Source organism: Triturus cristatus, chromosome 1_2, assembly GCF_964204655.1.
Source record: "Triturus cristatus chromosome 1_2, aTriCri1.1, whole genome shotgun sequence".
Lineage (NCBI taxonomy): Eukaryota > Metazoa > Chordata > Amphibia > Caudata > Salamandridae > Triturus > Triturus cristatus.
In genome coordinates, this window is record NC_140580.1 from 383,492,525 (window position 1) to 384,645,957 (window position 1,153,433).

The 1,153,433-nt window shown below is 44.0% G+C and overlaps 1 protein-coding gene across 13 annotated transcripts; it reads right to left on the minus strand.

Annotated features, from left to right (window-relative positions):
* Window positions 1-119,697: 119,697 nt before the first annotated feature.
* Window positions 119,698-937,733, minus strand: SLC16A12 (solute carrier family 16 member 12). 13 transcript variants are annotated; one of them, XM_085605203.1, is made up of 13 exons: window positions 937,547-937,733; window positions 654,460-654,526; window positions 480,264-480,411; window positions 464,827-464,892; window positions 376,580-376,653; window positions 344,881-344,945; window positions 338,147-338,211; window positions 304,615-304,832; window positions 289,771-289,874; window positions 287,599-287,742; window positions 199,017-199,608; window positions 171,890-172,149; window positions 119,698-120,482 (listed from the first exon to the last, which is right to left on the minus strand). In XM_085605203.1, exons 8-13 carry the CDS (start codon window positions 304,794-304,796, stop codon window positions 120,277-120,279), a joined length of 1,488 nt encoding a protein of 495 aa, XP_085461329.1. In that variant the 5' UTR covers window positions 304,797-304,832; window positions 338,147-338,211; window positions 344,881-344,945; window positions 376,580-376,653; window positions 464,827-464,892; window positions 480,264-480,411; window positions 654,460-654,526; window positions 937,547-937,733; the 3' UTR covers window positions 119,698-120,276. The 13 variants fall into 13 exon arrangements, with proteins under 13 accessions (XP_085461329.1, XP_085461378.1, XP_085461335.1 ...); XM_085605252.1 differs by lacking the exon at window positions 376,580-376,653 and adding an exon at window positions 457,383-457,454; XM_085605209.1 differs by lacking the exon at window positions 937,547-937,733 and adding an exon at window positions 933,909-934,222.
* Between the last annotated feature and the right edge of the window lie 215,700 nt (window positions 937,734-1,153,433).

Here is a 1,153,433-nt window from a genome sequence, read left to right on the forward strand (position 1 = left end):
CTATGCAGGGGAGCCAGCGAGGCTCTGGAAGGCCTTCCCCGATGGGCAGGACTTCCTCTCCTTGCTCCGCCGGCCTCCAAGGCCCCGCCCACAGTCAGGCAAGGCTGCCTGACTTCCTGGGCCGAACTGGGCTGCGGCGGTGACTTCTTTTTGGCGATGTAGTGCGGGGTGGGCACCCGACTTACAGTAAAGCATAAAGCGGGGTCAGCACCCGCTCGAGCATCACCAATGTGGGGTGGGCACACGCCTTAAAGGTACCGATGTGGGGTAGGCTCCCGCTCGGTTTTCACGCAGGTATGCGGGGTGGGCACCTGTGAAAGGCACCACAATGTGGGGTGGGCACCCGCCTCGTAAATATTCATAAAACAGGGTAGGCTCCTGCTGGGCAATAAATTCCAATGCAAATGCAGGGGAATCCCCACGTCGGGATTCCCTCTAAAAGGGCTACAGCTCCGCGCTGCGAAGCACAAGCTCTTCCTCCTGGGACAATTAACAGAAAAGTGCTCACGGGGCGCAAGAGTCCCTCAGGGTCCATGGGGCATAGCTGGGCCCAGGAAGGCCAGCACACAGGGCCCTCCAGCAGGGAGGCGAGCCCCTGTGGTGGCTCCTACTGGGCCTTCAGCAGCAGCAATTCCCCAACAAATAGAAGAAGAGCACACCATCATGGGGTCACAGCCCCTATATTTATATTGCAATTTCCTTTGTCTGCAGTCCAGGGCTTTGAGGAAACTAGATGCAACTGGTTCAGGGGGGAATTGGAGCACTTTGTTTACAAGGCTCCTCTTACCCTTTGTCAGGTGGGGGCTCGGTTATCAGACACACCACGGGTGACGGAGCCAGCATTGTACAGGCTAGGCACATACCTATTCAGGGTCAGGGGATTACTCCTCCCACTACTCCCAATGCAGATGTCCCATTCAGCCTAGTGCTGACTCACCCTGCGCCTCCTGGAGCCACACACACCTCCCAGCCCCTGTCACTCAAAAGCTAGACGTGCAATTCACATCAGGAAGGCAGACACATAGCACACAGAAATGCCAACTTCTAAAAGTGGCATTTCTAAAATAGTTATAATAAATATGCACACACCATTGCGCAGCATTTATTATTACAATTCCAAATATACTAAACTTGACCACGCTGCTCCTCTCATATCAGGAATTACCACTGAAACACTTAGTAGGAAATCCCCAATGCATTCCTATGGGAGGGCAGCCCCACAGTAGTGAGAAACCAAAATGACTGTTTGTCACTACGAGGACATGTCACACACTTAAGGTACATGTCCTATCTTTTACCTACAATGCACCCTGCCCATAGGGCTAGCTAGGGCCTACCTTAGGGGTGACTGACTTGTAGTAAAAGGGGGGTCACAGACATAGCACACACTTTAGGTGCAACATCACAGCTGCAGTGACACTGCACTCAGAGGCACTGCAATGGCAGAGGTCTGAGATAGGTTTAAAAGGCTACTTTGGTGGGTGGCACAATCAGCGCTGCAAGCCCACCAGTAGCATTTAATTTACCAGTGCTGGGTATATGAGATACCACTTTACAAGGAACTGACATGTAAATTAAATAGGCCAAACAGGTGTAGACCAATCTTACCATAAGTAACACAGAGAGCACACGCACTCGCACATTACACTGGACAGCATTGCTAAAGTGCCCAGAGGCCTAAATCGACCAACACCATGTCAGAGAAAAGGCTAGGAGAAAGGCAAAAGGTTTAGGGATGACCCTGCAAAAAGGGCCACGTCCAACAGTGTCTATAACTGTTCTGGTCAAGTACACTGCTGTAGATGTGTATGTACTAGTTTCAACATCATATTACTTTTCTCATGGGAGGGAGTCTTCATTGAACATTGCTTAAGTCCACACAATACCACTTTGTTAACCTTTGGCCAGTGTGGGCAAGCTGCTCATGACCTATGTGTCCCTTTATTTGTATATGTACATGTTGCATGTAAACTAAGGGCCTGTCACCATGTCATCTTTACAGGTCAACTCCCATGAAGTTTGAAGTTTATTGGTTTATATAGCGCTGAATAACCCCAAAGGAATATCTCTGCGCTTGGACGGTAATTCTGAACAGTCAAATCATAGGGCTAGAAGAGGTGAGTTTTAAGAAGTTTCCTGAACTGCGAGAAGGTCGGACAGTAGCGAAGTTGAAGAGGCAGTTCATTCCAAAAAGCAGGGGCAAGGTGAGTGAAAGCTTTGCCACCACTGCGCACCTTTTTAATTCTAGGGGTGTAGAGTAGGAGTTTAGAACCTGATCTAAGAGATCGTGAGGGGGTGTACTTAGTTAGCTTGCAAGAAAGATAGGTCATTTAAGGCCTTGAAGATAGTGCAGCCTATCTTGAATTTCAGAAGGCCAAGCTATAGAGGACCATCACCCGGAAGGTGCGCTCTGTGGGGGTCACCCGTCAGCACAGTGTCCACTGGAGGAAACAGTGGCAGGACCTGAGAGGCTTGACCAAGAAGATCGCGAGAGTCCAGCTGGGCCTGTCTCCTATAGGCAAGAAGGGCGCGCACCGCACCCTGACCCCCCTAATGCTCTGCAGTGGTCTTCCCTGCCCTGGAAGGGCAGTTGAGAGGCAAACAGCAACAAGGATTGGGTGAGTATGTGCCTTGTTGCACAACATATTGACCCATGCATGTGCAAGGATATTAGCCTGCTGGCCCGTTTTCAAGCTGTAAGACACACAAAACTACTGCTCAGTGTCTAAAGATGCATATGCACAAGGAAAAGTAGACGAATGGTTAGGCTCCTTTCAACTGGGACATGTGAGGATACAATGCTCAGAGTATTGAAAGCAGTGCCATGCTCATGTAATCTGAATGCATGAGAACAACATGTACATGGAGATAACCTTCAGAACTATTGTAAGTGTTCAACATGTGTCAGCACATTGACAAATTGACTGTTCTCTGTGTGGTAACACCGACTCTATGAAGTGTGTTGATACTGGAGCACTCAGCTGTGAAATCCCATGTTATACATCCAGGTAGAAGGTTAAGTCTATGTTGAGGGCTTGGTAAGTACTGATTTGTCAGTGTGCCAAAGTCAGGTCCCAGCACTGGTTTCCAGTGTACTCAATTGTATCCCATGGGCACATTACTGCTTTGGTAACTCATGTCACTTGTCACACTGGCTTTTCACATGATTGGATGTCTGAGCCCATCTCTATTCCAAAGAGTCCATCCATGTTTCAGGCTCTGTACTAGTGACAACACATGCCATTCAGTATCTAACAAAGTAGGTCACTGGTGAAAACAGGGTTTTGATTGTAAGGGATTATGTCAGATACACATTCACAACGGTTCTCATTTGTGTAAATGCCCTTGACTGGTCAAACTTGATGCTTTTTAAACCATGCTTTGGTTGCATTACTGTTAGATTCAGAGATGTCACATGAGTATCATTTGGAAGTCATTTACCAAAGTGAGATGGAAAGCAATAGCATTTAAGCTGTACAAAGTGTGCACAAGGCCAAAAAGAAGGGATATTCAGACCTGGCCTTTACAAATGTGGACTTCTCCCGTCCTGACAAAATGGTACAAAGTGTTGAATACGGATTTACAAGTAAGATGTTCAGGACTAATAGTCTGTACAGACGATGCATCCAGATGTCCCATTGGCATAGTGATCCACATGAAGCATGGGGAAGATGCAGTCATTGGTCTTAGCAGTGTGCTGACCTGTGTTTACATGGGAAACTGATGAACTGTTTCCAATGTGGATACGATCTGCTTCATCTTTCTAACACTGTGCATAAATGACACAAGACTGTGGGTCATATACCTTTCACCCTAGCTATGTCTACTACCTTGGTGTCTCCACGATAAAAGTTAGACATGTGACCTGACAAACAACTTCTTCAGCTACTGGACAGATGAGCAAAATCAATATGATCTGTGTGACATGGCCCATGCAATTACTACACCACCTTGATGTATGACAAAAAAGGTATGTGACCTGTAACACTAGACATAATGGTTCCCAAATGGATGAATAGGGTTTGCAGGATTGATACCATGACTCTAAACCCTTTGTATTAGATCAGAGAGGTATGTTATGGCACAAGGTTGTCAGTACCGAAAAACAATATATCAGCTGAGGTTCACAAACAAAACATCGACACCCAAAACATCCCTATCCCACAATAGCGAGTCATAAATATAGATATAAAAAATATTGACATCCTATATTTATAAAAGTAAGTACAAAAATATCTAAGAAAAAATCAGATGACATAAATATAGATGTAAAAAATATTGTTATATATATATAAAAATAAAATAATAAATATATTAAATTATAAACTTAATAAAAACAAATAGATTTAATATACATCTTAACAAAAATAACAGATAAACGTAACTTAAAAAAGTCAAAACACATATATGATAATTATTATATATGTTTACTTTAAAACTATTAATTTAAATGTATTTTATAATTTTAAAAATATATAACAATGTAACAAATAAATATATATATGCATATACCAATAACATAACTTTTATGTTAAAAATCATTATATTATTAATTAAAACATTAAACTATTTAAAAATGTTTAAATATCCAACTTCAGTCAATGCAACAGTAGGGAAAGTGTTGGAAAGCGGAGTGGTAAAAATGACAATTCCCACTCCAGTGAGTGCAACAGTAGCGAAAGTGTTGGATAGCGGAGGGGTAAAAATTACTATTCCCACTCCAATGCATGCAACAATAGGGAAAATGTTGAATAGCGGAGGGGTAAAAATTACTATTCCACACTCCAATGAATGCATCAGTAGTTAAAGTGTTGGACAGCATAGGGCCAAAAATTACTATTCCCACTCCAATGAGTGCAACAGTAGTGAAAGTGTTGGATAGCGGAGTGATAAAAATTACTATTCCACCTCCAATGAGGGGAACAGTAGGGAAACTGTTGGATAGCGGAGGGGTTACAATTACTATTCTAACTTCAATGCATGCAGCAATAGGGAAAATGCTGAATAGCAGATGGGTAAAAATTACTATTCCCACTCCAAAGAGTGCAATAGTAGGGAAAGTGCTGGATAGCGGAGGGGTACAAATTACTATTCCCAATCCAATGAGTGCAACAGTAGCGAAAGTGTTGGATGGAGGAGGGATAAAAATTACTATTCCTACTCCAATAAAGGCAACAATAGGGAAAGTGTTGGAGAGCGGAGGGGTGAAAATTACTATTCCCACTCCAGTCAGTGCAACAGTAGCGAAAGTGTTGGATAGAGGAGGGATAAAATTACTATTCCTACTCCAATAAAGGCAACAATAGGGAAAGTGTTGGAGAGCGGAGGGGTGAAAATTACTATTCCCACTCCAGTCAGTGCAACAATAGGGAAAGTGTCGGATAGCGGAGGGTTAAAAATTACTATTCCCACTCTAGTGAGTATAACAGTAGGGAAAGTGTTAGATTGTGGAGGGATAAAAAATTCTATTCCCACAACAGTCATTTCAAAAATGAAAACCAAACAAAATATCAACAACAACAAAAAACATTTGTAAAACAAAATAAATTAAAAAAAATATGAATATGTTAAAAATTGAAATACAAATATATTTAATATAAAAATTAAAATAAAAACATATTGTAATGTTAAATACATATCACAAGTACCTAAAAATATTATATTAAATAAAATATAAAAATGTTTTTCAAACAAATATTTTTAGTTTATTTATAAACAAAAACATTACATACAGTTATTTTATTCACATCCTACCCTATACCACAACATAATTTACAACCCACATCTAAATTAAAAATAAAATGTTCATCCATAGTTAACATAAGTATTTATCAATTAAATATTATTAATTAAAAAACAAATGAAAACAAATAAAAATTAATTAACTTCCCACCCTTTACCCCTATAAACACCACAACACACATCTAAAATTAATTACACAAATCCCATATTTAATTTCCAATTAAATAATTAACATTAATTAAAAACTAAGTATTAATTAATTAAAAGTAAATTACTTCCCAGCCTTTACCCCTATAAATCCCAAAACCCACACCTAAAATTAAATAAACAATTTCCATATTTAATTTTCAATCAATTAATTAATAATAATTAGCAATTTATTATTAATGAATTAAAAATAAATTACTTCCCACCCTTTACCCCTACGAACCCCACAACCGGCACCTAAAATTAATTACACAATTTCAATATTTAATTTTTAATTAATTAATTAATAATAATTAACAACTAATTATTAAATAATTAATTAAATTAGTTCTCACCATATTCACCTATAAACTCACAACCCGCTACAGAGCTAAAAAATGGAAACGTTTATGCACATAAAATTTATAACTACTAAAAATGTAACACATATATTAAAAAACATAAACAATACTTATACAAAAAATACATCACATACATTTAAAATATATGCTAAAATATATAACACTTATTAAAAATCAATATTTTAAACAACTATATTTTTGCAAATTATATTACTGTCTTCTATATTTAAAAAAAAAGATTTTTCTTACCTTCAAATCGATATTCTTTACCACAATATTTTTAATGTTGATATTTCTCACTGATGATATTTAGGACTCAATATTTTTGTATTTTGTACTCGACATTGTGTCTGCACACCATCAGCTGATACATATTGATGTAGCAGACATTGGGATCTGAAATTTGAATTTGCTACACACAATGTAGCTGACATCATCATGTGTGAGAGTGCATAGGTTTACTTGTGTACTAACATGTGGGATTTACAGAATAGTATCAAAAACTTACCCCACAATTCCAAATTATGTAGTTGTGTAATCTTGGAAGTGTTGTGTTGAAACCCATGTGTCAAGTACATTTGGATGACTCATGTCATTTTACTTCTTGTTCATAGCATCAGAACTGGGCAGCAGAGGAGACAGCGCCACAGAACTTGGGGAAGCAGCAAACCAGACAGGTTCCAGTGCTGAGACCAAGCAAGAGGGAACCAGTGACACAGAGGGTGAAGGAAGCCTCATTAAGGGCACATCTGACGTCACCTCTGTCGACTCCATGACAAGCTCAAGCTCGAGTGAGGACTCCCATGTGGAGGTGGATGACCCAGGAACTGGATCCACTACCTCAGAGTCCACCACCATCTGTACCATCTCCACCCTCCCAGCTGCTCCCCAGCCAACTTTTTGTGGCTGCTCCCCTAGAAAGGGAGGCGTCTCCTTTGTACTAGGAATCTCACCCCTTGCCTCTGTCTCCCCTGCTGCCCTGAGTGTGGAGGCCAACGACATCCTGAGGGAGATCTCTGTCGGGCAGACTGCAGGGCTGAGTGTCCTCCAGGTGCATACCATTCATCTTAAACAAATGGTATCATTCCTGGAGGGAATTCACTCAGACATGTCTGCCCTACAGAGATCCAATCAGGCTCTGGCCTCCACACTGTCCCACCCCCTCCTGCCTCTTCCCCATCCACAGTACAGACTACCCTTCCTGACCCAAGCACACGCAAACTTAAGCATGCATCCACCTCAACATCCACACGCAGCACACAAGCACACAGACATAAGGGCAAACACACACGCACGCACACTCACAAGACCGACATCTCACTGACCACCACAGACATGCCACCAGACACTACACCAGCATCCACAGACATGCTGCAGACCTCACAACACACAGCCTCCACAACCCCTATACTTGCCTCTCTTCATACTCACTCTGCCTAGAAACCACCCCTCATTGCCCTTGAATTCTTCCCTACCCAAACCTACAAATCCCCTCCCAAAAAGAAGAAAACCACCCTGGTGCCTCTACCCTTTAATTTAGACCCACCCGCCCACCGCTAAAAAAATCACCCCCACATCTCCCACCAAAAGGAAATCCCCCCGGTCAAAGAATTCCCAACCCCCTAAGGAAACCCAGACTTCTACATCCCAGCCCAGTACCTGCAACCCCAAGAAACCCTGCCCAAAGAAACCAACTGCCCTCCCTATTTCCTTGCAGACCCTTACCCATTACGGGATCCCCAAACTTGTCAAGCCCAGCCCACCCCCCATCTAGCCATCCCACTGCAGTTGTCCCACCCTCTTTCCATCTGACCCTACCACTGCAGTTGACCAACCCACTTCCTGATTCCATCCCTCTCAAATTCCAACCCAGTCCTCCCTAGTCTTTTCTCTTTGAAGCCTGGGCTTCCCCCTAGATGCCCCTCCCATGGGAGGTGACCCTTTGCAGGACTAGTTAGGCAAGATCTGATGGGCATGATGTTTGTGGCCCATGAAACCATGGAACCTCTTTGGACTGGCAATTGGCATTTTCCATCATTGTTTATAGTCCCCTTCATTGTGCAGAAAACCAAATGTCTCATCAATACGCCTGGATACATATGGACTTTGACTACATGGTAGTGACTTTGGACACACCAATGTACACAAAGTAATGATAAAATTGTTGTATGTGACTTGAAAGTGGTGGACCCATGTCTGTGCCTTCTAAAGATCTGGTAGACTAGTGGCAATGACAACCTTGCCACAGGTAGCAAGCCGCTCTAGGCCAGTTCCCTTCAAGGATGTGGACCCATATGATGCATTTCCTGTGCCCATGGTTAGTGTAAGGTAGGTATTGTTATGACAGTGTCCCAACCCTGTTGTCCTCCAGGACTGCACTTTCTGCAGATGTTCCTGTTAGGCAAGGTGTCTGTGGTCTGTATTGTCCATGTCTTTAAAATTAGATGTCAGTCAGATGTTGCTTATTCTACTTGTTTTGCATTATTTCAAGCTTTATGTTGTTCCTTCAATGAAACCTACTCTGTATTCTGGTTTGACAAGGGTTTGTTAATATTTAGTCATAGGGATGTGAACCATGAGCACGTGTCTACCTTTTCCACGAAACTAAGCAACTTGCTAATGCATTTCTCATATGGGCACTAGTTCTTTATTTTGTCGTTTAAGGCATATGATGATTCTGTATTGGGACATGACTAGGGGTGGGCAGAATTTGCTAAATTAACTTTCGCAAATTATCGCAAAAATGCAAAAAATCTCCGCAAACACGCCGGAAATATCGCGAAGACGCAGAAGTTTTTTTCCCGCCTGTTCGCGGTATTTTTTGCGTGATCGCGGGTCGCCAACTTACCCATGCGGTTGCTCACAGGCGCGGCCATCTTGTTTTCACTTGTCCCGCCCTCTAGCGATGCTTACTTCCTGTTCCGGGTCGCGCAATGCATGTTCGCGCCCGTTCGAGGTAGATATTTCCTGTTCGCGACCGCTTTTACTTGATCCCGTTGCTTTTTGCTTGCTCGGGGAGAAAATATCACGCGAACTTGCGCACGTGGTCGCAATGGGCGCGGCCATCTTGTTTTTCACTCTATTGCATGGTTCTGGGGCCTGATTTTCAATCCTCTCCAAATCTTTTCAATCCTTTGTTTCAACCCACTTTTTTTTCCATATTTCTTATTTATTATTTCTCTTACTATTTTCCAGCTTCTATATTTTTGTTTTTTGTCTCCTTTTTTTGTTTTTTAGCTACTTTTTCTGTTTCTAGTGCCTGCTATTATTTATTTCCTTTACTTCTTTAATTTTATTACCTTTTCTTACCCCAGAACCATGTCTAAGGGTAGGGCTGGTCGCCGCCGCAGCCAGAGCCGCGACCGCCCACAAGGGGTGCAGGCACGGGCCTTATTTGGGGAGGTGGAGTTGGCTGCACTAATTTTATTTTTGTAGCGCCACCTCCCCTCAACCCTGGCAGTAGGTGGCAGGCCTGGGTCTGGGTACGGCCTCCGGGAGCGTTGGCAGTGGTGGGGGAAGGTGCGCCAGGCAGTGTCGCGCTCCTCTGGTGTCCGGCGCACCCAGGCGCAGCTGACGCACCAGTGGTCCGACATCCTGGACCGTGAGCAGGACCTGCTGGACCTGCTAGGAGTGGAGGTCCCGGGGCTTGGTGAGTACCTATTTAATTATTACTACTTTGTGTCTGTTCTTCTGCTCTGTGTTATATATATTCCGAATATCTTTTTTTTCTTCCAACCAGCTAGAATGTTGCTGCTTACATTCCAGGTTAATTACGTTTAAAAGTCTTCTGTGATTTTTTATGACACAGGTGCTCTTCTGCGCTACTACTAATCTTACTCGTTTGCAACTTTGCGCTTGCGCTCTCTTAGTGTGATTCTGTATGAGTTTATTTTAGAGAAATTAAGTTACGTAATGCTAAAGTGACTCTAGTCCACTCCTTACTTTGTCCTGTCACTAATAGATAGGGGCGGATTGATACTTAGGTTTAGGTACTTTGTATGAGTTTCTAATTTGTTAGTGGTATGCGTTATGCCCCCTCAGTTACGTGACGTGCTGCTAGTACGACTATGGCAGTCTTTATTAGAACCTTTTCTAGTTTGTTCAATGAGTGGTGGTAATTGGATTAGCACTAGCAGAACATCAGTATCAATCAATCAACCCAAAATTTGGTGTATACAAAAAATGTAGTCATGTATCCTCCATTTGACCATATGCATTGTTGAGGAATAAAAGAAGTGGAAATGCATACTTAATGTACAATTGGCATGCCTGGAATAGGTGGGCTAGGTTGGGTGGTACGTCATACTTAGGTTTAGTTGTAACTTAGTATTCTGGAATCAGAATGGAAGACAGGATTACTGTTGATAAATAGTAACTTAAGTAGTCGATCCGCGAATCCCCCAATACTACTTGTTGACCAGATGAGATCGGTCAATTTAGTTATTGCAATTGTTGTTTACATAAGTGTTTTTTGACCGTTGTTGAAAAATATTGTATTTGTTTGACACCATCCATCAATGTTTGTCTCTTTCTTATATCTTTCCTGTTCATCAGCACCCAGGGGCAGACAGACAGGGAGTCGGGGTTCGGCGGGACAACAGTCCGAACAGCACCAGGAGGACACCAATAAGGGCTCCTCTGCTGGCCCCAGTAAGTCTTCTTGTTTTTAATAATATTTCTTATTCCATTACTTTTACTGCACCACATTTTTCACGAACTATTGTTTCAGTTTCCAAATGCTGTTTTTTTACCAACAATTATCCTTCGATCTGTACGGTTTCAAAAATCTTATCCCTGCCTCTGCTATGATGACTCTCAGACAGTACTACTACTACTACTACAGTCTGTCTGTACTGTAGTAGCTATTCTTGCCCAGTTGGCCAGTGCCATTCTTTATGTGAAAGGTTGTAATATAAAACTCATATTCACCAGTAGCTCTAGCCATTGAGTCCAATCCTTTGAGTCGTCGTCTTGTACTACTTCTAGTCTTATTGTTCTTGAGTCTTTGTTAATCTTGAGGCTTTGAAAATTCACAGCAACAAAAGCCCCACCAGATTTATTACTATTTTGATATGATAGCCTATAGGACATACTACTACTGTTGTAGGCATCTTGCACATACACAGACCTTTGCACAAGAAAATAGGATGTTGGTGATGGTAGGTTGGACCTTCCTCACACACCACAATCAGAAATTCAGCACCCACCACAATTCCACTGCTCAACTATAGTACTGTCTTGTCATAACTATTAGGTGTCCGAACCCTTTCCCCAAGATACCCAACAAGTAGACAACCCAGAACATAACACACCCAACCTCTCAGTCGTGGAAGCAATGCACATGCACACCCTTACTTTAATTTGCTCACTCGTGTAAGTTAGTTCACACCAAATACCACCACGTCTATGTAAGTTCAAAATGTTTATTTTGAATTGAGAAGCTCTGTACATTGTTTTATTATAAAATGCTGCACCAACTGGAAAATCAATAACATTAAAACAATAAACATTGTTACACTTATACAGTGTATAAATGAAGATGTGAGTGAAAGGACCCCTCACCTTAGGAGAACCTAGTACTGGTAGTTGTTGCATCATTCAGAAGCTCTGCAAAGCTCTGGTTCGTAGAAGGGAATCTTCCGTCTGTAATGCGAAAAATGAAATAGTGTGCGTTAGTATATTGCAACTTGCAAGCATTTCTCAGCCGTGCCAAAAAGTGTAGCATTTATGGATAAGCAATATGGACTAGTAACTAACAGTACACCAGTACTTCCTAAAAAAGTGGCTTGTTAATGTTTTTGTTGACCGCTTGTACGCAGCGCGTAGACTAGACAGTAGCAGTGTGAGGCAGGTCATGTGGGCTCAAAGGTGTCTTATACAAGAAGCTGCAAGGTAACGTCACATGTGCAAAAATAAAAGACACAAAGATAAAATGGTAGCATGGCTCGGGCTAATTAAGCAAAGGCTACAATAATGACCATATATAACTATTAGTGTCTACTCTACTACTACCTGATTTGTACTAGTGATGTATGTTAGTATTAACTCATTTTTCAACCTTGCTACTGATCAATAGGGGAGGTGTATATGACGCCTAATCAATGTGTAATGTTTTCTAGGCGCACTACCGAACACCATTGCCGGGGCCAGCGAAGGCGACACGGAGGGCGAGGATGCGGCAGTTGCTGCAGATAGCAACGGAGCGGTATGGGGAGTGGCAGCACCAGTGGCGGGCGGTGGTAAGTTAGATTCATAATCCTTAACTATTTTTGAACACTGACAGTACACTCACTGCAAGGGTGTACTGTATGTATATTTATACTTTACTGTTGAGAATTGCAGAGTATGCTTGGAGGCCCCCATGGAGGGTACCTACCTATGCTATGGTACCCCCCCTGCCTTTCAAAGCAAAACGTGACAGGCTCCGTGCGGGGCCCATCATGTTGTGCTTGGAAAAGCAGCACAACATGTATTTTTAGCATTGCTTTCGGCACCGCCAACCAGAATGTAAAAAAAAACAGGATGCGCCCGCCACTGTGCCGGGCGCATCATCCTAATTAATTGTCCCCACGGGACCCCCACCCTTTTTAGCATGGTGGGCAGACAAAGTCCGGCCGCCATCCGATGTCATAAGTAAGTATGAGCTGTTGGGGACGTTTGAAGAGTGAACTAGAAGACTACAATCCCTTTAATTTGCATAGGAGCGGGAGTATTGAGTAACCAATGGCCTCATCTATCTGATTTCAACTCCGCTTTGAAAGTTTTATGGAGAAGAGCACCTGGTGCACTGTTCAACTAAAAAGTGAAAGACGGGTGGAAGTAAGAAGGACGGGCGAGATTTAAAATGTTATGTACTACTGTGCTTTATAGTGATACTCTACCATGCCACTATGTGTATAAATAATTAACTTGTCTTACTGTTTTTCTAAGAGTATATTTTACAATTGTCTTGTTTTTTTCTTTTTGATACACAGCTACTCCTATACTAAACCGCAAGGAGTTGGCCGCCAAGGCACGGCACTGGAAGCTGGAGGCAATCCAGCGGGAATACCGGCGGCTGGTGGTCTTAGCCGAGGAGGAGACTGCGGCAGCAATTCAAGCCTCCTCCAGTGCCCCGGGCCCCAGCCACCGCCCTCCAGCGGTACGGCGCCACCGTCTGGCGGCTGCCCGCCGCCACCGTAGTGCCATCTCCGGTGCCCCCCCCACTGTGGCTGCAACTGCCGCGCCCTAAGACGCCGCGTCGCCCGTCTAGAGCACCAAATGCGTGTCCTCCTTGAGTCCCGCCCCACACCTTAGTCCCTGTCATTAAGTTCTGCCCCTTTTTTAATTCTTGTTTGGGTGGGTGGGAACTTGTTTGGGCGTTGGGTTTGGGATTTTTTCTTTATGGACTTTTTCTCCTATGGACAATTGGACATTGGTTGGGATTAGGGAGGGGGTGGGTCAGCTTTTGTGGGTTTAGTTTATTTTTGTTAGGGAAAATTAAATATATTTTTCTATTTTACATGCAATGTTAATGTTTTGTAGGTGGGGTAACTGTTTTACATCACACCGTTTCCTTGCTGGTGCATGGCCGCCCATAGCCTGTGGTTGATTTAAATAATTGGCTGACTGTGTAAGACTCAAACAGATAGATGGGACACACCTCACTGATTGACTTATCCTTCTAGTACTTTCAGTCTGTCCTCTAGTCTATGCATTCTTTATCTGGACTGGTGTGTGAAAATGAAATCATTGACAACATGTCCATTATTAATTCTGCCTCCCCCAAACTTCTCTCTTACCCGTGCTTGATGTTTATGTCCAACTGTGGCACAGCAATGGCTGCATGTTGAAGATGGTTTCCTTTTTCTAACATGCCATGATTGGGGTGGTGGTAGTATAGTAGTAGTAGACACTGGCAGGGCGACAGTATTTGCAAAAAAAGAAAATGAGACAGTCAATCGCCTTTGAGAGACTGTTAGAGGAGTAGTAGAAAGAAGTACAGTACAGAACTTACCGAGCAACAATAATATGCTCAAATATTAGACAACAAAACATAATGGTGGTTGGGATAGCCTACTAGACAGAGTTACAAACTATAGTTGTGTCAAATCACTTGACTAGGCCTACAGCCTAACAGTTAGTGCTGTATATGAGGAATGACAACAAACAAATCCAATAAATGCCGGCAATTCATGCTGAGGTATATGTTCCTTTGTTAAATAAAATAACCTAAAATATCCTACTCATGGGTGGGCAAGCAGAAGAAGATCATCGCTCTGCCTTGAAATTGAAGTACTGTTGCTTTCGCCACATGCGCCCCAGCAAGTGTGTGATTAAGTATTGGTGTACATTTAATTTAGTCACACCTCGACAATAAGTCACACAGCCCGGTTAGGGTTTGTTGAATGGATGGGAAGGGGGTTTTTGGGAAAGGTTTGACATAGAAAAACAGTATGCATGGACAAACAAATGACAATCATTGAAGCCTACCATATCCATATGTTAAGGGAGAAAAAGGAAATGCATACATGATGATGAGAGACCCGGATTATATACACTTCTAGTTCTTGTTCTGTTGTTCCGGCCTTAAGACTTTTACAGATAGTAAATAGAAATTTTAAATATTGGTAGGGAAGAATCGTAGACAGAGAGCAAACCTAATGATGATAATAACAACTTCAAGAACACATTTTTGTAAAGATTGTATACAAAATATCAATCAAATTATTTAAAAGAAGATAAAAGTGGATGCTGTTACTGTGTTATCCTGGTAAAAAATGTGGACTGGATTTGCATCTCAGCATTCCTCTTGGTCCTCCTCTCGTCCATCAATCTTTGGTGTGTCGCCTCGCCACTCGCCACTGCCCGGCTGGAAACAAAAATGTTGATTTATTGGTAAGGTAAGTGTGCATTGTAATGTTTTCCAAAGTATAGGGCAAGGCCCAGTCTGTAATTGTAGATGGAAAACCAAAGGGAATATTGAGAAACAAATTTGAAACAAATGCACAAGTTATGGTGTAGTGCAACAAGAACACTTTCGGAGGTGGCATGTATGCATCATCTCTACTCTAGTCTGTTTCCAGCATTGACCTTCAACAATAACAGAGAGAGCAGGCCCACAGTGCTTAGCAGTAGCACATCCTACGTTAAGACTTTAGAGTACTTCTTCTTTTTTTTTTTTTTAAAGAGTTGGACAAAGGCAAAGCACATTATCCATTCCAAACATAGCATTTTACAGTTTAAGTTAGTAAATCAATGCACCGCAGTCATCCCACCGCTACACTCTATTCCACTTCTACAGACATTTGGGTCTGCTGTGGTTGTTGTTGACGTGTTTACCTTTAGGCTTTTAAGTTTATGCCACTCATGAAACGTCCTCCTGACTTCATCATCATCTCCGATACTTTTACTGACTGACTGTGAAGATCGCCCTGCAGTAGAAGTAAAATTGTTATTACACAACAAGAGTAGAAATATTATTGACTTGAGTCAGTCTTTAGTGTGTACAGAAAGATAGATTACTAGTACACTTTGACTTCACTTTGTGCACAACAAACAAACAACGAAAACACAAAGACCAATCGCTCAGAGTCAGGTGTCCAATGCATGCCATTAATTGTCATTACCTGTTCCTTCTCATTTTAAGTTAACGGGCCGTCTATTTCGCCATCATCATGATGGGCGGTGCTGTTGTGTCATCATACTCATTGCGCAGATATAGTGAGTCCCCTTCCTGTATTGAATTAAAAGCAATTTCTTATTTGCAAGAAGGGGAAAATTGAATTCACCTTGAGTTAAGTTTAGTGTGTTCTGTAAAAAGTTGATTAGTGGCAGTGCACAATTACATAAATTCATGCACAACAAACACAACAAAATCATTCAGTCTGCGACTCTGCGTCCAATGCATGGCATCAATCATTACCTGTTCCATCTTATTTTCAGTTAATTGCCAGTCTCTCTCGGCTCTTAAAAGGAGGATAGCTATATTAGTCATCTGATTCATGCTCCACTTCTTTTGGCAGGACTAGGAAAGTTTGATTTTTTTCTTGTAGTACTATTTTACCATCATCCAATCATCATTCATGTGGGCAATGGATTTGGGTGGGAGATTCAGTATGATGGAGCGGAGGAGCTGGATTCGGAGGACTGTACTGTCAAATTGCAGACACCTGAAAATTGTATATTAAATAAGAAGAGTATAAGACGGTGGTAATGGATTTGTTGTGATTCACAAGTTTGTAACCAGAACGACAGACACACAAACAACGGTGGGAAAAAAGGGAGGAAGACAGTAAGTGCAAGCCTAATTGTCAGGGAAGTATAGCTCGTCCTCAAACTCTGGGGGGTCAGCCAGTAGTAGGTAATCATCATGTGACACACTACTTCCGTCACCTGAGCCGCTGTCCTCATCTGCCTCCATTGCTTCATGTATTGTGTAATTCGGTGATATGAAGTGCTGATTCATTTTGATCATTGTTAACCTCTCCACGTTTTTGGGCGAGAGACTGGTCCTTCTCAATGTTACAATGGAACCAGCAGCACTGAAAAGACGTTCGGAAGAGACACTTGCGACAGGGCAAGCCAGATAGCTTATCGCCAGCCTGCTGAGCTGTGGCCATTCAGACCTTTTCCTATACCAATACTGCAATGGGTTTTGATCAATGTACACCTCTGTTGGGTCATCCAGATAGGCCTGGACCATTCCGCTCAATGTTCAGGGTTGCTGCTGGTAAGCTTTTGTGCTGTTTTTCCTGTGCATCAGCACTGTGCTTATTAATGCCTAACTTTACATACCAATCGTGTAATGATTGTACTCGGCCTAATGATCCAGCTATTGTTTCTGTGGTCGATAGTGATGGTGAGTGTTTTGATCCAAACGCACTGCCCTCAGCCGACGAAGTTGCACTTGATCCTGCATGGCCTGCTTCAGTACTTCTTGTGGGTTGATCTTGCGGGCTTTTAATTAGCAGCCGTTCATTTTCCAACTTACTGGCTGCTTCAGCTATACAACTTTTGTAGTGGGCAACATCAATCTCGGAAAAAGCAAAAAATGTCTTCAGTCCAAGTTTGGCACGTGGATACAGAATTGTGGCACAAATGTAATGTTCTTGTGACAAAAAATTTATTTTGTATCCTTACATTTTCAGCTAAGCGCCAGGATAAGCTCTCCACCAAGTCATGGGCTTGCCTTTTGTCCTCTACACCTTTGTATGATTCAGACACATTATTCAGCTGATGCTCTAGCATTTGCAATAATGGGATAGCTTGGCCCATTGTACAGTCCTCCTTGCTGACTTCACGTGTGAAGACCTCAAAAGGACACAGCATCTCAGTCAGGCATTTAATTAGGCTTCATTGATCCATCTCAAGGTTCATGCCTTTAACAGTAGCATCCCCACTTCTGTTCCAGACATATTCATGGAGTGACCTGTACTGCTCATACAGACGATCAAGCATGTAATACGTTGAGTTCCAACGTGTTACCACCTCCTGGATGAGTGCCTTGACTGGCATCCTATGTTCACGTTGGATGATCCTCAGCTGCTTCCGAGCTTTAAAAGAATGGCTGAAATGAGTGCATATTCTTTGGCAGGTGGCCAGTAAATTGCTGACTATGGGTTCTTTTTTCAGAAAGTCTTGAACTATAATGTTTATGCAGTGCGCCAAACACGGAACCCTGAAATAGGAACCAAGTTCCATGGCCTTAAGTACATTACTGCCATTGTCTGTGGCAACAAAACCAATACCAAGCCCTCTTGGCCGCAGCCATTCCAAAACCTTGCTGCGAAACTCGTGTAAAATGTTTTCAGCCGTATGAGATTTCTCCATGGCGAACATGGCTACAGTTGCATGTTTCCGAGTACCATCAAAAATCGCAGCTGTGTCAACAGCACCTCATGCAGATAGCTTATCTCTAACCCCCACAAAAGAGATTCAGTGTGCAGTGATGCACATGTACTCTGTGGCTTGGCAACTGGTCCACATGTCTGTTGTCAGGTGGATATTGTGCACAGCACTCTGCTGCAAAGCTTGTCCAACCAATTCCAGCACATCATGATGTAGTGCTGGAACAGCAATTCTTGCGAAATAGGACCATCTGGGAACCTTCCATTTAGGGTAGATGGCAGACACAAATTCGAAGAAACCCACCCCTTCCACAAATGAAAAAGGAAGAAGGTCCAGCGCTAACATTTTGGCCAGCTTCGCATTGTACAATCGTGCCGTTGGGTGGTTGCGTTGGAACTGCCCCTCCAACCTAAACATGCTCTCAATGGTAGGCTGGATTACTTTCCTTTGTGGTGCTGTTTTCATTAACCCACTAAGGCTCAACGACACAGATTGTCTCATTGCGGTACTCGGTCGCCTTGGTGTCTCACTCTCAACCTGACTCAGAGTATGGCTCTTACTGCGGTGCCACTCTGATGTTACTGAGGAGGATGTGGGCGTTCCCACTACACTACTGGGGACAGGGCTAGAAATGCCTCCCTCTTCTTCACCTGCCACCGCAATAATATCGCTCCCTGATTCATCCTGACCAACTTCAATGGGTTGAGTTTTTCTACTTTCTTTTAACTTAAGTAGGTGATCCTCCCACACGATAGTGTGGTGTATTCTGAGATGACTTGCTTGTTCTCCGGTACCATAGTTTGTACCAAGCTTACCGCGCCGAACACCTTGCCGACAAATTGAGCATATAGCAACGTTCTCCTCCTTGGCGCTAACAGAAAAGAAGTCCCAAACTGGGGAGGAGAACTTTCTGGCACTGCTGGATGTGCCACTTTCAACACCGGATGAACTTGAGGGGGTGCTTGAAAATATGTGACCCTGTGCACCTAGACTGTGACTTTTACTACCACTACCTACTGAGATGGTTGAGCTGGATGTAGGTCCTTATCGGGCCTTGGAAAATATGGCAGCTGGAGGTAGTGGTGGTGTAACCTGTGTTGGTGATATCCATGCTACATCCCGCTCAGTAGCAGCCTTTCTGGATAGGGTAAGAATGTTGGTCTCCAATCCCTTTGGGGCGGGAGTAATGTGCGTGATGACTGGCTCGTCTTCATCAACATCATCATCACCCCCCTCTTCTACATCTACCTCCATAACTCTAAGTTTTTCTGGGAGCTTCCTTTTCAGAAGCATGGTCTTGTGGCGTATATCACTCTCAGACTGAGCTTGTGGGAGCCAAGTGGCATCACAATCATCAGAAGCGGGGCTTGAAGAAGAAGATGATGGACTAAGCCTCCTTTTCCTTGCTGGTGGTCTGGAAGACAATAGATATTCTGAAACAGTGGTTTGACTTTGCTCCACTTTGTCTGCAAGGAAGCTCGATTTCCTGAAATGCCCCTACGTCAGGAGCAACAACTACTATGGTGGGCTGATGCGGCCGCTGCTGTTCTTGTTGCGGCTGCTGCTGTTCTTGTTGCGGCTGCTGCTGTTCTTGTTGCAGCCGCTGCTGTTCTTGTTGCAGCTGCTGCTGTTCTTGTTGCGGCTGCTGCTGTTATTGTTGCGGCTGCTGCTGTTTTTGTTGCGGCTGCTGCTGTTCTTGTTGCGGCTGCACAATGATCTGCTGAGTTTGCACCTGCGTTGAACTTGATTATGTACTTTGCGGTAATGACATTTCTTCAACATCGCTGCTCGTTAGTAGACTGGCTACCTCTGCAACACTAAAGCCCTTGGGCCTAGGTTGGTGGAGTTGGACCGCTGTGCTGCTCACAGCTTGGTTCCCGGACAACACTGCTGCAGGCGTAACTTTTTTGGTGCCAAAAAAAACTTTGGCCGGCACACCACCAGTCTTGATTAATGGCACTTCCTTTTTCTGTTCCTTCTTCTCACCGGCAACTTTCTTGGTACTGGACCTGGTACCTTTCTTTGGGGCCATCTTCTTCAGATGTCAGGCAGGATGCAGATGCACAACAAGTTCTAGTCACACGTGGACGTGATGCGCAGCAGGACTTCTGTCTGGCTGGCAGTACAACGGGTAGCCGGGTGATGCTGATGACACCTCCTCCTCTGTCTTTTGTGCACCTGAAAGCAAATAAGCCGGGAGAAGAACATCAGTGAAATGTTGCATTTGTTGTTGTGGTTCAGTTACTTAGTACTGTAATAGTGCAAACAAAAGATAGTCTAGCCATTTATGACTTTTTTTTTTAAACTAGGGCTATGTTATACTACTGTGTACAGTCACACACTACACTCTCAGGAAGGATAGGAAAGTTAATAATAACCACCAAAATACAAATGTAATGGAAGTGGGGTGGACCCTATTTGCCATTAAATTATTTGAGCATCTCAGCATCCATGGAGCTGCTGATGGCAAAGGGGGTGGATGGATGGAAGCAGTTAGCCAAATAGCCAATAGGAAAACCATGCAGGCCTATGGCAAAAGCAGGACACTAATAACTCCCAGTCCAAACACAAAAAAAGGCCACCACCCACATGGACACTCACAAATCACAAACAAGCCGGGGGCCTGGGAAACACCAGGAGCTGACAAAAGGCCTATAAAAGCCAGGTAAAGGATGCATGCTAAAGCACACTGCTCTGCCTTTTTAATGAAACAAAATGGAAAAACGAACATTCACAGGCCCCAAAAAGGTCTGCAGGGTGAATGCATTGCACACCAACACACCAGACACATACAACAAAAGCATGTCTTTAAGATAACCAACATCAGAAAGGCCACCCCAAAAAAGCACACTTCCCCAACTCAATCCAATGCCATCCATGCCCTAAATGATGTCTAAATTCAACAGACCACACAGAAAACACTTGATTAATAAAGATGTGGCTACCTGCTCTGATCCTAGTGGATGAAAAAGCAGGCCTGTTGGCAGACAAGGCCAGGCAAGCTTGCAGGCCTAGGCTTCAAAATGGCCACCAGCCACATGGCCAGGCCCAACAACATCAGAAAGGCCACCCCAAAGAAACACACTTCCCCAACTCAATCCAATGCCATCCATGCCCTAAATGATGTCTAAATTCTACAGAAAACACTTGATTAATAAAGCCGTGGCTACCTGCTCTGATCCTAGTGGATGAAAGCAGGCCTGTTGGCAGACAAGGCCAGGCAAGCTTGCAGGCCTAGGCCACCAGCCACATGGCCAGGCCCAACAAGCTCAGAAAGCCCACCCCAAAAAAAACACACTTCCCCAACTCAATCTAATACCATCCATGCCCTAAATGATGTCTAAATTCAACAGACCACACAGAAAACACTTGATTAATAAAGCTGTGGCTACCTGCTCTGATCCTGGTGGATGAAAGCAGGCCTGTTGGCAGACAAGGCCAGGCAAGCTTGCAGGCCTAGGCTTCAAAATGGCCACCAGCCACATGCCAGGCCCAACAACATCAGAAAGGCCACCCCAAAAAAATACACTTCCCCAACTCAATCCAATGCCATCCATGCCCTAAATAATGCTTGAAAATGAAATACATTAAAAAAACACCAAAGGAACAGTTGCTTCATCATGCACACACCCATGAGGCCATGCCCATGACTAGCTCGGGCCTACTACTGACTACTACTACCCACAAAATTTTCAAAAAAAGGAATGATTATAGTTACCAAAAATAAATTGTAGTTATAACAACTGCAATGCCCACAATCAAACAGACACAACAACCACTTACTTGTAAAATATCCTATTAAAAAAATCTTCAAATCCAATTGCAATGATGCAGCAAAAGAGTGATCTTTCCAGCTCAAAATCCAAAGGCAGAATGAGCAGGAGATGGACAAAGCACTGGGAGGAGCCTGCTGGACAGGAACAGGAAGTTGGAGATTCTGTGTCACTTCCTCCCTCTCCCCACCTTTTTAAAAAAGGACTCCTTGCACAAAAAAGGACAGCCAAATGTCAATCTGAGGAGTTGTTTTCATCCAAAATCATCATTTGCAGAAGGTTTCATGCTGCTAGAGCTGATATTCTTCTCCAAATAAAAATTTTTACATGTTCGAGTTCTCGAGCTTCACATTCCTTCCGCCGGATGTCCATGGCGTGTCGAAAATGACATGATCGCGTTCTCTCGCTCCCTATCGCGTTGGATATGACGTGTTCGGGGTCTCTTTCTCCTTTTCGCGTTCGATTAGACGTGCCCGCGTCCTCAAGCTCTCGCTCGCGGTGTAGAATGACGTGTTCGAGATCTCAATCTTCTCATACTCGCGCGGTGCATGATCGCGAGAAGAATAACGTGATCGCGCGACAAATGACATGATCGCGCGACAAGGCGAGCACGAACTGTTGCGAGACAGCGCAAAATGGCTACCAACAATCCAATATCTCGTGGAGAACGCGACCGGGTCGGGAAAACTTGTCAGCGAACGCGGGGATTCAGGTAAGGCGATCGCACGCACGCGAGAATGTATTTTTTTACAGCGCGAGCAAGAAACAAATTATCGCTAAGCTGCGGAATGCGGACATTTTGACATTATCGCGCTTTCCGCGGATCGCGAAAATGCCAAATTATCGCAATTTCCGCGAACGGAACGGAATTTTGGCCCAGGCCTAGACATGACATGCATAACATTATAAGTAAGATGGAAGACAGTGTGTATTTGCCAAAGGCTGTGATAGTCATATCAGTTAGGTGACACACATGAGACCTAGCTCTATCGGGATTAGTAGTTGTCACAATACTGTGCTTGTTGTGTCCAATATATGTCATCTACTTGTTCAGGGACAATGCTGGGTGCTGCATGGTCTTTGTGTGTCATTTATGTTTCATACATTTAGCCAAAGCCTATTCATTTCCTTTTTTTAATTTTATTTTTTTATTAGCCGATAAAGTCAACATACATTTGTATTTCGGTCATTAGAACAAAAAAAACCAATATAATCTGAGATGGAGCAATGCACATTTTACGTCACCCTATATTTTTAGCATATTTCACAGAGTTATAATCATGTCAGGAATAAAGAAAAAGAAGTCGAAAAAACAGAGGAAGAATTTAGATATGAATCAGGGCATATTAACATATAGGTTAAAAGAGATCGAAATGATTGTAGAAACGCTACTAGTGCCCCCCAGATCTCAGTACCTAACTTACGTTTCTGAGATCCCTTGAGAGTATGTTCTAGGTTACATATAGAATAAAGTCTGCCCCTCCACAGTTCAAAGGATGGTGGCTCTTTCTCCCTCCATAATGATGCCATACATAATCTAGCCTCCGCAATGAATATAAAGTACCTAAATTCATACATTCCCTGTGTGGCTAATGATTCTTCCACCACTCCTAGCATCATCCTAGTGGATGTAATCCCTATCGCACCCCTGTCACCTCTGTCAAAAAGATCTCCATCTTATTTATTAACTGTCTCAGGTCTGGACATTCAAAAAACACGTGGAGACTATAAACTTGATCTATCGCACAACGGGTGCATTTACTTTCATTTTGACCCCCCCACCGAGCAATTTTGGCAGGCGTATGGTACAAATCATATACAGTTTTATAATGTTGCGACTTGAGACTGGCAGAAACCAAAAGCTTTTCTGACAATGCTATTGACTGTTGTAAAGCATTCCCTGACTGATTTAATCTATTATTCCATTTGAAATAGTGTTTTTCAAGATCGTCCCCTTGCAATTCCATGAGATTCTGATATAAGATACCGATCCTCCCATGCTTCCTAATTGTTTCCAACAAATTACTTTTTATAGCCAGGTTCGATACATCTACTCTCTTTTGTAAATAGTCACAAATTTGTAAATATTTTAAATAATCGGTTTTGGGGAGATCATATTCAGATATTAACAAGGCGTATGTCTTGATGCCACTACAATCAATTAAATCTCCCAACGTCCTTAGTTCTTTCAGTCTCCATCTGGCCATAACATTATCAGAAAAGATAAGAGGGGTAGTGCTAAGGATGAAGTGGGTGTATAAAAATTCAACTTACCAAGCGTCACATATTTCCTAATCTGTATCCACACTTTATAAAAAGCTTGGAGCACCTTAAAACAAGTTTTTTTTATAATAGCTAGTGTTAGATTTGGGGGTCTCTAGTTTGAAGAGGTAGGTACCTTTGACAAATAGGGACCCTTGCGTCTAGTCAGAGTAAGGGGGTACACTCCTAAAATAACCCCTGCTCACCCCCTTGGTAGCTTGGCACTAGCAGACAGGCTCATCTCAGAGGCAGTGTGTAAAGCATTTGTGAACACATACAGTAACTCAGTGACGACAATACAGATGCACACCACACAAGTTTTATATCAAAACTAAGTATTCTTTATATAGACTCATCACAAGTCCACAAATGACAAAAATTAACAATACTGTACTTAAAATGGTAGAATTAGCTTAGTTCTCTTTAGATGTTAAAATGCACTACTTTGAGTTCAATGTACCTTAAGATGCGTAACGCAATACAACAAAAGTGTTGCAGGGAAGGTGATGGGTCGGTTCCTTACACGCAAGAACGGTGATGCGTCAGGTCCCTACTACTTCGTAGGGGATGCGTCGGTTCTTCTCTGCGAGGGGAGGTGATGCGTCGGTTTCTTACTGCGCCTCTGGGGCCCTGCGACAAGCTTCATGATGATGCGGCGGCATCTGATGCAACGTCGATCCTCTTCCCTGGCGATGCGAGGTGCTTTTTCATTGTGAAGCGACAGCGGCAGTGCGGCCTCTCTGCCTTCAGAGAACAAAGAGACTGTGCTGACTCACCCTGCCTCCTGGAATCCCCCAGCCCCTGTTACTCAAACTCCAGACAAGGAATACACAGCCTAGCAGAGGCAGGTTTGGCTGGTTAGACAAGAAAATACCTACTTTCTAAAAGTGGTATTTTCAAACACAGAATGTGAAAACCACCTTCACTAAAAGATGTATTTTATCATTCTGAGTTCAGGCATACTAAATTCGAATTTCTACCATGTTCCCTGAGTCAGTTAGGATTATAAGATGTAATAATCAAACTGCCCATTCTGGCCTATGGGGAACAGGTAGCCTTGCAATAGTGAAAAACGAAAATGGTTGTAATTCACTATTAGGACATGCCACACACACCAGGGCATGTCCTACTTTATACTTACAATACACCCTGCCCTTGGGCCTACCATAGGGGTGTCTTATATGAAGAAAAGGGAAGGTTTAGGGACTGGCAAGTGGGTGCACTTGCCCAATCAGCATGGCAGTACTAGATTGCACACAGGCTCTGCAATGGCAAGCCTTAGACACACTTTAACAGGCTGCTTCTATGGGTGGCGCAACCAGTGCTGCAAGCCCACTAGCAGCATTTGGATAACCAGCCCTGGGCACTCCTGGTGCACTGTACTAGGGTCTGACAGGTAAACCAAAACAGCCAATCATGGAATCACTAATCCATACATCAATTTACCATAGGGAGTACTTGCACTGTGGCACATGATAGCAGTGGCACAGTGCCCAAAGCATCTAACACCAGCAAAAACACGAGGCAACAGCAAAAAATGGATGGGAGACCCACGCCAAGGTACCAGGTCTAACAGCTAGGCTCCAAATTTAAAAAGAAATCCTCTCCGTTCTCGATCCCAATACCACCTGAAAAATATTTGGAGATTCTTCCACCTTTCCCTCTTTTTCCCCAACCAAAAGAATGCCCATTTGCTGCAACATGTATACCCAATAATAGAACAAAAAATTTGGAAAAGCCCACCCCCCTCGAGATCGAGGCAGGGTCATATACCTCATTGCTCGCCGGGGTTTACCTTGCGCCCACAGGAAACTACCACAGATAGATTGTAATTTTTGAAGTTGCTTCACCGTGAGTTCCAGGGGAACACACCTAAAATAGTACATCACTTTGGGCAGAATACCCATTTTTAAAACATTGCATCTCCTGACTATTGATAAATGAAGGCAATTTGATAATATCATTTTATTCAAACACGCATTGATGCGGATCCCCAAGTATGTGGCTTCCTCTGTAACCCTGGAGTCGTTACTACAAACTTCCTCAGTGCAGATTATTTGCGTTTTTGTTGTATTTAATTTGAATCCAGATCCTTCCCCAAATTCAGCCACTGGTTGTTCAATCTCTTACATTGTTTGGATTGGATCCGGTGAAATAACTGCAATATCATCTGCGTATGCTAGTGTAGTTATCTCCAGCCCGGGTCTCGCTATCACATTATTTAACCTGTGTTCCAGTAGATTCAAAAACGGATTAATATATAGGGCAAATACTATAGGGGAGCAGGGACATCCTTGTCGGGTGCCTCTTGATATTGTAACAAGGTTAGACTCCAACCCCTGCGCGCATATTTTTGGATTAGGTGAATGGTACATAGTCTGTAGAGCTTGTAAAAAACCCGAACCAAAGCCTTGCAATTGCATCGTTCCCCATAAAAACTCCCATGAGACACGGTTAAACGCTTTCTCCGCATAGAGTAGCACCACACCGCTTGGAAATTTCAGTATATTTGCGACATCCAGTGTGTTGACTACCCGGCTAACGTGATCGACCGTGCCTCTTCCTGGAATAAAACCATGTTGCCGAACAGAAACTATGGGGGTTAACACTCGAGAAAGTCGCGTTGCCAATATTTTTGCGTATATCTTCCCATCGCAGCTTAGGAGCGATATGGGTCAGTACGATCCCGACAGCAAAGAGAAAGAGAAAAAAGAGAAATTCCTCCTGGCATTTTAATTGTTAATAATAGTGGGTTATGATACGAGGTGATTCTCGGAAAAACCTGTATTTGTGCTTCCAATAAAAGTGTTTTAGTAACCAAAAAATAATCAAGTCTTGCTAACTTCTGATGTGGACAAGAAAAGTGAGTATATCCGGGATCTAAGTAATTTAATCTGGGCCAAGCATCCTCCAACCCATGCTCATATAAGATTTGCTGTAATGCCTTATAAATCTTAGGTTTTGGACCTGTATATTTTTCCCATAGAGGCCCTTAGTAGCTTCTTCCAACTGAATATTAAGATCCCCACAAAGTATCAAAGGAGATGCCCAAGAAGCTAATTCAGTATTCAAATATTCTAATATTTGAGCTTCGTCATGATTCGATCTATATACCGAGCATATTGTAAAATTTTTACTAGCTACAGCAAATTTAACAATTGCCCAGCACCCATATTTATCCACAAGGTATTTCCCTACCATTAAGTTATTTTTTTGGGCCGAGATGGCCTCTGGTTGTAGTCCCTTGTGACGTACAAGCCAATAACTCATACCCTAGTTCTATGAGTACCTTATATTTAGCCCAAGAGATGTGGGTCTCCTGGAGACATATCACATCAGGAGACATATTTTTAATCTCCTGTGCAACCCGTTGACTTTTATTCCTCTCATTAAGACCCTGGTCATTAAACGAACATATCGATACCGCCCTCTCTCCCAGCATACCAAATAACTTCTTCTCATTTGCATAATTTCATTTATTGGCTTTTGTACCCCATTTTTGAAACCCTGCGCCCCTCCAGCGGCCACCCACCCCCTGCTACCCCACCCTTCCCCACCCCTTGGTCTCTTCTGCCAGTAGAGACTCTTGCCCACCCAACCATGGAGGCTACAAGACCCAAGTCTTGGGTGATGGAGAACCCTGTCCCAGCGCTGACCGCCCCCCCGCAATTCCCCCACCGATGTGCTGCTAAATCAACACTCAACAAGTATTTACAGAGAAAAAAGAAGGGTAAGATAAAAAGAGTCCAGAACCTGCACTTATGCTGACACTTATACTATACATACTTATAAAGTTTTATAAAGTTTTTCTTTATTTTTCCCCGTACAATAAGTGTATACCATGAATACATAATTAAGAATATCGTTCTATTGCAATTTCGGACTTCAAACTTCAAAACTAGGGTACAATATTCTGGAGATACTCTTTAGCCTTCATTGCAGATGTAAAACATCTAGTGCTATCCTTGTATATAACCTTATGTTTGGCAGGACTCAATAGAAATACTTGGGCACCCTTGACTTGAAAGGGGGAAATTAACTGCCGAAGTTGCCACCTCTTTCCCACTGTTTTACGACAGTAATCAGGGCGCACAAAAAACTCAAACCCGTTCCCCCTTCTCTTCCTATCTGGCCTAGCCAGATCATACAAAGCCTGTCTAGATAGAAAATTAGATAGAGCAATAAGAATTGCTCTAGGTTGAACAGGTTTGCTGGCCTCATGGTTAGTCTTTTGATGAAGAGGGAACCGATGGGCCCGTTGCACCTCGTTATCCCAAGTCCACTGTGTCAGTTCCGGAAAGGCTTCTGTGAGGAGCTCTACCACGAATTTCCGTGGGTCGGACCTCTCTCTTCCTTTAGGAATTCCTAGAATTCTTAAGTTGTTTCGCCATAGTCTGTTTTCCATATCTTCGAGTTTCCAGGCCATGTCCCTGCGCTGTACTGTTAAGTCCTTTGTTACTGCCTTCTGGGCAATCATCTGATCCTCAAGGGTAGAAATCCGGTTCTCAGATTCTACTATGCGTTCAGCAAATTCAGACCAAGACTTGACCACCCGTCTAAGTGAATTTTGCAGCTTTCAGCACATCCCCTGCGTTTTCTGACTCTCAGCCCGGGTTTCCTCTCTATGTGACATTATTGTCTCGTAGATGATGGCCAAAGAGATTTCTTCCGTGCCGTACAATGAATTATGCTGGTCTCGTCACAGCCCCTCTGATGACAGGGGTTGTATCTCATTAGTTAAGGGTGCAACCCCATCCTCCTCTCTGGGCATTGCTGCTGTTTTTTTTCCGTATTGTGTCTAAACCAGGTGTCCTAGTCCAAATCCCCGGAGTCACATCTTGATGAATACTACTAGTCTCACTCCATTGCCCACCGGGGTAGCTGGAAGGACATTCAGATAACTGTATAGATTCATCCCCTGATGAATTAGAATGATCAGAGAGTGAAAAAAAAAGGTTCACCCAAGTCCATTTAGTGTAGAACATGGGATTTGCTCTGATCTACCAATTTACTCACAGGTTGCACATCACAGGTTTTTGCGTCCATCTCTGGGTTGCCACGTCTATTCCTGCCACATTTGTACCATGTTCTAGCCCCTCCAAAATACGGTTAGCAGTACTCTCCACACCTGGCCAGTCATGAACCGTTGGGGTATAAATATCCCCATGATCTCCTTGCCCTTGTCCGTTTATGGCTGCTTGCCCATTACAATCATAGAGATCTGTGCCCCCCTTGCTCACCTCATCCTGGAGTACATCTACAACTGACTCCTTCATCACAGTCCCGATCCCTTCTGAGTTGTGGTTCTTGCCTTTCATGCCAGTAAGGAAGATAGCAGGCTTTCTTTGCTGGCCCTGTGGATCAAGTATTCCCAGGTTGCAGGTTACTTCCTGAGTCTATTGTAGCCTCTCCCTGTCTTTGTTTCTTTTGGGCACTTTCTGTCAGCTTCCACGATGCTGCAGCGGCGTCTCCACCGCGCTGCTTCACTCCTCAGGAACCTTTCGGGGGCATCTCCGCTTTCGCAGCCCCAAGCCAGCTCTTTGAAACTGTGCACTGAACTCCTTTCGACAGGGACCACAGCAGGCGCAAAAGTTGAATCCGGGGTCCAAGCAACGGCGAGCACCGGTAGGTAAATATGCTCCAGAGCATCGAAGATCTTCTTACGGGTCTCACTGTACACCGTTACTCTCCCCTAATCAGCATCCATATCAGTTCAGTCACATCTCAGACCACATCGGATTAAAGGAGGTTCGGAGGGGTGTTGCAGGAGACGGTCAGTTACGGGAGTTCACTCAGCCACAGTGGTGGCCGCCATCTTGCCTCGCTCCACAAGCCTATTCATTTCCAAGGATATTTTTTTCTGTACATCTAATTGACCTGTTGATAGATAGTGACCGCTCTGTAGGGAATTTCTTGGTATCCCATAATGTCACTTCGAGAGAAGAAATGCCAAATGTTAATATGTGCAGCTGGTGCAGTTCAGAACATAAAATCTCCCCCTGCTTCCACGGTCGGAATGATTTCTCAGTCACACGCACATACATACATCACACGCTGGTGGTGCCCATAACACCAACATTCATTCTCATCACACTATCCGTGCCTTACAGAGGAGATATCCCGAACTACAGCTATTCACTTTGGATAGAGGAAACACATCTATTGACTTACCCTAACAGTTCCTCCATCAGGAGGTCGACTAGATCATTTAGTTAATTTAGAATTTGATGAAAATCACTTTAACTCTTATATTAATCAATAACATATTACAAGAAATAATAACCCGACACAGTTCTTCAAATAATGATTTTTCTTTATCTAATTAAATTGCAGGTTAAATCCTAACAATTCCATATTATCTTTTGTCATATTTACCTATTCTGGCTATTTGTTGTTTTCTAAGTCAGCACCAGTCCTCAGTGAGTTCATCTGAATCCTAAAGTCCCGTCCTCTTCCGTCAGCATAAGATCTCCTAGCGAAGAGCAGCATAAAGTGTAGCATCGATCAGCTAGGGTCAAGAGCGCGTTCTCTCTAGGCTGTAGCGGCAATTTCCCTCTCTAGACTACTAATATTTATACCAAACTTTCATATAACAGTAACATTTTTCTTTATTTCCAGGCCCCTGATTGGCTGAATTCAGCCACGTCCCAATACTTTAAGAAACATTCTCCAAATTTCACATACGGATGATGAATAAACTAGGCGCATGGGAAAGGCTGTTCCCAGGTCAGGAAAGTGTCAGTCTATTGTGAATAGGTGGCTTTTGGTTCCCAAATGGCAACAATTGCTCCATGTTCAGGGACATTGGCATCTCGCCCAGGGTAGTCTACATGGACCTGGTTCGATAGTTCATGGAAAGGCCACCCTCTCCATTGCTCAATTTATGAAGTCATGTATTTTGGATAGGATTCAGTCGGCAGCCATCTTTTAGTAGGCCGAAATAGTCAACTTTAAGTAAAGAAACACAAAATTGTAATTAATACATAGAAATGATTAAAACAGTGTTATTCCCTTACTAATACCCTTATGTGTATGCATTTATCTAGCCATATGCAACATTTAAAGCCGTTAATGCTGGTTTATTTAAGCGCAAATCACATTAACACTACTTAAGTCAAACATATAAATTTAATATGCGTACAAATTTAGTTCACTTATTATTTTAGCCATGCAAATGCATTCCCACGTGTATTCTCTTGGTTAATAAGGTTGATTAAATAATATCACATCACTCAATTATTCATCAGAATTAAATATTATTAATTTTAATATAACATATATAAATGGATTGGGTATACCAAAAATTTTAATTTTACCGCTCCATCAATCCCCCCTTTGGTGATTTTATCACCACAAAAACCCACAAAAATTCAATTTATTTCCCCTTTTACAGAATGTTTTCTTGCTCAATTAGAATTCTGTTTCCCTTTCGTCTTCTCTTTTTGTTTTGTCATACATACCCTCCTTCCACTCTTCCAATTCTATTTCATTGAGATCTTTTTCTGGTTTCTTTTCCCTCTTTTTGTAAATTTCTCCTTTAACCTTCTTTTTATGTCTTCTATATCTACAACACATACATCCTAATCTAAGTATTAATAATGCGAAAATCACACAGGTTAATGGAAATAATATTTTCCCTATTATAGTACTACCTAATTTACCTAAGAAAGCTTTAATAGCAGCCATTTTATTGCTATTTCTAGTCCAGATACTTTCAACCTCCAGTGGTTTTATTTCATCATGCAATTCTGTAATATTCTTGATATAGATTTTTAGATCTCTGCTTTCGTCAGGAATGTAAGTGCAACAATGTTGAACTTTCAGCATTCCACAGACTCCACCCTCTTTTGCCAATAAGGTATCAAGGGCAAGTCGATTTTGCATAATCATAGCACGCATGGCAACCAGCTCAGTGTTTACCAAGAGAAATCCTCCAGCGGTGCTTGTTGACAAGCGATCCACTATGGTTGACAATTTCCGAATATTATTTGCATTCCAAGATATTCCCACTGCCGGTAACAAGGCTCCAAAAATATCACCTACAATTTCTAACCAGGTTTCTCTTCTGCTACGCATTAGTAGGTTATTTAGTCCACTATTTTCTACTCTATCCATGTGAAAGTTCTTTGGAAAGACCAGGCCAACATAACATGTGCCATACCAATGGTCGGGCAACCTGTAGTAAGCCTTGTTCCCACAAATATAGTACAGTCCAGGGAAAACTGGATCTTCTCCACTTCTAAATCCCCATCCGGATGCAATGAAATATGTATCATGACACTCACTTGTCCCTATATAAATATAATCATATTGGGATCTTTCCCTCATGATGCATAATTTGCCTTTCTGGGGTGAGTCTATAGCTATTGTTGGTCTAACTCCACCCGGTGTCTCCTTTTTCCCATCTATTTCCCAAATGTTTTCCCCTTCCTTATGTCCCTCTGCATTCTTGTGTATTTTCAATCTCCTCTCTTCAACCATATCCAAAAATGTTTTCTCTTCTGTTTTCAAACTGCAAGTTAAATTTTTATTACAAATATATTCTAGAGTTAGTCCTTTAGTTTCTATAAAAATTTCTCCTAATACATCAGCATCTTTAGCTGGATTTAATTCTTTATTCATGGGCAATCGTCCAAGAATATTATCTATATTAGACAAATTATACTCTAATTTTCCTACTTGATAAAATATACTAGTTAAAACGCTGCATGTTATTCCATAAGTTGCTGGGAGGTGACGATAAGTCACCCCTTCTGAAACAGATGCAGGTAATTGCATACAAACGTAGCAATCCCTTACGTCCATTGTTTTTACATATTCATACAATAATTTTGAAAAAACATCACTAGAAAAATCAGTTATTGACCTATCTTGATGCATATGCTCTGTGCTTGTTCTAACTGGTATTACTTTTTGCGAGCTTTTCACTATGTTAGTCATATTCTCAGTATGTCCTGCTAGTGTATCTAAAGTTACTTTGAAAGAGATCAAAAGAGAGAGTACGCTCCAAAGAAGCATTAAAAGTCCTGTACAACAACAACATGTCTTGCACCATCTTCTCATGAAGGTACATCTACTCTTGTTATCATCTATGTAAGCCATCTTGTTAGAATTAACCGTGTCTTTTGACTTAGCCTCTTCTACTCCTCCTCTTGTAGCTTTCCTACAAGATCTAAGACCTTATCAGGTGATCCAAATACTTCAATTTCTTATTCAATCCTGTGTATTCCTACAAGGATCGATTTAAATTACTCAGCTTGGCCTTTCGTCGTTTTTCACTTCTTTCTCGTCATCCACATACAGAGTTTCCTGATCTTCCGCTTCTTCTCCGATGTCAGATAAGATAACTCTCAGGATTTCCCCTGTTTCTTCTTCTTTTATCAATGTCAGCAAAGTCTCCTCTGGATTTTCTTGACTATCTGCCTCTTCCCTTTGTTCAGGCAGTGCCACGTACGTCCATTCAGGTGACTTATATTTCTGATTTGGTTTTCTGGATCGTTTGTTAGCTTCTGACACTTCTGTTTCTCCCTCTTTTTCTGTATGCTGACTGGTTACTTCATTCACTTGTTCAGCCTCTGAGGGTTTGACTCGTGTCAATCGATATCTCAGCTTCTTAATTTTGTTTGGCCAAAGATCTCCTTTAGCATTTCTTCTTGGTTTGCCGTCTTTACTGTTTCTTTCCTCAATCCAAGTTCTCTTTCTCAGAACTCGACCCTCTGGAATTTCAGTTTCACTGTCCTCAGATTCTGTCTCGTTTGACTTTTCTTTTTCAGTAATCTCCTTTTCCACCTCCTGAGTTGGCCCTACTTCTGTCCCTCCTCGGGTCTCTGGCACGCAATTTTCCTGCTGACTACTTGTCCCTTCACCTGGCTGGGTGTTGCAGTTCCCTACACCTCCTCGGGGTTTTTCCGCAATCTGTCCCTCTCTTTCTGTGACTGTCCCTTCTTCTCCTTCTAATATTTTCTCAGGTGGAACGTCTTCTACTCTCTCATTTGGTGTAAATGTTACTTCTGACTGGACATTCTTTTCTTTTCTTCTTTCTGTGTTCAACATTGGCGTTTTGCTCATCTCCAGAATCTGAACCATCTGAAATCTGCAATCTTTTCCTCAGAATTTCTTCTCTGGGAGTCTGAACTAGTCTTGGCTCATTTTCCCCATTTCAGGATTTTCTTTTGACTTTATATTCTCATTGCTTGACTCATCACTTGATTCTGATTCATCAAAGTATTCTTTTCCAATGCCGTCTGCTGGATTTGGAACTCTCTAAGTGTGACTTGCATGTATCCAGTTTTTCAGTCCTGCACACTTCATAGCAGTTGTTGTGGTCAAGATGACCTGTCTTGGCCTTCCCCACCTTGGAACCTGGCAATTTCTTCTTCTGTGGACTTTTATCCTCACCCAGTCCCCTGGGCTCAAATCATGGGCTGTTTTCTTTTCAAGTGTGGTGGCATCCGCTCCAACCTGGTGAAACACAGAATGAACTGCTTTACAGTAATCCAAAATCATGTCATCAGTTATAGTCATCAGCTTGTTGACTGTTACAAACACGTGTCTCATGGCGCGTCCCATGATGATCTTGTGTGGACTCAAACCTGTAGTTCTGTCTGGAGTAGACCTAATGGTCATCAAAACCAGAGGCAAGACATCAGGCCATTTAATACCTGTGGCTAAACACATTTTCCCTATTCTGTTTTTGATAGTACCATTCATTTGCCCGACCACACCAGAAGCCTCTGGTCGGTAGGCAAAATGCAGTTTTTGTTGTACACCCAATGCTTCACAAATCAATTTCATGATCTCATTGTAGAAATGTCCTCCTCTGTCTGATTCTATGGTTATTGGGAACCCGTACCTTGGGATGAATTCCCTCAACAATAGCTTGGTCACTGTGATTCCATCATTTCTTCTGGTCGGGTATGCTTCCACCCACCTAGAGAACAGACAAACTACCACCAAAACATACCTCAGTTTGTTAAAAAGGGGCATTTCAATGAAATCCACTTGCATTCTGGTGAAAGGTCCTCCCTCCCGGCCTATGGTGCCTAGACTCACCACAGTTTCCCTTCCAGGGTTGTACTGCTGACATGTCAGGCATCTCTGACAGAGACTTTCTGCTATCAACCTGAATTTTGGATTGTACCAGGTCTGCTTAAAAGCCCTGATCATGGCATCCCTTCCCAGATGTCCTTGACCATGATACATCCGTGCCATGGTTGACATCATGCTATCAGGCATTACTGGTCTTCCATCCCGATAGACCCACACATGATCCTTTTCCCTGGGTGCACAACCTGCTTTTACCCACTGCCTCATTTCCTCATCAACTGCCTCATCCTGCAACTGCCTCACTTCATCCCATGTTCCCACAACGTTAGTAAACATTATGGAGCAAGAAGACATTTCCCTTTCTTTTGACCGATTAATTGAGTATTTGTTTCGGGCACAATACTGAGCCATGTCGTTTGCAAAACGGTTTCCGGTAGTGATGTAATCACTACCTTGTCCATGAGCAGCACATTTTACCACAGCCAGTTCTTTGGGCATTTGTATTGCCTCAAGCAATTTTCCAACCACTTCTGCATTCCTTATGGGAGTTCCACTTGAGGTCAGGAAACCTCTTTGCAGCCATAATTGGCCGAAGTCGTGGACAACTCCGAAGCCATACTGGCTATCAGTCATCACAGTCACTCTCGCATTCCTCCCAATTTTGCATGCCTTGGTTAATGCCACTATTTCTGCTACTTGAGCGGATTTAACTCCTTTCAAGGGCGATGCTTCTATAACCGCTGAGACTGTGCATACTGCATAGGCTGCGCTCAACACTCCTTCATCCGTTCTCAAACAGGATCCATCCACAAAAAACACATAATCACTTTCTGGCAGTGGCAGATCTCTTATATCAGGTCGAGGTTTTGTGCAGTAGTCAAGCACATCCAGACAATCATGATCAACCTCTTCTCTTATCTCCATTCTCTCTGCATCAGGCAAAAGTGTAGCTGGATTCACATTCACACATCTTTCCAGACTCACATTGGTTGCACCTAGAATGACCTTTTCATATTTAGTCAGCCGACTATGTGACATGAACTGTGTTCGACTTCTTGTTAAAAGGATCGCCACACTATGGAGTACAAACACTCTTACTGAATACCCCATCACGATTCCCTCACTCTGCTCTAGGCTTCGACATGTAGCCGCTACTGCTTTCAGACATCCTGGCAGACCTATCACCACTGGATCTAACATTGACAAGAAATATGCCACTGGTCTCCTTTGCCTTCCATGTTTCTGTATTAACACTGAAAGTGCGCATCCGTTTCACTCACTACAGTATAGTTCAAACTCCTTTTCATAGTCTGGCATACCCAGCGCAGGGGCTTCACAAAGACTGTTCTTCAACTGTTTAAATGCTGCCAATTCTTCTTTGTGTTTGATAGGAAACAAGGGAACCCCAATATACGAACCTGGGGTGGTACAATGTGAAGAGAGACACAATGGTTCTAAATGGCCTAAAAGGTCCAGGATGGGAAAACCTTAAAAAGGTAAACGTTTAAATAAAGGTTTTTAAATTAATTTTGAAAAGAGAGAGCGATAGTTAATATAGAACAGGGACAAGAAGGTCAAGGTATAATAGATATTTATTATACAATGAAGTAAATTCAGATGCTCACATATTCAGTGACAGTAAGCGTGACAAAAAAAGTGAAAGTGAACTTTAAAAGAAGACATCGCATTGACAACAGGAGTTGAACCACTTTCTTTTAGACTTAATATGAGGGGTTCATGTTGTGAGCGGTCGACGACGTTTCGAACTCAGTTAGTTGAGTTCATCTTCAGGACAAAAATGAGCATCTATAATTGTCAGTGTAGATACAAGGTAGAATATTAGTTTTACTGATCACGAGAGAATCAAGTGCAAATTACTGCATCAAAGTAGAGCCCTTTGTCATAGCAGGAGGCTTGAGAAACGTTCTTAAATCATTTAAACCATTTAGCCGGGACCTCAGGGATTCAGGTGCCGGGCGGATTTAGTAATTAGTCCGATCGAAATGCAATGAATGCGAGCCTCCCGGTAAACAAGTCCTGTTCAAGTGCTGCTAGCTTCTTCTTTGTTCAGTTCAAGGGGGTCTTTTACCTCACTTTTCGTCAATTTGACCAATGGCTTGGCAATCAGGGAAAAGTTACTTATCCACTGACGACAGTAACCAACCATTCCTAGGAACATTCTCACCTCTCTTTGGGTCATTGGAGCTCTCATTCCTCTAATAATTCTGATTCTGTCTATGGTTACTTTTCTCAGCCCTTTTTCGATAGTATGACCCAAGTATGTCACTTCCTTCTTGCAGTATTGTAATTTTGTTGGAGATACCTTCAGTCCTCCATCTGCCAAATGATTTAACAAAGCTATGGTGTCTGTTTCACAGGCCTCACGTGTCTTTGACGCCACCAATAGGTCGTCAATGTACTGGACCAAAACTGAACTCTCAGGCATAGTAAGACTTTCCAGGGATTTCTTTAACAGCTGATTGAAAATGGAGGGGCTCTCTGTGTACCCCTGTGGGATTCGGCACCATGCCAAAATGCGGTCTCCAAACCGAAATGCAAAAAGCGACTAGCTGTCATGATGCAACAGTATGGAAAAGAAAGCATGACACAAATCGATTGCTGTGTACCATTCTGCATCATGTGGAATCTGATACAAAATTACTGAGGGATTTGGAACAATGGGACAACATGAGATGACAATCTTGTTAATCTTTCTCAAATCTTGCACAATCCTGAATTTCCCACTCGGCTTTTTCAGTCCCATGATAGGCGAATTACATGGACTGCTCATTATCTCCCTCAACACTCCTTGCTGGATCATTTTCTCAATCAAAGGGGTTACTCCTGCTAATATTTCAGGTGTTAGTCTGTATTGTGGAATGTTTGGGTAAACTGCTCATTCCTTTACAGCGATTCTCACTGGGTCTACGTTTCTCATCAGGCCTACATCTTCTCCAGTGAAATCCCAGACTGCTGCTTTCACTGTTTGTTTAAATTCTGGGGGCAATTCATCTGGATTGAATACTGCATAGGTTCCAGCAACCTCACACTCTCGGTTAGCTATGGTCATTTTATACAGAACATCTTCATCTGGTGTTTCAAAGGCTATTCCGTCTGGTGTACAGAATATGGTGCAATTCATCTTGCACAACAAATCCCTACCTAGTAAATTCACAGGACTGGTGTCACACACCACAAATCGATGCATGTCTGAAAATTTTCCTATTCTGATCTTTACAGGATCAGTAAGGTACGTTTTAATCTGGGTGTTAGACACACCAACTACTTGGATTGTTTCATCCAAAAGAGGAAGATTTTTCACATCTGCTGATCTGACAGTGGATCGTGCAGCTCCAGTGTCTACTAGAAAAGTAATGATTTCATCATTAACTTTCCCATCCACAAATGGTCCTGTCTGATCTATTTCTAGAGATGCGCCAAGTACGCACCCTGCTTCCTCTTTTCGGCACCGTCAATAAATCTCTTCTGGCTCACTTTCGTCATTTTGCAGCCAATACTGTGACACAGTGCTCGCACGTTGTGGTTTGTTTACCTGTTCTTCATTGTAGAATCCCGTCTCCTTACTATACTTCTGTGTGCTCCGGCTCTGTGATAAGGGCGGTTTAGGCACCTGATTCTGTGGATTAACAGCCTTCTGCTGTTGCGGCGGTGGGCCACTCCCCTCACACGGCACCTGTGGATTCAATGACGGATTTTCATTGTTAGTACCTGGTGGATATTTACACTCGGATTTCCAGTGCCCTAATCTTCCGCAATTGTGACAGGGGAACTTCTTCTTGGCTTCTTCTATATTACCCTTTCCTTTTCCTGGGCCAAATCTTGATTTAATGCCTGGATTATTAGCTTGTTCTACCAGCTGAGCTTCCTGTCTCTCTGCAACCTTCACTTGAGCCCACATTGCCTTTTCTTTTAGTTTTCGCTGCTTTGCCTCAATCTCATCACTAAAGTATTTAGCATGCCTCAGGATCTCATCTATTTTCTTGCTCTGCCAGTCCACGGTGTGATGCTTAATCATATACCCAATCTCGGGACACAGACCATACACAAAATGACTCAGGTCCTTTTCTCCCAGACTGTCATCCCCACTAAACTGTTTGAAAGCTAAAATTAGCCTCTCATAGTATGCGTGGACTGACTCTTTCACTTCCTGGTGTGTTCGATCTATTTTAACCCAGTCAGTTTCTTTTGGAGGAACTTTGTTTTTCAAGAATACCATGACCTGTTCATATTTCTTCATTACCTCTGGATCTGGGGCTCCTGTTTTGGGATCTCTCGGGTATTCTTTGGTTGGCCAATCTATGACTATCTTACATTCTGCCCACAAGTCTGCTGGCACTATTATATCAAACAGACTATTCAGATCAATCCACAGCACTTTTGACAATTTCACAAATCTGTCTACCTGTCTGTACCACTCGACCGGCTTTTCCCGTAATCGAGGGAAGTCATTTGTAAATGACAAAATGTCCTGTCTGGTCCATGGGACATGCACATATCCCCCTCCTGGAATCTCTCTCATAGGGAACTCCATCACCACCTTCTCCTTTTCTCTCACAGGAAACGCTGGAAATGTTCTGTCTGAGGTGTCATCCCGCTTCCTATACCACCTGCTCTTCCATTTGTCCACATCTCCCCATTTCCTCAATACCGTGATTATGTCACTAATCTGCCCTATTCGTCCTGCAGCGTTCAGATTCTCAATGTCTTTTTCTGTGAAATCCACTCAGTATGGCTTCTGTAAAGCTTTTACCTTATCCATATCAATTCCCATTTCACTCGCTATTTCTGCTAGTCTGTCATGTAAATTCTTCGCTCTCCAAGTGACACTTTTGCACAAGAACAGTAATTCCTCATCTTGGTAGTTTTTCAGCTTTTCTGTGGGGATGGTCCCTACAATCAACTCTTCTAACACCATCCGTAATTTCGCCACATCAACGGTATGAGATTCCTTTTCTTTATCCTGCAAGCCTTTCAGCCATTCATTCAATTCTTCAGTAGTTATGCTCACTGATTTCTCTACATTCCCTGGTTCTGTCAATCTCTGTGGTTCTAATATTGATCCTCCTACCATTCTGCTTCTCTTGGCAGTATCAGGACAATAAAATGGGTTCTTTGACACATGCAATTCCCCTTTACCCATAGTATGTCCCCAGGAATTCTCTTTTGCTCTCATCAGGGGCTGTTCTTCCTGTCTATTGTTCACATACGGGACTGTTAGTCCGTGCTCACTGTCTTTCTGCTTCTCAAAAATAGGCATAACAGGACCTTTGGTCACAGGGACTGTAACTGCTTCTAGATTTTTCGTCAATTCTCTTATTTTCTCTGTCAGTTCTAATGTGGTTTTTGCTAGTTCCTTAGAATTTTCACTCTCTGCCCTATTTTCCTTTCCCTTTTCCTTAAGAGAATTTCTTCTTTTTACTTCTGGAGTCACAACTTCTGTTTTAATGATTCTCAGAGTCTCCCTCACTGGTGTGTCTGTAGTTGGCGTTTCTGGTTCCTGCCTGTACGGAGGTGGGCTTTTGAAAAACATATCGTCTAGGACATCATCATCGGTCTCGTTGGCCCCATACCTCCGGGTTTCTACATGATTTTTCCTTTCTAGGCATTTCCTTCCTCCACTTTCTCCTTCTGTTCTAACGGGAAACAGTCCTTCAGTCATACTAGCATCTCGCCACCTTCTCATTCGATCACAATGAGTTTCGCGATCGTTTGGCCGTCCGAACATGTACCGGTACCTACTGCCATTTCTCTGTTTCTCTCGCTCATGCATCTCATCTTCCCACTCTGTCAGTGCCTCAAACTGCGTAGGCCTAGGTCGTGGATCTAAGCTCATCATCCTCTCCTGTAAGTTTCTCAATATTGCCAAATTAAAGGACCCATCCTCTGGAAACGCTAGAACTCCGTCTTCCTTTGTATATTTTGCCCAATTGTCTAACCAGATGCAAGTATGGTACCCATATTTCGCAACCATGAAGGATGCAGGGGTTTTCGCTGGGGGAAGTAACTGTCCTTCCCTTGTCACAATCTCTTTGTCTTTCACAAACCAATTCCTCATTTTACTAAATAAAGATTCTTTCTTCCTTTCAGGTGAATGATAATACATTTTCCTTTCTTTCGTGAACCCTTTAATCCTTCTTGCAACAGTTCGATCTTTAGTCCAATAGCAACGCGACTCTTGTTCCTGCACCAATCCCGGCGCGTCTACGTCACTGTGACAATTTCCAATCCTTGCACGACTCACACTAACGCACCAATCCTGGAGCGTCTACGTCACTGTCACAACCTCCAATCCTAACGCGGCTCACACTAACGCACCAATCCTGGAGCGTCTACGTCACTGACTAGCTGTCCAATGCCAGCGCGGTCCTCCTGACGTCAACAGTCGCTGCAGCAGCTCCTGCTCCTGCCTCCTGTCTACAGTCTACCCCTCCTTTACCAAACTACTCGGTAGACTTTGTTTCGATTTTACAATACTTGTTAGTTACAACATACAAACATCTCCATTGTCTGCTCCGCTAACCACAGGAGAGCAAAAGACCTTTCCCACGAGAATTCTGTCCTCCCGAGAGCAGCGCTTACCCCTGCCCTACTACAGAATCATTACGTCCGTTGGCAAAGTAGCACATCCCTCTACTTCACCCTTCTTTCAAGCATCAATTAACTGTTTTCTCCGGAATTAAAACACATAGCTGGAAACGCAATGCTCCTGAGAGATAAAACCAGAGCTTCGCAATCAATCCGAATGCTATTTTCATTCACGCTCTTTCACGCAAGAAAATATAGTTCATTCACACAGAATCCTGCTTTCCAGAGGACAGCGAACAGTCTGTCCTACTACAGAATTAACATACATTAACGAATGAGCGCTTACCTCTACTTCGTCCTTCTAACAAGCTCAGAGAACACCTGCTACCTTTTCAGTGATAAGCGTTATCGGCATACCAATTGGTTTCCTGGTACCTAAGACCAAAATTTCACAGGTACTCTTCACTATCATACGCACTTCTTTTACACAGAAAAATTACCAATGGTAACACTCGGCAATGCTACCGAATCGAACCCAGACAATGCGCCGTGCAACTTCAATTGTTACACATTTCTCCCGTGTACCTACGGGCAATCCCCAATTCCGCGTTTCCCCAGAGCAGCACTTACCTTTGCTCTGTTACAGAACTGTTACCAATTCCCGACTTCCTACCTCCCAGAAGCCGTACAGACGACATAAAACTTAAGACGACTTCAACATATAGTGTTAGTACATATATCAATACCAATCAATAATCGATAAGCTATATACAAGCCAAATCATCAAACCAAAACAATAAAAACCATCATCTTGCTACCAGAAATACTGGTGCAGTTCAGAACACAAAATCTCCCCCTGCTTCCACGGACAGAATGATTTCTCAGTCACACGCACATACATACATCACACGCTGGTGGGGCCCATAACACCAACATTCATTCTCATCACACTATCCGTGCCTTACAGAGGAGATATCCCGATCCCGAACTACAGCTATTCACTTTGGATAGAGGAAACACATCTATTGACTTACCCTAACAGTTCCTCCATCCGGAGGTCGACTAGATCATTTAGTTGATTTAAAATTTGATGAGAATCACTTTAACTCTTATATTAATCAATAACATATTACAAGAAATAATCACCCGACACAGTTCTTCAAATAATGATTTTTCTTTATCTAATTAAATTGCAGGTTAAATCCTAACAATGCCATATTATCTTTTGTCATATTTACCTACTCTGGCTATTTGTCGTTTTCTAAGTCAGCACCAGTCCTCAGTGAGTTCATCTGAATCCTAAAGTCCCGTCCTCTTCCGTCAGCATAACATCTCCTAGCGAAGAGCAGCATAAAGTGTAGCATCGATCAGCTAGGGTCAAGAGCGCGTTCTCTCTAGGCTGTAGCGGCAATTTCCCTCTCTAGACTACTAATATTTATACCAAACTTTCATATAACAGTAACATTTTTCTTTATTTCCAGGCCCCTGATTGGCTGAATTCAATACTTTAAGAAACATTCTCCAAATTTCACATACGGATGATGAATAAACTAGGCGCATGGGAAAGGCTGTTCCCAGGTCAGGAAAGTATCAGTCTATTGTGAATAGGTGGCTTTTGGTTCCCTTTAGTGGGCTGTTACTGTTATGAGCTACAGGCGGACAGACCCCTGCCCTGAGTTTTTCAGCCATGGTGCATGGGGTGATGCAAGATCAACACATAACACCCCTCACCTGGGACTCTTAGCAATGGGCTGAGATGTCAATGTGTTTGGCACAAACAACCCTTCAGTTTACAGACCCGAATGAGAATGTTTAATCTGAGTTTCTTTTCATGCCAAACTTGACTTGCTGTCACCCCTAACTCAGCCTACACAATGCATCATCATCATTATGGAATGTGGCCACATCACTTGATGGTGCTATGGATGTGACCCCAACCAGCCCCTGCCTGGAAGAAAATCGGGGAATCCTATGGTACACTCCCACAACTGAAGTCTAACAACCAAGATGGTATTGTAGCACATTGGCCACTTCTCATCAGGGATGAAGGCAGAGTGAGAAGAGTAGAGAATGGATGCAATTTAGAATTTTTGTACACTTTTCCACTGACAATTGTTTTGTCTGTTCAAGCTAGAACTATACAATTTAACCCACACATGATTTGTAGTCGAGCATATGATATATGTGTATGTTGTCATTTTTGTATAAATGACAATAGAGTACTTTTGAGATAGGCTTGATGCTGTCGCAGATCACACAGAGATGAACTTGGAGTGTTGTTATGTCTAGCAGATTGCCCTGTGCTACATGTGGTCACCCGAGTGGACTGTGAGTGCACAGAAGTGTTGGGTACCAATCAGCTGTGCAGGTGCTATAGGAGCCTGTGTTACACCAAAATACTAAATTGACAAAGAGGGGAGGAGGTGAATGTCTTGCTGTGAGGCCTAGCTGCATATGTGTTTCGAAAGGTTGATGTTGTATGAGCTGAGCTAGCTAAACAAGTGTAGAGTTGAGGGAGACTTGTGTTTCCATTTTGGAAATGGAGTGGAGACTCTGATGTAATAGGGGCAGTTCAAATAGCAAATGTTATGAGAGTGGAAGGGAAGAGTTAAGGTCAAAGGCTGTTCTTGGATAGGATACGTGAAGTATCCCCATTATTACAATGTGATTTTTTTTAAAGGCTGGTGCTGTGGAGATAAGAGTGTGGGACCTTGTAAAACTGGTTAAAGTTTGGACACGGTATGCTAGAAATAGGTAGATGTGATTGAGGTAGAACCAGCTAGACAAGGTTGGAGGCTGGCGGGAGATGGGAGATGCACTCTGTGCAGAAGTCAATGGAGGTATGAAGCATGGAACTGAGATGTGGATGTGACATAGCCACAATGAGAGGTTAAAGTTTTTATTTGTAACAAAGTGGATAGGTGTATGTCAAGGGTATACACCAGTAAGTGAGGGTGCTGGATGTAGGGATGCGAGGTGTTGGCCAGTAGATGTAGGTTGTGTTTGAATCTGGGGATTCACTAGTTTGTCAAATTACTATTAGTAGTCCTTAAGCAGAGTAGGGTGAGTGAATGGTGAGAGGCAAATGAATGAGGACAGAATTATTGAGCAATGTAAATGTTTGGGTGAGAGTTATGGTGAGGTATTAGGTGAGAATGTCAAAGTTAGATACAATGCTGCACCTTGTGAAAAAAGTGCAGTCCAAGCCATTATGAGGGGCAAACTGAGGATGAGAGGTGTATTTGACATGATACATGTAATGTCTGCTGAGGAGGTGATGAACAAAGTACATTGTGTACATAGCATGAATGGGAGAGGTGTTGTGTACATGGTGATGAAGAGTGGTGCTGTGAATGTATGTGTATGGATGTAAAAGGGGCCGCACCAGAATGAGAATGTGAGAGTCTGGGTGGAAGAGTCAGAGTACAAGGGTGAAGCTTGGAGGGCAGAAATGATTTTAAGGAGAGCAGCACCAGAGGGTGATTGTGAAGAGCTTGTGTATGATGGATAGGTTGAGAGATGATCATGTACTTTGAGGTGGATGTGAGAGGGGTCAGACCAGCACAAGTAGAGATTATGCAGGCCAAGAGGTAATGTGGAAATGTACACATGGAGATAATAGGTGAATGTAAGTATGCTAAAACATGTGTCAGATGAAGTTTAGGATGTAGTATGTGTTAGCTGCAGCTTGCTGTCTGCCACTGATTATTCATGACAGATTGTTGACATGGCCGCTAGGAGAACACTAGCATATGCAAAACATATTGACATCACAGGACACATTCCCTCCATCTAGCCTTGCCTTGTCTGAGTTTTGTGTGGGCATAACTGCCAAGTTATCCTTTGTAGGTAGATGATGTGCTCAGTATTCCCCTTGGACACTGCCCTGGGATGGATTTGTTTACTTTCATGAGGCAGAAACATTGAATGTCAGTCAATCGATTAGAGGGCCATAGCCCCCCCCCCAAGTAAAAACTATAGGATGTGTGTTGGCTGGCCCACCTGAGTGCAGACTTCTCCAGAAACGCCTACCTACACTTCCCAATACACTACACACACATGGGTACTCATGACATTCTGACTTTGAATGTCAGAGATATGGGGACACAAGGGAGAGACACGCATTTTGATGATATATCTGGATGTGCTGGGAAAAAAACATTGCACCATTACAAGAGACACATGTGACATCCAAACATTAAACCAAGTTCCAGAAGTGTTTGCAGAGGCAATATTTGTGCATATTTAATTTTGGTTTGGCAAGGGTAGCCCTTGTGTGGGTCCATACGGGGGTCACATTTAGCAAATTAGACACTGCCATGAAGCCTGAAGGTGATAAGTCTTTGTAGAGGGTCTCCTTGATGTTTTCCAAGATGATGGGGCAGTATTTCTGTGCCGAATGTGGACAAACCAGAATTCATCCAACACTGATCCCTCATCCTCACAAGGTGTACCCATATCCCATGGCTTGAGGCTGGCAATGTCAATTGTGTCCAAGAGCCACAGATTAACCGCCCCCACCCCCCAGTATTGCCTCTGGTGTTGGCAGTGTGCCTTACACAATGGACTGGTCACTGGTCCTTCGACACTGTTAGTGGATCCTACGTCCTGAGACCCATGAGTACTCCTACTACTCTGCAGTACCCAATTTGCACGTTCTGAATGGAATTATTTGTTAGCAGCTCACACTATAGCCTGAGGAGCTAGATGCTGAATACCTTTGGATAACATTTTCAGAACATAACCCAATACACATACACATTGGGTGTGGTGTGAAGCACCCTCAGTCCACAAATGCTGACTGCATCCTATGTTGTTGTTGGCCCATGGATTTTGCTCATTACTGAGGGATTCTGTGTCCAAATATTTCACTGACAACTGGGACACAACCACTTCTTGGTTGTTGGAGTGGGAAAGACTGAAAGCAGTACTGAGTGGTGGGGGCTAGGGCCAATTTCCACATGGCTTTGCTATAAACAGAGGCACCACTAGGTTAGCAGGAGACTGCAGTCAACGTGCAGACTGGGATGTTACCCACACTGACAGTTGCTCAAATACACCACACTCATCTAATTGAGCAACGGCATTGCTTTTACTTGGCAACATGACAAGCTAGAATGCACACAGAGGGAGATAAGTCAGGGCAACTCCGTCCTGTCTCATCTGTTGCTTAACAACAACCCAGCAGATGATGATGATTATGGATCACCTCCTACAGATGCACACTGATCAGGTAGCCATCCATGAATCCTTCACAGTGTATTATTGTGGCCCATACATTCCCCCCTATTCTGAACGCAAGATAGACGTTTCCTGATTCATGACTGGATTGAATATACCTGTACTTGATCTGGCAGCATGTGTAGTGATCAACAACCTGTTGGCTTGTACCAGAGATACCCAGAGTGATTATGCGCACTGCCACATTGACAGCCTCCTGTCCAGGCTCTACAGGCCTATTAGCTTGTACTTGCCCACAAGTGACTGTAGCTCTCTCCGGCCACCTTGAGTGAATGGAGACACCACAATGTATGCGGAGATCTTTTTTGTGTTCATTATTAAAACCCAACAGTGATCTGGCCGAATCGATGGCCTACAATCCATTGTCCCTGCTTGCAAGGGTTTTTTAATCCTTAGTATGGTGGTGGTGCCTCACCTGCTGTTACACACAAGGCATCTAGTGCATGGTGTCCAAAAGGTTTCTATCCCTGATGGATCCACGAAGCTTAATATTCATAGCCAAAATAGGGTGCTGTAGCTGGCCCAGGGGAGGTGTCCCTACATAGCCTGCTTAGTGCAGGAATTGGTGAAGGCATTCAATACCATTGATTGGATAGACATGTTTACCACTTTGTCAAAACTGGACATTGCATGGAAGCTGCAACAACACATAGGTGTTTTCTATACCAAGCCAACTGCCCAAGGCAAGTGTCACAATCTTTTATATTGGGCAGGGGGACTCGCCAAGGCTGTCCCCTTTCCATACTACTCTTTGCTCTGACTGTGTAGCTGGTACTTTTTCAGGTATGGTAAGCATGGGGATTTCCACTATGCAATGAAGTACATGTAGTATCCATTGATGCAGACGACTTGCTGCTCGATATTCAGTCTATCTGCTGGGACATTCCAGATATTTCTGTGAGACAATCAGATTTGCAGTGTATAGAGTTTAGATGTTAACTAGGCTAAGTGTTGTGTTTTTGCGTGGAGTATCCTCCACAAGATATGATGGCGGGTGATCAGAGGGTGATGTGTGAGCTTTGTGTGTTTTAGTACTTAGGGATCTGTAACTTTCATAATGCAAACTATCTCATTATGTAAATCTTAGCAGGGCCATATCCTCCTTACATACACAAATGGCTTTTTGTATCACTCTCCCAGTTACACGCCAAGGATGTATTTCACTTTCCAAAATGCTCCCCTTCATTTTGTATTTTTTGCCATCACCTAGTGGTGGCTGTGCTTCATGCCACCTCAATGGGAGTTGGACACCATGCTGCAAGGGTTGATCTGCAATAGTGACATGGTAAGTGTGGCTCTGTGTCGGCTGCATCTGCCCGTGTGAAGGCTGTCCAGTGTGTGCATTTTTTATGGAATGTTATGTGACAGGACAGCTGCAATGGCTGGTGTGATGATTGGCTGTGAGGTAGTTGTACAAAGTGTGCATGCTCACAACATGTAGGGCACAGGAGATGGCAGGATCAATGTTGCTCCCTAGTGTGCAGTTCCCCTGTGGAGCTGACCGCCTGGTGAAAGTGGGTTATTTGAGCTAAAAGGGCCTGGGTCTAATGAGGTACATGATCCCATACCCAACTTTTTCATAGAGGCATTGTTGGGAAGGACTGAGAACGTGGATAGACACAGGATTGAGCTCATGGGGACGTATTCAGGGTCCGGGAGCACATTACCTTTGGCCAGTTGCAGAAAGACCCTGACATTCCATGGGGCCATTTCTTGGCACATGGCACACTGATAGCTTAGATGGGACACATGTGTAGAGTCCCAAACACTGAATCAGCCCATCGCCCCCTGACCCACGCGCTGCACATCATGGGTGGAGTTCGTAGACTAGTGATGTTATTTGTTGATGTGTTTGAACACATGAAGAATGACCCACTGTCACCTGCTTGCTGGCTATGGGACACTGCTATTTTACAAGCCCTCCACAGATGAGGAGTGGGAATACACCAGGCACTACCGATGTACAGTATCTTGTGATGCCAAACTCTAGTCCATTCAATTTGACATCTGGCACAGGGCATGTCTTACCTCTGTTGTCTGACCCAGAACGTTTGTGTCCTGACCTTTGTGCACATAATGTAATACACCTATTTTGAATTTGATTTATATGTTCTGGACATGGCTGTTAGCTGAAAACCTGTGGATTGGAGTTACAGATGTACTTGGCCCAGTGAGGGGTTGGTTCAACCTCCTTCCATACAAGTGGATGCAGAGAGGGATATTCACTCAGATTATGCTTTTAAAGGTATTCAAAGAAAGGATGGATTTGTAAATGATCATCAAACACCAGGCCATTGACATGCACTGTTAGGCCACTGCAGTCCCAACACTGCACACTTTTGCGCAGCTACTCACTAATTGTGTAGGGCTGAGGCAACTGTGCTGTGCATGGAGTGAGCCAGGTGCCTCCGCAGAATTGCAATAGCTAAGCTGTGGGACAACTTGTCACAGGACTTACAGTACGCACAGGAAGAGGCACTGGATGGGTGAATGACTTTGAAAGGCCAGGCTCACGTACATGTAGTCATGGACCTAGCAGAGGTGGTCCTAACGTGGCTAGATGAGGCAGCTGCTCTGTCATGTGAGGCAGACTGGCGGCCTGGGCATTTCCTCCTTCATTCACGTGTTGGGGTGTCTCTCAGAATTCACATATGCTACAATGTCAACTGTTGACTATGGCTATTGGCTATGGCCTCATGGTTTTGATCTGTCTAGCACTGAGACACCTTCGGGTATTGCACGCTCTACAAAATTATTTCATTCATTCATTTTATACTAAAGGCCACTGTCTCACCCCCCAGGTGTGTACTGTGAGGTATGTGGAATGCTGACCTTCTAAATGCCCATGATCCCTCTGTATTCATCTATCTTGTTATGGTTATCATGTTCCATTTTTGCCATATGCTTCTGTTGTGGTATGCTTGACTTAATGATGAATGTTTGGTATGCCCATCTCAACAGATATGCATTGCCTGCTTAATGTAAGATGATTTACGTCCATCCCAATTTGCGTCCAGGACAAGACAATGAGCTGATAGTAAGGGTTTTGTTTGGATGTTGTAATTTCTAGTGACTCATTTGCAGGAACATGCATTAAGCCATATGACAGCAAACACAATTCCCTGTCTCTTTTTTGTGTATGTAAGAAATTGTCTTAGTTTTGAGATGAGTGTCTTCCTTCCCCAAGGTTTTGGCTGATGAGCCATCCTTTATGTACCTGCAGATTTGAAGCATGCTCTCTGTGGACTGTTATCACTTTGGACCATTTTTAGTATTGTAACTCCAAGTGGGATATTTTGATACCATGTCCTGTCTGTACAGGTAGGTATCCTAGCTCATGCCCCACAGGCTGGCCTCAGTGAACAGTGGTGGAGGAATGGTACGGGTCCAGCAGGGGCGTGTAAACCTTGGATGGCAAAGCCCACTTGGCGCAAAGATTGTAGTGTCCCAATGTATTTGAGTGAGGTGTGCATGCAAGCAGACCTGGGTGCATGCTAGGGATTGTATTTAAGGGATTCATATGTCTGAGTCCTGCTCTGGATCTGTACTGGATCATTAGCATGTTGTTATTCCTTACACATCCAACATCCCATGCTGGTTGCGACTCCCTATGATGACCTGGCTATGTGCCCTGAGGCGAGACTGAGAGAATGGAGAATGGAGGCATTGGTGTCTGCATGCTCGGACACTGCTGTACTCATCAGGACACAGGATGTGGGACTGCGCGATTGGGCTGATGGGGGCGTGGCAGGCCAGGTTGGACTATATTAGTCAATTTGGTGTTTTGAGTCATGTGTTGATCTGTCAACAATTGGTGCATCAGGTAATGTGATGTGTGAGATTGTAAACAAGCTAGGCCTAACTTTTCCATGTGATTGGGTGGATGTATTGTATTGCTACTTGGTAGATCTGCCATATATTTAGAAATCATTTGCATATGGGGTTTATACATGTTGTTGGTTAATTTCAAGTTATACAGACTAGACAAGGTGCTTCTTGCTATGGTGTTTAAAAAATGGCTAGGTGATTATAGCAAATGATGTCACTTTCTGCAATGTGACTTCCTATGACATGAGATCTTGTGGTATTTAAAAGCGTTTTAAATATTTGGGTTCTGCCCGGGGAAATGATGCATGGAGGTGCCGCCCTGGTGCCAGTGCATATGTTTCTGTGGACATACTTTGTGAGTGCATTGATGTTCTGTTGCCCTGTAATATTTTTTTGTGTGCTGTGGTGTACTCGTCCATTCATTTAGGTATCCATACATATATGTATCTATGGGCATTCCTGTTCCAGTGTAAAATGTGTGTTTCTCGCAATATTTGCCGATCAGACTGTAGATACCTGATGATGACATTCCCTCATTTGCCCTGTCAACATGCTACAGAACACTTTCTACTCTATTGACTTTCGCTGGGTAGTTACGTAAATTTGTAAGGGTAGGTGTCTTACTTACCGGCAGCGATGACTGCGTCGGTTGGGGTTGTAATATTCATCAACGATGTATAGTAGAGGGATGACATGTGCAATGGACTCTATAGGTGCACAGCAGTGGTTGCAGGAAGTGTGTTGTGCCAATATTCAGAGTTGAAATACTCCCCTTTCGCCTGCTCTGACGAGGTGGTTGGACTGTCAGAATCAGCATGTAGGAAATACGCATCATAATCGGGCGGGCTGTTCCGGCTCTGAAGTCGCTCTAAACTGCTCCATTCAGCATTTCCGAAGGCTTTGCAGAGTCCACCAACAGGCCTTGAGGTACTTCCGACTGCCATCGTAATCGGCCCCTCAGTTTTACATCAAACACACTACACATTTTAAAACTATAATGCCTGTGCTAAAAAAAATTAATACAGTAATAGTTAATATCAGATCTGAAAGTGTGGCAAAAAAATGGAACCTTCTGCATTTGGCTTGCAATCAATGTCTGACGACCTTGCCCATCTTTTGGGCCAACCTTTGCTAGGAACAGGGACAGGACCCATTAATCAAACGTTAGTAAAGGGGATGCTCGTAAAAGGTCGATTTGGGGTAAAGAATGTTCACCATTCAAATGACCAGCTTTTGGAGCACAATCTGCACATTGTACTTGCTGAGACATGGCTGACTGAGGACAGTTCTACACCATTACTTAAAACAAGCATTGGCAATTTCAATAGGTCTGGCTTTAAAGGAATGTTGTATAGTATTTAAAATGATTACAAGTAGAGAGCACGTAGATATATATATATATATTTGTGTGGAAGCAAAGATCTATAAAGTGATATTGGTGTAGTTTAAAATGTCAGGTGAAAGTTACTTTGCCAGACCAGAATAAAAATTGATGTAGGTGAATAACTGCACTCCTCCCAACTGTTCTGCTGCCAGCATAAATTATCAAGTTATCTTAGACACGTTAATAGTTTTCAAATGCCACATGCATACAACTAAACATTTAAGCTTAGACAGCTGGATTAATAAACAAAATGATCACAGATACGTGAGGGCAAGCACTTTTTTGTGGAAGCACACAACTTCTGCCCCTCCAAACAAGTACTCCTGGCTCCCAACATGTGTGCAGAGACAAGGACCCTCTCTAGTGATGCTCACATAATTGTCTGGTGACAGTTGCACTATAAATCCAGACCATACAAATTACCGCCAAGGGCCAAAATGACTAAATCTGTTTCCCGAACATCTCTTGAGCTCGTAGATTAATGTGTTGATTTTTCCCACCTGCTCCTGAATGGTATATTGTTGCCTCAAAGCTCCTAGCAGTGACTGTGACAGTGTAGCAGTACTAATCTCACTTTCAACTGTAGATACAAATAAGGTAAATTGCTGTACTGACTTTGGACTGTCTTCCGGAAATGTCTGCCCTATGCATAATAGATGTGAAGTAACTCATCCCTCCGCTATCTAAGGTATTTTCTTTGGACTACCATCTCAGTATTACCTTTACGTTTCTCTTGGCGTTTGACTAAATGATTAAGTAATCCAGATCTATATTGTTTGTCAAGTCACATAAATTTCCAAACATATGGTTGCATTGCCTAAAAGTATCCAGCAAATACTTTGAAAACTTCCCAGATCAGCCATTGTTAGAAATTGGATTTCTGGTTGACTAAGGCTTGCGCCAAAGCCAGGCAGAAACCACCACTCTAGTCAGGGCAAGGGAGTTACACACTGAAGATAACCCCTGCTCACCCCCTTGGTAGCTTGGCACGAGCAGTCAGGCTTATCTCAGAGGCAATGTGTAAAGCGTTTGCGCAACACACACACACAGCAGCAGCAACCTAGGCACACCACAAACGAAACTCCACACAAGGTTATATTAAAAATAGCCTTTGTATTATCATAAACACATTAGAAACATAATCACACATATACACAGTGCCAACTGGCACCAGGTAGAAATTTACAGGAGATTATATACACATGACAGGGCCAATTGGGCCACCATCAGAACCCTCTGAAAAGGTAAGTAAGTATAAAACACAACCAGTAATTTCTGGTACACTAATGAACTAAGCATTAACACATGGCATAAAATACATTAGGCCCAAACCTCACCAGCATAACACATTATGGCATAGGCCTCCCAAGCATAAATCATAGTATGCAATCACCTTAGGCCTAATCATATTACGCAATATCACATTAGGCCTAAATCAGCAGTGCACCACAGTACACTACTACCAGGTGCATACATCACCCAACTGTCCCCAGGCCAATCTGGCCTTCCACTGGGGCTCAAATTCCCCTTGTCCAAATAGTCAGGACTGGGCTGCCAATGCAGCAAAATCAAAGTGCGCATACTGCGCTGGTCTAAATTGCGGTGCAGCTGTGAAAATAAATCAGCCCTGGCACTACTGTGCCTCTCCAGCCCCACTGGGACTAACTAAGATCAAAAAGGCCCCTGCGTTGCAGCAGTCTGCTCTCCTGCGGGACCGCTGAGCAATTAGATCAGGCACCACAGTACCTTGAGTCCCCCACTGGGTCTCCTCAACAAAAACTGCCCCACGTTGCAGCTGCCAGTGCTTGCGGCGCAGCTGTGCAAGGAAACCGACACTGGCACTACTGTGCCCCCTGGACCCTCACCGGGGCCCTAAAAACACTGTGCCCCATGTTGGAGTGGCCCACTCTCCTGCGGGACTGCTCAGGAAGCCTGGGAACATCAACAGGGTACATAGTAAAACCCACTCACCGGGGCTGCTCAGGACTCCTCTTGCTGCTCTCCGGGCAGGTCTTCTGGTACCGTCACTCCAGTGAGCCCACAAAGCTCTGGCTGCCTCTAGACTGCACACGGGGCTCCCCTAACCACATGGGAGCACCTGCCTCGACTTCGGTGCAGTGCTGCCTGTCTCCCTTTGCCCGGTCCCCCTTCCTGGGACCAGGACTTAGGCGGAAACCCTGTGACACTCTGGATGGCTTCCCCAAGGCAGGGGAAAGTGGAAATGGAGCCCGCGAGGCTCCGATCAGCTGCCTCAGCAGGCCCCACCCACAGTCAGGCGTGGGTGCCTGTCTTCCGTTTTTGTTGCTCCTCTCGGTGGTTTGGGACGCGGCAGTGATTTCTCTGCCAAAATGCAGGGTGGGCACCTGCGAACAGCTGCAATATATGGGGTGGGCACCCGCTGGCAACAAATAAGCGTAAATGCAGGGTGAGCATCCGCTAGAGCACCCAAAAGCGGGGTGGGCACCCGCTGAGCTCAGAAAAATGCGGGGTAGGCTCCCGCTCAATTCCCACGTCGGGTCACAGCTCAGGGCTGCAAGTTAAAAGTAGAAGCACTCCTCTAGGAGCTAGGTCCTGGGTAAAGGTCAGGGGGCACAAGGCTGGGCTCAGGCAGGCCAGCACACAGGGCCCTTCAGTAGGGAGGCAGTCCCTCATGGCAGTCCCTCCTGGAGCCCAGCAGCAGCAGCCCCCAATGTCATAGGAACAACAACCTTCATAGTACATTTTCCTTTGCAGTACAGGGCTTCAGGAGAACCAGATGCAACTGATTCAGGGGGATTTGGAGCACTCTGTTGACAGGGCTCCTCTTCTCCATTGTTAGGTGGGGGCTCATCATCAGACACACCACAGGGGGGCGGAGCCAGCTTTCACTAGGGCAGGCACAATCCTGTTCAGGGACCAGGGACTTCTCCTCCCACCTTCCAAATGCATATGTCCCATTCAGCCTAGTGCTAACTCACCCTGCCCCTCCTGGAGCCACACACACCTCACCAGCCCCTGTCACCCAAAAGCCAGACATGCAATTCACATCAGGCAGGCAGACACGTAGCACACAGAAATGCCAACTTCTAAAAGTGGCATTTCTAAAATAGTTATAATAAATCTGCAAACACCATTGCGTAGCATTTATTATTACTATTTCAAACATACCAAACTTGACCACGCTGCTCCTCTCATATCAGGAATTACCACTGAAACACTTATCAGGGAATCCCCAATGCATTACTATGGGAGGGCAGCCCCACAGTAGTGAGAAATCAAAATGGCTGTTTGTCACTACCAGGACATGTCACACACTTAAGGTACATGTTCTATCTTTTACCTACAATGCACCCTGCCCATAGAGCTAGCTAGGGCCTACCTTAGGGGTAACTGACATGTAGTAAAAGGGGGGTCACAGACATGGCACACACTTTAGATGCCACATCACAGCGGCAGTAACACTGCGCCCACAGGCCCTGCAATGGCAGAGACCTGAGATAGGTTTGAAAGGCTACTTTGGTGGGTGGCGCTACCAGCGATGCAAACCCACCAGTAGCATTTAATTTACCAGCCCTAGGTATATGGGATACCGCTTTACAAGGGACTGACAGGTAAATTAAATGGGCCAAACAGGTGTAGACCAACCTTACCATATTTAACACAGAGAGCACACACACTTTACACTGGACAGCAGTGCTAAAATGCCCAGAGTCCTAAAACCCCAAAACCATGTCAGAAAAAAGGCTAGGAGAAATGCAAAAAGTTTCCGGATGACCCTGAAAAAAGGACCAAGTCCAACAGCCATCAATCATGAACTCCTTCACCAAATGCCCCTTTTAAGGCTCTGTATCGCATGCTAAAAGTTCAGCTAAAACATGTAGTTAGAATATCCAAGTACATTCTATGTTACCAAGTAACATTATCACAATACACCTCTCTAATTTAGGGGCTAATCACGATGCCGTAGGAAACGGTCAGGGCTGTTCCTACGGCATCGTAATCTCCTGTTTGGATTAATTTCCGACCGACCCATTTTGATGGAGTCGGTCGGAAATGAATCCAATCTGGATTTACGAATGAATTACGACAGGCTCGGCGAGCCCGTCTGCCATTCGGAAAGCCTCCTGTAATCCCATGGGTGGCTCTTTCTGCCCGAGGGATTACAATGTCAGATTCCAACAGCCTTTCTTTGCCGGCCTTTCCAGCATAGAAACGCTGTGGGAAGTCAGCTTTGGGTGCAACCTACAGGGCCCTCATGGGTGCAAGGCCTCCGGATAGTGGCCGAGGGGGCACCTATGATGCCCCCATGTTGATCCCTGCACCCGGTGACAAGCACCTTAAGGTGCCTGCCATGGGGTACAGGGATGAGCTACAACTCAGCTCTTTACAATGAGAGCATGCATTCCAGTCGGAATGCATGCTCCCATTGTACAGAATAGGAGTGAGACTGTTCAGTGTTCAATCATATCCTACTTCAGGTTTGGGATCGCCGACAGGATGTCAGTCGGTCCCAGTTGCAGATTGATGTCGGACAGACTCAGGTCCATCTGACATCGAAATAGGCCCCTTAATGTTACATTTTTTGCATCTACATCCGCTATCTACATCACCCACTGTTACTAGAGGATTTTCATTGGTTTGACAGAAACGAAAAGAAAACACTTCAATCTTCAAACCTCCTGGTTGTAATCAATCTCTTCTTCACTCTGCAATATTCATCGCCTCTCTGCTTTTTTTCAATTTACTTTGGTCTTTCGTCTCCCACCACATCACCAGTATACTTTTGACGCATACAGTACCATCATCCACTTCCATATAACTCCTACCACTCCTTTGTATCTTTATCAGTTCTGATTATTTTAACTCATTCCTAAGTCTAATTTATTCAGCCTCATTACAAATCACGCACATTTGCGTGCAGCCATCTTCATTAGAAGTAGTGCACCTTAGACGCAGCTGCATGGGAGTCTACACAGGCGGATATTTGACATAGTGCAGTCATCTCAAAAGGAGGCAATCCAGAAGCATAGGCTAACAGGTTAGCTGCCTGATCAAGACTTTGAGAGACAGTTTAACACCCTTTAAATAAACAGAGTACTTAAGACTGTCGACTTGACAGACATCAGTAGGCACACTTGTCGACAAACTGTTGGTCCACCCATCCCTAAATCAGGTGGGAGGACCGAGAGTTTGACCGAGAGGGTGCACTGTTACAATGGAGTACCCTCTCCCAAAAACTCTAAATTAGCCCCTAAATTATGCTAGTTAAATCTTAACTTCAAAGTAGACATCACTCTGCACCTCCTTAACCCAACTTCTGAGGGAACTGCACAAGCATGCAAACAGAAATACCCCTGGAGCATAACTGTAGAAGCCTGACTGCAGAGTAAGAGCTAAAAAAAACATGTACTCAATTCTACTGACGTCTCAAACAATTGAATAAACACATGTAGAAATAAACACACACACACACATGCACACACACAGCCCCACCTCTAAACACATCTTCAAGAAGGAAGGATGGAGCTATAGACTAAATAAACAGCCTGCCATTATATTTGGCCTAAGTGGTCCCTGGTAATGCTGGTGAGTGGCATGTTCAAACCTAAGAGCTGCTTCCACGAGAGAAACCACTGTGATTAAATGCAGGTCTGCTCGCCGGTCCTTTTAATCAGGGATATTGAATTTCCCATTATTGCCAAAGTGAGCCTGTGTCTGATTTAGTGATATTTTCAGAGAGGCAATAACTTGCCACAGTTTTCCGTGACAAAAACGAAAGATCAGTAACACATTCACCTGTCTATCTGTGGTTGGTTTACAATAGTTCAATTACAAGAATTTGAGGCCTTTCAGTAATAGCTGCATAGTCTGTTAAAGATGCCAAGCTAGTCTGTTTTAATAAAAAGCAGAAGGGACAAGTTGGGATGGGAATGTACATTACATGGTAAACAGGCATGCCCCCCCCCCCCCCGCCCGTATCAAATTGGTATCCTGACTTTTATTTTGGCCATGTCGTCATGCTAATCTAGTGTGTACGCAGACCCTAGCCTGCCCCTGGCAATGAATAGTCTAGAACCTGGTCTGTGACCCGGAAGAGTTCTCCAAGCATTCCCTCATAGAGGGTATTGAACTGCGAACAATGCCCTAGGTGTATCACATAGATCAGCGGTGGCAACGTACTGGGTTCTTTTAATCATTAGTATGACCAGTCCTTTTTCTCTGTGTCAAGGAGAACCAAGCATGTTGGCTCTTTTTTGGTGAAATTCCATTTTAATGTGAAACCTAGAACATTGAGCTGATATTCTAGGAACGCATATGTGCCAGGTGCCATTAAAGCGTAGCACATCTATGGAAGTAGGTATCTTTGTGTTGTGTTAGTCTGAGTACTGTGGCCAGTGGGATCCATTTTGAATGGCCCTGGTTTAGCATATGACAGCATGCAGTGTGAGGACAATGTCTCCCAGAAAACTACACTTGAAATCCTGTTCTGAAACTCCTGTCCAAAAGTATTGTATTTAAAAATTGGGATCCAAACAATCATTCTTTATTCCAGATCCAAGTTATGATGGAAGGGAGTGCCCTGCAGCGTACTCGAAAGACTGCTGTGTGACCATGGCTCGTGTCAGCGTTACAACTGATCTCCCAGATGTGAGTTTCTGCCTAGCATCTACTCTTTCATCCTTAAATCGTGAACTCCCTCAGACTTAGTGTTTCATTGCATTTGGGGCTGAAAGAAGACCGAGAGACATGCTGCCAGGGCGCTCAAGGCATCCTGCTCTTCTGCTTCAGACATGCTATCCTCCTGCACCCAAGTCCCTCTGTGCTTTGTTGTCTCTGACTGGCAATCAGGACATTTGGTGTCCCAGGGGGGAAAAGGCCCCTAAAGCAGAACAGCCCAGAAGAAAACAGGTTGGTTGGCCAATCCCTACTATTGTGCCTGACCTCTGCTTTAGAATGTCACCACAAAGGAATGCATAGCAAGCAGACTCTCCCAGATATTTTAAGCATGCCTATTTCAAAATGCAAAACCCTTATTACCTCGTTCCTATTAGTTTAAGGCAGTATATGAATGAGTATGCGTAAACTGCAGTGCAGCGATTATGTGCTGCAAAAACTAAATTATGTGCTGCAAAATTTCCATTTGTGTGGCAAATAAATGTGCTAATCTATGCAGCAATATCCTGGGAGGTCTGAAATACTATAAAAAAAAATGTATGGATTTTCCATCGACGTGACCCATAGTATACACTGTTACTTTGGTCCTGGTTTCATCTGAAATTCGACCCGCTGCATGGGCTGTACACTTATTTTGTAGGCATTGTCACTGTTGCTGGACATACAGCACATTTTGACCATTGTTTCTGTATCTTTGGCTACACCTGACAACCAGAATAAGTCTTTGATCCTTCTTTTAGTTCTGTTTTGACCAATGTGCCTCGAAGTGCAGCCTCAATGATTTTCTTTTTCACGCTCTTAGGACGAATCAACTTATTGCCTTTTCAAATGCCCCATTTATCTACTCTCAACTCTTGCTTGATTCAACTGCATCGTTTGTATCATTTGTCACATCCAGGTGACCAATCTCTGATCCAGCTACTGAAAGTTCTCATCATCTTCTACAACTTGCCTCCATAGCTCTCCAGAGAATGCTTCATCACCTACGTACACACTTGCTGCCCATCAATTATCCTCTTCCTGTTCTACACTTTCACTATCATTTGTTCCCACATTTGTCCTGATCTTTGACAGGGACTCAGCCACATCTTTGTTTTTCCAGCCACGTAATGTAATATAAATTTAAACTCCTCAAGATTTGATGTCCATTTTTCAATTCTCAGCAAACTAACCAAGACCCTTTAGTGTTCAAAAGATGTATTAAAGGTTTAGGGTCCAAGCAAACCCTGAAAGGCAAACCACACAAATATGTTCTTAAAAGTTTGTTAGCTTAATATAGAGCCAGCGCTTCTCAATTACTGCATCTCAGTTTCACTTAGGGTGTTCGATGCATGTGCTATTACAACTTATTGCCCATTTACTACTTGACTTAATGCTGCCCACAAACCGTAAGCACCGTGATGGCCGTGATCTTACACTTCAAATCAAGCAACCAAAGTGGGGCTGCTTTTGTAATATCTTTTTTCATATGGTCAAATATGTACTCTTTATTCACACTTCACATTTATTCTTAAAGTTATACGTACACATGTATAACCATGTATTTGATGTGCACATTATATGCTTACTTAAATTAGCCTAGCTACAGGCATCAGTTGAAATGCATTTTGCTTTGCCAGCATGCTTTCTTTTTTCCGAGCAGGTTTATTATCACGGTTTTGATAGCTAGAGAAAGGCTTATTGTCTGTAGTAGGCTGCAGATAGAGAGGCATGGAGGTAAAACTTGGCAGTGAAAGTAGCGAAACAATGGTTGAAAGAGGCCTTCTGTTCATCATGTACCAGGATGGCAAGATGTTCAAGGCTGAGAGCTGCAGTCTTAGTTTGACACCTTGAGAGAATGGAGCGATGTTGCAGATACACTAAATGCCCCAGTCGCCGGCTGCCTGCCGCACAATGGCACGCAGACCAATCACAGCGCTGCATCGCAGCGTTGTGATTGGTTTAGGGGAGCCAATCACAGCGCTGCATTGCAGTGTTGTGATTGGCTCAGGGAAACCTGGCTGCTTCCTGTTCAGCGGACGAGAGACAGTGTGGGACAGAGCGGCAAGGACGTAAGTGAATTTTTCTTTTTTTTACAATTATACCTACTTACCCCCCCTCAAACACCAACCCAGATCTGTGCTGGCCACTACTACACCTTGGGTCTTATATTTTATTTAAACCTCGAAGTAGACTGTGTCCACTCCTACATCTGAATAACTGTTCATCTCAACATTTCATTTTCAGGAATAGATCACTTGGAGTGTATAGTTACGCGTGAATAGCCCTGAGCAGTCATCTGTGTGACGAAATACGTGTCAGCTGTGGCTGTGTATTGTAACAACGCTTACTTTACATGCTGAATACTTCATGTCAATACAATAAACAGAATTGGACTATACTTACTGGAATCCTCCCTTTTATGGAATTGATACATGCTCAATTGGACTTCGTCATGAGTGCTTTGCTATCTACTTATGCTTGGTTTGATTGGCCCCTGGTTGTGTGAAATGAGATAAGGATGATTCTAAATCTCCTGTTACTTTTAAATTGGTGCTATCACAGTTAGAGTTACCAGAAATTCCATTTAGACTTTGAGAGGTACAGATCTCTCCGCTTTCCCAATTCTTGCAAGTGTGAAGCTCTATGGTAAACACCTTTTTTCCTTTTGCTAAGACTTCTATTGAAGTCTGATCATACTGACACATTCTATGCTCCCGAACAGAGACTTTTAATAGATAACCCTATAATCGACCTATGTTGAGAAGAGAGAAGACCTCGACGGGCCCTCGAGGCAAGATGGCGACCGCTACTCTAGCGGTGTGAACTGCCTACCGTCTCGCTCCCAGAGCTTTTGACCCGATGAGAGTTGATACCGACGGATGAGCAGCTGACCACCCGATTTTTTTCGTTGGTTATCGACGCGAGGCATGAAGCAGTGTGTAGTATCGCCGGCACGATCCTGCTGTCTCCGTTTGAATTTTTGATTCTGCTTAGTGCCATTGGCTCCACCTCTGTGTTCCGGAGTTTTCCTTTGTGGATTTTGGCTCGACTTTCCGCCTGCTGACCTAACTCTGCCTCGCAGCACTAGGATTGTCTGCATTTGTTCCTGCTGCTGTTTATGTGGCCTCTCATCATCCGTTTACCTCGGTTGCGTGATTTCACCCGGCATCTCTCGGTCTGTTGGGCAAGACAGTTAGCGCTCTGCTCCGCATACACCATGCCGCCGAAAGCCTCTAATCAGCCGGTGAAGTCTCTTAATACACGCAGCGGCAAGAACAAGAACAAGACTACTCAAAATGCCGGGACAGAGGAGTTGGAGGCTAGTAATCGAAGCTCTGCTACACCTGGTGAGTCCATATCTCTATCACCATTTTTGTTGGCAAAAAAAGGAAGTGTGGGAAAGGCTCCTAATCAAACTGTCCCTGCATTATTCAATAAACAAGCTGCTAAAAACGCTACAAACTCGAGCGTAATGGTACAGTCTCCTTCCATAGCACCTGTGGATATCTCCTCAAACTCTGTTTTTGATCCTATTCAAGTGCCATCAGGTTCTCCCGATTCCGTGTGTGCCGTTGGATCACTATCGCATAGCACTCTGGGAGTTGTAGTTCCAATCAAGCCTGTACCCTCACTGATTAATATTGTTGGAGATGAGGAGGCTCTGAATCTTAATATTACTACAAATGCTCAGACTATCTCTCGGACTACATCTGCTCAGCCTCTACCAGCGTCTATCGAAACTTTGTCTCATGAATCTATCCTGGAGTCTACTGAAATTTTTTTTTCTATGTCAGACCTCACATCTGATGAAAGTATGGATAAGGATTGGGCTGATTATCCAGAAAATAGCACCTCGGGCGAGGAGACAGGTGCTAGTGAGTCCTCACCCGTCTCTAGTGTCACAGTGAAGAAGCATAAGTCCAGGGCCAAGAGAACACCTCCAATTCGGAATAAGTCTAATGACACAGGAGACTCTTTATCTATTCAAGTTAAACCTCCAAGTGATTTTTTTATTCGTGAAGAGCCGGAGCCGGAGCCTGAGTCCGATCTTTGCCCGGAAATAACTCTTTCTGTGATATATCAAACTATGCTAGCTCATCGGTCAGATACTAAGATGGAGATTGCTCGTACACAAGGCACATGTCAAAAAGTTAAAAACGCCGTCCGTCGCATCTCCAAAATCTGTACTGACATGACGGCCAGAGTTCTTGAAGCTGAAACCAGGATATCTTCTCTTGAAGATGAAGTTGCTATACAAAAAAAAGAGCTCGCAGTCGTCAAAGCACAACGGGATGACGTCAGCTTCAAGCTTGCCGAGATCGAAAATCAATCTCGGAGAAATAACCTACGTGTGCTTGGGGTTCCTGAGAATTTAGGTGGTTCAGACATTCGAAAATTCATTTGTGATCTCTTTTCGGAGGCATTCCCCGAACTTACATCTTGGAATTGGCCTCTGATTATTGAACGTGCTCATCGTTTTCCGTTTCAAATCAAATCCAGACCAAAAGAAGGAGACTATCCGAGAGCTATTCTGGAGAGATTTAATAACTTCCTGGCAAGAGAGGCTATCTCTGATCTCGCCAGACCAGACAAAAAACGCTCCGCTAAGGGCTGTTGTTTTTTTGTTCGGCCGGATTTTTGTCAGTCCACTGTCACTAAGCGTTGGCAATTAAGACAATTAATGGCTGGTTTTCAAGAAAAAGGTGCTACGGTTTACTTACAAAATCCAGCCAAACTCAAAGTCATTTTCAAAAATCAAACCAGATTTTTTGTTTCTGAAATTATTGCAAAAGACTATCTTGACTCTCTTTGATTAATGTCTACTTTCAAAAGTATGACTTTCAAATATTAGAGTTTTGCTCTAGTAATTTTGGGCTGACTTCCCCGGCTGGTTTAAACTCATCTCTGAATTGTAATTCTCTCCCCTCCTTTTTTCTTTTTTTTTCTCTTTTCGGGTCATTTGGGAGCGGGGCAGGAGGGCACTCACTGACCCCAGGGATTGGCTATCCCTGTGCCTCATATGGTGGGTGGGGGTGGGGGTGGGGGGTGGTGTCGGGGTGAGGGGAAGGTTCTAGGGGTGGGTTTGGGGGGGGGTGGCGGTGGTGGTGGTGGTGGTGGGGGTGTAATTCAACTTCAGTCCAATTTGAGCAAATCACAATGAAAATGTTCTGCTGCTCGCAAGCTATTGTATGTTTCTCAGATTGTTTTTTTAATGCCTCAAAATTAGGGACAATAATTATCTTCTTTGTCAACCCGGCTCGAATTCAATTATACTCAGAGCTTTGCTCGATAAAGTCTAGCCTCCTAATCTTTTCCTTATGCTTTAAATTCTAATGGATAAGATAATTAATATCTGTACTTTTAATGTTAATGGTCTCAATGATGTGAAAAAGCGCGGCATCTTGTCCAAAATGATTCACCTGCTCCAAATAGATATACTCTGTCTCCAAGAGACGCATCTATCATGGGAGAAAAGAGACTTGCTAAAGAGCCTAGGGCTGGAACTTGTAGTGTCATCTAGGCAGACTGGTATCAAACGGGGTGTTGCCATACTCATGCGTAGGAATCTTGGTATATCAATTAAGACTGCTGCTGACAAATGGGGCCGTTGGGCCATGGCAGAACTCTTAATTTCTCAGAACAGGTTTTTGATCTATTCAGTTTATGGCCCTAACCTCGACGATTCTGAGCTTTTTAATTATCTCAATCACGAACTCGCCCTGTGCAGTTTGCCTATTATTTTCTGTGGGGATTTAAACATTCATATTGACGCTGCCCTCAACATTAGACAAAATTTAAAGTATAAAGGTTTAAAGCCACGGTCCTTCAAGGCTCTACGATCTTTGGTCTTAGACAATGCTTTATCTGATGCTTGGCACACTCTCCATCCAGATGAGTATGGCTATACCTTCTTTTCTGCTCCCCACAAGAAACATGTTCGGATTGATTATTTTTTTTTATCTCAGTTCTTTTTGGGGAAAATTGCGGTAGAAATTCTACCTAGGCTGTTGTCGGATCACAATCCCCTCTGTTTAAAATTTAGTATCCCATCAACCGAACAAGGGTACAGATCAATCTGGACCTTTCAACGGAATTTACTCTTACAACCAGATTATTTCCAATTTATGTCTAAAGTCATCCGGGATTTTTTTGAATTTAATAATCATTCAGCCTCAGTCCCAGTAGTTTGGGACACATTTAAATCTGTGGTACGGGGAGAGACACTAAAATATTCTAATTTTCAATCAAAGGAAAAGCGTAACAAATTCAAAAGGGATTGTGACATGGTTTTATCTGCAGAGACTCGGCTAGCTGAATGTATTAAACTTAATCGTGACATAGAGGAATCCCAATTGGATCTATCAATTAAACGTAGCTTTGTTTATACTCATATTGCTGATCAAGTAGCTCTACTCCATAATCAACATCGCATTGAAAGCTACGAACTGAGTGAACAAACGGGGAAAATCTTAGCAATCAGACTACGTCAAAAAGCTACTGTAAATGAGATTCTCAAAATTCAAGATCTTCATGGAGTTTTTAAAACCTCTAAAGAAGACATACTTGCCGCTTTCAATGAATTTTACCAATTGCTTTATCACCAATCGGATAGTGTTCCGGATCTCGATATAAAACAATATCTTGAAAAGATCCAAATTACAGGAATGTCACTAGAACATGCGGAGTGCCTCAGCACCCCAGTCACTTGGGACGAGATTGAACTCGCTATTGCTGGCCTGGCGACTGGGAAAGCTATGGGCCCTGACTCCATTCCTCTAGAATTTTACCGAGTATTTAGAGGTATCTTAAAACCAGAATTAATGAAGATTTTTTCTTCAGCCTTCGCTGGTAATCCACCTCCTTCATGGTCCATTGCAACCATTGTAATTTTCTTAAAAAAAGGTAAGAATAGCGAAGAATTAGGCTCATATCGTCCTATCTCCCTGATTCCCACCGATAGTAAAATTTATTCAAAGATATTAGCTAACAGATTGAATTCATTCATGCCTACTCTCGTCTCTATTAGACAACATGGTTTTATTTTGACGAGAGACACTACAGATCACGTTAAAAAAATAATTGCCTTATTAGACTGGGCTCAGACATCTGAATCTCCTGTTGCGGTGGCCCTGTTGGACGCAGAAAAAGCGTTCAACAGGGTCTCCTGGGAGTTTCTCTGGTCTACCATGCTCTGGATGGGCTTCCCTATTTCATATATTAATGCCGTCAAAGCCCTTTATGTCCAGCCTAAAGCTACCATCAGATTAACCAACTCTGTCTCGAAGGGCTTTCCGATAACAAGAGGGACTAGACAAGGTTGTCCTTGTTCTCCCTTGTTGTTCGCCCTTTATCTAGAACCATATCTCCGTAACTTATCCCTCGCGACAGATATTATACCTGTCAAAATTAATACCCATTCATTTAAAACCTTTGCCTATGCAGACGATGTCGCCATCACCACCGTCGATATTGGCCGTGCATTACCAAAAATTATATCTCTGGCAGAAGAATTCGGCTCGCTATCTGGCTACAAATTAAATGTCGCCAAAACCCAATTGATCCATTCTGGCTTCGGTCGACCTAAAGAAATGGTCTTCAATTTAGAAGCCCAATATCTGGGAATAACGATTTCATCCAAAGTGGATGATATTGTACACTTAAATATTGAGCCCGTCTTGAATTCATCTAATAAAACCTTAGAGAGACTCAGTAATCTCCATTTCTCTCTTTTTGGCCGCGTTAATATCATTAAAATGTTAATTTTACCAAAATGTTTGTATTTATTTCGCACCATACCGCTTTTGTTTCAGGCACACTATTTCACAAGAATTGATAGAATGATATCTAGATTCTTGTGGGGGTATCATCGCTCTCGCCGCGCGTTAAAATTGTGTTTTTTGCCAAGGCTGAAAGGGGGGTGGGGTGTACCTAATTTTCATCTGTACTATTGGGTCATTTGTTTAAGATCTATGAGGGTACTCCTCTTCACGGACACTATTACCGAGGAATCTATTTATCCTTCTGTTTATGAATTACTTTTAGGTAAGGCCGCCCCACAATGCTTAGTCAAAGTCATTGAACCCAGCTACTACAAAAAGACCAAATTTAAGATTATTTTAGCTTGTTTTACAATTTGGCGACAATTTAGGAATACAATTTTACGCTTAGCTGAAATCACTCATTATTTTCCAATTATTAATAACACAGCCCTGCCTCTGATATTTCATGATCAAATTATCAGAATTTGGTTTCTCTCTGGAATACAGACTCTAGGTGATCTATATGAAAAAGCTCAATTTCTCTCATTTTCGGTTCTTCGAGCTAAATATTGCTTACCACAGCATCACTTCTTCAAGTATCTCCAGATTCGTAGCTTTTTAGAATCAAAAGGACTTCTCATTAACTCATCTATGCATCGTCATAAGATCTTAGAAACTATTAAGAAAACAAAAAAAATAGGCACAATTTATCAAAAGATCATTAATCACTCCGAAGATGATTTACTCTCTGTAGAGAGTAAATGGCAAAGGAGGCTAGATATACTAAAGGTCGATATAGGTAGATCCATCGAAATATCCATGAAGGTACTTTTCAATGGATCCCTTCAAAGCCAGCATTATATGTCTGTCTTCGATCTTTATTATTCCCCGGCTAAGCTCGCCAAGTGGAAGGTCAGCGGCGATTCTAGATGCAATCGCTGTAAGGAGGTGGATGCGGACTCTATCCATATGTTTTTCAAATGCGAAAAATTACTTCGTTATATCACAGATATAGAATTTTTTATTAATAATAATCTACGGATTCTCGTAAAACTTTCTCCTGAGTTGGTAATTTTTGGTGTTCAAGTAGATCAACTTGGGAAAAGACCTTTCCCTGAAGATGCATTTTTGTTCATCTGCATGTCCGTTTTCCGTTTTTGTATCACTTCTCGATGGATTGACAAGGAACCTCCGACCTTTCATCATTGGCAATGCAAGCTAATCTCTATTTATCATTTAGAATTGGCTATGTATAAACTTAAGGGGATAAGGAAAAAAAAACAAGGTCTGAAAATCTGGGTCCCAGTCACTAAATGGATCTGAGGGATCTACTCCATTTCTTTTATGTGCCTTTTTTTTTTTTTTTTTTTTTCTTCTTCTAAATTCATTTATATCATGCTTGCTTGTTTGTTTCACTGCTCATTGCCCGACTGTTTGTTGTAAATAAAAACTGTAAATAAATAAAAAAAAAAAAAAAAAGAGAAGAGAGAAGACAAGTTTCTCTATGGAACAACCTGTTTGCTTTGATTTGTGTCTATACAATTTTGGCTATCGCAATTCGCTATGTTATTTTATTGCGCCTTAACCAACTGAGATATTTCAGTTTACCTATTGTATTGCTGCATTTATTGAACTTACTTTTGGTTTGCATTGATACTGGATTGATTGGAAATCCAAAATAAAACTGTCTAATCTTTATTCGATTTGAAAACAAATCATAAAAGCATATAGATAACAGTACATTCAATCAAATCTATCAGAAGATAAATGATTATTATTCTTACTCGGCATACAACAAATAACCATAATAGGTACATTACATAAAACAATTGCTCAAACCGCAAAAACAAACTATAAGAGGGTTGCCGCGTGCATGATTAAAACTATTTTTATGTGCAATTGATATTCCTCCTGGATCATTACCTATAAATACCAATCCTTCCCCCTATAATGAACGTTAGAAAAAGTTGAAGCTAGAGGCATGAATGATCTATTACGACCATTGGCCCTAGATTATACGAGGGCATGGCCAAAATGCTTCTGGACTTCAGTCCCCCTTCGTCGTTCTTAGCTTTAAAGCAGCTCTTAAAATGTTGGACACGCAAAAAAGTGTAAAAACATCTGACGACAATTTTAAAAATAATAAAGCTATTTGTGCCTGCCTAAATCTAGCTTTTCTTAACAGGCCCTTCAAGAACATTTTTCTAGGAAAGGCGTAATACGGGCACAGAAGAACTAGATGCAGGGTATCCTGTGGAGACCTATTGTCGCAGCCACAGGGCCCTCTCTCATCTGGGTTCATAATAAAACCTGCCGGCACCGCCAATAAATGATGAAAACAATTTAATCTGAAATACATGATTAAAAATCTGTCATGTGCGCTCGTCAGTAGTGTTAAATATGTTTCTATACCCTGGGTTGTTTTAACTAAGATGTGATCTCTCACAGTGTGTTTAGGGAGTTCAGTGGCTTCATGTTGCGCCGTGGTAAACTTCATATACAAATCTTTAATAACAGCCTTGTCCTGAGTTATTATTTTGTTCAGTTTAGTAAATAAGTCTGCATGCCCTAAATTAGAAAAAGAATCCCTGACATATTTCATCCAGGGAATTTTCAACCCGTGATCTAGTGAAAGAGAATCCTGGATTACCAGCCTTGTCAGACCCGCCTCTGCATTTGTCCAAACCTTCAGCCAGCATAGGAGGGGCTTAACAGCGACCTAGTCAGAAATGTAATTGATCCCCAATTCTTCATTCACACTAAATGCCGAGGTAATATGAGGGACCTTTAGTAGACTTCTCAGATATCTATTCTCTTCCCTTTGCAGGTTATTAACCTTTGCAAATCCCCACATCTCACTTCCATATAAAACCTTTAAGCGGCAGATTGAATTATATAACTTTAAAATCATGCCTGGAGTCCAACATCCCAACCTTCTTGCAAAGCTTGTAATGGAACCTGTGGATCTATTCATGGCCAATCACTTCTCCGCCAGTAAATGTTTATGGGCTCATTTATGAGCCCCTGCGTCACTTTTGCGTCACCGGTGTGTCACAAAAAGTGACGCACCGGTGGCGTAAAACATGTGCCATGTTGCGCCATATTTACGAAGGGACACATCTAGGTAGATGCGTCACTTCGTAAACCCCTGCGCTACATTATACCTGCACCAGGTATGATGTATGCAGGGTGGGCGTACCCCCGCAAGAAAGGGTCGTAGGAGTGGCGCAGCGAAATCTATGAGATTTCGTTGTGCCACTTCTAGGACGCCAATGCATCAAAACCTTACGCCTGCCTCATGACAGGCATAAGGGTGACGCAGGCCCTTTCACATGGGGCTTGCCCCATGGAAAAGGAACATTGCTGGAGTTGCGTGAGGGTTCGACACAACTCCAGCAATGCGCCACTTTTTGCGCCGACAGATATGTCAGTTAAACTGACGTATCTGTCCTTCCTTGCGACATGATGCGTCATATTATATATGATGCATCATTGGTGTCGCAAGGAGGGCGCACTGAGAAGTGACGCATCGCTGCTTTCATGCAGCGATGCATCACTTCTCATAAATGAGGCCCTTAAAATTTAGATGGCCATCAAAAAACATGCCCAAATAAGCAAAAGCTGGAACTTTGCCTAGGTTGTGAGAGACTATGGTGTAATTTTAGGATTTACTTGGCTTCTACCCCATTTCCATTACATACGATTTTGAAAGATTGGGAGACATGTCCAGGTTTTCCATAAACTTCACAAATCCATTAATTAAAAGCTGCAGGCCATTTGGGATGCGGGCGGAGAGCACCGCGTCGTCTGCGTAAAGCAGGACCGGAACTGCTCTTGCACCTATTCTCGGCGGATCTGCTTTAATGGCGCTCAAGGTGGAATCTAGGCCGTTAATATAGAAAGTAAACAGAAACGGTGCTAATATGCATCCTTGTCTGACCCCACTTATGCATTTAAAAAAAGTCTGTTACCTTCCCCTCCTGTGTGTTTCTGACAGCAGCTGTAGTGTTAGTGATTGAAGAATATTTATTATTACCGGGTCCACCTCAAGTTCATCCATGATTACCCACAGTTTGCGACGATTCACACAGTCAAAGGCAGCAGTGAGGTCCATAAAGGCTAAGTATAACGCCCCTGGCTTGGCTACTGTGGATTTTGCAGTGATCAGATACAAGTTAAGGCATTGGTCTATGGTGGACTTCCCTGGGCGGAACCCATATTGGGCATCTGTAATAATGTGATTGTCCTCTGCCCAGTCCATCAGCCTGTTCAGGATCACCAGCCCCAAGACCTTCGCTGAAACATCTATCAAGGATATGGGGCGATAACAGTGTGGACTATTACTGTCCCCTTTCTTTAAGATTGGCACAATGATGGCAGAGGACCAAGATGTTGGCATTACTGAAGTTATAGCGGCATTTAGTACCCTGGTTAAGAGTGGGGCCCAGACCTCCGTGTTACTGCGACAGAGGTCTGGTGGGATCCCATCTGGTCCCGATGCCTTATTCCTCATCAGGCCCTCAATTCCTAGACTCACTTTGTCCAAGGAGAGGGTCACAAGATTGGTATTTGATATTGATATTGGAGTCTGTAGCTCGTTCCGGCTATACGAGTGATTATACAATCCCTGGAAGTGTAGCTGCCATTGGTCAGGGCGAATGTTGTTACTTAGTCCCGGCTTGTTCGAGTCCGTGAAGCATGAGTTATTAATCACTCTCCAAAAGCGGGCAGAGTCTTTCAATTCCACCGCGTCGATGAGCTCCTCCCAGACTGTGCGCTGGAGTTGGCCCTTTCGTCCCTTAACTGCTTGCTTATAACTTAAAAGGCAAGCCGCCACCCGCTCCCTATCCCTTGGAGTCTGCTTAAGTGCTGCTTTTAACTTTCTTAAAGCCTCCGAGCATTGATTATCAAACCAACTGGGAGCGCCCCCACTGGGCACATGTGTTGTGGGCTGCAGCAAGCTATCCACCAGATTTGCAATATTCCTAAAGGCCTCTATTACCTCTGCCCCTTCCACGCCTAAATCTAAGCATTTCAGTATTTCCTGGGAGCCCCTGTCAAATAAGGAAATATTAAAAGCGACGGTGTCTATCTTTGCCCATCTCAGCCTTCTGCCTTGGTCCGTCACCACAATCGAGGAGAGCCCCCTGCTTGGGTATTTAATGCTGGTGGCTGGGACTGGCCAGCAAGCACTAAAGTGTGTGGGTTATGATACCTGAATGCGCTGTGTTGAATGTTAAAATTGGATACATCTCATTTCAGTGATGGGGAAACAAAAATATAATCAATAAACGAGCGACAACCTCTCCCTTTGAATGGAGGGTGAGCCGGCCTGCCCTTATTATTAGCAATCATATCCAACGTGTGGGTTAACCCATGGGTGTATAAGAGACCAGTCAGTTCCCACCCCGCCTCCGTGTGCTCCAGATGTGGTCCCATGCTTAGTGGGCAGCATGACCAGTCTCCCTGCGCCACCCTCAAGTATGGGCACAAATGGCAGTTAAAATCATCTACTAAAATAAGTTGTGATTGGGCCAACCCTTTCTCCCGTGTATGCACCAGCCATGTGTTTAGTTCTTGGAGACTGCTGAAACCTTGCGCGTTTGAAATTCCATTATAAAAATGTATTAACATTGCCCTAAAGATGTTATTCGAGAATTGTAATCCCTGGGCAACATTTGAGTCATATGCCAAATTCTTCCAACTGTCCTGTATTTTCAGATCTATGAACATATTCAGGCCCCCCTTCTGCTCTGCCTGAAACTGATCTGACTGCTGGGCAGAGGAAGATTTTGTAACCTTCAATGAATAAATGATTGCCTGTCTCCCAGGTTTCCTTTAGGCAAATTATGCAGAACTCCCTTATGCAGGTGAGCCACTGCTCGTCCCCAAGTTTACTCCACAATCCTGCTATGTTCCACGAGATAATTTTTATGTCTCCCCCACTGCTCATTGCAGCAGAATCAGAAAACCCGATACTACTCTGCAGAGTAGCAGGTCTAGCTATTTGAGATGTCCACGAAGTGCCTTACTCCCTGCGATCCAATTGGGGCTTGTGATGTTATCCTTGTATGGAGGTCCTCGCTCCTCTCCACTAAGTCCGTATTAGCCAAGAGAGTATCACTGAATCTCTCCCCTCCCTCCCTGTGGTTTAGTCAACCAATATCATTAAAGTCCATCAGAGGCGCAAATGTGTTGGTTACCCCACGGGCCTACCACCCCACCCAGGTACCTGCTCTTGTCCTACGTAACCTTGTGTGAAATTAAAACCTGGCGATGGTCTATAAAAGAAGCCCAGAGGGAGAGGTTTGATACCAGGGTTTACAGCAAATAGCCCAGCTGAGTGCAAGAGTATCGCTAATTCAGGGTATCTAAGCGTAACAATTACGCAATCTCCTGGGAAAGCTTTCCTCGAATTACCAATCCAGGAGGTCCTCCTGGCCATAAGAATGTGCCGATGCTCTTGAATATAAAAATGTGGGTACTTGCACATTCAGTGCGCCACTTTGTTAATTAACTGCACAGTGAACTCCTCTTGTGTGTCATTGTTCCCTGGCACTCCTGTCATAACCACTGTATAAGATCTATTACTGGCGGCTCGCTGCTGCTGGGGGCAACTAACCTATATTCCCTTCTTGATTGGCTTTGAGATGCGCTAACCTCCCTTGGTACCTTTTGACGATTCTCTGGTTGCACCTTCTCAGGCCCTGCCTCCGCTGCCCTTGTTTCCCTTGCTCCCTGGGCCCTGGACTGAGCATTGGGGCGTGTTACTACAGGATTGAGTTGCGGGGTATAATTTACCGTGTCAGCCCGGCTATCTGTTTGATGCTCAGAACCCATTAATAGTAATGAAGTTGTAATACCTGGGGCTGGGCCTCCCGCCTGCAGCGCCCTCTGTGCCACAAGTGTTACTGATGAAACCGGTAATGGAGGAACAGGACAATTACATCGACAAACCCCTGTGGTAGATGAATTTGGTGGGGCACAATTTAACTGGTCAAACAGTGAAAGTTTCTCCTCGATTGCCCGCAATTGACATGATAAGGGATCCAATAAGACAGACACCAATGTCTTGAGCCTTCTCCAATGATCATTATTACAGTCAGAAGTCTAGACTAGAGAGTGTACCCTGCAACATGGCATTCTGTGATGGCCCTTGTCTGCCTTCCGGGGCCATGTGTTCTTTAATGGGCAACTTAGGGGGAGGCAGCTTTGGTCTGGGCTTTTGGGGTGACTCGATTAGTCCGTTTTGTTGGCAGTTCTTTATTTAAAGTCCGTCCTGCCGCGCTGCCCCATGGGCTAGCCCTTAGGTGCTTTTTGAATCTGGTGGTAACCTCTCTGGAAGTGGGATTTAATACTGTGAGTGCTCCACTAGAGGCCGGAGGTGCAAGAGGCACAGCGGGCAGGACCTCTGGGGATCGGTGCGCCACCGGCACTATCGGCGCTCGACTCCCTGCCAGGACCAGCTCCGATAAGATAGAGTTAGTTAGATCAGTTGATTCGGCGTCAGCATCAATCAGTTCTAATGCTGTATCCGCTGACCTCCCCCAGGTCTGTCCTTAATTGTTTGGTCGTCATATGAACACCCAGCAGCTGATTGGGTGGCTGCGGGGGAACTAGCCCTACTTATGCCACCCAATGAAGATCTTTTATCTATCCCAAGAGTGTCCAAAGAGAGTCTTTTTTCCGTTAGCTCTATCTCATGTGTCAGCACCGATTCCGCCTGTGTTAGAAAGGCATCAAGGGTCCCCACAAGGCCCCCCCCGAGGACATGAGGGCATCCTTATGTTTAATCCGTTTGGTATTATAGTCTAATGGATAAAAACGGTCTATATAAAAGAAACGATAGCTCAGCTGTCAGAGTCCTACACCACAAGTCCGGTGTCGGAGGGTAGGCTCAGCCCAGCCTCTTCCAGGCTCTGACGGGCGCGGACGGGCCCACCCTTTGCCCGGGCACGCCCGCGCACGTCCCACGCTGCGGGAGCCCGCGGCTGACTTTCAAGTGCCTCCTGGCGCATTGTTTGGCTGTGCGGGATGGCGGCTCCTGCCTCGAGAAGAACCAGACAAACAGCGGCTGAGGGCGGGACCTGCGCCGCAGGAACCTGCGGCTGACTTTCAAGTGCCTCCTAGCGCTTTGATTGGCTGTGTGGGATGGCGGCTCCTGCCGTGAGAAGAACCAGGCAAACAGCGGCTGACGGCGGGACCCGCGCTGCAGGAGCCCACAGTTGACTTTCAAAAGCCTCCTGGTGCTTTGATTTGCTGTGCGGGATGGCGGCTCCTGCCATGAGAAGAACCAGGCAAACAGCGGCTGACAGTGGGACCCGCACTGCGGAAGCCTGTGGCTGACTTTCAAGCACCTCCTAGCGCTTTGATTGGCCGTGCGGGATGGCGGCTCCTGCCGCGAGAAGAACCAGGCAAACAGCGGCTGACGCCAGGAGCATATTTATCAATTTCTGGTCCTTACTGTGGAGTCACATTGGCTTCACCAGTTGGGAATGTACTTTTGATGCCTTCTCCCTTTTAATGCTACATGTCAGCTAGCAAAGGTCCATATGACCAATGGGGAGAAATCTTTGATGACTTGACTAAGAGATTATGTTGTAAGGCCTAGTGCTCCATCACCCTGCACTTTGGGCACCCATGTAGGTGGTTTGGATTCCGGACTGTGATTAATTTAATTCAAGGATTCCAAGCTGGGAATCTTAAAGTTGTTGCCTATTATGTTGTGTGTCGAACCCCATCAATCTCCAAACAAGAGGCAACACTGCATGAAAGCTTCGCAGAGAAGCCATCAGACAACAGCTCCTTCGGCAACTGCTCTACAAATTCAAAATCAAAATAGCCCATGGATGACATTCAGTGACAGCAGTTCTTTTCAAGGTCATCTCTAAAGTTGGTGGGTGGTAATTCATCAGGATGGTGCAAGTAATGCCCTCTGCCACCCTTACTGACTGAATAATGTCAGCAAACACCAAAACAGGCCCGTACTGCTCCCAGTAAGTATGGAATCAGTCATCATTTTGTTTTTATTTCAACTTTGCACCCATAAACCTAATGGTCTCTAGATGTATATAGCAAAGTAGCATATTTTTTGTAATCAAAGGTAAATACATTATATGAGAGCATGACAGTTCATCGTGTCACATTGAGTCCTTTTGTTGATATTCTACTTCAGTGGTACTTAACCTGTGGTCCAGAGACCCCTGGGGGTTCGCGAGGCCTCTTCAGGGGATCCATAAAGGTTTTGCAAAATTAAATATAATTCACATTAATAAGTGAAAATTCAAAAAGTATATAGAAATAAAGAAGCAAAATGTAAAATGTGAAAACGTTTCCAAATTTGATTGTGAAACAAACTAAATATTCCAATATTTGGACATATGTTTGGCATATACATGTTTCAATATATTTGTGAATTGTTTTGACGTTCAAACCATAGAAATTGATTAGGCCGGGGGTCCCCAGCTTCCAGTAATGGCTCAGTGGGTGTCCCCAGATTCCAGTAATGATTTCATAGAGGTCCACAGCAGTCAAAAGGTTAAGAACTGCTGTTCCACTTCAATCATTACCCACTCAAATTGGATAGTTGATGATGTCTTTCTCAGCTGGGCATTGAAAAGCAGGCCTTCCAAGTCTCCTATAGGTATTCTACTCATCAAACATTTTAAGAACCTAGGGACAGATGTAAAAAAAGAAAAAATACTGAACATTGAACTTTAAGAAAGAGCTTCTATGGAATCTTTAAGTATTAGATTAGGCAGTCCAGTATCCTGTAGTGGAATTGATCTTTCACAGCACAGCTCCATAGGGTAGCTGCTACTGTCCCTGTGCACTGCTGCTGACCCGGAGGTCAGGAGTTTGATGCCCCCCTCCGCCCGCAGGCTCCTGGTGGTCCAGTTGCAGAGTATCACTGGTCTGCTGCTTGACTGCCCTCCTGTCTCCCTTTCTGCTTTATCTGTCTCTCTGGCTATTTTTCTCTTTCGCTTTTATTCTGTCCTTTGGCTTGCATTTTTCCTTTTCACTCTTTAACCTGGTGTCCTCCCTCACAGCCCCTGCAATCCCCTGCAGCCCCACCCTCCTCTTTTGTCCCTATCCCGCTCCCCTCATTGTCCCACCACCCGATGTCCAGCCCCTTCCGCAGCACTACTTAGTGGTGGTCACTGCTCCTGGACCCCACCAAGCGCCAGAGGCCCTGGTTCTTAGACTTTCCACCGCTACGACGCCAGCACCCTCTTTGCCCTCAATCATCACCGCCTGGCATCTAGCGTCACCGAAGAAGACCCAGGGACCCTTCACCTGCCAGAACTGCAGCCACACCTATACCGCACCTTTACCCGCACCAGCACGTCAGCTCCTCTCGCCGTCCAGACTACCAACAATGCACCCAACCAACCCAACTGCATCCTCCTCAACATGCGGTCCCTCCACAAACATGCCCTAGAATTCTGGGACCTCGTCAATGCCACCTCCCCTGACATCGCTTTCCTCACGGAAACATGGACTAACCCCTGCTCCGGACCAGACATCGCCCTTGCCATCCCAATCCCCGATGCCTACAAAATCACCCACAAGGACGTGCCTGATCGCCCAATAGGAGGCAATAATTTAGCATACTCCTACGATGCAAACCCTAACTTAAATGTCTAGGGTATGAATTTATGGTTTGCCCAAAAAAAAAACTTCTGGATGATCTAACCCCTTTACCAGGTTAGTAAGAATGTAGGACCCAGTCTTGGTCATGAACTGGACACCTCTCACAGAGATGTCAGTCAGCTGCTAGGTTAAAGCTTCATCATGCAGGGACCGCTTTAGAAGTGTCTCCTTTGATGGTATTTGGTGATCAGGCTGCTATTGTTTACATTCCGCAGATAGCTGTGTCGCCATATGAATATAATAACAAACATATTTTTATTGCGCCCTTGAGGGCCTTGCACATAATGCCAAGGGACTGTGATAGTCTTCTGACAAAGATCTTTGTGTTAACAAGGTCGGTGTTCCTTTGAAGCTAACACAAGAGTCAAAAATGCAAATGTGTGTTAAAAGTCGATGTGACAATGGGTAGGCAACTGTAGGAAAGAACTATGTACAAGTAAATTGGCACTATTTCCTACCAGGCCTAACTCAGGCACATGACAGGTCAACATGTTTGGCAGAGATTAATACCACTGTGTTAGGGCCGGTATTTCACCATGAATTACCACCATTGCACCAGGACCAGCATGTTGGCAGGGATAACCACCATTGTAGCAGGGCGAGCATGTTGCCAGGGATTACTACCATTTTCCAGAGGCTCAAGAGGGTTCTTACAATTGAAAGCTCTCTACAAGACATGGGTATATCATCATGTGAGACTCCCTCCAGAGACAACCAGAGATGTTGATTAATGTCTAATGTTCCTCCACTATTTACTAAAACTATAATTGACCAGATGGGTGATCTCCCGGCTGAATTGCCTCAAAGGCCTATGATCTTGTGGAGAGGGGACTTTAACAGAATATTAAATAGTGGACTGACTAGCAGGGACTGTGTATGACAGGCACACACAGAAACAGACTATTTAGGGACTGGAATATCTCTTTGGGGTTAAAGGATGTCTAACAATGTTGGCAGAGAGTCCCACTAAACGTTTTCATGGCTAGATAATTTCTTTTTCCCAGCAGAGGACAAGCATCAGGTGTTAGAAATATGTATTCTTGCTAGAGACATCTCAGACTACTCCTGAGTGGAGATGCAGGTAGGTCACAAAACCAAGGGAACGAGAATAGGCAGGTGGTTGAATGTGTGGTAGCTGATAGACGAAGACTTTGCTGACTTATTCTGGGAGGAGGCAGAATAACATTTTCAGCTGAATGGGAGTTTGGTTCAGTGTAGGTGCACCCTGTGGTACGTCTTTAAGGCAGTGATCAGGGGCAAGAAAATCGGCTATTTAAGATATAGGAAGCATGACAGAAAGACTTTAACTTTGAAGTTAAATGCCCAACTATTAGAGCTTGAGTGAGAATACATCACTATTGGTGATGTGGAGTTGCTCCAATAAATTAATATGAAACAGTTATCAGTGAAATAGTTGCTGCAAGGTCAATTTGGATGGCAGCCCAACAGACAATATGAGTAAAAAGACAAGCCACACATTGTTCTATTGGCTTACTATGCCTGAGGTGGCAGATACCAAACACAGCAAAACAAATGAGACATAGGAAGGTTAAAAATGGGGAGTACTCAGATTCTGGGAGACCCTATAAACCTTGGTAAAATCTTTAAATGGTCAAAGTAGGACCCTACTCAAAATACTTGGCAATCACTTTAAAAATGTGACAGATATGGCCTCACACACCTCTCTGTATGACATGCTTAATCATTGGCCATTCTACCCCGCCATTGCGTTCTATACTTTCGGGTCGGGTCACCAAAGACGCCAGGCCCCCTGGGCTTTTTACACGATATATTTGCTCTAGAGGAGCTCTTCTGGAGCTGCGCAGTGACGGTAAGCCTATTGCCTGTCACACCCATGAGTGCAATAAAGACTTACGCAGTTACAAATCTCAATTGTGCAACTTTGCTTTAATAAGGACATTCCCTCTCATCAAGAACAACATCTATGTCAGATACTCCCTGCTGTGAAAACTAAGAGGCAAAACACAGGGAATGCAATTTCCTGTGTAGTGCTATACACTAGGTCCCGAATTAAAAGCAAACATGATTTTGCTGATTTTATACTACAACATAAACCTGATATTATATTTCTGACGGAGACCCAGACAGATAACTCCTCAGACCCGGATCTTAAAATTGCCATTCTGGAGGGCTTCAACATTGAAAGAGTTGACCAAGCAGATAAAAGGAGTGGGGGAATTGTGATAGATTATTGCAAATTCATGAAAGCAATCTTCCAGCTAGAATATGAATCACTTAGATTCAATTTAAAAATGAATAATAAATATTCCTTTAAGGGCATTCTTGTTTATTGACCACCAAGCCCCAGGGACAATTTTATTCAAAAGATACAGGATTACATGGAATCCTGTGTTGACTTCCCAAATTTTACAGTTATGGTGATTTTAATTTCCATTTAGAGCTTACAAACAACTCAGACTCTGATCATCTGGTGGATAACTTTAATAGTTTCAATCTTATGCAGATCATAAAAGAACCCACTCAGCAGGCCAATCATACTCTTGATGGAGTATATTAACAATCAGGATTGGAGTTTGGAATAGGTCTTGCCAATAGTATTGTCTGACCATAATGCCATTTTTCTTTCACTTAATGTCCCCCATAATATGGGCCCCTGCACAAATATATCCAGAACCTTTAAATACAGTCCCTGGAAGAACCTCAATGTTGAGGAGTTAAATGGTATTCTTTCCAATTTGAACCCAGTTTCAGATAACATCGTGGAAACTGCTGCAGTGAATTATACACATTGGTTAGAATCCACAGTTCTTCGATTAATACCAGAAAAACTAATAAAGAGCTATTGAAAACAATTTGCCCCTTGGTACTCATAAGAATTAAAAGCTTTTAAATTGAAATGTAGACTCCAAGAGTGCAGATGGATGAAAGATTGTTGCCCGGAATGAAAAACTAAATGCAAACTGCTTCCTGTGGAGTATAATGCTTTCAGAAACAAGGGAAACCCAAGGATTATAAGGAACCAAGGGTGCAAGTATTTTCAAAGGAACAAAGATCCCTTACTCATTGGATAATACAATATAAACACAGAAGTACAATGAAGTCTATGTAAAAATGTCCAAATGGACAATGACAAATGTTAAGTTACAAATCAATAGCACATTAGGAGAGGGGGGAAACAATCACAAAGGAAGTCAGAAAACTTCCAACCTCAAGCATTATTTTATGTGACGACAATTAGAACTTAATAGTTATGTTACAAATAATTCTTAAGTACTCATGCACATATAAAAAATATAAATCAACACTCTTGGTCATGGTACTGCCCATTGTCCTGAGTAAACCTTTGTTCCTGTGGATTATAAGGCACTATTCTTTGCACTTAAGTCCAAGGGCCTTATCTCCACAAAGTAACACAGCGTGGTGCCGCAAGCCATTTGGCTGCACTGAGTTACTTTGGAAGCAAAGAGTTGTGTCATATCTGCAACGATATGACGGATCCCTTTGCTCTCCCCTGCGATGGACCACAATGGGTTTCCATGTGCCGACGCAGGCACCCATGCACCACGGTGCAAGGATGCCTGCGTTGCCTGGATGATTGTTTTTGTGCAGGAAGAAATACGCATAGACAGAGGAAAGAACAAGGAGAAATTAAAGCATTTCTCCTCGTTGCACCTCTCTATGCCTCCCCAGGGGATTTGCAGCATTCTGTCACATTTCCAGGTTTACGATTTCTCATAAATCTGGAAATGTGGCAGAAGCCATGGGTGCTGTGTGAAAAATACCCACAGCAACACCCATGGCATGCCCCTTTCTTTCATGCAAAGTGCTGTATTTACCAGGACACAAAAAGCCACACAGGGTTACTTTACATGGCCTTGTAAATATGGGGCAGCAAGATGCGCCACTGCTGTGTCACAAAAAGCCAGGCACCGGTGATGCAAGAGGCTTGTAAATACGCCCCAAATACTTTACTGTAAGGAAACGTTCAGCTAAAGATACCACCAGAGAACTATTCAAAACTGTTAAATCCTTTTCTAATTTTAGTAACGGCAGCACTTTTAACCCTTACCAATTTTTTGGCAATAAGTTGGCAGAGTTCTTTCAGGCCAAAGTGCATCTTATCTTCCAGGATTTCATTCAAAATCAGAAGACCTTTTGTGCAGTAGGTGATTTGGCCCCCTTAGAGGAGGTGGACACTCAACAGTCTTACAATGACCCAGACCCAGAAAATAGTATATTTACAAAATAAAAAGTGATCAATCTCATTAACTCCACCAAGTCTGGGGCTCCTTCGGATCCCTGCCCCTCTCAGGTCTTACATGAGATCTCTAGATCAGTAACTGGTTCGCTTATGGATCTTCTAAATAATATATTGACCGCAGGAAAGTACCTGACTATCTGGAAAAAAGCCTCTATTCTTCCTTTGGTGGAAAACCGTAATTGGATCCGCAAGATGTGAGAAGTTACAGGCCTATATCTCGCCTTCCCCTTGCTGCCAAGATATTAGCGAGAGCTATGAATAAGGAAATTCTATCTTTTTTAGACGCTAACCAGCTTTGTGATTCCTCACAGTACGGTTTCAGAGCAAACCACTGTACTGAGTCGGCTCTGGAAGCAGCCTTTGAAGAACTGAGAAATGTGGCTGAAAAAGGCCAGAAAGGCGACATTGATTTTACTAGACCAATCTGCTGCTTTTGCTATGGTCCAGCATTCACCCCTCCTAAATCAGCTCCAGTCGCTGGTCTTTAGGTATCCAGCACTGGCCGTGCTGAGCTTGTTACAATGAGATAGGAAACAGAAGGTGCAGCTGGGAGATTTCATCCCGGACCCCTTCTCCCTTCCTTGTGGGGTGCCTTAGGGGTCTTCCTTTAGTCCCACACTTTTCAATATCTATGTTCCTCCTCTGGTCAATCTCATGTGTAATTTTGGTTTTGCTGTTTTTTCCTATGCCGATGACACATAAATTGTGGTGTTTCTTTCAGCTGATGTTGAAGAGGAGGCAAAAAAATTCCGTACCTGCATGTCTCACATTGCAAATTGGATGCAAAGAAACTGCTTGAAGCTAAACTCAGATAAAACCAAGGACTTGCTTTTTGGGAATCATTCCACCTTCTGGAACTCGTCGTGGTGGCCATTGGACCTTGGCTACAATCCTTCTCGTGCTCAAAAAGCTAGAAATTTGGGAGTAATCTTTGACACCAAACTGCGCTTCTCAGAGCAAATAAATCAAATCACCTCTTCATGCTTTTTCTTGCTCAGGACTTTAAAGAAGATCTTGCTGTCCATTCCTGGTGGCGTTCGTCATCTCAAAGATAAACTATTGCAATGCCTTGTACCTGGGCACTCATAGGCATCTGGTTAAAAAACTTCAATCTCTACAAAATGTAGCTTCTAGACTGCTTCTGAAAATTCACAAGTTTACTCCCATCTCTCAATTGTTGCAGGTTTTACACTGGCTCCCAGTTAGGAACAGGATCAAATTTAAGGCACTATGTCTAATTTATAAGGCTCTTCACTGGACTGGACCAAAATATTTTCAGAAAGTTTTCCCCTGGCACTCCCCTAGCTGGAACCTTAGATCTAGTTCAGCCAGAATGTTAACAGTCCCCAGAATAAACAAAGCTACATAGGGTGGCAGGACTTTCTCTTTCTGTGCTAGTAAACTTTGCAACTCTCTGCCTCTAACTTTGTGCTCCCAATCCAACCTGCTGCAGTTTAGGAAGCAGCTAAAAATCCGGCTTTTTGTTTAATCACTCAATTAATCTTAGTCACCTGCTCTGCCTGTTTTGACTTTCTGGTGATAAACCACTGGTGCAAAGACACCTTCGGGTAATTACACAATTTACAAAATAGATTCCATTATCATCACAATCGGATAATGGGAGCCTTTATGGATAAAAGTTGGGGTGGGATCTACACAAAAAGATAAAGATGAAAAATCACAGGAACCCTCACTAAGGGGACACTTTTACTTAATTGTGAGAGTGACCGGATGGTTAAAGGTTTGAGCGATGCCTTGGAGTTGTCAATACTCCTGCATGTAGTAGGTCCAAAGGTTTCAGCCAATTTGCCCCCACATGGGGTCTGCGGCTTTCTTCAGTACCAGACATCCCTATTCCTTAGATTCTTAGATCACACATCTTTACAACTGAAGCAGGCACACACACTTCATATCCATTGGTATAAGTTTTTTCTCGTGCTAAATAGAGACATGCTTACTCAAGGTATATTTGAAGGGGTCTCTGTACTAAAATAGAGACAACCTCATAGAGGAGGTAAGTGAGGGTGGCCTTGTAGTCACACATTCATCAACAGTTACACCCTGCAGATTCACCTATAGCAGAGTCTACTCTAGGAGGAGGAAATTTGGAAACCTAACATTTTTGACCTTCCTATGTCTCGTTCGCCTTGCTGCGTTGTATACTATGTTGGGAAGGATTCAGATGTAGTTAGCCCACTTTTCCCTCTCGGTCCTCTGATCCCCATGAAGATGGGAGGCCATTTGCTTAAATGAGGTGGCAGATAGGCAGGTGGTGGGGATCAGAAACTCACATAATGATCGGGTTTCTGTGTTGTTGCAAATTGCAGTAGTTTTTTCTTAATACTACCAGAACAAAAAGGAAGCCGGACAAAGTCTAGGACAATATGGGTTGTGTTGTATATGTAATGTGATCATAATTCCATTGGGATCACAACCGATTAGTCTTTGATTTAGCGACTTTCTTTCTTGAGTAGGAATTATTTCCCTCTTGGTTCTTTTTCCCAATTTCTTTGTTTTTATGAATTTTCCAATTATGTACTGATATTGAATATTATTGTTGTTTTTTTACATTATGTGTTATCTATTCATATGTAAAAAACTTTTATGATATTATTTGTTTATATGTTTGAAAAATTGTCTTCATTGTCTTTTAACCAATGTGCACAACTGCTCGCTTTATGTGACACTATTGTGATTTATTTTAATAAATTCCTCATTTTGTAGCATATTTGCTTCGTTGATGCCGATTCATACCCTGCTATGTGTTTAAAGTTATGTGTGATTGAATGAGTGTTGGTTCATATAGATCCAAGGGAGATCTTTCTCTTTTTGACTGACGGTCTTGCTTGGCACCCCTCTCCCTTGGCTCAGGGGTCCCTCTCGCTCTTTTTGAAATATTTGAAGGGGTCTCTGTACTAAAATAGAGACAACCTCATAGAGGAGGTAAGTGAGGGTGGCCTTGTAGTCACACATTCATCAACAGTTACACCCTGCAGATTCACCTATAGCAGAGTCTACTCTAGGAGGAGGAAATTTGGAAACCTAACATTTTTGACCTTCCTATGTCTCGTTCGCCTTGCTGCGTTGTATACTATGTTGGGAAGGATTCAGATGTAGTTAGCCCACTTTTCCCTCTCGGTCCTCTGATCCCCATGAAGATGGGAGGCCATTTGCTTAAATGAGGTGGCAGATAGGCAGGTGGTGGGGATCAGAAACTCACATAATGATCGGGTTTCTGTGTTGTTGCAAATTGCAGTCGTTTTTTCTTAATACTACCAGCAGCTATAGGCACCAGCTTCCTGGGAGTTAACATGGGCCCTGCACAATTTAATCTGTAACCTTCTGATTCTTCAGCTTAGTAATGCTGAGACAGAGGAGCTTGAATTGGAACTTGCACCAGATGCACAGTCACAGAGCATGGTAACCATACAGTGAGAGAAAACACCCAGCTGTAATTAGTTCTCACTTACATTTTTAAGAAAGTATCTAACATGATTGCCCCATCTCTGGTATATGTTCTGTGATCTGACAGAGTATTTGACTCTCCTGGATGATTTTTGTTCAGCATTGATCATCGTAATAACAAAGCGAGCACTGCCCACCTCGCAGGTGTGCTTCCCACTGCCTGATCACTCTCATTAGTAGAAGACACATATTCTTTTCAAAGCCATGGCCAGTATGCTAGTGAGGGTTGTCAGGTCACTATACCAAAATGGATTCATGCCATACTGGACTACCAGACACAATCTCTAGCATGTTAAAAATGGTTGATGCTAGAAGCCTCTTATGTCCTCTCACCCTCTTGCTAGTCAACATTGAGAAGGCCTTCAACATGGTGCAATGGGGGGGGGCGTGGCAAACTTGTGAAGATGGCAGACGCGTGAGCGCTGAGCTACATGTCAGCACAGCACTTATCCTGTGCAAATGGTGGATACAGTGTGACCAGATTCGCCGGTCATGGTGGCCCTGACGTGGGAGATTGGGGTGAAGCACGTGAGACGAAAGCGGGCGCCCAGACCCCACCGCTGGCGAGAGGCGGTTGGGTGCAGTGACGAGGCCAGGACCCCCAACCTTGAGTGCTGGGATGTGACGGAGCCTGCTCGGGTCTCCCATCTATGGGAGCGATGTGTCTGTGGAGCTCGGACTTGGAGTGCCCGGCCCACAGTGAAAAGGCATGCCTGGGCCTCGCCTTGAGGCAGAAAAGGACCGGAATGCCCAGACCGATGGCCGGATCGACGAAGTGGAGCGGTTAAGCCTGGGGCGCTGGCCCGAGCACTGAGGTGCAGCGGAGCCGAATAGAGCTGCCTGGCAGAGATTGTGGAGTGGAGCGGTCGAGTCCCCGGCAGACAGGAATGGAGGCGCCAAGATGGGGGAGCTCCTGGGAATGAGGAGGGGGAGAATGCTGGCCAGCCCTGGAGAGATGGCGGCGCTGAAGCCTTCCCTGGGGCAGTGATGCAGCAGCGTGGCGGCTGGAGCCGGCGCTGCCCCTGGGCTGAGGCGACCCGAGGGGACTAGAGTCAGATCGTGTGACTTGGGGGTTGCATAGGACTTTGTGATAACTGGGGGGCCCATCAGAGTGCTGCAGCGGCCTTTTGGCCCAGGCCTGGTGGACTCCGGGAGATTGGGGCGTTTCCCCCAGAGCGGAGCGATGTGAGTTAGACCTGCGGGGGAGGCCTGCACGCCGTCAGTTACGAGCCGTGGCATGGACTGCTGGCCACACTCGGGGCACAGAGAAGGGACAGAGGCACATTGAGGTGGGGCCGGATGGTGGGACTCACCTGTGGTGGCTCAGCAGATCTGGGGTGAGTGCCCGGCGATGACACAGCAGTGAGGCTCATGACCTGGAGAGGGGCCCAGGAACAACGCTTACTCTGGAGAGTGGAGCAATCTTTAGTGGACAGTAGCTTCGCTTTCGGACAATGTGGGTAACGGCCACCATGGATAGGTAGGTCCTACATCCCACGTGGACTGTGCCCTAAGGAACGACTGCCCACCACACAAGAGATACCTCAGGGCCTGGTGAGCAATCACTGTTGACGGCTGCTGGGTCAGGGACTGGGCCCCCACTCCGCCTCCATCTGGGAAGATGGGAAAGCCACAGGGGAAACATGCCGGGACCACCTCAGACCACGAAGGGGACCAGACCGATCAAGCTCAGGGTAGCCCTGAGCCTCAGGCGAGGCCAGACCCCATCCAATTGCAGCTCTCCCAGATACTGGAAGCCATCTCGGACACGAAAACCACTCTCCATCAAGACATAAGCACAGTATCAGTGGGGATTTGGCCTCCTTCGAGTCGAATAGCAGAAACTCAATGAGAGGGTGAAAGCAGTGAAATCCAGATGTGAGGAGCTAGCACCTGGCCACAAAGCCCTCTCCCAGCAGGTGGCAGAAGTGACGGACAGGGTCCGGACCCTGGAATGACGGGGTGAAGATGGGGAGGGTCGTAACCGTCACACCAATCTGCGTATTCTAGGCCTACTGGAAGGGATTGAAAAAGACGACATGGTGCCATACCTGGAGCCATGGCTTCGGGAGGTGGTGGCCCTAGGGAGAGCTGACACAGTTCTTCACGCTGGAAAGAGCACACTGTGTGCCTGCCCGTCCGGTGGCGCTGGACTGTCCCCCCGAGACCGGTGGTAGCCAGGCTGCTGCAGTACAGGGACAGGGGCATCTTCCTACAGAGGGCCTGCATGAGTGGCCCCTTACTGGTCAACAACGCCAAGATCTCCATGTTCCAGGACTACACGCTGGAGGTCGAGATGAAACGGGCCTCATACTATGAGGTCAAAAAGGCAATCCGTGAAGAGGGGATCTAGTACTCGCTCATGTTTTAGGCCAGACTCTGCATTGTGGTGGACAGAAAGACCCACTTCTGCAACACCCCCCAGGTGGCTTGTGTCTGGCTTAAGGCCTATCGCACCGGGCGGCCAGACCCGGCGCTGAAACCACAGCGGACGCCGAGAGACCGTAGATCAGAGAAAAGATCACAAAGACAGTCACAGCGTATCAGGACGAAGAAACCCACCTCCTCGCAGAAGGAGCTGGAACGAGCAGCGGCGCTGCAGGCAGTGGACTCCCCGTCAGACCAGGGTTCGAGGTCTACAAAGGCAACAGGGTTTCGAGTCAGACTCCTCAGGCAAAAGTAGCCTGGAGCTTCCAGTTGTGACCTCACACACGGCAGATGGCATTATCTAGTAAGGGAGGCCAGACTGAGCGACTTTGAGACTGGGCCGATGCAGGAGGTCTTGCACCACTGTTCATGGTGACTTGTTTGCTGCAGCTTACGATGGACTTGTTAAGTTGGCGGAGCCGCGACCCCCTGGAGGTCTTCACCACATTTGGTTTGGACCTTCATTGCTTGATTTTCGTAAAGGTGGAGTTTGGGCAGATGACCGTTGCCAGAATGCCCTGGGGCCGGGGAGTTGTTTTATGTTTGGGGATGTTACAGTCCATCAGTCATATTTCTCATGTGGGCGGGGGTACACTGATACTGGAGCTTGTTGTCTTGGGGTGGAAATGGGCTTGCGGAGAGGGGCTGGTGTCAGACCACACTGAACGGCAAAGGCACACCATGATGTGAAAATAGTTACCTGGAAAATTAGAGGTATGGGATCCATGGCTAAGCGCTATAACAATTATAATTACTTACAGTGCCAGGGAGTGCAGATTGTCCTGTTGCAGGAAACTCATTTGACACAAGAAGAGGAGGGTCGTTTGAGGAGACGGTGGAAGGGACAGGTTTACGCCACTGGCTACTCTGCATTTTGCCGGAGGGTGCGCCTGGGGGTTCCCTTTGAAATGGCCCATACCTTGACGGAAGCTGAAGGAAGGTATGTGTTAGTTGTGGGACGACTGCTAGGTCGGAAAATGACCATTTGCTGCTGCTACGCCCCCAATCACGGCCAATTGGCTTACTTGTCATCCCTCTTGGCACACATAGCGGACATAGTGATGGGGCAGATGGTGGTGGGGGAGATTTTGACTGTGTAGCGGATGTACACTTGGACCGCTCTCATCCCCCCTTGGCGGGAGCACAGACGCACAGGATGGCAGCAGGATTGCGGGAGCTGATGACACATTGGGACGTGCATGACATGTGGCACTTATAGCACAGTGGGAACAGGGAGTATTCTTACTACTTGGACTTACATCACCTCCATTCTAGGATTGATGCATTTTGGTGCTCAAAAACAATTGTCGCCCTCGCTCACTCTACCGAATACCTGGGCTGCACATACTCGGACCACAGCCCCTTGCTGTTGACTCTCTGCCCCCAGTGGCACAGGCCTCCGATACCTGTGTGGCGACTTAGTCCTGCAGCCCTGGACGATGAGCCATTTGCGGACTCACTGCATATGACAGTGGACGCATACTTTACTGAGAATGCGGATACTGCATCTATGGCCCTAGTTGAATGGGAGGCTTTCAAGGTGGTGGTGCAGAGAGACTGTATGGGGCAGACCATTGGGATACAGAGGGAACTTCATAAAGAGCTTGCGGAGATTGAGGGGGACTTGCGAACCCTCGATAATATGCAGGGGCCAGATCCCCGAACCCGCGAGCAATTGCTGGTCAAGAGCAAGAAGCATGATGAGGTTTTGGACAGGCTCTGAGCGCAGGATTTTAGAGCATATATGGACAGGGTCCAGAGTGAGGAGGGAAAGCGGGGCAGCTATTAGCGTGGTTTATTAGGCTTGAGTCTCGGGGATACCCTATTACCTAGATTAGCATGACAGAAGATAGGACTGAGTATGATCAAGATAAGATTAACGGGTCCTTTAAGACATATTACGAATCAGTGTACCTGGCGCCGCCTGACCTGTTGCTGTAGGAGATTTTCACCTTCCTGGCCCCTTTGGACCTGACGGAGGTTGAGGGCGATGCTGTGGACTAACTGGGGGGTCCGATCAACCTTCAGGAGGTCAGGGGAGCCATAACCCTGCTGGCTGGTGGCAAATCACCCAGCCCAAATGGCCTGCCTGCCGAGTTTTACATGAAGTATGGTACTGAGCTGGCCCCTCATCTGGTAACCATGTATAATGAAGCCCTTCATTGGGCCATTTGCCTCATCCACATGCTCCGCTACTGTGATACCACTCCCCAAGACTGATTGTTTGGAGGCCGGAGTGCGGAACTTTAGAACGTTATCTATGCTTAACACTAATTTTAAGCTACTTAGTAAAATATTAGTGCTTTGACTGCTTACCCACATGACTCATCTGATTCACCCGTACCAGAACGGGTTTGTCCCCTCCCGCATTGCGTAGTTTAATTTGCGTTGGCTGTATTTGGTCCTGTACTACTCTGAGGCGAAAGTCCTGCACCGGGCTGCGCTCTCTCAGTAGACCTGGAGAAAGTGTTAGATAAGGTCAACTGGGACTTTCTTTTGGAGGTAATGTGGAAGATAGGGCTGAGTATGGGCTGGCTGGAGTGGGCCCAGCTGTTGTACACATCCCAAAGGCGTGGATCAAGATGGGAGGTACCATTTCTTTGGAATATGCAACAACCTGCCAATTGTCCCCACTGCTGGTCGCACTGGCAGTGGAACCACTATTGGCACTTTTTCGCGCGGGAGGTGAGGGACTGAGGATACTAATGAATGGGAGAACATACACAATTTCCCAGTACACTGATGATCTGCTCATTTACCTAAATGATGTTGCCAGGGGGGGTACACTCTGCTTTTGCATTGCTGGAGGGGTTTGGCAGCCTGTCCGGCTTATGGGTGAACCACCGCAATATGCATTTGTTCCCGGCGACCGGTCCCTCCCCTAGACATGAGGATCTCCCTGACGAGCATAAGTGGACATAGGCTTCCTTTTGGTATTTGCGTATTCAGGTCTTCCACTCCCTGGAGGATATGAAGGAGGGTAACTTGGGAAAGGCAGTGCGCTCACTGTGTTCCAGTGTGGCCTTTTGGAGCTCGTTGAGGTTACCCTTGATGGCCATGATCTCCGTGACAAAGATGGTCATGCTGCCCCGCTTACTGTACTTCTTTGCTAATCTACCCGGGCTGGTTTAAGCCACTGGACGCGCTAGTACGCTACCTTATTTGAATGGACAGAAGATGCAGGGTCCCACTGCAGACACTGCTGCATCCTATGGGGGAATGGAGGATTGGGGGGCCAGATTCTGAATTCCACCAGCTGGCTGCACAATTGCAGTGGCTGGCGCAGGGGTTAGAAGGGGTAAACCAGGAAGGCTTCTCAGGGTAATATAACAAAGAACTTGGCAAAGAAGCTGAAATATGAAAAGACATCTTTATTAAACTCAAATGAGTGAGACTACGTCACACAGAAGCCTTAGCAACTGAATGAGGCAGTCTGAAGAAGGGTCTTAGCTCAGACCTTTTATACCATTTATTATGCCCTAGGCATGCAAGGGAGTTGTACCAGTCACATTCCTAAACAAATGAAAAAGCTAGAGAGGCAACAGGTGAGTAGCCTTTGGGGTTTTAGCAGGATATGGGCAAAGCATTATAATTACAGGGTTTCATAAAGGTTACAGTTGGCAAAGGTAAAAAGACCGGACAAAACCAACATTCTTCTTTAGACAAGCTGGACAAACCCATAATAAAAATGGTCACCTCCCCATCGTAAATAGACCATAAAAACAGGAACAGAAACAGATAGGAATAGGATAAGGCATGTTTGTGTGTAATAAATATTTTCAATGTCCTGTGCTCTGATCCTTAATCTTGATCAGCTAAAGGGCAGGTACTGGCTTGGCAAGGTCGGCCTCAGGCAATAGAGTCAGCTTTCGCCAGGTCATGCAGGAGTCAGCACAAACCCAAGCTAAGGTTAATGTGTACTAAATACTTGTTCAGCCACAGTCAGGGCCTATGTAAAGGGCAACCACAAAATGGCTGCCATGCACAAAATGGAACCCAAGGGTTCAGAACAAAACCTTCAACACAGTGAATCCATTGGTGTAACATGACGCAAACGCTCGTATTTGCTGAACTTCACTGTTTACGGTTTTCTGTTACCAAAATCATAACAGAATTATGACATTTAAAACACAGGTTCAGAATTCACGGAACCACAGACCCTCCTTTTGCCCTTACATAGGCAATCACTCAGTCTATAGTTGCAACTGTGCCCAAAGTCCGTTATAAGCCTCTTTGGAAGGATTCTATTGTCCATCAAATCTGCTTCCATTGTCTTCTTCCGCGCTGGGCCTCTCAATTTAGGCCTCTTCGTGAGAAAAGTACTGCTTAGTTGGAGTGCCCTCCTGGCAAACACCCACAGCTCACTCGAAAGTCTCAATGTCTTAAAGCAATGCACCAGTGTCTCTCCTCTGTGGCAGACACTACAAACAATGTGCTCTTCATTGATCAAGGGCACAAATCATCTTGTGCAGACCCAAGCACTATTAATTGGGAAATAGCTCAAGCTCAGCAGCACTTTCAGACTCCAACACTCATTATTTAGTGTCAGAGGACGCTCAAGCTGCTCTTTCATGGACACCACAATATAGTGCCATTTTCCAAACTTGAAATCTCCGGTGCACTGCCCTTCTTCCGTTGGAGCAAAGAAAAGGGGGTGTGTGGCCAAAACTCAGGCCAAGGGGCTCAAGGGATTGCACACTGCCAGAGGTTACCAGCACATGAAAGGTAGAGAAATGAAGCCTCAAACCAGCTCTGCCATCAACAACAGGAATCCTTCTCTTTAGCTCTTTTACACTGAAACTTTGGTTTTGTGATGTCCAACGCCGTCTGATGGAGCAAGTACGATACCATGCGCTGGCGATCGCTGTCCAGCTTTGCTACTTTCTGGGTGCTGAGACTGTAGGGCCAAGACGTCCGTCTTTCATCTGTAGCTGTCACTGATGGGAATTAGGCTTAAATCAATGTTCTGCAGGTTATTATGACTTGATACCCGCAGAATCTAGTGACGTAGGAAATGTGACACACTTGTTAGTTTCCTTCAATTTAGTACAAAAACAGTTCATGGTTTTTAACAAGGGGACTGCAAGCAGGTGGTCTGCAATCTTCAAAGGAGTAGCCATACACCATGGGCATAGAATACAAAGACAAAGGCAGAAGGGCAAAACAGGGTCTCTAGCATCTTCAATTGGGTTCTCTCCATTATTCTCTGCCATCTATAGCTACATGAGAATTCTATCTGAATGGATTTCCTCACACAGTGGCATTGTCTAATGGGGTAAACACATATTTTCCTCAATGATTAAGTCTAGGTGTTCCTCCTCATCTTAGAACATCTCAATATAGAAATCACATGATACAGATTATCAGGGACATGTATAAACCTTCCTTTAAAAACTGTGCATCAGGTGCACACAGGCTAATAGTCAAATGTGCAAACAAAAAGACAAGAACTAGAGGGTCCTGACATTTGCATGATTAGGACACATCTGATCCCACCAAAAATTAAAGCAGCAGGAACAGAAGGGAACTGAAAACCAAATTAAAATAGACATTGAAAATTCGTCATGTTCAAAAAAGGTAAACATAAGATATCTCCTATTGAGATGGAAAACTTGTCTTACTATAATATTGAGTCAGTTAACCAGTCTATCACTACCCTGACAGTCAGGCTGGAAAACATTGAAGTAGGCCTAAGGAAAATTCTTGCAAACCAGTCTGGTCATACAAAAGGAAGTTATACATAACATGGGGGTCCCTGGTACATCACTGCAGTCTGGAAGTGTGAACCTGAACAATACACCTACAATGATAAATGGGCTGACTGGTGAAAGGAATACGGAAAAGGGAAATGGAACTAGGACACAACTAAAATCCCCAATAACTAAGCATGATGCGGCATTGGTCAGGGGAGAAGTAACAAAAGAAAAAAATCTATAGGAAGAACAAAAAAATGATTTGGGTGATAGTCAGGCATGTGACACAACACCAAGAGTACGGGTGATACACAAAGGCCAAAGTTACACAAATTTTAACTCTACCGCTGGCGACTACACCATATACGGTAATCCTAGCTAATGTTCCAGTTCCTTCTTCAGGGAAAAATGAAAACCTGGTTTTCTTTTAAGGAACAAAAACCATATGCTACTTAGGAAACAGAACATCATTAACTAATGTAATATAGAAATTAGGCCACCTTGAGTCACAGATCTATAATTTCATCCTTAGGTCCAATCAAGGATACATAAATGTAAGGCTGCCTGTTCCTTTAAGGGAAGGGGCAGTAACGTGACTAACTGCAGGTGACACACTTTGATCCTGTAGATCTCTTTTAGTTTTCTGTAATACCATTATAGCCAATTTAGACATGCACTGGTAAAGTGCTGCCTGTCTTCCTCACAGTATGAAAACCATATCTGTGAAATTTATTATTATACCAAATCCACCCAACTGTTATGTAACGATACATATCGTCATACGCATCCCTTCACAACACAGGGGAACTTGTAATAGTATAAAAGCAACAACATAAAACAAAACACACAAAAATAAAAAAAATGCACAAATAAAAAAAATGCACATGTCAAGCCATCAGATATACTCGCTGTATATCAAGCACAAGAAGCATAGACAAAACAATAGCATATGTGAATAAGCGGTGACACACAACACCATGTCATGTACTTTATGCACTGTAAACCTGCAGCCCAAAACCCAATATTTGGGCCTATTTAATTTGTCAGGTTTAAAATCCTTACCCTCCTTTTGATAGTAGATCACCAGGCAATGGAAATCTGCTGTCAAATATAACTTTACTGTTTCTCTTCTAACATACAGGACCAGCAAGAACAATTCATGATAGGACCAAATACACAAAAATAAATTTCCATTACTTAACTGTTACCCTCTTGTCAGTCACCTTGCAACATCAAGCCACCTTAGTTTTACCTTTCTAAAAGTAAAAATTGTTACACTGACACTCCATATTATTTTGGCACCTTCAATTTCTACTGTGAAAAATAATTCTTAATTGGCAAATCGTTCTCACTTAGGCATGTAGCCTTCAAAATTTTAGAAAAGGGCTGCATCTTATTTTCTGTCTAAGACTTAATGCAACACTTCGTTTTCTGTCAAATAAAAGCAACTAGCAGGCATTATTATTATTTTTTTTTTAGAGCGGAGACACAAATGTATCAGTTCTGCAGAGCATTTAACATGATGTTGGGACTTTCAAAGAAACCCTTTTTTTTATATTTTCTCTTTGGAATTAAGTTCTTTAATTGTATTGATGTTCTTATGGAGAAACCAGAAACCCCACCTTTAGAGGCCCGTTTAGAAAGGTCATTCTGCATTCCACAGAGACAAGGCCCTAATTTAAAAGGTCACAAATGTCAACATGACAGCCTTCTCCATTGTTTACAGGGAAACAAAAGATAGCATCCCAGCACGGCTTGAGCCAGCCTCTGCAGCTCCCAGCTTCTGCCACTCTGAATCTGTCAAAGACAGTAGGCCTTCTTAATTCCTCCTAACCTGCAATAATTCACTGTATTTTGAAAAATAATTTCTCCTTTTTAGGCGCTAAAAATTATCTCTACTCCCAGTTTATTAAACTACATTTACTGTGAATATATCACAAAACCTAATAACACACATACCAGTTTTTAGATTAAATGCTTGTTGCAATGGTACTTATTTCATCAACCTTAAATGGATCTCACTGGGCCATTAAAAAAACAAAAAACAAACCCCAAATGGGAACAATCCTGCAAATTTGTATTATACCTAAATGTATGCATTTACTAAAACCTGAGACACTTTAAAAGCTACTCTGAATGAAAGAAAATGCAGTTTAAACAGTGCTTTTACCCAAAATCGACTTTGATATTTTAGGCATTAAAAAATGAATATCCTACAATTTTCTTGCATAATATGCATTACCAGAAGGTCTATTACACAACCCATGAGTCAGCCATTGAAAATATTAACTTATACTTTAAAGAAATGAGCTTGTTTGCTCCTGCGCCAAGGGAAAATTGCACATACAAATGTCATTTTAGCGGTGCAACATAACTTAAATTAAATTTTAACGCTAGGAGGTCATAGTATAGGTATTAAGCTTTATAAATATTAAAAAAAGATTTTTGAAAGGCACTTATTTTTTAAATAATTTTTCCACAATTAATAATTTTCTTTAAAAAAAAAAATGTTCTTCTAAAAAACCCAATTATTCGTTTTTGTGATAATTCCACATATAAAAGCAAGCTGCATCCCTTGCCTATCATTTTTGGACACATTAACTCACAAGACTAAGCGCATAAGCCTAACTTGAAACGCGTCACATTTTTGCGCCACTTTCATTTAAAAGGACGGTTATGCAAAATTCCACCCGTGTTTAACTGGGAAAGTGCTGGCTGAATGAACATTCCTATCAAATATACTGCAGCTGAAAAGTTTGCCTGTGAACATCTAATACAATGCATCTAAGGAAAATGCTGTAAATTTATTTATTTATTTTCAAAAATAGATAATTTCGTTTTTGGGGCCTTATGTATATCTATTGAATGTGTTTTCTAATTTTATCCTTTAAGCATTTAACGGCAGTTTTGTATATGTGCACAATTGCTCATTCTATAAATTAAAGAGCAACATATAGCTATTTTAGCACATCACATGGTTCATTTCTGGATTTTTTCTAAGTTTCTACTTAATATTAATTAACCAACATTTTACTTAACAGACTGAAAACATCAAGAAGACCCACAAACACACATTGAGCTCATTTCAGACATAAACAGAAAGGGGTCAAACACTCAGGACACACAATACAGCGCGCTTTAGCCATTTTTCCTAAATTGCGCCGTCGCAATTTACTCACAGAACCGTTTGCAGATACTAGTTGTAAGTCATATTTACAAGAGAAAAGAAAACTTTTCTCAATAGTGTTCCAAAAACTGCAAAAACAGCCTTACAGACCTTTATTTCCAAGAATAGCGGACCCATACTTTATTAAACGTGATGGGGCCCACGCCGTGTTTAGAATAGAGCTCATAAGTTGGAGTTCCCATCGGAGGTATCAGACATGAATCCTCCAATCGGGAATCCCTGTTGCAACAAAAACCAAACCAAGTACCAAATTTGCTACGATTAGGCATCTTCGCTCACTAACCGAGCTTCAAACTTCAAGGGGCTATCTCTATCGATACACTCGCAAATGTACGAGACCCTCGGCTTTTGAAAATTGCAATCTTCAAATAAAACTAAGGACCAATACTAAGAACCAAGAACCAAAAACTAAGAACCAAAGGACCAAAGAACTAAGGACTGGGAGCGACCCACTTATACTTCAACTAAAGCAGATGGAGAAAAAGTCTCTTCATTACCTGCCTACACAAATTGCAATTCGCGTATACAAACCTATACAAACCTATCAAAGCTATACCAAACAAATAGTTGTCCAAATTCTAACTGCCAAGTTCTAACTGCCAAGTTCTAAATGACCTAACAGTCCTTTTGTTTTAAAAATACTTACGCCAAAAAGGTTCTCAGTCAGGAGTGACATCTTTTGGAGAGTCAAAGTCAGAAAGATCAGAGATATACTGAGCCGCAGAGACAAAGAATCCCCCAGAACCTCTGAGCACAGAGTACCTGCTTAGTGGATTTCTGTCCTGTTCTCCCCAGTAGATTTCTGTCCCCTGACAAGATCGCTCCTCCAGATAGCCACTTCTGATGATGCCTCCGTTGTTGGGCGCATCTGTAGTACTTGAAATTTTCATTCTCAGGGTAATATAACAAAGAACTTGGCAAAGAAGCTGAAATATGAAAATACATCTTTATTAAACTCAAATGAGTGAGACTACGTCACACAGAAGCCTTAGCAACTGAATGAGGCAGTCTGAAGAATGGTCTTAGCTCAGACCTTTTATACCATTTATTATGCCCTAGGCATGCAAGGGAGTTGTACCATTCACATTCCTAAACAAATGAAAAAGATAGAGAGGCAACAGGTGAGTAGCCTTTGGGGTTTTAGCAGGATATGGGCAAAGCATTATAATTACAGGGTTTCATAAAGGTTACAGTTGGCAAAGGTAAAAAGACCGGACAAAACCAACATTCTTCTTTAGACAAGCTGGACAAACCCATAATAAAAATGGTCACCTCCCCATCGTAAATAGACCATAAAAACAGGAACAGAAACAGATAGGAATAGGATAAGGCATGTTTGTGTGTAATAAATATTTTCAATGTCCTGTGCTCTGATCCTTAATCTTGATCAGCTAAAGGGCAGGAACTGGCTTGGCAAGGTCGGCCTCAGGCAATAGAGTCAGCTTTCGCCAGGTCATGCAGGAGTCAGCACAAACCCAAGCTAAGGTTAATGTGTCCTAAATACTTGTTCAGCCACAGTCAGGGCCTATGTAAAGGGCAACCACAAAATGGCTGCCATGCACAAAATGGAACCCTAGGGTTCAGAACACAACCTTCAAATACACAGTGAATCCATTGGTGTAACATGACGCAAACACTCGTATTTGCTGAACTTCACTGTTTACGGTTTGCTGTTACCAAAATCATAACAGAATTATGACATTTAAAACACAGGTTCAGAATTCACGGAACCACAGGCACACACCTAACAGAACCAGGACAGCACCCTCGCTTATTGTTGGCCAAATTACTGAACAACAGCCACACAGATGCCCTATGCATCGACTTTGCAAGACACCGCCTACCTGTGCTGGAGGAGGTGCATGTTCCGACCTCCGGTAGGTCCAAGATATACGCCGGTGCTGCCACTGATAGGGCTCTCTCATGGAGAGGCCCAGGTGATTGGGGCAGAGCAACTGTCTGCTTGGACTGAGGCAGGGATCGACACGCCCGGGGACTGTTTCCAGGACAAGTGCCTGCTTCCATTTGCAGAGCTAGTGGAGGGCTTTGGATTGCCTTCTGGACAGTTCCTCTTGTACAAGCAGCTGGTGAGGACTTTCGAACGATTGTGGGGTGCGGGCCGGGAGGAGCCGGTGACCCATGAGGTTCTTCACTCCGTGATTACACTGGGCACAGCCAGGGATCAAATTAAGTGGTTTTATGCACACTTCTGGAGGCATCCTTGTCCCCATTGTTAGATCTATGGGGGAAATGGGGGAGGTGTCTTAACAGAACACTCACTGATGTTGAGTGGGGTCTTGTTTTAGGATCTCACAAGGTCTCCCGTAATTCCTGCCAGAAATATTTACAGTTTAACTATGTCCACATGACATATATGTCCCTGCACTATATACAGGCTGCATTTGGAGGTGAGCCCAGGGAGTGCCCAAAGTTTCGGTAATTGGATGCAGACTTTCTCCACATGACGTGGAGCTGCACGACTGTACAACTTTTTTGGGAGGCAGTGGTGACTAGACTTAACGACACACTGGGCCACGCATATCCAATCGATAGAGGTCTGTCTCTTGGGGCTATTTCCAAGACCGCCTAAGCATGTGTGACCATTAAGAGGCTTATTCTCAAAGATGTATATATACAAATATAGACACATGTATATTTACTCATGTGCCTCTACAACTTTTTGCTATCCACTGTTTCCAAGTATAGATTAAATTAGGTGTTCAGTACCATACTTCCGCCCCCTCAAATCATAGGGTGGAACCTCATTCAACTGGATATATGTGTGTATAGTTAAATATTTGAGACTTTGCATGCGTAGGTAGAGATCTCAACTACTGTGGTTGAAAATGTTAAAGTTTATTATTCTTTAAAAAAAAAAAAAAAAAAGCTAATATTTTAATGTAAAATATATATGAAAAATAACTTTAAAAATTTATTTTTAACCTAGAACTAATCAACTAATCACATTGGATGTAACATCCCATTAACTCATCAAATACAATGCACTGTAAATAACTAAAATATTAATTTAAATTTAATTTTTATTTTTATTTACTATGTAGTACATTTGGTTTTAATTATGTATTCATTAATTTAAATGGTTTTATATTTTTTTAATAAAAGTTTAAAATGATCATTTTTCGGCAGAGCGGGGTAGGTTCTACGACCACCTTGGGCATCAAAAACGAGGCTACCACGCCATCCCAAGAGGCTCGCCACGCACCGACTGGAGCGGTACTAGTTTAATTTTTAGGCCACTCCTTTGCGAAAGTGTTAGATTCTTCCACACTTTCATAGGGCAGATTTGACTAGGTACATACACATAAATATGAGACCCTGTCATACACCCTCACAATTGTAGATAGTTTGCACCACACTGGTCCTGATGAATTGCCGCTGGATCCTCCTGACCATTAGGCGAGAAACATGTTGACCATCTGAGTTGAGCGATGTGAGTCCTTGACCCAATGTGTCCAGACTACCGCCACTCACACTGTTTTTAATAGGGTGGTTTACTGACCCAATAAACTCGTTTTTCAGACTAATCAACCCTTTTTATATACACTCACCAACATCTACACCTACCTGGCCCTCACTTGCACTCATCTTTCGGCATGGAACAAAAGATCTCCGACAAAGAGCCCCTTCTAAGGGTGCCCGTTGGGGAATGCAGCGCCGACCCGACAAGGAGCAAAACCCAGATGATGAAGCATGACACCTAGCTTGCTGGGTGTGTGAGGGTTTTAGTTCCACCCTTGTGGTTCCCCCCCCTACCACATGTACTTCTCATGCTTTGTTAGATACCATTTTTCACTTTATCTCCTTCCTGGGGTAGAGTGTGTACCTCACAGAATCACCCCTGACCAGGAGGAACAGCATACTCTGTCTTTTTTAAGTCATTTCAGGGCTTGTATGCTGGACCTCGTTAAATATAGCCCACCCCTTCCTTTCCTTGTTTAGAGGTGGTCTTCTGTGCTGCCATGGCCCCTCCTACCTTCCCTGTGTGGTCAGCTAGCTGCCCCTGACCCCCTCCCTCCTTCCCTCCATGGTCTGTGTGTGTGCCATCATAGTCTCACTGTTGTTCTCTATGGTGTGTCTTGTTTCAAGTGCCCATCCTGCCTGACCTCCATGGTCATCTTGCTGCTACTGCCCTGCCCCTCTTGCCCCCAGCCCTCTGTTTCCATGTGCAGTAGTTCCCACACAACACACATTTTAAAAACAATAAAGTTCCTAATACCTACCTTCTCTGAACAGTTAGCTTGCTGCCCCATCCACCTCCTCCCTATCCTTTGTTGTCTGAATCCACGGACTAGCCTCCACCCTCCTGCCATGCATGGTCTGATGTGCTTCCACTGCCCTCCATTTAGCATGATGTAAAAGTCTACTCCTCCTGCCCTCCATTGCCCAATTCTATGGCCCATCATTGACCTCCTGCTTAGCCTCTGTGCTTAGCTTGCTACCCCTATTCTCCTTCCCCTTGCCCTCCGATGTCTTTGTGCATGCCCCTGCTCAATCCTTTTTGCCCACCATGTTCCTTGGACCTGCTACTCCTATCTACTCTGAGTTTTCTGTTGAGCTGCCACTCACCTCCCACCTGCATAGCATTGTCAGATGACTGTAACCTGTCCCTGCCACCTCCACCCTGCCTGTCCACATGCCATGCCCCTATCCCCTTCCTCCTGTCCTCCATGGTCCATTTTACTGCCAAACCCTTCTGCCCTCCCTGGTCTGTTGTGCTGCAACTGCTCCTCCTGCCTGCCCCGCACGGTCTGTTGTGAGGCCCCTTACCCTGAACTCTCTTGTCTGTGCCCAGGTCCTGACCCTCCCTTCTATCCTCCATGGTCCTTTGTGCATGCCCCTGCACCCTCCTTTTTGCCCATCATAGCCATTGTGCTGCCACTAACCCTCCCGCATGCCATGCATGGTCTTCTGTGCTGCCATGGCCCCTCCTACCTTCCCTGTGTGGTCAGCTAGCTGCCCCTGACCCCCTCCCTCCTTCCCTCCATGGTCTGTGTGTGTGCCATCATAGTCTCACTGTTGTTCTCTATGGTGTGTCTTGTTTCAAGTGCCCATCCTGCCTGACCTCCATGGTCATCTTGCTGCTACTGCCCTGCCCCTCTTGCCCCCAGCCCTCTGTTTCCATGTGCAGTAGTTCCCACACAACACACATTTTAAAAACAATAAAGTTCCTAATACCTACCTTCTCTGAACAGTTAGCTTGCTGCCCCATCCACCTCCTCCCTATCCTTTGTTGTCTGAATCCACGGACTAGCCTCCACCCTCCTGCCATGCATGGTCTGATGTGCTTCCACTGCCCTCCATTTAGCATGATGTAAAAGTCTACTCCTCCTGCCCTCCATTGCCCAATTCTATGGCCCATCATTGACCTCCTGCTTAGCCTCTGTGCTTAGCTTGCTACCCCTATTCTCCTTCCCCTTGCCCTCCGATGTCTTTGTGCATGCCCCTGCTCAATCCTTTTTGCCCACCATGTTCCTTGGACCTGCTACTCCTATCTACTCTGAGTTTTCTGTTGAGCTGCCACTCACCTCCCACCTGCATAGCATTGTCAGATGACTGTAACCTGTCCCTGCCACCTCCACCCTGCCTGTCCACATGCCATGCCCCTATCCCCTTCCTCCTGTCCTCCATGGTCCATTTTACTGCCAAACCCTTCTGCCCTCCCTGGTCTGTTGTGCTGCAACTGCTCCTCCTGCCTGCCCCGCACGGTCTGTTGTGAGGCCCCTTACCCTGAACTCTCTTGTCTGTGCCCAGGTCCTGACCCTCCCTTCTATCCTCCATGGTCCTTTGTGCATGCCCCTGCACCCTCCTTTTTGCCCATCATAGCCATTGTGCTGCCACTAACCCTCCCGCATGCCATGCATGGTCTTCTGTGCTGCCATGGCCCCTCCTACCTTCCCTGTGTGGTCAGCTAGCTGCCCCTGACCCCCTCCCTCCTTCCCTCCATGGTCTGTGTGTGTGCCATCATAGTCTCACTGTTGCTCTCCATGGTGTGTCTTGTTTCAAGTGCCCATCCTGCCTGACCTCCATGGTCATCTTGCTGCTCCTGCCCTGCCCCCTTACCCCCAGCCCTCTGTTTCCATGTGCAGACCCCTATTCCCTCCCTCCTGGCTTGTCTGTTCCCTTGTAATGCCCCTGATCCGTCCCTCCTGCCCTTTATGGTCTGTTATGCTGCAGCTTTCTCTCCTGTCTGTCCATTATGGTCAGCTAGCTACCATTGCATCTTTCCCCTCTGTTCTCTGTTGTCCATGTGCATGGTCCTGTCCCCTCCCTATTGCTTTCTATGGATTGTTGTGCTGCACTCCTGTCCCACATGCCCTGTGTGGTGTATTGTGCTGCTGCAAACCCTGATGCCTGCCCTGTAGGGTCAGTTTGGTGCACCTCTCCATGTCCCTCCTGTCCTCTGTTATCCGAGTCCATGTCCCTACCACAATTCCTCCTGCCTACCATGATCCAATGTACCATACGTGCAAACATTTTTAACTTGGTAAGAGGGAGATTTAAAAAAAAAACTGGGGTATTGATTTTACCCTTTGAGTTACATTGAAAAGAGGAGATTGTAAACAGGAGACAGATTAAATAAAGCCCATTTGAGCTTAAAAACATTGGACGTTTCCTGGCTGAAACGTGTCTGTTGGCATGTATGGTTGTACTACCACTGCCTCTTCCTTCTGCCCACAATTGTCTATTATATTGCCACAGCCTCTCTTGCCACTCCTGTATTGTTGTTTTGCTGCCCCTGTCCCCCTTTCCACTGCCCTCCAAAATCTGTTGTGCTGCCACTGCCCTTCTTGCCTGCCCAGTGTGGTCAAATTGTTGCCTCTGCACTCTCCTACCTGCCTTCAATTTTCAGAGTCTGTGCCCCTGGCCTCTGCCTCTCAACAGTATCCCAATGAACAACTAGATTGCTGACATTCTATATTTATTACAAAAGTGTGGAACGCCTGACGTCATCTTGATGTAATCAAAACTGTAATACCTAGAGCATTTCCTTTAGAAATTACATATATGAGAGGGTCTTATTTGCATCAACATTATGGTTAGTGCTCTAAAAAACTAAAATGAGGACATATTTTCTGAGTTTTCAAATAGCGACAAAGAACTTTTAAATTATTTGTAATCTTTATTTTTTTTATCCAGTTGACCACTTGATTAAATGTTGCACCTAGGCGAGAGGATGTGGTGTTACTTCCAGAGCTGCAGACTTTGCAACTGGGGAATCAGATTGGAGTTTCTGCTTCAGCTCAACATTCTGTGATTCTGGTCAAATCACTTAATTTCCCCATGTCTACAAGCAAAATGAATTTGATCTTGCGTGATGCAACCAATGCTCATGTAAAGCACTCCAATACCTGACAAGTCTGCACTATATAAAACTGCAAATACCCAAAAAATAAGTGTTTTGCACACTTCTGTCATTGGGCTACATGTGGGCTACATCTGGTTGATATTTGGGCTACATTTGGGCTCTTTTGTCTCCGGTGGCCATCTTGGGAGATTTATTTGTTATGAAGTTTCCTAATTTCCTCATTTACTGCAGTCTCCTCAGTAGGAAATACTTTCAGTTTTTTACTTTGGTTCCATCAAGAAGACATTCAGATGTGTCACACATTTGCCATAAATTCTGAATGTTAGCACTCTAGTTGGTCATTAAATCACTGTAGTAAAGCTACTGCTCACCAGGGAAGTCTGCTGCTGGTATTCAAAGTGCATGTTTCAGTCTGCATGTCAGAATTATTTTATGAAATAGAAGAGGATTTGAGAAGTCAAAATGTGGCCTATTTTTCTTTCTGCAGCACTAATCATAATTTCTATGGCAAAATGACCCCCATCATTTTGTTCCTTTGTAAATTAAATGTTTTAAGTTTTACCACTTTATTCCAATCAAGATGACTTCAGGTGTGCCATACTTTTGTCATAAGTAAGACTGTTAGCGCTCTAGTTGTTCTTTAGAATACTCTGGGAAGCTGCAGTAGAACACAAAGGAATCAACTGACAGTCTCTGCCCTTGTTGGATGTACATGTTTTACTGAGAATTTCAGACTTCATTCTCACATGACTGAGAAAGATAATGTGAATTCACAGAAAATATGCTCTCAGTTTAGCTTATGGATCACCTTCCAAACCTCTGTGGGAAAAGCATGAGAAAATAGTTTTCTCTCAAACATGATTCATGATATCACAGCAGAAGGCTTTTTCACATGGTAAAATCACCTTAGAACACACCACAATTCCTAAAATGAGTATGGTACCATCAACAAATGATTTATAACGTAACTGAAGTCTTAAAACCTTCTATTAACTGCAATGCTTTTTAATGAGGTGCTATCATGTATATTGGTCCCAAGAATAGCAATGGTCTTACTCTTCTGTTGGTCTGTGTTTGTTTTAGCACATCTCTCCCTACACCTTCTCCCATTCCAGCCTCTTCCACGGGCACTGGCACCTCTCACATTTACTACTAAAACATAAACCTAGACATGCAGAGATCTCTGCTATGATGGTGGAGAGCTCCGCACAGAAAAGGAGAAGTGGAGGTCTCAGCTCATAGGTTTGGTAATAGCATTTCGTAGTGTGAGTAGCCCTACTGTAATACAAATGTATGTACTAAAAACCTAGTTGTATTACAGACCTGATTGCTAATTGTTGTTTATCCGCCTCATGCTGGATTTGATCTGCAAAAATCCTGAGGCCCTTCACAGAGGCTAGAGGAGTATTGCAGGTACACAGGGCCCTTGTATTTAATGTTCTGGATCTCTACATTAGTTTGAGAGTGCTCAGAATGCAAGTTGGGGGAATTACAAGAGGAGGAATGGATGGAAGTCAAGAGAAACACAAGGGAGGGGGTAATTTAAGTAAGGCTTCATCTGACCCAATTTAAATACCTGCACAGGATATACATTATGCCAGAACACCTAAGAGAGATGTGCAGATGCTATCACCAGAAAGTATTGGACACCTTGCACATGCGGAGGACTTCCTCCATATAGTCCGGGGCTGTCAGATCATTCACAGTAGGGGTTGGCGCTGATTTACATTACTTTTAGGCAACTTTCTTGCTCAAAACAAGTTTTGCACTGGAAAGTTAATAACTAAAAAAACATTTTGTGTTGGTTTGCATTACTTTTGTGATGCAAACACAGTTCAAAATGTTTCTAAATCAGCCCAATGAATATAACATGAATTTTTGTAATGTAGTATATGTGCAAAATAATTAGATAGAAACATGCTTCCAGTCAGAAAACTTTATTTCGCCAACACAATGTAGGCATAAAAAGTATACTACATATAAAAACAATTCACAACATTACAACACACATAAAAAGGTCATTACTTTAAAAATACAGATATAAATTCATGTTCATTTCCACAATAGTAAAATCATTTCATTTTGTAGGAATATAATTTCAGATGGTTATTGATCTCTTTTTTAGTGCCAATAAAAAAAGGATGCTAAAGAGAAACAGATAAAAGGATCAGGTAGTAGCTGAAGATAATAAAGTGCTACACAACACTGTTTAAAATTCATTTTTCGCATAATAGGGATAATAAAACGCTTCCTTTCATTTTAATAACATTTACAGAAAAACAAAAAATGTATATCATCTTGCAGATTGATTATCACAGGTACAAAATGGGAGTTCAGAGACAACATAAACATTGCGAGGAGTACCCAGCATTAACGGAATATAATTTAATCGAAACCTCACCAAGACATACCTATGTTGCAGATTAGTAATGAAGGTTAGGTATGTTCTATATGGGTTCGTTAGATCTATGGTCGGGCACGCCAGGTAAGATTTAACTGTTGGGAGATTAATATTTTTATTCTCCCTTCTTATCTGGCGATTCAAAAGCAGTCGAGTTTTTAGGTCAATTTTGGAAATAGTACTGCAGTTAGAAGGTTCCAAAAAGAGGTACTGAACGTCAGCCGCCTTCAATGTTATTTCAACATAAGTTAGCCAAGCAATATTACCTACTCCATCTAGTTTCAAGACATCTTTGATGATCTCTCTTGTCAAGGCTAGGGACTTCTTTCGCCATATTGAGTGCCACATTAGGATAGGGGCCATTGCAATTGTATCAGTTAAATAAGGGGCACCTAATTCCATGTGACACTTGTAGTTAGCACATGACTGTGGTAACTAAAGGATCCTTTTTAGGAAATTGTCTTCAATAATCTGCAGTTTTGTGCAGTCTTTCATACCCCAGACAGCTGCCCCATAGGTAGCGGTAGATAAAGTCTTGGCTTGGTACACTGTTTTTATTAGGTCTATTGGTTTTAAACCAGTTTTTTTGATAAACTTAGTTAGAGCCCCAATGTTTTTTGCCATCTAAGTTCCTCTATTAGTGATCATCTTTTGCCATTTTGTTTGAGAGTCAAACATAATCCCTAAATAATTAAAAGAATCGACAACCCCCATTTTTCCCTCTTCAGTAATGATTTGCGGATAATTTCGATGTTTTGAGCCTGTTACTAAAATAAATGACTTTGAGTAATTCACTTTTATGCTTAAATTACACATAAATTGTGTATAATCCTGAACTAGACGACACAATTTATTACTAGTACGAGCTAAGAGTACAGCGTCGTCTGCATATAATAAAATTGGCACTTGTGCTGAGTTAATATAAGGGATATCTGGTGTAGAGCCCAACAATGCAGATTCCACACCATTAGTATAGAGTGAAATAAGAAGGGGCAAGAACGCACCCCTGCCTCATGCCTCTTGCAATTTTAAATGGCCTTGTGCTCTCAGCATTCCTCCCATAGCGAACACAGGCTGAACCATCTGTATACAGGTCACGAATTATAATAATAATCTTCAGGTCAATACCCATCTCCTCCATGATCTGCCACAGCCTAGGCTGTGCCACACAGTCAAAGGCTGCGGACAGATCCATGAAGGTTAAATGAGGATGACCTTTTTTTGCAGCCGTGTATTTTGCCATAATTAGACTCAGGTTCAGGTACTCATCTACCGTGCCCTTCCCTTTTCTAAAGCCAAATTGGCATGGGATAATATTGTTCTTTTCCAGTGCCCAGTCCTCTAATCTGTTTAAAATCAATTTACCCATTAGCTTTGCAGTAGAATCTATTAGGGAGATAGGTCCATAATTTTTCGGGATCGCCCTATCCCCTTTTTTATATATGGGAACGATTACAGTTGTTTTCCAAGATGGCGGTGCTTTTGATTGAGCAATTTTATTAAAAATATTTGTTAAAAGTGGAGCTCATAGATCTTGATTGTCTAGGAATAAATCTATAGGAACTTCATCCGGTCCTGGAGCCTTTGCTCATTTACATTGATTTAGAGCATGTTTTATTTCAATGAGTGTAAAGCTGACATGAGGCTCACCATCTCCAAAACATGGGGAAAAGATTGAAGGGTTGTCATATCATCCGTTCCAAAGAGGGCTTCAAAATGTGTCACCCATGCCTCTTGGTCAACATTATTATCTGTAGTCTTAGCCTGCTCATGCTTTAAAAATGGAGCATTAATCAAAAACCAGAAAGCTTGTGAACTTTTTTGTATAGCAGCCTTTTGCAAGTTTTCCCAGCACTCTTCTTTTAAGAACCTCAGCCTAGTGGTCCTTGCATTTTTGTAGGCTTGACGCAAGCCTTTTACCAGTAATGTATCTCGCGGCCTGGCCTTCAAAGCTACATGCAGACTCTTAAGGGTTTTATCACAATTGTTATCGAACCAACTACATTTTTTAAGTTGGCCATTCCGAATCACAAGGGTTAAATTATTTTTAACATCGGTTAAAATCAAATCAAAATCCAGGAGCATTTTGTCATGCAAATCCAAGTCTAGGCAGCGGGTTATTTCCCCATAGCGTTTAGAGACTAAATTTGCCCAAAAACTTCCTGTGTCCACTTTTTCCCACTTTAAAACGATACCGTTCTCTCTTGCTGTCACAGGATTTATAGGGAGTTTATAAGGACACTCAATTTCCTTAGTATTTTGGATACAGAAAGTTACTGCAGCATGGTCACTAAATGAGTATAACGAGATCTTAAAATGAGAGAAAAGGCCTATCATTGCATCAGAGACCAAAACATAATCCAGGGTAGAAGACGTAAAGTGATTTAAAAAAATACATTCAAACTGACCAGTTAAGGTATCAACAACATTTAAAAAGGCAAGATTATTTATCATTACTAATCTGTTTAAGGTATTACCATATTCAGTATGACAAAAATGGGGGACACAGTCTCCTTCCTCATCCTGTATTCCACAAGTTAATGTATTAAGCTTATCACAAGGGTGAGCATTAAAATACCCTAGCCACATTATATTACAGGGTTTACTGGATTTATCCTGTAACTTGTAACATCTCTTTCCAGCGTAGCCAACAACGCTGCTTGGTTACTTCCAAAATTATTATTATAGTAATTAATAAGAAGCCAGCAATAATCCAGAGAATATTCAATTAAAATAATATGATAATAAGTTGAATCATTCAGAAATGCCTTCACTTTAAACGGTAAAATATTAGAGAACAATGTCAGAATACCGCCCTTAGCCCGACCAGCAGGTGAGGGAGCAGCTGCAGTATAAAAGGAGCGATACCCATTCAAATATATACAGGTCTCTTGGAGGCACACTATATCACTGGAAGTCAACAAAGAAAGCCAATCATTATTAGTCCTTTTTTGGTTATAACCAGCGATGTTCCAAGACATAACCGATATGAAACCGGTAGAGTTCCCTCGAAATGTCGGGCACTGAGACAAGTTAAAAATGTTTTTGCGCCTGACTAAGGTGACTGGAGAAGTGACCAAAGTGGTAGTGGACAAAGGGGACCTTTTATGCAAATTTAAAGAAACATGCTGCAATGTGAGGAATTCTTCTGCTTAGATCAATGGATTTCAATAAATTTAAAGATGGTAAAGAGGTATCATTTGTTACTACAATACATTAATCTTGGTACATGTTGTGCTTTCACATCTAAAAGAAAAAGAGTATTTGAATCCCTATGAGAAAAAGAACAAATTGTGTCAGGAGTTGAGGTAAGGTAAGGATTTACAGCAAAACATTGATACCCACTTTCTATTTATCAAATGATCTTGAAGAAATACTACAGCTCAAGGCCACATTTGTTTACAGAACTGAACTTATCTTTGGGTGAACCCAGAATAAAATAGTAATTTGGTTAGTGTAATCATGAAGTATGATATAAAACCAGTGACTGCACAGTTCGATGGCTAAATAGTCTCAGATATTCTGTGACCAACTGTAGTGTGGCCTTTGTTGGGTTAATCTGACTAATAGATGCATATTTACTTTCAAGGAAGAATTACAAACCCCATCGCCCCTGTATGCTTCTATATGTAGTTATTAATTAGTACCTAGAATCTAAAGAATCCTCTTGTTAAGGAAGAATATGATCATTTAATTGCAGCCAAAACATTCACACATGATGATATTTTATTCTTAGGCATAAACAGAAACAATTATCAAATGTCAAAGCTGACTTGCAAACATCAGACACATTGTACTTTGTGGATTCATGAAACAGCAGTCACTAATATAAATGATTAGTGCACATTTCAGTGTCTTTAACGTGTTACTGTGCGTTTCTTGATTTCGCTGAAATTGAAATGATTGAGCTGAAATACTGTTGCTTTCAAGTAGCAATTATTGTCCCTACTTTCATTATCTTACAGTGCATGAATGTTTTCCGAGCTGATCTCATTAATTGCAATTGCCCAGGAGTATAACTCTTCACTGTCTTCTATATTTCAATAAGCTTTTGTATGGCTGCTTGTTTTACTAATATGGTAAAAAGGTTGTTTTGTTAATGTCCACAAGATTTAAAAACAATAAAATACATGGAAACATTTCATCTTAGAAAACCTTAACGGTGATGAAAAAAGAAAATGTGGCCATTTATTAAACAAACATTACTATGTATGAAGAATAAATATTTGTGTTACAATATAAAATGAAATAACAATATATAAAGTTGGACTGTATAAGAAAGGTGATAATATTGTTCAACTTCCAGAATTGTATGCGGTTTACTAAGTGGTTTTCAGGTTGTAGTATTTTTTAAAGGGCCCTACTCATAAATACATCTTACACTCGACACAATCCATCCAGTTCCTATTGCATCTTTCCTTTCATTGTCCTCTGATAGTTTGTGGTGTGGTGATGATCTTTGTGCATAATGCAAAATGCATCGTATGAAGTGAGGCTGCCACTGTTTTGTTGTTAAGGCTTTGTATTAATTTGTGATGATTTTATGAATATGGGATTGATTTTGATTTCGGTGGTCGGGTTACTCGTCACAGGGGTAATGGTTATCCCTTATACTGAAATAAATAATCACTTAGGATATTATGGGATTTATATTTCGGCGAATGGGATATGCATCACCGTTGTGACAGAGTAACCCGTCTGCCAAATTCTAAATCAGGCCCTATGTCTTGTATAGATGTTTAATTCTGGTACAGAATGGCTTTCAGAATGAACAATTTAAAGTCCGAAGGATGACATTTATAAGGACAAAAATGAAAACCTTTGCACATTTTCATTTGAAAATGCCTCAATTCCAGTCTTGTATCTTCACTTTACGACAGATACTGTCCTTGTGCTTTGCAGAGTGGTTTGCACAATATAGCATTTTGTGAAATTAAAGTTGATGTTACTGTAGTTAGAAGTCCACTTTTAAAGCAATTGCATCTAAAATGTACAACTATCGGGCAAAATCTGACAATTGCAGATTGAAATTAAGAAACTCTATAGCGATCCCAAGGCTGTACAGCATGTTGTTAATTACAACTGTATTAACAATGTGTTTTTTTAACAAATAGCACCAGAGACAGATTATATACTCAATGCATAGTTAAGTAGATAAGTCAAATTATGAAATCAAATTATTTTACATAAATCACAAACCATTTGATCTAACAATGCAAAATATATAGCTAGCCACTTTTGCTTTATTGTACAAATTCTTTAAATAATAGACATACTTAACAAAAAGTCACAGAACCTATTAAAGTTTGAAATAAATAAGCATTTCCTCAAAGTCCTATTTTACAGAGAACTATAATCCTAGCAGAATCCATGTGGAATATAGTGCACTGTAAAATGAAGCTCTAATTTGGTTTTCTGTGTTTGCTTTTCTGTGATGTAACATAAAATTGACATTTGGAAATGTTTTCGATCACAATCTGCTTAACTGTTTTTAGCTCAGCTCTGCTATCACAGAAGACAAGAATCATATACAAAAACAACAGAAAAGGATGACCCTAAATTCATTTTCATTTTAGAGACGACTTTTGTGTGTTGGAAAATATTTGAGTAAAAGTGCAGCTCACTATTTAAGATTGTTTATACTTGCATGTTGGTATGCTAAATGATGTTGAATCAGATTACTCATGGTCAAATCTATTTTGACTGTACAAGCTTCTTATAACATAACATGATAACATATTAAAAAATTACATTAAAAAAATACAAAGTAGAGGCTGAGCACAATCTTTAAAAATTATTGATTTAGAGACTGAATACATAGCTCAAAGAAGCTTTCCAAAAATGAATTTGGGTACAGTAGGACAGCCCTTTTGTAGCCATAACAAAGTTTAACCTTTTCCTCAAAGTTTTCCAAGAGTGTTTAAGGCAAAGACTTCTGCCCAATACAAAAAGCCTGCTGCCCTGCCACGCACCTCATATGCCCTGCTCTATTTCAAAAGAAAAAAATGTAGCTACATAGAATGAAATCTAATAGAACAGATACCTGTGAAAATGGAAGCACAGTATAAACATAGCACTAATATAAGTAAAACGTAATCAACTAAGAGAAAAGTAATCATTTATCTAATCATAAATTCAGTACATACTGAATGTGGAGCTCCAATCAGTCAAGAATCGTTTATTAGAAAGTAAGTTAACATTAGATTTGATTTGAAAATTCATCAGGACATAAAATAATGGAACCAAAGAAAGAAATAAAGATATGTTGAAAAGTACTCTGTGTAGTATTTTGTGACTTATGTTTGGGGCTGTTTTTTTAACTTGCTTAAATGAACTATATAATTCCACTTATTGCATTAAGATAAGTTTTGTTAGTAACCCTGTTGGAACAAAAATACTTGCAGATATTTATAATGCCATCCAAAAATATCAAGACAATGAAATAATGGAAATAATTTGCATCTGTTACTACATAAAATACCGACTGTAATCACTAAACCAAAAGCAATCACCCATAGGAAGCCAACAATATTTTAAGGTATATCAGGCATAATTAATCTGGATGCACAAAGTGATGGAGATGCAAAAGTCATAATATGTTGGGCAATAAGCAGACAATCAGTATCTTGGACTGGAACAAAGTCTCAAATGCCAAGCTGCCTCATTGAGAAGCATTTTCCCTGTCAAAAAGAAGAAAGCCTGTTTTTTTTAAACAAGAATCACTGTCCTTAGGCTTACTCTACGATCAAGTCACATGAAGGGAATGCTCAAATAAAGGGAGCATAGAATGTAAACATTGTGCAAACAGAGATGAGCGCTTTAATATTAGTTTAAAAGTATAGGACCAGCTTACAGATGGAACACAAACACAATTCAAAGGAAAACTCCCTGAACACAAGACACATAACTTTTGAAAAATTAGGGACCGAGAAAGCTGAAAGAAATGACTGCTTTTTGCCATATATCCATTAAAGACTATTTTAGCCTGGAAAATGCTATCATATACCAAAAATATTGAACTAACATACATATGGGAAATAATGATGATAATGTATTTATGGTCACAAACAAATGATTGAACAAACTAAAGGACAGATGTATCAACAGACTAGGTGCAAAAAGATGTGGCAAATTCCGCACCAACTTTATGTGACCAGTTTTTAATTTAGTGAGGCATTACCAAACAACCTGCCTAATGAAAATAAATTAGGCAGTCACTTTTTGTAACAATCTGTGATTGGCTACAAACATAGGCATAGTAGCCTTCAACAGTGGACCACTATCCGTGTGTAACATTCTCAGATGAGATTTATTTTGTAGCAGTATATGTTCCGTAAACTAACCAAACCAAAAAGGTTTTCTGGTTGAGAAAACATCTAGGGGAGCAGACAGTGGTCGCCCGGACCACAGCCTACTCCCCCTGAGGCTGACGTGTCAGTAACCAATGAATGGTTTGAGAGAGCAATAGTAGTTCTAAACTACTGATCTATACAATACTGGATCACATTTAGGAATACCCCTTCCTAACTGTGATTCTAAATAAATTAGTACACCCATTTTGCGAAAGTGGGAAATGGATTTCAAATTTTCAAAACAGGTTTCGTACATACAATTGGCAAAATAATTGGTTTAACTATGTGCATTCTGTCTGCACTAACACCAATACCAACCAAAACACAACCATGAGTGCAGAAGATACATTAAGGATAAACTTTGATTTAGATGCTATCATAAACTCTAGGATCCTATTTCACAGAATCAGTGTCTGCATTTACACCAGCAAAAATGCAACTTACTGCAGGCAGCCATTGACCTTACAATATTCAAGTATTGACAAACGTAATTTACACTGGTTTTTAATTTCCATCTATGATTTTCTTTTCCCATGCTTTTTTCAACTTTACGACGGTTGATTTGATGGAAATATAAATGTTACAAGGAGGCATAAAACAGTAAAGAGGGGTGCACATGGCCAGAGCAGCAACATTTAGAAGCTTTTTATAGTGTGGTGGAAAGGCCCTTTGATACAGTAGCACAATTGATGAGTGTCAATTGAGCAAGGTTGGTGGTGTGTAATTGGCAGAAGGGAAAGGAATGAGCAGGTATGTGTGTGAGAGAGAAAGAGTGTGTGTGTGTTTGTTGGTGTGTGTACGAATCATTCTTTAACCTCTTGTCGCTGTGAAAAAGCTTGTTCTGCTTTAAACTCACTTTAAATGTAAACAGTTTTAAAAGATGGTACCCATGTTTTGTGAGGGCTGACCATTTACCAATAGAAACCTACTAAACCCATTATTCAGTTTCTTCTCCACCATTACCTCATTTGTGAAAGGTACCACTGTACAGTAATTCTGAGTGGCATGCTGAACATATTGGAACATAGATCCATCCCAAAGTGCTTGTAGTGTACTGTTTAAACTTTCTTCTTTTGGCAAGTAAACAAATTCACTGTTTCCTGTGTCTAGAAACTGGCATTGGTAGAGGGGTTCACTTCTCAATGCATTATGTAAATTGTACTGAATATAAAATTTCTTTTGACCGTGTGTTAAAAATGATTTCAAAGTCACCCTAAGATAGGAAAAGGCTTCATCCCATTTAGTTTAAAACGTTTTGGGACATATTATCTAGGAAGTGGCGGTGAGAGGCGTTAGCCTCCTTGGCTTAACGCCTCTCATGGCCACTTCAGAAATGCCTGGCTGCTCCATATTATCAAGGATATTGTGCAGCCTGGCGTTTCGCCCTGCGATGGCGCTAAGTCTCACAACTTAACGCCAACGCAGGCACCCTTACACCAGAGTGCAATGGTGTCTGCGAGCAGGGTGGTTTGTTTATGTACAGGAAGGTGTCCCTTCCTGTACATAAATAAACCTAAAATGCCATTTTGTAACTTACATGTATGCTGCTTCATTCAGGACACATGTAAGTTACAAAATGGCATTTTAAAAAAAGGTTAATGTACAGGAAGGGACACCTTCCTGTACATAAACAAACCTTGGCATTTTGTTTTTTCCACGTGTGCTGCACAAGCAAAAACGAGGAGAAATTAATAATTTCTCCTCATTTCGCAACCTTAAGACCCGGATTTTCCTGATCTTAAGTTTTGCGCTGCCACCTATTATCGCCTCTCTTAATAATAGGTGGCAGCGTCAAAGTGAATGGGTGTTGCGGTGGAACGCCCACCGCAACACCCACTGCACGCCCCTTTCACGCTAAGTTTAGCGTGAAAGGCACTATTACCATGGCAGCGTTAAGCCACTTGCGGGGCTTTTAGCCACTTTATGTGGTTTAACACTGCCTTGGTAATCGGGCGCTGACCCTATCGCCATCACAACATCACAAAAAGTGATGTTGTGGTGGTGATAGGAGCTTGGTAATATGCCCCTTTATTTTTTTAAATACCAGCAGCTGTAAGTACCAGTCTATGCTTAATTTTCTTTTATACCCAAGATTTTTTTTTTCAATATGAGTTCTATATCATAACTAATCTACATTGATTAAAAACATTGGGGGTTTTCTGGTTAAAAACGTCTATAGAGCCTGGTACAGAAATCAATCCTTCATTTTAACCACTATTCCTATGAGAAAATCAGTATTTTAACATGAGATGCAATTTGCAGAAACAAAATGCGTCTTATGTTTAAAGACAGGCTATACCCTTAAAAATTCACTTGTATGAGAATTTTTCTGCATTAATATGTTTCTAAAAAATTATTTTAGAAAAAATGCATTTTTGTATAGCACGTCCTACGACACACTTCAACCATTTCTAAGAGGTGTAGGTAACAGTTAATATTATCCATTTTAATGCTTCACAATTTACTGGCCTCATGAAGATGGAAGCATGAGTCTGCCTTGCCAAGTTTCAGTCTTGTAATCTTCAGATCAATGCAGAAATCAGTTGTGTTTCTTGCCATCCGAAGAAGGAATTTAAAAAACGCAGGAGTAAGTCTGTATGAATGTGAAGAATAGAAGGGCCCACCCTCATATTTCATGTCTTATGGGTGGAAGATGGTAAAAGTGATTTATCCAGAGCCAAACATTTTACTTTAGGGAAAATATTTCATAAGCCACTGCCAGGTGTCATTTGGGATGAACTTCTAAAGAAAATTATATTGTTCTATTCAATCATGAAATCCACATTTATCTTTCAAGGCAATACATTTCTTTCTCCATAATGTTATTTGACTTCCCTGAAAAACATAGTTCAATAATCATGCAAGCGTATGATGTGCATCATCTGAAAGAAATTACTAGAAGTTTGATACCATCAAATGGTAACTTATTTGATTAAAGCTTCATCTGACATATGAACTTTATTCATGATAGAATATGTATATTTTAGTAATTTTATATTGAAAGTGTTTAAAAAAATAACTAACAAATCAAGTAAAGTACAGCGTAATTATTTGGATTTGTGATGCTGATTAGGTGGAGGTATGTCTTTCAACATGAACACAGTTATATATTTTAATGATACAATTTTTGGGGGAGTATCTAAATAATTTTATATCGAATGAGCTTTAATAAAACATGAAACTTGAAGGATAGTTCGTTTTAGGCCTGACCCTGTAAAAAGAAACAATTTGAAGTATGTTTCATTATTGTCTGGCCATCATATTCTTGACATTAATTTCGTTTTACAAGCCACTTTTCTACCACAAAGAACTGTAATATATGTTGTCATTATGGCACACGTCATAGACACATGTAATTACTTCTAAAATGTTGGGGCATATTATCAAGACCGGCGATAAAATTATCGCCGTTTCGGCGATAATGGGCTTGCTAATATGCGTTATAGAATTCCAATAGAAGCCCAAGTTAGATGTGCAGGAAATCTAACCTGGGCTTCTATTGGAATTCTTTAACGCATACTAGCAAGCCCATTATCGCCGTTTTAGTCGCCGGTCTTGCTAATATGCACCCTAATATCTTAGTAGCAATCACCAGAGAAATCTAGCAGGGGACGGTAGACAATGATGATGTACTGTTATAATAAATTTGTCACTACAGGTATATTTCATAGAAGCACAAATAATATCCATTGCATTTGAGGTCTGCCTAATATTGTTCCATATTTAGGGTATTGATTGCAGTATGATATTGAGGAAGCAGTAGTCACATTTTTAGATTTAAATCTTGTTTTCAAAAGTATCCTAAAATTTTACAAATGTATTACTTCATTTTGACATTTCTAAAGCCAACCACTTTCAAAACCAGTTGCTTTCGAAGCTAGTTAAGAAACAGAACATCTGACCTTCAAGGAAAGCTGATTATTGATCTTTTTGCCAGGAACTAGTTGTATTTGACAATGTAAACATGATTCAACTTCATAATGGGTTCAAAATTTTACATTTTTCAAACCAAATAATGTTTTACTCACTCTGCTAAGGAAGCAAGTAATGAGCAACAATGAGTGATTTCAGACAAAAATACAGGTCTACGTTATGCCGCAAGAAAAAACCCAATACATTTTGCCACTCTGAATTTAACTAGAATTACAACTAACATGAGCACCGGAAAGTTATCAATATCACACGTACATTGGTGTTTAGCATTATTAAACCTCTGATTTAGGGTTTGAGAGATGGAGATGTGTCCTTGGGGATGACAGAGGACATTACCTCCACCATCCTTATAGTGCCTTTCAATGAACTAAACATTTATTGGACAGCTGTTGTCGTCCACTAAACGTTTTATATTTTTTATTATTGTTTTTTTCCTGTCCCTCGCTGCCCTACTTGTTCTGCCAGTGACGGACGGGAAACAAAAGACATTACACATCCACTCTAAATATGATGGGTGGTGTAATGTCTTTCTTCCAACAGCCCATACTTCATCAGGCATTAGGAGGAAGTATTACATCGATGGAGCACAAAAAGTGGTTTTGTCAACAGAATTCTTAAGGTCTGCACATCTCTAACTGAGACAGGTGGACAAAGAATTTGGGGGCATATTAACAAGAAATTGCAATAATGCTCGCAAAGCGCGCTTAGCGCTGTTTCTCCTATCGCTGGATTTCATCACAGAGTCAGCGCGGTATTGCCAACGTGTTTCCCAAAGGCGATATGAAATCCAGCTATAGCGGCGATAAGCACCAATATTGCTGGAAATACAGCGATAATTTATGAGCGCAAGTGAAAAGCTTGTTAATATGGGAGTGTGGACTTAACATGTCAAACCACCTCCCATATTAAACATGCTTAAGTCAAGTTTTGAGCAGACGTTTGGATCCGGTGAATACCACCGTTAGCGGTAGTTTAGATATTGCTCATCAAGTCCAGGGCCGCCTTGTAAATACAGTGCTGTTGTGGTAGCGCCCTCTTCCATGTTATATTTTCATAGGAACGCCTACTTTGCCTCTGAGAACGCCTACTTTGCATCTCATTGGAGATGGAAGGCATTAGGAATCCGGCTGCTAACATGCGCTAATGCATGTTAGTGCCGCCCAGTAAATAGGGCGATGCAATTTTCGCCGCTTTTTTGGCTTTTAAAGCCAAAAAAGCGGCAAAAAGGCCCTTGATAATATGCCCCTTGGCTGGACAGAGTACTTTCATCCTGTTTGCAACAGAGTACATTGTCAGCAAAACTCTAAGCCAGGCCCTAAATTGTGTATTAAATCGAAAGCATAGGACCCAGCACGTAACCTAAAATTCCAAATTGAACTACATTTTCAATGAAAATCCTTGGATTGTGCTATTTTGAAGTAAATTACTTTTTTTTTTTAAAGTTATAGTTTTAAACGTCAGTGCCTTTCTAATAGAAAACATCTGGATTATTTCTTTCATATAGTAGAGTAGCACTTATTTGTTGATACTTCTCACAGGACAAAGGAGAAACATAACACTTATTTTCAACAAAACAAAACCATATATGTTCACTTACGTCAACAGGTGACAACCAGTGGCAAATCCATCTCTTATGCTTAGGTAATATGGTATTATTCCATAATTTAGAACAATAGCTCAACATTCTTTCTCATTCTTAATATATACATTTCTAAAGGTGCAGAGGCACATGTGGCTACATGTAGATTATTTGGTTTAGTAGCCATTGCCACTTTGTGATATGTTAAATTACAATAATCAGGTGACAAAGGAAACCTTTTTATGCAGCTTCATTGACATTTCAACATTTCAGCATGTAATAAAATGCTGATTTCTCACAATGGCATTTACTGAAATGCTACATAATGAGAAAAAAATCTGACTTGCCACCAGCACTTGCTTGCTTGCACAGTTGAGGCCAATATTGAAATTCAAAATTGGTCCTGATTATATTTTTATATATGGTAAATGTCAGTTTTGTAATCCAAGTCAGACTATCTGTATGTTCTTAATCATAGTATGGTATGTATTGGATTCTGAACTGGGAGCTACACTATTTATACTGTAAAAATTATTGGGAAATGTGATACAGTAGTATGCAAAGCATCTTGAATATTTGAATTTTGCATTAACATGCATTGCTCTGCTTCACAAGGTGTAAAATGAAGAAATGGTACAAAATCATATACATTATTTTTGCACTGGTCCAAAACTTCATAAAATGTCCCACAGTCACATGTCCCAAGTTTCACATTTGTAAGTTTCTAAATACTCATTCATAAAACACACAAATACAATGAGAGTCATAGGTTTTGTGTATTAGTTATATTAAAGTGTTGGCAATTTCATTTTGTAAAAAAGATATATCACTCAGACACTTCAGAGGTTTAATTCTTGTGATATATTTTGGAAGCAAGTTAGAAAAATAGCTTTTTTGCAATATCCCCATCAGTAGCATTGCATATTGGTTAGTATATTGCAAAATATAGCCAGAGACCATTATTTAAGGCATGTGGCACTTGTTTAAGTGACAAGTTATAAAAGTTTAAAATTAAGCAATTACAAAATATTTCACAAGTAATAATTCAAAATGCAAACATTTCAAAATACAGATTGGCAGTGCAGTATTGCATTACTTATTGAGTACAAATACCACAGGATAATGTTGTACTTCATGTGCAATGATCCTCAGGCTTGACTATGCCACTGAGTAAGGAGCTGGCTTCTGAACACACCATGGCTCTTGGCTGGTGAAGGTTTTACCACCTACATGTTACTGAAATTGAACAATCTGTAGGTAATATATGCTAGTTGATAAAGATATCCACTAAATGTTTCAATAAGGCAGAGCAAGCAGGCTCTCATCGTCAACCTCAAAAGGCCTGTTCATATGTTCAAAAGTATTGGGTAAAATATGAAGCTGTGGCGAGCCCACAAAAGTGGAATGCTCATTTGTGAATTTTAGGCTCCTGTTTCAGCATGCATCAGGTCTCCATTAGTCCAGGATTTTTGCTTTGGACCACTATCTGTATCAATTGAGTTAGGTTGTGCTTTCTTAAGTTTTTTCACCAATCTGGCACTACATAGCAGCATTGAACTAAGTATCATTGAAAATCCACTGAGAAGAAATACCCCAGTATAGCTTTGAGTTGTGTCCAGCAGCCATCCTGTTGGAAAAAAAATATTTCTGTTAGTAAAAAGTTTTCACAGTGAGTGTACACTTTACTGAAAAGAGGCAAACTATGTATGGGATTAAAGTACTCCCTGCCGTACATTATAAGGATATTGCAAGTCATCAAGGAGTTCCGTGACCACATAGAGGAGTGAGGCTGAAGGCCAAATTCTGTTATAAGTACATGGAACTGGGAGGGTTCTTTCAATATCGTTATAATGCACAGCAGAGGGTACTGTAGTTCTTGTAGTAAATGATCACAAAATCACCCTTCCAAAAAAATGCTTAATTCCTTGGTGTGTTTCTCTTATAAAGTGATACGATTACGCAGACCTAAAAAATAAAAGCAGCGTAGAATTAAACACACCAAAATTGAGTTAGATATTTGTTGCAAAAAGATATTAGAACCAGTTTAACATAAGTCAGATTTTTTTTAAATGCTGTAGGTCAGAATGTTTAGAAACATGCAGAGAGATTCTATCTTTCCTATACAGTGCAAAAGCATGTTGACAATTCGCTTTTCTGATCGCCACACATTTGAAAAAAAGAGCAGGAAGTAAAAGCCCTTCCCCATTTTCTTTGTTTAAACTTCAACTTTCATTATGCTCTGTGACCTGCCTTTCACCTTGGCTGCTGCCTTATGCCATCCCCTTTCCCACAAACCACTTAAAACCTTAGTGCATAGCTCTTTCAGAAAGAGAGAGCCTGTTTGTAAACATGAAGCATAAGCATAGAACCTCTAGTGCAAAATTAAACACATTAAAAACGTGTTAGATATTTGTTGCAAAAAGATATTAGAAACAGTTGAATGCGTATGAGTTAAAAAAAAAAAGGTAGGGTAACTCAGAATATTCAGAAAGATTCTAACTTTTCTATAATTAACTAAGTAATGCAAAAATAATCACGTTCTTTCCGCTATTCACTGTAAGCTAAACAAATAGAGCGAAGAAAGAAAGGCAAGGTATAATATTCACTGCTTTAAACAGCTGCTCGCTGACCTATCTGCCTTTCAACTTGACTGCCGGTTCTGTCAGGAGGCATTGTGACATCATAACTCGACTGCAATAACTTATTCCAGTTGAGTTCTGAAGTCTTATCTTTATAAAGGTTGGCTGAGTGCGTCACTCTTTGCCGATTAGAAAAAAAAATTAGAGACGTGCATTTATTCAGGGATTACAGAATCCTATGTATTATTGAGAAATTAGAGACTGACTTTTATACAGGGATGGCAGGTTCCCATTTATTATATTGGTAATAACAGTGAAATGGTCAATAGCACTCTCGGTTCATGACAGTAACAATGACAACTCGCTACATAAATGGCACAATGAAAGATCTATTTATTACTCAGGATAGGTACTATTTGGTTGATCTAATACTATCCCTACACATTTATGTTTTGATTTCTGCTAATTAGAGATATATGTCAATACAGAGTGGAAGACGGGGCAATTCAGTATCATCACTGAATTGCTGGAGTAAAAAGGGCCACCATGCATTCCTTACATAGAGTCATTCAGTACAAGAGCCCTATATCAAACTTTTATACAAACATAGTGCAGATCTCTTAATTCCACCGCTTTAGAACTAGAAAGTCAGAAGGACACGCGAAAAGCAGTTGAGAAAGAGAGAGAGAAAATGGGGGTGAGGGTACAACTTATTAATAGTGTGATTTCTATGCCAACCCTCATTCTCTTCATCACCAGGTCGTCACTCATGAAGTGGTGTCGAGGGGGGAGGGGGGTGAGTCTCACCTTGTGTTCGCAATGTGAGATAGGTCTGCAAAGGGCCCCATATATCTCTGGATCACGTGTGGATAGGCATTAGGTTCCAGTAGGCTGTCAGTTGACCCTGCAAAAATGCTGCATTCCGGAGCCAGTCCTCCCCGCAGGGGAACGTGCGGCGGCCCCAGAACATCGCTAAACATCTCTTACCTAGCAGCAGGAGTAGCATGATTAGTTTCCTGTTATCTAAGGGGACATTCCCCACATACCCCAGTAACGCAGTCAAGGGGGAACACTCTAATTGCAGATCTACAATTTCATCAATTGCATCAAAGACAGCACTCCAGTAGTGACTAAAGCTGGGGCATTCCCACAACATGTGCAGGAAATTCGCACAGGGAGCCATGCATATCAAGCAGCAAGCATTTTCAATCAAGCCTGCCCTGAGCAGCCATTCCGGCGTCCGATACAATCTATGCAGAAATTTTAAATGAATCAGGGGCAGCCTATAGTTATGGGATAGTTCTCTGGCCTGAGCGCAGCAAAAGGTCAACTTTTCATCTGATAGTGGTGTGCCCAGCTGGACCTTCCACTCATGTCTCGCCATAGGTACTCGTGCCAGTGCCGTATGTTGTATCTCTGCATAGAGCCACGCTATCAGTTTACAGGGAGAGGGATTCTTCAGAAAGTTTTCCAGTACCTGCAGCGTGGGAGGTGCAATTGAAAATGAGGCAAAGCTAGGACACAGGGCGGGATGAAGCTGATATTAGGTAAATCTGTCCAACTCATTGAGCTCTACTCAATTTAGTGCCTGCTGCAGCGTGATGAATACTCCCTCCGGAAATGCATCTCCCATCCTGGTAAGCTGAAGTCTCCTCAGTCTATCGCAGGGCACCCGTGACACGAGAAAAGGGCAATGTAGGGTGTTTACTTAATGGTATGGTCGAGCCAGCTTCCTATAGAGGACTGTGTGCAGCTGGTGCTGTGCCTTTTAGTCCTGCTCCGGACTGTGTGCCCAATAAACTGCGTAGGGTACACCCAATGGAATTGTGCCTGTGCACAGCTGTAATACAATTCCGTGCCCCATGCATATGGTCCAGACTGTTCGAAAGGGAGCCTCAAAGTTTGCCCAGAGGCCCTGGGCTGTTTCCCAGCCAATGCTAATGATATCAAGTTCGAATGCAGCCTACGTCTAAAGCTGCTGTTAAGAGGGAGGAGGAGATTGTTGAATAGGTAAAGAAATTTGGGTAAGACAATCATCTTAGTAATGGCCAGGCACCCCTGCTAAAGACAGCGGGAATCGTGTCCACCGTCAAATATGATTCTCCATTCAGTCCATCAGGCGCCCATAATTAACCTTCCAGAGAACGTCAGTGTCTCCGCTCAGCCATATGCTGAGGTAAGGCACCAGGCCATCTGTCCAGCAGAAGGGGAATTCCCATCGAAACTACTCTGTGAACCCAGTAAGTGGTAAAAACACTGATTTTGTCCAATTAATGCATATGTCCAACAATCTACCAAATTTTATAAATTCCCTAATTAATGGGTCTAGCCTCACTGCTTGGCATTTCAAATATAATGTAATGTCATCCGCATATAAGGAAAAAAGAATCACCTGGGGTGTGAAAGATAAGCCACGGTGGGCATGGTGTTGCCTTAGGCAGTTCGGGCTGGACTGTTCCCATGAGGCACAGGGTCAGACTGATTTGCATATGGCCATCTCTGAACTGGGGTGGCAGAGTGGGCTAAAGAACGGTGATGGATCAAACCCAGATCTTTTGACTGGGTGTGAGTGTTTGATTGGTTCTGATGCTCCGTCCATCACCACCCCCTTTTGTACCGCTTTGTTCGCCATAAGTTGGCAGGGTATGCTCAGACGTTGAGTCCCTTGCTCACTTTGCCACTGGATTCAAGCAAGCCTGGCTGAAGACGGCTGAAATGCCAGAAACCGGTCCTAGGAAGCTTGTTTCTGGTCCACGGAAGGCATGGCTTGGCAGTTCGGGGTGGACTGTTCCCATGAGGCACAGGGTCAGACTGATTTGTATATGGCCATGTCTGAACTGGGGTGGCAGAGTGGGCTAAAGAACAGTGATGGATCAAACCCAGATCTGTTGACTGGGTGTGAGTGTTTGATTGGTTCTGATGCCCCGTCCATCGCCACCCCCTTTTGTACTGCCAAGGGCTCCTTGGCCAAAGCAAAGAGAATAGGGTAAAGTGGGCATCTCTGCCTCGTCCCCCAGGAGACCTGAAACGGGGGGTGATCACCCCATTAATCCGGAGCCTCACAGAAAGCTTTGTGCAGAGGAGGCAGGTCAGTGGCATAAATTTAAGGCTTATCCCCAGACGTTTCAGCAGCATGAATAAGTACAGCCATTCAAGAGAATCCAATACCTTAGCGGGTCCAGGAAAATGGCATCCGCCTTCAACTCCGTGTCTATCTCCTGAAGCGTGGCAATAAAAGTGCTCAAGTTATGTGTTGTGGCTCTGCCTGGGATGAAACTGAACTGGTCTCTTCGCATTACAGCAGGGGGAGGAGTTGACTCCCCATACATGTTGAGATGTGGAGCCGGTATTGCTGCAAATTCCTTGTTGAACGCAGCCGACAGGCCATCTAACCTGGGAGCTTTATCACCTGGGATATCTATAATTGCCTGGATCACCTCCTCCTCCGTCAAAGGTTCATCTAAAAAACATCAGTGTCCATCCCCTGGCCAGAGCATCTAAATCGAATTAAAGATGGCCTCCAAATCCAGAGGGGCCTGCAGCTGTTTCAGGTCGTAAAGGGAAGAAAATAAATAGATCATTTCAGCCTGCACTGCCTCCTGACCCACAGCTGTCCCATTCTCGAATGTGCGGAGTTCCACGATAAAATCACTTGCCCAGGGTTTCCTAAGTAGACTATCAAGGGCCTTGCCCACCCAGTCCCCCTCACCGTACCTCCTATCACTCACCTCTTGGCCTAGGTAGTGGGATCCTCTTAGAGCTTCCTCTTCAAAGTTCCCGATCTTGCCTCTATTGCAACTTAACACTTCTGCATTGTTGGTGGCAAATTATTCACTCTCTAAGCCCTGTATCTCTGCTTCAATGCGTCATAAATCATTACTGAGTGAGCGCAGGACACCTGCCTGTTTCGCTATGTATTCCCCCCTTAAGACATTTGGAACGCCTCCCACAGTATCGAATAGGACTCAACCGTGCCGGAATTCATTCAAAGTATTCCACTATTACAGTCCGAATGGTCTCTTAGAACACCTGGTGTCGCAAAGCTCCAGGCGGTAGCCACCATCTAAACGCACGGCTTCGGCATTCCAGAAGGGAGAGCTCAGTCAGCACCCGCGAGTGGTCCTAGAGGGTTCAAGGGAAATGAATAGCAATGGAAACCCAAGTCTCCACATCTCTGCATCTCAGGAAGCGATCCATTTTGGGAGACGCGCGAGCGCGCGATTCAAGATGGCCGCCACCCGGTGAGCTCCTCCGCGTTTTCGCCCGTTTTTTCAATTAAAACGACGATTCTCTGTCAGAATTGTGCTTAAAAGGAGGTCGCTGCTAACACTATAGGCTTACCAGCATTGTGAAGCGTTTTCAGGCCGTTTTGATCGTGGGAAGTCGTGTTTCTGGCTCCCTGGTTCCTGCTCCGAGCTCTGCATTGAGGTACTGCCTGGTTAGTCTGTCAGGGGGGCGGAGCATACTTCAGGAAAGGGCCTGGCTTGGGCCTAGCCACTCCCCTAGCCCAGTTTAGCTGCTGCACCAGTATTTTTGAGGATTGCTTTGCATCTTTTCGCTCTTTTTACTCATAATTTCTTCATTTTTATTCAAATTTCATTATTTTTCTCAAAAATGGATAATAAAAATCCCCTCAACAATAAAAGAAAACAGCAGATTTCACCGCCCCCAATAAAATCAAAAGTGGTGGAGTCATCTGAACCTTCTTTAATTTTGGAGGAAATTCAGGCTCTTCGTGCGAATACAGAAACTATTGCGACTGAAATAAAAAATGTACGAAAGGAAATGGCGAGTATGTCGATGAAAATCTCAGACAACTCAATTAAAATACAGGACAATAAAGTTAAAGTCGACGCTTTTACTCCACTTGTGGCGAAAATATCTCCTCTGTGCTCACAACTTTTGGACATGGAAAATCGCAATAGACAATACAACCTTCGCATATTTAATTTACCAGAAGAGGTTGAGGGTTCTAACTGTCGACTATACTTAGAGAACTTAATTCCTGGTCTTTTAAACGTCAAATTTCCAGAAAAATTTGAAATTGATAAGGCTCACAGAATTCCTTCACGTCGCAATCCTCAACATACCAAGCCTAGACAAATGATATTTAAAGTTCTCCGTCATCATCATTTGGTTATGATCAGAAAAGCAGCTAGAGAAATTCCTTCATTGTTGGTCAATGGTCACAAAATCTTTATTCATCAAGATTTTGCCAAGGAAACTGTTGCAACGCGTAAGGGTTTTACTGACCTTCGCCCACGATTGAGAAGCCTTGGATACCAATATGGCCTTTTTGACCCTTCAACTATGCGCATTTGGAAAGATAATTTTTCAAAATCCTTTCAGCGTCCTGAAGATCTGCGACAATTTCTGGATCTACAAATACAGCAAACTATGGACACTCAGGGTCCTACCACTTGATTTTTTCCTGTATGATCTTCTTTGACAGAGTTATATAACTCATAATATTTTGGGCTCCAGCGGTTCTGGCCATGCTTGTAAAGCGTGTGTGCGTCCCAATGTTCATATTTATGTATTTTGTTTGTCTTTTTTGCTATATTTTATTTCTTCCATTCCCTTTTGTGTGTTCTGGAGCTACTTTCTTCTTCACATTTGTGTCTTTTTCTGACCTTCTTCTTTCTAATCCTTCTCTCCTTTTTATTTTGTCATGGCTAATATTAAAGTAGTGTCATTGAATGTTAAAGGTTTACGCCATCCTGTGAAACGTACAAAAATTTTGGATTATTTGGGTAGTTGCAAAGCTGATTTTTGTTTTATACAAGAAACTCATATAGATGATAAAATTTTAAACTATATGAAGAAAAAATGGGTTGACAATATTGTTTCTTCTCCTGCTAATGGCAAAAAAAATGGTGTAGCTATATTATGTGCGAAAAAAGCGCATTGCCAAGTTTTGAGCAAAATTACAGATACGGATGGCAGATATTTAATTGTTAAGGTTAAAGTTCATGATTCTATCTTATTTTTATTAAATGTTTATGGCCCTACTGCTGATGACCCTGTTTTCTGGTCTACTCTTTCAACGGAGGTTGTAAAAATTGGTAATGTACCTTTAATTGTTGCAGGTGATTTTAATGTCATATCTGATCCTTTATTAGATAGATTATCTAGTACTAAATTCCACCCCCCTAAGGTTTATTTTGCTTTTAGATTATTTCTTCAAACCACAAAGTTAGTTGATATTTGGCGTTTACACTTCCCTACAGAAAAATGTTTTACTTTTTTTTCTAGCCCACATAATTCTCATTCTAGGATCGATTACATATTAGTTTCGAAGCAGCTGATCAACTGTGTTAGTAACCCTAGGATTGGCAACATTGACGTCTCTGACCATGCTATGGTTTCTTGTATTTTAAATTTAAATTCCACCTTTACTAACCAGCCTAGATGGAGAATGAATTCTGGTATAGCTCTCAATGAACTTAATAAACCAAAGCTCCTCTCTGCCATTCATGATTTTTTTCAATTTAATCCTGAAGGTACTACCTCATTGGTTAATAGATGGGATGCTTTTAAAGCTTATATTAGAGGGGTTACTATTTCTATTATGGCTCACGAAAATAAGATTTTTAATGCCAGTATTAAAAAGCTAGAAAAGCAAATAGCGGAAAATGAACGACTTTTTATTTCGTCTAATGACCCTCAATATAGAAGTAAGTTGCAAAAACTTCGATATGAATTTAATACAATTCTTAGTAAAAGAGCTGGCGTTCAGATTTCTAAGGCCAAAGCTAAATTTAGTTTTAATGCAAACAGATCTGGTAGATTGTTAGCGAATTACTTGCGTATCAAAAAAGATAAAACTCAAATCACTTCTATTCACGGATCCAATGGTAAAAATGCTATATCTCATAAAGATATTGTGAATGAATTTTTGGATTTTTACTCCAAGTTATATGATAAACCTGATTTTCATAATGACTCTTTAGTTGATTCTTTTTTATCTTCATGTGGTCTACCTAAAATCTCTCCATCAGATAAAATGGAGCTTGACTCTCCAATTACTAAGGATGAAATTTTAGTCGCTATAAAATCTCTTAAAAAAAACAAATCTCCGGGTCCTGATGGTATCCCGGCGGAGTTTTATAAAGAGTTTCAATCCCATCTTTTACCCTTATTATTTCAACTTTTTACAACATTTGGCTTTCCGGGAATTACTTCAGGATCCTTTACTGAAGCTTTAATTATCGTTCTTCCCAAACCTGATAAAGACCCCACCCTTGTATCTAATTATCGCCCTATCTCTTTAATTAATCAGGATTGTAAATTATATGCCAAAATATTAGCCACACGATTATCCCCTGTACTAGATTCTATTATACATTCGGATCAATCTGGTTTTATGAAAAATAGACACTCTGCAAATAATACGAGAACTCTATTACATGTCATTGAACAGGGTCATACGTTAACTACTCCTGCAGGAATTATGGCTCTGGATGCTGAGAAAGCATTTGATAAATTGCATTGGCAATTTTTGTTTCATGCTTTATCATCATTTAACTTTGGTGATAATTTTATTCGTATGATTTCAGCTCTATATTGTGCTCCTACTGCTCGTCTTTTTATTAATGGCCAAGTTTCAAATCAATTTTCCCTATTTAGAGGTACTAGACAAGGATGTCCCCTTTCCCCGCTATTGTTTTTAATTGGCATTGAACCCTTCCTTACAGCTATAAGAAAATGTGATAACATTAAAGGAATTATTATTAATGAGATTATTATTAAAACTTTAGCGTATGCTGATGATGTACTTTTGTTTATTAATGACCCCTTATCCTCATTTCCTTCTTTATTAGAGATTATAACAAAATATTCTATGGTGTCTGGTTACAAATTAAACACTAATAAAACTGAATTTTTCCCTTTAAACATTTATTGTACTCCTGATATGACACCTATGAATGAAATTGTTTGGCAAAAGACTAAATTAAAATATCTTGGTATTTTATTTTCCTCATCCATAAAATCTACAATGACTTTAAACTGTAATTTTGTCTTAGATTATATTAAAGATAAAACGTCTAAATGGGCATCACTACATCTTTCCTGGTGGGGTAGACTGGAATCTATTAAAATGAATATTGCTCCAAAAAATGTTTATACTCTTTCCATGATTCCTACTCAGTTCCCATTAAAATTTTATAAAGATATTGATAAACTTCTCTCCAAATTTCTTTGGAATAACAAATCACCTTGCATTAGTTATAAAAAATTAAAAACATCTAAATGTAATGCTGGATTTGGTATCCCAGATTTTTTTCTTTATCACAAAGCTTTTATTTTAAAACAAAGTGCCATATGGTTTATTCATTCTCCTTTACATAATCCACCTTCTTGGCTCCAAATTGAAAAATCTATTGTAAAGCCGTTCCCATTACTAACTCTGGTAACTATGTCTAACAACTCCTCATTTTTTCATAAATCTATCATTCTCAAATCCACTAAAATGGTTTTTAATGATCTAGATTCCATTTTTCTATACCCCATGTATAACACTGTTGAATTATCATTATGGTATAGCAATATCATTAAATTCAATAGGAACATTAGATTTTGGTTTTCATGGATTAAAGCGGGTATTTTTTATCTTGGAGACATTTATTCCAATAATGCCTTTATACCGTTTGAGGATCTACAAACAAGGTTTGGTTTAACTCAATCTGATCTTATTAAATATGGATATTTAATTAATTCAATTTTAGATTCCTTTCCGCAAGCTATTCCGACTAGTGTTACAGCTGACCTATCCGTGTATATTCAAACTATATCGTTGAAAGCTAATGGTGTTTACATTTTATATAAAAAATTATCTAACTCTCTAGGAAGTAACATAACGATGATTGCAACCTTCTGGAATAATGAACTTTCACTTACATTGTCTAATGATTCATGGGAAATTATATGGATTAGAAATATTTCTGGTTGGTTACCTGTCTCACTTTATCAAACCAATTCCTATATTTTATTTAATTCTTTATGGACTCCATTACGTTTATTTCAGGCTAAACTCCTTCAGGATGACACTTGTTGGCATTGTAAATTACATCCTGGTTCGTTACGACATATGCTTTTTGATTGTCCTTTAATTGCAAAATTCTGGAAAGAAGTTTGGGATGTTATTAAGAAGTTGTTAAATATCCAGGAAGACTTATCTTATAAAATGTTAATTTGCAAATCAGTTACATTATCACAATCTCTAAGTAATCTTGAATGTAGGCTTTTTGATTTTTTGATTTCTGCTGCGTTAAAATCTATTACCTTTTGTTGGAAAGATGTTTCTAAGTTATCAGTTCATGCTTGGTGGTCTTGGGTTATCTTTACAAGAAGAGGTGCTCAATTATCTTTGTCTGGGGTTAATCATAATCCTATTTCCTATCATTCTTTTTGGATTCCTGTTGATATCTATTTTGCATCTTAGGGGTATATTTATGTATTGTAATGCTGTTTACGATTTTTATATTATTTACTATGTCATAGTAGCTCTATTTATTGCTTACACAATAATTTGGTATTAGATGTTTCCCTTCCCCCCCTCCTTTTAAGTTTATAAGAATATGACTATTTTCTTTTCTATTGAAATGAATTCGATAATGTTTTTATACGCATTGTATTAGATATTTTAGTTTATTATTACTCTTTTTTTGTATGTTTATGTTGTTGCTGTTCATTGTAAAATTTCAATAAAATATTTTGAACACAAGGAAGCGATCCATTTATCAATCAATGACAAAGATGGGCCAGCAGAATGTTTCCTCCTCCCTGTCTCCATTACTATTCCTTCAGACATCCACTAATTAATTGTCTGCTATTAAGGAGTGGAGTTGCACTGCCACTCTAGGGTGTGGGTGCCGGAGCCCACCCGACCTACCTTTTTGTGGGGTAAAGAACCCCAAAGTAGAGCACCGGGGCCCAGGGTATCGATAAATCGCAAAATCTCTTTAAAAAGGCCAGGGTCATCGACGTTAGGGCCATATGGTGCACAGTGTTTTTCCTCTTTCTATGTGAACTGCACAATGCAGCACATATAGAAAGAGGAAGAAACGTGGAGAAAAAAGAGATTTCTTCTTGTCATGCCTCACCTTGCATGGCGTTGCGTGGCTGGATAAATCTGACTTTGTTGTTGCATCACCCTTGGGCCCCCTTGCGTGGCGCAATGGCGACACACCAACAATAATAAATATGCTCCTTAATTACCAAGGTATTTAGAGCTAATTAGGCAAGAAGGAGACTATGGCATTGCTAAGGATAGTCTTTGAAGGAATGGGATGGGGAGAAACAGACAGAATGACAGCGCTGAGAGCTGTAAAGAAAGAGGAGGCTTATCAGCCGCGGCCCGTGGAGGGTGTTCTGTGGGGTGGAAAGGCGGGGCGGGGGAGGGGCAGGGTGGGGGGTACTAAAAACCGGAATATGGATAATTGGAGGTAAGTAAACAATTAAATAAATAAAACGAATTTCGTAGCGCGCGCTGCATCGCAATTTGCGGTGCAGGGCGCGCTACGAAATTCGTTTTATTTATTTAATTGTTTACTTACCTCCAATTATCCATATTCCGGTTTTTAGTACCCCCCACGCTGCCCCTCCCCCGCCCCGCCTTTCCGCCCCATGAAACTCCCTCCACAGGCCTCGGCTGAGGCTTATGCTATATGTAAGGTGTTGAGGAACAGAAGGGAAAGGTAGAGATGAAGATGAGAAGCAAACAGAACATTATATCTTCTGATTCACTTGTCAGGATCATACAGAGAGCGTGAATCGGCAAACCATGAGCCCTGTCATAAAAAGACCCAAAGGAAAATTATGTGACATGGAGCTGTTTCAGCACAGGATGTTCCTTCAGTATAGTTTGTGTTTAACAGGAGTCTCTCCTCCCAGTTGCGGCGCATGAGATGGAACACGGTGCTTCTTGAAACCTTTTTCAGAGATCTACTTAGGAACTGTCACAATGAGATTGACATGTTTAAATGTTACTGCTGCTGCTTCTTTTATTGTGAACCCCTTTAATGTTATTTGTTGTAGCATGTGTTCCATGTTAACAAGCAAGAGTAACAGCAAAATCAGGAAACCCTTCAAATTATTTGAGTCCAACTGTACTAGAGTGCATCGCACGCAGTCAAAGCTACTCCTTGAGTCTGTAAATTGGTTTCTATGTGCTGTGTCTATATGAGCGCTATAGAGGAGTGAAAGAGGTCACTGAGAGAAGAAGCATGGGAACAGCTGTTGACTGCAAGTCATCTTAAGGATAGTGCGAGGTTTTGGGAAATTGTTAATGACCCTCTTTTTAGGACAAGCTTTAGAACCTGCTCTGCAGTCTACCATTCCACCTAGGATATGGGTCGAACACATCAAATCTATCATATATAGATATGCCCACTCCGTCAACCGCTGTTGGTTCAAATGATAATGCACTAACCCCTGTTAGTTTTACCTTAGACGAGGTCCATAATGCTATCCATGTGTTTTTGTAAATAAGGCTGCTAGTTCTGATGGGGTTCCGCTTGAGGTATTTAAGTCAACAAATGATATTTGGGCCCCTCTCTTAACTCTATTTTTAAACTCAGCTGTGAAAGTGTACATTCCTGATGCCTGGTCCAATTCTGTGGCTCTCCCTGTCTTCAATAAAGGTAACCATGTAGATCCTAAGTGGTATAGGCCCATTCATTGATTAATTCTACAGCCAAGATTGTTGGTGGCATCTTATTGAATAGATTTGTGGACTGGGCCATGAAACAGAATGTCTATTCTAACATAGAGAACGGTTTCCGTCCGGGCCTAGGTACAACTGACCAGGGCCTTAATCTGTATTTGTTTATTGCACAATATACTTTTGCTATGAAAGGGGATTTACCTATTGCATTTATGGATCTTAGTACAGCTTATGACAGTGACAATATGGATAAACTTTGGGTTATCTTGTTGGAGATTGGGGCTGATCCCCAGTTTGTTTTCTTTTTGTGTGGCCTTCATTTCAATCTGTCAGCTTCAGTGAGATTTAGAGATGGGGTTAATGCACTGAGCCCTTTAAGCATAACAGTGGGGGTTCCCAAGGTTGTATGCTGGTCCCATTTCCGCTTACATTATATATTAATAGTCTTCAAAAGTCGCTGGTTGAAGTTGGTAGAGACATGCCTAAATTAGTCCTCATGTGACCCCTATAATACTGTATGCAGAGGACACCGTACTTATTTCACAAACCGCCTTTGGTCTAGATGTTTTGCTTAACCGATTTGTGAAATTTATTGATAGGTTTAAGTACCAATTGTACCAAGTCCCACATTATTGTGATTGGTCCACGGTCCCCCAAGTCTAGATCGTACTGTGTCAAAGGCAATTCCTTTAGTCCAGTCCCTGTATTCCCTTTTTAGGGAGTCCTGTTTAATTCCTCTCTATCCTGGTCTCTTTTGGTAATGGCCAGAGGACATTTGTTTTCTAGGAGCATTGCTGCTGTGTTTAATTTTGCCTCTAGGATGGGTCACAAGGCCATTAAGGCCATTACTGATATCCAAAGAGTCAAATGTATTGCTATAGCTCCTTATGGTAGTGATCTCTGAGGAAGTTTTTTCTGAAAGTTCTCGAAAATATGTTTTTAAGAACACTCCTCTCCCTACCTCCATTACTATTCAAGAGGAATTAGGGATTGATTGTCTAAAGGATATGTTGATGCCACGGCCCTTACTCCTCTGGATCTAGGCGTTGGTACACCCTTTTAGCATTTTAATCACTTAATAGTAAAAGACTGTTTGGCTCTTGACCGAGCGACCACTATAACATGGATTAGCAATATTAAGGTCTGTTTTACCAAATTGGGCAATATGCCTGATTACCACTTGATTCTGTTTACATTAAACTTAAAACACCATTTGTTAACAGTTTTGCAAGGTTATTCATTTGGTTCCACACCCATTCCAAGAAGTTGTAATAATATTTCAGCCCAGGACATGTTGCACTTTGTCATGTTTTGCATTTTTTCACAAAATGATTAAGAACGTCTTTATTCATTCCACTGCTTACTGATAAGCATTTTGCAAAAGTCCATCCTGTACTATTATACTTAATGTTATTATCGGATGTGTTTACTTGTTTTACTTTAGCTATTTTTTTATATGGTGCTGTTTGCCGGAGAAAGTGTTTATTTACTACATGATGTGATGTTAGAATTATTTGGGCCTGATTTTGGTTTGATGATGTCAAATAGATTTTTTGGATGGTTTGTGTTCTGGTCCAATTGCATTCAACAAATGAGGCTTTTGCTTTAAAGATTTTGTTTTTATATAGTCTCATTGATCGCCGAAGTGATAGGAGATTCAAATGTGACTATTTTTGTCTCTATCTGCATTCCTTTGGACAAAGATGTCTTCTGTCTCCTTTTAGTTCCAGGGAAAACCATTGATATGAACTCTTAATGATTTTCCTCTTGGGCTTTGGGTAAGCTAGCTCTCCCATTAGGTTTGCCATGGTGAAACTGTACCATTAGTTAAAACCATTGCTGAGTGACCTTGTGTTGAAATCAGTAGATGAGCAGCAATTTTCACTGTGAGGTCTTACGGGTTTATCTACCATCTGTCTCTGATCCATTGTTTAGGTCTAAGTGACTGGCCTTTTGATCACATTTTCATTGAGGGCAGGGAGAAATGGCTGACGTTGTGGCCAGAAAAGTCGGTCAAAATATACGGACTGTTTCCTCCGCCATCTGGTCACTAACATCAGATCCTACATTAAAGATACGAAATATCTGCTAAATCTCCTGAACGAAGTTGAATATGACACTTCCAGAGAAACCATGCTATGTCTCAATGTAGAGGCTCTATACATCAGCATACCACATGAGGAAAGCCTAGGAGTAAATCTGTTCAAAGGATAGAATACCTCTACATGAGCTGGTTCGAAGAAGAGAACATCTGGAATAATAACCCCTATCTAAACCTGATTGTCCTATAGCACCGCTACATAGATGATATCCTGGTAAAATGGCACAGCGATGAGAACAGCACAGAGATATTCAAAGGATGGTTGAACCAACAAAACCCTTACCTTATGATTCACTATGACCACCAACAGGAATAAGATCTCCTTCCTGATGTTAACATTTTGGCAAAGAACGGTAAACTTAAAAGTACCCTGTACACGAAACCCACAAATCGTAACAGTTAGCTCCATTTTCACAGTGCCCACCCTGAGCACTTACAGAGAATCTCTCTGTGGAGTAATTCCTCAGAATTAGAAGAAACTGTTCTGACCTACGCAGCTTCAAAGATGAATCTGAGAATCTCACAAGAAAACTAAAATAAATATAATACCCAAACAAGATCATTGAACAAGCACAAAAAAGAGCCTGCAACACCCCATGGGCGGCACTGCTGGAAACCAATACCAAACAGGAACCCAAATCCCTTACATGAGTAAGCACATATAATTCGTCCTCGAATGACATAAAAAGAATAATATATAATAATTGGCGCATCCTCACTTCTACCCAATTGTTTTTAAGAAGCCTAGGGGACATACTGGTACACTGAAACACATGGAAAGGTCCACCAGAAAAGCAAACTACCCTTTGGGGCCTACCACAAGTGACAGGGCATTTTCCCTGTGGCTCTTGTTTAGTGGGATCACTGACTACACAAACAAATCAAATCGACCCCGGCCTACCAACACCATGGGAACAGAGAAACCACACAAATTGCAACAGTACTAACATGATCTACATGATCACCTGACTATGTGGTTACCGCTACGTGGGAATGACCATTAGAAAAAATCAAAATAAGAATTAATGAACACAGAACTACTAAATGTTGTAAAAAAATCTACGAAACTAACAGCACATTTTGTAGAGAAAGCACACACTGATCAAGATGTAAGATGGACTTTCATATAGAAATCAAACTACAAAACAGGAGTGGCACGTAAGTTACTGGAAAAAGAACAACTCTGGGTGTACAGATTAAACACGCATGTATCAGGATTCAATTATGAGATTCCATGGAATCAACTAACCTCACTATAGTACCGGAAAAATATGAACACCAAATCGAACCATAACCACAAAAATTATCACCTCATGGTTACGTGAATGATCAATAGACTGACAAAATTGCAGATATATATGCTACATCAACCTCTCAAACACCACGCACCCCACCCCGGCCATATGGATCCAGTTGACAATTTTTTCAAAAAAAATGAAGCCCTGCAAGGGTGATAATAATAATATTAGGCTTTGCAGATGACCAGAAGTCTTTTTTGATATATAAAATAGATTATTTTTCCAATGTTTTGATTTGATCATCAAAACGAGTTGTCTATTAACACCATAAAACATGAGAATAGTAGAGGCCAAAACCTTTGTACTAGAAAAGGAATATATGCAGAAATATGCAGGGAATTGTGTTACAGAAAACATGATCAATACGAATCACCAAGAAACGCCGTGGATACGTTATTGGGACAAAAAGAACCACAAGTCCCATGACTCCCCTGGTTTAGGGTTGTTACACGTGTCGGCGGATTGCCCTGGCAACCACCGTAAACCAATGTCGCAGTAATTAGATATGACAGAATAATGCTCCCCCCGGGTGTCGTGTGCACGACTAACGTTGAACATCTGCAACCAAAACGGCTTATAAAATCACATGCTCTACCGTGTTTGAAATTCACAATCCGGGGCGAACGGAATCGATTAGGTGAAAAGGCAGGGTAGGACCCTTGGCAAAGTAAGTCTTGCTGTTGCTCTTTTAGGCCACACAAAATTTTAGCTGCGCTGACATTTCCCCAAAAGACGCCATATTTACGCTAATGCTTTAAAAAAATGCTGTAACACCAAAGAGTTTGACTACAGGGCACCCCTTTTCCTTTCTCTTCAGAGAACAAGAAACCCAGAAAAATTGTGTGAGTGTATGGATGTATGAGCTATTAACAATGATATTGTAGTCATGCTTGAAATGATGAAGTGAGGGTATGCCTAATAGTCTACTTGTTTTCTCTCATGGTTTTCAAAATATGACATAAGAAAAACAAATATATAGCTCTCGCATAAGACATGAGGTTGGTGGCACAAATGAATATGCCACCTTACCATGCATGCTTTTTTTCTGCATGCAATTACATTGCGATTGTTACAACAACCGCGTTGTAACAACACATGCCTTTACTCCGCAAGTCGGAATAACGACTTGCTCTAGCAGGTGCGCTGTATGTTGGAATAGTATAATTTACTATTCCAAATCCAGTCTGTGCAACAGAAGGGAAGGTGTTGGATTTTAAATCCAACTCCTTCTGACCCCGCCGCAAGTCATTGTTCCGACTTGCGGAGTAATGGCATGCGTTCTTACAACGCAGTTGTTGTAACAACTGCGTTGTAATTGCATGCGGTGTTCCGGATTTGCGGTAAACTATGTTTACTGGCACAAGATGGTCACAAATAACTTTTAAGGTTACTAAGAATAATATAACGCAAAAGATGCGTGTGCCACAAATTTCTCCTCCTAAACTGAGGGGAACGATGTCTTGAGTCATACAGAAGGGGACTTGAGGGTAATCGCCGCATAGAAGTACTCCCTGATTAAAAGACGTGAGGTGAACTTAAAAGTATCATTTTCACAACTAAGATAGCATGCACTGGGTATGCATGCCACGAACAAAAAATTACAGTGTAATTGGAAATGACACAGTAGATGTCATAAAATAAATTTTATGACGACCGTAACCAAAAATTAAATGGCTATCTTAAAATTACAGGTAGGATTCCAAAAGTTAAAATAGGCAAGTATATTCACTGACCAAGCATGCACTAGCTTGCATGCATCACGTACACAAAAAAGCGTAATGAGCTAAGAAACTGGGGAGGTGAGTTTGGTCACTCCGATGAAAGCCCCGGACATCCTTATGCCTTCAGAGTAAGGATGAAACATGTTGGACACTATAGGGTCATAGGACCATTTTATCCTAATCACCCCTTGCAAATTTTAGTTTTATCATTACCGACCACTCTGCCAATAAAGGGATACCTACCTTGAGGTATTCAAGTGAATTTTAATCTGTAGTTAAGCCCCCTGGTCTTTGTCTTTCAAGAGCTCCATGGAAGACAGTTGAGTCCATCCAGACCTTTAAGAGTCAGGAATGAACTCGATGATGAAGCATGGCACTACTAGAGGATCTGAGGGTTATTCAAAGAAAAGGAAGTCTTTCCTTTTCCTCATTTAGAAATGTGGTGTCTTAGGGAGGACTACCAAACCCCAGCACACTAAATCTGGAACTTTAGGTGGGATACTTGTGATTTGTGTGTACATGTAGCTAGTTTGGAAAAGTCAACATGTTGTATGGAGTTGATAGAGATGCTCTCTATCTTGCCGATCACAAGGTGGCTCCCTTTTTATGCATCGGTTCAATGCAGAATTGTGAAATGCTGTTTTTGTTAGGGAGGATGTTCAGCAGAATTCCCAAATGATCTGTTTTATTCTTCCAGTGTGAGCTAAAATCAACAACAAGCTAATGATTTGTGAAGCAAGGGTGTGAGAAGTTGGCCTCGTATATGCTGTCCACTAGTTAAAGTGGGCACCCTGTACCAGTCCAAACAACCCTTATGGTGATTAAGTCAAAGATAACCTTTATTGAAAGCTATCCTAGTGGTAGCTATGGAGAGCAGCCTTCAGGGTAAGTCTTGAAGGAATGTTAAGCACCTTGTTTTACCAGAATGCAATCTTATAGTATTGGTTAAATGAAAGGGAAACCCCACAGTAGTTATAAAAATATGTATTTATTATCTATAACACTCTCTAGTATCCTCTACATGAGGATAGAACACGAATCAAATAATACAGTTGCAAAGAATCAATCGCAAGTAGCACAACACAAAGTGGGTTCCAGGGGGAGGCCAAACCATATACTAAAATAAGTGGTATAAGAACCGCGACTCAGGACTAGACTTGGTCTGGAGGTGTAGAATTGCTGGGACCCCAAGGAACCACCAAAGGTGAGTGAATCGGGACCCCACGGAGGACGGGTGCAGAGTGAGAACACAACCCCGTGCTCCGTACAATTCAATGGGAAAGTCGTGATTGGAAAATTAGAGATTAACGACCCTGCCCAGCAGATTACGAAGGCAACCCTTGGAATTTAAGAGTTTGAAAAGCAACCCCACCCATGGATACCTTTGTACCAGAGTTACCTATCCCTGAGGAGCCGGGTGCATAGGTACGGAGTGGCGTCGGAAACCCTTGTCGTTTTCAATGGATGTCAACAAACTAATGCTGCTGCTGGAAGTACGACAAGTGTCTGGTGAAATACAAACGTGGATTCAAGATGAGAAGAACCTGAAAGCAGAGGGACAGAGTCCGGGTCACTTTGGAGTGACCAGGGACTCGGTAGATGAATGCCCACCAATGTCGGGTGTTTTAGGTGTGTTGACAGTGATCTTGACTCCTCAGCTGCGAGGACCCAGAGACGTCTAGGATGACCAGGTGCTGGAGGTGAGGTGCCCCACAAAGGATGTTGAATGCTGAGGGGTCAGTGTTGGCAGGAGCACCAACAAACCTTGGCAGTGGCAAACAATGTAGATGGTCAAAATCGATGTTGATCTGGCCCAGCAAGGACCAGGAGACTCACCACAGCAAGGGGAGTCAGGACAGATCTGGAGCAACCAGGGGAGCCCAAATAAAGCAAAGTTGACCCTCAAGTGGACCCACAGGCCAAAGGCACAGGAGTGGTGAGGGGATCTCAGGCGGTTTCACAGGATACCAGCTAGCAGGGCACAGAGTGTGAGGATGCCGGAGTCCTTCTCAGAAAAGATGCGCTGGGGTCAGGGCAACAAATGCCCCAGTGCACGGAATTGTTGCACGGCAACAAGCATGTGCAGTTGCAAATGAACGCGGTGCACAGGGGTATGGGTATACGGTCCACATGAGGGATATCCACCTTAAACTTATTGAGAGGGCAACTCAACCTCGGGGACCTTCAGAAACCCACCTCCTGTGTTGCTGGAGACTTCGGAGTCCGCAGGATCTCTGGAGCAGCAAACCGGTCAGATGCATTATGGTGCCTGTGTTTGTAGGGGAGTGACTCCTTCACCCCAAGGGAGATTCTTCTATTGTCTTGGAGGTCCACAGGGTCCAGCATGGAGCCTGTATGGAACACGGACAGAGACGAGACTGGAGACGGCAAGGGAAGACGAAGTCGATCCCAAGGGAGGTCCAGCGAAGTCCAGTGTGTCCAGACGGTCGAAGTGTAGTGGTATCTTCTTGCAGAATCTTGTCCACGTAAAATCTAATGTCCTGTAGCCAGGTAACCCATTTTATACTAGGGGAAAGGGTTGGACAGGTTCTAGGGACCCTCCTAGGGGAGGGACAGGCCAGAGGGGTGGCTACACCCATGTCCTTTGTTCAGTTTCATGCCAGAGCCGGAGCAAATGGCTCCCAGAACTGGTTTGAGCTGGACTATACATAGGGTCACCAAATGTGCCCCATGTGCAGACTTTCTGGCACGGAGACCGTGCACCCACCCAGCTCCAATACACTAATTCCTGTCTGGGAGGTGGTCACACCACTGTGTGACAGAATACCTATTGTCCGACCTTCCGCTGCGCGAGCTTGGCTCAGCAACAGGAGGGCAGACTCATGTCAGGCAGGCAGCATCCATTTTGTGCTGTAAGGTTCGAGAAAGTTGGTACTGGTAGACTTAGGTACTCCGAGACCCTTGGTTCTGAGGGGAGGAATCATACCTTTGACACCAAACATAACATACTTTGTTGCAGTCGTTTTTGAAATAGCATTTACCAGGAGGTTATAATGCACCTCTACCTATATGTCTGGCAGTATCATGTACAGCCCTGGAGAATGGTCTCCGAAGACTGCGGAGGGGCCCTGCTCATGCAGAAGCACCCTTTGCCGGATGCATACAAAAGGGGCGCTGGGACATCCGCGTAGCGGGAGCCCGCAGCGGGCACGCCGGCGGCGCGCCAAAGGCGCGCCAAGGGCAAGTCCGTCTGCGCCTGACCGCGTCCGGAGCGCGCCCAGCGCCAGGACCCCTGCCTCTCCACAGGCTTATCTCTTCTGTAGAGGAGATCTTATGGCTCTTCATAAGGCCCTATGCAGGCCCCACGATAGGGATTTATCCAATGAGGCTACAGACAATTGGGCCTGTACAAAATGTTCATACCAGAATAGGTGGCACCGAGAGGAGGTGGGTCCAAACAACTTGCTGGATACGAGGCGCATAGCCTGTGTAGAGAACAACGGTAGACATAACTTGCACACAGCGACCAGAACCAATCGGCCCCAAACTCTAAGCTGTATCCTTCTAAATGTCCAATCCCTACATAAAAACAGGTATCAAATTGCGGACCTGATTGAGAGCTGTTCACCAGATATAATTTTTTTAACTGAGACCTGGACGGACAGTACATCCGGTCCAGATTGGAACACTGCTTTACCAAGTGGCTATGTGTTCACCTCACAAGACAGAATAGGCAAGAGGGGCGGTGGGATAGCGGTTGCCCATTTATCACATCTAAAACTACGAGTGGAAACACACCTAGATCTCCCCGCGGAAGCACTTTACTTCACTATCTATTTAGGAAACTCTTTCAAGTTTCAAGGTCTACTAGTCTATCGACCACTCGGGCCTAAGTCCATTTTCCCTTCAAGGCTCATGAATCATCTTGAATCCCGGATGGATCCCCATCCTTTTATTCTCTTGGGTGACTTCAACTACCACTTGGAACTTACTAATCAGCCGGAGGTAGCCTTGTTGCTTGAAAATTTGGCAGCATTAGGCTTCAACCAAGTAGTCAAGGGTCCTACGCATAAATTGGGCCACACTCTAGATGGCATCTGTATGAATAATATGGACCTGGAGATTGTCAACATCACGGCTCTTCCTTGGTCTGACCATAGTGCAGTTCATTTTAATTTTAGGGCAGGATCACTAGTTTTCCCCCCCTGCCCTAAACCGGCGAAGGAAAAAATCAGACCATGGTCGCAGGTGAATGCGGACAATTTAACCGTTGCGCTGGGACGCTCACGGCCTATTCATAGTAGGGATAACTCTGAGGCGGCACTGCTCTTTAATAAATGGCTGGCGGCCGCGGTCGAGGAAGTAGCACCGGAGAAGTTGCTTGGCACGAGGAGAACCAAACCATCCGCTCCATGGTATAATAGGGAACTTAAGGCCCTGAAGTGCACATGTAGGAGGGCTGAGCGCCTTTGGAGAGTGGACTACAGTATCGATGGTAAAGTCAGCTACAATCGGGCCCTATTAGCATATAGAGATGCAATAATTGTAGCTAAAAGTGCTTTCTACGCGATTAAGATCAGGGAAGCCGGGAATTCGGCTAAGGAGCTTTTTTAGACAATAACCGCTCTTTCTAAGCCACCTCAGGACAACACTTATTGGCCAGACCAGGAAACATGTCAAAAGCTTGCCGTGTACTTTCAGGATAAGGTGCAGGTAATCTACAAGGACTTTATAAGTCTGGACCCTGGTTCGGAGAGTCGTGGGCAGTGGTTGACAACCAGTACTAAGAGCCATCCTGGCCTTAGGAATCTCTCCCCTATTACAAGAGAGGAAACGTGTAGACTGGTTATTTTAACTAAATCAGGTTCACCCAAGGATCCCTGCCCCCCCTTCAATTATGCATCTTGCTGCAGATTTGATTGCAGGAGAACTATCCTCTCTAATCAATCAAGTAATCGAGTCCGGTAGCTACCCTTTAAGATGGAAAACTGCAACAATCAGACCGCTTTTTAAAAAACCTACACTGGACCCCCACATACTAAAGAATTACCTCCCAATTGCCGCACTGCCTATTGCAGCCAAAATTTTGGAGAGGGAGCTAAATCGATCATTGACAGAATACCTAAGCTCCCACAATTTGCTTGACTCATCTTAGCACGGTTCCCGTGCACAAGTCTACGGAGTCAGCACTTCTTGTGGCAGCAGAGGAAATTCGCAGTATAGTGGATAGGGGAGGCAAGGCAATCCTCATGATGTTGGACCTGTCGGCTGCCTTCGACACCGTAAACCATGCGGTGCTGATCCAAAGGCTTCAGGAAATTGGCATTCAGGGGCCCGCACTGTCCCTTCTCTCTTCTTTTCTGGAAGGTAGGGAGCAAAGTCTGCTGTGGGACGGGTTACAGTCGGAGAGCTTCCATCTGCCATGTGGTGTTCAGCAGGGTTCAGCGCTGTCACCTACGCTGTTTAATATTTATGTGACTCCTCTGACCAAGCTCATTAGGAAGCATGGCTTCACAATAGTCTCCTATGCTGATGGTTCCCAGCTCATAATTTCCGCGGTTAAACAACCTAATGACATGGCTTTTAAATTCCATAGCTGCCTGTCTGAAATTATGAGCTGGATGCGGGAGAGCTTCTTGAAGATCAATACCGAGAAGACGGAGATTATTGAGTTTGGCCAGGGGAGTCCCCTGTGGAACGGATCATGGTGGCCGGTTGGGGCTGGGGAGTGTCTCTGCTCCGTGCCCAAAGTAAGAAATCTGGGCGTGCTGTTCGACAACCAGCTAAACTTTTCAGCGCATGTTAACAGCCTTGCATCATCTTGTTCCTTTTTAATAAGGACTCTGCGTAAGATTTTCCCTTTCATCAAACCAGATCTGCGTAAGTCCGTTGTAGTCGCCCTTGTGCTGTCCAGATTGGACTATTGCAACGCCTCATTGTTAGGGATAAATAAGACGCAGGTAAAGAGGTTGCAGACTCTCCAGAATGCGGCGGCGAGGCTACTACTGGACGTCCCAAGAGATCAATCTATCTCAGGGGGAATTAAGACATTACATTGGCTCCCTGTTCAACAACGTATAGACTTCAAGTCTATATGCCTAGTACATAAGGCTGTCTTCGGTGGGGGAGCCAAGGATGTTCAGAAATTACTTATCCCCTATACTTCTGGCCGTGTGCTAAGGTCTAGCACTCAGAGTCTTATCAAGATCAATCGAATGAGGAAAGTCAGATGGGGCGGTAGAGCTTTCTCAGTCCGTGCTGCTGGACTTTGGAATAAGCTTCCCTGTTCCTTAAAACTAACAGAAAATCATCAGGCTTTTAGAAAACTGTTAAAGACATGGCTCTTTCAAGAGGATCGTATTTGAGGATTATGTCTCCCTCTGTGCTTACCAGCGCCAAGACGCTTCGGCATTCGTGCGCTATATAAAACCCTATCCTATCCTATCCTATCCTAAAACCCAGCTCCCTGCCTTAAGGATGGTTAAGGCCTACTATAGATGTGACTGATAAGGTTTTAAGTGTAGTGATATATATAGATATAGTGAACCTATATCTTTCGCAAGTGGGGCAAGCACTAGCTTACACAGGCTGCAGTAGTAGACATGAGGTTCCATTTTGCATGGCCTCTCATGGGTGGAATAATACATGCTTCGTCCCAGGGGAGGCCTCTGGGGTACCTATGCCCTGGGTACATGTGTACCATATACTAGAGACTGATAAGGGTACCCCAGTATCCAATCTGGAGTTGTACCAAAGTACATACATGTCAATTTAAAGGAGAAAGCAGATAGGCTGGGGTCCTGAATAGCAGGATCCCAACCAGACTAGTCAAAACAGTAGGAGCAAAAAGCAAATAGTGGGGTGTTAGACCCGGCCTCGTGGCATGGCCATCCCTGTCCCCGCACCACATATCCTGACCCATGCACCTCATGAAGCCCCCGAGCACACGGCCTAGCCGATCCTTCCCACCAGAACACACACACACCCGACCCGGACTTCCCCGTCCGTGGCCTTCCTCCTTTCGGCCACACCGGGCCCGCGTGCCCACTTCATGCACCATGATGGCCGCCCGGCCCCAGCGCGACCCTGGCCTAGAGGCGCCACTCCGGCTAGAGGACATCGCGCTCCCATTGGGATGAGAGAGGGAGGAGCAGTTTCCATCGCACCTCTGAGCTCCCCTGGGAAGGTGGGTTTCGATCGGCCCTCCGGCCTCCCCGAGGGCTTGCTCCACGCCTGCTGGGTGTCTGGGGCTCCTCCCGATCCGGCCCTGAAAGGATCAAAAGACTATGGCAGAAAACCCCGACAAGCGACCCCCAGGTGACAAGACCCCTGCCTGCACAGACTCCGGACATCAAAGAGGGGTCAACCTATAACAAGGGGTGCTCTGGGACTATCCGGCAGATTCGCCTGTGGAAACACCTGAGCCCTGCTGAGTGACTCGCGGCTCCCTGAAGATCGTAAGACCTCCGAACTTGTGCTTGAGCCCTGCTGAGTGACTCGCGGCTCCCTGAAGATTGTAAGACCTCCGAACTTGTGCTTGAGCCCTGCTGAGTGACTCGCGGCTCCCTGAAGATCGTAAGACCTCCGAACTTGTGCTTGAGCCCTGCTGAGTGGCTCGCGGCTCCCCGAAAGATCGTAAGACCTCCGAACTTATGCTTGAGCCCTGCTGAGTGACTCGCGGCTCCCCCAGACTCTCCTGGTCCCGCCGGACCCCGACGACGACAAGCGTATCCCCCAGCTCGAGGATTGTGAGCTGTGCGCCGGGTACGCCCCTGCATTTGATCCATATCCCCAAAGACTGTCCCGCTACCTCCTACCCCCCTGAGACTCTGTGAGCCATGCTCTACTTGTATATATTGGCCTTGCTGATCATAAAGATCCTACGACTCCGATTTGATAAAGATTTGTTCTTAAGAACTCACGGTGTGGCGTCTCTTTGTCGTGTGGTGCCGAGTGTACGATCCTAGATACGAGATTCCTCCCCTGAGGAGTCTCCCGCCAGTGCCCGGCTACGATACCTCGAGGGTTGGTCTCAAGATAGTCAGGGCCCCCTCCGGGCTCCTCTGAGGTCGCCTTCTAACATGGGGTAACCATAAGAAGCAGATCCTACTTTCCTACAAAGGGCTTAGCTTGAGTTGCACTCCATTAATTAATCAAACAAAATCTGATTGTCTCTGGGGGTGGGAGATGACGTAAATCTTGTGGGGGGTCAAATTAATGCCCTTTAGTTCACCACCTAGTTATTCAAATGAGAAATAGTTCCTGATTTCAAGAAATCAGAGTTGGATAGATTTTCAGTTGATGGCAGCGACTCTGCCAACCTGTGGAACATCACAGTCCTGACGGAGGGTGCCATTGTCAAGAGGGACCATTCCGTCATAAAGAGGGGATAAATGTTCAATGTGCCATGTTTCTTTCAGGAAATTGATGTTGGAGTTGTAGATTAGTTATGAAGCATGCACTTCAGGTTTTTAAGTGCTAGACTGGGCTATAAATTGTTGGGTTGGGTCGAGATGATGTCTCGGGAGGGATTTATTTCTTAGAACTTTTGATTACCTGGCTGTTGGATGCTTGAGTGCGCTGCAGAGGAACACTCTGGTTTGTAGAATTTAAATTGGGAAGAAGATCATTGGCAGAACCTGAAGTGTGCAGCACGACTGAAAGACTCATCTTCGTTTTGGGATCTTATAAACATCAGCGCAAGGGGTGGGGCAGACCCAATTCCAAATCACATAACTGGGCGCCAGTGGTTTGATCATTTCTCCGGTCTATACTCTTCCGAAGATGAACTTTCTCCGGAAGAACTGGGACCAGCCCCCGAGCCTTTAGTTTCTTCAGGGGGGGGGGCCAGTTTAGTCTCAGTGAGATTCAATCAGCAATAAAAATGATAGCGCCGGGTAAGGCAGCCGGACCAGATGGTCTCCCTGGAGACCTTCTTCTTTATGACCGAGAACTCTGGGCTGAGTTTATTTTACAAACTTTGAATAATATAGTAATAGGACGCCCAGTACCAGATTCTTGGAAGGGGGCTGAGGTGGTGGCCATCTTCAAAAAGGCGATAGAGAGGACCCTGCCAACTACAGGCCAATTAGTTTAATTGACGTGATCCAAAAAGTGGTAGGCAGGGTCCTTCTAACCAGGATTAAGGCTTGGATCGATGAAGATGGCATTTTGTCACATTTCCAGGCTGGATTCAGGCAAGGGGTTGGAACTATTGACCAGGTTTTCAAATTTTGTACAATTTACTGGAAATCTGTCGTTATCGAAAAGGGTAGCCTCTATCTGGCTTTCATCGACCTCAAAACAGCTTTCGTCCTGGTACCTCGGTTAAAGTTATGGCAAGTCCTGGCCAATCTGGGCATTCCCCCCCTAATTTTGGACCTTCTTAAACGGCTTCACGAAGGTAATTTTGCAAAAGTCAGGTGGGGGCATCAGGGCCAGTTGACAGAGAGAATAGCAGTTAGGAGAGGGGTCCGACAGGGCTGTGTTCTAGCGCCGACCCTGTTCTCTCTCTTTATTAATGGGGTGGCAGACTATTTGAGAGATGACGGGTCGACGCCCCAGCCTTGAGCGGGAAAAATCGCCCTCTCTGCTTTTTGAAGACGACACGCTGCTGATCTCAAAGAGCCCTATGGGTCTCCAGAAACTTCTGTCCCGCTTTACCGAGTTTTGCAATATCAGGGGCCTGAAGATTAACACATCAAAGACAAAGCTAATGGCCATGTCCCCGTCCAAAAGATTCAGGACAGCCTTTGATTACCTTGGGGTGAGGGTCAATAACAAGCTGAAATGGGCACCTCACATATCCAAAATGCTCCTGAACCATAAACGAGCCGCAGGAGCTATAGCTAGACATCAGAGGCTATCATACAGCCGGCCAATAAATGCAGCAACCAAGGTTTATCAGGGGAAGGCCCTATCAGCAACTCTCTACGGGGCGGAACTATGGGGTTTTGAAAATCTAACAGAGTTGACTAAATCTGAAAATAAGTTCTTTAGAGACATAGTCTCGCTTCCTCTGTCTACTCCATTAGTTCCTCTTCTTAGTGACCTTGGTAGACACTCCATAGAAGATGTGGCTAGGCTGCGCCCCCTATTGTACTGGGTGAGGCTTAGAAGGTCCCCGGACCTAAGCCAGTACGCCGCCGCTTTGAATGATATATTACACCTTGGAGCTTGCCATAAGATACCGTGGGTATCTAATCTACAAAAATTGGTGCTAGAGCTAGGTTTGGGTGAGTACTGGGAGAATCAGCAACCACCTCCCAAACCCATTGTGAAAAAATGTTATTGGGACTGGGTCATTGCTGCTACTCTGAGGTCCCAAAGAGGCATCCTCACCGAAAAATTTCTAGATGCTAAACCTGCTCCCAGTTTGGAGGCGTTTCTGGACCTCATTGAATCTCCCAGCGATAGGTCACTCTACCTCAAACTAAGGTATGGCACATTACCATTATATGACTTTCAAACAGGGTGGAGAGGTGGGCAGGAGGATGATATAGGTTGCCCAGGCTGTGCTTCCCCCACAGAATCTATCGGCCACTTCCTGTTTGCCTGCCGGGCCTATAAACAAGTGCGATCCAGGTGGCTGAAACCCGTATGCGCCAACCTGGGCTGCAGGTCGCACTGGGTGGCCCTGCGTATCTTAACTCACGAGACGACAGTCCCCAGTGTTATTTGCGGGACTGCTAAGTTCTTGGGGGGGCCTGGAGGATAAGGCAGAGGCTCCTCAAGAAGCACCAATCATTGAGAAGAACATCATCTCTTTTACCCCTGCCCTAGTCCCTAGTCTGTTAGCAATACCATCTATAGGCCCACTCCTCCCCCTTCTTACGGCACCCCTTTTTTATAAAATATGTTTCTCTTTGGGGATAATGAACTACGATGTATTGGATATTGTCAAAAAATGTATGTGTATATATAGGGAACCTATTGTTGTAGTGGGTTCTTTTTTAAAAAAGACTTTTATAATGTTTTATACATTTATGATATTTTTACATATCGAATAAAGTTACTACAACAAGAATTTATATAAATTGTTAATGTTGATGTTGAGGTATAGATGGCTATTAAGGAGACATATATTTGCGGATTAGGAAGGAGGAAATGAGAGGGAGGAGCTGTTGGACTTTAGCAGTTATCAAGTCTGCAGGCATAGAGTTGACGATGGTTAGTGGTGAATCAAGATTGGTGCAGATGTTCTCAATGGTGCACTGGATGTGGAATGGGATAAGAGCCTCAGCCGAGTAAATTAAGCAGGTAGAGTAATAGTTGGGGTTTGATGGTTCTCTTATATCTGGCTAAGTATTGGCTTCTGTGGCGGGTGGTGAGGGCATTGTAGGAAAAGGGAGAGAGTAGGGGTCTGATTTGCAAGGGTGGTTCACACTGTGGCTAAGTGATATAATGGTGGCCCTTTGGATCAGTAGGGGGAAAATGGTCATTGGAGGAAGTAGTGGAAGAAGAGTGATTGGAACTGAAGATAATGGTTGGGATAGGCTTGCAGGGGACAAGAGAGGAAATAACAGAGAAAGCAGGGGGAGCAGTGTGAGAAGTGTTTAAGTTGTGTGTGGTAGTACTACTAGGAGGAGGGGTAGATTATATGATGAACAGGCAATTCTGGAGATGGGGAGCTAATTAGGTGGGTAACTGATGTAGTTGACTGTGGGTGGGTCACAGTACAAGGGGGTGTTCAGGCTGTGAGTGGTAGTGTTAGGAGATACAGTGCTGATAGTTGGGATGAGGGGGGATTGGGTAATGGGATGCCACTTCAGAGGGTATCTGGTATCAGTCAATGCAAGTGGGTCCTTTTGAAGGTGTATTGACCTGGACCTGTGTGTTACTTTGAAGTTTATGACTAGGAATAGTGCTTTTGATGTAGTGAAGGTTGACAAATTTTAGATCTATTTTTTGCAGGTTGAAGTCTGAGGCTTGGATCATTATATTGCCATTGTTGTAGAGGGAGATTAAGAGTTCTGTTTTGAGACTGACTGATGGGCTAATTTCATGTTTCCAGCCAAAGGGGTTCCAGAGGAGTGAGTTACATTTAGGTGGTTGAGGAAGAAGTTTGTCTGTCCAGCAAGTTTGTGGGAGTAGAAGGTAAGGTTGATCTTTAAGCATCCTTTTTTTAATACAGAAATGTTGGTCAAGGTTGAGGGTTTCTGGAAATTCCTTGAAATGTCTGTACTTGAAGTTCTTAGCAGCATTTTTTGAGCGATTAAAGGGGGGCCTGCTCTGGCGAGGGCGGGGTCTGTGTTGGAGATTAAGTAGGTAGACATCACAATGTGACCATTGAGGGCATCTAGGGGAAGAGGTATGTGGGGGAAAGAGGGAGTTGGGATTACCATAAAGGTAGTGTGGCAGAGTGCAGTTTTCAATTTGCATGAGAGCAGTTTTCAATTTGCATAAGAGATTAATAAAGTTGAGGATACAATGAATAGCATCTTCAAGTGGCCTTTGTGAAGAGTGATGGTAATAGGAGGTAGCAAGAGCAGTAGGTGGGGGCAGAGCTGGAGATCGGAGGACCTGGAGGGCAGAGGGGGGGGCAGATGTTAAAGAAGTATCAGTATTGAGGGAGAGGTGTAACAAAAGCAGTATATAATAAGTCCAAAGTAATTGAAGATAACAGGGGAGATGGTGTTATTATGCTGTCAGTGTTTGAGTTTTGATCTAATTCACTAGGATCAGCGGATCTGCGTGGGAGTGAGCTAGATCCTGGAGAATATAATGGGCAAATGTATGACTGGGCTATTAAAGTAAGTTGGGCTTATCTGTGGTCAGTGCATAAGAGGGTGGTTGATCTGATTGTTAGAGTCTGGGCTCAGTTTGTCATGTTTTTCATCCTCTTTTAGTGTTCCTTTAGAGCAGCTAGAGAAAAAATTTAATTATGGAGCCAGAAGGTTTTGTTATGGTAATCGGTGGGATTGGCCTGGTTTCTAGGGTTGGTTGGGTTATTTAAACAATGGTGGTGGGTGAATCTGAGGTCTAGGGAGCAAAGATTGCCACCACCTCACCTTTCCCAGTGCAAAAAAGAAGGGGTCTTTATAACAGCTAAGTGGGCAAGGGCTTCCAGAGGTAGGTCTTAATGGCAAATCGCAATGCAGTGCTGCACAAATTAAGGATGGTAGCTACTGGGTGAGGTGCCAACCTGGCTGCACACCCCCAGGTGGAATGAAGTGGCACAACTTAACAGCCTAATGCTGAGGGGAGGAACAGCCATGTGTTGCATCAGGTGAGAAGGGCTAAGAAGTAGCCCACTGCAGGGGATGTGGGGGATGATGTCAAGATAAATCCATGAAGGTCACATACCTAAGGGTCCTGCCAGCAGCAACTAGCACCTATGGGAAGGAGTAATAGAGCAGAGCTGTCCCTTTAAGGGAAGCAGAGGGTCACAGGTTATCGGCTAGATTTGGGCTCCAACTTCCTCCAGCAGTGTCTTTGAGCAGCTGGCCAGATCTTTGAGCGTTTATGGTGGCCTCTAGTACAGGTTCCCTATGTGGTAGATGGAGTTTCTGCACAGTGTTCGCGGTGGTGGGAAAATGTTGTTCCCAGCCCTCCGAGCTCACAGACAACACTCCATCCTGCCAGCCATCTTGTGTTCCATGCTGTGATGCGGGATGGCATTTGGAGGTGGTCAGACAAATCGATTTTAATGTGTGATGTGCTTTAAGGCTCATTTGGGCATGAATGATTAGGTAAAATATGGTTCCTTTATTGAGGGTGAATTTTTAGATGAATTACAGTCAGTTGTTCACAACTAACAATGAATAAAGGGTTTGGACCCCTTTGTCACAGTGGTCAGTCATACCAAAAAATGTTACAATCTCCTAAAGAAGACAATCATCAGCTATGAGTAGCCGGTTCACTAAGTTCATGACCAAATATTTCATAAAATCCGGTTGTTCCCAGGTGAATAATATATAAGGCTGTGACAGATGTTGTTTTTGAAGATGGAGATACTGACCTGCAAGCATTCAATTGAAGGGCATTTGATATATTGTATGCATTCACATTTAAGTATTTTTTGTGGATTCTCATCACACATACTTTGCCTTATTTTCACTATGATGTCTAAATCTGGCATATCCTTTGCAGTGGATAATATCAATAAATGGTTTTGGTCTTAAAGAGTATATCTGGTATTTGAACTAATAGATCACAGAGGTAGAGGGTGCATTGACCTCTGCAAAGTAACAATCAATTAATGTAGTATGAATTATAATTCATTTGTGTTGGTTTTATGCATTGTTTAGTGGTTTAGATATACTTGAACAGGGGTGAGATTGTAGAGGCAGAACCCCTATCTGGGTGTCATGGATGTATCTATTTTTGGGGTGTTGTGTCATTGAGGTAGTCATCTTTGTGTTCTGACGTCTGGGAGTAGAGGTCTACCATACATACTGGACTGCTCTTTCTTTTGGAGCTGTAGCTAGTATTGTGAGGCTGCAATGAATGTGAAGTTTGAGTGATAAATGGACTGAGGCTGCCATTCATGTTGAGGTGCTGATCCCGGATCGTATGCAAGCCCCTATTTCTGCTGGAACTGAAATTACAATCCAAGTAGAAAGTACTCATATCTGGGTGCTTTGCCTGCATGATTTGCGGAAGTACAACTGACTCAATTTGTTCTGACAATTAGCACACATTCACTGTTTCATCACCTTTGAACAGGTAATACCAAGTGCTATTCGCAGGTCATTCCCCTTTCTGAACTGGGTAAATTAGAATGGGGCACAAATTGTGCACCTGGTAAATAACAAAAAACCATCCTATCAGCATTTACTGGGTACATAGTTTGTAGTTCTCAGAGGCAGTTATTGATTCAAATCTTAATGACACAGGTTTGAGTGAGAGAAGAGAGACGGTGATAACACCCCAGAATAGGTGCTACTCTTTGATAATCTCTGTATCTGCTAGATTGATGGATCATTAGATTGTGAATGGGAGCTGACATTTCTGATGTATTGTATGGTAACGAAAGGGCAATTGGTTCAATATAATTTTGACGTTGGTGGTTGCGTAATTAGGGAGGAATGATTGGGAAAATACAACTTACAATTCCAGTCACATATGTTCTGGGTTCCCATGACGAAGTCATATTTAGATGAAAATGTTGATGTTGGAGGACAATTGGTTCAAGTTGATGCATAAAAGGGTAATCATATCATTGGTTGAAGGGGCAGTGTAACTGTTGATTTATTGGATGTGATTATGTTTTCAGGTTTACTTTAGTGACTGTCTTTTTCTTACTCATTGGAGGGCAGGCTATATGCCTTATGATTACAGGCTGAGGTTAAGGTTTGTGTGCTTCACTTGTGGGTTTGGAATTGATTCATCTATGATCATGAGAGAGGTTCAGAGGTAACTATAGATGAATGGTTGAATTTAGAGTTTCCCTAGGTAGTGCAAGGTTGTGTCTGCTTGAGTTGAGGTGGATGAGTGAGAATAGAGGTTTTTGTAGTAGGGACATGCAGATGAGTGATAAAAATGTTGCTAGGGGGTTTGATCTTGAAAGTGTGTTCATAAATGGGCCTTGAGTGATTAGTGGAAGGGTTGATATGTTTGGATATGAGCTTGAGTTCATTAAAGATAGTTGTGAATATATCTGGCGATATTATTAAGGGTGGGCGTAGTGGGCGTAGTGGGGCTACGTGAAGCAGCGCATAGTGTGCCCAAATCTACGCACACTACGTGCTTCGCGTAGCCCCCACTACGCGCAACCCGCCTCCCGCCTGCCCTCCCGCCTGCCCTCCCGCCTGCCCTCCTTTTAAATCAAACCTGCATTTTAAAATAAATACCAAGTAAAGAAACTTACCTGGAGCGTCGCGTCTCCAGGGCTCCCTCTTCATTATTTCCGACGTCTTCTAACAAATGCGCATGCGCGGGTGGCGGCGGCAGGCAGCTACGCTTCGCCCTGGGTGTGCGTAGCGCTAGCCTGCTTCGCCTACTTCGAAAACTGCGAAGCAGGCAGCGCTACGTACACTACGTGGGCGAAGCGTAGTGTCTCGCCCAGGGTTAGATATTATGTTATGGTGTCAGTAGATGTATAGATTTACTACTCCTAGCTCCACATTTACATATCTTGAAGATAAATAATTATATCACCAATGTGTGTGTGTATATATATATATATATATATATATCTTAAAGCTCCCAGCCGCGGGAGATGCACCACCCGAGAATTTGGGGCCACGGAGCTCAGTATCACTGAGTTTCAATGTGGAGGCATCCATGGAGGATTGACAAGCCAGATGTGCGAGTGGAGGCCCATTGGTGGGCTTGAAATGTTTCAGACAGCGGCACATAACTGAGGCACGCACCACAAGACCCACAAACCAATGCGGACTCATTTGAGTCGCCCATTGGAGGGCACATATTTCAAAGTGGGAGGTGTGGCCGCTATGCCAAAATGACTGTCGCAACTCTGAAGAGTGCGATGAGCACAAAACGCATCAGGCGTGAATCGACAGACATGCTGTAAACTGGATCCGCCCGCCAATCCGGCTTTTACCTCATGAAGGTGGCTGCAGTAGATGTCAGAGTGTGTCTCCACAGGTGGGAACCTTGGAGCTTTGATATTGATATATGTATATATATATTACCTACTGGCAGTAGTTATAGTTAGGACCTTGTTTCTATTCAAAAAGCATTTGTTCTTTGGCCAATATGTTTGGCACCATTTGACGAATCTTCGCAAACTTTTTTTAAAAAAAAGGTTTGCTCAGTTCAGCTCCTGTCTTGAAAGTTTTGGGGTGATTCGTCGAGCAGGGGCCAAGAAAAAAGAGGGTCCCAAAACGCATTTTCTCCATGTTAATTTCCATAGGAAACTTTAGACAAAGCTCCAGCCTGAGCTGCTGAATGGAATTACACCAAATTTGGCAAAAATGTAGGTCTTGGTTCAGAAAGCATTCTTTTTTTAAATGATGTAAATCTGTTTAGTAGTTCCTGAGGAATTCAAAAATAAAAAAATATTGATATCTGTTGGCCGAGGAGGGTTTGCTAACCCTCCCGAGCACGAGCTTCATTTTAAATGGCTGTCAATGCTCCAAACCAAGAAGTGTTGGCAGCCATCTTGTGACTCTGTAAAACCGAGTCACAAGAAAAAAGGTTAAAAAAAAGGTTAAAAATGAAGAAAAGGGGGCTGGTTAGAGAAACCCTGACCCCCTAGCCATGCTCCCAATGCCAAAAGAAGCTTTTATTTTTTTTTGGCGGGATTCACGGACCTCAGGACTAAAGTGGACTTCAACCCCCGAGCAGCAGTGCACCAGGAGGTGCGTTTGCAGAGTGTTGTAAAAAGGGGGCGTGGCCTCAGCCCACTCTTAGCAATCCACCTGTGTGTGGTTTAGTGGAGGTACCTGGTGGGCTAGTAGGCCTACAGGGACCCTCAGGAATCAAGTGGACTTAATACCCCAACTCAGAACACGCCAGGAGGCGCGTTTGCAGAGTGGTGGAGAAAGGGGGCATGGCCTGTGTCCACCTGTCAGCAATCCCACTATCTGGGGCATACTGGTGGTATCAGGTAGGCTAGTTGGCCCCTAACAACCCCCAGCAATGAATGGGACTTTAATACCCCTCCAAGAGTGTGCCAGGAAGTGCATTTGCAGAGTTGTGGAGAATGGGGGCGTGGCCTGCTATGAGAACTTAGCATTCCTGCTGTGTGGGACTTACTGGATGCAATAGGAGGGGTAGTTGGCCCCCAAGGCTGACCTTGGGGGCCAACTACCCCTCCTGTTACCTCCAGTAAGTCCCCAACAGTGAGATTGCTAAGAGGTCTTCAGAGGCCACACTCACCTTTTTACACCACTCTGCAAATGTGCATCCTGGCACAGTCTTGGTTGGGGGATGAAGTTTACTTTACTCCTGAGGGACTTTGGCGGCCAAGTAGGCCTCCTGTTACCTCCTATAGGTCCTATGCAGCGGAATTTCTGAGCGCTGGTCGGAGGCCTAGGCCCTTTCTGCACCACTCTGCAAATGCGACTGCTTCGTTATAGTTAGAAATTAGCATGTAAAAAACCTTAGAAATTCACTGAAAAACCATAGGGGCATATTCCAAGGAGTTATCGCCGAGTTATCGGCACTTTATCTCAGCCAAAGTCACGATAAACTTATCGCCCCATTCACAAGCTGGTGCAAACAGCTGACTTCACCAGTTTACCTGAGATAGCAGTTGCAAAAAACATCGCCACAGATGAGCCTGGCAACTAGCACTGATGAGATGCAGAGTAGGCGTTCCAGAGCAAAAAGCTGCGAGAAGACCACACCGCAACATTTTCAACGACCAGCCAGACTGGCGATAAGATCACAAAACATGCGATAAAGTGCCTTAGCAGCAGGATTTTAACACCTTCTCTTACCTGGTATAAAGTCGGACGACAACCGGCACCAGACAAGGGAGCACAGCCCACATGAAGAACAACAGATGCCCAGGAGCAACTGAACATGCAGCCCGGAGCCCGAATAGGGCAACAACACCCACCACCACCACCCCCAGGACCCCTCCCCTTACCCTACCTTGCCCTACCCTTGGGCACCCTCGACCCCCCCCTTTGGACAAAATAGTGCACATCAACTCCACAAAATCATGAACCAAACAATTTGCCTGACGTCGCACAATCACAACACCTAACATACATGTGTGGTCAGAAAATGGAGAACCATACATTCATCTTCGAATATCCAAATAATTTGTTTATTACAGAATAAACCCAAAACAACAATTCTGAAGAGTCATGACGGATCTTTTCAGGACATTCTGTAAGTCACAGCCTTAAAGACAAAAATCTAGAAAAGAAGGTGTGTCATGGGCTCATCAAAGTACAGAGAGAGAGAGCAAAAGAGAGATAGAGATGAAGAGGGAAAGAGGGAGAAAGAGAGGGAGAGAGAGAGAGAGAGGGAGAGGGAGAGAGAAAGAGTGACAGAGAGAGTGAGAGAGAGAGAAATAGAGCGAGAGAGAGAGGGAGAGAGAAAGAGTGACAGAGAGAGAGAGAAAGAGAGGGAGAGAGAGAGAGGGAGAGAAAGAGAGAGAGAGAGAGGGAGAGATGGAGATGGAGATGGAGAGAGGGAGAGGGAGAGGGAGAGGGAGAGGGAGAGGGAGAGGGAGAGGGAGAGGGAGAGGGAGAGGGAGAGAGGGAGAGGGAGAGGGAGATATATATATATATATGTGTATATATATATATATATTCACTTAAAAAACCATAGGTTTCACACATGTTATAGTTAGCTGGACATTTCACTCGTAAAAAAACAATGAAATTCCCCCGTTATAGTTAGTGCAGGCAACTATAACTCACGCGACCGCAATCCTCTGCTGATGACGTCTGATATTACATCACTGTATTTAGACACCTATTTACCCATGTCTTCTTCCATTAATCTTTAGCTATACATATATTACAAATATTTATTTTTCATAAAGACCCCAAGCAATTAAAGCACCAACACCCGCACAAGAGTTGGGTTTTTTACGTGTAGAACATTTAATGAGCCTACGTCCAAGGCCACAACAACGAGAGTTCACAACAAACAGAACTCTAAATCAAAGAGCAGACGGAGAAAAGACAGGAGATGGCGAAAACGCTCAACAACAGTTTGCAAAACCGACATACAGACAGAACAGACGAAGATAATCGATATTACAGAGTCTGATAACACAGTTATAAATCTTTCAACTATGGCGTTATCGACAATGGAGGAAAAAGTTCTAAGTCTTGGCCTATCCTTCTGTAAACCCACAAACTTTGACTACACACAGACCAGGATAGACCTTTACCATTTCACGAGAAATTTGAAATTACGGAAACATTTCTTCACTATGAAGAACAAAAAGAATGTACAAGCGGAAGATAACCTATTACCAATGGCATTAGATGTGGCTGATATGACGACTCTGAGAGATATGGTAGAGTTGGAATATAATGAAGGAATTGATCAAGTGAGCGTGAGCCAAGCTGCAGACAGAGCGGATTTGGACATTTCCGCAACTCTCCGAACGCCATTTAAACCTAAATCGGTTTTCAATCCAATGATGCCAAGAGACAACATTGACATTTTCTCTGATAAAGTGATTACTGATCTAAAGAAACTGGCAATCAGTAGCAGCAATGAATTTCAACACAACTTAAACAAACAGGCCATACAATACGCAACGGTTATGCAAAAAATTAAGGAACGGACTGACATTGTTATACGTTGGTCAGACAAGGGAGGTAATGTGGTGTTGTGGCCAATCGAAATGTATAATCGAGAAGCTTTGTCACAACTCTTGGATAAGAACTGTTACACCCGCATAACAGCCACGAATATAATCAGTATCAAGGAGAGATACCACGGCTGCTTATATGACTGGAGAGGAAAAGGTCTAATTGAAAAACGATTATCCCATTACTCCGCAACTTTACCTACTTCCTAAAGTCCACAAGAATGCAGAATGCCCACCGGGAAGGCCCATCATTTCTGCCATTGGAAGCCTTTTTGAAAACACCAGCAAATACATAGACTTTTTTCTTCAACCGTTTGTGCAAACATTACCTGCATACTTAAAGGACACTGGAGATTTTTTGAAGAAGATTTTCGATTGTAATTGGCAAAGAGATCTTGTTTTCATGACATTAGACGTTCAAAGCCTTTACACAAGTATTAGACACAGAGATGGCTTGAATGCAGTGAAACACTACCTTAGCACAAGAAACATTGGTCTCCATCAACACACTTTCATGTTGCTAAATATGATTGAATGGTGTCTAGAAAACAATATTTTCATATTTGACAGACTTCTGTACAAACAACTACAAGGTACAGCGATGGGTACTTGCTTCGCCCCCAGCTATGCTAATTTGCATATGGGCTGGTGGGAGGAGCAAGTACTCATGCAAGAATTCTCTACACAAATGTCACAAAATGTAGTGCTATACCAGCGCTACATAGATGACATTTTTATTTTATGGAGAGGTGCTGAACAGGAAGCCATTGATTTTGCCACCAAACTTAATGTAAATGATCTTAACTTGAAGTTTACCTGTACTACCAGTACTACATCTATAGTATTTCTTGATTTAGAGCTTTATATCAGTGAAAACAAAGTACAGTCTCGTACATTCAGGAAGGCTACATCGGGGAATGCGATTTTACACGCTCAGAGTTTCCATCCAACTAAACTAATAGAAAGCATTCCCTATGCTGAATGTCTACGTATGAAACGTAATTGTAGTACCACAGAGAGCTTACACGTCTCCACACAGAACTTATGTACAAGACTCAGCAAGAGAGGTTACAGAGCACAAACCTTGAATAAAGCCAAACAAAAGTGTACAAGCACAACTAGAGAAAATTTGATCTTCAAAAAGTCAGAAGCAAAGTTGGTCCAGGAAGTTCAAACCCCTAGATTAGTTACAGGGTACAACTTGTATCATAACAATCTAAGAAGAATCTTGTATAGACACTGGCCGTTAGTCCAATGTGACCCCGTCATAGGCCCCTCATGTACTAAGTTGCCTCAAATAACATTCAGACGGGCTAAGTCTATGAAAAGTGAATTGGTTGTCAATGCCCCTACAAGTGAGAAAGGTAGTAGTTGGCTAAAAGCACAAAAGGGATTCTTTAAATGTACAAAATGCAAAGCTTGTAGACATGGAGAAAACACTACATCAGTCTCCACCCCCCTAAGGAAAACTCTGTTTGAAATTCGTGACCACTACACATGCAAGACAGATTTTGCGGTGTATGTGCTACGATGTACATGCAACAAAATGTACGTGGGTAGCACAATTCACCCCGTAAGTGTAAGGATACTACAACACCTAAGGGCAATTAATAATGATGGCCCGACATATAAACACAATACACGAAGGGAGATCAGAAGATCTTAAATACTTTGTCATTGACAGTGTGAAAAAGAATGTCAGGGGAGGTAATAGGCAATCGTTGCTATGGAAATTAGAATCCAAGTATATAATTTCATTGGATTGCAAAATTCCTAATGGTATGAACGCAGACGAAGCATTGAGTACACATTTGTAATCCCCTAGTGCAGCATAAATACATACTTGTCCTATTAATCGCTTTATGTTGTAAAATCGCTGTTCGCTTTGAGATCCCTGTGATAATTCTCAGAATGTGTAACAATTTTCTTTTGCTCCAAAACCCCCCCCCTCTTTTCTTTATTTTTCTGACTATAGCCTCTTTAGCCTACTTTCAGTTTTCTGTATTTTGTGTATATTAGAATATTAGACTCACGTAATTAGGCCAACTGTTCCCATTACATTATTTGTAATAATTTTGTTTCATTTAATTCAATTGATCACTGCCCACTTGGGCTTAATGGTCTGAACGTACTGAAGGCAATATACCAAATTCAATTATTTTCCTAAAAATAATCTAACAATTGATTGCAGTTGACCTATTTTGACACATGACAACAATGTGTAATTTAAGTTTTCAATTTTTTCTTTGTTTTTTACGAGAGTCAACCATCAGTCTTTCACTTACCTTAAAGAACTCTTTTATGTCCTTTACTAACCTTGTGTCACCAAGGCAACCACTTGGGCTTGTTATGAGGGTTGAAAACTGAGATAGGACTGTAATTGGAAAAAATTGGGCAAGTGAGCAAGGCGGACCCGTCCGCCGAAACGCGTCTTGGTGTTGGAGCATTGTTGATGGAATAAACATCTTTGAAATCATCCCACGGTGTCAGTGCCTGTTCTTAACGGAGACAAGCAGGATTGGACTTAATATATATATATATATTCACTTAAAAAACCATAGGTTTCACACATGTTATAGTTAGCTGGACATTTCACTCGTAAAAAACCAATGAAATTCCCCCGTTATAGTTAGTGCAGGCAACTATAACTCACGCGACCGCAATCCTCAGCTGATGACGTCTGATATTACATCACTGTATTTAGACACCTATTTACCCATGTCTTCTTCCATTAATCTTTAGCTATACATATATTACAATTATGTATTTTTCATAAAGACACATATGTCATCAGTGATGTAATATCTGACGTCATCAGCAGAGGATTGCGGTCGCGTGAGTTATAGTTGCCTGCACTAACTATAACGGGGGAATTTCATTGGTTTTTTACGAGTGAAATGTCCAGCTAACTATAACATGTGTGAAACCTATGGTTTTTTAAGTGAATTTGCAAGGTTTTTTAAATGCTAATTCGTAACTATAACGTGTGTGAAACCTATGGTTTTTTCAGTGAATTTGTAAGTTTTTTTAAATGCTAAGTTATGTATTTATACATTTTTTTTCCAGGTTTTTCACCTCCCTGGGGGGTCCTTCTGTGACCCCCTGACCAAGGCTAGGGGGTCAGGAGCTGTCCACTCTGCCCCCTTTTCACGTTCTCCACCTTTTTTTTTCACCCCCTCAGACTGCGAGAGACAAAATGGCGGCCGACACTTCCTGGTTTCGAACGATTCGAATGTTTACCGACATCTAACAACCAATCAGAATTGCGCTCGCACACGGCAGGGTGTGCGCACAGTGCGCGCACGGTGAGTGTGTATAGATATTGAAATGCTTTTAAATGCTATTTTCTCAGGAAATACTGAACAGATTTACACCAGACCTGCAAAAGGCACTTCCTTGACCTTATGGCTACCTCTCTGCCAAATTTCACGTAATTCTGTTCAGCCGTTCGGGCTGTAGCTGCGACTAAAGGTCCTATGGAAAAATGCATGGGGAAAACGTGTTTTGGGACCCCCCCTTTTTCTCGGCCCCCGCTTGACGAATCACCCCAAGACTTTCAGGGTAGGAGCTGAACGGAGCGCCCCATTTGTTTTGAAAATTTTGCGAGGATTCGTCAACCGGCGCCAAAGTTATTAAAAATAGAATTTTGAGATTTCCTATGGAAACTAGGTTGTTACTATAACTATCTACTGGCGACCGCCAGTAGATAATATATATATATATATATATATATATATATATATATATATATATATATATATATATGACACTGTGGACCCAGGGCTCACCTGCTGCCACCGGTGTGTCTCCAACCACGCGCCGGTATACACTGCAGTCCCCCAGGTCCCTTATCTGAAACAGTTTCCAGAGACATGAATGGCAGAGTCCATACAGTTGCACACGCCATAATCGCTTGCCCACCCCTGCGCATACAGGCTGCTGCACCCCAGCCCGTCCCGCCGCCCAGCATGGATTGCCAGCCCCTGCGCATAAAGGCCTCACTGCTCACCTTCCGCCACTGGCGTGTCTCTGAGAGGGCCCACCACGTGCCGGTGGGAGGTCCAAGCCTGGGACCCGCGACCATGGCACCCTCCACATCATGCAGCCCCACACCGCGGGCCAACAGGTCACACACTTGATTCTGGGTCTTGATTTTGCAATGGCAGAGATCATATCAGTACACACGGCCTCATCGCAGGCTGCACAGCCGCTCAGCTCTTGAGGTGCCACTAACTCTGTGAACCGCGATACAACGCTACGTGGTGGTAGGCCCACACTGCCCGCTGGCTCAGGCCTACACTGAGTTTCAGCAGGGCTCACACTAATCATTACCAGTTCAGACCGGCAGAAAGGGGCATCATCGCAGGCTGCACACCCGCTCAACACTTTAGGTGCCCCTACCTCAGTGCACGGAAAGACACCATCCCGTGGCGGTGTGCTTGTGCCTGCCGTAGTGTATCCAGTGCCACCAAGTCTGTGCACCGCAAGCCATGGACCCTTTATGATTGAGTCTTGTGGTGCGGACACCATCATGTCACCCCCGGCACAGGGCAATGTGAGGTGGCAGGGCCCTAGGCCCTCATGCATAAATGATAACCACACGGAGACACCCAGTTAGAGAGTGAAAATGGCATCCAGCACGTGCGCCAGGCCCTTTTAATTGACAGGGTCACATGTCCTGTGACAGCTGTGCTGGATGGGTATCATGTGGGTGTAAACCAGCCGTGAGGAAGTGGCTGTGGCATGCTGACAACTAGAATTGTGAGCAGCAGATCCCTACAAGGAAGACCTGGGACATGTAGCGTTGTCGCCCCCCCCTGTGAGCGTTAGCGGAGTGGGCTGGCCTGGCGTATGCCTGTCCAGAGCAAGGGTGTGAACAATGACCTCGGGGCTCTGGGCGTGGTTCCGTCCTGGGCCGAACAATGAAGTAACTAATGCGTGTGTCTCCGTTGTAGTGTTGGCACCACCCAGACCGCAATCGGCAATATATCACCCTGTGACCTGAGTCCCACAACATGAGCAACATGGACGTAAGGGGGAATCACTGACCCTACATTCATCCATACTTCCACACTTGAAAGATCATAGACATGACACATCTGTGTGAATATGAATGTTTATTGCACATTCAATGGATTGTTGAAGCTGGAGCAGAACAGGGCCATGCAAACCCCACTTTACATTGTTGGCCCGTGGAGGGCCAGCCAGAGTCCCTCAGGGAATGACAAGTACATCAGAAGAGGAGGAGTTCAGTCCACAGTCTAATAGCTGTGTCATTGGTGACCAAACAGAATATGGCAGTCCATGTCGAGGTCCAAGGTGAGTGTCGCAGAGTGCATCGGGGACAGTGGAAGTTGATGATGCAGAAGGTAGAACCAAGCAGAAACAGGCCATATGGCGGAGATGAATGTTACTGCATCCTTCTGCCCACGGAGGCAGATTCATCAGCATCTTCGTCCTCTGCTGTTGCATGTGCCCCACATGTGGGTGGTGGTGTTCTGTCTACAGCACTGTGTGGCAGTGGCACCTCAGGGGCTGAAGGTGGAATGTCTGCCGCACTGTGTGGCACTGACACATCAGGGGCCGGAGATGTGGATGGAGTGGTAGCAGCAGCATGCATCAGCGGCAGGCCTTGTGGCAGCAATGCCATGAGGAGGGTCTTTAGGGCATTGAGGGACCCAGCTACCTCTTGCTGGTGTGCAGCCGTGGCAGCTGCTTTTTCAACCTGCATCCGCTCCATGTTCTCCATGATCCTCCGCATGTGTCCCAACTCCCGGCAGAGATCGCTGGAGCCACTCTGACTAGACAGTCGTTCTTGGCTCAGAGTCAGGACTCTGGCGATGTCAGCCATGGTTCGTTGGAGAGCATGGAGCAGACTGTGGGTGTTCGTTAGGGACTATGAGTTGTCCCTGATGGGACTTATACACCCACGTATGGCGTCTAGTTTGGCTGCCATGCGGTCGAACCCCACCTGCACCTGTACAGCCAGCTTCTCCTGGCACCCCAACACACGGCGTTGGAAGACCATGTGTTCGTCATGGGGGTCTTGGAAGGCCGCCGTGGTGGTGGGTGCTGCTTGCTATGTGTTCTGTGCAGGGGATGGGTTCTCCTCATAACAGCTGGGCTGCCCTGCTCCTGGAAGTGGGCTGCGTAGGGTCTCCACGAGCTGTTGGAGGGCATCAGAGTCAAAGGTGTGGTGGTCCTCTTCGCATTTGGTGTTTCAGCGCGCGCAATGAATTTTGTTTTATTTATTTATTTACTTACATTACTCCAGTCGGCTGTGAGCTGGAGTTTACTAACCCCACTATGCCCCTCCCCCACCCCACCGCCCGCGGCATTCCCTCCATGAGCTGCTACCGCAGAGTCCCCCCAGAAAAATGTTGGTAATAACCAAAGGGTCTCATCATCACAGGACCCCATCCTGGTTGGGAACACCCATCGGAACAACCAAAAGCTGGGTCAGGGGGTCACAAATCAATTAAAACCACTCACAACAGATAGGGGTAGATCATTACAAGGAAATGTGCATATAAATGGCAGAGTGCACAACTCACAGAATGAGCGGGGTGCAAAAGATGTACTAAATTTACCCCCGGAATGTACATGGTATTCTTTGATTTTGAAAGGGGCTCCCCGTTTGGTCCATGGGCAGCAAGAAACTTGTCAAATTCTTGTGTATAAATCAGCTCATTGGTGCTCTAAGACAATTTTGCTGAAGATAAATTGGTCTGAAAATAGAATTATGGCCAGTTGAGTGAGCTGGCTGGGTTATACGTCCAAACTTGGGGAAGGGGATTGTGTTGTACTCAATTTTAGTAATGCATGGTGTGCCCGTTTTGCCCTGACGCACTTTAGAGATTTACCTGGTGATCTGATAGAGGTTCTCCCGTTGTGTTTCTTCTATCCTCCACACCATGAATCCATTGCAAGAAACCCATCCGCATGGCTGGGTTCTAGTACCCATCCCCTTACACAGCTTCCTCTATTTAGTCATCTAAACCGCTTTGATGTCCTCTCTGGGCTGTCTGAAATAGACTGACTAACTGGCTGCTCTAGGCAACCAGTTGCTATGATGGGAACGGGCCTGTACCACAATGCTCAAGGAAGAAGATTCCTTATAGATGAACCCAGTAATACGGGTTCAGTGAAATTATTAGAATTCTCCACTCCCACAGTAAGTATTATTAGGGAGACCCGAGAAAAACCCCAAAATTATCCACTGCACCTTAACTTAATCACAAATGATACCATGGGTATGGAGGAGCCGGTCCTGCCAATCATCACAGAGGAATAAGCTATAAATAATTAAACTGGGGAACTGGCAATTAAGGGTCATGTCAAATCTCTACTTAAAATTATCTCATGGAACATAGCAGGAATTTGTCCCAAATTTACTGATGACGTATGGCTAAATTATGTCAGAGGTTTTGATATTATTTGCCTTCAAGAGAAGTGGTATAAGGAAGATATCCTGCTGAATGGTTATTGTTCTTACACGATCCACGCTACACCCTTGTTAGCAGGAAGGGCGAAAGGAGACTTGGTACTGCTAATTTCAGTTAAATATGAGGCCATAAAAATTACTGTTGTGGGTACATCTTCTTGGTTTCAATTAATCCTGATCTCCAATATGTTACAGGTCAAGCTACTAGTAGTAAACTGGTATTGTAATATTTTTAATTCAAATAACTGCCAGGCTACTGAGGGTCTGCAAGCGGAAATTAATAATACCTCTGAGAAATGACAACAGTTATGCATCCTTTGGGTGGGTGGTTTCAATTGTTCTTCCTGCCCCAAAAGCTCTAATGAAGCTTGTGGGCTGCTTAATATTGAAGGGCAGCCCCTTCTGCATTTTATTCACACCCCTCAGGGTGAAGCCCAAAACGCTATTTTTATGGAGAATGTTTTGGGCCTCGTTAATGATTTATCTAGTAATTCTGTAACACAGTGCCCTACTTATGTTGGAGGAGGTAGTTTTATTGATTTTATATTTATTTCATGGAAGTTCTTGCCTCTTATTAGAGACTTTGAGGTGGAGCCTAATAATGCTAGCAATCACAACCCCCTCATAACGTCCCTCAGCACAACAGCTCAGATGGGGAAAGTAGACAACTGCCCGATTCGTGGTAATCCCAATAAAGGGGTAAGACTTAATTGGAACAAAGTAAACTCCTTTGAATTTGAGGCAAAAACTGTCATAAATAATTAGGATTCGATCATGCAGTATTTAGATCATGACTTGCCCCCAGCTGAGATTATTCGTGAATTCAAACGGATTTGCTAAAAATCTGACCAAGTCGATTAAGGTCAGGGATCTCCCAGAGAAAAGGTGGTTTAAGGCGGAATGCTCACAAGCCCAAAATACTTTAAAATTCGCTCTCCATGTTAACCCTCATTATAGGGCTCAAACTAAAAATGCTAGGAAGACTTAGAAAAGTATAGTTGAGCAGAGGAAAGAGGAATTGAGGTGTATAGCGTGGGATGATTTGGTGGGAGCCAGTTCCCTTGAGGATTCTAAAAGCTTTTGGGATATCATAAATCGTCATTTATTTACCGAAGAGGCAAGGAAGACAGATTCACTGATCCTGGGGGATGTCTGAGAAACTCACTTTATGGCTATATTTAATCCTAAGTGCTGCCAGCCTGAGGTAATCAGCGGGGATTTGCTCCTAGATTGAACATTCGCTTCTCTCTTAAGTGCATCAATTTCAGTAGCTGAGGTGGAGGAAGCCATAGCAAAAGGAATTAACATGAAAGCTCCAGGTTCGGATGGAGTGCCATTAGATCTTTTGAAAAGTAATCCTTATCTATGGGCTCCATTATTAACCAATGTTTTAAAAGCAGTGGTCATTAACCCTATCCCAGCAACTTGGAGGGAGGCGATCATGGTCCCTGTGTTCAAAAAAGGTCATAGAAGTGACCCAGCCTGCTATAGGCCAATCTCCCTTTTTGATGCCACAGCAAAGCTGTTGGGGAGGATAGTCCTTGCCTGACTCGAATAATGGGCAACCGATACAGAGCTTATGGCAAGAACACAGTACGGTTTTAGAAGAGAGATGGGCACCATGGAACAATGCCTCAACTTGTCACTGATTATTGGCAACTACTTGAGGGCCAGGAAGGGTTCTATCCACCTGGTCTTCATGGATTGTCCAGCGCTTTTGACACTGTAAATTGTGAGATGTGGGCACTTATGGGGAAAATGGGAGCCGAGGAGGCTTTGATCTCTCTTTTACGTAGGCTCCATGCATCCACCTCTGTTATTATAAGATATGGTCCACAGGGGGAAAAAATCAGGCCTACAGCCTCCACAGAAGGTGTCCGGCAGGGATGTATTTTAGCCCCTTTTCTTTTTTTAATTTATACTAATGGGCTAGAGACCTTTTTAATAGATAAAGAAATTGACTGTCCACGAATTGGGGGTACAGGGGTCCTGCTACTTTCATCTTCGAGCGACGCCTTATTAATGGCCCTGACAGCTAACGGCCTTCAAAAATTACTTAATGCGTTCACAGATTTTATGCTGGCACTTGATTTAAAAGTTAATTTTATTAAATCATGTAATATGGTGTGTGGCCCTAAAATGACCAAAACTAGGAAATTTTCTGTTGCAGATAAGAGGATTGATAAACTGTATAATTTTAATTATCTAGGGAATATCTTCAACAACAAGATGGCTTTTGAATCGCTTGTTACTGCAAGGGTGAAGCAAATGGGTAGAGTTGGTGAAGGAATTATTCGCTTTGCTTGAAAGCTGGACCATAAACCAGTGACTGAGCTGGTCACACTTTATAAAGCTAAATGTGTGCCTGTTGCAACATATGGAGCAGGTGTGTGGGGATACCATAACAGCCGCCAGTTACAGATTATGGAAAATACATTTATAGAGAGGTTACTGATGGCCCCAAATAGTGCCCGCATAATCCTTTGTCATCATGAATTGGGGCTTGACTTTGTAGAGGATGGTATAGATATTGTCCCCCTACTATTATGGGCCAAAATGTGACTGACTGAGGAGTTAGTGTTTTCCAGAGAGGTCATCAAAGATTGTACTAATCTTGATGGAGCACTAACTATCCCTTGGCTCAGTTTTGTAAGGGATGGCCTCTATAAGTTAAGTCTGGGAGACTATTTGGATTGTGTTATAATCTAGTAAGTGATTAATGCATCCTCTCTGATGCTGCCCTTTGCCTTGCTGCTCAGTCTATGTGATGTCATCAGAATGTTGAAAGTGTTTGAGTACTCTGTGTGGTGTGACGGTATTGTACCTGCAGTTTAGGGTGTGAGTTATGGTGATAGTATCCACTGTTTTTAGGTTTTTAAGAATGTATTTCTTTAACTTGCATTCTTTGTTCTTTATGATCATTATAAGGGGGAGATGTGTATTGTAATTTTGTTGTTTTATGCATCCTCCTTACTGTCATTTGTGTGTTTTACAATCTTCATGCATTTGATCGTTTATGATCATTATAGCAGGGGGGTGATGTATAGTTATTTTGTTGTTAATGCATCCTCCTTTGCTGAGTTGTGTGTTTTATCACCTTCACACATTTTGAATGTTTTCGATCACTATAAGGGGGAGATGTGTTGTAATGTATTAATTACTCAATGCACTCTCCCTACAGTAGTTCTCTGCCTTGCTGCTCAGCCTATGATGAGGTCATATAGATTGTTGAGTGTGTTTGTACTGGAAGAGAGAATCAGTTGGTGTGGAATGGCTGAGCAGCGAGGAGGCTGCACCTTGTGGGGCACTTTAAACGATCTGTCTAACATCTAGTAACCTGTAGCCAAGAAGTGATCTTATGAATAAAGCTGTGATCTTGTTCTACATCATTTGGCCTACTTATCATTCATCTTTACAACAGATTTCCCAGCTGGTATCCATGAAAATGCGAAAAATATCATAAAAGGGGCACACTCTACAGGGGCGAACAAACGCCGCTCTCAGCCCGAGGCAATAGGCGTCCCTCCCTTAGCCCATTTTCAACAGCAATTTTACGTAACATTCTCCATAAATGTACAGACATGATTTTATCTAACAAGCTTTTGTCTACTTGCCCTGAATTTTTTAGTGGCTTTCCCAAAACAATTGTGGTGGGTAGCTAAACTGGAGTCCTGCCCCTGTGATAATTTCACAGCTCAAAGCACTTTGCACTTTATGCTATTTTGCCCCCCTTTATAAAGAGCCAAGAGGAACATTTTTAGTTCCGATTTTAAAAGAAATCAGGCCATGTTCCTATATTGAAGGTTTTAACCACTTACACTCTTTGGCTACTTATGATATGTGCACTATGGTTTCCAACTACGTTAAAGTCGCAATGGCTATTAGGCAACGTTATTAGTTATTGTTAATTGAATCTGAATTGTGTAAATTTTTTAATTTTTTTTATATAAAATACAAGGTCTGGTGTATTTTTATGGAGGGAGCTGTATATTGTCATGGCACTAAGCGCTTTGTAATATAGAACGCATTTATATCAAAGATTGATTTTAATGATTGCATTGCTTTTTCTTTTTCCTTTTAATTAATTTGAATTGTATGGTAATTGTACCCCTTGTGCTGCTATGTAAATTGACCATTGGAATCGCAAACAGTAATGTTGATATTGATTTTATAAACTTTTATGGTTTTCTCCTGAAACCGAATACATTTCTTTTTGAAATTGAAATTGAGAGATTTGTCATACAAGGACCTACGTCGGTAAAGCTTCACACGGGCAGTGGTTCCGAAGGGGGCTGCAAGGTCGATGAGGAAAACCCTGGCAGCAGAGGCAATGCATCAGTTCTTCTCAGGTTTGTGAGGCACAGCAGAGGAGATGCATTGATTCTGTTATGTCCATAGATGAACTGACGGAGCACTTTCAGGCCCACTTTCAAGGGTCCAGGACTTGTGGGATACCACTTGGCAGGGTAGGACTCGAAGATGGCAGAGTCCAGGCATCTGGTTCAAGGTTGTTGGAGCCTTCTGTCCCTGAGGCTCTAGTCAGGAAGTCAGCCAACTAGCCCTTGGAGTCACTTTAGGATCCAGCGTTCAACAGATACAAGTCCAGTCCTTCTTACTCAGGCAGAGGCAGCAGATCAGCACAGAGGGGCAGCAATTCCTTCAGAGCAGCAGAGTGGCAGTCCTTTCAGCAGCCAGAAGTCCTTCTTCCTGGCAGAGTATCCACAGGACCAGAAGTTTACTGAAGAATTGGTATCTGAGGTCCATTGTGTATACCCAGTTCTGCCTTTGAAGTGGGGGATAAGCTTCTATAGATTTCTCTTTGAAGTCCCCAGGCATCCTGCTTTCCTTGCCCTGGCTTCAGACTAATGACAGGGGGTATGCAGTCCTTTGTGTGAAGGCAGGACATAGCCTATTAAAGGTTAAGTAGGGATGTGCCCAGGCTCTGCCCTCCCTTCCTGCTAGTGATGGCCCATCCACATACACTGGCTGCAATGACAGGCCTGAGACATGTTTAAAGGGCTACTTAAGTGGGTGGCACAATAAGTGGTACAGGCCCACCTGCAGCATTTCATTTACAGGCCCTGGGTACATGGGTATCATTTTACTATGACCTTATAAGTAAATTAAATATACTAATTGGGGATAGGCCAATGTTACTATTTTTTAAAGAGTGCACACATGCATATTAGCACTGGTAAAGTGCACAGTGTCCAAGGGCCAGCAAAAACAAGATCAGCAAAAATGGAGGAGGAAGGCAAAAAACTTGGGGAAAGACCAACCTAAGGCTGACAGGTCTAACAAAATCCATCAGACAATCTTGCCTTTGTTCCTAGCACACAACAAAATGGCAACAGGGTTGCTCTGAGGAGTTATTTTTTCTCTCTAAAAGACTACTTGACCTGCAAAACCTATGTTTTGACACCAAAATGAAGCATATAGGTCTCATGGTTCCTGAAATATGACATCATCACAGCAACACATCGGCCATTTTTAAAAATGTCATCCCAAAAAATTCACATGCATTAGCAATGTCTCCGTAAGCTAAATTACTTCTCTAATGATACAAAAACGCAATAGAAAATGAAAATCTCTGGAAACAAATTTCGTTACGGAGGTATATGAAGGGGCCAGATTAACATCTAATCTTATGGACAGTAACCAACTGACTCTTATAGATGCTGAAAGGAAGGCCTACATACCCCCACAGCATCCACTGCACCACTAAAGAGAGGACGAGCCTCTGCAGACTATTTAGAAGAGCATGCACCAGGATGTATTAGATACATTTTCAGATTATTGAGGTTAATAATATCAATCTACAAACATGATGATACAATAATTATAAGAAGGGAAATATAGAGGTACTATTCTTAACTTCACATCTACTTACCTTGCTGATATAATGCTTGAAAATTCTATATAGTCAGTTGATATAAAACAATCCTCGTATTTTGATAGAACACCATTCTGACAGTTTATAAAACTTGCTTTGTTGGAAGCAATTAATCACGTTTTGAAGAATACAAATAAATAATGTGCAGACATGTTAAAATATGAAGCAAACTAACCTGCTATAGGCGGGCTCACCAAATAAGGTATGGCATGAAGAAAGAAGATCACACCAAGAGCTGATGACAAGTAAGTGGTTCCTACAACATCAGCAGCCACAACAGGAATTAGTGCCACATAGGCCCCATCAAAGTAGCCAAAAGTCACTGAGAAAGGGACAAGCAGTGCAAAGCTTCGTAGAATTGGAAGAAAGAGGCACGACAGTCCATCGAGTCCCACAGCAATAAGATAGCAAATAAGTCGATACTTCTTTAGAAACCTGTGGAAGAAAAAATTAGCTGGATAGGCATTGTGGCTAATACTGACATTTATATCTACTATGGAGAAATGTAACTAAGGCACCAATGTGATACAGGCAAAGTAGAAATTTAAAATGTGATGGCATTAGAATGTATTTTCCATTCTGAGACAGCTACATATAATTGCTTTTAAAACAAAATGTGAAACTAGGACACTTGCTTTTATACCCTTTGTGTGAGCAAGTAAGGAAGGGGTCTTTGTTTATTGGTTTTAGAGACCAACCAACCCGAAACTACTATGAAGTCTTGTTTTTGCAAAACAAAGGAAAATGCTGACTGGACATCATGACATGAAGGCCAGTTGGCATTACTGTTTTGACAAAAATGATCTGGCCATGCATCTTTGCTAAAATAACCCTTACCATCCCTATGAAGTTCTCTACTTATGGCAGGATGCCCAACAGCATTTAATTGGAATTGGTGCTCCCCTGACGAGATTTAAATCTAAACCAGATGTAGGGGTATAAGTCATATCCTTTACGGGCTACGGGTACACAGTTTTGACTGGGCTCCCTTTAAACAGACTCGCCCGACTGAATGCAACACTCCATGCAACAGTGCACTACCTAAAACAAAACAAAATGTCTGACCATATTGCTCTTGTCTCTGAATTGCTGCTTAATGAGGCCCAATGCATACTTAGAACTTCATTACTTATGACCAACTCTCTCCGCCTTAACTCTCCTAAATACCTCACATAAAAACTGAGATTGACCTGAAATTCTAGATTACTCAGAAGCACAAACTCCTGCTCGACACTCCTCACTTCAAGAACATTGTATGCAAGCCAGATCCTTTCAAGAACACCCAAACAAACCCTACACATCATGAGATCTCAACTGTAATGATTTCAAGAACTTATTTAAAAGCCTGCTCACAAAGAAGTAATATGGCACCAGAATATCTTTGACTTATTTTGTGGGATTTCTCGCCCTCTGTTCATACATGTACTTAGACTGTTGACCTAAATCTAGATTTTGCTTGATGGCAACCATTTTGTACACTCCTATGTGCAAGAGAAATGTAGAGTTTTGGCTCACCGCCCACCCTATGTACTGGCTGAACAAAGGCATTTCAGTTTCGTTTTAATCTCTGCTACTGTCAGTGGGTGATAGCGGTATGCCAACCCTCATTTCTGCTGTCCATATTAATTTGTGCCAAATTAGAGTACAATCTATGCCAGTGGTTTCTTGACCCTAATCATAAACCAAACTACAATGGGAAGACAAACAGTAAATTAATGAGGATAGAGACACATTTTCACAGCCATTTCTAAGAACGGGTGTCTGTGGGGAGACGAAAAGCACTTAGAAATGTTTTCCATATACTGTGCTCTGTAAGTGTTTTTAACTGATTTCAAAGGCCCTATGTACACCAGATCCACTGCTCCACACACTCCTCACGGCCGCTGGAGCCTGCCCCCTTCTTTGTGAAGGAACAGTCATACGTTTGATATAAGTAGAAGAGCTACTTATGTCTTGGGTACGGTTAGCCTTGCAAGACCACTATGCAGTTACTTTTTAAATTCTCACCCATATTTCATATCACCTTTACCTACGGTAGCACAGAGAGTGCTGAGACACAAGCATTCATGCTGTCCAGCTACCTCTACATAGCTATGTAAAGGTAGCTGGACAAGAGAAACAAGAGAAAAAGTCCTCTGGCTTTTTCTGATCTTGTTTAAAATGTAATTATTCAAGAAAACACACATTTGCTAAGTTTTTTCCGTAGATTTACCGGGAATCAGATTCTGCTTTGCCTTCTAAACAAATTATTTCTGCCACACCTTTAAGCCCATCTGTTTATATATGTTCTATTAACACTAGAATGATTTGTTCACATGGTTGTCAACTTGCCTACAGCATAATCCACTGTTACCACTAACCCTGGGCGGACAACTATGCTACGCTCGCGTAGTTTGCGTGGTTTGTGCTACTTCGCGCTACGCGAATTGCACGTAGCACAGTGCAAAAATGCGCAGCGTAGCGTAGGTGGCATTTTTTGCTCGCTCGCGGTCCTCAACGTCAAGTTGGCGACCGCGAGCGAGCAAAATGACATCCCGGCGAGACTTTTTCCTCGTTCACGATCAGAAACTACCAGTCCGTGTTGAGAAAGCTGCCACTCGAGTAAAAATCTACTCGAGCGGCAGAAAACGACAGCTCGCACTGTGCAAGATGCCGTTTTCAATGATTGCACAGTGCGGAAAAGCATCCGGCACTGTGCAATCATCGCGAACAGCGCACTACGCAGTTCGCGTAGCTACGCATAGTGCTACTATGCGAACTACACCCAGGGTTAGTTACCACTCTCCCACATAGAGTTACATTCCCTTTTGTAGCACTTTTCACACACAGACACACAGACACAAACAAACACAAAGAAACACAGACAAAAACACACATAGACATACACATACACACTGTTTTTTAATACCAGTTGCTCTGGGTTGCCATCAGTTTACCACACTACTGTGGGACATTATCTATAAGCTCAACTTACCAGCTATGGCTACTGGCCATGTGTATCCTTAGCATGTTAAGGCACCTCAAGAAAAAATCATATCAACTCTGAGTGTATTTTTTAAGGCAGGCTAGATGATGGTATCATACTGGAAAGCACGCTTAGATGGTTTACGTGCTTGCAACAGAGAGCTGTTTCAAAAAATATGGTCACAAGTTAGACTAAAATATATCTTAGAGAGTTAAGTTGTTTGCGGCAGAACACTGAAAGAAACCTAAAGGGCATGTGTTTGAAAGCAAAAACCAGTGGCAGCTCGCACAGGTAACACTGTGGGGTGGTGAGGCTGAGCAGGGGCGGGTCTAGGTGGGGGTAGGGGAGTGTGATATACGACAGGAAAGTGGAGAGTATGAAAATAAATGAATAAACGCACTTACTTTGCGCTCGCAGCATCGCTGACTCGGCGATGCTGCGAGCGCAAAGTAAGTGTTTTTATTTATTTATTTTCTTACTCTCCACTTTTCCGTCGTATGTCACACTCCACTACCCTCCACCCAGACCCGCCCCCGTCTCACCGCCCCACAACATTACCTGTGCGAGACACCACTGCTACAAACATAGCTCAGTGTGTCCCATAAGTTTTTTCTGAAGCCTTTTTGCAACCTGCAGGTCAAACCTTCCATTTCGGGTACATACATCAGTGCAAAATATATGCTGCTACAAACATTTACATGTTACCAGCAAAGCATATGATTAAAGGCTTGTATGTCTTCCCAAAATTTAAATCTTTGGAGCTCACAGAATGTGTGCCATTCCATTTGGTAGTAATTTACACAAATTATTGAGCATCCACAGTCATCTGCAGGCATATGGTGGATTACGTGAACTGAATAAATATGTTACATTGCGCTGAAAATGTACCTATGTTTCTTTGCTGTCACTGAATACAAGGTGCATGCAAAGAGATATCTGTCAACAATCGAGGCTTCTGTCATTCTTCTGAGGCTTCTGTCATTCTGTCATTCTTTTATTAGCACACAAATGAACTTGCAAAAACTTTCCTTTTCTTTTGCAAAGCTGGGCCACTTGCTTTTTTTTGTTTCCTCTGATGGTTTGCTTACTTCCAGAAGAAGTGGCAGCATGTCCATCAGTGCAGACGTCTGGAGACCAACTGGGGAGAAAATATCTCACCTGAAAAGGCAGTACTGATTACCTGTGAAACAATAGATGCTGACCCATTCATCCTATCATTTCATAAATCACTCTAGCCTGAATGGTTGAGTAATAGAGACCTAGAGACAGAGCAAGAATGATACGAAGTGGCTCCTGCCAAGAGCCCGTGTGGCAACACTATTTACTGTTTAGAAGCAGTTAGCCTAATTTTCTCTGTCTCTCTGAATGAGATAGGGTGCTCCATAGTTGAGTGGGGGGAGGGGGGTGGAGAGGGTTCTGTTATTTTATTGTTTGTTGTGATTTTTGCGAGTTCGTAGTGGAACGGACTGTTGAGATGTCAGTCACTCACCGCAGGGATGTAGAGCATGGCTCACCTGAGAACTCTGATTTGACCAACAAACACGGTCAACATTTTATGAAACGACCATACAGGGTGAGGCTCTGAAACTGGTGGTGTGCGACCATCAGATGTGGCTATCGATAATTGTTGTCAAAATACGATGTAAGCTCTAGAATCCCATTGTATTGCTCCTACGTGCTTGGATATTATTGAATAAAATGTGTTTACAAAAAAAATGAGATAGGGTGCCCCAGGACTGGAGCATGGCTCGCCACGCTCTCCAAAGGAGATATTCCAGCATCTTACCTGGTTTTATTTTTAACCTGCAGTGAAGTTTGAGTGCCAGGAGCGGCATGCACACCCCCTGATTGATCTTCGGCACAGGGGAAAAGGTAGGCTGCGCACGCACACTTGCGCATCTTAGAGGGAATGTAGCCCCAAGATATAAATCAGCCCCTAAGTCCGAACATAGAAATCTTGTCCGGTCAAAAGCACAAAGTGTCCATGAGACGAGAGAACTTACCTAGATGCGAAATTGGAACTTTTCCTGCCCAAAACCAATAGCTTTAGATGGACCTCATCCAATGGCGTCTGACTTCAAGGGGACTTCTCTGGATACAGCCTGCCACCGTGCCCTGTTGGAGGATTTTAACTTTCATTTAAAAAACTAAGTCCTAAAGTAAAGTCTCATCGCTGTCAAGGTTTCAGATTGCTATGAGTGGCATTTTCATATTTGCAGTGTAATTATGAGTGACATTTCAACTGCTATAAGTGCCACTTTCTTGCAAGCAAACTCAAGCAATGAAGACGAGGGAAACATATAAATATTTGAAATTACACCCATTTGAACATGGAGAAGCTCTAAGATCTTAAAACTGCTACAAAGAACCAGAAGTGGAAGGGCACTAACCGGAGACAGACTTCTCAGTAACATGTTCTTACACTGCAGCCAGTGACTATGGGGCTTTGGTTCACTCGTGGTGTCAGTCCCTTGGTTCTGACACCACAGCCAGCACCTGCATCAACCATGCCAACACACCTGGCTCAAGTAGGAGGCTCATGAGTTTTAATGTATGTAGAGTGGTGCTAGTTGCTGAAAAGCAACATGAACAACAGGCAAGGTGGCGCCATGTGAATTCTCGTACGGGCACTGCCGGTGATGATTCGATAGGCTATGACAGGCCGGACACTGGTACGGCCTCTGGGGCAGCGCTGCACCTCGGCAAATTTGGCACTCCTGAGGCTTCTGTGGCAGGTTGAAGGAATGCCAGTGGGGTTGGCGGTGGATGAAGGGTGTGGAGCTTCGCGGCCCCGGAACCACATCTGCCGCTGCAGAGTGAGCCCAGGTGTTACTGTTGTTGCCAGCCCCGGTGGGCCGAGTTGGGATGGCTCTGTCGCACCGTGGTATTCATTACCACAGCGCAGCGAGCTCATCAGGCAGAAGCCACTAGTCCTAATTCAACTGCCGCCCGCTTGCTCCACTGGAGGCAGCATAGGCTACGTAACGACCTACTCGCCCTATAAATGTGAGTCTGACAGAACTCACACTGCAACCTCAATGTCACCGTATTAGCCATAGGTAGGCACTACTTGTTGTCACATCAGTGAAATATATGCCACGGCACTGCGTGGTGATTAAAACCAGTGCTACATTGTAGCATTAAGCAGCTCAACCAGCCCCCAATAATGCTGTTAAGCGCTTGATAGGCACAGGCGCTAATATGGGTGACTTGAATGATTTCAGTGCGGTGATGCAGACCACCGTACTGAAATGCATTAGTCGAAACTCCTGATGGGTGGTACTTGGCAGGGCTGAAGTCTTGAAGTGGCATGAGCTTGCTTGGTGCATCCAACCCATGCTTCATTGTTAAAAATTCAAATATCCAGTTCCCTTTATTGTATTGTTTTTGTTAATGTGCCATTTTGTTTATTACATCTGTCTTTACTTTTCTGAATTTAAATTTTATTTTTATTATGCTGTATTTTTTACTAATAATTCACTTTCTTACAGTGTTTAAGTAACCCTATAATCAGTGGTATATATATATATATATATATATATTCACAGAAAAAACCATAGGTTTCAGGCACGTTATAGTTAGGAATTAGCATTTAAAAAACCTCAGAAATTCACTGAAAAAACCATAGGTTTCAGGGGTGTTATAGTTATCTGGACTTTTCACTTGTACAAAACCATTGAAATTCCCCCGTTATAGTTAGTTCAGCTAACTATAACTCGCGCGCCAGCAATGCACTGCTGATGACGTCACATATTACAACACTCATGACATGGTCAGTGACATCACTCATGACATCACTGATGACATCTCAAATGACATCACTGATGACATCATCCTTGTGATAGAGTGGCAGACCTCCTCTCACCCTAATATAAACTTTGATACACACATTCAAAAATAGAGACTAAAATTTTCAAAACAATGGACATACCAATACCAGTTACAACAACCTCTTCAGTAATTCTAAGATCCACATACACATCCACTCATTCACCAACAGTCCTATACAGTCACTCATACATGTACTCACTCATCATATGTACTCATACACCTATACATCCTGTTACACAATGCCACTCATCCATAGAGTTACTCACACACATAGTCACTCATGCTAATAAAGAATCAAACATACATTTACTTACATATACAGTTCGGGGTCCCCCCCATGCTTGCTCCACGCACCAGCCCACGCAGCCCGGCTCCCTCCGGCCTCGGCCCCAGCGAAGCCCCGACATCGAGGCACCAAGATCTGGCTAGGGGGCACCGCATGGCCACTTCACCACTCCCGGAGGAGGAGAGTTTCGATGGGACCCCCCACCGTCCCTCAACACCTAGGTGCGATTGTCCTCCGGCCTCCCCGGGCCTGGCGCCTCTCCCACTGGGCGTCTGGCCTCTCCCAGCCCGGCCTCTCCGCCCCCCCAGGCGCAAGGGTCCGGACATCAAAGGGCTCCAGACCTATATCTGGGGCAACCCCGCAATGGGACAGTAGTTGTATCACGGAGTCAAGAGCCCTGCTGATGGAATCGCGGCTGACCCTACGGAGAAGAACTCTTGCTGACACTACCACGAGCCCTGCTGACTGCGTCGCGGCTCCACCTTATTGAGACAAGGAACCTCACGGAACATCGGAGCCCTGCTGACGCTGTCCCGGCCCAACCTCGCTGAAACCTCCACCAGAGCCCTGCTGACGTCGTCGCGGTTCGAGCTGAACTGAACCACCTTAAGAGCCCTGCTGACCTAGTCGCGACTCAAGCTCCACGAACTGATCGCCAGAGCCCTGCTGACGCCGTCGCGGCTCGACCACTCCGAGACCCGGAGTCCCTCCAGCTTGAGGATCAAGAACTGGGCCTAAGGTACCCTCGTACCCAGCTGCTACTACCTGGTAATCCCCTCAGCACAATGCAAACATGCACATACATGACACTGTTCAGGGATCCATCGTCTACAGCTGACATTAAATGACCATTCATCATCGTCCCCCTATTAAAGCAGTGCACTTTGTAATCCTCATGGTACATGTTCTTTGCAGCAGGCACATTAACCCTCTGTGCTACCTTTCCAGGAGTCAACCCTTCCACTAGACAAAACTCGGATCTCTCTCTAGGAAGAACATTAATCACCAAAGTTATCATGACATTTTTATTGTTTCTGAAAATTGCTGGAGGCCAGGAAGGAGGCAGCATTTTTTTTTTAAACCATAATATACTTGCAAACACTACGCACCCACCCGAAATAGGTACCCAGTGCGGTCACATCGTTCGCACTGCCCTAACCTGCTCAAGGTTAATGTGACTTCAGTGACAGAGTCACAGTGACTGGATCACTATTGTTCTAGGGTGTGCTGCTTCGTAGGCCTGCCCACAAGACTGGAGATGAACTTCAGTATGGATTGTGGTGGACAGGCCTTCAAGGTTAACTCACAATTGACAAGACTAGGGTACACCTGCTTGTGCTAAGACATCAAGCCTTCTAAGGTCTAGTGGGGCCTTCTAAGGTCTAGCATGGGAATGTGCTCCCTCAGTGGAGTGGTCTGGTGGACTGGTCATGAAGGCTGAACCCAGTTCCCCAGTTCCAAATTTGCCAGCTCTGGCCATATTGCCACATCCTCTCCCCCACTGAACACCATACTGCCCCACTGAGAGAAACTCGCACTGCCTTCAGCTACAACCTAATTGTGCCCGCTATAAACACTAGGATGTGGTTCAATTCAAAGTATGCACTTGATAAGAGTAATATGCTGCCTAAAAAAAAAAAGTAAAAGCAAAAACTCATAGGTGATGCAAAATTAAGTAAAGCATGTGAAATGTAAGCAGAAACAACATGGTTACCTTAACGATCTCTCACTCACTATTCAGAAATCAGCCAGTGGTTTTACCTGAAAAGTTAAGGACATGACTACAGGGCCCTGAAGGGAACCGTTTCAATGTCCATTGCTTTATATCCTTACAAAGCGTAAGCAGTATGGTTTAAAAAGACCACATCCATAAACACAGAGCCATGGTACACATTTTGTTTTCCAATCCACCCATCAACCAGGTATTGCAGTCCCTCCAGGAATGGTACACTTTCCCACCTGGGGACAACAATGCTGTTCACAGAAAGACTAGAAAACAAAAGTAGCGCTTCACTGGCAAACTCTGTAAAGTGAGGCTGATGTATTTGGATGTGAATAAAACCAATCTGGCCACTTTGCAACCACTCTGTCTTGCTTTATTTAGTTATGTATTTATTTTTCATATTTAAAACCTTCTATTTCTCTCCATCCCGCTGCACTTTGGAATAGTAAAATGTCAGAAAAAGGGCATTTTCCGCAAGAGTGTTTTTCTTTTTTGGATCCATTTCACAGGGAAGCAACTAAATGAAAGAAGGAAAGAGAGATTGTGAAGTTTGTGAACCGTTTCTTCAAGTTACGGTTTTCAGTAAGTGAGGATCAAGACAGAAAGAGAGGGAATAATAGGAAGAGAGGGGGGGACAGCTGCCAGCACAAAAAAGAAGAGGACATTGCCTGAGTCCTATTCCTTCTCTGCCCTTCCCCGAACGTCCACGTAAGCAAGCCGAGCCTTAGCTGAAGGCCTTTGTCCGCCCCCAAAATAATGCGGCATAGGGCGGACCGCCCCCACGGCCCCCCCTAGCTACGCCACTGTTTACTTGTTAATGAGGCTTTGTTGTTTTTTCACACCTCCTTGAGCCCCTGCATCTCCACTCTGACTATCGTTGGAAGAATAAGCCCCCCCCCCCGAAATGTTTTGTAGCCACCCCCGAAATGTGACTCTAGTTGCGCTTCTGCCACCCTCTCGTATCAAACTAGTGGGAACACATCTGAGGCCTTTATAGGCGCTGTGAGGAGATGGCATTCTTTCTCACTTTCCTTCAACCATATAGGTCAGATATAGCATTTACATCTACAAAGACTTAAAGCGTCTAACCTGAGTGAGAAATGAAATTGGTACATGGCATGCCTTATAGTTAAGGCTCCCTGTTTTGCCGTTATTACTGATTTTTACAGCTAAATACAGACAGAAAAACATTTTTTTCCTGTCTGTATTTATTTTGCAAATGTGGATAAAAACGGAAATATGGGTTGTTTTTGAGTAATTCTAAATGCTGTTCATCATGACTACCAAGCCAATTGCTGTGTGGATTGGACAAGCAAGGGGATAAAAAAAATAGGGATTTTAGTAAAGAGCCTTAAACAGCAGTAGATTTGCACAACCATGATACTAACATTTACATATTTTCTTACAAGTGCATATTTTACCATCTGAGTGTGTATATATCAATGAAACATGTGAGGCGTTGAGGCACGAGTGCACATTATTTGGTTTAATAAATGTAGAAATATACACATTTCAGCCTAATTTTTTCACAAAACATAAAATAAATATTGATAAATACAGGTTAAAATTAGCAGAAAATAAATATGGATAAATACAGACAGAAATGACCAAAATATAAATGCCATAAAACCAGGAGCCCTACTTATAGTTTACATAGGAAGTGGAATATAGGGCTCTGCAGTGCGGCACACGAGGTGGCACTGTCTATACGACAATATTGGTTCCCTTCACTTATATTCTGTGCAGCTGTGGTGTTTTTTCATGTGTACTTGTTTTTAACAAAATATATTTAACCATAAACAGGATGGGAGGGGTTAAATTTGTGCAGTAAGGTAAAATCACATAAAAGAGACTTCATGGCTATTAAGACAGTTATTTCCATGTCTAAAGTAAATGTTGTATGCAATTGTTGAGGCAGTAAATTGTGATTTTCTCATGTCCATTTTTGCTGTCCTGTACTGTGTTTATTAGTAGAGTTGCTCCAGATAACGTATTATTGGGCTTCATTTATTTTCACTGCCATGCATACATGGCTGCATACATGGCGTGGGCGAACGCACGCACACACACACACTTAGAAAGAGAGGGAGGGGAGGCAAGAGAGTCAGCAAGAATGCAAAGGGAGGGGAGAGAGAATAATACGCAAAAGAGCCTTGATCACCCCACCTCCCGACACCTCCTCCCACCCCTGGTGTATGTAGCGCATGTGGAACGAGAAGACATTTGCAAAATGTGACTTTTAGGACATTATTTTTTGTTGATCGGGGCTCAATATTCAGACAAGATCGCATTTAAGCTAACAAAAGAAAACGCTTAATTAGAATTATTCGAATCCACTAGGGGCAGTTTTTGTACAGCACAGTTAAATCCACTTAGCACTACATACACCTGACACAGTAACTTAATGTTTGTTTAATCTTTACAAGTAAACCAATGAAGAATTCTTGTTCTTCCCTTCCTTTCCGTGATTCCACCCGCTCTCCTCTACATCCCAGAGCTGAAATTATAACCAGTCTGCAAGATGGTACCTTACCAGTTGGTTTGATTGTCATTTGTGCCTATTAAATCAGTAGCTGCAACTTACTAGTTGTTTTGATTGATAATTGTGCCTATTAAACCAGTTTTTGCAACTGATGAATGCATGAAGTAGTGATAGAATGTCACATACTAGGTTAATCCACTTATTTTGCATTCTGAATTACGCTTTGGACGCTAAAATAGTTTTAGCTTTGCTTTTTCCACTGGAAGCACAACAGTATCACTTACTGCAATGTATATATCATGGAGCCTGGGACCATACATTAATTTAATTACTGTTTTTTATAGATTTTTCTTGCTCACAAAACGTTCTGTCCTGATGATGATTTCTACTTATTGAAATCGAAACACCGTCGACCCCCCTACAACAGGACATTCCTTATATTGTTGTACATTTTCATTTGGGCTTCTCTACTTTTTTGTTGTCAATGCGATGTATGATTTTCTAAGTCACATTCACTCACCACACCACGCTTGCTGTCAATTTTTTTGTGAGCACCTGAACTGTAATTTTATATTGCATAAGAATATCCAATAAATCTTGTTATTACTTAACTTTCTTGTGTCCCAGCCAGACAACTCTCTTATTCACTTTGCTGGTGCCATCTCCTAGAGTAAGACCTAGCCCCTAACTGCAATCCCTGAGGACATGGGGGACTTTGAAGTGACCCAAAGTAACTTCCCTAGAAACACCGGGACTTAAAAAATATTTGCACTTGCAAGGCTTTTGAAGCAGTCTACTGGACCTTGCCCCCATAGTGTCTGATTTCAATGCAACTTTCTTTGTTACAACTTCAGGCTTGCCCCACTGGGGGATTTTAGGCTTTATAAAAAAGATTAAGCCAGAAGGTAAAAACTTTGACTGTGACGAACCCGCATGATGTATCCCACCTGTGCTCCTAGGTCTTGGTCTACCACATTCATTGACTATGATTGGCACTTAGGGGTTTTGGTGCTATTTTTAATAAAAAGATAAAAAAAATTCACATCTTCAGTTCCCCTTATTGGATTTCTGACTTGTTTATTGTTTTGGCACTGCATAATTAGTTTACAAAATGCCCTCAGCTAAGCCGGTCTCCTCTGTACCATAGCTAACAGGGGGTTGAGCACAAGTGAGTTTAATGACTTTAGGGTTCACCATGACAAGTTAGTGGTCCTTCAGGTGGGCAATCGCCAATCCCAAACTATAAACATAATAAGAAAAAAATATTTGAACTGTTTTTAACTTAAATATATATATTTTTTTACTTTCCCCTTAATTTATCACAGGAGGATCCATAGTTGGGGTGAAGCTCTCTGTATGGTATAAAACGTTATCATAAATTAGTAAAAATATCTTTATGTTAAATATTATTTTAAATACATTTTTAAACTGCATTTTATATGTAGAACAAAATAAAAAAGCACTACAGCACTAACTTAATTTTTAAATTAAATCTTTATCAGTGGATGACCATGTGTGATGCTAGACTTATGGCTGGTTTTTTTTGGTAGTAGAAACTTACACCCATAAATTTGGCTAGTCCATTTTCAGGAGATGGAGACGTGTAAGTCTACTTTTCTGAGTAACTTTATGCTTGGATTTTGTGGATAGCCAAAAGTACTAAAGTTACTCAACAGTGTAAGAGTAAACTTACTCATGTAAATTATACACGAGTGTAAGTTACCTTTGTGAATTATCTCCCGTAAGAGAACACTTTAGGAGTAAACACATTATAAGATGTGCCTTATTCCTCTGTTTCATTTTCAGTTTTCACCTACACTGTGTATCTATTTTTTCATCAGTTAAGTGTATGGTTATCGCTTATTTGTAAGCTGAGTGTTGGGTTTTGTACATTTTAAAGGCAAATTTACTTGCAGAAATCTGTAATAACATATCCTTAGTCCCATGATATCCCTTTATGGTGGTTCAATTAAAAGGATTGTATGATACGACTAATGTAATGCTGCAGAATTGAACCTGGTGTATGCACAGAGTGCACCTTTGCTCACAGTTGTAGCATGCTGAGATAGGAGGTGAGTTTTAAATTAAACCTTTTTTTTGATTTATCAGTGTTCTAGTGGGTGGATACCACTGTCTATTGAGAAACCCCCAGCCAATAGTTTTCTGCACTATATCATGCAATGTTGCTTGTGTTGTCTCCTTAGCTGCTGCCTTTGTCCTTTCTTTTCATTCTTTCCTGATTACTCCTAGTACTTAACCCTAAAAGTGGGACTAAAGTGGTTAATGGACTCGTCTAGCCTAATTTGGCAGGATATTTGATAAACCTTGTTAATGTTAAAAATATGTTTTAATGCATTTAGGCCCTGATCACAATGGGTCCTGGTATCGTGTTTTGTATACAAGCTCCTATTTGTGCCCAAAATGGTATTACTAAGTAGGCATACATCACAGGTCTTTGCTTTCGCAATCTGCAGCAGGAAAAGACATGCATATCACTGGAACAAATTATGCAAACATTTTATTTTGTGCACCAGGGGCCATATTATACATAGCTTCTTGGGAGCACAATAGGCATTTGAGCCGCCCATGTTTTCGACCCTGGAGGCACTTTGGCACACGCAACACAAATGTGCAAAAAACACACAGCAATCCCAATTTTTCATTCCGTCATTTGCATGGAGACTTGCTGGGTCTGAACTGGGGTGGCGAAGTGAGCTAAACAACGATGATGGATTCAACCCAGATCTAATAGTGACTGGGGCTGAGTGTCTGAAAAGTTTCAGCGCTCTGTCCATCATCTCCTTGTGTTAGGTTTCTTTGCTCTAAGTTGGCAAGTTATGCCCAGATGTGGGTCCCTTACCCATTTTGCCACTGGATTCAAGCTAGTCTGACTGATGAGGGGTGTTACCCCGAAATCGGTCCCAGCATGCTTGTTTCCGGTCCAGGGAAGACCTGACTTGGTAGTTCGGGCTGGACCAAGACTGATTTGTATATGGCTGGGTCTGAACTGGGGTGGCGAATTGAGCTAAAGAACGATTATGAATTCAACCCAGATCTAATAGTGACTGGGGGCAAGTGTCTGAAAAGTTTCAGCACTCCATCCATCATCTCCTTGTGTTTGCACTGTGCAAAGAACAGCACACATATACCTTTGCTCCAACACTGCATTACAGACTCAGGTGCCCTGAGAGTGCACCACATATGAGATGGCAAACAGTCAGTACTGCCTCCCGAGGACACACTTTAGAGGATGGTATAGAAGTCACAGCCACCCCCCCACCGGCCTTCCTCCATAGGTGGGTGCAGTAAAAATGCTGCACAGGCCTTTGGGGGTATCCCAGCCCGGCTTAAAAATGAGTCTGAGACCACTGGAAATGAAAAACAGAATCACCATTTTATATTGTAGCTGTCTTTCACTCTAACCAGCTATTCCCCCTTCAACGGGATTGGGTGCATGTCCCTGTTCCCACCAGGTGCACACAATATAGGGTGCACCATGGCGCAGACAGGGAAAGTGTATGCTAACCATTATTTGGCTCCTGGTAATTGGTGAGATCATTCAAGAATTTACATCTCAGTATACACAAACTGTATTTAGATGCACATTGCACACCCATTTAATTGCACACCCCATGCTGTTACAAGTAAGCAAATGATTAATTCCCTGCATGTTTCTGCAGGCCAACCATGATCATGCCCAAAGCTTAGAGAACCCCAGGTAGGTCTGTATAAATAGCATCTCTTTTTTTCACATATTCGACCAAGGACATATTTTATGGATCCACTGTCATGCATTTTTGAGATATCATTTATACTTAAGCTGAGGCACACATTTCTGAAGGCTGAACTTTCCCTGAATTGATCCAACCAGATGTAATAGACACAAGAAAAACAGATGAAGGTAAAAGACGGAAGTCTCTCTATTCATGTGCTAATCAGCTAACCACACAGTTTTCACGCCACAAAAACCAGCAATGTTTTCTTATTTCTTTTTCTAAATTTACAGATGTATTCACATGCTTATAAAGCAAAGATAAATCAAATGCGCAACTCCATCCCTTTCACCAAAACTAATACGTGCACTATGCATGGTGAAAATTATTAGGTGGTCTTAGCGCTGAATCATATTTTAAGGTATTTAACGTTGGGCACCACATCAGAATAATGCAGTCTCCATTTTGTGGAACTAGAGACCAATTGCCAATACTTGGAACAACTGTACACTTTACATCAGGATCCGCATGTTTGTTTTGTTAATGAGATATAGCTTCACATAATAGTTTGAAATGTATTACTGACACCTACTTTATTCTTGGGGATTAGCAAATTTCATTGTAGTTTTTTTTCAAGTGCTGAGATGAGATGGGTCAGAGGTTTATTCAAACAAAACTCCAGGGCTTATTCACAAAAGCGATTTCAAGTAAATAAAGTACACTGCTCTAGCAGCCTTTTACACACTCTTACATGCCTTTGAGAACTGGACTCAAAACATCTACAATGGGAATAAATTAGCAGTATTTAAGAAACATTCACACAGATTAGTACAAACAAAAATTGCACTGCCCTCCTTACACTTTTACTAATAGGGAGTTGGATTTTTGGGCCGATTCCCGAGAAGCAATTAAAAGTGCTTAAAAGAGAACTCCAGGGGCTGTATTACAGAAAGTGCTCCAGGAGCACAACAGACATGTGCACCCGCTTTGTGTGCCCCAGGGGCATTTTGATATGCCAAAAGGGGCCGCAGATTCTTGTGTGGACCCTTCTGACATACTGATAACGCTTGTGCACATGTAGCGCCAGCACTATTTCAAGAGGGTATTCTCTTATGGGGTGTGGCCACATGCAAATAAGGTAATCTCTTTGCCCCTTGGCCCACAGCGTATTAAGGACGTGTGCACATAGGCAAAGAAAATGTCAGAAGGTGCAGTGAATGTGTCTGGCAAAAAGCTGACGCAGTCAGTGCACCCCCTGATGGCAGCCCTCTGGAGGGCGGAAAGGGGCCACATGGACCCCCCAGATATACCCTTGCAGGTGCACGTTTGCGGTTTGCCACACTGCACCTAATCAAAGATGCACTATGGTGGAAACAGGAAAAATTCACTCTATGTGTAAAAGGGCCCTGAAGTACTACTTCCCACAGTCATAAATGATTGTGTGAATCTGTTCCAGTGTGTCCCTTCAGTGTGTGCATATCATAATGCAGCTGATATGATGATGTGTTATTGTAAATTGTGCTTCATGTAGTGTGTGCACCCCTTAAATTTAGGAAATACTGCAAGTTGCATCACACAATTATTTTCAGCTTCACATCCACATTTTTGGGAGGTGAGAATTAACTTTGTGTTCGGAAATTTCATTTATCAGCAGAATAGAGCTACAAAAATGGTGAGAAAATGAGCCGTCCCTAAATGGTTCAGCAGACAGTACATGTCCTGGAATGACCCCAGGCGGCCAGACGTTCAACACTGTCTGATATCTTGTTTACACGGAGTCTGTGAGAGATCATTTCTCCTGGACTGGTAACAGTAGCAGAGATTGTATCTTCTCCATCCCTCCATTGGGGTTCTCTCCACTCATTTCCCTCAGACAACAGATGCCAGTTTAGATTTGTATCTCTCCTCACATTCCAAATCCCTAATCCCGAGTGTAGAGTGATAGTTTCCCGATGTATTTTGTAGGTACCTTGTTTGCTTTTTGTCTGGCAGTTCATAGTTCTGTCCAGCAGGTGGGGCAAGACACAAGGCACTAAATTAGTTTACACACTGGCAAATGACTTTTAAAAGTTGTCCGCCATTGTTGCACAGTTTGTAAAGACAAACAAATCAAACGTTTGTTTGAAAAAAACGGATTTCTAAGATTTTTTTGCAGTTGTGCATGACGCAAACTTGACCCGAAGGTGTCCGAGCACTTTACAGAGGCACCCCTTACATTACACAAGGACACTTTCATTTTTGTTTTTTAGGCACTGAGGGGCAGATTTACAAGGACTGGCGCATCCCTGCATATCAGCAGGGATGCGCCAGGTAAGATGCATCACGCAAGTTTACCCTTGCGCCACCACAGATGCGCCGCAAGGATAAACAGATGCGTGACGCATCTGATAGAGTAAGGGTGGTGCATTGCTGGAGTTGTGTCGCAAGAGCGACGCAACTCCAGCAATGCTCAGGGGCTGCCCATATCTAACATACTGCGTCACGCCTTACGCCTGCTTAAAGCAGGCGCAGTATTTTGACGCAGCGGCGTCGGAAAAGTGACTCAGTGAAATCTTGTAGATTTCACTGCATCACTTTTCTGAGGCTTTTTCCGACAGAACGCCCACCCTCCATACATTAAACCTGACGCAGGTTTAATGTGGCGCAGGGCTTTGCGTCACGTTGTAAATAAGGCACAACATGGCGCATGGTTTACGCCGCCGCTGCATCACAGAAGTGACGCAACGGCGGCGTAAATGTGTCGCAAGGGGCTTGTAAATCTGCCCCTGAGAGGTTAAGTGATTTACCCAAAAACACAGGATGTTGAGCTGACGCCGAGAATAGAACCTGGTTACCCAGTGGCAATGCCAGCGTTACGCCACATCCCCTCCCTCGGTTGTCCTCTCAGAGATACGGAATGAATGAATGAATGAATGAATGAATGAATGACCAACTTATAGAGTGCGAACAATTGCCCAATGGCGCCAAGATAGGAAGGCCGGAACTCAAATCGGCATACCTCTACAATTTTGTTGATTGAACTTTGAATGGTGGAATGTTCACGTGTTATTTGATTGGGAGTTCCTGTTTGGTTCATATTGGGGGCAAATAGCTCCCGTAGGCCTTGTGTACATTCAAACTTAAGTTTGAACTTAATCAGAAGAAAATTGAGTACTTTAACGTTTGGTTTTGTATGCTCTTTATTTTTCATGATAAGATCAACCTTTCAATTTTACTATTGTGCCAGTGTACATTATAATTGTAGTGGTACGGGTTCCAGATTTATAGAAAAGTCATGGAATGCAGCGCAGCAGCCAAAAATACTGCGTTCCATGACAGGAAGGGAGCAGGAGAACGCCATATCCACAGACATATGGCTCTCTCCATCCCTCTCCCTAGTGCCATCGCATATTTTAGCTGTTATGCGCTAGGCACACACCTTAGCGCCATTGTGCTAGTGTGTGTGCATGAGTCTACCTATGTTTTGTACTGGAAGGTTAGCTTTCCGGTACGAAATATTATGCTTAGACACACTTAAAAACTTTTCCTACTTTGCACAGTGCAGCACGCATGCAAAGGCGGAAAAGAAAGGATAAATAAAACAAATTCATCTTTTAACACCTCTTTTCAATTGGTATTAACTTTTGGCACTAAACCCTGTCTACTATTGCATGTAGATAAGGGTTTGTGTCAAATGGCATGGGTGGTTGCATGGGAACACCCATGTACAACCCATATATAACGGCCCCCTTGGCGCTAAGTAACGCAAAGCAGTGCTTCGCGCTGCTTTGCATTCATTTTAGGATACCTCCCAGCTCAAAACAAGTTTTGTGATGTAAAGTAAAGTAGGAGAAAAACATTTTGTGCTGGTTAGTGTCACTACTATGACGGTAACCCAATGCAAAATGTTTGTAAATTTACCCCCAGATTTGCCCTTACCAAGGAGGTGATGATATATCTCAGAGGTTATTTTCTGTGAAAGACAGGATCTCTAGAATCATCAGTAGTTTATTCTTGACCCTTACACTAATAGATATGTTTCAGAACATTTGCAGAGTTGGCTATCTCGTAATTTGGTTTTCAAAGCTGAGATAGAATTACTTATCATTAGCATGCACCTCGAACAGCATACCGTGCTTTTCAATCTGAACAGCAGTGTTAATATGACACATATCAGGAGGCCTTTGAACGTTCATCTCTACAGCATAAAATCTTACCGGTGAATGTTTAGTAGGTTTGTTCTTTTTTCCCCCAGTTTTATATAGCACAAACTTCACCCGAAGGTATCCGGTATCAGATCGCTTTGCATGAGCACCAGTTGCGTTATACAAGGAGAAATTCATTTTTGTTAGGCACGGGGAGATTAAAGACCAGATGTATGAACACATTTTCCCATAGACACAGAATGGGTAAAACTGTTTGATACATCTGGCCCGAAGTGATTTGCCCAGAATCACAGGAAGTTGTGCGCCGTAGCCAAGACTCGAACCCGGTTGCCCAGTTTTGATGGTGACTGCCCTAGCCATTAGGCCACATCCTCTCCCTTATTTTTGATATATTACATACTCCTAAAGCTGTCCAGGTAATTCCTTTCAAGGTTTATGCTATGATATGGAAGGCCTGAAGGAGGTCTATAGTTGAGTAACACATTAGGACCTGTACTGGCTTTCCTCAGGTGAGTGGTCTTGAGTACATGCTTCTTGAACTAAGGAGCTCCTTTTTGAGAATGGATAAATTCATGAGTTACATGAAGTTTTAGAATAAGAGTTAGGAATAATTCTTTAATGCATTATATGTGACTTCTTAATTATGATTCGATATTGTATGTAGTTGCAAACCATTGATTAGTTACTGACACCTTAAAGGAGGTGGATACTCAGTCACAAAAGGAAAGGTGTCCCCTTTAGACATCTTATCCTTTGTGAATGATGGTGGCATCCTAAGGAGGAGTAGATTTTGGTCCTGGGCATCACTGCCTACTCTCCCCTTATGTCTTTTCAAATACAAAACTTTGTTTTAAAGCTAAGGAGTTCCTTTAAGGAACGCAGGTTGCCCTTCATTGGTTACCTGTAAAGAGCAATTTTTGAACTGCTCTGTCTGACCTTTAAAGCGAGGTCTGCAGGATAAACTAGTTCCCTATCTTCCTCAAAGAAACCTCAGATCAAGTAACCAGCTTCCTCAATCACGACATGGTCGTTCCTTTTCGTACCTTGCTCTCCACCATTGGAATCAGCACCCCCTTCACGTCAGGGCATGCACTGCGTTTTCAGGCTTCAAAAGACATCTGAAGACCTGGCTCTTTCTACCTGACTTGCTTCCAGGCGCCGAGAGGCCCCTTTGATGACGAGTCGCTGCGCTTTATTAAGGTATTATAACATAACATAACACACACGTGCACACACACACACACACACACACACACACCCACACACACACACACACACACCCACACACACACATTGCAATCCCTTCCTCTACATAATGGCCCAAATGCAGAGTCCAACCCTTTGTGATGACAACAGGAGAATAACAAGAAAGGAGACAGAAAATCTTGAACACTTCTGGGGGACAGGAATGCAGAAGTATGCCAGGAGCTTGCCAGAACACAAGTGGAAAAGTATATAAAAAAAGACAAGCATTGGCATAGCCAATAGGTCTCGCTTTTGGGATCTAATAAATGCTTAGCCAGTTTAATAAGTGTGAGACTATTGGCCTTGCCAATGTCTTTAAGCTATGTTGTAGAGCATCGTGGGTGATGTGCAGCATGTTTAAAAGTTATAATAAAAATTTGTTATAAGCATTTCTGTTACACATCTCATTAGTGGCAACTACATAACTTTGCTGCTGGAGTTCTGCATGCTGAGGTGGCTTTTTAATATTTTGTGGAAGATCCTTAGTACCAGTGACAATAAGTTGCCCTTTTTAAAGTAAGCAACCACTTCGGCAGTTCTATGTCTTGAGTGTCATACTGTGACGGTGCAGTTAAGGGTAGTAATTCTTTTGTTTCTGTAACACCCAGTGGGAAGATTAGATTTTACAGCTGATATTAATTAATTTGGGCACAACTTGAATGCAGTCCATTTTCTCAAAATGCAAACTGGTATTTCTCAAGGTACACGATAGCTAAAGACAAGTCTCTATCACACAATTCACAAATGAATTGATGGAATCTCCATTGATGATGACCTGAGCAGCCAAAATATTAGTGGGCTGCACCCTTACAGTTATGAAGACCAGCAGCGGTTCGTGGAGGGAGTTCCGTGGGGCGGAAAGGCGGGGCGGGGGAGGGGCAGGGTGGGGGGTACTAAACACCGGAACATGGATAATTGGAGGTAAGTAAACTATTAAATAAATAAAACTAATTTCGTAGCGCGCCCTGCATCACAAAATGCAGTGCACTGCGCGCTAGAAATTTGTTTTATTTATTTAATTGTTTACTTACCTCCAATTATCCATATTCTGGTGTTTAGTACCCCCCACCCTGCCCCTCCCCCGCCCCGCCTTTCCGCCCCACGGAACTCCCTCCACGGACACCTGCTGATGAAGACCTAGATGACGAAGGGGCGGTACTACGAACATTTAAAGATCACTGACAGAAGTTAGGCAGAACCATAAAAGATGATTTTTTTATGTCTTTGGAGACAGCCAGATGCTGATACCCATGAAGTTATTGACTGCTAGAGCTAGACAGACCAAGGCCATTGTTCCCTCTTTTCCAAATAAGATGGTATCACCTAGAGTTGAGAGAGAACCGATTATTAGTTTTAGGATATTTTAAAAGTCCTGAGAGAGAGAGATCTGTTCCCAGGACCACAGCATTTTATTTCGGCTGTATCGGCAACCGGATGCCACTGAGTTGCATTTACATCATTTCAAATTTTCGTTATTAGTTATCTTTGAACGTGTTTGCAGCATCTAATTTGAACCAGTACATAAAGGACAGTACCTGTCAAAGATGCTCAACAGTCACACACTGATACGTTTCAGTCATATGCTTACCACTTTCAGAGATTGGCAGATGATGTGTTAATGATGTGTTGATTAAAACGGTGACCAAAGAGGGGGACTAACGGGCAGCGGAAAGATGCCTATTAGCGTTTAGGACCTGTCGGGTTTCGTCGCAATCGCAAAGATTAGAAAGCGAGTGGGAATGACAGGCAGACAGGTGACAGGCAAATACAAACAGTTGTTTGCCTGTGAGAGGATAGTGAGGTGATGGCATAGGCAGTGAGAAGTAGATGATGAGCGACTTGAAAGAGATGGACATTGATTAAGTGACACAGAGGGTTCAAGGGCCTCCTTCCTTGCGCGTCAATTTCTTCCCTGAACCCCTCCTTTCTTCTCCCAGTCTCCCCGACAATGAGCAGCTGTACCTCTAAACATGCCCATCTTCTCTGCTGGTCTTACTGTACAGGGGTCCCCAGCTCCACTGCCAAAGGCCCGGGCCCTGCAGCACCAAACGCCACCCGAAAGACACAACCAGTGAGACACAAATGGGGAGACACATGGTCACCCCCCAAACGCCGGTGCGAAGCAAAACCGCACTCCCACGGTAGAACAGTAGAAGCTAAAACAACGTAAGGGACAAGCTAATGAGCCATTTCATAAATCATCAGACACTAAACGGCCATTTTAAAGTTAAATGTATTCTTAATGCAGAACAAGAGAAAATACAGCTATGTATTTAAAAAGCAAATTTTTCACAATGCCCTAAAAAACTAACTATGCAAAAAGTTGCGATATCATTCACTAAACATTTGAAAGGATTAAACTCATAAATTTTAAAATATAACTGAAATGTGTTGTTGTTGTATACAGTATTTATGGTAATTGGTAGATGTCCAAGTTTAAAACGTTGGCACAGCTAGGATGGTGATGATGTCAACATGGCAGTGGGGAAGCTCTTGGCATGATGGGCCATGCAGTGCCTGCAACTCATGCTATTTTTGCGCTTAGTGCATTTAAAAGGAAAAAAGAACTACATATCCCGGAATTCAGTGGACCAGTATTTGAACTCCATGAACCAGTAAAAAGACAAGGAGCCGCCATGAGACGAGGACAATGGGGTGAATACAAAATCATTTTATGAGTAAACAAACAGCAATGCGGGGGTAGGTGGGGTAGGCCTGCAGCCACATGGGGGAAGGCGGGAGTGACCAATGATGCATTAAAATGCAAGCAGTTGGGGCCCCAAATCTGAAAACAGTTAAACAGTAACACAAGGAGGAACGAAAGAAAACTTTGTCCAAAAAAACAACAGATAAACAGCCTTACACCATACTTGGTCACTGCTCCATGGGAGGAATCAGAAGGAAGAAGCATTGGCATAGCCAATAGGTCTCGCCTTTGGGACCTTATAAGTGGACTACTGGTAACAACATTTGCAAAAAAAGACACTAGAGCAGTAGAGACCTACCTTTCTAGGCAAAGGAAAGACAATTCAAGCATACGGGAATACAGACTGAAATGACACAACCTAATCCCTGAGTGCAAGGAAGGATATGGACCCCCTGTCCGCTGTTTGAAGGTTGAAACACAGCAATAAACAGGGTTCAGTGGTGGGCCCCTCAGGCCTTTCTGCCCCAGTGCAACAACTCCACCATTGAAAGCTACGTACCTGGCATCACCCCATACGTGCCACGGTTTCTGCCAAGTTGTAATGAAACTTATTTAACATGCTGTTATCTCAAGATTAATAATTACTCTTATACTCAAAAATCCAAAAGCATGTCCTCTGGTGATGCCTAAAGTAAATTTCTAACTACACTGCTGATTGCAGATGGCACCCTCAAACTAGTGCCACGGGGAATCACAGGGCATGCTATGAGGGCACAAGGTGTGACAAGCTATCTGCGTACTTTGAGGGAAGTCAGGGGGTATAGGTGGTCATCTGACAACATTCGTCTACACGTATGCACTGGTTTAGTGATGGGGCTGAGTGAGACTCCCCTTCACAGTGTGAGGCCAGTGACGTGGGAGTCAGTCAGAACCCAGAGCTCCGTGTGATGTAGGATGTAAGAGGGAGCAAGGAATGGCCAGAGAGAGGGAGGGAGAATGGTGACACGTGAGGCGGAGGGAGGGAAGTGGGCGAAAAGTGGGCGAAAAGTGAGGGAGGGAATTGAGGCGGACAAAAATCGCTGGAAAATAAAAGGGGACCAGGTAGGAAAGAAGGGGGGTCGTGTTTGAAAGGGGGCGAGGGATAAGGAGGCTTAAAAGCAAAGGGCGAAGCATAGAGGTGAGGAGGGAAGAAGGTGTGAGGGGCAGGGAGCAGAGAGAAGCATGGAAGTTAAGTGAAGCAAGGAAGATAAGGATCAAAGAGCAGTGGGAGAAGTAAGATGAAGGCGTAATAAGAAAGTGGAGGGGCAAAAGGGGCATGGAGAAACAGAGGAAGTAAGTTCAAGGAGTAGGGAGCATGGAAGCAAACGAAGGAAGAAAGGCAACAACGTCTTAAATGCAGTCATGGGAGAGAAAGAAGGAACTAAGAAAGAGGGAAGTGGAAAAGCAGAGTGGAGAAATGGTGGAAAATAAGGGGGGGAAAGGCAGAGTGTGGGACGGGAGAAGATAAGTGTAAGTGGGGCGGGAAGAGATACGTCACGAACTGGAGGCAAGATGAGTGATGAGAGAAACTGCACGAGAAAGAGAAGAGGGATGTGGAGACGATGAAAGGAGGGAGAGAATAAGCAATGGAGAAGAATGAAGTGCTGAGGTAGAGAAACAAGTAACAGGCGAAAAACCCGAGCGCAAAATGGCAAACTACGGGAGACAAAATGAATCGGAGAAAGAGAAAAAGAGAAACGGGCGACAAAAGAGAGAGTAGGATGTAATTAAGTGGGATAATTAAGTCCTGATTTTACAGCCATGTTTCTCCTAATTCAATTATTCCCATACATATTGTGTATACATATTTATGCAATTTCAGATGTCACTGGGGCTCTCTTTGCCATATATCTCTGTTGGAATAAAGCATGTCGAAGAGTGGAGTGGAAGACCAGTGGATCCCACAGCGACGCCTATAGGCCGACCACTGCCAGTTGGCGAGGAGCCTCCATCCCGCCTCATTCATGTGACTCCGAGGCAGTGAGCACAGCCTTCACTTTGGACGCAGGGGGAGATTACCACAACTGCAATGCCTAAACAAGAAGACTGCGAGTGGTGCGCGCATACTTTAAGGAATGTCAGGAATGCAGCTGCCACCATGCGCGCCGCTGCTTGCTCCCGGAAGCAAAAAGCTATGGGAGTGAACATTTGCTAAAGATGTGGGACATGCGCAAGCCTTTAGCCATTTGCAGGCTACGAAAAATAAATGACACAGGCAACAACCAACCTAATGCGTGGGGGAAGTCCTAGTTACACGGAGAAGTTTGGAGTGCTCACAAGAAGCCTCCCAATAGGGCAGCGCATGCGCGCTGCACTAGGCTTGACCTAAAAAGGAGGAACAAAGAGAAGAACAGACCACTAGCAAGCAAGGATTTTTAAAGTACACTAAAAAACCATATGAAAAAGCAGTGGATGGGCTGTAAGCCCAAAGAGAATTATACTAAGGTATACAAGAGGTCTTGAACACTCGACCTAAAGAATCCTGGAAGCAAGCATTCTACAGTGATTCTCCAAGAACATAAAACTAGAACCATCTGCAACACAGGGCTCGCTCACGCAATTCAGAAGCAAAAGCCACATCTATTTAATGAACAACTCATACATCACCAATAGGCGTTCCTAGGAGTCTCCCAATCCAATAGAGACCCAATAAGATGCTATCTGTGTTCCTTTTTGACACCCCACCTTTACAATGGCAGTGTTCTCAATGACAAGGGGCTGCCATGAAATGAAGTCACAAGACACTACTTAACTTGCTTAAGGAGCAGGTAAGTTTAAAAAAAAGATTTTACCCTCACCCCCATCTTCCTGCCCCGCGTTGCCCCACCACCCAAAAATTGTGTTGATTTACAACTTTGGACCTGATTTTGAGTTTAGCAGACAAAGTAATTCATCACAAGGGTTGCGAATGGCATGAACCCAAGGGTTTGGTGGGCAGACAGTCAGATTTCCAATAGCGGATTAGGTCATCAGAGTAAGAGCATTATACTGCATGCCCTAATTAGAGTGGATGACCTGATATCCTTTTTTTCCTGTCCACTGCTGCTAGTCACAAAAGGAAAACAAAAATGGCCCCCACACCCAGGGAGAAAGACCACAGAGTGTGGACCCATTCGTTTTTTATTTTCCAGAAACAAATTTTGCTTTGAGAAATCTTCATTTATGTCCCATTTCAATAAGAAAATTTGGAATAGGTAATGATTATTGCACACAAATTCCCTATTTATCCATTTTATTTTTTATTGTATTTAATGGGAAACAGTCAGAACAACGCGGGCAGAGCCACGTATGTTCCAACATAGCAAGCACTACCACGCTTGCCTTAACCACGCATATGCCTTAACCATGCATATGCGTGGTTAAGACAGTGCGCGGTCTAGATGCTGCATGGAATGGGCGGAAGCAGGAAGGATCAGGAGAGGAGGCAGGACACGGTGAGGTAAGTGGGGCTGCGGGCGGGTCTAGGGCTTGCTTTTGAAAGGGGGTGATCGGGGCAGGGGGAGGGGGTTGGGGTAGTTTTAAGTCCTTGGTTTAGTGAGAGTCTTTTTTAGGAATGGGGCGGTTTTAGGGCTCAGAGCGGGGGAATCGGGTAATTTGTTTAATTGGGGCAGGTTTTAGGCCTTAGGGCAATGGAAGGGGGTGGGATAATTTTAGGGACAGTGCAGGGACTTAGGTCACGGTAGTGTATTTTAAGGGGCAGGGGGAGAGAAAGGGGTAGTTTTCAGGGCAGATTTAGGGCCTCAGGGCAGAGGGGGGCAGGTAGGGGGTTCATAATTTAGTGCTTAGAGTAGGGGAAGGCGGGTCAGAGTAGTGGCGAAGGTAACCACGCATACCCCCTTACCATTCATGCATTTCCATTGAAATTGCATGGTAACGACATGCGTGGTAAAGGAATGCTTGCTTAAGACGCATTTGTGGTTCGGGTTGCATGGTAGAGATATACGTGGTTTAGCCATCCATGCCTCTATCATACATATCATTCAGTGTACTCCTTTCACAAAGTGCTACATAAAATATTAGTGGTATGTTGTTTCTGAAGAGGGTAAAACCTTTTAAGACTAACAGAAGAAAAAAACATGTTTCGGTGATATAGCTATACACATCAGCTTTTGGAGCAACTTTATATTGATCCACAGGCTGACTGTGTTGCACTTTTCTTCCTCAACAATCTTAACAAAAGAAATGTATGAAGATGGTCTTTACCAAAGGGATTAAAGTCACCTTACCTTCTGTCCGTCAGCCATCCGAAAGTGATGTTCCCAACAATGTCAACCCCCCCGAGAATTGACATGAGGAAAGCAGCTTCTTGATTGCTCACGCCAATGCTTAGTGAATAAGGCACCAGGTAGACAAAAGGGGGGCTGCAGCCATATGCTAGAAATAGAAAGGAAACTGCTAATATTATAAAGTCTGGCATCGACAAAAAGTGGTACTCTTTTAGTGAGCAGTAGCATAGACTCTTATGATTACAGTCTTCAGGTAGAGGGGAACATGCCGAAGTCTGTTTTTCCTCTTTAAGATCTGGATCAGAAGAATATTGTTCCTTGAGAAGCTCTTGAGAGTTCCTGTTTTTTTCCTTGATTGCTATGGGTCGCATCAATGCCCCACAAACACACAGGTTGGAAACAAAACCTCCCATAATAAGTAATGCTCCACGCCAGGAATACTGTTCAATGAGGAGTTGCACCACTGGTGCTAGAACAAATGTACCGATTCCGCTCCCCGACATGGCAATCCCGTTTGCCAAGGCTCTTCGTTCATTGAAATACTTGCCAACCATAGCTATTGCGGGACTGTAACAAAGTGCAAATCCGAGTCCTGGCAAAGAAAACCAAAATATTAGACAGACGTGCATATATAACATCTATTGTGTTATCTTAACAAACAACAGACACAGTAAAGGTAGTATATGACAGGTGGCTCACTGTCGGCAAATTCTGATTACATTTCGCTGGCCAATATCCAATTCAAATTTCTGGTTCTGAATTTCTAGTATATATTCACGGCTAGGGACTTATAATTTGGAATTTGAGACAGGTTGAAGGATGCATAATATCAGGAATCTTTAACAAGGATAACAAGTTTATTTAGATATGATATCACATTACAGATATTGCTATGTGTAGGTATTGATATAATACTGCTGGAGGCAAAGGACACTAGTCAAGGTTTTGTAATAATGTATATTTTCAGGACAGCTCTGCATGTAAATTGGTCTAGTATTAGATTTACAACTTTTAACTTGATAATTTCAATGTGTTATATTAAGGTTATAGCGACCAGTTAAACATCGTTTTTGCAGTAAATCACATTTTTGTTTCATTTCCAATTAATTCTATAAATGTAAAGAATTAGCTAGTTCGCAAACGTTATAAATACTATACTAGACTTTTTCCAACAAAAAATGAAAAGTGGAATTTGTTTGGTTTGTTTTCACATTTTTTTGCTTTTTATTGAGCTCTCATACAACCTCTGGGGAGAGGATGTGGCCTAACGGCTAGGGACGTTGGCCTCGAAGCTGGGGATCCGGCTTAGAGTCTTGGCAGGCACACTCAACATCAGGTGATTCTCTGCAAATCACTTCATCTCCACGTTCCTAACAAAAAACAATTAATGTGTCCGTCTGTAACGCAACTGGTGCTCATGTAAAGTGTTCTGATACCTTCCGGTCTAGTTTGTGCAATATATATAAAAAAATATATATATATATTATATATATATATATATGAGCATTCAAGCAGATAGCCACCCGCAGTGCTCGCCAGATATGATCCAAGGCCAGTAGTCCCACAGCCAAATCCGAGGTCCTAAGGTGATTTTACCCAAAGAGGTATAATCACAGGACCCTACCAGGGTACAACATTCCACCTATGGGGTCCCATATACCCTGATTGCGAGAGTATCCCCTCTCCACCACTTTCCTTTCTATTTCACACATAAAGAGCACTGATCGTCACCACTCTGCCCATTCAGAGAGTTCTGGACGGGACCACCTGTAACAAATCCCTCTCCTTGCCAATAGAACTAATTCTCATTACTTGAGCTCTTTAGAGGCAGATGTGGTATGTCTCCACGAAACCTGTTGTATGGGTGAATTGACATGTGATGATTTTATCATTATAGATTGTAAAGCAAAAACCTTTAAAGAGGGGACATGCAAAGGGGGCATGTCCACTGTCTAACAAGATCCAATGGAGATATGGATGTTATAAATAGCTGAGTAACTTATTTTTGGCAGTAACTTTATCTAATTTTGATGGAAATCTGAGAACGTGCCCGCTAATGTTGATAAATGCTTATATGTCGCCAGAGGCCTCTTATGATGTTCTTTTAAGTGAGGTCTTTTCCTATGTTAAAAAAGCGTGTGATAAGGAGTTTCCCCGACATATAATTTTGGTAGGGGATCTGATCTGTAACATATCTAATTTTACTTCAGATAGGTTACGGGAGAAGGAAAAAGAGGAAGCCATGAAGATAGCACAAGCTCTTTTTACCCCAAAAATAAGAACTAACAAAAGTGGGAAATGGTTAGTGGCGGGGCTGAGAAAGGTTTATGGTGTCATAGCGAATGGGAGGTTACCTTCTGACTCTCCCACAGCTTATAAACATAAAACTCTAGGGAAGCACCTATTTTGGACTATGTGGTGTTAGGAAGTGCTCCCTTCTTTTTACTGGGTAACTTAAAGGTCTCAGACTCCTTTCTTAGTGATCATAAGCTTCTAGCTCTTCTTGTAAATGTTTAATATGTCACTGATTAGTTCTGGGGGGTTGGATAGTCTGTCCACTAGGGTTTGATAAGAAAACAGGGAGAAGTTATTGGGATTATAGGGCATTTGTAGGCCTTAGAGGTACCCTAGAGCCTTCTTTAAACAAGTTGCTCAGTTGTTCACTAAAAGAAACAGAACGTTTTAATACTCTTATGCAGCAATTAGCTGAAACTGTAAAAGAAACAAACCCAAAGGAAAGTCTGAGAAGGGTTCCCCATCTCCTTCTTTGGTTAAATCGTGAAATAAATGCTCTGGTCAGGGAACAATATCTGGATATTATCCCTGAAAGACATTTCAGGGTGTTGTTATTAAAAAGGAGGAGAAGCCGGTTAAAGGTTAGATTAAGAAAGTAGGAGGAAGATAGATTCTGGATAAAACGTAAGGAAGTAGACAAGGACTTTTTGGACCCTTGTTGTGGAGGGTTGTGGAGCTAGACTTAGATCCGTCCCTGTCGCTATTGAAAGAACTCAAATGGGCCAGTTTTATCCAGGGACTCTACGCAGCAAATGAGGGTGCTATCAAATATTTATATTAAAGGAAGATTCTGCTCTGTATGGTCCGTCCCCTGAAACAACAATTGAACTTGTAATTAGGGGAATGTGTATTTCTGCGGCAGTCAGACCCGATGAAATACCAATAACTGTTATAACACAAAATGGTCCTCTTTGGAGTAAACCTCTGCGCCTGGTTTTCAAATGTTGTTATGAAAGAAAAATGGTTTCCCTCTCTTGGAAGGGGAGTATCATAATTCCACTCTTTAAGAAAGGAGACTACCAGAAATCTATTGTCAGATCGCACTTCTTGACACGGTGGGTAAAGTCTTCACCAAATGCCTACTGATGCAGATTAGTAAATGGGCAAAAGTTCATGAAAGTATACCTATGGAGCAAACTGGGGTCAGGTTAAAGCATGGAATGATTGATAATATGACCGCCTTTCAGGTAATAAATGAAAAATATGTTTAAGTTATTGGGGGAAAGTTATACACAGCTTTTATTGACTTCTCCACAGCATTAGATAAAGTAGATCATCCTTTACTGTGGAGTAAGTTTTTAAATATGTGTATGTCGTGTACCCTTTTAGAGCTAGTTTGCACCCTTCATACTGATACTTGGTGTAGAGTTTTATTGGGTGGGGACAAGGGTTTATCGCAAGCTATCCCTGCTGCAAATGGGTTAAAACAAGGTAGCTTGCTTGCCCCCCTGCTCTTCCCCTATATATTTCCGACCTCTCTGATCATTTAGCCTGAAGTAAGGACATTGCCTGGATATTTGGGGGAAAGACGATTGTGTGCCTACTTTAGGCAGACAACTTTAAAAAATTGGATCTAACCCCTGAGGGATTAAATAGCCATCTGCAGCCATTCAAAATTTCGCTGAGGCCCACTACTTAACGATCAATGTATCCAAAAGCAAAATTATGTGAATGCATGGAAGGAAGAAGCCTAAATATGGAAACTTTGCATGGTCTCTAAGTGATCAAAAAATGGAAACCGTATAATCGTATATTTTTTGGGGGAAGATAGTGTGCGGAAACTACAAAGCCCATTTAGAAAATAATGTCTAAAGCCACTTCTCAGGCTAAATGTCTGGGCTCCCTTTATAGGGCAATCGTGAGAAGACATTTTGCACTTTTATTTGAGGTCTTTCACGCTAGGATTCCAGCCTCCCTTTTGTATGGTACAGAACCGATTGATATATCGAAATGGGGCTTTTTGAACACAGTGGAAGGTCGAATTCTTAGAAGCCTAACCTCAGTTAATCCGGCATTTTCTGTGACTGTCCTGAGGTTAGAATTTGGATTGAGAAGCACCCCGCAGAGGTAGTGCATTGGGCAGTGGGGCGACCATGGTACACTCAGGTTCTGGTTGCGAAAAGAAATTTGTAATATCATTAATCTATAGAAATGTTATGATTGCAATAGATTTGTTGCAATGTGACAAGTCTTTGATTTTTATGTGGACGCCGCACCAATTTAAGGCTATTTTGAAATAGGCCATGTGGTCAAAATGTTTTCGTATGGACAGGGAGGCCTGTATTCTAAGGAAGTGTTATCATCCGGATATTGATTCCTGGTTGATAAATGAAGCACAGGCTTGTATTTTGTGGAATGTGCCATATGAAGTGTGCCATTTTAGATACTGTTGAGGCAGGGCATGCTTCCTTTAAATCCCCTTCCGGCTAAATGGTACAGCTCATCAGCGATGTGCAACTTGTGCAAAAATGGTTCTCAAGATATTAACCATCTATTATTCATCAGTACTGCTTCTATATTATGTCGGCAGAAATGGCTGAGGCCAATATGTTTACTGTTATCTATCCTCTTAGCCTCAGCAGTATTACATTAAAATCACCTCATGAACGTCCTAATGAAATATTTTATAATAGAATTTTTAATTTTTTAAGTGTTTGCTAAAGTTATAGTGAGGTATATCAGTTTGTAGGATGTAGAGTTTCCTATGTGGGGGATATCTATCTTCTATGTATTAGTCTTTTATATTGTTCGATTGCATTTTTGTGGTATATAAATTATTTTCCTCTATATATATTTCCTAAATGCCTGCACTGATGGCACAAAAGTCTCTTTATGTTCTACTCTGCATAACATGCTGCTACTTGTTGGAATCTTGTCAAATGAATATTGTTTATGATTGTCAGTTTTCATGATGGGGTGGTATATTTTATTATGTGCAATCAATTTAAATTAGAATCATCCTATTTATATGTATGTAATTTTGTGATTTTATGTGGACATCTTCGGAGTTCTGTTATAATAAATAAAAATAAAATTGAAACTTTAAACTTGAGTAGTTCTCACCAGTGGAACTGGAAGTTTATGTCCCTTAAAAATGTGTTTGAAGAATAAAAGTAACCACATTAGGAACAAGCCGAAAACATTTGATGCACAAGAAGTGGTATTTGGTACTGTAAACATTTGGCTTGTTCTTAATGTGATTACTTTTATTTTTCAAACATATGATTATGGCACGTAAACTCCTAATTGCACTGGTGAGAACAAAATAGTTACTTACCTGTACGTGTAGTTTTACAGTATAGAGATGTTTCTAGATTCCACGGCTGGGCATTATTTTGCCATCTACTAGTTGGGCCCAGAATATTCCCTTTTCCTGATCTTTTTAGGTTTTGTTTTCATCACAGGCATTGTCACCCATTATTTGATGGTTTTCCTGTTCCCTCATGATCTCAAACATATGCCCCAAAACCCCTTGTGTGTGGTCATCTTCAGAAACTTTTTTTCCCTCTTGACGATCTTGAGTCCATGTTTATTTTGCCTTACTGCATACTGTGAGTATTGAAAATTTCCCTCCTGAAACTGTTTGGAAGGCACCTCACTTTGAGGAAGTGATAGGGTGACATGAGAATCAAGAAAATTCTTTAAACCCAAAAACTACACCTATAGGTATGTTGCCATTTCATTCTGCAGCATGAATCTTTTCCAGGTTCACATGTGTTTGTCTTTCCTGAATTGCTTAGTTCCATCCAGGTAGCATGTGACTGTTTTACGGACATCAAGCGTAGGCAAAGCTCTTTCTGCTTGTGCCATTGGCTAGTCGTAGAAACCTGGTAATTGAATGGATTGGTTTGCATGTAAAAACAATGTAACGGTTGGCTGGAACTGTGAATTAGTTTGCATGGCCACTCTATCCTTATGGATCTGCAAGTAAGCTTCCTGTGTGTTTAGTGCTTGACGTTCGCTTACTCTGTGTAGGAACTTTATTGCTATTAAGAATGCTTTTTTTAGGGTTAATTTGGTCGAAGCCTACCAGACAGTACAGCTGTCTGGTTTTCTAAAGACATCTCGGGGACATTCGGAAAGCTTCCCTGGGAATGCATTCCTCTCATTGCTCACCATTGGCTTTGTAACCTACATTTGCTTGCTTTCTATTTCCTGTCTATATTTGTTGTAGGCTGTCCTGCTTGAGTTTGTCCCTTGCGTGGATCATAGCTTATCTACTATATCCTTTCTAGTGCTCCCTTTCTGGAAACAGGCCATTAAATCTTGTTCTTAACTTGTCTAATTTGCTGTGCATTCAAGACGGAGGTCAAATGTCAGGCTCTGTCTTCTGAGGGAGCTTGACGTTTACTTTTGTTTCTCTGACTTCAAAGTGAGAGGACTAATGTGACAATCTTGCTATGAAAATTTCTTTTTTTTTCTAGAACTCACACAACAAAGTTTAAATGTCTGGAAATGCACTGTGCAGATATTTCAGAATGTATAAAAATTAGAAAAGCACAAATAAAGCAAATGTCTTTTAATTCTGAAGTGTGCTGGAAACAAATATTTTAATGCAATCAAAACAAATCAATACACTAGATGATGACTTTTCCACACATTATCGTTTGTGTGCTGTATACTTTTATCAGGAAAACTGTATGCTTGTGCAAATCTAATGGTCATTTCAATTGAAAATGTGTTGTCTGTAGTGGCAGTGCGCTACTCCACTTTACGCCACTCCACTCCACTCTACTCTCCACCACTCCACACCACTGCACTCTAGTCTGCACCACTCCACTCCACTCTATGCCACTCCACTCTATGCCATTCCACTCTATGGCACTGTACTCTACTGTACACCACTCCACTGTATACCACTGCACTCTAAGCCACTTCAGTCTGTGCCTCTCTACTCTACTGTGCACCACTCTACTTTATGACAATGTAGTCTACGCCATGCTGCACCACTGCACTCTGTGCCACTCCACTCTACGCCACTCTACTCTACTTCAATTTAACCTATTAGACAGACACACCTTAAAACAACCATTTGCAAAAGGAAGGCCCAGGACTGTAATCTCTGGGCCGTGTTGACATAAAGCCAAGTAGGGCAACCACGCCACTCAGGGCCATTAAGGACACCAACAATGCAATAGGTCTTACATTTATGAGAGTTTAAGCTATTGGCATTGTAAATGACAATGCCTTTTGTTTATGTTTTAAAAAAGAAAAAAAAAACAACATTGTCATTTACAATGTCAATAGCTCAAACTAATGTAAATGCGAGACCTATTGCATTGTAAATGCTTGTTTTTTTTAGCACCAGTTCACTAAGTTCTTCAAGATCGAGAAGGTTTTTTCACAGAGATTCCGCTCGGTGGGCAAAATCCTGTTCAAACCATGTGGGTGTGCAGTGTGTACACCTCCGAGGATACAGTCGCCGGCATCTCTTCCAATGAGCTGACACACAGCAGAAGGCACTGCATTGTTATCTGACTGACTGACTGACTGAGGGTATTTGTAGAGCGCACTTATGCCAAGGCGTCTTGGCGCTGGGTAGCAAGATCTGGGGGTTGCACCGAGGTTAGCCTTGTGTGAAGAGCCTGGTTTTTATAGCCTTCCTGAAGATGGATCGTGATGGCAGAAGTCGGAGCGAGACAGGGAGGGAGTTTCATAGTTTAGATGCCAAGAATGAAAAGCGTTTGCCTCCCCAACTAAACCCTCTTAGTCTTGGGAGGAAGGACCAGCCCGGCGTCCAAAGACCATAGACAACGCAACGGGATGTAGCGGGGGAATAATGATTGAACATCTTCAGCCCCGCCTCCGTAGAGGGCTTTGTGTACAAGGCAAAGGGCCTTGAACTCCACCCCTCGTCTAACCGGAAGCCAGTGAAGTAGTTTAATGCTGGCTGAGGTGGAGTGATGTTTAGGTAGATCATACAAAACTCGGGCTGCAGCATTTTGAAGTGACTGGAGTTTGTTGAGCTGTTTCACCCCCGCGCCCAAATAGAGTGCGTTGCAATAGTCTATCCTTGACAGAATAAGGGTGACAACCACTGTTTTCCTGAGGGAAAGCGGAATGAATGGGAGAATTTTGCGCAATATCTTGAGTGTGAAATAGCAGACAGAGACCACTTGGTTGATTTGAAGGGCACAGGTGAGCCCCCTATCGATAAGAAAACCGAGATTTCTGGACTTGGTGACCGGCAATGGACAGGTATCGGCTTCAGGAGGCCACCAACATTGGTTCCAGATAGAAGGTTTCTTACCAAACTCGAGGATCTCAGTTTTTTCGGTGTTAAGCTTTAAGAAGTTGACCATCATCCATGACATTACGGAGGAAAGACAGTCACGGAACCGCTCGGCTGACATACTGTCATTTTGTGTAACCGACACCAACAATTGTGTATCATCGGCATAGGACACGAGCACTAGGCCATGACTCTTGATCAATCTGGCCAGAGGTGTTACGTAGATGTTAAAGAGGGTGGGCGAAAGTGCCGAACCCTGGGGACTCCACCCAGGAGAGAGAACCGTTCCGATTTCAGACCTTCCCGGTGAATTAATTGTTCCCTGGAGTCGAGGAAGGAAGTGAGAAGGGACAGGTCCTTACCGCTGAATCCCACGGACTGCAGCCTCTTTAGTAGCACTGCATGGTTTACAGTGTCAAACGCTGCCGTGAGGTCTAGCAATATAAGGGCAACCCTGCCACCATCATCCAACACCCTTCGAATCTCTTCTGTTGCCATGATATGGGCAGATTGGGTGGAATGTTGAGCTCTGAACCCATGCTGGGTGGAATCCAGCAGGTTATTTTTCTCGAGGTGGGTAGTCAGATCCTGATTAATGGCTTTCTCCAGGATCTTGGAGGTCAGAGGCATACATGAGATGGGGCGATAGTTTTTCGCCTCCAGAGGTTCAAGAGACATTTTTTTTAATATAGGCCTAATACATGCCAATTTCCATCCTGCCGGAAAGGTCCGACTTTCGATGACTCTATTAAGCAAAGGAGTCAGTGCTGCACCAACCTCTTTCGCAGCTAGATGTAGAATATATGGGGGACACGGGTCAAGTGGGGATCCTGACTTAGTTAGAGAAAGTAGATCAACGTCAGACGTTATCTCAAAGTCTGTTTTGAAGTTTTGTGGTTATACTGAGTAAGCAGCTACCTACTTCATTAACATATCAATTCTCTTTATTTATTTTTTTAATTATTCTTTTTATTGAGAGTTCATAAAGACAAAATCAATGATACAGAACACATTTATAATAGAATTAATACGGTACAGGGCACGTTGGTGCAAAAACATTTTCAAATTGCATCAATTCGGAACTTGATTATAAAGTGCAGAGTGTAAAAATAAAAAGCATAATAAAGTTTCAACTATTCAGAACTTAATTGTAAAGTGCAAGGTGCATAAGAAGAAACAATCTAGCAGACTGTTAGTTAAGATGATATAGTTAAGAATAAATGCTGTCAGAAAATATGATAGAAAAGACTAGGTTTCGAACACACTCCAAAACTTCTCATATTTCTTAAGTGCCCCTGATCTCAGTGCATATTTCCCTTCCCTGCCCTGGATTCGTAGTAGTTTTGCCTTCCAAGCCTGAAAGGTTGGTACTTTATCGGTTTTCCAGGACTGCAAAATAAGGGATTTGGCTATTAGGGAGGCTATGAAAAGGGACTCATCATATGGAGTGTGGCTCATAAAGCAGCCTAGTACAGGAACTAAATCGTCAAACATTATAGTGACTTTAAGCTCCAGGGAGAGGTATTTTTCAATTTCCTTCCAGAATGGCTGAATTTTAAGACATTCCCAGACAATATGTTTCCAGTTCCCTTTCTCCTCACACCGGAAACATTTATCAGCAACTAGGGGGAAGATACTGTGGAGATAGGAGGGAGTTCTATAGATCAACCATTTATTATAAAATTGCATGCGTCTAAAATTAGCGCCGCGAAAAATTGTTTTATTAAATGTATTTATTTTATCCCATACATACTGGTTGATTTCAATATTTTCCCTCTTCGTCCACCTCTCAAGGATCCTACTGGAGGATTCCAGCCCTTTGTCCTCTTTTAATAATTTGATCCAAATACTCATCTTTTTTTAAATTTTATTATTCAAAGCTGTCGAGATAATTTCTTTGTGGTATCGATTTCCTATATCCAACTCTTAAAGCCTTGGATTTAGCATACAGAAAGACCAATTCAAGGTGGAATTAGAGAGATGTATCTGTCTGGAGATTTCATCCCATGACTTCCACCTATTTCCGGTAAGGAAGTCTTCAATCTTTACAAAGCCATTTTCTTTCCAGAGATTTATTGTTTTACTGTCCATACCTCCCTCTTCTCCCAAATTAAAGTTGTTCAAATCCGTTGTATTACTTATTCTAGGAATAGAGTAAAATTTAAAAAACTGAATTTTCTGTTTGAAAATCCACTGGAGGGATTTGTAACGAACTTTCTTTGGATCTTTCGTGGTTCTAATCGGGTCGGTTATTTTTACTTCGGACAGCATCTTCTTCATAAAAAAATTGTCTGCCTCGTTAGTGTCGGAGAAAAAAAACCTAAAACTGTGATGTGCAAAGGATGCAAGGTAATATTCTCTAATATTTGGAAGGGACAACCCTCCTTGTACAGAAGGAAGGTATAAAATGTTACATGCAAGCCTAGGAGTTATTTTGGCCCAGAGAAAAGAGGAAATCAGGGCATCCACTTTTTAAAAAAAAGAGACCTGAATTACACAAGGTACAGCATCGAATAAAAAATTAAAAAGAGGTAGAACCGACATTCGTATTAGTGCTGCTCGCCCCATTAAAGACAGGGGTAATAAATTCCAACGCTCTAAAAGAGACCCAACCTTTTTTAACAGAGGTGAAAAGATCAATGAAAACAGATCTTCCAGATTGTCCGATATGAATATTCCCAAATACCTCTTTGGGGATGGTTTATATATTTGCCTAAATTCTGGTATTAAAGTGTCTAAAGTACATTACGGAGGAAAGACAGTCACGGAACCGCTCGGCTGACATACTGTCATTTTGTGTAACCGACACCAACAATTGTGTATCATCGGCATAGGACACGAGCACTAGGCCATGACTCTTGATCAATCTGGCCAGAGGTGTTACGTAGATGTTAAAGAGGGTGGGCGAAAGTGCCGAACCCTGGGGACTCCACCCAGGAGAGAGAACCGTTCCGATTTCAGACCTTCCCGGTGAATTAATTGTTCCCTGGAGTCGAGGAAGGAAGTGAGAAGGAACAGGTCCTTCCGGCTGACTCCCACGGACTGCAGCCTCTTTAGTAGCACTGCATGGTTTACAGTGTCAAACGCTGCCGTGAGGTCTAGCAATATAAGGGCAACCCTGCCACCATCATCCAACACCCTTCGAATCTCTTCTGTTGCCATGATATGGGCAGATTGGGTGGAATGTTGAGCTCTGAACCCATGCTGGGCATCAGTTTACTAGAATAATTTCCGTCTTGTTAACATTAATTTTATAACCCCCTAGTTTTTGGAAAACCGAGAATATTTTTAACATTTTCAATTGGCTAGAGGGTTTAGAGTTTAAAAAAAGGGCAATATCATCGGCATATAATTTTATATTAGTCATGCCTGCTACTGGGACTGTTTCGGTCTGTATATTCCTAATCGCAATCGCCAAAGGTTCGATAAATAACGCAAATAGAATTGGTGACAGGGGACATCCCTGTCGCGTGCCTCTAGTGACCAGACATGTCCTGATATTAGAAATATTGATGATAATCTGTGCCCTAGAATTCACATATAGATGTTTTAAAATAATGATAAAAACCTCTGGGAAATTAAAACTGTGCAAAATAGCAAAAAGGCAGTCCCATGACACTAGATCGAAGGCCTTCTCCGCGTCTGATAGCCAGATTTGAGCCTTCACTTTATTTGATTTAAAAAAATCTTGTGCCTCCAATACAAACTTTGTATTTGAATAAAGATGCCTACCTGCAATAAAACCACACTGATCATTAGTTACCAGACATCCCACTATTTTATTCAATCGGTTTGCTAAAAGTTTTGTAAACATTTTATAGTCTGTATTCAGGAGACTTATGGGTCTATATGAATTTATATTCTCCTTGTCCTTTCCTTTTTTTTAAATGCTAACCACCACAGCTAAATGGAAAGAGTCTGGCGGGGAGCCTCCTTGGAGTAGGTCATTCAGTAAAAGTAAAAATTCTGTATGTGAGGTTCCTCCAAATTTAAAAAAAAATTCAATAGGAAGACCATCATCACCGTTAGCCTTACCGTTGGGGAGAGAACTAATCACCTCAACTAATTCTAACACTGAGAATTCCTCTGTGAGGTATTGTTTGCCCCCATCATCTGATTTCGGTATTGGCAATTGCTCTAAGAACTCCCCAATAGAATCAGATGAGGCCCCTTCAGTCGCTTGATAGACTCCTTCATAGTGTTTTAAAAACAACTCGCCAATAGAGGCTGTGGTCTTAGCATGCAATTTAGTAATGGGGTTGATTAATTGATCTATTCTATTGCGAGCCTGCTTTTCTTTGGCTTGCCAGGCCAAGAGCTTCCCGGTGTACTCGCTCTCCTCATAGATCCTCTGGGCATAGAGATTACTATTAGTTTCACCTAGGTCATAGTAAAAGTCCCTCATCCTGCTCTTAGCCTCGTAAAATTTTTGCCCAGAGTGAGTTGATCTAACCCTATAGTGTTCTTGGGTTGCCTCCGTGAGATCAGTTTGAAGTTTTATTTTCTCCTCCTTTCTTGCCTTCTGCTTTGGAATTTCTTTAGATGTTATTAACCCACGAAGAGTAGCCTTAAATGCATCCCAAATCGTATTTAATGGGGCAGTGCCTCTATTCTGTGCAAAAAACTGCTCGATAAATTCTTCAATGTCTGCACACCATTGAGGATCAAGGAGGTTAAGATTATTAAAAAAAACACCTTCTAGCAGGGCTTATATCTTGTAATCCCAGCTTTACCTCCATGGAGACTGCCGCATGATCGGAGAAAGCATTAGACAGATGTATATAATTATATAGCTCTAGAACATCAGAGGTTAAAAAAAAGTCTAATCTAGATGCAGAGTTATACTTTGCTGAGTGGCATGAATATTCTCGTTTAAGAGGATTAGAGAATCACCAATGATCCATGATATCAAGGTCTGATTTACAAGTTTGGATAGCCAAAGCGGTTTGGGGTTTATTTTGTCGACGATCTTTTTTGGAGGAGTCCAATGAAGGATTCTGAAGAAAATTAAAGTCTCCCCCCAAAATATTAACCCAGGGAGCCCTGTTATGGCATTCTTTAACTGTAAAATTGGCAAAGAATCATCTAAAATTGGTGCATACATTGTAGCGAGAATTATGTCTATATTATTTAATTTACCGTGTGCAATTGCCCATCTACCTCTATGGTCTGTGGCTGTACCAGCCAATGTAAAACCTGTTTTCCTATCAATATGCATACTCCTCTCTGTGCCAGCCCAGCTGAGGAAGATATCTTATGGCCGGCCCAGTTCTTCAAAATTTTATCTGAGTCATCCTGATCTCTATAATGGGTCTCTTGTAAATAGATAATGTCTGGGTTTAAATTTTTTAACCAACATTCGATAGCATTTTTTTTTACGAACATTGTTAAGACCATTTGTATTAAAAGAAACAAACTTCAACATACTATTAATTCTTTGAGAGGAGCATGATAAAACATGGAAAAAGGCAGCCGAAACAAATAAATAAAGCTAAAGGAATTTTAAACCTCAGCCTGTGCAGATGAGCATTAAGCAACATATATAGATAAATAATCATTCAAAAACTACAGCAAATAAGCTCTTTGTGCAAATAGGCAGATAAGGAGTGCAATTGTACACTGACAGCAGATCCTCACTTTGTGCAAATACGCAAATAAAGAGCAAGAACATCTCTCTGAGCAAATAGTCAAATGAGCAGTACGATTGTATGATACCAGCAAAAACCTTTCTTTGTGCAAATAGGCAAATAAGCAGTGCAATTATATGAAAATAGCAAAACCTCTCTTTGTGCAAAAAGGCAAATAAATAATACGGTTGAGCAACAATTTGCAGATGAGGAGCAAGAACCCTTCCTCTGTGCAAATAAACAAATAAACAGTGCAGTTATATAATAGCAACAAAGACCTCTCTTTGTGCAAATAGACAAGTCAGGAATGCGATTATGAAATAACAGCAAACCCTCTCTTTGTGCAAATAGACAAACCATAACGAAACGTATCAATCTAAATGGTAAAGCAGATGACCTTGTCCGTACCATAACTGTGATGAACTTAATATTAGAACAGATGATTCTTCAATATATAAACTCTCTATTTCCCCCCCCTGTAACACCCCCCTTCACCTCCCCTCCCCCCCCACCCTCCCCCTAGAGCGGACGGTACCCGCCCGTGTCCCACTTCCGTCCTTCTCTGATATTTCTTCTTTTGGATGCCATGTCATTGCATCCTTGTGTGCTTCCTGTCCCCGCCATAGGCCCACCATTTATATAAAAAAAATAAAAAAAATAAAATAAAATTAACTGTAAGCTATGCACCAAAACCTTCAAGGAATACCTGAGCTTCATTTAAGTTCGTAAAAATAAAAAACTTCCCTTTAGCCAGTACTTTAAGTTTTGATTGCTGCACAATCATAGCTTGGGCTCCCTTGCTTTTAAAAGAGTTAATCAGTTTAACGAAGTCCCTGCGTCTGTGAGCAGATGCTGCCGACATATCTGAAAAAATCCGAAAATTATTCGCACCATCGGCGTTGAATGATTTCTTAGAATATGCAGTATTTAAAATGTTCTCCTTTACCCTAAAATCAGAGAAATTAAGCAAAATTGTACGTGGATATTTCAGATTATTTGGTTTATACGCCGGGACTCTGTGCGCTCTTGTGATTGTTAAATCTCCTTGAAGCTCAGGTATGGCTTTTTTCAGAAGAGACTCTGACCACTTAACTACATCCATATCTTCCAGTCCCTCTGGTATGCCTACCAAGCGTAAGTTAGACCTCCTATTGTAATTTTCAAGGTCCTGCATTTTTTCCGCTAGCTGGGTTCTCTCTCTATTGGCCGCCAGAAAATCTTTCTGTATTGCCAATAGAGAGTCCTCTAAGGATGAAATCCGCGTTTCGGCTTCGGTGACTCTGAAGGGAAAATTCCCAAAACTTTCTTCCATTCTTGTAAGCCTGCTGTGCAGCTGAGAGATTTCCTGAGCCTGGGAGTTTTTAAAATCTCTTAATTCCTGAAGGATAGTTCCGAGCAATATTTCGATAGAGTTCGCTTTTGTGGCTTTCGAGAGGGAAACAGCCGATCCTCTTGAGAGACCTGAGATGCCTGTAGGCTTAGCTCTTGACTTGGAGCTTCCGTAATGTGCATGTGGCTGGGACTTATGAACAGCTGAGCCGGAGGGTGAGAGAGGATCGGGGGCAGTGCAGTGTGGGAAGAATTCCTATTTTCTGAAGTTGGTACTGTAGGGATTGCTTCTTCAAAGTCTTCAAGGCCTTCTTGGCCTGGTGCCACTCCCTGTACTGCCCCTACTATCTCAGATGTTACGAGGCTGGTTACGAGGCTGGTTAGAACCCCTCCGGCATTAAAAACACCTCGTTCCGACTTGTCGCTCCCCCCCTCTTGATTCGCCCCCCCTCGTAGAGGAGTGCTCGAGAGTTGCCCCTGTTGGAGAAGGGGTTTGGAGAAAAGAGGATATTGCCTAGGGGTTGACTGACTCCCAATCTCCCTAGCTGGCGGTAAATTATTGAGCACATTATCCACCCGGCCTGTCTTTATTCCTTTGTTCTTCCCATCGACCTCGCCTCTCGCCTCGCCTCTCTTTATTGATGTCGTAAGTACAGTTTCACAGTTGCTTTATTAACCTTCTTCCTTTCTCTAATGTACTTAAAAGTGCACCATTTTCTCACTCTTATTACAGGCTAGCAGTCGACTTGATTTATCTCCCTCCCGATGGAGCAGCTGACGGTATTCGAGGTGGACCAAGCAATTCAATCTGTCCCATATTTCTCCCATCCGAAGATGGGCTTCTAGTAGATGTTCCGCCACCTGGGGTCCATCTGGTGCAGACTTCTGTAACCCTGCTATTGTGTCATCTGCATGCATGAACTCTTTTTCTAGTTGCCGCTGTAATGGCCCTACCCGTCTGCAGTATTCCACTCATGTCACTATTTTTAATATTTCCCACTCCGTCTCTCATCTATCAGTGGATCCCCAGTTAATCTCGAAAAAGGTGTTTATTGCATCCCTGAGCTCCCCTCTAAGGACTTTGTCCTTTAACATTTGCAGGTGTAGCCTCCATAACGGAACCTTGACTCTGCCGCACCATGACCCCCACTCTAGTAGTACTGGGGCGTGGTCCGATAAATAGTGTCCTAACATCTGTATCTGGGCTGCCAGTACTGCAGCCTCACCGGAGAGCAAAAAAGTATCCAGCCTACTAAGGACCATGCGAGCCAGAGTGTAACAGGTATAACCTCCATCATCCAGGTGCATCATGCGACAGGTGTCTGAGTACCCTAGTCTGCCCATAACACCTCTCAGGGTCTCTGTCATGTTTGTTTTCATTGTAGCCCTGGGAGGGTGTCTAACTAGTGCAGCCTCTAGCACGCAGTTAAAGTCCCCAGCCCATATTGTAGGGGTGCCCGCGAAGGGCAGCAGCATAGCCTCCGAGTGCAGAAAAAAATCACAGTTGTCTATGTTGGGGGCATAGGTGTTCAATATGTATATTTCCTTAACATCTAGTTCTGCATGCACTCTTATTTATCTTCCCTCAATATCTGCTTCACTACCAAGAAGCCTAAATGGTACCTGCGGAGTCACCCATGTAATCACCCCACAGGAGTACGCAGAGTATGTTGCAGGGTACATCTAACCTCTCCATTTCTTGTGGAGCTTGGTCACCTCAGTCTCGGTCAGGTGTGTCTCTTGGAGCAGTGCTATGTATATGCCATGGCGGCGGTGGTATGTGTGCACCCTATTTCATTTAGTGAAGGAATTAAGTTCCTGCACATTCCACGTCACAATTTTAAACGGTGTCATCTATCCATTGATATCGCAACGTCGGAACCTTTTGCTTATGCTGCCTTTGCATCCAATAACTGCTCTTGAAACCGGAACATCCCCCTACCCCCGTCCCCCAGGTAAACACTAGGTGAACAATTCGTGCCTCCCCAGTCGTATGACTAATCCTAAACATACTGATATAACAACCAAATATAACGAATGACACATTAAAAAAAATATTACCCCCGTTCCACTCCCAAATACACTAACTCCTATGTCCTGAATTCCATGGCCATACCCCACTCATTTAATCTCAAATAATTGCTGGACGAGACAAGGAACCCGTTGAGGTAGTATTTCACCTCATTCGCACACTTTATTCCCTCCGCCGCACAATCAGTCATACTCTCACACCAACCCGCTCACATTCAAAAGAGAGAGATAGAAAATAACTAGGCAAAAAGAGCCTGCACATGAATACAGTAAAGAAGAAGGAGATGTGAAGAACAAAAGATAGATTGGGGGGGTTAGGAAGCATCCCCAGCCCACCTCGTATCTATACGTTTTATCCCTCTCGCCGTCTATTGTAGAGACCCCAGTACCATCCAGGCTCAGCTTAGCTTTCATGTCCATATTTCAGACTCTCTTGCCCATTTTGGCTCATTCCCCCTACCCACCACTTATCTTAATAGTTCATTCCGGGCTCCAGTAGCTGAGTGCCTATGGGTTATGGATCAACGGTTTGCGGCGTGTCTTCTACCATGTTTCCAGAGCTGGTGTCTTAGCCAGACGCAGTGACCACTTCCACTAGCCTTGGCTTTCTCCCATTCAGTTTGCATTTGTGCGAGGTCTATGTTGGGTGAGTGTCCCTCCTCCGAGCCTCATATGGTTCTCTCCATGGCGAGCGATCCATCCTGCCAAACTACTATCCACTGAGATGAACGACTGGGTCGCTTATTGGTCCACTGGCGCTTGTTGGGCTTGTTGTATACTCCGGTTCAAAGAGCTTGTCCATCTCGATGGCATGGGTCGCCCCTCCCCCTCCACCTCCAGCCAGTCTCACACTCCCTCAGGAGAAGTAAAAAAAATGTGAACGTCCTGCATGTAACACCTTAAGCTTTGCGGGATACAGCAGCATATACTGCAGCTGCATGTCTCTCAGTTTTTGCTTCATGCTACTGAACAACATCCTCTGCTGTTGAACTAATTTTGTGTAGTCTAGAAATATGCATATGGTGTGGTTCTCAAATGGGGGTCTCCCAGCTTTTGACCTCTCAGAGGATGCAGTCCCGGTCTCTATAGTTTAATATCTTTGCTATGAGGGTACGAGGAGGTGCGCCCTCTCAATTATAAACAGATCTGACAGGGGTGCCTCCTGCATGACTTTCTTGATCTAGTTTTCCAAAAACTGCTCTGAGGCTCTCCCCTCGGCGCCCTTCGGAAAGCATACAAATCGTAGCTTGCATCTCCATGAGCATCCTTCTGCATCTTCGGCTCTTTGCTCCAAAATCTTGGTCTTTGTTGTGAGGTCTGAGAGCGGTATTTTAAAAGGTTGTTAGCTCCGTTTGGATTTCCAAGACTTTTTGTTCTGTGGCAATGGAGCGTTCCGCTACCCTCTGCAAGTCCAACCTCAGCAGACCAACATCCAGCAACACAGGCTCTATTTTTGCCTGGACTACTGCACTAGAGGCCGCAATTGCAGCAAGGATCTTTGCTTCCATGGGGTCTTGTTGTGGGGCTTCAGCCATTCTTTGAGGGTCTTTAGGTGCTTCACTTCATGCTGTGTTCCCCTGCGTGGTAAACGGTTGATTCTCGTTTGTTGAGATCCCTTTTGTGGTCTGTCTTTCCTCATCATTTGGTGAGCTGTGTCTGCTTCTTCCAACTTCGAGGAGCTCTATGGGAGCTTTCCCTGTGGGTCTGTAGCCCCTGGGTTCTCCGGTGCCCGTGTGTAGAGCCTTGGGGAATCTGGGACTCCCTCCAATTTGTCTCCTAGAGGTACAGGGAGTGGGTACACCAACTGCATCTCAGCCCCGGAGGCGTGTCCATCCACCTCATGCCATCATGAGAGCCCCCAATCAGCTGTTAACTGTGCTACTGGACTGGTGTCTCCAGTCGGTAAGTCCCCCACTGGGAGCAACTGTCAGGCAATCCTCCCTAGCACCAGGCATTGTGTGCGATCAATCACCCATGCTGGCGCATTCTCTGTGGCCCATAGTGGTTGTTCATTGGAGCGGTTCAATTGCCAGCACTGCGCTCCATCATTTTAGACTCTTGTGCACAATGGTTAAATACCTGGCCCGTGGATGTTCTCCGTTTGGCACCCCAGCAAAACCACTGCCTTTCTATGGCGCTCGGGCCAGCGGGCTGTGGCTCTGCCCTCCTAGGGAACAGCAGTGGGCATTTTACCACTTACCAGTATTCCGCCTCAAGCTTTTTGCCCGGTTAGGGTTGGTTGGTGCAGGCATAGGGCTTCGGTATATTTTCACTCAGATCAACCCAGGCAGATTGGCTTGCTGGACAAGAGTCGCAGGTTCCTCACCTCTCCTGTGCCTCATGCTGGTCTCCCTGGTCGCCGGTACCTGCCTGCATAGCGTGTGTTTGTTGGAGGCACGCAGGGTGCAAGGCCTCTTTCCTGGGTGGCCTGTGTATGGGCATGCTGCCTTCTGTCCTTTTAGGCCATAAGCACAATGTATGAGTCCCTACAACCTAACCACGTGCACTGCTTCTCACCCATCCTCCACGCCTCTGCCGTGATCACCTCCGGTATGGTGTCTCCCCTGATCCCGTTCGTTGTGTCTGGTCCTCGGGGGTCCACCGTCAGCGTTATGTTATGTGAGGCCGCGCTGTGTAGACTTAGCAGTCAGGCAGGCGTTCATCAGTTCCTCCCGTCAGGCCTCCGCAGCATGACCACCGGCCCCGCACCACTAATCAAGGGTGAGGATTCCTGCCTGTTACAGACCACAGTTGGTGTCGCAGGCCAGGCACAACTCATACCAGTTCCTCTTCCCTTGCACTTTGCCTGGGATGCAGTTGTAGCCTCCCTGGTACCTGTTAGTTCGGGCAAGAGGGCAGGAAAATTGAAGGTATTTGGTGGGTCGGTGTGGAGCTCCATGGCCGCCATCTTGGTCACGCCCCCAGGTAAAAAGGTTAAGCCTTAAAACTGTTAATATTTTGGGCCTTGATATTAGTTCTGTGAAGGGGCCATTTGAATTACGATTGATGAACATTTATAATCGTCCCTCTAGTCTGAATCATGACTGAGAAACCCTACTGGATTTGGTAGATTCCCTGGAGAATTTAAATACTGGAAACTATCTTGTTATAGCTGGGGATTTTAATGCGACGTTCAAACGAGTAGACTTTATTCACAATCTTAAGCAAGAAGATGAAGAAAGGGGTGTTCCAAGATTGAAGAATTCCCCTTTAAAGAGAAGCTAGAGGACAGCCCTGCAGATAGCATCTATCTCTGTTATCACATCCATTACGTGTGTACAATGGGTGCACGATCTCCGATTAAAGGGCAAACCTTAGAAATAGGATCAACTATATATTGCTTGATCTAAATTTATGCCCCAACTTACAGGACATGAAAGTCATCAACAGAACAGGCAGTGACCATGATGCCCTAGCCCTTGAGCTGAAGAGCATTCCTTATAATATTCAATCCGTCTGCAAGTTGGATCCACCTATTTTATCTTCCGATTATGGTATGCAGTTAAAATAGCCCTGCTTACAATTGTATAAGGAAGTCCATGCTTGTACATATACTGATGATACTTCGTCTCTATGTTTACTTGGTAACCAAGCACAAACTGAATCGTCTATCATGCATATATATTTTGCTTACTTCCCAAAATCAACATTTTTATCTAACCTTTAAGGCACAAATTCCTGGACAGAAAGAGGCAGAATGGTTTAATAAGGATTGTAAGATAAAAAAGCACACATTGATGTCCACTGTGAAAAGCGGCTTTCGACCTGCCATAGTAGAAGGGAGAAAATTATATAATAGAACGCAATCACTTGCCAAGAAGAACTGGGAGAAGTAAACTGACGAGAACGTGTTAGATTCACAACAGTGAAAGACAGAGGGTCACTCTGGCATTTGCTCACCAAAGGGGTACCTTTCATTGTAAATGAAGATGATTTTTATATCCAACCACACATTTGGGAACAGCTTTATAACAAGTTAAACTCTACCAATGAAACAGGTGAATTACATTATCCTAGTAGGGAGGGTCTGACTGAAGCACAGGAATGGGGTAGTGGGTCGCTAGTTTCCTTCTCCATGACAGAGACAATAACAGCTATTGAATGTATGAAAAAGGGTAAAGTGCCAGGTTTGGATAGAATACCTGGAGACCTTTAAAGCTCTGAGATGACTGTATGGAGCTATATATTAAATATGATCTCTAAAGCTATAGCAAAGGGGGAAGAGGTACTAGGAACATAGAAGGGGGCTGAAATAATCCCTTTTTACAAAAAAGGCGACAAAGGTGATCCAGCAAATTATAGCCCCATTGGCCTGATAGATAATGCTCAGAGGATTTTTACCAAGAAGGGATTGGCAAAGATTCAAACTTGGACAACCAAGTTTTATCCGATTTAGAAGCAGGCTCCAGGTCAGAGACAAGCACTAAAGATCAGGTATTTAATTTTTTACTGATTGAGTGGAACAGGGTCCTGATTAAAAAGGGGCACTTATATGTAGTGTTTGTTGATTTAAGATCAGCTTTTGATTTAATTCCTCAAGAGAAACTGTGGGTTGTATTAAAGGAGATGGGGATGTTATTAGATTTGTTACATTTATTAATCTGCTTAAATAATGGAAATTATGCACAAGTGAGGTATTATAAAGAAGTCGAAAACGTGAGTAAGGTAAGAGATCTTCTTTATTCGTCTTCACACCACCACAGGTTCCAGGCAGCTGGAGGGCACTGTGGAATGTTGGCAAACAATTGCCAGGGAAGAACCAACTGGGACAGGGTAAGAGGGGGAAACGGAATGTACCAAGAGAAGAAATTACAGCACACCTCCCTGCATAGGGAGGAGAAGGAACAGAGAGGTATAGCAAGAAAGGAGGATATCAGGCGGAAAACGGAAGAGAGCGAAGAAGAGCTGAGGGGGAATAAGGAGGAGAAAGAAGATTTAAAGAGGAACAATTCAAATGCAAGAAAAAAAAATCACTTTGCACAATAGTCTCTAACCCACACCAGATTTAAACTGTGATCAACGTCACCTTCTAGTTTGTGAGGAATGATTCTGTCCATGCTCCAAGTATGTCCATTTTCTAGTTGGGCAACATTTTTCCCCACTCTGGATATTCTGCAAGGCTCAGAAAACCTGGACGCTTCTCTCCAGCATGGTTTGGGCAGGTCCACGCCGACCCATTCACTCTCTTTGAACACTTGGAACTTGACGCGCTTGGTTTGGTCATATCTGTCCTTGTATTTGATTTGGTGTTCGTCCCCCCTTCTGGAAATTTCTTTGCGGTTGACAACACATGCATCATTCCTTACCAAACCGGGAGGAGAAAGTTTTGTTTTTGGAACCCTTCCTTTGAGAGAGGTGAACGGGGAGATTCCTGTCACCCTATTGGGAGTGGAGCGATAAGCTCAAATTGTCTCCATTAAGGCAGATGTGGTCAGTGTCCCCATAACTTCTACCCTCTGGAGGCATTCTTTGAACATGCGGTTGATCCTCTCCACCAACCCATTTGTACGGGGAAAACACAAAGCTGATTTGTGATGAGTGATGCCCCTGTAAGACAGAAACTCTTTCATATTTTCGGACGTGAACTGCCCACCATTGTTTGTAACCAGGGTGTCAGGTATGCCCTCATCACAAAAAACGCCTTCCAAGAACTGTGTGAGAACTCTTGTGTCAATTTGATGAACACATTTATAAACCACCCAACAAGTGTGATAGTCCACTAGTACTAAGATGAAGCATTCATTCAAACGTTTTAGGTTGAGGGGACCTATTATGTCAAGAGCCAACTTGGACCATGGCCGGTCAGGAACGTCTACTGGAGAAAGTGGAGACTTGCGGGTTTGGTAAATCTTGTCACTGCGGATACAATACATACAATTTTCACTACGTTTTCAGTCATAGCATCCATGCCTGGCCACCAGTAGTCCAAGCGGATTTTTTTCTTGGTGAGACTGTGCCCTAAGTGTCCCATGTGAGCCAGTTCAACGATTTTCTCTCTTAGATTCTCCGGTGGGATAATTTTCTCCCCCGGCAAACAATACCTTCTTGTATATTTAATTCTAATCTTACACCCCAGTACTTACACAGAGTTGCTGGACTGTCACCTTTAGTAGCAGGCCAACCATTTATGATAAATTCTTTGATCCACCTAGCGATCCTGGGGGTGGTTCTAGTTGCCCCTTTCGTGGTAAATGCAAACATGAGAGGTTTGTGGTCGGTCTTTACTGTAAATGGAATGCTCCACAGAAACAACCGAAAGTGTTTGATCGCCCAAAAGCAAGCAGGTGCCTCTTTCTCCACTACAGAGTAGTTAAATTCTGCACCCTTGAGGGCACAGGAGGCAAATGCGACGATCTGTTCTTCACCTTCCACAATTTGGGTAAGACTAGATCCCAGACCTTTGTTGCTGGCATCGGTGCAAAGGATAGTAGGTTTGGTGGGGTCGAACCTACCCAGGGATGGGGCAGCAATGATACTTTCTTTTACAGTTACAAAAGCATCCTGACAGTCATCAGACCACACAAAAGGAGTTCTGGATTTGAGCAAATTCCGTAGGGGTTCAACTATGGAGGCATAATTTCTGACGAACTTAGAATAATATTCGGATAGGCCCAAAAATTATTTGAGATCTTGAAAACAACTAGGAGCCACATGGCTGCGAATAGCCTCCACCAGGTTGAGTTTGGGTTTGATACCATCCTGAGAAATGGTGTGCCCATGGTACTCAACCGATTCCACGCCTATGCAACATTTTTCCTCTTTGAGAGTGAGACCATCTTTTCCCAAATTAATTTAACACCATTCTTAGGGTGGTATTATGTTTCTCCAGATCCTTCCCATAGATGAGTATTTCATCCTGAAAGCAAAGGGTTCTGGGAAGGTCTTGCAGAACGTGCTGCATGATCCTTTGGAAGGCGGCAGCTGCAGATTCCAAACCAAATGGCATTTGAAGGAATTGGAATGCCGCCAGATGAGTCACAAAGGACGTGAGGTGAAGTGAATCAGGGATGGAGCTCTACCTGGTGGTAGGCTGAAGACAGGTCAAGAACGCTGAAACAACTCGCAACTTTGATAAGGGGGAGAACCTCATGAATGCGTGGAAGGGGGTGCCTGTTCGCCCAGATGTTCTCATTGAAGTCCCTGAGGTCAACACACAGCCTGATGTCTTTACTAGATGCTTTGGTGGTGAGAACGATAGGGGCCAGCCACTGTCAGCATTCAATGGGTTCAATTACGCCTAGGGACAATAATCTGTCGAGTTCCGGGTGAAGGGGGGTTTGCATAATGTGCCGTATTGGCCTTGCCTTGTGTGCCACCTGCTTGGCATTGGATTTTAACTTAATGGAGTGTTGGTAATTCCTAAGTAATCCCAGCCCATCGAAAAAGACTTTGGGGAAATCGTTGCACACCTCCATCCCCCCAACTGAGGGATCCACCAATAGGAGCTGATCAGGACTGTTGGGATCTAACTTGATGCCAAGTTCCCTTTGGTGTTTCACCCTAACAAGTTTGATCCCTTCTGGGTGATGTAAATCTTGCCCACAGGATTCCAGCCCTTAAACCCTATCTCCATGGTGGTCATGCCCAATAAGGGTATGGGATCCCCATTGTAACCCCCCGGTTGGATGTCAGGGGGAAGTATGTCTTCTTGCCAGGAGGGAAAAAGTTGGGAGAATACCTTGGCATCTACTAAGGTGAATGGGGAACAGGAATCTGCGAACACCGTTACAGGTTTATTGTCCGAGGTGATATTGCAAGAAGGAAATTTAGCAGAGTCGTCAGTATCTTTACGTTGAAAGACTAACTTGGTGTCAGAAGAGGATTCTTGCTCAATTGACAACACTGATTTGGAATGCTGTTCCCTGCAAACCCTGGTCAAGTGTCCCCAATTTTCCGCAATTATAGCACGTGACAGAACGGGCTTGGCACACAGGATTGTTCGCTAGATGGCTCGGGCTCTCACACCTGTAACACTTGAGCTTGGTACCGGAATAGGACATATTACAAGTCTTACTCTTTGTATCTTTGCCCACCTCATGTTTGCTTATAGCATTGACCTCAGTCGATTTGTCCCCCTCCCCTTTCATGGCAACAATGCAGTCAGCTGTGTGCCCAATCCCCACAGCTATGTCAACGGCTTCTTTCAGATCAGGATTGGCTACCAAAAGTCTCTCCTTAATCTTAGGGTTGTTGGTGCATCTAACCAACTGATCTCTGATGAGGGCCTCTTGCAAAGACTCAAATTCGCACGTGTTTGCTAGACCCTTTAAAGCAGCAATGAATGTTTTGACTTATCACTTTTACCTTGTGTCCTTGTAAAGAATTTATGCATTTCTAATACCACATTTATTTTCTTCCCAAAATGTTTTTCAAGTTTGTTAACTGCTACTGGGTAAACATTATCATCATTATCGCTATCACTTCCCTCTTCTACGGAGGCAGAGTTATTATCATATTCCTTACGGCCCACAATACCTAAGTTCTGCAGTAAGGTATGACGTTTGCATAATGGTGAAAAATGTTCCCCACCAATAGCAATAAGGTAGGACTCGAATACCTCAAACCCATGGCAATAAAGGTTCCCCCACCTCGTTTATGAAAGGTGGAGGTTGTGACATATTAGCTGTTGCCATGTTGTACATAAAGGGACAATGAGGAATGTGAGAAGGTAAACAACTGCCAAGCAATGCTAGGGAGGTACTTAGAATGAGAACAGCGAAACCAACAATAATGTTTAAGAAAAATGGAAGTTTCTGTGTCATCGTGCCCACTTTATTTCTGTCCTGGCCCGTCCCCCCCCCCTATTCCTGTGGATCGGTAGGGTCCTCCCGAGGGGAGCACATAAAGCTGCTTAGACTTTTGCTGCCTTGTGGGTTTGTTTGTAGTTTTTCATTAAAAAATGGAACCGCCATTTGGGGGGTCTGGACGGTGTGGCCGCAAACGCTTCCTTCGACTTCTGGGACCTTTACCACTTACCGCTTGTGTTTCATAACTGTGTTTTATGATCCCACTGTTTACTAGCGGTAAGGCCCATATTTGTATATCTATTGCATTCTGTAATAAAGGTTTCAAAAAAAAAAAAAAAGAAAAATGGAAGTTTGGTGAAGGTTCTCTAGATGGAAGCTGTGCCTGTCAGCGTGAAAAGGCAGGCAGCAAAAACTCAGGACAGTGACAATTCAATGAGTCAGGTTCCTGCTGTGACCATATAAAATGAAAAGCTGTGCCCAATCAGCGAAAGTACTAAACAGCACTTAATTACGAAGGCACCTCACAATGGAGTGATACTCCCACGCTGTGACTAACGCTGACACTGTGCCCCTCGGCGTGAGGTAGTGGGCATCACCAGTGGAAAAAAAGGCTCTCACGCAGTAAAAGGAGAACAGCTGTCACCGTCAGCGTGAGGAGACAGGCTGTAAAACCACAGGATAAGGAATTAACAGCGGAGTCAGGCTCCCACGCTGTGAAAGAATGCAGGCATCAGCTGTGTCCGTCAGCGTGAGGATACAGGCAGAAAACCACAGGAAGAGGGATTACAGCGGAATCAGGCTCCCACGCTGTGAAGGAATGTAGCCAACAGCTGTGCTTGTCAGCATGTAGGGAACAGGCAGAACAGTTGCGAAAACCTCCATAAGCCTGTTCCTTGAAGAGGACACACCCCCAGAGGAGTGGCTGAAGAGCATGAGGGAACTTCAGTACGTGCGGTGAGGCAACTCCCCACAGGAAAGAAGGCTGAGGAGTGTCTACCAGAAATCAAACTGCCAAAACCTTCTGAGGCGGCACCCCTAAAAATATGCAGCGTTAAAAGATTTGCGCTGCGAGGCGAAGCCAAGTGTGCCTCAAGCCCACCAGCAGAGCGATAGGCACAGAAGCGCAAGCCAGTCAGGATGGAAACCGCCCCCAGGGTGAGGCGTAGCAGTGGTGCAAACAAGGTAATGCTTGCTGGCTCCATGGCAGCTAGACCGGCAGGTGCACAGGACGCCTCCTCAGGTTACGGCCACTGTCCCCAGTAGATGAACAAGGAGTGCAAGACAGCCAGCAAAGCAAGATCCCAGTGAAGCGAGGCAGGAATGTCACCCAGAATATGGTAGCCGGCTCCGTGGGAGCCCAGGGCAGAAGTGCAAGGAAGGCAACCAGAGCGACCACTGTAGGAGGAAAGCAGGCCAGCGATGCATCAAAGAGTACGAGGGAAAATAGATGAGAGGAACTTCTTCACAGCTCAGCAGGCGTTAAGGTAACTGCCAAATCCCACGCAGAGGTTAACAAAATTGTAGTAGAAGAGTAAGCAGCCACAGTAGAGGGTGATGACGCAGCAGCAATAAGCAGGAGCAGGAGACCTGAGGTGACACTCAAGTTTGTACTTACAAAAAAGTTGCAGAAATCAATTATTTGACACTGGAAAAACGTTGGGGGGTGGTGCTGAACCGTCCCTACACGGTGAATTGTCGCTAGTGTTATAAAGAAGACGAAAATATGAGTAAAGTATGAGATCTTCTTCATTCGTCTTCACACCACCACAGGTTCCAGGTAGCTGGAGGGCACTGTGGAATATTGGCAAACAATCGCCAGGAAAGAACCAACTGGGACAGGGTAAGAGGGGGAAACAAAATGTACCAAGAGAAGAGATTACAACATGAGGTGAGGCAGGGAGGGCAAACTGACGGAAGGCATAGATATTTTTAGAGGGGTCTGACAGGGATGTGTCATAGTTCCAACATTGTTGGCTAATAGACACTCTATATGACTGCAAAGCCGACCCCCCCAAACTAGTGGGCCAATGAATCCCTGCCTTCTTCTTTGCAGATGATACACTGCTGCTATTAAAGACACCCATGGGATTACAAAATATCCTGAACCATTTTTCAAATGCTTGTGATAAATATGGCCTAGAAATGAATGTCCTCAAAACCAAATGTATTACTTTTTGGCTGCACAACACATTTACAGAGAAAGTGAGACTTGGACGTAGGAACCTGAAAAAGGTTAAAGATTTTGATTATCGTTACCACTAAACCACTGTGAAACTCTAATAGGGCACCCTTGTGCCAATGCCCTTGATATGTACCCTAGCAAGGGTGTATCTGCCCTGATTACACAAACACCGGACTCAGAAGCACTGTGGATCACCTTCTCCTACAGCCTGGTGCTCGATCCCTGACCTCCAGAGAATACACACTCCCAGTTGCATACCCTTCTGCCTTACCAGAATCCTCCCCTCCATTCTCGCTACTTAAATCTATACCTACTAGCGCTTCTTCTTCTTTTTCTTCTCTTTTCTCCATTTAACTTTCTTTAAACCGTCAGAATTACCATATGTGAACCTCCTCTTATCTGCTATGTGATACCTGGTATTTGTTCTTTGTATTAGTTCAACCTGTCGCTATTACCCATCCAGGACTTTCCCCACCCAACCTTGGTTCCCTGAATGTATCACATGTATTACTTTTCTCTTTCTTTTGTCCTGTTAATTGGTTGTAAAAATGCTCAATACATTTTTCTGAACTCAAACAAAGTTTTTAATTATCTGGGTGTAAGGTTAGGCAGCAATCCATCATGGTCTGCCCAAATTCTGATACAGCAGTTGCCCTTGCAACATGTTGAGGCGGCAATTGTAAAGAAACTAAATAGATCTAACTTCTGCCCAATTTCTACTGCACTAGAACCTTTTCAGGCTAGGAGGCTTGGTACAGCTCTTTATGGGGTAGAACTCTGAGGATTTGACCATACCAAAAGGCTGGAAAAAACTCAAAATAAGTTTATTAGATTGTTACTGATTATGACCACAGAGTACCCCACTTACACCGCTACACCTAGACCTAGGACTGAAGAATGTAATAAATTATGCTGCACTTGAACCTCTAGTTTATTGGGACAAGCTCAGGATGGGCAAGTCCCAGATCTCCTTCAAACAGGCAGTTGCCGAGGTCAAACAACTGGACAAAACAGGATTAATACCTTGGTTTAAGCATGTTAAGATGGGGCTCTATAAATTAGACAAAACAATATGAAATCCTTGGGTCTAAACTGCAAAATAGTGATGAAAAAGAGTGTGGTGAGCCACTGTTAACACCTAGTTCCTTTGAGGGCTACAATCCCCTCTCTGAGAGGGAGGAGCACAGGGATGTTTTGAGTGTCTACTCCAATAGGATATTTTAAATCCACATATGAAGAGAAATAGTGTGAGTGAGGATGCAGCACAAAGAAAGAGTTAATGTGAGGAAAGTGAAAACTAAAACTAGCTAATTAGCATAAAAAATTTAATTTATTCTGATACGCCCACTGCCAGGATTAAAAACAGTGCACCAGCAGTATGGATTTAAACCGCATTAGTGTGGTGGAAAATAGTGGTCAACATGTTTCAGCCTCAAGAGCCCAATCGTGAAGAGGGCTTTCGTCAGGACCTATAATGATGCTGCTGCTTGTGTGTTGGTGATTAAACAAAAAAAGGATACAGAACATAGACGCAATTTTAAGTTTGTCTGTTCCATGAGGAACTGTTGCCCTCAACTGCTGGGTAAAAGACCTCACCTCAACCTGGCGATAACTCAGAGCGGTGCCCCCTTCCCGAGCTGTCGCCAGGTTGAGGTGAGGTCTTATGCTCATTAGCTAGTTTTAGTTCTCACTTTCCTCACATTAACTCTTTCTTTGTGCTGCGCCCTCACTCACACTATTTCTGTAAAGGAGGGTCCTAGGGAAACTTTAAAGACCTGCAAAGTATTATATCCCCAATAATTGTAGCCAAAACAGTATGAAATCCTTGGGTCTGAACTGCAAAATAGTGATGAAAAAGAGTGTGGCGAGCCACTGTTAAGAGGTAACTGATTGGATCAACACAGAACCATTGGCTATCACCCACAGAACTAACTGTGGGCAATTCCCTTTACAGGACAAAATTCTTCACTCACCAAAGGTGACATGCTTCATCATATGGGATTCTCCTCTCAAAGGAAACACCTAGTTCCTTTGAGGGCTACAACCCCCTCTCTGAGAGGGAGGAGCTCAGGTATGTTTTGAGTGTCTACTCCAATAGGATATTCTAAATCCACATATGAAGACACATTTCTTTGTTTGTTAGGCTCTATAAATTAGGCCTGTACAAAGTCTGGGACAACCCTGAGAATCTGACCAAAGGAATGGTAGCTAAACTGAAGATTAGGTGCTGTGATTACATTTTGGGACACTGGTTGCTGTTATCAGCACATGGCACTTTAACAGGATATTTTACTGATTTTAAAGGCATTTTGGCTTTTGAACAAGTCACAGACCAGACATAACCCCATTAGCCAGAACTGTTTTTTTAAATTTAGAATCCATGGCAGGAGCAGGCACTGCAATGGGAACGCCATTACAGGTTCCTGCAGGGCATGGACTGTCAAGTCCATGCCCTGCAGGAACTGGGGGGTGCTTGCAGACAGGAGGGCACACCATGTGCCCCCCTGCATGCATCCCCTGGTGCAGAGGCAACAGTGAGCCATATTTCCTCTCCGCGATACAGCGATATATATATTTTCTGAGGGGATGGAGTCCATTTGTCTCGCTACGGTATGGAATTGTATCTTATACAAATGAAGGTAGTATTGGACAGGGCATTAGATATTCCCTAAAGTGGGAGTCTGAAAAGTCTGTGGACTGTTCTGAATGGCGTTTGGTAGCTAGTTATGTACAGGTTGACAGTTTACTTTAGGGTTGGGAAGAAGTTACTACAGGAACAGGTAATAAGGTTAAGATAGGAGATACTTAGGGCCAGATGTACGACCCTAGTAAATTGCGACTCGCAAATTGCGCTCGATTGTGAGTCGCAAATTGCGAGTCACAATTTGCTATGTAAAACAGTGTCAGAGACACTGATTGCAATTCCCAATGGGGTCGCAAAATGCCAGGCTCATTAATATTCATGAGCCACTCGCATTTTGCGACCTCATTAGGAATGGCTGGCCCTACCAGGGATGGTGGCCTGCTGGGCTCAGAAGACCATCATGTCTGTGACTGATTTTAAAGAAAGCAGCTATCTTTTTTTGAATGGGATGCATTTAAAAAATAAAACTGAAACGTTTTTGTTTCATTTTTGTAGGGCAGGCAGTGGTCCCTGGGGACCCCTTCCCATTTGCGAATGCATTATCACAAAATTGTGTTAGTACATGGCCATACCAATTTTAGCATGCGCAAATCGGTCTCTAACCCATTTGCGCATGCTAAAATTGGTTGTACATCTGGTCCCTTAGTTAGATCTTCAGAGAAGCAGCTAAGAGGTTCCAGGGTTTAAAGGTTCAACAGTTAATGAATGAGTTGGGGTTGTTAAATAGTTCCAAATAAAGGAGAAGGCTGGGGAAACATTAGGGGTGGGGGGAGGAGGATGAGTAGATGAAGCAATATATAGTTAGGTTTAATTTTGAGTGGCAAGGCTGATGGTTTTGTTTTTGTAGGTGCACCTATCTTCAATAAAGCAGCCTTTTTCACACTCTTTAGTGCCTCATTGTGTCCGTCTGTTCCTTTGCGGCCCAATGGGGCTTTGGGGGGGCAGCCGGACGCAAGTGAAGCTCGCACCCCTGGGTTTTTTTGGGCAGTTGGATCAGCCAGGAGGCAATTGGGCTTTCTTTGGGCTCTTTTTGGGCTGACGGGCAGGGGAAAAAACGGATGCAGCCAATCAAATTAGAAGGAGGATGCACCACAAAGAGCCAGATTAGGAAATAATGGCATTTAGATTTTGGTGGACAGAGTAACCCACCACCGAAATCTAAATCAAGCCCTCAATCAATTCATTTAGTTGTCCCCACCAGGAATGGAGAAATATTATCACCTCTTCTATATACCAGCCTCACAGATAAAAATGTAACTTCCACACCAGGTCACATACCGTGCGTAAGGGAAATTGAGTAATGCATCTACCTAGAGCTGTGCTGCATGGTCTCCTGAGTGTCTTCCACCTAAAATATAACCGGATCATTAGTGACTGGCCATAGAGATGTAACTCCTCAATATACTGCTGAGTTACTTAATAGTGAGGGTGTACTGTGGGAACTATTCCCACACAAAAAAGTACAAAACTGGCATACCGATCAAATACAGGTACAAGAGGGCTGCATTACCTGTGTTGAGTCAGAATGAGGTTCTCTATGTACTGGCGATGCAGTGATACCAGGTTGGAGATGGAGTGAGTGGGTGGGTGTGATGAGTTAGTGAGAACATTAGTGAATGAGTGAATACCTTGATAAAGTGCACTTTTCAGAATAAATTGGTTCTCAAACGTTGTCACCACATTCACACAAGACTGATCTAGGGAATGCAGTGTAGACTGGTCAAGGGAGTAATGGACTCTCTAGGAGTTTATAATCTTGTTTACAATCTTGCACTGAAGAAGCTCGTTCAGTAAAGATCCATATTTTGTTCTGAGTATGATGCTTGTACAAGATTATACATCTAAATATTCTCTTGAAGATATGTTGGTTCAGAGAGATATCAACCTTGGGATAACGACACCCAGCTGATGGATCGTGCAGAGCTTAAGAGAGTAACCCTAGTGTAACACTTGCTGTAGAGTCCATGCACTTCTTTGTGGTCCACCCCCCTCCCTTCACACCTTATGATGCTGGACCTTGCTGTTACTAGTGTTGAATTTGGGAGCCGCATACTGGAGAACTTAAGAGTCTTTACTGCTTTCTACACCACAGTGCACCATCTCCTCATGTTTCAGTTTCGCGTCCTGTCTACCTGAGGGAGATGGCATACAATGTGACCTTATTGGCCTCCAGGGCTATCAGACAAACCAGAGTGATTGCTCCTGTGCCACACACACCAAGAGAAGGTCAGCCCGTGAGCATCAGGATGATCTCAAACCAGCATGGCAATATTTAGTCTGGACACAGTTCGTCAATGGCAGCCGCAGCAGCACTCCATGTTAGTCTCCCTGGTGGCCGTGAGACCACTGCACAGACAGCATTGAGGTTTGAAGAGGATCCTTGTGCTCTGCGAAAGGCTGAAACTGCAGAGCACCGTTTTGGGGGCGGGAAAATCTGGAAGAGGCATCAAGCACAGACATAACTCATTATACTCTTCTTAATAATGCTCCTGCTATTGCTAGAACTGATGACATTCCCATATGTGAGACTAACCTTAGAGGTGTAGTTAATATTATGTAACAATAGGTAGGGGAAGACAAGGATCGATTGTGATCCAGTAGGGCATTAATTACCATTCACAAGAGAAGGGAATGGAAGGTCCGACCACAGTCGTAGCCCCAGATATGAAGGCAACAAAAGGAGATGACTGGGCTGTTCCTTGAGGAAGGAAGGAGGAAAGGATCACTAGGGAAAAAGGGTTAGTGCTCAATGGAGGACAACCCCTGAGTATCCAATTTGTTGGATATAATGGCCTCACACACCCTTGCGAGTGTCATGCTTCATCATCGGCAATGCTCCTCATTGGGCAGGCGGTGCAATGCCCAACGGGCTCACCTCAAAGAGGGGCTCTTTATCGGACATCTTTTGTCCAACTGCCTATGGGTGAAGTGGGGGTGAGGGGCCAGGACAGACTAGATAGTGTGGGTGAGGATAAAATGTGGCCTAAGGTACCGGAAAGCAATTTTTATTCTGGTGGTCCTCTGCCACAAGTAAAATCAAGAATAGCCGGTGCTCATGGGGACTATGGTTTCCCGGAGTGAACCAGGGCTAGAGTGCAAATGGTGTGGTCAACATGTTTCTCGCTTTTAGTACATTGACTGCGATTCTTCAGGACCTAGTAAAAAACTATAATCTACAAAACATGACCTAATGGTTAGTATCAGTTTAAATACAGCACATACGTTGTACTACCTGTATGACACTGCTCTTACCTAAGGGTTAGAGTTATAGGGTGTCAACAGTACCCGGTGGATCTGACATCAAGGGAGAAGCCATAAAGTTACAGGTTTCTACTGCTCGTGTCAGGGCCAGTCAAGCCTACCCATCTCACTGGGTCCGTGAGACCACTGCACAGACAGCATTGAGGTTTGAAGAGGATCCTTGTGCTCTGCGAAAGGCTGAAACTGCAGAGCACCGTTTTGGGGGCGGGAAAAGCAGTATAAACATCTGGAAGAGGCATCAAGCACGGACATAACTCATTATACTCTTCTTAATAATGCTCCTGGTATTGCTAGAACTGATGACTTTCCCATATGTGAGACTAACTTTAGAGGTGTAGTTAATATTATGGCATATACTGAAATGTTGGATAAGCAATAGCATTGAGGCAGGGAGACTTGTCTGTCTCTAACCCAGAATCAATTACCGATAGAGGCAACATTGTCCAATAATGTCACACATTAATTCAGTGCCACTACTCGTTTACAATGACTATCGCCACTAATGTTGATTCAAGCTGTCTGTAGTAATTACATAAATCCAAAAGTGTAATTCAGATTTGTTTATACTGAATTGGTATCCTCAGCACAGCAGTCCAGCTCACAGCGCTGCCTAACAGTAATCAGTCATACATAGAACTGTATGAATAAAGAATCTAAATCCTGTCTGGACATTCCAGCTCACATGCTAGCCAATATGAAAGGCCCTATTTAACTTCACTTAACTCTACATATCTCCCCCCTTATAAAACATGAAAACAAACTGTTCAATGAAATAAGATAAACGAGAAAAAGATTTGAAGAATATAACATAGGAAATCTCCTGGTAATACATGACATAAAATGATGATTACTTCATTACATTAGGTACTTTGCAAACATTTCCAACACTCGATACAGTCCCATTTTCTAGTACTACCACATTGCGTCTTACTTCAACTACTCTTAAGGGAACAGAGAATTTACTATCCCCTTTATTGACCACGCCACCTTTCTTAGTTACAACCCAATCTCCAACCACAATACTTGGCATTTTCACCCCTTTTCTCATATTGTAGTATTCTTCAGCAAGTCTTTGTCTTTGTGTGACATTAGCTTTGACAGCATGGTGGCCTATCCATAAACGATCCTTGACAACCAACCAAGAGGGATTATCTTTCCTACCTGGTTCTCTCCCTTTAAGAGATACAAAGGGAGAAATACCCATAACAGCATGAGGAGTAGTCCTATGTGCCCAGACTAGTTTCTTTAACTCTTCCTTCCAAGATAAATTATTTACTAATGATAATTGGATATTGTCCATTATTAGAAGATTAATCCTCTCTACCATTCCATTGGCTTGTGGTCTATGTAAAGCTACTCTCTCATGAGTAATTCCCCATTTTTCCATAAACTCCTTCATTTCACTTGATATAAATTGTACACCATTATCAGATACAATGGTTTTTGGTAGACCTTCTTCCATGAAAACCTCCTCTAAAAACCCCATCACAGTTTTAGTGTTGATGACATTCGTTGTTTTGTACACAAACCATTTTGTGTGATAATCAGCGAGTACAAAAATAAACCTGTTTGCACTACCCAATTTGTTTACAGGACCCAAGAAATCCATTGCTAATTTTTCCCATGGCCTAGCAGGTAACTCAACACACTTAAGTGGCGGTTCTCTCAATGTCTTTACTTTGTCGCTGTTAGCACATGCATAACAATGCTTAATCATTTCCTCAACCATGCTATCTAACTTTGGCCACCAATAAGTTTGTCTAATTCTTCTCTTCGTCATGCTTCTTCCAGGGTATCCTTCATGAGCTAGTTCAATAATTTGACTCCAAAGACTTATAGGAGGTACAATATGATCCCTTCTCATTATCTTGTCATCAATTATACTCAACTCATCCTTAATATTTAAATATTCTCTTATGTGTTCATCACAACTTACACTAGTTTCCCAACCATTCCTGATGTACTCCTTTATTCTTACTAACACTGGATCATTGTCCATAGCAACATACCACACATCTTTTCTCAATGCCACACATTCATGAATCTTACTTTCCTCATTGACTTCAGTTCCAAGATCATTAACTTCTGTAACTTCATTCTTCGTAGGTAGTCGTGATAAGCAATCTGCTACTACATTCTTAAGACCTTTCAAATATTCCATTTCAAAATTATACTCCAAAATAGACAGCATCCATCTAGAAATCCTAGGAGTAACTCCACCTTCTAAACCTCTTCCCCCTTTAAATAAATGTATCAGTGGTTTGTTTTCTGTCCTAACCTTAAATGGTAAACCCCATAGAAAGTATTTCAAATGCTTGATACCCCAACAGCATGCGAGGGCTTCTCTTTCTATTGTAGAATAACATTTTTCAGCCCCTTGCAGCCTCCTTGAAGCAAATCCAATAATTATTTCGTTACCTTCAACAATTTGGGTTAGCACTGCTCCTAATCCAACACCACTGGCATCTGTGGTCAAGTACGCTTTCCCATCTATTGCAAAAAGATTTCCACGAGTCCTTAATGAGGGATTAGGTTTGTTAAAAGGATTTTGCCACAAAATTATTCTAAAAAAAAGTGCTGTCCCGGTTGTGCACAAGGTGCGCAATGTGCCCCTTATGATGAGAGAATCCTTGCAGAAGGAATTGGACAAGCTGTTGAGTCAAGGTATAATTGAGCCGATAGAATCATCCGAATGGTTGGCTCCAATCGTTGTAGCTCCTAAGGAAGGTGGAAAACTTAGGCTATGCAGTGACTTGAGAGATTTAAATCGGAACATTTGGGTTGACAGACAACCACTCCCCAATATTTCAGAAATGTTGTCGGCTATGTCAGGAGGAAAGGTTTTTTCAGTTGTTGATATGACATCAGCATATCATCAAATCAATCTTCACACTGTCCATGTCAGATCCATAAGTACGATCACTCAAGGGAAGGGGGCTATGTATAAAGATGTAACAACTGTTTCAAGATAATGCGCTACAAGCGCTCAGGCACTTGAGACCTTTTTCTCACTTTCTGATTATTTTGATATTAATTTGGGCCCTGAAAATAGCTCAGACCATGAGAATGTCTGCTTAACAGAAAGACCCAATAGGTGCAGATGAGGACAATTACAACAGTTAGAACGGGAACTTTCCACCAACAATGTAACTGAAACCACAGATCCCCAGCTTTTGCCATTTGATCCGGTGGCCACCAATAATCTGAACCCACAGGAACAGCAATCTCATCTCTCTCTAGCCTCTTTGTAAAAACTTCCCTACCTGCATAGGGAGAATTATAATAACAACTATGCAGCACCTAAAGCTTCTCATCTTAAGAACTAAGGTGCTATCTATAAAATCTCCAAACATTCCATTCACTGGGCTCTCGAATTTCAGAGGATGAACAGCACATTTGAATCTTGATGCTATAGCACATAATTTGGATTACCTAACTTCCGAACATGACAAAGTATCTGAAGATCTTTTGCAGAAAACGGAGGGTTCCCAAAACTGAATGAGATCGAACAATGTGCGCGTTCTTGACATTCCGTTAGGGACAAAAGGTGATGACCCTCAACGATTCACTGATTCAATATACAGTTGATCCGGCAGGCATTTCCTGGTCTTGATGATTGGGACATTGACTTTCATATTCAATGGGATTACCGTTCTCCTTTCCATAAATTAAAATTAGCAGAAGGTGATCACTGCCCCTCACTCCATACAACTTAAAATTAATAAGTTCATCTTTAGGCAACAGCTCTACTAAATCTCCCGCCAAAGTGACCCATTTAAAGTGGATGATTTGGCTTTTTGTGTCCACTACATTTTTTGTCAGGCTAGTGTGACGCGGCATTGGCAGCTTTTATTCTTGATTCCTTCTTTTGAAGTGGTTATCACGCAAGCATTTTTTTTAGCATCAGCTAAACTTAAAGTTGTATTTAATAACTGCATATATTTCTATACTGTAAAGATGGCACATGAGAAAAGGAGAAAACTGATACAGGGAGTTGGAAGCAAGAGCAATGTCACTGGAACCACATTGGTTTAATGAGTAATCAGTTTAGATCAGGGATTAGCATTCTGTCCTGTAATATTAATGGCTTCAGGGCCTCAACTAATGTGTGTCACATAAAATCTCAATTGCATTACACAGAGATTTTCTGCCTTTAGGAAACTCATTAGACGAAAACAGGAATTGCACTTTTAGGTATATTTGGATATTAGGTAATTGATTTTTCCAAACATGATAATTTTTCTAAAGGGGTGGCTATTTCAACACGTAGCAAATCATGAGAATGTTTAAAGTCCTGATCTGATAGAAAAGGGTGCTGGGAAATTGTTATAATATGGAGAAGTGGAGGGTTCTTTACATTATGTTCAGAATATGGCACAAATTTTGATGATTCATCAAAGTTTCAACAGCTGCTCTTGGAATTAGCCATCTGGGATCGTGGTTTTATTGTCTGTGGCAATTTTAGTTTGACCCGATCCACAGATTGATCCCACTAATGAGACTAGTGGTAGATACATGCATCGCTCTGTAAAACACCTTATGCAAGCATATGGCGTGATTTAAATCTGACAATGTGTTAGATACTGTTCCCCTTAATTCACATATTATTCTGCTCCTCACAAGCATTATTGTAGGATAATCTGATTAACCTAAGAGTTAGCACCGTATAACACTCTCTTTTTATCAGACCATAATTCAGTCGTAGTATCTATTTCTGAGGAGTACTAATGGGATAAAATGGGTGTTGCTTCACAGAATATTTAGTCTTTCTGAAACTAGTGAGAGTATGAGGGTGGATTTCAAGACTATGAAGGCCTTCTACTCATATTTTACAGACTTATATCATGATTGCATAACTATGTCTTTGATGAACCACAATCTCGATCCAGTAGTTACTAATATAGTTACTGAATCTCAAAGGAGTATTCTAGAATCTCCTTGTACACTATAGGAGATCAGAAAAGCAATCAACCCCTGTCATGTGGAAAAATGATCAGTCCTGATGCAATTCTATCTGAGTTCTATAACACTTTGAGTGATATTCTTTATAACTGTAATCACTATTTCAGTTATTTTAAGAAGGTTTTATAGTACCTATATTTTGACAGTAAACCTTTGTAACTGTTTTCCTTAACAAAGTGGAAAGATCCATGGTTTTGCTCATTATCGACCTATGTTACTTACTAACTATGATAATTATATTTAAAAATTCTAGCCATTAATATGGCTCCAATAATTGGCAACGGGGTCACTGATATATAGCATGACTTTATTCGTCAACACAATACCATCACTCATATAAACTTGCCAACCACTGTTTTAGGTATCTTTGAAACTCCAGGTGCCTCAACTGGGATGACCATGCGATGGAGCAGAGTTTTTGTGAAATAAAACCTGCTCGAATTGAACCCCTCAGTGTGTCAAATACTAATCAAGAATGTGTGAAACTAATAATAATAAGATTAAAAGGGGAAAAATTAAAACTGCGCAAGCGCGTGCTGGGATATCAGGGTAGGCAGCAAAGTAGATGCACATAACTAATGTAGAATATAAGACAAAAGTCGAGAGTTTATTTCTCACTAATAAATAAGAAAAATGTGCAGCGCGTAGAGAAAGAGAGAATAAATGAAAATATTCAAAGTGTTTTTGAAGCTAAAGTTTGTAAAGTGAAAATTAATGCATGTGTTTGTCTTTCCTAGAAGTATAGTCTGCAGCTCTGCAGAGAAGGCCCGAGAGACATTTTAGAGTTAACATGGGATGTTTTAAAAATGTTGAAAGGGAAAATTGAATGCTGCAAGCTGTTCCTTGCATGCCACTGATGATGGTCAAGGTTGTGTGGAGGAAACAATGAATAAAACCAAAGCAGAACTTCCTCCAAGAGTGGGCATGAGGACATTTTCTTCCACAGTTCAATACTTTTGCCTGAATGAGGATTATGTGCAAGTCATGAAAGATAGATATGGAAGTTCTACTACTGAAGGCTGAATCACGTGTATTGTTCATAACAAAGACGATTTGAAATTGAAGTCATGACAAAAGTGGTGTGATTCAGACATCCCTTGTTTTAGCCAGTAAGATGTTTTTCTCTATGTGGGGTGGATAGACTAGGGGTTGGACTTTTGTGAGTTTAGAGTATAACTAGTTGCAGAAAGGGGGTGGGTGTGGGCGCATTTTTTACTTTACTTGCGAGAGGAGAGAGCTGTGTTGCTGTTTCCTAAATCTATTGGCTGGCTGCTGTTCTGCTGAACCTGACTCTTTAACTTTGCTCCTTAACTCTTATAAGGGGTCTTGCTTACTCTCTTAGTGTCATTGATCTAGTTTTATGAAATGATAATTCATATGTTGAAATCCAGATATTATTTGCCAAACCCTGATTAACTAAAGATTCATCACCAAGAAAGGCCAATTAGGATGAGCAAAACAGTAAGATTGGTTGAAACTCACCCGCGTATTAGGGTTTATGAATTGGGTCCAGATGATTAAAGAATTGTCAGTTCCTGAACACTGGATCAGTTTTTGGTAGCAGACTGATGGTTTAATTAATTGATTTGGCAAATTAATAGGTTAGAATAATAAGTTTGTTTATTACCATATTGTGCTATCGTTATATGTAGTCAAGAAGAAACGGGCACGGATTTGCCTAAGATCCCAGGATGTTATTAGCCTAATGGGCAGAGGAATAGTGTGGCACACACACTGAGAAGTGCGTTGTCTGCTGGTGTGATATTAGCAAAGACAGAGAGTGTTAATATTGCATAGGGAATTCTGAAGTTAGTATAGTGGAGATTTATTTGGGTACCTTTAGAAAGCACAGCTGAAGAAGTCCCGAGAATTTTTACTTGATTAAGAATGAGTTAGCGTTGGTCGATATTCCGGTAATAGTGACAGAATTTACTTTGTTTGATTTAATCTATCTCTTTTATAGTGGGGCAGGCAATGTATGATTATTTTAAGTTGTTTCTACTCCTATTTTACTTTGAAAAGGGTTTGTAATCTATTGCCGAAATATTTTGTAAAGGGAGGGTCAGTAGTAAGAGCTATACTGACGTCACTGAGTGCTGCGCTGGCATTGGTCAGCTAGTGTGAATCATCACAAAAGAGTGGTATTGGGCAGTGTGAATGAATAGTGAGTGAAGAAATATGGAAGCGTTTTTCCTTAGTTCATTTGAGTTTTAGCGTAGCGAAAGAATTAGAATTAAGTTATTTAAAATGATGAAAACTTTATTTAGAAAGGATGCGCATATAGTTATTAGAGAGTGAGTTCGTGTTCCACATCATAATATGCCTGCTTCTTTTATGTCATTAGAACGAAGATATCATACATGTACATGGTTGGAGAATTGGGTGAAGTATACGGAAGGAGATGGGAATATGGCAGTCCCAGAACATGGTACTTTTAATGTGAGGATTTTAGAGAATCTGAGATATCAGATGAATCAATTGAGACCAAATCCTAGACCTACGCAGTATGAGGCAATTGAGCAATGGGAACACAAAACGTATAAAAGAGAAAGAGACAGATCTGCAAACAAGTATAGAAATACCGTGAGTAGGTATTCAAAGGCAAAATGGGATGCTCAGATGAAAAGATGGAGGAAAGATGTAATTGCAGAAGGTGAAGGTTTATATCCTGTGGTTGTTGTTGAGGATCAGGCTGGAGGAAAATGTAAAGAGAAAAAGAAAAATGTAGAATGTACAGAACCAGATCCAAATGAAATTGATGATGAATTGCTAGATAAGATGTTGTTAAACAGACCTCCACCATATCAGGATGACCAGGAAAGAATTACTCCAAATGCTCCTTTAATTCAGATTGAGGTTTCTCAGCCTTAGCAAACTAGAAGTATAAATGAAATAAGTAAAGCAAAAGATGATTTGACACAAAGGATTACTGGATTACTAAATTGAATTTAAATGCAGAGGCTTTATCAGTTCCAGTAACAATTGGTCCTATAGTTCCATTGTATAGAGAGGGACAAAAGGTTTCACAAGTACATGCTTTGACAGTACCTGTTAATAATAATAGGGTTAATAATGGTGTTGGAGTAAATGACAAAGGAATGTTGATTGATACTACAGACAGATCTGTGGAAACCCCAAAGCGAAATGTACAGATAGAACCTAGAAGATTAGTGCAGAACGTGAGGGAAAATACTCCTACTCCAGGGGGTTCAGTAGGACCATCACCTGAGGAGTTAGATGAATGGATTAGAGGGATTGTGTCTAATAAAGTGAATACGAACATGGACGTGAGTAGCTTAAAAACACATTTTGAAGAAATGATTATGGGTACAATCAGCCCAGAAAGACTGAGTAAATATCAGGAAGAAGAGTTGTTGCTTTTGAGTAAAAATATTACAATGAGAGCAAAGAGTCTTCATGAGAGGTTTGCTGAAGTTGCACAAGCATATGGAGTTGACATTGAGAAATCAAAGGCTTTTGCAAAAGACGTATAGATTGGATTTCAGTGATAAAGATTTCGAGAGTTTGAATGTTTCTGGTAAAAGGTTACAGATTAAATAATTGATTAATACTTTGAAACAATGGGGTGAATTGGAACAATGGACAGGCAGATGGGCTAAGATGAAATAAGAAATGCTTGCAAATAAAGAAGCATCACCTATGTATCCTGTGAGGGAGACAGGGACAGGAACAATGATGACTCAGATGATATATCCAATGAGAGAGGTACCAGGAGGTGGATATGTTCACATCCCATGGTGAAGACAAGATATACTGTCTTTCACAAATGAGTTTCCTAGATTGAAGGAAAAACCTGTTGAATGGTACAAACAAGTAGAGAGGTTTGTAAAGGTTTCAAAGGTTTTGTAGAAAGATTTGGATGGGTTGGTTGATATTGTGGTTCTAGCTGATTTGTGTACTGCATGTAAGATTGCAATAGATTGGCCAAAAGAAGAATATCCAAGAGATGCAAAGACTGGAACCGCGTCAGATGAGGTGATGAAAAAGTATAATCAAGTAATTACTTACTTGAAGAGTAAGATTTCACCAAAGGAGACAGATTGGGTAAAAATTTACAGAATGACTCAGAAGACTGAAGAATCAGCACATGCTTATTATGAAAGGCTTTTAAAGGGGTTCAAACTGTATAGTGGTTTCAAAAGCATAACTGACAAAGATATGGGACATTTTGTATACAGGTTTGTGTTTGGTTTGAAACCAGGGATTTGTAATATGATTCAACAACTTTTGATTTGTTGGCAAAATAAGTGTGGATGAGATACTACGGTATGCGAAATATTGTAGTGATGATATTGAATCAAGACATAAGACGTTGAAAGAGAAATTGATGTGGGCTCAAACGAAAGCAGCACAGAAAAATGGAAATGTAGATTATTCTCAAATAGGTTTCCAAGGAAAAGGTCAGAATCAGAATATTCAAAATTGCCAAATTTCTAACATGGGAGGTGTCATGACAAATGGAGGTGCTCCTACTCAAGGAAAGGGTAGAGGTAGAGGTACTAAGGATGAAATGAAACACAAATATTTTTGTCATGAGTGTGGAAAATCTGGACACTGGACAAACGAGTGTAAGGTTTTCCTACGAAATAATGGAATGAACCAGAATTTTAATCAGCTGATAGAGAAGGAAGTTAATAGGAATCAACAGCAGCAAAACAGGTAGTTACACAAGTGCAGATACCACAAGCCCCGATGCCAGGTTATGTGAATGCTCAAGTACAAAAATACAGTGCAAATGTGGGTTTTCATACAGGAGAGCAAGTTGGTAATAATCAAAGTGGCCTCACAATTCTGGTTGCAGTGGCAGGAGAGTGATTCAGATACATCTCAATGTTGGTGCCTGAGGAGGGAGGAGGAGTGCGTGCTTGATGCATCCCTAGAGGTAGATCAGTGTGGTCCTTTAGTGGATGGAGAAGTTGAAGGTAATGTTGTTACTGGTGCTACCCATTCCACTGTAAGAACTGTGGAAATCCCAAACCTACCCCTCTCGGGAGATACTATCCAAGTTGATGGTGTTTCAAATCAGCTAATTAAAACTCCAGTGACAAAACCAATGAAGGTACACACTGGAGAGTTTAGGGATTTACATCGATTTGTGGTGTGTGATACAAGCCCAGTAAACCTATTAGGTAGGGACTTGTTGTGTACGATGAACTGCACCATCTATTGTACACCAGATGGCATTGCATTTCAAATGCCAGATGAGGATGTTGCTTTCAACGTGATGTTGTCAAGACAAGGGACAGAAGTGAATGATTTGTATCCTTTATTTACTGCGAAGGATTTGCCTGTTGAATTGAGAGATACAGTGATGATCGATGTGTGGGATTTTGCAGGGAAAGACATTGGATTGATGTGAGGAATTGATCCTATTCAAATTTCAGTCAAACAAGGTGCAGAATTTCCAAAAACACCACAGTAAAAAATGAGTCCTGAGACTATTGCAGGAGTGATGCCTGTAATAGAACAAATGATTGAACAAGGCATTTTGAGAGAGATACTAGGGAGTCCTTGTAATTCACCTATTATGGGGATTAAGAAACCGAGTGGGAAGTAAAGGATAGTTCAAGACCTGTGGAAATTGAATAAGATTGTGATACCCTGTTGTCCTATAGAGCCAAACCCAGCAGTGATTCTTTACCAAATTCCTTGTGATGAGGAATGGTTCACAGTGATTGATTTGTGCTAAGCGTTTTTCGCGATACCCTTGCATCCGGATAACCAATATATTTTTGCATTCCTGTTCGGAAACAGTGTTTTGGCATGGTGCCGAGTTCCTCAAGGCTATACAGAGAGTCCCTCAATTTTCAATCAGAGTTTGAAAACATGTCTGCAGTCATTGGTGATGCCAGAAGATTCGCTGTTGGTTCAGTATATAGATGATTTACTTGTTGCATCAAAAACGCGAGAAGCATGTGCAACAGATACAATTGCTCTACTGAACCATTTGGCAGTAGGTGGGCATACAGTATCACCAGCTAAATTGCAATTTTGTCAAAAAATGGTTCAATATTTGGGACCCAAAATTGAAAAAGGAGTCAGAAAATTATCACAAGATGATATAGCTGTGATCTTGAAAATAGGACCTCCCAGAACACAGTAGGAAGTTTGAATGTACTTGGGTATGGTTGGATACTGCAGACAGTGGATCAGTGGTTTTCACTGACAGCCAAGCCATTACAGAGATTGACACATAAAGACTTGATCGAACCAATTGAACTGGATGAAAAATGTATGAGGGCATTTGTAGAGTTGCAAGACAGCTTTTGTGGAGCACCTGCATTAGGAATGCCAGACTACAGTAAAGACTTTGCATTATTCTGTTGTGAATAAAAGATGGATGTGCACTTTCAGTCCTAACGCAAACACATGGAATGGCACGACGTCCAGTGGCATATTTCTCTGCTACTTTGGACTCACTGACTGCAGCATTATCAGGATGTTTGAAAGCAGTGGCTGCTTCCTGTGTGAGTTTGGAGCAGAGTGAATCGATTGTGATGGGACATCAATTGAGAGTGTATGTGCCACATTCTGATGAGATTTTGTTGACATGAACCAGAACACAAAATTTTACAAGCAGTCAATTGACAAGATATGAAAGAGTGATACTGGGAGCACAGAATGTGACTGTGACAAGATGTACAAATTTGAATCCAGCTACATTGTTACCAAGTCCAAATTGTGAAGAAGTGGTGGACGAAGCAGATCATGATTGTCTGGATGTGACTGAACTGTGTACGAAGCCAAGGCCAGATATAAAAGACACACCATTGCCAGAATCAGGTTGTGTGATATTTGTGGATGTATCTTGCTTGAGAGATGAGAGGGGCACTCGTTGTGCTTCCTATGCGGTTTGTAGAGTGGCTATGGTTCTTGAAGCATCGTGCTTAAAGAGGATACATTTAGAACAAATTTCTGAGCTGGTCGCTTTGACCGGAGCATGTATAATTGCCAACAATCTGAGACTAACCATATTCACTGATAGTCAATATGGTTTTGGGGTGGTCCATGATTTTGGACAGTTGTGGATGCAACATGGGTTTTTGACATCATCAGGTTCACCAATCCGGAATGGTAATAATGTGAGGGATTTGTTAGTTGCATTACAATTGCCCACAGAGACTGCAGTGGTTAAATGTTCAGCACATAAATCTTATGGGATGATCGGTAACCGGTATGCAGATCTGTGGAAACATGGGAAGAAGTTAGACAGTTGCAGGAAGAAGCTAGTGAGGAAGAAAATGAAACATGGATTAAAGCAGGTTGTACACGAAGAGCAGAGGATGAAGTGTGGGTGTACTAATAATGCCAGATAGCCTGCTATCACAGATGGCAAGCATGTATCATTGCTTAACAAATGTTGAAGGTGTTGAAGGAGATGCAATGATAAGGCTTTTTAAGCAGTCCTGGTTCAACCTAAAATTCAGAGTGATTGCAGAGAGTCTTTGCCAGAGGTGTATAACTGGCCAGCAGCAAAATGCAGGGAGAAAGACAGTTGTCAGTTGGGGATGAATTAGAAAGCAGCAGGACCATTTACCAGACTGCAAGCAGACTTTATAGAGTTACCCTCATGTAATGGTCTGAAATATGTGTTAGTTGTGGTTTGTTTGTTTTCTCACTGGGTAGAAGCATATCCAACAAGACAAAATGATAGCCTAACAGTTACTAAATTGCTACTAAGAGAGTTAATACCTAGGTTTGGATTTCCAGTTTCTTTAGAAACAGATAGAGGTACACATTTTAATAATGAAAGAATTTTGATGATTTGTGCCGCATTGCAAACTCAGCAAAAACTACATTGTGCCTATCGGCCACAAGCTTCAGGCGTGGTCGAGCAAATTAATGGCACTATTAAGTCAAGGCTCTCAAAAGTATGCGCATCCACAGCACTGAAATGGCTAGATGCTTTACCTTTGGTTTTGATGAGAAGTATTCATGAGAAAACGACTGGACTGTAACCTCATTAAGTGATTATGTGGACAGTGAGGAGGCAGGCATTAGTCCCAGCAAATCAACTGATGAATGTAACCAATGATCTTGTGCTTGATTATTGCAAAGGATTGGCTGATGTGGTGCGTTCTGTGTCGCATCAGGTTGGAGAAGTTGCAACACCAACACAGCAAGAACAAGCACATGACTTAGGTCCAGGAGAGTGGGTTCTGGTGAAGAAACATGTGAGAAAATTGTGTTTGGAACCACATTTGCATGGGCCATCCCAAGTGATAATGGTAACAACGACAGCAGTGAAGTGTGGTGGCTTACCGAATTGGATTCATGCAAGTCACACAAGAAGAGTCCCAAGTCCACTTGAAAGACCAGAAGAAGAAGAGCAAGAACAGGCTGAGAGTGAAGGAGGGCATGAGCCTGAGGATGAACAAAGTCAGACAGTCTGCTCCTTCTTGTCAATAAATGATCAAGTAAGATTGACACAGATGATTGTTGTGTCTATAAAAAACTCTATTAACTCTATTAATATATCTGTAAATATTTCCCAACTTTAGACATATCATTGAAAAAATCATTCAAGTTGAATCTTATACACCTAAAAGGTTTTATAATTGAGGCTTTCAGGAAATCCTGTCTTGCTCCTTATCAAATTTGCCCTCTGCTGACAAAATTTACATTTTTGTGAAATGTAATGAGAAACACAATTATTGTGGGCTGGTGTTTTGTGAAATGTCTATTCTGATTGGTGTTACAGTAATACCCTTGAATCAATAATTTTGGGTTTGTCTGACAAAGTCCCCTCTGAATACGCTGAAATTATATTTCTTATTATTCTAACTGCCAGAATATTTAATTGCTAGATCGTGGTTGGATATTCATCCCCCAAGTATCTCCTCTTGTAAGTCACAGTGTTTTGATATATGTGAATTGGAAATGTCGAACATTATTAATATCCCAGTGAAAACTATTAAACCAAATATGGGTTATTAATATTAACAGGATAGAGCCTCTAATTGGAACAGCATATTAAAATGCAATCCCCACTTCCTCTTTTCCTTTTATAAGAATTAATTAACTATACAATTTTTTCATATGCTGATATATGATAAAATACTGCATTTATATATTTATATATTATGCCTTTTACACCACTCAGGACACTGGACTATTGCCATTTGCACCTGCATATACATAAAAGATGAATGCACATTTATCTTTGCTTTTGTGATCCCTTTTGTGCAGGTTTTTTCTTGTAAGATATGTTGGTACAGTGCGACTATGGCATTTTGTCTAACATCGAAAGAATAATTGGCTTTGAAAGGCTACTAAACTTGCCTATGCTGTAAGTGGTGGTTGAATGATAATTTGGGCAAGCATGCACATGTATTCTGCCAGTGAATTTTGAAGTGTTTTAGTCTTTCATGCAGGTTACAAATTTTCGCAGTTTACTTTAACATAGGCAAGGTTTTCCTACATTTTGAAAGATAATATTCATTGAGTGAGATAGTTTTACTATCATCAAACCCTGTCAAACTACTAGGGGCCATATGTATGAAGCCAATTTGCGATCGCAAACTAGGCAGTGTGCAATGTATCACACAAAAACCCCCTCGCAAAATAAGGAATCGCAAATTTTGCGATTCCCTATTTTGCGATTGCATTTAAGGAATTGCAAATTGCGATTCCTTACATGCCATGTAAGAAGCACAAAAGAAAGTGCGATTTGGCCTTAAGGAATCGCAAATTACCACCAACTTCAAGTTGGTGGTAAATTGAGATTTCACTTAAAAATGCACAATTTTGCTTTGTTTAAAGTGCCATGTGGCGCACATACATGTCCTTAGGGCATGTATGTGTGTCACATGTGCACACATGCACATTTCAGGGGTGCAATAGGGTGTCCTTTTGACACCCTGGCACCCTTAATATTGCATTCTCAATTTGCGATTCTCTAATTTGTAATCGCGAATTGAGAATACCTTCCTATTCATTCCTATGGCCCTCCTAGCCCATAGGAATGAATGGGAAGGTATACCCATCTCAATTTGCAATTCGCAAATAAGGAATATGTGGGATTCACAAAATTATTAACATATCCCACATACATTGCATTTTGCGATTCTCAAATTGTGATTCGCGGAAAATTGCAATTTGAGAATCGCAAAACTCTATTTTGCTAAATATGGCCCAAAATTTATTTAGATCTTTTTCTGTAAGACTACATCTTGCAGACTTATGGCGAGATTTAGAATTCGGCAGACAGGTTATTCTGTCACAACAACAACGGATATCCCGTCCGCTGAAATCTATATCCCATAGGATATAATGGGATTTAGATTTTGACAGACGGGATATCTGTCACCGTTGTGACTGAGTAACCCATCCACTGAGTTCTAAATCACGCCTTATTCTGTGCATGATTGTATTGAGGCAGGAGAAAAAACACTTTTCTCCATTTTTTTAGGGTAAAGCCTACCAGACAGTGCAGATAACGACATCTTGGGACATTCGGAAAGTTTTCCCAGGAACACATTCCACCCATTGCTTACCATTGGCTTTGTGTTTTGTAACTCACATTTGCTTGCCTTCTAATTGCTGGCTTTACTTCTTTTAGGTTGCCCAGCTTGAAGTTTGTGCCTCCCATGAAGCATAGCCTATTTACTGTATTCTTCAACAAGTGCTCACTTTCTGTAAACAGGCCTTTGAATCTTGTTCTTATCTTGTCACATTTGCTGTGCATTCAAAGGCAAAGGTCAAATGTTGTGTTCTGTCTTATGAGGGAATTTGGTGTTTACTTTCCTTACTCTTACATTAAAGTGAGAGGATATATGTGACAATCCTGCTGGGTACCCATATGAGAAGAAAGTTTGCAGGATAGTTATTTTTTCTGGCACACAACAAAATGTAAATGTCTGTAAATAAACTGTGCAAATCTGTTAGAATATATCAGAATTAGGAAAGCACAAATGAAGCATATTTTTGTAATTCTGAAGTGTGGTGGAAACAAATATTTTAATATGATCAAAACAAATCAACACACTTGGTGATGCCGTAACCACACATTATTACTAGTGTGCTGTATAGTTTTATTAGTAAAACTGTATATCTGTGCAGATTTAATGGTCACTTCGACTGAAAATTTGTTGTCTGTATCTGTGATGGCAGTGCCATTCATACTCCACTCTATGCAATTCCACTCTTCGACACTCTGCTCCATTCTGCACCACTCTACTCGACACCACTCCACGATACTCCACTACCCTCTAGTCCACAACACTACGCCCTACTCTACACCACGCCACTCTTCGACACTCTATAGCACTATATAACAATCTACTCCACTACACTCTATGCCAATCCAATCTATTCGACTCCACTCTACGCCACTCCACTCTATGCTACTTCACTCCAAGCCACTCTCCTCTATGCCCAAACGTTTAGCCATGCTGAACAGCAGCCGTGCTGGTGTACAACATTGTTAAATCACATTGGCAAAGCCAATAACTCTTGCATAGGCTACTGGATTTGCCAATGCTGGTTTTCTTAGGTGCAATCATTCTGTGAGTATTGAATCAAGGACTAATTAACATAAATTCTCACAAAAAAACAGGGTTTTCATGGAAAAGAGGCAAAGGAAAACATCATGAAGCTTACAAAAAAGAACATATACAACTTCACCCGCCTCTATCTACAATAAGTCTAACCTTGCCATAGGCTCCCATTTTAGGACATGGCTAAAGCAAGAAAGTGTTTTTTTCATCTACTGTGCAGGAAGAGGTTGGAAATTCCAAACATTTAAAAGGGAAGAGGTACTTAAATTATATAAAACTCACACATCATACCTAGTTTGACACTTGTTTGGATTGGATAATAATGGTGAAAGATACAACGCAATAAAAAATCGCATCACCCTCAATAAAGTCCTGTGGTAATTTTTGAAAACAAACATAATTTTGGGGTTTAAAAAAAATAAAATGGTGACACATCCTAAGACCAGTGTGTACAACCTTTCTCTATATCCCAATAACATTTGGCATAATGGAAACAAAGGTTCAGCAATAAGCTGGATAATGGACTCATCAAGTGTCTTGAATAGTCTTCCCATATTTGAGGTACTATGCATTACCACGCAGCATTTTTGTCCCACACTTAAATTTAATTGCAGTGTCCTTTTTTTTGTAAAACGTATGTTTATTGGCATTTTAAAAAAGAAACCAACAGGATAAGGTTCACAATAGTCCGCAGATCCAAATTCAATCGTACAGCGCACAATGGTACAAAGGGGGAAGAAACCGTGCTGCACCTGGTCACCCCAACAAAGGTGCTAGTGAACAGAGCAATTCCATAAATAGTCCCAGGCACAGAAAATACAAAGTCTCTAAGTGTTCGTACGAGTCCCCGTGCATCAGGATCAGTTTATATACGGGCCCTCCAGCTAGGAGGGTGCTTCCAAAAGACTAACATCAAATCAACCCAACGTAAATAGAAAACCCCTTCCTTCCCTAACCCTCCCCCTCCCTCACATAACTCGATGGGTGGTGGAGATGCTATGTACAGGCAGAGTAGAGACAGCTGGGCACTAGAACTGGAACAGATGCATGGCCCTAATTGATGGCGGGCATACTGCTGAGGGCAGGCCCTTTGTGAGAAAGGGAACCAGGGGACCCCATCTGCATTTTTTACAGTTTTTATAATCATCGCGGAAGATGTCCGCCATCCGCTCCAAGCAGAGCAGTTTCCATAATCGTGAGTGCCAGAGAGAAAGGGACAGGGAAGACCTCTTCTTCCATGCTGCGGCAATGGCAATCTTCGCCATTCCTTTGCAGGTCCACATGATAACTTTATCGTCTCTAGTCTGGTGCTCATGGGCAGGATCCCGGAGGCCTAAAATAATTCCTTCCATAGTAGTTGGGATGGGTAACCCAGCATGGATTTAATCTGAGCTAAGATTTCTTCCCAGAAGGGGCGGATGGAGGGGCAGTCCCACCAAATATGTTGGAAATCCCCGAGAAACCCACACCCCCCCCAGCAGCGGTCAATTGTGTTCGGGAATATATGGTTGAGTTTGGCGGGAACGAGGTACAAATCCATGAGTGTTTTTAAGTGTGCTTTTCTAAGTTCAAGGGAGTGGTTAAATTTAGATATATCAGACCATAGGGCCTTCCATTCCCTATCTTGGATGTCGCGCTGCAAAAGCCCCTCCCACATGGTCATATAGCGTGGTTGGGCAGAATGCGTGGTAGATAACAGGTAGTTGTAAAGGAATGAAATAACGCCTCTCATGGAGCTCACTGTTCTGACATATTTCTCGAAGCCCGTTTTCTCCCTGGTGATGATCTCATAGACAAGAGGTGTGAGTGCCCAGTGCCGGAGTTGAAGATAGTGCTAATGTTCCTCAGGCCCAAGGTGAAAGTCCCTTCTGCAATTAGCGAAAGTGAGGAAATTGTAGTTGTGGCACAGGTGGTCTAGCATGAGGCATCCACCCTCTCGCCAGGCATCGAACGGTCCTTCGTGAAGAGCTGGCGGGAAGGCTGGGTTAAAGTAGATCGGGGTGTACAGAGAGGGGAATGTAGTCCATTCCGCAGTCCTCGCCACAAAATCCCAAAACTCAATACGGTACGGGTGGGGGTACTAATGTACACGTTCGCAGGGCGATCCTTCTTGGCCTTCCAAATTAAATCCCAAATTGTTCTGCCCGCCACTCCCCTATCCATATGGAGCCAGTGTTTCCCTGATTCCTTTTTAAACCACTCCGTCACTATGCGCAATTGGGCGGCCTTGTAGTAAAGCCCAATATCGGGTAGACCCACTCCGCCCCTAGCACGAGGGCGCCTCAGGATGTGAAAGGATAAACGCGCCTTCCCACGTTGCCATATGAATTGGGTGAGAAACGTCTTAACTTTGGTTAGACAAGTAGCCTCGAGCTCAATGGGTAAGGCCTGAAATAGATATAAAAGCTTGGGCAGCAGGGTCATCCTAATGGCGTGATTGCGACCCAGCCAAGAGATGAAGAAGGGCTTCCATCGCCGGAGATCTTTCTCAATCTGGCGAATGGCCGCCGGGAAGTTAGCTTTATATAGCCCTTCCACCCTGAGGGTCAGCTGGATCCCCAGGTATTGGAGAGAACAGTCAGTCCACCGCAGGGGGGTCAAAGATTGGAGGACACGGACTTCATCATCCGGTAACGTGAGGTTAAGGACATACGATTTGTCCAGGTTAGCCTTAAAACCCGCCGCCACCTCAAACTTGGCTAGTTCAGTTCCACCGCCAGTAGGGAATGCGCCAGATCTGCTAGGGAGAGGAGGACGTCGTCCGTGAACAGTGAAATTTTGTGGTCCTCACCCCCAAAGGGAATTCCCTTTATTGCCAGATTGTTTCTAATGGACATGGCGAAGGGCTCTATACTTAAGGCAAATAACAGGGGCGATAGAGGGCACCCCTACCGTGTGCACCTCGAGAGCTGGAAGGGAGCTGACGCAACGCCATTAACCGAAACCCTCGAGTGAGGGTGAGCGTAATTGTCCTGAATCATGCGAATTAATTTGTCTGCGAAGCCAAAGGATTTAAGAATGCGGAATAGGAAGGCCCAATCCACCCGATCAAACGCCTTCTCGGTGTCAAACCCCACCAAGACCGCTGGGATTGCCTTTTTGGTAGCTTTTTCAATAATAAGGATAGCGCGCCGAGTATTGTCATGGGTTTGCCTCCCCGGAATAAATCCCGACTGATCGGGGTGAATTAAGTCGGGCATTAATTCCTGAATATGCTTCGCCAGGATGGAAGAGTAGAGATTTGCATACAAATTAAGAAGCGCTATGGGCCGGTACGAGGCACATAGCTGAGCATTCTTCCCGGGTTTCGGGATCACCGTGATGATCGCATCGGCCATCGAAGGAGTTACCTCACCCAGGTCTGCTAGATGATTAAAAAGATTGGTGACATGGGGAATAATGTCAGCCGCGAATGTTTTATAAAAGTGGGCCGTAAGGCCGCCTGGTCCCGGGGCTTTGTGTAATTTAAGGGCTGTGATGATCTCGCCCACCTCCCAGTGGCGGTTCTTGCGTTGGGGCGGTGGGGCGTTGCCCCACTTAATTATTTGTTGTACATTTCGAGCGCGCCGCTTTAAATTAATAATACAATTTCAACTTTCAAAGTTGAAATTGTATTAATAATTTAAAGCGGCGCCCTCGCATCACTCGCGGCGTCACGTGACAACGACTCGGACTCAGTGTCCGTCAGGCAGGAGGCAGCATTGATTTTCATGATGAGTGCGCGGCCGCGCGCAATGTGCGTGTGGTGGCGTGCGCGTGTTGGGTTTGGCCGGCACAAGGTGACGGGGGGGGTGGCAAAAACAGCAGATCCCAGTAGGAGCAAAATAAGCGGCGAGTTTGCCTGCTCACGCCATGACGCCAATCCTACGACAGCAGCATCTGCGTCCGGATTGGCTGCTGCTGCAGCCGAGGGGTATGACCAGTTTTGAGTTACGAAGTTGTTGGAGTTCAGTTGGCACCGCAATCCGCAGGGGTGGGGGGGCCCGCCCAGCGCCTAACGTAGCAATGGCCAATCAGTATAATGGTTTATTATTAAGCCATGCAACTGATTGGCCATTGACAGTCCTTGTGCCGTTGCTGGGCAAATCGGCCACCTTCCCTCTCTCAGTCTCTCAGTAGTCGAGAGTCGAGCCTAGCCTGGCCAGCAGCAGTGACAGTCACAGCCACCATCAAAGTTGATCACGACGTGGAGCAGTTTCGTGGAAAACGAGGAATTAATTAAGGTACTTAAATAGAAGACATAGTTAATTAAACATGGCCGCAGAGCACAGCTGGGGTGTTTTACACATCAACAACAAGTGAACGTTTCTATTCTGTTAAATAAAGGGCGAAAGAAAAGTCTGAAAATATTGACTTCACCGGTCAGCCACTTACACATCCATGCACATTTACTATAAAATCGAATGCTGGAAACGAAAAAAATAAGAGATTAAAGTAGCTCCACCACCGGCCTTTCTTCCTCGAAGCACTTACCAGTGCACCAACCATGTTCCACTGAGCTTACATCTCAGTGTGTGCAGCGCCTCTGCTGTGGAGTGTGGGAGTATGGGGTTTATGGTGTTTTACGGGCCGAATGCCTCGAGGAAGGGGGGAGTAGTCTGCTGCCTGTGACCCTAAGGAGCAGGAGCTGGTGACAAGAGAGAAAGTTATGGGTAAAGTGTGGCTGTGGGGCGCAGGCCCTGCCTGAAGTTCAGGGCACTTCAGCCTGTTGTTCTTGCTTCAGCCAGACTCGCCCGAGCAGAACACGCAGGCCGGCGTGACCACAGCTCTTCCAGTCATTCCACTTGTGAAAAAGAAGCTATGATCACCTTCCTAAGTAACATCCCAGGAGCAGATCTGTGTAAAGCTGCTACTTTCATTCACTCTTTCATTCAATCCCAGCAAGATGCACGTGCCGTCCAAATGTACTTAAAATACTGTTTCACAAATGTCTCGCTTTGGCTCCCAAACTACTGTTAAAGATTAAGAAACGGCTTTTTAAAGTTTGTGCACAGCATGCTGAAAGCGGGAAACATTACTGCCCCTGTTTTTGCTTGCATGTATACAATCCAACTACCGATCAGTCGCTGTTATTGTGGTAGTCTTGTTTTACATAATCTAATTCTCTTGCTGTCTGCACATTGGGAGTAAAGCTATACTGTTTGCTATTCGCTATACTGCGTCCTAAAACGACAGACTGTAGCCACCCTTCGGCTGTTTGATAGTAGTGTTGTTAGTTGATTTTGCATCACTACAAATGTGAATTTGTGGTTGCTAGTGATTTGTGTTGCTGTGCTGTGTATGACACTTCTATTACAAGAGGCAGCTTTACTTCCAAGTTTAAGTAATAGTCAAGCGTTTTTTTTTAATGTTTAGAGTCACAGTAAGATTATTTTAAGCAAAGCAGTACCTTAGTGTGAAATTAATATCAAAATGTGCTTTCCTATTTCATCCTGAAAAATAATGATTTGAGTATTGCCTCTTCGAAAGATATTTTGATCTTTCTGTTTTTTGGCAGTGTTCACATTTCCACTGCCAGAAAGAGTGTTAAATCTTAGAGGTGCCGTGGAGAAATTGAACCTAGCCCGTGCGGATTTTGTTTTTGGGCATTTATGGGCACATTTCCCTTCTTTTTCAATCAATCAATCAATCAATCAATCAAAGCCATTTATAAAGCGCACTACTCACCCGGAGGGTCTCAAGGCGCTTGGGGGGGTGGGGGGGGGGGGGTGCCGCTACTGCTCGAACAGCCAGGTCTTGAGCTTCTTCCTGAAGGAGAGGTGGTCTTGGGTCAGGCGCAGGTCGGTCGGGAGGGAGTTCCAGGACTTGGCGGCCAGGTAGGAGAAGGACCTTCCTCCTGTTGTCGCTCTTCGGATGCGGGGGACGGCGGCGAGGGCGTGGCTGGTTGATCGGAGATGGCATTTGGGAGCGTAGAAGTTGAGGCGGTTGTTGAGGTAGCTCGGGCCTTGGTCGTGTAGGGCTTTGTGTGCGTGGGTGAGGAGACGGAAGGTGATTCTCTTGTTGACGGAGAGCCAGTGCAGGTCTCTCAGATGTGCGGAGATGTGGCTGCTTCGGGGGATGTCGAGGATGAGTCTGGCTGAGGCGTTCTGTATCCGCTGGAGTCTCTTCTGGAGCTTGGCGGTGGTTCCGGCGTAGAGGGCGTTGCCGTAGTCCAGTCGGCTGGTGACAAGGGCCTGGGTGACCGTCTTCCTGGTCTCGGTGGGGATCCACCGGAAGATCTTCCGAAGCATGCGCAGGATGTTGAAACAGGACAAGGAGACGGCGTTGACTTGTCTGGTCATGGAGAGGGAGGAGTCCAGGATGAAGCCCAGGTTTCGTGCGTGGTCTGTCGGTTTGGGTGCGGTGCCCAGGGCGGGGGGCCACCAGGAGTCGTCCCAGGCGGAGGGCGAGGAGCCCAAGATGAGGACTTCCGTCTTGTCTGAGTTCAGTTTCAGGCGGCTGGTCATCATCCACTCGGCTACGTCTTTCATCCCTTCGTGGAGGTTGGCTCTGGCGGCGGCGGGGTCGTTGGTCAGGGAGAGGATCAGCTGGGTGTCGTCTGCGTAGGAGATGATGTTGAGGTTGTGTTGGCGTGCGATGGCCGCAAGGGGGCTCATGTAGACGTTGAAGAGGGTGGGGCTCAGTGATGATCCTTGGGGGACGCCGCAGATGACTTCGGTGGCCTCTGACTTGTACGGTGGTAGGCGGACTCTCTGTGTCCTTCCGTCGAGGAAGGAGATGATCCATTCCAGTGCCTTCTCCTGGATTCCGACGTTGCTGAGGCGCTGCACTAGGGTGCGGTGGCAGACAGTGTCGAATGCCGCGGAGAGGTCTAGGAGGATGAGGGCCGCTGTTTCTCCGTTGTCCAGCAGGGCTCGGATGTCATCGGTGGCAGCGATGAGGGCGGTCTCGGTGCTGTGGTCGGCTCGGAAGCCAGACTGTGAGGGGTCGAGGGATCCATTCATCTCGAGGAAGGCGGCCAGCTGCTTGTTGACGGTCTTCTCGATGACTTTGGCTGGAAACGGGAGGAGCGAGATGGGGCGGTATTTCTTGAGTTCGGTGGGGTCCGCTGTTGGTTTCTTTAGTAGAGCGCTGAGTTCGGCGTGCTTCCAGCTCTCAGGGAAGGTGGCGGCGTCGAAGGAGGTGTTGATGATGTCCCGCAGGTGGGGTGCGATGACAGCGTCGGCCTTGTTGAATACGTGGTGAGGGCAGGGGTCGGTCGGAGATCCGGAGTGGATAGAGTTCATCGTGCGGATGGTGTCTTCTGTGTTGATCGGGGTCCAGGCGCTGAGGGTGGTGGTGGGGGGCGTTGGTGCGGTCGTGGGGGGCGTTGTTTGTGGGATGAAGCTGTTGTGTATGTCAGCGATCTTGTTGTGGAAGTAGGAGGCGAGGGAGTTGCAGAGGTCTTGCGACGGGGTGATGTCGTTGTTTCCGGCGTTGGGGTTGGAGAGCTCTTTCACGATGTTGAAGAGTTCCTTGCAGTTGTGTGCGTTGTTGTCCAGCCGGTCCTTGAATGCAGTTTTCTTGGTGGCGTGGATTAGTTGATGGTGCTTCCGGGTGGCAAGCTTGAGGGTGGTCATGTTGTCCGGGGTTGGCTCCCTTCTCCAGGCTTTCTCGAGGGCTCGGCAGTTCTTCTTGGAGCTCTTGAGTTCGTCGGTGAACCATGGGGCCTTCTTGCTGCCGGGTCTGCTGGGCGGGGTCCTCAGTGGGGCGAGTTCGTCCGCGCAGGTGCTGATCCACTTCGTGAGGTTGTCGGCGGCCTGGCTAGGGTTCGCTGAGCTGGCTGGAGGGTGCTGGCTCAGGGAAGCGGCGAGCTGGTCGGCTGTGATCTTGTTCCAGCTTCTTCGAGCATCCTGTTGCTGGTGGTGGTGGATCGTGGTTCTTCTGAAGGTGAAGTGGACGCAGCTGTGGTCCGTCCAGTGGAGTCCAGTGGCGTGGCTGAAGGCGATGTCTTTGCTGGATGAGAAGACGGCGTCGAGTGTGTGTCCGGCGAGGTGGGTGGGGGTGGACACCAGCTGCTTGAGTCCGAGGTTGGAGAGGTTGTCAAGCAGGGTGGTGGTGTTGCGGTCGTTGTTGTTCTCCAGGTGGAAGTTGATGTCCCCCAGGAGGATGTAGTCAGCGGAGGGGAGGGCGTGTGGGCTGATGAAGTCGGCGATGTCCTCGCTGAATGGTGTGCGTGGTCCCGGGGGTCGGTAGATCAGGGTGCCTCTGAGGGTGGTCTTGGGGTCGGTGTGGATCTGGAAGTGTAGGTGTTCGGCGGTAGTCAGGGTGTCGTCGGTGTTGGTCGTGATGCGGATGGTGTTCTTGTGGACGATGGCGATGCCTCCTCCAGTCTGGTTGTCGCGATCTCTCCGGGTGATCTTGTATCCCTCTGAGATGGCGATGGCGATGTCGGGCGCTGAGGAGTCGTTCATCCAGGTTTCCGTGAGGAAGGCAACGTCTGGAGATGTGGTGTCGAGGAGGTTCCAGAGTTCGATGGTGTGTCTGTGGACGGAGCGGGTGTTGAGCAGGATGCACTTGAGGTGGTTGCTGCTGGTGTTCGGCTTGGCGGGTGCTGGTGTGGGGCAGGTCCGGATGCAGGTGAACTTGCAGGTGAGGCAGCTGAAGGGTCCGTGGGTGCGTCTCAGGGTGGCTTGGTGGCATCCCGGGGTTCGGCCGGTGTTGAGTGTGTTGAGGGTGGCGGCGTCGTACGTCTGGCGGGTGGGCTGGGGTCCTCGGAGGCCAGGGGTTCGGGCGCTGGGCGCGGGCCAGGCACGGACGGGCGCAGACGGGCTTACCTTTGGCGCACCTTCGGCGCACAATCGGCGCGCCCGCTGCGCGTCAACGCTGCGCGTATGCACGGTCGCCATTTATGGCGAAGTGGGAGGGAGGGCGGAGCAGCTGGGAGGTGGGAGCGGGGAGGGCACAGAAGGTAAGGGGGCGTGGCCGCACGCAGGCGGCGGGAAGCGGGGAGCGGGAAACGGGTGGGGGGGCACAGAGAGCGGCGCTGATACAATGCAGGCACAAAAAAGGAAAAATCAAGGGCACAGAACAGAAGGGCAAAATTATACAGGCAGCACAGAATGAAGAGAACACACGCCAAATGTGACGGCGGTGGGCGGGGTCGACGGGGCGGGCTCAGCGAGGCTGAGGACAGTAGCGAGGGGACGCACACGCTACAGCTGGTGGCCGTGCGGCGCGGGGGTGTCCTGAGGTCAGGTCACATTCACCTGCGCTGCACGGTCGCCATTTATGGCCAAGTGGGAGGGAGGGCGGAGCAGCTGGGAGGTGGGAGCGGGGAGGGCACAGAAGGTAAGGGGGCGTGGCCGCACGCAGGCGGCGGGAAGCAGGGAGCGGGAAGCGGGTGGGGGGGCACAGAGAGCGGCGCTAACCAATGCAGGCACAAAAAAGGAAAAATCAAGGGCACAGAACAGAAGGGCAAAACGATGCAGGCAGCACAGAATGAAGAGAACACACGCCAAATGTGACGGCGGGGGGCGGGGTCGACGGGGCGGGCTCAGCGAGGCTGAGGACAGTAGCGAGGGGACGCACATGCTACAGCTGGTGGCCGTGCGGCGCGGGGGTGTCCTGAGGTCAGGTCACACTCACCTGCGCTGCACGGTCGCCATTTATGGCCAAGTGGGAGGGAGGGCGGAGCAGCTGGGAGGTGGGAGCGGGGAGGGCACAGAAGGTAAGGGGGCGTGGCCGCACGCAGGCGGCGGGAAGCGGGGAGCGGGAAGCGGGTGGGGGGGCACAGAGAGCGGCGCTAATACAATGCAGGCACAAAAAAGGAAAAATCAAGGGCACAGAACAGAAGGGCAAAACGATACAGGCAGCACAGAATGAAGAGAACACACGCCAAATGTGACGGCGGGGGGCGGGGTCGACGGGGCGGGCTCAGCGAGGCTGAGGACAGTAGCGAGGGGACGCACACGCTACAGCTGGTGGCCGTGCGGCGCGGGGGTGTCCTGAGGTCAGGTCACACTCACCTGCGCTGCACGGTCGCCATTTATGGCCAAGTGGGAGGGAGGGCGGAGCAGCTGGGAGGTGGGAGCGGGGAGGGCACAGAAGGTAAGGGGGCGTGGCTGCACGCAGGCGGCGGGAAGCGGGGAGCGGGAAGCAGGTGGGGGGGCACAGAGAGCGGCGCTAATACAATGCAGGCACAAAAAAGGAAAAATCAAGGGCACAGAACAGAAGGGCAAAACGATACAGGCAGCACAGAATGAAGAGAACACACGCCAAATGTGACGGCGGGGGGCGGGGTCGACGGGGCGGGCTCAGCGAGGCTGAGGACAGTAGCGAGGGGACACACACGCTACAGCTTGTGGCCGTGCGGCGCGGGGGTGTCCTGAGGTCAGGTTTTTCTGTGGTATCCTTATTTATGACCATGTGCTGTTCTAATCAGAAGCATACAAACACTGTACTCCTTCTCATAATCACTCACATTGTCTGTACATCTATATCTCTAAGGCCACGAATAACTCTGAAAGAATTGCATATCCAGAAATTAGACCTCTTGCAAATATTGTTCTTGGCACTACTTGACTGTTTGTGGGAATCGCATGTATCATAAAGCCAGCTATTTGATAATGTACTAAATTTAGATTTTGGTCTCTTAATTTGCGGTGCGTTTGAAAAACGGGATGGATGTAAAAAGAGGGTGCCTTACTATGCAGTAGGTCAGGAGAAGAGCAGCACGCACTCAGCATGCCTTAGGGATGAAGCAGCGCGTGGCACCTCCGTGCAGAAACATCGCCCGGCGCATCTCACTTCTTCAGAGCAGGCACCTGCCGTGTCTCTTGGCAGCACAGGCCACTAGGCCAGGTCCTCGTGTAGCGCACCGAAGCCCCCCCTTCAGATAGCGTGCATCCCCGAGTCACCGGTGCTGAGGCAGCCCAGCTGTGCCATGTCGAATCAGAGGTGGGAAACAGCCCCTGCCTTGGCCTCTGTGGCCCCTCCATTTCCGGACATCAGGCTGCAGACCGCTCTTTTTGGAGCACCCAGATGTGTGGACCAGGGAAACACTGGCTCTGCACTACCACTCGATTCTCCTTTGCCAGATTGACAAAATACCTTTCTGTAGCTTAAGGTTGGTGAAATAACATTTTCCCTACGGTAGCCACGTGAGAGATAATGATGATGCTCTTTCACTGGCAGCAGCAAGCCGAGATTGCTGGTGCAGAATAAAAATAATAATATGGGTTTGTCATATAATGCTTAATAGCAGAGGGGGAGCCCTATCTAACCGCTGTGACAGGTGTTGCAGGCTGAGATGTGGGGAGTGGCTATAGGTTGGCGTAGTGCTGGTCCAAGCTGATTACGACCAGCACTAGGTCTGCTTGAAGGAGTTGAGCAGCTTACACAGCAGATCTCTTGCTTACCACTGCAGAGTGACATTGCAGGTGGCATCCATTGGCAACAGCAGGGTAGTAACCAGCAGGTCTGCCATGGTCAGGCTAAGGATCAGTATGCAGATTTGCAATTTACGGGGCTTCCTCTGGATACTACATAGCACTGCAGTATGACTGGAATCTGTGGCCAGGAAGAAGCAGCAAGTGATGGCCACGCAGGTTTTGGAAGCAGAAGTGAAGGTTGACAGACATGGTGCATGGTTTGTTGTAAGCGAGCGCAGGCTAACACTTGACATGATGGTCTCTTAAACAATTTGGGATAAAGTGCTGCATAGACTGCTGTTTTCTCAAAAAACACACACCTTGATATATTTCAAGAGAAGGGCCAGATACATCTTTTGCTGCACAGTAGTGCTTTGCTATTCGAATGTGATAATTTGTTTATCTACATGTGGCAAATGTTAGTACCTAACATGTTATATCTTTTTGTTTAGATTTCGTGGGGGATGAAAGCCACATGCGTTTAAACCGCATTACACATTGGTATTTAAAGTAATCTAAGGGAGCATTTTTCAGAGGGGATAACGTACTGAAAGGGCTGGTGTGTGGTGGTCACTGGCGAGATGTGAAATGTTGTGCCTTTCCATTGTCACTTTTGTACTCCCAAGTGTGGCCAGTGATTATCTTGCATAATATATGGTACTGATTACAAAAATGGCAAAGAGGACCCCTTAACCCTCCTTGTGGTGGTCGGGCACACTCTCTAGGCTCGCTCGCCACCAGGCAGTCACCCCAAACTTTTACACCCCACCACTTTCAAATGTCACCAGCCACCACTGCCACCTCCTTCCTGGTGATCGGGCCGTGAGTTGATCATTCACTGCCGGAGAGATAAAGGGGGATCATAGGGTCCGTAGGTAGGCGTCCTGTAGGGACGGATCCTTGGGTTCAGCTGTGTATAGTGATGCGTAAAAGGCGCAAAAGAGCTCCGCTTTCTCCCCATCCGAGGTGATTGGTTCCCCATCCTCACCACGAAGACTCCCAATGTATTCCCTCTCCCTTTTCTCTCAGAGTTGCGGAGCCAAGTGTCTGCCTATTTTGTTCCCCTGCGCAAAAGAGGTGTGGCGTAGTTTGAGGAGGGTGTACTCAGCACTATTGTTGTATAAAGCCTTTAACTTGCCCCGAAGCGCTGTAAGGGGACGCAACGTAGCCCTAGAGGGGTTGTTTTTGTGTGCTAGCTCCACCTGCCCCAGTTCCCTCTCCAGTTCCTCCCGTTCCCGCGCCCTCTGCTTATTGAGGGTAGAGTTAAGCTCAATACATTTCCCCCATAGTACTGCTTTAAATGCATCTCAATTAGTGCTCGGGGAAGTGTCTTCTGATCTATTATTAGTGAAAAACTCTGTGATAGCTTCGCAAAGCTCAGTGCGAAGGACCCTGTCCCATGTCAAAGAGACTGGGAAATACCATCTAGGGGACAGGGAGGCAGCAGCCCCCAATGTAGGCCTATGGCTACGGGGCAGTGATCGGAGAGGGACATGGGAAAAATCGTAGCATTTCGGAGGGCTCCCACAAGGCCATGGCTGATAAAGATATAATCCAGCCGGGAATATGTGTGGTGGAAATGAGAATAGTATGTGTAGTCCCTGGTCAGAGGATGTTGTGTTCGCTAAGCGTCCCTAAGGCCGAAGTCGAGTATCCTCTGTTGTAGGTCAACTGTGATGGAGCCCGTGTCTGCTCTGTGGGAGTGAGTGCTATCGAGGTCAGTGTGCCATGTGAGGTTGAAATCCCCCATCAGAATAATTGGCCCCTCTGCAAACTGGTCGATTTTGTCGAGTAGCAGATTGAGGAAGCCTGTCTTGCCTGCATTGGGTGCATATGTCGCTACAAAGGTACAAAGTATGCCCCTCAGGGACTCCTTTACCAAGAGCAGCTTCCCCTCCCTGTCCGAGGGGACGTCTAATGGTTGAAAATTTGTAGATGCATGAAAAAGAGAGCCACCCCTCTGTGTTTAGTAGATGCTGAAGCTTGGTAGATAAGGGGATATTGTTTGTTTAAGCCTCATTTCATCCTCCCTTCTAAGGTGGGTCTCATGCAGCGCCACAATGTCCAAATGGTGGTCTGTAAGATATTTTCAGACCTTCTGCATCTTCTGCGGTGAGTTAAGGCCCCGAACATTCCACAAAGCAATTGTGACTACCATCTTAGCAACGGGGGTTTACCTCATCCTCTCTAGTCCGCCCACGTGCTCCACCCGCCATATCGCGAAAAGCCAGCTGACCCACACCCACCCTCCTTCCCGCAGCCCGGTTCAGCCGATCCACCTGCTCCAATGATGTAGCATCCCAGTCAAGATCACCCTATCCGTCTCCAACCACCACCCCCCCCGAAAATAAAAAAACAAAACAGCAAAACCCTTAACACAAATCGTAACAACATGAACATGTGTCCAAATGACGAACAAACTCTGACCATTGTGGTAGCAAACGGTCAGACTCGTTGGCGGATGGCATGGTCAGTATCCCATCCGCGCCCATCCCGGGATCCCTAAAGAGTCGTAGATTGCCTCATGAAGTGGTTCAGTGAATTTGGTCGGTGCTAGTCTTGTCGCAGATCAGAGGGGAGCGGAAGATGTTTGAAGGAGCAACTTTCCTCCTGTGAGTCGGATCTGCTGATGCGTGTCTGGGCAATGTTCCGTAGAGCCAGCAGAAAGCCAGGGTGACTGCGACTCTCCTCCGCCTCATCTGTGTTTCCCCCTGGAGCTCCTGGACCAGGGCGCCCGTGTGGGTCTGGGTCCATGAGAGCATTGAGAAGACCCGGGAGAGGGATCTAGATCTCCAGCAGGGAGACCCAGGAGTTTCAGACCTACCCTCAAATTTGTGACGTGGTGTTGTTTATTATTATATTCAAAGCTGAGGCCAAACGGGAATGTCCATCTATATCGAACTTTCTTGTCGCGCAGGCTGGTGGTAAGAGGCAAAAAGTGTTGCCTCCTCATCAGAGTCTTGATAGATACTGCATCTGTGGTTCTGAAAGGAGACCGCAGTGCACTTCCGAGCCACTAAGAGAACAGCCTCCGTCACCTTATAGGAGTGGAATTTTACCAGTACGTCTCTCGTGCGTGCCTGTCATCCCCCTGGCAGACCTCCAACTCGGTGCGCCCTGTCCAGCTTTATATTGAGGGTTTGAGGCTCAGTAGCTCTGCAAAGAGGCCTAGTAGGAAGGCCTCAAGATCGGCACCCTTCGCCCCCTCCTACAGGTCTCGGATCCGTAGGTTGTCCCGTCGTGCCCTGTTCTCGAGGTCCTCCGCCTTTAGTTGAGACTGGAGTAGTTGGTCCTGTAAGCCGTGCAACTTGTCCTGTAATTCGGAGGTGCGTTTATCGACTTCCTGGGTCTGTGACTCTAGGTCCACCACCCTGACGCCCACAGAGTCCACATCGTGCTGGAGGGAGGTCAGTCTTTCGTTAAGGTCGGACTTCAGTTGGTCAATGGAGTCCTTAAGGTCCTGACCTAGTTCTTTGCGGAGTTCCTGTTTAAAGTCGCGCAACGAGGACATGAGGTCCTCCTTTGTGAGTGACATGGCGTCGGGAGGAACGTCACGCTCCAGAGGCAGTTGTTTATCCACTTGTGGAAAACATTGGGAGACTTTGGGTGTCGATTTAGAAGGTGCCCTCTTAGGTGGCATAGAGGCAGGCCCAGTGATTGCTCCGCAGCCACCACACAACAGGGCTCCCGTTCCCCTCACCAAGGGCTGTGTATGCTCAGAGACACTGATTAACAAGGGCTCTCCCCACTCGTCGCCTTTCTACTCACTGAGGACAGTACGACCCTAACCTGTACATGGCGGGCACCCAAGAGGCAGGCGGAGGTTAGAGCCCCAAAGTCACGGCATCTGCTCCCCGTCGTCACAGCAGCAGGGCGCCTGGAGTGCTGGGCTGTCTTTTGTCTCCTCGCCACCCCAAGAGCATCCCCCCGTTCGCACCTCTCCACCTCAGCAAAGCAGATTAGGGCCCAGTGGCTGGTCACATGCTCTCTCCAGACAGAGTGGGGAGCGGAGAGGGTGGCGTGTCTCTCATGCGCATCGTGGTTGCCTCAAGTTCTCACTCCCAGCACACAGCCATATTGCGCCCCCCCGCCGCCTCCTCAGGGTATCCAGAAACAAGGGGTCTCCAGTCCACAGCAGGAAAAAACCCACAGAGGCTGCCACTGATGCGAGGGGATGGAGGTCTTAGTCACTAGCTTAGTGCTATGCCGCCATCTTGAGGTCAGGCATCAGGCACGAGGCACTGAGAGTTGACCGGAGCTCCCGCGGTGCTTCCCCAGGGTGGACAGGCATTGGCAAATCATCCCCTTACCGTTCTCCTCCACCCCCCGGACATCAAGGTAGGAGCCGCAGAGAGTTCTTCCCAAATGGCAGAAAGTGCAGCCCTTGCATCACACCGATGCGGTAGCTGCCCTCGCGGCGTGCTGTGAAAATGGTGATTGTCGCCGCAGGTGCCCGTTCAGGTGGCTGCCAGGGCAGGGAGCAGATCCCACGAGTCAGCAAGGAGCTGCAGGGGACCCCGCGCCCGGCCCGATCCTCCACAGGCCGTTCCCACGGGCGGCACCATTTTGTAGATATGTCCTCGTCTCCTCTCTGCCGCTCCGCTAAGTGCCATTACAGGTTGTTCACTGCCGCAGTGCCGGTTCCCCTCATGCACCGACCTTAGAACAATCGATTGGTGCCCTCAGAATCTAATGCACTGACATTCTTATTCATTTATGGTTGATGGTGCACACACATATTTAACATACACATTAACTTGCCCTGACTAGATCCGCTCTCTGCATAAAACACAATTTCCCATTTTTTGCTTGCATGTCTTTTTTTGCAGGTACATTCGCATGTTTTTTTAGTTTGAGAATAGCTACAGCACTGTAGTACTGATGGATAGAGAGAGCCTGAGAAAAGGAACTTGGCATGGAATATGTAGAGTCAGAGCGTCAACTTAAAGTTTCAATTTATTAATGCTACACAGAGTCGCAGGTAATCAAGGGCAATACCGTTCCCATGTATGGCCTGGGAGAAGTCGTTAATGTTTCAGCTCACAGCGTGATAATGGAAAGGGCAATGGAGACCCTGATGTTGTAAACAGTGGGGTGATACATTGGAGACTCTTGAGGAAATAACTGATGTTCACACTGTCTGAGATTACAGCACTTTCCTTTGGACTATGAGAGGTGTAGACCTCTATGCTTAATTCTCTTTGACTCTATGGTGAGCTTGGCTTAGGTTAACACTTATGCCCTCATCCCTAGAAGACTCTTGCTGAGTTTCTGAAATGCTGAAACCTTTCCGCACCTTCCAGCATTTTCCTATTGTTCTGCAATTCCCTGATTATTGAGATTCTTCTAGGGTTTGAACCATCCTCCTTAGTTTGGACTTTAATTTAGATGATTTAGACTTCACAAATGTATAGAATAGAGAACCAGAAACTCTTCTCTGAGCATCAAGTCTGTTATTGATCTTTTGTATTGCTGTGACTGAACTCCTTGGCTGCCTTATACTGGTATGCCTGAACTTCTTTAGGAGGTTGGGTTATCCTGTTGTAATTCTGTATCTTTACAGCATGGTAGTAAGATTTGTTTGTCTTAACCTGACTGCTAACTTGTAATAAACCTTAATAACTATAGACACTGCTTTAGTCCTTTTTGTGTAGCCAAATGGGTTGCACTGTTAATTAAAGTGATTGATTAACTGCTAACTCCCCTTACCCGTCAGTCGGTGAAAAAGGTCCACCGGATAACAATGGTTAGAGGATTGACCCAGCTCTCGATCAGATGCATGCACTCGATTTACAGTAACTGTAGTCACTATGTCATCAGGTTAATCCTTTACCAGGCTCAACATTCATTAAAAAGTGTTAATTGATCAAAAAACGAATTTTGATTGAACATTGAAACTGTTGTTGAACTGTATTAATTCATACAAGTCTGTAATTTAATTTGCCAATATTTTCTACAACACTTCTAAAATATCATGTTCAAAGTAAATGGCGTCAACAGTGAATTGTATATATATAAACAAAGGTCGAACATGTAAATATAATTTGTAAAGTATTTGTTGTCGCAAGCACATTGAAATGATTTGTAGTAGTGTTTGATGCTAAGTGGCGGAGTTCAGAGATTATGTCACCGTGGTGACCGTCTAAGCTTCACCGAGTTAATAAGGGCTGGCATGCAAGCATAATCATTTCTGTGTCAATTTGTTTTGATGAAATGAATTCGTTGAAATAATTTGAAGACAGAGGTTATTTAAATGCATGCCACAGAACATACACACTACTCACTGCAAAATCCATATAAATTCAAAGAAAGAAATTGTTTACGTTGATTCAAATCTAAGTAATTTCATGAAAAAAATGACAGTCAGTCTCGGTTGTTGGTGTGATTTAGTATTCAACAGTGGCCACCAAAGTGTGAGAAATTGCTTAAATTCAACCACTAATGCAGAAAAAAATAATATTTTCAGAAAATGCTGTAACTCTTAGATTTCCCCTGAACTAGCAGCTTTACTGCAAATTGTGAGAGGATTTCAGCAACACAACCAGAAATTTACCACAGATTTATGTTGGACACACAACTATTGCCATAAACAAGTTAAAGGGAGTGAAGAGGTGCTGTAGAGCATGGGCTTACTTTTCTCACTTTCCTCTGACACTGAATTTCACACAAACAATATAGCTGAACTTGATTAGATCAATCTAAGAATTCTCATGTCGACCTAAAGAGAAGAGAATCCTTTTGCTTTGAAGACCTCTCTCCCACCAGGAGTACCCCTTGGTGGTATGCTTCATCATAGAGTGCCACCCCATTCCATTGTGGAATGAGGTGTGCTACAACATGTTAGATGCACAGGAGCACTTTGTTGGAAGTGAGTGGGGGTAGGGTTATTATTTCAAGATACTTGCTTGATAGCCCTAACATTTTAATCTGGACGCCAGCTGTTATGATTAAAAACTGAAAATATTAGGAAGTCCCGGGGCTCTAGTTACCCCTACTCTACTTTATTTTAGGATCAACATTTTTCTGCTACTTATGTTCCCAAACGTTCGGGCTTTTGTTAGGACTGATTATGCTACCACAATCCACATCTGTTCTATAATGCTAAAGTAACTTGTAAATTTATCATTCAACACATCAAGCACACCTAAACCACCTACTTGGTGTCTGCAAATTGGTATATATTAAGGCACTTAATAGTGATGCATAGGTACACGGATGAGGGGCATGTCTGTGGTCACATGCACTCCAAGGTCTCCATCTGGTCTGCTTCCCTAAAATACCTCCGTCCGTGCCTGCATCTTGAACAGGATAGGAAGGAAGTCTATGATGCAGCATGCCACTAAGGGTTACCCTTGGTGGGGGAACGGTTGGTTAAAGCAAACAGAATCTCTTCTCCTTAGGTTGACGGGAGGATTTTTAGATTGACCTAATCAAGTTGGGCTCTATAGTTTGTCTAAACATCTATTGCCAAACAAGCATTAGAAAAACCTGTAGGTCTGGCGTTGGCAGCCATTCTTTTGGCTTTTTCAATTTTTTGTTATGGTTCTTGCAGAACATTATTGGTTGAAAAGCTGCTGTGCCTTCATCAAGCTAAAAAAAACATGCCTGAAAGGAAAAATTAATTTTGGTCTCAAAAAGCACACGTTGCCATAGTAGTCCCTGGCACTGGATAACTCGAGATAACTACTTTGTTTGTGGATGTACCCCTTGTGAAAGGCCAGAATGCCATCACTCACAGTGAAGTTAGCCAATGTCTGAAGTTATTTATTTATTTATTTTATAGTTTCATAGAGCGTGAACCAGACCTGTGAGGGTATCAGAGCGCTTTACAGTATTCAGGGTGGTGTACAAAGCGTTGGGAAGGGAGGGATTAATTGGGTAAAAATATGGATACATAATGCAAGAAAACACGCAGTCTAAAGTCCCGGCTACATGTGGGAAAGAAATTAAAGCAGGTAGATACATTATACAAGAGGGCACATAGTCTCAACTCTTGGGGGATGCCCAGGAGTGCAGGAATAGGTATCGTCCATTGAATGATAATAATGTAACATGTTCATTAGATGAGGTATTTACCCATTAAGAAGGTTTTGGTCTCCTTCTTAAAGTGTGCCAAGGACGGAAGTCTTCTGATGGCGGGTGGGAGAGAGTTTCAAATCCTTGGTGCGGCCCCAGTGAAGGCCCGATTGTAGGTTTTTTTCTTCCGGAAGCGTGCTGGTTGCAGCAGTAGGTCTTTGGCAGATCGGGAGTTTCTGGCTCCTCCTGATATCACGAGTTTTTGTGCGAGAAATGAAGGGGAGTTGTTATAAATGGCTTTGTGAGTAATGCAGGCCAGTTTAAATTGGAATCTGGCCTCTAGGGGAAGCCAGTTCAGAGCTTTGAGGTGGGGAGAGATGTGGTCAAATTTCTGGCGGCGGTGTTGAGGCAGGCTTTCAATGGGGCCAGAGATTTCTTGGGTGGCCCTGCAAGAGTAGAGCATCCATATTCTAGTCTGGAAATGACTACGGCTTGTACTGCCATTTTAAGGTCGGACACATCGAGGAAGGGTTTTAGGTTTCTTAGGTAACTCAGGTGGAATCTAGCTGTTTTGGCCATCGAGTTTATATAGCCGCGCATGTTCAGGCTGCCGTGCAGGGTTATTCCAAGGGATTTCGCTGAGTCAACAATGGTAGGAGGGCAGTTTAGTGCTGTGATGGTCTTGATCCACTCCTGGATGTCTGGATTGGGTTTGGGTGGGGAGATCAGAAGAAATTCAGTTTTATTTGCGTTGAGTTTAAGCTGGTTGGCGGTGAGCCAGTGGACTGTCAGCTTCAGGGCCAGAGATTTTTATGTAGATTTGTGTATCGTTGCCGTACATAAGGTAGGAGTGGGCTTCCCTGCTGCCCTCTACTGTATGCCCTGTAGTGGGCAAAAGCAAATGTGAATTAACCAACAGATCAATGGATGAAGAGGGCTGGCTGAAAGTCCCTACAAGCAGGTATATTGTACATATAATTTGAGTAAATTAAAAAGGTCTTGGCTAACACTAGACCTAACAAGGTCATGAGAAAACTTGAATTGATGTGGCCCTCATCTCCATCCGGAACTGTTTAAGGGTTTAGCACCTGCATTATTCAAGCAGCAACTGTATATGTGTCTCAAGCTTCCAGTGACACTTCACTAGCGTTCTGTACCATGAAGTCATCAATTTAAGTGGTAGGATTGAGTTGGATACTTTAAATTATGGATAATTTGCTGTTCCTTCAGTCTCTGTTACTTCTGAATTTGAACATTTTAATTAGGTTCCTATACGGATATCATACATAACGAAGCTGCTTTGCACTTCCTGAAATCTAATTCTAATATTTTTATCACAAATGCTATTAAAAAGAACATTGTTTTTCTTTCTGAAGCTGTATCTCCGTTGGTCAGTGCATTCCTCAAGGAGGTGTACATTAAGATGCCCTGAAGCAGGTGCAATCATAGGCCTCAGTCTACGTCATCACAAAATAATGGCCCCTAGAAAATAGTGCAGGTTTGCATTCACAACTGAGCCAGTTGTTCATTGCATCACTGTATTCAATTCATCAAAATAATTTAGCACAAGATACCTATCAGTGAACAGACATTTGCATCCTGTCTATGTCAGCAGCTGTTTAAAGCCCTAGGTGTGTGTGAGTGTAGGGTGAAGCAGCCCCTCCTTTTTGTTGCCTACAATTGACTACCCCACCCTACTTGACCACCTGCATGTGGCTTCTGCCCTAGAAAGATCAGGAAATACGTCACTGCACAGAGGGAGACAATGTGATCATCAGGCGTGAAGGGCTCAGATACTACATGCCACCAAAACATATATATAAAAAATGTTCAAATTAGCCCATTATGGTAAAAAGGGATTACGGAACCCAATATACTTCTTCCTAGCAGAAGAGAGCAACAAGAATGAGTGAATGTCAAGATAAGAGAGATTGAACAATAAGGCATTTGGAAGAGAATGAGTGTCAATTGAGGATACAGAAGATGAGATAGATGAAAGAACTTGAGAAGCAGATGACAATGAACAAAGTGACATTTGACTAACAGAGTCAGTAGTTGTTACACTTGAGTTATTCTGGACGTTGATCTGGGCTTCTTCAAAGTTGTTATCTGGCTCCACAATTTTTCAGTACATAGGTGTTGACAAGGAACACCACACAGTGTCCAGAAATAGGAAGAGCTGCGAGTGACTTAAGGACCATCCTGACAAACCATGGTCATGGATTTATGTTTCTCAGCAGTTACAGATGTGGGTTATTGAGTCATGTTGGCGGTTACTTCAGTAACTGACAAGGGCTAGGCTTCCTTGAGACAGATGCACAGGTGAGCCCAACATTTTCTATCAGTATTCAAGTTGACTTTGAAAACATCACCTTAGGGTTGCACTTCCAATGTTATTCGAGAATAAGGTTCCTTAGCAAGATATTGAATCTTTATGTGAATTTGACATGAGCTTAGGAAACTACATGCCCGTTGTAGTGTGGGGTGTACCATTGTAAATATAAAGGGTCTGGCATAGAGTCTCTGAGATGGAACTGCTTCTGACTTTGGAAACCTGAAGTAAATTTGTAAGAGTTGCCTTCAACTAATCCATTAGCTTGAGTCCTAGGATGTGTTATTTTTTTATATGTGAAACATACTCTGGCAGCAACTTCCTTGAACATGCCTCCAGAATAGGAGCTTACTTGATTAGAATGGAAAAGTAGGGAAGATCTTGTTGAAGGCTGGTATGACCAAGTCAGAAGTGTTGCTGGGGACCGCCCTGACCTTTGAAAAGCATGAACATGCATTGATGGCCAGGTTTTGCCTAGTTGTAATAGACCCAACATCTATTGTAGCATTGTTCACATTTTAGGTGGATGCTACAACATTTATAAAGGTATAGTAGAGTTGTTCTTACAACAAACAAAAATGAGTAGTATACCCAATAGACAGAGCCCTGTCTTAATGGTATTTGGAATGTGGAGCACAAGAAAGGAAATTTCTTTCTTAAAAAGACCCCTCACTCACCAACCTAGTTGGTGACATGCTTCATCATCGGGGTCCCACCCGGATAGCCGAATGCCATCCAGGTGTGCTGCGACATCTGATTACAGTGGAGCTGGTTTTTTTGATTGTGAAGGTGAATAGAAAAAAGGTGTTGGTTAAAAATTGGCCAAATTTAACCCATTCAAAATTATTTATTCTAGGGTAATTGGACAATGTTAAAAAGATTATTGCGATACCATGTTAGGTTAGATTGACCTACAGTATCTTTTGGTGGATAAATAGTGCAAAAAGGCGGTCTACATGTTTCAACCATCAGTTGTTACTACCAGGTTTTCGTCAGGACCAGTGACCGTGACCTGGGGGGTGTACACTCGCTAAGGTGTACCCTCCCCTTGGTCACTCAAAAACTAACCATCTACTCACGGTTAGGAGTCCCTTCATTCCATTTGTCGAAAGGGAAAAATTTGTGGAGATAAACACAAAATCTCAGAACATACATCTAGTAGCTGTAATAATTCTTCATTAAGGGATAAGTGCTCCGGTAATTTCAAAAAGATTGGTGAAGCGTGAGATAATCGTGCAACTCACAGTGTGCCTCCTTGGCTAAGAGGCAGTGGACTCTCATAATCACGCGCACCTGACAGTGACGATAAAGAGCCACTCACACAGAAAACATATCCACTCATCATACTCAATCGAGTGGGTGTCAGCGTACTCCACGAAGAGTAAAGAGTACCAATGCACCGGTGCAAACACAGGACCTATCGAAAAATATCCCGAGGTCCATGGTTATATCAAACCCACATGCATCCATACTTAGTGGTGGGTAAATAAACACTCTAACTCAATTAGGTGAGCGTGCCGCTTGACAATTCAAAATCGAGATCGCTAGCGTTGTTTATGTAGTAAGATTCGCAAACGTGTAAAAAACACACAAGTCAAGTTCAAATAGGGAAGAGAAGAGGAGCTTACTAAAAATGCGATGTTCGCGTGCCTCATGGGAGTCGGGGTCATGTGATTCGTTCTCTACACGATCTAGATAGAAGTAAGTGAAAGAGAGTCAATATACCCCCAAGGGCGTAGTCATAAACGGAGCACAGAGAACGGGGGCTCCCGCAATTAGCCTGGGTACTCACTGTGTGGAACCGATCACCCTACATTGTACCTAACAACAGGACCAGCCGCATCTCCCTGTAGGATCTGTTTACCGGAGCCGCAGCGTCTTGGATATTCAGCTGCTTCCGGATCACGTGGGTAAGGGGCATTGCTTTGCAGTCATGTGACCCGCTTTAGCACGTAATGGGGAGCCTTTGCTAACTGTGTTTTTTCTACGAACAATAAAGTTAAATAAACACGCTCCTGACAGTGCACATAATAACAGGAGCTAAGCATGCATTATTGATGTTCAGGAAGTGAACAGACAACGGTTCAAGCTAAATTATGATAAAACCAGGGAAATAATAAGAAATGGAGGTGGCAAAATTCGTATGTAACAAAGTCATTTCTGATCACATAATTAACGCGCTAGATATCCTATTCAAGGTGGTAAAAAAAAAAAAAACAGGCAATACATTCGCCTAGACCGACATTCCATCATCACATGACTCAGAAGTGAACATTCGTCAAAGCTGTCATTTTAGCAAGGTGTGTGAATCAGTCGCGTCCCACTGGAGAAGGGGGTGGCGAAATTAGTGTGTAACAAAATTATTTCTGATCACATAATTAACGTATTCGATATCCTATTCAAGATGGTAAAAAACACTGGAAACAGGCAATATATTCCCCTAGACAGACATTCCATCATCATCACACGACTCAAAAGTAAACACTCGTCAAAGATGTTGTTTTGGCAAAGTGCGTGAACCAGTGGTGTCCCACTTGGGGTCATATAAAAAAGGGAAGGAGACGAAACCATACCTATGGAAGGTTAATCATATGACATTCCTAAACAGAGTATATTTGTACAACTGGATCAGAATACCTTACGGAGTGAGGTATTATTTGGGTAGTACAGAGTTCCACTGAATATTTTCATTCAGGTCCTCAATGTGGGTTGATAACCGAAAAAATCCACCTTTGTTCCTTTTCAAAGAGCCTCTGTTGAACATTGGAACCCAAATTAATTTGTTCAATTATGGTCCATCGCATGTCATTGGTGGTATGGTTCTTTTCAAGAAAATGTTCAGTGAGCTTTGTTGTGGTCATTTGCACCTGATGGTACTGCGGTGCTCGCATATTCTCTGTTTGATCTTCCTACTGTTCATCCCCACATATTGGAGATTACAGAGGCACTTGATCAAGTAAACAACGTTGGTGCTGTTGCAGTTTGTATGGGTTCTTTGAGTCCATGTTTTACCTTGTTCCAGTGATAGTGTCTTTGTGTTACAGGTCAAGTGGCAAACGCTACAGTTACCACATGGATAATGCCCTACAATATCCGGTAGTCCCCATGTATTTAGTATAGGAGGATTTTCCTGCCTTGTTTCCTTAGAGCGTGTATTGACCAGGGAGTCTTTAAGGCTTCTTGCTTTTTTAAAAGAGAATAAAGGTTTTTCCTAATGTAGGTTGCCTGAATTGATAATTAACCAATATTTATTGATGGATTTTGTCATAAGGTTGGATGCTGAGTTGTATGTTGTCACACAGGTGAGAGGGATTTTCCCTTCAGGATGGCTTTTGTCCTCAAGGAGGGCTTCCCTAGGTTGATTGCGTGCTCGCTTTTGACACTTGTAGAGGATTCTTTCAGGGTAGCCTCTGCCAGATAATTTTATCGTCAGATCTCTTGCTTGGCTGCGGTAGTCCGTGACCTTGCTACAATTTCTACGCAGTCTCAAATACTGGCCATAAGGTAAGTTCTCCCTCAGGGGTCTGGGATGAAAACTCTCAAATCTGAGTAGGTTGTTTTTTGCGCTAGGTTTGTGTGGGTTCTGGTTTCTAGCAGGCCATTCTCCTTGATGATTACTACATCCAGGAAAATCATCATTTGAGGGTCCATGGTGGGAGTGAATCTGAGGTTATTGTCACAAGTGTTGATCCATATGGTGAATTCCCTAAGGGTTTCGACTGGTCCTTGCCAAATGGAAAGGACGTCGTCGATATATCTCTTCAAGAAAATGATGTTAGAGCGAAAGGGATTCTGATTGTTCAGTATGAATTTCATTTCAAAATCAAAAACATAGAGCCCCGCTACACTCGGAGCAAAGGTGCTCCCCATAGAAGTACCCCCTGTTTGAAGAAACAGGGTTCCCTCAAACTCAAAATTGTTTTTCTTCAAGGCCAATCTGGCACATTCTAAAACTAATGCTTTCGGTGTCCTGTACGTCCACGGGATCGCATCCAGGGCATTTTTCAGAACTTCCAGTGTATCGTCTTGTGGGATGCTGGTATATAGACTTTCAATGTCTAAACTTACTAGGATCGTATTTTCATCCACTGTCAGATCTTGAAGTAATTTGAGAAGGCTCTTTGTATCCTGAAGGTAAATGGAGGTGTCCTGAACCAGTTTTTTGAAGAAGAAGTCACAAAATCGTGACAGGGGTTCGAGAAGAGACCCGATCCCTGACACAATGGGTCTGCCTGGTGGAGGGATCTTGTCCTTGTGCATTTATGGAAGAGTATAAAAGTATGGGCTTCTGCCCTCGCTTTTGTTCAGAAAATCAGCTTCCTGTTTTGAAATGTGGCCCATAATTTCTGCGTGTTCCACCAGGGTTCTGATTTCTTGTCTTAGGTTGTCAGTGGGACAACGGTTGTTGACGGTTGTTCTTACACCCAGACTCTGCACATTTGACATTCATCTACTTTTTTCCACAAATTAATCTAGGGAATGGAGCCATAATGTATGTTGCAACAATCTCTTAGTAGCTTAATTGCCTTGATGTACTTTGTGTGCCAGATCAACCACATAGTCCTGATGTGTGTGAAGAATGACGAAATGAACATCAATTGTTAAGTCAGGTGAGTTCACTCTGACCATGGTAAAATGTCTTGAGATTTTCTTAATTTCAAAATACTCTGTTCATGCCTTTGTGGGTGTGCTCTGGACCCCCCAATATCTGTCTCTCAAGAAGGTCAGCCACTGCACACTGGGTAGTGTCATCTACTGGGTCTTGTCAATGTTTAATTTCCTTAGTGCTCAGGGTCATGATTGATTGATGAAGTATTGAAGGTATACCTCAGCCATTGATGAGTTTGCATTGATGAAAGGGACTCTGGAGCCAAAAAAAGCAGGGCTAACATCTTTGCCAGGATAATGAAGTATCTTAAACTTGTAGTCTTGCAGGCAAAGTTCCCACCTTTAAGATTCCCAGATATGCCCGAGAATGACTTGCCATACGGAAAAATATGTAAGTGCCTGCAGGCACACATAACTACACTTTTGTGCTTGCGAGTAGTTCATTTCTAAATTTCTGATGCTACGACTGGGATATGCAACTACCTGTTGTGGAGCTTTAGGATCAGTGTCCCTTCTGCCAGAATGATTCATAGGGGTCACAGAATTGATATAATCGACTAATTTGGAGTGTGAATAAGGATCAAAATATGCAAGGTACTAAGTTTCTCTGATTTTCACACAAATGCTTTCAAACACTGTTTGGCTTGTCTGAGATCATTTAAAGCACACAGTTTTTCATGAGATCTTGCAGTGGCACGCTGATAGATGCAAAATCAGGTATATACCAGAACCTGGAGCTTGCTAGTTTCAGAAATGAAAGAAGTGCTGAAATTCAGTCTGGCAGAGGGGCACGCCAAGGTGGAGACTTTGCGTCGATCAGGACAAATGCCTTTTTGCAAAACAGTTTGACCTTTGAATTTTGGTGGAGGCTGTTCTAAAGTAAAATTTTGCTTTGCTAAGTATGAAATGAGTGTCATGAAGGGCTTCTCGAACTTCAATTTGTTTTCCATTGTGTTTTTACTTTTATTAGCCAAAGATTAGGATATTGTTGTCATAGTTTAGGCAGTTGGGTATGTCTAGGATGACACATCCGATTTCTTCTTGAAATACCTTGGCAGTTCATAAAATACTAAAGGTAAGGTGTTTGTGCCCAAACAGACTGCAGTGAATGGCAAAGGTTGTGTTGTAACATGAACCTCCTTCTAGCTTCATCTGGTGGTATCCTTCATTTAATTTTAAATTGGAAAATTTGCAAGCTCCATTCAGTTGGTGAATAAAGTTTTGAATTCTCTGCATCAAGTTATCTCTCACAGTAAATGGCTAGGTTTGTTTCATGAATGTCCACGTAGATGCACACTTTACCTTATGCTTATTGTTTTGGTACCACAACAATGGGTGAGATTCATGGAGTTAGCCCTTCTACGGCTTGAGAGGATAACCAGTCCTGAAGAAATGCCATGATCACATGGACACTAATAGGCATGAAACATGTTGACCCACGTCCTTATTTAGAACATGCCAGAGTGGACCATTACATCCACTTCTTGGAATAATTGAAGGTTTTTGATCATAACATAGGAACCCAGCGATTAAATTAGTTTTATTGGGCTCCTATAGTTATTTTTACAGCACATTCCCTCCACTCTACTCACCACTTACACACACCCTTCTTATCACACTCCAGACTCATCAACGGCAAAAAGAAAAGAACTCCGGCAAAGAGTCACCCTGTGGTGCCCGTTGGGCATTGTAGCACCGGCTCAATGAGAAGCTGCCCGATGATGAAGCATGACACTTCTTGGGGTGTGTGAGGGCCCTTGCTCCTATATGGAGCACTCCCCTCTAGATTTTTAGTTAGTAAAAACCTCCTGTTCTCTATGGGAACTGCATATCTCCTGTTGAATAAGCCAGTATTTTGACTCATTACCTGGGCAATAATAATTTCAATATTCATCACGCGTGACAGGGTATGTTTGACAACCTTCACTGCAGGTCACTAAGTTGACAAGATGACCTCGGATTAGAATAATTGATCTTTAAGATTTTTATATCAATATTGTATGTAAAAAATGTTATTTCGGCCGTTCAGGCCATAAAAGTGCAAAAAACAAAAAAAACAATTCCCAAGTTTATACAACAATTACATTTTCATAGTTTATGCACAATTAAAAACATATACTACCAAGTTCAGTTTTTTAAAAAAAAGGAGCCGGACAATCAATAAATACACTTTAAAAATAGACAAGGGGTGCCTCCAGTTGATCCTCCCCTATAGATGCTTTAGAAGTCCTCTCCTAATATGCCACATGGCATTTAAAAACCGAGATACCGAGAATACAATTGGAGGATCAGTATCATATTTTAAAACTCTAAAAGCCTCGGCACAACAAATAAATCCTAAGTTTTTACATAATTGGGTTACCCAGCGTTTGCGGGGTAGCACATATGCCGGGCAGAAAAACAGCACATGCAGATCAGTTTCAGCCGTTAGTTTACAACTAGGGCACTCACTCGAATTCTCCTGAGCCCATGAACTAGTGTACTCTGCCAAAGGTAAATTCCCCCATCTAAATATCAATATTTGTTTTCAACATGTGTGACAAGATTTACAGTGTCTTTTCATTTCTATTGTACATTTCTGTTGATTATGTGCATTTGTACACCGGCATACAGTTCAGAACCTTGAAGAAGAGCAGTGGCTTGTGAGCCACAGGAAAATGTGTCAGCTGTCTGAAGAACCTCATCAGTGATGTCACTGACCATGTCATGAGTCATGTAATATGTGAGGTCATAAGCAGTGCATTGTGGGGACACGAGTAATAGTTAGCTCAGCTAACTATAACTGCTGAATTTCTCTGGTTTTGTATGAGTGAAACCTTACTCCAACTATAAGTCCCTGTAGCCTTTGTTTTTTCAGTGAATTTCAAAGGTTTTTTACAATTCTGCTGCCTAACTGTAACATCCATGTAACCTTTGTTTTTTTCAGTGAATTTCTAAGGTTTTTAAATGCTAGTTCCTAACTATAATGTGCCTATAACCTTTGTTTTGTTCAGTGAATTTCTATGTTCTTTAAATGCTAAATCCTAACTATAACCTCCTGTTACCTTTGTTTTTTTCAGTGAATTTCTGTGTTTTTCAAGTAGTAATGGGTTTTGCAGAGTGGTGGAGAAAGGCAGTGGGGCCTCTGACCAACTCTCAGGAATCCTGCTGTGTTGGACTTACAGAAAGTACCAGGAGGGCTTATTGGCCCCCAAGGTCCCTCAGCATCCAAGAGGACTTCATTTCCCAACCAGTAGTGTGCTTGCAGAGTGGTTGAGAAAGGGGATGGACCCCAAAGACCTCTTAGCAATCCTGCAGTGTGGAACTTACTGAAGGTAACAGGATGGGTAGTTGGCCCAGATGGACACCCTTGGAGGCCAACAACTCCTCCTAGTACATCCAGTAAGATAAGCCCCACACAGTGTGATTGCTTAGAGATCTTTAGATGCCACACCCCCTTTCTCCACCACACTGCAAAAGTGCCTCCTGGCACACTGATGGTTGGGGGATGAAGTCCCTTTGGTTCCAGAGGATCATTAAGGGCCCCCCTCCTGGGTCATTTTTGGCTCGGGGGTTCCATCCCGCCGGGCCAGCATGTAGTGTTGGTGCCATTGTCCCATACAGGACACCCACTTTTTAGAGGTTGCGGACCATGGGGGTGCCTTAAGGCCCCTGCGGCCCTTGCCGTCTCCCACCTCCTGCGGGTGCCAGCATTGCTTTAAACATAGGGAGCTGTGTAAAAGTCATTCTGCTCCACTTCTAGTCGGCAAAAGCGTTTTCTGCTCTTGCTTACTACAAGCTGAGCAGCGTTTGCTATGGCTTGGCGAGAGCGGTGCTCCCACCAAGCCATAGCAAACAGCAATGTCCCAGGGGTGGGCACCCCAGGACAATACACAAGCCGGCCCTGAGGGGTGGTCCCCAGGGCCATCTAAGGCTTCAGGCTGGAGGTTGTATGGCCCCCTCATTTGTTCTAATTTCCTGGGGAGGTGGTGGTCCCCAGGGGTCCACAACAGACCCCCTGCATATATATATATTATTTGAGCCTCAGGGAGGTGGTGGTCCCCGGAGCTCCAGGGGATCTAGCGGGCCCCCCGCAGGTCTATTACTAATTTCCCGGGGAGGTGGTGGCTCCAGGGGCTGTGGTGGGGGTCCATCTGCCCCTCCCACTCATTTTCTACCTTAAGCCCCGGGGAGGTGGCGGTCTCCAGGGCTGAGGGGGGGCAGCATAATTTAAGTTTCAAGCCCCGGGGAGGTTGCCCCCACTTCCATTATTGAAAAGCTCTTTGGAGGTGCCGGGCCCGGGGCTCTAGGGGAGGCCATAAGGGCCTACCCCACATCAGTTTACTTGGTTGTCCTGGGAAGGTGGTGGTCCCACATGGGCACTCCCCATATTATTATAAAATATGCCCTCAGGATTTGGCCCACTCGGAGGCTTAATAAAAAATACTTTTTTTTAAAAATGTTGCTGAGGATTTGTGTGTCCACCCGCAAATTCATAGCAAAAAGTTTTTAAAAATCCTTTGGGACCCACCACCATATATGGGGGGGTCATTGTATTCCTACTCTGCCCTCTTTTCATAATTTTTTACTGGGCCACTTGACCTCATACAAGACATTCTGACAGTTCAGCAGGAAACCTCTCATTGTGCTACTTGAAGTTGTGAACGTATGATGCCCCATAGGGAGAAGGGATTACTACATACATGTCAACCCTCCTGATTCAAGAGGGAGACTACCGATTTCAAGGCTTGTCTCTTGCCTCCCGATTCCTGCATTCAAAAACCCGATTCCTTGGAGAGCATAAGCAGGGACTGGTCTAGTGAGACTCATAGTATTTACTGCCAGTAACCTATTCCTGCAGGTCAGTGCACAACATTTATGTCACGCAATATAGCGATTTCTCTGTGCTCCTGACAGGTAAAGGAAAAAAAACATGTATCTGCCTTCTATTTGCATATTAAGCTCCTTCACCATTTTCTTATTTGTGAAGCTTTTAATGTCATTTGAAGCTTTTAACAACCACGGCTTTTATGTTATGCTTCTTTTAAGGTTATTTTTATACCCAAATAAAGTATACACTACATGTATCTGCATTTCTGATATCCCATCCTGCAGCAGCACGCTTTCAAGTCCCATACATGAAAACATACCCTATTCAGGCCTCGATTGTCTTTCTATGATCTCCCACTTTCCTCTTCTAAAATGTTGGCATATATGCTACTATGATGCCAAGTACGCATGAAAGTGGCCCCCTCTGTATTGACAGGATGGGAAGAGAAGTGAGGGTCATGAGTGAATGGGGGAGTAGAGGAGAAGGGGTGGGGGAGTATGTGGGACTGTTGATGTAGGAGTGATAGGTTGACCCATGTTACGTGAACTACTGAATCTGGACAGGAAAGACAATTTTCTCTGTGATGCTAGTTTAGATGTAGTTTTCCTTACAGAAACTTGGCTTCATAATGGATCCTTACCTGATGTTATTTAAGCATTCCCTGTCATCTTCGCTCTGATTGGGCTAAATAGACCTCACAGAACTGGCGGAGGTATCGCCATTATTTTTAAAAAGAGATATAAATGTAAAACAGAGGACCTCCAGATTACTAACCGTGAAGCCTTTTCTCTCTCTCCTTTACCCTTAAATTTACTTTCTCCGGGGCTCTTATCTATCATCCCCCTGGGTATCCCAGCGTCTAGTGTTCAGCTCTTCCTGACTTACTGGCTCCCCATATTTTGCAGTTAGCCAATTTTACTGTGCTTGGCAATATTAACCTACATCTTAAAGATGCCAATGATAACTTAGCTTCAGCTTTTATCGATGACTTGGGCTCTCTCAATCTTGCCCACCATAACTCTGCACCTACTCACATCGCAGGGCACCTTCTGGACCCTATTTTTTCTAACTGAAAAGCCTTGTCCGTGGTATCTCCTCTTCCATTCGGTTGGCCAGTTCACTTTGCAGTGCCTTTTAGTATCAGGGTCGCTTCCATCCTTCCTTCTCAGCCTGTGCGAAAACCTAGCTCCAGGAACTGGTCTAATCTCAACATGTCAGGGTTACATAAGCTGCTTCATAATACATTGCCCACCCTTATCTCCCAACCTGATCCAGACCAAATTTCCATCTATCAATGGCTTATAAAGGCCACTGATTCCATCCTGCTTCCTTCATCTAAATTGATGTGCAGAATGCATCCTCCTGCTCCTTGGTTCACTGAGTCCATCAGGCATGAAAAGAAACATTGTAAAAACCTAGAAAGACAATGGAGGAAATGCTATGCAACTGAGGCTAAGTCTAAATATGTGGCAGTGCTGAAAACATATCATGCTGATTAACCCTAGGCTTAGTGGGCGTAGTGGGGCTACGTGGAGCAGCGCGTAGTGTGGCAAAATCTACGCACGCTTGCGCGCTACGCGTAGCCCCACTACACGCCGCCCGCCTCCCGCCCGCCCTCATTTTAAAATACTTTAAAGAAAGTAAAAAGTAAATAAATGACCTTACCTGCAGTGCAGCGTCCCGGGGCTCCCTCTTCCTGCTTGCCGGCAACTTCTTCACACAAATGCGCATGCGCGGGTGTCCGGGTGGAGGGCAGCGGCGTGTGCATAGCGCTGCCTGCTACACCTACTTCGTAATCGGCGAAGCAGGCAGCGCTATGTGCTCTCCGTGGGCGAAGCGGAGCACGACGCCCAGCCTTAATGCTGATTGTAAATCGCACGCACTGCATAATGTACTGAGAAGATTACTAGTTCCCAAAATTGTCAGAATACTCTTTTTAAAGTAGCTAATGAGCTCCCAGCGGCTGGCAACACTCTGCCTCCATTTACTCTTTCTTAACATCAGTGTGACGAGTTAGCCATGTTCTTTCAGAGCAAAGTTGATACAATTCACAGTCAACTAGCTGTTGATGCTGCAGATGCTGGAGATCCTTACGCATTCGGCTGCCCTGTCAGAAGGTTACCAGGAAGTGTACCTGTCACCTAATCAGCCTGTGGAGTCCTCTAAAATTAGGTCCTGGTCTTCTTTGGACATGGCGACATAAAAAACTGAACTACTATCTATAAATTCCGGCTCCCCGTTAGATCCCCTTCTTTCTGCCAAACTCAGACTTTTAGATGATGCTGCCCTAACTGTTATTCTTAAACTTCTCCTCAATACTTCCTTGAGCAAAGGATATGTCCCTCAGAACTGGAAGCATGACCTTGTTCTCCCTTTGCTAAAAAAAAAGGCAATTTGGACCCCTTCTGTTGGTCAAACTTCCGTCCGATTTCTCTTTGTTCAGTTTTTTCCAAGATGTTAGAAAAGCATGTTAACACCAAACTGTCCTCATTTGCTGAGTCTCATCAGATGCTCCAGTTGTCGTGCGGCGTTTGATACAGTGTTGCACTCTATTCTGGCAGATAGACTTGAGGCCTTGGGCGTAGAAGGCTCGGCCTTGAGGTGGGTAACCTCCTTCTTAAATGATCGCACCTACTAGGTCGCCTCGGCCAATGTAAGATCTAAGTCATCAGCTCTGTTCTCAGGTTTCCCTCAGGGATCCATCTTGAGCGCACTGCTCTTCAACATTTATGTTTGTCCTTTGGCTGATGTTGTTGAGAAGCATGGAATCACTCTCTTCTCATATGCTGATTACACCCAGATTATCTTTTCGCTATCAGCTGCTCAACATCAAGATCCCTCCTTGGAGTTCTGGGGAGCCAATCATTGGCCGGAGTCACTTGAGCCTTTACCATCTCCAGCGATCAAGGTCAAGAATCTCGGCTTTATTATTGACAACAAGCTCTCCCTGAAACCACAGGTGTCCAATGTCACTGCCACCTGCTTCGCTGTTCTTAAGTGGGTCAAAAAGATCCTTTGGCTAATCCCTTTGCCCACCCAAAGAACCGTGATCCAAGCTCTGGTGATATCTAAATTGGATTACGGCAATGTACTGTACTTGGGCGCAGATAAATCCTTGATTCGTCATTTACAAATCATTAAGAATGAAGCAGCTCACCTACTCTTCCGGCTGCGGAGACATGCCTCGGCCTCCCCTCTGCTTCATGAACTGCATTGGCTTAAGATCGACAAGCACATTAAATTCAAGGCTTTGTGCTACATGTTCAGGGCCCGACATGTTATGTTATTTGCTTTTATAACATGCGCAGCTACTCCAAGGAGTGTCCCGGCACGATAATGGTTTGGCCCCCTCTTATATTCAAGATCTGGTGGCACCCTATGTGCCTACCGAACAGTTGAGGTTATCCAACATCTAACTGTTCGCAATGCCAAGGTATTGCCTTGCTCTGATGAAGGGATGCTCGTTTGCCTATCTGGACCAGAAACTCTAGAACTCGCTTTCGGTCTCTCTTAGGAACTGCCACTCTCTACTTACCTTTCGTAAGAATCTGAAGACAATGCTTTTACAACTGTGCGCTGCAGCTCACTCCTGCTGTCTATTCTGGCGCCGGGAGACCCCTTGGGGTAGCTGTACGCACTACAGATCTCATTTAATAATAATAATAATAACTATGAAGGTACTTACAACAAATTTTGTTTAGTAATATTACTAATAATAAAAAGTATGATGGTACTAAGTTCAGAAGAAGTTCCCCAAACCCTATGAAATATCTCCAGTTTGTGGATATGTATTTAGGTGGTGCATTCATGAAGTGCCACTGCATGCAATTATATGGGTCACTCCTTCCCCTCATGCTTGTAACCTGGCACCAGTGATGGAGAATGCATATTTAGGCCATTAACAGTAAAGTAGCTAGCCACTGGTGAGTTCAGAGTCTAAATCAGGTAGGTGGGATGTGTCATGTAAAAGATCTAAGTGGGATGAAGGGGCAATCATGCCTGACCATATGACATCACTTTAGCCTTTTTCGGTGTTTTCCTAATCATGTTCAACCTTGAGCGTACACCCAACTTGCTTAAGCCACCTGTGGCGCATGGCCTTTAACTGTGAGTATCAGCATTTGGTCGCAAGGACTGGCTAATGTCCAGGCCTTGAGCCAAATTCTGCTGATGTCATCCAATCTTGCCTGTGGGAATCCATAGGGGGCAACCATCTGCAGCATCTGGACTTTGGCTAGACCCTGCACCCAACACCTCTGCTTGGCAAAGCCTATTGCCAGGCCACTTGCTGGACCCCCCCCACCTGTGTGCAGCCAACCACCCACAGGTGCCCAGTCCCCCACTGCGGGCAGCCTTCAGCAATGTGCTGCGGTTGGTAGGCCCTGCACCCAACCCACTGCAGGTGGTCAACCCCGCTGCGCTTCACCTGCAGGCTGTAAATGTCGGTTGGCCACATGATCTTGTCTATGACCCTACAGTGGGTGCCACGCTTGGTACCACGCTAGCAATAAGTTGATCCTGGTAGCAGAGTGGCAAAATATTTATTTCCTTTTATTTGACTTCAGGGGGGTCTCTCTGGAACACCCCACATGCCTATGGCGGTTAAGGTGTGTCCATTCTGTCCCATATGCTTTTTTCCATTTTCTTTTCAAGGTTTGGGAAAAGATTCCTCAAATCCTGTAACTGCAGCTGCAACATTTTGTTCAGAGTTGCCACCAGTAACTCCGATTAATGGCTGGTGGGAGAAAAAGCTTGCACAGGCAATCAGAAGGGCCTATTTATATTTGAAAATGTTGGTAGCATGGGACTCCCGTGAGATCAACCATCCAGACATACCTAACGTTTTCTGAGCGTTAACCTCATTTTAAATGCTAATTTCCCGAGAATGGCAGAATGAATTTACACCAAACCACAAAAATGACACTGAAGTAATTCCATTCAGTAGGTATTTTGTATATCGATGAACTAAATTCCCTATCTAAAATTGCACTTTTAGGACCCCATCTTTCTTGGCCTCTACCTGTGGGATCAGCGCAAATCTTTCAATAAAGTAGCAGAGGTGGATGAACGTTTGCTTTGGGAAGTTTTGTGTCGACACCTCAATCAACGTCAAAGTTATTAGCTCGTAATACATGAACAGAAAAACACACAGACATATTTTTAAGGTTAGGACTCTTAAACCTAACTAACTTGTCAAGTAAAGTCATGCAGTATAAAAGACCGGAAAACTTACCTTGATGCAATGACTCCCAATCTTACTGCTGTGTTGTAATGGTAGCACACATCCCCTTTTGCTCTGATAAGTGCAGAAATAGATAATTTACCTTCTAAATTGTTATTTCCACCCAGATCTCCTGGGGGTGCACACGGGAAAAGAACCCACTTGATGAAGAGGCATTGTGTGATGCCCTACCAATGTCCCCACTTGGGAGGGGGCTTCTTTGTGCTATTATGGTGTGCACAAGTAACGCCCACATCAAGACTTATCTCTGGGAGACTTGCTAGTACCCGTTGGAAATACATCCAGGTGAAGACTAACAAACTGCTGAACATATTCTTGATTAGTTTTAGTGAGGCGTAACAAGATCTGTACACCTATTCAGCATTTTGAGCTCCATACTTGAGAACTGGGAAAGAAAAGCATAGGCATGGGTCAGGCCCTATTGCAATAAGTCCCTGCACATGAGGCAAAGTTGAACTCTGTGCCTCCTTATGGATCAGAGCACATTGGGGCATATTAGCAATAACATGCGATATTTATCGCAAAACGCGCTTAGCGCGTTTATTTTTATCGCTGCCTATCGCCGGATATTTTAGCAGAGAAAACATGCTATTAGCAACGTTTATCTCCACTGTGCTAAAATATCCAGCGATAGCGGCGAAATGCCTGAATATCGCTGGCAAGCCAGCGATATTCACGAATTAAAGCGATGGTGGACTTAGCCTGAAGATCCACCTCCCATTGAGAAATACAGGTAAGTCAGGATTCCAGCAGGTGTTAAATACCAGCGATAATCACGCTTAGCGTGATTTTTTTTATCGCTTCGCCTACGTTGATAATAGGCGATAGCTGTGTTAACGACTGCTTTCAGTCGCTACCAGTTTGGGTACGCCCACTTTGCATGTCATTAGCGATAAATATCACTGACATGCAAAGCGGGCCCCAAACCGGTCGCTATCGCCTGAAGCTGTTAGCGACAGCTGGATGATAGGCCGATAAAAAATTGCCGCTTTGGCGGAAAAAAGTGCCGCTTAATCGGCGACCAAGCCCTTGCTAATATGCCCCATTGTTCTTCTGGGTTTTATATAAAGGAGAGAGATAACCTTCCTCAGTAACCTTTCAATTTAAGTAATGAGGGCCTAACTCTTAGGACAGTGATTTGTACAGCTTGATGAGCCTGATGTCCATTCATTGTCAAGTATTTCACAGAACAAATATTACATATGAGCATTCGGGAAAAAAATTGTACTGCACAGTAGAAAAACCATAATATGAACCTAAAAATGAATACATATTAATACTTTTTGTGATCTCTGGATGCAACAAACCTCGTCAAAGAGATACAAAGACAGCAGAAAATGAAATTTTGCAATTACAGTATTCTAGCGAAAAAGGCTTATGAAGCTCTTAAGTACCTGTCATAACTCCCAGAGAAAGGTACAGGTACTCCAGGCTTGTGGCAAAGGAACTCAGGATTAATCCAGTAGAAGCAAGCAGTCCTCCTAACATGATTCCCACTTGACAGGAGAAATGATTACTCACATAACTGCCAAATGGAGCTGGAATACAAAAGAATACATATCTGCAAACAACAATATCATAAAATCTTCCTCTCGGAAATACGGTCCAAGGCGTATCAGATAAATATTTTTTAAATGACAAGGGAGATTATTCCAACAAAATAGAGCACAACCTTGGCACACCACAAACCTGGTGTAATGAATTGTAGTAAATGATTTCACAACATTTTCTTCTGGGCAAGGTCATGAATTAACCGACTGGAGAGAGGTTACATTTTTTTCAGTATGGTATGCTACTGTTGGTCTGTGCTGTGCTGTGCAGTGCTGTGTTTCTACCACATGTCTGAAACTAAGGGCCTGATTCAGGTCTTTGTAGATCACGTCCCACAGTCGCTTTTTTATTAGTCTTCCTGCCTACCGGCTTGGCGGTTCACCCTCTGTATTTAGAAGTTTGCGGGTCCATGGTCAAAAGACCACCACGGTTCTGCAACCTCTGTCAGGAATCTTTTTCCGCGTCAACAGAGTCATCGGCAGAAGTGGATGATGCCCGCCGAGCTGAATACGATGTGCCTTTCTGTTGAGGCAACTGTGGTAGGAAACCCTCCTACTTTTGGTTGGCAGAATCAACGGAAATGAGGTAAAAATATGAAATTTTTACCTCCTTCCGTTTCCGTTGAGTACCTCATTGCCCAGGTCCCTCCTTTGCTGCTCCGACTCCACCATGATGCCAAGCGACCCCATTGTTGCTCAGATCTAAGGAAGCTACTTGTACAATTTTCCAATTGCAGTAGCCTTGTGTATTTCTGCATTGCTCTGGCATGCAATATTTTTCTTAGGTGTAATGCAGTAGTGTTTATTTTCTAACTTATTATGGTAAATTAAACACATCTCTATTCACACTTAAAAAAAATATTTGTTGTTGTGGTGCTTGGGGTACTGTGCTAGTGGTGCCTGTTGGTGGGCATTTAATTGTGTTGTGTGAGTGGCATGCAATATGTGACACAATGGACATAGCACATTCCCTACATATGTTTTACATGCAAACATGACACGTATGTGTATTGGCACATTAATAAGTCGTACTTACCAGTCTCCACTCCACTGGGTACTCACTCCATCAGCAAACCACTGCTAGGACACTGCCATCACAACGGGAACATCAACATCGGCTTGGCGCAAATCCGCCAGCCTGAGGGAGTACTGTTAGCAAGCAGAGAAAGTCGCTGCTGGGGTGGACTACTGTCTATTACTGCAACATCTAAATCCAGCGGGCAGACGCTGTCAGCATGATGAAGTACTTGAAACCGCCGCGGGACAACAGTAGTCCCGCCAAGATCTAAATCAGGCCCTATGTTGCTCAGGCTGCTACTAGACTGGACTTCGTAAAGAAAAGGATCTATCCCAGAGTGCAAGGTGAGTATTTTGAAAGAAAGCTTGCGAAAAACAATTTGTTGGCAGTTAATTGAATCACCGATAGCATTTTAGTGCATTTCTTACAAAAACAATTTATGGAATTTATATTATCCTAATACACTGTCTTTATTGTACATGTAATTATTACAAGTGGAAAAATTAAGCTTTTAATTCCTGCAAGAAGTAGCATTCAGTGGAAAAATCAGAGTTGTCTGGATTAGATCTTTCTTGTCTCAATCTCTTCCTGTATTTTTCAGTCAAGAGGCAGAAGGCACTGCTAAAAACTAGAGCAATCCAGGTGAGGAGAACCTCCAAACATTTATGTTCACCCCAACGAGATATTTGAAGAATGTTTGAGTTGAGAATGCCAATATTGGATGTGGTGCCTAACATTCACATTTTCGGCCACTCCCTAAATTTTGTGAAGAGCACTAAAAAACTAAAGCGAATGCAAAAATGAACGAATTATCATAGTTCATTCACCCCTATGTTCTATTTTTCCAGAATTCTACATAAATAGAACAATCAATATACCACTTCTATTATCTTCCATAAAGCTTTTGCTATCAATCACAATTGACTGTTGGATGGATACCTTTGCCGTACCTACACACATGTTGAAATAATGACCACTTTTGGTCTCTCAGTACTTACCACAAAGCATTGTGGTACAATCAACAATGGAATGAATCCAAGCAGTTCGAGCATAATCCTCTCCAAAGTATGTTTGGAATTCCACAAAAAATATAGAAATACACCTAAAAAGAGACAAATAGAAAAAAATAAAATATAAAACAGTTTAGCAAAGTATTCTAAAGTCAATGTGGCCAGGCAAGTTCTTATATATTACTATAATAAACTGGCAACCTTTAAGGATGAATGTATCCACAAAAGATTGAAATAGTGTTTAATTGAAATAACGAAATTCTGCTAGTAAGCACTGCCTGTGAAAGTCATTTTGAAGTGCATGTAGGAAAGAGATGAGATGGAAGGAAGAGCTCAATAATATGACATTTGCACCCATGAAACTAATTCTCTTCTCTGCCTATACTAATAATCCAAAGAAGCCTTAACGTAGGGCCTCATTAGGATGGCGGACGGACTGGAGTCCGTCCGCGGTCCTGCTGTAAACCGGGACCGGCCACCATGCATGCAGCAGTCCCGCACACCGGATCAGGATGTGACCGCCACCGTGGCAGTCGGATCCTGCATCTTAACATTGCGGCGGTTGCCGCTGACAGCAGCACCCGCCGGAATGTGAAAATGCCATGTTGTGCATTTCCCAGCACTACGTGGCAGGCACCACACGGTGCCTGCCATATAGTGCCGTGAAATGTAGGTGGGTACCATGGGTACCCCCAAGTGCACCCTGGCCTTCCCCAACACAAGGGGGGCCCTCAACGGGCCTCCAAACCAATCCCCCCCCAGCCATTCCATGGCGGTTCCACCGCTATGTAAAGGCTGTCTCCAGCCTTCATCGTAATTTTGCGGACGGTGCCTGCTAGGCACCACCGTCATTTTACCGGTGAAGACCGCTCTGCCAGGCAATCCAGAGGATTGCCTGTGGTGGTATCCATGGCGGACGGTCTTTGCGACTGCCACACTCACGGTGAGATTCCCCCCACCATCCTAATTTGGCAGAAAGAAACTCGCGGTCGGCGTACGGAAGGACCGCCACCGCATGGCTAGCGGTGGCGGTCCTTCCGCCATCGTAATCGACCCCTTAGTGAGATCGGTTTTAATATAATGAGGATTTATTAAGAAAGACAACTTTTAAAAAACAGCTCATTGAAATTCATAAATGCTGAGGTTGCAGCAGAGCAGCCTATCAATGCAGCTTGATGTTAGAAAGAAGAGAGATAAATTATGGATAGAAGTCTTACCGAACTCCTTAGACTAAGTGGGTTACAATGACTATGATGGCTATGTCGGTGGACTGATATGAGATTTTTAATTGGTGAAAGGGAGGGTGGACATAAGAATTGGTGGGTTGATGGATAGGCACACATGCATACTGATGATTAATGGATTAACAGATGGGTTGCCAGATATGTAGATGGACAGACAGATGGAATGGAAGTTCTGACTTATGAAACATTTTCTACAACTTTATCACCTCTTGAAGGGTGATATAAACCTGCTGGAAAAGACTAAGGGGAATGGGGGTGCTTTTTGTCTAAGAAGGTCTTATACGAATTTGAAAGCTAGAGGCAATGTTTGGGGAGCTAGGTAGTTATTTCTCTGACTCTTGCTGGCATGCTTCCTTTGGGTACTGATAAGAGATGAGGAAATCTGAGCTTCCGCATATTTTATGGCCATACCTGCTGATTTAGTTTTCTTATTCTCTTCTTAATAGGCACTTAATTACAGGATAAGTAGATTTAAGCTGATACTTATAAAGATGAGCTAACCATCATTGATAGCTTCACAAAGATCACACTTAAGTACTCTGACCCTAAATAGACTGCACAACCAGCCACTCCTAACTTGAGAAGTTAAGCAACAGAGTATAATGTTTTCCTTAATCTTAAAAACACACCTATCTGCAAAATTGCCCTGGCACCTTGGGTAATAGTTTTAACTTTAATAATCCCTTGGCTCCTATAAGCAGCACACTCAGTACAAGCTGCACCCATGACCGCCCTCAATGTAAGATGCACCCTACAATCCCTTTATTGTGAGCATCCTTTAGTAGTGTGTACCTTGAGTGGTTAAGTAATACAAAGCATGAGAAAGTGGATTAAGGGGGATTGGCCTAGTTGTACACATTGGAAAACTCCTACTATGGAGTTCAGGTTTTCAGTAGACCAAGCAATGCTAATTTTAATTCAATTATAATAGTGCTTTTTCAGTGAAATATGGGAGGCACAACTAAAAAATGGAAGTGAGTGGATACAACATTCTCCGGCTTTAATGTAAATGTATTTTAATAAATGTGCTTTGGCCTAACTTAAATAAGACTACCAATTTACAGTTTTTTTTATATTATACAAGAACTACCAACAAGAAACTGTTTAGAGACACAAAAACAGACCATCTTCCTTAATCTCTCCAAATACTGTTTTATGTCCAGTCTGTCCATGTACAGGACAGTCAGGCATTTTTATTCTATCTGAAGTTCATTTCATCAATTCCCTAAAACCAAGGCAATGCTATCATTTTGCTCTTTGTTTACACCATCTATTCTGTAGAGATTGTGTCACAATATAAACATCATTTCAAAGCTGCAGATGCTTGTTAAAGCAACTGGTTCCCCAGGAATCTATTCTCCAAGAAGAACTATGGATAAACATTATACGTGTTACCTGTCATTTTTTATATCCAGTGAGAGGCAGCATAGGCTGTCCTTCAGGCATTATACCAAGCACTGACACAGATAAAGGTGATAATAGATAAGCCTCATCAGATATCTGACCACTGTTCACATTTTTGATCAACCCACATTACAGCCAGTATCAGCTGTAACGTTCATTCATGATGTGGGGAGTCTTGAGTGTGTAGTTTCATACACTGGCCCAGGAGTTATATGAGTCAGAAAACAGCTGCTACACTCAAGTTGTTCATTAGCAAGCTTCACACATAACCAAGGACGGCACTGAGTTTGTGAAACAATTTCATCTGCAAGTCCATGACAGCGGTGACCTGGATCTTGGAAAGTGACTTGCACTGGATGAGGACTGGGAGCAGTGACCAATCACCTGTCAACCTGCTGCACCGCTGGTGCTGCTAATAGCATCTCTGGCCATAACTGATGGGCACCAGCAAAATAGAGGGACTTTGTAACTGCTGATGGCATGGGTCGCTGTCCCAAGAGCATTTCATACAACCCCATGGCACCTCCTTACTCCTGAAAGTTCACACATGGAATAGCAATGCTCACCTCCTCATGGGCCCTTAGCAGTGTGTGTGTACGTCATTTCTGCCGTTGGCCTGCTGAGGCTCACCTCAGCACTCTCGGTCTCCTTACTGGTTCAACAAGGTTTAGCAACCACTACCCAGTCTTCAATATACCTTCCTCAGAGATGTGCCCCAGGCCTCTTCTTCAGCCATGTACTTCGCTGCATCAAAGTCACATTCAGGTGCAGAATGAAGCTGTATGCCTATTTTGTTCGAAATAGTACTGTCTGCAGCACATATACTAATTTTGATACCCTCCAAGTTTGTGCATGAACTGTAGACAGCAGACATGTGAAACTAGCACCCACCCATGTTTCCAACGTGTTCTGTCAGCAGCTGCTGCACCATGTCAGAGTGCTTAGTGTTACTGTAAATACTTTAGATAAGGCAACATGAGAGCATATATGGTTCCAGGTGCCACAGTTCTACATCACATTTTGTTCTCCAATCTTGCTCAATACACCTGGGATCAGATGAAAATGGCAATGTATATCCACACCTACATTTCAAGGAACTAGGGAAAAAGAAGCTCTGGGCTTGATCACTAGTGATATTTCTGTGTATAGCATCAACTCATGCCCATGCCTGCCTTCTTCGTCTGTTAGTACATTTCAAGCATTCTGGACATAATGGTGGTAATTACTGGCATAATGTGGGCATCCATGTCAAGGTGGGCCTACCCCAAGCACATGGTTGTCTCTGGCATAGTGAGGATAATTCCTTTTGGCACACTCTGGATAGTAATGCTATGATGACATACTGACATACGGCCTAACTTGGTATAACACCGGTGATTCTTAACATATTGTGGGCGCCTCTGGCATGACAGTCCCTGTCTGGCATATTTGTGCTGTCCCAGACATAATTGCTGGGATTAATTGAATAATTACAGTAACACCCCTCTTAATAGTGATATATCACACTTGGAGAACTTGTAGACTTATACATTCATACAGAGGTATACCATGATATAGAATGGTCACAATAAATACAATTGACTCTTATCCTTATAAGAACCCAGATCACAATATGTTGTATAAGTTCTTCATCCAAAGTCCAATATTGAACATATCATGATGTTTGTCCAAAGACAAGACCTTACATGCTGTCATAAATGAAGATTTGTTAAGTTCATTTCAAGAATTTGATTTTAAAATTCACAAGATCTTCTTTCCTAATTTTAGACAAACGTCATGATATGATCACTTTTGAATATTCGATGATGTACTTATGCAATAAATAGTGACCTGGGACATTATAGCAATAAATTGTATATATTGTTACCATATGTCAGACCCGTTCAGGAGGCCACGGTGCAGGCAGAAGCTACTGTCCCACAACCGTTAAGGTAAGGATCAGAGACCAGTACTTTATTGCACTGAAAGTATAGAATTCCACTACACATTCAATAGTGCACGAATACCAGAATTAAGGATGCACGTCTTTGTGATTTTAGGGGCCTCTGCCAAATAATCCTATTACCCCATCACTTATCTCCTCATGGGTCCCTCCCTTCTTTGGGGCGTCCTTTCTCAGGTTCAGAGTTTGAGGTAAGGTCTATAAGTGCAGCTCGTGCTCCCCCGACCCCATCCCCCATTTGTTCCAAGCACTCAGTTTCTTAGTTCTAGGCCCTCTCAGTCTCTCACCCAACTCATAGGTGCCGTGCTGGGCCTCCACCCTCCTGTGGAAGTGAGATCCCACTGGTAGCATAAAGCTTCCAATTGGTACACAGCACTCTTCCTGGAAGCCACTGGCCATGCAGCCACTTGAGGGTCAGGGCAGGAGTGGGGACTGGCTGTGGATCACACTTACTTAGGCACACCAGTGAGTACAAGACTCAGGGCACAGCTAACTACGATACTGGGTATTTGGTGCTTCTTCTTGAATGTGTTTAGGAACATAGGAGTATCATTTTTAAGGGACCATCGTGGAGCAGATTTTCAAGAGAATTCATACTTCTATGAGTCGCATACTCTTCTCTCATCTTTAATGTACGTAGGCTTAATTAATTTGGGGATTGATAAAATTCCCAGATGTACAACTGCAAAACTGTGGAAATTGTCAATTTCGGGGGGATATTACAACTTTGCCTAGTCAGTGTCCTGTGTTTTATTCAGAGGCACAAATTTACGGTCTGCAGAGAATTAAATTAGCATATTTTGTTCACATTTATTTTCTCCACCAGGACAACATGTTGCCCCTTAAAAACATGTGGTGTTTGGTCATTTGTTTTCAGCCTAATTACACAGTCACTAGAACACCTTTTCTACTATTGTTAGGTATGTAATTCCAGTGTGAAAAGCCCTTCTCAATGGTGTGACACACTCAAAGCTAGAACCTATGGACGCAGCTCTTTGCAAACCTCATTTAACCACCCATTTCCTATGGCAAAAGCTCCCAAAAAGTCAGCTAACTCGAGATGTTTTCCCAGTCACAAGTTAAATCTTACAATAAATATTAGCGTACAGCAATTCAGCACCTCACATCCATCATTTGTGGCCACACATGATCATTTTGTGCACTTAGGTGTGCAGTTAGGTAGGCACTTAGGTATGCATAAAGCCAAGACTGCTTGTTTCCAGTTTCAAATAAAACAGTCCTTATTTTTCATCATACCACACTTAGGATCTCATTACACATCTCATTTCACAGTTGAAGTACTGCCGTCCCAAAGCCCTCCTCGTAAGTTAGGCACGCTCACATTCAGCCGTCGGCTTCATTGAACGTTGTCACGAGTTGTACAAATCTTTCAGACTGTAACTCCTGTCAATATGTAATTGGAATGGGCAATATGTCATGTAGTGGCGGATGTAGTGAGCCATCCGGCCCTTCCCATAATTTGTAGCGCATTCACTCTCCTGGGCCGGGCGCGGACCAGGGGGTATAAATAAAGGGTGACGTCAGCGCTCGTGGCTGATGGCACGAACCAAGCTCCAGTGTGGACGTCCCTTTATTATCTGTGCCCAAAGAATAGGCCTTCCCAACCCCATATATTGTGTACCCCTCCCCATAGCAGCTGAGTGGCGACCTGTTTTGAACAGGTGCAGCAACGAGGCAGAGATTGCACCGGGATTAATGAGCGTGCATTCAAAATCTTTTCCTAGAGGGCAAGGCTGGCACCTGTGCTCCGGTCTACCGCCTATAGCAGAGATACTCAAAGTCCATCCCAGGGGCCGCACGCAGCCCTCCTGACCTAAGTACGTAGACAGGTGTCCGTGTGGCTGGTGGTGATAGCGGCATTACAGAGACTTGCAGACATGTTGTTCAGGGCTGCTCTCAGCTCGATGAGTGGTGGGGATGGATACCTTAAGTCTTGTGAATGTTTAGCGTGAGGTGGCCTCACGATCAACCGAAGTAGTGTTCAAAGAAGTAATTCAAAGAGCCCTAATGGGGTCGAGATTTAAGGATAGCAATGAAAGTACAGTTTTGGGAGGTAGTTGTGAGGGTAACCCAGGGGGAAATGTTCAGAGCTCAAAATAGAGCCAGGTAAATGAGTCTGTAAAAATAGAAACATTTGGAGTTCCTTAACTTCAGGGTATCGCGAGAAGTACCGTTAGGCATTGGAGTATTGCAAGACTCTCATCGGCAGAGAAATCACACAGTGCCATAATGATTGAGGGTCAGAAAGTGATAAACCGGGCCAGAGGCAACTGAATATGGGGAAGATGGAAGGAAGGAGCTAATTCAGATGGTCAGAGGGTTGGAAATGGGGATGTGCAATGTAAAGCGTGAACCGATGAATGTAGGCGATGGATGCACTCGAGAAAATCACAACTCTGGTTTCTGTATGTTCGGGGGCGGTCAGGGTTGTGGCCGGTTTCTAGAACCTTGGTTTGATTATTGCAGTTTTGCAATAGTTACCGCTCAGCATGTGCATTAAATTTGTATTTACAGTTCTCATAAGACATGGACAAGATGATATCCTCCTCACCAAAATTGACATATATTTCTCTTGGGACACTGTGAGTGGATCGAATCGCCTAGTAGGTGGCTTACACTGAAGGAAGTATCTCTACCTAGCCCCTCCTACACCACCCCCTAGGGAGGCAAGGATTTTGTGGACATCTGTTGTATTCCAGAACAGGTACCTCTTGCAGCATTAAACTTTATCACACATGGTAATTTTGCCTGGGCTTTTCTTGCTTAAAACTTGTTGTGATGTCCTCTTTGTTATGATTTACCTTGTACTTGTATGCGGTCCCTCTTACTCGTTCCCTCCCCTCCTTTCCTCTTCTATGGACTCTACCCGTTCTCCCACTCAGCACCAGCTTTATGAGCTGACCAACATTCAGTTAACAGGACAGTTAGGCAGTTTTCTTAGCCACTGTGATGTGGAGGCTGTTGTGGGATAAAGTCCCGTCAACGCTTACCTAGTCCTGTGTTTTACTTCAACTTATGGCAACGGACTGCTTGTCAGGGACAGCGTATCCAGCCTCCTCCCCAAGATCCTGTCTACCACGTCTGTTATTTCTCCTCAGGTCTGCCTATCTTCGCAGTGTCCTGGTGATTTGGTGAGCTGTGTAAGCTCCATGCTGTTGTCTGGTGAGGAGCAGTGATTCCTACGTCTGTTGTCCTGCAGTCCTGTTCCTTCATGTTCGCAGTCATAAAGTTGAGGCGAGGAGCAGTGAGAGCAGTGGGAAGCTCTGTGTACATTTCCTACTTGCCGTGAAGTGCGTTCACGTTCCTCTTTGGGACGGTATTTCTGTTACGCTCCTTTGGCCACTGGACAGCACGCTTGCCATATTGTCTGGTCTTGGAAGCCCGTCACACTGATGGGCACCACCTCTATTAAAACAAATTAGGGGAACAGCTGTTGTCCTGTCTGAATAATAATCTGTCATGCTGAAGATTAAAAACGAACCCAGAAATGAAACAAACTAATGGTAGTGAAATTATGCATGTAGTGAAAAGAAACCATGAGCCTGATTCTGAAGAGAGGGAGGGTGGCATAAGTAAAAAAAAAATGTGGACTCTTCAGGTAGGAAATTTTCTGAGGATAAGAGAGGTGAGAGACTTAAATATTTTTGTTGTGGAAATTACAATCACTTGGCCAACAACCCAAATTGACCTGCTCGACCCATTGTGTGCAGGAAATGTAACAAAAGGGGGCATTACATCAGATAGTGTAGAAATATAAGTACAGAAAGGAAAACATTTCCAACAATAGATAATGTTACTGACGGTATTGACAATTTGTTTGTCTTTCAAAAAGGACACATCTAGAATGGGTAATGATTATCCTAAATGTAACATATTACTGGATGGAATTGTATTCAATGTGTTTGTCAACTCGTGCTCTCCTTATTTTCTCATTGATTATGACATTTTAAGGAAAAGTTCCAGGGGAGAAATTACACCCTGATTCCCCAGATATAGAACCTGCTGGTTACAATAAGGACCCTATTCCCCTGGAAGGCATGTTATCTATGTAAATTGCGTTCAAGGATCGTTTAACGTAGAGGAAAGTTTATTTGACAAAAAGGGGATCCTGCTTGTTGAGGTGGGCCCACCAGAGAGATTTAGATATTGGACCCCAACAAGGTTGTACCAGTGTTTGCAGTGGATGAGGGCAACAAGGGTCTAAAGGCCATAAAAGTGATGAGTTATCAGAGGTGTTCAACGAAGAACTCTGTCACTTAAAAAAATTTCAACATAAAATTAAGGTGAAGGATAATGCCGTTCTTGCAATTCACAAAGTCTGTCCCATTCCTAACCCCATGCAAGCACCGTTGAGGGAGGAGTTAAATAAATTGGTTTCTCAAGGCATTATAGAGCCTATTGAGAGTTCCCGTGGCTTGTCCCGATTGTGGTCACTCAGAAATTGGGTGGTAGGGGGCTGCGTCTCTATGTGGACCTGAGAGACTTGAATGCAAACATTGGGGTAGACAGATTTCCCCTCCCTCGTATCAATTAAATGATTAGCATGATTGGGAAGGCAGAAAGTTTTAGTGTAATCAACGTATTGTCTGCTTACCACCGAATTGAATTACACCCAGATTCAAGATCACTCCCATCCTTTAAAACAGCTTTTGGAGCATAAAGATTTTGCTGCATGCCATTTGGCTTGGCATCGTCGGCTGCCAAACCCAAAATGGATCTTATTGAAGCTGTGAGAGAAGCTCCCCCTCCAAGAAATAAAGATGAGTTAAAGTCTTTTTTGGGATTGATAGAGTACATCACAAAATTCAGGAGGAATTTCGCAGATGTAACAGCCCCTTTGGGGAATTTGTTAAAGCAAGGTGTCCCTTTTCTGTGGGTGGATGTTTGTCAAGAATCATTTGTGGCTATCAAAGAAGCTATTACGAATGCTCCTTTCTTTGGCTGTTTTGATGCCTGACGTAAAACGATTTTGACCACAGATGCAAGTGGGATTGGAATCGGTGCAGCATTGTTGCAAATAGTTGATGGGAAGGAAATAGTTGTGGCTATTGCGTCCAGGGCTTTGAGGGAAGCTGATTGGAACTACTCCACAGTGGAAAGGGAAGCTTTGACCTGTGCGTGGACTATTGGTCATTTAAAAATGTTCCTGTGGGGTCTGCCTTTCACAGTGCGCAAAGACCACAAGCCCTTGGTGTTTTGGTTTTCAACCAAAGAAAAAGTCACCACGACCCCCAGGATTGCTAAGTGGCTACTGAGCCTAGAAGAGTTTAATTTCACCATGGAATATGTACCTGGTAACAGGAATTGGGTGGCAGATTGTCTCTCAAGGCAACCTTGCAAAGAAAGTGATGGTGCTGCTAATCCTGGGGATGGCGAGATCGTTGCACTACTGGAAGTTTCAGGAATTTCCAAGGAGAAGTGGGAGTTGGGAATGCAAGAAGATGAGATCCTGAAACAAGTCAAGGAAAAAATTATTCAAGGTTGGCCCATCAAACCTGGTAATTTAAGTGACGGTCTCAAAGACTATTGGGTTGTGTGACATTAATTAAGCATTATTAACAACAGAGTCATGAGAGGAGACAGGTTGGTTCCTCCTGAGAGATTGTGGGAAAGAATTACAGAGATTGCTCATGAGGGACATTTGGGCAGAAGCATTACAAAGACCAAAGTCAGACCCACCGATTGGTTCCCCAGAATGGATTCTGTTGTGGAGGAGAAGGTGAAAGATTGCTTGACATGTGCTATTAGTGACAAAACCAAGTCCACTAGGAAAGCACCCCTGTCCCCTGCTGTTGTCCCTTCCAAACCATGGGATAAGCTGGGTCTAGACATGATCGGACCTCTCAAGGTATCCAAGTGGGAGGGGACGTTTATGCTGGTGTTGGTGGATAATCACTCCCATTGGATAATGACGAAGGTCGTGAGTTGTTTCAATACGAGGTCCCTCATTGGTTTTCTCAAAGAGGTGTTCATGATGGAAGGTATTCCTAGCACTCTGATCACCGACAATGGGGTGCAATTTACATCTAATGAGATGTGTGAGTTCCTGATGAATTGGTCAATATGTCATTTCAAGACAGCTTTATATTGCCCTAGGGCAAACGGGCTGGTTGAAAGAGTTAATCGAATGATTAAGGAATGTTTACAGTCGTCCCTGATGTCTGGAAATCCTGCAGACTGGGCTCTTCAATGCATGCTGTGGTCCTATCACACAACACCTAATTTGGTTACCAATATCTCTCCATTCTTGGCATTAAAAGAGAGATAGCCTGGTACAAAGTTGTCACCTAACTGGTTGGGTGGAGGGGAACCCAGATGGGTGAAAAGGCATAAGATGATTCGGTTTAGGGAACTTCACCAAGATGGCTACAAAAGGAGATATGATGCCAGACATGGTACCAAAGAAGGCAGGTGAAAGGTGGGAGATGCTGTTCTTATGAAGTTACCTGTTTCTCGTCAGGGTGGTGGGAGCAAGTTTTCTAAGACCATGAAAGTGATCGAAGTGGGTAAGAATGTGGTTACCCTGGATGATGGGCGAACATGGAGCATGGACAGGTTGTCTGTGTGCCATCCCTCCCTGGTTAAGAATAATCACGTGAAGTTTCCACAGGGTGACTCTAGGTCATGTTATGATCGAATAAGTACGAGACCACACAGAGCTCTGGTGTGGCACAGAGATTACATCCCACATTAATTTGCATGGTTCTGTTTTGTGGGGGATACACATTGATGGAATTCTCACAAGTTCTCATAGCTTGCACACTCATTGGTTCTATTAAGTCAGAGTACACCTATGGTTCACAGGGTTATGTTATGGTGATTTGAGACTGTCAATTGTATTGCATGTACCACAGTAATGACTTTGTTAATTTGGGCTAACCTGTATTCTCTGTATTATAATCTTGTTTTGAAGGAGGGAGATGTGTTGTAATGTACTCTTTGTTATGATTTACCTTGTACCTGTATGCGGTACCTCTTACTCTTTTCCCCCTGCTTCCCTCCTCTTGGAATCTACCCTTTCTACCACTCTGCACCAGCCACGCGAGCTGACCAACATTTGAGTGCCAATTAACAGGACAGTTAGGCAGTTTTCTTAGCGACTGTGGTGTGGAGGCTCCGTGGTGTGGAGGCTGTTGTGGAATAAAGTCCAGCCAACCCTTACCTAGTACTGTGTTTTACTTCAGCAAAACTCTTGCTGGATCAGTGTCTGAGAGGTGTCTGGAAAAAAGTAAATGGGGTTGCCTTCCAGCTTCATTTAGCTCCTGTAACAGACAGTCTACAGTACACAATATTTGGTGTCCTCCTCTTTCAAAACTGTATTCTACTCTTCACCAGCAGAGTTTTCTATCCAAGCCTAAAAACACCTCTTCACACATCCAGTTAAATTTTGCTCAGACTTCTACACCATCCAGGGTTTCATATATGCATACAAATAAACCCATTGTTTCCAGGACTCCCAAGATATACAGGTTCTTGTCCCTGGCTGCATTCGTTCCTAGAGTGCCAGTCAATGGTCCATGACACTGGAGTGTTTATGCACTATCCCTAGTCCACCCTGAAGATCATTGATGCAATTTTGAGTTTGTTGTCTGGGAGTGTTTTCCCGGTTGTGGTACCCTGCTCCCTAATGCCATTCCAAACCCCTCTAATGTATCAGACTTGGAGTTCAGGTCAGGTGTGTTCTTTTTTTTAGTTTATGGAGAATCTTCATCATGCCAGGGGCATTGGGCCAAACGTCTTGAATGTAGATAGACGCCTGTTCCCATAGTCCTCATTTTGTGTGCCATGCATTCTCCTGGGAGAAAAGAAAAGTGACTTTATCCCCTCTTTCTGCTATCTCTTAGTGGGATTAAGCATGGTGTTAACTGTATTAAAATTCAAGAACCTGTTCTGAAATGGATGCCACTTACACTTGCACTGCTTGAGAAAATGATGGCCGCCACTCGGTACTGATACTGTGCTTCTCACCCACGCCAGCAGCAAGTGCTGTCTATGGTGTTCCTCTGCTCTGCTATTGGGTCTCACCTGCTCATCTGCCTGAGTCTCAGGACTAACCATGCGCCAGGTGCAGCCTGCATCACTTGCACCTCTTCTGTGCCAACCTGGAGCACGTTATCTCACCGGTCACACCTTCACATGGCACAGGGTTTCTACAAGCCCAGATATAGTCAGTTGATATGTAGGTATTGTACTAATCTGACTCAAAGCAGCATCAGTCAGCTCACTGGGGCATCAAATAGGGCAGACCTATGTCCAATAATCCAGTGCCCTTTGATTGCAATTTTGGCAACCTACCATGTTCAGTAAAGTTTTAATCCTTTTTTTGCAACAATAGAAAGGTAATTTATCATGCTAATATAATATTTATGGAGTCTCCACTCTTCTTGGTGGTATTATAATTACATGAAAGCCATGTTCAATCAAAGGACGGTGTTGTCCCTCTCTTAATCTGCTAATCAGACTCGCACACAGAAAAGCATTCGTGGCCTGATGATCTGGAACCACCTTCTAAAAAATCTAAGAAAGTAAGAAACCTTGGAATTACCATGGACTCCAAGTTATCAACGAATGTCCAAGGGGACAAATTAGCAAGGTCAAGTTTCATTACTATGAAATCTCTGAAATGCATAATCCCTCACCTGGGATTTCCACGCAAGGTCCAAGGTCCAAGCCACTATCTCTCTTGTACTGTCTAAACTAAATTACACCAATGGCCGCTACCACAACTGTGATAAGACTACAATGGATTCAGAACTCTGCTGCCAAACTTCTCCTACATGTAAAGCCACACGCTCACATCCCACCCGATTCAAGTGCCCTATATTGGTTACCGGCTGCCAGAAGATCCACATTCAAGCTGCTTTTTATCACCCACAAGTCAATAAATGGAATAGGACTGCTTTTCATCAGGAATAAAATCACCAAATATATATTTAACAAAGGAGCCTCCGCTCCAGATTGGCACCTCGCCTCAAAATCCCACCATACAAGAAGAAAAACATAGATGGCACATCTTTCTCTGTTCAAGCTGCCAAACTATGGAATTCATTAGCCCTAAACACAAGATCCACAGATAGCTATCTTATCTACTATTCAGGAGTTGGCTCTTTCCTACATAATAACCATACTCAAACAAAGCATATCTCTGTGTATATAATCATTTTATTTGATTATATGTATGTAACTGGATATGCATATTTTTATATACATATGAATAATAATATGTACTTAGGTATCTATATATTTATTGCTTTACTTCTACTGTTAAAAATAAAAAATAAAAAATATTGACACTCTCTACTGCACTATCCTATATTTCATCCTATACCTCTCTCAATATATCCTCTACTTCCACTCTCTGACTCATCCCAAACCTCATTCTACTACTATAATCTACTAAATAACCCTTTCTAGACTCTTCCCTCCTCTATCCTTCCTTGGATCACCCCAAACCTCATTTTACTACTACGATCTACCATACAACCCTACAAAATTCTTCCCTCACTTATCCCTCATTTGACTCACCCCAACACTCATTTTACCTCTATGATCTCCATAATCCTTTTCTAGGGAGTCTTCCCACCTCCATCTCTCCTTATACTCATCCCAAACCTCATCTTACTACTATTATCTCCCAATAAACACTTTCTAGACTCTTCCCTCTTCTATCCCCCCATTCTCCTTTTCAATCCAACTAACAGACTCACATGTCCACCACTCAAATTAACTCATATTTCACTATACTAATCCACCAATAATCCTTTCTGGGTTCATGAACAGCATGCTACTTGAGGAAAAGAGCGTTGACGCATTGTCAGGAGTAGTAAGCGCTATATAAATACAATCACAATTACAATTACAGTGTTCAACTGGGCACTGCTCACTGCCTCTTACTTTTCTTAACCATTAATTGTGTTACTTTATTCTGAGAAGCCAACAATAATGCTAACCTCATTTTAATCTTCAATCTACATATGTGTGCAAATGCATTTAGAAGTCAATTTAGAAATATTCAGTTGAACACATTTAAGACATAAGTAAAATTCAATATAAAAAAGATTTTTTTTCCAAGTCATTTATTTACTTTTGCTCTTAATGGAATTATTCATTTCAGATGTGAAATGTAAACTTACTATTTTAAGCTATTTACTCACATTTTAATGCAAACACCTCATCATCTCAGTCTAATCAAATGTGAGATAAGTAAATCCTCAAGCGTACCTTGTAACAGCTCGGGTGCAGACAGTAACAAGGAAGCAGCCTGCCACAATCATCCACCCCCAGCCTCCGTCAGGGGGAGAATTGTGTTCATCTTTCTTTGGCTGAGCCATAGTTGAGATGTTCTGGCTTATGAGTTTAGTAGACTTACGGTAAATGCTACAGTCGACATAAGGCTCATTCATTGAATGTTACCTTACGTAAGAGTTTAGCTTTAGCATCTAAGGACAAAATAAGGAAGAATTAATTTAAAACAACGAGTATGAAATCATGGAAGGCGATTCTCTCTATCTTCATATACATTGCTTTGTAGTTAACAACATATACTTTGAAAGTCTTAAAAATAGCTTTACAACAATTTCATAACATATCCTCCTAAAGAGCATTGTGAAAGTAGTTAACTGTAAAAAAGTGATAATATATGTGCATATTTATTTTGCATAGTACAGTATCAATTAAAGCAACATATCTTTAAGAAATGATTTAGTGAATGAATTAATAGATAATACATTTTGCATTTATTTAATTGACTACACAGAGGGGTTAGGTTTCTCGTTTGAGGACAGGTTTATGTTGCAGCTATTGAAAACATGCTATAAGAAAAAGGGAATAGATGAATGCAAATGGAAACTTACCACAAAACATTCTGATTTGCTATCAAGCAAGGAAATTAACACATAATCTATCACAAATAATACAGACATAAACGCTCTCTCTTACAATTAAATACACACTTGGGTTGAAACCTTCACAACCACACAGTTATATGCATTGCAAGAAGGCAAAAATGAAATTGACATGTCAAATAGTGCAAATGATGTTAATGAAATGTAAGTGATGATAAGAGGGCTAATGAAGTGTATTTTCTTACACACTCTTTACCAAACTCCTGTTATGCACATGGGTCAATGCTCCATGATGGATCTTTCCTCTCACTTCCTCTAGAGTAAATACTTTATTTTCCAGCTGATGTTTTTTCTACAATCCTCAAATTCTGGTATTTTATACTGTAGTCGTAAAGGCAAAAAACTGGACTCTCTAAGTCATGGTGACAGATTGAATGCATCAGCATTTGAAAAACACAAAAACGCAGCTTTTCATGTGCTCAGCCACCATGTGCCCAATATTCAACATCCAAACCAAACAAAAATTTCCTTTGTGGTTCAAATTCCCCCAGGCAAATTCCACATTTAAATATTGGCATCTTGGTAACTGTGTATATTCCAATATTTTAGGAGGCTAACTCTTAGGAACTATGGGCCAGATGTACGGCCCTGTTTAATGGTCGCAAACAGGAAATCGACCCATAACCCTAAAAAGGGTTATGGTATTTACAAACCCTATTTTGTGAGTTGGTAACCTATTACCGACTCGCAAAATATGATTTGCAACTTGCTATTTGGAAGGGGCGTGCCAAGTGTGTCCCTTCCTAATAGCGAGTCACAAGTACTATTATGGTCGCAAAACAATCATAGTTTCCACGTACTTCAAGTAGGTGGTAAGCCAGTCGCAAATGGGAAGGGATCCTCAGGGGAAAAATCGGATTGTAAAAACAAGTAGATGGCGTAGAACTAAAAATCTGCAAGACAAAGAGTCTTATAAACTAGCTCTGTCTAGATATCATCTCAATATTAGAGCTGAGTATAAAATGTTATCTCTAAATAAATTCAAAAGGCAGGAAATGCACCAAAAGTGCCCTCTAAAATCATTTGCAATTTTACGAGCCTCCAGACGTGTTTGCAGCCCTGCTTAGCGTAGCAGGAACTGTGTGACACTCTCGACACTTTTTTCCAGGAGTAAATTTCACAGATGTATTTAAATGTTAACTCCCCGTCCATTATAAAACCTTATGTTACCAGCAGTGTGTCTGACATGGGAGCAGTTGGGACTCCCACATTAATCCAGTTCAAACCATTCTCTCTGGTGGGCGCCCAGAGGTCTCTAGGCTCAGCAAAATCAGGCTCCCCCTAGATATCTGATTCAATCTTATGATGGACCCTGGCACAATTCCCTCTGAATAGAAAGCCACACCTGTTTTGCCGACCCTAAAGAAAGCTAATCTGGACCCAAACATCCTATCTAACTACTGTCCCATATCTCTGCTACGCCTTCTGACTAAATTGCTAGAAAGCCTAATCAATAACCAATTAACAGCCTATCTAGAAAACAATCAAATGCTGGATTCAGACTGGGCCGTAGCACTGAAATGGCCTGTTAGACCTGACATCCTTGGCGTGGGTTTTTCCCCTATCTTTTGCATCTAGTACCTGGATTTTTGATGCTGTTATGGATTTCGTTTTTGCTGGCTTAGATGCTTTGGACACTCTGCCACTGCTAATCAGTGCCAGAGTGTAAGTGCTCCCTGTGTAAAATGTCATATTGATTGGCATATTTGTATCACCATGAAGTCCCTAGTAAAGTGCACTGTGTGTGCCAGGGCTGGTGATGACAGATGCTACTAGTGGGCCTGCAGCGCTGATTGCGCCACCCACACGAGTAGCCCTAAAATGATGTCTCAGGCCTGCCACCGCAGGCCTGCCTGCAGTCCCCGGACTGCCATGTCACCCTGGTCAGTGGCCCCACTGACTAGGCCTAACCCTTCCCTTTTTGTGCACATCAGTCATCCCTCTGGAAGGCCCAAGGTACCCCCCTGGGCAGGGTGCAGTGTATGTAAGAGGTAGAGCATGTACTAGTGCAGGTACCATGCTCTGGTAGTGAACTGCGGCCATTTTGTGTGTTCACTGCTGCAAGGTTATCTTGCTCCATAGGCTAACATGGGGGAGGCTGGTGCCAATGGCTATCCACCTATCTTCTCATAGGAACAAGATAAGACATGAGTGTTTGATATCCCTGAGCTCAGCATTTAATAACACATCTTTTAGGAGAGGTTGTTTTTAAATCCTGAGTTGGAGCATAGTACTTTTTAGAGAGTAGCTGTTCTCTTGTCTGACCCTTCTGTGTGCCTGGGCATGCTTGTGGATTGACTGTCTGGCTTGAGAGTGACAGGGGCTGGGGATCCCCCAGGAGGTTGGCTGAGTCAGCCCTCTGCTGAATGGCGACATTTGCAAGTAGAGTGGAGGGAGGAGATAGCACCTGGGAATGAATAGGGCTGTGCCTGCCTGCCACACTGCTGGCTCCACCTCCTGCTGGGCGGCTGACGACTCTGCCCCTCACTCTGAAAAGAAAGCAGAAGCCAGGAAAACAAAGTGCTCCAGCAACACCCAGAACTGGATCAGACCGGGCTCAGGACCCACTTGCACAAAGACTTCAAAGACTTTTAGGGGTATAAGTACAAGACCCCTGACAACAGATTTTTAGATTCTACAATCAAGAGGAACCTCTGCCAGAAGAAGGACCGCTGAGGAACTAAAGGAAGATTGCCTTGCTGTGTGCTCTAAGGGCTGACCTGTTCTGCTGTTCGACTGAAGGAGAGAAGAAGGGCTTGCTGTGTGCTGTGCCCCTGCCTGCTTGTACTACCTAGACTTTGCTGTGTGCTGTGTCTGAAACTGAATCTCCAAGGGCCTGAGAAGAGCTGGCCTCCTGTCCTGGAACCCAGGGTCAAAAGGTTCCCAAGAAACTGAACTAAGCTATCAAGATTGTGCTGCACCGGCCTGGAGTGGGAAGTTGCCTGCAGCTGCTAAAATCCCTGTTGCCGTGAGGGTTTTGCACTGCCAGAGAGCCGCACATCGCCCCGCAATCTCGCCGTACCTTGCCGAGGCTCCCGAAGCGAAGATCGAACCCGCTGCCCTCTCATTGGTTGAGAGGATCGAGCCCCCTCACTAACGCCGCGCTGGGATTGGTCAGTGACCTCAGGACGTCCCGAGAAGCCGGCAGAGTGGTGCCCGAGTCATCTGCGTGACCGATCTTCATTGAAGGAGCAGCAAGTCTATCCAGCGTGCCCCCAGCTTGTTAACCCAAGAAGAGAAGGGCCGCACTGCCTTCCCGCCGCTCGTTGGATTGTCGAGAGCGGGCGGAAGGGCGGACGTGACCGGCCGGGGCTGTCAAGGAAAGATCTGCCCACGCTGAGGCTGCTGCATAACGCGCTGACTGGATAAAACAGCCCTGCTGTAATACCCCCCTACGATAGCGAGTAGAGACTTGAGACTGTTCTTAACCTAGAAGAAACTTCCTAGTAACCTAGTGCAACCATTAAGTTCGTGTGCAACATATCCTGTAAGCGATCATATTTTCCCCTGCTACACTATATAAAGATATATTTTTGATATATACCTGTGTGGTCTACCTTTGTGGTGTACGAGGGGGGGGTCATTGTGGGATTGAGTGCAAATACGTAACACATTGCCTTGGGGATAAGCCTGACTGCTCGAGCCAAGCTACCTAGAGGGTGAGCAGGGGTTATCTACCGTGTGTGTCCCTGTACCCTGACTAAAAGCAAGGGTCCCTATTTGGTCTAGGGTACTTACCTCTGCCAACTAGAGACCCCCAGATCTAACATGGCCCTACTGACAGTTACCGATTCTTTCAGACTCTCTCTGGACACAGGCACTCTTTCCATGCTAGTGTTGCTGGATCTCTCCTCAGCTTTTGATATGGTCTCTCATTCAAGACTGTTGAAGAGGATGCATGAAATTGGTGTTCGAGGGACTGCATTTAAATGGTTACATAATATCTCGGACGATAGATCCCAAACTATCACTTTTAGCTCCTATACCTCTTGTAAGATGCTTCTGGATAAAGGTGTACCACAAAACCCATGCTTGAGCCCCACCTTGTTCAACATATATGGAACCCCTTGCTAAGATCGTTGAGTTTTTTGACTTCTGAATTATATCCTATGCTGATGACATACAGCTGACCTTCACTTTTGATTCTGATTTAGATTTAAATAAAGATTGCTTTGCGAAAGGAATGTTAGCCATCTCCTATTGAATGACTTACCATTATTTGCAATTGAACGCAGACAAGAGCAAGATCATGCTATACGGCAAAGCCATCACCCTGTGGTCTAATGAGTGGTGGCCCTCTCAACTAGGATCAGTCCCATCTCCCAAACAAAATGTGAAATCCTTGGCATATAAAAATTGATCAAGCCCTCTCTATGAAAGATCATATCTTGGATACTATGGCCAGGTGCCACCATAATATGCGTCTCCTACGCAGAATATTCCCCTTTTTCCCACTCTCTGCAAGAAGAACATTAGTTCTATTAGCCTTGGTAGTGAGTTGACTAGACTACTGGAACGCTCTACTGGCTGCAACTAATGAGACACTTGTGGCTAAACTACAGGTGTTGCAACATAAGGCAGCAAGACTTACTCTCAATCTTCCACCGGGTACACCGTTGGCCCCTTCATTGAAGTCTCTGCACTGACTACCGGTAAAACAAGCATTTGCAATGCAATAGGTCTCGCATTTGTGAGAGTTTGAGCTATTGGTATTGTAAATGATATTTTTTTTTACTTTTTACTTTTTTGTTTGGCGTGGAGTGGATGTATGTTGTTTGTAGTGGAATTATGTTGTTTGAATTGGAATTGTTAGTTGTGAAATTGTGTTGGGTGAAATTGTGTGGTGTATAGTGTATTTATGTAATGGAATTATGTGGGATGGTGAATAGATTGGGGTGGGAGCTGTATGACTGTCCACATACCCCACATAGCTCTAGAGTCCCTATCTGTAATGTGCTATCCTTCCTTATTTTTTATTTTTTGAAAGTTTTATTATGTGCGTATATGGCCCAAGGGAATCGGAGCGCTATACAGTCCACAGAAGGTGACAACTATTACAAATGGTGATTAAGAAGAACGTATAGTTTCAAGTTGCATAAGGTCATAGCAAAGGAAATACAAGGGGGAAAGGCAGCAGATTAATCACCAGCAGGGGCATCCCACTGCCCTCTATACAATAAACAAGCAATCGGTTTGCATTGTAATATTTTTAGTGCTGTTTTTGTGTTAACGTTCATTGATACTGGCTGTTGTTCGAAGTCATAAGAGTGTACAGTGGGTTCTCTGTAGGCAAATATGCCTTGAAGATGTATGCACGCTGTGAAGCTGTAGTTCGGGACGAGTCTGAGATGGAAGAGCGTTCCTTGAAGAAGCCTCACCCGGGCTAGGAAACCGCCTGCAGCCAGGACATGCCCTTCCATAAAGCTGGAAAGGTAAATAAAGCGCTATGTAGAGGGCGTGGGGACCGAGGAACTTCAGCACAGCAGGCAGACTATGAGGAAGTGACCGAGCTGGGAAGGTTTGGAGGGCGGGAGCAGGCGGCATGGAGAACTGAACCATGCGCAGCTTTCGGTCTGAGTGATCAATTAAAACAAGTTGAATACAGCGAGCCACCATTATTAAAGGGAGAGCGCCTCTCTCTTGCTCAGCTGTGTCCTGTGCTACCCTCCACACAGCAGCACCAAGCAGCGAAGCGAAGAGGACTCCCCTGCAGCACTAGTCCAAAACAGATCAGGGGAGCACAGACTATCAACTAAAAGTGCCGGGGCAACCAAAGCTCTGGCATCCCAGAGGTCTGGAAGCAGGCAAAGTAGTAACTGGTGCAAATAAAGGATTTTTGGTGCGCATGAAGGAGGCACTTCAACAGCCTGCCTTTTTCAGTCCTTCCAATTCACATCCACTTCACACACACACTTGAGGCCATAACCAAAGGACCCTTTTTCCTGTGCTGCGTCTTGCACAACTGCATCTCAGTCATGCCTTCTATCTACATCGCATTGCTAATACCAACCGGGAACATAGGCTGGCCACGCTTCAAAATGAGGATGGCACGCTGCAAATAAAATAAACAAGCATTGGCCGTGCAGCCGTAAAAGTAATGTGCCCGCGTGGCCGTGAAAGCAAAAGTGATCGCGATCGAGGGAACGCACTCGGTGGTGGGGAGGGGGCGGAGCGAGGCATGCTGTAAGGATGCCACGAAGAAAGCCAGATGGCGGCTGTGCACGTGCTCGCGCGCCTGCCCGCAAGCTTGAGGCCAGCAAAAGCTTGTGGTCGGACTTTTAAAAGCCCACTTACTAAATGTCTCGCCAGTGCAGCACATGCACTGGCTCAGACAAGACCTAAAAAGGAGCATTTTTACGATCTGCTGGCCTACATATAAGGTCGTAAGGGGCAGTGGCCCAGCTAGCTTCAACAGAAAGTTAAATTATATGTACCCACCAGAAGTCCAAGATCCAAGGACAAAGCCCTGTTGTATGTCCCCCGCATCCGCCTGACTAGATGTGGTGGGAGAACCTTTTCTTACCTGGCCCCTGTCTATGGGAACAGACTCCCTGTGCATGTTCGTACCTGTCCAAATTATTGCCATTTTAGGAAATTGTTGAAACCCTCCCTTTTCCAATGAGACCTCTTCTGGTAAATGCTTGCCTGCTACTGTTTGCAGTGCTGAGATGCCCACAGGTGATTTGAGTGCTGTATTAAAAATGAATCAATATAACATACATAATTAACATAACATGTGGCATTAATGATCATGGTCTGCTTTGCAAAAAAATGTTCTCCATTTTGGTAAGCAAATGCAGGGATGGCTGTCTGCTGTGCTTTGAAGACCTCAAGGACGCCACTGTCAGCCATTCACAGGGGATTGCAAGTTGTGACTTGCCTAAGGCAGGCCATTTTGAACCCCCTGGCAAGTGTGAAATTTGTGATGTGATCTTTTACTGCTTAGGTTGCATTGAAAACTGCATTCCCATTCACAAACTAGTCGATGTGCAAATTCGACATATCTAGTTAGCGAATGGGAATGTAAAATGGAATGGCACATCTGGCCATAGATTACATAGGAAGTGTGCAACTAACACTTCACAATTCAGGGGTACAAGCATGCTTTTGCAAGCCTTTTTACACAAGTATATATGAAAGTCAGCATCGATTAACAAAAGCATTATTTGTTAACATAACACAATTGTCTAGAAATGCCAGGGAGAGGGATGGTGGTTGCTGAGTGGACTGGCCAAAATTTGACGCAAACCTTCATAGTGTTAATTCTAATAGAAACAGAAATGATGATAAAGATTACAGCTATGGATCAGGGAGGATACTGAAAGTAAATTTTTCTCTTGAACATAGAGATGATCACAAATTCTGGGGTGCAACAGGAAGGTGAATGCATAGGCTGAAAATGCTAGGATTTAAAGTTTCTGTTAATCAGGGTTCTATAAGTTGAACAGCAGCCTCATTCAGCTAGTGAGATTTTGCTATCGCCTTGAGATTTTTAAAGAAGAGGTGAGATAGGACTGGTTTTCGAGATGAATTTACACTGAAGATGAGGCAGGCTTGTTTGGATCTGAGTCTATCAGAAGCCTGTGTTGACCTATCAACACAGGGATGATGTAGTCAAATGTTTGCTATACTGAAAGTAGTCTTGTGCCTGGATGCAAAACGGCTGTGAGTTGGGACAGTGACTTTTGGAAGAGCAATCAGGATGCCATTTCCACAATACTAGCGCATAATTACAAAATCTTTTGCTGCTGAGCATATGTCCCTATGGAAACGAAAGGAACACATTTAGCTAAAAATATTGCATGCTATCTAGTATGTTTGGCACTGTTGTTTTGAGAACATGTTTATCTTCAACGGAGGAGAGCTTTATGGGAAGTGAGGAGTCTCAAGGAAGAGTAACTGGGGAAAAGCAGTGAGAACAAGAATGTAAAGATAACAAAAAAAAGTCTAAAACTAGTAATGGTGATAATACAAAGTGAGTAAATGACATAGAAAGGAACAGAGAGATCACAAGTCTGACTTGGAACAACATTCATGGAAGGAGAGGTTTCATGAGAAGAGGCATGACTATGAGTGTAAGATGATTTAAAGTTAGACTTTGAACTAGATCAGTGAAGCGAAGTATACTTTTGAATTCCTACAGCAACATAGTTACCCAGTGCTGACATGGTAATGCACTTTCACTGCTAACCATGCAGACTTGGTTGAAGACTAACTACCCAAATCAATGCATGCTTCAATTATGTTCCCAAAGCTCTAGTAATATTTAACAAACCACAGGATTAATAGATGTGTGTCTATAATGTCCTTGAATAGTCCATGTCAGCAGTAAAGTATATTTAGATATGGGCAGACGCTTAAAAAACATCTCAAAAGAGAACACTGGAAATTATGCCCAAAATGGCTGTCTGAGGCTCTGATTGAATGTTAGGTGACACTGGAAAAATGACCAAATTACTCATAAAATCCTCAGTTGGACGATTCATCGCCTGAGGAAACCATGTGCCAGAGGCATGATTTGGTAGATATAGTTCCTCTGGAGGAGGTTTTACTGGTAAAGATACCATAAATACAATGCTTTCCAGTTCCTCCTCAAATCGAAGAATGTCCTGTGAAAACCAACTATAAATCAAGCCCATACTCTGACATTTTGTTAAAAGACATAACTCGGATGCAATAATAGAGTGAAATTTGGTGCACACTGATGAGAAGGCTATGTAATCATGTTCCTATCAGGACCATGGCTGTATCTTGATTGCATTCATTTATTAAACACATTTAACGGTAAATGAATTTCTAAAATTGGTAACCAAAGGTTCGTCCCAAAGCGGCCACTGAATACAGACTTAGGAGCAAGATAGGTACCAGTGGGGGGTATGATGGAGAGCAAGTGCATGTCTTTGATTTTATATTCTGACAGAAAGTCATGTGAATTTACTAACAATAGCATTTTGACATAAGAGGGTATATTTACATTGTGTAATTGATGGTGCCTTGCACAGTTCTGCACTTCACAATGAATGCACATCAGTTTCACATTATCAACCTGAGTATAAAGTACAATACATAAAATATGCTAATGCAGGGCTTTTTGTGCTCATAAATAATTGTTTACTTCTGGAAATGTTCATAGGTATCTACAGAACACGGACAGATGTCCTCATAGATCTGTCCGTGTCCTGATCGCACTATATTGCTAACTGCACTTTTATTTTGAAACAATCCTTACCTTTTTCCATCTTCTGAACTGTGATGAATTGTTAAAGTGGCAAGTTTAGAGTATTTTAGGATTACTGTGGTGGAACAAACATGGCATACGACAAATGCATACGGTAAAAAAATCATTTGGGGTTTAGATTCATTACATTTTAGCAGCATTTTCTTCAGATAAATCGTTGAAATGGTGGTGAAAAAATATTACGTCGCATCCTTTTGGAAAAAGTGACACTACTGAGTCTAATGTATTTTTCTTTACTATGGATTTCAAATGCTTCTGCTTTTCCTTTAAGTATTTCGTTGCTGGAGAGAAATGTAGAAATGGCATGCAACCAATGCCATCAGTCACATCCGTGCAAAATATACACTTGTACACATTATACAAGGGACTTTTGAGTCACTAGAGTGTACTTACATGTTCACGTTGCGGTGTTTGGTTCACATTAAGCGTGGGGGTCTTTGATGGCTCTTAAACTCTCGGCTTTGCCCTCTGCTCCTTGGCAGTTCCCAGCTACAGCTGCCGTAGAGAAACTGACATTGATCCGTTTTCTTTGACAAGTAACCTGATGTGGGTGAAGGAAGCCAAGGGCAGCTAATAGTTGCATAGGAGACTTTTTGCAATAGTGGAGAGCATTCTTAGGACCCATTACTGTATTGTGAATTTGTGAACAAGGTGACAGGGCAGCTATCAACTGGACTAGACCTCATTATTGTGAAGATGAAGGGGGCCTGGGGTTGGTGAATGTGTCATGGTGCCATATTCACAATTAGGAACTGATGTCATCTTAAATTTCCCAATCCTTAATGGGTTCTAGCCGGACGAGCAACTCTTTAATATTATTTGCTGGAAGATCACCAGCATCGCCTCAAAATGTGCTGATGTGGATCGGTTGGAACATGTAAAAGAATATCATGTGATCATGCTCCAAGAAACCTAGGACATCAAGGAGAATGGGTGGGATGGTTTTTATAGTTTCTGTAGTCCCGCAGTCTCTTCTATTATGGGCACACCTGGGGGAGTGCAATTTGTTGGCCATTTTTGTATATTCGTCCCTGATGTTCAGGGTGGCCCCCATTCAATTTCTACCTTGTTTACTGTAATTGGAATTTTGAGGTGAAGCTTGTTTTGTAGTTTTAAATATTTGAATCTAATCGTAGTGGGGATTTCAACTTGAAGATTGGTTTTGCTGTCATGTTTAATAATCCTTTTCTTCCCAGTGATACGTCCCTGCTTCAGCCTCGAATAGATGTTGGAGTGGTCCACTGAGCAAGACCACTGACCTCGTCAGTGTGACTGCTCTCCCCCTGCGCAGCTCCACCAGTAAGTGCTGCCTGTGCCCTCTGAGCCCCCTGCGCCTCATCCTTGGGGGTCTAGTGGGACAGCACTCTGCTGTTCTGCCTCACTTGGCTTTTTCTGTGCCCTTTTTAGGTCGAGCCTAGAGTCAGAGCGCAAGCGCTGCTCTAGGGAAGATCTGGGGTAGTTCAGTATATGAGGGAAGCCCCGCCCACTGCCCCGCCCATCTTTTCATTGGCTTGAGTCATTGTCCTTCTAAATGCTGTCTTATGATTCATTATGAGGCTTGTTAGTCCCTCCCTATGACAGCTATGTCGTCATTTGTCACCTCCCTTGGTTACTGGCCCCTTTACTGCGAGTGTTACACAGTACATCGACTGTGAGCACTACTTTGTTGCTCCCATCTCCCCCCGCCCCCGACGGCACTCCTGCCGTCTATGCCTTCTTCCCCCCACCCTCCCTCCCTTTGTCCGTGCCCTGTCCCCCACCCTCCCTCCCTTTGTCCGTGACGCATTAGGTCTTGCAGGGCCTGCTTTAGGGCGGTGCGACCGGTGCCACCACACCGGGTGCTGGCTTCCTGTGGGCGCAGTGTTTGAAAGTTTAATATGCTTTTGAAGCACCTGCTGCAGCGTTTCTTTCCCCCAGCAATTACCAGGCCTCAAATTATCTTCCTGGAGAGAGATCAACATTTTGTATAGTTGAGGTTTTGACTTTTAGGTGAAGTCAGTGCAGAGGGTTAATATGCCTGCTGCAAATAACGAGTACCAAGTAGATTACAGAGTGCGTATGATGTAAACAGATCAGCAGGTTACTGCTTTCAAAAGAGACATCCTTTTGTTACTTGCAATTTATAACTTAAAGTCCTAATATAGGATAGTGAGCTATTAACTTTCATCCTAGAACTGCATACACACTGCAAAGTATACATTAGAGCATTGATTGATGTTGCAAAAAGGGTTAATTTGGCTAGAAATCGATTTTTATTTTTAAAGAAAACTCCCAACTATGCTGTTTCTTTTCCGACTCTAAGTTTGTGCTTCTCCACACCAAGCACTCTTAAATTATACTGCCTACCAGTATGGGTGACATGTGACTCCTACACTTTTAGTCCTTTGGCTTATGTATCATTTCCTATACACGGATTTACACACGTATGATTGATTGTCTCTCTGTAACGTGTGTATGATGCAAAGTGCTCGGACACCCTACACTAGTATGAGTGGTGCTGTATAACTATTTCAATGCATCTGAGAGGGTGTGGTTATGGAGACTTGGTCACTGTTAAAGGGTGCTAGTGAGAGAATTTGTGGTGGAGGTGGTCATTGGGGGGGCGCCAACAAACATTGTCACACAGGGTGCCACCAGCACTAAAGCCGGCCCTGAGGTCTTGTGTAAATGCGAGTCCTACTGCATTGCAAATGCTTGTTTCCTATTGTTAATTCTTGGACTGCCTTCGCAGGTTTGCATCTTACCTACTGCCACACTTGTTTGATTTCCGGAAGACCGTAAACTCCCTTTTTAGGTGACTTGATTAAACACAGTCATGTAGTATTTAAATGAAGTCTGTTCATGAGCTGCGCTAGCGCCCGAGCACAAAGAAATGGATTCTAACAGGGCAGAAGTTGTTCCAACAACCGAGTGAACAAGATGGGAGTCAGCTGCTCAACTTTTCATCTTCTTTCTAACCACACCCGCAACCGCCGCTTCCCGGCGCAGAAACCTCCAGGACACAACACAACTAAATATATTAAGGGCATGAAAAACGAGGTCACGCTGCCTACTACAGGGGACGGGCTCAGGCCCCCCACCCCTGCTCCCTGCCTGATCCGAATATTGTTTACTACAGTACATCATATCCACGACAGCTGTGAGCGGGGAAGTATTTCAAAAGGATACTTTTTTTCTTTTAAATAAACATAAGCTCCTCGGTCAGTCAGTCCCTTGGTTGCTACTGCTTTTTAGAGAGGTTCTCCCGGTCTAATAAATCAGCAGCAGGATTCGAAAGGTGTGCATTCTGAATAGTACATTCTAATCCTCTCTCGGTATTTACTCAAGTGCACCAAGAGAACATGGCACTGACAGCTGAAACAGATGCTCCGTGAGGCAGCCTGAGCACACCCATTGATGCGCAATCCTTCTGCACGTGCCATTTTGTCTATGTAGGGGTTTGCACATGAGGCAGAGGCGAGTGAAGTCTTGGTAAGTAAGGCATTAGATTCCCTAGGCCCTTATCCTGATCGCCAAGGTAATACTGAATCAGGATTGAGCTCCCTTGCAATGCGCATTTACTGGGTGCACAGTGCGCCACACCACACAATTCCCAGGCCTCCTGTAATCAGGGCTTAGATGTAACCTACTCAGTGGTACAGGAACACTTTTTAGAACAAGCCTGGGCAGCGCATGCACTGCTCTGCGAGGCAGGCCGGCTCTAGGGCGGTGTGATCGGTGCCACCGCGCCGGGCACTGACTTGAGGTGGGGGCGTCATTTTTATAAGTATAGTGGAAGTTTTGACTAATCCAAAGGTGGCCCAGAGGGTTAAAATGCCTGCTGCTAAGAACGTGTACCATGCAGATAACAACGTGCATGTAATGTAACTAGGTCAGTGGGTTACTGCTTCTGTAAGAGAGCTCCTTTTGTTACTTGTTGTTTGTAAGTCAAAATCGTAATATAGAACATTGAGCTATTAACTGTCATCAAAGAGCTGTGTGTAAACTGCAAGGTATGTGTTACAGTTATATGTTTTTTTGCCACATCTTTCATTATCCTAATCTTGCCAAAAAGGTTCATTTGGGTGGAAAACAATTCTTGTTATTAAAGAGAACCCCTAACAATGGTGTTACATCTTAAATTCTGAATTTGTGCTTTTCCAGAATAAGGAATCAAACTATTTTGCCTAGCAGTATCGATTACATGTTACTCCTACACTACACCTTGTACTCCTGTCTGATTTACCATTTCCTATACACCGATTTACACACATATGATTGTCTCTGTGCAATGTGTGTTTAATGTAAAGTGTTTGACACCTTACACTAGTATGAGTGGTGCTATAAAACTTAATGAATCCGAGAGAGAGTGGTTCTGGAGACTTGAGGGGCACTGTTAAAGGGTGGTGGTGAGGGAATCCGTGGCAGAGGTGGTCATTGGGGGGGCACCAACAGACATTATCGCACAGGGTGCCACCAGCGCTAACGCCGGTCCTGCTGCAAGGCATGCTGTATTGGAGTATAAACTTGAAGTCCCCCCCACTTTCCGCCCATATTTTTAATTGGTTTGTGTCAGAGGCGCAACTAGAGCCAAATTTTTGGGGGGGCTGAGCAAAAATTTCGGGGGGGGCTGAACTTTAAGCAATCGGCAGAGTGGAGCTGCAGGGGCTCTTAGAAGGGGAGAAACAACAGCGAGGCCTCATTAACATGCAAATGGTCTTTTAAAGACCTGTGAAGTGCTCGGGTGCGGCTGCTTTTTTGCCCGGGAAGCTGTCTCATCCCGGGCTGCCACACACGACGGGGGGGGCTGAAGCCCTGTGAGTCCACTGGGTGTTGCGCGCCTGGTTTGTGTCAATATCCATCGTAAATACTGACTTCTGATTCGTTAATAGGCTTGTTAATCTCTCCTTAGTACTGCCTTGTCTTCATTTGTAACCTGTAATCAAATGAGGGAGTTTACCCCAGGAAATGTGGATAAAACGAGACGAGCAAAATGGAGAAATGAGAAAAAAAGGAAAAAAATTATTCCTTTTTAGGTCTCGTCTGGCGTAGACTGCGCTGACATGCGCAGTCTCGCTGGTGAGATTTAATGAGTTAGGGTAGATTTTTCTAGTGGGCATTAAGCCCCGCCCCTCTTTTCTAATGGCTGGCGTCACCGTTTATGCTAAACGGTGGCCAGCCATTGGAAAAGAGCGTCTAGTGACGTACATTTTTCTCTTTTAGAGCCGTCCCAGTTGGACTGGCTCGGTTCCTTTACGTTTCTGGTAAAAGCTTTTCTTATCTTAATGGGGCCATGTGTTTCAAACATATGGCCCCATAAAGACAAGAAAGCTTTCGTAAAGGACGAAAGTGAAAGCGGACTGGGGAGCAGTGGGGGGTGAACGACGAATGCAAAACAAGCAATGCAGAAGAACAGGAATGAATGCTTGACTCTGGTGTCTTTACAGATATTTCATTTATGTGCACATCTCTCTTGGGTTGTGCAGGGTCAGATTGGGCCGGGACATAACGGGGCAGTGAGGGCAGCTAACGTTCCCCAAGCCCCTTAACCCGGCCGAGCGCTGGGCGCATCACGGCCTCTGCAGGTGCCTGTGCGGGAGGGAGGGCGGGTCATCGGAGGGACAGATCACTTGTTTTCTTTAAATCTGTTTGTTTTCCTTTTTTTCTTGGCTCAGAGCCAGGAGCGGGCTTCTTGAGTTTCAAAGAATGTAGACTTACCGTTCCCTGTCTCACCCCCACTTAAGGCTGTGGGCTCTTATACTGTCTAATTTTCCCGGTCCCAGAGGTAACCCCATCCTGCTGGCTGGGACAGGTGACCTTCAGGTCTGATGCAGATCCCCGCGGTCGGTGCATTAATGCACCGAGCTGCTCGACTGGCTGGCTTTCCACTCCCCATTGTGATGCCTCCTGGACGGCTGCACCTTCTCACTGCGCCTGGCTTTCCCTGACTGCAGTATGCCTGCTCAGGGCGTGGGCGAACGCTGCTAGGAGCCAAGCGGCGCAGGTGAGTGTGTGATCCCAGTGCCGTCATTCCACGTCTGGAGCCGGCTGCGGCTCGGCGCTGAGGACGCGGGCAGCCAGGACCCTAGCGCGTCCTTCCTGCTGCGCCCCAGGAGCGGACTAGGTGCTGCCAGAGTACACAGGTGGGTCCTGCGTCCTCTTTTTATAAGACGTCCACAGAGGGTGGTGGCGGCGGACCTACAGTGTGAACTGAGTACCCAAGGAGCCCTGGGATTCGTAGTGACCGAGCCAGACCTGACTCCACAGAAAGACGCCCTTTGATTGTCGTTTTGTCCCTATTAGTTTCCAACGGAACCATAAAACACAAAAAGAACGTGCCCTGATCCGTGTGGGCACCGGTTGAGCTGAATCCAGGTCCCTCATCTTGACCAATCTGCCGTTTTACTAGGAGAACAGCGCTGAGTTTATTTATTCGTTTTTAAACATTGAGTTTATTTCTCAGCCCGTGTACTTATTTTTTTATTACAGTTTAAGGGCATTGGCTTAAGAAAACGTACCCCCCTCCCCCCCACGGCTATCCAGTTCTGCTTGTATACAAGCAGCTCTGTGTTCGTGTTCGAGGTATTTGTGTAGCACTTAAAGACGGCGTTTCCAAGCGCTTGGAGATCAGGACCTGGAAGCTGGTGATAGATGAGTGATGCAACTGGGTGGCAAAACTGTGTAATGTGTAGATTTTGTACATATATAGTGCAGGTGTACAGGAGACATCAGAAACACTGGATGTGAATGGGTGCTTGTCCTCAGCATCTAAGTGCTATGAAGACAAAGGTAGGTAGTAAGGGTTAGGAATAAAAGGGTGCCCAAAGCGCATCAGTAGGGGGTAACCAGGCAGGATCTGAAGTGGTGCATACTGTGACAACTTTTTGGGGCAGCCTTAATGGACTATTTTGACATTTGCATGTTATGTACATGAACGTTTGAAAAACACTAATAAAAGCAAAGCTAAAAAGCTACCTATTTACAAACCTAATTGCTTTAACTTAAACGAGGGCGAGACCGATTGCATTTTCAATGCTTGTTAAAATACCCCTCACTCGCCAACCTAGTTGGTGACATGCTTCATCATTGGGGTACCACCCGAGCAGCCGAATGCTTCAACGCCTGATTACAGCAGAGCAGGTTTTTTGGTGACAGTGGTTGTTAGAAATGGGATTTTTGGTAGGCTAGGGCGCGGGCCAAAGCCAGGCAAAAACCCACCACTCTAGTCAGGATAAGGGAGTTACACGTCTAAAATAACCCCTGCTCACCCCCTTGGTAGCTTGGCACGAGCAGCCAGGCTTATCTTAGAGGCCGTGTGTAAAGCATTTGCACATAACCCACAGTAATACAGTGTACGCACTACAAAAGGACACCACACCAGTTTAGAAAAATATCACATTTTTATATAATTAAGACAAGACCAAAAACGATAACACAAAAATCCACAATACTATACTTAAAAGATCACAGTTCAAAAATACGTTGATTAAAAAGAGTTCCTTGTGTGGATAGCTCCGTCCGGGCTACCACGGCGTCGTGAACACACAAATCCAAAAACAAGTCTGGCTGACCGCAGGGTCGCAGGCCAGCTACGGTGTCGGGAAGATCCGCAAACAGTACCTTGCAGAGATGCAGGGCGATGGGGCCCTTGAAGTCACTCGCGTTGCAGGTCGAGCTTCTTTCTGATGGGATCAGGAGCCCTGGCACCAACAGGTGTCGGGTGCTGCGGTGCGAAGGACAGTGGTGCGGCATGCGGTGCACCCAGGTCGCGGTGTGAGCAGCAGCTCGGTGGCGGCATCAGATGGCGTCGTCAGCGAGACGGGTCGCGGTGCAAGATGGAGGCGGTGCTCGTCACAGTGCTAGCAGGTCACGGTGCAAGTAGTGGCGTTGTCATTGCTGAAGCGCTGTTATCGGTTGCCGAACTGGAGTCGATGACACTGGCGTCGGTGGGCCAAGGCTGCGGTGTGGGGTGAGGGCGGTGCATTGTGTAACTTACGAGCGATGGCCCCGAACCACGGTGCAAACAGCGGCATTGATCTCGGCGGGGAGTGGCAGCGTCACGAAGGCCACAGCGTTGTCGTGTAGCGATGCGGTGCAGAGTGCGGGCACACAGGTCACGGTGCGAGCAGCAGCTCAGTGATGGCGTCAGCAGGCGTCGTCGGTGAGACCAGGGTCGCGTTGCGGCATTGCGGCGGTGCCCTCTGCGGTGCCAAAGCAAGGCGTGAAGCAAGGCTGTGCAGAGTGCGGTGCCCACAGGTTACGTGCAAGCAGCGGCTCGGTGGTGGCGCCAACAGGTGTCGTCGGTGAGACCAAGGTTGCGGTGCGGGGTTGCGGCGGTGCCCTCTGTGATGCCTTCAGGACACGTAGACGTCGTTGAGTGGTGTTCTTCGGGTTGCAGCACAAAACACACAGTCCCCAGTGTTGCGGGTCAAAGAACCTGAAGTCTTTGCTGTTCCTGAGACTTTGTGAACAGGGGGCAAGCTCTACCTCAAGCCCTTGGAGAGTCTCACCAATTTGGTTGCAGAAAGTCCAGTCCAGCCTTTCACTGCCCACGACAGAAGCAGCCACTGCAGGTTAGCCCAGCAAAGCACGCAGCAAAGCAGTCATTCCTTTTAGCAGCTTCTCCGGCTCTTCTTCGGTGCAGTCTTCTTGATCCAGATGAGTTCTAAAGTTCAGGGGTCTGGGCCCCAGTATTTGTACACAAAAATCCTTTGATCTTCCAGGCAGAGGGTGTCTGTGTCTGGCCAGAACTAGTCGGGCCTCCTCTGGTGTGAATTCCTGGCAGGAGGTGGAGACGGCTTTGTGAGAGGCAGACCAGGTCCTTTGAGGTGCAAGGGAATCTCCTCCCTCTTCCCCCCATCGCAACCCAGGTCTATTTAGCCCTTTCCTGACCTACCTAGACTATCGGGAGCCACCCTGCTTCCTAGCCATCTGTCGTCCAAAACCCAGACAGGCAATCCACATTCCAGCAGAGGCACACGGGATGACCGAGCACAATAATACCCACTTTCTAAAAGTGGCCTTTATGAACTCAGAATGAAAATGGCACCCTCGCTAAAGGCTGCGTCTTTAGACGCTGAGTTCAGGCATACCAAACTTCATTCACTTATCCCTTTTTCGGGCTACGTACGTGGGTGGCACAATCCGTGCTGCAGGACCACGAGTAGCAGTCGACTCACAAGCCCCGGCACCTGCAGTGCCTTTTACTGGGGACTTGTTACAACAAACAAATGATGGACGGAATGCTGACAATGCAGACATTCTCCCCCAGTCAAGAGATCTGGGTTAAATCCATCGTTCCTTTGCCCACTACGCCACCCCAGTTTAGACATGGCCATATGCAAATCAGTCTTGACCCTGTGCCTCATGGGAACAGTCCAGCCCGAACTGCCAAGCCATGTCTTCCCTGGACCGGAATCAAGCATCCTAGGACCGGTTTCTGGCTATCAGCCGTCATCAGCCAGGATAGCTTGACTCCAGTGGCGTAGTGAGCACGGGTCCCACGTCTGAGAATACCCATCCCACTTAGGGCGAAAAGCGTTACAACAAACAAATGATGGACGGAATGCTGACAATGCAGACATTCTCCCCCAGTCAAGAGATCTGGGTTAAATCCATCATTCTTTTGCCCACTACGCCACCCCAGTTTAGACATGGCCATATGCAAATCAGTCTTGACCCTGTGCCTCATGGGAACAGTCCAGCCCGAACTGCCAAGCCATGTCTTCCCTGAACCGGAATCAAGCATCCTAGGACCGGTTTCTGGCTATCAGCCGTCATCAGCCAGGATAGCTTGACTCCAGTGGCGTAGTGAGCACGGGTCCCACGTCTGGGAATACCCATCCCACTTAGGGCGAAAAGCGTTACAACAAACAGATGATGGTCGGAATGCTGACAATGCAGACATTCTCCCCCAGTCAAGAGATGTGGGTTAAATCCATCGTTCTTTTGCCCACTACGCCACCCCAGTTTAGACATGGCCATATGCAAATCAGTCTTGACCCTGTGCCTCATGGGAACAGTCCAGCCCGAACTGCCAAGCCATGTCTTCCCTGGACCGGAATCAAGCATCCTAGGACCGGTTTCTGGCTATCAGCCGTCATCAGCCAGGATAGCTTGACTCCAGTGGCGTAGTGAGCATGGGTCCCACGTCTGGGAATACCCATCCCACTTAGGGCGAAAAGCGTTACAACAAACAAATGATGGACGGAATGCTGACAATGCATACATTCTCCCCCAGTCAAGAGATCTGGGTTAAATCCATCGTTCTTTTGCCCACTACACCACCCCAGTTTAGACATGGCCATATGCAAATCAGTCTTGACCCTGTGCCTCATGGGAACAGTCCAGCTCGAACTGCCAAGCCATGTCTTCCCTGGACCGGAATCAAGCATCATAGGACCGGTTTCTGGCTATCAGCCGTCATCAGCCAGGATAGCTTGACTCCAGTGGCGTAGTGAGCACGGGTCCCACGTCTGGGAATACCCAACCCACTTAGGGCGAAAAGCGTTACAACAAACAAATGATGGACAGAATGCTGACAATGCAGACATTCTCCCCCAGTCAAGAGATCTGGGTTAAATCCATCGTTCTTTTGCCCACTACGCCACCCCAGTTTAGACATGGCCATATGCAAATCAGTCTTGACCCTGTGCCTCATGGGACCAGTCCAGCCCGAACTACCAAGCCATGTCTTCCCTGGACCGGAATCAAGCATCCTAGGACCGGTTTCGCCCTAAGTGGGCTGGGTATTCCCAGACGTTGGACCCGTGCTCACTACGCCACTGGAGTCAAGCTATATTGGCTGATGACGGCTGATAGCCAGAAACCGGTCCTAGGATGCTTGATTCCGGTCCAGGGAAGACATGGCTTGGCAGTTCGGGCTGGACTGTTCCCATGAGGCACAGGGTCAAGGCTGATTTGCATATGGCCATGTCTAAACTGGGGTGGTGTAGTGGGCAAAAGAACGATGGATTTAACCCAGATCTCTTGACTGGGGGAGAATGTATGCATTGTCAGCATTCCGTCCATCATTTGTTTGTTGTAACACTTTTCGCCCTAAGTGGGATGGGTATTCCCAGACGTGGGACCCGTGCTCACTACGCCACTGGAGTCAAGCTATCCTGGCTGATGACGGCTGATAGCCAGAAACCGGTCCTAGGATGCTTGATTCCGGTCCAGGGAAGACATGGCTTGGCAGTTCGGGCTGGACTGTTCCCATGAGGCACAGGGTCAAGGCTGATTTGCATATGGCCATGTCTAAACTGGGGTGGTGTAGTGGGCAAAAGAACGATGGATTTAACCCAGATCTCTTGACTGGGGGAGAATGTATGCATTGTCAGCATTCCGTCCATCATTTGTTTGTTGTAACGCTTTTCGCCCTAAGTGGGATGGGTATTCCCAGACGTGGGACCCGTGCTCATTACGCCACTGGAGTCAAGCTATCCTGGCTGATGACGGCTGATAGCCAGAAACCGGTCCTAGGATGCTTGATTCCGGTCCAGGGAAGACATGGCTTGGCAGTTCGGGCTGGACTGTTCCCATGAGGCACAGGGTCAAGGCTGATTTGCATATGGCCATGTCTAAACTGGGGTGGTGTAGTGGGCAAAAGAACGATGGATTTAACCCAGATCTCTTGACTGGGGGAGAATGTATGCATTGTCAGCATTCCGTCCATCATTTGTTTGTTGTAACGCTTTTCGCCCTAAGTGGGATGGGTATTCCCAGACGTGGGTCCCGTGCTCACTACGCCACTGGAGTCAAGCTATCCTGGCTGATGATGGCTGATAGCCAGAAACCGGTCCTAGGATGCTTGATTCCGGTCCAGGGAAGACATGGCTTGGCAGTTCGGGCTGGACTGTTCCCATGAGGCACAGGGTCAAGGCTGATTTGCATATGGCCATGTCTACACTGGGGTGGTGTAGTGGGCAAAAGAACGATGGATTTAACCCAGATATCTTGACTGGGGGGGTATGTATGCATTGTCAGCATTCCGTCCATCATTTGTTTGTTGTAACGCTTTTCGCCCTAAGTGGGATGGGTATTCCCAGACGTGGGACCCGTGCTCACTACGCCACTGGAGTCAAGCTATCCTGGCTGATGACGGCTGATAGCCAGAAACCGGTCCTAGGATGCTTGATTCCGGTCCAGGGAAGACATGGCTTGGCAGTTCGGGCTGGACTGTTCCCATGAGGCACAGGGTCAAGGCTGATTTGCATATGGCCATGTCTAAACCGGGGTGGTGTAGTGGGCAAAAGAACAATGGATTTAACCCAGATCTCTTGACTGGGGGAGAATGTATGCATTGTCAGCATTCCGTCCATCATTTGTTTGTTGTAACGCTTTTTGCCCTAAGTGGGATGGGTATTCCCAGACGTGGGACCCGTGCTCACTACGCCACTGGAGTCAAGCTATCCTGGCTGATGACGGCTGATAGCCAGAAACCGGTCCTAGGATGCTTGATTCCGGTCCAGGGAAGATATGGCTTGGCAGTTCGGGCTGGACTGTTCCCATGAGGCACAGGGTCAAGGCTGATTTGCATATGGCCATGTCTAAACTGGGGTGGTGTAGTGGGCAAAAGAACGATGGATTTAACCCAGATCTCTTGACTGGGGGAGAATGTATGCATTGTCAGCATTCCGTCCATCATTTGTTTGTTGTAATGCTTTTCGCCCTAAGTGGGATGGTTATTCCCAGACGTGGGACCCGTGCTCACTACGCCACTGGAGTCAAGCTATCCTGGCTGATGACGGCTGATAGCCAGAAACCGGTCCTAGGATGCTTGATTCCGGTCCAGGGAAGACATGGCTTGGCAGTTCGGGCTGGACTGTTCCCATGAGGCACAGGGTCAAGGCTGATTTGCATATGGCCATGTCTAAACTGGGGTGGTGTAGTGGGCAAAAGAACGATGGATTTAACCCAGATCTCTTGACTGGGGGAGAATGTATGCATTGTCAGCATTCCGTCCATCATTTGTTTGTTGTAACGCTTTTACTGGGGACTGACAAGTACTTTGAACATCCAATCATAACACAAATTACCACAGGAGCACCAGCACTTTACCACTGATCAGCAGTGCAAAAAGCACGCAGAAACGTTATACCAGCCAAAACAGAGTCAAAACCGGGAGGGCAGAAAGCAAAAACTCGGGGGAAACACGCCAAAAGATGCCAAGTCTAACAGTGGTGCAAGCGAGTGAAACGTAAATAGTGGGTTAAAATTGTCTTTATTGTTCCTTAAATTTTGTCTTGCCCCATGGACCAACACCAACTCCATGCCTGACATCGCCACCACCATCCCCGACGGACACAAGATCACACGGAAAGACTGCCCCACCCACCCAGGAAAAGGCATCACCATTATCCACAAAAGCACCCTTTGCATGACAACCACCGGCCCGGACGATACTACAACCCCCATGGAGCATCTCCACTTCCAGATCCAGACCAAAATCCTAAAACGACACTGTGCGGAATCCTCATCTAGAGACCGCCTCGCCGCAGCGCTCCTTTTACCGACACAATCACTGACCTCATCGCATCCCATGCTCTCACCTCCACAGACTACATCCTACTCGGAGATGTAAACTTCCACCTGAACAACCATGACAACTCAAACACCACCACCATGCTAGAGAACCTCTCCAACATAGGACTGAAGGAACTTGTCACCGCCCCCATGCACACAGCGGGACACACACTTGACCCCTTCTTCACAGCAGGAAACAGCATCTCCTACAGCCACACCACGGAACTCCTCTGGACAGACCACCACAGCATCCACGGTACACAAGCACGCCCACCGCCTCCCAGTAGAAACTGGAACAAAGTCACTGAAGACCAGCTCACCTCGGCCCTCACCAGCACCCCACCACAGACAATGCAAGACGTCAATACCACAGCTCGCAACCTCCACCGCTGGATCAAGAACTGCAACACACTCACCCCCCTCAAGAAAGCCACAGGTCGACACATCAAGAAAGCAAGCTGGTTCACCCCTGCACTCCAAGAATCCAAGCGCTCCTGCCGATGACTCAAAAAGACATGGAGGAACAACAAAACTCCAGAAAAACCACCTACAGAGCAGCCACCGCAACACCCCACCAACTCATCAAATCCATAAAGAAGAATTTCCTCCAAGACAGAATTCTCACCAATGCCCACAACTCCAAGGAACTCTTCTCCATCATCAAGGAATTTACCAAGCCCAGCAGCGAAACAACGGACGTCCCACTCTCCAAAGACCTCTGCAACAGACTCAGCACCTTCTTTCAACTCAAGATTAGGATGATCTATGACAACTTTGATAACCAAGACCTCCGCACCACCCCAGCTCCCACCCACAGTGACGCCACCCAACAGGCCCTGCTCACGTGGACCTCACTCATGACTGAAGACACCATAAAGAGCATGAAGAGTATCCACTCTGTAGCACCCTCTGACCCCTGCACACCCCACATCTTCCACAGAGCCACCACGGCCATCGGACCCGAACTACACCAGAGGATCAACTGCTCCCTCGAAACAGCCACATTCCCTGATGACTGGAAACACACCGATGTCAACCCCCTCCTGAGGAAACCTGCTGCAGACCTGACGGACCTCAAGATCTTCAGGCCCATCTCCCTGCTTCCTTTCGCTGCCAAGGTCATCAAACAGGCTGTCAACACCCAGCTAGCAAACTTCATTGAAGACAACAATGTCCTGGACATCTTCCAATCCGGATCCTGCAGCAACCACAGCACTGAGACTGCCCACCTTGCTGACACCGACAACATCCACTCCCTCCTCGACCAGGGCCAATCAACATCATCCTGGACCTCTCGACCACCTTCAACACCGTCTCCCACCGCACACTAGCCACCAGATTCCATGACGCCGGCATCCACGGAAAGGCACCTGGCTGGATATGTTAATTTTTTACAGGCAGAACTCAGCGAGTCAGACTCCCGCCCTACCTCTCTGAACCAACAGAGAACATCTGCGGAGTGCCCCAGGAATCCTCCCTCAGCTCCTCCCTCTTCAACATCTACATGGCCCCCCTCGCAACCATCGTCAGAAACCACAGGCTCAACATCGTCTCCTATGCCGATGACATCCAGCTCATCCTCTCCCTCACCAAAGAACCCACCATCACCAGGTACAACTTCCAAGAAGGGATGAAAGGCGTTCCCACATGTATGAAGAAGAGCTGCCTGAAAATCAACTCAGAGAAAACAGAAGTCCTCATCCTTGGCTCCACCTCCTTTGAATGGGATGACACAGGGTGACCCCTGCCCTCAGAAACCCCCCCACCCCCACGGACCATGCACAAAACCTCTGCATCATACTAGACTCATCGCTCATGATAAACCGCCAGGTCAATGCCGTGCCTCCGCCTGCTTCAGCCCCCTCTGCATACTCTGAAAGACTTTGAGATGGATCCCACCTGAATCCAGAAAAACGGCACACACGCTCTCATCAGTAGCAGACTGGACTACGGCAATGCTCTCTATGCTGAAATCAACAAGAAACTACGTTGCAAACCCCACACCGTCCAAAATGCCGCGGCCAGACTGATCCTGGACAACCCCCATGATAATCACATCACCCAACACCTCCGCGATCTCCACTGGCTCCTCATCATAAGAAGAGTAATCTTCAAGCACCCAATAGACACCTCCGATCCACTGACCTCTCTCTGGCCTCCATCCCACGCATCCACAAAACCAGAACGGGAGGAAAGATCTTCTCCTACCTCGCAGCCAAGTTCTGGAATGACCTCCCACTCCACCTCCGGCAAGTCCCCACACTGCTCCAGTTCAGGAACGACCACAAGACCTGGCTCTTCGGATGACCCCAGCACTCAACAGGGCCACCCCCTTCCGTCCCCCCCAGAGACTCTCGCAGGTGAGTAACTTTGCCTGGGAACTAGTATCGACAATATATTTATTTCACTGCCCTTGCACCCTTTTGTAAATACTGGTAGAACACTGGAAAATGGCTACAGTGATCATAACCCTAACAATCTGGTCCTCTGTGCCCCAGTGCAAAGTAGCAAGGCCCCAATAGCGGGACAAATTGACCTCGCCACAGTAGATAAAGGTTTACGGTTCAAGTGGTGAGTCATTGACTTACAGCCTTTATTTAGTAACATGCTGAAGCAGAACTTGGTTTAAAAATGGAATGATTACTAACTGATTCCCAGCACAGACCAGATACAGTAGATGCTTTTGTAACTCTACGCCGCAATATTCATTACCTACTCATGATACCAAGTAGACAAGGAAAGATAATAAACCTGGGTGGTTTAACAGGCCATGCAGGGATGCCTATAGACACCTGAGGGCAGCCGTTAATAAAAACCCTAGGGTCACGGTAATTGTAACCATCCTTAGGGTTGAATACAAACAGGCCATTAAGGAAAGAAATCAGGCAAAAAGAAATAAAATATGGACCAGTTTAGTCAATGCTTGCAATGCCAATGATACAGGTGGATTTTGATGAATAGTCAACTCAGGTGATCCCTTAGGCAAGCTTTCAGATTACCTGGGGACTAATATCCAAGTAGATTTATGGTTTGCACACTTTAAATCTATATATGGCCTAGGCTCCCATGGCAAGAAGCAGCTCAGGATCCTCATCCTCTCTTAAAATTTGAATATGTAGAGGTCACAACCGCAATAGCCTATAGTCCCTCTGACAAAGCTCTTGGCCCTGATGAGTTCCCAATATACCTGTGCAAGTCTAGGCCCGAGTTCTCTGCGTCTCTCATCACAAACACTTTAAATTTGGCTATAAGTTCTAAGTTCAGACTATAGGGCGGGCCACAGTTGTCCTGGTTACAAGAAAATGAGCAGGCAGGACCATCAATGTTTTCAGCCCATCTCCCATTTGGAATTTGTGATCAAAACTGTTGGCTGCATAATCCTGCAGAGGATTCTGGCCTGCAGTGTGGCCTGTAGCATAATGTCACATGTCAAATATGGCTACAGGTAGATTTTCAGCAGTTCCTTAACCAAAAACTGCTTATTAACAAATACACAGTAGCCAAAAAGGGGGTGTTATAGCTCTCCTTCATGTATCTGAGTTCTACTTTTGCCCAGGTAAACTGGTCTAAGCTACGGGACATCATTGCAGGGATGCACTTGGAGCCAGACGTGATAGACGTGCGGTACGGATCTGAGGTGGAGTACACCGTGATGTTTGAGCTAGTTCACCAGGGATGTGTGTGGGCACCGTTTTTTTTCCTATTATACATTAGTGGCGTTAATTAATGTCTGTCTTCCTTAGGCAAAGACATGCCAACAGTTAAACAGCTCCCTGTACTGGTTTACTTTATGCTGATGATGCTGTGCTCTTGTTTCGATCACTTCTCGGCCGTAAGTGCGTGATTGATACCTACGCAGCCCATTTATGGACAGTCTTGATTTGGAAACAAACTTGACCAAAACGCACTACATGACCATAGGGGGCAGCCCATCCAAAATAAGACTGATCCATATTAAGGGCAAGTCTATGCCTATATTTTATTGATGATGAGGATAGATTTTATTATGTGTACTTTTATGGCTACATTTCTTAGCCAAACAAAGTTGTTTGGTGGAGTCTCAGACTTTACCATATGTGCTCAACGAAAATGAGAATGAGGACCATAGAGCCAGATAGGCAGTACATCATAATGGCATCCACTTCATCACCTCTAGTTTCAGAAGTTCCTTCCAATTGCTTCAGAATATATTTATGGAGACTAAAATAGATAAAACTTGGGTTCTGTCCAAGTGAAGCAATTTCTCATTGATGAATGAACAATTGAGATTGGGGTTTAAAATATGGCATGGATATTTTGTGAAAGTCAAATAGCTAGCCTTTTATTAATTGATCCACAGATCACAGCTCTTTATTTACACTGCTTTAACGGAAATGATCACTAGAGTGAAGAGGTGAGCAATTGCATCATCATTTAATATATTGTGGTTACTTAGGCTAGGAACAGATGCTCTTCATGAAGAAACATTATGGGCTGGCGTCATTGGGCCTGGGAGAAATGTAATTATAAACAGTGCATCTTGCCATATGGTCCTATGACCTCCTGTTAGAAATGGGGGGTCCTGTTGGCTGAGGTATGCACCTAGGCCAGGCAGGGACCACCGCTCTAGTCAGAGTAAGTGATATACACACTAAAAGATAACCTGTGATCACCTTCTGATACATTTTGCCACAGAGCAGTCAGGCTTATCTAAGGAGGCAATTTGTAAAGTATTTGTGCAACACACACACACAGTAACACAATGAATACACCACGAAAAGACACCCCAATTGTTATAAAAATAGATTATTATATTATAAACAAAATAAGACCAAAATGAAAAAATTGGATTAGTAGAGGTCAAGAGATTGAATTTTAAAGGAATAAATGCAGTAAAGTGTTTAGAAGCAAGTAGCACTAAAAGGATTATTTTAGGTCGCGCCGGAACTGGGCAAGTCAAAATTCGGGTGCGATGGAGGAGAAGGAAGGCAAAAGGTTTGGGGGTTACCATGCAAATAGGGCCATTTCAATCACCTACTAGCAGTGCTGTGAATGCTACTAGGAAGGCAAGAGGATCTCGGGAAGTAGTACTGTGAGGCACAAATGCAAATTATTAGTAGTCAACGCCAAAAGTAATGGGCAGTTCTGGGCTCTCCGTAGTCTTCACTTATTGAAAAGAAATCACAAGTGCATAACATGGATTATGAAGAGGAAAAAGCTGTAAAACTTGGAACACAAGTGGAAGAGGACCATGCACAATGGCGCTCACATTAGTTGTGTTCATCTGGCTGCTTGACATATACACTTTTTCTGAGTTTCTGCACCACTCATGATGTCAGGATTATCAGTGGGATGGCATCGGACAAGACTATCTAGGGAAGTGTAGGGGTGTAAGTTCTCTTGCAAATCAGTAACTGTCTAAAGGCTCTCCGAAAAAAAGATTGTGTTATACATCTCACATGGGAGCATAACAACGTGAATTGCCTGTTTAACGATAAATCTGGATTGGTGATAGCGTTGCTGTAGTAGCAGTCGTATTAGTAGTAGTAATAGTAGTAGTAGTAGTAGTTCATTGTTTTAATTAATAAAAACCACAACCATATAAATATATCCATGCAATAAAATACAAGATAAAACTTACATAGCAGCATACAAGCTAAAAAATTGCATAAAATAAAACTATAAATATCCTAAAGGAATTCATTGTCTCGAAGGAATAAATGTCTCATGATCTTCCATACATTGGAATCCTAAAGTGCCTGGGGCTCTTAATTTTACGTCTGCTCAGGTTCCTTACGTTGATAGAATACCTACTGCTCTTGTCTCCCCACTTGCCGTGCAAAAGGCCCTCTCTCCTGTGGTGCAGCATAATTTAAAAGTTAAGGGCGGTAGAAAGCATCATCTAAGGCACTTTGTGCAAAAAAAGATTTAACCCAACATCTCTGTGCTTAAGAAAGTCTAGCGTACTACGTTGCTGAGTTAAGTGGTGTTAGCGTTACATAACCAGCTGCAGAACGAGTTTGTTCGGTTTATTGAAGCTCTGGAGAAGCTGTCAAGCAAGCATTGCAGGAATGAAGGCTGAATTACTGCCTGCTATAGTCTGCTGCGGGCGACACATAATGAAAACTAAGAGTCAACACCACTTGAACTTCCTGTGCGTTCAGGAGCTGATTCTCGTTCTAAGCGCCTAGGGCAGGAGAGGGAAGGTGCAAGAGCCCAGTTTGGTTTCGGTAAATGTGAGCTGGCTGACATTTGTAGAACAAGCTTTATATGAAAATGGGAGACATTGAAATTCGTATTCTTTCCTCTTGAAGTAAGCCCTCAAGAACATAAAAAAAAGGAAGGTTTCCCAAATAATTAAAATGTTAAAACATATGTAAAGCATAGGCGGCCCGCGCAGATGATGTGTGCGAAATATGCTTAAAAACGATCCAGGTACAGTACTTGATGGTACCCTAATTTTGACACTTTCCAAGCAGCGATTAAGTAAAACTCTTTCCTTTAAATTGCGGTTCTCAGGATAAGCTATGAGGATAATGATCTCATGATCCCTGTGGATGTGTACTCAATGAATTCGCTCTTCATCACCAAACCTACAACACAAATCGTTAACTACTTTCTAAAGAAACCAAACACCTTTAATTTTTATTTTTTGAGGAAGCTGCAGTTAGCATGCCATGCTTTGAATGAAGAACTGAGCTGACTCCAAGGTACCCATCAGAAATGTCCCCGAGTTACCCCTACAAACTGAACCTTTAATAGTTGAAATGCGGAACTCCAAAACAGAGCCATGCTTCTTGCAGCTGGCAAACTCCACTAATTTTGAAATCCAGAAAGTTCCACCAGCCCCATCTGAGTGGGAGGAAGATTGATTACATATTGCTACAAAATGTCCAACGGCCCCTCCTCCTTTCACTAGGGCTTAGACAAGAAAAGCATCACCAGAGCAGTGTCTCTTCTTTACTCATGTGCATTTGGCTCTCCATTCTTCTGCACATCCTCCTATACGAATTCAAACAAGGCTGTTTTTTGTTGGACAATTCTTGCCATTATTTGGTGCCATCATATCCTTCTTTTAAAGGATGCCACATATTATACCCCATGGGATATTGTGCCTGTCCTTATGCCTTAACAATCGCTGCTATTCACACAAATCCCAAATCTGCTCAGCAGGGGCATTTTCCCGGTGGGCTGGAAGGGCGAGGCCTCATTTTTGACCTGTGGGGGCCGGCTTGGTGACTGGGGGCTGGTTTTGCAACAGTGCTGCAATATCGCCCCTCTGTAACAAAAGTGGCAGCGGTGACATTAGCACCCTGTCCCCTCCCCGGACCGGAGCTTCTCACTTGGTCGAGCGGAATTTTCAGGGCTAGTTTCTGCACGCAGTCCGGCCGTGCTGCTTGGGTACAACCTTATAGAAGCAGCCTCCAAAATTACTCCAGATCAAGCATGTAGGCCCCTCTAGGTGCACACATAGGGTTTCTCTAGAGGACAGATGCACGACTTAAGGGTCAAACAGTGCAGCAGCACCACCAATGCTTACTGGGCCTGTCTGAGGTTACGTCTGACCTACCTTTGGTCAGCTTCATGTATGAACGAGAACTCGTTAACCCTTCTGAAAGGCTTTCAATAATGTAGGCTGCATCCGAAAGAATCTCAACCACTCAAGGGCCTGCATTGTTGCAATGCATGCTCAGTAATAAACCATTTGCACTGCAATTGCATTCTAACAAATCAGTTATTTTGAAAAAATGGTTTTAAAATTATTTAAGATCCAAAAAAGAAGGGAGGTACCCCTTTTGTGTTTATAGGGACGAGGTATTTTAATGAACACAAAAGACAAAAGTTCCCAAGTTAAAGCGTATAAGCTGGGACAAAAGGCTTCTTACTGGGCCTATTGAGTCCTAAGAATAGTAGATCTTATTAGATAAATCTCTTTTGTCAGGGAGACCCACTATCTATAAAGAACTATTAAATGACTCTTATTTGCGATGACACAGTACAATCTACGGTTTCAAGAACATACTATAAAAACAATCACGGTTAAAACATCAATTTATTATATGACATATTCAGTAAAAACTATACGTGATCTTCCTCCCGCTATAGGGTACAATCTAATAAATTATTAAAAACATTTTTTAACAAAATTGATGTTTTAACCGTGATTGTTTTTATAGTATGTTCTTGAAACCGTAGATTGTACTGTGTCATCGCAAATAAGAGTCATTTAATAATTCTTTATAGATAGTGGGTCTCCCTGGCAAAAGAGATTTATCTAATAAGATCTACTATTCTTAGGACTCAATAGGCCCAATAAGAAGCCTTTTGTCCCAGCTTATACGCTTTAACTTGGGAACTTTTGTCTTTTAAAATTATTTAAAACATGGGAGCTGTTGCTTAGAATATGACCGCATCCTCTGAATTCAGAGACATCTTTAGTCTTGTCTTGCCATCATGGGCAATGTTGTCACACAAGGGAAGGAATCCAAACTGTACACAAAGTGGAGATAAATGCACACATGCAAACATGAAATGTGGAGTTATCTCAAATTCACCTCCACGGAAATAACTTCTGTCATTTCTAGAAATGGAAGGTCATGCTCCCTTACCTCGAGTATTGGTAACTAAACTTAGAATCATACGTTCTCTTCTTATTTTATGGCCTCTTGCCTCATCATAATGTACAACAGCATGCGATTCACAGAAGGCACTACAGTATTGGACACAAAAGTATAAAATCTGCTCGACAAGCAAGTTAAATAAGTCACTGCTGTAGTTAATGAATACTAGAAAATCGCCTTAAAATGTTAACCCAAAATGAATGTTTTTCAGAACGTTCATGCCTTTAGATAATTATCCATTAATTATTTATGCTTTAAAATGGAGAGGTCTTCATGACAGGGTAAAAAAGTGACTAAATAACTAAATCGAGAAAACAACATAAATAACTTTTTGCATTGCCCTTCGAACCCTACTTCTGCTTGCCTCTAAGGACTCTAATTAGCAGGCATTACTAATATAAAAACGAATAATAGTCAGTCTTGCCGATGTTCGAATCCGTGACCCAATGATCACCAGTTCCTTCATTGGCAAGTTGAATTCCCAGAAATAAGCTAGAGGTGAAGCAGTCTGGATTATTATAACAAAATTGCTCCTCTTAGTTTCAACAGATGGTTCCAAATCGGGTCTTCAATAATCTCAAGTAAATTACTATGGAAACCAGAAGAAAGCTCCATAAGCCAAGACTGGGAGGGTGGCCATCTCATGTGGTCGTGTCAGAGTTTTGAAGGAATTTTCCAATACTGACTTTTTAAATCAAGTAACTGCTTCCTCAGTAGGAGCGCTGCTTTAGTTTTAATCAATCAATCAATCAAACGTGCAAACTACAAGGTAGATTAGTGTTCTGTCCTAAATTTGGGTGGGAACATATTAGATGAACAAATACACAATGCTGCCGCTAAGTATGACGGGAACGACAAGGAGCCCGCAGGCATCAAGGAGCACATCGAATTTACAAGACCAAAACAGAAGACAAGTACCAGACTACATTACACAAAATAAGAAAAATCTCGACCTTTCTCATATTAGTCTTCTCTTCACATGCTATGTGTCACCAAAATAGAGGCAGTCGCGTCTGGACTGACTACTCTGCCACTATGTTTTTTTCCCAGTGGGATGAACACTAGGGCACTGCTTTCAGATCAAGACTGGTTGCTATGACCCAACCATGCCCACAGCTCTCCATTCTAGCTGCAGCCTGCTGCACGTTGGGGATGGCATGAACATGTTTTTCAAGGCTGGTCTTGGTTTCCAGTCCGGCTCTGGATACAGCACGAGCAGGATGTGCAAGAGGGCACAGGTGGAATTTTGGGAAAGAAAATATCAAAATCTGAACGATATTTTCAGGTTAAGTAAAAAATTATAGGGATAGAATGTTTCCAACTTAAAACAAATGAAAAACGCGATTGGGAGTCTGAGGATCAGTCTGGTGTCAATAGGTCAGTACTGTGACGAGGATGTCAGATGAGGAGGAAATGGGTAGCTTTTCCAGTTTCAAATGTTTGTAAATTATAGAAATATATGCAGTGGATTGCGTTATTTATAAGCTTAACTAGTTACTACTCACTATTCTTTGCTTCAGAGCAGCAGTATATCCTTCCATGGATGTCCTTTGATTTGTCAAATTACTGCCTATAAAGAAAAATATATTTTTGTAAATAATGGAACCAATATATTGCATATGAGTCGTAATTATTACAGAGAGTGATCAATCCATCACTGCATCATACGTTCAACTTTATATAAACTCTTTTTGACTTTCTTTAGTTTTATTGAGTTCGAAAAAATAAATTACAAAATTCATAGCAATAAGCATGTACATGTAAAGATCAAAACAAAAATGAAAGAAACAATTTAAGAAGTAGAAAAGACTATCAATTGTGTTCATAAAATGTATGCAGTTGCTTCAAAAGTGTTTTGGGTATGGATCAATTAAAGGACAAATAATAAACACCAACACGTCGAAACACCTGAAAGCATAATCAAGATACGACACATGATATGGGACCTTAGTCTGAAAAAAATACTGCCAGTGATAATTTCCCAGTCATTCAAGAGTACCAGCCAGCTACCTGAAAATTTCTTTAATAACAGAATTCTATATTGAAATTGGTCATATTACACTTTGCTAGTGAGCAATATCACCTGTGCTAATTACCACTGTAAATGTAAACTAATGCCAGGTAGTTCTTTCTTGGACTGTGAAAATAACACCAGCTAGAAATAAATACATGAATTGAAAGTTTTAAAAAACTGGTTAAAACCGCCCTCCACTTGTTAGCTGAGAATATAGTGAACATAACTAGTTTACACACCAATCTCTAATGACAGGCTAAATTGTTGGCACTTTTTCAGACCAGCTCTGAGCTGATCTTTTTTTCGGTGATAAATGCTACAATTATTAAGCTATTTGTTCTTGTAAAGAAAAGAAAATTGGGAAGGGATTTACTATTGGTTGTAAAGTAATCACTATTGGTATTTCCCACAGTATTCCGGCAGCAATAACAGTGTTTTTTGTACGCAATTGTTCATTTACACTTTCGGCAAGTGTGGCATCCCATGTCCATTAGTACTTTCATTTTACCACCAATGGATGCAAGCATTGGCAAAGTCAAAAGGTCTTGCCTTTCAGACATACTGGCTTTGTCAATCCCTTGTGATAGTTCAGTACATGCACAGTGCAGAAGAGCCAATACTGGGTGCTGTGGCAGAGAGAAGTAAAATGTGAGTGAGCAGGTCAATAGATCGAGAGGGCTGACCCAAAACCCAACTATGTATATATATATATATATATATATTCACTGAAAAAACCATAGGTTTCACACACGTTATAGTTAGGAATTAGCATTTAAAAAACCTTGCAAATTCACTTAAAAAACCATAGGTTTCACACATGTTATAGTTAGCTGGACATTTCACTCGTAAAAAACCAATGAAATTCCCCCGTTATAGTTACTGCAGGCAACTATAACTCACGCGACCGCAATCCTCTGCTGATGACGTCAGATATTACATCACTGTATTTTGACACTTATTTACCCATGCCTTCTTCCATTAATCTTTAGCTATACATATATTACAAATATTTATTTTTCATAAAGACACATATGTCATCAGTGATGTAATATCTGACGTCATCAGCAGAGGATTGCGGTGGCGTGAGTTATAGTTGCCTGCAGTAACTATAACGGGGGAATTTCATTGGTTTTTTACGAGTGAAATGTCCAGCTAACTATAACATGTGTGAAACCTATGGTTTTTTAAGTGAATTTGCAAGGTTTTTTAAATGCTAATTCGTAACTATAACGTGTGTGAAACCTATGTTTTTTTCAGTGAATTTGTACGGTTTTTTAAATGCTACGTTATGTATTTATTCAGTTTTTTTTTTTTCAGGTTTTTCACCGTGAGCGCACCGTGAAATGTTTCTTTTTTTTTTAAATCGCGAGGTGCGCGCACCCTGCGCGCACGGTGCGCTTCGCACACCGGGCGCGCTCTGTGTGCGCTCGGTGCGCTTCGCGCACCGAGCACCCACGGTTCGCAGTTCGTGCCATGCACGCAGGGTGCGCGCACCTCGCGATTTTTTAAAATAAATAATGTTGTTTTTTCCTCCCTTGGGGGTCCTTCTGTGACCCCCTGACCAAGGCTAGGGGGTCAGGAACTGTCCACTCTGCCCCCTTTTCACGTTCTCCACCTTTGTTTTTCACCCCCTCAGACTGCGAGAGACAAAATGGCGGCCGACACTTCCTGGTTTCGACCGATTCGAATGTTTACCGACATCTAACAACCAATTAGAATTGCGCTCGCGCTCGGCAGAGTGCGCGCACAGTGCGCGCACGGTGCTCAGTTATTGATATTGATATGCTTTTAAATGCTCTTTTCTCAGGAAATACTGAACAGATTTACACCAGACCTGCAAAAGGCACTTCCTTGACCTTATGGCTACCTCTCTGCCAAATTTCACGTAATTCTGTTCAGCCATTCGGGCTGTAGCTGTGTCTAAAGGTCCTATGGAAAATACCATGGGGAAAACGCGTTTTGGGACCCCCCTTTTTTCTCGGCCCCCGCTTGACGAATCACCCCGAGACTTTCAGGGTAGGAGCTGAGCGGAGCGCCCCATTAGTTTTGAAAATTTCGCGAGGATTCGTCAACCGGCGCCAAAGTTATTCAAAATAGAATTTTGAGATTTCCTATGGAAACTAGGTTGTAACTATAACTATCTACTGGCGACCGCCAGTAGATAATATATATATATATATATATATATATATATATCAAACCTCCAAAGTTTGCCTATGAAGAGAGGCCCCCAAAAGGTGAGTGTTCATAAAGCTTTTAATTTGATGGCCGAAGACAGGCAAATCAGCAAAGTGACAAACACAGATTCGAAAGTCCATCCGACGCGTTTCGTGCCCTGCAGCACTTCTTCCTGGGATCCGGGCTTTCAATTGGCGATATGCTGCAGCGTTGTGTTGGCTTCACAATTAAACAATTCATACCCCGCCCAGGTGGGCGTGGCCACCCGCTTGGCCTGTTGGTCTTTGTGGTGCCTTGTGTTGCTACCGTGAGTTGCGCAGCTTTTCACCTTTCTCAGTAAAATCCCCAGTGGGTTGTGATGGCAGACTGTCGTTTGCAAGCCGTTCACATCCTCCATCAGCTTAACCTTTTCCTAAAGCCGTAACGACGATTGGCGTCTCGGCAGGGCTGCACCCAAGGCACAGCGGGGCTCTTCTCGCGGCTCAAGCGGTGCCGCTAACATCAAACCTCCAAAGTTTGCCTGTGAAGAGAGGCCCCCAAAAGGTGAGTGTTCATAAAGCTTTTAATTTGATGGCCGAAGACAGGCAAATCAGCAAAGTGACAAACACAGATTCGAAAGTCCATCCGACGCGTTTCGTGCCCTGCAGCACTTCTTCCTGGGATCCGGGCTTTCAATTGGCGATATGCTGCAGCGTTGTGTTGGCTCCACAATTAAACAATTCATACCCCGCCCAGGTGGGCGTGGCCACCCGCGTGGCGGCCTGTTGGTCTTTGTGGTGCCTTGTGTTACTACCGTGAGTTGCGCAGCTTTTCACCTTTCTCAGTAAAATCCCCAGTGGGTTGTGATGGCAGACTGTCGTTTGCAAGCCGTTCACATCCTCCATCAGCTTAACCTTTTCCTTAAGCCGGAACGACGATTGGCGTCTCGGCAGGGCTGCACCCAAGGCACAGCGGGGCACTTCTCGCGGCTCAGGCTGTGCCGCTAACATCAAACCTCAAAAGTTTGCCTGTGAAGAGAGGCCCCCAAAAGGTGAGTGTTCATAAAGCTTTTAATTTGATGGCCGAAGACAGGCAAATCAGCAAAGTGACAAACACAGATTTGAAAGTCCATCCGACGCGTTTCCTGCCCTGCAGCACTTCTTCCTGGGATCCGGGCTTTCAATTGGCGATATGCTGCAGCGTTGTGTTGGATCCACAATTAAACAATTCATACCCCGCCCAGGTGGGTGTGGCCACCCGCGTGGCCTGTTCGTCTTTGTGGTGCCATGTGTTGCTACCGTGAGATGCGCAGCTTTTCACCTTTCTCAGTAAAATCCCCAGTGGGTTGTGATGGCAGACTGTTGTTTGCAAGCCGTTCACATCCTCCATCAGCTTAACCTTTTCCTTAAGCCGGAACGACGATTGGCGTCTCGGCAGGTCTGCACCCAAGGCACAGCGGGGCTCTTCTCGCGGCTCAGGCGGTGCCGCTAACATCAAACCTCCAAAGTTTGCCTGTGAAGAGAGGCCCCCAAAAGGTGAGTGTTCATAAAGCTTTTAATTTGATGGCCGAAGACAGGCAAATCAGCAAAGTGACAAACACAGATTCGAAAGTCCATCCGACGCGTTTCGTGCCCTGCAGCACTTCTTCCTGGGATCCGGGCTTTCAATTGGCGATATGCTGCAGCGTTGTGTTGGCTCCACAATTAAACAATTCATACCCCGCCCAGGTGGGCGTGGCCACCCGCGTGGCCTGTTGGTCTTTGTGGTGCCTTGTGTTGCTACCGTGAGTTGCGCAGCTTTTCACCTTTCTCAGTAAAATCCCCAGTGGGTTGTGATGGCAGACTGTCGTTTGCAAGGCGTTCACATCCTCCATCAGCTTAACCTTTTCCTTAAGCCGGAACGACAATTGGCGTCTCGGCAGGGCTGCACCCAAGGCACAGCGGGGCTCTTCTCGCGGCTCAGGCGGTGCCGCTAACATCAAACCTCCAAAGTTTGCCTGTGAAGAGAGGCCCCCAAAAGGTGAGTGTTCATAAAGCTTTTAATTTGATGGCCGAAGACAGGCAAATCAGCAAAGTGACAAACACAGATCCGAAAGTCCATCCGACGCGTTTCGTGCCCTGCAGCACTTCTTCCTGGGATCCGGGCTTTCAATTGGCGATATGCTGCAGCGTTGTGTTGGCTCCACAATTAAACAATTCATACCCCGCCCAGGTGGGCGTGGCCACCCGCTTGGCCTGTTGGTCTTTGTGGTGCCTTGTTTTGCTACCGTGAGTTGCGCAGCTTTTCACCTTTCTCAGTAAAATCCCCAGTGGGTTGTGATGGCAGACTGTCGTTTGCAAGCCGTTCACATCCTCCATCAGCTTAACCTTTTCCTTAAGCCGGAACGACGATTGGCGTCTCGGCAGGGCTGCACCCAAGGCACAGCGGGGCTCTTCTCGCGGCTCAGGCGGTGCCGCTAACATCAAACCTCCAAAGTTTGCCTGTGAAGAGAGGCCCCCAAAAGGTGAGTGTTCATAAAGCTTTTAATTTGATGGCCGAAGACAGGCAAATCAGCAAAGTGACAAACACAGATTCGAAAGTCCATCCGACGCGTTTCGTGCCCTGCAGCACTTCTTCCTGGGATCCGGGCTTTCAATTGGCGATATGCTGCAGCGTTGTGTTGGCTCCACAATTAAACAATTCATACCCCGCCCAGGTGGGCGTGGCCACCCGCGTGGCCTGTTGGTCTTTGTGGTGCCTTGTGTTGCTACCGTGAGCTGCGCAGCTTTTCACCTTTCTCAGTAAAATCCCCAGTGGGTTGTGATGGCAGACTGTCGTTTGCAAGCCGTTCACATCCTCCATCAGCTTAACCTTTTCCTTAAGCCGGAACGACGATTGGCGTCTCGGCAGGGCTGCACCCAAGGCACAGCGGGGCTCTTCTCGCGGCTCAGGCGGTGCCGCTAACATCAAACCTCTAAAGTTTGCCTGTGAAGAGAGGCCCCCAAAAGGTGAGTGTTCATAAAGCTTTTAATTTGATGGCCGAAGACAGGCAAATCAGCAAAGTGACAAACACAGATTCGAAAGTCCATCCGACGCGTTTCGTGCCCTGCAGCACTTCTTCCTGGGATCCGGGCTTTCAATTGGCGATATGCTGCAGCGTTGTGTTGGCTCCACAATTAAATAATTCATACCCCGCCCAGGTGGGCGTGGCCACCCGCGTGGCCTGTTGGTCTTTGTGGTGCCTTGTGTTGCTACCGTGAGTTGCGCAGCTTTTCACCTTTCTCAGTAAAATCCCCAGTGGGTTGTGATGGCAGACTGTCGTTTGCAAGCCGTTCACATCCTCCATCAGCTTAACCTTTTCCTTAAGCCGGAACGACGATTGGCGTCTCAGCAGGGCTGCACCCAAGGCACAGCGGGGTTCTTCTCGCGGCTCAGGCGGTGCCGCTAACATCAAACCATCGAAGCACATCGAATTTACAAGACCAAAACAGAAGACAAGTACCAGACTACCTTACACAAAATAAGAAAAATCTCGACCTTTCTCATATTAGTCTTCTCTTCACATGCTATGTGTCACCAAAATAGAGGCAGTCGCGTCGGGACTGACTACTCTGCCACTATGTTTTTTTCCCAGTGGGATGAACACTAGGGCACTGCTTTCAGATCAAGACTGGTTGCTATGACCCAACCATGCCCACATCTCTCCATTCTAGCTGCAGCCTGCTGCACGTTGGGGATGGTATGAACATGTTTTTCAAGGCTGGTCTTGGTTTCCAGTCCGGCTCTGGATACAGCACGAGCAGGATGTGCAAGAGGGCACAGGTGGAATTTTGGGAGAGAAAATATCAAAATCTGAACGATATTTTCAGGTTAAGTAAAAAAATATGGGGATAGAATTTTTCCAACTTAAAACAAATGAAAAACGCGATTGGGAGTCTGAGAATCAGTCTGGTGTCAATATGTCAGTACTGTGACGAGGATGTCAGATGAGGAGGAAATGGGTAGCTTTTCCAGTTTCAAATGTTTGTAAATTATAGAAATATATGCAGTGGATTGCATTATTTATAAGCTTAACTAGTTACTACTCACTATTCTTTGCTTCAGAGCAGCAGTATATCCTTCCATGGATGTTCTTTGATTTGTCAAATTACTGCCTATAAAGAAAAATATATTTTTGTAAATAATGGAACCAATATATTGCATATCAGTCGTAAGTATTACCGAGAGTGATCAATCCATCACTGCATCATACGTTCAACTTTATATAAACTCTTTTTGACTTTCTTTATTTTTATCGAGTTCGAAAAAATAAATTACATAATTCATAGCAATAAGCATGTACATGTAAAGATCAAAACAAAAATGAAAGAAACAATTTAAGAAGTAGAAAAGACTATCAATTGTGTTCATAAAATATCTGCAGTTGCTTCAAAAGAGTTTTGGGTATGGATCAATTAAAGGACAAATAATAAACACCAAAACGTCGAAACACCTGAAAGCATAATCAAGATACGACACATGATATGGGACCTTAGTCTGAAAAAAATACTGCCAGTGATAATTTCCCAGTCATTCAAGAGTACCAGCCAGCTACCTGAAAATTTCTTTAATAACAGAATTCTATATTGAAATTGGTCATATTACACTTTGCTAGTGAGCAATATCACCTGTGCTAATTATCACTGAAAATGTAAACTAATGCCAGGTAGTTCTTTCTTGGACTGTGAAAATAACACCAGCTAGAAATAAATACATGAATTGAAATTTTTAAAAATCTGGTTAAAACCGTCCTCCACTTGTTAGCTAAGAATATAGTGAACATAACTAGTTTACACACCAATCTCTAATGACAGGCTAAATTGTTGGCACTTTTTCAGACCAGCTCTGAGCTGATCTTTTTTTCGGTGATAAATGCTACAATTATTAAGCTATTTGTTCTTGTAAAGAAAAAAAAATTGGGAAGGGATTTACTATTGGTTGTAAAGTATTCACTATTGGTATTTCCCACAGTATTCCGGCAGCAATAACAGTGTTTTTTGTACGCAATTGTTCATTTTCACTTTCGGCAAGTGTGGCATCCCATGTCCATTAGTACTTTCATTTTACCACCAATGGATGCAAGCATTGGCAAAGTCAAAAGGTCTTGCCTTTCAGACAAACTGGCTTTGTCAATCCCTTGTGATAGTTCAGTACATGCACAGTGCAGAAGAGCCAATACTGGGTGCTGTGGCAGAGAGAAGTAAAATGTGAGTGAGCAGGTCAATAGATCAAGAGGGCTGACCCAAAACCCAACTATGTATATATATGTAGATATATATATATATATATATATATATATATATATATATATATATATATATATATATATATATATATATATATGTATATATATATTCACTGAAAAAACCATAGGTTTCACACATGTTATAGTTAGCTGGACATTTTACTGATAAAAAACCAATGAAATTCCACCGTTATAGTTACTGTAGGCAACTATAACTCACGCGACCGCAATCCTCTGCTGATGCTAATACTGTATTTAGACACTTATTTGCCCATGTCTTCTTCCATTAAATTTTAGCTATACATATATTACAAATATTTTTTTTTCATAAAGACACATATGTCATCAGCAGAGGATTACGGTTGCGTGAGTTATAGTTGCCTACAGTAACTATAACGGTGGAATTTCATTGGTTTTTTATCAGTAAAATGTCCAGCTAACTATAACATGTGTGAAACCTATGGTTTTTTCAGTGAATTTGCAAGGTTTTTTAAATGCTAATTCCTAACTATAACGTGTGTGAAACCTATGGTTTTTTCAGTGAATTTGTACGGTTTTTTAAATGCTAAGTTACTTTACGCCATTTGTGGCGTGCGCGCCCACTTAACGCAGTTCGTTCCGTGCGCGCAGGGTGCGCTTCGCGCACCGTGCGCGCACAGTGAGCACGCGGTGCGCTTCGCGCACCGCGTGCCCACGTTACGCTAGATGGGCCATGAACGCACGATGCGCTTCGCGCACCGTGCGCACATGGAGGACATATGATGAGCATCGTTGTGACAGGTAAAATATATGTTTTGTTTAGCTCTAATAATCCATGCACAAAAGGTGCCCTTCGGGCACCTTTTGCACACGGGGTGGGGAGAATGTGGATATTTTTTTTCTTTTTTATTATTTCTTACCGTACGCGTACGGTAAGCGTAATCGGCGAAATTTTCGAAAAAATTTAAATTGCCTTTTTTCACTTGGGGGATCGTTGGGGACTCCCTCGACATGTCTAGGTGCTTGGGAGCTGTGTAAACAGCCCCTTTACATGTTTTTGCACTTGGTTTTTCAACCCCCTGTCAGAGTGCGAGAGAGAAAATGGCGGCCGCCGCTTCCTGGTTTCGACCGATTCGAATGTTTACTAAGATCTAAGGGCCAATCAGAATCGCGCTCGCGCACGCCACCGTACGCGTACGGTAAGCGCACCGTAAGCGCACCGTACGCTGGCTCAGATATATATATTGATTTAAAGGCTATTTTCTCAGAATCTACTGAACAGATTTACACCAAACCTACAAAAGGCACTTCCTTGACCTGAGGACTACCTCTCTGCCAAATTTCTAGTAATTCTGTTCAGCCGTTCGGGCTGTAGCTGTGTCTAAATGTCCTATGGAAAAATGCATGGGAAAAACGCGTTTTGGGACCCCCCTTTTATCTCAGCCCCCGCTTGACGAATCCCCCCGAGACTTTCAGGGTAGGAGCGGAGCGTAGCGCCCCACCTATTTTGAAAAATTCGCGATGATTCGTCGACCGGCGCCAAAGTTATTCAAAATAGAATGTTGCGGTTTTCCTATGGAAACAGGGTCCTAACTATAACTACCTACTGGCGACCGCCAGTAGGTAATATATATATATATATATATATTACCTGAAAAAAAACATAGGTTTCAGGGGTGTTATAGTTAGCTGGACTTTTCACTTGTACAAAACCATTGAAATTCCCTCGTTATAGTTAGTTCAGCTAACTATAACTCGCGCGCCCGCAATGCACTGCTGATGACGTCACATATTACATCACTCATGACATGGTCAGTGACATCACTCATGACATCACTGATGACATCTCAAATGACATCACTGATGACATCATCCAGTGAATGTCTGTTTTTCTGAAAATTAAATATGTTTTATATATGTCTATCTCAAGGTAGTTGGAAGAATAAATGGGTATATAAGTGTCTAAATGGATGATTTGTTTTTGAAAAATTGATTGTGTAACTGACTGATTAAGTGTATCATAGTGAATACATGGCTTAGTGAGTAATGTTTAAATACCCAACGGGGCAGCAACGCCCACCTGGGTGTACTTTGGATAACCTGGGGTCCTTACAAGCATATTGACTGCATCTACAACAATGCAATGCCTGACGACGCCCATTGGGGCGGGACCTTAATTCAAATAAAATGGTTTCCTTACAACAGAAGCTGCCTCCGTGTTTGTCTGCACCAGTGATCAAGGGCTCACCGCCCGAAACGCGATTGGTGAATCGAGTGATATGAGCGAGAGCAGCGACTTTGTCACCGCCGGGGATGTGAGTGCGGTAACTCTTCTCTGTGTGACATCTCCTATATGGGCAACCTTGGTTTAATGTTATGCGGCCAGTCCGGTCGCGGAGATGTCCCGCCGCTAATTTTAGCGGATCCTGGCGTTTTAACACAGCGCCGTGTGGAATTGAGGAGGCCTCATCTTCGGGGGATATTGGTGCCAAAGGAACTGCATTGAGCACATCTCCATACCCGCAACGGGGCAGCAACGCCCACCTGGGTGTACTTTGGATAACCTGGGGTCCTTACAAGCATATTGACTGCATCTACCACAATGCAATGCCTGACGACGCCCATTGGGGCGGGACCTTAATTCAAATAAAATGGTTTCCTTACAACAGAAGCTGCCTCCGTGTTTGTCTGCACCAGTGATCAAGGGCTCACCGCCCGAAACGCGTTTGGTGAATCGAGGGATATGAGCGAGAGCAGCGACTTTGTCACCGCCGGGGATGTGAGTGCGGTAACTCTTCTCTGTGTGACATCTCCTATATGGGCAACCTTGGTTTAATATATATATATATATATATATTACCTACTGGCGGTCGCCAGTAGGTAGTTATAGTTAGGACCCCTTTTCCATAGGAAAACCTCAACATTCTATTTTGAATAACTTTGGCGCCGGTCGACGAATCCTCGCGAATTTCTCAAAATAGGTGGGGCGCTACGCTCCGCTCCTACCCTGAAAGTCTCGGGGGGATTCGTCAAGCGGGGGCTGAGATAAAAGGGGGGTCCCAAAACGCGTTTTTCCCATGCATTTTTCCATAGGACCTTTAGAACGAGCTACAGCCCGAACGGCTGAACAGAATTACTAGAAATTTGGCAGAGAGGTAGTCCCTAGGTCAAGGAAGTGCCTTTTGTAGGTTTGGTGTAAATCTGTTCAGTAGATTCTGAGAAAATAGCCTTTAAATCAATATATATATCTGAGCCCGCTTACGGTACGCTTACCGTACGCTTACCGTAAGCGTACGGTGGCGTGCGCGAGCGCGATTCTGATTGGCTCTTAGATCTTAGTAAACATTCGAATCGGCCAAAACCAGGAAGCGGCGTCCGCCATTTTGTCTCTCGCATTGAGAGTTATTTCTCAAACTTGATGCCCAAAAACATGTTACGGGGCATTTTTGACAACTCCCTCCCACACAGTCATGTTGAGGGAGTCCCCAAACATCCCCCAAGAGCAAAAACGGTTTTATTTTTTTTTCGGCAATTTCGCCGAGTACGCTTACCGTACGCTTACCGTAAGCGTACGGTAAAAAAAATAAAATAAAAAAAACACTATCCACACTTACCCCACCCCCTGTGCTTTTGGTGGCCGGAGGCCACCAAATGTACAGGGCTTATTAATAGGTAAAAAAAACTAAATTTTGGCAACATGAAATTATAAAATCGAAATAAAAAAAACACTATCCACATTGACCCCACCCCCTGTGCTTTTGGTGGCCGAAGGCCACCAAATGTACAGGGCTTATTAAAGTTGATAAAAACCGTGCACGGAACGAACTGCGTTAAGTGGGCGCGCACGCCTCGAATGGCGTAAAGTAACTTAGCATTAAAAAAACCGTACAAATTCACTGAAAAAACCATAGGTTTCACACACGTTATAGTTAGGAATTAGCATTTAAAAAACCTTGCAAATTCACTGAAAAAACCATAGGTTTCACACATGTTATAGTTAGCGGAAATTTTACTGATAAAAAAACCAGTGAAATTGCCCCGTTATAGTTAGTGCTGGCAACTATAACTCACGCGACCGCAATCTTCTGCTGATGACATATGTGTCTTTATGAAAAAAAAATATTTGTAATATATGTATAGCTAAAAATGTATGGAAGAAGACATGGGCAAATAAGTGTCTAAATACAGTATTAGCATCAGCAGAGGATTGCGGTCGCGTGAGTTATAGTTGCCAGCACTAACTATAACGGGGCAATTTCACTGGTTTTTTTATCCGTAAAATTTCCGCTAACTATAACATGTGTGAAACCTATGGTTTTTTCAGTGAATATATATATATATATTACCTGAAAAAAACATAGGTTTCAGGGGTGTTATAGTTAGCTGGACTTTTCACTTGTACAAAACCATTGAAATTCCCCCGTTATAGTTAGTTCAGCTAACTATAACTCGCGCGCCCGCAATGCACTGCTGATGACGTCACATATTACATCACTCATGACATGGTCAGTGACATCACTCATGACATCACTGATGACATCTCAAATGACATCACTGATGACATCATCCAGTGAATGTCTGTTTTTCTGAAAATTAAATATGTTTTATATATGTATATCTCAAGGTCGATGGAAGAATAAATGGGTATATAAGTGTCTAAATGGATGATTTGTTTTTGAAAAATTGATTGTGTAACTGACTGATTAAGTGTATCATAGTGAATACATGGCTTAGTGAGTAATGTTTAAATATGTAAATATCTGTATCAGTCTCTCACTTTGTGTATAAGTGGCTGCATGGGTTGGTGAGTAGCTACATGGGTGTCTATATAGGTTATTAGTTGGTTTTTTGAGTATCAGTCTGAGTGTCTGCATGGTTCAGTGGGGGGTATTACGTAGTGCATAGGTGCATGCTTGAGTGACTCACTGTTTGTATGTGTTGAAGACAGCATGTGTGCAGGACTGTATGGGTGGATGAGTGTGTGTATGGGTGTGTTAGTGAGTGAGTGAATGACTGTCTCAATAGTGTCTTTATGAGTAACTACATATGTTTTAAACTAGTATATGTGACTATTGGTGTATATAAGTGAGTATATGTGAGAGTGAGAGATTAAAAGAGTTCCTGTATGAATAAGTATGTGTTTCTATAAGTGATTGTTTAAAAGACTAAGTATGTGTAAGTTTCCATAGAAGTAAGTGTGGTGGTGTGTGTATAACTGTATATGCAAGTAAATGTATGTTTGATTCTTTATTAGCATGAGTGACTATGTGTGTGAGTAACTCTATGGATGAGTGGCATTGTGTAACAGGATGTATAGGTGTATGAGTACATATGATGAGTGAGTACATGTATGAGTGACTGTATAGGACTGTTGGTGAATGAGTGGATGTGTATGTGGATCTTAGAATTACTGAAGAGGTTGTTGTAACTGGTATTGGTATGTCCATTGTTTTGAAAATTTTAGTCTCTATTTTTGAATGTGTGTATCAAAGGTTATATTAGGGTGAGAGGAGGTCTGCCACTCTATCACAAGGATGATGTCATCAGTGATGTCATCAGTGATGTCATTTGAGATGTCATCAGTGATGTCATGAGTGATGTCACTGACCATGTCATGAGTGATGTAATATGTGACGTCATCAGCAGTGCATTGCGGGCGCGCGAGTTATAGTTAGCTGAACTAACTATAACGGGGGAATTTCAATGGTTTTGTACAAGTGAAAAGTCCAGCTAACTATAACACCCCTGAAACCTATGTTTTTTTCAGTGAATTTCTGAGGTTTTTTAAATGCTAATTCCTAATTATAACGTGCCTGAAACCTATGGTTTTTTCTGTGAATTTCAAAGGTTTTTTAAATGCTAATTTCTAACTATGCCTACAGAGATAGGACATGTGAAGAAAGAAGAAAAAATGCACAGAAAGAAAAAAAAGAAGTGCAGAAAGAAGCAACAGAAGTCCTCAAAGACGAAGAAAAGTGCAGGAAGAAGGATAACGTGCAGAAAGAACAAAAAGAAGAGCAGAAAGAATCCTTGTTGCAAAATCATCCTGTACCCTCAACTTTTTCAGACGGATACTGGTGGTAACTGAGTCTGACTAACCAGTCCTAGAGCCAGTGCTATGTTAAAAGACACTTAGAATACAGTGAAAACACCTACATACACTAGGGAACATTATGCGTTGGGGTCCCCCTGTGATTAGCATGACCTCCTCTGTAAGCCCCTAGTATATAATAGGGCAGGGGGATTAAAACTACCTCTTAAAACAGGCCACAGGGCGTTTTTGCACACGTTAACTCAGGCCCCGTCCCCTCCCTTCACCACTGTGTAAACACGCCCTGTGTCCGTTTTTAGTTGGGAGATTAAGTTCATTTGAATCCTGAGGGTCCCTAGGGTCCAACTAGCCCACTTGGTACCTCCAGTAAGTGCCACAGAGCTGCGTTGCAGAGAGGTGTAAAAAGTGGGACAGCCTGGACCACCTCTCTGCAATGCAGCTCAGTGGCGCTTACTGGAAGCACTTGGTGGGCTAGTTAGCCCCCAGGGGCCCTCAGTATTGAAGGGAAATTATATCCCCAATTTAAAATGTGCCATAGTGCGTGTTTGCACACGTCACCTCAGGCCCCGTCCCCTCCCTTCACCACTGTGTAAACGCGCCCTGTGGCTGTTCTAAGTTGAGAGACTAAGTCCCCTTGAATCCTAAGGGTCCCTAGGGTCAAACTAGACCACTAGGTACCTCCAGTAAGCGCCACAGAGCTGTGTTTCAGAGAGGTGTAAAAAGGGGCTTGGCCTCAGAACACCTGTCTGCAGCGCAGCTCCCTGGTGCATACTGGAGATGCCTGTTGGGCTAGTTGGCCCTCAGGGACCCTCAGTATTGAAGAGGAATTAATTCCCCAACTTACAACTCGCCAGGGGGCACGTTTGCAGAGTGCTGCAAGGAGGGGGCGTGGCCTCCGGCACGATGCCAGTCTTTTATTTATTTTAATTTTTTAAGAAGGGGGGCTGTGTGGTTCCCCTTCTTATTCTAATTTATTGGCCCTGATGACCCCATCCCCCAGGGCCTGTCTCCTAATTATAATTTTTTGACCCCAATCCCCAGGGCCGGCCACTGTTTTTTATTATTTTTAAAAAATATATATTTATAGACACACCTAGGACATGCTGGACAAACTGTACGTACCTATCACCATGATGATTTGAGTGATATTCATTAAAAGGCGACTATGCATACAATGAATACACGTGGAATGTATTTACACCACTAGTGAAGCTCTGACATGTCTGATGCCCTACCGTGCCTAATCCCGGTAGACACCCTTGTCGTTTATTTATACAAACATGGGTAGCTATTGACGGGCACATTTAATACACATGCACACCAAGCCATTCAAAGAGGATTCGATAAAAATTTGACCAAAACTATGTAAGAAACCCCCCTCACGGTTAATAAAACACACATCCACTGCCGGATGTGTAATACTTTTTTTATTACTCTCTGGAAAGGGGACGAACATCACTTGAGAGTCACAGCGTGCTCCTGGCAGAGCCCAATGCTGTGTTACACCCACCATTGCCTGGCGAGTGCCACACACCTCTGTGTTGTATTCCACCAGCTAGTGCATATGCTATGACACTCTCTAGCCCATGTGCACTATAACACCACCCCGTGAATATGTCATGCCACACTTGTCTTCGCACGGGTTATATTGCCCCATCTAACGTGCCTTCCTCGATGCCTATGTTATAACGCACAGCGCTATGCCATACATATTACAATCTGGGATCCATATCTTTGTCACAGTGCATATGCAACGTTACACTCCCCAGCACATATTTTATATTACAACTTTAGAGACTAGTTAGGTTACACAACACTGCCCTGTGCATATTACACTCCAAGGCGCACATCGCATAGCACGCGCTAGTGCCTGTGCTATCTCGCGCTCTCCAATGAATCTGTCATTGCGCACAATGTATTGCATATTATATTTCACGCCCGGTTCATCTTATATCACACTTTTTGGTGCATAGTTTATACCATACACTATATCCAGTTTTCATTTTCAATCGTGCTCTCAGGACTATGTTCTATATAACACTGTGTTCACCTACCCTTTTCACGGGCATTACATTTTGCGATAGGGGGTGGAGGGTCAGGGGGTGTTTCTGCCAAGTGAGCCCGGAGTCACAGTCACAAACGTCCTCTTCTTCCTGAATAAAAGTGAGATTATGCTGCATACTTGTTCATATTTTAAGTAGTTCGCACAGACACACGTTTTAAAAACAATAAAGTTCCTAATACCCGCCTTCTCTGAACAGTTAGCTTGCTGCCCCATCCCCCTCCTCCCTATCCTCTGTTGTGTGAATCCATGGACTAGCCTCCTCCCGCCTGCCATGCATGGTCTGATGTGCTGCAACTGCCCTCAATTTAGTATGATGTACCAGTCCCCTCCTCCTGCCCTCCATTGCCCAATTCTATGCCCCATCATTGACCTCCTGCTTAAACTCTGTGCTTAGCTTGCTGCCCCTATTCTCCTTCCCCCTGCCCTCCGATGTCTTTGTGCATGCCCCTGCTCCATTCTTTTTGCCCACCATGTTCCATGGACCTGCCACTCCTATCTACTCTGAGTGTTCTGTTGAGCTGCCACTCCCCTCCCACCTGCCTAGCATTGTCAGATGACTGTAACCTGTCCCTGCCACCTCCACATTCCATGCCCATATCCCCTTCCTCCTGTCCTCCATGGTCCATTTTACTGCCACACCCTTCTGCCCTTCCTGGTCTGTTGTGCTGCAACTGCTCCTCCTGTCTGCCCCGTGTGGTCTGTTGTGAGGCCCCTTCCTCTGAACTCTCTTGTCTGTGCCCAGGTCCTGACCCTCCCTTCTATCCTCCATAGTCCTTTGTGCATGCCCCTGCACCCTCCTTCTTGCTCATCATAGCCATCGTGCTGCCACTAACCCTCCCGCTTGCCATGCATGGTCTTCTGTGCTGCCACGGCCCCTCGCAACTTCCCTGTGTGGTCAGCTAGCTGCCCCTGACCCCCTCCCACCTTCCCTTCATCGTCTGTGTGTTTGCCATCATAGTCTCACTGTTGCTGTCCATGGTGTGTCTCCCTTCCAGTGCCCATCCTGCCTGACCTCCATGGTCATCTTGCTGCTGCAGCCCTGCCCCCTTGCCCCCAGCCCTCTATTTCCATGTGCAGACCCCTATTCCCTCCCTCCTGGCTTGTCTGCTCCATTGTAATGCCCCTGATCCATCCCTCCTGCCCTTTATGGTCTGTTATGCTGCAGTTTTCTCTTCTGTCTGTCCATTATGGTCAGCTAGCTACCATTGCCTCTTTCCCCTCTGTTCTCTGTTGTCCATGTGCATGGTCCTGTCCCCTCCCTATTGCTTTCTATGGATTGTTGTGCTGCACTTCCGTCCCGCATGCCCTGTGTGGTGTATTGTGCTGCTGCAAACCCTGATGCCTGTCCTGTAGGGTCAGTTTGGTGCACCTCTCCATGTCCCTCCTGTCCTCTGTTATTCGAGTCCATGTCTCTACCCCAATTCCTCCTGCCTCCCATGATCCAATGTACCATACTTGCGAACATTTTGAACTTGGTAAGAGGGAGATTTTGAAAAAAAACTGGCGTATTGATTTTCCCCTTTGAGTTACATTGAAAAAGAGGAGATTGTAGACAGGAGACAGATCAAATAAAGCCCATTTGTTTTTAAAAAAAAAAAAAATTTATTGTCAGCTTGAAAACACAGACAGTTTATATAATCTTGTTGAGTAACATAGAATCAATTACATATATTACAGTCATGATTTCCCTTATGTTTAACAGCACTTAGAAAGCAAAAAGACGAGCCGATATTACATTAGCAATATTACTTAAAATAGAGCAAAGTCAGATTAAATTTATATGAACCAGTTGTATACCACTTAGTCTTCCAACCATTGTGTAAATGGGGCCCATATTTGGGTGCCCCTTTCCCGTCTTCTACTGCCCCCCCTTGAAAGAACGGCTGACTCCAACCTGTGGAGGGCTAAGATCCTTGCTCTCCAGATCATAAAAGTTGGGGCGGCAGGATTTATCCATTCTGATGTAATACATAATCTGATTTGCGACATTGCAATATATATTAGAGCAGTGACATGACTCGTTCTATTCATTGATATATCGGTTTCACAACCCATTATAACTAATTCAGCTGATAAAACCAAGGGGATTTTGAGGCTGTCAGTAATAAATGTTTGAACTTCTTGGAGAAATTGGGCCAATTTGGGACAGGAAAAAAACATATGGACATCATCAGCCGCTATTATGCCACATCTAGGACAGCTGCGGCCACCCCTACCGCCCCATTTATAAATTTTGGCTGGGGTATAGTAAAGGTCATATAGGGCCATATAACTTTGGGAGCGCAAACTCCCAGAAATTAGAACCTTAGCAGAAAGTTCTAAGGCCTGAGCTATGTCAATATCCGTCTTACAAAATTTGGCTTCCAATTTAGCTTTAGATTTCAGTATGTCATCAGGAAGAACTGAAAGTAGATTTCTGTAAATTAGTCCAATTCGTGAGTTTTTAAAAATTAGATCCATAAGTGTATTCCTGCAGAATAATGTTGGGGTATTAGATAGAAGTTTAGAGAGGCAACTGCGGACCTGCAGGTATTTAAAAAAATGATGGGTGTCTAGTGCAAACTTTTCTTTAAAAAAAAGAAAAGTGGCCATATTCCCTTCATATGCCAGATCCCCTACTATCTTAATACCTAAACCCTGCCAAACCATTGTGACGTTATCTTGGAAGATTGAAGGGAGCAATCTGGCTGCTGACAAGGGGGTATAGAAGTTAATGTTAGTGATTGGCCATCTACCTCGGACCTTCCTCCATATTGAGTACATGGAGATAATAACTTTAAACTTGGTCTTTTTATAGTAGCTGGGTTCGAGTATTGACGTTAGTATCCCCTTGGCAGCATGTCCTAGCCCGATCTCAAAGATAGATGGTGACCTACATGGTGGAAGATTTGCTCTATCCCCAAACAATGGAACAGCAAGATATTGAATAAACGCTAACCAGCTGTATAGAAGCAGATTAGGAACAGACCACCCCCCTCTTTCCAATGGAAGCTGCATCCATTTTGCGGCCCTGCATGACTGGCGATAACCCCATAAAAACCTATTGCAGCATCTTTCTGCACGAATAATGCTGAACTGAGCAAATTCTAGGGGAATAGTCCTGAATAAATACAGAAATTTCGGGAGTATCAGCATCTTTAAGACATTGCGCCTGCCAAACAGGGACAGATGCAGCTTATCTAATCTACACAGTGTAAGATTAACTTGATCAATAATGGGTGAAATATTCTTATCAGGCAGACTATCAATTGCGGCTGTTATTTCTATCCCTAGATAACGAGCGCTGTGAACCACCGGTGCAGTAGAGGGGCCCATTGCCGCCGTTTGAACTACCTGGGTTTTCTGGGCATTAAGTTTATAGCCCGAGTACTGGCCGTAGTATTTAGCTGCCGCTTTTATTGCTGGGAATGCGGTGAACACATCCGAAGTAACCACTATAATGTCATCTGCATACGCTAAAGCTTTAAAATCAACTGTATGGTTTTTAACCAAAGCTATATTTGGCAGAGTTCAAGTTTACTCAGAAATGGATCAATATATAGAGCAAACAAGAGGGGCGAACACGGACAACCTTGTCGAGTACCCCTACTGATTGCAAAAGAACTTGAACCCTTTCCAGATATAGATATAGTTGCACGAGGTGTTATATATAAAGACTGCAGAGCATGAATAAAATTGGCACAGACCCCCTTCCAATGTAAGACCTGCCAGAGAAACCCCCAGGCAACCCTGTTGAACGCCTTTTTGGCGTCCAACAGGATTGCCCCAAGGGGGGAACCCGAGGCCTGGGCCCAGTCTAACAGTGCTATAACACGGCGGACGTGATCCGTCGTGTCCCTGCCAGGGATAAATCCATGTTGCCGAATGGAAACTAGTGGAGTTATCACCCGTGCCAGTCTCGTTGCCAAAATTTTTGCAAATATTTTGTTGTCGGTGTTGATTAATGATATCGGACGAAATGAAGCAGGATCCAACTCTGGTTTGTCCTTCTTCTTAAAAAGAATTATAGTTGTGTTGCACCAAGAATCTGGTATATGACCTAGTTGTGCCTCTCTTAATATTTTCAAAAAATCCTCGCGAATCTCCAGCCAGAATATTTTGTAAAATTCCAGCGGAATCCCGTCCGGTCCTGCAGCTTTGCCATTTGCCAATGCATTCAGTGCAGTTTCCACCTCGACCCATTCTATAGGTGCCGCCAGGACAACGTTTTCTTGATCTGAAACTCTAAGAGTATTGAGATCTGATAGAAAGGTAATGATGTCATGATCTATATCCCGGTCCCTGATTTCTTCCATATATAATGATTTGTAGAACTCAAGAAAAACAGACAAGACAGATTCTGGACTATCCTGAATATTTCCGTGACTATCCTGTATCTTAGCAATACGGTTAGCCGTAGCTCGTTATTGTAGTCGTTTGGCAAGGACCTTACCTGACTGTTCACCAAACTCAAACATCGTTGAGCGATACTGAAGGTATTTGGCTGCAAGGTCCTGTCCAAAGAACTCAAGTAAAGAAGCTCTAATAATGGCTACCTGAGTTTGACTATAAGATATATCACGACCTTCCCTAATCGCATTGACAAGCTGAATTTCTGCAGGGCATAGAGCCTGTATCCTAAACTTAGTCTGGTCTTGAGCTTTTTTTTGATGGAAAAATGAGAAACTCTTGGTTTCGCCACGAATTGCAGCTTTCAATGTGTCCCAGACAATTCTGCAGGAGGCTGAATCCCTATTGATGTTTAAGAATTCGTGCAGCCAGGGCCTCATATGATCTAAATATGCCTGATCTGTCAAAAGCTTTCTCTCGAAAGTCCATGCTTTAATGGGTTTGACAATTCCATTCAGAGTAAGGGTGATGACCACCGAATTGTGGTCTGAGATAATACGGGGTAGGATTGAAATCGAGGTGTGATCTTGATACTGATCAGAAAGAAAAAAATAATCGAGTCGCACCATTTTCCTATGTGGAGCAGAAAAAAAGGTGTAACCGTCTAAGTTTTTAAAGTGATGGTGCCATAGATCAGTCAAGGAATGTTCCTGGACTAATGCTTGTAATGACCTAAACACTCTCGGTTTCTTACCTAAATACCTTCCCTGGCTGTCACAGATATTAAAATCAGCTGCAAGATTTATGTTGAAGTCACCGCAAAGGCATAGAGGTTGAGGCCACAATGCTAACTCAACATTTAAATAGTCTAGGACTTCCGGCTCATCAAAATTAGAGCTATAAACTGAACAGATAGTAAATGAGGTGCCACTAATTAGAAGCTCGGCAATAACCCAGCGCCCCGCATTATCTTGTGATGTTCTAACACAGGATCCCACCCCACGCTTCAATAGAATTGCCACGCCTCTTATCATCGAGGACTGTCGAGAGCACCCAATCAAGTCAAAACCAGGAATTTTTAAACAGTCACGACTGTTCCAGGGCACATGAGTTTCCTGTAAACATATAACTTCTAGGTGCAATTGATGAACAATGCTTGAGAATAAAGCTCTTTTCTTGCCGTTATTGAGGCCACAGATATTCCAGGATGCTATTCGTATTCTAGCCAACACCATTTTGACACGCTGCTATATAGCCCAAAGTCATGACTGTAATAGAATAAAGTTTAACATAGTGAGAACCCAAGGTATTTTGTTTTCCAAGCTTCTTTTTTTTTTCCCCCCCGTGCCTCCCACCCCCCCTCGCCCACCCCCAGTGCCCCCCCACCCCTCACCCCTACCTCCCCAGCCCCCCTGCGGAGCACCCTCCCAACACCCATAGAAACCCCCCATGCAAGGCAATAGGACCGTGGTCCAGTAGATGGAGAAGCCGGTATAGGCCGTGAGGCCCCCCCCTCCAGATGTTGCCGCTAACTACTACATGATTAAGAAGGCAGTGCAGAAGAAAGAAAAAAATAGACAAACTTAAGTACTGTATCACTACACCCAATATAGTGCATTGCCTTCAATCATAAACATCAAACACCAACACAAACAAGTATGTCACATCTGGTAACTTAACAACCTAAATATTCTTACTGACTAGATTGAATCTAAAAAAATTTTGGCCTGCACTTCTGATTCAAAATATTTTGTCTGAGCTTGATAAGTGACCTTGAGTTTGGCGGGGAAAAGCAAAAAGACCTGTGCTCCTTTCACTTGAAAAGGAGCAATAAGCTGACGGAGCTGCCACCTCCGTTCTACTGTAGCTGGACAAAAATCAGGACGTACAAAAAACTGACACCCCTTAGCTGATCTTTGTCTGTCGGGCCTTGCTAAGTCAAAAATCTGCTCTCTAGCTAGAAAATTGTGCAAGCATATCAGAATAGCACGAGGTCTATCTGATGTTTGGCCCGAGCTTTTCTTCGGCTTAAAGGGAAAGCGATGAGCGCGTTGGATCTCTACGCGCCAGTCCCACTCTTTAACCTCCGGGAATGCCTCGGTGAATAGTTCAATGACAAATTGGCGGATGTCCGTGCCTTCTTTACCCTCGGGGACCCCCAAAACTCTTAAGTTGTTTCTTCGGGCACGATTTTCAATATCAGACAACTTCCATTGGATGTCATCCCGTTGGGATTGAATTGCAGCTAGGCTAGATTTTTGGTTTACTAAGTCATCCTCAATTGATGAAATCTGAGTCTCTGCCTCGGTAACCCTAGCAGCAATATCTGCGCATGATTTGATCACTCTTCGTAGCGAGTTTTGGACCCTGCGACATGCCCCTTGTGCCCTTGCGCTCTCTTGTCTGGTTTCCTCACGATGTGCCATAATCGTTTGGTAAATTATTGACAAAGTCATCTCACCAGGGGGAGGGTGTAGATTATTATCAGAATTAGGGCCCGGGCCCTGTATAACGAAGTCTTGGACGTTAAATTGATCCTTCGACTGTCCTGAAAATGAATAGTCCCATGCCAGAGAGCCTGTGTTACTGCCGAGCTCTTGTGGCACCTTGCGTACTGTGGAAAGGTCCCTTATTCCATCCGCAGGATTCAGGACTTCATTGAGGCGCCAGTCTCCTGATACACTATCCTCGTCATCGGTCCAATCTTTGTCCAGTGCATCATCAGCAACTGAGGATCCTGTGCGGTCAGATAGTGAGTAAAAGTTATCGCCATCCGTGTCAGCCTCTTTGTTTGAAAGTTTAGAAGATATAGTAGATATAGTATCACTCTGTTGGATTATAGGAAGCGGATGCATAGCCGTCAAAGGTGCGATTGCAGACGAATCCATAGAGACTACATCTCCCAGCATGCTGCTGGGCTGCAAGTTTACTCCAGACACAGTTTGAACATTTGTGAGGCCACCGCCCGCATTCTCAGAGTTATTCCCTATGTTGATCCGAGGCAACACGTCTGTGGAACTCACATTATTGCTCCCCCCCTTAGGAGACAGGGATTCACCCATTGAGGGAGAGGCGGTCTGATCCTTACCGGATTGTCTCGTTACGGCAGTGACCAGCGATAGAATCTCGGCATCAGCAGCATCAGCAGGGCTCCGCGGCGTTTCATGAGAGAGGGCTTGACGCGGTTTGAACATCGCGGGAACCGGAGGTAAGCCTGCGTTCAGAGGCCTGACAGCTGCACCGTCTGAGCGCTTACTCTTAGAAAGCGGCGAAGCTTGCGAAGTTTGCTTTGATGTGTGAGGCACAGATGATGGTGGCGCTGCGGCTCTTCCAGCTTTTTGGGGATTTCTATTTTTCGGTGGCATCGTGGCGTTACAGCCCCCCAAACTGGTAACCAATTTGTAATGATAGAAACACAGAAGCCGTTGAGGGGATTTGGTGGTACGATCTAGCCCCGTTAAGCTGTGACCCAGAAAGCCGTGAGCCGAAAATATACGTTGTATAACAGTCTTGCAAAGCAGCCACTGAATCATCGCAGACATCCGCTTCTGTTCGTCCAGGAAGATGTAAGTCACACTACATCGCTAGCGGTTCATCCAGAGAGGGAGTTGGTACCGGCTTACTCGGCCAGAATGACGGCCGCCATCTTGCCCCCAAATAACAGTATCCTAATGAAAAACTAGATTGCTAACATTCTATATTTATTACAAAAGTGTGGAACGCCTGACGTCATCTTGATGTAATCAAAACTGTAATACCTAGAGCATTTCCTTTAGAAATTACATATATGAGAGGGTCTTATTTGCATCAAAATTATGGTTAGTGCTCTAAAAAACTAAAATGAGGACATATTTTCTGAGTTTTCAAATAGCGACAAAGCACTTTTAAATTATTTGTTATCTTTATGTTTTTTATCCAGTTGACCACTTGATTAAATGTTGCACTTAGGGGAGAGGATGTGGTGTTACTTCCTGAGATGCAGACTTTGCAACTGGGGAAACAGGTTGGAGTTTCTGCTTCAGCTCGACATTCTGTGATTCTGGTCAAATCACTTAATCTCCCCATGTCTACAACCAAAATGAATTTGTTCTTGTGTGATGTAACCAATGCTCATGTAAAGCACTCCAATACCTGACAAGTCTGCACTATAAAAAACTGCAAAAACACAAAAAATAAAAAGTGTTTTGCACACTTATTTCATTGGGCTACATCTGGGCTACTTCTGGGTGATATTTGTGCTGCATTTGGGCTCTTTTTTCTCTGGTGGCCATCTTGGGAGATTTATTTGTTATGAAGTTTCCTAATTTACTCATTTACTGCAGTCTGCTCAGTAGGAAATGCTTTCAGTTTTTTACTTTGATTCCATCAAGAAGGTATTCAGATATGTCACACATTTTCCATAAATTCTGAATGTTAGCACTCTAGTCGCTCATTAGATCACTGTAGTAAAGCTACTGCTCACCAGGGAAGTCTGCTGCTGGTATTAAAAGTGCATGTTTCAGTCTGCATGTCAGAATTGTTTTATGAAATAGAAGAGGATTTGAGAAGTCACTCAAAATGTGCCCTAATTTTCCTTTCTGCAGCACTAATCATACTTTCTATGGCAAAATTAACCCCCTCATTTTGTTCCTTTTTAAATTAAATGTTTTAAGCGTTACCACATTATTCCAATCAAGATGGCTTCAGGTGTGCAATACGTTTGTCATAAGTAGGACTGTTAGTGCTCTAGTTGTTCTTTAGAACATTCTGAGAAGCTGCAGTAGAACACAAAGGAATCAACTGACAGTGTCTGCCCTTGTTGGATGTACATGTTTTACTGAGAATGTCAGACTTCATTCTCACATGACTGAGAAAGATAATGTGAATTTACAGAAAATATGCTCTCAGTTTAGCTTATAGATCACCTTCCAAACCTCTGTGGGAAAATCATGAGAAAATAGTTTTCTCTCAAACATGATTCATGATATCACAGCAGAAGGCTTTTTCACTTGGTAAAATCACCATAGAACACACCACAATTCCCTAAAATGAGTATGGTACCATCAACCAATGATTTATAATGTAACTAAAGTCTTAAAACCTTAACTGCAATGCTTTTTAATGAGGTGCTATCATGTATATTATTCCCAAGATGGCTGCCAACACTTCTTGGATGAAGTGCTGACAGACAATCAGATCTCACGGTGAGATGTGTGGTTAGGCTCCGCCCAGATATATATGTGATTTTACTTTTGATTTTCTCAGGAACTACTGAACAGATTGACACCATATATGCAAAAGGCACATGCCTGACCTGAGGACTACCTCTTTGCCAAATTTCAAGTAATTCTGTTCAGCCGTTCGGGCTGTACCTTGGACTAAAGGTCCCTATGGAAAATGCATGGGGAAAACGCGTTTTGGGACCCCCCTTTTTTTCTCGGCCCCCGCTTGACGACACCCCCCGAGACTTTCAAAATAGGAGCGGTGTTGTCTCAGGATGTCGTTTCCTAAATCATGATGTTCCTTGTTACAACTTCTGTTCCTTTTGTGGCCATGATCATGCATCCTTTGTGGTTTGCTAAAATTAAATGGGTCTGGTACTTCCATCCCAGGTGTCTGTCTTTTAGGAACAGTAAGTCACCCTTCTTAATCCCAATGTCCTTGGCCCATTGGGCCATTGTGGTATGGTGGCTGGTTTGGGCTCTTCTCTTCTGGCTGTCAGCCATCTTGAGTTTCTTCAGTGTCCATTTTTGCTGTTGTAATCTCCTCCCGAACATAAGAGATGTTGAGATGCATTGAGTGACCCTCTGATCTACGATTATCCTGAGCGTCTTCGTCATGGTACACATAAACCTCTTGATGTCTCTGTGCACCTAAGGCCATCAAAGTATTAGGCACCAAGGAGGGGCCTACTGTCGAAACACACAGTCATCGGTGGGCCAAAGACTCCAATCGTTTTATCCATCTTTGGCCTCATGTGTCAAAACCATGTGGACTGGTCTAATTCAACTACTGGAAACTTTGAGTAGGTATCCATGAATACTAAGGTAAGTCGGCCAACAGGAAAACTCCCAAAGTCAATGCTGATTAGCATCCAAGGTATTGTGCTAGGGCATTCTGTGATAACTGGGTCTGGCCTATCAGCCTCCCTGTTCAGTTGATATGGCCTCCAGGATGTCTATCTGGGCGTTCATGCTGGGAAACCAAAGCTTTTTCCCCTGAGACTTGCTATTGTCTTTGCCATGCCATGGTGTCCTTGGTGGGCCAGGGTCACCACCAGCTTCTGCATTGATCCGGGAACTACCGTCCTCCATTCACAAAAGATGAAGCTGTCACTGGTCATTTTCAGTTCTCATCGTACTCTCCAGAGTTGCTCAAGGGTGTTGTGAGCTCCCTGGTTGAGTGAAGAAAGTTTGCTCGTAAAGTGACCCATTTGTTCTGTTGTATGACCTCCCTTGTTTCCCCTAGGCTGCTTTTCTGCAGCAAGGTGGGGGGGAAGTCTTCTAAAGACAGTGCACAGCAGCATAGGGTCAAAGAGATCAGGAAAACAATCTGTTCTGTCGCATGTTTGCAGGGAGCAGCAATACTGGCTTGGCTTCTGGGGTGTTTGAAGAGGAAGTCAGCAAGATTCTTCGCTCTCAGCCGGTAACTGATGCTAAATTTGTACTGCTGTAGAGTAACAACCCATTTACCGATGCAGGAAGGAGGGTGGCTGGGTTATTTACTAGACATGTGTGTTTGTGATCTGTAACTACTTTGAACTGGCAGCCTACGGGGCAGAGGTGGAAATGGGCGCAACCCCCTTTGATGGCCGGGGCCTCGCTTTCAATTTAGGCATATCTGGTTTCCACATCTGATAATGCTTGACTTGCAAAAGCCAAAGGCATCTAGCTGTCTTTCTTCTGTTGTACTAGGACTTTTCCTAGACCCATCGGGTTGGCATCGATAATCAACTGTGTTTCCAAGGCAGGTTCAAAATACACCATAGTCACATCATAGAGGAGCATGCATTTGGTATTTTGAAATGCGGTCTGCTGAGTATCTTCCCACTCCCACTGGGGGTGAGTCTTTGTGAGAGCACTCAAAGGACCTTTGAGGGTGGCCAGGTTCAGAATGAATCACCTGAAGTAATTCACCATTGCAAAAAAACTTCTCACTTCAGTGACCGATGTTGGAGCAGGGCAATTCTGGATGACTTTAGATTAGTCCACACTAATTGCATCTGCCAAGAATATGAAGCAAAATAATTTGGCTAACACTGGTCAAACATGAAGCATTTGGTTTTGCTGAAGATGAAGCTGCACTAGCTCCATTGTCAGGAAAACAGTTTGGTGGACCGGACGCCTGATACCTGGAAGGGAAGACATCTCTGTCCGCACAGTAGTAATGTACCAGTATTGCTAGAGGGATCAAGATTGCAGTGCTAATGTGATTGCTGTAGGTATAACCCCTCTGCTCTGATGCCAGCAGCTATCACTCTCTCACTGTGGAAGACATCTGCCAGTTGTCAATCATCATTCTTGGCAATCAGTGATCATCCAATGTTTTGTCACAAACGCATGGATACATTTGCTAGCTAGAGGCTTGGAGAGGACCACCCCTTTAACAAGCACATGTGAAAATGACAATGCTCCTTTTGATTATGATGTTTTAGTATTTGTGCTCCTACAGCTTGCTACTTTGAGCAGCGTAGGCCTTTTTAACCCACATAGCCTTATTAAGGGTATAGTAACTGGTATGTTGGTCCACAAGGTCAGCAGATGCACTCTGGTGGAAGTTCTACCCCCATACTCAAAGATCTCTGCCAGGCAGGTGAAGATCTCTGTACGCTCAGTTGAGACGTTGTCACTACGACACTTTGTGGACACTGAAGCTTTATTGAGTGGGCCCATGTTATGGGCGGATGCTCAGCAAATTTTGGGGGGTTTCAGAAACAATCCTCCAAATCAGGGTATGTTATTAAAAACTAAAAAAGGTCCTTCCCAATACTAGGAGTTTTCACCCAGTACATAAAAGTAATTTTTTGGGTTTCTTGCTTTGGAACACCAGGTTTCCCTTTGCAGTCCCATACAGGGAAAATGTATGTTAGAACGTCTTCCCTAAATAGTCTATCCCATCTGAGATATATTTACCAAAGGTCGGATATCAAACATGTGGGGAATCAAACGTTTCCACCAGTTGAGCTAGTGTAGGTTTCACTTAAAGAAACATGGCACTTCACCCTCTTAACAGTGCCGGGAACTACAAGTTTGGAGTATAAAACATCCTCCACAGTTTTTTTTAAACACAGTGTATTGGCATTTTCTATATAAACATTACATGTCAATCAGCTCTACTAGCCGACATTTGTTACAACACCCCATCAGAACTTAAACATCTCCTGTTGAATAATAACATGGTAGCTTACACATCTCCAACAATAATATATAACAATATTTTCTGTTGCACTTCATGGAATCTGAGCAATCTTTGTAATTATGTCTCAGTCCCTTCCTTCTCTTTATTGGAGTCAGTTGTTCTTTATTCTTTCATGTTTTTGGTGGTATTCAGGTACTTTGGTGTAGCAGTTTTTCCATCCGTTTTGATACACTGGGGAAACGGAATGTCTCCAATACTGCACAATATCTTTTCTCAACTGCGTGGCATAACAAAAGTATACATTTTCAGTTTTATACCTAAGCCGAGTTCTCTGCATATGCCAGAGGCACTGCGGGTTCAGATAGATTTGATGGACCTCATTTACGAGGCCCCTAGTGATCCTTTTATACCGCCAGATTATCACTTTTTTGATGCCCCAGCAGCGCAATGTTCCGCAGCATATTTGCACGGCCCCGCAAAGCCACTTTGCTTGGCTTTTTATCGCCTTGTAAATATGAGCCCTTTCACGCAGAACACTGATTGAAGTGGGTGTTCCCACGCAACACCAATGGAATCTGAAGCATTCCCAGATTTATGAGGAATCATTAACCTTGGAATGTGTCAGCTTGTAACACTACCCCAGGGGTGGCATTAGGGAGGTGCAACGAGGAGAAATATCCTTATTTATTTTCATTTTTTCCTCTTTCTATCTGTGCTGCCTTCTGTAGGACACATAGAAAGATGAAAACACGTCTCGCGATTGTTTTTGTGTTGGAAGTGAAAAGGACAGGAATGTGCCGTATCTTATAGATATCTGCACATTCCTGTCCTTTTCTTTTGACACAAGGCAGCAGATTAAGATTCCTTGCAGTGTTGCCCTTTGCCAAAACCCCATAAATGAGGCCCGTTGTAGGTACTTAAGCTGTATTAGACTGTATAACGTAGAGACTGCTGATTGTCATCCATCTGAATGTCCACACTACCTCATCTAATCGGCATTTTTCCGATTCCTCATAATCTTTGGAAATGTATCTGGTGTAATTATAAGAAGTGGTCTATATTGAATTGAAATTCAACCATGAAAGTGTAATTGAGATACAGTGAGTTTAGCCAAGATTTAAATTTCAGGTGTTTCCGCATTGGCTTCTAGGTAGGATCTGATCACATGCTGCAACAGTAGGTAGCACGTTAACTGAGAAATTTAGAGCACAATTCATCCTGCAACACTTCAAAGGATTTAGTGATGTTGGAGGTGTTTAAATAACTCAAAGGTGAGATTCCTACGTAACCATATTCCCTGAATCCGTTTGGTGTGGCTAACTGCAGAAAGTGGCTCCCAAGCCATAGCAGAGTCTTTCTGGTGGTGTTCCTTTTCCAGTTTATTTGTTTCAAAGATTCATTGCAGGCATGAACCACTGTCATGGCTGCTGATAGCCATCCTCCACTTTTTTTGGGTGGATTGCCTGCATAAACTGAGCACCAAATAATGCCCCAAGTCCCTTTATCACATTTTGACGATTCCATGTCTGTGGCTGCACATAAGGGAGAAGTGTGATATTAAACAACTACAAAGTATGTTTAATCAAGAAAAAACAACTTTACAGATCTTCCAACGAAGAAAAGTAAATAAAGTCATATAATTCTCAATATGGACATCTATATGGGAGAATTAAAACAAACAGTGTGAGCTGGGATAGTTTTCCAAACCATTTGAAAATATCTTTCTGCGTCATGTGCACACTGGTGCAGTAGCATTACAAAACTTGTGGGCCCCTCTGCAAAGTGCATAAAGGGGGCCCCTACGCTCCAGACCCATTTAGGAACTCTTAGGCCAGGGGCACAGTGCTGGAGGGGGCCCCATGGAGCTTGGTGGGCCCTCACAACGTGGGGGCTAATGTTTTGCCACAGCACTGGTGGCCACTTCAGGGTCCCTCCCATTCTATATGAGGACAAGTATGCCTTGGATCAAAGTGACCAGGGTCACACGATTTTGAAAGGTTACCATTGAGGCTGATGAATGGACATTCTGGTTCGCATTGCATATGAAATTATCCAAAGCAAGCTTCAATCTCAATGATTTCTCTTTTAGATCTATAATGAGTGAAAACTGACATGGGGTGGATCCCCCATTGGTTCTGTTTCAAAGGCAGCTGTATAATTGACCGACAGCTTAGGTTCGATATGGAACCAAGGGAGAATGCACTGTACCGTTTAAGGTGGAAAGGGGGGTCAGACAGGGCTGCGTCCTGGCACCGTTCCTGTTGACATTATATACTAATGCTTTGGAACAAGTAATGGTGGAAAAGGTGTAGGACACGCCATATGTTAATAAACGCCCTATAGCTACCCTTCTGTATGCAGACGATGCGGTGCTGATGGCACGCACACAGATAGGCCTACAAAAGGCACTTTCCACCTATACTGCATATATGGATAACCTTGGCTTGAAATTAAACGCCACAAAAACGTACATAATGACGTGGTGTGGGAAAGGAAGCCTGAAATGTAGAAGTTTGTCCATAGGGGGTAGCAGAGTAGAATCTACCAAGTTATTTTCATACTTTGGTATTTTTTTATTTACTCTAATGGGTCCTGGCATCAGGCTGTTAAAAGTAGGAGTTTACTTTTTATGAAATCAACGGCAGCTGTGGATAACTTTGCAAAAACATTGGGTAGAAGGCCACCAGCCCTGCTCCTGCAGATTTATTAAGCTAAATGTGTGAGTATAGCTACCTATGGGGTGGGTGTGTGGGGGTTCCCGGATTCCCAACCTATTCAGAGAGTCGAAAACGGCTATCTAAAGTTCCTCCTGGCGGTTCCAACAAGTACATCTGTCTACAATTGTCATAGTGAATTAGGCGTCCTATACATCGCAGACATTATCAAAGCTCAGCCTTCTTTATTATGGCACAGGATCTGGACATCTAACCGAACTGGTCTTAACCAAGATATTATTAAAGACAACATGAAGCTGGACCAGTCTACTAAGATCGCCTGGCTAAAATACATAAAAAACGTCATGTATGACCTTGGGCACCCTGATTACTATAATTCTCCTGAATCCATAAACTCTGTTTCCAGGAAGGAGTTCAAAAGAATTTGCATGACTGACCTGGAGGCAAACAGATTTATTTTAGAAGCAAATAAACCGACAGTACAACAGCATCAATTGATTTTAACTACCCACACTATCTAGCCGTATATACAGTATAATTTAAGTGGGTATGATAGATATGTTTTGACCCGATTTAGATTTGGGAATTTTTACCGTTTGGTACGTTTTACCTAAACAAATTATTGGTCAAAAGAGCTATGCTGTTGTCCTTGTGATAATCAGTCTTTGCAATCATCAATGCACGTGGTTATATTTTGCAAATTTTACATGAAGGAAAGAAGGAGGTGGATTCAGTCAATTTCAAGACTAGGGGGTGGACCCAATGCCGACCGGCATTTTTATTTTCGCAATTTTTAGACAATGAATGTTTTATTAATGCAATTGCCTGCTTTTTAAAAAGTACGTTGTAAATCAGAAAGACAATTTTGCTTTAAATGTCACATGGACATGTGCCTTTGATATTCTGTGATGGACTTGCTTCCGTGGGGCACTGTTTTAATCGTAATTTCTCCTCCTTTTATTTGTCTGAATTGTATGTCTACTATTACGTTTTTTTGTAAGATGATTTGCTTTTAATTATTCTGTCTGCTTTAGTGATTTTACACGCATATAATTGAATAAAGCTTGTTCTGATTGTGTCCGACGACTCCTTTGTTTGCATTTTCTGCTCTGTCCCTAGATCTTAAGGGTTTATCCAACCTATACATGTTTTATTTAGCAGCCAAGAGAGGGAGTCATTTTTAAAACATTGTTTGATGTTTTTGGGTTTGACTAATACACATTGATAGTGACTTTTATTTGCGCTTCAGCCTGCAAATCAACGATTAGATACATTTGACTTTGTATATAACTATGCCCTTGTTAGCCAGACGTTTGGCATATTTCCATTAGTGGCTGCCTTGATGCTACCTGGCCTTTGGCAGGAGTCTCAGGCAAGTCATTTTGGGTAAATTTAAGATCCTCCAAGGAAATGGATGATTTTATCCACTGCCCTGGACACGTTACTCTTTGACCTCCTAGGTTTTAACATTGCTTTACCATTATTAAAATCCTTTCAAGGGTTGCTTCTTTCTGGGTTACAAATTCACCAGGGGGCCTGTCTTTTAAATGGATCTTTGGACAATCCTGTGTAAATATACCTATTCACAAATATACACAGTAGGATATGTACTTCATCTCCAAGGTGATAGGAAGAAAGCAAAAGGAAAACAAGAAGGAATACAATAAGTTGAGAAAGATGGGGTGGCGAAAGAACTAAAGAAGGAAAAAGTGAGGAAAAGGAAGATGAGGCACATAAATAAACCTGATAGGAGAAGAAAGAGTAAAAAGAGAGAAGGAATACAGGAAAGAAAGAAGGAACACATGAAAGAAAGGGGAAGGGAGGAAGGAGAAACAGGGTCGGATTGGGATCACATTTAGCCCCAGGCACTCCCCAAAAAAGTGGCTCACATTCCAAGATTGTACCTTTCATGGATCGCCTTTTGCTTAGTCTCATTGGACATATTTGCAGAGAAATATTTGGTAATTTAAGCATTTTAAAACTTATAGAGCCAGTAACATAGGGAAAAACTAGAAGCACAGTAGGTTGGCCGGGCTGGTGAGGTGAAATAAAATGGACCAAGGGCCACAACCACTGATCTGGCAAGGGTTGCCACCTGGCCATTGTTTTTACCAGCATGACCGATATTTTAATGTCCTAGCTTGTATCAAAATGAAGAAAGTTACCCAAAGCTGGAATTTCTTTTCTCTGCTCAGTATGTACTTTGTAAGGAAATGCCTCTTATTGTATTTTCACCCCCACTTTTGTGGACTGATGCTGCTGGTTTATCAACTCTGAAAGTGTACTGAGGGCTGCTAATCAGACCTCAGTGACAGTGTTCTAATCCATTGCAAAGTGCATGTCGAATTGGTTATTCCGAATTGGCAAGGACAGTCTTACTTAAAAGTCTCTAGTATATGGTACCAGAGTACCTAGGACATGTAAGACAGAGTGTCCATTCAGGGCTGCGAAACAGTTTGTGCCACCCTGTGGGAGACAATGTACAAAATGACTCTCAGCCTGCCACTGCAGACTGGAAGGACAGTGGAAAAACTTCTAATTCCACCTTGCCATTTAAACTAATGCCAAAGTCCCCACTTCCCTTAACAATATATATATATATCCAATTAGGAAGGCCTATAGATCCCTAAGGCAGGGAGCTATATATTATTAAGTAGCCCATGTATTTTATATGTCTTAACAGCAACACTTCAAAATTGTCATTTTGCAGTGGAAAGGCTAGTAGCCCCATTGGGTAACACAGGGTTAACGGCTGACCCATCAACCTGGCTAACTTATGAATGAGACTACCTAGCTGTGTACTGTAAGGTATCAAATTAATTGTGGAATTACACCTAATCTGATAGCTTGGTCGAATTTATTGTCACTATTAAAGAAATGCAACTCTCAGAAAGCTGTCACTCTGTGACCCAGTTGTCCAGTAGCTTCACAATGGCCCCCACCAACAGAAAGCATTCTGCCTGCCTGAGGAGTAGTGTGAAAGACTCCCCAGCTTAGGAACCATAGTAGCCTACTAAAGGGCAAGGTGTTACCTCCCTTTGCAGAAAGCCACTCAGGGTGTTAGCTCAAAAGGCGAGCTTCAAATGCAAAGCCGTCTTTGGTGGACAGATGGTGTTCTCACTCCTGAGCAGCTGCCCTTTGTTCAGGTGTGCAGACTGGAGACAGGGACAGAGAGGGAAACCCAGTGCCCAAACCGGTTTTCCCATGGGCGTATGGCCCTCAGGTAGACACACCTCTAGTGTGGGCTGCCAAGCTCCTGATATCCATGGGAGTGTTCCGACATCTTGTAAGAGGACAGACTAGCTGGGATTGCTAGATGCTACACATAGCTAGAAAGACATTACCAAGAGGGAAGTGCCCTGGTAGCTTATTGGCTATTGACCCCATCATCCTCCAGAGCACTTTCTGGGAATAAATATGGGACCCCTGACACACGTTAGAACAATGACCGAATAAGTACTGCCCAGCTGCCTCCCTGGACTTCACAAAGAGGCGGCACCGTCTGCTGGACTGCACCTGCTGCACCATGGGCTAGCGAAGAGAGGGCTTTGCCTGTGGGTCCTGGCTCAGAGAAAAGTTGTGCCCCAGACCCAGGGAGTGACTCAAAGTAACAGCGGGCTGACCCCCTGGAACCTACACCAAAGTCAGCACAACTGAAGAAGCCCACACTGGCAAGTTGCTAGCAACCACAGAAGAGTGGCTGCTATCTGCAGTTGGGCGCCCCTAGCGACCAATCCTTAATAGCCAAAAGTTGCACCCGAGTCAGCTTGACCCAGGAGCGTTATCTGAGTCCAGAGTGGTCACCCAAGAGAAACATCAGCCACCAGCAAAGGATTTCTCAGGGACCCCTGTACCTAGAGACCAGTAGTCCAGCTGCAGCTGGACTTCTATGGTCCAAGGAGGACTTTGAGTGACCCAGAGTAGTCAAACTAACTTTTACAAAATTTTCAAAATTTGTAAAACTTTACGGTTGCCATTGCTTGTTTGCGGTTGGATTAAAAATAAAGATTTCTTTAAAGATACGTATCTCCCAAAAACCCTCGCGGAAATTTTTCTCATTGACAAAGTTATTAAAAAACGATCTATTTTTATAAATTTGAGTTTTGTTTCTTTCGTGTTGCGTGGCTTTCTTATTTCACTGTTTGGAGCTGTAAAATGCTATACCCTATTTCCTTTGTTAAAGGCTTGCTGCTCGAACGCATAGCTACTCCTGGCTGAGCTTAAGGTTGTGCAAATGAGTCTGACTTGCTCTAAGACAGGTTTTGCAGGTGTATTCCATGGTAAGGCTACACAGCCATACCATATAATACACCCCAATCCTTACATACTTACAAGAAAACGTGATGCAAAAGCACATTAAAATGTGTTCCAAAGTTGACCCGATAGTTAAACCTAGACATAGGGAGAAAAGTCATGATAAAAAGGAATATGACTGCTTTAATATACAGCCCTCTTTATTTGTCATGACTCAGGCCATTGCAAAATCTGGCCAGTTATTTTTTGTTTGTGTACTTTCATATAGCATGAACTCAGCCCAAAGGCATTTGAGCAATTTACATGAGCACTAATTACATTATGCAAGATCAAATTCATTTTTATTTCAGCACTTGGGAGATTAAGTGATTTGCCCAGAATCAAAGGATCCAGAGCCGATAGTGGAACTCAACCGTACTTTACAGCCTCTTTCTTTTTCTCTCTGGGAAAGGTGGTCTCACAGCAAAGCCTTGGCAAATGCACACTCCCTCCAGCAGGACCTAAATCACACTGGGGCAGATGTGACAACACCTGGCCCCCAGCGAGGCCTCTGCATATTCCCTCCTCCCCCACCCACCATGGACATAATGTGGTAGCCTGGCAGGGATGGGTAAGAGGAAAAACACTGCTGTTGGTCTGGGTCAGACACATGGAAGGACGAGGAGAAAATGATCCAAAGGCCAGAGCAAAGCCTGGCCCCCACCTAGGCTTGGTTGGGAGAGGGGTGATGACTGAGGCCCTAAAAAACCAGCCCACAGGTGACCCAGAGGCACCAGCCAATCGCCCAATGCCCGACTGTCCGCCTTACCAATCCAACCCTGTTTCAAAAGCAGCATAGCAATGACCTACATAAATTTCCAGGACCCTAATGGGATTCTTTATAAATCCCCAAGAAGATTTGAAGTTTATTAAAAAATGCAATAGGAAATCTAAATAAAAAGAAGATTTTTGACTCTTCAAGAGGCCTTTGTGAATTTGTCCCAAACTAATTGTAAGGAACTGGGTTATTGCTTGAAGGAATTGGAAGCTCTACTCAGGCAACAGCCACAATTCTTGTCAGCGTGAACCATAAAGCCACTATATTAACCTGTGCTCATCCCTCTGGTAGCTGGAACAAAGCAGTCTGGCTTAACTTAGAAGCAATGTATAAAGTACTTATGTGGCAACCGTACAGTAATAAAGTGAAAATATAACACAGGGCAAATCCCCAACCAATTTAGAAAAATAGAGTAACCTTTAATAAATAAAATGTTATTAGAACAACAAAAATCCAATCAAAGATGTTACATTTGAATGCTTTTAGAGAAAATAAAGTCAATAAGCAGAAAGCACCAAACACGGTTATCTGGACACAATGGACATGGGGAAAGTCACAAGTTCAGGCTGACAGTGATGAGGGTACAAGGGCTTTGATAGTCCCACAGGTTAACTTCTTAAGTCCTGGGGCGAAGAGTTCCACTTGCATTGGAGGAGGCTGCTAGGAGGAGGCTTTCGATTCGAAGAACAGGTTAACATTTGCAGGCAGGCATTGCTGTACCATGAACAGCTGGTACACTTCACTTCACATTGGCAGTCAAGCAGGTAATCGTCACTGTAGTGCAGAGAGCAGATTTGGCACTGCCGATCATTGTGGATAACCGCTATCTGTGTGAAAAGCAGACCTTGCTGGGCAGTCTTTCTGGCAGCATAGCATTTCTTCTTCTGAGTCTTCCATTGATCCAGGAGCCTCTGAGAGTGCCACTTTTATCCTCAGTACCAACCAGTGGGGGGAGACCCTTTTGTCAAATATTCCCCCTTTCCTAGGTTTGGCTCCAAATTGTCTAGGTTCAACAAAAGATAGGCAGGCCTAGTTGTGAGCTGCATTGTCAGCGGTAGGGCAACCAGCCCTTAGAAGCCAGGAAGGGAGCAGGCAAGCCCCAAGGCTGTCCCTTTGAAGCTCAGTAACATTGAGTGCCAACCTCCCCAGGACATCCTGTTGAGGGAAGAAACATCAGGACCCACACCCAAGGACATTTTGTGACTATGTCTGAGAGGAATACACAAAACAACACAGTAGAGCCATTGACAGTTGTGTGACTCTGGGCACTGGCAGAAAGGCACATTTGGTTTAGGCAGAAAAATGCCAGCTTTCTAATAGAGACATCTTAACAATAGTAACATAAAATCAGACTTTACCACTAAGGAGGATTTTAAATTCCTCTCTCTGAAACTGCATTTTGCGCTTATTAAATGTAATAAGGCAACCCAGTTTTAATCCATGGCAGAGATATGCCTTGCAAAGTTGAAAAACGACTTTGGGGGTTTTTCACCGCCAGAAGATGTAAAACATAAACCCAGATTTTAAGTGCTGAGCACCCTGACCAAGGCGCTTTTAGGACTGACTTGTACGTTTTAAAAAGAAATGTTTATGCCTGCCAAAAGATTTATTTTACCAGGCTGAAATGCCAGTTTAAAACTACACTACAGGATGCAGTTGCAGGCTTGAGATGTTTTAAAGGGCTAATTTACTAGGTGGCACAATGAGTGCTGCAGTCCACTCGTAGCATTTAAATTTCAGGACTTAGGTACATGTAGTATTATATACCAGGGACTTATAAGTAAATTAAATGCACCAATTAGGTGTAGGCCCATTGTACAATGTTTAAAATGGAGATCCCAAGCAATTTACCACCGCTTAGCAGGGCAGAAGTACTTAGAGTCCTAACAGCCAACAAAATCAAGTTCAGTAAAGTAAGGCACAGGAAGGCAAAACTCTGGGGTGACCATGCAGAAGGGGCCAGATCCAAAAGTAACCAATTAGGATATGTACTCACAAGTTGACGAATCTGCTCCGTAGAGTCAAACCGATGAAGGAGGAAATCCCATCCAGGTCTTCATCCTATGTGCACTGCAATAATAATGGAGCATTTATCACTCACTGCTGCCTTCTTTCCTACGGTCTTCTTAGCAGCCGTGAACTATGAAAGATCCTTTTTGTGTCTGTCCCCTTTGAGCATTCACAGGAGGGACGTGAAATTTGTTTAACAACATGTTTCGCCAAGTGGCTGTTCTGAAAAAGTGTCTAGTTCAAAAGCAAAGATGCAAGCCAAGAGAGCCCACTAAATAGTACTCAGTTATTGCTTAAGGTGCAAGTGCCAGAGTGCATGTGGCTGTTAGTTAATGGTATGATTTATTCATAATTACACCAGCCTCATATAGAGCAATCAGACCTGGGGCTTCTTTACAGTAACTGGTACAAGTACTAGAGCTAAATCATTTTGAGCTATTATGCTGCTTCTGTAATACAAAAGTGTACATTGTGCACCGACTCAAAAATTAGAAAATAGATTGTGGAACTAATGCTGAGAATATATATCACAGTTTTTTTGTTTATAAATCAATTTGAGACTTTAACAAACAGACCATAATCCACTAACAACCCTCTCTTATGAAAAGAGCAAAAGAATTTTGCATAATTTTAGCTACGTGCGTGAATAAGTAAATGGAGCTAATTGCCCATAAATCACGTTTGAAACTTCGAAAACAATGTTCTTGATATCTTATTTGAAAACAAAAAAGTAAACGTATTCTGTGCCTTGTGCAAATACCATTTGCTACATTCCTGTGTATCCAAGCAGTAAAAAATGGTGTCAATGAATCTGTCATGTGTTTTTTTGTAGTGGTACAAAGTTTCTAAAACCCAGCTCCCGATTTCAGATTACATTTTGTAGTCACAGGACATCATGTAGCCCCTGATGGGGAACCAACAATATCATTTTGACAAATGGAAAAAGTGATACTATACTAGTTGGTTGAAAGAAAAAACAAAGTCAAACTACAGTCTACATAGATCCAAAATCACATATCCTTTTTAAATTAGTTTTCAGTTTACCTATGCAATGGATTCTGTTAAATTGTAGTGCTTCAATTAATCAAGTTGAATTTGCAGAGCGTGGCTAATTACCCTGGGGGGTATCTAGGTGCTGTGTTGCAGGTATCAGTTGAAGAGCCAGGTCTTGAGACCCTTCCTGAAGTGGTTCAGAAAGGGTGAAGTGTGGAGGTGGATGGCATTCCAGGCTTTAGTGACGAGGTGGGAGGTGGAGCGTCCTACGGAGCGGCTGCAGCGAACGCGTAGTGTCTGAGTGAGGGGGAGGTGTGGGGAGTTGAGGTTTCTAGTAGGTTGGTCGTAGATCAGGTGGTGGTTCATGTAGTCTCCTCCTTGGCCATGGAGGGCCTTGTAGGAGTGGGTCAGGAGCTGGGAACTGGCATCTTTTCAGGCCAGTGGAGGTCTTTCAGGTGCTGGGTGATGTGTGTGCTCTTGGGCATGTTGAGGATCAGTCTGGCTGCTGCGTTCTGGATTGCTTCTGAACCCATTTTCCTATAAAATCCCTCCTCTCTGAAAATGTCCAAAAGTTATCATAAATAGACTTTATCTCCCTTAATAATTAATTGTGAAGTGCATGCCTTTCAGTAGGTAAAAAGCGGTCAGTAAGAACAATTACCATTACTTGCCATAATGGGTAAAATAAATAATAACAGAACATTATTAGGAAAAAAATATTTAATGTGAGTACCTAAAATACAAAAAACTGAAATACAATTCAATTAATGCAAACATGTCACAATACTCAAACATTCCTCATCTAACTAGATGAGAGAATTAGGATCAATTACAAAATGGACATTCCCTACTGAGCTAGAAAACATGTTTGAATATGTGTTAACGTTGCTGCAGCAAGACCTCACAATATTTGAGTCGAATTTGCAGATACAAAAGACCAACTATTCACCAAAACAGGAATATTTGCATTGTGGTTCTAATTTTTCATAAGGTGAAAGCAACAGTGTAGTAACATTAGTTTTGTGTGCTTCCTGGCAATCATCACTGAAGCCTGCCTGTTTGATGCACCTGTCACACGCCCCATAGGGATATTGTCGACATTGCTAAGCTAGCATGAGTCCAGCAACCATTATGCTGCTTTTGCGCACGTTCCTACATGGCTTTATTTTTGCAAGACTGTGTATGCCTTTCACATGAGAACCGTCTGCTTGGCTCGTTCTCTGCCTGTTCCTGGAGTTTAGTCTGAACACTGTGATTCAGGTCAATAAACAATGCCCCTTGTTATTCTGTTCTGGTCAGTCCCTAGCACCTAGACAAAACATGATTACACAGCTGCTGCTGGAAACTTGTGCTTTGATATTATGGGGATGCATTTTTAGGGAACACAGAGAGGGAGCTTTCCAGGTAGAAGAGTCATGCGGTTCCTATGATGTAGATATACCATCTAGGCACTAAGATATGAGGTCTGCTGACAAAGCAGAGAGATATTCTATTATATAATACTTCTATAATTCTTTTTCTCACCAAGGGGAGGGTGGTTAGGCCTTAGAGTCCTTTATCCACTGTCTTTATATGATGACATCTCTCTTTATGATATATGGCCTTGCTGCAATGCTAACAGTATTTATAGTATGCATTTTTCTGCTGGTTGTGGCTCGTATAATGTGTTTTAGAACACAATAGTTGTAATTAACATTTTAAACTATATTCGTGTTTCGATTAATTCTTATTGTGGACATGTACAAATGATTGAGTGAAAAGGTGTGTCTTTTTGCCGCGATTCCTGAGAGATCCGGGAGTGTTGTGTTCTGGGGTGTCTAATCATTTGCTTCTTCATTAGTGTGTAGGAGAGCAAGTGAGACACTATGGCTAGTCGGTCCTGGGTTCCTGGGCACTAAGGTGGTGGGAAGGCTTAGCCCATATACACCGAGGTCCCATATTCCTGCGCATAATTCTGTGTATGTGCAAAATCCCTGCAACATTGTTCCACCAACGTTTGGTCTGGTACTTATTCGTGAGACCCCTGAGTAGTGCTTGTGCGTGTCCACCATACCCTCTCACCAATTTCTGGAGACGTCCATGGTGTGAGGGCTTAGCCTCCTATATTTGAAGTTTATAGGTTTTTCAAGCTTGAATTTTAAAAGTTCACGGTATCTTTGCCTGCTTTTGCGCTACCGTTCTTTCGAATCTTTTCTTTTTAAGGCGGTCGCTATTAAGGTGCCGAACCGCGCGGCTGTCACGGCTAATTTGTCGCAGCATGGAGTCCCTAATGGGGGAACTGACTTTTTTTGTGGTTGAGGCGTATGCAACATACCGTTCGAAGTTTTCTATCCTTGGGTTACCTTTCCAGCAGTGGATGGGAATGATAATTTATTTCAAGAATATACTGCCTCCGCGGTTCTGTGGGAATATCACCCTTATTGATCGCTTGAGGTTCAGTTGACAGCATGGCAGCACACTATATGGTTTATTGGTGCCCTATCTCACCCTGTTTCTGTGGTCCGTTTAGGCCCCTTATCAGCCGATGGGGCCACGTGGCCCGTTTTGGCTGGGTTTACACCACATCCAAATTACCTTCATGTTCCTATAGTAGAGCTGAGACAATTACATACATCATTGATACATATACATAGAGCCATAATACAGTTTATGACTCGTAATCCTAAGGTGGCTCCAGCTGGAGCCGCTGCTCAATCACCTGGAAATGGTGGTGGTCTTGTTATAAGTCCCATCATGATTAATTCAGTGATGGGTAAATGACCCCAGAATTGGGATGATTTCCCTTACTTGCTAACAGAGAAGTTTGAGCAACTCGGAACTCATACTTCACCTGTGAAAAAAGACAGGATCCTTACCATGAGTTTACCTAAAGAACTTATTCCCAATCTGGCTGATTGTACCACCTGGGGGAAAGTGTTTGCGGCAGTATATTCGCTGTGCTTTGGCACCCCCTCCTTGACTGTTCTTCCGTCCGTAATTAAAAAGGTGCAGGATGAACACAGGGCTGAAGCTGCCCTGGAGTTGGGGATGAGATTGGTAGGGTGTTCCCTATTGTTTTTGATATGATCCATGCGACTAGAGGCTGTAGCTGACGTGGATAAACAATATGAATTGCCAAAGATTATTCCTAACTTTATAAGTCCTTAGGGCGTAATAATTTGGGAATTAAGCCTTTGATGCAAACGCAACAAAAAGCCCAACCTGACAAGGACGGGCGTCCAGTTTTTCCTAAAAATAACTGGAATAAAAATCGGCGGCAGCAACAACAGAAGCAAGGTTTGCATGCTGGTTCACCAACACCTAAGGCTTCTGAGCGTAGATATAATTTGCGTGACCACTCAAAAATTAAGACATCGGAGAGGTTTCAAGTTCCTGATCCGTGCTTTCCTTGTTCCTTACAGGAAACGTGTGATTCGCAGTTCAGTGGTGGAGAGCGACAGGATCGCAGACAAGGCGAGACCACTTAGCAGAGACGTGATCCGCCATGCCAGTTTGATGTGAAGGCCAAACCAGAGGGACTTCCTCTTTTTCGGCCCCGTATCAAAATAAGAAAGTTGCAGCTTTAACTGCGACATATGCCCCAGACGATGAGAACCCTACTCCTCGATTGGAGATGGGCGGTGACACTCTTCAACAGCGCGGCGGAAGTTACCATAGTGCAGGAGGGATTCCATCCTTGTCTGGAGGCAAGAGCAACGGATACTTTCATCACAGTAGAAACAGCTGATACGCTAGTAGCACCCCCTGATAGGCTTTATGATATAGTCCTCCAAATTGAGGGTGATGTTATATGTACAATTAAGGATATATTTTGGGGCAACCTTACCTCCTCATATGATATTTTGCTGGTGGAGACAGATTGGCCTCCTCCATTTGTTTTGCCTTTTTCCAGCGGGGAAGACATGATTCTCCCTAGTTTTTCACGTTATGTCCCTGAAGAGCATAAACATGCTTATGCTGCGGAATGGGCTTTAGCCCTGGCGCCGGCCGTGTATCGTAACCTGGTGGGCTGGGATAAAGATTCGCCAGCACATGAAAAACTTTACGTTCTATGCCCCAGCCACAGGCGCAATAGTCGATCAGATGTGAAGCAAAAGCATCCGTTAGCGAAATTTTGACCCAGTTGGAATATCAGGGCGTTATTGAACCCTTTGTTTCATTCATGAATAGTACTCTTTTTCCGATATCGAAACCGGACGGTTCTTATTGTATAGTTTTGGATTATAGACATTTGAACAGTCACATTTGTACATTTGCAGCACAAAATACACACAGCTAAGCATTAAAGAATAATATTGCTTGCAAAAAATACAAAACAACACTGGATATTTCCAATGGTTTTTGTTAGTCACAATTTGGCTCCTGGTAGCTGTGCCTTGACAGCATTTACCGCAGTCGGCAATCAGAAGCGCTTTTACGCGTTTGCCAGGGCTTTTGTTGCACGTGTTGTGTCTCTTTTACATGACGTGGACCCTTGTGCATTCTCATACGTTGATGACATTTATTTGACGGATGACAAACTGATCCCGCATCTTGTCCAAGTGGATCGCATCATACTCTCTTTTGCTGACTTGGTTTACGTATTCAATTTTGCCAAGTCGCAGTTCTCTTTTTGGACTAGGAGCTCAATAATGAAGGTCGGACTGGCCCCCCACTTTCTGGAGAAGTGGGCACAATTGCAGCCTCCATCTACATTGAAAACATTACAATCTTTGCTGGGAATTTTGAATTTCGGGAGGACTTATATTCCTGATTGTGCCCAGCGTATCAAGCCACTTTATGCGTTGATACAACCCTCTTTTTTTTCTGCCAACTGGCTTCCGGAACATACCACGATTCTTCAGACTTTGCAGTCTGATCTGCTTGCAACCAACTTCTTGTTAACACATGATAATTCTATGAACTTGGTCATTAGAATTGTGCACGGGACAGTAGGTTTCACTTATTTGACATTTAATTAAGGTGACACAGTACCAATTGTATACAAATCGCATCTGTACACAGCAGCGGAAATGCGATTTTCTAAAGTTGAGAAAAATGTTACTGCAGTCCAGATGGTAATTTTGAAGGAACACTCTCTAGCGCAGGGAAAATGCATTCTTATGGTTTCCCCTGTACCTACTTTGGAGGCAGTGACTAAGGCAAGTGTATTGAATTCTAAAGCTTTGCATCCTCGTTGTATCCAGTAGGCGAGTTCTTTGACATCAGCTGATGTCACGTTTATTTTTGATCCTTCATTGCCGACAGAGGAGTTTTTACAATACAAACATTTTCATCCTCCTACTTTGTCGTTGCTTCCTTTGGATCAGTACAAATGCATCATCTATACCGACGGATCTGCTCAACCTGCCATCGGGTCAAAGCATGCTTATTCAGCGGCTTGCGCTATTTTAGCAGGCTCAATAGTAAATGGTGAGTTTAAGTCTTCTATAGTCCATACGCAAGCACTGGGAGACTGTATGGCTCAATTGGCAGAGCTGCATGCTTTGTTTTTGGCTCTCGAATTCGCGGATCCTGATGTGAACACTCTTGTTGTGTGCGATTCTTATTACTGTGTACACGCTTTCAATGACTCTAAGGGTAGCACAATAAAGCATGAAATGCCTTGGGTTCGAGTGGCAGAACTTAAAGAACGTTTGCCACTCACACATGTTATTCATACTCTTGGCCATCAGTGTGTGGGAGCACATGCTGTTGGTAATTCTTTGGCTGATGAGGCAGCCGAATCTGCAGTGGCCACATGTTCAGTAGCAGCAGTAACTAGGTCCATGACTAAGATTGATAATGATATTCTTGCAGCGATAGCTGCTACAGAGGGTGGGACAGACTTCCCACAAGGTTTCCCTTCTAAGTATCCTTATAATTTGTCACCTGATCAAGTCCCTTTTGCTACGATACCGTCCGTTGGGGATCCGCTGATTCCCAATGAGGAATGCAGACTTCCTTTGATTATAGCCGCACATGAAGGCATGGCATCTGCACATGCCGGAGTTTCTGCGACTGTTTCAATTTTACTGCAACGATATTGGTAGCATGGTTTATACAAACAAACGCATAATTATGTGCTTTTTGGTGACAGATTAAACCATCTACGATTGCATGCCCACCACATACACAGTTATACATTTCAAATCAACCGTTTGGTTGCATTTATCTTAATCACTGCGATCCTTTGGGTTCTGATACTGCATATAAACATATTTCGGTTGCAGTTGATTCATGCACTAGATTCCTTTTGGTTGCATTTATCTTGATCACTGCGATCCTTTGGGTTCTGACACTGCATTTAAACATATTTTGGCTGCAGTTGATTCATGCACTAGATTCCTTTGGGTTTGGCCACAACGCATTGCGGATGCTTGAAATGTTATTAGAGATTTGCGTGCCTTTGTCGGGAATTTTGCCTGTGGCACCTCGCATTCTGACCAGGGTCCAGCATTTGCCTCTAAGGCGTACAAGGACACAATTAGGTTTTGGGGGTGCTGGTGCTGTTTTCATCTCCATACAGGCCTGAGGGCAATTCTATAGTGGAGAGAAAGTACCGCGACTTAAAGCAATCTTTGACAGATAGAGTCTTAGGTACTGGCAGGGGTTGGCTGACTCATTTGCATGAGGTACAACGTGCACTAAATAATCTCCGGAGAAGATCTCTGGGTGGACGGATCCCACATCAAATGCTTTTGGCATTAAAATGTTTGTGCCAGACCCTGATGGTCTAGACGTTGTGGCGGCTGCCACATTTGACATAGATAATTATTCTATGTTGCAGGAACTACAAAAATACCCATGACACAATGGCTAAAGAATATTCACCCTCATCCACTGAAGCGGCAATGCTGATTCCTGTCACAGGCTGGCTTCCTAAAGTTGGTGATCTGGTACGAGAAAAGCTGGAGAACAAAAAAGAATTTGGTCCCTCTTATCTTGTACCCGGCCCAGTTCTTGGATTGAAGGGTACCCGTGCAGTGATTTTGCCTCCTTTGTCTGGTCGCAAGGAAATAAGATTTATTTCAATTGACAATGTCAAGCTACACCATATGGCAGACACTGAATAGTGTAACTCCCAGTATTCCAAACTAAGCTATTTCGCTGAATCCAACGGCTTCAGCTTCTTAATTTAGTACTCGCGTTGTGGAGGGGGAGTTGGAAAATTCTCGCCTGTTGTCCCTTCAACTTCTTCCAGTGTAAACGTCAAGTATGATTCTCCCCCTATTGAAATTCTTGTTGACGTTCCTGAAAGCACTATACTTCCTCTATCTGATACTGCACAGCCTCCGATGTTGTGCTTGGGAGCGAACGGTTAGTACATGGATCGTACAAGTTTCTCATATGATTCATCCTCTTCATCCTTATCTGTAATAACTCAACTGACACGAACCAGACTTTTGATCACCTGGTTCAAAAAGACTTATCTGGGCCCTCCCTGGACATACGTCTGAATAGTGCTTACACTTATCTTCCTTTTCATGTGGATTGGATTTGCAACTGTATTTTTCTTGCTCATCAATGGTCATCATTTGCCAGAACGCTCTGCTGTGAAGTTGGTTGATGGTATTCTGGCTCCTCACATCTCGTCTCATATAATGAAACGTGATCAAGCTTTTGTGAACATTTCAGCCTTCCCTGTTGGCATCATTTGGGATAAAGTTGCACTTGATATCCATGGTCCGACGGAGGTCCTGAACATTCCATATGTGTTCAGTGTCTCACTAGGAGATGTGGTATCACAGGACATACACTCAGACAACTGGGGTGTTTATTTTTATTTATTTTATTTTAAAGGTTTTATATAGCGCTGGCTAGACGCGGAGGTATCAGAGCGCTTTACATGAGTATCAGATCATAGTTGCAGGTTACATCGTTACAAAGGTTACACAGTTATAAGAGCATGGCAACATAATTACATGTAAGTTCGAGGTAAACAATAAGCACATATACGTAAGGGAAAAAGCAGGCAAGGGGAGAGAATCAGGGGAGGGGGGTAGGAGCAGGGGAAGTAGAAAGAGAATGAAGGAGGGAGAGAGGAGGGGAGGGTGAGAGACACAGCATGGAAAGCGCAGGGAGAGTGCGACGGGGACACAAACCGGTAGACGAGTCAAAGCTGCATCCAATGTCCAGTAAGCTGTGATCATAGGAGAAGGGGTATCATTTCCCCATCTCTGTTGCGAGAGGCATCCTTTATGCAGTGGACTCTCTCAGAAGGGTCTCTGAGACTCCAAGGCCTACATACTGGATCCTTCCCCAAAAAGGGGAGAGGGAGTGCTTTGGCAAGGGGTGCCATACCATACCTCAGCTGTGAGTGGCTCCCTTGGCACCGTGGACTCTCTCAGCTGGTTCGCTGAGACTCCAGGGTATAAATATTGGATCTTTCCCCAACAAGGGGAGAAGGAGTGCTTAGTCAAAGTTCATTCATTGTTTTCTGATTTAAAGTATTGTGCTGCCTTGGATGCTGGAGATTTGTACTTGAATTCGGCCAATTATGCAGATTTATTCTGTTACCAACACTATGACCATCATTTCTTGCATAAGACAAACATGTTAAGACCTATTTTTAATTACACCCAGTGGGAGCATTGTCCGACTCCTTTACAGGGAAGTTCTAATACTCTCCGAAGTAAGTTCACATACTTTTCTGATTACAATGCATCCAATCTGAAGTCATACTTCTATAAGTTAAAATTGCCATCTCAATCTAAAATCATGTTGACTCACACAAAATCGATGCATTCTAATTCAATTAGGACTGATTTGGCCTTAGAAGGTTACAAACACCGGAAAGACACAATTGATTTGAAATCCATTTGGGGCACTAAAGATTGGTAGGTCCAAGGTACCGAAGCTCTGCATCGTGCATGTCTGATTCCAACTCAAATTTTGTTTTTATATGACACGGTGCAGCAGACTACTTGTTTTGGTTTGGCTACAGCCAAAAAGGTGAATGTTCCTTTCATTCCTCCATTAGCTGAGTACGATACATGGCGTAGGCACACCAATCATAATGTTGATGTACTGCTTGCCCTGTTAAAAAATGGCAGTATAAATATTTCAGACGTCGTCCCTTTAGGATGGTTGTTGTGGCTAACAAGTTCCAATGCATGTCAACTGTGTTTTCTTAATGCAAAGAAATGTTCCACACAAACCTTTTTTTCCGCATTCTCATTCAGTAACCACGTACTTTGTGGGCACATTGTGTCAGCAATGGTTGGAACACTCCACTCTGTCATCAATGAAACAACACCTATCACTTTTTTCCAGTGACATCAATTTGGCGGACTTTATCTTGGGTCCTTAGTCACCTAGATCAAAGCGATTCATTTATGAGGCATGTAATGAGCTATGGAAATTATCATCGATGGAAGCTGCAGTGTGTTTGCACCAAATTGACCACTCTAATTTGGAAAAAGTTCTTGCAGTAGTAGATAATAGCATTAATATATTGTCTTCCCGTATTTACACCTTGGATAACTTGTTTCATCTGTTATTGATATAGTTCAGAATGATGTATCTGTGTTGTACCACGGTCAGAATCAATTACGCTCTCTAATGCAATTTGCATGACCATTACAAACGCTTAAAATGGGAAAGCATCCATTGGATTATCTGAATGGTTCTGCACTGTTTTTACCATTTAATTTGACTGATAGACAGAGGTTTATGTCTATGAAAGACGCAACTTACATGCCGCTACATATAGAACAAGTAGAACAGCTACCTTTATCTGTAGCTGAGACTGATTCGGCTGTGTGGTTAATACATGGAGTTATTACACTGCCCTACTCACTATTTCAGTTCACATCTTGTATGAAACACTTCCCGTTTGGCCGCTTTGAGCCCTTGCAAAGTGCTTTTATTCATGAATTGTGGTCCTTGCCTTTCACATATAGATGTCAGCGCGCATATAAGGATGTCTTCCTAACAGGGGAGGATTGCCATTCCACAGTAGGACATTCCCTAGTTTGCAAACAAGTTAAATTGCATGACGCTTGTAACGTGTCGGCACCTAATCTGGCTTGTTTTTTAAATGGTATGCCAGCCCGAGCAATGGTTCCCATGCGGATGTTGCTTTCAAATGGCAGTTATCTTATTTTGAATAACCACGATTGCTGTGGCATATGGGCTGGCATCCCATATATGGTAATGGTTTCACAACGGGTTACTTGTTGCAGCAATGTCCTTTTTCCACCCCCGCATGGGATTGTAGATCAATCAATCAATCAATCAGGGGTTTATAAAGCACGCTACTCACCCGTGAGGGTCTCAAGGCGCTGGTGGGGGAGGTGCAGCTCCGGATCAGTCGAAGAGCCAGGTCTTGAGGTTCTTCCTGAAGGTGTGCAGAGTGGGGCAGCATCTGATGTTGACTGGAAGCTTGTTCCAGGTCTTTCCTGTGACGTAGGAGAAGGCTCTTCCGCCTGCTCTGGTTCTGTGGATGCCTGGGGTCTCTGCCAGGGGGAGGTCGGCAGAGCAGAGGTCCCTTTTGGAAACATGGAAGGAGACTCTTTCGTTTAGGTATTTGGGCCCGATGTTGTGGAGGGATTTGTAGGCGTGGGTGAGTAGCTTGAAGGTTACTCTCTTCTCGATGGGGTGCCAGTGGGGATCTCGTAGGTGCGGGGTCATGTGCTTGTGTCGTGGGATTCCGAGGACGAGTCTGGCTACAGTGTTCTGGATGGTTTGGAGCTTGTGTAGCAGCGTTTTGTTGATTCCGGCGTAGAGAGCGTTACCGTAGTCCAGTCTGCTTGTTACGAGAGCGTGGGTGACAGTCTTTGTGCATTCGTGGGGGATCCACTTGAAGGACTTGTGGAGGATGTGGAGGAAGTTGAAACAGGTCGAGGCGATGGCGTTGATCTGGTGGGTCATGGTGAGGGAGGAGTCCAAGATGATGCCGAGGTTCTGGGCGTGGTCTGTCGGGTCTACCAGGGTTTCTTGGGTAGTGGCTTGACTTCTGCCCGCTTCCAGTCATCGGGGAAGATGCCGGATTCGAGGGAGGTGTTGATGGTCTGGCCTAGTTTGGGAGCTATGGCAGTGGCAGCTCTGTGCTAGATGTGGGGTGGGCAGGGGCCCGTGGGGGCTCCTGAGTGGGTGTTCTTCATGGTCTTGGTGGCGTCTTCAGTGGTAGAAGGTTTCCAGGTGTAGATAGTAACACGAATACAGTTTGAAATGTTTATTTCAACTATTGTGTTCTAAAACACAGTATACGAGCCACAACCAGCAGCAAAATGCATAATATCAATACTGTTAGCATTGCAGCAAGGCCATATGTGATAAAGGGAGGTGTCATCATATAAAGACAGTGGATAAAGGACTCTAAGGCCTAACCACCCTCCCCTTGGTGAGAAGAAGTATTATATAAAAGAAGATCTCTGGGCTTTGTCAGCATGGTATATCTACATCATAGGAACCGCATGGTCTTCTCCCTGGAAAGCTCCCTCTCCAAAGTATGAGTTACCTAAACATGCATCCCCATAATATCAAAACACGAGTTTCCAGCAGCAGCTGTGTTAGCATGTTTTGTCTAGGTGCTAGGGACAGACCAGAACAGAATAACAAGGGGCATTGTTTATTGACTTTGCTCACAGTGTTCAGACTAAACTCCAGGAACAGGCAGAGAACGAACCAAGCAGACGGTTCTCATGTGAAAGGCATAAACATTGATTTGATAAAATAAAGCCATGTAGTAATGTCGCAAAAGCAGCATCATGATTGCTGGACTTATGCTAACTTAGCAATGTCAACAATGTCCCTATCGGCCATGTGACACACCTATGGGTAAGCAATTTTTAAATTGCTTGCTTACAGGTAATCATCTCTATAATCATATTTTAAACCACAATAATTCAATAGATGCTTCAACTATTTACCACTCCTTCCAATTGTGTAATACGTTATCTCCCTTTAAATGAAAACTCCACTTGAGGGCACTATCACTGAAAAAGCACAACAAATCATAAAAAACAGTTTTCACACTCCTGTACTTATTTGCCATTGTCTTTCGACTCAATTTGATACAGACTTTCACTTGTGGCATACAACTCCTCACTTTGAATGTTTTTTATAAATTCATTGATTTCCATCACATCTAACTTTGTATTACTTGTTTCTCTGAACACATCAAAGCAATGGCTTCAAACTAAGGTAATTGACCACCCTATCTTGCCCCATTGACAAACCAGGAGAATTGATTTTGTTTCTATTAGTAAATAGATAGCTGGATTCATTGCATATAAGGAGAGAAGACATAAGTCACTACATTTCAACTAGGGTATTAGTTAATAATACATTGTCATCAATGTAGGCCCCAGAAATACATGTGCACCCCTTGATTTTGGAGGCAAATGATTCACTTTTTTGCTGAACGTCAAGTAGGTTCATTATATAAAGAATAAAATGATTTGTGGTGAGAATAATGATCTCATGATTAACTTAGCACAACTTGCTGATCTTATCAGAGAAGTTATCTAGGTTTTGTTATGAAAACTTCTTAATAGCTAAAGGAAACGTGTCACAGTTTTTTCTAATGTGCCATTTTGGGGGACAAATAATCTGTGTGTATTAATGATTTTTATGATGAATGTAGTCTTAACCAATGAATTAATGATGCTACACTTAAAGCGATTAGAGTATCATGTATGGATGTATGATTAAATAAAGTAGTTTTCTTTATATGACAAAAGTGTATTAAAACGGATGCAGATTACGATGCTTTGCCCATCTTGCTCCTACTCATGCCACTCTCCCAATCAATATCCCCCTGTGAGTCTTCTCTCCCCACAGTTTCTGAAGAGCACTGCACCAGGTGACATAAATTAGTTATTTTCTATACAGAGCATTTATGGTGAATGACACTTTCCATTGTGTTCCTCGTCTATCTTTCTAAAGGACACTTCTGTTAGATGTTCAGATGAAGGCTTGCTAGCACACTGATGTATGAGTCTTTGTTTAATATACTATTTTAAATCTCTGGATTATTGCTGCTGTGGAAGCTAACAGAAGGAGTCTTCCTCCTTAAAAAATGGCTTAGTGGTATAAAATGTTAACTTACGATTTAGTTTCTAATTTGTCCAATATGAGCTAACAATAGTCATGCTATGCTAAATGTGCAGTTTTGCTAATTGTTATGTGTAAAATGTATATAAACCCCCGAGTTTTAGGTGTCTGTGTAGTTGACTTCTCAATTTCTGCCCGAGACTCTGTCTGACTTATCTGAGATTTTTCTTCTCCCTTATGATGCTGTCAGTATTCTTTAAGAGTCTGACATTTAAATTTTTGAGAGACTATACTGATTATTAGGTATTAAAAGATGTCTGATTTTCTACTCTGTATCTGAGCCTTCATTGCATTTACTGTATTTGTCTGTATTGTTCATTTTGAGATTTTTTCATAACATAACTCTTTAACTTTTTATCGATTTAGAACTCATTTATTGAGCAGTCCTAGTCACTATTTGACTTTACTCTGCTAAACTGACTCTTATCACAAGACTAAGGGTGCTGGAGCTGAGCTGTCAGAAGAAAATGTTGGGGTGATGAAAATATGGGGGTTCAGTGAATAATTAGAGTTGGGCTACTACAACTGTAATCTAGAATATTGATAAAAGAATCATGAGGCACACTCATATTACCAACATCGTAGTGAGGGACAAATTAATACAAAGTAAGTGCATATAGAGAAGTATCCATGAAGGTTGAGTTTTGTGGAGAAAATCTATACATACTTTTTGATATTTTGTCCCTTGATATTCTGTCTATGGTATTAGTGTACCGCTATATTCTGTGGTCGATATTCAGGATCCACACCCAGCTAAAGAAGGTTGGGATCTATGTCTAAGGCTGAAAGCTTTTTTCCAAGTCAATCTAGCCAGCCTTAGAAAAGGCAGTGGTAAAACCAACATAACATTGAACACTGGCAACACCAATAGGCGTGGTATTGACAAACCTGTAATTGGTTTTATTTCTTTTTTTAAAACATATTTGTTAGACCTGCCCCTTTTTGCAGGTCTTTCCTCAAACTTTTTGCCTTTTGACTCTTATGTTTCTGACCCTGTTTTCGTTGGCTATAGGATTCTGGGCACTTTACCACTGCTGATCAGTGCTAAAGTGCATATGCTCTCTGTGTAAATTGTGAATATAATTTGTTATCCAAAATTGGCATATTTGATTTACTAGTAATTCCCTATTAAAGTGCATTGAGTGTGCCAGGGTCTGTAAATCAAATGCTACTAGTGGACTTGCAGCATTGGTTGTGCCATCCACATGAGTAGCCCTGTAAATGTGTCTCAGACTTACCACTGTAGTGTCTGTGTGTACAGCTGTAAACTGCCATGTTGTTCTGGCAATTGCACCCACTTGCCAGGCCTGAACCTTCCCTTTCCTTACTTGTAAGCCACCCCTAATAAAGGCCAAAGGTGGCCCCATGGGCAGGGTGTAGCGTATGCGATAGGTAGGACATCTACTGGTGAGTGAGACATGTTTCGCTTGCACCTGAATAGGCTGTGTCTTCTTTTTCGGTCGAGCCTAGTGCAGTGCACATGCGCTGCTCTGCGAGGCATGCTGTATATGGTATGTGTGGGAGAAGAAACTCCCATCTTTCCTATTGGCTTCTGCTACTATACTTCCTGTAATGCCTGTTTTTCTTCAGTGGATATGGTAGATTAGTCCTGGCTTTTGCCGTTTTGGACCCTCCCAGGTGACTGCCCCTGTTACTGAGGCAGTACTCTGTTTTTCATATATGTTTGTTCCTGCACACTCTCTTTTCCTTTCTCTTCACCCGGCTTCTTGAACGCATTGATAACCCCTTCTGGCTGCCTGTTTTTGGCCTTCCCCCTCCCTTCTCTCGCTTGGAGCCCTCCCCCCCCACCCTCCAATCACACACACAGATGTGGGTTTCTCACGGCAGAGAGACCTCGCACTGCGAATCCCCATCCAGCAGCAGCACTTCCCTCTGCTTGCCTCTGTTTTATCGGTGGTTCCTGTTCAAGGGCGTTGGGGCTTCACCCCCTTTACATTAAGGGTAAAAACATTGCAACTATAGTGATGTTAAAATATGTTTAATACACATTTTAGTTGGGGCACTATCCACGTTGTTTCATGGATCATTGGGGTGAAAGTAAAACACATGACTCTGACTCATGTGCTTTCAGACAGGTTTCTCCCCCGGGTGTGCCCAAAGTCTAAGTATTTGCCGGGCTGACAATCTCTCAGCCCTGAGGCCTGTGAGGTCATCAGCTCGGCAAAGATTGAGCATCCAGGCCTAGTCTCCACCCCCTAATGACATGGGGGTAAAGTTCGCCCTGGGCGTTTCAGATGGTAGCCCTGTAGAGCGAATCCTCCACGTCAATCAGGGAGTGGAGAGAGAGCATTGTCACCCCTCCCTTTCCCAACTCGTCACAGGGTGGGATGGGACCCACCCTGTGACGAGTTGGGCAAGGGTGTGGCAGACTGTCTCCAGGCAGGATGGCTAGAAATGGAGTTGTGGCGTGTGACTGAGACACACTGCTTACCGCGTATGATGCTGTTTCAGCTCTTTGTGCTGAGTGGTGTTCAGAGACATAAATCAGATCAGTTTCGATGAGCATTGATGACAGTAGCACCAGCAGTGTCCTAACGCACAGCACTGCAGGTTAGTTTGGTGACTCCACTCGGACCGACTCCTCGACGTTGCCTGTGACGGAGTGTGAAGGAGTTAGCAGACCGGACACTGTGGTTGGCAGTAGCAGACCAAGGTAAAAACAAGTGTCAGCTGAAAGGCCTAATTCAATCAATTGGTTTGTTAATTGGGCCCGTTTCAAAGTGTGAGATAGTCTAGAGCAGAGCTCTGCACAGAGACAGGCAAAGCAGGCCTAATAATATGCCAGGGTGTGAAGAGCGATGCCATGCCCAGCAGGGGATGATGCGGATAGAGTTGAGTGAGAGCGCTGCTCTCAGACAAACATACCAGTAATAATGAATGTGCCCTGCTTCCGTCACTTGTGTGCGTTTATGAGGAACAACCTTGGGCTCTCATCATTCCGGATACGAGTCACAGAACGCAAAGCAAAAGGCGTGCACTGGGTGACTTACTCACACTTGTCTCTCAGCTTACCTACTCTGGGGCCTTGCTCCCACCCGTATCCTCTCCTCATCTGCCTTGCTGATGAGTGCCACTGACTCCAATACTTGTCCTTTACATAGCATTTCACAGGAATTAAAACAGATGTATTGCGACTTTAGGGAGGGTTTGGAGTGCTTTACAAAAGTTCATCTCATTTAGCCACTCCTGAAGCCTGCAGTTTTACAGCTGGGAGAAGGGGGCAGCAGACAGCCGCGAATAAGACTAACAGTGCTCTTTTCCATTTGACAAAGTCAGAGATTAATTTGAGCCTGTGGCTGCAGGTGGGGCCTGCTACCACTTATTTACGGGGACCGGCTGTTCTGCTTGGGTTTTCGGATCAGATAGAACCCGCTCATCAGAGCCTCACTAACCCAGCCAGAACGTTACCCCCTCCCTAGGGCCTATTTACAATAGTGCAACCACATATATCTACCACCTAAGGACAGGGAATTCCTACTATACATACCAGGACCTCTTATAATCGGCGGCCTCGCGATCCCATACGGATCCAGACCTCTCTGCCCATACGACAGTATCACAAGTGGCGGCCTCGCGATCCCATACGAATCCAGACCTCTCTGCCCATACGACAGTATCACAAGTAGCGGCCTCGCGATCCCATACGAATCCAGACCTCTCTGCCCATACGACAGTATCAGCACAATCGGCGGCCTCGCGATCCCATACGAATCCAGACCTCTCTGCCCATACGACAGTATCACAAGTGGCGGCCTCGCGATCCCATACGAATCCAGACCTCTCTACCCAGACGGCAGTCTCAGCACAATCGGCGGCCTCGCGATCCCATACGAATCCAGACCTCTCTGCCCATACGACAGTATCACAAGTGGCGGCCTCGCGATCCCATACGAATCCAGACCTCTCTGCCCATACGACAGTATCAGCACAATCGGCGGCCTCGCGATCCCATACGAATCCAGACCTCTCTGCCCATACGACAGTATCACAAGTGGCGGCCTCGCGATCCCATACGAATCCAGACCTCTCTACCCAGACGGCAGTCTCAGACAGTTCATCCTATGATCACCATAACATACATAAGGGAATCAGTCTCACTATTCATCAGATCACACAAGGACTGCCAGTTCGAGCATAGCCTGTTCTCCGGTTCGAGGGGCTCCTCTTTCCCTTATTCAGTTACCACTTACCTGATCAGGGTTAACATCTGTTCATGTAGCCGCAGCTGACTAGAAGAATAGGCTACCCTCTCATACAAGAACACGCAGCACATGTTGGTTCACTACAAACTGGGTACTTTATTACTCATTACATACGTAGTCACATAACATTACAATATAACACATAACCTGCAAAGAAAAGTGAAAGATTAAGTTGTACACTCTAATAAGAAAGGGTCGACATCACCATAGTAGTGTGTAGCCTGCACTCAGTGGTCATCTAGGTTCCCTTCTCGTCTGTGCCTCGGCTCGCCTGGAAGTCACACCTCCGCAGTCACGGATACATGTCTGCACCACTATGCGCTGTTCTCTTCACCCTTCTCCGAGTCACTGGGACCTCTTCCTTATCGGCTCCTCTCTCCTCTCTGGCTATTCTGCTAGGAGAGTATCTGTCTCTCGGTTCTTCTCCGCCTTCAAGATGGCGTCTGTCTTCCCTGGAATAAGTAGTAGCTTTACTGCTAACGGCTAGATGCCGCCTACGGACTGAACATGTAACTGCCTCAGACTTTCACTAATATAGAGGTGCGTTTCCTCATGGAAAATTCCGGCCCGTAACCTGCCGCCCACCAAATTCTTGTACCTCCCCGTACCAAGGACACTTTCCCAGCCGGCCGGCCTGATGTAGTGTCTTCGGCATGAAGAAAAATACAATCCTTCGATAAGGGCCGGCCTGAACCGGTTCTCTCCAAGCGAATAACACCTCATAACTAAAACATTACATTTGACCTAGAAGCATCCCAAGCTGCCGGAGCAGAAAGAAAGATGGAGTCTCTCCCGTTTGAGGCCTACCAGGCCTGAATTCAGCACGGCTCCATGAAATACCCTCACTACAGGACAGGTTATCCCTGATACTAATGAATCTATCCCCTAGGCTATGTGTGCAAGCCCTGATCTATGGGGAAGAGCACAGGATCATGTCGAAGTGCCTAGTAAATAGGCTCCATTCACTACTCTAACCCTTAGACTTGAATGGTAAGAGACTGAAGTCACATTCAATCACTTTTTCACACAAGAAGGCCGGGAAAATCGAGCAGAACACCGGCACATAGTTTTCCTCATCCGACTTTGACCCCAAGGAGGAGAGAAGCAAACACAAGGAAGAGAAAACGCAAAAAAGGTGGCAAAGGGGAAATCGGGAGCCTGCAAGAGTGAGCTAGTGGTGGGTCAAAGTGTCACGAGGTGGAATCGTCACTAAACCGCCTTCGTGTTTGATTGACACCCTGACATTCAGTAGCACCGCCCATGGGCTGCAGAGCTATGGCCCGCACATGTGCGTTTCCAAATTAAACACCGGACAGGCCTTGTAATCCGGGAATAGCCACTAAGGTTCTAAATATGAGGGTGAAAAGAGAGTGCAACAGGTAAAAGAGGGCCATACTTTATTAAAAAATAGTCTGGGGAGATACTCTCTAGCATTACCAAGCTGCTACAAAAGGTTGAGTTATGTGGTTGTTCGTAATTTGAGAGTTCTGCAATTATGGAGGAGTAAATAATGTCACTTCTGGCACCAGACAACCTTAGTAGATATCAAGGAGCAGTAAATCTAGCCATTTAGTGCGCGAAAAGGTTTGCACATCGGTCCCTTTGTGCTTGTGCAATTCCAGAGAATTATTTATTTGTTCTAGAAAGGGATCTGGCATCCTGCTGAAGATGCTATGAGGAAAGAATGATGATAAATTAAAGAAGAAACCTCTATCAATGAAACACAGCAAATGCAAGTAACAAGGAGCATGGATAAAAATAAAGGGAAATGCCTTAAATGCATATGAGACCGAGCATTTGTATACAACTAACCCAAAAGCATTTGTATACAACTAACCCAAAAATCATTTGAAATGTAATTCTGAATCGTAATATGGCTTAAAATGTATAAAATGATTTTACCTTATGTAAATATTAGTGAAAGTGAACATTCCATGTATATGTATCTTAATAGCATAGCATATATTTTGGACAGTACTTTCTCACAATTATTGACAGATGTGAGGCAGTGTGAAAACCAGGGTCCTTGTTCTCCCAAGCTAAAGGCACATCTCATTGGCCTGCTTCAGTAGGATGAATGGCTGAGTGAATCTGCTGGGATTTAACCTGTAACCTGCAAGGAAGGTGCATGCAGATTTCAGCAGTGCCCAGTAATTTCCCGAACCATCTCAGCAGCAATTACAGCCGTTTACATGTATATTCTCATGTTATTATGAGAAACATGTATGAGATACATTCATTTCCTGGGAAAGCTATTCCTTTTTGTGCACCTTTTTATCTAATTTTTGTTAAAAAAGATTTGCAGTGGAAATGGCGACTAACCTCCTGAAAAAATACCAGGCCCCTGCGAAGCCCACCCCTCCGCCCCCCCAGACCAAGCTCAGCCTCACCTCTTACAAACCTCACCAGCCACCACTGCTCTGTTTACTTCCACAGTGGCTGAGGCAGGCTGCGGCATGTACAGGCGGTTAACCCTTTCTTTCCCCGTTTCCCTTGTACTTGTGTTCAGCTCTATGAAGCCTTGGTGCATGCCCTGGATAATGTTTGCAATAGATGTCTCTTTACTCACTCTCTCTCCTCTTGCCTCTTTAGCCCTCCCAGTCCAGCCAGAAGGTTCTCACACTCCACCCTATGCAACGTCACTCCAAGCAGTGGCCCACAAGGCAATGTCATTCTAAGCAGCACTACTCTGCTACGTGCAATGTTGTGCCACTGCGCGCCACGCAGAACATCACCACTCCACTCCACTCCCTGCAACTCCACTCCATGCAGTACCACTCTGCTTTACACAAACACAATGCTACTCCAAGCAATGACACTCAAGTCAACGCCACTCTACACTGCGCCACTCCATACAATGCCACTCATGTAGCACCACTCCGCTCCACTCCATGCAGTACCACTACGCTCTTCGCAATGCCAGTCAAGGTTATGCCACTCAAGGCCACGCCACTCTACACAGGGCCACTCAATCCAATGACACACCACACACCACGCAATGCCACTTGATGCAATGCCGCTCTACGCAACGCCACTCTACACAATGCCACTCTACACAACACCACTTCACGTAACACCACTCCATGCCGCTGTACTTCAAAAAACTGCATGCTGCACCCCACTCCACACAACACCACTCTCTGAAGTTCCACTCCACTCCACGCAATGCAAGTCCATGGAACGCTGTTCCATTCATTAATACTCAAGGCAACGCCACTGAGTATAATGTCACTCTATACACCACCACGCCACCCCACTCTGCGCAATGCCATTCCATTTCACGCAACTCCACGCAATGTAAATTCACTCTATGCAACTGTACTCCATACAAGTGCAATTCCCCCTACCCAACCCACTCCACTCTATGCAATGCCACTCCAAGCAGTGACACTCAGGGCAACACCACTCTAGGGAGCGCAACTCCATGCAATGCCACTTCATGCAACCCCACTCCACACAACACCACTCCCCTCCAAGCAGCACCACCCTACCCAGCACCACTGTGCTGCACTGCACACAACTCTAAGCCACTCCACGCAGTGCCACTCAACACAGCGCCACTCTATGTAGCACCACTCTATGCAGGCCCACTCTACACAGCACCACTCTATGCAGCCACACTCTACGCAGCCACACTCTATGTAGCAAGACTCTACGGCAGTGACACTCGACGCAGAAACAACTGATGCAGCGACACTCCAAGCACTCGCCACTCACTACAATATCACCACAGACAATGCCACACCACCCTGCTCTATGCAATGGGACCCTGCTCTCGGCAACACCACTCCATTTTACACAGTGCCACTCCACGCAAGCCTAATTCACTCTACGCAACTGTACTCCATACAAGTGCACCTCACTCTACCCAACCCACTCCATTTTATGCAGCTCCACACCAAGCAGTCACACTCAAGCAACACCACTCTACGCAGCACCACTCTGCTCCACACAACGCCACTCTATGCAACGCCACTCCATGCTGCTGCACTCCACGCAACTGCACACCGCACCCAACTACACGCAATGCCACTTTACACGCAATGGCACTCTCCACAGTGCCATTCATCGCAACCCCACTCAACACAGCCCCAATCAACGCAACCCCACTCAACACAACCCCACTCCAAGCAGTGCCACTGCATGCAATGTGAAACCATGGAAACGCAACACCACAGAACGCCACGCCACTCCAAGCAGTGGCTCTCACAGCAACACCACTCTGCACAGCGCCACTCCACGCAATGACATTCCTTGCAGTGCAACACCACTCCACGCAAAGCCACTCTACACAGCAGCACTCCACTCACACAATGCCGCTCCATGCAATGCTACTCGACGCCACTGCACATCTGCACACCGCACACCACTCATGCAACACCACTCTACACAGCGCCACTCCGAGAACTGACACTCTACGAAATGCCACTCAAGCAATGGCACTTCATGCAGCGGCACTCCACGAGACAACACTCCACTCCATCAAAGCCACCCTACGTAGCACCACTCTGCTCTACACAATACCGCTCCACGCAACGCAGCTGCACTACACGCCACTGTACGCCACTCCACGCAATGTCATTCTTCCACAAACTTGATGTATCTAGCTACACATTCCTTAACATCACTCTCACTTTACTTTACCCACTCATACTTTCTTTTACTACCTCTATCTCTTAATGCCATAATCCTTAACCAATAAACAACCTACAACATAATTACATTACACAAATACAGTCCACACGACTCACAAATACACTACCAGCAAATACAAAAATATATATTTCCACTACACAACACATACAGACACTACATTTAAAATTAAAACACATACGTATAAAACATTATGGTTTACAATGTCAACAGTTCTAACTCTGGTCATGCTACACCAGGGAGGACAGGACTGGTTTGGATTGGGTTCAGAGATCCCTGCCAAAAAGAGAACAATGACAAAATGGGGTATAAGTATTGGACCTAAAACCCCAAGAATTTAGATTACTTTAAGGAACAAGAGGACCCTACCGAGAAGAAGAGTGGGAGGACTGCATGAGGAGCACTGCCTGTTCTGTGTGAAGGGTGGGTTGGTCTACAGTTGCTGCTTCTGTCTGTGGTGGAGGAAAAAGACTGAGGGCCATATTAGTAAGGGCAGTATCGCCGCTTTAGCGGCACTTTTTGCCGATAAAGCGTTGATGTTTTATCCTATTAGCAAGCTGTCGCTAACAACTGTTAGCGACAGCTTAATGGCGATAGCGGCCTCTTTTTACCGCTTTGCATGTCAGCGATATTTATCACTAATGACATGCAAAGTGGGCGTTCCTCACTAAAAATAATAGGAAGAAGTCGCTAACACAACTTCTCCCTATTAGCAATGCCCGCATAGCGATAAAAAAACTCACGCTAACCGCGATTATCGCTGGATTTCAACACCTGCTAAAATTCTGACTTAGCCATGGTTTTCTATGGGAGGTGGATTCTACGGCTGAATCCTCACCTGCCTATTATCGACCTTTTCCTTAGCAATTGGAATTCATCGCTGGTATTCCCGCGTTATTGATGGAGAATCACCGCTATCGCTGGTTTATTATCGCCTTGGAGATAAACGTTGATAATAACACGTTATCTCTGTTATCTAAACCAGCGATAGCCGGCGATAAAAAATACAGCGATAAGCGCGCTTTGCGATGATTATCGCAAGTCCTTGCTAATATGGCTGTGACTCTTTTCGCCCTGCTGTGGTATCCTTCTTGAGAAGATATCTTCAAGGGTCTGTATGTGCTGGCCTCCTTTTCTGGGAAACTCAGGGACATCACAGTCTCCAAGGGCCCCGAGACAGTGCAGACAGCTGCAGTTTTGCTTGCATTTCTAGCTGCTATTTTGCTTATTTTGCACAGAACCGAATCAGTACCAGTTATTTTTTAAGAAATATGTCCTGCTTTTACTCTTTGTTTTAATCATTCTCACTGTTTGAATTTGTTATGTGGAGGGAGGGAGGGAATCGAACCCTGAGTGGTAGGCATCCGAGGTGAAAACTAGAAACCATCATTTTTAGTGACTGAGCGATCTAGTTGTTGAACCTGGGCAATATAAAACTGGACCCTGTGCGAACGCGCAGCAGACGCTCGCAGCGGGCGCGCCGCTGGCATGCCGAAGTCATGCCTAAGGCGATCCCGTCTGCACCCGTCAGCATCCCGGACGTGGCCGGCGCAGGAAATGCTGCCGGTTTTCCACTAAACCACATAAATCGCATAAGCTACTGCAGAGCAAGGCTATTAGACATCGGCAAGTGTGTGAGCTGCCACTCCCACTTTGCTCTTCATCCAGATGTCAACTACCTCACCTGCAAACACTGTAATTGGGCGGCTTTTCCCCCCTACAGTGAGACGCGTGTGGGGAGTGAAGTGCAGTATAACCCTGGCACCCATTTAGATCAGAAGCTCGGTGAAGGAAGCCAACTGAGGGCTTTCCGACTAAACACCCGGTCAGTAAAAAAACACGAGCTACAGCTCTATGAACTTCTAACCGACTTAACGCCCAATATTATGTTTCTAACTGAAACGTGGTTAAACGAAGGCTCTAATCCCACCATTGCTGGTGCGGTCCCCCCTGGCTACCAGATCCTAAGAAAGGATCGGCCAGGGGGCAGGGGTGGGGTTGTTGCTATAATTTTTAAAACACTTTTACTTATTCCACACTACCTATTACAGAGGTAGAGGGGGCCGAGGGACTGGGCTTTCTTCTTGTCGTATCTGCCCACCAATCTATTGCGAGCGTAGTTATTTACCGGTCCTGACGGAAAGTTCACTGATTCCATTAGCCACGCTAGCTCCCCTATTATCGCTAAATACAAACACTGCCTGGTACTTGGGGATTTTAATATTCACATGGACAAATCAGTGGAACATGAGCTTACTAGGCTGTGTGAATCCTTAGGCATACTCAAATTGGTCCCCTATGTCCTCCTTCCTATGCACAAAAGGGGTCACACTTTGGATCAGATCTTCTCTACTGCCAAGATAGAGATAGACACGCCCCTCCCTATAGTGTGGTCTGACCATTTTCTGCTCGGTTTTAGAGTCTGTAAAGTTTCAGGTGGCCCTCAATCATATTGCAAGCCCCACCCCAGCAGTTTTAGATCTTTTTGTCAGTTCACCCTGGAGGCGTTGTATGGTGCACTCAGGCTACACCCTATCCCTCACAGTGGGAAACTCGAGAGTGATGTGCTCTCTTTGAAGAACTGGCTATAGCTCCGCTCTTTGGAACTTGCACCCCTACAATCGTGCAGCAAAAGCCAGCAGAGCCTCAGCTCCTTGGTTTACAGAGGCATTCAGAAAGAGCAAAAGTGCTTGTAAACGCCTTGAGAGAGCGTGGCGGAATAATTTCAATCCCGTGGACAAAACCACTTACAAACAGGCCCTGAAAGCCCACTACAGTAAAGTCCGCGAAGAAAAGAAACTTTTCTTCTCTTCTAAAATCGAACAGGCCGGGGATAAAAGTAAAGAACTCTTTAAAATCGTAAAAGACTTCTCATCCCCTAATGCAATGGACAGCCCATTTGCCCCTACCAGTGATTGGACTAACCATCTGGCACACTATTTCTATGATAATATTAAAATTATCAAGATTCTTTCGAGGCGCCGCCCCAAGTGATGGAAGTAATCGCCGGACCTCTTCCCCCCGCCAACCCTAAAACAGGTTTTTCCCTCACACAGTTCCCTTCTATCCCTTTGGATAAGTCCCTCGAGATAATGAAAGCGCTTATGTCCAGTTCACCCTCAGACCCATGTCCAGCAAAAGTACTGGCATCTGTTGCTGAGGTGATTAACCCAGCAGTCAACCAGATTCTGAATACCTCTTTGCAAGAGGGGCAAATGACAGTGAGCTGGAAAAACGCAAAAATTCTCCCAGTATTAAAGAAACCCTCAGCAGACCTCTTGGTGACCTGTAATTACAGGCCAATATCATAGCTGCCCTTCTTTTCCAAGGCTTTGGAAAATATGTAAATTCAGTTATCACAGAGTATGTGGAAGCCAACCATTTACTTCACCACAGTCAGTCGGATTTCAGAGCTAACTTCAGTATAGAAACAGCCTTATTAGAAGTCTCTGAAGCTATTAAAGTGACACTAGATAAAGGGGGTAACACAGTACTAGTATTGCTGGACCTTTCCGCGGCCTTTGATGCCGTGTCACATGAATGTTTCTTGCGAAGACTCCAGGACTGCGGCATTGGTGGCACGGTACTCAGGGGGTTCACCTCCTTTTTAAGAGACCGTCAGCAAACAATCTGGTTCCCTCCCTTTGCGGCTCTCATCCCCCTATCGAGGTAGGGGTACCACAAGGCTTGATCCTGACACTTTTTAATGTTTATATGGCCCCCCTTGCGCTCCTAGCTGAGGAACACGGCGTTAAAATAGTATCATACGCCGATTACACGCAATTGCTGTTCACCTGCGACAAGGGCACCGATTTTGGAGGCAGTGAGGTAAACGTCTGCTTGACAGAGGTGTTTTTCTGGCTAAAACTAAACCAATTAAAGTGCAATCCGGAGAAATCAGAGATTATTTGCTTCGGTCCTAATCCTTGTGAAGTATGGCGTCAATGGTGGCCACAGGATATGTCCCCCCCTGTAACCTCAGTAAGCACTGTGAAGAACCTAGGGGTCAATCTAGACGTGACCTGTTCATCAAGGCTCAGATTCAAACAGTTGCCGGTACCTGCTTTGGGCTGCTGAAAATGTTAAAGAATTGTATCCCCCTGCTTCCGGTCTCACACAGGAAGACTGTAGGCCAGGCCCTGATTGTATCTAGGCTTCACTACGTTAATGTCCTGTACCCTGGGCCTACCTGACTATTTACTGGGCCGCCTGCAGGTGGTTCAGAATGCGGCGGCCAGAGCTACTCTCATGGTGGGTCCCAGAGCGCGAATGTCTCCCCATTTGAAATCCTTGCACTGGCTACCGGTCCGGAAGAGGATCCATTTTAAAGCTCTGGTCCTGGCCTTTAAGGCCCTACATAATACAGGTGCCTTTTACATTAGGAAAAGGATTCAGCACTATGTCCCGCAACGGGCACTGAGGTCCTCAGCACAGCTTCTGCCAAACATCCCTAAGTTTTCCCGTTCCCGCATGGGCGGTCGCTCCTTCCACGTGTTGGCCTCTTGGCTATGGAATGGCCTGCCACTGTCTCTTAGACAGGTGCAGGATCTCCTCGCCTTCAGGAGGCAACTAAAAATTTGGCTATTCCAACATTAGTTCTAGGCCTACCCGTTTTAGTGCAAACTGTCTGTCTCTTGGTCCTTTCAGCACCCGGACATTCTGTGGAGTAGCTGCGCGCTTTACAAGTACCTATTAATTTAATTTAATTAATTTGCTCTGCAAGCACTCTGTGGGCTTTGCTTTCACAGAGCTCCGTGTGCTTCTCTTTTGCAAGTGCACTGTGTGTTCTGTTCTCCAACAGCAATGTGTGTTTTCTTGTCTGAGAGCCCTCCCTTGCATTTGTTTGGGGGAAGAGTCTGCCTGGGGCACCACCCTGTCCGGGGCCGAGACCATCCCGCTGTGCAGGAAACCCGAGATCGCCGTGCAGCCACTCCACCAATGCCGCTGGAGCACTAGGCGTTATCTAGCAACCTTCAGAAGCCACAGAGATCCTGCAGCCCCAGACTCACCAGCTCGTCGTGCCTCTGTCACCCTCAGCGAAGGATAGGGGACTTGTGAGGCCGTGCTGGGTTCATCAACCATGAGAAAAGGGCAGAGGGACCTCTTCCCACGTCAGCTGGTGGAGGGCCCTGCCCCGTGAAGAGAAACTGTACTGCCCAAGGAGGAAGCGGAAGAGCTCCATGTCTCACTGTGGGCTGGGTCGGAGGCCCACTGGGAGTCCTGCAAGGACTCATTACAAGGGATCGGCCCCCCTGCACCATGGGCAGGGTGGCCTGAGATTGTTGGCAGGCGCAGCCGCCTGAGGGCAGCTGCAGGGTATCAGTTAATGGTGGATGCCGGTTGAGGTTTCCCGCCTGGAGAGCCTGAACCGGCCCTTCTCCCTCCTTTTGTGAATTGGGAAGATACCTGGGGCACGTCGATTTGGTGGTTGGTATGGGTGGAATGTCGACAGAGGCACAATCCCCATTAACAGTGGTAACATTATTGTATACCCTGTAAGAAACAGTGCAGGAGCCTCATGTTTAGGGGGGTACACTGGTAATTCATGTGATGTATGGTAGTTTAGACACTTCTATTCCCTAAGGTTATGTCCTAACTTAATGAAATATCTGGATGATATGATGTGCACAGTGATGGTGTTTTGAGTGATAATGTATTCATGACGTGTGCAAACTTCAATGATTTACTTAATTGCACTACATGTGATGTTATGACCACTGCCTTATGGCAAAGTGCTTTATGATCTATGTGATGTCATGATAATTGCCTAGTAGGCAAAGGGATTTATGTGATTGTGGCCTAATGTGTTTTATGTAGGGGTGGGCGGAATTTGCGTAATTGCGTTACGCAAATCTCCGCGAAACGGTAAAAAATCTCCGCGAACACGCAGAAATTTCGCGAACACGCGGAATTGCTTGCTCGCGATGCTTTTTTCCTGTTCACAATTGCTGTTTGCGTGCTCGGGGAGAAATATCTCGCGAACACGCATTTTGAGAACGCGAACAAGCAAAAATTTCGCGAAATCGCGGAAAGCAGACTTTTGAGCAATTTTGCGTTCTCCGCGGAACGCGAAATTACACAAATTCCGCAAATTCCGCGAGCGGAACGGAATTTACCGCCCAGGCCTAGTTTTATGTATATTACAAAGGATATTTTTATATAAACTGGTGTGGAGAATCTTTTGTGGTGTGCCTAGTGTGTCACTGGTGTGTGTGTTTGCAAATGCTTTACACATTGCTTCTGGGATAAGCCTGTGGTGTACCTAGTGGGTCACTTGTGTGTGTGTGTTTTGCAAACGCTTTACACATTGCCTCTGCGATAAGCCTGACTGCTCTGCCAAGCTACCAAGGGGGTGAGCAGGGGTTATCTTGTGTGTGTAACTCCCTTACCCTGACTGGAGTGGTGGGTTGTGCCTGGCTTAGGTATATACCCTAGTTAACCGGAAATTGAATTTCTAACAATATGCAATAAACACTAAAAATATAAAAGTAATAAAAAATAATACGGCTGTCATCTGCAGATATGTATGCATTTTTGCAAACAAAACGTAAACAATGACACATCACAAAAATAAATACATAAAAATATGAAATGATAGTGGAACTGACAGCAGAAAATAGCTAAGGTGCCCTGGCACTGAAATGTACTACTTTCTAGGCAGAAGTGCACATGTGCAAGTTCAAAAAGGGGTCCTTCACAGTAAACAGAGCCAGTGCATGAAGTGGTCTGACACATTGGGCCATGTTGTAGGCTGTGGTGGGTGGAGGTAAAATCTCAATAATACCCCACAAAAAATGGATGCTTGAAAAACACTAGCAAAATAGCTGAATCTGTGTCTAGGCCAGAACTAAAGTACGTTTAGAAATATTTTGTCCTCAGCCCTAAAGTCATGTATTGACAAAGCCATTACATTAGCCTTGGTTTCAAGTCTCGGTCTAGACCCAGTATGTACCCATGAAACAATACCATTCTAGATATTTTCCCTCCTGCAGTAAATGTAATAAATGTATCAAAAGTAATGCATTTAATATGTTCTTAGTTAATGTTTTCTCTTCCACATCAAAGTACACAACTAAGGGACTATTTCTATCAATGTTGCAATATTCTTTGTCATTCAGTTAGATCTAATTGCTACTGGACTCAATGAATCAAAAAAGAGATATTTAGATTGACTTTAGCATTGAGATAAACCAGCCATCCTGTCGGAATGGGCATTCGCCCTGCAGCAGATTCTTCCAGCAGTTCCAGGCACCTGGACAAAACATTCAAGCAATCAGCATTCCTTAAACTACACAACCTTGGCCTCACCTAGTTTTGTAAGTAAGTACTAGCCCAAAGTGTGCAGTTTGTAGCTATCAACAAATAGTTGAAAATAGTCTGCATGCATCTCAAGCAATATGTTTCATCGCAATGCATTCTAGAGCTGAACCAGATAGGATTTTTCCCCAGATAAAGGAGGCAACTATCTGTGTCTATCATTCATCACCTGAATTGTCACCTAATTTTAATATAGTTACTATTAATCCCTATTTTAAATATCATCTGATACCTTGGGAAGCACCATTCAATAGTTTAGGTCTTTAACACTTCTTCCTAGTCACATTCCTGAGACTTGATGGTGACCAACCACTGGTCACAGGTGCATTGGTCATATATCTTTTTTAAACTTCTTCCCCTAGGAGGGAGTAATATAGGTCACCACCCCATCACCCTCCCGTGTTTCCTGTCCCTGATAGGGGTCTGGCACATAGCCCTGCCTGGTCCAGTCAGAAGGGGTTTTTTTCTGATGCCAGTTTCTTTTTCAGTTTCTTGGATCTAATACTTTGGTTTTCTGGTTAGATTCCTTGGTATGAGGTTGTAAATTGGCTATGAACTGCCAGTCTTTTAGACTGCCTGTGTTTCTTAGTGGCAGGTTTCCCACTGATACACCAGTGAATGACCGTGTTTGTCATGCCACAAGGATGTCCTGAAGCTGAGCATCACTATAGGAACCAAAGTCACAGAAATTGGACCACCCTCAAGGAAGACAATAAAAGAGTTGTGCCAGGATTGTACCCCCTCCCCAATCCCATAGGATACAATCTAACAGTACATCTCGCAAAGAGACCTAATTTCACAACACTACTTTTACTCAGCAACCTCAAACATCCTGATTACTGGGCTCCATGGTCAGATGCTGCATGGAACAGCTCTCCAAAACATCAAACCTCTCAGCCGTAGTGCAGCCACTCTCATCCGTTTAAGAAAGGATGTAAAAACCTTTCTTTTCAAATAACCCCTCCACTACTGCATCTTTGACAAGAGAAAAACCAGTTTGCCATCTGTAGGCTACAAATGTATTCCACAAGAGATAACGTTTGCCTAGCTTAACATGTCAATTAGACAAGAGGACCTAAAACCATCAATTTTGAGTCTCACGTGTGAACTACAAGCAGATGCTTCAATTGAGAATGATGATCCAGGACATTGACAATATACCTGTGAGCAGCATGCTCACAGCAGCAACAGTATTGCAGATTGGTATTACTGACATAATATCAATCCCACAAATATCAATTTACACATATGTTGGAAGTTTAATATTGATTACAAAAATATTGCCTCCCTATACTTAACTATGAAAATCCCTAATATAGAACACAAATACTGTTTACAGCAAAATCAATTTTTACATATATCTATACCAAACATATAACAAATACTAATATCATTGCCTATACATAAACATATAGCATATCAATAATATCGATTACCACAATATCAATCACAATATTGTCACCAACAAAAATATTAAATCCTTATAAAAACAGCCAAAAAGACATATTTAACTTAAAACAATTACTTCAAATAAACCCAAAACTAGCAATAACAACTATAATAAAACAATATATTATATTAACCAAAAATGTAATCTAAAACACATATATTTAAAAATAGCAAAACAATTATTATTAACTATAAACATGTACAAAATGTATTAATACAAATTAATACATATATTATCTACTGGCGGTCGCCAGTAGATAGTTATAGTTAGAACCGAGTTCCCATAGGAAATCTGAAAATTCTATTTTGAATAACTTTGGCGCCGGTTGACTTATCTTCGTGAAATTTTCAAAACTAATGGGGCGCTCCGCTCAGCTCCTACCCTGAAAGTCTCGGGGTGATTCGTCAAGCGGGGGCTGAGAAAAAAGGGGGGTCCCAAAACGCGTTTTCCCCATGCATTTTCCCATTGGACCTTTAGTCGAAGGTACAGCCCGAACGGCTGAACAGAATTACTTGAAATTTGGCAAAGAGGTAGTCCTCAGGTCAGGCATGTGCCTTTTGCATATATGGTGTCAATCTGTTCAGTAGTTCCTGAGAAAATCAAAAGTAAAATCACATATATATCTGGGCGGAGCCTAACCACACATCTCACCGTGAGATCTGATTGGCTGTCAGCACTTCATCCAAGAAGTGTTGGCAGCCATCTTGGGACCAATATACATGATAGCACCTCATTAAAAAGCATTGCAGTTAATAGAAGGTTTTAAGACTTTAGTTACATTATAAATCATTTGTTGATGGTACCATACTCATTTTAGGAATTGTGGTGTGTTCTATGGTGATTTTACCATGTGAAAAAGCCTTCTGCTGTGATATGATGAATCATGTTTGAGAGAAAACTATTTTCTCAAGCTTTTCCCACAGAGGTTTGGAAGGTGATCTATAAGTTAAACTGAGAGCATATTTTCTGTAAATTCACATTATCTTTCTCAGTCATGTGAGAATGAAGTCTGACATTCTCAGTAAAACATGTACATCCAACAAGGGCAGAGACTGTCAGTTGATTCCTTTGTGTTCTACTGCAGCTTCCCAGAGTGTTCTAAAGAACAACTAGAGCGCTAACAGTCCTACTTATAACAAACGTATGGCACACCTGAAGCCATCTTGGTTGGAATAAAGTGGTAACTCCTAAAACATTTAATTTAAAAAGGAACAAAACGAGGGGGTTCATTTTGCCATAGAAAGTATGATTAGTGCTGCAGAAAGAAAAATTAGGGCGCATTTTGAGTGACTTCTCAAATCCTCTTCTATTTCATTAAAAAATTCTGACATGCAGACTGAAACATGCACTTTCAATACCAGCAGCAGACTTCCCTGGTGAGCAGTAGCTTTACTACAGTGATCTAATAAGCAACTAGAGTGCTAACATTCTGAATTATGGCAAATGTGTGACACATCTGAATGCCTTCTTGATGGAATCAAAGTAAAAAACTGAAAGTATTTCCTACTGAGGAGACTGTAGTAAATGAGGAAATTAGAAAAACATCATAACAAATAAGTCTCCCAAAATGACCACCAGAGACAAAAGAGCCCAAATGTAGCCCAAATATCACCCAGATGTAGCCCAAGTATAGCCCAATGACAGAATGTCCCAGAGTGTTCTAACGAACAACTAGAGCGCTAACAGTCTTACTTATGACAAAAGTATGGCACACCTGAAGCCATCTTGATTGGAATAAAGTGGTAACACTTAAAACATTTAATTTACAAAGGAACAAAATGAGGGGCTTCATTTTGCCATAGAAATTATGATTGGTGCTGCAGAAAGAAAAATTAGGGCACATTTTGACTTCTCAAACCCTCTTCTATTTCATAAACAAAATCCGGCATGCAGACTGAAACATGCACTTTGAATACCAGCAGCAGACTTCCCTGGTGAGCAGTAGCTTTACTACAGTAATCTAATGAGCAACTAGAGTGCTAACATTCAGAATTTATGGCAAATGTGTGACACATCTGAATGCCTTCTTGATGAAACCAAAGTAAAAAACTGAAAGTATTTCCTACTGAGGAGACTGCAGGAAATTAGGAAACTACATAACAAATAAATCTCCCAAGATGGCCACCAGAGACAAAAGAGCCCAAATGTAGCCCAAATATCACCCAGATGTAGCCCAAGTATAACCCAATGACAGAATGTCCCAGAGTGTTCTAGCGAACAACTAGAGCGCTAACAGTCTTACTTATGACAAAAGAATGGCACACCTGAAGCCATCTTGATTGGAATAAAGTGGTAACACTTAAAACATTTAATTTACAAAGGAACAAAATGAGGGGGTTCATTTTGCCATAGAAATTATGATCAGTTCTGCAGAAAGAAAAATTAGGGCACATTTTGACTTCTCAAATCCTCTTCTATTTCATAAAAAAATTCTGACATGCAGACTGAAACATGCACTTTGAATACCAGCAGCAGACTTCCCTGGTGAGCAGTAGTTTTACTACAGTGATCTAATGAGCAACTAGAGTGCTAACATTCAGAATTTATGGCAAATGTGTGACACATCTGAATGCCTTCTTGTTGAAACCAAAATAAAAAACTGAAAGTATTCCCACTGAGGAGACTGCAGTAAATAAGGAGATTAGGAAACTTCATAACAAATAAATCTCCAAGATGGCCACCAGAGACAAAAGAGCCCAAATGTAGCCCAAATATCACCCAGATGTAGCCCAAGGATAGCCCAATGACAGAATGTCCCAGAGTGTTCTTAAGAACAACTAGAGCGCTTACTGTCTTATTTATGACAAAGTATGGCACACCTGAAGCCATCTTGATTGGAATTAATTGGTAACACTTAAAACATTTAATTTAAAAAGGAACACAATGAGTGGGTTTATTTTGCCATAGAAATTATGATTTGTGCTGAAGAAAGAAAAATTAGGGCACATTTTGAGTGACTTCTCAAATCCTCTTCTATTTCATTAAATACATTCTGATATGCAGACTGAAACATGCACTTTTAATACCAGCAGCAGACTTTCGTGGTGAGCAGTAGCTTTACTACAGTGATCTAATGAGCAACTAGAGTGCTAACATTCAGAATTTATGGCAAATGTGTGACATATCTGAATACCTTCTTTATGGAATCAAAGTAAAAAACTGAAAGCATTTCCTACTGAGGAGACTGCAGTAAATGAGGAAATTAGGAAACTTCATAACAAATAAATCTCCCAAGATGGCCACCAGAGACAAAAGAACCCAAATGCAGCACAAATATCACCCAGATGTAGCCCACATGTAGCCCAATGACAGAATGTCCCAGAGTGTTCTAACGAACAACTAGAGCGCTAACAGTCTTACTTATGACAAAAGTATGGCACACCTGAAGCCATCTTGATTGGAATAAAGTGGTAACACTTAAAACATTTAATTTACAAAGGAACAAAATGAGGGGCTTCATTTTGCCATAGAAATTATGATTGGTGCTGCAGAAAGAAAAATTAGGGCACATTTTGACTTCTCAAACCCTCTTCTATTTCATAAACAAAATCCGGCATGCAGACTGAAACATGCACTTTGAATACCAGCAGCAGACTTCCCTGGTGAGCAGTAGCTTTACTACAGTAATCTAATGAGCAACTAGAGTGCTAACATTCAGAATTTATGGCAAATGTGTGACACATCCGAATGCCTTCTTGATGAAACCAAAGTAAAAAACTGAAAGTATTTCCTACTGAGGAGACTGCAGGAAATTAGGAAACTACATAACAAATAAATCTCCCAAGATGGCCACCAGAGACAAAAGAGCCCAAATGTAGCCCAAATATCACCCAGATGTAGCCCAAGTATAACCCAATGACAGAATGTCCCAGAGTGTTCTAGCGAACAACTAGAGCGCTAACAGTCTTACTTATGACAAAAGAATGGCACACCTGAAGCCATCTTGATTGGAATAAAGTGGTAACACTTAAAACATTTAATTTACAAAGGAACAAAATGAGGGGGTTCATTTTGCCATAGAAATTATGATCAGTTCTGCAGAAAGAAAAATTAGGGCACATTTTGACTTCTCAAATCCTCTTCTATTTCATAAAAAAATTCTGACATGCAGACTGAAACATGCACTTTGAATACCAGCAGCAGACTTCCCTGGTGAGCAGTAGTTTTACTACAGTGATCTAATGAGCAACTAGAGTGCTAACATTCAGAATTTATGGCAAATGTGTGACACATCTGAATGCCTTCTTGTTGAAACCAAAATAAAAAACTGAAAGTATTCCCACTGAGGAGACTGCAGTAAATAAGGAGATTAGGAAACTTCATAACAAATAAATCTCCAAGATGGCCACCAGAGACAAAAGAGCCCAAATGTAGCCCAAATATCACCCAGATGTAGCCCAAGGATAGCCCAATGACAGAATGTCCCAGAGTGTTCTTAAGAACAACTAGAGCGCTTACTGTCTTATTTATGACAAAGTATGGCACACCTGAAGCCATCTTGATTGGAATTAATTGGTAACACTTAAAACATTTAATTTAAAAAGGAACACAATGAGGGGGTTTATTTTGCCATAGAAATTATGATTTGTGCTGAAGAAAGAAAAATTAGGGCACATTTTGAGTGACTTCTCAAATCCTCTTCTATTTCATTAAATACATTCTGATATGCAGACTGAAACATGCACTTTTAATACCAGCAGCAGACTTTCGTGGTGAGCAGTAGCTTTACTACAGTGATCTAATGAGCAACTAGAGTGCTAACATTCAGAATTTATGGCAAATGTGTGACATATCTGAATACCTTCTTTATGGAATCAAAGTAAAAAACTGAAAGCATTTCCTACTGAGGAGACTGCAGTAAATGAGGAAATTAGGAAACTTCATAACAAATAAATCTCCCAAGATGGCCACCAGAGACAAAAGAACCCAAATGCAGCACAAATATCACCCAGATGTAGCCCACATGTAGCCCAATGACAGAATGTCCCAGAGTGTTCTAACGAACAACTAGAGCGCTAACAGTCTTACTTATGACAAAAGTATGGCACACCTGAAGCCATCTTGATTGGAATAAAGTGGTAACACTTAAAACATTTAATTTACAAAGGAACAAAATGAGGGGCTTCATTTTGCCATAGAAATTATGATTGGTGCTGCAGAAAGAAAAATTAGGGCACATTTTGACTTCTCAAACCCTCTTCTATTTCATAAACAAAATCCGGCATGCAGACTGAAACATGCACTTTGAATACCAGCAGCAGACTTCCCTGGTGAGCAGTAGCTTTACTACAGTAATCTAATGAGCAACTAGAGTGCTAACATTCAGAATTTATGGCAAATGTGTGACACATCCGAATGCCTTCTTGATGAAACCAAAGTAAAAAACTGAAAGTATTTCCTACTGAGGAGACTGCAGGAAATTAGGAAACTACATAACAAATAAATCTCCCAAGATGGCCACCAGAGACAAAAGAGCCCAAATGTAGCCCAAATATCACCCAGATGTAGCCCAAGTATAACCCAATGACAGAATGTCCCAGAGTGTTCTAGCGAACAACTAGAGCGCTAACAGTCTTACTTATGACAAAAGAATGGCACACCTGAAGCCATCTTGATTGGAATAAAGTGGTAACACTTAAAACATTTAATTTACAAAGGAACAAAATGAGGGGCTTCATTTTGCCATAGAAATTATGATTGGTGCTGCAGAAAGAAAAATTAGGGCACATTTTGACTTCTCAAATCCTCTTCTATTTCATAAAAAAATTCTGACATGCAGACTGAAACATGCACTTTGAATACCAGCAGCAGACTTCCCTGGTGAGCAGTAGTTTTACTACAGTGATCTAATGAGCAACTAGAGTGCTAACATTCAGAATTTATGGCAAATGTGTGACACATCTGAATGCCTTCTTGTTGAAACCAAAATAAAAAACTGAAAGTATTCCCACTGAGGAGACTGCAGTAAATAAGGAGATTAGGAAACTTCATAACAAATAAATCTCCAAGATGGCCACCAGAGACAAAAGAGCCCAAATGTAGCCCAAATATCACCCAGATGTAGCCCAAGTATAGCCCAATGGCAGAATGTCCCAGAGTGTTCTTAAGAACAACTAGAGCGCTTACTGTCTTATTTATGACAAAGTATGGCACACCTGAAGCCATCTTGTTATGTTATGTTATGTTAAGCCGCACTTTTTGAGCGCACGGCTACCCCAGAAGGGTGTCCCGGCGCTTTGGCAAAGAGGCCCAAAGAAACAAGAAACCAAAGGCAAAAACCTACTACCGTCACAGCGGGTTACTTAGTAAAACACAGAGTTTTCAACTCCTTCCTGAAAGCCAGGAGGTTGTTCGCTTTCCGAAGGGAGAGTGGGAGCTCGTTCCACAAGCAGGCTGTCACGTATTGGAAGGAACGACCTCCCATCCGAACACGTTTGACCACTGGGACCTCCATTTTGGCTCGGTTCGCCGACCTCAGCAGCCTCCGCGGCACATAGAAAATAGTACGCTTCCTCAAATAGTTAGGGCCAATTGCATGAAGGGCTTTAAATGCCAGAGTGAGGAGCTTAAATCTAATTCTCCCCGAAATTGGGAGCCAGTGCAGCCTAGCCAAAAGCGCAGAGACACTAGCTCTCCTGGGCAGCCCATAGATAGCTCTGGCCGCCGAATTCTGAACAATCTGCAGTCTAGATAACAGATACTTAGGTAGGCCTGCAAAAAGAGCATTCGCATAGTCCAGGCGGGAGCCCACAAGCGCCTGGACTACCTTCCTACGGTACTGCAGTGCAAGTAGAGGAAGAAATTTCCTGAGCATCTTGAGGATGCTGAAACATTTCCCTGCTAATCCCAGAATGTGTGGACGGAAAGATAGATCATCGTCAAACACCACTCCGAGATTTTTTACCTGAGAAGATGGCTTCTCTGGGGGGGACATGTCCTGGGGCCACCATGTCTTCCAGCCCGGATCAGGGGCACAGCCGAAAAAGAGCAGCTCAGATTTGTCTGAGTTGCATTTCAGGCTGTGCCGCTGAAACCACGCAAAGACTGCACTCAGGCAGTCCTTGATTCTGCCGCCGCTGAAGGCCTCTCCCTTCCTGCAGGTGAACAAGAGCTGGGTGTCATCAGCGTATGAGATGACCCGGGCCCCGAACGCCTCTGCTACCTCCGCAAGAGGGGCCATATATATGTTGAAAATGGTGGGGCTCAGGATAGAGCCCTGAGGCACCCCCACCTCCAGCGAAAGCATTTCGGCCGAGAACGGCGGAGCCCAGATCACCTGTCGGCGGTCGGCAAGAAAAGATTGAAACCAATCCAGCACCGTCCCTCGCAGACCAATCTCCCTAAGTCTTGAGAGAAGACCTGCGTGCGGGACGGTGTCGAATGCCGCCGATAGGTCCAACATAACTAGCATAGCCTTTCCCCCATGATCGAGCGTCTCCCTGATGGCGTCGGTAACCTCTACCAGAGCCGTCTCCGTGCAGTAGTTCGCACGGAAGCCGGACTGGGAATCATGCAGCAGTTTGTTGTCCTCAATAAAGGTGGTCAGAGTATGCTGAACATGTTTCTCCAACACCTTCGCCAGAGCAGGGAGGAGGGAGATTGGTCTATAGTTAGCGCATTGCAGGGGGTCGAGCAGAGGCTTCTTAATCAGCGGCAGAATGAGTGCGTGTTTCCATTGGCGTGGAACCACCCCTGAGCTCAATGAAAGATTAAGCAGGGGGTTCAGCAAACTGTTCAACGCCGAGGCCACCTTGCCCAAGCATTTCGCCGGACAAACATCCAAAGGCGAACCAGATTGCAGCCTGGATAACAGCTCAAGCGAAGTCTCACAGGACAACTGGGGAAAAACAGATAGTGAGGGCTCAGATTCAGCCTGAGAGGGAGCTAAATAGGTCAGCTTATCCCCTAACACAACGTCAGCCGTTTGGGAATCCACCGTTGGAAAAGTGGCCTGAATCTTTAAGATTTTAGTCACAAAAAAGTCGGCGAGCTGTTTGATCCATTCTTCCGAATGAGAATGGACCGGGGTCCCTACTACCGGGTTGACAAACTCCTTCACAATCCTAAAGAGTTCCCGGCTCGTATTATCGGCTTTATCAATTCTCTGCTCTAGATAAATCTTTTTGGCTGCGGCAATCTGCTTATAATAGGATTTTATCGCGTCTCGGTAGTTCATTCGCTCCACAAGATCGTACTTGCGCCGCCACCGCCTTTCCAACTTTTTGCAGTCTTGTCGCATTGTGCGTAAAGTGGAAGAGAACCAAGGAGCAGAATTGAGATGAGGTGCTGTTCTAGCAGGCTTCAAAGGGGCCAGCTCCTCAAATCTTGCCTGCATCCAATTCTGGACCAGGGTAAGGTCGGTTTCCAGAACCCCTGTCAGTAGACACGGATATCTTGATTGGAATTAATTGGTAACACTTAAAACATTTAATTTAAAAAGGAACACAATGAGGGGGTTTATTTTGCCATAGAAATTATGATTTGTGCTGAAGAAAGAAAAATTAGGGCACATTTTGAGTGACTTCTCAAATCCTCTTCTATTTCATTAAATAAATTCTGATATGCAGACTGAAACATGCACTTTTAATACCAGCAGCAGACTTCCGTGGTGAGCAGTAGCTTTACTACAGTGATCTAATGAGCAACTAGAGTGCTAACATTCAGAATTTATGGCAAATGTGTGACATATCTGAATACCTTCTTTATGGAATCAAAGTAAAAAACTGAAAGCATTTCCTACTGAGGAGACTGCAGTAAATGAGGAAATTAGGAAACTTCATAACAAATAAATCTCCCAAGATGGCCACCAGAGACAAAAGAGCCCAAATGCAGCACAAATATCACCCAGATGTAGCCCACATGTAGCCCAATGACAGAAGTGTGCAAAACACTTATTTTTTGTGTATTTGCAGATTTATATAGTGCAGACTTGTCAGGTATTGGAGTGCTTTACATGAGCATTGGTTACATCACACAAGATCAAATTCATTTTGGTTGTAGACATGGGGAGATTAAATGATTTGACCAGAATCACAGAATGTTGAGCTGAAGCAGAAACTCCAACCTGGTTCCCCAGTTGCAAAGTCTGCAGCTCTGGAAGTAACACCACATCCTCTCCCCTAGGTGCAACATTTAATCAAGTCGTCAACTGGATAAAAAAACATAAAGATTACAAATAATTTAAAAGTTCTTTGTCGCTATTTGAAAACTCAGAAAATATGTCCTCATTTTAGTTTTTTAGAGCACTAACCATAATTTTGATGCAAATAAGACCCTCTCATATATGTAATTTCTAAAGGAAATACTCTAGGTATTACAGTTTTGATTACATCAAGATGACGTCAGGCGTTCCACACTTTTGTAATAAATATAGAATGTTAGCAATCTAGTTGTTCATTGGGATACTGTTGAGAGGCAGAGACCAGGGGCACGGACTCTGAAAATTGAAGGCAGGTAGGAGAGTGCAGATGCAACAATTTGACCACACTGGGCAGGCAGGAAGGGCAGTGGCAGCACAACAGACTATGGAGGGCAGTGGAAAGGGGGGCAGGGGCAACAAACCAACAATACAGGACTGGCAAGAGAGGCTGTGGCAATATAATAGACTATTGTGGGCAGAAGGAAGAGGCAGTGGTAGTACAACCATACATGCCAACACACCCGTTTCAGCCAGGAAACATCCAATGTTTTTAAGCTCAAATGGTCTTTATTTGATCTGTCTCCTGTCTACAATCTCCTCTTTTTAAATGTAACTCAAAGGGGAAAATCAATACCCCAGTTTTTTTTCAAAATCTCCCTCTTACCAAGTTCAAAATGTTCGCAAGTATGGTACATTGGATCATGGTAGGCAGGAGGAATTGGGATAGGGACATGGACTCGGATAACAGAGGACAGGAGGGACATGGAGAGGTGCACCAAACTGACCCTACAGGGCAGGCATCAGGGTTTGCAGCAGCACAATACACCACACAGCGCATGCGGGACGGGAGTGCAGCACAACAATCCATAGAAAGAAATAGGGAGGGGACAGGACCATGCACATGGACAACAAAGAACAGAGGGGCAAGAGGCAATGGTAGCTAGCTGACCATAATGGACAGACAGGAGAGAAAGCAGCAGCATAACAGACCATAAAGGGTGAGGAGGTACGGATCAGGGGCATTACAATGGAACAGACAAGCCAGGAGGGAGGGAATAGGAGTCTGCACATGGAAACAGAGGGCTGGGGGCAAGGGGGCAGGGCAGGAACAGCAAGATGACCATGGAGGTCAGGCAGGTTGGGCACTAGAAACAAGACACACCATGGAGAGCAACAATGAGACTATGATGGCATACACACAGACCATGGAGGGAAGGTGGGAGAGGGTCAGGGGCAGCTAGCTGACCACACAGGGAAGGAGGGAGGGGCCATGGCAGCACAGAAGACCATTCATGGCAAGCGGGAGGGTTAGTGGCAGCACAATGGCTATGATGGGCAAGAAGGAGGGTGCAGGGGCATGCATAAAGGACCATGGAGGATAGAAGGGAGGGTCAGGACCTGGGCACAGACAAGAGAGTTCAGGGGAAGGGGCTTCACAACAGACCGCACGGGGCAGGCAGGAGGAGCAGTTGCAGCACAACAGACCAGGGAGGGCAGAAGGGTGTGGCAGTAAAATGAACCATGGAGGACAGGAGGAAGGGGATAGGGGCATGGCATGTGGACAGGTAGGGTGGAGGTGGCAGGGACAGGTTACAGTCATCTGACAATGCTAGGCAGGTGGGAGGGGAGTGCAGCTCAACAGAACACTCAGAGTAGATAGGAGTGGCAGGTCCATGGAACATGGTGGGCAAAAAGGATGGAGCAGGGGCATGCACAAAGAGGGCAGGGGGAAGGAGAATAGGGGCAGCAAGCTAAGCACAGAGGTTAAGCAGGAGGTCAATAATGGGCCATAGAATTGGGCAATGGAGGGCAGGAGGAGTGGACTGGTACATCATGCTAAATGGAGGGCAGTGGCAGCACATCAGACCATGCATGGCAGGAGGGAGGAGGCTAGTCCGTGGATTCAGACAACAGAGGATAGGGAGGAGGTGGATGGACAGCAAGCTAACTGTTCAGAGAAGGTGGGTATTAGGAACTTTATTGTTTTTAAAATGTGTGTCTGTGCGAACTACTTAAAATATGAACAAGTATGCAGCATAATCTCACTTTTATTCAGGAAGAAGAGGACGTTTGTGACTGTGACTCTGGGCTCACTTGGCAGAAACACCCCCTGACCCTCCACCCCCATCGCAAAATGTAATGCCCGTGAAAAGGGTAGGTGGACGCAGTGTTATATAGAACATAGTCCTGGGATCACGATTGAAAATGAAAACTAGATATAGTATATGGTATAAACTATGCACCAAAAAGTGTGATATAAGATGAACCGGGGCATGAAATATAATATGCAATACATTGTGCGCAATGACAGATTCATTGGAGAGCGCGAGATAGCACAGGCACTAGCGTGTGCTATGTGCTATGCACCTTGGAGTGTAATATGCACAGGGCAGTGTTGTGTAACCTAACTAGTCTCTAAAGTTGTAATATAAAATATGTGCTGGGGAGTGTAACGTTGCATATGCACTGTGACAAAGATATGGATCCCAGATTGTAATATGTATGGCATAGCACTGTGCGTTATAACATAGGCATCGTGGAAGGCACGTTAGATGGGGCAATATAACCCGTGTGAAGGCAAGTGTGGCATGACATATTCACGGGGTGGTGTTACAGTGCACATGGGCTAGAGAGTGTCATAGCATACGCACTAGCTGGTCAAATACAACACAGAGGTGTGAGGCACTCGGCGGGCACTAGTGGGTGTAACACAGCATTGGGCTCAGCCAGGAGCACGCTGTGACTCTCAAGTGAGGTTCGTCTCCTTTCCAGAGAGTAAAATAAAAAGTATTACACATCCGGCGGTGGATGTGTATTTTATTAACCGTGAGGGGGGTTTCTTGCATAGTTTGGTCGAATTTTTGTAGAATCCCCTTTGAATGGCTTGGTGTGCGTGTATATTAAATGTGCCCATCAATAGCTACCCATGTTTTGATAAATAAACGCCAAGGGTGTCTACTTGGAGAGTACCCACCGGCGGAGGTGCTGGAGCAGAGTTTTCTATTGAAAATGTATTGAGATTTAAACTCCAGTTTATGTTTATATGTCATAATTAAAATTACTGATAATTAATTATTAATTACTAATTTTGTTAAAGTTCTCGATTAATCAACATTACTAATGAAAGAATTATACGTGGGAATGCTTTTATGTTGCCTAATTAATACGTGAACTAAGTTGGTGTGCAATTTAATTAAATAAGTGTTACTAAAGTGCTATTTGTTTCGTGTTTGCGCTTTTAAAATACCGTGCTTTAATGCTTCTTTGTGTCGCAGATGGCTAGGTAACTACATACACATAAGGGTATTAGTGGGGATTAACACTGTATAATCATTATGATGTGGTAACGTTGTTTTGTGTTTCTTCTAATTAAGATGGTCCGTTTTGGCCTAAACCAAGATGGCCACTATTTACAGCCTGCACTCGAGTGATTGAAATGTGACGAGAGGCCTTGCTGAACATGGTTGAAAGTCACCTGACCATGGCTTCTGGCTGAATTAAAACTTTCCGTGAGGACAGCAGCTCCAGGCTTGCTGCCAATTGCCCTTGGAGAAGAATAAAGCCACAATGAACTCTGATAAACTTGCGGTGGCTTCGCTATGGTTCCGAGGAAAAGCATTCATGAATGTATCGTTTCCTAACTTGAGTTTCTTTCTTCCGTGTTTTTATTTTTGTGATTTTTGTGAGCGGAGGTTCTCCAAATGTTGCGAGTATACATCCTTTCCTGCTCGCTCTGCTCAGCGGCTCAACGGACGTTTAGAGTTTGTTTGTTACTTTTATTTCGTTAGTTTTGCTATAAATAATGTTAGACTAGAGAGGGTCTAAGGCCACTTCTTCCTGAACCTATGCTCGTGAGGATCGATGCTGATCGAGAGGACGGCGACTCGGGAGACTTTACTGAGAGACCTGTCCTGACCCATTTAGCTAGAATAGGTAACTATGAGAATAATGATCTTACTAATGATAGACTTTCATTTGAACTAATTTAGATAAAAGATAACCTTTGTTTGAATAATAGTGTCGGGTGGTTATTTCTTTGTCATTTATTGAGTTCCGGATGTATTACTTGTGTTTTAAATCATGACTCAAGACATAACTTTATGGTCACATTGACCTCGCACTGGATGCAGATTGGTATAGGTTTCACTCATATATACAGTGTGGATAGAGTAATAGTAATGAATGTTAGTGTGATGGGCCCTAGCGTATGATGAGTGTATGTGCGTACGACTGTGGATTTACTCTGTCTGTGGAAGTAGGGAGAATTTATATGTGCCGATCTGCAGCAGTTTCCTGGTAGCAGTATGATGGTTAGAGATTATTGTCTTGATCTGATAGATTGCTTGTACATAGGCTTTTTGATTCATTGATTTATTGATTGATGTTGGTATATGTACTAATACTATATGTTGAGGTCATCGTATTGAGTTATATGTAGTGTGTACGGCTTCTGGAACGTGGGGAGCTGGTGACGGTTCCGTAGTAGGGCAGAGGGAAGTAGGTGCTGCTCTCGGGAAAAACGGGATTGGTGGCCCTGTACGTATGCGGGGAAAAACGTGTGACAATTGAAGTTGCGCGTCACATTGTCTGGGTTCGGAATCAGTGACATCGTCGTGTGTTACTATTAGGGAAATATTTTCAGTATAAAAGGAGTATGTATGGTAGCGAAGGTTATCTGTGAAACTCTGGTCTTAAGTCCCAGGGATCCGTAAGGTTCGCCGTTAAAGCTTACTGCTGGAGAAGTAATAGGTATTCTCTGAGCTTGTCTTAAGGACTGGGCAGAGGTAACCGCTGCTTGGTTAACGTGTGTTATAATTCTGTAGTGGGACAGACTGTTCGCTGTTCTCGGGAAAGGCAGGATTCTGTGTGGATGTGCTACATTTTCTGGTGTGAAAGTGTGTGAATGTATGAGCATTTAGTTGATTGTAAGACTCTTTGGAGCATTCCAGGAGGAAACAGTTAATGGATGCATGTTAGAAGGGCAGAGTAGAGGGATGTGCTACTGTGTCAACGAAAGTAATAATTCCGTGGTAGAGCAGAGGTAAGCGCTGTTCTAGAAAGAAGAGGGATTCTTGTGAGAAAGAATTTTCTTTACTATTCTGTGGTTAGCGAAGCAGACAATGGAGATGTTTATATGTTGTAACTAATAGGTTTTGTAGAATCTGAAACGAAGTCTACTGAGAAGGCTTTGTAAAGGAGGGGTAGACGAGTGACAGGAGACAGAGCAGAAACGACTGCAGCGACTACTGACGTCAGAGACAGACCGCGCTGTGATTGGGTAGTGGATCAGAACAGTGCTCGCGCTGGGATTGGTGCGTTGGTGTGAGCCGCGCAGGGATTGGAAGGAGTACAGGGTGACGTAGACGCTCCAGGATTGGTGCGTTGGTGTGAGTCGCGCTGTTATTGGGTAAAAGATCGTACAGTTGTGGAAGGGATTGGAAAATAGTGGTAAACGTTAAAATGTATTACCAAACTGAGGAAAAGAAGAAGAAATCCTTGTTCAGTAAAATTAAAAGGTGGTTCGACAAGGATAAAAACATAATAACTAGAGAAGGTGAATTGCTACCTCCGACGAGAACTCCTGCATCCTTCATGGTTGCGAAATATGGGTATCATACCTGTATATGGTTAGATAACTGGGCTAAGTACACTAAAGAGGACGGTGTTTTAGCGTTCCCGGAACATGGTTCATTTAATCTGGCCGTGTTGAGAAATTTACGGGAAAAAATGATGTGTCTAGAGCCTAGACCAAGGCCGACACAATTTGAGGCGTTGGTGGAATGGGAAGATGAGGTGCATGAGCGAGAAAAGCAGAGGAGTGGAGGCAATTATAGGTATATGTTCGGGAGAAAATATGATCGTGAAACTCATCATGATCGAATGAGGAGATGGCGAGATGCTAGTATGTCAGAGGGATTATATCCTATGAGGACAGTTGACGAGAAGGAAGAGAGGAAGGGTACAGAAAGGGTGCCTGATGCAGAAGTAAGAAGGTATGGGGCTAATGATTATGAGGATGAGGTCTTAGATGACATGATTTACAAGAGACCACCTCCATATAGACCAGAACCAGAAGAGAGCACGCCAGTTGCTACTCCAATAAGAGATACTTTGCGGATTGTTAAAACTGAGGTTGTGACACCTGATCTGAAAAGTGGTAGCTCTTTCATCGAAAGGGAAAGAGAGAGAGAGCGGGAGAGAGAGAATCGAATTGGTGACGAGAAAACAAGAGAATTAGCCACAACGACATCTGAGCTGACTGAGAAAATTAGAGAGCTGACGAAAAATCTAGAAGCTGTTACAGTGCCTGTAACCATAGGTCCGGTTGTGCCTATTTTTGATAAGCAAAGAATGGGTGAAAATGGTTTGACAGTTCCCTATGTTGGAAATGGTTTGGTTGGTACTTGTTCTTTGGAGGAATCAGGAATGAGAACGGGAGGAAATAATTTGAGACAGTCGAGACATGACACATGTAGTGGAGGATCAGATGTGCAGCCTAATTCAGGATTGAATACTGGTTGTTTGGGAGGAACGATTTTGGAACCACAGAGGATGGCAGAACAAGTGGGTGTAGTGAAAAAGTCTAAAGAAATAACAGCTGAGGATTTGAATGATTGGTTGAAAGTTCTTCAAAAGAAGGATAAAGATTCACAGGCAATTGATGTAGCCAGGTTGCGTATAGAATTGGAGGAGCTTATTTCAGGAACAATTCCTACAGAAATACTGAAAAATCATCATGATGGAGAGTTGTTATTCATGTGCAAGAGTATCACCTGGAGAGCTAAGAGTACACATGACAGGTTAAGAGCAATAGCGAGTGAACAAGGAGTTGACATGGATAAGGTGAAAGCTTTGCAGAAGCCTTACAGGGTGGATTTCACCGATAAGGATATTGAGAATCTAAATGGTGCTGGCAGAACAGGACAGATTAAGGAAATGATTGCCTTATTGCGAAAATGGGGTGATGTGGAAAGGTGGAAGGATAGGTGGTACAAGAAAAGGGAAGATTCAGTGGACAGGACTTACTCAGCTTTTCCCATGAGAGAAAAAGAAAAAACAGTGGATGCTTATCCTATGAGAGAGATTCCTGGAGGAGGATATGTACATGTCCCATGGACTAGACAGGATATTTTGTCATTTACGAATGATTTCCCTCGGCTGAGAGAAAAGCCCGTCGAGTGGTATAGGCAGGTAGACAGGTTTGTGAAATTGTCAAAAGTGCTATGGATTGACCTGAATAGTCTGTTTGATATAATTGTTCCAGCAGACTTGTGGGCAGAGTGTAAAATAGTAGTAGATTGGCCTGCTAAGGAGTATCAAAGAGATCCGAAAACAGGATCACCAGATCCAGAGGTGATGAAGAAATATGATCAGGTTATTGTGTTTCTGAAAAATAAAGTATCCCCGAAAGAGACAGACTGGGTTAATATAGATCGAACACATCAGGAAGCGAAAGAATCAGTTCATGCTTTTTATGAAAGGCTGATACTGGCTTTCAAACAGTTTAGTGGAGATGAACACCTGGGTGATAAGGATTTGAGTCATTTTGTATACAGATTTGTATATGGCTTGAGACCTGAAATCAGTGAAAGGATTCGTGAGCACACAGTTGATTGGCAGAGTAAAAAGATTGATGAAATCTTGAGACATGCAAAATACTTCAGTGATGAGATTGAGGCAAAACAGAGAAAGCTGAAAGAGAAAGCAATGTGGGCACAGGTGAAAGTTGCAGAAAGACAAGAAGCACAGTTGGTGGAACAGGCAAACAATCCAGGAAATAGGCCCAGAAATGCGGGAAAAGGAAAGGGGAATCTAGAGGAGGCAAAGAAAAAGTTCCCTTGTCACAACTGTGGACAATTGGGGCATTGGAGATCCGAGTGTACCAATCCACCATTAGTGAGTAATGAGAATAAATCCTTGAATCAACAGGTGCAGAACGAGGGGTGTAATCATCAGCAGCAACAGCAGAAGGTTGTCAGACAGCAGAGTCAAGAGCCAAAACCGCCCTTGCCGCAGAATAGAGGGTCCCAAAAGTATAACCAGGACTCGGGATTCTACAATGATGACCAGGTAAACAAACCGAGACGTTCAAACCTGGTACAGCAGTACTGGTTAAAAAATGAGGGGAGTGAGTCTGAAGGGGACTATTGACGGTGCCGAAGAGAGGAGGAAGAGTGCATACTTGGTGTAACTCTAGAAATAGACCAGGCAGGACCATTTGTAGATGGGAAAATAAATGGGGAGAGTGTTACTTTTTTGGTAGACACAGGAGCGACGAGATCAACTGTCAGGTCAGCAGATATAAGAAATCTTCCTCTTTCAGACGAAGCAATCCAAGTGGTTGGTGTAGCAAATACACAGATTAAGACTCGTCTTACCGAACCAGTAAGGGTAAGAATAGGGAAATTTTCAGACATGCACAGATTTGTAGTCTGTGACACTAGTCCAGTGAACTTGTTAGGTAGGGACTTATTGTGTAAAATGAATTGCACATTTTTTTGTACTCCGGATGGAATAGCTTTTGAAACACCAGATGAGGATGTTTTGTACAGGATGACTCTAGATAATAGAGAGAGTGAGATTGTTGGTACATATGCTGTGTTTAATCCAGATGATTTGCCTCAAGAGTTGAGACACACAGTAAAAACAGCGGTTTGGGATTTTACTGGAGAAGATGTGGGATTGATGAATAATGTAGATCCAGTGAAGATTTCAGGGAAAGAGGGGATTGTTTATCCTAATATTCCACAGTACAGATTGACACCAGAGATAATTGAGGGAATAACCCCTATAATTGACAAGATGATTCAACAGGGTGTTTTGAGAGAGTTACTGAGTAGCCCGTGTAATTCACCGATAATGGGGTTAAAGAAACCTAATGGAAAGTTCAGGATTGTGCAAGATTTGAGAAAGGTTAACAAAATTGTGGTGGCATGTTGTCCCATTGTGCCAAATCCGTCAGTGATTTTGTATCAGATTCCTCATGATGCTGAGTGGAACACGGTAATTGATTTGTGTCATGCTTTCTTTTCAATTCCATTGCATCATGATAGCCAGCCGATTTTTGCATTTCGGTTTGGACAGCGTATTTTGGCATGGTGTCGTATCCCACAGGGGTATACAGAGAGTCCTTCAATATTCATTCAGTTACTGAAGAAATCATTGGAGAGTTTGATCATGCCTGAAAGCTCAGTACTAGTGCAGTACATCGATGACCTACTTGTGGCATCGAAGACACGTGAAGCTTGTGAAGTAGATACCATAGCTTTACTGAATCATCTGGCAGATGGAGGGTTAAAGGTATCTCCAGCCAAATTGCAATTTTGCAAGAAAGAGGTGCATTATCTTGGACACAATATTGAAAAGGGTCTGAGAAAGGTGACCGATGACAGGATCAAAATTATCAGAGGAATGAGAGCCCCGATGACCCAGAGAGAAGTGAGGATGTTTCTGGGGATGGTGGGTTATTGTCGTCAGTGGATAAGTAATTTCTCCCTGATAGCAAACCCACTGATTAAATTGACTAAAAGTGAGGTGAGAGACCCATTGGAATTGGATGGAGAACAAATGGCAGCATTTGAAGAGTTGAAGAGCAGAATGTGTGAAGCCCCTGCTTTGGGAATGCCAGACTATGAGAAAGAGTTTGAGTTGTATTGCAGTGAAAGAAACGGATGTGCACTTTCAGTGTTAATTCAGAAGCATGGACAACTGAGAAGGCCAATTGCGTACTTCTCATCAACACTTGATCCCGTAGCTGTGGGTTTGCCAGGTTGCCTGAAAGCAGTAGCTACTACATGCAGAAGCTTGGAACAGAGTGAGGGTATAATAATGGGATATCCTGTAAGGGTATTCGTACCTCATGATGTGGCGATTCTTTTGACAAGAAGCAGAACTCAGTACATGTTACATAGTCGGCTGACTAAATATGAGAAAATCATTCTGGGAGCATCAAATGTGACTCTTGAGAGATGTGTGAATGTGAATCCAGCAACTCTGTTACCAGATGCTGAAAATGTGAATGTGGGAGATGATGTTGATCATGATTGTTTGGATGTGCTTGATTACTGTACAAAGCCAAGACCAGATATAAGAGATTTGCCATTACCTGAGAGTGATCATGTGCTGTTTGTGGATGGATCATGTCTAAGGACTGATGATGGTGTGCTGAGTGCAGCATATGCGGTGTGCAAGTTTTCAGAAGTTATGGAAGCTTCGCCTTTGAAAGGAGTAAGATCTGCTCAAGTGGCTGAATTGGTGGCATTGACGAAAGCTTGCAAGATTGGGAAGAATCTGAGAGTGACTGTGATGACTGATAGTCAGTATGGATTTGGAGTCGTTCATGATTTTGGCCAACTTTGGCTACAGAGAGGTTTCTTGACGTCGAGTGGGACTCCAATAAAGAATGCTGAAGTGATTGGGAAGTTGCTTGAGGCGATACAGCTGCCTAAAGAACTAGCAGTTGTAAAGTGTGCTGCTCATGGACAAGGAGATGATTTTGTTACTCTTGGTAATCGTTTTGCTAATGACATAGCACAGTATTGTGCAAAGAACAATCATTCGATTAACAGGGGACGAGAAAGGGAGATGTCTTTTTGTTCTGTGATGTTTACTAATGTCCTAGAAACGTGGGATGAAGTGAAACAGTTGCAGGATGAGGCAGGAGATGAGGAAATGAGAGATTGGATTAAGGCAGGTTGTGCCCCAAGAGGGACAGATCATGTTTGGATCTATAGAGACGGTAGACCAGTCATGCCTAATTCCATGCTATCGACAATGGCAAGAATGTATCATGGCCAGGGACATCTGGGGAGGGACGCGATGATTAGGTCCTTCAAACAAACCTGGCACAATGCAAAGTTCAGGCTAATTGCAGAAAGCATCTGTCAAAGATGTCTGATTTGTCAGCAGTTCAATACTGGAAAGAAAACAGTGGTGAGCCTAGGAATAATAGGCAGAGAAGGAGGTCCTTTTACCAGAATGCAAATAGATTTCATTGAAATGCCCCAAGTGAACAGATTGAGGTATGTTCTAGTGGTAGTCTGTTTGTTCTCAAGATGGGTGGAGGCCTATCCGACTAGCAGAAATGATGGAATAACAGTGGCAGAGTTACTGTTAAGAGAGTTGATTCCTAGGTACGGGTTCCCAGTGACAATTGAGTCAGACAGAGGTGGACACTTCTACAATGAGCTCATGGGTTTAATTTGTGAAGCATTGAGCATACAGCAGAAGCTACATTGTGCATACAGACCAGAGGCTTCTGGTGTTGTAGAACAGATGAATGGCACAATTAAAAACCGAATTGGTAAGATGTGTTTAACCACTGGAATGAAATGGCCTGATGTCTTGCCTCTAGTGCTAATGACTATTAGGTCTACTCCAGATAGAACAACAGGGTTGAGTCCACATGAAATATTGATGGGACGTGCGATGAGACATGCATTTGTGCCTGTCAACAAGTTGATGACAATAACTGATGACATGATTTTGGATTACTGTAAAGGCCTGGCTGACGCAGTTCATTCTGTGTTTCACCAGGTTGGAGAAGACGCTACTACACTTGAAAAGAAGCAAGCCCATGATCTGAGTCCAGGGGACTGGCTGAGGATTAAAGTACACAGAAGAAGAAATTGCTTGGTTCCAGGGTGGGGAAGGCCAAGACAGGTTATTCTGACTACGACAACTGCAGTGAAGTGTGCTGGTGTAAAGAACTGGGTTCATGCAAGTCATACTCTGAGAGTTCCAAATCCAAAGGATGGGACTGGTAAAGAGTATTTTGAAGAGTCAGATTCCAGTGATGATGCAGAAACTGAACCAGTGAGGAGAAAAAAGAATCCTGAAAGGGGGGAAGGAGAAAGAGAGTCAGGTGATTCTTTTTTCTTTCCGAGAGAGGCTTCAAGAGAAACATTGAGAGTCTCAGAGGAGAGATCGGATTCTGTGAGAGTGCCTGAAGTTCCAACAAGCAGTGGAGAGAAAAGAGGAGGAAAGAGCAATTCCACAGAGACTACACCTGAATCAGATGAGGAGGTTGAAGATCCACCTGAGATTACTCCTGAAGAAGCAGGGTCAGAAGAAGATAGAGAGGGACAGATTGCGGAAGACCCCCGAGGAGGTGTAGGGAACATTTCTGATAAGCTAGGTGAAGGGACAAGTAGACAGTAAGAAGATTGCGTGTCAGAGACCCGAGGAGGGACAGAAATAGGTAAATCTCAAACGGAGGTGGGAAAGTCTGTGGAGCAAAAGAAAATTGTTCATGAACCAGAGGCAAATGAAACAGAATCAGATGAGAGTGAGAATGAGAAATCAGAGGGTCGAGTTCTGAGAAAGAGAACTTGGATCGGAGAAAGAAATAATAAAGAAGTGAGACCAAAGAGGGTTGTAAGAGGAGATCTTTGGCCTAACAGAATAAAGAGGCTAAGGTACAGACTGACACGAGCAAATTCATCGAAAGCTGAACAGGTGAATGAGGTGACTAGTCAGAATCAAGCAAAGAGTGATAAACAAAAGGTCACAAAAGAACCGGAAGAGATCAAGAGAATCAGAAAACCTAACCAGAAGTATAGGTCACCGGAATGGACGTACGTGGCACTGTCTGAAGGTGAAGAGGCAGAAAGTCAAGGAAATCCAGAGGGGACCGTACGAGAAGTGGTTGAGGAGAAAACTGTTGGAATCCTGAAAGTTATCTTGACTGACATTGGAGAAGAGTCGGATGCTCAGGATGTTGTTGAAGATCTGATACATTTTGATGTTGCTGAGGAAGAAGTGAAAAGTGATGAAAATCCAAATTGAGTGAACTAAAGGAGTCACTTGGAGAAAAGTGAAAAGAAGAAAGTCTAAATTAGCTGTTTGAAATAATCTAGAGATCTAAAAATCAGTAGTGGAGTAGAAGAGGCTAAGTCAAAAGACACTGCCAAAGTAGTAAAATGGCTAACCCAGAGAATAATCAAAGTAGATGTGCCTTCTTGAAAAGATGGTGTAGAATGTGCTGCTGCTGTACTGGATTATTAATGCTATTATGGGGTGTACTAGCTTTACTAGTTACTTTTAGAGTTACAATAGACACTTTTGGAATACATACTGAAAATGTGACTAATATAGAGAAGAGTTCACAGAAAGTAGTTCCAACAATAAGTAGTAACATTTACATACATAAGGATAGGTCAATTAATGATTTTTCTAGCAATGTTTTTTCAAAGTTGTTGTACGAATACGTGAAGACAATGGAAGTTAGGGATTGCTACGTTTGTATGCAATTACCTGCATCCGTTTCAGAAGGTGTTACTTATCATCATTTACCAGCTACGTATGGGATTTCATGTAGTGTGTTAAGTAGTGTTTTTTATTTGTTAGGGAAAATAGATTATGAAATGTCTAACAAAGATAACATTTTTGGGCAATTGCCTATGAATAAAAAGCTGAATCCAGCTAAAGAAGCTAACATTTTTGGTGAGATTTTTATTGAGACAGAAGAATTAACATTAGATTACATTTTTAGAAACAATTTAACTTGCAGTTTGAAAGAAGAAGAAAAGGCTTTCCTAAATATGGTAGAGGAAAGGAGAGTGAGCATGCATGAAAAGGCAGGGAAATATAAAGTGGGTGAGACAATATGGGATATTGAGATGGGAAAGGAATTGAGGAATGGGGCCAGTCCAACTTTGGCTTTAGATGCACCATAGAAGGGTAAACTATGCATTACCATAAAGAAATCCCAATATGATAGGTATTTTGTTGGGACTAGTGAGTGTCATGATACATACTTCATTGCAACAGGATGGGGTTTCAAGGGAGGAGAAGATCCAGTTTTCCCGGGAGTGTATTATATTTGTGGGAACAAGGCTTATTACAGGTTGCCTGACCATTGGTATGGCACGTGTTATGTTGGCCTGGTCTTCCCAAAGATTTTTCATATAGATAGGATAGAAGATGTAGAACATATTAATCTACTAACACGTTTTAAGAGAGAAACTTGGTCAGAAATTGTAGGTGATATTTTTGGAGCTTTAATTCCAGCAGTGGGAATTTCTTTAAATGCATATGGAATTCGGAAACTGTCAACAGTGGTGGATCGCTTATCGACAAGTACCGCTGGAGGGTTTCTTTTGGTAAATACGGAGATGATTGCCGTACGTGCCATGTCTATGCAAAATCAACTTGCCCTTGATATTCTATTGGCCAAGGAGGGTGGAGTCTGTGGAATGCTGAAAGTTCAACATTGTTGCACTTACATTCCTGATGAAAGCAAAGATCTAAAGGTCTATATCAAAAATATTACTGATTTGCATGAAGAATTAGTACCACTGGAAGCTGAAAGTATCTGGACTAAAATAGCTAATAAGATAGTTGCTGTTAAGAGTTTTATTGCTAAGATAGGTAGTACCATTATTGGTAAAATATTATTTCCATTGACATGTGTAATTGTTGCTTTATTGATACTAAGATTGGGGTGTTTGTGTTGTAAAAACAGGGGAGGGAAAAAGAGAATAATTAGAGGAAATACTGAAAAGAAACAAAAGAGGTCAAAAAGAGACCCACAAGAAATAGAATTAGAAGAATTGAGGGAGAGTGTTTACTTAGAGTCGAAAAGGGATGATGAGAGAGAGTCTGGTGTGTAGTGTTGTGAAAAAGACATTTCAAATTCTCCTAAAAATTGGGACTAAAGTTTTTTTTTTGGGTTGGTTTTTGTGGTGATAATATATCACCAAAGGGGGGATTGCTGGAGCAGAGTTTTCTATTGAAAATGTATTGAGATTTAAACTCCAGTTTATGTTTATATGTCATAATTAAAATTACTGATAATTAATTACTAATTTTGTTAAAGTTCTCGATTAATCAACATTACTAATGAAAGAATTATACGTGGGAATGCTTTTATGTTGCCTAATTAATACGTGAACTAAGTTGGTGTGCAATTTAATTAAATAAGTGTTACTAAAGTGCTATTTGTTTCGTGTTTGCGCTTTTAAAATACCGTGCTTTAATGCTTCTTTGTGTCGCAGATGGCTAGGTAATTACATACACATAAGGGTATTAGTGGGGATTAACACTGTATAATCATTATGATGTGGTAACGTTGTTTTGTGTTTCTTTTAATTAAGATGGTCCGTTTTGGCCTAAACCAAGATGGCCACTATTTACAGCCTGCACTCGAGTGATTGAAATGTGACGAGAGGCCTTGCTGAACATGGTTGAAAGTCACCTGACCATGGCTTCTGGCTGAATTAAAACTTTCCGTGAGGACAGCAGCTCCAGGCTTGCTGCCAATTGCCCTTGGAGAAGAATAAAGCCACAATGAACTCTGATAAACTTGCGGTGGCTTCGCTATGGTTCCGAGGAAAAGCATTCATGAATGTATCGTTTCCTAACTTGAGTTTCTTTCTTCCGTGTTTTTATTTTTGTGATTTTTGTGAGCGGAGGTTCTCCAAATGTTGCGAGTATACATCCTTTCCTGCTCGCTCTGCTCAGCGGCTCAACGGACGTTTAGAGTTTGTTTGTTACTTTTATTTCGTTAGTTTTGCTATAAATAATGTTAGACTAGAGAGGGTCTAAGGCCACTTCTTCCTGAACCTATGCTCGTGAGGATCGATGCTGATCGAGAGGACGGCGACTCGGGAAACTTTACTGAGAGACCTGTCCTGACCCATTTAGCTAGAATAGGTAACTATGAGAATAATGATCTTACTAATGATAGACTTTCATTTGAACTAATTTAGATAAAAGATAACCTTTGTTTGAATAATAGTGTCGGGTGGTTACTTCTTTGTCATTTATTGAGTTCCGGATGTATTACTTGTGTTTTAAATCATGACTCAAGACATAACTTTATGGTCACATTGACCTCGCACTGGATGCAGATTGGTATAGGTTTCACTCATATATACAGTGTGGATAGAGTAATAGTAATGAATGTTAGTGTGATGGGCCCTAGCGTATGATGAGTGTATGTGCGTACGACTGTGGATTTACTCTGTCCGTGGAAGTAGGGAGAATTTATATGTGCCGATCTGCAGCAGAGGCACCGGGATTGGGCACGGTAGGGCGTCACACACGTCAGAGCTTCACTATCGGTGTAAATACATTCCATGTGGATTCATTCTATGCATAGTCGCCTTTTAATGAATATCACGCAAATCGTCATGGTGATAGGTACATACGGTTTGTCCAGCATGTCATAGGTTTTTCTATAAATATATATTTTTTTAAAATAATAAAAAACAAAGGCCGGCCCCGGGGGATGGGGTCTCAGGGGCCATAAGTGGCCTGAGGAGGGGGGCAACGCAGCCCCCTCCTAAAGAATAAAAAAAACAAAAAAGGCCATGACCCGGGGGTTGGGGTCCCCGGGGCCGATTAAGGCCTTGGGAGGGCCAAATTAATTTTTTTCAACAAAAAAAGTTAGGGTGCAGGCCCTGGGGGATGGGGTCTCCAGGGCCAGTAAATTAGAAAAAGAAGGGGGGCCACACAGCCCTCCTTCTTAAAAAAAATAAAATAAATAAAAGACTGGCATCGCACCGGAGGCCACGCCCCCTCCTTGCAGCACTCTACAAACGCACCCCCTGGCCAGTTGTAAGTTGGGGAATTAATTCCCCTTCAATACTGAGGGTCCCTGAGGGCCAACTAGCCCAACAGGTATCTCCAGTATGCGCCAGGGAGCTGCGTTGCAGACAGGTGTTCTGAGGCCACGCCCCTTTTTTCACCTCTATGCAACGCAGCTCTGTGGCGCTTACTGGAGGTACCTAGTGGGCTAGTTTGACCCTAGGGACCCTTAGGATTCAAGGGGACTTAATCTTTCAACTTAGAACGGCCACAGGGCGCGTTTACACAGTGGTGAAGGGAGGGGACGGGGCCTGAGGTGACGTGTGCAAACACGCCCTGTGGTTCATTTTAAGTTGGGGAAATAATTCCCTTTCAATCCTGAGGGACCCTGGGGGCCAACTAGCCCACCGGGTGCTTCCAGTAAGCGCCACTGCTCTGCGTTGCAGAGAGATGGTGCAGGCTGTGCCCCTTTTTACACCTCTCTGCAATGGCGCTTACTGGACGTACCTAGTGGGCTATTTTGCCCCTAGGGATCCTCAGGATTCAAGGGGACTTAATCTCCCAACTTAAAAAACGGCCACAGGGCGTGTTTACACAGTGGGGAAGGGAGGGGACGGGGCCTGAGGTGACGTGTGCAAACACGCCCTATGGCGCGTTTTAAGTTGGGGAAATAATTCCCCTTCAATCCTGAGGGCCCCTGGGGGCTAACTAGCCCACCAGGTGCTTCCAGTAAGCGCCACTGAGCTGCGTTGCAGTCCAGGCCGTGCCACTTTTTACACCTCTCTGCAACGCAGCTCTGTGGCGCTTACTGGTGGTACCTAGTGGGCTAGTTGGACCCTAGGGACCCTCAGGATTCAAATAAACTTAATCTCCCAACAAAAAACGGCCACAGGGCGTGTTTACACAGTGGTGAAGGGAGGGGACGGGGCCTGAGTTAACGTGTGCAAACAAGCCCTCTGGTGCGTTTTAAGTTGGGGAAATAATTCCCCTTCAATCCTGAGGGACCTTGGGGGCCAACTAGCCCACCAGGTGCTTCCAATAAGCGCCACTGCGCTGCGTTGCAGAGAGGTGGTCTAGGCCATGCCCCTTTTTACATCTCTCTGGCGCTTACTGGCGGTACCTAGTGGTCTAGTTGGACCCTAGGGACCCTCAGGATTCAAGGGGATTTAATCTCCCAACTTAAAACGGCCACAGAGCGTGTTTACACAGTGGGGATGTGAGGGTATGGGGCCTGAGGAGACGTGTGCAAACACGCCCTGTGGCGTGATTTAAGAGGTAGTTTTAATCCCCTGCCCTATTATACACTAGGGGCTTACAGAGGAGGTCATGCTGATCACAGGGGGACCCCAATGCATAGTGTTCCCTAGTGTATGTAGGTGTTTTCACTGTATTCTGAGTGTCTTTTAACATAGCACTGGCTCTAGGACTGGTTAGTCAGATTCTGTTACCACCAGTATCCGTCTGAAAAAGTTGAGGGTACAGGATGATTTTGCAACAAGGCTTCTTTCTGCTCTTCTGTTTGTGCTTTCTGCACGTTATCCTTCTTCCTGCACTTTTCTTCGTCTTTGAGGACTTCTGTTGCTTCTTTCTGCATTTCTGTTTTTTTCTTTCTGTGCGTTTTTTCTTCTTGCTTCACATGTCCTATCTCTGTAGGCATAGTTAGAAATTAGCATTTAAAAAACCTTTGAAATTCACTGAAAAAACCATAGGTTTCAGGCACGTTATAGTTAGGAATTAGCATTTAAAAAACCTTAGAAATTCACTGAAAAAACCATAGGTTTCAGGGGCGTTCTAGTTAGCTGGACTTTTCACTCGTACAAAACCATTGAAATTCCCCCGTTATAGTTAGTTCAGCTAACTATAACTCGCGCGCCCACAATGCACTGCTGATGACGTCACATATTACATCACTCATGACATGGTCAGTGACATCACTCATGACATCACTGATGACATCTCAAATGACATCACTGATGACATCATCCTTGCTGATAGAGTGGCAGACCTCCTCTCCCCCTAATATAACCTTTGATACACACATTCAAAAATAGAAGCTAAAATTGTCAAAACAATGGACATACCAATATCAGTTACAACAACCTATTCAGTAATTCTAAGATCCACATACACATCCACTCATTCACCAACAGTCCTATACAGTCACTCATACATGTACTCACTCATCATATGTACTCATACACCTATACATCCTGAAACACAATGCCACTCATCCATAGAGTTACTCACACACATAGTCACTCATGCTAATAAAGAATCAAACATCCATTTACTTGCATATACAGTTATACACACACCACCACACTTACTTCTACAGAAACTTACACATACTTAGGTGCCAATTACGATCCGGTAAAAAAATTCCCCGTGCGACTCGTATCCGGTCTTTTTACCGTACGAATCGTACAAGTGCCGTACGAACTGGCATAGTCGCCTTTTAATGAATATCACGCAAATCGTCATGGTGATAGGTACATACGGTTTGTCCAGCATGTCATAGGTTTTTCTATAAATATATATTTTTTAAAAATAATAAAAAACAAAGGCCGGCCCCGGGGGATGGGGTCTCAGGGGCCATAAGTGGCCTGAGGAGGGGGGCAACGCAGCCCCCTCCTAAAGAATAAAAAAAACAAAAAAGGCCATGACCCGGGGGTTGGGGTCCCCGGGGCCGATTAAGGCCTTGGGAGGGCCAAATTAATTTTTTTCAACAAAAAAAGTTAGGGTGCAGGCCCTGGGGGATGGGGTCTCCAGGGCCAGTAAATTAGAAAAAGAAGGGGGGCCACACAGCCCTCCTTCTTAAAAAAAATAAAATAAATAAAAGACTGGCATCGCACCGGAGGCCACGCCCCCTCCTTGCAGCACTCTACAAACGCACCCCCTGGCCAGTTGTAAGTTGGGGAATTAATTCCCCTTCAATACTGAGGGTCCCTGAGGGCCAACTAGCCCAACAGGTATCTCCAGTATGCGCCAGGGAGCTGCGTTGCAGACAGGTGTTCTGAGGCCACGCCCCTTTTTTCACCTCTATGCAACGCAGCTCTGTGGCGCTTACTGGAGGTACCTAGTGGGCTAGTTTGACCCTAGGGACCCTTAGGATTCAAGGGGACTTAATCTTTCAACTTAGAACGGCCACAGGGCGCGTTTACACAGTGGTGAAGGGAGGGGACGGGGCCTGAGGTGACGTGTGCAAACACGCCCTGTGGTTCATTTTAAGTTGGGGAAATAATTCCCTTTCAATCCTGAGGGACCCTGGGGGCCAACTAGCCCACCGGGTGCTTCCAGTAAGCGCCACTGCTCTGCGTTGCAGAGAGATGGTGCAGGCTGTGCCCCTTTTTACACCTCTCTGCAATGGCGCTTACTGGACGTACCTAGTGGGCTATTTTGCCCCTAGGGATCCTCACGATTCAAGGGGACTTAATCTCCCAACTTAAAAAACGGCCACAGGGCGTGTTTACACAGTGGGGAAGGGAGGGGACAGGGCCTGAGGTGACGTGTGCAAACACGCCCTATGGCGCGTTTTAAGTTGGGGAAATAATTCCCCTTCAATCCTGAGGGCCCCTGGGGGCTAACTAGCCCACCAGGTGCTTCCAGTAAGCGCCACTGAGCTGCGTTGCAGTCCAGGCCGTGCCACTTTTTACACCTCTCTGCAACGCAGCTCTGTGGCGCTTACTGGTGGTACCTAGTGGGCTAGTTGGACCCTAGGGACCCTCAGGATTCAAATAAACTTAATCTCCCAACAAAAAACGGCCACAGGGCGTGTTTACACAGTGGTGAAGGGAGGGGACGGGGCCTGAGTTAACGTGTGCAAACAAGCCCTCTGGTGCGTTTTAAGTTGGGGAAATAATTCCCCTTCAATCCTGAGGGACCTTGGGGGCCAACTAGCCCACCAGGTGCTTCCAGTAAGCGCCACTGCGCTGCGTTGCAGAGAGGTGGTCTAGGCCATGCCCCTTTTTACATCTCTCTGGCGCTTACTGGCGGTACCTAGTGGTCTAGTTGGACCCTAGGGACCCTCAGGATTCAAGGGGATTTAATCTCCCAACTTAAAACGGCCACAGAGCGTGTTTACACAGTGGGGATGTGAGGGTATGGGGCCTGAGGAGACGTGTGCAAACACGCCCTGTGGCGTGATTTAAGAGGTAGTTTTAATCCCCTGCCCTATTATACACTAGGGGCTTACAGAGGAGGTCATGCTGATCACAGGGGGACCCCAATGCATAGTGTTCCCTAGTGTATGTAGGTGTTTTCACTGTATTCTGAGTGTCTTTTAACATAGCACTGGCTCTAGGACTGGTTAGTCAGATTCTGTTACCACCAGTATCCGTCTGAAAAAGTTGAGGGTACAGGATGATTTTGCAACAAGGCTTCTTTCTGCTCTTCTGTTTGTGCTTTCTGCACGTTATCCTTCTTCCTGCACTTTTCTTCGTCTTTGAGGACTTCTGTTGCTTCTTTCTGCATTTCTGTTTTTTTCTTTCTGTGCGTTTTTTCTTCTTGCTTCACATGTCCTATCTCTGTAGGCATAGTTAGAAATTAGCATTTAAAAAACCTTTGAAATTCACTGAAAAAACCATAGGTTTCAGGCACGTTATAGTTAGGAATTAGCATTTAAAAAACCTTAGAAATTCACTGAAAAAACCATAGGTTTCAGGGGCGTTCTAGTTAGCTGGACTTTTCACTCGTACAAAACCATTGAAATTCCCCCGTTATAGTTAGTTCAGCTAACTATAACTCGCGCGCCCACAATGCACTGCTGATGACGTCACATATTACATCACTCATGACATGGTCAGTGACATCACTCATGACATCACTGATGACATCTCAAATGACATCACTGATGACATCATCCTTGCTGATAGAGTGGCAGACCTCCTCTCCCCCTAATATAACCTTTGATACACACATTCAAAAATAGAAACTAAAATTGTCAAAACAATGGACATACCAATATCAGTTACAACAACCTATTCAGTAATTCTAAGATCCACATACACATCCACTCATTCACCAACAGTCCTATACAGTCACTCATACATGTACTCACTCATCATATGTACTCATACACCTATACATCCTGAAACACAATGCCACTCATCCATAGAGTTACTCACACACATAGTCACTCATGCTAATAAAGAATCAAACATCCATTTACTTGCATATACAGTTATACACACACCACCACACTTACTTCTACAGAAACTTACACATACTTAGGTGCCAATTACGATCCGGTAAAAAAATTCCCCGTGCGACTCGTATCCGGTCTTTTTACCGTACGAATCGTACAAGTGCCGTACGAACTGGCAATCACGATTCGCATGGTAAAAAGTCCATACGAACCGCATCGGGAATGATTTCCCACACGTCCTCGGGTCGGAAAATGTGTCCGACACGTCCTCGGACGATGTACCGTACAAATGTGAAAGGTGAAGTCCGACCGAGGAATCATGATCCATCCCGTGCGTCCGATGTTACAACCGTATGGAAAAAACACCGTCCGCACCGAACTCCCATAGCAACCATGTAGACATGTGCCCGCATACGCGCCCAACACTCCCCCCCCGCCCCCGTACGTCCGAGACATACCACCCGTGTATGTACACCCCCACCCGTGTATGTACACCCCTGTACGTCCGAGTCGTACCCCCACCCCTGTACATGTCGTACCACCGTCTATGTACACCCCAGTACGTTCGAGTCCTACCCCCACCCCTGTACGTGTCCGACCCCCATGTATGTACACCCCAGTACGTTCCAGTCGTACCCCCACCCCTGGACGTGTCGTACCACCGTCAATGTCCACCCCAGTACGTTCCAGTCCTACCCCCACCCCTGGACGTGTCGTACCACCGTCAATGTACACCCCAGTACGTTCCAGTCGTACCCCCACCCCTGTACGTGTCCGACCCCCATGTATGTACACCCCAGTACGTTCGAGTCGTACCCCCACCCCTGTACGTGTTGTACCACCGTCAATGTACACCCCAGTACGTTCCAGTCCTACCCCCACCCCTGTACGTGTCGTACCACCGTCTATGTACACCCCAGTACGTTCGAGTCGTACCCCCACCCCTGTACGTGTCGTACCACCGTCAATGTACACCCCAGTACATTCGAGTCGTACCCCCACCCCTGTACGTGTCGTACCACCGTCTATGTACACCCCAGTACGTTCGAGTCGTACCCCCACCCCTGTACAGGTCGTACCACCGTCAATGTACACCCCACTACGTTCGAGTCGTACCCCCACCCCTGTACGTGTCCGACCCCCATGTATGTACACCCCAGTACGTTCGAGTCGTACCCCCACCCCTGTACGTGTCGTACCACCGTCAATGTACACCCCAGTACGTTCGAGTCGTACCCCCACCCCTGTATGTGTCGTACCACCGTCTATGTACACCCCAGTACGTTCGAGTCGTACCCCCACCCCTGTACGTGTCGTACCACCGTCAATGTACACCCCAGTACGTTCGAGTCGTACCCCCACCCCTGTACGTGTCGTACCACCGTCTATGTACACCCCAGTACGTTCGAGTCGTACCCCCACCCCTGTACGTGTCGTACCACCGTCAATGTACACCCCAGTACGTTCGAGTCGTACCCCCACCCCTGTACGTGTCGTACCACCGTCTATGTACACCCCAGTACGTTCCAGTCCTACCCCCACCCCTGGACGTGTCGTACCACCGTCTATGTACACCCCAGTACGTTCCAGTCCTACCCCCACCCCTGTACGTGTCGTACACCCCAGTACGTTCCAGTCGCACCCCCAACACAACCTCCTAAGTACGGAGCGCACCCCAGGCCCCAACATCACAACCGCATGTACGAGTCGTACCAAGCCACACACAAGGACAGCACCGTACAACCAAATGGCCCATGTACACACCGTACACATGCTCAAAACGCACGTACACAACCAGGACAAAACAAAACAACACAAGAATACACTATTCGAATGGCACAAAGCCACTAAACATGGCCAACAAACACTAAATAAACACATTCACTGACCTGCAACTGCCAAAAACAAACAGAGGCCCAAAACACCACCACTCCTTATAACACACCCACCCAAACTTCAAACACAGCCACACCCACCAATGGACCAATAAAAAGGGCCCACACACACAAACCATGAGCCTTTGCAACAGACTCATTGCTGCCAGACACCACAGAACCATACTACAAGCTTCACCACACCTTACACTTGCACACCTTCACACAACCACCTTCACAAACACCCCCTCATCGCATTCACACACACACACCTGTACAACCACACCCACACACCCACAACCATCCACACACCCCCCCACCATCCACACCCACACCCCTCACCATGCCCACTAACAAGAATCCAAAGTTCAGTAACCGAGAGTTGGAGGTCCTTGTTGATGAAATCCTCAGAGTCGAGCCACAGCTCTTTGGAACATTGGTCAGACAGACCAGCATGGCAGCAAAAACAGCCATGTGGCAGACCATCGTCGATGCTGTGAATGCTGTTGCGGACACCAGAAGGACCAGGCAGGAATGCCAAGCCAGGTGGTACGATCTGCGGAGGAGGGTCTGAGCCAAGATGCTGGAGGAACACAACCAGGCCAACGCCACTGGAGGAGGGCCCTCCCGCAGACCCGTACACTACCAGCCCTGGGAGGAGAGGGTGATGGCCATACAGCCGGTGGAGGCAGTCGAAGGATTAGGAGGACTCCGAGACCCGGGTGAGTACACGAACAACGCACCTCACATGGGGGGACCTCATCCACAACCAAAATCACTAACAGGCACGCAACCACCCCAACCTATCGCATGACTCAACCACACTCCATGAACACGCACATGCCACTGCCGCCACCATGCCCCATGCACCCAGCTGGACAATGTCAAGTCACAGGCCACAGAAGACACCAACACATGACACGGTAACCCGGATGGCGGGAGGGTGGGCCCCAAAAATCACATAGTGCAACTCAGAAGCAGACAACAATGCCCTCTGCCCATATGGCCCAGGTCACAGCCAGACAAACAGTGTGTCCCCACACAGGAAAGACTCGCCAGCAAATGGCGGACGCCTTGCATCAACACATGGGGGTGAAGGCACTGTTTTGCACATGACAGCAGCTAATGAACAGCCAACACTGTGAAAGAGTGGCAGCACACACAACCACAGCAGCAGCGCACACACAGACACTACACCCAATGGGTGCCTGGAGATCAGAAACAAACTCACATCAACAAGCCAAGGGCCATTCAAAGGACTGGAAAAAGTGTGTGTCTAGGAAGCTGGGCTGAGGTGACAGAGGGTGACACACAGAGGGAGGGAGAGGGGGACAGAGAGGGAGGGAGAGGGGGACAGAGAGGGAGGGAGACACAGGGACACGGACAGAGGGAGGAGGCTGACACATGGAGGGAGGGAGAGGGGGACAGAGAGGGAGGAAGACACAGGAAGACGGACAGAGGGAGGAGGCTGACACACAGAGGGAGGGAGAGGGGGACAGAGAGGGAGGGAGAGGGGGACAGAGAGGGAGGGAGACACAGGGACACGGACAGAGGGAGGAGGCTGACACATGGAGGGAGGGAGAGGGGGACAGAGAGGGAGGGAGACACAGGGACACGGACAGAGGGAGGAGGCTGACACACAGAGGGAGGGAGAGGGGGACAGAGAGGGAGGGAGACACAGGAAGACGGACAGAGGGAGGAGGCTGACACACAGAGGGAGGGAGAGGGGGACAGAGAGGGAGGGAGAGGGGGACAGAGAGGGAGGGAGAGGGGGACAGAGAGGGAGGGAGACACAGGGACACGGACAGAGGGAGGAGGCTGACACACGGAGGGAGGGAGAGGGGGACAGAGAGGGAGGGAGACACAGGGAGACGGACAGAGGGAGGAGGCTGACACACAGAGGGAGGGAGAGGGGGACAGAGAGGGAGGGAGACACAGGAAGACGGACAGAGGGAGGAGGCTGACACACAGAGGGAGGGAGAGGGGGACAGAGAGGGAGGGAGAGGGGTACAGAGAGGGAGGGAGAGGGGGACAGAGAGGGAGGGAGACACAGGGACACGGACAGAGGGAGGATGCTGACACACAGAGGGAGGGAGAGGGGGACAGAGAGGGAGGGAGACACAGGGAGAGCAAATCAGCCGTGTGGTGTGTGGGAATGTCTGCTCGTCAGCAGGTAGACTGCGTGCATGTAGCCAAGGGTGGCCAGTGCCAGAACCCCCCCTCTTCACCATGGCAAAACACAGGGCCATGTCACAACCTGTTCACGAGCACAACGACAGCTACCTGCATTATATAAGTGTGTGGGTCCACTCCATGTGCACATGTACAGTGCTACACGGAAGGCGCCAATGCATGGCTCACCACACCTGCCCACTCCACTGCTGACTGCAGTCACACTTGACGCAGCAAGTAAGACTGTGCCACACATAGTTAAAGGGGCCAAAGTGGTGCCCAAGGGACACACCCATGCACAAGTGCACTGTGAGTGGAATGCAAGACAGATCCTAATTCCAAGAGGAAAAGTGCCAACTTTGAAACTGATGAAACATGGATGTTGCATGGACCAAAATTAACATTGTCTCTCTCACACACAGGTCAACGTCGTGGTTCACCCCCCAACACTGGGGGGGAAGACTCACAGGACCCGGATCTGCGGGAGCCCGATCCCACCGGCATCGACGACTCTCACCACTCTGTGGACGACCCCGACCGACCTGGCCCCTCTGGTGTCCAACCACCTGCAGCACCTGCGTCAGGTACAACTGTGCCAACCACCACCCCCACTCCTGCCACATCCCAGGAGACACCCAGGATCCCTGCCCCACCACCACAATGCAGCCAGGCTGGCCAGGAGGGACACGGTGTCCCGGGCACCCAGGAGGAGGCAGGCGACAACGCCAATGCCACTCCTCAGGGGTCCCGGAGACCCGATGTACCCACAAGGGCAGGCCAGGTGCAAGTGGGCAGGGGTGGTGGGAGTGGAGGACGGCGGAGGCGCGAGCTTGACCAGTTGGCTGGGGAACCGGTATTTTCCCACGTCCGTAACATCCTGGACACATACCGGCAGGAAACCACGGGCATGGCCCAGGTTGTGTCCACCCTCAATGAGATCAAGGGGACCCTCGATGAGATAAAGACCCAGCAGGCCCAGCAACATGCGGAGCAACATGCCTGTCTACTGCAACACCAACGGAGGATGGAGGACAGACAGACTGAGCAAGTGACGGTGTTCCAGGGGATTCACGATACACTCCGTCGGATGGCCGACAACATGGGCAACCCTCCCTGTGCCAGACGGCGTAGAACATCACCACCCACAGGGAGGGATCAGGAGGAGGAGGAGACATCCGACGGAGCATCCCAAAAATCATCTCGGCCTGCTTCTGAGGGTCCCCGCAGGAGGCCGGGTCGTCCACGGAAAGGACCGTGAGGGTCGGCGCTACATCACCATCTCCCAGGACACCTGGCCTGGCACCTGGCCCACTGGAGCAACAGCATCACAGCATCAAGAGACATTCTCTGCCACATGGCCCTGCTGGTCACTGTCTGACCAATGTTGACAAAGACTGTGGCATGGACTATGAGGATTTCCAATGGCAAGGACACCAACTCCCCTACTGAACTTTGGATTCCAAACTCCCGGAAAGCCCCTCACTTTATCCCCCCCCCCCAAAAAATAAAAAATCACACCATGAAGAGAAGATGCCTGCTGGTTGCATTATTACCTTACATGTGTGTTGTAAAGTCTAAACATGCCTGAGTTCTCTTTTGACTTCAACCATCCACACCCTGGGGCCTGAGTCTGGCACAGGACACACGGGTCACAGTGTATTAGGCAAGACAGACATGGAGCACCATACACACCCGTGATGGGCCCAACCAGCCGAGGGGGTGGCCGTACAACCGTGCTGACAGACACATTGAGTACAGCAACAGTCATGCGCAGAGGTCAGGGATCATGTGGAGTGTCCTGGGGGGCACCCAGGTATGTGTAGACAGGTGGCAGAACCATGTCCTGCAAGCCTGAGTCCGGTGGATGCAGAGAATGGGGGCCTGGCCAACGTTGGATGCATGGGGATGGCACATGTCACAATACCCACACAGTCATGGACATCATGCCCAATACACAGTCTCAGCCCACACACACAGCTTGCATCTTGCTACTCGACACATCGACACATAGCCACTATCCGGGAAAACCATGCCAGACATGCTGGATGCACCGTGGCAACACACCAGCATTGACTGAGAAGAGGCACCTTGGAGGCATAGGGACACCTCTATTAGTCATGTTTTCGGGATTGCAGAGGCAACTTGAAGTACACATGAACACTTCTTGTGGAGTAACATGTGGGTCCAACACTGGCACCCCCCTTCTGCAGCACAAATGCGTGTTAGCCATGGAACTGGCACACAATTGTCGGCTAACAGCTAAACACCCACAGCTGCTCACGGAGAGACTGCCATACACCATTGATCCGCTGATGTGGAAGTCCCACACCATGTCAAGCCAATGCTAACCGTATGTGTCCGAGGGCAGTGTCACACACATTGATGCCATCATCACAATCCACTATCCCATCACTGATGACTGTCAACCAGTCAGACCATCTATTCAGGTGTACACAGCTGCATGTCGTGTCCCATGGTGATGCTACATGGCTGCAGAGGAACCAAACATCGACAGGGGCAGTGTGCATACATCGTGAACAACTGCCACACCCAATACACCCATGATGCATCCCTTACCCTATGGAGACTTCCAAACGTGTCCGTGTCTGTAACGCTGAGTCAGCCCACGATGACGTGTCCATGAGGAATAGCAGTGCCACAACAATGCAACCAGCAGACGGCATGCGCAAGTACCTGGGGAAGAGAGACACACAAGAAGTCAGCCACAAAAAGCACAGCCACTTGCATGTGCATTTACTCGACACATGTATGGATGACAACATGCTAGGTCACAATTATGACTGGGGAAATACAACCATCACTGCCACCATCACTCCAGTGACACACCCACACACACCTCTGACTCACGTGCCATACATGCAGGTGGAGACACACATCACAACACATGCCACACGGGGACCAATGCGTGCACACTCAGACACTGGTACTCACCACTAAGCAAAGAAGTCGCGTATGAGCCGAGTCCGGATGTCCTCTTGCGGCTCCACATCCTCCACATCACTAGCCCCATTGCCAAGCCCTTCGTCCTCCACGGGTGGATGGTCCTCGTCATGTTGATCCAGGATGAGTGGCACAGCTTTCTCAACTGCCATGTTGTGCAGCATGCAGCAGACCATGAAGATTTTGCAGACCTTCGCAGGGGCATATGGGAGCGCGCCGCCGGTCTTGTGGAGGCACCGAAATCGGCTCTTCAGCAGGCCAAACGTCCTCTCTATCACTCGCCTTGTCCGGCCATGGGCGGTGTTGTAGCGGAGCTGGGCCGACGTGATGGGGTTGCGGAGAGGTGTGAGCAGCCATGGCATGTTGGGATAGCCAGCGTCCCCTACATGGGAAGCACATGGACATCGTTAGAAGTGGCGGAGCGGTCGTGCTGGTAGGCTATGCAAAATACAGGACAGACAGACTGTACCCACCAACAACACATGCTCTTTCGTTGTGCAGCTGCATCATCATTTCAGGCATCCTGCTACGCCTCATGATGTAGGCATCGTGTGCTGATCCTGGAAAACGAGCACAGACATGTGAAATCACCATGTTGGACTGACACACCACAAGGGCATTGATCGAGTGGTAGTGCTTCCGATTGCGGTACGCTACCTCCCGTGCGTGTGGTGGTACCAAAGCTACATGTGTCCCATCTATGGACCCAATGACATGGGGCATCCCTCCCAGGGCATAGAATCCATGCTTGACCGCAGTCAACTGTTCAGGGGTTGGGAACTTGATGAAGTCATCCAGGTGAATCAACATGGCCTCTAAGAAATCATGCAGCACACGGCAGAACATGCTCTGGGACATGCCACCAACATGAGCTATGGTATATTGAAAGGTACCCGTGGCAAGAAAATGTAGGGCAGCCATTACCTTCAGCTGGGGTGTCAGTGCCGTAGGATACCTGTGCTGCGGTTGCAGGTGTGGTGCCAGTCTCGCCGTCAACTCCAGAATCAACGGTTGGGGGAAGCGGTAGCACCGGATACTGTCATTCTCCCGCATGGCAGCCAAGTCTGGAATTGGTCGGGCAAGAGGCAGCGCTCTGCAGTAATTTGGAAGTGACAAGGAAGAGTGAGTGCACTACGACAACAATTCATATGTACTGAGCACATGTTAATCTGTCAATACACATATGCTACATAGGGAGTCAGGTATGTGCTACATGCCCTGGACACGTATGGCTGCCAGGTGACACTCCTACCAAGACCCAGCTACACACGGAGATTGAGAACCTCCCCATGCCATGCCATGGGAATAGCTGTGTCCCAGTGCAAGTGAACAGCCAATCGCAAGACAGGAGTGACATACGCCCACACATCAGCAGAAGTAGGATGCCGATTGCAGAGACTGGTAGCGGAACACTAGAGCCACAGGTCACATGACATTACACTAGGACAGCCCACACACCTTGCCATAAAGGTGCACATGTCATGACTCACCACACATTCATTGTGAGGATGCAGACATGTCCTTGTCACGCTACTCCGTGTCCCATGCATACATGTGCACCTCACATCCAATACCACATGTGGCATGGTGTGCGGAACAGTGTGCAATGTCAATCTACACACAGACACATGTTGGTTGCTGCAACAGCTGCAGCTTTTGAGGGTGCTCCAACATCAACCTGATGGGAAGCCCCCACACATACATGACATAGTCACATTGTGCACCGTGGGTAGTGACAAGTCAGGTGTGGTAACCCCTGTACCGGGCATCAGGGGACACTTCCGTGTGTTGGTGTCCGTGCCATGCCAGTGACGCTCATCCCAAGTGTGCAGTACGACATGCACACATGTCAAAGGAGTCAAGGGCATGCCTGGAACACATTGCACCGTCACACAGTACATCTGTACACATCTCATCATACATCTGGTGCCTTCTCGACTCAGGAGTAATGTTCCACATCACAGCCTGTCACACCTGTGCCCCACACATGTAGTAATGCACAGATGATGCCTTGATGTCCATTCATGGACAAGTATGTCCATCCATGGACAAGTATGTCCGCCCTATTCCTACCTGTGTGCCGCCTGTCACCACTGTGATGTGTGAAAACCGCCGTACTGCTGTTAAGAGGGCCTGTGTACGTTCCCATATCACTATGGGAGTGCTGCCGTATGTGTACCCATCGTGATGGCGAGCGTACAGGCATGTGTACGGCCCGTACCACTACGAGTACGCATACGCAAGAACACCCATAGTGGTAGGGCCGTACGCACGCCTGTACGCTCCCTATCACTATGGGTGTCCTCGCGTATGCGTACTCGTAGTGGTACGGGCCGTACACACACCTGTACGCTCCCTATCACTATGGGTGTCCTCGCGTATGCGTACTCGTAGTGGTACGGGCCGTACACACGCCTGTACGCTCCCTATCACTATGGGTGTCCTCGCGTATGCGTACTCGTAGTGGTACGGGCCGTACACACGCCTGTACGCTACATATCACTATGGGTGTCCTCGCGTATGCGTACTCGTAGTGGTACGGGCCGTACACATGCCTGTACGCTCCCTATCACTATGGGTGTCCTCGCGTATGTGTACTCGTAGTGGTACGGGCCGTACACACGCCTGTACGCTCACTATCACTACGTGTACGCATACGTGAGAACACCCATAGTGATAGGGAGCGTACAGGCGTGTGTACGGCCCGTACCACTACGAGTACGCATACGCGAGGACACCCATAGTGATAGGGAGCGTACAGGCATGTGTACGGCCCGTACCACTACGAGTACGCATACGCGAGGACACCCATAGTGATAGTGAACGTAGGCACGCGTGTACGGGCCGTTGCAATGCATTTGGGGTGCCCTAGGGCCCCGGAACGCACCGTACCTGTGTGTGAAGCTCCAAATTACATAGGGGACACATGAGGGACAAGTATTAAGGCCTACATGCATGCTGGTTGTCATGGAGACCAAGTTCAAATTTTGAATTTGTTCTGGAAGGTGCACAGCAGAAGTCAGTTGGAATGAATCTACTTTGTTGCAATGTGTTTGTGGGGCTGACATCATGCAGGAGAAAAAAAACGATAGAGAACCCACAGACTGCTAGGTTTGAAGGGATTGGAGGAAACATAGGATGCAAATGTGAGTGACCAATCACTCTGTACTCCTGTGCATGAGATGGGCCAGCAAGGCAGATATAAGGCAGCCAGGTCCCATGAGGGAGCACTTGCCTGCACATCTCTGTATTCCACGACCCAGCTGCTGCTACTGATTCCCTGGAACCATGTCAAGGGCTGTGGAGAGGTCACAGCCATTCACCCTGGAGGAGAACATGGCTTTGGTGGAAGTGATCCTCCCACGGTACCCCATGCTGTATGGGCGACCAGGTTATCAGGTGAGTGCAGTGTCCACTGCCACAGACTGTGTCCCTTTTTTGTGACTGTGACTTCTGCCATTGTGTCCAGGTGTGACACACATGCTATGTACTGTAGGGGGGGTCCCAGGGGGGGGAATGCCTGATGTCTCCCAGCAGTGGCCTGAGACAGGAGGGGTGGGTGCAGAGTCCTCCCAGCAGTGCCCTGAGACAGGAGGGGTGGGTGCAGAGTCCTCCCAGCAGTGCCCTGAGACAGGAGGGGTGTGTGCAGAGTCCTCCCAGCAGTGCCCTGAGACAGGAGGGGTGGGTGCAGAGTCCTCCCAGCAGTGCCCTGAGACAGGAGGGGTGGGTGCCTATCACTCCCAGCAGTGCCCTGAGACAGGAGGGGTGGGTGCAGAGTCCTCCCAGCAGTGCCCTGAGACAGGAGGGGTGGGTGCAGAGTCCTCCCAGCAGTGCCCAGAGACAGGAGGGGTGTGTGCAGAGTCCTCCCAGCAGTGCCCTGAGACAGGAGGGGTGGGTGCCCATCACTCCCAGCAGTGCCCTGAGACAGGAGGGGTGGGTGCAGAGTCCTCCCAGCAGTGCCCTGAGACAGGAGGGGTGGGTGCAGAGTCCTCCCAGCAGTGCCCTGAGACAGGAGGGGTGGGTGCCTATCACTCCCAGCAGTGCCCTGAGACAGGAGGGGTGGGTGCCTATCACTCCCAGCAGTGCCCTGAGACAGGAGGGGTGGGTGCAGAGTCCTCCCAGCAGTGCCCTGAGACAGGAGGGGTGGGTGCAGAGTCCTCCCAGCAGTGCCCAGAGACAGGAGGGGTGTGTGCAGAGTCCTCCCAGCAGTGCCCTGAGACAGGAGGGGTGGGTGCCCATCACTCCCAGCAGTGCCCTGAGACAGGAGGGGTGGGTGCAGAGTCCTCCCAGCAGTGCCCTGAGACAGGAGGGGTGGGTGCAGAGTCCTCCCAGCAGTGCCCTGAGACAGGAGGGGTGGGTGCAGAGTCCTCCCAGCAGTGCCCTGAGACAGGAGGGGTGGGTGCCTATCACTCCCAGCAGTGCCCTGAGACAGGAGGGGTGGGTGCCTAACACTCCCAGCAGTGCCCTGAGACAGGAGGGGTGGGTGCAGAGTCCTCCCAGCAGTGCCCTGAGACAGGAGGGGTGGGTGCAGAGTCCTCCCAGCAGTGCCCAGAGACAGGAGGGGTGTGTGCAGAGTCCTCCCAGCAGTGCCCTGAGACAGGAGGGGTGGGTGCCCATCACTCCCAGCAGTGCCCTGAGACAGGAGGGGTGGGTGCAGAGTCCCAGCAGTGCCCTGAGACAGGAGGGGTGGGTGCAGAGTCCTCCCAGCAGTGCCCTGAGACAGGAGGGGTGGGTGCCTATCACTCCCAGCAGTGCCCTGAGACAGGAGGGGTGGGTGCAGAGTCCTCCCAGCAGTGCCCTGAGACAGGAGGGGTGGGTGTGATGCACAGTGTGAGCCTGGCTCATTGATTGTGTAGTTGCCCTCATTCCACCTGTGTCCTTTCAATGGCACGTACTGCTTTTGGCCTTCCCCCAGTGGATCATGTCCCTATGACAAAGTTGCAATGCGTTGGATGCACACTATGCCTTGTTGTAAACAGCAAATGTGTTCTAATCTGTGTCCCTGTGACATGTGCAAGGTGTATTGATGTAGTGTCACTTGTTCATCCTCACAGGTAGACGCCTCTGCCAAGGAGCAGATATGGCTGGACGCCGTCAGTGCCGTGAGGAGTGCGGATGGTCGGAGGCGGCACCTGTCCCAGGTGAGGAAACGCTGGCAGGATATCCGGTGCTGGACGCGGAGGATCGCACGGGTCCTGCTGGGGGACTCACCTGAGAGCCACAAGAACCGCGGGCGCCGCCGTCTCTCCCGCATCCAGAAACGTGTGCTGGCGGTGGTCTTTCCTGACTTGGACAGGCGTCTACAGGACATGCAGCAGCCGGAAGGGGGTAGGTACATGTGTGTGTTTGTTGTGTTTCACCAGCATTTGTAAGTGCACTGTTCCATGGATACACTTCCAGGGTTTATGGTGCTGTGCAGATCCTGTTCCCCACAGTATTGCAGTGCTCTCCTGCCTCCCTTCCCCTCCTTGCAATGTGTTCCCTGGTCTGTGTGTAGTCACTCCATCACAAGGTTATGTAGCCTGACACCTTCTCCAAGTGTACAATGCCTGCAGCATCATGTGTGGGGGTGGTGTGTAACAGGTTTTGTGACCTTGCCTGTGCCCTGTCCAGTTCTGGACTTGTGGGTTCCATGTCAGTTGGCACTAATGCTGAGTCCAGACATGGGAGTTAATCTCTCGAGTGCCAGGCCTTCCAGGCCTGGCACTCGAGAGGCGCACCTTGGGTATTTGGTGTGCAATCTTGAATTGTTGCATCCCATGTGTATTTCACCCAGACTAAGAGATGTAAGTGCTTCCTGTGTCTCCACAGATTTGTCTCATGTAGGGGGTGGGTGGGGCGGCCATGGCCTACATGTCAAGACCTGTCATCTCCTTGCTCGGACTGGCCAGTGTGTGATGTTTGTCTGGACATACACTCAAGGTGCAGCGTGCCAGTCAGGGTGGGCATGTTCTCAGTATTACCTATGCTGCATGTGCCTCTAGTTCCTGGATTTGGTCCCTGCTCATCCCAATTTCCTGCCACGCTGTGTGGTGCAGATGCAGTGCTGTATTGTCCCCAGGGCCTTGCTCCTCAGTCAGAATACCATGTCATCTCATTTGCTATTGTGTCATGCTCTCCATAGTTTTTCCATGGCATGGTGGGTCACACAACTGTGTCTTGCAGGGCCTACGTATGTACCTTGTTTTGTAGTTGTAACTCATCCTTTGTTTCAGGCTATGCACTGTAACCTACGTAGATTTGACTCATGTGACATATGTATACAGGTGTATGATTAATTTCTGTCTCTTCACCCTGCCCACAGCATCGTCGGGGGACATGGAGGGAGACATGGACACAGACGGCGCAGAGGGACCGAGCACCAGTGCCAGCGGTGACATCGGGGCTGGAACTTCGAGTGGGACTGAGGCGGAGGAGAGTGAACCCGGGGACCTGTCGACTGGCACAACAGAGTATGAAGCTGACGGGTCCGAGGATGATCTCTCCGAGTGGGCGGTGGCTGCACCACCATCTGACAGCAGCCCTACATCTGGCACCGCCCCCTCCATTGGCATCAGCCGCCTCCCACGTGCTCGTGTCCCTTCCCAACGTGCCCGGTCACCACATGTCTCCTTCCTGCCAGGCACCGCACCCCCTGCCCCTGTCTCCACTGCTGCCGCCAATGCTGAGTCTGTGGACATCCAGCGGCAGTTGCAGATTGGTCAGACTGCGATCCTTAATGTCCTCCATGGCCACAGCCAGGTCCTCAACAACATGGAGGCATACTTGGAGGGCATTCATTCATCGCAGGCTGACCAACGCAACTTGCTGAGGTCCATAGACTCCACACTGACTGCAGCAGTGGGTCTCCTGCAGCGCTACGTCCCACCCCCTACCCCTGCTCCTTCCACAATTCCCACTCCCATGCCTGTCCCACATACACCCAGACGTAAGCATGCACCCACCACAACAGACACCGGCACCACACCAGCAGGGAAGGTCCGCCGCACACCTTCTGACACGCTCACACAGGGTGCAGTAGGCACACCCACTGGGTCGGGGGGCAAACGTGTGACACGCAGCCAGAGTGGGAGTCCGCATTCCACCCAATCCACTCCCTCCAAATCCCCTCCCCTCAGCTCTCCTGGCCACATCTCCCCCAAAGACTCCTTCATGGCCGCTCTGTCCCTGAGCCCCACAGTGACACCACCCCGCAAGCGGTCAAGGAGGTCCCCGGTCAGGGTGCTTGAGTCCCCCCCCCTGTCCACACCCTCCCCCAGTGGCGCTGCGACCCATCCCTCTGACCCCCCCCCTCCTTGGGGCCTGTGGTTCCTTCGGGTGCAGGGGAGTCCCTGGAGGACCTTGCTAAGGTGTGCAGCGAGATCCTGGCCTCCGCCTTTGGCCCTGCCCCACCCCCTGTGGTGGAGTCCTCCATCCCTGCACCCACGACGCCTACCCTTCACCCTCCTGTCCCTGCGGTGCCTGTTTCTTCCCCCCCACATGATGCCCTCACCCCTGTGGAAGACAACGGATTGTAACTGTGCAGGCAAGCTAGGGGACACGCATCCCACTGTGTCCCCCATCCAGGTGGGACTCCTGGACTGCCCTATGGCCTTTGTTAATATTGGACTTACATCATACTAGTTTTTTGCTCATGCTGAATAAAGCTATTTATTTTTTGCCCTTGGAACACTCCTGCATTGCTGGCATTGCTGTTGGTGGGGCTGCTACATGGTTGTGGGTGTTGGTCATGTGTTGGGTGTGTGGGAAATGTAGTAGTGTGCTGCTCATAGGGGGGACCCTGGGATCTGTGTGCCATCACACGGTGTTAGCTACCTTTCTCCATTCATGTAAGCAGTTGCTGCATGTTGCAATTGTCCCAAGGTGTATTCCTTCCTCTGTGTACCCTGACTTCTTCCCTGCAGGGTGTCCCCTGACTTTAGCACAGAGCTGTGTGTCCATTAGCTGGGTGTGTGACGTAGTCCTTCACCTTTGCACATGCATGCTGAGCGATGTCTCCACCTGCATAATTCGTGGCATCCTTGGTAGTCATTGTACTTGTGTATGTGGCCTATTGACATGACTTCATGTGTACATGTTTTCTTTTCTGCGCTATGCATGCGTATACTCCCAGCCTCGCACACATGTGGTACATGTACTGCAGGGTCTTTGTGCACCTGACTGACATTTGTGGGCATGGTATCTGTGACTACTCCACCCTTTGCGTTCCATGGGCACTGCTGGGAGTGATGGGCACCCACCCCTCCTGTCTCTGGGCACTGCTGGGAGGACTCTGCACACACCCCTCCTGCCTCTGGGCACTGCTGGGAGGACTCTGCACACACCCCTCCTGTCTCTGGGCACTGCTGGGAGGACTCTGCACACACCACTCTTGTGACTGGGCACTGCTGGGAGGACTCTGCACCCTCCCCTCCTGTGTCTGGGCACTGCTGGGAGTGATAGGCCCCCACCCCTCCTGTCTCTGGGCACTGCTGGGAGTGATAGGCACCCACCCCTCCTGTCTCAGGGCACTGCTGGGAGTGATAGGCACCCACCCCTCCTGTCTCAGGGCACTGCTGGGAGGACTCTGCACCCACCCCTCCTGTCTCAGGGCACTGCTGGGAGGACTCTGCACCCACCCCTCCTGTCTCAGGGCACTGCTGGGAGTGATGGGCACCCACCCCTCCTGTCTCAGGGCACTGCTGGGAGTGATAGGCCCCCACCCCTCCTGTCTCAGGGCACTGCTGGGAGGACTCTGCAAACACCCCTCCTGTCTCTGGGCACTGCTGGGAGTGATAGGCACCCACCCCTCCTGTGTCTGGGCACTGCTGGGAGGACTCTGCACACACCCCTCCTATTTCACAATATGTACGCTCATGGCATACACGGATGTGGGTACGCTCCATGCATTCGAGGTGGGGGTACGTGTCGTACTTACACTGTTGGGGTGGGGGTATGCTCCATGCATTCGAGGTGGGGGTACGTGTCGTACTTATACTGTTGGGGTGGGGGTACGCTCCATGCATTCGAGGTGGGGGTACGTGTCGTACTTACACTGTTGGGGTGGGAGTACGCTCCATGCATTCGAGGTGAGGGTACGTGTCGTACTTACACTGTTGGGGTGGGGGTACGCTCCATGCATTCGAGGTGAGGGTACGGGTCGTACTTACACTGTTGGGGTGGGGGTACGCTCCATGCATTCGAGGTGAGGGTACGGGTCGTACTTACACTGTTGGGGTGGGGGTACGCTCCATACGTACGCAGTGGGGGTACGTGTCGTACTTACACTGTTGGGGTGGGGGTACGCTCCATACGTACGCGGGTGGGAGTACGTGTCGTACTTACACTGTTGGGGGGGGGTACGCTCCATACATACGCGGGTGGGGGTACGGGTCGTACTTACACTGTTGGGGTGGGGGTACGCTCCATACATACGCGGGTGGGGGTACGGGCCGTACTTACACTGTTGGGGTGGGGGTACGCTCCATACGTACGCGGGTGGGGGTACGGGCCGTACTTACACTGTTGGGGTGGGGGTACGCTCCATACGTACGCGGGTGGGGGTACGGGTCGTACTTACACTGTTGGGGTGGGGGTACGCTCCATACGTACGCGGGTGGGGGTACGTGTCATACTTACACTGTTGGGGTGGGGGTACGCTCCATACGTACGCGGGTGGGGGTATGGGTCGTACTTACACTGTTGGGGTGGGGGTACACTCCATACGTACGCGGGTGGGGGTATGGGTCGTACTTACACTGTTGGGGTGGGGGTACGCTCCATACGTACGCGAGTGGGGGTACGGGTCGTACTTACACTGTTGGGGTGGGGGTACGCTCCATACGTACGCGGGTGGGGGTACGTGTCGTACTTACACTGTTGGGGTGGGGGTACGCTCCATACGTACGCGGGTGGGGGTATGGGTCGTACTTACACTGTAGGGGTGGGGGTACGCTCCATACGTACGCGGGTGGGGGTACGGGTCGTACTTACACTGTTGGGGTGGGGGTACGCTCCATGCATACGGGGTGGGGGTAGGGTCCGTACATATCCGTCCCCACGCTATGTGATGCTTGTGCGGCCCGTACCCAGGCCTTTGCCACGTGGGTATGAGCCGTCCCGCCATTGTTGGGGTGACGTGGGTGTGGGCGTGGTACGACTCGTACCCACGCTCTTCAGGCGTGGGTACGGGACGTACCTGTCTGGTTGTGTTGCCGGTTCACGTCGTGACGGACTTCCGTTGTGGCGGTCGCTGGCTTAGCTGGACACGCCCCCACCCCCTCGTAGTGACCAGGGCATGGGAGTCAGGTATGTCCAGGGCATGTGTGCTGTGTGACTTTGGTGGGGGGTTTGTGGCCTGCCCTGGTCCTGCCACCCCCACCCCACCCCACTTTCCCCCCTCCCTTAGTTGTTCTGACCTTCTGCGGCGTCTGCGTCCGAACCTGTAGAGGAGGTCGACTGCTATGAGGGCCGGGATGACACATAGGTTCGGGTCCATGTCTGTCCGTCGCGTACGGGTCCTCCTTGTTCGCGTCGTCCTGTCTGTCCGTCGCGTACTGGTCCTCCTTGTTCGCGTCGTCCTGTCTGTCCGTCGCGTACTGGTACTCCTTGTTCGCGTCGTCCTGTCTGTCCGTCGCGTACTGGTCCTCCTTGTTCGCGTCGTCCTGTCTGTCCGTCGCGTACTGGTAGTCCTTGTTCGCGTCGTCCTGATTTCCCGGCAGTTTTTGGCAGCCGGAAAATATTCACCGTGCGGGATGACGTCGGTGCGAATCGTAATTCCTGGTTCGTGAATGGCAGGCTGCGAGCGTCCCGACGTCAGGTCGGCGCTTTCCCGGATCGCATTTGTAGGTTTATTTTGTTCGGTCGGGGTTTTTTACGATTCGTACGGAAATGGTGTTCCCGTGCGAATCGTAATTCCATGTTTGTATATTTTGACGACCGGGTACTCCAGGAAACCCCAAAAAAGAAAATCTACATAAAAACCATCAGTTTAGAACAAACCGAAAGAGATTTCCTTAACAAAAAAACGCAAACTCCAAACTCTTCTAGAAATCATTTGGGAACAAAAACCTGCAAAAACAAACATTAAAACCCACCTGCATAATAAATCACAGTCCCAAATATACAAATACACAACACTGAAAAGGCGTGGGACGGGTCAGCAATTTAAAAATATTTTTTCATGTGTGTCGATGTAGGTGTGTACATTTTGACTAAATACACATGCATGATACGTGAAAACAAGACCTTGATGAGTTCCTTTGCTGGTGTTGCCCCGTCCACTCAATGGGAGAAAAGTGCAAAATGGACTTACCTGGATTTCTGCACCTGTGGGGTTGTTTTCTTTAGGGTTAAGTTGCTGCTGTGAAGGGGGCCACGATGGTGACTGAAGGGAAAAGAAGGAAATGGGTGAGTTTGCATCCTGTTTCATTCAATTCCGCTGACTTAAAGCCACAGTCGGCTCAACGGAAAGGCCCTTCGTAATCCGGATGTCAGAAACCTTGTCTGTCCCGCCTCCGGCAGCTGCTTTTCCCCATGCCGCCATTGAAGCGGACACCAAATGGCTGGAAGAGTCAGCGGGACTCCGGTGATCGTTCGTTCAGCAACCCTCCAGCATCGTAATACAGCAGGCGGACTGCCACCTAGGCAGACGGGGAATCTGTTGCCACCACACAAGGGGGGCCACCACCGCCCCGATTAAAATCAGGCTCTTAATCATCAAAATATACATAACATCATATATTGTAACATAAAACATTAATACATTTACATTACATTTTCTAAAAACAAACCAAACTGTGCAAAACACTATGACCAACACATCTAAATATATAAAACACACCAAAATAACACTCTACCCAACTTTTCAACATGTAGCCTAAATACCCATCCTTAAAACCCTTAAAACAATAGATTTTACCTGTTCTAATGAACATCAGCACCTAACCGAGACTTGGTCCCTGAAAATATGACTCAAAATAACACAAATAGACACCAAAATATAAGTTAGGGGTAAAGAAATGGCAGCCAAATGAAACTAAAAAAAGACAATCTGCACATTGAAATCAATAGGAAATATAGTAAAAATGTTTAATAATGGTTGCAAAAAGTGAAATACATTTTTTTAAAAATCTTATACTTGTCAAACAAGTTTTAAGATTTGTTAAATATAACTGAAATACTAGCATAAAATGTATACAATTACATGGGGCCTCATTAAGATGTCAGTCAGAAAGGCGCCCCTTCATCCAGATGCCTCCGGTTTGGGCCCATGGGGATACCCATGGGAACCCTCTTTACAACCATGCACAGTGTGGCAGGCTCCATGGAGTGCCTGTGACAGGGTGCAAGGTTTTCCAGTACCACCCCGTCTTAAAAATAATTGCAAGTGTACATTATACAAATGTATTAAAAATGATGTACTAATTTTTTCACAGTAAAAAATTAACACGTATTTTTGTCATGTAACAATGAAAATGACTTAATTTTTATTTTACAAATATATTTGTTAAAATGTAAAATAGTACAATGAGTTGAAATTATAAAAAAATGCAAAAGACGTGTGACATCTTTTTTATTATAATAAATTAAAAAATAACCTTGGGGAAAGTGTTGGACACAAAGGGCCTCATTACAATGTCGGTGGGACCGACACGTGCACCGACATCTGAAGCGGCAGTTAGACCGCCGCATGGGTTGAGGGGCGGACCGCTGCTGTTCCAACAGACTCAAGGAGCCCGTCGGCCCAGTGGTAAGAATGTAAGGGTGGTGCATGCTCAGGCACTGCCGTAGGGTTACAATGGCCCTTTCCCTCTGTCTTTATATGGCAGTCTGACCGCCATAGAAAGGCAGAGGGAAAGGGATTTTTGAGGGGGCCTCCGCTATGAGGCCTCGGGGGCACCTGTGGTGCCCCTACAAACATTCATGCCCACGGTGCCTGCCACATGGTGCAGGGATGTTTAAAGTCATGCCTTGTGGCTTTGGGGCTTGTGCTGCAGCCCTTTTCTGGGCCACAACACAAGCCTCAATGCAAAGATGCATGTTTCTGGGCCACCTCCACAACGGTGGGAACCTAATTTGGCGGTTGGGTCCACCGACTTCCTGACGGCCGGTCGCATTACTGCAATGATGCTGGTCGGATGCTCATCCAACCGGTATGGTAATCGGGCCCTTAAAGGGTGAAATTTACTATTCCCACTACAATATAAATCAACTTAAAGAAGGTGTTTGGCACTAAAGGGGTGACATGTGCTGTTCCCACTCCAATCTAAACCAATTTGGGGAAAGTTTTGGACACTAAAGGGGTGACATATACTATTCCCACTCCAATCTAAACCAACTTGAAGAAGGTGTTGGACACTAAGGGGGAGAGATTTACTATTGCCACTCCAATCTAAATCAACTTGGGGTAAGTGTTGGACACTAAAGGCGTGATATTTACTATTATCACTTCAATCTAAACCAATTTGGGGAAGGTATTGGGTACTAAATGGATTAAATTTACTTTTCCCACTTAATTCTAAACCAACGTGGGAAAGTGTTGGACACAAAATGGGTGACATTTACTATTCCCACTCCAATCTAAACCAACTTGGAGAAAGTGTTGAACACTAAAGGGGTCACATTTACTACTCACAGTTCAATTTATTCTAATTTGAGAGAAGATGTTGGACACTAAAATCTTCAAAAATTATAAATCCCATTCACATGAATACTTATGTACCTAAAATATTATAGATTAAACATTAAAAATACAGTTTACTACTAAACATTCTAGCATAACGGTAAAAGAAAAAAAACATTTTAGTCAAACACTAGTTTAGACTTCTGACAATTCAAAAAATGTACATAAAATTTAAATCTGTATAATATACAACTGATGTAAAATTTCAAATTTTCTTTAATATTTCCTTCCATTCATACACTTTTCCAAAATCTAATTACATGATTTTCAATTAACAAAATTATCAATACAAATGTTATTAAAAATGCAAAATCTTTGAATTAATAAATCTTAAATTTTACATTATCACAATGTTTTGTAAATATTATTTTTGTCAAATATTAAAAAGTAATTATTTGTTTATTTTTTTATGTAATTTTCCAAATAAGGCAAATATACCACTTAATACAAATGTATTTAAAAATATTTTATTCCAAAAATTTAAATTAAAAATATTTTAATAAATTGCATTAAAATACTTATTATTCAATGCAATGTATTATAAAATATTATTACGATAAAATATAAAAAATAGCTTCAATTTTTTAATTTAAGCATATATATTTTTTTAAACTCCCCACTTTTATCCCCTACTAACCTGACATCCCATAACTAAAAAAAATTCAAAAAGTATTTAAAAACATTAATACATTGTAAAATTCCTTTTAAAAATAAAAAAAAATTAACTACAATAAAAACAAATGAACAAAAACATTACCAAATATAATATAAAAATACAACTCATTACATACTAATTGACACTAAAAAAAGATATTATATACAATTATATTTGATACATCGATATTTTTCACCACAATAGTACACATAACACTAAAAATGATATTTATACCTTTGATATTCCTGTCCACGATATATATGAAGTTCTAATATTCTTGGCATGATAATTTATATTTTCAATCTGATTTTTTGTCCAAACACCGCATATTGAGGGTGCGCTGCGATTGAATATTATGGCAAAACATCAGCATACAAAACCAGTTGCTCTATTAAGCATAGGATCATGGCCTCCTACCCACATCCAACATTTGAAACAAAAGAAAGACGCAAGGAATATGAACATTTCAAAGCACAAGACGAAATATGAGTTTATGTGACTTTCAAAAACTGGGAACTCCTAGGCTTTAGTTGTGTCATTGAGCTATTAGTTTACATCTCAATCAACTTCTGAATTCATGAAATGTAAGAACGAGAGTTGTATCATGGCCCATTTTTATTTTATTTTTTTACTTTTTTTATTTAAACCCTACTCAATATACAATGTTTACAGTTAATATATGGCAAATATCACGGTACATGGATGGCAGTTAAGAAGTGGCAATATCCTAAAATGAAAGAACATTAATCACAATCAGTAGGAACGCATTTCTACACCCCTTATAATAAGACATCACTACATTGATGGCCTGCACTCTGAAAAGCCGATTATCCATGTGCAATAGATTTCTGATAGATTAATGGTGGTTCCTAGGCATGAAGCCCTAGGGAATAAAGCCCCCGGTGCAGCACCTCTTCTTAAAGTATGCATCCAAACCTGAAGACATGTATATGCATGGCAAAAATTGGTTTTTCAGCAAGGCTGATTCTGTTTTTATGGAATAATAAAATATTTGCCGGGAAAAATGTGTGCTCTCATCTTGAATTTCCCAGAAGTTCAAACTTCAGTTTCCTCTGAAATCAATAGAATTGTAAGGTAAGCACTTATTTTGGAATGGATCCTGATGACATTTCAAACAAGGGCATGTACTACTCTTTCACAGCGGTAAACACTTGGGTCAGTTGGTAAATCTACTCATGCCTGTCATGACAGCACAAGTACGCCAGAGATTACATAAAAAAGCATGTACATTGTTGCATACGATTTCCACACAAAGCCCCTCTGAAAACCAGTACAAACTGACAGCTAGCACTAGCCTGAGATAATGCTGCATCAATGGACAGCCAACCTGACTCATACTTACATAATTTGCGGTCCATAAAAAGAGGACCAATTAGTTGGGTAAAAACAGGAAATTGCAATAGCAATTTACACACCGCTCAGTCTTTTTCACATTTCACCGCTATGCCCCCCATCTTTCGCATACTTTCAGTGTACCTGCAACACACTGAACTTACGAATACGACATCCATTCATCCATCATCAAGTAGTTCCATTCCTTGGCCATTGATACATCTATGTGTATAATTAATGCCAACACAAGGAGATAAAGGGCGAGGCGCTGAAACTTTTCAGAGACACCGCCAGTCACAGATCTGAGTTCAATCCATCATCGTTCTTTAGCTCACTTCGCCACCCCAGTTCAGACACAGCTATATGCCAATCAGTCTTGACCCTGTGCCTCATAGGAACAGTCCAGCCCGAACTGCCAAACCACGTCTTCCCTGGACCGGAAACAAGCATCCTGGGACCGGTTTCAGGCTCACAGCCCTCATCAGCGAGGCTTGCTTGAATCCAGTGGCAAAGTGAGCAAGGGACAAACATCTGGGCATACCCTGCCAACTGAGGGCAAACAAAGCAAACACAAGGAGATGATGGACGGAGCACTGAAACTTTTCAGACACTCACTCCCAGTCACAGATCTGGCTTGAATCCATCATTGTTCTTTAGCTCACTTCGCCACCCCAGTTCAGACACAGATATATGCAAATCAGTCTTGTCCCTGTACCTCATGGGAACAATCCAGCCCGAACTGCCAAAATGCCAGCCACGTCATGCTACGTTAGTCTAGTACGTCACCGCCTTACAGAAAGGTTTACAGTGTGTAAATACTACAGCTGACCCCCCTTGTTTTCATCTGCATTATGTTGCCTTCAGGTCTCTTCAAACACCCAGCTCACACAGGCATGCTCCCAGAACCTGTTCCGTCTTCCACAGTCCCTGGAGAGGCTGGAGTTCTGTCCCTATTTTCTGCAAATTCTCTTGCCTCCCCTGAGCCTGTAGAAAGCCAGGCAGGTGGACAGTGTTACCTGTTATCTGAAAGCGGGTCATTATAACAGACTTTGTAGAGATTTCACCAACTGTTGGAATGAATAAATAACTGGTCAGCTAACATTAAGATAAGATATATGTCCTTCTCGCTGGAAAAATGTATTGCATGCCATGGCATCTATATCTCTAATCCTACCATCTTCATAAATTAAATATGTAAATAAAGATCTACCCCTCGCAATTTATATTCTGCCTTATCTGTAAACATGTTTACCATTCCATCTCCCTACTGCTCTTCATTATCTGTTAGTTGTGAAGTGCTGCAGTGCCTTTATAGTAAAGTCTGTGCTATTCAAGCACCTTTGCTAAATTAATAAAAAATAAATACGTAAGGATCTACAATATTAAACTATTAAATATTATTAACCGCCATTATTAGAGTTGTTTTCAACTAACGGGCTCCAAGTCAAATCAAATAGACAATGTAAAGCTTAAGTTGTGAAAAATGTCTGCTAAAACTCAGAGATGGGACCTCCACAGCATTGAGAGCTGCCCATCTCCAAGTTTATGTTCTATATGACACGTCTAATCCCGTCCCTCTGTGCAGGTAATCCTTGGGATCAGCTGTGTAAGGGAGTCCTAAGGAGGTACGCATAGCATGACCTCACCTTCTTCACCCCATCCTCCGATGTGCACCCTAAGAAAAATATACATACTTGATGCCCTGTAACTCACCCCACCACCATCTGCCCATACGTCTAAACTTGAAAAAAAACCAAAAAAACAACTGCCACCTTACCATGCTACATTCCCACCCTTGCTACCTCACTAGCTTCACCCAAATATCCCAAAAAGAATCTGGTGTCCTACCGTCCTCCCAACCCACTCTTTATAGCACCCTGCAATGCCCATATTGCAATGCCCATATATTCTGAAAACAAAGTCTGATGCCCTGATGTCCTGTCACTCCCTCCCACCAATCCACATCTACACCTTCCCCTTCCCTGCCAAAATTAAAAAATAAAATGCCGGTAGAGTTCCACCTCCCATCACGTGACCCATGTACCATGCATCAATGCCTGTGCCATGCTGGCAGCGTCTCTGTCTCAGCCACTGTCAGCATGTAGAACAATTCCCTGTCAGTTACAGGTCTACACAGACTATTGGCTGACAGGAACCACGAAATAACATAAAATACAGATCAAAACACAGCACCCCCCCCACTGAGGTAAGCAACCCCTCCCCTGGTCAGCGCCCAGTGCTGCCACACCGGTCGCACTGCCCTTAAGCTGGCCCTGCATCCCAAGTTTGAGCATGGGAATAGTTCATCTGGGCCTAGTTTCACCCTTTTTTTACATTCACGCCTCTTTACATTCTGAAGCTTTTCTTTCCTCATGCTTAATTTGGTACACTTCCTGATAGATGTAAATTCTATGTCGCGCATGTGGCTAGATTGCCCTTTACAACTTTTATTAATAAGGCAGTGTGCATCAAGTGAGAATTCACATATTGTACAAAATACCAATCCATTTAACAATAATTGCATGCTTTGGGTCATAATCAAGAGCCTCCATTATACGAGGGGGTGGGTGCTGATTTTTCACACCAGCGCAAAAAAACATAGCCTTGCTCAATTGTCCTCATGCCAGTAAGAATACATTGCTTGTAAGTGCCGCATTAGGCATTCTGGCACTGATGATGGAATCAGAAAAATATCTTTGCCTGTACATGTCTAGCCAATCCTTAACTGGTCTTGGCGAAGGATGGTTGAGCTTGTGGCAGACGGTGCAGTCTGTTTCATCCGCACCTTTCATGATGTGGCTAGTCCGCCATGCCTTTTATCACAATAATTGATGGTGCCAATGAAGACAAAGAGGATAGTTTTTATCGGTACCCATCTTTAAAATGGACAAGCACCATCTCCATTACCTATGAGAAATCTGGGGATGCTCTTCTCTACCTTTAGTAAATTACATTGAAGATGTACTTAGTATGACACAAGGTAATGTATTGTTTTTTCAGTTTGTCACAGTTTCTGTATGTACATGCCTCAAACCATGCTGTGTATGTGTCTAACAGGTTACTCACCGTTTGTTGTTGCAAAGTTGGATCATATGCTGTAATGGACCTTCATCAGTGTTTTCAGAATGCTATCTACAAAGACAAAATATATGTCTCAATGAATAAATAAATGAAATAAATTATGACATAAGGATAATAAATACAAACTACCCAATCAAAGATTAAGACCATAATTCTATTCTCAAATTGAGTGGTTACGTATGCTTCTAATTAACAAAATTACATGGATGTTTCAGAGGTATTTTGAGTCTTTGGTAGATTATGGGGGGATGGTATAATAGGAAGGCTTGTAACATCAGAATATATTATCGAGAGAAGAAATAATGCATTATTTGGGAAATTTCCTCTAGTCAAGGGCCAGGGTATATGCTTACTCAGGGTGTTAAAGTGAATCATCTCCATATACAGCATCTTCGACCCACACCCTGATCGCATCACCATCGCAACTCAGCTTCCCATCACAGCCAAAGAATGAACGCTACATTGTGGCCCTCAATCACCACAGTCGAAATTGTTGCTACCATGAAGACCATCCACTGGGGGGGCTACATCAGACCCTTGCCCCAACCACGCCTTCACCAAAGGTCTCCTACAGATCAGAGAAGTACTAACACACATCCTCAATGCCTCCATAGACTCAGCCACATTTCTGAATGCATGGAAACTTGCCACTGTCATGCCCTTGCTCAAGAAACCATCCACTGATCCAGCCACTCTATCCTAATACAGACCTATCTCTCTCCAACCATACCCACCAAAGGTGTTAGAAAAACTAATCAAGCGCCACTAGGGTGACCACCTCAGCAACCATCAGCTCCTTGATGCCATGCAGTCTGGATTCAGGCAAAAACACAGTACTGGAACAGCACTCATTGCATACACAAATGACATCCGCATGATCATCAACAGAGGAGACACCTGAGTCGTCATTCTCCTGGACCTCTCTGCAGCATTTGACACAGTTTCACATTCTATCCTCATCAGGTGCCTGCAAGAGATTGGCATGCAAAGACCAGCCCTTCTGCTGGCTCTGCTCCTTCTTAATGGATAGAAAACAAGCTGTCAGTCTGGCATCTTACTCCACAGAAGCCCACAAACTCATACGTGGAGTGCATCAAGGTTCATCGCTCAAACCCCACCCTCCTCAGCACATACATGATCCCTCTGGCCAATGTCATCCACGTGCACAACACTAACGCCCTACGCCAAAGACATGCAACTTACACTCTCCCTGTCTGATAAGACCCCCAACACAAGAAACAAGTTCATTTTCTGCATGACCAAAGTCGCTAACTGCTTAATAGCCAGTTGTTTCAAGCTCAACACCAGCAAGACAGAAGTAGTGATTTTGCCAAAAACAACTACCCATGGGACTTCAACTGGTGGCTGGCTGAACTCAGACCCACACCCAGCACCCACGCTAGGAACCTCGGAATAATCATAGGCAGCAAAGCTGACATGACCGCACAAGTCAATGCTGTCACTGTATCCTGCTTCAACACCCCGAAGATGCTGAGGAAGATCTTCGAATGGCTCCCATTAGGGTGAGCAGATTGGGGCATTTTTCCTACCATCCATGGGCATTTCTGAATCTAGCAGCCGAGTGGGATAGAGGCTGGTGCATATTGTATGGATTCATGCATATTTTCCTACCCAGAATGCCCATGAACATCAACGTACAGTTCAAAAACAACATTTTTCTTTATTTAAGTCACAAAAACCCAGGAAATTCCAGCCAAATAGAAACATTCTTAACCTTCTACTATCCTGCATTCTCACTTTTGTCCCGCAATGTGCCCCCCCCCCCTCCTTTGTGGGTTTACCTATTGCACGACAAGTGAATAGACCAAAGCTGTAAACATGTGAAGACTTCCTTGAACCACCATTTCCTGTTGTGAGCGAAAGTCTTGCACACACACTAGTGCAGCACAGTTTTTATTGGCAGAAATCTGGGAATGCTGGGACGCAAGAAAGTTGTTTATCTCAGTAGATTTTAGAACTTTCCGTCAGGAAAATGTGGAAAAAATCTGTGATTTAGATAAAGTTTGACATTTTAAGGCAGTCTGGGTAAGAGAAAGTGTTGACCTTAGGCACAAATACCATGGCCCTGCCTCTTCTGAAAGTTGTGACAAGCGCTATCACAGAAATACATTTGTTGAAACAATTTTTTAGAAAAAACATCATATACTTTTTTGAACTGCATATTTTCCATTTATAAAAAAACAAAATGTTACTACATTTTGACTATGTACTTGGTTCCCTCCATAGAAATCCACAAAACCTTGGTACCTTTTGAATCCCAAAATGTGGGGAAAGCTGGTCTCGATACCCTTTGTGGAAAGAAACTATGGGGACTAAAACGCGGGCTTCCTCAAAAAGGACTTGGCACTGGAAGTAAAAGTTTTAGGACTTAAGGAGTTAAATCATGACCTAAACAAGTATGCATATTACAGGCAGTTACAGAGTTACAATATTCTAAGAAACATTGGCAAAGCCAGTAGGTCGCAACTTCTTAATGTGAGTGCCAAGCAACTGGCTTTACCAATGCTTGTTTGTAAAACATTGCTGTAAAAAGTTATTTTTTAAATCAGAAGATTGAGGGGAAAGAAAACACGTATCTTATAGTGTGTCAAAACTGTACATTAAATTCAATATTTTCAATCTTAATAAATAACCTGCCCAGTGGTCGAAGTGGGGAAAAAAAAGTAGGGGAACTGTGGGCGGAGACTCAGGGGGCGGGACTAACCCAAGGTTTGGATTAGTGGGCGGAGTCGGAGGTGTGGCTAGAAATAGCAAAACATACCAATTTTTGAACGTTTGGCATTTCACTGACCAGTTACAGCTTATAACGTTATTTAATTCAAAGAATCAATAAACATGTTTATTTGAGGTTTAATATATAAGTTGTTTATATTTAATTCATTTACAATGTGGGACATGTTTCCAATCACAGAATATTCCAAATACGCTTATAAGTGGAATCATAAGCCATTTGTCTCCGAGCCATGCAGTTTCATTCATCTGTACTTCTCCTCCCTTTTTCTAACCATTTCTGAACATAAAATTCAGGTTTAAATTCTATGACAGGTGGCCCCACGATATTTATGAACATTGTAGAAGACAGACGATTGATTGATATTCAGTTCCGCAGTGGTGTGAGCACATCATTCATTACACTAAAGCCCCGTTCACATTCAGCAGTTGAGGTACAAAAGGTGTTTATAATGTGCATTAATGGTTTCAGGCTTTCAGAGATGCAATTTTTATTTTGTTTGTACTCTCTGAAACCAAGGATGTACTGCCTGGTCTCAAATACATGCAACCTGCTACAAAGGTTTTGTAATTCTCCCTCACCGTATAAGATGTCTACTGGATCTGGCCAATAAACTGGTTGTAGGAGTTTCATTCTATGTACTAACTCTTTGTATTCGATTTCATCATTGTTTGTGGTTGTGCATCTAGAAACATTTGATGCATTAGACATTGTCATCCTTTTTCGCAGGTTATTTGCTAAGCTCCTAAAGAACTGTGCCCTATTGATGCTAACACAGCCTTTGTTCTGTTGCAGTCCTACACCAGCAAACTGCATCCGTTCAGCAGCATCTAATGCAGTTGTAGCAAACAAAGGGCCCAGGTGCATCAGCCATTGATTCAAACACTAAAATCTGCATCTGTATTGAACGATCGGCCTCATATATGGTCATATCACGCCGCTGAAGCCTTCTGGATAGGTCACCCAATTCTGTGAGAGCATCATATAAAATGCCCATATTTTCAACAAACACCAGGGAGGTTAATAAACGGTTTAAACCAGCATATTTCCTCTGCTCAATGTCACTCCTCGTTGAGTCTTCGGAAGATTCCATGAAATGTTTAATAAGTCCTTTGTAGTTATTCCAAACAGCTCTCACAGATCTTTCACTTGAGGACACCCAACGTACATCTAGCACCTTTCCAATTGCCAGAAGTCTTACTTCTACCTCCAGAGCACATTCCCCAAGCTCTCTCTGATTTTTCGGAGAGGCATGGTAGATGGTATATAGTTTATAAAAAAAAAATTTGAGCTGATTAATGCCTGCGACTTCTTTACAAACATCACCCACAGCAAGCTCCAGCTTGTGGTTAGCACAGTGCCATACACTCAACTGTGGATATTTCAGTTTCAGAAGAGTTGCCACACCAGATTTCCTACCTATCATATTGGAAGCACCATCTGTTACAAGCTGAACCAAATGACTTTTTAAATACTCATCAGTAAAACCGTGTCTCTCGAAGCATGCAAGTAAGGCATCTAAGATTAGATCTGCTGCTGTGCTTGGCAACTCAACAAGATGCAAGAAAAAGGTCAGTGGCTCATTGTGTTTATCAATACATGCTCTTACACAGATAATTAGTGTGGTCAATTTACTATTTGTGAGCTTAGGGACATGTTTATGGGAATGGTGGCGCAGGGCAGCACAGCAAGTTACTTTGCTGCGCTGCCCTGCGTCACAGGGAAAGGGCGGGAATGTGCCGTATTTATCCAATATGGTGCATTCCGGTCTTTTCCCCCTGCACTGGCGCCATTTCGACAGCCTAGCTTCAACGCAGGCACACTTGCCCCATGGTGCAAGGGTGCCTCCTTTGCATGCAGGATTGTTTTTGTGCAGGAAGGGGCACCTTCCTGTACAAAAACAATCCTGAGAGGCTTTTTCATCTTTCTATGTGGGCTGCAGAATAAAGCACAGTTTGAAAGAGGAAAAAGCAAGGAGAAATAAAGATATTTCTCCTAGTTATGCCTCCTCTGGGGTAGCGCAAGATTTTGCCACATTCCCAGGATTACAAGTCTTTGTCAATCTATGAATGCGTCAAAAACCGTGGGGGTTGTGTGGGAGACTTTTATTATTGCAGGAAAACTACTGTGTGACAAAGCCACTGCTGCTCTAGGGTGTGCTGCTTTGTAGACCTGCCCGCAAGACTGGTGGTGAACTTCGGTATGAATTGTGGTGGACAGGGCTTCAAGTTTACCCAACTGGCCATCGGTAGGGTTCACCTGCTGGTGCTAAGAGACCAGGGCTTCTAAGGTCTAGTGGGGCCTTCTAAAGTCTATCATGGGTGCTCCCTCAGGAGTAGTCTGATGGACAAGGCATGAAGGCTGAACCAGGTTCCCCAGTTCCAAATTTGGTAGCTCTGGCCATAATGCCACATCCTATCCCCACCGAACACCCTTCTGCCCCACTGAGTGAAACTCGCACTGTCTTCACCTACAACCCAATTCTGCCCCATTATAAGCACCTGGATGTGACTCATTTCAAATTATGCAGTGCCTGAAAAAAAAGTAACAACATTCTGGGAAAAGCAGATACTCATAGGGAATGCAGGATTATGTAAAGCATGCAAAATATAAGCAGGAACGACATGTTACCTTAACGCTTTTACTCTCGTTCAGAAATCAATGAGTATTTTTTGTCTCAAACATTGAGGACATGAATATAGGGCTCCTCCTGTACACATGTGTTAAGCAGGGCTCAGAGACAAAGGAACTCTTAAAGAGAATCTGATCTGACTCACGGAAACCCACAAGGGCTCCTTCTTGTCCACAAATTGTGCACTCTTGATTGTCAGCGCCAGGATGCCTGTTAGGTGAGAGTGCGCTTTACAAGTGAGATAAATAAATAAATAATTCTTATTCAGGTCAGCCAGCTAGCTGCTCAAACATAGTATAGCACATATGTATTAAAGTGTCCTGCAAAGAAGAATGAGTGTGAGTAAGTAAATGTGGGTGTGAATGATTGAGTGCCTGAATGTAACTGAGCATGAGTGAAAGAGTGTATGTCGATGAAAGTGAGAGAAAGTGAGTGAGAAGGAGTTACGTAGAGTAAGTGAAACTGTAAGTTAGAATGAGGTAATCAGAGTAGGAAAAAGTGGTGAGACTGAGTGAGTGAGAATGTGATACCGAATGTTGAAGAGTGAGTGCAAGTGAGCAATTTTGAGTAAAAGGGAAAGTGAATGAGAATGAATAATGGGGGTAGTGAGCCTGAGTGAGATAACATGTGAGCAAGCAGGACAAAACACAGGCCTTGGCAAAATGGAGGTAAATATTTACTTATGGGAGGAACATATTGTGCATCTTGAAAAAAAATGTGGTCAACTCCTGGGGATGTTGTCTTGGCACAGTAATGGCTTTGGAGAGAATTTGTGTAAAAATGGGGTGTTGAAAATAAAATGCAGTATTTGACCCTATAGTTTTTTTTCCAAAATTATCTTGGGAGTAGCAACACCCAGACTGCAAATCCTCCGGGCCCTCCTTTATCTCTTCTTAGTCTTACAAGGCCCAGTAAATCGCACTCTTTTCCAAATCTCTTTCTAAATATTATCACTCTCAACAACTGTTTTTTCTATGTAATTTTCCTTTGATGGGAAGAGGAGGTTTCTGAGGTGGTAGTATCAGGCAAGTGACACTACTTGTGTTCCCTCTGTTCGAGCCTTCATGGAGGATCCCTCTTCATTGCTACCTCCACCTGACCCCAGACTCCGCAACGCACTCCCTTACAGGCTTGATTATCCACTACTCCTCTCCAGTGCACCTTATCTCACAGCTGACCTTAGGCCCCAGCCCCATATCAGGCACCATCGGGCTCCACTTTCATTTTTCCCGGTAAAAACATTAGTAAAATCACCTTCAAACTTAAAACATTGAATATAGCAGTAAATATAATTAGCACACACTTTAAAGTTTGTTCCACAGTAGCCTTTATGACCCGACTGCTAATTAAATAAACAAAAACAGAAAGGCCATGACAAGGCCGGCTTTAGCGCTGATGCGAAAGTCTTTTTTGGCGCCACACCAATAATCACTGCCATACGCCACAAGTGCTCTTCATCCCCCCATAGCCCCTTCCCCTCATGACCTCCTCCTCGGATTCCCTCACTGCCACCCTCCACCAGTGCCCCTCATTTCGCTGTAGCCCCTCCCCCTCATGACCTTCTCCTCAGAATCCCTCACTACCATCCTCCAGCAGTGCCCCTCATCTCTCCCTAGCTCCCCCCTCCCCCCATGACCTCTTCCTCGGATTCCCTCACTGCCACCCTCCAACAGTGCCCCTCATCGCTCCATAGCCACTCCCACTACCTCCTCCTCGGATTCCCTCACTGCCACCCTCCAACAGTGCCCCTCATCTTTATGTAGCCCCTCTCTCATATGCATTTCATTTGTTGTGTAGCGCTACTCATATCAGTGTAGTGTGTGTCAGTACTTCACACCACGCACACATTATACAGAGACAACGAATCATACAAGTATGTAAATCAGCCTACAGGGAATGTCACAGAAGCCAATGAGGATTACAAGGTGTATGAATCACATGTCATCCATACTGGTGGGCAGTATATTTAAGAGGGTTTGGTTGAAGAGTGAGTGCAAGTGAGCAATTCTGAGTAAAAGGGAAAGTGAATGAGAATGAATAATGGGGGTAGTGAGCCTGAGTGAGATAACATGTGAGCAAGCAGGACAAAACACAGGCCTTGGCAAAGTGGAGGTAAATATTTACTTATGGGAGGAACATATTGTGCATCTTGAAAAAAAAATGTGGTCAACTCCTGGGGATGTTGTCTTGGCACAGTAATGGCTTTGGAGAGAATTTGTGTAAAAATGGGGTGTTGAAAATAAAATGCAGTATTTGACCCTATAGTTTTTTTTTCAAAATTATCTTGGGAGTAGCAACACCCTCCGGGCCCTCCTTTATCTCTTCTTAGTCTTACAAGGCCCAGTAAATCGCACTCTTTTCCAAATCTCTTTCTAAATATTATCACTCTCAAAAACTGTTTTTTCTATGTAATTTTCCTTTGATGGGAAGAGGAGGTTTCTGAGGTGGTAGTATCAGGCAAGTGACACTACTTGGGCTCCCTCTGTTCGAGCCTTCATGGAGGATCCCTCTTCATTGCTACCTCCACCTGACCCCAGACTCCGCAACGCACTCCCTTACAGGCTTGATTATCCACTACTCCTCTCCAGTGCACCTTATCTCACAGCTGACCTTGGGCCCCAGCCCCATATCAGGCACCATCGGGCTCCACTTTCAATTTTTCCCGGTAAAAACATTAGTAAAATCACCTTCAAACTTAAAACATTGAATATAGCAGTAAATATAATTAGCACACACTTTAAAGTATGTTCCACAGTAGCCCTTATGACCCGACTGCTAATTAAATAAACAAAAACAGAAAGGCCATGACAAGGCCGGCTTTAGCGCTGATGCGAAAGTCTTTTTTGGCGCCACACCAATAATCACTGCCATACGCCACAAGTGCTCCTCATCTCCCCATAGCCCCTCCCCCTCATGACCTCCTCCTCGGATTCCCTCACTGCCACCCTCCACGAGTGCCCCTCATTTCGCTGTAGCCCCTCCCCCTCATGACCTTCTCCTCAGAATCCCTCACTACCATCCTCCAGCAGTGCCCCTCATCTCTCCCTAGCTCCACCCTCCCCCCCATGACCTCTTCCTCGGATTCCCTCACTGCCACCCTCCAACAGTGCCCCTCATCGCTCCATAGCCACTCCCACTACCTCCTCCTCGGATTCCCTCACTGCCACCCTCCAACAGTGCACCTTATCTTTATGTAGCCCCTCTCTTATATGCATTTCATTTGTTGTGTAGCGCTACTCATATCAGTGTAGTGTGTGTCAGTACTTTACACCACGCACACATTATACAGAGACAACGAATCATACAAGTATGTAAATCAGCCTACCAGGAATATCACATAAGCCAACGAGGATTACAAGGTGTATGAATCACATGTCATCCATACTGGTGGGCAGTTATTTTAAGAGGGTTTGGTCTGGAGAAGCACAAACTCAGGATTTAAAGAGTACTCCAGTGGTTAGGGGTTGGCTTTACTGATAAAAATGTATATCTGCCCAAAGATACTCATTTTAGCAACATTAGAATAATGAAAGACTGGGGAAGTTCCAACTATATCACAAAACAAAAAACGCGAAGTTCTAACTAAATCATTCAGGTTTACATGCAGCTATTTGATGACCGTTCATTGGTCACTGTCCTATGTTAGGATTGTAACTTCTGAACTGCAAGTAACACAAGGATCTCTGTGACAAAGGCAGTAACCCACTGAGCTCTCCACATAAAATACAGTTCATCTGCACTTAGCTACTAACAGAGAAATGATTGCTCTCCAGCAGGATCATTAATACCCAGCGTTATCTGGGCATTTTTTTATTGTCCTATTGTTGTCCTGCATCAGCCATGATAATGATAAAAACTGATTAAATGAAGCACACACAAAGTACATGTCCTGCTGCGCCTGTGCAGAATTTAAAAAGAAAAACAGATAGTGACACATTCTCCTACCTACTCCATTAGTCAATCTTAGTGTCGCAGCCTGAAGGGATAAGCAGCTGGAGGGGTTGGGAAAGGTGAATCAAAATAAACAAACTTCTTTTCTCCTGCGCTGCATAGAAAAAGAATGTCCACGCAGCAGGACAGTAGGCAAAGGTAACCGCGGCCAAAGAAAGGATTTGTCGCCTTTTGCCATGCCCCTGTTGGAGATGAAGGTGTGAAAAAATAAACAAAGCCTCGTTAACATGTAAATTGTCTTTTAAAGACCTGTGAAGTACTCAGGTACGGCTGCGATAATCTCTGAAACTGTCTGTGTGTGAAGCACTTTGAGCCCCTTGGCGCCTGCCTTCAAGCCCTTAGTAGAACCGGGCCTGAATTAGGGCAGTCCCGGGACGCTTTTTTTAAATCAAGAAGTAGGGGAACGGACTAGCATAATTTTTAAAAGTAGGGGCACGCCGTGCCCTTCCGTTCCCCCCCACTTCTAACACTGAACCTGCCAGATTTGTAGGTCTCGCTAGCGAACGTAGCGCAGCTGCTTTGCTTGGCGAGACTCTATTATTGTCGCTTTCCTTTGCGAAGGGAGACAAACCATGTGCACGCCCGGACAGGCGATGTGCACGTTCATGGTGTCTCCTCTCTGGCGTCTCCTTTGTAGTGTTAGGAGCTTTCAAGTGTGCTTGATTTATTAGCGCTTGCAAGCATTCACCGCCTGAGCAGGATTTAAGTGGTGCTTTGATTTGTAGGGCAAAAACCCCTTCCATCTTCTGCCTGGCAGTAACGCATGTTTTCTTAAGACTCGGCTCAGCTAAAACAGTACATGTTCTAGTATCCTCACTGGCAAAAACGTAAACTATTAAATCACTGGTGTCATAGACTATTCTATTTGCTTCGGTTTTCAGTCTAATGTCCGAGTATTACTTCCTTGACTATGCAGTTGTAGGATTCATTTTCGTTAACTCTCTAAAACAGTGTTTCCCAAACTGTGGTCCGGGGACCCCCAGGGGTCCCTGACACTTTCCCAGGGGGTCCGCAGGCAGCAGTTTAGAAAGCACTGCACTTGTATAATTAGCAGTTTTCCAGCAACAATAAAAGTGTCAAAATAACACAGTGATTAATGTACCTGCTGGAGAAAGATTAGAATTTTGTCCTGTGGCAGCTTTGAGTTATCTAATGTAGCACAGAGGGTTAATATGCCTACTGCAAAGAACGTGTACCATGCATTTTAAATAACAGTATTTTATGTGCATAGGCGAGTGGGTTACTGCTTTTGTCACAAAGATTATTTTGTTACTGTGCAGTACATAAGTGACAACCGTAATCTAGCAAAGTGACCTATAAACTGTCATCAAAGAGCTGCTTGCAAACTGCATGGTACAAGTTAGTAACTTATGTTTTTTCCCATTCTTTCATTATCCCGATGCTGATAAAAAGGTGTATCAGGGTGGAAATACATTTTTATTGTTAAAGTCAATGCTAACCACTGTCTTATGTTCTGAATCCAGAGTTTTGTGTGCTTCTCCAGACCAAGCACTCTTTAAAAATGCCTACCAGTATAAATGACATGTGAATCCTACACCTTGTAGTCCCCTTTGCCTTATGTAACATTTTCTATACACTGATTTACACTTATGATTAATTGTCTCTATATGTGTGTGATGTAAAGTGATAAACGTGTTGTAGACTGCACCATTGTTTCCTAAATTTATTTGGGGGTAGAGCCTCCCAAAGCCCCCTCTGTAGTGGTCAGGCACACTCAATGCACTTGGTGTGCACTGTATGGGGACTGGTCTGAAAACATTTGCCAGGGCTGCTTTGGGTTTCCAGTCTGGCCCTGGCAGGATTAGGAGCCTCGTACTGCGAAATAAAACCAACCATTTAAAAGTTAGTCACAGCGATGCAGCACCAACCTTCCCATTAAAATTTTAGTGTTTTGCAAATTCTTTTAATATAAAATACTAATGGGGATATTTACAAAAGAAGTGGTGGAGCGTGTTGTTAGCCTCTGTGGCTTAACAACACGCGCCGCCACTTCAGACACGCTGGGCTGCACCATATTTACAAGAATATAGTGCAGCCCTACATTTCGCCCTGTGCTGGAGCTACGCTTAGCAGTGTAGCGCCAATGCTGGCACCCTTGCAACACAGTGCAAGGGTGTCTGCGTGCTGGGGAAGATTGTTTATGTAAAGGAAGGTCCCCCCTTCCAGCACATAAACAATCTTGAAATGGGGTTTTGTCACTTGTATGTGTGCTGCTTAATGCAGTACACATGGAAGTTACAAAATGCCATTTTTTTTTTAATGATTATTTATGTGCCGGAAGGGTCACCTTCCTGAACATAAACAACGCAAGGCGTTTTGCTTTTTCCATGTGTGCTGCATAAGGCAGCACACATGGAAAAAGCAAAAATGAGGAGAAATATAGCATTTATCCTCGTTTCGCCAAGTTAAGCATCAAAATCAATGGGTTTTGCGGTGGAACGCCCACTGCAAAACCCACTACCCACCCCTTTCACGTTAAGCATTGCGCGAAAGGATGGCATTATTTACAAGGCAGCATGTTAAGTGGCTTACCGCTGCCTTGTAAATAAGGCGTGGCCCCTATCGACACGCGAACGTTGCAAAAAATGATGTTTCCAAGGTGGTAGGGGTTTGTAAATATGCCCCTAAAATCCTTAGTAATTCGAGTATTTGTTTTGTGTGCACACATGTGTTTATTTTTTTCGAATTACAGTTTTAACGTTTGAAATTTAAATCATACAAATTGCTTGGGGGTCCCCGACTCCCAGTGGTGACTCAGTGGGGTCCTCAGGAGTCAAAAGTTTGGGAACCACTGCTCTAAAACGTATATTAATCTGCCTCACATTCTGTTGTCACCAGCATTAATACGATGCATTTCAAGGCTACATGTCGCGTGAATATACTTGCCAACAACAGCAGTGGTCTGAGGTACCTCATCGTAAAAGATATCAGATCCTGACATGGAAACCTGTGAATCAATGTCTCAGTTTTCTACGAACACAAGATGCACCTCGCCAACTCCTTAATTGAAGTCTGCAGCAATATACGGTGCATACATTGCTGTCAAATAGAAGGCCAAAAATTGGACATTCTTCACACAGCTAACAAATGTAAATCAACCCTAGCTTAGAGAGTAGTGTAACATTTTTGGTGTCTGCTGAACCGGCAAAGAACATTTTTTTTTTCTTTATTTTTCATGAGCCAACTTGTGCCCAGTCACCTGTGGGTGTTTTTAACATCAACTAGTTATTCGTTTGTCAACTTATTTATAAGAAATCGATGTACTGAAATCTATACAATTTAAAACGTTGAAAGAGGCTTTTGATCTTCCAGGCTTTGTTTATCACCAATTGCAGCTTAAGGGTTCAGCACAAATATTGTCTCCATTGCTCCATAACACAGGAATCTGCAGTCAGAAACTGGGCATCACTTGTGAATTCAAAATATATTTATTCCTACATAGACCACCTGTAGAAATAAATGTACATAGCTTGCACGCATTAAAAAAGTAGACTTCTTTATTAATCATTTAAAGCCAGTTTGCATACTGCAACATATGCCTATAGTGGCAGTTACTGGTAAGTAGACTTTTATTCACCATCTTCAAACTTAAATTGGTTTGCACCATCTATGAGAAAGCAAAAGAAAAGTACAAATATATTCGAGTGAGGAGGCATCAAGAACTACAGAAGAGTGGAATAAAACATGTAATTACCTTACTTACAATTGTACCCAATAACGCAACACCTCAAAATAAAGCAAATGTTGATACCCTACTAAATATCTATTTTAGTATGTTATTCAATAGGCAGCTTTGAATTCATTTCTAAAACATACAGTGGAATGATTGAAAAATGTGTACAAAGACATCTTTATTAAGGTTGATTGTACAAACAGCTGTGATTATGCACTGCCATATAGTTCATGAATTCTGATAGCTAGCAGGTATAGGTTTGTCATTGCTAGGCCTAAAGCTAGTGTAAGAGATGTCCACATATTTTCACCGCCACATGCGACTGAGGTAGAAACCTTCAGGACTACATGGCTTTAGTAATTCGGAGGCAGAGTGTAAATAAGTATGGTAGAGTCAAAGGAGATGTCTTTTTTCCGGTTGTGGGGGAGTTATTCCTGGGAATTAGTCTCTGGACTATATTTGGAGGTTATTTAAAAAGATTTATGGGTCCAATTTATAACGGAACCTGAGTTACCTGTGTAGGTTTGGCTAGATAAGGCGACCCTGATTATTCCTAATTTTAGTAAATTATTAGAGACGTATTTTGCCATCTATTTCTAACTCCGACATGGTTCCTAAAAAAGTGCTATCGGCATTCCATGTACTAACACTACAAGCAGTGTTATATTACAGAATCATTGCTTTAATGGGATACGAAATAAGAGTTGATTTCTTATTTTAAAACATTTCTAGAAATGTACATTTTACAGGTATTTTAAAAATATGTTTTCAAAATGTTGGTGTCAGTCAAGTTGTGATAACTGCATTAATTTAACTTTGAAGTGTCATTCGTCCAGTGCAGCACTAATGTAAATATCGTTCAGCTGTGCGAAAAATATAAGCACTCAGAACATTGTATTCTTTCAAAAGTGTTGCAAACTAATAAATCTGAACGTCGTCGTTTGTGTTTAGTATTGATAGTTGCAAATATACCTAATGGCCCATTTGGGTTGAGGCCAGCTTGGTGACTCAGGGCCATATGTAGGTAAAACGTGTTTTGCGATTCTCTAATTGCAATTTTTAGGGAATCGCAATTAAAGAATTGCAAAACAGAATGTAGATAGGATTAGCAAAACATTTTGCGATTCCCACCTATTCCTTATTTGCGAATCCCAAATTGAAATTCGCAAATAAGGAATACCTTGCCATTCATTCCTATGGGCTAGAAGGCCCATAGGAATGAATAGGAAGACATTCTCAATTTGCGATTCTCAATTAGAGAATCGCAAATTGAGAATGCAATTTCAAGGTTGCAAGGGTGTCAATAGGACACCCTTTTGCACCCCTGAAATAAACATGCGTGTACATGTGGCGCACATACATGCGCTAAGGGCATGTATGTGCGCCACATGGCACTTTGAAAAATGCAAAAAAGTGAATTTTTCAAAGAAATCGCAAATTACCACCAACCTGAGGTTGGTGGTAATATGCGATTCCTTAAGCCAAAATCCCACAACTTGGGTGCTTCCTACATTGCATTTAAGGAATCGCAATTTGGGATTCCTTAAATGCATTAGCAAAATAAGGAATTGCAAATTTTGCAATTCCTTATTTTGCGTGTGGGTTTTTGTGTGCTACATAGCACACTGCCCAAATTGCGATCGCAAACGCCGAAATTCGGCGAATTTCAGCATTTGCGATCGCAATTTGGCTTCCTACATATGGCCCTCAGTGCACTAACACTTGCAGAGAAGTATTCAAAAGCCTGCCGACTTCAAGAAATCAGCATCCGATTCCTGGCTCCCCTAGCCCAGTTGAACATTCCTGCTGACTTTTTAGTTTATTACGCAAAACCTTGTAGCAAAAGGTAACAAGCATTGGCAATGAAATAGGTCTCGTATTTACGCGAATTTGAGCTATTGACATTGCAAATGACAATGCCTTTTATTTTTGTTTTCGTTTTTAAAACATAACTAAAAGGCATTGTCATTTACAATGCCAATAGCTTAAACTCGTGTAAATGCGAGACCTATTGCATTGCAAATGCTTGTTTAAATACTTTTCACTCAGGCAGGACAATTCGCCAAGTCATCCTATTAGCTGCCTGTTATGATACATATTTACATCACCCCCAGATCTGTCCCTTGGACTCAATGCTCTCAGGACGCTCCCACGATGATGAGCTCTCAGAGCAAATGTTTCTGTTTCCATCACTGTCAGTAAGGTATTCAAACCCGATAACTTTTACTCCAGTCCTCCCATTCTAAGGCTCTCATCTTTTCATTTATGTAGCAGTCGTATGCGCTTTAATTTTTGTAGGAATGTGTGGGTAGCTGGTGGCTCTACAAATGCACCAAGTGTGTCAGCGTTGGGGGAGAGGAAGGGGGGTTAAAAGTCAGACTCCTCGAGGTCACCTGAGGGTGAAGTTGCCCATTGGTGGCTGTGACCTCCATTCCGGCTGCTGACCTCCGAGTACCAGCTCCTCTTGTTGCTCTCTGGCGCTGTTGGAACTTCAGACGTTTAGATCACAGCAGCCACCATCACTCTGACAGGAACCATTGACTGCAACCATCAAGATTTATTTTAATAAACTACAAACCTAAATCACATTAACAGAGTCTCGGATTGCACTTGACTGAGAGCTTAAAAATAGATGCTTGTGAATGTTGCTAGGCACGGGATACGGGCGAGCTGGCTCCCATTTTCACAGGCTGCTATGTGATACTGTCAGGTGTGACACTCTTGCAAGAAATGCCTCGTGTTTTGTGTCCTGCGTGCTATGTCCCGATGAAGCATTCAGACAGCTCTGTGCACTGAAACGTATCCAGTCCCTCGCAACATCAGCACGAAAGCGAATAAAACATCCAAAAACATTAATTGAATCGGTGCAATGTCATAGACAATTCGAACAGAATGATTTTTCCAGTTCTCCTTCCCCCACAGTACTAAGGGCGTTTCTATTCTTCAATTCTCGGGGATATATTGCTGTCAAAATGGTGAACCAATAAAAAAGATGACTTACTTTATAACTTGATTCTTCAGCGAGGTAAGCAGAGAAGGACGGAGTGTCTAAAACATGACATTTAAACGCCTACTGAGCACAAAAGACCAGTGCTTTGTACATCATTATGCCGGTTTACACAAGTTTGGAAATTATCATAGGAGTATTTCGCAACCCATCTATTCAGCTGCCAAACCAACATAAACAACCATTTGTATTTATGCACTGGTACACAGGGTACCCACTGCTTGTACATTCTTGCTTTTGAGTGCCAGTTTCCCAACCTACCTGCGGCTTCCTCATAAAGGTTCGCGCCGCCTTGGGGCAGAGCTGTTGAGGCTCCTGCAGTGTGCCAAGGGAATTCATTTAACCCACTAGTTCTCAGTGCTGAATACTGATTTTCCTACAGTACACCTCGGAAACAGTGAGACAGGTTTGCCTCTATCAGTTTCTGAGCAGTGTGTCTAAAATAATGTGGTAACTCTTGACAGATTGTAGGTGCATAAAACAGGTGCTTGTCATGCCCATCAAGATATTGCCCAAGGTGGTATTTTAAGTTGGAACGAGATCTTGGTGTACTTGACCAGAATCAGTAAGGAAAGGTCCCATTTCCACCAATGCAGGTGGAATCTGTAACTCTGGGATCTAGTTATACACGTGTGTAGGCCCCACCTCTGCTGAGGTCTACTGTCCACCACTACCACACCATGCTCCCGCTGCCTTCACTTGTGATAGTAATATACCCCAGTTGCAGGGACAAAGTTCAGTGGCAGGAGAATGGCTGGTCGGCGGTGGGCATCAGCTTGGCAATGAAAGTGCCTCTGTTCTGCACTTCCAGTTCTGCCCAGCGGTCTAGCAGGACCAACTGGCTGCACCAACCAGAGCCCTCTGCATCCCGCTACCAGTCTTCCTACCTAGTAGACTATTGTGGTAAATATTTCATTACCGGTACTATTTTTTATGCGGTAAAGTCTAGTAAGAATAACTCAGTAAATATAAGAGGCAGAATCCGTGGTATTAGAGTTTCTGAAAGGCTTTATTCCTCTACAAAGGAAATACAATTCGAATTGCAGGCTTCACATTCCATCACCATGAGGGTTCAGGAAGGAAGGCAATACATTATTGACAAGTAATGGTATTTATATGGAAAGCATTACATTAAGACAGATGCAAGAGGCGTAACAGCTGATAATACAGATATAATACACATACGTAACGAAAAAAGGCGTAAACATGGGTGTAACTAAAATACGTCATTAAACATGATGTCACAAATGGGTGGATCCATAAGAGAATCCTGCAATGTCAGCAGAAATACTTGGCAGAGATGCGCGCGCAGCCGCATGACGTGTGATTGACGTGCAACTAGAGGGTGAAGGGGACTTTGACATTTAGCTCTATATGTGGAGACAGAAGTCTGGGGGGTCATGTCAACCTAATCCCAAATCATATCTAATATCTTATGTTTAAAGAACTGTATTATCCAAAAGGAAAGGTCTCTCGGACGGAATCTATTCTATACTGACTGTTAGTGCGTGTAAAAGCGTCTAAGTGTCTACATGAGATGCGAGGGGGCAGGAATCTTCCATGGTAACAGGGGCTATGAATTACTTGCATGAGGACAGTGAGGGCTGGCCCTTTGCACGGTAGCTGGAAGAATGTTTACCTAAACTACTAGACAGGAATGCATCGGATGAGGAGCGGAGCAGATAATCTTGAAGGTGAAATACAGTTTTTGGCAGGCAACAGGCTGGATCAGGCACCGTTAGCCGCGCAGGGAGTAGGACAAAGTTCATGGATACAGATGCATGCTCGGACTGGAGCTTTCAGAGGCAGAAGGCAGGAAAAGGCTTGATGACAGAATTCAGGGCCTACTCGCCTGAATCTGTAGAATGTGGAAAGTGAACCACATAAAGTCGGTGGCCTTTCATACTTAGGAATGGAATATCTGACCCATTCATGGCGGATCTGAAAGAGGACATGTTGACGGTGGACGCACATGTATTTGCGTCTTCATAACTGGAACTGGAGGGAACATACATGTACTTATAGCATGCTCATGGAGCCGTTGGGGTCTACGATAGGGGACATAACTGATCACAAAATTCATATTTCCTCATTCCCTCCTTGTCCCCTACGGACCCTCAGGAGATATCGATCTTCATCAATCCATCGATCTGTTCATATAGCATCATTTGTTCTTCTTTCTTCTTCCGGGATCTTGAACGAAAGCTTGGATGCGGGATACACGATGTGGCACACAGACCACAAATCGCTGGCCCACATTGTAGACATAAGCAGCAACTGAATAGTATGAGAAAGCCAATACCTAGGAAGGATAGGATCCTCCATCCCCAGGCTGACAACACGCTCCAGAACCAACCGGACCAAGTCCAGGTGCCTGGACTCTGGTGTATCTGGCTTATAATCTTATGAAGGCGAGTTATGGCTTTATATACTGACGGCGAATTTTCTGGTATGAAAACACAGCAACTTGATCCGATGACCCTACAAGCTCCGCCCCTATCAGCCAGGATGACGTCAAGGACAAGACGATTTTGAAGCACAACAATCCGCATAGCAGACTGCTCTTCTGTTAAATTGCCTAAGGCGGACGTAGTCTCGTTTACTACTGCTTCAAGAGTTCTAGTTAATCTACGTATCAGTTTACTATTAGTGACTGTTCCTATATAAGGAAAGAAACCTTTATTGAAATCTGTGTATTGCTCCCATGCCGTTTCAGTGTAATCGACGATCAGGAGATCTCTCTGCTGTCTATTATGTATTAAATGGGTATTTCTGTGGTAATCAGGAGGAGCTAGGAAAACAGGTGGCAGAAGGAATGCTATGTAACAGGTACCATCCCAATCTAGAGGTAGACGTATATATGCGGTCTGGCCACATATGAAGTAGGAATGACGGGAAGCTCTAAATGTAGATTTGCCTTGATCACTGAATTTTATTACAGTGGTGCATTTACTATGGCCCACGTGTATGGAACCATTCTTTCTTACACATAATTCCCCTTTAACTGGGAAGACTGACATAGCGGGCAAGATTGGTGTGGCTTCGGATTCAACATTCAGGATCATGAGGTTAAGTGTAAAATTACCTAATCCATATACTTCATTTTCTAGATCAGTTCCTGTTCTTTTGGGAAGTCCCTCCTTGTTAGGGTAGCAGACTTTAAGCAAAACTAGGTTCAGGTTTCCCCATACCCAGTTGTCTTGATAAACTACGGCATTTGAATCTAGGGAATTAATCAAACTAAACCATGCTCCACAGGAGCCATTGTGTGTGAACGGATACGGAAAGAGGGGCAAAACTCCCTTATAGTTCTGATAGGGAGGGAGTCGGCCACATATCCAACAATTGGTAGCATTGCTGGTTTGATGAGAATGATGTAACATACTAATGAATGTGTTGTTGCGCAGCGCAAATCTATAAGGCAACTCATGCGGAGGTAATTCGCTAAAAGAATGTTCAGCAGTAACATTGTAAGCACGTTTAGAAATAGGGTAATACATATGCAACAATATACTAGTTACAATGATCAAAAAACTTAGAAAAAACAAAATTAATAATGTTACTGTGCAATGACTACGAAGTGATTTACAATACGCATGCTTTTTAAGCTGCATCTGTTGATTTCTTTCTCTATTCCGGTCTAGAGGATACATGTCAGTGACAAATTCAACCGATTCACCTTGGAGAGGACTTAAACAATCAAATTGTCTGACTTGCTAGACCTTAATTTTAGTTTATAAAGTTCAGTTTTCGTTGGTTCAACCAAGGGGAGCTTTGAATCAGTCTGTGAGGGAATACAAGGCTGAGTGTTCACATCGGTCGGTAGTCCATAAAATTTCTTGATATGACTCGAGTGCAACCACCCTTTACGTCCCTCGATCTTCACGGCTGTCCTTGTTACTAGTAGAACAAGTTTTGGTGATTTCCACCTAGGCTCCAGTTGGGTCTTCCGGTCGAAATTCCGTACTAGGACCAGATCACCTGGAACCACGTCATGGGGCTTCACCTCAGTGTTATCGGGAAAAGCTGCAGCTACCTGTGAACGACAAGATTGTAGTGCAGACATCAAGGAAGCCAGGTAATCTGTCAGCATATTACAGTCAACATCAGTGATTTTGTGAGGTATAGGCGTCCCCCACATATTTGGTGGTCTACCAAAGATCACCTCGTACGGGGATAGCCCTGTTCGAGAATGTGCTACCATTCTCATGTAAAAGAGTGCAACTGGTAAGGCTACTATCCAATCGACACCTTTTTCTCTACATATTTTGGACAATCTGATTTTCAGGGTTTGATTATGGCGTTCCACGAGACCTGCTGCCTCAGGATGTCGGACACAGTGGAATTTCCATTGGTAGCCTAACAAAAGTGAAACGTGTTTCATTAGTTCGGATGAGAATGGCTGGCCGTTATCTGAGTAGACAACACGTGGCAAACCATACCGTGGGAAGAATTCTCGAACTAACTGTTTGGCAGTGGTCGGGGCAGTGTAATCTGAAACCGGGTAGGCTTCTGTCCAACGGGAAAGAGCACAGACAACTACGAGAACATATTTGAATCCTCGACATCGTTCCATCTGGATATAATCCATCTGGAGGACTTCAAAAGCATGATCGGGAGGTTGAAATCCACCCTGCTCTACGGGGATGCTTTTACCTGGATTAAACTGACAACATATCATACAGGTACGTACTTTCTGTTTGGCTGCTGCTCGCAAGTGTTTGTTGAACCAAATGTGTTGAATACTGTCTAGCATAGCTTTTTCTCCTAGGTGCGCTGGACTATGTATTGTGTTAATGATGACTTGAACCATGGAGTCGGGAAGAAACCATATAGATTTTTCCTTCGTCATCCATCCTTGATCCGTTTGGATCCCTCCTAATTCAGTCCATTTCTTTATTTCTTCTGGAGTAGCATGTGTCTGTATGTCAATTACATCAAGGGCGGGATCCTTAACTGTCATGCAAAGTGTTGGTGTCGAAACTATTGTTTTTATCGTGTCAGTTGTATGAGTCTGGTTCTGAGCAGTCTGTTTAGCTGTTCTGTCAGCTAGGTCATTACCCTGAGAAATGATATCGGTAACTTTTGTATGAGCTTTGCATTTCATAATCGATATTGCAGTAGGTAGATGAATCGCGTCTAATAGGGCTTGAATGAGAGGTCCGTGTTGGATGTGGGCACCGTGAGAAGTTAAATAACCTCTCTCTCGCCACAGTACGCCGAAGTCATGGACGACTCCAAATGCATAACGTGAATCTGTGTATATGTTAACTTTCATATTTTTAGCTTGAATACAGGCTTGTGTCAGAGCGATGAGCTCTGCTGCTTGAGCTGACAAAGTGTTAATACAATTTGTTTCAATGACTTCAGTGTCTGTTGTGACTGCGTAAGCGGCCACTAACTCTCCTGTACTTGTTCTCATACATAAACCATCTACATACAATGTCAAGTCTGGAACTGATAAAGGGATGTCTGTCAAGTCTTGTCTGGGTTTCATCGTGATGGTGATGACTTCAATACAATCATGTGCTAATGGATCTGTTCCATTTACTGGCAAAAGTGTGGCAGGATTTAACGTATTACAACGTCTGATTTCTATGTGTGGCTGAAACAATGTCAATTCGTAACCGGTGAGTCTCGCTATAGTCAAGTGTTGTGTTTGTGTGCGGTTCAAGAGAACCTCTACTGCGTGTGGTACTTGTACTGTCAATTGATGTCCTAACACTATGGCATCGCTTTGTCTGATTGCTAAAGCTGTTGCTGCCACTGATTTCAGGCACGCAGGAAGAGCCTGAGCTACTGGATCTAATGTACTAGAGAAATAAGCACATGGTTTGTGTGATCCTGCTTGTTCCTGAGTGAGTACTGACAAGGCAGTACCTTCGCGTTCTGTAACAAAGAGTGTAAACTGTTTACTGTAACATGGTGTTGCTAAAACAGGTGCTTGACATAAAGCTTTCTTTAAGCTTTCAAAGGCGTGTGTATGTTCTTGAGTCCAAGGGAGGACAGTCGATGTGGCTGTCTCCTGAGTTGTCAACTGGATGAGTGGTTTTGCTAGAAATGCATATTGAGGGATCCACTGCCTACAGTATGAAGTGAGACCTATAAAAGCCCGCACCTCCTTTTGTGTCTTGGGTGGTGACATGTTAGCAATTAACTGGATGCGGTCGGGTGTAAGCTTCGGGCGGTGATCAACAGATCATCGACATATTGAAGCAAGGCAGTGTTAACTGGCATGTGGATACTGTCAAGTTCTCGTTTTAGTGCTTGGCTATAGATGCTGGGGCTTTCTGTAAATCCTTGAGGTGCGCGTGTGAATTTAAAACTTCGTCCATTTAAACTGAATCCGAACAGATATTGACTTTCCGGATCTATTGGGACGCTAAAGAAAGCATTCTTGAGATCAATTACAGTGAAGAACTTTGCTTCTGAATCAATAGCTGTTAGTAATGAAGAGATATCTGGGACCACAGGGTATTGTGGTACAATACATTTATTTAATTCGCGCAGATCAATAACTAATCGATATACTGGTGATGCTTTTGGATCCGTTCTTTTAAGAATCGGAATTATCGGGGAATTGCATACATTGGAGTCCGTTTCGACAACCACTCCTTGTGCAATGAGCTCGTCAATGATTTGCAGTAAAGCCACAACAGCATCTGGCGGTAACTTATATTGTCGCATTCGTGGTAGTACTACTCCTGTTTTTAGTGTGACACGATATGGTGTAATGTTCATGCAACCAACATCAGTGGGGCCTTGTGCCCATAAATGCGTAGGTAAACTCTGCAGCCGGTGATCCATGTCTCTGGACACGTAGTGACCTTTAAAATCACGTAAAAATAATCGTACTCCTTCCGGGGAACAACATATTATAGCTCCTAGAGCTTTCAATGTTTTTATACCTAACAAGTTTTCTGGACATGATTTAGTAAGCAATAAATCTGTAGTACGTGTCAATGGACCAACCGTAAGTGGAAGAGGTTGTGTTACATCATTAATGATAGGCTTTCCTGAGAATCCAAGGGAAATATTCTGTGAGCCTGAGAGGGGTGCCCCTGGAACTTCACTGCGTCGTATGGTTGTTCTGCTTGCCCCTGTATCAAGTAAAAACTTTCTGTCTTCCCCTAATAGTTCACTATGTACATAAGGTCCCTCTTGATCTACAGGAACCTCAATAAGGGGTAAGCCAACTTCCCTCTCTAGGCTATTTCATGTGTATCGCTGATAATCGGGATAATCTGCTTGTGCATACTGATACATCTGTTGCGTTGTTGCTTGTGTTGCAGCAATAGGCTGCGCTTGTGGTGGTGCTACGGTCTGTTGTGGAGCTGCCTGTTGCGGAGCTAGTTGTTGCGGAGTTGACCTAGATTGTGCATGCTGAGGGATTTGTTGTTGATTCTGATCCTGTCTAGGTGGACGTGGTCTTTCCTGTGTTCTACCTGTGGCAATATTATGTTTCAGTACTGGACAATCGTGTATATAATGACCTTGTTGTTTACAATAGTTGCATGTCCCTTTCACCGGACCTGTGGCATCACCCTTGTGATGACCATCAGCTGGAACTGACTGAGCAACAAGCATTTTCATTTTTGTATCTTTCATACGTCTTTGTTCATGTTCTTGTTCTTCTCTAATTCTATTGTGGTGATATTGCAACATCTGTAACATCTGTGACGGGGTATTACCTTGCCAGGTACTCTCGAATTTCAATACTCTATTCTTGACTTGCGGCAGAGAATTTTCAACTAATTTTGTCACAAACAGATGTGGATATGACTCACTACTTGCTTTTATGCCGCTATTAATACCAAAACATTTTTCAAATCGGGAATAGAAATCACTAGTGTCTTCATCTTGCTTTTGTTAACAGGCTGAGATTGCACCCCAGTCCTCCTTTTTCGTAGTTAATAAACGTGGCAGTACCTGCACTAGTAATCCTGGTAGTGCTGTAGTCTTTTCCCCAAGCCCTGCTCCTGCAGCTCGGGCCTTTTCTTCGTTTTCTAATGCTGTCCAATCTATCTTTTGGTCTCCCACCTCCCATTCCTTTTCTTTGAGTTTCTCGTAAACACCGGCAGGCATTAATACTTTCAATATTTTCATAACGTCGGGGTAGGTATACTCTCCCATGAGTAACATGTCTTTTATCTCACGGTGGAAACCTGCTGGATCCTTGTCATGGCTGGGTACTACTTTCTTCATTTCTAGTAATTCAATTTTAGTTATAGGCGTGTACACAAACACGCGTGTAAAGTTATTACCTTCACCTCTGATTGGGTGTACTTCGCGTAAGGGATTCTGTCTATCTATGTGATACATTTTTCTTCCCATAGCGGGAATTGGAACGTGTTCTGGGCATACGAAAATTATATACTGGTTTCGAAATTCTAGAATTTCTTTAATCAAATCAGTACCTGACCCTCTCCATTTATTCGTGAGTAATTCGGTCAATATGTCAGGTAAGGGTCCGGGATCGGAGTGTTGGCTTTTATATAATATAAGGAGGTGTTGAATCATGTATATACTAGCTAAACGCTGTTCGTCGGGGGCAAGATTCAGAAACGTGTGTGCTAGTGCATCATCACTGTATTTGCTGGGACTGTCAGCCCATTGTACTGCTGACCTAGCTAATTCTTGCTCGTCCATGGAATCGAGCATATGGTACCCCCTTTGATCTCGGAGTAATTTATCAGCGGCTTGGAATAGGTGTTCAGGGGACCTTGTATTTAACATAGGGGTTTGAAAATGTCTATTACATTCTGGACGTATCGGACGTATCGGATCATTAAAGCCTCTAGCATTATTATGGGGTCTTCCTCTACCTACGTAAGCTATCGTTTCTAATTGTTCTGATTCTTGCTCCTCCTCTCCCTCTGATTCAATTCTGTCTGCTTCTCGTCTTTCTTTATGTATTCGTTCTACTTCTTTGCGGATCTTTCGGCACATAACTACTATGCATGACTGTTTATCATGTTTCTCGTCTGATATGTTCTGACCCCATTTGGCAAGTTTTTGCATGGTATCATGATCTGCCCCAGGCCTGTCTTGGTTCCTGATCACGCAGTTTATGAAAAAACGTAGTAGTTGTCTTTGTACATCCACTTTCTGGTATTCCATAGCTTCGTTAATACTTTCTGGACCTCGCCCTGTTTGGACAAAGTGATATATATTGTCTAGGTGTTCAACCATTCCTGGTATCGTCATTAAATACAATGTAGCTCGTCGTATACGTAGTGATGATAGTAGCAATCTGTCCTGTTTACCTGGCACTGGATCGTATCTACAATCCACAAGATGTTCTTTAAACATGTCGGATGTCGCTAGTTGGGGTGTACGTTGGAGTGCTAAATCTCTAAGGGTCTGTTTATTTCGCGGCGGCGTGGCAAACATGTCTGTCGTACCTCCTGTAGCACCGTCTGAGGTGCTAGGCACGAAAGGATTCGTTGGACGTAAGATAGAAATTGTGGATGCGGGAAAAACAGTAGAAACGGACGGACCTGTGGGAATGGGCGTAGGAGTTTGTTGTTGCGGGGGTACAGACGGATGCTCTTGGTGTTGTACACCATCGGCAAGCGGTGTGTGTGGTATGGGATTAGCATACTCGGGAGCTACGTCATCTAAATAAGAGGAAAGGAAAACGTCCTTTGCCGTTTTGGGATGTGTTTTGGGATGTGCTTTTATCGGGAGCAATGGAGGAGTCAAGTCTTTTGGTATTTCCGGGGTAGCCTTAGGTAATCCTTCGGCCAGAAGAGGATACATACCATTCATAAGAGTGTTTCTTTGTCTATCTACTTGTTCTAATTTTACTCGGGTACCTTCCTCAATTAATAGATTTTCTTGGGCTTTATTTGAGTTCTCTCTACCTTTCTCTTCCTGCCTGAGCGCTTTTTCTGTACGTCTATATGATTCTTTACGCCATAATTCAATGGCATCTTTCTGTGACTGTCTGGCTTTCTTTTTCCATAATTCTTCTTCTACTCTCATGATGCAATCTGCATCCCAGGTCCCCGCTGCGGGCCACCTCTGACTCTCTGGTAAATCCTTGGTGTAGTCCACCCATAAATCAAGAAATAATACGGCATCTAGGCCATGTTTATGATACATAAAATATCCTGGGGTATCCCTAGGTGGAATAGGAACAGCTTCTTCGAGTACCCCTTTTCTAGTTTTGATCTGTCTTAATCTCGAAAAGAGCGGCATTTTTAGATCTGGTTACTTAATCTTATACACACTTAATACAATAAACACAATAATGAACAATCATTCACACCACAATGTATAGAACGTATTAAAACATTTAACATTTAACGAATAATGATGACTAATAGGAAACTAGTTACTGACATAATACTGACACTAGGTAATACTTATTTATATGCAAGACATACTAGATATACTGCTAAACAGCACAGATACACTGCTGAAACAGTGCAGACCGGATTTGTGTACTCAAACCCGTCTTGACCGGCACAGACTATGTGCACGTTAAATGCCTCCCCGGCAATGGTACTCACCGGGTAGCTCGGAACGGAAGGCCTCGGAACTGAACTGAAACTGGACCGGACTGGACTCGACTCGACTGGACTCGGAACTTCGGAACCTGGTGGGCCTCTGTATACCTCGGATCTTGCTCTCTCAGCTAGGCTCTGGTCGGGATACTTCGCACTTCTCACCGCCTCGTCTGGGTGTTGATCGCAGCCTCAGTCGCCCCCACTTGGCCGGAGGGAGATACAGGAAATCCTGCGGGTACGCGTTTTTGTCCGTTCAGCTGTGGCAGGAGACCGGGCCTGCAACGCACCTCCGGCGCGTGAGATGAGAAAGTGTCCCTGTTCGGGCGCCAATTTATGTGGTAAATATTTCATTACCGGTACTATTTTTTATGCGGTAAAGTCTAGTAAGAATAACTCAGTAAATATAAGAGGCAGAATCCGTGGTATTAGAGTTTCTGAAAGGCTTTATTCCTCTACAAAGGAAATACAATTCGAATTGCAGGCTTCACATTCCATCACCATGAGGGTTCAGGAAGGAAGGCAATACATTATTGACAAGTAATGGTATTTATATGGAAAGCATTACATTAAGACAGATGCAAGAGGCGTAACAGCTGATAATACAGATATAATACACATACGTAACGAAAAAAGGCGTAAACATGGGTGTAACTAAAATACGTCATTAAACATGATGTCACAAATGGGTGGATCCATAAGAGAATCCTGCAATGTCAGCAGAAATACTTGGCAGAGATGCGCGCGCAGCCGCATGACGTGTGATTGACGTGCAACTAGAGGGTGAAGGGGACTTTGACATTTAGCTCTATATGTGGAGACAGAAGTCTGGGGGGTCATGTCAACCTAATCCCAAATCATATCTAATATCTTATGTTTAAAGAACTGTATTATCCAAAAGGAAAGGTCTCTCGGACGGAATCTATTCTATACTGACTGTTAGTGCGTGTAAAAGCGTCTAAGTGTCTACATGAGATGCGAGGGGGCAGGAATCTTCCATGGTAACAGGGGCTATGAATTACTTGCATGAGGACAGTGAGGCCTGGCCCTTTGCACGGTAGCTGGAAGAATGTTTACCTAAACTACTAGACAGGAATGCATCGGATGAGGAGCGGAGCAGATAATCTTGAAGGTGAAATACAGTTTTTGGCAGGCAACAGGCTGGATCAGGCACCGTTAGCCGCGCAGGGAGTAGGACAAAGTTCATGGATACAGATGCATGCTCGGACTGGAGCTTTCAGAGGCAGAAGGCAGGAAAAGGCTTGATGACAGAATTCAGGGCCTACTCGCCTGAATCTGTAGAATGTGGAAAGTGAACCACATAAAGTCGGTGGCCTTTCATACTTAGGAATGGAATATCTGACCCATTCATGGCGGATCTGAAAGAGGACATGTTGACGGTGGACGCACATGTATTTGCGTCTTCATAACTGGAACTGGAGGGAACATACATGTACTTATAGCATGCTCATGGAGCCGTTGGGGTCTACGATAGGGGACATAACTGATCACAAAATTCATATTTCCTCACTATAATAATACTTGGCATTGAGTGACACTACTCTTTTATAACAAGATGAGTGGTTGGCCGATTGGTGGTGGACAGTATATATTACGGTGGTCCCAGCATTACAACATCAAAACAGTGTCAAAAAGGGAAAGGATACAATAATCTTTAAATTAAAGAATCAAAGCAAGGGTATATTGATGTTACAGTGTTATTTAATCACACTGAAACTAGCTAACACTTTGTCAGAAAAACATTGAAGGACATACATTTTTGTAAAAACATCATCATTGCAGTGCAAAAAGGGAAACGTGGAAAGGGGAAGGAAGGAGATTCAAGTGGGGTAGTGAAGTAAATAGAGTATAGGTGGTGATAAAATATCACAATCAAATATACAGGAATGTACTATTCACATGCCAGAGAACCAAAAACAATTAGATATTTGTCACAGTACATAACATCTGTACATATTTTGCCATGTAACACACAATTCCACAGTAAAGTAAGTACTGTTGAAGGGACTGGCATTAGCGAAGTGTCGACGTTTCGACCCTTGTGTGTGTAGGTTCTTCCAACCCTTACTGTCGGAGTCTTCCTCAGGACAAAAGAGAGGGGTGCAGGGGGACGGGGCACCGTGAGTGGCTACGAAGGTAACTCTCACAAGTCAATGGTGGAGGGTCATATGGGCTCCGTGGCTCCCAAACATATGGGGGAGGGAGTGAGAAAACACTCGAAAAGTAATTCCTGTAGGTTTGGTACAGACAATTCACAGATCCAAAAACTTGAGGGTATAGATCCCGTATCATAGGAGTGACAGAAATCCCGAATCAATCAAGGGAGCCATGGATACCTCTGTTGTTCTCTAAATGTAGAGATCCAAAAGGGTCTATTTACTTCACTACCTCACTTGAATCACCTTTCTTCCCCTTTCCACGTTTCCCTTTGGGCACTGCAATGATGATGTTTTTACAAAAATGTATGTCCTTCAATGTTTTTCTGACAATGTGTTAGCTAGTTTCAGTTTGATTAAATAACACTGTAACATCAATATACCCTTGCTTTGATTCTTTAATTTAAAGATTATTGTATCCTTTCCCTTTGTGACACTATTTTGATGTTCTAATACTGGGACCACCATAATATATACTGCCTTGTACCCAGGTCCCAGGGATTTTGGGTTTACCCTTTATTTGTAACTGATTGGTGGTGGAGGCAGGTATCCTGTCATCTCATTGGTGCTATCTTTTCCTCCACACACTTTGCCATTGGTAAGAAAGAGGGGACCATTGGAGTAAGGAGGCTACCACTTTTATCCATCAAGTTAAAACTGGGGCCTATCTAACTGTTAATGACTTCTATGCGTGGGAAGTCCTGCATTTCTCGGCTTCTAGCCGATATGGCAAAGAGTTGCTTTAAATGTCAACATGAACTATAACATCTCTAAAAAAAAGCACACTAATGTTTTCTATGCCATAAATGGCTCAAAAATGTTGCCAGCTGTTTTCCTTGTACACATTACATCAATGTGTCTAGCAGTCTATGTCCAGACTTACAGTTATCCATTGTGTGGCTGTGCACATTGTATACCCTGTGTTTATGCAGTTTTAGCTTATCCTTCATATGCACCCACCCCACATACTTCTTACAGCCCTTTCTGAGAAAGCATAACCAAGTATCACTGCATCTCACTAACTCTGTAACAACAGCACTACCTGAGCCTACGCTTTCCGTCGTAGGTCTAGGATGGCCAAATCCATTCCAAATCATCACAGTCAATTTAAGATACACTTACATACAATAGATCTAAATGGAAATTATTTTACATTAGTATCCTGAAAATCTGACAAAGATCAAGTCTTCTTGGCCCTACAATAGTTACTCCTGATGTATGATTGCCTACGCAAGCATGGAAGGGGCATAGCTATCACGGTGCAGCCAGTGCAATGCGCAAGGGCCCAGAAGGAAAGGGATCCCATTCCGCTTTGGAGGGTGTAAACGTTATTTGGAAATAACTGCCCCCTCTTAATTCTTTGGGTCGAAGCCTACCAGAAGAGTGCAGCTGACTGGTTTGCTAACAATATCTGGGGGACATTCGGAAAACTTCCCTGGAAACGCATTCCTCCCATACTTACCATTGGCTTTGTAGCTCACATATGCTTGTTTTCTATCTGCTGCCTTTATTTGTTTTTGAGTTCGTCCCTCCCCAATATTTACCATATCTTTCCAAGCGTTCCCTTTTTGTAAACAGGCCTTTAAATCTTGTTCTTATCTTGCCACATTTGTTGTGCATTCAAAGACAGAGGTCGACTGTCAGGCTCTGTCTTCATAGGGAGCTTGGCTTTTACCTTTCTTTCTCTGACTTCAAAGTGAGAGGATTTATGTGACAATCTTGCTGATTACTAGGGGAGTGCACAAGGAAGGATATACAATGTTATTTTATTTTCTAGCACAAAACATGTAATTGTCTGTAAATGAAGCATGCAGATATTTGAAAATATATCAGAATTAGGAAAGCACAAAAGATGTGCATTATTTGTGGTGGAAACAAATATTTTAGTTTGATCAAAACAAATCAGTACAATAGGTAATGGCATTTCCACTCATTATCATTTGTGTGCTGCATACTTTTATACTTAAAACTGTATGTATGTGCAAATGTAATGGTCATTTCAATTAAAGATGTGTTGTCTGTGGAGGCAGTGTGCTATCATACCATGCATTTTACCCACTCCACTCCACACTACTGTACAATACTTTGCACCACTCCACATTATGCCATGCCACATCACACCACTCTATGCCACCTCACACTGCATCACTACTCTCTACTCTACACCACTTTATTCTACTACACTTCACTCTATGCATCTCTACACTTTTCCGCATTACTCTACTCTATGCCAATGCACTCTACCCCACTCTACTCTACTATGCACCACTGCACTACTCGCCGCTGCACTCCACATCACTCAAGTCTATGCCACTCCACTCTACTCTGCACCACTCCTCTCTATGCCACTCTACTCTGCAATACTGCACTCTATGTCATTGCACTCTACACCAATGACCTATACTCTGTGCCAATCCACTCTACACCAGTGCACTCTTTGCCAATCCACTCAACGTCAATCTAGTCTACTCTGCACCACTCTACTCCACACCACTGCACTCTATGCCACTGCACTCTATCTTGCGCAACTCCACTCTACAGTGTGCCACTCCACTCCAGTTCACTCTACTCTGAAACCATCTACTCTGCTCTACTCTGCGCCACCCCACTCTGCACCACTCCACTCTGCTCCAATTCACTCTGCAGCACTGTACTCTACTCTGTGTCACTGCTCTCTGTGCCAATGCACTCCACACCATTTAACTCAAACTAATGCACTCTCTACCACTGCACTCTATGCCTCTATAATCTACTTTACAACCCTCTACGCCACTGCGCTCTATGCCTCTGCACTGTACAGAATAGTACTCTACATCACTGCACTCTACACCACTCTGTTCTACTCTGCACCACTGTACACTATGCTACTGCTCTCTATGCCACTTTGGTATACATCACTCTACTCTATGCCACTGCACTCTACACCAATGCACTCTACGCCACTCCACTATACACCACTGCACTCTACGAGTTTACTCTGCAACACTGCACTCTCTGCCACTGAACTCTACACCCCTCTATGCCATTGCACTCGATGCCACTGCACTCTACTTTACACCACTCAACTCCATGCCACTCTATTGCACCCTACGCCAATGCACTGTACACCTCTATACTCTGCATTGCTCCAACCTATGCCACTGCACACTACACCAGTCCACTCTAAGCCAATCTAATCTACTGTGCTCCACTGCACTCTATGACACTCTACTCTATGCCATGTAACTCTACTTTTGAATAATATCCCCTATCCCACTGCGCTCTACGCCACGATATTCCACTCTGCGCCATTTCACTCTACCCCACGCCACTCTACACCACTGCAATCTACACTGCACCACTCTACTCTACTCTTCACAACTATAATCTATGCCACTGCATTCTACTCCTCTGCACTCTACGCCAATGCACTCTACACTATTTTACTCAAAACCAATACGCCACGATAGTCCACTTTGCGCCATTTCACTCTACCCCACGCCACTCTACGCCACTGCAATCTACACTGCACCACTCTACTCTACTCTTCACTACTATACTCTATGCCACTGCATTCTACTCCTCTGCACTCAACGCCAATGCACTCTACACTATTTTACTCAAAATCAATACACTCTATGTCACTGCATGGTACACTACTCTACTCTAATCTGCACCACTCTATGCCACTGCACTCCATACTACTTTACTCTATACCTCTCCACTCTAAGCCAATGCCCTCTATGCCACTCCACTCTATACCACTGCACTCTATGACACTCTACTCTACAACACTGCACTTTCTGCCACTCTACTCTGCACCACCCAATTCTCTGCCACTGAACTCTACGTCACTCTACTCTGCGCCACTGCACACTGTGCCACTGCACTGTACTCTAGTTCACTCGATTGCACTCTAAACCAATGCACTGTATAAAAATGCATTCAACTCCACTCTACGCCATTACACTCTATGTCACTCTAATCTACTGTGCACCACTGCACTCTGACACTGCACTCTATGCCACTTCACTCTACACATCTCTACTCTACACCACTCTACTATATGCCAATGTACTCTACTTTATAATGCACAACTGCACTCTTCGCCACAGCACTCTGCACCACTCCACTCTAGCCCACTCCACTCTACTCTACACCACTCCACTCTACGCCCCTTCACTCTACTCTCAAACAATCTACCCTACGCCACTGCACTCTATGCCCCTGCCCTTTACAGCACTCCACTCCAAACCACTGTATTTTATGCCAATGTACTCTGCACCACTCTACTCAAAACCAATGGACTCTACGTCATGATACTCTATGCCAACTACTCTACACCACTGCACTCTATGACACTATACTCTAATCTGTAACACTACTCTATTCCACTACACTCTTTGCTACTTTACACCATTGAGCTCTCCGTCTCTGCACTCTATCACTCTATTCTACTCTGCACCCTTGTACCATACGCTGCTGTTCTCTGTAGCACTCTACTCTGCAATGCTCTACACCACTCCATTGTACACCAGTGCACTCTAAACCATTGCACTCTATGAAACTCTACTCTGAAAAACTACACTCTACCCCACTGAACTCTTTGCCACTTTACTCTGCAGCACTGAACTCTATGCCACTGCACTCTATGGCACTGCAATCCATTCTGTACCACTCAATACTACGCCAACCTACTGCACTCTATGCCAATGAACTGTACGCTACTACACTCTACGCCAGTCTACTCTAAATCACTCCTCTCCTCGCCACTGCAATCTACCCCACTGCACTACAAGCCACTCTAGTCTGCTTTGCACCACTGCACTCCACACCGCTCTGTGGTGCTACACTCTGCACCTCTGTGCTCTAACTTGATTCACTATACTCTACTCTGAAACAATCTACCCTGCACCACTCTACCCTGCTCCCTGCTCCACTCCACTTTACTCAACTCTGCACCACTCTACTTTATCTCACTCTACTCTAGGTTACTGCACTCTATGCCAATGCTGTTATCCGCCCAAGTTAGGCCCATGTAGCAACGCTGCACATTTTCTTACATTGTCCTCTTTCTACACGATAATAACATTTGCTGTGACCTTTTGCACATATTCGTGTGCATGGCAATTTTGGATTTGTTTCTCTGAAACTACTTTGCTTACACATCTGGCTTCTCGCAACATTATCATGATGCCTTAAAAACTGAGTACAAGGCCTTTACACCAAATGTCGCTCTATCTTCGTCCTTGGGGTGACAGTGCTATCTGCATATCCATAACAATGCTAATCTGCGTATACATCGCAAGGATGCTTTTTATTATAAATAAAGAAGCATTTCTGGGAGTTAGCAGAGGAGACACTTCTGCTGACATCGAAATGCCCCACATGCTGAGGCTTCGCTATGCACCTGTCTAATATCTCCATGAGGGGGTCCAGTTCGTGACCAAGACGGGGTCCTACATTCTTTTCTGTCAGGTAACTGGGTTGGATCATCCCATGGGGGGATTCATGGCTATACACTTACATACACTCTAGACACACATAGAGTAGGGATTGCATGGTAGGAGTATGTCTGATTACTACCTTGTTTTATGCCTGCACATATACACCGTATTAGAACCAAGGTGGAACTGTATCTGCTATTCACTATTTTGGTGCTTGCAATCACTTTCATATGCTTCTGTCTTCTGATTACCACAGAACATGTATTCTATACAAGAATAATGTGGGTTCAATAAATTAATTGAAAACATCCCATTGTATATTCTCTATATATTTTTCTGAGAGCAAGAGTGCACAAGTGACTAGGTGAAAGGGTTCTAGATCTGTTACCACAATCCCTCTGGCAGGGGTCAGGGTCGTCATGTTCTTTTTTTTTAGCGTAGATGGCAGACATAATAGACGTGATAAACATGGTGTATATAAAAATAACAACATTTTCATAATACCCAAATTCATATTTCAGTAGACAATAAGTAAATTCATACACTATTTCACATACAATATGACCAGCATTCTGAAGCGCTCCACACAAGGAAGAAAAATGCTGCAAACTAACCAGTATTCAACCATTAAAAAGCAGGTGCATCATGGATTAAAGCCACACACTTTTCTTTACACAAAAAGTAGCCTGCCTTACACATTTTAATCTAGGCTCAAAACCAGGGCGTAACCCTCCCAGGTTGTCCTGAATCTGTGAAGCGCCCCCACCTTTTTTGTATATGCCTCTTCGAATTGCTAGGTCCGGGCTAACTTGGAGAGCCACTGTCCCATTGTAGGCACCTTCTGAGATTTCCAGTTTTGCAACATCAAGGATCTGGCTACTGCTATAGCAGCAAAAACTAAATATTGCCTGTACTTTGGAAACTGCCTAATTGCCTGAGAAAAGTCGAATAGGGCCAACGATGATGAGGGTAAAATGGCCGTAGACTTACAATCACTAATGAACCTAAACACCTCCTCCAAGAAATGTTATAGTCTAGGACATGTAAAGAATATGTGCGTCCAATCGCCTGCCCCCTCCAGACTGCATCTAAAACATTTGTTTGGAAGAGATGGAAACTATTTATGTATTCTGAGGGGGGGGTGATACACCAGTCACCTCAAAAGGACATTCTCTTAAAATTAGCCGCCCTCAATGCCTTATTCCCAAATTCGCACCTTCGTTGCCATTCCTTGATATTAAACCGGCAATTAGTGTCTTGAGAAATTTTGGAAAGCATCGCCTCAATGAGATTCTTGTTCGACCCCTGTCGTTGTAATCGATACCAGTTACTGATACCACTTAAATTAAGCTCTAAGGCTGCTTTTAGAATTATTCTTTCCCTCTCGTTGATTATTTTATACTTATTTATGAGAAAACAAGTTATCTGCTTATAACTGAACCAGAGATTGCAGCTCTGATGTGCACATTGTACTGCAGATGCCTCCCATGATATCAAATTGGTACCATTGTAGAAATCTCCCAGTTTGAGAAAACCTAGCCTATTATAGGACTGCAGTAACTCTTGTGAGACCTCACAGTCTTTAAGGGAAGTATATGCGTGGAGGGTTGTCATGTTCAGTGGTTGCCGGTAACTATTTGTTCCTTGTTTGGGTGAGGGGGACTTATGAGGGCTCTGTGAGCTAGCTGGTCTCTAGGCCAACATATATTACGGGGGTGCTTGGAATCAGTTTAGGCACCTCACCCAAAGTTTATGTTGTCCACAAACGTGCAGATCCTAAGGATTAGTAGGAACTACATGACAATGCATTCTACACCACTTTAATCAAATCCAATGCACTCTATGCCACTGCAGTCTATGCAAGTCTACTCTGTACCACTGAACTTTATGCCACTTTACTCTAGGTCACTCTACTCCACTCTACCACACTTTGACACTCCACTCCACGATACTCCACTCTATGATGCTCTAACCTATTAAACTCTACCCATTCTACTCCACCCTACTCCACTATATGCCACTCTATAACACTACTCCAGCCCTAAAATGCCCTGTGTAACTCCCTCTCCGCCACTCCATGCCACTTTACTCCTCTCTATTCTACAAGACACTACACCACTCTACTCCATTCCACTACTTTATTCTACGCCACTCCACACCACTCTACGCCACTTTATGACACCCCACTCAATGACACTCCACTTTACAATATTCTTCTCCACTCTATGCCGTTCCACTCTACTACACTACTCCACTCCATGACAATCTACTCTGCTCTATGCCACTCTACTCTACAACACTCTACTTCACTCAACGCAGTACCCAGTATGTCACTACACTCTGCTCTACACCACTCCACAAAACTCTATTCCACTCCACTCTACAACACTTTACTTCACTCTGACACTCTACTCCACCTTATGCCACTTAACTTTATGATACTCTACTCCCCTCTACGCCCTTCCACTCTACAACACTCTACTCCCTCCACACCACTCCCTAGCACTTTATGCCACTCCACTTCACTTCACTCCACGCTACTCAACTCTACCATACACCACCCCACACCACTCCATGACTCTCTACACAACTCCATAACACTCTGCTCCACTCCACTTTATACATTCTACTTTACAACACTCCACTTTCCTTTACGCCATGACAAACAGCATCCACTCTGGTGTACAGCATGATTAACACATATTGGCAAAGCCTATAGTTCTTGTATCGGTGAGGCCTATTGCCTTTGACAAAGCTTGTTTTCTTGTGTGTCTGCCTGGGGCCTGGCTTGAAGTCTATTCCTTATATTGAATCAGGCCCCAGGCAGGCAGTGACACGTAGTAGGTGGGCAGCGCTTATAATTTAGGAATTCAGAAGCTGTATTCTTTGGCATTGAAAGGAGGTCTCCTCTTCAGACAGGGTTAGAGATAGTATGCGTCCAGAGCATGATAAAGGTAGAGGGCAGAGGGATGAAGAATGACGTGAGGGTATGTAGTGAAAGTGTGAGAGATAAGGAGAGGACTGAGAGGGTGTAAGAAGAAATTAACTGAGTGAAAGTGTTAGAAATAAGGAGAGCATGGTGAGTGGTGATGGATGAGGAGGGAAATGAGCGATAGAGTGAGAAAGGGGAAGTCTAGAGAGTAATGCGAGAAAGAAAGGCAGAGTGAAAGGGTACAGACTCATTAGGTGAGAGAGATGCCAAACTGATATGAGAGAAGATAATACGTAAGTGAAAGTGTAAAATAGGGTAGTACAGAATGATGAGCAACAGAGAAGGAGAGCAATGAGCAGTGATGTTTCAAATGTACCATGGGCCCTGGTGAAAGCAAAGAAAATGGGCCCAACTATCCCTGGGTCCAGCTAGTAAAAGACAGTCACGATTGAGGAACAGCGGGCCCCTCACACTACTGGGCTACAGTGTGATTGGGCTAATTATAGCCACACCTCTCGCCGCTTATGGACTGAAGCAGGGTGTGTTGAGAGTCAAAGAGAAGAAGCACAAGAGGAAAGTGCACTGAGTCTCAAGTTGGAAGAACCTGATGTTTAAGAAAATTAAAGAGAAAGATGTGTGTGAAGGTGATGCTACATTTTATTGGACTTAAGCAAGTAATAAATCAATATTACAGATATAGGTGTAAGCTTTCTGGCAAGAGGTATGTCTTTAATTAGTAGCATAGCACAGTGGCCCAGTAGGGTGAGGGGCCCTGTGCTCCTTCATTGTGGCTGACTTTTACTAACTTAATCCAGTGATAGTTGGTCCCATTTTCCATGCTTGCACCAGTGCCAACAGCACCCATTTTACACCACTGAATCATGGCTTGGAGACGTGGAGCAAAATCGCTCAAACTGTGTTATTGCATATGTGGTCTTACAGGTTTTTCACTTAGTACCAACAAATTTGCTTCTCAAAAAATCTACCCTAGTTATGTGTTACAACATCCTACAAGTGTCACATAGTTAGTCTTCTGCGTATGTGTGTATCGTTATGGAATTCATCACATCTACCCTACGTAAGTACTGTGCATGGGGAAGATGCATAGCATATTTGGTAAGGAGGCTCTGTATTGCATATATTTCATGATGACCCTAAAAGCCAAAATATGTTTAAATTGCATGCTGGCTTCAAACAGTTTGAGCCCAATAAAAGCATCTAGGGCATCTCGTCTTTCTACACAAGCACCTATAGAATTCTATCTGCAAAAGGAAATGTGTAAAGAGAAAGTATCGCCTCTTTATGCCCAAAAGCAGGTACTTATTGAATTCAGGGAAATGGCTGTGGCTCATTAGTATATGTCTAAAACAGAGGAGTGTACTGTCAATTCGACACTACAGTTATAATTGAAGTGGCCACAACTGCCATTATATAGAAGATGAAGAACTGAAGAGGGATCCTGTTATGGGTGTGTCGAATAAAGAGGTCCCTTTTCTCTAGCTAGGTATTTTTCACATGAGGTACCATGCATGTGACACATTATGTGATCTACCCACTAGAGCAATTTTTTAAATATGCAATTATCGGAGCGTTTGTTGACCTATTGTCTACAATGCAATATATAGGCGGGTTTTGGGTGAGACCCTTGCTCATGATTGTATAGGTTACTTGTCTAGGTTCCCTGCTCATGATTCAGTGGCTTGTGTTGAACCTGGAATATTGTTCATAAACATGATTTTAATTGGATAAGTTGTATCCTTCAACTACTAACATCAGGGAACTACTTGTTCATTATTGTTACAGCAATCCATGCGAGTGCATGGCTTTCCTTGCACTCTTCCCCCTCCTTTGCTTCACTTAGCTTTTTCGCAACAGATTTTATTGTTGACAAATGCAAAAAGAGCCCAGGAGAGTCCGGGGCAATATATTGCATACATAATATGGCATTGGTAAAGATGTCAACTTTTTACAATAGATTTGTCAAGAACATGAGGATACATAGGACTAAATCAATTGAAAGTAAGCATTATAAATAAAGAACAGGAGTGTCACATCATCCATGTAAACAATATTAGATAATGACTCCAATCGCGATGGAATAGTATATGTGCGATTGGTGACAGTGTGCGTACCCAGCATTGAATCTTCATGACAGATCATCAGTACATCGCACCGGAAGGACAGGTTCAAGATATAGACCACGATAATCGGCCCATCGCTTCCATATTTTTGGGTGTTTCTGAGGACAACCGCATGCATTGAAAATCGGAATTTCTAGCCCCATGGAGAAATCAAGGCCTCGCTTTTCTGCTTCAATTTTTTTAAATAATTTTTGCTTCAACTTCTTTTTGTGAAAGACCAGCAGCTGCATCACGCTACCAGGCCTCTCACTTTCTGCATTTTTCAAAACCCCTATGTTATGTCTTTATTTTCTTAATTATTTTTTCTATACCCAACAGCTACACTGTGCCACCAGGCTTTGAGCAGTCATTGCACATCCCTAAACATCGGTGGCCATTTTGGATTGCTTTTTCATTATGATAAAACCATTACACGATGGCTGCCTATGCAAGCGCATGCATGCTCAAAAGTGAAAGGCCATCTTGAAATAATTTGCATCATACAGTGAAAGATAAAACATTTTAAAGCGGCCGCATGTGCGTGTGCTCTTAGACACGAAAAGCAATCTTGGATTTTTTTTAACGTACTTTACACAATGCAAATAATAATGGCAAACGAAAATTGGCAAAGTCAGAAGTTCCGAGCCTCAGTATTAAAGGCGAGACCTAGTGGCTTTGCCAGTGCAAAGCTGTTTATAAAACTTTTGTGACTGTCGCATGAAGGTCTGACATTTTAAAAGCCATACTCATATTATACATGACTGCAAAATCATGCCTTCGTTTGTACTCTCTACGCCAGTTTTGCTGATGCAAACAATTTGTTAATGCAGCCACTCATCAATAAATGCAAATGTGACTGATGTGCAGGCTGGGTCTTTCATGACCTCCAATGAGGGAGGCAATTCTGTACAGAGGTATTCTGGCAAGTGACTAACCTGCAGGAGAATTTGTGAATGTAAAGCTTCTTTCTATATTCCTCTCATGAGCTCAATGAAAGACAAACTAAATTGGCAATTGCATGAATTAAAACTGTCACATTGGCACAATGTCAAGCTGGAAATTGATAGGCAAGAGTCCACACTTACGTAGTGGCAAAACAGAACACATTTCAGAAACAAGGACAAGTAAGCCGATTTGTTTAATGTGGCCATGCATTTGTTTATGTTAATGAGTGGGAACAACTATTTGCTAGTGAGAAGATGCAGTAAAAGAGATGGGTAACAGTCAAAAGCTGTGATTTTATGCATTGAAGGAATAGCTCCTCCTTTTACACGGTGGGATTTATGGCACACTGTGATGCCTATGCTTCTCGTTTACTCGTGAAATCAACAGGTTCACTAATAATTTTTCCAAAGTGAATTAGTAGAAGCCCTGCTCATACAGGTATGCTGCTGCATTTACTTGTTCAAAATGTGAAGCATTATTAAATGTCAAAGACTTCAAAAATACCTATACAAGTGCCTTCAGTTTCTGCTCATTTACAAGCCGACAAACTATGTACTAGTTTCCTGGTTCAATTCCCCTTATGGTTATCAGACAATAATACATTGTTTAACTGAGTTTAGAATGACCTAATACATTGTCCATGCTATAAAGCCGTGCAGGTTCTTCTTAAAAAAATAAATGTAGTTAGCATCATGGGATGCTGCAACACCCATGGTCAGACTAGGAACCAAAAATCAACCATAAAAAATGTTTGATCCAATCCCACACTGCACAGTGTGCGCAAGCATAGTGAGTAAACACAACCCGCTTCAGATCTGAAAGCAACTCCTAGCCAGCAGCCCACAAAGGAAAAGCCAGAGTGCCTATATGGCCAGTCACATTCACTATTATTTATTGCAAATCAGACAGCTAAACACTACCAAAATGGTTCATTTCGATTGACTACTAGAACGGTCGATATCTACTCAGGAGATTCATAGCTAGAAACCGAGACAAGCCTTATGACAGTATCAACCCATGTACCACCACACCTTCTTCACCAAACACCTGTGCGTGAAGGTCACGAAGGTCTAATACATGATTACAGGGTTCACCTTTTTCAGAGAATGTGTCTGCACTGAGAGGAATGCTGCTAGAGAGGATTGCTTAAAAATCCGTCAATTTCCTGTGCAGAAGACTGAATGTGTATTTGAAACTAGTTCCTATCTCTGCTCCTACAGGTTTCTGAACTGAGTTCACAAAAGCATTCCCTTCCATATAGTTGTGTCATGTATTTTATGCGTTCCGAGTTTATGAAAATGTACAGTTTTCAGTGTCTTTTAAAAGTTGCCTCACTTTTTTCTGAATTACAAAATTGTCAATTTTAAAATATGTGTAAATAATTAATTACCTTTTAATGGGGTCGTTTAGAAGGTAAAGAGAGTGCGTTTATAGAAGATAAATATATATTTTGTATGTGTTTTTATCATTTTCTGATATTCTACTCACAATAAAAAATGATTTGAAGCCAATACAATTTAAAATGAGGACATGCAACTATTGGCGAAAGGTAGTGGAAGAAGTACAGATAACAAGCATTGGCATAGCCAATAGGTCTCCCCTTTGGGACCTTATAAGTGTTTAGCCATGCAACACATTATCAGGATAGCCAATGTGTCACAGAAAAAAAAATTATATGCAAACGGTCTGATAATCAACTAACTTCCGGAGTGTAGGCTGAAAGGACGCTTCAGATTGTCAAACCATAGGGTCATGAGTGTTAAGACTCGCTGGAGGAGAAAGGGGATGGGGAGCTCTGATATGGATGGCGGTGGATGACTTCCAGTATGTAGTGGTGAATAAGCCAGAAAGCGGAAAGGAATATATAATATATTTCAATGCATTGCATCATACAATTATCCATTATTAACACAACCAGTGCATCCGTAATGAGAAACCCTACAAGCTGGATATTGGCACACTGGCAACAAAAAAGAAATCACTGGCTTAAAGCCTGATGTTTTAGTTGTACCATCCCCTAGATGTTACAGTCACAGACTTGCAGTGTTCTCTTTACCGTAGCTCCGTATGGCAGAACTCTGCATATGTTGACACAAGTGTTTGCTGGAGACAGGTGTACCCTGGCAAAAATCACAGTGTAGCAAGCCTGGTTTTTGGGTTATTTTCTTATTTTTTTTAAGTAAGCCTGGGATGTGTGCTACACTCACCATGCTAATGACTCTCGTAGGAAAAAAAGGCATGCCTACCTAAACTCACCTTTAGTTCACCATTTCAGGGTTGCTCAGGCCATTCTGACATTATTGCACAGGTACAGCTACTTTGATTTGCGTTAAAGTGTCAGTCATAAGTCGCACATAAGCACACTCCAGCCATTAAAATATCACAAACAAGCAAACTAGAAACTTGGCAGCTAGGTTACTGTTGAGCAGTGATGGCCCGTGTAGGGCGTTTTACCGGGGCGGTGACGTGGCACAGAGGAGGGGCAGGCTGGGGGGTTGCAAAATGCGGCATATGGCCGAGTTCAGGTAAGTTACGAAAAAAATTAATAAAACGAATTTCGTTGCGCGCGCTGCATCGCCAAATGCGTCTTTGATGGCCCTGGGGACCGCCACACCCCTGGGTCGATCCTGGGGCTTTGGAAAAGTTGGGAGGGGGCTGTACAGCCCCCCTTCTGGAGTCTTTGATGGCCCAGGGGACCGCCACCCCCCAGGGCCGATCCTGCAGTGTCCTGGGGTGCCCACCTACGAGATACTGCTGTTTGCTATGGTAGGGTGGGAGCACGTCTCCCGCCCTACCATAGCAAACTCTGCTTTGGAATTTGGAAGAGAGAGCAAGGAAACCTGCTCTCTCTTCCAAAATCCAAAGCAGATTGCTCTTCCACACGGGGGGCTGCATGTTAGCAGCTCCCCATGTGGAAAAGCAATGCCGGCTTCCGCAGGACACGGGGAACCGGCGGGACCGTGGGGGCATTAGGGCTCCCCCCACGGTCCCCAACGAAGTGGCTAGGCCCCGGGGGATGGGGTCCCCGGGGCAAATATAAATTAGTGGTAGGAGCCTTTTTTTTACCGAACAATGTGGAGACGCGACCCTAGCGTGGCGCTCAGCGTGGACCCCTGGTGTGAATGTGAGGGCTGTGCGACTCTTGAACGCGAGGGGTGCGTTGTTCCCAGCATGGCCCCCTGGTGTGAACGCGAGGGGTGCACGGTTCCCAGCGCGGGCCCCTGGTGTGAATGCAAGGGGTGCGCGGCTCCCAGCGCGGCCCCCGGTGTGAACGTGAGGGGTGCGTGACTCTTGAATGCAAGGGGTGCATGGTTCCCAGCGCGGCCCCCTGGTGTGAACACAAGGGGTGCGCTTTTCCTAGCACGGCCCCCTGGTGTGAATGTGAGGGGTGCGCAACTCTTGAACGCGAGGGGTGCGCGGTTCCCAGCTTGGCCCCCTGGTGTGAGCGCGAGGGGTGCGTGGCTCCCAGCGCCTGACCCCTGACTCCGGTGTCTTCTTGGGTGGTGCCTCTTCTAACACCACTTCATCTGAAGAAACATGAACTTCACCCTGCTGAGATGCCATAGCAAGTGTTCAGGTTTAAATCAACACCCAAAAAAATCAAATGACTTTTAGAAGGAGAAGAGATGTTTCCCTTAAGCTGGTCCAAGAAGAATGAAGAAAATGGGTGGGGTCCTTCAACAGTTACAGTGGGAAATATTAGGAACCAATCAAATCCTTTTTTTTAGGGTCACATGGGATGTGCGCACCCAGCGTTTAATGGAGAACGCAACCGACGCGACTCCGCGAAAATATTTGTAACAATATTATGTATATTAGGAGTACATATATATTATTTTTATAAAAAGTTTAGATAATCTCTTGCCCTAATATGTACATTAAAGTTACATACATATAGTTTTACAGTATAAAAAGTTTTACGTGAATCGCGCACCCAGCGCGCACGAGGAACGCACCGGACGCGACTTCGTGAAAATATATGTAAAACTAATACAAGTTTATGTCAAGTACAAATATATTCGTTTTATGAGTAGTTTAGATAAACTCTTGCCCTGATATGTACATTAAAGTTACATACATTTAGTTTTAGAATATACATTTTTTTTACCTAGCGTGCCCCAGCAAGTATATGACTTCACATGGGTCCCGCCACCATAATGCGCACAAGAAGCGACTAGGCCGGAGCAGGAATCGCTTACCTGTCGCTTACCTATCGCGCACATCAAGTGATGTTATACGTATATGACGTAACACAAAGCCACGCACTCATTGCACACCGTACGCGGATCCCTCACAACTTTTCCAATATGGCGGCTGGAATACGCGCACCTGCCGATCTTGGTGCGCGTTGGGTGCGCAACTCCAAAATAAAAAAGATATATATATTAAAAGACAAAGGACATTATATAATTGTATTAAAATGAAAAAATTAAAAAAGAATTATAGATTAATACAGTTTTAATTTTTTTAACGAAAAAAATGCAATTTTTAGAAAAGTATATAATATTGTTCAACAAATATTATATTTACAAATTAACAATTAAAAACCTCACAAAAAATCAGTAAAAAAAACACATATAAAGATCATTATACTTAGAAATTTACATTTAAAAACCCTTTGAAATTCACTGAAAAAACCATAGGTTTCAGGGACGTTATAGGTAGAAATTAGCATTTTAAAAACCTTAGAAATTCACTAAAAAAAACATAGGTTTCAGGCATGTTATAGTTAGAAATTAGCATTTAAAAAACCTCAGAAATTCACTGAAAAAACCATTGGTTTTAGGGAAAGTTATAGTTAGTTGGACATTTCACTCGTACAAAACCAGAGAAATTCCCCCGTTATAGTTAGTTCAGCTAACTATAACTCGCGCCCCCACCATGCACTGCTGATGATGTCACATATTACATCATTCATGACATGGTCAGTCACATCACTGATGACATCTCATATGATATCACTGATGACATCATCCACGTGACTATCTTATGCACCTCCTCCACTGTAATATAACCTTTGATACGCCCACTCTAAAATACAGACTACCATTTTCAAAATCATAGACACACCAATACCAGTTACTACATATGCACTCACTGATTCCTAGGTCTACATACACATCCACTCATTCAGCCATGCAGACATTCATACATGCAGTCACTCATTAATACGATACTATCATATGCACTCATACACCTATACAAACACTCACACACCGCCACTCATCCAGTTACTCACACACCTAGTCAGTCATACAACGAATCAATCACACTTGCATTTGCTCACCTATACAGTTATACACACAGCACCTCACTTATTCATACAGATACTAACGCATACTTACTCTCTTATACAATCACTAATACAAGTACACACTCATCCATACAGCTAATGTCACAATCACTCACTCTCGCATATAGGTATTTATATACACCATAACTCACATTTACTGCCTTTTACATATATAGTTACTCGCACATGTACCACTGCGACATCCATTCACTCGCCAACACACCCATACACACACTAAACGTTAGCCAGAAAAAGCCAGAGTGACAGAATGGTGTAGTGTTCAGTGAAACGTGCTCCCACCAGCTCTTTTACCTGACTCAAAATGGTACCACCCTCCTTGGTGCCTCCAGGGGAGCAACCAGGCACCAGATAATGAACATTGCATAATACCTGCATGCAGTCACATCCAATCCGGTTCACAAAATAGTTTCAGAGGGACTCAGGATCCTGGTAGCAGGCTGCAACAGGTACAGTTGGACACTAGGCGCATTGCATTGTTGTCACACTGATAACAGTAACTTCTTTCTGGTCTTTCACCGCCATCGTTCTCCATATCTGCATGCAGCTCAGGTCCAGCATGCTGAAGAGAGGTGACACTGGAAGATAATGAGGCTTAAAGATGTGCAGGTCTGAGAGGATGTGGTCGAAGGTAATAGACCCCCACTATTACTAATTCTTTCTTATCTACTAATTGGAAACCAGGAACATAACAGTGTAACCACCCAACTGCATGCCGCTTAACCATATCAATTTAAGACGTAATATCCACATTACCTCATTGCGCCTCTGCAACACGCAAAGTGCACACCACCATACCAAGCAATATAAACACAGCCTTTATTGTACCATACAATGCAAGGCTGAGCATATTGGAGACAAGGACTGCCAGAGATGGGGGAACAATCCACAGCATGTGAGATGGTAGAATTATGCAGCACCAGATCATCTAAGTACTAAAGAGGACAAACAAGCAAGTAGACAAAACAATCATGCAGACACACTTATTGACAAATATGTATTATTAGACCATATTTAACAAAAAACAGAAGAAACACTGGGATGGAAAATCATAGAGCACCACCTTTGATTAGCAAATAAGCATCCCAGCCCTTGCTCTCTGAGAGAGAGTGGAAACAATTGGAGGACCCCATGAATATAATGTTGGCCAGTATTCAGAGCATAGGCTCAAAATAAGACCCTGATACACTAAATAAAAAACACTTCACTGACTTTCAAAGGGCTAGGGGAAGGCATAGTAATATGAAGTAATAGAATACAAATGAACGTGATGGGAACGGCAAAGCCAGGAACAACACAATAGGATGTAAGAAACATCTAATTATCAGCTCTGGCAAACAATGCTGATGCACAGTAAAAGAAAGTACAAACTGTGGAAAGAAGTGGCAATAAGGGAAAGGTAAAAGGAAACTTTAGATATTAAAATGACCAGGAAAAAGAGAGATAGGAAGACATAAGGCTATCCATCGTCTTTGGGAGTAATTGAATGCATACCCTCAAAAGAGGGATCTTTATAAAAGGAGGTCTAACTATCAGGTCAAGAACAGAGATGATAAAATGACACTACCCAATAAGGAAGGGGCACAAAGCTCTCAAAAAACTTAAGGCACAGAGAAATCACCCAGCCCAAACAGGACAACGATCCATTAAAACATGCCAGCTCAGCAAACAAAACAACCAGAAAGAAAACACGGAATGCTGTGAGATAGAGTAGGAAGGCCTAAAGGGAAATATCCCTGAGAATAGAGAAGTGTACACCGTGAAGTTCAAAGGCACATGGGAAACAAAATGGGAAGATTATTTTAATACCGCCAACAATGAAGGCCCTACAAAAAGTGCTCAGAAAGAAAAAGAGAAGCAACAAACCCTCCTAGAGGGGAATGAGCATGTGGCCCTTGACTAAAAGAATAGAAAGAAGCAGAGCTCTACTGCCACAAGAATGGAATGGGAAACTGAAGAAGCAAATCCGATCAGGAGAGATCCCCTAGTTCCTACTAGTAAAGATACTAAAAAAACAAACCAAAATCGCATTATTGTCTTGTAATATAGCAGGGGCAACACCACAATCAGTCGATCTTAATCTACTCGAAAGTATTACGGACTTTGATATGTGGATCCTCCAAGAAACGTGATTCTCTGCTAAAGGGCAAATTTCTTCTTATGAATCATTTATTGCGCCAGCAATAGGCAATCCACGAGCCACAGCCTCTGAGTATTTCCAAAGAGGTGTAGAGGTTGGACATTCAAGCAAATAAAATAGCTAGGTTGACTTGTGTTCGTGCCCACTGTGGGAAGAACAGCTATTCACTTCTCAATATACATATCAAGCACTGGCACATTTAAAAAGGATTTACTTGGGTTAGATGTGCTGCTGTCAGAGTTAAAGAAGAATTGTGAGCTAGTGGTAAGAGGAGAAGATTTCAACCTAAGATTGGATCATGAGCAGGAGAAGACAATACACACATGGAAAAGATGGGATCCCAAATCCCTGCAACCTACCACAAGCTCAAAGCAGAGTCTTGATCAACTATATTCTAGCTGGTTTTGATATGGCCAGAGATCTGCTCATCTTTAGGATGCTTTAACGATATGGAGATCCGTGGAGCACCTGTTATAGACAATGCAAAGTCAGAGTTGAGCTTTAAATATGACCCTCCCAGAGCTGAGGGAAAGAAGGAGAGTAAGGTGAACACAGGAAATTAGAGAATGATCACATAACTGTAACAAAAACATGAGCAAGGGCTGAGAAGTAACTAGCATTTGCAATACAATCGGTCTCGCCTTTGGGACCTTATATTTCTTTAGCTATGCAGCACATTAGCCTGGGTGCTGAAACATCTACTGTTCTTTAACATAGAGGGAAAGTAAGCACCAAACTGTGTGACATGCCAGGTATGGTAACACCTAGAGAGAAATATAGCCTTTCAGCTGGTAATGGTATTGTCCAAAGCTCTGTTTTTAAAATAAAATCAGGGCTTTCGGTGGTCATATCACTAAAAATACAAGATTTGAAGAAAATATTATTATCTACGGGTGCTCGTGAAAGACAATTTCTATGGACTGGAATCTAGAGAATGCTAAAGTGATTCTGGAATTTGACTGACCTCTGCTGGTCATTTTCTATCAAGAAAGTTAAATAGAGGTAGTTGCCAGAAAAATTCAAAACATAAAGTCCCTCAGCAGAAAGCAATTCTGGTATTTTTCGGACCTCTGCTGGTCGTTTTCTATCAAGACAGTTAAATAGAGGCAGTTGAACAGAAAAAAAGTCCCTAAGCGCAAGCAGACAAGTCCTAGGGCTGATCTCCAGAGCCCACAAAGTACATACACATATAAGTATATATAAGTATATATTAAAGTATATACAAGAGGTCTCGAATGTTCAACCCAAAAAAGGATCACAAGAAGGTTGCAACTAAAGCGCATTTGTGTTTTCAGATACAAAGGTGTGCATACTCATTATACACTCAAATAGGTGGATGGTACATGGGTAACATACGTTTGAATACCCAGGTATGAAGATTAATTTGTTCAAATCAATGGTACGTTTTCTCTATCTTGAACAACGTCTTTTAAATGAAGAATAGTGATGGAAACTTTTAGTTTATACCTGGGCTCAATAATAAATTAATTGTAGAAATGATATGTATCTTAAACTCAAAGTTCACAAATTTAGTACATTGGTAAATAATTGCACGAGAAATCATTTTTTCTACACTCAACTTAAGTTTAAATGAAATCAATATCGATCACAATCTGTTTCTTTTATACGATATATTATTCTTTGTGGAAAAGCATACATAAAATTAAGAAATCGAATGAACAAACTACTGATTTCTGTTCAAGGAAATCAATGTAATAAGCTGTGCACTACCCGCTCTTATTTTAGATACAAGATTAGGCTTCAATGTAACCCTCAGTTTTGAGCTTTATTAAAAACGATATTGATTGGCTAATTGAGATTCTCTTACAATAACCACTAGAAGGCAGACAAATAAACCTCATAAGTAAAACCTAATCAGCACCTGATCATCTAAATGATTGGGCATTTCAATTACCAATGGTAAACTTAGTTTACAGTACTTCAAAAATACAGATTTCAATTCTCAAACCATGAAATAATTTCTATAAAATTCAGACGTTCACTGTGGCAGCTGGTCAGAAACAGACTAGCAGACATGGCAAGCCCTATGGTGATACAAAACTAGCAGAACCCAATATGTATAAAATTAGGCAAACAGTACATCCAAGGATCATTGTTTCAAAGACAAAGCCGATATACCAACAAGTAAATATTCAAGAGAGTTCTTAGTTACAGGGCCTGAAGTAAAAACAAAGACATGCAAGATTATCTTTTCAAACCATGTCAAATTATTGGGGCATCTTTGTACACAGTTCAGTCTTATAAACCCAGTAAAGCAACTAAAGCGACTGCAGGACAATGCGGCCAGTCCAATCCACATCGCACAAGCTCCATGAAAATGAAGTGGGACCAGCACTGCCGCCCACAAGCAAGTTGGCGGGACAAGCCCCATACCCATAGCATAATTAAGCTGCCCCATAATGCAATCACAGAACCATTCACCCATGCCACTCTTGCAAAGAAAAACATGGCAGTCCCAGCAGTGCAACTCTAGACCAACGAGCCATCACTGCCTTCCCTCCCATCAATACAGGTCACAAATTATATTGTAGGCAACAAATCATGGGCACCTCAATTCAGCAACTACTTGCAGCTTCCAAATTCCACAATCATATAGAGGTTGTGAAACACAGCTGATATAGTTACGCAACTATATATTGTACAGGACAAGATGCAAACACACTAATGGCTCTAAGAGAGAACCATATGGAGAAAAAAAAACACCCCCGGTTCTGCAACCATAAAGGCTCAGCACAACATGGACATTGTACTTCTACACTTATATAAGACTTTGGACCTCGCGGCTCTCCAGCTTTTGAACAGACTTATAATTTGTTTAAATTCAGCCCAATACAAGACTACTTACCAAACAACACCAAAGGCTCCATAGCCAATCAGTTGGTCAGGCTCAGGGTCCACCACAGCAGTCCTGGTATTGACTGGCCGAGCGGGCATAACCTGGTTTTGGATGGTTCCCACCTGTGGTCCATAGTGATGATGGTTGACAAGCTGCTGCTGGTGCGAGCCAGATTGCATGGCTGTTGTGGTTGGTGAAGATGAAGTGGAAGCAGCCGCCAACACCGCCGCTCCATTGGGGCAATAAAACTTCTGCCCCAGACCAGCAGTCAGTGGGGGCTGGATAAGACCCCCGAGGCTGCTAAATACACTGCCACTACACAGTTGGGCCCCAAAGGGACCTGTTGGGGCCCTGAAAGGCCATCAGTGTCCAATGGGAGGAGATGGGATTAAATGTATCCGGTTGAAGCCAGGACAGGAGTGGAAAGAGGTAATTAATGCAAAGAAGAACCACAAGCTGTCATGTACTACATAAAAAAAGAAGAGGCGCCAGTACACAGAATACTCCTGATGCGAAACTATTGTACATATATTAAATTGCAAGAATTCAGTGGGTCAACGGGTGAAAAATGAGAGGAGGAATTAGAAGAACACTTGAGGTAAAAAATCTGAATGAGCACAATTTCAGAGAAAGGAATACCATGACATTGGGGCAAACATCTGAGAGACAAGGGAACGTATTGAGTATACACAAACATACAGGTGGGAACAATAGAGTGGAACTAAACGTGTGAAATTGTTCAAACAATACAGTAGATGTGAAAATGATGGAGTTCAAATTTGAGATGTGACAAAAATATTATGAAAGATCAAACAGTCAATTATGATTTAAGTGGGATCAACAAGTCAAGATTAACTAATTTATGATGGGCAACATAGGAATTCACCTGAGATGGAGAACCAGAAAAAGGTAAATTAAGGTTCAAGTAGAAGGGACAAAGGAAGTATGAGGTTCAATAAGGAGATCAGAAAAAAGGGGGGGAGGTAGAGGTATACGCTAGGTCCACCCTCCTAGTACAATAGTAGACCTACAGAACCCGAGATGTCGGGTAAAGAATCTAGCAAAAAAGGAAATGATTTTCGCTCAATCTGAATTGGAAAATCAGCAAGAAAGAAAAAAAAATATTTCTTGAGTCCCCTCACTCACCAGGGTTTCCCCTTGGTAACACGCTTCATCATAGGGGCCATTTCAGTCTGCTGCGAACCGAGGGGTGCTGCGACTTGCGAAATTACGTAGGAGCACTTTTGTGAGGATTATGTGTAGTGCAGTGGTTTTGTGAGTTAAAAATACCTAACTAGTGGGCAAAATAACTTTATTCTAGCTCCTAGTCAGTTTGTCTAAAAACGGGGTAAGATACTGGGAAAAACCTAGCTGTGATGGGTTAGGGGTCCCTTGTATACGTCAACATGTTTCTAGCATTCCCCAGAGCTCTTCGTCAGGACTACACAGGGTCCCGCCCTGTGTGTGCCACTCCAAAATAACCTAAATTGAGGTAAATAGTGAAAAATAATCGAGATAAAACGCTGCAACTAATAAGCATGCGTTAATACATACGATAATCCATTGTCACGTAGTATCTGTGGGATAAAGAAAGACATTGTTATGGAAACAAACGCCCCCAATCGAGAATGGTGGGTAAATTCCATATAAGCGTTGGCTTCTCACACATAGTGCTCCTCTATGGTGCGTGAATCTAGCAGTACTCCGTGTTTCGCTGTGCCTATTAAAACGTAAAACACAATGCTGCTTTGCTCGAGTGGCGGTAGTGAGTGACATTAATAAAATATACACCACGTGACTGAAAAACACATGACACACAACACATCCAGTATGTACAAAGAACGTAATCACATGCTCATATGTAGGCAAAACTGTGCCCCATGGTCTTGAGGGGATGAGGGCTCTTGTATTCTAATTCTGAAAGGAAGGACAAAGCCTGGTTAATGACCTCTCTCTCTAGAAAACGCTAGGAAAAACACTTGCTGACTGCCGTGGTCGAGAACGCAGTTTGCCCGGTTTTCATCTACGCCTGAAAAGGAAAGGACTTACTTGATGGGAGTTCTCCTCAAGGTGTGTTACCTAGTAGTTCCCCTCGAGACCGCATGTTAGCGCGTCTCACATCGGGTGCCCGTATTTAAGTTCATGTTTCCGCCCGGTCATTGTGGGAGAAACTGGAGCGGAAACCCTACCAAAATGGCCGCCACGATTGGCCAATCGTGTCCGTCCTCTTGGAGGTATGGAGTTGTTAAAAATGCTTGTAAATTCAAATGGGACATTAAAAAAACATAACTAACAGCTGAGAGTCAAATCATGGAATGTTATGGATATCTTTATGCAGTGGGCCCCTTTCTCTTACAAAACCTTACGGCCGGTTTTGTGATTGAGGTGCCGTTTTTTTTTTATGCTGTGTTTCTATTAGCGAGTCGGTGAGAAAAAAAAATATATATACTAGTATCTCAAAGGGCTGGTGTGTCATCACGGTGTATATGGTGACACTATCTTAGACTCCCAAGATGGTTTAAATCGCCTGTCGACCTACCGGAGAGTAGCGTAAAACTGGAGGTCCAGGTGATTAAAAATTATTTAGACTGCAAGAGGGGAGTGTATGTTGTGACACAATCCAATGCACCCAAGGTTGGTACTGATCGCGTTTTGACTGCCAGAGGGGCGTTAGATATGGAGGTCTTGTTTCACAGTCTATGTTATTAATCAAGGGGATGTATGTGTCCTGCGCATGCGTCACACATTTCCTAAGTTCCGTTTTACCATTTGCACAGACACTGCATATTAAATCAGTTCAGTTCATTGGGTAGTACTTTATCTGGTTCATTAAATAAATTGGCCCCAAGGGATATTATCATTAAGGCCCTAGCTATCCGAGTGTAACTTAAAGACCCAACAGTGTTCTTTTTCGAGGAGCCTTTTTTCTAGATTTTCACGACTCTTAATGTGTTCCAGGACCACCCACCTCATATCATTGGGGTTGTGTTGTTTCTCTAAGAAGTGAGATGTCATTTTTGTAGTTGCTCGCCTGTACCTAATGTTGCTTTGGTGTTCCACTATTCTAGTTCTGACTTTTCTGGTGGTCATCCCTACGTAGTGGAGGTTGCAGATGCAGGTAATCAGATACACGACACCTGCTGTGTTGCAATTGGTGAAGTTTCGTAGTTCCCAAGTCATTTTGTTGTTAAACTCCACTTTTATAATGGCTAAAGTGAGGTGACACACGCTACAATTACTGCACGGGTAGTGGCCCCCTGGTAGTGTATGTAATAAGCGCTGTGGCCCCTCTGTCTCAGTCGTGCTTTTAAGGCGTGTGTGTAGAAGATAGTTCCTTAGGTTCTTGCCTTTCCTGTGGCTGAACATGGGTCTTGGTATGTCCAGGTTACCACTGTTTAAAGTCCGCCAATGTTTTTTAACTATCTTTGAAACCCTGTCAGATGCGATATTGAATGTGGTTATACAAATAGGTCTCTTATCTTGTGCAGTCACTTCTTTTTGGTTTGGTTCCAGGAGTGCTTCTCTATGATTGTTAGAAGCTCTTTTTCTAACTTTGGATACTAGATGCTTTGGATATTGTCTTGATATCAGTTTTTTAGACAGTTCTTTTGCTTGAGTGTTGTAGTCATCCCTCTCGGTACAATTCCGTCTGAGTCGTAAGAATTGTCCAAAAGGGAGGTTGTCTTTGAGTTGTCTGGGGTGAAAGCTGTCGTAGATTAGGAGGCAGTTCCTTGCTGTTGGTTTGAAGTGGGTGGTCGTTGCCAGAGTTCCGTTCCTCGCGATGATAATCAGATCCAGGAAAACCAATTGTGACCGGCTCATTGTGAAAGTAAACTTAAGGAAAGGGTCTTGTAAGTTCAACCAGTCCATGAAGGCACTAGCTTCTGTCTCGTTTCCTTCACAAAAGAGTAGCACTTCATCAATGTACCTGTTCCACAAATGGACATGCTTAATGTGCGGGTTGGTGTTATTAAGTATTTTCTGTTTCACTAGATGATGTACGTAGAGCCCTGCTACGCTTGGCGCAGATGTGCTCCCCATGCTGTTGGCGAAACACCCCTGGTGAGTGAGGGGACTCAAGAAAGATTTTTTTTTCTTTCCTGATGATTTTCCGACTCAGATTGAGCGAAAATCATTTCCTTTTTTGCTAGGTTCTTTACCCAACATCTGTCGTTCAATAAGGAGAGACAGATCAGGAAAGCCGTAAGCTGAAATATAAAGCACCAGGGGACAATGAGGGCAGGGTCTCTAGTGGGTGGTGTAAATTGTCATATGGGACAACGGAAAGGGTAAATTAGCAAATATGGAGAAAATTAGCATGAGAGTCAAGATGGAGTGATGAGGTTTTAAAATAATCTGCATGTGCCAGGCAAAATAATATGGGGAGGGCAATTATGAGGACAGAAAACGAAAGAAATGCACCAAGGATGGAAACAAATTGAATGTTACTTTATAAAGGGAAAAAATAAGGCAGGTAGCAATAACGTATGAGCAACTACTCTATAAAAAATAATATAATATAATAAAGAAATAAGGAATAAATGTGAGTGTTGTAGACAGTGTTGTAGACAGCTAGTGGTCTAAAAAACAAACCTGGCAATGGGTTTGTTAGAGCACCAGAAGGGTATGGACTTTGATAGTTGACAATAACGTGGGAATCAAACAATGAAGGACAATATATTGGTTACATTTCTGTGCGAAACAATAAATAAATCGAAATACTTTGAAAGATGCTTTATAGACCAACACTGCAGAAAGAATTGCTGAAATTCTCCTCTGGGATAACAAACGGTAGAAAGTGATCTATGAAAAGCAACGTTTGGTGTATATTGTCCTATTGTGTTAGCGTGATGTAAAAACAATAAGGAGGTAAATTACAAAAGGATAAGCAATACAAATAGGCAATTTTCTGAAGAAGGGCAACAAATGTGGCGAATTATAGGTGCAGGAAGTGGTAAGCCACTACATAAGGGAGAAATATCGAATTAAATGTTTGAGGGGGCTCATGATCCCCCAGGTCTAAAACCTTTAAACGCAGAACTTAAACGAGCGGCAGAGGTGGGACAATAAACAATGCCAAGGACTGTCTCCACTCTTCCTCTGTCACAATGGGTGCCAAGGCCCCTTTAAGGCACCACGGCCGTTGCTAGCCCCTCATACCCTGGACCCCGGAAGCGGTGACCATCTGCAGCATGGGACAAGGTTGAGCGTGAGGGAGCACAGTGTGGGCTGCAACCCGTCGCCTGATACCGAGGCGGCTGTTGCAAGATCGCTAGAAGCTCGGTAGGGCCCGCTCTGTTCTTCCTCTCCTCCTCCTCCCTGTCCCGGGCCCCTTCTGTTCTTCTGCCTTGGGGGATAATTCTGCACATGTTCTATGCGCCAGCCATCTTAACGTCAGGAGCAAGGTTTGTTGATACTAAAGGGCGTTCTAAGGACGTCGCTCTACTGTATGCCTGTTTCTGAGATGGCCCCCGTAGTAGCTTAGGTCCACCCATAAAGCGTTTTTAGAGGAAACCCATTGATCAAAGCAAAAGACGGAATTTCAAAAGCGGAAAACATGTTGCCAATTCTGAATTTAGGCTTTTAAGTGGACTCCTGGTAAAAGCGGCGAAGAAGACTACATTTTGCATTTTCTGAAAGTACTTGTGCATTGGATTGTGTGTGTACTTAGCTACTGAAAAGATATCATTATAATATTTTGTTTTGCTGAATATTGCACATACAAACTTTTTCTTAAAAAGAAGGGAATGGTAAACATTTGAAAAACGAGAAAGCACGAACGGGAGGGGTGTGGGGGGGCGAGAAGTCACGGGCTGCGGGAAGGGGAGGGGGTAGTCAGGGAAGAAAGTAGTGTTCAGAGTAAAGGGGCCAGTGGCAATGGAAGGATACTAATGACGACATGGCTGGCATGAGGAGGAACTAACAAACTTAAAACCAATAAGACTGCGGCATTTAGGACCTAAGCCAATGAAAAAGATGGGCGGAGAGTGGGCGGAGCTTCCACAAAGCTTCCATTTTATACTGAATACTGCATGCCTCGCAAAGCGAGCAGCGCATGCACTGCAACGCTAGGCTTGACCTAAAAAAGCTGGCTGGCCCATCAAGTGCTAATCAAACCAATAGGATTAGGGGTTACATCTTTGTGTCTCTAAAGGTCCTTTGTATGGTCATTAGAAGCTCAGAGCAACAACAACAACAAAAAAGACCTCAATGACTTATTTGACAACTGATACAAAACTTTCAATCAAAAACATAATGACATAGAAAATCCCGCAGTGGACAATTTCAGGACAAATAAAAAAACTATGATTAGAAAAAGAAAGAAGAATTCTGCAATAGTCAATGAGCAGCCCTCATAAAAGTTGCAATAGAAAGGGGCATTAAGAGGTATTGGTACCTTGTTGCAAAACGACCTGCAAACACACAAGTTAATATTTATTTTTTATTTTATTTATAGTAATTATAGAGTGCACTGTCGGAGGGCGTGGAGTGAACGGTTTGGAGACACCGACCCTTGAAGAATGTGTGACTGCAGGGCGGTGTTCCCACTTCAACCCTGGGTTAACCCGTTCCCTGCTCATGACGAAACCACTCGTGTGCTCATGACGGAGTGGTTCCATCATGCTGCGGCCGTTGGCGGCCGCTCCGCCCACGCGGCACTGATTCCCTGCCTGTGCGGGCGATCAATGCAAGTGGGCGGAGTCATGACAGAACCACGCCGTCATGAGCACAGCTCGCCTGTGACTCATGACGGCGTGGTTCCGTCATGAGCATGCCGGCGCCGCGCTGACCCCAAACCCCCCCAGCGCCGCGGGGGAATTCGTGCCGCGGCGAAGGGATTAATGAAACTCAGATATGAAAGGTGAGTGTGGTCACTTACAAGAAGAAAGTAAGGCCCAAACATTTTTTCGATATTGATTAAAATTTAACTGGTAAAACTTTGAGAAGCTATGAGGGATCAGTACCCTGAGGAAGGCCAGTGACCCACTAGGGCAGTTGATATTGGCTGAAACATGTTGGTAGAAGCAGATGGGGTAAATGAGATGTAACTCCTCCTACACACCCAACACCAATTTTTAATCCTGCCAAGTGGGACCGCCATTAAACAAGTGTATACGGTACCCACTTGGACAGTTTTAATTTAGTATTCCTTTCTGCACTAGGGATTCCTCTTCTGGAGAACTTTCTGTCTTTCTTGTTTTCTTGCTTCCAAAAAAAAGCAGCGCTTCACCCTTTGTGTTGGTCTGCACCAGGTTATCGATAGCAGTCCTATGATGAAGCATGCCACTACTTAGTGGGGTGAGGGCAGTCTTAAGAAACCTAATATTTTTCTTTAAGTCTCCGTTATTCACAAATTCTTGCAGTTTTGCTTTTACTCCCTAGGATGCACATCCATTGTAGGTATCGATTAGGATACCATCCATTCTTTAGCTGTTCTATTTATACTGCTGGTTCCTGTCCTTTTCTTTTGTGAGGTTTAGAGAGCGCAACCTAACAGGTATCTTGGTGCTGTGACCTCTACTGAGAAAGAGAACGCTGCTATTGAAACGGCTAGAACAATCAGGCATGGCCGGCACAGGTAAGAGCGGTAGGGCGGTGGGGCGGGGCGAGGCGGGGGTGAAGTCAACAGATGACAAGATAGGAAACAAAATAAATAAATAAATAACACCACTTACCTTGCGCCAAGTCGGCCGCAAGCAAAAGGTAAGTGGTTATATTTATTTATTTATTTATTTTTACTATTGCGTTGTCTGTCGACTCCCTCTCCGCCTGCCTCACCGCTCTTACCTGTACCAGCCGCACCTGAGAACAATGATTATTGATTACAAGGAAAAAGACACATTTTTACCGCTTTCCTGAAGTGCAGTAAGTCAGTGACAGTTCTCAAGGTGGCAGGTGATTTATTCCAAAGCTGTGCTGCTTTGACAATGACAGCTTGACCACCCTATGGGTCAGATGTACGACCGTAAATTGCATGCACATGTGGGTTTGCGACCCGTTTGGCCTTGCAAAATGTTACAGCGCCATATACAATTCCTAATTAGTGAGTCGCAATTTATTTGTGACTCGCTAATTAAGAATTGCAAGTCGCTATTAGGAAGGGGTGTGCCGAGGGAGTCCCTTCCTGTTCGCGAGTCTCTACCCTATGCAAGAATTTTTTGCGACCGCAATTGCGTTCGCAAAACACTCGCAAATTACCGCTCTCTTCAAGAGGTGGTAATGGAGTTGCAAATGGGAAGGGGTCTCCAGGGGACCCCTTCCCCTTTGTGACTGGCTCCAAAAATTATTTTTTAATGGCAGGCAGTGGTCCCAGGGACCACTACCTGCCCTTAAAAAATGAAATGAAAACATTTCATCTTTTTTTTTAAATGCATACCTTTTTCCTTTAAGGAAAACGGGCTGTATTTTTTTTTTCAAAACTGCTTTATTGAAAAGCAATCCCAGACATGGAGATCTGCTGAGCCCAGCAGGCCACCATCCCTGGGAGGGCCAGCCATTCCCAATGGGGTTGCAAATTGCGAGTGGCTCATTAATATTCATAAGCCTTGCATTTTGCGACCCCATTGGGAATCGTTGTACATTTGCTTTTGCGACTTGCAAATTGCTACTCGCAATGTTTTGCAATTTGCAAGTCGCAAAAGCAAAAGCAAATGGTCGTGCATCTGGCCCTATCTTGGGGCACTGATGGTGGGGCGATGAGGTCCTCTTGTGTCCGGAGGACCTCAAGACACAAGTGGACTTCATCCTCTGAGCAGCAGTGTGCCATAAGCTGCGTTTTAGCATGGTGTAAAAAGGGGCATGGCCTCGGACGACCTCTCTGAAACGCAGGTCTGTGGCGCTTACTGGATGTACCTGGTGGGCTACTTGGCCACCAGGGACCTTCAGGATTCAAGGGGACTTAATAGGGATGTCATAGTTAGAAATTAGCACTTAAAAAAACTATTGAAATTCACTGAAAAAAACATATGTTTCAGGCACATTATAGTTAGAAATTAGCATTTTAAAAATCTTAGAAATTCACTGAAAAAAACATAGGTTTCAGGGACGTTATAGTTAGTTGGACATTTCACTCGTACAAAACCAGAGAAATTCCTCCGTTATAGTTAGTTCAGCTAACTATAACTCATGCCCCCGCAATGCACTGCTGATGACGTCACATATTACATCACTCATGACATGGTCAGTGACATCACTGATGACATCACTGATGACATCACTGATGACATCATCCATTGACTATGTGTTTCTGTAAAGTTTAAATATGTTTAATATATATAGGGAAAGGTGTATTGAAGAATGAGTTTGTGTATAAGTGTCTGAATGGATGATTTAGTAGGTGCGTGACTGACTCGATAAGAGAGTGATTAAATGTATCTTACTGAATGCATGGGTTACTGACTAAACTGTGTGAATGTCTGTATCCGTCTGTCTGTTGGTGTGTAAGCAGCTGCATGGGTTTGTAAATAGATGAGTGTCTATATGAGTTATTGATTGGTTGTTTGAGTATCTGTATGGGTGCCTGAGTGTTTGTGTGGGTGGGATGTGTGTGGCTCTGTGCATAGATGTGTGAGTGGGTAATTCAATGGGTGCATGGTTTCAAGAGTGCATCTGTGATGGACTGTATGGGTGGGTGAGTGTGTGTATGGGTGAGTTAGTGAGTGAATGTATATCTCAGTGGTACATGTGTGAGTAACTACATATGTGAAAGGCAGTATATCTGTGTGTTATAGTATATAAATGGCTATAAGTGAGTGTGTGATTGTGAGAGGGGTTGTATGGATGAGTGTGTGCTTGTATCAGTGATTGTATAAGAGCGTAAGAATGTGCTAGTATTTGTATGAGTAAGTCAGCTGGTGTGTGTATAACTGTATAGGTGAGTAAATGGGAGTGTGATTAATTATTTGCATGACTGAATAGGTGTGTGAGTACCTCTATGGATGAGTGGCAGTGTGTGAGTGTCTATATAGGTGTATCAGTGCATATGATAGTCCTGTACTGAGTGACCACAAATATGAGTGACTGTACGGGTGAGTGAGTGGATGTGTGTGTAGACCTAAGAATCAGTGAGTGGGTATGTAGTTATTGGCGTTCGAGTATCTACGGTTTTGAGAATGGCAGTCTGTAATTTAGAGTGGGTGTAGCAAAGGTTATATTATGGTGTGAGAAGATGCATCAAATTATCACGTGGATGATGTCATTATTGATGTCATCAGTGATGTCATTTGAGATGTCATCAGTGATGTCATCAGTGATGTCAATGACCATGTCATGAGTGATGTAATATGTGACGTCATCAGCAGTGCCCTGCGGGGGCGCAAGTTATAGTTAGCTGAACTAACTATAACGGGGGAATTTCTATGGTTTTGTACGAGTGAAATGTCCAACTAACTATAACGTCCCTGCAACCTACGTTTTTTTCAGTGAACTTCTAAGGTTTTTTAAATGCTAATTTCTAAATATAACGTGCCTGAAACCTATGGTTTTTTCAGTGAATATATATATAAATATTTTTTTTCACTGAAAAAACAAAGGTTACAAGGACGTTATAGTCAGGAAATAGAATAAAAAAACATAAAAATTCAATGAAAAAAATCAAAGGTTGCAAGGACATTATAGTTAGACTCAAAATTTCACTCGTACAAAACCAGTGAAATTCAGCAGTTATAGTTACCTGAGTTAACCATAACGTACACCCTGCAATGCACTGTTTATGACTTCACATATTACATCACTCATGACATGGTCAGTGACATCACTGATGACATCTCAATTGACATCACTGATGACATCATCCAGTGATCGTGAGTGTTTTCTAAATGTTCATGAGTGTTAAACATATATACTAAAGCCCCTAAAACGTTAAATTAGTATTCTTTCTCTACTACTAATGAGTGATTCCTTTTTTTTTAACATAGATTATGTGAGTGGATGTGTGACTGTGTATCCATGTGTGAGTGGTTGTCTGAGTGACTATATGGGTGTATGAGTGGCTGTGGATGTGTGAGTAGCTGTGTGTGTGACTTAGTGGCTGTGTGAGTGGCTGTATTGGTGAGTGATTGGCTGTATGCATGGCTGTATGGGTGGGTGAGTGGCTGTATGAGTGACTGTATGGGTGAGTTAGTAGGTGTCTGAATGGCTCTATGAGTAAGTGACTGTGTGTATAAGTGGCTGTATGGGTAAGTGGCTGTTTGAGGGGGTGTTTGAGTGGCTGTATTGGAGAGTGAGTGTGTGAATGGCTGCATGGGTGAGTGAGCAGGTTTCTGAGTGGTTGCATGGATGTGTGAATGGGTATGTATGTAGTTCTATGTGTGAGTACTTATATGGGTGTATGAGTGGCTGTTTTGAGACACTGTATGGTTGAGTAAGTGGGTGTGTGAGTATGGGGAAATAAGTGGATGTGTGAGTAGCTGTATGGATGAGTGTGTGGCTGTAGTGACTGGTTGTGTGAAGAGCTGTATAGGTGAGTGGATGAGTTACTTGCTGTATGGGTGAGTGAGTGAATGTGTGTGATTGCATGTATAGGGGAGTAACTGCATGAGTGAGTGAATATGTGAGTAGTTGTATCTGTCTGTGAATGGGTATTTTAAGTGGTTGTGTGAACGTGTGAGTGGGTGTGTGAGGGTCTGTATGGGGGTGTGAGTAGGTGTGCAAGTGGTTCTGTGGATGATGTCATCAGTAATATCATTTGAGATGTCATCAGAGATGTCATTGACCATGTCAATAGTGATGTAATATGTGAGGTCATAAACAGTGCATTGCAGGCAAATATTGTTAGCTCAGGTAACTATTACTGCAGCTTTTTACTGGTTTTGTTCAAGTGAAATTCTGAGCCTAACTATAACGTGCCTGTAACCTTTTGTTTTTTCTGTGAAATTCTGAGTTTTTTTTATTCTGTTTCCTAACTATAATGTCCCTGTAACCTTTGTTTTTTTTATGAAATTCTAAGGTTTTATACATTTTATTTCCTAACTGTAACCTGTAACCTTTGAGAGTGTGTGAGTGAGTGCGTGAGTGTCTCAGTGGGTCTGTGAGTGGGTGCGTGAGTATCAGAGTGGGTATCTGAGTGAGTGTCTAAGTGGGTCTGTGAGTGGGTGTGTGAGTGTCTCAGAGGGTTTGCAAGTGCCTCAATGAGTGTGTAAGTAAGTTTGTGAGTGAGTGCATGAGTGTCTGAGTAGGTCTGTGAGTGGGTGTGTTGGTCTCTGAGTAAGTCTGTGAGTGGTTGTGTGAGTCTCTGAGTGGGTCTGTGAGTGGCTGTGTGAGGTGCTGTTTGGGTCTGTGAGTGGGTACATGAGTGTCTGAGTGGGTGTGCGAGTGGGTTTACGAGTCTGAGTGGGTTTGTGAATGGGTACATGAGTGTCTGAATGGGTCTGTGAGTAGCTGAATGGGTCTGTTAGTGGGTGCATGAGTGTGAGTGAGTGTCTGAGTATGTCTGTGAGTGGGTGTGTGAGTGTCTGAGTGGGTCTGTGAGTGAGTGTATCAGTGTCTGAGTGGTTCTTGCAGTGGCTGTGTGAGTGCAGGGTGTGTGGGTGGGTATCTAAGTGTCTATGTGAGTGAGTCAGTAGCTGTGTGAGTGACTAGGCCACACAGGAACCACACCTGCCCTTTTATCCAACAGGAGTCCACAGTTTTGCACTAAATATCTACCAAAGTGGAGTACTCTCTACAGGTCAATTACTAAATGCTACCTTCTTGGGAAATGTCCAGCATGTATTCTGCATTACAGCTGCATGATGGAGGATGAGGAAATGTCACCAGTGACCTTGTGTGTACTTTGGCAGCGTGATTGTTCCTGGTGCATTTTTATCCAGAAAAATGTGTTAACATGAATCCTGTTATAGAGAAGACAGCAAGACTACATAGAGGTAAATCTCCACCAAACAAGGGTCTTTACTCTTAACTAAATGAAGTAAGTGTTTTTTTTGTTTGGTGGAGATGTCCTCATATCCCTCTGCAATTAAGAACTCCCCCAAGCGGAAGACACATTAAGGGCCACTTGTTAAGCTGTACAACATCCTCACAAAAGGCAGGAAGATCTTTGCATACTACTAAAGTGGGTGGGCCAAATAGGCTAAGATTTCATATGATTTGTACACTCCCATACTCGTAGTAATTTAAAAGAAGAAGCCTGGAAACTGCTCTCACCAGGACAACAAAGAGCCCACTCGTCACAGTCACATGCAAATCCCACTCCAAGCCCAGGAGTTAGGATCACTTGTCCTTTACAGAAGTGAAGCTTCAACGGGGGTACTTGTTATGTGTTTATTTGTAAGTGCCTCCCATTGATGTTTAATATCTGTGAAATTAGCATTAGGGACAAAACAGCCACACAAAACTTAATGGGGGCATGTAGACTGCCTCCCTGGGCCAATTTTGGCCCCAGGAATCCTGTCTCCTGGGGCACAGCCAAAACTTAAAGGGTAGGGGGTAACATGCAACCATCCACACTTGGCAATTTTGGCCTAGGGGACCCCATCCCCGGGGCCTGGCCCTAATTCAATTTGGGAGGGGGGCTGCACAGCCCCCTCCCTGGGGTTTGGCCATGTCTCCATCCAGCGATACCAAAGGGGATGATGGACGGAGCGTTTGAGCAAATCAAACACTCACCCCCAGCCAACTGATCTGATGAATGATGATGGATTAAACCCAGATCAGTTGACTGGGGGTGAGTGTTTGATTAGCTCAAATGCTCCGTCCATCATCCCCTTTGGTATTGCTTTGTTCGCCCTAAGTTGGCAGGGTATGCCCAGACATGGGTCCCTTGCTCACTTTGCCACTGGATTCAAGATAGCATGGCTGAAGAGGGTTATGAACCCGAAACCGGTCCCAGGATGCTTGTTTCCGGTCCAGGGAAGACATGGCTTGGCAGTTTGGGCTGCACTGTTCCCATGAGGCACAGGGTCAGACTGATTTGCATATGCCATGTCTGAACTGGGGTGGTGGCGTGAGCTAAAGAATGATGATGGATTAAACCCAGATCAGTTGACTGGGGGTGAGTGTTTGATTAGCTCAAATCTCCGTTCATCATCCCCTTTGGTATCGCTTTGTTCGCCCTAAGTTGGCAGGGTATGCCCAGACGTGGGTCCCTTGCTCACTTTGCCACTGGATTCAAGATAGCCTGGCTGAAGAGGGTTATGAACCCGAAACCAGTTCCAGGATGCTTGTATCCGGTCCAGGAAAGACATTGCTTGGCAGTTCGGGCTGGACTGTTCCCATGAGGCACAGGGTCAGACTGATTTGCATATGGCCATGTCTATACTGGGGTGGTGGAGTGAGCTAAAGAATGATGATGGATTAAACCCAGATCAGTTGACTGGGGGTGAGTGTTTGATTAGCTCAAATGCTCCGTCCATCATTCCCTTTGGTATCGCTTTGTTCGCCCTAAGTTGGCAGGGTATGCCCAGACGTGGGTCCCTTGCTCACTTTGCCACTGGATTCAAGATAGCCTGGCTGAAGAGGGTTATGAACCCAAAACCTGTCCCAGGATGCTTGTTTCCTGTCCAGGGAAGACATGGCTTCTCAGTTCGGGCTTGACTGTTCCCATGAGGCACAGGGTCAGACTGATTTGCATATGGCCATGTCTGAACTGGGTGGTGGAGTGAGCTAAAGAATGATGGTGGATTAAACCCAGATCAGTTGACTGGGGGTGAGTGTTTTATTAGCTCAAATGCTCCGTCCATCATCCCCTTTGGTATCGCAATGTCTCCATCCAGGGCACCCAGTGTGCTATGGGACTACAGGGGAACCTCAAGTGCCCCGGAGTTCCAGCTGGCTCCCCATCTCCTGCGGAAGCCGGTATTGCTGTCACACACACGGAGCTGCTGGAAATGCAGCTCCCTGCGTGTGTGAGCCATAGTTTCATTTCTTTCCCCAGTTTGACATCTCCTGCTTGCTGGAAGTAGAGTGTTTGCTCTGACTTTGTAGGACCTGTCACAGCTCCCGCCAAGTCTGTGCAATTTTGTCCCTTAATATTGGGTCTTGCATAAATCTTTTGTGCACTGTGCAGCATGAATTTTAATTTGGCATTATTGCAACTGAAAAAACTTTATGCGTGACACACCGCAAACATATGGAGGATTGCCAATATTCTGTAACGGCCAGTGGGCTCAAAGTTCACTGAAATCATTGATTTGTGAACTGCAAAAAATTATGTGAACCTCCTCAAAGGATGTTACTATCAAATTCTTTGACTTGAAAGAAAACAAATAGAAATTCCAATACTGAGCTTTGCTTTTTCAGTTATTTTTTTTAAAGAAAACTACTTTGAGGCTGAATCCTCAATTACCACACCGGCAGGATTGTGATTGAATTTGTTCGGTACTGGTGATCTGCCTCATCCTTAGGGTTTCTGTTCAGAGACAGGACTGCCTCACACTTTCAGACTATGACGAGGAGGACTCCTGTGGGGGTAATGCAGTGTATTCCCTGTCAGGATCAAAGAACACGTTTTTGTTATCCCTGCACCAAAGCCAGCCAAGTTCTTCTCACTCACGTTGAAACCGCTGGAACTCTCAGCTTACCAGGCACAGACACTCCTTTCAATGGGTAAAGGAACACCTCGGACTGTGCATGAGCTGCAATCATTAGAAGAGACTTCCTGCATTCTGTGATTCACCAACCAAGAGCTCACTGGCTTTTCACGCTGTACCACCCCGAGGTGGCAGGGCGTGCGAGCCCTTGTCTGATTAAGGCATTGTTATCAGAAGAGTGGCCACAATGTACACACCTCTGCTCCTTAATTGCTGCTGTCTTCTACTAGCTTAATCCAGGGGTAGTTGGGCCCATTTTCCTTGCTTGCACCAGGGCCCGTGGCACCCTTGCTACACCACAAATGTGAAAATAACCCAAAGGGAAATGTTACTGGTATCCCTTGCCCGCAAGGTGAGAAAGGGCAGGTTGGGCGGTTTGTCATATTCTCAGCTGGGTGACTCTGGGAAGCACCTCCTACTTACGAAGACCATTGTCTTCTGTTCCTTAACATATTGAAGCAAGATACTCTGCTTCAAGTTTAGATAAAAAGCTGCATTTGCAAGTAATACGCAGGCAGCAATCAGAACTCTAAGACATTCCTCCCTGGAGAGGAAACTGCCTCTTCTAATGTACTTTATTCTCTTTACTGTTTTGGTGTGGTGACTGGGCACAACTACTGCATTGGTGTAAGAGCAGAGGGACATGAAGCAAACTCTAACATTTCATTCTAAATTTTCTGTTTCTGCTAAAGAGTACCCCTATGAATATCAATTTCAAGAATTGCACACGGATCCAATGATTACTTGGTAAAAGAATGAGTGAGGGTGTCGGAAGCTGTGCTCAGAAGCCCACAGCCGGCGCTACTGAATGTTGGTGCTCTGAATATCAAGCGTGCGATTTTGTATCCACCTGATGCCTCTTTAATCCATTACCAGCCACTCTCTGTCCCTTTATCTCTCTTTTGCAGGTTCCTGAATTCTGTCTTTGTGACGATTTTTCCATCATCACCCTGGCCCCGCACCCAAGCTTTGGCTCCGAGAGAAAAATAAAATAATAATAAACAAGGGTTTATTGTTGATTTATTTTTCATTTTTTTGGCTGCTGGCAGGTGGTGCAATGCTCCTCTGCCATAGGGGAGAAGCCACTGCTGATAACTTATGAGTTTAAAAGCACCTTCTGCAGAGTTCGTTGTGGGTCCCACAGTGTTCATGCCACAATAAGAATGTCAAGGTAGCCTGGAGATTAATTTTCCTGCTGGAGAGAGAGGGAGTTTTGTCTCGTGGGAGTTTTTACTCATTATAAAGTAGCACATAGTATCAATATGCCTGCCGCAAAGAACGCGTACCATGAAGATCAGAGAACTGTATCTCATGAGGAAAGCTAGTGGCAGTGGCGGCACCTCTGCTAAGGCAGAGGAGCGCCGCCTCACTGCATTTTTTGAAGTGGAAAAAGCAAAAATAAAATGATAACACTACCTTATTATCATTTTATTTTTTCTTTGTCACGCAGCTTTACAGGGTGGGCGGGGCTTGGCTGTCGTCACAGCAAGCAATGGGAGGAATGGTGGGCCCTCTTGGCCGACCAAACAGTCCTGCCGACTTTGCATGTTCCCCACCAGGCTGCATTACGCAGCCTGGTGAGGAACATGCACAGGCTCCCATTCCCCGCCTGAGCGCTGATCCGCAGTACTCAAACCAATGACACCTTGTCATCTCATCAGGCCCGGCTCCAGGAATTTTTTGTTGGGTGGGCCAAGGGTGCATTTGGGTGGGCCACTGCGGGCCCAATTTGTCTTCTTCTAGCCTACAAACCGTAGATTACATTATATGTACGTGCAAACAGTCACCAGTATACAACAGATCAATTTTGTGTGTATACAGAGCATGTGGAGAGTTATTTGAAAGTAAGAGCGATGTCTGGATGTAAGTGCAGACCCTCAAATTCCAACAGGCCCGGCTTCAACACAAGTACTTCCAGGCCCGATTATCTACTTTTCGACCATCCCTCTCCTGTGCACCTTATCTCACAGCTGACTTTCGGGCACCATATCAGCAGCATCCAGCTCTACTTTCATTATTCCTGTAAAAAACATTTGTAAAATCACCTTCAAACTTAAAACATTGAAACTCTTTAAAATATGTTCCACAGTTGCCCTAATGACCCAACTGCTAATTAAATAAAAACCGAAAGGCCATGACAGGGCCGGTTTTATCGCTGGTGCGAAAGCCTTTTTTGGCGCCTCACCAATGAACGTTTTCTCCGCAGATACCATTACTACCACCCTCCAACAGTGCCATTCATGTCTCCGTTGCCCCTCTCTCATATAAATTTAATTTGTCGTATAGCGTTGCTCATGAGTGTAGGGTGTCACAGTACTTTACATAACAGCACACGTTATACGGAGACAATGAATCATAAAAGTATGTAATTCCGTCTATAGGGAATGTCACATGAGCCAATGAGGATTACAAGGTGTAGGAATCACGTCATCCATACTGTTGGGCAGTATATTTTAAGAGGGTTTGGGCTGGGGAAGCACAAACTCAGGATTTAAAGCATACCCTAGTGGTTGGGGGTTGGCTTTATTAATAAAAATGTATAGCGACCCAAATACTTTTTAGCAACATTAAAATAATGAGACTGGGGAATTTCTAACTTTATAGTAACACAAAAAAAGTGAAGTTCTAACTATACCATTCATGTTTGCATGCAGCTCTTTGATGACAGTTCATAGGCCACTGTCCTATGTTAGGATTGTAACTTCTGAACTGCAAGTAACACAAGGATCTCTGTGACAAAGGCAGTAACCCACTGAGCTATCCACATAAAATACAGCCTATCTGCATTTCAAAACTACCAACAGGCAAAGGATTGCTCTCCAGCAGGATCATTAATCACTCGTTCTCTGGACATGTTTTATTGCTGCCTTGCATCCATGGCCATGATAATGATGTGCCTTGCTGGGCCTGTGCAGATTTTTAAAATAAAAACAAACAGTAACACATTCTCTTACCTACTCCTTGTGTCACAGCCTGATGTGATAAGCAGCTGCAGGAGTCAGGAAAGGTGAATCAGAATAAACAAACTTATTTTCTCAAATGCTGAACAGAAATGGAAATATCCATGCAGCAGCACAGGACGGTAGGCAAAAGTTACTCGGTGTCAAAGAATTTGTTCCCTTCGCCATGCCCCTATTGTACTTGCACGACACATCTACCCGAGTCCAGGCCCAATAACGCATCTCCCAGAATATGAAGAAAAACAACGTTCGGAGGAACGTTTCTATTGGCCATCATGTCCTCACTGCGAGGGCCAAGGCTCATGTTTGGGTGGGCCAGGCTCATGTTTGGGTGGGCCTGGCCCACCCGTCCCACCCTCTAGAACCGGGCCTGCATCTCATTGTCTTATGTAAAATTTCCTATAGACCGATTTACACTCGTATGATTCATTGTATCTGTATAATGTGTGTGTGATGTAAAGTGCTCTGACACCCTATGCTGGTATGAGTAGAGCTATAAAAGAAATATAATGCATATGGAAAAGGGGCTATGGAGAGATGAGTGGCACTGGTCGAGGGTGGTAGTGAAGGAATAAATAGAGGAGGTAATAGGAGGTGCCAAAGATTGTCGCACCAGGGCTAAACCCTGTCCCAAAGTAAATGTTTTCCATTGCCCGTCCTGCTTACGACATGCCATACAGGCCCGGTGCATGGGTTTAGCATATGGCGACCAGCGTGTGTGCAATACGTGACAAACTGTACTGAGCTGGCACACTGAGATTCACTTCAGCGGGTCTGCAGTGCCTCTGGGTGGAACGGGATCTATCTCTGGAACGCATACCCTGCGCACCAAGTCAGCAGAGCATGTCTCGTCTGGAGACACGTGATATAACGCAGAGATGATGACACACAAACGGATGACTCCTGCTAGCCTCGAGCGCTTCATGTCAGGAGGCGGAAAAGCTGAAGTTGAATAATGAGAAAGATCAATTCAGGTGAAGTTTACAGCTGCACATAAACCTCGCTGGAAGCTATAATTAACAACTTTTGGATGCTTGTGACTTTCATAAAAGTGCAACTTTTATTTGGTACACAGCCTTTCCCCCTTTCGCTAAGACACACTAAGCGGATCCCTCACCTAACTGAAATCCCACAGAGACTGAGTTCATCCCAGGAACTGCAATCCCACATTTATACAATAAAGAACCCCACTTCCCCTTTGCCTACATGTATAAACTATATGTTTCTTGATCTGGCTTGGGTAGGCGTCGCCAGATGGCGCGGTGAATGATTTTAGTGACTCATTTGATTTTTGAGACTACATTTTGAGGAAGAGTTTAAACATTTTGGCTAACATTCCTCTGTAACTCCTGCACCTTTGGTAACGGGTGCATCTAGAGGAAGCATTTCACTTCAACGCCACCACCCACGGCCCAGGATTGAAGACGGTCCTTCAGAGTCGATAAATTATACTGGTAAATCCAGATCTTGGCGAAATCTGTAAGGAAAGAGGTTTGTAATACACATAGGCTGATTCAGACTGATTAACTGAGTACCATTGAGGTGGATAATTGTGACATCAGTTAAATATACATCCACAAAACAAACAACTATGGTAGCATGCACTATAAAAATAAGAACTGACAAGGGCAATACATTTGGCTTTTGCATAGTAAATGCGTACAAAGACACACAGTATTTGGGTACACAAATCTACGCTACAACGAAGAAACCCATTATCTCGAAGCAATCACCAGAACTACGAATATTTTCCAAGAAATGGACTAGACCTGACCTACTCATGCATGTGGGGTATGGGTTTCCTTTAAAATAAATATGGAATGGTTAGAAACAGAATATAAATGTAGCAATCGTTTCGTGGTAATAGGTTCGAGATGATGTATTGTTAAATAAATGTTTTTTATGTTTCCACAAACATACGTGCACATGTATACAGCCCAACACTCGCATACTAATACCCATTTCCACAAAGTCCAACAGACATCCAGGAATCAATGCACACTGACTACTAGTCATACCAAATTACGCGTCACAGAATCAGGTGATATTTATCATGGAACCACTTGTGGTGCACCTCAGGGGCGTATTGGGTAATGGGTCGTAGGGGAATAAGAAGCACTGGTAAAGCCAGTAGGTTTAGCCGACGGGTGAGCAATTGGCTTTGGCAATTAGGTGGGGATGGGTAACGGGGGGGCGGATGGGGGTGAGTAAAGGGGTGATTTAAAAAAGCGATGTGAAGCGGCCAGCACTCGCTGCTTCATATCACTTTTTTTCCTCCTGTTGGGAAAATAAACAGAGCCTGGCGACCGAAGAAATAGGGACCGGATGCTGAGCATGTGAAATAAAGCGCTATGATGGGACCAACGTTGACTGAGTCATAGTGATTTTTTTTTTTTTTAGAAGAAATAGTATCTGGGGTCCCAGTGTGAGCCATTGATGGCCAGCAACGGACACTAATCAGGCATACTTAATATGGGCTTGGTCCAGTGCCAGGGAAAGAAAAGGAAGTGACGTGTTGTATGCACTTCCCAATTAGAAGGCAGAAAAGAAGAGCTACTATGATGCCAATGAATGGTAAGCAATGGGCGGGATCCGAGCCCATTGCTAAACCTAAGAGTTTCAAAAATGAACGCGCATGCGCTGATGCATGCTCATGCAGACAGGACCTAAAAAGTGACATGCTTCTGCAGATTACAGGGCGATTAACCTCGTGGGAGCACTGAGGGGTGTTTTTCAGTTGAGAAAAGGTTGCTGTGCCAGCGGATCAACGGGTATTTTGTGCATGAGGTGATCACTGGGTGCTGTGCACCAAGGAAGCGATAAGTGGTGGACAGTTCAGCTGCAGCGGGCTGTGTGCACTAAGTGCTCTCGGGACATGTTCAATGGGTGCAAATTGTGATATACAATAGAGGGAACAGGCCAATATGTATAATAACCGATGGATGGAAGACACTTACTTCCCTTTTATGACAATATAAATGCTCTTGTTTTTCTGGAAATAAATGATTGCTCTCTTTATAACAATGCGACTTTTTCTCTGCTTATAAGTTTTCGTGCTGAAGAAAAAAGTGCCCCTTAAAAACATTTCAGGCATTTTCATTACATGTGGCCCTCTGAAATAATTTTCCACTTGGCACAAATTCACCCAACAAATCCTTATAATGAGCCATGAGAAAGACAAAGGGCTACAAGAATACACTTTGTTGCCGTGCGGCAATGCACTGTCTGACTTAAATGGTGTTTTTGAAGATCACATTATTAACGCTTTACTTAATATGCGATGTTCTGGGTAATTTCTCGGTTTGCACCATAAACTCCTCTATACATCAGGAATGAGCCTAGAAGGGGCACTTTTAGATACTGGCCCGCATGAGCAGTGACCCATGCACACCTTTTATTCTGCATACAAACTGGAGATGCAAGAAGGCCATAAAAGGAAACGATTAATTCTTGTCACGCCTAATATTAATGGAGGCATGGAAAGAGTGAAGGCATTAATGGTCTTGTGGTTCATTTGTCTGGGTGCTGGTCTCTGATTGTTCTGAGTCAGGGGACAGTCCAAAACGCAGACCAGCCACCAGATGCAAACCACCATCTGCAATTGGAGCACCTTCCAGTCATTTTTGACTGCTGCAGAAATGTGCAGTCAATCTCTGTCAACAGAGATGTCTGCCCGGGGTATTAGTTTCAAGCCAGCTCTTGACAGAGGCTTATGCATTCTCTGAATTCTGACCCTGCACACGCCCCTGGAAACCATGCACTGCATGTTACACTCGTTCATCTGCAGGACAAGTTTCCCTGCTGTTTGTAAGTCCTTACAACCAATGAACATATTTCTTGTTCCCCACTCATTCTTTAATTCTCCCTAATGGGAAAATCTATTGCCTTCATAAATATTGAAGTTTATATTAGAGCATCTACACCCAATGAGACAATATTTTGGTAAACGATATTTAGGACACAATATTTACTTCAGGCAATATTTTGTTTACGATACTCTGGCACACAAACCCCAGAATTCAGAAGCTATGGCCCTAGATCTCTGCCTTATCCATATGGCTGGGTGGAATTCTTCAAAATTCATGTCATCCACTCCTTTGTGGTTAATCATCAGTCTTGATTTTGTGTTTCATTATTATCTCCACCATGGATAACATTAATACAGCATTATAGTTTGCTGCAGAGGGCTGTAACTGTTGTGAAAAATCCTGAACCCTAGTTATAGTATCCATCTACAAGCAAGGGCCTACTACAAGAGTGGGAGCCTTAAACAACTGCCTGGGTACAGCCTGACACAGAATGTATATAATGCTTTAGGACATCCTACCCACTGGGGGTAGAATATTCTACATTAATAAAGGAAAAACCAAAAGACAAATGTTGGAATGCTGAAACGAAACGAGGAAATATACAATGTCATGTATTCACAAAATACAAAATAAATATGGATAAATGCTGATAAGATGGCCAAAGGATAAATATGGATAAATACAGATGGGCATGTTAAAAAGATGAATACCATAAATCGGGAGCCCTAATTATAATGAAGACACCATTGACCCATGACGACCTACTTTTGGCATGAAGGAGTGGCTAGAGCTCCTTGTCTATGAATGGCTTTGTAAATATGTATCTTTCCAATAAAAGAGTACCGCAATCTTTTTATTCAGAAAGACGTAAATGGCAGTTAACATGAGCAGTCCTTAAATCGCTACAAGTGTAGCACTGGAAGAGAATTTATGTATTTATCTTCGACAAAAAGGATTTTACGAGTATTGACGTAAATGAATCTGCAAATAATATGTAACAGGTAGATCAAAAGAGTCTCCTAATTGTGACCACAGTGACCTGCATGTGGGGGGAAAACAACTTTTGATTAACAGAACAGTGAACGGTCCTCTTCAAAAGAGAAATTTTGGTGGCCAAGTTTAGTACATTAGCCGGCTGCTGTTCACAAGATTCTGAATTCAAGTAGCCACCAAATCCAAAAAATGCATATATTGAAACTGGCTCAGAATTGAATTTCTTTCCTTACTGCAAATTTCTACAGTTGTGCCAGATTTGAATATATCCGATGCACGAAAGCAGTCTTGCTTCAAGTATGTGCAAACAAAATATGCCATCAGAGCCAAAAGAAGTCTTAAAGAAATATTGAGCGAATTCCAGCAATTCTAAAAGGGACGCCCTACTAACATTATAAAACAAGCAGAGAGTCGATGGAGCAGAGAGTCGAGGAGACAGCGGAGCAGAAAGTTGAAAATTGGGCGTTGTGCTGCAACCTGTGTTGTTAATATGAAAGTGGACCCCGTGCTGAAACCTAAAGAGTGGTGTCCTGGGGCAGGACGGGGATAAGGGGCTGTGACATGGGAGAGTTTGAACAGGCTCAAGACACGCAGGGGCCATTGTTGACTGTGTGTTGCCAGGGTGTTGATTGATTTGTGCGAGCCACGCATAACAAAAGAAATGCGCAGCTGCCATTTTTTTAACTTTAAGCGTGCAACGGTATTCATAGAAGAACATAAAGTGCTGCTTAAAACAACGCTGCTTTGTAAAAAATAAATTATTGCGTGAGCAGAGTTAATGGCACGGCCATCATTGTTGAAGCACAAAACATAAGCTATAAAGCACACATGTGCCGGGGTGCTTAAAAAAACAAGCAGTTGCAGGAGAGCATGTCGTGCGTGCAATAGGAGAAAGGCATTTAAGAAAATAGTGCTCACAAACTGCAAATAAAATATACAGAGTAACAACACATGTTACAGGGGCAGACCTCATGGGAGGTTACAAAAGGAAACGAGTAGGTACTAAGGAGGAACTACTAAGCCTATTCACGTATCAAAAGCCACCTTTTACAAAGGACAGTAAGAGGAGCCAATTGAAACACTGGGTGGAAAATGGGCAGGGCTTCAAGTCTATACCTGAATACAGCATGCCTCAAAGAGACAGCACAAGCGCTGCCTAGGCAAGACCTAACAAAGCAGGCATTATTGAAGGAAATACATACTAAAGTATAGCCTTGCTTTCATCCTATGATATCCTGGGGCACATAAGATATGGGGACTGGAGAGGATGGAAAAGAAAGGAGGAAATCAAGAGGAAGAGAAGAAAACACACAGAAGAGAGCAGTAGAAGTGGGCAGAGAGGGCTTCAGTTGTAAAGTAGTCGCTAATGCAGTTCATTGTAAGTAATAGAGTCGAGGATACATCCAAACCACCAAGAATATTAAGTGAGAGGTGAATATGGCACTGGGATGAGCCAAGACTTGTTTGATAAAGTTGCAAGCCAATGTCTGAAAGAGGCTTTTCAAAGAAAGCCAACAGATGGAAGAACACACCCAAAATCCACTCTGTTAATTTAAGCAATAAATCTGTTTGGCAGCCGCACTGTCAAAACCTAGATGCAAACAATTACCCACTCACCCTAAAAGGGTCACAATTACAATGAGTAAAAAGTCCAGTTTTCACAACAGAAGAGGTCACTGCTTTCTAACTTTTTATTTGTCTCAACATCTTTTGAACAGGGGAAACAGCCATAACATCGCATGGGTTTCATTGCATACTTTTACAACGCGGTCGTTACAACGACCGCGTTGGTACAATGCGAGCCATTACATTGCAAGTTGTTTCAACGACTTGCTGTAGGGGGCGTGTTAGAAATGGTGGTCTCTAGTTGGCAGAGGTAGGTACCTTTGACCAAGTAGGGGCCCTTGCTTCTAGTCAGAGTAAGGGGGATACAATCCTAAAATAACCCCTGCTCACCCCCTTGGTAGCTTGGCATGAGCAGACAGGCTTATCTCAGAGGCAGTGTGTAAAGCATTTGTGAACACATACAGTAATACAGTGAAAACACTACAAATGGACACCAAACCAGTTTAGAAAAATAAGTATTCTTCATCTAGACTTAACACAAGACCAAACGACAAAACTCCACAATACAGTATTCAAAAATATGACTTTCAGATGGTAGAAATAGCTTAGTTCAATGTAGATGGTAAATGCGACACTTTACTCTCAAAGTACCTTGGATGCGTAACGCAACATAAACAAAAGGGTCGCAGGGAAGGCGATGCGTCTGTTCCTTGCTTCAGGGGAGGCGGCGCACCTGTTCCTTACCGCAGTGCAGGGGAGGCGATGTGCCTGTTCCTTACCGGAGAGGAGGAGAAGCGTCTCTTTCTTACTGTGATCCGGTGCGATGCAACAAGATGGCGCCTCGATGTGATGTAACGATCCGGTGCGATGCGACAAAATGGCGTCTTTGATGCGATGTGACAACTTGGATGCTATGCGTGCACGCCAAAACGGCCGTGCAGTAAAATCGATGGTTTCTTGAGCTGCGACAGGTCCTGCAACACGCTTCTCCGGTAATGCAATGGCAACCTCTGCAGTGGCGGCACGCTTCTCTGGTGATGCGATGGCAAACAGCTGCGGCGGGGGCACGTTTCATCGGCGATGCGATGACAACTGCTGCGGCTGCGACACGCATCTTCCTCGTTGCGTCGTGCTTCCAGCTCCCAGTGACACGCAGTCTCTAGAGGGTCCAAAACAACAGCAGGCACCTCTCGGCAGGTAGAATTCCAAGCAAGGAAATTCAGGGGGAGCTGGTGGTGAAGTCTTTGTGTCTCTGATACTTCGTAACAGGAGGCAAGCTCAGCTTCAAGCCCTTGGAGATCTTCCTCAAGATGATAAAGTACACACAAATGTTCCTCTCCTCCTTTCCTTGGCAATAAGTAACCACTGCAGGCCAACACCAAACAGCAAACAGCACAGGGGGAGTCTTCTCCTTCAGCTTTCATGGTTTCTCTACTTGGAAAAGGTTTGTCTTGATTCCCAGAAGTGAACTAAAGTTCTGGGGTCTGGGCCCCAATACTGCTAAATCCTTTGTTCTCTTAAGGCAGAGAGTGTCTGTAACTAGTCAAAACCAGTTATGTCCTCCCTGGTGCAGCTTCCTGGCAGGAGGTGGAGACAGCATTGTTGAAAGCAGACCGGGCTCAGGTAGCTGAAAAGAAATCTCTGCCCCCTACTCTCTATTCTATGCATGCTCAGGCATGTGAAAGGAAATCTCCTCCCCCTACTCTAGTCAACTCAGGTCCTATTCAGCCCAGCCCTGACTCATCAGACTGCCGGCGCCAAAGCCCTCTCCAGCCCCCTGTCACTCACAAACCAGACATGGAATACACAAACCTAGCAGAAGCATACTGGATGGTTAGGCAAAAAAATACCTACTTTCTAAAAGTGGTATTTTCAAACACAGATTATAAAAATCACCTCAGGCATACTAAACTTTATTTTCCCATCTTGTTCCTAGGGTCAGTTAGGATTATAAGATGTTATAATCAAACTGCCCATTCTGGCCTATGGGAACAGATAGCCTTGCAATAGTGAAAAACGAAATTGGCTGTAATTCACTATCAGGACATGCCTCACACATCAAGGGCATGTTTTAGCTTTCACATACAATGCACACTGCCCATAGGGGTACCTTGGGCCTACCTTAGGGGTGACTAACATGTAGAAAATAGAAGGTTTAGGTACTGGCAAGTGGGTGCACTTGCCAAGTCGACATGGCAGTCCCAGACTGCACACAGGCTCTGCAATGGCAGGCCTGAGTCACATTTTACAAGCTGCTTCCGTAGGTGGCACAATCAGTGCTGCAAGCCCACCAGCAACATTTGATTTACAGGCACTGGGCACACATGGTGCACTGTACTCGGGTCTGACAAGTAAATCAAATAGCCAATCATGGAATCACTAATCCATAACACAATTTACAAAAAGAGCATATGCACTTTAGCACTGATCGGCAGTGGTGAAGTGCCCAGAGTCATTAAACCAACAAAAACAGGTCAGAAGAAATACAGGAGGAAGGCAAAAAGTTCAGGGATGACCGTGCAAAAAGGGCCAAGTCCAACAGGGCGCACTGTTGTTGGATTTACCTTCCCTGCTGTTGCACAAACTGGAGTAGGAATAGTAAATTATACTATTCCTAAGTCCAGCACGCCCCCTACAGCAAGTCGTTGAAACGACTTGCGATGTAATGGCTCGCATTGTAACAACACGGTCGTTGCAACGACCACATTGTGAAAGCGTGCGAAGCAACACATGTGATGCAAAGGTATGTATTCTCTGAGCAGACCACAACTTTCCATTGTATAGATTGAACATAGTAAGAAATATTCTACTTTTTGTAAACCTTCAGAGAAGTACTTATAACATGTCTATACTTCAGCAAACTTTCCCCATGCAAATAAAAACAGAGAACTACGACATCACACTGAAAAATCCACGCTGCACCCTGGATATATTTGTTGTACCTGATCAGGGAAATAAGTTCCATTGCAAATCCATAAATATTCACCAAAGGACTACCCCACAGCACAGGGGGAAGGAAATGTAGGTGCTAAGCAGTGGGTTGAATGCAAACAGAAGAGTATAGGAACTGTGATGTATAAGGCAACGCCGTAGGGAAGCTATGGTGAGGACAACTGGAGCGGGGTCAGCCTGGATAGAAACAGCCTTTGCTCACTGCCGAATTGTTAAAAAGTAAAACAAGAAAAACTGTAAGTTCCATAATTCAAAGCACTGTTAGCAAAAAAATCAAAACCTGGATTAAGGTGTCGTACATGACAGAGGGCCTATTCTAAATTTGGACGTTAAACTACGCATCAAAGTTTCTAAAATGGATCGTTCTGGGAAGAAATCTGGAAAAGAAGGTGATATAGAAGAGATTGTCTTTCAGGAACAGAGGTGTGCATTTAAAAGCTAATGGTAAAACTTTGTACTAACCTAGAACAAATGGGCTTGCTAAGAAGCTGTGTTGTTCAGCACAATGGAAGCCCCTGTAGCCGCACCCTCCTCTCATAATGTCAGCAGCAGAACCAGATTGTCTGAAAAGACACCTTTCTTTCTGATGGCCCTTCTTTGCACGCCTAAGTACAGGATCTACAAGAGTCATCATGATCTGCACAAGCAGGGGTTGCTTTGCCTTTTTTACCATGTCTAGGAACTGATACTCATCATTGAAATAAGCATTGGCAAAGCCAGTTGGCCTGAACTTCATAAACCGGTGTAATGTTATCTTTGTATTAGTTTATTAGAAACATATACCACAAAATTAAAATTAAAATAAATGCAGCTACCAAAACGTGGTCACCATATGCTTTCAATAAAAAAAACATTTAAAATTAAAAAGTATTTACTGATGTGGCAGATTTAGAAGTGGTGTTTATTATATCATAATCATTTTAGTTGTGCCATCCATTTTAGTAATATTGTTTATGAACGAGAAATGAATAAATCACCAGATATCCAAGCGCTCAAAATTGCAAGCAGCTACAAAGTTACAATGTCACTTCAATATTTTATAACAACAACCATAAGAAGCAGACAGAAAATAAATCTTCTAACTGTCCTCCTACAGCCCAGGCAAAATACATTGCTGGTTTTTCAATAAAAAAAAAAATACGATACAAAGTGCATTTTGAACCAGATTTGTCACTGAAGAGAAAATGACTATTTTTAAATGATGTAAACAATGTGCACAGGGTTTGTGCACTCACTCAAATTGAACAGAATCAATAGATAGAATTGTCTGATCCATTGTCTCATGCACTATGCTGTTGTGGGTGGAAGCAAAATGTGAATGTCAATTTGGCAGACCAATAGATGAAGCCCACTTACCACCCATCTCTCTCTCTTTCTACCTCATGCTCTAAGCATGTATATTACCCATTAATTTTTTGAAAAAAAATAATCTGATGCGATAGTTAAAGCTAAACCTGTCTCAAAGAGCAGACCAAAAAAATATGTTAACACTGATTCCATTACCTTTTAAAATCCATAGCGTTACAAGATATTTTTTAATTCATTGGGTACCTTCCATCTTCACCACTTTTTCCAACAACACCATATAATCCAAATGCATTTCATTAAGCACTTTTCACAGTTCCCCAGCACGTAGCAACAAAGGATATATGGAAAATACCTTATGTAGGACAGAAATATCCTTTACTTAGGGCTTACTTTGAAATAAAAATGTTTTAGAAAAGTCTCTATTTGAAAAGATATAGAGAAGAAAGACTTAAAGACAGGCAGTTCAAAAATTCAGCCAAAGTCATCGGAACACTACCAGCCCTAACACTCAGTGGTTTACGTTAAGAATGTTCTGGTGGACATTTCCGCCAGTAGTATCCTGTTGGGTTAGTCCAGAAGAGGCCCATGGACACTTTGTAACATATCAGGTCTAAAGGACGACAATCAGGGCACAAGTCCTAAAAAAACAAATGGGGTGACTAACCAGGTTAGGCAGTATGCAAGTAAATCATGATGCGTGCCATCACAGCGCATGATGTCATGATGCGTGACATTGCATGTGACATCACACGAAGTGACCTCACTGGCAGTGACACAACAAGAAGTGACATCAGATATTAAGACCTCACACATATGATTATCAGGTATATCATGAGTACATTTAAGCGCATTATGAGATTTAACAAATGAGATTTGGCTTCGGGGTTGTGCCAAAAATGTCGCGCAATCCCAATGCAAAATCTGGGCCTCAACTAATGCATTTATTTTTTAAAGCCCTGCCACAAAGAAATTGGCAACAAGGAGAAGCATGACAGTAGATCTGTTATGCTTATTTAATTGGTTGCAAAGTCAGTAAATCTGAGGGAATAGTAATAATGGTGAGATAACTCTGGAATTTAACGCATTTGTTGGAGAGATCTGTGATTTGTGAAGTCCCAGTTATAAATCAAAGTATTATAAGGTAATGTGTCTCTTGCAAAGCACATCTAGTAACATGTAGATGACAGATTTTTATTTTATGTAAAGTGGGTTACTGCTTTTAACACAGAGATTCTTTTGTTTCCTGCAGTTCATAAATTGTAATCCTTGTAATATAGCACAGTGAGCTATGAAGGACATGTGACTCCTACACCTTGTAACCCTGTCTCATGTAACTCATCTTGTACATTGATTTACATATGAACATGATTTATTGTCAATGTATAATGTGTATGTTACGTAAAGAGCTCTGACACCCTGCGTTGGGTTTCATAGCGCTATGAAAGAAATAAAATAGTGCTACTGAAATTGTTATTTGTGTAAACACTGGGACAGACCAACACATCTGACATTCTTACAGTGCATGCATCTCTTATATTCAGGGACTGGACAAAGGAAAACGCATGCCTCTCTTAAGTACCCGTGAAGAGATAACAAGCGGTGTGCCTTTGTTTCCCCTCCAAGGCATTTACATTTCAGTGTGTGGTTCCATGCCACTCCAGTAAGGATATTGAAGGGGGCCTGATGGCTCCTTAACTTCGGCCCAGCTGAAGGTGAAAAAAAGTCCCCTCGCTGCCTAGACATTGCTGCTGACGTACACACGCTGCTGAGCGTGTCCCGGTGTCTGAAAATGACACCGGGACACGTTCAGCATATTTCTGTGGGGCCCAACTTCTTGGCAGGGAGGACGACGTCCACCGTGTGAAAATAGTGGGTGGACGCCATGTACCTGCGTGTACCCTTGACTTGTGCCCTGATGACAACTAGTGATAGAACTGGACTGTCAGTGATTAAATGCACTAAGAGTACTCTAACATATTGGGCTTTGAACTCTCCCTTTGTAACTACTACCAGTCCGGCTCATTTCGTTATCCATCAGCACTATTTTGTACATCTCAGGACCCATTTTGCTATGTGCAGTTCTACGCTGTTTCTTAAGGACAGGTCTGCACCATATAAGTACTCAAAATAAAAATGTTAAAAATATAAAACAAATGAATTCTGGAAGCCGGGTGGAAGTCAATGATCGTATAGTTAAAGTTCGATTTTAAACCATTAATGAAGAATATTTTCAGCTCTGGGAAACTTCCTATTGCATAGTTTTCTTTAGTAGGTATTGGGGGCATCAATCTTTTGATTTGAGGTACATTCACACAATGATACAAAGGCAAAGTACTTTGAAAAGTATTTCATTGCCACAGGGAGACATTTGGAGGTCGAAGGTATCTGTGCATCCTTAAAAACTGACAGATTCCCACCCAATGCTCACTCATTTAGTTTCATTTTGAGGTTGTAAAGTCCCTTTCTTTCTGATGGTGGAGTCTTTCCTTGATCCACTGTTCTATACTACGACAAGACGGCCAACTACCATGTGACTACCATCTCCGTGGTGTTGAAAGGCCTACCCTATTTTAAGGCCTGGTTTTCATTCTTGACATGGCAGTTCGGGGAAGTAACAAGAAAGCAGTGTCCCAAACAGGCTGGACTCCCAGAGCATCAGGGATATTGACTTTGTGCTATTCAAAGACCCCCCCCCCTCCCCCACCGTATCAGAAAAAAATGCTGAACCAGTTTGTCATAAAACCAACGCTCAACGAGCCGGCCTGCACTGAATAATTTCGCCAAAGGTGGTTATACTACGCAACACTTTTGGGCAGAAAATGCAGTTAACCAAGCAGAAAAATGTAAATATGGTATGGGAATGCAGAGGCTGACAGGGGAACTCTTAGCCAGGTAAACCAGGAATGACGACCACTCAACTCCCTTATTTAAATACGCATTAAATAGTTACCTTGATAAACAAAGTTCTAGGTAACAAATTAAGGAGATTTTTTTTCAAATTACCTTAAAATGTTTGAGATAGCTATCCAACAAATTCAGCTATACAATCTGTTTTTTTATTTGACTTGCTTATTGACGCATGAAATGAATTGGCCTGAAATTTGAATCTTGCAATGAGCGACAGATGAAGATTTTTTTTTGCATCTTAAATAACCAACATATGAGAGGATTTGTTTTCGACTGAAGCAGAATTTTTAAGCCAATTCCAGAAGAGCAGCATTCCTGCAAACTATTTACAGGCATGTTTAGGAAATAGCTCCCTCATCCTTTGTCGTTTTCCAAACCACAGGTTTTTTCAGATGCCCACTGTTAATCGTTGTCTCAGGGGGTGTGGATTGGACAAGCACGTATCTTCGTACGGGAGAATTAATTGGGTTGGAAAAGAGAATACTAAGCATCAGGTCAGAGGTGATATAACCTTTTTTCAATGCCGAGCAGCTCCAGCGCAAAATGTTTTTGGGTTCTTTGTGACCGCTGCCAACTCGTCCAATGGCAGCAGCACAACAGCTCTTTCTAGTGTTCTGCTCCTTTACAACATCTGAGATGAGAACACACACCAAACTCATGAGTCATGAATACGCGTAATCGCAGTAATGCCTTGGGATGGATACTCAATGACGGTTCAGTGACTAAACATTGAGGTACGGAATATAGACTGCCCAAAATATCGACTCAAAAATATCGAAGGACAGAATATAGAATGCCTATCTACAAACAGTTAAGTACTAAAATATCGAGTACAAAATATAGAATGTTAAAATATAGTTAACTAAAATATCGAATTTTTTAAATGCATTCAAAATAATATAAAAGTAATTAAATAATAAACACAATTAAATAAAACATAGTTAAAATAAAGTAAAAAAGCTTAAAATGTAAAAATAATAAATGTAATGTAAATATTTTTTTTACCATATATATTTACTTAATATTATTATGAAATAATTATTAATCTTAATTATAAAATATTTAAAACATTATTGCAAATATATTTACATATATACATATATAAATAAACCTATTATCTAAAGATACAAATAAATAATATATACTAATTTAAATGATTAAAGTAATACTTTTTATGTTAATTAATACTTTACACTACATTAAATATAACAAAATTAAAAACATTACATAGCTAAGGGAATAAAATTAGTATTCACACTCCAACAATTGCAAAAGTAAAGAATTTGTTGGAAAGTGGGAGTGTAAAAATTACTATTCCCACTCCAGTGAGTGCAACAGTAGGGAAAGCGCTGGATAGCATAGGGGTAAAAATTACTATTCCCACTCTAGAGTGTATGCAACAGTAGGGAAAGCGTTGGATAGCGTAGGGGTTAAAATTACTATTTCCACTCCAGAGGGTGCAATAGTAGGGAAAACGTTGGATAGCGGGAGGGTAAAAACGTACTATTCCCACTCCAGAGAGTGCAACAGTAGGGAAAGCGTTGGATAGCGTTGGGGTAAAAATTACTATTCCCACTCCAGAGAGTGCAACAGTAGGGAAAGCGTTGGATAGCGTAGGGGTAAAAATTACTATTCCCACTCCAGTGAGTGCAACAGTAGGGAAAGCGTTGGATAGCGTAGGGATAAAAATTACTATTCCCACTCCAGTGAATGCAACAGTAGGGAAAGTGTTGGATAGCGTAGGGGTAAAAATTACTATTCCCACTCCAGTGAGTGCAACAGTAGGGAAAGAGTTGGATAGCGTAGGGGTAAAAATTACTATTCCCACTCCAGAGAGTGCAACAGTAGGAAAAGTAATGATTTAATATTTAAATAAGAATACATTAATTATCAATACCAATAAAAAATTAATTAAAATTAATTACCAGCCACAAAATATTTAATAATTAATTATAAATACCAATACATATTTTTATTAAAAATTAATTACCTATTAATAATTATTTAACAACTAATTAATTTTCAATCCCAAAAATGTAATAAGTAATACAAAATTTACCAATTAATAATTAGGAAGTCAAACTTTTGGAGTGGTGCACCGCTCGGTATTGAGACAAGTGGTAGTCAATTATTCAATGAATCTGTTGATATTAAAGTCTCGAATAATCCTTTATTTTCAAAAAAATGCCAGCCAACGTGTTTCGTTCATGAAAATGAAATTCTTCAGGACAGCTCATCACCCCGACCTGCTCACAGATACAGCGCACACCGGCCCTTACCAAGGTGGCCCGTGCAGCTCGGACTTCCACCCTACACTTCCGTTTCCTCACCCGGGAACGTGGACGCATGCCCTGAAGAAGTTCATTTTCATGAACGAAACGCGTTGGCTGGCAATTTTTTGAAAATAAAGGATTATTCAAGACTTTAATATCATAAGATTCATTGACTAATTGACTACCACTTGTCTCAATACCGAGCGGTGCAACACTCCAAAAGTTTGACTTCCTCATTTGTCTGCACAGCAGTTGGCACTCAACGACGGCAACTGCTGGAGTAGTTTTGTACACACTCAACCAAATTGACTATTTGCAATACACAACAAGGGAACATCACAGGGAAGTGTGGTCACTGTGTCCGCCGTTGTTTGGAACTACAATTTGCACCAATTAATAATTAATTAACAGTACATTATTTATCAATACACAAAAATTATTTCAATAATTACTTAATTACAATTAAATGACTTCACACCCTATTCCCCTATAACCCACAACCCACTCCAAATAATAAATTAATACAATTAACATAATTATCAATTAATCAATTAATCAAAATTAATTACCAATTAATAAACATTAATTACCAATTAATAATTAATTAGAAATAAATGTATTATCAATATAAATAAATTAAAATTAATATTTACTTAATTACAATTAAATTATTTCCCACCCTATTCCCCTATAAACCCACAACCCGCTACAGAACTAAAACGCAAAATTGAACTAAAAATAATTAATAATTCATAAAAATTAATATTTAATTTACTATAGTTAAATTACTTCCCACCCTATTCCCCTTTAAACCCACAACCCGCTATGGAATTAAATTACGCAAACATTAAATAATATAACATTCATTACTTTAAAAAAATTAAACATACATTACAAAAATGATATATCATTTTAACACATATACTTGCATACATAACACTAAAAAAAATCGATATTATGGAAAACGATATTTTAAATTCGATATTATGGAAATCGATATTTTAAACCTCAATTTCGATATTCTATCCAACTATATTTTGGTAATTCGATATTCTGGCCTCTCTATATTTTTAATTCAATATTCTGGCCAGTCGATATTTCAAATTCGATATTTTGGGTGTTTACCCTCAATGACCTCACAGATTTTGATCACAGCCATAGGAAATATGGTACAATTTTTACCAGACTGATTATAATTTTACAAAATAGGTGATCTTCAGTGGATTTGTGGTCACAGGAGACTGTGTTCTGAGCATAATCATGACACTTGGGTCAGTCACAGATATGCATAGCAGCTGTAAGTGATGCCTGCACAGTGAACAGAATAATTTGGGAAGAGAATTGCTTTTGATGAAATTCTGCTCCTGTAAGCAATGACTGCTCTTTTGCTTTTTGAAGGCAACCAGATCATGAATTTCTTGTCAAAGTGCTGAGCTTGAACAAGCTTCTCTCTGGTTGTGCCACATAACAGAGGATAAGAAGGTGTTTCTAGAAATATTTTTCTAGAAAATAAAACATGCAGTAGGAGGGGAGAGGAAGAGTCACTGCTTCAAGAATTCGGGCGTAGCCTGACGGACACAACAACCTAAGTCAAAGCAAGGAAAATGATTCATCTTACTGAAATACATAAATTAAAACGCCCTAAGCTGAATAATAATTACATTTACTAGGAAATACAGTAATAACAAGCATTGAAAATGCAATAGGTCTCGCCTTTGATTAAGTTAAAGCCATTTGCTTTGATAATGGTATTGTATAGCAAAGCAAATGGCTTTAACTTAATGAAAGGTGAGACCTATTGCAGTTTTAATGCTTGTTGCTTTTTAGGTCTCGGCTAGCATTGCTGCTCACATGCGCAGCTCACTCGGCGAGATTTAATGTAAATGAGGACTTGTAGAAAAGGGCTTTAAGCCCCGCCCCTCTTTTCCATTGGCTGGCGTCACCGTTTATGCTAAACGGCGGCCAGCCATTGGAAAAGAGCTCTGTATGTTGCCTCCCTTTGGCTTTTTTGGACGGCCCACTTGGACGGGCTCTCCTGCTTTCCTTCTGGCATAAAATCTTTCTTATCTTTATGGGGCCATGTGTTTAAACACATGGCCCCATAAAGACAAGAGATCCTGTTTCACTTTCGGGACCGCCCCGCGCTTGTTAAAAACAATGACAGCCTTTGCTAAGCCTGTGTGGTGTAACCTACCTAGAAAACTGTGCCATTGGATGACATGAGTGTGCACCCTCCCCATGTTTGAATCTGTAAAAGCAAGGACACAGTCTGAAAAAAAAGTTGCTACAGGTGTCCCCATTCCCTGCAGTTTACAGCCCTGGCTTCCTTCTCTGCCTGTGTCTTTTGTCACAACTCACAAAGCCCATCGTCAACAATTACTTTTGGGATAGAGTTTCTATAGAGAGGCCCACAATGCCTTGCTCTGGACTTGCAAATGCCCTTGCATAGTTAAATGACAAAAAGCTGCCTGTTCCTATGGCGCTGGCCAATCAGCAGGAGGCGCCAGATCAAAGGGTGAAATCCAAGCCGCTGCTTCTACGAGGGGGTCAGACCGCTGGTTATGTGAGTTGGGCTGGTGAGGGTTCGTGAAATAAACACCCGTAACACACGGGGCGTCCGCGAAATAACGTACACGGCATGGCTCGCGAAATTAACAGCATTACATCACTACGGTAATCTAAAAGGAGCGCCCTCGTGAATAATGCCCGTTTGGCCAATTAGTTGTGTTGCTGCTTTGTGGCACAATGAGGACGCCCATTATTGTTGTCTTGCCAACATGTGACAACTCCAATCAGGAAAATGTCTAGGAGAGTGCACACCAGAAGAGGCTTGTACGCGCTGACTGAAATCGCTCATTATCCTGAAAACCATTGAAGGGATTTGACAATGAAAAATAGGAACATTCTCGATTTTCTCTAATACATATTTTATTGTTTTGAATATTGACAAGCCAGGTGTGGTGTGTCAAAGGCTTTTTTGCAATATGAGATATTTAAACAGTAGAGGCGTGATTAGTTGATTAAAGTTTCTATCAAACTTTGAGCAAGCAAACAATTGTGCGTGGTCAAGCAACGAGGACGCTGGAAGACAAAAGGATTGCAGGGCTGGAGCGAGGTGTCCTAGTGTTTACGTGGCAGTAATGTGGCAGCAGCCCGAGAGCGGGATAGGTCATCAGGTGTCTGTGACTATCTGTCTCTGCGCTTTTGTGTCAATGCATCGTAGTCTGTAGGAGTGATTCATGATAGAAGCATTCTAGTATTTTTTTTTTAAAACAGTACCGTTTGTGGTATATGTGTTTCGGATTTCTAGCCGGGGCTATTGATATTAAATGGATCTGCCTCATAAATCCAGTCGCCATTATTGCAACAAAAGGCACATTATATAGCATAAGGCGACATATTCTGTGTCAATATAATCTCGCTTTGTTGTCTTTGTGACAACCAGTAGTATTGTCGAGGCAGAAGTTTCAACTCATTGCTATACATTCGGCTCATAATTTTGCCAATCCGCTACTAAGAGGTGACCAGTTTACCTTTGAAGTGGCATCTCGGGTTTCAGTAACTTTTGAATCGATTGAGCTAGAAACTGTTTGTCGAAACTGCTAATTGTACAGCAGAATGTGAATTATGTTGCAGGTGTGGCAACTCCATAATGATGCAGAAAACGCCGCTTTCACATTACCGCATAATTACTACAACCGTGATAATGGCTGTTGATAGCAAATTGAACTGTTTCGTTATACAGCAAAGTGGTGCATGTTTTCTTAAACGGACAAATGTCCCCGGTCTCCTTTTAGTAAATGTGCAATTAATATGTAGCGCCCAATGTCGGCATTTTGCAATATGTAAGCGCTAACAGTTTTGCCAGATAAGGAAACTAGGCGCAGAAAATAAAGAGGTCTGTCCAGGATCACATAATATATTCGGGGGGGGGGGGGTAAGGGGGATTAGGATGATGCTCTTTAAGTCCCATCTATATATGTTAATATTATTTGTAATATTTTATGTGCGACTTTACCAGTTCGGGTTTCAGAATGCCGATTCTGTGTGGGGTCAGTTCCTTAGCCGCTTCTAAGCACTGGTGTTATTACTATCCAGTGTCTTAGTACTCAGTATGTCGACCTCTGAAGGCTGAAAGGGTTGGTTGGCCCTTGCAGGGTTTGACCCCGTGCGCTGCAACACCAGCTGTCATCAGAGAATCCTTAAGGGGCGGCAACAGATGGAAAGGTTCGCCACAAAGGGCATCCGCTTTTAAGTAATTTAGCCCTCAGATCATGCGGCTAGGGGGCTAGCAGACGGGGTGGGGGGTTCTTCTCTTTGGGCTCTGTGCATCAATGTAAAAGCCAAAGCTGCAACAGGCTGAAAGATAGAGATCTGAAAGGGTGACTGTATTTGAGCGTGCCTTTTTAGGTCTCGCTGAGTCAGCGCGCATGCGCTGCTCGGAGAGACTTTAGTAGGTGAGTTTTCAAAGTGCTGCTGAAGGCTGGCAGTTCGCGCGTGCACGCTCGCATGAACGCAAGCGTGTCGCCAGCCAGCAGCACTTTGAAAACTCACCTACTAAAGTCTCTCCGAGCAGCACATGCGCGCTGACTCAGCGAGACCTAAAAACGATGATGTACATGACCATGCAGAACCAGAGTTCTGCATGCACAGTGCTCCGGCCTATTTTAGTATCTCGCAATTATCTACTGGAACCCACTCTGGTCAGATGGAACTTTTTACTTGCCTGATAGCATGGAGGGAAAATTACCGTCATCACAATTACAGTCTGCAATTTGCCATAATCAAGGACTCGAAACTTAATCTCTTGGCTCTCTGGTTTTTATTATCAACATAAAGATTTGGAGATACAAAGTCCTCAATACGAGGCATAACATGTACATAGGCACTAACACAAATGCTACTCTACGAAGAATCCGCATACGGCTAAAAATAACTAAGAGTACAATCTCTAAAAGCATGAGGTAGAACACTACCAAGCAAATGTCGATACTAGGGACACTGAACCATACCATCTCTGTCCCTACTCTGTACTAGGTGACATCCCTACATAGCAATCCCTTGAGACCCTCATCAGAATAAAAGGTGTCAGAGCGAAACTTCCTAAGAAGTCCTCACTTAGAGAGCTTGGTCTAAGTTGCCCCCTCTACCCTTCGCCTAGCCGTCCTCTGCTTTGGGCTGCCCCGCTCTGCTCTGCCTCCACCCTCGGGGCGCTGTCCCTAATACAGTACCCCAAGTCTCCGAACACGCCCTTTGCGCCTCCTCTCCTTCCGGGGTCGTCTTTCAGTACTTTTCCACAGAGCGCTGTCCAGTTCCATCGTCCATCGCTTGGCCTTGAGTCCCAGACGCCATCCGCACTAGGAGTTACGATTGGCACATTCCAATACACTCCCATGTCTGGCTTTCTCTACATAATTCAAATTACGAACAAAGAGCTTCTCTACTAACGAGCAACTGTCCTTGCACCTGGGGTGAGATCATGCAAAGCAGACATTCTTCACATCTTTTAAGTTGCAATTTACTACAGCCTAAAACCTCTACTGGAATAAATCCCTTTTGGCCTATTGCCCTTGGCTAACATAAGAAAATACCAGGCCTTTCGCCTCAACGATATATGCGAATTCTGGCCACTACTTCGGTTACACAAGCAGGTTTCAATCACAGTATTGACATTTACGTCTTTCTTTCATGTGTGGTCAACCTAAACAACCTACAGACACGAAGTCTGGGGTACACATTTCTAACACCACATTGCATTTCCCGTAGCTAAACACTATCCATTTCTCTAATACGTTTACCATGTGCTTGTACATAGCTAGCACTTCTACTTAAAATCGATATAGGTTATACAGTTGTAATACATTGCACACGAAATCCCTGAGTACACATTTGGTTATATACGGGTGCCGACTAACAGTGAATATAACGCACCCCTACAATTCTCAAACTTTTAAACGCTACATCAGTTCCCCCCTTTGATGACATCCGTCATCACACCATTACATTTCCTTCTTCAGAACTGATTTAAACCGTGCTAGTCATAACATTTCCATGTCGGACTCCCTCCAGTTTCTTAAGACTCTCATATTGCTGCTCCTGGAGCTTTGCCAACCTCCTCTCGTTTGCTTTTAGAGCTCTTTCAACCTTGCCTCCTTGATACCACTTCCATGCCTTCACACATCCCCACAAACAGATCACACAAACCACGGCAATAATAATTGGTTTCAACACTGAACCTAGAAATCCCCTTCCCAGATTCGCAAACCAAGTTCCCACTCTTCCAAATCCTAATCCAATCTTCTCCCACACATTCACCTCCGTCAGATCCGTAATCTCCTTGTGAATAGTCGTTATGTTGTCTATGTACTTCCCTATCTCCTTCGAGTTGTCTGGAATGTACGTGCAGCATTCCTGAACTTTCAATAATTTGCAGACTCCGCCTTCTTTTGCTAACAACACATCTAAAGCAAGGCGATTCTGCAAAACCATATTCCGGATCGACAACATCTCTCCAGCCACCAATATCAAAGATCTCGCCGTGTTCATAGACAACTCATCAACTACAGTCGCCAACCTTCGGATCTTCACATCATTCAACACCACACCCATACTAGGTATCATTGCTCCGTATATGTCCCCAATCACCGCACCGGCATTTGTAGCCCTACGTTTCCTGGGCGGTCGCTTCGTCTCTAACAACTCCAAGTCCCTTGTGTGATAAATCTTCGGGAATATGATAGCCAAATAGCATACTCCATACCAATTGTCGGGTAGTCTGACATAAGCATTCGTCCCACAAACATAATACACTGTCGGGATTACTTCTACTGGACCTTGCATAAAATTCTTAGCATAAGCTTCCATTGTAAAAGTCTGAGAACAAATGCTATGTCCTACTGCGACCTTCTCCGTCTTGGATTGAGGCCGTGCAATACACAAATTCCCTCTCTGTGCCTCATCCAATGCTATTGGTCCATAACTTCCCTTAGATCTGTGAGCTCTCTCCTCGTCCGTCCAATCTACTGGGCTATCTCCGGTGTGTCGTGTCTCGGTCAACTTTCTATACCTGTCCTCTACTTGGTCTATGAATTTCTTCTCTATCTCTGATAACGCACATGTCAGGTTATTCCTGTGAGCATGCGCCGTATCCAGTTTCACAGTCGGTCTAAAATATTTCAGGAGTCTGTCCTCTTTCTTATCCAGGTCATATCTATTCAAATGCTTGATTGCTGGCACCTCGGGAAGTACCGTGTCAAAATTTGAGAAGAAATACTCGAACTGTCTCCTGTCATAAAATAAACTGAGCCATATGCTACAAGAAATCCCATAAGTCAATGGGAGATGATGATACTTGATACCCTCATCCACTGAAGCAGGCAACTGCATGCACACATAACAATCCTTCACATCCATCGCATCAACATACTCATACAGCAACCTTGCATACGCGTTAAGCTTAAAATCACCCTTTGACAAATCCATGTGAAGTCTGCGAACATCTCTCAACTCCGATGATTCCGGTTCGCTAATACTAACACCACTCTGCCCTGGGGTAATAGGTGTGGGTGCTCCCTGAACCTTCCCCTCTTGCCTGTGAGCCACCATGTAGGAACTGATCACTACCGCAAATATGGTGACTACTACAACTCCGATCCATGTGCCTATTATCAGTTTAGCCCTACGATGTGGGTTTACAGGATCTGCCATCTTCGGAATATGCTCAATGTCCAATGCAGTCTCTGAAAGGATAAGTCTCCTTCTCATTAATGTCTCTTTCGTGAACTTAGGCAACCCTCCCTAACTTTCTTCGTTCTACAACGGAAAAATCCCTAATTTTGTTCTTCTTCCGCTCGGCTCTAGGTAATCTTCTTTTTAGCTGGCAACCTTTCTCAAATCAATCTAACATAAGCGCCGGTCCCAACAGCTCCAGGACTCCCTGCAATATTTCGAGCTTAAGAATGATCAGTTCTTGTGGATCTGGCACAGTCGTGAACGTCGGGAACTCCAAATTGTCCAAGATCATACCTCGAATGGTACTCAGGAATGGCGGACTTGGGATATGAATCGTCAGAATCCCTTCGATCTCCAATCCCGGAACTTTCAGCAACACTTCCACCCTCTGGAGCGGGACACTGTTGACCAATGTCATCGACCTCAATCTTCCCGTGCTCGGTAGCTCTGGCATCAGTCACTTGGTATGCCCACTCCGGGGAAGCGTACTTCCGACTTGGCACTCGAGTTCTCTTGGACCTTCTCACACCACCTTGAGGATTTTCCTCGTCTCCCGATTCTTCTTCTGGTTCTTCCGAAACTGGTGCAAGGTCGGTGTCTGGGGCCAACCTCAGGTTCACCCGGTTCTGCTTTGCGGGCCAAACCCTTTCCGCTTCGGTGGCTCCCCCAGTCTTCTCTCCGATACCCTGTGCACTGACTTCCTCTTCTTCGGCAGAACTCGATTCTGTACTACCCACTGCACCTCTCGCTCCTTCGCCGGTTTCTGGGTCAGTACTTTCTTCACGTCCTCCCCCAACTCGATTCAGTGCACCATCAGCCGCTTCAGCAACCCTTACAGCTTGACTGGCCCTCTCTGGCGATTCTGTCGGCTCACTGGGATCTTTGTTCTCGAGAGGGGCTGTATCTTCCAAGGGTGCTGGAACTCTGCGGGTATGAGAAGCATGCACCCAGTTCGGTAACCCTCCGCACTTGACAGCAGTGTTCGTAACAAGGATTACTTGGAAAGGGCCACGCCACCTAGCATCCAAACAACTCTTCCTCACGTGCTTTCGGACCAGGACCCAATCGCCTGGGTCCAAGTCGTGGCACCTGTCACTCGCAGCTGGAACCGTTGCTGTCTGCACCTGCTGAGACACAGAACGGACCACGTCAGCAAGGCCTTTACAATAGTCCAGGATCATATCATCAGTGATATTTATCAGAGCATTGGCAGGTATTGCAGGCAAACGCATCGCTCTTCCCATGAGGATTTCATGGGGTGACAACCCAGTTCTTCTATCAGGCACACTTCGAAGGCTCATAAGGACCAAAGGTAATGCGTCAGGCCATTTCAGAGACGTAGACGAACACACTTTCGCCATCCGAGCCTTCAGAGTTCCATTCACCTGTTCCACTATCCCTGAAGCCTCTGGTCTATAGCTACAGTGTAACTTCTGATCTATATTCAAAGCAGCACAAAGCAATTTCATAACTTCGCTGTGAAAATGAGTTCCTCTGTCCGATTCAAAGGACGTCGGGAACCCGTACCTTGGAATGAGTTCTCTCAATAAGAGTTTCGCTACTGTGAGTGTGTCACATCTGCGTGTAGGATATGCCTCCACCCACCTGGAAAAGACACATACTATCACTAATATGTACCTCAACCCATTACACTTCGGCATTTCGACAAAATCCAACTGCATCCTATTGAAAGGTCCCCCTGACCTCCCTATGTGGCTCAATGTCACAGCAGTTCTTTTCCCTACATTCATCTGTTGGCAAGTGACACATCTCTGGCACACAGTTTCAGCCACGGCACGAAACTTCGGATTGTACCAAGTCTGACGAAACACTCTCATCATGGCATCCCTACCCAGATGTACAGCACCATGTATCAACCTCGCCATGGGATTCAACAAACCTTCTGGCAACACTGCTCGTCCATCATTCGAAACCCATATATCCACATCTCCCTTCTCACATCCAGCTCGTATCCAGCTGTCCCGTTCCTGATCTGAGACCCCTTCCTGAAGCTGCTTCAGTTCCTCCCATGTGTCAGCCACTGCTAACATCTGACCATACACCACCTCTTCCCCAGTTTCCTCAATGTGGATCTCAGTAAAGCTGCATCCCTGCTCTGCACAAAATCGAGCTACTTCGTCTGCATAGTTATTTCCCAACGAGACAAAGTCGCTTCCCTTCGTGTGGGCTGCACATTTAACAACAGCAATTTCATCAGGACCTTGCAATGCTTTTAACAATTTCCGCACATAATCACCATTTCTTATAGGAGAACCTGAAGACGTCATAAACCCTCTCTGGGACCATAGCTGTCCGAAGTCATGAACCACACCAAACCCGTACTGGCTGTCCGTGTAAATAGTTACACGGATCTTGTCGGCTGCCAAACAGGCACGAGTCAGAGCAATGAGCTCAGCCACCTGCGCGGAGTGTACTCCTTCTAAACAAGCGGCTTCAACCACACCCGTAATGGTGCATACAGCAAACGCTGCTCTCAATCGACCGACACTGTCTCTTAAACATGAACCGTCCACGAAGAAAATCTCATCTGACACTGGGAGCGGTTCGTCGACAATGTCGGGTCTCGGTTTGGTGCATAGTTCAGTCACATCGAGACAATCATGGTCCTCACAATCTTCATTATCATCTATTTTTAGAACAGGTAACAGTGTAGCAGGATTTAAAACAGCACACCTCTTCAATGTCACATTATCGGCTGCAAGAATAACTTGCTCATAACGAGTCAGCCTATTATTCGTGAGGTGCTGTGTTTTAGTCCTAGTCATCAACAATTCAACAGAATGTGGCACATGTACAGTAAGTGGATGACCCATCACAATGCTCTCACATCTCTCGATGCTGACACCTGTTGCCGCAACGGATCTGAGACATCCGGGCAACGCAGAAGCTACTGGATCTAGAGTAGCTGAGAAATAAGCAACTGGTCTACGGACACCTCCATGATTCTGGGTTAACACTGCTAATGCGCAACCTTCTCTTTCGCAGCAGAACAATGCAAATGCCTTGTTATAATCCGGCATTCCCAACGCAGGAGCGCTACATAAGGCTTCTCTCAGCCTCAGAAATGATTTCAAACAGTCGTCGTCCCATGGTACCGGATCACTTACATCCTTTCGCGTCAGCTGCTGCAAAGGCTTCGCTTCAAAGGAAAAGTTTGGGATCCACTGGCGGCAATAGCCCACCATTCCCAAAAACATTCTAACTTCCCTCTGCGTCGAGGGAACTGGCATTCTCAAAATCGCATCAATGCGATCTGGAGACACCTTCCTTTTACCCTTTTCAATTCTGTGCCCCAAATACTGTACCTCAGGTAAACAGTATTGCAGCTTGTTTGGAGACACCTTGTGACCGTTCTCTCCCAGGAAATTCAACAACGCAATGGTATCGATCCTGCAAGCGTCTTCTGTCTCTGACGCGACAAGCAGGTCGTCAATGTATTGCACCAAAACAGAGTTTTTCGGCAACACAAGACCTTCCAGATTCTTCTTTAACAGCTGATTGAAAATCGATGGGCTCTCCGTATACCCCTGTGGGATACGGCACCACGTTAATATACGATTTTCTAGCCTAAAGGCAAAAAGAAATCTACTCTCTTCATGTAGGGGAATCGAAAAGAATGCCTGACACAAGTCAATCACTGTGAACCATCCAGCTTCGCATGGGATCTGGAACAGTATCACAGATGGATTCGGTACCACTGGACAACATGGAACAACTATGTCGTTTATTTTCCGCAGGTCTTGCACTATCCTGAACTTCCCACTCGGTTTCTGCAGTCCCATAATGGGTGAATTACATGGACTACCCATGATCTCCACCAGTATTCCCTGCCTAATCATAGACTCAATCACAGGTTTGATCCCAGCAATCGTCTCAGGCGACAGTTTATACTGAGGGGTTCTCGGGAATTCCGCGTTTGGCTTAACCTGTATCTTCACTGGTTCCACTCCCCTGACTAAGCCGATCTCCTCTCCGCTTAGATCCCACACATCGGTCGATACAGACTCCCTCAAATCCGGTGGAAGCTCCTCCACTGTCAAAGCCGGGTACATTTCCACGCACACCCGCTGATTTGCAACCTTAAAGGTCGCGTCATCATCTCTGGTCTGTACCTCTACTCCCCTCGGGGTACAGTAAATTGTGCAATTGAGCTTACACAATAAATCTCTTCCCAACAGACAAACAGGACTAGAATCGCACACCACGAACTGATGTCGATCCCTAAAGTTTCCTATCCTGACGGGAATCGGTTCCGTCAAGGGGCTAACTAGTCTCTTGTTCGCCACTCCAACCACTTGTATACTTTCTCCCGAGAGGGCTACCCCCGGAATTACTGCTGATCTTATGGTTGACCTGGTAGCCCCCGTATCTACCAAAAAGGTAGTAGGGCGTCCATCGAGTTCGGCTTCCACAAAGGGTCCCTTCTGATCTACCTCTAGTATGGCCCTGAGCAGGCAATCATCGTCCTGACCCAAACTTAACTGCGCCAGCAAATCTGCATCCCTCTCCTCTTCCACTTCGAACATGGGCATCTGCAAATAAGTCCGAGCTCCCTGCTGTATGTTCTGCATCCTGGGTGGCTGGGGAACCTGCACCTGCGAGACGCCTGTCCCCCCTTGCATCGTTCTCGGTACAGTCACCGTCTGTACCTGCTCCGCCCCAGGGACCTGACCCATTCCTCCCTCCATCTGCGGCTGATTATAGGGGTTCAAGGGACACTCGCGCCTCCAGTGTCCCACCTGGTGACACTGGTGACAAGCAGTCGTCTTCTTCAAGATCGCTACATCTATTCCTGTCCTAGGGTCTACGGGTCTCGGCCTTCCCTGACCCTGCATATTCTGATTCCCTGTCTGATAATTTCCCTGTCTTCGCCCCACTGGACCCCCATTCGGCGGTCCCTGAGCCGCTTGCATCTGAATGAGCAATAAGTTATCCTTCATCTTCTTGTGCTTTGACTCAATCTCATCCGTGCAGTACCTGGCGTACCGCAAGATCTCGTCTACGGGCTTATTCTGCCAACAGATCAAATGCTGCTGTATCATAAGACTGACTTTGGGTTTCAAACCCAACACGAACTTAGACACAAACTGTCCCATGTCCTTTGTTTCCAGCTCATCTAACCCACTGTACTGCTTAAAAGCTTTCAGAAGTCTCTCATAGAATTCATGTACTGTCTCCTTGGGCTCCTGCACTGTCCTGTCTATCTTCACCCAATCGATATCTTGGGGTGAAACCTTCGATTTCAACCAGGTAATTACCTTATCGTACAGCCTCATTACCACGGGCGACGGACCATTAGTAACTATGTTCCTATCAGGCTCATAGTCCGGCCAATCAACAGCAATTTTACATGCGTTCCACAGATCTCCCGGAACTACGATATCGAATAAGGTGTTCAGATCTATCCACAACACCTTCGAAATCTTAACGAAACGCTCAACTTGCTTGTACCACTCTGCAGGCTTCTCCCTGAGCCTGGGAAAATCATTCGTAAATGAGGCCAAATCCCCCCTGCTCCATGGTACATGCACGTATCCTCCATTCGCCACCTCTCTCAAAGGAAGGATCTTTACCTCCTGCAAATCTCCTTCAGAGCTCCCTCCTTTCGCTCCTCTAGAATTCTTTTTCCTAGCCCATTTCTCTTGCCATTTATCGAGCATCAGCCATATTCTCATAGCTACGATCAATTCCTTGGTATGTGACCTTAGACCAACAACCCTTTTCTCTTCCAATTCCCGTTCGGTACAATGCATCCTATGGCTCCCTTGCAATGCTCTAGTCTTGGATAGATCCACCCCATATTCTCTAGCCAAACCCGCCAGTTTCTCATGTGCCACTCGTGCTTTACGAGTCACATCCTTTGCCACAAAAAGCAATTCATCGGGAGTATAGGTCAATACTCTCTCCAGAGGTAGATTCCCATATATTATTTCATCCGCCTCTGCTTTAAGTCTTACTACATCTATCATTCCTGCCTTCAAGGCTCCTTTCAACACCTGACAACTTGCTCCACGTCCCTCATCATACTCACATTCCGATTCCTGCTCTCTCCTTTCCTCCGGTAGTTCTATGGGAGCAGAATGGCTCTTAAAGGCAACTGGGGTTGTCCCCGCTCGGCCCATATTCCAGCTCATTTGCTTCTTGGGTGATACCCATGACCCTAAATCTGGTCTCGACTCCATCAGAGTCCTCGGCCTCACCGGTCTCTCGTCCTCTTCGCCCCTAGATGTGTCCGACACCGCTGCTAATGGTGTACTCCATTGTACAGGGCTTGGAGGTCGGGCCGTTGCCCCTTCCAACTCACTTTCCCCACTTTCTCGCCTAGTTCTCTCTGCCTCTCGTTCGGACCTCTCTCTCGCCTCTGATTCCGGGCTGTATATAGACACAATCGGTCCAATGGTGACCGGTACCCTCAATGCATCCGGTAACCTCATCTCTCCTTCAATCCTTCGGCTGGTCCCCGACTGACCCTGTGAACTCGCTGTTTCAAACGAGACCAACCCTTCCACTCGGGTCTCGGGCTGGATCGTTACCCTTCTAGTTTCCTCTCTCTCGCTCCACCTATCATCTGCCTCATCCGGGTTATAAGGGGGTGGTCTCTCGTCTAGCAATCTTTGCAATATATCATCATCAGAATCACTATCCTCTTTCTGTGCTTTCCCATTCCTTATCCCCGTCTCCTCCATTATCGCGGGATACAGTTTCGCTTCCTCGATTGTCTGCACTCTCCATCTTTTCTCTGCTGCGTCCCATTTGGCATCCTGGAATGCCCTAATCGACTTCCTCATCCTCTCCTGACTTCTTCCCTTTTCCTTATCATGCGCTGCTCGGATCCACGCATGTAATGCTTCAAACTGTGCTGGTCTTGGCAAGGGTTTTAAGGACCCCATCACCGTCTTCAGTTGGTACAGCACCGCTAATCTAAATGAGCCGTACCTCGGGAAAGCTAATTCCCCTTCACCTTGTGTAACCTTGTGCCAATTCTCGATCCAAACGATAGTATGTAACCCCACATTCTGTGCCATGTAATGTGCCGGTGTATCCTCGGGAGGAGCTTCTTCTCCCCCGCGGACAACCACATGCCTATCACCTCTACACAACTCTCGCAAAGCCCTAAGACACTTCATAATGAGCAAATTCGATCTCGCGCTCTATTTACTTCTTATTCTCAAATCCTCCAATAACAGCGCGACTCACACCAACCGGCCTATCACAGCGCGACACCCTCTGACGTCACCTTCCTTTGTTCGCAGCAGTTCCCTTCTCCAAACTCGTTTCACGCTTACTCACGTCCCATTCATACACTGAAATAACCAATTAAGTTATTTCTCTGGCTGTCCGTCCACAGCCTCTGACTGTCCGTCCACAGTCTCTCGACCTTGTTGACCTCGATTGGCGCCCGTCTGCCCCCGTCCGGCCAGACAAAAACGCCTCTGATAGGTTTACTAACACTCCGATCTGCTCACCACAACCCACGACCAGCGTTAAGTTGCCATACACACACGCATTCGCTCCCCCTATCTCGGTCCAGGTGATCGATGGTACCTCACGATCTCCTTTGGGTGGTCAACAAAATCTATCTCAGGTGTCTTCTACACCACAATTCCCGGGCTGCGCGCGCTCACAGCCTGATCTCACAATCACACGACATACACAACAACTCCGCAAGACATCACACAACAAATCAACACCGCAATCTACAACCACTCATTATGTTCATACTCACTCCTGGAACTGCTGCTTTCTGCCGCGCTGCTACTCGCCGTCGATGCTCATCTGCCGCCGTCTGCTGCTCGCCATCTGATGATTCAGCATCACTTATCGTCTCTTGGGCCTCAAGGGTCACTTATCCTTATCTAATCTTCCCTCGCTATCAGTAAGAAACCATCCTCGTTTGCTACCAACTGCTCCGGCCTATTTTAGTATCTCGCAATTATCTACTGGAACCCACTCTGGTCAGATGGAACTTTTTACTTGCCTGATAGCATGGAGGGAAAATTACCGTCATCACAATTACAGTCTGCAATTTGCCATAATCAAGGACTCGAAACTTAATCTCTTGGCTCTCTGGTTTTTATTATCAACATAAAGATTTGGAGATACAAAGTCCTCAATACGAGGCATAACATGTACATAGGCACTAACACAAATGCTACTCTACGAAGAATCCGCATACGGCTAAAAATAACTAAGAGTACAATCTCTAAAAGCATGAGGTAGAACACTACCAAGCAAATGTCGATACTAGGGACACTGAACCATACCATCTCTGTCCCTACTCTGTATTAGGTGACATCCCTACATAGCAATCCCTTGAGACCCTCATCAGAATAAAAGGTGTCAGAGCGAAACTTCCTAAGAAGTCCTCACTTAGAGAGCTTGGTCTAAGTTGCCCCCTCTACCCTTCGCCTAGCCGTCCTCTGCTTTGGGCTGCCCCGCTCTGCTCTGCCTCCACCCTCGGGGCGCTGTCCCTAATACAGTACCCCAAGTCTCCGAACACGCCCTTTGCGCCTCCTCTCCTTCCGGGGTCGTCTTTCAGTACTTTTCCACAGAGCGCTGTCCAGTTCCATCGTCCATCGCTTGGCCTTGAGTCCCAGACGCCATCCGCACTAGGAGTTACGATTGGCACATTCCAATACACTCCCATGTCTGGCTTTCTCTACATAATTCAAATTACGAACAAAGAGCTTCTCTACTAACGAGCAACTGTCCTTGCACCTGGGGTGAGATCATGCAAAGCAGACATTCTTCACATCTTTTAAGTTGCAATTTACTACAGCCTAAAACCTCTACTGGAATAAATCCCTTTTGGCCTATTGCCCTTGGCTAACATAAGAAAATACCAGGCCTTTCGCCTCAACGATATATGCGAATTCTGGCCACTACTTCGGTTACACAAGCAGGTTTCAATCACAGTATTGACATTTACGTCTTTCTTTCATGTGTGGTCAACCTAAACAACCTACAGACACGAAGTCTGGGGTACACATTTCTAACACCACATTGCATTTCCCGTAGCTAAACACTATCCATTTCTCTAATACGTTTACCATGTGCTTGTACATAGCTAGCACTTCTACTTAAAATCGATATAGGTTATACAGTTGTAATACATTGCACACGAAATCCCTGAGTACACATTTGGTTATATACGGGTGCCGACTAACAGTGAATATAACGCACCCCTACAATTCTCAAACTTTTAAACGCTACATCAACAGAAACCTGAGTATTATAAAGACGAAATTACCTTATACTAATCCAATTAAGAGCTACAAATGTAGTGATCAACTTGCTGAAGAGGGAGTGTTCTCTAATTGATAAATACGTTGAATTAATGACTCTGATTTAGGAGTTGCGGAGCTAAATCATCTACTGTCCATAAGGGATCCTGAATCTCCTGGTATCACAACAGCTACTTAATGACTATACAAAGTCATATGTTCATGTAGACAATCCTTTCAAAGTGGTTTCAGAAGATGAAGAGTGCTGTGGTAAACCCACAAGTCCCGATTCATTCTACAGATGTATTTTTTTTTTTGCAACAATGTATACAGGTGTTAAAGTCACACTGAATATGGGCCATTTGTCAATGAACGTGTTTCTGTAATTATGCATCACACATAAGCATGTTTATTGATATGTTTACATGGGTGCCTAGGGTGAGGGAGTGTGCAGCAGACGCAGTGCAAAATAAAGACACCTCGACGGAGGTTACAATCATGCCAGATTCAGTTGATCTAGGTCCTGTCACAACTGTAATAGCAAACATGAGTTCAAATCTTTCAATTACTGCTGCGACGGTCACATTTATGTAACAAAAAACTGCGGTTCTGCTTTTGGTTTTCAAAACAATATACAGATTTACATAAGACAGATAGTCACATATGTGTCCCATTATACATTTAATATTGCAGACATTAAGCATACTGGCTACAATAGTAATCCAAAACAATTCATGAATATATACTATAAGAAAACTGCAAACGCAGACGGCAATCAAAATAAATCAGGATATTATTTCATCATTATGAAGTCAAATAATAGTGTAAAGGGCAAGTAGCAGAGCAGTGTTCATGGTACTTGTATGAGAAGGAAGTAGTAATAGTAAAGAAGGCATATGAAAGTAGTGCGAGTCAGACACACTTCTATTCTGAATGAGCACCACATAGTGATTTTGAGGACTCATTGATACTCTTATCTTTTTGGTAGTGTTTGGATCCAGATGAAGAAATCAATGGGAGATCATCAGGACTAGATATTATTCAAGGAAGCATCTATGAAGGGCTTGGTATGAAGGACATTAGATGGAGAATCTCCTTACTGTGGCGGAGAGTGATTCAAAATAACATGCATCGAATTTTGATTTATGAGTGAGGGCCTGAGGGTTCCAAGTCGGTTAACGAATTGTATGGTGGGGTTAGCACCATCAGCTCCCATGTCATGTTTTAGAATCGACAATTGTAAATAGCTCCACTCCGCATAGACCTCACAGAAAATAGTTCATGCTGGGCTTCAGTGCACTCGCTGGACAAATATCGGTCTGAGTTAAACAATGTGCACAAGATAGGGGACGGCTGCTCACTACAGAGAACCTGAAAGGATACCCCCCCCCCCTCGAGTTCTTCCCATCTGTAGTATTGTATGGCATGTCATTGTATAGTACGGTATGGTAAGGCCTGCCATTCCATAGCATGGTATGATTTGGTCTACCATTGTACAGTATGGTATGGTAGGCAATGGCCTGCCTTTGTACATTATGGTATGGCCTGTGGCCATTAATGTATGGTATGGCCTGTCACTAGATTGTATAGTATGGTCTATCACTGTATGATATGGGATGCTATGGTATGGTATGGTATTATATTGTATGGCCTGTCATTGTATAGTATGAGATGGTATTATATGGTATGGAATGGAATTTCATTGTGTAGTATACCATGGAATTGTATGGTATGGCCTGATGTTGTATTGTATTATTTGGTATGGAGCACAATTGTGAAATATGGTCTGGTCTGGTATGGTATGGCCTGTCATTGTACATTGTACAGTGTGGTATATGGTATGGAATTGTATGTATATTATGTGCAATTTGGCCTGTCATTGTATAGTATGGTATGGTATGTTATGGTATGGTATGGTGTGTCACTATATAGTATGGTATGTTTGGCATTGTGTGCTATGGTCTGTCATTGTATGGTATGGTATGGTACGGTATGTCATATAGTATGGTACAGTGTTGGCCTGTCATTGTATAGCATACTATGTTATGGCCTATCATTGTATAATATGGTATGATATAGCATGGCCCAACACTGTACAAGGTAGGGGGTGGTATGGGCAGTCATAAAAGTATGTTATGGTATTGTCTGTCAGTGCATAGGCTGGTATGGTATGAATGCTATGGTACAGTACAGAATTGTATGGCCTGTCATCGTATACTATGGAATGATATGGTATAGCATGGCTTGTCAGTATATTGCATGGTATGGTTTGGTATGTATGGCATGCCACTGTATGGTATGGTATGGTATTATATGGTAAGGCCTGTCAATGTATAATATGATATGGTAATGTATGGTATATTGTGGTATGGCCTGTCATTGTATAGTATGATATGGTACGGTATAGAATGGACTGTCATTGTATAGCATCAAACAAGTCAAAATGGGTTTGGGTCTCAGGGATTAATTTTAATGACCACTCAGCACTACACTCCCCGAAAGTAACTAAACACAATACAAAAAGTAATGGAGGGTCAAAGGTATGAAATTCACAAGATACGACTATGTAATGGAGCTAGTGATATTGGTTCGCTAGACAGGGTACATCATTCATAGTTTTTGAAAAATACCCATCAGTAGCTCTTCCTGGGCGCCCTTTTCATCATGTGGGTTCCTTCTAACCATGAAGGATAGGAAAAGAGTTTAGTCATGAATGACAACATAGGAACCAGTGATGGTATAACTGGGTCACAGGGGGCTACTGAAAAGCAGTGCGAGTAAAAAAGTGAAATAGTGCAAAAGTGCAAAGTAGTGATATTAAAATTAGATGGCTCTGAGGAAAGTACTTATTTATTTGAGACCTCAAAGTCTCTAAAGCTTAAAAAGAGCGAAATTGGTAGTTTTAACTAATAGCTACCAACAGGTTGGTCGACATGTTTCAGCAGGAATTACGGATCACACTGGTATCCACTGCATTCTTCAGGACCTGTGTCGCTACTGCTAGTGTTGTGTATAGAAAATATGAAAAAGGAAAAGGTATCACCTGGGTATTAGTGAAGGATCATTCTCCCAGCTGTGAAGTCCGAAGGAGAACAAACATAGTCGAAAACAAGGGAAAAACATATAATTAGTATATCTACGGTATCCAAAACAATTACATGGTATACCATATCTATAAAGAGAATTTATGGAGCAATCCTCTTGGTAGTGCTTTAATTACTACATGGAACTACAATACCTACATATGATATGTAGTAGGGCTCCCACTTACCATATTGTGCAGGAGAGTACTGCCTCACCTCACCTGGCAAACAGCTCAGGTAATTGAAGCACCGCTCTAGTGGAAAGAGAGAGACACATACAGAGACACGTCAGCGAGCAGCTGACTTCACACATAATCACAAATTGTACTGGTGTTAATAGTAGGTCAGAAAAGCCAAAAAACCTGGCTAAGGCAATGGCCGCAGTTGAACTAATGGCAAAAATCAGACCCTCGATGGCCTGAAAATGTGTTTAATGACAATTAAGCCAGTGCAAAGAACAAGCATATCTGTTCCTAAACATTGAGGTATAGGGTCCGCCTGCACCTCATTTTATAATTACTTATGCATGTATCACTTAGTCATTAGAGAACTGCCACTAGTACACATCGTGACAGGATCCCTGCTTGTGAGGTTATATTTTAGCAGGTTATATTTTAGCATCAACACTCCAGCTATTATATTAGAGCACATTTCGTTAGTAATACCATCATCTGGGCGGTATCTGGTTAAACTGTAAACACATAGGCAGAGCGCCAGTACACAACACCCGCAATGACGCTTTTTGAACATTTTCTGAAAACTGCTCGCGTGTGGGTCATAACCAGCAGCCCAACGCGAGAGAACAAACAGAGCTCTAGTGCGCCGTGAGTCAAATGTCAATTACCGCGCTGAGGGTTTAAACTCCACAAAGGCAGCAGAGCTCGATAGTTAATGCAGAGCTCTGGTCCTCCGTAAAACAAATAGCTCTTACCGCGCTATGGGATTGAACTCTACACTGGCAGCAGCGCTCAATGGACTCTGGATAAACAATGCGCACACTGGTGGCGAGCGCGCACAATGGCATCCTGCTACTAGGATTGCTGACAGACAGGCAAGAAGAACGTGTCTCTCACCTGTCCGTCGGTAATTCCAGCGTCCCTCTGGCTGTAAGGGGAGGTAACGCGCGGAGTCAAACACTACAGTTTTACTTCCTCAACTGGGCGTGTCAATTGTCATCACATGACCACTAAGGATTCTGGGATATGTAGTCCTATTGAGAGAAAGGACGCTCACAGGTAGATTAGAGCTTATGAAAGCTCACAAATTTATTAATTTATTTATTAATACTCAGTCTCCAGAAACATTGATATTTGCATGTATGTTTAAAGCAGGGGCATCCAAAAGAAATGGTTTTTTTGGAGGTACTGTTGTTTGTAAAAGCTCAGGTACAGCGCACTAGCAGCTCTACATGTTACTATGGCTACCAATGTTGTAAGGCTCTATTTTAAGCCAAGCAATACCGCACTAACAAGTGGAACGGTAAAAAATAAATAACAAATAAAGATCCACTGAAATATTCTTTATTATTTATTTTTATTTTAGACAAGTGAGCACTTGTTGATCAGGCAGAGGGGCTCCAATATATGTTAGATATAAGTTGACGAAGGCAACGGGGTGTTTATGCCCGACAATGGCCTAGAAAACACGTATGAGGCTACACCATCACAAGGAATGGAAAGATTATGGTGAATCCTACATTGAACCTCACAAGAAATGGCGAAGTATGGAGAAAAGCAAACGTAGCCTGTAAACTGGTCAGAATCAGTGCCAGACCCCATATAAATGTTGAGATGACTAATACGCTAGAGGAGTGCATCTCACAGAGACATCCACGGGATGTCATCATTCAACCCGTCCTTGTCTGAGTTCAGAGTGTACACCCATTTTTGTTCTTTCCTGAACAGAAACTTGCTAATGTCTGTCACATGGTTAGGTATCAGGGGCTGTTCTAGAATGGTCCATCGAAAAAGCCAAAGAATCTCGGATCACCTGTGTCAACACGTTTGGCACTCGTTCCAATCAGATCCAGAAGATCATCAAGAAACATTGGGGTATCTTGAACACGGGGAATGATAATCTGCCCTCGCCTCTATTTGCCTTCAAAAGGGGTAGGAACCTCAAAGACCTCAAAGAATCTTTCCATTCCTTGTGATGGTGTAGCCTCATACGTGTTTTCTAGGCCATTGTCGGGCATAAACACCCCGTTGCCTTCGTCAACTTATATCTAACATATATTGGAGCCCCTCTGCCTGATCAACAAGTGCTCACTTGTCTAAAATAAAAATAAATAATAAAGAATATTTCAGTGGATCTTTATTTGTTATTTATTTTTTACCGTTCCACTTGTTAGTGCGGTATTGCTTGGCTTAAAATAGAGCCTTACAACATTGGTAGCCATAGTAACATGTAGAGCTGCTAGTGCGCTGTACCTGAGCTTTTACAAACAACAGTACCTCCAAAAAAACCATTTCTTTTGGATGCCCCTGCTTTAAACATACATGCAAATATCAATGTTTCTGGAGACTGAGTATTAATAAATAAATTAATAAATTTGTGAGCTTTCATAAGCTCTAATCTACCTGTGAGCGTCCTTTCTCTCAATAGGACTACATATCCCAGAATCCTTAGTGGTCATGTGATGACAATTGACACGCCCAGTTGAGGAAGTAAAACTGTAGTGTTTGACTCCGCGCGTTACCTCCCCTTACAGCCAGAGGGACGCTGGAAGTACCGACGGACAGGTGAGAGACACGTTCTTCTTGCCTGTCTGTCAGCAATCCTAGTAGCAGGATGCCATTGTGCGCGCTCGCCACCAGTGTGCGCATTGTTTATCCAGAGTCCATTGAGCGCTGCTGCCAGTGTAGAGTTCAATCCCATAGCGCGGTAAGAGCTATTTGTTTTACGGAGGACCAGAGCTCTGCATTAACTATCGAGCTCTGCTGCCTTTGTGGAGTTTAAACCCTCAGCGCGGTAATTGACATTTGACTCACGGCGCACTAGAGCTCTGTTTGTTCTCTCGCGTTGGGCTGCTGGTTATGACCCACACGCGAGCAGTTTTCAGAAAATGTTCAAAAAGCGTCATTGCGGGTGTTGTGTACTGGCGCTCTGCCTATGTGTTTACAGTTTAACCAGATACCGCCCAGATGATGGTATTACTAACGAAATGTGCTCTAATATAATAGCTGGAGTGTTGATGCTAAAATATAACCTGCTAAAATATAACCTCACAAGCAGGGATCCTGTCACGATGTGTACTAGTGGCAGTTCTCTAATGACTAAGTGATACATGCATAAGTAATTATAAAATGAGGTGCAGGCGGACCCTATACCTCAATGTTTAGGAACAGATATGCTTGTTCTTTGCACTGGCTTAATTGTCATTAAACACATTTTCAGGCCATCGAGGGTCTGATTTTTGCCATTAGTTCAACTGCGGCCATTGCCTTAGCCAGGTTTTTTGGCTTTTCTGACCTACTATTAACACCAGTACAATTTGTGATTATGTGTGAAGTCAGCTGCTCGCTGACGTGTCTCTGTATGTGTCTCTCTCTTTCCACTAGAGCGGTGCTTCAATTACCTGAGCTGTTTGCCAGGTGAGGTGAGGCAGTACTCTCCTGCACAATATGGTAAGTGGGAGCCCTACTACATATCATATGTAGGTATTGTAGTTCCATGTAGTAATTAAAGCACTACCAAGAGGATTGCTCCATAAATTCTCTTTATAGATATGGTATACCATGTAATTGTTTTGGATACCGTAGATATACTAATTATATGTTTTTCCCTTGTTTTCGACTATGTTTGTTCTCCTTCGGACTTCACAGCTGGGAGAATGATCCTTCACTAATACCCAGGTGATACCTTTTCCTTTTTCATATTTTCTTTACACAACACTAGCAGTAGCGACACAGGTCCTGAAGAATGCAGTGGATACCAGTGTGATCCGTAATTCCTGCTGAAACATGTCGACCAACCTGTTGGTAGCTATTAGTTAAAACTACCAATTTCGCTCTTTTTAAGCTTTAGAGACTTTGAGGTCTCAAATAAATAAGTACTTTCCTCAGAGCCATCTAATTTTAATATCACTACTTTGCACTTTTGCACTGTTTCACTTTTTTACTCGCACTGCTTTTCAGTAGCCCCCTGTGACCCAGTTATACCATCACTGGTTCCTATGTTGTCATTCATGACTAAACTCTTTTCCTATCCTTCATGGTTAGAAGGAACCCACATGATGAAAAGGGCGCCCAGGAAGAGCTACTGATGGGTATTTTTCAAAAACTATGAATGATGTACCCTGTCTAGCGAACCAATATCACTAGCTCCATTACATAGTCGTATCTTGTGAATTTCATACCTTTGACCCTCCATTACTTTTTGTATTGTGTTCTGTCATTGTATAGTACATCATCATGGAATGGTATGGTGTATCCTGTTGATGTATAGTAGGATATGGTTTGGTATGTCATTGTGACATATGTTATGGTATGGTATGGCCTGTCATGGTATGGTGTGGCATGGCCTGTCATGTTATGGTATGGCCTGTCATTGTATAGTGTGGTATATGGTATGTATGGTATGGTATGTTATGTACAATATGGTGTGTCATTGTATAGTATGGTATGGTATGTTATGGTATGGCATGTCACTATATAGTATTGTATGGCCTGTCATGGTATAGTGCAGTATGGTATAGTATTTTACGGTATGGGCTGTCATTTTATAGTATGGTATGGTTTTGGCCTGTCATTGTATAGCATACTATTTTATGACCTGTTGTTGTATAGTATTGTAAGATATAGCATGGCCGTCACTGTACAAGGTATGGTACATATGGCCTGTCATTGTAAAGTATGCTATGGTATGGTATCATATGGCCTGTCAGTGCATGGGAAGGTATGGTATGGCCTGTCATGGTATAGTATTGTATGGTATGGCCTGTCATTATATACTATGGTATGGCCTGTCATTCTACAGTATGGTATGGTATGGTATAGAATGGCAGTTCATTCTATATGTTAAGGTATATTATGGTATGGCCTGTCACTGTATAGTATGGTAGGGTATAGTATAGTATGGTACAGTTTAGTATGGTATGGTATAGTAATTTTTGTTTCAATGTATGCAATAACTAAAGGAGGAAGCACAATAAGAATGGCCAAACAAGTGAAGAAGCTGTGGCAAAGGCAATAGGTCTCGCCTATGAGAGCTATTAGCTTTGTCAATGTTTTGCAGCCATACTGCACAGTAGTGCATATGGTTTACAGTGTGACTAAAGCTAATTTTCAAAAATGCTATGCCACAGCCAGGACTAATGCATGTTTTTTTAAGTGCATTAGTGCTGGGTGCATCATAGTCCTTATGTTAATATTTTTAGGCATGCTTCACAGCAGCCACACAGCTATACAGCATGGCTACAAATCATTGCCAAAGTTGGCTATGTCCATGATGTATAGCAGGAACAAAGGACAACGGCAGAGCCGATAGTCTCAGGGTGAGGACTACTGGCTTTGCCAATACATGTAAGGTTTGTCACAACAACCCTGTGAGTCTGTGCAAATCAGGTAATCTCTAGGGGTGGGCAGAACACACAAAGTTACATAAAAACTTCATGAGATTCCGCGGAGTTCTGCCAATGGGTGGAAATATGCATGTTATACTGCTTGCACTGCAAATTGGCTCTAGCGTGAACGGCACCGTGCGGCGCGCAAGAGCGAGCAGCCATTCGAGTTGATTTTGCTGTCACTTGAGTAGATAATCTACTCGAGCAGCAGCAGATCTACTCAAGAAGCAGCTCTCTGACCGCGCGTGACTGTCCGCGTTAGAAAATGGCGCTAGGGGACGCCAAATATCTCTCACATTTCTGAATGCTCACAGGAAAAAATTCCGCCATGCGGCGATTGGCAGAATTTGGCCAGAACTCGGCGTTACAAGAGTAACCAACCCTAGTAATATCCCCATGCATAAAAAAGAAGAAAAAAAATGACATTTGGCAAAAAACCCTATCACATTAAGAAAGTAATTGCGCACCGTCGTGAAAATACATTTGGAAGCAGTTAACATCTGTTGCCACAAAAAAAGCAGGTAACATCTGCTGTGAAATAAACATTAATTTCAAAGGAGGAAAGGACTTCTTTGAAGTGTTTATGACTTAGTAAAATAAAACTACAAATAGCAAGAGGTTTAATAAGGATGAAAGTGAAGTAGAAAAAATAAAATTCTGTCACACAATAATCAGCGGAAGGACATGCTCCAGCTGAAAGAAGAGGAAGTGTCACGCTGGCCAATTAGAAGGCAGCAAATAGGAGTGAAAATGAAGTCAACGAATGTTAAGTAATGGGCAGGCTGCAAGCCCCTTAGTGTATATTATATCTCTTGCAAGCGAGAGAACATGTGCTGTCAAAGGTGAGGCCTAAAAAGCGCTTTAAAATATATTGATATTTGCATGCTAGAATGTTCTATTTATCCCGTAACTGGGTAAACATAAACCAATTTAAAACACAGCCAGATTTTTTATTAAAGCATTTGAATCATGACCAAGACATCCATTAAAACATGAAAACGTACCAAAAAAGCACTTTGTTGCAAAGTAAATTAGTGATTATTTAATAGCGATAGAGCAAAGCCATTTATTTATTTTGAAATCATTGTTAAAAATGACATCAACATCCTGTGTTCTACTGTTGTTATGCTACACCAAAGGGTAGAAGCGGAGAGGATGAATAGTGAAAGGGAACTAACATGGGAAACAAGTGGGTGAAAGCAAAAGTGAGCAGAACCAGGAGGAAGACAATCTAAAAACAGATTGTGAAAATCTTGTTATAATGCTACTTTAAATTCCTCATCCATAGTAATTCGACATGCTCGCAAAATGTAATACATTTTTTCAAATTATAGAGATGCAACAACGTTTTAAATCATTGTTACAATGTACACATTAAGCTGTGGAAGGAAGAGCTACATGAGCAGCCAAACAATCATAAAAGCCTGTTCAAATATAATGTTATTTTCATTATAAAACGTACTATCCAGCCCGCAATCGTGCAAACATTAACCAATTTAAAAGACACCCTGTTTTTTGCATAAAGTATTTTTATCAAGCCTAAGGCATCCTTATAATCATGTAACTCATACCAAAAAGGCAAAAAAAAAGTGGTTACTTAATAGCGCAAAGCAATTAATGCATTTTAAAATCATTGTTAAAGGTGACGCTACCAACCTGTAGCTTGCTAGTGTTATGCTGTACCAAAGAGTAGTAGGGGTTAGGATACAAAGTGACAAGGAACACACACAAACATAGGAAACGTGCAGATGAAAGTAACATTGCGGTGCAAAATCATAAGCAAGACAACCTAAAAACACATGCACTCTTACGATATGCTGCAAGAAGAAGAATAAAATAGGCCAAGGCAGAAAGCAGGATCAGTGAAAGGACACTCCCAAAAAAGAAAGTAGTACTTGGTCCAAGCTCCAAGGAGTGGGAAAAACACTAATATACAATGAAGCCAGCACATGGAGCCAGCAAATAACACTGACAATGAAGCCAACTGATGGATGGTAAGCAACAGGTGGTCCATATGCTTATTGTAAATTCAGAATAGGTCTTTTGGAACCAGACAGCTTTCACTGCCTGGTAGGTGAGACATAACTTGCTACTGAATCCCTAAAGATGCACACAACCACAGCAATCCTTTGACATTTTCACAAGGTCGTATCTGTGAGGTGCACAGCACCATTACCAAATAAAGCACCAATACAGCACATACAAACTACACCAATAACTGCAGTGCCACAACAATCAAGCCGGCAGACAAAACTCAAACAAAAACACATGAAACAACTGACAGATACCTGATTCTCTTCAACAAGGCAGCATATAGGAAGCAAAAGCAGCACTGTAGCCCTCCCCAATCTAGAAATGAGCACACATCACCTCCCAATAGCTGTTGAAAATTCAATAAACACGCAGTGCAAAGAATGCAGTGCAGTGCAGAATCGTTAACAGGTGTTCACTGGGTTGTGCTAAAATTTAAGGAAATGTGGCTATTATTGTTCACCAGATGAATGTAATGACTCTGGTATGTAGTGTACTTTGAGGCATTAGTGATTTTAAGATGCAATTTAGTGCAAAGGATCTCTGACCAATCATCAGCCTACCGAGGAACTGACAAGGCCTGTACCACCAAACTTAGTGGCTTTGGAAGAACCAAGGAGTCTTCATCTCCCCCCAGAAGCCACACCCTATACAATCATCTTAGCCAATGTCCCACATCTGGCGGAGGGGTCTAGTGAGCATTGGTCTAATTTAAAAAATAAAGCTTTGTACTTCCTAGGTAGGAAGTTTGGGGCGACCCAACCACTTTTTGAAGAGTTTAAAATGGTCAGGCGTGTGCCCTGGGTTGGGCATGATCAAAAGGCCATAAGAGGTGACTGTGTTGTACTAAGTTTCAGGTCTCCCCTACTGGTAGAACGTATCCTGGAGCAGGCAACACACCTTGCTCCCTCCCAAGAAGAGATTCTAATCCTACCCCTAGGTTACTTCTACAGGCCAGTAAGGGTATTGACCCATATGTCACTACGTGGGTCCCATTGTGGCCCTTTATTGGGACCTCATCCAATTAGGTTAACTAATCGCTTTGCTGGACTGACCACTCTGGAGGACAACGATTGACAGGGGGATAGTTCAGTGTCGACCTGTCCTGTGTTAAACGGGAGTTTATCGCGGGTCTGTAGGGAGCCAGTTCTTCCCCTACAATCCTTGTCACAAGACAACGAACTGGCCCCTTCTGCTACACCTGTACCCATGAGTGTATCCCCCGTCTGCCTTATTAATGACCCCCCAACGGAGGCACAGTTAGCAAATTCGTCAAATATTAATGCCTGCTCATCAATTTCTTCCTGGAATATAGCCGGACTTCATTCTAAACTGGCTTCTCCTGACTGGGTGGCGTTTGTAGATCGGGTCGACATTTGGTGCTTCCAAGAAACATGGGCAGTTGACCCGATTTATCGAGTAGGGTACCTAAACTTTTATAAAGCAGCTACGAGGGGTATCAGAGGCAGACCGGTGGGTGGCTTGTCAATATGGGTACGCCAACATGAAGGTATAGAAGTAAGGGAAGTCCCTACGGATAGCCCTGATATATTGGCCATACATATTTCCTCTACTAGGGGCCTCAACGTCTATATATTTAACACCTACCTTAGTGGTGTTCCAGGTGGAAAATGCCCTCCTCCCGTTTTTGTATTGGACCAAACTCTACGAATTTTGCCTAGAACTGGCCACAGGATAGTGGCAGGTGACTTTAATGCCTGTTTCGAACCGCTTGGCTTCGATGATGGGCTTCTTTCAGAGGCTGAGGATTCCGTGTGGGGCATTCCCCAATTAGAATTAAACCCCATAGGCAAATGGTCACAAATAGCCCTGTTCCTAAAAGGGCTCTGTTTGGAAATGGGGTTGCGTGCTGTCAATGGAAGAACACCATCGGATAGGGTTGGCAAGTTCACCTTTGATAACGGAAGAAGTAGGAGCAGAATCGACTATATTTTAGTTAATTGTGAGCTATGGGCAGATGTCTTTGACATGGTTGTGACGGACAGGCTAGAGAGTGATCACAATCCCCTGATGCTGACCATTTCCGATAGCAGTTTTTCAGGAGGTGCTACGGATGATGTATGCTCCTTTCAGGTCCAAGTCACCATGTCAAACGATTTGAGAAGGGTCCGTTGGCCTAAGATTGCCCCTGATCCTACTGCTAGGGCTGCTATTAGGGTACTGGTTAATGATGCTCTGTCTAAGTTGTCTAATTGTGACTCAAAGGAAGAGATTATTAACTGCACCCCAGACATACATTGTGAATTATTTACTGCTCTTAAAATATTTTTCACTAAAAATGTCCCAGCCACTGTTAAACCCATTAGCCAGCGGGAAAACACGTGGTTTGATGCAGGGTGCAGAAAGTCACGTAAAGCCCTAATTCAAGCAATCAAATTAAGGGAGCCGATATTGATCAGGAGCTGTAGAGCCGCATATAAATCCGCCCAAAGGGCAGCTAAGTTAAACTGGGATTAATCTCGCTGGCGTGAGTTATTTGAGGCTTGTGTGTGCAGAAACATGTGCCATTTTTGGCACCTTTTGAAATGGGGCAGTAACACGCAGGCTATGACCCCGGCCAACCATGTTGTACCCGACCAGTGGGTTAGTTACTTTGAAAATCAGTTTAAGTCCACTAATACCTCACTTAATGCCTCGCTGCATCTCAGTGATGCAGGTGTGTTAGAGTTTTCCTGTAGTGAGGTGACTCTAATACTAAAATCTCTCCCCAACAGTAAGGCCCCAGGTCCTGACTGCATACCTGCTGATTTATTTAAACAGGACTTGGATCTATGGGTCCCCTATCTAAAGAACTTAGCTAATGCCCTGGCCTGTGGTGCGTCGGCACCGGAATCTTGGTTCGGGGCTGAAATTTTGCCAATTTATAAGAAGGGCGATCGTTCAGTCCCCGCCAATTATCGCCCAATTAGCTTAATAGATGCGGCCCAAAAAATTACTGCGCGGTTGTTGTTGGGCCGCATCACTAGTTGGATCACTGATAATAATGTCCTGACGCCCCTTCAGGCCGGGTTTCGGTCACATGTTGGAACCTTAGACCAAGCCCTTAGGTTCACACTTTTATATTGGAAGGAAGTCTATTTAGGGGGGGGTATGCTCTTTGCAGCATTTGTGGACCTAAGGTCCGCATTCGACTTGGTGCCTAGACCAAAACTGTGGGAGGCTCTTCGGGAGATGGGCATGCCTGCCGAATATCTGAGGCTTTTAGTTAAATTGCACACTAACACATATGCACAGGTTAGATGGGGTAAGCCTGGGGAAGTGACTACGAGATTCAAAGTGTCTAAAGGGGTCAGGCAAGGGTGTGTCCTGGCCCCTACACTGTTCTCCTTGTACATCAATGGAGTAACTAGATACTTTTCTGACTGCCCGACTGATGCCCCCTCGTTGGCAGGAATGAAAGTGCCCCTGCTCATGTTCGCGGACGATACGCTCCTCATTTCTAAAACCCGACAGGGGCTTCAATTGGCCCTCTCTAGGTTTGAGTTATTCTGCCGCGAACATGAGCTCGAGGTCAACGTGTGGAAAACCAAATTTATGGTTCTTCGTGGCCCACGCCCCGTTAAAGCTAGGGTTGAAATGGGTGGTGCAAGGCTGGAACAGACCTCTACATTTACATATTTGGGGGTCACCTTTAGTGATAACCTAAGTTGGGGGCCCCAGATAGAATTGCTTAGGTTAAAGCACTCCCAACTTGGTGGTGCCTTATTAAAGGAACATATGCATTCCTGCACTAAACCCATTGCACCTGTGATACAAATTTATGGTTCTAAAATCCTCCCTGCAGTCATGTATAGCGCCAAGCTATGGGGGTTTAGTAATCTTGACTCCTTGAGGGTGGCCCAAAACAACTTCTTGAGATCATTGATAGGGCTACCCCCCTCCACCCAACGTATCCCCTTGTTATTCGATCTGGGCTGCCAACCCATAGAGGATATGATCCGGTATAGGCCCCTGGCGTTTTGGCGACGCCTATGGACTACCCCGGAGCTATCCATTTATGCTAAAGCGCTGCATGAGGTAAAGGATATGAGAGGCTCCCATAGAATTCGTTGGCTCACAGAAATCAAACTTATTCTGACAGAAATGGGCATGGGTGACTTGTGGTCCAACCCTGTGTCGGCTGTGTTTCCCCCTAAAAAAATATATAGGGATGCCTACTGGCTTTGGGCCTCACAAAAACGATTTACTCCTTCTACTGGTGGTTCCCTGACCTCAATTTATTTGTCTATTAAGGATCAATCATCTTTAGAAGTATATTGGGACGTAATAACCAAAAAGCTGGATCGGAAATTATACCACCAATTCAGAATTGGTACCCTTCCTTTAGGTTCCTTTACTTCTAGCTGGTCCTTAAATGGCACTGATAAATGCCCATCCTGTAAAAATTTGGTCGAAACAGAAGATCATTTTTTATTTGTATGCCCGGCATATTACCAACCTAGGCGAGTCTGGCTGCGACCTGTGTGTCGTGAACTAGGTGTCAGATCAGCCCAGGCCGCTAGAAGGATCCTAAAGACTGATACATCCTCTCTTGTGGTCATTGGTCTAGCCAAATATATTAGTTGGGCGTGGCTTATACGGAAAAGATGAAATTTTACCACTGGTTATACATACTATAGCGTAGCATTACCCCCAACTGTAGAATGAATTTCAAGTCAAAGTCTATGTATGTTTAATACTTTTTTATTGATCTTAACCTGTTATTTATTAAATAGTTTTTAGTCTCAATTGTTATAAATAATACATTAACTTTTTAATTGTATTTGATGAATTTTATATGTCTTTTAAGATGAAATACTCGAAATAAAGACTGTTTTGACTGACTGAGCACACATCACCTCCCAATAGCTGTTGAAAATTCAATAAACACGCAGTGCAAAGAATGCAGTGCAGTGCAGAATCGTTAACAGGTGTTCACTGGGTTGTGCTAAAATTTAAGGAAATGTGGCTATTATTGTTCACCAGATGAATGTAATGACTCTGGTATGTAGTGTACTTTGAGGCATTAGTGATTTTAAGATGCAATTTAGTGCAAAGGATCTTTGTCCTTGGGATGTAGTGCAGTCAATGGGTAAATCTACATGGAATGCAGTATGATATCGCTAGCTTTCCCTAGAATACAAAGCAATCTACTAGGATAGTGCCCCTTAAATGCAGAGCATAATGGTTTAGCTTGGTTGATGGATGCACTGCAATATAAGGGTTTAGTGTCCTTAGGATGTAACAGTGTGGGAGGTTATACTGTATAATACAATGTAATAGGTAGGGAATATTCGCAGAAGACAATGCAGTAGTTAGAGTCCCTGGGGTACAGCACACTCTGGTGGGTTACTTATGTTAAGTGTTGGGTTTTCTTAATAGGGTGCAGTCCAATGTAATGGCTTGGTGCCCCAAACCAATCAGTGCAGTGTGATAACTTAGAAGGTCATTACGATGCCGGATGGACTTCAGTCCGTCCGCCATCGTATCGGAATTGGGACCGGCCACCTACGAGGCGGCCTACCCACAATCCGAATTATGATGCGACCACGGCAGTCGCATTACCTATATTTTGTATTGTGGTGGGGTGCATATATATCCCTGCACCATGCTGCAGACACCTCATGGTGCAGGGATATGTAGGGGAGCACCATAGGGTTCTCCCATGGTACATGTCCCTGCCGCAGGGGTTGAGGGGGGCCAGCTAATGGCCCCCTAATCTGTTTCCGCCAACCGTTTTGTGGCGGGTTGACCGCCCCAGAATGACCCAGTGGAAATGGATATCATAATCCCTTTGGCGGTACCTAACAGGCACTGCTGCAATGCAGAGATTTGCAGTTGGTCCAACGGGCAGTCAGATTTGATCCGCCCATCTGGACCGTGGCGGTCAGTCTTTCCAACTGCCACGCTTCCCCTGCCATCATAATATGGCGGGGGGAAACTGCGTTGCGATGATGGAGGGACCACCACCGACAGCCTGTCGATGGTGGTCTCTCGGCCATCGTAATGACCTCTTAGTTGTTAGATATGGTGAGTAGTATGGTGGGTTGTGGCCCTCAAAAGGACCACTATGTTGTGGCCTAATGACCCAAGGACGTGATGCAGTCGGGTGAGTTATTTGTTTTCTTTAGGATGTAGCATTATGGGGATTGTGAGCAGCCCTATAATTCAATTCATTGTCGTAGGTTAGTGCTCATATGATGCAGGGCAAAGGGTTATAGGTGGTACGATGCAATGATTTGTGGAGTGTTAACCTAGTTTGAATGCAGCTGGGTAGTGGCTTTGCACCCCCTTACTGTGGATGGAGCCATATCTGGGGAGTGTTTATGCTCTCTCTCAGATGGTTCAGGGAGTAGTGTGGCTTTGGGACCCATCTGACAACTGGTGCCCATGCACTGCAGACCTCACTACAGTCTGGGAAATCTCAAGAAATAGCACAAGATTGCTGGGCAGTGGTGTAACAAAGCCCTTGCAGCTCCCACTGTGCGGGGAGGGGCCAGCCCCAGTGGGCCCCCTCCAGCATTGTGTAAGGGTGGCAGGCCCCTGGCACGACAGCCTTTGACTGGGTCCGCAGCATGGGGAGCCTCATCCATGTATTTTGCAGGGGGGGCTCTCAAGTTTCGTTACACCACAGTGGCTGGGCTGACTGCTGTGATACTACACTGACCAACCTACAGAGAAACAAGGAAGTAGCCAGACTTATCAAGGGACTTCACCACCCAGCACACCTCAAAGGATGACTGGACTGGGCAGCTATCATTCCACATGTGCGTATGTGCATCTGGAATGCATGGGGCTAGAAGGAACAGCTGCAAAATGGAGCATAGCTGGTTAGATAATCCAAAGAATCTGAATGCTTCTGCAGACAGTGCCCCCCATGGACTTTCCCTTCATGGCCAAACCTTCAGTGGTTTACAACAGGAGGTGAGAACCAGGCACTGTGTGTAAAAGCCACCACAGGCAGATTATGCTTCATTCGAAACACATGAGGTACCCAACCAAAAAGAAAAACACCCTAATATGATAATGCTCATGACGCAGTGGTGAAAGAGGATCCTGGCAGATGGCCAGTGCATTACATGCTGGAGGTAATAAGTGGACCGATAAAGCAACGACCCTTAACATGCTGCTAACAATGATGTTTATTAGCATAGCATAACAAAGCAAGATGTCCGAATAGGCTAAAAAACTTTACTCACATTTGGAGTTACTTGCGGGTAATGAGCATACATCCCAGGAGGGTCAACTCATCCCTTATTAGGTTTCGCCTGCATAACTCTTGAGCTGTGGCTGCGAAATCGCTTGCAAATAAAAAACAAGCATTGGCATAGCCAATAGGTCTCGCTTTTGGGACCTTATAAGTATTTAGTTATGCAGCACAATTTCCTTGGTGCAACAACATCAACTGTTGCATGGCAAAACACTTATAAGGTCCCAAAGGCGAGACCTATTGGCAATGCCAATGCTTGTTTTCTATTTGATGGAAAGGTTTAGGTCTTCAAACAACACCAGTGAGTGGTTTGCTGCACAAAGGGCCCAGGGCTGCGATGAGGCTAGGAGAAGGAGGCTGTGTCCGAGAACTGCCTATTGCTTGTAACATGGAAAGGGTTTAGAATATCTGCATTCATCTGTATTTTATTAATCCCACCAAACATCAGTATGAAGAATCCCAATAAACATCTGCATCAACTCACGTACCTCAACCACTCCCCCACCCCACTAATGTTAACACCCAACTGCTATTTATTTCATCTACCCCAAGGAAACTCTAGTGAATGCATGGAATAGTTGCTTGAGTCACTAAACTAACCCCAATAACCAATAACATGAATAGCCACTAACCTTGGGTTCGATAGCAGCATGCTTCCCAGGGTAAAGAGCTTCAGCACCTCGTCATGGGTAGCAAGTGTTATATAAATGCAATTACAGTTTACCAAGGTTCCCCAGAAATGGATTTCTGAGGCTTAGATATCTGTGTGAGTGAGAAGGGCTGGGGGGGGTGGTGGTTCAAGAGCGAGAGAGGGGGGAGAAAGAGACGACTTTGACTGTTGAAGAGAGGGCAGGCAGAGAACAAGACAGATGGAGAGTCAGAGGAAGGCGAGAAGGAGCAGGAGGGAGAGAGTGACAGGAAGTGAAGTAAGAGTGTGTAGAGAGAGAGCGAGGTGGGTTGGGTGAGGGAGAGAGCCGAGGGCAAGGTGTGTTTAGGAACACCAAAGGTTCTTGAAATGCAGTGACGTCATTGAAGATGGAGTAGTTGGGAGAGAAGTGTCATGGCGAGGTACGAAGAGAGATGAAAGAGAGGTGGAATTGGTAAGGGCAGAGGGGGCTGGAGAGTATGCAAGACAATAAGGAATTTATGAAGGGAGAATGATGGGAGCACAGGAAGGTAATGTAAAAAAGGAAAAATATGGCAGAATATGAAAGACAGGCGGGATAAAGAGATGGCTATAAAGGGGAAGAAAGGTGTGACGAAAGGAGCAGTCAGAAGAGGGTAGACATATAAAGTGGGAGAGAGGTAGGCGACAATGTAAGGGAGTGAGTGATGGAAAAGGACAATGCAGATATAAAAATAGGAAAGGGAAAGACGAGAAGATGAGGGTCCGAGAAGATGGTGAAGTGAGGGAGAAAAGGGGCGAAGAAAGCGCAAAGTAGAAACAGGACCAAGGAGAAGAAGGGTTCAGAAGAGTGATGAGCAGGAGATGTAAAGGGGGACAGAGTGGCGGGAAACTGGAGTGAAAAAGACAAAAGGTGGAGACGGGGCAAAGTATGAAGAGAGCTGAGGTTGGGAAGATAGGGAAAGCAATGAGAAAAGGAGGAGCTAGAGAGACCATGTATGATGTCCTGGCTCTTTCACGTGTGGAGCGGAGATTCTGGGAGAGTGAGGGGAGGAAAAGTGGGGAGGGCCCGTGATCAAGGGAAGAGAGTCTAGAATGAAAAAGACGAGCGAGAACAAGGGGTCTAAGAGGGGAGAGAAAGAGATGTCAAGGGAGCAGGAGAGGGTGAGAAAAGGTGCTTCATGCGAGTGTGTGAAAGAGCGGTAGATTGGGTTGGCAGGGACAGATAATAGTTCGGGAGAGCATCAAAGAAAAAGAAGAGATACCACGATAAAGAAAGGGATGAAACAGAGAAGATAGGATGGTAGGTCTAAGGGGGAAGAGAGATGGTGACTGAGAGAGCAGGATAGAAAATGAGAAAGGGGAACGACAGGCTGGAAATTAAGAAACGTGGTGGCAACGGAGAAGAGTGTTAGAAAGCGAGGGAGCGAACATGTAAGAAGGAACGAAGGAATGGAACATTGAAGGGTGAGATAAGCCAGGGAAGAATTAAGAGAGGATGTTTGGAAACAAGAACAGGGAATACCTTTTGTAGGCAGAACTCCTTAAAATCACACGTTCAACCCTATCAACAGACGCCATTCAGATCTTTCTTGTGGCGATTACATATCATTACAGCACACAAATTATAGTTTTGGCCTGCAGGTGGCAATAGGCGTCCACGTCCAGAAATTAGCTTGGGGATGGTAACTTGTCTCCGTAACATCCCCCTTTTGAGTGTGCCCAAAAGTGTGATAAGGGCTCCACACAAAGTTTGCGGCATTTAAAAAACATATTGTGTGGCAAGAATGGCAAAATTATGGGACAAGAAAATACAAATTATGGAGCATGTTGCCACATATCCAATGACAATGTTATTTTTTTATTTTAATACCAAAGCAATCGGCAAATAAAACAAGCATTGCTTAAAAGCTGATGCCTATTACTCTCAGCGAGTGTGCTCAGACGGAGTGACAGGCGCCGGAAGGACGGAAGCAATGATGGGCAGAGGTGCAAGCGAGGAGGCGCGCGTGCGCTAAAAGGAAATGAAAACAAGCATTGGCCGCGCGGCCTCGAAAGTGAAAGTGATCACGGGCTGTGAGGGTGCCCGCGAGCGATGCACTTAATGAGCCATGACGAGACAGGAAAGTCAGATGGCGCCTGTGCTCGTAACTGTTTGCGTAACCGCAAGCACTAGGCCACACAAAAAGCTGTGGTCAGCTCACTAAAAGTCTCGCCAGAGCAGCGCATGTGCTGTTCAGACGAGACCTAAAAAATATTCAAAGGGAGTTAGAGGCCGCCCATTACTTACCTTTACTTACCATTGGTTGGCTCCAACGTCACTCTTATTTACTTGCATCCGCTATGCCATTCCATGCCCTGGGTATTGCAGTATTCCTGTTACTTGTGGCACACAGGAGGAAGGGCTAGCAAGGCAAGACTGTCGCTGTGCAACATGGCTCAAGGTAAATAAAAACAAAGCACTATTGCGCAGCCAGCACTGACAGCGTCACATCACTTTTTTTGTTTATTTTAAGCCATGTTCCACAGCAGCTGTGCAGCATCTTAAATACTTTGACAATGCCAATCAGTCTCGCGTTGGCGAAAGCTATTGGCTTTGCCAGTGCACTTGTACTGTGGAGGCTGGATATCTGTCACGTTTGTGACTGAGTAACTCGTCTGCCGAACTCTAAATCAGGCCCTTACCCTCTACATATTCATTGCAAGAACAACTGTTGCAAAGCATGCTACACAGTCTTTATACAGAGATTATAGGTTTTGATTTTATGTCAAATGTGCTATGCCAATGGCGTCATCATTGATGTGATTAGCAATGTCGTGGGAGCAGTGCACTGATTGGTACCCATCCATACTTCAGCTTCTTAGTTCTCGCTTCCCAAAACTCCCCCAATCGAAACAATGCTGGATATGCACGAGTTTTTCACAGCAAAAGTTAATATTCAGATTAATAAATTACCTACCCGCTGTACTGTGCTTCACCATTTCACACAAAAGTTTCCAGGAGACCTTTGGCATATGATAGATAACAAATGAGAGCCACACTAAGGCACTTCAAGACAATATGATTTCAGTTGTCAAGGATACGATAACACTCGCTGTTGCTGTACAAACCGAAGGGGTATCTCCACCCTGAGGAAAAGCTGTAGCAGGTCGAACAGATACATCATATTAAAACAGTACAGTCTTTTTAGAAGCCTTCTAAATAGAAGGTGATCGGTGCAGGTGGATAGGGAGTTGGTTCCAGAAAAAGGGAGCTAGGTGAAAGAACTCTTTGCCCCCTTTTTCCACCGTGGTACAATGAGAAGGGATTTAGTACCTGAGCGTAGGGACCTGGGAGGCAGGTATTGGATACATTTTTCTGCAATGTAGCTGGAACCTTTGCTGTTCAGGGTTTTATGCACTATGCAGCATATCTTAAATATTATCCTTTTACGCATCGGGAGCCAATGAAGTTGTTGTAACAGTGGGAGGGAAGCTGTACAGTGAAAGAATAATAGTTGTTGCAGGCAGAGGGAGGAGAGTGGTTTGGATAGGGAAATAGCCAGTCGACAGAGGTCAAATGGACAGAATGATCAATTCCCTGGGTGGCCCCTATAATATTATGTCCCACTCAGAGATCAAGTCTGGCATATTTTGTCCAGTTTTTCAGTGCCAGTTTATTGGGGCACTCCTGGAACACCATGCCCAGCTCTGGTGACTGCATCTAGTATACTTTGTTCATTACTGTTAGCCCACAAAGGAGCAGTGGCATAGCACGGGTGCCACGGGCTATGGTGCAAGCAAGGATTAAGCTGGATTAAGCTAGTAAAAGACAGTCACCATTGAGCAGCAGAGGGCCCCTCACACTACTGGGTCACAGTGCGATTGCACTAATTATATATATACCGCCTATCCGAATGCTTACACTTATATCTGTAATTCTGATTTATTGCTTGCTTTAGTCCAATAAAATGTAGTATCACCTTCACAGAGGAATTTGTTTCTTCCATTTTCTTAAACATGAGGCTCTTCTAGCTTGAGACTCAATGCACATTCCCTCTTGTGCTTCTTCTTTTCAACTCTCAACACCCCCTGCTTCAGTCCCTAACTAAGCTTTCTGGCAAGAGGTATGGCTATGATTAGTGCACTCTCATTGTGACCCAGCAGTGTGAGGGGTCCTCTGCTTCTCAATCGTGACTCTCTTTCACTATCTTGATCCAGGGGTAGTTGGTCTCATTTCCCTTTCTTTCACGAGGGCCAATGGCACACTTGTTACATCACTGCTCATTGCTCTCCCTCTCTGCTGCCCATTATTCTGTGCTACACTTTTTTCCACTTTCACTCATTTATTTTATTTTCCCTTCGATGCCAAGGAATACAGCCGGAGGATTTCTAAACTATATGTGCTGCTCACCTGCTACGTGTCACTGCCTGCTTGGGGCCTGAGTCAACACCATATAGAATAAACACCGAGCCAGGCCCCATGCAGACACAAGAAAAGAAAATAGGCGTAGGCGGCTTTTCCGAATAACTTCTGCCCGCCCAAATCAGAGAGGGACCCCTTCCCTCTGGGCCCAGGTGCACTTGCACCGGCGTCACCATGAAAGCCACCTCCTGCAAAGGAGTTTTTTTAACTTTTGTGAAAACTTAAAGACTCGAAGAAATCATGTTGAACAAAAACAGACAATAGTTTCTTAAATCCGCAATAGTTTCTTAAATGTTATCATCGGTGACAACATCAAAAGGACAGTTCTAATAAAATTCTTTGAAAACGCTCATGAAATTCATAGGTGAACTCCATTTTTAGTACAGTATGTTCCCCATAATCTGTGAGATAAAGTGATGATTATTATAAATTACAACTGCCCTGATTTCGGGTAGACGCTGAATATTTGTTTAGTTGAAAAACTGTATCTGTTTGAACTGCTTTGTGCTCTGTCGTTTTGAAAATGTTCATATTTTCCGTTAAATGTCCATCCACAGATATTTTGAAAGGTGGCAACACTGGCTAGATTTTTGAGTGCTTTATGTTTTTTAATTGTACAAATTGCTCTTCTCTATTGTTTCCAGTACGCCCCCTGTATCTGGACAAACATGTTACATGAATTTGGGATTGTACGGAATACAAGAGTCGTGTTTTGTTATCTCATGGTCCCTTATGAAGAGTCTCAACAGTCCAGACATGTTCTAGCAAGATAGGCTGTAACAGGAAGGGCACAGCTTGGCAGTGATAACGAGTTTGCTTGCCGAAACAATAGAATGTTTTCCTGCTGGCTCTTCTGACATCAATTAGGTGCAGTTTCAGTGCTTCCTAGATGCTACCATTTCGTAACATTCTACTCAACTTCAGGCAATTTAACGGGATTATAATCGGTGTATTACGTATTATATATAGAAATAAATCTGAAAAGAAATTCTGATATTTTAAAAGGAGCGTAAAATACTCTCCCCCCATCTATTATTACATGACAAGTATGATATCTATTTTCCTACAATACAATATTCCCTGAAAACCCTGGAGCCCAGAGTATCCCCCAATATAGCAAAGGTCGTTTCCTCTATCAGACATAGTTAAAAAAAAACGTGGCATCTGAGAAGATTTTGCATAGGTTTGCCAGGCATTTTTATTTTTAACTTGTTTGGGAATTTGTAAAATGATGTACAGGGTTAGAACCTCATACATCGGTGTAGATTTATTTTGGTACAAATCAAACGTTTGCTTTTTATGAGAAAGAAACCTCAATACCACCTAGAGTTAAAAAAAGGGCAAAGACCTGACACCTCCCATGAAAACGAGGAAGGATCGCACCAACTCAGAGAACATTTTGCCTTCACAAGGAGAGTATGACGTCACAGGACTAAGGATCACAACTAGAGACGAACCGGAGCCAAATCTTCCACAAAGGTGGACGGCATGACTACTTGCAGAGCTATCTCTCACTCTCCTGTGCTTCACTCCGTGCATAGGCGCAGCTAAAAATCACAAGTGTTAGACCCGGGATCCCTGATTGGCTGAGGTAGGTATATTAGGCCAAGTAAGGACCCGCGTTCCAATGTCAGGGAAAGGAAGGTCACCTTCTTAGATAGCCCCGTTCACCCCCTCGGTCGCTTGACACGAGCACCCAGGCTTATCTTCAAGGCAAATGTGTAAAGTATTCTCAACCACGCTCAAAATATCACAATGATGACACCACAAATAGACTCTACACGAGTTTTATAAAACGAGCATAAACTGTATGTAAAAGGATATACCATAAGACCACACGATATAAAACCAACATATGAGGTTGTGTAATATTTCTCCTGGCCGGTCGTTAGGCCAGCCAGCCCTTGTAAGTTCTGGCGATGTCAATGAGCACTTCTAAACATTCTCCTGTACTTCTAATATCATGTCATACAGTTCGTAATGCTAGAATCAGGCACTTTTGCAATGTAAAAATACTGTAATGCGTAACGTAGCAATCAGACACCCTGCATTGAAAAGAATGCAATGCGTAACGCAACAATCAGGCACTTTGCAAGATCAAATAATGCAATGCGTAATACAACCACCAGATATGTCATTCTGTAACAATAAGGCAATGTGTATACACTAATCAGGTAATTCGTTATGCAGGAAGAATGCAATGCGCAATACACTAATCAGGTAGTTCGTTATTCAGAAACAAGGCAATGCGTCATACGACAATCAGGTAGTTCGTTATGCAGATAAAAATGCCATGCGTCATACACTAATCAGGTAGTTAAGTATGAAGGAATAATGCAATGCGTAATACTCAAATCAGGTACTCCGTTATGCAGAAGGATGCAATGTGTAATACTACCACAGGCTGCCACAAAGCACACGCACATAGCGTAGCTGAGACTCACTTTACTCCGGTGCACACAATAAGAAGGCAAATCTTCACGAAGGACTCCCGGTGCACAACGCACCCGCACACAGCGGCGATGAGACTCACTTGGATTCCGGTGCACACGATAACAAGGCAAATCCTCACGAAAGTCTCATGATGCACAACGCACACACACACAGCGTCAATGAGACTCACTTGGTTTCCGGTGCACACGATCAGTGGACAATCCTCACAAAGGGGTTCAGGCTGCACAAAGCACACGCACACCATGTCGCTGATCCTTGCTTGGACTCCAGGTGCCCCCGATCACAGGCGATCCTCCTGAAGGTCTCATGCTACAACAGGCACACTCACACAGCGCCGCTGAGACTCTCCTGGAAACTTTTGTGTTCTTGTGTTTCCGAACAGGGAGCCAGCTCATCTCAGGTCCTTGGGGATATTTACTTAGGACACAGCACACAGCAAAGTCCTTCAAGCAGGGTGACACAGCAAAGTCCCTTTAGCCTTTCCTTGGTTGAAACAGCAAACTGTAGACCAGCCCCAGATCACACAGCAGGGGGGAGTCCTATCCTTCAGTCTCTTCAGTTGTTTCTTCCTTGGCAAAGGTCCTCTTGGCCACAAAGTAGCTCTAGTCTTGTTCACACTCGTTCAAGCCTTTCTCCAAAGTTCAGGGGCTTCAGCTCTCATAGTTACACCCCTCAATGGCTTTGAAGTCTTTGTGCTTCAGGGGGCACTGACCCCTGTTCAGACCAGTTCTGGGTGCCTCCCTGCCAGTGACACCTTTCTTCCTTTGATTAGTGGGGGCCTGGATTCTCAATCACTCAGCAGGAGATGGGACAATTGTTTTATGGCAGCAACCCAGGCCTCTTCACCTCTAGGGGCTTCTCCTTCCCCTACACTCCAGATGCAGGTCAGCCTGTGGCTGTCTCACCTCCTCCCCTGGGTCAAGACATACCCCAGATCCTATCGCTTTCAAATCCAGACAGTCAATCCACAGCCAGGCAGAGACACACAGAAATGTCAGAGAACAAAACGCAGCCACTTCTAAAAGAGTTGCTTCTGAACACACAATGTAAAAACCACCTACATGAAAAGATGTGTTATTACATTGTGAGTTCAGGCATACTAAATCTCACCTTTCCATCTTAAGCCTTTGGGAAGATAGGCTGGAAAACATATTACCCAGCCTTCCCATTCTGTCCTAATGGCAAGATGGCCTTTCAACAGTGAAAAACGCAATGGAGATTATGTCACTGTCAGGAAATGACACACACCTTAGTACATATCCTACCTTTCACATGCACTACACCCTGTCCAGGGTGTACCCCAGACCTACCATAGCCATAGGGGTGTCTGATGTGTCTATAAAGGGAAGGGTAAAGTCTGGCAAGTGAGTGCACTTGACAGAACAACATGGCATGTTTAACAAACTGTGCACAGACCCTGCAATGGCAGGCCTGAGTTCCCTTTTTAAAGCTACTTGTGTGGGTGGCACAAATAGTGCTGCAGGCCCACTAGTAGCATTTGCATTACCAGCCCTGGTACACATTGTGCACTGTACTAGGGACTTTACTAGTAAGGCAAACATACCAATCATGGACAACCAATTAACATTACTTTATACAGGGAACACTTACACTGTGACACTGTTTAGCAGTGGCAAACTGTCCAAAGCATCTAAGTTGGCAGAACCATGTCAGAAAAAAGGTCTGGGGGAAAGCAAAAAGTTTAGGGACTTTATCCAAAAAGGGCCAAGTCCTACAACAAGCATATGTCAAAAGAATCCATAGCACCCAACAAAACACATTTCTGTTAAAAGCTGCAACTGCAACCCACACCCTTTTAACCGGACATGAAAATGCCTTATAAGCTTCAGCATCCTGTCTCTCACTCCTCTTCATTCTACTATAAACCAAGGGCCAGGACATATGACACCACAAATACACAACTCTTGTTATTGTGTACAGCACCAAAATACTTCCCAACGAGGCCATACCACAGAACCACACATGCTCAACCAAGAACAATCAAAAAGTATGGACACAGTCATGCGTAAGGCGTGAAACAAAAATAGAACCTTTAAAAGGTATAGCACAACTGTGCAAACTACAAGGGGACAATAATCTAGAGTCATTTCTGGCATTTGTTTAATTTTTCCTACAAAGGCCAGAAAAAATACAGACTGATATAACCTTCACGAAGCAGGAACCAGCCCCAGCGCCTCGAGACCCTCATGGGTGATTTTCAGCGGTCTATAAATGTTTGACTGATTGATTTATTGACAGCGAGACACAAGAGCAGCCGATGCCACTGCCGCTAACACTGGTGCCAACAAAGTTGAAATCTGGCTGCCTGCACCATCACCATCTGCATCATCTGGTGATGCTGCCTCAAGGCCTATGCCTGAGTCTGCCTCTTCTACAGTGAAACCATTAACGGTAACAGTAACCCTTACCTCCATCACACCAAGAGGCCAGACCCACGAAAAGACTTTGGACGTATGCTTCTGGAGAAGAAATAATTATGGAGGCAGAAAATCGGAAGTGGAACATCTTCCCTGTTCTTATGCTAATAATAATACGTGCCTTACTATGACACAATTTAATGGTAGTCAATTACTCAACCTTGACAGGGTAGATGGCTACATCTACCTTGCCATGATTCCAATTCATCACTCCATGTTTTAGCAGCAAACAACGAACCCACTGAGCCATCCTGCCGGCAATATTCATAGATCAATCATATTCATGCATGTTTAGGACAGGGTGCAATAAAAATGTCCGATTTCTGGTAGAGGATTGGTAGTGCATGGGATAGGCTGGGTGGCATATTACAGCGCACTGTATTGCTGTATTCAGCTGTTAAACTCACACTAATGATTTGAGCAGACAGAAATAACCTGTGCTGAGTGTAAAACAGGGAGATAGTGCTGCACAAAATGTGGAGAATGATGCTGCATAATGTGTCTTTTTCCCCATCTAATTTAGTTAACGATGCTGCGGAATTCGATCTCCATTGATGCATAATTCCATTGATGCTCATCACCGTAGTGGGTGTAAAACTGAACAAAGAAGTGGGTTTGCACCTAAGTGACCACCAGGTGCAGTAAAAGGCGAGAACATATGGTGCACAGGCACGGTTCAACCCTGAGATCAGTTTGGGATGTATCTGGCCACAATAAAAGGGCAAATGGACTGGGTGCTAGATGTTAAGGCCACTCATTGCACTGGCTCCCTGGGAGTACCAACCTTCAATTGCCCATATGTGGCAACAGGCTGATCTCAGATGTATATATGTTGTTTCCCTCCGGCACACCCTGGGTATTTTTAGAATGTAAACATATTTGTTCGATCTTGAGTAAGTTAAAGATACCAAAGCCTGGCACGTGACACATATGACACCAAGTCTAACCTCGATAACTACCTGGCCTCAGGCAGGGATGGTTGCAGGTGAGCTGGGGCGAAGAATGCTCACCACACTTGCAGTCCTTGAATGCTTCTCTACCGGTCCCTCAGTTTGGCTAGTTAGGTTTTGAAGTGCTTGTGACATTTGAGGGGTCAAGTCCTCAAGGCATCTTCCATTTCTGCTTCCGTCAACGGGGTCTGGCCCTGGTGAGGGGTTCAGTTCCCCTCCTCTCGCTGGACATTACTGCTCACTCCACTCCAGGTGAAAGCTGCTGGGCTCCTTCAGAGCCCAAAGCCTTAAAGAGGGGCAGCATCAGCAGAGCCCTGCCTGGTAAATATCTGTCAGGGTTGATGTACAGAGCCTCTTCATGGTCCAGACAAAATGCAACTACTGGCCAGATCAGGCAAGGATTCATCCTGCTTTGCCGTCACTGACAGAACGCGGGGGCAAGCCGACGTGCAACCTTTTCATTACCATTTCAGTCATGCTTCATGTCAGGACAAGACAGACTACATTTCTCTGGTCGGTTCCATCGTCCTACCAGACTCTTGAGAAAAGGAGAAGTGATTGCATCTGGTCACTGGACACATACATTGGTGTGGGCTCAGGAACAGTTCTAGGCTGAAGTTGGTTTGCCTGGAGCTGATCTTTGTTCCTGTAGCCCTGCTGAACACTGGCAGTGTTCCAAGGTATACTCCTAGGAAAAATGGAAATTCACATTGTAATATCCATGAGAGAATCTAAATGACTTGGAGAGCTACCACTATTTTATGTAGGTGCACGGTGGGCACCAATCACAAAAAAGTATTAAATCTGGATCCCTGTAGTTACTTCTATTTGGGGGTGCAGATTTACCACTTTTTGGACTGCACATAAATGCTCAGACATAATTTGCTTCAAAACAATGAAGGGCGCTCATTTATTACTTCATAAACAGCTTTATTCACAAATAAGCAAACACTGTCCAACACGAGTTTTGCAAAATACATTGCTTCCTCAAGGCCTCCTGTAGTTAACATGTTGCATCATAATTATGTCGTCCTATATTCGGTAAAGTTCCAGTTTCTTGATTTGGTAGTTCATAGTAGTTAACACTTCATCAAAACCCATGTGTCATGGCATAGCGCCCCAGTCTGTCGCCACAAGTCAAACCGTTTGTTTTCTGGCAAGGGATTGTTTGTGACTATTCCTAAGGGCTCCTATTTCCCCCTCAGCAGAGATGTCCATAGTAAGAAAGAAACCTTCACAGAGGGAATGGGCCATCCTCTGAAAACACATTCTGCTCTGTGAGGAAAATTGTTTTTTTTCTCTGAGAAAGCACTTCTCTTGCACTCCCATCAAATGTGGGGGTGAATCATTCCTATCTCCACCCTGGAAGGGGAAACTCAGAGCATCTACTGGAGTACATTTCCAACATTTCCAGGTTTCAAAGTGTCAAAGAGGAGTTTTTGGAATGCACCAAACATGTGCACTCCGAAACTTACAAGGCAAACTCGGCTTTAGAACCCCCACCTCCCATTCCTTGAGTTGGATTGCATCTCTGCACTCACGGCGAAGAAATCCGCACTCATAATTTCATTTATGTCTGCCAGGACAGTGGCGTGAATCAGGCCCATGTAAGTCCCTGTGGTGCAGGAAGGGGGAACCCTTTAGAGGCCTCCAACCCTTCAGGGGAAACCCATACAGCCCCAGGTCAATGAATATCTGTGAGATATCAGAGACTGGGGGGACTCTCATACATTGTGCAGGGGGGCCATCATTTTGTGGTACACCACTGCGGCAGGAATCTGTTTGGGGATTCCTTGCATGCATAACAAGCATTGGCAGCCAATAGGTCTCGCCTTTGGGTTCTTATAATTTTTTAGCAATGTAACAGTTGTTGTTTTTGCAGTAAGGATTTTGTTTTGGATAATTAAACATTTTTTTGCTTTTATTGTATATGGAAATAAGTTTTCTAGCAGTTTGACTTATTCCTGAGTTAATGTGTAAAGCGTTTGCGCAATACGTACATAGCAACACCATACTCTGCTTTACCTACATACTATATCTCAAGCTGAACTAAAACTTAATGTAAAGAATGTTAAAAAAATGGCAAGCAGAGAAGTTAAGGAGAATGTAGCATTTTGTCAAGCTGTGAAGTGGAATCCTTTAGGAATGCATCAGCACCTTGTTTGAAAAAGACTCTCAAGTGTAGCCGCCATCCAGTCTGGACTGGTGTGAAACGTCTGAACAGATACTACCTGTGGTTAAATGGGACTCTGCAAAAACTGAACAAAGACAATGGTTTTCTCCTCGTAAAGATCAGTATCAGCGTTAGGAGAGGCAAATGTGGCGTCACTGCAGTTGCACATATGGGTGAAGTTTTAAAAGCAATATAGGATGTTTGTAGCACTCAAAAGCAGAGACCGAAACAGAGACGTTCAATAATGAAGTCAAAACAAAAACAGTTATTTGTACAACAAAAAGAGAAGCAGGGTTGTCTGGCGTTTAGTAAATGCTTAATCTAATAATAACCGGGACAGAGAGAAATGCTCAAATGAGCTTCAATTATATAAAGTATATTACTTGTGGACGAGGCTGGCTTTGGGGAAATAGCACGTGAGTTCAAAATGCAAAAGGCCCATGCTATATTTATTTTTTAATAACAAGCCGGGAATATTTTTTTAAGAACTAATAAGTTTCTAAATCGTGTATGAGGCTGGCTTTGGTGAGAGAGTACGTGAGTTGAAAATGCAAAAGGGCCGCGCTCTATTTATTTCACAGTTATGCACCGGAGATGTTTGTTTAATGCCTAAAAAGTGTATCAATTGTGGACAAGGCTGGCTTTGAGAGAGAGCACGTGAGTTCAAAATGCTAAAGGGCCGCGCTCTATTTATTTAATAACGTGCCCGAAATGTTTGTTTATTAATGCAAAAGTGTACAAATTGTGGACGAGGCTGGCTTTGGTTAGAGAGCATGTCAGTTGAAAATGCCAAACGGCTGCGCTCAAATGCCACACGTGTGCTTGTAAAAGTAAAACAAAATCACACTGCTGGCACTGCAATGATGTGTTTGCTGGGGCCGCGCACTATTTATTTAACTATTATGCACCGCAGATGTTTGTTTAATGACTAAAAAGTGTATCAATTGTGGACGACGCTGGCTTGAAAAAGTGGTTAAATCATGTACGAGGCTGACTTTGGTGAGAGAGCACGTAAGTTGAAAATGCAAAAGGGCCGCGCTCTATTTATTTCACAGTTATGCGCCAGAGATGTTTGTTTAATGCCTAAAAAGTGTATCAATTGTGGACAAGGCTGGCTTTGAGAGAGAGCATGTGAGTTCAAAATGCTAAGGGGCCGTGCTCTAATTATTTAATAATAATGCGACCGAAATGTTTGTTTAATAACGCAAAAGTGTACAAATTGTGTACGAGGCTTGCTTTGGTGAGAGAGCACGTCAGTTGAAAACGCCAAAGGGCCGCGCTCACACGCCACACGCGTGCTTGTAAAAGTAAAACAAAATCACACTGCTGGCACTGCAATGATGTGTTTGCTGGCGCCGCGCTCTATTTATTTAACAATTATGCGCAGTACATGTTTGTTCAATGACTAAAAAGTGTATCAATTGTGGATGACGCTGGCTTTGAGAGAGAGCATGTGAGTTCAAAAAGCTAAAGGGCCACTAATAATAACGCGACGGAGGTGTGTGTTTAATAATGAAAAAGTGTATAAATCGCAAAACAAGGAGGCACGTCTGGCGAGTGGTGTGCGATGTGCGCGCCATGTTAGGGTGCCTGCGAGCGATGCGCTTAATGAGCCATTACAAGAGAGGAAAGCCAAATGGCGCCTGCGTGCGTAACTGTGCGCGTAACCGCAAGCTTTAGGCCACAAGCAAAAGCGTGTGGTCAGCTTTTTGAAGCCCCCTTACTAAAAGTCTCACCAGAGCAATGCATGCGCTGCCTCAGATGAGAGCTAAAAAAGGTAAATTGTGTTGGAAACTTGCACTTAATATGTTTACCTTTGAAAATTGAGCCTGCTGTGTCTTCACTTGTGCAACTCTGTTCCTGGTTCCTTACAGCTGCAAGGAACACATGTGTAACATGCTCCACATAGGACCTACCATACAACATAACACAGAGAAAGCAAGACCTCAGTTCTGTGGGACTGCACAGATTTTGCTAGTTAGTGACTCTTTTGCCCTTTCCCAACCAGGAGTGAAGGCAAACACCCATGAACCTAGAGAATTTAATTCAGCTGCCACCAACCATAGTGGTATCAATATGGGGGACAGTAGACACGTCTTGCCTATAAATGAGTGCACATTTTCAGAATATAAGTACAACTAAAACCAATGGCATACACAACAGGCCAAAAGTAATAGAAAAGGCAAGGTGGTACAGGTTTTCTAAACTTAGCCGTACATCTACCATACATGCACAGCTGTGTGGTTTTGAATGTGGTTGAAATTGCAATCTACACAAGAAGATTACTTTTCTTGTGGTGATTATTAGACTTGGCATCCTTGGTGTGGTTCTCTCCTAACCTTTTCCCTTCAATCCTCCTCTTGTCGCTGAAGCCCTTTTGGCTGGCCTTAGGACTCTGCACATTGCACCACTGCTAACAAGTGCTAAAGTGCTTGTGCTCTCTTCTACATGCATGGTACTATTGGCTTATACTCAATTTCCATATTTAATTTACTTGTAAGTCCTTAGTAAAGTGGTACTACATCTACCCAGGGCCTGTAAATTAAATGCTACCTGCAGCACTGATTGTGTAACCCACATGAGTAGGCCCTTAAACATGTCTCTGACCTTCCTTTCCAGCTTGTGTGTGCAGTTTTAAACTTCCATTTTGACCTGGTCAGAGAAACCTTTTGACAGGCCCAAACCTTTCATTTTAATACATATAAGTCACCCATAGGGTAGGCATTGAACAGTTCAGATGGCAGGATGCAGTGAATTCTAAATGCTGGACATGCGCTTTTAAGTTTTACATGTCCTGGTAGTAAAAAAAAACATACATTTGTTTTTCACTCCTGAAAGGTCTACCGCTCACATAGGCTATCACTGGCTTACCTTATTACATTTAATAAGTGATACTTTTGATTGGGAGCAGGTAGACATGTCAGATTTGGTGTCTATGGAATTGGTATTCAAAGCCCACTTTAATTGTAAAGTTGGACTTTTAGACACAGGTCTGAAAAGGCCACTTGTTTAAAGTTGGCATTTTCTTGTCCTAACCATTTGGTGCCTTCAGCCTGCACTATTTTCACAGAAAAATTAATATCTCCAGTTCTACTGGTTGGGTTTTTGTTATTTTTGTTTTAAATAATTTACGGCCATAGAATAGAACCCTTTCTTGTATATCAATAGCATACACTTAAGCAAATGGATGTTAACTGTATCAACACCACAGCCATTGAATAGCACCATTTTGTACCTCCATAACCATGGTAAAAATGAACTATGTAGAGTTCGAATCACCTTCAAGTTATCTAGCCAGCAGCCATATAATAGAACCCTTGCTCTTATTCCAATAACATGCACTTGAACAAATGGCAGTAGATTATATCAACACCACAGCCATTGAATAGCACAATTGTGTACATTTTGTTACCCTGAAGTTGATGACACGTGAAATCGGTGCCGTATCCTTGTCTCATAACAACAATGTGAACTCGCAGACAATTACGAGTCCTCTACAAGTGTAATATGTAATCCTTCAGTGTATATCTTAGAACTATGTTCATTCCATGACAGTTATGAGTGTAACATACATTAACAGCACATAATCTGCTTTCCAACTCTATTAGATAGTGAGGAAATTCAAATTCGACCCCATCCCGTTTTGGTAACATCGTTGCGCTGTTGCCCTCACTCAGGCACCTTCAACCTCTATAGCGTTTCTTTCGTATTTTATGCTGTTGTACATATTACACGACCTCTCCTCTCTCCTTGAGCTGAACCCATCCTGAACCTCGTGAACCTCGGTTCTAAACAACCAATTCTCGAGATAAGCATCTATTGACCCTTGGTGACCGTTCTCCGGCCCCTACAGCTGTTTTACAAATCATCATCTCCAGCATGCACACGCGCCCTGTCATAAAGTAATTTAACTAAGGAATGGCTAAGCCACCTGACCTGTCGGGTCGGGTAGAGAACACGACCTTAGGGAAAGAATGTGTATTGCCCATTATCCAGCATCTTGTACGAAGAATGTGTCCTTGTGGATGATTTGTATTTTTATTGCACATGCAGGGGGGTTGTTGCTTTAGGGGATTCAAGCGCTACAAAAGATTGTGAGCCACAGATTGAAGTGGCAGTCTCCTAAGAACCTACTTACGATGTACTTCTGGGACAACTGTACCTAGCTGCAGCTAAATAAATTGAAGTTCCTATGCTAACAGAGTGTTCCGTGTCTCTGTAACTTGGAAGGCGAACTCAGAAGATTTCAGGCGTACCCTGCGCCGCTGGGTTTTAAAAGCCCGGTTTTTCAAATGGTGCCCTCTGTGAGGCCGCTTCAGAGGACGTCGGTCCAGCCCGAGGATCGTGAGGAGCCCCGCCAGGAAATTCCGGAGGACGCGCACCACGTGATCGACCCCTGCATGTCGTAAGTGGACCGAAGGTTTTTACAGCGTGGCTTCTCCCTTCCGACGGCTGCGAAGACCTACTGCCCTGACTGCGGCCACGCTTTGGCTCCCTTGGTAATTGGTATCGCGAGACATCAGACGGACCTCTGTTGGCGTACAGACTCACCTGGTTAAGTTAAGTATAGTGGCCACTCCTTTGTCTTTGTTTAGTTTGGTTCGACTTTTGCAAAAGCCGGAACCAAGGGGTGAGTGCAGTTTGTGTACCGTAAAGTGACTAATTAATCCCCTTGACGTTTGTAAGAAACTAGTGAGCTAGCGATGCCTGGTTTCAATAAGTTTGGTAATTGGTTTGGTTTTGGTTGCAATGGGGATTCCCGACTGGAGGACTCTTGTCCAATTCCTCCGGCCGGGACTCCCACTTATGAAGTATACTCGAAACATGGTATCGGGCCCATAGCCTTTAATGAGGCGTGGGTCCGCTATACTAGGAAAGATGGTGTTTTGTGGTGGCCGCAGCACGGCAGTTATGAGCTCAATATCTTAGATAATTTGGAAGACGCCCTGTTTAAACGGAAAGCCCGGCCGGCTATGTTTGACTACTTTCGCTTATGGCGCAAGGAGGCCAAACAGAAAGAAATGAAACAAGCTAAAAAAAGATAGGAGAAATATGACTATTGTACAAGCTGCTCAGCAATTTAAAATTGACGAGACCGATCGTGCGATTGAGGTTTTAGATAGGCAACATCGTATGGCAGTCGATAGATGTTATCCAGTGTTGCCAACACCCCCTGCAGAGAAAAATGCGGACCCTGAGAAGGCTCCCTTAATGTCCCACCTGTTGAGACTACCACGCCCTATGCGCAAGGGACTAATGTACCTCCCGTACTGCCGCCTCCCCCGGGAGTGAATGCACCCTTATTGTTAGTACCTGCCCCACCTGTTGTCCCACCCGTCCCTCCCCAATTGGTTCCTGCACCCCCATTACAGCCTTTTCCGGTATTACCGAGCTCTCCCTTGCCTTCGGCTCCCCTCGTAAATGCTACCCCCTCACCTGTTCCGCCTAATATTATGTCTCCTGTCCTAATGACGAATTCCCCCTCCGCTCGGAAGCGCATGATCGATACCGTTTCCGGCCTTTTGTCCCCTCTCTTTGGGACTTTGGAAACTACCCCCGTTCCTCCTCACAGGCAAACTCGTAGCCAGCTCCCCGGTCCTGACGAACGGGAAGTGCTAGACCTCCTTGCCCGACGGTGGGCCACGAAGGGCTCCCAGTATAATTTGCAGGATATTATGATTACCTTTAACCAGTGGGAAGCGCCGACACAAAGATACGTTTTTGATGTGATGTGTAATGTTTTAAGTCAAGAATGGGAAGATCTGGGATTGGGGCCAGTTCCCCAGGGCCTGCTAGATGTGCAGGCCGAGTTTGTTAAGGGATCGATTATGGGCGCTGAGGTCGAGGACGCGGTAGGGACGCTCGTCACGTTCAGAATGATGTTTGCTTGCCGGTCTTTGCCGAAACGCGATTCATCTGTTAGGCGAAAATTAAAGCACTACACTATGAGGGAGGTTCCCCCAGTGTGGAGAGAGGAGGTCGCAGCTCAGGGAAACAATCATCTTATACCTGCTCACTTCCAGCGTGTGTGGGTGCACGTTCCTTGGAAACGTTCCGAAGTATTGGCCCCCCGTAAAAATCCTGCTGGGTATTATAAAGAGCTGTCCCAAACTGTCGACGCATGTGTTATGAATTTGGCCGACAGACATGCTCATGGGTAATGTAGTACCACAACCATTATGGGCCAGAATTCGGAAGGAAGACCACCCTGCGGAATTGGGGGGTAATTGGGCTGCCATACTTGCCGCAGACAGACTCCAAGTGGGTGGTGCTAAACCGGAGCCGTTAGTTACGGAACTCCCACCTAGAATTATTGCCTTGCTGAAAACTATGATGCCCCCTCTGCGAGTTAATTGGGATAAACTAGCAGCTTGTAAGCAAAAAGCGGACGAAAATGTCTCTGATTTCTTTACTCGTTTTGAGGAGACGTTTATCGATCATAGTGGTCAGGATATGAGCACGGAAGGTGGCCAACGACTGTTTGTAGATAAATTTGTGTCTAATTTGGTTCCGGAAATATCAAATAAATTAAAGAATTCCGAAAGTGCGTGGGCCGTGTCATCTTCAGCCCAGATACTGGCCACTGCTCAGTATTATGAGAATAGGGATAAAGAGGAGAGAGAGAAACTAGATAAAAAGACGAAAGAACTGAAAATGAAAGTTCTCTTGCAACAGGCTTATCCTCCTCGCCCTGCCCAACAGGAATAAAAGCCGCCTCCACAATTTCAGAGACCGTTGCAGAGGTCTGGGCCTTTTATTCCCCGACCGGCGCTGGGCCAGAATCAATGCGCCTATTGTAAAGAAGACGGCCATTTAAAATATAGTTGCCCAGTTTTGTTACAGCGTACGAGTGGCATCCCCGGGTCGCGAGGCCGGGGTGGTTATCAGTCAGCATCGAGAGGTAGAGGGCGGGGCACACAACCTAATAACCCATGTTCCATGCCCCCTGAAAACTCCACAAACTATTTTGATCAGCGCAATGTTCAGTCTACCAACTATTACAATGATGATTACTATACCGAGGATGAGAGCCAGAATTGCCAATCTAGTTAGGACAGCCTTGGACAAAGTAAGGGAGTAGTATCAATTCCAGTGGACCAAAACGGGCCTTATGTTGAAGTGGTAGCACTAGGTGTTACAGAGCCATTCCTATTAGACACTAGTGCGACAAAGAGCTCTATGATTCACTCTAAACTCCCTGGGGCACCTTTGTCTGGCTGTACGAATATTTCTGTGGGTTTTTCTGGCGCCCCAGTTCAGAACCCAGTTTCACGCCCTTTGCCCATTTCAATAGGTTCTTACAAATTGGAGGCCCCGCTTCTTTTAACAAGTGGCTGTGGTGAAAATTTGTTGGGTTTGGATTTATTAAAAAAATTGTATGCGACATTGCACTGTTCTCCTGGCGTGCGTCTTACCCTAGGTAAGAAATTGACGTCATCGATGTATTTGTCCACAGAACAGCTTCCTCCTGAATTACAGTCTCTTCCTGCCACCCTCTGGGCCACGGGCCCCAATGATGTGGGCCTCTTACAAATTCCACCCTATATTGTAACCATTAAGCCCAATGTTAAATTCCCTCGCATTCCACAATATAAAATTTCCAGTGACGGCGAAAAGGCTCTTTTAACTATAGTTCACGATTTGGTACAAAATGGTGTGGTCAAAGAGACTAGGGGAAATGTATGCAACAGCCCTGTTCTGCCCGTTTTTAAACGGACCGACCCCTCCCAGCCACCTGTTTATCGTTTTGTGATTGATCTCAGAGAAGTCAATAAGATTGTAGTACCTCAATTGCCTGTTGTCCCAGACATTAATGCCATATTGACAATGATACCTGCCTCAGCTTCCTGGTTTTCTGTCATTGACCTCAAAAATGCCTTTTTCAGCATACCTATTGCTGAGCCGAAGCTTCCGGTTCAAGAGGGCTCCTTAAGGGTATTGCGAGAGCCCCTCCATTTACAGTCAAGCATTAAAATCTCAGCTCGACACTATGCCTTTACCACCAGGTGCCACTCTTATTCAATATGTGGATGACCTGTTGGTTGCAGCAGATTCGGAGGACACTTGTAAAAAGGCCACTGTTTCATTGTTACGCCACTTATCTGACCACCACCACAAGGTTACACCGTCTAAATTGCAATATTGTTGCCAAGAGGTTACCTATCTAGGTCATCTCTTGTCAAAGGAGGGACGACGATTGACCCCAGAACGTATCCAAGCAATTGCCCAAATGCCTATTCCATGTACGCAAAAAGAGGTGCGTGCCTTTTTAGGTATTACCTCTTACTGTAGACAATAGATCCCCAATTTCTCCCTTCTGGCAAAACCCTTGTTGGCACTGACTCTTAAAGACACACCACACCCTCTCCCATGGTCAGCGGAATGCCAGAAAAGTTTCACTGATTTACGTACTGCCTTGTGCTCTGCTCCTGTGTTAGGTACCCCTGATTACAGTAAACCTTTCACACTCTATGTTCATGAGAAAGAAGGTTGCGCATTATCAGTTTTAACGCAACGATTTGGGGACAGGCAACGTCCATGTGCCTATTTCTCTGCCACATTAGATCCAGTGGCCAAGGCTTTACCTAGCTGTTTGAGAGCAGCAGCAGCAGCAGCAGTTTCCATTCGCCAGTCTGCCGGATTGGTATTAGATAATACCTTCATTGTCATGGTGCCACATGCAGTAGACACCCTCCTAAACAGAACAAAGACGCAACACCTTACGAGTGCCCGCCTTTCGGGGTATGAACTGACACTCTTGGCTAGCCACATACACATTAAACGATGTAATGTCCTGAACCCGGCAACATTGCTGCCGATTCCAGTAGAAAATAGTACACCGGAGCAACATGATTGCTTCCTCCGCACGGAGGAAGAGACAAGAGGCAGAGTTGATTTGAAGGATACTCCACTCCCGGACCCGGATGGGACCCTATGGGTGGACGGTTCCTGTTTTAAGCTTCCCAATGGCGAAACAACTGCAGCCTATGCAGTCACTACCTTGTACACTGTTGTGGAAACAGCACGGATTATGCATAGTTCAGCCCAGGCAGCTGAATTGATAGCACTGACTAGAGTGTGTGTGTTGGCTGAAGGAAAAAGAGTGAATGTGTTCACTGATAGTCAGTATGTGTTTGGAGTGGCCCATAGTTTTGGCCGCCTGTGGAAGGAAAGAGGTTTTCTCACATCCCATGGCACTAAGATACAGCATGGCCAATTGGTAAATGACCTTCTTGAATCACTTACCTTGCCCACTCAGATAGCAATTGTAAAGTGTAGCGCACATAGGAAGATTACTGATGATGTAGGTCAAGGAAATGCTTTTGCAGACCAGATAGCGAAAGAGACAGCTAAGGACACCACCAGCAGCATGTACGTTGTGGACTCCGCTAGATGGGTTGCACAAGGTGGGATGTGTGAGAATACTGTGGACAGTGTGAAAATGATCCAGGCGGAAGCCACAGAGAAGGAATTAAGTACGTGGAAAGAAAGTATGGGAAGGTTGGATGTGACAGGGTGCTGGACAGATTTGTCAGAGCATCAACGCTGGTTGTTACCAGATGCTTACGTGCTACCAATAGTGACCATGGCACATGGTCCAGCCCACATCAGCGCAAAAGGTATATGCAAACTTCTGGCCCCAGTATGGCAGAATGTCGGGATACCTAAATGCGCAGACAATCTGGTTAAACACTGTATTGTATGTTTGATGCATAATCCGGGGAAGGGAACACCAACACCGGCAGGCCACTTTGCTCCCCAACGTACCCTTTTGAGGTATTACAAATAGATTACATTCACATGGAATGATGTAACAATTTGAAGTACGTTCTTGTTGTGGTATGTGCCTTCTCCCGATGGATAGAGGCCTATCCTCTGAAAGATAATACTGCTCTATCAACGGCAAAAGTCCTTTTAAAGGAATTTCTGCTGAGATTTGGGTTACCTAGAATTATCTGGAGTGACAACGGGAGTGAATTTGTGGGCTAGATCATGCAGAAAGTATGTGCTGGTCTTGGCATCAAGCAAAAGTTCCACGCAGCAAACCATCCCCAGTCAGCAGATTTGGTGGAATGCTATAATGGCACTCTCAAGCTTAAGTTAGCGAAAATTCAAGCCAGCACGGGTCTGGCTTGGCCTGATGCCTTGCCCTTGGCTCTCTTATCTACCAGAACAACCACCCATTCCTGTATGGGGCTTAGTCCCTATGAGGTTGTGTTCGGACACCCGGCAAATGTTTGGGGAGTCCCAAGGCCCAAGAAATACTCCGAGATAGAGCATCCATTGTTAATTGATTATTTGTATGAACTCACCACTAAGCTACTTCCCCTTCACCAACAGGTACAAGATACTTTGGCTCAGGCTTCAACTGATCCTGGTCATACCATACGGCCGGGAGACTGGGTCTGCGTTACAAACTTCCAGAGGTCGAAGAACTTGGAACCTCGCTGGAGAGAACCCCGCCAAGTACTTCTGACAACGCGCACTGCAGTGAAGGTCGTCGGCAAAAAGAACTGAGTACATGGGGTGCATTGCAAGAAAGTGCCCTTACCTTTGCCTTATGATCAGTGGCTTCGTAACCCAATTGTCGATTCTGAAAGTGAAAGAATACCAAGATTTGAACTGTTTAGCGATGCACACCTAGACTCTGCCAGATCACAGAAAAACAACGGTGAGGCCTTCCAAGCAACCGTAGCACCGACATCGAAATTGGGCACTACTGGACCGCATCTCCTTTTCCAAGAACAAACTGTACCTTTTTCCAGAGATACGATTTGAGGCCCAGGTTGTATAGAAATTCCTCAATAGTACCTCATTGACTTTGTCTTTTATCCCGATTTCCACATGTTGCAGGGTTGTGACTGAAGTCTCAGACTTGTGACCCAAGTTGTGGCACTAGGCCTGTGGGACTTGTAGGAAAGCACAGAAAACTACAGACAATCACAGCTGAGTGAAGCAACCTCCCGTCACGGGCAACCTTTAGAGATGGAAATGACTGTTAAAAAGGGAATGGATAAAACAAGAACAATGAACACGAAGCATTGTAAATTATTGCATAACCATTTTGTAGTAGTCTTAATAGTATTGATTGTAATGTGTATTATATTGTCTTGCATAGGATGGGGACTACATGCAATTTTTACGCAGCCTGTTACCAAAGTTACCGTTGAAATGCATACATGTCACTCTACCACCTCATGTCGAGTAAAGAAGGGGTGAATTCCGTAACAACACATTTGTTTCTATGCTACACCAACATCAATTGGCGACTAATGCAACAAACTGTTGGGTTTGTGGCCTCCTGCCAAGTTCAGTGAACACTGGAATGCCATATATTACCCTTCCTTTTTCATTTAATGGTTCTTGTAGTGCATGGTGGGAACTGAGTGCCAGTTGGGTATTTTCTGGAGATGGTGATACCAAAGACGTAAGAAGCTGGGGAGTACATCTGTATCACTTATGTTGGCGGGACAGAAAAAGGATATATGGGACCAGTAATGAGAAATCAGAATATGCCGATCGCCAAACCAGATCTACAGACTTGTACTTTCTGTCCTCCAATAAAACCTCTCGAAAAGGACAAACTTTTCTAGTGGTACCCGGACAAGCACCATTCTGTATTAGAAAAGGGGGGTCAGAATATAAGGGTACAAGCAGATGCCAACATATTGTGACATTGAATGGGACAGACTGGCCTCGCATGGTTCCCTCGTGCAATACATACTTCGTATGTGGAAATAAGGCTTATACTTCCCTACTTGGTAGTTGGAGAGGCACTTGTTATATCGCTTGGTTGTTGCCCCCTACATACATAGCTGATGGCAAACATCATTTACAGAAAAGAGGGGTGGCATCTGACCAGGATACGTCAGGACAGGAAGCCGGGGATGTCTTGAAAGGACTCCTCCCATTCTGGGGCCCGATAGCTAACAGTAGGGACATAAGGCAACTAATTCGAGTCGTAGAAGCCACTATCAATAAAACAGCTGGAGCTTTGAGTAATCTCACTGCAGAACTCGTTGCTGACCGCCTCGTCACGCTTCAGAACAGAATGGTATTAGATATTATTCTTGCTGACCGTGGGGGCATATGCAAATTGATCGGATCAAGCTGCTGCATTTATATTCCAGACCACGCCCCGACAGTATACCAAGCCATCTCTAAGCTACATAAGATTGCGGAGGCCGTTCACCAGGATGAAGGAAACTGGTCTTTGATGGGATGGTTTGGGGAAATAATGTCTATATGGGGATGGAAGATCCTTATCTTTGTCGGAGCGATTTTGGCTATTCTCTTCTCATGTAGCCTTTGCCTACAATGTGGTCCCGCTATATGCGGGCTCTGCGCCACCCTGTGTCTTCCACATCCTGTGTCCCAGAAAGCAGGGAATGCAAAAATAATGTTGCAACAACAGCTTGTAGATTTCATGGCCATTAAAGTCGATTCAGATTAACAACAGTCTCTGTTTCCTTTGCCTGAGTAATGGCAAAAGGAGGGTCTGAGGAAATTCAAATTCGACCCCATCCCGTTTTGGTAACATTGTTGCGCTGTTGCCCTCACTCAGGCACCTTAAACCTCTATAGCGTTTCTTTCGCATTTTATGCTGTTGTACATATTACACGACCTCTCCTCTCTCCTTGAGCTGAACCCATCCTGAACCTCGTGAACCTCGGTTCAAAACAACCAATTCTCGAGATAAGCATCTATTGACCCTTGGTGACCGTTCTCCGGCCCCTACAGCTGTTTTACAAATCATTATCTCCAGCATGCACACGCGCCCTGTCATAAAGTAATTTAACTAAGGAATGGCTAAGCCACCTGACCTGTCGGGTCGGGTAGAGAACACGACCTTAGGGAAAGAATGTGTATTGCCCATTATCCAGCATCTTGTACGAAGAATGTGTCCTTGTGGATGATTTGTATTTTTATTGCACATGCAGGGGGGTTGTTGCTTTAGGGGATTAAAGCGCTACAAAACATTGTGAGCCACAGATTGAAGTGGCAGTCTCCTAAGAACCTACTTACGATGTACTTCTGGGACAACTGTACCTAGCTGCAGCTAAATAAATTGAAGTTCCTATGCTAACAGAGTGTTCTGTGTCTCTGTAACTTGGAAGGCGAACTCAGAAGATTTCAGGCGTTCCCTGCGCCGCTGGGTTTTAAAAGCCCGGTTCTTCAATAGCTGATACTTGAACACGGACACCGAACATGTCATTATGCTACTCATAGGTTTTTTCTAATGCCAATCTAGCCTGTTTTTTTGAGAAACTGACCACTGTGAACTGCCACCAATACCTGTTATTTATTAATGCTGATTAAACAACAGCGCCTCCACCTATATATACTGGGCTACACATAGTCACAGCAACCATTTAGGACAGGGAGGACGCTGAAGGTGTACATGCTGGACAGTCACACAGAACCAAAAGAGGGCACCATAGAGGAAAAGTAGTTACTTTTACAAATAGCCCTTGAGAAAACTCTGCAAACTCAGCAAAAGGAGCAGAGTTCAGCACCCATACCTGATATTATTAAGTTAGGCAACAAATTGTAACTCAATAAGATTGAAGACCATCACAGGATGTTGGCCTGCTGGGGCCATCAGACTACCATATCTGCCAAGATTTGATCAGCACTCACTAACTCATTAAGTCAAAATCAAAAGAAAGAATATATTCTTAAACTGTTACCATGGTTTTTTTAAAAGATCCTTTATTCTTTATTCTTTTTATCTTCACAGGGTAGCCAACGTGTTTCGTCCTTATATAGGACTTCTTCAGGACTCAAACAGATGTTTTTCATGTGCACCGGTGTATAAGCTTCAAGGTTTTTTTAGGGCAAGAAGTCTTATTCTGAATCAAAAGTGGCAAATTTCATTGGGTCCAATCATTGAAAAGTGGGGAAATATCCTGCTCAAGTTTTCTGGCCAATGTCAGCCACCCCATCTATTCGATGGGTTCAAGGCAACAATCCGCCCTCCTCCAACTCTTCTCTGTCTGTATTGTCGAAACTACCATATCTGTGATTGACTTTCAGTAAAGTTAACTTTTTTTGAAATACAGCCCATTTTTATTAAAGGAAATGAGTCTGCATTTAAAAAGAAAAGTTGACTTCTTTTTTGTTGTTAAAAAGTTGGCAGTGGACTCTTCAACAAACTTGTTTTTACAATCCGAAAGTGAAAGAGGTTCCAAGTGGACCCTTTCTTTTTAGGTCTCGCCTGACCCAGCGCATGCGCTGGTCTGGCGAGACTTATTGAGAGGGCTCCAAAAAGTGCTACCAGGCCAGCCTAGAGCTACAGAGCATGTGCGCGGGCGCGCGCGCCGCGCTTGGCCGTGATTACTTTCACTTTCGCGGCCGCACGGCCGCTTGGCATAGCCAATAGGTCTCGCTTTTGGGACCTTATAAGTATTTAGTTATGCAACTGTTGCATGGCTAAACATTTATAAGCTCTCAAAGGCGAGACCTATTGGCTATGCCAGTGCTTGTTTGTAAATGTGTTAGCACCTCCTTTGAGGGGTCAAAAAAATAACAATGTTTTGCGACTGGATTACAGGTGCAAAACACTGATACATTAGATAATGATTCAGTACAACGAAAGGGCAATCCCATTTTAGGAGATGAGAAAACTTTTCAGACTTCTAAAATGGGATTAGTACATACGAAAAAAAGCATTTTCACAGATGCAGACGCTGAATAGGATCGTTTACAACTCATAAAATGCTTAGTAACTCTTGCCCTTAATAAGATGAGCGTCTACTCAGGAACCTTCAGGCTACACATTTCAATACCAAACCCACTACTGCACTGTAATGTGAAAATTGCTTTAAAGCATCCGTGAGGCACTATAACCTGACACCTACGTCAACGACGGATGATACAGTTGGAATAAAATATTTAATGCTATGAAGTTAGCAATTTAATTCTATTAATGCATGACGAATTGAATTAAGGAAAAAACTTCAATCACTTAGCATTTTCACTAAATTACATTTTCTGTGCACCAAAAGTACCTACGTGTATGCATATGTTGGTGATTTTATTAGACGCCTTTTGTTTTAAAACGTTATCGCACCTGAGGGCTTTTTAGGTCTCACCTGAGACAGCGCTTTAGCGCTGCTCTCGCGAGAGCTTTTGTAAATGGGGGATCTGGAAGTGCAAACGAGTGCTTTCAGGCCTCCAAATACAGTGCATGTGCACCGGGCGCGCGCAGCATTTGGCAGCCTGAAAGCACTCGTTTGCTTTCACTTTCGCGGGCCGCACGGCCGCTTTGATGTGATCGCGATCCCCATTTGCCACCCCCTCCCTTATCCCAATTCCTGCTTGTATTTCCATTTCTATAGTTCATCGTTCTCTACTTAACTTCTCACCACCAGTTTCTTCCTGAGCACCTTTCCCGTCCCCTGTTCCCCGCATCTCTTCTTTCTTTCATTCGCTCCTCTTTTCTCCTTTCCTTTCTTCTCCCCGCGGCTCTTCCTTCTTTCCTCTTCTCTCATTTCCTTTATTCTCCCGCTTCTCTTTTCCTTCTTTCTCCGCGCATCTCTTCCTTCTCTCCACTTATCTGCAGCTCTCTCTCCCCTTTACATACCTTGGTCATGAAGCTAATATATCGTGTGGGGGAAGGGAGGGCGATGCAGAATCTGGGCAACGGATACAAAACGTGCTTGCAGGGTCTAGTTTCTCGCCAGCCATTTTCCCAGCCTTCTCCCGGCTGAGTGCCAAGCATGAAAGGAAGCCGCCAACTTTAAGAGCAAGTGCAAATAATTGAGATACTTTAAAAAGTTGATAATGTGCTTGCATCATGGAGTGTTTACTGCTGAGTTAGAAAGCCGCTCAGCGTTTGAAGTGCCGGGTTGCTTTATTTCTGAATTGCAAGGTGGTTAACCTCCTGTCGTATCGTAATTGCATAATGTCCCATTGTTTGTTGAATCTCTGCGTGGCATTTTATCAATTGGTAACTCCAGTGCCTGGGACGCCAGTTGATTCCTCGCCTCATAATTTAATTTCAGTGCATCACGTGAAGTGCGGCACATTATCACATCTGTGGATGAAGACGGCAAAAAGTTCGCCACGAGAGATGAGATGGCATCGTAAAAAATACAATTTCCTGTTCTCTTGCTGGTGGATAAAAATGCACATTTTGGATGGGAATATGGAGATGTTTCGTTTCCTTTATCGCTGCTGTCAAGAATTCAGTGAATCCACTTATACAGGCCTCTTGCACAATAATGGTGAAGGCAGGTAGTAAACAGTGGAAAAGTAAAAGTATGCTGTAATCTAACATAATGTGTGTGAATACCTGTGCACTCCGAACGGGTGCTAAATTTCCCCTGTAGCTAAAGGTGCGTTTGTCATCAAATAATACATGCAGAGATGTTTTCCTGGCTCCTCTCACTGTAATCCACCTGGTCGTGAATATGGATATATCATATGTGATTGGATAGGGAAAGGCTCGGCACACCGCAACATTTTGTCTATCTTACTGCTTTATCAAAGGGCACAAAGTGCGATCGAGATCACTTTCACACAGTGCATTTCGCGGGCGCTTTGATGTTCTCAGTGAGCCGCGCGGCCACTGCGAACATCAAAGCGCCCGCGAAATGTACACGCCATTTGCCACCCCCTCCCTTATCCCACTTCCTGCTTGTTTTCCACTGGAGCATTACATTACACTTTGCTCTGAAGTCCTGGTGACTTTACTGGATTAAAGCTACTGCCTATACATTTTCCCCTACAAAACAGAAAACGCTGCATCCACCATCCCCTGCTTTGCAGCAAATCCTCCTTGTTTTTTCTTGTCTCTGGGGACCCGCGGTAGCGGATGTAATATATGATCACGTTTTATATAATTGTTGCATACATGCCTAGAGACCCGATTCCGGAGGGATACACCCGATTTTTTACGCCAAACGTGTCTATTTTGGTGTCTACATTGCTTCTGATTCGATACAAATCAATGAAGAAAATACATTCTCCCGATTATCGTTTTTTTAAGGCTCCCAACTTTTCCTCTTCCAAAATGCTGGCACGTACGTGGTTTCATTCCTTGCTCGTTCAGTGTTTCCACCACTCAGTGACATGGCCGAACAGGAGGTGATTAGATATACGTAAAACAAAGTGAAATGCCTAAAGTCACACACATCCTTTGCTTACGTTAGGCCAGTGCAGTTTCAGTGAGAGGTTTTTTCCGTCGCTTTTTGTTTGTTTAAACGATTGTGCGCAAGAAAGAATCATGGTAACAGCTTGTTTATTTTACCTTTTGTAAATCACACGGATTGATGCTCAAATCAGTGATTTAGCAAGCACTTGTTTGGGCGTGATGTTTTGTGCAACTACTATTTAGCGCACGCGGATGTAAACAAGGGGCAGTTGGTTTTGAGTTTGTGCTTTATTTTGCTATGTTTGGATAAGTCTAATAATGCAAAGAACAAACACGATTAGAATACAATTCCTTGGAGTTTAGCCAACATGCGAAATCAGTGGCAGCACATGTAATGTTTGCCCCTTTTTTGCCGGCTTGTGATTGCACCTGGAAATCCGCCCTTGTGTGTTCACCCGTGACGACTTTGCGAATTGGAGCCTACAGTTATTATTATTATTATTTTATTTTTTTTAAGATTGGTGACAAACATTTGCCAGGAGCGGAAGAGGAATAGAGAGGACATGGAATAGCAGACATTAGGTAGTGGATACTGCGAACTGTATGGAATGCAGTGGCACAATCATTCGACCAATGAAACAGGATAGCTTCTGCGATAGTGGCAGATGTAGGTGCTGTCATTACATTGGCAAATACAGGGAGGATGGTGGAAATACAGGCAGTGTCAGAGAAGGGACCCAGACGCAGGAAGATAGCTTAGATTCAGACACTTTCGTCGTAGCACTCAGGCACTTTGATGTTCTCAGTGAGCCGCGCGGCCACTGAGAACATCAAAGCGCCCGCGAAAGTGCTCACCATATGCCAGCCCCTCCCTTATCCCACTTCCTGCTTGTTTAGCGAGCAGTAAGTCGAAGGCCGTTTTAGAGGTAAGGAATTTTAGGAATGAGATCAGCAAACAACCTTTCTCTACTCAGGCCACTGTCCACTTTCCTTAGTGAAATTGACAGAGTGCTTCCGGGTCTGTCTGATCTCTCTACAACATGTAGCTGATTAGTGTTAATAGACTAACATTGCAACGTCTTTTCAACAAACAGTTTAAAGTATGACAGTCTTAAATGCATCTAGCATGTTTTCAGTTCGGTGTAATATTTTTTAAGCATAGCTTTCCAGTTACTCTCACTGTGAAAGTATGACCTTTATTGAAAACAGTTTGCCCGTGGCATTTACAAAGTATTTTTAATACTTGGTTCTGCAGACCAATCGCCATGGCTTGTGTGGTTTTTAGCCTTGAATTTTTAGTCGACAGGCCTAAGCCCATGTCTTGTATACCTGTACGTGAATTTATATTTTTAAACGTCCCCGCATGCTTAGCGATGTAGAGAATGAAATAAATGTTTTTTCTCCAGGGGCAAACACTACAGGCCTTTATTTGCGTAGCAGGCATTTTTTTCAGAAGTGTATTGTTATAGACAACGATCAAAACAATTTGTATTCCATAATTCTGAAATATACAACATGTCCGTCAGATTACCTGCCCTGCGAGCGCATATTTGGCAAAAGCAGATAAGTGTGTAGTGAATCATTTTTTTTTTAACAGAGTTTTATATAGCGCGAACTTGATCCGGTATCGGAGCGCTTTACATAACACCAGTTGCGTTACATGAGGACACATTAATTTTTCTGTTAGGCACGGGGAGATTAGGTGATTTGCCCAGAATCACAGGATGTTCGGCGTCGTTGCCGCGACTCAAACCTGGTTCCCCAGATTCGTGGTCGACCGCCTTAGCCGCTAGGCCAACCCCTCTCTTCATGTCGGGGGCACAGCAAAGAGTTACATTTCAAAGATTCTTTGTACACACATCTGCTAACAGTAGGCACATTTGTTCCATCCAAATAGAAAGCAGAACATGACAGAGCAAGAATTACATGGAATTGTATGTTTCTTTGGAAGGACTGAATTTTGTGATCCAACTGAGCATGTTCTTGAACTTTGTATTCTGCTGTCACAGCGGGTGACTGGCAGACAGTTTTTCCAACGTTTCTAATTAAAAAAAACATTTGCAATGCAACAGGTCTCACATTTCTGCGAGTTTGAGCTATTGGTATTGTAAATGACAATGCCTTTCATTTATGTTTTGGTTTTTTGAAACATAAATAAAACGCATTGTCATTTACAATGCAATAGCTTAAACTCGCGTAAATGCGAGACCTATTGCATTGCAAATGCTTGTTTTAATCATATCGTGTTAACTTCTGAACAATGATGGGCGAAAGCAGAATTAAAGGACCGAGGTTGTGGCTCATGTATTTATTTAGTTCAGTGTGAAGGGAAGGCGCGAGGTTACTGTGTGCACGTGACTGGACACAGATGCGGCGAAATAACATGCACTCTGTTTTCCTTTACCCCCCTCAATTCCAGAGGGAGCCGCGTCCCCAGCGGTGACAGGCCTGCCTCGCTGGAATGTGGGAGATCCCTGCTGTCCTGGACTGGGCTTCAAAGCACCCACAGGATTTAAGAAAACATTGGCAAACGGGAGAGGTCATCGAGTTCGTCATTCCCTCTCATCTCTTTAGAGCCATTTTGTGCTTGTGCCTTTCTTTTTGCTAGTCATTGTTGAGGGTGCTCGATGGGCGCTGCAATGGTCTTTCAAGGGCATTAAAAATGTCTAACATCATAATAAACATTAATAAATTAACTTATCGTATATTTGCAGTCGGATACAATGATTACAGTTATGCAATTTCTCCACTGGTTACTGAACTTATGACACACTGAACGTATAATAATACTATTTGCTACAAATTCTAAAGCATCCCCATTAAAGCACGAGATGAAGTGCAGTTCACCACATCCATCAGTTATTTTTTTCGGTTTTGCTTTAATGTGTAATTGTGACACCACATACGCTAGTGTGCTAGCATTAATTTGGGGAAGTGGTTAGCCATCAACTCCATGTTGAGTTGGGAATTTGCCTGCTCCCAGAGCTACTGATATCTGGGTGGGAGGGAGGGGGGGGGGTATGGGAGGGGTGGGGCTTACAGAATTTTCAGGTTGGATCCTGAGGAATCACTAAAAAATGAGTATTTACTGCGGTAATCTGAAATTCCAGGTACGAGTCCTTGGTAATTCTTCATTTTCAACATTTTCTGCAGTGAGATTTCGTCACTTTTCAGCAGGTGTAAGTTAAGAGATCCATGGTGTTCCCGCAAATATCCTAAATGGGATGGGACCAGAAACTGGTGTCACCGGCCCTACTGGAATTAAGAGGCCACTCATATTGAGAGTCTTAAAGGGAGGGCTGGCCCAGGGACTGTTTACGTCTCATTTACAGCTCGAAAGCGCTAATATGTACAATACCCACCAAGGCAAAATAATGCAGGGAGGTAGGAGCATTGAAAACACAATCTCTGAGATAAGGAGGTCTCAGCACGAGTGCAGAGGCCCTTTGTGAATAGAGATATATCATCAAGCCCCGGTGATAAAATTATCGCCGCTTGAGCGTCCGTTTTCGGACGGAAAGCAGCGGTAATTTTTTCGCCTAATCAGCAAGGTCACGCTATCGCGTGAATCCTTGCATTCTCGCCCTTTCCCCCAACGCCCATCTTTGCATCTCTAATAAGATGCAAAGTGGGCGTTCCTGCCCTGACATAACTGGAGAAATGTCGCTAAGCGACATTTCTCCAATTATCAATGGGCACGCTAACCTGCAGAGCGACAAGCAAAGTAGCGATAACCTCTGTTATCGCTACTTTCCTTACGCCTGCTTCAAGACTGACTTAGCCATGATATCCAATGTAAGGTGGATATCATGGTTAAGTATGTCTTGCCCTATCAGCAAGCTTTCGCCAAACCTTGTGCGATTATCGCAGTATTTCCAGCGATAATCGCACAATTGGCAGCTTGTGCTCTGAATTTTATCTCTTTGGAGATAAGCGTTGCTGATAGCACGCTATCTCCGCAATAAAATTCAGAGTTGGCCAGCGATAATTATCCTCGCGCTAAGAGCGCTGAGCGATAATTATCGCATGGCCTTGATGATATGCCCCCTTATGTTTTGCAAGTCCTTAAAATGATCACAACCTGGGCACTTCGCTTTGACGCCTAAGAGCAGTATCCCAACAAAAACTCAGAAAGGGCAACTTTAGATATTATACTCTCTTTAATTTAACTTTAAAGGCCTGCTGAAAATGTAAGCAATGCTTTCCTAAAACTCTATCAAAGAAGGACAAAAAACAACTTTACCAATCCCTGATTACAGTTCCATGGGGGCAGCAGAATTCAAATACAGTCTAAATGTGTTAGAATAACTATGTGATTACTTTTATTAATTTGTAAAAAAAAAAAAGAAAAAGTACAGAGCCTGGGGTCGGACTGGAACAGAAAACAGCCCAGGGCACCTAAATAAAAGTAACCCCATTAGTGAATTGGGTAGGTAAAATATTGCCTATATTTGCAAATTGAGGCAGTTTTGATATTTTAAAGACAATCTGTATTAGTGTTTTGTAAGGTATGGTAGACTACATGGAGTTCAGCTTGCTACAGGAAATGTTTGCTTTAATATTAGGGAAATTAACAGTAAAAACTGGCCTAGCAGACCATAAAACAGGCCCGAAACAGAATAAAAACCGGCCCACACACTGAACTGTCAGACTAGCCCGTTAGGCACTGCCTGATTGCCATATAGGCCAGTCCGACCCTGACAAGGGCCCACATTCGTTCTTAGGTGCCTGGTGCTTAAAAAGTATAGCTATCTAAAGTTGATTCCACCACAAGCAATGTTTCTTCCACTCTCATACACTTCATTTCTCTTTATTTAGTATTGCGGGCTTAATCCCAGCCCCCTGATATACCTCTGTAAAAAAAAAAAATTGTCAAGAGATTTTAATTTTAGATTTGTATTTTTGGACCATTAGAATAGTAATTTGGCATGGGTAGACATTGCTGATCCGATCCAAATCTTTCTGGTTGACATTTTTGAAAACAGCGGATGTGTTGGAGTGATGATGTAATGTTTCGGGAATCAGGAGACCTACATACTACATTTTGATGTTTGGTTCAAGTAGTCTTTACAGAGAAGAAAATAACTCTTCGGAGAAACCCGTCCGCCATTTTCCAAAATGGCGGCTATAATAGAGGAAGAAGAGACATATATAGAAATGCAACAAATAATAATGGTTTTTAATCCTTTTGTGCATACACCAAACAATGTTTATGATCTGAATATGAAAAAAAATAATGTTTATCAATCCTGTTGTAGGCACATTTTCATAGTTCACTTTATTTGTTTGTTTCGACAATCGCTCGTGGTACATTTGCGGAATGTTGAACATTTAAGGAGAGAATTTTGATAGGGACATATTTTTGTAGCACAGGTTTTGCAAGTATATGTATGTGTACGTTCTTTGAGGGTAAGGGCTTTCGAAATCTCATAGGTTTGAGCACCTCATCAATATCTTCCCAACCAAATTCACACATATCTTCTCTAAGTATGCATGATCTAAAACATTTACACATCTTCTGATCAAGTAGAACTTTTTTTTTATGTATCCATGCACAGAATATGGTATGGCAGGTCACTTAGAGGTACTGATGTCTTGAACTCACTGTGCCAAAGATCATCAAATGTGTGACATTCAGAACTGATTTTACATACACGCACAAGGTATTTTTCTACATCTTTAAAGTCACATTCTTCTTCTGTCTCAGCAAACCATTTTAGAAACTTCACAGATCCAGCAGTTAAAGCTCTAAGCTTTGTTCCAATTTTGCTCATAGTGTATTCACTCGTAAGAATAAGTGCCATGGTAAGAACACTGGGAACCTCTGGGTCAAGTTTCTTGTACAGAATATGAAGTGGGATTAAGTGTCTTTTCTCGCCTGTTCCATGTGTCCAGAACTCTGACAATCCTTGACTTGTGAACGTTGCAACAATTCTAAGTAGCACGATAATAATATCTGAATCATTTGACAGTGCAATGAATTGATTGGAACGATTTCAAACAGCCCACTCAACATGTGGCATCACAGGAGGTCAGCTTCCTCAAATTTGATGTTAAGTTTTTGAACAATATGGCTTGCACCTTTTGAATATATCTCTGCAGGCACCAACTCCTCATTGACAATCATTCCACCTGCAATAATTGGAAATTATGTGTCCACTGAAGCATCAGCAAAGTTTTGGCGAGTTAACATCTCCATGTTAATTTTGTTCCATGTTGACCAGAATTTATCAAGTTGCACAGGTATAGGTATTGAATTTTTGATGCAGGCAGGGTCAATTATTCCACTTGTAGACATTCGTGTGATTCTCTCACATTCTTTGTTTCTATCCATATTTCAGGATATCTAGTAGACATGTCTTTATATCGTTATCCACATATTGTTTGATCACGAAGTTGTGTAGTCACACAGGCTCAGTCATTTTAAAGGGGTTTTCTCGCTGCTGTATGAAATGAAGACGGCTGTAGATATGTTTATTAAAATGTTCCCCTCTCGTTCCAACAAGTTCGTGGTGAGGAACAGTTTTACGATGGTACATTAAGTTTGAATTTGTCATCTCCCTGGAAACATTGCAAATAGAAAGAATTTCATGGTAAACTAATAGCCATTGAGGAACATATTCACTTTTACTTGTCTGACCAACAATTCCTTTGGAGCTTTTCTTTGATTTCTGGATCATCTGTTCCAGTTTCATAACTGGAGCCACAACATTGAACCGTCCCTCTCTGTTTTTCACCACAAAATGTCTTTGGAAGAATATCTGTAGAGGGATGGTCTTCCCCCACTAGCTTCTTCACTCTTTCCAAATAGCATGACCCATACCGCAGGTAGTTTATGCAATCGAATTCGCAAAACACAGTAATCAGTGACTCCACAGTCTTCACGTGCAGCTCCCAATCCGCATGTACCACGTTTTTCACTAAAGCTATCATGTGTAAAACATTTCCTCAGTACTTGCAAAGTTCTGATTTTTCTTCACATTCTTTGACAAACTCTACAAACTTGGTTTTCAGGTTTTCTGATTTTGAACTGAGTGTATTGCCTGGCTTTGCATTATGCCTTCTAAATGAAGTTCACCCTGTGTCTTGTTCACTTCTGAGATAACGTATGAAAAACCTAATTTGTGATTCTTGTTCCAGAAAGTATTCCAACTGAATGTTTCTACAGCCTTAAGATAGGATGAGCATACCTTGTAATGAATGAACATAATGAGTTACGCTCAATACTGACTGTACAAATTTGCTTCCAAAGATTTCAGCCTCAATAAGTGCATTGTCTATGCCATGTCCACTGAGATAATGTCCTGCACACTGCAATGCAACTTTGTCATTTGGAAAATGCCCATCATTAGATAAAGATCATCAAATTCTAATGGGCTGCTCATAAAAATGTAAGCTACAGTACAGAAAACACTTTAATCGCAGAAAATTGGCAAGATAGGCTGGTCTTCAAGCTGAGCATGCACGTTTTGAAAATTCTTTAGAGCTGTGTATACTGTTGTGTAGTTTGTGATTGGAGATGGTATTACTGGTAAAAACCCAGCCGTCTTCAGTGGGATGGTATTCTGGAAGATCAGAGCATGAATTTCTGCCCACTGAGGAACTGGCTTTTCTTTATCCTTCAGTCTGCACGAAATAAACAATATGTTAAATTCATTTAAATCAGCTTTGCAGACCGCAGCATCAGGTAGAAGAAAATCCATGTCATTAGCCATTTTGAAACTTTCTGGTAGACTGGGATGTGTGGATAGCTTTTAGTGATTTTGCACACTGAAAAAATAGTTGGATTATACGTTTACAGCTTTGTTTGATTATGCCTACAGCTGACACAGCTTGTTTTCCAGCACAGACTTCATTGGTACAGTCTTGAAAAAGCACCATGGCAGTATTGTGTGCTGGATGTTCCAGACAAAGAAGAGCTGTCTTTAAAATCAAAATTATCAAAAGCAGTAATTGTAAATCCTTTCCTGGTTAACTGACTTTGTGGTGGTGTGCTGTCAGATTCAAAAGATTTTACAGCATGAGCTTCTAACAAGTTCCTGCTCCGAACTATGTCATTATAACTTGTTGATACACTAATCCTATTCATTGACGTGATTAGCTCTCTACTTTTGCACTTGCCATAGATTGCGCGGGCAGCATAAGCCTGTTGGTTCATTGGATTGTCTTCCACTTCATCACTTAGATCTTCAAAGCCATCATCAATGTTTTCGGCTTCTGTTCCGAACTCAAGAACTTTAGTTTGTAACAGTTTTGCTTTGGTAATATTGAACAATGATGTAAAAAATGTTAATACAACATCAGACTTTCTTGTTGACTTCCATGATTTGCGGAGCTCTGGGGCATCACAAAATTTGTCATGAAGACCAAAATCTAAATATTTCAGGACATTTCTTAATCAAATGAGAACACCATAAGAGGCTCTTATCATAAATTGTAACAGTCTGCCTCAGCTCGCACACGCTGGGTGTGGCTGCTACTGTCCAAGCTCAGGGAGCATCATCGCAGAGGACGGAAAACACATAAAAACTAAAATACATTTTCACTGTATTTTTTAAATAATGTATCTGATATACATTAATAAAACACATTAGGGTCATAATGCTTGCTTTTTACTTTTTGATAGACTGACAAAAACAAATTCTGTCATTGTACATTCTAACTAGAAAAATCTCATTATTACAATTTCATCAAATATTGACCATTATTTCTCTGATCTCACTGACTGTGAACCCGTAGCCTGCACTCAAGAGTGGCTTTAAAACTTCATTTGCTTTTTCAAAGAGTGCAAAGTTAACTGAAGGCTGGCGGTTACAGTGCTGCTTGGAGCTTATGATACATTGATATTTTCGAATGTATGTACGCATGCAGATCAGGTGGGCATAAAAATCCACTGCAAATACATTCACCTCACTGTTTAGATCAACTGCTCAGCTTAAAACTTCATCTTTGAAGAAACTAGCTGCAGATAAAAAATGTTTGCCCTTTGAGACTCACATACTCAGTACTTTGTTCTTTCGTCAATCCCTTTGCCCTTGTTCTGGCTAAACCACAGATAACACAATAAATATCATCTGCTTTCTGATCAGTTGTTGGAGGTGGATGAGGGGTAGCCATCAATCTTCTAAGTGGATGGACATTGGGTTTGATTGTTGTCGCTTTTTCAGAAGACTTGGATTCTTGTTGGAATTCACTGGTTTCTGCTATTCTTTGACTAATTTTTTCTAGGCTTTTTTCCATTGTATATGCCTTTTAGCACTTGTTGTTACAATCTTAAAATATCTGATCCTCTTCACCCATCAGTTTCAATCTTTTGTATATGCATATTTCTGCAGCATTTCAAACTCTCTTCTGTCCAGTCCAGCCGCAGTTGATGTTAGCCTTTCTTTTGGATTAGTTTGGCATATGACACATTTTTATTTGTTGAAGAAGTCCTCAGATTTTGTAGTTAGCAACACTCTGTGCGGAGGTAAAGATCCTTTGCTCAAGTTTATGAAATTTAATCAATGGAAAATACTGAAACAAAAACAATATTAAAATAGATTACCAATATAATCGGTAAATCACATCATTATAAAGCCACCATTTTGGAAAATGGCAGAAGGGTTGGTCTGAGGAGTTATTTTCTGTCTGTATAAGACTACTTGGCCACCAAAACCTATGTTCTGACAACAAAAAGTATATAGGTCTCATGGTTCCAGAAATAATGCATCATCACTACAACACATCCGCCATTGTTTGTTCGAGCCTAGAGTCAGCAAGCATGCGCTACTCTGTGAGACAATGCTGTAGTCTCTCTGTGGAGATTGCATACGCCCACCACATGCCCACCGCTTTTCATTAGTTGCTTGGTCTGCCTTTACAAATTCCATAGTTTTTGTTGGTTAATAGTGTACATTTGCCCCACCTTGTGGCTGTTTTTGTTCCCGCCATTGCTAATGGCCCTGCTACGTGGATTCTTTCACTAAAGGCCATATGTTTTGTTTGAGTGCACTACTTTTTCCCTTTCATTTCTCTCCTGCCAGCGACTCACTGGCACACGGCACTGAATGCAGTTCTGTTAATCTCCCTGTGCTGTCCCCCATCAACACCTCCCACCCTCGCAGCTTGTTATTGCCAGTGTCATTGCTTGTGATTGTCCCACTTCCTTCCCGTCACTGAATTATGGTTATCCACTCTTAGTCTCACATTTTTGGTGTGAACAAAGCAGCCTTAGTCTATCGTGTCTGGCGGCTGCTCTCTAAGCTGTCTTGTAACAAAATTTGTAACAGTCTGCCTCAGCTCGCACACACATGGTGCAGCTGCTACTGTCCAGGCACAGGGAGCATCGTCATCGCAGAGGGCGGAAAACGCATAAAAACTGAAATACATCTTCACTGTATTTTTTTAATAACGCATCTGATATACATTAACAAAACACATTAGGATCATAATGCTTGCTTTTTAAATATTTTCCCGCTGCTTACCAATAGCAAGTTTGTGAATTTCAGAGATCTTGTTTCAAAGAGCATGACTCCTGCACCCGACCAGCTTTTTTATCCATAAAGAGTATTGAGCACTCTAGTTCATTCACACTATTCTGTGAAGCGAATAGTTTTTAATGGCTTCAACATGGCTGACTTTGAGGGACTTACAGGTACACATGCGCAGCCCTGTATTTTATTTGTTCTGTACATTTATTAGTTAGAGGTTCTCATGAGAATATTTGTCGCCCTGTTCCTGCCGCTGTCAAGGTGAGTGGACTCTGTCAGAGATCAGCGATGATGACGCCCTCATTTGTTCCCTCATGTCCCATTAGGCACCACAAGTGAATTAAATTCCTTACACCTTATTCTGTTTGCATGACCGGTCTAAAGCCTTAGCGCACAAAACGGACGTTGCTTTTAGCTTAACCACAGCAACAGCAAGTTAGTAATGAATCATTGGGTGGTGGATGGGGCTGGAAGGTCTGTTTTACACAATCTGGAGATTTTGTTGCCTAAAAGATATACTACCAGAAATTCTGGCATTTGAGAAAGGACGGTGCGTGTTTACAGTTTGCTTTTATGTTAAATTTCCATGTTTTGGCTGGGTTTAAGTGTAACATTTTAATGAATTGAGTGACTATCGCGAGTAGAGCAAAGTAGTTATCTCCGCACAAGAAGAAAAATTCAACTAATTGCATCTTCTGTACAATTTAGTGGCCAAATCCAGGTCAGCATATAAGAGGAGGTCTTGACTGAAAATCCAGGAATGCCTTAAAGTGTAAGTCGCCCAACACAGCCATCTCTTGATCAGTTTGCACCTTCTCTCCCTCTTTTTTCTCTTACATAAAAAGCAGGAAATGATAATCCTCAGACAGTATACACTTTACTGTAAATTATTAAACTTATTGTGCAATGCTGTATTTAGGGCCTGGAAACATTTATCATAAACAAAACCATGCATCAGGTAAACTTGTGTAAAGAGAGAGATGCTACTATGGTGTGGAATGATGCAACTTTTAACAATCCAGGAAGGCGCCTAATCCATCAAAGTAAGAGCTGCCCTAGCTGCAGTCTACTTGCACTGAGCTCCTTGCACTAAACGACCTTGCAGTGGGCACTGCCCTCACTGCAGTGAGAACCATCACTTCTCCCCATTCATATGCTGTCTTTTCTCTCACTTTAATTGGCCTACTCTCTTTCTCTTGCATTTCTCCTCCCGTCTTTCACCCCCCTTACTCTCTCCTATTACACATCTGTCCCCCGGAGCTCGCCCCTCAGTGCAGGACCTCTCCCCGAAAGCTGCTCTAAGAATGTGTGCCTTTCTCTTCCTGTGTGCACCTCAAGCACTGCAGGGCATGCAAGTTAATTTCCACAAACGTGCTCACACTTTTTTGTAGGCTTCACTTGTTTATAAATGTAATTAAAGTTTATCAATTATTGAATGTATTACACTTCAAACCACTCCTAAGTGCTCAAATACCATGTTCACTGACAAATCTACTTCTAGACTTGTATTCACTGCCACTCAGTCCATTGTAATATGCTGCATGGTTAAACACTTATAAGGTCTCAAAGGCTAAAGCGATTGCGTTGCAAATGCTTGTTAAAAATGTAATCTAGAGAAATTTGGCACGGATCAGCAATGTCTACCCAAGCTAAAAGACTTCTCTAAGGATACAACACAAATCAAAAATGAAACTCTCTTGACAACAATTTTTGTACAGAGGTATAGCAAGGAACAAGGACCACAACTTCTATTTGTGTTAGTTAGGACAATGTGTGTGTCATTGTGTTTGGTGTCAGTCGGTGTCTTTCTGTTTATGTTGACCAATGTACATGGGTTCCTGAGTGTCCTTGACGTAACATAGCATTATCATAAAAGTCGCCCATGTTTACAAGCTCTTCAATGGTCCAATTCCTCGTCCTGGGTGCTCCCGCCAGTTGATTTCTACCCCCTACATATCCATGTTCCGCCTTTCCTCTTCTGGTTCCTACGTACCTTTCCTGCTTCATTCTTTTCGATCAGATGCCTAAGGTCAGTTAATCACTACTACTCTGTTTCAAGAAATATCATTCCATTCACACTGCACCTGATTAATTCTCTTTCTTGTCCCTCTCACTCTCCTGTCATCTCTAGTGCTTTAAGATGGTATAATAATCTATACTAGCAACCAACATAACATGTTTGTTGGTATGTGTGCATGGGCAATTGCGCGTATGGTGGTCTATGGCCATAGGTGATGGATGTGTGTATATGTGTGTGTGTGTGGGTGTTTGGTGATCTGCGTGATTAGGTGCCTTGAAATGTTATGGTCTGTGTGTGTGTGTGTGCAGATATTTTTAGAAATATACTAGTCCGACTGCAAATGTACATGCATGTATTGTCCATATCAATGTGCACATGAATGTAGCGTGTCTGTGTGAATGTGGGCATTCTCGCTACCAAAGTCAAGCCTATTGGCTTCAACAATGCTTATTGATAATGCAGTATATCATCCTAAACATTCCTTCTTTTTGCTGATAAGTAGCATATGTGCCTGTTCCCAATATCCTCAAGATATCACAAAGTGGATCATTGCAGTCATGAAACTGTAACGGCCGAGAGGCTGGAGAAATAAAAGAAGCTTTTCTGAAATGGACTTGGCTGCAGATTTTAATAGTTGGACTTTTTCTTGCCTTCTCTGGTCAGATAGATGATCCCGGCATTTCCTGAGCTAGGAGTAAGCTAACGTGCCTTTTCATTTCAGCATCGGTTTACTTTTCACCTGAATGCAGCTGTTTGTAAAACTGGACCGAAGAGGTCAAACTCTGCGTGAGAGGTCAATGGGTGAAGGCTGTTTGCCAGCTGTGTGCATGGTCAACAAATTGATTCCCACAGCTGCACACTTAGAAGACAAAAAAATCACTTCCGGGTGCCCTTGTAAACTAAGACCCTAAAGGCATGTTTAATTATCTCTTTGTGGTAGAGATGTAGGCGTCCTCATAGGTGAACAGTGGGTTAAAATGTACAATTTAGAGGCGTGTAAACCTTGTAAAAACGTTTGTCTGCTTAATTCCATATTTGGAAAAAAGATGCAACTTTATGTTTACTTTTATGCTACAAATGATTCGTCTGCAAATCATTAGAAATTTTTAGTAAAAGGGCATTTACCTTCCGTCTTTTTCCTCGCTCCCTTTCAAGTCAGCCATTTTGCTGTGATTGTAGACGTCTAGCTGAAGAATCTGTCCTCGAGGGCAGAGACGTTTTAAGGCATGGGCAAAGTGGGCTTTGGCCCAGGGCCCCAGCCTTTTCAGGGGCCTCCCGATAGAGCCAGCTCTGTTCTGCTGAATCTTGTCCTAAATACCGTAAATAATTCTAAATACCGTTTTTCTTTAATTAATTTAGTTTTAATGTGGGTGATGTGTGCGAGTCTACTGCAGACATTTTGCAAAGAGATGTTTGTGTGTCATGCAACCCCCATAAAAAAAGGTTTCTTTTAGAGCAAAACAGGACCTTACATATGAGAAATGGGAGAGGGTCACAGAGATTATTTGCAGTAATATTAGTGAGCTGTTGCTGTGTTACAATATTGAAAACACAAGTCACTGTCCCTGAATATTAGATGTAAACACATTCATAATTTGGACGAGTGTGTCTGTGCACTGTCACTGACCTTGCCAAAAAGGGCATGAAATTGCTGAAATTGGATCATAAATGCAAAGCTGTTCCTAGCAGGAGCCTCCAAAATACATTTGGCCCAGGGCCCCCCAAATCCTTAAGATGTCCCTGCTCGAGGGAACGAATGCTAGCATTCTTATGTTATTTTAGGGGTTTGTAATTTGTTCTGAAAGTCTGTCAGGCTCAGTCTTAATAAAACATGGAGTGTTGTCCGAATTCCCAGGAAGAAATTTACTTCACAATAAAAAAACAATGGACTAATGTGACCACTGATCGAAGTGGATTAACTAAAGTATGAGAACTGTGATGCTGCTAGCAATGGGGGCGAGGTGAGTGAATGTGGGGGCGTGGTAAAAAACCAACAAAATATTCTGTCACTTTTTCGGTCTTCCGCCTTCAGGTAAATATATATAAAATTAAATACAAGTAAATTGTGAAATGCATTATCATACATTATGAAACCTCTATTAGTTAATGAACAGCATCAGAGAGCCACAGAATTGAACCGGTAGGTGCAGTGAAGAATAGTGACTTGTGTATATTTAGTTCTACAAGGTCCCAGTCTGTGACAGAAAACACTGTGAATCTATATGTCATTATTTTAAACGTTCATTAAACACAGTATGAGATAAGCTGCTACAAAATGCTCAAAAAAGTTTCAGATAAAAAACTGCTTTCAAAATATAGATTCTAGAAATACCCCGACTGTGCAAAAATGCAGTTTTTTATAACTCTCTTTTAAAAGAACACACCTCACAGCTTAGCTGGTAGCTTCCTTACAATACCTCTAAAAAAAATCTGTGTCATCAGGAAGCTTCAAGGGAATCCATCGATTAAAGCCAACACAAGCACCCTGTACATTTGAAGATTGGCCATTTGCGCACATTTACATTTCTTTCAGGTAAGCAGACATCCTGGCAGGAAGGATCGTTTAGCTGTCTGCCCCTCCCTCACTTTCACAGCACAGGAGATGCTCTGGTTTACATTTCAGCTAAAGCATTTAAACTCTCTGAATTAACTGTCCCGGGTTGGTTGTCTTTTCACAAAAAGTAGAGGAACTGTTTTAGTAAAATGAAAATAGTATGAGCACATCGTGCCCCGCAGATCCCCCTCCCCCACTTCGAGCACTGAATTTAACATATTTTCCACCTTGTGCGTACTACTTGTGTGCACTAGTTGAAAGAATTTGCAAAATGTGCATGTCCCAGTGCTTAGAGGGCACTGGTTTGGCCACATCCTATGCTCAGCACACACACATTACTATGACCGGATCACAAAATGTATTTTTCATCCATTGTGACATGTTTAGCTAGTGCGCGATGCAAATACCTTTCACAACAATACTGGGAAAGCTGGTTTCTGGAGGTGGTAATTTGCGACAAGAATGTTTATGCACATTTGTTGTGTAGGATTTTGTTGTGTGGGCAATTGTGCTACACTGTTTTTGTGCTGCATTACTGCAATGTGATGTGGTACTGTAGTTGCTGTACCTCATTCTGTATTGACCATTTTGTTGTGTGGTACCCTGCTAAATATTAAATGCGGTGTTGTCTTGCTTTCTACATGTTATTATATTGTGTGTCCCTTTTTTTACTTTAGATACTTTAAATGTGTCAATAGATAATGTGATTTTTCCAGACAACAGCAGGACATACCATCAAAGTTCACATGTCGAGCAACCATTTACCACTCAGCAGCGGTCTGTGGAGGGAGTTCCGTGGGGCGGAAAGGCGGGGTAGGGGAGGGGCAGGGTGGGGGGTACTAAACACCGGAAAATGGATAATTGGCGGTAAGTAAACAATTAAATAAATAAAACGAATTTCGAAGCGCGCTGCACCGCATTTTGTGATGCAGGGCGCGCTACGAAATTCGTTTTATTTATTTAATTGTTTACTTACCTCCAATTATCAATGTTCCGGTGTTTAGTACCCCCCACCCTGCCCCTCCCCCGCCCTGCCTTTCCGCCCCACCGAACTCCCTCCACGGACCGCTGCCCACTGCCTAAGGTGGTAAAATAACGATGCTTCTGCCTTCAACCATGTAAGGCACCAGTCAGGCCAATACAGTGGCAAAGACCCTGCCCTTAATTGGCCGCCGTAGTGCTAACTTTATATGATACTGAACGCAATCGCAGGGTTTGCGTAGTTGGTTGGAGGGCGTTGGTTGTGGTTAGAGTGTTTGTCTGTGCAGCCATTAGTCTCAAGGAAATGCACACAGGAAATACACACACGCAATCACGCAGGGCCTGCCTTTTCCTACACCGATCAAAACAACAGACCCAAACATCAGAGAGGCACAACATAGACATGATAAAGAAATGACCCCCTCTCGCTTGCAAAGGCCCTGTAAGAGCATTTTTGTTCCCTAGTACACTAATGTTTCCTCTAACACCTTACTGGTGGTGGAAATTCATGTTAGGTAATTGCACCCTTTCATGCCTAATTGCAGTGATACGGTTCTTTCACTCCTGTGAGTTTGACATTGGCAGGCCCCATCCATCTTTTCACCCATGTGGGTGATAAGAACCAACACCTATCACGTGCAATAATGCATGTAAGGAAGGCCAATCTGTACAATATGGCCACTACCATTTGGTACTCCTTCATCTCCAGGGCTGCTTTGAGAATATGGGACCGCCATGTTAATACCCCCAGTCGCAAATCCTGAAAACCCCAGTGGGACCGTACAGGCCAATGAATCGACCTTTGTATTGGTTGTTCACTCCTTTGTCAAGGTGAAGTTTAATGAGGTCCCTCTTCTATGTATGTTTGAACACTGGCAGCTCAAATAACAAGCATTTGCAATGCAACAGGTCTCGTATTTACGAGAGTTTGAGCTATTGGCATTGTAAATGACAATGCCTTCTATTTATGTTTTGGTTTTTAAAACGTAAATAAAAGGCATTGTCATTTACAATGCTAATAGCTTAAACTCTCACGAAAACAAGACCTATTGCACTGCAAATGCTTGTGTTATTAAAGCTGCCTTTCTTTTTCAAACTGAACCCCCAATGTATTCTAAACTGAAAGCAGGACAGGCTGATAGTTTGAAACGAAAATTATAATTCTATAGGGAAACAGGAAACATTTTAGGATAGCAGATCAGGAAACATGTTTCATTTTCAAAACTAGAAAACTGCAAGATTAGTTTTGTCTTGTGCCCGACGCATCGTGAAATCTGGAGTTGTGGCACTGGGAAATTAAGGGGGACATCTGGGCACAGTATGCCTTCAAAGGCTCCGTTTCTACACTTTATATTTTTAGGTCTCGCCTAATCAGCACACAAGCGCTACATAAGGGGGACCTCTTGGAATCTGTCTGCACCTTTTGGAAAACTCGTGCATGTACTGCACTGTTTCCAATGAGCGCTCGTGCATGTATAGCATCCACCTTGCGGGAGCGAGCAGCTTCGCCGTCTGTTTCCAATTATCGTGCCGTGCTTGTTAATTGGAAACAGATGGCACTGCAAGGTAGATGCCGTACATGCACCAGTGTTTTCACTTTCTTGCCGGCTCTTTGCTTCGAGTAAAGGCCCTCTCTTCATTACTCATCCCCATGGAACTGCGTACATGGCCTAGGCCCCACCCTACATTTGTTGACCCTGACTTATATGTGCATGTGGAGTTGGTCATTCTCCTGTTCCCTATGTGACCTGGTGTGGAGTGGGCAGCTCAGTTGGTTTCTAGTAACTGCAGCTCTCTTGCACCCTGTCTGGTGTGGAGTAGACAGTCCTTTTTGCTGTGGCCCTCTTGCCCACGTGACCCGCTTCCATTCTGGCCGGGTGTGACGTTGGCAGCTGCCCTGACTCAGTGCCCCTTCCTCGCCTGGCATGCTGTTGGCATCTCGGTGTGGCGTTGGCCGTGCTGCAGCTGCCGGTCACTGTGGGCCCTCTACTCTGCCCCGGCCTTAGCTCTGGTGTGCAGTCGGGTTCCCTCTGTGAACTTGGTGGCCCTGCCGGTCACCGTGCCCCTCACCAGCTCCTCAGGTCATGCCCCCGCCTGCCAGCTCTGGGGTCGACATTGGCCAGCTCTGTGAATCATTCCTTTGCTTCGGCTGAATGTGTGTGAGGAGACCTTCCTGTATAAATAAGCAGAGGATTGCAACGAAAAAGGGCCTGGAGCCGGTTTCAGGGAGCTGACAAAAGCACCTTTCACGAGTGGGTACTGGTTGAGGGGCCTGGGGGGCCGCGGTAGGTGGGAGGGATTGGAATAATTAAACGGGGAGCTGCGCTCCCAGACAGCCCGCTTTGCGCACACACGTTTTCTCCGCGGCCTCATCCAACTGCAAAGCATGTGCACAGGAGGTTACAGAACACAGACAGCATTCCTCCTCCTTGGGAAACCCTTCTCCGTCTCTCCTTCCTTTCCTCGCTCTCTGCCGCACGCCTCTCTCCCTTCACTACTCGGTCCCTTCCCTTTCTCCCCACCCTAGTTCTCCCCAACCGTCTCCCACCCGCCTCTTACCTCTTCCCCTTCCTAGCTCATTGCCGCCCATCTCTCCCTCTTGGCTCTCTCCCCTCCATGCTTTTCAGCGCACTTCAGCCCTCAGGGAACACGCTTCTACGCAATAATATTTCTGGCCGTTCTGTGGCCCAAATGATAACTTCAGATGTTTTCTGTTTCTGTTCACGCCGGTGAGCACTTAAGTTAGTGACTCTGCCCCAGCCCTACCCTGTACTGGCTTGTCTCATGCACCACGCACCATGCTGTTAACTGTAGAGTGGTGCTGTAGAGCTCTTCAACATAGCTTAAAAACATTGCAAAAGCCAATCGCTGTGGCCAAAAACGTACAAAGATCCCAAAGGCAAGACCTATTGGCTATGCCAATGCTTGTTATAACTCACTAAACCCCTGGGCCACCCCTTAGGCCTCATCAACAGCAAAGCATTTCAACAATACATTAATAAGCACAGCGCAAAAAATATTCTGCGGTTGTCGTACCTGGCCAGACTGAAGGTGGAGATAAAAGTGACTATCCGCCTCAAGCACACATCATGTGTTGTGCCTACACCTTTATTGCTCATAGCTCCAGCCTCGCTGTGCAAACACAGAAAAGGGACAAACAAGTAGGCAGAAGAGGCGAGTATCACAAAAAATTCATTAAGTTGCAGGAGACGCGCGTCCGCTTTTATTTAATGTAAATAAAATTAAAAAACAAATGTCCCATCCCGCAGGTGGTGCGTGCGACTTCATTGTGAATAGGCGCAGCCGCTATAGTTAAAGCGGACTGAGCTGTAATTAAAATAAATACATTACTCACAGCAGGCGTCAAGCTGCTATGTTGTGGAACATCATTAAAAACCAGCTGAAGCAGCGCATGTCGTGCCTCCAGTCAGAGAAACTAATTAAAGAAAATAGGGCTCACAGACTATATAGCACAGACCGTGTAACAACCGAAGTAAAAGGGTCAGACTTCATGGGAGGTTACAAATGATGACAAGGCGGTACCAAGCCTATTTGCAAATCAGAAGCCAGTATTTACGAAGGACAATGACAAAAGCAAATGACAAATATGGGCAGAGAGTGGGCGGGGCTTCCAGTGCATACCCTCTCATGTGATTTCTCCAGCGCGGGGACACACCGTCGGTGTAACCAAGCGCTCTATAAATGTATGAATAAATAAAAATAAATAAATAATACAGCATTCCTCGCAGAAATAACAAAGCAGATAAAAAAACAAAACAGGATAATCAATCTAGGAGCACTTCTCAAAAGGGGCTACATGTGGAAATTAGACATCAACACGTGTATCTGTCCCAGTCAAAAATGTGCACTTTGGGAACTGTCAGAAGGTGTGGAATATGCAGATTCTAGCATATTCACTGAGGGGTGCAGAAAAATCTCCCCCTGCAACACTCCCCATTCCCAATAACAGCCCTGACTAGGTACATTGGTGCCACAGCAGAAGATGCAATATAGTAGAGGAGAGAAATGTCCATTGTATGCATTGTAGACTCAGGGGAAGTATAGGCGTGTAGTTCAATGGTTTGACATGCAGATGCTTGCAGATCTGTACACACTGATGTGCTCCATTGGGGAGGAAACAGCGTTTACAATGCTGTCCTTACATTGCAGTACTATTACAACGTGGTTGTTACAATGACTAAGCTTTCAACAACTAAGCTTTCAATTGTGAAAATATGGTGTGCAAAAATATTGTCACATAATATGTACCAATATTATCACCCACCACAACATCAAGAAAGTAAGCATATATAGATAAGTATAGATTTAATATTCTTTAAGCTATGTACCTAGAAGAAATATATCATCAAGGCACGTATGTGCAGGCAATCTCGATTGCTGGAAACCTCATTCACCTTTTGGATCAGCCCACAGGACAGCTTTTTGGTAATTCAACTGTCAGCCATCTTGAATGACAATATCTTGCCCTTCACATGCAAGTTCCTTTGAGGAAGTGTTGAACACCTGTATGGTGAAGGAGGGAGACTTTTTCTAGTACTTCGAATCTCACAAAAGAAGTGGAAATAAGAGTAATCAATTCCATCCCTGCCTTACATGGATCTGGCATGCCCATCCCCTTCAAAGTCTGATGGAGCTAGCATGGGTGCCAACAGAGAGACTGAGGTTCACCACAGAATCTGCAGTGAGTGATTCACAACCATTTTACAACACTAGTTAATATTGCTGAGCCCAGAGCAAAACAATTTACAGTGAAAAGTTACTGTGACTAATTTCTAATATGAATTCTATAAAATGAATGATACAAAGGAAGGAAAGGTTTGCCTAATTACTGAAAATACATTTAAGAGTTGTAGCAATTGAAGAAAGGATTAAAGATATGTGTAAGCATTTGGATTACTGGTTGAGAGGAGTGAGACCCTTCTCAAGCAGCAAGTCCAATATTTATTAGGGTGAAGTCACAAGCAAACCCTAAATTAACATGTGCTAAACTCTCAGACAGCTTGACCCCAGAGCAGTAAGGCTTAACTTACAGGCAATGGGTAAAGTATTTTTGCAACACTTCAAACAGTAACAAATTAAAAGCCCAGAACAAAAGGATCCCACACCAGTTTAGAAAAACAGAGCAGAATTTCATGAAAAAACAAGACCAAAATGACAAAAATCCAATGAGTACAATCAGAGATATGAATATTCTTGGGTTTTAGTGAAAATTGCCTAAAAAACTCAAAGCGGCAACTAGGGATAGCTGGTCATGCTGAACCGGGTCAAAATCACTCTTTCAGACCGACTGCGATGGAGTGCTGGTCCGATGCAATCACCAGGTTTGGCCCACTGAAGTTTTCCTTCTCAAGTTTGTGTCAAGAGTCCCATTCGCTTTGAAGAGGGCCGCAAGGAATGCAGAGAGAATGTCACAGAATGCTGTTGGCAAAGCATGAGGAGCCGCCCAACATGGTGGGATGGTGTTGCTGGAGCTTCACGTTGGCGGTCCCTGCAAGCAGTTAATGAGGGGCGCGAATTGTAGTGCTGACGGGGCTTTGTTAGCGGGGAGGTCTCAATGCAAACTGGCCCATTTGTGGTTGCATGAGTGAGCCCAAAAGCTTCAATCCAGCTACCTTGAGCCACACCAAGGCTCCATGACCTGAGATGCACTGCCTGGTTGCCGAGAAAATGCTGCAACTGGGTCCAGGGGGTGGTGCTGATGTTGGGGAGCCTTTTATGACCCTGAGGTTCAGATCTGGACGCCAGCAGACTAGTCTTTGGAGTCACTCTGATGTCCTGGGTTCAAGATGAAGTTGCAGGTCCAGTTCTTCCTCCCCAGGCAAGAGGGCAGTAGGCAGCAGGCCAACACAGCAGGGCAGCAGTTCCTTCAGATCCCAGTTCCTCCTTCGACCCTACCAGTGATGGCCCATCCAGTCACACCTAAGCTCCCTATAGTGCGTGGCGGTCAAGTAGCAGTACACAAAGCCCAACTGCCAGCTACACCCAGTCAAATGACCAGAGACAGGCTGCAGACACTACATGGCTGTTTTTATTTATCTGTGTGTCTTTAATTTTTTTAATTAACCGAATAAAGAATGTTTGACTGACTGGCTATGGCCGAAAAAGGCCAACTTTTTAAAAGTGGCATTTTCAAAAATGCTATTTAAAACCTGCATTCACCGTTAGTTAGGATTTTGATTAGGATTCCAGAAACACCAAAAATGAACTGGTTACCTATTTCCATTTTGAATTGCACTTATAAGATCACCAGGACATGTAAAATTTAAAAATGCACGTCTTACTTTTGAAACACATTGCACCCTGTCCTCTGGGCTGGCCAGGGCCTACCCCAGGTATGACGAATATATATTAAAAAGGAAGGTCTGGGCATGGCAATAGGGTTTACTTGGCCAGGTCGAAATGGCAGTTAAAAACTGCACACACAGGCTGCAATGGCAGACCTGAGAGATGCTTAACCCCTTCGCTGCTGCGGACATTCCGCTGCAGCGCTGGGGGGGGCAGGGGGGCAGCGCGGTGGGCCTGTGCTCATGACGGAGCCGCTCCGTCATGAGCCACAGTTGAGCTGTGCTCATGACGGAACGGTTCCGTCATGACTCCGCCCATTTGCGTTGTCGCCCCGCACAGGCGGGGAAACAGCGCCGCGCAGGCGGAGCGGCCGCCAACAGGATTGTCATGACGGAACCGTTCCGTCATGAGCACACGCCAACCGTGGCTCATGACGGAACGGTTCCGTCATGAGCGGGGAAGGGGTTAAAATGCGACTTAAGTGTGTGGCACAATCAGCACTGCAGCTTCCCCAGAAGCATTTAATTTACAGGCACTGGGTACATGAAGTACGTCTTTAATAGGGACTAAGAAGTAAATTAAATATGACAATTGGGTGGAAGCCAATGTCATCATGTTTAGGAAGGGAGAGCACTAGTGCTTTAGCACTGGTTCGCAGTGGTTAAGTGTGCAGAGTCCTAAGGCCAGCAAAAACGCGATCAGCACAAATGGAGCAGGAGCGCACAAAGTTTAAGGGAATACCACTCTAATGTGGACAGGTCTAACAGTATGCCTAAGCAGGACACATGACTGTGGGCAGTCAGATATTTTAGTCAGTAATTACTAACATTGAGATGCATGCTCTATGGAGAATAATGTGCACTACTGACAGCCAACAGAGCTCCCACTCTTGTGGTTGCTTAAAGTGACTTATAGTTGGTCAGAGCCAAAGCAAAGCAGAGGCAACATGAATTGTTATTGCTCGTTGAAATTGAAAGCAAGTCTATAAGAATTTGATCTTTAACATTACCTTTTGGGGGATAGGAGGCAGTGCTTCATTTGTAAAAGAATGAGTGCCGATGCCCAAAGCTCTGCTTCGAAACCAGTGGCCTGTGCTATTAAAGGTTAGCACACCAAATACCAAAGCTGTGCAGTCTGGAATTGACCTTATGTCTCTTTAATCCATTACCAGGCACCCCCTTCATCTTTATCTCACTCTTACAACTTCCTGCTTTCTCCTTTTGTGGCAGTTTTTCCAACTTTCGCTTCCTCCTTCTTTCTCTTTTGTGTGTTTGTTCCTCTCTTGATCTCAGAAAATGTCTGATGAGGAAGAATGAGTGCGGGTCCCCACAAATGGGTGCTCGTGGCCCCCACCAGCACCCACCGACTCAAATTAAGCACTGATAGCAGGGAAGACATTACTTTGGCATACCAACTGCCTTCTGCCTTATTGGAGGCCTGGAATGTTTCAATACCAGCTATTGTAGGGCAGACAATGTTTTTTCTGAGCAAGCATAGGTGAAATTAGCTCTTGCTGCATCACATTAATTAATCCAATAATATTTTGAGGCCTGAGGTATAGCATCGACCCCAACCCAAAAGTCCCACTCACAAATCTCTTCTTTATAACAGTGCATTTTCATTGTTATGTAAATGCGCAACACTTGAAATGTTTTACTTGGGATGTACGCTTTTGTCTCTCAAGGAATAGTCTACTGGTGTGCTTGTTTGTCCATAAATGGAAAATCAAACTGTAAGCACCAGATAGCAAAGAATTCACAACTGCATGATTACTGGTACCTTACATTTGGAACCGCTCCAATAAATAGACTAGCCTATGTTAAACACAACATTCCTTTTAATATCTAGGGACCTAGGGAGTTATTATGAGGGTGGTGGTGCGCCAGTGGGACCGCTAAACCTGTGTGCCAGATCACAACTCTTTTTGTCGCTAGTGGGTTGGTTCTTTGGCGGTCCCACGGCAATACCTATAAAAAAGGCACCCCAGTGGGAACGCCAAAGCAAGTTCCTGCAGGGCATGGACTGTCAAGTCCATGTGCTGCAGAAACTGTGGGTGCATGCATACAGGGCTGTGTATCATGTGCCCCCCTCCATGCATCCCATGGCGATGGGCTCCCTTAGTTTCCTCACTGGCACAGTTTTAATGGCGGGCTCACTGCCATGAATAGTGTGGCGTGAGGAAACTCGGAATATGCTTGGCAGTGCCGCCGAGGCACCACCAGCATAATAGACCGCTGATCCCGGCCAGCAGCAGGGGTCCCATGGCGGTCCAACTGCCCTACTTGTAATAGGGCAGTTGGACCACCGGTGCTGCAGTAGCTGCACTGCCACCATGGGTTTTGAGGTCCATCTGACGGCCAAACTCATAATAAGGCCCTAAGTGTTTTAGCAGTTCCTATGTGTGTTAACAAAAATATATCAGTGCAAGCAGTAAAAGAAACTGTTCAAGCATTATATGGAAGAATTCACTCAATGATTCATCTGTCTATAACAGGAAAGTAGAATAATGTTATCATCTTCTTCCAAATGTTCATGATTGTAGTACATATCTGTTTTAATTTTTTCAAAAGTTGAACAATATTCAAGAAAGTAGAAACCGAAAACAACACCAATGTGAAAGAAGTAATTCAAACGTTTGTTCATTTCCTCCTTATCAAATCAAGCATTGGCAAGGCCAAAATGTCTGTCTCTAATATGCAAACAAAGAGATGAGCAAATCGGTTTTTATGCACCAGCACATTAAAGTTGAACTATTCGCTTTGCCAGAGCTTGTTTAACACAGGGTGGGTTTCATTAGGAGTGCACCAGCATTTTGTTGCAGTAATGCCGCTCCAGGAAATAATATTAACGTCAGGTTTTATGGATGAGTCGATGTTACTGCAAAATTCTGACCTGGGAGCATTGGAAAGTGGCATAGCATGTAGCATCAGCGTTTGTGCACCTGATAACAGCAGAATAATTTACCTCTTCCAGGCTTTTTCCCAGTCCACAAGTTCATGTTTTTCCTGGTGAAATCTGCAAGGGAAAAAATCTGAGGAGAGCAGTCACTGTGCACTTCGTGCAATCCTCACTGAAGTGTAAACTGCCGTCTGCCCTTGACAGGGACACGTTTAATGTGGCCCATTGTTTTTACAATATATATTACTTTTTTATGTCAGTTTCTTTATGCCACTGAACACCCCCAGATACCCTGGTAGCACTAAATAAACCAACATTACACCCAGAACAATGTCTCAGGTGGTGAGACAAACATCTATCAGTTTGAGTGAAATGTGAGGTAGCATCTGGGAGTAGTGATGGAGCAAGGTTTCGTATAAAAAGAAATTTGCTTGTATGCAATCCTCTCGAATAACTTGTAACATTGTACCAACCTGTTTGTGAATACTAATTTTGCACCACATTTTACATAACATACCTAGGGGAAGCTTTTCTATGTGCTTTAGTAATAAGTAACCCGAGTGTCCTAAAATGGCCGACAAAAACACGGGAATTCTTCTGCGCATGTCTCAAATACATCTACGTAGTATGATGTCTTCTGTCGCTTGGGGGGAAAACTCTGCAGCTGCGTAATAGCTTTTAATATGGCTGCTCGAAACCTTCGCACTAAAGCACATGCTGCGCTGAAACTAACTTATGCAAGTTTTACTAAGCTATTAATGCAATGGATTTATTAAGTAAATGGGGTTAGAGTAGAAGTAGGTAGTATACAGTGAATTCATTTAATTTTGTACTCTAAAATGTTCTTCTCTGACTTTATTAATAGCTTGTATTTGGGCCTCAGAGGGTGACCACGTCTTTGTTTCCTTGTGGCAACTACGCATGCGCCCCATCTGCTTGTCCTGAGACCAATGAAGTCATTGGGTGACTGCCAAACCCTAAGCCAAGCAAGGACATGGGAATAACAACTTTTGACCCTACGAGAGGAAAAATATGAAACATTGTATTACAGGTTTATCGATCTACATATGAAATGCTTGTGGGAATAAAGCGTGTGGGTATTAAAATTAAGGGGCGGGGAGCTAGACAATAGAACTAAAGAAAATTATTGCACTTAGTATGGTGTGATGTCCTCACCCCACTGCTTGGCCCAATCAAATTGCGGGTGAACATGGAATTGAAACATTTGGGGGTGGATCATACATTTGATTTGGTATAACAGAGGTAAGTTCTAGATAGTTAGACACACTTGACCCACGAGATGCTGATGCTATGCTGAGATGCTGCCTGATTTTGCTGCAATCTGACTGAAGAATACAACACTAGGGAAAGTCGTGGAACAACGGAGGAGGCAAATCCAGGAAGGGGCCCGGACGAGCCCGGGCCGGAGAGAGTTGCACCAGAGAGGGGTGTAACGCTGGCATTACACTAGAAGAGGTCACCTTCCCGGTCCTGAACTGGTCCTGAATCCTTGACACAATGATGTCGGGGTCCTCACACCATTCTAGGTAAATATAATTGTGGGGTTAATGGTCCGTATTTGCTCTCTATTCCTTCTCTCCTCAGGTACTGTCATTGCAAGAATTAGATCAATGCACATTGATTATAAACTAACTGTACTATTTTTCCCGATGGAGAATTCTGGTATATCTATGTGTATTTTGATTTGACTCACAAAATTATTAATTCAGATAAACTTGTAAAACTCCTGAGTCTGTGGTTCTTTGAATAAAAGATACATGTATTATTGTATTTCCTCCTTATTCTAATCTACTACTAGATCTTTCGAACGTGCATTTACTCAGGAGACAGGAATGGTAAGAATACTGGTGTAAAGGTTTCCTAGGGTAATCAAAATTGATGACCAGTGGATATTTACTAGCTCATTGAGTGTATGAATGTATATGGGCCCAAATTAATGTTGTGTGTATGAATGTGTAGAGCTGGTAAACTCCGCTGCAACAGTTTTTCTTGGTAGCAGAGGCATGGTTAGTATAGTTAGTTAGGTGAGGAGTGTATTTGAAATTTGAATGATTGATTTATGTTTTAACCAAAAACCGGTATGTATTGTTTTATGTTGTCTGGAAATTCCCGGGAATATTGAATAGCGGGTGGTAAATGGAAGCCACGCTGCAGTGAGGTTGTTGGTCTGGATCGAGAAAGTGCTGAAAGTTACGCAGGACTGGAAGCACTAAGTTAGGGAATAATTTCTTGTATGTTAGTGAGAATAATTGGTAGCGAGGAGTTTGCTGGTGAAAGTTTGGTATTATATCACCTATAAAGTGTAATACTGAAGGAGTAGCAGATTCTTTGATGCTTGTGTGAAGAGTAAGCGGAAAAGTTTTACTCGTAGTGTGTGAAGAGTAAGTGGAAGGGTTTTACTCGCAGTGAAAGAAATTCTACTGGTCTTTGAAATAGTGGGTCAGACACAATAGCGAATGTTTATACGTTGTTAAGTAATGAAAATTGTGTGAAAATCTGGAGGAATAATACGTTTTCTTATTACCTTGTAAAGGAGGGGTCAGTTGCGGGTGCTGCACTGACATCACTGAGAGCCGCTCTGGGATTGGTTGGAACAGCAGGCATGTAGTTGATGCGAAATTGTAAAGGAGGGGTCAGTGGTAAGGAGTGATACTGACGTCAAAGAAAAAGCCGCGCAAGCATTGGCTGAGCGAGCGAACAGAGTAGAAGCTGATTGGTCTTCAGAGTAGAAAACGTGCTGGTATTGGAGAATCATTCAAATTAAAGCAAGCGTCTGGTTGGTCATCAAAATAGAAATCCAAAGAATAGTAATAGATAGTGGAGTTTGCATGTACGATCCAACATTAACAGGAAGTCGTCCAGACAGAAGATTCATAGTGTTTGCTTCCGAACAGTACCTTAACCAGCATAAGCACGCAATTAAGAATTATTTTAAAAAGGACAAACCCATTAAGAGTAGAGAAGGGATTCTCATTCCTCCACCAAATACGCCTGCATCATACATGATGGTGGAGAGAGGCTATCATACCTGTGTATGGTTAGAAAATTGGGTAGAATACACAAAAGACGATGGAATACTAGCATTTCCTGAGTACAGAAATTTTAATGGCAGAATATTGTACAATTTAAGAGTACGAATGAATGAATTAGAACCCAGACCTAGATTAACTCAGTATGTGGCTTTAGAAGAATGGGAAATGGAAGCCTTTGAACGTGATAGATCACGAAGTAACAGGACCTTTAGTAAATATTATCAGAAATTTCCCTGAGAGACTAGAGATAGTCAAATGAAACAATGGAGACAGGCCATGGTGGCAGAAGGTTTATATCTTATGTTAACATCAGAAGAGCAGACGGGAGGTAAATGTACAGGGAAAACCAAGCATTTGACCATGATAGATAGCGGAGAAGCAGAGGAAGGGTATTTAGAAGACGTATTGATGAAAAGTCCTCCACCTTATAATGAAGGATTCAATAGAATGACCCCTAGTGCCCAGATGATAGGAACACCTTTGGTTCCACAAATAGTACATGACACCGCCAACAGGGTACTTAAAAAAAAAGAAAGGGAAGCAATAAATAAGAATAGAGATTAATTGATCCAGATAATATCTCAGATAAACGCACATCCTGAAGCATTGACCATGCCAGTAACCATAGGTCCAGTAGTCCCATTGTATGGAGAAAAGTCAAACTTTTCTAAAATTCCTGTAATACCTACCCCAAGCATAGAACCTAGAAAAGAAAAGATGATAGTAGATGACCAGGCAAGTGAATGTGAATCAATAATATCATTAATGGATTTGCTCATACAAGAACCAATAATGGAAACCCCGAAAATAAATTTACCCAGTTGTTCAAAGGAAATTAGACTAGAAACCTCAACAGGAACTAGAAGTGCCACAATAGTAACCCCAGAAGATATAGAGAGATGGTCTCAAGAAATACAGAAGCCAAAGATATTAGACATTTTCAAATTGAGAGTAGAACTGGAAGAAATGGTTGCTGGAAATGTGAGTCTAGACAGATTAAACACATACAGTGAGGAAGAATTACTGTTTATTTGTAGAAGCATAACACGAAACACAAAGGTATTTCATGAAAAACTGACAAATTTGGCATTGGAAATGGGAATTGACATAGGGAAGTCAAAAGTGTTGCAGAAACGATATAGAGCAGAATTTTCCGATAAGGATTTGGAAAACATGAAGGTGTCTGGAAGAAAATTACAGATTAGGGAATTGTTATTTCTGCTACAAACGTGGGGAGATCTGGAAAGATGGAAAGTTAGATGGGTAAAGAAAAAGGAAGATGCACAGGTAAATCGAACGACATCTGAGTATGCCATGAGAGAAACAAAAAAGGCTGAGAGGTTGTATCTGATGAGAGAAGTACCCGGAGGGGGGTACGTACATGTGCCATGAACTAGATAGGATATTTTGTCATTTACAAATGATTTCCCAAAATTGAGAGAGAAACCAGTGGAATGGAACAGACAAGTTGAGAGGTGTGTGAAAGTTTCAAAGGTTTTGTTAAAAGATCTGGATGGTCTGTTTGACATAGTAGTACATGCGGATTTGTGGACAGAGTGTAAAATTCCTATAGATTGGCCTTTTGAGGAGTATTCAAGAGATTCAAAGACAGGAGCCCCGTCAGAAGATGTAATGAAAAAATATCATCAAGTAATCACCTTTCTAAAGAGTAAAATTCCCCCGAAAGGAACTGATTGGGTAAAAATAGACACAACAACCCAAGAAGAGAATGAGTCTGTACATGCCTACTACGAACGTCTTTTACAGGTGTTCAAACAGTATAGTGGGTTTGAAAGTTTAGAAAATAGGGACAGGACTTATTTTGTGTATTGATTTGTAAATGGGTTGAGATTGGATATATCTCAAATGATTTAGCAGCACATGCTGTGTTGGCAATCAAAGCCCATTGATGAAATTTTAAAATATGCTAAATATTGTGGGGATGAGATCGATAACAAACGAAAAGCCTTAGAAGAAAAAGTAATGTGGGCTCAAGTAAAATTGGCTGAATAACAAGAGCTTAAATTAAATAAACAGTCAGAAAATCAAAGAAGAGCACAAGGTCAAGGTGACAATAATGGGGGAAAACCCCGGGGAAGGTTGAATCGGGAAGAGGCAAAGAAAAGGTTTCCCTGTCACGGGTACAGGAAGTTGGGGCATTGGAAAAACGAGTGTAAAGTCATACAAGTTAATAATGGCCCGAAAATTTAAATCCACAGACGCAGAATGAGGTGTTAATGAGTCATCGGCAACAGGGTACAGATCTTCAGATTCAATTGCCACCTGTCCCTAAGTCAAATTTTGTGAGTCAAGCCAAGTACAGTGTGGACGCTGGATTTCTAGAAGGAAGTGGTAAGAAAAATTTTGTAACATCACAGTTTCTTTTGCAGGACCCACTAATTGATTATTATCAGGAATGACAGTGCCTGAGGGGGGAGGAAGGGGGTGTGTACTTGGCGCATCCCTACCGGTAGATCAGTCAGGTCCATACATAGAAGGTAAAGTAGAAGGAAATGATATCACTTTCTTGTTGGATACTGGTGCTACCAGGTCTACTGTGAGAACAGTAGACATTCCTAACCTGCCCCTCTCGGGTGAAGACATCCAAGTCGTAGGTGTTTCGAACAAAAAGATTAGAACTCCGATCACAGAACCAATGGAGGTGCGAATTGGAAATTTTAAAGAAATGCATAAGTTCGTGGTATTTGACTCAAATCCTGTAAATTTGCTTGGAAGAGACCTGTTGTGCAAAATAAATTGCACTATATTTTGCACATCGGATGGTGTTGCATTACAAACACCAGATGAAGATGGAGTTTACAAATCATGTTAGCTAAACAGGGAACAGAAGTATATGAATTGTATTCAATGATGATACAAACTGAATTACCTGCCGAAGTCAAACGGACTGTAAATGCAGAAATATGGGATTTTACTGGAAAAGAAATAGAATTAATGGCAAATCTAGATCCCGTAAAGGTGACAGTGAAAGAAGGTGCTGTTTATCCGAATACCCGGCAATACAAAATGAGTCCAGAAGTAAAGGCAGGTGTTGCAGCAGAGATTGAGCGATTAGTCGAACAGAAATAATGAGTTGCCCTTGTAACTCACCTATAATCAGGGCCGGACTGGCCATAGCGGGCACCGGGCGGTTCCCCGGTAGGCCGGTAGGCCGCTAGGGTGGTGGCCGGTATTGGGCCGCTGAGGGGCTGTTTTTGTTACCGGGGGTCAGCAATATCGGCCCCCGGTAACAAAATCGGCCGAAACTGGCCCTCTCAAACTGCTCAGGTGCACTACCCCTCACCCCAGGGGGCGCCGGCTAAGCAGTTTGCCAGGGCTGCTTTCTGTTCTCAGTCCGGCCCTGCCTATAACTGGCATTAAGAAACTTAATGGGAAATACAGAGTGGTTCAAGATCTTAGGAAAATGAATAATATTGTTGTACCATGTTGCCCAGTAGTGCCAAACCATGCTGTGATTCTTTATCAGATACCGTGGAAAGCAGGTTGGTTCATAGTAATTGATTTATGCCATGCATTCTTTTCTATTCCATTGCATCGCGATAGCAACTTTTTATTTTCATTCAAATTTGAAGAGCATGTTTACGTGTGGAATCGTGTGCCTCAAGGGTACGCTGAAAGTCCTTCAATCTTTAATCAGATTCTCAAAAGAAGCCTTGAATCTCTTGTATTGCCCAGAGAGTCAGCCCTCGTGCAATATATTGCAATATATTGATGACCTATTGGTGGCGTCAAATACACGAGATGACTGTGTTACTGATTCAATTGCATTGATAAATCATTTGGCAAAGGGTGGACATAAAGTGTCCCCAGAAAAACTTCAATTTTCCAAAAACTCAGTCAAATACTTAGGACATCAAATAGAAAGAGGAATTGGGAGAGTGACCTCTGAAAGAATCAGAATAAGCAAAATGCAGTTCCCACGAACCCAAAAAGAAATAAGAATGTTCCTTGGAGTTGTAGGATATTGTAGGCAGTGGATTGTGGGATTTGCTTTACTAGCTAAACCCCTGATACAAATGACCAGAAAGAGAGCGAAGGACCCCATAGAATGGGATGATGAAAGCATGGGATCTTTTAGAAAATTACAAGATAGTTTGTGTGGAGCACATGCTTTAGGAATGTCGGACTATTCAAAAGAATTTACATTATTCTGCTATGAGTGGGGTAATTGTGCACTTTTAGTTCTTACCCAGAGACATTGGATTAATGAGAAGACCAGTGGCATATTTTTCTGCTACCCTAGATCCTGTGGTCTGTGCATTACCAGGTTGCCTGAAAGCTGTTGCTGCAACTTGTGTAAGCATAGAACAGAGTGAGTCAATTGTAATGGGACAGCCTGTCAAGGTGTATGTTCCTCATGCAGTGGTGATTTTACTGACCAGAACTCAAACACAGTACCTTACTCCCAGTAGGTTGACAAAATATGAAAGAATAATACTGGGGGCTGAAAACGGACTATAGTGAGGTGTACTGTTCTCAATCCAGCCCCTCTACTATCTGATCCTTATGAAGAAGAAGTGAAAGATGAGGTTGAACATGAATGTCTTGACGTGACTGAACTTAGCACCAAACCACGTCCTGACATACAAGAGGAACCCTTGAAAAACACTGAGCATGAGCCATTTGTAGATGGCTCATGCATGCGACACGAGGAGGGAGGATTAAGTGCTGCTTACGCTGTATGTACATTAACTGGAATAGTCGAAGCATTTACCAGAAGTCAGATCTGCACAAGTAGCTGAGTTGATTGCTTTAATTAAAGCATGCAAAATTGGGAAAAATTGGAGAGTAACCATATTCACTGACAGTCAATATGGTTATGGGGTTGTGCATGATTTTGGCCAACTATGGATGTAGAGGGATTTCCTGACTTCCTCAGGAACCCCTATCAAAAATGGAAATTTTGTGAGAGAATTACTTGAGGCAATTCAATTACCAAAAGAAGTGGCCGTGGTTAAGTGTGCTGCTCACCAATCAGAAGATGACTATGTGACAGCCGGTAACAGATATGCTGACCAGGTTGCCCAACACTGTGCGAGGCATAAAATTGCCCTAAACAAGAAAATCGAAACTTGTGGAATCAGCTGCCAACTTATGCTACTTGCAGGAGTGGGAACCTGGGAGGAGGTAAAAGATCTGCAGGATGCAGTAGACATAAGAGAAAAGGAAGAGTGGGTTAAAATAGGATGTCAGAGAAGGGCAGAAGATGGTGTGTGGGTGTGTTATGATGGCAGACCAGTCATGCCAGACAGTATGCTTGCTCCGATGGCTAGAATGTACCATGGAGACACACATGTAGGCAGAGATGCAATGTTTCGACTTTTCAGACAAGATTGGTTTAACGCAAAGTTCAGGAATGTAGCAAAGAGCCTTTGCCAAAGATATTAAATATGTTAACAAATGAACCCTAGTAGAAAGAATTTTCCCGTGGTATAATATAATGTAGGAATTAATCGTGTTGGAAAACTGAATTGTTATATTCAGATACACAATCATAAGCCCATGTGTTAGGATATGTCTAATTAATATAAGTCATACCACTATACAATTTAATAAAAACATCATATTTTATTAAAATCCAGTTAAAAATAAGCAAAACAAAAGCAATTTATGATCCTGTCATAAATGCGCCTGTTGCCAACATTCAAATAACATATGTACTTAGAATAAATTCTACTAAATTCAAGAGCACAATTAATACACCTTACTTTGGTACAGTTTTGCGGACCCAACAGTACACAATAACTAAACCCATCAATTAACAATCCCACAAACTTAAAACAGAGAGACATAAATAGACAGTACAATTTGTCATTAGGTAACACATCCGTTGATAAATTTCAAAAATGATTTTCCTATACATAATATACGAATACAGTGTCTGCAAAAAAAGCTGTTCCCACAGATTGTGTTGTAGTGCTGCGTCGACGCGTTTCGATGGTTTAATCTAATTGTCCATCTTTTTCAAGACAAAAATTGTTTCATCATCTCTCTTATTATAGGCACTGTTTGGTTGTCGTTGTAATATACACCTTATAACATATCTTGATATCCTCGGATTCGTGGATTGTATATTTGTTCTTTATAATTTAGTCAAGAACATCTTGTTAAGCAGTATTGTTAAGCATGCTGGCAGTCAGGAGGACAAGAGGAACCCATTGGAAGCTGTACAAGACCACAGAGACAGCACTGTGCGTCGTAGTAAGGGGGTTAACACCGCAACCAGGAGGTGATATGTGTTTGCCTCACTCTGCAATATTTAAACAACAAGCAAAGCGGTTTCCCTCATAGAATACGGTGAAAATCACCAAAAACAAATTGAGGAGGAGTTTCACAGTAAGAATAATCTGCCCCGTACTGAGAAGACGCAGGAGCAGGGTCCTGAAACACAGCTAACCAATACCGCTTAAGAACTAGGGGTCAAACGCAGCTAGACAGACAGGAAAAGAGTGAGGACCAGACAGGTATAGAAGAACTCGCTCAGGAAAATAGGGAAACGACTGTTAGGGAGCCTGAGCAGGAACAGTTAAGGAAAGAACAATATACTCAGACAGAAGAAAACCAAAGCCCCAATTCTGAGTCGGAGGAGGGACAGCTAGGTTTTAGAGAAAACGTTAAGGCAGAAGAAGGTAAAGAGGTAAAAAGAACTGAACAGGACCAGATAGGCATAGAAACGCAAGTTCAGGATACAGAAGAAAAACCAGACATCACTAATCCTGAACAGGGTCAGATTGAGATAGATGAACCCATCCAGGCAGAACAGGCCAGAACAATAAGCACTGGACAAGGTCAGATAGAGAGGAAATCTGAAGATGAAGCTGATCAAGTTGTGCCGAAATCTAAAGAAAATAAAAGGAGTCTTGAAGAATCTGGCAGTGCAGTGAACTTTAAGAAAAGTCGAAAAGGTGATAATTGGCCAAGAATTATCAAGAGATTGAGATATCGTCTTAAGACAACCAGTGAAGAACCTGATCAAGTAAACAAAGTAACCAGTCAATCTGGACCTTCTACAGTAACGCCAAAAAGAAGGAGTCAAAGATTGAAGACATTGAATAACAAGTTCAAGGGCCCTGAGTGGACATATGTTATTCTTGAAGTCTTTGAAAATCTCAACTTAAATGAAGAAAGTGATTAAGGGCTGAATGTTGAACAAATTGATGAAGAAGTGAGACAGACTTGAAAGAGAGAAGACGCTTAAGGTGTTATCTCATACCAAGTTCTGAATTAAAGAAGAGAACAATCTTCTTGTCCAAAAATGTCAGATAATATAGTTGCTGGAAAACCAAAACAAAGCTGTATAAAGAAGTGTTGTAGAATCTGTGTATTTAGCTTAACATTAGTCCCCATAATGTGGGTAATATTAGCAATAGCTATTCTTTATTTGATGGTTACGAACAAACAAAATAGTACTAATATACATACAGAAGTAGCAAACTTTAAAGGAGATAGAGTAGACTTAGAAACACCAGATGAGTTAGATTAGAGGGCGGAGTCTGTAAAATGTTGAAAGCGCAACATTGTTGCACATATATACCTGACAAAAGTGTAGAGATTGGAAGGTATATTAAAAATATTACACACTTGGAAGAGGATCTGAAACCACTGGAGGTTGACAGTGTATGAAAGGAAATAACCAATAGTTTTTCCACTATTAGTAGTTGGTTTTCTAACATAGGTAAGAGTATCTTAGGTCAAATATTATTGCCAATCATGGGCATAACTTTATTAGTTTTGATGATAATGTGTTGCCGCAAATGCCGTGGAAAAAGAAAGAGGTACGAAGTGAATGAGAAGGGGAGGAAAAGAAAATTAGAAGAAATACGACTTGAAGAATTGAAGGGAAATATCTACAAAAGAATTAAAGGATCACAATTTAAGAAGGATACAGGAAAGAGTAAAAGATTTGAAGACATTGAAATGGAGAATGCTAAAGTTGGCATCTGATTTAATAGAAGCTAGTGATGGCATAAAATGCCATCAGAGAGGGGATTGATGGAGCAAGGATTCGTATAAAAAGACACTTGCTCGTATGCAATCCTCTCGAATAACTTGTAACATTGTAACCAACCTGCCTGTGAATACTAATTTTGCACCACATTTTGCATAACGTAACAAGGGGAAGCTTTTCTATGTGCTTTACTAATAAGTAACCCGAGTGTCCAAAAATGGCCGCCAAAAACGGGGGAATTCTTCTGCGCAAGCCTCTACTACGGATGTATGACGTTACAACGCACACTTTTACAACGCATGCACTTACAACGCATTTTTTACAACGCATAATCCATTACAACGCATGACATTACAACGCATGACACTACAACGCATTTTTAAAAAATACCTTTACAACGCATTTCCATTACAACGCATAATATTAAATTACATTTAAGGTAAGTATTAGATAGTATAGGGGTAAAAGTTACTTTACTAACTCCAGGGGGTGCAAAAGTAGGGTAAGTGTTGGATAGTATAGGGGTAAAAATTACTATTCTAACTCCAGGGGGTGCAACAGTGGGGTAAGTGTTGGATAGTATAGGGGTAAAAATTACTATTCTAACTCCAGGGGGTGCAACAGTAGGGTAAGTGTTGGATAGTATAGGGGTAAAAATTACTATTCTAACTCCAGGGGGTGCAACAGTAGGGTAAGTGTTGGATAGTATAGGGGTAAAAATTACTATTCTAACTCCAGGGGGTGCATCAGTAGGGTAGGGTAAGTGTTGGATAGTATAGGGGTAAACATTACTATTCTAACTCCAGGGGGTGCAACAGTAGGGTAAGTGTTGGATAGTATAGGGGTAAAAATTACTATTCTAACTCCAGGGGGTGCAACAGTAGGGTAAGTGTTGGATAGTATAGGGGTAAAAATTACTATTCTAACTCCAGGGGGTGCAACAGTAGGGTAAGTGTTGGATAGTATAGGGGTAAAAATTACTATTCTAACTCCAGGGGGTGCATCAGTAGGGTAAGTGTTGGATAGTATAGGGGTACAAATTACTATTCTAACTCCAGGGGGTGCATCAGTAGGGTAAGTGTTGGATAGTATAGGGGTAAAAATTACTATTCTAACTCCAGGGGGTGCAACAGTAGGGTAAGTGTTGGATAGTGTAGTGTAATATTATGCGTTGTAATGGTATGCGTTGTAATGGTAGTATGCGTTGTAATGGAATGCGTTGTAAAGGTATTTTTTTAAAATGCGTTGTAGTGTCATGCGTTGTAATGTCATGCGTTGTAATGGATTATGCGTTGTAAAAAATGCGTTGTAAAGGTAGTGCGTTGTAACAGTTGCGTTGTAAAGGTTGTTCCCCCTCTACTACATCTGCGTAGTATGATGTCTGCAATAGCTTTTAATATGGCTGCTCGAAACCTTCGCATTAAAGCACATGCTGCGCTGAAACTAACTTATGGAAATTTTACTAAGCTAATAATGCAAAGGATTTATTAAGTAAATGGGGTTAGAGTAGAAGTAGATGGTATACAGTGAATTCATTTAATTTTGTACTCTAACATGTTCTTCTCTGACTTTATTAATAGCTCGTATTTGGGCCTCAGAGGTTGACCACTTCTTTGTTTCCTTGTGGCAACTACACATGAGCCCCATCTGCTTGTCCTGAGACCAATGAAGTCATTGGGTGACTGCCAAACCCTAAGCCCAGCAAGGACATGGGAAGAACAACTTTTGACCCTACAAGAGGAAAAATATGAAACATTGTTTTACAGATTTATCGATCTACATATAAAACGCTTGTGGGAATAAAGCTTGTGGGTATTAAAATTAAGGGGCGGGGAGCTAGACAATAGAACTAAAGAAAATTATTGCACTTAGTATAGTGTGATGACCTCACCACACTGCTTGGCCCAATCAAATTGCGGGTGAACATGGAATTGAAACATTTGGGGGTGGATCATAAATTTGAATTGGAATAACAGAGGTAAGTTCTAGATAGTTAGACACACTTGACCCACGAGATGCTGATGCTATGCTGAGATGCTGCCTGATTTTGCTGCAATCTGACTGAAGAATCCAACACTAGGGAAATTCGCAGAACAACCGAGGAGGCACATCTAGGAAGGGGTCCGGACGAGACCGAGCCGGGGAGAGTAGCACCAGAGAGGTGTGTAACTCTGGCGGTACACTAGAAGAGGTGACCTTCCCGGTACTGAACTGGTCCTGAATCCTTGACACACTGATGTCGGGGTCCTCACACCTAGGTAAATATAATTGTGGGGTTAATGCTCCGTATTTGCTCTCTATTCCTTCTCTCCTCAGGTACTGTCATTGCAAGAATTAGATTAATACAAATTGATTATAAACTAACTGTACTATTTTTCCTGATGGAGAATTCTGGTATATCTATGTGTATTTTGATTTGACTCACAAAATGATTAATTCAGATAAACTATTAAAACTCCTTCTGAGTCTGTGGTTCTTTGAATAAAAGATAAATGTATTATTGTATTTCCCCCTATTCTAATCTACTACTAGATCTTTCGAACGTGCATTTATTCAGGAGACAGGAATGGTAAGAATACCGGTGTAAAGTTTTCCTAGGGTAATCAAAATTGATGACCAGTGGATATTTGCTAGCTCATTGAGTGTATGAATGTATATGGGCCCAAATGAATGTTGTGTGTATGAATGAGTAGAGCTGGTAAACTCCACTGCAACAGTAGCTTATTGAAACATTTGTCATACCTATGTGGCTGCTTTAAACCCTAATGGATTACTTTGGCAATTTCGATGAGCCTTAAGTGTTTGCTAGTTTTAACAGCTGGTTCTTTTTGTTCATTATAACTCATTGTTTGTTAAAATACGTCAGGCTGACTTTCAATAAAAAGTCTTCAAAAATACATTGACTAGATATCATATTCAACGTTATGTAAAGGATATTGCTGGAATTCAGCATGAGACATCAATTTACACTTAAATATATTGGCTCGATCCCCAAAGCTTTATTTGTCTGTAAACATATGCTTACAGATGACATTGCCTAGGGATTCCAGGAATTCACAAATGGATTCTTGGCATGTGAAAATTGATTTATTACTGCAGATTTTTTTGCCACTAGTTTGGAGTAATCTGCAATAAATCCCACATAAGGTGTGGGAATTGAGAGTTACATGGCACAGTTTGCCATGTAAGTTAGAGATGGTGCACAAACATTTGTACATTTGTGAGCATTCACACAAACTCTGATTCAACCTCTTTTGCCCTGGATGTTATTTTTGCTATATCGAATAACACATACTGGAATGGAAGCCCTTTATAAGTATAGTGGCAACAATTCTAAACTTGGCTAGTAATTCTACTGCATAGGCAATTTATGTCTTCAAAAACACTATTTTCTATATCTAATATTTTAGGAAGGATTGTAGTGGCACCTAGTACTATATTAGTTTTGAAAATAATACACATTAATTCAAATTGCATTTCAGTAACCAACTAATTGTACAAGGGCAAAACAACTTTTTTTAGCAACTAAATACTTTGGTGGTAAGCTTTTTTTACAATCAATGTCCAATAATTATCTGCAACCTCTTTCATTACAATCAAATAACTTACTTTGTATTCTCTTCTCAAGAATGGGTCATTATGAATTGTCTTTGAGTTGAAACAGCAACAACATCACCTGAAATAATAAAAAGAATAATTAAAAAACATTAATCACTCTATTTTTGTAAATACTCTTGTGACAATTACAAACCAACCTTGATGATAGTGTTGGACCATACAGTGTTACCCGCTTTGTATCTTATAAGTATACTGAAAAATACATATATAGTAAATCCAAAGGTTGGCCACAGGGCCTGGTGTGTGGTCAGTCTCAGTTTTTTTTCAAGGATTTGCAAATGTAAAAAATATGTGTGCCCTTGTTGGACATTTTGCTTGATTTGCGGACCAGGCACCCACTGTATGTCCAATGAGGTTCTAAGACCTCCTCCCCCCCACTTGCAATGGGCTTATGGACTGAGGGTCTGGATTGGAGGGCCTGAGAGGCCATACCGGGTGCCACAAACTCAGCCCACGTTCCTTGACCCCTTTGACAATATCATCCTCTTTACATTTAGAAATCAGGGGGGCTCCATTGGGTCATTCTCACTTCAGTCAGGGGCTCAGAGGATGCTCCCCCTTCCCTATTTATGACTCCTTCATTTGTTTTCTGCTTTATGCAGCCAAATGTGAGTATGCAAACCTGAAGTGGATCAGCCTCGTAATTTATGATATCACCAGAGCCTTGATATCAATATTGGACTATATTACACAATTATCCATTATATATTCACATAGATGTATATATTTGTGTGTGTGTGTGTGTGTGTGTGTGTGTATATATAAATATGTGTGTGTGTGTGTGTGTATTCCAGAAAAAAACAAAAGGTAAAGTGAAATTAGAGTTAGGTCTTGAAATGGGTTAAAAACAAACACTTATAAACGAATAAAACACTGACATTCTCCATTTATAGTTCAGTGAACTAACTATAACTTGCCCCCTGCTGTGCCATGATTATGACATCACATATTACATTACATATGACATGTTAAATACCATCATTGGTGCTATTATTAATGACATCTCTGATGATATCATCTAATAAATGTGCCAGTTTGCTACACACTTTTCATACCGGGAAGTATTCAATGAGGTATATCTACACCCAACTATATAAAACGTGTGTAATGCTAAAGGGTGCAACCGTTTGCAAGATGCAAAATGCATAACACGAAACACATCTATGAAATCACATACAATCAGTAGATATTATGCTCTTTTTTTACTAGTATTCAGTTAGCACTCTCGTCTGTGTGGGTGTTCCTGGACCTCCACCCTCCCCCCGGCCACCCCGCCTGCTGCAGTCCATTTTGCAGCTACTGACTGTTAGACCTGGCATCTTTTGGTTTCCCCTGTCTTTCTGCTTTCTGACCTCATAGTTTTGATGGTGAGCTGGACTTTGTTTTTTCTGATTTAGTGTATCGGTGCACTGTCTCACTGCAAGTGCTCCTGCTGTTAATTGTGTTTATGGATTAGTGTTTCGATGATTCCGATATTTGATTTACTAGTAAGACCCTAGTCAGACCCCCCAGGATATAGCGGCATGGATTAGCAAATTTAGCGGCACAAATATGGAAATTTAGCGGCACAAATATGGGAATTTAGCGGCAATTTAGCGGCGTTTTCTTTGGCAGTTTATCCTACAACAAACACAGATCTCTTTGTTTTTTGAGTTATTTAACACCATGAAGCTATGTATATTTGGTTTATTTACAATGTAGAGACTTTGTTTGTCTTCAAGACTAAAAATAGGACATAAACAGCATAGTTGGGAGTTTTGTTTAATAAAAAGAATCGATTTCTACCCAAAGAAACCCTTTTTGCAACATTAATCTATGCTCTAATGTTTGCTTTGCAGTGTGTATGCAGCTCTTTGATGAAAGTTAATACCTCGTTGTTCTATATTAGGACTTTAAGTTATCAATTGCAAAGAACAAAAGGACATCTCTTTTAAAAGCAGAAAACCTGCTGATCTATTTACATTATATGCACTCTGTAATCTACATGGTACACGTTTCTGCAGCAGGCATATTAACACTCTGCACTACCTTCACATAAGTCAAAACATTAACTATACAAAACTTTAATCTCTCTCCACGAAGAACATTAATCACAAGAGTTAACTTTACATTTTTGTGAGGCCTGGTAATTGCCGGAGAAAAGGAACCCGGCAGCAGGTGCTTTAAAAACATAATAAACTTGCAAGTATGGTGCCCCCAGGAAGCCAGCACCCGGTGCGGTAGCACCGCTCGCACCGCCCTAGAGCCGGCCCTGGGTGCCAGATTAAAACAGGGTTTGATTGGTTGTGGTTTAAGACGGGGCAGGGTAAAGTGACATTTAGGGCTAGGCCAAGAGGATATAGGGCCTCTTCAGCGAAAGGTGGGTAGCGAGCCAGACCTGTTGGTAGGCCTTAGGTTTTTGTAAATGGCTATAAGAAATGGGCATGGTTTAGGGCCTTTTGTGGTGATGCTGATTAAAAGTGGGGGGTTTACATGCTGGTCAGGTAGCCTTAATGGGTCAGGTCCATGTTTATATACACACAGATATTTTAAAGATATTTGTAAAGTTAAAATAAGTGGATCAATCAATGTTCTAATAATGTATACTTTGCGGTGTGTATGCAGTTCTGGGATGAAAGGTAATAGCTCGCTGTACTATATTAGGACTTTAAGTTATAAATTGCAAGTAACAAAAGGATGTCTCTTTTGAAAGCAGTAACCTGCTGATCTGTTTACATCATACCCACTCTGTAATCTACTTGGTACACGTTCTTTGCAGCAGGCACAGAACCCTCTGCACTAACTTCACCCAAGTCAAACCCTGAACTACACAAAATGCTGATCTCTATCCAGGAAGATAATTAATCACAGGAGTTATCTTGACATTTATGTGAGGCCTGGCCATTGCTCGCGGAAAGAAACGCTGTGGCAGGTGCTTCAAAAGCCTAATAAACTTTAATTGACGGAGCCCCCAGGAAGCCAGCACCCTAAAGCCGGCCCTGAATCAGAGTGCAACGTATAACTATATACAATCTACAGCCCTTCTGCTGCGGCGGCCAGCACGGGTCGATCCTTCACTTTTATTGCCTGTGGAAGCAAATGTTAAGGGCGAGAGACGCCTCCCAGCTCACATCAGCTTACCTGGGCCTCTGGGCCTCCCGAGACGACGACGACGACGATCCGACGATCCACCACCAGCCAGACAACGATACAATGACGATCCAGACCAGCAGCGCCGCTCCAGACCAGGTGAGTCGCGTCGTCATCGAGTTGTCAGCACTGCCTGCTGTGAGGACCCCCCCCTAACCCCCTTCTATTGTTCTATTGGGCCAGTGGCTCTTGCCACGGGTCCAATAGACCAATAGAAGAGGAAGAGAGGCGCGTGATCTGCTGTCTGCTGCTGGATGGGGGTGGGATGCCGCCAGGATGCCAGGATTTCGCGGGCACTTTTGTAAAAATCGCGGCATTTTTACAAAAGTGCCGATTTCGCGATTTTTTTGCAAATCGCGAAATCGCGAAATCCTGGGGGGTCTGCCTAGTATGGGCACAGTGTGTACCCAGGGCCCGTAAATCAAATGCAACAACTGGGCACTGATTGTGCCACTCACACATGTAGCCTTTAAAAGGTACCTCAGACCTGCCACTGCAGTGTCTGTGCAAAGTTTTTACTGCCATGTCGACCAGAGTGTTTAGGCCTGGCAAGTGGGTGCACTTGCCAGGCCTAAACACTCTGGTTTCTTACATGTAAGCCACCCCTCAGGTAGGCCCAAGATACCCTCATGGGCAGGGTGCAGTGTATGTGAAAGGTAAGACATGTACTGGTGTGGTGTGTTTTACATGTTCTGATAGCGAAGGCCTATATATTTCCTTTTTCACTGTTGCAAGGCTATCTGTCAGACATGCTAACATGGAAGTTGCTTTGTAACCTCTTACAAGCGGAACTTTCCATTTGGGCAAGATAGAGAAATGGAGTTTAGGCTTCATGAACTCACAATTTAAAAATGCATCTTTTAGCGAAGATGATTTTTATGTTGTGTTTGAAAATGCCACTTTTAGAAAGTGCGCACTTTCTTGCTTAACCATCCTGTGTGCTTCTGCCGTTTGTGTTTTCACCATCTCGGTTTACAGTGACATGAGCAGGGATGTGCATTCACACTAGACAGACACAAGGGGGCGTTGAGGTGTGCCCTTCCTTTCCTGGGCGACTCATAGCCATGTTGATTAGAACTGGCTGCATTTAGAGTAGTCGGAGAAGTTGTCACTTTCTCCTGAATAGACTGTGACTGCCTTCCACAAAGCTGTCTCCACCTCCTGGAGTGAACCTGGTCTGAGCAAGGCAGAACTGGTTTATGTATTGCACTGGAATAATGTTTGGGCCAACTTCAAAGGGAAATGTGGTACAACAATTGGGGCGCTGACCCCAGAACTTTGGAACTCTTTGGGATCAAGAAACCTGCCAAGAAGAAGAGCCGGTGAAGCTGTGAGGAAGGACTACCACCTTGCTGTGTGCTGGGTTGGCCTACAGTGGTTGCTTCTGTCTTGTGCAGGGAAAGGACTGGACTGAACTTTCTGCACTTTCTTCTGCTGAGTATCTCCGGGGGCTTGAAGTAGAGCTTGCCCCTTGTTCAAGAAGTCTCGGCAACAGCAAAGACTTCACCTGCCTCTGGGTACCACCTCTGGGACCATTTGTTCCAGTTGCCACAGAGGGAAACAGCAATCCAACACCGTCACTAAGCCCGCCGGCAGTTCCTTGACCTGAAGGCACCGCAGCACTTAGCACCGCAACCCTGGTCTCACCGACGATGGCGCCCGCTGCCGTCACCGAGCCGTTGCTTGCACCATGAACTGTGGGAATCGCACTCTGCAATGCCTCGCTTCACTGCGCTGTATCGCCAACGACGATGCTGCCAGCTGACATCACCGCCGCTGCCTGAACCGTGGTTTGGGGTCAACACTAAAAAGTTAGACGAAGCACAGCATCGTCCTACACCAAAGTCTCAGCTCACAGATGCCAGCCCCATTGACTAGTGATCCTCAACAGATGCCATTGTTTGCACTGTGACCATCAGCACTGCGACACACACCACCCCACTTCGCACCACAGCACTAGTCTCACAGAGGCCGCTGGAATACCACCACCGAGCCGTTGCCTGCACTGCAACCTGAGGGTACCGCATGCTGCCCCGCTCTGCTTCACACCGCTTCACACCACTCCGCTTCACACCGCAGCCTCGACATCAATTGCAGATGGCTAGCACCACCACAGTCTGCCGGAACAAAAGGTACTGTTTAAGGGTCTTCTCATAACGCAGCCGGCAGTAGTACTACTGTGTTCGGCCGGACCCATGGGATTTGTTGGTCCACACCTCTGTATTAGCCTCGGACGAAGCTATTCACTTTAAGCAACTATTTCTAAAGTCTATTTTTGATTATTTATATTCTTGAATATCTGTATGTTGTATTTTACACAGATAAATATTGTCTATTTTTCTAAAGGTGGTGCAATGTCCTTTTGTAGTGTTTTCACTGTATTACTGTATGTTATGTGCAAATGCTTTACACACTGCCTCTGAGATAAGCCTGACTGCTCATGCCAAACTACCAAAGGGGTGAGCAGGGATTATTTTGGAAGTGTAACTTCCTTATTCTGACTAGAAAGAAGGGCCCCTAATTGGATAGGGTAACCACCTGCCAGCTAGAGACCCCTATTTCTAACACTGGCCCTGCCATGTGCTTGTCCCTAGATACAGAATGTTGGTACTGTAATGTTCATTAGAACATGCTGGCAACGCTGCAGTTGATCACTAAGGAATTAACTGAGAGGGTGCAGCTGATGTTGAAAGTACATGTTTCAGTCTGTATGTCCGACTGATTTACTGACATGTATGATAAAAACACTAGAGAACTAATTGTAAATGTGTCCTCATTTTAGCTTGCCAGAGCACCAACGATAAGTTTGTGAAACATTAACCTCCTCATTTTGTTCATTTCCGAATGCTTTCAGTTTTAAAGCTGTGAATCCATCAAGATGGCTTCAGGTGTGCAACACTTTTGTGATACACAGAATGGCAGTCTTTATTTTCACATGGCTGAGGTAGATAGTATGATTTTATAGAAAATGTGCTCTCATCTAAGCTTCTGCAGTACCTTCCATAGCCTATATGTAAAAATAATGGAGGAAAACTGTTTTCTCTCAAACATGGTTCATCAATTCTCAGCAGAGTATCAGCATTTTCACTGGGTAATTGACCTAAGAAAACTCAACAAATCCAAAATGTAGTATGGTTCCACCAACAAATTGTTTATAGTGTGGATAAAATCTGTTATCATCCTTTTTATGTGCTGCTTGTTGTGAGCCTCAAAAACTGGCTTTCTCTAGAATGCATTTCAAAGAGTCATCAACTTGTGATTGAGACATTTAAAGGGCGCCCCACATTGTTGTAAATGTTTTGGCTTAAAGTAGGGTTCCTTTGGGGCCGCCGATTGTGCTCATCCTACCCACTGATATATATATATATAAATATACATACATACATATATATATATTCACTGAAAAAACCATAGGTTTCAGACATGTTATAGTTAGCGGAAATTTTACTGATAAAAAACCAATGAAATTCCCCCGTTATAGTTAGTGCAGGCAACTATAACTCACGCGACCGCAATCCTCTGCTGATGCTAATACTGTATTTAGACACTTATTTGCCCATGTCTTCTTCCATAAATTTTTAGCTATACATATATTAGAAATATTTTTTTTTCATAAAGACACATATGTCATCAGCAGAAGATTGCGGTCGCGTGAGTTATAGTTGCCTGCACTAACTATAACGGGGGAATTTCATTGGTTTTTTATCAGGAAAATTTCCGCTAACTATAACATGTCTGAAACCTATGGTTTTTTCAGTGAATTTGCAAGGTTTTTTAAATGCTAATTCCTAACTATAACGTGTGTGAAACCTATGGTTTTTTTCAGTAAATTTGTACTGTTTTTTAAATGCTAAGTTACTTTACGCCATTCGTGGTGTGCACGCCCACTTAACGCAGTTCGTTCCGTGCGCGCACGGTGCGCTTCGCGCACCGTGCGCGCACGGTGAGCATGCGGTGCGCTTCGCGCACCGCGCGCCCACTTTACGCAGTTAGTGCCGTACACGCAAGGTGGGCACGCAGTGCGCTACGCGCACCGCGTGCCCACGTTACGCACCGTGCGCACATGGAGGACATATTATGCGCTTCCTTGTGATAGGTAATCTGTTAAATTTAATTTGCAAGTGATGACAATAATATGCCATGCACAGAGAGTTTTTTTTTTTTTATTAAAATTTTTAGCGTAAGCGCACCGTACGCGTACGGTAAGCGTAATCGGCGAAATTTTCAAAAAATAAAAATTTACCGTTTTTGGCCTTTGAGGACTCAACTAACATGGCTATGTGCATGGGCGCTGTCTAAACAGCCCCTTTATATGTTTTTTGCCTTTATTTACAGCCCCCCCCTCAGAGTGCGAGAGAGAAAATGGCGGCCGCCGCTTCCTGGTTTCGACCGATTCGAATGTTTACTTAGATGTAACAGCCAATCAGAATCGCGCTCGCGCACGCCACCGTACGCGTACGGTAAGCTTACGGTAAGCGTACCGTAAGCTGGCTCAGATATATATATTGATTTAAAGGCTATTTTCTCAGAATCTACTGAACAGATTTACACCAAACCTACAAAAGGCACTTCCTTGACCTGAGGACTACCTTTCTGCCAAATTTCTAGTAATTCTGTTCAGCCGTTCGGGCTGTAGCCCTGTCTAAAGGTCCTATGGAAAAATGCATGGGAAAAACGCGTTTTGGGACCCCCCTTTTATCTCAGCCCCCGCTTGACGAATCCCCCCGAGACTTTCAGGGTAGGAGCAGAGCGTAGCGCCCCACCTATTTTGAGAAATTCGCGAGGATTCGTCGACCGGCGCCAAAGTTATTCAAAATAGAATGTTGCGGATTTCCTATGGAAAAGGGGTCCTAACTATAACTACCTACTGGCGACCGCCAGTAGGTAATATATATATATATATATATATATTCCATATGCAACTGCTCCCAGTTGAAGACACCACACACAACGTTTTGCTTTCACCTTTTATTGTCTGGGAGGCAGCAGCAGGCTAAGACACATCCATCACAGCATCGAGTAACACCATGTCTGCCATACGCGTTTCGGATATGTTCCTTGTTCACTGGCTGGCGTATACGGGGGAAAGGAGCAGCTTAGTTGATTTTAAACAGATGGTTTCAAGTGGTGTTCCCGCCCCACTGGGCGTGTGCTTGCTAGGCACTCTGGGTGACGTAGTCCTTTGCATAGTGCTGTCCATAGGGGTTGTTGCTTTACCTTCACCTCCCCAAATACAATCCCGTTGGGTCGTTGTGCGGAAGAATCCCGCTCGCTGCTTTAGTGACGCCTACTCCAAACAGGTACGTTGTTCCGTTGTCTGTGCTGTTGAGCACACGGACCTGCTTTGCACACAGTGGGGTGTCCTCGTGGTCAGAGCGGACCACAAATATTCCATATGCAACTGCTCCCAGTTGAAGACACCACACACAACGTTTTGCTTTCACCTTTTATTGTCTGGGAGGCAGCAGCAGGCTAAGACACATCCATCACAGCATCGAGTAACACCATGTCTGCCATACGCGTTTCGGATATGTTCCTTGTTCACTGGCTGGCGTATACGGGGGAAAGGAGCAGCTTAGTTGATTTTAAACAGATGGTTTCAAGTGGTGTTCCCGCCCCACTGGGCGTGTGCTTGCTAGGCACTCTGGGTGACGTAGTCCTTTGCATAGTGCTGTCCATAGTGGTTGTTGCTTTACCTTCACCTCCCCAAATACAATCCCGTTGGGTCGTTGTGCGGAAGAATCCCGCTCGCTGCTTTAGTGACGCCTACTCCAAACAGGTACGTTGTTCCGTTGTCTGTGCTGTTGAGCACACGGACCTGCTTTGCACACAGTGGGGTGTCCTCGTGGTCAGAGCGGACCACAAATATTCCATATGCAACTGCTCCCAGTTGAAGACACCACACACAACGTTTTGCTTTCACCTTTTATTGTCTGAAAGCAAAACGTTGTGTGTGGTGTCTTCAACTGGGAGCAGTTGCATATGGAATATTTGTGGTCCGCTCTGACCACGAGGACACCCCACTGTGTGCAAAGCAGGTCCGTGTGCTCAACAGCACAGACAACGGAACAACGTACCTGTTTGGAGTAGGCGTCACTAAAGCAGCGAGCGGGATTCTTCCGCACAACGACCCAACGGGATTGTATTTGGGGAGGTGAAGGTAAAGCAACAACCACTATGGACAGCACTATGCAAAGGACTACGTCACCCAGAGTGCCTAGCAAGCACACGCCCAGTGGGGCGGGAACACCACTTGAAACCATCTGTTTAAAATCAACTAAGCTGCTCCTTTCCCCCGTATACGCCAGCCAGTGAACAAGGAACATATCCGAAACGCGTATGGCAGACATGGTGTTACTCGATGCTGTGATGGATGTGTCTTAGCCTGCTGCTGCCTCCCAGACAATAAAAGGTGAAAGCAAAACGTTGTGTGTGGTGTCTTCAACTGGGAGCAGTTGCATATGGAATATTTGTGGTCCGCTCTGACCACGAGGACACCCCACTGTGTGCAAAGCAGGTCCGTGTGCTCAACAGCACAGACAACGGAACAACGTACCTGTTTGGAGTAGGCGTCACTAAAGCAGCGAGCGGGATTCTTCCGCACAACGACCCAACGGGATTGTATTTGGGGAGGTGAAGGTAAAGCAACAACCACTATGGACAGCACTATGCAAAGGACTACGTCACCCAGAGTGCCTAGCAAGCACACGCCCAGTGGGGCGGGAACACCACTTGAAACCATCTGTTTAAAATCAACTAAGCTGCTCCTTTCCCCCGTATACGCCAGCCAGTGAACAAGGAACATATCCGAAACGCGTATGGCAGACATGGTGTTACTCGATGCTGTGATGGATGTGTCTTAGCCCGCTGCTGCCTCCCAGACAATAAAAGGTGAAAGCAAAACGTTGTGTGTGGTGTCTTCAACTGGGAGCAGTTGCATATGGAATATATATATATATATATATATATATATCTCACCCAATGTGCCTTGCGCATAGGAGGTCACTCGACATTGCTTCTCTGTAGAATGCAGCATGCCGTCTTGTTTCCTTTAAAATTGTATTCAATGCCGACGCGTTTCAGGATATCAAATCCCTTCTTCATGGGCAGCAAACAAGCAACTGAAACTCTCGTGGTAATAGTGTTTCCTTTTTAATTACTTCATTGGTATGACCGCCCCCAGTGGGCGTGTTTGTCCATTGCCTTCTGGGACATTGAGTCCTACCATACGAGAGGAACTGTTTCCTTTGGTAAGGTCAGGTACATAGTTTGCAATAACAATCCTTATTAACCTTTGTAGGTGGAAACATGACTGCAGGCTTGATTTGCATATGAAGCGCTGTACTGTCAAAGCCCTGAAAGTTCAGAACTGCAGTCTCACAAGCTGGTTTGCACGTCTCCCCCAGCCTGTGATGGTGCTCCTCCCCACGGCTGGCCGCCGTGTAAAATCTCTCACCCAATGTGCCTTGCGCATAGGAGGTCACTCGACATTGCTTCTCTGTAGAATGCAGCATGCCGTCTTGTTTCCTTTAAAATTGTATTCAATGCCAACGCGTTTCAGGATATCAAATCCCTTCTTCATGGGCAGCAAACAAGCAACTGAAACTCTCGTGGTAATAGTGTTTCCTTTTTAATTACTTCATTGGTATGACCGCCCCCAGTGGGCGTGTTTGTCCATTGCCTTCTGGGACATTGAGTCCTACCATACGAGAGGAACTGTTTCCTTTGGTAAGGTCAGGTACATAGTTTGCAATAACAATCCTTATTAACCTTTGTAGGTGGAAACATGACTGCAGGCTTGATTTGCATATGAAGCGCTGTACTGTCAAAGCCCTGAAAGTTCAGAACTGCAGTCTCACAAGCTGGTTTGCACGTCTCCCCCAGCCTGTGATGGTGCTCCTCCCCACGGCTGGCCGCCGTGTAAAATCTCTCACCCAATGTGCCTTGCGCATAGGAGGTCACTCGACATTGCTTCTCTGTAGAATGCAGCATGCCGTCTTGTTTCCTTTAAAATTGTATTCAATGCCGACGCGTTTCAGGATATCAAATCCCTTCTTCATGGGCAGCAAACAAGCAACTGAAACTTTCGTGGTAATAGTGTTTCCTTTTTAATTACTTCATTGGTATGACCGCCCCCAGTGGGCGTGTTTGTCCATTGCCTTCTGGGACATTGAGTCCTACCATACGAGAGGAACTGTTTCCTTTGGTAAGGTCAGGTACATAGTTTGCAATAACAATCCTTATTAACCTTTGTAGGTGGAAACATGACTGCAGGCTTGATTTGCATATGAAGCGCTGTACTGTCAAAGCCCTGAAAGTTCAGAACTGCAGTCTCACAAGCTGGTTTGCACGTCTCCCCCAGCCTGTGATGGTGCTCCTCCCCACGGCTGGCCGCCGTGTAAAATCTCTCACCCAATGTGCCTTGCCCTTACCAAAGGAAACAGTTCCTCTCGTATGGTAGGACTCAATGTCCCAGAAGGCAATGGACAAACACGCCCACTGGGGGCGGTCATACCAATGAAGTAATTAAAAAGGAAACACTATTACTACGAGAGTTTCAGTTGCTTGTTTGCTGCCCATGAAGAAGGGATTTGATATCCTGAAACGTGTCGGCATTGAATACAATTTTGAAGGAAACAAGACGGCATGCTGCATTCTACAGAGAAGCAATGTCGAGTGACCTCCTATGAGCAAGGCAAATTGGGTGAGATATATATATATATATATATACATATATATTATCTACTGGCGGTCGCCAGTAGATAGTTATAGTTACAACCTAGTTTCCATATGAAATCTCAAAATTCTATTTTGAATAACTTTGGCGCCAGTTGACGAATCCTCGCGAAATTTTCAAAACTAATGGGGCGCTCCGCTCAGCTCCTACCCTGAAAGTCTTGGGGTGATTCGTCAAGCGGGGGCCGAGAAAAAAGGGGGGTCCCAAAACGCGTTTTCCCCATGTTATTTTCCATAGGACCTTTAGACACAGCTACAGCCCGAACGGCTGAACAGAATTACGTGAAATTTGGCAGAGAGGTAGCCATAAGGTCAAGGAAGTGCCTTTTGCAGGTCTGGTGTAAATATGTTCAGTATTTCCTGAGAAAATAGCATTTAAAAGCATATCAATATCTATACGCGCGCACCGTGCGCGCACTGTGTGCGCACCCTGCCGTGCGCGAGCGCAATTCTGATTGGTTGTTAGATGTCGGTAAACATTCGAATCGGTCGAAACCAGGAAGTGTCGGCCGCCATTTTGTCTCTCGCAGTCTGAGGGGGTGAGAAAAAAAGGTGGAGAATGTGAAAAGGGGGCAGAGTGGACAGTTCCTGACCCCCTAGCCTTGGTCAGGGGGTCACAGAAGGACCCCCAAGGGAGAAAATGTTTTTTTTTTATTTTAAAAATCGCGAGGTGCGTGCACCCTGCGCGCACGGCACGCACTGCGAACCGTTGGTTCTCGGTGCGCAAAGTGCACCGAGCGCACCTCGCGATTTAAAAAAAAAAATAATAATTTCACGGTGCGCGCACGGTGAAAAAACCTGAAAGAAAAAAAAATTAATAACGCGCAGGGTGCGTGCAACTCGCGATTTAAAAAAAATAATAATAATTCACGGTGCGCGCACGGTGAAAAACCTGAAAAAAAATAATAATAAATACATAACTTAGCATTTAAAAAAACGTACAAATTCACTGAAAAAACCATAGGTTTCACACACGTTATAGTTACGAATTAGCATTTAAAAAACCTTGGAAATTCACTTAAAAAACCATAGGTTTCACACATGTTATAGTTAGCTGGACATTTCACTCGTAAAAAACCAATGAAATTCTCCCGTTATAGTTACTGCAGGCAACTATAACTCACGCGACCGCAATCCTCTGCTGATGACGTCAGATATTACATCACTGATGACATATGTGTCTTTATGAAAAATAAATATTTGTAATATATGTATAGCTAAAGATTAATGGAAGAAGACATGGGTAAATAAGTGTCTAAATACAGTGATGTAATATCTGAGTGAAATGTCCAGCTAACTATAACATGTGTGAAACCTATGGTTTTTTAAGTGAATTTGCAAGGTTTTTTAAATGCTAATTCGTAACTATAACGTGTGTGAAACCTATGGTTTTTTCAGTGAATATATATATATATATATATATATATTCACTGAAAAAACAATGGGTTTTAGGGAAAGTTATAGTTAGTTGGACATTTCACTCATACGAAACCCGTGAGATTCCCCTGTTATAGTTAGTTCAGCTAACTATAACTCGCGCCCCCACAATGCACTGTTGATGACGTCACATATTACATCACTCATGACATGGTCAGTGACATCACTGATGATATCTCAAATGACATCACTGATTACATCATCCAGTGACTGTGTGTTTCTGTAAAGTTTAAATATGTTTAATATATATAGGGAAAGGCGTATTGATGAATGAGTGGGTGTATAAGTGTCTGAATGGATGATTTAGTAGGTGCGTGACTGACTCTATAAGAGAGTGATTAAATGTATCTTACTGAATGCATGGGTTAGTGACTAAACTGTGTGAATGTCTGTATCTGTCTGTTGGTGTGTAAGCGGCTGCATGGGTTTGCGAATAGCTACATGAGTGTCTATATATGGGTTATTGATTGGTTGTCTGAGTATCTGTATGGGTGCCTGAGTGTTTGTGTGGGTGGGGTGTGTGTGACTCTCTGCATAGATGTGTGAGTGGGTGATTCACTGGGTGCATGGTTTGAAGAGTGCATCTGTGATGGACTGTATGGGTGGGTGAGTGTGTGTATAGGTGTGTTAGTGAGTGAATTTATATCTCAGTGGTATATGTGTGAGTGCCCTTTGGCGTGAAGGTGGCCCTTTCTGTGACCCGGTGAGGATGTACGCATACCGTGTGACGCACGAGGGTAATGCCGCGGTTCACCTTCCATACCCACCTAAATGGCAGGTGCTTGTTGTCCGGTAGGAACGCAGCCTCTTGTACAGGACAGCCTCCCCAGGAGTATGGTGCGGCGACGGGGCTCTGCCACGGCACCCAGCATGCCAGTGCTGGGCGTTGCGAAGACCAGGCACGAGGCGGGCCCCTGTCAACGAGGACCCTTCTGCGCCGTTTTCCTAGAACACAGTGTCGTCAAATCCACCTGTCGCAACGTCGTGTCCTTGTCTGGTGCAGCGCATTGATTAGTAACTTGGAGGAATCCCCAGAATCCGCCATGCCAGCCTGATCCCACCCGTTAAGTAAATGACAGTAAACATAAACCCAGCCCTTCCTGCAGGTGCCCTCGCCACTTTCTGGCTGCCAAAGTTCATGGGAGGTGGCAAGCTCTATGGGCCAATGTGCTGGGTGGTCCTCATTGGCATGGTGGTCATTATACAAAGATCTGTTTTTTCAATTGACCTCATGGCAGGAGAGCGCCCCCCCCCCCCCCCCTCCAAATGGAAGTATTTAAGGCTGGCATTAGTTTTCCACAGAGCATAGAAAATACACTGGAGTCTAAGGCAGAGGGAGTTGGAAGGCGAAACCCTTTTTTTACCCTAGTCAAAAATTGGTATTAATACTGTATTCAAACAATTAATAATCCCTTAGGCCAATCACAGGGTTACACAGCATTTGGTGGCTCATTGAGCTGAAAACTAAAAGGTGACATTTATTGTGCTCTGAAGAGAACAAGTTCAAATTAAGGTGAGTCGACCCTCCACCCTACCTAGGTCAGTAAATTGAGACTACTGGATTGTCTTATAGCAGCACAATTTATTAGCAGTGTAAAGTGCTTAGAAGCAAAAGAAGAGTTTTTTGAAGCGCTATATAAAAAAGTTATTATTGGTGTTATAATCTAGAATTACTCTTCGTCTGCTTCGTCCGGCGTCCGTGGTAACCAGTAGAATGCATTGTTCAAAATGAAAACACTCGCGTAGGCCATCTGGCCTCCAATTGGTCTATTAAAATCACAACCCTTCAAAGCCAAAGTCCTATTTTGAATTATGCATTCTCATTTTTTCTGCTCCAATTAGCCAAGGCGCTGGGATAGTCTTGTGTTTACATTTGAATCCAAAGCGCCAAATCCAACACGAGGATTTGGCTCCTGGCTAAGGATGGGAGCAAGCTAACCCTGTCTGCTTTAAAGGTTGTGAGGAGAGAGTCTAGGAATGGAGAGCGCTTTATAGCAGAAGGAAGGCCCCGGCTGTGGCACTGACACTGGGCTTCTTGTGATGGAGACTAGAGCGGGGGCTGGGCCTCGGCAGTTGGTACCCCCAGGGGTTAGCCACACAGCAGACATTCTGAGCCCCCCTGCCATGACAGATGCTTTTGAGCCGTTGCAGCACATGGGTTACAGCACGCGCAACCCCAGTTCTAACATCTTTCTTACATAGAAAGGGTACATCACAGGCAGCTGAAGTGAGCAGTCCTCACACACAATGACACAGAGGTGCAGCACAGGCACCAGAAATTAGCAGCCCTCACACACAGAGGTGCAGCACAGGCACAAGAAATGAGCAGTCATCACACACCGTGGTGCACTATATGCACCAGAAGTGAACAACCCGTACTCACAGAGGTGAAGCACATGCGCCAGAAGAACATTTGGGGCTCCAACACTTATTCTTTTCAATTTAAGCACTCGAGGCATGACACAGGAAGTGACAGTGTAAGGATTTCTCACACAGAACAGCTAGAGCACATGCAGCACAGCAGGTTTAACACGCACATAGATACATACGGCACAGACAGCCTCATTGCAAGCTTCCCCTCACACACATAATACGTACAGCACAGGCATCAGGATTGCGAGTTCCCGCCAGTCGCAGAGGGAGAGAACGTGCAGCAGCAGAGCTAACTTCTCCCATGCGTAGAAGAGGTGTAGGGCACAGACACCAGGCGGTAGCACTGTAGACTCCCCTCATACACACAATAGGCGCAGCAGGGTGAGCGCACATTTCTCACACTGAAGAGGCAGAGTATAGACAGCGGCGCCGCACAGGCTTCCCTCACTCACAGAGCAGATAACATACAAGCAAAAGCCATGTAAATTTCACCTCACCCACAAACAGGTGCAGCAGCATCGGTGTAAGAACCCCTCACAGCGAGATGATGTACAGACGGCGCAGCAGCAGTGCAGACCGCTCACATATATAGTCTGCAGCAATGCAAGCTTCTCGTACACTGACCAGTCCAGCACAGACAGCAGCAGAACAAGCTTCCCTCATACACAGTAGTGTTACATTCAGGTATGGTAAAAGCCTGACATATGGTTCAATACAAATCTTGCTTCTCACTGCTAGTGCGATGTTTCCAAACAAGGCGATGAAAGGTTTATAAACCTAATACGAGAAAAGGAATTCAAAAACATCAATCCAATGTATTTAAAACAAGCACTGGCAAAAACAAGGTCTGGCAGTGGCTGCTGGACCTTTTGGATTTGCCAGTGCTTATTTGTGTGGATGAAAAGGTAAGTGTGCCTTCAAGGGATTTATTGAGGTACTTAGTTATATTATTCTCAGTCACAGTTAGGTGCAAGGTTTGTTGTTTACTTGCTGATTAATTTCTTTTGACAATTTATTTTCTAACACAATTCTCTATACTTCCGAGATAATCATATAAAAATATATCCCTAGAGAGTATATATCGCAAAGCAGGAAACAGGAGAAAACAGCAAAAAACACAGGTGTGTATAAAACTAATGAATTTTATCTTCAAATTTCATAAGGGCTACTCATTTGAAACAATTACAATTAAACAAGAAGGGAGCATTCAATGATTTTGGCCTTCACTGTTACAATTGTCTACACTTTTTCACATTCACAATCGATGAATATCAGAAAAGAAGTGTACAAGTCGACGTTGCGGTCTTTAGACTTTCGTCGATAAGACCATCTTCAGGACTATAAGAATGTTTAAAGTGGTTGACCCCTGAGTACTGTTGTTAAAGAAATTCGACAGATTCATAGAAAACGGCCGTATTCACTTTGGCGGTTATGTCGGACCCTGAATGGGTCAATCTTATTCTTTAGAAAGCGCAATCATACGAAAACCAGCGTAATTTGCTCTGATCGTATTAAAAGATTCATTATGGTTAGGCATCTTGTTACCAGGAAAACATACAGATGTAACAGTTTTTCAATCTGCGGTCGTGCCCCTGAGCATCTATTTACAAAGGAGACCCAAGGAGTTGACACACACAAGGGGTTGACTGAAAGCCACTGTAATCAAGCAAGTGATTGATTGATATATATAAATTAGCATTTAAAAAAACTTTGAAAATCACTGAAAAAACCACAGGTTTTAGGCATGTTATAGTTACAAATTAGCATTTAAAAAACCTTAGAAATTTACTGAAAAAACCATAGGTTTTAGGTGCGTTATAGTTAGTTGGACATTTCACTCGTACAAAACCAGTAAAATTCCCCCGTTATAGTTAGCTCAGCTAACTATAACTCACGCCCCGCAATGCACTGCTGATGATTTCACATATTAAATCACTCATGGCATGGTCAGTGACATCACTGATGACATCACTGATGACATCACTGATGACATCTCAAATGACATCACTGATGACATCACTGATGACATCATCCAGTGACTGTGTGTTTCTGTAAAGTTTAAATATGTTTAATATATATAGGGAAAGGCGTATTGAAGAATGAGTGGGTGTATACATGTCTGAATGGATGATTTAGTAGGTGCGTGACTGAGCCTCTAATTGAGTGATTAAAAGTATCTTTCTGAATGCATGGGTTAGTGACTAAACTGTGTGAATGTCCGTATCCATCTGTCTGTTGGTGTGTAAGCGGCTGCGTGGGTTTGTGAATAGCTACATGAGTGTCTATATGAGTTATTGATTGGTTGTCTGAGTATCTGTATAGGTGCCTGAGTGTTTGTGTGGGTGGGGTGTGTGTGTCTCTGTGCTTAGATGTGTGATTCACTGGGTGCATGGTTTCAAGAGTGTATCTGTGATGGACTGTATGGGTGGGTGAGTGTGTGTGTGGGTGTGTTAGTGAGTGAATGTATATATCAGTGGTACGTGTGTGAGTAACTACATATGTGAAAGGCAGTATATATGTGTGTTAGAGTATTTAAATGGCTATAAGTGAGAGTGTGTGATTGTGCGAGAGGCTGTATGGATGAGTGTGTGCTTGTATTAGTGATTGTATAACAGCGCAAGAATGTGCTAGTATTTTTATGAGTAAGTGAGCTGGGGTGTGTATAACTGTATAGGTGAGTAAATGGGAGTGTGATTAATTATTTGCATGACTGACTAGGTGTGTGAGTACCTCTATGGATGAATGGCAGTGTGTGAGTGTCTATATAGGTCTATGAGTGGGTAATGTAGTTATTGGTCTTTGAGTGTCTATGGTTTTGAGAATGGCAGTCTGTAATTTAGAGTTGGTGTATCAAAAGTTATATTAGGGTGTGAGAAGATGCATGAAATTATCACATGGATGATGTCATCAGTGATGTCATCATTGATGTCATTTGAGATGTCATCAGTGATGTCATTGACCATGTCATTAGTGATGTAATATGTGACGTCATCAGCAGTGCATTGCGGGGGCGCGAGTTATAGTTAGCTGAACTAACTATAACAGGGAAATTTTACTGGTTTTGTACGAGTGAAATGTCCAACTAACTATAACGCCACTGAAACCTATGGTTTTGTCAGTGAATATATATATATATATATATATATATATATATATATATATATATATATATATATATATTCTTTTAATAATTTCATGTCCCAGACACTTTTAATGGCTGCCGCATCATATTGTTCAGCTTGTGGCCAGCCAATCAGGATTGACTAGTCCCCATTAAAGTAACCAACTATAGTATATTTGGACTCCAACGGTTCAAATGTACCTATTTTTGCAACCCCTTTATGACCACCCAAGCTCCTCATTAAAAGTGAACTTCTCAAAATCCGTTGAACAGATTTACATCAAATAACAAAATGCATGCTTTCTGAGTAAAGTTCTAACTTTTGCCAAATTTGTTGCAATTCCGTTCAAACATTTTTTCTGTATCACTTCTTAAAATTTCCTATTGGAATTAACGTGGAAACCAACATTATGGATCCCCCTCTTTTTCTTGGCCCTTGCTTGACAGATCATGACAAAACTTTTCAGAAAAGAGCTGAAGTGAATTAACAGTTTTTTGGAAAGTTTTGTGAAGATTTATCAAATGACACAAATGGTATTAGCTGCAAACCCGATAATTGCAAAGAACGCCCTTCTTGTTGTAGAAGAGAAGACAATTAGCATGCACTGACAACTGAAGATGCAAAATTGATGAATTCCATTAATCTCTTTTATCCATATAGTGATGCATCAGCAAACCAGACACATTTCAGTGAATCTGCCTTGATCACAGGCTTTGATAGAGTGTAATCAGAGAACAAACCTATTAACAAGGTGCCAATTGAACAACTCCCCAAAAAGGAAATCCAGACCAAAAAATATTTTTATTAGGCAATCCAATAAAGGGGAAAGGTAGTATCCCTGTCCAAAGATATGTATTTGAAGGAAGGATTTAATCAATTGAATCTTAAAAGTGTTATAAGAGAGTACAGAAAGAGGTGATTGTTAAGACCAACAATGAACTTCATGATAAACTGAGAGAGCGGACGGAGTGTGACTTAATTGAAAGGGAAGACATTAAACTGCAGTACTGTGAGCGCCCTACGATATCAATTCTATACAAGACTGCACAAAGATACTACCAATCCTCTGGGAAGACCCATAGTATCTTCCCAGTAATGTCTCTTGGAAAACACATCCAAGTTCATCAACTATTTTTCACTCCCTTTTGTGAACTCCCTACCATAGAACATTTAGGATAGTCAAGACGTTATGTTATACAATGTGATTGTCCACTTTGAAAAAGACTATGTAATGTTGACATTAGATTTAGGTAGTCTATTTACTAGTATCAGACATGAGAATGGCATCAGTATGTGCAGACACTTCCCAAGAGCAAGTACTTTGTCATTCTTACTCAACATATAAATGATCATGTAGTTCTGACTGACCCATACCTTTTTTATGTTTGATGATGGATATTTCAGACAGATCCCTGGCACTACTGCTGGGACCCGTTTTGCTCCCAGTTTGCCAACCTCCTGATGGGTTGGTGGGAGGAGCAGGTTGTCAGTAATCTGGATAAGTTTAAAACATATGCCATCTCATGGGCCAGGTATATTGACAGTTTATTTGGGATTTGGAAGGGCAACATTACGTAGGGGAAAGAGTTTGTGGACTGTCTCAATGATACACCCTGAACCTTACATTTACTGGTCTCATTATCAAGCAAGAAAATGATTTTTGAGACCATAAGGTGTAGGTGGTGGGGGACAAATTGACCACCAGTTTGCACAGGAATGCCTCTACATGGAATATATTGCTTCATGCTTATAGCACCCATTCCAAATCCCCATACACAACATTCCGTATGGAAAATTGCTCAGGGCCTACACTATTGTAGCTCTGATGAATGGAATCTAGGAACATGTTAGTTACATTCAGGAAAAGGGGCCCCACAAACCTTGGAAATTCACTGGAAAAAAAACAAAGGTTGCAGGGTTGTTATAGTTAGGCTATTTCTTCACCCATACAAAACCAGAGAAATTCAGAAGTTATAGTTACCTGAGCTAACTATAACTTACACCATGGCAATGCACTGCTTATGACCTCACATATTACATTACTCATGACATTGTCAGCGACATCACTGAAGACATCTCAAATGACATCACTGATAACATCTCAAATCACAATACTGATGACATCATCCAGAGAACCACTGACACACCTACTTACACAAGGACCAACTTTAACCCCGGGCGTAGCACTCCGCTTCGCCCACAGAGTGTACGTAGCGCTGCCTGCTTCGCAGTTTTCGAAGTAGGCATAGCAGGCAGCACTACGCACACGCCAGGGCGAAGTAGAGCTGCCTGCCACCCGCCTCCCGCCCTCCTTTTAAAATAATATCAAGTATAATAAAAACATTAAATAGAATCACTTACCTGCAGAGTGGCGTCTCCGGGGCTCCCTCTTCCTCTTTCCCAACTTCTTTACACAAATGCGCATGCGCGGACGCCCGCGCATGCGCATTTCTCGCGAGAAACGCCGGAGACGCCGCGCTGCAGGTAAGTGATTCTATTTAATGTTTTTATTATACTTGATATTATTTTAAAAGGAGGGCAGGTGGGAGACGGGCGGCGCGTAGTAGGGCTACGCGGAGCACCCGAGTGTGCGTAGATTTGGGCACACTACGCGCTGCTTCACGTAGCCCCACTACGCCCACTACGCCCAGGCCTGACCAACTTTAGGGATTGGGTATTCCTACCCTGCCCCTTTTCTTTTTTTGTGTGTTTTTTTGTGGGACTGGGCAGAAGCCAAGTCCTAAGGTGGCGGCCAACAATTCCTAGATGAAGTGTTGGCAGCCAATTAGAGCTCTGTATTTCCTTGTACGAGCTAATATTTTTTGTGAAGTCGTCGTGGCCGCAGATATCACTAACTGTATTTTCTTACATTTTTCATCAACTACTGAACACACTTTGGGATGTAGTCGTGTTGAAAGGTACTATGGGAATTAACATGGAAAAACACACTTTTGTTTGACACCCTTTATTCTCGCCCTGCTTGACGGATCACCCCGAAACTTTCCATGCGCAACAAAAGCCTGAGGCGCACGTTTTTAGGAAAACTTTGTGAAGATTCATCAAGCGGCGCAACGTTATAGGGAAGTTAAAAAACACTTTGGTGACTGACTGCGCACTGGGCTCTGCTAACCAGACACAGGGCATTGCTTTTTTTAAAGGTATCTTGTAATTAGTTGTAATTACAATTGGTTCTAACGGCCTACCTGTAAGTCGCTCGTATATAGTAGGGCATGTAGGTTTAGAGACCCCAGTGGATTTAATACACTTGAGTGCGCACTGCTGTTGTGTCTGCTGTCATTTTAAAGGCAGCCATGCTTGCAGGCTGCTTTTAAAATAAAACTATGTACAAATTTGACTTTGGAATTAAAAGTACTTCCAAGGTCTTAGACTACCTTATTTTTACATATAGGTCGCCCCTTAGCTCTACCCTAGGTGCCCCAATGGTAGGGTGCATTGTGGTAATTCGCAGTGACATTATAAAAGCTGTTTTATATGCACTGGCGAGGGAAACACTGTGAATATTTTTTTTTCCCTATGTAAATTGCTAGCTCTATAGGCTAACGCAAGAACGCTTTATTAAACCTTAATAATGCATAACGTTTAACAGGAGTGAGCTAGTAATACAATTCAAAGTATGAAAATAGTTAAACTAAATCCAGCAACATGCTAAGGTTGGATTTATTTTAACTATGAGTTATAATAAAAGGAAATAAGTTATAGGATTGCATTCCTGAAGTTACCTAAAATAGGCCTTGTAGTAGCCTCTTCTGATTGGCCAGCCGTTGACAGGCCACACTTCCAAGAGCCCATTTGACGGGAAGATATCTTCAGCTGCCGATGCCAGGACAGAAAGATGGCTGGGTAGCTAAACTGGTATTCAAAGGGAGAAAAACAGTGCAGTAACCAGGCCCACCTCTACTTCCTGCACCCCTAGCCTTATGGTAGCCCCTGTAATTGAATTAAGAGAGGGGCGGTGTTCTGCTCGATTTTCCCGGCCTTCTTGTGAGGCACAATGATGGAATGTGACTTCAGTCTCTTATCATTTAAGTCTAAGGGTTAGAGTAGTGAATGGAGCCTATTTACTAGGCACTTCGACATGATTCTCTGCTCTTTCCCCATAGATCAGGGCTTGCACACATAGCCTAGGGGATAGATTTGTTAGTATTAGGGATAACCTGTCCTGTAGTGAGGGTATTTCATGGAGCCGTGCTGAATTCAGGCCTGGTAGGCCTCAAACGGGAGAGACTCCATCTTTCTTTCTGCTCCGGCAGCTTGGGATGCTTCTAGGTCAAATGTAATGTTTTAGTTATGAGGTGTTATTCGCTTGGAGAGAACCGGTTCAGGCCGGCCCTTATCAAAGGATTGTATTTTTCTTCATGCCGAAGACACTACATCAGGCCGGCCGGCTGGGAACGTGTCCTTGGTACGGGGAGGTACAAGAATTTGGTGGGCGGCAGGTTACAGGCCGGAATTTTCCATGAGGAAACGCACCTCTATATTAGTGAAAGTCTGAGGCAGTTACATGTTCAGTCCGTAGGCGGCATCTAGCCGTTAGCAGTAAAGCTACTACTTATTCCAGGGAAGACAGACGCCATCTTGAAGGCGGAGAAGAACCGAGAGACAGATGCTTTCCTAGCAGAATAGCCAGAGAGGAGAGAGTAGCCGATAAGGAAGAGGTCCCAGTGACTCGGAGAAGGGTGATTCCAGGCGAGCCGAGACACAGACGAGAAGGGAACCTAGATGACCACTGAGTGCAGGCTACATACTACTAAGGTGATGTCGACCCTTTCTTATTAGAGTGTACAACTTAATCTTTCACTTTTCTTTGCAGGTTATGTGTTATATCGTAATGTTATGTGATTGTGTATGTAATGAGTAATAAAGTATCCAGTTTGTAGTGAACCAACATGTGCTGCGTGTTCTTGTATAAGAGGGTAGCCTATTCTTCTAGTCAGCTGCGGCTACATGAACAGATGTTAACCCTGATCAGGTAAGTGGTAACTGAATAAGGGAAAGAGGAGCCCCTCGAACCTGAGAACAGGCTATGCTCAAACTGGCAATCCTTGTGTGATCTGATGAATAGTGAGACTGATTCCCTTTTTGTATGTTATGGTGATCATAGGATGAACTGTCGTATGAGACTGCCGTCTAGGTAGAGAGGTCTGGATTCGTATAGGATCGCGAGGCCGCCACTTGTGATACTGTCGTATGGGCAGAGAGGTCTGGATTCGTAGGGGATCGCGAGGCCGCCGATTGTGCTGAGACTGCCGTCTGGGTAGAGAGGTCTGGATTCGGATGGGATCGCGAGGCCGCCACTTGTGATACTGTCGTATGGGCAGAGAGGTCTGGATCCGTATGGGATCGCGAGGCCGCCGATTGTGCTGAGACTGCCGTCTGGGTAGAGAGGTCTGGATTCGTATGGAATCGCGAGGCCGCCACTTGTGATACTGTCGTATGGGCAGAGAGGTCTGGATTCGTAGGGGATCGCGAGGCCGCCACTTGTGATACTGTCGTATGGGCAGAGAGGTCTGGATCCGTATGGGATCGCGAGGCCGCCGATTATAAGAGGTCTTGGTATGCATAGTAGGAATCCCCTGTCCTTAGGTGGTAGATATATGTGGTTGCAGGATTGTAAATAGGTTCTAGGGAGGGGGTAACGTTCTGGCTGGGTTAGTGAGGCTCTGATGAGCGGGTTCTATCTGATCCGAAAACCCAAGCAGAACATTTGGCGTCACGAACCGTTTACGAAACCTGTGTGCGTTGTGGTTGTATCGTGTTTGCTTTCGGCGCGTGCGTGGTTTCGTTTCTATATTATTTGTATATAATTGTGTGTAGTTTTCTTTTCTTTTTCTTCTTTTTCTTTTTCTCTTTTTCTTTCTTTTCCGAGATGTTTTCTAGAAAATCGAAATCTACTTTTAGCCCGTGAGGGGGCTGATTCTACTGGTTTGAGTGAGAATTGGAATTCTTTTTTGGAGCTGGCGGAGCCGGCTAATGTGATTACTTGTTTACAGAAGGCGCCGGTATCTAAGGGTGATGAGCTTCCCGTTTTGGGACGCAGAGGTTGGATTGTTCTGTCTGCGTACAGGATTCTGCATGAGAGGTTGTTGAAGTTACAGAACTTGCATAAGGATTTGGAAGCGAACTTTGTTGAGATTCAGAATGCTCATACTTTGTTGCGATGTCAAAATAAGTTGCTTGCTGATAAACTTGAGACGTACCAAACTATTGCCGAGAGGGCGGCTGTGCGAATTGCTCGTTATAAATACAAGAATCGGCGTGGTCGGGTTTCGACGCGAAAGGTGCGTCTGGTCGTGGCGAAAGCCGGACTGGATTGGAATCCTGATGAATGGGATGGTAATATCTGGAATTCGAGTGATTCTCCTTCCTCGGGTGAGGAGTCTGCCAAGCGCGAGTCCTCTCGCTCCGGCCGTGATTGTAAGTCTGCTTCTTGCGCCTCTGATGGTGCACCCCGTGATTGCGCTCGTCCTTCGAGCGGGGTCGATGCTTCTTACACTGATTGTTCCTCTACGTGTACTGGTCGAGCTCCTTGTGATGCTCGTCCCGCGGTCTCGGTGCATCCAGTTTTTCGGCGGAAGTTGCAGCAGGCTCCCGGTGCTCCGAATGGTATTGCTTTAGACTCTTTGGAGGATTTTACTCAACAAGAAATTAGTGATATTTTGCAGCGATTTCGGCAGCGAGCTGGTGAGACCTTACTCACATGGATGGTGCGCCTTTATGAACTGGGCGCTGCTGGCATTATGTTGGATGCTGGCGATTGTTTAAAGTTTTGTTCCTTGAGTTCGGATTCTACTGTACAGGATCATTTTCGTAACTTTAATGTTGGTGGTCAAATTTCTTTGCTTCAATTGGCGACTGAGGGTTGTAATCAAAAATATCCTACTGAGTCTGACTGGCCTGTGAATGACAAACCATGGTATACTTTGCGCGATGCTGCGCAACGTCTCAAAGAGGAGGTGATGAAAACGGCAATTTTTCTAAATACTGCTGACAGGTTGCTTGATGGTTTCTTGACATCTTCTGTGCGGAATCGTATTATTCGTTCTTCCCCTGTTGCTTATAAGCAGGTCATGATGACTTTATTGATTAATCAGACTGGTAACATGTTATCTGTGGTGCTGGAATCGGTACGCCAACTCGGTGAGTTGGGTGAGTGGTTTAAACCTGAACGGCAATCCCGGCCTGACACTCGTACTCCTGGTGACAATAAACTTACTAGACGTGATATGTTTTTTGGTCTTATGGCCGATGGTGTGCGGAAGGAGGACATTGATGGTGAGACTACTTCTCGTTTGTGGGAAATGTTTCGCAAACGTGGCTTGGATCGAAAGGAGGGTGCCCGGCGTGTTCGGACGACTGAGTGTGATCGTGGTTTTTCTGACGGTAGCGGTGATGACGACCGCCGTGGGCGCTCTGATCGTCGTGATGATCGACGTTATGTGCGTGATTTGTCCCCCCGTCGTGAGAGAGACAGGGAGAGAGAGGGGGAAAGAGAGAGGGGGAGAGATGATTATGTTAACAGCAGACGTAGAGATGATAGGGATCAATCCCCTGAGTTGAGAAGGAGAGAGGATCGACACATATTGGCCGATCGAAACCCGCAGTACAATGCAGAGAACAGGAATCCATTTCGTAATGGAGATGGATATGAACAGGAGGTATCGATACCTGGGAAACGTGAGAGTCTTTATCCTGATTTATCCTGGTACACAGAACACAGTAAAAAGGACTAGGAAATAGGTCAAGCTCCAGTACACAGATGGGCTCACAGAGATAATAGACCCTATGTAGATATTGATATTTATTGGAGACATCGTAATATCCAAAGGGCCCGAGCATTGGTAGATACAGGAGCGGAGGCCACTCTTATTCATGGAAAATCAAAGAAGTTTAAAGGTCAGCCTTTTACAATTACCGGATTAGGTGGAAAGGAAACTCCCGCAGTTCAAACTTTACTTGAAATGAGAATAGGTAGAATTCCTAGAAAAGAATACTCTGTATTAGTGGTGCCACTCTTAGAATTCATAATTGGAATTGATATTTTGAAAGGAATGACTTTGCACTTAGATGATGGATGTTACCAATTTGGAACTAAACATTATATATCGTCCAGGCCTGTACGGGTTGGTCGTTTAAGAATGCCCCCCATAAAAGTTCCCCAGGCGACAAAAGTGGTTCGTCAGAAGCAGTATCGTATTCCAGGTGGTCATGAAGAGATTAATACCACTATTCAGGAGTTGGTGGATGCAGGAGTTATAACCCCAGTTACTTCTGCTTGGAATAATGCTGTTTGGCCTGTACGTAAGAGTGATAATTCTTGGCGCATGACTGTTGATTATCGAGAATTGAATAGACACACACCCTCTTTGACTGTTGCAGTACCGGATGTTATTACCCTAATTGAAAGAATCCAAAAACATCCAGGTACATGGTATGCGTCCATTGATATTGCTAATGCTTTCTTTTCGATTCCGATTGCCCCTGAGTGCCAGGAACAATTCAGTTTTACGTGGAACGGGCGTCAAATGACGTTTAGAAGTCTTCCCCAGGGCTATGTGCATAGTCCTACGATATGTCACCGGCTGGTGGCAGAGCATTTGGCTGAGGTACCGGTTCATCCGCAAATTCAGATATGTCACTATATTGATGATATTTTGATCCAAGGCGAAACACAAGAGGAAGTTCAGACCCAATTGGATAGAGTCATTGAGTGCTTGCGTGAGAAAGGTTGGGAAATAAACCCGGATAAATTACAAGGTCCGTCCCAGGCTGTGAAATTTTTGGGCATTAATTGGCATGAGGGGCACCGAGAAGTGATCCCTCAGGTTAAACAGAAAATTCTTGATTTTGCAGTTCCGAGGAATAGGAAAGAAGCCCAAAGCTTTATTGGTTTATTTGGCTTTTGGCGCCAGCATATTCCTCATTTGAGTCAAATATTGGCCCCTTTGTACCAGGTCACTCGTAAAAAGAATGCATTTGAATGGGGTAAACCACAGCAAGATGCGTTCAGTCTGGCAAAAGAAGCAATTCAGCATGCTCTGGATTTATGGCCTGTATGTGATGGTGATGTGGATTTGAATGTGTCTGTACAAGGCCTTTATGCGAATTGGAGTTTGTGGCAGAAACAAGGCAAGAGTATAGTACCGTTAGGTTTCTGGACTAAAAAGTTACCTGATGCTGGTGAGCGTTATACACCTTTTGAGAAACAGTTACTTGCATGTTATTGGGCTCTGGTGGATACCGAGCAATTGACTTTGGGACATGATATAGTTTTGCGACCTGAGATTCCTATCATGCAGTGGGTTATGAGTTCGCCGAAAACTCACCGAATTGGACACGCTCAAGAGGCGAGTGTGATTAAATGGAAATGGTATATACAAGACAGGGCACGTGTGGGACAAAAAGGAGTTGCATCTTTGCATGAGCAGGTGGCGCGGGCGCCATCGACTGAGACTGAGAGTGAATGTTCCGTACCTTTAGTACAGGAGTCTCCTGTTAAGGGGGGTAAACCTTTTGATGATTTGTCCGCAGAGGACAGAAACCATGTCTGGTTTACGGATGGTTCAGCAAGGTTCATAGGGACGAAACGGCATTGGAAGGCAGTGTCCTATAATCCGATCACACAAAAATTGCCGAGTACAACTGGTGAGGGTAAGAGCAGTCAATTTGCTGAACTCTATGCTGTTTATCAAGTTCTGAAACAAGAGTTACCTGGCACATGTCATATTTTTACCGATTCTTGGTCTACTGCCAATGAACTGGCAGTTTGGTTACCGACTTGGCATTCCCATAGTTGGAAAATCCATTCAAAAGAACTGTGGGGAAAAGAATTATGGCAGGAGATTTGGGAAATGCTCCCACAGAGTACTGTTACAATCTTCCATGTGGATGCTCATACCCCGATAGACTCTCTTGACAAATTCTTTCATAACATTGCAGATGAGAAATCTAAAATTGCTGAGGCAGTGGTGGACAGGCAAGATTCTGATATTGCGGAATTGGCGAAATGGGCCCACCAGAAAGCAGGACACTTTGGAGAGAAAGCCACTAGCAGGTGGGCTGCTGATCGAGGAATTTATATTCCCCTAGATTTAATTAAAAATGTTATTCTACATTGTCCCATTTGTCAGCATATCAGGCAGCGCAAAGTGCCCCAAATTGTTAAAGGTCATTTACATCGCGGGAAATTGCCCGCTCAAATTTGGCAGATTGATTACATTGGTCCACTTCCTATGAGTAGGAATTGTCAATATGTTTGCACTATTGTTGATACATACAGTGGCCTGTTGGTGGCCCTTCCCTGTAAGCAAGCTACCCAATTGAATACTATTAAAACATTGGAATTGATTATGATGTATTATGGTGTGCCATTCCAAATTCAATCTGATAATGCATCCCATTTTCGTGGAAGATTGGTACAGGAATTCTGTGTGGAAAACAATATTGAATGGGTGTTTCATATACCATATTATCCACAGGCCTCGGGTCTTGTGGAGAGGTTGAATGGCCTGCTAAAAGACCAATTACATAAATTAACAGATGACAAGTATAAGAATTGGCGAGACTTTTTGCCTCAAGCGCTATTGATTTTGAATAACCGTCCTTTTCTAAATGCTGAATCCCCACTTATGCGTTTGTTTCCTCCGAATGTTGATGCTAAGCCCAATGAGATCAGAGAGACTGTGATGTACTGGGAGATTACTCCCGGAGCTTTGGCTCCATGTAGAGCGACCCCAGGGTCGGCAGGTTTAGACTTGCATGCCATGGATGACACCGTTATAAAAAGTAAGGATCGAGTCATCATTGAAACTGGTGTTGGTGTTCATATACCAACTGGAAATTTCGGATTAATCGCCCCTAGATCGGGGCTGGCTGTAAAAGGCATTCAGGTGCTTGGAGGAATCATTGATAGTGATTATCAGGGAGAGATTAAGGTGCTCCTGCTGAATAGCAGTGAGGTTGACTTACTGATACATCAAACTGACCGAGTGGCTCAATTGCTAATAATGCCTGTTTTCAGTGGTGAGATGACAAAAGGCACTGCCCCAACGTTGCTAACTGTGCGAGGCCAGAAAGGTTTTGGCTCCACAGATAATCCTGGGGCCAGAGTTTGGGTGCAGTCGCCTAAGAATCCCTCTGAACAAGCAGAAGTCATTGCAACCGGTCAAGACAACACCATTTTAGTTATGAGACCAGGGAAAGATAGCTGGGAAGCAGTCCCGGCTGACAAATGTTACTTACGAGAATGAATAATGCCTGTATTTGATTCTTTGGACTGTTGCTGCAGGATGTGTCGGCGTTGGACTCCTTTTGGGCTGGTACGACGAGAGAGGAGGGATCCCATCAACCCGGGCTGAGTTGAGAACCCGAGTGTCGCGTTCCTTCGCTGCGTGGGATTCGTCGTCGAACTTTTGGACTACGTTAGCAAGACGGGTGACTCAAGCCCCTCATTTCTGCTTGACACCGATGAGATCGGTGTCTGATATTCTAGCGACTTGTTTAGTTGCTGTCCCTGCTTCATTGGAGACTTTGACTCATATTTTCAATTTATCAAATGCTCGCCCCAATGTTCTTCTGGGCGATTTTGCCACCCACGAGTATTGCCCCTTGTGTACTGTACTGTCAGACCCGATACCCCCCACCCAGTCCCAAATAGTTACCTATAATATCACACATGGTGATTTGTGTTTTTTCCTTACTTGTGATCCTAGTGCGATTTCTGAATGTATGCGTTTAAAATTGAAAGGTGCCACTTCATTCACCGCTCACGAACGAACTTTGTGCCTTCAAAGGACACCGAAAACATGTACTTCTGTTCAGAATAACATGACTTGCAAGAGTTTGGTTGTTACCCCCAGTCATTATCGCACAATGTTACTACCTGCCGGATGGCTTTTCTCATGTGGTAATACTTCCTGGCCATATATCCCCGCAAATATTTCTGGAGGCCCTTGTGCCATTACTAGACTGAGCTTGCTAATGTTTTCGTCACATCCGAATGCCAACTCTCGTGTGATTCGAGATACAGTGAGGTTACAGGAGGATTGTGACTCATCTTTGCATTTATATTCCAAGTCTGAATACCTTAGCCTGGCTATTTCAATTGTTGGTGTTCCTGCTTTGGCAGTTTATAATGCCAAATCTATTGGGAAAATGGCCTGCTGGATGGTAAAATCCATCAATCATACTTCTACAGTCCTGTCTGACATGCTATTAGACGCCCAGGGTGAATGTAGGGCTATCTTGCAAAATCGAGCGGCCATTGATTATCTTTTGCTTAAACATGGACACGATTGTTCTGATTTTGAGGGTCTTGGTTGTTTTAACTTGTCGGATCATACAAAATCCATTCAAGCTCACATTGATAAACTACATGACTTGACAGAAGAAGTTAGAAAACACATTGACCAGGGCTGGTTTGACTGGCTCTTTAATTGGTTACCTGATTTGTATATGTTACGTCAAATATTAGGAGGTATTCTGATTACTATCGGCATTTTGATTTCTATCTGTTGCTTTATTCAGTGTATTCCTTCACTACTTCAATTCTGCACACCTGGTACTAGACATAGATCAGTTAGTCTTGTTTCATATTATTCTTCCACAGATATTAGTTCTGTTTAATGAATGTATAATAGACTGAAGTCAAGGGTGAAATGTTCTGCTCGATTTTCCCGGCCTTCTTGTGAGGCACAATGATGGAATGGGACTTCAGTCTCTTATCATTCAAGTCTAAGGGTTAGAGTAGTGAATGGAGCCTATTTACTAGGCACTTCGACATGATTCTGTGCTCTTTCCCCATAGATCAGGGCTTGCACACATAGCCTAGGGGATAGATTCGTTAGTATTAGGGATAACCTGTCCTGTAGTGAGGGTATTTCATGGAGCCGTGCTGAATTCAGGCCTGGTAGGCCTCAAACGGGAGAGACTCCATCTTTCTTTCTGCTCCGGCAGCTTGGGATGCTTCTAGGTCAAATGTAATGTTTTAGTTATGAGGTGTTATTCGCTTGGAGAGAACCGGTTCAGGCCGGCCCTTATCGAAGGATTGTATTTTTCTTCATGCCGAAGACACTACATCAGGCCGGCCGGCTGGGAACGTGTCCTTGGTACGGGGAGGTACAAGAATTTGGTGGGCGGCAGGTTACAGGCCGGAATTTTCCATGAGGAAACGCACCTCTATATTAGTGAAAGTCTGAGGCAGTTACATGTTCAGTCCGTAGGCGGCATCTAGCCGTTAGCAGTAAAGCTACTACTTATTCCAGGGAAGACAGACGCCATCTTGAAGGCGGAGAAGAACCGAGAGACAGATGCTTTCCTAGCAGAATAGCCAGAGAGGAGAGAGTAGCCGATAAGGAAGAGGTCCCAGTGACTCGGAGAAGGGTGATTCCAGGCGAGCCGAGACACAGACGAGAAGGGAACCTAGATGACCACTGAGTGCAGGCTACATACTACTAAGGTGATGTCGACCCTTTCTTATTAGAGTGTACAACTTAATCTTTCACTTTTCTTTGCAGGTTATGTGTTATATCGTAATGTTATGTGATTGTGTATGTAATGAGTCATAAAGTATCCAGTTTGTAGTGAACCAACATGTGCTGCGTGTTCTTGTATAAGAGGGTAGCCTATTCTTCTAGTCAGCTGCGGCTACATGAACAGATGTTAACCCTGATCAGGTAAGTGGTAACTGAATAAGGGAAAGAGGAGCCCCTCGAACCTGAGAACAGGCTATGCTCGAACTGGCAATCCTTGTGTGATCTGATGAATAGTGAGACTGATTCCCTTTTTGTATGTTATGGTGATCATAGGATGAACTGTCGTATGAGACTGCCGTCTAGGTAGAGAGGTCTGGATTCGTATAGGATCGCGAGGCCGCCACTTGTGATACTGTCGTATGGGCAGAGAGGTCTGGATTCGTAGGGGATCGCGAGGCCGCCGATTGTGCTGAGACTGCCGTCTGGGTAGAGAGGTCTGGATTCGGATGGGATCGCGAGGCCGCCACTTGTGATACTGTCGTATGGGCAGAGAGGTCTGGATCCGTATGGGATCGCGAGGCCGCCGATTGTGCTGAGACTGCCGTCTGGGTAGAGAGGTCTGGGTTCGTATGGGACCGCGAGGCCGCCACTTGTGATACTGTCGTATGGGCAGAGAGGTCTGGATTTGTAGGGGATCGCGAGGCCGCCGATTGTGCTGAGACTGCCGTCTGGGTAGAGAGGTCTGGGTTCGTATGGGACCGTGAGGCCGCCACTTGTGATACTGTCGTATGGGCAGAGAGGTCTGGATCCGTATGGGATCGCGAGGCCGCCGATTGTGCTGAGACTGCCGTCTGGGTAGAGAGGTCTGGATTCATAAGGAATCGCGAGGCCGCCACTTGTGATACTGTCGTATGGGCAGAGAGGTCTGGATCCGTATGGGATCGCGAGGCCGCCGATTATAAGAGGTCTTGGTATGCATAGTAGGAATCCCCTGTCCTTAGGTGGTAGATATATGTGGTTGCAGGATTGTAAATAGGTTCTAGGGAGGGGGTAACGTTCTGGCTGGGTTAGTGAGGCTCTGATGAGCGGGTTCTATCTGATCCGAAAACCCAAGCAGAACAGGCGGTAAGGGGAGTGTAGGGAAAAGAAAGCCAAACCTGTGGGGTGGGTAAGCCAGACCTGAACCTCCAGGAGAAAATTTCTCCATTTTGATTGTTGTTGAAAAGTGCACTCTGGGACAAAAATATGCCACACTTCTAAGGAAGTGGTCATTATGGAGGGTGGCATCCTGCACCCCATTGGTCAGGGGTGCCCCCTCTCTTGCCATCCAAGAAACTGAAATAAATATGGAAAGTGGCCCAGCAACTCAGATCCTTGCCTGGAAACATAAAGAGAAGAAGGACTGCCCTGCTGAAACCCTGGTCTGCACCGAGAGGAGTCCACTCTAACAGACTGCACCTGCTACCCACTCTCGGCTTCACAAAAGAGGACTTAGACTTGCTTCAAAAGATTAAGGACTGGACTCCCTGAAAGCAGCAGGTAGAAAAGATCTTCAAGAAGTCAGCTGCATCAACTCCACCAGGACAGGCCCAGCTGACCAGCTTCACCTGGACTTTAAAGAATTTGACCAGGTGCATTGTGGAAATTGTAGAACTAAACCTCTAAGAGGCGGCTCAGAGCTTTGGGGCCTTTAGGCAGGGGTTGTGGATCCTCAAAGACCCAAAGAAGACCTGCTGCAAGAAAATCCTGAAGTTGGAAACATTTGGACAACTTTTTGTCAAAAATGTCTAGAAGCTGACACACTTTGACAATGAGAGTTAAGCTGGCGTCATCGAACCGGGACTTGGCATGAAATCCAGGTTTCCGCGCTGAAAGCTTCAGAGCTCTTCGCAGTCAGTGATGAGAACCAAGACCTCCAGGATGTACTGAGGCATTGCGCTGAAGCAAGCCGCCATTGTCAGACTGCAACATGGCCTGCTCAGGAGACTCGCTCGTATGTCGAGGAAAAAAGAACCAAAAAAATGACTAAGTGTGAAGATAAAATTTTGACCGGCCCCAACCACCCCACGTATCTGACCCACACTCCTTCATGATAGGCCTGAAACTTTGACTTGGTCCCAGCCAAGCGAGAACAGAAGTCCCCGGTTGGCACTTTTTGCTTTTAAGCACTAGAAAGCAAATTTTTACATTGAGTCTTTAAAAATTCATATCTCCGGTTCCCTACATTGGAGTTTTGTCATTTTTTTGTTGTCGTTATAAAGATAAACATATTTCCTTTTTTTATAAATTGGTGTTGAATTTTTATTGTGTGTTGTGTTTTACTTATTTACAGTTTTTGTGATATTAAATGTGTAGTAATCAAGCCAAGATCCAGAAAGTACTATAAAATGCTTTACACGCCTGTCTGTTAAGTTAAGCCTGACTACTTGTGAGCCAAGCTACTAAGGGTTGAGCAAGGATAATTTATTGAGACTTTATTGTAAACATATTTTTGATGGTGGTGTTATAACTATCTGTTGGTACCTACCTGCACCTAATAATAAACCACCCTCTAACAATATATATAGATATATATATTACCTACTGGCGGTCGCCAGTAGGTAGTTATAGTTAGGACCTATTTTCCATAGGAAATCCGCAACATTCTATTTGGAATAACGTTGGCGCCGGTTGACGAATCCTCGCGAAATTTTCCAAACTTTTGGCCAGCTCCACTCCGCTCCTACCCTGAAAGTTTTGCGGTGATCCGTCAAGCGGGGGCCGAGAAAAAAGGGGGGTCCCAAAACGCGTTTTTCCCATGCAATTTCCCATAGGATCTGTTGTCGCAGCTACAGCCTGAACTGCTGAACGGAATGACACCAAATTTGGCAAAGAGGTAGTCCTCAGTTCGGACTTGTGCCTTTTGCATATATGGTGTGAGTCTGTTCAGTAGTTCCTGAGAAAATTAGGGTAAAAATGTTAGTGATATCTTTGGCCGCGGAGGATCCGCGGACCGTACCCGCACCGTACGCGCACCCTCCCCGAACCGAGCGCGCACCCTGCCCGAACCAAGCGCGCACCTTCCCGCTCGCACGCTGAATGCTACTTGGCTGTCGAGTGTCTCTCTACATTCGAAACCAGGAACTGTTGGCGGCCATTTTCTGCCTAGGTAAAAGCGAGGCTGAAGATGCAAGGGGAATAAGTGTGTAAAAGATATAAAGGGGGCAGAGTGGAAATACTCTGGCCCTCTAGAGGTGCTTAGGGGGTCCCAGAAGGACCCCCTGGGGCCCCCTTTTTTAAAAAAAAAACACGGCGAAATGCGCGGACGGTGCGCGCATCCTATCGCGTTGGATGCACGGATTCTCTCGCGGTGGGTGCGTGGATCCACGGCAACGTTTTTTGAAAAACGACAAGAAATCATTGGTTGTATGACAACTTTCTACACTGAAAGGTAGGGTGTATATTTCTGTTTTTTAAAGGTATGATTGTTATTGGTTAACAAAAACAGATTGTAAGGAACATAATATATGATAAGCTGATATGTTGAAAAGTCAAGCACACTTCCTGTCTTGTGTAGGAACATTGTGTGCTAAACTTGTGACCTGTGAGCTCAGTGCAGTGTTCCATGACCTGTTTCTATGGTAACAGGCAGAAGGCAGATTGGGGGAAGGGTGGAAATGTATTTCAGTTGGAAAGGGTTGAAATGTTTAACCAATAGAAATGTGTGTTTGCTTTTGAGTTTATGTGCGAAGGATTGTGATTTGATGTTTACATGTATATGTGTGGAAAATGAAAGGGAAACTTCTTCATTCTTTGCTTTTGCTGAGAGGTGCACAGTGCAGAGATTCTGTAAAAGAAAATAAGGTGAGTGATTGATATACTTCCTAATCTACAAAAGAACTTGAAAGATGAGTTATTTAATCGTGAGGGGATGTATTTAGACTATTTTGATTTTAATCAGACTAATGTATTTTTCCTGCTAAAGTGTAGGGAGTACTTTTTTTCTCTACAATGTGTGTGCATGTAGAAACCATTCTGTGATAAGCATTTGTGTTTTTCATGTGTTTGTAAACAGATAACTGTGCAGTTTTTATATTTTGGTAGAATTAGAAACCAGTCATTGTTTATGAATTTGTGAAATGAGTTATGTTATGTTTTTTTACTAAAATGTAGTACTACTTCTAGATGAAGAAATGTGTTTTGGTGTAGTGCAAGGGATAGTGTTGTTTGTCTAGAATCACACAGTGAGTCTGTGTGCATTTGGGAACCACTGTGAGAGAAGCATTTGGTAACATTGTGTATTTGCTGACAGATAACTGTTTTAACTTGTCATGTTGTGAAGTTTTAGTAGCATTAGAAGACAGTTATGGCTTATGATTTGATTAAATGAGTCAGGCTTTGCCAGAAAAGTGCAGCCCTGAAATATGTAGATTGTGTGCAGTTCCCTTACCAGTTGCACTGTAGTGAATGAGTTTTGGTAAACTCCTAGGGGTAGTGGTGCATGTCTAGAATCATAGTGTGAGTTAGTGTGTATTTGGGATCAGTGTGAGAGAAGCATTTGGTGATATCATGTATTTGCTTACAGATAACTTTAATACCTGTCATGTTGTGAAGTTTTAGTAGCATTAGAATCCAGTCTTTGGTTATGCGTTGATTAAATGAGTCATGCTTTGACACTGATGTGCTATACTTAAATATGTAGATTGTGTTCAGTACCATTAACTCTTCTAGACTAGTGAATGAGTTTTGGTAAACTCCTAGGATAGTGTTGATTGTCTAAAATCACACTGTGAGTCTGTGTGCATTTGGGTAAGGATTGTGAGAGAAGCATTTGGTAATATCGTGTATTTTCTGACAGATAACTGCTTTAAAACCAGTCATGTTGTCAAGTTTTAGTAGCATTAGAAGCCAGTCTTTGTTTATGCTTTGATTAAATGAGTCAGGCTTTGACACAAAAGTGCAGTCCTGAAATATGTAGATTGTTTGCAGTTCCCTTACCACTTGCACTGTAGTGAATGAGTTTTGGTAAACTCATAGGGATAGTGGTGCTTGTCTAGAATCACACTGTGAGTTAGTGTGTATTTGGGATCAGTGTGAGAGAATCATTTGGTAACATCATGTATTTGCTGACAGATAACTGTTTTAAAATCTGTCATGTTGTGAAGTTTTAGTAGCATTAGAATCCAGTATTTGCTTATATGTTGATTAAATGAGTCATGCCTTGACACTGATGTGCTGTACTTAAATATGTAGATGGTGTGCAGTCCCCTTACCCCTTCCATAGTAGTGAATGAGTTTTGGTAAAGTCCTAGGATAGTGTTGATTGTCTAAAATCACACTGCGAGTCTGTGTGCATTTGGGTAAGGATTGTGAGAGAAGCATTTGGTAACATCGTGTATTTACTGACAGATAACTGTTTTAAAACCTGTCATGTTGTCAAGTTTTAGTAGCATTAGAAGCCAGTCTTTGCTTATGCGTTGATTAAATTAGTCAGGCATTGACATTAAAGTGTAGTCGCGAAATATGTAGATTGTGTGCAGTTCCTTTACCACTTCCACTGTAGTGAATGAGTTTTGGTAAACTCCTAGGGATAGTGTTGTTTGTCTAGAATCACACTGTGAGTCTGTGTGCATTTGGGAACCACTGTGAGAGAAGCATTTGGTAACATCGTGTATTTGCTGACGGATAACTAATTTAAAACCTCTCATGTTGTCAAGTTTTAGAAGCTAGTCTTTGCTTATGCATTGATAAAATGAGTCAGGGTTTGACACTAAGGTGCAGTACCATGTACTATTCTGTTCACTGTGGCAGAACTGAAAATGGAAAAGCTTTACCTAAGCACTGTCCTAGAAGTAGTCTGATTATTCAGTCAGTTTCTAAGTACCAAATAGACTGCTTCAAATGTCTATGCAGTATGCATGTAGTGTTCTAACATACTATACACTTGTGTTTTACACCTTCAATTCCCTAGTCAGTATCCATACACTTGCAGAAAATATCCTGTCACTTCCTTTGTAGTACTCTAGAGACCCATTCAACAGCATGTACTAATCCATTCACTGTGCCAAAACCCAAACACTTATAAATTCACCAAGACACTCTCTTTCCAGTACTCTAATGATTCAGTCACTGCCTAAGTATTCATGCACGGAGCCAGGTCTTAGCATATGGACTTCTTCAAACCCCTATCCACTATGCATGCAGTCCTCTAAGCACCTACACACTTGTCTTTCACACCTTCAATTCCCCAGTCAGTATCCGTTCACTTCCAGCAAACACCCTGTCACTCCATTTGCACTCCTCTAGTGACCCATTCAGCATCATGTACTAATCCATTCACTGCGCCAAACCCTAATAAATTCACCCAGGCACTCTCCTTGCAGTACTCTAATCATTCAGTCAGTACCCAAGTACTCATCCAGTGACCCAGGCCTTAGTATATGGACTGCTTCAAACCCTTATCCACTATGCATGCAGTCCTCTAACCACCTACACAATTGTCTTTCTCACCTTCAATTCCCTAGTCAGTATCCATACACTTCCAGGAAATACCCTGTCACTCCCTTTGCAGTCCTCTGGTGACCCATTCAGCACCATGTACTAATCCATTGACTGTGCTAAAACCCAAACACTTATACATTCACCAAGATACTATCTAGCAGTACTCTAATCATTCAGTCAGTGCCTAAGTATTCATACACTGAGCCAGGCCTTAGCACATGGACTGCTTCAAACCCCCATGCACTATGCATGCAGTCTTCTAACCACCAAGACACCTGTCTTTCACACTTTCAATTTCCTAGTCAGTATCCATACAGTCCAGCACTTGTGACTGCCTTTGCACTCCTCTAGTGACTCATTCAGTACCAAGTACTAATCCATTCCCTGTGCGAAAAGCCTAGCACTTAAAAATTCACCTAGGCACTCTCCTTGCTGTACTCTAATCATTCAGTCAGTACCCAAGTAGTCATGCAGCGAGCCAGGCCTTAGCACATGGACTGCTTTAAATGCCTATGCAGTATTGATGCAGTCCTCTAATCACCTACACACTTGTGTTTCACACCTTCAATTCCCTAGTTAGTATTCATACTCTTCTAGCAAACACCCTGTCACTCACCCAGTGTGTCTCCTTATAGTACTGTAATCATTTAGTCAGTTAGCATGTAGTCTTTTAGTGAGGAAGGCTTTAGGGCATGCACTGCTTCAAAGTAGTATGCACTATGCATGTAGTGTTTTAACGATCGTCACACTTGTGGTCAGTGCTATAGTTTCTTAGTCAGTTTTTATATAAAATGTGTTTGTACAGTAATGGAATAGTATAAATTTGAAAGTTATTAATATACATTTATTTGTGATTCTTTTTTACAGATACAGAACAGGAGTGTTTCTCATCTGTTTGCACTCTTCTCGTGCAAGATTGTTTGGATGAAGGGTGGTCCTTAGGTGTTTCATCATACTTGCTGTGCCGCACAAGTATTTTTTGTTAGGATCCCCTCGTAACAGAACTCTTTGGCAAATCTTCCGAATGAAGAAGGTGGCATTGGTCTTTGTTTGCCCCTTGGAAAAAGTTAAAAATTTCTTCACCACTGAAGAAAAACGTTGTGGGCGTGGTGCCTTCTGCAAAAAAAAATCCTCAGATTCGGTAAATATTTTAAAGCGGCAACATTTACAGTTTTTGTAAGTTAAACTTATAAAATGTTGTTAGCTGTATACATTTTATATATCTGTGATTTGTTTCTTGTGGTATTTTGTTGAGAATACCATGTTGGTTTTTTTTTAACAATCTTTTTGATTTTCCAGGTCTGTCGTCGACATCCGTGGTTCCCACAGGAGTGTTCCGCTTTGTTGTTTTGTATTATTGTTGTTACATTTTGTTTATTAGTTTATTGTTTATATTTATGTTAATAAAAAAATAAAGTTTGAAAATAGTTTATCGTTTATATATTTATTATTATGAAAAATAAAGTTTGAAAAAAATAATAATTGTAGGAAATGGGACCCCCGGCCGGCCAGGGCTTGCGCCACAGCCAGTCAGAGACCACCACTCCTATGAAAGGTCGACCCCTGCTCGCCCTCTAGGTAACGCGGCGCGGGCAGCCAGGCCTATCTCGGAGGACATGTGAAGCATTTGTACACGCACCCACCAACAACAACCTCCCGGGCCTCCCACAAAGGAACTCCACACCAAGTATATATATATGAAAAATAGATTCTGTATTAAGCAGGACACATAGGAACACACATCGTACAAGGTGCCAGGGGCACGGGTAGGGGCTGCGGGGAAGAAGGTACAGCACAGGGCCAAGGGACCACGGCCAGGAATCGCACAGGGGACATCTGGTATTCAGGGGGGGAAATAGGACAAGGTATACAACAACAGGAGCACCCGTAGAGGTGCAACACAGAATACGTGCAGGGATCACATTAGACCTGGTCCATGGCAATCCACAGGCCAGCGGGCCTTTCTGGGGCAAGGCGCCCAAGTGTCTCGATGTTCATGGCAGGGAGCCGGGGCAAAGCTAAACGTAGCAGTGGCCCACTAAGTGCTGGGCCACTGAGGGACCCCGGAGGGGCCTTACCGGCCCTGGAGAAAAGGGTACCAACGGGTGGAGCCACTCGGGCTCTGGGGGTAACGATGCGGTGGAGCCTCCTGGGGCTCTGGGGGCAATGCCACAGGTGGAGCCTCGCAGGGCTCAGACCATTGGGGGGGCACGCGGAGTCCCTCTCGGGGGACTGGGCTTCGTGGGAGGCCTCCCGGGCCTCGGGCACAAACGGAGAGTCACTCGAGGGGGGGCGGACACCGACAACGTGTCCCGACGCCCCTCCTCCCTGTGGCTCGCAGCAGCACTCACCGGTTTTGGTGCGCCGGTCTCCTTCGCTGCGCCAGCCTTCTCCTTGTGCTCCGGGGCTCTCTCTCTCTCGGGAGCCCCGGGGAAGATCAGCAAGTTCACGGGGGTGTCGTAGGAGCGCGGGGTGAGCTCCCGCCGCTCCTGCTTCGTCGTTCTTCTTCGGCCGGCCTCTCCTCCTTCTCCTGGGCCGGCAGCCAATCACGGCGCGGCCTGGGGGATGACACTAGGGGGGAATCCCGGGCCGGCAGCCAATACCAGCGCGGCCCGGGGATGACGTCACTAGGGTCCCGGGCGGCGGCGGTGAACTCGGGGAGAAATTGACGAGGAGTGGGCTCCCTCGTAAGGCACACGGACAGAGAATAAAGCGAGGTAGGCACTCGCTGGGGGGTATCGAACACTGGGAGCACGGGGCAGACGCCGGGTGAGCACCGGCTTGTTGGATATAGCGCTACCAGCGCTTGTGCAGGGGGGAAGGACCCCAAAGCGGTAGGGAGCAGGATGCCGCGCTTCCAGGTGCTGGGCAGGAGGGACAGCGCTCCCCCAGCGCTAGATGCAGATTACAAAAGTCTGGCGGTAGTCCAGGACCTCAGGGGGGGCCCAGCAGCGCCAAAAGAGGGGAAAGGGCCATCCTCAGTCCAGGAGTAGGGCAGGGCCCAGGGAGGCACGCCACCCCTGAGCCCCAGCAGCAGCAGCTCCAGGTAGATTCAAGTTGGAGAACAAGAACAAGTCCAGAGTGTCACAGCACCCTTTTTATACACACATTCTTGGCCTGAAGGGGCAGGCAGGGGGAGAACCAGCTGGAACTGGTTATGGGGGATTCTTTACACTGGCCAGGCTAGGAACATCAGCCGCACCCCAGGAGGTGGAGCCAGCCGTGTCTGGGGAAAACCCAGCCTCATTCATGACACTCAAACCAGACGGTCAATCCACAAGCAGACCCAGGCTCACTCCTCCCCTCACATCAGTATGCTAAACACTCCATTCACCACCGGGCAGACCCTCCCAGATCCTGGGAGCCAGGCTCACCAGCCAGCCCCGGCCAATCATACGCCAGGCACATATTCCACAAATATGCCACTTCCCAAAAAGGGGGACTTCTACACTAGACACACTCATACCTCATATACCGTTGCGCAGCATTCAACCTCACGAGTTCATACATACCAGACTTGACCCGGCACACCCTACGCACCGGGAACTACCCAGGACTCCTCCATTCCCCATGTATTCCTATGGAAGGGTAGGTCGCTCTCTCCTCACACTTACTCAGAGGGGGAATCACCATCCCCAGGTTACATATACCATAAAAACTTCAGGGGCGGACCTGCCAGAGGGGTCACGTCCAACACATGCCCCTCCCAGCCCAAAGGCAGGGCAGACCAATCACCACCGTGATGGACTTCCCTGCGTGCAGGGCGATAGAACATGGACGTGGCCCGCGCTACCGAGCCACCCTCCAGCTCAACGCCCACCTGGACCGATAGACACACACAGGCTACAGATTAAGACAAATAAGAAAAATGAAAAATAATAAAGACATAGGCCCAACCAGGCTACCCTACTGGTACGCCTCAGTTGTCCGTGACTAGGACCAGGCCCTGGGCTACCCAGATACCACTGGTCCCTGCTAATCCGGAGTGGGGGGTGGTAACCCCGGGCCCACAATAGCCCTTCTCCACTCCCTTCCTCAGGGTAGCCACGCCTACCACTGTTCCTTCCACCTAGGGTCCGCACCCTCAGGCTTGCCAGAGGTCACGGGCAAGAATGCCCCACCCTACCTCTACTTCTGAGGTTCCGCGTTCTCCCAGGAGGAACACCCTCAGAACACACCTTCCTATCAGTTTTGGAACTTCCTCCCTCCACTGGTCTTCCACCTGGGAACTAAGCGTTCAGCTCTCCCCAAGGCAAGCCGCGGCAGCGCCAGCGGTCTTCCTTGTCCAGGATACAACTTAACATAAATTCAATAAAACGAGCCGCGGCAGCACTAGCCGGTCTCAAGGTTCAGCTCTCCCTAAGGCAAGCCGCGGCCGAGCCAGCAGGTCTTCCTTGTCCGGGATACAACTACCAGAACTTCCACAAAACGAGCCGCGGCAGCGCCAGCAGGTCTCAAGGTTCAGCTCTCCCCAAGGCAAGCCGCGGCCGAGCCAGCAGGTCTTCCTTGTCCGGGATACAACTACCATAACTTTTAACAAACCGAGCCGCGCCAGCAGGTCTCAATGTTCAGCTCTCCCCAAGGCAAGCCGCGGCAGCGCCAGCAGGTCTTCCTTGTCCGGGATACAACTACCATAACTTCCACAAAACGAGCCGCGGCAGCGCCAGCAGGTCTCAAGGTTCAGCTCTCCCCAAGGCAAGCCGCGGCCGAGCCAGCAGGTCTTCCTTGTCCGGGATACAACTACCATAACTTTTAACAAACCGAGCCGCGGCAGCGCCAGCAGGTCTCAATGTTCAGCTCTCCCCAAGGCAAGCCGCGGCAGCGCCAGCAGGTCTTCCTTGTCCGGGATACAACTTAACGTAAATTCAGCCAGGGCGACACCTGACGCCTAAACCATATTCAGCGGGGTACGGGGGGGACACCTGACGCATCAGACACATTCAGCGGTGCACGGAACACATGATGCCTCCAACACATTCAGCGGGGTGAGGAAGGACACCTGACGCATCAGACACATTCAGCGGTGCACGGAACACATGATGCCTCCAACACATTCAGCGGGGTAAGGAAGGACAGGATTAACGTTGACTCAGCAAGCTCCCCATCCCGGGGAACTTATATTCCATTACTCATCATACCTCAACATTCATGCACATACCGTCCCCTAGACTGGTAGGACAGTTTTTTCCACCGCCCCTGATTCCTCAACCTGACCCTCGGGGCACGGGTACCATTACTCTAGGGCAGGGACACGGATCATACATATTTGACCACAATTTCGCAACCACTACTGGATCCCACCCTTCTGGTGAATCCAGAGAACCATATTACACTAGGGAGATGATTTACCCTCCCAAGCTAGGGACACCTAACTTGAACACATCTTTCACAGAACGGACATTTACGTAACCTCTTAAAACAGTAATCTCCTTTCTTTGCAACCATGTACAATACAGAGTTTTGCAGGGAGGCCAGTTATCGTTGGGGTACTGCGCAAACACAAGTCCGGATCCCACCGCTTGCCACCAATGTAGGAAATGGGACCCCCGGCCGGCCAGGGCTTGCGCCACAGCCAGTCAGAGACCACCACTCCTATGAAAGGTCGACCCCTGCTCGCCCTCTAGGTAACGCGGCGCGGGCAGCCAGGCCTATCTCGGAGGACATGTGAAGCATTTGCGCACGCACCCACCAACAACAACCTCCCGGGCCTCCCACAAAGGAACTCCACACCAAGTATATATATATGAAAAATAGATTCTGTATTAAGCAGGACACATAGGAACACACATCGTACAAGGTGCCAGGGGCACGGGTAGGGGCTGCGGGGAAGAAGGTACAGCACAGGGCCAAGGGACCACGGCCAGGAATCGCACAGGGGACATCTGGTATTCAGGGGGGGAAATAGGACAAGGTATACAACAACAGGAGCACCCGTAGAGGTGCAACACAGAATACGTGCAGGGATCACATTAGACCTGGTCCATGGCAATCCACAGGCCAGCGGGCCTTTCTGGGGCAAGGCGCCCAAGTGTCTCGATGTTCATGGCAGGGAGCCGGGGCAAAGCTAAACGTAGCAGTGGCCCACTAAGTGCTGGGCCACTGAGGGACCCCGGAGGGGCCTTACCGGCCCTGGAGAAAAGGGTACCAACGGGTGGAGCCACTCGGGCTCTGGGGGGTAACGATGCGGTGGAGCCTCCTGGGGCTCTGGGGGCAATGCCACAGGTGGAGCCTCGCAGGGCTCAGACCATTGGGGGGGCACGCGGAGTCCCTCTCGGGGGACTGGGCTTCGTGGGAGGCCTCCCGGGCCTCGGGCACAAACGGAGAGTCACTCGAGGGGGGGCGGACACCGACAACGTGTCCCGACGCCCCTCCTCCCTGTGGCTCGCAGCAGCACTCACCGGTTTTGGTGCGCCGGTCTCCTTCGCTGCGCCAGCCTTCTCCTTGTGCTCCGGGGCTCTCTCTCTCTCGGGAGCCCCGGGGAAGATCAGCAAGTTCACGGGGGTGTCGTAGGAGCGCGGGGTGAGCTCCCGCCGCTCCTGCTTCGTCGTTCTTCTTCGGCCGGCCTCTCCTCCTTCTCCTGGGCCGGCAGCCAATCACGGCGCGGCCTGGGGGATGACGCTAGGGGGGAATCCCGGGCCGGCAGCCAATACCAGCGCGGCCCGGGGATGACGTCACTAGGGTCCCGGGCGGCGGCGGTGAACTCGGGGAGAAATTGACGAGGAGTGGGCTCCCTCGTAAGGCACACGGACAGAGAATAAAGCGAGGTAGGCACTCGCTGGGGGGTATCGAACACTGGGAGCACGGGGCAGACGCCGGGTGAGCACCGGCTTGTTGGATATAGCGCTACCAGCGCTTGTGCAGGGGGGAAGGACCCCAAAGCGGTAGGGAGCAGGATGCCGCGCTTCCAGGTGCTGGGCAGGAGGGACAGCGCTCCCCCAGCGCTAGATGCAGATTACAAAAGTCTGGCGGTAGTCCAGGACCTCAGGGGGGGCCCAGCAGCGCCAAAAGAGGGGAAAGGGCCATCCTCAGTCCAGGAGTAGGGCAGGGCCCAGGGAGGCACGCCACCCCTGAGCCCCAGCAGCAGCAGCTCCAGGTAGATTCAAGTTGGAGAACAAGAACAAGTCCAGAGTGTCACAGCACCCTTTTTATACACACATTCTTGGCCTGAAGGGGCAGGCAGGGGGAGAACCAGCTGGAACTGGTTATGGGGGATTCTTTACACTGGCCAGGCTAGGAACATCAGCCGCACCCCAGGAGGTGGAGCCAGCCGTGTCTGGGGAAAACCCAGCCTCATTCATGACACTCAAACCAGACGGTCAATCCACAAGCAGACCCAGGCTCACTCCTCCCCTCACATCAGTATGCTAAACACTCCATTCACCACCGGGCAGACCCTCCCAGATCCTGGGAGCCAGGCTCACCAGCCAGCCCCGGCCAATCATACGCCAGGCACATATTCCACAAATATGCCACTTCCCAAAAAGGGGGACTTCTACACTAGACACACTCATACCTCATATACCGTTGCGCAGCATTCAACCTCACGAGTTCATACATACCAGACTTGACCCGGCACACCCTACGCACCGGGAACTACCCAGGACTCCTCCATTCCCCATGTATTCCTATGGAAGGGTAGGTCGCTCTCTCCTCACACTTACTCAGAGGGGGAATCACCATCCCCAGGTTACATATACCATAAAAACTTCAGGGGCGGACCTGCCAGAGGGGCCACGTCCAACAATAATAATGTTTTTGGTTGTTCTCTTAACTATGACTCTTTCTTGTTCTTATTACTGTTGTTTGATGGAGTCCACCATGGTGTTAAATTTTGGGGCACTTATCGCTGGAATACTAGTGATATCTGCAGTTTGCACCAACTTCTGAATAGTGTGTTAGATTTATCTCAACTTTACTTCCGTTAAAGTGCTGATAATGAAATGGAGAGTAGCCGTTCCCGTGCAAAAAGACATGAGGTGCACCTTTGCGATTTATTCTAAATACTAAAATCCTGTATTGTATTGCACTGAGGTATTGGCTGCACTTACAGTGTACACACAAAATCTATTAAGAAATCTCATTGTATTTATATTGATTGGGAATAGTGCATCAGGTGGTGGATCTTGACGAGATACACTGCTCAGTTCGTATATTGTTGTGCACACGAAAAAAACTCACATCACAACTTTCACACCAATTGCAATGCGAAACAAATTCCGGCGATAAGACACGTTAGCACCAGGAATTTTACACCTGCTTTCTGCTCGTGTTAAGCAGGACAACTACCTGCACCATGAAAGGGAACACAGCCAAGAGCCACACCAGAACACCCACAGGTGCCATAGAGTCAATGAGCATGATACAGGGATACCCATGAGGGCCAGAAGGCTCATCTCAACAACTCCAGGACCGCCAATGCCCCCCAAACCCACATCTTAGTAAGTGTGTCCCTGTGGTCATTGTCTTAGCATGAAAGGCACGAGCCCTGCAACATCATAGTGTGCTGTCACCTCAGCGTTGGCAGTGAGCCTGGATGTGTAGCTACGTACGCATCCTCCTGCATGCACAACTGGCGTGTGCTGGTCTGGGGTTCACAGGTCAGTGCAGGGCTGTGCCTATCCGGCAAGGGGAACGGGGTGTCTCGGACATGTCGGTGTACAGGAAGTGCGGTAAGTGTGTCTCTGTGTTCTGGTGTGGCCTGTTACAAGAGCCGCAGCAGTCAATGTTGTAAAGTGGCATGCACCACCTCCAAACGGCACTGTGATGTTGTTGTTGGATTGTAGCAGGACATGCGCAAATAGGCAATACAATGGTGTGCGGTACGAGTGCACGAGATACAACAGCTCACCGTACAAAAGTGTGGGGGCTCGTGGGAGGGAGGAGCAGCCGTTTGGCAACATAACACACAGTGAACTCGACCATATGCCCCATGCTGTGCATCTCATCCATGATGACCACGGTCGCAGACATCCCACAACACCAACGACTGGCCTTTGTACACATCCTGTATGAATGCAGCGTGGTTTTCACTTGTATGCTCGTTCAGTGGTGTGATGTTGGCAGGTTGTGTGACTTGTGCTCCTTGTTGGTGTTTTTAATTTTGGCCATTGTTAGTCTATATGTGTGTTGTACTTAATTGTGCATGTGTGACATTCTGCCCATCTCCCCCCCTCCCCCTACTCCCTGCTTCTTCCTCTTCCTAGTGCTGTTGTGTCTATAATTTTGTTGCTGGACACATAAATACATGTAAAGAATAAATTAGAATAGTTCCTTGATTCTTTTAGGTTTCAAAACTTCTCTATTGGTTTCTTTTTAATTTTCCATATGAACCGTTTTTTTAATATTCAACAACACATAAAGTCAGAAGTTCAACGTATTCTATCAACACACTTTCTAGAACATTCTACAATACGTGCAGGATAAAAGTTCATCCATTTTTTAAATCTTTATGATTTTTTTTTTGTAACATTTTCTTGAACATTTAATGACACATGCAGGTTAAAAGTTGACGATTGCTTTAAGTTCGAACAGTGCCTTCCAAATGCAAGTAGCAGGTGTGGTTGAGCTGAGCAAATTTTATCCTATGATATGTACTCCACGTTGAAACTGCTTTTTCTTAACCAATCACAAAGATGCTTTTCCACAAAACTAATGTGCACCCTACTTTTAAAAAAGAATGCTTTTTATGATATCTTCAGAGGTAAGTTATAGATAGGAATTAGCATTTAAAAAACCTTTGAAATTCACTGAAAAAACCATAGGTTTCATGCACGTTATAGTTAGGAATTGGCATTTAAAAAACCTTTGAAATTCACTGAAAAAACCAAAGGTTTCAGGGGCGTTATAGTTAGGAATTGGCATTTAAAAAACCTTAGAAATTCACTGAAAAAACCATAGGTTTCAGGGGTGTTATAGTTAGCTGGACATTTCCCTCGTACAAAACCCTAGAAATTCCCCTGTTATAGTTAGTTCAGCTAACTATAACTCGCGCCCCCGCAAGGCACTGCTGATGACGTCACATATTACATCACTCATGACATGGTCAGTGACATCACTGATGACATCACTCATGACATCTCAAATGACATCACTGATGACATCACTGATGACGTCATCCATGTGATAAATTAGTGCATCTTCTCACACCCTAATATAACCTTTGATACACCGACTCGAAATTTCAGACGGCCATTTTGACAACCATAGATACTCCAATACCAATAACTACTCACCCACTCATTGACTTTTAGGTCTACATACATCTCCACTCACTCACCTGTACAGTCACTCATACTTACAGTCACTCTGTGCATTTATACACCTATATAGACACTCACACACCGCCAATCATCCTTTGAGGTACTGATACATCTAGTCTGTCATGCAAATAATTAATCACAGTAAAATTTACTCACCTATACAGTTAAAAACACTCAAATTCACTTACTCTTAAAAATACTAACAAATTCTGTGTCTTCCTGCAGAAAAACAAACAGCACATGACACAGATATCCTTGCACTATGGCGCATACAGCCACTCCCAAAATCACACACTCTCATATATAGATAGTTTTATACTCTTACACACATATACACTGCATTTCACATATGTAGTTACTGACACATGTACAACTGAGATATACATTCAATCACTAACACACCCATACATACACTCACCCAACCATACAGTCCATCACAGATGCACTCTTAAAAACATGCACCCACTGAATCACCCACTCACACATCTAGTCACAGAGTCACACACACCCTACCCACACAAACACTCAGGCACCCATACAGGTACTCAGACAACTAATCAATAACCCATATAGACACTCATATAGCTATTCACAAAACCATGCAGCCACTTATACACCAACACACAGGCACATACAGACGTTCACACAGTTTAGTCACTAGTCTGCAGTAAGATACATTTAATGACTCAGTTAAGCACCTAGAAAATCATCCATTCACACACTTGTACACCCACTTATTTTTCAACAGGCCTTTCCCTATATATATTAAACATAATAAAACTGTTCAGAAACACATACTCAATGGATGACGTCATCAGTGATGTCATCAGTGATGTCATTTGAGATGCCATCAGTGATGTCATCAGTGATGTCACTGACCATGTCATGAGTGATGTAATATGTGATGTCATCAGCAGTGCATTGCGGGGGCGCGAGTTATAGTTAGCTGAACTAACTATAACAGGGGAATTTCTAGGGTTTTGTACGAGGGAAATGTCCAGCTAACTATAACACCCCTGAAACCTATGGTTTTTTCAGTGAATTTCTAAGGTTTTTTAAATGCCAATTTCTAACTATAATGCCCCTGAAACCTTTGGTTTTTACAGTGAATATATATATACATACAAATATATATACATACCAGCCGCGGTCGGTAGTAGGAGTAACTGCAGGGCGGTGATGTGGGGAGGGGAGGGGCAGGGTGGGGCTTTAGTAAACTATGGATTACGGAGGTTTACAGGTAAGTTAACATATACATTAATAAAATGAATTTCGTTGCGTGCACTGCATTACCAAATGCGATGCAGTGCACGCAACGAAATTCGTTTTATTAATTTATATGTTTACTTACCTGTAAACCTCCGTAATCCATAGTTTACTAACCCCCACCCTGCCCCTTCCCCTCCCCACATCACCGCCCTGCAGTTACTCCTACTACCGACCGCGACTGATACATACATATATGTGTGTGTGTGTGTATAGATAGATAGATGGATGGATCGTTGGATAGATAAGATTTCTCAAGTAAGTTATGCTGTACTGTAGTAATAGATGTGTGATTATGTGTTCATTAAACAACTTGTTTACAATAACGTTATTGATTTACATCTATTCTCTCTAGCAAGATAGATAGATAGATAGATAGATAGATAGATAGATAGATAGATAGATAGATAGATAGATAGATAGATAGATAGATAGATAGATAGATAGATAGATAGATAGATAGATAGATAGATAGATAGATAGATAGATAGATAGATAGATAGATAGATAGATAGATAGATAGATAGATAGATAGATAGATAGATAGACATGATACGCTGCACCTGTGGAAACCTCCCTGGAACTGCATGAATGCATCTCATCCTGGACCAAAGCTCTGTTCCCCTAGACAGAGGGACCCTTTGAGAGCTGAAGGCAACTCCAGACTCAACTGGACTAGTGCCACTAGTCCCCTGCACAACGCAGGTAAAATACAAAGTACAGGAACCAAAGAATAGCTGGCCATCGGGCCCTCTGACGGATCGCACAAAAGTAGATGGTCCAGTGCATTGTGGAAAATGTAGTCCTGACCTCCACCAAGTTTCAGGTGACTACCGTTTTCCCCTGGACATCAAAATAACACTCTCCTGACCTTACTGCTGCCAAGGCACGTTAGTCACCAGTCCGGGAACTTACCCCTTTACTAGACGCTGCACCTCGTGGGAACGTAACAAAACCTTCATCCCATGTTATCAGTGGCTTCGTCATTGACTTTTTGCAGACGGTTCCCCACCAGCACTGTGTAAGCGGTAAAATCAGCTCTCCTGCGGCTCCGGCATCAGCACCAAGGATATAACATAACGTGTATTTTTGTAAAGTTCACGTTCACCCAAAGGTCTCTTGGCGCTGAATAACAGAGTTCCACACAACTCGACCTGCAAGTGACCAATTGTCACTAGTGCTTTATACCTTTGACCCCAATGATAAAGTTTTCCATTACTGTCTTGCACAGATTTAATTGTGCTCCCAAAATCTATAACTCCGGTTATACTTATCTGATTTACTTTAGTTTGGTGCCTAAATTTATATAAAAATCTGCTTTTTTTTATGAATTGGTGTTGGATTTCCTTTAAGTTGTGTCAGAGTACCAATACAGGTTGGTACTCTGAAATGCTTAACACATGTTCTTCTAGTACAGCCTGACTGCTCTTTGCCACTTTACCAGGATTGAGCTAAGGATTTATTATTGTGAATCCAAGGACCATATTTGGGGTATTGAGAAAGTATTGCATGGTGAAGTCTAACCAGCATTACCACATAATACTCCACCTTCCTACAGACATGTGGTGCAGTCTTAGGTGGCACTTAAGTCCCGAAGTATTATTTTACTCCTCATGAGCTTGAAGCAACTTTTTTTTTTTACAAATTATGCAAAAAAGTATGTGGCAAGTGTGGTAAATGCATAATCATGTGTTAACCACAGTTGGTACAGAATTACACAGTTGAAGGGCCTTTGACCATTTTCCATTACCAATAAAATCATGAAAAAGACGACCATGAATGTACTATCTTTTACTGGTTTGAGAATGTGTGTTATTTAATTACATGCTGTTATTGTTACTTATTTGTATAAATATTGTGAAGTCATAAGCATTACTGTTGGTGTGAGAGTTAAGGTTTGCATAGCTATTGTGAGAGTTATGGAATGCAGAGCTGACCATAACTGGCAAATGTCAGTGATTTGGGGTTTTATTTTGTAATTATAACATAACTGTCGGCTTTTAAAGTGATTTCTGAGGTTTCTTAAACATACACTAAGGTGTTACGATAATTGCTGACTATGACTTCACTTTAACATGTCCAACGGCTTTGAAACTTTTGCCTTCCTCGCTGCTCACCGACTTCAGCTGTACCCAGTAGGTACTGGCTTAATGGCCTGGACTACAGTAAGGCCCTGCACCCCACCCAATGAGGGCAGCCAATGACCGCTTCACAGATGAAAAGCTGTGTGCAGTGGGATTTGACAGAAGGACCTAGCCAAAGGCTAGCCCTCTTGTCCAACCTGCAGTGGACGGAGTCAGAGGCCATGCACAGCAGGCAATAGAGCCTGGCCTTTGGCAGTTAATCCCAGCTTTGCACGGCCAGAGGCTTTTGGGTGCTTGTGGGCACCAATGGGGATATATGAATCCTTGGAGACTCTTTGACCCTTACTGGGCCTCTCTTGCAAACCTGAGAGGGGCCCAACAAGGGAGCTGGATGCCTTGGTGCAGGGTTGGTAAATCCTGCGGTAGGGTTCTCGAACCTCAGAACCTCACTGAAGGTCCATGAAATCTTAATTTAGGGGCCTGTAAACCCCGCTCATAAACTTGAGAACTACTGCCATGCTTTGGGTAGAATCCCATGTATTTATTGACCTGGACACAGAGTCAGAAAGTCCAGAAAAAAGCCTAAGGCTGTGTCCTGCCCTGAGAAACGACTAACTGGAATCTTCATTATGACAGACCAATATTGACACCACCGTACACTTGCACTCCCTTTGCTTGCTAGGCAATGCCAACCACATAACATAGCCTCAAAATCTCTTTACCATGGTGACAGCAGGTAAAGCTCAGATCCCTAGCTCATAAGCCACATCCAAAGCAATTTCTAATGCACTCTCCTCCCTGGGGTGCTGCTACCATTACAGCAAAGCTACAGATACAATGAATGGACTACCTGGTCTTTGGGAACAGCTTGAGATTATATCGAAATGCAGGGAGAAGGAGCACCACTTTTCCTTTGTCCTCCGCAGCACATGGTCACTATATTGCATTAAAAAACATACTGCAGCTACCACATTGACCTAAACACTACTTTGGAAGACAAGTATAGCTTGAGCACACATGGAGTTAAGAATCGTATATGTATACTTACACTGACGATGTAGGGGTAGATGATTTGGTTGATGAAATATTTTACCAGGTCGACGTCAACTGCCTTGATAGTGTCACCCAACCCCTTCAAAGTACGGAAAATGTTAGTATGATCGCACAAAGCGTGGCCTCCACGATTCTTCCCTCGCCCATAACTATTAGGGTATGTATACCCGAGGGATGCCCCAGCAGACTCCCAGAGATACAGAACTGCCCACAGTCATTCAGAATATTGCAGTCTGGCTGAGCATGACGATGCATAACCACTGCTCTATATTGACTCTAAGATATTTCAGTATCCTCAATGCATATCCTTCGTAAAAGTAAAAAATGTGGAACAGAGTATCTGACATGTAGGGATAAGGGTGAGGCGTAACTAAGGGATAAAGAAGTATGAAAACTGAAAACGCGCTGACATGTGCAAATGCATTAGAAAGCCTGTTTTAAATATGAACCAATGTTTACGCGGGTGTAAATTGTTCTTTTTATTTTTAAGCACTGAAACAAAATAACTTAGATATCAACTTTTTACAAGGGGACTTTGTTATAGTACATATGTAAAAAACAAAGGTCTAATTCGAGGATCGAAACTTCTTACGGAATACTTCATCAGATTTACATTCTTCCTCTCCGTCATTAATAGGGAACACAAACCCTCAATTATTTATGAGCTGAAACAAAAAATGGAAAACCCGATTAAAATAAAAATATGAGGTGCTTCAAAGAACCAAAAGGCAGACAAAACCAACACCTATTTTCAGGAACAGATATATTGTAAAATGCCAGGATGGTTATACAGTGTTCTACCGATTAATAACATAGTTTACAGCTACAGGAATTCAGCTATTTGCTAATGAAATGTAGCCATACATTAAAGCGTTGTCAGATTGCCACGTAGGACTGTGGATGCCTACTTGCTCCAGAAGCAATGGAGTAGATTCTCAAATGTTTTGGACAACTAATTTAAAATTAAGACTCGTTGATATAATAGATGCATTCCCATCCAGCATTTGGAAATGTTTGTGGTTAGGGAAGGGTTTCTGGGCTGTTGTAGGTTGTTTCCTTCTGCAAAAGTTGGCGGGCATATGATTGTCGGGTTTTTTTATTTACAACTATTTTTTCACCCACATATGAACAGAGAATTCCCGCTTTCCAGGGCACGAAGAAAATGCTAGGGTGGCACTTGGTAGGGGACACCTATAAAATCGATCAGTGTATGGAAGAAGAGGATCTTTTATAGTGGAACATAGCGTCCTAGTGGAAGATTTAAAAAAAGCTAATTGTGCTTTTTCACATTTCTGCTCTAAGTAATGCATAAGAAAAAGAATGTCTGGTGCAATTCCCTTTGCAGAAATAGTTACACCAATGAGTAAGCAATTAAATCGATGTATTTCATAGATTTCAATGACTGTTTACGGAACTCTTGAGGAAATAAAAACAAGCTTTGGCATAGCCAATAGGTCACGCCTTTGGGACCTTATAAGTGTTTAAACAGAGATATTGACTTTGCCTAAGTCTTTAAGCTGTGCTGTACAGAAGTCTGCAGCATGCTGAAAAGTCATAATAAAGAAGTGTCACAAGCATTTTTGTTACCTTATATATGAGCAAGAAAGCATTATGTACAACTGAAATATTTAAAAAGTATTAACAATAAATAATGTCTTGAGTTTTTTTTTGTCCTTTCAATGCTGCCAACTTCTATGTGCCTATCCCAATGGTTGCTTATATGGTATTTTTTTGTTATGGGGGGGCATAAATAACAGGAAGGTGAAGATTGGGAAATAGTACCTGTATAACAGTCAGTGAGAGAGTCAGTCAGTTAGTCAGTTAGTGAGAGAGTCAGTCAGTCAGTCAGAGAGTCAGTGAGAGTCAGTCAGTCAGAGAGTCAGTGAGAGAGTCAGTCAGTCAATGAGAGAGTCAGTCAGTTAGTCAGTGAGAGAGTCAGTCAGTCAATGAGAGAGTCAGTCAGTCAGTCAGTTAGATAGAGTGAGAGTCAGTCAGTGAGAGAGAGATAGTCAGGGAGAGAGTGAGAGAGTCAGCCAGTGAGAGAGAGAGTCAGTCAGTGAGAGGAGAGGAGAGGAGAGAGTCAGTCAGTGAGAGAAAGAGTGAGAGAGTCAGTCAGTCAGTCAGAGAGTCAGTGAGAGTCAGTCAGTGTGAGAGTGAGAGAGTCAATCAGTGAGAGAGAGATTGAGAGTCAGTCAGTCAGTGTGATAAAGAGAGTCAGTCAGTCAGTGACAGAGTGAGAGTGTCAGTCAGTCAGTCAGTCAGTGAGAGTCAGTCAGTCAATGAGAAAGTCAGTCAGTCAGTTAGTGAGACACTGTGAGAGAGTCAGTCAGTGAGAGAGAGAGTTAGTCAGTGAGAGTGAGTCAGTCAGTGAAATAGAGAGAGTCAGTCAGTGAGAGAGAGAGTGAGTCAGTCAGTGAGATAGTCAGTCAGTGAGAGAGAGATTGAGTCAGTCAGTCAGTGAGAGAGTGAGAGTCAGTCAGTAAGTGAGAGAGAGAGTGAGAGTCAGTCAGTGAGAGAGAGTGAGAGAGTCAGTCAGTGAGAGAGTGAGAGAGTCAGTCAGTGAGTCAGTCAGTTAGTCAGTGAGAGTCAGTCAGTCAGTCAGTGAGAGTCAGTCAGTCAGTGAAAGAGTCAGTGAGTCAGTCAGTGAGTCAGTCAGTGAGTCAGTCAGTGAGAGAGTCAGTCAGTGACAGAATCAGTCAGTGAGAGAGTCAGACAGTGAGAGAGTCAGTCAGTCAGTCAGTCAGTGAGAGAGAGAGTGAGAGAGTCAGTCAGTCAGAGTCAGTGAGAGTCAGTCAGTTAGTCAGTCAGTGAGACAGTGAGAGTCAGTCAGTCAGTGACTGACTATGATAACTGACTATGATAACGTAGTGGTGGGGGACCACGTGGTTTCTCAGTTATGGTTTTGCAAATTGTCTGTTGCATAAAACCCAATAAACAGATTTTATTTACAAAATAATAAAATAGGTTAAAGCTTTTGCTGCCTTATTTGCAGATTTCGAATTAAAACGTTTGGGGCTGAACAGGATCTGGAACCAGACTACATTCATGCTCTCTCAGCAGGATGAAATATGACATACCACTTGTTTGGGTGGCAAATGAGGTGCCACCAAATGTGAAGTGGCCTGGGAGAATGTGAGACACCATCAGGCCGTCCTGGTTTTTACGTCACTTACACTTTGCATGCTGGGATCTTTGATCCCGTACTTGAAAGATTCAGCGTGCCGTTGTTAGCTCCAAGGACAGGACAGGCTGCAAGCGTGACCAGCGAACTGGCACCAGTTAGCACCTCGGCATCCCTATTCTTAATTTTAACACCAATTAAATAAACACTTCTGGCCCTGCTTTCGCAATATACCTAATTTTTGACTGAGGGTATAGGGCTCCATCTACTGCGAAACGGTGACGTGCCGGGGTCAGGCGTGTGGGTCTGGATTCAGGTGTTGGGCATCAAGCTCCATCACAGCCGAGTGACGTCAGCTGACCTAGCTTGCTCGGTAGAAGCTTGGAGACTAGGTGGGCCAAACGTGCCCTTACACAGAGTGTACATGCTCCCTTTCATTGGCAGGGGGCTGCCATCTGTGCCAACGTGGTACCCATACCTGGCACAATTCAAGCAGCACTTTTACCGGCGTTGCTAACAACGTATGCAGTACGCCCCAGAGACGGGAATTTCCCACGGACAACTAGGGCCCTTCTACCCTCCTCCCGTTTGATTGGTATTGGAAGCATCAACGCCTGAGTCGGCAGCCATTTGGAGATTCGAGCTTAAAAGTAACCAATTTGGTTAGTGGGAGGGGCACGGACCTGACTTACAACATGCACCTACCCCACAAAATGACAGCTAGGAATAAACTGCGTTTTAAAAACAAAGAACGTGGTACACGTGTGCAATCCTTGAGTAATAAGGCTATCACAATTTTTATTTTACACACTACAATACAAAACGTAAACTTTATTATAGGGAGTCTAAAGCTGTGGGCGCTCTCATTCTTGGAAATAACATAGGGCTGGGGCAGAGTGACTAACGTATTTGGAGACGTATTTGTAGAAAAATTTGTTTAAGCTTTATTTCCCCAAGGAATTCCGCCTGCTTTCTCTAGAATCAATCGGAGCTGGAGACATGTATAAGAATTATGAGGAAACAAGCGCCCTCAAAAGTGAACGCGACCACCATCTGTTTCAAATTAACGCGACCGCAAGACAGGCAAATGTAAACAAGCGTGGGCACAATAATTGGAAACAGATGGCGCAGCTGCTCGCTCCCGCAAGGTGGATGCTGTACATGCATGAGTACTCATTGGAAACAGTGCAGTACATGCACGAGTTTTCCAAAAAGTACAGACCAATTCCTAACCCTGGGCATCGTTTGCGAAGTAGCGCTGCGCGTAGCTATGCGAAGTGCACTTCTCACTACGTGAGCTATGCGTAGGTTCACAAACTGCATAGTGCACTGTGCAAGATGCTGTCCGCACTGATTGCACAGTGCTGGATGCTTGTCCGCACTGTGCAATCAGTGCAAACTGCTTCTTGCACAGTGCAAGCGGTCGTTTTCTGCCGCTCGAGTAGATTTCTACTCGAGCAGCAGCTTTCTCAACGCGGACTGGTAGTTTCTCATCGCGAGCAGTCGTGAGCATACGCAATGAGAAACCTGACCTCCCCGCGTTGAGAAGCTCGATGGGAGGTTTTTTTCCACGCTCGCGATCAGCAACTTGATGTTGCTGATCGCGAATGAGGAAAAAGTCTTGCCGGGATCTCATTTTGCTTGCTCGCGGTCGCCAACTTGACGTTGAGGACCGCGAGCAAGCAAAAAATTACCACTACGCTACGCGTGTTTGCCCTGTGCTACGTGGAATTCGCATAGTGCGAAGTAGCGCAAACTTCGCAAACTACGCGAGCGTAGCATAGTGCTTTGCCCAGGCATACCAATTCCAAGACGCCATGCAGAGCAAGAAGATCTGCATCGGATAATCAATGAGTACATACACTGCCTGATGGCCTCCACAAGAAATGCGCACTCCTCCTTTTTAGGAAACGTCTTAAAACGTTCCTGTTCAGGGAGGCTTTGGACACAATCTAACCATCTGCTATGCATGTTTCTGGGGACTGCAGGTGGTTTGGGCCACTCTCTCTAAGCGCTAAGAGACCTGCTGGTGAGTCTGCGCTATAGAAATAGCAGTTAACATAACATAACATACATTAAGCACAATTGGAGAAGCATAAACTTAAAGACGAGAATTATTGGAATTACTGCCTCCGTACTCACATTAATGGCTTCCCTAAGGGAATTGAGTAGCCTAAAGTGGCCGCAAATTTGATGACTTGACACAGACCTCTAGATCCTGACTCTCCTGTAAAATAATAACAACAATGGTACTCCATTTTGAGGTTTTCCACCTTTCTAAGCACTTTAGATAAGGACTTTACTATTAGCCATTTTCAAAGTGCCATCTTCAAGAAACTGGAAGGTTGAGTTGACAGACTAGGGATACACCTCATATAACTAATGCAATCATATATATGTATATTATCAACACATATCACGTTTCATTGTCAATCTGCAACAATTTGCTGTAGTTCTTCAAGTTTTAAGCCCAAAAAAACTAAATATTGAGGACAATTTACAAAGCATTTGAGCCACTCGAACTAGCATCTGACCATTCTGATAATTTGAGCAGTAGCCCCAAACACTGCAGAAAGCAGGAGTGAAAATGGTAATATCTCATCAAAGCAATGCTTTACCCTCATCACCATATCCATACAAACAACCTCTAGGACAACAATTGAAACTGAACCCAGACATCTACCTCTTAGTTCTAACTATACTCAGTCCTCCCTTCGGTGATGTGTCAAACCGCCATCTTAAATGGGTCAGGTTTCACAATCATTGCAAATTATTTCCCGATATCTAATCTCACTGTACTTGCTGAAATTGCATAAAAGTGACCAGGCACCAGCTACAAACTAACCATGAAGAATGTTCAGTTTGAGAATCAATTAATGCACAGCAGTAAATCAGTGAGATACCCCCCAAAGCAATGGAACAAGTCCTTTACACCCCAGTCTCAATTTTATGTCCTGCACAGTGTTTCTGAGTCATACTGCAGCCCACATGGCGTTGGTTCAGTGGCGGCTGCTCCTGGGAAGCAGCAGTGGGTGTGGAGGGAGGAAGAGGGGGAGGACTAAAGAAAAAAATCCTGTAGCCCCCCTGGATTTCCACCCCCAGTTCCTGCACGATATGGCATGTATGCCACACAGTGCAGGGAGGTGCGCTGACAGCAGCAGTCTGCACGTTAGGCTCTTCTATAAGCCTAAAAGGCTGCCACCGTCACACCGCTGCAAACCAGCGGCCAGACCAGGATTGAAATCCTAATCTGGCAGGCAAGCGCATCACAGCTTTAGCGGTCCTAGAGCGGACGGCACGTTGGCGGCCCCACTGTAGGACCACTAAAGTCATAATAAGGCCCAAAGACTTTTTTATCCTTATAGTTTTTTCTGGTACTACCATCATTCAACTAGTACAAACCTCCTTAATAATAGCCTTATTGCCTTATTGCTTTTAAAGCAAGTTTTAACAAAGAACAACTATTCGCCACTGTATGGCATGCTTTATCATTTTGTTGTCAGTAAACACACTATGCATCCAGACTAAGCAGTATTATGTCAATAAAGATCACTTTATTCTCATATTTGCCCTCATATTCAGTGCCTTTTTATAATAAAAAGCAGCTCTGGCTGCCATTCAGTTTACGTTGCTTGCGGCCGATGGACATAATCTGATTTGAAAACAATGTGTAAATTACAATATCCAACCATTAATTTGGCATCAGCACAAGTAGATGGTGAAATTTAGAACATTTACTACTATGGGGTCAATTCCGATCTCGCTCGGACAGCCCTCCAAGAGCTGTCCGTAGCCTTACCTTGCGACCGACTCGTATCGGGAGCCGGTCCATCTGGGCGAAGCAGCACGATGCGCAAAAGTGTCACAATCCCAACCAACACTTTGGCCGTGTTTCCAGCAGCATTTCCCGTACGAGCCAGATCACCAAACGCCTATTCGAGTCGCCCCGGAAGCAGTTTCCACAGCATTTTCCGGCCGGACAAGTATGATGCGCACTTCCTACGTGCCAATCCGGTCACCACTAGCAGCACGTCACAGCATCTGGTAGAGCTGTATAGCAGGTCCGATTTGCGCCACAACACGATCCACGGCTATGAGACAGACCAACTCCCAATGTGTACGAGATGGAGCAACAACCAGCAAGTACGTGACAAACCAATGATGAATCCCATCGTGCAGGTCATCCCAGTACTGTATATCTATGACCGGATCAGGAACAGACGCGTACATCGCAGACGGTAAGTCACACACCCACACAAACAAACATCACGAACATGTGAAATGCTACACACACATGGGGGAGGACATCCCTTCCACCAGCAACAGCAAAACCACAGGGATTGCATGGTCCTCTCCACCAGCAGTCCCCACACCTAGGGGGGTGCCCATCACCACTACCATCCCCACACATAGAGAGCTGGATGCCCATCACTACCAGTACCCCCTACTCATAGGGGCCTGGATGCCCAGCACCACCTGTACCCCCTACACATAGGGGGCTGGATGCCCAGCACTACCAGTACCCCCTACTCATAGGGGGCTGGATGCCCATCACTACCAGTACCCCCATTCATAGGGGGCTGGATGCCCAGCACTACTACCATCCCTACTCATAGGGGGCTGGATGTGCATCAACACCAGTACCCCCTACTCATAGGGGGCTGGATGCCCATCACTACCAGTAGCCCCACTCATAGGGGGCTTGTTAGACGGACCGGGAGGGTTGGCCGAGGACAAGGGGAGAGGTCTCCGGGGAGAGCCGTCTCCAACGATCGTACAGATGAGTAACTTCCCCCCCACAGATACACACCACACAAGGATAGGATTTAACGTTCTTTATAGGCGATTTCTTGAGGTACGATGAAATGGTACAAGGAGGTCTGGACTCAGGGGTCCCCTCGATTCTAGTCTCTTGGTTTGGGAAAAGGGGGTAGCGGGACAGTCTGATTACCAATCTGGTAGCTGAGATGGTATGGGGGGTAGCTCACAATCCTCGAGCTCGGTGTTCTAGCTTGGACGGGCCGCGGCAGCGCCAGCAGGTCCCGGTGAAGGTGGTCGTTACACGGTCCGCGGCAGCGCCAGCAGGTCCCGATGAAGGTGGTCGTTACACGGTCCGCGGCAGCGCCAGCAGGTCCCGATGAAGGTGGTCGTTACAACGGTCCACGGCAGCGCCAGCAGGTCCCGACGAGGATGGATGATGCAGAAGGCCGCGGCAGCGCCAGCAGGCAGGACGATAATTCACAAGGCAGGGCTACGGCAGCGCCAGTAGTCCGTCAAGGCTGAGTTCTTCTCGGTGTCTCTCGACTCCAGGATACAACTGCCTTCCTGCTCTGGAGCTGCCCTAGTTATAGGTCTGGCGCCCTTTGATGTCCGGACCCTCGCACTTGGAGGTCGGGGGGTCCGGGATGAGGGAGTCCAGACACCCAGCAGGGGGTGGAGCCAGCGCCCGGGGGAGCTGGAGGGCGATCGGCACCTGGCGGGGGAGAGCCATCGACACTTCTTTCTCCCATTGACCTGCCAAGTGGTCCGTTCACCTCCTGGGTGGATGGTGGTGCCGGGATGTCGGGGCCGGGCCAGGCCCAGGGTTAGGGTCGAGCTGAGGCCCCGCGGCCTCGTGGCGCAGTGTCCAAGATGGCGGCTGATCCGGCCGGGGGAGCCGGTAGTGGTTTGGCCCCATGATACATGGATGTCTGGGGGCAGGAGTTCCGTTGGGAGACGGGGTGCGGGTTGCCCTTGTGGGTAACACCTGGGAGTCCGGGGCTTGGGCCTTGTCATGCGGGGAGGGAGCAAGCCCTTCATGTGGCCTGTCCAACATGCGTCCCCCCCAGCTGAAGGCGGGGAGAGTCACCCATCCTCTTGGGGACTCTCCTCGTCGAGGCGGAAAAAGCGTGACAGGCCATCTGCGTTGGCGTGGTCTTGGCCCGGTCGATGTTCCACAGTGAAGTCCATCCCCTGCAGGGAGATGGACCAGCGCAATAGTTTTGGGTTTTCCCCCCGCATCTGCATTAGCCACTGCAGGGGTCGATGATCGGTTTGCACCCGGAAGTGGGTACCGAAGAGATAGGGCCGGAGCTTTTTGAGGGCCCACACTACTGCGAAGGCCTCCCTCTCGATTGTGCTCCAGCGCTGTTCTCGGGCCAGGAGGCGTCTGCTGATGAAGGCCACCGGCTGGTCAAGACCCTCGGGGTTCAGCTGGGAGAGAACCGCCCCGATGCCGTGGTCAGAGGCGTCCGTTTGCACAATGAATTCCCGACTGTAATCGGGGGCCTGGAGCACAGGGGCGGTGCACAGGGCGGCTTTCAGCTTCTCGAAGGCCGCTTGACAGTCGGGGGTCCAGTTAATCTTCTTCGGGTGGTTTTTGGACGTGAGACCCGTGAGGGGCCCCACAATGCTGCCATAGTCCCTCACGAACCGCCGGTAGTAGCCGGTGAGTCCCAAGAAGGCTCGGACCTCGGTCTGCGTGACTGGGGGTTGCCAGGACTGGATGGCAGCGATTTTGAGTTGCAGAGGGGCCACCAGACCGCTTCCCACCTGGTGTCCGAGGTAGGTCACGGACCCCTGACCAATTTGGCACTTGCCGGCCTTGATTGTGAGGCCGGCCCGCTGGAGGGCTTGCAGGACCTCTCGGAGGTGGTGGAGGTGGTCGGACCAGTGGTGGCTGTATACAGCGATGTCGTCCAGGTAGGCGGCGCTGAACTCTTCGAGCCCCGCCAAGACCTGGTTCACTAGTCGCTGAAAAGTAGCTGGGGCATTCTTCATGCCGAAGGGCATGACCTTGAAGTGGTAGTGGCCATCGGGGGTAGAAAAGGCAGACCGTTCTTGGGCCCGGGGTGTGAGACCGATCTGCCAGTAGCCCGCTGTCAGGTCGAAGATGCTGAGGTAGCGGGCAGCCCCCATGCGGTCGATCAATTCATCCGCTCGGGGGATGGGATGAGCGTCGGTCCTGGTGACAGCATTCAAGCCCCGATAGTCGACGCAGAATCGGAGTTCAGGAGTGGTGCCGGGGGCAGCGGCTTTGGGGACCAGCACGACCGGGCTGGCCCAGGGGCTGTCCGAGGGCTCGATGACCCCGAGCGTGAGCATCTTGGACACTTCCTCTTGGATGCAGGCCCGCACCCGATCTGGTACGCGGTAGGCCCGGTGTCGGATAGGGGGACTGTCCCCAGTGTCCACGTCGTGCAAGCACCAGGGGGTGACCCCTGGGGTGAGGGAAAACAGAGTAGCAAACTGCAGCAGGAGGTCCCGGCAGCCTTGGCGTTGCTCTGGGGTGAGGGCATCGGAGAGCTGGACCCCGTCCACGGAACCATCTTTCTCCTGAGTCTTCAGGAGATCAGGGAGAGGCTCGGAGTCTTCTTCCGCCCCACTGTCTGTAGCCATCAGGAGGCTGAGTTCCGAGCGCACAAAGTGGGGTTTGAGTCTGTTGGTGTGGAGGACCCGGAGGGGGTTCCGGGGAGACTCCATATCGATGAGATAGGTGACGGGGCTCTTGCGTTCGACCACTTTGAAGGGCCCCATCCACTTGTCCTGCAAGGCACATGGTTCGGTGGGGGACATCACCCACACTTGTTGACCAGGTTCGAATTCGACGGAGGAGGCATTTTGATCGTACCATTTTTTCATGTCCTCCTGACTGGCCTCAAGATTCGCTTTTGCCATTTCCCTGAATCGCCGGGTCTGATTGCATAGTGCCAGGAGGTACTTGAAGACGTCTGGAGGGGTCTTTAGGGGGGCCATCTCCCAACCTTCTTTGACTAGGCTGAGGGGCCCTCGCACAGGGTGCCCGTACAGGAGTTCGAAAGGGCTAAAACCGAGGGACTTCTGGGGAACTTCTCGATAGGCGAAGAGGAGGCACGGAAGTAGTACATCCCACTGGCGACGGAGGGGCTCTTCCAATCCCCCAATCATTCCCTTGAGTGTGCGGTTGAATCGCTCAACTAGTCCATTCCCTTGAGGATGATAGGGGGTCGTGAATCGGTAGGTGACCCCGCACTGTTGCCAGAGGGACTTCATATATTTCGAGATAAAGTTTGTGCCTCGGTCACTGACGACTTCTCGGGGGAAGCCCACCCGGGAGAAGATCCCCATTAAGGCCCGGCCGACCACCGGAGCTGTTACAGTTCGCAGGGGCACAGCCTCGGGGTAGCGGGTGGCGTGGTCCACCAGTACCAGGATGAACCGATGTCCTTGTGCTGTGCGGGGGTCCAGGGGCCCCACAATGTCTATTCCTACCCTCTCGAACGGGGTGGTGACAACTGGGAAGGGTTGCAGAGGTGCTTTGAGCTTGCGGCCGCTTTTCCCGCTGGCCTGGCACGTGGGGCAGGACCGGCAGTGGTTGAGGACGTTGTTTCGCATCCTCGGCCAGAAAAAGTGGGTCACCAGGCGACTGTAGGTTTTGTCCTGGCCCAGGTGTCCAGCCAGGGGGACATCGTGGGCCAAATTTAGCAGGAAGTCTCTGAAACGGAGGGGCACCACCAGCACTCGACTGGCCCCTAACTCCGCGATTCTCTGTTCACTGTATAACAGGTTGTTATCCCAATAGACCCAATGGGCTCCGGTGGAGTCCCCTGCGCTCTGGGCGATGGCTTGCTGGCGGAGTCCCTCGAGGGAGGGACAGGTCTTCTGCTCCTGGCGGAACTGTTCCTGGGTGGGCCCCCCTTCTTGACGCCACTGAGCCAGGCCGGGAAGGTCCTGGGGCTGGGCGAGCCCTCCGGGGGTTGGCTCTGGGGGGTCGGTATAGTCGGTGTCCTCTACTGGAGCGATCGGGGGAGGAGGTGCAGGCCATTCTGGTTCTTCTGGTCGGGGGATGGCACGGGCGGCCATGGACCGGGTGGTTACGCACGCCCAGTCCGGGAGGCCCAGCATCCCCAGGTGCTCTCTTCTTTCGACGGCGGCCCACGGGGAACTCTCAAGATCATTCCCCAGGAGACAGTCCACGGGGGCATCATCCCGGACCGTCACCTTCAACATGCCGGAGACCCCTCCCCATTCGAAGGGGACGCAGGCCATCCGACATAGACTCTCGGAATTGTCGGCTGAGCGGACGGGGCAGAGAATGTTCGGCAGGATCTGCTCTGGTTTTACCAGGTGACAGCGGACGGCCGTCACACTGGCCCCTGTGTCACGTAGGGCTTCGACCCGGCGCCCATTAATGTTCACCCACTGGCTATATTTTCTGGTGTTGGCGGGTAGGGGAGCCCGCGGGACCATGTCTTTTCCCCCTAGGCACGCTAGAACCATGGCGGCCGGTTCCCACTCTTGTTGTGCCTGCTCATATTCTTCTTGTTCCTCGGAGATTTGTTCTCCCGCCAGGGCGGCGGCAGCTACCTTGCGGGGTTTTGGCGTTTGGTTCTGCGGGCAGTTCGGGTCATTGCGTAGTGGCCGACTCGCTGGCATCGGTGACACGTGACGTTGGCTCGGAACCCCGGGCGCATCGGGGGGTTGCCCCGGCCGGCCGGGGGTGGGGTGCTGGCAGCGGGAGTGGCCGGGACGGGGTCTCTCCCTCGCCCCTGGCCTCCTCCTCCTCCTCGGGGACGGTGCTGACCTTGGTTGTTCCGGTTTTGCTCGTGTGGCCCTCTCCGGCCCACTCGGGTGCTTTCCCACCGGTCAGCTTCGGCGGCGAGTTGCCGTGGGTCAGTCAATTTACTGTCGAGGAGGTGCTGCCTTAGCTCGACGAAGCAGTTGTTAGACAGGTGTTCCCACACCATGAGATTAAAAAGTTGCTCGTAGGTCGTTACGTGGCTTCCATTGATCCAACCCTCGAAGGCTCGGCTGAAATAGTTGACATATTCCACCCACGTTGTACCCGGGATCCGGGTGCAGTCCCGAAACCTCTGGCGGTACATTTCGGGTGTGAGCCCATATCGGGTGAGGAGGGCAGCCTTCATGTGGTCATAGGATGACATCTGATGGTCTGGGAGCTGCAGTAGGGCATCGCGGCCTTCGTTGACGAACCTCCCCCATAGGCCGGCTCCCCAGTCACTCCGATCGATCCGGTGGGAGGTCATGGCGATCTCGTAGGCTTTGAACCACTGTTGTATGTCGTCCTCTCGGACATACTCTCGGACAACATCCTTGGGGATGTGGAGTTTCTTTTCGGTTGCTCCCGGGGTGCGCGGTCGCTCGGGCACCTCCGGTTCTTTGTTCTGCTTCCGTAGTTCTATTTCTGCCAGTTTGCGCTCGTGTTCGAATGTTAGTCTTTTTTCTTCGAGCTCTCGCTGCCTCTGTTTTTCTTCCCGTTCTTCTCGGAGCCGCAGATGTTCTAGGTTCAGTTTTTGCTCGGCTAATTTTAGTTCACCGTCCATTTTGAGTCGTGCCATTTCCAACTCATGTAATCTGTTTTTTTCTCTTTCTTGGATCTCTTCCTGCGAGAGGCCCGTTCCTCGCTCCTCGGGAGCCGTGGCGTTCCTCTCCGATGCTGCACCGTTTTGGTCTGGGGATCCGGCGACCCCGGTTTCTGCCCACGACTCAATGGCGTGCTTAAAATCGTCTTTGGCCGGTGGTAGCAATGCCTAGTTCCATGCAGAATTGTTTCAGTTCACGATGGCTATACTCTTCCAATTTATCCATCTGGAATTTCTCGGTGGATCCGCTCTCTTTGGTTGACATCGTGGTTTTGTCGTGGGGTGAGCTACTCTCTGTACGATTACGCGTTGATTCGGATTGCGCCGCTGGCCACCAATGTTAGACGGACCGGGAGGGTCAGCCGAGGACAAGGGGAGAGGTCTCCGGGGAGAGCCGTCTCCAACGATCGTACAGATGAGTAACTTCCCCCCCACAGATACACACCACACAAGGATAGGATTTAACGTTCTTTATAGGCGATTTCTTGAGGTACGATGAAATGGTACAAGGAGGTCTGGACTCAGGGGTCCCCTCGATTCTAGTCTCTTGGTTTGGGAAAAGGGGGTAGCGGGACAGTCTGATTACCAATCTGGTAGCTGAGATGGTATGGGGGGTAGCTCACAATCCTCGAGCTCGGTGTTCTAGCTTGGACGGGCCGCGGCAGCGCCAGCAGGTCCCGGTGAAGGTGGTCGTTACACGGTCCGCGGCAGCGCCAGCAGGTCCCGATGAAGGTGGTCGTTACACGGTCCGCGGCAGCGCCAGCAGGTCCCGATGAAGGTGGTCGTTACAACGGTCCGCGGAAGCGCCAGCAGGTCCCGACGAGGATGGATGATGCAGAAGGCCGCGGCAGCGCCAGCAGGCAGGACGATAATTCACAAGGCAGGGCTACGGCAGCGCCAGTAGTCCGTCAAGGCTGAGTTCTTCTCGGTGTCTCTCGACTCCAGGATACAACTGCCTTCCTGCTCTGGAGCTGCCCTAGTTATAGGTCTGGCGCCCTTTGATGTCCGGACCCTCGCACTTGGAGGTCGGGGGGTCCGGGATGAGGGAGTCCAGACACCCAGCAGGGGGTGGAGCCAGCGCCCGGGGGAGCTGGAGGGCGATCGGCACCTGGCGGGGGAGAGCCATCGACACTTCTTTCTCCCATTGACCTGCCAAGTGGTCCGTTCACCTCCTGGGTGGATGGTGGGGCCGGGCCAGGCCCAGGGTTAGGGTCGAGCTGAGGCCACGCGGCCTCGTGGCGCAGTGTCCAAGATGGCGGCTGATCCGGCCGGGGGAGCCGGTAGTGGTTCGGCCCCATGATACATGGATGTCCGGGGGCAGGAGTTCCGTTGGGAGACGGGGTGCGGGTTGCCCTTGTGGGTAACACCTGGGAGTCTGGGGCTTGGGCCTTGTCATGCGGGGAGGGAGCAAGCCCTTCATGTGGCCTGTCCAACAGGGCTGGATGCCCAGCACTACTACCATCCCCACTCATAGGGGGCTGGATGCCCATCAATAGCAGTACCCTCTACTCAGGGCCCTGGATGCCCATTACTACCAGTACCCCCATTCATAGGGGGCTGGTTGCCCAGCACTACTACCATCCCTACTCATAGGGGGCTGGATGTGCATCAACACCAGTACCCCCTACTCATAGGGGGGTGGATGCCCATCACTACCAGTACCCCCTACTCATAGGGGGCTGGATGCCCAGCACTACTATCATCCCCACTCATAGGGGGCTGGATGCTCATCAATACCATTGCCCTCTACTCAGGGCACTGGGTGCTCATCAATACCAGTACCCCCACTCATAGGGGGCTGGATGCTCAGCACTACTACCAACCCAACTCACAGGGGGCTGGATGCCCAGCACTACTACCATCCCCATTCATAGGGGGCTGGATGCCCATCACTACCAGTACCCCCACTCATAGGGGGCTGGATGCCCAGTACTACTACCATCCCCACTCATAGGGGGCTGGATGCCCATCAATACCAGTACCCCCTACTCATAGGGAGCTGGATGCCCATCACCACCAGTACCCCCACTCATAGTGGGCTGGATGCCCAGCACTACCACCATCCCCACTCATAGGGGGCTGGATGCCCATCAATACCAGTACCCCCTACTCATAGGGGGCTGGATGCCCATCACTACCAGTACCCCCACTCATAGGGGGCTGGATGCCCAGCACTACTACCATCCCCACTCATAGGGGGCTGGATGCCCATCACTACCAGTACCCCCACTCATAGGGGGCTGGATGCCCAGCACTACTACCATCCCCACTCATAGGGGGCTGGATGCCCATCAATACCAGTACCCCCTACTCATAGGGGGCTGAATGCCCATCACTACCAGTACCCCCACTCATAGGGGGCTGGATGCCCAGTACTACTACCATCCCCACTCATAGGGGGCTGGATGCCCATCAATACCAGTACCCCCTACTCATAGGGAGCTGGATGCCCATCACCACCAGTACCCCCACTCATAGTGGGCTGGATGCCCAGCACTACCACCATCCCCACTCATAGGGGGCTGGATGCCCATCAATACCAGTACCCCCTACTCATAGGGGGCTGGATGCCCATCACTACCAGTATCCCCACTCATAGGGGGCTGGATGCCCAGCACTACTACCATCCCCACTCATAGGGGGCTGGATGCCCAGCACTACCAGTAGCCCCACTCATATGGGGCTGGATGCCCAGCACTACTACCTTCCTCACTCATAGGATGCTGGATGCCCAGCACCACCAGCACTCACACACATAGGGTGACTAAGCAAACCCACCCCCTACCATCTTGGCAAGATTGTGTGTTTGTGTGTGCAAAATACCTACAACGCAGATTCTGACAGTAAACATACAATGTGACCCCATCACATTTGTGCCCAAAAGGTGATTGTGGTGTCCAAAAATCCAGCATTTTAGGATCATTGTGGTAATGGGGTCTAAACCCCACTTCACTACAGTGACCAGAAGGTGAGTGTGAACATAATAATAGCAGCATCACCAGACCAGCATGTGTGATTACTGGTCCCAACACCACAAGCAATGTAGTGGCAATGTGGTGGTTGTGTCACATACAAACATAGATTTGGGAGGCAAAGATCGCTGTGGCCATGAGCCCTGACAATGCCTTCAGTGTCCAATTAGACTATGTGAAAATTGAGCATCGTGATGCATACACACATATCTTTACGAACAGACACACAAACTAAGGAATCCTGTGGAGACTGTTGATGTTAGGTGACCAAGTCCCATATCATGGCAGCAATGGGACATACCAAACATGATCAATGTGCAGGATGATGAGCTAGGAGACGCAGGGACACTAGGGAGATACCTCCAAACAACATCCAGCCAATGGAACGCAAAAGCCATACCAATGCAGAGGTGCAGATGCACAAACACAGACAGGCAGTCTCACACTGCATATCATACACAACACGTGTGTGTGTCTCAGTCTCTCCAGGCTAGTACACAACACATGATGGTGGGCTGAACTCCAATGACACAGATGTGTACACAGTGCCATACAAAAGTAACTCATGAACTGTGCACCCCTTTGTGGGCAAACAGGCATTGTCAGATGAGTGGGATCCCAACAGATTGACACAAGCTGGGTGGAACAGCAACCAACACAGCAAGAGACAGACCCACTACAGCACTACCCTCTGGGACCCTAATTTGGGGTGACAGTAGCCTGTACACCAATCCCACTGTGATGACAAAGGTAGGTTTTGCCCATACTGTGGAACACAGTCAGCTGTGTGTACTGGGTCATGTGTCCTGAACAACAAACTTCCATCACACCTCCATAGCACAAATCACTGGCCATGGCCTGCAATCAATGGGCAAAATGTAGGTAGGGGCCTAGACATGAAACAACTCACATTTGGCCACCCTCAACACCACACACCTTGATCTGCACCAATGTGCATCAGCTAGGCACACATGGACTGGTGACATTTCTCATGCACCCATGACAATCCCAGGTTGTGTCGAAAAAAGAGAAGGGAACACACACAGACATGCTCACAAAACACACACCATGTGCCCAGGCAATGTCACAGAATGACACAATGCCATGAGGAGTCCCCACTCCTGGGGAAGGTCAGCTGTGCAAAATGTAGTCTGTGCGGGGTTCTGTCATGCCAGCACAACACTTGCCCAGTGAGCCAACAATTACAACACAATGAAAGCTCAGTTCACAGCAGCCTGTGTACGGGAGTGTCCCTTCAGTTATCAGCACATATGCAATACACATGTAGAGCTAGTTGCACTGATGACACAGATGACTTGTGTACTACTGATGCACAAACCTGCCTGTCCAGTGGAGATGGGCCCAGTCAGGGAATCTTACTATGTGCCCAAATGTAAGCACAACATATGTGCAACAGTGTATGCCAAAGAAGTGAAGTAGCACACCCAACTAGAAAATCCTGGTCCCAACATTTCGCTATCATTACACCCTGAAATTGCAGCAAAGGATGTCATGGATACCTAGCAGATAAGTACACATATCCCATGGACCGCATGGAGTCCATCACATCAACAAATCATTCTGTTGTACCTTTAAAACACCAGTACAACAGCAAGTCCATGACACTCATCATCAACATGTACATTAGATGCAACAACACTGGATGACAACAAGTGGCTTTATTAAACACATAAATCCATGTAACTGGTAAGTTAAGTCCACAATGGCAAAGGGCCATTGGCCAGTCCATGTCAACATTCAACCAGGGTGACATGTGACAAGTTGTCACCCGTCGTTTGCCTGCACTGCTACGGCCAGGGGACATCTCCCCTTGGAGGGGCATACATAGGGGCAGGATCTGGGGACAGTAGAATGGGGAAGGGCAGGGGGGTGGGTGCAGGAGTGTCACTGGCAACTGCAGTGGAGGTGTCTGACACAGTGGGCGACGCCACCACTGCAGGGACCAAGTCAGATGTGGTGGGTGCCGTCACCACTGCAGGGCTCAAGTCAGACAGGGTTTTTACCGGCATCACTGCAGTGGGCAGGTCAGATGGTGTGGACGGGGTCTCCAGTGCTGTGCCCAAGTCAGACGGGGTGGATGTGCTCTCTACTGCAGTGCCAATCTCCAAAGGAGTGTAATGGGGTTCAGGCGAGGTGGGCAGGACAGAGGGGGGGGACATGGTCTCTGCAAAAGTGGCAGGAACAGGCTGAGTGTGTGAGGTGGGGGTGGAAGTGCATATGGTAGGGGGGAGGGTCTAAGCATTTTGGGGATGCGGTATGGTGTGCGGGGGAACCAGCGGCAGGGTGTAGCGGGAGGACCTGTGGAGTGGTGGCCTGGGGGCTGCAGGACGGCGACTGTGTGGTGGAGCTGCGGGATTGTGGTGGGGTCTTGCACTTCCTGGTCCGGGGGACTTGTGGATGGGGGCTATGCATGTTTCTGGGGACTGCAGGTGGTTTGGGCCACTCTCTCTAAGCGCTAAGAGACCTGCTGGTGAGTCTGCGCTATAGAAATAGCAGTTAACATAACATAACATACATTAAGCACAATTGGAGAAGCATAAACTTAGAGACGAGAATTATTGGAATTACTGCCTCCGTACTCACATTAATGGCTTCCCTAAGGGAATTGAGTAGCCTAAAGTGGCCGCAAATTTGATGACTTGACACAGACCTCTAGATCCTGACTCTCCTGTAAAATAATAACAACAATGGTACTCCATTTTGAGGTTTTCCACCTTTCTAAGCACTTTAGATAAGGACTTTACTATTAGCCATTTTCAAAGTGCCATCTTCAAGAAACTGGAAGGTTGAGTTGACAGACTAGGGATACACCTCATATAACTAATGCAATCATATATATGTATATTATCAACACATATCACGTTTCATTGTCAATCTGCAACAATTTGCTGTAGTTCTTCAAGTTTTAAGCCCAAAAAAACTAAATATTGAGGACAATTTACAAAGCATTTGAGCCACTCGAACTAGCATCTGACCATTCTGATAATTTGAGCAGTAGCCCCAAACACTGCAGAAAGGAGGAGTGAAAATGGTAATATCTCATCAAAGCAATGCTTTACCCTCATCACCATATCCATACAAACAACCTCTAGGACAACAATTGAAACTGGACCCAGACATCTACCTCTTAGTTCTAACTATACTCAGTCCTCCCTTCGGTGATGTGTCAAACCGCCATCTTAAATGGGTCAGGTTTCACAATCATTGCAAATTATTTCCCGATATCTAATCTCACTGTACTTGCTGAAATTGCATAAAAGTGACCAGGCACCAGCTACAAACTAACCATGAAGAATGTTCAGTTTGAGAATCAATTAATGCACAGCAGTAAATCAGTGAGATACCCCCCAAAGCAATGGAACAAGTCCTTTACACCCCAGTCTCAATTGTATGTCCTGCACAGTGTTTCTGAGTCATACTGCAGCCCGCATGGCGTTGGTCCAGTGGCGGCTGCTCCTGGGAAGCAGCAGTGGGTGTGGAGGGAGGAAGAGGGGGAGGACTAAAGAAAAAAAACCTGTAGCCCCCCTGGATTTCCACCCCCAGTTCCTGCACGATATGGCATGTATGCCACACAGTGCAGGGAGGTGCGCTGACAGCAGCAGTCTGCACGTTAGGCTCTTCTATAAGCCTAAAAGGCTGCCACCGTCACACCGCTGCAAACCAGCCGCCAGACCAGGATTGAAATCCTAATCTGGCAGGCAAGCGCATCACAGCTTTAGCGGTCCTAGAGCGGACGGCACGTTGGCGGCCCCACTGTAGGACCACTAAAGTCATAATAAGGCCCAAAGATTTTTTTATCCTTATAGTTTTTTCTGGTACTACCATCATTCAACTAATACAAACCTCCTTAATAATAGCCTTATTGCCTTATTGCTTTTAAAGCAAGTTTTAACAAAGAACAACTATTCGCCACTGTATGGCATGCTTGATCATTTTGTTGTCAGTAAACAAACTATGCATCCAGGCTAAGCAGTATTATGTCAATAAAGATCACTTTATTCTCATATTTGCCCTCATATTCAGTGCCTTTTTATAATAAAAAGCAGCTCTGGCTGCCATTCAGTTTACGTTACTTGCGGCCGATGGACATAATCTGATTTGAAAACAATGTGTAAATTACAATATCCAACGATTAATTTGGCATCAGCACAAGTAGATGGTGAAATTTAGAACATTTACTACTATGGGGTCAATTCCGATCTCGCTCGGACAGCCCTCCAAGAGCTGTCCGTAGCCTTACCTTGCGACCGACTCGTATCGGGAGCCGGTCCATCTGGGCGAAGCAGCACGATGCGCAAAAGTGTAACAATCCCAACCAACACTTTGACTGTGTTTCCAGCAGCATTTCCCGTACGAGCCAGATCACCAAACGCCTATTCGAGTCACCCCGGAAGCAGTTTCCACAGCATTTTCCGGCCGGACAAGTATGATGCGCACTTCCTACGCGCCAATCTGGTCACCACTAGCAGCACGTCACAGCATCTGGTAGAGCTGTATAGCAGGTCCGATTTGCGCAACAACACGATCCACGGCTATGAGACGGACCAACTCCCAATGTGTACGAGATGGAGCAACAATCAGCAAGTACGTGACGAACCAATGATGAATCCCATCGTGCAGGTCATCCCAGTACTGTATATCTATGACCGGATCACGAACAGACGCGTACATCGCAGACGGTAAGTCAGACACCCACACAAACAAACATCACGAACATGTGAAATGCTACACACACATGGGGGGAGGACATCCCTTCCACCAGCAACAGCAAAACCACAGGGATTGCATGGTGCTCTCCACCAGCAGTCCCCACACCTAGGGGGGTGCCCATCACCACTACCATCCCCACACATAGAGAGCTGGATGCCCATCACTTCCAGTACCCCCTACTCATAGGGGCCAGGATGCCCAGCACCACCTGTACCCCCTACACATAGGGGGCTGGATGCCCAGCACTACCAGTACCCCCTACTCATAGGGGGCTGGATGCCCATCACTACCAGTACCCCCATTCATAGGGGGCTGGATGCCCAGAACTACTACCATCCCTACTCATAGGGGGCTGGATGTACATCAACACCAGTACCCCCTACTCATAGGGGGCTGGATGCCCATCACTACCAGTAGCCCCACTCATAGGGGGCTGGATGCCCAGCACTACTACCATCCCCACTCATAGGGGGCTGGATGCCCATCAATAGCAGTACCCTCTACTCAGGGCGCTGGATGCCCATTACTACCAGTACCCCCATTCATAGGGGGCTGGTTGCCCAGCACTACTACCATCCCTACTCATAGGGGGCTGGATGTGCATCAACACCAGTACCCCCTACTCATAGGGGGGTGGATGCCCATCACTACCAGTACCCCCTACTCATAGGGGGCTGGATGCCCAGCACTACTATCATCCCCACTCATAGGGGGCTGGATGCTCATCAATACCAGTGCCCTCTACTCAGGGCACTGGGTGCTCATCAATACCAGTACCCCCACTCATAGGGGGCTGGATGCCCAGCACTACTACCAACCCAACTCACAGGGGGCTGGATGCCCAGCACTACTACCATCCCCATTCATAGGGGGCTGGATGCCCATCAATACCAGTACCCCCTACTCATAGGGGGCTGAATGCCCATCACTACCAGTACCCCCACTCATAGGGGGCTGGATGCCCAGTACTACTACCATCCCCACTCATAGGGGGCTGAATGCCCATCAATACCAGTACCCCCTACTCATAGGGAGCTGGATGCCCATCACCACCAGTACCCCCACTCATAGTGGGCTGGATGCCCAGCACTACCACCATCCCCACTCATAGGGGGCTGGATGCCCATCAATACCAGTACCCCCTACTCATAGGGGGCTGGATGCCCATCACTACCAGTACCCCCACTCATAGGGGGCTGGATGCCCAGCACTACTACCATCCCAACTCATAGGGGGCTGGATGCCCAGCACTACCAGTAGCCCCACTCATATGGGGCTGGATGCCCAGCACTACTACCTTCCTCACTCATAGGATGCTGGATGCCCAGCACCACCAGCACTCACACACATAGGGTGACTAAGCAAACCCACCCCCTACCATCTTGGCAAGATTGTATGTTTGTGTGTGCAAAATACCTACAACACAGATTCTGACAGTAAACATACAATGTGACCCCCATCACATTTGTGCCCAAAAGGTGATTGTGGTGTCCAAAAATCTAGCATTTTAGGATCATTGTGGTAATGGGGTCTAAACCCCCCATCACTACAGTGACGAAAAGGTGATTGTGGTGTCCAAAAATCCAGCATTTTATGATCATTGTGGTAGTGGGGTCTAAACCCCACTTCACTACAGTGACCAGAAGGTGAGTGTGGACATAATAATAGCAGCATCACCAGACCAGCATGTGTGATTACTGGTCCCAACACCACAAGCAATGTAGTGGCAATGTGGTGGTTGTGTCACATACAAACATAGATTTGGGAGGCAAAGATCGCTGTGGCCATGAGCCCTGACAATGCCTTCAGTGTCCAATTAGACTATGTGAAAATTGAGCATCGTGATGCATACACACATATCTTTACGAACAGACACACAAACTAAGGAATCCTGTGGAGACTGTTGATGTTAGGTGACCAAGTCCCATATCATGGCAGCAATGGGACATACCAAACATGATCAATGTGCAGGATGATGAGCTAGGAGACGCAGGGACACTAGGGAGATACCTCCAAACAACATCCAGCCAATGGAACGCAAAAGCCATACCAATGCAGAGGTGCAGATGCACAAACACAGACAGGCAGTCTCACACTGCATATCATACACAACACGTGTGTGTGTCTCAGTCTCTCCAGGCTAGTACACAACACATGATGGTGGGCTGAACTCCAATGACACAGATGTGTACACAGTGCCATACAAAAGTAACTCATGAACTGTGCACCCCTTTGTGGGCAAACAGGCATTGTCAGATGAGTGGGATCCCAACAGATTGACACAAGCTGCGTGGAACAGCAACCAACACAGCAAGAGACAGACCCACTACAGCACTACCCTCTGGGACCCTAATTTGGGGTGACAGTAGCCTGTACACCAATCCCACTGTGATGACAAAGGTAGGTTTTGCCCATACTGTGGAACACAGTCAGCTGTGTGTACTGGGTCATGTGTCCTGAACAACAAACTTCCATCACACCTCCATAGCACAAATCACTGGCCATGGCCTGCAATCAATGGGCAAAATGTAGGTAGGGGCCTAGACATGAAACAACTCACATTTGGCCACCCTCAACACCACACACCTTGATCTGCACCAATGTGCATCAGCTAGGCACACATGGACTGGTGACATTTCTCATGCACCCATGACAATCCCAGGTTGTGTCGAAAAAAGAGAAGGGAACACACACAGACATGCTCACAAAACACACACCATGTGCCCAGGCAATGTCACAGAATGACACAATGCCATGAGGAGTCCCCACTCCTGGGGAAGGTCAGCTGTGCAAAATGTAGTCTGTGCGGGGTTCTGTCATGCCAGCACAACACTTGCCCAGTGAGCCAACAATTACAACACAATGAAAGCTCAGGTCACAGCAGCCTGTGTACGGGAGTGTCCCTTCAGTTATCAGCACATATGCAATACACATGTAGAGCTAGTTGCACTGATGACACAGATGACTTGTGTACTACTGATGCACAAACCTGCCTGTCCAGTGGAGATGGGCCCAGTCAGGGAATCTTACTATGTGCCCAAATGTAAGCACAACATATGTGCAACAGTGTATGCCAAAGAAGTGAAGTAGCACACCCAACTAGAAAATCCTGGTCCCAACATTTCGCTATCATTACACCCTGAAATTGCAGCAAAGGATGTCATGGATACCTAGCAGATAAGTACACATATCCCATGGACCGCATGGAGTCCATCACATCAACAAATCATTCTGTTGTACCTTTAAAACACCAGTACAACAGCAAGTCCATGACACTCATCATCAACATGTACATTAGATGCAACAACACTGGATGACAACAAGTGGCTTTATTAAACACATAAATCCATGTAACTGGTAAGTTAAGTCCACAATGGCAAAGGGCCATTGGCCAGTCCATGTCAACATTCAACCAGGGTGACATGTGACAAGTTGTCACCCGTCGTTTGCCTGCACTGCTACGGCCAGGGGACATCTCCCCTTGGAGGGGCATACATAGGGGCAGGATCTGGGGACAGTAGAATGGGGAAGGGCAGGGGGGTGGGTGCAGGAGTGTCACTGGCAACTGCAGTGGAGGTGTCTGACACAGTGGGCGACGCCACCACTGCAGGGACCAAGTCAGATGTGGTGGGTGCCGTCACCACTGCAGGACTCAAGTCAGAGAGGGTTTTTACCGGCATCACTGCAGTGGGCAGGTCAGATGGTGTGGACGGGGTCTCCAGTGCTGTGCCCAAGTCAGACGGGGTGGATGTGCTCTCTACTGCAGTGCCAATCTCCAAAGGAGTGTAATGGGGTTCAGGCGAGGTGGGCAGGACAGAGGGGGGGGACATGGTCTCTGCAAAAGTGGCAGGAACAGGCTGAGTGTGTGAGGTGGGGGTGGAAGTGCATATGGTAGGGGGGAGGGTCTAAGCATTTTGGGGATGCGGTATGGTGTGCGGGGGAACCAGCGGCAGGGTGTAGCGGGAGGACCTGTGGAGTGGTGGCCTGGGGGCTGCAGGACGGCGACTGTGTGGTGGAGCTGCGGGATTGTGGTGGGGTCTTGCACTTCCTGGTCCGGGGGACTTGTGGATGGGGGCTATGCATGTTTCTGGGGACTGCAGGTGGTTTGGGCCACTCTCTCTAAGCGCTAAGAGACCTGCTGGTGAGTCTGCGCTATAGAAATAGCAGTTAACATAACATAACATACATTAAGCACAATTGGAGAAGCATAAACTTAGAGACGAGAATTATTGGAATTACTGCCTCCGTACTCACATTAATGGCTTCCCTAAGGAAATTGAGTAGCCTAAAGTGGCCGCAAATTTGATGACTTGACACAGACCTCTAGATCCTGACTCTCCTGTAAAATAATAACAACAATGGTACTCCATTTTGAGGTTTTCCACCTTTCTAAGCACTTTAGATAAGGACTTTACTATTAGCCATTTTCAAAGTGCCATCTTCAAGAAACTGGAAGGTTGAGTTGACAGACTAGGGATACACCTCATATAACTAATGCAATCATATATATGTATATTATCAACACATATCACGTTTCATTGTCAATCTGCAACAATTTGCTGTAGTTCTTCAAGTTTTAAGCCCAAAAAAACTAAATATTGAGGACAATTTACAAAGCATTTGAGCCACTCGAACTAGCATCTGACCATTCTGATAATTTGAGCAGTAGCCCCAAACACTGCAGAAAGGAGGAGTGAAAATGGTAATATCTCATCAAAGCAATGCTTTACCCTCATCACCATATCCATACAAACAACCTCTAGGACAACAATTGAAACTGGACCCAGACATCTACCTCTTAGTTCTAACTATACTCAGTCCTCCCTTCGGTGATGTGTCAAACCGCCATCTTAAATGGGTCAGGTTTCACAATCATTGCAAATTATTTCCCGATATCTAATCTCACTGTACTTGCTGAAATTGCATAAAAGTGACCAGGCACCAGCTACAAACTAACCATGAAGAATGTTCAGTTTGAGAATCAATTAATGCACAGCAGTAAATCAGTGAGATACCCCCCAAAGCAATGGAACAAGTCCTTTACACCCCAGTCTCAATTGTATGTCCTGCACAGTGTTTCTGAGTCATACTGCAGCCCACATGGCGTTGGTCCAGTGGCGGCTGCTCCTGGGAAGCAGCAGTGGGTGTGGAGGGAGGAAGAGGGGGAGGACTAAAGAAAAAAAACCTGTAGCCCCCCTGGATTTCCACCCCCAGTTCCTGCACGATATGGCATGTATGCCACACAGTGCAGGGAGGTGCGCTGACAGCAGCAGTCTGCACGTTAGGCTCTTCTATAAGCCTAAAAGGCTGCCACCGTCACACCGCTGCAAACCAGCCGCCAGACCAGGATTGAAATCCTAATCTGGCAGGCAAGCGCATCACAGCTTTAGCGGTCCTTGAGCGGACGGCACGTTGGCGGCCCCACTGTAGGACCACTAAAGTCATAATAAGGCCCAAAGATTTTTTTATCCTTATAGTTTTTTCTGGTACTTCCATCATTCAACTAGTACAAACCTCCTTAATAATAGCCTTATTGCCTTATTGCTTTTAAAGCAAGTTTTAACAAAGAACAACTATTCGCCACTGTATGGCATGCTTGATCATTTTGTTGTCAGTAAACAAACTATGCATCCAGACTAAGCAGTATTATGTCAATAAAGATCACTTTATTCTCATATTTGCCCTCATATTCAGTGCCTTTTTATAATAAAAAGCAGCTCTGGCTGTCATTCAGTTTACGTTGCTTGCGGCCGATGGACATAATCTGATTTGAAAACAATGTGTAAATTACAATATCCAACGATTAATTTGGCATCAGCACAAGTAGATGGTGAAATTTAGAACATTTACTACTATGGGGTCAATTCCGATCTCGCTCGGACAGCCCTCCAAGAGCTGTCCGTAGCCTTACCTTGCGACCGACTCGTATCGGGAGCCGGTCCATCTGGGCGAAGCAGCACGATGTGCAAAAGTGTAACAATCCCAACCAACACTTTGACTGTGTTTCCAGCAGCATTTCCCGTACGAGCCAGATCACCAAACGCCTATTCGAGTCACCCCGGAAGCAGTTTCCACAGCATTTTCCGGCCGGACAAGTATGATGCGCACTTCCTACGCGCCAATCTGGTCACCACTAGCAGCACGTCACAGCATCTGGTAGAGCTGTATAGCAGGTCCGATTTGCGCCACAACACGATCCACGGCTATGAGACGGACCAACTCCCAATGTGTACGAGATGGAGCAACAATCAGCAAGTACGTGACGAACCAATGATGAATCCCATCGTGCAGGTCATCCCAGTACTGTATATCTATGACCGGATCACGAACAGACGCGTACATCGCAGATGGTAAGTCAGACACCCACACAAACAAACATCACGAACATGTGAAATGCTACACACACATGGGGGGAGGACATCCCTTCCACCAGCAACAGCAAAACCACAGGGATTGTATGGTGCTCTCCACCAGCAGTCCCCACACCTAGGGGGGTGCCCATCACCACTACCATCCCCACACATAGAGAGCTGGATGCCCATCACTTCCAGTACCCCCTACTCATAGGGGCCAGGATGCCCAGCACCACCTGTACCCCCTACACATAGGGGGCTGGATGCCCAGCACTACCAGTACCCCCTACTCATAGGGGGCTGGATGCCCATCACTACCAGTACCCCCATTCATAGGGGGCTGGATGCCCAGAACTACTACCATCCCTACTCATAGGGGGCTGGATGTGCATCAACACCAGTACCCCCTACTCATAGGGGGCTGGATGCCCATCACTACCAGTAGCCCCACTCATAGGGGGCTGGATGCCCAGCACTACTACCATCCCCACTCATAGGGGGCTGGACGCCCATCAATAGCAGTACCCTCTACTCAGGGCGCTGGATGCCCATTACTACCAGTACCCCCATTCATAGGGGGCTGGTTGCCCAGCACTACTACCATCCCTACTCATAGGGGGCTGGATGTGCATCAACACCAGTACCCCCTACTCATAGGGGGGTGGATGCCCATCACTACCAGTACCCCCTACTCATAGGGGGCTGGATGCCCAGCACTACTATCATCCCCACTCATAGGGGGCTGGATGCTCATCAATACCAGTGCCCTCTACTCAGGGCACTGGGTGCTCATCAATACCAGTACCCCCACTCATAGGGGGCTGGATGCCCAGCACTACTACCAACCCAACTCACAGGGGGCTGGATGCCCAGCACTACTACCATCCCCATTCATAGGGGGCTGGATGCCCATCGATACCAGTACCCCCTACTCATAGGGGGCTGAATGCCCATCACTACCAGTACCCCCACTCATAGGGGGCTGGATGCCCAGTACTACTACCATCCCCACTCATAGGGGGCTGGATGCCCATCAATACCAGTACCCCCTACTCATAGGGAGCTGGATGCCCATCACCACCAGTACCCCCACTCATAGTGGGCTGGATGCCCAGCACTACCACCATCCCCACTCATAGGGGGCTGGATGCCCATCAATACCAGTACCCCCTACTCATAGGGGGCTGGATGCCCATCACTACCAGTACCCCCACTCATAGGGGGCTGGATGCCCAGCACTACTACCATCCCAACTCATAGGGGGCTGGATGCCCAGCACTACCAGTAGCCCCACTCATATGGGGCTGGATGCCCAGCACTACTACCTTCCTCACTCATAGGATGCTGGATGCCCAGCACCACCAGCACTCACACACATAGGGTGACTAAGCAAACCCACCCCCTACCATCTTGGCAAGATTGTATGTTTGTGTGTGCAAAATACCTACAACACAGATTCTGACAGTAAACATACAATGTGACCCCCATCACATTTGTGCCCAAAAGGTGATTGTGGTGTCCAAAAATCTAGCATTTTAGGATCATTGTGGTAATGGGGTCTAAACCCCCCATCACTACAGTGACGAAAAGGTGATTGTGGTGTCCAAAAATCCAGCATTTTATGATCATTGTGGTAGTGGGGTCTAAACCCCACTTCACTACAGTGACCAGAAGGTGAGTGTGGACATAATAATAGCAGCATCACCAGACCAGCATGTGTGATTACTGGTCCCAACACCACAAGCAATGTAGTGGCAATGTGGTGGTTGTGTCACATACAAACATAGATTTGGGAGGCAAAGATCGCTGTGGCCATGAGCCCTGACCATGCCTTCAGTGTCCAATTAGACTATGTGAAAATTGAGCATCGTGATGCATACACACATATCTTTACGAACAGACACACAAACTAAGGAATCCTGTGAAGACTGTTGATGTTAGGTGACCAAGTCCCATATCATGGCAGCAATGGGACATACCAAACATGATCAATGTGCAGGATGATGAGCTAGGAGACGCAGGGACACTAGGGAGATACCTCCAAACAACATCCAGCCAATGGAACGCAAAAGCCATACCAATGCAGAGGTGCAGATGCACAAACACAGACAGGCAGTCTCACACTGCATATCATACACAACACGTGTGTGTGTCTCAGTCTCTCCAGGCTAGTACACAACACATGATGGTGGGCTGAACTCCAATGACACAGATGTGTACACAGTGCCATACAAAAGTAACTCATGAACTGTGCACCCCTTTGTGGGCAAACAGGCATTGTCAGATGAGTGGGATCCCAACAGATTGACACAAGCTGGGTGGAACAGCAACCAACACAGCAAGAGACAGACCCACTACAGCACTACCCTCTGGGACCCTAATTTGGGGTGACAGTAGCCTGTACACCAATCCCACTGTGATGACAAAGGTAGGTTTTGCCCATACTGTGGAACACAGTCAGCTGTGTGTACTGGGTCATGTGTCCTGAACAACAAACTTCAATCACACCTCCATAGCACAAATCACTGGCCATGGCCTGCAATCAATGGGCAAAATGTAGGTAGGGGCCTAGACATGAAACAACTCACATTTGGCCACCCTCAACACCACACACCTTGATCTGCACCAATGTGCATCAGCTAGGCACACATGGACTGGTGACATTTCTCATGCACCCATGACAATCCCAGGTTGTGTCGAAAAAAGAGAAGGGAACACACACAGACATGCTCACAAAACACACACCATGTGCCCAGGCAATGTCACAGAATGACACAATGCCATGAGGAGTCCCCACTCCTGGGGAAGGTCAGCTGTGCAAAATGTAGTCTGTGCGGGGTTCTGTCATGCCAGCACAACACTTGCCCAGTGAGCCAACAATTACAACACAATGAAAGCTCAGGTCACAGCAGCCTGTGTACGGGAGTGTCCCTTCAGTTATCAGCACATATGCAATACACATGTAGAGCTAGTTGCACTGATGACACAGATGAATTGTGTACTACTGATGCACAAACCTGCCTGTCCAGTGGAGATGGGCCCAGTCAGGGAATCTTACTATGTGCCCAAATGTAAGCACAACATATGTGCAACAGTGTATGCCAAAGAAGTGAAGTAGCACACCCAACTAGAAAATCCTGGTCCCAACATTTCGCTATCATTACACCCTGAAATTGCAGCAAAGGATGTCATGGATACCTAGCAGATAAGTACACATATCCCATGGACCGCATGGAGTCCATCACATCAACAAATCATTCTGTTGTACCTTTAAAACACCAGTACAACAGCAAGTCCATGACACTCATCATCAACATGTACATTAGATGCAACAACACTGGATGACAACAAGTGGCTTTATTAAACACATAAATCCATGTAACTGGTAAGTTAAGTCCACAATGGCAAAGGGCCATTGGCCAGTCCATGTCAACATTCAACCAGGGTGACATGTGACAAGTTGTCAGCCATCGTTTGCCTGCACTGCTACGGCCAGGGGACATCTCCCCTTGGAGGGGCATACATAGGGGCAGGATCTGGGGACAGTAGAATGGGGAAGGGCAGGGGGGTGGGTGCAGGAGTGTCACTGGCAACTGCAGTGGAGGTGTCTGACACAGTGGGCGACGCCACCACTGCAGGGACCAAGTCAGATGTGGTGGGTGCCGTCACCACTGCAGGGCTCAAGTCAGACAGGGTTTTTACCGGCATCACTGCAGTGGGCAGGTCAGATGGTGTGGACGGGGTCTCCAGTGCTGTGCCCAAGTCAGACGGGGTGGATGTGCTCTCTACTGCAGTGCCAATCTCCAAAGGAGTGTAATGGGGTTCAGGCGAGGTGGGCAGGACAGAGGGGGGGACATGGTCTCTGCAAAAGTGGCAGGAACAGGCTGAGTGTGTGAGGTGGGGGTGGAAGTGCATATGGTAGGGGGAGGGTCTAAGCATTTTGGGGATGCGGTATGGTGTGCGGGGGAACCAGCGGCAGGGTGTAGCGGGAGGACCTGTGGAGTGGTGGCCTGGGGGCTGCAGGACGGCGACTGTGTGGTGGAGCTGCGGGATTGTGGTGGGGTCTTGCACTTCCTGGTCCGGGGGACTTGTGGATGGGGGCCTCAGTGTCTGTGCGCCTGGGGGAGGGTGTCCGTGTGGCAGGGGAACTCCCCACTGTGCGTGGTGACTTTCTCTTCCCCTTGTGAGCTGGAGCAAATGGATCAGTGGTGAAGAGGATATGGTCACAGAGGAAGAGCTGCTGGGAAGGGGGGTTGCAGGTGAGGCAAGGGAAGGGGCTTTGGAGGGAGAGGCATCTGAGGACTGCAGAGTCCTCGTGGATGTCTGCTTGTGCGTCTGTGACCCAACCCCTCTGTGTGTGTGTGCCATCGGTTCCCGGAGTGTGCGTGCCTGTGGCTCTGGATTTTGTCTTGCATAGCTGTGTGCTGCTTTTGTCTGTTGTGGTGTGTGCCAGTGCCGGTGTGTGTATGCGTTGGAAAGGTAGGTTAGTGGGGATTGTGGATGGGGCAGAGGTAGGAAGGGTGAGGGACTGTTGGAGGAGGGACACTGCTGAGGTCTGTGTGGAGGCCATGGCCTGAATGGCCCAATGTAGGGCAGACATGTTTGATGAGATGCCCTCCATGAAGGACACCAGTTGTGTCAACAGAGTGGTGTGGGAATGGAGGAGACTCAGCATCGCTGTCTGCTCTACATGGAACTGCTTCAGTAAGTCCCCAGACTCCACACTCAGGGCAGCAAGGGAGACAGGGGCAGAGGGTGCGGTGCCTGGCATGAAGGAGACATGCTCCCTTACACGGGGGCCTTCACGGACATCTGGGATGGGAGCAGATGGGAGGGTGGAGATGGTGGTGGTGGCAGGGACAGACTCGCTAGGTGTAGTCTGGGGTCTGCTGACACCCACCTCCACAAGGGAGTCCTCATGCGAGATGCTGTATTCCTCAGCCGAGGTGGTCGTAGCTGAGGTCTCCTCAGTGTGGCTCCCCTCACCCTCTGTGCCACTGGGTCCCTCCAACTCCTCTGCAGCGGACCCAGTCTGGCTCTGTGGCTCATCTTGGTCTGTGGAGCTGTCTCCTCCAGTAGCCGTAGATGTATCTGCAAACAATCAGGATAAACAGATCCACATCAGCCACCTGTTTCACCTGACACATCACAGTCAGTACAGCACATTACAGAGCACGCCTTTGCATCATTTTCAACATTTTGCAAAAAGTGCTGACACATTTAGAAGAAGACACCTGTCAGTCTGCCAGTCAACCATGCCCCTCATATCCTTACCCTCCGTGGACCCATCTGTCTGCTGCATGTAGTAGGACACTACTTACATGTGCACACATGCACCACATAGACATATCTCAGAACTGCAGGAATTGTGATTGAAATGTGTCAGTACACACATATCCCATCACCTGCCACTGACTCAGTACATGTGTTAGGATAAGAGATGGCGAAAGTAATTGTCAGTAAAATGGATATGCTTCCTTCACCAGACACCATGATGTGCCCATGTATTGATGGTCAATGCCACAATTGTGTGTATGCTGGACAACTGACATTACTGCAGGATAAACATTAGCAAGTGGTATACCATGCTACAGGCCAGTCCGGCTAATCAGTCATCACTGGCTTCAGTCACAGGGGCAGTGCATCCAAAAACAAACAGTCTGCACTGTGTCACAAACATTGTTATTTTAGGGAATGTAAGCCCTGCAGCTGTCAAGTGCACATGTCCCCCCACTGATACCCACATCTTAAGGCATCTGATGATCCCACGTAATACAAATGCGACAGTTGAGTGACTGCAAACACCAATCTGTAAACATGATCACATCACAGTGTAATGCGAACTAATTGAGGCTGCCTGCACTTTAATGTAGAATACACCATTAGGCACCGTCAAGTGATTACACACCTATATTTTTTACCCCGTTTTGATGATCCAACAGCCACATCTCAGCTAGCTGCCCAACCCAAAATGCTCAACACTCCAGGAGTCTAAAAAGCTTGGCCACTCCACAATGACACCAAGGCAGACACCAGATTGCATATTTCACAATGCACTAAATGTAGGCTGACACACAGGAGTAGAAGAACAGAGTGTACTTCATGTCCGGAGTAGGCATACCCGTCCAGGTCCATGTGCAACATGGGATTACCCTGAACACCAGGCATGTGTTCATGCATGTGTGACACACATGATGTACATTCTTCTGAGGCCCCAACATTGTCTCGCCTGCTGCATGGCTGTGTGGTAAATACCCCAGACACATATGGTGAGCCAAAGCATCAATTGGAACACATATCAATTGCCCACCGAGAGTACATGTCTGATTTCTGGCAATGTGCAGACATATGGCAATCAATTGCCTCACTCATGAAGACAAAACAATGCACCGGTAGCAGATGCTGTTTACAACCTTAAGCTTGGACAACAGCAGGTACACACTTCCCAATTGACACAAGTCACAGACTTAAAGGGCCAAACCTGTGTATCAGATGAGGATGGGCCATGACATAATTTAGGGCCACGCCTCTTGTTCAAGCAGACAGGAGATCTGTGGGAGTGTAACCAGGATGAAGGAGTGCAAAGAGCATGTGAGACATAGTTCACAGAAAAGGCATGCACTTACCCCCTCCTTGCTGCTGTCTGGCCTTTAACTGCCCATCCAGGTCAGGGAAGACAATCACCAAAATCCGGAGCATGTGGGGATCAGTGTCCGTCATCCGCCCTTTCTGCGAGGAGGCGACAGCTTCAGCTGGACTCTTGCGATCCTCCTGCTCCAGCCACGAAGGTCCTGCCACCTCTTCTGGCAGTTGCGGATACGGCGTCTGTAGACCCCCACAGATCGAACAGCCCGGGCAATGGTCAGCCAAATCTCATGTTTCGAATGGGCATCAATCTGTGAGGATGACAAGGCTAAAAGTCCATTACGTCACATGCAACATGTTTGGGCATCACACAGTTGGATATACATGTCTTTATCACAAGGGCATATGATGTACACAGGTGGTGCAACTATGTTGATTGACAGTTGTCATGCATTAACAACATGGAAACATTGCCTGAGTATTATAACCATGTAAAATGCACTTTTCCTACACAGTACCTGTCCACTACAGGTACCTACACACTTTGGGGGTAACAACTACTCAGTGAGCATGCTAGCCACTGTTGTACACAATGCCATTAGTGCCAGTCAGACAACATGCACAATGAAAAAGTGTGTGGACTGCACACTTACCTGCTCCCCTGGTTTCCCATAAAGCTTGCTGTACTGTGGAAGGAGGCTGTCCAGCAGGGCCTTGTTCTCCTCCTCTGTGAAGGCTGGGGCCCTCTACACAGTACGTGCCAATCTTGGAGCCAGAGGATGCAGAGACAGCAGCAGTGGTAGCAGTGAATGCAATCTGGGGCATATAGTGCAGGCAAGTGAGCTCTCAGGGGAACTGACAGCCTTAAATCTGTGCTGCAGAGGCAGATTCTGTCCCATGCTTCCAAAGTGATAGGTCCGACACGTTTGCATCCTATGAATCTAGCAAATGCATCGCATTGCATGCCTCGTACACACCTTCCGCATCATTCAAAAAATTAAAATCCATGACACCAAAGACTTTGATACATTGTTGTAGGGAGTCAATGGATTTTTCAGCACACAAATCGTACAAGGGTCAAATCCACGTCAGTCCCCATTTTAGTCAATGTGCAAGGCGTGCGCATGCCTCGTTCCCTAGGTGTACGGCGCGTCTTTTGAATTGGTCACCCGCATCTGTCCCCATTGCAGTCAATGTGCAAAGGATGCCACCCACCATAGCTTGCCAGGGACCCATGAGCACACCAACAATACCGCCTGTGACACAGTATATCAAAGGGCATGTCAGGCTGCATTACCTGTGTGTGTATGTGGGTCAAAATGTGATTTGGTATGTGGCACTTAGTGGCACCCACTCCCAGGCAGGGCAAGGTGTCATGGGGACAGATACCTTTGTGTGTTGTACACATAACCACTGTGATTGACTACTGTACAGTTAAGAGAACGAGGTATGTACACAGTTCCTGGGGTACATTGTGTATGACATGTGACATACACCCTGACTCTTAGGTGGAATGGTATGTGTGTCACAGGGTGTCCCAGTGGCACAAATGTGATCTTCATCCACAGTATGTGTGCATTTTGCTACGCAGATGACTCTGATTTCTTGTGCTCAATGTCAAACGGTCACCACATCCATGTGTTTTGTCAAAGTGAGTTGATGATGCGTCTGTGTGTCACAGACATCCATGTATGACCTGCAAACAAATCAGGTGGCCCTTCATGTGGGTGTCATGTGTGCGTTGTGGTGTGTACATGAGATGCTACATCATGATGGTGTCCTTGTGGCAATACAAGATCCCTGTGTGTGTGTCTGTAAAAAACCTGTGATGTGGGGTAGACATCTGTCCTCACTAGTCACTGTGGTGTGTGTCTGGTATGTGACACCAGTACTGATGTACTGTGACAGAGACCATAGATTTGTCACAGCACAACATGGACCTTGTTGTGTGGACCTGTAGAGCTGAGATGTCAGATGAAGGGCATTTATCTGACATGGGTGCCCCTACCCAACAACACACACATCATGTCCTTGTGTCCTGTCATGTTGTTACATGTGCTATTTAGCATGGACACTAACACATAGATAGGGGTACTGACAAACTGTCTTTACTCAACTATGTTCTGCAGGAGACCAGCTGTCCACAGACATTTCCCTGACCTCGCAACCATGGTTGAACGTGACTGCATGCGACGGTACCGCTTCACTGGGCCACTGATTGAAGAATTGGCGGAGCAGTTGGCCCCACACTTGCAACCTGGCCGAACATACCCTACAGCGCTGCCCCCCAAGGTGAAGGTGATGGCAACCCTACACTTCTTTGCCACCGGTACTTTCCAACACACTGTCGCTACTGCTGGTGGGATGTCACGGACCATGTTCAACCGTGTGCTTCGAAATGTGTTGGAGGCGATTCTGCATTTCCTCAACCACTACATCCATTTCCCAACACCACAACAACTCGCTGACATCAAGGGTGACTTCTATGCACTGGGAAGGACGCCACATGTCATTGGCTCCATTGATGGTACACATGTGAATTTGGTACCACCACAGGCACATGAGCAGACATACTGAAACAGGAAACATTCCCACTCAATCAATGCTCTGGTGGTATGTCTTGCAGAAATTACCATTTCACATGTATGTGCACATTTCCCAGGTTCAGCGCACAACGCTTACATCATGAGGAGTAGTCGCATCAACAATGATGTCACAGATGCAGTACCAGCGTGCCTGGCTTGTCGGTATGTACTGACTGTTTACCATTCTGTGTGTTTGCTAAAGTTGATTTACACCCTCTGTTCAGACTCATCTAATGTGCAATTGTCTTTATGTAGGTGACTCCAGATACCCCAACATGCCGTGGTTGCTGACACCCCTCAGAAACCCTGTGACACTGGCGGAGATGAGCTACAATGAGGCACACAGTCGGACCAGGAGAGTGATCGAGCGGACATTTGGACTCCTGAAAAGCAGATTCCGCTGCCTGGACAAGACAGGAGGGGCACTCCCATATGCACCTGCTAAGTTGCCTCTCATCTAAGATGACGATGACCAACCTCCGCCAGCCAACCTCCGCCTGCCCTGGGGCATGATGCCAGTGATGATGGGGGTGACAGTGATGTTCGGAGCCCACTGATCCACAACTTCTTCACATGAATGTAAGTATACAGTGATGTGTTGTCAAAGTATTGAGTTTGCCTGATATATGTTGGTGGTGCACTGGTGCTGCTTGAGTGTGGCTGTGTGCTACTTGTCAAGATGCTTGCTGTGATGTGTCCTTTCAGGTAGTCTGTACTCCCAAACAGTGTTTACCTGATTGATAGGTTGAGTGTACGCAGTTTGGGTTTTGTTTTGGGCATGTGTATTGTAGTTGTATTCTGTAAATTTGTGTTTTTGATTGTGTTTTCTGTCTTTCCTTCACAGAGTACTTTGGCTGCTGTATGGTGAGGTCTGAACCCCAAAACCCAGATCCTTGTTCCAGAGTGCAAGTAGTCGTTGTCCCAACCAATGATGCGCCACACACCCCTGGACTTTCATTGTTTACCACTTGGTTAATATTTGATCACTGTCACATGAGGTTACCTTGCATCAGTTGTGGAATTTGCTGCTTGCCACTGACCCAGGATGGGTGTGGTGTATGTGCATTCCACTGTACTTCTTGTCAACATCAGTGTAGGCAATGAGTTAGATGGATATGGTGAGTATGTGTTGTGTTGCCCTAGTGGTATGTCTCCCTCATATGTGTCACATTACCATGACTCACATAAAGGTGTTCACATTGCTGTAGTAGTTTGCAGGCACAGTGTTCTTTAGCAGATCAGCATCGCATGACACAAACCAAGTATAAATCACGACAGAGGCAAGTATTGTGTGATTGTGATTTTATTTACAGACATGTGTAAGGATAGTGAACGTAATTGGAAGTTCTGTACAGTGTGATGGTAATCCAAAGTTCACAGGTGAGTTGGTAGTGTTGCTAGATGAAATGTCCAGTGTAGAATCCACAGTAATTTGAGGCATTGTCAAAACTTTGACCCTCCATGTCAAGTGGGTTGGGTGTCAGTCAACAAGGTTAAATGGTTTGCACACAAAGGACGATATCATGTACAGGTGTAGAGTTCCTGGGGGATATGCATGGCCATCAGCGTCTCACTTGCCCTTCTTTGGACGACCCTTCTTCTTTCTCGGGGGACCCTCATGTGCAGGCTGCTGCGGTGCCGAGGACTCTCCGCCAGAGTCCTCCTCCCTCCCTGTGGCAGTGGCGGATGTAGTGGCAACAGATATCATGGGCGCAAAGGGAGGTGCGGTCATGTTGGCGCTGATCTGGCGGAGGCATGTCAGTATGTCCCTATGCACCGCTGTTAGATCATCCAATTTGTCCCACTTGGACTCCATGCGGGACATGTGTGTCTCCATCTGGGACATGTGGGAGTCCAAGCAGGCATGATGGGCAGCCTGCTGTTCTTCGAGGTCCTTGAGGATCTCCACTACCTGGCCAAAACCTCTGATGCTTTCATGGTACGCATCAATAATGCGTCTCAGGTGTGTATCATCATGCAGTCCATCCCCCTCTGCAGGCCGTGTCCTCTGCCTGCCCCCCTCCCACCGCCCCTACCCACACGAGCAGGACCTGCCGTGACAGGCACAGGTGACACTGGGCCCCCTTGATTGTTGGCGCTGGTGGTGTTGTCCGTTGCTTTCAGGGTGCCCTGTGTACCTGTTACGTTGTTGGTGTGTGGCCTCGGCCTGTCCGTGTCGGCAGGGGGACTCTCTCTGTTGTCAGATGTGGCAGGAGTGGTTGCAGGGGGTGCTGATGTTCCTACTGCTGGGGCTGCATGAGACTTGCACCGGAGGTGCCAGGTCGTTTGTGGTCGTCGTCCAAAGAGGACAGAGACTGATCCACACCGGGGAGCGCAGGGTCCGCCAGAGTCTGGGACTGGGACTCTTCTTCAGGTCCTGCTGTGTCCCCAGCATCCCCTATGGTTGGAGGAGACACACAATGTATGTTGTGGTTCTACCGACATCAACGTTTCACACACATGACAGTTTCCACTGGACATCATTATGAGAGTCTGTACATTGCATTGTACTAAGTTGTGACAGACAGAGGTTGATATTGTTGAAGCACTTTGTCATGGCAACCAGAAAGCATTTCGATGTGCTCATCAAGCTGTGTGCATGACCAGCTCATGTATTGATCAATTGTCTGTACATGGCCATTGCTACTCAAGTTCCATCACATGCCTTACACAGCTGTATCATCCCTGTCCACATTACTGATTTAACGATGACATACGTGCAATTACACTTAGGGTAAGTAGCAAGCTTGGGGCACATGTGGTGGCAGATTTTCCTTCGCCCTGTGCGTCACATTGGTGTGTCTGTGCAACATGGTCACAGTCCGCTATGCCTGAGATCTAATGTGCGATACTATTTGGTTGTCTGTGTTCCTAGTTCACATCTCATTTCATAAAAGTCATGGTGTTACCAAAGCTAATAATGTTGGTGCTGAGTTTTGTCAGTGATAACATCTTTTATCTTGTCTATTTCCTCCATGGTGAGAGGGATTGGGCACAGCAACTCTCTTGCTTTTCCATGCTCATGACAGTGATGGCCAGAGGTGTGCGTGTTGCAGTTCTGCTGCTGTGAGTTGCATGCCTCTTCCAATGCAGTCCAGGTTAGTCATTGTGTTTGGAGTGTCTATGACAGTGAGTGATGTGTTGTGTGAATGATGCGTACAATGATGTGGGATTGAAATGCAGCTCACAACTGCACCTTTTGGGAATGACACCATGCTACAGTGTCAGCTATATGGGTGTGTCCATTCTAGTCACTGTCAGGTGTCCACTGCCAATAGTGTATAGGTGACATTATGTGTGCTTGGTGCTATGTACTATGTCTGCATCTCCCCAATTGTCATCTACAAGACACACCTTCACAGCCAGGTCAGGGGACACCCCAGGGACACTGCATCTCCAGACAGTGAGAGAATACCTACAGTTCCAATGGCTGTGAGTTTAAATGTGTTTGAGTTGGCCAGTGCGTAGGTGTAACTTGCAGCCAATTCATACATCAGGACGATGTGTCAGCCATCTAGACAAGGCATTTACTTTCGGAGTGACTGGTCCCAAGGGTGCTATTTGTTCTGGCTGCGAAGGTGTGTTTTGAGGCGGCCTTGATGGCATTTGGAGTCATTGCAGGACCTCCTTCACCCACAGAGGCCAGGTAATCCCCCATGTGGCATGCTTTCATTGCAGGGAGTCACAATTTGCGTTCAGGCTGTCAGGCAGTAGTGTCCTGTTGTTAGTTTGAGCCCAAGTCCAAGCAGGGCCTTGTGCTCACCACAGCAGGGCCTAGTGTCAGCCATCTTGGCAGTACTTTTCTACTACCTGTTAGCTGAGAATGGTGCAGGGGGGTATTCCTGGGCCATGTGGGATGAGGGCTGTTGGCTGTGACTACGACTCCCATCATGCTTTTGGCTACACCCACCTGCCCAGCATACCCAACCTTCCTTCCTGGGACTTTGCTTCCCTGTGAGTGATTGAGACAGCAATGGCAAGATGACTGACAGTGGTGTCCCCTTGTTTGTTTGAGCACAATACCCAGCAGGGCATTGTGCTCCACACAGCAGAGCCCATTGTCAGAGATCTTGGAAGGGACTTTTCACTCACTCTCTTGTGGAGCATAATCCGAGGTGTGTGTTTTGGTGTTGGTGGGAGGGGTGTGTGTGACAGGGGCTGCTGGTAGATGTAGTCAGAGCTGGCAGTCCTCTTCTTCCCAGTCCAGGTATCCCACCATGCAGCATGCTTCCATTGCAGGGAGTGTATGTTACCTTTCAGGCTGTCAGGCATTGGTGTCCTGTTGTTTGTTTGAGCCCAATCTCAGCAGGGCCTTGTGCTCCCCACAGCAGGGCCTAGTGTCAGCCATCTTGGCAGTACTTTTGCTCTCCCTGTGAGCTGAGCATGGTTCAGTGTGAGCTTGCTGGGACATGTGTGTGGGGGACTGTTAGCTGTGACTACAACTCCGATTATGCTTGTGGCTACACCCACCTTCCCACAATACCTGACCTTCCTTCCTGTGATTCCTTTTCCCTATGTGGTGGTGTGCCTGTGCTGACAAGTTGGCAGACAGTGGTGTCCTGGTGTTTGTTTGCACACAAGTCCCAACAAGCCCATGTGCTTCATAGTGCAGAACCCAGTGTGGTATATCTTTGTGAGATATTTTAATTGAGTCTGAGGGAATGCATTATACCAGGTGGGTTGTGTGGAGTTTGTGTTAAGGGGTGTGTGTGTGCAAGTACCTGCTGGTAGATTTAGTCAGAGCTGGCAGTACTCCTTCCCACTAGGCCAGATATCCCACCATGCAGCATGCTTCCATTGCAGGGAGTGTAAGTTACCTTGCAGGCTATCAGGCATTGGTGTCCTGTTGTTTGTTTAAGCCCAAGTCCCAGCAGGGCCTTGTGCTCCCCACAGCAGGGCCTAGTGTTATCCATCTTGGCAGTACTGTTGCACTCCCTGTGAGGTGGGCATGGTTTAGTGTGAGCTTGTTGGGACATGTGGGTGGGGGACTGTTGGCTGTGACTGCGACTCCCATCATGCTTTTGGCTACACCCACCTTCCCACAAAACCTGACCTAGCTTCCTTTTGACTCTGCTTCCCTGTGAGTGGGTGAGGCAGCAATGGCAAGATGACTGACAGTGGTGTCCTCTTGTTTGTTTGGGCCCAAGACCCAGCAGGGCCTTGTGCTCCCCACAGCAGAGCCCACTCTCAGCCATCTTGTCAGTTTTTTCAACTCCCTGTGAGATGTGCATGGTTTGGGGTGGAGCTTGTGGGACCATGTGTGAGGGGGGCTGTTGGCTGTGACTGCAACTCCCATCATGCTTTCTGCTACATGCACATTCCCAGCAGCCCAACCTTCCTTCATTTTGATTCAGCTTTCCTGTGAGGTAGTGTGACAGTGGTGGCAAAATGGATGACAGTATTTCGTCAATCATGACTTCCAACTCACTATCTGTGAACTTTGGATTCTTCTTGGCGGGCATGGTGCTGGGGGGTTGTGGGGACTAATGTGTGTGTGAGGGTGTAAGTGAGTGTGGTGGGTGTGAGTTTGTCAGTGGATATGTGATTTAGTTTCTGAGTGGTGAAAATGGTGTAGTTGTGTGGTGCATGAGTTGTGGTGTGTCTCTGCAGTGTGGTGGTGTTGTCTGCTGTCCTATGTCTGTAGTTTGCAAAGGATCATGGTAGGGATTTCTGGACTTTATGTAGATGGAGTTGTGGGTGTGTCTTTGTTCCTTTATGTATTTATGTTTTATTTATTGGCTTTGTCATTGCTTTTTTGGTCCTTTGTTATCTTATTTCCTTTGGTTTTGTTGGGCATGATGGAGACGTTCGTTTGACCGGGTCGGACGCTGCCAGTGGCTCCCACGGGGTAACCCGAATCTGTCACACTGACATTCTGCTGTGTTTCTACGTTGATGTACGCGTCAGACGCAAAGGGGTCTATTGTTTGCTAGTCACTGTTTTCAGTAAGTCTCGGTCTTCTGGATCGTGCTCCGTGCGAGTCGCTCTCATTTCACACGTATTGCATTGTACTATGCGGGTCGTGCAGCGCGGGCACATTTCGGTAAGGTCCATTCCTGATGCATGTCCGTCGGTACGATTCCCGGTCAGTTTACGGGCGAATCAATGATTTCCGAACGGTTCGGTCGTGCGGCTTGTGTTCCGTACGGGTGGGTTGTAATTCACATACGTTGCATCATACTGCGCGGGTCGTACAGCGCTGGTCCGTGGTCGGTCGGTACGTTTTGCGACCAGAATCGTAATCGGCCCCTCTGTGTTGCTTGCTGATCTGTTTACAAATGACCAATTAGTATAAATACATACCTACTTTGCCAAGTACATAGACAAAAAAGCATCCCTTGTTTATGCAACTGGGTAAATCCTCTAATTTACAGTACAGTCATTGCTGCAATGTAGTTTTAGTTTCCCATTTATCATTCATGAACACATAGACATTAAGATACCCCATCAAAGTTATCTGCCACTATACTTTAATATCTACTGCTTTATCTAACACCTTTTCAATAGTCCCATTTTTTTAAAATGTCCAGATGTTTTGAGGACACATCAAGATCTAGAGGATATATTGTTTTATAAGCCATTTAAAGCTTAATATAAAATGCCATAAAATGACTAGAAGACAAGCAATTTAACAGATTGGTAATTCCCATGGTGGTATTTATTTTGGAGAAAATACATTAACTGCAATCCTTAAGTATGTTAATTGAAGGCTGTGTTGTTCGATAAGTGAACCAAGGCGTAAGTAAATATTGCAAGCCCACCGAAGTCAATCGCACTGCAAGACACAAACATCAACCTAAAAACCAGGACACCAAGAAACTTGTCAAAACAACAAACGCCAGATGTAAAGAAACAAAATTTGAAAATAGCATCTGTTTAACAGTCTGAGAAGCTAGGAATGAATTAGACATGAATCCCGAAGGCGAGAAGCCATTCAGAACCGCCCAAAAAATATTGTGTTGCAACAACAATATTTTACACAAATTTAAATGAATAGTGCGTCTGTGGGTCATATTCGAAGAAATGGTGGGTGGCTTAATGAATATAGAGAGAAGACATACACTGAATATTTTATAGTGCCACATATGCACACAGTGCTTGAAATTATATTATAGACGTTTCACAATCGCAAATACATTCCACCACAAAATCAGCACTATGGCTTCTACAGAACAAATCTGAAAAAGGCTCTGAACATTTCCACCATTTTTTCTTGTGAATCCTCACCAGGTATTATATTATGTGTAGGGCCACTGGAATTATGCATCAGGGGAGGACCAAAATATGATGAAGGTTTGACCAAATTATGTGGCAAGAAAAGACAATTTATGTAGCATAATGCGACCATTTTGTACTAGCATTACTTCACTGTTTTATTACACTTACTGACACTATCTGGGCATAGATTCCACCTCATTCGCACCAGTTTAACACCCAAATATATCACTAATCATCGAAAAGGTGATCAGTTAACTTTGCAAAGAGTCTTTCACTGGGCAGCAACAAGTGGCTGTGTTTTTAGTAACTTTTGATCTGTTTGAGTTAAAACAATTTTTTTTGTTAAAATTGCCAGATTATGGCCCTTATTTATGAAGGACTTGCGCGGCCATTGCGCCACTTTTTTGTGACTCAGTGGTGGCGTAATCAATGTGCCACACTGCATCCTATTTACAAGTGATGCATCTAGCCAGATGCGTTACTTTGTAAAGGCCTGCGCTCATTATACCTGCATCAGGTATAATGTATGCAGGGTTGGCGTTCCCCTGTAAATAAGCCTCGTAGAAGTGGCACAGTGAAATTTATGAGATTTCACTACGCCACTTCTACGACTTGACTGTGTCAAAATCCTTACACCAGGCATAAGGATTGATGCAGGTCTTTTCACATGGGACTCACCCATGGGTCATGGCACACATTGCTGGAGTTGATTCAGCTTTCCGACACACTCCAACAGTGCCTCATTATTGCACCACCAGATACATCAGAATTCCTGATGTATCCGTAATCCTTGTGCCATGGAGCCATAAGGATGATGCTATGAAAAGTGATGCATCAATGTTTTTGTGCAGAGAGAGGCATTGATATTTTTGTGCAGCGAAGTGTCACTTTTCATAAATAAGGCCTGTGTAGCCAGACCAACCACATTCCCTACACAAGCCAGAAAAGAATGCTAAATGTTGGGTCCACAGAGCACCCAGCACATCAGATGTAAATTTGACCAGCCATTAACCAATGGTACAGGACCATTTCTCCAACAGCATTGGTAGTGTGGCAAAGTGGTGCCTTTTGGCAAGGGAGGAGAGGCAATGTGAAGAAATGGTGTGCCTGAAAATAGCTTCTGACGGCAGTGCTGCAGACAGAGGATGTGAGGGGTCAGGGTACACAGAAGGACCTCCAGGAAGCCAGAAAGCAGCAGAAGCAAAATAAGGGAAATAGAAATTGCTGCTCCCCAATTTCACTGGCACCTAACACACACTGTGTTGTTTCTAGGTAGCCTGGTCATCATCCACTTACTTTTCTTCTCCTTGCAGCAGGGTAAGCAGTGGGACATGAGAGCTGCTGGGGGGGCACTATGTCCACTGTCAGGGCCATTTAGAAGCAATAAGTGATTATTAATTCACCTCTCATCTCACTGTCATACTTCCTAAGGCAATTACCCCCTTAATTCATGAGAAGGAAATATACCTTGGCCTGTGCAATGGTATACACTCAATATTGGTTCATGACGTGGATTTGACGCTGTAATAGAACATTCCTAAAGGTTTTTCAGAATCTAGTAGGTATGGGAGGAGAAGGCAGGCGTATGCCTACCCCTGGAAGCAAAGGCTATCAAGATTAAAGAAGGTTTCAGGCTGACTCAAAATGTGTTGAGGCTGAAAAACCCAAGATATTGCCTGAACTATGTCCCCAATGACTGGCGGCCAACTTTTCCATCAACTTTTATGGCTATTATTCTGTGACAAATGCAGCAGACTCTTGCTCAGAGGCAGTTACTTCCGAATGCAAAATATGTATGGCCTGTGCCAAAGAATCTCTAGCCTTCTCCATAGTCGATCAAGAAGTCAAATAAAGTCTCAACAATCTGTCCAGGTCTGAAAGCTGAAGACAGATGTGCACTGAGGAGCAGATCAGAAGGGGCACCTCCCTGTGTCCTTAAGGTACCACTGCTCACCACTGTATCAGACTGGACACAAAAGGCTCCACCACAGGTCTAGGGAAACAGATAACACTGAAACCAAGAGAGCTAAAACAAGAGAAGTACAGTAATCAGTAAGATGTCCACATTGTACAATTTGAGTCTATGTTCTCAATAATTCCCCCTTCACAGCCAACCTTCACAAGGGAACCATCAGATTGAAAATGCATTGCTGCTGATAATCTGAATTCCCAGCAGCAACCTTATAGAAATAGGGATAAATTCATCTGAAGATTAATATTTCTACACTTACATAAGCACACATTAATGGATGCAGAAGAACCCCCCATAAGGATAGCTTCTTTGGATCAGGAGTAAATAAGTCAATTAAATACAAAAGAGCTTTATTCGGTATGTACAACAACCATAAAAGCAAAAACAAAACTTAAAACACATGTATAAGACATCCAAAGCATACGACAGACCAATTAGTTATCAAGTATAATACATTTCCTAGCAGCAATTATTTTTGAATAAACTATCCAGTGCATAAAACAGTCCAATTAATTATCAAGTATGATAGATTTCCTAGCAGCAATTATTTGTTTGAATACAAATATCCCTTGCGTAAATCAGTCCAGTTAATTATCAAGTATGATAGATTTCCTAGCTGCAATTGTTTTTAGAATAAAAGAAGCAACATAAAACATATTCCAGGATCATTACGTGTAGCCAATAAGTTCACTGCAGCATGGGTTGTTCTCACATTGAATTTTAGAAAAGAGAGTTCCTGGGAAAGCAACTAGGTGATGTACTATACCTAATGTCAAGCGGGTCAAAACAAAGCGATGTGATGGCCTTGTCACTACTGTCAAGTAATATTGAAATCCTCCTCTGACCTCAAGCTGTTGATAAAATACGAGAGTAGGTTGCTTCCCTATCACTCTCCTGTGAGTCTCTATTTGGTGGGCTAAGAAGTTATCCTTAAAATCCTTTTTGAATATGGTTGTCACACAGCCTGGGTCTCCATGATTCGGGAGAATCAATAAAATACTAACCAATCACAAATATGTTTGAGCCAGGGGATACTGTAACTGTTATTCAAAAGTAAGCAGTCTTTCATCATGGTTTGAGTAAATTTAGTCTCCTCTTTGGCCCAAATGAATCTCCATAGCAATAATGACCGCAAAGCGATGATATCCGTTTGGAAATTAATACCTACTTCACGGTGTGTAATTTCGGTAGATGCTGATGGGGGTAGGCACAAGAGGCGTTTTAAAAAAGAGTTTTCTTCGAGCTGTAGTGTCTGGCTATGATTTTGGCCCCAAACCCCTGCACAGTAAAGGGCAATGGCAACACATCTAGCCTTGTTAATGTCTACCATATCCTTAATGCGATGGTTGCTTAGCTTGGCTGCAAATCTAAAAATACCATGGGCACTCTTGACCATCTTAGAGCGTACATTACACAAGTTCGTTCGTCCATTTCCCATTTCCTGGGTAAGTTACACCCAGATAGCAAAAGGTATTGACCGATTTGATTCCACAGAGGAATTTCCTATGTAAAAGGTTTTACATTTCTTGGTTTTCTGACCACAGGCCATGACAAAAGTTTTGGTCTTTCTAATTAATAATTTCCTATTCTTGATAAAAAGGCTAAAATTATTCATTAATTGCTGTAGGCCAACTGGGGTTCTGGAGAGCAGCACCGCATCTTTTGCATAAAGTAAGACGGGTACGGGGTTGCCAGCTATTTGTGGTGCATCTGCCTGTATGGACCTGAGGGCTTTGTCAACTTTATTTATAAATAGAAAAAAAAGTAGCGGTGCCAAAACACAGCCCTGGCGGATGCCTCTTTTAACCTCAAAGTGTGGTGTACACTCACCCCGCTGACCATATCGCACATTGCACAACGTTTCTCATACAGCCTTGCAAGGAAGAACATTATTTCCTTGGGGTCACCTAGATTGAGCAAGGTTGGCCACAAGATAGAGTGGTGAACAAGGTCAAATGCACTGCTAAGTTCTGCAAAACACAGGTATAGTCTTCCCTGTTTAGAGTGTGTATATTTGCCTATCAGGAGTTCTAAGTTAATGCATTGCTCAAGGGTTCCCAGCCGTTTTCTGAAACCATGCTGAACTGGTGAGAGTATCTCATTTTCTGTACCCAGTTTTCAAGTCTCACAGATAGTATTCTACTCATCACTATAAATGATGAATCTAGAAGCGAAATGGGGGGGTAATTTTTAGCTTCGGTTCGGATACCTTTTTTAACAAGCATTTACAATACAATGGTCTCGGCTTTGTTAAAGTTAGAGCTATTGGCACTGCTCATGACATTATTTTTTTGTTTTTATTTTTAAAACATTTAAAGAAACGCCATTGTTATTTACAATGTCAATAGCTTAATCTCTCTCAAATGCGAGACCTATTGCATTTGCACCCACACACAGAGCCACACACACAAAGCCACCTCCACAGAGCTATTCACATAGAGCAACCCACACACAAATAGAGCCACCCACACAGAGCCACCCACACACAGACAGAGCCACCCACGCATAGAGCCACATACAAAAAAAGCCACCCACACAGAGCAACACACACAAAGGCACACACATACACACACACACATAGAGCCTCCCACACACACACAGAGCCACCCACACTTACACAGAGCCACACACACAAAGCCACACACACAGAGCCACACATACATACACAGAGCCGCATACACATACACACACAGCCACAGGCACACACATACAGAACCACACACACACACATAGATCTAGACACATACACATTGATCTTGGGAGCCAAAGCAGAAGTGGCACCGTTGTTTCTAGATCTTTGCATTTATCACTAAAAATTAAGCATTTAAAAAATAAATGACTAATAAAAATTGACAGATTATCTGAAAGGTTTCTGAGGTGGCCATAGTGGGGGCGATTGGTCAGCGAACACTTCTGCCGTAGTCATTACTCTCTGCCTCGCAAAAGAACGGAAAGTTAAGGAAGCTGTTGAGGTTTTCTCTAGGTTTGCCATGATGATTACTCATTGGTCTCAGGATTTTGTATGGTTAGGTCTGAAACATCAGGAAGCTGCTGAGACGTGTCCTGCCCTCTGCCAGAGCAAATTCCATGTGGGAGACACAAACATTATCTGTTGTTCCGTCCCCTGGCCTCACATAACCCCACATTTCCTTTGATTCTCTCTCCCGACTGAAATATTACATTTATTCAAATTACAGGCGCTAGGGGCGCCAAGTAATTTAGAGCAGTTTTCCCAAACTGACTTTTTTCCCGCTCTGTCCCTAATTCCTCCCAGTGCTGCCCCTCCCCCCGCCCCCACAGGAACCCTTATCCTGCCCTTTGTATTGCTGCTCGTTCTTCTGCTTCTCGGGAGGTGTAGGGGGAGTACACAATGCAACTGGACGGGCTCACGGGTTGGACGCGTGCCATTTGGGCACGGGGACATTGTCAGGCTGGCTGTCCCGTCTTTAAGAAGCAAGAACTGGCACCATGTAGCATAATCTTATATAGTCTGGAATGAGTGGAAGAAAGAATACTTTATCAAAAACCTCCAGTACCCATTGAATCATATGGTATAACACCATCCAGTGTGCTGCGAACTTAAAATTTCAAAGACAACAGAAAAGATGGAAACAAGAAAGTGTAAAGTCAGTCCACAGGTTAATTAAACAGCTTTGCTCACTCTACACACACCCTCAATCATGGAAAGAAGTAGGTGAAAAAATGTGTAAAGGAAGAGAAAGTATCTCACATGCGCACCACCAGAGGAGCTACTGGTTGGTTCTCACCAGCTTGCCCACATCTATTTCATCATTGATAGCTTTCTCTTAAGAAAAGAGTGAAGTTTCCAGTGCAAGGAAATACAAACACACAACAGAAGAAATGTGTTTTGTGAAAACAAGAACACAAAAGATGTGCCAACAAAGACAAAAAAGGGGTTAGACTCACAAATATACTTTTTATTCTTATTATGAGTCTATCCCACTGTTTAAAAACACAGCATGTTGAATACCTTGTTAATGACGGCCGACATGTTTCATTGCCAATAAGTTTGTGGCAAATTCATCAGGGCAAATAGAGGTCAAAGATCACCTCCCTGGATACATAACAATAAAAAGGACTGACAAACACAAAGAAACAACAAACAGCTTAGTTAGTTCAACGGGATGTCCTCAATGAAATCTCATAAGTATATTCACAAATAATCACGGAATTCCATGATTCTGAACTCAAGTCTATTACCTAGTTGGAGCTATGGGCCCGCATACCAGCCACCAACCAGTCACAGGGGCGTATAACCTGTTTGCTTTCGCCTCCCTGTTAAAAAAAGCACGACCGTTGCTAGTGCCTGCATCTGTGAAAAGAATGTAAAAACAATATAAAACTAGCGGGGATTGGTCCCCGGTGTCCACGCCTTTGCCATTCATGTGAAACAAAGATGTTCCAACTGTTCCACAACCGAAATACAAACAGTGTCGCGCCGATGTAAGTCACAGAAACCCAGCGCATCAGTAGCCCTTGTGATAATCCACTTGTCTCACATAATCACTCCTGGTTCTCCTCATATATAGGCCACCATACTGTTGCCCATGTATCTGCCTGCACGTTTGAATACTGTGAACGTTGTTATCACATTCTTCCCAAAGTCAAGCATCTACGCACTTCAAGCGTGCCCACCTAAAGAATTCAACTAGAAGGAGGGCAAGTAATACTCGCAATGGTGACGAGTAACGACAACTCACGCACCGCGAGCGTTGCGTGAGTTGTAAACATTGGGTTGAGGCTGGCTCAGGTTGTAAGAGCACCTGCAGACCTGCAGGTCATTGACAGTTAAAGTACTTCTGCGTTACTCATCACCATTGCGAGTATTACTTGCCCTCCTTCTAGTTGAATTCTTTAGGTGGGCACGCTTGAAGTGCGTAGATGCTTGACTTTGGGAAGAATGTGATAACAACGTTCACAGTATTCAAACGTGCAGGCAGATACATGGGCTACAGTATGGTGGCCTATATACGAGGAGAACCAGGAGTGATTATGTGAGACAAGTGGCTAATCACAAGGGCTACTGATGCGCTGGGTTTCTGTGACTTACATCGGCGCGACCCTGTTTGTATTTCGGTTGTGGAACAGTTGGAACATCTTTGTTTCACATGAATGGCGAAGGCGTGGACACCGGGGACCAATCCCCGCTAGTTTTATATTGTTTTTACATTCTTTTCACAGATGCAGGCACTAGCAACGGTCGTGCTTTTTTGAACAGGGAGGCGAAAGCAAACAGGTTATACGCCCCTGTGACTGGTTGGTGGCTGGTATGTGGGCCCATAGCTCCAACTAGGTAATAGACCTGAGTTCAGAATCATGGAATTCCGTGATTATTTGTGAATATATTTATAAGATTTCATTGAGGACATCCCGTTGAACTAACTAAGCTGTTTGTTGTTTCTTTGTGTTTGTCAGTCCTTTTTATTGTTATGTGTCCAGGGAGGTGATCTTTGACCTCTATTTGCCCTGATGAATTTGCCACAAACTTTTTGGCAATGAAACATGTTGGCCGTCATTAACAAGGTATTCAACATGCTGTGTTTTTAAACAGTGGGATAGACTCCTAATAAGAATAAAAATATATTTGTGAGTCTAACCCCTTTTTTGTCTTTGTTGGCACATCTTTTGTGTTCTTGTTTTCACAATACACATTTCTTCTGTTGTGTGTTTGTATTTCCTTGCACTGGACACTTCACTTTTTTCTTAAGAGAAAGCTATCAATGATGAAATAGACGTGGGCAAGCTGGTGAGAACCAACCAGTAGCTTCTCTGGTGGTGCGCACGTGAGATACTTTCTCTTCCTTTACACTTTTTTTCACCTACTTCTTTCCATGATTGAGGGTGTGTGTAGAGTGAGCAAAGCTGTTTAATTAACCTGTGGACTGACTTTACACTTTCTTGTTTCCATCTTTTCTGTTGTCTTTGAAATTTTAAGTTCGTAGCACACTGGATGGGGTTATACCATATGATTCAATGGGTACTGGAGGTTTTTGATAAAGTATTCTTTCTTCCACTCATTCCAGACTATATAAGATTATGCTACATGGTGCCAGTTCTTGCTTGTTGAAACTGTATTTGATTGGAGGGTGTTCTGGCACGTCTTCCCTCTGTAGCTCCTCTTTTTGATTCAATACGTAGAACGGCGGCTCAGCCGTGAGAGCTTACACTTTAAGTGGTTTTTAAGAAGTTTCCGCAACAACAGCTTGTTTGTTTTGGGATTGTCCCACCCTCCGTGGGTATTTGTCTTTTTAGACTTTAGTGTATATTCATTGACTACTTGTGGCGGTGCCTCCGTCTGTGAAAACCGTTGCTTGGGGCCCCCCCTTTTTTTCAGACTGTGTTTCTTGCGGTAGGGGAGTGATTGGACAAAATGGACCGGAATTGCCTAGCATTTACAGACGATCAGATTGCGGCCATTCTGTCAGATCCATCACTCTTTCCTGATTCATCTTTGTCCAGTACACTTTCTGCTAGAGAAGAATGGGGGAAGTTGAGTGGCTTAAAGAAACGTCAGGTAAGGGTGGCACTACACGGGGCTCTCATGACCGAATATTATCGGGCAGGGGCTGCTCCTGCGAGTTTATTGGTCAGGATTGAACCTAGAATCTTCCTGGAAGATAAGCAATTCCGGGTTGATTGGAGCTTCATCGCAAATAAATGCACCCGGGATTGGCTTATCTTAATTATTCAAACGGCTAAAAGGCTGAGTGATGCCTTACTGAAGGAAATTGTTGATTTAGAAGAAGTGATAAAAAATGACACAACCCTCACTGACACTAAAGAACATCTACAGAGAATACAAGATGATTTGACTGAATATAAAAACTATATGGTCAATCAAAAAATTAAGGGACTCAAAAGGAACTTGGAGAGATACACACATGAATGGGCATTCCCTTATGTTGATGATCAGTATTACCAAGCTAGCAGTGAACAGATTCCTTTGGCAAGATATCAGAGAGGGGGGCGTCAACAGTCTAGGAGAACACCTGGTAACTGGACTTTCGACAACACCTCCAGTGAGGAGGACGAAGCCTCTTTACCTACAGCCCAGGGGAAGGTCAGGTTCAATCTTGAACCACAGCCCAACCAAGAACTTGGGTCTTTGATCCGTTCTTTTTTGGGCCAGGCCCAACAAGGCAACAGAGGGGGAGGTTACAGGGGACGTGGCAGAGCCAGACAGAACCAATCTCAGAACTGGCAATTGTTTTCCCCACGCCAAACTCACAGTCGAGGCAGAACCCCGTTGTAAATAACATCGTTGTAAATCTTTCTGATTATGAGTTAACCACAGGCCAGTTGAAAGTCTTGAATCGAGGGCTTGGTTATGTTCCCACTCCCAACCATGATTCTTTTAAATGTTGGACTGAAGTCCATGAAGTGATGAGGAAGATTAAGATCAAAAAATTATTTTCTAACAAAGAACCGATCTCCTCTTCTGTTTTTTCAACTGATCTACGCCACCCTTCTCATTTTTGTCCACCACTATCTACGGTAGGCCCAGAGGTCGCAGTTTTTGAAAGCAAGGTATTGAGTGAGATCAGTCTTCTCGAGGAATCCCAGCATACTAATGCCTTTAATAACATGGGCAAATCTGATTGGGATGCAGTGAAATCTTTACAGGATAACGCTGCTTTGACTATTAAATCTGCTGACAAGGGGGGCGCTGTGGTCCTTATGAATACCTGCGACTATGAGGCTGAGGTTCTGAGGTTGCTGAGTGACAGAAGGAACTATCGACCTCTTGTACGTGATCCCACGGCCGAATTGCTACAAATGATTACTACTATTGTGGCACAGGCACGTGAGAAGAAGTGGATCACTGTCAAAGAGGCGGATTTTCTTGTTAATGCTAACCCCAGGATACCGGCATTCTATATTCTGCCGAAGATTCATAAGGCCCAGTGTCCTCCCCCTGGACGTCCAATAGTATCCGGGATTTCTTCGGTACTCGAGCCCCTTTCACAATTTGCTGATTTCTTCTTGAGGGAATCTGTAATCAACCAGCGGTCCTATGTTCAGGATACGACTGATATCCTTAACATTATAAATGATATGGATTTTGACCCTTCCCAGCAGTTACTCGTGACTATCGACATCGAGTCCTTGTACACTAGCATATCCCAGGACGCGACGCTGGTGGCAGCAGCTTGCGCTCTTGGTGCCCAGGAGTGGTTCTACGATACTCCCCAGTCTTTTGTCATGCAATGTGTGGAGCTGGCCCTGACTCGTAACTATTTCCGCTACAAAGATGACCTATATTTACAAACTTCGGGGACATCTATGGGCGCTACCTTTACGCCGAGCCTGGCATGCATCTATGTCGGCCAATTTGAGGAACATCATCTGGACCAGCTCTCCAATCCCTTCCAGGGGCATATCTGCCTCTGGAGGAGATATATAGATGATGTTCTATGTATCTGGTCCGGCACGCAGCAACTACTTGATGAATATTTGGAGTGGTTAAATTCGCTTGACACCTGTCTGAAATTTACCTGGCAGATAAGTAGGGAGACGGCCACGTACCTTGATCTTGACATCACTGTGGTTAATGACAAACTTAGCACTAGTGTCCACCATAAGCCCACTGATAAAAATTCCTTGTTGCACTATCAGTCTTTCCATCCAAGGGCTCTGAGGGATAATCTTCCGGTGGGCCAATTTCTGAGATACCGCAGGAATTGCTCCTCCACATCTGACTACCTGCGGCAATCGGAGGTTTTGAGTGAGAAATTGGCTCAACGTGCCTATCCAAAGAGAATCATCACCAGAGCACGTAAGAGGGCCCATAATACACCTAGGGAAGCTCTGCTTGAGAGAAGTCAAAAGGAATCAAAAGGAATCAAAAGAGAGTCTGCCTGTAGTCTTGACGTTTGACCCCCTGTCCAGCAAGATCAGGCAGATAATAAAGAGACACTGGTCACTGCTGTCGACCAGTAACTTTCAGATGACACAGCCCAGATTTGCGTTTAAAAGGACGCAGAACTTGAGGGACAGACTAGTGCATACGAGACCTGTTCATGACAAAAAGAGTGTGACTCTTCCCCCAGGACACCATCCCTGTGGCGGATGTTCGGTGTGTCAGCTGACGGAGAAAACAACTGAAATTACACTAGGTAGTGGGAGAACCTGGTTCCTTCTTCAGTTTCTAACTGTAACACATGTCATGTAATATACAGACTTACATGCCCGTGTGGGTTACACTATATTGGTTTAACATCTAGAAAGGTCAAGGTGCGCGTACAAGAACATCTAAGCACGATTAGGGCAGGCAAACTCACTACACGTCTGGTACAACATTACCATGATCAGCAACACCACTTTAAATCATTAAAATGGGTTGTTTTGGAGAAGGTTTTTGGTGATGCTGGCGATGTGGAGAAGAGATTGGCAGTGAAGGAGGCTTGCTGGATCTATACAGAGAAGGGGGACACTGTTGGTCTGAATGACCAAATTGAGTGGAATAAAGTAAGTAGATAGGCTGTCCACTTTAGTTCCAGTATAACATCAAGAGAAAATCATCATACCCCTGTCTTTGCACGTTTTGTTGACTTGTATTTCCATATACCACGCAGTATGTCCCAGACTTGAATTAAATGAAGCAGGTTTAATTGAATAAGTATATGATAGTAGCCTTGGGATGATAGACTATCTGCTACATAAGGGGCGCCCCCGTGCCTTTGGTTATTGTGAAAGTGGTGATATCCATCCTGAAGCAGCTCATTGTCTTATAACACGCCCAGATATCGCTATAGTTTTTGCCAAGTAGTTGATTCTGATCTAGAATGGCAAGACGGGCTGATTTATGGACTTCGAGTGTCCAAAACAGGGTCCATTTGTATTATTCATTGGGATTAGACATAGTGCTAAGATGGCCGCCACACTCCCCATAATGCTCACACTCGATATTGGAACTTTTGAAGTCTCGTGAGGCGTGAGTTTGGAGTGTTTGTAAGCGGACGCGGGTAGGCGGCAACCCGATGCTGGGTTGAGTTACCGCCCGTGTGTAAAGGTATACGGTAAGCAGAGGGGCTCTAGAGACGCTGGGAGGCTCTCGCTTGAGCATCGAACGCTGCACAGCTTCTATATTTCGTAAAGTCGTGGGTCCTCGCGAGCGTTGCGTGAGTTGTAAACATTGGGTTGAGGCTGGCTCAGGTTGTAAGAGCACCGGCAGACCTGCAGGTCATTGGCAGTTAAAGTACTTCTGCGTTACTCATCACCATTGCGAGTATTACTTGCCCTCCTTCTAGTTGAATTCTTTAGGTGGGCACGCTTGAAGTGCGTAGATGCTTGACTTTGGGAAGAATGCGATAACAACGTTCACAGTATTCAAACGTGCAGGCAGATACATGGGCTACAGTATGGTGGCCTATATATGAGGAGAACCAGGAGTGATTATGTGAGACAAGTGGCTAATCACAAGGGCTACTGATGCGCTGGGTTTCTGTGACTTACATCGGCGTGACCCTGTTTGTATTTCGGTTGTGGAACAGTTGGAACATCTTTGTTTCACATGAATGGCGAAGGCATGGACACCGGGGACCAATCCCCGCTAGTTTTATATTGTTTTTACATTCTTTTCACAGATGCAGGCACTAGCAACGGTCGTGCTTTTTTGAACAGGGAGGCGAAAGCAAACAGGTTATACGCCCCTGTGACTGGTTGGTGGCTGGTATGTGGGCCCATAGCTCCAACTAGGTAATAGACCTGAGTTCAGAATCATGGAATTCCGTGATTATTTGTGAATATACTTATGAGATTTCATTGAGGACATCCCGTTGAACTAACTAAGCTGTTTGTTGTTTCTTTGTGTTTGTCAGTCCTTTTTATTGTTATGTGTCCAGGGAGGTGGTCTTTGACCTCTATTTGCCCTGATGAATTTGCCACAAACTTATTGGCAATGAAACATGTTGGCCGTCATTAACAAGGTATTCAACATGCTGTGTTTTTAAACAGTGGGATAGACTCCTAATAAGAATAAAAAGTATATTTGTGAGTCTAACCCCTTTTTTGTCTTTGTTGGCACATCTTTTGTGTTCTTGTTTTCACAATACACATTTCTTCTGTTGTGTGTTTGTATTTCCTTGCCCTGGACACTTCACTTTTTTCTTAAGAGAAAGCTATCAATGATGAAATAGACGTGGGCAAGCTGGTGAGAACCAACCAGTAGCTCCTCTGGTGGTGCGCACGTGAGATACTTTCTCTTCCTTTACACATTTCTTCACCTACTTCTTTCCATGATTGAGGGTGTGTGTAGAGTGAGCAAAGCTGTTTAATTAACCTGTGGACTGACTTTACACTTTCTTGTTTCCATCTTTTCTGTTGTCTTTGAAATTTTAAGTTTGTAGCACACTGGATGGGGTTATACCATATGATTCAATGGGTACTGGAGGTTTTTGATAAAGTATTCTTTCTTCCACTCATTCCAGACTATATAAGATTATGCTACATGGTGCCAGTTCTTGCTTGTTGAAACTGTATTTGATTGGAGGGTGTTCTGGCACGTCTTCCCTCTGTAGCTCCTCTTTTTGATTCAATTACTGTCCCGTCTTGCCAGTGCTGTGAAGGACACTTAAACGAACTGCATCGAGAAATTCAACAAAATGGGTGACAAACCCGGGATAGAAACATTATCAAATAAAGGGCCCACCTAAAATGAAGATGCCATTTCACTTCCAAATCCAAAAGTCTACTGGAGAATACACATCAGCAGCATGTTACCCCCACTGAGGACCAGTCAGCTGCATGACTTCGTAATGCTGTTAAAAGTGTCCCAGATAACTAGATAATGTGTTTTCTCTAGCAGCAGCACAGATAGAAGGAAGGGCAGTCATGAACCTACAAAGATGTTTTGGTCTGGCTTGAAAGTCCAACTGTCACCTGACATTTTAACCTAGACCAATATTATTCTACAGTTATTTGCTCAAACATAAATATATATCCATTCTCATGCTGTTTTCTTGCAATGTTTTCACATTACCATACAATATTCCTCTAAAGCCAGACCTATTGACATTGCTCTGTCTTGTGGTCCACCTCCTCTGAATTAGGTCTCAAGTCTCGTGGGTGAAACCATGCTCATGCTAAAGTTGTGCTGTAGTCCTGTGATCATTTAGAGGTCGTGCTCTTTGGCCTGTGCTGTGACGTCCATCTGTAGAGAGTTTAAATGCTTGTAATCCGAGACTAAATATATTCTGGATTCGCTGTTCTACATTTTAAAGGGCAGAAATGTTTTAGGATATTGGACTCAAACACTCTAAATTAAATAGAAACATAAGTGCATCTATCCCTATTGGCCAAAGGGGGGCATACTTCAACATGAATACGGAACCATCTGGCAGCCTAATCTCTAGAATGCGCGAGACGGTGAGCAGTCTAAATATCAAAAATGTAATTTCGACCTACAATAATATCGAGTCTAGAATATCGAAGGGACAGAATATCGATGTCAAGAATATCGATGGACAGAATATCGACCCTAAGGTAAGTAATATCGATTTTTTTCATATCGATGTTAGTAATATCGAAGTTAGTAATATCGATATGAAATATATCGATGTTACTAATATCGATGTCACTAATATCAATATGTATAATATTGCTATGTATTTTATTATGTATTTAATATGTATGTGTTAATTATTTTTTGTTAAGTGTTGAACTGGTTTTAAAATATATGTATACAATTTTTATATGTTAATAATGTTTTTTTTTAAGTTAATTTTGTGTTTTAGTACCGTAGCGGGTTGTGGGTTTATAGGGATATAGGGTGGGAAGTAATTTAATTCTATGAATTTAATTATACATTTTTGGGAATTAGAAATTAATTTTAAATAATTTTTGCGTTTAAATTCTGTAGCGGGTTGTGGGTTTATAGGGGATTAGGGTGGGAAGTAATTTAATTATGTGAAATTAATTATACATTTTTAGGAATTATAAATTAATTTTAAATATTTTTTGCGTTTAAATTCTGTAGCGGGTTGTGGGTTTATAGGGGAATAGGGTGGGAAGTAATTTAATTGTAATTAAGTAATATTTTTATTTATTTATTGGTATTGATAATTATATTTGTGTTAATTAAGTATTAATTGGTAATGAATTTTTATTAATTGGTAATTAGTTTTTATTAATTGATTAATTGATAATTATGTTAACTGTATTATTTTATTATTTGAGTGTTTCGTGCGTTTATAGGGGAATAGTGTTGGAAGTAATTGAAATTTAATTAATTAATTATTAAATTTGTTGCTGGGTATTGATAATTAATTAATTGGAGATTAATTATTAATTGGTAAATATTTTAAATTATAATATTTTGGTTATGAAAATTGGGTTATTGTTGATTAATAATCAATTGGTAATTAGATATACTTAAATATTATTTATTGATATTTCTAATTAATATATTGATAAGTAATTATTAATTGGTAATTAATGTATAATAATTATTATTTTTGGTATAAAAAATATGCAATTGTTTAATATTTTTAAATTGGTAATTAAAGTTTGATAATTATTTTTTGGTATAAAAATGTAATTGTTCAATATTTTTTAATTGGTAATTAATATTAATTAATTATTATTTATTGGTATTTATTAATAATTTATTGCTAATTAATTATTTATTGGTAGTTATGTTTTTAATAAATATCTATTGGTATTTGTAAGTAATTTTGAGTTATTTAATAATTACATTATTAATTATTTTAAAGAATTATTGTATTTATAGGTATGGTATTTTTAACTTCTAAGCCATCCAACACTTTCCCTACTGTTGCACTCTCTGGAGTTAGAATAGTAATTTTTACCCCTACGTAATCCAACACTTTCCCTACTGTTGAACTCTCTGGAGTTGGAGTAGTAATTTTTACCCCTACGCTATCCAACACTTTCCCTACTGTTGCACTCTCTGGAGTTGGAATAGTAATTTTTACCCCTACGCTATCCAACACTTTCCCTACTGTTGCACTCTCTGGAGTTGGAATAGCAATTTTTATCCCTACGCTATCCAACACTTTCCCTACTGTTGCACTCTCTGGAGTTGGAATAGTAATTTTTACCCCTACTCTATCCAACACTTTCCCTACTGTTGCACTCTCTGGAGTTGGAGTAGTAATTTTTACCCCTATGCTATCCAACACTTTCCCCACTGTTGCACTCTCTGGAGTTGGAATAGCAATTTTTACCCCTACGCTATCCAACACTTTCCCTACTCTTGCACTCTCTGGAGTTGGAATAGCAATTTTTACTCCTACGCTATCCAACACTTTCCCTACTGTTGCACTCTCTGGAGTTGGAATAGTCATTTTTACCCCTACGCTATCCAACACTTTCCCTACTGTTGCACTCTCTGGAGTTGGAATAGTAATTTTTTCCCCTACGCTATCCAACACTGTCCCTACTGTTGCACTCTCTGGAGTTGGAATAGTAATTTTTACCCCTACACTATCCAACACTTTCCCTACTCTTGCACTCTCTGGAGTTGGAATAGCAATTTTTACACCTATGCTATCCAACACTTTCCCTACTGTTGCACTCTCTGGAGTTGGAATAGTAATTTTTACCCCTACGCTATCCAACACTTTCCCTACTGTTGCACTCTCTGGAGTTGGAATAGTAATTTTTACTTCTACGCTGTCCAACACTTTCCCTACTGTTGCACTCTCTGGAGTTGGAATAGTAATTTTTAGCCCTACGCTATCCAACACTTTCCCTACTGTTGCAGTGTCTGGAGTGGGAATAGTAATTTTTATCCCTACGCAATCCAACACTTTCTCTACTGTTGCACTCCTTGGAGTTGGAATAGTAATTTTTACCCTTACGTTATCCAACACTTTCCCTACTGTTGCACTGTATGGAGTGGGAATTGTAATTTTTACCCCTACGCCATCCAACATTTTCCCTACGGTTGCACTGTCTGGAGTGGGAATACTAATTTTTACCCCTACGCCATCCAACACTTTCCCTACTGTTGCACTCTTTGGAGTTGGAATAGTTATTTTTACCCCTACGCTATCCAACACTTTCCTTACTGTTGCACTGCCTGGAGTCGGAATAATAATTTATACCTCTACGTTATCCAACACTTTCCCTACTGTTACACTATCTGGAGTGGATATAGTAATTTTTAGCCCTCCGCTATCCAAAATTTTCCTTTCTGTTGTTTTTTGGAGCTGGAGTAGTAGTTTTATTGTCTCTGCTATTTAATATTTTTTTTAATATTTTAGCTAATGTAGTATATAATTAATTTTAACAACATTTATATTAAATGTAATTGTTTTAATTTGTTATATATAATTATTTTCTTTTTATTTATGTTATTGTTTTATGTGTGTAATGTTTTTGCAATTTTTAATATTTTTAAATAATTTATAATTAATTAAAATAATTATAAAAACATTATTAAGTAAGTATATATATTATATATTATATGTATATGTTTAATTATTTTGTTATTAAATTATATTGATTAATTATTAATTTTTAACATTAGGAAATATATTTAATTATGTTTATTTTATTTATAAGTATTATTATGTTTATTTTACATATTTTTTGTAACCAAAAAAAACCCGATATTTTTAAAAACGATATTTTTGACATCGATATTTTATTTTCGATATTTTTGTACTTACCATGTTGTAGATAGGATGTCGATATTCTTGACAACGATATTTTTGTTGCGATATTTTTGTAGGTCGAATTTCTGACCTTCGAAATTTTGTCAGAGATCCGCGCGAGACACGTCAACAACATATCTCAAATGCATTACGTTAATCACATCGTGATAGTTCATTATGCGTTTTCATTAAAACCGCTATACCAACAGAACCAGACTTCGACCAAGATGTAAAACTACACTCCTTTATGAGGTTGCGCCGCAACTTTTGGTGCCACTCGCCACTATCGTGTCCAGGTTCGACAGTTTGTATTAATAGTGATTGGTGTGCTGCAAATAGTGAGGCGGAGCCCTTGTTAGCAGTTATTCTTACTTGAACACTAATGTTATTCTGTTACAGTTTATTGCGCATTAAATTTGGCCTTTAGAGTAAACTTTTAAAACTTTAAAAACTTGAAATATTCTCTAAAAAGAATAAAACAACAGTTTTCCTTCGCACGTTTGAAATAGAACACGCAATATGCATGCCTCTGAAACTTTTAAGCCTTCGTGACGAAGATAAAATGGACTAGGCCGATGAGTATTAAAATTAAAAAAGAGAAAGCATGTTTGTAGGGTTCCGAAAGGTTGTATTGAAAAACCTACAATGCATTGATAAAGCTGCTATTATTTACTTCCGGGACAGTTTAGACAGCAAAGGATTATCCGAACATGCAAATTTCTAACGCTTGCGCAGTTTGTGAAAGACTGTGTACGATAGGTGACGTCGAAATAGAAGACCGACACTTTAATTCATGGCTAGTGTTGCTGGGCGCAGTAATGACACCGATTACTTTCGCCTTTTTAGGCATTTTATTATTCACAAAACGAAAAGCACAGTAATTAGTTGTAAAGCTGTATTAATTGCATTATGTTCAACTGTGTTGTTTATTTGCATGTTGAGACACAATTTTTTAAAATGCAAAGCGTATTTATTTGTAATATAAGTTACACTATCATACTCATCTTTAAATCGATTGGAAAATGCTGCGTTTTAAGATGGCGACCCATTTAGAGCCCTTACTAGCGCGTATTGCCGTCACACCTCTTTCTAGCTCTACTTTTTACTTTCACGTGTAAGATCACCGGGCATTTCCAATCCGATACTCTCTTTAGGAATACTCACAGAAAAGCCCTTTGTGTACAGAGTAATACCCCGGCATGGCTGAAGTAGTGCAGCAGCAAATCGAGGACAGAATTCCCTAGCTAGAGCAGCTGGAGAGAGTCGGTCTTTTTACGAACAAGGAGATCAGGTGAGGGAGCAACTCTGCAGTGCGGTAGGATGAGTAAATGTTGATTACAACAGTTTCACGTAAACAAATGGTAACTCTCTATTGGACCTTTGTCCTAAAAACTGAGACAAGTATTGGAAATTAACAAATGAGTCCGGATGCCGGGACACCACCGCCTTTCTCCGATGATCTCAGTATTTCTAGGTTTAATACCCAATGCTTGTTTAAGTTGGCTAAGGGCATGTGTACAGGTATGATAAAACCAGCCTCTATTTTGTCTGCTTTTTTCCCTGAAGTGTGAAGTCAATATCCCCTCGATTACGACATTAATTTTTCCGAAGTTGTCTAGCAGCAGGGAGGGATTAACATCCTCATCGAGGCAATAAGAAATCTCTATATCACATTTAGTAACAATTTCTTTTAAAACTTTTGCAGGGTCCACACCAACCCATTTAAAACGTGTCCCATTAGGCCTGATAGGAGTAATACTAGTAATGCAATCTTGGTTTACTGCCGTTTTTAATCCCCAAACTAAAGTTGACATAGAAATACAATTATGGTCACTCAATACTTGCTCAGTGATCCATGGAGTAGAACACAAATAGCTGCTGCTAGCTGAAATAAGCATATGATCAATAATAGAAGCAGCATTTCTGCCAGTAAATGTTGGTATAGAGCCACCATTGGTATCCCATGCACACTGTAACAATTCAAGGTCATATTTGGCCATCAATAAATTAAGAGCTCCACCATAGTCGTTGTGTGTAAAGTGCATACTTTCGTCATCCTCCCCATGAGTGTTCCTGCAGACCTTAGTCATCGACAATGGACAAGGTTGAATATTAAAACCCCCACCCAGATTATAACAATATTAGTCTTGACAGTGCTTAGCAATTTGTCAAGCCCATTGTCTAATTCGAATACAATATTACTACGGGTTGAATCAAACACGTTATTTTAGTAATTGGCCATGACCACATCCCTACCATCTTTGCAGTGTAACCATAGTAAATAAGTCAAAATAGAAGGAGAATAGAAAACAAAGTAACACTCCAAATTGAAGAAGGAGAGCAAGACAGGGACTCGAACAAGGTCAAGGCAAAATCTATATTCCAAAACAGTCAAGGTAGGATAACAGGAGCAGATCTGGTTAAAGAGGAGCAGTATGAGCAGGTTCTCTGTCATACTGAGGAAGCTGCTGCCCTACTGTGATGGAGCCTTTCTATCGGCTTTTCCATGAATGATAAATAGAATCAGTGGTGAACGTGCTGGTGCTGGTGTTGTGTCTGTACTTGTGCTTGTTTTGGGAGCTGGGAGCAACAGATTCCTGTGTGGCAAGAGTAGTGAGTGTCCTAGCATCCCAGCAGTGCCTGTGCTCAGTGGCGTCTCCTCCACTAAGGTGGGAGAGCATTGCCACACTGCTTTGAGAGCAGTGAAGAGGAAAAATAAAATGATAATAACTGAACATTATTATAATGTTTTTTCCCCGTTCCTATGTGCGGGAGGTGCGGGGCTGGCCAGAGCAGGGGCCAGGAAGAGGAGTGGTTTTCACTCTCATAGTGTGCACGACTGTTTGGCTGGCCCTCTTGGGCCGGCCAAACAGTCATGCACACTTTGCATGTTCCCCACCAAGCTGTGATGCACAGCCTGGTGTGGAACATGCACAGGCGCCCTTTCTCCATCTGAGCACCGAACCACATCACTCAGACCAATCACAACCCTGCATTGCATCATTGTGATTGGCTTAGGGGCCCCAATCACAATGCTGCATTGCAGCGTTGGGATTGGCTTTGGGGAATCAATCACAATGCTGCATTGCAGCATTGGGATTGGCTTGGGAGAGCTAGGGTGCTTCCTGAAACAGAGGAGAGGTAGCGGCTGCGACTGCGACCGCAGATAAGTTTTCTTTCTTTTTTTTAAATGTTCTACCCCACTCTACAACTATCCGCCCACCACTGTTCCCTACCAGCCGCCACTGCTTGTGCTACTACTAGTCTTCATTTTTTTAGGCATCCCATCCGGCCCTTTCGACCCCTCCACGGACATATACGATGCTGCCTGCTGCCAGCCTCAGACTTTCTCCGGGTTGGAGACTTCCCATACATGCATTTGGTGCAGGCTCTTGCTCTTATCCAGTGGAGCAGGGGCGGCTGCTACTGATGATTGAATTGTTGCTGCTGCTGGCCCCCATTGACTTTGTGATGGATGGACCATTTAAGGACACCATCACTGCAAGGATGCTGTGGTTCCAGAAAGTGCAGCGAGCTGAGCTGCAGCAGGGAGCGGCTTGGTCAGGGAAGAAGGTTGTGTAGGGTGGTGGGTAGAGCCCAGTGGTGGCAAGGTAGCCTCCCTATGTTACTACTCCTAACCTGGTATCTTCACTGATTCCAGTTTAGGTACGGCTGGTTAGATGGTTGGCTCCTTTCCCCCGCGCTCCTTCTCTTCTATAGACGACCAGGGGCAGCTTTTCCACTAAGGCAGAGGAGCACCACCCCACAGCTCATTGAGCAGTACAAAAATGAAAAATAACATGATGATAACACAATGTTCTGATTGCCCCAGCAACCACTCTGCTCCTACCCTTGAGTCAAACAACTTACTGCTCTTAACTGCACCCCTCATGTTGTTGACTCTACTAAATCTTTAGGTGTAGGCTTGGACAAATACCTAAATATGCAAGATCACATCAGTACAACCATTAGGGGAGCCAATCATCAGCTCAACACCGTCAAAAACATCAAGCCATTCCTTCTGCACCAGGACATCCAGCCAGCAGTTCAATCCCTAGTCATCTCACGCTTGGAATATGGGTTGGTGACCATTGCTGGGCTACCTAAAGCTAGTTCGGCTCCACTTAGATCCCCTCTGAACTCTTTGGCCTGACTCATCACAGGCTCCAGAAAACATGACCACATTTGACCGGACCTATTTCAACTAAACTGGCTGACCATTGAAGCTAGGATCTGGTTCAAGATAGCTTGCCTGACTCACAAAACTATTAATTACAACACCCCTATTTACCTGGCAAAAAAACTTAAGCTATCTGGCTCGAGTCAGAACTTGAGAAGCTCTAACACCCTACTATTGAAACCTTCCAGGCTACTCCTGAATGACCATCAACAGCATTGGCCCTGATGCCATCTCAATTTTCTTTTGTTTCCTGTTTTGATACTCTTGTATACCGTTTGTTCAATTTGTATTATATTTTTCTCACATGTCCTTTTGATTCTATTGCTCGGCAGAAACTTTACAGGTCCCACTAGATTGGCTGACTCCCTGTGCCCCCCTTTGACATTGTATGTGCCCCCCTTGGCCCTTGTGGTTGTTAAGTTACTTAATTTGTTCCTTTTTACGCCACTTTGTGCAGCGCTCTGATACCCCTATTGGTCATGTTCGCACTTTATAACACTTTTCAAATAAATTAAATTTTTCCTTACTGAGTCAGTTTTACGGTGCAGGTGACCTAGGCTGTCATCACAACCAGCAGGGGGAGCATTGGTTGGTGCACTTAAGTGCGCATGACGGTTTGGCCGGCTGTTTTGGGTTGGAAAACTGTCATGAGCACTCAGCATGTTCTCCATCTGTCTCTATTGCACAGCCTTGGTGGAGAATATGCACAGGCTCCCACTGACTGTCTGAGCACCGAACCAGGGCACTCAGATTAATCACAATGCCACTGTCATTGGCTTAGGGCAGTTTTGGAGCCTGTATGTGTCAACAGAAGAACAGAAGAGGACGGAGAAGAGGTGGTGGCCGGCAGCCAGTTAAGTGAAATACCTTTTTTCTACCAGCCCAACCTGTACCATTCAGTGGTAGCCACCACAGCATAAAACATAGCCACATCCTACTCCCCCAAGAACTGCTTTCAGCTCGGCAACTGGAAATCTCACCCGTAATTGCTTCTAACATCTTGAACCACTAATCAAGAAATACCCATAGTGTAATTGTACTTTATGGGACTCTGCAAAATTTTCACCATTGAAATCTAGATCCCCAAAGATAATGCTAGAGACATGAAATTAGAATCAACCAACCCCTTGCATTAGAAGCCCTTGGGGTGGCCTCCTCGTCTCCAAGAAGAAATGTGACTACTAATATAAATACAGTAACATCAGATGAGGCAGTGGATAGTCTACCTCTCGAAACTCCTAAAACGAATGCAAGATCACTTTTGCTCAAAGCAACAAAGCATACCTGCATCCAAAGCTGTTTTCAACATGGCTACAGATCTAAAGAAAAGGAAACTGTAAAATCTCTACAGATACATTAATCAATTTAAATTTGACCAATCACGATGTGTCTATAGCCATGTCTCTCCCAATTTCCCACCCTTCAACTACTTATATTATGACTGCTCCACGAACCACAATGGTTTTGATCAGTTCTATTTCTGGCGATGCTCATTCAATAAACACAAATTATGAATGCAATTCCATGTATGGGTTCAACCCTTCACCTGATGACCAAGGGCTGGATCCATTCATTGGCAGAGAATTTTCTCACTGGCTTGATGTATAATCTGGAAGATTTTGAATGAGTTACCTTGTCTAAGAAGTCTAACGCATATCGTTTGACCATCATATCCACAATTTTTCAGCTCGCACAAAACTATTCCAACTTCAAAAGATTCTAATTAAATAAATACACCTCCAGTACATCCTGTGCTCCAAGATATGGGGGCAGTAACCACTACCTTATCAACAATCATTGCAAAAGCCAATAGGTCTCGAGACCTACTGGCTTTGTCAATATTTTTAATGATGCACAGCAGTGTGAGCTGCAACATGGCTTAAAGTCAAGAAAAAAAGTTCTATGATGCACCCAGCATTGACTGCTTCATATTACTTTTTTTGAAAAAGCCATGTTGGACAGCAGCATGCGCTGCTATATTTTTAAAAAAGGTTGGAGGCAAGAGGAACACAAGGTGGAAGGGGAGAAGGAGCAGCAATAACAGACAGCGGGAGGAGGGTGTATAAGGAAAACAAAATAAAATGGATGGTGCTTTGGATGGAGGGAGGGAGGGAGTACCAGACGAGGGGAAAGGGAATGTAAGGGGGAAGAAGAAATAGTACCTCAATCACGTCGAGAGCAGCGGAAGGGTACTGATTAAATTGAATCTATTGGTACTTGGTCCATGATCCACAGAAAGGAACGGAAGTGATGCTTGGTCTGTGCTGGCCAATTAGGTGGCTGTAAAGAAGGGAGTAGAGTGACACTGATGTGAACAAATGGTAGGCAATGGGCAAACTCCAGGCCCTTCATTGTAAACAATAGTGTGCCTCAAGTGAGAGCGTATGCAGTGCATGCACTGTTGCATGCTAGGCCTAAAAGTGGCAGAAACAGTGGGAGATTTGTGGAACAAATGGTATTATTAAAGACACAATGAATCTTCTTTCAAAAATCTAGCAATCACTTAATATGGCATGCAAGCAGGTAATCTGCCTCGTCTGAAAGACCTTGTACATTTGCTCCAATTTTTGCCAGGAAGAAAAAAACAAAAAGCAATGTTTGTTTTGATATCAGTGAAATCTACAGTGAAAGCCGGCACAGCAGACCATAAAACCGGCTCACAAACAACCAAAAAAGGGCCCACACACTGACCTGTCAGACTAGCCTGTCGGGAGCTGCCTGACTGCCTATATGCCAGTCCGACCCTGCAGATTGGCACAGATGGACGTAGCCTGAAGGCATACACTAAGCTAAAACAATCACATCGGGCTTTGCCTCCCTAGCTAAAGCTCTCTCTAACAATGTAAGCCCACCTTTCACTTTAACAAAGATAGAACTTGCTCCAACAGTTCAATCAACTTCCCATAAGGGCCTAATTAGAATAAACTTTAACTCTAATCTATAAACAATCGGTTGATCCTCCAAATATTAATTTAAAAAACATGGTTTCCATAAGAGATTATGACCATTCAAACGTCCAGGAATCACTGACCTTGATAATCTCATTCTTGATCTTAGTTCAAATACATAACTCGGAAGGCCAACATGATATTTTAAACCGTCATAATATTTTGGGGTTATTGTTGCAATTTCAAGAAGCAAAGCATATATTCTTGTGTGATCTCTTGAATGTAACGTTTGTTCATGGCCCAGTGATCAATATTGAAGCAATTTTAACAACCTGGTCTCCGGAGGCATCTGATACAGGAAATCAGACTTAGCTGATAAGGGTATCACTCTTAAAAACCCCCTCCCTCAAGATATTCTCAGTTACAAAGACAATCTTTACACTAGCATAATCCCCTTGATCATTTGCTGATAAAAATCAATCAGCCATTCGAAGGCAAAAATGCATCCAAATAAAAAACCTTATACATCAACATCAGTAAGATTCTACACTAAGATCAACAGATTAGGTTGACGAGTCCACATGTTTATCAGCATTCAAGGGACCTGTCCTCATCCCTGCATACTTAGCCATAAGGAATTTGGTAGCATAACAAATATTATATTGCCATTATGTTCATAAAATGTCACCGGGGTAGACAGCCACATTCAATCCAGTGGCAATACCATTGGAAAATTCCTATCTAACCACCACGTAATGTGCGTACAAGACTCTTGGAAGCTCAAATTCTTCAAACTTGCAAATAACTATACATATGAAATTTTGGCTATCCAAGTGCAGGCCTTTTTTTACACCATTTCATAACCATATCAAATTACATACACTCAGAATAAAAGTGTAAACAAAATACAATCTAGGAGTACTAATTGGCTGTAAAACATCAAACCATTTATTAATATTTAGAATGTACTTTCCATTGGGGCTTCTGACTAAGAAGTTACTGTCTTTGTGTTGCTAGAAGAATTTGAAGACATCCTAGAGTAGCATGCCTCTTATCCAGTCGCCATCACATGGGACTTTAATGATAACCTCCTTTTTCCACACAGAAAAGTTATCTTCCCTGATGACCTCCCGGACACAGATTTCAATGTGGCAGCCACATTAATATCTTGATGAGTCTAAAAGAGCCAACAAAAACGCAATCATATGTCAAAATTATTTTTCAAACTAGAACTCTGCACAATGAATGGTACATTCCCTGCTGATAAACTGGTACAAACTGCATTAATCTCCCTCAGCTCAAAAAACACAATTGACTATACACTTCATCAGTTTTTTTATTTTTTGTTATGGAAGGAATTTAAGATTATACCTAGGAATGAAAGTGACCACAATCCATCTCACCTACTCTCTGCCCCATCAAGGGGTACTCAGATATACACTGTTCCTCTGAGTTTCTTCGATAAGCCATCGAACATGGAAAGATATAATACCCGAGGCCACATTAAGAAGGGATCTCTTGAAGGAATTGGCCATTTATGAGGGAGAAACGAGATATCCCCAAATCAAATAGATTTTCGGCCTTAAAAAATATGGATAGCTGTGACTTACTGAGGTTACATAGTCAGTCAGCCGACAGCTCAAATCTGAGCATGCTTAGAGGAATTGTTCCTAGAAATACAAACTCTTCGTTAGCGGGCTCCCAAACAGAAATGCCAGAAAATAATCTTAAAACATCCTCATCCTCTGTTGATGATAGAGATAACCGAGGGGCTATGACTATACTTAAGTATACTCTTCTATCATGGAATATATCGGGTATAATAATAAAAAAACATAACGATGAGTGGCTGAAAGAATTTTTAAATTATCAGATTATATGTCTCCAAGAAACATGGAGGGTGGACCCCATTTATATAAATGGGTATCGTTCTTTTCAGACCCCTGCACTTGCATCAAGTTAAGGGAGAGCTAAAGGAGGATTATTGACCTGTATAGCGAATACATCCACGTTTAAATTGTTGACTTTTATAAATAATTCGCCCTATTTCTGCATTTTGATGGTAAAACGCAAGGCTAGTTCTGATTTAATAATAATACACTTTTATAGCAATCATTTTGATAGTCCTATTTTAGTGGTGACAGACTTAGAAAGAATTTTGGAGGAATTTATTTTTCACCACCCTAAACCTGTGTATCTTATCTGGGTGGGCGATTTTAATATCAATAGTTGTCGGAAAATTGATTCCCAGACATGTGGGGTAACTGATAATAACGATGTAGCAGCTGATCACTCACTCAACATATGGAAATGCATTGAACAATCTTCTAATAATCTGGCAGTAAGAAATTAGGAGCTAGTGAGAGGTAAATGGTAGACAACGGATACCCACCTTTTATAGAGAGGGGCTTACCTCATCAATTGATTATTTAATAACTTCTGCCAACTTTGGGCCTATTTCCAATGAGGTAAAGATCAAGATGACAGAGTTCAGTTATAATGTGATGATATCAACAATGCTACCATGGAAAGATTCTACAATAAAAACGAGTGGTACAATGATCCCAAACCCTATCTTGGCAAAAATAAATGGTTTTTCATTAAGATGGGACAAAATTGATGAGAATACCTTTTTCCCAAATATTATATCTATTAATTACAATGAGGTAATGTTGTGTTTAGAGCTGTCAACAACTAGTTATCAGGTAACCTAAGCATTTGGTAATATTTTAGAATGTATAAAGCTACAATTATCACACACAAAACCAGCAAGAAATCAGCACCGAACCCAATGGTTTTATAAAAATTGTCTGAAGCTTCGGCTAATCTTCGCAAAGCTTTAAAAACGTAGCCTAGGAATAATTAGCAAATTAAAACTCCTAGGGCCATAAATAAAACATCTAGAGAAAATAGGAACAACAATTTAAGAGATGAAACGTTAGACAAACTCAGGCTAGCCTCTCATAACAATGACAGCAAAGCCTTTTGGAAGGTGATTAACACCCCCTTTCTGCAAGTTGAGGGTGGTCCCTCATTGGACACACATATAGATGAGGACACTTGGATTATTCACTTTCAGAAAATCTTTCAAAAGAAAGATAATGAGCTTTGTGGCGAGCAGTACACAGATCCAGTGGGTTTCTCCCAATGAGTTTTAAAATGGAAGAGATAGATCTTGCCATGTCGCAATCATCTAGGCTAAAGGCAGCCGGCACAGATGGGGTTTCTGTGGATATTTTTCTTGCCAACAAATCCATTTGGACTCCTCTACTCACTTTAGTTTCTAACGTAACAAGCATATCAGGGCTCCTTCCTTCATGGAAGAAATCTCTAATCATTCTGGAATTTAAAAAAGGAGAAGGATCAAATCCAGCGAACTACTGTCCTATTTTTTTATTAGCTAGCACAGCAAAACTAATGGGATGGTTATTATTAAACAGACTGGAAGAATGGGTGTCTGAAAATAAGACACTTGCAGAAGTCCAGTATGGATTTAGGAAGGGAAGGGCACGGTGGATCAATGCTTTCATCTAGCCTTAATAGGGGCAAAATACTCTATAGCGAAACAAGGCCACCTTTATATGGCCTTTATTGATCTATCTGCGGCATTTGACTGCATGGCCCACAATAAATTGTGGGCCATCATGGAGGAGATGGGTGTGGATGTCGCAATAATCTCCTTTATTAGGCATATATATTCAGGAGCTATGGCTATGGTCCGTTCTGGGAAAAAGGGGGAATGTAATAAACCATTTAAAATTGAAAAAAGGAGTAAGACAGGGTTGCATTCTTGCTCTTTTTTTATTCTCACTGAATACCAATAGATGAAATGAGGCCCTGATTGATCAGAGCAAAGATATTCCCTACGCAGACTCTACTCCTATTCGGATCCTACTGTACGCAGACGATGCGGTTCTGCTGGCTAGAACACCCCTATCTTTACAAAATTGTATTAGGAATTATGTGACTTACACTGAATTTGGATCTATATGTGAATAAATAAAAGTCTTTTGTTACGACGGTAGGAGGCCCGAATAGGAAGAAGCCAAGATATCATATAGAAGGCAGGCAAATTCAAAACGTAGATAATTTTTCATGCTTGGGTATCCTTTTTGACCCAAAACTAAGCAGGAAAGAGATGGTGACATCTGGAGCTAGCCACATGACTAATAACATAGCAGCAATTTTTAGATTTGTGAAATAGTTTGGCAACAAGCCCGTACAAGAGATTGTGAAACTTTAGTTGCCATAGTACAAGCTGAGGTCTTACAAACGATAGAGGACAGATTTGTTAAAAGATTATTGTCGGTCCCAAGCACTTGTGCTAATCTTATTCCTCACAAAGAAATAGAATTACCTTTTATTAGTGATACCATTAAAATGGCGCCATTATTATTATGGATGTCAAATTTGAAAAGAAATACGGTGCAATTAAATCAGCTTATTCTAAAAGACACTATGAAGTTGGATCATGCCCTTAAAATTCCATGGTAGATTTATGTTAGGCATTCACTTATTTCTTTGGGACTGGTGGATCTTTATGAAAAGCCAACTCATTGTGAAATTTTTATTAAAGCAAGATTAAAAAACTGTTTACGGCCAAAAGCTCACTAGACAGATGGGATAGAAATAGAGGAAAAAGCGCAATATTCACATATTTCTCGATCCCCTCCATAGTCTGTGGATTTTCTTCTTATCTTGCTTTTGTTGAAAATCCACTCCGTTGTCATATTTTGGCACGTTTTCATTTAAATTATATTCCTTTAATGTTGGGTTATCCCGGAAATTCTCATTCTTTGAATCAGTCAGTCAATAACTTTTGAATAAGCTCTCAGCTTGTCCATGTGATGCTAAATCAAAACAATTGATTGTACACATTTTATTTTACTGTCCGTTTTATGCGAGCGAGAGGAACATTTTTATTATCCCATTATTGAGAAAATTTAGTTTGCATAATTATAAGGCAGCTCTTCTAGTATTACAACAATGAGAAACTCCTTATGTGTGTACTCTAACCGCCGTCTTCTTGCTAGCAGCCATTAAAATGAGTGGGTTCTCTTTATCCCCAGTGGTCTAAGGTGATATAAAAATAGCTGATGAAGAGTCAAACTGCTAAACTACAGTCATGCTTCTTAAGCATAGTGGAACTCTTTTTTTGGCTGACTATTATTAGTGTTGATGAGTGTCCAGTGATAGATTCAGTGGTTATGGCAGTAGTCTAGGATTATAGATCATCTGGAGAGAAACACAAAAGATAATTCAGTTTACTTATGATGTATTGTGTTTTATGAATAATTTGCTGTGGGATAGCTGGTGTAAATTAGGCTTGGTAGTGTTTTAAGATATTTTACCCCTGTAACTGCACTAATTTATATTTTATGTCCTTTTATTAAAATGCTAAATGTTTTATGCCCTTTTATGCAAAATAAAGTATTGAAATGATTGACCACAATCCACAACAAATCTATCTATATTGGAAGTGTGAACCGTGGGCAACAAACAAATACTGTAACAATGCCTCTTTGATACAGATCATTCAAAAAGTAATAAAGATGGACAATGTTTTTAAACTCAAAAATGTCCTTGTTAAAACACCATACATTTTTTACCTCATAAATGAATATTAAAAGTTTGCAGATCCATCCATCACTTGACTGGTGGAATGATTGGAAACAACTTTAAAGCTCAGTCTTCAACCATTTTGTTCCGACACCTATGACACACCTTGACCATATCTGCATACATGCATTTCAAAGACATGCTGCTAAATGCTAAGAAAAGATAAGACTGCAGACATTTTTAAATCCTCTCATCTCTGAAAGAGACACACTGGTCTTGGAGGAAAAAAGTGCTACAAAAGAAAAATAAAGAAATTATGGATAAGGCAACAAGAAACAGCTTGGTCTCAAGTGTTCACAGCAGCAAGGTCAAACAATACAAACATTTCTGGGAAGTTAGAAGGCCATGTTATCAGATTGCACAGAATTGCCTCAGATTTTCATATACCATTGAAAAGTAGAACACCTATATAAATGATCACCATCAAGATCCCAAGGAAACAAAATGGTGCTTTCATCAAAAGCTCCAAATCAGCTAGGGCGGCTGTGCCAATAGGATATCCATTGCTATTAATAAATCAAGAGGAGACCATAGGAGCCAACTGCTTCTGAACTTATTTTCAAAGATTCTACAATCAGGCCGAATTCCTTCCTTGATTGGCTGCATAGAAAAGGATGAGCCCAGACATTACTGTCTTATAGCCCTCCTAGATACTGCAGAAGAGCTTTTCAGAAACGTTTTGTTGAATAACATATTTGACTGGGCCAATTTTCCAACTTGCTACCTTTCAATCAAACCAGATTTAGGCCACACTGCTTTACATTGCATAATATTGTCACACTGAAATCCTTAAAAGAATTCAACTTTGAGAAAACATCTCCCATTGTTTGTCTGTTATATCGATTACTGGTCAGCATTCAATATAGTCAATCGCAGAAAATTCTGGGAAGAAATATTGAAATTGGGAATTAGCCATTCATTACTGCATTTTTTGGTGTCTTTGCTGATTAAAACCTGACTCAAAGTAAATATTGCCATGAGAACTCTTTCACCTAAGATAAGAACCTTTAATGGTTGAATATTACACACTTAGCGATCATGCATACCCATGCATACCCCACATTTACATTAAACAACATTACAATTGAGCAAAATCTCATCTATGATTTCAGCAACATTTTCAAAGATCCAAATTTGGGATTCAAAGTAACTAGGAAAAGTGATTATGATACCATACATAGTTGTTGGCATGAACATATTTATAGTTCACACTAGTTGACAATAGACCTCACTAATTTTTTTCTATGATTAATAATAAGTAAATTGCTATCCTCTTTCTTACAGTAGAGTGTTCTCTGCTTGTCAAATGTGATTCATTGAGATGGTTGTAATAGTGTTCTCTGTTACTTTAAATACTTGCTACAGTATAATGCTTTTGGTTGGGGGCAACTTCTGTTAAAATTATACTAGAAATTGTCAATAGTGTTCTCTGTTACTTTACTTTAAATACTTGCTACAGTATAATGCTTTTGGTTGGGGGCAACTTCTGTTAAAATTATACTAGAAATTGTCAATAGTGTTCTCTGTTACTTTAAATATTTGCTACAGTATAATGCTTTTGGTTGGGTGCAACTTCTGTTAAAGTTATACTTGAAATTGTCTACTTATCCCCTCATTCTCTCCTATCAAAAGATTGGAAAATGGCACTCTGATGTAAGTTGGATGATCAGCAGTTTTTAGGAAGGCACTCAGGCTTTGAAGAATCACAGGAAATATTAACGGAGCCTCCTCACTAACTGTGACCAGGGGTGAGCCTACTCCTGTCATTTTGTCAATGTAAAATAATTGTAGTTTTAGGTAAAAAAAACATGTAAAACACTCGCAGTGCAGTATGAGGTATGCCTCCTGGATAAAGAAAATTAATTACAAGCATTTTTATCTGACTTATCTTTGTGTTGAGTCTCTTGCAAAGAACAGCTGATAAAATGCTTGTGAATTTCTGTCTCCGACAAATACTCACAAGACTTAAACTACACAAGTGCATAGGTATAGGAAAAAAAGGATATGTCTCCTCTTTTTATATATATATATATATTACCTACTGGCAGTCGCCAGTAGGTAGTTTTAGTTAGGACCTATTATCCATAGGAAAATCGTAACATTCTATTCCCTATAACTTTGGTGCCGGTTGACGAATCTTTGCAAACTTTTCAAAACTAATGGCCCGTTCCGGTCAGCTCCTATCCTGAAAGTTTGGGGGTGATTTGTCAAGCGGAGGCCGAGAAAAAAAGGGGGGTCCCAAAACACGTTTTCTCCATGTTATTTCCTATAGGAAAATGTAGACACGGCTACAGCCCGAACTGCTCAATGGAAGTACACCAAATTTTGCAAAAAGGTAGCCCTTGGTTCAGAAAGTGCCCTTTTTTAAAAATGGTGTAAATCAATTCAGTAGTTCCTGAGAACTTCAAAAAATAGTGATGAAAAAATCATTTTCCCATAGGAAACTTTAGACACTGTTATAGCAAAAACTGCTGAACGGAATTACACCAAATTTGGCAAAAAGGTACCGGTTGGCTCAGAAAGCGACCTTTTTAAAAATGGTGTAAATCCTTTCAGTAGTTTTTGAGACATTAAAGAAATAAAGATAGTGATATCTAGAGGCACGGAGGATCCGCGCACCCTCCCGATCACGAGCTTCATGCTAATTGGCTGTCAACACTCCAAACCAGGAAGTGTCGGCAGCCGAACCGAGGCACAAGAAAAGTGAAAAACAAATGTTTAAAACATGAAAAGGGGGCAGGGTAGAAACACCCTGACCCCCAAGGCCTGCTCAGGGGGTCCCACAAGGACCCCCAGGGCCAAAAAAAGCATTTTTGTTTTTAAAACCCCGTGGGATGCGCAGAGGCTCAGCGGATCCGGCTGCGAAAATGAAAAAAACCGATGTGCGGGCTCCTCCGGGTGGGCCAAGTCCCGGGGGCAATGTTTAGATCATAATGGGGGGCCCAAAGGGGCCCCCGCAGCCCCGGGGACCGCCACCTCCTGGGGCTTGAACAGTAAATGGGTGTGGGGGCTCAAAAGCCCCCACAAGCCCCGGGGACCGCCACCCCCTGGGGCTTTCATAAAATATTGATGGGGGCACATGGCCCCCCCACAGCTCCGGGGACTTCCAACCCAGAGGCTTGTTTTAAAAAAAAATTAACTACCTGTGTGGGGGGGTGCTCGAACCACCACCACATGCCCTGGGGACCGCCACCTCCCCGGGGATCTGATTATTAAAATTTGGGGGTCCGTTACGGACCCCCGAGCCCAGGGGACCACCACCTCCCTGGGGCTTTGCACATGTAGGGAGGGGGACCGCGCGGCCCCCCTCCTGGAGCCCTGTGCTGCCCCTGTGGACCGCCGCACCCCAGGGCCGGCTCCTGCAGTGTCCCAGGGTGCCCACCCCCGGTACACTGCTGTTTGCTATGGCAGGGCGGAAGCCTTGCGGCTCCCGCCCTACCATAGCAAACTGCTTTGGTTTTTGGAAGAGCGAGCAGGAAATCTGCTCTCTCTTCCAAAAACCAAAGCTGGTTCCTTTTCCACACGGGGAACTGCATCTTAGCAGCTCCCCGTGTGGAAAAGCAATGCCGGCTCCAGCAGGACGCGGGGAGCCGGAGAGACAGTGGGGGGATTGAGGATCCCCCCACGGTCCCCAACGGCTAGGGCTGGCCCTGGGGGATGGGATCTCCGGGGCCATAAATGGCCTGAGTAGGGGGGCCACGCGGCCCCCTTCCAATTTAAAAAAAATAAAAAAAAATAGGGGTCAGGCCCTGGGGGATGGGGTCCACAGGGCCAATAAAATAGGAAAAGAAGGGGGGGGGCCACACAGCCACTCTTCTTAAAAATAAAGATAAAAAAAAACACCGGCATTGCGCAGGAGGCCCCACCCCCTCCCTGCAGCACTCTGCAAACGCACCAGGGAGCGCGTTTGCAGATGGGGAACTAATTCCCCTTGAATACTGGGGGTCCCGGGGGCCAACTGGCCCACCAGGAACCTCCAGTATGCGCCAGGGAGCTGCGTTGCAGAGAGGTGTTCAGAGGCCACGTCCCTTTTTACACCTCTCTGCAATGCAGCTCAGTGGTGCTTAATGGAGGTACCTGGTGGGCTAGTTGCACCCCAGGGACCCTCAGGACTCAAGGGGACTTAATCCCCCAACTTAAAACGAGCCACGGGCGCGTTTGTACAATGGTGAAGGGAGGGGGCGGGGCCTGAGGTGACGTGAGCAAACACGCCCTGTGGCGCATTTTAAGTTGGGGAAATAATTCCCCTTCAATCCTGAGGGCTCCTGTGGGCTATAACTAGCCCACCAGGTGCTACCAGTAAGCTCCACTGCGCTGCGTTGCAGAGAGGTGGTCTACGCCGTGCCCCTTTTTACACCTCTCTGCAACACAGCTCTGTGGCGCTTACTGGAGGTACCTAGTGGGCTAGTTGGACCCCAGGGACCCTCAGGATTCAAGGGGACTTTATACCCCAACTTAAAACGCCCACAGGGAGTATTTGCACACATGTGACCTCAGGCTTCCCCCTCCCTTCGCGAGTGTGCAAACGCACCCCGTGGCACGTTTTAAGAGGTAGTTTTAATCCCCCATGCCCTAATATGTACTAGGGGCTTACAGAGGAGGTCATGCTAATCACAGGGGTATCCCAATGCATAGTGATCCCTAGTGTATGTAGATGTTTTCACTGTATTCTAAGTGTCTTTTAGCATACCACTGGCTCTAGGCCTGGTTAGTCAGAATCAGTTAACACCAGTACCCGTCTGAAAAAGTTATGGGCACAGGGTGATTTTGTAACAAGGACTCTTTCTGCTCCTCTGTTGGTTCTTTCTGCACATGTCTTGCGTCTTCCTGCACTTTTCTTTGTCTTTGAGGACTTCTGTTGCTTCTTTCTGCATTTCTTTTGCTTCTTTCGGTGCGTTCTTTCTTCTTTCTTCGCATGTCCTACCTCTGTAGGCATAGTTGGAAACTAGCATTTAAAAAACCTTAGAAATTCACTGAAAAAAACATAGGTTTCAAGCACGTTATAGTTAGTTGGACATTTCACTTGAACAAAACCATAGAAATTCCCCCGTTATAGTTAGTTCAGCTAACTATTACTCGTGCACCCGCAATGCACTGTTGATGACGTCACATATTATATCACTCATGACATGGTCAGTGACATCACTCATGACATCACTGATGACATCTCAAATGACATCGCCAAGGACATCACTGATTACATCATCCTTGTGATAGTTGCAGACCTCCTCTCACCCTAATATAACCTTTGATACACACACTCAAAAATAGAAACTGGCATTTTTAAAAAAGTGGACACACCACTACCAGTTACAACACACCTATTCAGTAATTCCAAGATCTACACACACATCCACTCATTCAGCAATAGTACTATACAGTCACTCATACATGTAGTCACTCATTATATGTACTCATACTCTTATACATCCTATTACACATCGACACTCATCATAGAGTTACTCACATACATAGTCACACATGCAAATAAAGTATCAAACATCCATTTGCCTGCATATACAGTTATACATACATCACCACACTTATTTCTACAGAAACTTACACATACTTACTCTCTTAAGCAATCACTTATATAAACACATACTAATTTATACAGGAACTCTTCCAATCTCTCACTTTCACATATACTCACTTATATACAACAATACTCACATATACTAGTTATAAAACATATGCAGTTACTCATAAAAACACTATTGAGACAGTCATTCACCTCACTAACACACCCATACACACACTCATCCACCCATAGAGTCCTGCACACATGCTGTCTTCAACACATACAAACAGAGAGTCAGTCATATATGCATCTATGTGCTACGTAATACCCCCCACAGAACCATACAGACACTCAGACACTCATACTGATACTCAAAAAACAACTAATAACCTATATAGACACTCATGTAGCTACTCACCAACCCATGCAGCCACTTATACACACAGTGAGAGACTGATACAGATATTTACATATTTAAACATTACTTACCCGTTCAATGAGACAAAATCGATGCACACAATATTGATATAAACATATTGGGAATTACATTTGTTAACAAAAATATTGCCTTCCATTAATTAGATCAACTAATAAAACCACAATAATCGCGGTTAAAAATATAGTTTTTTACTTATATTAAAAAATATATCAGAACCAAAAATATTGTTACCTTAAAATAAACATATGATTAGTAGGCCTGGGCGGTGAATCCGCTCCGTTTGCCTAGTTTGCAGAGATTTCTGCACTCCGCGGAGCACACAGAGTGCAGAAATCTCCAGTCCACGTAGTGCAGCGGAGTTTTTTCCCTGCTCGTGCTCACGAACAGTAAGTTCGAGAATGCAAGCTGCAGCTTGGGTAACATTTCTACCTGAGCGGCAGAAAAAACAGTGCAAACAGAATTTCGCACTGTACTCCGCCACTTGCAGAACTTCGCGGAGTTTTGTTGTCACTTCGCGGAGTTCTGCGTAGCAAAACTCCGCGAACTACACCCAGGCCCCACTCCCTTTTAAAAAAAAAAAATGGCGGGGGAGGGGTGCCCCAGGGCCAAAATCGGCCTGGAGAGAGGGGCCCTTTCCCTTAAAATAAGTTACATTGAAAAAAATGGCATGGCCCCAGGGGCTGAAAATGGCCAGGGAGGGGGCTCTCGGCCCCCCTCCCTTGAAAAACATTAAAACAAAACGGCCAGGCTCTGGGGGATGGGGTCCCTGGGGCCAAAATCGGCCTTGGAAGGGGAGCCACGCACCCCTCCCTTTTGTTTTTTTAAATGGCTCAGGCCTTGAGGGATGGGGTCCCCGGGGCTCAAAAGGGTCACCTTCCAAAAAGAAAAAAATAAATGGAAGCTGGCAACTCGCCAGAGGCCCCACTCCCTTTCTCCTCTACTCTGTAAACGTGCCTCCTAGTATGCTGTTGGTTGGGGGATGAAGTCAACGTCCCTTACCTACAGTAAGTTACACGCAGTGGGATTGCTTAGCCTTAGATGTCTTCAGAATCCACGCCCCCCTTTCTCCACCACTGACATCTCAAATGACATCAATGATGACATCACTGATGACATCATCCACATGAAATCACCTCCTCACACTCTAATATAACCTTTGATACACCCACTGCAAAATACAGACTACCATTTTCTAAATCATTAACACACCAATACCAGTTGCTACATACGCACTCATTGATTCCTAGGTCTACACACACATCCACTGATTCATCCATACAATCACTCATACATGGAGTCACTCACATTAGAGTGTGAGGAGGTGCATCAGATTTTCATGTGGATGATGTCATCAGTGATGTCATCATTGATGTAAATTGAGATGACATCAGTGATGTCATCAGTGATGTCACTGACCATGTCATGAATGATGTAATATGTGACGTCATGAGCAGTGCATTGCGGGTGCGTGAGTTATAGTTAGCTGAACTAACTATAACGGTGGAATTTCTATGGTTTTGTAAGAGTGAAATGTCCAGCTAACTATAACGTCCCTGAAACCTATGGTTTTTTCCAGTGAATTTCTAAGGTTTTTTAAATGCTAATTTCTAACTATAATGTGCCTGAAACCTATGGCTTTTTCAGTGAATTTCAATGGTTTTTTAAATACTAATTTCTAACCATGACATCCCTATTAAGTCCCCTTGAATCCTGAAGGTCCCTGGTGGCCAACTAGCCAACCAGGTACATCCAGTAAGCGCCACAGACCTGCGTTTCAGAGAGGTGTTCTGAGGCCACGCCCCTTTTTACACCATGCTAAAACGCGGCTTCTGGCGCACTGCTGCTCAGAGGATGAAGTCCACTTGTGTCTTGAGGTCCTCAGGACACAAGAGGACCTCATCGCCCCACCAGCAGTGCACCAGAAGCCGCTTTTGCAGAGTGGTGTAAAAGGGGCGTGGCCTCAGAGCACCTCTCTGCAACGCAGCCCTGTGGCATTTACAAGAGGTACCTGGTGGACTGGTTGGCCCCCAGGGACCCTCAGGATTGAAGGGGAATTAATCCCCCAACTTAAATCGCGCCACAGGGTGTGTTTGCACTGTGGTGCAGGGTGGAGGGCAGGGCCTGATGTGACAAGTGTGCAAATGCGCCCTGTGGCGTGTTTTAAGTTGGGTGATTAAGTCTCCTTGAATCCTGAGGGTCCCTGAGGGCCAACTAGCCCACCAGCTACCTCCAGTAAGCGCCACAGAGCTACGTTGTAGAGTGGTGTAAAAAGGGGGCGTGGCCTCAGTCCACCACTCTGAAACGCAGCCCTGTGGCGTTTACAAGAGGTACCTGGTGGACTAGTTGGCCCCCAGGGACCCTCAGGATTGAAGGGGAATTAATCCCCCAACTTAAAAAACGCCACAGGGCGCGTTTGCACTGTGGTGCAGAGAGGGGGTGGGGCCTGATGTGACAAGTGTGCAAACGATTAGGTCTCTTTGAATCCTGAGGGTCCCTGAGGGCCAACTAGCCCACCAGAGACCTCCTGTAAGCACCACAGAGCTGTGTTGCGGAGTGGTATAAAAAGGGGGCATGGCCTTGGACCACCACTCCGCAACGCAGCTTCCAGGCGCTTACTGGAGGTACCTGGTGGGCTTATTGGCCCCCAAGGACCCTTAGGATTGAAGGGAATTTAATTCTCCAACTTAAAACGCGCTACAGGGCGCGTATGCACACTTGTCAAATCAGGCCACGCCCCCTCCCTGCACCACTGTGCAAATGTGCCCCCGGTGCATTGTAAATTGGGGGATTAAATCCCCATGAATCCTGATGGTCCCTGGGTTCCAACTAGCCCACCAGGTACCTCCAGTAAGTGCCACAGAGCTGCATTGCAGAGATGTGTAAAAAGGGGCATGTCCTCGGACCAACTAGCCCACCGCCTGTATTGAAAGGGATTGAATTCCCCAACTTAAAACTGCCACAGGGCGCGTTTGCAGAGTGTTGCTGGGAGGGGGCGGGGCCTCCGGATGCCGGTCTATTTTTTAACAATTTTTTTTAGAAGGGGGGCTGTGTGGCCCCCCTTCTTTTTCCTTTTTTTGGGATGCCATCCCCAGGGCCTAACCCCTTTTTACAAAAAAAAATCTAAATCGGAAGGGGACTGCGTGGGCCCCCCTCTCGTGGCCAATTCTGGCCCCAGGGACCGATCCCCCAGGGCATGGCCACATATATTAATTTTTTTAAGGAGGGTTCTGCGTTGTCCCCCTCCTGAGGCCACTTCTAGCCCTGGGGACCCTATCCCCCGGGGCCGGCCCTATCCGTTGGGGACCGTGAGGGGAGCCCCAATGCCCCCACAGTCCAGCCGGCTTCCCGCCTCCTGCAGGAGCGGCATTGCTTTTCCACATGGGGAGCTGCTGACATGCAGCTCCCCATGTGGTAAACCAATCTGCTTTGGATTTTGGAAGCAAACCAGAGTTTGCAATGACAGGATGGGAGCCACATGGCTCCTGCCCTGTCATTGCAAACAGCAGTGTGTTAGGGGTGGGCACCCAGGGACACTGCAGTATCTGGCCCTGGGGGTGGCGGTCCCCAGGGCCATCGAGGGCTCCAGGAGGGGAGCTGCAACAGACCCCCGAATTTACAATATTAGTGCCCCGGGGAGGTGGCGGCCCCCAGGGCAAGTGGGAGGGGCTTGAGCACCCCCCACAATTTAATTTTAATTAAAAAAAGAAGCCCCGGGGGTGCAGTCCCCAGGGCTGTGGGGGGCCGTGTGCCCCCACGAATATTTAAGAAAAGCCCGGGGGGTGGTGTTCCCTGGGGCAGCGGGAGGGCCACGTGCCCTCCTGCATATTATAAACATAGCCCCGGAAAGGTGGCTACATTTATAACCTCCGCTAAAAAATTTTGCAATGCCCCCGGGACCTGGCCCAGTCAGGGACCTCAATTAAATGAAGCGCGGGAGCCCGCAATTCATTTTATTTTTTAATTTCGGCGGGATTCGCGACCCCTATGCGAATTTTGATGATTATTTTAAAAAAATGCTTGGACCCCCTGAGCAGGCCTAGGGGCTCAGGGTATTTCTACCCTGCCCCCTTTTCTTGATTTTCAACTTTGTTTTACTGTTTTCACCGAGTCACAAGATGGCTGCCAACACTTCCTGGTTTGGAGTGTTGGCCGCCAATCACAGTAAAGCTCGTGCTCGGGAGGGTTCGCGAACCCACCGCTGCCCTAGATATCGAAACTTTTTATTTTTCTAATTTCTCAGGAACAACTGAACGGATTTACACCATTTAACAACAAGCATTGGAAATGCAATAGGTATTGCCTTTGATTAAGTTAAAGCCATTTGCTTTGCTAATGGTATTGTATAACAAAGCAAATGGCTTTAACTTAATGAAAGGCGAGACCTATTGCATTTTTAATGCTTGTTTTCTCTAGGAACCGGGAGATTAAGTGATTTGCCCAGAATCACAGGATGTTGAGCCAATGTAAACCCCCAATGTCAAAATACCAGTTTAACTAAACCTGACGCCACTGAGAGGGAGGGGGGAGCCGACCCCGTCGAGGAGACACTGGCCGTGAGCCAGGCAGGGTCACTTTTAGTATCCATTTTGAGAATTTTTTCTGTGAGCCCATTCGGGGCTTAAATCCATCCAGGGCCCCTAAGGCAGGAGCCGGGAAGAGTGCACGGCGAAACCCTACGGCTGGACTCTGGTACCTCCTGCCACGGCGCACCTCGCAAGCGGATGCAGGTGAACAGAGATGGCGACTCCTGCGCCCCAACCCTGAGAGGTGTCACTACAGCCCCCACGAGAGTAGGAACGTGCACTGGACGACCCTACAGCTGCCCACCCCCCAGACCGGCAAAGGAAACTGCACCAGAGAAAGCTCGTGGAACCAAGCTGCAGTTTCTCCCTTCATCACTAGAGGGCTGAGCCGGAGCCGGGAATCATCAGTGAGGTGAGTTTGCATCCCCGTTTTCGATCGAGATGGCAGCTAGCAGCAGACGCCATAGAGCCAAGGATTCCCCTTTTCAATCACAGGGCAGGCAGCCTTTATTTCACTTTCACTGCAAAACTACCTGCGCAACTCGGTGGGAACCTTCACAAACCCCCTAGTGCAGCGCTGTGAAGGGAAAGGTGCCAACAGAGAGATACAACATTTTTTCCCTTTTTCCCGTCATTCCTTTGCTGAGACCTTTGTCACCGCGGTCTCCAACCCCACATAACTTTTACAAACTCTCCTCGACGGAGCTTCGGTTCGCTCCTGACTTAAAAACGAGTGGCAGGGAAGGGGTCACCTCATCCTCCAGAGGCGCTTTTATTGAACAGTAAAAAGTGATCTTCTGTGGGCACATTTTGGGCTCAGCCATAGAGGGCTTACTTTCGGAGCCAAAATGTAAGCATACACAGAAGCAACACTGAGATGGTTGTGCTGCCTGCTGCTTACATGCGAGGTAAACTGACTACATGCAAGGTAAACTTTCCTCGTCTGTAGCAGTAAAAACAAGCAGGGTGGCAGCTACAGGCTGCACACAGCTGTGCAGACTAGCCCGCGATCTGGATCTGACCAGCCTGGCTGCTATCTTCAACTGCCTCGCTTCAAGTTGATAATAATAGAGGGTACTATGTAACTGCAACTAACACTGTCACATCTCCCATTGTAGGTTTACATTTTAAAAACAGCTTGTCAAAATACACTAGATTTTAAAAATATGTACGCTGTCATATTTCTTCTTTTGTTTCCACGCTCAAGAAGCATTCTCTAAAGCAGGGATACTCAGAGTCCGGCCCTACTGACTTTTTCAAGTACACCTCCATGAAACCAAGACAGTTACATTACGACGTTAATGAAGTCATCTCGTGAGTCCACCATCTTATTTTAGGGCAATAGTCTTTAAAAACACAACTAGCAATTAAACTGTGAGGGACAATGGCCGATTGGAATAAGCGACCGGGCGGCTTTCTTTCATGAACACAGCGGCCGCTTCACGAAACATGCTGCTGTCCCGACGGCAAGCCAGTTAACTAAAATAAAGAAAAATACAAGGGCAATAGCTATTAAAACAAGCAGGGGGAAGGAGCATTCAGGTGGAGCCTGAGGAGAGGGTGTGAAAGGCAATACCAGGAGAGCCCAAGAGCAGGGGGAGGAGAAGAGACCCGGCTTCTGTGAAGCGGCAGGGTCCACACTGAGCCAGGGAAACTCTCATACTAACGCCGAAGCGGGATATAAGTGTGCGGCCCCCATGAATACAAAGCTTGGCGTGCTGCACTTTATAAAAGCATATACATTTGAAAAAAAAAGCATGTTTGTGGTGCACACGATAATAAAGTTGCGCGGCCGCCGTATGCACTTTATAAAACATCCACCATCTTAAATTAGGACAATAGTCGTTAAAAATCGTAACTAGCAATTCATTGGCAGCACGTGAATGTAAATACTGTGAGGGACAATGGCCGATTGGAATAAGCGACCGGGCGGCTTTCTTTCATGAATACAGCGGCGGTTCCTCGAAACATACTGCTGTCCCGATGACAAGCGAGTTAAATAAAATAAATAACAAGCTCTCGGCATTGCGCAAAGGCAGCCGATTGTTTATAATTGCATCGCGCTTTCACTTTAAGTGAAAGCGCGATGCAAAAATAAACATGCGGCTACCTTTACCAAAGCCTAATGAGAACAAAAAAGTGCGTAGCGGCTAATTAGGAGACATTGTCTCCCGCCGCCAGTAAAAGATGCAATCCCGGTGGGCGGGGTCAAAAGCAGACAGGGTGGTAACCAGGAGGGACTAGAAAGCCTCCTGGACTATTGTAACACCCGATTTTGCATAACTGGTTACGCAAAATGACACGCACCAATGCAAAACATGGGCGAAGCAGAAAGCGAGCTTCTGGAATCGTATCGATTCCAAGCAGCCCTCGCATGGCGAGTGCAGCGCATGCGCGCTGCTGACACCAGGCGAGACCTAAAAAAGACTCTTTTTGAACCAAGACCTACCTTTTTGCCAAATTTGGTGTAATTCCGTTCAGCAGTTCGGCTGTAGCTTTGTCTAAAGTTCCCTACGGAAAATAACATAGGGAAATCGTGTTTTGGGACCCCCTTTTTTCTCAGCCCCCGCTTGACGAATCACCCCAAAACGTTCAAGACAGGAGCTGACCGGAGCAGGCCACTAGTTTAGAACATTTCGTGAAGATTCGTCAAACGGTGCCAAAGTTACTGGCTAATCCAAAAACGTTTTTCCTAAGGAAACTAGGTCCTAACTATAACTACCTACTGGCAACTGCCAGTAGGTAATATATATATATATGTATTCACTGAAAAAGCCATAGGTTTCAGGGCCATATAGTTAGGAATTAGCAATTAAAAAACCCTTAGAACTTCAGTGAAAAAACCATAGGTTTCAGGGACGTTATAGTTAGTTGACATTTGACTCATATAAAACCAGAGAAATTCGCCTGTTATAGTTAGTTGAGCTAACTATAACTCACCCCCCCGCAATGCACTGCTGATGAGGTCACATATTACATCACTCATGACATGGTCAGTGACATCACTGATGATATCTCAAATGACATCACTGATGCTTTAATATCTGATTTGACATCAAATGGTAATTGTATTGTGAGGAATGCTGACAAGGGATGTAACGTTGTTCTCTGGGATAGAACCAGTTAGCTCAATGAAGCTTATAAGCAACTATATAATCGAAACAATTATGCAAAAATCACTGAGGCAATGATGCACAATAGTTTCAGGTTGTATAATGAGCAATTACAGGAGTGGTATATCCAATGCCTAATCACACACGAGGAACTTCAATTCTTGAAGGTGAACTACCCAGTAACACCGGTATTTTACCTAATTCCAAAAGTGCATAAAAATGCTGAGAACCCGCCAGGTCGCCCGATTATCTCCGCAATTGGCAGAGCTTTAGAGAATACCTCTAAATACATTGATTCTTTTTTATATCCTCTTGTCAAACTACTTCCCTCTTATATCCAAGATTCAGGAGATTTCTTAAAGAAAATCTACGATTTGCCTTGGGAAAAAGACCTGCTGCTGGTAACTATAGATGTTATCACCTTATATACCAGCATCAGGCATGAGAACGGTCTCAATACTATTAAGCACTACCTGGGTAACTGACCCATAAAGTTGTAGTCTCACACACAGATGCTGCTTTCTATGATTTCTGTCTGCCTGAAGTGTAACTTTTTCCTCTTCAATGTCGCGCTGTTCCACCAGATCTGTGGGAAAGCGATGGGCACCTGCTTTCGCCCCCAGCTATGCGAATTTGCATATGGGCTGGTGGGAGGAGCAGGTGGTCTGGGTTTTATATCAGACCGAATGGGAAGAAAACGTGTTACATTGGAGTCGATTCATTGACGACCTCTTTGTCGTATGGAAAGAGTAATCAGCAAAACTTTTTATTAAAAAACTGCAAGTGAATAGTTTAAATCTAAAATTCACAAGCACTATTAGCGACAGCTCCGTCAATCTCCTTGACCTTACAAGCTATGTTAAAGACTCCAACTTACACTCAAAACTCTACAGGAAACCCACAGCGGGAAACACGTTGTTGCATGCAACGAGTTTTCACCCTCAAAATCTGATTAGAAGTATACCCTACGGGGAATGTCTAAGGACAATCCGCTATTGTAGTGAACAAGGTGTACTAGACAATGAACTAAAAGATTTAAGATCTTGGTTCCAAGCTAGAGGTTCCACAGAAGAGATTTTGCAAGCATCCACTAAAAAAGCAAAAAAGAGAACGAGAGAAGATATCCTGTTCAATAAAAGCCAAAGCAAGAATAAACGAGAAAATATACAAGAAAATCAAGCTAGAATTATCACCTCTTTCAATCGCCAGAATGGGAAAATCAGGAACATATTAAATAAGCATTGGCACCTAATACGCAAAAATCCGCTATTAGGGAAACTAGTTCAGAAAAAAACAGCAATAACATTTAGAAGAGCACGGTCTTTTAAACAAATGTTAGTTAGTAATATGATCCCAAAAAAACAACAAGGCACCCATGCTTCCACTTGACTGAAGTGTAAAGAAGGCTTTATAAAATGTACGAAGTGCAAAGCATGTAGTCACAGGAAAAATACAAAGACATACACATTGGGTCTCTCTAAAAGAGAAAAAAAGATTAAAGGTTTTTATTTTGTGGAAAACGGAATATGCAGTCTACGTCCTTCAATGCCCTTGTGGCTTGAGGTACGTGGGCAGTACAATTCATCCTGCCCATCAAAGGATGCTGCAACGTCTTAGAGCCATCCGGAATGGAGACAGGTCCTATCCAGTAGCACGCCACTTTGAATCCCAGCATGAGAAAAATACGCAAGGTTTTACCTACTTTGTAATCGATTGTATCCCTCCAAGTACCCGTGGGGGAAATCGTGAAAAGAAACTCAGGAGGCTTGAGTCTTGTTATATCCTGGAACTAAACACACGAATCCCGATGGGATTAAACATGGAAGAAGATTTGATCACACATTTATTAATTCCTTCCTGATGTGGTGGTGATAAAAGTGTCTTTTATAGAGTTAATAATGTCCAAACCTCTGAGAAACGCATTTTAAACTGTTTAATTGTGTCACAGTGTTTTAACACTTTTATTTTAAACAGGCAGGGACTGCACACATATGATTGTTTGCCCACTGGGGCGCTAATGTAGTAAACGCAATAATTCCGGAATTGGAGTGAAAACATTCGAACTGAAGCTGTAAAATACCCACTTGGGTTTCAACTAATGGCACCATGAACATCCGTTTATTGTAAATAAAAATATATGGATAATAAGTAACACTGCATGATATAAATTAGCCCCATAAACAATGAAACTCATTAATAGAGGATTGTAGGGCGGGCAGTGTACACCAGAAGGGTTGTTGAACCGAAGATTTACTTAGAAATCGGGTATTGTAATAATGAGTTCACCTTGCATGCAATATAGTTGCTAACCGGTGCAATACAATTCTTAAAATATACAGTGAAAAATGAATTTGAAATTGAAATGCGTTTTTTTCAAAGAGCAGAATGTAAAAACTACCAGTCTGTTGTTTGAGGAGTCATGTAACGTGACACGCTAAGTAACACTTTGTTTAAAATGGGCGATTTGAAACGGTAAAGTTGTAGGTGAACAAGCCTGCTGGACAGGCGAAACGCGTCCTACCAGCTGACTGAATAAACTATTTCTGGCCAGTACATGGCAGTGTCAGTCCTTGTTTTACGAGGAAAATTGCTGTTATTAATGGACCTTGCCTGGGTGGTCCATTCAAGATGAGGCACCCGCTGTTTTGGGGCCACGGTGGCTTTACCCAAGCTTGGAGGAAAGAGATATATATGTATATATGTATATTCACTGAAAAAACCATAGGTTTCACACATGTTATAGTTAGCTGGACATTTTACTGATAAAAAACCAATGAAATTCCCCCGTTATAGTTACTGCAGGCAACTATAACTCACGCGACCGCAATCCTCTGCTGATGCTAATACTGTATTTAGACACTTATTTGCCCATGTCTTCTTCCATTAAATTTTAGCTTTACATATATTACAAATATTTTTTTTTCATAAAGACACATATGTCATCAGCAGAAGATTGCGGTCGCGTGAGTTATAGTTGCCTGCAGTAACTATAACGGGGGAATTTCATTGGTTTTTTATCAGTAAAATGTCCAGCTAACTATAACATGTGTGAAACCTATGGTTTTTTCAGTGAATTTGCAAGGTTTTTTAAATGCTAAGTTACTTTACGCCATTCGTGGCGTGCGCGCCCAGTTAACGCAGTTCGTTTTTTGTAATAATTTTTTACCGTGCGCGTACGGTAAGCGTAATCGGCGATTTTCCGAAAAAAAAAATTTTTTTTTTTTTGGGCTTGGGGGTGGTTTGGGGACCCCTGTATCAATGCTGGGTGGTTAGGATCTCATGAAACTGCCTCTTTACATATATTTGGGGTACGTTTTTGCTGCCCAACTCAGGAAGCAAGAGAGAAAATGGCGGCCGCCGCTTCCTGGTTTCGACCGACTCGAATGTTTACTAAGATCTAAGAGCCAATCAGAATCGCGCTCGCGCACGCCACCGTACGCGTACGGTAAGCTTACGGTAAGCTTACGGTAAGCGCACCGTAAGCTGCCACAGATATATATATTGATTTAAAGGCTATTTTCTCAGAATCTACTGAACAGATTTACACCAAACCTACAAAAGGCACTTCCTTGACCTGGGGACTACCTCTCTGCCAAATTTCATTAAATTCTGTTCAGCCGTTCGGGCTGTAGCCCTGTCTAAAGGTCCTATGGAAAAATGCATGGGAAAAACGCGTTTTGGGACCCCCCTTTTATCTCAGCCCCGCTTGACGAATCCCCCCGAGACTTTCAGGGTAGGAGCGGAGCGTAGCGCCCCACCTATTTTGAAAAATTCGCGAGGATTCGTCGACCGGCGCCAAAGTTATTCAAAATAGAATGTTGCGGATTTCCTATGGAAACGTGGTCCTAACTATAACTACCTACTGGCGACCGCCAGTAGGTAATATATTTCTCATATGCAGTTACTCACCCATATACCACTGACACATCCATTCACTCACCAACACAGCCATACACACACTCAGTCACCCAAACAGCCCCCCTAAGGATGCATTCACTAACCAATGCAGCCACTGACTTACCCACTCACTCATCCATGCAGGAATCACTCACCCTTTCACCCACCCACCCAGACACTCATACACCCATATAGGTACTTAGACAACCAGTCATCCATACAGTCACTCACATACCCACTCACCAACCCATACAGCCACTTAGACACAAACTGATAGACTAATACAGACATTCACACAACCTAGTCACTCATCCATACATTCGCTGAGACACTGAAACACTCACTTATGCAGTCAGTCACACACCCACTGAAGCATCCATACAGGCACTTATTCACTAACTCATTCACCAATATTCCTTTGTATATATCTTCAACACTCATAAACTTTTTAAAAACTCAGTCACTGGATGATGTCATGAGTGATGTCATTAGGGATGTCATCAGTCATCTCACTGACCATGTCATGAGTGATGTAATATGTGAAGGCATAAGCAGTGGATTGTGGATGCGCGAGTTATAGTTAGTTCAGCTAATTATAACTGCTGAATTTCTCTGGTTTTGTAGGAGTGAAACCTGAGACTAACTATAACGTCTTTGTAAACTTTGTTTTTTTTCCATAAAAAAAATAATTACATATATATGTAATTAACTATAACTCGCGCATCCACAATACACTGCTTATGGCCTTTTCTGGACCATTTTGGGCACCGTAGACCCCATCACCCAGGGCCTGCCACTTTAAAAAAATATATATTTGAAATAGAAAGGGGGCACACGTTCCCCCTCCCCATCCCTCCCATCACACAAGGCCCGGTCATTTTGTTTATAAATATATAATTGAAAGGGAGGGGGGCCGAGTGGCCCTCCTACAGGGACATTTTTAGCCCCAAGACCCCCATCCACGGGGCCTGACATTTTTATTTTTTCTTAAAAAGGTAGGGGGACCACACAGCCCCACTCCTTGGCAATTTTCAGATCCAGGCACCCCATCCCCCGGGACATGCCCCTTTTTAAAAAAATGTTTTTTAAATACAAGGGAGGGGGGACTTGCGGCTCCCCTCTCAGACTGATTTTGGCCCCAGAGACCTCATCTCCCAGGGTCTTGCCTTCAGTGTGGGTGCCCCGGTCCCTCCCATGGCACCCACATTTTCAACATTGGGGAACACAGGGGGGAGCCTGAAGGCCCCCGCGGTCCCTGCCAGCTCCCCATCTCCTGCGGGATCCGGCATTGCTCTGAGACCCAGGGAGCTGCTACCATGCAGCTCTCTGGATCTCAAGCCTATTTGTTTGTTTCTCTGCTTGCTTGACAGTGGGCAGGGAAACAGACATGCTCTGCTTTCAGCAAGCAAGAGCATTTTCTGCTCTTGCTTCGTGAAAGCCCCCGCGGTTCCTCCCAGCTCTCCATCTCCTGCGGGTGCCAGCATTCCTCTGAGACCCAGGGAGCTGCTAACATGCAGCCCCCTGGATCTCAAAGAAATGTGTTTGTTTCCCTGCTCGCTTGGAAGCGTGCAGGGAAAGAGACATGCTCCGCTTTCAGCAAGCGAGAGCATTTTCTGTTCTTGCTTCGTGAAAGCAGAGCACTGTTTGCTATGGATTGGAGGGAGCGGTGCTCCTGCCAAGCCACAGCAAACTGCAATGTCCCGGGGTTGGGCACCCTGGGAAATTGCTGGAGACGGCCCTGGGGGGTGGCGGTCCCAGGGTCATGCATGGCTCCATGAGGGGGGTCGCCTGCTGCGTCACATTTTTTCTTTTAGGGCCTGTGGGGAAGACTGCACTTGTTTTTTTCTTATTTTTTTGCCGTGAATATCGCAATTTCACTGCAATTTTTTTCTTTTTAAAAATGCTTTCATGCTTTTGACTGGGTCCAAGGGGGACCTCAAGATCATGGCTAGTTGGTCAGGGGATTCCTACCCTGCCCCCTTTTCTTTATTTTCATTTTTTGGGGGACTTGGTGAAGCCGAGCCCCAAGATGACTGGCAACACTTCATGGTCTGAAGTGTAGGCAGTCAATCAGATCCGGAAGGGTTAAGGATCCACTGCGTCCCTATATATACAAATGGAAATTTCTTTACATTTCTCAGCAAATACTGAACATATTTACACCAAACCTGTTCAGCAGTTCGGGCTGTAGCTGTGTCTAAAGGTCCTATGGGAATTAACATAAGGAAAATGTGCATTTCCCTGCACGTGCCTGTCTTTTTTCACAAAGACTTCACGCCTAGGGATATCACTATAATTTTCAACTTAAATTTCTGAAAAACTACAGAATGGATTTGCTCCGAATAAAAACACAATCTGTGTAACAACATCTACCTTCCTGCCAAATCTGGTCCAATTCGGACTATAGGTTCAACAATGCATTCCTATGGGAATTAACATGGGAAAACACACCTTTTTTTAACCTCATTTTTTCTCAGCCCCCATTTAGCAGATCACCCCGAAACTTCCTATGCACAACAGAACTTACTTTGGCACTTAGTTTGGAACGTTTTGTGAAGATCTGTCAAACGACGCCAAAGATATAGGCAAGTCAAAAAACACATTTCCTAGGGAAACCAGGTCCTAACTATAACTACCTACTGGCGACCTCCCACACACATATTTATATAAAAAAGTATTAAACTACATATTAAACATTATAAATCAAATATGAATTCATAAATTAGTATTTATCATAGAAGGACAATTAGTGTTTACCATAGAAGGACATAACTGATAAAATAATTCAAAACAATACAAAACTAACCAATAAAATTAAACCAAAAACAAACTTAACCAACACAATCACAATGAATAATATAAATGGCACACAAATGTTATAAACGTAATACTTTAAAAATGACAAAAGCTGCAAGAAGAGGAAACTCTGCCAGATTATCTGACCAGAACCTGAAAACAGAAATATATATATTTCGACAACTACCTTGTACAGTAAGTAAAACTTATATGTAAACTAAATTTACTTTTAACTAAAATTAAAATTGTAAAATAACAAATAATTAATAAAACAGCATACAACTTCTATTTCTTTTCACGTACTTACTAAAAGTAAGTACTAATACATCGAGAAAGTGTTATCTTAGTATAAAAAAACAATAGGGATCACATACCAGAAAAAATGTATTAAAAAGTAAGTATATGTAAAGTGTTGTAAAACAGAAATTCACCCTGAAACTGAAAAAATTATATTTAATTACATCAACCTCTACAGCCTATGAACTGAAATTGATGGGCTTTTTTTCTACCAACAGAAAAGAAAGCACCTGCTTCACATTACACCATTCCTAATGGGAAAGTGTGAAACATCTAAGAAGAACATCCATGTTAAGAATAAGAAAACTAGTTGCATAGTTTTATATGTAAATAACAAACGCATAAAAGTTTTATCATTGATACAATTACACTATTCTCAGACATATTGACAGAAATAGCAAGTCATATAACATCACATAAAGGAAAGCAATTATTATGTCACGTGGGCTACATTTAAAACCAAGAAAGTACATCTTTGAAAACTGTGAACTAGAAACATACTAAATATTACCCTAACACATGCTATAGGTGGGCCACTAGAGATGATGATGTTGTAATTAATGTAAGGGAACACAAGCAACCCCAAATGTGACAGAAACAGAAGTAAGGGATGTATTGCAGGATATATGAGAGACAGGAACTAGCTCACAGGACCCCACAACAAAACTCCTAAAATAGATATATACTACTTAAAGTACCCAAACACATCACAGGCCAACTACCAACTATATCCTCTTTAAACGTTTAATTGCACAAACTACAATGCCACCAGGGACACCTCTCATGCCTCTAGAGAATACAAAGATATAGAAATACCTGAACACTTAACAAGCATTGACCAAGCAAACATAAAATGCAGTGAAAAGATAGCACAATGCCTTCCAATCCATGCTAGATCAAACCCAATTTACAATCTATAGATTTATTGAAGCACTACAAAAAGAGCAAAGCTACCAACAACTATGAATAGAGCTGTAACCTAAATTGTACCTAAAACCAAAATAATGTACGACATGCTATAATTTAAAGTAAAACTCCTCATAAACAACAAAGGGAGGAGATTATGTGGAAATAATAGCCAAATGCCTATTATAAAATAAATACTAGCCTGCAAATAAACCAGATGTAGTATAGCATAATCTTAATCAACATTACAAATTGTTTTTTATATAAATAAAAAGATATTTTATTGTATCAGTTAAAACATTCAATTTTAAATAAGGCTGATGTAATAAAATGATGTATATATTATTTATATAAAAATATAATCAATCACAAGAAAGAGGGGACCAAGAGTGCATGAAGGTCCACCATACGTGCCCCGAGATAAATATTATCAACTAAGGGTATGACGTTCCTGGGAAGGAGGGTATCAGGTCAGATACATAGGAACCAGAGGTAGGAGGACGGCTCTTTTTGGAAATAGAGCCCTCACAACCATATGGGTGTCAAACTTCATCACATTGCTTGATCCTCATCAGGTCGGTGCTGCAATGCCTGAGCCTCAAAGGTTTTTTTTATCCGAGATCTTTTGTCGCATTGCCTTATGTGAGGTGCAAGTATAGCGCCCAAGGTGCAGATTGGTGAAAATAGGTGTCAGAGTATAAAAGGGGTGATTTAACATACACTAACTGTTAGATCTGGGGGTCTATAGTTGGCAGAGGTAGGTACCACTGTCCAAATAGGGAGCCTTACTGCTAGTCAGGGTAAGGGGGATACACTCTTTAGATAACCCCTGCTCACCCCTTGGTAGCTTGGCACGAGCAGACAGGCTTATCAGAGGCAATATGTAAAGTATTTGTACCAACACTCACAGTAACACAGTGAAAACACCACAAATGGACTCCACACCAGTGTAGATAAATAAAGTACTTTTATATAAACTACACAAGACCAAAACAACAAAAATCCAACATACACAGTTCAAGAATATGGTTTCAAAAAGAGTTCTTAGTTTAGCGACAAAATCATTCACCTTAGCGTCAATTTTAGCCAACAGTACCTGGTGATGCGATAAAAGTTCTTAGCGGCGCTCAGGCGTCGAAAAACAAGCAACAGCGTCAGTCCTGAGACCCTGGGGAGGCGATGCGACAACCCCGCTGCATGCAGCGAGCGTGTGTGACGAATCCGGTCTGTATGGGGAGTGAGGCGATACTTGTATGGATTCCAAGGCGTAGCTTTTCCGGTAGAAATTTACTCACAAAGGCACGGGGCGACGATTTCACCAGCGATGATCTGGGTTGGCTCTGCGACGATATTCGCAGCGACAAAATTCGGCCCGCTAACGAGCGGTGCGATGATTTTGGCTGGCTCTGCGACGATGTTCGCAGTGATAAAATTCTGCACGCTAACGAGCGGTGCGATGATTTTGGCTGGCTCTGCGATGATCTCACCCAGCAGCGGCAGGCTCTGCGACGAAGTTCGCAGCGATAAAATTCTGCCTGCTAAGGAGCGGAGCAGGGATCTTGGCTAGCTCTGCGACGATGTTCACAGCGATAAAATTTGGCCCGCTAACGAGCGGGGCCACAGTTTCACCAGCGATGATCTTGCTCAGCGGCAGCAGGCTCTGCGACGCTGTTCGCAGCGAGAAAAATTTGGCCCGCTAACGAGCGGAGCAACGGAAATGTTCTCGCTAAGCCGGTTGTGCGTGAAAAAATGTAGATCCTTTGCTTCTTTCTTCTGGGTCAGCTTCCCAACAGCAGGCACAACTTCCAGAGGCCCCACAATTGGATCAAGCACTCTAGGAAGGGCAGAACTCACACAGCAGAGTTCAGGGGGAAGCTGGGGGTGAAGTCCTTTTGTTCCTGGGACTTCTTAACAGGAGGCCAGCTCTACTCAGGCTCTTGGAGATTCCTTCAAGCCAGGGGACACAGCATACAGCAAAGTCCTTCCCCTCTCCTTGGCAGCAAAGCAACTGCAGGTCAGCCTTACAGCAGGTCAGTCCTTCTTCTTTAGTCTCCCAGCTTTCTCCTTGGCAGAGGTTCCTTCTTGATTCCAGGATGATCTAATTTCTTGGGATCAGGGTCCCACTATTTATACCCCAAAATCCTTTGTCCTCTGAGGGCAGAGGGGCCTTTGCCCAGTCCAAACCAGTTCTTGAGCACTCTGTTTACATGACTCCTTCTTTCCTTTCACAGTGCAGGGCAGAAACATCAGAAGCCCCACAGGAGGTGGAGCCAGCATTGTGGAGGGAAAGCACAGCCCTGGAGCACTTTGTTGACATGATTTCTCTCTCCTTTCACAGTTCCGGGTTAGAGACATCAGACGCACCACAGGGGGTGGAGCCGGCACTGTGGGGGGCAGGCACTATCCTATTCAGGTCCCAGGTCCGACTCCTCCCTCCCATCTAGATGCAGATCTCTCTATTCAGCCCTGTGCTGACTCACCCTGTCTCCGGGAATTCCCCAGACCCTGTCACTCAAAACTCCAGACAAGGAATACACAGCTTAGCAAAGGCAGGTTTGGATGGTTAGACAAGAAAATACCTACTTTCTAAAAGTGGTATTTTCAAACACAGAATGTTAAAACCAACTTCGCTAAAAGATGTATTTTATCATTCTGAGTTCAGGCATACTAAACCCGAATTTCTACCATGTTCCCTGAGTCAGTTTAGGATTATAAGATGTAATAATCAAACTGCCCATTCTGGCCTATGAAAAACAGGCAGCCTTGCAATAGTGAAAAACTAAAATGGCTGTAATTCACTATTAGGACATACCACACACATCAGGGCTTGTCCTACCTTATACTTACAATGCACCCTGCCCTTGGGCCTACCATAGGGGTGACAAATATGCAGAAAAGGGAAGGTTTAGGGACTGGTAAGTGGGTGCACTTGCCCAGTCAGCATGGCAGTTAGCAACTGCACACAGGCACTGTGGTGGCAGGCCTGAGACACCATTTTAGGGCTACTCATGTGGGTGGCACAATCAGTGCTGCAGGCCCACTAGTAGCATTTGAATCACCAGCCCTGGCACACTCAGTGCACTTTACTAGGGACCTACTGATGAACCAAATCTGCCAATCATGGATAACTAATCATAGTAACAATTTATACAGAGAGCATATGCACTTTAGCACTGATCAGCAGTGGTAAAGTGCCCAGAGTCCTATAGCCAACAACCACGGGTCAGAAAAAATAAAGGAGGAAGAAGCAAAAAGTTTGGGGATAACCCTGCAAAAAGGGGCCGTTTCCAACACTAACAAATCTCTTAAAAGAATTTTAATCACTGAGTATGCTTGTGCAGTTAGAAAGGCAGTCGCCACCAGATGAATCAATGATCTCTAGTGGTCAAATATGTTTAAACGGTCAACATGTTTCTTGCCATCATGGGGTCAATAATAAACAAAGGGGCAATTCATCAGGACCGGTGGAATCTATTCTACACAGCATTTGGAACCTAGGGAGAAATGTACGGTAATCCAAACACTGAGTACCCTATATTGGTGTACCTTACAATAGTTACCTAAAGGCTACCCTGAAAATCAAAAAGAACATGGGTATAACAAGGGTGAATCATCCAATCAGATTAAACATATTATAATAATGGTGTAGTTGGATGATTCAGGCTTGTTACACCTATGTTTGTTTAGATTTTCAGGTCAGCCTTTAGGCAGTAATTGTAAGGTACACCTAAAGTGTTAGGCACTAAAGTGGTGACGTTTACTATTCCCACTCCATTCTTAAACCTTTAGGGGGAAGGTGGTGGGACACTGAAGCGGTGACATTTAGTAATCCCACTCCAAGCTAAACCATTTTGAGGAAGGTGTTGAACACTAAAGGGGTGATATTTACTAGTCCCACACTAAACTAAACCAATTTGGGGAAGGTGTTGGACACTAAAGAGGTGACAATTATTTTCACTCCAATCTGTGCAATGTTGTGGAAGGTGTTGACACTAAAAGGGTGCCATTTACTATTCCCACTCCAATCTAAACCATTTTGGAGAATGTGTTGGTCACTAAAGGGGTGATATTTACTATTCCCACTACAATTTAAATCAATTTGGTGACGGTTTTGGACATTAGATGGGCGACAATTATTATTCCCACTCCTAACTAAACTATTTAGGGGAAGATGTTGGACAAGAAAGGGGTGACATTAACTATTCCTCCTCCAATCTAAACCCTTTTGGGGAAGGTTTGGTCACTAAAGGGGTGACAATTACAATTGCAACTCCAATCTAAATCAATTTGGAGCAGGTGTTGGACACTAAAAGGGAGCAATTTACTATCCCCACTCCAATCTAAATCAATTTGGGGAAGGTGTTGGGCACTGAAGGGGGGACAGCTACTACTTCCACTTCAATCAAACCAATTTGGGGAAGGTGTTGGACACTATACTGGCAACATTTCCTATTCCAACACCAATCTAAACCAATTTAGGGAAGATGTTGGACACTAAAGGGGTGACATTTACTATTTCCACTCCAATCTAACCCATTTTGTGGAAGGTGTTGTATACTAAAGGGGTGACATCTACTATTCCAACTCCAATCTAAAACATTCTACTGAAGATGGTGGACACTAAAAGGTTTATCAACTATTCCATACTCACACATAATTGTTTTATGTAAAGAGGTAAATACATATTATGTAGAAGACACAATAACCTAAACTAAAAACCTTTGTATTTAAAATTAAACATTAACATATAAAATAATATTCAACCACTATTTATAATGAATATATTTTTATTAATATTTATTAATATTCCTAAATGTTGAAACATAACATAAAAAACATAATCCAAATTTAAAAATCATTGAAATTTCAGAACAAAAGTATAAAACAAATGTTCTAATTATACAATACATATAGATTATATTACAATAAAATTAATACATTTTAGAATATATATTCTCAACAGAACTTATTCCAATAATATGAATGATATATATGTAATTATTGTTTTCATCAATGTAAATAAATCAACTATTAACATATACATATACACATAAAGCTTACTTTGTACATCATAAATAATACATATTTAATCTATTTTCATAATTTAACTATACATACGTTCAAATATTTTCAAATAAATCCAGAAATAAAACAAATTCAACAAATACCAATGACATCATCATTTCCAAAATTGTTAAAAATATATAAAATTTCCAATAAAAATGTAATTTAAAAAGTGTGAAATTAAAAATATGTAATAAAACTGAATTTACAAAATTGTCACATTATTAAATGTAAATGTAATCAATGTTTATGTTTTCCAAAAACATCTATAATTAAAATATTTAAATATTTACAATAACATACTTTTTTTAGTTTAATATAATTATCAATACATTATGGAATAATGTATATAAAAATAATAATTTAACAAAATAGATGTATTGAATTTTCAATATTAATTTGAATATCATAAAAAATGACATTACATTTAAATTAAAATATTCACTTTTTATACATCTACCTATCCTAATCCCCTAAAAACCCCAAATCCCACTACTAAAACAAATTATGTATACGTTATTTCTAAACACTAATAAAACTAAAAATAAACATTTCAAAAATGTAATAATTAATAAACTATTTCACTAAACACACAGATGAAAATAATTAATAAACACAGACTAAAAAAACACTACAATAAAATACATATCAAATAACTCTTACAAACACTATTACATACAATAATATTTTCCCAAACTATATTTTTTACATTAACAACAATATTAAAAACAACCCTTAAAACTATATTCTTACTATCGATATTCCTGCCCCGATATTTTTGACTTCTTGATGTGCTTGACACAATATTTTTGTATCACAATATTTTTTATTCAATATTTTGTCCAAACACTGCGGACCCAGTATTAAGATTACTGGCAGTCATTTCCTATCTGTTTCAAACTTCCCCCCAAGTTGTGGGGAACAACCACCAGAGACTACAAATTAGCTGGTAGCAAAAGACCACTGGAAACACAAGAGATCTGTCTAGAATGTAATGGAAGGTATGTGTAATTACTATGACTTTTCCAGAAAAAAAGGAACTTCAGGTCCTGGTAAGTACCGAACATGTAGGCAATGATGCAGAGGTGAAAAAGTGTTTGGTAGCCCAAATACCAGATATTCATTCACTTCTGTACCATTACAGTTATTTTTCAGACTATGGGATCTTTGAACATACCCACTGACAGTCCAGAGGTGAAGTTTTCAGCGTGTTAATAACGTCAAGAATCCAAACTTGCATTTGAAATAGAAAATATCAGATCATTCATTAATGGTGCCAGGCAGATCCACACCCAGGTTCCAAGGGCAGCAGTGAATGAGTACTGTTCCTAAAATGGGTGGCAAATTTTCAAAACTCCAGACACCCAATCAGTTTGTCATGTATAATTCACATATCACCCCTGCAGTTTTATCTCTAACACCACTGCGAAAGGCAAGGAGTGATTAGGGCAATGCATTGTTGGAGTAATCTGCCACAATGCCTTCAGAATGTACACACTTCTGTAAAGTTGTATAAGACATTCTAAAGAAGTTCATTGTGTTTCAAGCATATTAATCACTGAATGTTTTTGAATTTTGGTCAATCTCTCTCACTTTTGATTGTTATTTTGGGAGTAAGTCGTTTTTTGTATTCTGGTTTGTATTTGCTGTATCTGGTGCTGACTGTGAAGGATCAATAGGTGGCATTTAGTGAATAATTTGAAATATAAATTATCAATCGATACATTTTTTCAATTGAAAATATACATCACCAACAATAAGACAATATAATTAGTAAAGGTGTGAACTTGTTTTCAGTGGACATTGATTCTTATAAATAAGTCATTTAAAATCATAAGAGCGAAAACAGTTATTTTGCTCAGACTATGTCTGTTCTGTAACTCCCCTGCTCGAATGACGCCAATGCTCATTCTGAGCCAGGAGGCTAACAGAGGAAATGCAAACCCATATGTATTCTAAATGTGTTTCTGTCATACAGCACTATTTGTATTCTGTAAATTCTAGCCTTTGCAGTAAACATGTGAATGACATGCTTTCCTGGTAGGAACTTCAAAAGGTTTTCATCTGTTCCTGAGTGATGTACATTAACAATATTTCAGTTCTCAGAACCCTCTCTTCTCCACGGTATGCTGGCCTGGTTCTACTGGTGCAATATGATTCAAGGTTTACCAAACTTAGTACAGACAAAATATTCTAAGCACTTCCACCTGAATGAAAGTAATCATGGCATGGCACAAAGAACCTACACTTTGGTATGCATCTTTCTCTCATGGGGGCCATGCAACAAAACTGCTACTCAGAACAAACAAGGACAGTGCCAACCTTAACTTTTGGGGGCTATTTTGTATTCCTGATTCTGATGTGACAAGTAGGATCCTCTTTGACAACTCTCCAGAGCATGTCCAAATCATCCTCTATTTTCCTTTCACACAAGTCTGCCTTCTGTCTTATATACCTGAGAGATAAAACTTGTATTACGTTTAGCTGAGGTGAATTTCCCTAGCCTCATAAAATCAACAAATAGGACTGTAGCTACAAATGTATGCACAGTGTAGACAGCTAGGATACATTAGATCAAGCTTGCTATTTTATCATCATTAATGTGTTCTGTTAAATGTCCCTTCAAAGAAGGTCCCACTCAAGCAATATTCAAACTAAAGGTATGCCAGTCATACAGGTAGGACAGAGGTTCAGGGTGCCATGGTGCTTCTTTATGGAACATATATACATATTTCATTGACTTGTGGGGTTTTTAAATCTGTTTGTAACATGGTGATTCATTGACTGAAAAAGGCTGAGTGCAGCCGAAACGCGTCTCTGTGATTTTACTGCCTGGTCCCGAGTGACCACACTTCATTAAATTAGCCAAATTTGTATCCTCATGTGCATGCTCCCATTTTCGTGGGTGAAGTTGGGACGCTGGTCGGATATCATTGGTGGCTGCAGCGGCACACATGCACGCAAAACCAGCGAGAATTGGGCTTGCCTTGTTGACCGCAAAAAAAGGAGTTTAACAGGGTACCATATTTGGCGAGCCCCCAGGGACAAACCGGGATGAGCAATATGAGGTGGAGAATCAATTGGAGGTCATGACCGAGCGCGAGGAAATCTAGGAGATTTTCAGTATGGCATTCCTGCCTTCTGCCATGAGCTGTCTACCTCACTCAAAATGCCGAGGAGAACCTGGTGCTGGGCACCACGCAATATTTGTTGCACTGCATTGAGGATTTGTGGCTTCATTTTACTTGGTGAGGAAGTCTCCATGCCCGGCGTATTAAAGGATTTAAATGCTCTTCTTTCTGGCTTACAACACGCCACACAAGACTGCCTGTTAATTATCTGTGACTGGCACTTTGTTTTTTCCGAGTTTTTAACATCGCCATGTGAAGAGTAGTTTACAAAGCGGGACTTACGCATAGTGTTTGCACTAAATAGAGGGGTGTTGAGCAGCCACAATTAGAGTATACGTGAAACGCTGCACGTGATAGCAATACCCATTTGAAGAGGGGCGATCCCCTGAACTAAACTTTTTAACAATGTTTAATGCCCCAAACATAATTATTGTGAAATTGTATTTCTCCGTTTTTATATCAACATACCAATTGGACATTGAGTGTTTGTTGGTTTGAAGTTTTGATTCCATTTAGCGCGGACAGTACACATAATATGCTCAAGGGTCATTTTGGCCTGTGATTGGTATAAATATTTGTACAGTGCCTAACAGGTTCAGCGCGCACGGTTAAAATGTGTATGTTTATTTATTCCTGCTTGTAAATGTTTGGTTAATCAGAGACACTACTATTTCTGATTCCATGACTTATGGGGTTTTTAAAGCTGTTTGTAACATGGCGATTCATTGATTGAGAAAGGCTGTGCGCAGTGATTTTACTGCTTGGTCCCGAGTGACCACACATCATTAAATCAGCCAAGTTTGGATCCTCGTGTGCGTGCTCCCTTTTTCGTGGGTGAAGTTGGGACGTTGGTTGGATATATAGATATATATATATATATTTCTTTTACTTCATTTTTTTTTTTTACATTTTAGGGGGGCATTCATAAGCGCTCAACCTTTTTTTTATACACAGACTGCAGCGCAGCAAACCATCTTGGAAAGGTGGCTTTCACCATGAACAGACTTTAGGGCTCATTACAATGTAGGACAGAAATTTGCCCAACACCGACTTGGAATCGGGACCGAATGACTTGCGGTCAGCGGTTTTACGCCCCCGATTACAATGACGAACACTGCTCAGTCAGATTTCAATTGTTTCCTATGGGAGCTTGTGTTATGCCTGACAATGGGCCAGAACACAGGCTCCTATGGGGAAATGTGGGGTGTGTGGAAAAGCCTGCACCCTGTCACAGGCACTCCACTGTGCCTGCCACACAGTGCAGTGTTTTACAGGGGAGGGTCCCTTAGGTAACCCTTCGGACCCCAACCGGATGCCTCAGGATGAAGGGGGTCCTTTTATTTTATTTTTTGTAGAGGGCCCTTATATATATATTTTTTTATCAGGGGCCTTCATAAGCTCGCAACCTATTTTTTTATATACAGGCTGCAGTGAAGTAAACCATCTTGGAAAGGTGGCTTTCAACATTAACAGACTTTGAGGCTCATTAAGATGTAGGGCAGAAAATGTCGGCCCGACTCAGAATCGGGACCGACTGACTTGCGGTCGGCAGTTCCGCCCACTCGATTACGATGCGACTGAACACTGTTCAGTCAGATTCCCATTGTTTCCTATGAGAGCTTGTGTTACACCCGACAACCGGCCGTAACACAGGCTTCTAAGGGGAAATGGGGGGGGCGAAAAACCCTTCACCCTGTCGCAGGCACCCCACTGTACCTGCCACAAAGTGCAGGATTTTACAAGGGTCCTTAAGTTAACCCTTCGGATCCCAACCGGAGGCCTCAGGATAAAGGGGGCCTTGCCAGGGGCCCCCAAAGTCACTTCCGACAGCCTTTTTGTGTCGGACAGGCTGACTCGGAAAGGTTGTTGGGAATCGACATCGTAATCCGGTTGGATCCGATTCAGAATGACAGCGTGGTTTACTTTCTGACCGTGAACAATATAATTAGTCGGGTGCATTGTAATCCGACCGAGCCGGTCGGAAGGGTTCCGACACGGTCGAGGAGAATCCAACTGTTGGTCGGAGCCTTTCTGACCGTCATCGTAATTGGCAACAAAGGCTTTAAAATATGGAACAAATTCTTACATAAAATAGGATAAAAAAACAGGATGCAATACACTGAAATAGTTGGGAACTCTCATTTTCAATACAATAATCTGTCATGTACTTTTGATAAACCCTTTTTAACACACAGACAAATTCTGGACCTATAACACCTGACAAATATTACAGTGCATTTACATACTTTTTATTACATACTTTATCACAATTAATGTGTTTCTTTTAGTGGGGTAAACGTTATTTTCAAGATGGCTTCTTTGTTCTGCACATAGTCCCTCTCAGATGCTGAAAACAATGCCCCATAAGCATTGCAATGGAACCATTCCCTGGAAACCTAAATAATACACCCGGTAGAAATAGACATGCTGGTGAGATAAAAATATTCCTCTGGGCTGATCCAAGAGAAGAGTGCCAAAGTCATAAAGCTATAGCTAAAGAAGAATGTCCCAAACAAGCCAATGGCTTATATTTCTGAGCTAAGGCCCACAAACACAATCACAGGTAAAAATTTACAATCTGCTACTAGCAAGTGCATATCTATAGCTGTTTACGTTTTATTGAGAAGTATATTCTTATTTTCAATGACAATTGCTGTCAATATGCATTATGTCAATATGACTAACAGCATTCAGGGACACTCAAAGTAAGGCTTAACTTTGTCTGTTCAGTTTTAAAAATATAGAGAATAAATTGATTTTGCCCAGCATTTATATGTAAAAGCTGTAAAAGCAGTGGCTAATTTGTCAAATAAAAGTGAGGGGCTCCTGTCAGGAGGCAGCTTGCACTAGCCCATTTCTCCTGTTAGCGCCACCTAGAACATAACCAAGTACTAATCTTGAAAGTGGGGAGAGAATGTGGGGTAATGGCCTAAGCTGTCGACTTCGTAGCTGTGTAACCAGGTTCGAGTCTCGACATCAGCTCAACATCCTGAAAAAGGGACCACAATGGGACCGCACTACAAGGCTCCTGCCCGGCATGGACTCGAAAGTCCATGCTGTGAAAGAACCCATGTGCGTGCACACAGGGGCACACATGTTATGCCCCCTGTCTGCATCCACATTCAGACATACCTGCAGTGTCCCCTTTGTTACCTCTCCACCAGGGTTTACATGGAGTAGGAACCTCAATGTAAACCCTGGCAGAGAGGAAACTCATAATATGCTTGGCGAGACCACGGCAGTCTTGCCAAGCATATTGTGGCCTTCGGACCGCCACGCCACCTCCAGGGAACGGTGGTTCCCTGGCGGTGGCGGTGATCCCAGGGCAGTCTGACTGCCCAACTCATAATGCGGCGGTCGGACCACCGTTACGGCAGTGGCTGGACCGCTACCACCACACAACCCGCTCCAGACTCGTAATTACAGCCTTTGTGTCCGCTAAAACAACTTTATTGCAAAAGTTGCAGATGACTTTATTGACACATGACTCTTTCTAAATGCACTGCACTTTTTTCCTTACTCATACAACGCACGCTGCAATTTGTCATGCATCACTACATTCCGAGAGCAATAGTAATTCTAGGCCCAGTTGTTTAAAGGTATAGTTCTCCATGTATATGTGATCTCTTGCATCATCCACAATTTACCAAAACACTATGGCCCTAATTACGAGTCTGGTGGTCCACTGGCCACCAGATTCTCTGGGGAGTGGCCGAGGCAGTCTCCCGACCACCCTAGTATGAGTTGGACAGTGGGACTGCTACAGACCTGCCGCGTCCGTCAGGGAACCGCTTGGTAAGACGGCCGCAGTCCAGACGAGCATATTACAAGGAAAGGAAAGGGGGCACCAACAGGGCCCCCTGGTGCCTCACGCCCTGTGGATGTGCATACACACCAGTTCCTGCACGGCGTGGACTTTACAGACTATGCTGTGCAGAAATAGTTTTTGGCCTTTCACTTGTGGTGTCCATTTTCAGGGCACCACCGTGGGAATGTCAAAAACAAAGCCCACCAGACAGGAGGAAACTCCTAATCTGGCAGGCGGTCTGATCACGGCTTCGGTAGTGTGGTGGCGGGGCAGACCCGGCGCTGCACCGCCAAAGTCTTAATTGGGCCCTATGAGTTTCAGAAACCACCAAAAAGACACTCCATTTACATTTTTCAAAAAACGTTAGGTTGTGGTTCTCCATAGATGACCTGTATTTGCTGTGCATGAGAAGTTCAGGAAATAAAAAAGTGGATACGAAAATGCTCCCCGTGCAAATGAAAGGACAGCTAAGGTCGCCCATTGCTACAGAACAGCCCTGCAGCGGCCTACTTTGCTTTTTCATTTCCATGCTGGTTGCTAATTTGTCTCCCCTGTACTATATATACAGCCCGAGGCTTTCATCATATCATCTATCTGGAGGCCGAGGAAAGCTCGTGAACCTATTTCTAGAGACGTGTTTACTTTCCACTGCACCGCATTTCTATTCATACACATGGCCTTGCGTTACTGTGCACTTCCTGAACCAGAACGGTGCAGACATTCCCATATTGTGAGTTCTTACAGCTCAAAGAGTGCATCTACTTAACTTTGAATTGTTGCTGCCCTCATTTCTTTCTTTTATAATTTACAAACACCTTGCATTAATACAGCACAGACAGCCATAACCACAACAAAATGTTAAAAGTGCCACATTAACACTGAAGAAGTGTCTAACACCATACAAGACTGACTGACTGTGGTCTCAAAAGTCCATGTCATCTAAGTGCCGAAATCCATTTATTTACATATCTGTTTATTTCAGCATGTATCCCTACAGTAGGCACGTAAATTGTGAGGAATATGAAAACGGAGGTAAGGTAAACGTAGTGCTTTGCCCAACATCACACAGCTTAGAGAAGGGAGGAAGCTGGGTTTACAAACCTGGAGCGATTGAATTTGGGCTTTTGTCTCGTACAGATCCGCTGCTAATGCTTATGCTACAGCAAATGATAATGGCTTTGTTTTGTTCCATCACGCCACTTTCGGCTGTCATCATGTGTCGCACACCACCCCCGTTCTGCCCAGCATATCTTTGGTAGAAAGTCCCTATTATGATTTTTTCTCAATTTCCAAATTTTCCTATTCTGAATTTCTTGGGACTCATTCTCATCCCTGCGTTATGTAGGTGTTGAACTCAATGTTCACAGGAATACCAAAAGCTAGCTTTTCGTGTGATTACCCAAAGGCCTTTGGGTGTCTGCCATCGGACAAAGCATATTGGCATACAGTTAGCGTCTCTTTGCGTCAGGGCTGATATCACACCCAGTAGCATCTTTGTCACCTTCTACGTGTCTTTCCATTTCTTTTTTTTTTTTGTGCATATTTATATAGCGCGAACTCTACCCAAAGGTATTGGAGCGCTTTACATGAGCACCGGTTACGTTACACAAGGACACATTCACGGGGAGGTTAATTGATTTGCCCAGAATCATTGAATTCCATTGAGGGCCCAGTCCAAATTTGGCCCTTCCCAGCTTCCACCGACTCCTGGTCTTAGAGCCAATAGACTGCCTATCAACAGCTTATGTCTTAAGATTTGCATGTATAGATTCCGTACCACGTATACCTTACTTTATCAAAAGATATGATCAAGAATATCAATATAACTGCTTCAACTAATGCCACAAGCTTTTTTATTGATTGTATATAATGATAAAATGCAGCGCTGGGCTGCAGATTTCTATTACAGATGGCACCACAGGGCCCTCTGTCAGTTATAATGACTACATCTAAGCAACATTAAGAATGTGGCCCACTGAAATTTGCATATGTAGATATGAATGAACCACCCTAGTGTGGACGATGGGAAGGGGCAAGGAGGGACCCCAAGAATACTGTGTCCTACCCTCCTATCTTCTTGGGGTTCTGCTTGCCTATCAAAGCTGAACTACGTATGTCTTGCAAAGAGTCAGGTACCAATGATGCATATATATCTGCCAAGCGATGTACATGCCTTTTGATGCAGCCCTACAGATTCCAGAGTCTGGATGACAATGGGAACTTCAGAATCGATGAGAAAGTCATGCCCAGGCTATCAAAAGGCTGAACTGCCTGTCCCATAGCGGGCCGAGACTAAGCATTATACAAAGGCCTTTAACAAGAACTGTAACACCCAGGGATGGAAGCCTACCTCTGTGCCCGCAGACTTTGCACCGGCCTTTTCCGTAGGGACCTAAGGAGCCCCTAAACTTAGAGTAGATATGGTCAGCTACTGGCACAAGAGGGAATACAGCATATTATTACAGCAAAACAAGGATCCAGGAATACGGAATCTTAATAGAGCAGTTCTGATGTCTAGAGAGATTTAGAACGTTTTCCAAGCAGGAATATGACTAGAGAAGCTATAAGCACCTGGGCATGTTTGAAAGGGACTCATTGTACAAGTTGCTTTATGTCTAATTTGACACTCTGATCATATCAGACGAAAGGTTCTTAAATCATTTGTTGGGATGGCCATTTAAGACATTAAATCTACACCATTACACACAACAATATTCTGTTATCTAACATTTTCAGAGATATTTTTGCCCTGAAGGACTGTCAAAATGCAATGTTTCTTAACACGTAACATGTTATGTATCAATTTCTAGTTTTGAAAGGTTCATTTTTTTGTGTGTAAAAATCACAATTAGGTGAGCTACTGTAATAAGTATAACATGTATTCATTTGTTCTATTGTGATTATGCAAAGAAACAAATAACCATTTATGTATGCTTAAAACGAAATTTGACTTCTGTGAATTCAATTAAGGTAGTGTTCTACCCAGCCTCACAAACGGGAGATCACATAAACTAAAATGTCCATTTGTTGGTACTGGCGTCCACCTATTAGTGGGTATTTGATGAGGCCGAGTCTGTAAGGGTTCTGCACACACAGGAAAACAAGACAGACCTTCCAAGCAGGTCATTTGTTTATGTCATTTATTCTCCCGTCTATACATTGTAAATATTGTAAATGTACCTTCCTCCTCTGGTGCAGTCACCGAGTGCACCTCCTATCCCTGTGGTAAGCCTGAGATACGCCCACTCAAGGGTAGGGGCATTCAAGAAAAGCATAAAAGCTGAGCGGAGGAGCCAACAGCTTTTTATGGAGTGTTGAATACTCTACAGCACAGCCACAAAAAGGCAGTCCATTGTTGATGACCCTCGGCGCCTAGAACAACATGTCTACCTCAGTTTCTTGTGAAGAAATGGTTTAATAAATCTGTCCCAGGATTCACGGCAGCAACAGAGCCACTAGAACTCTGCCTCCTTCATTTATGGAAGGCACTCCCAAATTTGAATCAACTTTTTCCTTTTTATAACCAAAATGTAGGCGTTTTGAATTTTCGCCTGCTAGAATATATGTGATAGGGTGGTGAAGATACAGAGCCATACGGGGTGTTGAGAATCTACAAAGAAAGTGGGTAACAGAGGTATGGGTAAGAGTCAAGGAACTCGAATGTATTTAGCATGGGTTGGAGGACAACTGAACCTCACACTGGCTGGTGCTGAAGATGGACCCAGGCTCATCTGTAATAACTGCAAGTGCTGGAGAATCGAGGTACAATGTGTGTACAAGGCTGTGTGAGAGAAACAAAGCAAGACTCTATTGGAGGGAGCACATTACCACAAGAACCACAATGCTGGAGGAGAATGTTTGTTAACCCCCTGTACTTTGCATACCTGAGGTTAGCCAGCTCTGTGAATCCTCTGTTGTCATGGCATAACAAAGAGGGAACACCTTAGAAAAACTATTTGGCGGCTGTGGTAAATATTTCATTACCGGTACTATTTTTTATGCGGTAAAGTCTATTAAGAATAACTCAGTAAATATAAGAGGCAGAATCCATGGTATTAGAGGTTTTAAAAGGCTTTATTCCTATACAAAGGAATACAATTCGAATTGTAGGCATTCTATTCCATCACCACGAAAGTTCAGGAAGGAAGGGGCATACATTATTGACAGATAGGCAGTTTTATAGAAAATACATTACAGTGAAACAGATGCAAGAGGCGTAACAGCTGATAATACAGATAAACTGTGCATACGTAACTAATAGAGGCGGTCTTATGGGCGTAATTTAATAAACGTCATCATACATGATGTCACAAGTGGGTGGATCCATAAGAGAATCCTGCAATGTCAGCAGAAATAGTTGGCAGAGATGCGCGCGCAGCCGCATGACGTGTGATTGACGTGCAACTAGAGGGTGAAGGGGACTTGACATTTAGCTCTACATGTGGAGACAGAAGTCTGGGGGTCGTGTCAACCTAATCCCAAATCATATCTAATATCCTATGTTTAAAGAACTGTGTTATCCAAAAGGAGAGGTCTCTAGGATAGAATCTATTCTATACTGACTGTTAGTGCGTGTACAAGCGTCTAAGTGTCTACGCTAGATGCGAGGGGGTAGGAATATTCCATGGTAACGGGGCTATGAATTACTTGCATGAGGACAGCGAGGCCTGGCCCTGTGCACGGTAGCTGGAGGAATGTTTAACTAAACTACTAGACAGGAATGCATCGGATGAGGAGCGGAGGAGATAATCTTGAAGGTGAAATACAGTTTTTGGCAGGCGACAGGCTGGATCAGGCACCGTTAGCCGCGCAGGGAGTAGGACAAAGTTCATGGTTACAGATGCAGGCTCAGACTGGAGCTTTCAGAGGCAGAAGGCAGGAAAAGGCTTGATGACAGAATTCGGGCCTACTCGCCTGAATCTGTAAAATGTGGAAAGTGAATCAAATAAAGTCGGTGGCCTTTCATACTTAGGAATGGAATATCTGACCCATTCATGGTGGTTCTGAAAGAGGACATGTTGACGGTGGACGCACATATATTTGCGTCTTCAAAACTGGAGCAGGAGGGAACATACATGTACTTATAGCATGCACATGGAGCCGTTGGGGTCTACGATAGGGGACATAACTGATCACAAAATTCATATTTCCTCATTCCCTCCTTGTCCCCTACGGACCCTCAGGAGATATCGATCTTCATCAATCCATCGATCTGTTCATATAGCATCATTTGTTCTTCTTTCTTCTTCCGGGATCTCGAACGAAAACTTGGATGTGGGATACACGAGGTGGCACACAGACCACAAATCGCTGGCCCACATTGTAGACATAAGCAGCAACTGAATAGTATGAGAAAGCCAATACCTAGGAAGGATAGGATTCTCCATCCCCAGGCTGACAACACGCCCCAGAACCAACCGGACCAAGTCCAGGTGCCTGGACTCTGGTGTATCTGGCTTACAATCTTATGAAGGCGAGTTATGGCTTTATATACTGACGGTGAATTTTCTGGTATGAAAATGCAGCAACTTGATCCGATGACCCTACAAGCTCCGCCCCTATCGGCCAGGATGACGTCAAGGACAAGACGATTTTGAAGCACAACAATCCGCATAGCAGACTGCTCTTCTGTTAAATTGCCTAAGGCGGAAATAGTTTCGTTCACTACTGCTTCAAGGGTTCTGGTTAATCTACGTATCAGCTTACTATTAGTGACTGTACCTATATAGGGAAAGAAACCTTTATTGAAATCTGTGTATTTTTCCCATGCTGTTTCAGTGTAATCGACAATTGGGAGATCTCTCTGCTGTCTATTGTGTACTAAATGGGTATTTCTATGATAATCAGGAGGAGCTAGGAAAACAGGTGGCAGAAGGAATGCTATGTAACAGGTACCATCCCAATCTAGAGGTAGACGTATATATGCGGTCTGGCCACATATAAAGTAGGAATGGCGAGAAGCTCTGAATGTAGACTTGCCTTGATCACTGAATTTTATTACAGTGGTGCATTTACTATGGCCCATGTGTATGGAACCATTCTTTCTTACACATAATTCCCCTTTTACTGGGAATACTGACATGGCGGGCAAGATTGGTGTAGCTTCAGATTCAACGTTCAGGATCATGAGGTTAAGTGTAAAATTACCTAATCCATATACTTCATTTTCTAGATCAGTTCCTGTTCTTTTGGGAAGTCCCTCCTTGTTAGGGTAGCAGACTTTAAGCAAAACTAAGTTCAGGTTTCCCCATACCCAGTTGTCTTGATAAACTGCGGAATTTGAATCTAGGGAATTAATCAAACTAAACCATGCTCCACAGGAGCCATTGTGTGTGAACGGATAGGGAAAGAGGGGCAAAACTCCCTTATAGTTCTGATAGGGAGGGAGTCGGCCACATATCCAACAATTTGTGGCATTGCTGGTTTGATGGGAATGATGTAACATACTAATGAATGTGTTGTTGCGCAGCGCAAATCTATAGGACAACTCATGCGGAGGTAATTCACTAAAAGAATGTTCTGCAGTTATATTGTAAGCACGCTTAGGAATAGGGCAATACATGTGCAATAGTATGCTGACAATGATGATCAGAAGACTTAGAAAAAACAAAATTAATAATGTTACTGTGCAGTGACTACGAAATGATTTACAATACGCATGCTTCTTGAGCTGCATCTGATGATTTCTTTCTCTATTCCGGTCTAGAGGATACATGTCAGAGACAAATTCAACCGATTCACCTTGGAGAGGACTTAAACAATCAAATTGTCTGACTTACTAGACCTCAATTTTAGTTTGTAAAGTTCTGGTTTTGTTAATTCAGCCAAGGGGAGCTTTGAGTCTGTCTGTGAGGGAATACAGGGTTGAGTATTTACACTGGATGGTAGTCCATAAAATTTCTTGATATGACTCGAGTGCAACCACCCTTTCCGTCCCTCGATTTTCACGGCTGTCCTTGTGGTGAGTAGAACTAACTTCGGTGACTTCCACCTAGGATCCAGTTGGGTCTTCCGGTCAAAATTCCTGACCAGCACCAGGTCCCCAGGAACCACGTCATGGGGCTTCACCTCAGTATTGTCGGGAAAAGCTGCGGATACCTGTGAACGACAAGATTGTAGTGCAGACATCAAGGAAGCCAGGTAATCTGTCAGCATATTACAGTCAACATCAGTGATTTTGCGAGGTATAGGCGTCCCCCACATATTTGGTGGTCTACCGAAGATCACCTCGTACGGGGATAGCCCTGTTCGAGAATGTGCTACCATTCTCATGTAAAAGAGCGCAACTGGTAAGGCTACTATCCAATCGACTCCTTTTTCTCTACATATTTTGGACAATCTAATTTTCAGAGTTTGATTATGACGTTCCACGAGACCTGCCGCCTCGGGATGTCGGACACAGTGGAATTTCCATTGGTAGCCTAATAAAAGGGAAACGTGTTTCATTAGTTCGGATGAGAACGGCTGGCCGTTATCTGAGTAGACAACACGTGGTAAACCGTACCGTGGGAAGAATTCTCGAACTAACTGTTTGGCAGTAGTCGGGGCAGTGTAATCTGAAACCGGGTATGCTTCTGTCCAACGGGAAAGAGCACAGACAACTACGAGAACATATTTGAATCCTCGACATCGTTCCATCTGGATATAATCCATCTGGAGGACTTCAAAAGCATGATCGGGAGTTTGAAATCCACCCTGCTCTACGGGGATGCTTTTACCTGGATTAAACTGACAACATATCATACAGGTACGAACTTTTTGTTTAGCTGCTGCTCGTAAATGTTTGTTGAACCAAATGTGCTGAATGCTGTCTAGCATAGCTTTTTCTCCTAGGTGCGCTGGACTATGTATAGTGTTAATGATGACTTGAACCATTGAGTCGGGAAGAAACCATATAGATTTTTCCTTCGTCATCCATCCTTGATCTGTTTGGATCCCTCCTAATTCAGTCCATTTCTTTATTTCTTCTGGTGTAGCATGTGTCTGTATGTCAATTACATCAAGGGCGGGATCCTTAACTGTCATGCAATGTGTTGGTGTCGGAACTATTGTCTTTGTCGTGTCAGTTGTGTGAGTCTGATTCTGAGCAGTCTGTTTAGCTGTTCTGTCAGCTAGGTCATTACCCTGAGAAATAATATCGGTAACTTTTGTATGGGCTTTGCATTTCATAATCGATATTGCAGTAGGTAGATGAATCGCGTCTAATAGGGCTTGAATGAGGGGTCCGTGTTGGATGTGGGCACCGTGAGAAGTTAAGTAACCTCTCTCTCGCCACAGTACGCCGAAGTCATGGACGACTCCGAATGCATAACGGGAATCTGTGTATATATTGACTTTCTTATTTTTGGCTTGAATACAGGCTTGTGTTAGAGCGATGAGCTCTGCTGCTTGAGCTGACAAAGTATTAATACAATTTGTTTCAATGACTTCAGTGTCTGTTGTGACTGCGTAAGCGGCCACTAACTCTCCTGTACTTGTTCTCATACATGACCCATCTACATACAATGTCAAGTCTGGATCTGACAAAGGGATATCTGTCAAGTCTTGTCTGGGTTTCGTCGTGATAGTAATGACTTCGACACAATCATGTGCCAATGGATCTGTTCCGCCTACTGGTAACAGTGTGGCAGGATTTAACGTATTACAACGTCTGATTTCTATGTGTGGCTGAAACAATGTCAATTCGTAACCGGTGAGTCTCGCTATAGTCAAGTGTTGTGTTTGTGTGCGGTTCAAGAGAACCTCTACTGCGTGTGGTACTTGTACTGTCAATTGATGTCCTAGCACTATGGCATCGCTTTGTCTGATTGCTAAAGCTGTTGCTGCCACCGATTTCAGGCACGCTGGAAGTGCCTGAGCTACTGGATCTAATGTACTAGAGAAATAAGCACATGGTTTATGTGATCCTGCTTGTTCCTGAGTGAGTACTGACAAGGCCGTACCTTCGCGTTCTGTAACAAAGAGTGTAAACTGTTTACTGTAACATGGTGTTGCTAGGACAGGTGCTTGGCATAAAGCTTTCTTTAAGCTTTCAAAAGCGTGTGTATGTTCTGAAGTCCAAGGGAGGACAGTCGATGTGGCTGCCTCCTGTGTTGTCAACTGGATGAGTGGTTTTGCTAGAAATGCATATTGAGGGATCCACTGCCTACAGTATGAAGTGAGGCCTATAAAAGCCCGCACCTCCTTTTGTGTCTTGGGTGCTGGCATGTTAGCAATTAACTGGATGCGGTCGGGTGTAAGCTGCCTTCCCTCCTTGGACAGCGAGTGCCCAAGGTAAACAACTCGCTGGACACAGAATTGCAGCTTAGAAGGGGACACCTTGTGCCCCTTGTCAGCCAGAAATTTCAAAACCGTCAGTGACGCTGTCTCACATTCATGTTCGCTTCGGGCGGTGATCAGCAGATCATCGACATATTGAAGCAAGGCAGTGTTAGTTGGCATGTGGATACTGTCAAGTTCTCGTTTCAGTGCTTGGCTATAGATGCTGGGGCTTTCTGTAAATCCTTGAGGTGCGCGTGTGAATTTAAAACTTCGTCCATTTAAACTAAAACCGAACAGATATTGACTTTCCGGATCGATTGGGACACTAAAGAAAGCATTCTTGAGATCAATTACAGTGAAAAACGTTGCTTCTGAGTCAATAGCTGTGAGTAATGAAGAGATATCTGGGACCACAGGGTATTGTGGTACAATACATTTATTTAATTCGCGCAGATCAATAACTAATCGATATACTGGTGGTGCTTTTGGATCCGTTCTTTTAAGAATCGGAATTATCGGGGAATTACATACATTGGAGTCGGTTTCGACAACCACTCCTTGTGCAATGAGCTCGTCAATGATTTGCAGTAAAGCCACTACAGCATCTGGTGGTAACTTATATTGTCGCATTCGTGGTAGTACTATTCCTGTTTTCAGTGTAACTCGATATGGTGTAATGTTCATGCAACCAACATCAGTGGGGCCTTGTGCCCATAAATGTGTAGGTAAATTCTGCAGTCGGTGATCCATGTCTCTGGACACGTAGTGACCTTTAAAGTCACGTAAAAATAGTCGTACTCCTTCCGGAGAACAACATATTATGGCTCCTAGAGCTTTCAATGTTTTTATGCCTAACAAGTTTTCTGGACATGATTTAGTAAGCAATAAATCTGTAGTACGTGTCAATGGACCGACTGTAAGTGGAAGAGGTTGTGTTACGTCATTGATTATAGGTTTTCCTGAGAATCCAAGGGAAATATTCTGTGAGCCTGAGAGGGGTGCCCCTGGAACTTCACTGCGTCTTATAGTTGTTCTGCTTGCCCCTGTATCAAGTAAAAACTTTCTGTCTTCCCCTAATAGTTCACTATGTACATAAGGTCCCTCTTGGTCTACAGGAACCTCAATAAGGGGTAAGCCAACTTCCCTCTCTAGGCTATCTCATGAGTATCGCTGATAATCGGGATAATCTGTTTGTGCATACTGATACATCTGTTGTGTTGTTGCTTGTGTTGCAGCAATAGGCTGCGCTTGTGGTGGTGCTACGATCTGTTGTGGAGCTGCCTGTTGCGGAGCTAGTTGTGCGGAGCTAACCTAGGTTGTGCATTCTGAGGGATTTGTTGTTGATTCTGATCCTGTCTAGGTGGACGTGGTCTCTCCTGGGTTCTACCTGTGGCAATATTATGTTTCAGGACTGGACAATCGTGTATATAATGACCTGGTTGTTTACAATAGTTGCATGTCCCTTTCGCAGGACCTGCGGAATCACCCTTTTGATGACTATCGGCTGGAACTGACTGCGCAACAAGCATTTTCATTTTTGTATCTTTCATACGTCTTTGTTCGTGTTCTTGTTCTTCTCTAATTCTATTGTGGTGATATTGTAACATCTGTAGCATCTGTGATGGGGTATTAGCTTGCCAGGTACTTTCGAACTTCAATACTCTATTCTTGACTTGTAGCAGAGAATTTTCAACTAATTTTGTCACAAACAGATGTGGATATGACTCACTACTGGCTTTTATGCCACTATTTATACTAAAACATTTTTCAAATCGGGAATAGAAATCACTAGTGTCTTCATCTGGTTTTTGTTTACAGGCTGAGATTGCACCCCAGTCTTCCTTTTTCGTAGTTAATAAACGTGGCAGTACCTGTATTAGTAATCCTGCTAGTGCTGTAGTCTTTTCCCCAAGCCCTGCTCCTGCAGCTCGGGCCTTTTCTTCGTTTTCTAACGCTGTCCAATCTATCTTTTGGTCTCCCACCTCCCATTCTTTTTCTTTGAGTTTCTCGTAAACACCGGCGGGTAATAGGACTTTTAATATTTTCATAATGTCGGGGTAGGTATACTCTCCCATGAGTAACATGTCTTTTATCTCACGGTGGAAACCTGCTGGATCCTTGTCATGGCTGGGTACTACTTTCTTCATTTCTAATAATTCCAGTTTAGTTATAGGCGTGTACACAAACACGCGTGTAAAATTATCACCGGCACCTCTGATTGGGTGCACTTCGCGTAACGGGTTCTGTCTATCTATGTGATACATTTTTCTTCCCATAATGGGAACTGGAACGTGTTCTGGGCATACGAAATTTAAATATTGGTTTCGGGATTCTAGAATTTCCTTAATCAAATCAGTACCTGACCCTCTCCATATATTCGTGAGTAGTTCTGTCAATATGTCAGGCAAGGGTCCTGGATCGGAGTGTTGGCTCTTATATAATATAAGGAGGTGTTGAATCATGTATATACTAGCTAAACGCTGTTCATAGGGGTCAAGATTCAGAAACGTGTGTGCAAGTACATCATCATTGTATTCGCCGGGACTGTCAGCCCATTGTACTGCTGACCTGGCTAATTCTTGTTCGTCCATGGAATCGAGCATGTGGTACCCCCTTCGATCTCGGAGTAATTTATCAGCGGCTTGGAATAGGTGTTCAGGGGATTTCGTATTTAGCATAGGGTTTGGAAAATGTCTATTATATTCTGGACGTATTGGACGTATCGGGTCGTTAAAACCTCTGGTATTATTTTGGGATCTTCCTCTACCTACATAAGCTATCGTTTCTAATTGTTCTGATTCTTGCTCCTCCTCTTCTTCTGATTCCACTCTGTCTGTTTCTCGTCTTTCTTTATGTATTCGTTCTACTTCCTTGCGGATCTTTCGACACATGGCGATTATACATGCCTGTTTGTCATGTTTCTCTTCTGATATGTTCTGACCCCATTTGGCAAGTCTTTGCATGGTTTCGTGATCTGCCCCAGGCCTGTCTTGATTCCTAATTACACAATTTATGAAAAAACGTAGTAGTTGTCTTTGGACATCCACTTTCTGGTATTCCATAGCTTCGTTAATACTTTCTGGACCTTGCCCTGTTTGGACAAAGCGATATATTTCGTCTAGGTGTTCACCCATTCCTGGTATTGTCATTAAATATAATGTAGCTCGTCTTATACGTAGTGATGATATGAGCAATTTATCCTGTCTACCTGGTACTGGGTCGTATCTACAATCCACAAGCTGTTCTTTAAACATGTCGGATGTCGCTAGCTGGGGTGTACGTTGGAGTGCTAAATCTCTAAGGGTCTGTTTATTTCGCGGCGGTGTGGCAAACATGTCTGTCGTACCTCCTGTAGCACCATCTGAGGTGCTAGGCACGAAAGGATTCGTTGGGCGTAGGATAGAGATTGTAGATGCGGGAAAAACTGTAGAAACGGACGGGCCTGTTGGAACTTGTGTAGGAGTTTGTAGTTGCGGGGATACAGACGGATGCTCTTGGTGTTGCACACCATCGGCAAGCGGTGTGGGTGGTATGGCATTAGCATACTCGGGAGCTGCGTCATCTAAATAGGAGGAAAGGAAAACGTCCTTTGCTGTTTTGGGATGTGTTTTGGGATGTGCTTTTATCGGGAGCAATGGAGGAGTTAAGTCTTTTGGTATTTCCGGAGTGGCCTTAGGTAACCCTTCGGCCAGAAGAGGATACATACCATTCATAAGAGCGTTACTTTGTCTATCTACTTGTTCTGATTTTACTCGGGTACCTTCCTCAAGTAATAGATTTTCTCGGGTTTTATTTGAATTCTCTCTACCTTTCTCTTCCTGTCTGAATGCTTTTTCTGTACGTCTATATGATTCTTTACGCCATAATTCAATGGCATCTTTCTGTGACTGTCTGGCTTTCTTTTTCCATAATTCTTCTTCTACTCTCATGATGCAATCTGCATCCCAGGTCCCCGCTGCGGGCCATCTCTGACTCTCTGGTAATTCTTTGGTGTAGTCCACCCATAAATCAAGAAATAATACGGCATCTAGGCCATGCTTATGATACATAAAGTACCCTGGAGTGTGCCTAGGTGGGATGGGAACAGCTTCTTCGAGTACACCTTTTCTAGTTTTGATCTGTCTTAGTTTCGAAAAGAGCGGCATTTTTAGACCTTATTACTAGAACACACTTTATACAAAAAAACACAATAATGAACTGTCATTCACACCACAGTATATAGAACGTATTTTAAAACATTTAACACTTAACAGTTTTACGAACAATGATAACTAATAGAAAACTAGTTACTGACATAATACTGACACTAGATAGTACTTATTTATATGCAAGACATACCATATATACTGCTAAACAGTACAGATACACTGCTAAAACAGTGCAGACCGGATTTGTGTACCCAAACCCGTCTTGACCGGCACAGACTATGTGCACGTTAAATGCCTCCCCGGTAATGGTACTCACCGGGTAGCTCGGAACGGAAGGCCTCGGAACGGAACTGAAACTGGACCGGACTGGACTCGACTCGACTGGACTCGGAACTTCGGAACCTGGTGGGCCTCTGTATACCTCGGATCTTGCTCTCTCAGCTAGGCTCTGGTCGGGATACTTCGCACTTCTCACCGCCTCGTCTGGGTGTTGATCGCAGCCTCAGTCGTCCCCGCTTGGCCGGAGGGAGATACAGGAAATCCTGCAGGTACGCGTTTTTGTCCGTTCAGCTGTGGCAGGAGACCGGGCCTGCAACGCACCGCCGGCGCGTGAGATGAGAAAGTGTCCCTGTTCGGGCGCCAATTTATGTGGTAAATATTTCATTACCGGTACTATTTTTTATGCGGTAAAGTCTATTAAGAATAACTCAGTAAATATAAGAGGCAGAATCCGTGGTATTAGAGGTTTTAAAAGGCTTTATTCCTATACAAAGGAATACAATTCGAATTGTAGGCATTCTATTCCATCACCACGAAAGTTCAGGAAGGAAGGGGCATACATTATTGACAGATAGGCAGTTTTATAGAAAATACATTACAGTGAAACAGATGCAAGAGGCGTAACAGCTGATAATACAGATAAACTGTGCATACGTAACTAATAGAGGCGGTCTTATGGGCGTAATTTAATAAACGTCATCATACATGATGTCACAAGTGGGTGGATCCATAAGAGAATCCTGCAATGTCAGCAGAAATAGTTGGCAGAGATGCGCGCGCAGCCGCATGACGTGTGATTGACGTGCAACTAGAGGGTGAAGGGGACTTGACATTTAGCTCTACATGTGGAGACAGAAGTCTGGGGTTCGTGTCAACCTAATCCCAAATCATATCTAATATCCTATGTTTAAAGAACTGTGTTATCCAAAAGGAGAGGTCTCTAGGATAGAATCTATTCTATACTGACTGTTAGTGCGTGTACAAGCGTCTAAGTGTCTACGCTAGATGCGAGGGGGTAGGAATATTCCATGGTAACGGGGCTATGAATTACTTGCATGAGGACAGCGAGGCCTGGCCCTGTGCACGGTAGCTGGAGGAATGTTTACCTAAACTACTAGACAGGAATGCATCGGATGAGGAGCGGAGGAGATAATCTTGAAGGTGAAATACAGTTTTTGGCAGGCGACAGGCTGGATCAGGCACCGTTAGCCGCGCAGGGAGTAGGACAAAGTTCATGGTTACAGATGCAGGCTCAGACTGGAGCTTTCAGAGGCAGAAGGCAGGAAAAGGCTTGATGACAGAATTCGGGCCTACTCGCCTGAATCTGTAAAATGTGGAAAGTGAATCACATAAAGTCGGTGGCCTTTCATACTTAGGAATGGAATATCTGACCCATTCATGGTGGTTCTGAAAGAGGACATGTTGACGGTGGACGCACATATATTTGCGTCTTCAAAACTGGAGCAGGAGGGAACATACATGTACTTATAGCATGCACATGGAGCCGTTGGGGTCTACGATAGGGGACATAACTGATCACAAAATTCATATTTCCTCACGGCGAGCAAGTGAATTGTGAAATATCTGAACATTCAGGAAGTGTGGAATCTGTTGCCTGCCACCTGTTGTGGCAAGTTGAGAGAAATCTTTGTGGATGCATATGGAAGCGGTGTTCAAACTGGAAGGTGTTGCACGGATCCCTGAGGATGATTTGGTTGGTAAAAGATGTCTTTGTCTATTGGCACACGTAAACAATGAGTGGGAAGTGCATCCCTGATTGGCCTGTTGCAGCACTAATAAAAGAATACAGGATGCCTGTGATGATGATGTGGCACAAATTCCTGGTGAGGCCGTTATACAAGTCGAGTATCATTCTAGTGTACTTCCTGTATGGAAGAATTTATGAGAAGAGATCTCTGCTACAAAGAACATGCCATGCTACAGCTCCCATTAGGGAGATGGTCTACTGAAATAATCAGCAGCATGAGGAGGAGTTGAAGGGGTTCTTGAAACATTGTGGAGGGCCAGAAACGTTTGCTCATTTCCATCACAAGGGCGACTCAATCCTTCAGTCTAAGGGACTGTATCCTCCAGAGCTGAGGTGGGAGGCCACTGCTTCAGGCATTCGATATATAGACCAAGTCAGACCTGATTTATTTAATTAATTTTCTTTTCCATAACATCCATGTATCATATATACTGCAGTAAACACAATGTACAAACTATAACCAAGTCAAATTAATCATCTTTCTTTTAGGTCAATAATAATAAGTTTACACTACAGATAGCACAGGGACTACATCCCAACCAAGCACACTTTCAATTAATCTAACCCCTCCAGTGTGTGGAGATTGTGTATTTTGCATTGAGCAGCAGGCCACTGATGCATTGTTGTGCGACCTTGTTTGCCATTAGTTTGGCACAAATTATTTTGCAATAGTCCACCTCGCTCACTATTTGTGGATGCATGCCCATGACATCGCCCTTCTTTCTAACAGCTTTATTCCCTTCCATAGCCCCATGAATTTCTACCAGTTATGCCATAAGTCTCCACTCTCATAATTCATGAAAAGCGAATGTGGTGGTCATCTCTAAAGTAAGAGGTAGATCTCCCTGATCTGATCTGGCCACTAGTCCCTTAATTAAGTCTCTGGACTCCATATAGGCTTGTCAGGTTTGCTCATGTTCAGAGAAAACCAAAACAGCTCCCAAGTTTTTAGTGCATCTTCCTAATCCTAAAACCGAATATGACTCGTTACTACGTGAGTCATTACATCGCGTGGCATTACAATGCGGTTGTTACCATGACCGCGTTGTTACCACGCAATGCCATTACTACGCAAATTATTACATCGACTTGCAGTAGATGGCACGCTGACATTAGCAATGTATAATTTACAATTCCAACTCCAGCCTACGCAACAGTAGGGAAGGTGTTGAAATAGTAAACTGTACTATTCCTAATGTTAGCGCGCCATCTACTGCAAGTCGATGTAATGACTTCCGTAGTAAGGGCATTGAGTGGTAACAACGCAGTTGTTGTAATGACCGCGTTGTAATAGCATCACGTTGTAATCACCGTGACGTAAAGGTTGTTTCCCCCCAAAAATGCGTGTACAAGTGAGTATTACACCATAATATCAAGTTTGAAATATCGCCTTGCCTACATATTGTATCTAAAATTTCAACAACCACAATACTATGAATTTAAGTATCCAGACCCCTTCTAAACACCTTGACAACGTATTTATCTTCAAGTACATGATGAGGGGTTACAAAAATAATCAGTCTCTACTTATCTATAAATATATACATGCTGTCACGATATTGTGGTAGTATACATTATGAATACAAAATAACAGGACGATATTTTGTCACTCAATATTGTGACATACATTTGGAGAAGTGGCAAACTTGGATGGCAGCACAACTAAAACAGCATGCATAGGAATCTTTTGCTCCAGGTATGTACATTTTATAAAAGAGGACAGAGAAGGCTTGCACAATTAGCTTTACTACTCTGCTAAAACGGTGACACCAAAGAATACTAGGCCTTTACTAGGCCTGGGCAGAATTTTCAATTCTGCATGCAGAATCGGAGGAATTTGGGCAATTTTGTGTTACTCTTGTAATGCGGAATAACAGATAAATTAAAATTCTGTCACTCCGCCGGCAGAATTAAAAATTATGCCGTGGTTTCTAAAGTTAGACACAGCTGCATATACCACTTGACGCCCTTGCATACTCTGCAGTCAAAAAAAGTTTTAATCACTCAAGAGTATGCAAGGACGCTATTGCACTATTTTCTTAGCGCAAAATGCATCCTTGCTTTACTTTTTGTTGGATTTTGGATGCAGGATGCATTTTACCCTGAGAAAATTACACCAAATGCCAAGTGGGTGACTTTGCAGATTTCCGCCAAGCCCCGCTCTTTATGTTCATACAGGAACATTTCAAGTAGGGTCAAAAGTCATTTCTGTTTACGTATGTAATCTTACATAATTTTGCAAATGCCACATTGCGCTTGTTGCGCAAAATGATAATATTAAACCACGTGGCTCAATCCGTGTTCATAGCACATTTTGTGCCTTGCAGCAAGGGAACAAGTTGAACAGCTAGAACTATTGTTTGCAGTAGTTTTCTTTTTTCACCGTTTTAGAAAAAAAATACGCCCTCATGCCATTTGCATTCCATGCTCGAATATAGCACTTAATGCAGGTTTTGCATTTTGTGTAATTTTGCGTAATTTCACATAATTTTGTGTAATTTCGCATATTTGTGCACATTTCGCACACCCCCGTTCCAACACTGACATTGGTAAATCTGCCTTAACTTCATTTCAAGAACTCAATAAGGAATTGGTTTTCAATTTCTTTACCGAAGTAGAGCTCACCAGACAGGCTTTTTGGAATGTGCATTGTCATGGTTTAATAAATACATCTCTTGTTTCTTGTGTCTGGGCCAGGTCTTCTTTTGACTCTGAAATGTCTTTACCCTGGCTTGCTGTTGGATCCTTGCCTTATACACGTTTTCAGAAAGCTGGCTCCGATTCTGGTTGCTCCTTTTTGCAAAACTTTAAAACGCTACCATGAAAAGAATCAAACAGATGATTTTGCCATGTGCTGATCATGTATGCTCACCATCATCAGTGAATTAAAGACTTACCTAATGCTTAGGCTAGGAGTCAATAAAACCAAGATGCACCTTTGAGTGTACCAAAGTATCCTGCTGAATGTGTGGCTTCGTTTTCCTGTCCCACACAGCGCATTCATAATTGGATCCTATTGGTGGTTGGGATGGTTAACCAATGAGCACATCAGCTTCACTTCTGCACCTCCTTGCATCCTCGACCAGCAGAAGCACACCTGATGCTCCAGTATGCATTTGTCCCTATGAAACACGTGGGTGGCTGAGTGAGGACCTGCTGATGGCAGAATGTGCCCACTCTACACCCACATGGGTCATGGGAGAATGTTTCCCTGGATACACCATAAAGAGCCAGTGCAGGGAAACTAATGGAAATTCTGTCACATAATCTCTTACCCTTGTCTTTCCTTACACTTTTTGTACAGGGGAATGCGATGCTGGCCGAGGATATTGTGTCACTATTCAGCATAGCAGAATAACACATTCTCAGTGACAGCCATGATGTAGGCAGGGTTTCCACAGTCCAACTGGATAGCTGCAAATCTCACCAGATGTATGATGGCACCATGCATGCCATTACCACGCATGCCTTACAATGCCGTCATTACAATGAATGTATCTTTACCATTGCTTGATTTTACCACAGAAATGTAAGTATTTTACAGGTAAGTATAAACTTTTTTATGCATATATAAAGGGTTACCTGTAAAATACATAACTTTTCGAGGTAAGAGCATGCATGGGAAAGGCATATGTTTGGTGAAAATGTTACAAGTACGTACAAACCCTATATATATGTACACACACACATATATATGTATACAGGTGTAAAAGTATGTTTGTGTGTTTGTATATATATATATATATCTTTCCTTAATAACCCACAACTGCTAAACCCAACCTAAACCCCAAAATTACTCTTGCCACCCAAAAAACCAAACCTACCCTAAACCCTAAAATTATCCTTGCCATCCAAAAACCCATACACACCTTAAACCATATAATAACCCTTCTTACCCAAAAACCCATATGCACCCTAAACCCTAAAATTACCCTTGCCACCCACAAACCCTAACCAACCCTAAGCGCTAAAAATCTACTTTCCAGAAAAAAAAAAAAAAAAAGATATATATATATATATTTTTTCACTTAAAAAACCATAGGTTTCACACGTTATAGTTAGGTGGATATTTCACTTGTAAAAAACCAATGAAATTCCCCCGTTATAGTTAGTTCAGATAACTATAACTCGCACGCCCGCAATCCACTACTCATGACGTCACATATTACATCACTCATGACATGGTCAGTGGCATCACTCATGACATCACTGATGACATCATCCTTGTGATAGAGTGGCGGTCGCGCGAGTTATAGTTATCTGAACTAACTATAACGGGGGAATTTCATTGGTTTTTTACGAGTGAAATATCGACCTAACAATAACCTGTGTGAAACCTATGGTTTTTTAAGTGAATTTGCAAGGTTTTTTAAATGCTAATTCCTAACTATAACGTGTGTGAAACCTATGCTTTTTTAAGTGAATTTGTACGGTTTTTTAAATGCTAAGTTATGTATTTATAAAAAAAAATTTTTTCAAGGTTTTTCACCGTGCGCGCACCGTGCGCTTTGCACACCGTGCGTGCGCTTTGGGCGCACGGTGCGCGCGTCCCCGTGAATTTTTTCGAAAAAAATAAAATGTTTTTTTTCCCCTTGGGGGTCCTTCTGTGACCCCCTGACAAAGGCTAGGGGGTCAGGAAATCTCTTCCCTGCCCCCTTTTCACGTTTTCCACCTTTTTTCCCCCTTTACTTTTCAGTGCGAGAGACAAAATGGCGGCCAACACTTCCTGATTTCGACCGATTCCAATGTTTACCGACATCTAACAACCAATCAGAATTTCGCTCGCGCACGGCACCGTGCGCGCACGTGCGCGCGCAGTGCGCGCACGGTGCGCGCGTATAGATATGTATATGCTTTTAAATGCTATTTTCTCAGGAAATACTGAACAGATTGACACCAGACCTGCAAAAGGCACTTCCCTGACCTGAGGACTACCTCTCTGCCAAATTTCAAGTAATTCTGTTCAGCTGTTCGGGCTGTACCTTCGACTAAAGGTACTATGGAAAAATGCATGGGGAAAACGCGTTTTGGGACCCCCCTTTTTTCTCGGCCCCCGCTTGACGAATCACCCCGAGACTTTCAGGGTAGAAGCTGAGCGGAGCGCCCCATTTGTTTTGAAAATTTCGCGAGGATTCGTCAACCGGCGCCAAAGTTATTCAAAATAGAATTTTGAGATTTCCTATTGAAACACGATCCTAACTATAACTATCTACTGGCGACCGCCAGTAGATAGTATATATATATATATCCCAAGAATAGCTTCAAGCGTCCTTCCACCGAAGGTGATAATGCAGAGGAACGGCAGTTCCTCTGCTTTATCACCATCGGTGGAAGGATGCTTGAAGCTATTCTTGGGATATTTTTTGTTTGCTGTAACCGCTGAATCGGCACCAACATCGTGGGACTGGTGAGCCGCTAAGCACAGCAGTTTTGGACATATATATATATATATATATATATTCACTGAAACAACCATAGGTTTCAGGCCTGATATAGTTGATATTAATTTCTAAGGTTTTTTAAATGCTAATTCTTAACTATATCAGGCCTGAAACCTATGGTTTTTCCAGTGAATTTCAAAGGTTTTGTAAATGACAATTTTTAATGTATTAATTGTTATACTGATTTTTTTTATACTAATTTCCTACATTTTTTAAACTGTTTATTTTTAGATATTTTATTTTTTTAATTACATTATACATTACAATACATAATATACTTTCTCAGAATGAATTACTTTAGTTTCAATATTTTGCAAATAGGCAATATACTTTTAAGTACAGTAGTTACAGTTGTTGCAATGGGCAACACAATTTCAAACACAAAGCAACATTGAGCTCAATGTGAATTTCTAGTCAAATGTAATTAGTTACTTTATGGATTACTTTTCTAACCACAGGACTGGATCCTAGATTCAGTCCTTGGACATCTCCTGTAAACAGTTGAGTAAAAGTGTTTTGGTTACAGTAGTGATTTTCTAGCAATATTACTGTATTTTAAAAGTTGACACTTAGAAAAATTTTCACATAGAATCACCAATGTTATCCTATGGCAGAAAATTCACTTAGCAGGTAAGTAGTGTTATCGTTACTTTTTCTTACTCAGTGTTGGATCCTGGATCCAGCACTGGCCAATCTCCTGTAAACAGTTGAAAGAATGTGTTTAAGTCATACAGATGATTTTTTAGGAATATTTTTAGTTTGTGAAAATGGACATTTAGAAATGTTCTGGTGAAAACCACACAATGGATTCCTATGGAAGGTAATACAAGTTACTGGTAAGTACGCTTAGAATGACTTTTCAGGGTCAGTGCTGGGCTAAAAGATGCAGCACTGGGTTCTCTCATGATAACAGGTGAGTACATCGGAATTCGTAGTTTGGCTGATTTTAGAGGAATATTTGTACGTTTCAAAAATGGACACAGAAACTTTTCTGGTGAAAATCACACAATGGATTCCTATGGAAGGAAATACAAGTTACTAGTAAGTACGCTTAGAATTACTTTTCAGGGTCAGTGCTGGGCTAAAAGATGCAGCCCTGGGTTCTCTCCTAATAACAGGTGAGTAAATCGGAATTCGTAGTTCAACTGATTTTAGAGGAATATTTGTAAGTTTCAAAAATGGACAATTAGAAACTTTTCTGGTGAAAACCACACAATGGATTCCTATGGAAGGAAATACAAGTTACTAGTAAGTACGCTTAGAATTACTTTTCAGGGTCAGTGCTGGGCTAAAAGATGCAGCACTGGGTTCTCTCCTGATAACAGGTGAGTAAATCGGAATTCGTAGTTCGGCTGATTTTAGAGGGATATTTGTACGTTTCAAAAATAAACACAGAAACTTTTCTGGTGAAAACCACACAATGGATTCCTATGGAAGGAAATACAAGTTACTGGTAAGTATGCTTAGAATTACTTTTTAGGGTCAGTGCTGGGCTAAAGGATGCAGCACTGGTTTCTCTCCTGATAACAGGTGAGTAAATCGGAATTCGTAGTTCGGCTGATTTTAGAGGAATATTTGTACCATGGTGAAGGAAGGGGGCGGGGTCTGAGGTGACGTGTGCAAACACGCCCTGTGGCACGTTTTAAGTTGGGGAATTAATTCCTCTTCAATCCAGAGGTCCCCTGGGGGCCAACTAGCCCACCAGGTACCTCCAGTATGCGCCAGGGAGCTGCGTTGCAGAGAGGTGTTCAGAAGCCGCGCCCCTTTTTACAACACTCTGCAACGCAGCTCCGTGGCGCTTACTGGAGGTACCTGGTGGGCTAGTTGGCCCCTAGGGGACCTCTGGATTGAAGAGGACTTAATTCCCCAACTTAAAACGCGCCACACGGCGTGTTTGCACACTTATCACCGCAGGCCCCGCCCCCTACCTTCACCACTGTGCAAATGCGAACCGTGGTGTGTTTTAAGTTGGGGGATTAAGTCCCCTTGAATCCTGAGGTCCCCTGGCGGCCAACTAGCCCACCAGGTACCTCCAGTATGTGCCAGGGAGCTGCATTGCAGAGAGGTGTTCAGAGGTCATACCCCTTTTACAACACTCTGCAAAGCAGCTCCGTGGCGCTTACTGGAGGTACCTGGTGGGCTAGTTGGTCCCTAGGGGACCTCTGGATTGAAGAGGGATGAATTTTTATATTTTTTTGGCACTGGGGACCCCATCCCCCAGGACCTGCCCCCAATTTTCATTTATAAAAAAAAGAAAATCGGGAAGGGGGCCACATGGCCCCCATCACGAGGCCATAATTTGCCCCGGGGACCCCATCCCCTGGGGCATGGCCCTTTTTTCTTTTAATTTTAGATTTTTTATGGAGGGGGGCTGCGTAGACCCCCTCCTCTTGCCACTTTAAGGCCCCGGGGACCCCATCCCCGGGGCCGGCCATTGTTTTTTTATATATTTTTTTTAATTGTTTAATGGCGGAGGGGGGCCGCGTGGCTCTCCTCTCAGGCCACTTATGGCTCGGGGACCCCTCCCCCGGGGCCTAGCCTTCGTTGGGGGCTGTGGGGTGTCCCCAATCCCCCCACGGTCCCAGCCGGCTCCCCGCGTCCTGCAGGAGCCGGCATTGCTTTTCCACATGGGGAGCATGGCGGTCCCCAGGGCCTATTCAAGGCTCCAGGAGGGTGGTCGGGTGGCCCCCCTCCCACATTGACAAGTTGCCCCAGGGGTGGCGGTCCCCGGGCTGGGGGGCCTGAGACCCCCCATCCCAAATTATTTCAAGCCCCGGGGAGTGGTGGTCCCTGGGGCTGGGGGGGCTGGGAGCCCCCCCACCCATTTATAAAAAGCCCCAGGGGGTGGCGGTCCCTGGGGCAGTGTGGGGGGATTGGGACCCCCCCACACTTTTTTTTTTATTCTGCCCCGGGATTTGGCCCCCGGGGGCAAATTACCATATTCAGCGCGGGAGTCCGCGCTGAATTTTTTTTTCTATCGGGAGGATCCGCGCATCCAGCGCTCATCCTCCCGTTCCTTGTGGGACCCCCTGAGCAGGCCTAGGGGATCAGGGTGTTTCTACCCTGCCCCCTTGTCGCGTTTTGCGCCTTTTTTTTGTTGGTAGAACCGAGGCACAAGATGGCTGCCAACACTTCGTGATTCAGAGTGTTGGCAGCCAATTAGCATACAGCTCGTGCTCGGGAGGGTGTGGGGAGGGTGCACGGATCCTCAGAGGCCACAGATAAATATGTAATTTTACCTCTAATTTTCTCAGGAACTACTGAACGGATTTACACCATTTAAGCAAAAGGCACGAGTCTGAACTAAGGACTACCTGTTTCCCAAATTTGGTGTAAATCCGTTCAGCAGTTCGGGCTGTAGCTGCGTCAAAAGGTCCTATGGGAAAATGCATGGGGAAAACGCGTTTTGGGGCCCCCCTTTCTTCTCTGCTCCCGCTTGACGAATCACCGTGAAATTTTCAGGATAGGAGCAGACCGGAGCTGGCCAAAAGTTTGGAAAATTTCGCGAAGATTCGTCAATCGCTGCCAACGTTATTTCAAATAGAATGTTGCGGATTTCCTATGGAAAATAGGTCCTAACTATATCTACCTACTGGCGACCGCCAGTAGGTAATATATATATATTTATCTTTGTGTAGGCATGGATGATAAAGGTATATCCATGGTAAAAAGAATGTGTGGTAAAGACATGCATGGTAAAGGCATTCGTATTGTAACGGCTGCGTTGTAAAAGTAGTGCATGGTAATGACCGTGTTGTTATTGCTGTTTCCCGGTCTCACCATATTTCTATAATGGGGATGCAGTGACACCTGTGTCTGCCATACTGCAGGCCTGACTGTCGGGTAGCACACTTTATTTTGGGGTATTTGAATGTGCAAACATGTAACTATTCAAAATGTATCTTAACCCAGAAAAACAGGATCATTGCGAATCTGCCCCTAACTGCGTAGAAAATTAGCACAATGAAAGCCATATTGTTATATGTTATTGGATTTCTTTTTTTTAAACACTCAAATGTCCTGAAGATACTGTGTGGCATTGTATTCCTCCTGAGGCCCATGCATACACACTACCTATGGCTTGAGGGGTCTTCTAACCTTTTAACTCACTTGTGTGCTTGTTGCTCACATCTTTGCTGGCACATAGTACCTCAGAACAACCAAGTTGTTCCAGCGTGTAATGAACCTTTAGATCAACCAAGCTTGCTAAATGTTATAACTAGAAATCAAGTAACAAGCACATAGTTAACACAAAGTCAGGAGTGTATGAGAAAACTCCGGTGCAGAGCACCAGAAAAGCAGAAGAAATACTGTTTGTGGATTGTTTTTTCCACCTATGTCTTCTCCCCCGGAAGGAAGGAAGTGCTGAGGGGTCAGAACCTTGCACTACTTCCTACATGGGTATACCCCTTACATATTCCTCATAAAAAATAATGTAATTAGAGAAAGCAATGGAAATCATTCAGGGAAGCAAAACAAAGTAGGCCCTCCTTTAATGTTTCAGGCCAGCTTCCAAATGTTGCTGTCCTTTACCTTTCTGTCCAGCTATGTGAACCAAAGATATGTTCTCTTAGCCGATAAATTAAGTCAGTTCTCTTTATTTGGAAAGCTACATGTTGTGAAAATATTTCAATAGTGTGACTTATAAGTGATCTATAGGTAGTCAGGAAGTTGAGATGGCATCCATCCTAGCAGAATGTCACTGACCAGCTCTGCAGTTGACACGGTCATGAACACATATCGCTCATCCTATAAGTCAAATATATCTTTGTTCAGCCACTATGTATGACCATAAAAGCACAAAGTAAAATCCATTGTACATTTATGATTAAAACAATAAAAACATATAAAATAAACAAATCATGTCAAAAATGTCTTCGGAAGAAAAAACATCACATAAGCTCATCCAATGTGATATAAGTGCATACATTCTTCTTAATAAAAAAAAACAGCAATAATTAAGCTAAGGACAGCAGTACAAAATTGAGTAGCAATCATCCAACAAGCTGTGAAAGTGCATATATTCTTCATAAATTGAATGCAGCAATGATATAGCTAAGGCCAACAGTGAAAATTTCAGCAGAAGATACATTTTGCAGGTTGATTATACCCTCTTTATAAGATGTAAAATGCTTGTTTAAAAGGATTGGACGCAGAAAACGCAATCTAAGGGAATCATACAGTGTACAAAAGAGCATAAAGTGCGGGGTAGATTGGGTAGTGACCGCGTCACAAGCACAACATGGAAGAGATGCGTGCCAAGTGCCTTCTATTGGAAAGGCCACAAGAAAATGGACTGTATTGAGTCTCAGACTAGTGAGATAGAATTTATGCTCCGGGTTGGTTATCCAGTTTAAGTGATCCTCCACGGCTGCAGGTGTAAAAAAAAGTGCCTATACTTACGGACAGACGCCATAACAAGAGATCTCTCGAGTCTGGTTTCCTCTTTTTATGATCCGTAAGCCTGTTTGACTATCTCTTTGGATTTGTGGCCAATATTTTCAGGATTATCAAAGAGATGACTGAAAGCCAGGCTGTAGAAAATGTTTTTTATATAAGCCTGCCATGGGATAGCAGTCATGTTGTCTAGGTTTAAGCAATCCGCTAACACCTGTCTTGAAAATTGTTGCTTACGGATGTTCAATATCTTTTACCACAAAATGAGCGGTGCCATACTGACTTGATTGTCAATGAAACCTAATCCCAGTTCCGTGTGTGCAATGCAACTTGTAGTAGTTTTAGGGACAGCTAAAGGTCTGCACAAAAAAAACTATTTTCAGCTACCTGAAGTTTTCCTGTGTCAGCATAGCCCCATACTCTAAGCCCATTACGTGCCTAATGATTGGCATTTGCTTTTATAGAGCTGGACCATTTCAAGTTTGTATTTTAGCCCAACCTTTTAGCAAACTTAAATATAGCGTCGCCAGTCGCCAGCTTCCCACATATTACCGCAAGGTAAGTATGAGGTTAAGGGTCTGCTCTATCATCCCTAATCCTAGTTGAAATCCATATTGGACTGGATACAAGAATGATTTAGTCTCTGCTCAGGTCCCCAGTTTGCCCAATCTGACATGACTTAAAAACTTCACTGTCAAGTCTATTAGTGATATTAGGCAGCAAAATGTAGGTGAGTTCCGATAACCTTTTTTAAAGATAAGTACTATTATATAGTCTTTCCATGAGTCAATCAAGCCTCCCTCCACTGTTGACTCAGCACATCAGTAACCAATGGGCCCCAAAACTCAACATTTAGTTTAAACAAATCAGGTAGTACCCCATTGTGGCCAGGAGTCTTCCCATTTGCGGCACTCATAATGGCTTCAGTCACAGTGGGTAGATCTACAAGGTCAGCTATACAGTTCTCATTCATGGAGTGGAGACCAAACCCATTTACCTTGGCATCAAGTTCCCCCCATTTTATCTGGGTTAAAGACAATAGAGTAATGGTCGACCCAGTTCTATTCAACCCATTGTTGTTCACGCATATAGCAGTCTATCTCTGTAGAAAGGTGTAGAAGAAGAAGGACTGCAGGAGACAGCAGTTAAGTTCAGGAGTCCTTTATTTCAAGTGCAGGAGGAGAGACAAGAGCGGACTCCTCTAGGCAGAGGCTACAAGTAACTGCCTTAGGACAGAACACCTAGTTGAGCACAAACATGGAACAGAAGTGGAAGTGCATTCTGGTAGAACACATGGCATGCGAGTAACATTCTGTAAAGACTAGAACAATAACTTGAGTGACATATATACTACACATCTTCTTCCTTTCCAATGACAAAAGAATGAAGAAAACAAAACAGGAGAGAAAAAAGGGAGAAAAAAACCAGGAGTGATTTAGCAAACAAGGTCTTGGAGATACACTGGTGGTCTGCGGCACCTTAGCCAACGAGAGGGACCAGACCTGTCAGAATTAGGGTCTGATGCAACCACAGAGAGACTCACGGATATGAGAGAGTTACCACCACCGAAACCACACATGGTGAGGCCGAGGGAGGTGCCTCCTCGGGAACCTGAGCTAGAACATAGCCGCTACTGTTCAGGGGACTGGTGGGCTTACATTGTTGTGGGTTTGCAATGCCTTTTTGGTATGAAGCAACACGCCTGAAATTCCAACACTCGCTGTTGTTCAGGATGACACAATGGTCCAGAACCTTTTTAACAGTAAAGAGGTCCTTCAATTTTGACAAACCTCTCCACACCCTACCACTCTTGATCTTGACCTGGTCTCCCACCTTGAAACGACAGGGAGAGTCTCAGCGGACCGGAAGGGAAAGACGTCCCCCTTGCAACGTGACTAATTGCTTCATCCAAGGAGGAACAAGTTTCGAGCCTGAAGCCCGTCCCCTCATTAGCTCGAAAGGGGAAGATTGGCCGTCAACAAGGGGAGTGGTCCGGTAGGCCCAAAGCATTTCGTTGACATTTTGCGTACCACTGACCCATTGGTGGAGGCCATTTGGGTGATTCCTTTGACTACTTTGTTGACACTTTTACAAAGGCCATTCTCTTGGGGGTTATAGATTGAAGTGCGATGGTGAGAGACCCCACAATCCTTCAAGAAGGCTTGCATCTCCTTGGAAACTGGCTGAGTGCCGTTGTCCGTGATGATGACAGAGGGGATGCCCTCATCCCTGAATAGTATGCACAAAAACGTAATGGTACTCTCAGTAGTGACATCCTTAGAGAATTCGACCACCAGCCACTTAGAGAATACATCAACTACGACAATGGTAAACCTGTCCTTCTCATGCAGCTCCCCCATAGGGTCAATGAAGTTGAGGCAGATGCTATGCCAGGGCAAGCTTGGGTTCTGAATGTGTGCAGCATTGGACTTGGAACCTACTTTAAGTCATTTTTCGCCTTCTTTACATACTGTGCAACTTTCTACCCACTCTACTACTTGAGCATCTATGCCCGGCCACCAGAAGTGAATCTTGAGGCGGCGTTGTGTGAGGGTCTGACCGAGATGGCCTTGGTGGGCTAATGTCAAGAGCTTTCTTCTGATACCAAAGGCGGGAATTAATTTCTCTCCTTTGACCAAGACATTGTTGTAGTCACGGGAAAGTTTATCAAGAACCTTAACGTAGGGTCGGACTGGGACTGGGAGACAACTCTGCCTCCTGGGACCAGACTTCAAAAGTTGTAGGGTGTGGTCATCCCTCATTTCATGGCTCCCAATCGCTGGCATCAAAGACACCCTTTCCTACAAATACGGAATCCTCAATGGAAGCCACGGCAATGTCATTGTCGCATCCAGAGGTGCAAGGATCAATTACGGTCCGCCACTCGAGAGACATTCTAGAGAGGCAGTTGGCCTGAACATTCTTCCACACCTGAATGTATTCAACCTGGTATTGAAACTCTTGGAGTTTGGATGCTAGTTTGGCAAGCCTGGCAGACCCTTTCCCAGTGCTACCAGGGGAAAGAACTTTGACTGGGAAATTGTGGTCCATTCTCAGGAGAAATGTCATGCCCCACAGATACGTTCGAAAATATTACACAGCCCAGGATGCAGCCAATGCCTCCCTCTCAATGATCGAGTAGTTTTTCTCGACATCGGTCAGTGTTTCAGAGGCAAAGGCCACAGTATGCTCAGACCCACATTTGGACTGTGACAACATAGCCCCCAAACCTGTGGCGCTGGCAACAACTGTTAAAATAGACTTATTATTAACATCAAAGGGGGCTAGGAGGGACATTGGCATCGCAAATATCTTTTTTGATACAATTGAAACATTCTTGTTGCTGAGTACCCCACAAGAAGCTTACTCCCCACATGAGTAAAGAACGCATACAGGATGTTTTGTCTGAGAAGTTCTTAACAAATTTTGAGTAGTTCTCAATTAGTCCCATGAAAGAACGTAACTGGTCTTTGTCAGTGGGGCGAGGAGCCAGATTGATGGCATTGCATAAGTCTCTCTTGGGTTTCATGCCGGAAGCATTGATTGTGTACTACTATGGTCACACGCCTAACTTTGTGCTGAATGGGAACGGAGCCCTTCTTAATTAAGATACAATGAGAATAGCCTTTGACTTGGCCAAGCTCCTCTCTAAATACACTGCTGGCTTCTGTGAGAATTTTATCTAGGCCCTCATCCTCAATGATCATGACGTGTGTGGGTGCACAGGGGTTGACAATGATCCGAAGATCGTACTGATGCGCCCACCCAAGTATGGCTGCCACATAGATCTTTCCTTGAATGTGTCTATGAGAAAAAGTAATGTGTGCCTCAAAGTACCCAAGTATGTCAATGGACTCTCCTTGGTACCCACCGGGGAAATATCCTTAGGAAGGAGTTGTCTTGCATCCCATTTTTCTTCAAAAAGATCTTTAGGTACTATGATGAATTTTGAGCCAGTGTCAACCATCAGACATACGTCTTGCCCATCGATAATAAACATGGCTCTAGGTCTATTCTTTCGCCTGTCCTCTACTTGGGAGGTAGGGTTCGACTCAACTACCAATATTTTGTCGTTTTCGCCATCCTCTGCTGCAGCGTTGTGCACACTGGCTATACTCAAGCGGAAATCTGCTCCTACAAACTCTGGCACAATGTCCCAAGCGACCACACTTCAGGCACTCTTGTTTAGCGGCAGAGCAAAACTTGAAGTACAAGGTGTGTACTGTACTTCCACACCTATTACACATTCTGGCATTTGCAGGCTTAGAGTTACTTGTAGCTCTGGGATCAAAGGGTTTCTTTAGTAACTTCTTATTCTTGACAGCGGCGATGGCACTGGGGTTATCGTCGCTTTGTTCAGAACCTCGCTGCTCCTGAGTAGACACTTCATTTACATCATTTGTTGGAGTCCTCTTCTCCAGTTCCTTCATTCAGCCTTCTGACTGCTCTATGACTTTCACTAAATCTATTGATGTTTTAAGGTTGGGATTCTTCGCCGCCCAGAGACGTTCCTGGATCACCTTGTTAATTGCATTGAACTATGAGCTGATCTCTAATCAGCTCGTCGGTCATGTTTCCAAATTTACATTTAATGGACATTTCTCTAAGTCTAGAGATGAACTCATCAATGGACTCGCCAGTTTTCTGATGTTGGGTGTAGAATTTAAATCTATTCATTATTAAATTTTCTTCTTTTGCGTACCTCACTTTGAGTCGACAGGTGGCCTCTTTGTATTCATCAGGTAATGCCTGGCCATTGGCTTGGAGAGCTTGAGGGAGATAATGAAAAACCCGCTGGCCTTCTTTACCTAGAGTGCTTAAGAGAAGGGCTTTCTTTCTCTTTGCTGAGAACTCTTGGCCATCTAGAGTGTCAAGGTAGTTCTCAAACATGAGGATCCAATCGTCCCAGGGCATGCTTGGTTGGCCAGGTTGGGCTAAGAAATTGGGTGGCGGGACAACAGATATGTGTGGAGAGGCCATGCTGAGATGAATGAAGTGACAGAGTAAACTGGTATTTATTTATTTATTTGAAAAGTTTTATATAGCGCTGGCTAGACCCGGAGGTATCAGAGCGCTTTACATGAGATAGGATATTGTTTCAGAAACATTGTTACATAGTTACATCAGGTACAGTTACCGTTGCCAGTAAATGCTTAGGAGAAAAACGTGAGCTTACACAATAATATAAGATATTAGCGGGTAGCATTTCCAAGACAAACGTCATATCAGGAATGGATAGTAGTGGGGGAAAAGTAAACAGGGGAGAGGAAAGCAGACAGAGTTAGGTAGATCTGAAGGGGGAAAATACTCTAGGGGGAACAAGGCAGTCAAAGCAGTCGAGGAGAGAGACAGATACAACCGTGAAGACCCGTGAGAAACAATGTCTGATGTCCGGCTGGGTAGGTGATGGCCGAGGGGGTGACCCAGAGCCAGACTCTGCTATAGCTGCACAGGACAGCTCCACCGGGCAGTGGCCAAGGGTACTCAGGCTCCGTGGAAAGTACAAACAGGTATAGTTTCAGCCCGTGGGGCATCACCATAGTTCCATAAAAGGCATCAGTCCCGGTGTTCCTGGGAAGCGCCGTCCGCCTCATCCTCCATCTCATATAGAGATGTTGGGTACTTCCTTGGCTCATAGAGTTCTACTCTATCTCCTTGTTGGGGCTACCAGTTTTGAATAATCTTCAAAACCTAATATCTTGGAAGCAACAATTGTGATCGAGCAATTGTTTGCCCCGGTGAGCTGCTTTTATGAAGCACCTTGCAGATAGTAACTTCTTGAAACTAGAAAAGTAGTATGTCTTCAGACTGACGGTTTCACAAGCAGACTGCATCTGTTTTGGTGTACCTGCAGCCCAAGTTGAGTGGCTCTGCCGAACCTTTCTATACTTCAGCCTCCACTTTCTCTTCACCAAGAAGATCCAGAGGGGCTACACAACATGAATGCTGCCGATACTGTATAAGGTTATAGAGCAAAGAACACTGTGAGTTGCCTGGGAAGAGAGACTGTGAGAGAACAATATACACGGCGTGTATATCGCCAAAGAGAGGGCGATGTTGGGGTGTGTGTATCGCTGTGGAAAATGACCAAGGAAACAACTAGGCAGAGCAATATACGGGAGTGTATATCGCTGAGACAAACTGAGAGGAATGTGCACCAGAAATGTGGGCGGGAGGCAGATACACAGTGGGCATGTGTATCACCATAAAGATTAGTTGTTTGTGAGCATCCCAATCTCCAAGGAAAGGATTGAATGAGCAGAACGATATACGGGCGTGTATATCACCGTGAGAAACTGCAAGAAAATGTTTAAAAGTACCTGGAATGTGTGTAGAAGACGGATACATGGTAGGCGTATGTATCGCCATAAAGATCAGCTGTTTGGCGAGTCTCTAAGCCTCAGTGAGACAGTTCCGTAGTGTTGGGTTACTGTGGCAACCAAGTGAGGCCATTCAAAATGGCCACCGACGAGGGGACGCTGGCATCGTACGTGGTGACATACAAGCAAAGGGTATGTGTGAAGCGGCGTCCTCACGTTGCCTGGAGTCGGGAAAATGTGGAGTGCTGTCGTTTCACGTGGAAGTGAAGTGTGTCAGTGATGTGGCGTCTAGGCGTTGCTGGACCACGGGCTATTGGCGTTGTTGGATGCGTACGTCACCTGAAGCAGCTGGGCGTGACGTCACTGATGGGCCGATGTGCTCAAAGTCAGCCCTTATTCAAAAATGGAGCAGGAGGCTGGAAACGGAAACGGAAACTGTCCGCTCTTGTCACGGAGGGAAAACAGTGACTGAGTTCTTTCTCCGAGTCTCTGCACAAAGTCGCTTCCGTGGCGAAGGGAAGGTCGCCAAAAAGAACAGAAAGGAGCTGCACTGCACACGGGGTTCTTCACAAGTCATTGCCAAGTTGTAGTAGAAGAAGGACTGCAGGAGACAGCAGGTAAGTTCAGGAGTCCTTTATTTCAAGTGAAGGAGAAGAGACAAGAGCGGACTCCTCTAGGCAGAGGCTACAAGTAACTGCCTTAGAACAGAACGCCTAGTTGAGCACAACCATGGAACAGAAGTGGAAGGGCATTCTGGTGGAATATATGGCATGCGAGTAACATTCTGTAAAGACTAGAACAAAAGGCTACCCAGAAAGAAAGGATGGTTGACTATCTACCAAAAGAGTCTGAAATCTTTAAACTGAGCTGCTCGATTTAAGTCTTCCCATGCATTCATCCTAATGTCTTTTTTTCTTTACAAGAGTGCTTGCTTATATTTAAACCTTGCTTCTCAGAATTCCATAGTATTACCTGGGGTAGTATTTGTGACCACCTAAAGGGCTTTAAGTGCTGCGGAACACTCAGGGCTAAACCATGAGTGACTGCTTCGCTCTTTTAGTGGGTTCTTTAAGGTTAGCTCACTTGAAAATAGATCAACAAATCCCCATAAAGCTATCCAAGATTTTTGCAGGATCATCCGCGATAGAAAGCCAGCCCAAGATCTCATTTGGGTTTGTAATAACCAAATCCTTAAAAAACAGCTTTGGGTAAATAGAACCCCACTTTAAACTGACCCCCTTATTCACTGGATAGCTAACTGAGCTTATGGTCTTATAAGGCGCACTTTGCTGGAAAAAGTGTTGAGATTTTAAAGTGACAGGATTATAGTCACTCTGTTGAAGTGAGCACACCTCATAACCCGTAAGATACTATACCAAGTCCCTAGATAACAGGACAAAATCTACTATGCTATCTTTTCCGCTTCTTGTGAATGTGGGTACATTTTCCTTGCCATTTCGCTGGAAATCAGATGAAAAGGTTAAATTGTGGGATAAGGTCAACTGGTTTAGGGCTTCACCATAGTTCGAATGTGCAAAATGGCCAATATCGTCGCCTTAAGCATTAGCAAATCCACAAGTACAGTCCCCATCATACAGACATTTGGAGATATTAAAGTCACCCGCCCATATAATTGATGTGTAAGTCTTTCTCTTATCTACGAACTTTGAGACTAATTCCCCCAGCTCATCAATAATACCTATTGGGTGTGCAGAGAAAAGGGTAAAGTAAAAGTTAATTAAAATAATATTTAACTGCTTTGGCACATAAAGATTTAACATTTGGTAGCATGGTCCTGATGGTAAATGTTAACTTTCAAATGTCTAGTGGTACATGCCACAAAAGTGCCAGACTCCCCTTTACCTCTCCCGGCAGCAGATGGGGTTGCACCAGTACAGTAAGACTTAAAACCATTGATGGATCCTACAAGTCACTACAGGCTCTGAAAACCTAACTTTCGCCAATGTGTTTAGAATGAGGGTGAAATAGCCGCCTAACTGAAATGTAATTTTCCCATCCTACTTCTGTCTTCAGTTTGGTTTGTAGCATTAGAAGATCTTTCCATTCAGTATCAGGCAGATACTCCTCGTTCTTAATGCACTACATTATAAAGATGAAAAAATCTGTTTATTGGGAATCATATAGTTCATATAATAGGCAAGTGTTCACACACATAAAAATATGATTTACATGGATAAAAATGCGGTTCCTTCTCAGGTAGATCGCTTGGGTTGCACCTTCTTTCAAGCTCTTTTGCTCCAAACTGTGCTAAGGCAATTGCCTCCAATATTTGTTACTTGTCAAACCACATCACCTACTAGGTCTGTCAATGTGCCTTTCCAGCGACTGGAGAATCTCACAGCAACTGTCTCAAAATCTAGTTATCAAGTGACCAGTTCTAATGAAAAACGAATAAGGTGCAGTAGATCTTTAGTCTTCATCAGGCTAAATGTATCATTAACACATTCATTTTCATCTCAACTATGTTAACCATCCCTTGAGGCAGCGAATTGATAGCAAATACAAGGAAAACGATTGGATCTGCTTAACTGCCCCAATATGCAAGGTAACTTTAAAATAATTAAATAACATTGCTTCTCAGGGGTTAAATAATCCGTTGATTTCCAGTCAGAAACGTCCACTCTTGTTAAATAAAATGATGTCTTTTTTTCTTCTAAAATATGATAATTACTTGGACTACAGTGGACTTTTATCCCTTTTTTTTCCGAAGTGATTTAACCTTTCTCACTACAAGGTTTTGCCAAAGCGAAATTAAATAATGAGTATGATTTGGCAAGCATGCCTGTTATTTAAACACAAACACACACACGCACACGCACACGTGTCACTATACATACATTCACGCAAAATGCTTTCCAAAACAGGAAATAAGCAAGATGTACGGAGCACATTCGTTAAGTACCATAAGATGTGGATTTGGCTGGGATGACGTCATCTGCTCTGTACACAAATCTGACAAAATGAATGGAAAACTCATTTGCGACTTGCATTACTACAATCAGTCTGTTACTCTCCAGGAAAGTCAGTCCTCATTGACCTTCCCCGGCCCTAGGTCATAACCGGATATCAAAAGGAAAACTGAAAGAAGTGAAGCATAGTCCATTAGTCAAAGCACACAACAGCAGCCGGAATGCACAAACCAGAAAGAGAGAGCTTGTTTCCAAGTATTCAAACGAATTTATCGAGCCTGAATGAGCAAGGTAATCCGAGCTTCTTTTGTTAACCGGGATATATGCTTGTGTCAACAAAGGCCCTAAATACATTAGTCCTAACAGGGTAGCTTTTAAGCAGATCAGTCTTGCGAAATAGACTGTGTGGCCTGGACATCTGCTAAGCCCATGCAAGGTCTCTGGTGAGGGGGCACTTGGGGAGAAAAAAAACCCCCAAAAAACAAGCATTGGCAAAGCCAATTTGTTGTAACTTTGAGATATACTGGCTTTGTCAATGGTTTTTAGAAATGCTGCAAAGCATCTCAGAAGCTGAATGGCATGGCTAAATTTTTTTTTTTAAAAAGTCGATTGCGTCATTTTGTATGTGTGAGCACCATACATGTGCACACCTAGAAAATACTGTGACTGCTTTTATTTTTTTTTAAACGCATGAATGTGTTTATTTGGGAAAGCAACACAAGCAGGGTGATGCAGAAACATCAGTGCGGCAAATTGGGTGTGGGAAACAACACAGGCGAGGGGGTGTGGAAGCAACACACGGGGCCAGCTGGGGCTGAAGCAACAGGGGGGTACGGATGAAACCGAGAGAGCGCGGTTGGAATCCTCGGGAGGCATAAATAGATAAGAACAGTAGCGGTCCGTGGAGGGAGTTCGGTGGGGCAGTGAGGCGGGGCGGGGGAGGGGCAGAGTGGGGAAATGTAAACACCAGAATATGGATGAACGGAGGTAAGTACACATTTAAATGAATAAAACGAATTTCATTGCGCGCGCTGCATCGCATTTTGCAATGCAGCGTGCGCAAAGGAATTCGTTTTATTTATTTAAATGTGTACTTACCTCCGTTCCTCCATATTCCGGTGTTTACATTTCCCCACCCTGCCCCTCCCCGCCCCGCCTCACTGCCCCACCGAACTCCCTCCACGGACCGTTACTGGATAAGAAGGAAAGCAACGTGGAGAGCGAAGAAAAAGCAATCGTGCAAGAGAAACCATTTTCAGCTCGGAGGGGGTAGTAGTACAAAGGTGACAAGGTACTGGAAAAAACATGCACTTGCATAGAATGCTTAAGCAAAAAGTAAAAAGTAGCACCTGCAAAAAAACGAGCAGTATAAGGCTGCAGTAATGCATCCATGCTCCAGGGGAGGGACAAACAGAAGAAACAGAAGGACAACCTACACACACTAACAAATAAGAACCAATCAAATGTGACTGAGAATGAAACCAACCAATGATAAGCAATAGGTGGACTCCAAGCCCACTGTAAGCAAACAATATGTCATATCTGACAAAGCATGTGCTGTCTAGGTGAGACCTAACACGCTAATAGTTCTGGCTTGCATTTTGACTTCCTGCAAAAATATTGAAAACAAAAAGCTGTCTGCAGTGAGAAAACAAAACAAAAGATAATTACTTTCAATTAGATGCATCTATGAACTAAAGTATTTGATGTGTGATTATTCAGTGACTGTGTAGTTTTAAGATATAAACTAGTTCCTCATGCATTGCAATTAAAACACTACATGGAGCGCAGAATGATACACCAAAGAGTCAAAAGCATGAGGTGAGAGGTTTACTCCTCTGGACTGATCCAAAATCCCACTATAAGGATATTTTAAAGAAGTGGAAACAACCAGCCATTCAAACTGGTGTGCTGCCAAGCTGTCTCTAAAAAGATACCCCACCTGCATAATGGGATGGGTGCATTTACTTCTGCTGAAACTGTCTCCCTATGCACTGCTGCTTTAAATTGCCAATGCCTTTTTCCATTATTTATCTTTATTATTTTTTTGTCTTCCTTCTGTTTTTATACCATGTCTTCCCACTACAGTAATTCAAAGCCTAGAGTGGATTTTCTTAGCACCAAAAAAACATAATGTTTCCTTTGATGTGCTAAACAAAGTAAGGTGTCTGTATCTGTGCTAAGTGCACTTGCCTCCTAGAAACTCATATTGTATTGTATTGTATTGTATTGTATTGTAATTGAATTTATATAGCGCATACTACCCTTGACAAGGCGTCTTTTCGGCGAGTAGCACACTTCTATGGAACCAAAAAACGATTACTGGTGAATTAGTGTACTGAAAGTAATTTGAGTGGTGGATATGTTACTATCATTCTATAGAAATTATACAACTGGTTATTTTTTTAAATGTAACATTGTTACTCTAAGCATATGTTTTCTTGTTTTTCTTTTCTTTTTTGTGAAACATGTTTGCAATAAAAAACAAGCAGTGGCAATGCCAATAGGTCAGGCTTTAAAGGAATGTGAAGTATTACAAGAAAATAGCCTAGAAAAAAAAGATGTATATATGCACAAGAGGACCTCATCGCCCCACCAGCAGTGCACCAGAAGCCGCGTTTGCAGAGAGGTGTAAAAAGGAGCGTGTTCTCAGACAACCTCTCTGCAAACCAGCTCTGTGGCGCTTATTGAAGGTACCTGGTGGGCTAGTTGGCCCCCAGGGACCGTCAGTATTCATTGGGACTTAATTTCCCAACTTACAACGTGCCAGGGGGCCCGTTTGCACAGTGGTGCAGGGAGGGGGCAAGGCCACCGGCATGATGCAAGCTTTTTTTTTTTAAATTAATTTTTTTAGAAGCTGTGTGGCCCCCCTTCTTTTACTATTTTTGGGGCCCTGGGGACCCCATCCCCCAGGGCCTTACCCCTTTTTAAAAAAAGAAAAAGAAATGGGAAGGGAGCCGCGTGGCCCCCTTTCAGGAGGCCAATTTCGGCCCCGGGGAGCCCCATCCCCCGGAGCATGGCCTCTTTTTTTTATATATTTATAGGGAAAGGGGGCCGCGTGGCCCCCCTTCCCTGGGCCACTATTGGCTGCGGGGACCCCATCCCCCAGGGCCCGGCTTTTCTTTTTTTTAAATGAAAGAGGAGGGGGACCGTGTGGCCCACCTCCCGGGCCACTCCTGGCCCCGGGGACCCCATCCCCCGGGGCCGGCCCTTTGTGTTGGGGACCGTGGGGGGAGCCCAAATGCCCCCACGGTCCCGCCGGCTCCCCGCTTCCTGCGGGAGCCGGCAGTTCTCTTAAGCAAGGGGAGCTGCTGACATGCAGCTCCCCTTGCTCAAAAGCAATCTGCTTTGCTTCATTGAAGCGAGAGCAGGTTTTCCTGCTCTCGCTTCAATGAAGCAAAGCAGAGTTTGCTATGGCAAGACGGGAACGGCACAGCTCCCGCCCTGCCATAGCAAACAGCAATGTCCCGGGTGTGGGCACACCGGGACATTGCAGGGCCATCAAGGGCTCCAGGAGGGGGGCCGCACAGCCCCCCCTCCCAACAATTTCAAAGCCCCAGGGAGGTGCTGGTCCCTGAGGCCCGGGGGTCCGCTATGGACCCCCGCATGCAAATGAGTATGTGCCCCGGGGAGGTGGTGGTTCCCGGGGCGTATGAGGGGCTCTTGTCTCCCCACACATTTTCTTTTTTTTTAAAAACAGAGCCCCCGGGAGGTGACAGTCCCCGGGGCTGCGGGGGGCCGCGTGCCCCCACATACAACTAAGTAAGCCCCGGGAAGGTGGCAGGCCCCGGGGCTGTGGCGGGCCCCACGGGCCCCTGCAAATTAATTGGTGAGTGCCCCCAGGACCTAGCCCACCCGGGGGCTTATAGGAAGCGAAGTGCGGGAGCCCGCGATTAATTTTTTTTTTAATTACTTGGCAGGATTCGGGGACCCAGCGCAAATTCTGCCAATTTTGATTTTGTTAAATGCTTTTTTTGGCCCTGGGGGTCCCACAGACTCCCTCAGCAGGCCTAGGGGGTCAGGTTGTTTCTACCCTGCCCCCTTTTCTTGTTTTTTAATGTTTTTTTCACTGTTTTCTTGTGACTCGGTTACCGAGTCGCAAGATGGCTGCCAAAACTTCCTGGTTTGGAGTGTTGGCAGCCAATCAGAGTGAAGCTCGTGCACGTGAGGGTTTGCGAACCCTTCTCGGTGCTCAGCTATCAAAACTTTTCTTTTTCTAATTTATCAGGAACTACTGAACGGATTTACACCATTTAAAAACAAGCATTGGCATAGCCAATAGGTCTCACCTTTGGGACCTTATAAGTGTTTAGTTATCCAGCACAATATCCTTGGTGCAACAACATCAACTGTTGCATGGCTAAACACTTATAAGGTCCCAAAGGTGAGACCTATTGGCTATGCCAATGCTTGTTCTGTATACTTCAGTTCAACCCCTTAAGTGGGACGGGTATTCCCAGACGTGGGTCCCTTACACACTGTGCCACTGCAGCCAAGTTATACCCAAATGATAAGCTCTAACATGGGCAAAACAGGACTTGCGTTGCTTGTGTTCCGGTTCAGGCAGAACATGGCATGGCAGTTCGAGATGGGCTGTTCCCACTGGAGTAGGGTCCAGAATGTTCTGCAAATATCTGGGTCCAAGCTGAGGTGGCATGGGGTGCAAAATAACAGGGATGTGGCCCCAAGTAATTTACCAGTAGCTGAGATTAATTCAAGCATTCCATCCATCACTTTTTTCTATTCTTCGGATCTTGTTCAGCGTCATGTAGCCTATACCATCTTCCGTGTGCCACCTATTGTACACAAGTATTTATAGTATCTCATTACAGCGCCATGGACAACACCTCTGACAGACGAGTCATGACAGTGCTGATCCAATATAGCTCCTTTCTTTGAATTCTGGGACCTGTAATCTTGTTTATGCCATTATAATACAGGCCTACAAGTCGCAGAATTGGAAGAAAAAGGTTTGGCCTAGACCAGCATTTCACGGTGGACCTGGGAAAATTGGCAGCTACGCCCTTACAACTGATGTAAGTTGCGCAAACATCTGAGAATATGGGAGAGGGCTAGGAGAGAAATGCACTAGAAGTGGGAAAAAGTAGTATTAGGAATGAGGGAGGTCAGAGTAAGGCCCACAAGAGGTGGGTCACAAGGGCCCAGAACGCTCTTCTCAGAGCAGTGTGGGGGGGGGGTGGAGGGGGTAGGGGAGAGGTTGAGGACTGTATCCAGGGTGAACCAAGGAGGGAGGGTCGGTGAGGAGAGGGGGAGTGAGGAGGTTACATTCCTCCTGACAAGTAGGAAAAGGGGGCCTCGGCACCTGCAGGAGTGAGAGAGAGTGCAAAGTGTGAGTCAGAGTGAGGAGCGAGGGGGAGCTCAAGCTGGGCCGACACTCATGGAAACTATAACGTATCATTGAAAATCAACTAATAAAAAGCAGCAGAAGGCAAAAATCTGGGGGTAAACCTTGGAATAGATGGTAGTTTCCAACTGCTTTCTTGACAAGTACAGTTGTGATAATGTATCATGCTTCAGGCCATTGTTTAGTTTCTATTAATGACTAACAGTTTGAACAAACAACAAATGATGGCATTCAATAAATTATGCACTGAAAAAAAATCATACAATCTCAAAGGTCCAAAGAAGTGTCATGGTAGTTGTCAATTAAAATGTTGTGAACACACACCAACTTGCATTTACAAACATTTGCATTGCCTCTCACCCCTCACCACCCTCCACTAACCTCGCCACATGGAATATACAACAATGGACATTGGAGGCGCCATTTTCGGATATAATGTCGAACAAAACACTAGAGAAGTTCAGAGAGGCCGACTGGGATAACGGAGGTGCTGACCTGGTCACACTAGCTGTGTGGCGTCCTGTCTGTTAAAATGGATAGCAGTTCTCCTTCATTGATCTCCTCGGCACCCCCACCCCTACCCCTCAGCATCAGGCACAAAGGCTGGTGAAGGGCAGGAAGTGACCCCTGGAACATGCACCCTGGAACGGGATTAGAGAGCGCGCGCCTTTAACTGACAAACCTATTTCCTTGGGGAAGCGATAAATAGGAAAGAGCACGTGACCTCTCCAATACCCTGCAGACCGGCACCAGTGCACCACGTGAACAGGTTTGAAACAGGGCCCTTAAAACATAGCCTGCCGTGCACGTCCGTGTCACAGCCGCATGTTCCAGAGCGCCCTGTAGGAGAGGGCAGACAGCAATTATGTGGAAAATCGTTCATAATGAATCGGCCTGCTTTCACTGTGGTCACAAGGACATAGAAAGACTATCTATAGACAGGTTTTGCAGGAGCCAATTACACGAGTGGTGTGCGCACGCTCGTGTGAAATCTGACACATAACAGATGGCACACTGCGCGCCGCTGCTCATAACCGCAAGCCGTAGGCCGTGGGCGGATACATTTCCTGGAAAAGGTGGGACATGCACCCACCTTTGCCCAATTGCGTTCTGTCTTTTTACAAAGACGCACGCAAAGCCCAATAGAAAAAATGCTCAAAAAACAAAAACACACGCACGAGCGTGTGAATAGTCCAGAGTGATTCCAGGAGGTCGTTTTCCTGGCACAACGCATGCACGCTGCGCTAGGCTCGACCTAAAAGGGGCTCTTTGTGAACCAAGACCTACCTTTTTTGGTAAATTTGGTGTAATTCCATTCAGCAGTCGGGGCTGTAGCTTTGTCTAAAGTCCCTATGGAAATTAACATGGGGAAAACGCGTTTTGGGACCCCCCTTTTTTCTCGGCACCCACTTGATGAATCACAGGAGCTGACCGGAGCGCCTCATTAGTGTTTAAAATCTTGCGAAGATTCGTCAACCGGCGCCTAAGATATTGGCAAAAGATAAAGCGCTTTTTGAATAGAAACAAGGTCCTAACTATAACTACCTACTGGCAATATATATATATATATATATATATATATATATATATATATATATATATATATATATATATATATATATATATATATATAACTCTTCGCGAAATTTTCCAAACTTTTGTCCAGCTCCGGTGCGCTCCTATCCTGAAAGTTTCACGGTGATTCGTCAAGCAGGGGCCGAGAAAAAAGGGGGGTAGCAAAAACGCGTTTACCCAATGCATTTTCCCATAGGACCTTTAGCCGCAGCTACAGCCCAAACTGCTGAACGGAATTACACCAAATTTGGCAAAGAGGTAGCCCTCAGTACAGACTCGTGTCTTTTGCTTAAATGGTGTAAATCCGTTCAGTACTTCCTGAGAAAATTAGAGTTAAAAGTACATATATATCTATGGCCTCGGAGGATCCGCGCACCCTCGCGATCACGAGCTGAATTTTAATTGACTGCCAACACTCTGAATCAGGAAGTGTTGGCAGCCATCTTGTGCCTCGGTAGAACCGAGGCACAAGAAACCCCCCCAAAAAAGGTGCAAAACGCAAAAAGGGAGCAGGGTAGAAACACCCTGACCCCCTAGGTCTGCTCAGGGGGTCCCACAAGGACCCCCGAGGCCCAAAATAATTTTTTTTTTCTAAAAACCGGAGGACGCACGCTGGATGCGTGTATTCCAGATAGAAAAAAAAATTCAGCGCGGCTCCCGCGTAACATATGCTAATTTGCCCCCGGGGGGGGCCAAATCCCAGGGGCATATTGTAAAATTAGGTGTGGGGGGTCCCAATCCCCCCCCCACACTGCCCCGGGGACCACCACCACCCGGAACACTAACATGAAATAAGCGCGGGGCTCACGGCCCAACCCCCCGGGGCTTCTTTAAAATGGGTGGGGGGGCTCTCTTAGGCCTCCCCAGCCCCGAGGACCACTACCCCCGGGGCTTCTTTAAAATGGGTGGGGGCTCTCAGGCCCCCCCAGCCCTGGGGACCGCCACCCCCCGGGACAACTTTAAAATAGGTGGGGGGCTCTCAGGCCCCCTCAGCCCTGGGGACTGCCACCCCCCAGGGCTTCTTTAAAAGGGGTGGGGGGCTCTCAGGCCCCCCAGCCCCGGGGACCGCCACCCCCTGGGGCAACTTTAAAATGTGGGAGCGGGCTGCACGGACCCCTCCTGAAGCCTTGTACAGGCCCTGGGGACCGTCATCGCCCAGGGCCGGCTCCTGCAGTGTCCCGGGGTGCCCACCCCCGGGACACTGCTGTTTGTCCACCAGGCACCTCCATTAAGCGCCACAGAGCTGCGTTGCAGAGAGGTGTAAAAAGGGGCGTGGCCTGGACCACCTCTCTGCAACGCAGACCTGTGGCGCTTACTGGAGGTACCTGGTGGGCTAGTTGGCCCCCAGGGGCCCTCAGGATGGAAGGGGAATTAATTCCCAACTTAAAACGCGCCACAGGGCGTGTTTGCACACGTTACCTTAGGCCCCGCCCCCTCCCTTCACTGTGCAAACGTGCCCTGTGGTGCGTTTTAAGTTGGGGGATAAAGTCCCCTTGAATCCTGAGGGTCCCTGGGGTCCAACTAGCCCACAAGGTACCTCCAGTAAACGCCACAGGGCTGCGTTGCAGAGAGGTGTATAAAGGGGCGTAGCTTGGACCACCTCTCTGCAACGCAGCCCTGTGGTGCTTACTGGAGGTACCTGGTGGACTAGTTGGCCCCCATGGACCCCAAGTATTGAAGGAGAATTAATTCCCCAATTTAAAACGCGCCACAGGGTGCGTTTGCAGAGTGTTGCTCGGAGGGGTCGGGGCCTCTGGCACGATCGCGGTCCTTTTTTTTTTTTTTAGAAGGGGGACTGTGTCGCCCTCTTCTTTTCCATTTTTGTGGGCCCTGGGGACCCCATCCCCCAGGGCTTGACCCCTTTTAAAAAACAATGAACGGGAAGGGGGCCGCATGGGCCTCCCTCCCATGACCAATTTTGGCCCCGGGGACCCCATCCCCCAGGGCATAGTCACATTTTTTTATTTTTGTTATGTGGAGGGGGCTTCGTGGCCCCCTCCTGAGGCCTTTTTTTAATTTAATTTTTATTTTGTGGAAGGGGGCCGCATGGCCCCCCTCCCTGGCCACTTCTGGCCCCGGGAACCCCATCCCCGAGGCCTGGCCACTCGTTGGGGACCGTGGGGTGAGCCCCAATGCCCCCACGGTCCCTGCTTTTCCACATGGAGAGCTGCTAACATGCAGCTCCCCATGTGGAAAAGCAATCTGGTTTGGATTTTGGAAGAGAGAGCAGGTTCCCTGCTCTCTCTTCCAAAATCCAAACCTGTGTTTGTTATGACAGGGCGGGAGCCACAAGGCTCCCGCCTTGTCATAGCAAACTGCAGTGTCCCTGGGATGGACACCCTGGGACACTGCAGGAGCCGGCCCTGGGGGGTGGCAGTCCCCAGGGCCATCACAGGTTCCAGGAGGGGGGCCCTGTGGCCCCCCTCTCAATCTGTACACAGCCCCGGGGAACAGGTGGTCCCTGGGGCACGGGGGTCCTTAAAGGACACCCCCAATTTACATATTAGTGCCCCAGGGAGGTGGCGGTCCCCGGGGCGTGTAGGAGGGCTCGAGCCCCCCACACAGGTATTGTTTTTTTAAAAAGAAGCCCCTGGCAGGTGGCGGTCCCCGGGACTGCGGGGTGTACCAAAGTCCCGGGGGTAGCGGTCCCCGGGGCTTCCATACATTAAAAAAAGAAGCCCCGGGGTGGCGATCACCGAGGCTGCGGGGGTCCCCCTGGGCCCCCGCAATTCTTTTTTTTGCAGTGCCCCCGGGACTTGGCTCACCCGGTGGCTAATTAATAACGAAGCGCGGAAGCCCGCGCTTCGATTTTTAAAATGTTTCAGCCGGATCCGCGGATCCTCCGCGCATCCCGCGATTTAAAAAAAAAACAACTTTTGGGCCCTGTGGGTCCTTCTGGGACCCCCTGAGCAGGCCTAGGGTGTCAGGGTGTTTCTACCCTGCCCCCTTTTCCTGTTTTGCACATTTGTTTTTCTGTTTTCTTGTGCCTCGGTTCACAAAAACTACTGAATGGATTTACACAATTTTTAAAAAAGTCGCTTTCTGAGCCAAGCAGTACCATTTTGCCAAATTTGGTGTAATTCCGTTCAGCAGTTTTTGCTATAACCGTATAATAAAAAAATATCTAGTTATCTAAGACATCTTAATGTCATTCCAGTGCCATGTGTATGCCCCTGAAAGTTCAAGCTTAGGTATCTGGAAACATAAAAAAAATGATCACAGCTGTGAGGAGGGCAAGCACTTTTTCTGAGAAAGCATTTACACATGCAAGAGTACCTTCTTTCAGGCTATTGTGTATTCCTTACAAATAGAGAACGTTCCTAAATTCTTAAAATCAAAAATCACTGTTCAAGCTGCCAACGTATGGGATTCTCTCCCTGCCAAGGTTAGGGCTACTGAAAATCACCTGAACATCAGGAGAAAGGTCAAAAGTTGGCTATTCCCATTGTGATTGCATAGAGCACAACCTATCATCTCGCCTCTTCTATTCAAAGTACACATGAAATCAATACCATAGCTAATCAAGAGCTCAGACCTTACAAGCTACAACTATGCAGATGGCACAGAAATATTATTCATTCTATAAAAAGCTAAAAACAAGGAAACTAAAACCTCAACAACTGTCTTAAAGCTATAGCCCAACCGTTGACATAAAACCACCACAAACTAAAAGCATCAAACTCTGAAGTGAAGAAGGGAAAAGTTACAATCCTGTAACCCTTCTGGCTGGACAAGCTAGGACCACCACCAAAATTATGCATTATTTACATTTTGCTATTACACGTAGTGAATGCTGATATATAGTATACAGCCAGAATGAGCCACCCTTACAATGGTTATCAGAGAGTACAAGAATTCAAGTCGATATCCATGACAAACCAAGAGAGTGAGGCATGTCACTCCTGTTATTACACTCACAGTGCTATATCCTTGTGCATGCAAAGGCCAATGGGAAAAGCTATTCTAGAAAGGATTTAGACATATACAGCCCTAGTAGGTGTATCGTACAGAGTCTACCCGGTTCATTTTAAAGTTGTTAATGGATTGGAGTGCAGGTTTGGTCAGTAACAGAAATGCGTGGAAATCAAGCAACATACAAAGAGCTCAAGCCTCAGTCAAAGGAAGAAAATGGGTAAAGACATGCAACATATCTGGAAGTAGCCACGAGGGCAAATGGATTCCCTACACTAGGGGAAAATATGGCAGCTCTGGAAACTCTTCCTAGTTCAGCTCTACTCCCTTCACAAGGTAAACACAGTTAAATACATCAGGGCAAGTAGGAGGATAGTTTAGGTGGACATACATTAAGAGAGGAATGCAAATGACAACATGAAGAGGTAAGCAGTTCTGCAAAACCTATAATTTCCTATACAGAGAAGTAAAGGTGATACTCAACGATGTAGGTAGCGGTGAGTTACAACATAAGTACTTTACACCAATTAATTTATCACAGATGAAATTAATTGAAAACCACACCTAGTGTACCGCATAAATAGGTGGCACGTGTTCTAATGTATTCTTATGTAACTTTCAAAAGTAAAAAAACATAACTGTCCAGCTGCTGAACACGATTTGACATGTAGTGGATGTCAAATTATGAAACAACGCATTACAGAAAAATCTATCCCAAACTGCGCTATCCTCTGCAACAAAAATAAACAAAACTGTTGCTACATGAATTTGGAGATACAGGCACTCGTGTTGATTTGCAGCAGTAATTTTTATAAACAGTAAAGTGAAGAAACACCAAAGTACAAATATTTCTATCACTGCCAGGAGCAAAGGGAGACATTTGGGTCCCTATGGACACTATAGTTCTGTGGCCTAATAGCTAGCATGCCTAATGCCGTGCCATAAAGTAACATCACATGACTTAAGCCTCAGTTTGTCTCACACGAAGTGACATAACATAAGGTACAAAATAAATCTAAAAATGCTCACAAGAGGTGGAAAGTTTAAATACATATTAACCTAAAAGAAATGAATGAATACTATCCTTGAACAACAGACCAGAAGTATTAACTGAAATTCAAACTCGAGAGATTATAATGATACAGAGTAAATATAATTGTATCCCAGAAACATAGAAACATTGTTGCTCAGTTTCTAAATCAATTTGCACCAATTGGAATGTTATTCCAAAAAGAGATGGTATATTGAACTGAATTTAAATTGGATTTTTAGTGATTACTACTTGTGACAAGGCTCTGAAGACCTTTACGACAAGTAGCACGCTGTTTCAGAACCCAAAGTTATTGGATATCCCAGTGGATATCGTGATTGGTCTTGAGTTCGCAAAGAAACCATTCCATGCATGTACTGCAGTTACTTTGTGGTACATTAAAGAGTTAGGCGTGGTCAATAGTGGGGGATTTGTGGGATGCAAATGATAGATGCCATCAATAGATATGAACAGATTGCTTACCTATAAACTTCAATACTCTGAATCATTATCTTCCTTGTCTTTCACCCTGTGAGCATCAATCTCTCCTCCACAGATTTTCCCCTATACTAATCCTATACCAACAATAAAAATATTCACCTCTCCTAATATGACAGGCACAGTCTTTTCCTGTGTCAGTGTACAAAGGCGGGGTGAACCTAATTGCACTTAATACCAAAGTTTTGACAATAAAACAAAAAGGCTATTTTTTTCCAACTCAACCTAAATAAGACTATAAGGGGAAAGATAATGACTTGGAGTAATGAAGCTTACCAGTGTTAAAGTTTTTGCGTATTTTTTTATCTTTTTAACATTATTAGCAACATGCTGAATGTGGAATTATCTTCGAATTTACATGTACATGTTGACATGGTACTATTGCATTTGAAACAAATTTGCTACTTCTTGTTAAAGCGTGTTTTTCTGTTTTATGTTAACTAGGCCTCAGTTAGGCCTCAACGCCATCTTGTTGAAAATGGATGTCTCCTTCTGCATGCTCCCCGTTCATCATTTCTGAAGCACACAGTCAAGTAGATTTAGGCTTGTTCTTGCTATTTCTCTAAGAAAATCTTTCCAACCTGAACATAGTAATGTTACATCTTCCAAGGCCCTTCTGCTAGCTCACTGTGCTGCATTCATTCACAATACCTTGCTGTTGTTCTTGTAACAAGTTGATCTATGAATGACATTAGCATAGAGTGGACAAAATCAATATTCATGTAGTAGGATAGTGGTTATATGGTAAGACAATATGATGTTTTATAGAATGCATTCTGATTTGGTAAAGAATAATTATTTTGATCACACCATGATATGTTTGCAGAAATAATGATTTCCTATGCAACAGAACTGTATTTATAAACCCTTGATTTTGGGGGTGAACCAGAAGACTTTGCAATGCTACTAGGAACGCTCTTCAGTTTCTTTATTGATTTTGCTGTTCACTTTGGGCTAGCAATTTCTTCTAATTTTGAACATTATTCTATATTGTTCTATTTCCTGAGAGCCTTCATGGTAACAGCCTTAAGCATTTGCATTTACAATGCCTGTACCGTGCCTTTCGAATTGTGTAACAAATATCTACAATTTATATTCCTTACATAGAACTTTAATTATTGAGTATGTCCTTACTTAATTGATTGTATTTTGACATGCTGTAAGGTGCCTTATTTTATGGACACATTCTCATGAAATTAGGGTTTAAGACCATTTCTGATTCATCCACCCACGAGGGTGCTGTTGAGGTAATATTCTCGGGTGTACAATTGTAGGGTTTTCCTGCGCCCATACCAGTAAGTAATCTGAGCATTACCTCCTCCTCAGTCTTCATCTCAGACTTTCACTCTATGAGTGTATACCGAAGCTGAAAAAAATTGCCTTGGCCCGACAAAAGACATGTAAAAACAATTTACTGCAACACCCAGTGCCATTTATCAAGATAAAGAAATAAATTGTGTGACTGAGGACATCCCTGCTTCATCAAAGACGAGGAGAAAAATTCCTCTATTCGAAGTCAATGATGGGAAATTTCAGCTGTACAAATATCAAAGAATCACCCTTGAAAGCTGCCCAGGTGGATCTGCCTAGCACCCACGAAAATGGAGGAACACGTGCCCTAGCATAGGTAAGTGAGATTGTGTTTTTACCAACCTACTAAATGACAAGGTTCAGGGCTTGCGCCCGTTACCTGAGGGACCAAAAGAAACAAGAAGTTTTGCTTAGGTAACTAGAAAGAGTCCTATGTATATCAAGTGAGTGCCACAAATTATCTTGCTTTGAGGATGGTAATGGATATGGTCCGTACTGAGAACCAACTTATCTTCAAAGAGTTTACAATAGGCTCATGAGATAGCAAGTCTCCAATCTCTCCAAACCTCCATCCGGTGATGACAGTCATTAAAAAAAAAAAATTAGAAACCAGGAAATTCAAAGGCAATGACTCTGATGGTTCAAAAGCACTTCCCATATAGATTAGGCACCAGGGGTAAATATCAGTTTTCTCAACAGGCTCTTAGCCAAATAATCAAACGAAACCAGAGGCCTCATTTACAAGGCCATTGCGCCACTGGTGCGCCACTGTTTTTTGACGCACCAGCGGGACATTGTGCCTGCCCATATTTACAAGGCCACGTAAAGCCACTCAGCATGACTTTTATGGCCTGTAACTATGGGCTCCTTTCACGTATTACTATGTGAAAAGGGGCATTCCGTGGGTGTTGCTGTGGGTGCTCCCATTCAACATCCATGGACCCTGACATTCCCAGATTTGTAAAATTTTGTAAAGCTGGGAATATATCAGAATCCGACGCTTCCCCAAGGGAGGCATAGGAGTGGTGCAACGAGGAGAAATACTTTTATTTCTCTACGTGTTTTTCCACCATTCCATCAAATATTGTTTTTGTGCAGGAAGGGACACCTTCCTGTACAAAAACAATCATCTCTGCAACACTGGTACACTTGCAACCTAACACATAGGTGCCGGCGCTGGCACATGGCAGCCAATTGTGCGCCAGCGCAGGGGTAAACACACAGATGTGTCGTACTGTTGTTAATATGACGCATCCTTTTGCTTTTAAAATGACGCAGCACGGCACAGCAGAATGGCTTGCAGTGCCGAGCTGTGTCATTTTTTTGTAAATGAAGCCCCAGATTTGGATCTCTGATGCACTAGCATCTGACCTCTGGCTACAGACAGTAGAGAAGGCTGACCCAATTAATGAATCAGGTCTCAGGAACTCCAACACTGAGTTTGCTTTACATTTTGATAAACAAAAACTCCTTGAAAGAAGCCAGGATATAAAGTTTCTCCAGTGTCTTTCATAGACCTATAGTGTGCTCTGCCTTCTTGAGAACTAAATGGAAACTGAAATATTGGCAGAGCAGCCCAGTGTCATTAGCCTATGAGTTTCAGTTTCCAAGTCTCAAGAGCTAGACGCTGACAGCATCTAATCGAAAGAAGGGGAAACCTCAAGCGAGAGGGGGAGATTGGAAAACAAGAGGATGGAGAATGGCTAACTGGAGACAAATATGATACCACGACTAGTGAGTCCATCCTGAGGCTACCAGAATCACAGCTGCTTGATCTAAAAAAATCTTTTGACAGACAGTGAAAAGGCATAAACAACACCCGAACCAGATTATGCTCATGACATCTATCGCATTAACTCCAGAGAGGCGAACCAATGTAACCACGGAACCCCGAACCTGGCCTGGAAGGTTTCAAAACTCTTGAGAGATAAAGACATCTCCATCAAGGTGGGACATATGCGACTCAGACTGTCTGCAAGTCCATTCTCCATAGACAGATTGCTGACAGAGAGAGGAGATGCTCCTCTGTAGACTTTCACAATTCCTCTGCTAGTAGTGCTAACGATGGGACTCTTAAACCTCCTAGGTGGTTGACATATGCCCCGGTCACCTGATTGTCCGTGCACACTCCGTGGTCTGACTGGTTAGGTAAGTGTGAGGCAAACACCATTTTGGCTTTTAGCACAGTGGTTAGCTCCTTACAATTGGTGGAAGCCTTCATTTTTGGCCATACTCCCTGAAATGAGAGATTCTACAGTGTTCCCTACCCTTCCCCCAACCCTGGCCGCTGATATCAGTAGTCAAATTAAGAGGAGAACAAGCACTGGCATAGCCAATAGGTCTCGCCTTTGGGACCTTATAAGTGTTTAGCCATGCAACAGTTGCATAACTAAATACTTATAAGGTCCCAAAAGCGAGACCTATTGGCTATGCAAAGCGGCCGCGAAAGTGAAAGTGATCCCGAACAAACATCAAAGCGGCCGTGAAACCGAAAGTAATTGCGGTAAAGCGCGGCGCGCGCGCCCGCGCACATGCACTGTGGCTCTAGGCTGGCCTGGTAGCACTTTTTGGAGCCCTCTCAATAAGTCTCGCCAGACCAGCGCATGCGCTGGGTCAGGCGAGACCTAAAAAGCACATAGGGTGAATCCTCTGGACAAGTTGTCTGGATTCAACCACTACTGAAGATTCCGGCATATGGCATTCCGGCATACGGCATGATTCACTGGTACCTGAACCTCGTAGGTTTTCGAGAACTGGTCCTAGTGTGACAAGAGATGGATTACTTATGTATACAAGCATTTACAATGCAATGGTCTCGGCAATATTATAGGTAGAGCTATTGGTATTGCTCATTATTTTTGTATCATTTTTGTATCCCTAAATAAATGGCATTGTCATTTCTATTGGCATTAGCTTTTTTTTTGCACATGTGATACCTATTGAATTAGCAGAGAGAGAGTGAGGTAGTGAGATAGAGAGAGAGTGAGGTATTGAAAGAGAGTGAGGTAGTGAGAGAGAGTGAGGTAGATAGAGAGTGAGGTAGTGAGATAGAGAGTGAGGTAGATAGAGAGTGAGGTAGTGAGATAGAGAGAGTGAGGTAGTGAAAGAGTGAGGTAGTGAGGGAGAGGGATGTTGTGAGGTAGTGATATATAAGCATAGAGTGATGTTGTGACCCCCTCACCGTGGACGTGAAAAAAAGATCTTCACTTGTGGGCACTACCTTTGGAGGGACTCCTTTGTGGTGCATACAGCCTCGAAGTAGCTGATCATAAGATACATTAATGATTCATCACCTGCTCGTTGCCTGAAAGTGCGGGCAGTGGGGCTCCGCCGCCGGGCAGGAGGGGTGATGGGCAGAGCTCAGGCTCTAAATGTAGCAGGTCTGCAGTGATAAAACTGCTGCACGGGCAGCTGCCGCCAAGTATTACCAGCTGCGAGACATTTTTTCAAGCGTCAATAAATACAAGTATATTACAAATAATTTGATATAACGTTTCTAATCACGTGGTATAGTTATTTCACAGTTTCATAAATACAGAACTGAAGCACGTTCACAATAAGTTACCACAAAGTCATTGTTGTTGCTCAGTCATCTTCTGCAGCTAACAACCATTGATAAAGCCAACAGTCTGGGCTTGTTTTAATATGTGCAGGCCGGTTCAAGTGCACGCCTATTCTATTATACATCTGGATGCAATTACAGAAAGAGGCACTGTGACATATGGCCCTATTTTGCGTACCAGTGCATTCCACTCTTAGCACGCACCGCACGCTTATTAAATCATACGTGACTAGGGCGGCATTCTCTGTGGTTTTTACTGATCTGTTTAAAATATTGTATATCATACATGCACGTAACGTTTATTAAATATTTAACGACCGGCATGTGGCACTTTAGAAAGCCTCTCCCTTCGAGGAGCGGTACGGTACAGTATGGCCAACGGTCTCTTGCATATAGCGCACATAGCCCTAACGCGCTTAGCAACACCATAGGTGAGCAGGCAGGCTGACTCACTTTAGGTTTTAAATGTCCGGTTTTAATATGTTATATGCAAATTTATCTCAATGCTTTTCATGCTGCAACCTCGACGCATGTTTGTAATGATTGTAAGTAATTATGCAGTAAAGAGTTACACAAAAAGAGGCAGCGAAATTCTTGTCAGGCAGCTGAGATTTTTAGCTTACATGTTTAAACCGCGCACTTTATCACATAGGCTACACCCCTTTGAGACTCACCATACCCCCCGTTTTTTCAACCCACTAAGAGCTCCGAGTATAGGTAGGCAGACCTCCCCTCCCCCCAGGTGAGTGTGAAGAGGGTTCATTACTTGTCCCGTTCCCCGCGCCGAGCAGCGCTTCGCCACCTGCCCAGGTGCTGCACCTTTCATGGCGCTGCCTCTGTCACAGAGTTGTAATCTGTGTTGCTTTAATATGATTACATTATCAGACGATGGTTGAAATTGGCTGATCCTATATTCTTAATTCTAGACTACATAAAATAATTTGCAACACTTCAAATGCAAGTGAGCCCATGACTTGTTTGACTAAAACACCTTCAGTTAGTTTTCAGCTTTCTATCCCAGAGTAAATTGCATTCTTGACTGTTTGTAAACGTGTCATTTATAAAAAATGAATAAATTTGCGAGGGTTCTCTCTATTTTGGGGAACAAATGTTTAACTTGAAATAAACCCCGTACTGCATTCCGCTACGTTGTGGCTAGGTTCACGCTACATAACTACTACATACAATAAAGTGTTACTCAAAGTGTAACACATATTGCATTGAAATGCCACACATATGCAGACTAACAACATGGAAATGTCACACGTAAGGACAGAAAGCTTGGTAGTCAAGAAATGTTCTGATTGTGATAAAAGTCTCACTCAAAGCGTCAATATGGGTCAGTCAAACGTAACACATAGGCGCACACACAGCAAAACAAAAAATGCCACACAAATGCATACAGAAAGATTGAAAGTTATGACGGTTGATAGAATCAAGCGAACCCAGGATGAGCAGTTAAGTCTCGCATTGGTCTCTCTCCAGTTTCAGTCATCTTTCCTTCTCGCAGTTCCCAATCAAATGACTTCGCTGCTCTACTCGCCACCTGCCAGCCAGCTTCAAACATAATCGTGCAATCTGGTCTCAGCATCAACCTTACCATTACTTGCCGCCACTAGTCTAGTCTTTAGGTTTACTAAACTCCCTTCTGCTTTCAATGTTCTCGGCCCTAACCCGTTTCTCCTCTATCTCTCCTTCCACACTCACCTCTGGTTCTGAGTATAAAAGCGGGCCTGGAGTTGTGCCATGCTTGCGCATGAAACTGAAGGTAGGAGGCTACGGGGAAAGGTAACAGGGACAACCAGAGGCGCAACTAGAGCCAAATTTCGGGGGGGGGGCTAAGCAAAAATTTCGGGGGGGGCTGAACTTTAAGCAATAGGCAGAGTTTAGCTGCAGGGGCTCTTAGAAGGGGTGAAACAACAGCGAGGCCTCATTAACACGCAAATGGTCTTTTAAAGACCTGTGATGTGCTCGGGTGCGGCTGTGTGGTGCTCGGGAAGCGGTCTCATCCCGGGCTGCCACACGCGACGGGGGGGGGGGGGCTGAAGCCCTTTGAGTCCAATGGGTGTTGCGTGCCTGGGGACAACTCTCAGACCCTGACAGACACCACGTGGCTGTAGCAGTCCGACCAATCGACCGGCAGATGCGTTTTCACTAGCAAGAACCAAATTAATCTATCGGTCGTCGATTACCTCAGCCTGTCGGAGAAAATATGGTTTAAGGAGATTAGATAGAAACCTCGAACAGTTAGTGGGACTATCGTTAAACTCAATGTGTTGTGAGTCAATAGTCGCAGTAGCGAGAAAAACAAGCACACCACTGCCTTTCTCCGAGGCGAAGCAGAAATGCCTCGGAGAAACGCAGCGGCGGTTTTCAGATTCGGGGGTGTGGCTAAAAAGTGGAAAGAAGAGCAGGGAACACGCCCCCGAATCTGAAAAAGACGGAGCCTATTTGGATGGACGGCTCTCTCCTCCAATGGCTGGCCTCCGTTTAGGAAGCCAGCCAATGGAGGAGAAGCAAAAAGAGAGGCGGGCTAAATAGCCACTCTAAGAATCATTAAATCTCCGGACTTCCGGTTCTGCCTTCGGCAGACCGGATGGTCCCGAGACCTAATAAATGAAGAGGCGTCCAAAAGACCAGATAAATTGCTGCGGCCATGTCACCTCAAAGTCAACTATTCTCTTACAGTTGCTGATTTCAGCTGGAGAAGGTAATGCAGCCAGACCATCAGTTTCTGCTGATGGTAGAGGATGATGAAACACTGTCACAATCATTGCATTGAACAGGACACCTATGAACTGAAATCTATGGGTAGGAGGAAGGTGGGTCTTTTCTTTGTTTAATAGAAAGGCATGGTCCTTTAGTATTCTGCATACTTGATTACCTGACTCTGAGCCCTTTCAAAGCGAAGCACAAATTAGCCAAATATCCAAGTATGAAAAAAACAAGACTGTGCCAAAGTCTTTGAAAATATCCCTGGGGTTGAAGATAGTCTGAATGGAAGAACACAGAGTAGGAAATATTCCTCTGCAATGTAAAACCTTAGGAACCTTTGGAAGTCTGCATGCATAGGATTGTTTAGCTAGGTGCCCAATAAGTACAGAGAGTCTAGTCACACACCCCGAAGAATCAGAGGAATGATGGCCTGAATGGTCACCATCTTGAATCTTTGATAAGGCGAAAACATATTTGCTTTCTTTAGGTCTAAAACAGGATGAAAGTCCCCCGAAGGTTTGTGGACCTAAACCATACGAGAATAGCCGACCTGGCCTCTCTCTTCTTCCAGGACAGGCATGATTGTCCCTTTTGCAAGGAGATCCAACACCTCTTGGGACAAAGCTTTGCGACTACATGTATTACATGGAATTGGCACTGGTCAGAAAACATTCCCTGGAGTAGAGTTGTAGTCTATGTTATACCTGTGGGTAACAATCTAAAGAACCAGGGAATCCTTGACCGTTGATCTCCAGACCAGTGAGAAGTGAAGAAGACTTCCTCCAACTTCCCATGATAGCTATGATTTCTGAGAGGAAGAGGTGGTGTAGTTGGCCGTGGGTTGGGCCCAGGATTTGTAAAAATAGGAGCCCATCCGGCCACGACACCTGCACAAAAGGGCTGATTGATGCATCTGAAAGCCCCAAAAGCTAGATGAAAGCCAAACCCCCTCCCTTTTGAGGGAGGACGGATGGCTGCCAGATGTTTCCTGTCCTCTGCTGACTTCATGACTAGGTTCTCCAGTTGCTGCCCAAACAGTTGGCAGCCTTTAACCAAAGGTGTGTCACCATTGACTTCTGAGATATGTCAACTCTCCATTTTCTTAGTAAGAGGTGTCTTCTTGCAGAAATTGCTGACCCAGATTCTGCAGCCACAGCACACAGTCCATCAAAGGAAATATGAAAAAGAAACCTGACTTTCTTCTACATCATGGAAAGTCTGGAGATACAATCATCCCTTTGCTGAAGGTCTTCTGCATCCCTGTGAGGTTATCCTCACAGTCATGCAGCAGAGACTGAACAGTGCAAGTGGTGTAAGCCCCATTTCTAGGAGCGTAACTGGAAGCTTCTACGCCCTTATGTATGCCCTGTCTACCTCCTTAACCGATGCATCGGTCCACTGTTATTTTGTCCTGATGAGGTCAGAAAGCGACGTGACAAAATGCATCTACCTTTTTTCTTTCCAGGTGTTCATTTGAAGTTCACAAAACAGAGGAAAGACTGGTTCAAATAACTAAATGAATTTCGAGCCTAAGAATGAATGAGACCCATGAACTCACTTTAATTGAAGTACCTCAGGTTGTATTCATGACACTAAAGAAATGTGCTAACCATCCTGCTAAACAGTTATAATATACAATGTTTTGCTTAAATGATATATAATTCACTGACTTTATGCACCTGCACTTTTTTTTAATAACTTGAAATGCAAATTGAATCTGCAAAAAATTAAACAATATTTGCTAAAAGAAGAATAGATTGTATCTGCCTTACATGTTGTTCAGTGATAGTAAAAATCAAGGTACAGTATGGACACGCAGAAAGCAGTATAAATGATCAAGATAAAGAAATGTGCTTTTTGTTCTTGCAAATATTGATGTATGCTTTATTGAGCCAAATTGCAGACTGGTTTAATCAATCCAAAAGGGAATCATTTTCATATATAGATTTGTAAGCCCTGGTTCAAGAGGGTTTTCGGGCCACCCTACACTTTCTCCATCTTAGAGTCAGGCAAAGCACAAAGAAGACACCAGGACTCAAATCCTTATCTTTTCGAGTGAGAGTTAAAGATTTTAACCATTAGGCCAAGAGTGACCTTAATTATTTGTTTTAACATTAAAGGTAGTATTATCCGTATGCGTTCCCTCAATCGGCCTGGTGAAGGTAAGCATCGTTTGAAAGCCAGACCACGCATAACACAAACTCGTGGGCAGCAGCAGAGAAGGCCACTAGAGCAGGTCTATCTGCACTGAGCACAGCTTTATAAATGAAAAAATAAAAACAATAAAAAAAAGAGTACTGAAAACTATACTTACCAGCAAGGAGTATGCTATGTGTAGGAAATAACAACAGGAAGTGCAATAGATTCACCTAACCTTCGTGGCCTCATGCAGGAAGTGACTGTGCCGGTAATATTAGGAGGGGTGAATTTGTTTTAAATTTTATAAGGTACTTCTGTGGAGGAGAGACTGATGCTTGTGGGGTGAAATACTGGGACGAGAAAGACTGAGGAGGAGGTAATTGCTAGCTTGAAGGGATATTGTTTTCGGAAAAAGAGATGAAGGCAGACATGCATGCCATTTCCATATACTCAAGAGTCATGCAGAAAGTGGAAGGGAAGAAGAAGGTCATTCCAAATAAATGAGGGAAATTTTCAAATTTTTCATGCTGGCTTTTATATATACAGCAGGTAGAGGGGTTTTAAAGTAGTACTCTGTGGATGGAAACCTCTAGAAAAAGATGGATGAAGTTAGCATAAAGTGGAAACATAACAATGCAGTTCCTTGTGTAGCGAAGGATGCTGTGGGTGTACACAGAAAGAGGTCCATGCTAAGGGCATTGCAGATGATGGGTGAAGGCTACCAGATGAATAACACAGGTACGAAAAAACAACAGCCCTCTTCAGCCAGGATAACTTGTTTCCAGTGGCATGGAGAGCACGGGACCCACGTCTGGGCATGCCCTTCCCACTCGGGGTGACAAATGCAAAAACAACAGTTGATGGACAGAATGTAGAACAATGTCATATATTCACCCCAGTACAGAGATCTTGGCCTAAATCCATCGATGTTTTGCTCACCATGCCGTTCCAGTTTGAACTCAGCCATATGCAAATCAGTCTTGACCCTGTGCCTCATGGGAACAGTCCAGCCCGAACTGCCAAGCCAGGCCCTCCCTGGACTGGAAACAAGCATCCTAGGACCGGTTTCGGGGTTTCACTCCTCTTCAGCCAGGATAGCTTGTTTCCAGTGTCATGGAGAGCACAGGAACACCCTAGGGCCAGATGTGCAAAGCATTTTTCTGGTCGCAAATGGCCTGGTTTGCAACCAGAAAAATGCTTTTTCAAATGTACAAAATGCAAAATAAGAGTAAGGAAGCAATTTTTATTTGCATGGTTAATTAAAACCGTTGCAACAGTATTTCCATTTTAAAAGTGAGATAGCAATTAATGTGCAAAATAGGCAACAGTGCTTAAAACATGATTTCCGTTCTGCCTTATATGCAAATATTAAAATCGCACATAGAAACAAAATAATGCAGTGAAACACATGAAAAAACATATATTTCTATAGGGGAAAACAAATTAGTCCCTACCAATGAGTATTAATTCTCTGAACTTTTTTTCTTTTTTTGCGACTCAAATACCAACTCCAAGTGTAATATCAAAAATTACTTTATCTGTTTAACTATGTAAAAAAAACACAGAAAACATATACACATGTATATGCACACATATAAATTTACAAATCCTTCCTACCCATTCTTACTTAACACTGTTGCTAAACAAAGAAAATTCATTCAGAAAGCAATCCGGAAAAAGGTGGTAGTCAAGTACACACTAGAGGGGATAGATCAACCCTCCACATAATATAATAAGTGTGTAATTAATGTTCTTAAATATACATTGTGGTCTGTGGGACTCCTACGTGCTGTAGGGTTGACGCGTTTCGGCCCATTGATTTCAGGTCTCATCAGGGCAAGGGCAAAAGCAAGGGCAAAAGCAATGCAACGCCGCTTTACTCAGGAAGATTCAAAACTCCATGTAAATATTATGGGAGAATATTCCTCTATAGTGTCTCACTAATGGCGCTAAGCCTGTGCTACGGAACATAACAACGCTGGTCTCCAAATGACGGGGACCGCAAATGGAAACGTCTATGCCGTAGAAGAAATCCGAACAACTGGGGCAAATATATTTACAGCCGCTCTCCCTAAGCTGCTGCAGTGGATCAGCGTACACGAAGCAAAGTAACGGCCAGATGACTAAAAATTCCTGTGGGGGTCCTAGGTGCCGGGAAACCAGTCTCATGATGCCTATATATATTTAATATTAAGATGGTGTCATATCCTCTGAAATAAAATGTATGGTTAAATCAGTGGGATATGATTCAATAATCAATGACACCAACATTAGAAGATTAGCAGTGTTTAAAACGTAAATCCCATTCTTCCGTATATGCCAGTATTAAGTCCTAATTTTATATATATATATAGAGGTATAGTTTTGTAAACAATAACAGCAACATTAAAGGCTAGCAGCTTAAATAGCTCTTGGCAGGTCCGTACCAGTCCACAATTATCAGAAAAAAACAGCAATCAGTGTGCAAAATAAGCAACATTGCTTACAATATGAATGACATTCTACCAAGTCTGTAATCACATCATGTCTTCTAGAAAGTTAAACTTATTTTAAAAAGATGAGTTATGATTGCATGAACAAATTAACTGACATTAAATAACTAGCCATTTTGATGGTTCTCAACTGATTCGTAGCGGTCTCTGATAATTAGGGAGCAGAAGTGTTTTCCTGCCATATATCTAATAGAGTGCATAGTATACAGTTGCGCCTTAAGCTCTTTGTGTACAGATAGACCCCAGACGGGGTAGATAGTACAAAGCTCTCTGGTAGGCCTGTTATTAAACTGAGACCCCGGACTCCCCCTATTGTCTGGTGTGTACTTCAACTATATTCTTCCTATTTAGTCCCTTTTCAGCTGCAGGCGGGACTCTTACCAGACAGCAGTTTGACTGTACATCCTCGCCGGCAAAGCACACCATTACCACGAGCCTGCCTACAGGTTCAGATTCCTTTGTGATTGAAGAGAGGCCGCAACAGTGCTCTGCGTTTGCTCATTAGTTCCTTGCATATATATATCAGATGGATTATATCTTCTCTCTCCTCCCCACGCAAACAGGTGCAAGATCTTCTCGAGGTGCGTTTCCAAGGTGAGAGGTGGAACACAGAGGGAAGGAGGCCAAGTCGATACCATAGATACTTCTCCTATTTGGTTTTAGTAAACCCCATCCCTAGGTAATGCTGTTGTGCCGCCTTAGTGTAGCTGTCCAGGGTAAACCTTCCATGCGTCCTACCAGATGGTGCTGCTTTGTCCTCATGCTTCCCAAAGACCCTCCAGGCCAAATTGATCTCGTGAATCTTGTAGATAGGCCCTTGCTGGGCTTTTTTCCTTAGTCGACAGTTTGGCCCATAAGTGAGCATTTAGGGCTCTGCTCCCTTGATCTTGTGCCAACAATTAATATATGCGCCTCTACATGCCAGCCCTTGCCTCTGCATGCCAAACTTTAGTCATATTTGGGCTGGCGATGTATATTTAGGTAGGCTGAAAATCATTTGTGATGAACTGTTACTATTCCATCCAATGTGGTCGTATCTCTGCTCCTCATTGACTCACTTCCATGGGTGATTGTTGGTACGAGTTTTGCCTGTATCCCTTGGAGCAGTGCAGAGAAGCTTGATCCGGCGACTTTGTACCTTAGGTTTTTCAATGCCACTGCTGTCCTGTTACCTCTCCTTCTCAGCGCTTCCTTTTGAGCAGAAATTGAAACTTTGCTATTAATTATAACACCTAGGTATTTGTATTCTTGAAAGGATTACAGCTGTTGTATTGTCAGGTACTAGCGGTGTGTCCCTTTTGCTTTTCTTCAATTCAATTGCATGACGGTGGTCTTGTCCATATTAATGCTCAAGCCATCTCTTTACTGCCAGGGATCAGTAAGATTGCTGGGAAGCATGTTAACTCAGCTCTCTCTGTATTCTTTGAATGCCATAGCTACCTTCATCCTTCACAGACTGGATTCAGACCCCAACAAGGTACCGAAACCACCCTCTTAGCAGTGGTGGAAGAATCCAGGAATATTTCAGATGGCCGACGCTGCACTGCTATTATTCTCCTGGATCTCAGTGCAGCATTTGACACTGTTAATCACCATATGCTGATTCAGCGACTTGGTGATGTGGGAGTGTCCGGGGGGCCTTAAAGTAGTTGCAATCCTTTCTGGAGGGTAGGTCTTTCCAAGTTTTTAAAGAAGACACTACCTCAGAACATACGTCCCTCAAATGTGGTGTCCCACAGGTGTCTTCCCTGAGCTCCACTTTATTTAATGTCTCTATGAGCCTTTTGGCGGAGATAGTGAAGCCTTTTGGAGTACAGATTGTTACCTACGCTGATGATACACAGCTTGTTGTTTCTCTTAACCATCTCGACAACGCGTCGCCTGGCCTAATCCTGTGCTTGGAGAAGGTGGCAATCTGGATAGAACACTCATGTCTGAAATTGAATGGGGCTAAGACTACGCTAATGCCCTCTACTTAGGTGCACCACGTGATACCATTACCAAATTATAGATTGTTCAAAACTGTGAAGCACGTATGCTCCTGAGGATTCCCAACCACCAATCGGCAAAGCCTGCCCTCGCTACTCTCCGCTGGCTTCCCATACAGAAGAGAGTCGAGTTTAAGGTTCTGTGTATCATAAACAAGACATTAGCAGGGAAGGGACCATCCATTAATTGATCTATCATTCTGCCTTATTGTTCAAACAGGGGCCTGCGCTCGGACAATCATCATCTGGCCGCAGTCCCTAAAATTAGAAAGTCAAGAAGTGGAGGCCATCTTTTTTTCTATAATGCCTCCAGGTTATGGAATTCTCTCCCCCTCCATGTTCATCTTGAAGCTAACCACCTGACCGTCTGGAAATTGCTTAAAACTTTACTTTTCCCTAATGCCGCTCGGAGTTCTTTGAATGTACTGTTATCAACGCTGGGATGCCTTCGGGTAGCTACGCGCTTAAGAAATGTTTATTCATTCATTCATTCATTCGTTTTCAGCTGAATAGCTTTGTGTGGTATCTAAGATGCTGAAGGCTTACCAGGGTTCGGCTGACAAGTACTAGGTCATCAGCATACAGTAGATTTGAGAGGGCAGGACCACTCATCTTTGGGGCAGGAGAGTACAAAATGCAAAATATGATTTGATAACTTGTTACCAAAGCGCATTTTGCATTTGCGATTTGGTATCTGGAAGCAGCGTGCTCAGGGCGTCCCTTCCAAATACCTAATAGATATGGTATGTATTACTGTTTTGCAGCTGAATTCCGGTTGCAAAACAGTAATACTTTACCACCAGTTTAAAACTGGTGGTAACCCATGCGCTAAGGGGAAGGGGGTCTTAAAAATTTTTTAGAGCAGGAAGTGGTCCCACGGACCACTGCCTACACTTAAAAAATGAAACTTCAAGGTTTAATTTTTTTCCTTTTCAAACACATACCATTATCCTTTAAGTAAAAGGGGCTGCATTAAAAAAAAAACTACTTTATTAAAAAGCAATCAGACAAGGTGGTCAGCAGAACTCGGCAGGCCACCATCCATGTGAGGGCTTTGATTCCTGTAACTTTAAAGAGACACACACAGGAGAATGTCCCTCCTCCCTGCAACTCATAAAGTGACCAATTTTGTTGCTGGACACTAATGTTAACATATCATCATAAATATTTGTATTGAGCTACTGGTTCCCTAAAAACACTCTACCAGGAGTATCTAACATTTGCTTAATTTTTTTTTATGACTCCATGTTTCACAAATATTTGGGTTTGTCTGTTAGCAAGATATGAGTTTTGTCTTTTATCAAGGCATGGTGCAGGTTTCTGCACCTGTTCCCTGGACCCACTATCTCCTCTGCTTTGGATTCAGAGGCAAACATCTTCCTCCTGCCAATTCTATATTTTATTTATTTTAACCATTATTTCCTTTCAAGGGTGATCCCCCTCTTGGTATCTGCCCTGTAGTGTAACAAGACGGGGCCATGTGCTGTCAACAGCATCTGTATCTATCCATCTGTATCAATGCTCTATAATCTCTTTGTATCCTCAGCTCAACTCCCCTCTGAGTAGAAGTGTGTCCCAGTGTCTCCCATTCTTAACAAGCATCGGCATAGCCAATAGGTCTCGCTTTTGTGACCTTATACATATTTAGTTATGCAGCACAATATCCTTGGTGCAACAACATCAACTGTACTGAAGCGTGTTCCGCGGCAGAAGATGCTTCACAAAACTTAAATGGGACATAAATACCAAAGGAGATGTGGGAAGCAATGCTTAGCATACATTTCAAACTTATTTAAAAAAATCTTCTTTAACAGTCCTACGTGGCCTTGCTGATTAGTCTATTTTCTTGCAACAAATAAACAGCAGCTTGTGGAAAGGGAGATAGGTGGACCTCACTGGTTTGGGAGCAACGATCTCACCCACACAAGGAATAATAATTGGCATTTTTTGTTGGAAAAATTGAGTAGAACAAGAAAAATGTTTAGATAACCTACATTAGTGTGAACAAATATGAACATTGAGGGACTCATTTAAGGCTGAGAAAATTAATGATTCGGGGGAGACTAAAGTCCTGGGAGTCACAAGAAAATTAAAAAGAAAATGCACAGATTTCCATGAGTTACGCGTCTACAGCAAAATAAATGATAATGGGGCGACAGACTGTTCCAGACTCTTCATGACAGTCAGAAATCAGAAGGAGAAGCACAGTCACCATCTCAAAAGGTACTTATTATCTGCGCCTGGAAGTCCCAATGTTGAAAAAGCAATAGGCACTTGCATTCCACAAATGTTCAGCTAAAATCTGAGACTCACTGGCAAGCTGCTGGAACTACCCCAACATCTCTGCCATTTCAGAAGAAAACTCAAAATATTATCTTCAGAAAACATCGCACCAAATGAGACTGAAAAGCCTAACTTTTCGAGAAGGGCTGCTCTTCAGTATTTACCTCTCTTACCATAGGCTATTATAATCCTGGGAATAATGGCATTACATGCTTGTCGAGATAGGGTTTTGCAATTCATGAATTATGTTTTACTGAATATGCTGCCATATACTGGCGGCACCTCACTAATATCTCAACAGAGGTTGGCACATCCTTGTGAGTGTTCTGTGAAACCATGTCTCTAACCACTAGTAAAAATTGTTTGTTTTAGGAAAAAAAAGATCAGAGATATCTGTATGTGTATGTGTATATTTGCTTACGATCTGGGTCTTGCACTATACCTGAAAGAAGCTAAACACAAAATACTGTGCATTTGTAACACTTGCTTGCTCTTATGTTTGGGCACTTAATGGTTATAAGTGAAGTGTTTTTATGTGAAACGCTCTAGGTACCTGCACCTCATAATTACTCATTCATGCCTAAACTGTGTAACGAGTTAGCACGCAATGATCAGGAATAATAAACAACACTTTGTAAAACCTATAAAATTTGAATTCCTTTCCTTATAGCAATTCTTTTTAGACTGGGTAAGAAGAGTACATTTATTTACTGGCATCTAGCTACAATGTCTGAGAAAACGATACAATTTTTCTTATTTATACCTATATGTAAGGGCTGTCAATGAAAATGATCACGCCCCCTACAGTGCATTCCCATATCTTATTGTTAAAATCGGTGTTCTACACATTGTTACTCGACAATGCTCTCAGTTATGAACTGAAGTATGTTGTGGGCTCAACGATAAACTCGTGTTTATGTGAGGAGACCATACCATAGAAGAGGAATGCGTCAGAGGCGAGTTAAACATCACAGTTATTCCACACTAGCGCAAACACAAAACAAAGAGCATACAATTAGTCCATTATAGCATACTCAATCTAGCCTCCAGTTTAACGTCATGTGGGACTTGTCTTTGCATCTTTCCTTTCCAATTCCCATCAAGGTCAACCTTGCTATTGCAACCAGCACTCATTATTGTGTACTTTTTGCCTCAAAGTGACCTGGGAAATTTGAGAACAATGTTTATCATTCTTTAGGGTTCAAACCCTTAACACATTTACTGGATTAAATGCTGATTTAAATGTAGAGTACACTTCTGTGCACAATGAGCACAAATAGACAGTGTAAATGCTTTCAAACAGAGGCAACAACGTGATTGGCCAGTAGAAGTGGATGGCAGGTAGCAAGATATTCTTTAAAGCCTTAGATAAGCAACATGGTGAAATTACAAATGTGCAAGGTGTCACAAAATACTATTTCTAAAATGAAAAGATTAACAAAATGATCAATGTAACAGAAGAAGTAACACAGCAAATGACTAGTGAATGTGCCAAACTGTGGGAAATGTGTAAAACCTACACATGTGGGAACCTGGCTTGTCCTTTTCAAATCTAAACACATAAAAATGTAGAGCTGCGGGATGCAAGAGCACTGAAGAGCTAGCCCGCGAGTGCGAGTGGTGTGCGCGCGTTATAAGGGAAAAAACAGCAAAAGTGAAAGTGCGGCGCCTTGTGACAATGTAGTAACCTGATCCACAACAGATGGCGCCAATGCTCACTCCCAACAGCTGTAGGCCATGGGAGTGAACATTTACTGAGAAGGTGGGACATGCACCCGCCTTTGGCCAATTGCGTGCAGAAAGCCACACGCAATAGAAAGTGTGGGAAATAAAAAGCCACACGCACGAGTTTAGTGAAAGTCTGGAGAAGTCTGTACTGATTCCAAGAAGCCGTCGGCTTAGAGCAGAGCATGCGCTCTGCGCTAGGTGAGACCTAAAAAGCCCTCGGCCAACCCGGGGATCCTCTCCAACTATCGGCTGATCTCTCTGCTCCCTCTGCTAGGAAAAATTCTAGAAAGCTTCATTAATAAACAGCTGGTAACCTTCCTAGAAGAACATAAAATCTCATACCCTTCCCAATCGGGCTTCAGAGCACTACACAGTAAAGAGACTGCACCAGTGGCAGTAACTGATGCCATCAGACTATCACTAGATGCAGGTATCCAGGTCATGTTGGAACTACTGGACTTTTGATATGGTCTCACATTCACACCTCATCCACAGACTATATGAGGCAGGAAAACATGTCAATGCACTACACTGGCTCATGGACTTCCTTGACAGTTGAACCCAAACTATTTGTCTGAACTTTTTTAACTCAAGAACAATGCATATCAATAAAGGAGTCCCACAGGGTTCCTGTCTGAGCCCAACACTCTATAACATCTATATAGCATCTCTAGCACATATAGTGAGATCATGCGGATTTGAGGTCATATCTAATACTGACGATACCCAACTTCTCAACTCTTTTGGGTAAGATCCTGAAAAGGTGAGATCTCACCTTGTAAACTGCATGAGGGAAATTGCCGAGTGGATGGCCAATAACTGTCTTCAATTAAACGATGCAAAAACAGAGATAATATTATTTTGCAAAGCACAGGAGCTGTGGTCGCCAGACTTGTGGCCTTCAGAATTTGGCCTTAACCCTTCTCCGAAACAGGTGGTGAAAACTCTTGGTCCTGAGAACAACCACACTCTATCTATGAAAGACCACGTAAACACCACCTGTGGCACCTGCTATGCCACAATGCTGCTTTTACAGAAAGTTTTTATGTGGCTTCCATCTGACTCCAGAAAGACCTTCGTCCAGGCACTAACCACCAGTCACCTGGACTACGGAAACACATTGTTAGTGGCAGCAAATGAATCCTTCCTATCCAAACGGCAAGTCGAGCAGAATACAGTGGTTCTGCTAATTTGTAACCTGTCCTCCCGCTCCTCAGCCTCCGCTACTCTAAATCTCTTACATTGGTTCCATATCAGAAAACTAGAAATCTTCAAGCTATGTTGCCTGACCCATAAGACACTAAAAAAGACCCTTCGTGCATATCTGCACTCCAGACTTCACCACTATCAACCCACCAGACTGCTTAGGCCTACAAATAAAGCCCTTATTAAAATTTCACTAATTCTGACCATTTGATATGGGGCCAGATCCTTTTCTTACTTGGCCTTATTCCACTGGAATAACCTGCCTCTGCACATACGGTCCTGTTCCAAAATAAAGTTGTTCAATAAGCTGCTAAAGACATGGATATTCAAATAAGTGCACTCCTACCCTGAACAGCAAAGCACCGAGATACTCCTTTGGGACTGAGTCATGTTCTATACTAAATGCATGTAACATAACATAACACAACAGTGCTGTATCATCAGGGCATCAGGGCAGCTTCGAATTATTGACTTCCCAAAATATTCCTTATCTATTCTTGCCTTGACAATTTGATGGTAGTCTAGTGGTGGCTACTTCGCTAAGGAGGAGGAGCGTCACCCCACAAGAAAAATAAAATAATAATAATGCCAGGTTATTATCATTTTACTTTTCCCTAGCGGATCTCCAGGTGCAGGATTGAGCTGGGCTGCCCAAAGAGCAGGGGAAGAATGGTAGGCACTCCTCAAGTGCGCATGAAGGTTCGGCTGGCCGTCTCGGGCCAACCAAAGAGTCATGTGCACTGTTGTTGTGTGTTCCTCATTAGGCTGCAATGCACAGCCTGATGGGGAACATAGCCAGGCTCCCATTCCTTATCTGAGCGCCGAGCTATAGCGCTCAGACCAGTCAAGAAGTTGGGTGATATCTGTTCCTGCATCCTGGAAAGTCGGAGGAGAGGCAGCCAACGGTAAGGTAAGTTTATTTTCTTTTGAATTTTTTCTTTTTTTCCTTTCTTTTTTACCCCCCATTTCTTTTTTAAACCCCCACCCCCCACCCCCTTGTTGCCCCGCCCCGCCCCGCCTCACCACTGATGCCCGGTAGCAGCCGCTACTGTGGTAGTCAATATTGTGGAGTCATTATATGTGCTGGTCCATGTTCTTGGCTTCGATATTGTGACATACAATTTTCACAAGTCTGGTGAACAACTGACTGCATCTACTGCTCAAGAGTGTGTACAGGGTAGTAGCATCAGAGCTACATATGTAAAAGAGAATTCTTGCTGTTCACATTTATCATATCTTCCTTTTCTCCAATATTCTGTTGAATTTCGCCCGTTTTAACTCTGAAAAGATATAAAGGTGGTTATAGAGGTTGTTGTTATCTTGACAGGTTAGAGCTACTACTTTAAAGACAAATGTCAAACGAAATAGGGACATGATCTGAAATATGGATAAGAACATCCAAGACACCCTTATTTCCCATGATGAGATGACCCTTAGCTTGGTTATTCCTGATGTTACAGCAGACCCGGCAGCAACAAAATCTCAGACCGGCACAAATGAACTTATTGATAGTTTCCAGATTTAAGCATAAAAGAATGGGTGGTTCACGCTTTTCTAAGTTGGGCCCCCAACTTTGTAACTCCATGCTGATCAATATCAGACAGACAGCTGATTATATGAGTTTTAGCATAAAATTGAAAACCTAGCTATTTATTCGAGCCTATTGCTAGACACATCTTCTGTGGTGGTTTTTAACATAGCGCCAAGAGACCTATTGGTGTACGTGTGCTCTACAAATACCCCATAGCATAACATAACATAACATGGCAAGCCGGTCTCCACTCCAGGTGAGTCAGACATAATGTGATTACAAGGAATGGCTTTGTGAAGCTTACAGTTGAAAAACCTGTTGTCTGCGGTTTCTAAGATCCTGCGATGGTTATCAACTTGTACAACTGAGGGTCTGTTATTACCTTGAACGGGACACGCCCGAGAGCCAAAGTAGGCATTCCACAGGGGACAAGAGACAGGGTGGCAGAAACAGGAGCTTACATGAGATGGAGCATGAAAGCTGAACATTAGAGGTAATATGGATGCAGCCCAAGCAATTCACATGTTGAGCACTGTAGGACTCCTAATTTATTGGATAGCGAGCAGATTCACACATAAAGGTCCTCATTTACGAGACTTTGTCATGCATTCCTGTCCTTTTCCCCAGCGGCGGCACAGAATGCGCTGCCCTGAGCCAACGCAGGCACCTTTGCACCATGGTGCAAGGATGCCTGTGTTGCGGGATGATTATTTTTGTACAGGAAGGCAAAGATTCCTGTACAAAAATAATCACAAGAGGCTTTTTCTTCTTTCTATGTGTGCTGCAGAGTACAGCACACATAGAAAATGGAAAAAAACGAGGAGAAATAAAGATATTTCTCCTCGTTGTGCCTCCCTACGCCTCCCCCTGGGGTAAGATTTTGGCACTCAAAAAGCCATGGATGTTGCTGTGAACGCCCCCAGCAACACCCATTGCACGCCCCTTTAACGCAGAAAACTGCGTTAAAGGGACTGATATTTTTCAGGCAGCAATAAGCCAAAAAAAGTGGTTTCGTGCTGCCTGATAAATATCACGCAGGCTTCTGCCCCAGGGAACGTCACAAAAAGTGACTTTCCGCAGGCGCAAGGCGCCCCATAAATGAGGCCCAAAATGTTTATTTCATGTGTACTCCTCTGGGTGCCATCTGGGGGTAGCTAAAACTTTAAATAACGACCTTTGTCTTTTTGTTTGTAATTCATTCGGAGTGTTTACCGAATAAAGTCGTTTCAACATGTACACTCAACAGCGCACCGCCCTTTTTGTATTCTTTTTCAAACCCTCCAGCGAGATAAAACTGTGTGATTCAATTGCGAAAGCTACAATGTTTCCCTAATGTGTGAAAAAAGCTCTTCATAATTTTGGTAAGTCAACCTGACAAGACAAAAGTAATTATTTCAATTAAATTTATTTCTATTTATTTGGAGGCATAGGGTTGGCTGGCACATAATGTGTCAATATGTTTCATTAATTCAAATGCAGCTTGCAATCGTACTTTATTATCATTGAATGTGTTCAGGCTAGCTGAAGCTTCCTGATTAAACATGTCTCTAAAAACAACAAAATCATTTTTATGTGTAACTCCTCATAAACGTTTTGGATGAAATACTCGAATTTGCCAATAGTCACTACTTTGGGTCACACTCCTGTCCATGGTTATTTGTGCAAAATACTATGGCGTGCAAGGACAAATCAGGTGCAACTCAGTCTTGGTCCTATCCGAAAGGTAGAAAAGCAACCTCGTATTTTTTTGGCCTTTTTCGGCTTATCAGTGAGGAGCAGCGGGATGAGCAATAAGCAGGAGTCCCAAGACTCACTGACAGAAACGACAAGCATTGGCATAGCCAAATGGTCTCGCCTTTGGGACCTTATAAGTGTTTAGCCTGAGCTATTAGCTTTGCCAATGTGTTTAAGCTGTGTTGTAGACTAGAGAGTGTGGCTGCTGTGCAGAATGGTGAAAAGTTATAATAAAAGCGTGATATAAGCTTTTTTTTTTTTTTAACTTATATATACCAAGAAGACATTATGTACAACTGAACGACCCTATTAAAAAAATAATTAACATAGAAAATATCTTCCCGTTTTTTCGTCCTTGCAACGCTGGCATCTTCTTGCTGCTTATTCTAATACTGATTTGTTATAGTTTTTTGTTTTTGGCAGGCCTAAACAATGAGAGGGTGGTGGTTGTGAAATAGTACCTGAATTACAACACTAGCAGCGGATGGAGACTGGGGGCGAAACAACAGATGCCAGATTCTGAAGGGAAACTAAGGTGGTGCTGAGTGATGCTGAGGTGGTGGTGTGCTGGTACGGAGGTGATGTTGCGTGACACTAAGGTGATACTGCGGTGGTGCTGAGTCAAGCTGAGGAGGTGCTCGTTGGTGCTCAGCTGGTAATCAGGAGGTGCTGAGTGAGGTGCTGAGTGATGCTGAGGTTGTTCTGCGTTGAGGCTGAAGTGGTGCTGCATTGGTTCTGTAGTGCTGCTGGGGTGGGGTTGCGTTGGTGCTGAGGTGGGGCTGCTGTGGTGATGTTGCACTAATGCAGAGATGGTGCTGTGTCAATGCCAAGATGGTACTGTACTGATGCTAAGGTGGTGCTGCATTGGTGCTCAGGTGATGCAGATCTGGTGCTCAGGTGGTGCTGATGCTGAAGTGATGCTGTGTTGCGTTGTGCAGAGTTGCTGGTGAGGTGATGCTGCGCTGGTGCTCAGGTGTTGCTGTGCTGGTACTCAGGTGGTGCTGAGCTGGTGCTCAGGTGGTACTGCGTTGTGCTTTTGCTGATTAGGTGGAGCTGGGCTGGTGGTGAAGTGGGGCTGCGCTGGTAGTGGTGTGGTGATGAGGAGGTGGTGCTGTGCTGATGCTGAGATGGTGCTGTGCTGATGTTGAGGGTGTGCTGGGATGATGCTGAGATGGTGCTACACTAGTGCTGCACTGGTGCTGAGTTGGTGCTGAGGTGGTGCAGTTCTGATGGTGAGCTGGTGCTGATTGATTCTGAGGTAGTGCTGATTGATGCCGAGGTGGTGGTGCTGCGATGGTGCTTAGTCAGTGTTGAGTGATGCTGAGTTGGTGCTGTGCTGAGGTGGTGCGCTGATGCAGAGGTGGTGCTGCACTGATGCAGAAGTGGTACTGCTTTTGTGCGGAGGTGAGGCTGTGCTAGTAACGGTGCACAGAGGTGGTGCTCTGCTGATGCTGAGATTGTGCTGTGCTGATGTTGGGATTGTGCTGTGCTGATTCTGAAGTGGTGCTGCACTAGTGGTGGTTCACTGATGAGGAGGTGGTGCTGTGCTTATGCTGAGATGGCAGTGTGCTGACACTGAGATGGTGCTGTGCTGATGTTGAGGTGGTGCTGCGCTGGTGCTGATCTTGTGCTACTCTGGTGCTGCGCTGGTTTTCCACTAGTGCTGAGGTGGGGCACTGCTGAGGAGGTGGTACTGTGCTGATGCTGAAGGCAGTGCTGAGAGATGCTGAGGAGGCGCTGAGCTATGCAGAGGTGGTGGTGCTGCGCTGGTGCTCAGTTGGTGCTAAGTGATGCTGAGTTGGTGCTGTTCTGAGGTGATGCGCTGATGCAGAAGTGGTGCTGCACTGGTGCTGAGGTGGTGCGGCAGTAGTAGTGTCGCACTGTTAAGGAGGTGGTGCTGTCCTGATGCTGAAGTGATGCTGTTCAGCTGATGCTAAGTGATACTGAGGTGTTACTGAGTGATACTGAGGTAATGCCAAGGTAGTGCTGAGTGATGCTGGCGCTCAGGTGGTGCTGAGTTGGTGCTGTATTGAGGTGATGCTGCATTACTGCTAAATTTCTGCTGCGGTGGAGCTGCGCTGGTGCTGAGGTTGGACTGCACTTGTGGTGGTGCACTGATGCGGAGGTGGTGCTATGCTGATGCAGAGGTGGTGCTGTACTGATGCTGAGATGGTGCAGTGGTACACTGATGAGGAGGATGTGCACTTATGGTGAGATAGTGCTGTGCTGGTGCTGAGTGATACTGAGGTGGTGGCATGCTTGTAAGTCGGTGCTGCTCATGTGGTGCTGCATGATGTTGAGGTGGTGCTGACTGATACTGAGGTGGTGCTCAGCTGGTGGTGTGGTGGTGCTCAGGTGGGGATGAGTGATGTCAAATTGGTGCTGCGCTGGTGCTGAGGTGGTGCTGTACTAATGCTGAATTGGTGCTTAGTTGGTACTGCGCTGATAGTGGTGCATTGGTGAGGAGGTGGTACTGTGCTGAAGCTGAGATGTGCTGTGCTGATGCTAAGGTGGTGCTGAGTTGGTGTTGTGGTGATGCGCTGAAGCTGAGGTGGTGTTGCACTAGTAGTGGTGCACTGATGCAGAGGTGGTGCTTTTCCTTCTTTCTCTTCCTCCCTCTTTCTGTTTTGGGTGTATTTCCTTCTGTCGCTCTCGGGAAAAGTCTGATGAGAAGAATTAAGTACCGGTGCCCCCCACGGTTCAAATTAAACACTGGAAGCATGTAGTAGTAGTAGTGCTTGAAGCTGCATGGACACTTTAGGAAGCATCCACTAGTGACCAGCGTAAAGAGCGGCACTAGTGGACAGTGCACAAAAAATGGCATTAGTGAGCAGTGTGAAATACAAATAGTGTGGGAATTGGCACTAGCTGACAAATTAATTGGTACTGGAGGGCAGGCCTGAAGCGTACATGTTCAGAGTTCTAAATAAGGGACTCATGGGCATATTAGGTATACCCCTAATCTGTCATAGCGCCTAATGGCGACTTTGTTACTGAGGGGCGCTACAGAAGGACACCAGATTTTCACAGGGATCGAGCCAGGCATCAGCCCTTCCCTTGAGCACCCATAGATCACTGCTGAGCACCATGGGTGTGAGAAGTTGGCCTGGTATATGCTGTCCACTAATTAAAGTGGGTACCTTGTACCAGTCCAAACAAACCTTATTGATGATTAGGTTAAAGACAACCTTTATTGAAAGCTATCCTAGTGGTAGCTATGGAGAGCAGCCTTCAGGCTAAGTCTCGAAGGAATGTAAAGCAGCTTGTTTTACCAGATTAGAACCCCCTGAATGACTAAATGAAAGAAGAACCACACAAGGAATATATAAAATATATGTATTTATTACTAAACACACTCTACTAACCTCTTTATGAGATTAGAGAACAAAGCACACAATATGAAATCACTAGAACGACAGTAAATAGCACAATACACAGGGGGCTCCAGGAGGAGACCGAACCATATACTAAGAAAGTTGTATAACAACCATGACTTGACTAGAAACAGTGCCTAAAGCACGAAGTAGTGACACAGGGGACCCACGGAGGACGGGTGCAGTGTGTGAACACAGGCACGAGCTCCGTACAATCCTATGGGAAAGTCGCGGTTGGAATTTTAAAGATTAAGGACACTTAGGAGAGGACTTTAACCAAACCCAGTTAAACATAGAAGGTTCTAAGGCCAGCACCCTTGAGAGTACCGAGATACCCGTGTTACCTATCCCAGCGGAGCCGGGTGCATAGGGGTCAAGTGATGTCGGGAACCTTCCTCGTTTTCAATGGCGTGATGCGGAAAAGTGCTGCTGCCGGGAAGATGAAGAGTGTCCGGTGGGATCCAAACCTATATCCGAGGTGAGAAGAACCTGAAAGCAGAGGGGACAGAGTCTGGGTCACTTCAGAGTGACAAGGGGCACGATAGACAAATGCCCACCGATGTTGGGTGTTTCAGGTGAGAAGAGGTGAAGCTTGACTCTGCAGCCAAAGGGACCAGGAGACGTCGACGATGACCAAAGTCCGGAGGTGAGCTGTCCCATGAAGAATGTCGAGTGCTGGGGGGGTCAGTGTCCGGATTGAACACCAACAAGCCTTGGCAACTGCAACCGATGCGGTCAGAGGAAAGAAGCTTTGATGAAGACCAGCAAGGTCCTGGGGACTCTCCCGCTATGGGGAGTCTGGGCACGTCTGGTGCAACCAGGAAAGCCCACGGAAAGGCAAAGTTACCTTCACAGGGACCCACAGGCCAACGGACCAGGGATCGCGAAGAGACCTCAAACTGAATCACGAAATACCAGCCCACGGAAAACTCGTTGAGTGTAGACCAGAAATCTTTGGTGGCAATACTGTTTGGGGTCAGATCTACAAGTAGCCCAAAGCACAGCCTCAGGTATCGCCAAAAAGCATATGCTGCTGCAAAACTACGCGGTGCACAGGGGTTCCGGTTGCACGGTCACCACAAGGGATAAAGGCCTCAGAAATGCTGAGAGCGCAGATCAACCTCAGAGACCTCGGGAACCCACCTCCTGTGTTGCAGAAATCTTCAGAGTCCTCAGGAGCTCGGGAGATGCAAACCGGTCAGACGCATTTTAGGTGCCTGCCGTGCAGGGGAGTAACTCCTTTACTCCAAGGGAGATTCTTCGGTCATCCAGGGTTGTGCAGATTGTTGAAGTACTTGGTTTCTGTAGCAGAGTTTAGTCCAGGTAAAATCTAAAGTCCTGTATTCAGGGGTTCCTATTTTATACCCAAGGAAGGCATGGGACAAACTCTGGGGACCCACCTATGCGCTAGAGCTGGAGCAAATGGCTCCTGCAACCAGTTTGAGCTGGACTACTCACAGGGACACCAAATGTGCCCACAGTGCAGACTTCAAAGCCCTCTCAGAGTGCACCCACCCAGGCCCAATACACTAAAGCCTGTCTGGGAGGTGGTGATAGGAAACCTATTGTCAGGCCTTCCTCTGCTCGAGTTTCGTCCAGCAGCAGGAGGACAGACTCATGTCTGTGGCTGGCAGCATCCATTTTGTGATGCCCAGGTTCGAGAAAGCTGATACCGGGTGTACTGGTGTTCACATAAGTCCCTCTAGTAGGGTGGAATCATACCTCCCCCGCTGTAACTGGCGGGGAGGTATGATTCCAAGGTGTTTGACACCAAACATGATATGTTTCTAAGCAGCCATTTTAAAGTTAGCATTTACCGCGAGGTTATAATGCACTTAAATATACATGGTTGGCTGCATCACAAATAGGGCTCCCGGTTTTATGGTATTTATTTTTTTGCCATTTCCATCTGTATGTATCCATATTTATTTTTGGGGCATTTTTTCTGTATTTATCCATATTTATTTTTGTCACAAGCAAAAGACGAAGCTACAGCTAGTATTGTTCCACATTTATTTAAATTGACAATGCATACATGCGCTCACTTAAACTAGCGATTTGCTGTAGCTTTAGCAGTGCTTTAAATGGTCCAGTACTGAGCAATTTGAAAAGGAGAGGACCTGTGCTTCTCACTTCTGCTATAAAACACTTTAGAATAGAGTACAAGCACTTATCAGGAGAAAACATGTGCCAGCGCTTCTGTATTTCCATCTAAAGCCCTGGGGTGGAGGTTGGTTGAGATGCATGGAATCCAGGGCGCCTGCCGTGAGCTCGAGCTGCCGGGATCTGCAGGCTGTGGGATTACACGTCATTATGTTATGAACATGCGGAGTGGTAACACAGAAAGGTGGGGGGGTGAGCAACCAAGGGCGCCAGGTGGGAGTGGGCGATAGTGATGGACACTCGAGGCAGAGACAACACATCTGTCTGGGGGGTGGGTGGGCTAAAGGCATCAGTGGGCAGAGCTGGGCAACTGTATGGGGCCTGGGACAGGAGGAGTCAGGGGCGTTGGGGGAGGTTACGGCATGATGTTGGCACACCTAGGTGGAGATGGGGTAGGTGAGAGCCCGGACAGCACAGATGTGGGAGTGCGAATTTTTGGGACTAGTTACCGTAATAGGGTAGTACTGGAGAGGAAGTACCGATCTGCCGGGCCCCGATGAGTGGGTGGTGGTGTGCCCTGGTTTTTTTGGAGTCTCAGATATTTACTTTTAACATAAGGGAAATACACGTACCTTTCGAGTTGAAATGGCGGAGGGCTGGCGCAGAGGTCACTTGAGAGGCAGAGCCTTGGAGATGGTGAATTCTCCGAAGGGCCGGGGCAGCAACAAATGCTCCTACCTGTACACAGATTCCAAATGTGTTTCAGAATATGTGGGGAACTGAAGCTGTCTTTGTTCAATAACGTCGTACTTACTGGAAATATGGTTCTCCTAAATGGAATGGGATGCCTTCCAATCAATGTGTACACGTTAGGTAATTCTTCAGGTTTAAAAAACAGGAGCGTTAGCCAAGATTGTATGAGAAGGCCCTATGTGTACATATGTACAGTATGATACGGGTACTTCATGCAGTTAACATGGCGAGTTATTTACGGTAACAATGTTTCTGCTCATTTATTTTATTCCTCATGTTAGCATTCTCCTCTGCTTCTCTGCCACCAGCCTTGTGCTATCAGTTGGCAAAGACTGGAATTAGCCATACTGTGCGTATGTAAAGATTCTAGAGTGTGCATTGAAATATGGGAGTGTACATTTAAATGTTGTTAAGAATCGCTGCATTTTTTTCTATGCGTTCCAGAGCCCAAATATTGTTCTCTTCATATAGAGAATAGAACAAGACAGTACTGACTTCTGAGCAGCTGAAGCCCTTTGAGCCCAATGGGCTTTGCGCGCATGGTATTAACCATTGTGCAAGATACAGGTCCCACGTTCAATCTCTGTGCGGTCTCGGTTTTAACCCTTCCAAAGCTCGGCACATTATCCCATTTGCAGTGCTATGAATCCGTAAGAATCTGGCAGCAAGCACTACACAAAAAACTGTAGTTTGCTCTTTTAACTTCCTTTTATTGTTCCAATGTCCAGATCAAAGGAGTTAGCTGAAAATCAGTTTGGTTCCCGAGTAGCGCTATAGGGCATATGGGTGGAATCCATGCGCTATGTATTTATTTATTATTTGCACCACTGTTGCCCTTAATCAGATATTCAGCAGAGGTGTGTGTGAGTATGTGTGCATCTGTGTGTGTCGCCACAAGTCTGCGCTTGTCCTGAAAAGCTGGTGATTTCTGTTGCCTTTCACTCTAAATTCAAGACTAGAAAGCTCAGTAAAAACCTGGTCAGAGCGACGCGTTTCCTTTTTTTATTAAATAAAATGATTTTATCTGGGACCTTCTGTTGATAAGGAGTTTGTGTGAAGAACATGTCACAAATCCTTGTAATAAAATGTTCAGCCCAGAGGCTCAACTAGAGCCAAATTTCGGGGAGGGGGGGGCTAAGAAAAAAATTTGGTGGGGGGCTGAATCTTTAAGAAATAGTCAGAATGGAGCTGTAGGGGCTCTTAGAAGGGGTGAAACAACAAAGTCTCATTAACATGCAAATGGTCTTTTAAAGACCTGTGAAGTGTTCGGTGTGGCTGTGTGTGTGCCGAGGAAGCGGTCTCATCCAGGGCTCCCACACACGACGTGGGGGGCTGGTTCAGCCATATAGGGTTGTTTAATATGGGGGTCCAAGCCGCAGGGCAGCGACTCAGTGCTGCTCAGAGCCCACTCAGTGACGCTTCAATCTGACCAGGATTGGTTCAAGGGCACAGCAGAAGGTCACTAAAAGATCCTGGCTGGAAGGATTAGAAGGAATTTCCAGCAGCAGGAAGGGGGTGTGGCGAGATAGCTCTGGATTCGAGCACGGCAGCGCCGCAATTTTGTAGTATTTTGCCATTTTTACATATAAATACAGAGAAAGGAAAAATTGTTTTCCGTCTGTATTTATATGTAAAAATCAGTTTAGACGGAAAACCGGGAGCCCTAATCACAAACAACCCCGGAAAATAGGTTCCGAAGGCTGCAGAGGGGCTCTGCTCATGCAGGTGCATCCTCTCACATAAAACCCAGCACCCTGCCTTCAGGATTGATAAGGCCTGCCATAGGGGTGACTGATAGGTTTATATGTGCAGTGAGGGCTGGACCAGGTCCCTTAATCCTTGTGGCCAGGACATTGTTTCACCAGGATACGGCTCAGTGGACTAAAGCCCGCAAGGTATCTGCATGACCTTTACTTATTGTGGTGACTGTGTCCTTCTAGCTACAATTTTACTACCTAACTTTTAGAGTTTTGTACGACCGGGCTCTAAGTTTAAGAAGTTCCTCTTGTCGTCCCTATTCTGAAGAGGAAGTGTTCAGATTTGGTACTGTGGGCTATATCAAGTCAAAGTGATTAGCTGAAAATGGGTAAAAAGAAACTAGCTGTTGGGGTACCCTCAGGGACAAATGCTGCTGGCCCAGTCGGAATGATAGACTCCTTCTTCACCAGGGCGGCTAATACCATAACAAAGGAGATAGCCCTAACTGAGAAAAGACTCTCCCTGGAGACTGAGAAAATAGCACTGGGCAATGCTGGGCGCGGTTTAGTTCAGGAGGAAAACAGTGTCCCAACAGAAGAAATATGTTCTACCATACCCCCAATCATATTGTCCGAAGGCCAAATGGATGACCAGGTCTCACTTACCGGTATTCCTGTAGCCACTCTAACAGTAGGTATGCCCTGGATTGCCCCCCGACCAAGAGAAAACAAACTGGTGGAAGCAAAGCTCTAAGAAAGTCTCTGCGGACAAAAACAACTCCGCCATCGGCTGAATTAAATCTGGAATTGCTGCTGGACAGCCTTTTCTTAAGGCTAGAGACCATGACCAAAGGCTTGTTAGTACCTGTAATTTCCAAGTTAGAAGGCATTAAGTCAAAATTTAATTATTTTGTTTCTATACACAATAACTGTTCTTCTGGGTATGACACAGTAGCCGGAGAGAGGGGGTGGGGCGCCTGTCAAGTTCCTATTGGTTCGGCACATATACCCCAGGTTGGAAGCACCCAAGTACATCAGGCAACCAGTACTCAAGCCCAATCGGGTATGTCTCATCATAGTAATACAATTACTGACTGTGCTCCAGGGGGGGTGGTCACTGCATCCCAGGCAGTCCATCAGGAAGTGCAGGAAAGTGTCAACGAGGACCCGCTATCTACACACTCTTTAGTTCACCACAAACCGTTAACGACTGCAAACAAATCCATACTTGATCTCCCACCCCAATCAGTGCCCTTAGTAGCTGTGCTTTTGGGGGTTCCTCCACTTACATCTGGAATTAAGGAAACCTCATTGGATCTCATACACAAGACTATTCATTGGTGTAACAATAATGTGACAAATGGCTTAAATATTTCTCCAGACATCATTATGGCCAGAAGGGTTGTTTGGATCGGTCATGGGACTAGGAAAAATATTGAGGGGGATTGCATAATTGTCAATTTCAGGCATCCCATACAAGCCAAAGCATTAGTAGATTGTCAACATAAGAATGGTATCAAATCTAAAATTAAAATAGTCTCATTGCAAACTTTTTATCCCCCTAAACATTCGATAGTAAACCGCGATTGGCAGATGCCTGGTTGGCAGAGGCTGTTTAAGCTGGTTACACGCCCCCAACAAAGAAGTTCAAACACTACACTGCCACTAACAAATCAGTATCTACCATTAGCTAATCCTCAGGGACTTGATGCAAATAATTGACTGGTTATGGTAGCGAGGACAACACAGGTCAAGAATTCACAACCAAAAGCTCATATTGAACCCATAATAATTGCCCCCACACCCCAACGCTTATTGGATAATCCCCCTACCTCTACCCCTATTATTTCCAATGATGTTTCAACAAAGGTATTGTCCTGTAATATAGCTGGGCTTAGGTCAAAGAAGGGTGATATTTCTTTGACACACTTTCTTGCCAAACACCATATTATTGATCTACAAGAGACCTGGGAGCCCAATGATTGTTTTTATCTTGATGGCTTCACCTCGTTTTGCAAACATGCAATCCCGTCTAATATGGGCAGAGCCAAGGGAGGTCTTCTTTTAATGTTCAGTCTTAAACTTTGTTATATGGCCACACTGATTGATTCTCCATCACCCCACGTGTTAGCAGTGGAACTGTCAGGAAAGAACCTTACTACCTTGTTAGTGGTGATTTTTTATAATTCCTTTTCCAGGATTCATGAGACCGAACACCTTTTGACCTTAGAAGACGTAGTAAAAAATTACGGGGAAGGCAGTCAAGTTTATTATGACACGCTAATTTTGGGGTATTTTAATCCTCGAAAATGTTGTCTTAACTGTCCCTCAATGTTGGAGAAGGAAGACGATTTACAGGTGTCAAACCACTTTCAGCACACACCATCAGGCATTTTCTTAGAAGGTTTGCTCTCTACGTACAATCTGCATTGTTTACAGCAACCAGATAAGACTACCCTGCTTCCCACCTATGTAGGTAACGGTAGCTCAAGTATAATTGATTTTATTTTTCTATCTGCCTTATTAATTTCGGCTGTACAGATTACTGTTTTAGTGACCATAACCCTTTAATATTGGTTCTCCTCCTCTCGTCTGTCTTAAAAGGGGGGCTGTGAACCAAATTACTAATACAAATATCAGTAATAAAGACCAAGCATGAAGGTTGAGGTGGGAAAAGATGACTCCAGAGAGTTTTTTGGAGAATTTGTATACCACCTGTGCATCGGAGCTTCAAGTATGTATGGACCCGGTATTACAGGACAGAGCTACTTTAGATGCCTTTGATACCATCATTAAACAGGCTGGTTCTACTAACTAGGAGCTGCAGGAAGGTGTATAAATTAGCAGTTCATGAGAGGAAAAAACAACTAAGAGAGCATGCCTGGAAGGAGCTTATTCAAGCCAGCGTCCTGTCTGATAATTCTAGATTTTAGTCTATAGTTAACAGTCCCCTTTTTTCTGATGTGTCAGATTCTAGCAAGGATTGCATAATACCTGCAGAGAAATGGGTCAAGCATTTTGGCAATCTAGCAGAAGCCGTGGGACATACAGTTCCCGGACTAGCTAGTTCCCCTCTCCATTTCAGAACAGATGAGGTGTATAAAGCCAATATTTCAACATCAGGCGGAAAGGCTCCAGGTCCTGATGGGGTACCAGCTGACCTTTATAAGGCTGACCCCAAAGTCTGGGCCAAGGTTTTAACACATGTTTTTAATGCTGCATGTGCCTACGGCTTCCCCTCGTCATGGGCAAAAGCAGTAATTGTCCCCATCTTTAAAAAGGGTCCCCGTGACGACCTGGCATGTTATAGACCAATTTCGCTTTTAGATTCTGCGTCCAAAATTATGGGTAAGGTAGTTCTGGATCGCCTCACAGCCTTGCTTGATCATGCCAATGTTATCTCCGATCTCCAATATGGATTCAGGCAAGGGAAAGGGACACTAGATCAATGCTTGAATCTCCATTTAGTGATCGGGAAGTACACCGTTGGCAAGGGAGGGGTCCTGCATCTGGCCTTTATGGATCTAACCTCAGCTTTTGACCTTGTCAATAGGTCTAAGCTGTGGTTGATCCTTCGTGATATAGGGCTAGAGGCAGAACTGATCTCCTTCCTGCATACTGCTCATGCTAACACCACGGCCACGGTACGGTGTAATGAAGACGGCAGCCTGACAGATTCCTGGCCATTAGGAAGTGGGGTCCAGCAGGGGTGCATTTTGGCTTCCCTGCTATTTACGCTATACATTAATAAATTGGGGGACACTTTAATATCATGCTGCAGGGACATACCTAGGGCAGGCACTAAAGTGATCCCCGAAATCCTGTACGCCGACAACGTGGTTTTATTGTCTAGAACTGCAAGGGGCCTGCAACAACTCCTAAACTGTTTTATAGATTTTATGAATTCATTAGACTTAATCACAAATTTTAAGAAATCTCATACCATGTTGATAGGCTCTTAAAAGGCGGCCAAGGTCAACTTTTACTGTAATGGGGACGAATTACCTAAGGTATCCACGTTCCCATACCTAGGGGTACTCTTTGATGACCAAGGTGCATGGTGTGCGCAACGAACACTTAAGAAGAATGTCCAAGCTAGAGCGGCTGGGGCCACTCTGGACTTTGCAAATAGACTAGGGTCAAAACCCCTCCATGCACTACTGAAGGTCTATAACGCAAAATGTATTCCCATAGTTATGTTCGTATGTCATATTTGGGGCTATAAGGACGTGAAGGGTATACAAGTGGTGGAGAATAATTTTATGCGCAAACTTCTTGGGGTCCCTATTGATACTCACGTCTACAGTCTGTATGAAGAATTGGGGGTGGGGTATATTTCGGACCAGATTGCAATTGCCCCGTTGTTACGTTGGCTCAGAATCTGGGCTCAACCTTCCCCAAATTTAAACCAACTCATAATCTCGGATTGCATTGCGCTAGAGAGAGCCCTACACATCCCTTGGCTGAAATACATAAAGGAAGAGACAAGATCTCTTGGTTGTCCAGATTTTTTTTTTACCCCGAGGCCCTTCGGAAAGACCGCGATTATAGATTTTAAACGGCAGTTTATGGATAGGCGGAAATGCCTCAGGGAGGAGGTTGAGTTAGCTAAACCCTCAGGTGAGAAGGTCTGTTACATTGATCTTAGGTCCGCAGCTGCAACCATATTTATCTTTTGTCAACAAACCATACCATCGTTTTGTCTTGACAAGATTTCATTTAAATATGGTTCCCTGGCTGCTGGCATTTCCGAGAGGATATTCAAAACCGGAATCACTAAAACCCTGCCCCTGTGATAACTTCTCGGAACAGGATAACTTGCACCTAATGTTCTTCTGTGCTTATGATTCTTTGAGCAGGCAGCACATTCTTCCTTTACTTAGAGATTGTCAGTTTGCCCAAGTGATGCCAGCTCTGCTCTATCTACAAATGCTAGCCTCACCTATGGCCTGTTTTGGGGTAGCAAGCTTTTTAGTCGGGCCAATAGACGTAGGACTAGACTATCATTGCAATGGCAATCCTGTGTTACTAGCTGGTTCAAATATGTTTTCTTAACTAATACCTTGCATTTTTTAAATGTGATATTACCTACGGACTTGGTTTACTATTCTAGCACAGTTGCACTTTATATGATATAGCTTTAAAATGTTTAACATGAATACTGTAATTGTAATGCAGGATGATTTTATTATAATGTATTTTGATGGAATGTGTATTTCTATAATATTGTATGCTTTTATGACTCTTGGCTGTCGAATAAATTACTTTTGATTGATTGATGTGCAGTGATTTAGAATAGATTTAGTGAACCTATATCTAAGTAAGGGGTGCATGCACCACCTTACACAGGCTGCAGTAGCTGACCTGTGGTGTCATTTTGAATGGTCTCCCAGGGGTAGTATAATACATGCTGCAGCCCCTGGGAGGCCTCTGGGGTACCTATGCCCTGGGTACATAGTATACCATATACTAGGGACTGATAAGAGTACCCCGGCATCCAATCTGGAGTGTACCTAAAGTACATGCAATCAATTTAGAGGGTAAAGCAGCTAGACTGGGGTCCTAGATAGCAGGAACCCAGTCAGACTAAGTCGAAAAAAGTGATACATCAGCAAAAAGTGGGGGTAACTATAAGAAGCAGATCCTACTCTCCTACAATGGGCTTGGCTATCAGGAGAGTTTAGAGAGCTCGGCAACGAATGGGGAGCTTCTCAGCTTCTGTTTATAGAGCACGGAGGACAATGGGTGAGCCATGGGCAGGCCTCAGAGATGAATTACAGCTGCAACCCCTGCATGCCCTGTATCCCAAACCCCTCTTCGCAGGAAGACACAAGAGCTGCCAACACCTTGCAGGGATGGCTTCTCCAGATGAGGCACCCTGGGGGTGGGGGTATGTGGGCACCCCCTGCTTTCCATACCCCCTCGGAGAACCCACTATCGGAAAAATAATTCGCAGTGAGAAGAATTCTTTAAGCTGAACTACATTTTTTTATGTCCCAATCGTCCGTGTTCCCTTCCACTCCAGGAGGAAATTAGGAGAACAGGCAGAGGATGTGGCGCAATGGCCAGCACTGCTGACTCGGAAGCTAGGGAACTAGGCTCCAGTCTCGGCACGGATGTTCAACATCCTGTGACTCTGGGAAAATCATTCAATCTCCCTGTGCCTACCAAACATAAATGTGTTTTCCTGTGATGTAACTGGTGCTCATGCACAGCGCCCCAACATCTTCGGGTCTAATCCTCGCTATCTGAATGTGGGGAAAAAACGTCTTGGTCATTTAAAGGAAATTTGAGATGTTGATGTGGGAAGTTCTTGATGCAATTCTTCTGAACACCAAAGTATTTCCTGCCAGGGGACACCATTTGTTTAGGTTTTTTGGCAGGCAGTAGTCCTCTCCCCCAAGCGATTAGATTGCCATTAGTGCATCCCCAGCCCTCACTCCAACACACATGTGCGCATACAGTACTGCCACACTCGTTTAAATCCATGGGATCATGTATAAGGGAAGGGCTGGAGGAAAGAGTGGCTTGTACTCCAAAGGTGCGCCTTACATAGTTTTCCCATGGAGAGGAACATGGTCTTGATCTCTATGATATTGCTCATTGGACCCCAAATCCACGCCTCAGCGCTTGCCTGAACCCGTTTGCTGCAGAGCGCACACCCCACAAACCTGAGGACAGGCTTAAGAGGACATCAACACAATGAAGGGAACTCATTTATCCGTCCCTTTCCAGAAGCATGTTTGCTGTACGCTATTAACGTTATTTCCTTCTACATTCAAACACTAAATCAATTTAACGTGCCTCTGCAATTGCAAGCTGTACTTCTATTCTGACAATTAGAAGGAACACTATGTTCAGGGCTTCAAATGGAATCAAAAAACTGGGGGGTCTCTCAAAGGGGCGTGACCAATGTAATTAAGGGCGTGGCTTAAAAACCTTTTAGCTAAAAATCTGTGCTTAGCATAGTGTGCCGCCCGTCTGGTATTTTGCTGTTTCTGTCTTTTTTTTGTTTGATCTGTTTATTAAAGATTTTCATTTTGTATACATGGTTATGGAACAGTACAATATCTGTAACAACACCATACAGAGCCAACAGGTAGTCATAAAGTCCAGATATTGAGTCAACAACATAGCAGCGTGGTTACATCAATGCGCATACATAAGATTGGTGATAACTTTTAGCATATCCCGTCATCCATATCATCACCACCCTCCATCAGAAAAGCTGTACAATCACATTATTGTGCATCGTTACTGCAACTATGCAACTTACCACAAAGTACATAATCACTTTTCGTATGGCTTCACTCTGCCACATCACATACGAGTCATAGATGGAGTCAAAAAAATTTATGGAAACACCAAACATTGGAAAAACAATCAGAGAAGGGCTTAGGGAGGGAAGTAAGAGCCACTGTAAAGGAGGGAGGGGAACTATAGTCTCCAGTATCATAAACACAAACCTATCGACTACCCTATGAATGCTGGAAGGAATGATCCTCAAATGGGAGGAACAGAGGTCCCAGTCTACACAGTAATGTACACTAAAAGGGTATGGGTCTCCTCAGTCCGACCCCGTTAGCCATCAAGAGAGGAAACATCCAATGGATCATCCAGCATTAACAACCCTGCAACGCACATAGCATAGTATTCCATTAAGTGGAGATGGGGAATTTGTGCAAACCCAGCGAATCCTCGCGTATCAGAGCGACCGCTTCAGCTTTCACCCAATTCAACATGGAGAGAAACCAGGCTTTCATCGGAGGGGGTTACTCCGACTTCCACCTACGAGCAATCAATCGCTTGGCTACAATAAAACCCAGATCAAGAAACCTGGTGGATGCTCTGTATTTTTTATTCCTAGGAACCACACCGGTGATGCACGTCTCCCATGTTCTCAGCACCTCCCTATCTGTACAGGTGGCTAAGGCTTCCAGCACCTTTTTCCAATAAACCTGCAGGGCAAGACCAAAACATTGGTAAAATATCTGCATTCACCATCTTACAATGTGGGCAGCACTCATCCTGTCTATGAAAGTATCGATTTATCTTGTCCAGTGAGAGATAAGCCCTATGAACAATATAAATTTGAATTACCAGGAAACAGGCATTTCTGGGAACTTGTTTGGGGCTTTCCAGGACCATGGACCACTCCTTCTCCGAATATAGTCTACCAGCGTATGCTCCCTTATTGATTCCGCGAACCACTTCACCAAATGGCAACCTGTGTCCATAACATGCACGTATTGCACTAGGAGATGCGTCGGAGCTTCTTGCGCTACATCACCACAATAACGTCTCATCGCAGCTGTCCAGGAGGCATGGTTCAGAAATTGGCCTCGGGACACACCATCTTCGTTCGTAATATCAAGAAACTGAGGCAATGTTCCCTCTCCATATAAGTCTCCTAGGGTGGTTATACCAGCTTCCACCCAAAGGGCAAGATCTGTACTCCGAACTCGTACCCGCGCAATCTGCATACCTAATATGGGCACACCAGGTGCATACGGTACAACATGTCTGGTGAGACGGAGTGCCCTAAGGAAACATTTCCGTGCTATTGACACCAGTAAATGGAGAGACTCATTCAGTTTGTTGCAAGGATGGAAGAGATAGAGGATCCTGTCTAGAGAGTACGGAGGGTCACGCTCCACCGAGTCTGATAAGAGTATTTCCTCCACCTATTTTGCCACCTATAGGATTTGAGCTGCTAGGAAATAGTGTTCCAAGTTGGGCAAAGCCAGCCCCCTTGAGTGAGGAAGGTACAACTTCGACAATGCCTCCCGACACTGCAAATTATACCAGATAAATTCACAAACAATCTTTTCCAAAGATCAGAAGGACAAGGTTAGGTAAAGCGGCAGTGTGGCAAAATAATAAAAGAGGCGTGGCAACATAACCATTTTAATTAGTTCCACCCTCCCTATTACCAAGAGGTTCAACGTCTTCCAGAATTCAATTTGAGACTTAAGGGCTGTGACCGCCCTCATGATATTGTCATCCATAAGGTCTTGTGTGTTGTGGTAGATATGGACACCCAGATATCTGAGCACCACCGGTTGCCACTGCACCACCGTCCCGTTCACTGTCCATCCCGGGTCCTCCATAGTAGGATTAAAAAAGTATAAACAAGATTTGCCCCAGTGCACCCCCAACCCTGACAATGATGCAAAGGATTTCAGCATATCTGGAATGACTTGTGGAATCGCTGTGATATCCTGTACATACAACAAGAGTTCATCCGCATAAAGCGAAATGGCATGTATGCCATCTCTAAGGCGTATCCACCAGCCTGGAGCAGAAGCACGCAGTGCCATTGCTAATAGCTCAATCACCAGAGCGAAGATCAAGGGAGAGAGGGGGCACCCCTGGCGAGTCCCACTTTCTTTCAAAATAGACTCAGAGAAAAGAGACCCCAACCAAACCGTAGGAGCCCCGTACAACAGCTGAATGAGACTTAAAATATAGGGTCCAAATCCATACCAGTGAAGCACAGCAAACATGAAAGACCACTTGACAGTGTTGAAGGCCTTCTCCAGGTCCAACAATACACAACCGGCCACCGGCCAATCCGTGGTAGCACAGCTCTTCACCCTGAACAATTGCCGTATATTAAGTGATGTATTATGAGCCCGCACAAATCCATTCTGGTCTTGGTGGACCAGTTGGGGAACTAACGGCACCAATCTGGCAGCCACAATACCAGCCAGTATCTTAAAGTCCCCATTTAAAAGCGCCAAAGGGCGATACGCCCCCACCGAAGTAGGATCTCTGCCCAGTTTGGGGCGTGTAATCAGTGTAGCCTCCGTCATCAAGACAGGGAGAGCAAGAGATTTGAGCACCTCCGTATATACCCGGAGTAACTGGGGGCTCAGGGGGTCCGCATACGTTTTATATAATTCGTGGGGAAGACCATAGGGCCAGGACTTTTTCCAGATGGCAAGGCCTTCATCGTACCTCGTACTTCATCAAGTGTTAGTGGGCTATCCATATCCATTCGCTGCTTTGGTGACATGCCTGGAAATGGGAGATGCCTCAGGAATTGTTGAATCGTCGCCTCTGAAGTCTGTAAGCCTGCTTTATACAGCTTTGTGAAATGTGTTGACAGCTCACCATGAATTTCTAACTAAGTGAACCGAAGCTCTCCATCTGAGGAACAAAGAGACGTAATCAGCCTACCAGGTTGCTCCTGTTTAATCAGCCAAGTAAGAAGGGGCCCAGAAAGATCTGCTTAGGCATGTACTGACGCAGAATGCGCTGCAAAGGTAAGGCACCACTGTCATTCATGGAGCTCCGCGTGTTTCTTCTGTACTTTCATTAAGTTGACCAGTCCCGTAGCATTCACCGCAGCCCTAGATTCCAATGACAACAAGCTTCCTTCCACCTCAAGCAGATCCGAGGCTACTTTGTGTCTCAACCCACAGCCCAGTTCCAAGCATTTCCCTCTCAGGGTAATCTTCATAGCCGCCCATTACACCAGCGCATAGGAGGCAGTCCCCTCATTAAGTTCAAAATATTCCCCTATTGCCTACCGAAATACCGGATCTTCAAGCATGGTTGGCTGCAGCCTCCACGTGGGGATACTTGGAACCCCGATTTCCCAGGCTAACACAACACCGTGAGGATTATGGTCGGAGTGTGTGCACTCCCAATAGTCTGAGTTCAAGACATAAGGGAGGAGGCAGGGGGACACAAAAAATCTATCCAACCTAACGTGTAAGTTGTGAGGCGCCAAGAAAAAGGAGGGGGATGCGGTCTTCAAACGTCAAAGAGACCCCATCCCTGTGTCGAGTCAGTCAATGCCACAGAATAGGTTGTGGTGGCCATGGACCTGAGTGGAGCAAAAGATCTGTCAACCCCAACATCTAAGAAACTATTAAAATCCCCACCCAACAACCAAGGAATCTCACACCATCTCCCCAAAGCAAGAGACAGCTGACTAAAAAACTGGCCCTGATCCACATTCGGAGCATACACATTTCCCAACAGTACAGAACGTCTATCCAGTTTTTCCTGCACCAATACATATCTACCCTCCTTATCTAAAAGGACCTCATCTACAACAAAGGGCGTCCCAGGGCGTATCCAGATAAGAGTTCCCCATGGCAAACAAAGAGTAATCTGTGGCATATATTTTACCTCTCCACCTACGCTGTAAACGGGTAACCTCCAGTGCATTCAAGTGTGTCTCTTGCAGTAGTGCTATATGTACATTGTGGCGTTTTAAATAAGAGTACCCTGCATACCTATGGGAAGGCGTGCAGAGAACCCGGACATTCCAGGTAAGTATCATGTGACCCATGGCAGGACTAAGAAGAGCACCGAACAATGGATATCAAACCCTCTGTCCCAGAACTCACCGCGTACCATTCTGATATGAAGATCAACATTTTTATTATCCCCCCACGGGCTCCTGTAGCAAAAGGGAAATGGGAAATACCAACTAGAGAAGGAAAATAACGTATAGGGGCAACCCCCAGAACATCAGGGGGTTGTGTACCTTGCTGGCTCTGATGCCAATCTTAACACACGTGGGCACAACTCCGCCCTCTGTGAAGGTACCGCTTCAATTGGCGCTTGAAGGCAGCACCCACTTCCAGGCTGCGAATCCTGACTCAATTACACTGCCGGTTTCTTCCATTTTTTCCCAATTAAGAGCACTATAAAAACCATATACCTCCCCACACGCAGTAATCGTCGGGGTGGAGAGGAACACACACATAGCTGCACAGGCGGGAGACGCACCTGGATGTAGTAAGTTGATAAGTGATAAAAATGTTATGGAAAGGAGTTTTTACTCTTTTCAAACTATGTGGTAACCTTTTAATCTATGCAAAAAACTGTTTGTTTTTAATTTTCTCCTACCTCTAGAGTTTGACCAAAGGGGTCTTCCCTCCTTCCGCCCATGGGGCATTTAGATCTCTATTATAGGGTAAGAGGTTCCTAGGCTCAGGTACTATGTCTTCAGAAATGTGCACTAAAGTTTGTCACGTGTTGCACACTTAGCCACTCACCATTAATTAATTGTGCATGTGGTCGTCAATTTTGGCATAAGTAACCATACGGTGTTCTAACTGTTTTTCCCTCTTTCTACTTACTTTTCAGACTTCGCTATGAGTCCTTATCAACGTGGAGTGTGACATAGGTCACCCCACCTAGTGGCATCTTATCACCGCATGGCTGGTAAGACTTGAGCCCATTATCTTTTTTAGGTCCTAATGAATGCCACGGACCCAACCGGGCCACACGGCAGAAACATGTTGACCGCGACCACACCAATGACGGTGGGGGGACAATAATTTTCCCACTCCACCTTTCACCTGCTTTTAACCCCATATAGCTGCCAGTCACATTAAATTGAATTTAGTAACTATAACGGTTTTTAAATTTCACTCACTTAACATGGGCCCCCACTTAGCTTAAACATGCATCCCTGTCATCAGGTGTATGCCCGCCCTCCACCAAACGAGTTTTTAGAGGGCGAGGATTAGTCAATGATGAAGCATGACACCAGGTGGTGTGTGAGACCAGTTCATCACATTTTGTGAGATGTCCACACTCACAAATTGATCCTCACCAAGGTCACTTAGCTGGGAGCTGCCCCATTTTGTGTTGAACATTGTATGTTGGAGGCTGGCCTGCTCCTGGTGCCCCGTGCCTCTAGTTCCCTCCCCCAGGAGACCCTGGGGATAGTGTGGTTATAGGTTGTCCAAACAAAACAGACAGCAACCCAGCCACCTGCCCTACCGGCTCCGAAAAGTTATGAAGTACAGTGGGTTGTAGAGCCATGTAGGCTACACTCTCGGAGTCCCCCCCGTGAACGACTGAAAGGTATTACCATAGCGCAGAAAAAAAAACAAGAAAGAAAATCGAAAGTATCAACACCCCCAGGACCCATCCGACCAACCCAATTCTTTTACATAATAACACATCAGGAGCCTCAAGAGACATCCATGTTAATACAAACAACAACACCCAGCATTGTGTTTTCAGGACGACCAGTTTAATATAATACCATCCGCTGTTTGGGGCGTAATGTCTGGCATTTTCATGGACACTTTGCCAGATGAGTCCTCCACTGAGGAGCCCCCATTCCCTGATGAATGATCGGAAGTGTCCACTCTGTCTTCTTGTGGCACTGCTTCTGCCATCTTCTCCACGATGCGCACCAACCCCTGCTGCTCCTTACAGATCTGATCCAGGCTTGGCACCGCCACCGAGCCTGGGAACTGCCGTCCTGACTGTCGTCTCCGAACTCCTTTACCACCAGCCTCCCCAGACCATGCCTTATCGGTTGTGCCCACAGGTCTAGGGCCAGAGTACCGACCCATTGTCTCCAGCCAGTCCCAAACATCCTGAGGCATGTCAAAGAATCTTGACTTGTCGTCTGCAACAAGACAGAGTCTGGCCTGGAACATCAATGAATAGGAAATATTAAGTTGCCGGAGCTGACGTTTCACCAATAAGACTGATCCAACTGACGTTGGACCTTCATAGTGTAGTCCGGGAAGAACAGCACCTTGGCGTTTTCTAATTGAATATCATCCAGTTTCCTGGCCTCTCTGAGAATCGCATCCCGGTCTTTGAAATGCAGGAGCCTGAAGATTGGACACCGGGGGCCGGTTTTCTACCTGGAACGCAATGCACCCGCTCCATGGTAAAGAATGGAGAGAATTCCGTGATAGCCAAGATGGTTTTAAGCCAGGTTTCCAGGAAAGTGACCGCGTCTCTGTCCTCCGCGCCTTCAGGCAGTCCAATCAACCGGACCTTGTTCCGCCGTCAGCTGCCTTCTGCATCCTCAATGCGGTCCTTGTGGTACCGAAGCCGGACTTCGTGAGTGTTCTGCTGCTTATCTTGGAACTCAGTGGTGGGTTTCAATTCAGAAATCTCTTGCTCCACAGCAACAACCTGATCCACCAATTTACGGTGGTCTGCATGTAGTAAATTGAGGTCCAAAGCAACTTTGTTTAGTTTGGCTTCCATGGAAGCACTAGTGCATTCAATGGCCTGCAATATGGCATCTAGACGATCATCGGGAGCCATCCACTCCCCCGACGGTTGAGGTGGGTCTGCGTCACAGGTCCCCACCGCTATTGAGGAGATCCTCGACCCGGCCCCCCTGATACGTCCCATTGTTCAAGATATTCCAGGACTCGTTCACCACAATGGCATAGTTCCACACAAAGTACTCAACAGTGCCACCAACTCGACATCAATCCACACTGCCAGTAACTGTAGGCCGCAAATATTCGTCAGATTTTCACCACATGGTGCTTCCAAGCAGTGCCAGGGAGGTTCCCCTCCGCTCACCCCAATGTTACCAGAGCCTTGGGGTTTCACACCGCTTTACCATGCAATAGTGTAGGGCCACCGTTCCTGTTCGTTAAGTGAGCCTGGTTAACTGCACCACACCAGGGCCCCTATCGGCAGCAGACTCCCTCGCTATATCGCTGCTACAGGACGTGGGTCAATCAACACAAGTAGTCGGGGTATCCCATATCTTTTATCCCATGCCACACAGGCTGCCCAATGGTAGGCCGCACAGTCAATAGGACAACGCAGTAGAGGCCTCCTCCTACCATAAAGTTCGATGGGGGCCCGCCAGCCCCTTCCTCCATTTTGTGGGCACTGGCTTCAGTCCCCCGCCGCAGGGAGGCTCACACACTTATTACTCTCACTGATTGCCTCCTCGCAGCACCTCCAAGGCTCAGGAAGCTGCTTAAGTATCGCCCAAATCGCTGCCGAAATGCGCACCCCTCACGATCACACCTGGGACAGGCTCCTCATTGCTTCTCCGGTCCTGGGACCGTACACCTCGCACGTTGTCCCAGTCTGTTCTCCTGTGGGAGATAATGTAGATTCAAATAGGCAGATGTCTAAAAGCAAGTGCAGTCAGCCCGTGAAACTGAGTGCGGTCGTGGCCCATCCGCCATTTTCCACCAATTAGTTTGACGTCACAATTGGCCCCAACTAAAATGGCCAGTCCGACAAAAGCACCAGGTGACTCGGGCCCCTGCGCTGTTCTGTACCTCTCCACCGCGGGGCACGATAGTTGCCGCTGGCCAGACCGAGAATGCAAATGCCCCACTCGGATCGTTCCGTTCACCCACTCAAGGCTGAGGATCCAACTCTGCATGCCCGCACTGCGTACAATAGCAATCAGCTTACTCTGCAGGAACTTTTACAGGCTCCCGGGGGTGTTCTTAGAACATCACCTGTTGCGTTTGTTTTCTTCTCTCGCTGTCAGCCGTGCGGGAGAAAAATATCAATTTATGAGGACATACAACGGAGCGCTACAGAAACGCGTCCGCCTTACTGCCCCTGCTGGCCACACCCTTGCTGTTTCTGTCATTGCATCCAGATAGATTATACAAAAAGTAACATCATACCTACAACAAGTCAGGACTATTGGCTTTGTCAACAGTTGTTAGTTGCATAAGATAAATAAGCAGCAACTATGGCTTGTTGTATATAATATTGAAAAAGCTTTCACTTAAAGCCCTGATGACACCACGATGATGTTGCTGCTCCTGAGTTTCAAAAAGAGAAGGGAAATCCGGAGGGAAAATAACTCTCTTTAAAGGATTTCTCTTTCCCTACAATGCTCACCTGGCATGACGTCATGCCGTAACTTCTCCACTAGTGAGAAGTGAGCAGTGTGAGCACGCGCACATCGATGCGCCTGCTGTCACTGTAGTCCGGAAAAAAGGGACCTCCTGTGCCAGGGCACAAAACAGAGCCCGATAGAGACCTGTTTCGAAGCCTCCTTTAAAAAACTGCCGGTGCTCATCACCGGTGAGACCCGACCCACTTAAAGCCCTGACTATGTTCCAATTTAATAGACTCATTATAGTTTTGAGGAAGTAATGGAGCCCCGACCCTAGCTTCTTTTGTTGGCCTGTGCCCCGTAAGTAAAAGCAGCTTGCTAACATAATAAATCAGAAATCTTGTTACAGAAATGTAGTAGTCACTGACACCCGGACAGGTAGCTTAAAGATTATGTGATTATTCAGTTTGTATCAAAATTAGGTTTCCTGTTTTAAACCAGTGCCACTTCCTGCCCACGGCTGTTGCTTTAAATCAAGCTAGTTTACATTAATCTGAATAAACTCTTTCATCCGTTGACATCGTTCAACTGAAAATAAGAGGCAGCCATGGGCGGGGACGGGATGGCATGGGATATAGACAACAGGTGCTGAAGTAGTTAAAATAACAGGCAGTGACAAGGCGGAGCGACATAGGGAAAGGATCTCTGACATATTATCGACAGACACATTATCGAACTACACAAATATCGCATCAAATATATCGACATCAAAAATATCGACATTGTATACTTATTTAAAAAACGACACTAATATCGACACTACAATATCGAAATACAATTATATCGATCACACAAAAATCGCACACATAAATATCGCAATACTAAATATCGACATGAGTAAATAAATATGACACATGTCACAAATATCGATAACCAAAATATAGACATCAATAATATCGTTTTTTTTAAATATATCGACAATTCTAACACTAATAAAACCAATATTTTAAACAACATAAAGACAATATTTTCCCAAAACATACTTTTTTCAAATGAGATTCTACTTAAACATAAACATAACATTTATAGCGATCTCAATATTTAACAACATAATAAAAAAACACTGAAATAATTATCACATTGGCATTTCGAACACATTTAAAAAACATTCACTACACATTATAAACAATCTTTTTATATATAATGATTTAAAACTCTCCTCCTTTAAAACTAAATATACTCTTACTTAGCATTTTCCATAAAAGGAAACCAATTAACTAAAAAAAATTCAAACCATCAAATAGAAAGGCCACATACAGAAAACAACCAATAACATTCAAGAAACAATTTAAAACCACTATATAAACCAATTAAAACAAGTCTTCTACTGTGCCTTAAACCAAAGCATTGAACGAAGAAGAAACTCTGCTAAACAGAAGAAACCTACATCCTACTACTATTCTAAAAACGTAAGTAAATATTATTTTCTAACTAAACTGCCAAATTAAACTAAAACACTAATTTATCTTTACTCAAATAAATAACTAACGTATATATTCCATCTCTTTATGTTTCCACTACAGATTTTACTCCAAACACCGAAAGAAAATATTGTACCTAATGTATTTCGTGTTTCTATGGGTGATATGGTTAAGCAAAACATACGTTCTAATGATTGGGATGTTCACGCCATTGAAGCACTATTTTCAGATTTGAAATATTATGCCGCTTTTGATGCTGAAGATTTATATGAAAATGCGGCTAATTATGCGGAACAATATTGTTTTCAACATTATGGCAATCACTTTCTGTATAAAGCAAACACTTTTCGTAATTTTGTAAATTTTACCCAATGGGAACACTGTCCCACTCCCTCTTTCGGCAGTTCACCTACATTAGTTGATAAGTATACTTATTTTACTGATTTCATTGTTTCCAACCCGGCTTCCTTTTATTTTAAGGTTATGCCTGAGTCTGCCACAAAGGTTAGACTCACACACACCAAGTTACTTTATTCTAAGTCCTTTATGGACGAGTTGTCAATCAAAGGTTATGATCTATGGAAGGCGACTATTGATCTTAAATCGGTTTGGGGTTCCAAACCATGGCAGGTTCAGGGAACTGAAGCTTTGCATCGTGCCTATCTTGTACCAAATCATATGTGGTTTTTAAATTCAACCATCTTCCGAACCACCTGTTTCGGATTGGACACTTCTAAACAACTAAAGTCACCTTCTGTGCCGGATCTGGGTGCTTACCCCAATTGGGATAACCACACAGATCTGTCCCTTCCTGCTTTGCAGTCATTGATTTCTAATACATCTTTCAATATTTCGAAATTTAGTAGTGATGGATGGTTAGTTTGGCAAAGCAGTTCAGATACATGTCAACGTCGTTTTCTAGGTCTGAAACCGGGGTATACTCAGCAACGAGTGGACCCTCGGTTTGAGTCGTCACATACCGTAACTACATACTCTGTAGGAAAGTTATGTCAATCCTGGCTGCGACATTCCACCTTGGCATCTGTCAAAGTTCATTTATCAAGATTACATGACAAAATAGATTTGAATGATTTTGTTAAAGGTCCTGTGGGTGGCAGATCCAAAAGGTGGGCATATGCTATTTACAACGAAGTATGGAAACTGTCACAAATAGAGACAGCGTCACGATTGAGAGCTATTGATCAGGCTAATATGGAAAAGGTATTAGCAGTTATTGATAACAGCATTATCACTCTTTCTTCCCGTATTTATACATTGGACAATATTGTTTCTTCAATTGTTGATATTGTGCATGATGATGTGTCTGTATTGTATCATGGTCAAAACCAGTTGCGTTCTGTTATGCAGTTTGCATGGACATTACAAACGTTAAAGGCAGGGAAGGTCCCCTGGGAGTATTTGAATACAACATCTTTATTTCTTCCCTTTAACCTTACTGAAAAACAGCAGTTCATGTCCATGAAAGATGCTACATATTCATTGTTACATATTGAAAAATTAGAACCTTTACCTTTCTCTGTAGCGGAATTGGATACAGGCGTGTGGTTATTACATTGGTTGATCACTCTCCCGTTCGCGCTTTTCAAGTTTACGTCCTGTATGAAACACTATGCTCTGGGTAGATATGAACAGCTGGGCACCGCTTTCATACATGAGGTTTGGTCCCTCCCTTTTATGTATAGATGTACAAGGGACGGTACTGAGGTTTATCTGACGGGTGAGGAATGTACAACGACACCTGATCACTCTGTAGTATGTAGGCACATTCAGTTACACGGTGCATGCAATGTACAATCTCCAAATTTGGCCTGCGTCCTGAAAGGTATCCCAGTGCCAGTGATTACGCCATCTTTAACGCTGCTTGCAAACGGTAGTTATTTATTTTTGAACAATGAAGCTTGCTGCGGGATGTTAGTGGGAATCCCTTACATAGTGACTGTATCGCAGAGAGTTGTCTGCTGCAATAATGTTCTATTTCCACCCCCGCATGGACGGCTGGATGTTTCCATCTGGCCTTCGATTCCGACCTTGAAGGCAGAGTTCAACAAGATGAGCAGAATAAGGGCGCTATTGTCCCAAAAGGAGGTGCCATTGACTTCCTCCCGTGAAACATTTGTCCTTCACGTTCCAAATACGCGTACTGAGGTACAGACACTTTAGAATACTGACCTCCCCCTACATTTCGGTGCTTTGATCCAAACAATTTTCAATGCCTCGTCCACGACCGGCCTGGCTAATTTTTTTAAGCTTGTGGGCTCGGGCCTCGTGACCTCTTTCCAAACTATTTTTGGTGTGATTCCGGCATTTTTTCATTCTATTTTCTCGAGCATCTTTGGAGGTGTCCCGCTGATTCTGGCGCTTGTGGCAGGAATGCTGCTTTTACTTTTCATACTGCGAAATGGCTGCTCTTTCTGTGCCACACGACAACCTGTCCCGTCTGCATCTTCTCCTTGACAGGATGCTTGAATATTATGGTACGCTGCCATTGGCGACTTTGAGCCTGGCGTATGGATTATCCTTCCGGTATTCCTACTTCACCTGCGTACAGCCAGTCTTTCACTGCCTAGATTGTCCCTTTGAATGGCCTTTGGATTTCTGCTTAACCAACACGGTGTCTCCGGTGCCGGATTATGATCGACTGATGAGGCCCTTAGTGTCTCACGAGTTTGCCTGTTCTGGTGTTCGGATTATGGCCTGTGGTGCGGCGCATGGTATCCTGGGTAATTGGGACATCGCAAGAGCAGCCTATGATTTCTTGAATATGAGCTATCTGGAGGAACAATTCGGTTGCCCTCTGATTGTGCTAGAGGCTCCGCTCATTGAAGAACATGTATGTTCCTTTTCTTTGATTAATTGGATGGCTGAAACTTTTCGTGACTCTGCAAACGATTTCTTGTTGGAAGCAGTGGCCACGTATGCTGCATATACGTTCATGGATTGAGTGAACTGTGGTCCTCTAGGTTTTTTCTCCCGTGCCTTTGGACTGCTGTCCACAGCAACATTTTTTAATTTTTCCCATCACACGTTTGTGGTTTTTTGGTTTTTTCTCCCCTTTTCGGTTTTCATGTTTTCGGCTTTTGCCTGAACTATAAATTGTTTATTAATTGAATACGCCTTGTTCTGCTGTGTCGAAACTGAACTTTGCATTCTCTTTTTTCTTGCCTACTGTTTAGTGCTTCGATCAAGGGGGCATGTAGTGAGGACTCCCTTAATACGTACATACATTGTTAAGTTAGCATAACCGCGTTAGATGTTAGAAAGCCATCTTGCCGCTTTTGCGCACGACACTGCGTTTACATGTTATTGCTTAAACAAACAGCTGACTCGAGCTTTGCCTCACACGGAAGCAATCTGTTGTTACCATCCCGAGCTCAGCGCAGGGACCTTGGTCTGTACATGGCGTGACAAAACAGTCTGGTTTGTTAGACAATGCATGTTTTCTACTCTAGGTTGATCGACCCACTATTTAGACATAACACACAGGCAGCTGTAAATACCTGAAAGTTGGTGCTTTTAATAACACAGACATCATGTTTATTATTCAGACCGAAGACGAGCCTTCCTGCGAGAAGACTCCTGATGCTCCTGTGATGTGATTTCACTAAGCTGATCTTTGAGGTATGGGGTCCCCTATTCAAGCCTAAGAGACCTTCTATTAGCATAATAATAATATTAGCTTCTTAGTAAAGGGAAGGTGGTATTATCCACTGTCATTATAATATGATCACCCCTTTTATATTCTCTGGTATTGTAACGATGCTGATGGTTTTGATTTTAATCATTTGTCTGCTTGTATTAGCCAAAGTACTGCATCTTAGGACACGTGGTCTATAAAAATAAACTATTTTTATTTTCACCGTGTCTCTGTTGATTCTTGTTGTGGACTGATATGAGAATAATATACGAACAGGTATTTCCGATTCCCACCATTCCTGAGAGTATACTGAGTCACTTGTTCTGGGTTGTCTTTTCATTGGGATCTCTGAGCCTAATCTCGGATAACGAATGGGACACTAATACTAGCCGAATACTGGGTTCTGGGTTCTGAGGTGAGTTTCTGGTACACCACAATTCACTGAGTTGGCAGTATGTGCTGGACACAGAACTTAATTAATTTACTATTCCCACTCCAATCTATATTTAATTAAGATAAATGCTGGACACTGAACTTAATTAATTTACTATTCTCACTCCAACCTATATTTTCTTAGAGTATGTGCTGGACACAGAACCTAATTAATTTACTATTCCCACTCCAATCTATATTTAATTAAGATAAGTGCTGGACACTGAACTTAATTAATTTACTATTCTCACTCCAATCTATATTTAATTAGGGTAGATGCTGGACACTGAACTTAATTAATTTACTATTCCCACTCTAGTCTATATTTAATTAAGATAAGTGCTGGACACTTAACATAATTAATTTACTATTCTCACTCCAACCTATATTAAATTAGAGTAGGTGCTGGACACTGAACTTAATTAATTTACTATTCCCACTCCAGTCTATATTAAATGAAGATAAGTGCTGGACACTGAACTTAATAAATTTACTATTCTCACTCCAACCTATATTTAATTACAGTATGTGCTGGACACTGAACTGAATTAATTTACTATTCCCACTCCAATCTATATTTAATTAAGATAAATGCTGTACACAGAACTTAATTTATTTACTATTCCCACTCCAATCTATATTAAATGAAGATAAGTGCTGGACACTGAACTTAATAAATTTACTATTCTCACTCCAACCTATATTTAATTAGAGTATGTGCTGGACACTGAACTGAATTAATTTACTATTCCCACTCCAGTCTATATTTAATTAAAATAAGTGCTGGACACTCAACTTAATTAATTTACTATTCTCACTCCAACCTATATTACATTAGAGTAGGTGCTGGACACTGAACGTAACTATTCCCACTCCAGTCTATATTACATTAGAGTAGGTGCTGGACACTGAACTTAATTAATTAACTATTCCCACTCCAGTCTATATTTAATTAAGATAAGTGCTGGACACTGAACTTAATTAATTTACTATTCTCACTCCAACCTATATTTTCTTAGAGTATGTGCTGGACACAGAACTTAATTAATTTACTATTCCCACTCCAATCTATATTTAATTAAGATAAGTGCTGGACACTGAACTTAATTAATTTACTATTCTCACTCCAATCTATATTTAATTAGGGTAGATGCTGGACACTGAACTTAATTAATTTACTATTCACACTCTAGTCTATATTTAATTAAGATAAGTGCTGGACACTGAACATAATTAATTTACTATTCTCACTCCAACCTATATTAAATTAGAGTAGGTGCTGGACACTGAACTTAATTAATTTACTATTCCCACTCCAGTCTATATTAAATGAAGATAAGTGCTGGACACTGAACTTAATAAATTTACTATTCTCACTCCAACCTATATTTAATTACAGTATGTGCTGGACACTGAACTGAATTAATTTACTATTCCCACTCCAGTCTATATTTAATTAAGATAAATGCTGGACACTGAACTTAATTAATTTACTATTCTCACTCCAACCTATATTACATTAGAGTAGGTGCTGGACACTGAACTTAATTAATTAACTGTTCCCACTCCAGTCTATATTTAATTAAGATAAGTGCTGGACACTGAACTTAATTAATTTACTATTCTCACTGCAACCTATATTTTATTAGAGTATGTGCTGGACACAGAACTTAATTAATTTACTATTCCCACTCCAATCTATATTTAATTAAGATAAGTGCTGGACACTGAACTTAATTAATTTACTATTCTCACTCCAATCTATATTTAATTAGGGTAGATGCTGGACACTGAAGTTAATTAATTAACTATTCCCACTCCAGTCTATATTAAATGAAGATAAGTGCTGGACACTGAACTTAATAAATTTACTATTCTCACTCCAACCTATATTAAATTAGAGTAGGTGCTGGACACTGAACTTAATTAATTTACTATTCCCACTCCAGTCTATATTAAATGAAGATAAGTGCTGGACACTGAACTTAATAAATTTACTATTCTCACTCCAACCTATATTTAATTACAGTATGTGCTGGACACTGAACTGAATTAATTTACTATTCCCACTCCAGTCTATATTTAATTAAGATAAGTGCTGGACACTGAACTTAATTAATTTACTATTCTCACTCCAACCTATATTACATTAGAGTAGGTGCTGGACACTGAACTTAATTAATTAACTATTCCCACTCCAGTCTATATTTAATTAAGATAAGTGCTGGACACTGAACTTAATTAATTTACTATTCTCACTGCAACCTATATTTTATTAGAGTATGTGCTGGACACAGAACTTAATTAATTTACTATTCCCACTCCAATCTATATTTAATTAAGATAAGTGCTGGACACTGAACTTAATTAATTTACTATTCTCACTCCAATCTATATTTAATTAGGGTAGATGCTGGACACTGAAGTTAATTAATTTACTATTCTCACTCCAACCTATATTAAATTAGAGTAGGTGCTGGACACTGAACTTAATGAATTTACTATTCCCACTCCACTCTATATTTAATTAAGATAAGTGCTGGACACTGAACTTAATTAATTTACTATTCTGACTGAAATCTATATTTAATTATGGGATTAGTAAAATTCTAAATTATATTTAAATTTTCTAAATAATGTTATTTTAAAATTTAAAAATATATAAACATTTTAAATTACCTTCCCAACCTTATCCCCTATAACCCAACATTCCGCTCCTAAAATAATTTGTAAAATTCTAAATGTAATTTACAATTTCAAAATAACTTTTATTAAAAATTAACAAATATATAATAATTTTTTAAACACTTCCCACCCTTATCCCCTATCAACCAACATCCAGCTCCTAAAATTATTTGTAATTTTAGAAATTTAATTTCAATTTCTAAATATTTTTTTTTAAAAATTAAACATTATATAAACTCTTTTAAAACACTTCCCACCCTTATCCCTTATAAACCAACATCCCGCTCCTAATAATATTTGTAAAATTCGAAATATAATTTACAATTTCTAAATAAATTTATAAAAAAATTAAATATATAAACATTTTTAAAACACTTCCCACCCTTATCCCCTATAAACCAACATCCCGCTCCTAAAAATATTTGTAAAATTCGCAATTTAATTTTCAATTTCTAAATTATTTTAATACAAAATTAACAAATATATAAACATTTTTAAAACACTTCCCACCCTTATCCCCTCTAAACCAACATACCGCTCCTAAAATTTTTTGTAAAATTCGAAATTTAATTTACAATTTATAAATAAATTTATTAAATAATTAAACAATATATAAACATTTTTAAAACACTTCCCACCCTTATCCCCTATAAACCAACATCCCGCTCCTAAAATTCTAAATTTCATTTCCAATTTCTAAAAATCTTTTTTACATTTTTAAAAATATATAAACATTTTTAAAACACTTCCCACCCTTATCCCCTATGAACCAACATCCCGCTCCTAAAAAATGTTTTACAATTCTAAATTTAATTTACAATTTCTAAATATTTTTTTTTTAAATTAACAAATATATAAAAAAAATTAAAACACTTCCCACCCTTATCCCCTATAAACCAACATCCCGCTCCTAAAATTATTTTTAAAATTCTAAATTTAATTTACAATTTCTAAATTATTTTTATTTTAAATTAAACAATATATAAACATTTTTAAAACACTTCCCACCCTTATCCCCTATAAACCAACATCCCGCTCCTAAAATTAAATATACATTTCACATTTTAAATAAAATTTTCGAATTAAATTTTACAATATTTTAAAAAAAATAATTAACTTTTTTAAAACACTCCCCACCCTCATCCCCTATAACAACATCCCGCCCCTAAAACAATATAAATATTTCTCATATTATATACATTTTAACTATTTATACAAACAACTTCAAAATATTTACTAAACATACAATGACGATATTTTCACATGTCGATATTATTACTAACGATATTACTTACATCGACAAATAAGTAAAAAAAAAAACGATATTTTTCACATCGATATTATCTATTACGATATTTTGTACATTCGATATTTTTGACTCGATATTTCTGTCCCTCGATATTAAAAAGGTGATATATAGACTGCTCACCATAGGGAAAATCCTATAAAGAAAGATTTACAGGCATGTCTTCAAGCCGGTTTGCGCACAGTCAGTTTTAAATTTTAATTGCAATTAGAGACGAAACATGAAGCACGTGTCCACTTGAACAGGGTTCCCTGCGGATACACGACCGGAGTCAAACAAGTAAAAAAGCAGTGTGCACAAAGGAACGTAAATTTGAAAAAAACGTAAGAACATATGTAGCAAGGGCAGTCGCCTGGGAGGGTAAGAAACACCAAAATGCTGGACTAATTAAGCATACTAACCAAACGTAAGCAGACGTTTATGAAGAGCAGGAACTGAAACCAATGAAAAACATTGGAGGTCCTTCCACTCCCTAGTCTAAATACAGCATGCCTGGCAGAGCAGAACATGAGCTGCCTTGGCTCGACCCAAAAAGGTGGTTAAGTTGAATGTGTGGATTAATATTAGTCATTGATATGTGTTCTGAGTCACTTGTCACTCCGTTGTTTTGTTGCTCACTGTGCCACTGCAGACAGGCATCAACCATATGCAAAGTAGCCTTGCCACAACCACATAGTCACAGTCCTCCTTGAACATGCTAACTTGTTTTAATCACAGCAAGGGCAAGACCCGCGTCTGGGTACATCTGTTACACGTCTCACTGAGAAAAAGATTGTTGGAATACTTGAATCAATCTCACCCCATACAGTGACACAGTGATCAAAGATATGAAGGATTGGAGTGTGGCCAATACTGTTTATAAGGGGCTGAGAGCCAAGCATTTCATTCATCACCTGTTTGTTTCCTCAACAGGAGGCCCCAAGTGCACCAGATATGCACTGGTGTGGGTCCTGTAGCTCACTTAGCCGTAGGAGTGCTGCTGTCTGATTTTCTTTGGTGATTGCTTTTGGTTTAGAGCATGATGCAACTGACTTATGACAATGATGAAGGTATGATTATAGCCATCTTGAACTCAAGTCCTTCAAAATCAATGTCTTCATCTCTGTAAAATGGAACAAAAACCAACCTACAGCAATATGGCATAAATAACTTAAGTTTCCACCAGCAACATCAAAGGAGGTAAGAAAACTCGAAGTTATCATACACTCAAATCAAACTTTACCCCACAGTGTAATGAAGTCAACAAGAAGCACACTCTAAACTATGTGGACAATAAGACACATGTTCTCTCACCTATGGTACCCATAGAAAGTACAGGCCATTCTAACACTCATAATGTTGTAGTGTATGATGCAATGGTGTGTACCTAGTCACACTATTTTCTAATGCAAAAACTTCAAACGATTTAAAACACCACAGCAGGACTGCTACTACACATGCACCCAAGTGAACACAAGACAGATGCTGAAAGTTCTACACTGGCTCACAGCCCTTGGACACTCTGCCCTAAAAGCAGGTTGCATCTTTAACTAAACCATCTAACGGAGAAGCCTGCAGTTTCTAGAAGCGAAATTACACCAATTTTCACAGAAAAGGACTCTGCATTGAAAACCAGCAGCTTGACTCATTGTGCCTTCTTATCGGACAAGGTCCATTACTGGGAATGTGTTCTTAGTACAACTGTCAAAACTTTGGAACTCCCTATCAGCCTAGATATGAAATATATTACATCACAAGAAATTTAGGGAGTTTGTGAAAACATCGATTACTTTGATATAAAGAAGAATTCCAGTGTAGTAACAATTATGTTATGTTTTGCAGATCTGTAGTGCGCACTATCACTACGGAGGGTATCCTGGCACTGAGCAAGTGTGAGTCTAGCCAAAAAAGGGTCTAGTCGGAATACTCAAAAAGCCAGGTTTTCAGCTTCTTGTGGAATTCCAGAAGGAATGAATAGACTATTATGTCTAGTGGTAGGTTGTTCCATGCTTTAGGAGTGATATAGAAGGCTTGAGTCCCCTAGTAGGAGACCAGGCAAACAAAGGTTTGTGAAAGCATATCCAATTGTTGAGGTATGCTGGGCCAGTGCTATGTAATGCCTTGAAAGTGTGGGGGAGGAGTTTAAATTGTGCTCATTTGTGTATGGGGAGCAAGTAGAGCTCCTTCCGATGTGGTGTGATTTGAGTTCAGCGGGCCGATTGAGAATGATTCTGACCACCGATTTATGAATGGTTTGCAGCCTAGTGGAGAGTTTTTGCTGATCCCTGCATACAGGATATTCAGGTAGTCCAGCTTGCTTGTGATGAGGGCATGTGTGACAATTTTCCAGGTGCTGATCTGGAGCCATTTGAAAATCTTTCTCAGCATCTTCAGGGAATTGAAGCATGAGAAGGCCACAGCATTGACTCGGGTGGGCATGTCGAGATTATTGTCTATGATGATCTTGATGTTCTTCCCTTGGGGGTGGGTGTCAGTACTAGCTCTGTTGGCCGCCACACGGAGTCCCACAGTGAAGTGCTCTTCTTAAAGATCACGATTTCAGATCAATCGGAGAGCATTTCCGTGGATTCTGATGTTGTGTGGCCTTGGATGGGAAACTATTTCAAAAACTGCTGAGTGGTCCAGGAGGATGAGGCTGTCGTGTTTCCTCTGCCCAGAGTCATGCAGATGTCAATCGCAGCAGCAATGTGGAAATGCTGTGGTAGGGTCGGAAACCAGACTGAGTGGTGTTGAGGAATCCGTACACTGATGTTCCCAAAACTTAGCTACCTGTCCCATCTCTCATTACCTGTACCCTTGCCTTTGAACCTGTATAGCACTCTCTCTAGAGTTATGCTATATAAATACCAAATACATACATACAAGCATATAGGGTCAACATTGTGCATTGGCTGAGAAAACCCATCCCACAATGAAGGAGAAATTAGAACACTTTGCCAAAAAGTCACAAGAACAGAACAATTTATTTAACCGTGGTCAGCTGTAACCAGTGCATGCTGGACAACATTCTCATCCTCTCGGGGTCATGGTAAAATATTTCTATTCAGATTTGCTACTACCAGAACAGACCCAGCTCTTGCTCCATAAACCAGGCTGGGATCTGTAGAGCAATCATAACAGGCAACACACAACCCAAACCCATAGGGCACACCAGTGCTTTCAGATAACCACCACCAAGCCACTCAAACCAAGCCACACGATACTAAAGAACACAGACACTTAATGAATTAGGATATCTGCCACATTTGACTGGTATCTTGGAGGAATTTCATTTAGAATGACCTTGAAGGTCCCGCTCCTTTTCTCCCCCAAATTCAAAATTGGACACCCTAAACTTTACAGACTCTTTGAGTACACACAATTCATATAAGGGTTTACTGTAATGGAGACCATACAATCAGGTAGTAGTCCTCTTTTTCCTCTCTAGACCAACAAGCTGTACCAAATTGATATGTTGCACCAGCGTCCTCCCAATGGCAGCATACAAGTTGATCTCAGGTGAGTGGGACATGCACCTTCAAAAGAGCATTTTAGACCAGGTGCTACCTGTGGCCCACCGCACATGGCTGTTAGACTTACCTCACAGCAGTCTGCCCACCAGTGTAATTTCCTTCACTCTCGCTCTTCTCCTTGAGGGGGTCTTGATGGAAGATGCCTTCACTATCTCCATACTGTTTACCTGCTCTTTCCCACAATCTGCTAGCATGGTTTTCTGGAATATATCCTGCCCTTTCCACGATGACCACCTTACCATTAGTTGCTATAAAGTGATCCCAATCCAATATGACTGAAGCTCTCTTCGTGTGATGTATTTCCTATCCTTAGGGCATAAAGGTCATCTGATCTGATTCTCCTTTTGTTGCAATGCGTGTTTGTGTGTTTCCTCGCTCCTCATCAGTTTTAGGACTTCCTGTTCATTCAGCCATATTATTATGTATCCAGCACAGGAGTGATTGAAAGTATCGACTATCACCAAAAACTCAATTTGGGACCTACAGAGTAATTTATTGCATCCAGCTAATATAATCCGAGTGCACCCTACTTCTCATTCATCTTTCCTCCATCACACTGCTATCCGAGACACGACAAGAGAACCTCTCTTGTCTCCCATGTACAACACCAAAATGCTACCCACATAGGCACACAGCAAGTACAACTCCCTTGCAACCAAACACTCCACCAAGGTGTAATATGCTGCTGACCAATAATGTCCTTTGTTGTTTCACAATTGGGTAGGATTCACTATACACATGCAATTATAATATAACACAATATGACACAAGCTGTACCTCACTGTTGAGGCCCTTAAGAAGCAGAAATGTGTTTGTGGTGGCTCATGTTCCTCCTATTCGTACAGGATGTGGCCTTTCAGTTTGGGTAGGACTGTCCCTATTGTGGTGACGTCTAGTCGGTTTTGCAAACTGGTGGTTTCTGAGTTTAGGGGCATGGTGGACAACAAAATTATGGATTTTAATGTAGCCTTCAGGAATTATCAGCGGTTCAGATGAGTTCAAGAATTCCATCCATCATCTTTTTGTTCTACATATGGAAACCTATGTGGCTTTGCGTGTTAGGACAGTTTAAGTAGTGATCTGGTGAAGGTGCATAAATGAGCTTAAAGTCTGAGGTTCTTTTGGTATGAATTTCTAAGCCACACAAGTTAAAATGCTACACAGCATTGATGTCTCTTACGTTTGATACAACAGAGGTATCATCCACAACCCAAACCTTATGGTAGAGCTTTGGTTTAAATGCATATATGTAATATGTTTTATCACTGTTCCCTGAAGGCTTTGGTTCTTTGTTTCTCCTATACTTCTTTTCTGTCTCTGATTATCTCCTTTTTCCAGATGCCCTCTGTCTATGTCTAACTTATCTAGACTGATGGTTACAAATGTAATGCTTGCCTTAAGGAAAACATTTTCTAGTGTACTCAAGGCCATATGCTGGCCCACTGGTGACTAGTCCGTTGTGGTAATTCCAGTTGACCAGCTCTCGCTGGGATCTTGCCTATGTTTATATTTTTCAGACATTTAAAATACACTTCTGATGCAGAATAAAATCAAGGCAAGTTCTATTACGGGATCTAGCATAAATTATTTGTAACTGGTCAAATGCAATATTCAACAAGAGTGTCGTAAATGTTTCCAAGAGCTTTAAAGAGTGGAAGTAAGGACACCAAGTTGAAAGCGCTGGATATGAAAGTCCTCTGGCACGCAAGTCTAATTGGGGAAAGTTGTAGGGTAAGGTTAGGCTGACCTTTCCAACAATAGCTTATGTCTTTGATTGTATTTTATTTTGTCTATTAGCTGTACAGTTATCAGATAAGTCCAAGTTGTCAGAGATATCATCTTCCAGATATAAATTTCCTTTTTGCTCATTTAAAATGAACCAAGATTACATTTCCAGAATGCGTTAGCTTATAAAAGAAAAGGTCATTGCTACAAAATGGAGTCCCTGATAACATAAGACTCATTTGGAAATCTAAGTTCCATGATGTCTGCAGAGGGGTGAGTTGACAGAATGGAACTAATGATATTTTAAATGTGAAGCTTGCTGTTTGTCATTTGGACTCTGTGAATCATTGGTATACTCTGTCAGACCTTCAAAGGTTTGCTATGGTAGATCTAAATTCAGACCTTCAGTTAAGTTTTTGGAAGAGGAAGGCATGGCATTTAACTGCTGTTAGAAATGGGGGTCTCTAGTTAACAGTGGTTTGCACCGTGTCAAAGTAGGAACCCTTCCTTCTAGTCAGGATAAGGGAGTTACACACCTAGATAGCCCTTGCTCAGCCCCCCTTGGCAGCTTGGCATGAGCAGTAAGACCTATCTCAGAGGCAATGTGTAAAGTATTTGTACCCTAACACACAATAACACTGTGAAAACACTACAAAAGGTCACCACAACAGGTTAAAAAAATAAAGTATTTTTATCTAAACTAAACAAAAGCAAAACGACAAGAATCCAACATACATATATCAAAATATCACTTTTAGAAGGTTTTAGTAATTCTGTTGATGAAAAACTTTGGATGTGGGTGCTTTTCACAAAATACCTGAGGATGCGCCAAAATCCACCAAACAAAATAGCCGCAGATGAGCAAGGCGCGGGAAAACACGAGGATGCATCAATTCTAGAGTCCACAGGCAGGTGATACATTAGTTCTGCTGTAGGCAGGAGAAGTGTTGCATTGAATCCGGATTGTAAGGGATAGCGATGTATCGATTTCTGGACAGCTAGGGTCTGCTGGTGTCGAACTTGCCACACCAGTTCTAATCGTGGGAAAATCAAAGCGCCGCAACAATTTCTGCAGCTGCAGACAGGTGATGCGTTGATTGTTCCAGGCGCACGCAGGGCTTGCGTGGGAGTCGGAGTGGGAGTCTTGGATTTCAGAAATTCGGCACCCGGGACTCGGCTGTGGCAACTTTTCGGGCCGCACACAAGCACTGCATCAATCTTTTCGGGCGCACCTCGGCTATGAGTGTGATTTTATCGGCCGCATGGCACTTTGAGGCAGGAAAAACAGCACTGGAAGGGCGATGCATGGATTTTCACCAGGAAAGACAGCAAAACAAACTTCATGTGCCCAGAAACTGGAATAGGCATCACAAGGCAGGTCAGAACTCCCAGCAGTGGAGTTCAAGATGTCTGTAGGTGAAGTCTTTGTGTTCCTGAGACATTTTAACAGGAGGCAAGTTCTACATCAAGCCCTTGGAGAATCTTCTTAAGCAGGCTACACAGCAAAGTCCAGCCTTTGTCCTCTCCAGCAGAAGCAGCAACTGCAGCCCAATCCAGCAAAGCCACACACAGCAAAGGGGCAGTACTCCTCCTAACAGTTCTTCAGTCCTTGGCAAAGGTTCCTTTTCATCAAGAAGGGTTCTAAAGCCCTGGGGTCAGAGCCCCAATATTTATACTATTTTTCTCTTTGAAGTCAGTACAAAGCAAAGTCTCTCTTGCGCACAAGAACCAGTTCTATCCTCTCTGGTCCAGTTACATCACAGGAGGTGGAGACAGCATTGTGAAAGGCAGCTACAGCCTATTCAGGTGCTCAGTGACAACTCCTCACACCACTCTCACACTGGAAGACTCATCGGGATATGCAGGACACACCTCAGCTCCCTCTGTGTGACTGTCTAGAGTGAATACACACACCAGTCTCCGTCAGATAAAAACCAGACATTGATTCCACAGACAGGCAGATGCACAGGATGGTTAAACAAGAAAATGCCCACTTTCTAAAAGTGGCATTTTCAAACACATAATTTAAATACCAAGTTCACTAAAAGATGTATTTTTAAATTCTGAGTCTAGGCAACCTAAACTCTAAATCTCTATCATGTCCCAATTGAAAGCTACACTTGTAATATGTTACATGGCGGCCCCGATGTTAACCTATGGGAGAGATAGTCGTTCAATAGAGAAAAACTAAATTGCAATATTTCACTATCAGGACATGTAACTCACACCAGCACATGCCCTACCTTTCACATACACTGCACCCTACCCATGGGGGTACCTTGGGCCTACCTTAGGGGTGACTTACATGTAAGATAATGGAAGGTAAAGGCCTGGTAAGTGGGTGCACTTTCCAGGTCGACATGGCAGTTAAAAAATGCACGTGCAGACATTGCAGTGGCAGGTCTGAGACACATTTTAAAGGCTACTTGTATGGGTGGCACAATCAGTTCTGCAGGCACACTCATAGCATTTGATTTACAGGCCCTGGGTGCACACAGTACACTTTACTAGGGACTAACCAGTAAATCAAACATGCCAATCATGGATAACCAATCATAGTCAACATTTACACAGGGAATACTTCCACTTTGGAAATGATCAGCAGTGTCAAAATACCCAAAGCATCTAAACCAACAAAAACGAAATCCGGAATAGTAAAAAAAACAGGAGGTTGTGGCAAAATGTCAGGGGAGACCAAGCCAAGTAGGCCAGGTCTAACAATTGGACATCATTCCAATTGTTTGACGTGTGAACACTACAAAACTTAGGGCCAGATGTGCGACCCTATTTTGCATGCGCAAACGGGTTTGCGATCCGTTTGCGCATGAAAAATCGAATAGGGCCATGTACAATCCTTATTTAGCGAGTCGCAATTTTTTTGCGACTCGCTAAATAGGAATTGCGAGTCGCTATTAGGAAGGGGCATTCCAAGGGCGTCCCTTCCTAATAGCAAGTCAGAGGCCTATGTAAGAATGTTTTACGACTGCAATTGCGGTCGCAAAACACTCACAATTTACTGCCCTGTTCTAGAGGCTGGTAAAGCAACCGCAAATGGGAAGGGGTCCCCAGGGGACCCCTTCCCCTTTGCAAATGCAGGGGAAAATATTTTTATTGGCAGGCAGTGGTCCCAGGGACCACTACCTGCCCTTAAAAAAACAAAACAAAAACGTTTCATTTTTCTTTTTTTAAATGCATCCCGTTTTCCTTTAAGGAAACAGCTGCATTTTTTTTTAACTGCTTTATTTAAATGCTGTCCAAGACATAGAGGTCTGCTGAGCCCAGCAGGCCACCATACCTGGGAGGGCAAGCCATTCCTAATGGGGTCGCAAATTGCGAGTATCTCATTAATATGCATGAGGCAGCCAATTTGTGACCCCATTAGGAATTGTTAACAGTGTCTAAGACACTATTGTACATGTCATTTAGCGATTGAGTGCAATTTGCGAGTCGCTAAATGACATGGTCGTACATCTGGCCCTATATGTTTTAAGACGAAATGAGCCTATGACAAAAAGTAATAATTTTTAGGTGACGTACTTGTTGGAATGCCTCTGCCTTTCATGTTTAAATCTGAGAACATAACAGCAGAAACACCACTAAATCACGTTAGTCAGGTGCCAATCGTTCGCGACGCAAGAAGCTCAGAGTGAGGTTAAAGGTAAAACAAGCCTTGGCAGATTCAACAGATTTGGCCTTGGCAGTGTGCAATTTTATTTATTTATTTGGCAAACATATGGAATAATTTAAAAAGGCAAACACATAAAAAAAATATAAAATTAGAGTGTCCCAGTACCCCAGGAACACGACCCCTGGCACTGAAGAGCACCCATTTGCAGGTAGCAGTGTATAAGTGATCAGGTAAAATGCTGTCATTCACAGTGCAGGACAGCCTGCGTACGAAGTGCACTGACCCACTGCCCCATAGTCAGTACTTTAAATGGGCCGGTACTCACCGGTACTGAGTACCGGCACTTCCGAATTTTTTTCCCGTCAGTACCGGCACTTCTCTGTAGCCAGGGAGAGTACCGGTACCCTGATACACGGCAGGGCAGTCTCAGTTTCTCTGCTCCAGTGCAGGGCAGAGGCCGCTCTGCCTCCGAGGAGCTTGTGATTAACTTGGCTGAAGTATCCTTTTACAGAGTTGCTGGTGAAGATTCCAGCACCACCCATTTAATTGTCCCCAAGCTGTAGGGGGGGGTGAGAGGGTTTGTGTCACGCTGTGATTAACAGGGCAGGGTCTTTAGACAGACCCTGCACTGTCAATCAGGTGCGCAGCGACCATTCGGGAGAAAGTGCCATCATGACTTTCATTTTGTGTTATGAGTTAATCTGGGTTTTTTGACATAAACACATTTCTCATGTGTTTTAATATGTGGTGCAACTAGTACAGAAGTCTCTATGTATGTTATTTTGCCCTTAGCCCCGCCCCTAGCCCCGCCCACTTGCCACACCTCTATTGTAATGAGTACCTGCACTTATTTTTCCCCATTTAAAGCACTGCCCATAATGTATTCAATGGAGGGCGGAAACAAAATGTGACTGACATCTGAACAAACCAGTGGGTGAAGAGGACTGACCGAAAGCCAGTCTATGTGTGTATGTATTTATATTATGATTTTCGGGAAAACGAGGCTGGTGAGACAAGCTAAAAACGCCTCTAGGACAGACCTAAAGAATCATCTGTTTCTCGGCCACTTTGTAAACAAGCCTGAAGCATGAGCAAACACTGCATCTGATGACACAGGCTTGAACCTGGCCTCAGGGTGTTTCCTAGCCTTCCATCACAAGCAGCGCCCTTGTGAGTATTTCTTTGTGACAACTGCCCAGGGGGGGGGGGGGCTGGGAGTTATCTCTGAATCCCTTGCCAGCTCAACATTTACCCTTCCATTGCTCAAGGAGGAGTGAATATGGGGGCCTGCCTTTGTGCTTTGAAGCAGGTTAAAGAACTCCAGCAGGAAACAGCCATATTTCAGATGATCAGAAACCTCAAGCACCAAGTCACACTTCTTTAAGGAAACACAAAACAATCGCCTTTAGCTCCATACATCATCCACTAACTTCATTACTTCCAAAGATTGATGACATATTTAAAAACCGCAGCTGCTTAATCAATATCTGCATTCGATCATATATCTTTGTTCACCAAGCATATACCTCGGTCTATTATTTCATACTATGCAACTCGTGTACTGTGTCAAACGTTCACCGTTTTGCGTTCACAGACAGCAAATAGACGTACAAGTATGTGTGATTTGCACACATATATTTACGTTCTTATTTTGTCTATAATAAATACGGTATTCTCCGGTTTGAATTGTAACATAGGCCTTGTCCCTTTTAAGTCAGGGGTGTTACAATAATGTGTGTGACGTCACTTCCTGTGTGGTCACTACTTGTGTGATATCATCACTTGACACCACTGAGAGCTGTAGATGATAGGTCGACACTGTGTTTTTGGGACCTGTGCTCTGAGACTTGGCATCCGAGTTAGGGTGTGAAGCTCTCAAGTGCATTTTCCAGATCTGAAGTTGTGTGTAACAATTTTGTTTTTGGAAGGACTTTTTCCTTTTTGGCTGATACGTGTGCTAAGTTGAACTTTTCCCTTCTCTGCCCTTCCTTTGTTAAAAGTGGAATGACCTAATAAATGACCTAGTGGTTTAAAAGGGGAGCCCCCAAAGCTCCAGGTTTTGCGTGAACCGCTGTAATAACTACAGGAAACATCTAGTAGACCGTTATATTCATGTCTTTTTACATTTTACCTGCCCAGGCTCTCCAATAACATCCTCTGCCAGTCAAAATACGCGTTTTTACGGAAACAACTGGCACTCAATAAAGTGCCTGATCTGCAAACGTCCATCAAATTGTGAATTCAGTATAACATTTGCCTGTGCCTTTCAAGGCATCCCTGGTTGCGAAGTACATCATACGTTGTATACTAAACATATCTTCCAGAGAATAATGTGCTTCTACAGTGTGCCTGAAACTCATTAGTAGAATACAAAAGAAGGGAATCTAAGTTGTACTTTGTGCGTCCATGTGCAAAATCACCAGAAATGTTCTCTGAGGAAACTACAGCATATATCTCTGACGCAGTACCCTGGCCCCACCCTTCGCATACCCCATGCACTCCCCTCCTGGGTCAGAGGGAGGCAGGAGAAGCGGGGGAGGGGGGGTCTGACAGGATTGGGACCTCTGAAAAATAAATTGGGTCACCTCATCCTGTAGCTGCCCCAGGGACCGCAGTGGTGATTAAATGCTAGGGGGACTTTCTGTAAACATTGCTTATTTTCAAACCAGGTTTTACGCAGGTCTGCTATTTAGCTGGAAATTGTGGGTTACCGGACTCATGGATCTATGGATGAGATTTAAGTTTGACCTCATGGTCACTCGTTCAAATCCCAGCAGGCCTGGTCACATCCTTTTCTCCTTCAGGGGGTGATACAATGAGTACCACTGAGCTGTGTTATTTTAGCGTCAAAATGCCCTTCTGAGGGGACGTGTTCTTTAGAAATTAACATGGTATGTTCTTTGTAAAGAGGGGGCGGTTTCTGACAAACCTGTGTCCGAGATAATTAAAGTCGTGCATTTTCAACATATGGGAACAGGAAGCTCGTATCATGTAATGATCACTCTGTTACCCTGTTTCAAAACAACTATTCTACAAAACAGACAACATGATCCAAGTTAGGCCCCTGAAGAGCAGAACATACCCCTTTCTACACTACAAAGCACGCTCTCTTTCAGACGTGAACATCCGCGTTACATAACATACCAAATAAAAAAAACATGTAAGGGAAACACTGCCAGGGGCACTGTCTGCAGCCTTAAACAACCCTGAAATAAACACCGCAGCCAGAGAGGCCACGATTCCGAAATCAAGTCAAAGAGCACTTTAAGAGTGCAATATAAAACTGCTTAACGAATGGAGCTGCCACAATTTGGGGAACGACCCCTGGGACTTCCGCCACAGTCTCATAACTACCCTGCTCCCAGCAGTGACAGCACTTAATAACAAGCATTTGCAATGCAATAGGTCTCGCATTTATACGAGTTTGAGTTATTGGCATTGTAAATGACAATGCTTTTTATTTAAGTTTGGCAACATAAATAAAAGGCACTGTCATTTACAATGCCAATAGCACAAACTCGTATAAAAGCGAGATCTATTGCTTTGCAAATGCTTGTTTAAGTGTTACCACTTGATCACCCTATAGCTAAAACCCGGTGAAAGTGTGGTGTTAGACTGAATGACGAACTAATGGTATATCAACCCGTGTGTGTAAAACCTTGGTAAGGTTAGACCAGGAAGTACCTCCAATGCGGTTAAAGCACTGTAATTCTGCAAGTAAAACACTCTGCGTAAATTTGCAGTCTAACTCGGATTACCAAGTGATTAGTAACGTAAACAACAAAAACAGCATCTCTCTAATGCCGAAGTCTTGCCACTATATCAGTAAAGAGCACGATCTACGGAAGGTAAAAGATGGGAATGAGTATCATGAGAGCGCATGTATACGTGGCCCCGAACACCAGGAATTAAACGAGCGTCTGCTTACCAGAAGATCGTCATTTAACGTCCCGATTCTATGAAAGAGAAAGTCTATGTAAATAATCTGTGTAACTCTAGGCCGTAACGGAGGAACTGAAATGCAGTGCTTAATTCCTAAACAACTCCCCGCTCTTGCCTTCAAACGTTCCGTGCGCGAGAAAACCACGTGACCGCTGGAAGGCGTGTGCACGTCAAGACGTGTGGGAATTTTCTTTTATAAGGAAGGAAAGTGATCATACAAGCCTATGCAACTTTATTGAAAGGTGACAACCACTTTATTTTACACAAAACAAAGAAGCCAATCAACCATGATACGAAATCGGGGTGTCAATCTAGTACCCCTTCAAAGTAACACGTGCTTAAAACGTGAAAAATATACTCGTGCATCTTTGTAGATAAACATGCTTACTAAGTGAAAAAACGCAACCATGAAACAGAGAATCAAAACTAAGAAATAAAAAAAATAAGTCGAAATCCAAAGTTTGCGGCATGAGACAGCTTGATAATGGCTGTGCCAGGGACTGGGAGCAAGGAGAAGGTAGGGATTGAAAATTGAGTGGGCTTTAGAGAGAAGGAGGGAGGGAAGAAGAAAGCAGAAGGTGCGAATTTGAACATAACAGCTGCCCACTTTGGAAGTGGAGTACTAGGATTGGCTCCAAATCCAGTGGTTCTGAAAAAAATCGCTTTACCTCCCCACCCCGTGCCTAAACAGGAATGTGACCATGAGTCATGTAAAACAGCAGAAAAATAGACGTGGTAATTTTATGTACGAGAATGCGGCAATACTGAACGTTTTACCTTGCATGTAGTATATTCTTGGAAATGGCATACTTAAGTAAATGTCTGTACTGTGTTAAAGTTAACCAGACTCTAGTAGACTGGCTAACCATTGAGTTCAGAATGTGGAAAAACGTGGAAGCTCTGTGCTTGTTAGTTGGACGAAGTCCCTCTCAAATATGGCCGCCATGTAAAGGAGGCTTCCTTAGTCCTCTTTCCATTATGAACATCCCGCCCTCGCTCTGCGTCCTCGGCAGCAGCAACGATCGTCCAACACTGGTTGTTGCTGTGGCGTTTGCAGGTGAGAGAAGAGGCGGCAATATTATAAAACCAGTAGGCGATGTGCGATTACGGGGTATGAGCAAATAATGATGAAAAGTGCAATATATAATAAAAGAAAACGAGGCCTGATGGGCACAGAAAACATGTATTGCGCACACGGCAGCAGCAACGATCGTCCAACACTGGTTGTTGCTGTGGCGTTTGCAGGTGAGAGAAGAGGCGGCAATATTATAAAACCAGTAGGCGATGTGCGATTACCGGGTATGAGCAAATAATGATGAAAAGTGCAATATATAATAAAAGAAAACGAGGCCTGATGGGCACAGAAAACATGTATTGCGCAAGAGACAGAAAGTAAATAACAGCGGCATGTGATAAAAGCAAAAGGATGGGACGGTGTATAATTAAAACAAGAAGGGCTGGGCGAGAAGGGAGGGGGGAATGCCAGCAACAGAGGAGCCCGCGAAAGTGAAAGTGATCGTGATTACGATCGCTACAGAGGAAAGACACATGGCGCTGCGCGCGTGCACGTTCACGTGCACTGTAGCTTTAGGCCACGGCAGCACTTTGAAAAGCCCAGTTATAAAATGTCTCTTCGAGCCATTGGCTCGCGAGACCTAAAGAGCGCCACCCAGATATGCAAAGACCTTGGGGATGGGTAACACACGGTCCCTGGCTTCTGACGCCTCTTGCACCGTGGGTTCCAACCCTGCACCTCTGCATTTTACCCACACATGGGTCTACAGCACGCCACTGGTATACAAAGTATTTGAGGGAGCAGGGCACATAGAGGCCCTCTTGCACCGCAGCACTTTACCTGTTTAGGGGTCTACGTCCACCTTCCGGATATATACACCTCTTTGAGGGAGCAGGGCGCCTGGATGCATAGGGGGCGCTTTTGCAGCCCTCCACTTCACCTGCTTGGCAGTTTAAGGCCACCTTCCGTATATACAAAGTCCTGGGGGTTGGTAGCCTTTACATGCCCAGGGCCCCTCTGCACCGCAGGGTCCCCTCGTGCGCATCTGCACTTTACCCGCAACCGTGTGCCAGCGCCTGTCCCGGCTCAGTCCAAATCCCGCGGCCGGCAGCCGCTATCCCCGCCGGTGTAACCTGCCCGCCTGCCTCCTTCTGGACTCAAAAGTGACAGGGGGGGGAGGGGGGTGGGGGCTGGGAGTTATCTCTGAATCCCTTGCCAGCTCAACATTTACCCTTCCATTGCTCAAGGAGGAGTGAATATGGGGGCCTTCCTTTGTGCTTTGAAGCAGGTTAAAGAACTCCAGCAGGAAACAGCCATATTTCAGATGATCAGAAACCTCAATCACCAAGTCACACTTCTTTAAGGAAACACAAAACAATCGCCTTTAACTCCATACATCATCCACTAACTTCATTACTTCCAAAGATTGATGACATATTTAAAAACCGCAGCTGCTTAATCAATATCTGCATTCGATCATATATCTTTGTTCACCAAGCATATACCTCGGTCTATTATTTCATACTATGCAACTCGTGTACTGTGTCAAACGTTCACCGCTTTGCGTTCACAGACAGCAAATAGACGTACAAGTACGTGTGATTTGCACACATATATTTACGTTCTTATTTTGTCTATAATAAATACGGTATTCTCCGGTTTGAATTGTAACATAGGCCTTGTCCCTTTTAAGTCAGGGGTGTTACAATAATGTGTGTGACGTCACTTCCTGTGGTGTCACTACTTGTGTGATATCATCACTTGACACCACTGAGAGCTGTAGACGATAGGTCGACACTGTGTTTTTTGGGACCTGTGCCCTGAGACTTGGCATCCGAGTTAGGGTGTGAAGCTCTCAAGTGCATTTTCCAGATCTGAAGTTGTGTGTAACTATTTTGTTTTTGGAAGGACTTTTTCCTTTTTGGCTGATACGTGTGCTAAGTTGAACTTTTCCCTTCTCTGCCCTTCCTTTGTTAAAAGTGGAATGACCTAATAAATGACCTAGTGGTTTAAAAGGGGAGCCCCCAAAGCTCCAGGTTTTGCGTGAACCGCTGTAATAACTACAGGAAACATCTAGTAGACCGTTATATTCATGTCTTTTTACATTTTACCTGCCCAGGCTCTCCAAAACCATCCTCTGCCAGTCAAAATACGCGTTTTTACGGAAACAACTGGCACTCAATAAAGTGCCTGATCTGCAAACGTCCATCAAATTGTGAATTCAGTATAACATTTGCCTGTGCCTTTCAAGGCATCCCTGGTTGCGAAGTACATCATACGTTGTATACTAAACATATCTTCCAGAGAATAATGTGCTTCTACAGTGTGCCTGAAACTCATTAGTAGAATACAAAAGAAGGGAATCTAAGTTGTACTTTGTGCGTCCATGTGCAAAATCACCAGAAATGTTCTCTGAGGAAACTACAGCATATATCTCTGACGCAGTACCCTGGCCCCACCCTTCGCATACCCCATGCACTCCCCTCCTGGGTCAGAGGGAGGCAGGAGAAGCGGGGGAGGGGGGGTCTGACAGGATTGGGACCTCTGAAAAATAAATTGGGTCACCTCATCCTGTAGCTGCCCCAGGGACCGCAGTGGTGATTAAATGCTAGGGGGACTTTCTGTAAACATTGCTTATTTTCAAACCAGGTTTTACGCAGGTCTGCTATTTAGCTGGAAATTGTGGGTTACCGGACTCATGGATCTATGGATGAGATTTAAGTTTGACCTCATGGTCACTCGTTCAAATCCCAGCAGGCCTGGTCACATCCTTTTTTCCTTCAGGGGGTGATACAATGAGTACCACTGAGCTGTGTTATTTTAGCGTCAAAATTCCCTTCTGAGGGGACATGTTCTTTAGAAATTAACATGGTATGTTCTTTGTAAAGAGGGGGCGGTTTCTGACAAACCTGTGTCCGAGATAATTAAAGTCGTGCATTTTCAACATATGGGAACAGGAAGCTCGTATCATGTAATGATCACTCTGTTACCCTGTTTCAAAACAACTATTCTACAAAACAGACAACATGATCCAAGTTAGGCCCCTGAAGAGCAGAACATACCCCTTTCTACACTACAAAGCACGCTCTCTTTCAGACGTGAACATCCGCGTTACATAACATACCAAATAAAAAAAACATGTAAGGGAAACACTGCCAGGGGCACTGTCTGCAGCCTTAAACAACCCTGAAATAAACACCGCAGCCAGAGAGGCCACGATTCCGAAAGCAAGTCAAAGAGCACTTTAAGAGTGCAATATAAAACTGCTTAACGAATGGAGCTGCCACAATTTGGGGAACGACCCCTGGGACTTCCGCCACAGTCTCATAACTACCCTGCTCCCAGCAGTGACAGCACTTAATTACGAGCGCCACCCAGATATTCAAAGACCTGGGGGATGGGTAATATAGGGTCCCTGGCTTCTGACGCCTCTTGCACCGTGGGTTCCAACCCTGCACCTCTGCATTTTACCCACACATGGGTCTCCAGCACACCACTGGTATACAAAGTATTTGAGGGAGCAGGGCACATAGAGGCCCTCTTGCACCGCAGCACTTTACCTGTTTAGGGGTCTACGTCCACCTTCCGGATATATACACCTCTTTGAGGGAGCAGGGCGCCTGGATGCATAGGGGGCGCTTTTGCAGCCCTCCACTTCACCTGCTTGGCAGTTTAAGGCCACCTTCCGTATATACAAAGTCCTGGGGGTTGGTAGCCTTTACATGCCCAGGGCCCCTCTGCACCGCAGGGTCCCCTCGTGCGCATCTGCACTTTACCCGCAACCGTGTGCCAGCGCCTGTACCGGCTCACTCCAAATCCCGCGGCCGGCAGCCGCTATCCCCGCCGGTGTAACCTGCCCGCCTGCCTCCTCCTTGACTCAAAAGTGACAGGATCCTTATCGCACAGTCCGGCCTCGCGCTTCAGATGGTGCCTTATCGGCACGATTTCGAGCGTGGCTTAAATAAGAAGCGCTGACTCATCACAGGAGAGCTGCAGGCTGGGGTTGTTGTTCAGTCCCAGCTGTTTGCACGCACGCACAAAAACACACCTCCCAGTACTTTATAACAAAATACACACTCAGTCCATTCCCTCGCGGCTGGTGCCCTGCACATTCGTTAAATGTACACCGCGACCAGTTAGGCTTTAACTACCACGTTCAAAACTGCAAACGTCAGGGGCCTGCTGCTGCACTAATGCCGACTCATACTTTTTGACGCGCTTCTGGGAAGTTTCGTGATTCGGTCATTGCGATTCAAATTAAAGTGCCTTGAAGCCTCTGCTGCTGAGCCAACGTTCTAACCTTGCCGCAACTGCCGCCTGTTTCCACTATTGAATTGTGTACGCAAGTTTATATTCTGCAGTCATAAATTCTGGAGGAACGCTCTCCAGTCAACAACCCAGTGGCCCTAGAAGTGCTTATGTCCATTCGAGTGCACACGAGGCACATGCCGGAGCTGTTCGCGCGCAGATCCCCTTACCGTGCTCTCCAACTCCTCCTGCAGACAGCCGAGGTGCGCTCGCGCCGGCCGCTACTGCAACCAGACGTGCACCCAGGCTGCGCGCCCATCCAGGAGGGCGCGTCTCTCTCACACTTAAGGTGCCCGGAGGGCTGTGTCCCCGCCAGCGTCTGGGGCCTCCCAACAACAACCCGTCCTCCTGTCTGAGCTCCCGCGAAAGCAGGCATAGCAACATTGCAGGCCTCCCCGGGCAGTAATTCTCGGGAATCGGATTACAAGAAACTCATTGGCCATTAGCGCCGTTTTCCTTTGTTTTTGCGTCCGCGTGTTCAGTAATAAGCCAATTAAAAAAAATGCTAACGTTTTGGTGTTCAGGAATTACTTTAGTGTGCCCACTTTTATTTATACGTGCAGACAGTCACATGGAGGTGGGGGGCACATGTGTACGTTTTTTTGGGATCATATGATTGTGTGTAATTCTAGTTCAAACACACCCTGTCACAACTCGCCGATTTGTATTCTCCCTTTATCTCAACCCCCATCCCTCCATTAATTGAAACCAATTCCTACGTTTATTAAGGTGTTACTTTAGTTGTTAACTTTTTTTACCTCCCCGCTTCTGTCAGTCTCAAGGTTGTTATTAGCGGATAAAACAATTCATAATACAAACACAATACATGTAAAATTCGACACAGTATAATCAAATATCCAAATTCCGCCACATCGACACACTAACATTAAAAACAAGCATTTGCAATGCAATAGGTCTCGCATTTATGCGAGTTTGAGCTATTGACATTGCAAATAACAATGCTTTCATTTTTGTTTTCCTTTTTAAAACATAAATAAAAGGCATTGTCATTTACAATGCCAATAGCTTACACTCGTGTAAATGCGAGACCTATTGCATTGCAAATGCTTGTTTAGAATCTCGAGGGCCACAGACAGACCAATTCAAGTGTCCCAGTCTAGCGCAGAGGAACCCAAAGAGCCCCTCCCTGCTCCATGGAAGAGTTTGATGGCCTGAACCACACACATAACTAGAATTAGGACACAGAACTAGGCTTAAATAGCTTGTCATGGTAGTCGGAGAAGAGTGCCATGACGCGGTGGAACAACTATCAGCATGGTTTGCAAATGTCTGAGGCAACCCACAAACTATAGGCTACACACATGCCACATATACATGCACGCACACGTGCAAGGAAAACAATCTTTTTTTACTAACACCAAGGGTGTCCCACCACCACATTTATTTAAAAGCATCCTACACACCTATTTGCAGACTTTGGAGTGAAAGGGGATTCCAGTCATGACAAACATGCATGGATGTACAAGGAATGGTCAGTAGAAAGTCAAACAATGTAGAGCTGTCGATAGGCCAATATCCAACCATCTGTCACTTGCCGGGCCCGGGTGGAGTACCATGCTAGTGAACACTTGAAACTGGGGCTCCTAACACAATTCTCCAATACAGGAAACACACTTGGTTTGTTGGGAATTTTGAAATCAGGAGCAGGATTCAGGGTAGCACCATTGCAGGCTTTCAAACCTGCAGTATTATTGTTCAATTAAACAAAATAATATGGAGGGCTTTAAGTTTACAATCTCTGTCAAATCTGGTGCAAATCAGACTGTCTTAGCCAAGACCTTTTAATTTTACTAACATTACATATAAATATAATATACTTACTTAAAGGGGCTTTCAGCCCACCCTCTTCATTCATTTTATTTCCACCCACTACAGGGTCAGTAGCGGCACATGGTGGGAGTGCTGCCGGGCGCTGACATGGGGCGGGGGAGGGGCAGGGTGGGGGTAGTAAACTGCAGAATACGGCCACACAGAGGTAAGTACACAAACAAATAAATAAAACGAATTTCGTTGCTCGCACTGCATCGCCAAAGGCAGCGAGTCAGTCCACTTCAGCCACTGGATAACTTCAGTGTGAGTGAAGTCAATCTTCTCTTTCAAAAGGAGCACATCCACACACAAAGTAGTTCCATCCAGTGTCAGGCATTAAAATGGCAATGTGTGCTTTGGAAGCTAAAAAATGGTAGTGCTCTTAGCCAATGTTTTTATTTTATATTAATGAGGCCCCAGCAGCAGCACCAACAATAACGTTTACAAAAACAATAACAAAGCAAATCAATCTATGACAAAGACAAAAATCTGCCAGCTAACGCCAGGCATGTAGGTTTTGCCACAGTGTATTATTATTTTACTGCAGTGTCACATTTGTGCCACTAGGGTGAAATTTGCAATTTGAGTGGAAAATCAGGAGAGGTCTGAAACTTAAGCATGGGATGAATCACATTTGCCAGTGGGTGCAAACAAATTAATTAGTCAACCTAAAATGATGCCTTTCCTTAATTTCTGCATGTGAAGTCACGGAAAGTACAACAGTTTTGCAAGCAAACTGGCAGGTAATCTGGGTTTTTGGGGCGAACTTTCAAGACCTCTTCTGTATTCTTTAGTATTAGGTCGAGATTTTGAGACCTGTTGTATATTCATTAGTTTATTCTTCTTTGTGGGCTTACAGCTTTTCATTTTTAATTTCAGTGTCCTTAAAAATTCCTTGCTTGCTAGTGGTCAATCCTTTCTCTTTGTCCCACCTTTTTGGCTTTTGTTTCCTCCCACGGAGCAAGGACCAAGTACCTTATCTTTATGCTTTGGTTGTTTATCTTTTGTTTCACGGACTATTGTTATATTTCTTTCCTTCTCGTGTTAAACTGTGGTTGTGTTTTCAGCTTTGGTGCCCGTTTTTTTATTGCATCTTCCCTCCCGCCCCCTCCTTCCCCTGTTGTTGCTGCCATCTTCCTGCACCTCTCGCTCCGTTGCCTGTTTGACACAGTGATAGGAAGATATATCCCAAAAGAAAGAAAAGAGTACAGGTTTTGGCATTCCTTCCCTGCCCTTGAAAAAGCTGGTTTGCGCTGAGCAGTGATCTCATATCTCACAACCTAAGCGCAGCTCATCATGTGACTATTTCTGTCTGGCTGAGACGCTGCTCTCCGAGACGGTGCGGAGCTAAGTGAGAGCTATCCATGATGAGCGTATTCTGCATGAAGAGGGAGGAGGCCCAAAGAGAGCAGATGAGCAGTGGCTGCATACAATTCTGTGGGATTCCAGTCTCCAGCCTGCTTCTTTTTTGCCCATGTTATATTTAAGGTCTCGCCTGACCCAGCGCATGCGCTTGTCTGGCAAGACTTATTGAGAGGGCTCCAAAAAGTGCTACCAGGCCAGCCTAGAGCTACAATGCATGTGCGCGGGCTCGCGCGCCACGCTTGACCGCGATTACTTTCACTTTCGCGGCCGCTTTGATGTTTGATCGCAATCGCGATCACCTTCGCGGCCGCATGACCGCTTGGCATAACCAATAGGTCTCGCTTTTGGGACCTTATAAGTATTTACTTATGCAGCTGTTGCATGGCTAAACACTTATAAGGTCCCAAAGGCGAGACCTATTGGCTATGCCAATGCTTGTTTTAACTGTCTTCCCTGCTGTTACTGTGCCGAGGTACAGCATTTCTTCTTCCACCTGTCCCCTTCTTGCTCCTCTGGGTCTCTGTTTCTCTTCTCCCTCTGTCTCCCACAGTACTCGTTTCCAAATGGGAGGTTGTAGAGATGGGAGCTGAATGCACTGGGCACCGTGAACTACAAGGCGAGATGAGGTTTGACTCAACGGCTAAGTCCAATAAGGTTTTAAATGCTAACGGTTGATAGCTGCATTGGTGTGTTAGTGCCACCAACACGCGTTTGGGGGGCTGTTGTTAACCAGTAGCGGATTTGGGCCGCATACCTGCGTCTAGCTCCATACGTGTGTGGCCAGAAGGAGAATAGAATTCCAGAGATGCATTATTGTTCCAGACACCCCAGTGTGTGGTTTTATTTAACCAGCAGGTAGGAGAGCTTGCAGCATATCCCTGCCACGCACCTGCACCCAATTCCATGTGACTGGCTGCTGGCACCATTGCATTGATGCATTATTGCCACGGAAACCCCAGTGGGTGGCTCTCCTTTACCGTGCTGAGTATTAGCAATGATGATTCCAAAACGGCATAGGAAATAAACTGCTACTTAAAGCGTTCTTCAAGCCCTTACTTAATGGTTAATGACATCTGGCACCAGGGTGCTTCAATCGTTTCATGCAGTAAGAACGTAGCAAACAATTACACATGATTATATTTTAACACTGAACAGGTTATAGATAAAATATTTCTAATTTGATTAAAAATTAAAGGCTACAAATCAGCATGTTTTGGACATCCTTAATGGGTGCAAGAGCACAATGGGATGCTCTGAGCTGCCCTGGCAGCAGAGCTCTAAGTGGGCCGGGTCTCACCGGGTCTGAGCACGGGCAGTTTTTAGGTCTCGTCTGAGCCAGCGCTTTAGCGCTGCTCTCGCGAGAGCTTTTGTTAATGGGAGATTTGGAAGTGCAAGCTAGTGCTTTCAGGCCTCCAAATACAGTGCATGTGCGCCGGGCGCGCGCACCTTTGGCAGCCTGCATGATCACTTTCGGCCGCTTTGATGTTCTCAGTGAGCAGCGCGGCCACTGAGAACATCAAAGCGGCCGAAAGTGATCATGCAGGCTGCCAAATGGTGCGCGCCCCCGGCGCACATGCCAGCCTGCGTGCCTCTCTCCCCTACCCCCTCCTTATCCCACTTCCTGCTTGTTTTCTTTCCTTTATTAATACATTTAGCAAATGTATAGTGTTGTCCGTATTGCTGGTGCTTGTGGTGTCCTTCAGGCTGCACCGTGATTCAGGGCGCCTCCTTGTGCAGCAAGACTGCCAACAAGCTTTGCAATTGCAGCTGCTCGTACAATATCCATCCCCCCCTCTTGCAACTCGTTTGTTTGGAACCAACCTCCCCACTACCGCCATACCTAACCCCCATTGTGTTGCACAAGCAAACGGAGGATATTAGCGGCTCTTTGTGAACGAGGTCAGGAAGACGCGCTAGCGTCCAACACCTGTCTAGCTGGCACCTGGCTCCATGCCGTGTTAATTAGTTTCTTGCTTTCCTGCTTTGTTATTCACTGTTTACGGTTTATACAACTTTTTCACAGAGGACCTGCGCGGCCGTCTTACTGCCTCCATGTGTACTTGGTTTATTAACAAACACTATTTCTTTACTAATACATTTTGCGGGCTTACAGTCTTGCTTTTGGTATTTCTATAAGTATAAATGTAGCGCATATAGCATCATGTATACTGCGCTGCATTGGGAATTGCTGTTACATTACTACGAGCCGCTGCTCACAAAGCGGCTTTCCCCATTTTACAAGGCCCATTTCTGTTACTGATACTCAGCTGAAATTGCAAGAAGTGCCGTATAGGCCGCTGCTAACAAACCTACCTGACAATGGTGTGTGCCATATAAAAACTGCACAGGCTTCCAGTGGGATTGTGTGAACGTTTACAAGTTAGTTCCGTATTATGTGCGTTGCCTGCTGTAAATATATTGTTACCGCTTCGTTTGCCTCTATTACTACCATTAGTGCTCTCGCAGTACTACACTGTACCCCTCTTCTCTATTCCCGTCATTTCTACTATTACATTGCAGCATGGTGCCCCTTTGCTGTATTCCGTCATCACTGCTATCACACTAGGCCTTCGTGCCCCTCTGCTGTATCTCGTTATTCCTGCTATTACGCTGCCCCACTGTGCCCCTTTGCTCCTTTTCGCTCACGCCTGTCATCACTACACCACCAGCACCAGAACATTGTGCTTCTCCCACTATTACTGTTATGACAAACTGCACCATGTCTCTTCGCCGCATCCTCGTTATGACTGTTACTATACTACTACACCGTGCTTCTCCTCTCTACTGTCGTCATTACTACTATTGCATTACACCACTCTGTCCCTCTGCTGTCTCCTACAGCATTGGTCCCTCCGCTGTATCCTTGCCACAACTCCTATCACACACCTACGCTGTGCCGCTCCTGTCTGCTGCCCTCGTTATTATTATTACACTGCGACACCGTGACCTTCCGTTGTATTACCGCTATCGCTGCTACACCCTCACCGTGCCCGTTTTTTCTAAAACCCATTATTATTGCTATTACACCACAGCACCGTGTCACTGTGCTATATTCCCGCCATCGCTACTATTACATTACAGCACGGTGCCGCTTCGCTATGCCCCCGCCATCCCTGCTGATACACTACAACACTGTACCCGTCCACTGTACCTTCGCCATCACTACTATTCTACCAGTCCGCCTGCTCCCAGAAGGCTCTGCACACCCTGCAATGCTGACCTCATTATCGCCCCATCCCTTAACCCACCCTTGCATTCCCCATGCTTGCTTGTTCTGTTTGCAGGTACATGTAGGCTGTGATTATATAATTCATAGAAGCAGTTCAGGGAAGAGATAGCGAGGGAAGGGCACACCCCGCAGCCCCTCCTTTGTCTCTTCATAAAATGAGCAAAGCCAGGTCTCCCACTGCTCTGCTTTGGACCTGCAGGTCCACTGTACACACATTGTGCTTGTACCCCAACATATCCCTCGACTCCCTACCCACACAGCTAACCCAGTACACCTTGCTCTTGATATACACTTGAACACTATACAGACAGCGCTCTACCAATGCTCCTCAACATGATCTCTTTTCATGGGTACGCATAGTGCTATGTTGTCACTGAATGACATGCCTTTTATGTCCTAGCATCTTTAGAGTAAAAGTATGCAATGATGCAAAAAGCTGAGAAAGTTTATTGCAGAGGATAACATGTCATATGACGTCTCTGTCCGCGACGGCACGACTTTTGCTAATTAATACTCAGTAATTCTAGGATTGCTAAAATGTGACTGCCCAGTTAATGGCCATTATCTTAACATTACATGGGGTCTGGTTTTTTTACGCTTCACTGAATCCAGTGTTAACTGTACAAAAACCCAAACTATGTGTCAATACTTATGAATGTGATCATCAACAAAGCACACCGCATTGGATGTACATACACTGGGAGTAATGGGCTATTTCTGTTAAGGCTGCGACGCATGCCACGTATTCTGTGTAATGCTCCTGCTTGCCCCTTGTGACACACCAGGAAGTGTCTCAGCCGCGGAGAACAATCAGCTGTCTACGGGGCAGCAGGGGCCCCTGTAGGAATCCGGGGCTGTCACTCCCACCAGCATCAACTGGGCCTGGTAAGTCTACCTCAACCGCCCCTGGGTGTGTCCGACTGACAACAGACTTCCATGACTCAGTGCAGCAACAGGCCCAGCGAGGCACAACCTACCTCTGCCCTCCCCCCACGTATAATAGCACATTCTGTGTGGTGCTTGCTTCAATTACTACTTTGAAAGTGAAAGAAAGAGTTCTGAGCGCTTCTCACTGGGGAATAGAGAATCTACCATGTGAAGGCAGAGTATGCAGCCTTTCAGCCTTCTAACAAGTGTCTCACACCCCTGGCTCAACTACATAGACCTCCATGGAGCTGGATAAGTAAGGACCCCCATGTGACTCCGTTATCTCTGGTATACCCTTATTCAAGTTGTGGTTTTAAGCTAAACAAAGCAATGCATTATGGGAGCTATAGTCTTGTGTCAATTAAATTAAAGCCTATTGTAAGGCACCACAGCAGTGACAGACAAAAGGAAAGGCTATGGTTAGAATAATCAAACTCCACTTCATACCACTCCACAACACAAAATACAATTCCATATATTTACACTCCATAACACACTGTCCCACACCACATAATTCCAATACACTAAGTTCCACATAATTAATAGCCACATAGTTCCACAGCACTCCATGCCACATAATTCCACTCCATATATCAACTCCACACCACACAATTACACAACTAGCTAATCCAATACATCCCATATAATTCCACTACACACAACATGCATACACTTCATAACACATAGGTAAAAGACATTGCTATGTACAATCCCAATTGTTCTAACTCAAACAAATGCGAGACCGGTTGCATTTCCAATGCTTGGTTAACATGCTGCTGCTGAAATTATGATCTTTTTGTGTCTGTTCGGATCCCCAAGTGGCAGCAAGTGAGTGGCACTTTCTTAAAAGTGAAATTAATGTTAATAATGTTAATAATTCGTTGAATGAGGTCGTTTACGGGGTTCTGTCGCCACGACTATGGACCAAGTATAGTCCCCTTTTTTATTTTTTAAAGTGTTTTTCACCTTCACTGTTACGCAGCTTAATCCATTGCTTCCTTGCTTTGGTGCGCGCAGCTGCCGCAGCTCCACGCGCTAGACATCCTTTGCTACTGGTGAACTGGAACTTTAATGCTTAATACTGCAAGTCCCACAATGCAACTGGCGTGAGCTATTCACGCCTGATGTGGAGTGTCTCAGTATCTCTGGCAATGTAATTCCGGCTTTAAAAAAAGCAACAGAGAAGTATTCAGGAGCTTGTGAAGGAAACCACTTTCAACTTAGCTTAAGTAAAACTCTCTTCACTACATCTATATACATTTGCATTTTAATTTTTATTCACAGAGCCTCACAATTTTGGGTACAGAGAAGCTGTAATTTATGGCACCGCTAGGGCTGCCCTGCCAGGATCCGAGATTCGCGTCCTTAAAGTTGTCGATTTATTTCCAAATTTTCAGCATCATTGCTGTGAAATGGTTTTCCAGCATAATTCCTATTCCCCCTCGCCTTAAAACAAATTCTGAACCATGTTGGATTCCATGCATGTTTGTTTGTGGTGGGCATGCCTCTGCACTACATACTTGCACAATGCGGTGAGTTATTTATCTATGCACACTGCAAAAGTCTCTGAGCACGCACTCGGGTGTAGAGGAAACATGTGGACGTGGTGGCGGGTCAGGTGGCAGAGTAAAAGAGGTTGTATGCAGTTTTACTGTGAGGTACCTGGTGAGACAGGGAATCTTGGAGTTGATGGGGTGACTAGAGAGGAAGGCAGCCCATGGAGCAAGTTCTTGCAGGCATTTCTGTAGGGCAGTGGTGTTCACACTTTTTAATGCCGTGCCCCCTTACTCCTCCCAGCATTAAAAACAAAACTACAAATCATTGGGGGGGCCCCAGAATTTTTCACAGTTAATCTATTACATTTACAATTTTTAAATGTCTAGTCTTATTTAAACAGTACAGTTTTGTTACACCTTTAAATTAACTAGCATTTGCAATGCAATAGGTCTCGCATGTATACGAGTTTGAGCTATTGGCATTGTAAATGACAATGCCTTTTATTTAAGTTTAAAAAAACAAAGCTTAAATAAAAGGCATTGTCATTTACAATGCCAATAGCTCAAACTCGTATAAATGCGAGACCTATTGCATTGCAAATGCTTGTTTAAAGGGGGCCTCGAAACGGGTCTCTATCGGGCTCTGTTTTGAGTCTTGGCAGAGGCGGTCCATTTTTTCCGGACTGCAGTGACAGCAGCCTGCTGTCACTGCAGTCCGGAAAAAAGTGCCAGGGCACAAAACAGAGGCCAATAGAGGCCTGTTACCAGACAGCAGGCACATCGATGTGCGCAGCTCACACTGCTCTTCTCATTAGTGGAGAAGTTACGGCATGACCTCATGCCAGGTGAGCGTTGTAGGGGAAGGGAAATCCTTTAAAGAGAGTAATTTTCTCTTTGGATTTCCCTTCCCTTCTTGAAACTCAGGAGCAGCAACATTGTCGTGGTCTCACCAAGGCTTTAAGTGGAAGCTTTTTAAATACTATATACAAGCCATAGTTCAACACATCCAATTGGCCGCACACTGCTCGTCTTACCAGCAAGTTGCCCCAAGGAACTATGGTCCATGTAGTGGCGACGGCGAGTACGCCTGTGCCACAGTGTTGAAAGGAAGTAGGTGTAGCATTAGCCATCCCTGGACACGTGTTTCGAGGTAGTTGCCTCTCGTCAGCAGGGAGTAGGTGAGTGTAATGGGGTGCCGCGTAGACTGCCAAAGACGTATTAACAGGTAACGTACCACTCATGGCGTGCAGGTGCTGGTCCAGGGCCCGTCGGCCCAATAGCTCAAGGGAGCCTCAGTACAACACATCCAATTGGCCGCACACTGCTCGTCTTACCAGCAAGTTGCCCCAAGGAACTATGGTCCATGTAGTGGCGACGGTGAGTACGCCTGTGCCACAGTGTTGAAAGGAAGTAAGTGTAGCATTAGCCATCCCTGGACACGTGTTTCGAGGTAGTTGCCTCTCGTCAGCAGGGAGTAGGTGAGTGTAATGGGGTGCCGCGTAGACTGCCAAAGACGTATTAACAGGTAACGTACCACTCATGGCGCGCAGGTGCTGGTCCAGGGCCCGTCGGCCCAATAGCTCAAGGGAGCCTCAGTACAACACATCCAATTGGCCGCACACTGCTCGTCTTACCAGCAAGTTGCCCCACAGAACTATGGTCCATGTAGTGGTGACGGCGAGTACGCCAGTGCCACAGTGTTGAAAGGAAGTAAGTGTAGCATTAGCCATCCCTGGACACGTGTTTCGAGGTAGTTGCCTCTCGTCAGCAGGGAGTAGGTGAGTGTAATGGGGTGCCGCGTAGACTGCCAAAGACGTATTAACAGGTAACGTACCACTCATGGCGCGCAGGTGCTGGTCCAGGGCCCGTCAGCCCAATAGCTCAAGGGAGCTCCCTTCTCTTTTTGAAACTCAGGAGCAGCAACATTGTCGTGGTCTCACCAAGGCTTTAAGTGGAAGCTTTTTAAATACTATATACAAGCCATAGTTGCTGCTTATTTAGCTTATGCAAGTAACAACCATCGACAAAGCCAATAGTCCTGAATTTTTGTAGGTATTATGTTACTTATGTTACTTGTTATATCATATATCTGAATGCGATGACCGAAACAGCAAAATACAGGTCGGGCGGCACACTATGCTAAGCACAGATTTTGAGCTTGTGTGTTTTAATCCACACCTTTAAATAAATTGGCCACTCCCCTTTGAGAGATCCCCCAGTTTTTTCGTCCCACTTAAAGCCCTGCCTGGCAGGATGTCCCTCTTTGCAGCCTTGCACGCCATGAAGATGAGCTGTGTAAGAGTGCTGCATGTTTTTTAAACCTTTCACCTTTTTCTCTTCCTGTTGCATTTTCTTCCTTTTAATATTTGCGCATCTGTAAGGACCCTCCCATTATTTACATATACTGAATATGCTGTTTGTGCTGTACCATTGTTTTAGTACTTTCCCTTTGAATAACTCAAATTTCTGCAGTGCATGACTAACCTCTTTGTCCACAACCTTGCGGCCCACTATAACCACTCAATGCTTAATGTACTAGACTCAGTTGCACCACTACAGCTTAAAACAATGTTCTCTAAACTCTCCAAACCATGGTTTAATGATCGTCTTAATTACGAAAGAAGAACTTTAAGACTTGCGGAATGTTTGTGGAGATCCTATCCCTCCCCTGAACATCTCTACCATTTGAGATCCCTGCGAAGCATATACAATAAACGCATCAGATGCTCGGAGGCCACCTTTTTCAGAACTCAACTAGAGCAAGCAAAAAAAGTCCCAAAAAACAGTTTGAACTCATCAAGTCCCTAGCTAGCAGCCATCCTAATCTCTCGTCACTGGATCAAGGGACATTTCCAAACTGTGAAACTGAATTACGCTCTGCCCTTGATCACCTGTCGATCAGTCCACTGGAAACCCTCCATCTCCCAGGGTTGGATATCACTGACCCAGCGCAGCCCTACCTCCCCAAAAACAATGCATACTGGAGTCTGTTCCAAACCTTGAATGAATGCACTATGCGCCAAATGCTGTTGACTTTGAAACCTTCTTATCACTAATGACCTTCTGCCATGAAACCTTTTCCCGGAAATTAAATCCTCCTTACTAACACTTTGAACTACGATTGTCAATGCATCACTTCGACAAGGTACTATTCCGGATTGCCTAAAATCGGGTCAAGTAACCCTGATTCTAAAGAAACCATCTGTTGGTCCCACGGACCTTCATAACTTTCGCCCAATCTCTAACATTCCCACCTTGGCAAAGCTCCTGGAGAAATGTGTGCTTGCCCAACTCTGTAACCACAGCGACCATTTCCAACTCCTGCACCAATGCCAATCTGGTTTCTGCCCGGGCCATAGTACAGAGTCTGCACATATGCACATTGTCTATGATGCGCTAAGAATGTTGGACCATAATGAGTCTTGCTTATTGATCCTTCTTGACCTCTCGTCAGCATTTAATACTGTCAAACACGATAACCTAATTGACCTCCTGGAACACAGGATGGGGCTGTCTGGGCCTGTATTAAACTAGCTCTCTTCATTCCTTCATAACTGATCCCAAAGCATTGAGGTGAACCAATCCCTGTCCCAGCCAGCTCCGGTCACTCTGGGGTTTCCCCAGGTTCAGCGCTTTTTCCCACGCTTTTTAACCTGTTCATGGAGCCTCTGGCAGAAATTCTGAAATCATCTAGCATTCCCTATCATATGTATGCAGATGATACCCAACTATACCTGAAGATCACCTCCCCGAGGACATTCAGTCCCTCAACTCAGTCCTGCGGGAAACACAAAGCTGGCTGACACGTAACCACCTGAAGTTAAATGCTCAAAAAACGGAATTCCTTCTAATCTCACCCCTCAAACAATCTCAGGTCATGGAACAATAGTTGAATCAGCTTACTGCTCTTAACTGTAGACCTCACCTCGTGGATTTGGCGACCTCTCTGGGTATTATATTAGGCAAAAGTCTGAACATGCAGAAGCACATCAGTTCCCTCACCAAAGGAGTGAACTTCCAACTCAGTATCCTAAGGAAACTCAAACCCTATCTCCCTGCTCATGACCTAAAGGTTGCAGTGTAAGCATTAGTGATATCAAAGCTGGACTATGGTAGCACCACGCTTTGCGGCTTGCCCAGAGTGAAGACGGCTCCTATTAGGGTTGCCCTCAATTCTGCTGCTAGGCTCATAACTGGCACTAAAAAATACAACCATATTTCTTCTGATTTGCCGGCCCTGAATTGGCTTCCATATGAAACTCGGATACAGATAAAAATTGCATGCATGGCACACAAAGCCATCCACTTCAAGACCCCGCTTTACCTCGCTCAGAAACTGGAGCTCTCATGTGGTTCGAGAGCCTCCAGAAGCACCAGCTTCCTATTGCTCAAACCACAAAAATTCAAGAAAAAAAGACCTACAATCAAGCCTTCTGAGGTATGGTTCCGAGGATCTGGAAGTCCCTTCCCCCGAAGTCAGGGTGAACCCTTCCACTGTCCTCTTCAAAAAAGATGTCAAAGAGCTCTTGATGAAGACATTTCTGCCTCAGTCTGGCTTCTCCATTTGACACTGGGGCCATAGCCGTTGATTTGTGATCCAGCTCCCTGGCTCACGAGAATGTCAGACATGATAAAACTGTGAATTTTTTGCTTTGTTGATTCTGTTTTGTTTGCTTGTACCCTTCTTGATGCATAATCTGTAAAGCGCTCTGATACCCTCGGTGGTTATGTTCGCGCTATATAAAAATTTCAAAATAAAATAAACCTCTGTGATTTTCACAGCACACACCTGGGTTGCACGTTCCCAAAATGGTGACAATCTTTAACTGATACTTGCATGCCAAGCCCCGCTTCTAAGAGGTGATTGCAGTATTTCTTTGAATAAGCTTCAATTTGGAGTGTAGCTGTCACAGCATGCCCTGCAGTCTTAGGCCCAGTCCCAATGTGGACAGTGGGCTTTGTACGCAAAAGCTCCACAAAAGACTGCAGCCTGCCCCAAGGAACCCCTTCAGGAGCTGGCCAAAGCACATATAGTAGAGGTGTGCATTATTGCTTCTCACTTGACTGTGGCTCCTAGTGTTTGCTATGTGCCCTGCAATAAGCCGCATACGTAGAGAGTGACTTGTTTCCTGTAGCCCCATCATTGAGCAATCTGCTGGGCTCTCACAGACTGCTCCATTGCTCCTTGTCCTACCTGAAACACACTAACCTTCCCCAGACACCGACTCACCAGTCACGGTGCCATCTCCTGGCACCTCCCATGATGGTGACCCCAGCTGTATCCCAGGCCTTAAGTCGACACAGAGAGGGTGGCATGTTACCCTTGACACTGATCAGCCAGCCTCATTGGGGACCCTCCTGGCAGCTTAGAGGTCCCATACAGGTCCCTCCTGCCCCATGCTTTAAATCTAACACCAACTTGATGCTATCACAGTGCCTTGCTTCCCATCTGCCCTCCCCGCTTGCTGTCCCCAACCCCTATGAGCAGGTGCCATCCAACACTGTAATGTGTGCTCTCCACCCTCTTAAAGCTGGCGCTCCCTAAGCATCTGCATGAGGAGCTCTCCACCCCTTCCCACCCTAGTATCCCCAACGCTCCACATCTTGTGCACCCCTCCCTCCTTGAACATGGTATTAGTTTGTGCCTTAGTGCAGTGGAAAGATGTTCCCAAAAAACCATTAATATACAATCCAGGCACAGAGTGGGCAGCACCAATGGGAGCTTCCAGAACGCAAGGGCAGCAGCAGTGACAGCCTCCTCGCGCTCACAGAAGAGGAATGATGTCAGCAGCAGAAGTACAAAGCTTTCCCGTGTGTGCAGAATAGGGGTTGCTGTTGCAACCTCTACTGAGAATTAGTCAAGTTTGAACATATGATAAATTCAAAATACGATTGGTCACACACCTGGCATAATTAAAGCTGCTTTTGATTCTGCTTGCTGGCAATAACTAAGCTACTGTCTTTAGAACGAAAATCCTTTTTGCTTGTTTTTCTAATCAAAAGTTACTGAAAAACTGTTAGCAAATGAGGTAAATTCATGGTATTACCCAACTTTTAAGCCTCAATCAACATTTTATATAAATGAGTCTATTCTCGAGAAGCCATCACTAACTGAAAATGAGTATACACACGAAGGAGACGATTTCTATAAACAAGCATTTGCAATGCAATAGGTCTCGCATTTATAGGAGTTTGAGCTATTGGCATTGTAAATGACAATGCCTTTTATTTAAGTTTGGTTTTTTTAAAACATAAATAAAAGGCACTGTAATTTATAATGCCAATAGCTCAAACTCGTATAACTGCGAGACCTATTGCATTGCAAATGCTTGTTAAAGAAGTAATGTTTGGCGCGGATCCCAAAATCATCTAACAGGAAGGCATGTAAGATGTCTGAACGCCTCAGCAGTTCCACCCATGATGTAGTGCGCTGTGCACAGCAGCTCTCAGTGCCATCTCTCCCATATCTGAAAGCCATTAAGGCAAGCAGCAACACTTCCGCCTCCCCTAGTTCCTGCCTGGCTTCACCGAGCGAAGTAAGTAGTTTCACTTCTTGTGTTTTCTGAAACATTTTGAGATGTCTAGAAGGGATAACGAACCCCGTGATGTTAGTTCCGCAGTGACACCAGGCACTGCTCCGGGAGTGAATCAAAACACGTGAAGCTGCGACTCCCTGCAGACCGTGCCTCGAGCACCGGCGTGTGCGCTCCTGCCTGATGAGAGGCGGCTCGGGCTTGAAATGTCCCGAGCCAGCCTCCGTTAGGAATCGGATGTTCGCGTGCCTGCAGTGGGCTGGCATTCCGCTGAACAGTTTCACGAAGAGACCTCTTCAGATCCTCTGAGTGTGTGTTTTAGGTTTCCTTAACGCTCACTGAGACCTCTGCCGAGGGAGAGACTCGTGCGTGCATATCTGCCGTGTAATGTTTAAAGAATGAACAGCTCACTTGCAGCCTCCAGCATAAAGTTTGCATTAGTGGCTTCGAGTGAGAGTGAGGAAAGGAAAAGAAAAGATTCTTCTAAATCTAGAACTGGAAGAGGAGGTTTGTGTTCAGCGTACAAGCGAGAGACTGCGTTCCTGCAATAAAGCGTTTTGCTTCTGAAGTTGCCTGGTTAGGATGTCTCTGAGTGTGATTGGCTCACCGTGGGAACATGACTATCGATTTTCTGGCATTCATGGAGGGAGGAAGGGAGGCGGCCGTGCGGCCGCGAATGTGAAAGTTATCGCGATCGCGATCAAACATCAAAGCGGCCGCGAAAGTGAAAGAAAACGAGTGCTTTCAGGCTGCCAAATGGTGCGCGCGCCCGGCGCACATGCACTGTAGTTGGCGGCCTGAAATGCACTCGTTTCCACTTCCAAAAGTCGCTTACTATAAGTCTCGCCAGAGCAGCGCTAAAGCGCTGTCTCAGGCGAGACCTAAAAAACAAGCTGGGACCATTGCGTGAATGAAAAAAAAAAGTGCTTAGAGACAGTGTAATGCCGCAAGTAAAAGATCCAGTCCTGATGGGAAGTTGCAAAAGGAGACAGGGTGGTCACAAGGCGGGACTAAGAAGCCTCATTATCAATCGGAAGCCAGCATTCACCATGGGGGATGAAGCCAGGCAATGAAAAATATGGGCGGAGCTTCCACGGCACTTCCACATCTGTCCCTACTACAATATGCCTCGTAGAGCGAGTAGTGCATGCACTTTAACGCTAGGCTCGACCTAAAAACTAATGGCAGATACAGTTAAAAGAAAGAAAAGGTAATTAAATGCAAAATCATTTTGCTCGTTCTCAAAATGTACAATTTGAGTGCCAATGCTCTACAAAAGCGTCAATGTCAGTCTCAGAATGGGTTCATCACATGAGCCATATGTTTTGTTTGCTTTTTCACAACTCTGTCTTTGGGCTGGATTCATGAACTTATTTGCATGTGTAAGCATAGCCGTCGAGCAAGTGCAAAACGTCTTTTGTAATTTAAAGAAGTCAGTTTTGTGTTTGTAAAATGATCTACTAACACAGCGGTTTCCATGTCAGTAAATCTCTTGTGTGTGGAGTCTGGACTTTCCAGGACAGGAATGCCCTTTTGGACATTCACATACTTCAACATTTTTAGATAGTCAAGTTTCACTTAATACACTTTCGCAATTCAAGAGCCATTTAATTACATTAATATTTTCTTAGGTGGACTCTCAAATATATCGGCGTACCATTGTTCGATTGGGAAATTTGTAGATCTTATTGCCATGGCTTTGCAGGTTACCTTCAACTGGAAATATACAAGCAATATTTCCTTTCTTGAAAGGATGAATATTATGTATTATAAACATAGATTACACACAGCTAAATTGATCTCTATGCAATTGTTTGCTAAAAGAGACAGGTTATGGAGACCTTTGACTTCCTTTTTATCCAAGAGCTTTGTTAATAAGAATATTCCATGTTTCCAACTGGAGTGTTAAAATCTCCTTGAGTGATTTCTTGATTCATACTAACATTCCTTGCAAATATTCATATGTATTCAATTCCTTACATAGTATGTATTACATTTAATTAAACAAATATATGTTTCGATCAATTTTGTTATAATTTATGTAAAAAGTTTTTCTTCCTTTACACCTTACACTGTAATGCACTTGTTGGAAGTGGGGGTCCTTATCGCTTACTGCCGCCACCAAATGCTGGAGATGGGAGTCCCCGACCCCTCGCTTCAACGTTAGGCTAAGTAAGGACAACGTCTGAGATAGCCCTGCTCACCCCCTTAGTAGCTTGGCACGAGCAGCCAGGCTTATCTCCAAGGCACGAGTGTTCAGTATGTGCAACCATGCTCACAGTAACCCCATGATGTCACCACAAATAGACTCCCACGAGTTTTGATTAAATGAGTATAATCTTTATATAAGCAATTATATGATACGACCACACGATACAAAATCAACATAAAAGAATTGGTAGTATTCTTTGCGGTGGGTTAGTAGGTTCTAATCCCAACCACTGCTTCTAGCCAACAGTTAAGTTCACTTCTAACTGTTTCAAAAAGGTTAGGCCAGTCGTATTGCTAGAATCACACTCGTTGAAAAAGGATACAAATATTGCAATGCCTAACGATATTCTCTTATACTGTGCAACAGAGAAATAATGCCATACGTAGCGCCACAGTCACGTATTTTGCAACTGAACGAATAATGCAATGCGTATCACCACCAGCATGCCCTATACCAGGAAGAAACAAAGCAGTGCATCACGCTACAATCCTGTACGGTGCAATGAAGAAATAATACACTGCGCTACGTTATACCAAGTTACTATGCACTGAAGAAATAATGCAATGCGCCACATTACAATTAGGTAATATGACCTTTGAATGGCTTGGTGTGCGTGTGTATTAAATGTGCCAGTCAATAGCTACCCATGTTTGTATAAATAAACGACAAGGGTGTCTACTTGGAGAGTACCCACCGGCGGGGGCGCCGGGATTAGGCACGGTAGGGCGTCAGACATGTCAGAGCTTCACTAGCGGTGTAATTACATTCCACGTGGATTCATTGTATGCATAGTCGCCTTTTAATGAATATCACTCAAATCGTCATGGTGATAGGTACATACGGATTGTCCAGCATGTCCTAAGTGTTTCTATAAATATATATTTTTTTAAAATAATAAAAAACAAAGGCCGGCCCCGGGGGATGGGGTCCCCGGGGCCATAAGTGGCCTGAGGAGGGGGGCAACGCAGCCCCCTCCTAAAGAATAAATAAAATAAAAAGGCCATGACCCGGGGGTTGGGGTCCCCGGGGCCGATTAAGGCATTGGGAGGGCCAAATTAATTTTTTCAAAACAAAAAAAATTAGGGTGCAGGCCCTGGGGGATGGGGTCCCCAGGGCCAATAAATTAGAAAAAGAAGGGGGGCCACACAGCCCTCCTTCTTAAAAAAATAAAATAAATAAAAGATCGGCATCGCACTGGAGGCCACGCCCCCTCCTTGCAGCACTCTGCAAAAAGGCCCCCTGGCCAGTTGTAAGTTGGGGAATTAATTCCCCTTCAATACTGAGGGTACCTGAGGGCCAACTAGCCCAACAGGTATCTCCAGTATGCGCCAGGGAGCTGCATTGCAGACAGGTGTTCTGAGGCCATGCCCCTTTTTACACCTCTATGCAACGCAGCTCTGAGGCGCTTACTGGAGGTACCTAGTGGGCTAGTTTGACCCTAGGGACCCTTAGGATTCAAGGGGACTTAATCTCTCAACTTAGAACGGCCACAGAGCGCGTTTACACAGTGGTGAAGGGAGGGGACGGGTCCTGAGGTGACGTGTGCAAACACGCCCTGTGGCGTGTTTTAAGTTGGGGAAATAATTCCCTTTCAATCCTGAGGGACCCTGGGGGCCAACTAGCCCACCAGGTGCTTCCAGTAAGCGCCACTGCTCTGCGTTGCAGAGAGGTGGTGCAGGCCGTGCCCCTTTTTACACCTCTCTGCAATGGCGCTTACTGGATGTATCTAGTGGGCTATTTTGCCCCTAGGGACCCACAGGATTCAAGGGGACTTAATCTCCCAACTTAAAAAACGGCCACAGGGCGTGTTTACACAGTGGAGAAGGGAGGGGACGGGGCCTGCGGTGACGTGTGCAAACATGCCCTACGGCGCGTTTTAAGTTGGGAAAATAATTCCCCTTCAATCCTGAGGGCCCCTGGGGGCTAACTAGCCCACCAGGTGCTTCCAGTAAGTGCCACTGAGCTGCGTTGCAGAGAGGTGGTGCAGGCCGGGCCCCTTTTTACACCTCTCTGCAATGGCGCTTACTGGACGTACCTAGTGGGCTATTTTGCCCCTAGGGACCCTCAGGATTCAAGGGGACTTAATCTCCCAACTTAAAAAACAGCCACAGGGTATGTTTACACAGTGGGGAAGGGAGGGGACGGGGCCTGAGGTGACGTGTGTAAACAAGCCCTATGGCACGTTTTAAGTTGGGGAAATAATTCCCTTTCAATCCTGACAAACCCTGGGGGCCAACAAGCCCACCAGGTGCTTCCAGTAAGCGCCACTGCTCTGCGTTGCAGAGAGGTGGTGCAGGCCGTGCCCCTTTTTACAGCTCTCTGCAACGCAGCTCTGTGGTGCTTACTGGAGGTACCTAGTGGTCTAGTTGGACCCTAGGGACCCTCAGGATTCAAGGGGACTTAATCTCCCAACTTAAAAGAGCCACAGGGCATGTTTACACAGTGGGGGATGGAGGGGACGGGGCCTGAGGTGACGTGTGCAAACACGCCCTGTGGCGCGTTTTAAGAGGTAGTCTTAATCCCCTGCCCTATTATATACTAGGGGCTTACAGAGGAGGTCATGCTAATCACAGGGGGACCCAAACGCATAGTGTTCCCTAGTGTATGTAGGTGTTTTCACTGTATTCTGAGTGTCTTTTAACATAGCACTGGCTCTAGGACTGGTTAGTCAGACTCAGTTACCACCAGTATCTGTCTGAAAAAGTTGACGGTACAGGATGATTTTGCAACAAGGCTGCTTTCTGCTCTTCTGTTTGTTCTTTCTGCACGTTATCCTTCTTCCTGCACTTTTCTTCGTCTTTGACGACTTCTGTTGCTTCTTTCTGCGTTTCTTTTTTTTCTTTCTGTGCGTTTTTTCTTCTTTCTTCACATGTCCTATCTCTGTAGGCAAAATTAGAAATTAGCATTTAAATTTTTTTTTAAATTCACTGAAAAAACCATAGGTTTCAGGCACGTTATAGTTAGGAATTAGCATTTATAAAACCTTAAAAATTTGCTGAAAAAACCATAGGTTTCAGGGGCCTTATAGGTAGCTGGACATTTCACTCGTACAAAACCATAGAAATTACCCCGTTATAGTTAGTTCAGCTAACTATAACTCGCGCGCCCGCAATCCACTGCTGATGACGTCACATATTACTTCACTCATGACATGGTCAGTGACATCACTCATGGCATCACTGATGACATCTCAAATTACATCACTGATGACATCATCCTTGTGATAGAGTGGCAGACCTCCTCTCACCCTAATATAACCTTTGCTACACACATTCAAAAATAGAAACTAAAATTTTCAAAAAAATGGACATACCAATACCAGTTACAACAACCTATTCAGTAATTCCAAGATCTACATACACATTCAGTCATTCACCAACAGTCCTATATAGTCACTCATACATATACTCACTCAACATATATACTCATACACCTATACATCCTGTTACACAACGCCACTCATCCATAGAGTTACTCACACACATAGTCACTCATGCTAAGAAAGAATCAAACATCCATTTACTTGCATATACAGTTATACACACACCACCACACTTACTTCTACAGAAACGTACACATACTTAGTCTTTTAAACAATCACTTATAGAAACACATACTTATTCATACAGGAACTCTTTCAATCTCTCACTCTCACATATACTCACGTATATACACCAATAGTCACATATACTAGTTTAAAACATATGTAGTTACTCATAAAGACACTATTGAGACAGTCATTCACTCACTAACACACCCATGCACACACTCATCCACCCATACAGTCCTGCACACATGCTGTCTTCAACACATACAAACAGTGAGTCACTCATTCATGCACCTATGCACTACGTAATAACCCCCACCGAACCATACAAACACTCATACTGATACTCAAAAAAACAACTAATAACCTATATAGACACTCATGTAGCTACTCAACAACCATGCAGCCACTTATACACAAAGTGAGAGACTGATACAGATATTTACATATTTAAACATTACTCACTAAGCCATGTATTCACTAAGATACACTTAATCAGTCAGTTATACAATCAATTTTTCAAAAACAAATCATCCATTTAGACACTTATATACCCATTTACTCTTCCATCGACCTTGAGATATACATATATAAAACATATGTAATTTTCAGAAAAACACACATTCACTGGATGATGTCATCAGCGATGTCATCAGTGATGTCATTTGAGATGTCATCAGTGATGTCATCAGTGATATCACTGACCATGTCATGAGTGATGTAATATGTGACGTCATCAGCAGTGCATTGCGGGCGCACGAGTTATAGTTAGCTGAGCTAACTATAAGGGGGGAATTTCAATGGTTTTGTGACACAGATGGTTCAGGTGTGGCGCCCCTTCCTCTACTCATATCCATCATATCTACTGCGCACAAACTCGGGAACCTATAGATAGCAGATGCTACATCAGGAATTAAGAAGCGAGTCTGTTATAGTAATAACGCGTAGATGTCGTTCCTGGTGCAGAAACGGCAAAATTCCCTCCCTATTGTTATTTTTCCTTTCTCATACTCCGGAATGTGAATCTAGATCAGTATCTTAGGATTCCACCTGTCTACTCATGGAGTGCGAGTGAGAGGCCATAGTGGGAGGGCGCGTTCTGCTCTGAGATGTGCGCATACTGGATTAGAGGGTGAGATGAAGAGTGAGGACATTGTCATACCGCAGGGACTGTCCTGCCCAAGTGGGCTTGTGGTGCCAATTAGAAGTCTATGGTAGGGAAACCAAACTGACTCTAACAAAACTAAGACCTACCCGGGCTTAAGAGTGTGTTGTAGTGTTTATAGGAAATCAATTGTATCAAATTAAAAAGATAATAAACTAAAGGTAGGTGGTATTTGGGATAATGATGCAATAGAGGATCTGAATAAAGTGTAAGAACTTTTATGCTTAGAGGAATGGATAGCAGAGGAGAGGCATGAGTCCCTGGCTAACGGGTCACAGGTAAACATTCAGCACTTCATCGGCATTCATCCCTTGTGGGACTTTGGAGTTGAAGAGAATTATATATCTCAATTCCAATCTCCGTAATGCCAGTTGTCGGTTTCCTCCCCTTGGATTTTTTGGGACATAGTCAATGACAAAGTAGGAGAGGTCCTGGGACTTACCTCCATGGCACAAATTTATGTGGCATGCCACAGGATATGTCTGGTCATCATTCGCAATAGCCCTTAGATGCTGTAGGATGCGAACGTGAACCTGATGAATAGTACTGCCTACATAGATCTTAGGACACGTGCAGTGCAAAACATATACAGCAAAATCTGTTTTGCAATTAAAGCTACCACGAATTAAGTATGGTGTATGTCTAAAAGGCATGATGACAGATTTCCTGTTAGTACCATGTCTACAGGCCTTGCATCTACTGCACTTAGTAAAGCCTTTGGGTGATTGTAGCCAATTCTGGCTATTTACTACTGAGGGTGAGTTGCATACCAGTTCCTGGTGCATAGATTTTGCTCTTCTAAAACTAATAGCTGGGACTTTGGGGCAGGTGGGTCCCAAAACCGGGTCACTACGAACAGTGTTCCAATGTCTGTATAGAATTTTTCTAACTGTAGTGTGGTATGCATTGAACCCTGTGATGAGTCTGAGTGTACCTGCTTCATTAGTTTTAGTTTGTTCTTTGTCTTTAAACAATAGATTTTCTCTTGTTTTTCGCTCACTTCTATTTTTAGCTTTGTCTAGGGTTTCGGTTTTATACCCTCTCCTCTGTAGTCTGCCAAAGAGCTCTTTTGTAGATTTCCTCAAACCTTCTTCTGTGCTACAGTTACGTCTCATTCTGAGACACTCTGCGTAGGCGATACCTTCCTTGACACTGTTATGGTGGAAACTATGAGCGTGTAATATTGCATTTACTGCTGTGTCTTTTCTATATGTTCTGGTCTGTACACAACTATTTTCTATATATACTTCTATATCTAGAAACTGAATACTGGTTTTACTGATGTGGCTAATGAATGACAAATTGAGGTTGTTGTTGTTAAGTTCTTCGGCAAATTTTTCAGCACTTTCCGTATTTCCATGCCATAAGATAAATATATCATCTATGTAACGGACATAGATGTCCACATTTTTTGTCATAGCCGTTTTTTGTCCCCTCATGAGTACCTGCTCCTCCCACCAGCCCATATGCAAATTTGCATAGCTGGGGGCAAAGCAAGTACCCATGGCTGTGCCCTGTAGCTGTTTGTAAAACAATTTGTCAAAAATAAACTCATTGTTCTCAAGGTACCATTCTGCCATATGCAACAACATTTGAGAGTGTTCTTTCAAGTTGATTGGTCTCTTATTCAAGTAATGTTGTAGGGCATTGAGACCATCCCTGTGTCTAATACTCGTATATAGCGAGTTCACATCAAGGGTCATCAAAACATAGCCATCATTCCAATTAACATATAAATCTTAGTCAGAAAATCGCCAGTATCCTTAATGTGAGATGGAGGTTCACAGACTAGTGGCTGTAGAAAAAAGTAAATAAATTGGGATGTACTTTCAAATAGGCCCCCAATAGCTGCTATAATAGGCCTCCCTGGTGGATTTGTAGTGTTTTTGTGAATCTTTGTGATTAGGTACAGCTGCGGTGTCACTGGGTAATCCGTTTTTAAATATCCAAATTCTGATATGGTGATCAAGTTGGCACTTCTCCAATCATAAAGTGATTTATAATATTTCTCCTTTATGCCTACAATGACGGTTGGAGCTCTACGGCAATAGCAGTCTTTGTCGCTAAGTTGTTTCATTGCCTCCGCATTGTAGTCATCCAGAGGCCACAGGACCACATTGCCCTCTTTGTCCGACCATCTGACTACAACATCCTGGTGTTCTTTAATTTTACTCATAACGTTGTTGTATTTTGTCCTGTTAATGTTGTGTGTCTTGGTAAATTCTTTGTCGCTTTTGAGGGCTAGGTTTTTAAGATCTCTGACCACATTTTCGGCGAAAATGTCCCGTCCATCTTTGGGCATCATCGGAGTGAACACTGACTTAGGCTTGAAAGGAGTGTGTATAAGGCCTCATGCCTTCTGCCTTGTATTTGACAACCAAACTTCAGAGGTGTCTTGATTCTCATGTTGCATTTGTAATAGATCCTGTAATTGAGTTTCATCTGCGACTGTCAATCCATTATTTGTGTCTTCGCATGTGGACTGAATAGTATCTCTATTCGTACTGTTAGAAAAATATTTTTGCAATTTCATTTCCTCACAAATTGAAAGAGATCTATTCGTGTTTGTGAGTATTCAAAGTTTGTTTTTTCACAAAAGGAAAGGTCTAAGGTGAGTATTTTGCGTTCACTTTCCGTTAATTCCATTTTTGTTAGATTGATTACTGTGTTTTCAATTTCTGTTTTCTTTTATCTGCGCTTGTTTCTCCTGTATTGTTGTTTGTTTGTTTTTTGTTGTTGTATTTGTGCACTGCTTGCCCCAGCGTCTGTCTTTTCTCTTTCGTCCCTTTGTTGTGCCCGGTTTATACCTTTTTGTTGGTCTTGGCGTGGTGGCCGCGGGCGTAGGCTCGTAAGTCTTTCCAAGCGTAAAAAACCCAATTCTTGGATCACTGTCGGTGGTTTACGTCTTTGCGCCGTATTGCTTGTTAACTCTGTTTCAGATTCAACTTCTGAACTAAATTCCGAAGCGCTTGGGTCTGTTTCCTTTGGTGGCATTACAGCAGTGGCTGAAAATTGCTGCCTTCGGATATTTTCAAATTTCTTTGAAAACGTATATACTCTTCCTTGCATGTCATCATTCCTATCACGTTGGAATTTCGTGGCCTTTCTTTCTTTGATTGAGTCTTCGTGTTTTGTCAGTCTGGTAGTCATTTCTCCCATTTTCTTTTTAATTTCTTCTTGATTTTCACATTTTTCAAGGTCTTTTAGTAATGCCTCTATTTTCATTAGCATTGTTTTTCGATCACTCTCGGCATACTTAATCAAGATCTGGAGCATCCTTCTCGAGGACTCGGCGCTGTTGTCAGCCCAGTCCTTAAGCATTTCAGGATCGGGATTTTTATATGTAGGCACCACAAGAATCCGGAGGCCTCTGGGGAATATACCCACGTCCATATATCTCTGTAGAGACTTACATTCCAACCATTTAGCTATTTCATTTTTACAGAGTTTTTCTAACTCGTGGAGCATTTTGGCACTATTGTTTATTGCCATCGGCTCTGTGTCTTTGTTGGCAGACTGCGCTTGCTCTGTGTCATTGTCCACATCATTGAAGACATCGAGAGCTGCCTCTTCATGTTCTTTAATCCATTCCTCGGCCATTGTTTTGAATAAGCGATTACCTTCTGTGTCACTCACTGCCCGTTTACTTTGCTATACGGGACTACCTCTCCCAGCAGACACCACTCTATTCTCACTCGGCACCAAATTCCAAAACCACTACCGCTCAGAGGAGCTTACCTGATAATGTGAATGCCCTCCAGCTCCCACACCGATCAGTCACTCTCCCCTTCTGTGGCGCTTCGGGTGTCTAAATCATGAATACGATCTCTTCCTGTTTGGTGCTGGGGGGCGCTGAGTTTTCCTTTCGCTAGGAACTGTTACAAATGGATCCGTGTACTCAGTGCTCCAGATCGAGGAGGGTCGGTGTCCAGGTCCCGGCGAAACTCTTCAATATATTGCCATCCTGACAGTCTTTCAACAAACAGGCACCGACCCCGTGAATAATTCTGGCACAGAAGGCGATTTATTCAAACAAGGTCAGACGCGTTTCGGCGGCAGGACCGCCTTGCTCACTGCATAAACAGTTCTGTGAATGTCAGACTTAAATAAAACAACCACCATTATCCCTTGGTTACCATGGCAACCAAAACTTTTCATAGACATAGAAGTTTCTCAGCGACCAAGAAACATGACAGTGCATAAATTAAAATACAGTGGGGAAAAGAATAAATATACACAGACACCATAATAGTGTATAGGACATATGTGCTCCCCTAACATTATAAATCGAGTTAAACTAATCACTCATGTTAAATAGAAAGAGATATGTCTATTCCATTAATTTCCTAACCTCCAAAAATGGACGTGACATCGTGTGTGATGTGGAGAAAATGCCGATCATGGACATAAAGGTGACACAGAAGGTTCAGGTGTAGCCTCCCTTCCTCTACTCATATACTTGTAAAGATATCCATCATATCTACTGCCCAAAAACTCGGGAACCTATAATAGCAGATGCTACATCAGGAATTAAGAAGCGAGTCTGTTATAGTAATAACGCGTAGATGTCGTTCCTGGTGCAAAAATGGCAAAAATCCCTCCCTATTGTTATTTTTCCTTTCTCATACGCCGGAATGTGAAGTCATGCAGGGTGGGGGCGGGGCCTACGGTGAGTTGCCGGTTACTTTTTTCTTATTTTATGGGAGGGGGCTGCGTTGCCCCCTTCTGGGCTTCATGGCCCCCTTCCCTGGTTCACTTTTAGCCCACCTCCAGAGGCCAATTATGGCCCGAGGACTTCATCCCCTGGGGCCTGGCCAGCCTTATTATTATATAGTTGTTTTGGGAGGGGGCCACTGTTTTTTGGGTTTTTTTTTATTACAGGGGGAGTGGGGCCATGTGGCCCTCCTCCCCAGGGCCATTTCTTGCCCCGGGGGCCCCATCCCCTGGGGCCTGGCTAGCCTTATTTTTATATAGTTGTTTTGGGAGGGGGCCACTGTTTTTTTGGGTTTTTTTATTACAGGGGAGTGGGGCCGCGTGGCCTCTCTCCCCTGGGCCACTTCTGGCCCCGGGGACCCCATCCCCTGGGGCCAGGCCTTAGCGTTGGGGACTGTGGGGGGAGCACCAATTCCCCCATGGTCCCGCTGACTCTCCGCCTCCTGCTCGAGCTGGCATTGCTTTCACATACGGGGAGCTGCTGACATGCACTCCCCTCACGAGATGACTGCCAACACTTTCTGGTTTGGAGTGTTGGCAGCCAATCAGAGTGAAGCTCGTGCCTGGCAGGGTTCGCGAACCCTCATCGATGCTCAGATATCGATATTTTTATTTCTTGAATTTCTCAGCAACTACTAAACGTATTTACACCATTTAAAAAAAAGGTCTCTTTCTGAACCAAGAGCTAACTTTTTGCCAAATTTGGTGTAATTCCGTTCAGCAGTTCGCTGTAGCCTGTTCCAATTCTTCCTATGGAAATTAACATGGGGAAAACGCGTTTTGGGACCCCCCTTTTTTCTCGGCCCCCCCTTGACGAATCACCCTGAAACCTTCAAGACAGGAGCTGACCAGAGCGGGCCATTAGTTTTGAAATTTACATAAAGATTCGTCAAACAGCGCCAAAGATATTGCTAAAAGAAAAAACGCTTTTTGAAGAGAAACAAGGTCCTAACTATAACTACCTACTGGAGACCGCCACCAGTAGGTTATATATATATATATATATATATATATATATATATATATATATATATATATATATATATATATATATATATATATATATATATATATATATATCCAAGCTCGGTCTCCACTTTACTGCATCCGAAGCACTCACGGGTGGGTGCGGTTAGCGGTAGTGGACGCCGCTTTAAATTAAAGCTCAAATTCTCCTTCTTCAATGAAGAATTACCGCACTCAGGGGGGCATTGAACGTTACTTCTTTATTCAATGGCCAAACTGCAGACAACAAACAAAACAAACGCGTTTCGGCGAAAGCCTTCCTCGGTGTTCATTACACATTGAAAGAGGGCATGTTTAAAAGCGTGATCATGGAGCTGCAAAATCAAGAAAGGACAATATACATTTGTCAAACATGGGGGCCATTTTGAAGTAGTGCATTAAATTCATGCATGCATATCATTGCAAATACTATTCACATGTTTAATAAACTTAAAATAGCGAAAATACTAAGATATCGCCTATTTGATCCCCTGATCGTCATGCATCTCCAAAGTCAAGAAGGGACCAATTTGCACTTATCAAAAATATCGCCGTGTATCGGCATTTAATTATTTAATTGATTCAGCCGTGTATCGGCATACGTCCGTTCTTGTCATTATTCTTATCACGCTGGAATCAATATACTTAAATCATTATATTAACACAAATATTATCTGAATTTATATGGATACAACAAGAAAATTTATGAACTAAATGTATCTACAGGACTACCTTTATCTATGAGGCTAAATGAACTGCAAGCTCCTCTCCACTGTTAAGTCCTCTAGGATACTTAGTCTGTAAGTCAATAATGTATCTTGACTCAAGTCTTCTTAAACTGCGTGTTCTATTGCCACCCCTTATATTTACAGGAACATAGTCAAGTCCAAAATACTGCAATAAATTTCTGTTGCTTTGGTGACAATCTGCAAAGTGGCGTGCCACAGGATATGCCGTATCCACTTTGTCTATGGCCCTTAAATGTTCCAAAATCCTGATTTTTAACTGATGTATTGTACTGCCTATATAGCGTAATCCACAAGGGCACACTAGGCAGAGGGGGTACTGCAGGTCAAGAATTTAGTTATCATCCTTATTCTTTTGGTATCAGGTATATTATATGATAGGACTCTTCTACTGTTCGAACAGGCTTTACACCTGTTACAAGGAAAAAATCCTTTCATATCTTTTAAAGTACCTCTCCGTTCAGGGATTATCTCAAGATGGCTTTTTACCAGCATATCTCGTAGTGACCTCGCCTTTTTAAAGGTCACTAGAGGGAAGGGCGGAATATCCTCACTGATGACAGTGTCTGTTTTGAGGATGTGCCAATTTTTTCTTAACATCCGTTTTAAATAATTGGCTTCCGAAGAATAAGGGGTAACCATCCGGAATTTACCCTTTTCTTGTGTCTCATCCTGTACAGTTTTATCCATAAGCAATGTGTTTCTTGGAATCTTTCTCACTTTTTCTAGAGTTTTTTCTAGGGTCTGTAGTTCATAACCTCTTACAATGAATCTCGCCATACATTCCGAAGCAGCTGCCTCAAAATCTATCTCCCTGGTGCTATTTCTTTTTAATCTTAAAAATTCACCATACGGGATACTCTGAATGAGTTTGGGCGGATGGTTGCTAGTCGCGAACAGTGTGGAGTTCCCTGCCGTTGTTTTGCGATATAATGCAGTCTGTATTTTGCCATCATCAATGAACACCCGTAGGTCCAGGTAGTCCGCTGCCACCGGACTAACTGTGCCAGAAAAGTGCAGATTGAGGTTATTTTTATTGAGGACTTCAATATATTTATACGCTGAATCTGTTGTCCCTTGCCACACAATGAACAGGTCATCGATATATCGATGCCATTCCACAACTCTCCCACTGTTCTGACCTTCATAGGTTTTGGGCACCTGCTCCTCCCACCAGCCTACGAACAAGTTCGCATAGCTGGGCGCAAAGCAGGTGCCCATTGCCGTGCCCGACTTCTGTCTGTAATGTTGAGCTTCAAACAAAAAGATATTATTTTCCAGACAAAATCTCAAAAACTCAATCAACATCAAATTGTGTTCCGCATAGCGGAGTTGACGTTTGTTAAGATAGAACTGTACAGCCTCTATGCCATGTCCATGTTCTATACATGTGTATAGGCTGGTTATATCTAAAACCATCAACAAGTAAGATGAGTCCCATTTCATGTTGGATATCTTGTTCAGAAAATCCTTAGTGTCCTTAACATATGAGTGAAGTTGCATTACAAAAGGAAACAGAAAATGATTAATAAACATAGATAGATGTTCTGTCAGACTGTTCACAGATGACACGATGGGTCTACCAGGAGGATCCATATTGTCCTTATGTAATTTAGGAATATGGTAAAACGTGGGTATCATAGGATTGTTACTTCGAAGAAACATATGTTCATCTGTACCCAACATAGCTTTCATGTACCACTTCTGGATTAGTCTATCATAGACCTTAGTACTTTGTATATATGCCTCCTTAGTCGTTTTTTCGTAATATTTCTCGTCTGAGAGTTGTCGTAATGCCTCTTTGCAGTACTGATCCCTGGTCTGCAGGACAACATTGCCACCTTTGTCAGAAGGTTTAATTATTATTGTTTTATCACTCATTAGATTTTGTAATGCTGATTGTTCTGAATTCGTTAAATTGCTCTTTTTCTGATGTCTGTTCTTACTTGACCTAAATTGTAAAAGATCTTTGACCATGGCATCTGAAAAGACATCGATAGCGTCAAAGGGCATTTGGGGATTAAATAGAGATGTGGGTTTGAACGGACTTTCTTCTCTTTCTTGTTCGATTCCCACTTCCCTAGCTCTTTCAGCCGTATTTAACTGGATCGTTGGGTCCATTGTGTCTTCTGATCTTAGATTTTCCAGTACTTCAATAGCTGTCAAATCCTGCCCTGTGAGTACATCTGTGGCTGTTATTCTGAGACCAATTTTGGGAGCCCGTATGTTAGATCTCAATTTAAAGTATTTATGAAGTTTCAACTTTCGTATAAAACAAAAGAGGTCAATTCGTGTCTGGGTATATTCAAGATAGTTACTAGGACAGAAAGTCAAACCCATACTTAGGACTTTCTTTTCAATACCCGTGAGAATTTTATCGGTCAGATTTACTACTGTTAGATTTGTTGCATCTATTGCCGTTTGCCCGATTTCTTGTTTCGACCTCTCCATGTTCGTGGCTTGCCTCGTCCTACCCCCCTGTGAGCGTCGCGTTCTTCTTCGCTTCCTTCCGGTGGTTTGTTTTTTCCACCGCGCAACCAGGATTGGCGGATTATTTGGAACTCGTCGTGAAAAGGGGAAGTTGTTTTTCTCCCTTCTCCTATTCCTCGTGCTTGTTCATCACTGGACTCATTTTCTGTGAGGTCCGATTCAGAGGTCTCCACCCTTAGAGAGATTGGCTGCTTAGATTGTAGATTATATTCTTTTCTTGGGCCGTCGAATTTACGGGCAAAGGTTAGAATTCTTCCTTGTAGATAATCGTTTTCGTCACGAATAAACTTCTCTTGCTTCCTTGTTTTGATTTTTTGTTCATATTTCAGCAATCTGGTCTTCATTAGTGTTCTTAGTTCTTCCACTTTATCCTTTTCATCTTCTTTTGCCAGGTCATCTTCCAATAATTTTATTTCTGCCAGAGCTTTTTCCCGATCACTCAATGCGTATTTTACCAGGAGCTCCAGGGTCCCTTGAAAATATCGCGCTGTGAGCTCAGCCCAGTCTGTGAGAAGCTGTGGATCGGGATTTTCATATGACGGAACTGTATATACCCGCAGTCCCCTCGGCACTCTGTTTTCGTCTATGTAACTCTGTAAACTTGTAGCTTCCCACCATTTGCGGGTTTCGCGTTCATAAAGTCTCTCTAGTTTCCATAATAAGTCATTCAGTTTATTACTTGGATTCACGGGGTTCGAGTTACTTGCATGTACCACCCCACCGTGTTTTTTTAAAAGATCTTTGGCCGCCTCGCGGCGTGTTGATTCACAAACCATGAATCCTTCCTGTTGTCTGTCTCTGTTGGTCGTAAGACGCGTTCAAATAGCCCCCACACACCCTGCCGCCTTGCACTGCTGCTAACACAAAATATCGTTGCACAACTCACCAGTGGTAGATTTCAATGTTCTGCATGAACCACTTGGAGATATATCTTGAGTGTTGCAGTTGCGGCGTTGCAGTCATGTTAAATCCAAGCTCGGTCTCCACTTTACTGCATCCGAAGCACTCACGGGTGGGTGCGGTTAGCGGTAGTGGACGCCGCTTTAAATTAAAGCTCAAATTCTCCTTCTTCAACGAAGAATTACCGCACTCAGGGGGGCATTGAACGTTACTTCTTTATTCAATGGCCAAACTGCAGACAACAAACAAAACAAACGCGTTTCGGCGAAAGCCTTCCTCGGTGTTCATTACACATTGAAAGAGGGCATGTTTAAAAGCGTGATCATAGAGCTGCAAAATCAAGAAAGGACAATATACATTTGTCAAACATGGGGGCCATTTTGAAGTAGTGCATTAAATTCATGCATGCATATCATTGCAAATACTATTCACATGTTTAATAAACTTAAAATAGCGAAAATACTAAGATATCGCCGTGTATCGGCATATTGATCAAATATGCCGATACACGGCGATATCTGACGTCATCAGCAGCGGATTATGGTCACGTGAGTTATAGTTGCCTGCACTAACTATAACGGGGGAATTTCATTGGTTTTTCACGAGGAAAATGCCCAGCTAACTATAACATGTGTGAAACCTATGGTTTTTTAAGTGAATTTGCAAGGTTTTTTAAATGCTAATTCCTAACTATAACGTGTGTGAAACCTATGGTTTTTTCAGTGAATATATATATATATATATATTCACAGAAAAAACCATAGGTTTCAGGTACGTTATAGTTAGGAATTAGCATTTAAAAAAAGGGGGGGTCCCAAAACACGTTTTCCCCATGGATTTTTCCATAGGGACTTTAGTCGCAGCTACAGCCCGAACGGCTGAACAGAATTACGTGAAATTTGGCAGAGAGGTAGCCATAAGGTCCGTTTGGTGCCTTTTGCAGGTTTGGTGTAAATCTGTTCAGTATTTTCTGAGAAAATAGCATTTAAATCAATATATATATCTATACGCGCGCAGCGTGCGCGCAGGGTGCGCGCACTCGGCCGTCCGCGAGCGCACTTCTGATTGGTTGTTACATCTTAGTAAACATTCGAATCGGTCGAAACCAGGAAGTGTCGGCCGCCATTTTGTCTCTCGCACTGAGAGGGGGGTGAAACACAAAGGAGATAAACATGTAAAGGGTGCACGCTGGACAGTTCCTGACCCCCTAGCAGGGGTCAAGGGTTCCCAGGAGGTCCCCCAAGGGCAATTAAAATAATGTAATTTTTTTCGTTAAATCGACTAGTGCGCGAAGCGTGCGCGCACTATAGAAATGTAAACAATTCAGCGCGGTTCGCGCAGCGTGCGCGCACGGTGTAAATGCTTAAAAAATAAATTGCAATGACAATCCCCCCGTGTGCGCACGATGCGCGTAGCGCAGTGTGCGTGCTTGACTTACATTTAATAATAACAGATTATGTCAAAACCCTTAACAACAAAGCGTATCATGTGTCCTTGTGCGGACGGTGTACATGGCCCATTAAGCGTAACGTGGGCGCGCGGTGCGCGTAGCGCACTGCGTGCCCACCGTGCGTGCACGGTGCGCAAAGTGCACCGTGCTTGCACGGCACTAACTGCGTAAAGTGGGCGCGTGGTGAACAAAGCGCACCGCGTGCTCACCGTGCGCGCACGGAATGAACTGCGTGAAGTGGGCGCGCGGTGCGCAAAGCGCACCGCGTGCCCACCGTGCGCGCACCGTGCGCGAAGGCACGCCACGAACGGCGTAAAGTAACTTAGCATTTAAAAAAACGTACAAATTCACTGAAAAAACCATAGGTTTCACACACGTTATAGTTAGGAATTAGCATTTAAAAAACCTTGCAAATTCACTTAAAAAACCATAGGTTTCACACATGTTATAGTTAGCTGGGCATTTTCCTTGTGAAAAACCAATGAAATTCCCCCGTTATAGTTAGTGCAGGCAACTATAACTCACGCGACTGTAATCCGCTGCTGATGACGTCAGATATTACATCACTGATGACATGTGTCTTTCTGAAAAAAAAAAATATATATATGTATAGCTAAAAAAAAAGGAAGAAGACATGGGTATATAAATGTGTAAATACAGTGATGTAATATCTGACGTCATCAGCAGCGGATTATGGTCACGTGAGTTATAGTTGCCTGCACTAACTATAACGGGGGAATTTCATTGGTTTTTCACGAGGAAAATGCCCAGCTAACTATAACATGTGTGAAACCTATGGTTTTTTAAGTGAATTTGCAAGGTTTTTTAAATGCTAATTCCTAACTATAACGTGTGTGAAACCTATGGTTTTTTCAGTGAATATATATATATATATATTCACAGAAAAAAACATAGGTTTCAGGTACGTTATAGTTAGGAATTAGCATTTAAAAAACCTCAGAAATTCACTGAAAAAACCATAGGTTTCAGGGGTGTTATAGTTAGCTGGACTTTTCACTTGTACAAAACCATTGAAATTCCCCCGTTATAGTTAGTTCAGCTAACTATAACTCGCGCGCCCGCAATGCACTGCTGATGACGTCACATATTACATCACTCATGACATGGTCAGTGACATCACTCATGACATCACTTATGACATCTCAAATGACATCACTGATGACATCATCCAGTGAATGTGTGTTTTTCTGAAAATTAAATATGTTTTATATATGTATATCTCAAGGTCGATGGAAGAATAAATGGGTATATAAGTGTCTAAATGGATGATTTGTTTTTGAAAAATTGATTGTGTAACTGACTGATTAAGTGTATCATAGTGAATACATGGCTTAGTGAGTAATGTTTAAATATGTAAATATCTGTATCAGTCTCTCACTTTGTGTATAAGTGGCTGCATGGGTTGGTGAGTAGCTACATGGGTGTCTATATAGGTTATTAGTTGGTTTTTTGAGTATCAGTCTGAGTGTCTGCATGGTTCGGTGGGGGGTATTACGTAGTGCATAGGTGCATGAATGAGTGACTCACTGTTTGTATGTGTTGAAGATAGCATGTGTGCAGGACTGTATGGGTGGAAGAGTGTGTGAATGGGTGTGTTAGTGAGTGAATGACTGTCTCAATAGTGTCTTTATGAGTAACTACATATGTTTTAAACTAGTATATGTGACTATTGGTGTATATAAGTGAGTATATGTGAGAGTGAGAGATTGAAAGAGTTCCTGTATGAATAAGTATGTGTTTCTATAAGTGATTGTTTAAAAGACTAAGTATGTGTAAGTTTCCGTAGAAGTAAGTGTGGTGGTGTGTGTATAACTGTATATGCAAGTAAATGTATGTTTGATTCTTTATTAGCATGAGTGACTATGTGTGTGAGTAACTCTATGGATGAGTGGCATTGTGTAACAGGATGTATAGGTGTATGAGTACATATGATGAGTGAGTACATGTATGAGTGACTGTATAGGACTGTTGGTGAATGAGTGGATGTGTATGTGGATCTTAGGATTACTGAAGAGGTTGTTGTAACTGGTATTGGTATGTCCATTGTTTTGAAAATTTTAGTCTCTATTTTTGAATGTGTGTATCAAAGGTTATATTAGGGTAAGAGGAGGTCTGCCACTCTATCACAAGGATGATGTCATCAGTGATGTCATCAGTGATGTCATTTGAGATGTCATCAGTGATGTCATGAGTGATGTCACTGACCATGTCATGAGTGATGTAATATGTGACGTCATCAGCAGTGCATTGCGGGCGCGCGAGTTATAGTTAGCTGAACTAACTATAACGGGGGAATTTCAATGGTTTTGTACAAGTGAAAAGTCCAGCTAACTATAACACCCCTGAAACCTATGGTTTTTTCAGTGAATTTCTGAGGTTTTATAAATGCTAATTCCTAACTATAACGTGCCTGAAACCTATGGTTTTTTCTGTGAATTTCAAAGGTTTTTTAAATGTTAATTTCTAACTATGCCTACAGAGATAGGACATGTGAAGAAAGAAGAAAAAATGCACAGAAAGAAAAAAAAGAAGTGCAGAAAGAAGCAACAGAAGTCCTCAAAGACGAAGAAAAGTGCAGGAAGAAGGATAACATGCAGAAAGAACAAAAAGAAGAGCAGAAAGAAGCCTTGTTGCAAAATTATCCTGTACCCTCAACTTTTTCAGACGGATACTGGTGGTAACTGAGTCTGACTAACCAGTCCTAGAGCCAGTGCTATGTTAAAAGACACTTAGAATACAGTGAAAACACCTACATACACTAGGGAACATTATGCGTTGGGGTCCCCCTGTGATTAGCATGACCTCCTCTGTAAGCCCCTAGTATATAATAGGGCAGGGGGATTAAAACTACCTCTTAAAACAGGCCACAGGGCGTTTTTGCACACGTTAACTCAGGCCCCGTCCCCTCCCTTCACCACTGTGTACACACGCCCTGTGTCCGTTTTTAGTTGGGAGATTAAGTTCATTTGAATCCTGAGGGTCCCTAGGGTCCAACTAGCCCACTAGGTACCTCCAGTAAGTGCCACAGAGCTGTGTTGCAGAGAGGTGTAAAAAGGGGCTTGGCCTCAGAACACCTGTCTGCAGCGCAGCTCCCTGGCGCATACTGGAGATGCCTGTTGGGCTAGTTGGCCCTCAGGGACCCTCAGTATTGAAGGGAAATTATATCCCCAATTTAAAACGTGCCATAGTGCATGTTTGCACATGTCACCTCAGGCCCCGTCCCCTCCCTTCACCACTGTGTAAACGCGCCCTGTGGCTGTTCTAAGTTGAGAGATTAAGTCCCCTTGAATCCTAAGGGTCCCTAGGGTCAAACTAGACCACTAGGTACCTCCAGTAAGCGCCAAAGAGCTGCGTTGCAGAGAGGTGTAAAAAGGGGCTTGGCCTCAGAACACCTGTCTGCAGCGCAGCTCCCTGGCGCATACTGGAGATGCCTGTTGGGCTAGTTGGCCCTCAGGGACCCTCAGTATTGAAGAGGAATTAATTCCCCAACTTACAATTCGCCAGGGGGCGTGTTTGCAGAGTGCTGCAAGGAGGGGGCGTGGCCTCCGGCATGATGCCAGTCTTTTATTTATTTTAATTTTTTAAGAAGGGGGGCTGTGTGGTTCCTCTTCTTATTCTAATTTATTGGACCTGATGACCCCATCCCCCAGGGCCTGTCTCCTAATTATATTTTTTTGACCCCAATCCCCAGGGCCGGCAACTGTTTTTTATTATTTTTAAAAAATATATATTTATAGACACACCTAGGACATGCTGGACAAACCGTACGTACCTATCACCATGACGATTTGCGTGATATTCATTAAAAGGCGACTATGCATACAATGAATCCACGTGGAATGTATTCACACCACTAGTGAAGCTCTGAAATGTCTGATGCCCTACCGTGCCTAATCCCGGTAGACACCCTTTTCGTTTATTTATACAAACATGGGTAGCTATTGACGGGCACATTTAATACACATGCACACCAAGCCATTCAAAGGGGATTCGACAAAAATTTGACCAAAACTATGCAAGAAACCCCCCTCACGGTTAATAAAACACACATCCACTGCCGGATGTGTAATACTTTTTATTTTACTCTCTGGAAAGGGGACTAACATCACTTGAGAGTCACAGCGCGCTCCTGGCAGAGCCCAATGCTGTGTTACACCCACCATTGCCTGCTGAGTGCCACACACCTCTGTGTTGTATTCCACTAGCTAGTGCATATGCTATGACACTCTCTAGCCCATGTGCACTGTAACACCAACCCGTGAATATGTCATGCCACACTTGTCTTCCCACGGGTTATATTGCCCCACCTAACGTGCCTTCCTCGATGCCTATGTTATAACGCACAGTCCTATGCCATACATATTACAATCTGGGATCCATATCTTTGTCACAGTGCATATGCAACGTTACACTCCCCAGCACATATTTTATATTACAACTTTAGAGACTAGTTAGTTTACACAACACTGCCCTGTGCATATTACACTCCAAGGCGCATATCGCATAGCACGCGCTAGTGCCTGTGCTATCTCGCGCTCTCCAATGAATCTGTAATTGCGCACAATGTATTGCATATTATATTTCACGCCCGATTCATCTTATATCACACTTTTTGGTGCATAGTTTATACCATACACTATATCTAGTTTTCATTTTCAATCGTGCTCTCAGGACTATGCTCTATATAACACTGTGTTCACCTACCCTTTTCACGGGCATTACATTTTGCGATAGGGGGTGGAGGGTCAGGGGGTGTTTCTGCCAAGTGAGCCCGGAGTCACAGTCACAAACGTCCTCTTCTTCCTGAATAAAAGTGAGATTATGCTGCATACTTGTTCCTATTTTAAGTAGTTCGCACAGACACACGTTTTAAAAACAATAAAGTTCCTAATACCCGCCTTCTCTGAACAGTTAGCTTGCTGCCCCATCCCCCTCCTCCCTATCCTCTGTTGTGTGAATCCATGGACTAGGCTCCTCACTCCTGCCATGCATGGTCTGATGTGCTGCCACTGCCCTCAATTTAGTATGATGTACCAGTCCACTCCTCCTGCCCTCCATTACCCAATTCTATGCCCCATCATTGACCTCCTGCTTAAACTCTGTGCTTAGCTTGCTGCCCCTATTCTCCTTCCCCCTGCCCTCCGATGTCTTTGTGCATGCCCCTGCTCCATCCTTTTTGCCCACCATGTTCCATGGACCTGCCACTCCTATCTACTCTGAGTGTTCTGTTGAGCTGCCACTCCCCTCCCACCTGCCTAGTATTGTCAGATGACTGTAACCTGTCCCTGCCACCTCCACCCTGCCTGTCCACATGCCATGCCCCTATCCTCTTCCTCCTGTCCTACATGGTCCATTGTACTGCCACACCCTTCTGCCCTCCCTGGTCTGTTGTGCTGCAACTGCTCCTCCTGCCTGCCCCGTGCGGTCTGTTGTGAGGCCCCTTCCCCTGAACTTTCTTGTCTGTGCACAGGTCCTGACCCTCCCTTCTATCCTCCATCGTCCTTTGTGCATGCCCCTGCACCCTCCTTCTTGCCCATCATAGCCATTGTGCTGCCACTAACCCTCCCACTTGCCATGCATGGTCTTCTGTGCTGCCATGGTCCCTCCCACCTTCCCTGTGTGGTCAGTTAGCTGCCCCTGACCCCCTCCCACCTTCCCTCCATGGTCTGTGTGTATGCCATCACAGTCTCAGTGTTGCTCTTCATGGTGTGTCTTGCTTCTAGTGCCCATCCTGCCTGACCTCCATGGCTATCTTGCTGCTCCTGCCCTGCCCCCTTGCCCCCAGCCCTCTGTTTACATGTGCAGACCCCTACTCCCTCCCTCCTGGCTTGTCTGTTCCATTGTAATGCCCCTGATCCGTCCCTCCTGCCCTTTATGGTCTGTTATGCTGCAGCTTTCTCTCCTGTCTGTCCATTATGGTCAGCTAGCTACCATTGCCTCTTGCCCCTCTGTTCTCTGTTGTCCATGTGCATGGTCCTGTCCCCTCCCTCTTGCTTTGTATGGATTGTTGTGCTGCACTCCCGTCCCGCATGCCCTGTGTGGTGTATTGTGCTGCTGCAAACCCTGATGCCTGCCCTGCAGGGTCAGTTTGGTGCACCTCTCCATGTCCCTCCTGTCCTCTGTTATCCAAGTCCATGTCCCTACCCCATTTCCTTCCATGATCCAATGTACCATACTTGCGAACATTTTGAACTTGGTAAGAGGGAGATTTTGAAAAACAACTGGGGTATTGATTTTCCCCTTTGAGTTACATTGAAAAAGAGGAGATTGTAGACAGGAGACAGATCAAATAAAGCCCATTTGAGCTTAAAAACATTGGACGTTTCCTGGCTGAATCGGGTCTGTTGGCATGTATGGTTGTACTACCATTGCCTCTTCCTTCTGCCCACAATGGTCTATTACATTGCCACAGCCTCTCTTGCAAGTCCTGTATTGTTGGTTTGTTGCCCCTGCCCCTTTCCACTGCCCTCCATAGTCTGTTGTGCTGCCACGGCCCTTCCTGCCTGCTCAGTGTGGTTAAATTGTTGCCTTTGCACCCTCCTACCTGCCTTCAATTTTCAGAGTCCGTGCCCCTGGCCTCTGCCTCTCAACAGTATCCTAATGAACAACTAGATTGCTAACATTCTATATTTATTACAAAAGTGTGGAACGCCTGACGTCATCTTGATGTAATCAAAACTGTAATACCTAGAGCATTTCCTTTAGAAATTACATATATGAGAGGGTCTTATTGGCATCAAAATTATGGTTAGTGCTCTAAAAGACTAAAATAAGGACATATTTTCTGAGTTTTCAAATAGCGACAAAGCACTTTTAAATTATTTGTTATCTTTATGTTTTTTTATCCAGTTGACCACTTGATTAAATGTTGCACTTAGGGGAGAGGATGTGGTGTTACTTCCAGAACTGCAGACTTTGCAACTGGGGAACCAGGTTGGAGTTTCTGCTTCAGCTCGACATTCTGTGATTCTGGTCAAATCACTTAGTCTCCCCATGTCTACAACCAAAATGAATTTGTTCTTGTGTGATGTAACCATTGCTCATGTAAAGCACTCCAATACCGGACAAATCTGCACTATATAACACTGCAAAAACACAAAATAATAAGTGTTTTGCACACTTCTGTCATTGGGCTATATTTGGGCTACATCTGGGTGATTTTGGGCTACATTTGGGCTCTTTTGTCTCCGGTGGCCATCTTGGGAGATTTATTTGTTATGAAGTTTCCTAATTTCCTCATGTACTGCAGTCTTCTCAGTAGGAAATGCTTTCAGTTTTTTACTTTGATTCCATCATGAAGGTATTCAGATATGTCACACATTTGCCATAAATTCTGAATGTTCGCACTCTAGTTGCTCATTAGATCACTGTAGTAAAATTACTGTTCACCAGGGAAAACTGCTGCTGGTATTGAAAGTGCATGTTTCAGTCTGCATGTCAGAATTTTTTAATGAAATAGAAGAGGATTTGAGAAGTCACTCAAAATGTGCCCTAATTTTTCTTTCTGCAGCACTAATCATACTTTTTATGGAAAAATGAACCCCCTCATTTTGTTCCTTTTTAAATTAAATGTTTTAAGAGTTACCACTTTAATCCAAGCAAGATGGCTTCAGGTGTGCCATACGTTTATCATAAGTAGGACTGTTAGCGCTCTAGTTGTTCTTTGGAACACTCTGGGAAGCTGCAGTAGAACACAAAGGAATCAACTGACAGTCTCTGCCCTTGTTGGATGTACATGTTTTACTGAGAATGTCAGACTTCATTCTCACATGACTGAGAAAGATAATGTGAATTTACAGAAATTAAGCTCTCAGTTTAGCTTATAGATCACCTTCCAAACCTCTGTGGGAAAAGCATGAGAAAATATTTTTCTCTCAATCATGATATCCCAGCAGAAGGCTTTTTCACATGGTGAAATCACCTTAGAACATACCACAATTCCTAAAATGAGTATGGTACCATCAACAAATGATTTATAATGTAACTAAAGTCTTAAAACCTTCTATTAACTGCAATGCTTTTTAATGAGGTGCTATCATGTATATTGGTCCCAAGATGGCTGCCAACACTTCTTGGATGAAGTGCTGACAGCCAATCAGATCTCACGATGAGATGTGTGGTTAGGCTCCACCCAGATATATATGTGATTTTACTTTTGGTTTTCTCAGGAACTACTGAACGGATTTACACCATTTAAGCAAAAGGCACTTCCCTGACCTGAGGACTACCTCTCTGCCAAATTTCAAGTAATTCTGTTCAGCTGTTCGGGCTGTACCTTGGACTAAAGGTCCCTATGGAAAATTGCATAGGGAAAACGCGTTTTGTGACCCCCCTTTTTTCTCAGCCCCCGCTTGACGAATCCCCCCGAGACTTTGAGGGTAGGAGCGGAGCGGAGCGCCCCACCTATTTTGAAAATTTTGCGAGGATTCGTCAACCGGCGCCAAAGTTATTCCAAATAGAATGTTGCGGATTTCCTATGGAAACACGGTCCTAACTATAACTATCTACTGGCGACCGCCAGTAGATTATATATATATATATATATATTACAGCTCCACACTGCCACTCGGTAGTCATACCGGAACACAGACGACAGCACTCACGGGGGGAGAGTTCCAAAATTGATTTATTAGGAACCCTTGGCGCTCAAAACAGACGCGTTTCGGCAACTCGCCTTTCTCGATGTTAAGCTCGGAACGCCAGCATTGCCACTGTTTTAAATTCATGTTTTCGCGCTCACATTCACAATCAACATGGTAGAAGGACTAACAAACTCCTGAGATCAGGATGTCAATATTCCGCCATCTTGGAACGTCCCATCAGGTATCACAATAGATACAATTCACCAACAGTAATAAAGCCCAGGATGGGCATACGTTCTTACAGCGCGATAACAGGCATAGTATCTCAGTATTCCGCTAGAACGTATCAGATAGTGACTCCAAGCATCCAAATCAATGCACTTCATCAACAGTCATAGTAATCAAGCCCTGAATGGGCATACAAACTATACGAAAACAAGCCTAATATTTCAAAGAAATAAATTAAAATAAAAATAAAACAGTGGTCAGCGACTTTCAATCTTCAACACATAATGGTTAAAGACAGTGCCTGTAGTGACAACATAGAAAAGAGGAAGATACATAGAGAGAGAGGACCCAACGAATATAAACGTCCTATACAGTAACAGACGATAGATATACAGTAAAATAATTAGATGTATCAATCTCCTAAATGCACAGCCAACTCCTCACTGCTGTTCAAACCAGACGGATTTTTACTTTGCAGATCAATAATGTACCGTGATTCAAGACGTCTAAGTCTTTGTATCCTATCACCCCCCCTAGGGTTAATGGGTACTTGATCCAAGCAAAAGTATGTTAGTAAATCACGATCTCTCTTGTGGCATTGATTAAAATGCCGAGCAACCGGATAGGACTCGTCAAAATTGGCAATAGCCCTCATGTGCTCCAAGATCCGTATCTTGGCAGGGTGGATAGTGCTGCCAATATACCGGAGTCCGCAAGGACAGGTCAAACAGTATATGGTGTAGGGAGTGGTGCATGTAAGAAATTTGGTGATTTTCTTCGGTGTTGCTAAACCTGGGACAGTATAAGATAAGGTCCTTTTACTTTTCTTGCAGGCTTTACATTTACCACAGGGGAAAAAACCATTAAGAGCCCCAAATGGAGATTTCGGATCTGTAGTTGGTTGATAGCTGTGTACCAGGGTGTCCCTGAGGGATCTGGCACTATCCACCCTGCCAAGATACGGATCTTGGAGCACATGAGGGCTATTGCCAATTTTGACGAGTCCTATCCGGTTGCTCGGCATTTTAATCAATGCCACAAGAGAGATCGTGATTTACTAACATACTTTTGCTTGGATCAAGTACCCATTAACCCTAGGGGGGGTGATAGGATACAAAGACTTAGACGTCTTGAATCACGGTACATTATTGATCTGCAAAGTAAAAATCCGTCTGGTTTGAACAGCAGTGAGGAGTTGGCTGTGCATTTAGGAGATTGATACATCTAATTATTTTACTGTATATCTATCGTCTGTTACTGTATAGGACGTTTATATTCGTTGGGTCCTCTCTCTCTATGTATCTTCCTCTTTTCTATGTTGTCACTACAGGCACTGTCTTTACCCATTATGTGTTGAAGATTGAAAGTCGCTGACCACTGTTTTATTTTTATTTTAATTTATTTCTTTGAAATATTAGGCTTGTTTTCGTATAGTTTGTATGCCCATTCAGGGCTTGATTACTATGACTGTTGATGAAGTGCATTGATTTGGATGCTTGGAGTCACTATCTGATACGTTCTAGCGGAATACTGAGATACTATGCCTGTTATCGCGCTGTAAGAACGTATGCCCATCCTGGGCTTTATTACTGTTGGTGAATTGTATCTATTGTGATACCTGATGGGACGTTCCAAGATGGCGGAATATTGACATCCTGATCTCAGGAGTTTGTTAGTCCTTCTACCATGTTGATTGTGAATGTGAGCGCGAAAACATGAATTTAAAACAGTGGCAATGCTGGCGTTCCGAGCTTAACATCGAGAAAGGCGAGTTGCCGAAACGCGTCTGTTTTGAGCGCCAAGGGTTCCTAATAAATCAATTTTGGAACTCTCCCCCCATGAGTGCTGTCGTCTGTGTTCCGGTATGACTACCGAGTGGCAGTGTGGAGCTGTAATTTGATGGCGGGAGCACCCCCGCCGTGACAAGCACCGTTCATGTGTGCGCTGGGCTGGTGCCTACTCAGGAGCGATACATATATATATATATATATATATATATTCACTTAAAAAACCATTGGTTTCACACATGTTATAGTTAGCTGGACATTTCACGCGTGAAAAACCATTGAAATTCCCCCGTCATAGTTAGTGCAGGCAACTATAACTCACGCGACCGCAATCCTCTGCTGATGACGTCAGATATTACATCACTGTATTTAGACACTTATTTACCCATGTCTTCTTCCATTAATTTGTAGCTATACATATATTACAAATATATTTTTTTCAGAAAGACACATATGTCATCAGTGATGTAATATCTGACGTCATCAGCAGAGGATTGCGGTCGCGTGAGTTATAGTTGCCTGCACTAACTATAACGGGGTTTTTCACGCGTGAAATGTCCAGCTAACTATAACATGTGTGAAACCTATGGTTTTTTAAGTGAATTTGCAAGGTTTTTTAAATGCTAATTCCTAACTATAACGTGTGTGAAACCTATGGTTTTTTCAGTGAATTTGTACGGTTTTTTAAAGTTATGTATTTATTTTATTTTTTAAGGTTTTTCACCGTGCGCGTACCGTACGCGCACGGTGCGCTTCCCGCACCGTGCGCGCATGCGGCAGTTCGCGGAATTTTTCCGTTACTACCGTATGCGCGCGCTATGCATACTCCGCGATTTTTCACAAAAAAATTAAAGGAAATTTTGGCCCTTGGGGGTCCTTCTGGGACCCCCTGACTAAGGCTAGGGGGTCAGGAACTGTCCACCCTGCCCCCTTTTCACGTTCTCCACCTTTGTTTTTCACCTCCTCAGACTGCGAGAGACAAAATGGCGGCCGACACTTCCTGGTTTCGACCGATTCGAATGTTTACTAAGATCTAACAACCAATCAGAATCGCGCTCGCGCACGGCAGCGCTTACAGATATATATTATTCAAAATAGAATGTTGCAGATTTCCTATGGAAACACGGTCCTAACTATAACTATCTACTGGCGACCGCCAGTAGATAAGATATATATATATATATAGATGGGAAAGTGAGACGCAGCGGATTGTGTGGAATATTTGGGGGTGGCTACCCCTACCGTGTGCCCGCCGTTCAAGTGGCTTGGGAACAGCCAACTAATCATTGGATATATATATATATATACATATATATATATATATATGCAAGACCGAGTACGCCGTGTATGTGCTGGAGTGTCCGTGTGGCCTGCAATATGTGGGTAGTACCAAGTTGCAGGTCCACAAACGGATACTCCAGCATATACGGGCAATTAATGGTAGTGATGCCTCTTATCCGGTGGCACGCCATTTCAAAGAACTACACAATAACAAAAGTGAACTATTAAAGTTCTTTGTCATTGATGCAGTGCTCCCTTTAAGACGTGGTGGCAACAGAGAAGCATTGCTTCGTGCCCTAGAAACGAGGTACATCCTTGAACTAGACACGAAGACACCGCAGGGCCTTAATTCTAGTGAAGACCTCTTTACTTGCCTTTAAATTGGGTTGTGTCAAATTTGACTCCCTATGTGTTAAGCTGCATTGTGTGATGGTCACACCTCCTCCACCCACTGTTGGTTTTAATAATTTTAGATGACACATCTTTAGATATACTTTGTACTTCATATGTCTTCTCTGCATCTAGGCATATTTCGACACTTGTCAGAATATTGGCTAAAACATGGATTAGAACAAGGGCTCCTATATATGCACTTTACAGTAACCTTCCATGTTACTTTAGGGCTTGTAGGTTGCACTGCGTCCTTAAGGCAAGTAGGAGTAATTGTGTAATATGTCCTGGCTGACAAATTAGTGTTCAAATTGCCAGTGTACTTCTAACTCAAGTTTGTTAGATTATACCCACTTGGGTCTGATGTAATCTGCCTAATTTTGCACATTGTTTGCTCGCTTTGTACATTTAGGAAAGCATCAATATTGAATTCTGTTACAAATAACTTTATTGCTTTCTGTTACACTTGCACGAAATCAAAAAAGAATCAAAAAACAACAAAAAATGTTGTTTCAAGTTATTTTAACATGAGTTACTTGCCAGCAATGATGAAATAATTTTATCATATAATAATTTTATCATATGAAATTTGTTTTTCAGTATTTTAACTGTTTGACGCAGATACTCTTTATATTACTGCCCTGTTCTGATGTTATCCAATGTTTAAGAAACTCTTCTATGTCTATCCATGCAAGGTTTGAATCAGCCAATTGTGTCATCTTATTAATTAGCATTTTGCACTTTAAAAAGCGGGATCACAACTCCCATGGCGTCATGTGATCAAGGCCTCTGGGAGGCTGAAACGCGTCATGCAGGCGGTGCTGTGAATTAAATAAACAATCTACTCACTCGCAATCTGGGTCGGTTTCCGTTTGTTCCCGCTCTCCTTCAAGACAGTTGGCGTGCAGGAGTGCTTCAGGCGGAATCCTCGTCATATATATATATATATATGTATATATATATATTCACAGAAAAAAACCATAGGTTTCAGGCACGTTATAGTTAGAAATTAGCATTTAAAAAACCTTACTAACTATAACGTGCCTGAAACCTATGGTTTATTCTGTGAATATATAAATATATATATATATATGTATATTTTTTTAGAGCCCCCTAATATCTAAACACTTAAATTTGTTTTTTACTTCTATTTTTTTATTTATTTTTTTCTGCCGTACGCGTACGGTAAGCTTACCGTACGCGCACCCCGCGATTTAAAAAAAAAAATTTAAATGTATTTTTCATACTTTTGGGACCTTCTTGGACCCCCTGACAAATGCTAGGGGGTCTGCAACTCTCTTCGTTGACCCCTTTTCACGTTCTCCACCTTTGTTTATCAGTGTGAGACACACAAAATGGCGGCCGACACTTCCTGATTTCGACCGGTTCGAATGTTTACAGTCATGTAACCACCAATCAGAATTAAGCTCACGCACGGGCCGTGCGCGTACGGTAAGCTTACCGTACGCGCTAGGAGCGCGCTTATAGATATATATATTGATTTAAATGCTATTTTCTCAGCAAATACTGAACACATTTACACCAGACCTACAAAAGGCACATCCCTGACCTGAGGACTACCTCTCTGCCAAAGTTCAAGTAATTCTGTTCAGCCGTTCGGGCTGTAGCTTGGACTAAAGGTCCTATGGAAAAATGCATGGAGAAAACACGTTTTGGGACCCCCCCTTTTTCTCAGCCCCCGCTTGACGAATCCCCCCAAGACTTTCAGGATAGGAGCAGAGCGCCCCACCTATTTTGAAAATTTTACCAGGATTCGTCAATCGGCGCCAAAGTTATTCAAAATAGAATGTTGCGGATTTCCTATGGAAACACGGTCCTAACTATAACTACCTACTGGCGACCACCAGTAGGTAATATATATATATATATATATATATATATATATATATATATATATATATATATATATATATATATATATATATATATATATATATATATATATATATATATATATATATATATTCTACTGGCAGTGGCCAGTAGATAGTTATAGTTAGAACCTAGTTTCCCAAAAAATTTTTGATGAGCTTATAACTTTGGCATCGTTTGACGAATCTTTATGACATTTCCCAAAAAGTTCCTCTTTTCAGATCACCTCCTATCTTGAAGGTTTGGGGGTGATTCGTCAAGGGGGGGCTAAGAAAAAAGGGGGGTCCCAAAACGTGTTTTCTCCATGCAATTTCCATAGGAAACCTTTGACAAGGCTACAGGTCAAACTGCTGAACGGAATTACGACACCTTTGGCAGGGAGAAAGGTCTTGGTCCAGAAAGCACACTTTTGTTGAAATGGTGTGAATCCGTTCAGTAGTTTTTGAGATATTAAAGGAAATATATATATATATCTGGACGGAGCCTAACTCCTGAGCATGAGCTTGCCTCTGATTGGCTTCTGACACTTCAAACCAGGAAGTGTTAGCAGCCATCTTGTGCCTCGTATCGAGTGAAAATAAAACAAAGGTGCCGGGGGCAATTTGATATACCGGATCTCTGTCTGTGCGAGATACCCCTTTCACGTTGAAATGGTGTAAATCCGTTCAGTAGTTTTTGAGATATTAAAGGAATAAAATATATATATATATCTGGGCAGAGCCTAACTCCCGAGCACAAGCATGCCTCTGATTGGCTGCTAACACTTCAAACCAGGAAGTGTTAGTAGCCATCTTGTGCCTCACATCGAGTGAAAATAAAACAAAGGTGCCGGGGGCAATTTAATATACCGGATCTCTGTCTGTGCGAGATACCCCTTTCACGTTGAAATGGTGTAAATCCATTCAGTAGTTTTTGAGATATTAAAGGAAAAAAATATATATATATCTGGGCGGAGCCTAACTCCCGAGCATGAGCGTGCCTCTGATTGGCTGCTAACATTTCAAACCAGGAAGTGTTAGCAGACATCTTGTGCCTCACATCGAGTGAAAATTAAACAAAGGTCCCGGGGGCAATTTAATATACCGGAGCTCTGTCTGTGCGAGATACCCCTTTCACACTCCCTCTCCCCACATCACCAGCTCACAGCTATGCCTTTAGAAGCCAGTGCATTGGCTCGCAGCTCTCTACCTCTATGTGCCAGTACGCTGCTGCGTCAGCTCCCAGCTCTCTACCTCAGCGTGCCAGTACGCTGCTGTGCCTTTGTGAGTGGACGGCCCATAGCTCTCCTTCTGTGAGTCAAGCCCACGGGCCGCAGCTCTCCCTCTGCGAGCCTGGGAGCGAACTGTTGAAACTAGGAACTGTTGGCAGCCATTTTGTGATTCAGTCCACATCAGCTCACATCTCTCCGCCTACAAGACATCGACTCCGTAGTTCTACCTCTGTGAGGCAATTCTGCAAACATACCGGAGCTCTGTCTATGCGAGATACCCGTTTCACGCTCCCTCTCCCTACATCACCAGCTAACAGCTATGCCTTTAGAAGCTAGTCTGTCGGCTCGCAGCTCTGCATCTGCGAGCCATCGGGCCCGCAGCTCTACCTCTGCGAGCCAGCGAATTAGCTCGTAGCTGTGTGTCTGCTAGCAGGCCCGTCAGCCCATTGCTCTCTCTGTGCGAGTTAGACCACAGCTCTCTGAAGCATAGCCCCCAACAACCTTCTCGGGCCCGCAACTCTTCCTCTGCGAACCATCAGTCGGCTCGCAGCTCTTCGTGTGCGAGCTCTCAGGCCCGCAGTTGTATCTCTGAAGCCAAGACTGGAAATATACCGCAGCTCTCTCTCTACGAGATACCCCCTTCACGCTCCCTCCCCCCACATCACTGTCCCGCAGCTATCCCTTTGCAAGCTGACGGCCCGCACCTTTCCCTATATCAGTCAGCCCGCAGCTGTTCCTCTGTGAGCTAGACCGCAGCTAGAGTCAGACCACAATTCTCTGAAGCATAGCTCCCAACAACTTTCTCACACATAAGCTCCCACAAAAAAGGAAATAGACATCACTCATACACAGCCACTCCCTTTCCACACACAAAAAGAGGTGCAAAAGAGAACACACCACAACAATACCCATAGTCAACGCGAGACAAAGACCCATGCTGTAAGAGAAGCAGGAAAGGTAGGAGAAAAACACAATAAAATGCTCAGCAGAAACGGAAAACTGGCGGTGAAGCGACATTCACCTACCAAGCACATAAAAGTGGTAAATACGAATGACTCAAAAACATAGTCAATTCTAAGCAACGCCCACAAGGGAGACAAACCTAAGTGCACCCACAACCACAAAAAACAGTGGTAGGCAGAGAGGCTACAAAACATAGGGCCCGATTCACAGAACTAACTTAAGACAAAATCCTAAACTTACTACCATTTTCGTATTCACAGAAGGCACTTACTCATTTTGGTATTCACAGAAGACACTTACTCACTTCGGCATTCACAGAAGTTAGGAGTCCTAACTTTAGGACTCCTAAATGCCTTCTGTGAATACCGAAAGTCTTAAAATTAGGATTTTTCTCAGTTTAGGAGTCCTAAAGTTAGGACTCCTAACTTTACTACTACTAAATTGAGAAAAATCCTAATTTTAAGACTTTCGGTATTCACAGAAGGCATTTAGGAGTCCTAAAGTTAGGAGTCCTAACTATACTACTACTAAACTGAGATAAATCCTAATTTTAAGGCTTTCGGTATTCACAGAAGGCATTTAGGAGTCCTAAAGTTAGGAGTCCTAACTTTACTACTACTAAATTGAGAAAAATCCTAATTTTAAGACTTTCGGTATTCACAGAAGGCATTTAGGAGTCCTAAAGTTAGGAGTCCTAACTATACTACTACTAACCTGAGAAAAATCCTAAATTTAAGACTTTCGGTATTCACAGAAGGCATTTAGGAGTCCTAAAGTTAGGACTCCTGACTTCTGTGAATACCGAAATGAGTAAGTGCCTTCTGTGAATACCAAAATGACTGAGTGCCTTCTGTGAATACCAAAATGGTAGTAAGTTTATGATTTTGTCTTAAGTTAGTTCTGTGAATCGGGCCCATAGAGTCCTCTCACATACTCACCCCCAACAGTGAGAGGTAAACACACTCCCACAACAACCACAAGGGTTCAATTACGAAACATTGCACACAAAGGTAACACACCAATGCCACTCGCAACCACAAAAATAGTGTTAGGCTAGAGAGGCTGAGAACCTAGGAGCCAACTCATACACACACCCAGAGAAATACACACAGTCTCACAACAACAACAGGGGATGAGCACGAGGGACTTGGTGTGTAAAAGTGAAATCAACAACAGATAATCAGGTGGTAACAAAGAGTGACCTAACACTAAGAATTGACTCAAACACACCACCCACAGGGTGACGTACCCACGACACCCACACAGATCTTAACCTGAAATAATGTTATCTAAAGATAGTACTTGGAGTGGACCTACTTTTGATTACAACACTCTTTCTGCGAGCTAGTATGCTGCTGTGCCCCATCTCGCCGCTCTCCCTCTGCGAGTCGAGCCCACGGGCCACAGCTTTCCCTCTGCGAGCCTGCCCGACGGCCCACAGTTCTCTCTCTGCTAGCCATACTGCAGCTGTCACTCTGCGAGGCGATATTGGGAATATAAGGCGGCTCTAAAAAGAGCCTTGTGTTTATTAGTTGGAGCTACATGTAAGTGCGGATGCAAAGCTTCAGGTTATTCAGAAAAACTCGGTTTCCCTCATCTGTCAAGTGTACTCCATCACTTCTGTAGGTATTTGCCATATCAAAACGTATGTTGTTGTTGTAGATCAACCCCATTATATGGTCTCTGAGGTATGCAGACACAGCTTTGTTGACATTCTTCCTAGATATTTCTATATTATGACAAAATTGGTTTGACCACTTCCATATTGGAATATACAAAGACAGTTTGAAGTAAAAGGAACATCAATTCTCCAAAGGAGTCCTTCATAAGCATTTCCAAACCTACCCCAGTCAATGTGCCTAGGTCGTTACCACCACAGTGCACAATCATGAGGCCAGGGTGTTGGAGATGCAAACAGGTTTTAACCAAAGGCAGCAATTGGTGCCACTTCAATCCTCTCCCTGCAAACCATTTAATGTCCACATTTTGTAAACCTAGATCTAAGTCAATACGTCTCTGTTCTGCATACCTCTTGCACCAGAAAACATAGCTATGTCCTAAGATCCACACTAGAATTTTGAAGGTATGGCTGGAAGATATGGATAGATATCTGTAGCTCATGCAGGTCATTCTTAGAATAAGAGATATGTTTAAAGATGGGTAACTACTTTTATTCCATTGAAAACGTTAACTATTGGGAGATGAAAAGCATTGTTTTGTAAAAAGTAGGGCGCATATTATTTTTGAGGAAAAGCATGTGTGTCATTGGTTAATAAAAAAGCAGTTTAAACGTGGAGTACATATTATAGGATAAAATTTGCTCAGCTCAACCGCACCTGCTAATTGCATTTGGAAAGTACAGTTTGAACTTAAAACAATGGTGAACTTTTAACCTGCACGTGCCATTAAATGTTCGAGAAAATGTTGCAAAAAATAATATAATTAGGTCTAAAGATAAACTTTTAACCTGTACGTGTTGTAGAATGTTCTAGAAAGTGTGGTGATTGAATCCGTTGAACTTTTCACCTGTATGTGTCCTTCAATGTTAAAAAAAACTGTTTATATGGAAAGTTCAAAAATAACCAATGGAGAGAAGTTTTGCAATCTTAAAAAATCAAGGAACTATTCTGATTTGTTCTTTACATGTATTTATGTGTGGAGCAACAGGGAAATTGTGCCATTAGTGGTTCCATTGCTGATGAAAGCGGTGCATTGCATGTACTGTGTGACACAGAAAGAACTGCATGCGTTTCAGACCTTTGAAATCTGCAGACCAACTACAAAGGTAAGTTAGAAATTAAGAAGGTGTGTTATGTGTTCTGTAGTAGTGGTTAAACCTTTGAGGTGATATTTTTAACTTTGAAAGTCTGGTGTTTCACATTGGTTGTAAAATATGCATAAAGTGTGACTAGTTAGTAACCAAGTACTTTATATATGTTTAGGATTTTTTTACAAAGAATTGGTGTAAGTTGTCATCTGTAAAGGACTATATGGTTTTGAAAATTAGATGTAGGGTTAATTTGGATTTGGATATCTATTCCGCCGAGATAAACAGAATATCGCACGTTTGCAATTTATGCTTAGTCTGGAAATAGTGGGGAAGGGGTAAGAGTAGAAAATTAATGAGTTATTAACTTAACAGAGGTGGAACAAAAAACAGAAACGTTATGTACACAGTTTGTGGTCTCATTTTTTACACTGAGGGGTCGATTCCGATAGCCGACAGCTGTCTGTAGCCTTACCGTGCGACCGACACGTACCTGGAGCCGATCCGTCCTGTAGAGTAAGTACGATGCGCATAACTGCCAAAAACACGACCGACACGTCAGCTGTGATTCAAGCTCCATTCTCCGTCCGAGCCGTAACTCCTAACGATGACCCGAGTTGCCCAGAAGCAGTAACCATAGAAGTTTCCGGCATGACAAGTACGATGCGTACTTCCTACGCGCCGGACGGGTCGTCACATACGGCACGTCACAGTATCTGGAAAACAAGCATATCAGCTACGATTTGCGCCACAACTCAATACACGGCTACGAGACGGACCAGCTTGCAGCGTGTACGACATGAACACATCATGAATCCCATCGCGCAGGTCATACCAGTACTCTACATCTATGACCAGATCAGGAACCGACGGCGCAGGTGGTAAGTCAGACACCTACCACATAAACAAATGACACGTACCCGCAAAATGGCACACACACACAGGGGATCCACATCCTGGCCACTAATAACAGCCCACCATAGGGGTTGCATGGCCAGCACCACTAACACCCCCACCCATAGGGCTCATGTTGACCATCACTCCTGACACCCCCACCCATAGGGACTATGTTGCCCATCACTCCTGCCACCCACACCCATAGGGCTTATGTTGCCCACCACCCCTGCCACCCCCACCCATATGGCTGATGTTGCCCATCACTACAGTCACCCCCACCCATAGGGCTGATGTTGCCCATCACTTCTGACACCCCCACCCATAGGGATTATATGTTGCCCATCACCGCTGCCACCCCTACCCATTGGGCTTATGTTGCCTATCACTACTGCCACCCCCACCCATATGGCTGATGTTGCCCATCACCCCTGCCACCCCCACACATAGGGCTGATGTTGCCCATCACTCCTGCCACCCCCACCCATAGAGACTATGTTGCCCATCACTACTGCCACCCCAGGCATGGGGCTGATGTTGGCCATCACCCCTGCCACCCCCACTCACAGGGGACCTGTTGCCCATCACTACTGCCACCCCCACACATAGTGCTGATGTTGCCCATCACTCCTGACACCCCCACCCATAGGGACTAAGTTGCCCATCCCCCCTGGCACCCCCACCCATAGGGCTTATGTTGTCCATCACCCCTGACACCCCCACCCATATGGCTGATGTTGCCCATCAACCCTGCCACCCCCACTGACAGGGGACCTGTTGCCCATCATCCCTGCCACCCCCACCCATAGGATGGGTGATGCACAACACATCCAGCATACTCCAACATCAGGTATGTCCGCAAAATACATCCCCCCTAACATCATGTCAACAGTGTGTAGTCTGTGACAAATGCTCACAACAGTGATTATGGCTACGAGCATACAATGTAAGTAACAGCACATGTGTGACCAACACATGAGTGTGACATACACAAGGCAAGCATCACCATAGCACTGTGGCAATGTAAAAAGAACACCCCCTCACTGTGTAGAACAGAAGTTAAGTGGGGACTTCCAAAATGCAGCAGATGTTGAGCATTGTGGTGATGGGGACTAAACCCCCCTCATCACAGTGACCAAAAGGTAAGTGTCATCATGGTCAAAGCTGCAAATAACAAACAGCATGTATGATCCCTGCTCCCAACACATCAAACATTTCTGGGGCAAACTAGTGGTTGTGTCCCATACACACAGAGATGTGGTGAGGCTAACATAACACACTCTCGGCCATGTGCAGACAAGCACCACACATGGGGGCTGACAATGCATACAGAGTACAATGACACAACAGCAGAAGTGACCATCCCCAAGCATGCACACATCTCGAAAATAGACACACCAATCAAAACAACATGTGTAGACTGTAGGTGTCAGATCCCAAACTCACATTCCATGCCAGCAATGGCACCTAACAACCAGGATGAATGTGCACAATGATGTGATATGACTCACAGGGACAGCATGCAAAATCACAGAAACAGCATCCAGACAAAGGCCCACAACAGCAATACCAATGCACTGGTGCAGATGCACAAACACAAACAGGCAAACTCACACTGCACATATGACACAGCATGTGTGTGTGTGTGTCACAGTATCCCCAGGCAACTACACAACACATGAGGGGGGCTGAACCATAGTGACACAGATGTGGACACAGTGCCATACAAAAGTAAACCATCATTGGGACACCCTCAGTGGGCAATCAGGCATTGGGAGATGAGAGGGAGCACAACAGACACATGTGACACAAGCTGGAATGAACACCAACTAACACAGCAAGAGACTGACACACAACACCACTACCCCAGGGAACAGACATTGGGGTGACACAAGCATGCATGACACCTCCACTGTGATGACAAAGGCAGATGTTGTACAAACTGGGAAACCCAGACATGTGTCCTGTGCCACAAACGTACATCACACATACACGAACACAAATCACTCAGCATGGCCCCTCATCCATGGACAAATGGGAGCTAGGGGACCACCCATGCAAACATTCACATCAGTCCACCCTCAGCGCCACACACCCTGAACTGCAACAATGTGTTTCTGTGAAGCTCACATGGACATGTGACATTGCACATGCACCTATGACAAACACAGCAATGTTGTGAGGAACTAAGGTGCAGAGACACATCACTCAAGGACAGTTCACAACCCTGGGGAATGACAGACATACTGCACAGTATGCGGTACATGGCCATGACCTCAAAGCTCACGTAACCTTCAGAATACCTGCCACAGTCCCAGGACAATGCAGATGCCAAGGAGAACCACAAGGCACACATGCTGACACCTGCCAGCATCGCAGCCATGAAACCGACAAGTGGGAACAGTCACACACACATACAAATGTCTCAATCACTGAAAACTACCACCAAGGGACAACTACTTGATTTAGCAAATAAACAGGTGCCTTGAGGAACCCTGACTGTGTCCCATCTGTGTCTGACAACATCATCACCACTCAGAACTGACAAATCCCAATGATGATACAACAATTAACAGTAGTGTGTCATGCTTGTTTCCGGTCCAGGGAAGACATGGCTTGGCAGTTCGGGCTGGACTGTTCCCATGAGGCACAGGGTCAGACTGATTTGCATATGGCCATGTCTGAACTGGGGTGGCAGAGTGGGCTAAAGAACAGTGATGGATTAAACCCAGATCAGTTGACTGGGGGTGAGTGTTTGCAATGTTCAACACTCCGTCCATCATTTCCTTTGGTTTTTGCTTTGTTCGCCATAAGTTGGCAGGGTATGCTCAGACGTGAGTCCCTTGCTCACTTTGTCACTGGATTCAAGCAAGCCTGGCTGAAGATGGCTGAAATGCCAGAAACCGGTCCTAGGAAGCTTGTTTCCGGTCCAGGGATGACATGGCTTGTCAGTTCGGGCTGGACTGTTCCCATGAGGCACAGGGTCAGACTGATTTGCATATGGCCATGTCTGAACTGGGGTGGCAGAGTGGGCTAAAGAACGGTGATGGATTAAACCCAGATCAGTTGACTGGGGGTGAGTGCTTGCAATGTTCAACACTCTGTCCATCATTTCCTTTGGTTTTTGCTTTGTTCGCCATAAGTTGGCAGGGTATGCTCAGACGTGAGTCCCTTGCTCACTTTGCCACTGGATTCAAGCAAGCCTGGTTGAAGATGTCTGAAATGCCAGAAACCGGTCCTAGGAAACTTGTTTCCGGTCCCGGGAAGACATGGCTTGGCAGTTCGGGCTGGACTGTTCCCATGAGGCACAGGGTCAGACTGATTTGCATAAGGCCATGTCTGAACTGGGGTGGCAGAGTGGGCTAAAGAACGGTGATGGATTAAACCCAGATCAGTTGACTGGGGGTGAGTGCTTGCAATGTTCAACACTCCGTCCATCATTTCCTTTGGTTTTGCTTTGTTCGCCATAAGTTGGCAGGGTATGCTCAGACGTGAGTCCCTTGCTCACTTTGCCACTGGATTCAAGCAAGCCTGGCTGAAGATGGCTGAAATGCCAGAAACCGGTCCTAGGAAGCTTGTTTCCGGTCCAGGGAAGACATGGCTTGGCAGTTCGGGCTGGACTGTTCCCATGAGGCACAGGGTCAGACTGATTTGCATATGGCCATGTCTGAACTGGGGTAGCAGAGTGGGCTAAAGAACGGTGATGGATTAAACCCAGATCAGTTGACTGGGGGTGAGTGCTTGCAATGTTCAACACTCCGTCCATCATTTCCTTTGGTTTTTGCTTTGTTCGCCATAAGTTGGCAGGGTATGCTCAGACGTGAGTCCCTTGCTCACTTTGCCACTGGATTCAAGCAAGCCTGGCTGAAGATGGCTGAAATGCTAGAAACCGGTCCTAGGAAGCTTGTTTCCGGTCCAGGGAAGACATGGCTTGGCCGTTCGGGCTGGACTGTTCCCATGAGGCACAGGGTCAGACTGATTTGCATATGGCCATGTCTGAACTGGGGTGGCAGAGTGGGCTAAAGAACGGTGATGGATTAAACCCAGATCAGTTGACTGGGGGGTGAGTGCTTGCAATGTTCAACACTCCGTCCATCATTTCCTTTGGTTTTTGCTTTGTTCGCCATAAGTTGGCAGGGTATGCTCAGACGTGAGTCCCTTGCTCACTTTGCCACTGGATTCAAGCAAGCCTGGCTGAAGATGGCTGAAATGCCAGAAACCGGTCCTAGGAAGCTTGTTTCCGGTCCAGGGAAGACATGGCTTGGCAGTTCGGGCTGGACTGTTCCCATGAGGCACAGGGTCAGTCTGATTTGCATATGGCCATGTCTGAACTGGGGTGGCAGAGTGGGCTAAAGAATGGTGATGGATTAAACCCAGATCAGTTGACTGGGGGTGAGTGCTTGCAATGTTCAACACTCCGTCCATCATTTCCTTTGGTTTTTGCTTTGTTCGCCATAAGTTGGCAGGGTATGCTCAGACGTGAGTCCATTGCTCACTTTGCCACTGGATTCAAATAAGCCTGGCTGAAGATGGCTGAAATGCCAGAAACCGGTCCTAGGAAGCTTGTTTCCGGTCCAGGGAAGACATGGCTTGGCAGTTCGGGCTGGGCTGTTCCCATGAGGCACAGGGTCAGACTGATTTGCAGATGGCCATGTCTGAACTGGGGTGGCAGAGTGGGCTAAAGAACGGTGATGGATTAAACCCAGATCAGTTGACTGCGGGTGAGTGCTTGCAATGTTCAACACTCCGTCCATCATTTCCTTTGGTTTTTGCTGTGTTATGCACCCACACATCTGGTAGCCCATTGGAAAATTAGTGGGATGAACCCAGTACCACTCAGCAAGCATCAACAACAGGAACACATCAAGGGAACACTGTCTGTGTATGAACATGGATGTGGACACACACACATGCCCATACAACACACACCATGGGCCCAGGCCATGTCACTAGATAACACACTTACTTGAGGGGACCCAACTCCTGTGGGAGCCCAGCTGTGCCAAACATATTCACCGCAAGTCCCACTCATGTCTGCAGAACACCTGGTCAGTCAGCCATCAGTTACCACACAATGAAGGCTCTGGTCACAACAGCCTGGGTACGTGACTCTCCCCTAAGTCATCTGCACATACCCAAAACATATGTCTAGCAAGTTGCACAGAGGACCCAGTTGCTCCTATGACAATGATGCCCACACCTGTAGGTCCAGTGTTGATGACCACAAAGTATGTGGAAGTGACAAATTGGACAATGGGAAGCACATCATATGCGCAGGGGTGCAAGCCACAGATGTGACCATGCAAATGAAATGCTCACAGAGAGATGTCCACAAATAGTTGATCCTGACACACCCAGGTAGCTGCAAAGGATGACATGGATACCCACCAGAATAGGATACATATCTCATGGACCACAGGGAGTACCTCACAGCAACACATCAGGATTCAACATTGTAAGCAAAGCATCACAGGTGCAAGGGCATGTTAAACATCATCAACATAATGTACAGCGAAATCTAGTTCCCAGGGAGAAAGAAAAAAGCTTTATTCACCATTTTAAAAGTTAAATGTCTGTGCAAACTAAAGGCCAATGGCCAGTCCATGTCCAAATGCCAAGGAGTGAAGTAGAGTGACAACTGTCACACCTTGCTTGCCTGCACTGCTAAGGACCGGGGTCATCCCCTCGGAGGGGCATACATGGGGGCAGGCCAGGCACCGCAGGGACAGGATCATGGCACAGCAGAAGGAGGCAGTAAAGAGGTGGGGGATGCAGGCGAGACACTTGCAACTGCAGTGGAGCTGACTGAAGTGGTGGGTGCTGTCCCAACTGTGGGGCACAAGTCAGATGGTGGGGGTGCCGGCACAACTCCAGTGGGCAGGTCAGATGGAGTGGATTGGCTCACCACTGCAGTGCCCAAGTCAGCTAGGGTGGTCGTGGACTCCAAAGCAGTGCCTACATCAATGGGAGCAGAATGGGGGACAGTTGAGGCCGGCAGGGCAGGGGGGGACACGGTCCCCACATCAGTGGCACTAACTGTCTGACCAGGCGTGGAGGAGCAAGTGCTAGGGGGATGGCCTTAGCATTTTGGGGATGGTGTATTTGTGGGTGGGGGAACCCGGGGCAGGGAGTGGTGGGGGAACCTCTGGAGTGGTGGCCTGGGGGATGGAGGACGGAGACTTTGCCTTAGAGCTGCGTGGTGGCGGGGGGGTCTTGCTCTTCTTGCGCCGGGGGGGTTGCGGGTGGGGGTCTTTGGCTGACTGCGCCTGGGGAACAGCCTCACTAGCTGGGGTTTGGTGGCTGCTGGCACCCGCCTCCACAAGGGAGTCATCCTCAGAGCTGCTGTGGCCCTCAGCTGGGGGTGATGGTGCTGATGACTCCTCTGTGTGGCTCCACTCGCCCTCCATGCCACTGGTTCCACCCGACTCCTCTCCTTCTGTCTCTGTAAGGCTCTGTGGCTCCTCCTGGTCCGTGGAGCTGTCCCCTCCTGTGGCCGTGGATGTATCTGGATAGGAATAGGAATTAAGAGAACAACATCAGTCACCTGCACCGACTGCACACACCACAGTGAGTACATCACATCACAGGGCAAGCCCTGGCATCATCAGCGGAACACAGCTCAAAGTGCTAACACTGTTTAGGATAAGCCAATTGTCATTCTCAACATCAACCATGGCACACATATCCCTCCTTGACTTTCACACATATGTCCGTTGCATGTTGGATGCCAACACCCCAATGTGCCAACATGCACCACCCACACATTAGTTGTACATGCAAGTGAACATGTAGGAATATGTCACTATACACAGCACATCTCTTGCTACTGAATCAGTACAGGTGTCCGGATGAAGGGATGGGCAGAGACTCATTTCTCATGCTTGGGATGCATGCCAGCAACACACACTATGATGTACTCATGTCCTGATGGGCAATGCCACAATTGGGTGCATGGTGCACACTTGAACACAATGCAGGCTCACTCATAGCAAGTTAAATGCCATGGCACTGGGATGTCCTGAAAGTCAGTTAACACTGTCTCCTGTCACAGGGGCAGGGCATCCAGACAACAACAATATGCACTGACTCACAATCCTAGCTCAGGGGTAAAGCGAACTCTGCAGATGACCGGCGCACTTACCCATCCCATGCAAACAACATATCCAGGACCCAGAAGACCCAAATCATGCGAATCATACATATGAGTCTCAGCAAACACAGATCCCTGTACATTAACACATCACAGTCTGCCATGCATGTAACCCAGCTGCATGAAGGGCACAGTTGCATACACCATTGTGCGCTGTCAGATGATCACACACCTATATGTCACACAGGTCTTGTCTCTCACAGTCACATCACAGATGTCATGCTGACCCTCTGAATCATGGACACCCCCGTTGTACGTAACAACAAGCCACACCCTAATGACACAGAGGCAGATACCTGAGGGCACATGTCACTAAGCACAACCTGCAATTTCATACACAGGAGTGGGATTACAGAGTGTTTCTAAATGCCCCTGAGGGGGCATGACTGCCCAGGACTACGTTAAACAGTGTTTGGCCATGGACAGTAGTCAGGTGGCTAAGCAAGTGCGACATACTTGATATATATACTCCTGAAGCCCGAAAATTGGAGTCCCCTGCTGCATGGGTTTGTTTGGAATATCCCAGCCACATGTTGCGAGTCAGACCAGCAATTGGTACACATCTCAAGGGCACACACAGATCACATGTCAGATCTCAGGCATTGTGTAAACAATTGACCCACCCATGAAACACACAACAGATTCACGGGAACTGATGATGACTGGTACCTGAAGCATAGCTGACTGCAGGGACACAGTGCCCTAGTGACACAAGCAACAGACTGTAGGGGCACACCTGTGGAACAGATGAGGAGGGTGCATCACACAATTGAGGGACCTGAGTTTTGGACTACAATACCTACGTAATGTGGAAGTGTGACCAGGACAAAAGACTGCTATTTGCATGTCAGACATAGTACACAGATCAGACATGGACTCACCCCCTTCCTGCTGCTGTCTGGCCTTCAGCTGCCTATCCAGGTCCAGGAAGACCACCGCCAGGATACGGAGCATGTGGGGAGTCAGGGTCCGGTGTCCACCCCTCCTACGTGGAGGTGACAGCTTCAGCTGTACTCTAGCTATCCTCCGGGTCCAGCCCCGAAGGTCCTGCCACCTCTTCTGGCAGCTGCGGATCCGGCGCTTATAGACCCCCACAGAAAGAACAGCCCGGGCGATGGTCAGCCAGATCTCCTGCTTCTGGTGGGCATCAACCTGTGAGGAGGACAAAGTGAAAAGTACATTAACATACATGCCCCAGATTTGTTCAGCACACATTTGGATATACATGTCATCATCACAAAGAGAAAAAAATTACACAGGTAGTGCAACCATGGGGAAGGAAAAATCGCCTGCATGTCTGACATGTTAACAATGCCTGGATAGTTTAAGCTTGCAATAATGCACTTTAGCAGCAGGAAAACTATTCATTACATGTACCTACACACTTTGCGGCGGAAAGTAGTCAGTGAGAATGCTTGCCACTGGTGTACACACTGCTAGTACTGCTAGTCACACAACATGCATAATTAGTAAGTCAGTGGACTGCACACTCACCTGCTCCCCTGGTTTCCCATAGAGCTTTCTGTACTCTGGAAGGAGCACATCCAGCAGGGCCTGGTTCTCCTCCTCAGTGAAGGCTGGGGCCCTCTCCAGAGTACGTGCCATAGCAGGAGCCAGAGGATGCATAGACAGCAGCAGTGGTAGCAGGGATGTGGTCCAGTAGCATGTAGTGCAGGCAAGTGAGCTCCCTGGGGTCCAGCCAGCCTTATATCTGTGCGGCAGAGGCAGACTCTGTGCCATGTGTCCCAGGTGATAGGTCCAACACGGTTGCATTCTATGAATCTGGCCAATCCATTTAAAAGTACGACTCGTACACGCCTTCCGCATCGGTTAAATCTTCACCTTCATGGAACACTTGAAATTGCAACATTGTTGTAGGCATCCAACTGAATTTCCAGTGAATAACTCGTACAAGTTTTGAATCCGCATCCGTCTCCATGACAGTCCAGAGCCAATGGGTGCGGCTGGCTCGTTCAACTGACTGTACAATGCGTATTTTGAATATACACATGCACCCGTCTCCATACGATTCAATGGCCAAGGCGTATGCCTGTCTCGGACCATGCCTGTGCGACGCGTATGCATGATAGTCACCCGCATCAGATCTCATTGCATTCAATGACAAAGTGTACCCACGGCTCGGACTTGACCCGTGCAATGCGTACGCATTGTCACCCGCGTCGGACCTCATTGCATTCAATGACAAAGCGTACGCACGGCTCGGACATGACATGTGCAATGTGTACGGATTGTCACCTGCGTCGGACCTCATTGCATTCAATGACAAAGCGTACGCACGGCTCGGACATGACCCGTGCAATGCGTACGCAGTGTCACCCACGTCGGACCTCATTAGTGTGACTATTATACGGATGCAACACACATATACTGGCCATGGACACCTGTGCACACCTGCTACACTACAGCATTGGCCACACAGTGTCCCATGGCATGTAAGGCTGCATTCCCTGGGTGTTTGGGGGGGCCACATCTGTTTTTTTAGCTGGCACTTTGTGCAGCCACACCCAGGCTGTGCACGTGTACATGGGGGCAGAATCCTTTGTGTGTTGTGCACATTACCACTGTGATGTGCAATTGGGGACAGTAATGGGCATGAGTCACGGCTACAGTGTCAGGTTGGATATGTTTAGGGCAGGTCACATACACCCTGAGTCCTGGGGGTGATGGCATGTATGTCACAGTGAGACCTGTAGCCACAATACTGATGTGCACCCACAGTCTGTGTGCATGTTGTGTCTCAGATGTGTCTGATCAAATGTTCCCAATGGGTGACAGTCTCCACATCCATGTGGTATATGCATAAACCTTAATGGGGTGTGTGTCTAAGAGACGTACATCTAGGGCCGGCAGGAACAACAGTGGCCACCACCTGTGGGACTTACGCTTGCCTTGTGGTGTGTACGTGCTACGCCATGTCCATTGCTGTATTGATGTGGCAATACAGGGAGCCTGGGTTTCTGCATGGCAAAGATCTGTGATGCCTGGGAGACATGAGGCCTCAATTGTCACTGTGGTGTGTTCTTGGAACGTTGCAGCAGCACATAGGTTGGGTGACACAGCCAGATGATTGACCATTGCACTACATGGGACTCATGTGGACATGTGGAATTGAGATGTGAGGTGGTGGTCTTGTAGGTGACATATGTGTCCATGACCAACAGCACACGCCTCAGTACATTGTGTAATGTCATGAACTAGCATGTGATAGTGATCGTGGTCATGGCCACATGGGTGGATGAACTGACAATCTTCCTTTGTGCATCTCTGTACTGCAGGGCACCAGCTGTCCATCGTCCGTTCCCAGACCTTGCAATCATGCAGGAAGACGACTGCATCAGACGGTACCACTTCACCAGGCCACTGATTGTGGAGTTGGCGGAGCAGTTGGCGCCACATCTTCTACCTGGCCGGACATACCCTACAGCACTAACCCCAGAGGTGAAGGTGATGGCAGCCCTGCACTTCTTTGCTACTGGTCCCTTCCAGTACACTGTGGCTACTGCTGGAGGGATGTCACAAACGATGTTTAGTCGTGTGCTATGCAATGTCTTGGAGGGGATGTTGCAGTTCCTCGACCTGTATATCAAGTTCCCGAGCCCAGCTGAACTCCCTGAAATAAAGGATGCCTTTTATACACTGGGGAGGATGCCGAACGTCATCGGATCTATTGATGGGACACATGTTGCCCTGATACCACCACAGGCACATGAGCAGGCATACCGGAACAGGAAGCACTACCATTCGATCAAAGCTCTGGTGGTCTGTCTTGCTGACATGTCGATCACACATGTGTGTGCACGGTTCCCTGGTTCTGCGCACAATGCCTACATTATGAGGAGTAGTCGCATTGCAACGCTGATGTCACAGATGCTAGCTCAGCATGCCTGGCTTGTCGGTGTGTACTGACTGTTTCTCATTGTGTGTGTTTGTCAATGTTGTATTCTGCACTCCAACAAAACTCAGCTACTTGTTCATTTTTGTGTGTGTAGGTGACTCTGGAAACCCCAACATGCCGTGGTTGCTGACACCCCTCAGGAACCCTGTGACACCAGCCGAGCTGCGCTAGAATGAGGCACATGGCCGGAGCAGGAGGGTGATTGAGCGGACATTCGGCCTCCTTAAAAGCCGCTTTCGCTGCCTGGACAAGACCGGAGGGGCCCTCCCATATGAGCCTGCAAAGGTATGCATAATAATCCTTGTCTGCTGCATGCTACACAACATGGCAGTGCAGAAGGAGGTGCCTCTCATCCAGGATGACGATGACGACGACCAATGTCCGACACCTGTGGAGGATCCCGGCCTGGGCCAAGATGCCAGTGATGATGAAGATGATGGTGATGTCCGCTCCCAGCTCATCAACAACTTCTTCACCTGAATGTGAGTTTCCAGGGTTGTTATGTGAATGTATGGAGGTAGCCTGGAATGTGTTGTGCCAGCTCTGTTGCTGTCTGAGTGTGTCTGTGTGCCACTTGACTGGATGCATGCTGTGATGTGTCCATTCAGGTGGTGTGCACTCCACAATAGTGTACTACTAACTAGTGTTTGTGTAGGTGTCTTGCAACATGTTTTGTGCATGTGTATTGCATTTCTCTCCTGTTCTTCTGTGCTTTTGACTGTATCTTGTCTGTCCTTCCCAGGGTACTTTGCCTGTTGTGTGGTCAACACTGACCCCCAACACCCAGAAGCCAACACCAGTGTGGAAGTTGACAATTCCCATCAGCTGATGTACCACACATCCCTGGACTTCCATTTCCAACACATTGGGAGCGTGTGTCCACTGTTACGTAGAATTACCGTGCAACTAGTGTGGAATAAACGTGTTGCTGATGTTTAATGAACCTCTGCTACACTTTGTTATGTGCGTTGTCTGTCTTCCCACATCTGAGTGGCATCTGCTTACCTCACCTGTGGACTTGTTACCACTGACTAGGCATGGTGTTGTGTCTGTGCATGCCAATGTGTTTCAGGTCAACATCATTGTGTGGGATGAGTAACATGGCCATGGTGAGTATGTTTTGTGTTGCCATAGTGGTGTGTCTCCCTCACATGTGTCACATCACCATGACTCACCTTACATTGGTCACATTGTTGCAGTATTTGGCATGCACTATGTTGTGTAGCAGATCGACATCTCCCTGTACATGACAAGTTGGAATCACAACAGAGGCAAGTATGGTGTACTGGTGAGTTTTTTTACAAATATGTGGGAGGGAAGTGCACAGGATGGTGGGTGCTGTACAGTGGTTTGGGAATCCAAAGTTCACATTGGAGTTGGAAGTGCTGGTAGATGAAATGTCCAGAGTAAAGTCCACAGTAATCTGATACATTGGCCCAACATGAACCCTCTATGTCATGTGGGCGAGTTGTGTGCGATTGGACAAGGCGAACGGGTTGCGCACAGAAGAACATTGTCCAGAACAGGTTTAGAGGCCCTGGGAGATGTGCTGGGACATCTACCTCTCACATGTCCTTCTTCGGATGACCCCTCTTCTTCTGGGGGGGGGGATCCTCATGTGCAGGCCTCTGCGGTGCAGGGGACTCTCCGCCAGAGTCCTCCTCCCTCCCTGTGACGCTGGCAGATGGTGTTGCGACAGATGTTGTGGGCACACAGGGGGGTGTGGACAGGTTGGTGTTGATCTGGCGGAGGCATTGTAGTATGTCCCGATGCACCGCAGTGATGTCATCTCACCTGGCCTCCATGCGGGCATGGTGGGCGACCTGCTCATGTTGCATGTCCTTGAGGATCCCCACTACCTGGCCAAATCCTCCGGTGCTATCCTGGTACGCATCTAAGATGCGTGCCAGGTGGGGGTCATCATGCAGTCCAGACCCCTCTGCAAGGCGCGCCCTGTGCCTCCCACCCCTCCCAGCACCCCTCTCCACATGGGCAGGACCAGCAGCGGGACACACAGGTGACACTGGCACCCCTTGGGTGGTGTTGCTGGTGGTGTTGGCTGTAGCTTCCGGGGGGTCCTGTGTCCCTGTGCTGTGGGTGTTGATTGTCCTTGGTCTGTCCGTGTTTGCGGGGGTGCCCTGTCCTTGTCCAGATGCTGGAGGCGTGGGTACAGGGGGGGCAGATGTTGATGCTGCAGGTGCTGCATGATGGCTCACACCGGAGGGGCCAGGTTGGTCGTCGTCATCCGAAGAGGACAGTGAGAGAGTCAGACCAGAGAGCTCAGTGTCCACCAGAGTCTGGGACTGGATATCCTCATCATTTGGTGCTGGGTGCCCAGCACCACCTGCATTTGGAAGAGACACACAATGTGATTTATGTTTCTACATGTATTGTTGGTTCACATACATTACATTTTCTATTTTTCAAACAGATGCCTGCCTGTACACTGCTTTTTCCCAGCTTGTCACGGACAGAGTTTGATATTGTTGTTGGCCATTTCCCAGCATGTCCTTGTGCTCGCCACAACAGAGCCCAGTGTCAGACATCTTGTCAGTCCCTTCCCACTACCTGTGAGGTGAGTATGGTTCAGTTTGATCTTTCTGGGCCATGTGGGTGGGTGTAGGTTGTCTGTGACTGCGAGTCTCATCATACTCTTGGCTACAGCCCTCTTCCCAGCATGCCCATACTTCCTGCCTCTTGACTCTGATTCCCTGTGAGGGGGTGTGACAGCAATGGCAAGATGGCTGACTGTGAAGTCCTGATGTTTGTTGTTGGTCATTTCCCAGCATGGCCTTGTGCTCCCCACAACAGAGCCCAGTGTCAGACATCTTGTCAGTCCCTTCCCACTTCCTGTGAGGTGAATATGGTTCAGTTTGATCTTTCTGGGCCATGTGGGTGGGTGTAGGTTGTCTGTGACTGCGAGTCCCATCATACTCTTGGCTACACCCCCCCTTCCCAGCATGCCCATACTTCCTCCCTCTTGACTCTGCTTCCCTGTGAGGGGGTGTGACAGCAATGGCAAGATGGCTGACTGTAAAGTCCTGATGTTTGTTGTTGCCAATTTCCCAGCATGGCCTTGTGCTCCCCACTACAGAGCCCAGTGTCAGACATCTTGTCAGTCCCTTCCCACTCCCTGTGAGGCGAGTATGGTTCAGTTTGATCTTTCTGGGCCATGTGGGTGGGTGTAGGTTGTCTGTGACTGCGAGTCCCATCATACTCTTGGCTACACCCCCCTTCCCAGCATGCCCATACTTCCTCCCTCTTGTCTCTGCTTCCCTGTGAGGGGGTGTGACAGCAATGGCAAGATTGCTGACTGTGAAGTCCTGATGTTTGTTGTTGGCCATTTCCCAGCATGGCCTTGTCCTCCCCACAACAGAACCCAGTGTCAAACATCTTGTCAGTCCCTTCCCACTCCCTGTGAGGCGAGTGTGGTTCAGTTTGATCTTTCTGGGCCATGTGGGTGGGTGTAGGTTGTCTGTGACTGCGAGTCCCATCATACTCTTGGCTACACCTCTCTTCCCAGCATGCCCATACTTCCTCCCTCTTGACTCTGCTTCCCTGTTAGGGGGTGTGACAGCAATGGCAAGATGGCTTACTGTGAAATCTTGGTGTTTGTTTGGCTACAAGTCCCAAGTGAGCCCCTGGGCTTCACACAGCAGCACCCATTATGGGGTACCTTTTGCTGATATTTCAATGTGGTGTGTGTCAATTCATTGTACCAGGTGAGTTGTGTGGAGTTTGTGTTGAAGGGGGTGTCTCCCCATGCTGATAAGTATGGTCAGTGCTGTCAGTCCTCCTTCCCATCATGAAACGTGATTCCATTGTAGGGCGTGCAAGTTGTCTTTCAGAATGTCAGTCAGTGGTGTCCTGCTTCTGATTTGCACACAAGCCCTAGCAGGGCCTTGTGCTTCCCACAGCAGGACCCAGTGTCAGCCATCTTGTCAGTAATTTTCCACTCCCAGTGATGTGGGCATGTTTCTGAGAGGTCTTGATGGACCAATGAGGAGGGGGAGCAGTATCTGTGACTACGGGCCCCATCATGCTTTTGGCTACACTCACTTCACCTGAATCCCCACTATTCCTTCCTGACAGTCAGCTACACTGTGAGGTGGTGTGTTTGTGGTGTCAACCTGTCTGGCAGGGTGTATTTGGCTTAGTACCACTGGCTTGCTCTATTTGTTTGTAGGTTGGTGCATGTCATGAAACAGTTCCCAGTCGCTATGAGATGGCAGGTATTGTGTTTGTGTGACTGGCATACACATCTTGGGCTGATTATCTATTGGTTAGTGTAGCTTTGCTTGCGGTGCATGGTTTCACTGTCCCCTTGCCACAAAATCTTGGGTATGTTGTTTGTGTACTCACCAGGCTCTGGGATGTCTGTTAGGCCATGGACACTCTCTGGTGGTAGGATGTCCTGCACCTTCTCCTCCCAGGTCCTGAAGTAGACTGGTTTGGCAGGAGGGCCACCGCCGGTGCACTGACTCAGGGCGTGATCTTTTTCGATGAGTTTATTGACCCTCCTGCGTACGTCACACCACCTGTTCTGGATGTTGTCCTTTGTGCGCCTTGCTGGTGCTTGGGCGTTCACCTTGTCCACAACCCTCGCCCACATCTTGCTTTTCTGTGAGATGGGGGTCCTTTTGACCAATGTACCAAACAAATGTGGCTCTACTCTGATGATCTCGTCTACCAGCACTTCTAACTCACTATCTGTGAACTTTGGATTCTTCTTTGGAGGCATAGTGATGGGTGGTGGTGGTGAGGGATGTGTGTGTGAGGGTGCAAGTGATGGTGGGTTGGTGTTGGTTTTGCTGGATGTATGTGTGTGTGCCTTTGTATGAGGTGCTGATGGTGTGTGAGTTGTGTGATAGGTGAGTTGAGAGTGTGTCTGTGGTTGCTGTGTACTGGTGTTTGCTGCTGGCTGTGTCTCCTGTTTGCAAGGGATGATGGAAGTGATTGTAGTCCCTTATATAGTTGGAGTGGTGGGTGTGTCTTTGTCCCAGGTTTTTTTTATTTGATATTTATTGGCTTTGTCATTGCTTGTTTGGTTCTTTTTTTTTGTCTTTTTTCCTTTGTGTTTTGTAGGCATGAAGGAGACGTTCATGTGATGGAAACGGATGATGCTGCTGTCTCGTGCGGGGTTTTCTGCCTCGTTCACGCTGCCTGTCTTCTGTGTTTGGTGCGCGTCGTTCGCGGCGGTATCTATTGCTTGTGTGCCAGGTTGTCTGTGCGTGTCGGTCGTGCGGCTTGTTCTCCGTGCGAGTTGGTCTGGTTTTGCATGCATTGCATTGTACTGCGCAAATCGTACGTCGCGGGTACGGGTCGGTCAGCTTCATTCCGTGTTTGTGTCCGTCGGTGATATTCGCGTCGGTTTTCCGGCCGGATCACTATTTTCCCTACGGCTCGGTCGTACGGCTTGTATTCCGTACGTGTCGGTTGTAATTCACACGCGTTGCATCGTACTGCACAGGTCATATGGCGCTGGTCCATGTCGGTCGGTGTTCATTCCGGATCCGTGTCGGTCGGTTCGTTTTGCAGCCGGAATCGGCCCCTGAGAGATAGATTTCAATATCAGTCAAGGCTGGTGAGGCAGTGCGAGGCTTTGGATTTGGGTGTTCTTAGGAAATATGAGTTGTTGGGGTACGTTTCTTTAGGAGACTTTTTTATAAATATGTAGGAGATAAAAAAATTAATGAAAAATGTTCTCTGTATTTTTTCTGTACGATTTTGTTCACAGTCCTAAATTAAATGTGATTATTAGTGATAGTAATTGTCAGGGTGTGTTCCTCCACTGAATATACACAGGCCTTTAAGTGGTCCGGGTCTTATCGGTACTGAGTTCCGTCACTTCTTTAAGACAGCCGCCAATTTTTTTCATCCCAATTAAAGCAGTTAATAAACGTATAGTAAAGGGGCGATACAGATATTTTATAAATGTGTGACAGATAAAAAAAGCATTAAAAGTGTACTTCGGAAATTTTCTGTAGGATTTTTTCACACTACTAAACTAACTGTGATTATAAGTGATGAAAATAGTTAGGGTGTGTCTCTGTGCTCAATATAGGCAGGCCTTTAAGTGGACCGGGTCTTACCGGTGCTGAACACTGGTACCCCTTTCAGACACCAGCCATTTTTTTCATCCCACTTAAAGCCCTCAATATACGTATATTAAAGAAACTGTACAATAAAAGTTTAGGAATTACACCTCTGTTTACTCTCCTCATGTCCCACCCCCATTTTGTGCAGCCAACAGTAGTGTTTATAAAAATAAAATGATAGAGCTTTATCTATTATGAAAATAGCACTTATACCTTTATTGACATGTACGTGGGATCTGTCATGTAAAGTGAAGTTCGTAATCAGTTTCAAAGGTACAAAAGTGACATGACATATGTTTGAAAGATTACATGGTTTAAGGAGTAAGGTATAGTGGTAACAAATAAGAAGTATAGTTTGTTATGTTTAAACAAGTATGTAGTTTTGTAAATCAGGTACAGCGTTAATTTGTGTTGAGAAATAAATTTGGCAGAGATAAAGACAATGTAGCACGTTTGGAAATTATACTTGGTCTGGAAATAGTGGTGAAGGGAGGTGGGTGGGATATTTATCTGTTATTAATTTAAGGCAGATAAAACAAAAAACAGATATATTATGTGCACAGCTCGTGGGCTCATTTTTCACAAAGAGAGGTATATTTGAATATAAGCCAAGGGAGGTGTTGTACTGCAAGCACGGTTACAATGTGCAGACATTACATGGAGAGCAAATACACAAAGTAAATATGTACCTTTCTTTGGATATGTACCCATGGTTTGAATAATTTGATGACAGTTTAAGATATAGTGTACAATGCCCGGTGATGCAGGGCAAGAGAGGGTGAAAGAGGTATTCTGGAGAGAAACAGCTGTGGTATATTCTCAGTATTAGTTTGGAGAGGGATAGTTGCGGGCTGGTGTTGAGTTGTGTTGCAGAGGTAGAGCTGCGGGCCCCACTGTTTGCAGAGGGAGAGCTGCTAGACGTTGTCTTGCATAAGCATAGCTGTGGGCTGTTGATGCGGGGTGAGCGAGGGTGAAGGGGGTATTTCGTAGAGGGAGAACTGCGGTATATTCGCAGTGTTGGCTAGTAGAGGTAGAGCTACGGACCAGACGGCTTGTACAGATAAACCTGCGGGCCCGACAGCTTGCAGACGAAGAGCTGCTAGCCGACCGGTAGTTCACAGAGGGAGAGTTGCGAGCTGGCGGGCTGGCGGGCTGGCTCATAGAGGGAGAGCTGCGGCCCGTCGGTGCATAGAGGGAGAGCTGCGGGCCAGCTCGCAGAGGAACAGCTGCGGGCCAACTGGTATAGGGAGAGGTGTGAGCCATCAACTTGCAAAGGGAGAGCTGCGGGACGGTGATGTGGGGAGAGGGAATGTGAAGGGGTATCTCGCAGAGAGAGAAAGCTGTGGTATATTTCCATTGTTGGATTGCAGAGGTACAACTGCAGGCCCGACGGCTCTCAGACAGGGCAACCTCTGTAAGCCAATACTGGAAATATATCGCAGCTCTCCCTCTGCCGGATACCCCTTCACCCTTTTTCGCCCTACATCACCAGCTAGCAGCTATGCTTTTAGAAGCTAGTCCGTCGGCTCGCAGCTCTGCGTCTGTGAGCCATAGGGACTGCAGCTCTACCTCTACAAGCTAGCCCATTAGCTTGTAGCTGTGTGTCTGCTAGCAGGCCCGTTGGCCCATTGCTCTCTCTGTGCGAGTTAGACCACAGCTCTCTGAAGCATAGCCCCTAACAACCTTCTCAGGCCTTCAACTCTCCCTCTGTGAACCACCGGTCAGCTTGCAGCTCTTTGTGTGCGAGTTCTCGGGCCCGCAGTTGTATCCCTGATGCCAAGACTGGAAATATACCACAGCTCTCTCTCTGCGAGATACCCCCTTCATGCTCCCTCTCCCCACATCACTGTCTCACAGCTGTTCCTCTGCGAGCCGGCCCACAGCTCTCCCTCTGCAAGCCGACGGGCTGCAGCTCTCTCTCTACGAGCCAGCCAGTCGGCTCGCAGCTCTTCCTCTACAAGCTAGCCCGCCGGCTTGCAAGTCTCTCTCTGCGAACAACTGGTCGGCCCGCAGTTGTTCCTCTGCAAACCAATACTGGAAATATACCGCAGCTTTCCCTCTGCCAGATACTCCCTTCACCCTACCTCGCTGCACATCACCGGTCGTATGTATCCATTTGCAAGCCGATGGTCCGCAGTTCTCCCTATGCGAGTCGGCCCGTAGCTGTCCCTCTACGAGCCAGACCTCAGCTCTACCTCTGCGAGCTGGCACGCAGCTCTTCCTCTGTGAGCCAACGGGCCGCAGCTCTCTCTCTGCGAGCCAGCCAGTCGACTCGCAGCTCTTTGTCTGCAAGTCCTCGGGCCCGCAGTTGTACCTCTGCAAGCCAGGACTGGAAATATATCGTAGCTCTCTCTCTGCGAGATACCCCATTCACGCTCCCTCTCCCCACTTTATCGTCCCGCAGCTATTCCTTTCAAAGCAGACGGCTCGCACCTTTCCCTATTCCAGTCAGCCCGCAGCTGTTCCTCTGCAAGCCGGCCCACAGCTCTCCCTCTGCAAACAGACGGGCTGCAGCTCTCTCTCTACGAGTGAGCCAGTCGGCTCGCAGCTCCTCCTCTACAAGCCAGTCCGCCGGCAGGCAAGTCTCTCTCTGCGAACCACCGGTCGGCTCACAGCTCTTCGTCGACGAGCTGTCGGGCCCGCAGTTGTACCTCTGCAAACCAATACTGGAAATGTACTGCAGCTTTCCCTCTGCCAGATACTCCCATCACCCTCCCTCGCTGCACATCACCGGTCATACGTATCCTTTTGCAAGTCGACGGCCCGCAGATCTCCCTATGCGAGTCGGCCCATAGCTGTCCCTGTACAAGGCGGCCCTCAGCTCTTCCTCTGCGAGCCTGCACACAGCTGTCCCTCTAGGAGCCGATGGCCCGCAGCTCTCCCTGTATGAGCCAGTCCGTGGGGGGGATGATTTACTCCCACTGTGTGCTATGTTTATACTAAATAAAGCTCTGTTTGTTTAGTTTTTATAAACAGTACTCTCAGGGGCACAAAGTGTTGGTTGCAGTACTAAAGGACACGTATATGTAAATTAATGTCATAACGAGGTTATGTGCTGGTGTTAAAGCTCGTTACATGACTGGGCTGACACATTACAAAAATGGGAATGACATCTTACTTAATATCTCCCCCATCTCCTTTCCCATGTCGGATGTTTTTGTTGCTCTCTAACGGTTGATCTGTTTTTGGTTATGGACATCCAGAATGAAAAGTAAGCCTGTGCCATATCTTTGTTAATATGGTGCAGTGTTGTGCTTGCTAACTTGCCGATAGAAGTGTTAAGGTAATGATGGTAATGTTTACATGTGCCATTTAGTTGAGAATATCAGTCTAATTATACAGATAACAATTTTTCAAAATAGTGTCTACAAAGCTATCTGTACTGGGTTGCAGAGGAAGTGCTCTTGGACGGTGGGGTGCATGGGATGGTGGGTTGGGGCGGGTTGGGGATGGGAAAAGTGTGAGGTAGTAGATTCACATATAAAATGGGAAGGTGAATCTAAATAATTAAATAAATACTGTTCCCTTGTTCTGCTCAACTGTCATACAGCATTCCCTCTGCAAGCCGCCAGTGGGACACATCTAATTGTATGTGATTATTTTAACATATTGAACTGATATAACAAAGAATTGAAACTTTTTTTTCTTTCTCAGAAAATTATTTTGTTTGGATTAAAAATGTAAAATGCCTAGAAGAACTGAAAAAAAGGAAAGACAAAAAGGCCATCTATTTAAAGAAAAGTAAAAAATGTGGATTAAAATTAAATGAGAGTACTACAAAAAGACTTTCTTCTGGTAAAAAAACAAGACAATTTAAAAAAAAAAGTATTACAAACATTTAATGATAATAACATCACACAAAGGAAAAAAAAGAATTTTCCAAGTATGGAGAAGCAGACTTCGACTTCAAAATGCAAGAAAAAAATCATGATAAGGAAACAGTATTTGTTCCCCGTAGACAAAAGCAATTTCAAGAAATTCGACAAAGACTTTTTCGAAATAGAGTAATTAAGAATTTATTAAAAGGATGCCGGAAATATAAAAAGAAAGTGCTGTAATTGAAACAGCATATTGAAAGCCTAGTGGATGCTTCCTTTAAATTAAAACAAAAAATATTCATTTTGATTTTGAAGAGGATGAAACTGTTGGATAAAACAATGAAAATTCTGACAAAAGTAAAAAAAAAAGACTTGTGAACAGAAGCAACTTTTGTAAAGTCTTTAGTGGAGAATGGAAACATACGTCTAATAGTGAACCTTTTTTGAATGAAGAAAGTTACTTCCAAGAAAATAGTTTACCATTTGCAGTTGATACTAGAGGTTGTTGCTACGAAGTTCAGAATGGTTGTCCTGTTCCAAAAGAGGAAATGGTTGGTATTAGTGCAGAACAGTTAATAGCTGAAGAAGTGCAAGGGAAACAAACACAGGCTCCTGTGTATAAGTGGGGTTGTAGCAGTATTTGTAGTATTCGACAGGAATCTATTAAGATAATGCGAAATTTGTTACGAGAATATACACTGAAAAGTGTTAAACAGAAGATTAGGTTGTTACAAGGACTAGATCCATGTAATGTAAGAAAATGTACTGAGAAACATGGTCATTCTCTGGCTTGTCTTTCACGAAAAGTGTGTAAAAGTGTTTTTCATCACTTGAGGATGTTAGCAGTACACCATTCAGAAATGCGGAACTTTGTAAGGAAATTGTCCATGTAAAACGTCCTGCATTATGTTTAAATGAACTGATTACAGCTCTTTTACACGGTTCTTTATCAGATGTCCAAAAAAAGTGTGATGACATTGAGTTCCGATATTTTGGTTCAGAAGAGCAGTGCATAGAAACTGAAAGCTTGACAATTACAGATGTTGAGAGTGTGCTCTGAAATCCCAAACTATGTTTGTGTTTGTTGTCGACGTACAAATTATAAAATTCAAACTAGGAATGTTGATTTGTATTTGAAATCTGAAAAGAAGAATAATGATAAATGGAAGGAATTTGCAACATACTTGTTAGTGGAAGGTCAATTTGAGTTAGGCAGTGATCAATATATTTGTAAATATTGCTATAACAAATTAGAAGAGAACAAAATGCCCGCTAGAGCAGTACATAATAAGTTAGAATTAGTACCTATTCCAGAGAAACTGGAAGATTTGAATACATATGAGGCAGTTCTAATACAATCTGTACATCCATTTCAAACTATAATTCACATGGAACCTAAAACAGATCAACTGCCACCAACAGACTTACAAAGAAGGCTGAAAGGAAGAGTGGTGTACTTACCTTTGGATTTTAAGAAAAATATTGAAATTGTTAGTGGAGACAAAGAGGAAAATCAAGCAGTAGTAATTCTAGTAAATGGAGTACCAACAAAGAGTCGGAAAATATGGCAAGAATTTGTGGATGTTAATAAACTTCAAAAGGCTAAGTTATATCTTGAGGAGAACAATATTTATTATAAAAGTGTAAATATGGAGGAACAGGTAATAAGTTTGAAAGATGAATCTGAAATTTCAAGTGGTCAAATAGAGAAAGTGGACAAGTCAAGGAGTGAAGAGACTTATGAACATTACACAATATGTCCTCTACATTCAAAAGAACATATAGGAAACAGCATTGAGTTATTTCAAATGAAAAAGCAAAGGGAACTCCAATGAGTGTATGGGAGCAAAGCTTGGAAGCTCGTTGTTTTCCACAGCTATTTCCTACTGGAGAAGGTGGGCGATATGATGGCCGACCTGTACGTATTCCAGCTTCTGAATATAGCTCAACAAGATTATACTCTGAAGATCCTAGATTCCGACAGTGTATTCCAGATATATTTCACCTTTTGTTTGAAAGTGATCTGTCTTCTCTATCCTATGCAGTGAACCACATACCTACAACTGGAGTTCATTATTTACTTCTTTCAGCAAAAGAATTTGTGGAGAAAGTTCAACAAAAAGATGTAAATTTAGAAGCACAGTTAATTAATTTGATGGCATGTCAACGAGGAACAAATGAGTATTGGTATCGTCGTCATGGATAACTGAAGTGTATGTTACAGAACTTAGGTACACCAACATGGTTTGTGACACTTAGCGGTGCAGAGTATGCATGGGAAGATGTGCTTGAACTTCTACGAGAAGCATATTCCAATATAAAGAATGTTGAAATGAAGACACCTGGAGAACTGTGTTCTTTGGATCCTGTAAATGTGTGCAGATATTTTAATCATAGGTTTCAAGGTATGATGTCCTTCATCTGCAATAAAAAGAATCCACTTCTTGGAGAAGTTACCGATTTTTTGGGGAGAAAGGAATATCAAGCGAGAGGTGCTCTTTATATGCATATGCTATTGTGGTTCAAGGATGCACCTAAATTTGGAATTGATTCAGATGAAATAGTATTGTATTTCATTGAACAGTATGTGACATGTGAGATTCCGAGAGAAGGAGGTGATAGAAGCTTGAGACAGCAAGTGATACGTTTCCAAAGTCACCGTTGTGGAAAGTACCGCAGACGAAAATACAAGTCTAAAGGAAAATTTTATACCAAGTGTTGGTTTGGATTTCCACATCCAGTAATTTCTAAAGGAAGAGTAAATTCTTTTTTTACTTCTGTAAGGCACACAATAACTCGCAAATCTCCAAAGAATACCTACAACTTGAAAAGAACATAATTGTCAAAGATATTAATGACAACAATACGGTTATTTTAAAAATGTGGAATGCAAACATGGACATTCAGTATGTTGCAGACAACTCAATTGCTGTTGCACACTACGTAACAGCATATATAACGAAATCAGAAAAAAACGAGATGAAACAATTGTGGGAAGAAATTGCACAAGAGAAGAGCCTTAGCAAAAACTTGTACAGATTTACTTTGAAAATGCTTTCACACAGAGAAATTGGATCCTATGAATAATCAGACCACTTGTCCTCTTCAAGTTTATATTCAAAATCACGATCGATCATTTGGGTAAGTTTAGGTCTTGCCTGCTCAAGAAATAGAGTGTTGAAGTCATTAGAAGAAATTGAATACTTAGGAGCAAATGAACCAGACAGTACAGAAATTAAAACTAATATGTTGGATACATACTATCCGAAAAGGAGTTGACATCTGGAACAGCTATGTCTGTATGAAGTACTTCAACATTACAGCTTCAAAAGCAATGTTAAACAGAATTTAAAAGAAGGAAAATATGCAGTAGTTGGATGTCATGGATGTTTAGTAAAACACACAAAATGTAGTCTTATCAACCACAAGAAACAAACTGCAGATAAGCGAGAATTTTACTATTTAGCACTTCTGCAACCGTTCAAACCATGGCGTAGCGAAAGTGGTTTACTTGGAGATTTTGACTGCTTCGAAGATTCTTTTAATCCATGTAAAGATTTCATTGCATGTTCAATTCTCCCTACATATTTAAAAATGTTGAATGATGAAGTTGAACAGGAAAAGACTATTACAGCTGAAGTTGCTAATGGAAGTTCCCAAGAAAGTCAAAGTTCTGGTCCATGTAGTCAAGATCCACTTGGACAACCAATACTGAAAAATGAAGCAGCGATTGCTATGCATGAAGTCGAAATTGCAATGCAACAAGTACAAGACGAGAATATTACATTGGCAAAGTTAGAAGAACAAGTAAATATTGAACAGAAAAAAATATATATACAAGTGAGAGAACAGAAAGAACATGGTTTGTTACATGAAAAGAAAGAATGTGTATGTTCATCGTTTAAACCTATTCTGATGTACATCAGTGGTCAAGCTAGAATGGGTAAAAGTTTTTTAATTAAAGTTTTGACATGTTACCTTAAAAAAACTACTGGTTCACATTTATCTTGTGTGGTAACAGCTCCAACTGGATTAGCTGCCCACAATGTTAAAGAAATTACGTTGCAAAGATTACTGATGTTACCAGTTGAGCATTATAATAAATTAGAATATCAGAAGTTATCTGGAGAAGCTTCTTATGAAGTGTCAAGAGTGCTGAAGAAGATGAAACTTTTAATTATTGATGAGGTGAGCATGGTCTCAAACTTAATGCTTGCTTTTGTGCATTTAAAATGCAACAGGTATTAAAAACAGAATACAACGTTCTCTTTGGAGGAAAACATTTAATTGTATTTGGACATCTGCTACAACTAACTCATGTAAAAAGGAGAACCAGTCTTTAAAACTCTTCTACAGGAAGACACTAGGAAATCTTTAGGAAGTATTTGAAATGTCAGGTTAAATTTTGAATATAAAGAAGTGACTCGGAATATGCGACAAGCAAGTGATGAAGATTATGGAAATATTCTGAAAGATGTAAGAATTGGTGTTCTAAGCAAACATGGTAAGCAAGCTTTACAAAGTCATCTACTATAGAACTTGTTTACAACTGAAAACACACCAGTAGCAGTACTCCACAAGAACATTGTAGAAACCAAATCTATAGTTTGCATAATGCCTACAGTGAAAGAGTGTTATACATTTAATCAAGAGCTACTGAAATTGGAAAATCAAGAAATAGTTCACATTGAAGCTATTGATAAAATCGAACATCAAGGAATAACAATTCTTCTTTCAAATAAACTACAGATTAAATTGGATTCTTTAGAAAAGTCTATATCAAAAACTGGTGACTTTGAATTTTTTTTAGATGTGTGTATAAACTGTCGGGTAATTTTGAGGTGTAATTTGAATATATAAGAAGGTTTAGTGAATGGGGAAAGTTGTTGAATTTATAAAATATCAAAACAAAAATGCAATTGAATTCTTGAAAATTAAATTTGATCAGATTACAGAGGTAAAACAGATTGGGCGTTGTGCTGTACGTTTTTTGCTGGTATAAGACTTGTATGTTCGTAGAAAACAGTTTCCTTTCTGTTTAGCATATGCAATAACCATTCATAAAGCTCAAGGTTTAAGTGTAGATAATGCCTTAGTAAATGTTGGAAGCACTGTGTTTAAAGAGGGAATGGCATATGTTGCATTATCTCGAGTTAGAACATTGTCTGGTTTGTATTTAATTGATTTCTATGAAAGCAAGGTTAGTGCTGATGTAAATTGTGTAAGAGAATATAATCGTTTAAGAAGACTTTATGCACCAACTTTAGGTGAATATCCTATTTATGAAAAATGTGTTGTGTGTTCAAAACGGAAACATGTTGATGAATCAAGTGTGGTTGAAAAGCAGAAAAAAAATCAAGAGAAAAGAAAAGATGCAAAGAAACAGAAAATAAAAGCAAGTGATGATGTTGTGGGATATCAATTAGAAAATGCTTCTGGTGTTAACTGCTATGATAATGTTATTCTAAACGTTATATTTATTTCTAGAAGATCTTTATGGTGAAATTATGGAAAGTCAGGAAAAAAGATTATGTTCTGCACTTTTTACTTTATTTGAACAATTGAGAACTGACAGAATTAAGATCCATACTGCTTCTGGTATTCGCCAACTCTTGGATACATGTACTGGATCTTTAACATTCAGCCCTAATATACAAGAAGATGCACAAGAGTTTCTGATGCTTATGCTTGGAGTATTAGAAGATGAAGGAATCCAGATTGAGAGTTTATTTGCAGTCAGTTACAAATGGAATCACAAATGTGAACAGTGTTCATTAACTTCAAACACTATAGTTGACAGAGAACGATTTGTATATTTAACAATACCTAACTGCAAATCTGTACCTTTTCCAAAATTAGTAAAAGAAGCAAATCATGATATGAAATGTTCTCGTTGTCAATCAGAAATGTTATCTACATTATGCCTACAAAGATATGGAAAATATCTAATTTTAATGCTACAACGCTGTAGACCAAACGGAAGAAATGTGGAAACGAAAATTTAAAATGTTGTTGCTACTAAGTATCTATTTCTGGAAGAACTTTCACAACACTGGCTATTGTTTTCCATGCAGGAGCTACTACCACATGTGGACATTATACTGTATATTTAAAATGCAAAAATGGTTGGAGTCACTGTAACGATACACACTTGGAAATAAAACCAGGATTGCCTTATGAATTTCCCAACTCGTATTTAATATTTCTTCAACAAAAATTTTAGATACATTATTCGGCCTAGAGGGAAAATGGGAAGATGCTTAAAGGAATTCATAATGGATGATTTCGGAAAAGAAATTGGCACATTATTAGGCCTTGAGGAAAAATGTGAACAGAAACTACAGAGTAAAGGTAAGATTTAAAAATTGGATGTGTTATTTGTGTTGATTTCGTATTGTGCTTCCAAGAATTAGTCTTTTTTTAACAATCTAGTTGATTGTTCTTTTTCCCAGCTGTTTACGATGATACTACACTGACATCACTGTGAATAGTGAAGTTAAGTAGAATCAGATAACAGCAGAAAAAGGAAGAAAAATATGTTTTTTTAAATGTTACATTATGTTGTATTATTTGATAAGTAACACTGCAATTTGTGAATTGTAATATATTACACAACAGTTTTACAGTTTATTTTCTTTTATGTAGTGAAAAAGTTAGAAAAAACAGTACTAATGACAAAAAGCAAAATAGTAATTTACTATTTAAAAAGCCTTTGAAATTCACTGAAAAAACATAGGTTTTACAGACGTTATAGTTAGAAATTATCATTTAAAAAACCTTTGAAATTTACTGAAAAAAAACATAGATTTTAGGGACGTTATAGTTAGAAATTAGCATTTAACCTCTTCAATGCCCATGACGAGCTGGTCTCGTCATGGGCCGCGGTTGCGCTGTGCCCATGACGAGACCAGCTCGTCATAAACCCCGCCCGCTAATGAAACGGCCGGCACAGGGCGGGGAAAGGGGCGGGCACTGAAGGGGTTAAAAAACCTTAGAGATTCACTGAAAAAGCATAGGTTTCAGGGACGTTATAGTTAGAAATTAGCATTCAAAAAACCTTAGAAATTCACTGAAAAGAACCAGAGGTTTCAGGGACGTTATAGTTAGTTGGACATTGCACTCGTACAAAACCAGAGAAATTTGGCTGTTATACTTAGTTCAGCTAACTATAAATCGCGCCCCCGCAATGCACTGCTGATGACGTCACATATTAAATCATTCATGACATGGTCAGTGACATCACTGATGATATCTCAAATGACATCACTGTTGACATCACTAATGACATCATCCACATGATAATCTGATACACCTCCTCATACCCGAATATAACGTTTGATACACCCACTGTAAAATACAGACTACCATTTTTGAAACCATAGACACACCGATACCAGTTACTACATAACCACTCACTGATTCCTAGGTCTACACACATGTCCACTCATTCATCCATACAGTCACTCATCAATATAACATTATTATATGCACTCATACACCTATACAGACACTCACACACTGTCACATATCCAGAGTTACTCACACACCTAGTCAGTCATGGAAAGAATCAATCATACTTCCATTTACTCACCTATACAGTTATACAGACATCACCTCACTTATTCGTACAAATACTAACACATAACTACTCTCTTATAGAATCACTGATACAAATACACACTCAACCATGCAGCCACTCTCACAATTACTGACTCTCACATATAGTTTTTTGTATACACCATGACTCACATACACTGCCTTTTACATATGTACTTACTTGCACATGTACCACTGAGATATCCATTCACTCACCAACACGCCCATACACACACTCACCCACCCATAGAGCTGTTTCCTCATGCACTCTTGAACCCATACACCCAGTGAATCAACCACTCACACATCTATGCACAGAGTCACACATCTTCCACCCACACACACAGACACTCAGACAGCCATACAAATACTCAGGCAAGCAATCAATAACTCATATAGACACTGATACTCAACTTTCACACAGTTTAGTCACTAACCCATGCATTCAGTAAGACACATTCAATCACTCATTTATACAGTCAGTCACACACCTACTAGATCCTCCATACAGACAATTATACAACCACTCATTCTTCAATACAGCTTGGCATATATAAATCAAATTTAAACATTACAGAAACACACAGTCACTGGATGAAGCCATCCGAGATGTCATTTGAGATGCCATCAGTGATGTCATCAGTGATGTCACTGACAATGTCATGAATGATGTAACATGTGATGTCATCAGCAGTGCATTGTGGGGGCGCGAGTTTTAGTTAGCTGAACTAAATATAACAGCTGAATTTCTCTGGTTTTGTACGAGTGAAATGTCCAACTAACTATAACATCCCTGAAACCTATGGTTTTTTCACTGAATATACATACATATATATGTATATATATATATTCACTGAAAAACCATAGGTTTCAGGGGCGTTATAGTTAGTTGGACATTTCACTTGTACAAAACCCTAGAAATTCCCCCGTTATGGTTATTTCAGCTAACTATAACTCGCGCGCCCGCAATGCACTGCTGACGACGTCACATATTACATCACTCATGACATGGTCAGTGACATCCCTCATGACATCACTGATGACATCTCAAATGACATCACTGATGACATCATCCTTGTGATAGAGTGGCAGACCCACTCTCACCCTAATATAACCTTTGATACACACACTCAAAAATACAAACTAACATTTTCAAAACAATGCACATACCAATACTAGTTACAACACACCAAATCAGTAATTCCAAGATCTACACACACATCCACTCATTCACCAACAGTCCCTATACGGTCACTCATACATGTACTCACTCATCATATGTACTCATACACCTATACATCCTGTTACACACCGCCACTCATCCATAGAGTTACTCACACACATAGTCACACATGCAAACAAAGTATCAAACATCCATTTACTTGCATTTACAGTTATACACACACTACCACACTTACTTCTACAGAAACTTACACATACTTACTCTCTTAAACAATCACTTATAGAAACACCTATTTATTTGTACAGGAACTCTTCCAATCTCTCACTCTCACATATACTCACTTATAAACACCAATACTCACATATACTAGTTTAAAACATATGTAGTTACTCATAAAGACACTATTGAGACAGTCATTCACTCACAAAAACACCCATTCACACACTCATCCACCTATACAGTCCTGTACACATGCTGTCTTCAACACATACAAACAGTGAGTCACTCATTCATGCATCTATGCACTAAGTAATACCCCCCACTGAACCATACAGACACTCAGACACTCATACTGATACTCAAAAAAACAATTAATAACCCATATAGACACTCATGTAGCTACTCACCAACCCATGCAGCCACATATAGACAAAGTGAGAGACTGATACAGATATTTACATATTTAAACATTACTCACTAACCCATGTATTCACTAAGATACACTTAGTCAGCTATACAATCAATTTTACAAAACAAAATCATCCATTTAGACACTTATATACCCATTTATTCTTCCATCGACCTTGAGATATGCATATATAAAACATATTTAATTTTCAGAAAAACACACATTCACTGGATGATGTCAGCAGTGATGTCATTTGAGATGTCATCAGTGATGTCATGAGTGATGTCACTGACCATGTCATGAGTGATGTAATACGTGACATCATCAGCAGTGCATTGCGGGGGCGCGAGTTATAGTTAGCTGAACTAACTATAACAGTGGAATTTCTATGGTTTTGTACGAGTGAAATGTCAAACTAACTATAACGCTCCTGAAACCTATGGTTTTTTCAGTGAATTTCTAAGGTTTTTTAAATGCTAATTTCTAAGTATAACATGCCTGAAACCTATGGTTTTTTCAGTGAATATATATATATTTATTATACTATCTATACATGTGAAAATGTCTCGGTCTGCCTGTTTGCCTAGGTGGCACAGAAAAAATGGGTGGAACTGACGTCAGCACGCCGACGAGGTCCTCCTATGGCTCTGATGACATCATACGGTGTCGCGATCGGAGCCGTGCTATTATGACGTCCTCGTCGATGTGGGAGAGCTAGGAAAAAATTTCCGTGGAATGCTGGTGCAGGGGATATTCACCTAAGTGTTCAGGCTAGTCCTTTGGGAGCAACTGTTTATGTTGCCACTCCAGAAACCAAAACCAGTGATCCGAGGGCAGAGGCCCTGCAGATGACACACAAGGTCGGGTGCCTAGTCGTGTGCACTGGCGGGGCAGCGAAGTGACAAGCACCACAACCCACAAAAAAGGTAACGAGGGCACTGAATAACACAGGATCTTCTCTTTGTATCTGGCAGGAACAACAAAGTTAAAATGCCCTAGTACCAAAATTTAGAATTAGTGCTACAACGGTCTTCAAGAGGACCTGCGATGCCGCTTCTGCTTCCCGTACCCTGGAGGCGGCACATGGGTCATGCGGTACGGTCATACTGCGGTGGGATGCACACTCGTTGACCTCTCATGGCACTGCTCCACACTTCAGGGAGGACGCTTTCCATTAGCTATGTTTTCTGATGACGAGTCGCGCCAGCCCCGTCCAACAACAGAACTCCTTTAGATCCAAACAGACTCTTCCACTTTCTCACCAGAAGTGAAAACAGGCCACGCGGACACTTTCACAATACAACAGCTGGGAATGCACTTTTCGGTAAAAAAACACATGCTTTCCTCCTAATTAATCAAATAAACGTCTCACTGAAGAACAGGGGCCAGCTTCGATCGGTAAACAGCCGTTACAGCGACTTTTTTACCTCGAGATACCATTACAATGCATGCATTACCGCGCATGCATTGTATATCGTAAAGTCATCACTACACATTTTTTTAGAACGCATGGTCATTTACCACGCATGCATTTACAACAAATGTTGTTGTAAAGGTATGTATGGTAAATGACCATGCAGTCTAAAAAACATGTAGACGATCCACGTTGTTGTAAGGAAACAGAGGCTGTTCTGTTTCCTCACAATGACGTACACCGCCCCTCAGCGACGACGTGAAGCAGGAACCACGAGGGGAGAGGAACCACGAGGAGTGAGAGCTAAGGGGGATTGGGCATGGGGTGTTTTTTTTTCTAGGGTTTAGGGTAGTGCAGTGGTGTTTGGGTAGTGTAGGGGCCGTGCTGGGGGTGGTGTTTTAGGGTTTAGGGTAGTGCAGTGGTGTTTGGGTAGTGTAGGGGGTCGTGCTGGGGTAGTGTTTTAGGGTTTAGGGTAGTGCAGTAGTGTAGGGGTCGTGCTGGGGGTAGTGTTTTAGGGTTTAGGGTAGTGCAGTGTTGAATGGGTAGTGTAGGGGGTCATGCTGGGGTAGTGTTTTAGGGTTTAGGGTAATGCAGTGGTGTTTGTGTAGTGTAGGGGGTCATGCTGGGGTTAGTGTTTTATGGATTAGGGTAGTGCAGTGGTGTTTGGGTAGTGTAGGGGGTCGTGCTGGGGATAGATTTAGGGTTTAGGGTAGTGCAGTGGTGTTTGGGTAGTGTAGGGAGTCATGCTGGGGTAGTGTTTTAGGGTTTAGGGTAGTGCAGTGGTGTTTGTGTACTGTAGGGGGTTGTGCTGGGGGTAGTGTTTTAGGGTTTAGGGTAGTGCAGTGGTGTTTGTGTAGTGTAAGGGGTAGTGCTGGGGGTAGTGTTTTAGGGTTTAGGGTAGTGCAGTGGTGTTTATGTAGTGTAGGGGGTAGTGTTTTAGGGTTTAGGATAGTGCAGTGGTGTTTGTGTACTGTAGGGGGTCGTTCTGGATTCTAGTGTTTTAGGGTTTAGGGTAGTGCAGTGGTGTGTGTGTGTGTAGTGTAGGGGGTCGTGTTTTAGGGTTTAGGGTCATGCAGTGGTGTTTGAGTAGTGAATTGGGTCATGCTGGGAATAGTGTTTTAGGGTTTAGGGTAGTGCAGTTGTGTTTAGGTAGTGAAAGGGGTCGTGCTTTGGGTAGTGTTTTAGGGTTTAGGGTAGTGCAGTGGTGTTTGTGTAGTGTAGGGGTCATGCTGGGAGTAGATTTAGTGTTTAGGGTAGTGCAGTGGTGTTTGTGTAGTGAAGGGGGTCATGCTGGGGGTAGTGTTTTAGGGTTTAGGGTAGTGCAGTGTTGTTTGTGTAGTGTAGGGGGTTGTGCTGGGGGTAGATTTAGGGTTTAGGGTAGTGCAGTGGTGTTTGGTTAGTGTAGGGAGTCGTGCTGGTGGTAGTGTTTTAGGGTTTAGGGTAGTGCAGTTATGTTTGGGTAGTGTAGGGTATTGTGCTGGGGGTAGTGTTTTAGAGTTTAGGGTACTGCAGTGGTATTTGGGTAGTGGAGGAGGTAGTGTTTTAGGGTTTAGGGTAGTACACCCAACCAGCCTCAATATCCGTGGACAAAGAGGATCCTGACTCTTTTGAATGCTCCGCCAATTGAATAATTTGTGTCAAGGGCCCTACCACATCCAAGACCTATCAATTCCTTTCTTGGGATCCCTCATATAATTGGAGAAAAAGGTACATAGTTTCTCATCAATTTCAGGTGTGTGTGCCACCTTGCCCTTCAGTGAGGGCCTGGGGCATTCTCCCCTCATCCTATTCCTGACCTCCCTTTCAAGGGGTTGATGGATTTTCCTCACTACATACTCTGCCACTTTGGTGTCAGGGGTCCACTCCGCCGACCTAGGATGGTAAATTTGGGTAGGCTCAAACATGTCCGAGTGGACCCCATCACCAACCCGGGACTGAGAGGAGTGGGACTCTGGATGCCAGGGGCGCCCCGAGTCCTTATCCTCATCAGAGGAGAAATCGTCCTCCGATAACCCTCTCCCTCTAAGGGAAACCCGCCGTCGGATCTACAATAGTGGTGACAGCATCGCAATTTTCTCCGGACTCCTCCTCCTCCTGGCAGGGTGCATGTTTTAGCGTTCACGCATTCTTGAGGACGGTCTCCGTAAGTTTATCAAATCCTTCCAAGTGCCGCGTGTTATGCTTAACGGCCCTTTTATTCCCCATCTGGGAGCTACTGGGACCCGCCACCACCAGATCTGGGTAACTGAACATCCCAGGGATGCTTTTCGCATCTTATCAACCTGATCCCTAAGAGGAGCCAGCGCCCTAGAAATAGCCAGAGAGAGGGCTTGGTCCACTGCTGGAGGGAGAAGTTGGGTGGCCATTCCTCCTCCACTTCCTGGTAGGAGGAGTAAAAATGGTCTTCTGGAGAAGACATGATAGAAGAGGGTGTGAGCACAGAACAAATGCCCTTAAAATCCTTAAGGCATTCCCCTCGCCGGTGCTCCAACAGCTGGGCTTTCCCCGAAGCTGTAATATGAATAGACTGAGGCGCAATACCAGTTACCACCACCAGGTGGCGCTGGTAACTAGCGTGGCCATGTGCGGAAATCACCGCTTAGCGGTGTCAAAATTAGGCGAGGGTTGGTCGGGAATTAAGTGGACACTAAAAGAGTAATCGGATTCCCAAACGCCCGTAAAGACCAGCGGGAGCGCTCGACGGAGCTGCCTCGCTCGGAACAGATGCGCCTGACAGGATCTCACCGCGCGCACAGTGGGAGAAACTGTGAGGGGGAGAACGCTCTCAGGCAAGAGCCGGCTGTGCAGGGAATATGAAAGAATACCAAGGCAATAATGCTAATAACGTCAACAAGATACCGCTATACAAACAGCAACAACGTCAGATTAAGCCTAGAATGTAAGGAATGCACTTAATTGACGAGCAGTGAAGAAAGTGGAAGGGACGTCACGATATTATATATGATGGACTGTGATATGATTGGACTATAGTTGCCTTGGAGACTACCCCCCTAATGGTTCATGGGTTGTGTAGTCTTTTGTTTAATGATTGTAGTGTTACGTTTTCTTTGAACTGCTATGCAAATAAACTGAGGAAAGATATGCATAATCCTCGCCTCCGTCCTGCCATAGAATTCATTAAACTTTATTCGATCTGATTTAGAAACATAGATCATAAAAGTGTACATAAAAACAGTAAATCCTCTTTCCTAATACAATACAGTGAGAATTAATTAAAACCAGTAGGTAAAAATGGGTGTTGCAAAGCCCGGTTCAGAGCAACTTCAGGTTAACAGAATCGTAAAGTTCAATGTTTCGCAAGATCAATCTCATGTACTTCGTGCAAAATACGCAATAAGGGGTCCAAGTAAGATGTAACGCTCCAATACCTGACCAGTCTGCACTATATAAAACTGCAGAAAAACTAAAAATAAAAAGTGTTTTGCACACTTCTGTCATTGGGCTATATATGGGCTACATCTGGGTGATTTTTGTGCTACATTTGGGCTCTTTTTTCTCTGGTGGCCATCTTGGGAGACTTATTTGTTATGAAGTTTCCTAATTTCCTCATTTACTGCAGTCTCCTCAGTAGGAAATGCTTTCAGTTTTTTACTTTTATTCCATCAAGAAGGCATTCAGATGTGTCACACATTTGCCATAAATTCAGAATGTTAGCACTGTAGTTGTTCATTAGATCACTGTAGTAAAGCTACTGCTCACCAGGGAGTTAACTGGAAGTCTACTGCTGGTATTGAAAGTGATTGTTTCAGTGTGCATGTCAGAATTGTCTAATGAAATAGAAGAGGATTTGAGATCTCACTTAAAACATGCCCTAAATTATCTTTCTGTAGCACTAACCATAATTTATATGGCAAAATGAACCCCCTCATTTTGTTCCTTTGTAAATTAAATGTTTTAAGTGTTACCACTTTATTCCAATCAAGATGGCTTCAGGTGTGCCATACGTTTGTCATAAGTAAGACTGTTAGCGCTCTAGTTGTTCGTTAGAACACTCTGGGAGGTTCTGTCATTGGGCTATACTTGGGCTACATCTGGGTGATATTTGTGCTACATTTGGGCTCTTTTGTCTCTGGTGGCCATTTTGGGAGACTTATTTGTTATGATGTTTCCTAATTTCCTCATTTACTACAGTCTCCTCAGTAGGAAATACTTTCAGTTTTTTACTTTGATTCCTTCAAGAAGGCATTCAGATGTGTCACACATTTGCCATAAATTCAGAATGTTAGCACTATTTTTGCTCATTAGATCACTGTAGTAAAGCTACTGCTCACCAGGGAAGTCTGCTGCTGGTATTGAAAGTGCATGTTTCAGTCTGCATGTCATAATTTTTTAATGAAATAGAAGAGGATTTGAGAAGTAACTCAAAATGTGCCCTAATTTTTCTTTCTGCAGCCCTAATCATACTTTCTATGGCAAAATGAACCCCCTCATTTTGTTCCTTTTTAAATTAAATGTTTTAAGAATTACCACTTTATTCCAACCAAGTTGGCTTCAGGTGTGCCATACGTTTGTCATAAGTAGGACTGTTAGCGCTCTAGTTGTTCTTTAGAACACTCTGGGAAGCTGCAGTAGAACACAAAGGAATCAACTGACAGTCTCTGCCCTTGTTGGATGTACATGTTTTACTGAGAATGTCAGACTTCATTCTCACATGACTGAGAAAGATAATGTGAATTTACAGAAAATATGCTCTCAGTTTAGCTTATAGATCACTTTCCAAACCTCTGTGGGAAAAGCATAAGAAAATGGTTTTCTCTCAAACATGATTCATGATATCACAGAAAAAGGCTTTTTCACATGGTAAAATCACCTTAGAACACACCACAATTCCTAAAATGAGTATGGTACCATCAACAAATGATTTATAATGTAACTAAAGTCTTAAAACCTTCTATTAACAGCAATGCTTTTTAATGAGGTGCTATCATGTATATTGGTCCCAAGATGGCCGCCAACACTTCTTGGATGAAGTGCTGACAGCCAATCAGATCTCACGATGAGATGTGAGGTTAGGCTCCGCACAGATATATATGTGATTTTGATTTTCTCAGGAACTACTGAACGGATTTACACAATTTAAGCAAAAGGCACAAGTCTGAACTGAGGACTACCCCTTTGCCAAATTTGGTGTAATTCCGTTCAGCAGTTCGGGCTGTAGCTGCGTCAACAGGTCCTATGGGAAAATGCATGGGGAAAACGCGTTTTGGGACCCTCCTTTTTTCTCAGCCCCCGCTTGACGAATCACCCTGAAATTTTCACGATAGGAGCGGACCGGAGCTGGCCAACAATTTTGAAAATTTCGTGAAGATTTGTCAATCGGCGCCAACGTTATTTCAAATAGAATGTTGCGGATTTCCTATGGAAAATAGGTCCTTACTATAACTACCTACTGGCGACTGCCAATAGGTAATATATATATATATATATATATATATATATATATATATATATATATATATATATATATATATATATATATATATATATATATATATATATTCACTGAAAAAACCATAGGTTTCACACAAGTTATAGTTAGCTGTACATTTCACTCGTAAAAAACCAATGAAATTCCACGTTATAGTTAGTGCAGGCAACTATAACTCACGCGACCGCAATCCTCTGCTAATGACATATGTGTCTTTATGAAAAAAAAATATTTGTAATATATGTATAGCTAAAATTTAATGGAAGAAGACATGGGCAAATAAGTGTCTAAATACAGTATTAGCATCAGCAGAGGATTGCGGTCGCGTGAGTTATAGTTGCCTGCACTAACTATAACGTGGAATTTCATTGGTTTTTTACGAGTGAAATGTACAGCTAACTATAACTTGTGTGGAACCTATGGTTTTTTCAGTGAATTTGCAAGGTTTTTTAAATGCTAATTCCTAACTATAACGTGTGTGAAACCTATGGTTTTTTCAGTGAATTTGTACGGTTTTTTAAATGCTAAGTTACTTTACGCCGTTCGTGCCGTGCGCGCCCACTTCACGCAGTTCGTTCCGTGCGCGCACGGTGCACTTCGCGCACCGTGCACGCACAGTGAGCACGCGGTGCGCTTCGTGCACCGCGCGCCCACTTAACGCAGTTAGTGCCGTGCACGCACAGTGGGCACGCAGTGCGCTATGCGCACCGCGTGCCCACGTTACGCTGGATGGGCCATGTACGCACGATGCCCTTCGCGCACCGTCCGCACACGGAGGACATATTATGCGCTTCGTTGTGAAAGGTTATCTATTAAATGTTCACAAAACATATATGCCATGGACAAAAGGTGTCCTGTGGGCACCTTTTGCGCACGGGGGGGGAAAATATGGATTTTGTTTTTTGTAAATTTATTTTTTTCCGTACGCGTACGGTAAGCGCATTCGGCGTTTTGGGACCCCCCTTTTTTCTCAGCCCCCGCTTGACGAATCCCCCCGAGACTTTCAGGGTAGGAGCGGAGCGTAGCGCCCGATTCGTTTTGAAAATTTCGCGAGGATTCGTCGACCGGCGCCAAAGTTATTCCAAATAGAATGTTGCGGATTTCCTATGGAAACAGGGTCCTAACTATAACTACCTACTGGCGACCGCCAGTAGGTTATATATATATATATATATATATATATATATATATATATATACACATTTTTTTTTTTTTGAAAAAGGTCGTGAAGACCGAATCCGGTTTGTCAGCATGGTGGAATAAAGCATTTTTTGAAAGTCTATCGGCTCGGAGTGCGTTACCAGCTTTGGAAGGCTAAAGGGTCTTTGTTTGGATATATATACACATATATATATATATATTATCTACTGGCGGTCACCAGTAGATAGTTATAGTTAGGACCGTGTTTCCATAGGAAATCTGAAAATTCTATTTTGGCTGATTTTACCATGTGAAAAAGCCTTCTGCTGTGATATCACGAACCATGTTTGAGAGAAAACTATTTTCTCATACTTTTCCCACAGAGGTTTGGAAGGTGATCTATAAGCTAAACTGAGAGCATATTTTCTGTAAATTCACATTATCTTTCTCAGTCATGTAAGAATGAAGTCTGACATTCTCAGTAAAACATGCATATCCAACAAGGGCAGAGACTGTCAGTTGATTCCTTTGTGTTCTACTGCAGCTTCCCAGAGTGCTCTAAAGAACAACTAGAGCGCTAACAGTCTTACTTATGACAAAAGTATGGCACACCTGAAGCCATCTTGATTGGAATAAAGTGGTAACACTTAAAACATTTAATTTACAAAGGAACAAAATGAGGGGGTTCATTTTGCCATACAAATTATGATTAGTGCTGCAGAAAGAAAAACTAGGGCACATTTTGACTTCTGAAATCCTCTTTTATTTCATAAAAACATTCTGACATGCAGACTGAAACATGCACTTTGAATACCAGCAGCAGACTTGCCTGGTGAGCAGTAGCTTTACTACAGTGATCTAATGAGCAACTAGAGTGCTAACATTCAGAATTTATGGAAAATGTGTGACACATCTGAATGCCTTCTTGATGGAATAAAAGTAAAAAACTGAAAGTATTTCCTACTGAGGAGACTGCAGTAAATGAGGAAATTAGGAAACTTCATAACAAATAAATCTCCCAAGATGGCCACCAGAGACAAAAGAGCCCAAATGTAGCCCAAATATCACCCAGATGTAGCCCAAGTATAGCCCAATGACAGAATGTCCCAGAGTGTTCTTAAGAACAACTAGAGCGCTAATATTCTTACTTATGACAAAAGTATGGCACACCTGAAGCCATCTTGATTGGAATAAAGTGGTAACACTTAAAACATTTAATTTACAAAGGAACAAAATGAGGGGGTTCATGTTGCCATATAAATTATGATTAGTGCTGCAGAAAGAAAAACTAGGGCACATTTTGACTTCTAAAATCCTCTTTTATTTCATAAAAACATTCTGACATGCAGACTGAAACATGCACTTTTAATACCAGCAGCAGACTTTTGTGGTGAGCAGTAGCTTTACTACAGTGATCTAATGAGCAACTAGAGTGCTAACATTCAGAATTTAAGGCAAATGTGTGACATATCTGAATACCTTCTTGATGGAATCAAAGTAAAAAACTGAAAGCATTTCCTACTGAGGAGACTGCAGTAAATGAGGAAATTAGGAAACTTCATAACAAATAAATCTCCTAAAATGGCCACCAGAGACAAAAGAGCCCAAATGTAGCCCAAATATCACCCAGGTGTAGCCCAAATGTAGCCCAATGACAGAAGTGTGCAAAACACTTATTTTTTGTGTATTTGCAGTTTTATATAGTGCAGACTTGTCAGGTATTGGAGTGCTTTACATGAACATTGGTTACATCACACAAGATCAAATTCATTTTGGTTGTAGACATGGGGAGATTAAGTGATTTGACCAGAATCACAGAATGTTGAGCTGAAGCAGAAACTCCAACCTGGTTCCCCAGTTGCAAAGTCTGCAGCTCTGGAAGTAACACCACACCCTCTCCCCTTGGATGCAACATTTAATCAAGTGGTCAACTGGATAAAAAAACTAAGATTACAAATAATTTAAAAGTTCTTTGTCGCTATTTGAAAACTCAGAAAATATGTCCTCATTTTAGTTTTTTAGAGCACTAACCATAATTTTGATGCAAATAAGACCCTCTCATATATGTAATTTCTAAAGGAAATGCTCTAGGCATTACAGTTTTAATTACATCAAGATGACGTCAGGCATTCCACACTTTTGTAATAAATATAGAATGTTAGCAATCTAGTTGTTCATTGGGATACTGTTGAGAGGCAGAGGCCAGGGGCACGGACTCTGAAAATAGAAGGCAGGTAGGAGAGTGCAGAGGCAACAATTTGACCACACTAGGCAGGCAGGAAGGGCAGTGGCAGCACAACAGACTATGGAGGGCAGTGGAAAGGGGGGCAGGGGCAACAGACCAACAATACAGGACTGGCAAGAGAGGCTGTGGCAATATAATAGACCATTGTGGGCAGAAGGAAGAGGCAGTGGTCATACAACCATACATGCCAACAGACCCGTTTCAGCCAGGAAACATCCAATGTATTTAAGCTCAAATGGGCTTTACTTGATCTGTTTCCTGTCTACAATCTTCTCTTTTTCAATGTAACTCAAAGGGGAAAATCAATACCCCAGTTTTATTTCAAAATCTCCCTCTTACCAAGTTCAAAATGTTCGCAAGTATGGTACATTGGATCATGGTAGGCAGGAGGAATTGGGGTAGGGACATGGACTCGGATAACAGAGGACAGGAGGGACATTGAGAGGTGCACCAAACTGACCCAACAGGGCAGGCATCAGGGTTTGCAGCAGCACAATACACCACACAGGGCATGCGGGACGGGAGTGCAGCACAACAATCCATAGAAAGCAATAGGGAGGGGACAGGACCATGCATATGGACAACAGACAACAGAGGGGAAAGAGGCAATGGTAGCTAGCTGACCATAATGGACAGACAGGAGAGAAAGCTGCAGCATAACAGACCATAAAGGGCAGGAGGGACGGATCAGGGGCATTACAATGGAACCGACAAGCCAGGAGGGAGGGAATAGGGGTCTGCACATGGAAACAGAGGGCTGGGGGCAAGGGGGCAGGGCAGGAGCAGCAAGCTGACCATGGAGGTCAGGCAGGATGGGCACTAGAAACAAGACACACCATGGAGAGCAACAGTGAGACTATGATGGCATACACACAGACCATAGAGGGAAGGTGGGAGGGGGTCAGGAGCAGCTAGCTGACCACACAGGGAAGGTGGGAGGGGCCATGGCAGCACAGAAAACCATGCATGGCAAGCGGGAGGGTTAGTGGCAGCACAATGGCTATGATGGGCAAGAAGGAGGGTGCAGGGGCATGCACAAAGGACCATGGAGGATAGAAGGGAGGGTCAGGACCTGGGCACAGACAAGAGAGTTCAGGGGAAGGGGCCTCACAACAGACAGCGCGGGGCAGGCAGGAGGAGCAGTTGCAGCACAACAGACCAGGGAGGGCAGAAGGGTGTGGCAGTAAAATGGACCATGGAGGACAGGAGGAAGGGGATAAGGGCATGGCATGTGGACAGGCAGGGTGGAGGTGGCAGGGACAGGTTACAGTCATCTGACAATGCTAGGCAGGTGGGAGGGGAGTGGCAGCTCAACAGAACACTCAGAGTAGATAGGAGTGGCAGGTCCATGGAACATGGTGGGCAAAAAGGATGGAGCAGGGGCATGCACAAACACATCGGAGGGCAGGAGGAAGGAGAATAGGGGCAGCAAGCTAAGCACAGAGGCTAAGCAGGAGGTCAATGATGGGCCATAGAATTGGGCAATGGAGGGCAGGATGAGTGTACTGGTACATCATGCTAAATGCAGCGCAGTGGCAGCACATCAGACCATGCATGGCAGGAGGGAGGAGGGAGGAGGCTAGTCCATGGATTCAGACAACAGAGGATAGGGAGGAGGTGGATGGGGCAGCAACTAACTGTTCAGAGAAGATGGGTATTAGGAACTTTATTGTTTTTAAAATGTGTGTCTGTGCGAACTACTTAAAATATGAACAAGTATGCAGCATAATCTCACTTTTATTCAGGAAGAAGAGGACGTTTGTGACTGTGACTCTGGGCTCACTTGGCAGAAACACCCCCTGACCCTCCACCCCCATCGCAAAATGTAATGCCCGTGAAAAGGGTAGGTGTATGCAGTGTTATATAGAACATAGTCCTGAGAGCACGATTGAAAATGAAAACTAGATATAGTATATGGTATAAACTATGCACCAAAAATTGTGATATAAGATAAACCAGGCGTGAAATATAATATGCAATACATTGTGCGCAATGACAGATTAATTGGAGAGCGCGAGATAACACAGGCACTAGCGCGTGCTATGCGTTATGCGCCTTGGAGTGTAATATGCACAGGGCAGTGTTGTGTAACCTAACTAGTCTCTAAAGTTGTAATATAAAATATGTCCTGGGGAGTGTAACATTGCATATGCACTGTGACAAAGATATGGATCCCAGATTGTAATATGTATGGCATAGCGCTGTGCGTTATAACAGGCATCGAGGAAGGCACGTTAGATGGGGCAATATAACCCGTGCAAAGTCAAGTGTGGCATGACATATTCACGGGGTGGTGTTACAGTGCATATGGGCTAGAGAGTGTCATAGCATACGCACTAGCTGGTGGAATACAACACAGAGGTGTGTGGCACTCTGCGGGCTTTGGTGGGTGTAACACAGCATTGGGCTCAGCCAGGAGCACGCTGTGACTCTCAAGTGAGGTTCGTCTCCTTTCCAGAGAGTAAAATAAAAAGTATTACACATTCGGCGATGGATGTGTGTTTTATTAACCGTGAGGGGAGTTTCTTGCATAGTTTGGTCGAATTTTTGTCGAATCTCCTTTGAATGGCTTGGTGTGCGTGTGTATTAAATGTGCCCGTCAATAGCTACCCATGTTTGTGTAAATAAATGACAAGGGCGTCTACTTGGAGAGTACCCACCGGCGGGGGCGCCGGGATTAGGAACGGTAGGGCGTCAGACACGTCAGAGCTTCACTAGCGGTGTAATTACATTCCACGTGGATTCATTGTATGCATAGTCGCCTTTTAATGAATATCACTCAAATCGTCATGGTGATAGGTACATACGGTTTGTCCAGCATGTCCTAGGTGTTTCTATAAATATATATTTTTTAAAAATAATAAAAAACAAAGGACGGCCCCGGGGGATGGGGTCCCCGGGGCCATAAGTGGCCTGAGGAGGGGGGCAACGCAGCCCCCCTCCTAAAGATTTTTTTTTAAAAAATGCCATGACCCGGGGGTTGGGGCCCCTCGGGCCGATTAAGGCCTTGGGAGGGCCAAATTTATTTTTTTCAACAAAAAAAATTAGGGTGCCGGCCCTGGGGGATGGGGTCCTCAGGGCCAAAAAATTAGAAAAAGAAGGGGGGTCACACAGCCCTCCTTCTTAAAAAAATAAATTAATAAAAGACCGGCATCGCACCGGAGGCCACGCCCCCTCCTTGCAGCACTCTGCAAATGCACCCCCTGGCCAGTTGTAAGTTGGGGAATTAATTCCCCTTCAATACTGAGGGTCCCTGAGGGCCAACTAGCCCAACAGGTATCTCCAGTATGCGCCAGGGAGCTGCGTTGCAGACAGGTGTTCTGAGGCCATGCCCCTTTTTACACCTCTATGCAACGCAGCTCTGTGGTGCTTACTGGAGGTACCTAGTGGGCTAGTTTGACCCTAGGGATCCTTAGGATTCAAGGGGACTTAATCTCTCAACTTAGAACGGCCACAGGGCGCGTTTACACAGTGGGGAAGGGAGCGGACGGGGCCTGAGGTGACGTGTGCAAACACGCCCTATGGCACATTTCTAGTTGGGGAAATAATTCCTCTTCAATCCTGAGGGCCCCTGGGGGCTAACTAGCCCACCAGGTGCTTCCAGTAAGCGCCACTGAGCTGCGTTGCAGAGAGGTGGTCCAGGCCGTGCCACTTTTTACACCTCTCTGCAATGCAGCTCTGTGGCGCTTACTGGAGGTACCTAGTGGTCTAGTTGGTCCCTAGGGACCCTCAGGATTCAAGGGGACTTAATCTCCCAACTTAAAACAGCCACAGGGCGTGTTTACATAGTGGGGAAGGGAGGGGACGGGGCCTGAGGTGACGTGTGCAAACACGCCCTGTGGCGCGTTTTAAGAGGTAGTTTTAAACCCCTGCCCTATTATATACTAGGGGCTTACAGAGGAGGTCATGCTAATCACAGGGGGACCCCAACGCATAGTGTTCCCTAGTGTATGTAGGTGTTTTCACTGTATTCTGAGCGTCTTTTAACATAGCACTGGCTCTAGGACTGGTTAGTCAGACATCAGTTACCACCAGTATCTGTCTGAAAATGTTGAGGGTACAGGATGATTTTGCAACAAGGCTTCTTTCTGATTTTCTGTTTGTTCTTTCTGCACGTTATCCTTCTTCCTGCACTTTTACTTCGTCTTTGAGGACTTCTGTTGCTACATTCTGAATTTCTTTTTTTTCTTTCTGTGCGTTTTTTCTTCTTTCTTCACAGGTCCTATCTCCGTAGGCATAGTTAGAAATTAGCATTTAAAAAACCTTCGAAATTCACTAAAAAAAACATAGGTTTCAGGCACGGTATAGTAAGGAATTAGCATTTAAAAAACCTTAGAAATTCACTGAAAAAACCATAGGTTTCAGGGGCGTTATAGTTAGCTGGACTTTTCACTCGTACAAAACCATTAAAATTCCCCATTATAGTTAGCTCAGCTAACTATAACTCGCGCGTCCGCAATGCACTGCTGATGACGTTACATATTACATCACTCATGACATGGTCAGTGACATCACTCATGACATCACTGATGACATCTCAAATGACATCACTGATGACATCATCCTTGTGATAGAGTGGCAGACCTCCTCTCCCCCTAATATAACCTTTGATACACACATTCAAAAATAGAAACTAAAATGTTCAAAACAATGGACATACCAATACCAGTTACAACAACCTATTCAGTAATTCTAAGATCCACATACACATCCACTCATTCACCAATATTCCTATACAGTCACTCATACATGTACTCACTCGTCATATGTACTCATACACCTATACATCCTGTTACACAACGCCACTCATCCATAGAGTTACTCACACACATAGTCACTCATGCTAATAAAGAATCAAACATCCATTTACTTGCATATACAGTTATTCACACACCACCACACTTACTTCTACAGAAACTTACAAATACTTAGTCTTTGAAACAATCACTTATAGAAACACATACTTATTCATACAGGAACTCTTTCAATCTCTCACTCTCACATATACTCACTTATATACACCAATAGTCACATATACTAGTTTAAAACATATGTAGTTACTCATAAAGACACTATTGAGACAGTCATTCACTCACTAACACACCCATGCACACACTCATCCACCCATACAGTCCTGCACACATGCTGTCTTCAACACATACAAACAGTGAGTCACTCATTCATGCACCTATGCACTACGTAATACCCCCACCGAACCATAGAGACACTCAGACACTCATACTGATACTCAAAAAACCAACTAATAACCTATATAGACACTCATGTAGCTACTCACCAACCCATGCAGCCACTTATACACAAAGTGAGAGACTGATACAGATATTTACATATTTAAACATTATTCACTAACACATGTATTCACAAAATACACTTAGTCAGTTATACAATCAATTTTACAAAAAAACATCATCCATTTAGACACTTATATACCCATTTATTCTTCCATCGACCTTGAGATATGCATATATAAAACATATTTAATTTTCAGAAAAACACACATTCACTGGATGATGTCATCAGTGATGTCATTTGAGATGTCATCAGTGATGTCATGAGTGATGTCACTGACCATGTCATGAGTGATGTAATACGTGACGACATTTGTGCAAGTGAAATGTCCAACTAACTATAAAGCCCCTGAAATCTATGGTTTTTTCAGTGAATTTCTAAGGTTTTTTAAATGCTAATTTCTAACTATAACGTGCCTGAAACCTATGTTTTTTTCAGTGAATATATTTATATTTATTATACTATGTATACATGTGAAAATGTCTCGGTCCACCTGTTTGCCTCGGTGGCACAGAAAAAATGGGTGGAACTGATGTCAGCACACCGACGAGGTCCTCTTATGGCTCCGATGACATCATACGGTGTCGCGATCGGAGCCGTGCTATTATGACGTCCTCGTCGATGTGGGAGAGCTAGGAAAAAATTTCCGTGGAATGCTGGTGCAGGGGATATTCACCTAAGTGTTCAGGCTAGTCCTTTGGGAGCAACTGTTTATGTTGCCACTCCAGAAACCAAAACCAGTGATCTGAGGGCAGAGGCCCTGCACATGGCACATGAGGTGGGGTGCCCAGTCGTGTGCACCGGTGGGGCAGCGAAGTGACAAGCACCACAACCCACAAAAAAGGTAACGAGTGCACTGAATAACACAGGATCTTCTCTTTGTATCTGGCAGGAACAACAAAGTTAAAATGCCCTTGTACCAAAATGTAGAATTAGTGCTACAACGGTCTTCAAGAGGACCTGCAATGCTGCTTCTGCCTCCCATTCCCTGGAGGCGGCACATGGGTCACGCGGTACGGTCATACTGCGGTGGGACGCACACTCGTTGACCTCTCATGGCACTGCTCCACACTTCAGGGAGGACGCTTTCCATTAGCTATGTTTTTTGATTACGTGTCGTGCCAGCCCCGTCCAACAACAGAACTCCTTTAGATCCAAACCGACTCTTCCACTTTCTCACCGGAAGTGAAACCAGGCCACGCGGACACTTTCACAATACAACAGCTGGGAATGCACTTTTCGGTAAAAAAAACACATTCCTTCCTCCTAATTAATCAAATAAACATCTCACTGAAGAACAGGGGCCAGCTTCGATCAGTGAACAGCCGTTACAACAACTTTCTTACTTTGCGATACCATTACAATGCATGCATTACCACACATGCGTTGTACATCGCGAAGTCATTACTATACAGTTTTTTTAGAACGCATGGTCATTTACCACGCATGTCTTTACAACAAATTTTGTTTTAAAGGTATGTATGGTAAATGACCATGCGTTCTAAAAAACATGTAGACGATCCACGTTGTTGTAAGGAAACAGAGGCTGTTCCGTTTCCTCAAAACGACGTGCACCGCCCCTCAGAGATGACGTGAAGCAGGAACGACGAGGAGAGAGGAGCCATGAGGAGTGAGAGGTAAGGGGGATTTGGCATGGGGTGTTTTTTTTCCTAGGGTTTAGGGTAGTGCAGTGGTGTTTGGGTAGTGTAGGGGGTCGTGCTGGGGTAGTGTTTTAGGGTTTAAGGTAGTGCAGTAGTGTAGGGGGCCATGCTGGGGGTAGTGCTTTAGGGTTTAGGGTAGTGCAGTGGTGTATGGGTAGTGTAGGGGGTCGTGCTGGGGTAGTGTTTTAGGGTTTAGGGTAGTGCAGTGGTGTTTGAGTAGTGTAGGGGGTTATGCTGGTGGTAGTGTTTTAAGGTTTAGGGTAGTGCAGTGGTGTTTGTGTAGTGTAGGGGGTCATGCAGGGGTAGTGTTTTATGGTTTAGGGTGAGAGAGGGTCGATTTTATATCATAGCGTTCCCCGGGCCCATTCTGTCCACACCTAAGGTATGAGACCCTTGTCCTTGCCCTGCCAGCCTAATTTGTAGGCCATGTTAAATTGACCAGAGGGTCCTGTGTTACTATATAACAAATACCCTGGGACATCCTTACCACTCATCCAGCATGAAACCCCTGTGTAGGCCCTTCTGTTCAATATGTAGGCCTCTTTGTTAAGTTGACCATAGTTCTGCCATTTTCCTTTACAGCAGGCTGAAGGCAGGTCTGATCCAAATCGTATCCAGCTCCTCTTTCTGTGAGGCTTCCTGCTCCAAACTAAGAGCCCCCACCCTACTCGTGTGCTAAGTTCACTATCTCAAAGTTCAACATCCCCCTGTTCTTTCGACATACAGCAGACTGCATCCTGGGCTGGTACATACTTTTAGGGAAGTTGCCACCGCAGATGTGTGAAGCTGAGGCGAGAATGTGGCACCACAAGATGTGAAGATTTATATATGTATATACAGAATCCCTCTATAATACGCATTTTTCTGCTTGCACATCCAATTTACAGCAAGCGCCTTGCCTGAGATATGACCTTTCACCTAGCTCACATCCCACAGTTACTGGAAAGGGCGTCACCATGTATGGTAAAATATTAGAACCATACCGTAAGTCACGAGGTAGACGTGGCATGTGATGACGATACCGTAGGCACTTCTGACCGCTTTAAAGAGTATAAGAAGGGAGACCACAGAGACATCTTTGGACTACCCCACCCGACTGTTAGTAGATGGCAGGCGGGTGTGGGTGGTTCCCAAAAGCTTTTGTTTTTTGTTTTTAAGATAGAATTTAACTTGCCAATATATTTGCTGTATATGCTATGTATGCTCTTTTGCTATGCTATTTTGTCCCTAAATTGGTGTTTTCTTATGGAACATTCCATACTTATATCACATTTGCAAAGTTGCTTTCTTTTAGGTTTTAGGTAGGTATGTGAGTATTCTCAGTATTTTAGATCAAGTGTGTTTTACATTCTGAGAACATTTTCCTTGATGTAACTTATGTTTCTCATAATGCATTTATAAATGTGTTGTTGAGGTTTTCTGAAGTGTCTGTCTCCAAACAAGTTCAATGCCTCCTGATTCATACAAGGTCAATATATTTGTACTTTGTATTTTTATGCCTTTGTCTTGCAGTTTTTATGAAGTTACACCTTCTCAATAAACTGCCAATATTCTTTGCTTCAAATTCCATGGCTCACATGTCTGTGTCCTTCATTTTTATAGCGAGCGTTCCCAGACACCCCGGCTCAAATTAAGGTGCCCCTTTTGTCCCTAACTCACTCCCTCAATCACTCCGTGAAGGCTCCAAGAGCTCTGTGCTCAGCCCCCTGCCCTCTTGACCCTTAAATAAAGCTCCCTCCAACAAGGGTAGTGCAGTGGTGTTTGGGTAGTGTAGGGAGTCGTGCTGGTGGTAGTGTTTTATGGTTTAGGGTAGTGCAGTTATATTTGGGTATTGTAGGGTGTCTTGCTGGGAGTAGTGTTTTAGGGTTTAGGGTAGTGCAGTGGTGTTTGGGTACTGGAGGGGGTAGTGTTTTAGGGTTTAGGGTAGTGCGCCCAACCAGCCACAATATCTGTGGACAAAGGGGATCCTGACTCTTTTGAACGCTCTGCCAATTGAATAATTTGGGTCAAGGGCCCTACCATGTCCAAGACCTATCAATTCCTTTCTTGGGATCCCTCATATACTTGGAGAAAAAGGTACATAGTTTCTCATCAAATTCAGGTGTGTGTGTGCCACCTTTACCTACGGTGTGGGCTGGAGCATTCTCCCCTCATCCTATTCCTGACCTCCCTTTCAAGGGGTTGATGGATTTTCCCCACCACATACTCTACCACTTTGGTGTCTGGGGTCCATTCCGCCGACCTTGGATGGTAAATTTGGATAGGCTCAAACATGTCCGAGTGGACCCCGTCCCCAACCCGGGACTGAGAGGAGTGGGACTCTGGATGCCAGGGACGCCCTGAGTCCTTATCCTCATCGGAAGAGAAATCGTCGTCCGATACACCCTCTCCCTCTAAGGGAAACCTGCCGTCGCGGTCTACAATAGTGGTGACAGCGTCACAATTTTCTCCGGACTCCTACTCCTCCCGGCAGGGTGCATGTTTTAGCATTTGCGCTTTCATGAGGAAGGTCACTGTAAGTTTATCAAGTCCTTCCAAGTGCCCCGCGTTATGCTTAACGGCCCCTTTATTCCCCATCTGGGAGCTACTGGGACCCGCCACCACCAGATCTGGGTCACTGAACACCCCAGGGATGCTTTTCGCCAGCTTATCAACCGGATCCATAAGAGGAGCCAGCGCCCTAGAAATAGCCAGAGAGAGGGCTTGATCCACTGCTGGAGGGAGAAGTTGGGGGGCCATTCCTCCTCCACTTCCTGGTAGGAGGAGTAAAAATGGTCTTCTGGAGAAGACATGATAGCAGAGGGTGTGAGCACAGAACAAATGCCCTTAAAGTCCTTAATGCAGCCCCCTCGCCGGTGCTCCAACAGCTGGGCTTTCCCCGAAGCTGTTATAAGGATAGACTGAGGCGCAATATCAATTACCACCACCAGGTGGTGTTGGTCACTAACATGGCCGTGTGGGGAAATCACTGCATAGCGGTGTCAAAATTAGGCGAGGGTTGGTCGGGAATCAAGCGGACACTAAAGGAGTGACCGGATTCCCAAATGAGGGAGCACTCAACGGAGCTGCCTCGTTCGGACCAGATGCGCCTGACAGGATCTCACCGCGCGCAGAGCACACAGCGGGAAAAACTGCGAGGGGAGAACGCTCTCGGGCAAGAACCTGCTGCGCAGGGAATATGAAACAATACCAAGGCAATAATGCTAATAACGTGCACAAGAAACCGCTATACAAACAGCAACAACGTCAGATTAAGCCAAGAATGTAAGGAATGCACTTAACTGACGAGCAGTGAAGAAAGAGGAAGCAGAAGGGACGTCATGATATTATGTACAATGGACTGTGATATGATTGGACTATAGTTGCCTTGGAGACTACCCCCCTAATGGTTCATGGGTTGAGTAGTCTTTTGTTTAATGATTGTTGTGTTAGGGTTTCTTTGAACTGCTATGCAAATAAAGTGGGGAAAGATATGCATAATCCTCGCCTCTGTCCTGCCATAGAATTCATTAAACTTTATTCGATCTGATTTAGAAACATAGATCATAAAAGTGTACATAAAAACAGTAAATCCTCTTTCCTAATACAATACAGTGAGAATGAATGAAAACCAGTAGGTAAAAACGGGTGTTACAAAGCCCGGTTCAGAGCAACTTCAGGTTAACAGAATCTTAAAGCTCAATGTTTCGCAAGATCAATCTCATGTACTTTGTGCAAAATATGCAATAAGGGGTCCAAGTAAGATGTAATGCTCCAATAGCTGACCAGTCTGCACTATATAAAACTGCAGAAAAACTAAAAATAAAAAGTGTTTTGCACACTTCTGTAATTGGGCTATATGTGGCCTACATCTGGGTGATATTTGTGCTACATTTGGGCTCTTTTTTCTCTGGTGGCCATCTTGGGAGACTTATTTGTTATGAAGTTTCCTAATGTCCTCATTTACTGCAGTCTCCTCAGTAGGAAATGCTTTCAGTTTTTTACTTTGATTCCATCAAGAAGGCATTCAGATGTGTCACACATTTGCCATAAATTCAGAATGTTAGCACTCCAGTTGTTCATTAGATCACTGTAGTAAAGCTACTGCTCACCAGGGAGTTAACTGGAAGTCTACTGCTGGTATTGAAAGTGATTGTTGCAATCTGCATGTCAGAATTTTCTAATGAAATAGAAGAGGAATTGAGATCTCACTTAAAACATGCCCTAAATTTTCTTTCTTCAGCACTAACCATAATTTCTATGGCAAAATGAACCCCCTCATTTTGTTCCATTTTAAAGTAAATGTTTTAAGTGTTATCAGTTTATTCCAATCAAGATGGTTTCAGGTGTGCCATAATTTTGTCATAAGTAAGACTGTTAGCTCTCTAGTTGTTCTTTAGAACACTCTGGGAAGCTGCTGTAGAACACAAAGGTATCAACTGACAGGCTGCTCCTGTTGAAATATAACAGGAAGATATTTGAGATCTCACTTAAAACATGTCCTAATTTTTCTTTCTAAAGCACTAACCATAATTTCTATGGCAAAATGAACCCCCTCAATTTGTTCCTTTTTAAATAAATGTTTTAAGTGTTACCAGTTTATTCCAATCAAGATGGCTTCAGGTGTCCCATAATTTTGTTATAAGTAAGACTGTTAGCTCTCTAGTTGTTCTTTAGAACACTCTGGGAAGCTGCAGTAGAACACAAAGGCATTAACTGACAGGCTGCTCCTGTTGAAATATAACAGGAAGATATTTGAGATCTCACTTAAAACATGTCCTAATTTTTCTTTCTACAACACTAACAATAATTTCTATGACAAAATGAGCCCCCTCATTTTGTTCCTTTTTAAATTAAATGTTTAAGAGTGTTGCGGCAATAAGATGAAAGGGGACAGAGCTGGAATGAAGTCTTTTATTAGACATTAAATACAAGGGCCCACGGGAGGCCAGAACAGTGAAGAGCCCGTTGACAGCCAAGATGGCATCTGCCCGGCACTTAACATGACGTCTCATAAATACTCTCCGAACATTCGGAGATCACAGGCAGTGACGTAGCAATGAACATAAATGATATGCTATACACAACACTTGCTGTACAGTACGTTATGGCTGAATACATTAGTACATGCTCAACATCTCACTTTCTCGATAACAAAGAAAAATAAAACAATGTCATTCGACAACATAATCATCATATCGTTTAGGCATTCTGATTTCTCTTCCTGGCCTTGTAGAAGGATAAGTTCTTCGACATACTACGGGACGCGTGGTCATAGTATTTTGACTTCTGCTACAAGTATTCTGATCTATTGCACCCTCCTGCTTGGGTCTATGTCTTGCCTGATCAATGGCGCTGAATGTCTCTTCGACTACAGCGTCATCTTCAGCACCACTGATGTTTCTTGCACCTTCGTTGGTAGAAATGCCAAACTACCATCCATGTCATTCAAACTCTGGCTACCAAACACTTCTTCTTGCCATTCTAGGATGCTACTATCACAGTCCTCATCTTGCTCTTGTTTCCCTTTCATTATTATTTCCTCTTGCCCCTTCTTCAGCTTAATTACATCATCCTTACTCCGCCATCCTTTACCCTCTAAACAAACAGCACCCTTGGTTACTTCTTGTACACGGACAGGAGTACTAAAAACAGACTCTCCCGTCGCCACTTTGTATGGCTTTTTTACAAGTACCCAATCTCCTTGTTCTATTTACTTCACCTTTGCTTTATTTGCTACGTCAGAATACCTTTTAGTTTTTTCTTGTTTGGATACAATTCTTACCCTGACTTTTACTACCTCATCCTGTATAACTTCTGTTTTTTCATTCACTTTGTACCATTTGTTGTACTTGGGTGTGAGTTCACTGTTACATTTCCTCCCTCTCATCAAATAAAATGGCCTGTAGTGTCGTTTGGGGTATTGCATATTTTCTCATGAATGAACTCCTTGACATTTAAGTTAGACGCAATGGCAAGCTGGATACCCTCTTTTATAAACTTATTTACTCTTTCCACCTGTCCATTGCTTTTAGGACTATATAATGGTGTATTTTCCTGCTTAATTCCTAATTGTTCAAAAAAATCAGTCATCTGTCTAGACACTAGCTGTGTACCATTGTCAGATACTACTATTTTTGGTTGTCCCTCTATTGCAAAAATTTTCTTTAGGACCTTTATTACTCATTCTGTGGTGACTGCACGGACAAATTTATAATGCACCCACTTAGAATAGAAATCAGATAGTACGATAAGATACCTGCAGTCCTCTTGCAACATAGTAAATGGTCCTGCAAAGTCTATTGCAATTTTTGTCCAAGGTCCTTTTGGTATCTCTACAAACTGTAGCTCTCCCTTGCTTAATTTCCAATGCTTGTCAGCTTTCAGACACTGCTCGCATTTGTCAATGTAGTTGCAAATGTCATTGTTCATTCCTAGCCACCAATAATACATCTTTAAAATGTTCTTAGTTGCGTTACTTCCTGGGTGGCCTTTGTGAGCAATTTTTATCAACTTTATTCTCAGTCTTGCAGGCGGTATGAATAGGTCATGTTGTTTCAAAAAAACATTTTCAATGGTCAGCTCCTCACTTATCTGTTGGAAACTTTTTAGTTCATTTTGAAGATTTCTAATATGGGGCCACTTGGACGTTAGATGATTTATCACTTTCAGTATTATATTGTCTTCTTTTTGACTTGTTAACCATTCCTCTTTTGTAATTGACCCATTACACATCACTGTGGCATCTACCAATGCCACCACACACTCGGTATCGTCAAGGGAATCTTCTTCATGTTCATTCACAGGCAAGCGTGACAAACAATCTGCCCTGCTGTTTTGACCTCCTTTTATGTGTCTTATGGTAAAATTGTATTCCTGTAATTTGGATAACAATCTTATTAGCCTTGAACTTGCCCTACCGTTTCCACGACCTTTCCTGTCCATCATGTACACTAATGGTTTGTGGTCTGTGACGATCTCGAACTCTTTTCCCCACAAATAGTTTTTCAGTTTTTCCACGGCCCATACACACGCAAGTGTTTCGCATTCGATGGTACTATAGCTCGTTTCTGCTTCACTCAACCTTCTAGAAATGAAGGCAATAGTATTCTCACTTCGTCCTTGAAGTTGGCAGAATATAGCCCCTATACCCTTTGCGCTTGCATCTACAGTGATCACGTTTTTTAAATCTTGGTCGTATGGTTTTAGTGCCGGAGCTACTGTAATATCCTTTTTAACGGACTCAAAAGCATTGTTTTGCTCATCAGACCACCGGTATTTTTCATTTTTGCGCAATAACTTTCTCAATGGTTTCACTTTGTTTGCATACCCTTGTATGAACTTCGAGTAATACTCACTTAGCCCCAAAAATGACTTCAAGGCTTCCTTATCTTCGGGTTTTGGGCATCTCTTATTGCTTTTACTAGGTCGTCTTTTGGTGTTATACCTTCAGAAGTTAAGACGTGACCCAAATATTCTATTTTGTTCTCCATGAATTTACATTTTTCTTTTGATACTGTCATTTCCTTATCTCCTAAGACTTCCAACACCTTGCTCAGTACTTCTAGATGCTCTTTTTTTCCTTTCGTGTGTATTAAAATGTCGTCTTGGAATGCCTCAACACCCTTTATGTCGCCAAACAGTAAGTCCATTAATTTTTGAAAAACTCCTGATGCTGAGGCCAGCCCAAATGGTAGTCTGACATACCTGTATGCTCCAAATGGCGTTATGAATGTGGTTAACTTTTTGGATTCCTCAGTTAAACACACCTGGTGGTATGCCGATTTCAAGTCTATTAAAGTAAAGTATCTTGAACCAGAAGTAGATGTCAGTATTTCTTGTATGTTAGGTAGTGGATGGCAGTTTATTAATATGTTTTTATTCAGTGACCTTAGGTCAACACACAGTCTTATGTCTCCAGTTTTCTTCTTTTTAGAAACAACAATAGCTGACACCCTTTCTGAAGCATCAGCTTCAATGACTCCTTCCCTGCTTAACTTGTCTAACACATTTTTCAACTCGACTCTAACTGACAAGGGTACGGTCCTTACCTTATGTTTCACTGGTATTGACCCTTCCTTCAACTTTATTTCATGCACAAATCCTTTCACACATCCGATTTTGCCAGATCTTTCCAGCCCACCAAATTTCTACCTCTTTCTGCCACATATATTTTGGTATTGATCATTCTCCCTTTGAAGGTGAGGGTATCACAAAATAACCCACCATATCTATTTCTTGTTCCCCAAAAGCTTTTGGATTTACGTCTGTCTCACTCAATTCTACATTTTGCCATTTTTCCTCAAATACTTTGTCAGATATTAATGTTATGGGTGAACCTGAGTCGGCTGTGAACGGTAACTCTACTGTCCCAATCATCACAGACCCTATGGGTCCCTTTACATGGCCATCTACGATATCTATTGACAATACAATGTTTGCACACATTTCTTGTTCACAATCACTTAAAGAACTTATCCTCATGCTCCCCATTGGTTTTTTCGTTTTGCACAAGGTAGACTAGTGACCCATTTTTTTACATTTTATAAATTTTTTACTTAGTGCAGGTCACGTTTTACAATCTGCCAGGTGCTCCTGCGATCCACACCTGAAACAACTCAAGGTTTTTCCTCCTACCTTTTTGTCATTCCAATTCCTTTCAAAACTCTTATGTTCACATTTTTTCTTTTCCTGTAAATAAAATACGTTAGAGTTATTACCAGTGCAAGATAGTTCTTTCGTGGATATTAGAGACCTCTCAATACCTTTTGCTATATCCACTACTTCTTGTAGTGTAGGATTCCTACACGCTAATAATCTCTCCTGCACCTTCTTTGAATGACAGTAAAACACTACTTGGTCTCTTATATACGTATCCGTCATATCATCAAATTCACAGTCTTTTGATAAAACGCGCAAGCATGCTATATACTCCTCAATTGTCTCTCCCTCTTCTTGCTTTCTCAAAGCAAACTTGTGCCTTCCTACCATTATATTACTTTCTTCAGAGAATTGTTTCTCAAGCCTTTTTATTGCCTCTTGGTACTCGGCTAGTGGTATAAACACCCCTGGCGGGCTTTCATACTCTGGAAGGCTGTCAAATATCTCCTGACCTGCTTTCCCTAGCAGTCCAAATAATAGTGCTTTTTTTCGTTCTGCATCGTATTTTTTCCCATCAATTGACACACTGTAATTTTCTAAAGCTCTCAACCAACTCTTCCACTTCATATTAGGTTTGCCAGGTTCTTCAAGGAAAAGCGGTGGTACACATATGTTATTACTTTGAGGCATGTTGTTTATTACTTCCTTATATTGTCTCCTACTGTTATCTGTTTATAGTTGACTGATACAATTCCTCTAGTTTCGCTTCCTTGTATCTGTTAGTCTTTCATTTAATCGCATACTGCTTTATCTTGCTATGTTTGGTGCAGTATACTTCTTAATTGGTTTAATTGTTCCCTTTGTTTGTATACTGTCTTCACGTTTCATTCACTCATTAGCTTCCTCACACAAGTTCTGCACGCGTTTATATCTTATAGGTTTGCGAGGGCTAGCGCCCTTATTTACCTTGCGTGTCTGCTCAAGTAGCTTGCTGCGCAATACGTTTATTTAGTTTTATGTGCCAACGTTAGCGCGTTTATTCACTTTGCCGATCTCCTCAGGTGTCTTCCAGCGCGCGTATTTCTGTCAGGCAATGCTTAGCTATTACCAAGATGGCAGCACACACACTGCGTCAGTCTGACGTGTCCGGTTCTACTCCAATAGTTATACAGAGTTGAACCATACGTCACTCCTGGCATGCAGTCCGCGTATCCTGACAAGATTCCTTTAGAGCGGCAGTAACGGTAATCTTCTTTTAATTCAAAACAAACTCACACTTACTTATTGAAGTCGATTGCAGTTCCAAAGTCCTTGACTTTATTTTTTTTTCATGTTGCTCTCCTTCCGTCACTGCCTTAATTTCTTCACCCCGCATACCTTCCTACATTGCCATATTTTCCACTCGTGGGCCCGTCACATCATCCAATTCCTCATCACCAGTGTTGCGGCAATAAGATGAAAGGGGACAGAGCTGGAACGAAGTCTTTTATTAGACATTAAATACAAGGGCCCACGGGAGGCCAGAACAGTGAAGCGTCCAGTGACAGCCAAGATGGCATCTGCCTGGCACTTAACATGACGTCACATAAATACTCTCCGAACATTCGGAGATCACAGGCAGTGACGTAGCAATGAACATAAATGATATACTATACACAACACTTGCTGTACAGTACGTTATGGCTGAATACATTAGTACATGCTCAACAAAGAGTTACCAGTTTATTCCAATCAAGATGGCTTCAGGTGTGCCATCATTTTGTCATAAGTAAGACTGTTAGCACTCTAGTTGTTCTTTAGAACACTCTGGGAAGGTGCAGTAGAACACAAAGGAATCAACTGACAGTCTCTGCCCTTGTTGGATGTACATGATTTACTGAGAATGACAGACTTCATTCTCACATGACTAAGAAAGATAATGTGAATTTACAGAAAATATGCTCTCAGTTTAGCTTCAGTTTTCTCTCAAACATGATTCATGATATCCCAACAGAAGGTTTTTCACAGGGTAAAATCTACTTAGAACACACCACAATTCCTGAAATTAGTATGGTACCATCAACAAATGAATTCTAATGTAACTAAACTCTTTATAGTTCTCCTTTTGGCAACCCTCAAAATCTTCGATTTACTGCAATGCATTTCAATGGGGTACTATCATGTATATTGGTCCCAAGATGGCTGCCAGCAATTCCAGGATGAAGTGCTGACAGCCAATCAGATCTCACGATGAGATGTCTCGTTAGGCTCCACCCAGATATTGAAACTTTTTCTTTTTCTAATTTCTCATGAACTACTGAACGGATTTACACCATTTAACAAAAAGACCATCTAGACCACAACAACTAATGCAACGTGTAAATCCAGATTTAAAAACTAAGTACATCAACAGACTACCACAAGGTGATCAAGGTTTGGGAAGGGGGATTGGGGTCCCCGAAGGGAAATATGGACATCGCCAAGCGTTTTACCTCCCAATTAGGGAGGATTATCAACTGTATAATGTGTTCCTTACTAATGTCCCGAGATTAAACCTGGGTTGCAGAGAAGATATGGATTCCCTTATGTAGGAGAGTAGGATCTGCACTTATGTTGCTCCCACATTTTTTCTGATGTAAACACTGGTTTCTGCCTATAGTCAGGCTGAGTCCCTGCTATTCAGGGCCCCAGTCTCTCTGTTCTCTCTAAACGACTTGGAGTGCATATTAGATGCACTAGTGATTGGATACAGTGGTGCCTTATGAGCCCCTAGTATATGGTACCTTAGGTACCAAGGGCATAGGTACTTTACAGGCCTTGCTTTGTTGCAGCGTGAAATTTCCTATCCTCCCTTCATCACAGACTAGGTATCATGCTAACGCTTTCACTCAATACATTCATTGGTGGGGCCCATAACACCAACACTCACACACTCATTTGGTCTGCTCTTACAGGAGAGATAAGTGTTTCAAACGCTGATGTGAAAAGAATATCTTATAATCTAAGGAATTTTATTTACATAAACATACACTAAATATCCTTAATCCAGCACATCTTGATCCTGAATCTCAAGATATTCCTTCCACTTAGCCGATGGATCATTTTAGTTGAATTTGGAAAAGTGATTCTAATCCTTTTCATTTATATTCAGATGATAATAAATAACTCAAAACATTTGCTTGTTAATCAATAATATTGTTTATCTAATTAATGCAAATTTTAGTAAAAACTTTAATCAAACCACAGAACATCATATTTACCTAATCTGGCTATTAATCGTCCTCTTAAGTCTATCAATTTGTCATGCAGCACGCTACAGTCCCAAAGATTTGGTCTGGACCATAAACGTGTCCACATCAATCAATGCCCATCAATTTTAGAGTCATCAGTTCTTCAGGAAAATGGGCTGCAATGATGTCTGTCATAGATTCAGGAAACAGCTGTCCTGCAGTGTCACCGTCCTCTCCGTCAGCATAAAGTTAGGAAAAAGAAAAAGGTCCGCTCAGCTCACTATTCTACCATCTTTTTATAATAAATGCAATGACAAAATGTAACGAAAGTCAGTTTTGGGCACTTCTGATTGGTTGGTTAAGATCATCCGTTTTGGTTTCCCAAAGACTATGATGTCACTCCGTAAAACATGATCCATCCGGTTGTCTAAAGTTGTCCATTGTTAAAGCTCTTGGCAAAAGTCCAGTCGTGACCTTGTCTGGGTACAGGCTGTGTGGGTCATCTTGAGGCCTTTCTTTCAGGAGCCTGGGGCATGCGCACTTGGTCTGAAACCTCGTGGAATGGTAGCTGTTTTGTTGTGTATGTTGGTCGGCCATTTTGTCGTAGGCCAAATTGGTCAACTTCAGCGAAACAAACACAAAGAGTAATTAAAACATGGAAATAACGAATAAAATGTTTAACCCTTGCAAATTCCCCTATGTGTGTGTAATTATCTAGCATATTGGCGACATTTAAAGCGTTTATATTCACCCAATGATGTTATCTGGTGCAACTTACAATTACGTCACAAAAGCAACATATATCACGCAATATTCTATTTTCTACAGTTGGTATGCGTACATGGGTTCAATTATTCAGCCATGCAAATGCTAATCCCACGTGTATTTTATACATTAGTAATATTGATTAGATCTCAAACAAACACATTAATGCTTATTATAATTAATTGATTATTCTCATTAGTGTAAACATGCAGAATGGGGGGGTATACAAAATGTTGTACTACCCGCTCCATCAATCCCCCCTTTAGTGATTTTATCACCACACCATTAAACATGTTGTATTCCATTTTTCATGGAGTAAAAGTGAATTCTTGCTTTTATTGTTACATCTCAGTCTCCCCAATTTCTTCAATTCTGGCTGTTTTATACATATCTTCTTTTATCTCCTCTAATTCTATTTCTTCAAAATCCCTCTTCTGTCTCTTATTCTGTCTCCTAATATTTTCTCTTTTTAACTTTTTCTGAATTTTCTTCCTATTATAACAAAGACATCCTAATCTTAATATTAATACTAAGAAAATCACACATGTTAATGGAAATAAGATTTTACCTATAAATGTACTACCTAAATTTACTAAGAAGTCTTTAATAGAAGATATTTTCTTAACAATCTTTTCCCAAAGACCTTCAACCTCCAGTGGTGCAATTTCGTCATGCAAATCAGTTATATTTTTAATATAAATTTTCAAATCTTTACTTTCGTCTGGTATGTAAGTACAACAATGTTGGATTTGCAACATTTCACAGACTCCACCCTCTTTTGCCAATAATATATGAAGGGCAAGTCGATTTTGCATTACCATGGCACGCATGGCAACCATTTCAGTATTTACCAATAAAAATCCTCCAGCGGTGCTTGTTGACAAGCGATCCACTACTGTTGACAGTTTTCTAATTTTATTTGCATTCAGAGATATTCCCACTGCTGGTATCAATGCTCCAAAGATATCACCTACAATTTCTGACCAAGATTCTCTCGTTCTATGTGCTAAATAACTACCTAAATCTTCGGGAAAAACCAGGCCTACATAACATGTGCCATACCAATGGTCTGGCAAACGATAATACGCCCTGTTCCCACAGATAAAATATAATCCTGGAAAAACGGTATCATTTCCTCCTTTAAATCCCCATCCACCCATGATTCGGTATGTATCATGGCACTCACTGTTACCTACAAAGTAATTGTCATATGAAGTCTTATTCCTCCTAATACACAAATTTCCTTTCTGAGGTCAATCTAAAGCCATAGTTGGACTAGCTTTTTCCCTCAAGTGTTTTTCCATGTCTAAATCCCAAACTGTCTTTTCTGTCTTCCCTTTAGAGGCCCCCCTTTGCATTTTCAGTCTTCTCTCTTCAACCATATCTAAAAAAGTATTTTCTTCTTTCTTTAAACTGCAAGTCAAATTATTTCTATATATATATTCTAATGTTAATTCTTTAGTCTCTAAGAAAAATTCACCTAATACCTTTGCAGGTTTTACCCTATTTAGTTTGTTAATTGACGGTACTTGTGAAAATATGTTATCTACATCTGAAAAATAATATTCTAAAATATTAATATTCTAACTTCCCTGTTTGATAAAATAAACTAGCTATTACACTACATGTTATTCCATAAGTTACAGGAAGGATAAGTCACTCCCTCCGAAACAGATGCAGGTAACTGCATACAGACGTAGCAGTCCCTTACGTCCATTGTCTTTACATATTCATACAGTAATTACATTGTTAGAGAAATCAGTAATTGACCTGTCTTTATGCACATAAATGTAATCTATTCTAGTCTGATCTATCTTTTGGATCTGCTCTATATTAGTCTTGTTTTCACTATGTCCTCCTATTGTGTCAAAGTTAACCTTAAATGTAATCATCAATGCTAATATACTCCATAGAAGCATTAGTAATCCTGTACAACAACAACACATTTTACACCACCGTTTCAAAAATATACATCTACCTTTTCTACCCTCTGCGTCGGCCATTTTCGTGAAATGAACAGTGACTTTTGACTTAGCCTCTTCTACTTCACAACTAGTTTATCTAACCCAAGGCTCTAAGCACCTACTTGGTTCTACTAGTTTTTTTTATCTTTTTCCTTATTTATTGTCTTTCCATCAGCAGCATTCTTGTCTTATTCAGTTTGGCATCTCATAATTTTTCACTTTTCCTTCTTTGTCTAAATATAGGATTTCCTGAACATCCGTCTCTTCTCCGATATCGGATAAGATAACTCTCAGGATTTTCGATTCTTCGTCTTCCTCAACCACTTCTGGTATAGTCACCTCTGGATTTTATTGGCTATCTGCCTCTTCTTTAATTTCAGGCAGGGCTACATATGTCCATTCTGGCGACTTATACTTCTGGTTAGGTTTCCTCGTTCTTTACTTTCCTCAATTACAACTGTTTCTTCTTCTTTTGATTTTTCTTGACTCTTTATTTCATTCACCTGTTCAGCTCTTGGTGATTTTACTTTTGTCAGTCGGTATCTCAATTTCTTCATCCTATGCAGCCAAACTTAATCTTTTCCTGATCTTTTCAGTTTATTTCCTTTATCATTCCTTTCAGTCCTCCAAGCTCTCTTTCTTAAGACTCTACCTTCTGGCATTTCATCTTCACTTTCTTCCGACTCTGTTTCAACTTGCTTTTTCCTTCCAACCTCTTTTCTTTCTTTTGCTTCTTTCGTTTTCCCTATTTTTGTCCCTCCTCGTGTTTCTTGCGCACAATCTTCCTGCTGGCTACTTGTCCCTTTCTCTAACTTGATGTTGGTATTCCCTTCACCTCCTCGGGGGCCTTCCGCAAGAATCTTTCCCTCTCTCTCTGTATCTAGTACCTGTCCATCTGATTTTGTTACTTCAGTTGGAATTTCTCTCAATTTTTCATCAAGAATCTCTTTATCAACAATTTCTTTAATTGTCTTTTCGCTGTCTTTTTGTTTTCTCGAATGTAAAGTTGCTTGTTCAGTTTCTGAGTCTGAGCTGGTATCAGAAATTTGTAATCTTCTTTTCAAGGAAATACTTCTTGGGACGATTGTTAGATCTATCTCCAATTCCCCCCTTTCAGGGTTTTCTTTTGTTCTTGTCTCTTCCTTGTCTGATTCAGTACTTGATTCTGTCTCATCAAAATATTATTTTTCTGTGCTATCTACTGGATTTGGGATTCTCAACGTGTGACTTGCATGAATCCAGTTTTTGATTCCAGCACACTTTACAGCTATTGTTGTAGTCAAAATCACTTGTCGTGGTTTTCCCCACCTTGGAATCAAACTGTTTCTTCTTATGTGTACTTTGATTCTTACCCAGTCCCCTGGGTTCAGGTCATGAGCTTGCTTCTTTTCAAGGGTGGTGGTATCCACTCCAACCTGATGAAACACAGAATGAACTGCGTCAGCCTGGCTTTTACAGTAATCCAACACCATGTCATCAGCTATAGGCAACAGCTTGTTGACTGATATGAACACATGGCGCATTGCTCTTTCCATGATAATTTCATGGGGGCTGAGCCCTGTGGTTCTGTCTGGAATTGAACTAATTGTCATGAGTACTAGAGGCAAGACATCAGGCCTTTCATACCCGTGGCTAAACACATTTTGCCTATCCTGTTTTTGATAGTACCATTCATTTGTTCCACCACACCAGAAGCTTCTGGGCGATAGGCACAATGTAGTTGTTGCTGTACATTTAATGCTTCACAAATCAGTTTTATGATCTCATTCTGGAAATGTCTTCCTCGATCTGATTCAATTGTTACTGGGAACCCGAATCTGGGAATAAATACCCTCAAAAGCAATTTTGCCTCTGTGATTCCATCATTTCTTCTCGTTGGGCAAGCTTCTACTCATCTCGAAAATAAACAAACCATAACTAGAACATACCTCAACCTGCTACAAGGAGGCATTTCAATGAAGTGTACTTGCATTCTGGTAAAAGGTCCTCCTTCTCGACCTATTGTTCCTAGACTCATCACTGTCTTTCTTCCTGGGTTATATTGCTGACATAAAAGACATCTCTACAACAAACAAATGATGGACGGAATGCTGACAATGCAGACATTCTCCCCCAGTCAAGAGATCTGGGTTAAATCCATCGTTCTTTTGCCCACTACGCCATCCCAGTTTAGACATGGCCATATGCAAATCAGTCTTGACCCTGTGCCTCATGGGAACAGTCCAGCCCGAACTGCCAAGCCATGTCTTCCCTGGACCGGAATCAAGCATCATAGGACCGGTTTCTGGCTATCAGCCGTCATCAGCCAGGATAGCTTGACTCCAGTAGCGTAGTGAGCATGGGTCCCACGTCTGGGAATACCCATCCCACTTAGGGCGAAAAGCGTAACAACTAACAAATGATGGACGGAATGCTGACAATGCAGACATTTTCCCCCAGTCAAGAGATCAGGGTTAAATCCATCGTTCTTTTGCCCACTACGCCACCCCAGTTTAGACATGGCCATATGCAAATCAGTCTTGACCCTGTGCCTCATGGGAACAGTCCAGCCCGAACTGCCAAGCCATGTCTTCCCTGGACCGGAATCAAGCATCATAGGACCGGTTTCTGGCTATCAGCCGTCATCAGCCAGGATAGCTTGACTCCAGTAGCGTAGTGAGCATGGGTCCCACGTCTGGGAATACCCATCCCACTTAGGGCGAAAAGCGTTACAACAAACAAATGATGGACGGAATGCTGACAATGCAGACATTCTCCCCCAGTCAAGAGATCTGGGTTAAATCCATCGTTCTTTTGCCCACTACGCCACCCCAGTTTAGACATGGCCATATGCAAATCAGTCTTGACCCTGTGCCTCATGGGAACAGTCCAGCCCGAACTGCCAAGCCATGTCTTACCTGGACCGGAATCAAGCATCATAGGACCGGTTTCTGGCTATCAGCCGTCATCAGCCAGGATAGCTTGACTCCAGTAGCGTAGTGAGCATGGGTCCCACGTCTGGGAATACCCATCCCACTTAGGGCGAAAAGCGTTACAACAAACAAATGATGGACGGAATGCTGACAATGCAGACATTCTCCCCCAGTCAAGAGATCTGGGTTAAATCCATCGTTCTTTTGCCCACTACGCCACCCCAGTTTAGAAATGGCCATATGCAAATCAGTCTTGACCCTGTGCCTCATGGGAACAGTCCAGCCCGAACTGCCAAGCCATGTCTTCCCTGGACCGGAATCAAGCATCATAGGACCGGTTTCTGGCTATCAGCCATCATCAGCCAGGATAGCTTGACTCCAGTAGCGTAGTGAGCATGGGTCCCACGTCTGGGAATACCCATCCCACTTAGGGCGAAAAGCGTTACAACAAATAAATGATGGACGTAATGCTGACAATGCAGACATTCTCCCCCAGTCAAGAGATCTGGGTTAAATCCATCGTTCTTTTACCCACTACGCCACCCCAGTTTAGACATGGCCATATGCAAATCAGTCTTGACCCTGTGCCTCATGGGAACAGTCCAGCCCGAACTGCCAAGCCATGTCTTCCCTGGACCGGAATCAAGCATCATAGGACCGGTTTCTGGCTATCAGCCGTCATCAGCCAGGATAGCTTGACTCCAGTAGCGTAGTGAGCATGGGTCCCACGTCTGGGAATACCCATCCCACTTAGGGCGAAAAGCGTTACAACAAACAAATGATGGACGGAATGCTGACAATGCAGACATTCTCCCCCAGTCAAGAGATCTGGGTTAAATCCATCGTTCTTTTGCCCACTACGCCACCCCAGTTTAGACATGGCCATATGCAAATCAGTCTTGACCCTGTGCCTCATGGGAACAGTCCAGCCCGAACTGCCAAGCCATGTCTTCCCTGGACCGGAATCAAGCATCATAGGACCGGTTTCTGGCTATCAGCCGTCATCAGCCAGGATAGCTTGACTCCAGTAGCGTAGTGAGCATGGGTCCCACGTCTGGGAATACCCATCCCACTTAGGGCGAAAAGCGTTACAACAAACAAATGATGGACGGAATGCTGACAATGCAGACATTCTCCCCCAGTCAAGAGATCTGGGTTAAATCCATCGTTCTTTTGCCCACTACGCCACCCCAGTTTAGACATGGCCATATGCAAATCAGTCTTGACCCTGTGCCTCATGGGAACAGTCCAGCCCGAACTGCCAAGCCATGTCTTCCCTGGACCGGAATCAAGCATCATAGGACCGGTTTCTGGCTATCAGCCGTCATCAGCCAGGATAGCTTGACTCCAGTAGCGTAGTGAGCATGGGTCCCACGTCTGGGAATACCCATCCCACTTAGGGCGAAAAGCGTTACAACAAACAAATGATGGACGGAATGCTGACAATGCAGACATTCTCCCCCAGTCAAGAGATCTGGGTTAAATCCATCGTTCTTTTGCCCACTACGCCACCCCAGTTTAGACATGGCCATATGCACATCAGTCTTGACCCTGTGCCTCATGGGAACAGTCCAGCCCGAACTGCCAAGCCATGTCTTCCCTGGACCGGAATCAAGCATCATAGGACCGGTTTCTGGCTATCAGCCGTCATCAGCCAGGATAACTTGACTCCAGTAGCGTAGTGAGCATGGGTCCCACGTCTGGGAATACCCATCCCACGTAGGGCGAAAAGCGTTACAACAAACAAATGATGGACGGAATGCTGACAATGCAGACATTCTCCCCCAGTGAAGAGATCTGGGTTAAATCCATCGTTCTTTTGCCCACTACGCCACCCCAGTTTAGACATGGCCATATGCAAATCAGTCTTGACCCTGTGCCTCATGGGAACAGTCCAGCCCGAACTGCCAAGCCATGTCTTCCCTGGACCGGAATCAAGCATCATAGGACCGGTTTCTGGCTATCAGCCGTCATCAGCCAGGATAGCTTGACTCCAGTAGCGTAGTGAGCATGGGTCCCACGTCTGGGAATACCCATCCCACTTAGGGCGAAAAGCGTTACAACAAACAAATGATGGACGGAATGCTGACAATGCAGACATCTCTGACATAGACTTTCTGCTACAAGTCTAAATTTTGCATTGTACCAGGTCTGTTTAAACAACCTTATCATGGCATCTCTCCCTAAGTGTCCCTGTCCATGATACATCCGTGCCATGGCAGACATCATACTATCAGGCATAACTGGTCTTCCATCCCGATAGACCCATACATGATCCTTCTCTCTTGGTGCACATCCTGCTTTTACCCACTGTTTCATTTCCTCATCTCCTGCTTCCTCCTGCACTTGTCTCACTTCCTCCCAGGTACCCACAATGTTAGTAAACAGTAAGGAGCAAGAAGTCACTTCCTTTTCCTTTCCCCTATTGATTGAATTCTGATTTCGTGCACAGCATTGAGCCATATCATTGGCATATTTGTTGCCTACGGCGATGTAATCGTCAGACTGATTATGTGCAGCACACTTCACAGCAGTCAATTGCTTAGGCAGCTGTATCGCCTCAAGCTATTTTCCAACCACTTCAGCATTCTTAATGGGCGTTCCACTTGATGTCAGAAATCCTCTCTGCAGCCATATTTGGCCAAAGTCATGCACAACACCAAAACCATACTGGCTGTCAGTGATCACAGTCACTCTCACACCTTTCACAATCTTACATGCTCTAGTCAAAGCAACAAGTTCAGCTACTTGGGCTGATTGCACTCCTTTCAGATAGGATGCTTTCATTACTGCTGCAACCGTACATACTGCATATGCTGCACTCAACATTCCATCATCTGTTCTCAAGCAAGAACCATCTACAAACATCACAAAATCACTTTCTGACAATGGTACATCTTTTATATCTGGACGTGGCTTGGTACAGAAATCGAGTACATCCAGACAATCATGATCTGCTTCATCTCTGACTTTCACTTTCTCAGCATCAGGCAATAATGTTGAAGGATTCACATTCAAACACCTCTCAAGGCTCACATTCGTTGCACCTAATATGACTTTCTCATATTTAGTCAGCCGACTATGGGTCATATATTGAGTGTGACTTCTTGTTAAAAGGATTGCCACATCATGAGGTACAAACACTTTCACAGGATATCCCATCAAAATTCCTTCACTTTGTTCCAGGCTTCGACAGGTAGCAGCTACTGCTTTCAAGCTCCCAGGTAAAGCTACAGCTACTGGGTCTAATATTGATGAAAAGTATGCAATTGGCCTTCTTAGTTTTCCATGTTTCTGAATTAATACAGAAAGTGCACATCCATTCCTCACACTGCAATACAACTCAAACTCCTTCTCATAGTCCGGCATTCCCAATGCTGGCGCTTCAAACAAACCATCTCTCAATTGTTCAAAAGCTGCCAATTCTTCTTTGCTCAAATCAATGGGATCTCTCACATCGCTTTTTGTCAAGCATACCAATGGCTTTGCGATCAGGGAAACATTGCTTATCCATTGACGACAATATCCAACCATTCCAAGAAACCTCCTTACCTCTCTTTGTGTCATAGGGGCTCTCATTCCTTTTATGATCCTGATTCTCTCTATTGTTATTTTCCTCAGACCCTTTTCGAGATTATGGCCTAAGTAATGTACTTCTTTCTTACAAAATTGTAATTTTGATGGTGACACCTTAAGTCCTTCATCAGCCAGATGATTCAACAATGTTATAGTGTCCGTTACAGTCTTCGATGCCACAAGTAGGTCGTCGATATATTGTACTAACACTGAATTCTCGGACATCTCTAAACTTTCTAAAGATTTCTTCAAGATCTGATTAAAGATTGAGGGGCTTTCTGTATACCCCTGTGGAATTCGGCACCATGCCAAAATACGCTTGCCAAAATGAAATGCAAAAATCTGCTGGCTGTCATGGTGCAATGGAATGGAAAAGAAAGCATGGCATAAATCAATTACTGTATACCATTCTGCTTCATGGGGAATTTGATAAAGAATCACAGATAGATTCGGTACCATGGGACAACATGGCACAACAATTTTGTTTATCTTTCTAAAATCCTGTACTATCCTGAACTTTCCATTAGGTTTTTTCAGTCCCATAATTGGGGAATTACATGGACTACTCATTATTTCCCTCAAAATACCTTGTTTTATCATTTTCTCAATTATAGGGGTAACTCCTTAAATTTTCTCAGGTGTCAATTTATACAGCGGAATATTTGGATAACTTATTCCTTCTTTCACTGTTATTTTTACTGGGTCAACATTTCTCATTAGTCCCACATCTTCTCCCGTGAAGTCCCAAACTTTTGCCTTTACAGTTTGTTTCAATTCTTTGGGTAGGTCATCAGGGTTAAATACAGCATAGGCTTCAGTAACCTCAGTTTCTCTGTTTGCCATAGTCATCTTATAGAACACATCTTCATCAGGGGTCTCAAATGCTATATCATCAGGAGTACAGAATATAGTGCAATTCATTTTGCGCAACAAATCCCTTCCTAACAAATTCACAGGACTTGTATCGCACACAACAAAGCTGTGCATCTCAGAAAATGTCCCTATGCTAACTTTTACAGGTCCTGTCAGATAAGTTTTAATCTGTCTGTTGAATACACCAACTACTGGGATCGTTTCAACTGAGAGAGGAAGATTTTTAAAATCAGCTGACCTAACAGTTGATCTAGTAGGACCAGTATCTACCAGGAAAGTAACATTTTCATTATTTATCTTTCCATCCACAAATGGGCCTGTCTGGTCTACTTCTAGAGTTGCGTCAAGTACCCACTCTTCTCCCTCCCTTCGGCACCGTCAATAGCCTTCTTCCGAATCGCTTGCATCACGTTGTTGCCAGTACTGCGAAACAGCGTTAGCGCACGGCAGCTTAGTTACCTGTTCTTCGTTGTAGAATCCTGTCTCATTACTGTATTTCTGTCAATTTTTGCTTTGTGGAAAAGGCGGTTTTGGCACCTGATTCTGGTGTGTTACAACCTGCTGCTGTCGCTGCGGTTGACCACTCACCTCATTCTGCACCTGTGGATTCAATGATGAATTTTCATTATTAGTATTTGGGGGAAATTTGCACTCGGATTTCCAATGCCCTATCTTACCGCAATTATGACAAGGGAATTTCTTTTTAGCTTCTTCTATGTTAAAATTTCCTTTACCTTTTCCAGCAGTGAATCTTTTGGGACCTATATTATTCGCTTGTTCCACTAACTGGGCTTCCTGTCTCTCTGTCACCTTTACTTGTGCCCACATGGCTTTTTCTTTTAAGTCACGTTGTTTGGCCTTAATCTCATCACTGAAATATTTTGCATGTCTCAATACTTCATCTATTTTCTTGTTTTGCCAATCTACGGTATGTTGTTTGATCATTTCACTAATTTCTGGACGTAGACCATATACAAACCTATATACAAAATGACTCAAGTCCTTTTCGCTCAAATTTTCATCACCAATAAATTGTTTAAAAGCCAAAATCAACCTCTCATAGTATGCATGTACTGACTCCTTACTTTCCTGATGAGTCTGTCAATCTTTACCCAATCGCTTTCTTTAGGAGGTACTTTGTTTTTCAAAAAGACAATGACCTGCTCGTATTTCTTCATTACCTCGGGGTCTGGGGCTCCTGTCTTTAGATCCCTAGGGTATTCTTGTGTGGGCCAATTTATCATAAGTTTGCACTCCTTCCATAAATCTGCTGGTACTATTATGTCAAACAGGCTGTTTAGATCAATCCATAATACTTTGGACAATTTTACAAATCTGTCCACCTGCCTATACCACTCGACGGGCTTTTCACGTAGTCGAGGGAAATCATTTGTGAATGACAAAATATCTTGTCTAGTCCATGGGACATGTACATATCCTCCTCCTGGAATTTCTCTCATAGGGCATTCTGTTACTACCTTCTCCTTTTCTCTAACAGGGAAAGCTGCAAAAGTTTTGTCTGAGGCATCATCTCGTTTTTAATACCATCTGCTTCTCCATTTGTCCACATCTCCCCATTTTCTCAGCAGGATAAATATTTCCTTAATCTGACTCATTTGTCCTGCGGTATTCAAATTTTCAATGTCCTTTTCAGTGAAATCTATTCGATATGGTTTCTGCATGGCCTTCACCTTTTCAATATCTATACCCATTTCATTTGCTACTTCTTCTAATCTTTCATGCAGATTTTTTGCTCTCGAAGTTATGCTTTTACACAGAAACAGCAACTCCTCATCCTGGTAGGTTTTTAACTTCTCCGTGGGGATAGTTCCTACTGTTAACTCTTCCAGTACCATTCGTAGTTTGGCTACATCTATTGATTGAGATTCTTTGTCTTTTCTCTGCAGACTTCTCAACCATTCGCTCAGTTCCTCTGAAGATGGGCCTACTGATTTTTCTACATTAGTTTGTTCTAAGTCCCTTTGGGTTTCAAATACTGATTGCATCTTCACATTAGGTTTTCCTGCTATATTTGGGCCTAGAAAGGGGTTATTCGAGGCATTTGGCTCGATCGTACCCATTGTCTGTCTCCATTGATTTTCATTTAAGCTCTGCTTTGGCTTTTCAATTTGTTTATTACTGTTATAAGGGACCATTAAACAATGTTCACTATCCCTCTGTTTGTCAAAAATAGGCATCACAGGGCCTATAGTCACCGGAACAGTTACAGCTTCTAAATTTTTGGTCAATTCTCTTATCTTTTTAGTTAATTCTACGGTTGTTTTTGCTAACTCTGCTGAATTTTCACTATTCGTTTTTTCATCTGATTTTCTCTCTATTTCTCCCATTGTTTTACCTTTCCCTAATTCTTGAGTTACTGGTTCTGTCTTAATGATTCGCAAAGTTTCTCTCATTGGGGCATTTGGTGTCAACATTTCAGATTCTGGTTGATACGGAGGTGGATTTTTATAAAACATGTCATCCAGAACATCATCCTCTAGTTCGTTCACTCCATGCCCTTTTGGTTCTAAATTATGTCTTTTTTCTGTACATTTTTTACCTCCAACTCCTTCAACCATTCTTACTGGAAACAAACCTTCAGTCATACTCGCATTCTGCCACCTTCTCATTCTCTCATCATGAGTATCATGCCCGTATCTGCCAAACATGTATTTATACCTTCCACCACTCCTCTGTCTTTCTCTGTCATGCATCTCATCTTCCCATTCTGTCAGTGCTTCAAACTGTGTTGGTCTAGGTCTCGGTTTTAGATTCATCATTCTTTCTCTCAAATTTCTCAAAACCGCTAGATTAAACGAACCATGCTTTGGAAATGCGAAAACTCCGTCATTCTTGGTATATTTCACCCAATTGTCTAACCAAATACAAGTGTGATATCCGTATTTCGCAACCATAAGAGATGCAGGGGTTTCGATGGGGGAAGCAACTGTCCTTCCCTTGTCACAATAGGTTTGTCCTTTTTAAACCACTTCTTGATTTTTCCAAAACAGGATTTTTTCTCCTTTTCAGGTGGATCGTAATACATCATTTTGTCTTTTCGTGTATCACTAGTCTCTCCTTTACGATTATTCTGTTATTTTAGCCAATCGTAGCGCAACTCACACTAACGCACCAATCCGGAGCATCTACGTCACCCTGTAATTCTCCACTCCTAGCGCGACTCACACTAACGCACCAATCCGGAGCGTCTACGTTTCTAGCTGACTGGCCAATCCCAGCGCGGTCTTTCTGACGTCAGCAGCCGCTGCTCTTACTTCAGCTTCTACTGACCCCTCCTTTACAAAATTTTCTCGGTAAGCTCTCTTCGCTTTTTCTAACTTACAAATCTGTTAGTAACAAGATAAAAACGTCACCATTGTCCGCTTCGCTAACCAAGAATAGTTCCTGACCTTTCTCACAAGAATTCCAACTTTCCCGAGAGCAGCGCTTACCTCTGCCCTACTACGGAATCGTTACTTCTGTTGATAAAGTAGCACATCCCTCTACCTTACCCTTCTAACAAGCATTAGCTAACCGTTTCTCCAAAATTAAGACACCTAGTTGGAGACCCAATGCTCCTGAGAAATAAAACCAGAGTTTCACGATTAGCCCGAATGCTATTTCATTCACGCACTTTCATCCGGAAAATGTAGTTCATTCACACAGAATTCTGTCTTTCCCGAGAACAGCGAACAGTCTGTCCTACTACAGAATTATGACACTCGTTAATAAAGTAGCACTTCCCTCTACTTTATCCTTCTATCAAGCTTAGGGAGCATCTATTACCTTTCTAGTGATAAGCGTTATCGGAGTGCCTTCTGGACCCCTGGTACCTAAGACCAAAATTTCACAGGTGACCTTCGCTACCATATACAGGAGATATTTTCTAATGGCAATACACGACGATGTCACCGAATCGAACCCAGACAATGCGTCATGCAACTTTAATCGTCACACGTTTTCCCCGTGTACCTACAGGGTAACAACAATTCTGTCTTTCCCGAGAGCAGCGCTTACCTCTGCTCTACTACGGAACCGTTGCAAACTTCTGACTTCCTACATCCCAGAAGCCGTGCAAACAACATAGAACTTGACGCGATTCAACATAGAGTGTTAATACATAAACCAATACCTATCCGCAATCAATAATCAATAAGCTATTTACAAGCAATAATCACCAACCAAAACAATAAAAACCCTCATCCTGCTACCAAGAAAAACTGCTGCAGCGTGGAATTTCCTATCCTCCCTTCGTCACAGACCAGATATCATACTAACGCTTTCATTCAATACATTCATTGGTGGGGCCCATAACACCAACACTCACACACTCATTTGGTCTGCTCTTACAGGAGAGATAAGTGTTCCAAACGCTGACGGGAAAAGAATATTTTATAATCTAAAGGAATTTTATTTACATAAACATACACTAAATATCCTTAATCCAGCACATCTTGATCCTGAATCTCAAGATATTCCTTCCACTTAGCCGATGGAGCAAGTTAATTGAATTTGGAAAAGTGATTCTAATCCTTTTCATTTATATTCAGATGATAATAAATAACCCAACACATTTCCTTGTTAATCAATAATATTGTTTATCTAATTAATGCAAATTTTAGTAAAAACTTTAATCAAACCACAGAACATCTGGCTATTAGTCGTCCTCTTAAGTCAATCAATTCGTCATGCAGCACACTACAGTCCCAAAGATTTGGTCTGGACCATAAACGTGTCCACATCAATCAATGCCAGAGTCATCAGTTCATCAGGAAAATGGGCTGCAATGTAGTCTGTCATGGATTCAGGAAACAGCTGTCCTGCAGTGTCACCGTCCTCTCCGTCAGCATAACGTCAGGAAAAAGAAAAACGTCCGCTCAACTCACTATTCTACCATCTTTTTATAATAAATGCAATGACAAAATGTAACGAAAGTCAGTTTTGGGCACTTCTGATTGGTCGGTTAAGATCATCCGTTTCGGTTTCCCAAAGTCTATGATATCACTCCGTAAAACATGATCCATCCGGTTGTCAAAAGTTGTCCATTGGTAAAGCTCTTGGCAAAAGTCCAGTCATGACCTTGTCTGGGTACAGGCTGTGTGGGTCATCTTGAGGCCATTCGTTCAGGAGCCTGGGGCATGCGCACTTGGTCTGAAACCTCGTGGAATGGCAGCTGTTTTGTCGTGTATGTTGATCGACCATTTTGTCGTAGGCCAAATTGGTCAATTTAAGCGAAATAAACACAAAAGTAATTAAAATATGGAAATAACAAATAAAATGTTTAACCCTTACTAATTCCCCTATGTGTGTGTACTTATCTAGCATATTGGCGACATTTAAAGCGTTTATATTCACCCAATGATGTTATCTGGTGCAACTTACAGTTACGTCACAAAAGCAACATATATCACGCAATAATCTATTTTCTACAGTTGGTATGCGTACATGGGTTAATAAATAAAATTATTCAGCCATGCAAATGCTAATCCCATGTGTATTTTATACATTAGTAATATTGATTAGATCTCAAACAAACACATTAATGCTTATTATAATTAATTGATTATTCTCATTAGTGTAAACATGCAGAATGGGGGGTATACAACATTTTGTACTACCTGCTCCATCACCTTATGAGCCCCTAGTATATGGTACCTTAGGTACCAAGGGCATAGGTACTTTACAGGCCTACCAGGGGCTGAAGCATGTATTATGCCACCCCTGGGAAGCAGACTAAATCTGACACCCCAGGCCTGCTACTGCAGCCTGGGTGAGGTAGTGTTAGCACTCCTCACAGAGGTATAGGTTCCTATATCTCACCATAAACACACATATAAACCTATCAGCTACCCCTATGGCAGGCCCTATCAATCCTGAGGGCAGGGTGCTTGGTTTACAATGTAAGGGGGGGCCTCTGCCTGAGCAGGGCCCCTCTGCAGCTGGCAGGGTCTATTCTCTGTGGCTGTTTGTGGATGCGGTTAAACCATATACTCTTAAGTGCATTATAACCTCCCGGTTAATGCTAACTTTGGAATGACTGCATCAAAACATGGTGTGTTTGGTGTCAAACAACTTGGAATCATACCCCCACACCAGTAACTGGTTTGGGAGTATGATCCCACCCTTCTAGAGGGGATGACATGTACCCACCGATGAAAAACGGTAGAAATCTGAAAGAGCATGGCATCACAAAATGGATGCCACCAGCACAGACACTGGGCTGCCCTCCTGCTGCCGACTGAAACTCGCAGTGGAGGAAGCCCAACAATAGGCATCCTGTCACAGGGAGGTGTCACCACCTTCCAGCCAGGATTTAGTGTATTGGAGCTGGTTGTGTGCACTCTTAGAGTGCTTTGAAGTCCTGCACTGGGGGAGCAGTAGGCTCCTCTGTGCATATGCCAGCTCAAACCTGTTCAGGGGCTACCAGCCCCTGCTCTGGCATGAAACTGGACAAAGGGAAGTGGGTGTAACCACCCACCCCCCTGACCCTCCTAGAGGAGTGGTCATAGAGCTAGTCGCTCCCTTTCTTTTACTATAAGATAGGTACACCTTGCCATTGAAAGTTAGATAACCCTGGACGACGCTTTACAAGAAGAATCCTGGCCCTTCGACATTCCACTACCTTTGGACGACAGAAGAATCTCCCTTGGAGTCAAGGAGGGACTCCCCTGTTTGGCAGGCACCAGAACTTTGAATCAACGGTCGCAAACTTTCCCGCTCCCGCCGGAGTCCGAAGTCCCTGCAGCCCTGGAAGTAGATTTCCTAGCTTCTTGACAGCCATTGTGAGTCCCCAGCAGAACTGAGGCAAGTGGACCCCACGAGTGATGAGGAACCGCAATACCTGGGAACCGTGCACTATTGTCAAGTGCAACCCCTTCACGATGATCTATGAACTTTTGCTTTGGATCATTTGTGGCCCAAGCCTCAAGCAGGTTTTGCAGCAAAAATCAGCAGCATACCCCGTCCCGAGTGACCGTGGGCTCCTGTGAAGCATTTCCTCAAGAGGCGTCTTTGCAATCCCTTGCCCATTAGCTTGTGGGTCCCCCGAAGACTTTCTTAACAACTCAAAGGACTCCTCTGGCTGCCTGCCCTCACTCACCCTTGCTGGGTGAGTCCTTCAGACCTTGCTGGTCTGCACCATTGACTTTCTTCACTCCACATGAGACTTGCTGTTGCCAAGGCTTGTTGGCTCCAATCCGGTTGACGACACCGCAGTCAGCTGCAAACATTGTGGGTCACTCTGAATCTAGCTGCTGGTCATTGTCGATCCTTCCTGGACCTCGTGAGCGAAGAGTCAAAATACCCTTGATCACCTGAAATTACCCGACATCCGTGGGCATCCATCTTCCTGGCCCCGGGTCACTGGCAAGTGACTGTGAACACTGTCCCTTCAATTTTCAGGTCCTCTACATCTCGAATCCAGCCTTGGATTCCACCGGACACTTCTTCAGTCGCCGCAAGCAGCAAATCTTCTTTGGTCTCCATAGAAAACAGCGACGCGACCCGACGCCAAAAGACACCTATGCACCCGGCTTCCCTGGGTGAGGTAACTTGTGCACTTCGGTGCCCTAGTGTGGGTTGGCCCTCGAATTACTTACCTAGTAAGTGGCTTGCTGGTAGACTTCCTCGAAGTACCCTAAAACTTTAAAAATCAAACCGTGACTTGCTCTATTGTAATCAATAGGGAACCCGAGGCTGTGTTCTCACACTGCATGCATCTCCCGTGGGTCTGTTACTTACCTGCTTTCACTGCAGTAGTGAAGCCCCAGCGATTCTACAAGCCCTAGGCCTTGTCATTCTGCAAGTCGACTTTCCTAAACCTCTTTTTTAGTATTTGGTCTGGTACGCCCCTAGGGCCCCAGCCATATTTGTGCTTAACTTATAGAGAAACGTTGATATTTGAATGTGTTCCTGACTTCTAATCTCATAAAGAGATTAGTAGAGTGTGTCTAGAAATAAATACATATATATTTGATATATATACCTGTGTGGTGTCCTTTCATTTGGTAATTCAAGAGAGTATAAGGTAAAACAAGCTGCTTTACATTCCTCTGAGATTTAGCCTGAAGGCTGCTCTCCACAGCTACCACTAGAATAGCTTTCTTTAAAAGGTTGTCTTAAACCTATCTACCATAAGAGTTGAATTGGACTGGTGCAAGGTGGTCACTATAACTAGTGACCAGCATATGCCAGGCCAACTTCTCACACCTTATAAATAAAGCTATATATTGGATTAGGAAGGAGCGGCAGTTTCTCTCCATAATAAGATCGGATAGAAAAAATGCAGAAAGGATTCCACAAAATGTTGGGAATTTGGATGATATAAGATTAACATTTTTCTCCAAATCCAAAGCTGAGAACTTAATAACTCTGAATTTAAGAACCCATTCCCTTTTTAATTCTAAAATCAATATCAGGCAAAATAAAACCAGTGCAGACAATTGTAGGTCGGCCACATATATGTCTGGGGGGCAAAGCGACCTCAAAGCCATAGACTAATTCATGAGCGGAATTGGGATCTCAATGGGAGGGGGATTTTGCACCCTTTGGCTCGAGCTTAATGGGTAACTGACTTTGACGATCAACCTAGTGTGGATATATATCATGAGGAATATAGCGCTAATATAGGACAAGGAAACAACACGATCCAACTAGCAGGGCCTAAATGTGTCACCAATGCTGGTTCCTCTAATAAAAACCCCACAAGTATAGTAACTGAACATGTTTGCCCCGATACTCTGCCAATAGGTTTAATAGGAAATCAAATAAGGATGGTGTCCTGGAATATAGCTGGTCTTGCAAGGAAATTGCAAGAACCAGACTGGCAGGATTATATTGAAACATTTGAACTCTGCCTCTTCCAAGAGACTTGGGCAACAGAACCATTATTTAAAGTTGGCTGTAGAACATTTAGTATCGAGGCTTATCAACCAACTAGAGGTATACCATCTGATGGCCTCTTAATTTGGATACAAAATAATATAAATGCTTCCATAGATATTGTAACCACGGCCACTGACAATATCTTGGGCCTGAGCTTTAAATTTCCAAGTAAATCCTGTTTACATTTATTTAATATTTATATAAGACCAAGAGAACCCTCAAAAGAATCGCCAATAATTCTACACCTAGAAGAAGTCATTGACTCTATTACACCTAATGGGCTTATTGTGATTGGAGGAGACTTCAATTGTTGTTATGAACCCTTGCAGGGATTAAATACAATCCTTGAAGAAGCAGACCTAGCAATGGGTATTCCTTCCCTAGGGATGGAAAAGACCATGAGATGTTCTGCCTCTGCATTACAATTATTTAACTTTACTGTAGAAAAGGGTCTAAGGTCATGCAATGGTAGAACTCCCTCTGATCTTAGATGCTCTGACACTTTTTTGAGAGCTTTTTCTTCCTCTCGGATAGATTATATTATGATAAGCGTGACTCATTGGGATTATGTGCAGGATTTTAAAGTGGATTGCAGAAGAGAAAGCAATCATGTTGCCTTGTGCTTAGATCTTATAGCTAAACATTTTCTTATTCATTCACTGATGCAACTAAGGATTGGACTTAGAAGCCACACAGCCTATAGTGAGTAATAACAGGAGGGCGGTGAGATGGCCATCTATACTAGGAAAGGTTGAACCCCTCACTTGTATCTATAATATTTTTAGTGACCTTATAATGCACTTCTTAAAAGGGTACCCTGAAAGGTTATTAATAACGCAAACTCATCAAAAGTTGGTTGAATGTGTAAAACCCCATCTGACTAAATCCGTGTCTGGGAAGACTAGATGTATAAAGAAGATTGGGTCGTCTAACCCATGGTTCGATAATGACTGTGCATTGGCTAAACAAAGTTTAATCAGGGCTTTGCATACCAAGGATATAACCCGGATTAGGCAATTAAGGAATGTGTATAACAAAGCCTTGAAAGTAGCCCGCAGAAATTGGGAAGATGCAAGCTGGGAAGAACTGATAATGGCTTCAAAGACAGGCGATGAATTCCTCTTTTGGCGGATTATTGCAAATGGTAGCAAAGCAAATATTGTGGCTCAGGACTATAATTTGGATCCCGGGACTTGGTATGGACATTTTTCTAAGCTTTACGCCCTCCCGGCCTCAATGATTAGGGACCCCCCGCATAGTATTGAGGACCTTATGTCGTCAAATGAGATAGCCCAACTACAATTTAGTGTAGAAGATACTAAATTGGCCATAGATGCTATTATGCCAGCAAAAGCTCTGGGCCCTGATAAGATCCCGGGAGACCTCTTCTAACACGCGCCTGAGGTATGGGCTCCATATATTAATGCTCTATGTAATTCAATCGCTAGAGGTGAGCCCATCCCAGAATCTTGGAAAGGTGCGGAGATCGTCCCGATATATAAGAAGGGCTGTAGGGACGATCCCGCTAATTATAGACCTATCAGTTTGATAGATATACCGCAAAAGGTTTATGCCAAACATATACTAGATAGGTTGAATGACTGGATGCTTGTAAATGATGTACTTTCCCCGTACCAGGCGGGGTTTAGAAGAAGGACAAGCACCATAGATCAAGTGTTCATGCTGCTACTCATAGCATTTAAATACACAAGGTTAAGATCCGGTCATTTATATGTGGCCTTTATAGACCTAAAGGCCGCATTTGACTCAATCACTAGAGACCTATTATGGTCAAATCTACTACAACTGGGGGTGCCCAAAAATATTATTGTCCAGCTGATTAGGCTCCATGAGAATACCTATGCAAAAGTGCGTTGGGGTAAAGGGGGGATCTCACAGAGGAGATACCTGTCAAGAGAGGTGTGCACCAGGGCTGTGTCCTGGCGCCAACAATGTTCCTCCTATACGTTAATGACATGGTTGAGTTCTGCAAAAAATCCAACCATGACTCCCCAAAATTAGAAGGGAATCATATCTGTGCACTAACTTTTGCTGACGACACAATTTTGTTATCGCAAACGCCAAAGGGCTTGCAAAACCTTTTAAACACTCTAGACCAGTATTGTAAACAAAAGGGGTTGGAAATAAATCCACTAAAAACAAAATATATGACTATTAGGCCACATAAGTGTTTTCAAAATAACATAAAGTTGGATGGAGCAATTTTTGAGCGTGTCTCTAACTTTGTTTATCTTGGGGTAACTATTGATTCCAAACTGTCATGGAACCCCCAGATCATGAAATCCAGATACATTTTAATGCAATACGCAGCACCAGTCGTAAAAAAACTCTTTGCCACCACGACAAAAGCTGTTACACCAGCCCTTGAAGTGTATAAATCCAGGGCCCAAACCGCCGCCTTATATGGCTCAGAATTGTGGGGAGGATCTCACTTTTACCTTTAATTACGGGGGAAAATAAGATCTAGAGGAGGCTTATTGCCTTACCCCAAAATACACCTGTAATCCCTCTAACACTTGATCTGGGTATCAAGCGAATTGAACAAGGGGCAGTTTGGATGATTTTATCATACTGGATAAGAATAAGGACCACCGAGGAATTGTTAAATTATAGACAAGCATTGAGTGAATTATTGGCCCTTGATACTCACGTAACTTTTCCTTGGTTGGTCCACAATCGTAAATGACTTTTGGATCTGGGTTGGAGCCGGTTTTGGGAACAACCAAATCTGTTGACTCCTGATTCAAAACAGGAAATCAAAACCGTTTATTGAAATTGTATTAGGCATAATGTAATCTTAGCTTGTAGTTCTGGTACACTCACAACCCAGTTCCTAATGTTTAAAACAAACCCCAGTTTCAAATCATTTTTAGATGAGATCGAACCATTACTTGCCAAGGTATTGTATCTGAAATTTAGGTACGGTACCCTTCAAATAAAGTTGTTTACATCGAGGTGGGGACAAAAGCAGCTAGAGGGAAATGATTGTAAATGTACCCAGTGCCACCAAGATAGTGAAGAAAATATTGCTCATGTATTATTTTTCTGCCCCGCATATGAAAATGCCAGAAAGAAATGGAAAAGATCCTTGGGTAGGAAGTTGTGCATTAGGAAAAATACTGAAATGCTGCGCTTTTTAAAAACTGACAGTTCTAGGCTAATCGTATTCGGTACTAGCAGATCCCTATCGGCTGCCAATGTTATTAGGATGAAAAAAGCCCTAACATTTTAAAATTAAAACATGTTAAACTTTATATGTTTTTATGGGAACCATATGCAATTCTAAAATGTTGATGTCGCATATAGTTAATGATATCATAAAATTCACAATGTGGAAACCCCTATTTTACTTATATGATGATACAGAAATCCTTGATCAAACTGCACTTTGCACTTTTGCCCTTTGCACTTTGCACTTTTATGCACTTTTATGAAACCAACTTTATTGATGCTGAATGAAAAGATAGCGTCCATACTTTATAGTGGAATGTTTATGCTTATGCATTGCTGATGGCTAAGTTACTGGCATTTTGTATCTTGTACTTTATGGAATTAATCGAATAGCTGCTAGTTGTGGTAAAACTTTTTTTCTGCAACTAGAAAGAGGTTACCAGAAATGTTGCACCTTGTGCGTCTATGTATATGCTGTTAACCATAGACTACATCCCTTGTACTGTATTGCAATTGAATGGAGGATTAATGAATTGTGTATATGTTTACTCTTTTTTATTTTAATGTACTTTATTTATTGTTACTTTGATGATTCTTTGAATCGAATAAAGATGCTTGAAGTTAAAAAAAGGGATCTTTTTGAACCAAGGGCTACCTTTTCGCCAAATTTGGTGTAATTCCGATCAGCAGTTCGGACGAATCTTCGCGAAATTTTCAGAACGTTGGTCCCGCTCTGGTCAGTTCCTATCCTGAAAGTTTCGCGGTGATTCACCATGCGGGGGCCGAGATAAAAGGAGGGTCCCAAAACGCGTTTTCTCCATGTTATTTCCCATAGGAAACTTTAGACACGACTACAGCCCAAACTGCTGAACGGAATTACCCCAAATTTGGCAAAAAGGTAGCCCTTGGTTCAGAAAGAGATCTTTTTAAATGGTGTAAATCTCTTCAGTAGTTCCTGAGAAATTTAAAAAATAGAGGTCACAAATTCAATGTCCCATAGGAAACTTTAGAAACGGTTACAGCTGAAACTGCTGAACGGAATTACACCAAATTTGGCAAAAAGGTAGTGCTTGGTTCATAAAGCGACCTTTTATTAAATGGTTTAAATCCGCTCAATAGTTTTCGAGATATTAAAGGAAAAAAATCTTTGTATATCTGGGCGGGACCTAACTACACAAGCACGAGCTTGGCTCTAATTGGCTGCCAACACTTCAATCCAGGAAGTGTTGGCAGCCATCTGGGTGCAATGCTTTTTAGGTCTCGCCTAGCGACGCAGCACATGCACTGCTCACTACACAAACACAACTGCACTGCCCTAAACCCTAAAACACTACCCCAGCACGAGCCCCTACACTGCACGAACACCACTGCACTGCCCTCAACCCTGAAACACCACCCCCCAGCAAGACTCCCTACACTGCCCGAAAACCACTGCACTGCCCTAAGCCCTGAAACACCATCCCCCAGCAAGACCCCATGCACTGCCTGAACACCAATGCACTGCCCTTAACCCTGAAACACCACCCCCCAGCAAGACCCCCTACACTGCCCGAACACAACTGCACTGCCCTAAACCCCGAAACACCACCCCTGCACGACCCCCTACACTGCCCAAACACCACTGCACTGCCCTAAACCCTGAAACACCACCCCCAGCAACTCCCCCTACACTGCCCGAACACCACTGCACTGCCCTAAACCCTGAAACACCATCCCCAGCAAGACCCCCTACACTGCCCGAACACCACTGCACTGCCCTAAACCCTGAAACACCACCCCCTGCACGACCCCCTGCACTGCCGACCACTGCACTGCACTGCACTGCTCTAAACCCTGAAACACCACCCCCTGCACGACCCCAAACACTGCCCAAACACCACTGCACTGCCCTAAACTCTGAAACACCACCCCCTGCACGACCCCCTTCACTGCCCGAACACCACTGCACTGTCCTAAACCCTAAAACACCACCCCAAGCATGACCCCCTACACTACCCGAACACCACTGCACTGCCCTAAACCCTAAACACCGCCCCCAGCACAACCCCCTACACTACCTGAACACCACTGCACTGTCCTAAACCCTAAAACACCACCCCCAGCACGACCCCCTACACTACCCAAACACCTCTGCACTGCCCTAAACCCTAAAACACCACCCCCAGCACAACCCCTACACTACCCAAACACCACTGCACTACCCTAAACCCTAAATCTACCCACAGCACGACCCCCAACACTACCCAAACGCCACTGCACTACCCTAAACCCTCAATCTACCCCCAGCACGACCGGCTACACTACCCAAACACCACTGTACTACCCTAAGCTCTAAATCTACCCTCAGCACAACCCCTACACTACCCAAACACCACTGCACTACCCTAAACCCTAAAGCACTACCCCAAGCACAACCCCTACACTACACCAACACCACTGCACTACCCTAAACCCTTAAGCACTACCCCAGCATGACCCCCTACACTACTCAAACACCACTGCACTATCCTAAACCCTAAAACACTACCCCCAGCATGACCCCCTACACTACCCCAACACCACAGCACTGCCCTAAACCCTAAAACACTACCCCCAGCACGATCCCCTACACTACACAAACACCACTGCACTGCCCTAAACCCTAAAACACTACCCCCAGCACAATCCCCTACACTACACCAACACCACTGCACTACCCTAAACCCTAAAACACTACCCCAGCATGACCCCCTACACTACCCAAACACCACTGCACTACCCTAAACCCTAAAATACTACCCCCAGCACGACCCCTACACTACCCAAACACCACTGCACTGCCCTAAACCCTAAAACACTAACCCCAGCACGACCCCCTACACTACACAAACACCACTGCACTACCCTAAAACACTACCCTCCGCACGACCCCCTACACTACTCAAACACCACTGCACTACCCTAAACCCCAGAAAAGAAACCACCACCCCATGACCTATCTCCCTTACCTATCACTCCTCATGGTTCCTCTCTCCTCATGGTTCTGGCTTCATGTCGTCTCTTAGGGGGGCGGTGCATGTCGTTATGAGGAAACATAACAGCCTCTGCTTCCTTACAACGACTTGGATCATCTACATTTTTTTAAAACTCATGGTCATTTACCATACATAGCTTTACAACAAAATTCGTTGTAAAGGCATGTGTGGTAAATGATCATGCGTTCCAAAAGAATGCGTAGTAATGACTTTGCGATGTAGAACGCATGCGTGGTAATGCATGCATTGTTCTGGTATCGCGAAGTAAAAAATGTGCTGTAACGGCTGTTTACCCATCGAAGCTGGCCCCTGTTCTTCAGTGAGTCGTTTTTTTGATAAATTAGGAGGAAGGAATGTGTTTTTTTAACCGAAAAGTGCATTCACGCCTATTGTATTGTGAAAGTGTCCGCATGGCCTGGTTTCACTTCCGGTGAGAGAGTGGAAGAGTCTGTTTGGATCTAAAGGGGTTCTGCTGTTGGACGGGGCTGGCGCGACACGTCATCAGAAAACACAGCTAATGGAAAGCGTTGTCCCCGAAGTGAGGAGCAGTGCCATGAGAGGTCAACAAGTGTGCGTCCCACCGCAGTATGACCGTACCGCGTGACCCATGTGCCACCTCCAGTGTACGGAAGGCAGAAGCAGCATTGCAGGGCCTCTTGAAGACCGTTGTAGCACTAATTCTACATTTTGGAACTAGGGCATTTTAAGCTTGTTGTTCCTGCCAGATACAAAGAGAAGATCCTGTGTTATTCAGTGCCCTCATTACCTTTTCTGTGGGTAGTGGTGCTTGTCACTTCACTGCCCCGCCGGTGCACACGACTGGGCTCCCCACCTTGTGTGCCATCTGCAGGGCCTCTACCCTCGGATCACTGGTTTCGGTTTCTGGAGTGGTAACATAAACAGTTGCTCCCAAAGGCCTAGCCTGAACACTTAGGTGAATATCCCCTGCACCAGCATTCCGCGGAAATTCTTTCCTAGCTCTCCCACGTCGACGACGATGTCATAATGGCACGGCTCCGCTCGCTACACCGTATGACGTCATAGGAGCCATAAGCGTAAACAGGTGGACCGACACATTTTCACATGCATATACAGTATACTAAATATATTACCTACTGGCGGTCGCCAGTAGGTAGATATCGTTAGGACCTATTTTCCATAAGAAATCTGCAACATTCTATTTGGAATAACGTTGGCGCCGATTGATGAATCTTCGTGAAATTTTCCAAACTTTTGGCCAGCTCCGGTCCGCTCCTATCCTGAAAATTTCACGGTGATTCGTCAAGCAGGGGCCAAGACAAAAGGGGGGTCCCAAAACACGTTTTCCCCATGCATTTTCCAATAGGACCTGTTGACGCAAATACAACCCGAACTGCTGAACAGAATTACACCAAATTTGGCAAAGAGGTAGTCCTCAGTTCAGACTCATGCCTTTTGCTTACATGGTGTGAATCCGTTCAGTAGTTCCTGAGAAAATCAAAAGTAAAATCATAGATATATCTATGGCCTCGGAGGATCCGTGCACCCTCCCCGCACCCTCCAGAGCACGAGCTGTATGCTAATTGGCTGCCAGCACTCTGAATCAGGAAATGTTGGAAGCCATCTTGTGCATCGGTAGAACCGAGGCACAAGAAAACGAAAAAAAAGGCGCAAAACGCAACAAGGGGGCAGGGTAGAAAAACCCTGACCCCCTAGGCCAGCTCATTTAAAAAAATCGCGGGTTGCGCTTAGGATCTGCGCATCCTGCTGCTGTAAAAAAAACGAAGCGCGGCCTACCGCGCTTCGTTTTTATTTAGCCCCCGGGGGGGGGCCAAGTCCTGGGGGCAATATTTATATTATAATGGTGGGGCCCAGAGGGGCCCCCCAGCCCCGGGGACCGCCACTCTCCGGGGCTTATCTGAATTATGGGGGGCTCTCAGTCCCCCCCAGCCCCGGGGACCGCCACCCCCGGGGCTTTATTAAACATGGGTGGGGGGGCTCAAAGGCCCCCCAAGTCCAGGGGACCGCCACCCCCTGGGGCTTTATGGCAATGTATGTGGGGGGGCTCACGGCCCCCCACAGCCACGGGGACCGCCACCTCCCTGGGCTTGTTTATTTGTTATTGTTTTTAAAAACCTGTGTGGGGGGCTCGAGCCCCCCCACATGCCCCAGGGACCACCACCTCCCCGGGGCACTAATTATTTAACATAGGGGATCCGTTACAGACTCCCAAGCCCCGGGGACTACCACCCTCCAGGCCTTTAAATTAAGTGGGAGGGGGGCCGCGCGGCCCCCCTCCTGGAGCCAATGATTGCCCTGGGGACCGCCACCCCCCAGGGCCGGCTCCTGCAGTGTCCCGGGGTGCTCTTCCCCGGGACACTGCTGTTTGCAATGGCAGGGCGGGAGCCTCGCGGTTCCCACCCTGCCATTGCAAACTGTTTTGCTTCATTGAAGCGAGAGCAGGGAAACCTGCTCTCACTTCAATGAAGCAAAGCAGATTGCTTTTCTACATGGGGAGCAGCATGTTAGCTGCTCCACATGTGGAAAAGCAATGCCGGCTCCCGCAGGAAGCGGGTAGCCGGCTGGGACCGTGGGGGGATTCCCCCCATGGTCCCCAACGAGGTGGCCAGGCCCCGGGGGATGGGGTCCCCGGGGCCAGTTGTGACCCGGGAGGGGGGTCACGCAGCCTCCCTCCTAAAAATAAAAACAAAAAAATAACGTCCCGGGGATGGGCTCCCCGGGGCCAAAAGGGGCCACAGGAGGGGGGCAAGGCAGACCCCTCCAAAATATACAAAAAAAAGGGCCATGCCCCGGGGGATGGGGTCCCCGGGGCAAATTAGGGCCTCGGGAGGGGGGCCACGCAACCCCCTTCCTGATTTGTTTTTTTAAAGAAAAATTGGGGACGGGCCCTGGGGGATGGGGTCCCCAGGGCCAATAAATAAGAAAAAGAAGGGGGGCTACACAGCCCCCTTCTAAAAAAATAAGAAAAAAAATAAGACGGGATCGGGCTGGAGTCCACGCCCCCTCCTTGCACCACTCTGCAAACACGCCCCCTGGCACGTTTGCAGAGGGGATCTAATTCCCCTTGAATACTGGGGGTCCCTGGGGGCCAACTAGCCCACCAGGAACCTCCAGTATGTGCCAGGGGGCTGTGTTGCAGAGAGGTGTAATGAGGCCACGCCCCTTTTTACACCTCTCTGCAGCGCAGCTCTGTGGCGCTTACTGGAGGTACCTAGTGGGCTAGTTGGCCACCAGGGGACCTCAGGATTCAAAGGGACTTAATCTCCCAACTTAAAACTCGCCACGGGGCACGTTTGCACAGTGGTGAAGGTAGGGGGCGGGGCCTGAGGTGATATGTGTGCAAACACGCCCAGTGGCTCGTTTTCAGTTGGGGAATTAATTCCTCTTCAATCCAGAGGTCCCCTAGGGGCCAACTAGCCCACCAGGTACCTCCAGTAAGCGCCACGGAGCTGCATTGCAGAGTGTTGTAAAAAAAGGGGCGTGACCTCTGAACACCTCTCTGCAATGCAGCTCCCTGGCGCATACTGGAGGTACCTGGTGGGCTAGTTGGTCGCCAGGGGACCTCAGGATTCAAGGGGACTTAATCCTTCAACTTAAAATCCCCCACGGGCGCGTTTGCACAGTGGTGAAGGTAGGGGGCGGGGCCTGAGGTGATATGTTTGCAAACACGCCCTGTGGCGCGTTTTTAGTTGGGGAATTAATTCCTCTTCAATCCAGTGGTCCCCTAGGGGCCAACTAGCCCACCAGGTATCTCCAGTAAGCGCTACAGAGCTGTGTTATAGAGTGTTGTAAAAAGGGGCCTGGCCTCTGAACACCTCTCTGCAACGCAGCTCCCTGGCGCATACTTTAGGTACCTGGTGGGCTAGTTTTCCCCAGGGGACCTCAGGATTGAAGAGGAATTTATTCCCCAACTTAAAGCGCGCCACAGGGCGTGTTTGCACACGTCACCTCAGGCCCCGCCCCCTTCCTTCACCATTGTACAAATATTCCTCTAAAATAAGCCGAACTACGAATTCCGATTTACTCACCTGTTATTAGGAGAGAACCCAGGGCTGCATCTTTTAGACCAGCACTGACCCTGAAAAGTAATTCTAAGCGTACTTACCAGTAACTTGTATTTCCTTCCATAGGAATCTATTGTGTGGTTTTCAGCAGAAAAGTTTCTAAGTGTCCATTTTTGAAACATACAAATATTCCTCTAAAATCATCCGAACTATGAATTCCGATTTACTCACCTGTTATCAGAAGAGAACCCAGGGCTGCATCTTTTAGACCAGCACCAACCCTGAAAAGTGATTCTAAGCGTACTTACCAGTGACTTGTATTTCCTTCCATAGGAATCCATTGTGTGGTTTTCACCAGAAAAGTATCTAAGTGTCCATTTTTGAAATGTACAAATATTCCTCTAAAATCAGCTGAACTACGAATTCCGATTTACTCATCTGTGATCAGGAGAGAACCCAGTGCTGCATCTTTTAACCCAGCACTGACCCTGAAAAGTAAGTCTAAGCGTACTTACCAGTAACTTGTATTTCCTTCCATAGGAATCCATTGTGTGGTTTTCAGCAGAAAAGTTTCTCTGTGTCCTTTTTTGAAACGTACAAATATTCCTCTAAAATCAGCCAAACTACGAATTTCGATTTACTCACCTGTTATCAGGAGAGAACCCAGGGCTGCACCTTTTAGACCAGCACTGACTCTGAAAAGTAATTTTAAGCGTACTTACCAGTAACTTGTATTTCCTTCCATAGGAATGCATTGTGTAGTTTTCACCAGAAAAGTTTCTAAGTGTCTATTTTCACAAACTAAAAATATTCCTAAAAAATCGTCTGTATGCCTTAAACACATTGTTTCAACTGTTTACAGGAGATTGGCCAGTGCTGGATCCAGGATCCACCACTGAGTAAGAAAAAGTAACAATAACACTACTTACCTGCTAAGGGAATTTTCTGCCATAGGATAACATTGGTGATTCTATGTGAAAAAATTTCTAAGTGTCAACTTTTAAAATACAATAATATTCCTTAAAAATACCTACTGTAACCAAAATGCTTTTACTCAACTGTTTACAGGAGATGTCCAACTACTGAATCTAGGATCCAGTCGTGTGGTTAGAAAAGTAATCCATAAAGTAACTAATTGCATTTGACTAGAAATTCATATTGAGCTCAATGATGCATTGTGTTTGAAATTGTGTTGCCCAGTGCAACAACTGTAACTACTGTACTGTAATTATAATGTGATTAAAAAAATATCTAAAAATTAATAGTTTAAAAAATGTAGTAAGTCAGTATCAAAAAAATCAGAATAACAATTAATACATTAAAAATTGTCATTTACAAAACCTTTGAAATTCATTGAAAAAACCACAGGTTTCAGGCCTGATATAGTTAGGAAATAACATTTTAAAAACCTTTGAAATTCACTGAAAAAACCATAGGTTTCAGGCATGATATAGTTAGGAATTAGCATTTAAAAAACCTTGGAAATTCACTGAAAAAACCATAGGTTTCAGGCCTGATATTGTTAGGAATTAGCATTTAAAAAACCTTAGAAATTCACTGAAAAAACAATAGCTTGTAGGGGTGTTATAGTTAGCTGGACATTTCACGCAAACAAAACCATTGAAATTCCTCCGATATAGTTAGTTGTACTAACTACATCTCGCGCGCCCCCAATCCACTGCTGATGATGTCACATATTACATCATTCATGACATGGTCAGTGACATCACTGATGACATCTCAAATGGGAAATTCAATACCCCAGTTTTTTTTTAAAGTCTCCCTCTTACCAAGTTCAAAATGTTCGCAAGTATGGTACATTGGATCATGGTAGGCAGGAGGAATTGGGGTAGGGACATGGACTTGGATAACAGAGGACAGGAGGGACATGGAGAGGTGCACCAAACTGACCCTACAGGGCAGGCATCAGGGTATGCAGCAGCACAATACACCACACAGGGCATGCGGGACAGGAGTGCAGCACAACAATCCATAGAAAGCAATAGGGAGGGGACAGGACCATGCACATGGACAACAGAGAACAGAGGCAATGGTAGCTAGCTGACCATAATGAACAGACAGGAGAGAAAGCTGCAGCATAACAGACCATAAAGGGCAGGAGGGACGGATCAGGGGCATTACAATGGAACAGACAAGCCAGGAGGGAGGGAATAGGGGTCTGCACATGGAAACAGAGGGCTGGGGGCAAGGGGGCAGGGCAGGAGCAGCAAGATGACCATGGTGGTCAGGCAGGATGGGCACTAGAAACAAGACTCACCATGGAGAGCAACAGTGAGACTATGATGGCATACACACAGACCATGGAGGGAAGGTGGGAGGGGGTCAGGGGCAGCTAGCTGACCACACAGGGAAGGTGGGAGGGGCCATGGCAGCACAGAAGACCATGCATGGCAAGCGGGAGGGTTAGTGACAGCACAATGGCTATGATGGGCAAGAAGGAGGGTGAAGGGGCATGCACAAAGGACCATGGAGGATAGAAGGGAGGGTCAGGACCTGGACACAGACAAGAGAGTTCAGGGGAAGGGCCCTCACAACAGACCGCGTGGGGCAGGCAGGAGGAGCAGTTGCAGCACAACAGACCAGGGAGGGCAGAAGGGTGTGGCAGTAAAATGGACCATGGAGGACAGGAGGAAGGGGATAGGGGCATGGCATGTTGACAGGCAGGGTGGAGGTGGCAGGGACAGGTTACAGTCATCTGACAATGCTAGGCAGGTGGGAGGGGAGTGGCATCTCAACAGAACATTCAGAGTAGATAGGAGTGGCAGGTCCATGGAACATCGTGGGCAAAAAGGATGGAGCAGGGGCATGCACAAAGACATCGGAGAGCAGGGGGAAGGAGAATAGGGGCAGCAAGCTAAGCACAGAGGCTAAGCAGGAGGTCAATGATGGGCCATAGAATTGGACAATGGAGGGCAGGAGGAGTGGACCGGTACATCATGCTAAATGGAAGGCAGTGGCAGCACATCAGACCATGCACAGCAGGAGGGAGGAGGCTAGTCCATGGATTCAGACAACAGAGGATAGGAAGGAGGTGGATGGGGCAGCAAGCTAACTGTTCAGAGAAGGTGGGTATTAGGAACTTTATTGTTTTTAAAATGTGTGTCTGTGCGAACTACTTAAAATATGAACAAGTATGCAGCATAATCTCACTTTTATTCAGGAAGAAGAGGACGTTTGTGACTGTGACTCCGGGCTCACTTGGCAGAAACACCCCCTGACCCTCCACCCCCATCGCAAAATGAAATGCCCGTGAAAAGGGTAGGTGGACGCAGTGCTATATAGAACATAGTCCTGAGAGCACGATTGAAAATGAAAACTAGATATAGTATATGGTATAAACTATGCACCAAAAAGTGTGATATAAGATGAACCGGGGCGTGAAATATAATATGCAAACATTGTGCGCAATGACAGATTAATTGGAGAGCGCGAGATGGCACAGGCACTAGCGCGTGCTATGTGATATGCACCTTGGAGTGTAATATGCACAAGGAAGTGTTGTGTAACCTAACTAGTCTCTAAAGTTGTAATATAAAATATGTGCTGGGGAGTGTAACGTTGCATATGCACTGTGACAAAGATATGGATCCCAGATTGTATTATGTATGGCATAGTGCTGTGCGTTATAACATAGGCATCGAGGAAGGCACGGTACATGGGGCAATATAACCCGTGCGAAGGCAAGTGTGGCATGACATATTCACGGGGTGGTGTTGCAGTGAACATGGGCTAGAGAGTGTCATAGCATACACACTAGCTGGTGGAATACAACACAGAGGTGTGTGGCACTCGGCGGGCACTGGTGGGTGTAACACAGTATTGGTCTCAGCCAGGACCACGCTGTGACTCTCAAATGAGGTTCGTCTCCATTCCAGAGAGTAAAATAAAAAGTATTACACATCCGGCGGTGGATGTGTGTTTTATTAACTGTGAGGGGGGTTTCTTGCATAGTTTGGTCGAATTTTTGTCGAATCCCCTTTGAATGGCTTGGTGTGCGTATGTATTAAATGTGCCCGTCAATAGCTACCCATGTTTGTATAAATAAACGACAAGGGTGTCTACTTGGAGAGTACCCACCAGCGGGGGCGCCGGGATTAGGCACGGTAGGGAGTCAGACACGTCAGAGCTTCACTAGTGGTGTAAATACATTCCACGTGGATTCATTGTATGCATACTCGCCTTTTAATGAATATCACGCAAATCGTCATGCTGATAGGTACATACGGTTTGTCCAGCATGTCCTAGGTGTTTCTATAAATATATATAATTTTTTATATAATACAAAAACAAAGGCTGGCCCCAGGGGATGGGGTCCCCGGGGCCATAAGTGGCCTGAGGAGGGGGGCAACGCAGTCCCCCTCCTAAAGAATTAAGAAAAAAAAAGGCCATGACCCGGGGGTTAGGGTCCCCGGGGCCGATTAAGGCCTTGGGAGGGGGGCCACACAGCCCCCTTCCAAATTTATTTTTTTCAACAAAAATATTAGGGTGCAGGCCCTGGGGGATGGGGTCCCCAGAGCCAATAAATTAGATAAAGAAGGGGGGGGCACACAGCCCTCCTTCTTAAAAAAATAAAAGACTGGCATCCCGCCAGGAGGCCACGCCCCCTCCTTGTAGCACTCTGCAAACGCGCCCCCTGGCCAGTTGTAAGTTGGGGAATTAATTCCCCTTTAATACTTAGGGTCCCTGAGGGCCAACGAGCCCAACACTTATCTTCATTATGCGCCAGGGAGCTGCATTGCAGACAGGTGTTCTGAGGCCACGTCCTTTTTACACCTCTATGCAACGCAGCTCTGTGGTACCTAGTGGGCTAGTTTGACCCTAGGGACCCTTAGGATTCAAGGGGACTTAATCACTCAACTTAGAACGGCCACAGAGCGCGTTTACACAGTGGTGAAGGCAGGGGACGGGGCCTGAGGTGACGTGTACAAACACGCCCTGTGGCGCGTTTTACGTTGGGGAAATAATTCTCTTTCAATCCTGAGGGACCCTGGGGGCCAACTAGCCCACCAGGTGCTTCCAGTAAGCGCCACTGCTCTGCGGTGCAGAGAGGTGGTGCAGGTCGTGCCCCTTTTTACACCACTCTGCAATGGCGCTTACTGGACGTACCTAGTGGGCTATCTTGCCCCTAGGGACCCTCAGGATTCAAGGGGACTTAATCTCCCAACTTAAAATGGCCACAGGGCGAGTTTACACAGTGGGGAAGGGAGGGGACGAGGCCTGAGGTGACGTGTGCAAACACGCCCTATGACGCGTTTTAAGTTGGGGAAATAATTCCCCTTCAATCCTGAGGGCCCCTCGGGGCTAACTAGCCCACCAGGTGCTTCCAGTAAGCGCCACTGAGCTGCGTTGAAGAGAGGTGGTCCAGGCCATGCCACTTTTTAAATCTCTCTGCAACGCAGCTCTGTGGTGCTTACTGGAGCTACCTAGGGCCATATGTAGGTAATATATATTTACCGATTCATAAATACCGAATTTTACCGATTCGGTATTTATGAATCGGTAAATAGAATGTAGGTAAACATTCGGTAATTATTACCGAATCGGTAATATTCGGTATTTATGAATCGGTATTTACCGCTTCGGTAATAATGCATCCCTTCCAATTCATTCCTATGGGCCTGGAGGCCCATAGGAATGAATGGGAAGCCATTCACAATTACCGATTCGGTAAATACCGAATCGGTAATAGGGGGAGCATATTCATGGGTGGCAGGGTGTCACATTGACAGCCTGTTGCACCCCTGAATCATGCATGTGTGCACATGTGGCGCACTTACATGCCCTAAGGGCATGTATGTCTGCCACATGGCACTTGTCAAAAAGCAGAACATTGCTTTTTAAAAGGTTTTCGTTATTTACCATCAACTTGTAGTTGGTGGTAAATAATGAATCCAGACATCTAAAATGCACTCACTTGAGTGCCCCCTACATTGGATTTCAGGATTCGGTAAATTACCGAATCGGTATTTTACCGATTTCTTAAAATTCCGATTCAGTAAATTACCGAATCCTGAAATCCAGCCACCTACATCTCAATTGGCTAAATACCGGTCGGTAATGGGATATTTACCGATTTTCGGCCGTTACCGACCGGTATTTAGGTACCTACATATGGCCCCTAGTGGGCTAGTTGGACCCTAGGGACCCTCAGGATTAAAATGAACTTAATCTCCCAACTAAAAACGGCCACAGGGTGTGTTTACACAGTGGTGAAGGGAGGGGACGGGGCCTGAGTTAACGTGTGCAAACACGCCCTGTGGCACATTTTAAGTTAGGGAAATAATTCCCCTTCAATCTTGAGGGACCCTGGGGGCCAACTAGCCCACCAGGTGCTTCCAGTAAGCGCCACTGCTCTGCGTTGCAGAGAGGTGGTCTAGGCCGTGCCCCTTTTTACATCTCTCTGCAACGCAGCTCTGTGGCGCTTACTGGAGGTACCTAGTGGTCTAGTTGGACCCTAGGGACCCTCAGGATTCAAGGGGACTTAATCTCCCAACTTAAAACGGCTACAGAGCGTGTTTACACAGTGGGGAAGGGAGGGGACGCGGCCTGAGGTGACGTGTGCTAACACGCCCTGTGGCGCGTTTTAAGAGGTAGTTTTAATCCCCTGCCCTATTATATACTAGGGGCTTACAGAGGAGGTCATGCTAATCACAGGGGGACCCCAACGCAGAGTGTTCCCTAGTGTTTTTTAGGTGTTTTCACTGTATTCTGAGTGTCTTTTAACATAGCTCTGGCTCTAGGACTGGTTAGTCAGACTCAGTTACCACCAGTATCCATGTGAAAAAGTTGAGGGTACAGGATGATTTTGCAACAAGGCTTCTTTCTGCTCTTCTGTTTGTTCTTTCTGCACGTTATCCTTCTTCCTGCACTTTTCTTCGTCTTTGAGGACTTCTGTGGCTTCTTTCTGCATTTCTTTTTTTTCTTTCTATGCGTTTTTTCTTCTTTCTTCACATGTCCTATCTCTGTAGGCATAGTTAGAAATTAGCATTTAAATACCCTTTGAAATTCACTGAAAAAACCATAGGTTTCTGGCACGTTATAGTTAGGAATTAGCACTTAAAAAACCTTAAAAATTCACTGAAAAAACCATAGGTTTCAGGGGCGTTATAGTTAGCTGGACTTTTCACTTGTACAAAACCATTGAAATTTCCCCGTTATAGTTAGTTCAGCTAACTATAACTTGCGCGCCCGCAATGCACTGCTGATGACATCACATATTACATCACTCATGACATGGTCAGTGACATCACTGATGACATCACTGATGACATCTCAAATGACATCACTGATGACATCATCCTTGTGAGAGAGTGGCAGACCACTTCTCCCCCAATATAACCTTTGATACACACATTCAAAAATAGAAACTAACATTTTCAAAACAATGGACATACCAATACCAGTTACAACAACCTATTCAGTAATTCTAAGATCCACATACACATCCACTCATTCACCAACAGTCCTATACAGTCACTCATACATGTACTCACTCATCATATGTACTCATACACCTATACATCCTGTTAAACAACGCCACTCATCCATAGAGTTACTCACACACATAGTCACTCATACTAATAAAGAATCAAACATCCATTTACTTGCATATACAGTTATACACACACCACCTCACTTACTTCTACAGAAACTTACACATACTTAGTCTTTTAAACAATCACTAATAGAAACACATATTTATTCATACAGGAACTCTTCCAATCTCTCACTCTCACATATACTCACTTATATACACCAATAGTCACATATACTAGTTTAAAACATATGTAGTTACTCATAAAGATACTATTGAGACAGTCATTCACTCACTAACACACCCATGCACACACTCATCCACCCATACAGTCCTGCATACTTGCTGTCTTCAACACATACAAACAGCGAGTCACTCATTCATGCACCTATGCACTACGTAATACCCCCCACCGGACCATACAGACACTCATACTGATACTCAAAAAACCAACTAATAACCTATATAGACACTCATGTAGCTACTCACCAATCCATGCAGCCACTTATACACAAAGTGAGAGACTGATACAGATATTTACATATTTAAACATTACTCACTAATCCATATATTCACTAAGATACACATAATCAGTCAGTTATACAATCAATTTTTCAAAAACAAATCATCCATTTAGACACTTATATACCCATTTATTCTTCCATCGACCTTGAGATATACATATATAAAACATATGTAATTTTCAGAAAAACACACATTCAGTGACCACAGGAGGGGGCAAGGCAGCCTCAAAATAAAAAATATATTTAAAAAAGGCCAATGCCCTGGGGGATGGGGTCCCCGGGGCAGATTATGGCCTCAGGAAGGGGGCCACGCGGTCCCCTTCCCAATGATTTATTATTAAAAAAAAATTGGGGGCAGGCCCTGGGGGATAGGGTCCCCAGGGCCAAAAAAATAGAAAAAGAATGGGGGCTACACAGCCCCCTTCTTAAAAAATTTAAAACGGGATCGCGGACGGAGGCCACGCCCCTCATTGCACCACTCTGCATACGCGCCACCTGGCGCGTTTGCAGAGGGGGAACAAATTCCCCTTGAATACTGGGGGTCCCTGGGGGCCAACTAGCCCATCAGGTACCTCCAGTATGCGCCAGGGAGCTACATTGCAGAGAGGTGTTCTGAGGCCACGCCCCTTTTTACACCTCTCTGCAACGCAGCTCTGTGGCGCTTACTGGAGGTAGCTGGTGGGCTAGTTGCACCCCAGGGACCCTCAGTATTCAAGGGGAGTTAATCCCCCAACTGAAAACGTGCCCAGTGGTGAAGGGAGGGGGCGGCGCCTGAGTTCACATGTGTGCAAACACGCCCTGTGGAGCAGTTTAAGTTGGCAAATTAATTCCTTGTCAATACTGAGGGTCCCTGGGGGCCAACTAGCCCACCAGGTACCTCCAGTAAGCGCCACGGAGCTGCGTTGCAGAGTGTTGTAAAGAGGGGCGTGGCCTCTAAACATCTCTCTGCAACGCAGCCTCCTGGCGCATACTGGAGGTACCTGGTAGGGTAGTTGGCCCCCAGGGACCCACAGGATTGAGGAGGAATTAATTCTCTAACTTAAAACGCGCCACAGGGTGTGTTTGCAGACATATCACCTCAGGCCATGCCCCCTTCCTTCACCACTGTGCAAACGCACCCTGTGTGGTTAGTTTGACCCTAGGGACCCTTAGGATTGAAGGGGACTTAATCTCTCAACTTAGAAATGTGACAGGGCGCGTTTACACTGTGGTGAAGGGAGGGGACGGGCCCTGACGTGATGTGTGCAAACACGCCCTGTGACGCGTTTTAAGTTGGGGAAAAAATTCCACTTGAAACCTGAGGGACCATGGGGGCCAAGTAGCCCACCAGATGCTTCCAGGAAGCGCCACTGCGCTGCGTTGCAGAGAGGTGGTGCAGGCCGTGCCCCTTTTTAGGTCTCGGCTCGAAGGCTGCGCTTGCTCAGTCTCGCTCCGAGATTTAATGTTTTGGAGAAGAGGGGCTTGAACCCGCCCCTCTTCTCTCCTCTTCTCCATTGGCTGGCCTCTTGAATGCTGGCCAGCCATTGGAGAAGAGGTTTGTCTCTCCGAACAGGCCCCGTCCTTTTCGGATTCGGGGGCGTGTTTTTTTGCTACTTTTCTCATTATCTCCTCCAGCCAATGACAAGAGGAGAGAAAGGAAAAACACGCCCCCGAATTCGAAACCGCCGCTGCCTTTCTCCGAGGCATTTCTGCTTCGCCTCGGAGAAAGGCGGCGGTGTGCTTGTTAGCCGTCTTGCGTGCGATCCGAGTTTAACTTTACCCCCTTATCTTTTTTTGCATATCTCACCCACTACCCCTTCTTCCACGGACCTGATGGGCAGCTGCTGTGTGCAAACCCAGAGAAAGTCCTGAAGGTACGACATCTTTATTATTCCCCCCAATCACCCCCTCTCCTCGGCAAACTTTTCGTTTTGCTTAGAATAGTTTGAAATTCTTTTTTTCGTGTCAACCTCAAGCCCCCACCCCTGTCCTAATTCGCGGGGTCTGCAGCTGGGGGGCCACAGTGCGCTGCTGTGTTTCTGCTCCCATGGTCTAGCTCACCGAAGCCCTGAAGTGCCTGTCTCGTTGTTTCCTCGCAGGGGACAGTTTTGCGGTGAACGCCTGCCTGGCTTCGCAAGGGGATCGAAGACTGGATGGTGAAGCAGAAATATTCGGGCAGTGTGGGCTCCTCGGGACCCCAGAACCAGGTCTGTCGTCATAAGGCTGGCTGCGCGTTTAAACACTCCAGGGTACGTAGGGGCAAACACATGCCCCCCAGTCTCGCCTTTCAGTCAGTATTATGTCTGTGTCTGCGCGGACCTTCAAAAGACAGCGCACGCTTACAGTGGGCTGCGGAAGCATCTTTGCTTAAAGTTTTCAGGCAAAAAAAGTATTTCCAAACTCCTTTGTAACCCATTTCATCTTAAGCAGCGCTTTACATGGTAGAGCACCACCTGGTTATCAGCATATACACTCAATGACTTTGAGAAAGAGTTTTGGAACACTCTTTAAAACTTTTCTGCAGCGATATGTATATGTAGTAATTTAGCGGACTTCAGTGCCTTTTCTACGATAGCACCGCCATTTCAGTATGAGGAGCAGAGCAGGTTGCGTGACTGAAAAAAATGCCTACGTGATGCAGTTTGAACGGGACCTCTCGTTTTTGTGGCAACTTATTTTGTATAAACATAATGTTTTCTCTCAGCAAATGTTAGTATTTCTCAGTGTGGTGCACATAAACTGGGCAATAAGATTCTTCCCTCTTGCACTCAACATCTGTCTAGAGAGTGTGTGGGAAGTTTTCTCTCTTGCGCTACTCCCGCCCCGCCTCCCAGTTTCTGTCCTGGTGCGCTGTGTGGTTCGTTGAAGTGGGGGAGGGACCGGGGGCAGCCTGGGCTCCTTTCAGGATGTTGTTGGCTCGAGCCCCCTGCGCCTCCCCACCCCTCTCTCTCTTTGCCCTCCGTGATGTGTGTGTTTTTTTCTGCACGCAAATACACTCACTCAGACAGGGCACCCATTAACTTGTAGTTTTTGCAGCACGGCGTGTGATTAGACTATTAGCAGAGTGATTAGAAAAGAAACAGTTTTAGATGGATATTGGTTTCAACAAACAGCGGCTGCCAAGGGTATGTTCCACCCACAGGAAGGGCTGCGCTTTGAAACTCTGGACTTTTTTGCCATGGCTATTTACTGTTTTTTTTCTCTTTCTGTGGGGCACCATGGACCCTAGTGCAAGCAGGAGGAAATGGGACCTCCACCTCCTTGTGCGAGAGCAAACAATAGTGTCAATTGACGTGAGATAGGCACTGTAAACCCAGAGCCCCGGTGCCACTGCACCTGCTGTACTAAGAACAACTACGTACCTATGTGCTTTGTCAGTCTCGAGGTACGGTATTAGGAGCTTTCTCAACGTTTTAACGTGGCAGTTAGTTTCGCACAGCGTGTGCCGTGTTGTCAAGCCAGACAGTGTCACCATGTTGCCAAGTCTGTTGTTGCCGTGATGTTCAGTGCAGTGTCTTTCAGTCTAGTCTCGCGCCTGCCTGTGCAGTGTGGTGCTGTTTTTCTTGACTAGTGCCACATTGTTTCATGGGGTGCAGTCTAGTGTTATGTTTTAGTGAGGTTTCTTGTTGCCTACTGTGGTTCCGTGTTACTTAGTTTTGTACCACACTATTTAGTCTGGTGCCATATTGACAAGTGTCGCGCCATCGGGGTATCCAGAGTGGTGCCATGTTGCTAAATTGGTGTCATATCATAGATTGCTGCATCGGGGTATCCAGAGTGGTACCATGTTGCTAAATTTATGTCATATCATAGATTGCTGGGCCATGGTGTTTTTTTTCTGTGGTGACGTTGTCTATTGTGGTGTCATTCTGTCTAGTGTGATGCCGTGCTGTTCATTGTGATGTCATGCTAACCAAAGTTATGCCATGTTGTTTAATATGGTGCCATCACGTTTTACACTGTGGCTTCATACCTTCTAGTGTAATGTCCATGTTGTGTTGTACGTTGTGGCACCATGTTTTATGTTGTCCAAAGCGATGGTATTATGTGGATCCCTGGTGTTGACCTTGGTGCTATGCTGCCATGTTGTCCAGTTGTGTGTTGTCTTGTGTGGTATCATGTTGTCTAGTGTGATGGCATTGTATTGGGTCATGTTCTGCTGTTGTGTAGTCCTCTGTGGAGCTGCCCTGGTGTGCACACGGTGGTACCATACTGCACAGTGTTACATCATGTTTTCTAATATTGCTTCTGTTGTTTAACGTGATGTCTTGTTGTCTGTTGTGGTGCCATGTTGTTCAGTGCAGTGCCAACATGTAGTCCGATGTGGTGTGACCACCGTGCAATGCTTGGTGATGTGGTGTTCAGTGCAGTGCCACCATGCTGTGTGGTGAGACCACAGTTCCATGCAGTATTGTATTGTAATTGCATTTATATAGCGCTTACTACCCCTGACAAGACGTCAAACCACTTTTGTGGTGTTGTGTTGTTCAGTGCAGTGCCACCATGCAGTCCAGTGTGGTGTGACCGCAGTGCCATGCTTGGTGTTGTGTTGTTCAGTGCAGTGCCACCATGCTGTCCGGTGTGGTGTGACCGCAGTGCCATGCTCTGGTGTCGTGCTGTTCAGTGCAGTGCCACCATGCAGTCAGGTAGGGTGTGACCGCAGTGCCATGCTTGGTGTTGTGTTGTTCAGGGCAGTGCCACCATGCAGTCCGGTGTGGTGTGCCCGGAGTGCCATTTAAAGAAACGGCATTGTTATTTACAATGTCAATAGCTTAATCACTCTCAAATGCGAGACCTATTGCAGTTGCACCCACACACACAGCCACCTACACACGCACTGTTTAAGCTATTGACATTGTAAATAACAATGCCGTTTCTTTACATGTTTTAACCCCTTCTGTGCCACGCCCTTTCCCCCTCCTGTGCCGGGCGTTACATTAGTGGGTGGGGTTCATGACGAGATAGTCTCGTCATGGGCACAGCGCGACCGTGCTCCATGACGAGACTATCTCGTCATGGGCACTGAAGAGGTTAAAAAAACATAAACAAAAATAATGTCATGAGCAATGCCGATAGCTCTAACTTTAACAATGCCGAGACCGTTGCATTGTAAATGCTTGTTATATCTCTCTGCTACGCAGCTCTGTGGCGCTTACTGGATGTACTACAAATTCCGATTTACTCACATGTTATCAGGAGAGACCTCAGTGCTGCATCTTTGAGCCCAGTACTGATCCTGAAAAGTAATTCTAACCATACTTACCAGTAACTTGAATTTCCGTCCATAGGCTAACATTGACTGGTTTCACTTGGAAAATTGTTCTAAGTGTGGAGTTTTGGAACTTTTAAATATTCACCTAAAATCATCCGAACAATGAATTCCGATTACTCACCTGTTATCAGGAAAGAACCCAGTGCTGCATCTTTTAGCCCAGCATTGATCCTGAAAAGTAATTCTAACCGTACTTACCAGTAACTTGTATTTCCTTCCTTAGGAATCCATTGTCTGGTTTTCACCTGAAGAGTTTCTAAGTGTCTATTTTCACAAACTAAAAATATTCCTGAAAAATCACCTGTATGACTTAAACGCATTCTTTCAACTGTTTACAGGAGATGCACCAGTGCTGGATCCAGGATCCACCACTGACTAAGAAAAAGTAACAATAACACTACTTACCTGGTAAGTGAATTGCCTTTCATAGGGTAACATTGACTGGTTTCACTTGGAAATTCTTCTAAGTGTGGAGTTTTGGAACTTTAAAATATTCCTATAAAATCAGCAGAACTATGAATTCCGATGTACTCACCTGTTATCATGAGAGACCTCAGTGCTGCATCTTTGAGCCCAGTACTGATCCTGAAAAGGAATTCTAACCATACTTACCAGTAACTTGAATTTCCTTCGATAGGCTAACATTGTCTGGTTTCACTTGGAAATTCTTCTAAGTGTGGAGTTTTGGAACTTTTAAATATTCACCTAAAATCATCCAAAAAACGAATTCCGATTTACTCACCTGTTATCAGGAGACAACCCAGTGCTGCATCTTTTAGCCCAGCACTGATCCTGAAAAGTAATTCTAACCGTACTTACCAGTAACTTGTATTTCCTTCCATAGGAATCCATTGTCTGGTTTTCACCTGAAGAGTTTCTAAGTGTCTATTTTCACAAACTAAAAATATTCCTGAAAAATTGCCTGTATGACTTAAACGCATTCATTCAACTGTTTACAGGAGATGCATCAGTGCTGGATCCAGGATCCACCACTGAGTAAGAAAAAGTAACGATCACACTACTTACCTGCTAAGTGAAGTCACTGACCATGTCATGAATGATGTATGTGACATCATCAACAGTGGATTGCGGGTGTGCGAGTTATAGTTAGTAGAACTAACTATAACAGAAGAATTTCAATGGTTTTGTACGAGTGAAATGTCCTGATAAATATAAAACCCCTGAAACCTATGGTTTTTTCAGTGAATTTCTAAGGTTTTTTAAATGCTAATTCCTAACTATAACCATGTCTGAAACCTTTGGTTTTTTCAGTGAATATATATATATATATATATATATATATATATATATATATATATATATATATATATATATATATATATATATATATATATATATATATTCACTGAAAAAATCATAGGTTTCACACACGTTATAGTTAGGAATTAGCATTTAAAAAACCTTGCAAATTCAGTGAAAAAACCATAGGTTTCACACATGTTATAGTTAGCTGGACATTTTACTGATAAAAAACCATTGAAATTCCCCCGTTATAGTTAGTGCAGGCAACTATAACTCACGCGACCGCAATCCTCTGCTGATGCTAATACTGTATTTAGACACTTATTTGCCCATGTCTTCTTCCATAAAATTTTAGCTATACATATATTACAAATATTTTTTTTCATAAAGACACATATGTCATCAGCAGAGGATTGCGGTCGCGTGAGTTATAGTTGCCTGCACTAACTATAACGGGGGAATTTCAATGGTTTTTTATCAGTAAAATGTCCAGCTAACTATAACATGTGTGAAACCTATGGTTTTTTCACTGAATTTGCAAGGTTTTTTAAATGCTAATTCCTAACTATAACGTATGTGAAACCTATGGTTTTTTCAGTGAATTTGTACGGTTTTTTAAATGCTAAGTTACTTTACGCCATTCGTGGCGTGCGCGCCCACTTAACGCAGTTCGTTCCGTCTCTAAAGGTCCTATGGAAAAATGCATGGAAAAACGCGTTTTGGGACCCCCCTTTTTTCTCAGCCCCCGCTTGACAAATCCCCCCAAGACTTTCAGGGTAGGAGCGGAGCGTAGCGCCCCACCTATTTTGAAAATTTCGAGAGGATTCGTCGACCGGCGCCAAAGTTATTCCAAATAGAATGTTGCGGTTTTCCTATGGAAACAGGGTCCTAACTATAACTACCTACTGGCGACCGCCAGTAGGTAATATATATGTATATATATATATCCAAAAAACAGCTGCTCCCAGCATTGAGGCGCCTCACACTTCGTGTTTGAATACCTTTTATTGGAGCTTTCATTGGGATAAAAACAGCGTGCAGCCAAACTTGTACCTCAGCCTTTTTCTTTTCCATACGCGTTTCGGGAGCAATCTCCCTTGATCACTGGCACAGGCAGCATTGAGGCACGGCAGCAATGTTCACAGCGCAGCTGCGCTGATTTAAATGTTTCCGCCCAGTGGGCGTGAGCAACAAGTGCATGATGGTTGTTGGAGTTCTCTCTTCGTGATGTTGCCGTGAGTCCCCATAAGTCATTAAAATTCCACAGTGGGTAGTTAGAGCTTGCACCCCATTCACACCCTGAAATTTCAAACTCCAACTGGACACAGAGTTCCAACAGCGTCTCTTCATCTTTTGCGTTGTGGACTGGCTCTTCCGCCGTGGGGCACCTCTTGGTCCGAGCAAGACCGAAATATATCCAAAAAACAGCTGCTCCCAGCATTGAGGCGCCTCACACTTCGTGTTTGAATACCTTTTATTGGAGCTTTCACAGGGATAAAAACAGCGTGCAGCCAAACTTGTACTTCAGCCTTTTTCTTTTCCATACGCGTTTCGGGAGCAATCTCCCTTGATCACTGGCACAGGCAGCATTGAGGCACGGCAGCAATGTTCACAGCGCAGCTGCGCTGACTTAAATGTTTCCGCCCAGTGGGCGTGAGCAACAAGTGCATGATGGTAGTTGGAGTTCTCTCTTCGTGATGTTGCCGTGAGTCCCCCCCCATAAGTCATTAAAATTCCACAGTGGGTAGTTAGAGCTTGCACCCCATTCACACCCTGAAATTTCAAACTCCAACTGGACACGGAGTTCCAACAGCGTCTCTTCATCTTTTGCGTTGTGGACCGGCTCTTCCGCCGTGGGGCACCTCTCGGTCCGAGCAAGACCGAAATATATCCAAAAAACAGCTGCTCCCAGCATTGAGGCGCCTCACACTTCGTGTTTGAATACCTTTTATTGGAGCTTTCACAGGGATAAAAACAGCGTGCAGCCAAACTAGTACTTCAGCCTTTTTCTTTTCCATACGCGTTTCGGGAGCAATCTCCCTTGGTCATTGGCACAGGCAGCATTGAGGCACGGCAGCAATGTTCACAGCGCAGCTGCGCTGATTTAAATGTTTCCGCCCAGTGGGCGTGAGCAACAAGTGCATGATGGTAGTTGGAGTTCTCTCTTCGTGATGTTGCCGTGAGTCCCCATAAGTCATTAAAATTCCACAGTGGGTAGTTAGAGCTTGCACCCCATTCACACCCTGAAATTTCAAACTCCAACTGGACACGGAGTTCCAACAGCGTCTCTTCATCTTTTGCGTTGTGGACCGGCTCTTCCGCCGTGGGGCACCTCTCGGTCCGAGCAAGACCGAAATATATCCAAAAAACAGCTGCTCCCAGCATTGAGGCGCCTCACACTTCGTGTTTGAATACCTTTTATTGGAGCTTTCACAGGGATAAAAACAGCGTGCAGCCAAACTTGTACTTCAGCCTTTTTCTTTTCCATACGCGTTTCGGGAGCAATCTCCCTTGATCACTGGCACAGGCAGCATTGAGGCACGGCAGCAATGTTCACAGCGCAGCTGCGCTGATTTAAATGTTTCCGCCCAGTGGGCGTGAGCAACAAGTGCATGATGGTAGTTGGAGTTCTCTCTTCGTGATGTTGCCGTGAGTCCCCATAAGTCATTAAAATTCCACAGTGGGTAGTTAGAGCTTGCACCCCATTCACACCCTGAAATTTCAAACTCCAACTGGACACGGAGTTCCAACAGCGTCTCTTCATCTTTTGCGTTGTGGACCGGCTCTTCCGCCGTGGGGCACCTCTCGGTCCGAGCAAGACCGAAATATATCCAAAAAACAGCTGCTCCCAGCATTGAGGCGCCTCACACTTCGTGTTTGAATACCTTTTATTGGAGCTTTCACAGGGATAAAAACAGCGTGCAGCCAAACTTGTACTTCAGCCTTTTTCTTTTCCATACGCGTTTCGGGAGCAATCTCCCTTGATCACTGGCACAGGCAGCATTGAGGCACGGCAGCAATGTTCACAGCGCAGCTGCGCTGATTTAAATGTTTCCGCCCAGTGGGCGTGAGCAACAAGTGCATGATGGTAGTTGGAGTTCTCTCTTCGTGATGTTGCCGTGAGTCCCCATAAGTCATTAAAATTCCACAGTGGGTAGTTAGAGCTTGCACCCCATTCACACCCTGAAATTTCAAACTCCAACTGGACACGGAGTTCCAACAGCGTCTCTTCATCTTTTGCGTTGTGGACCGGCTCTTCCGCCGTGGGGCACCTCTCGGTCCGAGCAAGACCGAAATATATCCAAAAAACAGCTGCTCCCAGCATTGAGGCGCCTCACACTTCGTGTTTGAATACCTTTTATTGGAGCTTTCACAGGGATAAAAACAGCATGCAGCCAAACTTGTACTTCAGCCTTTTTCTTTTCCATACGCGTTTCGGGAGCAATCTCCCTTGATCACTGGCACAGGCAGCATTGAGGCACGGCAGCAATGTTCACAGCGCAGCTGCGCTGATTTAAATGTTTCCGCCCAGTGGGCGTGAGCAACAAGTGCATGATGGTAGTTGGAGTTCTCTCTTCGTGATGTTGCCGTGAGTCCCCATAAGTCATTAAAATTCCACAGTGGGTAGTTAGATACAGGGTATCAGAAATATGCCCACTACCACAGATAGAGTAATATTACAGTTACACGCACATACATTCATCATACGCTAGGGCCCATTTCACTAACATACGCTCCAATACTCTACCAGCAGCAAACCTGTGGGAAGAAAACTCCTAAAGCACCCTGCATCTGTATCTAGGCGATAGGACCAGTTTAGTGGTTGCCTAACATAATATAAACAATCTATAAACAATAATCATAAGTCTTCAATAAACGACAAGGAAAGAAACAACCAACACCATGTTTAAAAGTTATATTGCTTTATCTAAAATTAGTCAGAGTAAATCAGAATAAATCATTTCTTATAGTTACCTATTCTAACTAGTGTCAGAACGGGTCAGGACCAGTCTCTCAAAAGTCTTTTCAGGATAAGATCCTCAGCATCAGTCCTCAGCAACGCAAGTTCACGCAGCAAGGCGACGAAAGAAAGTGTGGGGAGAGCCCTCCCTAAGCTAACATTTTATAATGCAAAATACAATGAAAACCCACATGAATTCAACAAGTAAAATTGTAGCACTGAGCGGAACGAGAAGGAAGGGATGTAACTTTGCAACATCTTGAAATCTCTGCTTAGGAAAAGTCATAATACGCAAGCCTCGGAACAGGAACCAAAGATTAGAAACTATTAAAGTTCATTTCCCTCGGCAAACCGGCTTTAGCACAGAGTTCTTTCTGAGGCTCTTTGTTTACCAAGGACAAATCATTTCTTTTGGAGATCCTCCAAACTTGCTGATGTCCTCCCGGAAATTTCCATATAAGGACTACGGTCAGTTGTCTGTAACCGAATTCCAGCAGGGGTCTCCCTTGTCACATCACAGATTTCGCCTGCACCACAGCTCAGCCAGGCTTCAAATTATTCTCAGTTATTTCACAAAGGCCTCCATAGGCCACAATAGACCATCTTTAATTAAAGAGACAAAATAAAGATTACTACATCATAATGATTAAACAGTGTTAACCCCACTAATACCCTTATGTGTATGCATTTATCTAGCTTTGCAACATAAAAAGCATTAATTCAGACAGCGTTTTGTGCTCAAAATAAATAGCACACAGCAACGTTTAAACATGAAAACTTGCACGTTATTGTAAATACAAAAACAGCACACGCATGCTAACCCTTGTGTAACCTTCTCTTATGTTAGGACAAACAGGTTGGTTAATAAAACACACTTGCACAAGACAAATAATTAGTTGTTAATCATTAATAAATTAATAAAACGCATAGACATGCCAGAGCTTCAAAAGCCCCAGAATTTTCTAACAGAAAACTCTGCTCCAGCAACCCCATTCACACCCTGAAATTTCAAACTCCAACTGGACACGGAGTTCCAACAGCGTCTCTTCATCTTTTGCGTTGTGGACCGGCTCTTCCGCCGTGGGGCACCTCTCGGTCCGAGCAAGACCGAAATATATCCAAAAAACAGCTGCTCCCAACATTGAGGCGCCTCACACTTCGTGTTTGAATACCTTTTATTGGAGCTTTCACAGGGATAAAAACAGCGTGCAGCCAAACTTGTACTTCAGCCTTTTTCTTTTCCATACGCGTTTCGGGAGCAATCTCCCTTGATCACTGGCACAGGCAGCATTGAGGCACGGCAGCAATGTTCACAGCGCAGCTGCGCTGATTTAAATGTTTCCGCCCAGTGGGCGTGAGCAATAAGTGCATGATGGTAGTTGGAGTTCTCTCTTCGTGATGTTGCCGTGAGTCCCCATAAGTCATTAAAATTCCACAGTGGGTAGTTAGAGCTTGCACCCCATTCACACCCTGAAATTTCAAACTCCAACTGGACACGGAGTTCCAACAGCGTCTCTTCATCTTTTGCATTGTGGACCGGCTCTTCCGCCGTGGGGCACCTCTCGGTCCGAGCAAGACCGAAATATATCCAAAAAACAGCTGCTCCCAGCATTGAGGCGCCTCACACTTCGTGTTTGAATACCTTTTATTGGAGCTTTCACAGGGATAAAAACAGCGTGCAGCCAAACTTGTACTTCAGCCTTTTTCTTTTCCATACGCGTTTCGGGAGAAATCTCCCTTGATCACTGGCACAGGCAGCATTGAGGCACGGCAGCAATGTTCACAGTGCAGCTGCGCTGATTTAAATGTTTCCGCCCAGTGGGCGTGAGCAACAAGTGCATGATGGTAGTTGGAGTTCTCTCTTCGTGATGTTGCCGTGAGTCCCCATAAGTCATTAAAATTCCACAGTGGGTAGTTAGAGCTTGCACCCCATTCACACCCTGAAATTTCAAACTCCAACTGGACACGGAGTTCCAACAGCGTCTCTTCATCTTTTGCGTTGTGGACCGGCTCTTCCGCCGTGGGGCACCTCTCGGTCCGAGCAAGACCGAAATATATCCAAAAAACAGCTGCTCCCAGCATTGAGGCGCCTCACACTTCGTGTTTGAATACCTTTTATTGGAGCTTTCACAGGGATAAAAACAGCGTGCAGCCAAACTTGTACTTCAGCCTTTTTCTTTTCCATACGCGTTTCGGGAGCAATCTCCCTTGATCACTGGCACAGGCAGCATTGAGGCACGGCAGCAATGTTCACAGCGCAGCTGCGCTGATTTAAATGTTTCCGCCCAGTGGGCGTGAGCAACAAGTGCATGATGGTAGTTGGAGTTCTCTCTTCGTGATGTTGCCGTGAGTCCCCATAAGTCATTAAAATTCCACAGTGGGTAGTTAGAGCTTGCACCCCATTCACACCCTGAAATTTCAAACTCCAACTGGACACGGAGTTCCAACAGCGTCTCTTCATCTTTTGCGTTGTGGACCGGCTCTTCCGCCGTGGGGCACCTCTCGGTCCGAGCAAGACCGAAATATATCCAAAAAACAGCTGCTCCCAGCATTGAGGCGCCTCACACTTCGTGTTTGAATACCTTTTATTGGAGCTTTCACAGGGATAAAAACAGCGTGCAGCCAAACTTGTACTTCAGCCTTTTTCTTTTCCATACGCGTTTCGGGAGCAATCTCCCTTGATCACTGGCACAGGCAGCATTGAGGCACGGCAGCAATGTTCACAGCGCAGCTGCGCTGATTTAAATGTTTCCGCCCAGTGGGCGTGAGCAACAAGTGCATGATGGTAGTTGGAGTTCTCTCTTCGTGATGTTGCCGTGAGTCCCCATAAGTCATTAAAATTCCACAGTGGGTAGTTAGAGCTTGCACCCCATTCACACCCTGAAATTTCAAACTCCAACTGGACACGGAGTTCCAACAGCGTCTCTTCATCTTTTGCGTTGTGGACCGGCTCTTCCGCCGTGGGGCACCTCTCGGTCCGAGCAAGACCGAAATATATCCAAAAAACAGCTGCTCCCAGCATTGAGGCGCCTCACACTTCGTGTTTGAATACCTTTTATTGGAGCTTTCACAGGGATAAAAACAGCGTGCAGCCAAACTTGTACTTCAGCCTTTTTCTTTTCCATACGCGTTTCGGGAGCAATCTCCCTTGATCACTGGCACAGGCAGCATTGAGGCACGGCAGCAATGTTCACAGCGCAGCTGCGCTGATTTAAATGTTTCCGCCCAGTGGGCGTGAGCAACAAGTGCATGATGGTAGTTGGAGTTCTCTCTTCGTGATGTTGCCGTGAGTCCCCATAAGTCATTAAAATTCCACAGTGGGTAGTTAGAGCTTGCACCCCATTCACACCCTGAAATTTCAAACTCCAACTGGACACGGAGTTCCAACAGCGTCTCTTCATCTTTTGCGTTGTGGACCGGCTCTTCCGCCGTGGGGCACCTCTCGGTCCGAGCAAGACCGAAATATATCCAAAAAACAGCTGCTCCCAGCATTGAGGCGCCTCACACTTCGTGTTTGAATACCTTTTATTGGAGCTTTCACAGGGATAAAAACAGCGTGCAGCCAAACTTGTACTTCAGCCTTTTTCTTTTCCATACGCGTTTCGGGAGCAATCTCCCTTGATCACTGGCACAGGCAGCATTGAGGCACGGCAGCAATGTTCACAGCGCAGCTGCGCTGATTTAAATGTTTCCGCCCAGTGGGCGTGAGCAACAAGTGCATGATGGTAGTTGGAGTTCTCTCTTCGTGATGTTGCCGTGAGTCCCCATAAGTCATTAAAATTCCACAGTGGGTAGTTAGAGCTTGCACCCCATTCACACCCTGAAATTTCAAACTCCAACTGGACACGGAGTTCCAACAGCGTCTCTTCATCTTTTGCGTTGTGGACCGGCTCTTCAGCCGTGGGGCACCTCTCGGTCCGAGCAAGACCGAAATATATCCAAAAAACAGCTGCTCCCAGCATTGAGGCGCCTCACACTTCGTGTTTGAATACCTTTTATTGGAGCTTTCACAGGGATAAAAACAGCGTGCAGCCAAACTTGTACTTCAGCCTTTTTCTTTTCCATACGCGTTTCGGGAGCAATCTCCCTTGATCACTGGCACAGGCAGCATTGAGGCACGGCAGCAATGTTCACAGCGCAGCTGCGCTGATTTAAATGTTTCCGCCCAGTGGGCGTGAGCAACAAGTGCATGATGGTAGTTGGAGTTCTCTCTTTGTGATGTTGCCGTGAGTCCCCATAAGTCATTAAAATTCCACAGTGGGTAGTTAGAGCTTGCACCCCATTCACACCCTGAAATTTCAAACTCCAACTGGACACGGAGTTCCAACAGCGTCTCTTCATCTTTTGCGTTGTGGACCGGCTCTTCCGCCGTGGGGCACCTCTCGGTCCGAGCAAGACCGAAATATATCCAAAAAACAGCTGCTCCCAGCATTGAGGCGCCTCACACTTCGTGTTTGAATACCTTTTATTGGAGCTTTCACAGGGATAAAAACAGCGTGCAGCCAAACTTGTACTTCAGCCTTTTTCTTTTCCATACGCGTTTCGGGAGCAATCTCCCTTGATCACTGGCACAGGCAGCATTGAGGCACGGCAGCAATGTTCACAGCGCAGCTGCGCTGATTTAAATGTTTCCGCCCAGTGGGCGTGAGCAACAAGTGCATGATGGTAGTTGGAGTTCTCTCTTCGTGATGTTGCCGTGAGTCCCCATAAGTCATTAAAATTCCACAGTGGGTAGTTAGAGCTTGCACCCCATTCACACCCTGAAATTTCAAACTCCAACTGGACACGGAGTTCCAACAGCGTCTCTTCATCTTTTGCGTTGTGGACCGGCTCTTCCGCCGTGGGGCACCTCTCGGTCCGAGCAAAACCGAAATATATCCAAAAAACAGCTGCTCCCAGCATTGAGGGGCCTCACACTTCGTGTTTGAATACCTTTTATTGGAGCTTTCACAGGGATAAAAACAGCGTGCAGCCAAACTTGTACTTCAGCCTTTTTCTTTTCCATACGCGTTTCGGGAGCAATCTCCCTTGATCACTGGCACAGGCAGCATTGAGGCACGACAGCAATGTTCACAGCGCAGCTGCGCTGATTTAAATGTTTCCGCCCAGTGGGCGTGAGCAACAAGTGCATGATGGTAGTTGGAGTTCTCTCTTCGTGATGTTGCCGTGAGTCCCCATCAGTCATTAAAATTCCACAGTGGGTAGTTAGAGCTTGCACCCCATTCACACCCTGAAATTTCAAACTCCAACTGGACACGGATTTCCAACAGCGTCTCTTCATCTTTTGCGTTGTGGACCGGCTCTTCCGCCGTGGGGCACCTCTCGGTCCGAGCAAGACCGAAATATATCCAAAAAACAGCTGCTCCCAGCATTGAGGCGCCTCACACTTCGTGTTTGAATACCTTTTATTGGAGCTTTCACAGGGAAGTACAAGTTTGGCTGCACGCTGTTTTTATCCCTGTGAAAGCTCCAATAAAAGGTATTCAAACACGAAGTGTGAGGCGCCTCAATGCTGGGAGCAGCTGTTTTTTGGATATATTTCGGTCTTGCTCGGACCGAGAGGTGCCCCACGGCGGAAGAGCCGGTCCACAACGCAAAAGATGAAGAGACGCTGTTGGAACTCCGTTTCCAGTTGGAGTTTGAAATTTCAGGGTGTGAATGGGGTGCAAGCTCTAACTACCCACTGTGGAATTTTAATGACTTATGGGGACTCACGGCAACATCACGAAGAGAGAACTCCAACTACCATCATGCACTTGTTGCTCACGCCCACTGGGCGGAAACATTTAAATCAGCGCAGCTGCGCTGTGAACATTGCTGCCGTGCCTCAATGCTGCCTGTGCCAGTGATCAAGGGAGATTGCTCCCGAAACGCGTATGGAAAAGAAAAAGGCTGAAGTACAAGTTTGGCTGCACGCTGTTTTTATCCCTGTGAAAGCTCCAATAAAAGGTATTCAAACACGAAGTGTGAGGCGCCTCAATGCTGGGAGCAGCTGTTTTTTGGATATATTTCGGTCTTGCTCGGACCGAGAGGTGCCCCACGGCGGAAGAGCCGGTCCACAACGCAAAAGATGAAGAGACGCTGTTGGAACTCCGTGTCCAGTTGGAGTTTGAAATTTCAGGGTGTGAATGGGGTGCAAGCTCTAACTACCCACTGTGGAATTTTAATGACTTATGGGGACTCACGGCAACATCACGAAGAGAGAACTCCAACTACCATCATGCACTTGTTGCTCACGCCCACTGGGCGGAAACATTTAAATCAGCGCAGCTGCGCTGTGAACATTGCTGCCGTGCCTCAATGCTGCCTGTGCCAGTGATCAAGGGAGATTGCTCCCGAAACGCGTATGGAAAAGAAAAAGGCTGAAGTACAAGTTTGGCTGCACGCTGTTTTTATCCCTGTGAAAGCTCCAATAAAAGGTATTCAAACACGAAGTGTGAGGCGCCTCAATGCTGGGAGCAGCTGTTTTTTGGATATATTTCAGTCTTGCTCGGACCGAGAGGTGCCCCACGGCGGAAGAGCAGGTCCACAACGTAAAAGATGAAGAGACGCTGTTGGAACTCCGTGTCCAGTTGGAGTTTGAAATTTCAGGGTGTGAATGGGGTGCAAGCTCTAACTACCCACTGTGGAATTTTAATGACTTATGGGGACTCACGGCAACATCACGAAGAGAGAACTCCAACTACCATCATGCACTTGTTGCTCACGCCCACTGGGCGGAAACATTTAAATCAGCGCAGCTGCGCTGTGAACATTGCTGCCGTGCCTCAATGCTGCCTGTGCCAGTGATCAAGGGAGATTGCTCCCGAAACGCGTATGGAAAAGAAAAAGGCTGAAGTACAAGTTTGGCTGCACGCTGTTTTTATCCCTGTGAAAGCTCCAATAAAAGGTATTCAAACACGAAGTGTGAGGCGCCTCAATGCTGGGAGCAGCTGTTTTTTGGATATATTTCGGTCTTGCTCGGACCGAGAGGTGCCCCACGGCGGAAGAGCCGGTCCACAACGCAAAAGATGAAGAGACGCTGTTGGAACTCCGTGTCCAGTTGGAGTTTGAAATTTCAGGGTGTGAATGGGGTGCAAGCTCTAACTACCCACTGTGGAATTTTAATGACTTATGGGGACTCACGGCAACATCACGAAGAGAGAACTCCAACTACCATCATGCACTTGTTGCTCACGCCCACTGGGTGGAAACATTTAAATCAGCGCAGCTGCGCTGTGAACATTGCTGCCGTGCCTCAATGCTGCCTGTGCCAGTGATCAAGGGAGATTGCTCCCGAAACGCGTATGGAAAAGAAAAAGGCTGAAGTACAAGTTTGGCTGCACGCGGTTTTTATCCCTGTGAAAGCTCCAATAAAAGGTATTCAAACACGAAGTGTGAGGCGCCTCAATGCTGGGAGCAGCTGTTTTTTGGATATATTTCGGTCTTGCTCGGACCGAGAGGTGCCCCACGGCGGAAGAGCCGGTCCACAACGCAAAAGATGAAGAGACGCTGTTGGAACTCCGTGTCCAGTTGGAGTTTGAAATTTCAGGGTGTGAATGGGGTGCAAGCTCTAACTACCCACTGTGGAATTTTAATGACTTATGGGGACTCACGGCAACATCACGAAGAGAGCACTCCAACTACCATCATGCACTTGTTGCTCACGCCCACTGGGCGGAAACATTTAAATCAGCGCAGCTGCGCTGTGAACATTGCTGCCGTGCCTCAATGCTGCCTGTGCCAGTGATCAAGGGAGATTGCTCCCGAAACGCGTATGGAAAAGAAAAAGGCTGAAGTACAAGTTTGGCTGCACGCTGTTTTTATCCCTGTGAAAGCTCCAATAAAAGGTATTCAAACACGAAGTGTGAGGCGCCTCAATGCTGGGAGCAGCTGTTTTTTGGATATATTTCGGTCTTGCTCGGACCGAGAGGTGCCCCACGGCGGAAGAGCCGGTCCACAACGCAAAAGATGAAGAGACGCTGTTGGAACTCCGTGTCCAGTTGGAGTTTGAAATTTCAGGGTGTGAATGGGGTGCAAGCTCTAACTACCCACTGTGGAATTTTAATGACTTATGGGGACTCACGGCAACATCACGAAGAGAGAACTCCAACTACCATCATGCACTTGTTGCTCACGCCCACTGGGCGGAAACATTTAAATCAGCGCAGCTGCGCTGTGAACATTGCTGCCGTGCCTCAATGCTGCCTGTGCCAGTGATCAAGGGAGATTGCTCCCGAAACGCGTATGGAAAAGAAAAAGGCTGAAGTACAAGTTTGGCTGCACGCTGTTTTTATCCCTGTGAAAGCTCCAATAAAAGGTATTCAAACACGAAGTGTGAGGCACCTCAATGCTGGGAGCAGCTGTTTTTTGGATATATTTCGGTCTTGCTCGGACCGAGAGGTGCCCCACGGCGGAAGAGCCGGTCCACAACACAAAAGATGAAGAGACGCTGTTGGAACTCCGTGTCCAGTTGGAGATTGAAATTTCAGGGTGTGAATGGGGTGCAAGCTCTAACTACCCACTGTGGAATTTTAATGACTTATGGGGACTCACGGCAACATCACGAAGAGAGAACTCCAACTACCATCATGCACTTGTTGCTCACGCCCACTGGGCGGAAACATTTAAATCAGCGCAGCTGCGCTGTGAACATTGCTGCCGTGCCTCAATGCTGCCTGTGCCAGTGATCAAGGGAGATTGCTCCCGAAACGCGTATGGAAAAGAAAAAGGCTGAAGTACAAGTTTGGCTGCACGCTGTTTTTATGCCTGTGAAAGCTCCAATAAAAGGTATTCAAACACGAAGTGTGAGGCGCCTCAATGCTGGGAGCAGCCGTTTTTTGGATATATTTCGGTCTTGCTCGGACCGAGAGGTGCCCCACGGCGGAAGAGCCGGTCCACAACGCAAAAGATGAAGAGACGCTGTTGGAACTCCGTGTCCAGTTGGAGTTTGAAATTTCAGGGTGTGAATGGGGTGCAAGCTCTAACTACCCACTGTGGAATTTTAATGACTTATGGGGACTCACGGCAACATCACGAAGAGAGAACTCCAACTACCATCATGCACTTGTTGCTCACGCCCACTGGGCGGAAACATTTAAATCAGCGCAGCTGCGCTGTGAACATTGCTGCCGTGCCTCAATGCTGCCTGTGCCAGTGATCAAGGGAGATTGCTCCCGAAACGCGTATGGAAAAGAAAAAGGCTGAAGTACAAGTTTGGCTGCACGCTGTTTTTATCCCTGTGAAAGCTCCAATAAAAGGTATTCAAACACGAAGTGTGAGGCACCTCAATGCTGGGAGCAGCTGTTTTTTGGGTATATATATATATATATATATATATATATATATATATATATATATATATATATATACATATATATATATATATATATATATATATATATAAAATGAAATAAAACTACAAGCACCGTGATGCCTTGCAAGAAGAGTGCTAATTATTTATGCAAAGCAGCCTACCTTGCAAGAGCACACCGGAAGGTGAAATTAGTGAAACAATGCAGCAACGTTAGTGGTGCAGTGAGGATGCTGGGTTTTCAAGCGCCTTTGAAAAAGGAGATATGAATCTCGGAAACGCGTCAGGCAAGGCAGTTACAGGAACAAGAACCGGACTAAAATGCTTGCTTCATTCTCGAAAATAAATGTTGTTGTGCAACTTACCTGGTTGTGAGTGCGGACTCATTTGCAGGGCAAAGTTGGATATATATATATATATATATATATATATATATATATATATATATATATATATATATATATTATCTACTGGCGGTCGCCAGTAGATAGATAGTTATAGTTAGGACCGAGTTTCCATAGTAAATCTCAAAATTCAATTTTGAATAACTTTGGCGCCGGTTGACGAATCCTCGCAAAATTTTCAAAACTAATGGGGCTCTCCGTTCAGCTCCTACCCTCAAAGTCTCGGGGTGATTCGTCAAGCGGGGGACGAGAAAAAGGGGGGTCCCAAAACGCGTTTTCCCCATGCATTTTTCCATAGGACCTTTAGTCGCAGCTACAGCCCGAACGGCTGAACAGAATTACTTGAAATTTGGCAGAGAGGTAGCCATAAGGTCAAGGAAGTGCCTTTTGCAGGTCTGGTGTAAATCTGTTCAGTATTTCCTGAGAAAATAGCATTTAAAAGCATATCACTATCTATACGCGCGCAGCGTGCGCGCACTGTGCAAGCCCTGAGCGTAATTCTGATTGGTTGTTAGATGTCAGTAAACATTTGAATCGGTCGAAATCAGGAAGTGTCGGCCACCATTTTGTCTGTCGCACTGAAAAGGAAAGGTGGAGAACGTAAATAGGGGGCAGAGTAGAGAGTTCTTGACCCCCTAGCCATTGTCAGGGGGTCACAGTAGGACCACGAAGGGCCAAAAAAAAGATTTAAATTTTTTTTAAAAACATCGCGGGGTGCGCGCACTCTGCGCGCACCCGAAAAAAAACCTTAAGAAAATAGAAATAAAAATCAAGTTTAAGTGTTCAGATATTAGGTGGCTCTAAAAAGAGCCCTTGTGTTTATTGAGTGTTTTTCGGTACCTACAAGTAAGTACCGATGCAGAGTCTAAATTTCAAGAGGAAGACTCTGTTCCCTTCATCATTGAAATGTACACCGTCTCCTCTATAAATGTCTTGCATGTTGTAACGCAAGTTGTTGTGGTATATAGAACCCATGCCATAATCTCTGAGGAAAGCAGAAACAGACTTATTGACGTGCTTTCTTGCTTTGTCAATCTGTGGACAATGTTGGTTGGACCAGTTCCACTTTTGCCTTTGGCATATATTAGAATATACAAAGGCAGTTTGTGGAAAAAGTGACATCAATTGCACAAAGGTGTCCTTAATAAGCATTTCCAGACCTACCCCAGTTAAAGTGCCTAGGTCATTTCCACCGCAGTGCACAATAATAAGGTTAGGCTGTGGGAGATGTAGAAAGGTTTTCACCAAAGGCATTAATTGCTGCCACTTTAACCCTCTCTGACCAATCCATTTAATGTCTACATTTGGCAAAGCAAGGTCTTTCACAATACCTCTCTTTTCTGCAATTTTTTCACTCCAGAAGACATAGCTATGACCTACAATCCACACTGTGAACATCTTTCAAGGAGAACAGGATGCACTCAGGAGGTGTCTTTCAGTAGAATGGCAATATGAAAAGAAAGACAGTTGAAAAATGGAGGCATACATACTTTTTTTAATAAAAAGAACTCATTGGCTGATTCAAACCATTTTACAGTTAAAACTAGGCTGTATGTTTACATTTTTAAAAGCTTGTTTTGGATTGGTACAGAAAAATGTGTTCCCACTGAACATTAATTTGGTTTTGCTGTTAGGTTTGAAAAGTCAAGCACTCTTGCTCATTGGATTTAAAACATTGTGTGCTGAACTTCTGACCTCTCTGCTCACACCAGTGTTCCATGACCTGTTGCTATGGTAGCAGGCAGAAGTCATGTTGGGGGAAGGGATGATTTGGAAAGGGGTTGAAATTTGCAACCGATAGAAATGTGTGATTCCATTTGAATGTGTGATTTTACATTAACATGTATATGTGTGAAAAAAGAGAGGGAAACATTGCCATTTACTGGTTGTGGTGAGAGGAGAGAGGTGTACAGCTCTGAGATTCTGGCTCTGATAATCTGCTGTTTGAGTGCCACATTTCTTTCTCAACTAACTAATTTTAAAGGTGAGTTATGAGTTTGAGAGGGGGTGTATGTGGTGATTTTTGATATAAATATTAGAATTGTCATTCTTCTTTTAAAGTTGTGTTTTACATTTTGTGTTTTAGGAGATATTTAACTGTCTTGAACTTGTAAGATATTATGGAGTATGTCTTCACTGTAAGTTAAGGTGTACTGGTATCACTGAGGAATACTGTTTTGTGCCTAGAATCACATCATGAGTCTGTCTGCACACAGGATTTGTTGTCAGAGATTTAATTTGTGTTGCTCTTGTTCTGTTAGCCTTGCACGCGCAGGAAAGGGGAAGTTTGTTTTCTTAAAGTGTGATGGTTAGCATTCAGCAGAAATCAGTTACTCACAAATGAGAGGCAAATGCAAACACATTTGAAAATAGCATGGTACATTTTCCTACCACTTTAAAAGTTGTGTTTTACATTTTATGTTAAGGAAGATATTTAAGTGCCTTGAACATGTTAGATATTATGGAGTATGTCTTCACTATAAGTTAAGGTGTACTGGTATCACCCAGGAATACTGTTTTCTGCCTAGAATCACACCATGAGACAGTGTGCACACAGGAATTGTTATCAGAGATTTAATTCATGTTGCTCTTTCTCTGTTACCCTTGCACTCGCAGGAAAGGGGCAGCTTGTTTTTTGTAACACATGGTCATGGTCTCAAGGAGCTGTTAGGACATGTGCTCTTTTCTGCTTGTCTAAAATATAAGAAAAATGTGTCAGGCTGTCACAGTAATTATCACTTGCTCCACCACAGTACTAAATGTGCTTTCAAATTGCCAAAGAAAATATCGCTTTGTGCCTAGAATCACACCATGAGTCTGTGTGCACACAGGAATTGTTGTCAGAGATTTAATTTGTGTTGCTGTTGTTTTGTAAAACTTGCACTTTCAAGAAAGGGCCAGCTTGTTTTCTTCAACTGTGTTGGTTAGCACTCAGCAGAAATCACTATCTCAAAAATGAGAGGCAAATGCAAACACATTTGAAAATAGCATGGTACATTTTCCTACCACTTTAAAAGTTGTGTTTTACATTTTATGTTAAGGAAGATATTTAAGTGCCTTGAACATGTTAGATATTAGGGAGTATGTCTTCAACATAAGTTAAGGTGTACTGGTATCACCCAGGAATACTGTTTTGTGCCTAGAATCACACCATGAGACAGTGTGCACACAGGAATTGTGGTCAGAGATTTAATTTGTGTTGCTGTTGTTCTGTAAAACTTGCACTCGCAGGAAAGGGGCAGCTTGTTTTCTTAAAGTGTGATGGCTAGCACTCAGCAGAAATCATGATCTCACAAATGAGAGGCAAATGCTTACACATTTGAAATCAACAGGGTAGATTTTCCTTCCAATCTTGTAATGGGTGAGGTAGTTCCTACATGTTCAAAACTCCAATTAACCCTTACCAAACATGTACTCTTACACACATATCTGCAGTCTTCATGCAGTTGTGCAAGTCTCCATGCAGATCTCTCTTGCAACTGACAATACACAGTCTCCAGTAACACACTCTTTGCACACATGCAGCAGCTTCTCCTACACTCCCATGCGTAATACTCAGCTCTGTGTTGTGTTTCAGATAGCAGTGTGTAACGCAAACACATTCAACGTCATCAAGGCTCATTTCCTTTGCTGTAGTCTAATCACTCACCCTGTAACACATGGTCATGGGCTCAAGGAGATGTTAGGACATGTGCTCTTTTTTTCTTGTCTAAAATATAAGAAAAATATGTCAGGCTGTCACAGTAATTATCACTTGCTCCTCCACAGTACTAAATGTGCTTTCAAATTGCTAAAGGAAATATCGCTTTCTGCCTAGAATCACACCATGAGTCTGTGTGCACATAGGAATTGTTGTCAGAGATTTAATTTGTGTTGCTGTTGTTCTGTAAAACTTGCACTTTCAGGAAAGGGCCTGGTATCACCCAGGAATACTGTTTTGTGCCTAGAATCACACCATGAGACAGTGTGCACACAGGAATTGTTGTCAGAGATTTAATTTGTGTTGCTGTTGTTCTGTAAAACTTGCACTCGCAGGAAAGGGGCAGCTTGTTTTCTTAAAGTGTGATGGCTAGCACTCAGCAGAAATCATGATCTCACAAATGAGAGGCAAATGCTTACACATTTGAAATCAACAGGGTAGATTTTCCTTCCAATCTTGTAATGGGTGAGGTAGTTCCTACATGTTCAAAACTCCAATTAACCCTTACCAAACATGTACTCTTACACACATATCTGCAGTCTTCATGCAGTTGTGCAAGTCTCCATGCAGATCTCTCTTGCAACTGACAATACACAGTCTCCAGTAACACACTCTTTGCACACATGCAGCAGCTTCTCCTACACTCCCATGCGTAATACTCAGCTCTGTGTTGTGTTTCAGATAGCAGTGTGTAACGCAAACACATTCAACGTCATCAAGGCTCATTTCCTTTGCTGTAGTCTAATCACTCACCCTGTAACACATGGTCATGGTCTCAAGGAGCTGTTAGGACATGTGCTCTTTTTTGCTTGTCTAAAATATAAGAAAAATGTGTCAGGCTGTCACAGTAATTATCACTTGCTCCTCCACAGTACTAAATGTGCTTTCAAATTGCTAAAGGAAATATCGCTTTCTGCCTAGAATCACACCATGAGTCTGTGTGCACACAGGAATTGATGTCAGAGATTTAATTTGTGTTGCTGTTGTTCTGTAAAACTTGCACTTTCAGGAAAGGGCCAGCTTGTTTTCTTCAACTGTGTTGGTTAGCACTCAGCAGAAATCACTATCTCAAAAATGAGAGGCAAATGCTAACCCATTTCAAATCAACAGGGTAGATTTTCCATCAAATCTTGCAATGGCTGAGGTTGTTCCTACATGTTCAAAAGTCCAATTAACCCTTACCACACATTTACTCTTACACACATGTCTGCACTCTTCATGCAGTTGTGCAAGTCTCCATGCAGATCTCTCTTGCACCTGACAATACACAGTCTCCAGAAACACACTTTTTGCACACACGCAGCAGCTTCTCCTACACTCCCGTGCGTACTACTCAGCTCTGTGTGGTGTTTCAGATAGCAGTGTGTAACACAAACACATTCAACGTCACCAAGGCTCATTTCCTTTGCTCTAGTCTAATCACTCACCCTGTAACACATGGTCATGGTCTCAAGTAGCTGTAAGGACATGTGCTCTTTTCTGCTTCTCTAAAATATAAGAAAAATATGTCAGGCTGTCACAGTAATTATCACTTGCTCCTCCACAGTACTAAATGTGCTTTCAAATTGCCAAAGAAAATATCGCTTTGTGCCTAGAATCACACCATGAGTCTGTGTGCACACAGGAATTGTTGTCAGAGATTTAATTCATGTTTCTCTTGTTTTGTAAGACTTGGACTCGTAGGAAAGGGTCAGCTCATATGATAGGATTTGAAAAGCTCAAAAAAACTATTGTAATGAATTAAAATTACATAAAGGTATTTTTTTTAGTTTCTTGCAGGTATTGCTGAGCAACAGTGAAAAAATTTAAGGATGCCTATAAAGTCAAGAAAGAGAAAAGAAAAGCAACAACAATTATATTTGAAGACAACTGGTAAAAAAAAAAATAGGAGGAGAAGCTCGTGTTGGAAAACAGAAAAAGTCTTCTGGTAAGCAGACTAAAGAATTTTTAAAAAATATCTTAAAAAAAAAAAATGATAGAAAGATATCTTCAAACAGTGTTTCAAGTACAAAACAACAACAGAGTCGACAGCAAAAACAAAATGCTAATGTAGAATCAGAAGTAAGAAAGAGTGACTTAACACGAAAAATAGATTTTAAAAACATTAGTCGAAAAATGTTTTAGAGAAGAGTGATGTTAAATTTGCTAAAGGATGTGAAAAAATATAAGAAGAAAACCAAATTTTATAAGAAAAAGAAATTTATTGAAAGTATTGTTACGAAGGCTTTAGAAATAAAAAAAAAACTATTCATTTTAATTTTGAACAGGATGCGTAGATTAGATAAATTAGTCAATGCATTGAAGTCACAAAGCAAAAGGAAAAGAGAAGTGAAAAAAAATAACTTTTGTAAAGTGTTCTTAGGAGAATGGAAGCATAGTTCAAGTACTGAACCATTTTTTAATGAAGAGAGTTATCTTCAAAGTAATAGATTGTTGCATGCAGTTGACACCAATGGTAGAGCATATGAAGTTAAAGATGGTTGTGTAATGGAAAAGGAGAAAATGGTTCCAAGAAATGAGGAAGAAGTGATGGCTGATGAGGTTATGGGGAGACGTCCTAAAGCCCCAGTGTACACTTGGAATTGTAGTAGTATTTGTACTGTGCGTCAGGAATCTATTGATAAATTACGTGACTTTCTAAGAGAATATAGTAAAAAGAGTGTTAAACAGAAGATTAAGGTGCTTCAAAGACTAGATCCATGCAGAGTGAGAGAGAATACTGGTTTGCAAGGACATTCTCTGGCTTGTCTATCTAGGAAAGTGTGTCAAAGTGTTTTTCACCATTTTAGGATGCTGGCAGTACATCATACTGAAATGAGAAAGTTTGTGAGAACATACAGCCTCATGCATCAACCCAAAATCCAGTCGGTAAAATACCGATTCGGTAATAGCTCCCGGTATTAAGTAAAAAATACCCAATCCCAATGCATCAACCCAAAAGCAGAAATCGCTATTTAAGGAATCCTTAAATAGCGATTCTTTAAATAGGGATTCCTTAAATACCGATTCCTTAAATAGCGATTGCATTTAAGGAATCCCAAAGTGAGATTCCTTAAATGCAATGCATCAAAGTTAAAAAATTAGCGATTTCGCTAATAGGGGGAGCAAATTACCATGAAGATGAACTGCATGGTAATTTGCAAAAACTTTGAAAAAAGCACTTTTGTGCATTTTACAAAGTTTCATGTTGCGCACACACATGCCCTTAGAGCATGTGTGTGTGCAACATATGTGCACATATCATTTTCAGGGGTGCAACAGGGTGTCCTTTTGACACCCTGGCACCCTTGAAAGTGCTCCCGCTATTAGCGATTCGGTAATACCGAATCGCTAATACAGACTGGCTTTACATTCATTCCTATGGGCCTCCAAGCCCATAGGAATGAATGGGTAGGTATTCCTTATTACCGATTCGGTATTACCGATTCGGTAATAAGGAATATTAAGGAATCGCTATTTGAATAGCGATTCCTACATGCATAGCCTTTTGCTATTCCTTATTAGCGATTCCTTATTTTTCGCTAATAAGGAATCGCAAATGGCATTGTTGATGCATAGGCCCCATTGTATTTTGCTAAAGTCCAGCACTAAAGTTAAATGAGTTGAATAATGCTCTGTTCCGTGGATCTGTATCAGATGTAGTGAAGGTTACTGATGAGATTCAGTTTTGTTACTTTGGTCCAGAACAAGAAAGTGCAGAAAATGACACAGTTATTGATGAAAATGTGGAAGAGAATGTAGAACTTACTGTTAGTAAAAATTTTGAAGATGAAATGACAAAATTTACTATCATCTCTAATGAAAGACCAAATATGACTTGTATTTGTTGCCGGAGAAGCCATTATAAAATTAAAACAAGGAATGTTGATCTGTATAAAAAAAGTGAAAATGAAGATAATTATAAGTGGAAAGATTTTGCAACATATATATTTCTGGAAAATTGTTTTGAATTGGGTGAAGATCAGCGTATTTGTAAATACTGTTATAACAAGTTAGAAGAAAATAGAATGCCAGCAAGAGCTGTACATAATAAATTAGAATTGGTTGATATTCCTCCAGAACTTTCTGATTTAAATACGTATGAGTCTATACTCATTCAATGTGTCCATCCGTTTCAGACCATAGTGCGTATGGAGCCGAAAACAGGTAAATTACCTCCTTCGGATTTACAAAGAGGATTAAAAGGAAGAGTTGTCTATTTGCCATTGTATTTCAAAAAAAAATATGGAAACAATTGATGCAGATACTTTGGAAACTGAACCATTAGTTATTCTGGTTAATGGTGTACCTACAAAGAATAAGAAAATTTGGCAGGAGCTGGTGGATGTACGAAAAGTACAAAGAGCAAATTTGTATTTGAAAAAAAATAATAAATGGTATGAAGCAATTTATATGGATGAAGATGAAGAAGTTTTACTAGAAGACACAGGAATACCAACTGGGCAAATTGAAAAAGTGGATAAGTCAAAAGAAGAAGAAATTTATGAACATTTCAGCATACATCCTCTTCATTCTAAAGAAGTTATGGGAAACGCTATTGATCTGTTTCAGATGAAGAAAGCAAAAGGAACTCCTGTGAGAGTATGGGAGGAGAGCTTGGAAGCTCGTTGTTTTCCCCAACTGTTTCCTACAGGAGAAGGTGGACGATATGATGAACGTCCAGTACAGATTCCTGCTTCGGAGTATCGGACTACAAGATTATATGCAGAAGATCCAAGATTTCGTCAAAGTATTCCTTATTTGTTTCATCTTTTATTTGAAAGTGACTTGTCTGCACTATCTTATGCAGTAAATCACATTTTGAAAACTGGAGTACATCTACATAATGTGTCAGCAAAGGACTTTATCAACAAAGTGCAACAGCGAGATGATCATTTGGAATCTCAATTGATCAATTTGATGGCTTGTCAGCGTGGGACTAATGAATATTGGTACCGACGCCATGGAGAATCGAAGTGTATGTTACGGAATTTAGGATCTCCGACATGGTTCCTTACCCTAAGCTGTGCTGAGTACGCTTGGGATGATCTTCTAGATTTTCTTCGAGAGGCAAATTCAAACATTAAAAACATACAATACAAGACAGCAGGAGAATTGTGCTCATTGGATCCGGTTAATGTTTGCAGATATTTTAATCATAGATTTGAGGCTATGATGTCCTTCATCTGCAATAAAAAAAATCCACCTCTTGGAGAAGTTGTGGATTTCTTTTGGAGAAAAGAGTACCAAGCAAGAGGTGCTCCTCATATTCATATGCTGTTGTGGATCAAGGATGCCCCAAAATTTGGAACAGATGCTGATGAAGCAGTTTTATCTTTCATTGAAGAATATGCAACATGTGCTATACCTAAAAGCACAGAAGAGAAAAACTTAAAAGAGAAAGTTTTACGTTTCCAAAGTCATCGGTGTGGAAAATACTGTCGACGAAAGTACAAGAGTAAAGATAAATTCTACACAAAATGTCGATTTGGATTTCCACGACCTGTTCTTTCAAAAGGAAGAGTAAACAGTTTTATGTCAGCTGTGCAACATACTATTACAAGAAAATCGCCTAAGAATACCTACAACCTAAGAAGAAAAGAAGAGTCAAAATATATAAATGACTACAACCCAGTCATTTTATCCATGTGGAATGCTAACATGGATTTACAGTATGTTGCTGACAGTTCTATTGCTGTTGCTCGGTATGTCACATCTTACATCACTAAATCTGAGAAAACGGAATTGAAGGAAATGTGGGAAGAGATTTCTCACGAGAAGTCTGTCAGTAAGAAGCTATAAAGTTTCAGTTTAAAGATGTTATCGCATCGAGAAATTGGATCCTACGAATGCTCAGATAGGTTATCATCTGCAAGTCTGTACTCGAAATCCAGAAGAATAATTTGGGTAAGTTTAGGCCTTGCAGGAATGCGAAATTGGGTACTGAAATCTATTCGAGAAATTGAATATTTAGCAGAGTTCGAACCAGAAAGTACAGACATTTTAAGAACAAACATGTTGGACACATATTACCCACAAAGAAGTCATCACCTTGAGAACATGTGTCTATATGAAGTGCTGCAGAACTTCATTTTTAAACGGAATGCCACAGAAGACATCAACAATAGAAAATATAAAGTCAGTGGTGAGGAAGGATGTTTGGTGAAGCAAACAAAAGGAAGTTTGATAAATCACCGGAAGCTGAGTTGCGACACTGCTGACAAAAAGGAATTTTACTACTTGGCACTTTTGCAGCTGTTTAAACCATGGCGTTCAGAGGACGAACTACTTGGAGAATTCCAGAGTTATGAAGATTCCTTCAATGCTAGCAAAGACAGCATAGAATGCAGTACTTTCACAACTTATGTTCAAATGTTAAATGAAGAAATTGAACAAGAAGCAGCTGAAGTAGCTAGAGACAGTTCTCAAGACAGTCAAAGTTCTGGAACGTTCAGTCAAGATCCTCTAGGACAACCAATCGTAGAAAATGAAGCAGCAATAGCCATGACTGAAGTCAAAACAGCTATGAATCAAGCTCAGGATGATTTAACCCCTTCCCTGCTCATGACGGAACCACTCCGTCATGAGCCACGGTTGCGCTGTGCTCATGACAGAGTGGTTCCGTCATGCTGCGGCCGTTGGCCGCCGCTCCGCCCACGCGGCGCTAATTCCCCGCCTGTGCGGGCGATTAGCGCAGTGGGCGGAGACGTGACGGAACCACTCCGTCATGAGCACAGCGCAACCGTGGCTCGTGACGGAGCGGTTCCGTCACGAGCACAGCGCCACCGCGCTGCCCCCAAACCTCCCCCAGCGCCGCGGCGGAATTCCTGCCGCGGCGAAGGGGTTAATAAACTTACCGAATTTGGAAGAACAACTGAATGATGAACAACAACAAATTTATGAAGAAGTCAGGAAAAAAATTGATCACGGATTACTACATGAAAATAAAGAGTGCTCATGCACATCTTCTGAACCAATGACAATGTATGTAAGTGGTCAAGGAGGAGCTGGAAAAAGTTTCTTAATTAATGTAATTAGAAGCTACCTACAGAAGAAAACGGGTTCCATTTTGTCTTGTGTTGTTACTGCTCCAACTGGGTTAGCAGCGTATAACATAAAAGGAGTTACCTTATATCGTTTGCTAATGTTACCAGTAGAGCATGAGAACAAAATACAATACCACAAACTAGCAGGAGAAGCATGCTTGGAAGTTTCAAGAGTATTGAAGAAAATGAAAGTACTCATTATTGATGAGGTAAGCATGGTATCAAACTTAATGCTTGCCTTTGTGCATTTAAGAATGCAGCAAATACTAAAGACAGACTATGACGTGTTATTTGGAGGAAAACACGTCATAGTTTTTGGGGATCTTTTGCAACTTACTGCAGTTAAAGGACAACCGGTATTCCATACACTTACACATGAAGACACGAAAAAGTCATTAGGAAGTAAAGGCATTGTAAATATTTGGACATATTTTGAGTATAAGGAACTCATTACCAATATGAGGCAAGCCAATGATGAGGATTATGCAAGTATTCTGAAAGATATAAGAATTGGACTACTCACAGAACATGGCAGAAAAGCATTACAGAGTCGATTGCTGAGTAATTTGTTTACAACAGAAGAAATAGTTCCAGAGAAAATATACAAGAAAATTGCTGAAAAAAATACTGTAATCTGCTTAATGCCAACACTACATGAATGCTCTGTATTCAATCAAGAACTTTTGAAATTGGAAAATGAAGAGATCATAAAACTGGAAGCTGTGGATAAAATTCAACATGAACGAATAACTATTATATTGACAGGCAAATTGGCTACTAAATTGGATTCTCTGGAGAAAAACATTTCAAAAACAGATGGTTTGGAAAAGAATCCTTATGTATGTATGAACTGTAGAGTAATTTTAAGACGTAATTTGGATGTAGAAAAAGGTTTAGTGAATGGAGCTATGGGTAAAGTTGTGGGTTTTGTAAAGTACCAGAAAAAAGATGGAATTGAATTTTTAAAAATAAAATTTGATCAGATTGAAGAGGTTAAAGTCATTAGTCGTTGTTCAGTTCGTTTTTTGCTAGTGAAAGACTTATATGTACGTAGGAAGCAGTTTCCGATTTCTCTAGCATATGCTGTAACTATTCACAAGTCTCAAGGATTAACTGTTGTTAGTGCTTTTGTAAACATTGGATCCACTGTGTTTAAAGAAGGTATGGCATATGTTGCTTTGTCACGCGTGAAAAAATTATCTGGTTTATTCATGATAGACTTTGATGACTCAAAAGTAAGTGCTGATGCAAACTGTGTAAAGGAGTATAATAGATTAAGAAGAAGCTATGCTCCTCATTTAGGTCAGTATCCTGTGTTTGAAAAACGTGTTGTTTGTCGGAAAAGGAGAATTGAGAATATCTGTAATGAGGATGTACAGAAGAGTAAACAAATAGACAGTGATGTGTCTGCAAGCAAAAAGAAAAAGGACAGTGTGGAAGAGGCTGTTGGTTGTCGTTTTGAAAATAGCTCTGGTGTCAACTGCTACGCAAATGTAGTGCTGAATGTTGTATTTTATCTTGAATTTTTGCAAGAGCAGATAATAGTAAATCAGGGAAAAAGATTCTGTTCTTTGCTGAGTCTCCTTTATGAGAAGCTGAGTAATGATAAAAATAAAATAGAAAGTGCTTCTGATGTTAGAAATCTTTTAGATGTATGTTCTGGATGTACACAGTTTACACAAAATGTCCAGCAAGATGCACAGGAATTCTTAATGTATATGCTGATGGTACTGGAAGATGAAGGGGTAGGAGTAGAACATTTATTTGGTGTCTCTTATAAATGGGAACATTGTTGTGAAAACTGTATGAACACATGCAGTAGTAATGCTGATTCTGAAAGGTTCATATATTTACCATTACCAGAAAGTAAAACAGTGACTTTTAGTAAATTAGTTAAAGATGCTAATCACAACATGGAATGTTCTGAATGTAAATCTGAAATGTTGTCAACGTTATTTTTAAAGAAATATGGACAGTATGTAATTTTAATGGTACAACGTTGTAGAGCTGATGGAACAAAATTGGAAAGTTTACTAAAGAAGTTGTTGGTAATCAATTATCTATATCTGGAAAACCTTTTGTTGCAGTTGCAATAATTTTTCATGACGGTCCTTCTATAATTTCTGGTCATTACACAGATTATCTTAAATGTGAAAAAGGATGGACACTGTGTAATGATTCTCAATTGATTTTCAAGCAACGTTTGCCTTATGATTTACCCAATTGTTACTTAATTTTTCTGAAACCCAAATTTTAAATACTAAATTCAGCATCTGAAGAAAGCATTATTTAAATTTTAAAGGATTAAAATTGAATATTTCACTCAAAAAGGATTTTAAACTTACCATTTGGCCTCAAGGAAAGGTAAAACAAACAATTGTGGACTTCTTTGACAGATATTATTTTGGCATATGTTCTTTTGCAACAAGGTTTACAGACGTTATTTCTTGAAAATTGTTATTGTACTTAAAAGGTATTTTTAATACATATGTGACATTTCTATTAAGGTATATTTTAGTGAGGATACATTTGGGGCTTTTTTAAACAATCTTTCAGATTGTTTTTTTTTTGCCCGCTGTTAAATGATGAATACAATTGATTTCACTATTTTCAGTGAAAATCAAAACATTCTGAAAACAGCAAAAAAAGGGCAAAAAATTGCTTTGCTAAATATGAAAAAACATGTACTGTTTAATAAAATGTATTGTTGAATATTAATACTTTTTTTTCTTTTTTTCAGAACTAGAAAGAAAATTTAGAAAATGTAATTCAGTTTCCTTGCAATTAAATAAAAACATTTATTTCTAAATAAGTTACTTTGATGGTCAGGTAAGTTTAAAATATCTGTATGTCTCACTCCTTTCGTTTCATGCTTCCTTTTCTTCACCTCTCCTTACTCTGCTTTTCTCATTTCTCTTCTCTCTCTCTCTTCCTGCTTTACTACTCATTTGTAACTCCCTCACTCCTTCTCTACTACTCCCCTACCTTTACTACCTCCATCACTAATTTTTCATCCATGTTTCTTTCTCTGTATCCATATGTCTTAGTCTTTTTAACTGCCTTACTCCTTCTCAGTTGTTTGCTTTCTGTCTCTGTATCTGTCACTCTCTGTTTGTCTGTTTTACCATTAATTTCCTTAACATCTCTGGGGCAGATTTACAAGCCACGTGCGCCACCACTACTTCACTTTTCTTGACGTACTAGTGGCGCAGGGTGCTCCTCCATATTTACAAGGAGAGGATAAGCCACTCTGTGTGTCTTTTCCTCTCCTTGTAAATACAGCCAATTCAAACGCAGCACTAAAATGAGCTATTATCTTTTATGATAGGTTTAGGGTACCTATACGTAAGTACTGATGCAGAGTTTAAAGTTTAATAGGAAGACTCTCTTCCCTTCATCTGTGAAATGTACACCATCTCTTTTTTAATTAGTTTGCCACTCCCCTCTCTTTGTCAGGGAGTCCCTGAAGGTTTACTAAAGTTGAAAAAAATGATTCTTTTTTTTAAAAAAACATCATTGGGTGCACGCAGGGTGCGCGCACCCCAAAAAAAAATTGACAAATAGATTCAAAAAACAAGTTTTTGTGTTTAGATTTTAGGTGGCTCTAAAAAGATCCCTTGAGTTAATGTAGGGACAGAGGAAGAGAAAAACGAAAAAAAAAAATAACAAAACTATGGCATGGTGCAAGAGTGCTCCTCAAATTTTCTCTGAATGAGATCAACACTGCTCTCACCCATAGTAATAAGAGTACCACAATCCATGCACCGTGTAGACATCCTCTCAAAACAAGGACGAATATCCAGAGGTGTGTAAGAAGGTGAAGGCACCATCGCAGAAGAAGTGCTCGGCTGAGCTGCCAAAGATGTGCTCGGCTGAGCTGCTGCAGATGTCGTCGGCTGAGCAGGTGGAGGGTTTGCTCCAGAAGCTTGACGAAAAGTCACAGGATGCATTTTCTCAATGTGCCTCAACATTGTGTGAATACTAAAAGAGTACTTCTTATTAGCATTCCCACGTGATAAGGTCCGCTGACAAAGTATGCAGGTGACTTTTGGTGCATTCACCTTCTTTTGTCCCTCAGGAAAAGTGAAAAACTGCCATATAAAGGAGTCTTTCTGCTTCCTCTGCCTCTGTCTCTCAAGAGTGTCCTGTTCATTCTCAGAAGATGGCTGGTGCTCTGCCATTGTCTCACAAAAACAGAGTAGCTCCTTCTCCAAGGGAATCAGAACTAACAATGAGGGGAGTGGGTGTGGTTTTGGAAGAATCTGGAACTGAAAGTACTTTGAACCAATGAAAAGTGATGTTTCTTGATCACATGACTTGCCATGAGGGGATTGGGTGTGGTGTTGAAACAATCTGAAGCTGAAAGTAATGAAAACCAATTAAAAGTGTTGTTTCATTAATCACATAACTCGAGGTGCGCGCACGGAGCAAGGTCAGAGCGCGCACGGTGCAATTACGCATGCGCGAACGTGTACGCGCACATACGCATAAGTATTATGCGCATACGTAACGCGCATACGCAGCACGCGCACATGTGCGAACGTCAGCGTGCGTACTCCGCGCGTATGCGCGAGTGTAGCGCGTGGAGCACGTACAAGGCACGCAAGCGTACGTACACATGCGTACGTAGATAATGTACGCATTCGTAGACAAAAAACGTACGCATGCGTACTAGGTGCGCGCTGCGAGCGCGCACTAAAACGTATGTATGCGTACGTAGATAACGTACGCAGGCGTACATGAAAAACGTACGCATGCGTACTAGGTGCGCGCACCCGAAAAATTTAAAGAAAAAAAAAAAGAATTAAAGTGTACATAAGTTAATATAACATATTAACTATGCTGTTCAACTTTATCCAAATTCAAAGTAAAAAAAAAAATGAGCCACACCAAATTAAAGGATACAGATAATCTATAAATGTATACATAGGGAAATTTTTGTAAAAAAAATATAGAAAAAATATATTAAAAAATTCAAAAAATTAGCATTTAAAAAACCTTTGAAATTCACTGAAAAAAACATAGGTTTCACACATGTTATAGTTAGCTGGACATTTTACTCGTAAAAAAACAATGAAATTCCACCGTTATAGTTAGTTCACCTAACTATAACTCGCGCGCCCGAAATCCACTGCTGATGACGTCACATATTACATCACTCATGACATGGTCAGTGACATCACTGATGACATCACTGATGACATCTCAAATGACATCACTGATGACATCACTGATGACGTCATATATGTGATAAAATAGTACATCTTCTCCCACCCTAAAATAAATTTAGAAACACCAACTCAAACTTTCAGACGGGCAATTTGAAAACCATAGATACTCCAATACCAATAACTACATACCTACACATTGACTCTTAGATCTACATGCACCTCAATTCACTCACCTGTACAGTCACTTATACTTACAGTCACTCCGTTGAAGACTATCATATGCATTTATAAACATATATAGACACTCACATACTACCAATCAAGCCTTAAGGTAATGACACACCTAGTCAGTTGTGCAAATAAATAAGCACAGTCAAATTAACTCACCTATACAGTTAAACACACTCAAAATTACTTACTTATAAAAATAAAAAAATATTTTGACACTCTTACACAATTTCTAGTACAAGCCCACACTCATTCATACAGCCAGTTCCGCTATGACACACTCTCAGATATAGATACTTATATACTCTTACACACATATACACTTTGTTTCATATATGTAATTACTGTCACATCTACAACTAAGATGCACATTCAATCCCTAACACACCCATACATACACTCACTCAACCATACAGTCCATCACAGTTGCACTCTTAAAACCATGCACCCATAGAATCACCCACTCACACATCTATGCACAGAGTCACACACAACTCTCCCATTCATACACTCAGGCACCCATACAGATACTCAGATAACAAATACATAACCCATATAAATACTCATATAGCTATTCAAAAAACTATGCAGCCACTTATACACCAACACAGAGACACATACAGACATTCAAACAGTTCAGTCACTACTCTGCAGTAATATACATTTAATGACTTACATATAGACTCAGTTACGCACCCAGAAAATCATCCATTCACAAACTTGTACATCCACTCATCCTTCAACATACATTTCCCTATATATATTAAACATATTAAAAATGTTCAGAAACACACAGTCAATGGATGATGTCATCAGTGATGTCATCAGTGATGTCATTTGAGATGTTATCAGTGATGTCATCAGTGATGTCACTGACCATGTCATGAGTGATGTAATAGGTGACGTCATCAGCAGTGGATTTCGGGCGCGCGAGTTATAGTTAGGTGAACTAACTATAACGGTGGAATTTCATTGTTTTTTTACGAGTAAAATGTCCAGCTAACTATAACATGTGTGAAACCTATGGTTTTTTCAGTGAATTTGCAAGGTTTTTTAAATGCTAATTCCTAACTATAACATGTGTCAAACCTATGTTTTTTCAGTGAATATATATATATATATAACATATACATATTACCTACTGGCAGTTGCCAGTAGGTAGTTATAGTTAGGACCAAGTTTCCATAGGAAGAACATTTTTTGTTTTGCTTATAACTTTGGCGTCGTTTGATGAATCTTCATGAAATGTTCCAAACTAATTCTTTGTTCACATCAGCTCCTATGTGGGAAGTTTGGGGGTGATTCGTCAAGGGGGGCAAGAAAAAAGTGGGGTCCCAAAACTTGTTTTCTCCATGTTAATTGCCATAGGAAACTTTAGACAAGGCTACAGGTCGAACGGGTGAACGGAATTACCCAAATTTGGCAGGGAGAAGGGTCTTGGTCTAAAAAGCACATGTTTGTTTTTGGGTGTAAATCCGTTCAGTAGTTTTTCAGAAATATCAAAATTTACAGATATCAATATTTGGGAATTCTGCCATCTGATTGGCTGAGGCGTTACGAGCACGAGCTTGCTGATTACTGGCTGCGAGTGCTGTGAGTGGTTGCAACTAGGAAGTGTTGTCCGCCATTTTGTGATTCAGTCGAAGGGAGTAAGGGGAAAAAAGGGTGAAAAAAGTGGGAAAGAGGAGGGTAGGAGCACTGTAACCTCTGTGGGGTGTTTAGGGTGAGCTATAGACGGGGTGTGAAGCGAAGTATTCATCCCTAGCGGTGTGAAAGTGCTGGGCTACGGAAATTACGTGAGGTATTGCTTAGAGTCTGATGCTGCTAAGGTGAGCTGGTGCGGGAGTCGGGGATTAAAGCGTGAGCCCAAATTTTGTGTCTTATGCTGTGAAGTCATGTGCCGTGGCCGCTGCACTACACCTGTGGAAGTAGTGTCAGCATGTGTTTATACCTACTAGGACGAACTACTGACCCGTACTGGTCTGAAAGTCGTGGGGTACGGGAAATATGTGAGGTATTGTATACAGTCTCATGGTGCTAGGCTGAGCTGCTGCTGGGCTTGGAGATGAAAGCGTGAGTCCAAACAGTGTGTCATATGCTTTGAAGTCATGTGCTCTGGCCGCTGTGCCACATCTGTCCAAGTAGTGTCAGTATGTAGTTATACCTACTCGGAGGAACTTTTGTTTCGAACATTGTAACTTGTGTATGGTGCTTCGGGGTGTTATACAGGGATTATGAAGGTAAATTTTCGCATATCAAATCAATTTGGTATTTGTAAAGTGCAGACTACTCACTCCTACTGTTCTGAAAGTGCTGGGTACGGAAATTAAGTGAGATATTGCCTAGAGTGTCATGCTTCTAAATTGAGCTGCTGCTGGACTCTGGTATGAAACCGTGAGCCTGTGTTTGCTATGCTGTGAAGTCATGTGCTCTGGGCGCTGTGCCACACTTGTCCAACTTGTATATGGTGCTTAGGTGGTGATGTACAGGGAGTGCGAAGGTAAATCAATACGGTATTTGTAAAGCGCAAACTACTCACCCCTATGGGGGAGTAGAGGTAGTGATCAAAGCAAAAGCTCTGTGCTGCAAAGTCAGATGGTCTGGCCGCTGCGTCACAGCTGTGTGGAGAATACATTTTGGCGAGGGTGCGGTAGTTGCCGTTACCTGGCCCTAAAATAGCGGGCCTAAGTTGTCAGTTATAGTGTGGCTCTAAAAAGAGCCCTTGTATTGATTAGTCGGAGCTACATATAAGTGCGGATGCACAGCTTCAAGTTATTCAGGAAAACTTGATTTCCATGATCTGTGAAGTGTACTCCATCACTTCTGTAGATATCAGCCACATCAAAACGTATGTTGTTGTTGTAGATGGACCCCATTTTGTGGTCTCTGAGGTATGCAGACACAGCTTTGTTGAGTTTCTTCCTAGATTTTTCAATCTAAGGACAAAATTGTTTTGACCATTTCCACTTCTGTCTTTGGCATATTTTGGGAATATTCAAAGACAGTTTGAGGGAAAAGTAACATCAATTGTCCAAAGGTGTCCTTCATAAGCATTTCCAAATCTACCCCAGTCAATGTGCCTAGGTCGTTTCCGCCACAGTGCACAATCATGAGGTCAGGGTGTTGGTGATGCAAACAGGTTTTAACCAAAGGCAACAATTGGTGCCACTTCAATCCTCTCTGTGCAAACCATTTAATGCCCACATTTTGTAAACCTAGGTCTAAGTCAATACGTCTCTGTTCTGCATACCTCTTGCATCAGAAAATATAGCTATGTCCTACGATCCACACTAGCATTTTGAAGGTATGGCTGGAAGGTATGGAAAGATGTCTGTAGCTCATGCAGTTCCTTGGTAGAATAAGAGATATGTTTAAAGATGGGGAACTACTTTTTATTGCCATACAAAACGATAAAAGTAGGGTGCACATTCGTTTTGTGGAAAAGCATCTTTGTGATTGGTTAAGAAAAAGCAGTTTCAATGTGGAGTACATATCATAGGATAAAAGTTGTCAACTCAACCACACCTGCTACTTGCATTTGGAAGGTACTGTTCAAACTTAAAACAATCATAAACTTTTAACCTGCACATGCTGTTAAATGTTTGAGAAAATGTGGCAAAAAAATATGGTTTCTTTTTTAAAAGATTGATGAACTTTTAACCTGCACGTGTTGTAAAATGTTCTAGAAAGTGTGTTGATAGAATACGTTGCACTTCTGACTTCTATGTGTTGTTGAATATTTAAAAAAAACTGTGTATTTGGAAAATTAAAAAGAAACCAAGAGAGAGAAGTTTAGAAACCTAAAAGAATCAAGGAACTATTTTAATTTGTTCTTTACATGTATTTATGTGTGGAGCAACAACATTATAGACAGAACAGCACCATGAAGAGGGAGAAGCAGGGAGTGGGGGGACGGGGTAGATGGGCAGAATGGCAGACATGCACAATTAAGTATAGACAAACAATGGCCAAAATGAAATACACCAACAAGGAGCACAAGTCACACAACTCACCAACATCACACCAGTGAACGAGCATAGAAGTGAAAACCACGCTGCATTCATAGAGGATGTGTACAAAGGCAGGTCGTTAGTGTTGTGGGATGTCTGCGACCGTGGTCATCATGGATGAGATGCCCATCACATGGCACATGGGCGAGTTCACTGTCTGGTATGTTTCAAACAGCTGCTCCTCCCTCCCACGAGCTCCCACACTTTTGTACGGTGCGGTGTTGTATCTCGTGCACTCGTACGGCACACCATTGTAATGCCTATTTGCGCATGTGCTGCTGCATTCCAACTACACCAGCACAGTGCCGTTTGGAGGGGGTGCATGCCACTTTACAACATCGACTGCTTGTGGCAGGCCACACCAGAACACAGAGACACACTTACCGCACTTCCTGTAAACGCAGATGTCCGAGACACCCCGTTCCCATTGTCGGATAGGCACACCCCTGCGCTGACCTGTGTACTCTCTACCAGCACACGCCGGTTGTGCATGCAGGAGAATGCATGCGTAGCTACATGTCCAGGCTCACTGCCAACGCTGAGGTGATAACACACTGTGATGTTGCAGGGCTGGTGTCTATCATGCTAACACAATGACCAGAGGGACACACTTGCTCAGATGCGGGTTTGGGGGGCGTTGGCGGTCCCATAGTTGTTCGGAAGAGTCTTGTGGCCCTCATGGGTATCCCTGTATCATGCTCATTTATTCTATGGCACCTGTGGGTGTTCTGGTGTGGCTCTTGGCTGTGTTCTCTTTCATGGTGCAGGTAGTCCTCCTGCTTAACACCATCAGATAGCAGGTGTAAAATCCATGGTGCTAACGTGGCTTATCGCCGGAATTTGTTTCGCATTGCAGTTGGTGTGAAAGTTGTGATGTGATTTTTTGCGTGTGCTGGACAATATACAAACTAGGCAGTGTATCTCATCATGATCCAGCACCTGAAGCCCGATTCCCAATCAATATAAATACAATGAGGTTTCGTAAATTTTGTGTGTACACTGTGAGTGCAGCCACTACGCCAGTGCAATTCAATACAGGATTTTAGTATTTAGAATAAATCGCAAAGATGCACCTCGTATCTTTTTGCACGGGAACGGCTAGTCTGCATTTCATTATCGGCACTTTAATGGAAATAAAGTTGAGATAAATCTAACACACTATTCAGAAGACATCACCAGTATTCCCGCGATAAGTCCTCCAAAATTTAAGACCATGGTGGACTTCATCAAATAACAGTAATAAGAACAAGAAACAGTTACACAGCAGTTAAGAAAACAACCAACAACGTTATTAATTTTTTTTTTCAAACTTTATTTTTTTATTAACTTATATCAACGATAAAGTAATAAACTAAATTTATCAAAAAAAATATAAAATAACAAGGTGGAACACTGCTGAGGGGACCATGGATGTGGACAACAGAGCCTGGAAAATAAAGCACAAAATAAGGACGTGTGTAATGTGCATATCAAAGGAGAGAGACATAGAGAAAAAGAGAAGGAAAAAAAAGCTTGAGGGAAGGAAAGAAAGGGAGTGAGAAAGGGAGAAGGAAGAGAGAGAGTTAGAGAGATAGAAGGAAAAGAAGGAAGAGCGAGAGAGAGCGAGAGGGAGAGAGAGGGGGAGAGAGAGCGAGAGGGAGAGAGAGAGAGAGAGAGAGAGAGAGACTGCCACCCCTACGCATCCATGAGCAAATAATTACCTGGTGCCACCGGAGTGTGCAGCAGTGGGCACTCCACGTGCCCGTCAAAACTCATCCCAGATATGTCTCTGAGTCCTGAGTAATGAATGGCAGAGACCAAACCAGGTGCTTGGCAGATCGCACAGATGTCACTGAGTCCTGAGTCATGAATGGCGGAGACCACATCATCTTCTCCACGGCCCGGCAGATCTCATACATGTCGCTGAGTTCTGAGTCATCAATGGCGGAGACCACATCAGCTTTTGGGGCCGCTAAGCCTTTGGAAGTTAAGTTCATGCCACGTGGTGGTAGGCCTCTGATGGCCATATGAGCTTCGGGTGGCACTAAACCTGTGCATCGGAAGCCCGCGCCAAAGGGGTGGTAGGCCCCTGAGGGCTATACAGATTAGGGTGCGAGTAACCTTCTGCGGAAATTTTGAAAGACTCTTTATGGTTGAGACACGTGGAGCGTCCAGCATCTAGTCAGCAATAAAGGATGTGACGTTGTCGATCTATTATATTTGCGTGGTCACATGGCCTGTGATGCATGTGCCGGACGGGTGTGGTGTGTGTGCAAACCTGCTCTCAGGGAGTGGGCAGGAGATGTGGAGAACTAGACCACTGACCTTCACACCAACAGCGAGTACGCCTGCGACAGGTAGGTATGTGGGGCCATCGTCGGAACGTAATCTCAGTGGCGTGGCATGGCATTGCGTGCAACGGAACAGGGCAGGGATAGCTACAATGGCGCGTACGGATCGTAGTATTGCGTCTGAGAGTGGAGTGGACGGGCCGCAGTTGTCCCTCTGAGGGCCTGGGTGCGAACTGTTCATAACTCACACTACATAAGTATTAAAAAATCATTTTGTGATTCAGTCTGTCAGCTGGCATTTGTCCAAGGTATTTGTGAAAACTTATCGGAGTTCTTTCTGTGATAGATATCCCTTTGACGCTGCCTCTCCCCACATCAGCAGGTAACGCACCCTCTTCCCACATTACCATCATACTACCAACAACCTTCCTGGGCCCGGAAGTGTCCCTGTGCGGTTGGAAAAGGAAGAGTCTTAGACATGTACATTACATATAAAAAAGATTATTTAAAGAAAAGAACAACAAAGAAGCCTGAAGGGAGTCTGGTGCTGTGGTCGCTGGCACAAAGTTGGGATGACTGCCATTCAGGATTCAGGACGCAGTTACACATGTGGGATTGGTTTGTGTCAAAGAGGGTTAGTGGCACGACGTGCTGTTGGCCTTGCATATGGAAATATGCCTCACTGATCAGAGGGAGTCTGGTGCTGTGGTCGCTGCCACGGACTTGGGGTGACTGCCATTCAGGACTCAGGACACAGTTACACATGTGGATCTACTTGTGTTAAAGAGGGTTAGTGGGACTAGGTGTTGCCGGCCTCGCATATCGAAATATGCCTCACAAATCAAAGGGAGTATGTTGTGTGGTTGCTGCCTCGGACTTGGGCTCACTGCCATTCCGGACTCAGGACACAGTTACTCATGTGGGATCGGCTTCTGTTAAAGAGGGTTAAAGGCACCAGAAGTATTGAGAGTGTATGAGCCTATGATGATGCTTGGTGTGGACGGGCCGAACTGGGAACAATGTATCTTGGCTATAGGACTGCGTCATGTGGAATCACAACTCTATCTGAATTGTGAGGCCTGCTGATCGTAGTGTAGGCCAGAGGTAGTGATGAGCAAGGGCCCACAGTCACGTGCATACGTTGGTGGCGTCACTGGCCTGCGTAGTGCAGGTTCAGTGGCACCACTTGTCGCCAGCCTTTAATATGAAAATACTCCTCACTAATCGAAGGGAGTGTAGTGGTGTGGTCGCTGCCATGAAGTTTTAGGTCACTGCATATGGAAATATGTCTAACTGATCAAAGAGAGTTTGCTGCTGTGGTGGCTGCCATTGACTTGGGGTCACTGTCATTCAGGACTCAGGACACAGTTACACATTTGGGATCGGCTTGTGTTAGTTGGCACCACGTGTCCAAAATTCAAATTGCGAGGTCTGCTGCCCACAGTGTAGACTGGTGAGTGTTCGTTTGTACTTGAAAATGAATTTGGTGATTGTACTAAAGGTATAACTGATATAAAAAATGTTCAAGAAGAAAGGATACTAAAAGGATATTATGTAGATTTTAGGCCTGTAATAGTTACTTGCCTAGTGACTCTGTAGTTAATGAATGAAGAAATAATTTGCATTGGGAGCCCTAGTGAGTGCAGTGTAGGCGTATGATGAAAAGATGAAATAAGTATAGAATACACTGACGAAGTGTTGTATTTTCTGAGTACAATCTTGTTGTTAGAAATTAGCACTTAGAAATGGAATTGCGAGCTTTACTGCCTGCAGTGTAGACTGCTATTCCATTTTAGTTTTCATTTGAAGATTAATTTGGTCATTGTAGTAAAGCTATAACTGATATAAAAAAAAGTTCTTGAAGCAAGTATACTAAAAGGATAGTATGTAGGGTGTAGGACTGTGATACTTACTTGCTTACTGGAGTCTGTAGTTGCATATGGAAATACCCCTTACTGATCAAAGGTAGTGTGGTGGTACGGAGTTGGGGTCACTGCCATTCTGGACTCACATGTGGGATCGGCTTTTGTTAAAGAGGGTTAGTGGGACTACGTGTCGGTGGACTTGCATATCGAAATATGCCTCAGTGATCGAAGGCAGTGTGGTGCTGTGGTCGCTGCCATGGACTTGGGGTGACTACCATTCAGGACTCAGGACACAGTTACACATGTGGGATTGACTTATGTTGAACAGGGTTAGTGGTAGTACATCTACATTCCTAGTTTGAATTTTATAATGAGTACGTTGGCAATAAATATAAACATAGTTGGGATTTTCACCAGAAACTACTTTAAACTTTGTTATTTCTTTTTCAAACTTCAGAACAGTATTATCTTCCATTTGTTTATCAACACCTAGACATATCCAACTGTTATTTTCTGTAAAGTTCTCTTGACTAGCAAAGAAACGTAAGTCTATATCATCACAAATTTGTTTTATAACATTTATATTAAAACTTGATTTCGTGCCGCAGGAAAACCTAGACTTATCCAGATGGTTCCTGTTGACTTTGAACATAAACTTGCAGGTGTCCATCGATCCAAACATTGGTAGGATCCAATTTCTCGATGTGAAAGTATCTTCAAACTGAAGCTGTACATTTTTTTCCTAAGTGTCTTCTCCTGTGAAATTTCTTCCCACATTTCTTTGAATTCTGTCTTCTCAGAGTTGGTAATATACGACGTGACATAGTGAGAAACAGCAATTGAGTTACGTGCATCATATTGTATGTTCATATTTGCATTTGACATCTTCAAAATCTCCATATTGTAATCATTATTGTACTTCGATGCTTCTGTTCTTTTTAAATTATTAGTATTTTTGGGTGATTTTCGAGTGATTGTATGTCTCATTGCTGACTTTCCACATTGATGACTTTGATATGCAAATACGCCACACTAATCAAAGGGAGTCTGGTGCTGTGGTCGCTGGCAAGAAGTTGGGGTCACTGCCATTCAGGATTCAGGACACAGTTCCACATGTGGGATCGGATTGTGTTGAAGACGGTTAGTGGTACCATTTGTCGCCGGTCACCCACAGTGTAGGGCAGAGGTAGCGGTGAGCTAGGGTCCACAGCCACATGCATACGTTGGTGACCCAAACAAACCTTTCGTAGTACCAGTTCAGTGGCACCACGTGTCGCTGGTCTTCTATGTGGAAATACCCCTAGGTGATCGAAGGGAGTGTGGTGCTGTGGTCGCTGCCATTGAGGACTCAGGACAAAGTTACACATGTGGGATCGCCTTGTGTTGAAGACAGTTAGTGGCACCATTTGTCTCTGGTCGCCCACAGTGTAGGGCAGAGGTATGGGTGAGCTAGGGTCCACAATCACGTGCATATGTTGGTGACCCAAACAAACCTTGCGTAGTACAGGTTCAGTGGCACCACGTGTCGCTGGTCTTCCATGTGGAAATACCCCTCGGTGATCGAAGGGAGTCTGGTTCTGTGGTCGCTGCTATTGAGGACTCAGGAGACAGTTACACATGTGGGATTGGCTTGTGTTAAACAGGGTTAGTTGGCACCACGTGTCGCCGGTCTTCCACAGTGTAGGCCGGAGGCAGCGGTCAGCAAAGGCCGACAGGCAGGTGACGTTGACTTGAACTGCACAGATTGGGAGCATTTGGTCTTCTTAACCCATTATAGTCTCTTATACAATTTTTGTCACTACTAATGTTGAATTGTGAACCAAGTAACTCCAGTGTAGGGCGGAGGCAGCGGTCAGGATGGGAGCACAGCCACGTGGCATTGAGTTGATCTGCACAGTTAGTGGCACCTGGAGTACTCAGCGTGTGCGCACCCTGTGATGAGACGTGGTCACGGCGGGCCGCACTGGGAGCAATGTGTTTTATCTAATGAATTCTGCATTGATAAGGCCACGTGGGGATGACTTATGGTGCAGTGAGTTAGTAGCACCTGAAGTACACAGCGTGTGCGCAGCCTGTGATCATGCGTGGTCCATGCGGGTCGCACTGGGAGCAACGTGTCTTGCAAACTGGACTGCGACATCTGCAATCGCCACTACATCTGAATTGTGAGCCGTGCTGTCCGTAGTGTAGATTGAAGGCAGTAGTCAGTACAGACATAAGTCTGTGGTGCTGTGCCGCTGGGTTCGCAGGGGCCCTGTGTCGAGGAGGCATGCAGGTATGGTGGCTGCCACGTGCCAGGGTGAGGGCTGCCGTTCTGACAGACTCGTTGGTCTTCCCACAAGTGAACCATGCCTAGGGCCTGGTCTATTTATTCATACTCCTACGCTGGAGTGGCATACGTTGGAGCAGCCCACTACGCTTCCTCTTCCAGGGGGGGACAACACAGCTACATGACCAAGATCTTCCCCACTGCCTGAGGTAACATGGTTGCGTCCACTGTGCACTACACTACAAGTATCAATAGTATATCTCCACATGGAGAGGTTTGTGCTTTGCATAGTGAGGTCTCCGCAGTACATGAGCGTTACACTTGGCATTGTGTGCTTTATCAGTGATGGGTGACTTGCCTCCTTCATATATAGTTGGTTGCTCATCTCCCAACATTCAGCTATTGTGTGGCTGAGGGGCATGGAGTTTTGGGAAGGTCCGTTGTTCTGTTTTGTGCTGCCTCGGTGGTAGTAGGGGGGTTGGTCCGGGGGAGGTTCTGGTGGTGGTGGGGCTGGGTGTTGAGGCGTTGTTGGGTGTTGGAGCTGTATGATCAGTAGCTGTATCACGTGTTGGTCTTTAGATGTGGCTGTGAGTTGGGTCAAAATAACGGAGTAGATAGTCGACCTCCTTAGTGTCATTTGAGATGTCATCAGTGATGTCATCAGTGATGTCACTGACCATGTCATGAGTGATGTAATATGTTACGTCATCAACAGTGCATTGCGGGGACGCGAGTTATAGTTCGCTCAACTAACTATAACAGGCGAATTTCCCTGGTTTTATGTGAGTCAATTGTCCAACTAACTATAACGCCCCTGAAACCTATGGTTTTTCAGTAAATTATTATCTACTGGCGGTCACCAGTAGATAGTTATAGTTAGGACTGAGTTCCCATAGGAAATCTGAAAATTCTATTTTGAATAATTTTGGCGCCGGTTGACGTATCTTCGTGAAATTTTCAAAACTAATGGGGTGCTCCGCTCAGCTCCTACCCTGAAAGTCTCGGGGTGATTCGTCAAGCGGGGGCTAAGAAAAAAGGGGGGTCCCAAAACGCGTTTTCCCCATGCATTTTCCTTTAGTCGAAGGTACAGCCCGAACGGCTGAACAGAATTACTTGAAATTTGGCAAAGAGGTAGTCCTCAGGTCAGGCATGTGCCTTTTGCATATATGGTGTAAATCCGTTCAGTAGTTCCTGAGAAAATCAAAAGTAAAATCACATATATATCTGGGCGGAGCCTAACCACACATCTCATTGTGAGATCTGATTGGCTGTCAGCACTTCATCCAAGAAGTGTTGGCAGCCATCTTGGGACCAATATACGTGATAGCACCCCATTAAAAAGCATTGCAGTTAATAGAAGGTTTTAAGACTTTAGTTACATTATAAATCATTTGTTGATGGTACCATACTCATTTTAGGAATTGTGGTATGTTCTAAGGTGATTTTACCATGTGAAAAAGCCTTCTGCTGGGTTATCATGAATCATGTTTGAGAGAAAACTATTTTCACATGCTTTACCCACAGAGGTTTGGAAGGTGATCTATAAGCTAAACTGAGAGCATATTTTCTGTAAATTCACATTATCTTTCTCAGTCATGTGAGAATGAAGTCTGACATTCTCAGTAAAACATGTACATCCAACAAGGGCAGAGACTGTCAGTTGATTCCTTTGTGTTCTACTGCAGCTTCACGGAGTGTTCCAAAGAACAACTAGAACGCTACCACTCCTACTTATGATAAACGTATGGCACACCTGAAGCCATCTTGATTGGAATAAAGTGGTAACTCTATAAACATTTAATTTAAAAAGGAACAAAATGAGAGGGTTCATTTTGCCATAGAATGTATGATTAGTGCTGCAGAAAGAAAAATTAGGGCACATTTTGAGTGACTTCTCAAATCCTCTTCTATTTCATTAAAGAATTCTGACATGCAGACTGAAACATGCACTTTCAATACCAGCAGCAGACTTCCCTGGTGAGCAGTAGCTTTACTACAGTGATCTAATGAGCAACTAGAGTGCTAACATTCTGAATTTATGGCAAATGTGTGACACATCTAAATGCCTTCTTCATTGAATCAAAGTAAAAAACTGACAGTATGCCTACTGAGGAGACTGTAGTAAATGAGGAAATTAGGAAACTTCATAACAAGTCTCCCAAGATGGCCACCTGAGACAAAAGAGCCCAAATGTAGCACAAATATCACCAAGATGTAGCCCAAGTATAGCCCAATGACAGAAATCCCAGAGTGTTTTAAAGAACAACTAGAGCGCTAACAGTCTTACTTATGACAAAAGTATGGCACACCTGAAGCCACCTTGATTGGAATAAAGTGGTAACACTTAAAACATTTAATTTGCAAAGGAACAAAATGAGGGGGGTCATTTTGCCATAGAAATTATGATTAGTGCTGCAGAAAGAAAAATTAGGGCACATTTTGACTTCTCAAATCCTCTTCTATTTCATTAAAAAGTTCTGACATGCAGACTGAAACATGCACTTTGAATACCAGCAGCAGACTTCCCTGGTGAGCAGTAGCTTTACTACAGTGATCTAACGAGGAACTAGAGTGCTACCATCCAGAATTTATGGCAAATGTGTCACATCTGAATGCCTTCTTGATGGAACCAAAGTAAACAAGCATTGAAACTGCAATAGGTCTCGCCCTCGTTTAAGTTAAAGCAATTCTGTTTGTAATTAGGTGGCTTTTTAGCTTTGCTTTTATTAGTGTTTTTCAAAATTTCATGTACATAACATGCATATATGTATATGTGTGCATGCATTTATATTTGTATTTATATAGATATGCAGATTATATATATGTTTATATATGTATGTATATATTACCTACTGGCGGTCGCCAGTAGGTAGTTATAGTTAGGACCCTGTTTCCATAGGAAAACCGCAACATTCTATTTGGAATAACTTTGGCGCCGGTCGACGAATCCTCGCGAAATTTTCAAAACTAATGGGGCGCTACGGTCCGCTCCTACCCTGAAAGTCTCGGGGGGATTCGTCAAGCGGGGGCCGAGATAAAAGGGGGGTCCCAAAACGCGTTTTTCCCATGCATTTTTCCATAGGACCTTTAGACACAGCTACAGCCCGAACGGCTGAACAGAGTTCCTTGAAATTTGGCAGAGAGGTAGTCTACAGGTCAAGGAAGTGCCTTTTGTAGGTTTGTTGTAAATCTGTTCAGTAGATTCTGAGAAAATAGCCTTTAAATCAATATATATATCTGAGCCAGCTTACGGTGCGCTTACGGTGCGCTTACCGTACGCGTACGGTGACGTGCGCGAGCGCGATTCTGATTGGCTGTTAGATCTTAGTAAACATTCGAATCGGTCGAAACCAGGAAGCGGCGGCCGCCATTTTGTGTGTTTCACTGAGAAAATAAAGGGTGATAACTTGAAAAGGGGGCAAGGAAGAGAGTTACAGACCCCCTAACATTTGAAAGGGGGTCAAAGAAGGACAGAAAAGTACAAAAAAAACATTTATTAATTTTAAAAAAAATCGCGGGGTACGTGTACGGTAAGCTCACCGTACGCGTACGGTAAAAAAAAAAAAAAAAATGAAATGAAATGCAGATTTAAGTGTTTAGATATTAGGGGGCTCTAAAAAGAGCCGTTGTGTTTATTAAGTGATTTTTTAGTGGTACCTACAAGTAAGTACCGATGCAGAGTCTAAGGTTCAAGAGGAAGACTCTGTTCCCTTCATCATTGAAGTGTACACCATCTCCTCTATAAATGTCTTGCATGTCGTAACGCAAGTTGTTGTGGTAAATGGAACCCATACCATAGTCACGGAGGAAAGCAGAAACAGATTTGTTGACGTGCTTTCTTGCTTTGTCAATCTGTGGACAAAAATGATTGGACCAGTTCCATTTTTGCCTTTGGCATATGTTAGAAAACACAAAGGCAGTTTTAGGGAAAAGAGAAAACAGTTGTGCAAAGGTCTCCTTCATAAGCATTTCCAGACCTACCCCAGTCAAAGTGCCTAGGTCATTGCCACCACAGTGCACTATTATGAGGTCAGGGTGTTGGATTTGCATGAAGGATTTCACCAATGGCATCAATTGGTGCCACTTTAACCCTCTCTGACCAATCCATTTAATGTCTACATTTGGCAAAGCAAGGTCTCTCACCATACCTGTTTTCTCTGCATACTTTTCACTCCAGAAGACATAGCTGTGCCCTACAATCCACACTGTGAACATCTTCCAAGGAGATCTGGATGCACTCAGGAGGTGTAATTCAGTAGAATGGTAAAAAGAAATGAAAGACAGTTTGGAAATGGAGGCATACATATTTTTTTAAATAAAAAGAACTGATTAGCTGTTTCATACCATTCTACACTAAAAACTAGGCTGTGTGTGTCAATTTATAGAAGCATGATTTGTATTGGTAAAGAAAAATGTGTTACCAAAGAACAGTACTATGGATTTGCTGTTAGGTTTGAAAAGTTAAGAACTCTTGCACTTTGAAAATGAAACATTGTCTGCTGAACTTCTGACCTGACTCCACACAGCAGTGTTCCATGAGCTGTTGCTATGGTAGCAGGCAGAAGTCAAGTTGGGGGAAGAGTACTAGGCAGAAGTCAAGTTGGGGGAAGGGTACTTTTTGAAAAGGGTTGGTTTTCAACCAATAGAAATGTGTGATTATATTTGAAAAAAAGGGGGAAGCACTGAGATTTGAAACTAACATGTATATGTGTGGAAAAAGAGAGGGAAACATTGCCATTATCTGGTTCTGCTGAGAGGAGAGAGGTGTACAGAACAGAGATCCTGGCTCTGATAATCTGCTGTTTGAGTGCCACATTTCTTTCACAACTAACTAATTTTAAAGGTGAGTTAAGAGTTTGAGAGGGGATGTATATGGTAAATTAAGAAATGAATAATAGCATTGGAATTCCTTTTGTTGAAGTTGTGTTTATCATTTTGTGTTTTGGGAGAAATTTAAATGTGAGGAACATGTAAAATAATATGGACTATGTTTTCACCATAAATTAAGGTGTACTGGTATAAATAAGGAATACTTTTAGGGTTTGAGGTTCCAGTCAGGAATGGAAATACATTCAGCATCACTGAGGCTGGTTGCCCTTGCTGGAGTGTAGTCAGTCACCCAGGTTACAGATGTTGCTGGTCTCAGAAAGCTGTTTGGTATTGCTCTGGTGATTTTACATTTGCATTAGATGGAAAGGGGGAGCTATTTTTTTATGCAGAAGCAGACTCTTAGCACACAGCCAGCTGCTTATCCTGTGGAATCATGCACAGTATTCACAACCGAGTGGGGTTTGAGGTTGCAGTCAGTAATGCAAATACATTCAGCATCACTAAGGCTGGTTGCCCTTGCTAGAGTGTAGTCAGTCACCCAGGTTACACATGTTGCTGGTCTGAAAAAGCTGTTTGGACATGTGCTTTTTTAAGAATATGAAAAGTGGATTGAAAAAGTGTCAGACTGTAAAAGTACTTATCACTTGCCAAAAAAAAAGAGTAGTAAGTGTGCTTTCGAATTGGCAAAGAAATTTCGTTTTCTGACTAATATGAAAACATGACTCTGTGTGCAAAGAGGAATTACAGGCAGAGATTTATTGCGTATTGCTCTGGTAATTTTACAGTTGCATTAGATGGAAAGGGGGAGCTATTTTTTTATGCAGAAGCAGACTCTTAGCACACAGCCAGCTGCTTATCCTGTGGAATCATGCACAGTATTCACAACCGAGTGGGGTTTGAGGTTGCAGTCAGTAATGCAAATACATTCAGCATCACTAAGGCTGGTTGCCCTTGCTGAAGTGTAGTCAGTCACCCAGGTTACACATGTTGCTGGTCTCAAAAAGCTGTTTGGACATGTGCTTTTTTGAGAATATGAAAAGTGGATTCAAAATGTGTCAGATTGTAAAAGTACTTATCACTTGCCAAAAAAAAGAGTAGTAAGTGTGCTTTCAAATTGGCAAAGAAATTTCGTTTTCTGACTAATATGAAAACATGACTCTGTGTGCAAAGAGGAATTACAGGCAGAGATTTATTGCGTATTGCTCTGGTAATTTTACAGTTGCATTAGTAGGAAAGGGGGAACTATTTTTTTTGTGCAGAAGCAGACTCTTAGCACACAGCCAGCTGCTTATCCTGTGGAATCATGCACAGTATTCACAACCGAGTGGGGTTTGAGGTTGCAGTCAGTAATGCAAATACATTCAGCATTAGTAAGGCTGGTTGCCCTTGCTGGAGTGTAGTCAGTCACCCAGGTTACACATGTTGCTGGTCTCAGAAAGCTGTTTGGTATTGCTCTGGTAATTTTACAGTTGCATTAGATGGAAAGGTGGAGCTATTTTTTTTATGCAGAAGCAGACTCTTAGCACACAGCCAGCTGCTTATCCTGTGGAATCATGCACAGTATTCACAACCGAGTGGGGTTTGAGGTTGCAGTCAGTAATGCAAATACATTCAGCATCACTAAGGCTGGTTGCCCTTGCTGAAGTGTAGTCAGTCACCCAGGTTACACATGTTGCTGGTCTCAAAAAGCTGTTTGGACATGTGCTTTTTTGAGAATATGAAAAGTGGATTAGAAATGTGTCAGACTGTAAAAGTACTTATCAGTTGCCAAAAAAAGAGTAGTAAGTGTGCTTTCAAATTGGCAAAGAAAGTTCGTTTTCTGACTAATATGAAAACATGACTCTGTGTGCAAAGAGGAATTACAGGCAGAGATTTATTGCGTATTGCTCTGGTAATTTTACAGTTGCATTAGATGGAAAGGGGGAGCTATTTTTTTTTATGCAGAAGCAGACTCTTAGCACACAGCCAGCTGCTTATCCTGTGGAATCATGCACAGTATTCACAACCGAGTGGGGTTTGAGGTTGCAGTCAGTAATGCAAATACATTCAGCATCACTAAGGCTGGTTGCCCTTGCTGGAGTGTAGTCAGTCACCCAGGTTACACATGTTGCTGGTCTCAAAAAGCTGTTTGGACATGTGCTTTTTTGAGAATCAGAAAAGTGGATTAGAAATGTGTCAGATTGTAAAAGTACTTATCACTTGCCAAAAAAAAGAGTAGTAAGTGTGCTTTCAAATTGGCAAAGAAATTTCGTTTTCTGACTAATATGAAAACATGACTCTGTGTGCAAAGAGGAATTACAGGCAGAGATTTATTGCGTATTGCTCTGGTAATTTTACAGTTGCATTAGTAGGAAAGGGGAAACTATTTTTTTTGTGCAGAAGCAGACTCTTAGCACACAGCCAGCTGCTTATCCTGTGGAATCATGCACAGTATTCACAACCGAGTGGGGTTTGAGGTTGCAGTCAGTAATGCAAATACATTCAGCATTAGTAAGGCTGGTTGCCCTTGCTGGAGTGTAGTCAGTCACCCAGGTTACACATGTTGCTGGTCTCAGAAAGCTGTTTGGTATTGCTCTGGTAATTTTACAGTTGCATTAGATGGAAAGGGGGAGCTATTTTTTTTATGCAGAAGCAGACTCTTAGCACACAGCCAGCTGCTTATCCTGTGGAATCATGCACAGTATTCACAACCGAGTGGGGTTTGAGGTTGCAGTCAGTAATGCAAATACATTCAGCATCACTAAGGCTGGTTGCCCTTGCTGAAGTGTAGTCAGTCACCCAGGTTACACATGTTGCTGGTCTCAAAAAGCTGTTTGGACATGTGCTTTTTTGAGAATCTGAAAAGTGGATTAGAAATGTGTCAGACTGTAAAAATACTTATCAGTTGCCAAAAAAAGAGTAGTAAGTGTGCTTTCAAATTGGCAAAGAAAGTTCGTTTTCTGACTAATATGAAAACATGACTCTGTGTGCAAAGAGGAATTACAGGCAGAGATTTATTGCGTATTGCTCTGGTAATTTTACAGTTGCATTAGATGGAAAGGGGGAGCTATTTTTTTTATGCAGAAGCAGACTCTTAGCACACAGCCAGCTGCTTATCCTGTGGAATCATGCACAGTATTGACAACCGAGTGGGGTTTGAGGTTGCAGTCAGTAATGCAAATACATTCAGCATCACTAAGGCTGGTTGCCCTTGCTGGAGTGTAGTCAGTCACCCAGGTTACACATGTTGCTGGTCTCAAAAAGCTGTTTGGACATGTGCTTTTTTGAGAATCAGAAAAGTGGATTAGAAATGTGTCAGATTGTAAAAGTACTTATCACTTGCCAAAAAAAAGAGTAGTAAGTGTGCTTTCAAATTGGCAAAGAAATTTCGTTTTCTGACTAATATGAAAACATGACTCTGTGTGCAAAGAGGAATTACAGGCAGAGATTTATTGTGTATTGCTCTGGTAATTTTACAGTTGCATTAGTAGGAAAGGGGGAACTATTTTTTTTGTGCAGAAGCAGACTCTTAGCACACAGCCAGCTGCTTATCCTGTGGAATCATGCACAGTATTCACAACCGAGTGGGGTTTGAGATTGCAGTCAGTAATGCAAATACATTCAGCATCACTAAGGCTGGTTGCCCTTGCTGGAGTGTAGTCAGTCACCCAGGTTACAGATTTTTCTGGTCTGAAAAAGCTGTTTGGACATGTGCTTTTTTAAGAATATGAAAAGTGGATTCAAAATGTGTCAGACTGTAAAAGTACTTATCACTTGCCAAAAAAAAGAGTAGTAAGTGTGCTTTCAAATTGGCAAAGAAATTTCGTTTTCTGACTAATATGAAAACATGACTCGGTGTGCAAAGAGGAATTACAGGCAGAGATTTATTGCGTATTGCTCTGGTAATTTTACAGTTGCATTAGTAGGAAAGGGGGAGCTATTTTTTTTGTGCAGAAGCAGACTCTTAGCACACAGCCAGCTGCTTATCCTGTGGAATCATGCACAGTATTCACAACCGAGTGGGGTTTGAGGTTGCAGTCAGTAATGCAAATACATTCAGCATTACTAAGGCTGGTTGCCCTTGCTGGAGTGTAGTCAGTCACCCAGGTTACACATGTTGCTGGTCTCAAAAAGCTGTTTGGACATGTGCTTTTTTGAGAATCTGAAAAGTGGATTAGAAATGTGTCAGATTGTAAAAGTACTTATCACTTGCCAAAAAAAAGAGTAGTAATGGGCTTTCAAATTGGCAAAGAAATTTCGTTTTCTGACTAATATGAAAACATGACTCTGCGTGCAAAGAGGAATTACAGGCAGAGATTTTTTGCGTATTGCTCTGGTAATTTTACAGTTGCATTAGTAGGAAAGGGGGAACTATTTTTTTTATGCAGAAGCAGACTCTTAGCACACACCCAGCTGCTTATCCTGTGGAATCATGCACAGTATTCACAACCGAGTGGGGTTTGAGGTTGCAGTTAGTAATGCAAATACAATCAGCATCACTAAGGCTGGTTGCCCTTGCTGGAGTGTAGTCAGTCACCCAGGTTACAGATTTTTCTGGTCTGAAAAAGCTGTTTGGACATGTGCTTTTTTAAGAATATGAAAAGTGGATTCAAAATGTGTCAGACTGTAAAAGTACTTATCACTTGCCAAAAAAAAGAGTAGTAAGTGTGCTTTCAAATTGGCAAAGAAATTTCGCTTTCTGACTAATATGAAAACATGACTCGGTGTGCAAAGAGGAATTACAGGCAGAGATTTATTGCGTATTGCTCTGGAAATTTTACAGTTGCATTAGTAGGAAAGGGGGAGCTATTTTTTTTGTGCAGAAGCAGACTCTTAGCACAGAGCCAGCTGCTTATCCTGTGGAATCATGCACAGTATTCACAACCGAGTGGGGTTTGAGGTTGCAGTCAGTAATGCAAATACATTCAGCATTACTAAGGCTGGTTGCCCTTGCTGGAGTGTAGTCAGTCACCCAGGTTACACATGTTGCTGGTCTCAAAAAGCTGTTTGGACATGTGCTTTTTTGAGAATCTGAAAAGTGGATTAGAAATGTGTCAGATTGTAAAAGTACTTATCACTTGCCAAAAAAGCAGTAGGAAGTGTGCTTTCCAATTGGCAAAGAAATTTCGTTTTTTGCCTAATTTCAAACCATGACTCTGTGTGCACACAGGAATTGTTTTTAGATATTTAATTTGTGAAGGTGTTATTGTGATTTTCACTTGTAGGAAAGGGGTACTTAGTATTTTAAGATTTGAAAAGATCATAAAAATGTAGTAATATATTTAAATTAAATAAAGAATTTTTTTTTTAGTTTTTTTCAGGTATTGCTGAAGAGCAGTGAACAAAATTTAAGATGCCTACAAAATCCAGACAAAGGAAAAACCACAAAAAAATCTATATTTGAAGACAACTGGAGGACCTAAGTTAGCTGGAGATGCTCATGTTGGGAAAAAGAGAAAGTCTTCTGGTAAGCAGACAAAAGATTTTTTAAAGAACATCTTCAAAAAAAGGAAAAATGTACAAAATGTCTGTACTGGAAAGAATGTTTTAAATAGAAAAGAACAGGAAAAAATTGAGCATTTAGTTAATGCACATATACCTTCAGAAACAATAAAGATTAATTTAAACAGAAAAACAGCGTTTAAAGAGATACGTAGAAAAATGTTTCAGAGAAGAGTTATGTCCAATTTGATAAAGGATGTGAAGAAATATAAGCAAAAGGCTACATTTTATAAGAGAAAAAAAGAAATTGAAGCCATTGCAGCTAAGGCATTAGAATTAAAAAGGAAACTATTCATTTTAATTTTGAATAGGATGCGTACATTAGATAAAATGGTTAATGTACTGAAATCACAAACCAAAAGGAAAAGAGAAGTGAAAAGAACAAACTTTTGCAAAGTGTTTTTAGGAGAATGGATGCATAGTTCAAGTAGTGAACCTTTTTTTAATGAAGAGAGTTATTTTCAAAGTAATACTTTGCTGCATGCAGTTGACACCAGAGGTCATGCTTACGAAGTGAAAAATGGTTGTATAATGGAGAAGGAGAAAATGGTTCCAAGAGATGAGGTACAAGTGATGGCGGATGAGGCTATGGGGAGACGTCCTAAAGCCCCAGTGTACACTTGGAATTGTAGTAGTATTTGCACTGTGCGTCAGGAATCTATTGATAAATTTCGTGAGTTTCTAAGAGAATATAGTAAAAAAAGTGTAAAACAGAAGATTAAGGTGCTTCAAAGTCTAGATCCATGCAGAGTGAGAGAGAATACTGGTTTGCAGGGTCATTCTCTGGCTTGTCTATCTAGAAAAGTGTGTAAAAGTGTTTTTCATCATTTTAGGATGCTGGCTGTTCATCATACTGAAATGAGAAAGTTTGTGAGACGGTTGTATTTTGCTAAAAGTCCAGCAATAAAGTTAGATGAATTGAATAGGGCTCTGTTCCGTGGAACGGTTTCAGATGTAGAGAAGGTTATTGATGAAATTCAGTTTTGTTACTTTGGTCCAGAACAAGAAAGTGCAGAAAAGGACACAGTAAATGAGGAACAAGTGGAAGAGAATGTAGAACCCTCTGTAAGTAAGACATTTAATGATCACATAACAAAATTTGCAATAATCTCTAATGAAAGACCAAATATTACTTGTATTTGTTGCCGCAGAACTCATTATAGAAAACAAACCAGGAATGTTGATCTCTACAGAAAAAGTGAAAATGAAGATAATTATAAGTGGAAGGATTTTGCCACATATATATTTCTTGAAAATTGTTTTCAATTGGGTGAAGATCAGCGTATTTGTAAATACTGTTACAACAAGTTAGAAGAAAATAGAATGCCGACCAGAGCTGTACATAATAATTTAGAATTGGATGTTATTCCTGCCGAACTTTCTGAATTAAATACATATGAGTCTATACTTATTCAATGTGTTCATCCGTTCCAGACCATAGTACGTATGGAGCCCAAAACTGGTAAATTACCTCCTTCTGATTTACTGAGAGGTTTAAAAGGTAGAGTGGTGTATTTGCCCTTGGATTTGAAAAAAACTATGGAAACTATTGATGCAGATACTTTGGAAACTGAACCATTAGTTATTCTGGTTAATGGTGTACCTACAAAGAATAAGAAGATTTGGCAGGAGCTGGTAGATGTACTTAAAGTTCAAAGAGCAAATTTGTATTTGAAAAGGAATAACAAATGGTATGAATCAATTTATATAGAAGAAGAAGAAGAAGATTTACAAAAAGACACAGAAACACCAACTGGACAAATTGAAAAAGTGGACAAGTCAAAGGAAGAAGAAATTTATGAACATTTTAGCATACATCCTCTTCATTCAAAAGAAGTTATGGGAGACAATATTGATCTGTTTCAGATGAGGAAAGCAAAAGGAACTCCCGTGAGTGTATGGGAGGAGAGCTTGGAAGCTCGATGTTTTCCCCAGCTGTTTCCTACAGGAAAAGGAGGACGATACGATGAACGTCCAGAACAGATTCCAGCTTCTGAGTATCGGACTACAAGACTATATGCAGAAGATCCAAGATTTCGACAAAGTATTCCTTATTTATTCCATCTTTTATTTGAAAGCAACTTGTCTGCATTATCATATGCAGTAAATCACATTTTAAAAAGTGGAGTACATTTACAAAATGTGTCTGCTAAGGATTTTATGGAGAAAGTGCAGCACCGAGATGATCATTTGGAAACACAACTCATCAATCTGATGGCTTGTCAGCGTAGGACAAATGAATATTGGTACCGACGCCATGGTGAATTAAAATGCATGTTACGAAATTTAGGAACACCAACATGGTTCCTTACCCTAAGCTGTGCTGAGTACGCTTGGGATGATTTACTGGATTTTCTACGAGAGGCAAATTCAAACATTAAAACATCGAATACAAGACAGCTGGAGAACTGTGCTCATTGGATCCGGTTAATGTTTGCAGATATTTCAATCATAGATTTGAGGCTATGATGTCCTTCATCTGCAATAAAAAAAATGCGCCTCTTGGAGAAGTAGAGGATTTCTTTTGGAGAAAAGAGTACCAGGCAAGAGGTGCTCCTCATATTCATATGCTGTTGTGGATCAAGGATGCCCCAAAGTTTGGAACAGATACTGATGAAGCAGTGTTATCTTTCATTGAAGAATATGCAACATGTGCTATACCAAAAAGCACAGAAGAGAAAAAGCTAAAGGAGCAAGTTTTACGTTTCCAAAGTCATCGGTGTGGAAAATACTGTCGACGGAAATACAAGAGCAAAGATAAATACTACACTAAATGTCGATTTGGATTTCCTAGACCTGTTCTTTCAAATGGAAGAGTAAACAGTTTTATGTCATCTGTGAGACATACTATCACAAGAAAATCACCTAAGAATACCTACAACCTTAAAAGAAAAGAAGAATCAAAAAATATAAATGACTACAACCCAGTCATTTTATCCATGTGGAATGCTAACATGGATATACAGTATGTAGCTGACAATTCCATTGCTGTTGCTCGATATGTAACGTCTTACATTACTAAATCAGAAAAAACTGAAGTGAAGGAAATGTGGGAAGAGATTTCTCACGAGAAGACTGTCAGTAAGAAGCTGTACAGTTTCAGTTTAAAGATGTTATCGCATCGAGAAATTGGATCCTACGAATGTTCAGATAGGTTATCTTCTGCAAGTCTCTACTCGAAATCAAGAAGAATAATTTGGGCAAGTTTAGGCCTTGCAGCAATGAGAAATCGGGTACTGAAATCTGTTGGAGACATTGAATATTTGGCCGAGAATGACCCAGAAAGTACAGATATTTTGAAATCAAACATGTTGGACACATATTATCCCAAGAGAAGTCATCATCTGGAGAACATGTGTCTCTATGAAGTGCTGCAGAACTACATTTATTCACGGAAAGCTGCAGAAGACATCAACAATGGAAAATATAAAGTCATTGGTGAGGAAGGATGTTTGGTGAAGCAAACAAAAGGAAGTTTGATAAATCACAGGAAGCTGAGTTGTGACACTACTGACAAAAAGGAATTTTACTACTTGGCTCTTTTACAGCTATTTAAACCATGGCGTACAGAGGATGAACTACTGGGAGAATTTCAAAGCTATGAAGATTCATTTAATGCTTGCAAAGACAGCATACAATGCAGTACATTCACAACTTATGTGCAAATGTTAAATGAAGAAATTGAACAGGAAACTACAATTGCAGCTGGAGTAGCTAGAGACAGTTCTCAAGACAGCCAAAGTTCAGGAACACTCAGTCAAGATCCCCTAGGACAACCAATCGTTGAAAATGAAGCTGCAATAGCCATGAATGAAGTGGAAACGGCTATGAATCAAGCTCAAGAAGAATTTATAGACTTACCAAATTTGGAAAGACAACTGAATGAAGAGCAGCAACAAATTTATGAAGAAATCAGAAACAAAATTGATCACGGATTACTACATGAAAAAAAAGAGTGCTCATGCACATCATTTCATCCAATCAGGATGTATGTAAGCGGACAAGCTGGAACTGGAAAAAGTTTCCTAATAAAAGTCATCAGAAGCTACCTACAGCAAAAAACGGATTCTACTTTGTCTTGTGTGGTTACTGCTCCAACTGGGTTAGCAGCATATAACATAAAAGGAATCACCTTACATCGTTTGCTAATGTTACCAGTGGAGCATGAGAACAAAATACAATACCACAAGCTAACTGGAGAAGCATGCTTGGAAGTTTCAAGAGTATTGAAGAAGATGCAAGTTCTCATTATTGATGAGGTGAGCATGGTATCAAACTTAATGCTTGCCTTTGTGCATTTAAGAATGCAGCAAACTCTAAGGACAGACTATGACGTGTTTGAAGTGAAGGTAGAGGCATAATGATGTGGAATATAATATATTTATTTAAGACAAGTAATAACAGGTGAGAGCCAGGGAAGCGACGTCCTTCTCCAACAGCTCCGTAACATCAATGTTCCACATGGAACTTATCATTACAACACTCCATATTCTATGCACGTGCATTTAAAGGAATAAGAACACAACACATCCCCCCCCATACATAAAAGGAAAAAACAGGGAAAGGTAAAATAAAAGAGGAAGGGTGGTAAGGAAAAACAAGATGAATATAAACAAGAAATACAATATTACAAAGCATAGTCTTTCAGCCATCAGGGCACAACTCTTGTTCTCTTATCAAGTAACACATTAGTCTTATTCTGTGTAACACTTGCGTCCAAACTTGTAGAAGCATTGAGATTAGTTTGAACTTCACACTCATGACTACAACCTTCACCCACTCCCCCCTCAATACACAAAGGAGTGTAGGATTGCCTGGGTTCACCAGAAATAGTCGTCAACTCCTTACCAAGTTGAGACTGAATCTGGCTATTCTCAAAATGATCTTCTACCCAATCAAAATTGTTGATACATGAATCAGGAAAAACTTCTACACAATTTTGATCAGGGTTAAAGGCAATATTTTTAAGATTCCATACTCTACCATCCTCCAGTCTTACAGAATTCCTTAAAACTTCAGCAACTTTACAAGGTGGTTCAAAACGGCTCATACCCTTAGGAACCTTAAAAGGTTTCTTCACCCTCACCCAGTCTCCAACCTTGATAGAAACATCTTTAGTATTATGGTAAGAGTCATAGAATTCTCTGCTCTTCTCGTGACTGGACGTTAATCTATTCTTGACATCTACAGGAGACCAACATGCAATTTTTCCATCAAACAACCATCCAGGGTTAAACTTACATCTAGCTGTTCTGCCCCTCATCATGGTGAACGGGGACATGCCAGTGCTGTTCTGCACAGTAACTCTATATGACCAAACCGCCTTCTGTACCTGTACCTTCCAATCAAGTCCACTGTGCACAGAGGCCTGAATGATACCCTTGATCACCCTGTTAAATCTTTCAACAGTGCCGTTGCCACTAGGGTTATATAACGCCGTAGTCTTGTGTTTGACACCACATCTGTCGAAATACTCTTTAGCTAGTCTAGAAGTAAATTGGACACCATTGTCCGATAGCACACAAGCCGGCAAACCCTCCAACATGAATATTTTATCTAAAAATTTAAGTACTGTCTGAGTGTCAACCCTTTCCACAATCTTGACAATAGGCCATTTGGAAAAAAGGTCAATTGCCACCAAACCATATTCTCTAGCGTCTCCAACAGGTCCGAAAATATCCACCGCGATGGTGTTCCAAGGAAAGTTGGGAATTAAACCATCACTCATCTTGGGCTTTAAAGTCCTAAAAGTTTTGTCAGCAGACATGCAAACTGTACACTTTTTGACAAACTCCTCCACCTCCCCGTCAACTCCAGGCCACCAGAACATACCTTTGACAATAGACTTGGTTCTCATAATCCCAAAATGCCCCTCATGGCACAATTGCAGAATTTTCTTTCTTAAAGACATAGGTGGAACGATTCTATCCCCTCTAAACAACAAATCGTTTTCAGAGGACAACTCCATACGGATTTGCCAAAAGGCATCCAAACCAGGGATATTCTTCACTTTGGGCCAGCCCTTACAAATATACTCTAAAACATTTTTCAAAACAGGATCTTTCCCCTGTTCAGTCAACCACTCCGTTTTACTTATCGCAGGCTCACCACAATCATGTACCAAAGCCACACAGTATTCGCTCCAAGGATCATCTTCACACTCCTCCAAGGGAGGTGGAAGTCTCGACAGACAATCAGCAATGCGGTTGTCCCTACCCGGCAGATAAACCATTTTATAGATATATTCCTTCATCCGCATAGATAATCTAGCTAACCTTGCGGATGCACTTGAGATACCATCACATGATAAAATGCGGATCAATGGTTTATGGTCTGTACGAATGGTCACAGGTTTGCCCCAAACGAATGCTCGGAAATGCTCTAGCGCCCATGCACACGCTAAGGCTTCCCTCTCGATGATAGGGTACCTACTTTCAGCAGGGGAAAGAGCCCTAGATGCAAATAAAATTACCTTTTCCTTACCGTGCCCATTGTACTGTGACAACACAGCGCCCAAACCCTTGTCACTTGCGTCAGTTGTGAGCAAACAGTCCACATTGGGGTCAAAACTGGCAAGAGCATTTACTTTTTGTAACTCCTTCTTGATTAAATTAAACTCTTCCTCGCACAATTCACTCCAAATGAACTTAGAGTTCTTCTTCAATAGTGCACGCATATTGTAAACTTTTGCTGCGAAATTTTTTATGAACTTGGCACAGTACTCAGCCATGCCGAGGAATGCTCTCACCTCATCTTTTGAACCAGGTGCAGAGAACTTAACAATATTCTCCACTAAGGTAGGCTTGGATTCAACACCTTTTTCGCTTATGACATGCCCCAAATATGAAACACTTCTTTGGCTGAATTTGCATTTGGATAACTCTACAGTCAGACCAGCTGACTGCAAGGTTCCCAAAACTTGTTTCAATTTGGAATCATGACTTTCTTTATCTTTAGCTGCAACAAGAATATCATCCTGAAAAAATGAAACATACTCCATATCTCCAAACAATCTATGCATCAACCGCTGAAAAACAGCAGCGGCTGAGGCCAACCCAAAGGGCATACGCCTGAATTGATAACAACCAAACGGTGTTATAAACGCCGTGAGGTTCTTAGAGTTCGGATCCAACATCACCTGGTGGTAGGCGGCAGAAAGATCCACCGTGGAAAACCATGTAGCACCTTTCAAGGAAGATACCATTTCATTTATTCTCGGAAGGGGAAACTTTTCAACCACGATGTTATTGTTCAAGTGGTGCAAATCGATGCATAGACGGATTTTTCCGTTGGGTTTCCGGGCCACCACAATCGGAGAAATCCACTCAGATGTTTCCACTTCTTCAATAATGCCTTTGGCAAGCAGACCCTGGACTTCCTTTTTCACTTCCTCCCTTATAAGAATAGGTATTGGCCTCACCTTATGAACCTTGGGTTGTGCATCAGCCTTTAAAATTATCTTATGTTCAAACCCCTTCAGAACACCCAACTCTTTATTAAATACTTTGGGAAAACTTTCAGATAGTGTTTCCTCCATTCTACTACAGTCATCCAAAATCAAAACTTTGTCCTTAGAATTAGGATCCAGGATGATGTGTAATTTCTTCTGATCGAACCATCCTAATACAGATGGCCCAACCTTTGCCACATACAACTTTGCTCTTGTGGACCTGCCTTTAAATACAAAGGTAAGCCATCTAAAACCAATCATACCTATCCTGTTACCTGTAAAACTGATTGGGCACACATCTGATGGGTATAATTGCTCACCAATCTTATTTACAAACTTCCTTTGCCAAACCTCCTCATTTATGATCGTGTATGGGGAACCAGAGTCCGCATACACACTTATGGTTACCCCACCTAGGGATATATCACAAATTGGTTTCCCTTTAAGTGAGTCATCTGAAATGTTGATCACGTAGTTCCCTCTAACACTTTTTATGCAACATTCTTCTTCAGTTTCTAACTCATCCACACTCTCACTTTCATCTTCATACACACATTTTACGTTTGTGCGTCTACGACACATCTTGCTAAAGTGACCTAACAGTCCACAAATACCACATTTCTTTTTTAACGCAGGACATAGTCTACTAAATGCCAGATGTTCTTTACTGTCACATCTGTAACACCTCCTATCCTCCATATTCTTGTTCTGGACCCTTGCAGGTTGACCAGTCCATCTCCCTTGTTGTTGCTGTTGACGAAAGTTTCTATTTGAAGCTTGAATCTTACACACAGTTCCCGAGGTTTTGGAAACATCTTTCTCTGTCTCTTTCACCACCGTTGCACACCTCCCAGACATTTCTGACTTTCTCATGATGGCAACAACGTCATCAAGAGGTGCGTCACCGTTGACCCAAAGACGATCTTGCAAGGCAGAGTTGTTATTGTGCATTACCAATTGATCGCGTATGAGATCGTCATGTAAATTGTCAAATTTACAATCTATGGCTAGTTTTTTGAGGTCATCCATCCATTCATCTACAGTTTCCTCTTTGGTTTGTTTTCTCTGAAAGAACTTGTGTCTTATGACCCCAATGCACACCTTAGGTGCAAAGTATTTATCCATATTTTTTATCGCATTTTCGAATTCATCTAGATTGGAGTTATCGGACTTACTCATCCTTGAAAATGTCTTTAATCCTATGGGACCAAGAGAATGTAACAAAAGTCTCTTCTTTTGCTCAGCTTTCATTTTTTTGGTTTCATCAACAGCTTCCAAATAATTAATAAAGTATTCCTTCCATT

Bases quoted from the DNA above. Each gene is read 5' to 3' on its own strand.
- SLC16A12 (XM_085605182.1), bottom strand. From the start codon at position 557,355: ATGAGAAGGAGACTTATCCTTTCAGAGACTGCATTGGACATTGAGCAT.